The 1076293-nt window shown below is 47.4% G+C and overlaps 1 protein-coding gene across 1 annotated transcript; it reads right to left on the bottom strand.

Annotated features, from left to right (window-relative positions):
- Positions 1-246859: 246859 nt before the first annotated feature.
- On the bottom strand, positions 246860-993871 carry PKMYT1 (protein kinase, membrane associated tyrosine/threonine 1). Its single transcript, XM_069651669.1, has 8 exons — positions 993584-993871; positions 939105-939617; positions 769796-770286; positions 640138-640244; positions 626425-626597; positions 483545-483804; positions 337525-337623; positions 246860-249440 (listed from the first exon to the last, which is right to left on the bottom strand). The coding sequence occupies exons 2-8, from the start codon at positions 939459-939461 to the stop codon at positions 249245-249247; spliced, it is 1683 nt and encodes a 560-aa protein (XP_069507770.1). The 5' UTR covers positions 939462-939617; positions 993584-993871; the 3' UTR covers positions 246860-249244.
- Positions 993872-1076293: the final 82422 nt, after the last annotated feature.

Genomic DNA, 1076293 nt, shown 5'->3' with positions numbered 1-1076293 from the left:
GTGATACCCAGGTTATCACGGAGACGGTTGAGCAGGATGGCATGGTTGACAGTGTCAAAGGCAGAGGAGAGATCGAGCAGAATGAGAACACAGGGAGTGTTGGAATCGAGGTTCAGGAGCAGGTCCTCACGGATGTTCAGGAGAGCAGTTTCCGTGCTTCTGGCCGCTCTGAAGCCGGATTGATGGTCATGAAGATTACCAACAGATTCAGCATGGAGGTTAAGCTGGGAGATGGCCAGTTTCTCCAGGAGCTTGCCCAGGAAGGGAGTAATGGAGATTGGGCGATAGTTGGCCGGGCAGGAGGGGTCGGAAGAGGGTTTCTTGAGGAGGGGGTGCACAAGGGAGTGCTTGAGGGGGGATGGGAAGACTCCAGAGGCGAATGAGTGGTTGCAAAAGTCAGCCAGGGCAGGAGCCAGGGAGTCGATGTGGTCCTTGATGGTTTTGGAGGAACAGGGGTGAACCTGTTTAGACGAGGCTTTCATAGATCGGACTTGTCTGGAAACCTCATCAGCAGAAAAAGGTGGAAAAGCAGAGAAGGAGGGCGGAGGGGCGGCTGCAAGAGAGCAAGAGGAAGAGCCGGGAAGAGAGGGAGGGAGGAGAGAGGAGGAGAGTGAGGACAGGATGTCCTGAGTTTTTGAGATGAAGTGCGAGGCCAGTGCAGTGCAGAGGGCCTGGGAGGGGACAGGAGAGGTAGAGACTGCAGCAGGGTTGGCCAGCTCCTTGCAGATTTTAAAGAGTTATGCCGAGTTGTTAGATGCCTCAGAGATGCGGGCTTGGATAAGGGCTCTCTTCTTGGTGAGAACGGAGAGCCGGTATTGCCTTTGGAGCAGGCGGCAGGCCAGTTTGTCAGAGGATGAACATGAAGCACGCCATTTCCTCTCTGCCACCCTGCACTTGCGTTTTAGGGTGACGAGATCCGAGTCGTACCAGGAGTTACATTTGGCTTTGGGCTTCAGGCGGATTCTCATGACGGGGGCAAGGATATCGAGAGTATCAGATATAGAGGAATAGAGCATGGAGAGGGCTGTGTCAGGGTGGGAGTCAGCCGAGGGGGGAGGAGGGGGCGAGAAGGTAGCAGCGAAAGCCTCAACTGACACGCGCTTCATGGGTCGGATGACCGAGAAGGTGGGTGGCAGTGAAGAGGAACATAGCAGATCCAACCAATGCATAGCAGCGTTGGTTAAAGTTTGCTTGGGGATTGTTTGAATAGGGATACTGTGCAATGTTTTTATCCTTTTGAAATGAGCATATGGACCGCAATGAAGAATGAAGTCTGGGTGCTGGGAAGGTGGGCAGTTTAATTGTTTGTGTTATTCGAGGGGATTGGGTCCCCCAATGTATTCCATATCTATGACAGTAATCACCACAGCTGTGCTGCTTTGGAAAATCTTTTGGCGTCTGCGTCTTGCGTCAATGACGCTGTCCTCGAGGGCCTCCGTTGAGCTGACGTCACTGGATGTTATAAGTAGGACGCACGACGCCCGTAGCCTCAGTTCCGTTTTTTCCGCAAACGTGTTCGCTTCGGAGATCTTGGCGCGCCTCGACTCTTCGAGTTCTGTTCTTTCGGTTCCCCAAACCTGTTTGTTTGTGATATCCATGATGTCAGTCTTCTTCTACCCCACGGCCGGGTTTTAAGAAGTGTCGGGAATGCGGGTCCAAGATGTCCTTGACGGATTCGCACGTTGCTTGCCTCTGGTGCCTCGGTGGGGACCACGACACGGATGACTGTGTGGACTGCCAGTCGCTTACTTCGAAGGCCTTGCAGGAGCGTAAGAAGAAACTTTCTGTAGGTAAGGTGGCCAAGCCCCGGAAGTCGAAGTCCACCGGCCTTTCGACTGACGATTCGAGTGGTGACTCTCCGCATCGTCGTCGTCGGTTCGGGGGGGTCTCGGTCCTGGAGTAGGTGCTGCCATTCCTCTGCCTCTTCGAGGCACTCACAAAAGCGCCGTCACTGGTCGCCTTCCCCATCCTCGTCCGAGGACTCCGTCCGTCGACCGGTTGCTTGTCCCAATAAGCATTCCACTCCTGCCGAATGGGATTCCTTTCGGCAGGAGATGATGGTGATTTTTCAGTCGCAGGGCTCCGGTCCGTCCGCGCCGGCGAAAGACGCCGGCCGTGACCATGCTAGAGACACCACTCGCACGCCTTCGGGCTCGAGTGGTCGTCGCGATCACCGGGCGCCTTCGAGGTCCCGGTCGGACAAGGTTGGTCGCTCTAGACATGCCCGTTCCAGGTCCCGGTCCTCGACACCCTCGAGACCGTTGGAGCCTGTGAAGTCTTTGAAGAAGACATTGACGCCTGCGGTGCTGAGGTCGTCGAGGGACTCTCTCGAGGCTCTGCCTCCGAGGAAGCCGTCCACGCTATCAGCGCCCAGGCTGTCGAAGAACACGCTCGGGGCTCCGCCCTCGAGGACTGTGTCGAAGCTGTCGGCACCACACTCAACGGCGATGCCGATTCCATCGACTCCCTCAACGCCTTTCGAGGCTGTTTTGTCGGAGGTACTCCGTGGCACGGTGGAACCCCCTGGAAAGGCTCTGGCCAAGGCTAAAAATGTCTTTGTCCCTTTTTCTATGCCCTCATTCCAGCCTCTGGATTATATTTCTGAGGTGGATGAAGGGTCTGAGGAAGGTATGGTTCCTGAGGAGGTCCCTGATGAGATTTTGTCTGGGCATAGCCAGATTGAAGACCTGCGGCAGTCATTGCACGACGCCAGTGGTCTGGACACCTCTCCGGAGGTGGAGTTCTGTAGGCCTGAGCCTAGCACCCATGCCGAGTCCTCGTTCCGACACCTTATGTCGAGGGTAACGGAATACTTGGGGTGGTCTGCGCCACCAGTGGATTTTCTGCAGGATGACCTGATCGATATCCTCGACCAAGGTCCACCAACTGACCCGGTACTGCCATTCCATACGGCCTTGCAAAGAAGGGTGGCGGCGGCTTGGACTGCCCCGGAGAGTCTCCCGGCAGTGAGCAAGTCTTTGCTGTGAAAATACCGTCCAGCCAGTAGCGACCCCTGCTACTTGACCACTCACCCAACTCCGGAGAGTTTGGTGGTGCAGGCGGCCACGGCCCCAGCAAAGCAGGCGTCGTATCCTACCATCCCTCCTGATAGCAACGACAAGCATTTTGATGGTTGGGCGAAGAAGGTATTTTCTTCAGGGGGTATGGCTTTGCAGGCAGCCAACTCTGTGTGTGCCTTATCACGTTTCATGCACACTCTACTCTGTGGAACTGTATTTCGTTAGCGGCTGATCATATTCCCGAAGGGGAGGAATAGGATGGTTTTCTTGCCATGGTGCAGGATGGAAAGGATGCCATGCGTGAGTCCGTTCAGTCGGGTCTGAACATAGCAGATTGTGTCAGCTGGTCCATGGTGGCGAGCACCGTAATACGCAGATTTGCGTGGATGCGGAAGTCGGGGTTTGCTCCTGATGTGCAAGCCCGGCTCATCAACATGCCCTTTGATGGTGAACATCTTTTTGGCAGCAAGGCTGACGAGAGCCTTGAGAGGTTGCAGACCTCCAAAGCTGCAGCGAAGTCGTTGAGTGCTGCAGTTCGCCAACTTCCATCTTTTCGTCCTAGGGGACAGCAATGGAGGGGAGGTTCTGTTCGATGTTACTCTTCCTTTAGTAGATCGAGAGGAGCTGCAAGTCAAAGGGGCCACCGTAGGAGTGCCAGAGGTGGAAAACAGGGTACTCGAGGTGCCAAGGCCACTCGGGAAGTTGCCTCTTTACCCTCAGGCAATGCCACAGCCGCTTCAGCTCAGTCATGAGGCCATGTCCCATGGTTCGCCGGTTGGGGGAAGGCTGGGGCAGCATCTTGTAGAATGGCGTGCCATTACTTCAGATGTGTGGGTTCTGGAGATCATAGCCCACGGCTACTGTCTTCCTTTCCGGCAGAGGCCTCACGACAATCCACCTGGGAATCCCTCTTTGAAGAGTCCGGATCCGCTCCTTGCGCAGGAAATTCAGTCCCTGCTGGAGAAAGGCGCCATAGAACTGGTGCCTGTAGTAGAGAGGAACAAGGGATGGTATTCCCCTTATTTTTTGATTTCGAAGAAAGACTGGGGATTGAGACCCATCATGGACTTGCGCTATTTGAACAAGCTCCTCAGGAAGGACAAGTTCAAGATGGTTACCCTCAAGTCCTCCAGGCCCTCCCACTTCAGGACTGGTTGGTGTCTCTCGAGCTCAAGGACGCTTACTTTCATGTGCCGATTCATCCCAAGCACAAGAAGTACCTGAGGTTCGCGGTTGGCGACTCGCACTTTCAGTTTTGGGTCCTGCCGTTGGGATTGACCTCCGCCCCAAGGGTTTTCACCAAGCTCATGGTGGTGGTGGTGGTGGTGGTGGCAGCGTATCTCAGGAAAGGGGGGGATTCACGTCTAGCCCTACCTGGACGATTGGTTGATAAGGGTGCGCTCTCCCGAGCAAGTCCTGTATCATCTGTCCGTCACCTGCCACTCCCTTCACAAGCTGGGCTTCTCCCTCAATTTAAAGAAGTCCCACTTGACGCCAACTCAGTGGCCCCAGTACATCGGAGCAGTGCTCGACACATCCCTGGGGCAGTGTTTTCCTTCCCAGGTGAGGGCTCTTCACATTCAGCATATGGTACGCAAGTTTAAACGTGCCCAGAGTCTCCCGTCGTTCGAGTTCTTGAGGTTGCTCGGCCTCATGGCTTCCTGCATTCTTCTGGTGCCAGAGGCCCGGTTGTGGATGAGATCGCTGCAATGGGCTCTCAAGATGCAGTGGTCGCAGTCCTCCGGCAGGATGTCGGACCCCGTTCAGGTGCCACCCTCGGTCGCTCAGGACCTTCTGTGGTGGGCCGACGAAGGCACTCTGATGAGGGGGGCTCCATTTTGGCTACCCTGGCCGGAGGTGATTATCGTGACGGACGCATCCCTCCCGGGTTGGGGAGCTCTTGCCAACGAGTTGACAGTCAGCGGTCGTTGGTCTCCGTCGGAGTCCAGACTCCATATCAATCTGTTGGAGCTGTGGGCCGTCAGGCTAGCCCTGAAGGCTTTTCTGCCGACTGTGAGAGGAAAGAATGTCCTGATTCTGACGGACAACATGGTGGCCATGCACTACCTCAACAAAAAGGGGGGGGGGGCAGGGTCACTTCCTCTGTGCAGGGAGGCGATGCAGCTCTGGTCCTGGGCCATCCAGCAGGGAATTTCGATCTCGGCAGTTCATCTGGCCGGAGATGAAAACGAGACGGCGGACGCTCTGAACAGGCAGAGCGCAATCTCTCACAAGTGGGAGTTGGCTCAGGAGATTCTCCTGGAGATCATCGCCCTTTGGGGGACCCCTCAAGTGGATCTCTTCGCCTCCAGTGTCAACCGGAAGTGCAAAAGGTTCTGCTCGCGGGAATTTCCTCCAAGAGTAGCCTTAGGAAACGCGTTTGTGGTGGAGTGGTACTTCCCATTGCTGTACGCGTTTCCTCCAGTCCCCGTCATCCCGCAAGTGTTGCAGAGGTTACGGAGGTTCGGTTCCCGGATGATCCTCATTGCTCCGGTATGGGCCCGGAGGACGTGGTACCCAGACCTTCTCGACTTGTCCATCTGCCCTCCATGTCGTCTTCCCTACCGAGACGATCTGCTCTCACGGGAGGAGGGTCAGGTTCTCCATCCACATGTCAGATCCCTCAACCTTCACGCTTGGCTTCTGAAAGGTTGAGGTTGGGACCTCCTTGAAGACGTGATGGAGGTGTTGTTTTCGGCCAGAAGGCCGGCACCAAAGTCCCTGTACCGTTGCCGTTGGAGAAAGTTCTGCGACTGGTGCAGGGTTAAGAATGTGGATCCTTTTTCATGTGACATTCCTGTGGTTTTGTCTTTTTTGCTTTCTTTAGCCCACAAGGGCTTGCAAGTGGGTACCTTTAAAGGTTACCTGGCGGTGCTGTCCATATTTAAGAGCTCGTCTGAGGAGCGTTCTTAATTTAAAATCCCTTTAATTTCTCAGTTTTTGAAAGGGCTCACTAATGTGTACCCTCTGTCACCTTTCCAGGTGCCCGGTTGGGATTTGAACCTTGTTCTCAAGTTTCTAATGGGTGTTCCATTTGAGCCTTTACATTCTTGCCCTTTGAGACTGTTAACCCTGAAAACGGTATTTTTAGTTGCGGTCACTTCTGCTCGCAGAGTGAGTGAGTTACAGGCACTTTCAGTTAAGCCACCCTTCATTGTGTTTCATAAGGACAGGGTTCCTTCGAGTTCGTCCTTCCTTTCTTCCGAAAGTGGTGTCGGAATTTCATTTAAGCCAGAAGGTCATTCTTCCCGCATTTTATCCTCCTCCGCATCCTGGTAAGGACGAGGAGAGGCTCCATAGGTTAGTTCCTAGGAGAGCTTTAAGTTTCTACATTTCACGCATGTCCCGGGTCAGGGTGGATGATCAGCTCTTTATAGGTTATGCTGGAAGGCGTTTGGGACTAGCTGTTACTAAGCAGACTTTGTCTAGATGGATTATCTTTGCAATTTCTGAATGTTACCGCTTAGCGGGTAAGGACCCTCCGGTAGGCTTACGGGCCCATTCTACTAGGGGATATGGCTGCCTACAGAGGGGCGTTACTAGTTGTAATATCTGTATAGCAGCCACTTATTCTAAATTCGTTTTCCCTCCTCCATACGTTGGTACTGCTTTGGCAGTCTGTCGAATACGTCGAAGGACCCAGATATGGAATACGTCAAAGGACCCAATCCCCTCGAAGAACAAGTTACTCTTACCTAGTAACGTTCTTTTGATGGGATGGTCCGACGACGTATTCCATATCGCTCCCTCCCTGCCTACCCCGCTACAGAATTTCTTATGCGATTGCAGCTAACGTTTCCGCAAGGCTTTCTGTGGTCATACTGGCAGAAGATTGGTGCCACACGTTCTGGGGGAAAAAACTACAACGGAGGCTACGGGCTACGGGCGTCGTACGTCCTACTAATAACATCCGGTGACGTCGGCTCGACGGAGGCCCTTGAGGACAGCGTATTGACGTCATTGACGCAGACGCCGACATTTTCCGAAGCAGCGCAGCTATGGTGATTACTGTCACAGATATGGAATACGTCGTCGGACCATCCCATCGAAAGAACATTACCAGGTAAGAGAGTAACTTGTTCTGCTCAGTCTAGGGTGCTTTGCGGACATCAGACAGGTGTACCCAGTAACGTAGTTCCCTAACCGCAAGGGGAGTAGCGTATACCACTTGGAAGGGGGCTGTTATGTCTGTGTTCGGACTACCGGCAGACAAAGTTTTTAATGTATATCCATTTGCCTGGGAACAACTGCATAGGGGGTGACGTTGCAGGCATATCCGTTGCGGCACCGGTTGCTTCTTCTGTCCGGAGTGGCGCAATCCGTTGGGAGACGCATTTTATGGCCTTCGTTAGGGAGGACAAATAGCTGCTAAATTCCTCCCCCAAGATGGATGCTGCCCTGTGAGCATCTGGCGCTCACCTGACAGGAGAGAATGGTGTATGTATACAGTACCCAGTTACCACCTTGTGGTAAATGATGGTCCTTGCAGGGCTGTGTCTGCAAATTGAATAATGCAAGTGGCAAACAGTGAACACAGCTTTTCTTTAAGGTGGTGCATAACTTTGACAATTTGCTTTTTCACAGGCCCTTGGCCTGTGGGTGGTAAATGGTACACATATGATGCTTGATGCCCAGTAATGCCGAAACGTCTTGAAAAGTGCATCGAAGAAATGCGTGGCGTTATCTGACCTTAATATACTGCACACGCCCCATCGAGGAAAAACTTCTTGCACCAAACAATTAGTGGTACACTTAGCATCTGGATGTGCACAAGGTCCCACCACCACCCATCATGAGAAGGGACACAAGACCACAATGAGGTAACGAGATCCATTGCACCTTTACCCATATCCATATTATCAATATGCAATTCACCAACGGGCCCAGTAGGGTGAGGCAAGGTACCTCTGATAGTTATTAATATGAGCCCTGTATTGTAACTTTGACACGTGGTGCAAGATATGATAGTTTATTTATATAGCGCCTATACACAATGTGTTTCAAAGCGCTTCAAGGCAAGGGAGGGAACAAGGGAAAATACAATGGCATTCTTACAGGCCATGAACAGTAAGGATGTGAAATTAACTATCGTACTCGGCCTGACGACATTTCAGATAGCGCAAGAGCTAATACATAGAATGGCCATGTTAGTCACGTTCTCCTGTAGGTTGGAGACAAACCAGGCCTCCTGTGTGTCTGCTGCAATGTGCTGTTTAGAAATGTGTGATGGATGATGTAACTGTTTGAATGCGACCAGCAATAACTCATGTGGCATAACCGCTTTCCCAGATATTTCTTTCCTCCATAATAGATTGGTTGGGGACTGCTTACACCCTTTTTTCAACCCGAGTTCTTTTTCCTCTTGCTGCGCTCGTCCCTCAGCTCAAATATCTGTGCAACTGGTAATGCACTGTACAGTGTTGGCAACTGTTCAGTTTTGTGTCCCAATACAGGATACTCTAAGACCTGTGGCACTGAAAGGTATGCTACTGTTTTCGTTGCGGTTGTCCGCGGCAGCGTTGGGGAGTGAGACCTTATCTGTGTTGATAATGTGGGCAGTGCATTTTACGACTGCCACTACAGATGGTTGGGACAATGCGTGAATTAGTTTATCCAACAACGTACAATGGGCGATCCATCAGCTCTCCTGAACCCCCACCTCTTCAACCGTGCAAGGCCTGCATGCACTGTGGTGGTGATGTATGCTGAATTGGAATAAATGGTCACAAGACACCCCAGAGATGCCAGCAGCGCTTGAATGAGCTTTGCCGCCTGGGTTTTTTAAATGCATTGGTAATCTTTTCTGCACTAATATTTCATATTCTCCAGGCAGACAACTGCCGCACCAGTGTGCCGCAAGCTTGTGTCTTGGTCAATTGTTGCTCACCCATCAATGAAGAGGACTACCCACCCCCCCTACCCCCGAGCGGTCTGTCATGTGCTTTTTGAATGTCATCTCCCTCAAAAGTCACAAAGTCGTGGTTTGCCAAATCTTCGTCTGAGCCCATTTCTGTCAGAAATCTAGCAGGGTTTACAGTTTTGCTTTGCACAATGTCAATATCTGCACTTCATAAAATAATCTCATATGCAGATGCACGCTGGGTGATCAGTGTGGATTTCGATCGATCTAAGATTGCAAAAACTGCATGCTTGACGTACAACGCTACGGAGCATCCCAGAATGATAGTGGCACTCTTTTCAATGGCAAAATCTGCAGCAGAAAGTGCTTATTCGCAGGCAAATTGGCCCTGCATTACTGTGTCTAGCACACCACTGTAATAGGCCAATGGCTTGTGGCCCATTGTGCTGTTCTGTGTGAGCACCGCAGTCATCAGTTGCCCGTTGGAATGGGAAAATAAGTAGAGCTCTTGCGTGTAGTCCTGGGTTGCTAGCACTGTTGATATGACGACCTTGAGGTCAGTGACATTTGTGTGCATGTCCTCCGTCCACGCTATTTTGCTGTCCCCCCTTTTTGTGCTTCGTTGAGGGCCTGTTGTATGCTGCATAGTCAAGTATGCATGCCCTGCAATATTTGCAGTCGCAAAAATGTGTGCATTTGGGGTGCCGCACACAAAGGCGGCACAATCAAGGAGGATTAATTTACCATTAACTGACCCAAGTATAGTACCTCTTGGTGGCAGTATTGTAGTTTATCCTTATCAACCTTGTATCCCTTCCGGCCAAGAGCTGTAGGAGTGTGATGGAGTCCTTCCTGCACTGGTGCTCGCTGACACTGCACTCAAGTAAATCGTCCATATACTAAATGATTGTGCTAGGCACCCAATATTTTCTAAGTCAGTGTGTAATATCCTGTTGAAGATGCTGGGGTTCTCACAGTACCCTTGAGGCAGTCTCATGTGTTTGAGACAAATCACTCTATGCGTAACGCGGTAAGGTATTGAGTCGGGGTACATAGGGACAGAAAAGATGGCATTTTTGCCATCCAATACGGTGAATGGGGTTACTTCTTCAGGGATATTACAAAGTATTGTCGCAGGGTTCCGGACCACTGGAGCTTTTGCCTGTACAATGTCATCAAGAGGGCGCAAATCCTGAATCATTCTGCGACCCCCCCCCCTCTTTACTTTCTTTATCGAATATATATCTGTGTTACATGTGGAGGTGGATCGTACAATTATCCCCTGATTTAGTAGAGAAAATATAGTGTCTCATATCCCCTCCTCTGCCTCTTGATAAAGGGTACTGTCTTACTCAGGGCAGACCAGTGCCTGGCTTAAGTGTGATTTGTACTGGGGTCACTCCTTGTAGGAGCTCCACGTCGTGGGACATTTGTTGTCTAGAGCCTTTCAGGGACCTATTCTAAGTCTGTGTCCGTGAAGGGGTGTGGGGCTACGAGAGCCATCAAGGGGGCATAGCACTTTTCGATACTGCACCATAAAGGCACAAGGAATAGAAATCGCTAGCACAATCTCACCATCATCTGGGCGATACTCAAACAAGACTGTATTAGTAACTTCTCTGAGAGGCACTGTAGGGTCAATACACAATACTGTGCACCATTCGCAGCCTTCTGATATGGTCCCAATTTTAACAGTCCTTTTAGTCGACACCACCAGGTAAGTCCAGGGATAGTATTGTCCCTGCCACTAATTCAGGTGTTAACACAGGCTGAAAAATGAAGTCAGATGGCACTCGCCAACAAGCCTTGCTAATTTGGGGCACTGCTTCAAGAAGCACTGTTATGCCGTACACAAACAGATCTGGGTCGATGGGAATACCGCGGACCACTGCCTCTCCTCCCCTTGCGTGTATTATGATATTCGCTTTTATGGTACACATGCCCAGGGTGGCACATACTACTCTGTGCTCTGTGGAGGAGATGGTCATATTCAATTTGCTTAACAGGTCTCATCACAAAAAATGTATAGGGGAGCTCTCAGAATACAAGAGAGGTGCACGCACCATCTTTCCTCCTTTTTTGATATAAAGTTATTTTGTTTAGGGAGCCATGGAGACAGCCCCAGAGAAGCTCTGTGTGTCAAGAGTTTCACCTAATAATGGGATGTTTCGCTCACTGATGCATGATTGGCACCTATAAAGATGAATTGCTTGTTACCCATCTCGGTGCCCACCAAGGGTTCCTCATCCAGGTGGACGGTCATGAGCAGTACTGGACATGCAAGAGTTCTCTGTGGGCTGTCCTAATCGGAGTATTGTTTGGAGCCGGTGAATGTAAAAGGCTTCTTCCCCACCACACTTGCACCTTGGTACGGCATGACAGTGCCGTTAGGCACTTTGTCATTCGCTGGCATGCTACTTCCGCACATGGCATTCTGTTGGGGCATTAGTGGTTGTGTTGTCTGGGAGTTCTGCCCATGCGCACCTGGGGGCCGTGGTGGTAGTTGAGTGTAGGCCTGATGTATTTCATAGGGTATGGAAGTTGGCCTTGGTATCTGTGGTTGGGGCAGTGAGCAGTAGTTATATGGGCTATATCCCGCCCCCTGCCTGCTCCTACCCTCTCTTGCAAAATGTTCCCACGGCTCTAGCATTGTAAGGGACCCATACCTGCTCTCAGAGGTCCCATACCGCCAAATCCCCCTCTGAACCTGCCCTTCCCGCGCTGCTGCCCTCCTTGCTGCAACTCCTGATAGGGGTGCTGAGATTCACCTCCCTACAGTCCTTGTCCTCTTGGCCAAAAGGCTGCAATTCTCACATCTGGAGGTGCTGAAATCTGCTCTGCCACTACTGTTTGTTTATTTGACGATACCACACCTAGTTTCTTCTGTACTAGTTTCACTTCCTCAGCCTGCAGCCTTTGGCTTTCTTTCCTACTCTCACTCCTTTATCCTTTTACAATGGTGTATTATTATAGTTTGAATTTTGTCCCACCCCTCCACTTCAATTCCCACTATTTTGTCAAGCACCTTCTGCACTTCCTTGGCTTCCTTGGCTAAACCCCTTTTAATAATAAAGTAAAAAGAGAGGAACTGACTGGTCCCACTGATCGCCACATCGCCTGTACCTTAATAATGTATTGCGCTGGGTCTTCATCGTCCCCACGGTATACTCCATGATAGACTGCAGGTCTGGTGTTTCAGGGTACGTTCGCCACATCGCATCCCACACCTGCATCCTAATATTGTTGAAGGCCGCACCATCGTGTGCGTCATTGTCCAATTTTACTGCTGGATATCCTGCTTTAACCCACACATCTCCAGCCTGATCTCCCCCCCCCCCAATAGTGACAAGGATATCTTTCATGTCCCCTGCGGCCAGGGGATTCCCTGCTGTCTGTTTTTCAAATGCGTAGATCTATTTTCTGTTCCCAGAAGTAAGTGCTGGGAGCAGCTTAATCAAATTATTTTTATCCATTTGCTCCCAGGGCACATATTGCATAGAGGCTGAGGCAGGATGCACCAACCGCATCTGGGTACCTGCATTCCTGCCTTCTTTACGCCCAACACTTGCATTTTTCCTTGCTAGTGCCACCCGGCCAAACGTATTCCTTAACTGTGGTCCCCCACAAACCTTTCAACCGCGGCGTAACCTCCGGTGCCTGCTGCATATGCCTGGCATCATCCTCCATCTCATCCGATGTGTCCCCTATCCGACTTCACAGTCCCGTACCCAGTACTTCCCGCTCGCCCATCACCACCTCGCTCCTTCTCAATGTACACATCCCTTATAGCCGTGCTATCTAACCCAAACAAAATATCTTCTGCTCTCCATTCATCCATCCCACTCCCCTTGCCCCCCCCCCCCCCCCCTTAAGTCGCTTTCAGTCAAGCGAATTCTACCCATGTGGCCTCAAATGCTTCTTCAAACCCCTTCTGAACCTTACTATCCTGGGGCAGGATAACACTTTGTGTCGATATGTAGGGAGGTGGGGCAGTCGCTGGGGTGGGTGCGTATGTCGGGTTTGTATACCCCGTGGCTGAGCGAGTGGTGAGTGTGTAAAGCACTGTGCACAGGGGTGCAACCCCATTTCCCTGTGCTGTCACGGACATTGCATCTAGGGCAGCCCCTTCAGTATTCTGAGTAGCACCCCCATCACGGTCCTCCACATCCTTTATCATCTTCCACAAATCCAATATCTCTTGCCTCTTTTGTAGTTGTTTACCCTTATATTTAGCAGCTAATAACATGTTCATGTGATATAATATCCCTCTGTTGTGGGTGCTCTACTCTGGCCAGGGCATCCATCCTTGTGTCTCTACCACCCATTGTTTGTGGTACTTCACAATTCTGTCGCTGTACAATGGTAATGCACTACACATATACTCCAATGGTGTCCTCCGTCCCATCTTTGCCATTTTGCAAGTTCAAAATCCCCAAGCTTCCTAATTATGTGATGCACACACTTTTATCACCAAAGTCACTACCAGTCCACTGTCCCTGCCTCCCTGTTGCCCCCATCAACACTTCCTCCTCCCCCCTTTACACATGCTGTCGCACTACACGCTCTCAAAACAAAATATCACCACTGGCCCACTTCTGACCTTTGCCTCTTCCATAGAAAATCATAATACACTAAAACAACAAGCTAAAACAACAAACACTACTTCCACATAGCCCACACATTTTTCAGGCGCAGCACAGACATCTGCTCTTGGCACTGCCTCTTTGTCCAGTGGGCCAGGGGCAGCAAGGACAGGTCTAGAGGTAGAAGTTGCTACCCCTGGCTACCCCCCAAATGATCTCCCTGCCTTGTTCTTGGCTATCATTTAATTCCTCCCCACAGCACAAATCACGTGACCCAAAAGTGTAGGCAAAAAAGCCCTGCTTTCTGATTTTTCTTGATCGATCGGGGGGTCTAACAGTTTTATGATCAGTTGTCTGGTGCTGGCTGAGCATTTGTGTACTATAACGGGGTCGGAGGTCCGTGCCCTCCTCGTGGGATTGTACAGAGACTCGCAACCCTGCTCCCGTGCTTTGCAGGGCACATTTTTCCCATAGCACAAAGGTTGGCAACTTTCTTAGAACAGTGCCCGCAGGCTAGATAAGCCCTTTTCTCCAGCCCATCTTGGCAGTTGCAGGGTGTAAATTGCGAGGAAAAGAACAACGAAAACGTCCCAGTTTGTAGTATGCACACATAAAGCTCTTAGGATAAGTTGCACATATTTGCTGTTTGCAAACTCTTCAGACAAATCCCCAAAATAACTATGCATCACTGGTAGGATTGAAGTTATTTCCAGACATTTCATTTACTACAAAGCAGTAGCTATCTCCAGATCTATGTCTTAGCAATGTTTCACACATGCCTTAGTAGTATGCCCCCTCACATTGCTATGGAATTATCTACAAGTAATTGACTCATAGACTATACAACAGAAGTGGTGCCCACCCTCCTCTCCCCACAGTTCCAGGGTGTAGACCTTAAAAGGGTTATTAGTTCTGGTTTACGATTTGTAAAATGTAATTAGCCTGCTAAGAAAGTATGAGCTTGGACTGTAGTGATAAAATATTCAACACAAACATCAATCAATTTTTCGTTCTCTTTCACTCTGCCTACAGATTGCTTTTTGCCTGGTGGATCACAATGCATGACATTTGCGCCTATTCATTGTTATTAAACGGGCTCTATTATATGGCGACATCGATGACAATGGAGAGCCCAAGAATGAAGAGGAAGCAACTAAACTTTGCAAATATTTTAATTTAAGCACAGAGCAAGCCCTACAGCAAACGGCAGCTTATTGTGCCTGATTTTGAAAAATGTATTGAAAAGTGAGGGTGTGCATGTTGGTTTGTCATTCCTTGTTGGCCTTTTGTTTCCGATTTACCATTTTATGTAAATGATCTTTCCAAAACTACTGTATAATCATGTAGCACTATGGGTACCCACATTTTCGAAGTTTTAGCTACTTACCTACCTCTTCTAACATGGGCTTAGGGACCAACAGCTAGGTGGCCTGCAAAGGTCCATGACAAGGAGGCAACAAATAAGGCTGTGGCATAATTCACAAACTACACATGCAACCGACAATTTGAAAGTTGGCAATGTTTCCATCGCTGCCCTGGATCTAGTCCTCTGCATCTCCATAATTCCAGGGGGGAGGCAGAAACAGAGAACACACCACATTTCATGTGGTTCAAACAGATGGCTAAATCAGCTTAAAGTATAAGTGGATAATGGGCCTCATTACAAGGTTGGCTGTCTGCTAATAATGATACCGGTAAGGCATTACTGGCATAGTTTACTGGACCGGCCCATCACGACCTGCAATGTCGGCCCTACCAGCATCTACAGGGACCCGCTGTGGCTGTGTATCACCATACTGGCATGCGCACGGGCGGCGCAGCTGCTGTGCCAGGAACAGCGGCATGCCGCTAGGAAGAGGACATTACGAGTTGCACGGAAATACACATACCGGCATCCAGACGCCAGTAAGAAGGGCCACCATGATGCCGGCAATACCGGCATCGTGGATCACCCGTTCATAGTAAACTGCTGTGTTCCCAACTGCCACAGGTGCACACAATCAACACAGGTGGAGGCAATGGAGCCTGGCCCTGCACAAAAGGAGCACACCCAAACACCACACCCCTTCCAAGATCAAAATGATTCCACTTTCAGTTCCGATACTGGAGCTGGAGGACATGCCTGCACTGATGCTCCTTGAGCTGGCAGTACATCAGGGATTACAGAGGAGACTCAGGAGGAGAAGGAGGGTGAGACCGCCCCAGCAAATTCCACCAGTGCAGGCAGTGGTACCCCTCAGGCAACCACCAATCCCTCGCATAAGGGCCAGTCCATTCAACGTAACCCCAGCACAGATCCACACCCTGTACGGGCTGGACAGGGACACCATCACCACCATAGTGGATCTAATACATGAAGACCTGGTCAGCCTGATCAACATCCACACTGCCATTCACTCTCTGCTGAAGGTGGCGTCTGTGCTCCACTTCCTGGCCACAGGCACCTACCAGCACACAGTGGGGCAGCTGCATGGCATCTCGCAACCATGTTTCTCTGGTGTGCTAAACCAAGTGCTGGATGCACTCCTAAAGCATGCAATAGCCCACATAATCCCTACCACGGACAGAACAGGAGGTGAATGACACCGAAATAGCAATTCATGCACTGGCAGGCATGCCCAATGTCATTGGTGCCCTCGACTGCACCCATGTGTATTTGGTAGTCTTGCATGCCGTGGAGGTGGTGTACTGCAATCGGAAGCTATACCACTCCATCAATGTGCAGATGGTGTGTGATGACAGCAAGATGATAACATATTGCTGTGCCAGATTCCCAGGATCCACGCATGATGCAATGGTGCTTCGGAACTCCTTGCTACCCCGCTATATGGAACGAGATGCTTCTGGGGGGGTGTACATGCATATGCACGCATATGCAACTTGTCTGCCCTCTGGGCAATAGGAGTGTTCTTTTGGGGGGGGGGGACATGCATATGCAACCTGTCTGTCCTCTGGGCCATGGGAGTGTTCTTTTTTGGTGGGGGGTACATGCATATGCAAACTGTCTGCCCTCTGGGCCATGGAAGTGTCCCCAATGAGGTGTCTGGACACTGTCCATGCCGGCAAACACTGTGCCCATAATCATTCAAATAAGATGCATGACACAGAAAATGGAGGCCGACATCCTCTGGCCGCACACCAATGTGTAAATGTCAGACTCGCAATCAGCACACACCCCTGAACTTGTCCACTGGACATCACCTGACCGTACCCACAGCACCACAATGCACCATCATGCAGTCACAAAGCTGAATACACATGACCGCATCAAAGCACCTCGCAGGTCATGCATCCATGAGTGCGCAGCATCAATTCCTACTCTGGGAAATCCCCTGTCACTGCCCCTCCCCGATAATAACACTGCATAACACCATGGCAACATGTGCAGATGAATGCAAATGTGAAAACGCATCGGACAAGGATGCCTCAAATTGGGCCCATACAGTATTTAACAACACCTACATGGGTGCGATTGGTGTGGGGAATCACCCACAGCACATGAGTACCAGCATTCAAGTCGACACCCTGCATCATCCAAGGAACACATCCCTACACTGGGGGGCCCCTACCAACAATCACAATGTGCCATTGTGACTGGTGTGAACACGTCGAGGGGCACGTGCATGGTGTCAACAATTATCCAAAAGCATGATAGAGTAAAGCAGCTGTGTCATGTTAAGCATCAGCCTAATGCATCAAACATTGCCCAACATGCATTTAGTCTCATCCCATGTCACACTACCCTCACATGTGAGTACATCATGGACCTTTTAACACCATCTGGGTGGCTGGTGATTCCAATGTCAAGGCCCCTAAGTCGTGTACGTCACCCAAGACCAGCACCATGGATTGCCAAGTTGTGTACAGGGCAGATAGTTGGGCAGATGTGAAGTCAATAGCTGCCATTCACGATATACTGCATATGAGCATGAACGATGTACAGGCTGAGCACATATGGAACTGAAGAAATACCCTTACACACACCTTATTGTGCTCCCATGCAGGTGATGCTGGCTATCACCTGAAGCTGTGGCTCCTCACTCCTGTCAAGAATCTGCAGAACAGGCACGAAGAGGACTACAATCGTGCCCATGCACGCATTCGTGTGGTCATAGAGCAGACCTTTGGCCTGTTGAAGGCACGGTGTCGCTGGCTCAGCAGGCCGGGTGGCGCACTCATTTACGGTCCTGAGAAGGTGGGCAAGATCATAATGGTATGTGCCATGCTGCACAACATGTGCATCCCGCGGAGCGTTCTTCTGCCACCTGACATGGACCAGCCACCACCAGGTGAAGAAGAGGATGGGGAAGGAGAAGATGCTGCACATCGGCCAGGCCGCGATGCACATGAGGGACGTGCTGCATGCCAATCAGTGGTAGACCATAGTTTCTGACACACTGGGATGCAGAGGGTGCTACAGATGTGGGAGCCTGGGCACTGTGATTGGGGGAATATGGGCACTGGTTTTGGGGAAGAATTAGCACTGTACACTGTCATGCAATAAATTGACACACGCTGAAGTAGCAATGTCCAGTCATGTGAATTTTTTTCACAACGGGTGTATTGGACAGATGTTAATTTCAACATGAATGAACCCTCCACCCCCCAAAACCCCCACACCCCCTCTCCTCCACCCCCAACAAGAGCACAACATGTTTCCAGATGCACGGACAGTCAACACGTGCAGGGTACCCCTGCTACTGCCGCCCACTTCCCGATGGAGGGGGTTGCATGTCTGTGCGGCACATGCTGCGCAGGGACTGGCACACAGGGCTTGTCTGTGTAGAGCTGGCAGGCGTGGTGGTGGAGGAAGTGGGTGGATGTGGCTCGGTTGACACAAGATGCTGCTGCTCCATGATGTTGGCCATCCTCTCCAGTATCTTGGCTACAGTTGCAAAGCCCTCATGGACCCGCTCTGAATTTTCATTGACAGCCTTGATGATGGCCTCAGTGTTCTCTCTCATTGCTGACGTGTTGCCTCCCCATCGGCAACATATTGCTTTACAAGGGCATGCATGGACTCTTGACGGTCCTCCATCCTCGATAAACGCCCCTCGAGGTCCCATATTGCGGGGGAAGTGGATGTCTCGATGGCTGGTGTGGACGTGCGCAGGACCGGGCTGTCCTCTGGTGGAGACCACTCCTCCTGGCTGCCCTGGCCTTCAGGCTCATGCTGAGGGTTATCCTGTGGTGTGTCCTGCGGGCTGGGCATTTGTCCACCATCTCCCAACATGCTGCCTTCCTCATGGGTGACCTCCTCATGCCTCTCGTCCTCATCGGCACTATGTTGTGTGGATGCAGCAACCTCCCCAACTGAACTTGTGGCTGCCGACTGCGTGCCATCATGGTCGCTTGGCACAGATATGGGCTCATCCTGTATGATGTGTGTCTCCCGGAGAGCAGGGGCAGGTGTTTGTTTGACCGGTGTTGGGGGCTGTACAGTCGGTTGGGCACTGGTGTGTGCATTGTCAGCCCCTTGGCTCATCCTTGTGGCCTTGGATGTGGATGGCCTTGTATCATCGTCCTGACCCCTGGACCTCTTGGCAGGTGCCCTGGGCTGTGGCGCTGCATGATTTTCATTGGTGTCTGCATTGGTGCCTGTGGGATTGGGAGTGGGGGTAGTATTGGCATCCCTCAGGTGTAGTCATGTTTTCATTGGTGTGTGCTGTGAGGCCAACAGGTGTGTTGTGGGTGGCGTGCTGTGTGAAATGTGATTTTTGTTAATGTATTGGCTGTGTATTGGGTATAGGAGCCGCATGCATATCCATTTTTATGTGACAGTGGTGGGTCCAGCTTCCCGACAGGGATGCGTGTATGATGGGCCATGCATTTGCTCTCATCAGGTTCACATTTGTTGGCCTACGTTTTACTTCGGATGTCAGGTGGTTGTGGGGACTTGTGTGGTGCGCAACGGCCAACATCAGCCAATGAAGGGACTCCATATTCTGCTCCACCAACTCCTTCAAAGGCCTCCAGGTCGATGGTGAAGCTAAAGGTCTCTTCCCACCTCGACAGCTTTATGGGGGAGTTTGGACCGCCGCCTGTTGCTTGCCCCTGGGTGCGGTTGGCCAATAGGATGTTTCGTACTCACAGGCGCAGGTCGTCCCACTGCTTCCTGCAGTCCTTTACTGACCGTGCAGTGGTTCCAACCGCACTCACCTTTCTGGCAGTCTCCTCCCATATTCTTTTCTTCTGTAGCTGCGCTGGACAGCGCAGGTCTGCACTGAATACTACATCCGCCTGCTCCACTAGCGTATCAGCGAGCATATTCAGCTATTATCGCTGAAACGCGGTTTTCGCATACGTGCTGTGCCTTTCTTGGTGACTTTCAACATTGTCCACCAGTAGGGATTGGGAAGTTGGCTGCTCAGGTCCTGTCTGCAGAGGATTGCAAACGATTTTGTTTTTAAAGATGGCCTCTGGTGCATTTCCTGTTCCGGCGCAATGACTTTACTTCTGGTACCGGTAGTGACGGTACCGGTAGTCACGGTACCATTATTTAGGGTGTCAATGGCGCCGGGGGGGAGGTTTCAATGGATTGCTTGATGCCGCTATCGGGGGGGGGTGGAGGGACTTTATCGGCAAGCCAGTGCATCCATTACCGGCGTGCAGGGACGCGCGTGCATGCAGACTCGTTCGTTGTTTGCGGCGTGGATACAGCACAGACACTTTCATACCGGCATTCCAGTAATGAGTGTTTTTTACCGCCTACCTCGTAATGAGGCCCAATGAGTTGGAAGCAACCGATGTGTCTATTGTTGGCCTACTGGCCACTTTTCCTATTGTGTGGACAACCATCCACATCAGCTGGGTCTCGAAGAGACAACAACACAGAAATGCTCCTGTTTATTGATGGCAACATGGTATGAACAATATTTTTCACATGTCATGTGTTCCTATACATACCTACTTGGATATCCTAAGGCTTTTTATTCAGTTTCTCCAGAAACGTGTGTTGCAAAATGCACCCTTTTAAACCATTCACATAAAATGTCTCGAGGGGAAATCACAGGCCCCCAACCCCTGAGTGATTATAGGCTCCCCTACTTTTCTTGTTTGCACATAATTCGAGAAAAACGTTTATGCCTCATTTTAAAAAATCACAAGCCTCCATTGTGTATTACTATGTTTTTCATTTTCTTAGATCCAACTGTACGGGCCACGAGAGGTGCATTTGAATCCAAACCGGCCCATCCCGGCTTCAATTTGACACCCTTACATTAACCTTGTGGAATATATGGTAATGTTTGTCCCTTCTTTTCTAAGGCACCCTGACTGAAGGCCCTGTATCGCAAGAGTCCCTGTGTAAGGAGGAGTTATAGTGACTCTTTCCTTGACATAGTTTCTCACCACCGGGCCCGGCTACAAGGCTTCATGGGGAACCTTTGCAGGTCACCAGAGTTGTGCCCATAGTATTATTGTGGGTTGAGTTGAGCTTCGCTCATCATCCAGTAGTGGTTTGTCATTTTCTAGTGCCACCTATAAGCCAAAACTATTGCATTGGCATAGAGATAGGAGGGAGATGGCCTGTGAGGAGGGACACACAGCTTGTGGGTGTTTGGTTATTTACCCACCCAACAACTGCCCTTGGGCACGTTAATCCCTATGGCCATCCCCCACCCACTCCCTTCCTCTCCCCGACCTAAACACGTCCACCTGGTATCTCTTTGAGCTCGCTCTATCAAGCATTAAAGCCACTTTAGCCTGACCGTTTATTTCTAAGCAGTCTGCTGAGAGTTAATGGTGTAATTGCAGCTGTTAATAGCTACTGGTGTAATAAACATGTCTTAACCAAGTGTGCCTTCAGTCATTTAATTTAAATCTATGCCATGCACTGAAATCCTGTTAGAAACAAGCTGTGACAAAGCCAACAGTTTTGTCTTGAGGTACTAGATAAGCATTTGCCAGGTACTATACCCAGCTAATATCTCAATTTTCCAGCTGTTGCAATCTTAGAGCCATGTAGTGCCATTATATTAGTGCCTACCAAATGCTTATCCCACACTTACACAATAGTCTAAACTGTTGACTTTGGCAATGCCTGTTTTCTTTGGTGGGGCTTCAATATTTTCCTTGAATGTGTGCAAGTGACTGAGCCCCAACCAACCAAGAGGGTTTTGGGAAGAAATAGTGGGTTAGAAATGGTGATTTTTATGGCACGTTTTATGAAAAATTGGGTAAAATGCCATGCAATTTACATTTGGTTTTGTGGGTTAACAGATGGAATAATTCAAAGCCAGGTCAACAATAGTTTGCTCTTTGTCAACAATATATGCCAGTGTAAAAATATATTGTCATGCTTGCTTGTGCCAATATATGTCAGTATCCCTGGGTAAGACCACGCTCATGTTCCTTTAGCCATAATGCACTAATGCAAATGTAGGCAAATATGTCCATGCTGGCTCTGGCAAAATATTATGCCAGCATTGCCAGCTATAGACGCACTCAGTCAAGTTTTGCACATAATGCACTAATGCCACAGTGCTGCAAGAATACATGTACATGCTGAATCCCAAGTTGAACTGTCAATGTCTTGTGGTACCCTGCCCCCACCAAAGCATCAGCCAACCCCCATGAAGATAATACAGATCCACTTAAGTCATGTACACACACACACTCGTCTAAACTCGTTCCAACATAGAAACATTCATACATGTAGCGCCAACCCCTTGCATGTATGCACACGCAAATATATGCATATATATATACATATATATAGTGTGCTCTGCCTCCACTCCCCGATAACTGCATGTTGATCAGGAGGGCCCACCCCTCGCCAAGTCGCCTGTCAATCAGGGCTCACAAACTATTTCCGCACATATTTAGGGGCAGCAGGACCATTCATTTGATTCCCCCATCCCAGTTTCTCAGAAATGTGTACATCATCTTCGTGGAGCCCTTCACGTGCCTTTTTGACGGTGAAGAAAAAGACGTACGAGATACGCCCCTGTCGGTGCCATTTCCACACCACCATTATTCCCTGCCCAGCTGAGTGGGACATGGGACACCTATGCCACGGCCACAACCCTGAGTGCCTTTTACAGCAGCATTTTTCGAAATGTGAAAGGTGTAAGTTTAGAATTTTAATATAAACTTACATCTGTTTACCTTGTGTAAAAAGAACGGGGTGCCTTGATATTGATATTTTATTTATATGGCGCTCATTCACGTGTTTCAGAGCGCGAAACACTAACACACCAGCTGCCATTGCTGCTTCTAATGAACACGAGTTTTAGGCCAAGCAGAGGGCGTGTCGGGCACGTGGAAAGTCACGATGGCATCCTTCCTGCTGAGGCCCAGTGTGCCTTTTCCAGGGTGGCAAAGGCCGTTCTTACAGAGTGTCCACCCACAGTTCCTTTGGGGACAAGTTTGAGTAACACTGTTGTTGGGAAGGAAATGATCCTATCCCACCCCCCCCTAGTCATAGCCGAATTAAATCAACTGAATACGAAAGTGAGAGGGGAGCAGCCCCCCCCCCACCAGAGTGCATATAAAAGCCCTATAGCGCATAGAATTAGATTAATAGGGATCTATGTGATTATTGCGACCCAGTTTACTGCGCCGGCCGAACATGGTGACTTTTTTCGACCTCCCCCCTTTTCACAGACTATATATGCGGGGGGATACCCCTGCAACCCCCCCCATATTCCTCCCAACATGATTTACTTTATCCCACCCCCCACATAAATATTCTGAGAAATGGGGTTAAAAAAATAAATAAAGTCAGCATTTTCGGCCGGCGCAGTAAGCCCGGCGTAGTAATTGTATGATTCTGATGAATAGCACTAGCCATGCCCCTGCCCCGTGACTCCATCTTGCATTAGGCCCTGACACCATTTGCAAGGGCTGCAGTGCTCTTATCTCGACTTCACACAGAGGTGCCAAGTCATCAGCACACCAGGCCAGCTCCGCACGATCCTTGATCCCACAGAAGTTCATCTTTTCCCTGTCCTCTCAATGTTGCAAATGTCTAGTATCATTCCCAAGAATGCCCCCTGTGAAGAGTGTGCGACAGTCCCAGGCCCCAGCACCATGTCCATCCATCTCCACTCAACTGCCATTGCGCCCCTGATCCCTACCCTGCCAGGCCGGAGCCAGCCACACTCCCTCGCCCGACCCCCTACCTCTTACCCTCTGATCCTGACCATTTCAGATTACCCATCACAGATGTAAAGCCTGCGCTACAGTATATCTTTCCAATAGTAACACGCGTCACTTCATACCATGAGGCACCAGGGAAGGGAGACTGTAGATCAAACCCCCGGAGGAGAGAAGTGGGTGCGGGAACTGCAATATTAACAAAGCCCTGAATATGGGGGTCAACATACCTATATATTTTCTCTTTTTGTGGGAGCACCCCTTTCATATACTGTTCATGTGCCTGCTATAGCTAATAAATAATCGGTTCCTGTTTAGCTTAGATTAGATAGAATGTTTCTATCATGCGGCCCCACCTTCACCGCGAGGATGAGCCCAGCTGACCCACATGCACCAAGATCGACTGGGAAGAGGCAGCTAATTAACGCCTGGCATCCCCTATGGAGTAGGCCCTGCTATATGCTTGCACCAACCAGATATGTGAATTTCTACTGTATATGCCATGTCACTGATGATGCATTTGGCCTTTTTAATGTGCTGTCCATGTCATTTTTGGCAGAGCGCTCTTGGGCACCAGCGTTTTTTGCAGCATTTATATTATATAAAACGTTATATTCCTTTCAAAACTATCTCTCTGCATTATTCCCTAACGGGGTGTATTGGCTTTGGTGTGTACGTTCAGAAGTCTAAGCATTCACTGTCACTGGCCTATCGCCTGGGGGCCGCCAACATTGTCCTATCCGCAGCCTAGCCGAGATTCCAGTCAGCCTAACTTCTCTGGAGGCAAGACCATTGGCCTTCCCTCACCAGGTTTGGCACATGCTCCTCAGCTTGAGCCAACCCTTCGCAGATTTACAAAGTGCTACCTAGGGGGCACCTTCTTGCACCACACTCAGGCGCAAGCCACACCTATTCACGCCAGGGTGTGCAGCAAAACATCAGATCAGATCAAAAAAGGAGCAAAATCACTGCTGCAGAGGCAAAGGGCCATAGTTCTCACACCATAGATTCGGTCCCCCTAAGGGAGGAACCTTGAGCACCCTCATAAACTCTGGGTGCACATTCGGATCCTGACCAGGACCCAGGTAGCCAGATGCCCCAGTGTTTCCTGTTGGGAATTGATGGCACAGGAGCCAAAGGTCAGGTAACTGCTTTAATTCGGTTCCTTTAAGAGAGCCTCACCGGCCCGTTACTATCCAGCCCCCTCTCTGCCACTGCTCATCTCCCTGCTCCTTACCAACCGCTAGACATACCAAGAGGTGTTCCCGTTGGACAATACATACATTTAAGTCAAAAAGCTTTCAGCATCCATACATGCGTGAGACTTAATCACATTGATCATGATGTGCATGTTATATTCAGCAGTTATCGTGCAATAATGGGTAAAAAGATAAGTGACTATTTTTTTTTATTAATGAATTAGATCTTCTCAGTAGCTCAACACAAAACCACAGCTCAAAACGTATACAAGATATACATTCAAGAATGTGACAATAAAAACAAAATAGAGAAATGTGTGTACATAGTAACAAAGGAGGCAATGTAAACGTATTTAAATGAAAGCCAAACAAATGGCAACCAGATAAAATGCCAACAGGCTAATGCGAGTGGTTATTAATAATCCCACTCTGACACTAATGGATACATTTCACAATATTTTGTCTTTAACATACATTTATGTACACTTGATATCTTAGTGGACAAATACAAAGACATTTTTTGTGATTGTAAGAATTGGGATCGAAGTTTATAAACACATCTGTCTCAATGGACAATGAAAAAGATATGTGTAAAGAATTATAGAAATTAGGGTCTTCGCCATCCGCCAGTACAGTAACCTGGAATGACAAATGGTTCAGGCAAGACGTGAACAGAAGTAATGGCATTTCGGTGGAATTATGAGTTGATCACCGCCTTCTTCAGGACGGGGTATCACTACCAGACCCTAAAGAAATAAACAAGGCACTTACTTAGTGTTAGCGAAACAAAACTGACCTCCAAAACCCAGGAAGTGTTCCTAGTGGAATAACATGCACAGTACCTAGTTAGGGATGCATTCACTGCGTGACAAGGAGAAAATCAATACCCCGATACCCCGCCCTGAAGAAGTCGGTGAACAACTCATATTCACGTTGAAGCACCATTACTGCTGTTCACGCCTTGCCTGAACCATTAGTCATTCCAGGGTACTGCACTGGCGGATGGTGTAGACCCTAATTTCTATAATTCTTTACTAAATTATTTTTCATTGTCCATTGAGACAGTATGTGTTCATACATTTAGATCCTAATTCTTATAATCACCAAATATGTCTTTGTATTTGTCCACTTAGATATCAAGTGTACATACATTTATGTTAAATTCAAAATATTGTGAAATGTATCCATTACAGTTAGGGTCAGTCAGAATTAGAGTGTGATTATTTGTACCCACTCGCATTAGCCTGGCTTTCGTATCAATACATTTACATTGCATCTTTGTTACTATGTATTCACATTTTTCTATACTTTTTTTTATTGTCACATATTCTTCAATGTATGTCTTGTATACTTTTGAGCTGTGGTTTTGTGTTGAGCTACTGAGAAGATCTAATTCATTAATAAACAAGTTGTCATCTTTTTGGCCATTATTGCATAATTGTTGAATATAACATGTACGGTTTATAGTCATTTTTTCGAATACAAAAATGTTGAAAGTCATTTTTTCGAAAAAATATCGAAAAAAAGTCATTTTTTTTATTACGTTTTTTATTCGAAATGGGAGGGTTCCCCCAACCCCCCTTTTTTATTTTTTTTTTGTTTTACCCATTTTTTTTTTTATTCCCGGACCCCAAAATAAATATATAATTTTTAAAAAAAGAATTCGACTTTTTTTTTCCGATATTATTTTTTCAACATTTTTTTTTTCGAAATTATGACCGACCACCAACAGGTACATCTTGAACAATGTGATTAAGTCTCAATCATGTATTAATTCTGAATGCTTTATGACTTAAACATAAGTGTTGTCCAATGGGAACACTTCTTGGTATGTGTATGTTCTATTGCTCCTCTCAGTCCCCATTGAGTTTGGAGTTCCCTTCAGTTTTACACCTTACAAAACGCTGGCACAAAGATTTCATAGCACGCCCCGGTGCTCGGCACCCCAGATAGAGACACAAGGCATCCCTACTAGTGTATTGAATTCCCACTACACTTCCCCCCCCCCTTTTTCAAACCAACCCAACACAGTTTATCAATTTTGTTGGGGCTAGACACAGGCAATGCGATGCCCTGCGCATATCATCTTCACTTGTTTTGGATGGTTCTTTTGTTTCTCCTCTCCCACATATTAATGCCTATTCTTGAGCTCTGCCACTTGACTTTAGCCCATTAGGTTGAGCCACAAACCCCACTTCAATCTGCACACTTTCCAGCTCTTCCTGGAAAACTACTATGTCCTAACCTTCCCTGCTCGTTTCTTCCTGTTGTTAGCTGTTCGCATGTGAGTTCATACTATCTTCAGCATAGCCCTATGTGAACTCAGATGGCACTTCCACAAGTGGTCTATTCCCTGTCATGTTCTTTCCTTTGTTCCCTTTCCACTCTGCTTCCTGACATTTGACTAGTTGCCCCTGGCTCCATTTAGTTTCATAATCACTACTGTCCCCATAATTTATTTATGCATTTATAAAGCGCACCTAACCCAAAGGTATCTAGGTGCAGTTCTTGAAGATCACAGTGAAGTTACAGCAGGAGCAGAAATTACATTATGGTTAGAGCAGCAGAATAGATGGCTACCATTTCAATATGTACAGTTACATTTTAATTACAGAACAGGAGTGTAAGGTGGGCTTAAGATGGAAATTCAGAGCAGTTGGTATACAGGAAACGTTTGGTAAGCCTTGTGATTGTAGATGAGCCAGGTTTTCAAACATTTTCTAAAGGTCCAGAAGGACAGTTCAGCTCTTAATGGCAATGGCAGAGTGTTCCAGAGTTTGGCTGCTACCACAGAGTAACTGTTACCCCCTGCTTTTTGACGTCTGAATCTAGTGATAGTTAGAATGTTTGTTAGATAGTTAGTGCTTTGGTAGACCAAGTAGGTCTGTTGGTTAGGTTTTTTGTGAATTGGTGCATTAGATATTTAGGGGCCGAATTTGAAAGGCACTTGTGCGTTAGTGATCCTTCACTGGGAGCCAGTGAGCATTCCGTCTTGCAGAGGTAGTTTGCTTTTTCCTAGGGATTTTGAGGGCCGCTCTTAAGGCATTGTTTTGTTTCACCTGGAGTTTTTTCAGGTTGTTACTATTTGTTCTGGCATACAGGATGTTCCAATAGTCTAGTCTGGATAATATGAGGGCTCTGGCCAAGGTGATACAACTGTCTGTTGATAGGAAGGGTCTGCAGGCATTAATGAGTTTAGATGTATAAACCGCCTTGGAGGCCGTCGCATTGACTTGTCTGGTTAGCTTAAGGGCAGAGTCAAGGTAGACGCTTATGTTTTTCACTTCTTTGGATACTTTAATGGTGATGCTGTCAATGTTTAGGATTTAAATTGGTCATCTAGTTTATTCATTCAGTTTTGCGAGCCGATAAGGAGTAACTCTGTTTTATCGTCGTTTAAGCATAAGCTGTGGATAGCCATCCAGGCCTGGATGGTTTGGTAGATTTAATTTAGTAGGTTAGAGTCAGTGTGGTACCAGCCTGTGATAGGAATGTGGATTTGGGTGTAATCCGCATAGTTAGTATAGGTGACACCGAGGTCATCCACATGGTCAAAAAGTAGCTTAGTAAAGATGTTGTATAGTGTAGGTGAAACGCAAGATCATTGTGGAACTCCACAAGAGACTGAGGCAGGCTCAGCAGCAGCGGTCTGGGGGAATACCCTCATGGTTCTTTTAGAGAGGAAGGACTGTATCCATTGTGTGGCTTTGGTTGACAAATGGGCAGCTGAGGCAAGGTGTTTGCAGAGTACTTTGTGATTGAACAGGTCAAAGGCCACTGATGGATCTAGTAAGAGGAGGAGCGCTAAGTTGCTCTTGTCTTTGAACTCATCCATTTGTATATTTAGGTTTATGAGAGCCGACATTCTGTGTCGTGACAAGGTCTGAAGCTTGACTGGTGAAGGCCCAAGAGGTTATTGGATTCTAGGTGGTTTTGAATTGGCAAGTAGGCAACCCTGTCCAGAATTATGAGTAAGAATGGTACTGTTGTTATGGGCCAATAGTTAGTTGGGCTGTTAGGATCTAGCGTAGGTTTTTAAGTAGCAGGAGGACCCAGGCATCTTTAAGGTTGGTCGGGACAGTGTTTGTTTCGAAGGAGGCATTTATTAGTGAAGTGATGAAAAGAGAGAGCTCCACCACCGAGTCTTTGATGACTGAAGCTGGGCAGATGTCCCCTTGACATATGGACACTTTGAGGCTCAATATGATTTGTGTTACTGCCGTTAAGGAGACAGGGGCAAAATCAAATTGTATGTTAGTTTTCAGTAGGGTATCAATTGGCTTCATGAATTGCATGGCAGGTGATAGGCTGGACATTTTAGCTTCAATTCTGGTTTGTAGTAATGACGTCTTGTCCAGAAGGGCTTTTTGTAAGTTTGTGCACCAGGTTGAGTCTTTGATGCAAGATTCTAAGGTGGCACAAGGGATTCTAGTTCTCGAATTATAGCGAATAGCTCTTTGGTACCAGAGTTAGCTTTCGTAATTCTCTTGTTATACACGGAATTTTTAGTGTGGAGGATGGCTTGTTTGTATTTGTTAGAGGCGATAACAAAGCTCTTTTTTTCTATACGGTAGGGTATTTTTCCCAATTGCATTCTGCTGCTCTTTTTGGTACTGTGCATGGTTTTGAGATTGGTAGTGTACCATGTACAAGCGGTGGCCACGCGGTTCCCTTTGCGCATACTTAAAGGTGCTACTTTGTCTACAGCAGTTAATAAGGTTTGATTATATAGCTCAACCATCGAAGATGGGTCTGAACTAGAGATGTTTGTGTAGCTGGTGATAGGGTGCAATAATGGCATAAGTTTCTCAGCTGTAATGTTGCATTTATTTCTTATGAGGGCTGATGGCACTTGGATTGAAGAGGAGTCTGAGAAAGGGTTCTTGTAGAAGCACCAGATCAGCCAGAGAAATGACAAGTAGTTTATTAGCAACACACAAGTCATACAGGTAGAGACCCCCAACCCTCTCCACAACATAACATCAACTGTCTCTCCTCAAGCAATACCATTCCATATGATGCTAAAGAAGTGCATGCCATGGCATTCTTCTCCCAGCGTTCTACTGATCAGATCTACATTGTCAGCCTACACTGAGATATCACCATAACACACTCCCCTCCCATATCAAATAAAACTATGTACATACATTTTTCTTTAAACATCAAGAGAAAAGTGAAGTCGCCAAGTGTGAGCACACCTTATTTCCTCACCTTGGCAACCCGTGACAGATTCCACACTTGCCCACTCTCCAATTTTACAGCACCCTCCAACACCTGAGCCACCCTAACAGGATCCAAATACAGAGGATCCCCTTTCTTTGCAATGACAGCCTTTCTTATTCTGACCATGTCACCTACTTCAACAATTGTTCTCTTTCTGGGGAATTTCTCATTGACCTTTTCAACCCACTTACTCTTCCGTTCATCCATCCTTTTTTTAACTTCTTCCACTACCTTATCTGTCTCTCTCGCCCGGCCCAACCAAGCCCGCGACAATACTGTGTTGCCCTTCTGCCCTCTCATCAACTCAAATGGAATAACTCCCGTTTCAGTATTGGGAGCCATTCTCAAAGCATACATTCGTTCCTTTACAGCCACCTTCCTGTCCAAACCACATGCGCTGCCTCTTCTGATACCCTCCATAATGCAACGGTTGACCCTCTCAATCATGCCGTTGGCTTGGGGATAATACAATGCCGTCTTTTTGTGTTTAACACCACACTTGTACATGTACTCTTGAAAGAATCTTCCTGTGAACTGTCGACCATTATCCGTCAACACGCTCCTAGGTAATCCTTCCCTTTCAAACACTTCCTCCAGAAATGCCACTATGGACCGTCCTGTGACGTCCCTCATTATCTTAAACTCCGTCCACCTCGAGAACATGTCCACTAGTGCAAAAATAAAACTACCTCTATCCCTGCCCATGTCTACAGGTCCTAAGATATCCATGGCCAAGTCCTGCCAAACACCCTTGGGACTTTCTGTTCCCCTCACTGGCTGTGCCACCGCGGATACATTCTTCCCTGACTTTGTACAATCAACACAACCTCCAATTACCCTCTCAATCTCACGGTCCAGGCCCGGCCACCAATAATCGGCCTTAATCACCTCCTTGGTCTTATACACACCAATATGTCCTTGATGCGCAATATCAATAGGTTTTCTTCTTAGGCAACTCGGCACAACTAACTTGGCCCACCGATATACCAAACCGTCCTTCACAGATAATTCAAGCCTCATCTCCCAGAAAGCCCTTTCTTCACCTGATAACCTCTTTTCTGGCCAATCACCTCTAATTAATGACATTATGCGTTTCTACATGTCATTCAAAACAAATGCATTAATCCATTCTTCTTTGTGAATTACACCTCCTCCAGTAGTAAAGACCATAGACTCAATATCAGCATAACCCTCGTCACCATGCTCATCTTCAACCCTTATTCTTGATGCATGATCAGCTTGCACATTGTCTTTTCCTGCCACAACCTCTATACTAAACTTGTGACATTGTAGTCTGGTTACCCAACATGCAACCCTTCTTGACACCTTGTCCAGTCCTTTACTTTCAAATATGGCTTTCAAAGGCTTATGATCTGTTCTCAACACAAAGTCTTGGCCCCACACAAATTTTTTTAACTTTTCAATTCCCCAATGACATGCTAATGCCTCTTTTTCCAAGACAGAGTAGTTGAGTTCAGCTCCCCTCAACATGCGTGAAGCATGTAACACCACCATCTCTGATCCGTCCCTTCCAACTTGTGACATCACGACACCAATTCCAGTTTCACTCGCAACAACAGCTAGTATCGTCTTTTTCCTAGTGTCATACATGGCCAAAGGTTTGGCCATGTCAATTTTTGACTTAATCTCATGAAATTCTCTTTCGCACTCCAAGCTCCAATCAAACTCTACACCCTTCCTCAATAATGCCCTCAGTGCAGTAACATTATCAGCATAATTCTCTATGAAATGATGATAGAATTCTATTGTCCCCAAGAATTAGCGTAGTTCTGCCTTATTTTTAGGAGATTGTATTTTCTTTATACCATCAACTAGCTCTCTCTTTGGTTTCAATCCTTCTTCAGATATTTGATGGCCTAAATATTCCACTACCCGAGTGTAAAAGACACACTTCTCCCCTCTCAAAGTAATACCCCGGGCCCTGAATATTTCCAATACTGTTTCCACTTTTTTCTTTAGATCTTCTTGGGTATTTCCACAGATTAACACATCGTCCTGGAAACACCAAACATTAGTAATACCCTTGAATAACCCATCCATCACTTTTTGGAAAACTGAAGAGGCTGAAATTAAACCAAATGGCATACACCTAAACTGGTAGATACTGTTGTACGTAACAAAAGCTGTCAGTTTGCGTGACTCAACATCTAGGTTAATCTGATGATAGGCACTAGCCATATCTAATTTGGCAAAGAATTTGGCATTACCGATCCTACTCAACAACTCCCCCATGTTGGGAAGCGGGTGTCTATCTGCCACCACACAGCGGTTTAATTCTCTCAGGTCGATGCATACCCTCAACTCCCCACTTGGTTTTTTAACAACTACTACAGGGGAGATCCATTCAAACACCTTGGCTGGTTCAATAATACCAGCTTTCATCAATTTCTCCAATTCTACACTCACAGCATTGCACATTGATAGTGGCAATGGTCTGAGTTTCGCCGCCACAGGTTTGCTACCATCCTTTGAAACAATTTTATGAACCCTACCTTTGAGGCAACCAACACCGTTGTTGAAAACATCAGGCTATTCAGCAATCAGACTGTTGGGAATTACTTCCAAACCACTGCGCACAGATTCCTTCCCTACATTTAAAACCTGTTCTTCGCTATTGGGTTCTAACTTCATACATAGACCCCTTTGTTCCTTCCATCCTAACAACGTCTCACCATTCTTTCTGACATATAGCTTGCCATACGTAACTCTGTCTTTAAATTTGAACATTGCCGTACAACACCCTAACACCTCAATTCTGCTACCATTATAGCCACCAGGTGTCTTGTCTGATGGGCTCAACTCATCCATCCTTCCACCAACCACGTTCTCATATACAGCTTTTGACATCAAGGTAATTTTAGAGCAAGAATCCACAAACATCTTAACTTGGCACCCATTTACTTCAACCCAGGCTGAAGGCTGCTCGCACTCATCCACCTCGGTGCACTGAACCATGTTTACAGTGACGATTTCATTATCAGAGCCCTCACACTTCTCTGATGAAGGTCCATCAACTTCCTCAATCACTTCTACCCGTACCAATATTGTAATTAACACAGCAATTCTCAAAATGTCCCCATCTTTTACAAATATTGCATTTCGACTTCCTCGCAGGACATATGGGAGAAGAAGATAGGTGGCGGGCACTTCCACACCGAAAGCATAAACGTTCCTCTCTCTTTTTGCCCAGTTTCTGTATAAATTCTCTTTGGGGAACTTTATTGGTTGTCTGGGCTCCGTTACCACCTTTCCCTTGGTACATCTCTGATTTGGCCATTTTCCCTTTCTGTTTTCTCTGGGCTTTGGTAACATCTCTTTTCTTGTCACCTAATCTCAGAACTTCAACCTGCTGATCGACTTTGTTATCTTTCGTCCCCAACTTTGTGACACACTGTAGTATATGTTCAATCCTTTTTGCTATACCAATCACCTCATCCAGGCAGGGGTCATCTTTTAACTAAACCTCTTCTCTAATTTTGTCATTGGAACAGTGCAACATAAATTGGTCCCTAATGTGTTCATCCAAGCTTTCCCCAAATTTACAATTCAATGACAAATGTCTCAGGGCAGTGATGTATTCTTCAACCGATTCGCCCTCCTGTTGCAATCTCATACCAAAATGATAACGTTCCAAAACAGTGTTTATTTTTTACTTGAAATGTTTGTTCAGCTTTGCTAGTGCTGCATCAAAATCATTCATGCCCTCCTCAGCATCCAATTCATTCACAATGGGTAGTGTTTCAAAAATTTGCTGCCCCTCATATCCCAGTAGGTGCATAAGCATAGACACCTTCCTTTCCACCAACATGCCGTTCCCACACATGGCTTTTACATAATGGAGAAATCCCTTCTTCCAGGATCCCCACTTTATTCTTGGAGGACCAGGAGATGGTAAGAACATCTGTGGCCCTGGTATGCCTGACAAAGCCATGCATGCCCAAAATAGTGTCTCACTGTGCAGGAAAAACCACAAATGTAAATACTACACACCCAAATCTCCGTTGCAGGCAGTGCTCACCTCTGTTGAAAACCACTATGGTTCAAATAGCAGGCATAGGGCATTCACAAAGCTCCACAAGTTATGTCACGTGACGCAGGCTTTCCCACGAGCCTGCAGTTCAGACTCTCTGCCACCGGTACGTCCTCCTCGCCGTCTTCGGCAAGCCCGACAATGCCCGCCGAGCCCCTTCTGTACACGTGTCCTTTCCACCACACGTGATCCTCTCCACTCGCTACACAAGTGGGTGCACTGCTTCCGCACATGTGATGTGCGCCGGAGATCCTTTGCACTCGTTAGTGCGAGTTAGCGGGCCGCTTCCGCACACGAGATAATCACGTGCGCCGGAGATTCGAGGGTCCATTCCTCGCGACTCCACAGGGCTGCTCCCAACCTTGTGGACAGAGACGGGCACACGAGCACCTCCCCTCGTTCACCTCGGCTGGATCGCGTCTGCACTCTAGCTCCCAGTAGCGTAGCGTTCAGAGGAGCGGCGCGTTAGGGCCGCTCTCTTCACTCGGCAGGAGGGCTCTGCTCAGGCTCTCCGCACAGAGCTGCGCTCGGCTTGCGTCCAGGAGGCGGCGAGCAGGTGAGTCTGTGCAGGTACACTGCCGTGCGGGGTGGAGGGGCTAGCCTTTCCTCACTAGGCCTCACGGCTGGGGGTCTCAGATCCTCGGGACCGCTTTTGCAGCAACGCGGGTCCGTTAAGCGGTTGGCAGCAGCCCTCTACGGTGCGCCTGCATGCCGCATCCCACCTTCGTCGCCATATATAGAAGCACCAGATCTGCCAGAGAAATGACAAGTAGTTTATTAGCAACATACAAGTCATACAGGTAGACACCCCTAACCCTCTCCACAGCATAACATCAACTGTCTCTCCTCAAGCAATAACATTCCAAATGATGCTACAGAAGTGCACGTCATGGCATTCTTCTCCCAGCGTTCTACTAATCAGATCTCCATTGTCAGCCTACACTGAGATATCACCATAACAGTTCTGCTGGATGGTGAAGGTGATAACATGATGGTCAGACCAAGGGCAAGGTGTATTAGATAGAATCTTTGGTATTGCAGTTAAGGTATTCCAGCCAATCCAGTGTTCTGCCTCTAATGTGAGTAGGGTTAATGATGCGATGCGAGAAACCTAATGCAGTGATACTGTTGGCTAAGGCTAAAGCGTTGGTGTTGTTAATACCTGGATTGAGGTCTCCTAGCAATTTAATTTGTGAGCCTGGTTTGGTGTTCTAAGCGAGGAGTTGTGTGACATCTTCCTCAAATGTGGATGTTGGACCTGGGGGTCTTTATATAAGATGGAGGGACATGGTACGGGAGGCGCTGAGAGGTAGTTTGATGGTAAGGAGTTCACCTGAGGGGAATGGTTGATGGGGGAATTGTCTTATGCCAAGCTGATTTGTAATACAGTTAATTCACTTGTTGATGGGTGATAAATCGGGAACCCCCTTTTCCCCCACAGCTTTGCGTTTCTTATTCTGACCCAATCACCAACGCTGAATGGTTCCACAAACACCCACTTACGTCTTGACACTGCTCAGCTCTCTGGATAAACTCGTCTCTGTTCACATTCACAGGATCAGACGTTCTCTGGCACTCTGGTGACATTTCACACACTGGTCTCCTGCCTTTCAGAGCTATAAAAGGGGCAATCCCTGTGGTGGAATGTGGTGTTGTGTGAAACGCCCAAATCATGTCTCAACATTTAAATTGGACATGAGTGCTAGTTGAAGTGTTCATTTGATAATCCTATTAAATCCCTCTAACATACCATTTTGTCTAGAACCGTACAAGGCTGTTGTTTCATGCCACACTCCTCTGCTGCCCAGGAATTCAGTTACTACATTTGATGGAAACTCTACCCTATTGTCAGGCAACAGTACAGAAGGAAGACCCTAATATCGGAAAACTGTCCAAAAACACTATTACCTGTTTAACAGTGGCATCTTATGACCACTCCACTCATTGCCCTTTCATATAATAGTCCATCAGTGCAAACAAAACCTTTTTCCCTTAATATATCATGTTAATGGCCTTATTATGTCTAAAGGTAACTTTTCCCATGTTTGGGCAGATATATTCACCAGGCATAAAGGAGGTCCTATCGTAACGTGCATGTTAGACAATGTGCCACCATGCTTTCACCTTCGGCATCCGTGTTAGGCCACCATTGCCACTCTTACTCATTTTATTTCTACCTAAATGGCCTCTATGAGCAACATCTATTATAGATGGTCGTACTCCTTTAGGAAGAAAAATCGTTTCTCCTCTACATAAAATATCACCTTCTACTCACAGTTCTTTGCAGACTTATCCCTGGAATAGCTCTGGGCCAACCGTCCACCAACATGTGAAATACCTTAGTTAACTCCATGCCAGCTGTGTTCTCTTCTTGACCCTTAGGCAATTCTAGAACCCTCCATGTGTTTGAGCTATTGCTGACCCTGATTCCTCAGGCAGTGTCTCATTACTATCCCGTGATGAACAATCTGCAACTACATTCCTTGAGCCCTGAGTGTAAACTATGGTGAAATGAAACTCTTGCAACGCTAATGACCAGCGATTTATTCTTGGTGAGATACACCTGTTCCCCGCCCCCCCACCCTGCCACGACATGAACCAGTGGTTTATGGAATACCCCACACAACAAATATAAAGTGATCTACAGCCCAGCGACAACTAAAGCTTCTCTTTCTATCGTGGAGTCCTTCCCTTCTACACCTTGTAGTCTTCTAGATGCAAAAGCAATCACCAGTTCGTGTCTTTCTTTCACTTGTGTTAACATTGCACGTAATCCCACACTACTAATGTGGTGCATTTGGTTGCAAAAACTATCTATGAATTTGGAATAACATTCAGCAATCTCAGCGTGTTCTTAATATGTTCTTAATATGTGGTGGTGCTGGTGCCTTTAACACTGCACCCACTCAACTTGGTTTCTGCTGGATGCCATGGTCATTATAATGATAATAATAACTCGTCAGTTATGTAGCGCTTTTATATCCAAAGCACTTTTTACAAGGCATTTTTATATACAATGATTATTACCCAATCAAAATTGGCACTCATTTTATCCAAAAGGCTGAAAGGCTGAGTAGACCCTGCTGGGACATTCTATGTCACAAATATGTTACTTCCCTGACTTTAAATTTGCATTTCTCTTTCTTCATGGTTGATCATGCGTCTTTAAAACTTCCAAGTCAAGACTTCCAAACAACACGGCTAAATTTTTCAAAGTCTGTAAGGAACTGGCCAATCCTGCAGCAGCCTCCTCTTCTGTTACACACCCCCAGGACCTCTGCTCGGCCCTGGCCTCTCACTTCACCGCAAAAACCCACAACATCCTTTCTTCTCTCACTCAGACCACGTCATATACCAACACCTCCGGAGTCTCCCTTGTCCCATCCATCACTTCTCCTCTATTCAATCTCTCTCCCATCACACCTTATGAGGTCATCAGACAAGTCCGGTCTATAAAGACCTCATCCAAACAGGTGGACCCCTGCTCATCCAAAACTATTAAGGACAACATTGACTCGCTCGCTCCAGCCTTGGCTGATCTCTACAATGTCTCATTCGCCACTGGAATTTTCCCAACCTCTCTCAAGCACTCCCTTGTGCACCCTCTTCTTAAGAAACCCTCGGCCGCCCCCTCCATTCTGGCAAACTACCGCCCCATCTCCATCACCCCTTTCCTGGGCAAACTCCTGGAGAAGCTGGCTTTCTCTCAGCTCTCCCCCCCACACTGAATCTGTTGGTTGCCTCCACGACCATCAGTCTGGCTTTAGAGCATCCAGAGGCATGGAAACTGCACTCCTGAACACCCGTGAAGACCTGCTCTCAAATCCTGACACCAACACCCCCCTCTGTTCACATTCTTCTTGACCTCTCCTCTGCCTTTGACACAGTAAACCACAACATCCTGATTGCACGTCTCGGTGACACCTTGGGAATCACAGGTCAGGGGCTGGCGTGGTTAGCCTCCTTCCTCTCCGACTGCCCATCCCAGGTAGAACTTTCAACCTGCGGCGTCCCCCAGGGCTCTAACCTATTCCCCTGTTTCTTCAATGTCTACATGGCTGCCCTGGCAGGTGTGATTGCCAGCTTCACCTCTAACGTCCAGTGTTATGCGTATGACATGCAACTCTCCTTCAGGCTACACTCTGCCACCTCCTCTATCTCAATCGTATCTGACTACAAGTCCGCAATGCAGTCAGGGTGTGCTGCAAACGACATATGCCTCAACGCCAGCAAAACTGAGATTGTTCGCATTGGGATTCCTGCTTTCCCACTCCCACTCTGGCCGGCCTCCCTCAGCCCTGCGCCTGCACCCACCTGCGAGGCAAAAAACCTTGGGGTCATCTTCGACTCCACTCTTTCTCCATCTCAGACAGCTCTAAAAAGTCCAACTACCAGCTGCACTTCCTCAGAGGTATTCTTCATTTCCTCACTTTCCCCCACAGGCTCACTGTCTGCAGAGCCCTGTTTCTCTCAAGGCTGGACTACTGCAACAGCCACTTTCTCAACCTACCTGCCTCTGCTCTGTCCCCTCTGCAACTCATCCAGAACAGAGTCACGAGACTTATCCTTGGCCTCAAGCCCTGGGACCACATTTCTCTGGTGCTGAAATCCCTCCACTGGCTCCCGTGGCTGCAAGGATCCAGTTTAAGACCCTCTGAATTGTCCACAAGGCTTTCTGGGGCTTGGGACCGACCTATCTGCATCAATGCCTTCCCAAATACTGTCCCACCCGAGCCCTCCGCTTATCTACCTCCAACCTTCTGTGAGTGAGCTGGTTCTCTAAGCAGAGATTTGGAGGGAGATCTTTATCCTTAGCAGGGGCCTTCCTTGGGAACAGCCTCCATGCCGCCCTACGCCTTGAGCCTGATCTCCTTAAGTCCCGGAAACTCCTTAAGACATTCCTCTTCTCCTCTTCCTTCTCCCTCTCTCTACCCTGCTAACTGCTCTCCCCTTCCACACAGCATGCCGACTTGCCGCCGGGCATACCTCAGAGTCTCACAGATCTCTGGCTACCTCGCCAGTCATCCAGCACTTGCCTCAGGGCATGCACTTGCCCTGTTGCTACTGCACCTTGTCAATGACCCATGAGAATGACTTCTCTCAGCACTTAACAGTTTCTCTGACTAACCGGTCACACTTCTTCCCCCCTGCACTTATCCCCCTCCCCTCCCCTCTTCTGTACCTGCTGTGCACTCACACAATCTGATCGTACCATGCCTGAAGATCATCTCTCATTTTCCCCCTGTCTCCCCTCCTGCATGGTTGTGCCCTATGCTCTTGGAAAAACTGCAGAATCGTTGTCAGACCTATTTGCTTTTATCTACCCTCTTATATGTATTTATGCACTTACTCTGTCTGGTGGGCAGACTTGTATCATCCAGATATTCAAGGGCTCTGATTGACTGTTGTTTTTCTCCCCTTCCCCCCTTTCACCTCCTTGAGCACTTTGAAACACTTGTCTTGTGTATACCGGCACTATACAAATAAACATTACCATACCATACCAAGTACCTGTTTTAAATACCTATCATGATGGGTTATGTCCTCTGTAAAAATTTAAATATCATCCTGGAAACATTTAACATTAGGCATGTTGCGAAATAAATTGTCCATGACCCTCTGGAAAACAGTTGCAGCAGAGGAAAGACCTAAAGGCATCCTTTTAAATCTATATGTGCCAGTTGGTGTCACAAACGATGTTGGGTACCTGGATTTGTGGTGTAGTACTATTTAATGATATGTACTTAGACATCTAGGTTGTAAAATATTTGGCCCCTTGCAAAAGAGATATTCATTTTTGTATTTTAGGAAGGGGATGACGATCTACCCAAATGTTGTAATTTAAGGATATCCGGTCTACACACATACTTATCGCACCAGCCTACTTTTTTGCCATTACCTCCGGAGAGACCCACTCTGCTGCTTCTATTACCTCAATAACTCCATTGATGCACAACTTATCTAACACTTTTTAAAACGTTTCTCTTTGCATAAGTGATACTAGTCTCACTCTCTGCATAACTGGTCTTGCACACTTCGTAAGAATTATTCTGTGGCCGAATTGTTTAAACATCCTAACTCAGGATTGAAAACATCCTTGTATCTGCTTCAAATGTGTCTCTCTACAAGCACATGGGGTATAACCATCTTAAATCCGTTGGTCCTTTTAGCTCAGCAGAGAGGTAACCCTTTCACTGCCACATAGTTTGCCATGCACCGTCTTCCCTCCCTTTGCATTCAATCTCTACCATGCGTGATCCTAATATTTGAATGGGTATTCAACTGTAGATCTAGAACCTGAATCTGGCCTTTTTAATTCTAGTCCATCTAATTTGACTTCATACAAATGAGCATCCACATCATTCCCTTCCACTTTTGATATCTGCATTTCACTCATGTCTTCACAAACTAAATACATTTCCTCAGCTAGATACCTCACAGTACATGAATTGTTTCTACACACTTTAGTTAAATGTCCTGTCTTGTTGCAGGTTACTTCTTTGGCTGGACAGCACAGATTGTTGGGTATGTGATCACTGCCTCCACATGGAAAACATGCAGTCTTATTCCTGAACCACTGTGGTCTGCCATTGGCATTAGTTTGTGGACCACCCACTTGGCTTGTTGGCCTTTGAAATCTAAGCGTTCTGTTGTTTACACTATTGACTTCTCTTTTGGGGGGTATTTGCTAATGTCTGTGAGTAGGCAGGAGATTGTTCAGGCATTTTCCCCATTGCTACTGCTTGCTCTGAGGTGAGTTCTTTTATCATTAGTAATCTCTCCTTTAATATCTTGTCAATCGTGCAATGTATAATTTGATCTCTTATTAAACTGTCTGTAAACCGACCAAAATCAAACTTTTTTGCTAGATCTCGCAATGTTGCTACAAACGCACACATTTTTTTGTTAACTTCTTGGGTGCATGAAAGGAATAGATGACGTTCCAAAACATTTTATACAAGGTCCAAGAAAATGCAAATACTTTTTGTTGGGTTGGATTGCATAAGGGGGAGCAAGTATAGCGGGAAGTCAATACGCTAATGAGATGCCACATGTCTCCCAGTGCGGTGCAGATCACTGGTGCGTGTTATGAAACCTTTGTGTCAGTGGTTGTTTTACGGCGTGGGGATATAGTGACGATTGGAGGTGGGCAGCTGGCTGGATAGCAGCAGGCTGGATAGCAGTGGCCTGGTGCTAATCTCTTGAAAGAACAAAATTAAAGCGGTTATATCACTGACTCCTGTGTTATCAATTCCTAACAAGAACCACTGAGGGATCCAACTACATGGGTCCTGATTAGACTTCTTCCAATGAGTTTTTACATCCGTGAGGAAAGTCTGTCGGGCTTACTGCACAATTCTGGATTTTTCTCCTTTCAGCCTGTACTTATCAGTGGAGAGGTGCAAGATGGTCACCCCAGCCAAAATCTTGCCTCCTGGAAACATGTAGTGGTTTTATGGCCTTGGCTTGTAAAAAGCATGCATGCACATTCCTCTGTGCCCTCCTCACCACAAGTGCCTTCAGTTTGCCACTGCAAGCCAGTCATACCAGTTCATGCTCTTTACCTTTGGCTCGAGCTCTTCACTTGTTGTATGCACAAAGGTGCCAGTTATGGAGACCCTATGTTGGAGAGGTGTTCACATTTATCCCTCCTTGTACACTTGACTGGTGAGAGCAAATCTCTCCTCTCAATCCGGATCACTCCTACACTTGGTCTTTGCAAAGGGATTTTCAGCAAACTACAAGAAGTCCTCCCTGTCACAGTCTGATGCATCCATTTCATTACATTGATTTAGGATACCAGCAAGGATAAGGCATTTCCTCTCCTAGAATTGATGCAGGGCATTCAAGAGCGGCACAATATATCCCTTAATAGTCTGGTCCTGACAGCCTCTTGTATTCTGGTGGTTTCAACTCCAGGCAGTACATGAGAGCGAGACACGTAGCTGCACCTACTGGCCTGCTAGTGTCAGGAGATGCAGCCTCAATGTGTTAGGATCCCAATTCCTTTCATGTTCAGGGAAGGCCTTTATTAGTAGATGGGGGAGGCCAATCTCCTAGCAAGGGTTTTCGGTTTAGACTTTTCTCCCCTACGTAGATCATGGCTATGAATTATTCCCTGAAGGGATTTGGAACCACCATGGATCATCTCCAAACCCACACTCTACAGTATGGGAATAAGCTCCCGAAATATCAACAATCTGAAGCTCAAGGTCATTTTCCCTCTCAGGGGGCACACAGTTCTTATGTACACCAACAGTACCACCACTATGTTCTACATGAACAAGCAGGGTGGGACTTTTCTCTGCAGAATAGTGAAGGTATCATGCTGTCGAATTGTTCCCAACTATGAACACTTCTCCAGTGGCCTCTCATTTAGTTTGCAAGCTCAATATTGAGTTTTTGAACAAAGCTTCAAGCCATGTATATGATGGGAAGCTTCCCAGGTCATCCTGGTCCATCGTTGCAACCTATGGGTTTCTCTTCCGATGGATATCTTTGACTCCCATGGCAACAGGAAGTGCCTTCTCTATGCGTCAACCTCCTTGGGGACACCTTTCTTGCTCCCAATGTTCCAGCAATTGGTCTTGCTTTTGTGATTGGAGCTTGGAGTAGGGTTTATCCCCCTTCCGGCATCCCTAGACCAAATGCCCTCCTCCATGTCTTACTTGATGATCCGAGGCCTCTCTTTGAATTCTTGCTTTATCTCCCCTTCTGCCATAGTTGTCAATCTCATTGTGGGATGGTCCTTTTAGGTTTCATTCCCTTACAAAGACACGTCACCCACTCGAGATCTTAATGTAGTTATTTTGTTTATGGAATGTAAACCCATGAGATCTGCATACATTAATTTAGTTAAATGGAAAACAACTTTACTAGTTTCCACCACATACTCTTGGACAGTGAGTGAACTTCAGTCCCTATGTGCCTCTGAGCCTTATCTTGTGTTACATAGGGACAAGATGACCCTTCACACTCGCCCTTCTTTCATTCCTAAGGTTGTCATTGTTTAACCTTAACTAGGAGATTTCTTTGCCGGTTTTATGTCTGCATCCTTCATCGGATGCAGAATGCACCTTTCACACCTTGAAATCTGCTAGAGTGTTTAAGCTTTACTTGGAATGGTCAAAGGCATGTTGGGCTTCTTATAAATGTTACATTTGGGGTTCTCTCCACTGGGCTCAAGGCTACCATAGCTCATTGGCTGACGGCCTGTATTCCGCAATCCTAAAAACTGTGAAATCCGACTCTGCCTAAAGGCCCACATGGTACCAGCTAAGGTGCCCTCTGCGAGCTTCCTGCAACGCCCCTGGGCAACCCTCTACATGCCGTTTGCTATCACTATCCTATGGATACCAGCTCTAAGGCCAAACAGTCTTGCATACTATCTTTGGCCAGTAAATGGCTCCATCAACCATTTACAGAATTAGGTGCTATGCAATTTCTCATCAGTATGGTATGTAGGAAAGGGGACCAGGCTGAAAGCAGTGAATTGCATGTTAGATGCCCTAGCTCTGAATAATCTGATTCCATAAGCCATCTAAGTAGTCCAGAAGTGAGGAGAACCCTCTTTCTGGCTTTGCACACCAGCTCCTCCTCTGTTATTGGTCCTTCAGAAATGTTTGGTGCCCTCCATGTTATTCTACATTAATATATTGAAGGGCTTACCTGCAATGCGCTGTTAGCTGTCAAAACCTTCGACTGCATTGTCCATTTCAATGTTGGCACTCACTGTCAAACATTGACATTGAGACATTCAGTATCGAAGCACTTTACCTCTGTCTCGATTGTCTTCTTCATCAGAGATTTGGGCATGGAAGATCATAACGCCAAGGATAAGATCACTGTTTCAGCCTTCTTTGGCTAAGCCTGCTTCATCAGGCCATCTGCTGCCTGTGTATACTCCACAACTTCTATCACCATCAGGGACCCAGGCAATGCCTTAGGACCATCTGTGATCGAACTAACCAAGGTAAGAGGAAGGAAAAAGAAGGTGTTGGTTTGCTTAAGTGTTTTATGGGTGCCATATTTGTCTAGAGTCTGGTCTAAGATCTCATTACAGTCTCCTTCCACAACAGATCTCTGTTTGCAAAAGGTTAGTAGAGTCTGTTGGAGATTCTGATAAAAGACGAGATCTTCAGTACTAGGGCTTTAGGCCGACCATAACAGTGATTATCTTGTCTGGCCACAGCACCATGACTGCTGCCCACCTCCCTGTCTGCAGCCACCTCTTTATTTGCGAAGTAGACTTTGTTGCCATCGATCACTGCCGGTCCATTCTTCTTCTGCGCTCCTCGTTCTAGACTATCGTTTTAAACTTTTTTATTAGACATTTATGGTTTATAATAAACCGTTATACTCATCATTAACAATACAATAGAATAAAGAATCACATATAGTATCAAAAATAAACATGTAAATTTTCACCTAAAAGTTCATTTATAGTTCTGATAAAACTCGCTATAGCTAAAACCAGCAGTATAGAGTCGCCCTTCAAGATAAAATGCCATAAACAACATAGCGCATGTCATGAACACAATTTCCTAACAATTGCACTCAGATACCTCCTGTTTCCTGACAACCCATGATTAGATGTTTCCAGGTTTCAATGGTATCCTCTTGTTTGCACAGACAACCTCTTCTTAAAGCCTTGTTTATGCCTCGACAGGGTCCTACTACCTCTAATTATATAGTGCATTCAGTCTGAATAGCAGATAAACTGCTCTAAACCGTTTATCTGGGATGTGTTTACCATATTCAGTCACAATATTAAATCTCCTTGTTATATTGCAATGTTCTGCACATAATTTACACTAGACAATCATTCTGTTTCGGCCAATCATAAAGTAGCCATTTGATCTTTCCAGGCTTATTAATCAGGAGCTCTGTAGAAGCCCCAATTTCATCTAATACAGACATGCTTTCTGGATTTTCTTGTGTAAGGAAAGGGGGGCCAGTCTTTGTCAAGATGACATTCAGGACCTCAAAAAGAGATCCCCTCTTAGGGTTTAGAATTCTGTGCAAAATCATCAGTTTTTAAGCATCACCAATGATTGAATAGATTGGATGCCTAGCTCAATATGAAGAAGACCAATTGGAATAGCAATGGGTAAACTCAAGGTGTTCTTCCATATTTGACCTTCCAAAAAGCTCAAATATTTTTGTTCCATTCCCTCCAACATCTCCAAGCCATAGGCAATGGCCAGAATGATCTTTGCCTTTATAAAAAGTTCAACAGCGGGTGCTAGAGAGAGTGAACAGTATTTAGTTTTGATTTTCCTCATTTGCTCTACCGGGGGAGATATATCTATGTCAGAGAACTTTAAGCAGTAACTTTGACTCAAATTTACTGGAAATTGAAACCCCCAGGTATGTACAAAAACTCATCACCCTTAAGCTTTGTCACACCAAATACCAATTTGTTCCCAACAATTTTTGTGATCCATTATCAAGACTGCTGTTTTGGCAATGTTGATCTTTAAGTTATTCTCATTGACATAACTGGACAGTTGATACAATGATCTCTGTAATCCCCTTTTCATACACTCGAATAACACAACATCATCTGCAAAACTCAGTGTTGGTGTCCTAATTTAGGCAGGAAATTGACACTGCCCTAGCTCCTTTAACAGACCTGAGATGTACAGAGCAAAAAATGTGGGGGCTAAAATGCATTCCTGGCATAAACCTACACCGGTTTTAATTTTCCTCTAATGGATGCCTTGTGAATTTAGTCATACCGTAATTTCAGTATATGAATGCAACTGAACAATGATCTTTAAAAGTCTGGTTGCAATACCCCAAACATACAGCTTGTTCCATAATTTATTTTGTTGATTTGTTCCACACAATCGAATGCAGCAGTTAGATCTACGAGGGCCTCCTTTGCCTCTTGCCTTTGAACAAAAGAGTTAGGATGAGACCATTCAGCATCGGACCTAGGCCCCTTCTAATCTGAATGTTTTATTACTCCACTCCTCTAAATAGGTCAATAACAAAGAGGCAAAAAACTTTCTAGTGGATTCAAGGTAAATTGTCCCAATTAAACCAATTAAAGTTTGTTTGGCTTTTAGATGATTCACCAAAGGTTTTTAACAAATGGTTGAACCACTTTTCCTCTTCAATAGGATTGATCTGCATGGCTTCCGGCTTCATCCCGATTTTATTTATTCATTCCTAGAACATTTTTGGGTTCTTTTCTTTCTTTTTTGAGTCAGCGTTCTTATCATACTGGATAGAAAAGAGAACAGTCTTTAGCTGATCCAGGCGCTACTCCGTCTTTAAATTTTAAGGTGGAAGCAGCGAGTTGAAGATCTATTGCCCTAAGACTGTAAAGGGAAGGAACCTGTAAACATTGAAAGTATAGATCTTATTATAGCTCGCGCTGGCACTGTTATAATCTGGTTAACCTAGTAACAACATTCAATCTCAAAAGTGTCATTAACCTGATCTGACAGCAACTTCCCATGAAGGATGCAAATGCAGAAATGAAAGTTCCCCCGGATAGCTCTACTCTCCCCTCTCCGGAAATGATAATATGCCATAGTGGGAAGGAGCAAAACCCCCCAGGGAAACCCTGTGGGGAAGAAAACCCTGGACGATGTTGCTCACGGGTAATCGGGACGAGGTCTTGAGGTAAGTAGAGGTCTTCGGAATAACTGGCACTCGTATCGAAGATGAAGTCTGGGAGTTAGACACAAGACAGGTAAGAATTCAACAGTGAGGATAGAACTGGAATATTGCAGGAGGAGCAGTAGTCTGACACTCACTGGAGGAAGTTTGATGACTCTACTGAGGGTTATAAGGTGATCGGGAACACCAGTTTCCAGTATTTAGGTCCAGCAAAGTACCTGCCCAACCTTAGAGAAAAGAGAGATATTTTCTGCCAGAGTAAAATAGGGAAAGTGGTTCAGAGAGTGGGTATTAGGAAGGATGCTAACTTACTTTGGATGGGAATTTCTAGAGTGCGGCCAGTCAGAGTGGCTGTTGGGAGCGGGAGACTTGCCGAGGAAATACGGGACACTGTGCGAAACCGGGACGAGAGAGAAGAGGAGAGTCTGGATAGAAAGGAGAGTAAATAAGCAGAGGTTTACGGAAACAAGGATTCACATAAGTCAGTGAAGGGCAACCTGGTAGTGAAACGTACGGAGCGCCGAAATTGGCAGTTGCGATGCGGCGGGTAGCCGTACTTCCTTCCCTAAATGGGATCATGTGAACAGCCTTCTGCGTCTCCGCGGAGCGTGCATAGTCTATCCCGTTGTCTGCAGTTACAGTACGGACATCCGTGGCCATCTTGGACGGGTTGGAGCGTATTACTCCGCACAATCGGCGGCGCTGCCAAAGAGACCAGCGCCGTAACGGCGTGACAGTATGCCCCCTCCTCAAGGGGGGTGAGCCCGGTTTTCCAGGGTGGAGCCAAAAAAATTGCCGTATAAGTCTAGGGACAGGAATTCCTGCAGCAGGTTCCCATGTTCTCTCAGCAGGGGAGTAGCCTTTCCAGTCTACCAGAAATTGCAGGCGGCCCCTATAATAACGGGAATCACAGATACTGGCCACCTCATATTCTGGGCCGGTGTTTGTCGTAATCGGGGGAGAATGTGCCTTGTTAGAACGTAGAAAACGGTCATTTAATGACTTCTTGATCTGAGAGATATGAAATACTGGATGTATACGAAACCATGATAGGGGTAATGCTAGGCGAACAGCGGCAGTCCCTACTAATTCTCTCACCTTGAAAGGGCCAAAGAATTTTGGAGATAGTTTGGATGGAGTTAAATGTCTTGGGAGGAACCGTGAGGATAGCCAGACCGAATCTCCCACCTTTAATTCCGGCATCTCACGGCGATGACGATCAGCAAACCGTTTGGTTCGTTCTTGTGCTGCTTGGAGAGACAAACGGGCGATTTGATGTCCATTCTGTATGTTCGATATCAGATCCTCGACACCTGGGCAACTGGTGGAGGGTGAGGAAACCGTAGGCACAAAAGAAGGGTGATAACCATATGAACAGTGGAAGGGACTAGTCCTTAACGCAGTGCGGATGGAGTTGTTGTAGGTGAATTCTGCTAATGGAAGTAGATCGACCCAATTGTCCTAAGCCGCTGCGATAAAACACCGCAGGTAACATTCTAGAGTCTGGTTGAGGCGTTCGGCCTGACCGTTGGTCTGGGGGTTGTAACCTGAGCTAAGAGCTCTCTTGATTCCCAGTGTGTGACAGACTTCTTTCCAAAAGGGCCTCGATCAGATACTATGGTGTCTGGTAAGCCATGTCTGGAAAATATCTCTTTGATAAACAGCTTGGCCATGTGGAATGCTCCTGGGATCTTTATTAATGGGTGTAACGCTTACCTGGCTCCCACGGAGGCGCTGGTCTGGTCTGCTGTGGCCTCTTCAAGTGTGATGCGCAGAATTCGGACCACCGATTGAACAGGACCCCCAAATCTTGCTTGTCTGGCCCGTAGGAATATCCTTCTGCAGATGAGAAAGGGGATTAACTGTCTGCTGAATAGTGTGCTCGCTCCCCCTTTTCCCCCTTCGTTCTTCTCCGACTTCCTCCAAAACCCCCGGTTTAAGCTCACCTTATGGTTTGGAAGGATGAACTCTCCATCCTGCTTCTAGTGCAGGGGCGCGCGTTGGTCCAGTTACTTCACTGGTTTTCAGAATGGCGCTGGCAAATCCACTTGACTTTTCTGAGCGATACGCCGTAAGTATGAAAATGCAAAAGTTCAAGTGTGAGCCTCCTTTATGTTGTTTTTCCTAACCTGTGATCTGTCCTTTATTTCAGGTGCAGAACAAAGGCAATGCGTTGAGGGGTTAAATTGCCGGTGGTAAAATCAGGTGAGTTAGTGATGAGGGCGACCCCTCTAAATGTCTTTATAATTCCCCAGTAATGTCTTTTGTCCTTTCCCCATAGGGGCTGTGGTGCGGTACCTGCCAAAGATGCGGCGCCGACCCGAGGTGTGGAATGGTTCACCAAGAAAAGCCGGTAAGTAATATGGCTGAAAATTCGGCTTTCCTCTTGTGTTCCCTTGCTCACCTTTTGTCTCTTCTTCTCTCCCCTAGGTGCAGAGATGTGGCGACCGGTGCTGAGAGCCGCGATGGAGCCGGGCGGCGTCTCGGGAACAGGTGAGTGAAGCGCGGCACTGCAGCGAGCAAAGCGGTGCTTTTAAATGGAAGTCTTCCTTCAGGAATGCTGGCGTGAAGATTCCGGATGCATGTAAGAAGGTTGAATAAGTTCTTGGTTTTCACCTTTCTCTTCTCTTCTTTCCTTACAGGTGTTCCAGGTTCGAGGCGGGCGTGGCTGGAGTCCAGGTGCAGGAGCAGACACGGTGAGCGTTCAGCTGCTGGGATGCAGAACAACGCGAAGCACGTGTGGCTGTCCGGGCGTGGCTTAAATAGCCTTGGAAGAAGTTCCAGGTGAGTATTCTTCCACAGCCCCACCCAAGTAACAAAATAGTTCCTTCAGAAAAATAGTCCCTCCTAAGCCTCATTTGGCTTGGTTCTTCATGCAGCATGGTCTGCATCAGGTGAGTGTGCAGCATGGTCTGCTTCAGGTAAGTGCACCAAACACTTCCCCTTATGAGCCTGGCGCCTATGGCGCCAGGACTGATGTCCAACATGAGCCTGGCGCCAACGGTGCCAGGACAGAGTCCAAAGAGCCCCTATAAAGGGCCGCTGGGCTTTTACCCGGGGGCGTGATGCCTGCTCCCGGGGGTGCTGGGCCTGGCCTGGTGCTCCGGGGGTAGGCATCATGACAACACTCCCCCCCCCAAGGTCGTTCCCTCAGGAGGTTTCGGTTTGTTCGGGAAATTCCGATGGAACCTTTTTACTAGCCGAGGTGCATGTACGTGGTCGCTGGGTTCCCAAGATCTTTCCTGAGGCCCGTACCCCTTCCAATCAATTAGATAGAAAAGTTTTGATTTTGAGATCTTAGACTCCAAAATGTTCTTCACCTCGAATTCAGGCTCCCCATCTATCTGGATTGGTTCTGGTGGCTTTATTAATCTGGTTCCTGGTTGCACTGGTTTCAAAAGCGACACATGAAAAACGGGGTGAATCCGCATGTTAGCTGGTAGATCTAGCTTGACTGCCACTGGGTTAATTATAGCTTTGATCGAGTAAGGGCCTAAATACCTTCGATTAAAAGTCCGAGGTCCCTTGAGCGATAAGTGCTTGGTAGCCAACCATACTTGATCCCCTATTTGGTATGGAGGCGCCTCCTTACGATGCAGATCTGCATTCTTTTTGTATTTCCCTTTCGCATGTTGTAAGTGTGCAGTAGCATCCTTGAAGGCTTGAGTAATCGTAGAATGCAAATGGTCCACTGCGGGCATTTCGAGGCTCAAAGGTGAGTCCAAGTCTGAAGTACGAGGGTGATGTCCATATAGGGTATAAAAGGGGCTCTGACCAGTTCCAGAGTGTATCGAGTTATTGTATGCATATTCAGCCACCCATAAAATATCCTTCCAATTACCCTCCGATTGGTGCAACATACATCGTAGATATTGTTCAATGGTCTGGTTCGTTCTCTCCGTCTGACCATCGGTCTGTGGGTGGTGGCTGGTTGAGAGTCTTACGTCGATTTGTGCCAGTTGAAAGCACTTTTTCCAAAAATGAGAAATAAACTGGCTTCCCCGATCGGAGATTAGTATGGATGGGAATCCATGCAGACGGATGATATTTTCGAGGAATTCCTTGGCAAGAACAAAAGCTGAAGGTAATCCTTTCAACGGAATAAAATGGGCCATCTTGGAAAATAAATCCACCACAACCAGAATAGTATTGTATCCATTACAAGAGGGCAGGTCCGTGATAAAATCTAGTGACAAGGTGTGCCAAGGTGCTGGTGGAATGTCTAAGGGTTGAAGAAGACCGGCGGGTTTTGTTTTTTGACCTTTGTTTTGGGCGCAAACTCCACAGGACATCACGAAAGATTTAATATCCTTTTGCCAGGACGGCCACCAGAATTGTCGTTTAATTTTTTCCTCTGTTTTGGCAATGCCAGGATGTCCTTCCATCAGAGTATCGTGATGACGGGAAATAACCAGTTCTTGCAATTCCTTTTCTGGCAAAAATAAACGTCCTTGGAAGTAAGGTAAGCCATCGTTGATTGAAAAGTCAGACCCCCTTTTGATCCAATCCTGCAAGGCTGAAGAGTCCAGGAATAGTTTTACCCATGCTTGAATGTCTTCAAGGGTTTGTAAAGTGGTTATCCCCAAGATTCTTTGTTCGGGAATTATCGGCACAGGTTCTGAGTTTGTGTCCATTTCTCCCATTCCAATTCGAGATAGCGCGTCCGCTTTGCCATTCTTACAGCCGGGACGGTAAGTGATTACAAAATCGAACTCAGCAAAGAATAAAGCCCATCGGAGCTGTCATGAAGACTGAGCCTTGGCAGTTTTTAAATATTGTAAATTTCGGTGATCAGTGATCACGGTGATGGTATGCCTGGCGCCAAGAAGATAATGCCGCCAAGCCTTAAAGGCGGACTTAATGGCTAATAATTCCTTATCGGTGATTGCATAATTTATCTCCGGCGGCGAGAACTTTCTGGACCAAAATGCTACGGGGTGCAGTTGGTTGGTTTCGGGGTCTCTCTGAGACAGGACAGCTCCCATGGCTAAGCTGGATGCGTCGGTTTCGACTATATATGGGAGATCAGGATGCGGGTGTTTCAAAATAGGTGCGGATGTAAATTTAGCTTTTAATTCCTGAAAGGCCTGTTCAGCTTCCTCAGTCCATTCAAAACTTTTATTCTTCCGCAAGAGTGCAGTGATGGGTTGCACCACCCGTGAAAATTCCGGGATAAACCTGCAATAAAAATTGGCAAAACCAAGCATGCTTTGGACACCTTTCACCGAACTAAGTGATGGCCATTTGAGGATGGCATCCACTTTCCGTGAGTCCATTCGGACCCCTTTAGGTGTCAGGATGAATCCAAGAAACTCAACCTCGTGGTATGGAAAACGCATTTTTCCAGCTTTGCAAACAGTTTGTGCTGGCGCAATTTCTCAAGGACGGCCCTGACATGTTTTCTGTGATCTGATTCCGAAGAGGAGTACACCAGAATGTCATCGATATACACGACAACACAGACATCGATGAGTTCCCGAAGGACATCGTTCATGAAGAATCGGAAGGCAGCAGGCAAGTTGCACAACCCGAAAGGCATCACCTGGTATTCGAATAGTCCATATTTTGTACGGAAGGCCGTTTTCCATTCGTCGCCTTCTTTTACTCGTACCAGATCATAAGCCCCCCGGAGATCTAACTTGGTGTATATGCAAGCGTCCTTCACCTGGTCAAGGAGTTCAGGGATCAAAGGCAGAGGGTAATGATCTTTAACAGTTATCTGGTTCAATGCACGGTAATCGATACAAGTTCTAAGGTCGCCTTCTTTTTTTGGCACGAAGAACAAAGCCGAGGATGCCGGAGACTTTGACGGGCGAATGAAACCATTGGCTAGGTATTGATCTAAATATTGTCTCAAATGCAGATTCTCCGGCTCAGTAAGGGCATAAATCCTGCTAGAAGGGGGTTGTGCACCGGGCACCAGATCGATTTGGCAATCGTACAATCTGTGAGGAGGTAACGTGTTGGCCTGTTCCTTTTGGAAGACATCCTGAAAGTCTTGGTATTCCGGAGGTAGTTGCATGGAGACAGAGGTTACTGATGCTAGACTGATCTTCAGATTTTCTGGGTAGCAGGTTTGTGCACACTCCGGAAAGGTTATTCTCTTCGCTCGCCAATCAATTTGAGGATTATGTGTCTCTAACCAAGGGATTCCGAGAATAACCTGAAACTGTGGAGCCTTGATTACATCAAACACAACTGCCTCCCGATGGCCGTCCGGACCTACAAGTGTCACCTCAGCTGTGGAATGTCCCGAGGCAATTTCGGTTCCATCAACTGTGGTGATGACATCTTTGCTGGTTTTAGGACGCAGAGGGAGATTAATCCTGGAGACCAATTCACGATCCACGCAGTTTCCTATAGCCCCACTATCGATGTATGCCTTTATTGCATGCAACCGCTTAGGCTGTTCCGGATCTACGAGGACCAATGGCACAATGAAATGCGAGGTCTGAGAGTTTGTTTTCAAGCTCGGCAAGCAGACCCCTACGCTTGTCGGGCGGAGTCGTTTCCCGATACAGAGGTTTCATGGATTTTATCAGCGGCTCCTACCACCTTCCTGGGCGGCCTTGCCGGGCAATCTCGTAGAAAGTGTCCAGAGGATCCACAATAAAGACATAAGTGCATCTGCCGTCTTCTTTCATGTTCCTTTTGAGTTAAAGGTCCTTTAACTCCTCCGATTTGCATTGGCTCAGAGGCTTCAGCCCCCTTGAGGTTAGCGTGGGTCTTGACTAACACCCGGGTCTCAAACTTGGACCGATCTGCTTTTCTGTTTTGCAGTCTGTGATCCAATTGGACCACTAAGTCTATATATTCTGAGCATTCTTGGGGCGGATTTACAACTTGGGCCAGGACATCTTTAAGTTCTCCGCGTAGACCTCGATAAAATAACGTGATTCTTTTATCCTCTGGCCACCCAGTTTCCACAATTAGTCTATTAAAGGTTGCAATGTAGGAAAGGAGGTCTTGATTGCCCTGTCGCAGAGATAGAAGTTCGTCATCTAGAGCCTGCCCCTGGGAGTGACGAGCAAATAACCTTTCCATGCTTGCTTGAAATCCTTGAAAATCACGAAGAATCGGGTCATCTTGAGTTACCAGTGGAACTGACCAATCGGCAGCACTGCCGCTGAGATATGACGATACAAAGGCTACCTTGGTCTGGTCATTAGGGAAGACCCCAGGTCTGCACAGGAAATGCAAACGACACTGATTCATGAATACAGTGAATCGTTTGGGGTCCCCAGCAAAGTGTTCGGGTGGGGCCAGCGGCATGTTTCCAGGTAGATTAACCTGCACCGGGTTACTGGAAAGCACAGGAGCGGGGTTCCCTCCGGAACCGGGTAAAGGAGTTTGTCCAGCTTGACCTTGCAAAAGCTGTCTAGCCAGGTCATCAGCTCTTTCCTTTGTTACAATCACTTCCCTCCTGAGAGCATTAGTCTCTTGACCAGCGGCGTGTACTTCGGCCCGTAATTCCCCCAGTAGTTGGGCCAACTGGTCAGTCTCAGAAGTTTCCATAGCGCCTGGGTGGGAATTTGTAGGAAGGCTTCGCGTTCTGTAACGCTCACCTGGCTCCCACGGAGGCTCTGGTCTGGGTTGCTGTGGCCTCTTCAAGCGTGATGTGCAGAATTCGGACCACCGATTGAACAGGACCCCCAAATCTTGCTTGTCTGGCCCGTAGGAATATCCTTCTGCAGATGAGAAAGGGGATTAACTGTCTGCTGAATAGTGTGCTTGCTCCCCCCTTTCCCCCTTCGTTCTTCTCCAACTTCCTCCAAAACCCCCGGTTTAAGCTCACCTTATGGTTTGGAAGGATGAACTCTCCATCCTGCTTCTGGTGCAGGGGCGCGCGTTCGTCCAGTTACTTCACTGGCTTTCAGAATGGCGCTAAAAAATCCACTTGACTTTTCTGAGCCCTAAGTATGAAGATGCAAAAGTTCAAGTGTGAGACTCCTTTATGTTGTTTTTCCTAACCTGTGATCTGTCCTTTATTTCAGGTGCAGAACAAAGGCGATGCGTTGAGGGGTTAAATTGCCGGTGGTAAAATCAGGTGAGTTAGTGATGAGGGCGACCCCTCTAAATGTCTTTATAATTCCCCAGTAATGTCTTTTGTCCTTTCCCCATAGGGGCCGGGGTGCGGTACCTGCCAAAGATGCAGCGCCGACCCGAGATGTGGAATGGTTCACCAAGAAAAGCCGGTAAGTAATATGGCTGAAAATTCAGCTTTCCTCTTGTGTTCCCTTGCTCACCTTTTGTCTCTTCTTCTCTCCCCTAGGTGCAGAGATGTGGCGACCGGTGCTGAGAGCCGCGATGGAGCCGGGCGGCGTCTCGGGAACAGGTGAGTGAAGCGCGGCGCTGCAGCGAGCAACGCGGTGCTTTTAAATGGAAGTCTTCCTTCAGGAATGCTGGCGTGAAGATTCCGGATGCAGGTAGGAAGGTTTAATAAGTTCTTGGTTTTCACCTTTCTCTTCTCTTCTTTCCTTACGGGTGTTCCAGGTTTGAGGCGGGCGTGGCTGGAGTCCAGGTGCAGGAGCAGCCACGGTGAGCGTTCAGCTGCTGGGATGCAGAACAACGCAAAGCACGTGTGGCTGTCCGGGCGTGGCTTAAATAGCCTTGGAAGAAGTTCCAGGTGAGTATTCTTCCACAGCCCCACCCAAGTAACAAAATAGTTCCTTCAGAAAAATAGTCCCTCCTAAGCCTCATTTGGCTTGGTTCTTCATGCAGCATGGTCTGCATCAGGTGAGTGTGCAGCATGGTCTGCTTCAGGTAAGTGCACCAAACACTTCCCCTTATGAGCCTGGCGCCAGGACTGATGTCCAACATGAGCCTGGCGCCAACGGCGCCAGGACAGAGTCCAAAGAGCCCCTATAAAGGGCCGCTGGGCTTTTACCCGGGGGCGTGATGCCTGCTCCCGGGGGTGCTGGGCCTGGCCTGGTGCTCCAGGGGTAGGCATCATGACAATGGGGTGAAATGTGCCAGTTTGGAAAAATAGTCCATAGTGACCATAATGGTAGTGTTTTTGGAGGAAGAAGGAAGATCCACAATAAAATCTGTGGAAATCACTTGCCAGGGTTTATCCGGGATAGGCATGGGAGCCAGCAAACCGAATGGTGGAGATCGAGAAGATTTAGATTGTATACATACAGTGCATGCTGCTATGTAATCCCTTACGTCCGAGCATAAGGTGGGCCACCAGAAATGTCGCTTGATCAACTCAAGGGTAGTCTGATAGCCGCGATGTCCAGCTGCCCGAGAGTCATGGCACATTTGTAGGACTTCCTTTTGCAGGGAAGGTATAGGGACAAGGACTTGTTCCCCATAGAAGTAATACCCTTGGTCCTTTGTGAGATGGTGTGATGTTACTAGGCCCTCACAAAATTGCAAATGTTGAGTTGTGTCTTGCAGTAACCTTTGAAGATATTCGGTAAGCACTGCAATGAATTGAGCTTTTGGGATTAGTGTTATCTGTTATAATCTGGTTAATTTAGTAACAACATTCAATCTCAAAAGTGTCACTAACCTGATCTGACAGCAACTTCCCATGAAGGATGCAAATGCAGAAATTAAAGTTCCCCCGGATAGCTCTACTCTCCCCTCTCTGGAAATGATAATATGCCAGAGTGGGAAGGAGCAAAACCCCCCAGGGAAACCCTCTGGGGAAGAAAACCCTGGACGATGTTGCTCACGGGTAATCGGGACGAGGTCTTGAGGTAAGTAGAGGTCTTCGGAGTAACTGGCACTCGTATCGAAGATGAAGTCTGGGAGTTAGACACAAGACAGGTAAGAATTCAACAGTGAGGATAAGACTGGAATATTGCAGGAGGAGCAGTAGACTGACACTTACTGGAGGAAGTTTGATGACTCTACTGAGGGTTATAAGGTGATCGGGAACACCGGTTTCCAGTATTTAGGTCCAGAAAAGTACCAGCCCACCCTAAGAGAAAAGAGAGATATTTTCTGCCAGAGTAAAATAGGGAAAGTGGTGCAGAGAGTGGGTATTAGAAAGGATGCTAACTTACTTTGAATGGGAATTTCGAGAGTCTGGCCAGTCAGAGTGGATGTTGGGAGCGGGAGACTTGCCGAGGAAATACGGGACTCTGTGCGAAACCGGGACAAGAGAGAAGAGGCGAGTCTGGATAGAAAGGAGAGTAAATAAGCAGAGGTTTAGGGAAACAAGGATTCACATAAGTCAGTGAAGGGCAACCTGATAGCAAAACTTACGGAGCGCCGAAATCAGCAGTAGCGACGCGGCGGGTAGCCGTACTTCCTTCCCGAAATGGGATCACGTGAACAGCCATCTGCGTCTCTGGGGAGATTGCATAGTCTATCCCGTTGTCTGCAGTTACGTTACGGACATCAGCGGCCATCTTGGACGGGTTGGAGCCAAAGAGACCAGCGCCGTAACTGCGTGACAGGCACTTAGAAATGAAATCAAGAAATAAAGTTCACTTGGAGAAAAAATTTTGAAATTCTTCTTAGCCTGATTTTATTTCAATTGTTAAGATGGTATCTTCATTGAATTTTAGATATTCAATTCTTACATCGCTTGCTCACAATTGGTATATCTTAGTTTGTTAAATTGTTGTTGTCACGTCTTTACCCAGATAGTATCTTCATTGAATTTTGATCATTCAATTATTTCATCTGTTAAACTTGGTACATCTCACTTTTGTTTAAATGATCATGTCTAGTCTGTTCCTGACATGTGTTTCCCCGTTGTAAATACGATGCTTCATCAAGGGTATGGTGGCTAGCTTTCGAATTTTTTTTTTTTTTAGAAGTCATTCATGCTGAACGTATTTGTGATTTGGAAGCTTGTGTTAAATATAATCTGTCTGAATGCAAGATGTTGTGGTATTTGTTATGTTGCAAACACTCGTCGTGTCTGTACTCTGTTAAGATTCCTTTAACCTGCATTTCCTGTTCATAAGCGTGGTGCGATTGCCACCGGCGTTGTAAACAGCACTCAAAGAGACAGATTATATTTAACACAAGCTTCCAAATCCCGAATACGATAAGCATGAATGTCTTCTAAGAAAAAAATACATTTGAAAGCTAGCTTCTTATCATACTGGCACTATCATTTCTATCCAAAATGACTCTGTACTGTTAGTGCCTGCTCTATCAATTACATTTACAAATTATTTCTGTGACAGTTTTCTCCTCTGTTAGTGCAAAGTCTATTTAATTTTTGTAAGCATTCTTCTATGCTCTTCTTTTTTTTAGACCGACTTCCCTATCAAGTTTAGGAGTATGTAAAGAGGATCTCCTTATAGAATTGGGAATAATACTGTATAACCGCCTTAGAAGGGAGACCAGCATTGAGTTGTAATTATCAATTGAGAACTCCCATATGGTTTTAAAAAAGACCCCTTCTGCCATTCTGTCAGATTTGTAAAGAATATCTCCCTTCTCCAAGCTGTCCACTGAATTATAGTTCCTTGATTGTTGGTTTTAGTGTCTGCTAAAAATTTAGGGCAATAGGGATCCTTTGTTGGAAAATGTAATCGCTAAGGAAGTTGCATGTACAAACATGGAATACAAACCAAATTCATAATCTATAGTTGAGGTACTAAGTCCCCTTCTCTAAATAGGTCTGTCGGGGATATCCCCAAGTACATTCCCATTAACGTTCACAATGTGCTAACTTTCCATCAGTCTAGACCATTTTAACCCTCTACAATCACCCTGGTAAGGCACCCCTATTTTCTCCTCTCTGTTCATCCCATTTGGATGGACGTAGTACTCTCCCATGAATAAAAATATATTTTAATTGGTAGCATTATACCGTTTAGCAAGGAGCAGGTCAAAGGATTGGATCAATTCACCCTCTGTTGTAGAGAGGGGGTTCCAGTATATATTTATTAGTAGGAGGTGACAATCTTCCCATTTCAAACTCACAGCTAACAACGCATTACAACTGGTATGCCACTCCCTAACTTTACAACCCCATTCATTTTCTACACCTATTAAGAGCCCGCCAGAGTGTCTTCCTGCGGGTCCCTTTGAAGGCCGTTTTCATAAATGAGTATCCATCAATAATAGGTGCAGAAAGTAGCCATATCTCCTGGAATGAAGAACACTTGTTTTCCTGACCAGACAAACCTTCCTGGAAGTACATTTAAGAAACTATTGAAACCACGTGAATTGCGGGACACAATGTCCAGACTCTTTGAGGTAAGTGGTGCTATATATTCAACAGTTCTTCGACTTGGTTACAAGTGCCCTAGAAACCCAAGACCTATTTTTCAACAGGGCCATCAACTTCCTTGCTCTCTGAGACCAGACAATCCTTCCTATCGCCTTTATCATTTATAGAGCTGTTTTAGTACAGTATTTTGCTTCATATCAGTGCCTCCCCCTTGAAAACATTTAGACCTTCTCAATGGGTCTTTTGCTTGTCCCTCTTGGTTATTCCACTCATAAACGTCGAAAGAAAGAAAGAAAGAAAGAAAGAAAGAAAGAAAGAAAGAAAGAAAGAAAGAGAGAAAGAGAGAAAGAGAGAAAGAAAGAAAGAAATATAAGTATCCAATTAATTTAAGATGAGTTTGTGAATGATTTTTGACTGCAGAACTGTCACCTGATCCACTTTCTCATCATCCATGAATTACGCCAAGTTTAGATCTCTGGAAACTAGGGTTCTTAATGAAGGGATCAATGAAAGTAACTGAAGCAGAGTAGATCTGTTAAGCAGGACGTCGCCTTGGTCCAGGAAGATTTGTTAAAAACAGATGGCGAATTTTCCAAAGTCGCCTTTTAGGTCATCTTTTGTTAGATGCAGCAACTGATCAAACTTAGCACCTATATTACTTTTCTGTATATTTATTTCCCCATTTGTTGTGACTTTCATTTGCTTCAAGGGGGCATTTCCCACTGATTTCATCTGTAGCAGTCAATTCACTATCTGACTGGTAACCCTCTCCCTGTATGGGTTCCTCATTGCCTTCTGTATTTCTACGACTCTTTCCTTGATAGAAATGGTAGTATGGAGCCGATGTTTGCAGTTGGTTGTACTCCCATTTTTGCTTTCTTTCTTTTGTCTTTAGAATTGTTCTCGATTTACCCCCTCTCTGCCCCCCCCCCCCTGGTATAGCCTCCTGTGTTTTGCCTGGAATCGCCATGATTTCATTGGCTTATCTATTCAACTTGCAAAGGAATATCCTTGAGCCTTTCTTTTTTGCCTTGCCTGATTTGCTGGTCTTATTTCTTCTCATTCCACCTGCCCCAATTCCTTTTCCACTACGGTCTCTAGAGACGCTTGGGGTGAAACGGTCACCAGACACATACCCCTGATTTTTCCTTTGCAGGGCTCTGTGTGAAATTCCCTGGGAGTACTACTATGACTGAAGTGACTGCTTTATGATCATCATTGCTGTGTAGAGACCAGGCTCCCACTTCGATTTCATTTAGGGGATTACCTTCCCTTAAGAATCTCTGGTCCTGTACACAATCAGAATACCTCTTTCATCATAGCAGGGTGGGCTTCCATATCCTCTTGTATTATGTTGTATAGACGCACGGAAGGCTGAAGCATAGCGTGCAAGGCACACTGTTGAGCACAGACTGAAGGGGAGTATTCCATGGCTTTCCTCATATCTTTTCACAATGTTTAATTTAGACCCGAAGCTAACATGGACTGTGGAATAAATCACATCTCTTGGTCTTATTCTTAATGGCTTTTCCTGTAAACAAGGGGAGGAAACCTCAAATAGAGCTTGGTTGTTGGATAACAATCTCAAATCTTTGTTACTTCCCTCTTTTTCAACGCTGTTACAGAGCTGAAGAAATTAATTTTCAATATAATTTAATAGTCAATCTTGGTTTTCTGTTAATTGACCACTGATCACATTCTGTGTTAATCTGGTCTCGGGTCTATGTATTTGAACTTGGGCCAGTGTCGAAGCAGGCAGTGCTTGAAAAAATATATAATTTTACCACGTCTCTGATAGTGCCACAGTTTTTTTTTTCCTACGAGGTTCCTGAACTTTTTATTTTTCCGCACCTATATTACAGTCTGACTTCACTTGATGCACTGAAATTACTCTATCAGTGGGCTCTCTTCCAACAGCACCATCTAGAGTTGTTTTATGTTTGTAAAGGTTATGGATGCCCTTCTTTAATTATAACGTACCGACATCCCACAGACTTTGAGAGACTAAAGTAGAATTTCCCTTTGCATCTTTTTGCCAGATTTTCACACACTTCTTTCTTGCAGCTGTGATACATTTACTTTGTTTTGACTAAGGTACAAAATGATCTTCATTCTTCTTATCATATAATGTATTCTGTTCACATTCCGTAGCATTCGATATGTGTGAAGTAGCGAAATGCTGCTTCTAGGCTTCCTAGTCCACGGTGTAAATGCTTAATTGCTGTTCATTAGTTTGCTGTCGAGTTTGATGATCTATCTAGGTTTTGTAAACATCTCAGGGATTTTCTTTCATCCATCTTTGATAGTTTGCACCTCTCTTTCTTCAGAATGTGATTTGCTGTATTTCTTTTTACCAGCCTGGATAGCCGGCAGTTCAGCATGAGAGGTTTCTTCACAATTCCTATTGCCCCACCAAAATCCTAGGGAAACTGGGGCGAGCCCCGAAGTGTGTTTGATTTAATGTTCAGTAAGTTTCTTCTTTGCCTCAAAAAAACATGTGCATCAGCTACAGATCCTGATATGATTGAGCTCCGTTCTCTTGAAAGTTGTTTGACTTTCTCTCTGGCTGTCTCGGGACGTGAACCAAAATGGATCTCTGTGTTTTTCCTGGGTCCAAGAGAGGACTCTGTGATCCCTGGGCGCAATCAATTTCCATCTGCTCGTCGATGTTGTCTGCAAAGCTCCTGATGGCAAGATTCATAATTATTCATATTATTATGGTATTTATTGAGGTGTCCGGACATTTAGTCGAAAGAAATTTCGTCGAAAGACATTTGGTCGACGTAATTTGGTCGAAAACCAAATGGTCGATTTTTTTTAAAATTTATTTATATATATATATTAGGTTGTAGTTTAGGGAAAAAAAGGGGGATGGGTGTGACCCCCCCCCAACAAAAAAAAAAAGTGAAAATAAAAAAAAAAAAAAAATTCGTCCATTTGGTTTTCGACCAAATGGTTTCGACCAAATGTCCTGTCGACTAATTTTTTTCGACAAAATGTCTGGCAACCATTTATTGAGCGTGGACCTAGGAAGCAATGGAGCACTTTACAATCATAGGGGGACGAGCCAGGTTAGGGAGCATAGAACAGGGTGTTGGGCAGGATTGTATGCAGTACCCTGTGGGAGACTGCACCAGCCTTGTCCTCTTGGAAATAGTTAACCCAACCTTTGGTAAAAGCATGTACTACACAAGTTGGTAGAGTGACTGAGCAGCCAGGCTTATCTCAAAAGGGGTCAATGTGAGCTGTAGGGTTGTAACATAGACTTTCACAGTGACAAGTATCCAAATAACACTTATACTCGAGGTTTCTTGATTAACCAATATTTTATTAATTTAACAGTCAGTTTCAATAAGCTTCTTTAGAAGGGAGCAAATATGCAACATTTAAATATACTTCAAAATACACACTCTGTTTCAATAAATCAGATACCCATTTGGGATGGCACACAGACACATCCTACACCCTGAGGTGACTTTAATAACTAGGACACTGTGGACATTGATATATCACTGGTACATTTAGAGCAATATGAGTTTGGTGTCACAAAGGGAGGAAACAATGGTTAATAAGTTTCTCAAACAGGGTAAGCACTTTCAAACCCCCCAATGCAATGTAGCTTAACCCTTTCCCAGCTATACAAGTAAGGAATGTGTGACTTTTTAGAGGGACAGATTAAAACACAAAGTCAGAGGTTAGAAGAATCTTCAGGGAGCCAGGACAGCCAATGTCACTTGACCAAAGTCTAGGGGAGCTGAGGCACTTCTTGAAGGTAAGTCAAAAGTCTTGCACAATGTTATAGAGAGTTTTGTAGAAAATGAAATCACTATTGGGCTACAAGCTGGGAGGCATATGATGGGCAAAGCTGCAAGCAACTCTGCAGAAGGTAACAAATGCAAGTCTCAACTGAGAGCAAGCAAGTTACACAGCAAGAGGCAAGTACCCCATAGTTTACAGTACCTTAGGTCTGAAGAAATTGGTTCCAGCTGGCTTCTGTTGCTGTTTTAGTATGGCAGATCCTGTTGTTCCTGGGCCTCAGTCGTGGGGACAAGAGGGAGGATGTCTGGGGACTCCTGCACTATGATTCGAAGGTTGGCGGCAGCAATGGGCAAAGTTCAGATCAGCAGCACTTCGCGGTTTCAGCTTCTCGTGACTAGCACCACTGTGGTTCTTGGATACCTTGTGGGCTTTCCTTGCGTCTTGGGTCCAGCACTCTGTTGAGGTGGCTCAGGCTTGGTTAGTCCTGCTTCGAGGGAGTCTGCAGGATCTTCCTGGAGGTCAGGTCTGACTTAAAAATGATGCCCTCTATTCTGGTGTTCCTCTCCCTGCCACTCGGTTCCTGCAGCAGCAAATGTAAGTACAGCCAGCAACGGGAGGATTTCCAGATGAGTTCGTCTTGGGGTTGATTGGTCCCATCAACCCAAGGGAGGAAGTCGTCCTTTGCAGGGCTTCGCTAGTCGAGGCGTATTCGGAGCTTAGCCACTGCAGCAGGGCTTCAATGGGCAAACCAACGGTTCAGGAGTTGCAGCAAGCTTCTCTTCCAAGTTCTTCTTTGGATTCCTTCGTCCAGTGATCGACTCTGCCTTCTGTCCAAAAGACCTTGCCTTTTATGCAGGTTTCTCCCATTGATTCGGAGCGTAGCTGTCACTCACACAGCAGGGTGGCTGTCCTCCAAATATAATTTGTCAGAGTTGGTGACACTGAAAACTTGATTTGAAAAGCTTGCTATTGTGCAATGACTGCAAGGGCAAGAACAGGGTGTACAGGGCGTTCTTGTCAAGATTATCCAGATCAATCATAAATAAATTGCATTTGACCCTGATTTAGCATGACTTTTACAGCTTATTTGCAACTCTGTTTACCCCAATTAGTTATCCGTCTGTACGTGCTAATACAGAAAATGTTTCAATAATTCTGGGGGACTTTACTAGTCTCCCACATCTGAAAGTTTAGTCTTGCATCATGTCGTTTGTGCACGGACGCTCTGAAGTAAGCTTGACCTGCCATCCTTATTTAGTGAATATCCCTTCCTTCTAAGGTAGAGTAGCAGAAACAGATCAACCTCTCAGCCTTTTCCCTCCAAGCAGATACTATACACAACTACGAAGGAGGGTAAGAATAAAAACACATGGATTTATCTGTAGACACCCTAATCACTTTGTCAAGGAGTTTGCAACTATGACTGGTGTGTTCAGATTTTCACAGGCATTATGCGTTAGTGCGAGAATGTCCCTCTGGGTTTCTGATGAGAAGGCAACACCTGTCCAAAAACCTCAATTTCCCCGGTACAAGTAGTCTTAGTTATTTTAAGAGATCCTTCAAAGCAAACAAACAAAACTCCGACATAAAAAGGGGGGGCGGTGGGGGTTGGGGGGTCATGGCACAGAAAAAATTGAGCCTCAGGAGTGTCACCCCTTTATTTACAAAAATGTTTAAAAAAGTGAACAAACTGTTCAATATTAATCGAAAGAAAAGTCTGGCTGAAAAAGAATCCCAAGGGATGATCAAGTGATGTAAGCCAATCAGAGTTCATTGCTCTTCCTCAAGAGTCTCCTTCTCCAGGCCGAGGAGTTTTGAGCTATTGTCTCCTCATTGGGCCTTGTGAACCAATAGGTACCAAAGTCTGCATTGGAAGATGTGGTGGACTGGGGGGAGACTGCATCAGAAATTGTCTATGGGTACCAAGCCCTACAGATAAAGGGGTGTATTGACCGCTTTTAAGCCCTAAAAGTAGGCAAATACTCGCCTCAAACTAGAAAGAGGGAGTACAATTACTCCAACCAAAAAAATAGGAAACCGAGACATAGGAGCCTTTCCCCCTGCTTTTAACCACACAGCTCCATGTTCTAGTAGTGCACGCAGTACACAGGAGAAAACTACTATTATTACTGCCTGAACGTGTATTTTAATGTACATGAATAAGTGCAAAGAAATAATTATTCCAAAATATTTCTGTTTTCCAGCTAAAACCTATCTGGAGCACTGGGGGTATCTATGGTGAGCAAAGCTCCACATGCTCAGATAGTGAGGTTGGCACAGCTTATACATTAAGGCAAGAGCGCACCTGGGCAGTGTTGAACAAGGGCTAGTAACAGCATCTTTGGTGGCAAACAACTAGCCACATGTTTACATTCTTGTTGATGTGGCTCTCCAAAAACGGATGCATAGTGGGGTATTAAAGAATTCACAAGCCATGTACTCTGAGGTAGTAGATTCTGGTATTATGAGGACCGGTGAACTATGAGGTTAAGTTTCAGAAACTTGATGCTTTGTCCAGCATTGGTTCTTTCATGGATTCACATGCTCTTTGAATATTCCCCGTCGTCTGGCAGGGAATCAGTAACATTAAAGCAGTTTAACTTTACATGTTTAAACTGCTTGTCCCTTTAGTGCTCTATTGGTCATTTTGGGTCATACTGCCCACAGCCAATTAGACGGGTCCCCTTAGCTCCACCCCTGATGGCCCTCTTCAGAATTTGTACTGCACGTTAAGTGTTACGAGTCCTCCTCGAGAAGTCTCTCTTCTAGAAATTCGATGATTTGTTGTCTATTTTTGCTTGTTTTTCCATCTTATCTTCCGGTTTGGTGCTGCATTGCTTCTCGTCCATATCGGTGAAGTTTCAGCCCATTCTAATGCCTACGAAGTTCCAATCTTCTGTCTGAGGCCTTCACGGGTCCATGGTGATGAGACACAAGGAAGAAAGGTCTATTCAAGGCCTGCTTGACATGTAACCTTAAGAACGTTTACATCGAGACTCTTCATGAAAATTGTCTTTACTGTCTTTAGCCGGAGCATGCCAGTCGTTTTCATCCAAGACCTGTAAGAACCCCCACCGCAGGTTAGTGGCCTGGTTGGATGAAGGTGTTGGGCCCTCTGACTTGTGTGTAGTTATGCCTCAGCCAGGCACCGCAGATGCCTTGAGCGCTCTCCCTCTTCCAAGAGGTCGGGGTCCCACGAACAATCTTCCCTGGGGAAGAAGGCAAAAAAGGGACATATATTGCATGCTTGGGGCTGCCCCCTCATCAGTGATGTCGTTAACATCTCCATCTATGCCTATAGTTACCTCGTTCACCACTTCCGCACTGAGAACACCTTCGTCGGCTGCTTCATTGCCCAAGCACTGTTAAGAAAAGTGGCGCTCGTCTATGACTACAGTTCCTTTGTCTACAGCATTGTCGACCCCGTTGATGAGCCACAGTCTGCCTAAATCCTCGCCGACGACAAAGTCCTCTTCGACAATGATCATCATCCTGTCAATGACTCAAGTCGACCACCTCGTTGACAACCAAGACAGCTATGTTGACGATGAAAACCATTACTTCCGCTTTGTTGATGACCAAATCATCATCTACGCCAAAGTCTTCGAAAATAACTTTGTTGTCACCACCTCGACCTACGCCATCACCAAGTACGCCCGCAGTCGACTCCTGTTCAGAGGCCCTTAGTCTCCATGTTCCCTAAGGGAGTTGCTGTGGACAGAGATGTCCCCAGGGGTGCAGCTTGCCAACTTTGTCGCACAGTAGAAAAACCTCTCCACCGACAAATGGGTGCTGTCCATCATTCAACAGGGCCATCCATACCCTGGAGTTCATGGGAAAATATGCATCCATTCCTCCCGTTCCCAAAGGCAGAAAAACACAGTGCTTTCTTCTCCTAAAGAAAGGGGTGATTGAAGTTGCACCACTGAACCTCCAGGACACCAGACTGTATTCCAGACACTTTCTGGTAAGGAACAAATCAGGAGGACACCGGAGTGTATTCCAGATACTTTCTGGTGTAAAAAAAAATAAAAAAAAATCAGGAGGATGGTGACCCGTACTAGACCTCGGGACGCTAAACGGATTCCTCAAGTCGTTTTGCATGGTAATGCTGCAGCACATCCTAGAACAGCTGACAGAAGGGGATTCCTCCCCTCGCTAGACCTAGAGGATACTTTACTTTCATATCCCCATTCATCAGTGTCACAGGCATTGCCTATGATTTCAAGTCCAAGGAAGACCATACGAGTTCAATGCCCTGCTCTTTGGGGATGAAGTCAGTGCCAAGAGTGTTTACAAAATGCCAAGCTCCCATGGTGGCCCACCTCCGTTGTGCAGGCGTTCATGTTTATCAATATATGGACAACTGGTTGGTGCAGGCCCCATCTCTACCACTAGCGGCGCAACACACAAAAGATACCATTCTGTGTCGAACATCTCTGGGGTTCTAAGTGAACTTTCCACAGTCATGCATGCATTTTGCTCAAAACTCGCTATTCTTGGGCTCACGTCTCCACACTCTTGCGTGTGTTGCCACGCCTTCAGAGGCGAGGGTGAAGACAATGCTGAACAAGGTCCAACAGCTGTCCGGGCTACCGATCGCATCAGTCCACTCCCTCAAGGCCTTCCTGGGTCTGATGTCTTCATGCATCCCATTAATCCCTCACTGCAGACTCCAAATGAGACCACTTCAGGAGTTCCTGGACTCCCGCTGGGAACAAATATCAGGGTCCTGGGAAGACCAGCTTTGCTTCACGCCATCCTTCCGCCAAGCTCTCCAATGGTGGGGTCATTGGCTGAAACCACTCTGGGATCCCCTTTCATCTTCCTGCGAATCAAGTCACAGTGACCACGGATGTCTCCCTGGAAGAATGGGGAGCCCACACAGGAGAATTCTACACCAGGTCTTTGGGTACACAAAGAAAACGCCCTACACATCAATGTCCTAGAGTCAAGGGCACTGTTCTGGGCCCTGAAATCTTTCAGACTGCAGCTGCAGAAAACAGTGGTTTGCATCTTCACATCCAACACCACTATCACCATGTTCTATATCCGCCCGCAAGGGTGGGGGGCTGCTCTCCGGTCCTGTCTGCAAAGGCACAGGCGCTGTGGGAAAGGGTGCTGGAACAAAATTTGTTTCTGATTCCCTTCTATCTGCCGGGGATCCACGATGCTATTGCAGATTCACTGAGCAGGGAACTCAGGTCATGTCATGAATGGGAACTTCACCCAAGCCAAGTTCTACGTCTCTCCTCCAAGTGGAGGCTACCGGATATCGACCTGTTCCCTACACCGACCAACAGGAAATGCACCAAGTTTGCGAGTCGGTTTTATGAAGAAGGAAGCCTGGGGGACGTGTTCTCATTCCAATGTGAAGGAGTGTTCCTTTACACTTTACCGCTGATCCCTCTACTACCTCAAGTACTCAGTACACTCAAAGCTGCTGCATGATGATCCTGGAGGCCCCAATCTGGCTGCAGCAAATTTGGTACTCAAACCTCCTTCACCTGTCAGTGGCTCCATTCATCAGATCTCCCACGCTTCCAGGCCTACTCTTCATAGTCGGCGGGTTAGTGCTACACCACAACCCAGCATCCCACAGATTGACGACATGGCTCCTGAAGCCCTAGAATTTGGAAACATACCGTTGCCTCCAGAATACAAAAGAATCCTAGCCAGGGTAAGAGTAACATCTATGTTGTCCTGCTACAGAAGCAAGTGTAAACGCTTTACCATAGGGTGTGCAACTCAGCACCTGAATTCGTTGAACATTCAAGCTGCACAACTCTTTCCATATCTCCTGTCATTGGCAAAAGCTGGTTTGGCACACTCGTCTATTAAGGTGCATTTAGCAGCCTTTTCACTTTACACGCGTACCTCAGGTCAGCCTTTCTTGTGGTCGCATAGATTTGTGAACAAATTCTTCAAGGGACTGTTTTGTATGTTTCCCCCTGTTTTAGCCCCTGCTCCAGTTTAGGAACTCAATGTGGTCCGCGCAAAACTAGTGGGCCCTTCTTCACAGAGCCTCCCTGGAGTTTCTCTTCTAGAAGACAGCATTCCTAGTTGTCATGAGCTCTGTCAGACAAACCTGTGAGCGAACTGCAGACCCTCTCCTGTAAACCTCCCTACTTGAATTTTCACCAGTCCATGGTGGTTCTGCGTACAAATGCTTCCTTCATACCGAAGGCCCCCTCTGTATTCACCCTTAATGAACCATTAATTCTGCCAGCGTTCTTTGGCTCTCCTTAGTCTCCGGCAGAGCGATCCTTCCAGCGATCCTTCTACTCTCTAGATGTCTCCAGAGCCCTCAGGTTCTATGTGGCTCGCACAAAGGAATTCCAAAAGTCATCACAATTGTTTGTTGCCTTCGGACCGGTCAGCAAGGGCAATGCCCTTTTGAAGTCTTCCATTGCGAGATGGCTGTCAGCGTGCATTTCCCACTGCCATCGTCTGGCCAACAGGCCCTTTCCAGGAAGACCAAGTGTACACTTGACACAAGCTGTGGCTTCCACTATTGCGTTCCTTTCCGGTGCCGCCTGCTCGATATCTGCTGGGCAACCACGTGGAAGTCTGTCCATACTTTCACATGGTTCTACTGCATCGACAGGGATTCCAGGTAGGAATCCCGAGTCAGCCAGGCAGTGCTCCGCAACATGTTCGCGAGTGCTGAGTCTTCAAAAGGTGAGTTGGTTGCTTCTGTTGAGCTGTGCCTCTGCCCGTTTTGGTTGTGTATATGTACTGCTATATAATATTATTCAAAGAGCATGTGAATGCATGAAAGATCCAATGCTGGAGAAGGAATACTTTACTTACCTGTAACTCCTGCTCTCCAGCATTGATATCTTTCATGGATTCAGATGGAGTCAGGCTACCCCTCTCTGGCTCTTCTTGGCTCATACTGCCACATTACGTGCACTGCCAAATCTGAAGCTGCCCACCAGGGGTGGAGCTAAAGGTACCTGTATAATTAGCTATGGGCATTATGACCCAAAGTGACTCTAATGGAGCACTGTAGTGACACACAGTTTAAAAATGTAAAGGTAAACTGCTTTAATGTTACCAAGAATTCTCAGCCTAATGGGGAATATTCAAAGAGCATATGAATCCATTATTTATACCAATGCTGGAGAACAGGAGTTAAGGGTAATTAACGTATTCCATGCAACTAATTGCCACAAGGAGGGTACCAGGCCATTGAATCTGCCTGGCCATGAATGATCATCAGATGTATCCTACATCACCAGCCCAGTATTGCAGCAGGATCCACAGTGAGGCTAGTGGCTCGGGATATGGAGGACTGACCCTAGTTGACCAGATGGATGTGTGAACCAACTGACTGTCAGAGAGTTATGTGAGACTTCAGAGCTTCCCTGGTTCCCTTTTCACCCCAAACATAAGTGGCAAGGAGGGACCAAGGCCTTCCCTGTGCCTGAATTTAAATCTGCTGTATCTTTCTCACCTGATCATCATTGGGCTAGACACTCTGGCATTGGCCATCAGCTGCAGGCAGCTTATAGAACAGGCCATCTCGTCGCCAAGCTGGTGGCCAGACCATTTCTTTGTCCTGCATCTCAATTTTCATCAGCAGCACCCTACTTTGCCAGCCCAGTTTTGTCCCATAGGCCACTAGGCAGCTAGAGATCCATGATGGGGGGGATCCAGAGCATGTCGCCAGACTGCATGGGATTCTCACTGGAGGGTACAGGCCTGGCAGCTGGTGAAAAGTAGATGGCGAAGAGCCTCACCTGTCTGCTTGCTTACTGGTCTGCCCTCCTCGCCAGAATGACCTGCAAAATAGCTCCTGCCAGCCATCTCCAGAATCACGCTGGTAGGAATGAACAACTGTAGTTTGTTATTGCTGAATTTAAGTGGCTTCCACTCCTGCACCTAGCTATGGGTGCCTCTCTGACCGTGCTCACTGCAGTTTGAACGCCATGCGTCCCATGTAGTTTCCTTTTTCTGCACAACTAAAGTGCAACTATTGTCCAGTTTATAGCCTCTGAGTTTTGTTGGCACTCTTTTCTCATGTTCTTAATATCGCTGGGTAGCTTATGAGGTACCTGGGGCACCACTGCTCTCAGAAAGGGGTTCTGCCTCAAGACTTTGATTTCTCTCACTCTGAGAGTATTGGGAAGAACTGGTAATCGTTCTTTGTTCCATGGTCGGTTTCCTTGTTTCTAAATCTTGCTGTTCTTTTTCTGTTCCCCTTTCCATAGTCCACACACTACTGCCGTCAGTGGACACATGGTTCAGTCCCATTCTTAACACCACCATCTGGTTCTTCTTCACATGCCACAGTATATCACTGTATTCTTTGCTGATCTTTTTGTATGTTCTCTTATGACAGGTAACTGAAGCAAGATTAATCTCAAATAGGTCCTTCTCCACATCAACTGGAATGGGACACTTCTGTGGCTGTGTTGGGAGTGAATCTGTGCACAGCAACAGTTAGTTGCTAATTTAGGGTTTTTGTGGTGTTCCTGCTAAATTGCAACTTCCTTTGATGCATCTATTTGTCCTATCTACTTGCCCATTGGCCTGTCGGTGATAAAGAGTTGCCTTGACTTGTTGACATTGTACTCTCCTACAAAGGCTGCCATCTTTTGCAAAACCAACTGAACTCCATTGTTGGTAACTCACTCTTTGGAAAAGCTTTGACTACTGAAGGTGTGTCTCATGTCCATCAAAGTTCTAGTTGTTATGCCCAGATCAAATTTACGTTTTATCCACTCTGAGAGATAATTTATCAATACTATTCTGTACAAGCTGACAGGCTAAATCTGAAAAAGGGAACCTACACAATTCAGCCCAGCTCTGTTGAATGCCACCTCCTGAGTCTCTACCCTCTATATCAGAGCCTGCCTGGCTTGCAACCTTCTCGCTGGTTGGACATTCACTGCAATCACTCTCTTCTCTATTTCCACATCACAGGTCATTTGGGGCCACAAACACACCTATTTCTTTCTGTGTTTTGTATGACTCATAGATGCCATTTGTGGACTCGGGTCACAACAATGGACCTAATTCTGAAGGGAGGAATGGCTATGTCCGCTTTAAATAAAACAGGCCCTGTCATAGATAGTTCTGGGCTTTTTGCCTGTATGGTTGGGGTTCTGGCACGAGGCATAGTTCCATCAGGCCATTGTTATGAATCTAGTGATTTCATCCCTTCTCACTAGAGGGTGGTCTACCCCTAGTGAGGCTAGGGAGGTGAGCCTGTTCCGCAAGTCCCCTCCCTAGTGGTCGGAGCGATTGGGACCTCACTGGGAGTGACTCCCCTCTTGGGGACAAGGACTGTCAGTCTGGAATACATTGTCTGCCTACATGGGATTTGGAAAAAACTTTTTTTCTCCTATTTTGACTCCACCAGCCAGTGACATTCCTTCCACCTTTTGCTTCAGGAAATACTGGATTATGTCTGAGCACCACAGTCAAAGGACGACACACCCTTTTTGTTCATGTTGACGTACATCAGGGGTGCATAACAGATTTTGACAGAGGGCCGAAAGTACCTTAAATGAGGGCTATAGTGGGCTGAAAATTAAATGTGGGCGGGGTGGTAGGCGGGGCGTGGCAGGAGGCTTTTTCAACCCCCAATTTGTATTAAACACATGGAAAAATAATGTTTTTGAGGGGTAACTATTTTTATTTGCATTTCAAACTTACATTTTGTACTACACATTTTCCATTGTTATAATGTATTTCTATTTAGTTATTGTATATCGTCTGTTTAATTAAATTATATATATTTTATTGACCCTTGATTGGACATTCCGTTATTTTGCACTGCTATAGTTTGCTGTTTGGGTTGCCCAAGAGGAGTATGGCCTTCGTTGAGTCAGGTTTCCTCAAAAAAGCAAAGGATGTACATCTCCTAACTGTGCCTGTTTTAGCTTTATTATTGGGTTCACTCTTGGAGTGCAACACTATGCCCCATGGCCCCCACCCCCAACCAAACACTATGCCCCATGGCCCCCTCACCCCCAACCAAACACTATGCCCCATGGCCGCCTCACCCCCAACAAAACAATATGCCCCATGGCTCCCTCAACCCCCAACCAAACACTATGCCCAATGGCCCCCTCACCCCCAACCAAACACTATGCCCCATGGCCCCCTCACCCCCAACCAAACACTATGCCCCATGGCCCCCTCACCCCCAACCAAACAATATGCCCCATGGCTCCCTCAACCCCCAACCAAACACTATGCCCCATGGCCCCCTCACCCCCAACCAAACACTATGCCCCATGGCCCCCTCACCCCCAACCAAACACTATGCCCCATGGCCCCCTCACCCCCAACGAAACACTATGTCTCATGGCCCCCTCACCCCAACCAAACACTATGCACCATGGCCCCCTCACCCCCAACCAAACACTATGCCCCATGGCCCCCTCACCCCCAACCAAACACTATGCCCTATGGCCCTCTCACCCCCAACCAAACACTATGCCCCATGGCCCTCTCACCCCCAACCAAACACTATGCCCCATGGCCCCCTCATCCCCAACCAAACAATATGCCCCATGGCTCCCTCAACCCCCAACCAAACACTATGCCCCATGGCCCCCTCACCCCCAACCAAACACTATGCCCCATGGCCCCCTCACCCCCAACCAAACACTATGCCCCATGGCCCCCTCACCCCCAACCAAACAATATGCCCCATGGCTCCCTCAACCCCCAACCAAACACTATGCCCCATGGCCCCCTCACCCCCAACCAAACACTATGCCCCATGGCCCCCTCACCCCCAACCAAACACTATGCCCCATGGCCCCCTCACCCCAACCAAACACTATGTCTCATGGCCCCCTCACCCAACCAAACACTATGCACCATGGCCCCCTCACCCCCAACCAAACACTATGCCCCATGGCCCCCTCACCCCCAACCAAACACTATGCCCCATGGCCCTCTCACCCCCAACCAAACACTATGCCCCATGGCCCCCTCATCCCCAACCAAACACTATGACAGTTGGAAAAAGAACACCTTTTTGGAGGTGTACCATTTTATTTGTATTTAAAACTTACATTTTGTACTATACATTTCCCCAAATCATACAGGATGAAACAGTGAACCAGACATACTTGATCAGTGAGAAACATTGCAGCGTTTCTCAGCTGTCAGTTTCTGGATCTCGGGCTCCAGTGAGGTTGTTCCTACTCTCAGGATAGCATGGAAATGTTGGTCAGTTAGTCTTGTCCTTAGGCTGGATTTGTGTTTTTTCATTTGTTAAAAAACTTGCTCACAAATGTAAGTACTGCCAAACATAGATACCATCTTTAATGCTTCCTGTGACAGATTGGGGAATTGAGCAGTGTCCAGAGACTGATAGACTAATAAAGGCATCTATCTGTGCTTATTTTTGAGGGCACTACAGCACTGAAGTTCAATCAGTTCCAGTTGCAGTTCAGGTTGCACACTGTCAACATCAGCTGAGAAAGGGTCTGCAAAAAGTTTAAAAGAGGCTCGCTTGGATTTGAATTGTGAGAAACGATTCTCAAAAACATTTTGCAGTTCCTTCAGGACCTTCACATGCCGATACCATCCTACATACTTGTCATGGGAGAAAACCTCTGCACATGCGGGGTAGTGTACCAGCATCCCTTTCTCCAGTTGGGCTGTCAGAAGCCTTAACTTTATTTCAAAGGCAGAAACTGCCTCAAACAGATCCGATATGAGATTTTGGCTTCCTTGCAACTTTAAATTTAAGTGATTGAAATGGCCTGTCAGGTCAGTCAGAAAAGCAAAGTCAGCTACCCAGTCAATATCTTGCATGACAGAAGTGTCCATTCCCTTTTCCTCAAGGAATACTTTTATTTCGTGCCACAAAGCAAAGAATCGCTTCAGCACGTTGCCACGACTAAGCCATCGAACATCGGTGTGATATAGGACATCCCCACGACTAAGCCATCGAACATCGGTGTGATATAGGACATCACCATAATTCACCTTTACCTCTTCTAAAAACACCTGAAACAATCTGTGATTTAAAGAGCGTGCACGGACAAAATTAACCGTTTTCACAACAAAGTCCATCACTTCAGTGAATTTCAAATGTTTTGCACATAATGCTTCCTGGTGGATGATGCAGTGATCATTTTTTAAATGGACAGCCTTCTCGCCCAAGTTCCTTTTCAAGCAGCCAATAAACCCATTTTGCTCCCCACCCATGGCTGGCGCCCCATCAGTTGTCACGCCTACCAAAGCATCCCATGGCAAATTTAAATCATCGATGACTTTTTGAAAAGCATTAAAAATGTCAGCACCAGTAGTCCTGCCATGCAAAGATACCAGGGAAGCCAGTTCCTGAAATACTTCGCATTGATTAGCGACCCCCCGAATGAAAATTAAGAGTTGGGCTGTGTCATTTGCATCTGTGCTCTCATCAAGGGCAGCTGAAAAGAACTTGACATCCTTACACCGCATTTTCAGTTGGCTGTAACAATTGTCAGCCATGTCTACAATACGCAGCTGGATACTCATGCGTTTTTTTCTTTACACACTGCCTCGCAAATCTCCTTCAGGCAGTCTTCAACGAAATCCCCATCTGTGAAAGGACGTGCTGACCTTGCAATAAGCTGTGCAACCTTATAACTCGCAAAGGTGGCACATTCAGATTCTTTTTTTTTCTGGGCAAAAACACCCTGTTGCTTAGTCAGCTGTGTTTTTAGCTCCCCAGCTTTCTTAATTCTCGCTTCCCCCTGCAAATCCTTATATTGTTAATGTTTTGTTTCATAACGGCGGCGGATAGTATATTCCTTGGGGACTGCTATGCGTTCGAGACAAATGAGACACAAGTACACATTAGGTTTGGACTCGATTAAAAAAAAAAAACTTCTCAGTCCACTCATCCTTAAATTGACGGTGCTCCTGGTCAATCTTTCTTTTTTTTACTGCACTGAACATTGGCAGGGACATCCTTGGATAAAGATACAAACTCCACTGTTATGCTCCCACTACGACGGTCCAAGTCTAGAGTATATACAAATTATATACTTTTTTGAGAAGCCTATTAGCGACAAAAGAACAAGATCAGATAAAGAACATAGCCTTGCCAGCATACCTTTTCATGCACTTATTGATGGATACTTTCAGGAATAGCGGGCTGCATAGCATATCAAACTGCTATGTTTGATATTAAGGTGGAAATTGAGGACATTCTTTTAAAAAAAAACATTTCAAAGCACAAGCTGTTACCAAATTATGAGCTTTTGAAAGGAATTATCACAGGATGACCAATTACTTTAGTGAACATACAAAGAAACTGATCTCAGTTTCTTCCTAGCCAGGGCAAAACTGACAGGAGCTCCACCATATTGCGCCAGAGAAATAGGTTCTTCTGGGAGTACTACCAGTTTGAATATTGCAAGCCATTTCCTTCCACAAAATCTGGATCAAATAACTCAAACTGTCTACTTGAATGTATGATTCGTAGTGTGCAGCAAGTGTCCTTTTGCAGTTAAGCTTGCCCTCAAAGAGCAGGTACCTTCTCTAATCAATATCATTGTGATCTATCCCCCTGAACAATGCTTGAAGGGTTGTAGAAAGGTAACAATTACCCACACTCAATGGGTCTCAAACGCTTGATCGAGGTTTAGTTGCAAAATTACAGGAGCAGACATCATCCAGGACCATACTAGAAAAGGCTGCAGCCGGTTTTGAAAGCTTTAGGAATGTACAAATAAACCACACCCACTGTTGACCCTTGACACTCTGGCCCAACATCTCTAATGATATGATATGATAGTTTATTTATATAGCACCTATACACAATGTGTTTCAAAGCGATTCTCAACAAAGGAGGGAACAAGGGAAAATACAAAACATTCTTACAGGCCATGAACAACAAGAATGCGAAATTAACTATCGTACTCGGCCTATACATTTCAGATAGTGCAAGTGCTAAGACACAGATAGGAAGGAAATGGGAACAGACAGGCGACTACTGTCCCTGGCCTGACAACATTTCTGATAGAGCCGGAGAATTACACAAGGTGAGGGAGAGGGGAGGAGAAAGGAGGTAGAGGAACAACACAAGCTATTATCATACTAGGCCTGACAACATTTCAGATAGTGCTGGAGAGGGGATAGTAAGTGGGGTTGGGGGGGCAAACATTTGTTACTATCAAACTAGATCCAGGGACAATTCTGGACCTAGGAGTATGATCTTTAGGGGACTGCAGCTAATGCCAAAGAGCATCACTAAATGAGCCGTCGCTATCGGACATTCACAGGGTGTTTGAGTTAGACCTGTAGACAGACACCCACCAACCATACAGACTCGAACCCCCACCCCCCAAATCAGAACACACTCAAACATGCACCTATACAGACCTGAACCCCCCAGCCCCCAAATCAGCACACAAACACTCAAACATGCACCCATACAGACCCAAACCCCCACCCCCAACTCAGCACACAAACACTCAAGCATTCACCCATACAGACCCAACCCCTCCACCCCCATCTCAGCACACACACTCAAACATGCACCCATAGAGACCCAAGCCCCCCAACTCAGCACACAAACTCTCAAGCATGCACCCATACAGACCCAAACCCCCTACCCCCCAACTCAGCACACAAACTCAAGCATGCACCCATACAGACCAGAACCCCCTACTCCCCAAATCAGCATACAAACTAGCAGGCATGCACACATACAGACCCTGCATCTCAACATACACCGCACTTACACTCCAAAACAAACATTCATGCACACCCGACACCCCACCGCACCCGCATCTCAACAAACACTGCACAAACATTCAAAAACAAACATTCATGCACATCCGACACCCCCCCACCCCCGCATCTCAACATACACAACACAAACATTCAAAAACAAACATTCATGCACATCCGACACCCCCCGAACCCTGCATCTCAACATACACAGCACAAACATTCAAAAACAAACATTCATGCACATCCAACACCCCCCCACCCCCGCATCTCAACATACACAACACAAACATTGAAAAACAAACATTCATGCAGATCCAACGCCCCCCCATCTCAACATACACAACACAAACATTGAAAAACAAACATTCATGCACATCCAACACACCCGCACCCCCGCATCTCAACATACACAAAACAAACATACAAAAACAAACATTCATGCACACCCGACACCCCCATGTCCCCATCTCAACATACACAACACAAACATACAGCAAAACAGACCCGACACACAAACACAAACACACAGACCACTTACTGGAGACGTGCTGGAAGGCAGGTAAACTGGAACGCTGGCGAGGTAACTGGAGTCGTACTATGGCTGGCGTGGCAAGGCTGAAATGCCTTCCGGCATCAAGCCTTATGGACCACACCAGCCGTAGTGCTGGCACTCCATTGGTGCAGTACACACGCACTACGTGGCACGTAGGCGCGATGCGGTGCGTGTGCGCTGAGCCAATGAGGGCCAGTGTTTTGTCCAGCCCACAAGACAAAGACTTTCCTAATGGAGGGTCGGCCGATGCTGCTTGCGGGCCGCCCTCCATTAGGAAAGTTTTTGTGCTTCGTGGGCCGGACAAAATGGCATGGCGGGCTGCAACTGGCCCGCAGGCCGTATGTTGTGCACCCATGACGTACATAAACACAGCTGGAATGGTGAATGCAAGGGAAACTCCTACGCAGGGAGGAGAATGATTCCTACGCCGAAACAAGCCTCCGTAGAGAAGACGTACTGGTGGGGGGCAGAGCCACGAAAGACTGCAGAACCAGTGGTGGCGTGGAGGCCGAGTCGCCAGTAGCCGGACATTGAAAGGCTGGATTGGTGACTGACTGGGGTGCCCTTGTCGGCAATGAGCTGGAGACAGAAAAGTAACAGTCTCATCAGGTGGCGAAACCATAAGGGAGCTGTCGTGGGCCTGGAGCCAGAGTGCCGAGTGGAGCACAGATCCAGGAGCTCTGCACTAGAAGTGCATTTTCAGCTGAGACGCTCAACAACAGGGAAGTGAACGCTCCCGGTGAGAAGACACAATTACAAGGTACAAACTTTACCTATGACAGCTGGAGAAGCCAAGGTAATAGGAGCCTGATAAACCGAAGCATAGAGAAACAAGCCTGTCAAAAGACTAGTCAAAAGGCTATAGGGCTTCAGAGAGCCCTGAGAATTTTTAGACTGTCACTTCTGGGGAAAACACGAGCCTGATCAACCCGAGCATAAAGAAAGCAAGCCTTTCAATAGTCCATAGAGCTTCAGAGAGCCCTGAGAAATGAAGAGATTGTCAAGTCTGGAGAAGCCGACCAGGTTACGGGTGCCTGATAAACCGGATTAGATGGAAAGCAGGTCTGTCAAAGGACCATAGGGCTTTGGAGAGCCCAGAGGAACTACAAGACTGCCAACCATCTCTGCCTGAATGCCAATAAGACCTGGATCATATTCATTGGGATATCTGCTCCCGCTTTCCCACTTTCTCACTGGCCTGCCTCCCTTGGCCCTGCACCCTCACCTAACAATGAGGCAAAAAACCTTGGGGTCATCTTCGACTCCACTCTCTCCTTCTCTCCTTACATCTCAGACATTTCCAAAAAGTCCAACTACCTCAGAGGTATTTTACCTTTTCTCACTTTCCCCCAGAGGCTCATCACTTCTAGAGCCCTGGTTCTCTCTAGGCTGGACTATTGCAACAGCCTCTTTCTTAACCTTCCTACTTCTACTCTCTGTCCTCTGACTCATCCAGAACAGAACCGCAAGACTTATCCTTGGCCTCAAGCCCTGGGACCGCATATCTCTGGCGTTGAAATCCCTCCACTGCCTCCCCATGGCTGCAAGGATCAAGTTCAAGATCCTCTGCATAATCCACAAGGGTTTCTGGGGTCGGGCCCGCACTATTTACAACACTCTCTTCTTAAATACTCTCCATCTAGTGTCCTCCGCTCGTCCTCCAACTCTCTGCGGATGAGCCGCTTTCACAAACAGAGATTTGGGGGTAGATCTTTATCCTCTGGAGGTGCTTCCTTCTGGAACAGCCTCCCTGCCTCTCTCCGTCTTGAGCCGGAGCACCTTAAGTTCCGGAAACTCCTCAAGACCTTCCTTTTCTCTTCCTCCTTTACTCTCCCTTGCTAACCTCCTTTCATTTCTCTCCGCCCGCCTTCTCCTCTCTAACTCTGCTCAGTTTTTGCTGACCGGTTGCCTGGTTCACCTCCAGAGCCTACAGGTCCCAGGCTCCCCCACCAGTCTTTTGCACTTGCCTCTGGGCCGTTGCACTTTGTTCAACATTACTGCACTTTCACCTTATGCTCCTTGAGAGGGGCAACCTCTCTGCACTTAACCAAGACCCTCCTGGACTGGACCAGTTTTGTTCCCCCCCAACCAACCTCTGTCCCCACACCTCTGTCTGTATGTATGCATGACCTAAATGTATTAGGGCCAGTTAGTTCATCTGTCCTGTCCCCCCAGGCCTCCCCCCACTGTTTTTCGTCCCCCCCCCAAGCTTGGTCGCAACTGTACCACTTCATGCATTTGCACTAGTCATCAGGCCTAGTATGTTAGTTTTTCTGTTTAGATCATTCAGAATCTTCAAGACCTGAGAATGATTACTGTATTCCCTTCCTGCCTTGAAGCGCTTCACCTGTGTATAAGCGCTATAAATAAATACATAAGGCTGGGGATACCGGAAAGGTTACAGGATTCTGACAACCCAGAGGCGGCAAAGCCCTATGCAAGACAAGTGGCATCAAAGACAATAGAGAACCATGGGGCCATGAAGAGTCAGAAAACTATGAAACTTAACAATTATAGAGCAAGAGAACTAGGAGGGTTTCAAGAACCTAGTCGAGGCTGTGAAACTTGTATGAAGAAAACCCTGATTTTCCCGAGGAAGAGGAAACCGTACTAAAGACATTGGCCCTCATTACAAGTCAGGCGATGGACCATGGTGCTATTAGCACCATGGTCCATGCCGGATTCCGCCATGGTGGATGGCGGAATCCCCATTCACCATTTGCCCTTCCCCATTCCCATTTTTGCCCCATAGGGCATAATGGGGATGGGGAAGGCGCTAATTACGGCACCGTAAATTACGGTGCCGTAATTAGCACCAAGGTCGCTTAGCTCCTTGGACTTTAACGCCTGCAAAAAGCAGGCGTTAAAGTGTGAATCAGGCGTTAAGGGTTAACGGCGCCAACTCCGCCGTTAAACCCTTAACGTCTGACTTGTAATGAGGGCCATTGACTTTTGGCAACAGAACCTGCAGAGAGCGTATGAACTGTCCTTTGAAATACTGATTAACTTTTTACATAAGTAACAGGAAGTCCAGTGATTGGTCCAAGCAGAGGCCATTGCTCTGGCCTCCTCCTTTTTGTTGTATTCTTAAAGTGGTAGGTTAGTTGGCAGAATAGGATTTGGACTAAGGACTGTTTTCTTTTGATGAGCACCATTAGTTTTAGTTTCTAGCTAGAGAACCTCCCTCATAGAGATATGGCAAGATGGGAGTTTTTCTTTTACTTCAAATAAACACCCTTAAAATATGTCAGTCATTGGTCCGAGCCCTCGTTTTGGTTCACCACACCACCCTTGGAAAACATATCGACAGACACTGCAGTGCAACATTACAGTCCATTGAATCATTCCAGGCCATTCAGCCAGGTTGTCTGCCCCTTCATAAACACCATATTGCAGGTAAGCAATTACTCTTTCAACCTTTAAGAACTTTGGGGAGCTGTCTTGTCTGTAGAGTACCTGAGACAAACAGTCAAAATTACTATTCCTCCACAATGTAACCTGTTCAAACATGAACATACATGCTTGTTGTACTTTACTTGGTGACTCCCACCCTGATCATGCACACTGAGGTTTGTGGTTGGTAAAAAGGAAGAATCTGTGTCGCCTTATGTAAGTTCTGATGTCAGCCGTTGACCAAGTACTGTCCAGCTTTTATTCTTCAATCACTGAATAGCTTCTTTCTGATATATGGAATGTATTTGATGTAATTACAGCTCATTTTCAGACACTTCCTTTTCTGGGCTAGGGTCACCCCTATTCTGTTTGCACTTGCATCAACTATAATATATGTGACAAGTTTGGGGTAAAAAAGTTAAAGACATGGGGTATTCACGATGCAATTCTTTGATCCCATCTGCACTCGCAGCCCTTCTTCACAACAGGTGCATGGACTCTCATCTTAAATATATTTGGAGCAAACTGTGTTATACTGAAACTTCTAAAAAGGATTTCCGTTCCTCTTCTGAGTTGAGAGAGTGGGGCATCAGTAATTGGTTTGAGGTGGTCTAGTGTGGGGAAATGTTATGTCCATCCCAGCACACTGTTGCATTATAATATTAAGTAAGTACTGCAAACTGCCATGTTTAAACACTGTTTCTTACCCATGCGATGTGAGGCTTTAGGCTTTACTGTGCATGTCCTTGCAATGAAGGCTCTTTGCATAGTGTGTAGTTATGCTCGCCTCCATATCTCTCGCTTCTGACATGTTTCCCTTTTGGCGTATGAAAGCATGTTTTAGGCTCTCGCTTTCTGAGTAAAGCAGCTTTAGTAGATGGAAGTCATCTTACTCTAAGGATGCTCGCCTGCCTCAGACGTGTGTGAATTTTTGAGGGGTATATTCAGCACAACTAAATGTATCACTTTATGCATTCCTTCCTGATAAACACTGTCCCAATATATGAGAGCGCAGCTGGTATCAAAGACCTGTATGCTGGAGCGTTGTTCCCTGGTTGCAATTTTGTTTCAAAATGAGTCCCTGCCCTGTATGGACCTCCCCTTCTATTGAAATGCATGTTTTCCTTTGGGTATAAAAGAACAGTGTTTGGAGGGAGGGGGTCTCGCTTGAGTCGAAGTCTCATACTGTCGTCGGTTTGTTGCTTGCTTTTTACTAATAAGTTGTTCACCAATCCACCGGAAAATAGTCTGCGCTAATTGTTCCCACAACTCTAGCTTGGGCCCGATTGCTTTGATAGAGATGGTATAGGCCAGGTATGACATCATGCAGCAACTGGTCAATTGTTTTCTGGAGCAACAAAGTGGCTGAGGAGAAGCTGCACAACATACACATATATCTGAATGCACCAAATGGGGTGATGAGGTATCGAGCGACTTGGATTCTTTGTACAACTTGATTTGATGAAATGCGTTGCCCCAGTCAAGTTTGGTAAAGATACTGGCCTTGTTTACCATAAATACTAAAGCAGACACACTGGAAAGTGGATTGTTGTCAGTAACGATTTCCTCAACTAGGCCACTGAGATCCACACAAAGCCGCACTTTGTTTGAATTTTCCTTTTTTATCAGTACAAACTCAACCGTTGTGCGGCTTCAACTGGTTTAATTGTCAATTCTGTCACCAAATCATGCAACAATTCCTTGAACTGTTTGCTAATAATCCCAGGCATTTGCCTTAATTTGTGTTTAATGGGCACTGTTTCACTTCACAATTGTATTTTTTAGGAGGAACGTCTTCATGCAATTCACTCCTTTTAAAATACTTCCCTGTATTTATCCATTAGGTTTTCCCAGGTTCAGTTTCTTTGCAACAGGCTCTAACAGGCCATTCGTTGGCAAGTGTGCCCACTATGGGTTCTCTTACATGCACATGTGTCTTCCCTCCAGAGAATCAGTGCCAATGTTGCTAGATTCATCACAATCCCCATTTTGACTTGTGCCTGGTGGTGGAGGAGCGCCCTTCTTAATGATTCTCAGTGGATATTGGTCATTAAATACAGTGTCCATGCTGTTCTCCTATAGCAGAATTGAAAACGAGTACTAAAAAAAGGGGGAGCTTTTTGGACATGTCCTCCAGCAATTCAGATGGTGAAGCCGATGTCGAATCAGGACTAAACAATTCTTCATATGGTCAACCTCCTTTTTCTTTTAGGGAGAGGAGGCCCTCGAGGATGCAGGGCTTTTCAACAATGTCAGATACATCAGGAACCTAATCTCTGACTTTTCAGACCCACAGGCCGGCCTGCCGCAGGCAAAAGATAAACTGGCCATCTTAAATGTATCTTCCCGTACATAAAATGAATTATCTGAGTCAAGGGTTGTATGTACGCAAACTCTGAGCAACTTGCAATTAAGGAATGAGATCGAGCAGTTTCTTTCCTAATCAGGATGGTGAACATGAAGCTGATGTGACTGGCTTGAGACCAAAATCTACTTTTAGACCCAATAAGTCTGTGATGCCCCCAGAGGTTATTGTGTTTGTACATTTTATTTTGGCTGAATTAGAAAACGTTTCACATTTAAATTCATAGCTTTTAAACTCAATTTGTCAATGACTGAATTTCAGGTGAATTTCAGGTGGTTGGATCGCTAAAAAACAATCCCTCTGTCATTATGAAATCCAGCGATACAGGAGGAGGCATAGTGGTGATAGTCGTAGATCCATACGATCCAGAAGTGAATCGCTTATTACCCATTCCAGGCCATTATGAAAAGCTCAATAATCTGACTAATATGATCGACTGATTAATTCAAGATTTAGCAATGAAAGGTTTGGAAACTGGCATATTGTCCAAAAAGGAATCTTATTTTATACATTTTCAGAATGTAGAACTCCTTTGTTCTACTTTCTCCCTAAAATGTATAAGGATCCAGTAAACACCCCAGGACGACCAATAGTTTCTAATTGTGGGTCCATCCTGTAACCTTTGTCAATATATGCTGATTTGTTCATTAAACCATTAGCCATGCTCACGCCCACTTATTTGAAAGACACAAGGGACGTGATTCCCCAAATTGAGGGATGCACGTTTGACCCCCCCCATGTCGTTTTCTTGTTACTATGGACACAGAATCCCTTTATACTAATAACCCCCAAGTGAGAGCTATTGCTGTGATATGGGAAACACTTGATAGTCACCTCAGACCTCCTGTGGTTCCAAATACGTTCTTACTTGTAGTTTTGCCTTTGATAAAGTGGACAGAGCTAAGCTCTGGGCAGTGCTTGGGTCCTTGGGGTGTCCTGGGGAGATCCTGCAGGCTTTGGTCGACCTTCACACGGATAACGAGGCCTGTGTACGTAGTGGGCTGGGTGGGCACTGTACAGCTTGTTTCCGGGTGGGCAGGGGTGTGTGCTCGCTCCCATCTGTTTTTGCCTCTATATCAATGGTCTCTCGCTGGACCTCATTGATGTAAGGGCAGATTTTCTGGTTTTGGGGGGAAGGGGTTTTCCGGTCCTGGCTTATGCGGACGACACAGTCCTAATAGCCAGAACACCAAGGGCACTACAGGTCTTGATCAATGCCTATGCAACCTTTATGAACAATCTGGGCCTAAAAATCAACACTAAAAAGTCAGCGGTTATGGCATGTGTTGGAAGGAAACGTTCAGCACCAATGAAACCCATGCTATGCGTTGGGGAAACAATCCCTAGAGTTAAGGTGTTCGACTACCTCGGGATTAGTTTCTCAGAGGCCCTAAATGGAAGGGCACATGTGGCAAAGCAATCGGCAAAAATGAGCCAACAGATAGGTGGACTCTTTAGATTTGCGTCAAAAAGTAGAGCCCAGCCTCTTGACGTGATCCTGAAAATTTATGGTGCACAAACTTTGGCAACCACCATGTATGGTGCAGCCATTTGGGGTTTCCAAAACGCGGCTGAAATCCAAGGTAAAGAAAACAAATTTTTTAAAAACCTGCTGGGGTTACCGACCAGCGCCCCCGGAATAGCTATTCACAGAGAACTGGGGGCAGAGTTCTGGGAGGATCAGTGGGCGATGGCACCTTTACTTTTTTGGATTCGGCTGTGGGTTAATGAACACGCAACTCTGTGCCATTTTATCTTACGTACTGTGTTGGGCAGATCAGGATGGAAAAAAATCCCATGGTTAGCCTATGTCTCTGCTAAATTGGGGGAAGTTAACCTAAGTGTCCTGTTTCCGCCTGAATCTATAATCACTAAGCCTGAGGGGGCAGCCTACAAGGTTAAACTGGGAGAAATTGCAGTTAGGAAAAAAACTCTCCTGGGATACACTCAGAAATGTGATTCTTTTCACTCTAGCATCAGCAATCTCTCTGGAATCCAACCATACTTGATCAGGAGCACTTTTAAAACAGATAGGTGGCTGATTACGAGGGCCCGGTTTGATTGTCTTCGGCTACAGGGAAACACGTGCAACTGGAAAAGTTTTCCCAGTGATGCCGGCTGCCCAGTCTGTGGCCACAAGCGTGAGGACCTTTTGCATTTGCTGTTTTTTTGCATAGGCTATGCGGGTATCCGCAGAATGACCCTGGTTCCCGCCCTCAAGAAAACGGAGATTCGTTCACACAAGGTCGCACTTGAGTTTCTTCTGAGTGCCGAGTCAGTCTTTACATCCTGGGCCCTGTTGACCTTTTTAAAAAGAGCGATGTATTTTAGAAAGAACTTATTAAATCTGCAATGGGGGGGGTAGTTAGTGCTACTAATTTTTACAATGAACTGTGTACGGGGAAAAGTGGCTGAGTCTTGTTTTATGCTTGATTATAATGTTTAACTTTTAAATATCCCCTCCCGATTGGCAAGTAAGTGCCAGTTATTTTTTTATTATTGTAGATTGTGACTTGTAATTTTCGGTATCTACTTTTATCTGTCTTTTATATAATTGGTGTCTTTGTAATGTTGAAAACGTGTAATTTATCTCTTTTTGTCGTTTAATGGAATTTTTTATAATTCCGAATAAACTTGTTTGATTGATTGTAGTTTTTTCATGTTTAAAAAGGATTACTGTGAGGGATGGGGGCTCACTAGAGAGCCCGTCTAAGATGGCTGCAAGCCTGTGAGCTCCTAAACAGCCCTGTAAAATCTGGTCTAAATCCTGAGTGTCCCGCACTGCGTTGGTGGCTATTTCTGGTCCGCAGGGTGTGCGCAAACCTGGGGGACCACTTTGCGAAATCTGGGTGGTCTGCGTGCGGAGGTAGCGGCACCCGAGCTGTTGGTAAAAATATCGGCGGGAGCCCCATGGGAAATCCAGCACAGGCGTGAAGGCCACGGCTGAGGTTGTGAGCTGCGGACGAGTTCATGGGCTGCCTGTGAAGGACGAGGAAGTGTGTGGCGAACGGCAGCCTCGGTCTCAGCGTTAACAAAGGCTGAAGAGGAACACCTGTGCTCTAGTGAGCCCCTGTGGGGTTAAAAACTCGGACAGTTGGGGGAAACATTCCTGTAACGGCTCGTGACTTGCCGTCCTCTGCGAAATCCCTAGGCAGATGTGGCAGGCTCAGCAGTTCTCCGACTGAGGTGAGCGGTGAGGTGGTGGTGGACTGCTCTTCCCCGTGAGGCTGGGGGTGGGGGGGCCTACTTCGGGCCAAAGACACACTTCCTCCTGATCTGGTGATTGGCAGGGAGACCTCCATAGAAGTGGTGGAGGGCTCACAGTGAGTACATGGACAGACAGTGGGGGTTACAGCACAACAGAGAAGTGACAATGATTGGGAGCTGGCTAATTCTCCTCGAGCAGGGGACTGGGGAAAGCAAGGGCCTAGGTGTCAACTCCCCTGAAAAGGTGCACTAATGAGAGGCGTCGCGCCCCGGATAAACCCCACGCGGGCCAGCTTGATATATTGAGGAGTGGAAAGCAGCCTCTTGGCAGCACCGGATTGACACTACCAATGTTCAAATGTATGGTGGTGAGGTGTGGCTCGGGCCAGGAGGCTCTGGGACACCAATGTGTAAAGCTGTGTGGAGCTGCCACCACCAGGGGATAGTCAAGGAGAGCACTGGGGTGCTCCTCTGGATTGTGAGGGTAATCCTGGAGAGCTCTGCACAGTGTACTGCTCCAAACTAATGAACACTATCATGGCGAAATCACAAACGTCAGGGAAATAGCAGTCAAAGCTGCACAAAGCTAGCTCCTCACTTATTGGAGGTATACCATCAAAGTTTGAAAGACAGTGGCTGCTGGACTCCCTCAGGGAGGCGGTGGTGGTTGTGCTGTTGAAGCCAGACAAGGAAGCTAATGATTGCACCGGCCCATATCCCACATCAACTTGGATAATACAATTCTGGCCAAGTTATTAGTCTTTAGGTTGGCGCCGCTGATGCTCAGATCGGTAAAGGCAGACCAGTTGAGATTTATAACGGGACGCTCTTCCTGCTACGGGCTGCGTAGAATGTTCAGACTAATGTCCGCAGTGCAGCAGGACGATTCCATAGTGGCAGCATTACTGAACGCAACAAAAGCATTCGACTCAGTAGAGTGGTCCTTCATGTTTGTAATCTTGCTCAGGATGGGGATGGGGGAGCGCTTCATCTCACTGGTGCCGCTTTTGCACACACCACCTAATGCCAGGATCAGAGTGGATGCCCAACTCACTGTAGTCATACCATCAGAGAGGGGCACAAGACAGGGGTGTCCCTTTTCGGGATTACTATTTGCACTGGCAATTGAACCTCTTGCCGAGATAGTCAGAGAATGTCATATTCACAGGGGGGTGCAGCTATGTCGGCATAGGGTGATTGTTTCCCTCCACGCGGATGACATGGTGCTCCACATCAGAGATCCGCAGCATAATTTGGATCCAATAATGGCGGATGTAATGTTATTTGGGGACTTCTCTGGGGTAAGAGTTAATGCTACGAAATCAGTCCTACTCCCTCTAACGGATGGTACTGAACACTTTGTCGACAGGTGGGGCTTTCAATGGCATGGAACATCCACAAGGTACTTGGGAATCACTATAGCATGGACCCCAGGGAAGTAATACACCCATAGCTATCAGCATGTACTGGAACAAGCTAAAGCAGCGGTGGACAGATGAATGAACCTCTTGCTACGGGAGAATACCTCTGGTCAAAGTGACGTTGCTACCGTGTTTTCTATATGTGTTCCTTAATGTGCCCATGAAGCCACCCAAGGAATACTTCAGGGATCTAAGATCCATGATCCTACGCTTCATCCGGGCGGGTAAACAGGCCAGTGTGTCGTGGGAGAAACTAGTAGCGGCCCTAGAAGACGGTGGATTGGCGCTTCCAGACCTCAAAGTGTATTATGAGGGGGCACAGGCGTGGTTTCTCTTTTACTGGTTTGGGGACAGGATAGACAGAAGACATGTGGAGGTAGAAGGGGCCCTGGCAGCCCCCTTTCTTTTGAGGCCAACTATAATGACAGCACCCGACCCTGCCTCCAGGGTGACGGACATGGTGGAGCTTATCTGTAGGGCATAGACTCACATAGAACAGAAAGTCAAAAGGGAAATGTTATCTGCATTCTGGGGATGCCGTTGACTAGCGAAAGATGTTATGTGAGCTGCATCAAACGCGTACATATTACATGCTTTCGAGACCTCTTCCCTGATGGTCAGTTTTCTGATGCTGGATGCGTTGATGGCTAGAGGGGAACATACACCTCTGTATGTGTTCTCATACTTTAGGCTAAAGAGTTATTGAAACAAGTCATCCCTGCCTTCCGTAGGGAACCCGAAGCAACCCCCTATCCTAGACAAAATCCTTAAAGGAGCTCACAATGGTAAGGTGGTGTTTGCCCTATATCGTATGAGTCTGAACTCTAGGGAAAAGAGGGGAATATCCTCTCGGGGAAAATGGGAAAAGCTATTGGGATGCGAGATGCCATATGAAACTTGGAACTACTGTTTTAGGGAATTGAGGGGAGTAGCTGTCCACGCTAAATACAAGTTAATTCACTTTAAGTACTTGTATCAGTTTTACTATACACCAGTCTTATTGCACAAGTGGTTTCCGGACACCTCCGAGGGCTGTGAGAGGTGTGGCACTACACCAGCAGACTTTCTACACTTGGCATGGGGCTCCCTGGGGATTTTACTCTTCTGGGAGGAGGCGTTTGAGGCACTGAGTGACATTGTGGCTGAAAGAATGGACCCTGATCCAATTAATGCACTAGACAAGTACCGGGAAGAATGAGAAAATTAACCAGACGACTCCTGGCCAAAAGGTGGGTGGCAGTGGTGTGCGGGTGGAACCTGACTTCCGAGTGTGAGAATGTGGTGCAAAGATGTAGTATACTGCAACGAAATGGAGGTGAAAATGTCAGATTGTCACACCCCCGGGCGGGACCCAGAGATATCTGTGGACCATACGTTAAAAACCTAATTACACAAGCCCAAACATCACAGAGAGATTAATAATATCTGAAATACACTGGGGAAAGGGAGTAACGGGCCACTGTCTAGATAAAGAACTCTGTGTTGCTTGATGTCGATTGTAAACAGCCATCTGATGTACCGTGCGCACAACCAATGAATAATGTGAAGCAGGGAGTGTTGACCTATTATGACACCTGTGGGATCAAAGTTTTTCTAATGTAAGTTAACTAGTTATGTATGTTACTGCAAAATGCCAATAAACAGAGTTTTAATAAGGATTACAGCACACAATGCAAGAGAACCGCCATGGGTGGTACTTTTGCATCCAATCTAGCATTTTATTCACGGCAGCTTTTGAAGAGAACAATATTCTTTGCGCGAATAACCCCTTTCGCCAATCTATTCTCATTTATAAGAGATATATCAATCATATGGGATGGCACAGTAGATCTTTTGCAAGTATTTGTCATATCGATTGATGGAACTTGCACATCACATGTGCGTGCAATGAATAACAAGGCATTGCATTTTTCTATTTGTAGATTTTTCATTGGTGTGTTCACCTTGCAGTGGATTTATTCCATAAGAAGACAGAACGTAATACAACTCTGCATTTTTTGAGAGAACATCCCAAGCCTTTGCTACAAAACCTACCCTATGATATGTTAGGAGAAATTGTACCTGTGTGTAGAACTTTATTCAGGCAGACTTGTTATAACACAGTATGTTCCATTCAATGGGTTCCATTTGTTATCAATTTATTAAGCCCGGCGACTGGTTCCTGTGCTCCTATCGGTTATGTGTCACGTTTGTGAGATGACCGGAGAGGGTTGCCGAAACACGTGTCATCTATATGGGCTTTTTGAGTATTTCTGCTACTTCAGAATAAAACGAAACCAGTTTTTGTGTTGAAAATTAAGAGTGGGGCAGTTATTTGTGAGAAACTTAAGTCTTTGTTATAACATAGGTTTTCTCTGCGAGGGCATCCATCACAACTGATTTAACAATGTCGCAAATGAGCACGCTTTAGAGTGCACTAGACTTCTTCAAATTCCCAAAAAAGATACTAAAAGTTTGGTTTGTGTTACCACATTTTGTCTATTTAACAAAGCCATACAAGGGTCATTTTTTTTTAAAATGGCACATTCTACAGAACTATGATTCCACTTTTGTTAAACCTCTGTTTGCTTAAAAAAAAAAAATGCTTTCAAACAAAAAAAAACGGAAAGAGTCTAAAACAACAGTTGTTCAAAGCCTTGAGAAATACCACTCAATATACACCTCAGTCTTTCCTTAATCTGTGGAATGTTTCCCTGACAGGCCATGCTCCAAGAGGGTCTTGCATGGCATGCACATTTTCTAAACTTTTGATCTGTTTCACCCATGAAGGAAGGAAATGGCAACTTGGAATGTTTACTAAATGCAAAACTAAAAATGTTATGTATGCCATTACATGACCATGTCCGAAGGGGTTCCATGTGTTAAAATCGCGGCAAAAATGGCCGTGGACACAAAATATTGCGGCAAAAAGGCTGTGGTTTTGCCGCCGCAATCCATGTAAAGGATGCAGGGGACACCCCCACAACCTCTGGACCCATTGTACCATTTAAGTGGAGCGGGGGACACCCCTGAAACTCCTAGTCCCCTTAAATGGTATAATGGGGTACACCTTTATCAGGTCAAACCACAGGATTTTCTGCTGCGATTTGTTGCACAGGCGATATTTTAGCTGCTATTTTATCACTGCATACCGTCCGAAGGTATATGTAGGTAATACTACTCGTCCTGTGCATCTTTGCATTAACGAGCACGGCTCGAAAATTCGAACCCACACTGTCAATGCCCATTAGTTCTCATAATATATTGAATGTGGACACAGTGTGGAGGACGTATTCTGGCTTGTGCTTGAAAAAGTAAGTTGCAATCCCAACCATGAATTGGCTTATAAACTAGCCTAAGGAACAAATGTGGATATTTAATCTGCGTTCCATCGAACGTGGCTTGAACTCTTTGTAACAATGGGAATCATTCTCTGCTGGTTGGAGAGCAGTAGTTCATGGGCTATGAGTTAGGGGATTCAGCCCCTTCATCTGCTAATTGGTGTGTGTACCACTCTAATATGTCTGCCACCCTTTCTTATTATGAATGGTCCTTCCACTGCTCACAGAAGTGTGCGTTCAGACAGTTAAGGGGAAGACCCCCAGTCATAGGGGGACAGGTGCGCCAGTGTTCACTAGTTCTACGCGCCCCGAGTTTTGAAGGTGCGATTTGTTCTCACAAGCGTTGGTGTCAGTGCTGCAGTGTATAATGTTTATAAACGGTTCCATTCAGCATGCAAGTTTTGCACAGCATAGTGTGCATTGTAGACGAGTTTTGTAGGATCCACGTTGAGAGTCAAGCGTGGATCTATTCCTTTACTTGTGCAGTGTCCAGGTAAAGCATAGTTTGTTCTCAATTGCCTATATGATTCCTAGACTTATTGGAGATCGATATTTGGCTTCCAGGTGCCAAAGATGATGTGACTGAGGCACGCTACCATGCAGTCACCTGATGTAGTTTTAGTAATCACACATTGTCGCTTGTTTGGATGTCTGTGATCATGTGCGCTGTAATGATAAAAGGGCGAGCGGCTTCCCGCTCGCCAGTTGCTTGGACTCCAGTGCTGCGTGCGTGTGCATTTATTGTGTATGACTGAGTTGGGCCTGGCCTCCCCAGAGCCCTTAACACTGATGTTGAGAGTTTTAAAGTGACCAGTGAATGCGCTGGTCTCCCCGGTCAGCACAATCTGCTTGGCTCCCCGTGGTGGGTGTTATGTGTGGGTCTAGTTCTTTTTGTCAGAGAGCGTCATGACCTCGTCATGACGCCTCTGTAAGAAAAGGGGCTCTGCTGGCACGCACAGGGCAGTGCAGCAGAGCCCCAGGAAGCGGCAACTTGTGTCTGCGTGATCATTGTGTGAATGGACTGCCGCGTGACCGCGGCCTAGCCGGCGACTTTGCCTGGGGGCCCCCAGTGCAATTGTCACCGTTGCTCGGGTGCCCCCCATCCTTGGTGTACCTGCCCCGGTGATCCAGGTGCTGCTGGGTGTTCCCGGCATCTTGCACACTACGAGGACGCAGTGTTCCGTTGCGGTGTCGGGTGCTCCCAACCCAGTCCGTGGCCCGCCCTGGTGACTGGAGGCGGGCTACCAACATTGGCGAAGAGGGCGGACGGGCCGTGCGCACCGGTGTGTGTGTGGGCTGCCGCATGCCCATTGTGTGTGCCCCTCTGTGGTTTCGGCCGCTGTGGGAGGAGGAGGGGTGCTGCGCTGCAGGTGGCCCAGGGACCGTGGACTGCCAATTGCGCACGGGTCACCTGGTGCCTGCTGACGCAGGTGCGTGATTGAGAGCCGCCAATTTCCCAATGCGGCCTCGCTCGACGATGGCGGCGTCCACGTGGCTGGAGCCACGTAGGGAGTGAGAGCCGCGGCCCTACACAAAGGAAAGGGGCTGGGCCTAAGCGACTGGGCCCGCGGTGGCAATCGGCTGAGGGAGATACCGCCGGGAGCAGGAAGATCAGCGAACCCCCAGTTTGCCCGGGCCGCCCAAGGGTGAAAACCGTGTTAAGCTAGACGAGTGGAAAAAAAAGAATAATAATGACACCCCTCATGGACATTCCCTCTCGCCCGAAACACGGCCTGGAAGGGGGTGGGGCCTCATCACTGTATAGCCCCAAAACAAAGGAAAGAGGTATGGCCCAAGTGGGCCCAGCGGCGGGCCGACAAAGAAAGGGGGAGTAGCCTCAGCAGCCCGCAGAACAGGGAAAGGGGGCGGGGCCATCTCTCTGCCTCGCTCGCAGAGAAGTGGGAGGAGGATTCCGACACCCGGGTCGCAGCGGTGAACAGCCTGGGCAGGCCCAGGCCACCAGGAAGGAAGGCCCATCAAGACCCGGGCCTAGAAAAAAAAAGTGGATCTCGAGGCTGGCCAGGCGGCCCAGAAAAGGGGCATAGCCTACCACACACAACAGCAGCCAGATACAAGTCAAAGGAGAAAGCTGTCCGCTAGGGGGAGGGGCGAGGAAACGAAACATCAACCGCTCCCGCAGGCCACATCTGTGCCAAACCCGAGGGTAGCAGCTCCACCCGGAGTGCTCGTGCGCCCTTTGGGGGATTTCTATGCTGGGTGACACCGCTGAGCTCCATCACCACTGAGTGCCAGGGGGTGGTCTACAGGGGTGGGGACTCGTAGGACCAGTCCAGGGAGCACTACAACAGGGATGGACCCATCCTGACACCTCTGTTACCATCCACATCCCCAAAGGTTGCCGCTGCCCAGGGAGCATTGGTGCGCCTCCAAAAGACCTCCCACAAGGGGTCAAGCCACCTGAGGCCCAGTAACTGTGAGTACTCCCCAACACTCAACACCAGTGGCCACATCTGGCGTCCTGGGCAGCATTAATCATGTCGGAGGACGAAGGGACATGTCGAGTTCAGCTCACACCAATACCCCATTTTGATGTCCTGGGTGCGCCTGCAAGTCTGGGGGCCCAGTGGGCGGCCTGGGTGGAGAACATGGAGTTGTACTTCGAGGCGGTGGAGATCAAAGATGCAGCGAAACGCCCGACACACCTGTACTCCACCGGAATGGCTGTTCAGAGGCTATTCAAGACATTAAGGCCCAGAGATCAGTCATACGGGGCAGCCATCGCAGCCCTGAATGAGTACTTCCGACCCATGGTCAACAGGGACTATGAACGGTTCAGGATGAGGTGTGCGAGGCAGGAGGAGGGGGAGAGCCTTGATGCGTTCCATAGGAAGCTGCGAGGCATTGCACTGTCCTGCGACCTGGGAAACTTCGAGGGGGATGAGGTCAGAGTGCAGATCATCTACGGCTGCAGCTCCTCGAAGCTACGCAAACAAGTCCTGAGGGACCCGATGCTTACCCTCGATCGAATACTAGACCTCGGCTGGGCCCAGGAACTGGCGGAGGTGCAGGCCTCAGTCATGGACTCATCCAGACACCACCTCAAGTTGGAGGCCCCCATGCTGCCAGTAAAACTTGAGGAGGTGGCAGCTGTCGGCAAGTGGCAAGGAGGAAAGCCGATGAGGGGAGACTGGCCAAGGAAAGACCCCGGTGCCACTGTATGCCATCAGTGCGGGTGGGATCTCCCACACCCGCAGGACTGCCCTGCGAAAGGACACATCTGTGGAAGGTGCGGGAAAGTAGATCACTTCGCACGGGTGTGCCTCGCCCCAACTCCAGCCAGCATGGTGGGGATGTCGGGGGTGGGGAGTGAGTCGAAGGGGAGAAAGACCCCCGGAGTGGCGGCGGTCCAGGTTGCGGAGGTTCCCAGAGGAATACACTATGATGTGGGAGAGGAGGAAGTTGAAGAAAATGTATTATTCTTGTCCTGCAGCAGCACCAGTGGCCAGTTTGATCCCAGGATTTTTTTTAGCTCAAATGGCCCGCTGTCGGACTCCGTGGTGTGCAGACTGGAACACACCTGTTGGTTTGCAGTGCTAAACATTTAAATTTTCAGTAGCTATTAGGTGGTGCTCAGACTGGAATGCACCCAATGTTTGCTGTGATGATGTAGGAGCACAATGGGTACGCAGACTAGAATGGACCAAGTGTAACCCAGTGGAGGGTTCCCGTTTGCAGTGGGGTTGATTTTGTTTGTTTATAATATCGGAGGGACGTTATGTGTGGGTCTAGTTCTTTTTGTCTGAGAGCGTCATGACCTTGTCATGACGCCTCTGTAATAGAAGGGGCTCTGTTGGCATACACATGGCGGTGCAGCAGAGCCCCAGGAAGCGGCAACTTGTGTCTACGTGATCATTGTGTGAATGGACTGCCGCGTGACCGCGGCACAGCCAGCGACTTTGCCTCGGTGCCCCCAGTGCAATCGCCACCGTTGTTGGGGTGCCCCCCAGCCTGGGTGTACCTGCCCCGGTGATCCGGGTGCCGCTGGGTGTTCCCGGCATCTTGCACACTACGAGGACGCAGTGTTCCGTTGCGGTGTCGGGTGCTCCCGACTCGGTCCGTGGCCCGCCCCGGAGGCGGGCTACCAACAGTGGGGATCTCCCAGCCCAGCACTGTTGTAGTACTGTGACGCAGCCGGTCCCAACCAGCGCAGGGAGGCCATTCCTGGAGGAGGCGCCAATGTTTCGGCTTTGCGCGCCGGGTCAGCGGGCTTCCCTCCGGTGTTGCTGTCTCCCCCAGTATGTGGACGAAGGGGGTTGAGCACGATAAAGGAGAGAAAAAAGAGAGAAACAGGCGGCTGCGGATCACGCAGTCCGCTGACAACACGGGGCCACAGCTGTCTGCATTCCTGTGCGCTCCCACCCGGCGGTGGAGTGCAGGGCAGGAGAGAGGCCCTCTGCAGATGGTTTCCCTGCCGCCGCTCTCGATCAGAGAGTGCTCGTGCAGCAGAGTGACGAGGAGGATGAAATAGGGGGGAAAAAAGCACAAGCACACACATGTGTACACTGGGGCTACCTATTGGTCCAAAGGCCCCAATCCAGCACCATCTGAGGGGCCCAGAACCCATGCCCCCACCAGCCATCTAGCCTGACATCAGCAGAGGGTTTCAGCACCAGTGCCCACCAGGGTTTAGGTCTATTTGTTCGAAAAGAATGGACCTTTTCCGATTTGACCAAAGTTTGTTTGCTTTTTTGTTTGAAAAAATGTAGGGGAAGACCCCCCTATTTCCCCTACCTTAACCTATTCCCTTACCTCACCGCACATCTATATTTAATTAAAATTGATGGAAATTTCTAAAGCATTCTAACAAAGAAATGTGGTAAATTCGGAAAAGGTCAATTGGGCCACAATCAAGTATGCTAATACCCCCACCAGCCACCCAGCCTGGCACCAGCAGAAGGGCCCAGCCCAAGTGCTCGCAAGCCATCCAGCAGCCAGCAGCAAGGTGAGAGGGGACCGGCACCAGTATAAAGGCCCGGCACCAGTGTCCACCAACTATCTGAGTCGGCAAAAGAGGCCCAGCCCCGTTGTCCCTTGGTGTGGGGCGGCACTCAAGCACAGTGACCTTTTCTGCTGTGGCCCACACCAGGGTGCTTGTCCTCGTGCGGCAAAGGAAAGGGGTCCAAAGGATGCGCGGCTCCATTTTTGGCATCAGCGACAGGGGAGCAGATGCTCAAGGAGCAGGGCACACAACACCAGGACATCCCAAACTTCCTAACACCAAGCCCAAGGGGCACTGCCCTGTCCACAGCCACATCATTACACAGCCACCCAGTGCCAGAATATTCAACATGAAGGCAAACTCTGGGACCCTAGTACCAAGCTAGACACACTGCCTGGAGCGGATAGATATGTTTTTCGAAGTATCCAAAATAAATGAGGAAGACACTCCTGCTTTTCTATGCAGGGGGCGAGGTCCTCAAGTTGCATAGGGTGCTGCCGCCAGGTGATGGGTCGTACCGAGCAGCGGGGTGGGCACTGTCCAACTATTTTGCCCAGATGGTCAACATTGACTATGAACGGTTCCAGCTCAGGCAGGCTGCTCAGGGGCCTACTGAGTCCATTGATGTGTTTCACACCCTGTTGCGCCAGTTGGCAGCAGTGTGCACGTTTGGTGATGAAGATGGAGAGTTGTGGGGAAAGATAATCCAAAAATGCTGGTCCAACAAGCTGCGCACCCAGATACTGAAGGAGCCCGGAATCCCTCAGGCGCGAATCCTCAAGCTAGCTAGAGCCGAGGAGCTGGCTGAGGCGTGGTCGACCCAGATGGAGGCCATAATTAAAGGGGTCCAAGTGGAGGAGGTGCACGCTGTCAGGCAGAGTGTAAGTATGCACCGTCCGCCGTTTTGTTTCTCGCTCTCTGTTTTAATAGCAGTGCCTGGTTCTGTGCGGTAGAATGAGACATTCTGAAGGCAAGTCTGGGTTAACTGGGCTTGGTTTATTGTCTTGATTAACCATATTACTGATGGAGCTGACATTGTTCTTAGATGCTGTTCTGACTTTATGAGTGCTTGTTTGTTATAAGTTGTATGAAACCGTCTTCAGCTTGAGATAACGTTTTACACTCCTTGATGGTGAATGGTTATACGTTTATCTTTAACCGTTGGGTGTGGGTATATCCAGTGACACAGGACCGTGAGGAAGTATCAAATTGATATTGCTACCTATCTATTGAGTGTGATTAACGTTGTGTTCACCGAATCAGTCCACATCTTGCTAGACAAATACTTAGACTTGTCTAAACTTGACCCATTAATAGAGTTGAGTCACTTTATTATGAGTGAGGTATATTAAGTTTACTCATGCTCATTCTTTGTATGCTTCTGTTACTTGTATAGGTGAAAGTTCAGAGAGCTGACATCTAATGCATTGGTGATGATTACAGATTGCCTTCCTCTTGAAGACTCCACATTTTATAACCCCTGGAGAATTTCTGCTAATTCAATCAATAACGTATTGGGAAAGAAACATGTTGGGTCTTCATATTTTATTAAATTGATGCCGATTAATTATCGGCAATATGTAGTGACCAATTGATATAGTCACCCTTACTTCAGTATTTAACTGTATTTATACTCTTACAGTCGAGTTTGTTGAATTTCTGTTAATCATTTATAACATTTTTTGTATTATAGTGGTGGCACATTTTGTTTGTTGCACTGTATTTAATTAGTTGCCTGTAGTAATTGAGTGAGTTTTGTGATCTGGTATGTGTGAAGTGAGGATGGAGGTTTTGAGAGGTGTGGTTGCTGTTTTCTTTGATGCATTATTGAACTGTATATTTAAATTATCTGATTGTGTATTTTGTGACTAATGTGTTAGGTATTCGTTTTTTCTTCTTTTCCTTTTTTCACATCTACACGTATTAATTGTCAAATTGAATTTTATAATCCAGGTTTGGATTTTTATTTAAAAAAATGGATGGAGTTAATATATTCATTGTAACATAGTGTGGTCTGGATGTGAATTGAATTCTTTCACCTCCTTCTGTATTGCTAAATATGTCTTGTTCAAGTGTATTTACGTTTATGTAGATCACTATGTTGTGACTTTGTCTTTCACCTGACAGTTTCCGGTCTCTTTGTACCCTGATATATATTGGTTCTTTCCAGGTATAACCGGAGTCTAGACTTACCTGGCTTCCCTCCTTTCTTTTGTTTATGCACGCCGTCGGGGCACAAGGCAAGAAGACTGCTCTGGTGACAGGAGCCAGAAGTGGATCTGCGTCAAGGAAAAGCAAGGAAGAGGCACCCCAGAGACTGTGTGAGTTCTGTGGAGGGGGGTTGCTGCATGCAGGGCTGTGTCCAGCCGTGGGGAGGCAGTGTGGATGGTGTCACAGGGCAGGACACTATTCCAACTTCTGCAGGGCCTTGTGGTCACCAATTACTGGGGCCAGCGAGCCAGAGCCATAGAGAAACAGGTGGGCCAAGATAGCTGCCAACATGGCACTCATTGTGGAGGAAGCCAACAGGCAGCAGGAGGTCGTAAGAGAGCGTGGAAACGAGGATAAAGTAGTAGCATCACTTGAGTGGGACTATGACACTGAAGATGTGTTCTTTCTGCCAAAGCAGTAGCAGACACCACCAGCAAGCGACCTAGAACAGGAGCCGAGACCACTGGCAAGCGACTAGTGGGCGGCAGAGGGAAAAAGCCAGAAGAAGAGGGCCCAGAAGGCTTGGGCCCGCCAGTGCATGAGTGTGAGTGATCAGGGCTAGATGCGCAGATGGACTCTAGACATGATTGATGCTGTTATTAATAAAAGTTTATTTTGATGTTCATGTTCTTACCCTTGGCATGGGATGTTGTGACTGAGTCACGCTACTTTGCAGTCACCTGATGTGGTTTTAGTGATCACAGCACGTCGCTTATTTGCACGGCTGTGATCACGTGTGTTGTAATAATAAAAGGGGCGCGTGGCTTCCCGCTTGCCAGTTGCTTGTACTCCAGTGCTGGCTCCGTGTGCATTTATTGTGTGTGACCGAGTTGGGCCCGGCCTCCCCAGAGCCCTGAACACACACCTTCCCCAAATCATGGATTTCATTTATTTCAGATCCATATACCAACTTTCACTGTGTTGCTATGGTTATCCCCATTTTGATTTGTGCACTTGTGTGGAGGGGTGCATTTTTTAAGGATTCTCAGTGGAAATTGGCCATTAAATACAGTGTCCATACTCTTCTCATATGCAAGTCGAATTATCAATTGCCCTGGATAAGGTAACAAAAATTTTGGTATGTAAAATGAATGTCTCTTTAAATATTTTTGGGGGACAACAAAATTCCCTTAAAATAGCCAGTTATGTAACTCATTTCACAAAAGAATCATTATTTTTTTAGTTATTTTGACCCTGAGAACGACGTGCTCATTCAGGCTATGTACATCGAAACTGGTTGATGTTGGCGCCATAAATATTAACGATGGAGCAAAAACAATATTCATGTGTTCACAATTGATGATCTGTTGCTGTAGATATTATTGTTCTGCTGGTTGATGGTCCTTGCACATTTTGCACTTTTAGTCAGGTTTGAATGAATGTGAATGTATCTATATATGCAAATGGTTGTTTTTATGAGCATTGAATGAACTCTTTTGTATTTTTGTATGCATTTCTATGAAATGTGATATTCTGTATTTTAATTGATCTTTTCCCAGTTTTTGTTGAATTGAGTCATGTGATCTGCTTTAGAATCTTTCGTATTGACATTTCTTTCTGTACTACATCTTTTGTATTGTAATATCATTGTAGTTATTTTGTCCTCTGAACTTGTGAATATTTATTATTCCAATAATTAAACTATGAATCATTAATTTCCAATCAATTTATTCCACAGATATAATTCTTCTGTGTATGGTTGGTTTATCCAGTATATTCTGAGTATTAAGGGTAACCTTCTCTTCAGTTATTTCATTCACAACAGTGTCATTGATGCCTTCGCAGTTGCTCTCTCCTCCACTAGCTTCTTCAAGTGACATCACCCTCCATATCTGCTGCTAGTTGCTGTACCCTGATGAAGTGACTGCACACTCCATGTTTCTTGCCGGGCATCCTCAAGTATGCAAAGAACACTGTCATACCAAAGGCATACCCTATAATATCCACTCTTCAACCTCGCCTTCCAATTCCGCACACCATCAACACGTTCTTCCTGTTTACAGTCTCTGCTTTGCAAAACACCAAATTGATTTGTTGGCATGGGTTTCCCTTGATGTTTCTTTCTCACTTCCATTTCCTCAACTACTTGGGTAATGGCGAGTGCATCGTCTAACAATAAGTATTTGGCATATGTATAATTTTCTTAGATTTTGGCACTGTTGGTATGGAAAACCAATCGTTTTCGGAAAATTCCAACCTGTAAAATCACATGCAATAATGCCAGTTCACAATGTTTCACCACATAATCTTTCACATGTTTGTGTGCACCTTGACTTCTTGGTTAGAATTTTATCTTCGGTAGTATTAGATTTGTCTTATTTGCATATCACTTAGTCAATATCCCTTTGGATTCTTCAAATACAGTCGGGGTCATCACGAGTTTGGCGGTAACCCTTAAATGGGGAGGTAACGCTATTACTGCCGCATTTAAGGGTCCGCCAAATCACGGGTTTTGCAGGATTTATTCCCAGCTCTGTGCTGGGGGTGAATCCGCCACAAATTTGCTGATTTTCTGCACAATTACTGTGCGGTAGTCACGCTGAAAATTTCCCATTGGGCCCAATGGGGAATGGTGAATTGCCAAATGGGGAATTCCTGTTCTGCCAAAACCTGTGATCCGCCACTAATAGCGCCAGACCCATTTGCGGTAGCGCTATTAGCGCGAGCCCAGTGTCTAATCATTCACTATTAAGAGGAAGTACTTCTCCCAACCTATCGCATATCCTTCCAGTGACTGGGCCCTGGGTACCAGTGCCTCAGTTGCATTGTAATAGGCCTTGTCCAACCATCTGGTCATCCCACATATTCCATGAGGCTGGTTAGGGACAATAGCTTGCCTTTTGGATGGAAGTCTCTGTCTTCATCTTTATGGCCGGTGACTTTGGATTATACTTTATCCCCAACAAAGTTCCATGTGAATCCTTCGTATCTTGAATTATAAAGGTGAATCAATCATTGGGAGGGTCTCCTCCCACCTTATATAGTCACGTTTCTGCAGCAGATTGACCCTGATTAAGCCTGTTGCTAGGGGTCCAATCCAAGCTGTTGAAGCAAGTGCCCTTTGCTGGCAGACATCATACCCAGTGTGCCTCGTCTGTAGGAAGTGGGGAGTCCTAGCAAAATATCAAGATGGTGAGTGGCTTGAACCTCTTCTAAGGGGTACTCTAATTCAATCCCTTGCTTTGGCTGCATACATCGAAATGTCTCCACTAATCAGCACCCTGGTTTGAGATGGCCATTGTCATGACAAGTCTGTTTTTGTAGCACTGGTTCCAAGATGTTGATCCCTCCTCATGGGGATAAAAAGAGAAGCTTCCTGGACACAGTGCCACATAGTTGGTATGGGTACACCCAGGGCAGATTGCTAATACACACCCAGCTCTGCCATGGATGAGTCACTGCTCACAAAGCTGACAGTAATATGACATCCAGTGCTTGTAGCTGCATACTTGTGTAATCTCAGTGGCCACCAATGTCCAAACCAGCCATGGCTTAGATTTACATATTAATAACTGCCACCAATATGCCTGGGTTACACAATTATGATATGAAATTATGAAATTATGGTTACAAATCCACCTCTGTGTCCCAGGAGCTGCATTCAGGAACGCATGTGTGACCATTGAACCTGCCCTGCTGCCACTGCAAGGCAGCTGTTGGGGATGTCAGGAGACAGACACAGCAAGGAACACGATTGCATTCTTTTTTTCTGGTATGGAGCATTATGAAAGAGGGGTTGGATTAGAATACCCAGCTTTCAGAAACAGAATTACCAGCATCATGGGCATGGGGCATTATTAAAAAGGGGTCATATTAGCATACACAGCTTTCAGAAACAGAGTTACCAGCATCCTTTCAGTATTACAGTTCTAAAAAGCTCAGGTTGTTTAATCCTCAGAGATAGCATTCTGTCACATTTATACACTATGCTTTAGTCCTCGTGTGCATTCTCAGGTCGCCTCATAATTAACAGACTCTTAACTCCAAATTGTATTGTTTTCTAGATAAACATTGACTTCACCCCCTTTCGCTATGTCAATGTTCAAGCTTTTGTGGCATGGGTGAGGAGGGATGGGTGGAAGTTGAGGCCTCACCCGTAGGAATCTGCAGCTCAAGAAGAGATTCTGATGGGGGTGCTACAGAAACACTGTTCCTGCTTTTCCAACGACTTTGTTGGGCCTCTTTGAGAATGTCCACTTGCAACCTCATTCAGAAGTCCACATGGACATGCCGGGACGCATCATTGTAAAGACTCATGGTAGGCAGCAGAAACATGGAGCACTGTTGATTCCGGTCATCCGACCACTTCATGGTATATGAACGTTCATCTCCACTATCTTAATTAAATTACAAATGTGTAAATTAGAAATCAAGAACATTAGTCAAATTCAAAAATAAGCACCAAGATGATCTTGCAAGAACTCAGACACATTTTGCAGACCCGTAAGTCCCCTGTATCGGGGCTTTGTTTTGCTATTTTAGGCATTACACCACAGCTGTCAGACTTCTTTGCCTTCCCCTAGATTTGACTGTCTAAGCCTAGAGCTTTGCACAGTTCTCCAGCATGGGGGTCTGGCATGGATTCACATGCTTATGAATATTCCCCGTCGTCAGGCTGGGAATCCTTGGTATAGAAAAAATCAGTATCAGTTTCGTTTCTGATCTGTCTTTCTCAGTAGTAACCAATCACTGGTCTCTGGGTCATACTGCTCCAAGCCAATGACTGCCCTCTCCCTAAGCCCCACCCCTGGCAGCCATCCTCAGATTTTTACCGCACGTTCAAGTGTTGGGAGTCCTCGTGCTTAGCTCTCGAGCTTTTGCTGCGTTTTCGTGCTTTTTTCAGGAGATTTTCTCATTTTTTCGGTTAAAAGAGCCTCAAGCTCCACCGTTTCTACTTCCGATCAACGGGGATCCGTTTTGGAGTTTTCTACGCCCCTCAAGGGTGAAGATTTCATCGAGTTACGCTTTTGGAGGATTCCAGAAGTTCCGAGGCCTACCCCGGACATGGCCCAGGAGAAAGGGAGCTTGACGCCCGGGAAGCTATTCAGGACCTGCCCTGGATGCCAGCTTCAGAACGTTTTCAAGGAGGACGAGCATTCGTTATGCCTCTACTGTCTCCATGAGGACAAGACGCACAAGGAAAAGGACTGCGCGTTTTGTAGAAACATGTCGGAGCGGACCATGAAGGATCGCCTCCTCCGTCTCGCCAACTGGCTGGAAGGTAAGAGCCCGCCAGGGGAGAAGAAGAAGAAGAAGTCTGAGCGGTCTTCTAAGTCCTGTGAGGGTGCGCCGGCGACGGCGGCCCAACAAAAGGCTAAGCACTGCGAGTCCGCGGGCACCGGGAGCGCCGAACGGTCCGGCTCCTTGGCTGCCAGGCAGGGCGCACCCTCCCCGGCGCCATCGACCACGAGCCAACGCTCTGGCTCGGGTAAGAGGAAGTCCGAGAACCCGGCGAAGCTTCTGGAGAGGCCCCGGTCGATCTCGAAGACTCCGGCAGAGGAGGAGGATGCATCCTAGGCCTCCTCTCCCGCCTCTGCGGCCTTCTCTGCCTTCCCCCCGGTCCACTACCCACAGGGATGATACAGGCATGGACACGACTATGACGGGTACGGATGAGGACGGAGGCGACGACGGGACATGCCCCCCGTCGCCCCCTGCCCGGGCGTCCCCGCCCGACGAGATTGGATCCTTCCATGCAATGATCTCCAGGGCATCCGAGCTCTTCCAGCCCTGCCCCGAGGAAAAGAAGAAGGAGGAGTTCCTTTACCAGCGGTGCAAGGCTAAAAGGAAGACGGTCCTCGCCGTACCGCTTCTTGATGACATCTGGGATGAGGCGCTCGCCCTCCTCAAGAACCCTGCCACGGCTCCTGCGAAGAGGGACCGGTACGAAAAGAAGTACCGGGACCCCGACGCTGCCCCCTTGTGCCTTAGGGCGCAACCTACCCCGGACTCGGTCGTTTCGGTGGCGGTCAAGAAGAAAGCAGGGGGGGCATCGGCCTCGACTTCAACCTCCCCTCCAGACGGTGAGGGTAGGAAACTGGATGCGATGGGACGACGGGTCATCTCATCTGCAGCGACGACCATCAAGGCGGCCAACGCCCTGGCCATCGTAGCCCGCTACGACAGGGAGTTGTGGTTCAAGATCGCCCCTCTGTTGGACTTCCTTCCGGATGCCAAGAGGGCTGAGGCCCTGGAAATCTTGCAGGAAGGTGAGATTGCCTCAGACCACGCCATTACGGTGGCTACAGACATCGCCGACACCGGTTTCCGTCAGTTGGGCAACAGCGTTTGCCTGAGACGACGAGGATGGCTCAGGGCGACGGATTTCCGCCGGGACGTTCAGACCAAGGTTTTGGACATGCCCTTCGATGGGAACAACCTTTTTGGCAAGGCGGTTGATGAGTCCCTTCAGGCGATCAAGACGGACACGGAGACGGCCCGTGCACTGGGTGTGCTCCAACAACGACGGCCGTCCTTTCGGAGTTCCGGAGGCAGATAGGGTGCCTCCAAGGGAGCCGGCAGCAGCTCCTCTACTTACCGTCAAGCGGCAAGGTCTTCGTCGCAGGAGGCCTACAGGGGACGCGGCAAGTCAGGTGGATCCCGCCGTCGTCGCCAAGGTGGTCAAGGAGGCAAAGCGGCCTCCAAGCAAGATTGAACCATCCGTCGGGTCGGGCCCCCGCCGAAGCACCCCGGTGGGAGGCCGGCTGACGAAGTTCGTCGGCGTGTGGGAGTGCATCTCCACCGACCGTTGGGTGCTGGACGCCCCGGCCCTGGGGCACGCCCTCGAGTTCCAGAAGAGGTGCCCCCGCATTCCTCCCGAGGCCAGGAAGGAAAATCACGTCCCTCAACTGCTGTTGGAAGTACGGGCGATGCTCAGGAAAGGTGCCATCGAGCTTGTCCCGAAGAGGCTTCGGGGCTCCGGAGTTTACTCAAGATACTTCCTCATGAGGAAGAAGACCGGAGGATGGCGTCCCATCCTGGACCTGCGACGACTAAACAAATACATCAAGGCACAGAAGTTCCAGATGGTCACCCTCCAGCACATGCTGGGACAGCTGGAGGAGGGCGATTTCCTGTCGTCGTTGGACTTGGAGGATGCTTACTTCCACATCCCTATTCTAAAGAGGCACCGAAAGTTCCTCAGGTTCGTGGTCAAACCTGGGAGAGCACTACCAGTTCAAGGCCCTCGCGTTCGGATTAAAATCGGCGCCCAGGGTGTTCACCCAGTGCCTAGCACCGGTGGCTGCGCCTGCAGGGGATCCACGTCTACCCCTACCTGGACGACTGGCTCATACGGGCAAGGACAAGGGAGCTCGCCGTGGAACACACTGCTAAGTCCGTCCAGCTGCTCACGGACCTGGGGTTCTCCATCAACTTTCCAAAATCCCACCTGGTCCCGTTGAAAGTCGCCCTGTTTCTGGGAGCACAGCTCGACACAGTGGCACGGCGGGCCTCACCGTCGGAGGAAAGGATAAGGACCATCCTAGGAAAGGTGCAACGTCTACTGGCCACGGACGTGGCCAGAGTAAGGTCTATCAAGTCCCTCCTCGGAATGATGTCCTCCTGCATTTATTTGGGCCCCATTGCAGACTTCGGATGCGGCCCTTGCATGAATTCCTCGACGCCCACTGGATCCAGACGACGGGCAGCTTCGAGGACAGGATCTTGCTCGATGAAACGTTCCATCAGGCAATAAGATGGTGGGGTGTCCGCGCTCATCTGACAGCAGGAACAGGCTTCCTAGCCCCGGCCCACCAGGTGACGGTGACGACGGATGCCTCCCTGGAAGGTTGGGGAGTGCACACCGGGGGCCTCCACGCGAGAGGCCTTTGGTGCTCGGAGGAGAAGACTCTCCACATCAACATCTTGGAGCTCCGCGCAGTGTTCTGGGCCCTCAGGTCCTTCCCTCCGTCCCTCAAGGGCAAGGTGGTGAGGATCTTCACAGACAACACCACCACAATGTTTTACATTCGGAAGCAGGGCGGAACCAGATCCCCTGCCCTGTCCAAGGAAGCACAGGATCTGTGGCATTGGGCCATCGCACAAGGGATGTTTCTGGTACCCTTTCATCTGGCAGGGATAAAAAACACCATCGCCGACTCACTCAGCAGGGAGCTGCGCTCGTGCCACGAGTGGGAACTGCGCCAGGATCAAGTGGACCGACTCTTCCGACGATGGGGCGAACCCCAGATCGATCTCTTCACGACGGCGGTGAACTCCAAGTGCCGGAGGTTCGCCAGCAGGTTTCCCCAACCGAGGAGCATGGGCGATGCTTTCTCGTTCCCCTGGGACGGCCTGTTCCTTTATGCATTCCCGCCGTTGCTACTCCGGCTCGTCAACCAGCTCAAGAGGTCCCGGTGCAGGATGATCCTCGTCGCACCGGCGTGGCCGAGGCAGATCTGGTTCCCGGACCTTCTGGACTTGTCAGCGTCCACACCAGTCAAGCTACCGACGGACGCGGATCTTCTCTCCAGAGAAGGAGGCGCCATTCTTCATCACGAACCAGAGTCGCTGAACTTGCAGGCCTGGCTCCTGCAGCACTAGAGTTTGGAGGATACAACATCCCGGCCGACTGCAGAGAGGTTCTTGCAAAGGCCAGGGCATCCTCAACTCTGAAGTGCTACGGACACAAATGGAAGAGGTTCTCTGTCTGGTGCCGGGCACCGAAGATTAACCCTCTGCGGATTACGGCCCCTCAAGTATTGCCGTACCTACTGTCTTTGGCCAAGGCTGGCCTATCTCACGCTTCCATCAAGGTACATCTGGCTGCCGTCTCACGTTACACCAGAACTACAGGACGGGCATCCTTGTGGTCTCATCGCCTGGTGAATGAATTTATGAAAGGACTGTTCCGATCATTCCCGCCGGTGAAGGCCCCTGCCCCGGCGTGGGAGCTCAATGTGGTACTAACTAGGCTCATGGGGGCCCCATTCGAGCCTATGCATTCAGTGCCGTTGAAGTTTCTGTCGTGGAAGACAGCATTCCTCGTGGCCATCACCTCTGCACGATGAGTGGGAGAGATCCAGGCCCTGTCTTGCAAGCCTCCATACTTGACTTTTCACGACACGAGGGTGGTGCTGAGGACGCACCCCTCCTTCATGCCCAAGGTGCCGTCGGACTTCCACCTCAACGAGCCCTTGGTGTTGCCAGTTTTCTTCCCGTCGCCTTCGTCGCCGGCTGAGAGGACTCTGCACTCGCTAGATGTAGCTAGAGCGCTGAAGTTCTACGTGGACCGCACGAAGAGTTTCCGGAAGACATCACAGCTGTTTGTGAACTTTGGACCTGTGAATCAAGGGAAGGCTCTCTCGAAGACTTCCATTTCCAGATGGCTCTCCGGCTGCATCATGCACTGTCACCGGTTGGCAAACTGACCGCTGCCCGGCCGTCTGAGAGCCCATTCGACCAGAGCGATCGCTGCTACTACAGCGTTCCTGTCTGGTGTGCCCCTGCTCGACATCTGCAGGGCTGCTATGTGGAGGTCGACGCACAACTTCACGAGATTCTACTGCGTGGACCGGGATTCCAGGGAGGAGTCCAGAGTTGGCCAGGCAGTGCTGCGCAACCTGTTCTCCTAAGGTGAGCCTGGTGAGGAAGTAAGAGTTGCTTAATGTTGAGTTGTTGTATTGCTTGATATTGAGCCTTGTGCCACCTCCCGTGGTTGTGCATGTGTATACTGCTATGTATTCTTATATTCATGAGCATGTGAATCCATGCCAGACCCCATGCTGGAGAAGGAACAAGTTACTTACCTGTAACTGTTGTTCTCCAGCATGGGTCTGGCATGGATTCACATGCGAACCCTCCCGCCTACCCCTCTGCGGCTCTTCACTTGGTCATACTGCCACTTCACGTGCTACCAAATCTGAGGATGGCTGCCAGGGGTGGGGCTTAGGGAGAGGGCAGTCATTGGCTGGGGGCAGTATGACCCAGAGACCCGTGATTGGTTACTACTGAGAAAGACAGATCAGAAACAAAACTGATACTGATTTTTTCTATACCGAGGATTCCCGGCCTGACGACGGGGAATATTCATGAGCATGTGAATCCATGCCAGACCCCATGCTGGAGAACAACAGTTACAGGTAAGTAACTTGTTCCATTTCCTACAGAGATTTAGCTCACTACCAATACTTAAACCACACTATAAGAGAATATGAGAATAATAAAAAAAACACTGGAAATATTTAAGTTTGTACTAACTGAGAGGGATTGGTCATAAGGACAAACCAAGTACTGTGCTGGTTGAATCAATATATTGTCTTCCTTAAATTGTTTGCAATGTTAGAGAACGCAGCATGAACGCAACCAGTGTGAATATGTCCTGAGTCACACAAATAATTGTATCATCCAGAGTATTGGTTGATTAAACCTGTGCAATATCCCTTCTCATTACCTTCTTAAGTATTCGTGTGTTGAATACAATTGTTGACACTGTTGGTTTATTCTTGGTGTAAAAGGCATCTTTGTATCAACCAACATAGTTAGGTCTGAGCCAGCACACGTTTCGACCAGAATGGCCTTTCTCAACGCTCTAACAATACCAATAGATGTGAAAAGGATTAATGTTGTGTAAAATCATTGAAATCACATTGTTAATATTAGTACCCAAACTAGGAACGTTCAACAGTACTAATAAATTATGTGTTATATATAATTTGGTCAGAAAAATATATGAAGCAAATAATAACCAGACATAAAGAGATGGAATGTCGGAACATACCATCCACGAAAAGAACATTGAAGCAGAGATGGGAGATTGGGACGGGTGAGAAATAGAAAGTATTGATCAGTGAAGTTGTTCCTCAAAGAGTATGTTTACATTTGTCTTTGCTGTGCAAATGAATGCTTAATATATCTTAACTAAATTGAACGTGAGGTCATATTTGTTTAAACTCTAAGGTCTCAGATATGCGAGGTGGGAGATGCAGCATGATTGGAGAGAGCATAAGGAGAGAGTAGCAGGATGAGGAGGATGAAGAGACAATGGCCCTCATTCCGAGTTAGGACTACACCATGGAGTAAATAGCTCCATGGTTGGCAACCATGGAGCTATTTACTCCATGGAATACCGGCATGGTGAATGGAGTAATTACCGGTCCATTCCAAGGTTGGATGGACCGGTAATTCCCCATTCACCATAGCCCTTCCCCATCCCCATTTCTGCCCCCATAGGGCTCAATGGGAATGGGCAAGGAGGTAATTACGGCACCGTAAATTACGGTGCCGTAATTTACTCCAAGGTCACTTTGCGGGTCCCGTAATTTACTCCTGCTAAAAGCAGGAGGTAAAGAGGGACCCGCAAAGGGAACTCGGAATACGGAGGTAAGGGATTACTGCCATCGGTGCCCTTACAGGCGCCGGTAATCCCTTACCTCCAACCTCGGAATGACCCCCAATGCATTTAAGTTTAGTAGTATTCAGGCGTAACTGTCAATGTACTCGGTGGATTTTAGGTATTACCAGGTGGAGCAGGAGAGGAGGTGGTATAAAGGCTCATCTTAAAAGATCTAACATGTGAGGGAAACACCCAGGGAAATGGCAACAGAGGCTGAACGTTAGAGGCCGGAAAAGCATTTGACATGAAAATTATGACTTGATTTCTTTCAGGGAGTTTTCTTTTTCTGTTGTATTATTATAAATTATAAAAAGCCATTGTTTCGGCTGCATTATAATAAATTAAAATATGTATATATAAAGGCTCAGAGGCGAAGAAGCAAAGAGGATGGGAGTAAAGGCTGGGAGGCTGCCTTGGTTCGCCCGGGGCTACGTTGCCCCTGTAACGAGGAGTAAAGGAAGAGGGAGGCAGGAACAGCAGATTGGGAGCAGGGATGAGTTCGATGTTGCTCTCAACTAGTGGAAGCCCCTTCTGAGGATGGAAAGACCTTTCAAAGATGGCAGTTTTGGGGTCCGAGGTCACCTGATCAGACCGTAGATTGAGACAGGATGGTTCTTGTAGGTCTCCTGACCGCTGCAGGCAGCCTCAGGCAGCTAAAAGGAATGCCCCTGGCGGTGTTGAGATGCTGCTCTGAGCCCAGTTGAAGCCTCATAATATGTTGCTGTGTAGAGAAAGTGTTACACCACACACAGAACATCACTTTTCTGAATTTGCCCATTCTTCAGAATGAAGCCCGTGGTGCTGTTGTTTAGCACTGACGCTTTTCTTAGATTCAGATGTGGCGTTGAGCAAGAAGAATACACTTGCAGTGGGTTGTACTGTGATTTTACCGAATGAAAAAATAGTGAATGAACTTTTACTGAATCGGAAATACCAACAAAAAATACAGATTAATTTTTTTTGGGGTCCTGCGCCCCCAAACCTCCCGTTTCCCCATGTTAAAAACCCCACCCGCCTCCCACCCAGATTTAGCCCCTTACCCCACATATACTTTTTAAAAAAACAAATCTGTATTGGTCGGTATTTTCTATTCGCCAAAATGTACTTCTCTATTTTCTACTAGGTATGTTCACAGGATACCTTGCACTGCCAGCCATGCGGCTGGTGTCATCAGGAGGGCCACTGCCAAGCCAAAAAGAGAGAACATGGACTGGTGAGCAAAAGGGGCAGATTATATGCCAATCCACCACTTTTGGATCCAAACTGAATCTGGTGCAGGGAAAACGCACTTTTCTTTTTTTTGCTTTCACCTCAGAATTGAGCCCTCAGTAGTAAAGTCAAGATGCAAAGCACTGCTGCCCTCTAGCGGCGAAAAAGAAAACTCTGCACGAGTCCCAAAGGAGAAACGGAAATGCAGGATTGTGTTATCACATCTGTTGTCCCATTAACTAAGCACTTTCCGTTTGCAACACCAGTCACTTTACTGACTTCTAGTGAAGAAGGTAAAGTGTGGGAAAAATGAAGGGCTGGATCTGATATAGTAATGACACATCAAGTGATGCAATTACCGCATAAGATTGAACATATGGTAAATTTAGGACATTAGGGCCTGATTCACAGAGTGTTTTACTATGGCATTGCACCATTATAAATCGTATCTATGAACCAGGCCCTAGGAGTGTATATAAATGTATCTGTAGGTTTGTTTGTTTATTTATTTTATATGGCGCTCCGGACCCAGGGGTAAAAGGGCGCTTGAAGGACATGTTACAGAAGTACAATATATATATAAGTTTTACAGTTATACAATTGTAGAGGTAATATACAATATATACAAGCAGGGTAGTTAGATCGCGCGGTTAAACATTTCTACGGTATGTACAGTATATACAGTTAGTAATGTGCTTAGTCTATCTTGGGATTGGTTTCTGCAGAAGCCAGCTAATGACTCATTTTCTGAACAGTTGGAAGGATTTGGTTGATTTGATGTTCAGCGGCAGGGTGTTCCAAAGTTGAGGGGCAAGGACAGTGAAGCTCGAGCCCCCAGCTCTTTTGGTGGTGAATCTGGCCACAGTGAGGCAGAGAGTATTGGAGGATCTAGTGATCCTCGTGCTTGGTTTTAAAGTGAGTTTGTTGGTGAGGTACGGGGGGCTAGGTGGTTTAGGGCTTTGTAGGTGAGGCATAGGGTTTTTAAGTCAATTATTTGTTGAATGGATAGCCATTTGCAAGATATTCTTATGTGGGAGATGTGCTCTCTCCTGGGAATATTTAGTGCTGCTCGCAGCGCATTATTTTGGAGGATCTGAGGTTTATTGATTATAGCTTGGTTGGCACCTAGGTGGAGGCTGTTACAGTTGTCAAGCTTCGATTGTATGAGGGCCCTGGCCAGCGTGAGGCAGCTGTTCGTAGATAGAAAAGGTCTGCAGGCCCTGATTAGTTTCCCAGTGTAGGCGGTGGCTGAGGCAGTCATGTTGACTTGTTAGGAGATGTATTTATTATACGCAGGAATAACATTTAGCATATATTTATATTGTAAAAATGTGATGGCTATTTGTATTAAAGGCTGTGATAATGCACCGCAGATGAATACAAAATGTTAAAAAAAAGAAAACGCAAGATTGCTTTACGGATTTTTGCTGCCTTCGGGAAAGTGTCATTTTGGCACCCTTGTCACATTGTTCCAACATCCTGTCCCTTAGAAATTAGGATCCTAGACATTTAAATAGCTGGATAGCATTTTAAAATAATACATTAATGTGTAACAATTCTGTAGAAAGAAATCAGGATGGGACGAATCCTGATGTTTTCTAGCACACATGGCTGGAAAATAATCTTTTTTTTGTGCATGTTCTTCACTCACTAGTGAATAATTCTCAAATTCCAATGTTTTTAATGAAGCAATATGACCTGAACGGCTGGGGCATTACCGACTCAGGTAATGCCCCGGGGCCCATAGTTATAGGCCCAAGCGGTAATGCCCCCGCCGCTCGGGTCATATTGCTATTAGTACCCCGGCCCGCATTATGTGGCGTTTTGGGACAGAAAAAAATAAATAAATAAATAACCACCAAGAAAATGGCCGCCGGGAAACCATTGGCTATGCCGGCAAGGTCTGAGGGTAGTTGTAGTCTGATAATGAAAAGAATAAGTTGCTCTATCCCTTGGTGTACTTGGGCCAAGATCAATCCAGAGGCATTGGTCTATAGGATAAACAGGGTGGATGGCACAGGGAGTTTTTCTATCACCTGAAAGCCTCTCTTTCATTGCACTCCGTTCGATTGAAAATGGATCCCCTGAATTGGTCTTCTGTATGGCATCAATCTTGGCCTCCGGTGGTTGCACTGTCCCCCTGCCCACTTTAACGCCAAGGTAGTACGCAATGTTTAGGGCGCAATGGCATTTTTCAGGCTTACCTTTCAAATCCACCCTCCAGAGACTCTGGGTAACAAAGTAGCAATGTTGCTTTGTGTTTTTCCCAGAATGCATTGTAAATAATATTGTATCACCCCATAATTTCGCGGCAAAAAATGCCGAATTTCGAAATGCACATATCCACACAATCATACGTGTGGGAGGGGTGGGTTGGGGTTATAACACATATATGGGGAGTATAGGAGGGGATGTGGAGGGTATCCCCCAGCATATAATTGCAATGATATTTTTCGTAGTAATCACACAGAATATTATCAAGGTATGCCTCAGCATGTGCTTGATGGGCCTGTAAAACCTAGTCCATAACCCATTGAAACATGGCAGGAGCTCCAAGGAGGTAGTCACCTGCTGAACTCTGAGGGACCCAAAAGGGGGGCAGGTAGTGCATGATGGGCCCAGGGCTGGTATGTGGAGGACTCTGTGCCCACCCTCCCCTGATCGCAGCCTCAGGAGAAATCCTTTCCCCAGCTGAGAGATCCCACAAATCCGACACCAACTCTCCAAAAAAGAAAACCAAAATGCACCGATTCATGAACAGATCGCTTTGCAAGAGATAAAATACACGGTTTTCTGGACACTTTCAAAACTCCCTCTGTTCTGGTTGACATGCACCCCATGGCAGAAGAACCCACACTTTAAAGTCTCTGAGAAACTCCCCCCTTGTCCTGAGTTTACCAGGTGGAACAGAAACTTTCTGTGGGGAGGGGAACACAGTGTGATGGAAATTAGGGGCCGATTCATGGAACAAACGTGCACCGAAAATCCATGCGCAAGGAAGACGCTGCACCGAAAATCCATGCGCAAGGAAGACGCTGCGCGTGTTTCCCGCTGTCCGTGCACCCAATCCAGCCATGGCACACGCAGGCATACACGGCATGCGCTACGCGCACAGCAAAAGCGCACATAGCGCGGCACACACAACCGAAGTGGGCGGAACAGTGGGCGTAACACGCGGAATGGGGAAGTACTGCAGGGAACTACAAGGAACGCCCACACTCACGCGAACAACCCATATTCATGGATCCGAATACGGGAAACCCGCGCACGCCACACGAAGGCAGCCGGAAGCGTCCCCGCACACAGTATAAAAGTGCGCACAAACAACAACCGCGTATATACAGCTACGATGAATGCCCCATTTGTCGCAGCACTGATCGTGGGACACCGCAGGAGGAGGAGAATAGCCAGGGCACGCATTTTTCGCACCACGGACAAGCCTTTTTGGGATGCCTGACGACCAGGTCTATGGCAGGTATAGGTTTCCACCCCATATCATCCTAGACCTGGTCAGGGAGTGGGAAGATGACCTTACATCCTCCACCCTTTGCTCCCAAGCATTGAGCCCCTTGGAGAAGCTGCTCAATGTCCTGCATTTTTTGGCCACTGGGTCATTTCAGCGGACCACTGCCATAGTGGGGGGGGTCTCACAGGCCACGCAGTCACGCTGCCTACACCAGGTACTGGCAATCATGACAGCGCGCCCCTCAGTCCGCAGGCACATATACATGCCCAGAACACCCGCAGAAAGGCAGGCCGTTGTCCTGGATTTTTTCAGGGTGGCACACTTCCCCAAAGTGCTCGGTGCCATAGATTGCACCCATGTGGCCCTACGTCCACCTAGGGCCACTGAGCACATCTACCGAAAACGCAAGCACTGGCATTCCATCAATGTACAGGTGGTATGCGATGCAAATGGAATCATCACCTCTGTCTATGCAAACTACCCTGGCTCCACCCATGACAGTTTCATATACAGAATGTCCGCCCTGAGCCGGGCCCTGGAAGCTGGTCAGCATGGCGACACATGGCTCCTAGGTCAGTACAAATGCCCTTGCACATGCATGCAAGTCACACACAGACAAATATCCAAACCCTAATAATCTCAACTATGATCACCTCCCCAGGGGACAGTGCCTACCCTCTGAGCAACCACATGATGACGCCAATCCGGAACCCCACCACACCACCCCAGGTAAGATACAACGCCGCCCATATTGCAACCAGGGCCATAGTGGAGCGCACATTCGGAGTGCTCAAGTCACGTTTCCGCTCCCTTGACCGCTCTGGCGGGCAACTACTCTATGCACCACTAGTAGTGTGCAGGATCATTGTGGCAGAATGTGTCCTGCACAATGTTGCAACACGGCAGGGCGTCCCGGTGGACATGGTGGTGCCCCCACATCCCCAACCACAGGCACAGGCGCTGCCCATGGGAAGGGACAGGGTACGTGGCGAGGAAGCCCGGACCCAGCTTGTGGCCACATTTTTCACCTAAACTCCCACCCCTGCGGAGTGCACACAGGCCTGGCACATACCAGGTGACAATCGATGATGACAAAGAGACAGTCAACTGTCACAACCCTACCACCCTGAGATAGTTGCCATGGAAGTGCCACATCGTCTGCATCCCTAGCTACTTAAACACAAGCTATCCCGTGTGACCAAAAGGCACACATATGACATGATATGGCCTATACACAAGTATTTCAAGGTGCGATGAGGCAGGGAGGGGGGAACAAGGGAAGACAGACAACGGTACTACTAGGCCAGGTGTCATTTAGATTGTGCAAGTGCAGGGGTAGGGGGAAGGGAAAAGTGCAAGGGGAAGGGGGGGGAGTGCAGTACAGGGGAAGTAGACCAAAAAAAAAAAATACATAGGTCGGCTGGTGGCAACTGCAAAGGTAAGTGCAGACAAGTGCTGGGAAGGGTGGGCTGTAGGGATAGAGAGACAGTACCGCAGTGCAGGGGTTGCCAGGGAGGCAGTGCAAGTGGAGACTGGCTGGGCCAGGGACCGAGGTCGGTGAGAGTGGCCCAGTTGCAGCTGCAGTGCAGTTCCAGTGAAGAATTCCGCAAGGGAGAGGCAGAGAGAAAGCAGAAGCAAAGAGGAAGGTCTTGAGGTGCTTCCAGAACTGGAGATGGTTCCCCTCAAGTTCAAGTGAGGCAGGAAGGCTGTTCCAGAGGGAGGGCCCTGCCGCGGTAACAGATCTACCCCCAGCTAGTTGCTCTGAGAAGCGGATGACCCTGACATGCAAGGTGTGCATCACACACACCTGCAAAACAGGCCATGGCCATCACTGTCATGTCACTCAAACCCTCCCAAACCACATGACATGGCAAGCAATACCCATACACCAACACAGTAACGATAAGGTACACATTGCCATGTCCTAAATGTACAGTGGCATCAGACAATGATGCCTGACCCGGAATCAGATGAAATGACAGACCAACAAAATCTCCCACCCAAAATAAGTCATTTCCAAATGCATTACAAGAGTTGTAGACGTAACATAACAATGAATGCTTGTCTACATGCACATTGTGCATTGCAAAATCAACACTGCAGCTCATGTGTGCCGTGTCCTACTCCTGCAACACACTGCTCAGCGCACAGCACAGTGAACAGCCATTGTGTGTGATGCACACCCTGAGCATCACATCTAAGTGACAGACCACATCAAACAGCAAATTAGGCATGTACAGGATCCATAATCGGTCACAGAACATGTGCTGCAGGGACACAGTGGGCAGCAGAAGGCAAACAGTGTACAAGTGGATATGCAAGGGTGGGAGTACATGTAGTGCATCAGAGTGCAAGTGTGTGGTTCTGCAAGGACATGCACTCCACATATGCATGTGCACTCAAGTGACCATTAGTGTTCTCTACACATCACATGTGAACATTCACCATGTGTACACCCCAGCATCTCAAACCACAACTATCCCCTCGCACCTGAAAGGTAAACACAACACATGAACAGGCATTGATCAGCAGAACACAACATGTACATAGGATACCACCATTACAATGTCAGAGTTCCCATCACACTGCAGGGCAAGGCAACTATCAACAACAACCCCCCCTCCCTCACAAATGACCATGACCCACTGAACAACTGCACCTGGGTCATGGAGCCTTCAAACCTCAATTCCACCTGGCCACAGGATCACCTTTACCCTTCGTCACCATCTCCCACCTTGTGTGTAAAAAGGTGCCTGCCTCCTCATAATCCACACTCATGTCCAAAATCACAAAATCCAAGCCAGATAAACGAACCAGAACACCCCCCAGTAGATGACTTGACGTAGCAGTACCTCACAAAGGCCAAGTACTACCACAATGATGGAACAACCAAGGTAGCACAGTAAAACAATGTCACAACAGGATGTGAAACATGTGTGGTACATGACATAGGATGATGCACCATGAACGGATGTGTACTGTCACAGGTCCCCTGTACAGGCGCGGGAGTGTCACGAAACAACCACCCGCACCATGTCCCGGGTGCCTGCAAGGTCAAACTCACACAGGCCCCTGAGACCCTGGTGGGGAAGGAGGTTCAGGGATATGCAGTCGGGACAGGTGTTGACACACTGGATGACTGGAATGAGTGGCAGGAGAGGGGAGGAGGAATGACACATGAAACTAGGGAATGCACGAAAATGTACTACCTGCATGAACACATACACAATCCAAACAAACTTGGACATCATTGTCATGGCCTTCTGTAGTCCAGGCTCAGGAGTGGTACGAACCAACCACCCCCTCTAGGGTTTTGGCGCCTGCAAGTTCGGGACTTACACAGGCATCCGCAACCCCAGCGGGGAAAGAGGGTCAGGGAACGTTGCTTGGATAGGTACGGGAAGCAGGAACACCGGGTAGAGGGTACAGGGTTCAAAATTGCATAGGATTGCGGGTGATTATGGAGAAAAAACATACCAAATTGAACCACACATACATCCATGCATTAGTACACTCCCCAGCAAGCCTATGCAGAGCAGTTTGAAAGAAAAACAACAAGACACTTAGCTCTGGTTTTGAGTGCTGGCCTCCTGCCTGCGCACTCTCAGGTCCGGTTACAGGAGCACTGCAATGCTGCAAAGAGAGCCACAGTCAACAACATGTACGTGCCAATTACACAAAAACACAACACCAAACATGCCCCATAGCAACAAACTACTCTACAAACAGACAATCTGGTGTAGATGCTTCGTACCCATATATAACATCACCCCTGTGACGGGTCATACACAGTCAATGCAGTAAGTCAGCCGCCGGTGGGTGCGTGGCAAATGGAACACCAATGTGTCACAATTCACACAACATGCAATGTTCCCTGGGTAAGCAGACAGATCCATATAGCAAGCCATGACTTCTGAGCAAGTTGCGTACCACTATGACCGAAACAAAGTTGGCAGTGCATTTATCATAAAGTACATGGAAAAGACATGCACTGCACCCGAGTATATCCCTTGCTGTATGTCCCTGTGAGCTGCCCCTTTCCATGTCTCGGAAGGCTACATGGTTGATACAAGTGCCTCAATGGACCTTGGTGTACCGGAGGGTATGTGCCACTGCCCCTGCATGTGTCCCAGACAACCTTACTATCAACAGCCATCAGTCCACCAACACATCTGAGCTGCATTGTGTGCTTCAACACCAATATTCGTCTAAGCTCACCCTCAGTGCTGTGACTAAGCCTGCATGTGCAACTCGCCTGGTGCAAGCTTTGCTGTGTCGTGGACCCCCTGTGCTGCTCACCTTGCCTGGAGTTCCTTGGAACATGTCAGCAGTTCGAGGATGTGGGTCTGCAATCCCTGTGCCTCTGCTTGTGCACACATGTGCATGTGGGCACCAACAAACGTGTCCAGAATTCCGTCGTCCAATGGGCCATGTCTGCTGGCAAAGGTGCTCTGGAGGCTCATCCCCCTGCAGAAAGGGCATGAAACACATGATTAATGCTTCAAAGTCATCTGTGTGTGTCTCATCAGGCATCTCATTACTTGACCATGTCAGAGAGTCACATCACAAATCACACTATCAGTCCGTCTTTCACATCCAAAGTGTGGAACACTATCTACAGCATGAATTGCAGCAAGCACGTGTACAGTAAAGATATGAAACATACTACACAATGCATAGCAATTAATGTACACATTAATCATGACACATGCCATCTAGCAAAAGCTGAACAGTGGACAATAACACCAAAATCATCACCACTAGGGGTGTCAACACAAGTCACACAGCACCAGACATGCCACAGATATGACAGTCCAAAGCCCTTGTGTAAAATTCTGTAACACCGAACCATCCTTGCGAGCCCATGGATAAGGGAGGCAGGAGTGGCATATGTGAGTCAAGGACCCCAAGCAGCAAACACATACACAAGACAAGCCTGAAGGGCCCAGCTGGAACAGACAGTGGATGCCTTCAAAAGCCACAAAGCACCGCACCGTCACATGAAAGCACAATAGACTAGCAATTTTAAACTAAATCAACTATTAACTAATTACACTAACAATGGAAAACCTACATTACCTAATTAAACTAACTATCAAACAGAAACTTAACTAACTAAACTAAAAGAAAAATCAAAAATGGCCACATACGACCCGTGGGGGGGGAGGTACAGGGTGCTGCTCAACATCCACATGCGATGATGCTGAGCCAAAAAAAAAACCTCCAGGGGCTCAACGCCTGCACAGCCCGACCTATGTGGGAGATAGATGATCGTCCGAGTCTGGCTCATCCTGGAAAGGAGGATGTGGCACAGTAGCCTGGCCACGCCTAGCCGCAGCTTGCCCCTCGTCGGCAGCAAGTCTGCCGGGCGCGTGAGCCTGGTTCTGTGTGGCGATGTGACGTAGGTCTGCATGCAGAACCTCACGTGATACACATGCTTCCTCTTGCAAGGTAGCACGTGTAACACAGAGTTCCTCCTGCAAGGCCTGGCTGGACAACCGCTGCACCTCCCGCCAAGCCTGTAGCTCAGCCGAGATGGTACGCTCAAGCTGTGCAAACCTCTCCTCTGCCTGCTGCCTCTGGGACATCATAAGGACACCCAGAGTGGATCTGAGGGAAGCATACTCCTCCCTCAGGGCATCCATGTGCGCCTCTGCGTGAGCAGCAATTGCTTGACGCAGAGACGACATTTCAGCCTGGCGTGCCCTGTCTGAGGCCGCCATGCACAGCCTGAGTGAGCGAGCCGTGGACCGTGCCGCCTGCTGCTGGAGAAGCACCTGCCTAGCAGGGGGGAGCACAGATCGGGCCACACGCTCCATGCTCTCAGCGATGTTCTCAATTGCTGCCCCCTGCCGTTCGGAATTGGCAGTCATGTCTTGCTCCCACTCAGTATACTGCGGTTGTGCGCGGCGACCGCGTTGCCGGGCTTGACCCCTGCGGGACCCAAGGACCAGGGGTCCTTGCTGTGTTGGCACCGCCCACGGCTGCACGACTACATGCCCCCGTCGACGTGATGTCCCAGGCACATCAGTGACTGGTGTGGAGGGTGACCCTGCGTCCCGATCCACCACGGGCGGAGGAACCAAGACTGTCTGATCCCTCAGTGCAGGGGTCGCAGACAGAGGAGTGTCCACATCAGAATCACTCACCCCTGACACATGGACTTGATGCTCATCCAACTCAACATGGACGTCAGAGTCGTCATCAAGGCTGGACTCATAGGCAGCCAGAGACAATATGGACTGCAGCACTTGGGGGTTTTCGTGGCCTACCACCCCACGACCCCCACCAGTGCCGGGTTGATGTGGTGTTACCAACCCTGTGTCTGGCATGACAACACCATCCTCCGCCTCCATTGCGTCATCACCTGAAAAATAGAGAGAAGAAAGGTCACTACACATGTCAGAAGCACACAACACACACACACACCGACAGCAAATGCATCCGGCAGACATGTGACACACAACATATAACCTGGCATGCATGCTGGGTCAACTTTGAATAGCTTCTGTGATCAGACCTGTTGAAAGGTGGCAGTTTCCATGGAAGTGGGTCTATGCAGTGCAGAAAATGTGTACGCCACTCACTATCTACATATACAAGGACTCCATGGTGTGTGCCAGGAAATGTGAAGGCAGTGCAATGTCAAATTCAGACATCACGTGCATTGTGCATTCAATGTGTACCATATCTAGAAGCCAAGGACCAAAGCAGGGATGCCTAGCATGGTATCAAAAGGCTGACCATACACCTGTGTATTGACAGGCAGTGTTGACTGGCATCAACAGCTTAATGTGATTCAAGTGACAACACTGCAAATGATGCTGGGACAGTAGGCAGGACACATGATGAAAACTCTGGAGGCTGCCCACGTGTGAAGAAGACAACAAGAGTTGGACAGAGTCATTGGCCATTGAACAGGCTGAGGCTTGTGAGCCACACAGATTGTCAGAGCCTAAACATGTGTGCAACGCAGGACTGAGCCACGGTTGACATGGGAAGGCTGATGAGATGGCAGGCAATGTATGTAACCAAGGACTTGTATTACAGTGATCATCCAGTCAAGGACACATAGGGGCATGCGTGCAATGCACATGGAGCATGAATGGGCACTCATGTCCCTGCGGGACATCTGACCCATGCACAGTACAAGTGAGATACCCTGCATCGAGTACTAAGGCTGTACCACACGGCATATGTCTGGCAGATTCTACGCTGGAAGTTAGCATCTACACAGGACACATGAGCAAGAAAGTACACATTGGCAAGATTGAAGCAGACCAGTGCAAAGGTGGAACTGGGGTGCAGAGTGGCGGAGGAGGGGCAAGGGAGCATGCCTACATGGAGTCCCGCATGCAGGCAGAGGAGACATGCATGACGGAAGCATTGCATTACTTACACATCAGAACCATGTACACGTCACATGTAGCAGCAATCATGCACAACACATCCCACAAGTGAAACACACACGTCCTCAACAAACACGCATCAACACTCACTGGACTGCGCATCAAAGTCCAGCATCTCTCCCACTCCTTCGACCAATTCAGGTGGTATGAACTCCGCAACGAGAGCCTCATGCGGAGTGAGCTCTTCCTCCTCTGGTGCAGGCCCACCACCAGTCAACAGAGTCAAGTTGTAATTAGAGGCACGCTTAGCCTTAGTGCTGCGCTTGATGTCATTCCAATGCTTTTTGCACTCTTGCGCCATGCGCACCTCATGGCCGAATGAACTGACATGTTCCGAAACATGCTTCCAGTGGGTATCACGTTGGGCAGCCGTAATCTGACTATTGGCACCCACTAGCATGTCACGGCTGTGGCCCTGCACGTAGTCCACGAGGAAGTCCAGTTCCTGCTTACAGAAAGGCTTCTTCCTCGACATGCAGGAGGTCGTGGCTGTGTGTGGGGTTCCAGCCTGTGCTGCAGGTGCAACCTTCCTCCTCTTGGACTGTGGCGCAGACCCTGGCTGGCTAATGCCGCCCTGACCAGTATGGCCAGTGGGTTCGGTGGATTGAGCAAAGGGAGTGGCAGGTGGAGGGATGACCAAAGGCCTGACTTGTGTCAGTGGCAGCTGGGTGCCCACTAATGGACCCTGCGCAGCAACATCAGCTGTGGCAGGGTCATTGACCGCAACGGTCCTGGTTGGCAGACTCACAACCGGGGTGCTGTTGGGTGCATCTGCCCCTGCACTTGCCAACACCCGGCTGTTCGGGGCAGCAGATGACATGACTGCCCCAGGGACACGTGTCTTGGTCTGAGCAGCCCGGCCTGCCCCTATGGTTTCCCCCCTGGCCTGTTGGAGATCTACCAAGGGCTCTTCAAGTGCCAACGCAGCCTGCGCTGGCAGACCCTGAGCCTGGGTGGCGGTGTCCACAGCTGCACCTGCAGCTACCACTACTCTTGGGCCCGTGGCAGTCGATGGAACGGACTGCCGGGTCAAACGGGTGCCAGTGCCAGATGCAGGAGCTGCATCCCCCGGAACCACAGGGGGTGGTGGCATGGCTGCACTGACACATGGCACAACATTGTGCTCAAGTGGCGCACCCCTGCCTCTTCCCCCTCTGTGGCCGCCCTGGACACCCTGGAGTCCCCCTACTCCCTGGTCACCACAGCCACGTCCCCGACCACGCCCGCCACGAGGAGGACGCCCAGCTGAGGCGCCCCTCACCTTTGGTGGCCTCCCAACCATGGCACTGATGTAGTAGTGCTGGCACAGATGGAGTGGTGCCAATGGGAGGTGTACACCACAATTGACCTGGGCAATTGGGGTGAAGGGGGTGGGAAGCCAGATGTTAACAGCCCCCCTGCACCTGCAAGGCTGGATGTGACCCCGGTGATGTGGTGACGGGTCACGCAACGCTCAGGCACCCCAAAACTGCAGTAAAACCGTGCACGCAACCCTGCAGCCTACGTGCGTGGATTCAACCTCCCGCAGTACGCGGTGGCACCCAGTAACACGAATAACGCGTACGCGTGGGACACGCAGGCTACTATGACATCGAAAATGGGTGCGATACACAGGGGCACCTGCAGTGGGAAAAAGAGCGTGTGCGACTCACCGTCTGACTAGCGCGATGCAGAAAAACACGCGTAGCCAATACCACCGCCAAAAGAAGAGATACGTCCTTGATAGCTGTAAAGTTGTGATGGCGCGCAAAACAACAGGAAGCAGCAACACACGTCGGTCTCCACGAAAGGCACGTACAGCGAACTGCTGGGCCCGCTCACCTTTAACCCGTGCTGAGGGAAACGCACGCGCGCGTCACGTCACTTACACGCATGGGCCCTTTCCTCGTATTACACGCGGACGTGCAGTTTTTCACGCGCGCTGAAATGCCCATGCACGCCTGTACGCGTCACGTCACGGGGGCGCTTGCGCTTCAGGGGCCTTGTGTCCAATGAAATTGCGTATGCGTGCAGACGCGCTTACGCGCTAAGGGCCTTTCCTCGAATTACACGCTGACGTGCCGAATTTTCGCGTGCCAAATCACTCCGTATCAAGCTGGCCACGAGTAAGCACACGGAAGACCACGCTCCTGTCCAGAAGGCCGAACTACTGCGCCCCAGAGCCCCGAGCATGCTCCCACCTGCCATCTGCTGCTGCCTGACTGCCTGCTGCCCACGTGCCCTGCCATTTGCTGCCTGCAGATCAGCCAGGGGTGCTGTTGCTGTGACCACCCCTGCTGGAACCGAAGACTCCCGACTGGGATTCCATCGCTCCACAGCCCAGCCCCAGGACCCAGTTGCCCACCCACTCCTGCCTCTGGGGTTGTCATGTCGGGGCAAACACCATCTGAGACCACTGACAACCCCCGGCCAGAGAGGCAGAGGGGCACCAGCTTCAGTGCCACCGAAGTTGGTGTCCTGGTGAAGCAAGTCCTGGGGCAGTATGATGCCCTCTTCGGAAGTTCCCGTGCTGACAAGGAAGGACTGACATCGTGACTGCCATCAACGCGGAGGGGGTGGCAGTCCGCGACTTACAACATGTCAAGAAGTGCTGGGAGGACTTCAGGTCCAGGACCCTGAACAAGGCCCGGCGCCTCTTGAAGGCAGCGGATGCCAAGGGGCGCCGGGGCCACTTGTCGGAAGAACAGATGAGGGTCCTGGAACGCATATCCCCAGCGCTCCACGTCCAGGTCCTTGAGAGGCAGACCCGTCTGGAGTCGAGCGGTAAGTGTACATGCATCCTGATTGTGAGCTGTGCGTGTGGTGATTTTTCAGTAGTGTGCAGGTTGCACATCTGTTTGTATGGGGTCGAGTATGGGTGGGTGTGTACTGGGCCGTGGGGCTAACACATGCAAGGGCTGGAATGTGTGAGACATGGATGGTGCTTGTGTGTGTAGGCTTGCATGCCAAATGCAGTTGTGTGGGCACACATGTTTGGATGAATGTGTATGTAAGTAGACATGTCCGTGATGTCACGCATGTATGTTGTTTTCAGCTGCATGTATCAGCACTGTGTACATGTGCATCTGTGTGTATTTGACAAGGGTGCAACAGTGATGCAACATGGATGCATGTGACAGCGGTATGTGGAAGCCTGATTGGCAGATGTGACATGGATGCCCATCTGAACACTGCGACACTTGGCAGAGGTGTACACATGCATGCAAGTGTGGTGGTGTGTGTACATGTGTGGTGCACTTCCTGTGTTGCATGTGATGTCTGGCTCACCTTTGCCTGCTCATGCTGTTGTATGTGTATGGATGGTGCTGGCAGTTGCGATATGGCTGTGGTATGGCTCATGTGTGCGAGTTGAAATGACATGTGTGTTGGGGATTGTGATGGCATGTCTGAGGTTTGCCAATGCCACTCATGTACAACTGTCATGTGTGTATGTGTCCATTGTACAGTGCCCTGATGTCTGTGTTTTATTTCTAGCTGTCTGCAGCGTCAACTGATGAAGAGGGCGGAGAAGGTGCTGTGGAGCACAGCGGCGGGGATCCCACCGCCAGCCGGAGACGCAAGGCCCGGCTCCCCTCCCATGTTGTCATCTCGTCGGGGAGTGAGGAGTCCGGTGCTGCATCCCAGGCCGCAGCTGCCGGGGGGAGGTCCAAGAGGCTGAGGTTGGAGTTGGACTCCTCGGCAGCAGAAGGGGCAGCTGGGACCCCACAGGGCCCAACGGGGGAAGATGGCATGGAGTCATCCAGGTTGGTGGGGGGTTTGGTGGAGGAGGAGGCCGTGCAAGCAACAGAGACGGGGTCTGGAGGTGGGGATCCCACTGGTGCTAGTGGTGCAGTGCAGGACCAGGGACAGGAGGCAGCACAGGCCGCCGAGGAGGTGCATGTGTGCAATCCTGTCCCTGATCCTGTCCCTGCATCATCTTGCACCAGCAGGGATGCCTACGTCCAGACCCGTTTTCAGGCAGGGGATGAGCTCACGACAACTGGCCTTCCTCTGCCTGCGGACGTGGCTATCCGGGTCCGGGTTGAGCCTTTTCTGACTGGTGTGGCGTTGCGTCAATGGGCCATGCGAGGTGACCTGCAGTCTTTTCATGAGGAGACTGCACGTCATCTCGAATGGCTCGTTGACCACGTCAGCCTGCTGGGACAGGTCACCCAGGCCGGATTCCTCCGTATGATGGGGCTTGCTATGACCCCCTCCTCAACTGAACCCCCTACGCGCCAGTCGTCCTCCGTGCCATCTTCCCACCCATCAGTCACCTGGGTGCCCTGTGGAGCTGCCTCTGACGGTGCGGCCAGGCTGGTGGAGGAGGCATCCCTGCCACAGTCGGGAGTCGGACGTCCAGCAGAGGTGGCCACATCAACGACTGCACCCCAGCCGGCGGAGGATGTGCAGGCAGCAGGAGGCAGTGCACGGGCAGAGGCACAGCAGCAGCAGCAACGTGGTGGGAGCCATGAAGGCTCGCGGCCTTCAACATCGGAGGGGCAGGCATCGGCCGGAGGGCAGGAGGACTCAGGACAGAGAGTGTCTTCCGTGTGGCAGCGGTTGGGCCACGCCATAGATGCGGAGCGGCAGCGGGCGGAAGAGGCACGGCTCACAATGGTCAGGGCGGAGAACTCCATGCGGAGGGCCCTCAGGCGGGCCGAGTGCCTCGAGGCAATCTGCAGGGGTTTGGAGGTGGACACGTCGACGGCCCTGCGGACCCTCGGGGCCATGGAGGAGGACCGCCTCCGGGACATTGAGCAGGAGTTCGAAAATGCCCTGGCCCGGGACATCCAAAAGTGAGCCGTCAAACTAGCCCGCTGCCCTTGTACATAGTTATGTAGGTAGTGTTCGGTTTCCTTTTTTTTAATTTATTTTGGACCTTTTGGACATTGGCCACATTTTTGTATATAGTTTATTTTATTAGTTAGTGTAGTTAGATAGGTTTCATTGTTGGGATAATGGACCCTGGCTTGTTCGTATGTACATAGTTCACTGTTGGATTGTATTTTTCTTTCACATTTTAACCATGGAGCAATGGCTTTCAATTTTATTTCCCATTGGATTTTGTTTTGTGGACAGTGACTTTGGACACCATTACTTTGGATTATGATTTTTGGTTTTGCTTTTTTTCACGGACATGCTTCTTTTCATTTTTGTACATTCCCATTTCTGTTTCTTTATTTTTGATTCTATTTATGTTTCCTTTAATACATATTTTTTATTGAACTTCAATGTGTAGTATCTCATTGGTTTCATGCATATCATGATATGGGTTTTGAGATTCACTGACACCCATTGGGTGTAGGTGAGGGAAATGTGTTTGTTTTGGAACTTGTAATTGGTGTTCTGTCATGTAATTGCCAATTATGAGTGGGTGGATGCAATACTCGGGTGGGTGTTTTGCATTTGGAGGCTGACCATAGGGACCAGGGATCTAGATTGTGATGACATGTTGGCTGGGGAACATGAGTTGGACATGGGTGTGGGCCTGCTGGCAGGTGCCCCACAGTGCCGGGGGGTGGGGGGGGGGTGGGAGACATGGGTGGGGGCCTGGTGGAGGGTGACCCTACACTGCTGGGGGGTGGGGGCGGTGGGAGACATGGGTGGGGGCCTGCTGGAAGGTGCCCCACAGTGCTGGGGGGTGGAGGGGGTGGGAGACATGGGTGGGGGCCTGGTGGAGGGTGACCCTGCACTGCTGGGGGGTGGGGGTGGTGGGGAACATGGGCTGGGCATGGGTGGGGGCCTGCTGGCAGGTGCTCACAGTGCTGGGGGGTGGGGGTGGTGGGAGACATGGGTGGGGGCCTGCTGGCAGGTGCCCCACAGTGCTGGGGGGTGGGGGAGGTGGGGAACATGAGTTGGACATGGGTGGGGGCCTGCTGGCAGGTGCCCCACAGTGCTGGGGGGTTGGGGGGGTGGGAGACATGGGTGGGGGCCTGGTGGAGGATGACCCTGCACTGCTGGGGGGTGGGGGTGGTGGGAGACATGGGTGGGGGCCTGCTGGCAGGTGCCCCACAGTGCTGGGGGGTGGGGGGGTGGGAGACATGGGTGGGGGCCTGCTGGCAGGTGCCCCACAGTGCTGGGGGGTGGGGGGGTGGGAGACATGGGTGGGGGCCCGGTGGAGGGTGACCCTGCCCTGCTGGGGGGTGGGGGGGTGGGAGACATGGGTGGGGCCTGGTGGAGGGTGACCCTGCACTGCTGGGGGCTGGGGGTGGTGGGAGACATGGGTGGGGGCTTGCTGGCAGGTGCCCCACAGTGCTGGGGGGTAGGAGGGTGGGAGACATGGGTGGGGGCCTGGTGGAGGGTGACCCTGCACTGCTGGGGGGTGGAGGGGTGGAGAACATGAGTTGGACATGGGTGGGGGCCTGCTGGCAGGTGCCCCACAGTGCTGGGGGGTGGAGGTGGTGGGAGACATGGGTGGGGGCCTGCTGGCAGGTGCCCCACAGTGCTGGGGGTGGGGGTGGTGGGGAACATGAGTTGGACATGGGTGGGAGCCTGGTGGAGGGTGACCCTGCACTGCTGGGGGGTGGGGGGTGGGAGACATGGGTGGGGGCCTGGTGGAGGGTGATCCTGCACTGCTGGGGGGTGGGGCTGGTGGGAGACATGGGCGGGGGCCTGCTGGCAGGTGCCCCACAGTGCTGGGGGGTGGGGGTGGTGGGGAACATGAGTTGGACATGGGTGGGGGCCTGGTGGAGGGTGACCCTGCACTGCTGGGGGGTGGGGGGGTGTGAGACATGGGTGGGGGCCTGGTGGAGGGTGACCCTGCACTGCTGGGGGGTGGGGGTGGTGGGAGACATGGGTGGGGGCCTGCTGGCAGGTGCCCCACAGTGCTGGGGGGTTGGGGGGGTGGGGAACATGAGTTGGACATGGGTGGGGGCCTGGTGGAGGGTGACCCTGCACTGCTGGGGGGTGGGGGTGGTGGGAGACATGGGTGGGGGCCTGGTGGAGGGTGACCCTGCACTGCTGGGGGGTGGGGGGTGGGAGACATGGGTGGGGGCCTGGTGGAGGGTGACCCTGCACTGCTGGGGGTGGGGGTGGTGGGAGACATGGGTGGGGGCCTGCTGGCAGGTGCCCCACAGTGCTGGGGGGTGGGTGGGTGATAGACATGGGTGGGGGCCTGGTGGAGGGTGACCCTGCACTGCTGGGGGGTGGGGGTGGTGGGAGACATGGGTGGGGGCCTGCTGGCAGGTGCCCCACAGTGCTGGAGGGTGGGGGGGGCTGGGAGACATGGGGGGGGGGCCTGGTGGAGGGTGACCCTGCACTGCTGGGGGGTGGGGGTGGTGGGAGACATGGGTGGGGGCCTGCTGGCAGGTGCCCCACAGTGCTGGGGGGTGGGGGTGGTGGGAGACATGGGTGGTGGCCTGGTGGAGGGTGACCCTGCACTGCTGGGGGGTGGGGGTGGTGGGGAACATGAGTTGGACATGGGTGGGGGCCTGCTGGCAGGTGCCCCACAGTGCTGCTGGGGGGTGGGGGTGGTGGGGAACATGAGTTGGACATGGGTGGGGGCCTGGTGGAGGGTGACCCTGCACTGCTGGGGGGTGGGGGGGGTGGAAGACATGGGTGGGGGCCTGCTGACAGGTGCCCCACAGTGCTGGGGGGTGGGGGGGTGGGAGACATGGGTGGGGGCCTGCTGGCAGGTGCCCCACAGTGCTGGGGGGTGGGGGTGGTAGGAGACATGGGTGGGGGCCTGGTGGAGGGTGACCCTGCACTGCTGGGTGGTGGGGAACATGAGTTGGACATGGGTGGGGGCCTGCTGGCAGGTGCCCCACAATGCTGGGGGGTGGGGGGTGGGAGACATGGGTGGGGGCCTGATGGAGGGTGACCCTGCACTGCTGGGGGGTGGGGGTGGTGGGGAACATGAGTTGGACATGGGTGGGGGCCTGCTGGCAGGTGCCCCACAGTGCTGCTGGGGGGTGGGGGTGGTGGGGAACATGAGTCGGACATGGGTGGGGGCCTGGTGGAGGGTGACCCTGCACTGCTGGGGGGTGGGGTGGGGTGGAAGACATGGGTGGAGGCCTGCTGACAGGTGCCCCACAGTGCTGGGGGGTGGGGGGGTGGGAGACATGGGTGGGGGCCTGCTGGCAGGTGCCCCACAGTGCTGGGGGGTGGGGGTGGTAGGAGACATGGGTGGGGGCCTGGTGGAGGGTGACCCTGCACTGCTGGGGGTGGGGGTGGTGGGGAACATGAGTTGGACATGGGTGGGGGCCTGCTGGCAGGTGCCCCACAATGCTGGGGGGTGGGAGACATGGGTGGGGGCCTGGTGGAGGCTGACCCTGCACTGCTGGGGGGTGGGGGTGGTGGGAGACATGGGTGGGGGCCTGCTGGCAGGTGCCCCACAGTGCTGGGTGGTGGGGGGGTGGGAGACATGGGTGGGGGCCTGGTGGAGGGTGACCCTGCACTGCTGGGGGTGCAGGGGGACATGCGTTGGTGGGCAGTAGTGCAAGTTGACATGTGGGTTGGCTGGGGGGCATGGCCATGGTGGATGGGGTGCCTGCAGGACATGTGCAGGGTAGGCCCCTGTGGTGTGAGCCACCTGCAGGGGCCGTGGAGGGTGTAGAGGGAACACCTGGGAGGACCCACACGTGCAATTCAAGTGTGGTGCTCCCCGCGTACCCCTGTAATACACGTACCCTGATGGAATCGCGTGTGGAACTTCCCGCGCACCCCTGGAATACACGTACCCTGCTGATGTTGCGTGTGAAACTTCCCCCGCACTCCGAAATACACGTACCCTGATGAAATCGCGTGTGGAACTTCCCGTGCACCCCTGTAATACACGTACCCTGATGGAATCGCGTGTGGAACTTCCCACGCACCCCTGGAATACACGTACCCTGCTGATGTTGCGTGTGAAACTTCCCCCGCACCCCGAAATAAACGTACCCTGATGAAATCGCGTGTGGAACTTCCCGCGCACCCCTGAAATACACGTACCCTGCGGAAATCGCGTGTGAAACTTCCCCCGCACCCTGAAATACACGTACCCTGATGAAATTGCATGTGGAACTTCCCACGCACCCCTGAAATACACGTACCCTGCTGAAATCGCGTGTGGAACTTCCCGTGCACCCCTGAAATACACGTACCCTGCGGAAATCGCGTGTGGAACTTCCCGCGCACCCCTGGAATACACGTACCCTGCTGATGTCGTGTGTGAAACTTCCCCCGCACCCTGAAATACACGTACCCTGCTGAAATCGCGTGTGGAACTTCCCGCGCACCCCTGAAATACACGTACCCTGCTGAAATTGCGTGTGGAACTTCCCGCGCACCCCTGAAATACACGTACCCTGCGGAAATCGCGTGTGGAACTTCCCGCGCACCCCTGAAATACGCGTACCCTGCTCGCACGGGGCCAATCGCATGTGGAACTTCCCGCGCCCGCCTGAAATACACGTACCCTGCTGCAATCGCGTGTGGAACTTCCCGCGCACCCCTGAAATACACGTACCCTGCGGAAATCGCGTGTGGAACTTCCTGCGCACCCCTGAAATACGCGTACCCTGCTCGCACGGGGCCAATCGCGTGGGGTACTTCCCGCGCACCCCAGTGATACACGTAGCCCGCTTGCCGTGCTGGTACAGGGTTAGCGCAGCCCTTTGCGCTGGATTGGGGATTTTGATGGCTTTTCCCTGCGCGAGAGGCGTTCTTGGGGGCGTAACTGGCGCTGCTGCAGGGTCGCTGCGCCACTGTGCGCCACGGCTGGTTTTGGTGCCTGGAATCCATGAATACGCTGTGCGCAGAAATGGATTTTAGCGCACGCGGCTGGCGCAGGGATTTGCATGCGTACAATGTGCGCCAGCCGCGTGCGCCACTTGTGCGCTGAATTCTATGAATTACCCCCTCAATCTGTTGGCATGAGAGTCTGGAGAGGGAGGTTGGAGCGGGTGGATGGAGCAAGTTGGAAGAGCATTGCAAGGGTTAGAAGATGGCGGAGGGTTTTGTTAGGGAAACAGTGCCTTCAGAACCAGTGGTTCAAATGGATTGCCCTTCCTCGCTTTCCTCCCCTCACACCAAACCCAAGTCAGTATGAATGCCTCTTTCACTTGTCCTTATTCAAATACAAATATAATTTGGAATACTTCCTTTCGTTGCTTAGTTCGGAAATATATCCTCTCAAATGTAACTTCTCAATTATTTCTGCTCAATTCCATGCCATTTCTAGCCCACTGTTAAAGTGCACCAATTCTTAAACACCAAAGCAAACGAATAGAGTTGATTATTTGTAAAGTGAAAACACCCCGATTTGAAATTCATTTTCAATAAATAAAAATAAAATATTCTAACCATTGCAGCCTGTGTCTTGTCCCGGATTGTAACCATCTCCATCATTAAATTGGTCTTAGTCTTGTCCGCGAGAGGACGTTAATCAAATAGTTGGTTGAACTTGGTTTTGAGGCGGGTTGTTAAAATGCTCCCAATGGGTTCTCATCCAATTATATGTGGGACTCTCAAAAGAAGGAACATATACATACATATTCGAGTTGTGTTCACAGCTCTATAGTTAAAGGTACATCAAAATATAAAAAGAAAAATGCAAAAATTATTTCCTGTAACTTTGGTTCTCATCCATGAAATCACCAGATTGGGCAAGCATCTGATCGGGCCAAATCTGAACAAGTGTGCCCAATGGGACGAAGTTTCATCAATCTGTCCATTCGTCTCATTAAAGTAGAATACCATTTTTTTGCATGAGGGCAGCCACAGAGACAAATGAATGATTAAGGTCATGATCTCTCAAAACTGTCCACTTTGATTTTTGTCAAACACACCTAGGTCTTAGGCTAAAGTAGAGCATGCCGCAAAAATGTCAAAATCGGAAGAGGCAAAGAGATATTCACTTTTTCTGTCCAGCTAAATAATTTTTATTGAAAATGTTCATGAATACAATGGTAATTACAGCGATAAATATTCACTTTTTAAGTCCACGGCATTTGAGGAAGGCCAAACAAAATTAAGTTTGTGCTGCCCATTTACACAAACACCTGCAACCAGCACTCCTCCCAAAGAATGCACGCACAGGATAGTCAGAGGGCTGTACAAAATAAACCTTATACTGACCAACAAATGCAAACGTTCCCAACCAGCACACCAAACATGGAACATGTGCACTCTCGCGTGGGAAGAAAAAAATAAGCAAATTGGCTACACTTCGCAATGCATACAATAATCCACAGCATTCAACACACACCCATTTACCAACTTCTTGCCCCAGCGACCACCACAAAGGGTTAAACAGGCATAAGGAAACGGCTTAATAGAGATATGCTGATACAATGTTTTATTGTATGATGCACAGAACAAGCAATATTGCCACAGAACTCCCGATATGAGGGACATATCGCTAATCCGACGGAAAATAAATTATCCCGACTGTACATGCCGAAGGATCTGTGGAACAAAAAGGAGTTGTGGATTAAAAGTCAACTCCGAGAATAGAAATCAACACATACCTTTTATGGCCATACATGCTAAAAAAAAATCTCTGTGGTTCTAAATCATAAATCATCAATACACATTTTTCTAAATACAAAGTAATATATGACCTGGTAATCGTAAAGTTTGGACGGGGAACATGATCACAAAGCTTAATACATTAATATGGTTAATCAAAAATCTCTTGATTAATGGTTGATCCTACATGATTGGGACATTGAGTTCATGATGGCTAATCTTGCCAGAATCTTCAATACTCAGAAGTCTAATGTAACCGACATAATGGATAGGGAAAGTTTTCTTACCTTTGATCCTTTCAACCTGCACAGGAAAGAGCTGTATCGCAAATCCAGGGCCCTAGTCCGAAGAGACCCCTCCCTTTCGCCCATGGGTAAAAAAAAGCACATCTTACCGTCCTTGCTACACGGTATAAAAACTGGCTAGTCCAACATAAACATTCCCTAAACAATTCGAATTGGCAATTAATGTACAGAATACTAAAGACTCACAATGATCGTAAATTCTGGTCACGTTTTAGGGAATATTTGGCAGGAGTTTCTCCAATTGCGCTAAATGCCTTATCTGAAGACCACTGGGCTAAGTACATTACTCGCCTGTACTATTCAAATAATCAAGATACAACTGAGACAGACAGCTATGTCTCTTCGAACAAGTTATTTGGTGAAGGTTTCGAGGCTGAGGATATTGTTACTATTATAAAAGAGCTGAAACCTTCCCGCGTGCCTAGCCACAGATGGTATAGCCAATGTCATCATGAAAGCAAACCCAGAATTCTGGGCAAAAATATGACTAGAGCTATACAGACAAATAGAGAAAAGAGGGAATGTTCCAGATAGTTGGAGAACGTCCATACTTATTTCAGTACATAAAAAGGGCGGCAGAGGTGTCCCAACCAAATCCAGGCTATTGGCAATGCTCGACACAAGCCCGCAAATATGTTCTACTATATTGCTGGGCAAATTGAATAAATGGGCACAGGAAATAGATCTGCTAAAAGTTTTTCAGACGGGCTTCAGGAAAGGACGTTGCACTTTAAACAACCTTTGTACAAAACAGTACTTGATGCTAGCAGCTGGGCGAGGTTCTGGTGCTAATCTTTACTGCTGTCTTACTGATTACAGTAAGGCTTTCAATTTAGTATCTTCGTCGCTCCTATGGAGTAAACTGGTTTCTTGGCGGCTTTATTCACATGTGTTACACTTTGTTAAATCTTTATATACGCATACGACTGTTGCTGTAGGCCTGAACCAGGAAGGTGAATTAACATATTTCATACCAACCAATGTCAGACTTAAACAGGGGTGTGTTCTTTCACCCCTTCTCTTCAATCTGTACGTGTCCGACATGGCAAGTGTTACAGATGCTGGAACACATTTCCACCCTAGGATCAATAAAGTGGCAGTGTCGTGGCTTGGCTACGTGGACGACGTTGTGTTTTTTTGATCAGACTCCAATAGGGTTACAGCGCTCAATAGAGGCAGTTGCAAAATTTGCACAGAGAAATCTCATGAAGATTAACATCACTAAAACCCGAAATAATGTGCCTAGGTGGCAGCCTTCCAAAAAATCCCACATTTACTTGGAAACTGCACAATGCTAAACTGGAAGTGAATGATAGCTATATTTATTTAGGCTTTCCCATCAGGCTCAATCCTACAAACCAGTTTTATAGGGACGCCATAATCGCCAAACTGTGGAAAAAATGGCTGTTTATAAGCGTTTTATTGCTAGTAAAGGGGGTTATAATTTAGAAGGTTTACTGACAATGTATCGCACAATGTATCGCACAAGTGATATTCCTGCAATAACTTATGGGCTGCAGGCCCTGCTTTCAAGACATGTTAAATGGCTTGGAAAGTTTGAAGCCAAGATAACTTAGTTCTGTGATGAATCTGCCGTGTTCTGTTCCTATTGAGGCATTGAGGATGGAGTTTGATCCATACTCACTCACGACGACTTGGTTGGTCCATGGCAGCTTGTCTCAATGCACACTGTCTACGTGCACACATTAGGCTTCATCTCTCACAGTTCCCTCACTTGTGTTCCCTGCTGTTTCTTTTGCATTTTTCTCCCTCTTGGTGTGTTCCGTGCTGTTACTTTCACTCTGCTTCTGTTGTGTCCTCTAGGCCCTTTCCCTCTCTCGGTCCCCCCCTTCCCCTGCACAGTTATTGTTGGTTGTACCTGTGACTTACTGTTGGTTGTACCTTACACTCTGATTCTGTTTGTGCCCCCTGGCCCTTCTCTCCCTAGGGTCCACCTCTGTGTTTACTGTTAGTTATTGTTGGTGCTTACTAGGCCTCTGCCCCCCCCCTTTCTAGGTGCCGCCCTTTCCCCTGTGTGTTCATTCCCACTGTTCAGTCTACGTGCTTGTGCTTCTCTGTTGCATTCATTCCTTACTGTGACTCCCTCTGTATCACGCCCCCCGCTATGTCCCCACCCGATGCACTCTGTGTGGCGTAGATCTGTGCTGTGCTTCCTCTCCTGCCCCTCACTTTTCCCTCTCCTTTCTATCTACACTCCTCTATGGTGCTCTCAGTCTCACCCATCTTGTTTAACTGCTTGTCTATTACCTCTCCCATGCCTCTCATGAAGTCTGGACGGAAGAAGTTCAAGAAGGACATCCTGGTCTCCAATCCAGGCCTTCCTATCACTGATACCCACGTCAGTGCCTGCTCCAGACAGACTCTCACTGACATCCTCTTTGTCGTTCCCTCTCCCGACCTGTGGATCTTAAATATGGTTGCTGTTCTCTCTCCTTTCTCCTCATCTCCCATTAATGATGGCACAAGATGGGAGGTCCTCTTGGCCTCCTTCCTGTCCTCCAGAACCATCATTAATGTCTATCGAAATGGGACCGTCATGGTCCAGGGCATTCAGCCCAACCTCCTCCTCCTGGATAGGCGTCTCCCACGTCTTAATCAACTTCCTCCCTTCACCTGATACCCTATCTACCACCTCTCTGGCCCCTCAGTCACCTTCCTTCTCTACCTCTCAGGCTCATTTTCACCTCCTCCTCCACTGCCTCCTCTCCTGCACCCTCCTCTTCCTTCTCTCTGGGCCATCTGCCCCCTCCTTCTACCTCTGCCCTCCATTGAACCCCTCTGCCTCTTCCACTGGGTGTACCTCTCTCCTATACCCCACCCCAGAAGTCTTTTAAAAGTGGCAAGCTGGTCCACGTAGCTACTCTCAATGCTTGCTCTGCTGTCAAACACTTCTGTGACATCTGCCACCTCATCGAAGACCCTGATCTAGATGTTCTCGCTCTTACTGAGACTTGATCACAGCCACATCTGTCACACGTTTTGACACTCTCCTCCCCCAAGGGCTGCAAGATCTTCTTCGAACCCAGGACCAATTGGCCCGGAGGTGGAGTGGCCCTGATCTTTCCTGATTGGGTCCCTGCCTCCATCATTCCCACACAGCCTTACTCCTCCTTGGATTGCCTGGTCTGCAGGCTCTCTATCTCTCTTGGCCTCTCTCTGACTTTGGCCACCATCTGAAAGGGCTGATCTCTACTCCTCTCTCCTTGCCTCTATCTCTAAGCTTCGCTTCTCATCCTCTGGGATTTCAACATCCACTTGGACTCCTCTGACCCCCCTGGGCCTTTGCGCATGCTTTGTGACTCTCTCTCTCCCCCTCAGTTCTTCTGGTCTGACACACCCAGACAGACTCACCTTGGATGTTCTTATCTCCACAGACATCCCCCTCTCTAACCCTCTCACTTCTCCACTCTCTTGGACTTGCCACTTCCTGCTTTGCTCTCACCTGAAACTGTCTATCCCTCTGACAAAACCTACCACAGCACTGCCACCTTCCTTCACGGTCATGCGACCTATGAAGCGGTGTCAGTTGCCGCTTTTGCCTCTACTTTCTCTCCTGCTCCTACCCCTGCGGCTGACTCCTACTCCGACACAGCCCTCTCCAACCTTCATCTCTCTATCTCAAATGCTTTAGATATCCTTTCCCCCTGTCATGAGGATCCGTCTGCAACCTGCCTCCAAGTGAAATTCTTGGTATAAATCTGACTTGGCCACTCTGAAACCCAAGTGCATAGCAGCCGAGCGGAAGTGGAGGGCTTCGGGGACATCCTCTGACAAATATGCTTGCTGCCTGCTCCAAAGGCAAAACAGACTCTCTGTCTTCTCCAAGAAGAGGGTCCACATTCAAGCCTGCGTCTCTGCAGCCTCTAACAGCACAGCCAAGTGTTTTAAAATCTGCAAGGAGCTGGCCAATCTGACTGCAGTCTCTACCTCTCCTGTTCCTTCCCAGACCCTCTGTATGGCCCTGGCCTGTACTTTCACCACTAAAACTCAGGACATCCTGTCCACACTATCCTCCTCTCCTTATCTCTCTCCCTCTACCTCTCTCAGGCCCCCTGCAGCCACCCTTCCCTCTCCTTTCCTTCTCTCCTCTCTCTCTCTCTCTCTCTCTCTCTATCGCTCCTATAACACCTGATGATGTTTCTAGGCAAGTCTGGTCTATGAAAGTTTCATCCAAACAGATGCTTCCCTGCTCCTCCAGAACCATCAAGGACAACATTGTCTCCCTTGCTCCAGCCTTAGCCGATTTCTGCAATCATTCCTTTGCCACTGGATCTTTCCCCTCTCTTCGCAGGCACTTCCTTGTACACCCCTCCTGAAAAATCCCTCTGCTGATCCTTCCTGCCCGGCCAACTATCGCCCGATCTCCATCACTCCTTTCCTGGACAAACTACTTGAGAAACTGGCCATCTCTCAGCTGACCCTCCGCACTGAATCTGCCGGTGATCTCCATGACCATCAGTCTGGCTTCAGATTGGCCAGATGCATGGAAACTGCTCTCCTGAACTCCCGTAAAGATCTGCTCTCCAACCTTAACTCCAGCTCTCACTCTGTCCTCATTCTCCTTGGCCTCTCCTGTGCCTATGACACAGTCAATCACTCCACCCTTATCAAACCATCTCAGGGTGAACCTTGGCACCACTGGTCAAGCTCTGGCATGGCTGACCTCCTTGTCACGATGCCCGCTCCCGGGGAGCCGGCTCAGGCCCTGCGTCCCCGAAAGCGGACATCAAGTCCCCGGGGAAGGTCTCAGCAACCTCTTATAGGGGCCCTTTGGACAGCGTCCTGGCGCCTATGGCGCCAGGCTCATAGAAAACGTCAGTCCTGGCGCTATAGGCGCCAGGCTCATTATGAAAGTGTTTGGGTGCACTTACCTGATGCAGACCATGCTGCAGAACCCCGGCTTCCTTGAGGCCTGAAAGGAACTACTTTACCTGTGGGACTCATTTACCACCCGGGCGTGGTCGGGGAAGGATACATACCTGATTGGAGGAAGGACACATTCTAGGAACTTCTTCCAAGGCTATTTAAACCACACCCGATCAGCCACACGTGCTTCGCGTTGTTCTGCATCTAGCAGCTGGACGCTCACCGTGTCTGCTCCTGCATCTTGACTTCTGCCACACCTGCCAGCATCCTGAATCACCTGCAAAGGAAGGGAACAAGAGAACAGAAGAAGGAAAAGGCCTCACCTGCTAAATCTGCATCCCAGAGACATTTCGCCGACAATCCTGGAAAGGAAGACATTTATTTTTAAAAGCATATCGCATCGATCGCTGCAGCGCCGCATTCTACTCACCTTTACAGGGCGCCTCCATGTTCAGCAGCGACCATCCGGATTCGCAGTCGCGCCCCCGCGCCTAGGGAGAAAAAGACAAGAACAAAGGTGAGAGAAAGAAGGGAAAAGGGAAGCTAAAACTCCATGTCAAGACTTACCTGTTGGGTCATTCCCTTTTCATTTCGGGTCCGCGCCGCATCCAGGCATTTTCGGACCCCGGCCCCTAAGGGGAAAAAAAGACATCAGCGTTAATGAGTGAATGAAAAGACATTACCAAAACACTCATTAAAGACTTACCTGATTTCCACAAGGATTTCACCGCTCACCTCGGGTCGGTGCCTGTTCCCCGGAATTCCGTACCCCGGCCCCTATGGGGAAAAGACACTAGCATTAGAACATTAATGCATGGACATAAGGGGAACCACTTATAGAAAAACTTACCTGGAAGCCAAGCAAGTTTGGTTCTCACCCATCTGAAAATCCAGTGACGTAACTGGATACCAACGCGCCCCTGCATCAGAAGCAGGATGGAGAGCTCGTCCTTCCAGACCCTAAGGTGAGACGCTACGGGGAAGCACAGAAGGGTTTTGAGGAGGGTGAGAGGGGTAAGTGGGAGGCCGATTGCATTACCCCGCAGACAGTTAACCCCCTATTCTCACCTACAGAAGGATACTTCTGCGAGTCAGACAAGCCAGATCCGGGGCCCGGTCCAGTCCGTCTTCGAACCCTGCGCATCACCTTAGACGAGGTCACAGCAGCGTGAACCAGGCCAGCGCCCCCGTGGGAGTCAGGTGAGCGTTACACTCCTCTTGGACCGACCCTCCCAGGTCCAACTTGGGTTTTCTCTCTCCACCACCTCACTTTCCACATGTGGTGTACCCCATGATTCTATCCTATCACCCTGGCTCTTTAATGTCTATCTGTCCCCCTTGATCTTTACTTTCTCTTCTAACTTTCAGTGTTATGCACATGACACTCATCTCTCTTTTAGGCTACCATCAGCCTCCTCTCCCTCCTCACTCATCTGGAATGTCTATCGGCTATTCAGGGATGATGTGCCTTGAACAACCTCTGCCTTGATGACAGTGAGATAGAGATTCTTCTCATTGGGACCCGCTTTGCCTGCCTTGCCTCTCTCCCTTTGGCCGCCCTCCTTGGGCCCCCCCCGTCACACCTTCCTGTGAGGCAAAAAACCTTAGCGTCGTCTTGGACTGCACTCTCTCCTTCTCGCCACACATCACATGTACTTGCCAAGAAGGCCCACTTCCAGCTGCACCTCCTCTGAGGTATCCTACCTTTTCTCACCTTCCCCCAGAGCTCATTGTCTCCAGAGCTCTGGTTCTCGCCAGTCTGAACTACTGCAACAGCCTCTTTCTCAATCTTCCTAACTCGCCTCTTCAACCTATCCAGAACAGGACTGCAAGACGTATCCTTGGCCTCAAGCCCAGGGACCACATCTCTCCAGTTCTGAAATCTCTTCACTGGCTCCCTGTGGCCACAAGGTACAAGTTCAAGGCCCTCTGCATTGTCTGCAAGGCTTTCTGGGGCCGTGGTGCTCTCTATATACAACACTCTCTTCCTAAATACCTTCCTTCTAGTGCCCTGCGCTCAGCTACCTCTAACTTTTTTCGGGTCAGACGCTTTTCCAGACAGAAAGTGGGAGGTAGATCTCACTCCTCTGCAGGTGCTTCCCTCTGGAACGGCCTCCCTGCACCTCTCAGATTTCAGCTGGATCACCTGAAGTTCTGAAAGATGCTCAAGACCTTCCTCTTCTCTTCGTCCTTCTCTCTCCCTCTCCCCTGCTAATCTACCTGTGTGCTGGTCCTGACTGGTGGTGTGGTTGCCCTCAGAAGCACACCGGGTAGCTCCCCCCTCGACCATTCACCCTGCACTGTCTTCTTGCCTGCCCAGCACTCAAGTCCTGGACTGCACCGGTGTAGTCCTCTGCCATCCTCGCACTTACTCAGAGCCCTTCTGCCCTGACTGCACTTGCTCTCGTACCCCTTCCCTGCACTTCTCCCTTCACCCTCTCCCCTGCACTTGCACAATCTGAATGTCACAAGGCTTAGTAAGATTGTTTGTCTGTCATCCTTCGGTCTCCCCTCCTTGTCTTATGGTGCCTCGAAACACTTGTGTAAAGGCGCATTATAAATACCAAATCATATCCTAGTACCATCCTCTATTTCAAACTGATTTCTCCTCTTTGCACTTCAAATCGGGCTCCGCAGACTATTGGGTAAAAGTGCTCAATCCAAGAGAGTGAATAATTTTATTTTGGACCTGGAACTGTCGGCCAGCTCTCTTTTGACTGTGCTGGGAATAACATTGACTTCTACTTTTGACCTACCTAGCATTGAACAAATATTGAAGCAGAAGTGGATACTTTGGGACTGAATAAGCAATTTGGGAATATTAGCTGATAAGAAGAGATACAAGGCCTTCTCCTCACGAAGCTTTTTATTAAATGAACCTTGTACTTACTTGACGAAGACGAGTTTCACGGATTTAAAAAGCTTTATCCTGTATCTCCGTCTTAACCTGCTGCCTACACTGGAGTATGTAGGAGCATGTAAGAATATTCCACATGATGTAAGACTTTATCGATTGTGTAGACTGGAAATTGAGACAACTCCACATATATTAACAGTGCTCCAGGCTCAAGTCTGTTAATCCCAAAGGATATGGGAAATTTGTTGCACATCCTCATTGCTTTGAATGTGATCAATTCTGGAACAGACTTTTCAGAGCTGATACAATTGTCATCACAGCTGCTGCGTACTAGGTTTGAGGCACTGCATGTTTTTGATATCCCCTGAATTAATCTCTATGTGTAGATTTTATTGACTTTTATGTAAATCTATTTTACTATAAGTGACAGGAAGGTTTGAACTTTATTCAGTGGCTTTTAATTGATTTTAACTTGAAAATAGATTTGTGATGTATTCAAGGTTTCCTTCTTCGCTTTTGTTTTCTTTTTCATTTCAATGAAATTGGCACATTTTAATTATTCTTATCTTTATATGTGAATTAATTGCTTTTTAATCTACTTTAAATGTTCTTAAGCTTTGTTTAATAACTAAACAGACAAATTTAAAACAAGAAAAAATAAATAAATACAAAGTCAACTATTTATTTGATTTCATTTATTTATGGCATTTATGTAACGGCCAAACCCAGGCGTATCACAGCGTTTGTTACAAACAGTAAGAAAAGTATACATACATGGGACATGGAATCAACGACAGTAAGTTACAACTGGAGTCAATCGTATTCACCAAAGAGCCAGGTTTTGACTAGCTTTTTTAATTTGTTGTAGGATTCTTCATTTCTAATGGAAGAAGGTAGAGAGTTAGGATGGGGGCGGTAACTGCAAAGCTGGCACCTCTCACATTTTGCTCTTGTAACGGGGAGGCTGGCGTCGGATCTTAGGGTGCGTACGGGTATTTTCCGATTGAAACATTGTACCTCACTCTCACACAGACACACATCTGCGTAACCACACGTCAGCATATATGCGCCGGGTTAGATAGCGAAACCCACTCTGAAACTTGTATGAGTTGCACATTCTCACCTTGGACACAAATTGCACTGGTCCACTGGTAACCGTGGCAACACCTGTGCGCCTCTAATTTTAAAACATATATAGGCACACAAACATACACACTTTCACATCCAACACACAAAATAATCCCCAACAGTTAAACTTCTTGGTTTCTCTATATAGTTTATAGGATGTCTACCACAAGGAGCCTCCTTGTATTCAGATTGCAGCAGTGATGCATGTTAGTCAACTTCAGACATGTGGAATGTACTAAAACGTATACATGTCAATTGTAACAAACATACCAACATAAAACTAAATTGGCAGAACATCTCACACACACAATCGCACAAAAAAACAGAGTTAAAAACGAGTTGCAGAAAGGACTTGCCTCATCACACTCCAGCATAAACGCCATCCCACATATAAAGGTTTACAAGGTAACGGTCATATGAATAGGCACACATCTCCTCACAAACTACCGATTAAAAATTTTGCACAGTACACAAACCGCAAACAAACCATAGAAGCAAACACCTCACGCAAAACACGTACCGATGGACATATGACATAAGTTCATAGTGGATCAAACAGTAGTAAAAAGCAATCCCAAACAGAGCAAAAACAACTGAACAATAGCCCAGCTCGCCAGCAGAAAATTCTCATCTCACTTAAGACCCGCCACATTTACGCCCACAGTGCTCGTGTTCCGTTTCCTTTTTCTGTTTGATGCACACATAAGATTAACTAGCTTTTTAGCAGAATCATATAAATGGAATAGTGTAGCATCCAGGTGAACACATGCTTCAATTGAAATAATGATTATATTTGCTTTAAATATCCCCTTCCTTGCCATATCCGCTACAACTCTAGCATCGTGTCTTAATTTGTCATTTTACATTTTTACATTTTATTGCCACTTGTTTTAGAACACGTATTGTTAGAATGTGAAAGTATTTTTTAGTAGTCATTGAATTTTATGGCTATGAAGGAAGAAGCTGGTGGTTAGGAAGTCTCTCTCCTCTAGCGTATCTCACTGAGTAGACATTATCTAACTGACTAATTATCTTGAATTTGCACCACTGTTGTATATAATGTGAACATTTCTTACCTCCCAATCACTTTTCCTCAACTGCAATTTTCGACATTATCCAAGCTGTAAATTGTTTCTGGAATCTGTTTTCAACTGTACACTGTGTAACTGTATATAATTTGAACTCTTACAACCTATCCTTATCCTTCCTTTGACTGTAAATAACCTCTACTTGCATATGTACGTGGTCGCTCTATGACAGATCTATAACCTGTAAGCCTTGCACATTCTTGTCTGCTGTGGCCTGCTACCTCCGGGTTTGGAACGCATAAATAAATAAACAACAAACAAACTCTGTATTTGCCTGTCGGACGGATACAAAAGACAAAAGAAGCAATTTAGTCCTTGCTGAACCAACTTGATACATTCCAGCAAAGAGTAAAAGTCTATACTAGAACAGTGAAGCCCCCCCCCACTGTCTCCCCGACCCCACACACACCCCTCACTTTGAAGTGCTTTTATTACTTTGATAACACTAATAAACTCCATATTGGACTTTTAGGATCAAGTGCAATAGTAGTTGTGTGTACCCATTGACCAATTATGGAGTGGAGAGTTCTGTTTTCATATATTATATAGACAAAGTAGGGCTTAAAGAAAGATCTGTTTTAAATTTAAAATATATTTTATCAGGGGTGGAGAGAAAGATGGCCGTACTGTATCATGGCTCAGGTTTCACCAGGGCATTCACAGGTTCTGCACCATTCCTCAAGAGCAGAGGGCCCCGGATAGGTCCCTGTGGCATGGAATCGATACAGGGTAAGTTAGTCTGCCCGTGAACAAAAGGATTCTGCAGGAGCGGTGCTCTAGTGATGGAAATGTGGCACAACATTCCACTACAGCATCAAGATGGCAAGCAGTCCATAGAGCTCCTGCTTACCTGGTCCCAGCACTGGCTGTTAAAGGGTCTGGTTTGGGGCCTGTGGGAATGCAAGTGGGCGGCGTGAGGTCTATGTGCAGGGAGAAGCCGCAGCAAGGCTTTAAAGTAGGGAGTGGGGACTTAACTGGGGCCATCACAAGGAGGGAGGTTGCTGCTCCGAGGTGCAGGGCTGTGAGCCTCGTTCAGGCGAGGAGTAAACATTCAAGGCAACCTCAAACATGCTGTTTAGTCCTCATCACTCCAGGGATGCCCTCCCATATCTAAATACTTCCAAAAACCGAATATTGGGTAGCCTTGTTAGCCCCAAGGCTAACCATTCTCTAACCAACACAAAGTCCAAAGTTCCCGATAACAGACCGATTCACAACTTCTCACTATAATGTATAGCACAAATCTAACAAAATCCACTAACATGTGTGCCATTGGTCTCCCTTCAGGAGTACTCACAGTACCAAGGAGCATCTCCACCGAAAGGCTTCTTCTCCCCTTTCACCGGTCTTTCTATTTAGCAGTCACTGGATTCCATGGGTGTCTTTTTCACCAGGTTTCTTCTTTCACCAGTCTCTGATTTCTCCTGCATTGCCTCTCACCAATTTCACGTGTAAAGGCTTTTAAATTCCCATATCAATTTCACAATTCTTGAGACTCGCGTGGGATCCTTTTCACACAGTTTTTCCACTCCTTTCCAGTAGATTCACTCCAGCTCCAAAGTTCCAGTTCCGTCCTTAACAGTCCTCATGTGCAGAATACTGTACACGAGCTAAAGCAGTATATCCATCTTCTCGCAAGTTGGGGTCTTAACCTTGCCACAAGGGTGCAGAGGAAGGTCCCACCAGTTTCTCAGAGTCAGCAATCCCCCGAGGCTTACTTATACCAGCGAGCAGTCACTCTTCCAGACAACGAGCAATGGAATACAAGTCTACCTCCTGTGGGTCCAAGACACTGACTATTTGCAACCCCTTTCGTACAAATGAGGCTGTGAGCTTTCTTGTAAGCTTGCTCCAGATTGGCTCTTTCCATTTGTACTCCGTTTCCATTTTTCTTATTGGCTTGTGGATAGGGACCAATAACCCCTCTCTTTAAATCAGATGTAATGTGGGATGGGACAATTGGGAAAGCAAGGTCTACAGGCACTTGATTTTCCTGTTTATCTGTTTGTGCAATTTTAAACAGGGTCCTAGGCACCATCTTGGAAACCCTGTGGTGTCTGCCTGTGTGCAGTCTCCGGTTGCCTTCCATAATATGATGATGATGATTTCTCAGGTTCGCACAGTAAGCAAACAAGTGATTTCATCCCTCTCAGTAAAACCTGAACAGTGGTTGTCGCTGATGAGCTTCTCCCTACTTGACATTCCACCTCATGGTTTATTTTTTTTATAACCTTTATTTTTGGTTTTTATAGTGACATAGTACAACTTCACACCCACATTAGGGTGGACTTAACTTTCACTAACCCCCAAGCTCCCCCCGCCCCCGGCTCACCACCTAATAGTTCAGTATCTATGTTGATGCGCAATGAGTCATTTCAGTCCAGCATCTGAGGGAGGAGGAAGCACTCGACCAGACGTCCTGCCGGGATGTGGCCTCTTTTTAAATTCCAGACGCTGGGGAGACAGGGGCCTCCACCGCTTCATCCATCAGGAAAAGTATCAGGGGGTCCCAGATGTCTGGAGGATGGGCATGTAATGGCAGCGTTTTAACAAAGTCTGTTTCTACATCCTGGCAGTAGAGGATATCTTTGCGCCAAGCCGCAACCGTAGGAAGGGGGCCTCGGCTCCAGGCCATAGCAACTCTCCTGCGAGCAAGAGACATCAGCAGCCCAGCCAGTTTCCTTATAGACGCTGACAGCAGCCTTGTCATGCTAAGCAGGGCCGCCGTCTGGACGGGTTGGATCGCTTCTCCCACAATCACGGCTGTCACCGCAAGAAGCTGGGTCCAGAACAGGGATAGTTTGGGGCAGTCCCAAGCGAGATGGGCAAAGTCAGCCGAGGGAGCCCCACATCTTTCACATTTTGCGGATGCTTCAGGATGATGTTTATTCGCTTTTGCTGGCGTGTAGTAGGTCTGGTGAAGGAAATTAAAATGGATTAGCTTAAAGCGTGAGTTGAGGGCTATCTTCTGAGTTTGTCTCAATATATAAGTCCAGTCTTTCTCTGGAATGCTTATGCTTAGGGACTTTTCCCATCTGACTTTTGCACGGGTATTGTTGGTGGTTGTATCAATTATAATGGCTTTGTAGATCTGCGATACCAATCTGCCTTCCCCCTGTGCTTGTATTGCGTTCTGTAGTAATGGCCAGGTCCGAGGCTGACGTGGGAAGTCTGGCAGGAGTGTTTGCAAGGTGTATCAGGTTCTGAAGTAGATAAATATGTCAAGTGCAGAATTGCCACCTCTCTACTTGGCTTGTTGTGGTGTTATAAAGCTGTCTTCGATGAAGAAATCACCCAGGGTCTTTATATGCAGTTTTTCGATCCATTGATGGAAGACTTTCTCTGAAGTCAGCGGCAACCCCGGAATGAATTTGGCCGGAAGGAGAGGTGAATAACGCGTTTGTACTCCACACCTCTGGGCAAGTTTTTTCCAGATTTTGTACGTCGAGAGCATCACATTCATAGTATTATTGGGGACCGGAGTCTGGCTCAGGATGACAGCACTCAGCAAGTTAGGAGACGTCAGGGTCCGCACCACTTGTACGTGAGGTCTGACTGCGTGTGTGGCATACCAATGGCTGAGGAACTGTGCTTGCGCCGCCCAGAAGTATTTCTCCACATCTGGTAGGGCCAGACCCCCACTTGTCACCGGAAGACACAGTGTTGAGTGTGCCACTCTGGCTGCTTTACCTGCCCATAGTAGTTCAAGGAGCAAACTTTTCAGCCTATTCAGGAAGGATCGTGGAAGTAGTATGGGAATGTTGGTAAACAAGTAAAGCAACTTTGGTCAAATCACCATCTTCACCAGCGAGGCTCTCCCCCAGAGAGTCAGCGGCAGGGTCTTCCAACGCGCCACTTTTTCCTGTAGGGATTTGATGACCTCTTCATAGTTGTCTCTGAATACCTCTTGATGCGTTAGTGCCATCTGTATCCCCAAGTACCTGACTTTGGAAGCTTTCCACGTGAACTGAAAGTTGTCTGTAAACGGCGTGGTCGACGGTGTTAATGGTAATATGATGGATTTTGACTGGTTGATCTTTAACCCTGAGGCTGCTCCTAATTTAATGACTTCTCTCATAACAGGGTTCAGGTTGTCTGCGGGATCACGTATGAACAGTGCCACGTCATCCGCGTAGAGGGATATGATGAGCTTATGTGGTCCTATGATGAGTCCTCTATGTTGTCGTTGTTCCCTGAGGTTAGAGGCTAGAGGCTCCATTACCAAGGCAAAGATCAACGCTGATAGCGGGCAGCCCTGCCTGATTCCGTCTTGTAGTTGCACGGGAGCTGATTTCGCCGATCCCACAATGATATTGGCCTGCGGTTTAGTATAAAGCAGGGAAACCAGTTTGATGAATCGGGCTCCCAGTCCCATTCTGGTTAGTACAGCGAACAGAAAAGGCCATTCTACTGAATCAAATGCCTTCTCGGCATCAAATAGGACTGCAACTGCCTGCTGTGAGGGATCTAATGCTTCGATGACGCCAAATAATCTTCGTATTCCAAAGGTCGTATTTCGGCCGGGAATGAACCCTGCTTGGTCCGCGAGCACCAGGGCTGGCATCGGTGGCATCAACCTGTTTGCAAGTACCTTTGCTAGTATTTTGTTGTCCAAATTTAGAAGGGAGATAGGATGGTAGGATGCACACTCTTCAGGGGACTTGCCGGGTTTGTGTAAGAGGATAATGTTGGCTTCACGAACGGACTGGGGGAGGGCCTTCTTTTCAAGTGCCTCTTCGTAGACAGCTGCTAGGAGGGGGGCAAGGATACTAGCAAATGCTTTATAAAATTCTCCCGTTAAGCCATCTGATCCCGGAGCTTTGGAGTTCGGAAGGGTCTTGATGGCCTCGATGATCTCTTCTTGCGTGATCAATTCGTTGAGTGGTTCTCGCAGGTGACTCTCGACCCAATATAGCTCTGTTTCTTCGACATACTCCAGAAGAGAGTTTGAAACTTCTGCATGCTTAGTGCTGTATAGGTCTTGGTAGAAGAGCCTAAATTCCTCTGCCATTCCTTCGTCCGTATGGATTAGCTCACCCCGCTTGGAGCGGATACCCTCTATGGGCGGCAGCTTGTTATCTGCTCTTATTAGACTCGCCAAGAGCGCGCCCGGCTTTTGGCCCTCGCCATACTGTCTGACCCGATTGTTGCGATTGAGAAATTTTATTTCTCGCTCTGCTGTGCTGTTGAACTTCTGTAGTTCTCCTTTCAAGGCTGCTTTTATTTTGGGGTCGTCCGTGCCTGTGATTTGCCGTTCAAGGTCCTTCAGCCGTTCCTCGCAGGCTGCCAGTTCGCGCCTGATGAGTTTGAGGATGCCATTTTCCTTGGCGAGGCAGACTCCTCTTGTAAAACACTTCAGCGCTTCCCATAATATGCCGGGGGAAGAGACAGACCCAATGTTGGCTTCCAGGAACGTGCTGATTTCCTCTCTCAGTTCGGTCGCGAATACCTCGTCTTGCATGGAGCCAGATTTGAACCGCCAGCGCTGTAGTGAGGATTTGGGATTTATAGGTCTGAGGTTGAGGCTTATTGGAGAGTGATCAGACCGAGTTCTTCGGAGGATGTGACATGTTTCGCTTACTAGCAGACCTTGTGCCGTGAGGAATAGTTAGTCGATTCTGGAACACGTGTTGTGTACTGCCGAGTGGAAGGTGAAATCTTGCCGCTCTCCATTGTGTGCTCTCCACACATCTCTCAGGTCAAATGCCCTGCAGATTTCCTTTATTTGACAACTGGATTTGGACATGGGCTGTGGTGTAGTTCTTGAACTATCCCTCGCCGGGTCGAGCACTGTATTCATATCGCCCGCCCAAATTATGGATGATTGGTCCTGATTGGAGAGATGGGTCAGTACCCACCCAAAGTTGTCATGGCCGTCGTTGTTCGGGGCATAGGAGTTGACAAAGGTGATTTTTTGACCAGCAACAATGCCACTTACTAGAATACCTCTGCCTTCTGCATCTTTTGCGGAGTGGACTAGCCGAAAGTTGACTCTCCTGTGAATGAGGATTGCGACTCCTCTGGAGTAGGACGAATAGGAGGAGAAGTACCTATGACAGCCCCAGCTTCTGGCCCAAAGATGCTCCCTTCCAGGGAGTAAGTGTGTTTCTTGAAGCATGACAACGTCTATCTCATGTCTTCTGAGATACTGCAGGATTTTTCTGATTTTGGCAGGGATGTTGCCACCCCTTATGTTCCATGTCAAGACTTTGAATTAAGCGGGTAGAAACATCTGTCTGTTCCCATTTTGTATAGAGTAGTTGGTGGTGACGAGGCTAGTGATGGACCTGATGCTTGGTCCTTGCTTGATGGGTCATTTGCTGGATGGCGCAGCAGCTTTGCAACAGTGATGAAGGGTGGCGGGCAGGCGGGGTGTGCCGAATGAGCGGCACGGTTCCCTCTCAATTCCCATAATAACTCCTGCACACGGGCAACCCCCAACTGGCCCGTTGAGTAACTAAAGAGGGGAGTGGACAGCATGTTACGAGCCTGTCACCTGGATTCCCCTTTAAATCAACCCTTGAACTCGTGAACAAACTTTTGCTGTGCGTGGGGCTCTAGAGGCCAACCAAGATGTGAGTCCCCGGAGGTACTTAACTCAGTTTTTTCATTTCCATAGAGATGTAAACTGATGTAAGAGGATTTGGTTTCCCTCCACTGCCCGAGAAGATCTATCTCTGATTCCTCTGATTGCCGCCTCTTTGCATGGGGACACTGTTGGACTTCAGATCGGGGCACCCCACCTGGACGAGAAATACATTTGTCTCTTCAGGCGTTTGGAAAATGTGGACTTTCCCATCATGCTGAATTCTAAGCCTCGCTGGGAAGAGCATGGAGTAAACCATCTGATTTTCCCTGAGCTTCTGTCTGGTTGCTGTAAATGACCTTCTTTGTGTCTGTACTGCTTGGGAAAAATCAGGATAGAAGTAGATTTTATCTCCGTCATGGTGGAGATCTCCCTTTTCCCTCGCAAGCCGGAGAAGAGCATCACGGTCTTTATAATTGAGCAGCTTTGCAATTATCGGTCTGGGGGGCACCCAGAGCCGGCTTGGCCGACGGATTTCTGTGTGCCCTTTCCACCACGAATAGACGTGATAGGGCCTCCCGCCCAAATAGCGTGGTGCACAGTGACTCAACAAAGTCTTCCATTTTCGCCTGGTGTTGTTGTTCTCTCACTCCGACAATTCTAATGTTGTTGCGCCGCGATCGACTCTCCAAATCCTCACATCGGGCGTTTGTAGCCTTCATTTGGGATTCAAGTAGAGCCACTCTGGCCGTCAGAGAACTCGCGCCCTCGTCCAGATTGGACACACGCTGCTCTACATCGTTGAGGCGTTCTGACTGGGTGTCCAGACGATGTTGCAGAAGATCAACCTTAGATGAGAGGCCGTCCATTTTGTTGTTCAGATTCCCTATACCAGCCTTCAGATCTAGCAGGAGTTCCTTGATATCAATGGCGCCGAACTCCCCGATGGTAGGTTGCGGAGTGGCCCCTGACGTCTCTGGTTCTTCCTGCATTCTGGGCGTTTTGGCGGTTGAACCGGAGTCGTAATTCAGTCTTCTCTGAGACTTGTCCGCTTTCCCCATTTTCGGCCCACTGAACGGGGGTCTCGCCCCAAGCCTTATGGACCCTGCGTCACCCCTTGTGGCTTCGATTAGTGTATTCGCTGTAGGGGACGTGCGCGCTGCGGGCAGGAGGCTCTGGGGCCAGAGTGGCGCTATCTTTGTGTGGTCTATGGAGTCGCCCACCCGCCAAGCAGCCCGCACCCCCCGCAGACAGGATGAAGGGAGGGTAGGAGCACGGTCCATGGGCAGAAATCGTGCGGGAGGAGTTTATGGCTGGCGAGTTCTCCGGTTTTTAGGCTTGGAGGCTTAAATCTTAAATTTGCCTTCGGGAGGGCAGGGGAACGTAGCCCAGTGAGCAGGTGGCAGATTAATGGGCATCCTGCCAGGGGAGCACAATATTATTGCCAGTAGTGTTACAGTCTTAGCAGAAGCTCAACTGAGCCCTGTGCAGCGTGCGCCGTACCTTTCAGGGACTGCAGCCTTTGTTGATGGTGCCACGGGCTTCCCCCGATCCGCTCCGTTGATTTCTCGCTACGCGATGCTGGAGACCACCGCGCCCGCCCCCACTTTCCAGCAGCGCCGCGGGCAAGCACTATTCTCTGCGCCGGTCACGCCTGCCACAGCGGTCCGGGCAGACCCAGGTGAACGCTGCAGCCCCGTGGCTCCTCTTCCGTTCCCTCCTCAGCTCGCCTATACAGCGCCGGGCTCCTTACAGCTGCCAGCGCGCTCGGTGGCCACCTGATGGGCCCGGCGGCCGTGACCGCGGCCCGGCAAGGAGGGGGGGCCGACACTCCACCCGCAGCGCCACAGGACCTCGGCGCCAGGCGAACTCGTGAGAGATTCTTTTCGGGGCTGCCGGTTGACAGGGGAAGGGGGTCTCCTTCGACTCTCCAGCCCCCTCTGCTCCTGGTGCCGAGTCTGAGCCCGGGTGTCCTGATCACTGGGCCTCGCCGAGGGTCTCGGGCCTCACACTCATGGGCGGGATTCAGGGGTTCCAGGCCGGCGTTTTCCTCTCAAATTTCGCCGTTCTGCATGGAATTGCCACGGGCAGCAGGATCTGTGCTCGGTTCGGGCGGGAGGGAGTGGAAACATTCAGGATTTTGCAGGATTCATACCGGGTGGCGCCGAGCTCACTTGGAAGCGGCCATCTTGGATGGCCCTCTAGCGCCCTCCCACCTCATGGTTTATATTGCAGGAATGCTGAAATATGTAATCCCTTTTAGAGGTTATTTTATGTTGATTTATACCATGCACCACTACCACCCAAGGGCAGTCTCTAGGTTCTCGCGTGGCTCTGCAAGAGAAGGGGGCCGGGGAATATTAGTGGGGACAGGATAGGATAGAATCAGAACCAGGACAAACTGGCATTTGTGTGTGTTAGTTTGCATGTGGGACTTGGTTAGATTCGAGAGGCCTCGCCTGTTGTAACCGTATGGGTAGGACTCAGTGCCTCGGATGTGTGCTGGTGTTTGTGTCAGGTGTTTGTTTGTTTATTTTATTTATATAGCACTCCAGACCCGGGAGTAAAACGGTGCTTAGGACAGGTTACAAGGAACAATATATATAGCATTTGCAGTAATACGTTTGTAAGGTTATGTACAGTATATACAGACAGAGGTAGTTAAAAACTTACAGTTGAAGCATGTACAATATATACAATTTGTAGTAGGCTAAGTCTAGCTTAAGTTTGGTTTTTAATCAGTAACCAACCAATGACAAGTTTTCTGAATAATTGGAAGAATTTAGTCGATTTAATGTTCAAAGGCAGGGTGTTCCAGAGTTGAGAGGCGAGGACCGTGAAACTAAGCATGTACAATATATACAATTTGTAGTAGGCTAAGTCTAGCTTAAGGTTGGTTTTTAATCAGTAACCAACCAATGACAAGTTTCCTGAATAATTGGAAGAATTTAGTCGATTTAATGTTCAAAGGCAGGGTGTTCCAAAGTTGAGAGGCGAGGACTGTGAAACTTGAGCCGTGGCTCTTTTAGAGGTTTATCTGGGCACGGTGAGGCATAGAGTTGGAAGATCTAGTTATTCTAGTGGCTGGTTTCATGGTGAATTTGTTGGTGAGGTAGGGAGGGGCTAGGTGGTTAAGGGCTTTGTAGGTGACGCAAAGAGTTTTTAAGTCAATTTTTTGTTGAATGGAAAGCCATTTGCATGATATTCTGGTGGCGGATATATGCTCACGCCTAGGAATGTTTAGTGCTGCTCGTATCGCATTATTTTGGAGAACCTGACGTTTTTTGATTATAGATTGGTTGGCACCTAGGTAGAGGCTGTTGCAATAGTCTAGCTTAGATTGTATGAGAGCCCTAGCCAGCGTGAGGCAGCTATTAGTGGATAAGAAAGGTCTACAGGCTCTAATTAGTTTGCCTGTGTAGGCAGTAGCTGAGGCGGTCGTGTTAACTTGTTTGGTGAGGTTGGTATTGGCGTCGAGATAAAAGCCGAGGGTTTTCACATTTTTAGCGACGGGAATAGTGTTGCCGTCGATGATGATGTTGGAGTAGTCAGGGCTCAGTTTTTGTAAGTTATTAGGTCATCCGACAAGGAGAAGTTCAGTCTTCTCATCATTCAGGCAGAGGCCATGTGCGGCCATCCATGCCTGAATGATGGAGAAGATTTTGTTGATCCTGGTGACATCAACACTGTAGTTGCCAGAGATGGTGAGGAGTATCTGGGTGTCATCAGCGTAGTTGGTGTAGGTGACACCGAGATGGTCCAGTTTGTCATAGAGAGGCTTTGTAAAGATGTTGTGAGGGGGGGGTTTACAGGATCCTTGTAGGACACCGCAAGTGATGGGGATAGGGTCTGCTGCTGCCGTGGAAGAAAAGACCCTCATGGTTCTGTTGGCCAAGAAGGATTGTATCCACGTGACAGCAGAGGAGGAGGAATGGGCTGCAGAAGAGAGGTGGTTGCAGAGTATTGTATGGTCGACCAGGTTGAAAGCTGCTGAGAGGTCTAGAAGGAGTAGGATGGCAACCTTGCCTTTGTCTTTAATGTCATCAATCTGGCTTTTGAGGTCAACAAGGGTGGTTTCTGTTCCATGTTGAGGTCGAAAGCCAGATTGATGCAATCCTAACAGTTGGTTGGTCTCTAAGTAATCCTGAATTTGCAGGTATGCAACTCTATCAAGGATTTTTACCAGGAAAGGAACCGTGGTGATAGGCCTGTAATTAGTGGGAATGGCTGGGTCTAGAGATTGTTTTTTTAGAAGAGGGAGAACCCATGATTGTTTCAGGTTGTTGGGTACTGAATTAGTGGAGAATGATAGGTTTATTAACTTGGAGATGAAGGGGGATAGGTCTCTTGCTGCATCTTTGATGATCTGTGCGGGGCAGCTGCCCCCTTTGCAATTTGATGGTTTGAGGGATGTTATGATTTTTTGGACTTCTGGTATAGTTACTTTTTTGAATGTGAAGCCAGAGGTGGTATTAGTGGTAGCAGGTATGCTAGGGGTGGTGGAGTTACTATTGGAGAGTTGTAGTCTTTTGGCCTCAATTTTCATTTGCAGGCCAGTGATTTTATTAGCAAGGGCATCTTGGATGCTCATGCACCAAGATTGGTCTTTCACAGATGTGTCAGTCGGTGGGTTAGGGTTTTCTAGCTCCTTTAGGATGGTGAAGAGTTCTTTAGCACTGGATCCTGCATTGTTTATTCTGACGTTGTAGGCTTCCTTCTTGGTGCGGATTATATCCTTTTTATAGAGGGGGGAGATATTTGTGAGGTTGGTTTTATTTTCAGCTGATGGAGTCATTTTCCATAAGGTTTCCATCTTGGCCTTCTTTTTTCTAAGTATTTTGAGTTCCGGTGTGTACCAAGAGTTCAGGTGAGCTCTAGGTTTGCCTTTGCGTAGCTTTAGTGGGGCAACGGCATCAATGGCTTTGGGTCATGGCGTCATTGTAGGTATTTACTAGTAGATTGAGCTCAGCGGTTGCAGGGAGCGTGTTTAGGATAGGTAGAACCAGTGGTGTAACGGTTTCCGCGGTAATGTTGCGCTTGTTTCTGGTCAGACAGGCTGGTGCAGGTGAGCACTGTTTGTGGTTTTGGTTGTTAATGCTAATGTCAAATGATATGAGGAGATGGTCAGTCCATACGAGAGGTTGGGGGGCTTTGCAAGTGATATTGCAATTGTGGGCAGCGAGCCAATCGATGGTTCTGCCTTTCTGATGAGTGGGTAGAATGATGAATTGAGTGTAGTCGTGTTCAGAAAGGGCGTTAGCTAGGGAGGACACAGGAATGTCATTAGGGTCGTTATACCCCAGGTTAAAGTCACCTAGAATGATATTTTGTGAGAGAGGCTTAGAGTTCTCAGCTATAAGAGAGGTAATGTCTTCCTCGAAGGTACCTGTGGGACCTGGGGGTCTATATATAAGTTCCGGGGTGATTGTATTCTTAGGGGTGGTTTGTATTTTGATGGTGAGGTGCTTGCATGATTTCAGAAGATGGGAGGTAACAGATCTGATGTCAAGCGAGGATTTAAATATGATAGCTACACCTCCTCCGCGAGCATTAGGTCTGTCGGCCCAGAGGATGGAGTAATTGTCGGGGACCGCAAGGGTTAGGTGGGGACCTGCTGCATCATGTAACCAGGTTTCTGTGGTGGCAAGGAAGTCGAGATCTGTTGAACGGATGATGTCAGCAATTTTGGTGGGATGAGCAACAAGGGATCTGACATTAAGTAGAGCACCTTTTAGCGAAGCTGTGTTAGCGTTGCTGGTATTCTTATTGGTGGCCTTAGTCATAGATGTTGCAGGCCCTTTGCTAGGTAAGGTGTGGAGTCTGGACCCTAGTCTGTTGTTGCGGGTAGTAAGGTTAGGGATGGCTGTGGGCCGGTATTCTGGTAGCTTGGGGGGGTTCTGGTTGGTATCGGCAAAGTCATCTTTAGTGGGGTTTGGAATGTTGGGTGGAGGGTTGTCTGAGGTGGCGCTGATTTTAACGGTGTGGTGTGAATGGGCACTGTGGGGGAATGGTGGCATGGTGGGCAGGAAGGGTGTGGGACAGGGGATGGGGTAATGTCTTGGGCATCTGAGTGTGTGGGCCATATGAGGTTGAAGTGGAATTGTAGTCGCATCCACTGGTTAGTTGTATCCCTTTGGACTGTGTGCAAGGGTGTGTTCCTCTGAGTTTACTTCCAGGGTCTCAGAGGAGTTTGTTGAGTGCGAGGATTAGATTAGTTCTCAGTGTGTCGATGTGTAGTGTGGCTAGCTCCTAGTCCTGTATAGTGGCGTTGGCTATGTTGGAGGTGCACAAAGAGGGAAATTGGTTAGTGCGTCGGTTAGTTTGACAGTGCCTCTGAAGTGTGTCTTTGGTTGCCGCTCAATGGTACCTTCTCACGCTCTTGGTTGTGGTCCGTCGTTCTGCTTCGCCTCCTCTCCAAGCATGGGGCTGACTTCCCCTAAGGGTTTGAGGGCAGGGGTTGGTTAAATCCTGGGTGTTCCTAGTTCCTTGGCAGAGGTTATTCGGGAGGGGGTAGGGGGGGTTCATTTTGGCCTCTTGTGCAGTTGGCTGCCAGATTGGTGGACAGCTGGTGTTATAATAATTTTGTGGAAGTGGTGATCTACCGGGCAACCCTAACTATGTGGTGAGCAATTTATAGGGAGATGCTTCGATTAAGTGTGTTGCCTGTCTGGGCTTTCCTGAGTGTATGAATTGCACATGGGGCATATTTCCCTGGGTCTGTCTGATGACTGGGCGGGCTACTGTTCTCAGTTCTCTCTACTTGTGGGGCATGACTGGGGTGGGGAAGGTGGGCAGTGGAGAGTTCTGGTCCTCCTTCGTTTCACTGCTGTTATCTGTGACCGCATCCCTTGGTATGTTTCTTTTGGTCCGCGTTGTCCTTTAGCACTTGTCATTGTCTGTTGAATAACCAGGTTTTTAGTCATTTTTTGAAGGTGATGTGGTCTTCTACGGTTCTGATTTCTTTGGGCATGGTGTTCCATAGCTAAGCTTAGGTTCAGTTTGAGGTTGTTCGTTGTCATCCAGTTGTAGATGTCTGTGAGACAGTTGTTGATGCTGTTGTTTGGTTCCTGTGTCGTGATCATCTTCACAATCAGTTGTGCATCATCTGTGTAGTTGTAGGTGGTTAGTCCGTGCGTTAGAATGATTTCCATCAGGGGGGACATGTAGATGTTGAAAAGCAGAGATGATGGGCTGGATCCCTGTGGAACTCTGCAGGAGATGTTTTCGGGGTTTGATGTGAAAGGAGGTAGGTAGGATGCGATTTGTGAGGCACGGGTAAGCCACTAGTGCAGATTCCTGCTTGCCACATTGTAACAGTCTTTTTATTAGTGTTGTGTGACTTATTATTGTGTCGAATGCCGCAGATATGTCCAATAGTATGAGGGCAGATTGGGTGCCATTGTCTGCATTTACTTTCAGTCATCACATATTGATAGGAGTGCCGATTCTGTTCCTGTGATTGGTCTGAAGCCAACTTGCAAGTGGTAGAGTATTCCATTTGTTTCAACATATTTAAGTAGGATCTTGTATACATGGTTCTCCAAGATCTTAGCTGGGTGTGGAAAGTTGGATTTGGGTCTGCAGTTGCTTGGATCTTCTGCACTTTCTGATTCCTTTTTTATCAGTGGTTTGATGTATGCTGATTTGAAGGAGGTCGGTACGGTGCCCGTTTTAAGTGATAGGTCAATTAGGTTCAGGAAGTGCATCACTGGGGTTTTGTGGTTAAGGATTTCTTTGAAGATGTCCAGGGGGCATGAGTCACTTGGAGATCCTTCAAGGTTGGTGTCCTTGATAAGTGTGGAGAAGATTTCTTTGGTAATTGGTTTGAGGTGGGTGAGTCATGTTGTAGTCATTGTTTCGCCCGTTGTCTGTGGTTCAACAGTTATGGTTGTATTAGCGCGGTTTGTGTTGATGGTCTGTTGGATAGTTTCCATTTTTGATCTCAAGTGGTTGGTGATGTCACATTGTGCTTGTGTCGGGATGACTTTTTTGCAGGATGAAGGTTTTTTTTATCTCTGATGATTCTGAAGAGTTCTTTTTGTGGGTTGGTTGCTAATTTGATTCTTGTGGCATAGTAATTTTTCTTTGCTTTGAGTACTGTTGCTTACTATAGTCTGAGTTTTCTTTGGAATTTTATTTTGTCCTGTCGTTTGTACTGTTTTCTCCACATATTTTCCATTTTGCAGTTGTTTTTTTGAGTTCTTTTTGCTCTTTTGTATTTGCAGTGAGTGTTCTTAGTGTGGCTTTGAACAGTTTTGTTGATGCCAGGAGGTATTGGCCCTCAGGAATCCAGGTGCTGAGAGTATTTTCCGCTATGCCTGGGGTTGTTTGGTTGGTTCCGTGGTGTTAGGTTGGGTTAATTCTAGCAGATTTGTTAAGGAATCCAGATTTCGGCTCTTCCAGTTTCTTTTCCTGGAGGGGTGGAGTATCTCTTTCCTGCCCGGTAGGTGGGTTTTGAGCTTGATGTAGAATGTTATCAGGAAGTGGTCGCTCCATACCCTCGGTGTAGGAGATGTGGCCGAGCATAGTCCTTCTCTGCAGAAGATTGTGTCCAGGCTGTGTACGCCATTGTGGGTGGATCCATTTACTATTTGCTTGAAATGTAGTGTTTCCAGGAGTGTGAAGAATGAATTCACTGAAGTTTCTTTACTTATTCAAACCAGATGTTGAAATCTCCCAGTAGGACAAGGTTGTTGTGGTAGGTTGATAGAATGATGATGGAGTCTGCTATAGCTTTGTTGCAAAGTTCTGGCTGTAGGACAGTGGTCTGTAGATCAAGAAGAAAGCTATGTTGGCTTGGTCATTGGGTTCAATTTTGATGAGGAGTAATTCACAGTCTTCAATGTCGGTTGAGGGGAGTGGTGCGGCTTGTTTGCGCTCTTTGTGTATCGTAGCGATTCCGACTCCTCTTTGGTTTTCTCTGTTAGCGTGTAATAATTTGAAGGTGTCCGGTATGGCTTTGTGCGCAGTGGATTTGTAATTGTCAGATAGCCAGGTTTCTGTAAGAGAGCACGTCTGTGCCTTCCTCGCTTAGGAGGTCATGGATTTCGGTTGAGTGTTTTGTCATGGATTTAACGTTGAGCAGACTGCAGCGTAGTTTGTGTAGTTTCTCTTGTGGGTTGTCGTTTGTTCTTTTATCAGTCGGGGTTGGTATGGTGTCGGTTCTCACCTGGTTTATTGGGAGGAATTGTTCTTGGGTGGTCTATCTCTTTATCAAGTAGTCTTATTAAACTGATGGCCGGGTTGTTCGAATTCGGTCTGGTTGGTGGGTTGAGTTGGTGCCCGTCCTTTGTTCCAGTCTTTGGTGATGTAAAGCGGGTTGAAGATAATGTATTCAAGTTTGTCCCTGGTCCCTGTTGGTGTATTGTCAATGGTGTTTTTCCAGTTGGGGTGGTTTGTTTTTTGGTGTGCTGGGTTCAGCATCCCAATGGGGTCTGCATTTATTTTGCTTCTTGTATGTGGGCTTGTTGCTGATTGTCTGTTATCAGTGGCAAGGGAGTCGTATGTGGAGAGGTAGCGAGAGATGTAGTCTGTTTGCTCTGTTATTTATGTGTCCTTTGTCCATTTCGCATTTTTTCCACCTGTTTTTTTCAGAGTTGTGAAATCTTGCTGATCAGCACCTTTCTGTTTCCAATTCTGGCTTCTTTGTCTTTCTTATGGCGAGGCATGTTGTTTTTGAGTTGAGGGTTGACATTTCATGGAGCAGGAGTCCTCTATGGATAGGTTTGCATCCTGGTCCCTGGGATTGGTTCTTCAATGTTTGTGGTTTTAATTTGTGGTTAAATTGTTACTTGTATTTGATCAGGTTGTTGGTTGTGGAACCAGGGGCCGTGAGCCCTCCTGGTTCGGTCTTTTACCAGTTTTCGTTTATGGCTCTGTGTGGTTTTGGTGGTTACGGTGGTCCGGGCCTGTGGTCCTCTGGTTGGTGTTGTAGGGCACAGTTCTGTCTTTTTCCGGGGTTTTGCAGTTGGTGAATTGCGCAGTGCAGCTCTGGCAAACTTAAGGTGGTGGTTGTTGTAGGGCTTAGTTCTGTCTTGTTCTGGGGCTTTCCAGTTGGTAACTTGCGCGCTGCCGCTCTGGCTAACTTTGGGTGGTTGGGTCTTGTTTTGGTTGTGTTGAAACACTGTTCAGCCCCTTCTACCTGGGGCTACATTGGGTGGAAGGCCTTAGCGGGTGGTTATGGGGCATAGTTCTGTACAATGCTTGTTAATTGGGGATGCAGGTTGGCTGCGGGTAGGGTGGTTTGGGCTCTGTGTCTAACTATCTGTTGCTGTGATAGAGACACTCAGATTCGAATAGAGATGTGGAGGGTCAACACCTAGAATTGGAAAAAAGGAGTAGTGTGCAAACCCCTAATTGGAGACACAGCAGTGGTGGGCAAACACCCAGAATAGGAGCACAGTACTAATGAGAAAATACCTCGTTTTGAAAGACAGCCGCAGTGGTGGACCCACCTAGAAATTGGAACACAGCACTCGTGGAAAAACTCCTAGATTTGAAACCAGTAGTAATGGAGGACACACCCAGAAATGGAACCCAGCACCTTTGGAAAACCACCTAAATTTAAGGAACAGCAGAAATGGGTGACACTTAGAAATGGGACACAGCACCTGCGGGAAAACACAGAGATTTGTAAAATGCCTAGATTTGAAACCAGTAGTGATGGGAGACACACCCAGAAGTGAACACAGCACTCTTAGGAAAAACGCCTAGATTTGAGAAACAGCTGTAATGGTGTACACCCCTAGAGATGGGACACAGCACCTGTGGAAAAACACCTAGATTTAACAGTAATAGGTGATACACTTAAAAATGGAACACAGCACTTGTGGGAAAAACACCTAGATTTGAGAAACAGCAGTACTGGGGTACCCTAGAGATGGAACACAGCACTTGTGGCAGGGCAACATTTATCCTGTTAAGTGCAGGTAGGCTGATTAAGTGCGTATCTTGGGCCAATCGGGGCAGGGGGTGAGATGGGAGGCGGGTCCCGGAAGCCAGTGTAGGAAGAAGGGAAGAAACAGGGCGAGCGCACGGACCACTAAAATGCTGTTTTCAATCAAAATACAAATTACAGCCAACAAGTGTGGCATGGGGGTCATGGCAACAAAGACCCAAACGCTTACCTTGAGCACTCGAGCAAATGAGGTGCTGGCAGCAAGGTTGTAAGGGCCTACACTCTCGCTGTAGCGAGATGGAAGTTACAGCCAATCAGGGGTTCCATGTGTTAATTCCGCTGCAAAAATATCACGATGCAAAAATATCGCCATATTTTTGCGGCGAAATTCACACATGGACCCTGCGGGGGACATCCACGCAACCCCTGCATCATTTTTGAATATGCGGGGGACACCCCAGCAACCCCCGCTCCCACATAATATCCCCAACAAAAATATCGCCTATGGCGAACCAAATGGCCACATCTACGGCAATATTTTTGTTGGGGATATTATGTAGTGATACCCAATCAGGGCTGGGGGCTGGACGGGAGGTCTCTTGCAAGGCTGTCACTCGAGAGCATGGCTAGTCATGTGACCCTCCAGATGTTTTGATGCTCATCCTGGCGTGAAGTGGACAGGAAGGACGTACAATGCGGCTGCAAAAGGTGGCGAGCCTGATGGACGGTACCCCACTCGTGCCGCACTTCAACCTCACAACCTATACTGCCACTTCCAGCAGGGAAGCTACAGCCTTCTCGGTAAGAGGCAGGGACTCCCACTCCGGAGCCTGTTTCTACAAGCCACCTCCAGGGGTTCTCCCACCCCCTGGGGGTATTAGCGGGATACTGAACAGAAGGTAATTTTTCACAACTCCTTTGCCCTGCTCTCCCTCCTGCCTAACAGATTGAGACTGAATGTACAGATAGAAAAATGTTGGGAGTGGGAGACTGCATATACCCGGCCTGTGTTCAAACGAAGTTGCAGAGCATCTTTGCAGGAAGAAGCATCATGAGAAAAATGCTTGCCAAAAGCATAAGGTGTAGCGTGGCCAAATCAATATGTGGTTTATCCCAATGAGATAATGCTTGTTCCAGGAAAGACGATTCCATAGCAAAGGAGACTTGGACTGCTGAGAAGGAAGTTCCAATAAAAAAAACCTGCAGTTTCAGGTTTGTCTTTTGACATAATCTCCAAGGCCAACATGGCTTTCACCATGATGTCATGGACATTTTTTGCAGGAGAGACAGATGAATTGTTTTCATCTGAATAAGTGTCTCTCGACACCTTTTCTTTCTTGCTACGAGGGGCAACACCCTCTCCTTCAACTATAACTGGTACTGGTAATGGAGTTTGTTCCTTGGGAACAGCTGCTTGTGGAGGTTCAGGAGCCCGCATCTTACCCTTAATACATTGGGTAAGACTTACAGAAACTGCTCAGACAACATAGTCTCCAAGACTGTATTAGTAATATATTTAGCCATATTTGATGGTTCGCCTTGGATTTCTTCTAGACTCAAAGGAGTAGCAGAAGTGTCAATCCTAGATGACTGTTCAGCAGGATTGTAAATGTTGAACACAAACGGTCTGGGTACCTGTATATAGGTCAACCCTAATTGCAGAGTCGATTTAGTAGGTTCTGCCAAAATCTCTCCAATCTCAGGAGAAAATTGGCAATATATCTCTGGAGTCTTAGGTCTCACTGGAGTGGCAAACAATTCTTCAGGTGGCACTGTAAAGTATTTTGAGGAATCAAAATCCTCAGAGTACGAAATGAGGATACTATGCTCATTTAGACTTTCAGGTACTGATGCCGCTATGGCGCATCTGTCCTTGGAAGATTTCCTTCTTTTATGCCTCTTCGGAGAAGGTTGTATTGAGCTTGGTACTGACCACACATTTTTGTGCCTCTTGTGAGAACTTTTCTCGTATTTCTTTGGTACTGAAGCACCCGAAGATGTAACTGCGGTAGCCCAAATGGGTACCGATGCAGTCACAGGGGAACGAGTTGGTATCAATTCAAGCCTGGAGGATCTCACCTCATTATGGCTAATCTTGTGTGTAGAGTTGATTTCCGAGACAGAAGAGCTCTTTCCCGGTACTGTAGTGATTTTGTCTGGGGTGAACAAATATTCCGGTACTTGGTTGACCTTTTCAGATCCTTTCCCACCTTGAGGTACAAAGGTTTTCCCACCAAGAGTTGCTAATGTTTTCCCACCCAGAGGTACTCACAGGTGTAAGCCCCCGGGGTTTCCCCCTGAACGGTCCTGTGAAGACCCTGCAACTGGGGTTGCGGTCTTCACCTCGATACTGAGATCCTGGTACTTACAAAGTCTTTGGTCGCCTTTAATACCGGTTCAGGAGATAGAAGATTTTGAGTTTTCGGGCCTACAGTCTGGAACCAACTCCCACTGGAGATTAGAATGTGGGAGACACTGGACCACTTTAAGAAGAGGTTGAAAAATGTCTGTTCAAATAAATGGTAACTCTATTGGATTTGAAATGGTGTAGCCATGTCCGGTCATTACTGCGAGAGTTGGATCTCAGAGCTTTGGCAAAACCCCCACCAAATCGAATCCAGCTCTAAATGTACATTAGCCCACATATCTGAATCTGTATTAAGGTATAGGAAAAGCTTAGCATATCTTGACTCCAATTTAGCAATCGTCTACTGGAACATCAAAATAGACTTTGAATATGAAAACTATTTAGACTTCATGACACCAAGTGTTGGGAGTCTCTCTGTGACCCTGATGGCGATGCCCGTGAGCCCTCAACCCCACAGACTTAGCCGGAGACGTCTGTTACGTTCGGGCTCCCCGGTTGCACTTTTGCGGCCGGGAACTTCCCCTTTATTTATAATGCACACAGCGGCGTGCAACATCACGCCGCCGCGTGCGCTTCCCTCAAGGGGGCAGCACCACACTCCTCCTTTTTCATGAGGACAAACAAATGTGCATCAACAATTCCAACAATAACAACAACACATCAAAGAGTGCAAATAATTAAAACCTTTCGCGGCATCCCTTTAATCACAGCTGCCCTGGATCCCCGTAACAACTACAAGCGACACACAGGCCGTTCAGGATACTTGTCCCAGCACGTAGTCGGCGAGGCGAGCGGGTTTCCCTCGCCCTGTCCTCGGGGGTACCTCCCGCTGGCCTCCGGCACGTGCGATCCTTCCGGCGGTGATCCATCCACTGGAGATGAAGGGAGGGGGCCAGCACCTCCGCCCTTGTGGGGTACTTCCATACTGTCCTGTTCTTGTGGTGGGTCAGTTCTTGTGTCCCCTAGTTTCTTAAAGAAGCTCACGATCCTGGTGACTGACGATCTCCTGTCCGATGCTGTCACCATGGACCTCTTGTAGGCCACCACGTCCAATGGTTCCGGTTCATACGGGAGGGACAGCTTTCCATGGGGGTGCCTATTTCGTATCAGCACCTCGTCCCCAGGTTCGAGGCGTTGCTCCGTCCACAGCCTGCGATCCAGCTCCACCTGCTGGTCGTCGATCACCCTGGGCTCCTTCTCACCAACCTCAGGTAGCAGCCCTCGGGGGCAACGTTTGAAGAGGTACTCGGCCCGGGCCACCCCCGTCGATGCGTGGGGAGTGGTGAAGTAGACTCTCAAAAAACTGATACAGCGCTCTTTGCAGACATCATCCTTAGCCCTGCGCTAGTTCTCATCAGTCTTTCCGCCTCACCGTTGTCTCTTGGCCAGAGCGGGGTGATCTTCCGGTGTTGGACCTCATACCCGTCCATCAGTTCTGAGAAGCGCTCACTCTGGAAAGGCGCCCCGTTGTCTGAGCACAGGGTATGAGGAAAACCATGAGTGGTGAAGACCTTCTCGAGGGCCACAACTACATGTTCAAACTCCACCGAGTCCACAAACACCACCTCCGGGTAACGGGAGTACTCGTCCAGCACTACCAGGAAGTGTGTGCCTAGAGTGGTGGACCCGAAGTCTGCATGCACCACCTCCCAGGGCCACGTCCCTCTGGGCATGGTCTCAATGGCTGGCTCTCGTTGTGCGGGGGATGCCGCCTGGCACCAGACACATGCAGCAACATATTCATCAACCCTCCATTCCAACTCCGGGAACCACACCTTGAGGCGTAGTCGGGCCTTGGTCTTCGCTGCCCCTTGGTGTCCCTGGTGGGCCAGACTTATCACCTCCTGGATCTTGGCTTGGGGCACGACGATCTGGTCACCCCTCAACAGGAGGCCCGTGGCTGAGAATGATAGTTCCTCCCTCACCTTCCACAGTTGTTCAAGCACCACCTTAGCTTCTTGGGTGCGTCCGGCACGTGATTCAAGCATGGTTCTTCATGATCCCTGCTGCATCGCGGTCTTCAGGATGTGAAAACACTCATCCCGGGCTGCTGCTGCCTCCAGGTCCTCTAGGGGCATGTCATTCGGGGTGGCCGATTCCACCACCATCTGCACGTGGTCATCCGCCTCCTCAGCACATGCATCCAGTGCTTCTTCGCTGCCCTTCCCCGGGTGACGGGACAGGTAGTCTGCCGCATTATTGGCGCCGAGTCTGTACACTAGGGAGACACTGTACTCAAGGAGTGCGAGCATCCACCGTTCAATTCTCGCCAGTGGCTTGGACGAGGACCCCGCCAGGATGGGAAGCAGCGGCTTGTGGTCAGTCACAACAGTTACAGACCGGCCCAGGACATACAGCCTGAAATGCCTGCACCCCCACAAGACGGCTAGGGCCTCCCGCTCGATCTGGGAGTAGCGCTGCTTGGTGTCAGACAGCGCCTTGCTGGCATATTCTACTGGGCAAACGCGGTCATCCAGGCCGATTTGCGTCAATATAGCCCCCAGGCCAAATGGGCTCGCGTCCACAATTATCTCCGACTGGAGTGTCGGGTCTAAGAATGCCATGGTGTCTTTGGCCTTGAGGGCGCTTTTGATATCCTCAAACGCCGCCTTCTCAAGAGGGCCCCATTGCTACACTGTTTCTTTCTTCGTGAGGGCCCTCAAGGGTTCTGACCTGGATGCTACGTTCTTGATGAACCGACAACAGTACGTCACCATCCCAAGAAAACTCCTCACCTCCGATACATTCTCCGGTGGTCAGGCCTCTTTGATGTCTTTTACCTTTCTGGGATCGGGTAACACACCCCCTTCCTTGAACATAAATCCAAAGAATTCGATGGTTGGTCACAAAAACTCGCACTTTTCCCTGTGGAGCGTAAGGCCCAATGACTGCAGCCTCTCGAAAGTCCTGGCAAGCCTGCGTAAGTGGTCCACCTCAGTCTTGGTGAACATCAGGATGTCGTCACTGATGTTTAAGACTCCATCCAGGTCAGCTAGGGCACCTCTGATGATAATTTGAAATACCTCTGCTGCCGATGCTACCCCAAAACTGAGTCTCTTGTACCTGTACAGGCCTCTGTGCGTGGTGAAGGTCGTTATGTACGTTGACTCCGGATGCAGGACGACCTGGTGGTAACTGGCCCGGAGGTCTAGCTTTGAGAAGAAGTGAGCCCCCTGCAATTCCGCAATGATATCCTCGATGGTTGGCGTCAAATGTCTTTCTCTCTTGATGGCCTTGTTCGGGAGCCTCATGTCGACGCATATCCGTACTGAGTCAGGTTGTTTCGGTTTCCTCGCCACCACTATCGGTGACACCCATGATGTGGACCCTCGACCTTCTCAATAATGTCCAAGTTCACTAACTTGTCCAGCTCTTTGTCTACGTGTTCCCTCAGATGGAAGGGCACCCTCTGATGTTTCAAAGCTATGGGCTGCACAGACTCATCTATGTGCAGCCTCACTGGATCACCAGCCATTTGACCAATTCCTTGGAATAAGGTAGAGTATTTGTCCAATAGGTCATGTATGTCCTCCATGTATACTGAGTAAGCAAAGCTTACAATGCCCAGGGCCTCTGCCGCGGCACAGCACAGTAGTGTATTCGTGCTCACCGGTGTCACATAGAATCTCGCCGTGATTTTCGACCCAGCATGTTCCACTTTTGCCACGAATGAACCATCCAATGGGATCGGTTCCAACCCTCCGAAAGTGCAGATGCGGGCTTTCGGGCTGACCAGTTTCGGTGGTGTGTCCATCGCATCGTAGTGTCCACGGGCCATCACATTGACAGACACCCCCGTGTCCACTAGCACCAGGACAGGTGACTTGTTCACCGGCACCACGCACCTTGGGTGCCGTCTGTTCTTCGACTTCAGAGCCTCCACACTTGGCACAAAGAAGATATTCTCCTCCTCTTCTTCTTCTGCTTGGGCAACTTCCTCCCCTTGGTCGACCTGTGCCACGTTAGGTGGGCGGGATTGACGCAGGAACCCAGATCGGACTGGGCCCCTGCGCACCATTACTGGCAGGGATGCCTTGAACACACGTGCATAGTGGTCAGCAAGGCTGCACCGCCCACAGGTTCTTCCTGCCACTGGACACTCGGCGGGGTGGGGCAGGTCATAGCCACACTTTTGGCACGAGTCTCCAGCTCTCCCGCCCCTGTCACGGACACTGGTACCTGGCCTGCTGGCACCACTGCCACCACGCCCCACCGCACATACCTCTTCAGTCTTCACTGGGCGTGTTCCTGCTTCCATCTTGGATGCCCTTGCCTCTGAAACTTCATGACAGCGTCCCAGTTCAAGGATGCGAGCAAGGGTGGTGCCCGGTTCCCTCAGTACCTATCGCCATAGTGTTCCCGACGAGCAGGCCTGTATCAGGAGTGTCCTAATCATGTCATCTGGGTGTAACGCTCACCTGGTATCTACGGGGACGTCACTCAGCCTGTTCTGACCTCTTACGACCTCAAACCCTTCCCTGGAGGCTATTCGACTGGAGACTGGGCCTGAAACACAGGATTGGTAGAGTTTAACTCCCTATTGTCTCTGTGTGCTTGAACCCCTTCTTCCCCGGGGTCCAACCCTTGCCTTTGATCCACAGCTCACCTTGTTTTCTTGGATAGCGTGCTCTCTGTCCTGCATCAAGAGGCATCAGTGGGCTGAAGTGACTCAAAGATCTCCTGCACTGCAGGCCCTGCAGCATACAGCAGCGTCGCCAGTTTACTGTCATCATTCCATGGTGGCCCTGAAATACATGTCCACACGGTCCACCCACCATTTCCATCTGGGCCCCAAGCTGAATGGGGGGCCTGAGACATCAAACTCTGGGATTGGCTGGAGCGTGCAGGGGCTCGCATTTTTGCCATGACTTGGGGCACCGGCTGAACAACTGGTTGTGCCAGAGGTTGAGGCTGGACTTGAGGTTGCTGTTGGTCCGCAGGCTGCCCACCATCCTGGCCGCCAGGTTCACTCCATGGGTTAAAGCGCACAGGCACCCCCAATATGAACTGGTGGCCACAACTCACCCAGCCAGCACAGGCCCAAGGGGCCATGGAGTGCACCAGTCCAGACACACAAACAAAGCCAATTGTCCAGACATGATGATGAGGATGATGAGGCTGGGTAGCAGATGTTGCAGGCCACAGAGGTTGCCAGTCCAAAAAATGTGCTTTTAAACACAGCAACTGGGCCTGGTGATGAAGATGACAATGAAGTGAATATCCTCAGCTGCAGGACGGCGTGAAGGTTCCACAATCCAGCATAGATGTTCCAAAAATTGAGCAAGGGAGATGTAGGGGTTAAGCAGGCCTCAGCATCCTTCCCCCAGCTCCTCGCCTTCACTCGACGTAACTCGCCCAAAAATCAAAAATAATTCAAAATCTGGGCATGTGTGGGCAGATATAGCTGCCCGCTATCATGTTTTCCAAAAATTATGCCTGGATGCCCCACACGGGCACTACCGGAGCACCGTGAGTATCCCCTGCCAGGATTCCAAAATGGCCGCCTACCACGTGGCATCTACCCAGCCCGCAGCATGGAACGAACGAGTGCAGTCATCAGCTCCGTTCCAAAAATGATTGCATAATTCACCGCCGGGCACAGGCAACGTACCGACCTCGTTGCCACTGTTGGGGATCTCTCTGTGACCCTGATGGCGATGCCCATGAGCCCCCAAACCCACAGACTCAGCCGTAGACGTCTGTTCAGTTCGGGCTCCCCGGTCGCACTGTCGCGGCCGGGAAAGCCCCCTTTATTTATAATGCACGCGGCGGCGTGCAACATCACGCCGCCTCGTGCGCTTCCCTCAAGGGGCAGCACCACACCGAGGTATTTACGCTTTTTATACATACAATTTCATTTAGGAACTCTTCCATTGTATGATCGCCAATTGATTTGGGCTAGGAATAGCTCTGATTTATGCCCTGTGTGTCAGCAACATAGAGAGGATCCTGCACATGTTTTCTTTCTATGCCCTTTCTATAATGAACTTAGGGCACGCCACCTCAAACCACTTTTACAGTTATAGGCTGTTCAACATCTTAAGGATGCATTGGCCCTATGCAAATCTACATCTAGCATGTATGTATGTATATCATCTTTTATAGCGCAGGAAGCCTGCAGGCATCAGGGCGCTTTAACAAGACAAACATAAACTATCAAGAGGACCTCCTGAATCTTACTAAGTGAACTAAAACAGTAGCTGGGGTTTTAAAATTACCTGAAGAGGTGAGTCTTCAGGAGTTTTCTAAACTGTAAATGATTACCTTCCAATCTCATAGTCATAGGAAGGGTATTCCACAGCTGAGCTGCAAGCACTACAAAAGATCTGCCCATGCCTGACTTGAGTTTGTAGTTGGGTACTATCAATAAATTCTTGCCTTCCGAGCTTAACTGTCTCTGCGGCGTATAGAGTACCAGGCTTTTCTTGAGATAGCTAGGGGCATTTCCGAAGAGGCATTTGTGCACGAGAGTCAAAGATTTTAACTTTATTCTCTCCTCCACCCTGAGCCAGTGAAGTGATCTTCTGACCATGGTGGTATGATCCCTTCTCCTGAGATGCTTAACAAGCCTCACTGCATCATTCTGTATGACTTGGCATCTAGCTAAGTCTTTAGCAGAAGCCCCAATAAGAAGGGCATTGCCGTATTCAAGCCTGGATAACACAATGGCCCAGGCGATAGTTGACATATTGTTTTCATTTAGGAATGGACTAATCGCCCTCATAAGCCGCAGCTAATAAGCTGTTTTTTAGCCGATAGTTAGCCTGTGTTTCAGAGTTGACGGAAGAGTTCACCATCATGCCCAGGGTTTTGACCTGTTTGGGTACTTGGATTGTGGCATCCTTAATCTGGAAAGACTCGTACTCCATCCCAAGTTTAGCTAGCAGTCGACTGGGCCCAAACAGCATGAGTTCCGTTTTAGTGTCGTTAAGACACATCCAGTTTAGCTGCATCCAATCATTAATTTTGCTGTATACTTTCCCAATCTTTTCACTATCTGTACTATGAGAGCCCTCTAGGTCTAATATGAGCTGCGTATCATCCGCATAGTTAGTGAAGAAAACCCCTATTTCCACTAGGATGTTACACAGATTACGCATTTAAATGTTAAAAAGCATGGGTGAGAGGCTAGTGCCCTGAGGAACTCCGAATAAGATTGAGATAGCGTCAGAGAAGTTGTTTCCCCAATGTACTCTCGCTTGGCGATCTGTGAGAAAGGAGACCAGCCACTTCAGTGCCAATTCAGAGCATCCCACATTGTCTCGAAGTGCTTTGGCCAAGAGTTCATGATCAACCAGGTCAAATGCCGCACTAAGATCCAGCAACATCAATATCCCGATTTTAAATTTATCCATCAAACCCAGTATATGATTTTGAAGGTCCAGCATAGCCATCTCCGTGCTATGTGAAGCCCTAAAACCAGACTGTTGTTGATGTAGAGATGTGTATTTTCCCACATGATTCTGCAACTGCTGAGTAGCCATTCTATCTAAGATTTTGAGTATGAAATTGGAAATGGTAATTGGACTAAGGTTCCCCGGGTCCTTGGGGTCCAGTGAAACTTTCTTCACCAGTGGTGTAATGGTGACCTTCTTTATCTCTTTAGGGACTACTCCCTCCTTAAAAGAGGCGTTGACTATTCTCAACAAGATAGGAGCAAATTGCTCCTTATTTTGGAGAATAATGTTGGGAGGTAGCACATTTTCTGCACAGGACGTTGGCTTCATATTACCTAGCACTTCCAATAACTCTGATTCAATGATGGTAGTAAATTTGAAGGTCTCCTGTCCGGCCTTATTATTGATCTCCTTGATCAATGTTTCTTGTTTAAGCGTGTTTCTAGCTTTAATTATGTTTTGTCTGGCTTTGGCAATTTTGGCTGAGAAGGCGTTTTACACAATGTCACAGTCTGCCTTAGAAGGAGAAAATGGCGGGGTAAGATTTTTTGGTTTCTCTACACTCAAAGAGTTTACTTGTCTTGTTGTCTGCTGCTTCGATTTTCGTGTTAAAGAAATTAGCCTTAGCTATCCTTATTGTCTTTGTACTTCTTATTGGCTACCTTACATTTCTCTCTATTTTTAGTGGACTTGTCTTGTGGCCACTTTCTATCAAGAACCCTTTTTTCAATTTTGATTGTTTCTAACTCCGTGTTATACCACTTCTGGTTATTACTGTCTTTCCTGGCTAATTTAGTTTTAAGTGGTGCAGCTTCCTCAACAAGCTCTTGTATATGTGTGATGTATTTTTCAAGCAGCGTCTCACAGTTGTCTTGTTCCTGGAAGGATAATAAAATTTGATCTAAAAACGTTTGGAGTTGGTCAATTTTCAGACTCCTGAAATTTCTACTAACCACCTTGATGTGAGGGTTATGTTTTATAGGGGGTGCCTGCAATTCGATGATCAGAGAGTCTAGATGGCCGGTTACGTTTGCAGTGTCAACCTACCTTCAAAGGGCAGCGATCAAAAGGGCCAAGGCCTTTACAAACTTAGCCTTAGGTGCAGGTTGATGGGAGGGATTATCCCTGTAACCTCTATGCCTGTATTCAAAGTCTATACCCTCCTATGGGTCTTGTTAATCATAGTATGGCAGACACTCCCCCCTATTTCCACCCCTCATGTTCTTCCTTTAGTAGCCATGGATTTGTAATATCTCAACCGTTTTATTAAATGTACTCTTTTAAAAGGAAATGTTTTATGGGCATATGGTTGTTAGGCACACAGCACTTTAATTAGGTTCTAATAGCCTAATGTAGATATTTATTTTTAGTACATGTATTTATTTTTAAAATGAAAAATAACCACTCATGCTATATTGGGGTCTGGCACTGATGCACTTGTTGTGGGCCATAGGGCCCAAATAAAGCTGGACTTTTTGTTTTTATGTTTCAGTATCAGTTGAGAATTGTGTGATGTTTATTTTAGTAATAACTGATTTTATGTGTACATTGTGGATGTACTTTAGATTGCAAATGTACTTTTAATGTGTTTTATGTGGACGTTTATGGCTCATGACCAAAATAAAGTTATTGCTAACTGACTGTCAGAGAAATACCAGCCACAAGTTTCTCCTTCACTGCACAAGGTTAGGGCCTTTATTGTCAGGTAAAGGCCCTGTCTGAGGTTTTAGGGTTTCTTTCACCCATTGACTCTCTCCTTATCACCTCAGGCGTATTCTCTTTTCTGTGACTCATCTGTGCCATCTCCTGCTGACACATCAACCTCCACCTCTTCTTTGTACACCTGTAGTCATTGCATGGCCTTCTGCAGCAGGGGAAAAAAGAGGTGAAGATTATTTCACAACAGGAGCTGAATCTATCTGGGGTTGCATTCCCCAAAGCCGACTGGGATGGTGAAGCACGCCCTATCCTCTCCATGTCATAGGGTCCTGACTTCTCCCCTATGAATCAGCTCTCTACTCCCATTCTTCCAAAACCCACCACATGCTTGTCCCTGCTCCAACCGTGGGCTCAACCTTTTCAGAAGAGGTTCTCCCCCTTAGCCAGTGCCTTGCGAAAAGCGTGCCCTCTCGAACATTCCCACTCTTACTAACTATGATCATACTACTCTCTTGCAACTTTCTCTGAGTTTACCACTACGTTCTCCTGGCATTTACCTCCTGCCATTCTCCAAAACTTCTCCTTCTGATATTAACCTTCTACTACTTCCGGGCATTCTCCTTCCACCACCTCCTTATATTCTCCTTATACTACGTAGTAGTCTCTTTCTTCTATAACGTCCTTTCTTTGTCTGATGGGACTGCTAGTATCTCGAACAGCCGTGCAATGTCCTCTTCCCCCATTGTATTGGGGCCAGCATATTGAATGCTTATCTGTAAGCAGGTTTAGTCTCTTGTAGGTTTTAACATGTCTTCACCAGATCTTTCTTAGAATGGCAGTTAGTGGTGTCTTCCCTCACTTCTCTATGGTTCCCAGGATTGCACTCACTTCTCTGTGCTTCGGTCTTCCCACACTGATTCACTTCCCAGGAGCCTCTGGTGCTCTATTGGCCTGTGTAAAGTCTGGGATTTCTTCTAGGCTGCCGATGGATTGTGGTCAATCCTGCGAGCCGTATTGGTGTAATGCACTGGGATTCCATCACTGTGATACTCCTTCACTTGGAAACTTGTCACTTTTCTGTATGCATGTCATTGCCTCAGGCTCTAGGAGTTATGTTATGTTAAAGGTACTTATATAGCGCACTGTCACCAACGGAATTGGTCCCCAGGCGCTCTGGCAGATCTGTAAACAGGAAGGAGGTGCTTTAGGTGCTCTCTGCCCTCTATGTGTTGATGCAATGTGGTAAAGTGCATGCAGATTGCTGGGAGAGAAATGGTTGTGTGAGTTTTGTGTGGGTGGAGTATGCAGAAAATTGAGGGTTGGGCTAGTGGGATCTGTATCCTGGTTCAGGTACATCTGGTTCCGTTGGAGCTGTATCCCTGTGGGTGGGGTTGTTGCTGGTTCCTTATGGTCCGTCTCGCTGTGGTGGTGCTGCGCGTATCCAGCTGTGTCATAGTGAGTCTTGTATGGGGTGGTAGGTGTGTCTGAACCATTTCTTCAGGTGTGGAACTGGGTTGGTACTATCTATTCTCTTGTTATCTATTGTGACACTGGTCAGTGGAAGCTTTGAATCGTTCAGGGTCAGAATGCTATTGATGAGGCATCCTAGTGCGTCCGTCTTGGTCAGCCTCTGTATTCCGTTGTTAGTTTCCTCCTATCATGACTATCTTTCAGTTAGTTCCTTGGTTTTCGTGGAATGACTTTCTTAGGGCTATTGTTTAGTTGTAGTTTGTGTGTGATGGTGCATTGTGCTTCCCGCTGTATCTTGATGAGCATTGTGTAGAGGGGTGCTTATTCTGTTTCCCACCCTCTGGATTGGGGCTAATGGTACGGGGTTTCCTGTTCCTTAGATGTCTGCTGTGATTAGGTCTGTTGGGAATGGCTATAGTTTAGGGTAGGGGTCCTATTGACGAGTTGTCCTGATGTTTCTGTCTTCGTCTTGCTATGTATTCCGTCTTTGGTCCTAATACTGCTGTCTCTCGGTTAGTCGTTTGGTATGTCCTGGGATTTTCCCTAGAGTTTTTCTGTAGATTGCTTGGTGTGGATCAGGGTCTGTCTCTTCGTTCATCGATGTTTTAGGTGTGAGTGTGCCACTGTGGCTGGTCCTTCTAGTTATGACGTGAAGAGCCAAGTTTTGAGTAATTTCCTGAACAGTAAGTGGTTTCTTGTGTTACGTATGTGCTTTGGAATGTCATTCCAGGTTTTCGGCGCTTGGTGAGAGAAGGAAGATCCTCAGAGTTTTCTTTTGTTGTAGGGTTTCGGTTCCAGGCAGATGTCAGTGCTTGATCTGAGCTTTCTTGTTGGTTGATGTAGACGCAGTTTGTCTCTCAGGAACTCTGCGCCTTGGTTGTGTACTGCTCTATGCGTGATGCACATTGTTTTGAATTTTATTTGTCGTTTTATTGGTAGCCAATGTAGTGTTTTCAGTGCTGGCATGGTGTGTTCTCATCCGGGTAGTTTCAGAAGCAGTCTGGCTGCCGCATTGTGTATGCGTTGTAGTTTTATTAAAAGTCGTTCAGACATACCTAAGTATAGGCTGTTGGCGTAGCCTACTCTGGACATGACAAGGGCGATGTTGCTTTACTGGTGAATGATAGCAGCGGTAGGATCCTCTTTGCCACTCGCAGGAGGAAGAAGCATTTCTTGAGAAAAGCATTTACTTGTGGCTCTAGTGTCAGATTGTTGTCCATCAGGACCCCCAGGTTTTTTATAATTGGCGAATGTGCTGGGGTTGTCCCGAGTTCCCTTGGCCAAGGGATGAAGTGGTTTTCTCCTCCATTTTTTGACATGATAATTATTTCTGTTTTGCCTGGGTTGATTTTGAGGCAGTTGGAGTTCATCCAGATGAATACATTGCGGAGGCAATTTTCTAGCATTGAGTTTATTTCCAGGTTGTCTTGTATTTTGAAGATTATTAGTGTATCATCGGCGTAGTTGTAGCAGGTGAGGCTGTGACTTTTGATGATTCTGTTGAGTAGATATAGGTAGATGTTGAATAGTAGCGTGGAGAAGGATGATCCTTGTGGTACTCCACAGGTGGAAGTTCTCGGGCTGGATTTGAAGGGCTTCATCCATACGGTTTCCGTTCTGTTTGTTAGGAAAGATTTGATCCATAGTAGGGCGGTGTCTGTTATTGCAAGTCCTTCGATATACATGTCATTTTATTTTTTACAGGCAACCAGCGTGTTCAGACAGATTCTTGCACTGGGGGTTCATAACCATCAGCTCGTTACACTTTTGCACCAGTTTCATCTCCAGTAGGTTTTCCGGTGGTGCCACCTACTCCAAGTCCTTCTAATCTTGTTATGAGGGTGTTGTGATTAACTGTGTCGAATGCTGCTGATAGGTCTAGGAGTATCAAGGCAATGCTGTTGTCGGAGTCTGCTTTCATTTTTAGGTCGTCCCATATTGAGAGGAGGGCTGATTCGGTTCCTCTCATTGGTCTAAAGCCAACCTGTGCCGTGCTCTTCTATGAATTCCTGGGTCGTTTTGTATATGTACGTTTCGAGCAGCTTGGCTGTGTATGGGATGTTGGAGATGGCTCTGCAGTTGGAAAGGTCCTCTATGGTACCCGCTGTGTCTTTGAGTAGTGGCCTGATGTATTCAGATTTGAAGGCTTGTGGCACTTTCACCCTTGGCAATTGAAAGGTTGAGGACGTTCCTGTGATATTCCATGGGCGTTCCCTGTTTAAGAATAGATTTGTATATGTACGGTGGACACGGGTCTCCGGGAGACCCTGAGTTGTTGCTTTCATTCATCATTTTGATGAATGTCTCCACTGATATTTCTGGGAAGCTTCGTAGTTTGTTCGGGTGTTCCTCTTGAGGGTCGGTGCGGGTCGTAGTCAGATCAGATGGTCTGCTTTGTATGGTTTGTTGGATGGTGGTGATTTTGTTTTTGAAGTGGTCTGCAAGGTCATTACATAGTTTCGTAGACGGAGTTGGTGTGTTGTTGCATCCCGGGGGGTTTTTAATTTCATTTATGATTTTGAAGAGTTCTTTTTGGGTGTTTGGTGCTCCAAATATTCAGTTGTCGTAGTGTTTCCTCTTCGCTTTTTGTATTTCCTTTTTGTATGCGCAGTTGTGTTGTAAGAATTTCAGCTTGTTCACAGTGTTGTTTTGTTTTCTCCAATCAAGTTTCAGTCTTCAGTTTTTCCTTTTCATGGTGCTGAGTAGTGGGGTGAACCATTTTGCCATTGTCCGTTTATGAAGAGTGAAAGGTTTTTCTTTGGCGATGTTGTCTATAGTTGTTATAATCCAGGAGTGCAGCAGGGCTACTTTTTTGTCCAGGTCATCTTCTTCCATAAATGTTGGGTATGGTTTGCTGAGCTCCAGGTGTTCAATAAGGTTGGAGTTTTTGATGGTTCGCCAGTTTTTCTTCATGGTGATCGGTGGTTTGTTTGGATGATTGTTTACTGGAGTGGTCATTTTGATTACGAAGAGGATGATGAGGTGGTCGTTCCAGAGTTTATGAATTGGGGGTGCCGTGGTAAGTAGGAGTTTGTTCGCGAAGATTGCATCGAGTGTATGCCCTGCCAAGTGGGTTGCTACTTTCACTAGTTGTTATAGATTCATTGCTGCTAATTGGCTGGTTAGAGATTTTTGTATGGTCGTGGTTTCTTCTTCAAACCAGATGTTGAAATCTCCAAGGACGATCAGGTGATTGTGTTTGATGGCTAGGATGGTGATTGCTTCTGTGAATGCATCTACAAAAGGTTGCATCGTAGGTTGGTGGTCTGTATGTCAGTATAAATTTCAGGTTTGTTTTGGGGCTTGCTGATCTATGTATGATTAAGGATTCACATTTATCGATGTTTAGTGGGTCTTCCAATTTGATATCCAGGTGTTGCTTGTGAATGATTGCCAGTCCCCTCCCTCTTTTGTTTTTTCTGTTTGCTTGGACGCATTTGGAATCTTCAGGTAGGCAGTTGCGGGTGATCTTGAAGTTGTCGTCTAGCCATGTTTCTGTTACAAAAAGGAAGTCGATCCCTCCGTCACAGAGCAGATTGTATATTTCTGTGGCGTGTTTGAATATTGACCTAGCATTGATTAGGTTGCAGTGATCTTTTTGGTGTGGTTTTGCTCGTTAGTAGTTCCTTGTTTTGGTTTGCAGTTGTTTGGTTGTGGTGCATCTTTATTGGGGTTGATTGGGGGAAGGATCAGCGAAGGCTGCATCTTCATTGAAGTGGTCTGCTCGATTGAGAGCTTGGCTGTTCAATATCGGTGCTTCTCTATTCATGCCGGTTCGATGAAGATCCGCAAGGCTTCTTCTTTATTGAACTGGTCACTTAGGTTGATGTTTGGGTGGTTGGTTATTAGAGCTTTGTTGTTTTGTCCAGTGTGTCATGGGTGTTGGTGTACTTCTGTTCTTGTGATGTATGGGGTGATGGGGTCAGAGCCTACCCACACTCTACTTGGGTGCTCCTGTCTATTCAATCATGGTTGTCTCAGGCTGTTCTTCGTGTGTCTTGATGTCTCCGTGTCATTGGGGTATCCAGATTCAGGGGTTGTTGTGAGGTAAGGTGTGAGATATAAGGATTTTTCCTTTGGAAGTTCCTTCTGGTCGTTTTGGTTTTTGGCGGTGCGTTTCCTTCATTTGTGGTTGTTTTAGGGGTGATTTGTATTTGTGCATCTATGTCCAATGTGACCTTGTCTTGTACTCTTTCTCAGTACCCCTTCCTGGTCTGGGGCATTTTGGTGCTCGGTGTGGAGATGCCGGTTGAGTAGTTGACTGTGGTGCCTTGTGATGGCTGTACTGGTGTTTCTTCTTGTGTTAGTAAGCTTGGGTGCTTTTGTGTTGTCTATTCTTCAGGTGGGTTGGCTATGTTTCCTTGGGGTGTTGTCCGGTGGTGGTGGGGTGTTTGGCGTACAGTTGTCGGAGGTGTAGGACTACGTTCGGTTGTGGTCTATATTGGAATATGAGGTAATAGTGGGGGTTGATACTATACTATCACGGTGTGGTCCTTTCTACGAGTGTGTTAAGTTGGTTTGACTGAGTTTGGGTTTGAGACTTTGCCTAACTATGTTTGAGAGTCCTGTATAGTCAGAGGGGGCCCACCCCCAATGGTGCAAAAGAGCACAAGACCACACCCAGCTAGACTTCAGAGTCCTGTATAGTGGGAGAGAGGCCTACACCTAACAATGCAATTTGAGTACCACCCTAGACACAGTTAGGGCCTAACAATGCAATTTGAGTGTCAACCTGAACACAGCTAGATAGTCCTGTACAGTGGGAGAGAGGCCTACAGCTAGCAATGCAATTCTAGTATCAGTCTAAGCACAGCTAGATTTGAGAGTCAATCAGAACAGTTGGGTTCACTCCTAAACACAGCTAGATTTGAGAATTCTGTATAGTGGGAGAGAGGCCAGGTCTAACAGAATAGTTGAGAACACTCTTAAACACAGCTAGGTTTGACAGTCAATTGGTACAGTTGGGTATGCTCGTAAACACAGCTAGATCTGAGAATCCCGTATAGTGGGAGAGAGGCCCACATCCAGCAATGCAATTCTAGTATCTGTCCAAGCACAGCTAGAATTGAGATTCAATTGGAACAGTTGGGTACACTCCTAAACACAGCTAGGTTTGAGGATCCTGTATAGTGGGAGAGAGGCCTACACCTAACAGAACAATTGAGTACACTCCTAAACACAGCTAGATTTGAGATTCAATTGGAGCAGTTGGTTACACTCCTAAACACAGCTAGATTTGAGATTCAATTGGAGCAGTTGGGTACACTCCTAAACACAGCTAGATTTGAGATTCAATTGGAGCAGTTGGGTACACTCCTAAACACAGCTAGGTTTGAGGGTCCTGCATAGTGGGAGATAGGCCTACACCTAACAGAACAATTGAGTACACTCCTAAACACAGCTAGATTTGAGATTCAATTGGAGCAGTTGGGTACACTCCTGTACAGTGGGAGAGATGCCTACACCTCGCAGTGCAGTTATAGTATCAGTCTAAGCACATCTAGGTTTGAGGGTGTGGGAGAGAGGGCGGCAGTGGGGGATAATTACAGTGTTACCGGTAGGTTTGCTAAGCAGCTAAGGTTTAAGGGTGGAGTAATTGCTCTGCTCCCAACCCTGGCCACTCCTACCGTATTGGTCCTAGTAGTTGCTGGTTGATGGCTGGCAATCTGATTCCCCTGCGGACACCTGCTGACTGGAGCCGCCCTTTGCCTTGGGGCCCTTAGCTAGAGGGCTGCCCTGGGAGGCACAGTAATGACCAGGGGGGTCAGCAAATAAGAGGCTGGTGGGCGGGATGGGAGCCAGGAGGAGGAGGGAACCAGGAATTGGAAGCAGGAGGGAGAAGGGAAGGCCTCACAAGGGGCTTGGGCAGCCTAAACGGCTAAAATCGGATTAGATGGGCCAGGAGGGGCCAAGGCACTCACCTGCTGCAGACCTTGGAGAGATGGGCGAGCGGGAGCCTCTGCGGGCCGGTAGGCCCTGCAGCAACACGGTGGGGAAGCCAATCAGCTGACGAGGGCGGGCAGGAGGTGGGAACCAGGAAGTGGAAGCGGGAGGGAGGGAGAAGAGAAGGCCATGCAGGGGGCTCAGGCAGTCTAAACGGCTAAAATCGGATTAGATGGCCCAGGAGAGGCCAAGGCACTCACCTGCTGCAGCCCCATGAGAGAAAAGTCATGGTCGACTTTTACGGTGACCCTTGTGAGTTATTTGTGGTTGCTGGTCGTCTGCCCCCAGCTGATGGCCCAAGGCTCCCAGCAAACCATAATGCTTAAACCTTCCTGCAAGAGGGGTCTCTGTGCCATCTTTTATATTTAATACTTGACGGCTCTCCTAGTCATCATTCAAACTGGAGTATGTAGGCTGGAATAGCTATAGCCCTGGTGATTGTTCATTACAGCGCTGTTCTCTGATCGCAGGGCAGTGGCAATCTGCATACTCTGGTCTCAAAGTAATGGGTACTATCATTTCAGTGTTATGTTGTGTTGATTTATACTGTGCACCGTTACCCCTCCGCCCCCCCAAGGGCAGTCTCCAGGCGCTCACTTGGCTCTGCAAGTGAAGAGGGCACGGTGTGTTAGTGTGGATTGGGTAATAGGATAGGTTCGGAACCAGGAGGAACTGGCATCTGTGCCTTGCATGTGGGAATTGGTTCGAGAGTATCTCCATGTTGTAACCATATGGGTAGGACTCAGTGCGCTATAGTTTGTATTGGGTGTGTGTGTGTTGCATGATATTTAGGGTGGGTTTTGTGGTTGTGTGCACTAGTTGCATCAGTATGGGATCCAGGGGCGCAGATGACAGTTAGGTGTTGGTTGTGTTGGTGTGCATTTGTGTAGTGTTGAGTGATTTATGGACTATGTGCGAAGGTGTTGGGTGTGAACATTGGATTAGTTCTCGTTGTTTCTATGTGTAGTGTGGCTAGCCCTAGTCATGTATAGTGGCGTTGGTTATGTTGTAGGAGGAGGAAAAGTGGAGATTGGTTAGTAGATTGTTAGTCTGACAATGCCTCTGATGTGCGTCTCTGGTTGCTGCTCGATGGTACTTCCAACATTCTTGGTTGTGGTCTGTCGGTCAAGCCCGCCTCCTCTGCAAGCATGGAGGCCGACTTCCCCTACGGGTTTGAGGGCTGTTAGGCAGAATTAAATGCAGTACCCTTTGAGAATACCACACACAATTAAGACTACAAGTGACAGTACAATTTCACCTTTGGTACAAGCCTGTACTACACAGTTAAAGTGGTAGCAGTAGCGGAGCAGCCAGACTTATCTCAAGAGTAAGTGAGCAGTATCAAATAGTTACACAAAGGACAGCAATTACTATGATTCAGGCAAACACTGACTCAAGGTTTTCAAGTAAAAGAACATACATTTATTTCACTCTTCAGTTGTATAACATTACACTATTATAAGCAGTCTAAAAATCACACTCTTAATACACCACACCACTTCCCTTAAATTCCAGAAAAGTTAAGCTCACAATATGAAGTGGGAGCAAAATGGCACTCCAGCAATTTAAAAGGGAGGGAAAGACAAAAGTTAACAGAAATGGATCCACACCAACAGGTAAGTACTCAGGCCAAGCGAACAAGAGAGACTACAATGATAAAATCAGATAGAAAAGGTTTAGGGACAAAGTCAATGTTTTAAAAGTCTTTTGCTCAAGACAATACAGTTCAGGGTAGTTCGCGGTAAAGTTTGTGGCATGGTTTCCAGACGAGGTTGGTTGGTAGAAAAGTTAGTTCAAAGAGAAGAGAAGGACAAGCCCTCGGATTGGAGAAAGATGTCAAACACTTTCACCGCAGCTGAACGAAACGCACAACCGGATTTGCACAGTACCTTAAAACAGAGAGGGGGCTGTAGCTGAGGCAGAAGTTCGGGGTAGTTCCTGCAGGTTCACGGCTCCTGAAGCGACTGTCGGACTGATCAGAAGTAGGAAGACTGAAGGGTCCTGCACTACCCTGGGAAGAAACCAGCAGTAGCACCAACCAACGAATAAAAGGTGCGCTCCTTAAAACCCAAGCAGGGTCTGACCTTTCCTGGCTATCCCGGCGCACTGTAGCTCTGTACAGCGAATTCGACCAGACGAGGGGTCCTGGCTTGCAGCTTGTGAACTGGTTGGTCCCACCAGCTCAAGGGAAGAAGTTTCCTGGAGGATCTTCTCTGTCGTCGGATTCGGGAGATTCGGACCTGCAGCATGGCTTCACCGGGCGGTTCAGTCGTTCTAGGGGTCCTCTTCTTCCAGTTCCTCGTTGGTTCTTTCGTTCCAGTGGCGACTCTGCTCTTCCAGTCCCAGTGACCTGCTTTTTTATGCAGATTTCCCCATTCATACAGCCTGGCTGTCAATCACACAGCAGGGTGGCTGGCCTGGCAAGGCCAGTCCCCTTAGCCAATCAGACAGGAGTGTGACTTGGGTTACCAAGGGAACTCATGGCAGGGGTCCTAAAACCCCTCCCTCACATCCTGCCTACCCAGACTCTCAGGCGCCTAAAGGAGGACTTCTGTGTGGAAGCCCGCGAAAATGCGATGGACAAAGGGACCAAACCTGGCTTGTCGCGGAGAGTAAAACACGAGAAAGACTAACAAAAAGAAATGGCGAATAAACCCGGCCGGAGCCAAAATAAAATGTATTTGGTCAAGCGGGTTTATGTTCGAGGCTAATATAATAGCCTAAAACAATACCACGTTTATATAAGATAATCACGGAAGAAAAGATAGGGTAGATACCACTGCCACCAGCCAAGTCTTAATGTAAAGGGAGCGAAACAATGCCCCAAGAGGCACAGACAAAAAGGGATAAGAACTAACTCTTTCCAATACGCCATGGAAGGTGGTGTAAGTTAATGGCAACTTTACCCTTTTCTGGTAGTCAGCCCCAGAAAATGGAGTGGGTGGGAAGTCTAAAAGACAACCCTGTGTCACTGCACTGAAGGTGCTGTGTAACACACCTGAAAAATATGGTGCCCTGGAGTAGGTGAGGCTCCAGTGCCCAAGATCACACAAAAAGTAGAAACACACATAGCAAAACACATGTAAGGGTGGGAAAAAAGGCTCACACTCTTACCAGGCGAAATAAATGAATCCTAGAAATCCAGCAAACCTGCTGAGGGACTCAGTAGGTAAGGGAAATCAACCATTTATGAGAATTCTCCCTAACAAGGGCCGAGGGTTGGTATTACCTAGTGTGTTCCTGGTTACTTGGCACGATTTTAAAATCATAGCATTTGGGATTGGCCAGTTGTGCGGTTGGCTGTAACGGTGTACAGCTGGTATTATAATAAATTGAGGAAGTGTTGCTCGACTGGTCTTCCCTAGTGATGTGGGTGGGCAGATGTTGGGTGATGCTTTGATTTAATGCTTTATTTGGCTTTGTATCCTGGGTGCAGTAGAGTAAAAAAAGAAGATATTCTCCCTTCTGCGACAAGCCCCAGATGACATCAACTTGTGAAAACCCTTGGGGGGGAGGGGGAGAGGGGTGTGAGGTCTGCCCAAAAAGTAGCACCTTGGCCTAGTAATGGGCACTGCCCATAATACATCTTGAAAACTTGGTGCTTTGGAAAAGATCTGCACATGAAAATAAGCATCTTTAAGGTCTATTGACATCAACCATTTCTGATCCTGTGAAGCCTGTAGGGTTTGCCTCAAGGTCACCATTCTGATTGCCCTTCCGCATTTACTTGTTCAAAAGCCGGGGGTCAAGGATGAGCTATAACCTTCTCCTCTTTCTTTTGGAACAAGTAAATACTGCCCCTCCCTTCTTCCACAAGTCACCCCTGACTTCACTGCTCCTTTTGCCAGGAGGGGGACAAACTCTAAAAGCACTAGTTCCTCACTAACTTTAACGTCCAAGCGTCCTAAGTTGTGGCTTCACACTGTTAGGGAGAATACTTATTTCTGTGTTAATTCCCTTCAACCTTAGAGACCCCCAGCTCTTTTGCTGGACTTTTTAATTTTAACCCTGGAGTGAGTGAGACCTTTTTCTCACTCTCTCATGTATTTTGACCTGATTTGGATTATATGTTTCCTCTGTTTTTGGAGACCAACAAACTCCATAGGCATCTACTTTTTGTATGGTGACTCACAGCACCTTCAGTGCAGTGTCACTAACAAATCCTTTAGATTTCTCATAAGGTTTAAATACCTTTTCTTGTGTGAACTACTGTTCCCAAGAATAGTAAGGTGAAATTGATTTTACTTTTCTTTTCTCTTTGTGGGTCCAGCACCCACCATCTTATATGAAGTGCTAGGGGGTTACCTAGTAGCCCGTTATCCGGTAATGTACGAAAGGACCAACAAAAAAAAGGTCTGACTATACAAAAAGTCTGAAAAATGCATACCACCAAAGGTTGCAAAACCCTGCTCACCATACTATACAGTATAGTGAGCGGGGGTTGGGCGGAGACACCCCCTCTGCACACCCGACAAAGTGAAGAAAAAAAACGGTGGCTGCGGGGGGTGTCCCCCTCAACACCTCGCTCACTATACTGTGTAGTATAGTGAGCAGGGTGCTGCGGGGGACACCCCTGCAGCACACCCAAGAAAAGAAAAGCAAAACAAAAAACAGGGGCTGCGGGGGTGTCCCACATAGTGAGCAGAGGTAGCGGGGGAAACCCCTGCAGCTGCCGGTAAAAAAAAAGAAAAAAGAAAAGGACCCTGCGGCGCCGGTTCCAGATCACGGAAGTGAAGAAAAGGTAAGTAAGGTTTGGTTATGTTTGGGGTGTGGGTGGGGGTGTGTTGTGGGTGGGGGTGTGGGTATGTAGTGGTTTTCAGTGTATGTTCGCATGGGAACTGTACAAACCTTTTGAGGTGCGTACATTTCTCATGCAAACTTTTCCGTCACTGACTTTTCTGTAACGGAAAAGTCACGCAGATCCCATTATCCTACATTCTCATGTAACATTTTTTATGTTACCCTCACTACTTTACATGGCTGGTGGCAATGGTTTAATTTTCCTACCATTGTGCTTTTCTACCGCAGGCTGAATCCTCAGCTGCAGTATAGCACCCATGGGTGACCATTTTGTCAAGCCCTGAAGTCCGCCTCTGGCTCCAGTGTGTCTGGAAAGGCAGTATGTGAGGGAGGTTCCCCAAACTCCCCTGTCCTTTGTCTCTTGGAATGCCTGAATGCAACCAGTCCTGATTGGCTGGCTGACCTTACAGGACAGCCACGCTGCTGTGTGATTGACAGCATAGGCTGAGCATGAATGGGAGAAACCTGCTTAAAAGGCGAGGGTTTTGGGAATAGAAGCAGAGTCGACCACTGGGAGAAAGACCCGACGAAGAAACCGTGAACAAAGCTTGCAGTATCCTCCTGGACCTTTGAATTGTCTGGTGAAGCCCTGATGCTGTGCTGAAACTCCTTTTTCTGATTGACAAGAGAATCTTCGGAAGCAACAACTACTTCCCTTGGGTTAGTTGGACCAACTGGTTTACAGTGATCATTTCGAAAAAAAGGTTTTGACAAACAAAAGTGTTGAAAACAAAGTTTTTAAAAAGAAAGCTGTGACAGCCTATATTTAACATGCAAAGTGCATTTCTTTCAAAACCAATCCGTCGACAATAGTCATGGACTGGTTTCAATTGAAATGCGCTTTTACATGTTTTGTAACGTTAGATGAAGCTGTCCAGTGCTGAAATTACAGCACTGGACAGCGCCATGTAACATTTCAAAGTTACACCAAAACAAAATTTAAATGCCAATATACACAAAAACTTTGAAATGTTACATGGAGCTGTCCAGTTCTGCAATTTCAACGCTGGACAGCTACATGTAACATTTCAAGGTTTTAGTGTATATTGGGGTGGTTGCCCCTCACCCCCCGCCCCCAACCCTAACCCATGGCCCAACCTTAACCCTAACTCATGTCGACGGCACTTTCACATTTTTTTCAAAGAAATTGTCCTTCGAAAGAATGGCATTTGGACCAAAGAAATTCGAAAGTTTGTCATTCGAAACTTTTACGTTCGAAAAAATGACAGGACACCGGACCAGCTAACTCAGAGACGAACTCCACTGGACCATCTTCCCTGATTGGCTGTAATTCTTCGCTGCTGCAAGAACTGAGTGCCAGGGGTCGAGAAATCCATAGACGAGTGCAACGTCTGAAATCTATCCAGAAGCTCCAGGATTCTCCTAAGGACCCTCCAGAAGCAGGACGACCAGAGCTCGAGTCCCCTCACCAGAGTGCAGGACCCAAGGAGTGAAGGCAGTCCAACCAGTATCCGAGATCTGCAGTGGTGCTGTTTACTGAGCGCTGAAACTGCAAAGTGCAGCTGATCTGAAAAGAGCCTGTAGCTGCCAACGACTTCCAAACTGCTGCCGCAGGAGCCCTCAAGACATCCTCCCTCTTGTCCCCACGACTGAGGCTCAGGAACCCAGGGCCTGCATCGCTGCAATAGGACAGAATCCAGCTGGACCCCTTTTCAAACCAGAAGTACTGTTTAGACTTGGGGTACTTACCTCATTGTCTGTTAGCTGTGCTCTTCTCAGTTGGGAATTGAATTGGCTTACCTTGTGAGTTGATTCCAACTCTGTTTTTTTCACAGGCTTCACAGCTTGTGACCTTACAAGTGATTTTTCTACAAAACTCTCTAACTTTGTGCAAAACCTTTATATTTCTGTCCCTCGTAGGTGGTAACTTGTTTTAGACTGTTATTGCTGGGAAAGGCTTGTCTAGATTTCATTGAAAGATTTAGTTGTCCTCGCATATATTGAGAACATGTTTAACATTTGTTTCCTTCCTTTAACCTTTCCTTTCTGCAACCTCAGAATCTGCAAAGTATAACTAGTGGTATATAAATGCCATTACTGTCCTTGTGAATGAAGTCACCTCCAGTTGTAGGAAGTGTGTAAAAAGCATATTCAAAGAGTATCCACTAACTTGTGCTGATTCTGGAAAAGTATTTTAAAATATATTTGATTGTTACCTATCTTGCCCTTTTTAAAGAACGCTTATTTATAAAGGGATGTTAAATAAATAACTATTTATAACTGAAACGTTGAGTGTGTTACTTGTATTTGCTAATTTCATTGCTACAGCTCACATTTATCCCTCTTGAGATAGGCACGGCTGCTCAGTCACACTACCAACTTGAGTAGTACAGACCTATACCAAAAGTTGGGTTATCTAATACCAAGCAGATAAGTGTTGTGTAGTCTCACACAGTGTTACTACACCAATTATTACCTAACACACACTCTCAAAGAGGCATGCAGATGCGACTGTCAATGGGAAATATATGTGGGGCGGGGACCTCAAAGAGGCTTTGCCTAAAACGGAGCTGAGTGCCCCACCGAAGAGTGCACTTTCTGCATCTGCTCCTACCTGCTTGAGTAAATGTATATCCGCAGGCCAGTCTTTGCAGGAGAAAACTGTGTGTCCCTGTGTCCCCGATGAGCAAAGGATGTACAAGGTGTGAAGCCTTGACCACTGAAAAAAGAAGGCACAGAGGCGATCTAGGGAGTGGTTTGTGCAGCAGCATTCTAAAGGATTTTGCAGTGACATTATATGCAAACGTGAGATATTCAATCAATCACTTTGTACCAAAGAGGCTGGTACCATCGAATAGCCTATTTAGAAGCTTGGCTGCACATCTGGAGTGGAGTGAACCCAGAAATTCTCATCCAGAAGAGATGCACACTTGACATGCAGACCCATAGACCTGCCAACGCAGTCCGCCACATTCAAGATGTTTTGCAGCAACTAACATATCGCCTTCTTGCCATCAGCAATCCTCTTCAAAGGTTTTGGTTTTCAACCTTTGGTTGGTGGTTAGTGTCACAGGTGGCCTCAATAACACACCAACTCCCAAGGACAGTTCAAGGGTTTTGGTTAACAGGTTGAAAATGGGCTAGAAGGACCGTCCTTCTATAATACGTCTAGAGATAGGAGGTCCCTCCCTAAACCATGCATCACTTCTCCACATGTTTATTTCTAACCAATTATTGAGCCACAATATCTAAACTGGTCTGGTAGTGATGCCATAAGGATAAATACCCGATATATGTAACTCCCTCAGGGACTTCCTAAGTGTGAACTAGTCCGCTCTTCTGTTTAGTTCTAGAAATTCGAGTGCTGCCTTCCAGAAGTTAGAAACCCCCAATCGGCATTATTCTTCAACGCCCTGATGTTCCTCTCGCAATGTCTCTCTGTCACTCTCCCTTTTCTCCACCTACTCTCCTCCCTACTACTCCACCCATTGTCCCTCTTCTACCTTACACTTATTTTCTGCCCCTCCATTGTTTCTCTGTGTAATACCCATCTCCATCCTCCAATCTCACTCCCTACTACTCTCTCTGACGATGAAGAAGGTGGGGGAGGGGTTAGGTGGTTACCGGGGAAAAGACAAGGTGGTGTGCTCAACTGTTGCTGATGGTAGAGCCAGAAACAACTGGTGTCAGTGCAGGCGAGTTTTCTAGGTGGTCTGTGGTATTTCCCCAGAGGTCTAGATTGCTAGGAAATCTGTGCAGTGTGTGTAGGCTTTAGCAGTTGGCTGGTGTGGTGTAGAGTTTTCACTAAGTTCTGATGGGCTGAAGTATTTGTTTTGCCATATTTTTGTGTCAGGGAGTTCTTGAACGTATATTGAGTAAGGTGTTTGAAGAGTGAGGTTGTTAGTCGGTTGGATTCTGCTGGACATGGATGTGTTATATGATTTCTTCTCAGTATGTTTCTATTTGAATTTTTCTTCCTTGTACAAAACTTGCACTCTCTGGTGTGGGTACCTCAGAATGAAGTGTGCACTTGCTTTGGAAGGTTAGCTCTATTTGTCAGTGTTCCCTTGTTGTGTTGTTTCTTGAGAGGTGTTTTGGTCCTTGTACCAGTTTTGATGTGTCATATGCTGTAAAGGTGTTGATAGTAGTGGCCTTGTTGTGGCTCTCTGTTCTTTGTTTCCTATTTTAGGGTTGTGGGTAGACCTCCATCCTGCTGTACTGAATAGCCAGATATTTAAGAGCTTTTGGAATGCAAATAGTCTTCTGACGTCCCGATTTCTTTTGGGGCAGAGTTCCTTTTCTTTACTGCAAGAACGGAGAAAGAGGTCTCTCTGTACAGGTTTTTGTTCCCAGGGCCTTGATTCTTGAAGTATGTCACTTCTTGATCTCAATGTCCTCCTCGATTGGTAGCGGGTGATTATTGATTGAAGGAATTCCACTCGCTGGCTATGTAGTGCCCTGTGAGTGATGCAGAGTGCTTTGAAGTGGATTCTTTTCTTTACTGATAACCAGTGTAGGCTTCTCAAAGATGAGACGATGTGTTCGCTTCCGTTTATTTTTAGCAGAAGTCTTGCTGTGGTAGTTTGGATGTGATTTAATTTCTTGGTGAGGTAATTGGGCATTCCTAGGTATAGGTTGTTTGCGTTTTCTATTCTTGACGGCATCACTGCTGTTGATGCTGTCAGTCGTATTCCCATTACCGGTGGTAAAGGGGGTGGAATCTGCGGTTGAATGTCATTGCGTGGATTGATCAGTATTTCGGTATTTTTTGTGTTCAGTTTTAGATTGTTGTTGGTCATCCTGAGCTTTATCTCATTGAAGAATTTATTTGAGTTGTTTGAGTCAATGTCAGAAATCATCTTGAAAATGGGTTGCGTCGTGTGCATATGTGTAGCATATTCATTTTTTTTCTGTTTGTTTCATGAGCTCGGTCATGTATATGTCAGAGAGGACTGGTGAGAGGATTGATCCGTGTGTGACCCACAGCTGGTGGCTGTGGAGGTGAAAAGAGGTAAGTAGATTGTTTTGGTTCCGTCTGTGAGGAAGAAGTTTAACCATTGCAGTGCAGAGTTGTAAATATCTGCTTCCTGTAGTCTCTTGATTGAGGTTGTGTGCCTGACAGTGTTGTAAGCTGCTTATATGTCCAGTACAATATGAGCTGATGGTATGTTGTTACCCATATTCATCTTACAGTCATCCCATATGGAAAGGAGTGCCGATTATGTTCCTCTAATTGGTCTTACAGCTACCTTGGATTGGTCCAATGGATTCCACGTGCCCGAGTATTTCTTTGTATATGTGGCTCTCCAGGATTTTGTCCTGTTAGGGTATATTGGATATGTGCCTGTAGTTAGATGAATCGTCTGCTTTTCCTGCTTTGTTCTTTAGGAGCAGTTTAATGTGGGCAGTTTTGAAGGCTTTTAGTACAATCCCTGTTTCCAGCAATCGATTCATCAATGTTTGGAATTAGAGGGCTGCAGTTTCTCTGGAGAGTAGGTTTTTGTAGATGTCCGGTGTGCACAGGCAATCCAGCCTTGTTGGTCTCCTTTGCTAGCTTGTTGACGATTTGATCTGGGATTGGTCGGAAGGGGGATGGGGTCTGTTTTTTATATACCTAGTACGTTTGTTCGTTGTATTCGAGGTGGCTGTGTTGATGACCTGTTGGTTTATTTTGTTTCTGTCCACGATGTTAACGCATAGCTTTGGACGTATAACTGCATGAGATGTTTTATTTTATTTCATTGATGATTTTGTTAATTATTTTCTTTGGGGTTGTCTGCAATTGGATTCTTTCAGCATAGTTAGATTTCTTGGCTTTCAACATGGCTGCTTTATATAATTGGATCTGTAGTTGGTGTTCACCTTTATCAGATTGATTAGTGTTTTCTCCAAACTTTCTCTAACTTTCGTTTTGGCTTTCTTGAGTGCTCTCAGCACTCGTGTGCATCACCTTTCTGCTCTTTATTTTTTGGCAATGGGTTGAAAGGTTTTAGGGGTGTCAGTTTGTCTGGGGAGCTTTTTTTCATCCAGGTATGAAGTTTATTTTCTAAATATCTGACATCAATTGGTTCAGCTGTTGTGTGACTGTTTTGGTGTTTTTTCCATCAATTGTGTTAGATTGTCTATGTTGAGTTGTTCCAGTTTCTCTTAATTTTGGTTGCTAGAATTACGACTTCTACTGGTGGGGCATTAGTGGTAAGTCCATCCCTGTACAACATCTCTTCTAGTGTGCATCTGGCCAGGAAGGTGGTTCTGTTTACCATTTTGTTCAGATGAAGGCTTGCTAGGAGATCCCTGAGGGAGTTGAGAGACTAGCCATCACCTTTACCAAGAGATATGATGTGATTACCAGTGGTACTGCTTACACACACATAGGCACTTAGAGAGGGGACAGTAACAAGGGCCCTCCCAACAGCCACTACCCTCTCCCCTCTCCCCTGCAGAGTAGGAATATTTCTGGCTTCCACCCTGGTATGCCTCCTACCCCCAGGCTAAGAGTGGTCCCCATTCCCTCTTAACAGGGTCAGCCTACTGACCCGGTCACAAGTGCGGAGTACAACAGACTCAGTATCCCATATCAGGTACTCGCCTCATTGATTGTGAATAAAAGCATCACATTTTTCTAACCAATTCTTTTACAGCATTTTCTTGACTGTAAACAGGTATATGGGAGTTGGGATTAGGTATAAAGTACAATGAGGATAGATGGTGCAAGTGTGGGGGGAGTCTTCCCCCATATTTTGCAGTAACCATTTTTTATCATTTTTAACCACAATCAAAAACATGTATTGTTCTAACATAACACCCTATGGAAGCCAGCCATGATCTCTACTTTGAGGATGTTCTCCAAGAGGGTGTAGTGTCGCCCATGATCACCTGACTGGGGGACACGGCGGCACACATTATATGGTCAGCTGACCATTGTCTATGTGAATAAAGCAGTTCCTGTTAGAGCCACATGGTGTGTGGTTGTGTCTCCTGGCGGCAAGTGCGATCAGGCCCGTGTGTGTGCAGCCTCCACCGAAGATTGCGACCTCACACTGGCGACGAGGCGAGCCCACGGCACCATCACTTTGCAGCATGCCGCTGCTCGTTGTAGAAGCTCCTTTCCCCGCCGGCTCGTAAGAGCAGTGCAGTGCAGGAGCGGCGGAGCCTCAGCCAGCCCAGTGATTTTCCTGCAGCCCAGATTTAGGACTGCATAACGGAGAGGGAAGCGTGCCCAGGACTCGTGGGACCCATTTACTGCTGACTTCACACAGTGGGTGTGAATTTGAGGGACAGGACCAGCGGCCACAACACAGGCCAGAAGCACAAGTTGCAGGTGCAGCATTAAAGGCACAGGGGTACCGGGAGAGACTGGGAGTTTCCAGGGCATTGTATGAGTACACCCCAGCCCATCAAAACCCTGAACATAATACCCTGGAAGGGAAAGAACGTGCGCCCACACCTGGATAACGCAGTAAAGGTAAAGCACCCCAATACGCCCCAGCAACATGTCTGATCCAGTGCAAGGCCAGGACCAGGCTGTTTCAGCTCCAAGCCCAGCTCTGAAAGGGAGAGATGCATTCCCGCTACCGTCCGTGATGTCATTTGGCACTATAGATACGACCAGTCTAGACCCCAGGTGGACCAGGTGACTGAAGGAATTCAACGCTTACTTAGACGCGGTTTGCCTGCAGGAGGACAAGCGCATCATTGGACTACTCACCATCACGGCTGGCCCAGAGGTATGGGACATCATTTTTAAATTACCAGAGGATGCAGAATGCAATAACGAACACCTCAAGAAAATACTTAAGGAACATTTCACGACTCACAGAAACATCGACTATGAGAGACACGTGTTCCATGCCACGACAATTCCCTGGTGAAAGCATGGATACATTTGTGACACGCCTTAAATCCAGAGAAAAGCACTGTGAATTTCACCTATGCAACAATGAGGAGGCCATTAAATCCCAAGTGATTGCGGGATGCGAGTCTATAATATTAAAAAAGAAGCTAACAATCTCATGGAAAAACCAGAGGGGGCCATCTATACAATTATGGTTAAAGGATGCACACCAATAGGGGATGGCGATACTAAAAGGGCAGACCACTACTCAGGAAGAGGAGGACAGAGTGATGAATTGGGGGCAGATGTTGAACGAATTAATGAATACTCCAGATCTACGCCCACCTTGATTGGAAGGTAGTAAGGGGATGGGAAATAAAAAGAGGGAGAAAATAGGGGAGGCCGACAGGATGACTAAACCCCCATGTGAAGAAAAATGTTTGACACGCAACAATGAGAGCCCCAAGTTGTTCTCATTCGGCAATAGAACTAGGTGCAGCTTTGACAGATATAATACGATAACCCCCCTGAACACTCATACCTGATTTGTACCAACATGTAATAAATAGTAAAAAAAAAAAAAAAAAAGCCCATAGGCACCCCTCTGCAAGAACGAACACGGCCCATTGACTTATTCTTTTGGAAAAAACCCACTTGAGAGTCCGCAACCACACCTTAGCTCACTGTACCTTTCACAGATGGGAAATATTAATTTGCATATCAGTCTTTGTCCCGGCCACATGGGCTGTCCAGCACCGAAATGCTATGGCAATTCCCTTCTGAACAAGAGTACCAACAGCAACCCCATACACGTGTTTCAGCTTTGTTGGGCCTCATCAGTGAGGTGGAGCTGTGCTTCAATGAGCAAGGGGTCCACGTCTGGATGACCCTAGGAAACCTAGGGTGACTAAACCTAAGTCCCTTAAATAATCCAAAAATAGTCCATAGGCACATACTTTATCAAATCATGGCAAATAAATACATCTCACCTGCTGCCAAGATAGCAACAAGCTTTCCCCAGCTTTTCAAGGGGATTGGAAAACTAAAAGGGTGAAAGATCCGGTTGCATATCGACCAGGAAGTGAAACCTATATATAGCCCAACACTTCAGGGGTGTCCCTTTCAATATTCAACACCAGGTAGAAAAAGAGCAGTTCGCCCTCGTAGAGGCAGACATAATTGAACCAGTCTCTGGACCAACTCCTTGGGTCTCACCGGTGGTACTAGTGGCAAAAAAGTGCCCGGAAGGCCAAATAAGACTATGTGTGGACATGCGTGCACCCAATCAAGCTATCCTCAGAGAGCACCACCAGTCACTGTGCATCACTGACATGTTGCATTTACTAAATGGGGCCAAAGTCTTATCCCGTTCAGATCTAAACAAAGGATACAACCAAATTGAACTCTGAAGAGCCACAGTACATCACGACCTTCACCACCCACCTAGGACTATTACACTATATTCGCCCGAGTTTCAGAATTTCTTCAGCAGCGGCAATATTCCAAGAAGAGATACGCAAGATCATCTTTCACCTTCCTCACTGTATCAATTACAGTGACGATATCTTAATATTTGGACCATTCCCAAAAAGCTCATGATTCCACCCTAACAAAAGTCTGTGCAGGGCTCAACAATGCCAACCTAACGCTTAACAAAGACAAGTGTGCCTTCAACAAGAGTACACTAATGTTCTTCGGCCAAATTTTCTCTGAAAATTTAATCCAGCCTGACCTGGACAAGATCCGAGCTTTGACAGAAGTACAAGTAAGATCCTTCTTGGGTTTGGCGAGCTACTTTACCAGGTACCTGCCAGATTTTACCACCACAAGCGCCCCTCTTCACTCCGTCATGGAGCAGGACCGCCCTTTTGAATGGGGTCCATCACAACAGGAGGCTTTTGACAGGATCCGGAGAGACATCGCTGCCGCTGTGTGCATGTCCTATTTTGACCCCAACATGCACACTGAAGTAATGGTGGACGGATGTGGTTGGTCTCGGGGCAATCCTGGCTCAGCACTCGGGGAGTGAACACATGCAGAGGAAAGTGGTGTCATATGCCAGCAAAATCCTCACAGAGGCAGAGCAGAGATACTCACAAGCAGAAAAAGAGGCCCTGGCAGTCGCCTGGGCGTGCAAACACTTCCACTTCTTCCTCTACTGGAAACCCTTCATAATAATTACAGACCGTCAGGCCCTCATCACTATTTATGGGAAACTAACCGCCCAGATGCCACCCAGGATAGTGAGATGGGGATCACGCCTGCAGTAGTACAAATACGTCCTCGTCCACAAGCTCGGAAAAGACGGGAATCCCACAGATTTTCTCTCTCGCCACTCACTTGCTGGCCCCCAGGCATCTAGCAACTGAGCTGACGGGTACAATTACATCATTCACCACACAGTACCGCCAGTGATCTTGATGGCAGAACTGACGAAGTGCACGGCGGAAGATGCACCGCTTTCCCTCGCAACCTCGTGCATTAGAAACGGACAATGGAACTCAAGCTGAAACTGGCATACGAAAATAACCAAGCTCTTGATGGACCCCTACTCAAGACGCTCACAAAGTCCAAGGATGAGCTGTCCATGTCTCCATCTCGGATACTCAAAGGGGACCGAATCATGATGCCAGCATCCCTCCACCAATACACGGTTGACATTGCGCATGAAAACCATCAGGGTATTGTGTCAACCAAACCCATGCTCCGGAGGAGAGTGTGGTTCCCAGGCATGGACAAGATCATTGAGACAACACTGAAATCATGTCATATATGTCTTAGCATACAACCCCCAGCATTTCCAGAGCCCCTGCACATAACTCCGCTACCTAAGGGGTGTGGGAAGAATTAGCGTTCGATTTTTATGGCCCACTCAGATGGGGGAATATGTACTGGTGGTACTGGATGAGCATTTAAGATATCACGAAGCAGAAATAGTGACCTCCACAGCCATAATACCTGTGCTAGACCAGATATTCTCGGTGTTCGGAGTCCCTAAGGTGGTCAAGTCAGACAACAGTCCCCTGTTCACAGTACAGACTTCCAAGACTTTGCCACCTACATGGTTCCCACCACCCCAGAATGACGCCACGGTGGCCCCAAGCGAATGGGACTGTTGAGCGATTCATGGTAAACATCAAGAGGGCCATACGCATAGTCAACATCACCTACATGCCCTTTGAACTATCACTGTACCAGCTGCTGGGGGATTATTGGAACATGCCACATGACCTTATAGGAACATGCCCAGCTGAACTAATGTTTGGTCTCTGTGTGCGTTCGAGGTTGCCCCAAGAATGGCATACCTCCGAGGAGAACGCAGAAGAACGTGAAGTAAGGAGGAGAGATAGTCAAGCAAAGGACAGAATGAAAACATATGAAGACCGAAGGAACCGGGCACAGGAAGCAGATCTCAGTGTAGGAAATCACATCCTAGTATGACAGACCCAGTACCAGAAGGACATCCCGCCATTCGACCCACTGCCCTTGACCATCATTCACATAAAAGGGTTCATGGTAATGGCAGAAAGAGATGGACAGACAGTGACAAGGAACGGCTCACTTTTCAGAAAGGCATGTCATGACATACCACAGATTGCTCAGACATGGAGTGAGGAGGAGAACTACGCAAAGGAAACGTCAGGATACTCTGGAGATGAAGATGAATCAGAAGCAGGGGAGCAAAGCTCACCTGAGGGAGCACAAGAGGAAGAACGTGCATCACACCAAGTCAACAACAGACTGTGCCTTACCATTCAAAAACTGAGAAAATGGATCAGTGAAATGGGGTGCGACAGTGTTATTTTGGGGGGCGATGTAGCATCGCCCGTGATCACCTGACTGGGGGACATGGCGGAGTGTATTATATGGTCAGCTGACCATTGTCTATGTGAATAAAGCAGTTCCTGTTATACCCACCTGGTCATTGGTTGTGTCTCCTTGCAGCAGGCACGATCAGGCCCGCGCGCGAAGCCTCCACCGAAGGCTGCAACCTCACAGAGGGTATCAAAGCCTGGATTTCCCAACTGTTAGGTGGGGAAAAATAAATGGCTCTACAGTGTTCGGTAGTTTGGTGTCCAGGATGCAAACACCATTCAGAAAAACTGCAGACCTGCTGCTCCCTGTAGTTGCTCAGCTGTTGCTTTGTATCTTATTGCCATCTCACTGGCTTTGTTGTTTACAAGCCATTTATCTTCGGAATTGGAGGTACTGCTGAGTCTGTTACTAGGAAGGGGAGCAATATGTGGGAGCTGGGACTTGATGGGTGGGTCTTGCATTAAGAAATGCCTGGTTTTAAACCACTTCCCAGATCCCAAGAAAGCTTTGAGAAATGCCCCCAGGATAAATTATAGTTGGTATGTCAGCACCCTCACCTCCAAAACCTAACCTAGTCTGTTGCACAGCAGCTGAGTCAGTTTACGCTGCCCAATGTGATTGATCCAACTTGTCAGGAGAGGCACACAAATGCTATTTGTACTATACGCGGGACTAGCGCTTAAAAAAATAAATGAGACTGTGCTGTCCCTGTGGTTTTGCAATAAGCGCTGGAGAAATTAATGCTGCGGCACTACTGCCTGTGTCGGCTCGTCAAGCTTTCTATTATGTGTAATCGGATGCTGGTTTCCCATGCTTGGCAAAACGGACTCCTTTGCAGCATTGTTTTCTGCAGTACGTGGGGTCTGCTGCTTTAAAAGGACAGCGTCTGAAATCTGGTTTGTTCCTGGGTCTCAGTTACCCTTAAATTTAAGGACAGGGAATGCCTGGCATGTCTAGGGACCCCCTGCTCCAGTCCCAAGTGCAGAACATGTCTCCCTTAAAGAGACATTGGGCCTCATAACAGGTTTTAGTCATTTAAAGGAAATTCTGCAAATTACTGTCAAAATCGTTTACCATAATCACTAGATTAAAAATGTTGATAAAGCATTGTTGGAGTCCATAAAACTGCATGGGGATCTTTTTGATCTACAGCGGGCAGTAATTCCACCTATTTTGGCCTTAAAGTGGAATTCCCTCCAGCATCTTGGTGGCGGTACATTTTTCCATTTGAAGTCAAAAACTTAAATTCGAAGGTGCTGTAAAAGTCGCAGTAGTTTGGTTACTGCCTAAAAAAGTGGCAGTAATGCAACTACTGTCACTTTTCTAAAGCACCAGCGAACTTGTAATGAGGTCCAACTGCCCCTAAAGAGGCCATTCCGGTAACTCCTGTTCTCTAGCATGGGTATCTTTCATAGATTCAACAAATTACACAGTGCACACCTACGTATAATTATTCTAGGTAACAAACCACTGAATGAAGGATAGAGATATAATCTTCAATATTTGATAAGGAGCGGGGGAGAAAAACAGTCCTGGCACATGGGCTGACAATAATGAAGAACAAGATAAAGTTCCCCAAAACAGGGTGCACACTTTCACAAGGATCTAACAAAGTTTTAACCAAACACAATTTTAATGTTAGTTAGATGATTCAGTCTCAGTAACCACTAGGCTAAGTTTTGTAAATTAATTTAATTTCAATACATTTCAACAACATGTGCTCACAAAGGATAATGATTCATAAACATATATTTATTAGTGTGACCCAACACATTTCGAGTTTTCAGCTCTTCATCAGGGGTCTTGAATGGTTGTTTTCTCTACAAATAATAATGAAGATAATCTTATGTAGGTATATTTACCCACATTCCTCAAGACAATCAACTCAAAATCACATTTTCGGGTACAGATTTTCAAAAGCATGCTAACAAAATCAGCATTACAATTTAGAATCTTAACAACAATAATCAACATAGTTTACCTTATCAATTCCATGGTCCCAATACTATTGTTGTTCTACGAAGTAGAAATTCTGGGGATCGTGTATTCAAATATGGGGCGTTTGTCGCCAACGATAAAAGATTACACAATAACCCACTCGAATGCACTCAAAATGTAATTCCAGAAATTCACAAGAGCTAAAAAAGGAAAATCTAGGAATATATAGCAAGAGAGAAGTCTCCCCTCTCCTATCCTGAGACTTAGTTTCTTCCCAAATAAGGATATCTAGAATCAGAATCGTCAGAGTCGTGTTGTGTAATAACCAATGCCCTCCTCCTATTGATATCATGTATCAGAGATTGTGTCAACTCACGTGTCCATTTACACAATGTTAAAACCATGAACTTTCCAGGAATATCAAATCATGCAACTCACCAACTTTAAGATGTCAAATACTGAAGATTAGTGTAATACTCCAGACTCCAAATTGGTGGAGTCAGGGAGATTGACTAATCCGTGACCTGTGAAATGAAAGGTCACTGTAAATATTAGGTATGTTCAATTAAATATCCAATATTGGTTTCCAAATGCAATTACTTGTGTTCATAGGATAATAGAATGATAAATTCACCCGATCATGGTGTTTAAAATATACAGTCAATGGGTAACGTGGCTCACTGACGCTTTAAAATGGAGATCTCCCAAATCCACCCGTTATAAATGAACAGAGGTTTGTATCAGAATGTCTGCTGTACAGCGAGTCATGCTCTCCCCTCGGGGCTGCCAAGATTTCTAGAAAACAACATGGCTGCTATTAAAAGTGGCATGCTGTCAATGCGTGATGATGTCATCCTGTTATGGCAGCGATGTCATCACTGAAAACATAATTTTTTCGCAAGCATGGTTAAATATTAAAGCGCAAGTCCTACTTGCTAAAATATATTATCTTAAAGATTAACTGAGCCTAAAAAGGGACAAAGGGTGTGATGAGTCCCAAAGTGGTAAATGTTAAAAGATACCCATTGCAGAAGGTCATTAGCCAAATTAGGTCTGAACCCATAAGACTGTGTAAGGAATGATTTTTAGTTAGTAGTCAAAATGACTTGGTGAAAAGTGTATTTCACAACAAATTATCTACAAGAAATGTTCTAAGGGGCGAAGATCCTTATTGTGCATTGGGTTATGGAATACCTAACGCTAAAGTGGAACCAATCCAAAATAGTTACCTATAGTGTGGCTAATCGATAGCACAGGAGAATGTTTACATGCCAAAAGTCAATCATAGAAATAGTCTATCAAGAATAACTCTACTGGTCAAGACAGATGTACATGATACGACAACCATTAGTCTATATTGGACCGGATCCCTCACAGGGGCATACAATCTATGTCACTCAGTTGTGGTATTTCATATAACTAACTCCTTAGAATGAAACATAAATAATCCCATACTATTCATGAGCATACGTGGGGGTTGATGATGGAAGTACATATTGCAATAATTAGACATCCAGAATGCTGTCCAGAGCCATAAATGAGTTTCTCAGAAGAGTGTAAAATCTGTCATTATATTGGTAGTTATTGTACATATTATGTCCGTGTTAGTGGTCTGTGAGAAAATGTGCTAATTGTCTTCTTGATGTAGTGAAACACCAGAAATGCAACCATCTTATCGGACACGTTATCTACTTAGCACCTGATCCCAGGTATTGGATGCTATGACCCTTAATTTGTAAATATGGTCCTAAGTAGAACTCCTTGCCCATACCCAAGGGGGTTATTGCATCCAGAAGGTAAATCCAATATATTTCTCTCTGTACTAGCTTCTTAGGTACATCCCCCTCCTCTTGGGAAGGGGTGTACAATTTCCAGAATGGCCCATCTCATGATCTCATGTGTGCTATTGTATGCAGATTGTCTCTAAAGTGTATATTGGTAAACTGATGCTGGCTTTTCTAAGATTAGACTTACGTAGTGCCCATCTGTCTTTAGCTTTACGTGTGGTTTGGCCCAACGTAATATTTCCTGAAGCTGCTGAGCGGTGCACAGTGTTGCAGGGGGGCTGCATAGGATTTCTGACATTTGGCTTGGCAGCCGTCTCACTTTCGCAGACTGCAAGAATTGGATGACTGGAGTTGTTGGCTGAAAGACACTGGAGGGCTAATATCTTGCAGGTAGTCTGCCCAAATGTTGGCTGCATGTTACGATCTGAAAGGCCAAGAAAGAAAGTTGCCAGCATTTTCAGGAGGTATGGGGGAGATCTACAATGGTACTGTTGGACCCTCCCAACTGCCCCTTCCCCCTATGGGGTAGGGATGGCTCTGGCTTCCACCCTGGTAAGCCCCTGACCCCATGCGGAGAGGGGGTCCCTATCCCCTCTTGAAAAGGCCAGATTACTGGCCTTGTCACATTCGCTAGAACATAATTGCTCTATGGACATCAAGCGTATTGTGAAGAATCCCTTGATGTTGTCACTTCCTCCTTAGGTGGGGCCTTTCCCATGGGGCCAGGGAGGTGTGGCCGCTACCCAATAATCCCCCTGCGGGTGGTACTTAGGATTCCATGGGAGGAGACCCCCTCTGTGGAGGAAGAGAAGATTGTCAAGGGAGAATGCGGTACAACTACCACTCTAACCACGAAAATACATTCAACCACACTGTTGGGGCCAAAACACACCCATCCTCTTTACCTTATGCAGAGTAGACCTGTCTAAGTATGAGAAAAACCATACTGTGTCGAGGAAGAGTAAGGAAAACCTGGAAAGCTATGGCTCTATGAGTACTTGCACGAGGAAGAAGAAAAGAGGACTGAAGAGCCCATCGCGGAACCAAAGCAAACAAACTAGCTCTCAACCACATACACACGAGCAGGCCAAAGATACAAAGAGAGGAAGGGTTTCTCTCTCCTTGTCTGATCCTCCTTGGAGGACCCGTGAGCTGCCATGCGCAGAACAGGGAAAGAAGGAGACCGGGACACTGGCCAGACAGCAGATGCATCCCAGCGGAGTACGCCCCTGAGACACAATGACCACAGCGGGAGAAACAGGTATTTGGTGGCGAGGTGGAGAGCAGAAAGAGGAACCACTGTACCTGTGAGGGACCCTGCGCTGTGGAACTGCTGCATGACTTCCAGAGGCGAGAAAAGCCCAGAGAAGCTAGGAGCCAGAGAAAGAAGTAACCCGTGGAGCAGGTGTAAGGAGCAAGCCCTTGGGGTTGAGAACTGCGTTAATGAACTGTGAATTGTTCAACAAAGCAGGGGGCAGAGCAAAGATCTTTTTGAGACCCTGAGGGGCAGAGTTGAACCAAGTCGGGGGAAAAGAGAAATCCCAGGGGCAAAACCAGTTATTGAGAATGATCAGAGTACACAAATAGTCGTCTTCCTTGTTACAGAACTTGGAAGAACCCCAGAGGAGTTTAAATGAGAGAAAGTGCTTGACAGGATAGTGAACCAGGCTTGGTTTAGAGATATTGAAAACAAGAAAGAAGGGCCTGGGGACCTATATGTTGAAGGAACTGACGAATACCATATGCAAAATAGTGCCTGGCAGTTTAGTGAACCGGGCCTGATTGAGAGACATTATCAACTTGAGGAGGTCTGGGACCCGAAGATTGAAAGGATTGAAGAATTGTATATGCAAAACAATGCCTGGCAGGATAGTGAATGGGGCCTGAGTGAGAGACATTATCAACTTGAGAATGAGGTCTGATACCCACATAACTGGAAGAGAAGACCAGGGGACAAGAGAGATATCCTCTGGGAAAAGTCAAGAGGAGACCAGGGGAAGGAAGGTTATATCCTCTGGTAAAAACCACAGACATCATTGGGAATATTGAAAAAAAACCTAAGAAAGGCTGCAGGAAGGAAGACACTTTCAACCATCTTTGTGGAACTATAAAGAGTTGCCTAAAAAGGCCTGTTGTAAGGGAGACCTCCCCCACAATCTGTGTGGAACCACACTGAAAGGCATAGTGACGGCCAGAAGAAAAGAGGGATATTCACAAACTGCATAAAACCATCCAGCAGAAGGGAGCTACTTTTCTAGAGTCAGGGTGGAACCACTTATATATAGTTTTCTATTGAAGTGTAAGGGGTGGAAATAGGTTTGGTACATAAGACGTTGGACTATTTTTCTTTTGACCGACATTCTGACACCATCCTTCGTTTAGTTTGAGGCAGGGAAACCCCTCTTAGATATAGGGACAGATAGGTGTTTTCCTTACTTTATATTAAATAAAAGTGTGTACCAACAAACAGACCACCTTCGTGTCCCACATCTACTTCTGCACCTTTATAGTATGCAGTACTCTTTCTCTTGGTTTTGTGGATTTTGAAAGACAAATGGTAATTCTTTTATAATTGATTTACATGAAACTTAGAAATGAATTTAGGTGAGAAGCGTCTGTTTTCTAAACAACACTTTGTGTTTGGAATTGTGTTGTATGGCTATCTACTTAAAGCACCAGAAGTTTGCTTACTCTTCTGATAGAGGTTTTGGCAATGAGGAAGGCTATCGTGTACGTGAGTTCTTTAAGCTTTGTGCATGGGTTTAAAGAGGGCGAGTCACATAAGCCTATGTAGGACCATATTTAAATTACAGCCAGGTGGAGGGTATATTCACTTTGCTCTGTCCATAAAAGCCTTGACCACATGTATTTTTCACTATGACACTGTGTGCTGAGAGGCAGAGTGCCAAGATTGTGCTAGTGCCAAGTATACTTTAAAGGAGTTCATGTTTACCAAGTCTCACGCAAGGGTGAAAAGCAGGTAAGTTACAATGACTACAGGTGAGCAATCTATTGGGATTCATTTGCTTCTTCATTGGCGTGGTGGAGTAACGAGGCGGACAAAGGGATGACATTTCCACTGAGATCTTTATTTAAATAATAGTGAAAAAAAGGCTTCTCTTTCCCCATCCCTAAAGGGTTTTCCCTACCTAACTAAAGAATAACAGGGGCACTCGTCAAGGTGGTTGTCAACTCAAAGTGTCAGTCCTCTGTCCAAAATAGCCTATTCAAGCTTTACCACTAACAAAAGACATTAACATAATAGTTCCAGGTGTACTCCCTTCACCTGGTTCAATCAGATCAGCCCCATGGGTGTATTTCTGTTAGTCTTTGGTAACAGTTCAGTTTCTGCACTTGTAGAGAATGAATCCCTTCTCCTGATCCAACAGCTCAGCAACTGTGAAATTCTCCTAGTTTACTTGGTTAGTTTCTTGGCTGCTGTTTTGATCACCTTTTACCTTAGTTTCTAATTCAACAATTATGTGGAAAACCAGCAGAATGACTCCCTTCTACTGGTTCAGCCACTGGCTATCTTTGGGTAACTTCCTGCAACAGTTTGTATCAAACTTTGCAACTCTTCCTAGACTTTTCTTAGGGCTTGCTTAACTGCCATACACTCATTTAGTTGCCAATATACAGTTATTCCATGCCTTTCTTTACTTTCTTACTGTTGGTAAGAACAAGGGTAACTGTTCCCATTGTGTCGTTGGTTCCTTCTAACACTCTGACAAAGGAGGCTTCGCTCGTGGTACTCTCTGGCTTTAATGTCCCTCTCGAGGTTTGAGGATCGAGGCAAACTACTCCAGATACATTCTTCTCTTTTACTCTCTTTGAAATAACTGAGAGGCGGAAGATCACTTGTGAGGTAATATCCACGCTTGATACTTCTGTGACAACTCTGGAGATGAGGGAGATTACTCCTGAGACTTTCTTTCCATCCAATATTCTTGACGTCACTACTGAAATGAGGGAGATTACTGCTGGTGCCTTCTTTACATTGAGTACTTCTGCGACTAAGACTGAGATGAGGGATATCGCTCCCGTTGCTTTTGGAACTTCTGGAATAAAGAATGAGGGGACGGAGATCACTTGCAATGCCTTCGATACATTCAGCACCCTCCCCCCGATTCCCTACCAGGTCTCCAGTGTCTCCCGTTACCTCTTTTGTGGTGGGGACATGTCACTGGTTCTTACTGGGGTGTTGGGTCACTGCATTTCCGTTGCATGCTCTTCTTGCTTCTCCCGTTGCTCCCTGCTGCTGCCGTGTTTTGGCTCGGCAGGGTCTCTGGCCAGGTGGTGTGGGCTCAGTTGATCAACCGCTCAGTCCACCGCCTCAAGGTCACGCCACTGTCAGTCGGTTCCCAGATTCAAGTTAGGCCTGCTCTGCATCAGCCTGCAGAAGACACCTGCAACCTGCTGTTGGTGCCCTCCCGACTGGAGATTTCTTCTCTGACATAGCTTCTTGCTTCCAGGTTCGAACTACCCAGGTCTGCCAGGCTTCATGCCTACTTCGCTCTACATGGTGTCCTTTCTCACTTTTTATGTCAGATAGCTTCGTCCCCAGCAGGGGAGTGTCATAGTTCTTTTTTTTGTCCATTGTGTATTCACACCTCCTCAGGGCTACCTCTTTCCAGTACATTCTGTACTTGGCAAAGGAATCGATTGTATCACTCCACCAATCTTCTTCTGCACAGTATTCTTTAAAGATGACTTAAGATCATCTAACAGGAAGAAAGGAAGGAGTATTGCAATACCATAGAGTAGTGCTGTCAGATCGTTCACCAGCAGACCTTATGGGTTTCATGGTCTCAACAGCAAGACTGTTAGGGAGTTGCATCACGGAACGGGAATCCCTACCCCATGAGGGGAGTCTCCCCCTGTGCGGTCTTGCTTTCTGCCACCCCTAGGGGGAATGTTGCATAGTAGGCTCACCTCCATAGCCTCACAGGGAAGGGCTCCCCCCTGGGGAGAAGTGATGTGATCCCATGAATCGTCACACTTCCTGCACTAGATCACAAACCATTTCCACTTATTGAAGAAGCAGTGTCTTGTGTTTGGGTTACTATCCTCAAGTAGAAGTTCCATATATAACTGAGGCAGGTATAAGTGACCAAATTCTGGCTGCATGTGCCAGGCTTCCAAGTTCATAATATGCTGATTTGGGTGCGTTATTAGATAATTCAATGGGGTCAGTACGTTGTGTACTGGATGCAACTGAATTGGTGGGCGTAATGACACGCACAGAAGGTGAGGATACCCCACCTATCAGACCTACATTGGAGCAATGAGTATCAGGATTAAGCTCTCCTGTAGCAATTTGTGAATTATTTTGTGAAGGGGGGAGTTGGTTTGGGGGCAGAGGGCAGCATATGCAACTAATCATGACCAGTTCATCTGTAGTGCTTTGTTGAGGGATCCTGGTCTAGGGGACCTAGCCACAAAGACTGGGCATTTTGTGCTTATTTTTTGTAGTGAATAACCCCATGTCTTCAAGATCTGTTTGAGTATGTATAAAGTTCTAGCTCTTGAAGTAACACTCTGCTTAGGCTATCTGCAAGGTAATTGTACACACCCTGGCATGTGCAACGCTTGTATGTAGACTTGCCTTTTTATGCACCACTGCCATAAATGTTGTGTGAGAAGTGACACCAACAGTGCCTGCAGCCTTATTATATAAAACATGGCTACTGTGTTAGTGTTTATGAGGATGCTCTGGCAGTGGAGTAAAAATTGAAACGTGTGTAGTTCCAGTTTTACTGCTAGTAATTCTAACACATTTATGTGCAGAGATGTTTACTGGGCTGACCATTTGTCATGTGCCTTTAGCCCCTGGCAATCTGCTTCCCACCAGGTGATTTCTGATGCATCTGTTATCATTGTCATAAGCAGATTCACAAAATGCTTTCCCTTTAGCATGTTCGTCATGGTGTAGCACTTCAGTGCTTTTGCTACTTCTGGAGATACTATGATGTAATCGTTCCATTCGCCGGATGCTTGTGACCATTGGTTTATCAGCCACTATTGGACTGGATGCATAACAAATCATGCAAATGGAATCTACTCCATCAGAAACGCATGATGAAAAGATCCCTAGTTTCATTAGTTTGTGTACCTTTATAAACTCATCGACATGATAGCAAGGGGGAGTTGAGCCCGAAGACACAGCTCATTTTCTATCTAGGATGGCTCGTAAGAACTTTTTGGATGGGCTTGGGATTTCTGAACATAGATTGTGGAACCCAACTGGTGGAGAAGATTAATCGTGTGTGTGCTTCATAGGTTAATGTGGTAATTTCCCTTGTCATGAGCTAATTGTCCAGATAAGCGTACACTGGGATTTACTGATGGAGCAGTTGCAAAGCCACTAACGCCAGCACCTTCATTGCACACAAGGTGCAAATGCAATCCCAAATATAAGTACCTACAATTTAAAATGACAAGTGTCCAATTTTAATCTCTGGCACTTGCAATGGCCTTGCAACATTGAAATATGAAAATATGCATCTTTCGTTTTCAATGTTGCCATATAGTCCTCCCTTTTTTGAAAAGGGAAATTACCTCTTGGTCCACGATAATCCTTTATTTTTGTGGTTTTACAAATTCATGCGCAGGGAGCCGATCTAACACTGGTCTTAGTTTTTGTCTTTTTTTGCCACTAGGGAATACCTGTGTTTCCCTTTCCTTTTGGGACTAGTTCAAGTACCCTTGCCACAGAGTGTTTGAACTTCGTCTTGTAGAAGGCTATTATCTGTCCTTTTGGTATTCTCCTGTTGTGCAGTGTGTGGTTCTACCAGGATCTCTATAAAATAACTCTCCTTTAGCGGGATTAGCACCGACTTGTGTATGGTGATTCCCTACCATGCATGGGTGATTGATGTTAATCTGTCTCCTACTCGAGTAACATGGGAGCGGACACAGATTTGCCGGTCACTGGTTTGAGGAAGAGGCAGACACCTTGCAGGTGTACCTCTACTCCGTCCCTGCCATGCTGCTGTTGCCTTTGTGCGAGGAGTATGAAGGAGAAAGGCTGCTTGTGTCTGTACTCCATCCCCCAACTAAAGGCTGTGAGTGCTGCATAGTTGAGTGTTGAAAGCTGTGAACTCACAAACGACCATTATTTGAGGATGTCCATCAGTGCTGGCAAGGTTTAATGGGCATTTGTCTCAGTATCTTCCGGGCCTCGTGACAGGGACAGTAACCTGACCATGTCAAGAAGGGATGGGTACCCCTCTCAGCATGGGGTGAGAGGCTTAGAGGGTGGAAGCCAGAGCCAGTCTTACCCCACAGGGGGAAGGTGGGAGTTGGGAGGGCCACAGTGTTAGGGAGAATTTTCATTTCTATGCTAAATTCCTCCCACCTTAGAGACCCCCAGCTCTTTTGCTGGACTTAGGACTTAAAAAAGAAAGTCAAATATGCTTTATTGATGTACTTGCATTAATACAACATGCATGATCACTATCTCACATTTTGAGCGAACATACACCAATTGAGTTTTCACCCATTAACAACAATAACTTTTAACTCTCCCTCCCTTCCCGCCCCCCTCCCTGCACCCCTTCAACCTTTATGACCTATGTATTTCCGGGATTGCAACTTCAGGGATGCATTTGGGGCCTTCCGTTAGGCACCTGTGTTAGCCTGTGCCATCATTTGTGGAGAGTCCTTCAACCATGCCTTTTAGGTCTAGTTTGGGGCATGTCCGCGTTGTCTCTACCCTTTACCCCTAATACCTCTTGCATGCATCCACCACCTGTTTGCTCTGGACACGTCGTCTCGGTTGCCCCCCACTCTTTCATACCGGCCTCTCTTCCAATCCCCACCTGCGGCCTCTCAGGATATTTTTCGAGAAATGCCACCCATTCCATTGCCCTTGTTGGGCCATGTTGTGTATACGTCTCGTTAGTTCCTCCATTCTGTAGAGGTCCAGGGCCTCCGCAGCCCATTCTCTTTCCCCCGGAAACCTCTCCCATCCCCCTGCTAGACATGTCCTAGCCACCAACAGTAGGTAGTGCAGCATACCCAGTCCCCTTCTACTATTTCCATTCCAAACACCACCAGCAGGGAGTCCAGTCTCCTCTTCACTACCTCCAGACCCCTTACGCACCCCAGGATCTCCTTCAAGTACCCCTGGACTTTCTCACAGCCCCACCACATGTGCCAATAATCATTGTCTCACAGGGAAGGGCTCCCCCCTTGCTACTTGTCCGCATTTCCTCCAACAGTGGCAATCCGACCCTCGGTACATCTTGGATATCCTCACCGGGTCCCATTGCAAGCTGTATAGCAGCTTGAGGCCGTGTAGTTTGTATTGGCATGCCACCGAATTGCGGTGTGCAGATACACATACCTTTTCCCATTGTTCTTCCTCCTTTTCCATCCCCAGGACACACTCCGACTTTCTTTTAAACACATTGAGCACCCCACCCTGTGCCTCCAATAGTGCCTGATACATTCTGGAAATGAGTCCCCTTGTTCCCTTTTCTACGTCTAATATCCTCTCAGTGCGTGTCAATTCTCTCTGCAGGTCTATTTTCCATTCCCTGACATTAGTTCTCCCTTTACCTGTAAATATTGGAACACTGATAATTTTTCTATCCCCAGGGTCTCTTCCAGTTGCCCTATGACCATGAATGTGGCCTTCTTTAGTACCTGGCCTATTAACTGCAGTCCTGTCTCGAACCATTCTTGCAATGCCCCACTATGTGTTCTAGCACCAGAGGAGCCCATATGTGGCTCAGCGGTGAGGGGCCAGGTTGTGACTCCCACCATCTCTCTCTTGACCCTCCACAATCTCCAGAGTGGGCCTAGAATCCTGTGTGAGTGTACCTTATTAGGGGCCACTTTTGCCGGTGCCCAGAGCCATTCTCCTAACGTGATGGGTCTAAATAGGTGATTCTCTATGCTTACCCACTGCTTCTCTCTATCCATTCGAAGGTGAGGAATCAGGGCTCTAAATTGGACTGCTCTGTAGTAGGTGCGCATCTCGGGCAGCCCCACTCCGCCTTTTTCCTTCGGTTGCATCGATAGCCTACAGGCCATCCTGTGTTTCTTCCCTTGCCATAGGAACTTTATCATTCTCTTTTTTAATTCTGCAAAATGCGAGTCCGGCAGCTCTATTGGCAATGCTTGGTATAGGTATAACACTCTAGGAAGGAGCGTCATTTTTAGGGCGTTTAGCCTTCCCACCCAGGAGATTGTCAGTTTGGACCAGGTGTCCAAATCACTGTAAAGCCTATGCATCAACAGGGGGGGGGCAAAGTTAATATCATATAGGTTTTCAAGATCTATGGGTATCCTTAGCCCTAGGTATTTTATACTGTCCCTTTTCACCGATATCCCTAGCTCCACCCACTCCCGTTTTGCTCTTTCGTTTGTATTTTTAGGGGGAGGGGAATTGATTTGCTAACATTCACTTTAAAGCCAGATACCTTCCCGTAATCTTCTAGCATCTGCAGTACCCTCTGCACTGATCCCCCCCCACCTCCCTCCTCCGAGAGGTACAGTAGTATGTCATCTGCATACATGCTTACCTTGTGGTTGTCTACCCTCACCCCGATCCCCTTTATCTGGACAACTTTACGTATATTTTCTCCCAGTGGTTCCATGGTTAGTGCAATAATAGTGGTGATAGGGGACATTCCTGTCTGGTACCTCTGCTTAACCCAAATTCTCTTGATTTCATCCCATTCACAACTACACGTGCTGTGGGTCCCCAAGTAGATTGCCCTCATTGCACGACACATTCTTTCTCCTACCCCTATTTTTCATATTACCCCAAAGAGGAAGCCCCACTCAACCCTATCGAATGCCTTTTCCGCATCCAAACTTAGTAATACTTGGTCCTCCGAGTTTCCCATAATGTGTTCCATGAGATCTAATGTCTTCCGGATCGCATCGAGGCCCTCTCTTCCCGCTATAAATCCCATCTGATATGGGTGCACTATGCCAGGTAATTTATCTTCGAATCGTGTCACTAGGATTCTCGTTAATATCTTTTTGTCAACATTTAAGACAGAGATGGGCCGCTATGAAGAACATTGGGTCAGGTCCCTCCCTTCCTTCGGGATTACTGATATTAGGGCTTTACTGAATGATGGTGGTGCTTCCCACGTGTCTAAAATATGGTTATATAGCTTCACCATGTGCAGCGATAGGACGGCTGCGTACATTTTGTAAAACCCCTGTGGTGCATCTGTCCTCCCACGGGGCATTTCTGTCAGGGAGGCACGATATTGAATCCTGCACCTCTTCTGCTGTTATGGGACTTTCTAAGTGTTCCACCTCTGTGTGTGTGAGTTTGATCATATGCACTCCTCCCAAGTATTCCCCCACTTCATTCTCCCCCCTGGAGGCTTCAGACTTGTACAGTGTTTCCTAGTATTGGGCGAAGCCTTCGGCAATATCTCACAGTGAGGCCAGTTTGGACACCCATCTCTGCTTTCTGCGCTCAGAGCCTTGCCGCCAATAGTCTGCCTTGTCTCCAATCTCATAGTACTTCTGTTTAGGGTATCTTATTTCCATAGGGTCTCTCCCATTCTCAGTGCTTTCAGCTGTTCTCTCTTACACAGCAGTTCTTCCCTAATCTCATCTGTATTCCCATCCGTAACGTGCATCCTTTCCTCTCCCCCTCTGTAATCTCTCTCCTCAGCCCCCTCTCTGTCTCTTTCCTAGCCCCCTCCCTCATTAGGAGACCCCTCCAAGTCGCCCTCCCTACATACCAGACCATCCCTGTGCGCACTTCCCTGGTATCATTTAATTCAAAGTACTCCCCTATTGCTTTGGCTAGTTGGTCTGCAAAGAGTGGGTCTCCCCAGAGTGATTCATTACAGGGCCAGGTGCCATCTGGCCTATGCAACCCCTCCACATCTAAGGTCATAATCACCATTTGTGGTCCGTCCACCCCACTGGCTTGATCGTACTACTAATCACTCTCGCCCGTTCCTTTTTTCTGAGTAGGTAATCAATCCTTGTGTATGTTTTATGTGGTGGCGAGAAGAAGGTGGCGCCCTCCACTTGCGGGTGCTGAATTCTCCATATATCTATTAGGCCCTGTATCTCCATTGCTTTTCCCAGGTGTCCCCACTTATCTCCTCCTTGTTTTTCGGCCCTTCACCTTCCTGTCCCAGGTTTCGCTTGCCCATGAGTTAAGGTCCCCTCCTATGACGTACAGGTCCGTGTCCAATCTTTGTATTGCATTGAGCACCTTAAGTAGGAATTCCTCTTGTCCCTGGATGGGGGCGTAAATAGCCACCAGCAATACACTTGCTCCCTCCAATTGACCCTGCAATATCAGCATTCTGCCTCCCAGTAAGTTCGTGGTCACACATTCTCGTAGCCTGCACGGTTTATGTAGAGCTATACCTACACCTCCCTCCTTGGTGCTTCCAGATACCCAATGGACTTGTCCAATGCCCCCCCCCTCCCTCTCAGTGGACGCTCCTCTACCTGTATTAAACGTGTTTTATCAAGAAAAGGAACAAGTTACTTACCTGTAACTGTTGTTCTCCAGCATGGGTCTGGCATGGATTCACATGCTCATGAATATTCCCCGTCGTCAGGCTGGGAATCCTCGGTAAAGAAAAGAACATCAGTTTCGTTTCTGAACTGTCCTTCTACTAATAACCAATCACTGGTCTCTGGGTCATACTGCCCCCAGCCAATGACTGCCCTCTACCTAAGCCCCTGCTCTGGCAGCCATCTTCATATTAGCACGTAAAGTGGCAGTAGGACCAAGAAGGGCCGCAGAGGGGTTGGAGGGAGGGTTTGCATGTGAATCCATGCCAGACCTATGCTGGAGAAGAACAAGTTACTTTCTTACCTGGTAACGTTCTTTCGATGGGATGGTCCGACGACATATTCCATATCTATGACAGTAATCACCACAGTTGTGCTGCTTCGGAAAATCTTTCGGCGTCTCCGTCCTGCGTCGATACGCTGTCCTCGAGGACCTCCTCCGACGGCACCAGATGTTATAAGTAGGACGCACGACGCCCGTAGCCTCAGTTGTAGTTTTTTCCCAGAACGTGTGGCACCAATCTTCTGCCAGTATGACCACAGAAGGCCTTGCAGAAACGTAAGCTGCAATCGCATAAGAAATTCTGTAGCGGGGAAGGCAAGGAGGGAGCGATATGGAATACGTCGTAGGACCATCCCATTGAAAGAACGTTACCAGGTAAGAGAGTAACTTGTTCTTCGAGGTGATTGGGTCCTCCGACGTATTCCATATCTATGACAGACTCCCAAAGCAGTACCAATGTAAGGAGGTGGGAAAAGAATTTAGAATATACAAATTTAGAATGCCCAATCAAATTGCAGAGTAAAGGACCAGCTTGCCAAAGGCCAGATCCTGCCCCCGGATAGAATCGAGGGAATAGTGACGTACAAAAGTATGGACCGAAGCCCAGGTGGCTGCATCACAGATGTTACGAATAGGAACACCCCTCTGCAGGGCAGTAGAGGCAGCCATACCCCCGGTAGAATGGGCCCGTAAGCCTACCGGAGGGTCCTTACCCGCCAAGCGGTAAGTCTGCTTAGTAACAGCTTGTCCCAAACTCCTTCCAGCTTAATCAATAAAGAGTTGATCCTCCAATCTGACCCGGGACATGCGTGAAATATAAAAGCTTAAAGATCTCCTAGGATCCAGCCTATGGAGCCTCTCCAAGTCCTTACCAGGATGCGGAGGAGGATAAAATGCCGGAAGAATAACCTTCTGGCTTAAATGAAATTCCGACACCACCTTCGGAAGAAAGGAAGGACGAACTCCAAGGACAACCCTGTCCTTGTGAAACACAGTGAAGGGTGGCTTAACTGAAAGTGCCTGTAAGTCACTCACTCTGCGAGCGGAAGTGACCGCAACTAAAAATACAGTTTTAAGAGTTAACAGTCTCAAAGGGCAGGAATGCAAAGGCTCAAACGGAGCACCCATTAGTAACTTGAGAACAAGGTTCAGATCCCAACCGGGCACCTGGAAAGGTGACGGAGGGAACACATTAGTGAGCCCTTTCAGAAACTGAGAAATTAAAGGGATTTTAAAATAAGAACACTCCTCAGACGAGCGCTTAAATATAGACAGCGCCGCCAGGTAACCTTTAATGATACCCACTTGCAGGCCCTTGCGGGCCAAAGAAAGCAAGAAAGACAGAACGACAGGAATATCACATGAAAAAGGATACCCTTTCTGAACCCTGCACCAGTCGCAGAACTTTCTCCAACAGCAACGGTACAGGGACTTTGTTGCCAGCCATCTGGCCAAAAGCAACACCTCCATCACCTCTTCAGGGAGGTCCCAATCCTTATACCTCAACCTTTCAGAAGCAAAGCATGAAGGTTGAGGGAACCTACCTCTGTATGGAGAACCTGACCCCCCTCCCGTGAGAGCAGATCGTCTCGGTAGGGAAGACGACGTGGAGGGCAGATGGACAAGCCGAGAAGGTCCGGGTACCACGTCCTCCTGGCCCATGCCGGAGCAATGAGGATCATCCGGGAACCGAACCTCCGCAGCACTTGCGGGATGACGGGGACTGGAGGAAACGCGTACAGCAGTGGGAATGACCACTCCACCACAAACGCGTCTCCTAAGGCTCCTCTTGGAGGAAATTCCCGTGAGCAGAACCTTTCGCACTTCCGGTTGACACTGGAGGCGAAGGGATTCACTTGAGGGGTCCCCCAAAGGGCGAAGATCTCCAGGAGAATCTCCTGAGCAAGCTCCCACTCGTGAGAGATCGTGCTCTGCCTGCTCAGAGCGTCCGCCATCTCGTTTTCGTCTCCGGCCAGATGAACTCCCGAGATCGAAATTTCCTGCTGGATGGCCTAGAACCAGAGCTGCATCGCCTCCCTGCACAGAGGAAGTGACCCTGCCCCCCCCCCCCTTTGTTGAGGTAGTGCATGGCCACCGTGTTGTCCGTCAGAATCAGGACATTCTTTTCTCACACAGTTGGCAGAAAAGCCTTCAGGACAAGCCCGACAGCCCTCAACTCCAACAGATTGATATGGAGTCTGGACTCAATAATAGCAAGAAAAGCATCCCGTTCGTCCCCTTCAGGAATATGTTCAGCCGCTAAGGAAATACAGTTCCACAGAGTGTGCGTGAAACGTGACAAGGCACATAGTTGGCCGCCTGAAGAGCCATACCCCCTGAAGAAAACACTTTCTTTGCCCAGCCATTAAAACGCTTGTCGTCCCTATCAGGAGGGATGGTAGGATACAACGCCTGCTTTCCGGAGTGGGGTGTGTGGTCAAGTAGCAGGGGTCACTACTGGCTGGGCGATATTTTCATGGCAAAGACTTGCCCACTGCCGGGAGACTCTCCGGAGCAGTCCAAGCCGCTGCCACCCTTCTTTGCAGAGCCATATGGAATGGCAGTACCGGGTCAGTGGGTGGACCTTGGACGAGGATATCCGTCAGGTCATCCTGCACAAAATCAACTGGGGGTGCCAACCACTCCAAGTAGTCCGTGACCCTCGACATAAGGTGCCGGTACGATGACTCTGCATGGGTGCCAGGCTCAGGCCTACAGAACTCCACCTCCAGAGAGGTGTCCAGACCACTGGCGTCATGCAGTGACTGACACAAGTCCTCAATCTGGCTATGACCAGAAAGAATCTCATCTGGTACCGTGTCCGAAACCAACCCATCTTGAGAACCCTCTTCCACCTCAGAAATCTACTCCCTAGGCTGGAAAGTGGGCATTGAATAAGGGAGAAAGACATGTTTTTCCTTTGCCAGAGCCTTTCTAGGGGGTTAACCCGTGCCACGGGGAACCTCCTACACCACAGCCTCGAAAGGCGATGAGGGCGTCGAGTGAAACGGCGTCAACGTCGAGCGTGGTGCCGACAGCATCGATGGCTTCGACACAGGCCTCGAGGGTGGAGCTCCGAGCGTGTCCTTCGACAACCTGGGCGCCGATGGCATCGATGACTTCCTCGGAGGCGGATCCTCGAAAGAGAGACCGTGGACGACCTCAGCGCCACCGGCGTCGACATCTTCTTCGAAGACTTCACAGGTGCACACGGGCTCGAGCGGGTCGAGGACCGGGAGCTGGAACAGGCATGACTGGAACGATTGCCCTTGTCCGAGCGGGACCTCTCCTGCGAATCGTGCCGACCACCCAAGCCCGAAGACGTACGAGCGGTGTCTCCAGTATGGTTACGACCGACCCCTCTCGAAGGCGCTGACCGACCGGAGCCCTGCGATTCAAGAATCGCCAACATTTTCTTCCCGAAGAAGCCCATTCTTCCGGAGAGGAACGCTTGGTGGGATAAGAAACCCGCCGACGGGCAGAGTCCTTGGATAAGGACGGGGAAGGCGACCGATGACGGCGCTCCCGGGAGTGCCTCGAAGAGGCAGAGGAGTGGCGGCACCCACTCCGGGACCGAGACCCCCCCTAGACTTACGACTACGATGCGGATAGTCGCCCCTCGAATCGTCAGTCGAAAGCCCAGTGGACCTCGCCTTCTGGGGCTTGGACACCTTACCGACCGACAGCTTCTTCTTACGTTGCCGCAAGGCCTTGGACGTAAGCGACTGGCAGTCGACACAATCATCCGTGTTGTGGGCCTCCTCGAGGCACCAGAGGCAGGCGTCGTGCGAGTCTGTCACCGACATCTTGGACCCGCAGTCCCCACACTTCTTGAAGCCCGGACGTGTGGTGGAAGAAGAGGAAGACATCCCGATACACTTCACAAACGAACAAGTTCGAAGAACCGAAAGAACAGAAACTCCAAAGAGTCAAAGCGCGCAGAGATCTCCGAAGCGAACACGTTCGCGGAAAAAACGAAACTGAGGCTACGGGCGTCGTGTGTCCTACTTATAACATCTGGTGATGTCGGCCGTCGGAGGAGGTCCTCGAGGACAACGTATCGACGTCATTGACGCAGGACGCCGAAAGATTTTCAGAAGCAGCACAGCTGTGGTGATTACTGTCATAGATATGGAATACGATGGAGGACCCAATCCCCTCGAACAACAGTTAAAGGTAAGTAACTTGTTCCTTCTCCACCATGGGGTCTGGCTTGGATTCACATGCTCATGAATACAAGAATACATAGCAGTACACACATGCGCAACCACAGGAGGTGGCAAGGCTCAACATTAAGCAACTCTTAGCTCCTCACCAGGCTCATCTTCAAGCGAACAGGTTGCGCAGCACTGCTTGGCCGACTCTGGACTCCTCCCTGGAATCCCGGTCGACGCAGTAAAATCCTGTGAAGGTGTGCGTCGACCTCCATGTAGCTCCCTGCAGATGTACAGCAGGGGCACACCAGACAGGAACGCTGTGGTTGCAGTGATCGCTCTGGTTGAGTGGGCTCTCGGATGGCCAGGAACGGTCGGTTTGCCAACCGGTGACAGTGCATGATGCAGCCGGAGAGCCATCTGGAAATGGAAGCCTTCGAGAGGGCCTTCCCTTGGTTCACAGGTCCAAAGTTCACAAACAGCTGTGATGTCTTCTGATAACTCTTCGTGTGGTCCACGTAGAACTTCAACACCCTAGCCACATCCAGCGAGTGCAAAGTCCTCTTAGCCGGCGACGAAGGCGATGGGAAGAAAACAGGTAACACCAAAGGCTCGTTGAGATGGAAGTCCGACGGCACCTTGGGCATGAAGGAGGGGTGCGTCCTCAATACCACCCTCGTTTCGTGGAATGTCAGGTATGGAGGTTTACAGGAGAGGGCCTGGATCTCTCCCACTCGTCGTGAGGAGGTGATGGCCACAAGAAACGCTGTTTTCCAAGACAGGAACTTCAACGGTGCCGAATGCAGCGGCTGGAATGCCAGCCCCATGAGCCTAGTCAGCACCACGTTGAGTTCCCACGACGGGGCCGGGGTATTCACCGGTGGGAACGATCGGAACAGTCCTTTCATGAACTCCTTCACCAGGCAATGAGAGCATAGAGATGACCGCCCCGGAGTTCTGGTGTAGCGGGAGATAGCCGCCAGATGGATCTTGATGGAGGCATGTGCCAGCCCAGCCTTGGCCAGCGAGCAAGTGCGGCAGCACTTGAGGGGCCGTAATCCGCAGAGGGTTAATCATCTGTGCACGGCACCAGACAGAACCTCTTCCATTTGTGTCCATAGCATTTTAGAGTCAAGGACGCCCTGGCCTTTGCAAGCACCTCCTTGCAGTCCGCCAGGATATCATACCCTCCGAACTCTAGTGCTGCAGGAGCCAGGCCTGCAGGTTCAGCGACCCCGGGTTGTGGTGGAGGATGGCACCTCCTTCTCTGGCAGAAGATCCGCGACCGTTGGCAGTTTGACTGGGGGGGACGCTTACATGTCCAGAAGGTCCGGGAACCAAATCTGCCTAGGCCACGCCGGTGCAACGAGTATCATCCTGCACCAGGACCATCTGAGTTGACTGATGAGTCGCAGCAGCAACGGCAACAGTGGGAACGCATACAGGAACAGGCCGTCCCAGGAGAATGAGAAGGTATCACCCATGCTCCCCGGCTGGGGAAACCTGCTGGCGAACCTCCAGCACTTGGCGTTCGTAGCCGTCACAAATAGGTCGATCTGGGGTTTGCCCCATCGTCAGAATAGGAGATCCACTTGATCCTGCCGCAGCTCCCACTCGTGGCACGAGCGCAGCTCCCTGCTGAGTGAGTCGGCGATGGTGTTCTTTATTCCTGCCAGATGGAATGGTACCAGAAACATCCCTTGGGTGACGGCCCAGTGCCACAGATCCTGCGCTTCATTGATAGGGCTGGGGATCTGGTGCCCCCCTGCTTCCGGATGTACAACATTGTGGTGGTGTTGTCGGTGAAGAGCCTTACCACCTTGCCCTAGATCGACGGAAGGAACGACCTGAGGGCCCAGAACACGGCTTGGAGCTTCAGGACATTGATGTGTAGTGACCTCTCCTCCGGGAGCCAAAGGCCCCTTGCGTGGAGATCTCCGGTGGCGTCCGTCGTCACCGTTTCCTGATGTGCCGGGGTCTGGAAGTCCATACCCACCACTAGATGAGCGCGGGTGCCCCACCACCGGATCGCTTGCCGGAAAGTCTCGTTGATTGAGATCCTGTCTTCAAAACTGGCCGGCGCTTGCACCCAACGGGCATCGAGGAACTCCTGCAGTGGTCGCATCCGCAGCCTGCATAGGCGCACGAGGACATCATGTCGAGTAGGGACTTGATGGACCTCACCCTGGCCACGTCCATGGTCAACAGCCGTTGTACCTTGCCCAGGATGGCCGTCGTCCTTTCCTCCGACGGTGAAGCCAATCGCGTCACTGTGTTGAGTCTGGCTCCCAGGAACAGGGCGACTTGCAACGGTACCAAGTGCGAATCCCAGATCCGTGAGCAGTTGGACGGTCTTCGCTGTGTGATCGACGGCGAGATCTCTTGACTTTGTTCGGATGAGCCAGTCGTCTAGGTAGGGGTAGACGTGGATGCCCTGCAGGCGCAGCCGCGCCGCCACTGGTGCCAGGCACTTGGTGAAAACCGTGGGCGCCGACTTCAATCCGAAGGGCAGGGCCTTGAACGGATAGTGCCACCCCTGGACCACGAATCGTAGGAATTTGCGATGTCCCTTTATAATGGGGATGTGGAAGTAGGCATCCTCCAAGTCCAGCGACGACAGGAAGTCGCCTTGCTCCAGCTGTCCCAGCACATGCTGGAGGGTGGCCATCTGGAATTTCGGAGGCTTGATGTACTTGTTTAGATGAAGGTCCAGGATGGGTCGCCAACCGCCGGTCTTCTTCCGGACGAGGAATTACCGCGAGTACACTCCGGAGCCCCGGAGCCCTTTTGGGACGAGTTCTATGGCCCCTTTTCTTAGCATCGCTCGTACCTCCAGGAGTAGTTGTGGAACATGGTTTTCCTTCCTGGCCACGGGTGGTATACGAGTGTAGGGCATCTAGTACCCAAAGGTCGCCGACAAATTTCGCCAGCCGGCCTCCCACCGGTGTGCTCGGGTGGGGGCCCGACGCCACGGCCGGTTCAGTCTTGCTTCATCATGGCCTTGCCGCCTTGGCCTCCTTGGCAACGACGACGCAATCCTCCTGTCTTGCCGCATCCTCTGCAGGCTTCCTGCGACGAGGAGTGGGCCGCTTGGCGGTACGACAAGAAACCGCCGCCAAATCCTTTGGAGGCACCTTGCTTGCCTCTGGAGTTACGAAAGGACGGCCGTTGTTGAAGAACACCCAAGGCCCGAGCCGTCTGTGTCCGCCTTGATGGCCTGCAGTGACTCGTCCACTGTCTTGCCTAACAGGTTGTCACCGTCGAAAGGCATGTCCAGAACCCTGGTCTGCACGTCCTGGCGGAAGTCCGTGGTCTTGAGCCAACCGCGCCGGCTAAGGCAAACGCTGTTGCTCATCTGACAAAAGCCGGTGTCGGCGATGTCCGTGGCCACCGTAATGGCGTGGCACGACGCCACCTCGCCTTCCTGTAGGATTTCCAGGGCCTCAGCCCTCTTGTCGTCTGGGAGGAAGTCCAGCAGGAGAGCGATCTTGAACCACAGCTCCCTGTCATAGCGTGCCATGATCAGGAGGGCGTTGGCCGCTTTAATAGTCGTCGCCGCCGACGAGATGACCCGTCATCCCATGGCGTCCAGCTTCTTCCCCTCGCCGTCCGGGGGGGGGGGAGGTAGAAGTTGAGGCCGTCGCTCCCGCTGATTTCTTCTTGGCCGCCGCGGAGACCACCGAATCCGAGGATGGCTGTGCTCTGAGACACATATGGGCAGAGTTTCTCGTACCAGTCTCTCTTAGCGGGAGCCGTGGCCGGGTCCTTCAGGAGTGCCAGCCCCTCGTCCCAGATGTCGTGCAGTAATAGGACTGAGAGGACAGTCATCCTCTTGGCCTCCCGTCATTGGTAGAGGAAGCCCTCCTTCTGTTCTTCGGGGCAGAGCTGGAAGACCTCGGATGCCCTGGCGGTCATGGCATGGAAGGAGCCAATTTCGTCGGGGGAGGGGTTCGGGGAGGTGGTGATGGGAGGTCCATCCCGTCGTCACCACCGTCGTCGTCCGTCTCCGTTTCATTCCTCGGAGGAGGGGATGGGGGTGAAGGCTGGAAGGGGGGGGAGGAGGATGGACTCGTCTCTGCTTGTTAGGTGGGCTCCCCGACGGTTTAGGGTTCGCTGGGTAGTCGGTGGGGTGTAAGGGCATCCTTGTCCTTATCTCCGTACACAGGGCCTGTAGCCATCAAGATAGTTCCTGAATTGTCCCCTGGTACGGGTACCAGCTGCACCGGGGCCGAAGGCTGGGGCGTGGGGCCCCCCGTGGCCCTATCCTCATCGGCTCCCCCATTGCTCTCTTCGTCGCCTCGTCCGGATCCTTCCCGTGGGCCCTGGATTCTTCGGACTTCCTGTCCAGGATCCTTTGGACGCTAGCCAACTCATCTTCCGAGGTGGTATACGAGTCCGTTATGTCTACCCTGCCCCCCACTCTTTCTCCTGCTGGGGTAACACAGGGGTCTTCTCGATAGGCAGAAAAGAAGATTCCCTCTGGGGTGGCAGGGAAACTCTAGCTCCTGGAGCCGTCTCCAATGGGGAATCCGCTGTAGGTTTCGCCAGGGCCGCCACGACTACTTCAATCGAGGCTTTAGCCAGGTGAATCAGGGCTTTCACGACGTTGGGCGCGCCTGAGGCCTTCACCTTGGAAGGAGGGTCACTGCCTCGCTCCCCCTCTGCTGTCTCTGTCGGGATCGACTGGGGCTTCTACCGAAGCTTACCCGGGTTCTCCAACTTCCTCTTCACCGAGCCAGAGTGTTGATGGAGTCGATGATAATGCGCCCTGCCTGGCAGCCGAGGAGCCCGACCGATCGGTGCTCCTGGTGCCTGCGGACTAGGGGTGCTTAGCCTTCTGATGGGCCCCCGTCACCAGAGCGCCCTCAAAGGTCTTAGAAGACCTTTCAGACTTCTTCCTCTTCTTACCTGCTGCTAGGCTCTTCCCCTCAGCCAGTTGGTGAGCCGAGTATGACGATCCTTCATTGTCCATTCAAACATGTTCTTACAAAACGCACAGTCCTTTTCCACGTGCGATTTGTCATCGTGAAGGCAGTAGAGGCACCGAGTGTGCTCATCCTCCTTAAAGACGTTCTGTAGTCCGTGTTAGGCAGAATCCTGTGCAGTGCCCTTAGAGACCACTACACACAATTAAGACTACAGATGGCAATACAAGTTTTATCTTTGGTACAAGCTTGTACTACTAGGTTAAAGTGGTAGCAGTAGCGGAGCAGCCTGGCTTATCTCAAGAGTATATGAGCAGTAGCAGAGATTACACAAAGGGACCACAATTACTGCGACTCAAGCAAACACTGACTCAAGATTTCAGGTAAAAAATACATTTATTTTTAAACCGTTTGTTATAAACACAACACTTCCATTAATTCAGAATCACACGTCAAATACAATACACTTGCGATCATTTTTTGACAGTAATGACAGTTTGGTCTTACTAAAGAAACGCGTATCCACGGCAAGAAATGTTACCGGGGCAAAAACACACTTAGCTCCTGAGTTAACCAGAGAGTGTTGGGGGAAACAATCATAGGCAATACTTTTGTCAAGGCAGACAGAATCAGAGAACACTCGTTGACAAAAATTCAAGAGTCAATAGGCCGGAGCCAGTGTCTAGTGGAACCAGGTTCCTGTTGTCGAGGATCACACAGTCAGACAGTTCACGATTCAACGTAGCCAGGAGTACTTCGATATTGTCAACAGAGGAAGCAAAAGTTATAAGGAGGGAAGACAAGGGCAAGCCTTGGAGGCGAAGAAAAGGAATTCACCCTAATTCCTCAAGCAGAACACAGTAACTTATTCAATGAAGAAGCTGGTGCCACGGCAGTTGTTCCTGGTAGTTTCCTGAAGACCCACGGTTCCTGGAGCTTCAGTACAAAGGAGGAGGTCTGGAGGGGTCTGCACCACACAGGGATGAGGCTAGCAGCAGCTACGGTGAATAAAAGGTGCACTCCTTAAAACAGGAGAGGCTCTTCAGATGGCTACCCGGACCACTACAGCAGTGTGCAGCGATTTCGACCAAGAAGAGGATCCTCTGGCTGTTGAAGATGAGCTGGTTATCCACACCAGGCTCAAGGGAAGACGACTCCGGACTGGATCTTCTCTGGTTGTCGAATAGTAGATAGCTCAGGACTGCAGCAGGGCGTTACCGGGAAGGGGTAGTTGCAGCAGCCGACTTCTTCTCCACTTCTCTTCGGTTCCTTGTAGTTCCAGTGGTGACTGACTTCTAGCCCAAGAGACCTGCCTTTTATGTGAAAATCCCCCATTCACACAGCCTGGCTGTCAATCACGCAGCAGGGGGGTTGTCCAGCCCGGACAACCAACTGAGCCAATCATGGCAAAGTGCGACTTGGGTTTCCTAGGATACCCTGTGCAGGGGATCACTACACCCCTCCCTCACATTCAGCCCACCTAGACACCCAGGCTCCTGGAGGAGGGCTTCTTGGCAGAAGCCTGCCAAAAGACAGTGAACAAAGAAGGCAAACCTAGTTTGCCGCGCAAAGTAAAACACAAGAAGGACTTTAACAAAAAGAAATGGCGAAAAAACCCGACCAGAGCCAAAAGAAAAATTATTTGGTCAAGCGGGTTTAAGTTCGAGGCTAATATAATAGCCTAAAATAATACCACATTTATATAATATAATCGTGGTAGAAACGTTAGGGTAGATACCACTGCCACCAGCCAAGTCTAAATGTTAAAAGAGCGAAACAATGCTCTAGGAGGTACAGATAAAAAGGGCTAAGGATTAACGCTTTCCAGTACTCCATGTAAGATGGGGTGTACTGGATCTGTGGTTAAATGACTAAGTAAAGTTAATGGCAACTTTACCCTTTTCTGGGGGACAGTAGTTAGCCTCAGAAATGGAGTCGGTGGGAAGTCTAAAAGACAACCCTGTGTCACTGCACTGAAGGTGCTGTGTAACACACAAAAGAAGGGGGCTACTGAAGTGGTGTACTCCAGAGTCCACAATCACAAAAACAGATGTAATACACATGGCAAAACACAAGTAAGAGTGGGAAAAAGAGGCACACTCTTACCAAGTGAAAAAATAACTCCAGAAATCCAGCAAAGCTGCTGGGGGACTCACTAGGTGAGGGAAATTAGCCATAAAATGAGAATTCTCCCTAACACACCGCATCCAGGGAAGCTCCTGAACAGCTTGGATCCAACAGGCGTCCGTCATGATTCCTGCCCCTCATGTCCCCAGCCCTCCAAGATGTCAGGCTGGAGCCGGGCCACGATCACCTACATGGCCCTCTCCATCCCTCCAAAGACCCACTTGGAGTCAGACTTGACACTTGTGGCACCAGACTCACTCACTCCCATAGGATAACATAGGACTTGTAGTGCATTGATGGGGGACAAGATGGATGCCCCCACATATTTCGGTTTCCAGAACTGCATGTGCAGTCTAGTCTTTTGGATGTGGTTCAGCCCAGAGACACCTGGGATACCCAGAGACTATTTAAGCCATGCCCAGGCTGAGAAACATGCTTTGCTTTTTCTGCACCTGCAGCGTGACACTCACTGTGTTCGGATCGGTCTCCAGTAGGCCTGCATCTTTCTTCTGCGCTCAGCTCCCGCAAGAACAAGAACACTGTTAGGAACAGCCTTACCTTGCGTCGCTTCTGCCCATCATTCATCGCTCCTTCTGTTCTGTGGGCATCTTAGGCGGTGTCATTCCCATCCCGGCACGCCGCTTCCTAAGGAAAAGGGAAAAGAACAGAAAAAAGGCATTAGTAAGCATTCTGAAAATCTTCTCTTATTTTTCCAAGACTCTACGAGCTTCAAACGCTTACCTGAATCCCAGCCGCTCTGGGGGAACTCTGTCTCTGGAACTTCTCATCCATCTGCAAGAGGGAAAAGACACTCCAGGTTAGAGTGGAAACATCTAGAGGCACTGCATACAGCGCTTACTCACTGCATTTCTTCTTCATAACCGGCATCCACGCTGAAAACGTTGCGGCACCTAAAAGAGACAGAAAAAGAACTCAGTTCAATACAAATACGAAAGGGTCACATCGTGCATCGCGCTCTCACTCAACCTTCAGCGCTACTCATCTCAGCACACGTCGCCATCCCCGGACGCCGGCCATCATCCAAGGAAGGATAGGAACAAAGTTAGAGAACTGTTCAAAAGACTCATTATACTTACCTGTCGAAGTCTTGCCAGTGAAGTAACTAGGCAGCAACGAGACCGCATCAATCAACGCGCCCCTGCGATGAAAGCAGGACGGAGAGCACACTTTCCAAGAAAACAAGGTGAGCTGTGGATCAAAGGGAAAGCTTGGACCCTGGGGAAGAAAGGGTTCAAGCACACAGAGACAATAGGGAGTTAAACTCTCCCAATCCTGTGTTTCAGGCCCAATCTCCAGTCGAGTAGACTCCAGGGAAGGGTTCGAGGTCGTAAGAGGTCAGAACAGGCTGAGTGACGTCCCCGTGGATACTAGGTGAGCGTTACAGCATCATGCTTCCTTTGTCCTGGGCCATGTCCACAAGGGGAAGGCCTCAAAGATCTTCTGGAATCCTCCGAGAAGTGGAAACGCGACGAAAAGATGCCCTTGAGGGGCGTTGAAAATTCCGAAAACGGGTCCCTGTTGATCAGAAGTAGAATCGGTGGAGCTTGAGGCTCGATTGACCGAAAATAAGTAAACTCTTTGAAAAAATGCAAAATGCAGTAAAAGCTCGAGAGCTACAGCACGAGGACTCCCAACGCTTGAACGTGCGTTAAAAATATGAAGATGGCTGCCAGAGGAGGGGCTTAGGTAGAGAGCAGTCATTGGCTGGGGGCAGTATAACCCAGGGACCAGTGATTGGTTATTAGTAGAAAGACAGTTCAGAAACGAAACTGAAACAGATTTTTTTTCTTTACCGAGGATTCCCAGCCTGATGACGGGAATATTCATGAGCATATGAATCCATGCCAGACCCATGCTGGAGAAGTACATCGATTGAGGCTTTGTGGAACTCCCTCACGACTAGGGATCTTTTCGTCGGATAGTTGAGTCCTTTTACATTGAGCGTGCCCACCACTAGACCTTGCTTGGCTTCACCTCTACCAATTGCAGTCGTATCCCAGTGCCCCCTTTTTCCACTTACAATTTGCTAAGGACCCTCCCATATTTGTATCTTTTCACACAGGTTCTACTTTCATTGAGTCTAGTATTTGTTTCCCTGTGGCTAATCCCTGTTCCAAACCCCCAACACAACTTTACAAAAGTTAACAATCCCTACTTGTAATGTAACATAAAGGTCTGAGACACCCTCTCTCTCACAGAGGGCCACATTGGAGCGAGTTTTTAACCCCTTCTGGCAGTTCATATGTGCTTCTTTATTTGTCTATCCTGTATGTTATTTCGTCCTCAATCATCACTTCTTCCTCTCCCCGGAGTCTCGATCGGGGTGCTGTTCCGATGGTGTAGGCTCCTTGCGAGGCGAGCGTCCATTCAGCCACATGTATTTCCTCCCGGTTGGCCATCTGCGCCTCCTTTGTGGGCATGGTGCCGGTCTCGTACTGTCCTTACTCATGGATGGTTATTGGAGGCTTCTCAGTGTGGCTTTGATACCAGATGTGAGGTGAGCAAGGGCCTGTTCCGCTTCTTCTGCCGACGTTATTCGGTGGTCCGTGACACTGCCTACCCTGCCCTCTGGATCTTTTCTCTTTAGCTCCAGTCATCCCTCACTGTTTTCTCCGTGGGTTTTTAATCTGGCCAGTCTCCTTGCTTTACAGATGTTGAGTCTTGGTACCCCTTTCCCTCTGCCGCCGTCTCTTTGCTCTTTCTCTTGACAGGGCGTTCGTCCAGTGCCCCACGGGCTCTCTGCTTCCTCCCTTCTTCACCTTCCTGCTTGCCTGTGTCTCTTACACTTTTAGTTTATTCAGTGTACCTGCCCGCTGTCCTCTGTTCCAGGTTATGGTCACCACTGTCCAGGCTTCTGTCTCCTATGCGCATTATTCCATGGGTGTCGGGTATTTGACCTATCTGGATGCCAGGTGCTCTCCCCCACCGCTATGTTTGCGCTTAGTGTGGCCCGTGGGGTTTATGCCTTCCGGCTGCTCCTGAAGTGCTGTGGCTGCTGTCCGCCCCTTCTTCGGGCCTCCCGCCTCTCCTGTTTGGTGAATAATTCCCACCTTTGTACTTGCGTCCCTCTGGTTTGGCGCCTTCTTGGGTGCGAGGAGCCCAGTCGGGGAATTTCCTGCCGTCTTCTCCGCATCCGTCCACCCTTTCTTGTCCCCTTCTTGGGGCCGGCTTTGCTACTTGCGAGTTCCTCTTGCCTTTCCGCGTCAATAACTGCTGCTTTTCCCACAGGGCCCTTGGTCTTACTCTTGTGGGCTTCTTCCCACAACTGCAGCTGCAGTGCTCGTGTGCCTGTCTCCCTAGTGCTGCCGGGCCTCTGGGAAGCGATCACCCTCCAATTATAGGTTGTTCTCCCACAGAGGGTAATGGGGTGAAGCCCCTCCTTTTTGAGGCCTGAGGCCCCTCAACGGCCTGAGTGGTGCGCACCAGCTCTTGTCCTGGCACCTGGGTCGGGTTGGGGTATATGTGTCCCCCTGGTGCACATTATTTCTATGTGGGAGTTGTCTGCCCCAATCTGGTCTGTGGTCTCACAGGTCTGTCCGCTTCGCTCCCCGAGGGACTTGCTTTGGTGAGCCATCGCCTACTGCGTAGCTATGCAGGCTCTGGGAGGGGGGGTGATGGGAGAGCCTACCCGATTCGCCCACCAGCTCCTCTGCTCGCTCTCCGGGCTTCTTCTCATCCACCTGCTGCGGTCTCTGCACTGCAGGGGGATGCCGCTGATCCGGGGGTGGGTCACTCTTTATCTGACATCCGGGCTCTCCCTCTGTGCCCCTGCAGTCTTGACCGGCCGGCTCACCGCGCTCCCTCTCGTCCCTCACGGGGCCCTCCTCGCCGGTCGCACCTCGAGGTGTTTGTCCAAAGGCCTAATTACTGTGCCTGTCCGTATGGCACCCAATACTTTGGCTCACCCCATTGCACCAGGAGTCGTTATCTTGTCTTCTCTGCGTGGTCCATGGGTCTTCCGCACACTGAGGTCAGTGTTGGGTCCTGCTGGCAGGCTGTTGATATAAGGCCATCTCTCTGCTATCACATCAGGCGAGCTCCGACACTGCATTGCCTGCTTCTCCCTCAATGCCTGTGTTCTTCACCTCGTCTACTCCTCTCGCCTTCCCCTGCTCACGCTGTGTTTGGGTGCTCATATACTGGGTAGTTCAGCTCTCTCGTATCTCCTTTGCTGGAGGGAGCGGGAGCTTCGTGGCTATTCGGCCATCTTATCCTGTGCCCCCTAGTGGTCTCCAGACATTTTAATTTTAACTCCAGAGTGAGTGGGACCCTTTTTCTCACTCTATCATGTGTTTTTCCTTAATTTGGATTTTATGTTTTCAGTTTTTGGATTCTGACAAACTCCATAGACATCTGCTTTTTGTATAGTGGCACACAGCACCTTCAGTGCAGTGTCACTGAGAAATCCTTTGGATTTCTCTTAAGGTTTAAATACCTTTTCTTGGGTGAATTACAGTTCCCAAGAATGGTAGGAAGAAATTGGTCTTAGTTACCTTTTCTCTTTGTAGGTCCAGCACACATCATCTTATATGGAGTGCTGCAGGGGTTACTTAGTAGCCCCTTCTCCTACTTTCTCATGTAAGATTTTTTTGTTACCCTCACTACTTTAAATGGCTGGTGGCAGTGGTTTAATTTTTACTACCATTGTGCTTTTCTACTGCAGGCCGAACCCTTAGCTGCTTTATAGCACCCAGGGGTGACCATTTTATCAAAATGGACCCCGTCTTCTTTTTGTTTCGCTTATTCTGTTTGTAAGGACTTTCTTCAGCCCTGAAGCCCACCCCTGGCTCCAGTGAATCTGGAAGGGCAGGAAGTGAGGGAGGTTCCCGAAACTCCCCTGTCCTTTGTCTCTAGGAGTGGCTGAACGAAGCCAGTCCTGATTGGCCAGCTGGCTGTCCTGAAAGGACAGCCTCCCTACTTTGCGATTGTCAGCCTAGGCTGTGAATGAATGGGAAAACTTGCTTAAAAGGGGAGGGTTTTGGGACTAGAGGCAGAGTCGACCACTGGAAGAATCATCCAAAACAGAAATCGTGAGGAGAAGCATGCTGCAACCTCCTGGACCTTGAATTGCCCGGTGAAGCCCTGCTGCTCTGCTGACCTCCTTTTTCGAAACAACAGAGAAGCTTTGAAAGGGACGACTTCTTCTCTTGGGTTAGTGGAACCAACTAACCCCGAGACGAACTCCACCTTGGCGCAATCCCAGACTTGCTGTGCCTCTCCGTTGCTGCAGAAGCCCAATGCCAGGGGTCGAGTCTCCATAACCGAGTGCAACGTCTGCCGTGGAACAATTCTGGCTAAACGCTCCAGGAGCCTCCCAAGGACACGCCAGAAGCTGGAAATCCAGATTCAAAGTCCAGGACCGAGGGAGCAAGGAAAGTCCAACCAGAGATTTGTTCGGCATCAGTGCGGTTTACGAAGGAAGCATTGTTCAACCAATATTTTGCACGTAATGTCAAACATTTAAATGTGTAGTGTCTGATGAGTGGAACCCAGCATAAAAAAAACAGTACTGCTTTTGTAGAGAAATTCCCAAATGTTAGATTCAAAGGTGCACAGGTTTAGAAGGAAAGGATATGCTTTTGTCACGCCTTCCCTGCGCAGTAAAGTTTTTTTCACATGTTCCCTGGTATGTATTTTCCAATGTTAAAAGCAGACTCATTTTTTCCCCCAATTACAATGTGCGTAAGCATCTTCCGGGCAGTCACAGCCAAATGATTGCTTGCACTGATTGTAATGCCCCTTCTGACGAAGAAAAACACTGTGCACCAGTGTGTTGGGACTAAAACTTTGTCCGAGGTTGCTACAGGTTTCTGCAGCCTCCATGCTGTGCTAGGGCGGTACAATAGGTTAACCTGAGTTACTTATGCTGATTTGTATGCATATGGTGGAACCAATACAGAAATATTCCCTAGGCTTCCATGGTGCAATTTCCAAATGTATCCTAATTGTGGCTCACATTTGATAGTGCCTTAATGACCCACAAAGTGGCAAATACAAAAAATACTGTTCCAATGGTGAAGTTTCGAGTTCTCTGGGCATTCTGCTTCTTCATAAATGGCTACCAATCATTTCTGCTCATGCATCCAAAATGGCCATACATGATGCCTGTGCCTTACTCATTTGGGGGCATGGATATATACTCACACAGGAATATGCCCTGATCCAAGGAAAGGGAAGGAACCTGCAGGTATCCCTTCCCTGTGCCTTAAACGTACACTTTTCCCAAACAGGGACATCATTTTCATTTATAGACAAAGACACTAATACCCATGGGCATTTATCCCAGACACATCCTCAGAACCATAATAAAAACCCTGGACACCTTATTTCTATGCCACATGTTTGTGGTCTGCCACTTTTTATACTCCACTCAGTGTTGTCATATTCGCTGCTGTGGGAGGAAGGATAGCTCAGGGGCAACGTGTTTGTCTTGGAAGCAAGACAACGCAGCGCAACACAGGTTTGAATCCCGATCCCATGCTTAGAAACCACTCATTGGCATTAAGCACGTTATAAAAGAACAATTTTAATTATAACATGGCTTCACTATTCATGTTCATTCCTCACCATCACACATCCACAGCCGTTACAAAGCAGATTCTGCAAAACTCACCCTCATCACAGCAAACTGCCCTGCTGCCACATGCAGTGTGTCCCTACTTTTCACCATCATCTTATTCATTACAACTCTCCACTTCACAAAACTAGGGAAAGCCAACTGGATGTTCTCCTCAAATTACAACGTTGATTCTTTTCACCAACCCATGACTATGGATTCTAAATCTCTGTCCTGTAACTGTCAATTCATCTCTCAGCAAGACATGCTTTCAAATTAATCGATGTCCGCTGCATGACACGGTCAGTATCAATAACCCAGGGATAGCTTTTACAGAACACGTAAAATAGAAAGTCTATCACCACCCCCACCTCGTCACCTAAGGAACAAACTTTAGCTCAAACCATTTAGATATATAATCCACACAAAACTTGCATATTTATCCCCCAATTCAATTGGCCCCATCAAATGAAAAGCCTGCTCCTCCAAAAACAGACTTGAGATGCGAAGAGGTTAAAGAGGGGGAACTGACATTAAGTGGGTCTTCTCGCTCTTATCGCATGCAAACAATTCTGAACCATCATCTCCACCTTTGCATCCAGCCTAGGCGCCACCAGTATCTTTCCACTCAAACTTCTCTTAGTTAAGGTGTGGCCCAAGAGTCCCCATGAGAGAGAATTCCATTGCCGAGTTTCTCAAACTCGTGGGAGGTATCTGTAGAATACCTCTATTTAAGCCCCCCCCCCTCGTATGTCACCAGTTGACCCATGACCTTCTAGAACGCCTCATCCCACTCAGTTACTCAGGCAACCTTAATGAAAATATCCTGGCATTTGACTCAGATCCACATTCTTTGAAATGTCCTTCAACCAAACAAGTTAACACTGTTGCAAACCCTGTTAAAAACACAACAAGAAAAAAAGGAACCAGCTTCCGATACTTATAAAAAAAGTAGTTTTTATCTAGACCAAAACCATAAGGTAATATAGGATAATAAATGATATGTCAATGTTGTCCTCTGTGGACACTGTGTTTAATAGTTATTTGAAAATGTGCCATTAATGTAATAAAATCTTTTTTTAAAGGTTTTTTGCAGGGTAGCATGATGGGAGAGAATATTTAAAAGCTAATACATATGGGGAGAATTCCACACAGGGGAATATCATTTTAATTCATTCACAACTAGCAGCAATGAACCTACAACAACTAGTCAAAGGAGCAACCCACTCGGCAGGGCATACACTTATACGCAATCTTCGCTAACAAACTACTCCTCGCCACGGCACCCCCAATTCAAATGCCCTGGAGCGACCACCTCATCATCCACTTCGTAATCAAAATGACCAGGCCAACAAACAATCAACCGGACAAAACAACGAAAACCATGAGAAGAAATTGGAGAACCATCAAAAACTCCAACCTGCATGAATTCCTGGAGCTTAACAAACCATACCCAACATTCATGGAAAATGACCTGGACAAAAAGGTAAGCTGCATTCCTGGATTATAACTACTATAGACAACATCGCCAAAGAAAAACCCTTCGCTTCTTCTAATAAACGGTCTATGGCAAAATGGTTCACCCCACTACTTTGCACCATGAAAACAAAAAAACGAAGACTAGAACTTGATTGGAGAAAACAAAACGACGCTGCGAACAAACTGAAATTCCTAAAACACAACCGGGCTTACAAAAAGGAAATACAAAAAGCAAAGAGGAAACACTACGACAACCGAATCTTCGAAGCACCAAACACCCAAAAGAGCTCTTCAAAATCATCGAAATCAAAAACCCTCAAGGATGTAACAACAAACCGACTCCGTCTGCGAAACTCTGCAACGACCTTGCAGACCACTTCAAAAACAAAATCACCAACATCCAACAAACCATTCAAAACAGACTGTCTGATCTGACCACAACCCCAACCTACACCCGGGAGGAGCACCCAAACAAACTACGAAGCTTTCCAGAAATATCAGTGGAGACATTCGTATAACTGGTGAATGAAAGCAACAACTCAGGGTCCCCCGAAGACCCATGCCCACCAGACATATACAAATCATTTCTTAAACAAGGAACGCCCATGAAATATCACAGGAATGTCCTCAACAACTCCACCGCAACTGGGAAAGTGCCACAAGCCTTCAAAACGGCATACATCAGGCCACTACTCAAAGATACAGCGGGAAACGTAGAGGACCTCTCCAGCTACAGACCTATCTCCAACATCCCGTATACAGCCAAGCTGCTTGAAACGTACATATACAAAACGACCCAAGAATTTATAGAAGAGCACGGCCTACTATACCAGGCACAAGTTGGCTTCAGATCACTGAGAGGAACGGAATCGGCTCTACTCTCAATATGGGGCGATCTAAAAATCAACGCAGATTTGGACAACAGAACTGCCTTGATACTCCTAGACCTATCGGCAGCATTTGACACAGTCAACCACAACACCCTCATAACGAGATTAGAAACACTTGGCATAACAGACATCGCCCTACTATGGATCAAATATTTCCTAACAAACAGAACGGAAACTGTATGGATGAAACCCTTCAAATCCAGCCCGAGAAATTCCACCTGTATCGTACCACAAGGATCATCCTTCTCCCCGCTACTATTCAACATCTACCTGTATCTACTTATCAGAATCATCAAAAGCCACGGCCTCATCTGCTACATCTACGCTGACAATAATCAAATAATTTTCAAAAGACAACCCGGAAAGAAACTCAACGCTAGAAAACTGTCTCTGCGATGTATTCTTCTGGATGAACTCCAATTTCCTCAAAATCAACCCAGGCAAAATTGAAATAATGATTGTCACAAAAAATGGAGGAGAAAACCAATTCATCCCTTGGCCAAGGGAACCCGGGACTACCCCAGCACCCTCGGCGATTGTAAAAAACCTGGGTTTTCTGATGGACAATAATCTCACGCTAGAGCCACAAGTAACCGCTCTCCTCAGGAAATGCTTCTTCCTCCTGCGAGCGACAAAGAGAATCTTACCGTTCTTATTGTTCACTAACAAAACGACCATCATCGCCCTCGTCATGTCCAAAGTAGACTATGGCAATAGCCTATACCTAGGCATGCCTGAACGACTCCTAAAAAAACTACAACGCATTCAAAACGCGGCAACCAGACTACTTCTGAAACTACCCCGAAGAGAACACACCGCACCAGCGCTGAAAACACTACATTGGCTACCAATAAAACAACAAATAAAATTCAAAACAATGTTCATTACGCACAGAGCAGTACACAACAAAGGCGCTGAGTTCCTAAGAGACAAACCGCGCCTACATCAACCAACAAGAACGTTCAGATCAAGCATGGACATCCGCCTGGAACCGAAGCCCTACAACAAAAGAAAACTTGGAGGATCCTCCTTCTCTCACCAAGCCCCGAAAACCTGGAACGACCTTCCAAAGTACATACGTAACACAAGAAACCACCTATTATTCAGGAAATTACTAAAAACCTGGCTCTTCCCGTCATAACTAGAAAGACTGGCCACAGGGGAACCGACATAACTAAAAACATCAATGAACGTAGAGCGACTGCGATACGCACCGATCAATCAATGGGAAAGGCTGAGGTAAATATCCCACGGCATACTAAAGGACCAAACGGGAGACAGTCGCAATACGACCAAAGACAGTAAACCTAGCAAATTAAGACAGAAAGACTAGAACAAATCATCAAGAGGACCAGGATCTAACTATGACCTTCCCGAACAGCCCTTAGAACAAAACATAGAGAGGGAAAGGAAGCACTGCATCACCGGCCCAATGCAATGGATGAGAAACAGAATGTTTCATCAGTACACACGGTCCACCAATACAAAGCAGGAAGCACAATGCCCCAACACACAAAACTACAACTAAATATCAGTCCCAAGGATGTTCACCCCACGGAAATCAAAGAACCAGTCAGGACAGAAGGATACGGACTTCTGAATACACATGCTCATCAAGACGGATCCACTACGACAACACTTCAACACAACCCCGACCCTGAACCACTCAAAGCCTTAACCGACCAGGGTCACACTAGATCACCTGCAAATAGATATCACCCACCCAGTCCCACACCTGAAGATTAGGTTCAGACGCACCCACCGATCTAAACTATACTCAATAGGATACAGTTGGATCAGCGCAACACCACCAAATCGAGTCGGCCCACGAGGAACCAGCAACATCCGAACCCACAGGTATACAACTCTAACGGAATCATAAGTACCTGAACCAGGATACAGACCCCACTAACCCAACCCTCAATCCTCTGAATACTTAAACCCACACAAAACCACACAACCATCTCTCTCCCAGCAATCCGCACGCACTTTACCACACCGCATCAACAACACAAACTTCACCCACAGCACTCGAGGCTTACATCCGATCCGATACTAGCACCAAAGCCCAGCACTCGGTGCATACCGAGCTGAAGCTGCCAACAGCACACCACTTCTCCCATCCGCCAGAGCGCATGGCGACCGTTGGTGACGGTGCGCTATACAAGTACCGCTAACATAACATAACATTTAAACACAAATATGACATGCATTACTTATCGTAAATGCATTTCTGATGATTGTATCTGCTTAGATTCACATGCTGTGCATATAGTCCGACATCCAGTGGTAACCGAAGAGTATTGCATCTTGTCTTTCGAGAATCGAAAGGGTACGTCGACATGGGCGTGCCTGTACCACTATCCCTACGTGACGTGTAGTGTACCCAAAATCCCTCACTCGTCGAGGTCCCCCCGATTGTATTTTTTTTTTCTGCTGTGAGGGAGCCTATGACTATCGTGAGTACAGAAGAGAGAGAAAGTAGTAAGACCTCTATGTTCCTTCCATCCGAGCGGGGAGGAAGGATGGGCGCATGTGAATCCAAGCAGATACAATCATCAGAAATGCTTTTACGGTAACTATTGCATGTCTTCTGATGCTTGTTAATTTGCTTAGAATCGCATGCTGTGCATACACTAGCGATGAGTACACGGAGTTGGAGGTGGGTTGTGAGAAGGAACAGCATTGAAAAGATATTTTAGTACTGCTTGTCCCACCTGAGAGTCAGACCTAGAATGAGTGTCTAGGCAATAGTGTTTTGTAAAGGTGTGTACAGAACTCCAGGTTGCCGCTTTGCAAATGGACTTTAGGGAACATTTGTAATGAATGCTATGGAAGCCCGAGTGCCCCGAGTAGAGTGTGCTCTAGGCTTGAAGGGCAGTTCTCGCTTAGCAAGAGTGTACCATAGTGTGATGCACTGAAACGAAAAATTGGTTTGTCTTTCTCAGTGGTTTAGTTCTGTCCAGGTAAAACATGACTGCCCTACGCACATCTAATGTGTGTAGGCTTCTCTCGGCCATGTTAGTAGGGTTCTGAAAGAAAGTAGGTAGTTCTATTGATTGGTTCACATGGAACTGGGAGATAAATTTAGGCGCAAAACGAGAATGAGTGCACAGAACCACCTTATCTCTGAACTGTAAGAAAGGGTCTAGAACTGAAAGGGCCTGTAGTTCACTAACCCTTCTTATAGAAGTGATAGCCACTAGGAAGGCTGTCTTATAGGTAAGATCTTTGAGACTTGCCTTATGCATAGGCTCAAATGGAGACCCCATAAGTCTGGTTAAAGCCCCATTCAGGTACCATCCGGGAGCTGGGTTTGAAATGGGGGGGGTAGGGGCTGAATGCTCTTGACCCCTTCCATGAAAGCCTTAATAACTGGTATCTTCCACCATGACACTTTTTGTTGTGACGTAGTGTAGGCTGAGAGAGTAGCTAAGTGTACCTTAAGGGAATTAAAAACCAGGCCTGAGTCAAGCAAGTGAGTAAGGTACAGTACAATGTGAGTAGGAGAGCAGTCAATGCGATTGATGCCCTTGGTATTGCGCCAGATAAAGCGTTTCCATTTACTGGAATAGCAATATCGGGTGTTAGGTTTTCTCGCTTCCTTAAGTATGTCCATACATCTCTGAGGGAGTTGTACATGTCCGATCTCTATGACCTCAGGAGCCATGCCGCTAAGTTCAATGTTTGCGTGCATGGGTGAAGTGTCTCCCCTTTATCCCGAGACAACATGTTGTACGGCAAGGTAGTTTCACTGGAGGAGATAGAGACATCTCCATCAGATGAGCGAACCAGGGTTGGCGGACCCACATGTTGGCCACCAATATCATGGTGGCTGGTTCCTGGTGCATCTTGTGCACTATCTTGTTGAGTAGGGGAAGTCAGGGAAAAAGTGTCAACAAATTTACCTGACCATGTGATCCAGAGTCTGTTCCCCTAGGAGCGATTTCGTGGGTACCTGGAGGCGTAGTCTTGGCATTGAGTGTTCTCCAGAGTTGCAAACAAGTCGATCTCTGGGAAAACCCATTCTGCGAAAACGTAAGAGACGATGTTTTCGTGTAATCGCCATTCGTACTCCATGGGTAGTGGGAAATCTCTGCTGAGTGCGTCTGCCAGAAGATTGAGTTCCCCTGGAACATGTTGGGGTAACAGGAACATGTGTTTGACAGGCCACTTCCAAATGTTCTGGGACAGTTTGGACAGCCCTGGAGAGTGAGTGCCCCCCTGTTTGTTCTGATAGTACATGGCCGTGGTGCCGTCTGTGAGAATCAGGACCGTCTTCCCCTGCAGTTGTGTCTGAAAAACTTTCAGTGCTTTGAATACTGCTAACAGTTCCAACAGTTTTATGTGGTTGGATGCCATGTTTGACGACCAAACTCTGTGCGCTGTCTGTTGAAGCAGGCGAGCTCCCCACCCTGTGAGAGATGTGTCTGTAGTGAGAGGGGCCTCCACAGCGGGGGGTTGTGAAGGATTTCCCCTTCAAGAGGTTCTCCCTCGACCACCACTGTAGCGTGAGAACGAGGGCTAGCAAGACAACCACTAGATCGTCCCAAAGTCCACTGGCCTGACACCACTGGCTGTTGAGCCACTCCTGCATTGGACGCAAGCGCACGTGAGGAACCAAATAAATGCATGACGCCATCATTCCTAACCGTCGCATAGCCTTACGCACCATCACCTCTCGACTGGCTACATATTGAGGGATCTGAAGGTGCATGTTTTGGACCCTCTCTTTGGAGGGGAAGATGAGGCCGTCCTTTGTCCGAATTAGAGCCCCTAGAAACTGCTTGACTTGACTGGGGTCTAAGCTGGACTTCTTCTCGTCTTCTCGTTGATGGAGAATCCCAGGCTGAATAAGAGGTCTATTGGCTTTTGGGTACTTGACAGGCATATTTCCTAGCAATCCCCTGTTATGCCAGTCATTGAGGTAAGGTTAAACCAGGATGGATAACCTGTGCAGGCGTGCTGCTGCCACTGCCAGTACCTTTGTAAACACCCTTGGCTGAGGCTATGCCGAAGGGTAGTACCTTGAACTGATGGTGCTTGTTCTGGATCATGAATCTGAAGTATTTTCTGTGTGCCGGCAACATTGAAATATGAAGGTATGCATCTTTCATGTTCGATGTTGCCATGTAATCCCCCTGTGTAAGCAGGGGAATTACTTCCTGCAGAGTGACCATGCAAAACATTTGGGGCTTGACAAATTTGTTCACTGGGCGCAAATCTAGTACAGGGTGCATGGTGAGATCCTTTTTGGGTACAAGGAAGTACAATGAATAAATACCCTTATTTACCTGTAGAAGAGGCAAGACTTCTATGGCGCCCTTTTCCTGCAGGGTCTCGACTTCTTGTAACAGGATGCACAGATGTTCTGGCGTCAGGCATCTTACTCGTGGAGGTCTGAATTGGGGGACTGGCCGAATTCTATACATTACCCGTGGGCAACGGTCTTGAGTACCCACTGGTCTGTAGTTATCCCCTCGCATGCTTGAAGGAACAAGTTACTTACCTGTAACTGTTGTTCTCCAGCATGGGTCTGGCATGGATTCACATGCTCATGAATATTCCCCGTCGTCAGGCCGGGAATCCTCGGTATAGAAAAAAATCAGTATCAGTTTCGTTTCTGATCTGTCTTTCTCAGTAGTAACCAATCACGGGTCTCTGGGTCATACTGCCCCCAGCCAATGGCTGCCCTCTCCCTAAGCCCCGCCCCTGGCAGCCATCCTCAGATTTGGTAGCACGTGAAGTGGCAGTATGACCAAGTGAAGAGCCGCAGAGGGGTAGGCGGGAGGGTTCGCATTTGAGTCCATGCCAGACCCAAGCTGGAGAATAACAGGTAAATAACAGGTAAGTAACTTGTTCCTTCTCCAGCATGGGGTCTGGCATGGATTCACATGCTCATGAATATAAGAATACATAGCAGTATACACATGCACAACCACGGGAGGTGGCAAAAGGCTCAATATCAAGCAATACAACTTAACATTAAGCAACGCTTACCTCCTCATCAGGCTCACCTTAGGCAAACAGGTTGCGCAGCACTGCCTGGCCGACTTTGGACTCCTCCCTGGAATCCCGGTCGACGCAGTAGAATCTCGTGAAGGTGTGCGTCGACCTCCACGTAGCAGCCCTGCAGATGTCGAGCAGGGACACACCAGACAGGAACGCCGTAGTAGCAGCGATCGCTCTGGTCGAATGGGCCCTCGGACGGCCTGGCAACGGTCGGTTTGCCAACCGGTGACAGTGCATGATGCAGCCGAAGAGCCATCTGGAAATGGAAGTCTTCGAGAGAGGCTTCCCTTGATTCACAGGTCCAAAGTTCACAAACAGCTGTGATGTCTTCCGAAAACTCTTTGTGCGATTCACGTAGAACTTCAGCGCTCTAGCTACATCCAGCGAGTGCAGAGTCCTCTCAGCCGGCGACGAAGGCGACGGGAAGAAAACTGGCAACACCAAGGGCTCGTTGAGGTGGAAGTCCGACGGCACCTTGGGCATGAAGGAGGGGTGCGTCCTCAGCACCACCCTCGTGTCGTGAAAAGTCAAGTATGGAGGCTTGCAAGACAGGGCATGAATCTCTCCCACTCGTCGTGCAGAGGTGATGGCCACGAGGAATGCTGTCTTCCACGACAGAAACTTCAACGGCACTGAATGCATAGGCTCGAATGGGGCCCCCATGAGCCTAGTCAGCACCGCGTTCAGCTCCCACGCCGGGGCAGGGGCCTTCACTGGCGGGAATGATCGGAACAGTCCTTTCATAAATTCCTTCACCAGTCGATGAGACCACAAGGACCCCCGTCCTGTAGTTCTGGTGTAACGTGAGACGGCAGCCAGATGCACCTTGATGGAAGCGTGAGATAGGCCAGCCTTGGCCAAGGACAATGGGTACGGCAATACTTGAGGGGCCGTAACCCGCAGAGGGTTAATCTTCTGTGCACGGCACCAGACAGAGAACCTCTTCCATCTGTGTCCGTAGCACTTGAGAGTTGAGGATGCCCTGGCCTTCGCGAGAACCTCTCTGCAGTCGGCCGGGATGTCGTGTCCTCCAAACTCTAGTGCTGCAGGAGCCAGGCCTGCAAGTTCAGCGACTCTGGTTCGTGATGAAGAATGGCGCCTCCTTCTCTGGAGAGAAGATCCGCGTCTGTCGGCAGCTTGACTGGTGTGGACGCTGACAAGTCCAGAAGGTCCGGGAACCAGATCTGCCTTGGCCACGCCGGTGCGACGAGGATCACCCTGCACCGGGACCTCTTGAGCTGGTTGACGAGCCGGAGTAGCAACGGCGGGAATGCATAAAGGAACAGGCCGTCCCAGGGGAACGAGAAAGCATCGCCCATGCTCCTTGGTTGGGGAAACCTGCTGGTGAACCTCCGGCACATGGAGTTCGCCGCTGTCGCGAAGAGATCGATCTGGGGTTCGCCCCATCGTCGGAAGAGTCGGTCCACTTGATCCTGGCGCAGTTCCCACTCGTGGCACGAGCGCAGCTCTCTGCTGAGTGAGTCGGCGATGGTGTTTTTTATCCCTGCCAGATGAAAAGGTACCAGAAACATCCCTTGGGCGACGGCCCAATGCCACAAATCCTGGGCTTCCTTGGATAGGGCAGGGGATCTGGTTCCGCCCTGCTTCCGAATGTAACACATCGTGGTGGTGTTGTCGGTGAAGATCCTCACCACCTTGGGGAAGGACCTGAGGGCCCAGAACACTGCACGGAGCTCCAAGATGTTGATGTGGAGAGTCTTCTCCTCCAGGAGCCAAAGGCCTCTCGCGTGGAGACCCCCGGTGTGCGCTCCCCAACCTTCCAGGGAGGCATCCGTCGGCACCGTCACCTGGTGGGCCGGGGCTAGGAAACCTGTTCCCGCCGTCAGATGAGAGCGGACACCCCACCATCGTATCGCCCGACGGAACGCTTCGTCGAGCGGGATCCTGTCCTCGAAGCTGCCCGTCGTCTGGATCCAGTGGGCGTCGAGGAATTCTTGCAAGGGCCGCATCCGAAGTCTGCAGTGGCGCACCAGATAAATGCAGGAGGACATCATCCCGAGGAGGGACTTGATAGACCTCATTCTGGCCACGTCCGTGGCCAGCAGACGTTGCACCTTTCCTAGGATGGTCCTTATCCTTTCCTCCGACGATGAGGCACGCCGCGCCACTGTGTCGAGCTGTGCTCCCAGAAACAGGGCAACCTGCGACGGGACCAGGTGGGATTTTGGAAAGTTGATGGAGAACCCCAGGTCCGTGAGCAGCTGGACGGTCTTCGCAGTGTGTTCCACGGCGAGCTCCCTTGTCCTTGCCCGTATGAGCCAGTCGTCCAGGTAGGGGTAGACGTGGATCCCCTGCAGGCGCAGCCGCGCCGCCACCGGTGCTAGGCACTTGGTGAACACCCTGGGCGCCGATTTTAATCCGAACGGGAGGGCCTTGAACTGGTAGTGCCGCCCTTTGACCACGAACCTGAGGAACTTTCGGTGTCTCTTTAGAATAGGGATGTGGAAGTATGCATCCTCCAAGTCCAACGACGACAGGAAATCGCCCTCCTCCAGCTGTCCCAGCACGTGCTGGAGGGTGACCATCCGGAACCTCTGTGCCTTGATGTATTTGTTCAGTCGTCGCAGGTCCAGAATGGGACGCCATCCTCCTGTCTTCTTCTTTACGAGGAAGTATCTTGAGTAAACTCCGGAGCCCCGAAGCCTCTTTGGGACGAGCTCGATGGCACCTTTCCTGAGCATCGCCCTTACTTCCAACAGCAGTTGAGGGACGTGATTTTCCTTCCTGGCCACGGGAGGAATGCAGGGGCACCTCTTCTGGAACTTGAGGGCGTGCCCCAAGGCAAGGGCGTCCAGCACCCAACGGTCGGTGGAGATGGACTCCCACACGCCGACGAACTTCGTCAGCCGGCCTCCCACCGGGGTGCTTCGGCGGGGGCCTCACCCGACGGTCGGTTCAATCTTGCTTGGAGGCCGCTTTGCCTCCTTGACCACCTTGGCGACGACGGCGGGATCCACCTGACTTGCTGCGTCCCCTGTAGGCCTCCTGCGACGAAGATCTTGCCGCTTGACGGTACATAGAGGAGCTGCTGCCGGCTCCCTTGGAGGCACCCTGTCTGCCTCCGGAGCTCCGAAAGGATGGCCGTCGCTGTTGGAGCACACCCAGTGCACGGGCCGTCTCCATGATCGCCTGAAGGGATTCATCAACCGCCTTGCCAAAAAGGTTGTTCCCATCGAAGGGCATGTCCAAAACCTTGGTCTGTACGTCCTGGCGGAAATCCGTCGCCTTGAGCCATCTTCGTCATCTCAGGCAAACGCCGTTGCCCAACTGACGGAAACCGGTGTCGGCGATGTCCGTAGCCACCGTAATGGCGTGATCCGAGGCAATCTCACCTTCCTGTAAGATTTCCAGTGCCTCAGCCCTCTTGGCGTCCGGAAGGAAGTCCAACAGAGGGGCGATCTTGAACCACAACTCCCTGTCGTAGCGGGCTACGATGACCAGGGCGTTGGCCGCCTTGATTGGCGTCGCTGCAGATGAGATGACCCGTCGTCCCATCGCATCCAGCTTCCTACCCTCGCCATCCGACTGGGAGGTTGAAGTCGAGGCCGATGCCCCCCCGCTTTCTTCTTGGCCGCCGCCGAAACGACCGAATCCGGGGTAGGTTGCGCCCTAAGGCACAAGGGGGCAGCGTCGGGGACCCGGTACTTCTTCTCGTACCGGTCCCTCTTCGCAGGAGCCGTGGCAGGGTTCTTGAGGAGGGCGAGCCCCTCATCCCAGATGTCATCAAGAAGCGGTACGGCGAGGACCGTCTTCCTTTTAGGCTCGCGCCGTTGATAAAGGAACCCTTCCTTCTTCTTTTCTTCAGGGCAGAGCTGGAAGAGCTCGGAAGCCCTGGAAATCATAGCATGGAAGGATCCAATCTTGTCGGGCGGGGACGCCCAGGCGGGGGGCGACGGGGGACACGTTCCGTTGTCGCCTCCGTCGTCATCCGTACCCGTCGTAGTCGTGTCCATGCCTGCATCATCCCCGTGGGTAGTGGACCGGGGGGAAGGCAGAGAAGGCCGCAGAGACGGGAGAGGAGGCCTAGGATGCGTCCTCCTCCTCTTAAGTGGTGGGCTCTCCGAAGGTCCTGGCTCCGGTTCCCCCGTCGGGTCTTGCTCAGGTACCTCTGTTGGGGGAAGGGGCAACCTAGTCCTTATCTCCGAGCATAAGGACTTGATGGCTGACAAAATGGCCGCCGAGGTGTCCTGCGGCACCGGAAAAGACAGGAGCGAGGGCTCTTGAGGAGCCTCGTCTGCGACACCGTCACCCTCGTCGCCCTCGTCGGGGTCCCTCCCGATGGGCTGGGCCTCCTCCACAACTTGGATGAGCTCCTCTTCAGAGGTCGTGTACGTATCCACGAGGGCCACCAGCCCCTCCCCCATCCTTTCCAACGAGGACTTCGTGGGGGTCTTCTCGATGGGCCTGAAAGACGACTCCCTCCGCGGTGGCAGGGAGACTCTTGTACCTGAGGGCGTCTCCACTGGTGTAGCCTCCACAGGCTGAGCCAGGGCCGTGGCGACATCCACAATCGAGGTCTTAGCAGGGTGAATTAAGGCCAACGTCACCTTCTGTACGCCTGGGGCCTTCACCTTGGGGGGAGGGTCCGAGCCTCGCTCCCCCTCTGCCGGAATCTTCAAGATCGACCGGGGCCTCTCCAGAAGCTTCGCCGGGTTCTCGGACTTCCTCTTACCCGAGCCAGAGTGTTGGCTCGTGGTTGATGGCGCCGGGGAGGATGCGCCCTGCCTGGCAGCCAAGGAGCCCGACCGTTCAGCGCTCCCAGTGCCCCCGGACTCGCGGTGCTTAGCCTTTTGTTGGGCCCCCGTCGCCGGGGCACCCTCAAAGGACATAGAAGACCGCTCGGACTTCTTTTTCTTCTTCTCGCCTGGCGGACTCTTACCTTCCAGCCAGTTGGCGAGACGGAGGTGGCGATCCTTCATGGTCCGCTCCGACATGTTCCCACAAAACGCTCAGTCCTTTTCCTTGTGCGTCTTGTCCTCATGGAGACAGTAGAGGCATAACGAATGCTCGTTCTCCTTGAAAACGTTCTGAAGCTGGCATCCAGGGCAGGTCCTGAACAGCTTCCCGGGCGTCGAGCTCCCTTTCTCCTGGGCCATGTCCGGGTAGGCCTTGGAACCTCTGGAATCCCCCAAAAGCGTAACTCGACGAAATCTTCACCCTTGAGGGGCGTAGAAACTCCGAAACAGATCCCCGTTGATCAGATGTAGAAACAGTGGAGCTTGAGGCTCTATTTAACCGAAAAAATGAGAAAATCTCCTGAAAAAAGCGCAAAAACGCAGCAAAAGCTCGAGAGCTACAGCACAAGGACTCCCAACACTTGAACGTGCGGTAAAAATCTGAGGATGGCTGCCAGGGGCGGGGCTTAGGGAGAGGGCAGTCATTGGCTGGGGGCAGTATGACCCAGAGACCAGTGATTGGTTACTACTGAGAAAGACAGATCAGAAAAAAAACTGATACTGATTTTTTTCTATACCGAGGATTCCCGGCCTGACGACGGGGAATATTCATGAGCATGTGAATTCATGCCAGACCCCATGCTGGAGAAATGATGTTAGCCGGTCCCGACAGGGCAGGCATGGGAGGGGACCCGGATCTGTGGGTCATTTTTGGCTTGAGGCCGGGGAGTCTCGGGGGAAGAATTCCAACCCCTTCCTTTAACACGTCGTTGGCCTCTTGGGGGATACAGGGTGGTGTAGGTGTTGGCTCCTTGGGTAGAGGACCAATTATTTCCTGAGCTGTATTGGTTCTGAGCGAAACGTTGACCACGAAAGGAACATTTAGACCCGCTCCCTCTCTCGGAAAAGGCCTCTGGGTGATCTGATCCAGGGTCTTGAGGGTGTCATGCTCTTTCTTAGCGGTTTCGAGTGCTCCGTCAACCGCCTTTCCAAATAAATTAGTTTCCTCCACTGGCTTATTTATTAATGTGGCTTGAGTCTCTAGTTTAAAACCAGAGTTGCGTAACCATGCGTGCCTCTTCAGGAGGATACCTTGAGCCAAGGATCTTCCAGCTGCCTCTGCTGCATCCAAAGTATTTTTAAGGATACTCTGATTAACCTGCCTGCATTCTGCAACCGTGGACAGCAGGCGAGCTTGCAGCGGTTCTGGGACTTCTTGAAGGCCCTCCGGTAGCATGGCCCATTGTGCATCAGCATAGCTGGCCAACAAGGTTGTATTATTTGCGATGTGAGTGGAAAATGCTGCAGTCGCCGTGACCCTTTCCCCTAGAGCATATAGTTTACAATCCTTGTCAGGGGGTGCCTCCTCAGTTGATAGGGGAACTCCTCTCTTCCTGGTGGTTGTTACTACCAGTGAATCTGGAGTAGCACGACCACTGATGTAAAAGGGGTCAGAGGGGCAGGGTCGAAACAATTTGTCTACCCTAGGATTTACTGCTCTAGTTAGGGCAGGCGTCAATAAAGAAGGGGCCAACCGCTTCTTCATCGAAGTTAACGGAGGAATAGCCTGGCTGGCCAGTGGTTTTTCTTTTAGGATGTCTTCCACAAAATCAGCGTCTGGAACAGCCTCCTGGGTAGCAATATGGAAACGTTCTGCTGCTTTCCTCAATATGGCGTTGAACACCATTTGGTCATCGACCAGGGAGGCTTGTCGAGTGGGTGTGGTTGGGCTGGGGGGGGGAGGTGGTTTTGTCCAAGCACAAGGCATCAGGTTCCGGTGTTGGAGTAGGTGACTGCCAAGGGCGAGGATCAATTGGGTCAGGGTTGTCTCCCCAACCCTCTGAAGTCCAAATGAACATCCTCAGTGTCAGCGAAGGGATATTCATCTTGATTATATAGGTCCACTGGAGTCTCCTCCTCAGTGAGGTCATAAATATATTCTTCTTTGTCTTCCTCTTGAGAAGGGTCAAAGACTTTCTGAAGCTTAGCCACAGGGAGAGGGGGGTTCTCCTCTCTAGGTCTTTGGGGTGTGGATTTTTCAGAGAGTTCTACAAACCTCTCTAGTCTATCCATACATAACTCAAATTTCTCTCTGGTCCAAATAGATGACCCAGAGGGTTCCAGGGGTGGAAAGGGCTCCGGTAATGGATCGTCTGTCGCCAAACGTCAAGATTTCTACTTTAACGTCAAAGAAATCCCTCCAGTATCTTCCGAAAAGTCCTTTCGGGGGACCGACGGTTGACGTGTGTCCTTCTATTTGTCTTTGGGCTTCTCCTTGGGTCTCGATGAATCCTTGCACCGTTGCTTCGGACGATCCGCCGAAATAATCCTAGCGATGCTTTTGGAAATCACCTCAGAGTCGGGAAGTTGTACATTTTGGGCCTGCAGTTGCACGGTTACCGTCGGTGGAAATGGGGCCTTCTCGGCCGTGGGTGCTCCTGAATATTGGAGGCAGCATCCTTCGATTTAGAGGGCCCATTGGCGCTATCGGCCGCTTCGACTGTTTCATCGAAGACGTCCTTGGGGTTGTGTTCTTAGTGTGTGAAACGTGTGCGTCTTTGTCGCCGGGGTGTACAGTCCCCATAGCAGGACCTGAGTCTTGCCTAGTAGGGCCGGGGACAGACGACGCAGAGCGAGAATGCTTCGCTGAGAGGTCAATCGCCTCCGAATCGGAGGCCTGTTGGTCACTCAGCCCCTCGTCACAATCGGCAGTTGTGGCAGCGGGAGAACTAGACTCTGCCTGCAACATTCCGTAGGCCGACCACCGCTTAACACGGCGCTCCTTCAGTGTCTTCTGACGCAAGAGGGTGCAAGTCGAACAAACCGTCTTGTCGTGATTAAGGGGCAAACACTGATTACACTTACGGTGTTTATCCTTCCAGTGGAATTTGGCCTTACAAGAAGGACAAAACCAAAATTGAGTCCTCTCTATAGCTGAGGAAATAAATAGTGATGAAAAGACCCAGGGATCAAAGAGAGGAAAGGGAAAGGCATTCTTACAAAAGGAAATGTCCACCCAGACCCCGCTCTCCCTACTGTGCAGGTCGGCCAGAAGGCCCGGCCACGCCGACCGGAACAACTGTCCGTCGAAGATCGTGGCATCGTCTTCGGCGGGGATCTGGAAACAGCCGTCAATGGAAGGGACGGTAGGATAATATTCAATAACTCTAATAATATAACACCAAAGGTCAAGAATAACAAAAGCAATGTCTCTGGACGACCTCTGCATAAGGCGACCAGTATACTGGGTGGAAAAAAAACAATCTGAGGGACCTCGCTGTGTGAGGGATTTTGGGTACACTACACGTCACATGGAGATAGTGTTACAGGCACGCCCATGTGGACGTCCCCTTTCGATTCTCGAAAGACAAGATGCACTACTCTGCGGTTACCACTGGATGTCGGACTATATGCACTGAATGCGATTCTAAGCAGATTAACAAGCATCGAAACAGTTAATACAAAATCCCTCAAATGGAAGAAAAGTTTAACATCTGTCTTTTAAAAAACATTTTGACTTACCATTAGGATATATTTTAGCAGCTCTTTGTGAGGATTTTCTATACCAGCATTTTTCAAAATAAATTAACATACGTAAGTATCCTTTTTACTTTTCAGGCTCTCATTTTGTTTAAAGTGTATCAGTTATTGGCAGTGTATTTTCTTTTACTGCTGCAGGCTAAATGCTATAAAGCACATATGAATATTTATTTGAGGCTTTTTGGAAATAAATCCCCCTAAGGAGTTGCTGTTTACTAACAGACATAGCAGGACAAGAACATCTTTATTTTAATCAGCTTCACATTTCTGCTTTAAAAAAAAAGTTAACACTTTTGCATTTCAAAAATAAATAAGGCATTGTGACGATTAATCATTGAAAAAAAGAACACAAAAAACATAACAAGGGAGATATTTCCAGTCACACAATTTATGATTTTGTTTGAATCCTGCTAAGACTTGCTCTTCTGCACACCACACTTAACTTTGTAGAATTCAAGACAAATGCACAAATGGCCCGATGCAAATAAGATGCTAGTGTTACATAGGTGCAGCATGATCTGCGACACATGGGCTAAACATGGCCATCTTTTCCAACTTCCCCTTCAGCTGCGTATTCAGATGCTATGAATTCTATTTAGCGTTTAAGTGCGGTTTCTTTAGACAACCTCCCTTTGAGCCTAAACTTAGTTGGCCCATATGTTCTTCGCCATTCTGCTGCATTTTTAGATGGCCACAGGTTTCATAGCCACGCCACCTTGGAAATAGAGTTGCAGAATGGTTACATCAACGAGAATAAACAATAGCCCCACATATATGCTAGAATCAGTGATGTCAGATGGTCTAAATAGTGATGTGTTATTAGAAATGCCCACTGGTTATAAAACCCTCAAATAGTACAAGCCATTAATAAAGGGGTCAAAATGGTCTTACTAAACCAGTTATGGGTTGTTTATATACCCACAAATGACAATTGTATTTGAAAATGGAGGTGTTATTACAATACCTGCACATGTCCATCCTAGCGTAAGTAGAGATGAGGCTCTATTTTAGATTCCCTGCTTGCCAATGAACAGCATTCTCTCTGAATAAGGCACACATATCTGTGTGACTAATGTTTATTTCATATGACATTTAACTTATGATAAATATATTTTTAAAAACGTTTACACCCTTTTAAAAATTGGCCTTATAGCTTTTAAGACCTGTCCTTCTAATGTGACAAAGAAATAAAGACATCCCCCAACTGGAGAAGAAGGAAAGATGAGGCAGTGAAGTATGGGCGGTGGTGAGGCTTTTACTCTTAGGCTTCAGAGCTCAAGGTTATAAATTGGCATTCTCTACTGCTAAAGCGCCTGCTCGTTTACCATCCAAACAAGAAAATAAAAGGTTATTGCTCTGTAAATCCTTGCATCTAAACATCCTTCAATTGAGCAGCACGTACACCTTTACTGCTTGAGCACCGTTCTAGTATCAGACACGTAGAAGGTAAAGACAACCTTCAGATGGACAGTGATTTTGGACACAGTAATACCACAGGGTGTAATATAGCACTGAGCGTCATTTACATGGTAAAAAAGTTCTCCATCATGGAATGATTCTCAGATTCACAGTCTGGAGAAGTTGTCAATACATTGTTACTCTAAGAAGGATCCAAAGGCAATGCAATCCTGTAAACCTGCTGAAATGGGTGATCTATGCTACACAATATGTGAAGGGCAAATTAGAGAGCGTCAATGACTTTGATGCAGGCATTCACTGCTCTTTCATCACAGGAGTAATTCAACTTAAGCTCTCTCAGTTGTCACTGTATTTGAGAACTGCAATAAAGAGATTTCAAATTAGATAGAAGATACTGGCATAATTGGAGTTCTGGCTCTTGGGAATATGCTGTTTGTGGCTCATAAGGCTGGATCTCACATTACAGACCAGGCAAGGGCAGAGCATGTAAATATTCTTTTAATGGCTAGCAAAGAACAATTTTCAAGAAATGCTCACAGGAAATCACCTGCGCCAGGAAGTTAAGGATTGTAGGAAAGACTTCAAAGCTTTCATTAAAGGCACAAGTGAGAAAATCCCAGAAATTGGAGAACAGTTCCCCAGCCACGATCTTTTTAAAAGGCACCAAGTAATCTTTGCTCCAGTAGGGAAAAAGAAGCCGAGAGTCTACTGAGGCAAGGGAATTAAACTGTAGACTGTACTGTCATGGAATTCCTGAATGGCAGTTTAGAAAGTGTTTTGAGTCTCAGTAACTGTTGGCTAATCACTTTAGTGAAGGCGGCACTTATCACAAAGATGTCTCTCTTGCTTTTGTGAATGTATGGCTCAAGTAAGAAGACACACTGTTCTGTATCTTGCTTTAGGTTTGAAACACATCAAAGCAGGTTGTTTTATCATGCTTTCACATGGAAATTGTTGGCATTGCAGGGCAAGTCGCAATCAACGGATCTTTGGCTATGGAGCAGATGGGGCCAACGGCCAGACTCCTGCTGTTGATCTACAACAGCTTTGTTTCCAACTCGCCCCTCCATGGATCCAAACTCCTCTTAGGCAGCAGTCTGGCTGCTTCCAGTCCTTAACTGCACTATGGTTCCCCTTCTTGGGATACATTTTCTAAGACCAGCACTGCCATGAACTACAGTCGCTATCTTCTTAGTCCTTGTCCACAGCATGGTCCTCAAACATACTGAGAAGATTCCGAGGCTCGAAGGAGGAGTGCTGGCCATGCTCTTGTAAGTCAGCATTGAAAAGCCTTGACAAGCTGCGGGCGCTGGGGCTTGATGAGCTCTGGCTGCAGGGGGACTCCTGGCTGATGCGACTCATGTTGGGGCTAGAGCGAAGGGTTGACCTGTAACAATGACAAATGTAACATTTTTATCTTTATTATTAGTGAACATCTTGTTAACACCCAAAAAGGTACATTGACAACAAAATTAAAACAAAGGAACTTCTGACAAAATTTTGAAATTAAACCAATTAATGCCAGCAAGTTACCATATACATCTACTGCAAGGAAACCACTAAATGCAGAAACAGTGTTCCTATTCTAGCATACAGAGACATGGAATCCATGGCCTTTAGTAACCTCTGCCCTTTCCAAATAATTGGAATTCTGAGGTTTGAGAGATGCGAGTTTTAGGTGCTACCTGCAACGGACAAAATATCTGCCATTTCTGCTGTTCAATCCAGAGTTTCTGCCAATTTACCTTTTGGGGGAAGCCATTAAGCGACTGTGGGTAATACAATTCAAGTGCCTCTGTGGCATTTCAGTTGCCCTGGATAAGACTCCAACCCCTTTCACCTGTGCTTTTGATCTGTGTGGTAACAAAAATACAGACTAGACATTGTAACGACCAGTGGAGGGACGTCATTTCACCAAAATGCCAGGGGTAGCGGAAGTGACACACGACCCTTGACCCATGGTGACATCACAGGAAGTGATGTCATTTGACCCCACCCTGAAGTGATATCGTGGGATGCGATGGACCGCGACTGTTCACCCGTTGACAAAACAGAAAGTGCCACCACATAGCATTGTACACTACAAACAATATGGTTACGAAATCGCTATAATGTGATGTACATTTCATACAAGAATGGATCGCCATATGTATCGTTAAGATCATTGTGTATAGGCCCATATTACCAATTTACTGTGAATGCAAGCAGACGTCCATTACCAAATGATAATGATGTGTTGTTATATAGCACTTACGCTTAAGTGCTTTATATAGAAAAAATATACACCCAATATCACCCAACCTGTGTTGGTACTCATTTATCGACCTCAGAAGGATGAAAGGCTGAGTTGAGGTGTTTGAGAACAGACTAAATCAGTGACTCACCCCCTGAAGTGTGCCTGATATAAACCTTTAATGAGTCTAGCAATTATTGTATAGAATTCCAGAAAGACACATTATTGGTATTCCTAATCTTTCTTATTTAGGGTCAGTGCTGAAAGTGTTAGACTTGTGTCACTCCTTTTCTTCTTTTTTTTAAGGGGCTTTAACAAGAAAGCCAGCCACTCCAGAATTAAAGAGCCACATGGTGCTGGTCACAGCCATGAGCTTGCATTACGAAAAAAAAAAAACGTTTTTTTTTCTAGAGGTCGCAAGAGTGACCACAGAGGTCGGAAGGGAGACCTCAGATGTTGCAGTTGCGACCTCTGGCGATCCCTAAATGACGTCCCTGGACCAGTGGTGAGCAACACGAGAAACTGGAGGTTGGTGTGAAAGGTCACAAAGGAGACTGCAGTATTCCAGCACAGGTGCTGTCGGTTCATTGCAGTCAGTCACCATGGCTTTCAAATTTAGTGGGCATGCCACTAGTGAGGATCCAGGTGACAATGTCTGGGACAGGCTACATAGGGCATTGTACTGATGCACTGAGAATTGAAACCGGTAAGGAAGTGTGCACTGACCAGTTGGAGCTGAAGCGCTGGAAGAAAAGATGCACTATACAGTGTGCCCTCCTGTACATAAACTGGTTGAGCGTATGGGCCGTACAATTCGGCAAACCACATGTGATCTCCTGTAGTGCTTGAAATTGTTTGCCCAACTGCATCTTCTACTGTTCTGTATCCAGATTCCTGCTCCCTTTAGAGCATTGAAAGGGTGTTTGGAGCCCTGGTGCATGTGTGATTGTAGTTATCCTAGCAGTTTGGGATTTGGGGAAGCAGTCACTGGAGGCTATTAAGTCTGCACCACAGTCCAGGCCGATACTGCGTGAGACTTGGCCAGGCTGAATCATGGGTAAGGATAAACACAGTGCACATCAATTCAAAATGGATAAGTACACAAATTCATAGTCTAGAATGAAGAAGCAAGATGTGGTGGTTGAGGGGATGCAGAGGGTGGGAGATTACGCCTGAAGATCTGATGTTTAATCTCAACATTGCAATCAGTTTTGGAGGAAAAGATAGGCACGGTGGTGGTCCAAGTGACATTCATTACGGCCGATCTGAAAGGTTCTCAGAAAGAGTGGCAGAGATTGAGTAACGTGTTGTAACCTCGAAGGACACCGTCAAGACTTTACTGACAGTGCACACATTAACGCAACAGGCTTGCTGCCTGGAAAAGCCGATTGATATGCTGAAGAAAGATCTAGACCCTGCAACATCTGGTGATGGGCCTGCATGAGAATTGTGAGGGCCGTAATGTGGAATCCTTTTTTAAGAAATCGATGCAACAACTGTTTGACCCTGGATCACTTTGTTTTGTGAGAGAGAAAGCCCACCAATATCCGACTAAAGGCCACCGCCCAGAGCACCTACAGAGGCTGTTTCCTTAAGGTGTTAAATTACAGAGACATGATTATTTGGAGGGGCAAGTGAGTGAGGATTTCTGAACCATAAATTTGATTCTTATCCAGATTACACAAAAACAACACAGAAGGCACTTTGGTCCTTTGAAGAGGTGACAAATCTGTGAATGACATTGGTGAACTATATTTTGCTATTCCTTACCAAGTTGAAGGTCATAAAGGGTGGCCAGAGTCATTTTTATGTCATCCCTGAAGATTGGTTTTAAAGATATGCCTCCAGGTAAGGCATCAAACTTCATCAGAAGCAACGGGAGGAGGGGATTTGGCAGCTGGTACCTCGAACTGGCATGAGTCGCAGCGCTTACTACAGAGGGGACAGAAGAAGAACAGAGTTCAGGCTTGTACTGCGTGAACAAGCATGGAGCGGACTAACCCTCTTTGGAATGTATCAAGAATTATTCTGAGGAGTGAAGTACTTGAGTGAAGATTTTAAGGCAGCGTTGATGAATGATTGGTGGATGCTCGCAGGGATGGCAATACTGGACCGGATGCAAGTTATAGTTTATCCAGTAGACAGCTTACTTGATTGTCATATGATTCACCTTTATGAAGGTGTGAAAAAGGTTTTGTTTTTCTTCTCTAGGGGCATAACGACAGAAAACACACTTCGTCCAAGAATGGCGATGCATGGAATTTGAGAGTGGTTTAAACTGCTGGTGGTTGGGGGATGTTTGGAATATTAGTTGGGAGTTAGGGAAGGTGGGAAGAGTGGGGTTCATGTTGGAAAGGAATATGGTGGTGGGCATCTGAATATCTGAAAGTGTAGTGCTCTCACCAGAGTGAGATGGGGTAGGTTGGTGGATTAGGGTTGGAAGGGGGAGCAGAGTTATGGTCCGGAACCCTGCTGGGTCTACAGGAACAGAATGAAGCGATGCAGTCATGCCACTCTGCGGCAGAAAGGATCATATCTGAGGGGAAGTGGAGGGCTTTACAACTGATATTGGACTATCTTTGAAACATTTTAGATGAAGTATCATGTTGGGGTGGAGGACATTTGGAGAGCAGCAGGGGTGCTGTTCGAATTCAGGAACACATGCTCAGATGTGGGTGGTTGGATTGCATGGAACTCTGGGAAGTTAGATGTGAAGGCTTTATGCATCCTGAATATTTAATGCGGCATCCTCAGGAAGGAAATACACCTGGATTGATTCTGGCATGGCTGCTATAGGCAGACAAAGGGCATACCCTCATTACGGAATTTAAGGGAAGTGACAGAATCACTCAATTTACCCAGAAGGAGAAAAAATGAAGTTTAATATAATTTGTATAAATATCTGTATAGCTAAGAGGCCGTGGTAGATTTAGATCAAATTGAAGATTTAGCAGAGGCACTGTTACCCACTTTAGAACCAACAATGTCAATATCATTCGACAGCCAAGTTACTATGGTGGCAATAGGAACAGTCTTCAGTACTTCAAAACTTGGAAAACCTCAGATAGAGGCGGGCTTCCCTCAGTGATTTATAAAGTGTATGCAGAAATATAAGCATAAATGTTACTAACATTCTACCAGCCTGCCTATATTAGACTTATCATTGAAGCAGGCCACAATCACAGTTCTGTTGAAGTCTGGAAAGAATGCGGATATCTTATAGGCTTCTTTCGCTGCTGAATACAGACGCTAAACTTTTTAATGGGATCTTGGCACAGCGTATCCAACAGGTTATATCGGGCCTGGTTCACCCAGATCACAATTGCTTCATACCCTTTAGGAATACAATCATGGTAAACGAATGGCAGCGGGAAGGGAGTCAAATAATTTCATCTATTGAGATTGCCCCTCTCTCGATTGTAGGCAGTGAGGAGTGCTTTGTACCTCTTTCTATCGTGCTGGCTACGTACGTAGTTTACATTCTGATTTGTGATTGAACGGCAGTTCATGAATAATACAATGAATTAAAAATAAAATGTTTTGTGGTTTGAAGATTTATATATGGGGACACACACACCCCTCACGCACACACCTCCTCACTGCCCTGTGTAACATAGGTCTCATCCGCTGTCTAGCAACCTCTAACTTAAACTGCATAGTTCTCACGTCCACCATGCTGTGAAGCCCAGCCCTTCTCCAACTGCCAGAAATCACGAACCTAGGTACGGACTGATTACTGCCTGCCACCTAGTGAAGCTTAGGCCTACAGGCAATCCATCTGGGATCCCATAACTCTAAGGACATTATCCCTCTGTAAACCGCTATGTGAAACCTAGGTTTCCCCGCGAAACTCACCCAACTGCCCTACTAAGTGCCATAGACCAGACAGACACCATGCCACACACTGGTCAAAGCAGAGTGGCACACCAGTAGGCCCGATGAGACCTACCTGAGCTGAACCCTACCACCACCAACACACAACCCACTACCCTACCACTCCACACAATCAACCTGTAACCCTCAAACCTCACCTATCCCTCCTACTAGCCAGGTCAACCCACCTCACCCCAACCCGCTATCCCCCCACGTAGATCCTGCTTTGCACAGTTCAACACGGCAAGATGGAGAGAGGGAGCAGAGAACATTGCTCCCCGGAACATACTGGACCGCACAGCGAGCCACATAAAACACCCACCACCCCCACCACCAACCACTCACCCACACCGTCTATGAACAACATAGCACCTCTAACTCACACTCACATTTCCCCAGCCTTAATGCAGCAAGAGCAACTCTGGCCAAAACCTCAAGCTCCACAGCCCCTCTCACTCTCACCCACAACGCTTGGGCTCTCCAAAAGTCAAGGAAATGCCGAGACCAAAGGCACCTTAGGCCCCTACTAGCATCACCTTTCCTCCAACCCAGATCGCAAACACTGCCACCACACTATAGCACCCAAACCTCCTCGCCCGCCCCCAACACGGTCCTAGCCCTATTCACCTGTTCTCACACTCCCGCTGTTCCATTTTCTCCACACTTCACCACCACCCCCTCAACGCTCCCCTCCTTCCTCAGTGCCCGCCCTCACTCACTCCGGCCACCGCTACCCCATACCACTCCACCCATCCAGCACCTACAATGGCAACCCACCAACTATCCTGTGTCTTCATCAACGCCAGGTCAGTTTCCAAAAATAAATTCCACATCTCTGACCTCATCACATAAGAAAACCCAGACATCCTTTTCATTACTGAGATCTGGTTTTCCGACGACTACGAGCCCATTACGCATGAGACCTTCCTACCTGGCTACAACCTTACTGTTCGGAAAAGATCGCGAAGGGGTGGGGGGCTCACGATACTACACAAACACCAATTCCCACTAATATTTAAGGACACCTCCACCAACACCACAGACTACGAATCCTTCATGGTAAAACTGCAACTCTAACCCTCCACCTCCCACAGCTTCCTGCTCATCTACAGACCCCCTGGCTACAACAAAAACTTTGCAGACACACTTGGTGAAGCACTGACCACCAACCTCATCCTACTCCGAACACTTAGCTTCTTAGGGGATTTCAACATATGGTCCGACTAACTATCCAACCATATGACCCGATCAGAGACAATCTAGAATCACTCAACCTGACACAAAATCTCTCCACACCCACCCACACGGGAGGTCACACCCTCAGTGCGATTTGCAGCACCACAATCATATCTACCCAGTCCCCGTCCTTTTTCATGGACTAATCACTCAGCAATTTACTTCCCCATACAACTGAGCACAGCGGCTGGCGTTCAAGGCCACACACAACCACTATCAACCCCCCCCCCCACCTGTCCACTATGGAACAAAGTGGTAATCACCCCAGATCTAGCACACTGACTCATCAACTCTATCCATACACTTCGCCTCCAGGAAGGACACACAGCGATTAAATCCTTCCACCTCTGGCTTACAAACACCCTCACACCCCTCATTCCAACAAAACAGACCAACACCCAGGTGGTTCACCGGCAAACTCAAATCACTAAAAACTCAAGCACCATCTGGAACAGACCTGGAGAGCCGACCCTATAGCCCAGAACAAAACCGCCCTAGCACGAACAACCAGAACATACAGACTGGAAATCGTAAAAAGCAAGAAATCATTCTATGGGAATAGAATCCTAAATGCTCGAAACCCAAGCAAGGAACTACATAGAATCATATCCGAATTCAAATCTCCTGCATGTTGTAGCCAGCCTCCACCAATTTCCCAAGCCCTATGTGACACCTTATCACTGCACTCCCACAATGTCACCAATGACAAACACTCCGCCATCAACTCTAAAATAAAACAAATGACCCGCCACCCATCTGCCCACAGACCGACCTTCAAACCTCCCCTTTTGACACAAATCCTCAACTCTTTCTTTCCCATCACACAGCAAGAGTGCCCTCAATCACACTATCCTGCTAGACAGGATACAAACCCTAGGAATCAGAAAAACAACCCTCTCATGGATCTCCTCCTTTACCTCAAATCAATCACAAATTATGCACCTCCACCAGTTCAAATCCACATTCCTACCAGTAAGAAAAGGTGTCCCACAAGGAGCATCTCTATCTCCCCTAATCTTCAATTTCTACCTAAAACTCCTGTCCACAATCATCCGCTCGTACAATTGCTACAGCTACGCAGATGACACCCAGATCATCCTTAAAATCCCAAACTCTTAAGGCTCTGGCAGTCCAGACCTGTCGCCATGCCTCTCAGATATTGACCACTGGATGACGACCAACCACCTCATCCTCAACCCTGGGAAAACTTAAATCCTAATTTTTGGGAAAACAGCCCTCCTTCCCCCAACTGATTCCATGGCCTCAATCTCTAGGACAAGCGCCGGCAATTTCAAAAGTGGCAAAAAAAACAAACTTGGATGCACATTGGACTCAGACTTATCCCCACGCCCAACACACCACCGCCGTATCTAAAACCTGCTTCTTCCATCTTCATTGTGTCCCACCTAGATTACGCAAACTGTCTCTACCTAGGCACACCGGCATCTCAACTAAGGAAACTACAAAGAATCCAAAACGCGGCAGATAGCTCGGGAGCAACGTGCTCGCCTTGGAAGCAAGACAACACGGAGCCACACAGGTTCGAGCCTCGGGTCCGCGCTTAGAAACCTCTAGGTATTAAGCGCGTTATAAATAACTTATCATATATCTACGGATTCTCGGGTGTATTTTCCCTTACCTCACCTATCCCCACCGTTTTTCGGCCATCAATTCCATCATCCTGTCCGGCCTAGATTACACAAACTGCCTCTACCTAGGCGCTCCGGCATCTCTACTAAATAAACTAAGCAAACTCCAAAGAATCCAAAACGTGGCAGCACGCCTACTCATTAACCTACCCGCCAGAGAACACATCAGCCCTACACTAAAAATCCTCCATTGGCTCTTGATTGGTCGACGCATTACCTTTAAAGTGATGTACATCACCCACCGTACCGTCCACAACAGTGAACCGGAATTGCTTCGAGACAAAATCCTTCCCTACCAGCCATCAAGGAATCTCAGATCTCAAACAGCATATCGCCTATTAGTCCCACCTCACAACCCCTCCAGGCTGGGAGGATCCCTATTCTTGGTCCAAGCACCAATAATCTGGAACTCCCTACACATTCGCAACACTGAAAATCACCTGAAATACGGAAAGGCCCTAAAATCCTGGCTGTTCCCAATATCCCCCTGAATTCTACCCTCGCAAAACTGCACTGCTGAACCCAACATTCCTATAAACCAATTATAACACAGATGCCAGCAACATTCGCAGTGGCTCACCTTGATAAACTGTCGCCTCAATGCACAACAACACTCCAACACGTAAAATATGGCATGGAAACAAGCAGCATTCACTGAGTCACACCACAATAAACCTACTCTTCTCCCAACTACAACACAAACAAAGACAGCATTCGCATCGGCTAACCCTGAAAAATTATCGCCCTATGAACAACAACATTCCTGCCTGACAAATACATCAGGGAAGCTAGCAGCTTTTGCTGTGGCACACCGCAATAAACACACTCTGCCTCGCCACGCAGACTCTAGAACCAGAGAGACCACTAATACTGAGACCCTGCCATCCGCTCTGGACAAAAATCGTTGCAACCGAACAACATCGAAGCCTACAGTACGTATACCTACACCACGTCTGTGGACACAGGCACCGCCAAACATCCATGCACTGTAAAATGCAGCTATGGCTATGCTCTTCCGGCCTAGCAGCGCACATAGCCATCCACACTGAAACACCCGACATACTTCAACACCTCTGCCACTAACATACAGCGACTATCAAGGAAAATAAATTCGGTATAGTTGGCCACACATCCACTCTTGCAACAATAGCACTCTATCGCAAACGACCAACAGCGCCCACCCACGTGCCTGACCCTTTTGGGCTGCTTACATCTAAGTCCTAGACTGGCAAAAATGCACACATGCATCTTTGAATCTAAACAAAAAACTCTTAGAACCTCCAGCACACCGACTACGGTCACCAATGGCCAACCAAAAAGCACATTGAGGCCATAGAAATGGGGAAAGAGCGCTACATAAATAACCAAATGCAATACAATACAATAAATGCACATGTAATATCCCCAGTTCCAGTTGTTTTTATGCAATAAGCGTTTTGGATTCAAAGCATTTGCTATTAAGGAGGACCAGGCCAAGTGTCATAACAAGGGAGGGCGGGGACTTGGAGTAAGCAAATTGAAATTAAGTAAATTGCTCAGAGGGCGTGTGCAGCATTTCACTGTAGCGGATGTGAGGTCTGTGAGCTCCCACTTCAGGGACCCAGGTGACAAGCCATAGACAACTGTAGCTGGCACAATGGCATAAACGGCCAAGACATGGTTGTATCAACCTTGCAGCAGAGATGGTCAGACTGTCCAGCGGGAGCGACTGCTGGTAAGGATGCAACACGGCTGACATTAAATGGATGGTGAGAGAGTAACCTGCTTCAGGATAGCCTCCACGATTGAACTTTGCAAGGGAGGAACAGCCCTGCAGCGACAGGCATTGTGGTGATGGAGGCAGCCTTGTGGAGCCAGACCCGCAGCCCTCTCTGGTGTTCTCTGTGTGCCCACAGTGTTTGTAAAGCTCATATCAGACTCACGTGGGGCAAGGCCTCAAGAAGCTAGGTTTGGGGCTGCAAGGGTGCCAGTCTCTTTATCCAACAGGCTGCACTCTCAGAGCAGGGGTGGGCTTAGAAAGGGAGCTGCTGCCGCTGAAGGGTATAATGACTGTAGGCAGGTGAAGTACCCCGAGGTCTCTCACAATGAAGTGGAAAGTAAAGGCCCTACATGAAAACCACAATGGTGGGGGCTGAAAGGGAGGAATTGATAAGAAAGAAATACCGAGCGCTGGCGCACTACAAGTGAGCCTAATTGGGTCTAAACGGAAATAGGAAGAGAAGAGACAGGATCAATTAAATTCAGCTTTATTCAGTAAAAACAGAATATCATAAAAGCACAAGCAACGTAGTATGAACATTTAAAATCCTGGCAAATAAAACCTGTAAGCTTCACACTTGTACTACCAAACTGATCTGTGCAGGTAAAAGAAATAACATTCAAATGAACAAAGTACTTCATGCAAGCAGTACAATCAACTGATATTGAAAAACATACTATTTTGCATCCAGGAACAATTCCAAAAAGTCCATACAATGAAGATACAAAAGGTAGAATCGGGCTCAAATCTTGAAAACATCATGCATTCAAAGCAAAACCTATCTACATAATGCAAGGCAAGTCACATTGCAGTAATTAAAGTGTCTTGTGCATGTGATGCAGATGGTGATGAACAAACCAACCATTATGTAACAAGGGGCATTTATAATATATCTTTAAGGGGTGGCAACCTGCCTCGTTTGGCATTCCCAAATGTTAACCACCTTCATTCTCCAAGCTCTTGACAAATATTTGCATACCAAATGAATTGCCAGGCTATCGGAGGAGTCACAGCAGAACCTCATGGCCTCATCTACTGTTAGAATCTGCCTTAACAAGAAAAGAGGTTTCAGAAATGTTGCCCTTCGGTCATGGTATCCCAGGCAGGTTATCATAAAGTGTCTTACACCTTCCGGCGTCGTGCCGCAAAATGGACTGCTTTCCTCCCCACTCCATTTGCTGGTCCATTGTCTTACTGCCAAGATGTCTAAACACAGTTTAATATTTAATGATCTCCTGTACTTTGGCTGCACGGCATCCAGGTAGGTTTCATAGCCCAGGATTAGCTTGCAATCACAATACTCCCTAAATCTAGGGTTTTATACTATGTTGCTCCAAACTTCTGATTCTGCTTGAGCCTTCAGCCACTCCTTCAATAGCACCCCAGAGGAGGAATTTATCCTATCCCTGTCGACCCAAAAAGCATCCAGCCCCAAAGCAACAAATTCCTTCCTTATATGCTGGAACTAGGGAAGTGAATTCCCTCCTGGCTGGCTCATGAGGTCAATTACAGCCTCCCTCTATTTAAACAATCCGTCTGTTGACCAAAGCCTAAGCCAATAGTACAAGGGTTTGGCTCTACATATCGGGTCCACCCGCTGTATATCCATCTCCAGGAAGACTTGTGCGTATGGGGCACCTATTGGCAGGCCTAACAAGTGTTCAACAAAACAGTTCTCTATTTTCTGAGAGTGAGACACAATTCACTTAACCCCATAACTTCACCCTGTACAAAACAGCCTGCCTGGCCTGCTTTTTATATGCCTCGATCGATACCTTGACTGGCCCACACCCATACCTTTTCAAAGACAAGTTGATTTTTTTGGCTATGATGTCCACAAGTCATCCCTTGCCCTCAAACCCATATATCTTTTTCGCATTTACAAAAATGTACAAAAATTAAGAACGTTTTCACGGCAGCACGGAACGCAGCGTGAATAGACCGCGGAGAGAACGGAAGAGCACTCCAGTAGAGAGGAGCCAACAAATAAAAAGAACAGAATCGAGAAGAAGCACATGGAGGACGGGGTACCATTTTTTATTGTTTTTATTTACATGTTTGGGTTTATTACAAACCTTTCATGATTTCATTTCCACTCACAAAACATCCCTCCCCCAATAAAAACACTTCACAACACCAACATCCCATGTCAATTCATACTTTCCATATTAAGACATCATATTGCTGCCCTCTCTTAAAAGGGAAACAAGAGAAGTCATTAAAAACATCAAATTAAAGAAAGTGGGATTGAAAGCGAAGAGTACGAGAGGGAACATAAAAGGAAACAAGAGAAGTAAGATAAACGGCAGCAAGACCAAAGTTAGATTTCAATACTATCCAGAGAAAGTTTAACTAAAGTTGAGAGTGGAAGGGTAGCCGTTGAAGAGAGTCCAAAGAGGCAGAAATGAAGATTATTGCAAAACAGAGTCCTAAGAGCAGCTCTAGGTATAAAAAAAATCAGACCATATTTCCAAGATTAGAAAGGACGCTCATTGGCTCCCTATCAAAGCTAGAATCATCTTTAAAACATTATGTATCACACATAAATGCCTGACTAGAAAAGGACCTATCTTAACAACTCTTCACCCAAAAGATGACAGGAGATCATTAAGATCTAACGACAAACTCCTTCTGGCTCCTCCCCGCTTCAAATGCATGAGAGCGGGGGGTAGCAGCTTCACCGCTCTAGCCCCCAAACATTGGAACACCCTTCCTATTAATATCAAAAAAGAATCCTCCTTTACGGCCTACAAGAAACTGCTAAAAACCTGGTTATTCAACCAATATTAGAACCCAAAGACAGGTCTCTGTAATTAAATATTTTGTTAGTGATTATTTGTAAACTGTATACCCAAAAATGTTATGTAATCTATGCAACAATGTTTTACTATTCTCTAAGCTGTCTTGTAACCATGCCGTGACACCCGAGGGTCTGGGCGTGTAACAAATAAATAAAATAAATAAAGAAAGAATAGATAAGGAATACAAGAGATGAATAGAGGAATTAAAAACAGACTTAAGAGGAGCTAAGCGAGAGAGAGGGAGACCAAAGAGGAGTACAGAGAAGTAGAATAGTTGAGAAAAGATTAAAGAAGAGATTAGAAGCTTAGTGGCACTAACCTTCCGAATGTTGAAGAGGCGGAAGCGACAGGAACGGAAGTAATGGAAATGTGATATGAGCAAAAGAGAGATTAGTGTCAAGATGGAGGTCAAGATTGTGGGCAGTAAGAGAAAAAGGCAGATGGGAAAGGGAAAATAGGACAAAGGGAGGAGAAACAGCCAAAGGAATAGTGTTTTCTGGGAAAAAGAACTTCAGTTTTAGGAGGATTGAGGATAAGAAAGTGGTCAGACATCCAGGTTTTGATAGCAGAGGGACTGGCTGAGATTCATGTGTGTAGTAGCTGTGAAATAAGAAAAATATAAAAAAAAATAGTTGGGTGTCATCAGCATAAATATGGTGAGACAACCCAAAAGAAGAGATGATATTAGCCAAAGGGGAAGTATAAAGAGAAGGGAATAGTTTCTTACCTGTAACTCCATTTCTCCAGCATTGGTATCTTTCATGGATTCACATGCTTACAATATTCCCCGTCGTCAGATTGGGACCCCTCGGTACACATATATAGCCTTTTCCAGAGGAAAACTTTCGACGCTTTTGTGTCCTATCTACGTCCTTCTAGGACCCGCCTACGCATGCTCCGCAGACCGTGCTAGTATAAGAGGCCCGCCCCCGCGGCTCCCCTTCAGATTTCGGCCCCTCCAAAGTAGGAAGGGTTAAATTTATCACATACATTACATAAGGGGAGGTTGGCGGGCGCATGTGAATCCGTGAAAGGTACCAATGCTGGAGAAATGGAGTTACAGGTAAGAAACTATTCCCTTCTCCAGCATTGGATCTTTAATGGATTCACATGCTTAGAATAGATTGTATAGCAGTAACACTTGAGACGGCGGTGAGAATGTAATGTAACAATATATATCCTCACCCTACTACACAATGCATATCTACCATAGGGATAAGTTAAATCATATAACGTTGCCCACATAAAGTATATCGCCCTTAAGAGGGTAGACAACAGAATCTCCACAGGGAGGAGCTTACCTTACTGAAACAGATGGCGCAGGACAGCTCTTCCCATCTGCACCTCGTCTGCATGCTGCCTGGCAAGGCAGTAGTGGCGGGTAAACGTGTGGGGCACTGACCATGCCGCAGCTTGGCATATGTCCGTCAGCGGAATTCCAGCCCATAACGCTGTTGAGGAGGACATCGACCTTGTAGAATGAGCTCTAGGATGTCCTTGCAGCGGCCTTCCGGCCTTAGAGTGACAAAAAGCAATCGTCGACGAGACCCATCTAGCCAATCCCTGTTTAGAGATTGCTTTTCCTCTCGTCGACGGACCATATGCGACAAACAGTTGCCGAGTAGCCCTGATGTCTTGTGTACGATGTAGGTAGAATTTCAGAGCCCTCTTAACTTCCAGGGTATGAAGAGTTTTTTCTTCTGCCGATGATGGAGTGGCGAAAAGTAGGCAGAACCACGGATGAGTGTTTGTGATATACCGTCGGAACCTTCGGGATGAACATAGGGTTAGTTGCCAGGACTACCTTGTCCTTAAAGAATCTTAGGTAGGGCGGGTCCACGACCAGCGCTTGTAGTTCCGAGATACGTCTGGCTGATGTGATAGCTATCAAGAATGCCAACTTCCACAAAATGAATTTTATGTCGGACGTGGCCATAGGCTCGAAAGGTGGTTTCATCAAGCCTGCCAACACTGTGTTGAGGCTCCACGTCGGGGGAAAACGTTTCACCGGGGGAAAAGCTCGAAATAAACCCCGCATGATGTGTTTTACCAGCCTGTCACTGAATAGAGGAGACGACTGCCTCTTCCTTGTGAACCTCCAGATGGCTGCCAGGTGTACCTTTATCGATGAGGGGGACAATCCCTTTTCTGCCAAGAGGAGCAGGTAAGGTAGAACTTGTTCCGGCGTCACCAACAATGGTTGTAGGCCCTGTTGTCCTCTACACCATTCACAGAATCTCCGCCACTTATAGGAGTAAGATTTGTTAGTAGAAGGGGCTCTAGCCGCCTGTAGAATTTTTTGGCAATCCTCTGAAATGTCTAAAGCGCCGAACTCCGAGAAGTCAGGAGCCAGGACGTAAGGTTGAGACTGTCCGGGTCATGATGCCACACCGTGCCTCTGTTCCGGGATAGAAGGTACGGGACCTTCGGAAACGCTATGGGATGTTCCAGCGAAAGATGGAGGAGGTCTGAGAACCACGGTTGCCTCGGCCAGTATGGTGTCACTAGAATCACCCGGCAATTGTATCTGCGTATCCACTGTATTGTTTTCCGTATGAGGGGAAACGGGGGAAAAGCATAGAGGAACATGTCCGTCCATGGGAAGGAGAACGCCTCCCCCACCGAACCCTCTTGGGGCCATCTGGTTGCAAACTGCTCACATTTCTTGTTGTCTTTGGTCGCGAAGGCGTCCAGAGGGGGGTGACCCCATTTCTCGAACACTTTCCTCAAGTGACCCGTGTCCATTTCCCACTCGTGTATCTGGGCCATGCTTCTGCTGAGAGAGTCGGCTTGGCCGATCCTCACTCCTGGAAGGTGATGAGCCACGAGGGAAATTTCGTGCTTCGATGCCCAATGCCATGTTTTCTGGGCTTCTATGGAAAGAGTCCTTGATCGTGTCCCTCCTTGTTTCCTCAGATAAAACATGGCTGTTGTATTGTCGGTCAGTATTCGCACTCGCGAACTCTTGATGTGTGGTAGGAACGCCTTCAAAGCCCATCGTACCGCTCTGAGTTCCAGTACGTTTATGTGTAGGAGTGACTCCGTTGGAGACCAGCGACCTTGCGTTTGGAGAGCACCCATGTGCGCTCCCCATCCGGTTAGGGACGCATCCGTAACTATGGTGCTCTGAAACTCCGGCTCCTGTAGGGGCACACCGTTGTTCAGATTGTGGGAACTCTGCCACCACTGAAGGGTCCGACGTAGCTTGTCGTCGTTGATGGTTATCCTGTCCGACCACAATCCCTGAGCCTGTGTCCATCGGTCCGCGAGGAATTCTTGGACTGGCCTCATGAATAGTCGACAGTTTCTCACCAGATGGATGCAGGATGCCATGGCCCCTAGGACCGAAACATACTTTCTCACTGAGATCCTGGTGTTTCGCCGTAGCCGGGCCGCTTGTTGAATGAGTCTTGAGGTCCTGTCGAGAGAAGGTTTCACCAGCCCTAACTGAGTCTCGAACTGTGCCCCCAAGAATACCAGCATTCTCGATGGCCGCAGAGAGGATTTCTCGAAGTTTATGGCGAACCCTAGCCGTTGTAGAAGCTGCATGGTGGCTTGCAGACTTGTGTTGGTCGACGCTGGGGAGGATCCCCTTACCAGCCAGTCGTCGAGGTATGGGTATACATGGTGGCTTTGCTTCCTTAGCCAGGCAGCCACTGGAGCCAGGCATTTTGTGAACGTTCTGGGGGAGGTCTTGAGCCCGAAAGGAAGAACCGTGAATTGGTAGTGAGTTCGCCCTATTACAAAACATAGGAATATCCTGTGTTTCCGACACATTGGAATATGGAAATACGCGTCCTGTAAATCCGGGGACGCCAGGAAATCTCCCTTTTGAACTGCACGGATCACTTCCTGCAGAATGAGCATCTTGAATTTCTGGCTCTTTAAGGACTTGTTGAGATCGCGTAAGTCTAGAATGGGACGCCATTTGCCTTTCGGCTTTTTTACGACGAAGTATCTTGAGTAGACTCCTTGACCTCTCTGTGATGTTGGAACTAGTTCTATCACACCCTTCGCTAACATGAGTGTAACCTCTTGTTGCAGTACCTTCATATGGGACTGAGCGGTGAACGCAGGTGGGATTTGCGGAGGGTTGTGTTTGAATTGCAGAGAGTGTCCGTTTCTTATAGTGTCTAACACCCATTGGTCCGTCGTTATCCTTTCCCATTCGTCGACATATGCTGAAACTCTTCCCCCCAGAACGGTTTGTGGTATGTCACTGCTGATCTTTATTTTGCTTGTCTCTCGACGACGATGGGTATGATGGTCGTTTTCTGGAAGACTGGAAGTTTCGTCGACGGTTAGCCGATTGTGAGGCACGTCGGTATCCCTGGGGGGGGTAAGCCGATCTGGCAAAGGATCTGTCTCCAGAAGAGAATCTTGAATTACCTGAAGCCCCTCCAAAGGGACGAAAAGACTAGTAACTTCTGCCACTCTGGAGGGCACCCAATGAACGTGCCGTGTCCGAATCTTCTTTCATTCCTTTTAGGGCCTCGTCCACCTTCTCACCGAAAAGAAGGTCTCCCTCAAAGGGCATATCTAAGACCTTGTATTGCATTTCTGGCCTGAAGTAGGTACACTTAAGCCATGACTGTCGACGCAATACCACCCCATTGTTGACTTGCTTGAAGCCTGACTCAGCGAGATCCACCGCGATGTTTATTGCGTGATTTGAGGCTTCCTCACCCTCTCGGACCAGTAGCATCGCCGCTTTCCTCTGTTCTTCTGGAAGATGATCAAGCAGCGGAGCTAGTCTGTGCCACATCTCCCTATCGTATCTGGCCACAATTGCCAGAGAGTTTGCGGCCTTTACTCTGGTCGCTCCCACAGAGCACTTTCTTGCCAAAGGCATCTTGGCGTCTCGCTTCGTTCTCAGGAGTCGTCATGCATTTGTGCTGTGCCTTTGCCTTCCTCGCTGCTGCCGCCGACACCACCGAGTCCGGTGTTGGTTGGGAGGATAAACACTTGGGGGTAGACTCTGGATCCTTAAACTTTTTTTCTAGGCGTCCTTTCACTGCTGGTTCTGAGAATGGGTGTCTCATTGTCTGCAACCCCTCTTTCCATACATGGTCTAGTATTGGTATCGAGAACACCGACCTCCTTCTCTTGCCCATGTGGTCGAACAAAAAACAGTCCTTTTTCTGTTCTTCCTGGGACAGACCAAATTCTTTGCATGCCTTCTCCATCATAGAATGGAATGACGCAATGTCGTCCGGAGGGGACGGGTGAGCTGGGCTTCTGGAGTTTTCCAACTCCGCCTCTGACTCCCAGGTAGGATCCCTGGAGGGGGATAATGAGATATCCGACATGGCTCCCCTGTCAGACTCCAAATCTGGCAGCTCACCTTCCTCCTGTGCCAGTGTTGAGATTGGCGTGCGTGGGTGCGTCGGTTGACGGGACGGGCCCGGCTCGTCGACGGGTGACTGTGGCAGGCTTGCCTGGGGTAGTCGCTGGTCCAACGACCGCAACAAGGACTGAAGCGTGGACAGAATATCCAACGACAAAACCGATTGAGGATTGAGGAGAGGGGCAGATACCGGTGTAACGGATGCCCTCGTCGACGACTTGTCAGCCGCTCGTAGCCCTAGGTCTGTTGGGCCAGCAACTCTCTCGTTCTCGTCCTCCGAGGACAGCAACATAGCTTGTTCTTGTAGCAAAGCCTCCGGGGGGGTCGGCTCAAAGACTTCAGGCCTCCTGTAGGACCCCCGTCGACGAGGCCCTCGTCGACGGGATGGTGGATGCCCCCTGTGCAAGTGGCAGGGAGGCGGCCGATGACTGGACCGCCGTCGACGACGTAGACTTCGCAGGTGGTTTTGGCGGTCCCGCCTTCTCCACACTGTGCCCGCTTTTACTCGACTCTCGACTCGTGGTCGATCTGTGATGATCGCCAGAGGAGGATTTCCTTTCCTTCTCATGCTTTTTTGATGAGGATGATTTCTTTGCCGAGGAGTCTCTAGTGGAGTGACTTCCAGACGACTCTTTTTCCGACGGTCTAGATTTCTTCGCCGGTGGTTCCGACGAGGCCGCGCGGCGTGATGTTTTCGCCGACTGTGTGGAGCCCACCTCCGAGGGGGGGGTATGCCCCCGCTCCATCATTCAGCCATGCCACCAGGCGTCGGTTCCGGTCTTTGAGGGTTTGAGAAAACCCCTTGCATATGTTGCAGGTATCCGCCGAATGGTGAGGGTGGAGGCAATATATGCAGTCCATATGTCCGTCCCCCTTAAACCTTTTTTAAGCCGCATGTCGCGCATGGACGGAACAGCGCTTTTCCTGACACAGAGGACATTATACTACTCGAAATCCAATAACGCAACCTAGTACAAAACAGTAGGACAACACGAGGAGAGCCCACTACTTTGGAGACGGTTGAAATCTGAAGGGGAGCCGCGGGGCGGGCCTCTTATACTAGCACGGCCTGCGGAGCATGCGTAGGCGGGTCCTAGAAGGACGTAGATAGGACACAAAAGTGTTGAAAGTTTTCCTTTGAAAAAGCCTATATATGTGTACCGAGGGGTCCCAGTCTGACGACGGGGAATATTCTAAGCATGTGAATCCATGAAAGATCCAATGCTGGAGAAGAGAAATGGGCCAAGAACAGACCCTTCTGGAATGCCGTCGAAAGAGGAAGGGGATCAGAACAAGCACCGGCCCAAGATACCGAGTAGATGTGATAAAATAGATAAGATTGAAACCATGTTAGTACAGAACCAGAAAACCCAAAGGGATTGGAGAAGTACTGAGTGATCCACTGTGACGAAGGCAGAGGATACGTCCAAGAGTCTAAGACTAGAAGAGTGTTTAGCATAGCGAGCAGAAAGAAGAGAGTCGCAGACGGAAAGAAGAGCAGTTTCAGTGGAGTGAAGGGGTCAAAAACCAGATTGGAAATTAGGTAAAATAGAATCTAGGGTGACAAAGGAAGAAATCTGGGAGTAAACGAGACGTTCCAACCATTTGTAAAGCGATGGGATACAAATTAGAAAGAATAGCAGGATCCAAGGAATGTTTTTTCAAGACAGGAAGAATAATGGCATGCTTGAATAGGAGAGGGAAGTTAGAAGCAATGAGAGAGATATTAAGAAGACTGGTAATGTAAGAATTGAGAGAGGGTTAGATTTTAGAAATAAGTGTAGAAGGAGCAGGATCTTTGGGAGAGGCGGTATGATGAGCAAGTGAGAGAAGTAAAGAGGTATCAGAGTTAGAAATAGTTGAGAAGGAAGGAAGAGTCATAGTAGAGAAAGGAGGGGGAACATGGCGGCAAGGAAACGGAAAAATAAGAGAAATGGCAGAACAAAGAGTCCACTTTAGAAGTGAAGAAGTTAGCAAAATCAGATGCAGTAAGTGTCGACTGAAGAGAATGATCAGGCAAAGGGGGAGTCAGTAGACGAGAATGGGATTGAAGAGACGGCGGGGATGAGATGATTGAGAGTGCAAGAGATCAGAGTAAATGAGACGTTTAGAAGAAACAATTGCATTATCATATAAAGTATGATAAGAAGAGAATGACACATCATCGGACATAGACCAAGATTTATGCCAGCAAAGCTCCAAGCGACAGAGTGGCCTTCGCATAGAGCGAAGGTAAGGAGTAATCCAAGGCTGGGAAGTCAAGAAAGCGGAGGCAGCTTCATCCATTGAAAGAGCTAGAAAAGTAGCATGAGATGGAAGAGTGGTAAATACAGGAAGTTACAAAGAGAGGCGTATTGAAAGTATGAAGATTACGATGGAAACAAGAAGGGGTAGCAGCAGGAGGTTAGCAAGTGTCAAGAACAGAGGGGTAGCGAAAAAGAGCAAGTGATGATCAGAAGAATAAACAGGATATATAGAAACATCCGAGGTAGACAGAGGAAGTGAAAATAAGATCCATCAAGGAGGATCCAGAGATGTGGGAAATGGGAGTAGGGAGGGGAAAGAGAAAGTAAGAGTCAATAATAGCAAGAAATGGAGTGGAGGCATGCATAGAAGAGATGTAAATTAAAGTCACCCAGTAGTAAGAAAGAATTAGAGCAAGGCAGGATGATATGAAGTAGAGCATCAATGTCATTGTAGAAAGTGGACCAGGAAGATGATAAATCAAGAGAAAGGTCACAAGACTTGGAGAAGGTAGAAAGAGTATTCAAATTAATTAAAAGTAAGTAGAGAGTGGGAAATAGTATGAATCGTGGAAGATGGCCCATAAAGAATACCAGTACCTCCTCCATGACCCAGAGAATGAGGAGTAAGAGTGAAGACAGTATCAGATGTGAACAAAGAAGCGGGTATAGCAGAGTTAAAAGACAAAAAGAGTCTCAGTAATGCATAAAAAATGCAAGATGACATATGGTCATACATATCCACTTGCTCGATGGCCTCACCTTCAATCTCCAGCCTCAACCTGGCTTTGTGCTTGGCCGGGTTCCCCCTAAATACCAAAGTCTTTGTCTTAACTGACATTGATGGACACACCTTTTGCGGTACAGGAACCAATAGATTTGGTCAATTGCAGTCCAAGTCCACCTGGGGTTAGAGACATGAGTACCACATCATCATCAAACAGAAGAATCGGAATTCTATCACCCGCTAAGGATGGGGCATCCATGTGGGAGTCCAATAACCTCTTGCAGATCCTGTTGATAAATGGGCAGAACAGCTTGGAGGTGAGAACACAACCTTGCCGGACACCCATCTCAATACCAAAGGGTTTGATTGTGCTCCCGTCTGTGTTCCATCTAACCACTGCCTCGTTTGCATGTTATAGTCCCTGAATGGTCTTAAGAAGCGATGGGGGCATGTTCATGCGCTTCAGTATTTCCCAAAGCCTGGCCCTTGGGACGGTGTCAAAGGCAGTTTTTAGATCTATAAATACGGTGTACAAAAATATTTTGCGCAAAAGCACTTATTTGCTGCATACTAGCTGGAGCCTCAGACCTTAGTCAATTGTGCTAGCATTAGACTAAAAACCAGCCTGCAGATGGCATATGGCATATTGTTCAGCAATGCAGCAATACGGCCTTAGCAAATATCTTTCCACTCACATCTAGTAAGGATATTGGCCTATAGTTAAAGGGTTGATCCCCTTCTTTAATATAGGGGCAATGTCTAAATCAACAAGGTCGGTGCGGTATCGGATTCCAGAATCGCATTAAACAATCTAGTTAGATACAGTATCTAGATAGTGGGTACTGCCAAGTAAAAATCAATAAGAATCTTGCCAGGTTTCTGTGTTTCTTAGGGCCACTCTGACCTCCTTTCCACTAAGGATCAATGGTGTTGCCCTGCCCCATGCCAAATCCTGTTTATTAACTACAACCCCCTGTGCCGTCCTGTACGTTTTTATCCTCATTATATCATTTCTGGAAGTGACCATACCATGCTCGCCTCAGGAATGCACCCAGCGAATGTAATGTGTTCTACTGAGCTACTTGCTCCCACTAGTATCCATAACTGCTGATAATCTTTATCTTTGATAGCTAGCAAGAGGTGGGCCCAAGCTCCTCTGTCATATGCCTCCTTTTTGCGCTTTATAAAATTCCTATATGTTGCTCTTGCCTCTGGTAGTGGAGCCTGTCCTAGCATGGAAACCTCCTTTGCCCTACAAACTAATGTGTCCTTTGCCTCCCTACATTCACTGTCATACCACAGATTTGTTTTATGGCAAGCCTTCTCCACCCGCTCATCGCTTGTGGTAAACAACTTACATAAACGGGCTGTAGCTTCCACATGTGCTTCCACCAGGGTGTTAGCATGGCATGGTACTTCTGATAGCAAGATTTCTAGTATCGGGAGTATGGTATTGTAGGCTTCCAGGAGGATCTTGGCTAAATCAAGCTTGCCCCATTTCACTACTTGTCTTGCGTGCCCTTCAATAGTAATACTTCTGCCCTGTCTTGCATCACTCTGTTTCCCAAGGCGAAACATGGTAGTACACACGGGCAGCACCAACAGGAGGAGATCACCATCTGTTCTTGACAAAATCTCAAATCTCTTAAGGAAGACCCATGATTCGACGTTGACAAGTATGTAGTCGAATAGACTACTGGCCACTCCGCTGTCAAAGATGAGGTCAGCCGGGCTATCCCCCGGGGATCTACCATTACATGCATTCATGCTGCAGGCCAACAAAAGGCTAGATGTTTCTATTGCTCTGCGATATTTCCTCTTCGCCCGGTCCTCATCCTCACCAATATCCCCCCATAGCTTCCAGGGGTTCAAATTGTACACTGAAATTCCGTCACAATGATTTTCAGATTGTGAGGGCTATTTGCTCCCCAGGAGTCTAATCTGTTTTAAGGTGCACAGGAACCTCATCTCATCTGCCTTACTTTAGTGATTATATAGATTGATAAATAAAATATGCCCCCTGTTCAATTTGGATTGCAGCTCCATGATGTCTTTGCAACCATTACCAACACTCCTTATCGATGCAAATAGTGAGGCCTTGGTCCAGATGAAAACACCCCCACTTGGCCTACCTCCCCTACCCTGTCTTGCTAGATGTGCAAAGGTGGTATAGCCTGGATGTGTGGTGTTTCCAACACCCATGTTTCTTGTAGGCGGATATCATCGGAACAAATACAACTCAGCCATTCTTCATCCCTGAGGTGCTTCTCCAACCCACAAATCTACCAGATCATCATATGCACCTTAGATCCTAGCTGACCACCAGAGTTTAAGCCATCAGCACTCCTATCTGAGTCGACTCCTGGACTCCAGTGCAAGTTTCATCAGACCACATCCCCTGTATCATTTGCCACAGCTGGGGCCACAAAATCAGTGGTCCTTAGCAACACCTCTTGGTCTTTATAAAGAGGGAGCGTTGGCAGGCAAAGGCAGTCATGCTTGGGAAGTCAAGAGCCGAGAGTGGATAGGACGAAACTGAATGGCACAGAGCAGAAAAAGTAAACAGTGGAAAGGATGCAGAGAAGCACAGAGAAAAGGAAAACGGGAAGGAGGGAAGGGATACAAAGTGGGAAAGAGAGAGGGAAGAAAGAAGTTTAGGTGAAGGATAGAAGTTGCAGATGGCAGTGGGTGGGTGGAGGAGGGCAAAAGGAAATCATCCGCAATGCGAGAAGCAAGCTGGAATGATGAGTAAGAGTAGAGCATGAGGGTAGAGGACAACACAGGGTGTGCCGGGAAAGAGAAAGGGGGAGGACCTGAAAAGGACACGAGGTGAAAGGCTGGAATAGAAAAGAGAGGAAGATCTAGAGCGAGAGCAAAAAGGAATGGGGCAAAGTGTGAGCGTAGTAAAATAAGTAGGAGGAGGAGTTGAGGAAAAAACTGTGGCCTTGCGGTGAGGTAGAAGAGACAAAACAAAAGGAAAGGATTAGGGGCAGGTAGAGATGGTGTTGAAGTGGGCAAGTTCAGAAAGGACATGGAGGAAAGACAGGTTGTTTTGAAACGCGAAGAGAGCAAGACTGGAATTTTTTTGACAGGTAAAGGCTCACGCCAAAAGGATGAAAGGAAAACAGAGGGTGATAAAGAAAAGGGGGAATGAAAGATCACTACAGGAAACAGTGTGACAGAGCCAGGAGAACAAGAATACCAAAGGCGAAGGAAAAGAGTGGACTACAAGAAACAAGGAGACCCAAAGAGGGCAGGCCTTAGGGGAGAAGTACAAAGAGTAAGACCCCTCAAAGTCAAAACATGAGAAAGGCGAAGGGAGAGGTGTGGAGTGGAACCAGGACATAAAGAAAGGGAAAACCGAAGACTCACTCTCAAAAGGACGAGATTATGGTGAAATAATGGGAAAGAAGGAAGAGCCATTTCAAGGAGAAAGGGCTTGTTGGAACAGGACAGACGGGGAATAAAAGCCATGCGAACCAACAGGTGGCAAACACAGAAAATGGCCCAAACAGGGAGCAAATGAGTGGAAAGGTCACACAGAGAAAGGAGAGGCGCTGAAACTAGGAAAGGCCTAAAGTACACAATCAAGAGTAGTAGAGAAAACAGAACCTCTGGTCCAAAAGAGAGAAAATAAAAATGTCATGGCCCGAGGAAATGTGATGAAAAACAATGACTAACTAGGTCAGAGCCTTGGCAAATGAAATAGTAGAATCAGAGAATACAAAAGGTTTGACCCAGGGGAAAAAAAGATTTACGAGATTTTCAAAATAGGACTGAATGATTTCAGTGCTACATATGGAACACCCTGGTTCAGGATCTCCCTCAATAGCTCCCTTTCTCTCCCTTAGTTGATCTTTCTATCCGCTCTACTCTAGGCTCTCTCTCTCTCTACCGTCCTGTCTCACTTCCTGCAATCATATTCCCACCCTCTCTCTTCTGTCCCTCCGATGACCACCCTCTCAGCACTTCCTGCTTTCTACTGTCATCTTCTTTCTGCCCTCTTCTCTTTTCACCTTTCCCATTTCCACACTACTCTCCTCTGCCCACTCTACTCTCCATGTTACTCTCATGAATTTCTTTCACTGCCTCAATACTCTCCTTGAACATACTCATTCATACTACTGCAGTAACCTACCACCCTTCACACACTCCAGCAACCATACACTCATTCACAACCACAATCTTTCAATCTGGTACCACCCTTACAACCAACACCTCAGCTGATACATGTTCGACATCAGTCGGGAATCACTCCGCTCCACCATCTGGTCTCTTGGTCCTTTCTCCACTCCACATGACCGCACCCAAACTCCCCTCACCATGTTTGATTCTTAAGGGGTTTTTACACCTCCCCCTTTTCTCGTCTCCTTTGTCATCCTCTTCACATTGGTTCCCTTGATCATATGTTTCCTGGGTCCAATCTACCTCTCTGGCTTCCCCAGGTTTGGGCCACAACAGGTGGAAGGGTTAAAAACCCTTAGTAGCCCCGGCCGCCTTTTCACACATAGCGCTTGATGCAGTATCTTTGATGCGGGCTATTGGATCTCTGCTGCCAACGTGGAGGTGCGGCGAGTCAGCGATTAACAGTCTCCTCTCCTCTGCACATAAGAAAGAAACAACTCTGGCCAAAATGGGCTACATCAGGCATTGGGTGACAAGTTTGTGCTACCTGGTGGATGCCACATGGAACAAATGGGGGAAGATACTGTGGCCCTCAACTCCGACACCCCACATTTGGGACAGGACTGGCTATGATAAAGATCGCAATGGGCCTCCTTCCCCAGGCTGAGAAGGGTATCCCCCCCTAACTGCCATGCCTTTGACCTCATCACAGTGCTTGCATGTTAGGCCTGCGCAGCAAAAGGAAGGCGGTTTCGGCTGATGCCAGGCTATGTCCAATAGCCCACACCAAGATCTGGCCACTTGTCCTAATCTTTTACCTGACTGCGGACCCATCTCCGTTTCCCACCACCCAGCACTCCTACCTTTTGTTCCGAAGGCATTTACTAGCTACTTGCTTCTGCTCACAGTTCACTCCTCTACCACCTCCTCAGTGCTTCTCCACATGCTTGCTCCACCTCCCCACCTAAGTTCACCTCTCGGGCTTGGGACATGCTAGATTTTCCTCTCTCCTCCTTCTTTCACCTCCTTAGTTAACCCTCTTTTTCTCTCTTCTTCCAGTTCTTCCCGTGTTTGAATTGACCTTCTCCTTACTCTCCCCTCTTACTCTTGTCTACCTCCCACTCTCTGGTTTCCTCTTTCTGGCCTTGTCTTATTCTTCACATCTTTCATCATCTTATCTTTACAGCCTTTCCTTCTGCAGGTCTTTGTGAGCCGAGCCATTAAACAGGCTTGTGGCCATCTTTGAACTTTCTGTGCCATACATGTGTGGGTTGATCTGGTGCACTGGAGCTGTGCACTCCAGGTGTTTTTGTTCTTTGAATAACTGTGAAGCTTTTCTGATTCTTATCTTGTCTGTTCCTCTGTGCAGGGATATAAGGGGGTTGCATCATAGTGAAATCATGCCCGACTGGGTGTTTGGGGCCCACAGGGAGGATGGTATTGTACCCTGATGAATCTACTGCACCAACATCACGCAAAGGTACAGAAGGACCTGTAAGATCCATGTGCCTAGCCCTTGACACACGATTAAGGTGGGGTGGGCCAGTGGGATACTCCACGCACTGCCAGTGGGCTCGGCATCATTAGCGTGTGGCAGCATCGAGTCCCCATTCCTAGCCCACCAATAACCCGCACAGGCAGGCAGGGGACTACATCACAGAAGGACAAGGAGAACCAATTCTAGGGAGAAGACGAGAATGGTAGAAAGACCAAGGTCCTAACCCAGAAGGACATGATGTGTGACTTAATGCCATCTGAGGGTGACACAGCCAGAGTTTGTTTTTTAATTTTCTTTTTTTTTTAAACTTTATTTTCAGCTGACGAATAAAATACAGCAAAAACAGAATAATGAGTTCCATTCACGTACTTTTGAACAAATTACATTATAAAGACAACAGCATGTCGAAATACCCAGTATTAGCAGTCGGACTGACCATCCTCTTCCGATACCTCCTGCTCAATGTTAAAATATTTAAGTAACTCCTAAGGGGCCCCCATATATCCTTTGGACTGGAGGTAGCATTTACTCCCCCAACAGTTTTCTTCGCAATCATGAACGTACATTAGATCTCTCAGCCATGCTTGCAACGTGGAGTTGGGGGGCCTTCGCCTTCCAACTCTTCAGTATATTTCTTTTGGCCACCGCTCCCGCCATCGAGAAGAGTCTGCAGGTTTTAACTGACACCTTGCCTATGTCCCCCAGCAAGTACTTTAGCGGTGTTGCTGTTATGTGCATGTCTAGTATGTTGCTGATAGTAGCGGCTATTTCTTCACAACATTTTTGAATTGGGGGAAATTCCCAATATATGAGTATAGAGTTTGCTGCCGGAGCCTCACATTTCGGACACAAAGCTTGTTTGGAGGGATCAAATGTAGATATTCTGCTGGGGGTGATATGCAGGTGGTTCAGCATTTTAAACTGGATTAATCTGAAATTGGACCATAGGGAAATGGACTTGGTGAAGTAACAATATTTTGCCCATTGTTGGTCATCTATTGTGATGTCTAGATCCCTTTCCCACTTCACCTTCATCCTGTTACTAGATGGGGTATGCGATTGTACTGCCTTATATAGTGAGCATATGCTTCCTTTAAACCCCTCCTGCGTTAGGACGTCGGACAGAAACTGGCGAGTTGGCAGCATGTTGGGGAATGATGGCCATTTTTTCTTGCATGCTGCTCTCAGGCGATGGTATTGCAGTGTTGTAATTAGGCCTGCGCCCACTTTATCTCGGGCCTCCTCCAGGGTCACAAACCTTCCCTCTGGGTAAAGGTCCCCAAGACGCATTTCCTTCCCCGGGTCCCATCTCCTCTGCAGCATAGTGTCTAGTGTAGGTTCCATGCCCGGATAGTGCCATAAGGGGGAGTGGGGCCAATAAAGGTTATTGAATTTCACCCTGTCAAATATTTTGGACCAAGCGCGTACCGTAGAGGTCAGAGGGTCTCCAGCCTCCTCCTCCTCCTTCTCCTTCTCCTTCTCCTCCTCCCTGACCGTGGCAAATCTCAAGTTTTGTATGTTTAAGGAGCAGCTGCACATTTGTCCGCTTGTGTATGGGCGTATTGTTCTGTGGAGTTGGTCCAATATTTCGCAAAGTGCACATGCGCTGTGTAGTAGTAAAGCAGGAAGCCCGGAGCGGCCAACCCGCCTGTATCATAGTTTTCACACATTTTCGGCCAGCTAAATCTCACCGTGCCCCCACCCCATACGCAGCTAGTGGCTGATTTCTGCACCTTGTCAAAGAATTTTCGTCCCGGCCATATAGGAATATTACTAAACAAATATATTAGCTTAGGCAACACTACCATCTTTAGCAAAGCTATTCGGCCGGACATGGAGAGCGGGAGTTTGTTGCATGTATTCAATTTGCATTTCAAAAGGGTTAAGTATGGTTCATAATTATTAGCAAATAGGGTGCATTTATCTGATACCATAATTATACCTAAGTAACGCGCCGGCGTCGGAGACCAACGGAATTGGGAAGTGGCATTTGATTGAGCTGTGGCTGGGTCAAGGGTATTATTTCAGATTTAGTTTGATTTATTTTATACCCAAAGTATTTAGCAAATTCGGTTATCTCATGCATAACTGGAGGCAGGCTGGTCAATGGATCCCTAATAAACAGCATCGTATCATCTGCGTATTGCGAGATGAGCTGCAGGGTTCCCCTGATGCGGATTACCCTCCAGGAGTGCTTGTGCCGCAGTCTTGCTGCCATGCCTTCTATCTTGAGTGCAAAAATGAGTGGAGGCAGCGGGCAGCCCTGCCTTGTGCCTCTATGTAGTTTGAACCCGGGTGATGGTGTCCTATTAGTTCGGACCCTGGCCTTAGGGTCACTGTATAACAGCCGTATAAAGCTTATGAATCCCGGTCCGAAACCCATTTTTTGCACTATGGCATACATGAAGTTCCATGAAACAGAATCAAATGCCTTTTCAGCATCCAATGCGACCGCCACGGTTTTAGCTTTCGGGTCTAGTTGGGAGGTGATGGCAAAGAATCTACCTAGATTTAGGGGAGTGGAGCGAGAGGGGATGAAATCGGCTTGATCGGGGTGTACTCATTTGTTCATATATGGTAATAACCGATTGGCTATGGCTTTGGCAACATTTTTAATATCAACATTAATTAGGAACAGGCGACGGTAAGAGGAGGGTTTGTGAGGTGGCTTATGAGGCTTCAGCAGAACCGTTCTTACGGCCTCTCTCATTGACTCTGGTAAGGTCCCGCTACCCATGGACTCCTCCTATACCTCCAGAAGCTTAGGGGTAAGCTCTGTGTGAAATACTTTATAGAGGTATGCTGGGATACCGTCTGACCTGGGCGCCCTGCCCACCTATAGGTCCTTAATGGCTTGTTCAATCTCATCTATCCCCAGGGGAAGATCTAAAGCTTTTCTATCCACTGGTTCCAGTAGGGGAAGCGGGACTGAGTCCATGCATTTTTGGAGCTCGTCTGTCCGGACTGTGTCGGTATTTGTATATAATCTAGTGTAGAATTCCAAGAACACTTTGTTCACCTCACAGGTATCTGTGTTATACCATCACGATCGGTGATGCTAGTAATATGCTTAATCCCTTGCTCAGCTTTAATGAGGTTGGCTTATGTTTTGCCTGCCTTGTACCCCATACCATATCTTCTTGCTCTAACTGGTTGTGACATATATAAAACCTCACGCTCCGCTAATGATCTAAATTTGGAAAGTTGTGACTGCAGGGGGTCTAGTGTGTCAGTCCCCGGTGTTTGTATATGTGAAATTCCAACTCTTTCAGTAGACGTTCAGATTGGGATAGGTCTTTCCTAATGTCTCGGAGAGTGCCATGTACCCGTGATATTAGATGTCCCCTCAGCCAAATCTTAAAGGTTTCCCAGACCGCAGTAACCGAATCCACTGATCCAATATTGCGCTCAAAGAACTCTAACATGTCTGTTCACAGTGGTTCTATCTTCGCTTCATCCCTCAGCAGGTCTGGTGGTATGCGCCAGGTGCGTGGGGATTGGTCTGAGACTAACAGTTCTATGTCTAAGAGGATTGGGGAGTGGTCTGATAGGGTGCGTGGTAGATCTCTAATCCTCGAGATGTTTTTAGGAGAGCATAGCCAGCAATCTATACGGGAACTAGATGCATGCACATGTGAGTGGAATGTGTATTCCTGTTGGAGTGGGTGCAGTTCTCTCCATGTATCAGCGAGGGGTAGAGTGGCCATAGCCATCGCAGTGGAGGATAGTCATCGCTGATTTGGTGCAGTTTCTATGACCTTTGGACAATCCATCTCTCGAAGGGTCTAGGATTGTATTGAGGTCGCCACCCCATATTACTCTCGCATTCCCCACCTGTGAGATTAATGGCAGTATCTGCAGGTAGAATTCTGGAGAGTCCACATTCGGGCCATATGTATTGATTAAAATCAATTCCCTGGCCGTGTATTGTCCCCCATACAATTGCGTATCTTCCTTCTGTGTCCATTTTGGACGCAGACATCTAGAATTGGGTGCGTCGATGAACCACTGTTAACACCCCTCTAGCTTGCGAGGAGTAGTCCGTCGCTATTTTTAGCTGACACCAATTTCGGGGGAACGATTCAGTAACTGTTTTAGTGGCATGAGTTTCTTGTAAAAGAAGGATATCTATCCTGTGTCTGTTAGCATAAGCTAGAATTTTCTTGGCTTTTATGGGGTTTGCCAGGCCTGTTTGGGTCATCCTGGGTGCTGCCATCTACAGTGTATATCTTCGTAAATCATAGTACTGTAGTCTCATCTGGAACTTCTCTGGCGCTGTGCATTCATCCGTTTTTTAAGATTAACAATTATTCCCCCAAATCCCCCCCACAAACGTACGCATACCCTGTGGGCATCTAGTATTCTCTGATTATTTCCCCCAACATAGGCAACTGGCCTGCCCCAGCCCCCGCCCTCTCAATCCCACCAACTGGATAGTGTAGCCCCATTTATAACCTGCAACTTCTGCAACTATGGGTGGCTCTGTATAGACGCAAGCACCATGTACGTTTCAGTCCGCCCTAGGGAGCTGATGTGTTATCTTTTGGCGGATCGGGCAGTAAGAGAGTTGTGGCCTTCGTTCGGTGTCTGTATTTCTGTTCAGGTGTTAAGTTGTGACGACAGGTTTTTTCCGTTTGGAGGAACCGGAATGTTTCACTCTATGCAACCCATAGTTTCTTCTGGTGACTCAAAGAAATTAGCTCTTCCAGAGTGTTGCAGGCAAAGTTTCATATGTTAACGTACCCTTTTCTCGGGAGAGTCAGAGGATCTGGTCCCTGTCCTGATAGTTAAGTAGGCGTGCGATTACAGTTCGCGGTGGTCCTCCAGGTTTGGGTGGTGGAGCAAGGGATCTGTGTGCTCGCTCATTGATGAATTGTTGGAAGAACTGAGCCTCCGGGAGCATGGCACGTATCACTTCTTCCAGATAAAGCTCCATTGGATTATTCAGGTTTTTTTTCCGCAAGACCCACCACCCTAATATTATTTTGGCGTTATCTTGACTCCAAGTCATCGGACTTGGCTTGAACCGCCTTCAAGCTCCTCTTGATATCTTCTATATCTTTGCCTTGTGCAGTAGATGTGTCTTCTAGTACTCCAATTCTGGACTCCACTTCGGAGACCCTAGTATTCACTTGCTGTAGATGTGCCTTTATTGAGGAAATGTTACTGACAACGTCATCTCGCCTGCTGTTCACAGCCTGCAATGCGGTCACGTAGGGATCAGTGTCACTCCCCCCAGGTGTCACGTGCTGGCCGAGCCCGTCTGAGTGGACCCCGCTCCTTCTTCCGTCATATTAGGGCTAGTAAACGCATCCATGTGACCACTCCTGTTCCCTTTGTTGCCCCTTGGCATGACCTGAGTTGACAGTATACCAAGTATTGTTACATGAGCGTTGATTCTGACTAGATGTATGTTCACCACCGCCGCATGATCCTGGACTATATTAGGTATACTCCAGTTGCTACGTGGGTTGAATGGTAAATCGGCATTGGCATTATACTTCTTCAGGTCTCAGTGTTTCGTATAGGTGCTGTGCTACTCACCACGTGGCTTAATATTGGGAGTCCTCCTTCGTATAGTTTTATTTGGGCGGATAAAGGTCGCTGCTTGTCTCTGACCATGTGTCAGCTCATATTCTCACTTCTTATCTCCCCCATTTACACACTGTCTCACACTGAAATATCAGTTGTGCACCTCCAGCTCTGAATGAGTCTAGCTATGGAGCCACGGCCTCAATCACTTAAATGCTGTGTTTTGCCCTCCACGTTCTTACTGAATAGACAGTTTGTGACTCGCTGCCTACTTACTCAGGAAGCTGGGATATTGTAGGCTGTTGGCGAAGGGGGTGAGCCCTAGTGTTCCAATATATTGTTGGATTCTCACACCGGGACCTTCAGAGGGGGCCCGCTCCTCTGGTAGAGGGACCGACTTCCCTCCTCAGTTTGTTCCTTCTGGGCGTATTGATCGGGGGCCACCAAGAGCTGCAAAGGATTTCACTGAAGGGTGGCGGAGCGTGCGCCCGATTCAGAGGCCTCCTCCCCCAAGCAATCTTGCTGCCCCGGCTCATGCACACGTCCGCACCGCAGCCTGCTTCCAAATGGACACGCAGCCCCCCCACCCGTCGGGGCACACCGCTTGCACTCACCGCACACGGCTACCCGCTTCGGGGTTGGGGGGGATTGAGTCGGCCGCCTAACCTTGAGGATATCTGAACAACCTTAGGGCCACGGCTAAAGCAGAGCTCCGGCCTTGCCGAGGGCCCTACCCACTGTGATACCGGCGTATGGAGTGGCTTCCCACTCTGCCGCCAACTAAGCTGAGCTTCGAATGTACTCTGGATACAGGGCTCTCACGGTTTCGTGGCCACCAGCCGCAAGCATGCTCTGGGTGCCAGTGCCGGGCCATGTCGCAGCCGGGGGGCAGGGCGGGACGCCACCTATTCCCAGCTCTCTGCCGCAGCTCCGAGCCGCTGGCAGACCATCTCCAGACGGCGTCCGTCAGGCTGTGTTGTTTGGAACTGCACAACAGTGGTTCTACTGACGCCTCAATCTTTCCGCCACCTATAACTGGTTTCAGATTCTTTCAACACCACTCCGATCCACAGGATTTTGTTATTAGGATTTTTGAAGGCGCACAGCTCTACAACTAGGCAGCCATTTTAGATGGCTTCCAACAGCAAAATCCCCCCCAAACTCCCTGTTTTTAAGAATCAAATGGTACAGTTAAGTCAGTTCCTTAAAGATAGATCTGCTAATCAGATCCCAAGTTTACAGTGCTTCTTGCCAAAAAGCATAATGTGACCATTTCCTGACATCTCCAAATGCTGTCTTGCAGTGGCAGCAGGGCAGGTTCAAAGATCACAAATACATTCATTAACATAGCCTGTAATCCAAAGTTTGAAGAGACAGAGCTGGCTTTCATTTTTTTAAACTGTATGCGCCTCTGGTTCAAAACATTGTGTACCTCAGCAGTCTGTTGGTAGTTATCAAAACTAAATATAAGCCATGTCTAGTTTTGGCATGGTTGCTACTGAGATTACACAATTATTATTTTTTTTTAAACCTTTATTTTTGTTTTTTTCTATAACACAATACAACTTCTCACCCACATTAGGGTAGAATTAACTTGCGCCCTTCCCATTCCCCACTCCCCCCCACCATACCCCCCCGGCCCCCCACCATGGTGTTCGGTATCAATGTCGGCACACTCCGCACCGAGCCAGTTCCTCGTTACAGAGTGATGTGGAGTGCTGGGCTCAAGAGTTAACTACAGCACGGTCAATGTCTAATGAGTGCTGGCAGGGGAGGCTGGGGCATCCTCAGCTTCCTTCATCAGGAACAGTGTCAGTGGGCCCCATATGTCTGGAGGACGGGCGTGGAGAGGCAGCAGTTTGACAAAGTCCGTTTCAACATCTTGGCAGTAAAGGATGTCTTTACGCCAGGAGGAGACTGTGGGGGGCGGGCCTTGGCCCCAAGCCATGGCGACCCTCCTGCAGGCGAGCGTTAACAGTAGACCTGCCAGTTTTCTTGTTGGTGCTGATAGCATTTTTGTCCTTCCCAGTAGGGCTGCCATGTGGGCAGGTTGAATAGCTTCTCCGATGAATGCTCCAGTAGTTTCTAGAACCGGGTTCCAGAACGTGGTCAGTTTGGAGTTTGGGACAGTCCCAAGCGAGATGGACAAAGTCGGCTGGCGGTGTCCCACCTCGCTCGCATCTTGAGGGAGATTCGGGGTGGTGTTTATTCGCCTTTTCTGGTGTGTAATAGGTTTGATGAAGGAAGTTGAAGTGGATTCATTTGAGGCGTGTGTTGAGTGCAATTTTTTGTGTTTGTTTCAGGATGAACGACCAGTCCTCTTCTGAGATGGTTGTACCGAGGGACTTCTCCCGTCTGGCTTTTGCACAGGAGTTGTCAGAGGTTGTGTCGGCGATGATGGCCCTGTATAATTGTGAGACCAGCCTTCCTTCTCCTTGTGTTTGCATTACGTTGTGTAGAAGTTGCCAGTTTGGAGGTTGACGTGGGAAGTTGGGTAGGAGTGCTTGAAATGTGTAGCGAGTTCTGAAATAGATAAAGGTGTCGACCACTGTGGTCCCGCCTCTCATTTTCGCCTGCTCACGAGTTAGGAAGTTATCTTCGGTGAACAGGTCTCCCAAGGTATTTATATGAAGCTTTTCTAACCATTGATGGAAAACCCTTTCTGCCGATCCCCGGTATGAATTTGACAGGGAGGAGGGGCGAGTATCTAGTTTGTACCTCACATTTTTGAGCGAGTTTCTTCCAGATTTTATACGTCGAAAGTACTACATTCATGGTATTGTTGGAGACGGGGATCTTGTTGAAGATGACCGCCCTCAGTAAGATGGGCGTCACCAGGGCTCGTTCCACCTGCACGTGGGGTCTGACTGTCTGCGTTGAGGACCAGGGGCCGAGGAATTGTGCCTGCGCCACCCAGAAGTATTTCTCCAGGTCCGGAAGGGCCAGACCTCCGCTTGTCACTGGAAGAGTCAGTATTGAGTGCGCCACCCTGGCTGGTTTGCCCGCCCATAGTAGATCGAGGACCATGCTTTTCAATTTTTTCAGGAAGGGTTGTGGCAGTAATAAGGGAATGTTGGTGAATAAGTATAACAGCTTAGGTAAGATCACCATCTTAACTAGGGAGGCTCTTCCGCAGAGGGTTAGAGGTAGGGTTTTCCAACGAGCCACCTTCTCCTGCAATTATTTGGCGACTTCTTCATAGTTGTAATGGAACACTTCTTGGTGATTTCGTGACAGTTGTATTCCTAGGTACCGGACTTTGGATGTTTTCCACGTAAGCTGGAAGTCGTCTGCAAATGGTTTGGTCGCCAAGGTCAGTGGGAACACTATGGATTTTGACGGTTGGGTTTTCGGCCCGGAGGCTGCACCAAATTTGATCACCTCTCTCATGACCAGGTTCAGATTATCTGCGGGGTCTCGCACGAATAACAACGTCGTCCGTGTACAGGGAAATGATGAGTTTATGTGGACCAATGATGAGTCCCCTATGTTGTCGCTGTTCCCGAAGGTTAGAGGCAAGTGGTTCCATTACCAAGGCAAATAAAAGAGCTGATAACGGGCAGCCTTGCCTGGTACCGCGTTGCAGATTGATGGTAGCTGACTTTGCTGACCCCACTATGATGTTGGCTTGTGGTTTGGTATATAAGAGGCATACCAGTTTAATGAAGCGTGCTCCCAGTCCCATCCTGGTGAGCACTGCGAAAAGGGAACGACCAACTCCACCGAATCAAACGCTTTCTCAGCATCGAGTAGGACTGCGATCGATTGCTGGGATGGATCTAATGCCTCCTTGACGCCGAATAGCCTTCCGATTCCAAAGGTCGTGTTGCGGCCTGGTATGAACCCTGCCTGGTCTGCAAGTACTAGGGCGGGCATCAGTGGCATTAAACTGCTCGCGAATACTTTTACTAATATTTTATTGTCGAGGTTTAGTAAGGAAATGGGACGGTAGGATGTGCATTGTTCTGGAGGCTTGTCTTGTTTATGCAAGAGGACGACGTTGGCTTCGCAGGTAGACTGGGGGAGAGTGCCTTTTTCTAGGGCTTCCTCGTACACAGCTGCCAGGAGAGGTGCCAAAGTATTCGCAAAAGCTTTATAGAATTCTCCAGTGAGGCCGTCCGGGCCAGGGGCTTTGGAGTTTGGAAGAGACTTGATAGCCTCAATGATCTCCTCTTGCGTGACCAGTTAGTTGAGAGGCTCCCGTAGCTGACTTTCGACCCAAAACAACTCCGTGTCTTTTAAATACTTGAGTGGTAGATTTGAGTTTCCATTATGCTTGGCCTTATAGAGGTCTTGGTAATAGAGTCTAAATTCTTCCGCCATTCCCTCGTCTGTGTGTATTAGCACTCCCAGAGTGTTGCGGATGCCTTCGATTGGAGTCAGCTTGCGGTCGGCTTTTATTAATTTTGCTAGAAGGGCACCGGGTTTTTGACCCTCGCTGTACTGTCCGATTTGGCTGCCGCGGTTTAGGAATTTTATTTCTCGCTCTGCCGTGGCATTGAATTTCTGTAGTTCCTATCTCAGGGCGGCCTTTGCCTTCGGGTCATCTGAGCTCATGTTCTGGCTTTCGAGATTTTTAAGTAGGTCTTCAATGGTTGCCAGTTCTCGTCTGATGAGTTTGAGGATGTCGTTTTCCTTGGCATGACAGACTCCCCTTAAGAAGCACTTCACTGATTCCCAGATCATGCGGTCGGAGGGGACTGAGCCAATGTTGGCTTCTAAGAATGTGTCAATCTCTTCTCTTAATTCGGCAGCGAACACCTCGTCTTGCATGGAGCCGGTTTTGAAGCGCCAGCGTTGCAGCGTGAATTTAGGATGGCAGGAGTTGAGGTTTAGGATTATCGGGGAGTGGTCGGAGAGGGTTCTTAGAAGTATGTGGCAAGGGCCATTCTTTAGAGGACCATTTGCTGAGACGAACAGATAATCGATTCTCGAGCTCGAGTTGTGTACCGTCGAGTGGAATGTGTAGTCTCGCATTTCTCCGTTGGCCGCTCTCCATGCGTCTTTTAAATCGAATGCTCTGCAGATCTCAGCTATTTGCAGGCTGGCTTTAGATTTAGGTTGTGGTACGGTTCGTGATCTGTCTTTAATTGGGTCGAGGACCGTATTCATATCTCCTCCCCAAATTATTGTAGTCGGTTCTTGTGAGGAGAGGTGTGATAATACCCAGCCAAAATTATTCGGTCCGTCCACATTAGGTGCGTAGGAGTTAACAAAGGTTATCCTTTTGCCTGCTATAATGCCACTCACCAAGATGGCTCTACCTTCGGAGTCTTTTGTTGTGTTGATTAGGAGAAAGTTAGTCTTCTTGTGGATTAAGATAGCGACTCCCTGGAGTAGGACGAGTATGATGAGAAGTACTTGTGGCAACCCCAGGATTTTGCCCATGTGTGGTCTTTCCCAGGGATTAGATGCGTTTCTTGGACCATCGACCTCATGTCTTCTCAGGTACTGTAGGATTTTCCGTGTTTTGGACGGGATATTACCCCCCCTTATGTTCCAAGTTGCGACAATGAACGGAGCGCGTTAATATATATGTTAGCTTTTAAACCTTCATAATCCTTCATAGCTGACGAGGCTAGCCTTGATTCAACGGCTTGGTTGCTGTTTGTGAGGTACCTATTGGACGGCTCAGCAATGCCGGCGGTGAGTTGGGAGACGGTGGGATGGCGGGAGGTTTCGGGTGGGCGGAGCAGTTTTTCCCCTCCAACCCTAGTGAACTTTTTCCACGGGCAACTCCCAACTGGCCCGTAAGTGATCTGTTGCAGGAGACGGTTCCTGGGGTCACCAGGTTGTCGGTTGCAATCCCTTCCCACAACAATAACTGTGAAACAAACAGGTGCTGTGCAAGGGGTGCTCGGGGCTTCCCGTTGACCTTGCCAAGCAAGGGGCCCTAGCGACCTCCCGTGGTGCACGGCCTTCGGGTGTCCGTCTTCAACGATCTTTTCCGGAACTTGAGATGAGTTACCCCCTGCTTTGTGTCATTGCCTTTGACTACCATTTAGTTTACAGAGGGTTTCTGTTTCTATCTCTTTGTGTGCGTGCCTGATTGGAGTTAAGTCTGGAGCAACCTGCGCGGTCCAGGAACTCGTTAGCCTCTTCTGGAGATTGGAAGAAGTGGACCTTACCTCCGTGTTGGATCCTGAGGCGAGCTGGGAACAACATGGAGTATGTGATCTGGTTCTCTTTAAGCCTCTGCCGGGTGGATGTGAAGGATCTTCTCTGGGATTGCACTGTTGGCGAGAAGTCCGGGAAAAAGTGGATTCTGTTCCCTTCATGGTGCATATCCCCCTTCTCACGGGCCAGGCGAAAGATGGAGTCCCGGTCCTTGTAGTTTAGCAATTTAGCAATTATCGGCCTGGGGGCCCCCACCCGGAATTGGTTTAGTGGCAGGGATCCTGTGCGCTCTTTCTACAACAAAGAGAGGGGAGAGCGCATCGCGACCGAACAGAGTGGTACATAGTGTCTCTACAAAATCCTCCATCTTTGTGCCGAGGTGGCTCTCTCCCACCCCGACTATCCTGATGTTGTTCCTACGAGAGCGACCCTCCAAGTCTTCGCACCTGGCGATAGTTGTTTTCATTTGGGATTCTAAATGGGTGAGTCTAGTCTCCAGGTTTGATGTGCCGTCGTCAAGGCCAGACACACGCTGCTCTACCTCAGTGAGCCTCTCGGAGTGCGTGTCCAGTCGATGCTGGAGGAGATCAACCTTCGAAGCGAGACCATCCATTTTACCATTTAAGCACCCTATGCCAGCTTTCAGCTCTAGGAGAACGGCCTTAATATCGGTGGTCGCTGTTGTGTCTTCCATTTGGGGTTCATTGGCTGAGGGGGATTCCGCTTCCTCTTGTAGTCTTGGGGTTTTTGGGGCGGTGCCTGCCTCAAAATTGAGTTTTCTTTGTGATCTTTCCGTCTTCCCCAATTTGCCTGCTGTGTTGTGGAGATGATCTCAGTTTTGGGCTGCGGCTGCAACTTGGAGGTCGTTACCCTTCAAGGGAGCGTGGTTAGCGTCGCGGAGAGTGTGGTGGCACCCAGTTGTCAGATGTGTCTGTGGGGCTTGTGTGTGCGGCTTAACCCCGGCTTCAAGCGGCTTCTGCTGAAATGGATATAGACTCACTGCCGTGATGTTCGGTGTCCAGAGAGCTTTGCCACTCCAGGAGCAAGAGGCACGTCTGGTCTGTTCTTTCGGGTTTTATTGGGGTGGGGTGGAAGCCGCCACAGTACTATGACTGGGAGGAGAGACTCGCGTTAACTGTGCTGTATCTGAGTTGCCAGAGGGGAGGCTCACCCTTCAATGTTCTTCTGGAGCGGCAGCCGAGGCCAGCAGAGACACTGGGGGATTTCTAAGGGAATATCTTATGATTAACAGAGCACCTTGCCCCCAACGCTTATGTGCTGGTGAGCGGAGTCCGGGGGCCAGCCGAATGGGCACACCGACCGCCAGGTCAGCAAGGAGGTCACAAGGACTGGCTGCCTCAGGAGGGAGGATCGTCGTGAAGAATTGATTTGCGGCCGGGTCTGCCGCCAGGCTCCGGTCTGTGGGGGCTGGATTCACCTGGTATTCTGGCCAGGCTGGGTGAAGTCTATGTGTGTCTAGGACTGCACCGGATGGATTGATGGTAGGGGTCCCAGCGTAGTCCCAGCACACTCGGGTCGTGGCCCACCTAGGTCACGGGGGGAGGGAGTGGGGTCTAGGATGACAGAAACGCGGCTGGAGACGTCTGCCCCCCCCCTCGCACATCCTGTACCTGTTCATGAGGCGGACGATGCTTGCAGCCTGTTCACCCAGGTTCTCTGGCCCCGGGCGACGTTGTCAGTGTGCGCGGACCCGGGGCTGCAGCGCCGCGGCCCCGACGCCACGGCCCCTCGGTCTGGACCTTTCAATCCCGCGACTCAGTTCCGGTCACCGGGGGGAGGCCGCGGGGGCGGTGTTGGCTCCCAGCTCGCCCAGTGAGCCTCCGGTGCCTGCGAGGCAGCAGCGGCACCGGCCGCGTCCCACGGGGCCGCGGCTGCGGGTCTCTCCTCCCGGTCTGCTGCCAACGACGCGCCGGCGCTCCCAGCTCCATGGGATGACGAGGGAATGGAGCGGTTTCCCCCGGTCTGCTGTTGTCGGGGGGTCAGTCGCGGGGTCCGCCCCCGTGCCGGAAGTCCCTTCACCTCTGCCCAGCCCGCCCGCCGAGTTCGGCACCTCGCCTCGCGGCTTCTTCCAGGCCCACTCTTCCAACGTGGTCTCAAGACTGGAGGGCTGCGTTTCACAGCAGGGCTGCGCGATTTGGCTATGGTTTTGCGCAGTTCCGTAGAGGGACCTTCTGGCAGAGTAGAAATGTCTTTGTCAAGGCAAAGGAGATCCGGAGTAACAAGGATTAAACAGGATTTATTTCAGGCCGTGCGGGAGCTCGTTAGAATGCGGCCATCTTGTTTGGCCCTCTAGATTACACAATTATAAAGCCAGACACACTTAATGTCATTATTGTCAGCTTGGTGGAGTTTTACTCATTCATGACAGGGCCAGATGCGTTTTAAGCTGTCTGAACATACCCTCAACAACTATGTTAAATCCAGCCCAGGAAGCACTCTCTTTGAACCCCCTCATCCCCCTGAGAAGGGGTGCCACCTTCCTCTGGGGAACAGGCACACTCCATGGGAGGTCCCCTGGCAACTGGTGTTTCAAAGACAGTCCTGTCATTACAATGGTCACCTCACACCAGGGTGCCGATTACCGGAGTTTTCAGCTTTGTAACGCTCTTGAAGAAGGTTTCACCTGGAACACTGTTGGGGGGTACACTGCCATAAAGAGGAAGACAGGCAGCTCCAAAGAGAAAGGCACGCCCTACTCCCTGGGTCCTATTTGGGATGACCAGCTAATTGGAAAAGTCCTACTGCAGCTGAGACACTGGTAATCAGGACCTTGCTCACTGGAGCCGACAAACCCTGCAAGTGCTCACTACAGAACTTCCTAGTAGGAAAAGCAGAAGAAAGGACAACTTTCTCCAGAGACCATGGACTGAGTCTCCCAACAACCATACAACCAAGGATGCAACCCATGGCTCTCCCTGAACCTCGAAAACACCCCAACCCCAGTTTAGGCACCTTCTATTCGATAAAAGCTGCTGCAAAGGAACTGCCAGCGTCATCTCTGAACTCGACTCTTGACTGTCTCTGCATCATGAAGATTTGCTTGACGTCGAAGCTCTGCATCGAAGACCTGATGAGTCTTCTAGTTTCCCTAACTCGACAAAAGGAATTAGTATGTCTTGTAGACACAGATGGGCTGCCACTGGTGCGAAGCACTTCGTAAACACCCTGGCTGCCGACTTCAGTCCGAAGGGAAGGGCCTTGAATTGATAGTTCTTTCCCTAAACGACATAGCACAGGAACTTCCAATGCTTCTCGTGAATGGGGGCGAGGAAGTACGCGTACTCCAGATCCAGCGACAGGAAGTCTTCTTCCTCCAGTTGGTCGAGCACGCGCTGTAACGTGACCATCCTGAATTTTTGGGACTGGAGGTACTTGTTGAGATGCCGCAGGTCGAGAATGGGCCTCCAGCCCCCGGTCTTCTTTTTTTACCAAGAAGTATCTGGAGTAGACTCGGGTGCCCTGGAGTCGCTTTGGAACCAGTTCTATCGCCCCTTTTCTTAACATGGCCCGTACTTCCTGCAGGAGCTGAGGGATGTGGTGCTCCTGCTGGGCCGCCGGTGGTATCCGTGGACACTTCTGCTGGATTTCTACAGTATGTCCGTGGGGGAGAGCGTCCAGCACCCATCGGTCAGTTTAGATATTTTCCCACTCGCTGACTAAATCCACCAGCTGGCCTCCCACCGGGGTGCATGGGTAGGGGCCCGACATCCTGCCCGTTTCAACCCTGCTTTGGGGCCTGAGTGCCGCTTTAGGAAGCGACGACAGCGGCCACCTACGAATGCCTTGGAACAATCCTTGTAGGCCTTCCTGGGTCGTGGCTGGCGGTAAGAGGATGATCCCCTGCCGAAACCCTTTGACGAGCTGCCAGATTTCCCTCCTGAGGCATGAAAGGAAGGACGATAGGGCATGGGCCGTCTCCTTGACGGTCTTGATGGCTTGCAATGATTCGTCGACGGCCTTCCCTAAGAGATTGTCCCTGTCGAAAGGCATGTCTAAGACCCTCGTATGGACTTCCTGACGAAAGTTGGTGGCTTTCAACCAGCCACGACGACGGAGGCAGATACTGTTCCCCATCAGTCGGAAAACCATGTGTCCGCGATTTCCAGGGCCACGGTGATGGCATGGTCCGATGCCACCTCAGCCACCCCGTCCTCCAAAACTGTGTGAACAGACAACAGGTCCTCTTCGTCCGAAGAAATATCCATGCCCTGGGGTATAGTAGAGTCCTCCACTCCCCCTGCCCTTTTTTGTGTACTGAGGCGTCAGCCTCGGGCTCAGGGCCGGCATCCTCTTTTCTGGTGTTTTATCCACTGGTTTGGCAGACGCCTCCAGCCTGGGAGGGAGGCGCCATTGGGGGTCTCTTGGACTGGGTCAGCCCATTTTGCCTTTGAGAGGGCGGCAGCCACCAGCTCCTTCGTCGAGGATGACTTTGTATGGCCTTCAAGGGCAGGTCGAACACCTTACCCTACACCTTGGTCTTCTCCGGATTTTCCCACAGCTTCCCCGGGTTAACCGATTTCCTCTTCAAGACTGACTTGAGATGGAGGCACACTGAAGATTAGCGCGCCCTGCTCGTTGTGGGACCGGCTTGCACAGCGACCCTGACGGAAACAGACTTGCAGTGCTTGGCCGTGTCTTGGGCCCCCACGGATGGAGCACCCTCAAAGGACTTAGAAGCCCGCTCCTCGGACCGACCGGTCCTGGGTGAAGCATGCCCCCGTTCGCCACACAGGATAGAGGCCTTGACGTTGAGCCACACTGTTAATCTACTGTGCCGAATTTTGACAATCTGCTTCCTTGTGATCCAGTTGGAGAGAGTAGAGGCACTGGGAGTGTTTGTCCTCCACAAACACATTCCGCAATACGCTGCTGGAGCAGAGCTTGAAGAGGGAACCTCTGTCCTTTTTTTCCTCTGACATGCGGTCTAGGCCCGATGGACTTCTGGAATCTTTGATGAAACTCTCAACGATTCTTGTCCTTGAGGGGTGCTGAAAGACACAGACAATGGATCCCTGTTTGCCGGTCAAAGAAACGAAGAGCACACAGGCTCTATTTGACAAAAATAGGAACTTTTTAATGAAAAAAGCGTGAAAACGTAGAAAGACAGTTTGTAAGTGAAAGTGAAACAGTTTTCTCTTTTACCGAGGATTCCTGGGCTGACGACGGGGAATATTCATGAGCATTTGAATCCATGCCAGACCGCATGCTGGAGAACCTGCCTTGTTAGCAGGTTCTTCCAGCTACAAGCCATCAGTGCTGTAGTACCAAAACGCTGTCTTGAACCTGGCAGGCCCACTTGCAGCCGAAGGCAAGCTTCTGCTTCTCTGTCCAGAGGCCGCAGAGTCTTAGCACTACTGACCAGGCATTGCCTATCGTTCCCAGCATCTTCAGCCTGCATGCATTTACCACTGCCGAACCACACTGCGTTGCTTGATCCCGTCAATCCCGCTCCACGACTCGGAGTCAAGAAAGCCCAGATATCCTGTTCATGCCAACAAGCCTGTCTCAACATTGATGGGCCCCCGAAAGGCAAGAACTATAAGGTATTTGAAGTGGCTCTGTTGCCCAGATCTCCTAGTGGCTTTCAAGCACACTAATCTATCTTTTTGAAAGACACATCCAATAACATTTTGCTGCCAACATCTTTGCCTAAGCACCGCTGTCTACAAACGCAGAGTGCCTCTGTATTCTGAAAGTCTACTTCTCTGTTTTTACCTTACAGGGGTGGGTCTTTAATGTATTTATTAGTTTTGTGCAGATTTGTTAGTTTATTTAAAGCATCTACTTTTATAGAACCATAATTGGACTTTACATTATTTTGGTACCACAGTACAATTGTTGTTTGGATTGCTTCTCTACAAACGCACATTCTTCCTGAAGAGTATAGCCTACCCTCAGCCAATGGTCCCAAAAGAGGTGAAGGAGTTATACCTGTCAGGCTGTGCCTGCTTCATATTTTTGATTGGGATTGCTGTTGATTTAGTATTAGTGTGGGTCTGAGTAGGGGCTTTAGTCACTACACATCCCTGTATGGCAGAAGAGCAGTAGTAATTTCGTCAAAGAAGGAAACTAAAAAATTACCTGGACACCAAATCAAGGCAAATATGAAACAGGGAGAGTCGCCTAGAGACTAACCAAGGGAGAGGACAAGCCAGAAGAGTGGTCTGGGCAATAACCAAGAAGAACTTTGAAGAGATTCTTTTTTAGATTGTAGGGACATCTCAGGCCTTCTTCGAGACTGAGAAACATCCTTACAAAACCAATAAACCAAACTCAACACTGAACATCTTGTGCAGGTCATCTATAACACCGCTACAGTTGGGAACTCGTTGTGGGAATTAACAGATTGTTGCAACTGTGTATTGGGTTGCCTCTGAATGAAGCCAGTGGCTGCTGTAATGTGTTTGCATAACAACTCGCCACACAGACTGAATTCACATCAAAGAATGTGAACGAGGGCCTGATGAAAAGAAAAACATTATGGTTCTCTTGCTAGGGGTTTGGGTAAGTTTAAAAGGGGGAGATTTGTGGGGTGTGTGGAACAAACAGGAATGACCAGGCTTATTGTCGGAAAATAAACATAGGGGTTTATGGGAATGATAGTGTTTTGTCTGAGCAGGTTGGGAATCCAGGAAATGATAATCAGAGGGACAGGATCGGTAGGGTTTTGTCAAGGTAGATTGGGTGTTTGGGAAAGAATAATCATAGGGACGTGGAGAAGAATGGTTGGGAGTATTTGGGCGGAAAACAGGATAACAATGACTGGGAGTTGTGGATTTTGAGGGTAACTGGGTTCGTAGTTGGTCTACCAGAGTTGTCGGGTGGCAGGATTCTATTAAGGGAGCTTCTTTGGTTGGAAGCGAGGTGGATGCAGAATAACAAAACAAAAAAAATTCAAGGACGTTGTCCCTCGTAGAGTACCGTGTCTCTCCTGGGGTATTCCTCCAAACATAACCCCAGGCTCCCCTACCCAGGAGATCCTCACTCGCTCGTCCGCCCCCAGGGTTGGGATCCGAGGGCGCCGCCGCCCTTCCCCGGCCACCTGAATAAGGGATTCTTGAGGTCTACCTGGAAGAATACCCTCAGGTTTTCTTACAGCCAGCACCTCGAATGGAGCTGGGAGAAAGATATTGGTAAGCCCGTTCAACAATTTTATCACAATTGTAATAGAGAAGTATGAGCCTAGTTCAGGCGTGCGCTTGAAAATGGAGAGCAGGCTAGCTTTCCTTTAACTGTAGTCACATGTAGCCCCTGCTGGGTAAGGTGCAAAAGGAAAGACCAAACTGTAGGCATATTGCACAGGCAAGTATTTACATCCTTATCTCTGCACCTGCTATAAAATCTCCTGCAGCGGCAGCGATCTAGAACTTCTGGCCGAAAGCAACACCTCCATGCCATCTTCAGGGAAGTCGCATTCTATGCATCTTAGCCTTTCAGCAGTGAAATGTGAAGGTTTAGGGTGGAGAACCAGGCCTTTGCGTGCAAGAGTTAAGTCCATCCTCTTAAGAAGACATCCCAGAGGGGAGATGGCTACATCCAGAAAGTCTGGGTACCACGTCCTCCTGGCCCAATCCGGGGGAATGAGAGTCATGGTCTTCCCGAACCTCTTCAACTTTCTAATGGCATGAGGGAAGACTGGGATCAGCAGGAACATGTATAAAAGTGGAAAGTTCCAGTCCTCAACAAAGGCACCCAACAGTGCTCCTCTAGGGGGTAGGGGGAAATTCCCTGGAGCAGAATAGCTTGAACCGCCTGTTGGAACTAGATGCAAACAGATAGACTTCTGCGGTTCCTCAGAAGGCTAAGATCTTCAACAGAACTTCCTAGCATAACACTCATTCGTGGGAGTCTGAGCGCTGCCTGGTCAAGGCATCCTGCCATCATGTTCTCTGTCCTGGCTAGATGGACTGCCGACAAGGAGATCCCGTTCTGTAATGCCCAAAACCAGAGATGCATTTCCTCCATGCACAGGGGTAGTGACCCGAAGCTCCCTCTCTTGTTGAGGCAGTGCACGGCCACTGTGTTGTCCGTCATGATCAGGACAGTCTTCCACTGTATCAAAGGCAAAAAAAGGCCACCAGCGCCTGTTTGATTTCTCTCAGCACCAACAGGCTGATGTGGAGTATTGTCTCTGCAGGGGACCACACCAATCTCACTGCCAACTCGTTCAGGTGTGCACTACAGGCCTTCAAGAAGGCTTTGGTAACAACAGTTGCCTCAGATCATGGTTGTTAAAAAGGTTCCCCCGCCATCAAGTTCTCTCTGTAGGCCAACCACAGGAGGTCCTCTGCCACCCTGTTCGGGACCTGAAGTTGGTCTGTCATGCTGCCAGAGAACCGCCACCACCGACATCTGAGGGCCGACTGAAATTACGCCATTCTCAGTTGGGCCCTATGGCACCAGGAAAATGCATGATGCCATGAGACCCAGCAACCACAGGAAATCTAGGGCCAGCAGTTTGTGGGCAGTCTGGAATACTTTTTTGACCATCTGCTGGATGTGAAGACCCATGAGCTTGGGAGGGAAAGCCTTTCTGGTGGAGGAGTCCAAGACCACTCTAATAAACTGGAGTGTTCACAGGGGTATCACCTGGAACTTTTTGAGTTTTGGCAGGTGCGACATATACTCCTGAGCTTGTTTCGGGGAGCGGGCTCTGATTAGCCAATCATCCACATAAGGGAAGACGTGAATCCCATTCTCCTTAGACTGGCTGCCACTACCAGCAGAAACTTGTTGAAGACCCTCACGCCGATGGTTAACCCAAACGGTCGAACCCAAAACTGATAGTGGGAAATGCCGATCACGAAACCTCAGGTACTACGTGTGCTTGGGATGGATTAGCACATGAACGTTAGAGTAAGCGTCCACCAGGTTGAGAAACACCCATCAAACCAGGAGCTATAGGGCTTGGAGGATCTGTAAGAGTTACCTTCTTATCTTGAATTTGTCCTTTCTGAGGAACTTGTTTAAGCGCCTAAGGTCCAAGATGGGTAGCATTTCCCTGTCATTTTTGAGTATCAGGAAGTAAAGGAAATATCATCCCTGGTTCCTTTCTGCTAGAGGCACCATTTCCATGGAGACTTTCTCCAGCAGGGAAGCAATCTCCTGCTGGATTAGTAAATCTGGACTCTGAAAAGCGAGTACAGGTGGGGGGCAATTTGGAGAGCACTGCAGAAATTGGAGGTAGTAACCTTGGGTCGCCGCTGGCCGCACTGAAGTAATGTCCCACCATTCGACGGCATGCCAGGTCATACACCTTCCTACTGGTGTAGAGTGAAATAACTACTCTGGGTGTTTTTGGTGTTGTTGCTGACCCTGATGGGACAGTGGATGCCATTGTTTTGGAGGAATTGCCACCCCTACACCTCTTGCTGGTCTAAAACATTCTCTGTCCGGCCTACCAGGAGTTTAGGCTTTTCCTCTTTAGCTAAACGAGCTACAGTCGCAAAAGGGCCTCTCTCGCCAGTTCCCGGGTCGTGAGTTGACCGGGTTAATGATGCAATTCTGCCACCAACGATTTTGCTTACAGCATTTAAAGCCTATAGCTTCTCAAGGCTATTGTCAGCATTTGGTCCAAGTATATTTGTTCCATCAAAGAGCATATCAAGTAGTCTCGCTTGGACATCGTGTGTAAAGCCAGACTTTCTCAACCACAACCACTACTGAGCTAGTTCCCATGGCTCTAGCCACACAGTCAGTCCTAGTCAGTCTAGTCCTATGTGATTTGCCTAGTATATGGCCACTTTTCCATCCGAAACTATGTCCTTGAAGCCATCTCTCATTCCTCCTTGTGCTACTACGTCCCACAAGGTGCAAGTATATTTGGTTTATACACAAGCTGCATTTATGGCCTTTAAGGCCATGCTGACAGAGGCAAAAACCTTCTTGGAAAGAGCATCAGGTCTTTTGTCATCCCTTTCTGGGGGACGAGATGGGTAGGTGCTTGTCTTTGCGAACAAATTGTCACCTTATACCTCTAGACTCTCAGGGCTGGGGTGCTTTGATTACAAAATCTGGATCTGTGAGGGCAGGCTTATATTTCCTTAACAATTCCTTATGCACTGCAGATTTTCCACAGCTCTAAAATTGGATCTGTAAGGGGTGTATGGAAAGGAAGGACAGGTTCCTATGGAGGATCCTTGTTTAAGATGTCTGCTATGTCATATTCAGTTACATCTATTACTGGAGGATCCCACACCAGGGCCTCAGAATCCTTGCCCATGACCTTCCTATGAGAAGCATATGGATGGGCATAAGGGACAGGCAGAGCAAAGTCAACCTCTGCGGATGTGTAGAGTCTACTGGCGTCTTTTAGGCCAGACGCTAGCTCTACCATTCTTGCTTCCCCAAAAATAAACTCCTCTCAAGTGCCTGAGGGACTAAAAGGTTCAAAACCTAGTTATTTGGTCTCAGTCAAAAATAGTTTGAAACAACCTCAGAATATCAGTCCCCAATTGTATGCAATCGAGGTCAGATCTGCGATTGCGTCCAACGGGACCCTCAAGTAGAACACTGACACGCCATCGAGGGATGCTGAAGGAGTCCATCCTGGCAGTCGAGGATGTTGACACCTACTCGAAGACTCTTCAAGGTCAATTAATGCCTAGGCTCTTAGACACGGGGGGAAAGTGCTCGTCGTAGTCCCTGCAGGCTTTGTCGGGCACAGTGAGGTCCAGTTTTTTGTTCGGATTTTAGGTCTATTTTTCTTTTGTCGCATTTGAAGTAGAATCTGAAGGCCCTCCCCCCCCCTTGAAACACTTTCATAATTTTCAGTTGGAATTCTTCCATTTCTCTGCCAAGCCAGATTTTGATGGGCAACTGTCGGTCTGATGAGTCAGTGGAGGAAGAGGGTCCGTCTTCTCTTTCTTTTTTGACGAAATTGAATGATGCGAGTCACTTCTTGAATTCGACCTTCTCCAGTGTTTTCTTGTCTTTCTTTTTGGGACTCTGTGGGGATTTTTAGGTCACCTTGGAGCTTATTCCACCTGACGATTATCATTTCAAACGGGCAGTGCTGGGAAATTTGGATGTCAAACATCCAAGAGGCATTTTGGATAGTCTTTCTTTCAATGACTTGGAGTCATAGATTGAAACACGCCTCAATTGGCCACTTCTTGTCCAGTATAGAGGAACCAGAGGCGTATGTGAGGATCCATAAGAGACATCTTAGAATTGCAACCCTCACCTCTTTTAAAAACCGGAGAATGTCATAGTCTACATTCTCAAAGGAAAGTCGAGATTTTATAGATAGGTAAAAAAAAAGTCTGAGGTGTGAAGTGAATTTTCTGAGAAGAGCACGGAGCACACAGAAAAAAAGGAACTGAGGTCATGGTGCTTGGTGCGAGCTGATAACGACGCCAATGCCATGTCCGGCCTCGAGGATGAAGCGAACCGAGGAACCTCGATGCCAATGCTGTACAGTAAGCACAAAAGTGATGGGTGGAAGGTTCTGAATGAATTTGAACCACTGGCCTTGCTCTGGGCCGCCTTCCACACCACCGTTTTTTAGCCTGTCTGCGCCATTGCAAAAGGGCACCAGCCATATGCAAATCAGTCAGGTACTGCCACCAATGGTAGCAGCCCAGCCCGAACTGCTAAGCCAGGTCCCCTCTGCACGGAAACACAAGCAACCCCAGACATGTTTCGGCCTTGTTGGGCCTCCTCAGTGAGGTGCAGCTTGGTTCCCTATGGCGAAGCGAGCAAGGGACCCATGTCTGGGCATACCCTCTCTCACATAGTGAGACAAACAATAAGCACAAAAGTGATGGGTGGAAGGTTCTGAATCACTGGCATTGCTCTGGGCCACCTTCCACACCACCGTTTTTTAGCCCGTCTGCGCCATTGCAAAAGGGCACCAGCCATATGCAAATCAGTCAGGTACTGCCACCAATGGTAGCAGCCTAGCCCGAACTGCTAGGCCAGGTCCCCTCTGCACGGAACATGTTTGGGGATGCTTGTGGTCTTGTGCAGAAGGGATGTGACCTAGCAGTTAGGGCTGGACTGCCCCTATGGGGTGGGGCCAAGCCTGATTTGCATATGATCTTTCCCCTTCTGTAATGGCTTGGCAGGCGAAGAACAGTGGTCTGGAGGGTTGCCCAGAGCAACGCCAGTGGTTAAGATTCATTCTAAACCTTCCAGCCATCACCTCTTTGTTTTTGCTTTGTCACCCCAATGCTGTACAGTGCCTGGTTCTGTTAAAAAGTTTCCAAGATCTGCTAAAGCAGGAACAATATATCCAAGATGAAGAATCAATGGGAGGTGTAAGGGAGGCATGGTATCACAAGTATGACACTGACAAAAAAGGTATAATTTGTAAAACCTTTATTCAATTTTCAGGGTTTGGAAAAATTCCTACTTTGCCCTATAGCTAGGATGGGAGTAGTATCTACCATCAAATAATAAATGAAACAGTCCTAGTTGAGTCCATCAAATCAAAATGGCCTACACTAACAAAACCTAATGCCTGCCCTATGTCCTGTGCAGAAAAGTGTGTAAACGAGAATATGTATGCAAAGGAAAATCAGTGTTAGAATATAAAGAATAAATGTGGGAGACACAGCTCTCCTCCCACGTTAGACAGCACAGAGTAAGGCAGTCCCGTAGACAGGATGGCACACTCTGGCTCAGGTTCTCAAAATAAAAGCAGTTCAAAACGTGGCTCGAAGCCTGTCTGGCCTTCCACGTTAAAAGTCTCTTTTTTTCAGCTTTTAAAAACACAGTTCTACAAAAGGTTCACGCCAGTCTCCCTCAGTCGGGCTTGGACCTTTCAAACAAAACACTTGCAGGGATTCCCTTCCACAAGCTTAATTCACATTGGTGTTCCCTTCCCCTAACTTTTTACACTTCTAGGTCTCCCTCAGTAAGGCTCGGACCTTTTCCTGATGTCGAAGACTTTTGAATGTGTGTGGCTTTTACTATAGACCTCTGCAGGACCACTTCGACTTTCATTTCAGCTCACACTCTTGTGTTATTTGCCCCAGTGTCTCTTGGTCTGGGTAGTTCGATGTCATAAGCACAAAAGTTCAACGTTCATTTATTTACCGCCCCTGCCCCCCCCTCTTTACCAGAGTTAATTTTGATCAGTTTGGGTGACCACTCCACGACTCAGTATCGCTGGTTTCACAGCTATCGGCAATTCAAAGTTCATCACAGGTCGGCTTTCCTTCACGTCTCATCCACACGCGTGCAGCCTTCAATTGAGCGATATACTGTCACAACAACAATCTTTCCTTAACACACACCGGTCTTTCATGTCGCTTGCCAACTCAACGGCTGTGTGCATTTCCTTGTTCGTATCCTTGATTTGGGAGCCAAGGATAATACCAGCCGCTCACCCGGGAGGGTTGCTGGCATCCTTGAAACACAATGCAGTCTTCTTGTCTGCAATTTGGCCTTTACACGTATCTTTCGATGCCTTTTGGAAGCAACAACCTCCTGCAGGGAACTCCTGGAGTTCTCCACCGTTTCCTCTCGTCCCTTGGTCGGTCGCTCTATTCTAGAAGGTTCGCCTTCACCCCAGAAGTTCTGCTCTTGCTTGTGTTTCACTTTGCTCAGAGTGTGTCTCTATGTTCCGCCTTTTATGTGTGTGAAGAGAGCTAATTGGTATCCGATGTATGCACTTAAAGTCAAGTGCCTGACTTTGCCTGATCCGATTAGCGGGACATGTCCAATGAGGTATGTATGTTAGCCTCTACGCTCAGTCGCCCTCTTCCTCGGCCCAGTGTTTGTGTAGAAAGGGGGCGTGGGAGTTGGAACATTGGAGAATCCTATAAAATAGGATGCGTCATGTGTACCGGAAAGGGGGAATACCGCTGTTCACCATCAGTCGCTTCACCCCCGATCTCCAAAGACCCCTCAACCCAGGTGCTCCTCCCGCACTGGTCCACCCTCAGGAACTGGATATAAAAGTGATGGCCGTGTCCTGGCCACCTGGATGACAAAAGTCCCTGAGGACTATCGGGCGAGACACCCTTCGATTTCTCACAGAGGACACAATCCATTAGAAAGGGGTCTACTGCAGGAAAGAACATGTGCTGTAGCACCTGGAGCGTTCCAAGTGCCAGATGGAATTACCAATAAACGATCTCAGACCCAAGTATACAGACTCAAAGAATATGGCAAAATACTACTTTATTATCAGCTCAATAAAGTAGGGACACCTGGTGAACAAACAGATTGCACATCACTCACTCACAAATACATTTCCATTACACAAAAGCCTTATACCTCAATTTACGTCAGTTCTGACGTCATGCCACGTGGCAAATAGTAAAAACCTATTGGAAAGAGACTGGTTAGGGGATATATATATTCCTATACTTGGTTTAAGTGTCAATAACACAATTGGCTGCCCCTTATCTGGTAGGCACGCCTTAAACTACCTCCAACTAAGTATTATACAGATTAATAGCAGAATAACTTCTGCAACAATGTATGGTCCATGGCTACATAGGCCTTCGTGATTGGTTGGCATTCTGTCACAACCTTGGGCATTCGGCTCTTTAGCAGCATGTAAGCAAAACAAAACCCAGGAGCGGGTAACCTCAGACCACTGCCCACTTGGCCAATCAGCCTACGATTGCTCATCAGTTAGGCCTTAAGCCAAAGCTCCTTCTTTATAGTTGACCTTGCTGACTGTTATCTTGGGCATTTTAAGGGAGTGAAGGTACATCGCTATCGTCGTCTGGAGCCTAATGAATAGGCCTTGTTTTCCAGTCTTGCACCATGTGTGAGGAGACCACGATTCTGTACATTCTGACCTTTTATTTAGTGCCATTTGATTCAATTATACTGGGTGCTATTACTCCTCTTGGACTCTGGAGACTTGGTTGGTCCATCTTGCATATGCTTTCTGCATCGTTGTCCAATACTTGGCACAAATGTTCACTCCTTTACTTAATCTAAGAGAAATATGTTGTGCGAATGTAGCTTATCCTCTTCGATTCCTCCTGTGCCTTGCAATTACTTCTTGATGTGGCATCCTTGAGACCAAGCCACACAGATATTCTTTGTTCCATCCACAAAGCTGTTTTCCATCCCTTGTCAGCTTCTGCAGTCTCAGTCTCTCTCCTTCGGGCTTCTTGCTTATTATTTATACAGTCCATATTTTCATCATGGCCGCTTTACCCGTGTTTTATTTTCTACTGCAGCAAGCAGTAGTGTTATCTACCTTGTTTTTCTGCTTATGTACATCTACCTCATCACTTCTCACTTATCTTCTCAGTGTATATCATTTCTTTGTATTTGCATGTTCAATTACTTTGTTGCCTTTACATCTTTAAACATTGTTCCAGGAGTTACAGGCTCAAAAGGCACCAGCAGCAAGGCCATCATGCCTTACATTGGAGAGCCACAACCATGGCTTTCCCCCACCCCCTGTCAAGGGGAAGATTTGTGCTATGGAGGGAGTTGTTTCCAGTCACCTGCCAGCAAAATCAAGTGCGAAAAATACAAGTACCAGAATCCTCAGAGCTAATTAACTTGCCACTCCTGAAAAAGAAATGCAGACCTGCCTGAAATAACTAAGAAACTCAGCCTCCCTGAAGATTGATGAAGTCATGAAAACGTGCGTTAGGAGAAGCTAAAGACTGCTAACAGAGCGCCTGCCTTTACATCTTTATACTTTGTTACATCAGTCACATATTCTTTCTTTAAGTATTTTCATATTGTTTCAGAGTGTCCTCATGTCTCCTCTTTATGATGTCACTTTGCTCTTGTCAGATTTCACTTATAGCGCTTCTATGTTCAATGGTGTCTGCAGACTTCCTTCTACCACGTCAGTGCGAGAGTACATTCGATACGGTTGTCTGGGCGCATAACATCTTTCATATCTTCTATGCGGTATTGGGACTATACCAGGTGTCATACACAGTGCCTTTTTGATCTTATTCCAATATGACGAAGGTGAGCACTAGAGATGACGTGTACATCTGCCTCTCTACAACAGGATATTGATTAAATGGTTAAACTATTATAGCAAAATGCAAGGGGACTTAACTCTCAAACGAAGTTGAGGCTTGGCAATTCATGAAGTAAGAACACCTGGATGTTATGCATTGAAAAAAACCTCTTGCATGAGATCAGCCCAGGTTTACCACAGATGTTCTCCACAAATCTTCCAGGCGTATGCAAAAATCAAAATATCTGGGGTGATGCTCTTCATAGTAATAATCCTTTTGAGAGCATTGTGACTCGAAGGGACGTCAGCACAAAAGGAACTCTATCCCGTCCAGACATTTCTGCGACATGGTGACCCACCATCAATGAGGGTAAATTGCTTTACTAATTATTTCAGGCATTTATGATTTATAGCGATTCAGATATCTAGAGAATTACTGGGATGTATTCAACCTCTTGTAGCTTACCAGATAACATGGAGGCGAACAGAGCTGCCTGACACAGTTACCTTTACAGATCCTGTCATTCAACATCGACATACTAAACATGTGATTCTGCTTTTAATTAATTTTTAACTCCGGAGGGAGAAGGCAATAATATAAACAAGTATGTAAAATAGGTAGCACATCAAAACCTATAATTTGATTTTTTTCAGAGTGTTGAAATAAGGTCTACTTTTAAAAACTGGACACTCGACTATAATTACCTCCACCTGCCATTCTATGTAAATTATACACCGTAGATTGGCACTGAGATAATTGAAAATCTACAGCTATAGACTGAGCATTAACAGCTATTGTTGTCTTTTGTTTTTACCATCAGCCTGTAATGCGAGAGCAGCTTCAAGTACCATTCACTGTGGATATTGTTTGATCATTGTCTGACCGGACTCAGAACGCACCAGTCGTGTTATTACTAGTGACCACATTGTTAATTTCCTGAGGAATGTTCACCATTGTTAGGATTAGGAACAGAAACATGTCGAGAAGGCGCCTAGGAGTTTAGACTACATGTGTAAAACATCCTACTACATTGAGTCATTATAACTCTACTGGAGACTACAAATTATATATGTCCCAATAATCATCAAGATCTCTACTCAGAAGAGTTTCAGAACTTCAGATGGTCTTAAGTCACTATTTGAGCTATTAAATTACATATTGCTCACCCTTCTGCTATCTCTATACAATGTTCTTTAGCTTATTGATATTTTATTCATGTTTTAATAACTTTTTAAAGCCTAATATTTTGTTATACAATTGTAGATTGACTCACTGCTTCGCAATACAGGCTGTCTATACGCTACCTCTTCATTTAATATTATGTTTTTAATATTATGTTTTCCTCCCCAGGAAGAGATAGAGACTGCACGTTTAGATTCTTAACATGGTTCACCCTCCCACCCCCAATTTACTAACTGTGTTTCTTGCCCATACTTTTGCTTGGTGCCTCTGTTTGACCCATTTTGGGTTGTTCTTCGTTCATGCCTTTCCCCTTGCTACGGTTTCCTTCCTAGCTGCTGCCTGCCTGGCCTATGCCTCTTCCTCTACTGAGAATTGTTCTTCCTGCTTCTTTGTTGATGCGGATCCTGTTGCTTGTATTTCTCTGCCTCACTCACCAGATCCTGCTGACTGTTTGCCTGACTCCACCTGCTTTGCTACAGGGGTTTTCCCCTAGATTCGGGGGTCACCTATGCGGATCTACCAGACAGCATGGTTCCTCAGATGGATGACCCAGTTTTGTCAAATCCAAGCAACAGTACCCATCTGTAAGTCCAGCTATTGAAAATTTCTTCTCAAACTCACACTTGCTCTCTGGAATGCTCAATCGATCTGCAACAAAACATCTTTTACCTCAGACTAATTTCACTCACTTTGTACCTCTCTTGCCATTACCAAAAACCTGATCTCTCCTAGTGATAGTGCTAATACTGCTGCTCTCCACTCGAACTGCCTCCTTTACACACACTCCTCGCCTACCAGGTAATGGCATTGGCAATGTACTTCTGGTAAATGTGGCGGATGTGTAAGCACCCCATTCCCCCCAGAGAAAACTACCTTCAAGAGTCAAGTACATCAGCACTGAGATAGGCACACACTACCTACACTTTTACAACAATGAGAAAGATTTTAGTGCCTTGGGGAGTGGAAAAATTCTGATTTGGCTTTTACATACTTCAGGTTTTAAGGTAAGTTGGGTACCTATTGCCGAGAACTTCCCAAACCTTGACCCGCTAACACGCCATCATTGGGCCATTCTCGGTTTTGCAGGACTGAGCCAATGTCAAGCGAGCAGCATTTAGTAACTGTCATTAGAGCCCAATAGAGTACAGCCCATCTTCATCATTGTCCCGGAGAACTACCACCAGGGTATTCATGGAAAGCTGTATGTATAAACATATATTTTCTGTGAACGAATACCTCTTTCCAATAATCTGGGTAATGGGGCATTTCAATGATATCCAGAACACCAAATTGCCCACACTTCCTTCAGCAAGAGGAAAAGAAACAAGGATATGCTTTATGGAGTGTTTTGGGGTCATGTACTATACATAGCATATCGCAGATATACAGATTTCCAAAATCAGCCTGGTGGGAGGATTTTGGGACACCACACTATTATGGTGAACAGGGAAGACACAGATGTTAGCCAAACCCAATAAAGGGGAGGTAGCAGATCGGCAAGGCTTAGACTAAGGACGGGTGCGAGCGTGGCCTAGGGCTACAATGACGCACATGTAGCACTCCAATAATTTCAGTTTGACCGAGAAGTACAAACATATACAATGAAGATGGGCCTTGGAAATACCAAGATATGAAACCTTCAGGTAAGTGTCATCACACATCTACATTCATTTTTCAACAACCCTTTCCCAAAATCTCCAGTCAGTGGAGGTGGGGGCCCATGAAAAATCTTTTGTTTGCAAAAAATCATCTAAATCCGTCCTGCAATTCAAAAGTTATTAGCAATTACATTTACGGGTTTCCTATAAAACTAGGTACACACCTTAACCATAGTACGGTGACGGCACCTCTATAATAGATATGACATGCATTACTTACCGCAATAGCATTTCTGATGATTGTATCTGCTTAGATTCACATGCTGTGCATATGATGCGACATCCAGTGGTAACCGCATCTTGTCTTTCGGGGACCGAAAGGGGACGTCGGCATAAGCAGGTCTGTAACACTATCCCTATCGTGACATGTAGTGTACCCAAAATACCTCACGCGCCGAGGTCCCTCCGATTGTATATTTTCTGCCATGAGGGAGCCCAAAGCTATTGTGAGTACATGAAGAAGAGAGAAGAACAAGTTACTTTCTTACCTGGTAACGTTCTTTCGATGGGATGGTCCGACGACGTATTCCATATCTATGACAGGTAATGTCCACAGCTGTGCTGCTTCGGAAAATCTTCGGCGTCTGAGTCCTGCGTCGATGACGTCGATGCGCCGTCCCCGAGGACCTCCTCCGACGTCACCCGATGTGATAAGTCGGACGTACGACGCCCATAGCCTCAGTTAGTTTTTCCCCCAGAACGTGTGCCACCAGTTTTCTGCCAGTCAGACACACAAGGCCTTGCCGAACGCAAGCTTCAATCGCAAAAGAAATTCTGCAGCGGGGAGGGAGCGATATGGAATACGTCGTAGGATCATCCCATCGAAAGAACGTTACCAGGTAAGAAAGTAACTTGTTCTTCGAGGGGATTGGAGTCTCCGACGTATTCCATATCTATGACAGACTCCCAAAGCAGTACCAAGCAAGGAGGTGGGAAAAGAATTTAGAACAAAAATTTAGCATGCCCAATCAAATTGAGGAATACAGGACTGCCTTGCCAAAGGCCAGATACTGCCCTCTGATGGAATCGAGGGAGTAGTGACGTACAAAAGAATGTACTGAAGCCCAGGTGGCTGCATCACAGATGTTACGAATAGGAACACCCCTCTGCAGGGCAGTAGACGCAGCCACTCCCCTGGTAGAATGGGCCTGCAAGCCAACCGGAGGGTCCTTACCCGCCAAGCGGTAACACTCGGAGATAGCTAAAATAATCCAACGAGACAAAGTCTGTTTCGTCACAGCTTGTCCCAAACGCTTTCCAGCGTAACCAATGAAAAGTTGATCGTCCACTCTGACCCGGGACATGCGCGAAATATAAAAGCTCAACGCTCTCCTAGGATCAAGTCTAAGGAGCCTCTCCTCTTCCTTACCAGGATATGGAGGATAGAACGCCGGAAGAACAACCTTCTGGCTCAAATGAAATTCCGAAACCACCTTCGGAAGAAAAGAAGGACGAACTCTAAGGACAACCCTGTCCTTATGAAACACAGTGAACGGTGGCTTAACTGAAAGTGCCTGTAACTCACTCACTCTGCGAGCGGAAGTAACCGCAACCAAAAACACAGTTTTCAAAGTTATCAGCCTCAAAGGGCAAGAATGTAAAGGCTCAAACGGAGCACCCATAAGAAACTTAAGAACAAGGTTCAAATCCCAACCGGGCACAAGAAAAGGTGACGGAGGGAACACATTAGTGAGCCCTTTCAAAAACTGAGAAATTAAAGGAATCTTAAAATAGGAACATTCTTCAGACGAGCGCTTAAAGATGGACAGCGCAGCCAGGTAACCTTTAATGGTCCCCACTTGCAAGCCCCTGTGGGCCAAGGAAAGCAAAAAAGACAGAACCATGGGAATGTCACATTCAAAAGTATCCACATTCTTAACTCTGCACCAGTCGCAGAACTTTCCCCAACGGCAACGGTACAGAGACTTTGTTGCCGGCCGCCTGGCCGAGAGCAACACCTCCATCACATCTTCAGGGAGGTCCCAATCCTTATACCTCAACCTTTCAGAAGCCAAGCGTGAAGGTTGAGGGATCTGACCTCTGGATGGAGAACCTGACCCCCCTCCCGTGAGAGCAGATCGTCTCGGTAGGGAAGACGACGTGGAGGGCAGATGGACAAGTCGAGAATGTCCGTGTACCACGTCCTCCGGGCCCACGCCGGAGCAATGAGGATCATCCGGGAACCGAACCTCCGTAACCTGCGCAGTAATTGCGGGATGACAGGGACTGGAGGAAACGCGTACAGCAGTGGGAATGACCACTCCACCACAAACGCGTCTCCTAAGGCTCCTTTTGGAGGAAATTCCCGTGAGCAAAACCTTTCGCACTTCCGGTTGACACTGGAGGCGAAGAGATCCACTTGAGGGGTCCCCCAAAGGGCGAAGATCTCCAGGAGAATCTCCTCAGCCAACTCCCACTCGTGAGAGATCGCGCTCTGCCTGCTCAGAGTGTCCGCCGTCTCGTTGTCGTCTCCGGCCAGATGAACAGCCGAGATCAAAACTTCCTGCTGGATGGCCCAGAACTCGAGCTGCATCGCCTCCCTGCACAGAGGAAGTGACCCTGCCCCCCCCTTTTTGTTGAGGTAGTGCATGGCCACCGTGTTGTCCATTAGAATCAGAACACTCTTTCCTCGCACAGTCGGCAGAAAAACCTTCAGGGCAAGCCTGACGGCCCTCAGCTCCAACAGAATGATATGGAGTCTGGACTCCGACAGAGACCAACGACCGCTGACTGTCAACTCGTTGGCATGAGCTCCCCATCCCGTGAGGGATGCGTCCGTCACGATCGTCACCTCCGGCCAGGGAAGCCAAAATGGGGCCCCCTTCATCAGATTGCCTTCGACGGCCCACCACAGAAGGTCCTGGGCGACCGAGGGCGGCACCTGAACAGGGTTCGACAGCCTGCTGGAGGACTGAGACCACTGGAGCTTGAGTGCCCACTGCAAAGATCTCATCCGCAGACGAGCCTCTGGCACCAGAAGAATGCAGGATGCCATGAGGCCGAGCAGTCTCAAGAACTCGCTCGCTGGGAGATTCTGGGCAAGTTGAAACTTGTGCACCATCTGCTGAATGTGAAGAGCCCTCACCTGGGGTGGAAAACACTGCCCCAGGGATGTATCAAGCACTGCTCCGATGTACTGGAGCCGCTGCGTTGGTGTTAAATGGGACTTCTTTAAATTGAGGGAGAAGAACGGCAGAACCCGAAACTGAAAGTGCGTGTCGCCAACCGCGAACCTCAGGTACTTCTTGTGCTTGTGATGGATCGGCACATGGAAGTAAGCATCCTTGAGTTCGAGAGACACCAACCAGTCCTGAAGTTGAAGGGCCTGGAGGACTTGAGAGAGAGTAACCATCTTGAACTTGTCCTTCCTGAGGAGTTTGTTCAAACCGCGCAAGTCCATGATGGGTATCAATCCCCCGTCTTTCTACGAAATCAAAAAATAAAGGGAATACCATCCCTTCTTCCTCTCCGCTACAGGCACCAGTTCTATGGAGTCTTTCTCCAGCAGGCCTTGAATTTCCTGCACAAGCAGCGGATCCGGACTCTTCAAAGAGAGGTTCCCAGGTGGATTGTCGTGAGGCCTCTGCCGAAAAGAAAGACAGTAGCCGTGGGTTATGATCTCCAGAACCCACACATCTGAAGTAATGGCTTGCCACTCTACAAGATGCTGCGCCAGCCTTCCCCCCCAACCGGCGAACCATGGGACCTGGCCTCATGACCGAGTGCTAGCGGCTGCGGCGTTGCCTGAGGGCAAAGAGGCAACTGCCCGAGCGGCCTTGGCACCTCGAGTACCCTTGTTTCTACCTCTGGCACTCTTACGGTGGCCTCTTTGACTGCTAGCTCCTCTCGCTTTACTGAAGGACGAGTAATAGCGAAAGGAACCTGCCCTCCATTGCTGTCCCCTAGGACAAAAAGGCGGAGGTTGGCGAACTGCAGCGCCCAACGACTTCACCGCAGCTTTGGAGGTCTGCAACCTCTCAAGGCTCTCGTCAGCCTTGCTGCCAAAAAGATGTTCACCGTCAAAGGGCATGTTGAGGAGCCGGGACTGCACATCAGGAGCAAACCCAGACTTCCGCAACCACGCAAACGTGCGTATTACGGTGCTCGCTGCCATGGACCTGCTGACACAATCTGCCATGTCCAAACCCGACTGAACGGCCTCACACATGGCATCCTTGCCATCCTGAACGTGGCAAGGAAACCATCCCGTTCGTCCCCTTCGGCACTACGTTCAGCCGCTAATGCAACACAGTTCCACAGAGTGTGTGTGAAATGAGACAAGGCACATATGGAGTTGGCCGCCTGAAGAAAACACTTTCTTCGCCCAGCCGTCAAAACGTTTGTCGTCCCTATCCGGAGGGATGGTAGGATACGACGCCTGCTTTGCCGGGGCCGTAGCCGCCTGCACCACCAAACTCTCCGGAGTGGGGTGCCTGGACAAGTAGCAGGGGTCGCTACTGGCTGGATGGTATTTTCGCGACAAAGACTTGCCCACTGCCGGGAGACTCTCCGGAGCAGTCCAAGCCGCCGCCACCCTTCTCTGCAGAGCCATATGAAACGGCAATACCGGGTCAGTGGGGGGACCAAGATCAAGGATGTCCGTGAGATCTTCCTGAACGAACTCCCCTGGGGGAGCCGACCAACCCAAGTACTCAGTGACCCGAGACTTAAGGCGCAGATATGAAGAATCGGCATGAGTGCCAGGCTCCGGCCTACAAAACTCCACCTCTGGAGAGGTGTCCAGTCCACTGGCATCATGCAGTGACTGCCTCAGGTCATAAAACTGGCTATGGCCCGAGATAAGCGCATCTGGTACCGTAACCGGAACCAAGCGGTCATCAGAGCCTTCATCACCCTCTGAAATGTACTCCAGGCGGGGCGAGGAAGACATCTGGGGACCAAAGCAGTGCCTGACCTTAGCCAGAGCCTTTCTAGGGGCTAACCCCGTGCCACGGGACCCCTTCGACACCACCGCCTCGAAAGGCGTTGAGGGCGCCGAACGAGTCAGCGCCGGCGTCGACAGAAACGGCGTTGAGCGAATCAGCGTCGACGTCAGCTGCAGCGCCGCCAGCATCGACGGCGTCGACACAGGCCTCGAAGCCGGAGCTCCGAGCGTGTCTCTCGACAACCTCGGCGCCACAGGCGTTGACGTCTTCTTCGAAGACGGCACAGGAACGGGCATGGCGAGAACGGCTACCCTTGTCCGAGCGGGACCTCTCCCGCGAGCCGTGCCGACCACCCGAGCCCGAAGGCGTACGAGCGGTGTCTCTCGACCGGTGCCGACAGACCCCACTCGGAGGCGTGGACGGACCGGTGCCCTGCGATTCAAGAATCGCTAGCATCTGCTTCCCGAAGGAAGCCCATTCCTCCGGTGTCGCTTGCATGGAGGGATAAGCGACCCGCCGATGGGCGGAGTCCTCAGAAGAGGATGGGGAAGGCGACCGATGCCGGCGCTTCCGGGAATGCCTCGAAGAGGCAGAGGAGTGGCGAGACCGACTCCTGTAAGGAGACCCACTGGACTTCCGACGATGACGCGGAGAGTCGCCTCTCGAGTCATCCGTTGAAAGCCCCGCAGACCTCGACTTCCGGGGCTTAGACACCTGACCTACCGACAGCTTCTTCTTGCGTTCCCGCAAGGCCTTTGCCGTGAGCGACTGGCAGTCGACACAGTCCGTATCGTGGGCCTCCCCGAGGCACCAGAGGCAGGCGTCGTGCGAGTCCGTGACCGACATCTTGGACCCACAGTCCCCGCATTTCTTGAAGCCCGGACGCGGGGTTGAAGACGAAGTAGACATCGTCACAAACAGGTCTTCACAAAAAACCGAACAGGTTCAACGAACCGAGAAGAAAACAGCAAACTCCAAGGAGTCGAGGCGTACCGAGATTCACGAAGCAAACACGTTCGTGGAAAAAACAGAACTGAGGCTATAGGCGTCGTGCGTCCTACTTATCACATCGGGTAACGTCGGCCATGGGAGGAGGTCCTCGGGGACGGCGCATCGACGTCATCGACGCAGAAGATTTTCCGAAGCAGCACAGCTGTGGACATTACCTGTCAGATATGGAATACGTCAGAGGACCCAATCCCCTCGAAGTAGTAAGATGTCTATGTTCCTTCCACCCCGAGCAGGGAGGTAGGGAGGGCGCATGTGAATCTAAGCAGATACAATCATCAGAAATGCTATTACGATAAGTAATGCATTCTTCTGATGCTTGTTAATCTGCTTAGAATCACATGCTGTGCATAGACTAGCGAGCTGTACCCGGAGTTGGATGTGGGTTGTGAGAAGGAACAGTAGAGATGTCTTAGTACTGCTTGTCCCACCTGAGAATCAGTGTGTCTAGGCAATAGTGTTTTGTAAAGGGGTGTACAGAACTCCAGGTTGCCGCTTTGCAAATGGACTCTAGGGGAACATTTGCAATGAATGCTATGGAAGCCCCAGTGCCCAGAGTAGAGTGTGCTCTAGGCTTGAAGGGCAGTTCTCTCTTAGCAAGAGCGTAGAATAGTCTGATGCATTTGACAATCCAGCCTGAGATGGCTGATTTAGAGACGAGATCCCCATCTCTACCAGCTGCCACTGAAACGAAAAATTGGTTTGTTTTCCTCAGTGGTTTCGTTCTTTCCAGGTAGAACATGACTGCCCTGCGCACATCTAGTGTGTGTAGGCTTCTTTCGGCCATGCTAGTGGGATTCTGGAAAAAGATAGGAAGTTCAATTGATTGGTTCACATGGAACTTCGAGATGAATTTAGGCGCGAATCTGGGATGCGTGCGCAGAACTACCTTATCCCTGTGGACTGTAACAAAAGGGTCTAGAACAGAAAGTGCCTGTAGTTCACTAACCCTTATGATAGAAGTGATAGCCACTAGGAAGGCCGTCTTATAAGTACGGTCTTTTAGACTTGCTTTATGCATTGGCTCAAAGGGGGGCCCCATGAGCCTGGTTAAAACCACATTTAGATCCCATCCAGGAGCTGGGTGAGAAATGGGAGGATACATTCTTTTAACCCCTTCATTAAAAGCCTTAATCACTGGTATCTTCCACCACGACACCTTTTGTTGTGACGTGGTGTAGGCTGAAAGAGCAGCCAGATGAACCTTCAGGGAATTGAAGACCAACCCTGTGTCCAACAAATGGGTTAGGTAAAGTACAATGTGTGTGGGTGAGCAATCGATGGGATGGACGCCCTTGGTATTACACCAGATACCAAAACGTTTCCATTTGCTGGCATAGCAATAAAGGGTGTTAGGTTTCCTAGCTTCCCTGAGTATGTCCATGCACCTCTGAGGGAGCTGTATGTGTCCAGACTCTATGACCTCAGGAGCCAGGCTGCTAAATTCAGAGTTTGTGGGCATGGGTGTAGGATCGTCCCCCTGTCCTGAGACAACATGGTGTACGGGCAGGGTAGTTTTACTGGTGGGGAGAGGGACATTTCCATCAGATGAGCGAACCAGGGTTGGCGGGCCCACATGGGGGCCACCAGTATCATGGTAACTGGTTCCTGGTGCATCTTGTGCACCATCTTGTTGAGAAAGGGAGTCGGTGGGGGAAAAGCGTAGATAAATTTCCCTCACCATGTTATCCAGTGACCGTTCCCCTTGGAGCGGTTCTGGGGGTACCTGGAGGCGTAGTCTAGGCATTGGGCGTTCAGATCGATCTCTGGGAAGCCCCATTCTGCAAAAACGTTGGATACGATGTCTTCATGCAGACGCCATTCGTATTCTATGGGCAGAGGGAAATCTCTGCTGAGCACGTCTGCCAGAAGATGGAGTTCCCCTGGAACATGTTGGGACAACAGACACATCTTTTGTTTGAGAGCCCATATCCAAATGTTTTGGGACAGCTTGGATAGCCCTGGAGAGTGAGTACCCCACTGTTTGTTCAGGTAATACATGGTTGTAGTGCTGTCTGTTAGAATCAGCACTGTCTTCCCTTGTAGTTGCATCTGAAAAGCCTTTAATGCCTTGAAAACCGCTAATAGCTCCAGTAAGTTTATATGGTTGGACGCTACTTGTGGGGACCACACTCCATGCACTGTCTGCTGAAGCAGGTGAGGCCCCCACCCCGTGAGAGAGGAGTCTGTCGTGAGAGTGGCTTCCACTGCAGGGGTGGTGAAGGTTTTCCCCTTCAGAAGGTTTTCCCTTGACCACCACTGCAGAGAGAGAGAGAGAACGAGGGCTGCCGAGACAACTACCACATCTTCCCATTGTCCGCTGGCCTGACACCACTGGATGTTGAGCCACTCTTGCATGGGACGCATGTGCAGTTGCGCGTGGGGAACCAAGTGTTTGCATGACACCATCATCCCTAGCAAACGCATGGCTTTGCACACCGTCACTTCCCGACTGGCTACATATTGAGGGATCTGAAAAAGCATGTTCTGAACCCTCTCGTTGGAGGGGAAGACGAGGCCGTCTTTCGTCTGGATTAGAGCCCCCAGAAATTGTTTTACTTGGCTGGGGACTAGACTGGATTTTTTTCTCATTGATGGAGAATCCTACACTGAACAGAAGATCTACGGTCCTTTGGGCGTTCAAAAAACACGTGTCGTACGAGTCACCTGTTATGAGCCAGTCGTCGAGGTAAGGGTAAACTGGGGCGGATTGTCTGCGCAGGTGCGCTGCTGCTACTGCCAGTACCTTGGTAAACACCCTTGGCGCTGAGGCGATGCCAAAGGGGAGCACTTTGAATTGGTAATGCCTGTCCTCTACCATGAACCTTCGATATTTCCTGTGCGCTGGCAACATTGAAATATGAAAGTATGCATCTTTCATGTCCAATGTTGCCATGTAGTCCTCCTGTTTCAACAGTGGGATCACCACCTGTTGCGTTACCATGCAAAACTTTTGAGGTTTTATGAACTTGTTTGCTGGGCACAGATCTAGAACAGGGCGCATGGTGAGGTCCTTTTTGGGTACAAGGAAGTACACTGAATAAATACCCTTGTTTACCTGAAGAATAGGGACGGCTTCTATTGCGTCCTTTCCCAGCAGCGCTTCCACCTCTTGATTCAGGATCTCCAAATGGTCCAGTGAGAGGCGCCGTGAGCGCGGTGGTCTGAATTGTGGAGGTCGGGCGAATTCCATGCAGTACCCGTGGGCGACCGTCTTTATGACCCACTGGTCTGAAGTTATCCCCTCCCATGCCGTGAGGAAAGATGGTAAGCGCCCTACGACCGGGGTGACATGGGAGGGGACCTGGATCTGATGGTCAATTCTGACCAGAGGCTGGGGCTCCTCTAGCATTAGGGCCTCTACCTCTGGCTTTGCCGCGTCGCTGACCCCTTATTGGGTACCAGGCGGGGCTTCCTGATGTTTGTCCAGCATTAAAGTTTCCCGTGCCATTGTTGTTCTGACTTGCACAGGACTGCCCTTGAAAGGACCGATGAGCATTACCTCCTCTCTGGTGGGGGGAGGTCTTTGAGTAATTTGTTGCAGGGACTTAAGAGTCTCATGCTCTTTTTTGGCTGTTTCTAGGGCCTCATCGAACGCCTTTCCGAAGAGGTTAGTTTCTTCAATGGGTTTATTGATGAGAGCGGCCTGCGTTTCAGGCTTAAATCCTGAGATACGAAGCCAAGCGTACCTTTTAAGTAAGGTTCCCTGTGCGAGAGACCTGCCCACTGTTTCAGCCGTGTACAGAGTGTTTTTTATCACATTCTGGTTCACTTGCCTGCCTTCGGCCACAATAGTGAGAAGCTTGGACCTGATGGGCTCTGGGACCTCCTGGAGACCTTCCTGTACTAGGTTCCATTGAGCGTCAGTATAACTCGCCAGCAGCGTAGTGTTATTCGCTATGCGCATGGTATATGCAGCAGCCAAGGTAACCTGCTTACCTAAGGCATATAACCTCTTGGATTCTCTATCTGGAGGCGCCTCCCCGTAGCAAGGGGTACTCCTGCCCGTTTCCTGGTGGTAGTCACTACCAGGGATTCGGGGGTGGCATGCCCTTTAATGTATTGAGGGTCCGAAGGAGCTGGCCGAAATAACTTTTCTACTCTTGGGTTCACTGCCCAGGTTTGAGAGGGTGACACCAGGGAGTGGGCCAATCTTCTCTTAATAGAATTAAGGAGGGGAATGGCCTGGCTAGAGGGGGGTTTCTCCTTAAGAATATCTTCAACAAAGTCGTGCTCAGGCACCGCCTCTTGAGTAGTTATTTGAAAGTGATCTGCTGCCTTCCTTAACATGGCATTTAAGGCCATTTGGTCGTCTACAGGGAGGGCTAGCAAGCCGGGTGGACGGAGGAGAATTCAGCCACAGAACATCAGTGTCCTGATCTTGTTGCGGGAGCGTCCATGGGTCCGTCCCTACTTGGTGTGTTTCTTCCCAATTGTCCGTGGCATCCGCCTGGTCCTCATTGTAGCCCTGCAGGAAGTAAGGTTCTTCATCTTCACTGTAAATGTCCTGATAAGTATCCATTTGAATGATGTCTTCATGATGGACGGGACTGAGGGCTGATCCTCTTGTAACTGTGAAGCAGATTTATTTTTTCAAGACGATCCATGCACCCTTCAAATTTCTTTGTTGTCCACTTAGAGGAACTAGAAGGGCCTACGGGTTGGAAAAACATTGTCTTCCGCCTCTTAACGCCGAAATTTGTCACTCAGGGTGTTGGAAAGAGGCTCTTGACTGTCCTCGTAGTTATCGCGAGAATCGGGGCACCATGGCGTATCTGTAGATTTGTCTGCGGCCTTCCCCATGTTTTTTGACGGAATAGGTATAAGCCCAACCGCCAAAGTAATTCTAGTGCTACTGTGTTCGATTTCCGCTGACTCCACGTGATCTAGTGCTTCAGAAGGTCTATCGGTAGGCTTACCGCCTACCGCGGCATTAGAGGGCCTAGCAGTAGGTTTTTCGCCTTGAGGCCTAGTCGTAGTTTTTGGGCCTACTGGGCCTTTCGGGCCTGTTGGATCATCGAAATTCCACACTTTGACGTGTAAACCTGATTTAGGGGAAGCGCCCTTGTTTGGTTTGGGATGCCCAGTCAAATCTGCAGCGGATGCGGGGAAGGCTTTGGATCTGAATGATCCGAGGAATCCACCGAAATTTGACGGCCCTGCTGGCGCTTTCACCTTTTTCGACGCACCAGTCGAAATAGGTAGAAGGGTTGTGCGTTTAATGTAATGTCTTTGTACGCCCCTGTTCAGGGTGTTGTCCCTGAAGCGCGACCAGAGTCAGGCCTTGAAGGGTCCGGGACGGGCATGGCGGACCTAAAAGTGTCCGCCTCGAGGTCCATCACATCCGCAATGGATGTTTGGTCATCAGAGGTGCCCCCGTCACTTTCGACGGGTGTGGTGGTGGGGGGGCAGGGTTCCGCCGGCGACATTCCGTGCATGGCCCAACGCTTTACACGGCACTCCTTAAGGGTTTTAGGCCACAGGAGTTTACAAGCTGCACACCGCTTCTCGTCGTGATCTAAGGGGAAACAGGAGTTGAACGTCCTGTGCTCGTCCTTCCACGGGTATCTGACTCTACACTTAGGTGCCGAAATCCACCCCCGTAGTCTTCGTCCAAGTTGTTCTTGCCGTCGAAATGACTTAAGGGGAAATAACCGACAAGTCGGTTTAGGATAAACAATGTCTCTTATGTAAGAGCCCCGCTATAGGGCGACCAATTATCTGGGCGGAAAAAAACAATCTGAGGGACCTCGGCACGTGAGGGATTTTGGGTACACTACACGTCACGATAGGGATAGTGTTACAGACACGCCTATGCCAACGTCCCCTTTCAGTCCCCGAAAGACAAGATGCAATACTCTGTGGTTAACACTGGATATCGGACCATTTGCACAGCATGTGATTTTAAGCAGATTAACAAGCATCAGAAATGACAAATATTACATACTTTTAATCGTCTTTCTGATGCTTGCATAGGTCGACATCTAGTGGCTAGTGCAGAGTATTACATGACTTGTTTTCGAAATTCAAAAAGGGACGCCGATGGGGCATGTCTGTATTTTATTTATTTAAAAAGCGCCAAAGCTCTCAAGCATCTGGGCGCTACATATACACATGAGACTGGGAGAGACAAGACAGCCGTACAGATATGTCCACATCCAAAATCCTGTTGCTAAGCAGGAGTCGGTAGAAATCAGTCAAAGAGATGCATTTTTAGACGTTTCCTAAAGGCCGGGTAGCTAGTCGCAGGCCGTTCCAGTCTTCAGCTGTCAAAATGGGGTAGATCGCACCAAACCTCTGGTTCTTTTTTATTTAGGAACCAACAATAGACCGCCTGAGGTGGAGCGAAGTTGTCTGAAAGGCGCATATGGTTTTAGCTGCTCCTTTCGGTAGGTGGGGGCTTTTCCATGAATGCATCTATGGGCCGGGGAAAGAGTTTTGAATCATATTCTTGCAGTAAGGTTTAGCCAATGAAGTTTCTTCCTAGTGTGGAAGATATGTTCTCTCCAAGGGATATTGAAAATTATGTGCATAGCTTCATTCTGAAGCACCTGTAGTCTCCTAATGCAATTGCTACTCGCACCGATCAGTACCGCGTTGCAGTGGTCTAAGCGAGGCACGATAATTGCCCTGACCAAGGCTGTGCGATTTTTAAGGGCTAACAGCGGTTTCACTTGTCTTAGAACTTTCTGATGGTATTGGGAGGTGCCTAAATGAGAGTAATACAATCCTTAGTTTGACGTGTATTGTACCCATGGTGTTTCACGCGTCGAGGTCCTCCGATTGATCTTTTCGACCAACATAGTCGGTCGCTCTTTGCAGAGTTCCTAGCTTTTCATCTAGCGTGATATATACACATCAATATTTCACACCCAGTACAGTGAGGGAGGTTGGAGGAGAGGGCACAGCAGGCCCTAAGAAGACCGAGGTGGTTGATGTGCTAAATGCAAGCCCGAAGCCTGAAAATGGTGACCCTGGGAACGGTGGTGAATGAGAGAATAGTGGAGAGTCAAGGAGATGCAGGTAGAGCACCAGAATACTATGAATAAGGTATATCAGTGGAAGTTGGTTAGACCAATGCAGAAGAGGAGGGTGAAGGAAGCCAAGGAGAGAGGTGAGAAGGAACCCTAAAAATCAGGAGGAAAAGGAAAGTGAAGGAGATCAGTGTGAGGTGATGAGGAACCACAAAAAAGGCAAAAGGAAATTAGAGGAGGGCAAAAACCAACAAGAAGCAGAGAGGTAGGCGTCATATAGGAGGTTGGGTGGAGGTGCATGCATGTGGCAGAGCGGCAGTGAGGAGGATAGAGGAAGAGAGTCTAAGAGATGCAGTGGAGGACTGCATAGGCACAAGACAGTTGCGACTCATCGAGGAGTAGAGGAGAATGGGAAGATGGGGACTAAAGTCAGTAATTTAAGGCAGAGAGATGAAAGAGGCACCCTGACACAACCTGTAGAGACACTTAGATAGCCAACCTGTAGGTGGAAGTTCTGGGGGCTCATTTGCACCTCACCCAGACTTGGCTGCCACTCTGGCTCAGGCCGTACGTTTGGTCGCTTGCAGGGCCCAAAGACCCAGATAAATGGGTCTCCCAGGAGATCAGAATCAGAATTAGAGAAAAGTGTAGCTTGGGAACTAACCCAGAGAAGAAGAATCTTAAGAGACTTGGTTACAGTGTCAGGGATACTCTTGAAACCCTGGCTCTTGAAACAACAAAAATAAATCAATTTAAAAATTATATTTCTGTTTTATGTCAGATGTAGCCTGTGTTACAAGGTCTCTTGGAGGGAACATCAGGCTTGCTCACGGAAGGCACAGCCTGACTAAGGACTGGGGAGTATCCATGGCACGGCATACAATAAGCAGTGTTGCATAGCAATGTGCTATGCAATTCTGTAGGCTTGCTAATTTAATTGACACTTGCATAGCACAGCAGGCAAATTAAATTACCCTGTTCAATGAAAACACAGCTCAAGCTGCATTCCTCTCTTGACCTCGGGGCTCTCTCATTACCCTCATTTCTCTGTTCAATCCAGGTTCAAAAGGCCTAATGGAGAGAGAGAATGCAGCAGTAATCATCTCCTCCACTCTTAAGTGTCAGAGACTGCGTGGGAGTGCGAGCCAAGAAAGGTTTGTTATTTTTCAAATAAATCGCAAACCAGAAGTAAATCATGATGATACATTTATAAGCTAACTATATTCTGTTTGGCAAAGACCAGCATGTGTTAACTTGATTTTTTAAAAATTTTTCTAAGGACAGTCGTGCAATTCCATTCTTAAAATTGTTAGTACGGCATAATTACAGTATCTTTACTGTAAAACACTGCATTGTCTTCATGCTTTGATAGGAAGTTTGGATTAGTGTAGCTAATTATCAGCGTTACCTATACTTTATTTTGCATCAGAAGATGTATCATATTGACGAGTGAACACTTCTGAAAATGCATATGATCACACAGCAAAATTGTTTTGTTGGAAAAATAGTTCTGTGACCTGCAGGTTCCAAACATCTGGTGCTCAACTCATGAACTGATCCAAAACTCCTTGACATTCTATCTGATCATACTGTTGCTTTACACCAGCTGCATTTGCAAGTGACAGATGTCTGCAAACTACAATATTTCACTTAGTTTCCCCTGTTCTCTGGCTGCAAGGCCATTTCATCTGCATAATGTATTACTTTCTTTTCTCTTACATAATGAAAATACAAATCTAACTAGATGCTTACGTAAAGAAGTGAGTAATCGTTCAGTCTTGTCTGTACATCTACAGACCTACTGCAATATCATACAATGAAGTTACTCTCCAGAGCTCGCTTTGCTCTAGGATTATGATTGCATTATATATTAGCACCTGGGGGAGAGAGCTGGCCAATTACAAGGCTAGGAATACAAGTAGCTGCCCTCATTTTATACCGCCACGCTGGGCCTCTGCCCAGCCTTCACCTTGTCCTTGGAAGTGGTGCAGCAGGCAGTCTCTCCTCTCAAGTGTCTCACCAGAGCCCCCCAGCTAACCCCCTACCCACTCACCTGAGTACCTCCTGGTCAACATCAAGGTCCTGAAAATAGTTATTTACAATAGCAGTCATTTGTGGAATGTATTTTTAGAGGAAGCATGAATTGCGCAAAGCCTGGATCTCTTAAAAACAAAAAAATTATCAGCACCCCAGATGGCAGCCTGGAGTGCTAAAAGCGATAAATACTGCTTTCGAGGGTGCAGAGGGCTGACATGCTGCGCTTGGGTCTACCTGGCTCGTGCTTGAGGGCCATTACTGGCTCTGCCCTTCCAAAAGTGCTATTAAACACTATATTGAAAACAAATGATATCAATGATAGGCAAGGGCCATCTTGTCCACCTGAAGTTGACGATGACCCTGCATGCTGCAATGCTATACTACGTACTTATTCTCCAGGAACAGTGTGGACTTTCTGATTTAAGAAACGTCTGAGCTTCTCCTTACACATCACACATCAAACGAAGGGGCAAGCATACAGTATACAAGACAACCAGCTGCACAGAGCCTTGTACTGAAAACTATTTTCAAAGCCTTTCTTATCGTTTACTTACTTGTGTCCATTCATGCAGCTAACCTTTACATTTTACAGACGCTCACTTCACTAATGTCTTATTTCAGAGGTACATAAACATGCTATGTTGGTCCCATGGTATGTCCTGGTATTATAAATAGTAGTACAAAAATGCTAATCAAATCAGTGTGTTTGCTAATCAATAACATTTTAATTAGCAAACTCTGCTAATTAATTTTTTTAACTAATTTTTTAAACTAATTCTTGCCTTGCATGTGTAGGTACTGGAAAACCTGTCCCTAAAGCTTGTCAAAAAGCAAATCCAAAAATGTATCAGAAGTAACATCAACCATATACTGGTCTTCTATAGACTCACATCTTTCTATAATAGTAATTAAGGCATTTTCTAAAGCTTGAAATAGTTCTTCCGTGTTCATACTTCCAAAGCTTGTTTTATCTAAAGATTCAATTGTTATGACCTCAGGCTTTTCCACAATAGGTCTATGAGGGGTCTGATTATCAATTGCTAAACGGGCTTTTCTTATGACTATTAGTCCTGAATTTGCATCAATTTCAAACCTTTCTCCTGCATTTAACAATTCATATTTTTCACCCACCTGTTTTTCCACATACGGTTCTGCCCCCCCCACACTCGTGGGGCACGGACAAGTGTTATCATAATAGGATTGTACATTGTCTTCACATGAATCTAGTCCAGTTGGTTTCGCTATCTGTGATAGCAATTTACTACCAATGCATGGAAAGGCAACTGCTAGCTCATCCATCCATTTCCAGTGCTGAGCATTCAATCTCTTTTGGTGTCATAGTTTGCTCACTCTATAAAATCATTTTATTTTCAGAACTCTTGCAAAATTATAAAAAATACACAAGAAAGCTACAAGCTAGAAAAAAGAAAAATAAATATGGACAAGCAGCAATGTATAGTACTAAAAAGACAAAAATGATTAAGAACAGATATATAATCGAAATTGATGACACTACTGAACCTAGGAAATCAGATAAGTCAGCTAACAACATGAGAAAACCTGTAGAATCGAAAGTGAAATCTATATACAAAGAGCCGAATTTTGCAGGCGATCAGAATGTTGAAATACATGAGCACCGACCAAATGGTAGTAATAGGAAGATACTGAAGAAACAAAAGAATGTTAATGAGACCGATACTGACATCAGAGACTTTCATGAAACCCTCAGAGTGCCAATTAGATAAACCCAGTACTGACCGCCAGAGCCCTTTAAAGAAGATAACATGCCCAAAAAAGAAAAAGCGGACAAAACAGGAGTATGCTGATGATATATTGAGTGATGTACACAAACTCTATGAAAGCACAGTAGGAATTAAGGATGCTCAGGAAAGTGTAAGCAATATGGAAAACACCAAAGGGCTGAGGGGTAAGGAGCAGCCCAAGAATAGATTACCAAAAGTAGAAAAAATAATAAATTGGTGTACTCCATTGAATGAAGAGGCTCGTGATGAAATGAATAATATGATCCGGGCCCTCCAAATCGAAAAGATAGACCCTAGTGAAATGTTGGTGCTCAATAGACAACAAATACTCAGATTATGTGCTGCAATCATTCCATTGAGGATGATTGTCTCTGATGACCTAAAAATAATAGATCAAGTGGTAAGCCCAACCCGGATTATCACTAATATATGGTGCCATGAAAATACAATACACAAGTTTATATTGAGCCAAAAAGACCATTTTGAGAAAATTGGCTATACATGTAAGGAAAAACTAATTACCAGGGAAAAATACGAAGTGAAACGAATTAAACAAGTTGAAAATAAGGGAGAGAAAATGTGTAATGAACAATGGGTGACCAAATCAAATCAAAAGAATGTAGCGAAAGTGAATTCAAACCCACCGTCTGATACAAAGATTCCTGATGGCTATTGGCAATGGCTCCCTATTGCTTTCAAAGCCCACTTTGAAACTTGCTCCTGATGATCTAGAGGAAAAAGTGGCCTGGAATACTCGAGGGAATGCACACTATACTAGTGAAGATGGTCTGCTTGCAAATATTGCTCGATTCAGAGTAGTGGTTCCCCAAGAAACGTGGCTGGTAACTGATTGTGAAATTGATGGACGAAGCAATCATGTCAGTCCTGCAACACAAGGTATTAGAGGGCATCCGAAGGGAGGATTAATGGTCTCTATTAAATCACCGTGGAGCGGGATCAAACATGAAGTATCTACTAAGATGATTTTAGTGGTAACGGTGATATGAACTTTGTCAACAATAGATAGATTCATCCTGGTAAATGTATATAACCTGCCGGGGGGAAAATATAATAGGGAAAATATACTTACACTAACTAAAGTACTAGTAGAATTTGGAAACAAACTACCAGTTATTATAGTTGGAGACCTAAACACTAAGCTTAGGTTTGAGTCTGAAAATATCAATGCCGAACCTAAGTCTGAACCAGTCAAGATAGATCCTCTGAAAAGGGAAGTAAAAGAATGGATTTCCCTACTTAATAAACATCAGTTATATATCTTGAACGGTAATACCCTAGGAGACACTGAACTACACCCTACTTGTATATGTGGAAATAGTATGAGCACTATTGACTATATGATTATAAATAAAAAAGCAAGAATGTTAATAAGTGATATTGCAGTTGGGTGTAGAGAAGAAAGCGATCACTTGCCTCTGTATCTCTGTCTTATAGACAAACATGTAGATATCAATGAATACCAAATGAATGGATATATAGCGGTAAATGAGAAGGGAAATCGTATGAAATGGAACCCCCGAAATATAGAGAAAGGGACTGAGATTGCTGAACATCTATTGGAAAACTTTATGGGCAAATTTGAAAATAGCTCTCTTGACAATATGAATGAAATGCTTAGTGACTTTGACTCTATGACTGAAAACATAAAAACTTCGGTCATGGAAAAAAGAACTCACAGAACCATCAGAGAAAAATGGAATCTGGTACATCATAAGAGATTTGATAACGAGATACACAAGGAAAAGAAAAAGCTCAGAGATGGTATTCAATAATGTATAAAGGAGAGGGCTATAAATGCAACATATAGGATACAGATACTTAAAAGGCAGTATAAGTTTTGGCTGAAAAACTACCAGAAAAAGAAAAACGAAGAAACGTGGTTGGAATTGGCACATGCTTCGAAAAATAGAAATAGTAAAGAAATGTGGGATGCTATAAAGTGTAAAATAGAAATCTCTCTCCCTATTAACTGTGTGCCAGAAAGTGGATGAGTCATCTATGTTAAAAGTACCTTGAGAACGCTAATAAGAGAAGAAAATGGGAATGTGAACATTGCTATGATATGGAACTGTACAACGACTCTAACCTCATTGGTAAACATAATAAGAAAACTGCCCAAGTCAAGAGCAGCTGGACCAGACAGCACTTGTAATGCATTGTTAGAGAAGGCCCCAGAACTATGGGCTAGGGTTCTACTCACTATATTTCAGTGGATTGGGAGACAAGGTAAGCTGCCAGAGTCATGGAAGAAAAGTATAATATTGCCTATAGACAAGAAAGGCCCACGTAAAGATCCTGCTAACTACAGGATGTTGGCTATGTTAGACATCCCAGCTAATATTCTGCTAATTGATCTAAATCAATGGATTACCAAATGTGGAGTTCTGCCTGATAATCAATCTGGCTTTAGAGTAGGATCATCTACAACACATAACATTGTAAATCTAGTAACTGCCATAGAATACTCGCGCAAGGTACGTGGGCTGTCTGTATATGTTGGTTTTATAGACTTTTCAGCGGCATTTGATACCATAACTTGGAGTAAGCTATGAGCTAAGCTTAAAAACTGGGGAATACCGCCTGGGTTATTATATTTGATACAACTGCTTTATACCGATACCTCGGTTCGAGTTCGCCTTGACCTAGAAGGGAGATTATCTGAAGCCATACCCACCATACGTGGAGTCAAACAAGGCTGCACATTAGCGGCCATCCTATTCAACCTATACTTGGCAAACTTTCTAAATGAGGCTAGTAATAGTCAGACATTTGATATCAAGATTGGTACAGTTAAGCTTGGTTGGTTAGGCTACGCTGATGACCTTGTCTTAATTGACTATACACCAAAGGGCCTCCAAGTAAAACTGGACGAATTAGTAAAGTTTGCAATGGAGAATGACTTGGTCATTAACACTGAAAAAACAAAAGTAATGAAGTTTGACTCCAAACATCTGATTAGAAATCAAAAAACAAAACGGATGATTGAAACAAGACAGCTTGAGGTTGTGAATGAATATAAGTACCTGGGCGTGGTTATAGATAATAAGCTTAACTGGAAAAAACACTGGTGTGAAACAAAGCGAAAATGTATCATAGCAAACATGGCGCTAAGCAAATTTATCGGTAACCAAGGAAACTTCTCTGTGAATACTGTCGCCACACTATACTCTGCCAAAATTGTATCTTGCTTACTATATGGTGCCGAATTATGGGGAAGCTGTTTTAAGAAAGAGTTGAAGGCATTTGAAGCCGAAATGCTGAGGATATTGTTGAGGATGCCCAAAAACCTTTCAAACAAATATATTCTGCTGGAATGTGGACTGATAAGTGTGAATAGTCGTATTGAATTCATGGTGGCTATGCTATATGTGAAATTGAACTGAGTTACCAATGGTACATTTGTGATAAAGGTTGTGGAACAATATGGTAGCTCAACCACCAAAATGAATTTTGTTACCATAAATAGGTGGAGAAAGGTTTATGATAAGTGGACAACAAATTATAATGATGGCTGGTTGCTGTTCTCTATTGTGCAGATTAAGCAGAAATTAAAAAGATTAATCTTTGAACTAGACTATGAACAGATGACAGTAAACCTAGGAGAAAAAGTAAACAGTGGTCCATTCTTAAATCATCTGATGCCCAGAGAAGGAAAACCCATCTATCAGTATGCATTTCCAGAGTGCAACATGCTTCGTTGGTATTTAAAGTTTAAATTCAATATCTGTAACATACTAGTAATACTAGGCGCAAAAAATGGTATTCATAAGGACGTTAGATATTGTAGACTATGTGGGATAAATACATTGGAAACAGCCCATCACATAATATGTGAATGTGAAAGCCTTGATGAAATACGGAGGAAATATATAATGAAATATAATAATACATATAAGTGCAATATGTCCGAAATGTGGTTGAGTCTTATGGCCGGAAATTATATGAATTTAATTTTTTACTTGATGAAGTTTTATGTGAAGATTTTAGAGATTTTAACAGAACTATGAAATGGTGTACTGATGTTTTTATGGTGATATTTTAACCTGTGATTGACAAAGACATGTGATGTATAGTATCTTCTGGGAAAATGTTGTGATCTTATGTGTTTTATATGTAAAACTGTAATTGTTATATGCATATTAAATAAATAAAAGTGTTAACATTTAAGCACCACTCTTCATCAGAGGAACACTGGCTGAATATATGTGTACATGTTGAATCCACCAACTAAACACTTGGTGGACATGTTTTGAAGAAGGCACCACGTGGTGCAGGTACAGACACTGCAGACAGCTGTTGGATGTAAAACAAGCACTGATCATAGACACTGATGGGCAGCCTTTTCTGTGGAGAAGAGATCTCCAGGAATGGAGAGAAACGTGGTGTTAAAACAAAGTAAAAGTGACATCCACTAACTATTCTACCACCTCATAAGTGACAATACTGGGATCTGCAGGAATTTTCTGAGGAGAGAAAGTGGAGCCCAAATTCAGAATTTTCCTGCATCGAGCCCAGACTGAAAACAGACTCTGTTGACTGTAAAAGGGATCAAATCCTATGTTTATCATTTGAATGCTTTATCTTCTTTTGAAAAGGAATATGCTCTGGTATATATGGTTTAAAGAGGCAGCCTTCGTTCTAGGCTTGCTTTCCTACCTTTCACAGTCAAACCTGAACCATACGAAAGTGAATCAGCTCTTTACGGCAGTAAGAACGGAATTTTGAAGACTGCGCCAGGTTCATGGAAAAAGTGGTGTCATTTTTCCAAAAGATGTATGTACCTTCAGCACTACTCGTCTTCAATAGATTGAGTCAATACCTGATCAACCTTAGGACATGCTGGACACCTACGATGCTGGGCCTTGTACTGAACCCTGACCAGCAAAATAAGGAGGTCCTGTACCAAAAAGGACTGGTGGTTACATAATATGCATTGGCAGCCTTACAGGGTACCCGAGTGCATGAAGGTTATAACTCACAGTCCCTCAATGGACCACAGAAAAGCCAAGGGTCTAGGTAGCTACTTGGTACCAACAAACCATCCATCAACTTGCAACCAACACAGGAGGGATTCCCCATCTCCGTTATACGAGATGTGTTTTTTGAGGTTGAAGACCATAGTCAGGTCTGGGACAGGTTCTCATTCTTTTGGATGAATATGTTAGAGACAACTCCTAGGAGACCATGGCATCTAGCCAGCACAGCAAAAACAAGACCGTATCGGATGGGTATTGCATAGGCATGTGACAGAGCCATTGCATATTCAGACTGTTGAGAAGACAGGTTGTATGTTTGTGGAATGCAAAACTGTTGAACTTTCTTTTCTCTTTTAATCCATTTGGCTGTGCGGGGTAGGACCTCCCCCTACCCCCCCATAACTCCCACCGTCCTTAATTACTACCCTTACCCACCCCTCACATATATTTTTGGCCAAATTAGGTCAACAAAAATCCCATGGTTTTGCATTCGACCAAAACTCATGCAATAGATTCTTCCTATCCCAGAAGACACATATGCACCAGATGCATGTCTTAAACCAGAAACCTATAGCTCACAATTCATGATGCTTGAGGGAGGAAAGTAAACAAAGATAATTAAACCCTCAATCAAATTGTAAATCCTATACATTTGTTTTGTTTATAGGCGCGTTATAAAGCCATATCAAATCATATCATAACTAAAAGACAGTGAGCAACCCATAACCACACACACTACAAAAAGGAACATCTCCTTTCAAATAAAGCAGTTCCCTGACCACACTTAAGAGGAATAGTGGAAACTTCCATTTGGGCTTCTGGGTTCAAACATATACTTTGGCAGCAGGCAACCCATAGCGCAGATGGGCACGCAAACATAAAAGTGGGGTTCCAAAATCTGTAGCTACAGCTTTTCTTTAGGAAAGGCCAGTTTTCCACCATGTCCTGCTGCAGGCGCAGGATTCCCAAGAAGCTTGAAAGGAGAGTCTGTAGGATGAAAGAGTAAGCTAGGTATTCCAATGTCAGAGTTTTTTTCACCAGGTTCCTCAATATTACATGCATACAAGATAAATATATCGTGAAAATCAGCCTAATGAAGATGTAGGCCATTGTAAAATGTGCTTAACCCTTTCCCCGTCTGCATTTTTTTTTTTGGTTTTGTAAAATTTCACCCAGCATTCATGTTTTGGTTGGTGAAGACTCGGCACAGAAAATGTATACACATGGGGTAGATTGTTAAACAAACAGGGATGTAAAGAGTATACATTCTGATATTTAAACGGTTATATACTGCCGGGGAGATAGCACAGCGAGCTAAGCTCTCGCCCCCGATATCTGTGCGCAGCTTGCTGTGGAAGGTTCAAATCCATTAATGGTCAACGCAGCCTTGCATGCTTCCAAGGTTGATAAATTGGGATAATGTCTTCTGTTATTTCAGCGCTCCGAGACCCAAGGGTGTGTAGCGCTATATAAAAAATACATTATTATTATATATTGAACAATGAACCATGAACTTTGCCACCTTGTCCTGGGTCTATTCCAAAGGTAAGGTCCTTACGGAATAATAAGGGAAAAAGCAGCAAACTGCAAAGTGGAACCATACTCCGGGTTGGGATTAGTCACATTAGCTGACAGAGCAAACAATCACATTGAATTTGACAACCTATTTGATGATTAACTGCAGGTTATGAAGGCATCATGAAGCAAGACACAGTCAAGAGAATTAAAGTTCAAACAAAAGATATTTATTAACTTAAATGTCAGGATGGTTGAAGGCCTAACATGCACAAAAACCAGAACAGCTTATTACTAAGCAGTAAGCCCAGATGCACTCCTAAGGAACCGTAGTTCAATTCTTTAAAGCCTGCCTGTTGGGCTGAAACAATTCTGTGTAGTATTATAATGTTTTGTGTATTCCTAGAGAATATGTATACATCACGTTTACAGTTTCAAGTCTATAGTGAAGACAAGCCTCCAAATAAGACGTTTGCAATGATTCCTAGAGATATGGCACATTTTTATTTCCCTATCTCTATTAACTCAAGTATAATTTCAAAACAAAATTTCAAAACAAGGATCATACATTTCAAGCAAGTAAAATAGCAAAGTAATAAAGTGAAACACTACAAAATATGCGTTCACAACAATATACACTTAATTCAGTGTTCCATTGTAAATAGCAGATTGAATTTTTCTTAATTTCAAGAGACAATCTACAATCAGAAGCCCTTATTGCAAATATTAGCAATTAACCGATGTGTTTCGGATCAAATGATCCATCTTCAGGGTAGGGGCTTCACTTTTAAAGTAAATCTTGGGAAGTATAATATGGAAACTTTTTTCAAGGTGCTTGTCCTATAAGAAATTAGAGAGGGACATTATTATTAGTGGTATGGAAGAGGAGCTGAGTAATAATGGTTGCAAAACCGGGCGAGGTAAATGTTACTAACCTCATTCAGAGGGGAGCAGTGACACAAATCTGGCCTATCAGAAGAAAAAAATTGTGGAAAATGTCAATATCGAATGTACAGGAAAATGATCCAAAAATGGTAAATAAAATGGCATATTTATATGGATGCCAGATCCAATCGCTCACCCAGTCCAAAACTGAAAAGCACTTTAGACTGGGACGCGGCAATGTGCGGCTGGAGAGACCCTAGGGAGGGATAAGTGTGTAAATGCCACTCTAGTTTAAAGCATAACTGAAAACACATATTTATCCTAAAGATTCTTAGGAAGATACTTGACTGAGCTGTATTTGCAATTATGAAGCCTTACCCGGTAGACGGAGGTACACGGACAGCGCCAGACTCCAGCAACAAACACAACTCAACTGCGAGTGGCGTTCAGTGTTGTCAAGGGAGACCCACGCATGCGCATGAGGGCCGCAAAGTGATCGCCATCTTTGTGTGGGCACTACGTGCGTCGTTGCGTTTTCATGGTAACGACAGACGCATATCAATCGTAGATGGGTGAATAAAGAATATACGTGGCGAATTTCAAGGCGATTTTCGGAATAAATATATACGGGGGTCTCTAATTGACTACCACAATGCCCCGGACAGAGGCAGGTGAATTACAGGTATATGCGGTGCAAGTGGGGGCCCAGAGCGCAAGTACCCACATCAGGGGGGTGGGGGGGGTGCGCTGGGTGCCATCATCTTGCATCAAATTGAAGGAAATTTTAAGCAGTTTAAGGGGAGGGTCTCAAAAGGACCGCTCATCAGCCTCAAAATAGAGGTAGATAAAATGTAGGTTGATGGAATGCAAGTGAGGGCCCCATGCGCAAATCCCCAGTTCGGGGTGTACGCTGGGCGCCCCCAGCTTGCAATAAATTTCAAGGAAATATATGGGATGATATAAGGTGGGGGTCTCAAAAAGCGCTACTATGTCACGGATGGAGGTAGTGGCTGGTTTGGCAAAGGGGTAAAATGCCTTAATTGAAGCTAACAAGCCATTAAAATAAAAACAGTTTCAACATTAAAACTCTCCTTACAAGCACTATGTGCCTACAATTGACAATATCCGTATGTTACATCAGAGTATCAGCAGATGTCATACACCACCAGTTCTAAGGGGTCATATGTCACAACACAGAGTGTAAATTACATGGTTATTCAACAGTTTCAAGGGGTCATATGTCATAACATAGAGTATAGATTACAGGGATACTCCATAGTATACACGTCAATCCCACCATTGCATGCTAGCTACTAACCAAATAACAAAATACAAGCATGTAGAATTTTACAAGTCTTTGAACACTAAATGGTATCCTTTTGTCAGTCCATATGGGTGCCCCTCGCAAGTAACCTAGCTAACCTCAAAGAAAGCAATGTACATAAAATACAAATTCAAGATTCCATGATCACAGTATACAGTCTGTACACAGTTTCTGATACCTGAGGTTTCAAAAGAAGGGCCCTTTTAGGGAAAAGAGTCTCTATGCAGATTCAATTTAAGGAGATGATTATAGATAACACATTAGATCAAATTCAAAATTTATCTCACGAGGGTGTAGTGTCCAAAAGTGCTATCCACAAGATTTCTCGTTGTGCTCGTTTACGTTTCAAATCCCCCCCTCTCCTCCCTGATGTTACTTGTTCAAGAATGACACTTCAGTTGTGCCACTGTGTGTCTTGCCTCTGCAAAGTGGACTGCGACCGGCGATTTCAAGCTTTTGGTACGTATATTTGACTTGTGCTCGGTCCATCTCGTTTTGGCTTTTCTAGTGGTCATTCCTATATAATAGAGACCACAGGGGCATTTAAGTGCATAAATTACATTCTGTGCATCACAGGTACAGGAATGTCTTAGCTGTATGTGTTTGCCTGAGTGCGGATGTGTAATATAGTTGCCTTTTATGTTCCCACAATGCTGGCAGTTGTAACAGGGTATTGTACCTTTATATTGGGATATGGTATTTGGCAACGAGACTTCAGCTTTCACTAAACTCTTTCGTAAGGACTTGCTGTTTTTATAGGCAAACGTGGGGAGTTCAGGAAACAGATGTTGGAGCTGAGGGTCGAACTGCATCATTGGCCAGTTTCTTTTGATAATTTTCTTGATTTTAGTACTCTGCACTGAGTAGGTGGTAACATACACTAAGGGTTCTCCAGGCTTTGTTGGTTTAGGCACCAGTAGGGTATCACGATTGGTGTTCCTGACTTTGCTTGCTATGTCAGAGATAAGGACTGGATCATATCCTCTTGCTGTGAATTTTGATTCCAATGTACTCGCTTGTCGTTCATATTCAATGGTGTCCGAGATGTTCCTTCTATATCTTAGGAACTGACTCAAAGGAACACTGTCAATGGTACGTTTTGGGTGAAAGCTGGTGGCGAGTAGAAGGCTATTCCTGTCCGTTTGTTTAGTGTATATCCTGGTTTCTAATTTGGCTTCAGCCACATAGATTTCTACATCCAGAAAATTGATGATAGTAGTGCTTATTGACGTAGTTAATTTAATCCGAGGATTCATGCCATTCATCATTGTGAAAAAATCATCTAGTTCATCATCGGGTCCTGTCCATATACCGAAGACATTGTCTATGTACCTGACAAAAAGTGATAGGTGTCTTGCCCATCTTGGCGAGGAAAGGACATGTTCATGCTCTAGATAATGCATAAAGGCGTTGGCATAGCATGGTGCCATAGCTGCCCCCATGCTACTGCCTGATGTTTGGATAAAGAATCGGTCCTGGAACCTGAAGAAATTGTTGTTAAGCACTAGTTTCAAGAGTGTAAGGACAAACAGTCGATCTCCTTTGCATTTGTCGGATCTGAGAATAAGCCATTCAATTGCTTCCAGTCCGGCTTCATGAGCAATATTTGTGTACAAGCATGTCACGTCCATCGTGAACATTGTATCCCTTCCATTGACATACTGTACATTTTTTAATTGTTGTAAAAAATGCGTTGTGTCGTTCACGTACGTAGATGTTTCTTGGACTAGTGGTTCCAGTATTTTATCCAGATATTGTCCCAAGGGTTCAAGGATGCTATTTGTTGCCGCTATGATTGGGCATCCAGGCGGCTTCAGCAGTCTCTTATGTATCTTGGGTAAGATATAAATCACTGGCATAATCGGGTGTTCATTCTCAAGAAAACATCGTGTTTTGTCTGAAATGATGTCATTTCCTCTGCTTCATCCAGAACTCTTTTGATCAGGGCTCTCACTGTTTCTGTTGGGTTCATGGGTACCTCTAGATCTGTTTCTTCATCGCTGAGTTGGCGTTCAATTTCATTCAAGTAGTCCTGTTTATTCATCAGTACCAAGGCTCCACCGTTGTCTGCCTGTTTAAAGATAACGTCTTTGTTATTGAGAAGGTTTTTCAAAGTCTGATGTTCAATTCTGGAGAAGTTCCCTTGTGTATCCGACTGGAACCGTATTTTCTTGAACTCGTCCAAAACAGTTTTTTCAAAGGTAGACAGTATATGGTTTTGTATTGGTGGATTAAAACTGCTTTTGGGACTAAGTTCCAAGTACTTATGTTGTTCCTTTTCTGCATTTTCTGCATTTTCATCTTCTAGAGAATTAAAGAAAACTAAGTTTTCGCATTAGTTTGAAAAAGTCAATTTTTTCTCGTAGCAAGGTACTGTTGTTGATAAGCCCTTCCTCAGTACTTGTGTCTCAATTTTTGAAAGCTGATATGATGAAATATTCACAATCAGGGTTTCTTCGTCCCCTTCTTTCCCTGAGGTTTTTCTCTTTTTCCCTCTTCTAGTCGGCTTTTTTCTAAAAAAGCGTGGTCTCGTTGTTTGTGGGTTCACTGGTCGTTGGTCTTTCTGATGTTTCTGCCGTCTGTCCAGACGGTACCTCTAATTCGGTACTAGATGCATCAGAGGAAGTTTCTCCAGTTGGGACTTGACCCGTCTTCCTTGGGTTATTTGTATTTGGTTTACTCGGATAATGTCCGTAATAAGCTTGCCAACTATAGACTATGTCCAATTTATTGTCTTGCGTATCCCGTCTGAACTTTCTGATCTTTATAACTTCGAGTTCTTGTTTGTAGCTGGCCAATTTCTGATTGGTTTCCTCCAGGATTTGGTTAAGTTGTTCCGATGTGTATGTTTTACTCAATGAGGATTTAAGTACCTCAATATCTTTGTTTAATGTGGTTAAGGAACGTGCCAATTCCTCAATTGTGAGAATTATTAAGTCTAGTGAACATTTATTCAAAATTAGATGCCAGCGTTTAACGAAGGCTGGATTTTCTTTACATAACGTTGGCTCGAGATTTACACGTAGGCCTCTTGGAATCCTTTTTGTGGTATAGTACTGCGCCAAGGTGGATGCATGCAACTTCAGATTGATTTCCCTGCGGATTTTCCACTCTAGTTGACGAATCAATGCTTCTGGTTTGACAGTAGCTGTAAGTTCGGCTCCAGCTGTTCTAATTATCCCTAATATTCTTGTAGCCTCCGCTTCACTAAAGGCTAGGGTCTCTGCTCTATTATTTGTAGTTTGGTCTATTTTAGAAAATGACATATCTAATGACAAGGTAGAGAGCTAATGGTTATAGATATTACTATGGTGCGTGCAACTCTCCTGTTGTGGTCATAGAGAAAGACGAAGAGAATTGGGGACGAGAGTGCACAGCTTTTTAAAAAGAAGGTAGTTTCAATTGTAATAACAGAAACGTCAATAAATAACTGCCTCGAACCAGAGGTATTATAATTATTTCAGGTGCAAATGGGCTAGCGTCACAAGACCACTTGGGACACAAATGCACAAAAAACAGAACAGCTTATTACTAAGCAGTAAGCCCAGATGCACTCCTAAGGAACCGTAGTTCAATTCTTTAAAGCCTGCCTGTTGGGCAGAAAAGATTCTGTTTAGTATTATAATGTTTTGTGTATTCCTAGAGAATATGTAGACATCACGTTTACAGTTTCAAGTCTATAGTGAAGACAAGCCTCCAAATAAGACGTTTGTAATGATTCCTAGAGATATGGCCCATTTTAATTACCCTATCTCTATTAACTCAAGTATAATTTCAAAACAAAATTTCAAAATAACATAACCTAACATGCCCTACGCTAAGGTTGGATTTCCCTAACTGAACAAAACTAAGGAAAGTCTGAGTCAAAGTTCAACTTAATAGTCTGTTTGTGTCCAAAACCCATTCTTGCCCTCACAACTAGAACAAACCAATATATAGGGATGTCAAAGTCAAAATGAACAGTGTTCAAACTAGAGTTCTGAGTTTCTTCCAGCTCACAGCTTCCTCTCAGCTCCCTTTCCCCAAACATAACAAAGTTCCATGAACTAAAGTCTTGAAGTTGACCTTCCTCCCGTTCAAAAAGTAATATAAATTTAGAGTCAGTCCTGGGGGGTTCCCTTCCCCAAGTTTCCAACACAACAATCCAAACAACAGAGGGTCTTGCGATCCCATTCCCAAAACACTTGCCGAGTCTCAGTGTTCCTTTACCCAAGACTTCAAGATCTCACACAGGCTCCTTGGAAAGTTCACCTGTGCAGCAAGTTATTAGAGTGTTGTCTTTGTGCTCCTCTGGTTTCTCCTTGGCTGCCCCATGTCTTTGCCACCATGCGTGACACACCCCATTCTTAATGGCAGCCTTGTCAAACTTCATTCACTTCTTGTGGTTCACCGTTTAGACTTTATTGATGGTGCAACAATCATTCAAGGATGTTAAATTGTAGTTCATAGTTAAATACAGTATTATGTAGCTTAACTGTATTGAGCTTCAAGGTATGAGTTTGTTCGTTGTGCTACACACAGCTAGCATTCAGCATTTTACTGGTTTAGTTTTAAAGTCAAACTTCCCTTTGAGTTTGGTATTCAATGTGCACTTATTTTTTAATTTAGTATTCAATGTGCACTAATTCGATATTCAATATACGTTGTTTTCAGTACTTTCATTCTGTTGTTGAAGACTTTCAAAAACGTTCCTTTCAGGTATGCAACCACTTCAACAATCTTAATTAGTTCACAAAGGAAGGATTCGTAACGTTCTGAGGTTGTGCTTATTTGTTTAACAAAGCACGCTACCCCTCATCAGTCTAGGGCCTCATTAACAATAGTGGTTCACTTATCGAAGCTCGGGGTTACAATAACACTGGGTTTCTCGCACTGAAAAACTCACCGGCTAACTTGGAATTCTTCTTCTGCACTGTACACAAACAAACTTGACTACTTCCATCCAGGGGGGTTCACTCTGCTCCTCAGACACTCTCGCGTTCTTGCAGTGCCACAGGAGAACGAGCAGTTCTTGAATTTGAATGAAGGACGACCCTGCATTTGGTCTCCTTTCAGTTCCTCGCCTCTGCGCCACAGAGCTCCTGCTACAACTTCACACTCGCCTGGGTCCTCAGCTGCTCCAGTCCTCAGTGTGCTTCTACGTCTACAGCACGGCTCCCATCAGCGTCTCCCTTTCATCTCTTGCACACACCCCTTTTATACACCTGACCTGTGTAAAGAGTTTGCAGGTGAGAGTCCTTTCAATTAATTGCCCGACTATAGTAAGGCTGATCTTTACAAAGGTACTCCTCTGAGGCCTTCTTCCTCGTTACAGCCAAAGTGGTGCATGTTGGTGTGCATTACTCCTAGTCGCCTCTTCCTCGTCCCAGTACTGTCAAAAGTCATGTGTGGAAAAATGAGGGGGGAGAAGGGACTTCGAATGACCCATAAAGGTCGGAGAAGGGTTAGACTTATCAATGGAAAAAGCGGGGTACGCTGTCTTGCCCAACTCATATTTAATTCTTTTGGCCTTTTTCTGGTACATCTGGACTGATGGTATCTCATATCTTAATGGAACACAGATAACAATATCCCATTAATATCTTTGGAATTGAGGGTTCCTTTAGGAAGGGACGTGGGGAAATACTGTGCCTCACCTGAGTATGTCTCACTCTCAATCCCAAAGGACCCTCTACCCAGGTGATCCTCCCTCGCTTCTCCACCCCAAGGGTCGGGATTCAAGAGCGATGGCCCTTCCCTAGAAACCTGTGCAGAAGGTCCCAAGGGAGTGGAAGTGAGAATACCCTTAGGTTTCTCACAAGGTATATAATGGTAACAAAATGCGTACCATTTACACCAATTGAGAATTTGAGGTATCCCACCAGTGGTCGATCTGAAATATCCATGAACACTGCAGAAGAAATACTTTATGCACACACAAAATTCAGGCTTCTCGCAAGAGAAGTAGTCTTACTGATTAAACATCCACAATAATTCGGCATTTTCGCGCCTCATTCTCACGTCTCACGCTGCACTATGCAGCCTCATTTTTCTATGCTCATCTGAGATCAGGGAGTTAAGCAAACTTAAATGCTGCATATGTCCCCTTCCAGCCCTTTCTGTTTGACTATGGAATGCAAGAACTGTTCCTTGTCTTTGTTGGGGACTTTAATCGTTTTTTTAAAACTGCAATGTCCACTCACCTCCTCCTACTTCCAATGGCAAACTCTGGTGAGATGTTCCGAGGCGTTGACGTACTTCCAATTGAAGGTCGTGGGTCGATGTCCGGGGAGTGTAGATCACTAGGGGAAAAGAATGAAAACAGGAGTTAGCATAACAGCATGCATCGGGGATGGCATATCCTTAAAATGAACTGGGTGACAGCTGAACTTCAAATATAGCTACAACCTATTACATCTAAACTTATGCAACACGCTCACCCAAACTGAATTCACTGCACATTTTAAAACTTAAATATACAAAGTTCTGAAATAGACACAAATATGAAAACACATAATACGGTTGGGTGCGACAGATTACATTTACAAGCTGATTAATCAATGTCCGTCACAAATTGGCATTGCAGTTTTCAAGTAATTTTGATGTACAATCAGTTCTAGAAAACAGAGAGTGTACTAACCATATAGGAGCACTACAACCAACCATTTCTTCCACACAAAAACTTAAATCTTCACTTCAAAACAAATCCCAATGAGATATACAATGCGAAAATCACCCACCAGCGCTTCAAAAAGTAAAACCAATAGACTTGCAAAGAATTATGGGTATCCTTCAGCTTAGTGCGCTTCAAAGCCAAAACAGATAGCCATTCTACATGGGTTGAAGTTTCTTAACTAATGGGTACAAATAGAGGAGTTTCCATAAGTAATGCTTACATGTAGCTTTCTGTACCAATAACGTTCAGAGTTTCCAAAGTATATATAACCACATGGTAAGTGACCCATGTTACTACTCACATTTCTGACCTAACAAGGTGGAAACTCATTCTAGGGGCACTCTCGCAGATTTGGACACTATATGAGTCAATTCCTCTTGTACTAAGAACTTGTTGAGGTCGCTCTGGCTGACTGAATTAATTCGGTGGAGGTGGCTAAACACTAGATCCTCATGGACCAAACATCCGTTGTTGAGTAATTACAGGCAGTGAATGGCCTACCAGCTCATGCTGGTTTCACTGCAGTTCCTACTTCAGAGGGAATAAAGTCAATATACTGGGCGACAGAGCCAGCAGGACAACAAACCAGAACCTGTTTGGCCAAAACAGCCACATTAGGATTACACAGTATTAAGAAAACTGATCTTCCCTTGCCACGTACGGGAGGTGGGGTCGAGTATTAGAAGTGCACTGGAAGGAAGCTTCAATACTAACATGTGTGAAGGGCATATCCTATTGAACTTAGATCTGGGCATAAACTTGAGAATATTCAGAGCATTTGTAGTTCTGCTTGGAGGCAAGCAAATATATCCCTGAAGGGCTTGGCCACTACACAAATTATGGTCTATCAATTGAGCAGTGAATAAATTGGCTTGCTTAGATAACCCACCTGTGTGTTTAAACCTCCTTTGCATGTAGACTGTGAAAATGTTTATCAGGTATTCTAGAGGACTTTACTCTTATCACTGGTAAAACACACAGCTGCCCAAGTGGACCTCCATTCTTGTTGACATACAAGTTTGCAGTTGTGTTTTTATGAATAGGACTAATCCTTGATGGCAAACTGATAATCTGAAGGAATAGACACAACTAGGCCTACTTGGAATGAGATCTTTCTCAACACCAAGGAGAAACAAGATTTCCGTAGGGCAGAAGGATTCACTTTATGCAGGATGCATTAGTCCTCTGGAATGACTATATCTTTGCTGAAAACTCCTTGAAGAGCTGTTATTTTCAAACCATGCCTGGGGCAAGTACACCCGACCTTCCTTTGTATGCAGAATAAAACAAACAAAGGATTTTATCTTGGAGGGCATTGAATATACTGTATACAGATACACATTTTGTTGAACAAAGTCTTATGAAATAGTGCAATATCGATGAAGCAGGAGTCTGAGGAATAACGCTTAAAAACGTATGCCATGTAATCTGCATTGCAGCTCTGCAGATACATATAGTGCTATTTGCTGCCTTTGCTCGTACAGCATATGCACCAACGACTGCCAGAAGAGAGATTGTTTGAATCTGGTATGCTTACCAAATCATGGAGACATCCTGCAGTTCAATTTGGCCTGCTTTCGGGCAGAATAATATATAATAGGAATATCAAGTTTTTAATAATATAGTACCTCATACTGGATTCCTCCCATTTCCAAGTGCTTTGATAATGACTGCTAGTACCCAATTTAATGGTACTTAATGTATCAACCGCAAAAGCATAAAAAGCTGACTTTGTCCAGCTGGGATTCCAACCTGTAAATGCAGGTCTTGGAAATATCTGAAGGCTGCACTTAACTTACATAATTCTCTTACTAGCTCGAGCTGGGAAGGGCTGCCAAAAGTCTCATATGGTCATTTAGATGTTCTAAATTCTATAGTTCAGTCAAATTTCAGAGCTATGTTTATAAAAGGATGATTCAGACCATTCTATGCCAACGGACAGGTTCTGGAAGTAAGGTAGCAAAAAATGTCGGTTGATATGAAATTCAAACAATTATTGGCAGAAAAAGGATGAATCATAAGCAAGAAATAATCATTGAGACAAGGGTTGTATAGGTATCCTGAACCAAAAGGGCCTGGAGCTTGCTTATGGCGGTTGCTGATGTGATTGTAACTGAAAACACTTCTACGTAGGAACCTTGATATCACACATGGCAATTGCCTTCAAGGGCATGTGTATTAAACCCTAGCACAACACACGGGTCCTATACAGAGTGCCAACTTTGTGACATCTTTTCAACGGAGGAAAAAATGTCAGTGCTAGGAAAGATTTTTCTTTTTGCTGCTTTGCCTCCATACATATCAATGGAACACCCTACGTTTTGCTATTGTGTTGAACCTTGCTTGAATTTGGGAGGTAAGTGAACATGTTTTGCCTCTCTTTCCTTGCTATGTTCATCTGTTTTGAGGCACTAATCAGTCCCTTTTGCCATCAGTGCAGGAGAAATTTGTTCCCCATAGTAAAGTTCACCGTTTCTTTTCCCCTCCAAACAGAACCTTCTGTTAAGTGCAATAGAGACACTTTGTGTCTATCCAACTTTGTTTTTGGTAACTTTGTGATTACTTGCATGATGTGTCCAAAATGGGCAATCCTGTGCACTTTTACATTTTACAGCTTAAGGGCATTTAGAGTACTATATATACTATATTCAGTGAAAAAACTTTGTTAAAGGGACGTTATGGTTCCAAGTAAAACCGAAAAACCCTTGAAATTCGCCAGTTATGGTAAGCTAAGCAACCATAACTCGCGCCACCACCGTGCTCTGCTTAGACTAACACCCAGGACATCAAAGATGACATCACAAATGTCATTGATGACATCACTGATGACATCACATGTCTGGTTCCGCCTTTTTTCCTTTACTGACATATCTAGGCCACGTGGTTTTCTTCAGTAACAGTCAGGAATTAAAAGTGGAAATGGTAGTATATTTGTAGACTTATCCTTCAAGTATGTTCTTACAATAATTCCCTTAGGATCCAGTCATATCATATGAAACATATACATAGGGGAAGACACAAGCTGGAAAGACAGCAATCCTTTCTGTGCATTAAAATAATCAGTAGAGTTGTCAGCACTTTCTGATAGTTCTGTTGTTTTTTTATTACTGTACTTTCCCTGTATATGCTCATATTTTTATATCTTGTATTCACACTACTTTCCTTAGAGACCAGGCACATCATGCAATATATATATATATAGGGTAAGTAGCAGCTTTGAAACAGAGCAATCATTTCTCTGCATAAAGGTAATCAGTTAGGTTTTGAACACTTTTTGCTACTACTTCAATTTCCTTGTATATACTCATATTTGTATGTGGTGTTGTCTCTTTGTGTTTTATTATCTACTTATCACATGTTTCACAGTATGCAAAAGTCTAATAAGAAAACAGTTATCATTTCTCTATTCAACATGGCAAGCTTATGACTATTGCACCTCCATCATGTATGCTGCACACAATGCCTATGTTTCTACATGAGCACCTTAGTATACTGGATGGACTAAATAGCCCTTGATATTTATTCCAATGATCATTGACACTTTTTTTAAAATTAACATTACAATAAGAAACCCTTGTACAGACTTTTCATGAAAGGTAAATGCACATGTGATGTCATCAGTGATGTCATCAATGACATTTGTGATGTCATCTTTGATGTCCTGGGTGTTAGTCTTAGCAGAGCACGGTGGTGGCGCGAGTTATGGTTGCTTAGCTTACCATAACTGGCGAATTTCAAGGATTTTTCGGTTTTACTTGGAACCATAACGTCCCTTTAACAAAGTTTTTTCACTGAATTTCATAGGTTTTTGGTAGCACAACTTAACCATAACATCCCTTTAACAAAGTTTTTTTCACTGAATTTCATAGGTTTTTAGTAGCGCAACTTAACCATAACGTCCCTTTAACAAAGTTTTTTCACGGAATTTCATAGGTTTTTAGTAGCAAAACTTAACAATAATGACTTTCACTTTATATGCATGTCATATGGAACTGACTAGATCTCTTCTTATGAACTTGATGTCCGCGAAATTATTTAATGTTCGCAGACATGTTCAGAGAACAGTACCACTACCTAAAAACTTTGGGGGGGGGGGGTATGTTTGATTGTTATATCATAATATAAGAACATTTAACAAATTCAAAAAGCAGCACACAAACACATTATATATAGTAATACATAAGAAATGTAACCCATATATGTAACACACTAACCATTCATTTAAATACAATATGTTCTGAAATGGAATATACCATAAGAACATAAATTGGCTTCCAACATAATTACCTCACAGACACAACAGAACTGAGAACAAGACCAGACCCACTGAATACATAGGACTTATCTTACCAGAAATAGTAAGTGTACTTCATGTTACTCATATATTTATAAACTTTCTGTATTAGATTAAAAAATATATTATCTTTTCTTTTTTTTCTCACAGAAATGTCTAGTACTCTGGAATGGCTAGAGGACAATTTCCCACATGAAGAAATGTCACAAGATAGTGAAACTAATGGAAAACACTTTATAATATAAACCATTTAAATATTATTTTGTATACATTTAACATATATATATTTTTATTATACAGAGCATAGCAAAATAGAAACTACCTCTGAAGAAGCTGTTATGGAAAACACGCTTGACAACATAAAAGAAAAAATGGATTTACTGTTGACCAATTTTAATAATTTAACAACTTTTGTTGACGATCATTTTAAAACAAAAACGTCATACCATTGCCCCACATGTACTTGTCCCTCCTCACCATATCCCAGTCAATTATCCCCAAACCCTATCCATAATCCAAAACGTTTTGATGAGATTTCCATCCCTTCCTCACCTAATACCAATCATGTTGAAACCCCAAATTCTCCTGTTTTTGTTTCTGTTTCTGCCTCACCTTCTCTGTCATAAATTATTAATATATGTTAAATAAACTTTAATTTTTATATTGTATTGTGAACAGTTTCCGTTTTTTTTTTTAAAAACAATAGAAGTGTCCGTGGACAGTGTGAGTGTTCTGAAATGTTCGTACATAAACGAAAATGGAGGTGTCCTAAAGAACACCACACCTGTTCGTACTGTTCGCTAGCAAGTTGAAACTGTTCTAAGAACACACGTGGTGTCCTGAAATGTTCGTAAAGAAACAAAAATTAAAGTGTTCTAAAGAACACTATATCTGTCCTTAATGTTCGCTATCAACTTAAAACTGTCCTAAGAACACAATTGCTGTCCTGAAATGTTCCTAAATACACGAAAATGATGTGTCATGAACAACAGTACAACTGTTCGTAGTGTTCGCTACCCAATTGAAAGTGTTCTAAGAACACAATTGGTGTCCTGAAATGTTCCTTCATAAACTAAATTACACGTGTCCTGAAGAACACTATATCTGTCCTTACTGTTCGCTACCAAGTTTAAACTGTTCTAAGAACACACGCGGTGTCCTGAAATATTCGTTTCACGTGTGACGCACTTTTAATTACTTCAGAACCCGAACAGTGTCCGTAGGACATCAATGCGCATGCGCTAACCAATCTCTGTGCACTTGGTGTCCTGCGGACAGGCGCTTCCTTCGCAGACTAGTTCGCAAACAGATCATATGACCGCGCCCACGAATCCATAATATTTTTCAATAAAATCTCACCATGCCACAAGTCCCACATAGCAATCTTGACTTTCTATATACGTTTTGAAACTTTCCGATGCTTTTTTTGTGTTCGATCTGTCCGCGCACAGTGCGCATGTCCGCGGACCGCGCACAAGCACCCCTATAAAAGACCACGCCCAAGAGCTTATTCCCATTGTGTTTCTGGCTATTCTTCAGAACACAGTGATTTTTGCTGCCACCTGCAGACTACACCATCATCGACATGGCATCCTTGGCTGCTGAACTGCCACTTGGTGCTGCACCTGCTTCAGCACCACCACCACCCCCTCCACCACCACCACCTCCCCAAGGGCCTGAAGAGGGGAACAGGAGTGAGGATGCGGAGGAGGAAGAAGAGGATGATGAGAATGAGGTAGAGGAAATCCCTACTACCCGCACTAGGCGCGAGTCTTGGGTGTGGCGGTTATTTACCATTCATGGGAATGGTCCTAAGGCTTGTGCGAACCATGTTACCTGCAATGAGTGCAAAAAAATACTCAGTCGCGGGAAGCACGGTAACTACAGCTTTGGGACCACTACTATGAAGCGACAGCTGAGGTCATTTCACTCTGGGGCTATTCGCAGGGTTGTACCTTGCGAAGAACGTAGCAGGTTGATTTCCTCCACTTCATCCTCTGTTTCTGATCCTGTCACCACAAGGACCACCTCTGTGGGACAGCGTCTTTCTCAAGCTGCCTCATAGGCCATACAGAATGCTGATGACACTTACCTTTCGAGGGTCACAGTTGTATGTATGTACTGTGACACAGTACTGTGCAGGGGGAGCGACTTCGGAGTGCTTTTGAGACTATCGTCTCAGAGCACGAGAAGACCTGCTCACTACCCAAATAAAACCCACTCTACATCTTCCTCTCTCAGCTCGCCCTTTCTTATCCATGTGGTTGGTGTCCCCCCCTTTACCCTTCTTTACCCTCCTCTCCTACTGTGTTGTGTCTGAAAAACCAAAAAAAATACAAAATTACAAAAATCAAAAAAAATAAGGCTCTTTTCATAGCCGCCTTTCCCAGTTAAAAAATAGAAGTGAAAATAAATGAAGCAGAGCTCTTTGTATTTTTTAGAAGTCCGCGAACAGTTTGCGACCATTAAAAAAATTGGGTTACTACTCCATCACAAACATTGTAATTTTCTCTGGAAAGAAGTGGTGGCTCTGAAAAGAGCCTTTGGGTGGTGTTTGTAAGTCAAAAATTGTAAATGCTTAACATCTACTTCAAAATCGTTGTTGTAATTCCAAAAAAGGTCGCAATGCATTTTGTACATTTCTCCGAAAAATCTGATTGCCAGCATAAGTAAGATGGACTCCATCTCTGCGAAAAATGTATGTACTACAAAACATAATATTTTCATGGTGAAAAGAAGACATGCCAAAATCTCTTAGAAAGCCACAAACAGCCTTATCAACATTGCGCCTTGCTTTTTCCATTTGTGGACCAAATGAAGAAGAACAAAGCCACATTTGTCTCTGCGCAATCCGTGAAAATATCACTTGCGAATTAGGAAACATGTCCATAACATTCCTCAGTCCTTCTTTCATAGCAAATTGCAAAAAAAAATTCCAGTCACATGCGCTAAACTGTTCCCTCCACAATGAATTACAATTATGTCTGGATGTTGCTCTGTCTCCAAAGTAGCACAGAGAGGTAGCAAATCCAACCACTTCATTCCACGTACTCCATGCCAGTGTACTTCCACATGTGGGAATCCAAGATCTACAGCTACTCCACAGCTTTCTGCATGCACCTTCAACCAATGTATCCACGAATCTCCTAAAATCCAAACAATCTGTTTTCTGAAACACACAGCCATAGCTATCTTTTGTTCTCTCAGCAAAAAGAGTATCTCAAAAAATCTCTCCTGGCACAACACACCCACCACACTTTCCTGACCAATCCCTTTCAGTGCTTATTCTCATTTGCATGACTTCTGAACCCAAAAATCCCCGGATGTAACTCCCGATGTCCTGGAACTAGCGCCATGTCAGCGGACATATCGTAACATGAACAGCCCTTCTACCATTTCCACTACACTCTCTCTGCCATTCCCTCATTGGATGTACCTCAAAAATCACATGACCATGCACCAATCACATTCAAGACCTCTACATCTAACTGCATCATCATAGATCAGCACTGCAAATGTACTCTGAATCTCTCTGAATACAAGTGTCATATCATTGTCAAGCAGCATCTACCACAAATACTGTACAAGTCTTCAAGATTTCTACTTGCAGCTCCACGCATATCCATATGCATGAACACAAACTTCAGGTATGCATATTTTCTGTATAGTACATGACATAGCTCTCAACCATTTTTGTTTTACAGGCGGGTGAAATCACCGATTTTGTTTTTAGCGGGTGAGACGCCCATTGGAATGAATGGGCGTGCAGGAGGCTTGGCGGGTGAGTCTGCCCTTTACAAGGCGTGTGACACCCTCCAAAAGCGTGTGACTTGAGAGCTATGGTAGATGAACACATTTTCAAACAGACTTTTACCTTGTAAAATCTGTTAAATTAATTTACTGTACTTTTTTCAATTTCCTAAAATCAACTACCACTTATACACCTTTATATTTTTTACTTTCTTTAAACACACACACTCAAATCATGTTAAACTAACATTTTTTAAATGAAATATATAGACTACATATATTCAAACAAAATTGCATGCAAACACAATCTATGTTTAAACCTTTATAAAAATACTTATACAATTTCATATTTTTTGTTTTTATTTATTTATTGACTTAATTACTTTAAATTAGACATGACATTGAGGCGCTATTACCTAGAACAGTTTACTTACAGAAATAGTGGTATTCACTAATATATTATAAATTTCACAAGACATAGTAAAGATATTTTATTTTTGCTACAGTTAGTCATTCAATACAATTTGTTCATTAAGAACATATCATATACACTGAACTGATGCAATGTATGTTATGTAAATAAATTAGTTTAATGGTTTTACAGAAGGCACTGAGGATTTCAATTAAAAAAATCAATATCTAAATTAAAAACAGTGCTATATACAAACAAAGTTACTAATTTGAAGCTTTCACAGTTGCAGTGAAGACCAGTTTCCTGAAAAGAAGCAGCCGAATTCGAAGAAGAAAGAAAAACTAAGAAGTTACCTGTTAATTTTAAAAAAAAGTAAGTAAAATATCACCATACTATTTATATTATTAATCAAATATACTATAACATTAATACCAGCTAACCAGCTATTTTGGTTTCTTAAAATAGAGATTTTGTACCATTTTGTCCAAAAATTTCCATGTCGTAAACAGCGATTTACAACTAGAATGGCCCACAAATTTCTATTTTTGGACACACAAATTAGCCAACTGAACCACTACAATTTTCATATTATAGAACAAACAACTGTTTTAATTGTATACATTACATTTACTATTTGTACTTTTCCACACCACTAGCTTACTTTTTTTTTGTCATCTGAACCCCAGTTTAGTGACACACAAATTCAAGAATACCTACCCCTACTAGTTTTAGTTCCCAATGCACAATCACACACCATTACATACATCTTTATCATCTTACTCAAACACTCATGCACACAGCACACATAGATTCCAGAACACAGCAACCCATATCTTCTTTATTTTCTTTCAACAGACCCTAAAGAATGCCTACCAAAAGACAACTCCGTAGAAAGCAACGCAAAATTAGAGCAAATGAAAATAAAGGTGTCCAACATAAGCATCCATCTCTAGCAGAATTTGTAAAAAAAGTTGAAACAAAACAGCTAATACAATCATTTAGTGAAACACAAAAAGTTTCAAGTACAACAACTTTGCTTCCTCTATCAAAATGTAAAACAAACCAAAAAACAATTAACAGAAAATCACCTATCAGTACAGATAAAACTACTTCTTCAAATTTTAATATAGTGCAAAGTAAGCATACCAAGAAAAGTATTTTAGCCAAAATATACCGTCACAAAGTCCTTCAAAATCTTATTAAAACAGGAGAGAAATCAGGTTCAAAGCTTAAAACCTATCGTAGGAAATTAATCTTAGAAGCATTGATGGACAGTGCAATTCTTCTCAAAAGAAATTTATTTATTTTACTGTTAAACAAAATGAAACCACTAACAAAACTAATAACTAAATTACAAAAAAGACTTCTCAATAAGCGAAATGTCAACAGAAAGAACTTCTTAAGTATCTATGGAGGTGAATGGAATCACACTACGAGCACAGAACCATATTTTAATGAAGAAGCGTACAAACAAAAGCAAACAAATACAATTGCCATAAATAGCAGTGGTCGACGTTATGAAAAAGTGAATAATACCATAATGGAACAAGAAGTACTCCTTACAAAAATATGCCCTGAAAACTTAGAATTACCCCTCCATTCAACTGAATCAGAACGTCTAGTGTACAAATGGCCATGCACGTCAATGTGTAACATTCCCAAACAATGTTTCAAATCTTTACACCAATTCCTCAATAAATATGTAAAAAGCAAAGACAAAATCAAAATTAAATTACTGCAAAATATAGATACCTGTCCAGTGCGCAAGTACACAGGACTACAAGGACATTCATTGGCCTGCATTACAGGACCTACTTGTAAAACCACTTTCCATGATATCAAAAGGATATCAACACATCATTCAACTATAAGAAATCTAGTCTATAAACTGTACTATGCTAAAAGTCCTGCTTTAGCACTAGCAAAGTTAAATAACATCCTTCTACATGGTACAGCAAAAGACCTACTTGAAGAAATTTACTATATCCAGAAAAAATATTTTGGAAGTGAAAGCCATTTACAGAATGAAATAGCTTTAAACCAATTAAGCAACAATTCTACACATGGCAACCTTTTGCTAAACACATACAAAAAAGAAATAGTAACATTTAAAAGTACATCAGCTGAAGTACCAAACCATGTATGTGTATGTTGCCGTAGAATTTTTTATAAAAGTAACACAAAAACTGTGGACCTATCATACAAAATAGAAGACAATGAAGATTCTAAATGCTTTGAATTAGCTCTCTACCTTCTAGCAGAAAACAAATATGAAATAACTGAGCCCTTAATACTTTGCAGTTATTGCACCACAAAACTTGACAACAACCAAACTCCTTCACATTCTATCACAAATAATTTGGAATTATACCCAGTACCAAAACCTCTACAACAACTTAATTTATATGAGAGCATCATAATTCAAACAGTACACCCATTTCAAGCAATAATACGCCTTCAACCAAAAACAGCAAAATTACCTCCCTCTGAATTGGTAAAAGGCATTCGTGGAAAAGTAGTTTATTTACCATTAAATCTAAAAGAAAATGTGCATACTCTAGGAGTGCAACGTCCAATGCACCAATCTTTAATTATATTAGTAAATGGAGTACCTACAAAAGACAAAAAAATATGGCAACAGCTGGTAGATTTATATAAAGTTAGACACGCCTTCCAATATCTTAAAGAGAATAATGAATATTACAAAGAAATTAATATTGAAGAAAACTTGAAAGATACAACTGAAATAATTCAAGAAACACAAGAAGCTGGTCAATTTGAGCTACTAGATCCTGCTACAATATCAAATACTTTAGACCAGTATACAATTCATCATTTGCACTGTAATGACACCGTACAAGATGTACTGGAAACTTACCAAATGCGTCAAACAAAAGGATCGCCAATCAGTATATGGGAAAAAAGTATAGAAGCACGTGCTTTTCCTCTACTCTTTCCAACTGGCAAAGGAGGAAGATATGATGATAGACCTATTCAAATATCAGCTTCAGAATACCGCTCATTACGGATGTATTCTGAAGATCCACATTTTGTCTAAATCTGGGAATACATATTCCACCTACTCTTTGAAGGTGAACTAGCAACTTTATGTTACGGAGTTGCACACATTAAAATCAGGATCACACTTTCAAAATATGACAGCTACACAATTATTAGAGAAAGTGCAACAAAAGGATGAGATTTTACAATCAAATATTACAAATCTATTAGCAAATATGCGTGGTACTAAAGAGTACTGGTTTCGACGTCATGGAGATGTACGTTGTATGATCAGAAACCTTGGCCCACCCACTTGGTTTGTTACATTAAGTTGTGCAGAATATGCATGGGAAGATTTACATGATTTCCTACGCATATCAAATAAAAACAAAACAAACATAGATATTCTAACACCTGGAGAACTTTGTTCTTTGGATCCTGTTAATGTTTCAAGATATTTTCACCATCGCTTCATTGCTATGCTACATTTTATTTGTAATAAAACTGTTCCTCCCCTTGGAGAAGTGCAACACTTCTTTTGGAGAAAAGAATACCAAGCCAGAGAAGCACCACATATCCACATGCTTTTATGGATTAAAGATGCTCCTAAATTTGGTCAAGACAGTGATGCCACTGTTTTACAGATTATTGAAAAATATGTCACTTGTCAAATTCCATCAGAAGCCACAAATAGTGATCTTTGTGCACAAATTTTACAATTTCAAAGACACAAATGTGGAAATTATTGTCGTCGCAAATACAAAAACAAAGGCAAATACTACACCAAATGCCGATTTGGTTTCCCTAGACCAGTTACAAATACAGGTCAAGTAAACAACCTCATGTCTTCAGTTAGACATACTGTTAAAGGAAAGTCACCTAAAAATACATATTACATAAAAAGAAAAGAAGAAAAATATATCAATGATTATAATGCAATCATTGCCCACTTATGGAATGCAAACATAGATGTTCAGTATATTGCAGACAATTCTACTGCAGTTGCACGATATGTCACAGCATACTTAACTAAAGCAGAAAAGACAGAGCTCCAAGACCTCTGGAATGACGTGTCATCAGATAAAACAGTATCTCAGAAATTATATAGCTTGGGCATAAAAATGCTCACCCATAGAGAATGTGGATCTTATGAAGCAGCTGATCGTTTAACTGGTACTTCATTGTATGGTAAATCTGAAAATATAGTATGGCTAAGTCTTGGTCCAGCTAAATCTAGAAAAAGAGTTCTAAAATCATATGAAGATATAGAAACAATAGCCAAACATGATCCCAACAGCCAAGACATTTTAAAAAAAGATTTATTGGACACATACTACCCAAACAGAAGTAATACTTTGGAAAACATGTGTCTATACCAAATAGCCCAAAACTACACATACAAAAATAATATGAAACCCGATGAAAAAAAAGGTAAATATAGAGTGACAGACTGTGAAGGCAGCTTAGTTAAACTCACTAAACCAAATTTAATTAATCATATCAAATTGTCATTGAAGACTCCTCAGCATAAAGAAGTATATTACATGTCCCTGCTACAACTCTTCAAACCATGGAGAAAAGAAGAACAATTACTAGATAACTATGACTCATATGAGGATGCTTTCAAAGCAAATGAAAGCACTATAACTGATGTAAACTTTACACAGTACAAAACAATGTTGCACAATGAACAGTAACATGAAGAAGAACTCCAAGCTCAACTAGATAAGGATACTCCTGACAGTAGCCAACCTTCTGTAACAGGAAGCCAAGAACCACTGGGAGAAGCACTAATAACAAATGAGGCAGAATTAGCTATGATAGAAGTAGAAAACATCATGTGTCAGTATGAAGATAAGGAAGACTTAACTATACTACAATCAAAACTAAACAATGAGCAAAGTAGCATTTTTCAAGAAGTAACAAAACAAATTGCACATGGTGTACAACATGAAAATAAAGAATGTTCCTGCCATAATTATAAACCTATACTACTGTACGTCAGTGGTGAAGCTGGTTCTGGCAAAACATTCCTAATCAAAATCATTAGTAAGTTCCTTCAACAATTGACAAACAACAAACTGTCAGCTGTTGTCACTGCCCCCACAGGTTTAGCTGCCTACAACATAGGTGGTGTTACATTACACCGATTACTACTATTACCAGTAGAACACCAGAACAAATTAGACTATTACAAACTTTCTGCAGAAGCTGCAATGGAATTACGCAGAGTATTGAAACAAATGAAAATGCTACTAATAGATGAAGTGAGCATGGTCTCCAACCTGATGTTAGCTTTGATTCACCTCAGATTACAAGAAGTACTCAAAACAGACTATGAAGAGCTCTTTGCAGGAAAACACATTATTGTTTTTGGAGATCTGCTTCAATTAACACCAGTAAAAGGTGAACCTATTTTTAAAACATTAGGGCACAATCTCTGCCGTAAAACTGTTGGCAGCATTGGAAATGTCAACCTTTGGCAACATTTCCAATACAGAGAATTAACAGAAAACATGCACCAATCTGCAGATCTCACTTATGCCAACATTTTAAAAAGTTTGCGAGTTGGTATACTTTCTAAAGTAGCAGAAGCAACATTGAAAATCCGGCACATTAATGCACTTTATGGCGATAATGCATGTGCTACAGATGTTATGGAACAATTAGCCCACAAAAATGTCATTTGTATGGCCTTAATGCCAACTGTTGCAAGCTGTTTCAAATTCAATGAAATCATGCTAAGTAAAGAAATGCACCAATAATGGAAATTAGCGCCACAGACAAACTAGATGTACATGGTATGACACTACCCATGTGTGACCAAGCCATAACAAGACTAAATAATTTAGAAAAATCAATCTCAAACACAGCAGGCTTAGAAAAGATGTTAAAATTATCCTTAAATGGCAGAGTAATGCTTAAACGTAACCTTGACGTGGACCAAGGACTAGTTAATGGAGCACTGGGTACAGTTGTTGGCTTTCAAACATACCCACGTGACAACAAAATTCAGTTTGTCAATATACTCTTTGACAAACTTTCAGAAGTAAAACGGATAGGACGCTCAACAGCTAGATTCCTTCTCTTCAAAGATATGTATGTACGCAGAGAACAATTTTCTCTAACTCTTGCATACGCAGTCACAATTCATAAATCACAAGGACTTACCCTAGACAAAGCAATGATAGATATTGGTAACACAGTCTTTAAAGAAGGCATGAGCTACGTAGCACTATCACGCTTACGTACACTTGACGGTCTATTTCTAATCAACTTTGATGCAAGTAAAGTAAACGCTGATATTCCTTGCATTTTAGAATATAATACACTCCCCACCTAAACACATATTCTGTTCCACAAAAACTAAAACGTTGTAAAAGAAAATTAAATCAAACAGAAATGCAACAGGACGTCACTGGAAATCCTCCAAAGAGAGTAAAAGAAACGAATACTCCATCAAGTACCACAAACAAAAAAGAATCAATTAGAGAAAGTAAACCAGGTACTTCTTTAAAGAAGGAAGACAAACTCCAAAAAAAGCAGTTAGATACAGAACTACCTGGACCATTTAAATTCTCAAATATAGTTGGTCTAAGTTGCTATGCAAATGTAGCAATGAATATTCTATTTCAATTACCACCAATTGTTGACAACATTTACTCACACAGTACAAACCCATTGTGTTTGCAAATGTTAGTACTTCACAGAAATGCAGCAAACAATCCTGACAACACATATAGTGTTTTTGGAATAAGACGACAATTGGACTACTGTGCTGGAATGGTGAAATTCACTATAAACTCACAGGAAGAGCCACAAGAATTTCTAATGTACTTACTACAAGTACTGGACAACAAAAACATACCTATAAATGAAATCTTTTAGATTTCATACATGTGGAAACATACATGCACTCTCTGCAACAATGTGACACAAGAAGAAATCCCCAATGAACGCTTCATATGTATATCAATACCAAATTGTGAATCCATCCCATTTCAGCAACTTGTACAAAATGCAAACCATGGTAGATTATGCTCTACCTGCAATTCAGATAATCGCTCCACGTTAGTAATACAAACACATAGTAAGTACGTAATACTAATGCTTCTACGTTACAATGCAGATGGTACCAAAAACAACTGCAAGCTGACTGGATTCACACATGGTCAAATATCACTTGGTAAGAAAACCTTCACAACAATAGGTATAATCTACCACGCAGGAGCCACAACCAATTCAGGGCACTACACTGCATACATAAAAAAGAAATGTGGATGGTTTGAATGTAATGATAGTACCATTACTCTAAAGCAGAGATTACCAGCAAATCTTACAAACGCTTATTTGATGTTTTTAAAACCAAAATTTGATAAATAAACTGTATTTAAACCTTTAAGTAAATTTGTGTTACAAAAATATAAACTGTTAGAATACTCCAAAAGCTATCTAACTGCTCAAAGATTCTACAACAACTAATCAGATAAATGAATAACACTAAATTAGACCAAAAAATACAGTTAGAATACGCCAATTGGTATCCAACTGTCCCAAAATTATAAATGTGTGTTAAAATAATATAAACTGGCTGTCATGATGCCTACCCCCGGAGCACCAGGCCAGGCCCAGCACCCCCGGAAGCAGGCATCATGCCCTCGGGTAAAAGCCCAGCGGCCCCTTATAGGGACTCTCTGGACTCAGTCCTGGCGCCTTTGGCGCCAGGCTCATAAAGGGAGGTGTTTTGTGCACTTACCTGATGCAGACCATGCTGCACGCTTCAGGCCTCCCTGAGACCTGAAAGGGACTATTTTTTCATAGGGACTATTTTTTCACTCGGGCGTGGCCAGGGAAGAATACATACCTAGTTGGGGAAGGATACATACCTGGGACTTCTTTGGAGGCCATTTAAGCCACGCCCAGACAGCAGCTCATGCTTCGCGTTGTTCTGCTTCCTGCAGCTTAACGCTCAACGTGTCTGCTCCTGCTCCTGGACTACAGCCACGCCCGTCTTGAACCTGGAAGACCTGCAAGGAAGGAAGAGAAGAGAAAGGTGAAAACCAAGGATTATTTCAAGCTTCTTACCTGCATCCGGAATCTTCTCACCAGCATCCCTGAAGGAAGACTTCAATTTAAAAGCATCGTGTTGCTCGCTGCAGCGCCACGCTTCACTCACCTGTCCTGTCCTCGAGACATCTCCCGGCTCCATCGCGGCTGTCAGCATCGGACGCCACATCTCTGCACCTAGGGGAGAGAGGAAGAAACAAAAGGTGAGCAGAAGGACACACAGAAGGAAAGCCCGATTAACAGCCATAATACTTACCGGCTTTTCTTCCACATTTCGGGTCAGCGCCGCCCCGTTGGCAGGTACCGTACCCCGGCCCCTATGGGGAAAGGACTAGAGACATTTCAGAGGAATGATAAGGACATCTAGAGGGATCGCCCTCATTACTACTCACCTCGGCAGGTTAACCCCTCGACGCATCGCCTTCATTCTGCACCTGAAATAAAGGACAGATCACAGGTGAGAAAGACAGCATAAAGGGGGCCTCACTTGAACTTTGAACTTTCATACTTACGGCGCATCGCTCAGGAAAGTCAAGTGGATTTTGCCAGCGACATTCTGAAAACCAGTGAAGTAACTGGACGAACGCGCGCCCCTGCACCAGAAGCAGGATGGAGAGTTCAACCTCCCAAACCATAAGGTGAGCTTAAACCGGGTTTGGAGGAATAGAGAGGAACGGAGGGGGAAGGCGGGAGCTAGCACACCATTCTGCAGACTGTTAATCCCCTTTCTCATCTGCAGAAGGATATTCCTACGGGCCAAGGAAGCACGATTTGGAGGTCCTGTCCAATCGGTGTTCCGGGTCCTGCGCATCACGCTAGAAGAGGCCGCAGTAATCCAGACTAGATCAGCGCCCCCGTGGGAACCAGGTGAGCGTTACACTGTTAGAATACTCCAAAAGCTATCTAACAGCTCAAAGATTCTACAACAACTAATCAGATAAATGAATACCACTAAATTAGGCCAAAAAATACACAGTTCGAATACGCCAATTGGAATCTAACTGCTCCAAAATTTTATAATATCAAAACAAATGAAGAATCTGTTACTGTTCCAAAAGAAATACAACAAAGCAAAGTACAAAGCATTAGCCAGAAACAACAAGTGAACACTGAAAACAAACAAACAAATAAACTGTAGCATAACAGAAAAAGGTTTTTTTTTTAAATTCAACATGGATTTTTTTTTCTCCCACAGACCCAATGATTTTAGCAACAAATACAGAAACTGAGCAAATTGCACAGTACTCTGATTTGTACTCTACTAAATATGAGGGTCGAAAAAAAATAAAAGTATATTGCTTATACAATGTAATAAGTCATTACAAAATACTAATACTAACATGCTATTTTCTTTTATCACAGAAATGAAGAAAAAAAACATGGACTTCCATTACTAGACCAAACAGTAAGTATACAATAATAAGGACAACCATAGCAGCACATCCATAGTATCTAATACCTTTGTTCCTTATACATTTTTTTTTTCACCCAAAGTTATAAACAAATATGAATGTGATATGCTGCGGTGGTTGTTGCCAGGGCATAGAGTCTTGGGTGCATGGCCAAATGGCCATGCACCCAAGACTCTATGCCCTGGCAACAACCACCGCAGCATATCACATCCATAGTCAAACATTTCAACTATGTTCTATGGGAAACTTTTAATGTCCGCGAACAATGTGAGTGTTCTTAGAACACTTTCAACTTAACAACGAACAATACGGACACCGTCCTAAGGACACCCCCTACGAACATTCCAGGACACCGGGAGTGTTCTCAAAAGCGTCTTCAGAACACCCCCATCTTATTTATTTGCGAACATTTCAGGACACAGCGCGTGTTCTTAGAACACATTCAACTTGACAGAGAACAATACGGACAGCGTCCTCAGGACACCCCCTACGAACATTCCAGGACACCGGGAGTGTTCTCAAAAACGTCTTCAGAACACCCCCATCTTATTTATTTGCGAACATTTCAGGACACAGCGCGTGTTCTTAGAACACATTCAACTTGACAGAGAACAATACGGACAGCGTCCTCAGGACACCCCCTACGAACACTCCCCGGACACCGCAAGTGTTCTTAGAAGCGTCTTCAGAACACCCCCATTTTGTTTATTTGCGAACATTTCAGGACACCGCGAGTGTTCTTAGGACAGACTCAACTTGACAGAGAACAATACGGACAGCCTCTTCAGGACACCCCCTACGAACACTCCCCGGACACCGCGAGTGTTCTTAGAAGCGTCTTCATAACACCCCCATTTTGTTTATTTGCAAACATTTCAGGACACAGCGCGTGTTCTTAGAACACATTCAACTTGACAGAGAACAATACGGACAGCGTCCTCAGGACACCACCTACGAACACTCCCCGGACACCGCGAGTGTTCTTAGAACAGTTTCACTTTGCTTGCGAACAAAACGGACACATTTTGACTCCTTAGAACACCCCCTAGTCAGTTTATTTAGAAAATTTCAGAACACCCGTGATGTCCGCAAACAAATCGAACACAAAATGAACACCTAAAAAACACAACTTTCATCCTATCTCACACACTCCCACCCTCCCCAAACACTCCTACACACCAACACACTCTACAAAATACACATTTTGAACAAAGTTTCACCGCGCTGTCCGGGGACGTCCGCGAATCCAATATGGCGGGCGCTACCGAAAAATCTGATGCGCTTCACGCTCCACGCCGTCCAATCAGCGAACACTTTGCATGTCCGCGAACATCACGCAAGACGATTGGCCAATCAGGACACTTTCCGCGGAGCGAACAGGGAAGTGTATCTGCAAACCGAACACAGATATCACTAATTTTTTTTTACCTACTTTTTGGTCATTTTAAAAAAAAACTACTGGACGAATTTTCACCAAATTTGCAAAAGCACGCTTTCGGGACCAAGCCGCTGCTCCTGGTCCAAATTTGGTGGAAATCCGTCCAGCGGTTTGGGCTGTAGACGCGAGCAAAAAATTTTTCCGATTCACTCCATGGAGAGTGACTATAATGTATACAAATATGAGCATATAGAGGGAAGGTAGAGTAATAAAAATAAAACTATGACAAAGTGCTGATACCATAATGATTATCTTCATGCACAGAAAGGATTCCTCTCTTTCAAGCCTGTATCTTCCGCTACGTACATGTTTCATATATGATGTGACAGGAACCCAAGTCTACAAATATAGTACCTTTTCAATTTTTACTTCCTGACCGTTACTGTAGAAAACTATGTGGCTTCGATATGTCAGTAAAGGATAAAAAGGGAGAGCCAGCCATGTGATGTCATCAGTTATGTCATCAATGACATTTGTGATGTCATCTTTGATGTCCTGGGTGTTAGTGTTAGCAGTGCACGGTGGCGCGAGTTATGGTTGCTTATGTTACCATAACTGGCGAATTTCAAGGGTTTTTCGGTTTTACTTGGAACCATAACGTCCCTTTAACAAAGTTTTTTCACTGAATTTCATAGGTTTTTAGTAACACAACTTAACCATAATATCCCTGACATGTACCGTAGAACATACTAACCCCCTCGTAGTGATTTTCATGTCCGCGGACTACCGCCATGTCCGCGGACACATCGAAAATCTGAACGTGGTGAATGTAAATTTAAATAGTGTGCCCCATTTCCCCTTTGAAGTTGGCTCTAAAAAGAGCCGTTTTTTTTTTTTTTTTTACAGATGCTTGACAGACACCTGTTATTTTATATTTTTTTCTTGTTTTTGTTTCTTACTTTCCTCCTAAAATCTTCACAGAACCTTCTCCAAAGCAACCCTTACATTCCAAAATAAAAAGGCATTTCCGGTAAAAGATAAAGAAATGCCATCTTCTTTAAAATTAACAGCATTACTGGCATCAATATTCTCATTGTTACAGAAGAACATACCAGCTCTAAGCATGAAGGCACACATGCCTCGGTTGATGACACACCTAGCATTGTTTTGCTGAGGACAAAAAACTGAACTATTGTCCCATATTGCCCTAGGTAGTAATCCAGAAAAAATTACTTTTGCACTTGGAAGGATCTTCACTACGGCTTGAACCAAGCGTTCCAAATCAGCCAACAAAGTAGGGGCACTGACGTTGCCCAAATGGAAAGCACCATAGTGCAAAACTACCATATGCGGACTGTTCATCGTGGCCATATCCGCACAAACTTGTACAATTCCCTGTACATTGCAATCAGGCACAGTGCTCCACACCACCTCCACTCCTTTGACATCAAAGTTCTTTGCAACATGCCTGCATTCAGCGTACTGCTGTAAACCATGCACAAACATATCTCGGAGCACCAACACCCTGACTTTCTCCACTTCTGCCATCTTCACCACACACAGTCTCTTTCAACACAAATCCACAACCTCGACATCTGATTGGCTGATCCGTACAGTCTTCTTTCCATGTTGGATTTCCTGGAAAAACACGGATTTACCACGCCCTGTCCACGAACAGCCGCGGTGTCTGCGGACGGCGTCCACTTTACTCTCTGTACCATTCCCTCATTGCATACAGCTAAGCAATCACACAATACGAATAACGTCCTCAGAACACCCCCATTTTGTGAATTTTCCAACATTTCAGGACAATTATTTCATTATTCTACATATTAACATTACAAATATTATACTTTTATCTTGTACTCTGCACACAATGCTATCTTTCTCCATTAGCAGCTCAGTATACTACATAGAATCCCATAATACAATGTTATTTATTGATATAAATGCATCGTTCAAAGCACTAATAACGGTATGATATTTATTGCAATATCCTTGACACTTTTTTCGGAACATTATAATGAAAATCCCTAGTACACAAATTCCATGAAAAGTACATACACATGTGATGTCATCAGTGATTTCATCAATGACATTTGCGATGTCATCTTTGATGTCCTGGGTGTTAGTCTTAGCAGTGCATGGTGTTGGCGCGAGTTATTTTTCATAGCTTACCATAACTTGCTATTTTCAGGGGTCTTTCGGCTGTACTTAGAACCATAACGTCCTTTAAACAAACTTTTTTTAATATCACGCAAACAATATACAAACATGGCGTGCAAAAACCAACTTCTACAGATGGCTTTACACAGAATGTTGCAAAGTAAGAATTTATGCTCGTTCACAGTGAAGGTCAGCTGCTTCATTTTTTTCTCGGGCCCCGGAGAGGCTAACGAAGCAGACTATAAGGTTGTATTGTGTTTGGACCTTGACAGACAGAGATTGTGATGAAAGACTTCTCTTGAAGGAGTGTTGCTAAAACGTAAGATAAGATAAAGATGAAATTTCTGAAACGAAACCACTTTTACATATCATATCACTATGCGAAAGATCGTTGGCACACGCGGAGTCGTATTTTCGGACTGCACCACTCGTAGACAATGGAAATTGCAATTGTACTGTAAGTAACCCTTTACATTACTTTATACCAAATATAATTACAATAGCGTAGCATTAAAGACCGCTGAAGTTGAACTTGTTCGTTGAAAGTGGCATAATGTTTTCTACCGCGTACTATCACCGCCGAATTGATCCCCTGTCGTTTAGAGGGCTCTGAAAAAGGCAGACGACACAGAGTGGGTTAATAGAAATAATTTAACCGGTCTATAGGCGGTCAAGCGCTCTACTCGCTGTGCCACTTTACTGTAGCCTGTCAAGTGGCACAGCGAGTACAGCGCTCGCTTTGACATCCGTGCACAGCTTGCTAACGCAAGTTCGAATCCCGGCAAGCCCAAACTCAGCCTTTCATCCTTCCGTGGTCGATAAATGAGCACCACACACCGTGGTTAATAATAAGCACCGCTTAGATACCTCACAGTTCTTAGCGCTATATGAATGGGAAAATATTATTATTTTATTATTAACATACTCTGTTGCACTATCTTCGATAGCAAATAGTTTCACGCCCTAATAAATAAAATGATGATTTTTAATGAAGATCGGCTGGTGAGACTAATTTATGTTTTTTAAAACAGGTATGTGGCCCCGTTTTGTCTATGTCACGATTTACAGACTCCAGCGGATGGGGTCTTCAACTGCCAGGTGCAAGTCCAAATATGCAACTTCATGACCCTCACCATTTTATGGGACAATCGCCAAGGACCAATATGCCCTTACGCAGTACTAGCGGCTACAAACAACATACCAACCAATACGGTGGTCTAATGGCTCGTTGTTGGAGCAACCTTCCGATTATCAGAGAGACCATTTACTGCTTTTATCATAAACCAACAGCCTATCTACCGCAAAGGAACAACGCGCGGCTCCAAATAAACTTTTGCTGATCGACAGCAGAGACAATAGCAAATCGCTGAATATTCACTAAACATTTCATGTGAAATAAATGTACTTTACCAAATGTACAATCCTGCTGTTTACTTTTAAACCACAGTTTTATATTCCAAATTGTGGCGCACTGAGTTGTAACCTGATCTAACACTCTCTGTACCGCAAAGGAACATTGCGTGTCTCAACATGAACTTTTGCGGATCGACAACAAAGACAAATGCAAATTGCTGAATATTCTCTAAACATTTGATGTCAAATAAATGTACTTTACAACATTTACAATCTTGCTCTTTGCTTTTAAATCACAGTTTCATATTCTGAATTGTGGCGCGCTGTGTTGTGACATAATGTGTGTTGTCTTCCGGGTTCTGTGTAAAGTCGCGTAGTACTGGAGACGACTGGGCGCGTTTCATTACGCACCCTGTAACGTCACGGAGAGAGGCGGGGAATATGAATGCTTTGATAATATCAGGCTTAGTGGCGGGAGATATGATTTAGTGTCGCAAAAGCAAGTCAGCCAAGTCAATAGCGCCAGTCATAGGATTATCACATAATGTTGACGCACACCAGCCAGATTTATCGTTTCTTTAGTGGACAAAAAGTCGGTTGACGCCCCTAGGAAATTGTACTATTAGCGGACAAAAGGAGTGCTCTTAAAACACTTTCACCCTGACAACGAACAATACAAAACGTTCTCAGAACACCCCCATTTTGTGTAATTGCAATCATTTCGGGACACTGCGAATGTTCTTAGAACACATTCAACTAGACAGATTACAATACGGACAGCGTCCTGAGGACACCCCCAGTTTGTGTATTTACGAACATTTAAGTACACCGTGAGTGTTCATAGCTCATTTTTACCTTCCTTGCGAACAAAAATGACACATACTCCGTCCTCTAAACACCCCACCATTTAGTTTATTTACAAAATGTCAGAACAGCCGTGTTCTCCGGGGACAAATCGAACGCAACAAAAACATCTAGCACATAAAAAAAGAAAGCATTGAACCTATCTCATACTCCCCCACCCTCCCCAAACACTCTTACACACCAACACACGGCACTAAATACAATTTTTTATCCACGTTTCACTGCGCTGTATGCGGTCGACTGCGAATACAAGATGGCGGGCGCCACAGAAAATCTGATGCGCTCCACACCCCTCGCCGTCCAATCAGCAAACACGTTGCATGTCCGCGGACATTACACAAGCCCATGGGACAATCGGGGTGCTGTCCGCAGAGCGAACAGGGAAGTCCGTCCGCGAAGCGAATGCAGATATCACTAATTTTTTTGCCTTACATTTTAGTCATTTTTTAAAAAACTACTGGACAGATTTACAACAAATTTACAAAAGCACGCTTTTGGGACCAGGCCGCCACTCCTGCCGCAAATTTGGTGTAAATCCGTCCAGCGCTTCGGGCTGTTGCCGTGCGCAAAGTTTTTTCCCATTCAGTCTATGGGGGAAAAAAAAAGTTTTGGGACCCCCCCTATAACTTTGCCCCCCCTGGACGAATCCTCACCAAACTTTGCAAATTCAGAGTGACCCAACCACTTTTTTTGCAAAGTTTGGTGAGGATCCGTCCAGGGAGAGCGAAGTTATAAGCCGCCCAAAAAGTGCTCTTCCTATGGAAACAGCAACTTAACCATAACTACATGGCCACTACCGTGGCCATGTAATAGTTTGTCCTTGCCATAGGTGGGCAGAGGCAAATCCAGCCGGGATCCTGAAATAAATGGGGCACATGCAGCCATTCTGCAGATCATTGTTGGAACCAAGATCCCTATGAAGGAGAGAAACTCACTGAAGACCCAGAACTCCTCGCTGGAAGATCACCAGTAGTCCTTTCTTCACTTGCCCAGCAAAGTCCTACCACTCTGCAGATCTCCTGAAGACCTTCATCACTGCTTCAAGACTGAGACCAGTGGGAACATCCAGTCCCTACCGGTGCTCAATAATACAACCGTTGGAAGTGCTTGGGACAGTCCCGTAACCATCATTTGGGGATAGCCAGATATCCTTCTGGGCTACTTTGATGTAACAGTCACTGTGAGAGTGCCAGGGGACCACTCCAGTGGTGATAGATAATGTTAAAGGATATTTCTACTGCGCACTATCACACAGAGTTTATACACTCGCACTGCGCCAAACAAAGAAATTATTGAATTGCATAGTTATGCAGAGTTTAATAGTAGTTCGAGTCAGCCTGACACGTGTTTTGAGAATGTCTCTTCTTCTGAGGCTGGCATATGTGCAATTTATATAGACATGTATTGTGTGTTCACAGTATAAGAATTGGTTCGAGACATAGTGGACAACCCAATTTGGTTGGGCAAAACAACGAGTATCAAGGGGTGGTACAAATCCATTCATGTTACAATTGTACATACAACAAAATAAAATGAGTTAGCATGAATACGTAACATTATGGTAAAGCAATGATGGAGAAATAACAGAAAAATTAAATAAAAACACTTATTAGTCTTTTGCAGATCGCATTTGAGGCAATGCACAGTGTTACGGTGTGTCACATCATGACAAAAAATAGTCAAATTGCATAATTACCAGTTACACTAGTCCGATTTCTTTTATTAAATCCCCAATTAGGAAAAAAATATAAAAGATAAAGCCAATAGTATCAATTGGATATAGGCCAACCTTATAAGTATCATTTGGTAATTGTTATTAATTCACCACAAGATTAGTAGCATAGTAACTTACCATCACGTATGTTACTGAATGAAAGCTTTAGTGCTCCACATTATCTGTGAAGCAAAAACATCCCTGATGGGCGATGCGTGGGGCGGAGCTAAGATGGGTGGGGTTACAGCCGCGTGCCGTACCCCGCATAGAAAGAGAGGAAGGACCAACATTTTTGCAATTTTTTTGATGCTTTTACAAAGTGCTCCAGTCCCGTCCCACAGGATGGGAAATGTCCCATAAGTATGGAGGTTAGGGGACAGGACGTAGGAATATGACTATATACACTCTGAATGTAAATCGAAGAAATCCGTACTTCGGGGATATTGTAAAGGTTGATTTTCAACTCGCTATAATTATTACTTTAGATCACTGAGGAGTAAGAGCCATATGTTGTTGCAATCCAAAAGACCCTGGCGAATTGATCAAACGTAAGCAGATGAGTAACGGCAGCGTTTTAAGGGCAGTTATCGATGGAGGTTTCAGGATACTCATTTAAGATGGCGGACACGCTGAAGCGTGTTACAATGCAGTTGCGAACACTCTAGCTCTTGTATATACAAAGTGAAGGAGACACGAGCGCGTGTTCTCCCGCGTAGATGTCAGATGCCGAAAGGCTGGTGAGTAAGATGGTCGTGATTTTGTTTACGGTCCCTGGTAATTATGCAATTTGACTTTTTTTGTCATGATGGGACACGTCGTAACACTGTGCTTTGACTCAAATGAGATCTGCAATAGACTAATAAGTGTTTTTATTTAATTTTTCGGTTATTTCTCCATCATTGCTTTACCATAATTGTACGCATTCATGCTAACGCATTTTATTTTGTTGTATGTATAATTGTAATATGAATGGATTGGTACCACCCCTTGATACTCGTTTTGCGCAACCAAATTGGGTTGTCAACCATGTCTCGAACCAATTCTTATACTGTGAACACACAATGCATGTCTATATAAATTGCACATATGCCAGCCTCAGAAGAGATTCTCGAAACACTTGTCAGGCTGACTCAAACTACTATTAAACTTTGCATAACTATGCAATGAAATAATTTCTTTGTTTGGCGCAGTGGGATTGTATAAACTCTGTGTGATAGTACATTTGAACCGTGGTGTGTAGGGCAATACACCCACACCATACAAATCACCCATAGCTGCATAACAATTTACTGAGTCTGTGTGCTAGCGCTGGACGTCTCTGTCTTTACTTGCCCAATTATCTCTTCTAGTTTAACATTAATATTAACTGTTCCGAGTTAAGTGTTGGGGCTCTGCAGATCCTCAGCTTGTGGAACAAGAGGAATTTCCCTGAAGTTGCAGCTCATCACTGCGAAGAGGACCTTTGCAGGACCAGTTTCTTTGTTTCTGCCACAAGGGTAGTCTTCCACCATTTTCTTCAAGTCGCCATCGCTGTTAGCCGCCTGCATCACATTCTGGGAATCCTCTGAAGTAATCGTCAGAGTGGTGGTGTAGAAGTGAGTGTCTCCTTTGTGTCCAGCTGTCTAGAATACAGATCCGGTCCATCGGAATCCAGAGCGGAGAACCAGCTGGACCCAAAAGCCAGACGCCTAAAGTGAACTTGGCCCTGCAGCCCGAGGGCTTCCTCCAATGCAGCCAAGGCACGGATACCGAAGGCCCAGAGATTTCAGAAACTCCTACAACGATCCCTAGTGAATCGGAGTACAAGGGGTGAGTAAACATATGGGTTTTGCCCATGCACCCACCCCGTCTCTATAGTTTTATGGGCTTAAAGCCCTAGCCCTACCTCTTCCTTTCCAAGCCTTGTACTGTGGTTTTCTGGCCCGGTATCCTCAGCTGTGTCTCCCTGGGGGTGATTGGATTCAGAAAGAGTCTGTTTAAGACTTTCCCCTAATTTTTGTTGAACTTTTGAACACTTACAAACTGTCTACTGGCTCAAGCCAACACTTGTTCAATCTTCCTAAAGAAACCTAGCCTCTTGAAAAGACCTGGGCTCAGACCGCTTCTTTTCTTGCGAGGGAAGCATTTTTCAAGGATTCTATCTTACTGCTAAGGTTTTGTATGGTGTTTACTAATTTGTTTATTTCCAACCTATTAGTTCTCAAAGTGTTGATTCCTTACCTGCTTCTATTTCTTTGTTCGCTTGCTTTGCTATACTTAAAAGTATTCTGAAAAGTAATTTTGACTGTATATAAAAGTGAAGCGTTCATGCTCTTAGTATAGCATACAAAGATGAATGGGTATATATCAGTAGGGAATACTGTAGCATGCTACTTACCTGTGGTTTTTCATTAATAAGTGTTTGTCTAAGGCATTTTTATACATTCTGCCTAATTTGTATTACTAAGAGTGCCCTGTGTGTGTTCAAGTGAACCCTACACCACTCTGCTGTTCTCCTACGTCTAATGCTTGCTGTTCAGTCATACTGCCCAGATAAAGTTTGACCAGCCATTAGTGGTGTTCCCTGCTTATCAGAATAGAGGGGACTTGGATTTTCAGAATTTGCCCTTTGGACAGATTCTGAAAATCCATCTCAAAAGTCAGCAATCTTTTAAAATGTTGTTGTATCATGGACATTCTAAACACAAAACACACCTTTAAGAAATTCACTATGGCACCAATTGCTTCCAAGCAGGACCGACAATTCCACCTGCATGCCCTCATTTACCACATGGAAATTGAGTGAGACGACATGGTCCATGGCAGATAATAGTGCCCTACAGTAAAGTTGCCATGTACCAATGGCAAAATCTCAAGTCATTTGCTCTTATATTGGCGTTGAGTAGAAGGCTTTCTTGTGTGGTTATCTGGAAGCAACGGTATAGGTCACACTCAAATTGTGATTCGAACAGCGGAACAACAAAATGGTTAAGGTTACAAAAACACCTAAGAGATGCTAAGTGAAACTCAGCAACTAAAGAGGGATGTCTGAATAATACTGTCTCAGGATGGGATGAACTAATAGGGTTCCTTAGTGCTCACAGTTTTTCCCTTGTGATTACAAAGACAAATCCTATTCTAATAAGTCCTCACCCCTCTAGGGACGCCATAGTCCACAATGTAATCTCTATATGATATGTCCAATAGAAAAAGTCTCCATCTAATCTTATAGGTCCATAGACTCCTGGTTTCCATAAGCTAATGGATCTACAATGTTTTCCTGGCCAGATTTCAGACCTGCAGGGAAACATATTTCACTTTGCGGTGCCGTATTGTCTACACATCCCTAATGTGGGGGACACCCCTGCAGCCCATGTTCCCTTCCCGCCTCTTCTCCCCCATGCCCAGGCGTGTATCGGGCAGGGTACAAACCTGCCATACCGTCCCCCGACCTCCAAATCCCCTGACCAATCCCTATACCTGACAACATACCCACACCCCTACCCAAACACTCTCCTTACCTCACAGTCCGCCACCACTTCCTCATCACGCAGTCCAAAGTAAATGCATGCGCAGGTCCCGGACAAGTCGCTGTTCGATGACAGTGGCCTGTTGGGAGAAATGTTTTTGACCAACTCGGCCAGTTCAAAGCTAATAAAGTTTGAAGGCCTGGCTACAACAAAAGTCCATACACCCACCCTTCGGAGTGCATCCCTATTGAAATGCCACAAAAGGCTTGTTTCTCTAGGGAGGTTCAGGTAGCAGGTATTGCCAGTCTGATACCCCTTTCCAGCCTCTGGGTTTTCCAGCCCTCGCAGGACAAGGCCGCAGTGTTGTGCGACGCAGGTGCGCAGCAGACGCTGCCTGTCGATACGCAATACTGCATCCAAACCTTAAAGAACCGAGGATCGGACCCGCGGCGGCAAAGCCCTCGCAGGACTAGGCTGCAGTGTTGTGAGACGCTGGCCGTCTATACGTAATATGGTGTGCCTACTTCTATGAATACAAACCTTTAAGAACCGAGGATCGGACTCTCTGCGGCAAAGCCCTCGCAGGACATGGTCGCGGTGCTGTGCGGTGCAGGTGTTTGGTGGCGAAGGGGTAGCAGTGCAGAGTGCAATCGCACAACGGAGCTGTCGACCATCTGTGTCTGAAAGGTAAGAAAGGTGTGGGAAGGGGGAGCAGCCACTACTGCTCTCTACTAAACTTCTCGGCCTTTGCACGTACTTCCACCTAACCTGCTGACTTAACCTACTCTGTTCATGCACAATCCAAGGCTCTCCCCTTCGAGCGGTTAGCCGTACTTTATGTTCTCTGTCTTTTCTTTAGATTCCCTCCTTTGCGGTTATTCGTGTACTGTGAACTGTGCCCTTTAGGCTCTCTCTAGGTCCCCTGTATCTCAACTGTGTTTACTGTTTTACTATGATCTGTGCCCTTTAGGCTCTCTCTCATTCACTATGTTCCCCCGCTCCCTGCCGCAACTGAGGTTACTGCTGTACTGTGATCGGTGTCCTTTAGGCTCTCTCCCACTCTCTAGGACCTCACCCCACTGGGGGCACCCTTTGTACTGTTGAGTTGTACCCGTCTGCCCCTTCTGTGTGTTCCCCCTCCCCCTGCACATCCTGCATTCTCTCTTTTGCTCCCTACTCCTCCTACTTCCTCCTCGCACCCTCTATGGTACTTTGTCTCCCCTATCTTCTTAACTGCTGCTCAAACTCCTATCCTATCCTATCCCTCTCACTAAGTCAGGAAGAAAGAAGTTCCAAGAGGGAAATCCTGGTCACCAACCCAGGCCTCCCTATCGCCGATACCTACATCAGTGCTTCCTCCAGATGGACTCTAACCGACATCCTCTATGTCATTCCCTCTCCAGACCTATGGACCCCATATATTCTCTTTATTCTCTCTTTTTCCCTCCTCTCCCATTAATGGTGGCACGCAGTGGGAGGTCCTCTTGGCCTTCTTCTACTCCTCCAAGACCATCATTAATGTCTATCTGAATGGCACCGTCCTGGTCCAGGGCCCTCAGCCCAATCTCCTCCTTTTCAATAGACTTCTCCTGTGTCTTATCAACTTCCTTCCTTCTCCTGCTACCCCTACCAGATCCTCTCTGGCTCCTCTGCCACCTTCCTGGGACCTTCTGGCTACTTTGCAATCTCCTACCTCCACTTACCTCAAGCTTGTACCCCTCCACGGAAGTCATTCAAATGTGGTAACTTGCTCCACGTTGCTACTCTTAACTCTCGCTCTGCTATAAAACACTCTTCTGACATCTGTCACCTCCTTGAAGAACTTTTCGTGGATGTCCTTGCTCTCACAGACATGGTTCACGGCCAGCTCTGTCGGCAGTTTTGACACTCTCCTCCCTGAGGGCTACAAGATCCTCTGTGGAGGCAGAACCAACCGTCCTGGCGGTGGAGTAGCTCTGATCTTTCCAGAGTAGGTCCCTGCTTCGGTCATTCCTACGCAGGCCTACTCTTCCTTTGATTGCCTGGTCTGCAGGCTCTCCATCTCTCCTAGCCTCTTTCTGACTGTGGCCACCATCTACAGGCCACTTGGCCAGGTCACCCTATTGCTCTCAAGAGTGGGACAACCACTCCTCTTCTCTCCTTGCCTCTACCTCTCAATTTCTCCTCCTCAGAGACCTTAACGTCGATCTGGATGCATCTAATCCCTCCTCTGGGCTCTTCCGCAACCTCTGCAACACTCTCTCGCTTTCTATTCCACCCTCTGGTCCGACACACACTGCTGGACAAACCTTGGATGTTCTCATCTCCTCAGACATCCCCCTCTCCAACCCTCTCACCACCCCTCGCTTCGACAGACCACGTTCTGATCTCCTCTCACCTGAAGCTCTCTGTCCCATAGGTGAAGCCGATCCCAGCACTGCCTTCTCAGTCATTCGGACCATGAAGCTTGTGTCAGTGGAAGCCTTTGACGCTACTTACTCTGCTCCTCCCACGCCTGCAGCTGACTCACACTCTGACACAGCCCTCTCTAATCTGCATCTTTCTATCTTCAACACTCTTGACTTTCTTTGCTTTGGTCATGAGAATCGGCCTGAAGCTGACCTCCAAGTGCAACTCTTGGTATGACTCTGATCTCGCCACCCTGAAAACAAGTGTAGGGTGGCTAAGAGGAAGTGGAGGTAATCGGACGCATCCTCCGACAGACTGGCCTGCTGCCTGCTCCAAAGGCAATACAGACATTCCGTCCTGACCAAGAAGAGAGCCCACGGCCAAGCCTGCGTCTCTGCGGCCTCTAACATGGCCAAACTCTCTAAAATCTGCAAGGAGCTGACCAATCCTTCGGCAGGCTCCACCTCTCCTGTTCCTTGTATGGCTCTGGCTTCTCATTTCACCACTAAAACTCAGGACACCCTGTCCTCTCCTCTTCCTCTCCCTCTCTTGGGCCCCCTATGGCTGCCTCTTCCTCTCCTCCTTTCTCATATTTCTCCCAACCACTCCTGGCGAGGTTTCTAAACAAGTCTGATTTATGAACGGGTCGTCCAAGCAGGTGCTCCCCAGCTCCCCCAGAACCATCAAGGACCACATTGACACCCTCACTCCAGCCTTGGACGATTTCTGTGATCACTCTTGCCACTGTTGCTTTCCCATCACTTGAGTAATCTCCCCTTGTGCACTCCGTCCTGAAAAAGCCTTCTGCCGATCCTTCCTGTCTGGAAAACTACCTCCTGATCTTTATCACTCCTTTCTTGGGCAAAATCCTGGAAAAGCAGGCCATCTCCCAGCTTACTCTCCACACAGAATCAGTTGGTAGTCTCAATAATAATAATAATAATAATAATTTGGCACTTATATATATATATAGCACTACGAACCCTCAGGTATCTGAGCGCTGCTTATCATTACCCACGATGTGTGGTGCTCATTTATCGACCTCGGAAGGATGAAAGGCTGAGTTTGGCCCCGCCAGGATTCGAACCTGCGTTAGCAGGCTCTGCACAGATGTCAAAGCGAGCACTCTACTCGCTGTGCCACTTGACCGGCAAGTCTGGTTTCAGAGCAGCCAGAGGCACGGAAACTGCTCTCCTGAACACCTGTGAAGATCTGCTCACTAATCTCGATTCTAGCCTTCCTCCTGTCCTCATCCTCTTTGATCTTTCCTCTGCTTTAGACATGGTCAATCATGCCATCCTGATTCATTGTCTCTGTGAGAACCAAGGCAACCTGGGCAACACGGATCAGGCCCTGGCTTGGTTGACCTCCTTCCTCCTGGACTGTCCCTCTCAAGTCCAACTTGGGTCCTTTCTCTCCACCACCTCTCTCTCCACATGTGGTGTTCCCTGAGGCTCTAACCTCTCACCCTGGCTCTTAAATGTCTATTTGGCCCCTTTGGCCCACCGTATGTCTACCTTCTACTCTAACTTTTAGTGTTATGCGGATGACACTCTCCTTCAGGTTACCCTGAGCCTATCGTCTCTCGCTCATCCTGTCCATCAACGATTCAGGCGTGGTGAATCTCCAACAATCTCTGCTTTAATGGCAGTGACTGGAATCCTCCTCATTGGGACCCCTGCTTCCGCTTTCTCTCTCTTACTCTGGCCGCTCTCCTTGGGCCCTCTTCCTCCGCCTTCCTGTGAGGCTAACATCCGTGGTGTCATCTTCAACTCCACTCTCTCCTTCTCTCCTCACACCACAGACCTTGCCAAGAAGGCCCACTACCAGCTGCACCTCCTCAGAGGTCTTCATCATTTCCTCACTTTCCCCCAGAAGCTCACTGCCTCCAGAGCCCTGGTTCGCTAGGCTGGTCTACTGCAACTGCCTCTTTCTCAATCTGCCTTCCTCTACTCTCTGCAACTAATCCAGAACAGGACTGCAAGACTTGTTATTGGCCTCAAGCCCAGGGACCATATCTCTCGAGCCCTGAATTCTCTCAACTGGCTCCCGGTGGCTGCAAGGATCAAGTTCAAGACCCTCGGCATCGTCCACATGGCTTTCTGGGGCCAGGGCCTGCACTACATCCAACTCTCTTCCTAAACACTTTTCTTCCCGAGCCCTTTGCTCAGCCACCTCCAACTCTCTGAGGGTCAAACGCTTCTCCAAGCAAGAGAGTGGGGGGTAGATCTCTCTCCTTTGCAGGTGCCTCCTTCTGGAACGGCTTCCCTGCCCCTCTCAGACTTGAGCCAGACCACCTAAAGTTCCATAAGCAGCTCAGGACCTTCCTTTTTGCTTCTGCTTTCTCTCTCTCTCTCCCCTGCTGACTAACCTGTATGCTCTGCTGACTGGTTGCCTGGCTACCCTCAGTACCACAGGTACCAGGCTCCCCCTGACCAGTAGCCCCTGCACTGCCTCGAGGCCCACCGCACATTTAGGGGCTGTATCTGGAACCCTACAGTCCCCTGCTTCCTTGCACATAACCAGAGCCGCGCTGCCCTGGCTGCACTTCCCCCTTCCCTCCCCCTGGAACTTCCCCTCTCCTTCCTCTCCGCACGTTTGCATATCGCACTATTTGAATGACACAGCGCCTAGTAAAATCGTTTGTTTTGTTCTCCCTTGTCTTGTCACACCTAGAACCACTTGTGTACAGGTGCGTTATAAATGACTCAGATCATATCACCTTGGTTCTCCCGACCTTTCCTAGGATTCAAGTTTCTCATTACTATCGCCTTCAGGTTTCCTTAATTCTGCTCACAATAACCTGAGGGCCTTTTCTGGCACTATTTTTCTTTGGATTTTCTATAGATCTATCTCATTGGTTCTATTGAAGGTCTGATTTGGGCATCCAGTCCTTCCTTAGACAGGACCTACTCATGATTCCCATAAAGTCCCTTCTGGACCTTAATTTCAAGATATACAATGGGTTTCCCTCACAGACCTTGAGTTTTTAGCTTTGCCGCAGGTTTCCCCCTAGACTTAATGTTTCAGGGTCCTTGTCAGGTCTTTTCCCAGACCGTGTGTTCAAGCGTTTCAGGCTGTCTTTTCCTAGACCTTAAATGTCAGGCGTCCCAGCTTCCTGTTTTGTCTTCAGCAGGACAGCCTCTGTTTCTGGCTTCACAGCCCTTCCTCAAAACGCTCACATTTTGTATATGTGTCTGATATTAGGGATGGCTAATTTCTGCCTCTCCAGAGGTATTCACAGACATCAGCATCTCAACCCCTTCCCCAGTCTTATGCCTTTTGATGTTATTAGTTACTAGTATTGCATATAGGTTTCTCCACCTCCTTGTGTGCATCCTTGTCAGGCAGACCACATTATTGTAAACTGCCATGCTGCCACTGTCACATCACCAACCTTCAGGCTGCAGGTTGGGTTCTTCAGCTTCCTTCTACCAAGTTACCAGAAGGTTTTACTGTGGTTTGTCTTCAGTATTAGCCTCTTCATACCTTTGGATGTTCTTTATCTTTGTCAGCCAGAACCACTATCTTGCAGGCTAACACTAGTCCTCTAGTTTTCTTGGATGGTTCTCTTGCTCATTTGCCTTTCTTTCTCTGTCCTCCCCTGTGTCGAGGGAGATGCTTCTACTTCACCATCCTCCCGCTGTATCAAGGAAGTAGCCTGTGGTTCTTTGTCTTGTGATGAACCAGGAATGAGACGTGGACACAAAGAACTCAGTGATTGCAATAAACTTTTATCCAAAATAAAAGGGCTTGGAAAATGCCTCACCGTCTCTGCTCTAGGAGGTATTTCCCTACCTTAACCACAAAACAAAGGGTCTGTCCTGCGTCAAGATACACAAAGCAAAATGCACTGTGCCTGAAATACTATCAGAGCCCTCACATTCTAAAAGTAACTCTAAGATGCTAAGGGCATTGGTTTGAACTTGAAAGTGTACAAATGTTCCAAGTTCCAAAAGAAAAGGACAACTCCAACAAAAAGGTTCCAAATTGATAGTGTTCCCAGCTCCAGGTGATTGCTCCTTTCCCCAGGTTTCTCTCCATCACAAACAATAGTTCAACAAGAATAACCAATTTCTTTAAAGGCCAAGAAGACATCTCCCTCTCTTGGTATTTGAGATGTACTTCACAGACTTGGCTTTGCCTGCTATACTCTCCGGCCAGGACTTTATTCACATTCCCAGAGGCATGGGTCTTCCTTAAGATTCTCTTTAAACACTTGGCTTTGCCTGGAATTCTTTAAGGCAAGTCCCTCTATGCGCAAACTCCAGAGTAAAAACAACCTGCTAGGGAAATAGGCCTAGAGATAGTGTTGTGAGGATAACAAGGTTTAATTGTACAGAATACAGCAGGACTCTGAAGTTTGAGCGCTCTAACAAACATGGGCTTAAGAACCCAATACACGTCATCCATAAGGTACACAATGGGTGACACTGATTGGAGGCACCCTACACATGAGCCTTCGCCACAGGGGATGTCAGGCAGTAATTGGCTAGTTCCTTCCCGCCGATCAGGATCCACGTGGGTCAGCTGGGCTCATCCTTGCACTGAAGATTAGATCACACATTAGACACTGTTTCTATCTAAGCTAAACATGCTACGTCTGAACATTAACTAATTGGGGCAAACACCTGCGTGGCACGGGATGTGGCACGAAGGAAGAGGGAGGACAAAACACAGTCGGGCTGACCCACACATTCAGGGCTTCATTGTTCCTGCACTCAAGGTCCCAACCTGGGATTTGATCTTTAATTTATCCCCTCAGCACTTTGTTACTTCAGGGTCTGTGCGGTTGCTAGAAAGAAATAGATCAGCGTATGCTTAGATCTCCTGCGGCCATTTGATGTGGGTTAATACCGAGGGGTCACATACATGTCAAGGAATGTAAAGGTGTGGGGGTTGAGGCAGTGGGGCGAGGCTTGCTCTGGCCTGGCTGGGTGGGGTGAGAGGCCTCCTGGCAGGTTTGGGGAGATTAATAGATGCAGCACAGAGCCTAGTGTTGTCTCGCGCTCTTGCAAGGCACATTCCGGTGAAAAGATACTAAATATTCGCAACACTAAAGGGACGAGAGGGAAGTGGATTTCCGTGAGAACAGGGCTCTAGCGAAGACAGCATGTTGTACAGAAATTAGGCTTTGTGAACCAGGGATTTTGTAGCTTATCCCCGCTGGGCCTAATACAAAATGGAGTTGAGGGCTATGGGCTGTTCTGGTGCTATACATCTACTTCTACGGGCTGCAGGGCCGGGACATGTAGCTCGATAGTGCAGATTGCTCCCTCCCCACCCATCCTTATGTGTTATATCGCTTCATATGGTGTTCGCCTGATTTGGAAGCACCTAGGAGGGTGAGATAGGCTAATTTCCATCCCAACATTCCCCCACTTCTACAGTAACGGATTCTACCCCCCCATATTTCCGCTCATTCACGCATCTCTCTGCTTCATCCCACGCAGGTATTCCCTTTAATGGCATCCACTCTCTGGACGCGCCTCAAACTTTCTTTGTGCTGCGCATACAGGTCATTCATATATATCCCCTGCTAAATCCACCCAAACATCTTTGTAATCTTCAGGTTCTGACAAAGGTACAATGGATGTGTGGTATAAAGTCTCTACCTCGTCACCAAGTGTGAGGGCGACCATGCAGTATTTGGGGCCATCTTTTTGTTCCGCTTGGGTGCCTATTTCCTGTGTATAACGAGGCACTTTGTTATTACTATTCCCAATTGTCACCATCATCATTGTACTTTTCGGTACTGCTTTGGAACAACATCGGAGACCCAATTGGCACATGCAGAAAATCACCAAGATGACCAAGATGATAGGAACCAGCATCTTCACCAATGTTGTGAGCCAGGATGGGACCCAGCTGAAGGCCATGGTGAACCAATCTTCTTCCTGGACCCCATCTTCTTTTTTCATTCTCAGTCCTAGTTCGCATACTGCGGCAATGACATTTGATAGTGTCCCATTTTCAGCATCTTCAGAAGGTACAAATGTGCAACATGAACTCCCGATCTTTTTGCAAACACCACCCTCCATAGCTGTCAGGATATCCAAGACGTACCTATTTTGCATTGTCATTTGTCTAAGGGCCCTTAGTTCCACCTTGATGACGTTGAACCCCTCTTTGGTTTCATTTGCTAGCTGGATCAGTTACCACCCAACAATCTGGAGCCACTTGGCACTGGCCGTTGTCTGGATGCTGGGCACTAGTGATGCAAAAAAATCTCTCTGCCGAGTTATAAAGTTTATATTCGTCTGGTATTTGTGCAAGCAGGTCCGATGAATCTTTGGATATGTAATTTGATGATCTTGTTTGTGCAGCTGACCATGGCGTTTTGTTTCGAGGGGCATGTAGAAAGTTTTTGGTGGTTGTTCACTGTACTGAGGTCTTCCATTGGGGGATGCAGTGGGATCTTTGAGCAAGACACCCCCCCCCCCCCTTTAGATGCTCTTCGGGCATAACCAGCAGGACTCAGTGCAATGTTGCTAGCAAACAATAGCCTCTCCAAGTCAGTGGGAGGTGCAAGTATGCTCGCGGGCCACAGATCCAATAATAGTCCATTAGGGCAGCCGTGCCTTTCTTGAGGTCTGGGATCATGACAGTTCTATTGCATTGTGCGTTTGATCCAACGGCAGCTGTCCCTTCATTGGGAAAGCACAGTTCATAGGATTGTGGTCGGCGTCTTTTTATGGGCCTCTTGAGGGCTGTGACCCACGTCAGTTTTGTGATGTGCTCTGCCCACGTTTGTTTGCAGGTCTGCACTATGAGTGCTGGGATTTCTTCAAGTCCCCCTAAGAGTCCTTCTGTCCAAAACAAATACGTTGCTTCTTGCCATTCGTTGTTAACATATCTTTTTCCTTCAATATGGAGGTGTAGTTCCTTGAAGCACTTTGGGTTACTTGAGCTTGTTTAGCATTTTTGTGGGTCTGGATCGATAAATTGTAGGTGTACACTGCATGCCTGAAAAGTGCCCTTGATCCTAGACAGTGCAAGATGAAATAGACATTGCGTTTTCACATGGGTACTTCTTGAGGCACTAAGACCTTGGGTGCCCCACATGCATGCTGTATTAAGGAACTGACGTAGCAACTCCCATGAGTCGTTCACCTTCCCATCACACTTATATCGGAGTACCAACTGTTAGAGTGCTCGGGATGGCAGAGGTCTTCCACTGCATTGAATCCTAAGCCGTGAAATTCATCATATTTGTGTTGGCTTGCCTGTCTTTTCGTTCTAGCACTGCGCAAGGTGGGCTTTCTCCCCACCAACATTGTCTTTTGCGAGATACTAGTGTTGCACAGAGATCATCGCACATGTGGTTTTAATCATTGAAACATTATATTGTTACATATTGTGGACTGAGAGCTGCTACAGGTGACATTGGAGAGAGATATATATGTTCAGTAGCTCATGTTCTAGCAGCATTGCATGTTTTATTTTCATTTCTCATGCACAGATATGGTCAGCGTAGAGCTACCAGTCGTGGTATTTAGTCTGTGTTGCTTTCAGTCAGTGTGCCTTGCGTGATGTTCTGTGGTGTTTTGCGAACATCTGAGAGGTGTATCCAATATCTTAGCCCCTTTACCACAAGAGGGGTGGAAAACACAACTTCATAGAGTCCATGGGTGTGTTCCATTTTCGGACAAAGCTTTGGACATATATCCACTGCCCAGGCAGGTTGGGTTGGGGTGGTGTCAGTTGGGGAGGTAGTTGTAGTTCCTCTGTTTTCTGTGTAGGGTGGTGAGATCTGTTTTGAAATGCATCCGTTTCTGCGTTTGAGTTCTGTAAGGTACTTTTTGAATTCCTCTCCCAGGATTATGGCAGCTCTGTAAGCATCTGATGCTCTTCTTACTGGCGACAGCTGTGTTTGCATGCACTGGCCAGTCACTAGTTCATGGGGGGACAGGTGGTGATCCTTGCTGGGCTGTGTGCGCAACTGGAATAGTGCCGGGGCAAGCATTACACTCAATTCTTTATCAGGGTGTTGCATAGTTTAGAAAGTCTGCTTTAAAGTAGGATGTTTCTTTTCCCGCCCCATTCGCCTGTGGGTGGTAAATGGAGCATATTTTGTGTTTGATTCCCAAAAGGGTTGTTACCTCTTTGAATATCTCATTGAAAAAATGAGTCCCATTGTCTGAGCGTATGGCATCGGCAACTCCCCCATCGGGTGAAAACCTTTCTGACAAGAAATTTTGCAGCACACTTGGCGTTGGGGTGGGCACATGGGCCAGCCTCGACCCAACGAGAGAATGGACACCATCACAATCCGATATCGTGCCCCACTGCACCTTTCTCCCATGTCTGTGTAGTCAATGTGCAGCTCACGGAAAGGGCCCACTGGGCGTGGTAATGTACCCCTTAGAGTCCTCAGCGTCATTCCTGTGCTGAACACCCGACACATGCTACATTGGACCACCCTCTATGTTAGGTGTGCAGTAAATTTGGAATGAACCAATCCTCCTGAAGGTCTGCAGCAATGTGTTGCTTAGAACTATGGGATGGAAAATGTAACTTTTCAAACGCTGTGTACAGTAACTCAACAGGCATTACTACTTTTCCTGTCGCCTGCTGCCTCCATAGAAGATCGGTGGGGGATTGGATGCACCCAGGCTTGAGCCACAAGTCCTACTCTTCTGCAGGCGCTCTGTGCTGCAATTCGATAATTTGTGCTATAGGGAGGGCTGTGTATGCCTCGGCTGTTTGGGGCGCGGTAGATGATGCCAAGACATATTCTGCTACGATAGGTATTGGGAGATATGCTACTTTCTTTGCTACAGCATCAGTGTTTCCCAATTATATTTAGTCTGTGTGCTGGGTTTGTGCTACGCACCCGACGACCGCTACCACAGAAGGCTGTGCCAGCACCAAAATGAATGTGTTTAGTAGGTCTGCGTGTTGTACGGGGATCCATCCACTCTTTTGGACCCCGTTCATCTCCCCCGGGACAGACTTGCATGCACCCTTGTGGTGACGTAGGCAGAGTCGGAATAAATGGTAACACAACATCCTCTTGAAGCCTGCAGGGCCTCTATAAGGGTGACAAGTTCTGCTGCCTGTGCAGAATAATGTCTGGGTAATCTTTTCATTAGGAGTGTTTCATATTCTTCCTCCTCCAGTCGCACCACTGCTGCCCCAACATGTTTTTTACCTATGCCCGGGTCAATTGATGCTGACCGATCAACAAAAAATATTTCTTCTTCTGGTACGGTACTGTCTTTGGATTTGGGAATGTCATCACCTTCCCCTTCATATGTTGCACAGTCGTGCTGTTGTATGTCCTCAGTAGTGCATGGCTCTGTAAGGAACGTTGCAGGATTTACTATTCTGCATCGCACTACATAGATATGGGGGCCTGACAAGATTATTTCATATGCAGATGCCCTTTGTGTGGTTAGGGTGGATTTTGATTGTTCAATTATTGCAAATAGTGAGTGCTCGACATATGTTATTGAGCACACCATCACGATTGTGGAACTCTTTTCAAAGGCAAAGGCAGCGGCAGCGAGGGCTTGCTCGCAAATGAACTTGCCCTGCATGACAGAATCTAGTGTGCCACTGTAGTACGCTAAAAACTTGTGTCCCATGGAGCTCTTCTGTGTGAGCATCGCTGTCACGAGGGTGCTGTTCGAAGGCGAGAAAAGATAGAATTGCTGGGTGTAGTCTGGGGTGGCTAGGACTGGAGCTGTTAATATTACATCCTTTAAATTATTGAAGCCGGTTATCATTTCTGCTGTCCATTGAATTGTCGTTCCCTCTTTGTGCCTCCTTGAGGCCTTGCAAGAGTGGCGTTGTGTATGCTGCATAGTCTAAAATCCAGGCCCTGCAGTAGGTGCAGAGCCCTAGGAATTTTGCATATCTTTCACGGTCATTGGTTTAGGAGTGGCGCGCACCGCAGCTGCGCTATCTGGGATTATTCTCTTGCCGTCTTTGGAGATGAGTTGCCCAAAGTAGAGCACCTCGAGAAAACAGTACTGGAGCTTTTTCTTATCCACCTTGTACCCTTTAGGTGCTAGTAGCTGGAGTAATGCAATGGAGTCCCTTCAACAGCTCTGCTCGCTGTAGACCAGTAGGTCATCTAAGAACTGAATGATCGTACTGTGTACCTGAATGTTACCTAGTTCTTCATGCAGTATTCTATTGAAAATACTGGGGCTTTCACAGTACCCTTGGGGCAAACCACGGTGTTCGTAGCATTTTCCTCCCAGGGTGAATGCTGTAAGATACTGTGACGATTCTGGGGCAAGTGGCATGGAGAAGAATGCATTTTTCAAGTCCACCACAGTGAAATGGGTGGCTTGTTTAGGGATGCTGCACAAGATGGAGGCCGGGTGGGGGAGGAGAGAAGAACAAGTTACTTACCAAACTGGTAACGTTCTTTCGATGGGATGTTCCTCTGACGTATTCCACATCTATGACATGTAATGCCCACAGCTGTGCACTTCGGAAACTTTTTGTTAAGGTAAATATCACGGAAATGCTGCGTACCTGTTTGTCTAGTCGAGGATCTTGAATTGGCTGCCAGACTGTCTGCTGTACCCCGATGTAAGTATGACGCAGAGAACTGGCCCACCCTCAACCCAAGATAGATACTGGGCGGAAGGTGAACCAACTCCCAACTTCACAATGCGCTCTCCCCTGATTTTCGTGACGTCAGGACAGTGAAAGCACTGGGAGGGGGGAGCGTTGTGTATAGCAGTCCTCCAGTAGACGTGGATGAACCTGGTGAAGAAACGGCAGAGATGGTAGTTGCAGGAGGGTCTTGTCCACGGAATGATGAAAGCTGTATTCTGGCAATGCAGGTGATCCAATACAAGCAAAAGGGTAGATGACTGGTGAGGAGGCAGGCCAGACAGACACACAGGCAAGGAGCCAGGGAAGGATCAGGAAGGAACAGGGAGGAAGGCAACCCAGACAGGCAAGGAACAGGGAAGCACGACCCAAGAACCAGAAGGGGAACAAAAAGGGGCACTGGGCCGGAGCACTGAATGGGAACCTAACCTAGGACCAGGAGCAGAGAATCCCAGGGCAGGAATCAAGGAACAGAACAAGGCAGGAAAGGACTGGAGCAAGGAATAGCAGAGCGAAAAACACAATCAAACACTAACCGCGTTGAGACGCGATTAGAATACAGTCTCCGCCCCTCTTATAGAGCCACCAGGACCTGAGAGGCTTGCGACACAAGCCGCATCGTTCCCAGGCGCTGGTGAGCCCAGGGCGAAGCTTGAGGAGCAAGCTTTTAAAGCTCTGAGTGCCCAACCAACAGCGCATGCGCAGAAGCGAAAACACGGTCACCCGTGCATGCGCAGGGGAGTGTGTTCACTGACTCCGGGAGCCCCCTGAAGTGCGGAACCCCAAGCGCGAAAGCGCAGGTAGAACCGCCAGGAAGGTGCCAGTCGGGAGGGAATGGAAACCCTGGTCTCCAGGTAAGTGGCATGACACTTTTCAGCAGAAGGCGTCTTGCGTTGCTGGCATCGAGCAGATGTCCCTGGAGGCATCACCCAATCAAATGGCTGAATAGAGGACCGCCTGTTATGCTCACCTGGTCTCTGCAGAGGCGTTGGGGCACGGTTGCAGCCCTCCCTGAACTTGAATCACCCCTTCAGGCCTCTCCCTCAGTAGAAAAGCTGTGAGCAGTGGTACATGGTGATACTGCTCCTGCATGGAGATATGAGTGTGTGAGTGCTGTACCTCTCGAACCCTTCACCCCAAAGTACGGTTTCTGTGAGCACACGCCGGCTCATAAAGCTCACCTGTCAATTATGGAAGATAAGCTCTCCATCCTGCTACTTCTGGCAGGGGCGCGTCGAATGCGATCTAGTTCCTTCACTGATCCCCGATAAGGATGAGTCCAGTCCAGTCTATGCTTCTCCTTATGACTGGTAAGTCTTTCTTGAGCTCTCGTGATGCTGTTCGTTCTGTTTAATGTCTTTATATGTTTCTCCTATTTATGCCCGCAATAATGTCCCTCTTCTGTTTTCTTCCCTTAGATGGAAATGCGGCCTCAATGCAGCTGTGAGACGCGAGACGCGGCCGGATGGAAGATGGATGCTACGTAATGTTCGACAGCAGATAAGTGATGGTTTAAGGAAAGCGCGAAGTATGGCGAAGCAGAACCTTAAACTGACTTGTTTTTTTGATGTCTAACCTTGTCTTCTGTTTTTCCTTGCCGGCGCTGCTGTCGACGATGGAGCGTGTCGTGCTGCGGTCCCCCAGTTGGTAAGTATGCTGGCAGGAAGCAGGATGTCTAGGAAGCAGGATCTTCAAAGATAAGTCTGACCTCAGGCGACAGTGAGATGTACGCTGAATGCAAGTGCAGAATAACGCGAAGAGTCTGTCATGAGGATCAGGTCAGCTTATATAGCTCAGATCGTGGGCACGCCCATTAGGGCCGGTTTACCAGCCACACCCTGCCACTCCTAGAGAGTGAGCACGTGAAAAGGCAATCCATTAGCAGTCACACCCAAGAATACACTTGGGGCTGCTAAATGGATGGAATGTTCAAGGTTAATGCAGCCTGCTTAATGGATGGAATGTTCAAGGTTAATGCCTCTGAAGTGCTATGTCCATAATAAAATCTTTTGGTGTTAAATGAATGTTCTTGTTTACTTTTGTTCATGAGCCTGGCGCCAAAGGCGCCAGGACCGTGTCCATCCAGGTCTCCTGTGCATGCGACCCATGCATGCCTGTGCCCCTGACTTCAGGACCATGACACCGCCTTACCAAAGGCCAAATCCTGATGGAATCCAGTGAATAGTGCTTAACAAAAGCATGGACAGAAGCCCATGTGGCTGCTTCACAAATATTCCGAATAGGCACACGCCTTTGTAGAGCAGTGGAGGCAGCCACAACCCTAGTGGAGTGAGCCTGTAAGCCTACCGGAGGGTCCTTCCCCGCCAAACGGTAGCACTCAATGATAGTTAGGATAATCCATCTGGACAAGGTCTGTTTGGAAACAGCCTGACCCAAGCGGTGTCCATCATAACCTACAAAGAGCTGATCGTCCACTCGGACCCGGGACATCCGTGAAAGATAAAAGCTCAAAGCTCTCCTAGTATCCAACCTAGGGAGCCTCTCCTCTTCCTTACCAGGCTGCGGAGGAGGATAAAATGCTAGAAGAATCACCTGGCTCAAATGAAATTCAGACACAACCTCTGGAAGAAAAGAAGGTCGCACCCGCAAGAAAACCCTGTCCTTATAGAAAACAGTAAAGGGTGGCTTGGCAGAAAGTGCCTGCAATTCACTCACTGTGCGTGCAGAAGTAACCGCAACTAAAAACACAGTTTTAAAAGACAACAGTCTCAACGGACAAGAGCGTAAGGGCTCAAACGGGGCTCCCATCAGAAAGTTTAAAACCAAATTTAAATCCCAACCCGGCACCTGGAAAGGGGACGGTGGAAACACATTAGACAGTCCTTTCAGAAACTGTGAAATCAAAGGAATCTTAAAGTAAGAACACTCTTCAGACGAGCACCTAAATATGTACAGCGCTGCAAGGCAACCCTTAATGGTACCCACTTGAAGGCCCTTGTGGGCTAAAGAAAGCAAAAAAGACAACACCATAGGAATGGAACATTGGAAAGGATCCACATTCTGCCCCCTGCACCAGTCGCAGAACTTTCGCCAATGGAAATGGTACAGGGACTTTGTTGCGGGCCGCGTGGCCGAAAGCAACACCTCCCTCACGTCTTCTGGGAGGTCCCAAACCTTTCAGATACCAAGCACAAAGGTTGAGAGACAGGACCTCTGGATGGAGAACCTGTTAGGCAGAAACCTGTGCAATTCCCTCTGGGACCACTGCAAAAGATTTAAGACTACAGGTGTTTGGCAGTAAACCCACTTGGTAGCAGTCTGTACCACACAGATTCACTTGGTAGCTGTGGCTGAGCAGTCAGACTTCCCTCAAGAAGAGTTAGGCAGTATACAGAGTATTCACAATAGGTCAAAAGAACACAGTAGAACAAGTAAACACTGACCAGAGCTTGGTGTAAATGAGATATAATTATTTATTTAAAACCACATCCAGTAAAACACACAGGCACTAATGTTAAGCAGATCAAAAACACGGTCACTAAAAGATATACACTCCCTTAAAGAATATTAGACAATTCTTAAGTAAAGCCCCACTTATTTTCAGACAGCGGTGAGCGCTTAACACAGATGGCACTCTAATAGTTTGTTTTAAAAAGGGAGAGAAAAACAGAGTATAATTTGAAACAGATCCCAACACTTTCACAAGAACACAACAAGAGAAGAAGGCATAGTAAAACCGTGAAGTTAGAGTTCAGAAGGCCGGATCCACTTTAAGAGGATCAGAACGAAATGTGTCCAAGGTCACACGGTTGAACTGCACAAAAAGTCTTGAAAAGGTTCACAAAGAGTTGGACCAAAGAAAGGGACCAGTTAGATGGTCAAGGCGGCCAGCCCAGCCCAGAAGGTTAAGGGATTATTATTACCTTGTAGCAATCTTTAGAAAGGGAGGCCTGGCGGACACGGTACCTTAAAGTGGTGAGAATATTCCAGCGGGGGCAGTTGTTCCTGGCAGCCGATGCAAGTCGGTGCTTCGTCCAGGGGAAGAGAGGATCTCGACGGGAAGGAAGACAGGAGTCCGTTGCACTGCCAGGGAAGAAACCAGCCACAGAGTTCTCAGGTAAAAGGAGCGGTCCTTTTATTCACGGTCCAGTGTTAAGTGGCTATCCGGTTGCCGGGGTGCTTGGCATGGGCAATTCGACCACAAGACGTCCTGGGATGCGAGGAAAAGAAGGTAAACTGGTTGTGCCCACCTGTCAGGGGAAGATGCCTCTCCAGTCGGGAGATCTTCTCTGTCGTCGGGAATTGGTGAGTCGGTTCCGCAGGGCTCCACCGGTGGTGTCGTCGTGGTAGGTCGGCTCAGCTTCTCCCTTGTCGGATTCTCAGGTCCTGTGGCGACTTCTGAAGTTCCAGTCCCCAAAGCCCTGCTTTTATGCAGCACACCCCCATTCACTCAGCCTAGCTGTCAATCAAACATGCTAAGTGGTGAGCTGGCCGGCTCACCACTTGGGCCAATCACACAAGAGTGCGACTTGAGTTACCAAGGTAACTCAGTCCGGGGTGCCTAAACCCCCTCCCACACCCCCTGTGGTACCCAGAGTGGCACCACTTTTGGAGGCTTCTGTGGAGAAGCCCGCCAAAAAGTGGAACAAAGGGCTCGACTTGGGTTGGAGTCACAGAAGAGAACACAAACGCCATTTTAGAATCGAATCCTGACAAAAAATACCAACCGGCGAATTAGTATTAAATAAATAAACCGGCGGTATGTTCGAGGTTATGAGAATTAAATAATTAAAGTTGGTAGCCTCGAACAATGGGAAAATCCCATAGGGATTTAATTGCGGTCGAATATAAGGAACAAATTACTTACCTGTAACTGTTGTTCTCCAGCATGGATCTGGCATGGATTCACATGCTCATGAATATTCCCCATCGTCAGGCCGGGAATCCTCGGTATAGAAAAAAATCAGTATCAGTTTTGTTTCTGATCTGTCTTTCTTAGTAGTAACCAATCACTGGTCTCTGGGTCATACTTCCCCCAGCCAATGACTGCCCTCTCCCCAAGCCCCGCCTCTGGCAGCCATCCTCAGATTTGGTAGCACGTAAAGTGGCAGTATGACCAAGTGAAGAGCCGCAGAGGGGTAGGCGGGAGGGTTCGCATGTGAATCCATGCCAGACCCATGCTGGAGAACAACAGTTACAGGTAAGTAACTTGTTCCTTCTCCAGAATGGGGTCTGGCATGGATTCACATGCTCATGAATAAGAGAATACATAGCAGTACACACATGCACAACCACGGGAGGTGGCAACAGGCACAACATTAAGCAATACAACAACTCAACATTAAGCATCTCTTACCTCCTCACCAGGCTCATCTTAGGCGAACAGGTTGCGCACCACTGCTTGGCCGAACCTGGACTCCTCCCTGGAGTCCCGATCGGCACAGTAGAATCTTGTGAAGGTCTGCATCGACCTCCACGGCGCAGCCCTGCAGATGTCTAGCAGGGGCACACCAGACAGGAACGCCGTGGTAGCAGCGATCGCTCTGGTCAAATGGGCTCTCGGACGCCGGGCAGCGGTCGGTTCGCCAACCGGTGACAGTGCATGATGCAGCCAGAGAGCCATCTGGAAATTGAAGCCTTCGAGAGAGCCTTCCCTTGATTCACAGTCCCAAAGTTCACAAACAGCTGTGACGTCTTCCGAAAACTCTTCGTGCAGTCCACGTAGAACTTCAGCGCTCTAGCTACATCCAGCGAGTGCAAAGTCCTCTCGGCCGGCGACTAAGGCGACGGGAAGAAAACTGGCAACACCAAGGGCTCTTTGAGGTAGAAGTCTACGGCACCTTTAGCATAAAGGAGGGGTGCGTCCTCAGCGCCACCCTCGTGTCATGAAAAGTCAAGCATGGAGGCTTGCAAGATAGGGCCTGGATCTCTCCCACTCGTCGTGCGGAGGTGATGGCCACGAGGAAAGCTGTCTTCCATGACAAGAACTTCAGAGGCGCCAAATGCTTAGGCTCGAATGGGGCCCCCATGAGCCTGGTCAGCACCACATTAAGCTCCCACGCCGGGGCAGGAGCCTTCACCGGCGGAAATGATCGGAATAGTCCCTTCATGAATTCTTTCACCAGGCGATGAGACCACATGGACGCCTGTCCTGCAGTCCTGGTATATCGGGAGATTGCAGCCAGATGTATTTTGATGGAGGCATGAGCCAGTTCAGCTTTGGCCAGCGACAGTAGGTACGGCAGTACTTGAGGGGCCGTAATCCGCAGAGGGTTAAACTTCTATGCACGGCACCAGACAGAGAACCTCTTACATTTATGTCCGTAGCACTTGAGAGTTGAGGACGCCCTGGCCTTTGCAAGAACCTCTCTGCAGTCGGCCGGGATGTCGTACCCTCCAAACTCTAGTGCTGCAGGAGTCAGGCCTGCAAGTTCAGCGACTCCTGGTTGTGGTGAAGAATGGCGCCTCCTTCTCTGGAGAGAAGGTCTGCGTCCGTCGGCAGCTTGACTGGTGTGGACGTTGACAAGCCCAGAAGGTCCGGGAACCAGATCTGTCTCGGCCATGCCGGTGCGACGAGGATCATCCTGCACCGGGACCTCTTGAACTGGTTGATGAGCCGGAGCAGCAACGGCAGCGGAGGGAATGCATAAAGAAATAGGCCGTCCCAGGGGAACGAGAAAGCATCGCCCATGCTCCTCGGCTGGGGGAACATGCTGGCGAACCTCCGGCACTTGGAATTCGTCGCCGTCGCAAAGAGATCGATTTGGGGTTCGCCCCATCGTCGGAAGAGTCAATCCACTTGATCCTGGCGTAGTTCCCACTCGTGGCACGAGCGCAGCTCCCTGCTGTGTGAGTCGGCGAACGTGTTTTTTATTCCTGCCAGATGAAGAGGCACCAGAAACATCCGTTGGGCGACGGCCCAATGCCACAGATCCTGGGCTTCCTTAGGGCCGGGGACCTGGTTCCGTCCTGCTTCCGGATGTAGAACATCGTGGTGGGGTTGTCGGTGAAGATCCTCACCACCTTGCCCTTGAGGGACGGGAGAAAGGACCTGAGGGCCCAGAACACTGCGCGGAGCTCCAAAATGTTGATGGGGAGTGACTTCTCCTACGGGAGCCAAAGGCCTCTCGCGTGAAGATCTCCGGAGTGCGCTCCCCAACCTTCCAGGGAGGCGTCAGTCGTCACCTGGTGAGCTAGGATCTGAAAGTCCGTGCCCGCCGACAGATGGGAGCGGGAACCCCACCACCGGATCGCCCGACGGAACGTCTCGTTGAGAGGGAGCCTGTCCTCGAAGCTGCCCGTCGACTGGACCCAGCGGGCGTCGAGGAACTCTTGTAAGGGGCGCATCCGAAGCCTGCAAAGGCGCACCAGATAAATGCAGGAGGACATTATCCCGAGGAGGGACTTCAAAGATCTTACCCTGGCCATGTCCGTGGCCAGCAGACGCTGCACCTTGCCCAGAATGGTCCTGGTCCTTTCCTCCGACGGCGAGGCCAGCCACGCCACTGTGTCGAGCTTGGCTCCCAGAAACAGGGCGACTTGCGACGGAACCAGGTGGGATTTTGGAAAGTTGATGGAGAATCCCAGGTCCGTGAGCAGCTAGCCTGTCTTCGCAGGGTGCTCCACGGCGAGCTCCCTCGTCCTTGCCCGGATGAGACAGGCATCCAGGTAGGGGTAGACGTGGATCCCCTGTAGGCGCAGCCACGTTTCCACCGGTGCAAGGCACTGGGTGCCGACTTCAATCCGAAAGGGAGGGCCTTGAACTGGTAGTGCCGCCCTTGGACCACGAACCTGAGGAACTTTCGGTGTCTTTTTAGAATGGGGATGTGGAAGTACGCATCCTCCAAGTCAAACGACGACAGGAAATCGCCCTCCTCCAGCTGTCCCAGCACGTGCTGGAGGGTGACCATACGGAACTTCTGCGACTTGTTCAGTCGTCGTAGGTCCAGGATGGGGGCGCCATCCTCCTGTCTTCTTTTTTACGAGGAAGTACCTTGAGTAAACTCCGGAGCCCCGAAGCCTCTTTGGAACGAGCTTGATGGCACCCTTCTTGAGCATCGCCCTTACTTCCAACAGTAGTTGAGGGACGTGATTTTCCTTCCTGGCCACGGGTGGAACGCGAGGGCACTTCTTCTGAAACTCGAGGGCGTGCCCTTGGGCCAGGGCGTCCAGCACCCAACTGTCGGTGGAGATGGACTCCCACACGCCGACGAACCTCGCCAGCCGGCCTCCCACCGGGGTGCTTCGGCGGGGGCCCGACCCCACAGTCGGTTCAATCTTGTTTGGAGGCCGCCTTGCCTCCTTGACCTCTCAGCGACGACGACGGGCACCACCTGACTTGCCGCGTCCCCTGTAGGCTTCCTGGGACGAAGATCTTGCCGCTTGGCGGTACGTGGAAGAGCCACTGCCGGATCCCTTGGAGGCACCTTGTCTGCCTCCGGAGCTCCGAAAGGACGGCCGTCGTCGTTGGAGCACTCCCAGTGCCCGGGCAGTCTCCGTGTCTGTCTTGATGGCCTGATGGGACTCATCAACCGCCTTCCCAAACAGGTTGTTCCCGTCGAAGGGCATGTCCAAAACCTTGGTTTGTACGTCCTGGCGGAAATCCGTCGGCTTGAGTCATCCTCGTCGTCTCAGGCAAACGCTGTTGCCCAACTGACGGAAACCGGTGTCGGCGATGTCCGTTGCCACCGTGATGGCGTCGTCCGAAGCAATCTCACCTTCCTGTAAGATTTCAAGGGCCTCAGCCCTTTTGGCGTCCGGAAAGAAGTCAAACAGAGGGGCGATTTTGAACCACAACTCCCTGTTGTAGCAGGCTACGATAGCCAGGGCGTTGGCCGCCTTGATAGTCGTTGCTGCGGATGAGATGACCTGTCATCCCATCGTGTCCAGCTTCCTGCCCTCGCCGCCCGGCGGGGAAGTTGATGTCGAGGCCGATGCCCCCCCAGCTTTCTTCTTTGCTGCCGGGGAGACGACCGAATCCGGGGTAGGTTGCGCCCGAAGGCAAAAGGGGGCAGCGTCAGGGACCCGGTATTTCTTCTCGTACCGGTCCCTCTTTGCCGGCGCCGTGGCAGGGTTCTTGAGGAGGGCGAGCCCCTCATCCCAGATGTCATCAAGAAGTGGTACGGCGAGGACCGTCTTCCTTTTAGCCTCGTGCCGTTGGTAAAGGAACCCTTCCTCCTTCTTCTCTTCTGGGCAGAGCTGGAAGAGCTCGGATGCCCTGGAAATCATGGCATGGAAGGATCCAATCTCGTCGGGCGGGGACGCCAGAGAAGGGGGCGACGGGGGACACGTCCCATCGTCGCTTCCGTCGTCATCTGTACCTGTCGTAGCTGTGTCCGTGCCTGTATCATCCCCGTGGGTAGTAGACCAGGGGGGAAGGCAGAGCAGGCCGCAGAGGTTGGAGAGGTGGCGTAGAATGCGTCGTCCTCCTCTTATGCGGTGGACTTTCCGAAGGTCCCGGCTCTGGTTCCCCCGTCGGGTCTGGCTCAGGTAACTCAGTCGGGGGGAGGGGCAACCTTGTCCTTATCTCCGAGCATAAGGACGGAATCGCTGACAAAATGGACGCCGAAGTGTCCTGCGGCACCGGAAACGACAGGCGTGAGGGCTCTTGAGGAACCTCGTCGGTGACACTGTCACTCTCGTCGTCGCTCTCGTCGGGATCCCTCCCGATGAGCTGGGCCTCTTCCACGACTTCGATGAGCTCTTCTTCAGAGGTCGTGTCTGTATCCACGATGGCCACCTGCCCCTCCCCCACCTTTTCCAACGAGGACTTCGTGGGGGTCTTCTCAATGGGCCTGAAAGACGACTCCCTCCACGGTGGCAGGGAGACTCTGGGTCCTGAGGTCGCCTCCACTGGCATAACCTCCACAGGCTGAGCCAGGGCCGCTGCGACATCCTCAATCGAGGTCTTAGCAGGGTGAATTAAGGCCATCGTCACCTTCTGTACGCCTGGGGCCTTCACCTTGGGGGGAGGGTCCGAGGCTCGCTCCCCCTCTGCCGGAATCTTCGAGATCGACCGGGGCCTCTCCAGAAGCTTTGCCGGGTTCTCGGACTTCCTCTTACCCGAGCCAGAGCGTTGGCTCGTGGTTGATGGCGCCGGGAGGATGCGCCCTGCCTGGCAGCCAAGGAGCCCGACCGTTCGGCACTCCCGGTGCCCGCGGACTCGCGGTGCTTGGCCTTTTGTTGGACCCCCGTCGCCGGGGCGCCCTCACAGGACTTAGAAGACCGCTCGGACTTCTTTTTCTTCTTCTCGCCTGACGGGCTCTTTCCTTCCAGCCAGCTGGTGAGACGGAGGTGGCGATCCTTCATGGTCCGCTCAGACATGTTCCCACAAAAGGCACAGTCCTTCTCCGTGTGCGTCTTGTCCTCATGGAGACAGTAGAGGCATAACGAATGCTCGTCCTCCTTGAAAACATTCTGAAGCTGGCATCCAGGGCAGGTCCTGAACAGCTTCCCGGGCGTCGCGCTTCCTTTCTCCTGGGCCACGTCCGGGGTAGGCCTCGGAACTTCTGGAATCCTCCAAAAGCGTAACTCGACAAAATCTTCACCCTTGAGGGGCATAGAAAACTCTGAAACGGATCCCCGTTGATCGGATGTAAAAACGGTGGAGCTTGAGGCTCTATTTACCGACAAATGAGAAAAATCTCCTAAAAAAAGCGCGAAAACGCAGCAAAAGCTTGAGAGCTACAGCACGAGGACTCCCAACACTTGAACGTGCAGTGAAAATCTGGGGATGGCTGCCAGAGGCGGGGCTTAGGGAGAGGGCAGTCATTGCCTGGGGGCAGTATGACCCAGAGACCAGTGATTGGTTACTACTAAGAAAGACAGATCAGAAACAAAACTGATACTGATTTTTTCTATACCGAGGAGTCCCGGCCTGACGACGGAGAATATTCATGAGCATGTGAATCCATGCCAGACCCCATGCTGGAGAATCTCTCGCACTTTCGGTTGACTCTGGTGGCGAAGAGATCTACCTGAGGGGTTCCAAAGGGTGAAGATCTCCAAAAAGGAATTCCTGAGCCAACTCCCACTTGTGAGAGACTGTGCTCTGCCTGCTCAGAGCGTCCGCCACCGGGTTCTCGTCTCCGGCCAGATGAACTGCTGAGATCGAGATTTCCTGTTGGATGGCCCAGAACCAGAGCTGCATCGCCTCCCTGCACAATGGGAGTGACCCTGCAGCCCCCTTTTGCTGAGATATTGCATGGCCACTGTGTTGTCCGTCATAATCAGGATAGTCTTCTCCCGCACAGACAGCAGATGGCTCTCAGCTCTAACAGATTGATGTGGAGTCTGGACTCCGACGGAGACCATTGGCCGCTGGCTGTCAACTCGTTTGCATGAGCGCCCCATCCTGTGAGGGAGGCATCCGTCAAGATCGCCACCTACGGCCATGGTTGCCAAAATGGTGCCCCCTTCATCAGATTTCCTTTGTCAGCCCACCATAGAAGATCCTGGGTGAAACTGAACAGGATTCGACATCTTGCCGGAGAACTGTGACCACTGCATCTTGAGAGCCCACTGCAGGGATCTCATCCGCAGTCTGGCCTCTGGCACCAGAAAAATGCAGGACGCTATGAGGATCAGCAACCTTAAGAATTCGAAAGCCGGGAGACTCTGGGCATGTTGAAACTTGTCCACCATCTGCAGAATGTGATGAGCCCTCACCTGGGGAGGCGAACACTGCCCCAGGGACGTGTCGAGCACTGCTCCGATGTATTGCAGTCGCTGGGAAGGTGTCAATTGCGACTTTTTGAAATTTAGGGAGAGGCCCAGCTTGTGAAGGGAATGGCAGGTGACGGAGAGATGATCCAGGGCTTGCTCGGGAGAACGCACCCTGATCAGCCAATGGTGCAGGTAGGGGTAGACATGAATCCCCCCTCTCCTGAGGTACGCTGCCACAACCACCATCAGCTTGGTGAAGACCCTCAGGGCGGAGGTCAATCCGAATGGCAGGACCCGAAACTGAAAGTGCGAGTCTCCAGCCACGAACCTCAGGTACCTCCTGTGCTTGGGATGAATTGGCACATGAAAGTAAGCATCCTTGTGGTCCAGAGACACCAACCAATCCTGAAGTTGAAGGGCCTGGAGGACTTGAGAAAGAGTGACCATCCTGAACTTGTCCTTCCTGAGAAGCTTGTTCAACCAACGCAAGTCCATAATGGGTCTCAATCCCCAGTCTTTCTTAGCGATAAGAAAATAAGGGGAATACCATCCCTTGTTCCTCTCCACTACAGGCACCAGTTCTATGGTGCCTTTCTCCAGCAGGGATAGGATTTCCTGCGCAAGGTGCAGATCCGGACTCTGGACTCTTCAAAGAGAGCTTCCCCGGTGGATTGTCGTGAGGCCGCTGAAGGAAGGTAAGGCCGTAGCCATGGGCCATGATATCCAGAACCCACGCATCTGAAGTAATGGCATCCATTCACCAAGATGCTGCCCAAGTCTGCCTCCAACCAGCCAACTACAACCCCGACTTCCGCAACCACGCAAACCTGCGTAGGACGGTGTCGCAGCCATGGACCAGCTGACACAGTCTGCCGTGTCCAAACCCGACTGATGGGATTCACACATAGCATCCTTGCCATCACGCATGAGGCCAAGGAAGGAATCCCTTTCCCTCCTCCTCAGGAATATGCTTAGCCGCTAAGGAAGCACAGTTTCCCAGAGTGTGTGTAAATCTTGCCAAGGCACATGTGGAGTTGACAGCTTTCAGTGCCATGCTCCCTGAAGAAAAGACCTTCCGAGCCCATCCGTCGAAGCGCTTGTCTTCCCTATTCGGAGGGATGGTAGGGTACGCCTGCTGCCTCGAGGTGGCCGTAGCTGTCTGAACCACCAAACTCTCAGGAGTTGGATAAGTAGACAAATAGCTGGGGTCGCTAACAGATGGATGGTACTTTTTCGACAAATTCTTATTGACCGCTGGAAGCGATTCCGGGGCCTGCCAAGCCGATGACACCCTTTTTTGCAACTTAAGATAAAGGGGCAATACTGGGTCTGAGGGGGGACCTTGGTCCAAGATGTCAGTAAGGTCAGCCTGAATAAAATCCTCAGGAGGACTGGACCACCCCAGGTATTCAGAGACACTAGACATGTGCGCCCTGTAGGAAGAGTCTGCATGAGCCCCCGGCTCAGGCCTACCAAACTCAACTTCCGGAGAAGTGTCCAGGCCACTGGCATCATTGAGGGTCAACCTTCCCTCCTATCTTGACATCCAAGTCTTCTGTGTACGAACTGTAACTACAGCCCCAGAGAATCCCTGCATGTTGAGTTTTTTCTGATAGCGGGAAGTCACCTTCACTTATGCATGATTTTTCCACCCTCGAATCCACCATGAAGATGAACTATTTTTTCCTATCTCTGGCCCACCAGTGGTTCCTCTTCTGGATGCAAGGTCCTTGATAGTACTGGACAAGCAAGTGTTCTCTGTGGGCTGTCCCAGTCGGGATAGATATCTGTCCCTGGAAATGAGAAGGGGTTCCCTCCTACCACAGTTGCTCCCTGATAGGGGGCCGCTGCTCCGTTGGGTGCAGTGGCAAAAGGGAGTCTCTTACCCTCAACCTGTTGGTTGGGGCAGGGCTGCAGTGGCTGCATGGCCTGCTACTGTAGCAGTGGGTGTAAGGGCCGGGTATTTGGTATTAATGTATGCTTGGTGTATCTCGTATGGGATCATGGACGACCCCTGAATGGGCCCTTGTGGGCTTCTTTGTGGGGGCCCCCCATAGGTTTGTTGACTTTAACTGTAGATCCTTCCCCGTCGGCTGCGACATTCTCTGGAAAAGTGCCCCCACCTCCCGCATGACCAATAGTACCCTTTCCCACCACATCTCAGCCCCTGTCCACCAAATCTTCCTCCTCCTCCTCCTCCTCCTCCTCCTACTCTTTGCCCTCAGAACCCACCTCGTCCTCTTTGCAGTCCTCCTTGCCACTGGGGCCCAATACCGGCCTCGCAGACTTGCACGAAGCCTTCCTAGGCACAACCACCTCCTCAGGAAACTCCTCAGACACATTACGCCCAAAAATCACTGAGGGCCTTGACTCCGAGGGCATCGAGAATATCGACGTCGAGACAGCAGAGGGCTTCAACATCGGAATCCGCACCATGGGTGTCGACGCCGCTACAGGCGTGGGCTGATAAGACGGTACAGCATTGTCCAAGTCCGACTGTCTCGGGGCCAACGAGTCAATGCCGGTATCGATACCTCCACAGGCCGCAACGGTCTCGCTGGAGACGAGGACCGAGACCTGGACGCACATCTCTTGCGACTGCTCTTGCCACGGGACCTCAAGGGCTCCCTGTGTGAGTTGCGGCACAAGGCCGAGCCTGAAGGCGTGCGAGCCACGGTTCAAGAGCGTTCTCTGCCGGCTTTGTGAGAAGGCGCGACAGGAACCGTGCCTTGCGACTGGAAAATCACCATCATTTGCTCTTTAAAAGCTGCCCACTCCTCCGGAGTCGAGGACTTCGTGGAACAGGCTACCTTATGCATGGTGCCATCCTCCGATGAGGACGGGGAAGGCGACCGGTGCCGGCGCTTCCTAGAGTGCCGCAAGGATGAGGAATGGCGAGAACCACTCTGGGACCGAGAACCTCGAGCTTCCTCCTGACGCGGAGAGTTGCCCCTCGAGTCGTCGGTGGAAACCCTAGGCTTCGATAAGGACTTACGGGATTTCGAGGCCCCTCTACCTACCTTGAGCTTCTCCTTCTGTTCAGGCAAGGCCTTGGCGATTAGAGACCGGCATTTCCAGCAGTCGTCAGTGTTGTGCGATTCTCCCAGACACCATAAACAAATACGGTGCGGGTCGGTCAAAGACATCTTGGACTTGCAGTCCCGGCAAGTCTTGAACCCGGACCTTGGAGTCAGAGGGGTCAAAGAAACAGACATCATAAAGGTTGATGATGCACACGAGGCACGTTGAGTTTCACAAAGCTATACATGTTCACTGTTGGAAAAAACTGAACTGAGCCAACGGGCGCCGTGCGTCCTATATATAACATCCGGTGATGTTGATCCTCGACGCAGGCCCTCGAGGGACATCAGCTCGTCACCAGCGACACAAGACACCCTCTGCTGAAAAGTTTCTGAAGTGCACAGCTGTGGACATTACATGTCATAGATGTGGAATACATCAGAGGACAATCCCTTCAAAAACTCTTTCTGTACAATGTCATTAAGGGGGCGTAAATCCTGCATCATCCTCCAACTTCCCCAGTTGCTTTTTTGATCGGATAGTGTTGCATGGTGAGGTGGGGGGACCCATGATCCCTTGCTGTAATAGGGCCTGCAATGTTTCCTGAATTTCCTCCTCTGCTTCTCTGGACAGGCGTTACTGCTTGACCCTCAGGAGTACTGCACCAGGTTTAAGTACTCTCTTTACTGGTGTTACTTCCTTCAACATCCCTACATCATGGGGGTTTGCGGTCCACAAGTGTGGTGGAACGTGCTGCTGGGTGGCCCACTAACAATAGCAATGAGGGTACTTTGTACTTTGTGGTACTGTAATATGATGTCACAAGGGATACAAATTTCAAGCACTATCTCCCTATCATTATTGTCATCCTCAAAAAGGTCCCCATCTGTCAGTTCTCGTAGAGGTACATTAGGGTCAAGGCAAAGCACTGTGCGCCATTGGCACCCATGGGGGTCAGTCCTCAGTAATACAATTTTTTTGGGGGACACTTGCAACCCCTCCAAGTCTAATGACAAGATGGTACCAGCAACCAGTTCAAGGAGTGCTACAGGTCGGAAAATGAAATATGCAGGTACTCTCCACTCCTTCCTGGTAATTTGGGGTACAGCTCAGGCAATTACTCTGATGCCATGAACAAACATGTCTCGGTTTACAGGTATCACTACCATCCAACTACCCACAGCATGTATTACTAACATTGCCCGGAGGTAGCACATGCCAGGGGTGGCGCAGGCAATTCCTCTATCTGTGAACGATATTATCATGTTCAGTTTGCTGAGTAGGTCTCTTCCCAGTAGGTTAATAGGGGAGCTTTCAAAATAGAGGAGGGGCGCTCGTACAACCTTCCCTCCTATCTTGACATCCAAGTCTTCTGTGTACGGAACCGTAACTACAGCCCCAGAGAATCTCTGCATGTTGAGTTTTTCCTGATAGCGGGAAGTTACCTTCACTTATGCATGATTTTTCCACCCCGAGTCCACCATGAAAATGAATTGTTTTTTTCCCATCTCTGCCCCACCAGTGGTTCCGCTTCTGGATGCAAGGTCCTTGATAGTACTGGACACGCAAGTGTTCTCTGTGGGCTTTCCTAGTCAGGATAGGTATCTGTCCCTGGAAATGAGAAGGGGTTCCCTCCTACCACAGTTGCTCCCTGATAGGGGGACCGCTGCTCCGTTGGGTGCAGTGGCAAAAGGGAGTCTCTTCCCCTCAACCTGTTGGTTGGGGCGGGGCTGGTGTGGCTGCATGGCATGCTACTGTGGCAGTGGGTGAAAGGGCCAGGGATTTGGGGAGGTAACAATGTATGCTTGGTGTATCTTGTATGGGATCATGGACGACCCCTGAATGGGCCCTTGTGGGCCCGCATGACCAACAGTACCCTTGCCCACCACCTCTCAGCCCCTGTCCACCGAATTCTCCTCCTCTTTGCAGTCCTCCTTGCCACTGGGGTCCAGAAAAGTGTTTTGTTTCCTCCCCACTGTCCTTGTCCATTGTCTGCCCATAGTGCTGTGTTCTGGGAGCGGTGCCACTGACACCGCTGCTACTTTCATAAGTTTATTTTGAACTAGTTTTGCTTCTTCTGCTTGCCTTCTTTGAATAGTCTCCTTTTCACGCTCTTTGATCCTTCTACAATGGTGCCCTATGATGTTCTGAATCTCCAGCTACCCCTTTGCTTCCACCCCAGCTATCTTATCTAACACCTTGCTGTACTTCCTTAGGCAATCCTGCTTTACAATAAAGTAAAACAGAGACGTTGATTGATCCCTGGCACTGCCTGTTTCTGCTCTCCACATCTCCTGAACACTAAGAATGTACTGTGCAGCGTCTTCATCCCCCATTGTGCATTACATGATCAATTGTAAATCGGGGGCATCCGGGAAGGTCATACACAGCGCATCCCAGACGCACGCCCTAATGTTATTGAACAATGCCCCATCATGGGCGTCGTTACTCAGCGTTACTCCCGGGTACCCTGCTTTCACACACACAGTTTCCCGCCTGATCTCCCACCGCTGCCACTAACAAGCTTTTGATGTCCCCTATAGGGGCACCCGTGCAGTGTGTTTTTCAAAAGCATAAATCAATTTTCCCGCCCCTGCAGGGAGTTGGGGAGGGCCTTCAGATTGTTTTTATCCATTTGTGCCCACGGGATATAACAAGGTCGTCCTGAATCTTTATGAATTAACGGGATTCGTAATTTTGTTCACCCTTTTCCAGTTTTTACAACACTTCCCTTTTTCTTTGCCAATGCTAACCTCCCAAACCGTTCCCATAACCTCCCATCCCACAGGCTTTCTACTTGTGGCGTGGTTGTGGGTGCTTGCTCAGGCATTCCCACTGCCCCTTCTTCGGTATCCTCATAATCACTCCAGTACTCCTCGTCCCCTCTCCGGGACCCCACATTCTTATACCGCAGGCTATCCGTCTCCCCCTCCTATTCTACATGTACTGCTCTTATGGGCGCACTGTCAACCCTGAATAGGAAGTCACCGGACTTCCACTTGTCCCCAGGCGGCAAGGAGGGGATCCTGGGGGCAACATCGGAACCTCAGTAGATCTTGCTGTTTCACTAGCTGCCCTTAACCTAGCTGATTCTGGATGGGTAGTGGCCAATGCCACTTCAAGATCCCTTGCGCTCACCCCTGTATGAGTGGACACTGCCGGGGGTGCAATATACGGTAGGGGTGGGGCTGTGCTGAGATCAGCTAAAAGAGTCCCCCGGACACTTATATTGGATTAGTGTAACCCTTTGCTGGTCATGTAGCTAATGGGCAAATCCCCTTCTTTTTCTCCCCAGTCTTCTCACCGTCTCCTGTACGAGGGAGTTTCCCATTGTCTGACTTTATCCCGTCCTCCTGTGGGGCCTACGTTTCCTCGAACATTCTCCAGAGGTCCAATAGCTCCCGTCTATTTTGTAATGGTCTCCCTTTATACTTTCCAGTCAAACATGTGGACATATGGTCTTAAGCACACCTATCTAAGGATCCCCCTACCCCTCTGGTCAGGAGTGGGGCATGCCTTCTCCTTTAGTCTCGGTCACCCATTGGGTGTGGTACTTCTTGATCTTTTCACAGTACAGGGGTAGGGCTTTACATATGTGACCTAGGGGCGTGTCCGTCCCCATGGCTATACCCGGTCAGTGTTATGTTAAGGGTGGGTTTGTACAGTCATCTGTCAACTAACGCCAACAATACAATTCGCCCAATGTTACTCTGGACCACATATAGTCTAATCCCGTTTGCACTGTCAGTCAATACCTTAAAAAAACGTGGAATAACAAAAAACATCAGTTTTCCACTTTTTCCCCAAAGAGTGCATCTTCTTTCATTCTCTTCACTCTCCCCTGATGCACCCACACAGCCATACACACGCCATACACGCCCCTCCTGGGGCTCCTCCGTACATATAAAAAAAATACACTAGCAAAATAAACTAAAATAACAAGCTAAAACAATAACCACTACTTTTCCAGAGCTCTCTAATTATATGGAGCTCTTAGACTTCCTCTTGTATTTATCTGAGCCTCTCCCTAGGGCCGTACCCCGCTTAAACGAGCAGGCAGGAATTCTGCAAAGACAGCACCCGCAAGGGCCAATTACTGCTGCGTACGCCTTTAGGGGACTGGTCACCGTAGGTGGGCACAGCCCTTCGGTAGAGGCTGCCTGGATACTGTTGCAAGTACGGGAGCTGTGGAATCAGATCATAGGAGTCACCAAATGAAGGCAAGTCCCTCTAGGCGCACACTCCAGAGTAAAACCCTACTAGGGAAATAGGCTAAGAGGTAGCGTTGTGAGGATAACAAGGTTTAATTGTACAGAGTACAAATATCAGCAAAGACTCTGCTGTTCCAGAGCGCTCTGACCCCAACAGGAACAAACATGGTCTTAAGAACCCAATACACGTCATCCATAAGTTACACAATGGGTGTCACTGATTGGTGGCACCTACACATGAGCCTGCTCCTTAGGGGATACCAGGCAGTAATTGGCTAGTTCCTTCCTGCCTATCAGGATGCACGTAGGTCAGCTGGGCTCATCCTCGCAGTGAAGGTTGGGTCACACATTAGATATTGTTTCTATCTAAGTTAAACATGCTACGTCTAACATTAACTCATTGTGGAAGGCTTCTGGGCGGCACGGGATGTGGTGCCAAGGAAGAGGGAGGGTAAAATACAGTCAGACTGACCAACACATTCAGGGCTTGATTGATATAGCAGTTCCCGCACTCAAGGTCTCCACCCTGGGATTTGATCTTTAATGTATCCCCTCTAGTACCTTGTGTTACATGGGGTATGTGCGGTTGCTAGAAATAAATATATCAGCGTATGCTTAGATCTCCTGCAGCCAATTGATGAGGGTTAAGACCGGGGGGAGTGGAGGATCGCATATATTTCAAGGAATACAAAGGTGTGGGGGTCGAGGCAGTGGGGCGAGGGCGGCTCCAGCCTGGCTGGGTGGGGGTGAGAGGCCTCCTGGTAGGTTTGGGGAGATGAATGGACGCAGCACAGAGCCTAGTGTTGTCTCAAGCTCTTGCAGGGCACATTCTGGTGAAAGATACTTAATATTCGCATCACTAAAGTGATGAGAGGGAAGTGGCTTTACGTGGGAATAGGGATCTAGAGGAGCCAGCATGTTGTACAGAAATTAGGGTTTGTGAACAAGGGACGCGAGCAGCGCGAGCCTGCAGCATATCCCCGCTGGGCCTAATACAAAATGGAGTCAAGGGATATGGGCTGTCCTGGTGCTATACATCTACTTCTACAAGCTGCAGGGCCAGTACATGTTGCTCGATAGTGCATATTGCTCCCCATCTCTCTTCCTTAAGTGTTATACCGCTTCATATGGTGTTCGCCTGATTTGGATGCGCCTAGGGCGGTTGGATAGGCTAATGTCCATCCCAACATACTCGCCTGCCAGGGCTTTTCATATCACTCTGTTCACAATTCCAAGGGCATGGGTCTTCCTTAGTATTCTCTCCACACACTTGACTTTACCTGGTATACTTTCCTGCCAGGGCCTTTCTCATATAACAAATGTCTCTCAGTATCATGTAGGTCCCAAACTCAGTTTCTCAGGCTGCAACCTTTTCCCTGCATTCAACATCCAACAGGTTGGTGACGCTTCTTGCAACCGTCTCTCTTCCAGGGGTTCCTGCCCGTCCCAAGCGGCCTTTCAGCTCTTTCCCCGGTGTGCAGCAATCCCCTTGAAGCACCCTGGTAGCCAGCCTTTGCCAGCTTGGCTCAGAGGAGGTGTTTGGCCGCTTCATTCTTCCTTGCGCTGTATTATGAATTCTGCAGTTCTCTGGTTGATCGGGAGAAGGATCAGCTTCATCTCTGCTCTCTGACTGGTCACCAAGGTTGAAGGGCAGCCTCCCACTCTGCCACAGCAGAGCACTATCTCTTCCGTTCCTCCCCGCCAGGAATGCCGGCCATCCCTTAGCTCCTCCCCTTCACCAGACTTCGACCTGCTGCCAAGTTCTCCTCAAGATTCTTCTGACGCAAGACTCCTGCTCGGGTCAGGCGTCTCTCTTTTTCCTCCATCGGCTGTGGGGAATTAAAGGTCTCTGCATTGCGTGTCTTCTTCCAACAAATAGAGCGCAGTGTGGGCTTCCGTGCTCTAGTGATCTTCATAGCTCCATTCCTCCTCCTCATCCCAGTATTCCCAAAGGATTCTCAAACATGGGATTGACAGTTTTTATCGTTCCATTTTCAGGATATTGTAGAATGCTAGCAGCAAGTTGTATGCTGTTGAAGGGGGTTACCACAATATGCCACCAAAGCATGAGGAATGGCGGGGGTATTCCTAAAAGGAAAAGGGGGAAATCATGTCTCATGATGATGCCCGACTCCCCCCTGAGGGTCTCCTCCACCCATGTGGCCCTCCCTCATATAGCCTCCTCCTCCAGGGTTAGGAAATGGCTGCCCTCCAATGGCCACATGGGAAAAGGCTCCCTCTGGGAAAGGAGTGATGACATCAGATTCATCAAAGTCTCCTCGCTGTAGCAAGGGTGCTGCTTTTGATTCGCCTTTCTCCCCCTTGTGTTAAGGGAGGGGAGTTGATCTTGCCTTCCTCCCCTTGTAGCAAGGGAGCTTCTCTTCATGTGTCTGAATCCCTCTGGCTCCCTATCTGGCTTTCTCCAGGAATCTCCTCTTGCCCCTCCTGTAGGCTTCTTTTGTCCCTTTTGTTCTCCTCCTGTTAGGGCCAGGTCTGTCCCCCTGCCTCCAACTCCCTGTACCATTGGAACTTCGGAGGCTAATTGGTTCTTCGAGTAATGGCTCTGTTCTGTTTCAATTAAAGTTGATGCAGGATCAAACGGTGGTGCATCCACGAGCATCTGTATTCTCACCTACATGCGGAGAACATCCTCAGACAGCATTGCTACTTCCTTCCACCTTGTTTGCTGCCTTCTTGGAAATAAAGAACAATCTTGTAGATACAATTATGTCTCTGGTGTTCCTGGCAGATAAGCTATGCTTGAGAGCTGGCTGCTGCTTGTGACTTTGCAGTAATGCTGAGCTTGCATTTGTCCAGGCAAGCTAAGTCATTCTATGTATTTGTGGTTTTGCTGCTAGCTGCCTCTCGAGTAGCACGATATAAATCAGTTTGTGTTTGCCATTCTAGTCGGCCCTTCCGTGATGGTTCCCCCAGTGTTTTGAATACTGCTTTCCTTGTGAGGTAATGGGCCTAAATGATCCCACCTTGAACCCTCTCGGGAGACACATGAGATAGCAGCTGGACTGGGGGGAATTCAGAGAGTTCACCACACTAGCCACTTGTTCAATTGTTAGGTGGCAGCCACCAAATTCAGTCATAAACCAGCTTTTCATGCACCAGGTTGTTAGGATGAACAATTGAGCACAGAGCTGCAAGGCTAGATACCAAGGTTGAGTCAAGAGTTGTGGTCTCTGCAGTAGTAGTGGCTGTGCAACAGACAGATAAAGCACCTTGGAGTGATAGTTCCTATGTGGGGTGCAATGAACTATTATTAACAGTCTGTGCTTGTGTACATTATTGGGTGACATTGTGGTTAAGAAGAGTGGAGGTCACACACAAGGAACATCACTGATCAGTACAAAAGCTAAGCATTTCCCATAGTGTTTGAGCCCAATGCCATCCCCAAGGTGTTAAGTCTGCTTTGGAGTTACTGATGGGCCTATTGAAAGTACTCGACATCTCTTGAAGACTGACTCCACTACTTGGTGATGGTACACCACTAGTGCAGGGGTTCTGCTCAGGAAATCTGCTATGCAGTTGTCACCACTTGCATCTGTTATGTAGATGAACATTCCCTGATGTACGACATGCATTACTCACCGTAATAGCATTTGATGATTTTATCTGCTTAGATTCACATGCTGTGCATATAGTCTGACATCTAGTGGTAATCGCAGAGTATTGCATCTTACTTTCGAGGATCGAAAACGGGACGTCGACATTGGTATGCTTGTAACACTATCCCTAACCTGACGTGTAGTGTACCCAAAATCCCTCACGCGTCGAGGTCCCTCTGATTGTTTTATTCTGCAGTGAGGGAGCCTATGACTATCATGAGTACATAAAGAGAAAGGTGTAAGATGTCTATGTTCCTTCTACTCCAAGAGGGGGAGAAGGGTGAGCGCATGTGAATCTAAGCAGATACAATCAGTAGAAATACTATTACGGTGTGTAATGCATGTCTTCTGATGCTTGTTAGTCTGCTTAGAATCGCATGCTGTGCATAGACTAGTGAGCAGTACCCAGAGATGGTGGTGGGATATGTGAAGGAACAGTAGCAAAGAGATGTCTTCGCACCGCCTGTCCCACCTGAGAGTCCGATCTAGAATGTGTATCTAGACACTAGTGTTATGTAAAGGTGTGTACAGAACTCCAGGTTGCTGCTTTACAAATGGACTCAAGATGAACATTTGCAATGAATGCTACGGAAGCCCCAGTGCCGAGTAGAGTGTGCTCTAGGCTTGAATGGCAGATCTCTCTTGGCAAGAGTGTAGTACAGTGTGATGCAGTTTACGATCCACTTTGAGATGGCCCGTTTAGACACAGGGTCCCCTTCTCTACCAGCTGCCACTGAAACGAAAAACTGGTTAGTCTTGCTTAGTGGTTTAGTTTTTTCCACATAATATATCACTGCTCTCCTAAAATCAAGTATGCGGAGGCTTCTTTCGGCCATGTTAGTGGGGTTCTGGAAAAAGGCAGGGTGTTCTATTGATTGGTTCACATGGAACTTTGAAATTAATGTAGGCGCAAACCGTGGGTGAGCGTGCAGCACCACCTTAACTTTGTGAATAGTGACAAAAGGGTCTTGAACTGAAAGGGCCTGCAGTTCACTGACTCTCCTTATAGATGTGACTGCTACTAGGAAGGCGGTCTTGTAAGTGAGTGCTTTAAGGCTAGCCTTATGCATAGGTTCAAAGGGAGGCCCCATTAGTCTCATCAGTACCAAATTCAGATCCCATCCGGGAGCTGAGTTTGAAATAGGGGGATGAAGTCTTTTAACCCCTTCCATAAAAGCCTTGATTACTGGAATTTTCCACCACTGGGAACCTTTTTTTGGGACATGGTGTAAGATGAAAGTGCAGCTAAGTGGACCTTTAGGGAATTGAAGACCAGACCTGAGTCTAGTAAGTGAGCCAGGTACAAGACAATATGTGTTGGGGACCAGTCGATGGGATTGATGCTCTTTGAATTGCACCAGATGACGAAGCGTTTCCATTTGTTGGGAGTAGCAATATATGGTGTTAGGCTTTCGTGCTTCTCTGAGTATGTTCATGAATCTTTGAGGGAGTTGGAGGTGTCCGAACTCTATGATCTCAGGAGCTAGGCTGCAAAGTTGAGAGTTTGTGGGACTGGATGGAGGGTTTCCACCCTGTCCTGTGGCAGCATGTTGTACTGGCATGGCATCTTCCTCGCAGGTGAGACTGATATTGCCATGAGATGAGAGAACCAGGGTTCGTGGGCCCACATCGGCCCACCAGAATCATTGTGACTGGGTACTGGTGCATTTTGTGCACTATCTTGTTGAGTAGGGGAGACGGGGAGGGTGGGGGAGGAGCGTAGACAAATTTCCCTGACCATGTTATCCATCGACCGTTCCCCTTGGGGTGGTTCTGCGGGTACCTGTGTTACACTTCGGCAGAGAAAAACTTCCCTGCGGTGTACGTCCCATTCACAGACTCCTTTGTGGAGCAGATACAGGTTGCCATGGCGTCTGTGCAAGCTACGGCGGAACCCGTGTCAGCTGACACGCCTCGTACGTGAAGGACGTACAACAAGGCACACCCCCCTTACGGGTTTAAAACTAGCGTCTTCCAGCGGGCTTGTTGCTGCCAATTAGGGTTTCTTACTATTTGCGGTTACGTCTGTTTTCCTTCGTGAAATCTTGTCACGAAATCCCAACTTGATCTCCTGGTGCCGACCCTCGCCCGAACTTTTGGATTGTTACGTCTCCTATTCCATTGGCACTTCTTAGACCGCTACGGTATCGACCCGGACTGCCCCTGGACTGCCTTCTCTACGCCCTTATCATTGTTGTGATCTTGTGGTATTTGACACGGAACGTTACTTGGATTGTCCTTCCCTGCTCCTCCTGTCTTTGCAACCCATTCGTCAACAGTTACTCTGAACACTTCAGTTGCTCCAACCCTCATTTGGGAAGCTTGTGTTTCAGGTAACCAACTGTGTTTATTTTATTCTATTTCTGCCAGCGCCATCTTTGACTATTGTACCTTATTTACCTACTGCTCTGTTGGTATTCCCCTCTACTGGATTTGGGACATTCATTGAACTACAACACTCAACAAACGTATTTTCAAAGTGCATATTGATGCTCTCCTGATCCTGCACCAACCCTCTCTAGCGCGACCCTTGTGCCGCCCGGGTTTACTTCCCTGTACTAACTTCCCTGTTTATTATTTTTTCCTGTCGTTTTCTCCAATCCTGGAAATCATTAACCCTTGAAAGTCCCACAATTCAGGTCTGTAGTTTTGGCTAAAACTCTCTATCGGAAGAATCCATTAGATTAATTCACTCATTTGGGTTTACTTGTAGGTCCATTCCGGGGGAAAGTTCCACTCCAATCATTGCCTAGGTATTTCCTGTCCCATACTGTGCTTGATTGCTTACTTGTTTTCTCAGCACTGTCTAATATCTTTGTATTCCTTTGCAGCTTTGGTATTGGCGGTGTGTGTTCTCCCCGCTCTTATTCAACTGACATCTCTGCCTGTTCCAATAGAAACAGCAGAGAGGTACGTTGTAAAAAAAGAGCCCCTCTCTTGAGGAAGCCCGAGTCTTGTACTCAGGGGAGCTGGAATTGGAGGCTGAATATCGATTCCTGTGTACATATCGTCTCCAAGGTCATCTATCTATCTTCCTGACCTATTTACGGAGCGGTGAGTAACAACCTGGAGGCGTAATCTGGGCATTGTGTGGTCTTGAGAGTTGAAAACAAGTCTTCTGGAAAGCCCCAGTCGGCGAAGACGATGAGAACAATGTCTTTGTGCAATCGCCACTCGTTCTCTACGGGTAGTAGGAAGTCTCTGCTGAGCACGTCCGCCAGAAAATTGAGTTCCCCTGGAACGTGTTGTGACAGGAGGAACATCTTGTGTTAGAGATTGCATTTCCATATGTTCTGAGACAGTTTGGATAGTCCTGGAGAGTGTGTGTCCCCTTGCTTGTTCAGGTAATATATGGCTGTGATGCTGTTGGTGAGGACTAGGACTGTCTTTTCTTCTAAGTGTGCTTGAAAGGCCTTCAGGGCTTTGAACACTGCCAGCAATTCTAACAGGTTTATGTGGTTGGACGCTACCACTAGGGACCAAATGCTGTGCGCTGTCTGATGAAGGAGGTGAGCCCCCGACCCCATCAGAGATGCGTCCGTGGTGAGAGTGGCTTCTACTGCAGGGGTGGTGAAGGTTTTCCCCTGCAAGATGTTCTCCCTTGAACACCACTGCAGAGAGAGAACGAGGGCTGCCGAGACAACCACTAGACCGTCCCATTGTCCACTGGCCTGACACCATTGGCTCGAGAGCCACTCGAGCATGGGGCGCATGCGCAAACATCTGTGTGGGACTAGATAAATGCAGGAGGCCATCATCCCGAACAGTTGCATGGCTTTGCGTAGGATCATCTCGTGATTGGCTACATAGAGAGGGATCTGGAACAGCATGTTTTGAACCCTCTCGTTGGAGGGGAAGACCAGCCTGTCTTTGGTCGGAATTAGAACCCCCAGAAATTGTTTGACTTGGCTGGGCTCTAGGCTGGACATTTTTCTCGTTGATCGAGAATCCCAGACTGAATAGGAGATCTACTGTCTTCTGGGTACTTGATGGGCATGTTCCATACGAATCCCCTGTTATAAGCCAGTCGTCGAGGTAAGGATAGACTGGAATGGACTGCCCGAGCAGGTGAGCCGCTACTACCGCCAGTACCTTCATAAACACCCTTTGGGCTGAGGCAATGCCGAAGGGTAGGACCTTGAACTGATAGTACTTGTCATCTATCATGAATCTTAGGTACTTTTTGTGAGCCAGCAACATTGAAATATGAAAGTATATATCTTTCATATCCAGTGTGGCCATGTAATCCCCTTGTGTTAACAGGGGGGTTACTTCCTGCAATGTTGTAATTCTGAACTTTTGTAGTTTGACAAATTTGTTCGCATGGTGAAATCCTTTTGGGTACAAGGAATTACACTGAATAAATACCCTTGTTTACCTGATGAATTGGGACGACTTCGATGGGTCCCTTTTCTTGAAGGATCTGCACCTCTTCCAGCAGAATCTGCAGGTGTGCTGGCGATAGGCATCTGGATATTGGTGGACGGTATTGAGGTGGCCGGGGGAACTCGATACAGTAACCGTGAGCTAAAATCTTGAGCACCCACTGGTCTTGTAAATCGTGGCACCCCCTCCAATGCGCAAAGAAAAGATGTTAATCATCCCCCGAATGGGGAGGCATGGGAGGGGACCCGGACTGGCAAATAATTTCTGAGCGGAGGCCAGGAAACCTTTAGGGGAGGAGTTCCTACCCCTACCTTTGCCTCTTCGCTGACCTCTCTGTTGGAATGGACTGGTGGCAGTTGCGCCTTGTCCGGAGGACCATGGCGTACCCCCTGAGATTGCCCCCGAAAGGAGCAGCGAGAGTTACCTCCCCGCTGTTGGTAAGAGCGAGCAGTAATTTGGTTAAGGGACTTGAGAGTCTTGTGCTCTTTTTTCACTGTTTCCAGTGCCTCGTGCACAGCTGTCCCAAACAAATTAGATTCTTCCACTGGTTTATCAGTGAGGCCTGTGTTTCCTGTTTGAACCCCGAGTTTTTGAGCCAGGCGTGCCTTTTAAGAAGAGTGCCCTGGTCCAGGGTCCGATCTGCCATCTCAGCTGCATCCAACATATTCTTGAGGATGTTATGGGTGACCAGTTTCCCTTCTGAGACAACCGCCAGCAGGCGTGATCGTACCGGTTCTGGGACTTCCTGGAGACTCTCCTGAAGTAAATTCCACTGCACATCCCTATAACTTGCGAGAAGGTTAGTGTTAATAGAAATCCTGGTGGAAAATGCTGCTGAGGTTGTGATGCGTACAGCTTTTTTACAGTCTTTGTCGGGGGGCTGTTCCCAATTACACAATGGCACCCCGACTCTTTTCCTGGTAGTAGTAACTACTAGCGAGTCTGGAGTTGCATGCCCATGGATGTACAACGGGTCAGAAGGGGAGGGGTGAAACAGTTTTTCGACCCTTGGGTTAACAGCCCTTGCAAGTGAAGGAGACAGTAAAGAAGGTGCAATGTGCTTCTTGACAGAGTTCAGCAGGGGGATTGCCTGACTTGTGGGTGGTTTTTACTTTGGAATGTCTTCCACAAATCAGTATCTTGTACAGCCTCCTGAGTGGCAACATGAAAATGTTCTGCAGCCCTTCAGGAGTGCATTAAATGCAATCTGGTCATCAATGGGTGAAGCTGGTCTCGGTAGAGGCGAGGAGGGGATCAGGTTTCCTCAGCAGGCTGATCTCGGCCCCAATCTGGACATGGGTCAGATGAATCCTGCCAAAAAGGATGTGCTTGTTGGTCATAGGGATCTTCATAGACCTCTTCAGGTTCTGAGTATTCAAAAACCTCCTCTTGTGGGTCTGGCTAGAGAGTTTTTGTACCTTTGGAAAACTAAGGCAGTAATCCTCCTCCAAAGGTCTCTTAGGGTTAAAATATTTATCAGAGAAGTCTACAAATTTAGACAGCTTGTCCATGCAGATTTCAAACCTTACTCTGGAGAGGTCTTGGAGAGGGGCCGAGACCCATCCGAATACTCCCCTCGATGAGAGGATGTAGTCTTATTTTATTTACCACCGGAAAATTATGTTAGTGAGACTCTCTCATAGCTCCGGCGGGTTTGGGAGAGATTTTGATGCGCCTGTAGGCGTCGTCGAGGTCTTCGGCACTACCAAAATATCTCTGGTGGACGTGCTCTTAGACGGTGCTTTGGCGGCCTTGTGTTCTTTAGCAGAGACGCCCTTGTGTGTTGAATGCTCGGACGCATGCCGAGACGACTGTTGCAGGCAGGGCGGCCGATCCAAGGAGTCGGAAGGCGCTGCCGAAATGTTCAACGGCCCTTTTGGCCTGTTGGTTCCTCAACGTATTCGTCCAGGGAGCGTGTGGGGTTGTGTGCTTATGCTTTTGTGGTGCGGGTGTGCCCAAGTCGCCGGGATGTAGCTTCCCCATAGCAGTACCGCCGGCCTGCCTGACAAGGCTAGGGGCAGGCAACTGGGAACCGGACGGTCCCTTGGGAAAGTCTATGGCCTCCACATTGGAGCCATGGCTGACGCTTGAGTCCTCGTCACTCAAGGCGCCTGCGCTGAAGGGGGAACTACCCTCGGCCTGCTGTATGGCATGGGCCACCCACCACTTTGTCCGCCGATCTTTTTGCATCTTCAGATGAAAAAGTTTGCAGGACTTGCAGGATCGCTCGCTGTGATCACGAGGTAGACATTTGTTACACTTACGGGGAGTGCCCTTCCACGGGTACTTTCCGTTACAGGACAGAACTTCAAGGGAGTCTCCATAGTAGAGGTAAAGGGCGACAGCCAGACAAGAATGGAAAAGAGAGAGGAAAAGGAAATGCGTTCTTAAAGAATCAAACCCCCAGGGCACCACTCTCCCTACTGTATATGCCTGGCCGGAAGGCCGAGGCCAAGCGGTCGACAGCATAGAACGAAACACCAGTCGCTGAAAGTCGTCAGACGTCTACGGCATAGTGGTCCACAGCAGCTTTTGAAAAAGAAGGTCGAAGACAAAAACGACAAACAGTCGTGGGACAAAGAAGTTATACGTTTTGCAATTGTTCTCTTGTGAGCTCCGCATATGGCGACCAGCTAGTTGGGTGGAAAAAAAACAATCTGAGGGACCTCAACACGTGAGGGATTTTGGGTACACTACACGTCACGTTAGGGATAGTGTTTCAAGCACGCCCATGTCGACGTCCCTCTTTCGATCCTCAAAAGTAAGATGCAATACTCTGCGATTACCACTAGATGTCGGACTATATGCACAGCATGTGATTCTAAGCAGATTAACAGGCATCATAAAATCCAATGATACAATCCCATGGTTGGCATGCATAGCTGTGGAATTGACTGTGTGTGTGGGTCAGGGTAGATTTTGGAGGAGTCGGAGAGAAACTCACTTAAATAAGAGGCCCAGAAGAGATTGGTGTAAGGCAGACGGGAAAGTTACTTGTAATCCTAATTCTTAACAAGGCTCAATGTCAAGCCCAGCACTGGTAGCAAGCAGGTCACCAGTCAAGTACCACAAAGTCAGGAGTCGTCGCAATGATTCCAGTGAAGTACTCCGAGACCGCCTGGGATGTAAGAATCGGGTCTCTCTGAGATGGAAGATTCACAGGCCTTCAATATTTGCTTTTCTTCATGGGTTGGAGCCATCAGAAATAGCCACAGAGCTAGATTTTCTGCCCTCCAGCTACGCCCAAAGCCAGATCTATTCCTTGTTCTGGTGCCTGCAAATAAGTGCTGCATGTGTCCATTTGTATACTCCAATAGGCTAATCATAGTTCATGGAAAATAAATTAACGAAGGGGAAGGTAGGAGGGCTAATTTTCTTTGCATGTACCAGTGGCACTTACTTTAGCAATGCATCCTAGTGGAATGTTTCCTAGCGGCCTTGAGGATATCCCGGTTACCCTCCAATAGTCGGAAGGTATTGAAGGGTCCGCTCTTCAGGCACCTAGACGCTAAGGACATGGATTGAGGGGATGGGTGGCAAACCAGCCCTTATCCTGAGACAATGGCGGTCATTACGACCTTAGAGGTAACCATGTTGCTATTAGCGGCATGGCTACCCCCATTCCGGGTACCGGGTCCGGGTTCCTGGAATGGGGAAATACCGGCCCATTCTAACCTTGGAGGGCCCAGCATTTCCCCATTTCTGGAAATCATCCCCATTCGAGCCCCCATAGGGCTCAATGGGAATGGGGAGCATGCTAACAACGGGCCCGTTAATAACGGGCCCGTTGTTAGCATGCTGGACCGCTCGCGGGACCCTGTAAGGACGCCTGGTAAAACCAGGCGTCTTTACAGGGTCCCGCGTGCGGAACTCGTAATGAGGTGTAGGGGGTTAACGGGGCCGGCTGCTCTACCGGCCCCGTTAACCCCCTACCGCCAGGGTTTTAATGACCCCCAATGTCTTATCAAAAGCAAAGGTCACTGAGGCCGAGCAGCCGGGTGTAGTAGGTCCTCTCTGGCCAAATTGGCACTAGAATACCCATGCAGCAGCTCTCAGACCATGTAAACCTCTGCGGTACCTTCAATAGAAGAGGTAATCAAGGAAAGGCATCTAGGAAATGAGCCTCCCAGGAGAGCAGTAGAGCATCCCCAAGTGAGTCAGGGCTCGACCCATCAAAGATGGAAAGTGTGTGTTCTTCATGGTCTGTGGCGAAGAGGTCCACTAATGGTGTGTAATGTTAGAGAAGATTTCAATTTTTTGCAACGTTCCCTCCATAGTTTCCTATGGAACCACATTCTTTTTGCGGTTTTTAAACCTGTTCTAATATTTTGAAGGGAAGCCTTGCCCTTTGCTTGCTTATGGGGAAACTGATCAGTCGTTCAGACTCTCAGTACTGGGAAACTATGCTTCCCTAATGAATTCTTGTACCTTTTAACATTGTACACAGTGCCTTAAAGGCATGGTCTAGTAAAAAATGTTATTGTCCCTATGGGTCGGCCATGTTTTTTTAAGCCTAAGTGGCTCTATTTTAGAAAACTTTCCTATGGACCTTACCCGAGTTTTTCGTCCATTAAACGCACGCGAAAACAAGCACCAGGGAGCCGCCATTTTCTGATAATCCTATCTTTTCCCCGATCGCCCTGACAGACCTGCTTTTGCGGCACTAAATCAATTCCCCCGCCCCTGAGCCTGTCATCAGCAGACTCGTACCGCCCATTTCCCAACGCCAAAGCACGTCTCGTGTCAACATTCGCTGCGCTTCAGCTAATGATGTGTCGCCATGGAAATGGCAGGACGCCTCTCTCCTCAATAAGTATAAACAGACCGTTTCACAACACACAGCAGCCGATTTTCGATTCCATTCCTCTCTGTGTTACTTTGAGTATTCTGTGACTCGTTTCAGTGCTCTGGTCAGCTACCTTCGCCGCTTGTAGCCCGTGCGAACAGATACCAGTACCACCGCTATAAATTATTTTAGTTTGTTTAACACACAATGGCTACAATAATGCCCTACATGTACAAGCCCGAGTATACCGAGGAGGAACTACTGGAAAGGGAAGCACGCGAAAACGATGGGGATTCGGACAGCAGTTGGCAGGACGAATCAACAGATGAAGAGCCTGGGCCTATTCGAATGGACTGCGTCTCCACCTGGTGCACATGCAATCGGTGCGAGCTAATGCCAACTGAGTACGAGAACTGCTGCTGCCGAGAAAACTCGGGATGCCTGGCCTACATTTCGGAAGGCGAGCCACGACCGCAATGCATCACCGAGCTGCCAGACTTCAGTGCAGCCTGCCTCACACGGGCCGTGTTGAGAATAATGATGGTGCTTATGCACGAACTTCGAGCAACTGTTCGTCCTCGTAATCCGAGTAACGAGTAAGTATACTCTGCTTGTCATGCCACTCCTATTTCATGGTCTTCTACTATATCCAAAATTACATCTACATATCATTGTAACGCATGTAAGTCGTTGAATAGTGTGCATTGTCTAGATAGCATTTGTCTGTGTAAAATGCCATTAGTTACAAGAATTGTCATTGACAACAAACGTTTATTAAACTTATCTTGGTAATTTAAAAACAGTTTGTTTCATTCCTTTTCACAGGTGGTACAGGCTGGTGGCCTATCGTTCCTTTACATGGTGGCTTCACGGGAGGCTTGGACACCGCGTTCGAAGAGTGATACCCGCCTGTGCCGTTCGTGCCATTAGAGAAACGTTCCCGAGTGACAGCGGTCAGTACAGGGGATTTTTTCTCGCTGTGCTGCAACCTGACCTGTATAATCTTTAAAGTCTTGTATTTTTGTGTCATGAAAATAAGATACAAAATAAAACACCACATATATTTTAACAACGGTTGTCTCGATTTTTTAAATGAATCAAGTGTGTCTCCATTCAAGGATGGACGTCAGACATCTGTGCTCCGAATGGGTGAAGGTCTGGTTGCTGTGAAGCAGGGTGGCCACTATCTATCTAAGCTAACATAACATATTCTCGATAATGCATGCACTAAAACACACTTGTTCAAAGTCTTTCAATAGGTTATGTTTCTATAAAAGTCACACATATATCTATACTAACATTTACCATTGGATTATACAGTCTTGACCACTATAATACACCGGTTGAAGTGTGGGTCTGTGCTCACAAGAATCTCCGGTATGTGGCATTTGTTATTGATAAGCAACGATATACTATCATTGATATAAAGGCGATATACTGTATATTGTTATAAAGACGGTTTGCGCCGGTGGATGCGCGCTGGCATGGGGGGCTGTCAGGGGCGCGAAAGGCCAAGGTGCCAAACTACATGTACACTTCAAAAGGTGTCCCACGCCAAGGGGCCATCGGTCACATGGCCTCCTCAGACCCCGTGTCTCCAGCCAGGCCTCCCCTTGAAGCAGGCCGCCCCCCTGCTATCCACATAAGTGTGTCTCCATTCAGCAGTCTTCCTGTGCCTTATCTGCACGCCCCAGGGCCATCCATCCCACCCCCTGTATCAAAGGCGGTTCGCGCCGGTGGATGCGCGCTGGCATGGGGGGCTGTGACGGGCGCAAACGGCCAAGGTGCCAAACTACATGTACACTTCAAAAGGTGTCCCACGCCAAGGGGCCATTGTTCACATGGTCTCCTCAGACCCCGTGTCTCCAGGCAGGCCTCCGCTGAGGCAGGCCGCCCCCCTGCAATACACATAAGTGTGTCTCCATTCAGCAGTCTTCCTGTGCCTTATCTACACGCCCCAGGCCCATCCATCCCACCCCCCTGTATCAAAGGCGATTCGCACAGGGGGATGCGCGCTGGCATGGGGGGCTGTGACGGGAGCAAACGGCCAAGGTGCCAAACTACATGTACACTTCAAAAGGTGTCCCACGCCAAGGGGCCATTGTTCACATGGCCTCCTCAGACCCCGTGTCTCCAGGCAGGCCTCTGCTGAGGCAGGCCGCCCCCCTAATACCACGACATACATACGTCATTCATTCACAAACACACCCCAGTTTCTAATACTTTAAAAACCACTCGATATGTCTCATGAGAACATCTTTGTGCTTTGCAAGTCAACTCCTGAACGTGCTACCTGGGAACCACCGAGATCTATGCTAATCTGCTCATCGTCGTGCTATCCGTGAACTTCTGTGACCGCTTCGAGCATACCCATCAGTGCGCTACCTGTGGCCATCCACCTATTCTCCCGCAACATACTGCTCTGCTTGCTGAATCCAACTGTTTGTTGGTCAAGGTAAGGCCATGTATCCTGCTCATATTTGGCAGATTTTTAAATTTCTATCTATTTTCGAGTAGACTACACAATAGTGCTAGGTTCATTGGTCTCATTGGTATTGACTTGAGTTTCCATTGCTATGCTATCAATAGATCTATTTATTTTCATCTGTGTCTATTGTCATTGAATTGCATCCTTTGGGGGTGCAGTCAATAATGTAATCATGTTTCCTTCTCGTGCAAGACAGAACATCCAAGGGACGAGTCACATGTTCAGATTTCAGTCACATCAATTATACATTTCTGCAACTTATGCAAATACTAAGCAGCACATAATGAACTGGTATAGTTCCTGCGACCAAAACAAACCTTGCATTGATCATTGTATGATTCATTTACTTTTGTATCAAATCTTTACTCTTGAAGATTGTATAATAATGTTGATATTTACTTTTCAGATTTATCAACAATGCCTGCCTGTTCGATTAGCGGTTGCCCTTCGAAGACCCATGCGAAATCTGAAGGCACTACAATGCATGTATTTCCGAAAACTGTTGATCGAATAAGAGAATGGGTCAGACATTGCGGATATCCACTGGATGAGCTGGAAAGTAGAGTCCAACAAGTCTTAGAGGACAAGAGGGGTGATCGATACCGCATCTGCAGCCGGCACTTTTCCTTGGACATGTACACAACTTCTTGGGTAACAAAGAAGACTAAACGGCGAACGACACGGAAATTGTGCGAAAACGCTATTCCCACTCTATTCGTCCACATTCCGCCACCGGTGAGTCAAGTGTCCGGATTTAGCTTTCGGCCTTGCGGTAGTGTGTAGCCGAATGGATTCATTGATATTGTAGGTGTTCTATCCCTTGTAATAATTTCGATATTGATATGAGTGTATAGTTTTTTGAATAATGACATTTATCAATATATTTTTTTTCGATTTCATAACCCACAAACGCAATGTATATATATATATATATATATGGGGACAGGGAACTGTGCTGTATTGAGCATTTTTCAAGTATTCTGTCAGCTTACATGGCTATTTTTAATATTGGCATTTCATTATCAATCATTAATTGACCTTTACAACTTCTTGACTATCTCTTGAATCTGAAGCAAGAACATTCTACATCCTTGACGTGGTCGCAGTTATCAACCACTTCTAGCAGGTAATCTTACTAGGCTAATCCGCTACATACTTGTTTTATGCATGTCAAGTAATAGTTTTATTCTATTGTGTAATTATTTTACCGAATGTTTGGTTACTGCTTTCCAATTGATATACACCTTACTTATCGTCCACTGGTGTTTGTTTTCAGTTATAATTAGTGTTATCCATACTAATGCAAGTACGGTCTTTCAGGGAGATGCTGAAGCGTCCGCCACATCGACAACATTTCTAGATGTTTTTCAACATCAGGAGGTATGGATACTGACAGCTCCATCGAGCATCATCATCAGAGCCGGAATTCTTGTCGTTTGATTGTTCTACACAATGTTTCATCCGTGGTTAGCCGTTGATATGTACCTGTGCTGTCGACCCCAGGTGTGTGTTATGTTTTCACAATTGTAATCCTCACTAATGCAAGTACTATGTTTCAGGCAGTTGATGGAGCGTCAACCCCTGCACTTGATGCAGAGCCTGACATTCAGGTATACGAATCGGCGCAACAGCTTTCAGAAGTGCGCACTACATTTGCAACATCCATAGATATTCTTCAGCAGCACGAGGTATGGATAATGACAGCTCCATCATGCGTGATCATATAACGTGATTCCATTTGCTATACTTTCTTCCCTATTAACGCAAGTCCTGTGTTTCAGGGAGACGACGAAGCTTCCACCACAATCACAACATCTCATTTAGATGATGCAGATGTAAAGAAATCGTTGAAATAAGTAGATGAAATGTGATCATATTTGGATTTTCCTTGATTCTTTTGGACAATGCATCTTTCGCGGTTATCTCTTTATATGTACCTGTGCGTTCGACCCCAAGTGTGTGTTATGTTTCGAATATTGAAAACCATACTAATCCAAGTACTGTGTTTCAGGGAGACGATGGAGCTTCCAGCACAATCACAACATCTCATTTAGATGATGCAGATGTAAAGGAATCGTTGAAATAAGTCGATGAAATGTGATCATATTTGGATTTTCCTTGATTCTTTTGGACAATGCATCATTTGCGGTTATCTCTTTATATGTACCTGTGCTGTCGACCCCAAATGTGTGTTGTGTTCCCAATATTGAAAAGCATACTAAAGCAAGTACTGTGTTTCAGGGAGATGCGGATGCCTCCTCTCCAATACAACCATTCATGACAGTCCATGCAGAGCCAGAGGTATGGATACTGACAGTTCCATCGAAATAGATCATCACTGGTCGAATACTTATTGTTTGATTGTTGCACACAATGTTTAAATCGTATCTGGCTATTGAGATGTACCTGTGTGTTCGTCCTCACGTGTGTTTTATGCTAACAATATTTTGATACATAGTAATGAAAGTACTATGTTTCAGGGAGACGATGGAGCTTCATTCCGTGTTGTCTATGCGGATACAGAAAATATAGTCGTTGCAGCGCAAGAGGAAGGGAGGACATGCGGAAAACGAATCGGAGCTACAGCGTGCAGATGTTGAAGGTCGAGTCAAAAAAGTTGCAAAGAAAAAAAATCAAAAAAAGGTTAGTTACAAACAGTTCATAACTTTAAAAAAATGTTTGTGCTGGGGACTATTTTATGTTTTTTTCCAGTCAATTCTACTACACTCCATCTTGTGTTTAAACTGAACATCCCTTTTCCAATCTCTCCTCCAGTTACCCGTGGGTGTCAGAACTATACACACACTGACAGTGAAGCGAATGAGAGATGTGGCTTGCCAGACCGTGTACACTATGGAGGAACTATTAATTGAGGCAAGGCGTGTTCAGGCTCGAGATGCTCATGTCCAATGGCCAGAACATGAATTAATTGTGTTTGGAGACTTGTTACGCTCAGAACTTTCCATAGCGCCTGGGTGGGAATTTGTAGGAAGGCTTTGCGTTCTGTTACGCTCACCTGACTCCCACGGAGGCGCTGGCCTGGTTCGCGCTGCTGTGACCTCTTCTAAGGTGATGCGCAGGGTTCGGAAAACGGACTGGACCGGGCCCCCCAAATCTGGCTTGTCTGGCTCGCAGAAGTATCCTTCTGTAGGCGAAAATAGGGGATTAACTGTCTGCGGGGTAATGCAATTGGCCTCCCACTTTCCCCTCTCACCCTCCTTGAAACCCTTCTGTGATTTCTCGTAGCGTCTCACCTTAGGGTCTGGAAGGAAGAGCTCTCCATCCTGCTTCTGATGCAGGGGCGCGTTGGTATCCAGTTACTTTACTGGATTTTCGGATTGGTGAGAACCAAACTTGCTTGGCTTCCAGGTAAGTTTTTTGATAAGAGGTTCCCCTTGTGTCCATGCATTAATGTACTAATGCTAGTGTCTTTTTCCCCATAGGGACCGGGGTACGGAATGCCGGGGAACAGGCACCGACCCGAGATGAGCGGTGAAATCCTTGTAGAAATCAGGTAAGTCTTTAATGAGCGTTTTTTGGTAATGTCTTTTCATTCGCTCATTAACGCTGATGTCTCTTTTTCCCCTTAGGGGCCGGGGTCCGGAAATGCCAGGATGCGGCGCGGACCCGAAATGAAGAGGGAATAAATCAACAGGTAAGTCTTAACATGGAGATGTAGCTTTCCTTATTCCCTTCTCTCTCTCACCTTTTGTTATGGTATTTGTCTCCCTAGGCGCTGGGGCGTGACTGCGAATCCGGATGATCGCTGCTGAACATGGAGGCGCCCTGTAAAGGTGAGTGGAATGCGGCGCTGCAGCGATCGACGCGATGAGCTTTTAAATTAAAGTCTTCCTTTTCAGGATTGTCGGCGAGATGTCTCCGGGATGCGGATTTAGCAGGTAAGGACTTTTCCTTCTTCTGTTCTCTTCTTCTCTTCCTTTGCAGGTGATCCAGGATGCTGGCAGGCGTGGCAGATGTCAGGATGCAGGAGCAGACACGGTGAGCGTCCAGCTGCTAGATGCAGAACAACGCGAAGCACGTGTGGCTGTTCGGGTGGGGTTTAAATAGCCTTGGAAGAAGTTCCAGGTATGTATCCTTCCTCCAATCAGGTGTGTATCCTTCCCCGACCACGCCCGGATGGTAAATTAGTCCCACAGGTAAAGTAGTTCCTTTCAGGCCTCAAGGAGGCCGGGATCCTGCAGCATGGTCTGCATCAGGTAAGTGCACCCAAGCATTCCCATAATGAGCCTGGCACCTATGGCGCCAGGACTGATGTCTTTTATGAGCCTGGCGCCATAGGCGCCAGGACACTGTCCAAAGGGCCCCTATATGGGGTTGCTGGGTCCTTCCTTGGGGACTGGATGTCCGCTTTCGGGGACGCCGGGCTTGAACCGGCTCCCCGGGAGCCGGCATCATGACAGCACTCCCCCCTCAAGGCCCCTCCCAAGGTTGTTCCCTCCGGGGGTTTTGGTTTGTCTGGGAAGAGTCGGTGGAATTTCCTGACTAATCGAGGTGCATGCACATGGTCGCTGGGTTGCTACGACCTCTCCTGAGGTCTGTACCCCTTCCAATCAATTAAGTAGAACAGTTTTGACCTAAACATTTTTGAGTCTAAAATGTTCTTCACTTCGAATTCGGGCTCCCCATCTATTAGAATAGGTTCTGGAGGTTTGAGTAGTCGGGTTCCGGGTACCACTGGTTTCAGAAGTGACACATGAAAAACAGGGTGAATTTGCATACTAGCTGGTAAATCAAGTTTAACAGCCACTGGGTTAATTATTGCCATAATAGAATAAGGTCCCAGATATTTTGGGTTAAAAGTTCGAGGCCCTGTGAGTGGTAAATGTCTGGTAGCTAACCACACTTGATCCCCAATCTGATAACGAGGTGCTTCACTCCGATGTAGATCAGCATTCTCCTTGTATTTTCTCTTGGCTTGTTGTAAATGCGTAGTTGCCTCTTTGAAGGCTTGGGTAATTGTAGAATGCAGATGTTCTACTGCAGGCATTCCGAGGTTCTGAGGTGAGTCAAGGTTTGAGGTTCGAGGGTGATGCCCAAACAAAGTATAAAAAGGACTGTGGCCAGTTCCAGAATGTACCGAATTATTATATGCGTATTCGGCTATCCAAAGAATGTCTTTCCAGTTGCTTTCAGATTGCTGTAACATACACCGTAAGTACTGTTCAAGGGTCTGATTTGTCCGCTCGGTCTGACCATCGGTCTGAGGGTGGTGACTGGTAGATAATCTTACGTTGATCTGCGCTATTTGACAACATTTGCGCCAGAAGTGGGAAATGAATTGGCTTCCCCGGTCAGAGATTAGTATAGATGGGAATCCATGTAGCCGGACAATATTTTCGAGGAATTCTTTGGCTAGGACAGAAGCTGAAGGTAAACCTTTCAAAGGAATAAAGTGGGCCATTTTGGAAAACAAATCCACAATTACCAGAATAGTATTGTACCCCGAACAAGGAGGCAGATCCGTAATAAAATCCATTGATAGGGTGTGCCAGGGTGCTGGTGGTATGTCTAGAGGTTGAAGGAGACCGGCTGGTCTTTTCTTTTGACTTTTATTTTGGGCGCAAACACCACAGGACATCACAAAAGATTTAACATCTTTTCGCCAAGAGGGCCACCAAAATTGTCGTTTCACCTTTTCCTCTGTCTTGGCAATACCGGGGTGTCCCTCTATTAATGCATCATGATAACCGGAAATAACTAGTTCGTGTAATTCCTTATGTGGCAGGAATAAGCGTCCTTGGAAATAAGGTAAACCATTATCTATGGTAAAGTCTGATCCCTTTTTTATCAATTCCTGTAAGGTTGTAGGGTCCAGGAGTTGTTTCACTCTGGCTTGAATGTCTTCAAGCGTCTGTAACGAAGTCATGCCTAGAATCCTCTGTTCGGGAATTATTGGTACTGGTTCTGAGTTTGTATCAGATTCTCCCATTCCAATACGGGATAAGGCGTCTGCTTTGCCATTCTTGCAGCCAGGTCGATAGGTAATCACGAAATCAAATTCAGCGAAAAACAAAGCCCATCGGAGCTGCCGTGATGACTGAGCCTTGGCGGTTTTCAAATACTGTAAATTCCGGTGATCAGTGATCACTGTGATGGTATGTCGAGCGCCAAGCAGATAATGCCGCCAGGCTTTAAAAGCGGACTTAATGGCTAACAGTTCTTTGTCCGTGATTGCATAATTAATCTCGGGTGCCAAGAATTTTCTGGACCAAAATGCTACGGGATGCAGTTGGTTGGTTTCGGGATCTCTTTGGGACAGGACAGCTCCCATGGCTAGGCTGGATGCGTCAGTCTCGACGACATAAGGGAGATCTGGACGCGGGTGTTTCAATATAGGTGCAGAGGTAAACTTAGCTTTTAAATCCTGAAAGGCCTGCTCGGCTTCTTCAGACCATTCAAAACGTTTATTTTTCCTCAAGAGTACAGTAATGGGTTGTACCACGCGTGAAAATTCCGGGATAAACCTGCGATAGAAATTGGCAAAGTCGAGCATGCTTTGAACCCCTTTTACAGAGCTAGGTGATGGCCAATTGAGGATGGCATCCACTTTTCTTGAGTCCATTCAGATTCCTTTGGGTGTCAGGATGAAGCCTAGAAACTCGACTTCTGTGGTATGGAAAACACATTTCTCCAATTTAGCAAATAGTTTGTGTTGGCGCAGTTTTTCAAGTATTGCCCTGACGTGTTTTCTGTGATCAGATTCCGAAGAGGAGTACACCAGAATGTCATCGATATATACGACAACACAAACATCAATGAGCTCCCGAAGGACTTCATTCATGAAGTATTGGAAGGCTGCCGGCGCGTTACACATTCCGAAAGGCATCACCTGGTACTCGAATAATCCGTATTTAGTACGGAAGGCAGTTTTCCATTCGTCGCCTTCTTTAACTCGTACCAGATAAGCCCCCCGGAGATCTAACTTGGTGTATATGCAAGCGTCCTTCATCTCGTCAAGGAGTTCAGGGATCAGAGGCAGAGGATAACGGTTTTTAACCGTTATCTGGTTCAATGCGCGGTAATCGATACAAGTTCTAAGGTCGCCTTCTTTTTTGGGCACGAAGAACAAAGCCGAGGATGCCGGGGACTTTGACGGGCGAATAAAACCATTAGCTAGGTATTGATCCAAATATTGTCTCAAATACAGATTCTCAGGTTCGGTAAGGGCATAAATCCTGCTACAAGGGGGTTGTGCACCGGGCACCAGATCGTTTTGGCAATCGTACGATCTGTGAGGAGGTAACGTGTTGGCCTGTTCCTTTTGGAAGACGTCCTGAAAGTCTTGGTATTCCGGAGGGAGTTGCATGGAACCAGAGGTTACAGATGCTAGATTAATCTTCAGGTTTTCTGGGTAGCAGGTTTGTGTACAATCCGGGAAGGTTATTCTCTTAGCTCGCCAATCAATTCGAGGATTATGTCTCTCTAAATAAGGGATTCCAAGAATAACCTGAAACTGTGGAGCCTTGATTACATCAAACACAACACCCTCCCGATGGCCGTCGGGACCAATAAGAGTCACCTCAGTAGTGGAATGAGTTACCGGTCCAGAGGCAATTTCAGTTCCATCGACTGTGGTGAGGACATCTTTGCTGGTTTTAGGACGGACAGGGAGGTTAATCCTAGAGACCAATTCACGATCCACATAGTTTCCAATAGCCCCACTATCGATGTATGCCTTTATTGCATGCAACCGCTTAGGCTGTTCTGGATCTACGAGAACCATTGGCACAATGAAATGCGAGGTCTGAGAGTTAGTTTTCAAGCTCGGCAAGCGGACCCCTACACTTGTCGGGCGGAGTCGTTTCCCGAAACAGAGTCTTCATGGTTTTTATCAGCGGCTCCTACCGCCTTTCGGGGCGGTTTTGCCGGGCAATCTCGTAGAAAGTGTCCAGAATTCCCACAATAAAGACATAATTTTAACTGCCGCCTCCTTTCACGTTCCTTTTGAGTTAAGGGTCCTTTAACCCCTCCAATTTGCATAGGCTCAGAGACATCAACTCCCTTGGGATTAGCATGGGTCTTGACCAACACCCGGGTCTCAAACCTGGACCGATCTGCTTTTCTGTTTTGAAGTCTGTGATCCAATTGGACCACAGAGTCTATATACTCTGTGCATTCTTGGGGTAGATTTACAACTTGGGCCAAGACATCTTTAAGTTCACCGCGAAGGCCTTGATAAAACAACGTGACTCTTTTATCCTCTGGCCATCCCGTTTCCACAATTAGTCTATTAAAGGTTGTAATATAGTATAGGAGGTCCTGATTGCCCTGTCGCAGGGATAGAAGTTCGTCATCCAGAGCCTGCCCCTGAGAGTGTTGAGCAAATAACCTTTCCATGCTTGCTTGAAACCTTTGAAAATCACAGAGAATCGGGTCATCTTGAGTAACCAGTGGAACTGACCAATCGGCAGCGCAGCCGCTGAGATATGACAATACAAAGGCTACCTTGGTCTGATCATTAGGGAAGGCCCCAGGTCTGCATAGAAAGTGCAAACAACACTGATTCATGAATACGGCGAATCGTTTGGGGTCCCCAGCAAAGCGTTCGGGTGGGGCCAGCGGCATGTTTCCAGGTAGATTAATCTGCACAGGGTTACTGGAAACCACAGGAGCGGGGTTCCCTCCGGAACCGGGTAGAGGAGTTTGCCCAGCTTGAACTTGCAAAAGCTGTCTGGCCAGGTCATCAGTTCGTTCCTTTGATATTATTAATTCCCTCCTGAGGGCATTAGTCTCTTGACGAGCGGCATGTACTTCGGCCCGTAATTCCCCCAGTAATTGGGCCAACTGATCAGTCTCAGAACTTTCCATAGCGCCTGGGTGGGAATTTGTAGGAAGGCTTTGCGTTCTGTTACGCTCACCTGACTCCCACGGAGGCGCTGGCCTGGTTCGCGCTGCTGTGACCTCTTCTAAGGTGATGCGCAGGGTTCGGAAGACGGACTGGACCGGGCCCCCCAAATCTGGCTTGTCTGGCTCGCAGAAGTATCCTTCTGTAGGCGAAAATAGGGGATTAACTGTCTGCGGGGTAATGCAATTGGCCTCCCACTTTCCCCTCTCACCCTCCTTGAAACCCTTCTGTGATTTCTCATAGCGTCTCACCTTAGGGTCTGGAAGGACGAGCTCTCCATCCTGCTTCTGATGCAGGGGCGCGTTGGTATCCAGTTACTTCACTGGATTTTCGGATTGGTGAGAACCAAACTTGCTTGGCTTCCAGTTAAGTTTTTTGATAAGAGGTTCCCCTTGTGTCCATGCATTAATGTACTAATGCTAGTGTCTTTTTCCCCATAGGGGCCGGGGTACGGAATGCCGGGGAACAGGCACCGACCCGAGATGAGCGGTGAAATCCTTGTAATCAGGTAAGTCTTTAATGAGCGTTTTTTGGTAATGTCTTTTCATTCGCTCATTAACGCTGATGTCTCTTTTTCCCCTTAGGGGCCGGGGTCCGGAAATGCCAGGATGCGGCGCAGACCCGAAATGAAGAGGGAATGAATCAACAGGTAAGTCTTAACATGGAGATGTAGCTTTCCTTATTCCCTTCTCTCTCTCACCTTTTGTTCTGGTGTTTTTCTCCCTAGGCGCTGGGGCGTGACTGCGAATCAGGATGATCGCTGCTGAACATGGAGGCGCCCTGTAAAGGTGAGTGGAATGCGGCGCTGCAGCGATTGACGCTTTGAGCTTTTAAATTAAAGTCTTCCTTTTCAGGATTGTCGGCGAGATGTCTCCGGGATGCGGAATTTAGCAGGTAAGGACTTTTCCTTCTTCTGGTCTCTTCTTCTCTTCCTTTGCAGGTGATCCAGGATGCTGGCAGGCGTGGCAGAAGTCAGCATGCAGGAGCAGACACGGTGAGCGTCCAGCTGCTAGACGCAGAACAACGCGAAGCACGTGTGGCTGTTCGGGTGGGGTTTAAATAGCCTTGGAAGAAGTTCCAGGTATGTATCCTTCCTCCAATCAGGTATGTATCCTTCCCCGACCACGCCCGGATAGTAAATTAGTCCCACAGGTAAAGTAGTTCCTTTCAGGCCTCAAGGAGGCCGGGATCCTGCAGCATGGTCTGCATCAGGTAAGTGCACCCAAGCATTCCCATAATGAGCCTGGCACCTATGGCGCCAGGACACTGTCCAAAGGGCCCCTATATAGGGTTGCTGGGTCCTTCCTTGGGGACTGGATGTCCGCTTTCGGGGACGTCGGGCTTGAACCGGCTCCCCGGGAGCGGGCATCATGACAAGACTACAGCAAACTTGCATTGGACCATAGCTACAGTGCGACCGCACCACCACAAGAAGATGTTATTGAATGTATTGAAGATAGCTCTGAAGTAGTTGCAGATCAATTTAAACAATCTACACCCGCCAAAAATTTGCCACCAAAAAACCTGTCGACATTGTTGTGTTCTCCCATCGATGTTGAAGTAATAGAAGTTGAAATGAGAGAATGAACCAGCCGCAGCATCCATAGACGCATCAGAACTTGATATCAGCGATATTACTTTCCAATGTGTTGAAATCTCCACAACGTCAAAGGCCGAAACAACGTTGACGCAGGATGACAGTCTAATGAAAGAGAGCAAATACATTGTATTCGACAGTTGTTTGATGGAAATTATAAGTATGCTGAAATGTGTGCATTCCATTAGAGGGAAAGTATGTGGGAAGCCATTGATTAATGTGACTCGTCAAATAAAAGGCAGTAACGTCAAAATAAATGCCGCCTGTAGATTAAATCATAGGTTCTCATGATCTGCACAACCAATGCTGGGGAAACTGCCAGCAGGCAATCTACTGTGTGCAGCTGCATCACTTTTAAGTGGCTCCAGTTTTAGAAAGTTAGAGGCTTTCTTTCAGTTTGTGGGACTCCATTTCATTTCTAAAGCGCTGTACTACACATACCAATGTGATTATCCGTTTCCGGCCATTAGTGATGCTTGGAAAATTGAACAATTGTCTCTAGCAAGTACATTCGAAGGCAAACGATTCAGGCTAGCCGGCGATGGACAGTGCGACAGCCCTGGATTTTCTGCCAAGTACTGCACCTACCACTTTCAGGACATGGATAGTAAGAAAATTGTGAGTTCGGTGGTCGTGCAGGTAACACAATGTACATCGTCAGTGGCCATGGAGAAACTAGGTTTTATAAAATCAGTGGAATATCTACAATCGAGGGGAATGCACATCGACCTCATAGCCACGGATAGACACGTTTCAATTGCCAAGACAATGACACTGCAGTCTGAGTCACTGCCCTGCAGCTGCACAGTGGAGGATCGTTTCTCTCTGTGTATTACAAGATTGGTTTCCTTGTAAGCACGAGTGGATTTTCTCCATGCCTTTGTGCATAATGTCATTTACAACCCACTGCTGAGTGGGCATGAACGCAGGACGTTCTGTTTTTCACCACTGACCACACCAATGAGACTCGCCCTGATGAAGTAAATAATTTCCGAAATGCATTGGCTTTTTTAGTCTAATACATGTGGATTGTGGCAACTGCTTCCTCACTAAGGATTATTAGTGATAGCTTTTTGTTTGAACTATTATGGATAAATCATTTTTGATATGAATCAGAAAGACCCATTTTCCTTTCTCTAAGAAGTATGGTATATTATGGATACTTGAACATATTGTCGTGAATCAGATATAAATACGTGCCCATCTTGGGCCCCATATGAGAGCGGTTGTGTGACCCAGTATTATTACTTGGTCTCCAGCGTGTGTTGCAATTATAAGTCCGGGTGTCTCCAGACTTGTCACAGCCAGCTCCTTTTCAATTGGATGTATATTCTTTTTTGAAACATTTGATTTTTACTTGAATATTCTGAACATTTTTGAATACATGGTGGTGCCCACTCTCTTCTCTGTTTGTCCTTTTTTCCCTCAATGAGAGAGCAGTTCCCACATATTAAACATCAATTTGACGTATGGCATCTTGCTAAATCAATCAATAAGAAAATCTCGGCTGCAGGGAAAAAAAAAAAGGTTTTGAAAGTATTTTGCAGTGGTCACATTCTATCACCAACCATCTTTGGTGGAGCTCAAAAACTTTTGAGGGGTCAGTGAAAATACTACTTGAAAAATGGCGGTCACTGATGCACCACTGTACCAACGTTCACCGCTGGACAGCAAATGAACATTTCCACCAATGTGAACATGGCCCTTTGTCCCCAGAGGAGGCACGGAAGAAGAAGTGGTTGATTCCACCTTCACCGACACACAAAGCCATTGAGAAGATTGTTTTCGACAAAACTATATCAAGAGATTTGAGAGGACTGACAGAATTCTGTCACACAGGAGATTTGGAGGTGTTCCACAATATGTGCCTAAAGTACAGGCCAAAGCGCTTGCATTTTAGCTTTCAGGGCATGAAACATCGCACTCTACTAGCGGTCTTGGCCCATAACAGCAATGTCGGACGTGAACAATCTAGGACTAGGGGTAAAGTAAGGATGCCTCGCTACACTAAGGTGTTTTCAAAACGAAGTAAGCAATGGGTGATCAAACCAGTCTATGATGAAATGCAGTTCGACTTTGTGAAAGGCCTTATTGTTGCTGTGTTAGAGAAGCACAGATATGGAATTTTGGACGTTTCTGTGCAGAGCAGTGATCCATTGCCACCGAACATTGCGAATGTGCCATGCCCACCCGAAGCACAGCTGATTGTGAAGTACAAATCCCGGTTTAAATAATTGAAATACGATTGTCTTTTTGTAAATAAATGTTATTGTACAGTGTACCTGTAACCCTAACCCCTACCTTCACCATCATGGGTGGCGAACAAGCTGGGTGTCATCTTTAAATTCTCTCTATTCACCTCATATATGTGTATGTATATATTTTTCTCATATCTCATCTCATGTAAATGTAAATGCTGCGCACTGTTAACGGAGTGGAAGCTTGCGTATTGCAAATAATAAAACAAACAAACAATAAATCTCACTTTTAACTCCACTCCTGTGGTACTTTATACTTTCCCTGACCTTCCGCCAAAAATTAAATGTCTCAATTTGGGCTGCAAAGCTCGCAGACAACGGGGACAAATTGGGGCACTTAGAAAGCGCCAGCCAAGCGGGCCGTGGCATTTGGGAGAGAAGCCAGTTCGTATTTGCTCATTGAGGCGCACTACATAGACGGATTCTAAACTTCAAGTTCTCACAGATGCCTCTACTACGTGATGTTACAAATAAAGAATGCGAAGGACAGCGCCCAGATGAGGCCCACAAGTCGCACTGGAAGTATAAGGGTCTATTGTTTTTTGACCTTGAGACAGGGACCATGCCGAAAGAACTACATTTGAAGGGAGTGCGAAATAACGTAAGAGACGATAAGGCAGAAAATTCAGAAACTAGACCGAGTTTCAGTTTTAGGTCAGTATACGAAAAATCATTGTCAAGAGCACGGTCCGTTTTACAGACTGCATTACGAAGAGACACAATGGAAATTTCAAATATAATGTAAGTAAATCTTTACACGCTTTTATACCGGAATGAAGATTTAATGAATGGATGCATGAATAAATGAATGAATGAAGAGCTAGGAAAAGCAAGTAAAACTGTTCGTAGTGGGCACATGGGCATGCAGGTCCACTGGTCTCACCGATCTCGGTCCTTGGCCCAGCCACTTTTCCCTGCACTACGGGACTGTCTCTGTATCCTTCAGCCCCTTCTCCCAGCATTTACCTTGCACTTGCCACCAGCTGGCCCTATTATTTAATTTGTATTCAACTAACCATGCACAGCCCTTCCCCATGCGCGATCAGAAAGACACCTGGCCTAGTAGCATCGTTGTCTGTCTGCCCTTGTTCCCCACCTGCCTCATCACGCCTAGAAACACTTGAGTATAGGCGCGTTACAAATGCCATATCATATATCATATCATTCCTCACGCATGTAGACTGCCGTTTATCATTGTGTGTTGGCCTCGATTTATCTCTTTACTTTTCGCATTGATTTTAGAGACGAACATACTCCATTGAACTATCCTATCCTTGCAAGCAAATAGTTTCTGATCGGCCGTAATAAATAAAATGAGTAATATTAATGAAGTTCGGCTAACGAGACTAATTATCATTTTTTTGTTTTCATAACAGGTATTTGATCCCTTTCTGCCACTGCCATCTGTTTGAGACACCGGCGGATGGATTCTTCAGCAGACACCTGCAGCTTCGTGTCAACAACTGGAGCACGATCACCATATTATGGGACGATCGCCAAGGGCCCACATGCCCTTACACTGTACTAGTGGCTAGAAGCAACATATCAACCTTTAGGCTGGACTAGTGCCTAGTTGATGGAACAGCCTTGCGGTTTACCGTGCTTCCAAAGTGATTCTTTTTACGAAAATGAACACCCTGTGTACCATAAAGGAACAGCGCGTGACTCAAGATGAAACGGAACAGTTATTGCGGATACAGATAAAAGAAAATAAATGGCTTCCGGAGTTCATATGTCAATTGCTGAATATTCTCTAAACATTTAATGTCAAATAAATGTACTTTACCAAATGTACCGTGTTGCTGTTTCATTTTAAAGTACAGTTTCATATTCCGAATTGTGGCGTGCTGTGTTGTGAGTTGATCTGTGTTGGTTTCCGGGTTGTGTGTGGAGTCGCGCAGAAGACGACTGGGCGCGTTTGCCTACGCAGCACAGTAACGTCACGGGAGAGGCGGGGAATATGAATGTTTTGATAATGTCAGGCTCAGGGGCGGGGGAAATGATTTAGTGCCGCAAAAGCAGGTCAGCCAGGGCGATCGGGGAAAAGATAGGATTATCAGAAAATGGCAGCTCCCTGGTGCTTGTTTTCGCGTGCGTTTAATGGACGAAAACTCGGGTTAGGTCCATAGGAAAGTTTTCTAAAATCGAGCCACTTAGGCTTAAAAAAAACATGGCCGACCCGTAGGGACAATAAAAATCTTTACTAGACCATGCCTTTAAGAGTGCAGTGCAATGGGATACTATTTTAACACCATAGCTTTTAAATACTGGGATTTTTGGGTAGTTTTATATGTGCCGTAAGACAAGCTGACGGCAGCAGGTACATTTTTTAAATAATGTTTGTATTCATTTTAGTATGCACATTCGCGTTTACTGTGTGTGGCTACTAAAAGGCACTAGTGCCCTAAAATGGCCGTGCCACACAATTCTATGGCTGTATTGTTGTTTGGCCCTCTTCCTTCCTTTCCAGGTCTGCAAATCCCTTATAAGGTCATGCAATTACTTGGGAAAGGGGTGTGCGTGTGCGCGTGCGCGTGCGTGTGTGTCTCTCTCCCCAAGAAGGGGGTGGGGCTGTCTAGTCCCACTCCACTTCCATGGTACCAGAAGTCTAGTTGTGGGGCAAACATAAAACCAGTAGTTGTCCCTACTTGGGCAATTACTGGATGTTTGCATGGTGCAGATGCTTACCATTGGTGGGCTTGGACTTGCTTCAAGCTCAGATTTTGAATAGGAAGAGGACCTCTTCTCCATATCATCGTTGGAGCCAAGAATACTTTGAAGAAGCACAGCCTAGCCTGCTTAAGATTCAAAGACTACTCCTGGAGTGGCTGAGCATCCCTAGCTCTGACTGATCTGGTGAAGCCCTTTAGGACTATCTCATCTCAGAAAAACCTGAGCAGTACTTCGGGAACAACTAGTCTACACATTCTCCAGGATCCTAGTGGACTGACCTGCTCTCTCGTGGGCTACCTCACCAGAAGCTTCACCGTTGCCTATTCTAGTGAGGAACATCGGTGGTCGCAAGATATGTGCCACAAGTCACATTCTCCCTGATTTTCAGCATTCCTGCATCATGGGATCCTGTCCAGGAGCAACTTTTTGGACAGCAGCTGGAATGCCTGTGTGTGGAGACAGTCGCTAGAATTCGCCTTTCTCCAACCTGTGACGTGTCATGAGGAGGTCTGCATCAATGTTTCTTGCATTGCTTCATCGCCAGGTTGCATCTTGCTTCTGCACCCGACCAGAAGGATCCTCGAAACCGCAACTCCTCAGCATCATTCACCTCACCGGATTTGTGACCCTTCCGCCGGTCTGTCTAGGTTCCAGCTAGCAACCCTGTTGCTTCTTTGCTCCGGTCGGCGTCTGCACTTGCGGTTCCTTCAGGGAGGGCCTCTGCCACGGTTTGGTTTTCCCTCTTCTATTTTGTATTGGCTTTGGCCAATCAGAATTCCTGAAACACTAGACTGCTCCACAGTGCTTTGAGGATTGTTCTTCATTCTTCCGCACCTCCTCCTTATTTCTACGACAGCTCTCTCTAAGGTAGATCTGACTTCTTAGTCAACCTAGGAAAAATCTATGGTAAAGGTACTGAGACTATGCCTTTCATCATCCCAATACGGTTACTACTATGTACATGACTCATGTACATGGGATGGAAAGGTAAAGGAGGGTTAGATGACGGGGATTCCTGCACTCCTACAGCAGGAGGGCAGGAAGTATACCTCGTTCTTCCTGGATAGTTGTTCCTAGTCCCATAGGGGTGCTCCCTCCACATGAGTACCACCCCCAGGGGGACTATCGGATAGCAGTCTTACCTCCCTGGCCTCATGGGAAGGGGCTTCCTTTAGGCAGAAGCAACGACAAAGGATTTGTCACAACAGGTAATTTTTCGATACTTGTACATTACTTACATCCAATAATTACAATGTCCTTTAAACCTTTTTACACCATTTATGATATACCTACTGGCCTACTCCAGGCTTGTGTAATTCACCAATTTAGGCAGGATGTACCATCTTCTTCTATGCTAACTTCATCTTGTCAGAAGATGATGCTGCTATAAGCCAAATATATAAAACTGCTAGCTATAACAACAAAAAAAGATGGAATATATAGAATACGAGTCAATCATATGACTGGGATCAGTGATACTTGCTTCTAGAAACCCAACATGGATCGAATAGAATATTACTCAAAACAGATAATGCAGATTATTGATACTCACAGATTCCGAAATATATATTTTTAGGGCACAGAAATGTGGGTTTTCAGTACGATAGAAGTATCGAAATGGGCAAGAAGCAAGTGAGTAAATTTGCGAACTTTCAGTATGGTGAAATACTTATTGATCGGATGCATAATTGGTCTTTGGTGAAGAAAAAGGTTAAAAGGACATTGAAACTGTTGGATGTAGATTATGTACAAATGTCTATCCAGGGAAGGTTAGACAAAGTATTTGCGTTCCTCCAGGATCCCTTTCCCTTTCTTCATAGTGCTTCTGGGGGTTTTGCATTTTGCTATTAACTCGGGATTGGTTGGGCATTCATAGTTTTGTCACTGCGTAACCCCCATGTAAACATGTGGTCACTAAAAATCTCCATTGAGCCTGTGTGTAACACTACAGCAGAAGGGCAGCCTCTGCACATGCATATTGTTCTTTTGGTACCAAAGAATGCAATTTAAATGTATGTTAGAACTACGTGATGAAGGTACTGGGTAATGACAAAGTATGTGTAATAAAGCTTTGATCTAAACCATTCAGAGTATCTGTCAGAGCTACTGGTAAAATGCACTGTGCATCATGTTACAAATGTATGAAAAAAGAAAAGGCACATGGAAGTTTATCAGTATGGTCTATGTATTATTCTCCGGAAAGCATTACGGGATCAGAGTTCTGGGTTTAAATGCTGAATGCGTAAAAGGTTGGATAATTTAAAATGTGGCATTCTTCAATGCAGGATGGAAAGAGCTAAATCAAGGCTCCCACCCCCAACTTTGTTGCAAATGAAACATTTTGAGCTGCCTTTCAGCAAGAGTTTCTGAGGAGAAGAGGACCGTTGGGCGTGTGTAAGGCAGTGGCTGACTGTTCGACTATTGCCTAGATACCTTTCCTAGACTCCCAAACGGAGAACCCAGCAGTCCACCAGCCAGCCCTGTTCAGGTAGTCCCTCAGACTGCCCTTCTGCACCCATTACTAACACTGAAGATCCTTTGTCATTTTTCAGCACTAGCTCTCCTGCCAGGGATGTATCAGTGAAATGAACAGTCGTTTCCCCAGCGCTAAGGGGAAACGGATTCCCGACCAAAGTTATCACCTATAATGGCACTGATTCGGCGGAGTAGCACCATTGTGTCCCCCAAATGACCACTGAAGTTCAGCAACACTTGACTGTCTGCTCCTCTGAGTATCAAGGAGCGTCCCAGGTACCTGCCCATAGTGATTTGTAAAGATTTGTCACTTTGGGGCACCTAGGTTGAGAGGAGGACTTGTGGGCAGGGGTGTGCAGGTTCAACTATAAACCAGTGAATCCAAGTAAGACGATGCTTAAAATACAGTGAACAATTGTAAAGGGTGCACATCTGCCTTTTTGTCCAGGCAATCATTAACTAAGCAGGCTGCAGCTGCAAGCCCATATTGATTAGGGCATAGACTTCATTTTAATTTCCTTTTCTGTTATCTGACAATAGTTTCCCCCGTTATTAGGGTGTAAGGAACTCATGGGGGCCACAGTAAAGACAGACACAAGTGATCACAGTTCAAGGGTGTTAATTAAACTGTAAATGCAGGATGTAAAAAACGCCTAACCTAAACCTAAACCTAAGATGGGAGCAGGCTTCGACCATCAAATGAAAAATAAGGCAGTCCTTGTGGCGTCTTATCAAAGTAAAAGGCCTACACTAAAAAAACGAGTCAGTCACACTTTTGGCTTTTGGTAGGACCGGTCTGTATGGCACCACTTGTCCACTTCTGATTATTTTAATCCTTTGGCTTATAGTTATTTCAAAAGAGTGATTTGTTTTTTTCTGTTTTTTACTTTGCTGTTACGTCTTGTTGAGTGAGGTGGTCAGAAAAGCCAAAAAACCACTGAAAGTGTCAAACAAAACACACTCACATAGAACTGTACCAGTTATGTTTTTGCACATAAGTTTAATATAAAGAAAAAGTCATGTGATTGCCCTTTACGATGACACGTGTTTCGACACTGGCTGCCTTTTTCAAATCAGGGCATGCACTATATAGGGTATCAGGTAATATTTTCGCCAGCAAAAATATCGCCGTACATATGGTCGTCGGGAACGGCCATAGGCAATATTTTTGGTGGGAAACATATTAGGTGGGGGGTGGCCCCCGCACATAAATAAATTATGCAGGGGTTGCGGGGGTGTCCCCCGCAGGGTCCATGTGTTATTTCCGCCGCAAAAATATGCCGATATTTTTGCATCGAAAATATCACATGGAACCCTATATAGGCATACAACACAAGTTCAACGGTTCAGTTGTGTCAAGATCATTAATAATATTCCAAGAGCAATATTGTTTCATCACAGATTAGTATAGTAGTATCACAGAGAATCCAGGGTTGGTATAGGGGAGGATTGTTAGGGTGTTGGAGAGGAAAGATGAGAGGAAACCATTATAAACACAACTATCCTGGATCAGGAGTATATCTCAACGGCAACATGCTCGCCTTGGACGCAAGACAATGCAGAGCAACCAGGTTCGATCCCTGGGTCCCCGCTCAAAAACCTCTGGGTATTAAGCGCGTTATAAGTAACCAATTATTATATTATATTATACATTTCTCCCTCGTTACATCTTAGTTGTCCATTCACGTAACCATCTACAAATGGTACCATCACAGATTAGTATCTTCATATTATGCTCCCAATCCAATCCTATTGCACAGTGTTACTGTTTACTTGTTATTACTCAAACTAACCTGTGATAATCATTACATTACTTGGGAAAATTATATTGCATTTTGGCTTTAGTGCATTCTGTTAATATACATCTGTCTTGTTAGACCATATAGTGCTTCATGCCTCATTGTTACAATGGATACTTCTTCCTACTAAGAGTGCGTTAACCTTACCATTGTCTTCTCGTGTTAGTCTATGGTCCACATATATATAATTTTCAGGTTAGATAACTGCAAACAGTGTGTTGAGATGTATTCACTAACATTTAAAATCCTATTCTATTTCCATATATTCTGTTTCCATATATTCAGTGCATGTCTATTAAGTCTCTGTTCGTAAGCGCATTGCTTTCAATATTTTGCATATCCCCATAAGTCTCGGTTCGTAAGCGCGTTGCTTTTAATATTTTACATATCCCCATCAGTCTTTTTTTACCAAACTAAATATCTGTACATCGATTTTATGGAATCCGGAGAAGTGCGCGCGATAGCGATTCTGAGCGTTAAGACTCCTATTTCATAAATAAGTGTAGGCTTCATTTCCTGGTTCTTTTTAAACAGCTCTTCAAGGCTACGCCCCTTTTTTGTCGGCATCCCTCTGCCGGGTTCACTCTTGCCAACTTTCTTAACACACTTTTATGCCCTAATTTCACCAATCGGGTCATCTCCCTTTCTTTCACAATCATCTGTCGGTCAAAGCCTTTCGACAGTACAGATGATTTTACAAAACCCCTGTATGACCACTTTGACCTCATCTCGGCTTTTCCAAGGCTTTCTGGTTACGGTCCTTCGTGAGCACACATGTGGTGCCGGACTCCTTTGTTACTGGTTTTCACCCCCCTCTTTCATCAATAGTTTCTTTAAACCTTTCAAAGTTCAAATTAGTAGCTGGCTACTTTTCATTCTAAACACACTTGGGTTTCTTATCGACTCTCCCCTCGACTTACCGGCTGTGATGAACCGACTGGCTTTCTTTATCTTTGGAGTCAAGGTTGGTACCACAGAGACGAGCGTCTCTCCCCGGGTTGGTAATCAGCGGAGGAGGGTCTTGTGTACCAATGACATCTGCTGCAACACATGCTGGCTATTGTTTGCGGTCTTACGATTCATTCTGCAGAGGTTTCACAGGCCTTGGTCGGAAAGGGCCAGGTTGCTTCTCTACTCGTCACCCTCTCTGCAGCAGACCCTATCCCCATCACATGCAGTGTTCCCCAAGGATCTTGCGTTTCCCCCACCTTGTACAACATTTTCACCAAGCCCCTTTTTGATAATCTGAAATCTCTTGGTATCACCTACACTAACTATGCAGATGATACTCAGATTCTCCTCCCTCTTACTGGGGATTACGAAAAGGATTTGGCCTTGGTGAATAGGGTGTATCTCATCATCCAGGCATAGATGGCTATTCATGGTCTATGCCTGAATGATGAAAAAACGGAACTCATCATACTAGGTACACACGCTAATATAAAAAAACTAGGACCAAACTACACATCATTCATCATCGATGGCAATGTTATCAGGGTGGCCAAAGAGGTGAAAACACTCGGGTTCTACCTTGTTCTACCTTATCCTTTACTAAACAAGTTAACACCCTGGCCTCAGCCACTGCATACACATGCAAGCTGATCAGAACGGACAAACCCTTTCTATCAGATGATAATTGCATTACCCTAGCCAGAGCCTTGATCTTATCGAGGCTCGACTACTGTAATGCACTATATATTGGCACCAACAAAGCTATCACCCAAAAAAAATCAAAATTCTTCAAAACAACGCCCTTAGAGCGGCTATAGGTGTGTCTATGAGGTCTCACATCTCCGCCATAAGGTGTCAAAACAACTGGCTTTCCACTCTCAACAAAACCAACCTAAAAACAGCCTCCTTGACACACAAGGCATTGAACAACGCTGCCCCCAGTTACATTGTAAACAGAGTCCAAAGAAGAATCTCCACGAGACCCACAAGACTTACCAATGCCAACTGTATTAACATTCCCAGATTTAGACTAACCAAGATCGGGGGGGAACAGCTTCCAGGTCAAAGCGGCCCAACTTTGGAACTCCCTACCACACCATCTCAGGGCGGATCAATCCTACCCAAGGTTTAGACTTAGTTATATCAACTTGCTCAAGGAAAATGATCACTAAACAAGTACATACCTGTGTATATTTGTCATTATATATTTGTCATGTCCACCTACTTTTGTAGTGCATACCTATGTATTAGTTATGCCTTTTCTATGTACTACCTTGTAATTATATGTCCTGTGTATAACTATGTATGTAACTTGTAAATTAAGCTTCGCATTGTCTGTACTGCTTGCGCCCTGATAACCCGGGGTCCGGTGCGCATCATATAAATGAATAAACTAAACTCTCGGTATGCGCAGTCTTTCTCCTCCTTTTGAACTGCTGTGCTGAGTTAGCCCTCACGTCATGCGGTCTGCCTTGCTCGTCTTTTGCTCCACCTTTTATCCATGTGGGGAAGGGAAAGGGCTGTAAGGTGTGTGTGTGAGATTCTGGTTAATTGCCTGACTTTGCCTACCCTTGTATTGGGACATGTCAGGTAAACCGCTCTGGTGTTAGTCCGTAGTATTTTGTGTTGTGCGAAAGTGTTCGTGTCGGAAAAGGGGTGTGGGGGCAGTGTTTTGGAATATCCTACGTGGTAGGTTGGGGAAAAGGTGTTGAAAGAAGGGGGATACCGCATTTCATCCATCAGTGTCCCACTCCCCAAGGACCCCACCCGCCCCATCCAGATGATCCTCCATCACTGGTCCACCCCCAGGAACTGGATCCAATAGCGATGGCCGTGTCCTGGCCACCGGGATGACAGATCGCCAGGGAGACACCTTAAGGTTTCTCACAGTGAGCAAGACAGTCTTCCCTGCACTGAGGACACAGCCCCTCAAACACTTTGCTCAGTTTAAAGACTCTGAAAGGAGCTATGGGAGCTGCAGTCCTGGGATGGGATGTAGAGATTGAAGCTGTGGTGCTGCAGAGTGTTTGGTAATGTGGAGAAACTTGCTGTTGCTTGTCTTTTTTCCAATGGATTGGCAGGAGGCGTGTCACTACCTGCTTCACCTGTCCTTTAAAATCCACAGAGCGCGCAGAGTGCTGCAGTGTGTTTGGTAACGTGGAGGAACTTGCTGGTCTTTATTACATTGCATCACCAGGAGGCATGCCACTACCTGCTTCACCTGTCCTTTCAAATCTGCCGTGGAGTGTGGAGAGTTCTGTACAGTGTTTGGCAGTGCGGCAGTGGGTGAAGTGTTGTGGAATCGAACTGCTTACAGCATAAGTCTTTGTGAACCTCCGGCAGTTATAAGTGTTGCTTTGAGTAGTGAGGAGCTTTACATTGCCACCGCAAGGAGTCAGCCAAGACAGAAGTTACCTCTTGCTTTTGATCTATCGGGCTCCACGTCAGCTTTATACTGTTTAATGTACAATCTAAGGAGCAGAGCAGGGTAGGGCAGGGAAATAGAGTAATGGGGACTTATGAGCCGATGTCAGACCAGGATTTATTAATGGCAGCTAACATGCCCATTCTAGCTTTTCCAGTGGGCTTGCCCGATGAATGCGTTACTTGTAATTTTGAGAACGGAGACCTTGTTTCTTCTCGGCTAGCTCCCGCCGTGAGGAATAATCAAAGTAAACTAAAGCAGACGGAAATCACTGCTTTTTTTCTCCGCAACCGGGGTGCTCCGCAGCGGGCCCATCTGTTCTGTCTGAGGGCACATTAGATTTGGCAACGCAATGAACAGAGGCCCAGGCAGTTGGGTGCGGGAAGCAATTTCACCTCATTCCCATTCTTTTGGGCTGGACCAGATGAACAATTCCTCTATGATGTGATGTGTACACCCATGGACCCATCTGGCCTTTTCTTTTTTTTTCAGAGGCCAATTCTTCATCTACGTGTTCTTCTATGTCCTCAACTGCCCAAGTCCAACAAGGGCAGCAGTCGGGGCAAAAGCATGTGGGCTGAAACTTGGATATAGAGGACATTTTGTTGGTGAACATGTGCATATTGGTGACACTTTACCAGGGTATAAAGGCATAATTTAAAGCTCATTCGGGCCTGCTGGAGTCATTACTATTTAGGACTGAAAATGTAAGTACATAACAATACGAAAGGGTTTTTGTTGAAGAAGTGTCAACTCCCAGTATAAGCAGTGGGGGGCAATCCTTTGGGGATGCCCTCTCACAAGAAGCATGAGCAAGGCTGTGTGGATGAGGCTTTAATTGGTAATGATCGTACTTTAAAGGGTTGTTTATTAACGTTTGCTACAGTTTCATCAGAATGTGCTCCCACAGCCTTTAGAACAACAAGGGTAGATTGTTGCCTGATGAAGTGGTTCAATCAGTTCAGGCTGAGACACCTATAGATTGTACAGCGAGCCAGTTTGGCTCATTAACATAAAGAGTGTAAGTCTCTTCTGAAGTTAGCATCACCTTAACCTATGTTGTGGAAGATGGGTTGCCAATTGAGAGTGAGGGAACGGTCTTAGCTATCTTGACAACTCAGTCCGCACTTGTACCTGAGAACAATCACGTGTCGAGTGATCCGAAGAAGCGTGATCAATTGGAATTCGTCATAGGTATTTGGATGATGGCCCCTAAAGTCAAAAATAATAAGCCCCTGCAAAATCGGAGTAAACAGGCATCCAAGAACTTTGTTCATTCCCTACTGAAGCAACCTACTGTTAAAGCTATCTTAGAAATGGTTGAAGATGCAATAAGGAACAAGTTACTTACCTGTAACTGTTGTTCTCCAGCATGGGTCTGGCATGGATTCACATGCTCATGAATATTCCCCGTCGTCAGGCTGGGAATCCTCGGTAAAGAAAAAATCAGTATCAGTTTATTTTCTGATCTGTCTTCCTTAGTAGTAACCAATCACTGGTCTCTGGGTCATACTGCCCCCAGCCAATGACTGCCCTCTCCCTAAGATCCGCCTCTGGAAGCCATCTTCAGATTTGGTAGCACGTAAAGTGGCAGTATGACCAAGTGAAGAGCCGCAGAGGGGTAGGAGGGAAGGTTCGCAGGTGAATCCAAGCCAGACCCATGCTGGAGAACAACAGTTACAGGTAAGTAACTTGTTCCTTCTCCAGCATGGGGTCTGGCATGGATTCACATGCTCATGAATATAGGAATACATAGCAGTACACACATGCACAACCACGGGGGGGGGGTGGCAAAAGGCTCAACATTAAGCATTACATAAACTCAACATTAAGCAACTCTTACCTTCCCACCAGGTCTTCAGGCGAACAGGTTGCGCAGCACTGCTTGGCCGACTCTGGACTCCTCCCTGGAATCGACGCAGTAGAATCTCTTGAAGGTGTGCGTCGACCTCCACGAAGCAGCCCTGCAGACGTCCAGCAGGGGCACACCAGACAAGAACGCTGTGGTAGCAGCGATCGCTCTGGTCGAATGGGCTCTCGGACAGCCGGGCAACGGTCGGTTTGCCAACTGGTGATAGTGCATGATGCAGCCGGAGAGCCATCTGGAAATGGAAGCCTTCGAGAGAGCCTTCCCTTGGTTCACAGGCCCAAATTTCACAAACAGCTGTGACGTCTTCCGAAAACTCTTCGTGCAGTCCACATAGACCTTCAGCGCTCTAGCCACATCCAGCGAGTGCAAAGTCCTCTCGGCCGGCGACAAAAGCGACGGGAAGAAAACTGGTAACACCAAGGACTCGTTGAGGCGGAAGTCCGACGGCACCCTGGGCATAAAGGAGGGGTCCGTCCTCAGCACCACCCTCGTGTCGTGAAAAGTCAAGTATGGAGGCTTGCAGGATAGGGCCTGGATCTCTCCCACTCGTGCGGAGGTGATGGCCACAAGAAAAGCTGTCTTCAACGACAGGAACTTCAACGGCGCCGCATGCAGAGGCTCGAATGGGGCCCCCCATGAGCTTAGACAGCACCACGTTGAGCTCCCACGCCGGGGCAGGAGCCTTCACCGGCGGGAACGATCGAACAGTCCCTTCATAAATTCCTTCACCAGGCGATGAGACCACAAGGACGCCCGTCCCGTAGTTCTGGTGTATCGGGAGATCGCAGCCAGATGTATCTTGATGAAAGCGTGAGCTAGTCTAGCCTTGGCCAGCGACAGTAGGTACGGCAGTACTTGAGGGGCCGTAATCCGCAGAGGGCTAATCTTCTGTGCACGGCACCAGACAGAGAACCTCTTCCACTTATGTCCATAGCACTTGAGAGTTGAGGACGCCCTGGCCTTTGCAAGAACCCCTCTGCAGTCAGCCAGGATATCGTACCCTCCAAACTCTAGTGCTGCAGGAGCCAGGCCTGCAAGTTCAGCGACTCTGGGTCGTGATGAAGGATGGCGCCGCCTTCTCTGGAAAGAAGATCTGCGTCCGTCGGCAGGTTGACCGGTAGGGACGCTGACAAGTCCAGAAGGTCCGGGAACCAGATCTACCTCGGCCACACCGGTGCGATCATCCTGCACCGTGACCTCTTGAGCTGGTTGATGAGTTGGAGCAGCAACATCAACGGAGGGAACGCATAAAGGAACAGGCCATCCCAGGGGAACGAGAAAGCATCACCCATGCTCCTCGGTTGGGGAAACCTGCGGGCGAACCTCTGGCACTTGGAGTTCGTCGCCGTCGTGAACAGGTCGATCCGATGTTTGTCCCATCGCTGGAAGAGTCGGTCCACTTGATCCTGGCGTAGTTCCCACTCGTGGCAAGAGCGCAGCTCTCTGCTGAGTGAGTCGGCGATGGTGTTTTTTTATCCCTGCCAGATGAAACGGCACCAGAAACATCGCTTGGGCAATGGCCCAATGCCACAGATCCTGGGCTTCCTTGGATAGGGCTTGGGATCTGGTTCTGCCGTGCTTCCGGATGTAGAACATCGTCGGTGAAGATCCTCACCACCTTGCCCTTGAGGGACGGGAGAAAGGACCTGAGGGCCCAGAACACTTCCCGGAGCTCCAGGATGTTGATGTGGAGCGGCTTCTCCTCCGGGAGCCAAAGGCCTCTCGCATGAAGATCTCCGGTGTGCGCTCCCCACCCCTCCAGGGAGGCATCCGTCGTCACTGTCACCTGGTGGGTCGGGGTCTGAAATTCTGTCCCTGCTGCTAGATGAGCGCGGGAGCCTCATCACCGGATAGCTCGTTGGAATATCTCGTTGAGGGATCCTGTCCTCAAAGCTGCCCGTCGCTTGAATCCAGCGGGCGTCGAGGAACTCCTGAAAGGGGCGCATCCGCAGCCTGCACAGGCGCACAAGATAAATGCAAGAGGACATCGTCCGGAGGAGGGACTTGATGGACCTCACCCTGGCCACATCCGTGGCCAGAAGACGCTGCACCTTGCCTAGGATGGCCTTTGTCCTTTCCTCTGACGGCGAGGGCATACGCGCCACTGTGTCGAGCTTGGCTCCCAGAAACAGTGCGAATTCAGCGGGGACCAGGTGGGACTTGGGGAAGTTGATGGAGAACCCCAGGACTGTGAGCAGCTGGACGGTCTTCGCTGTGTGTTCTACGGCGAGTTCTCTTGTCCTTGCGCGGTTGAGCCAATCGTCCAGGTAGGGGTAGACGTGGATCCCCTGCAGGCGCAGCTGCGCCGCCACTGGAGCGAGGCACTTCGTGAAAACCCTGGGTGCCGACTTCAATCCGAACGGGAGGGCCTTGAACTGGTAGTGCCGCCCTTGTACCACGAACCTGAGGAACTTCCGGTGTCCTTTTAGAATGGGAATGTGAAAGTATGCATCCTCCAAATCCAACGACGACAGGAAATCGCCCTCCTCCAGCTGTCCCAGCACGTGCTGGAGGGGGACCATCCGGAACTTGTGCGCTCCTGATGTACTTGTTCAGTCGTCGCAGGTCCAGGATGGGTCACCACCCTCCTGTCTTCTTTTTCAGAGGAAGTACCTTGAGTATACTTCGGAGCCCCAGAGCCTCTTTGGGACAAGCTCGATGGCACCTTTCTTGAGCATCGCCCTTACCTCCAACAGTAGTTGAGGGACGTGGTTTTCCTTTCCGGCCACGGGAGGAATGCGGGGGCACTTTTTTAGAAATTCAAGGGCGTGCCCCTGGGCCAGGGCGTCCAGCACCCAATGGTTGGTGGAGATGGACTCCCACACGCTGACGAACTTCGCCAGCCGGCCTCCCACCGGGGTGCTTCAGTGGGGGCCCGACGCCACAGTCGGTTCAATCTTGCTTGGAGGGCGCCTTACCGCCTTGGCCTCCCTGGCGACGACGGCGGGGTCCACCCAACTTGCCTCGTCCTCTATAGGCTTCCTGCGACGAGGAGCGGGCCCCTTGGCGGTACGTATAGGAGCCACTGTCGAATCCCTTGGAGGCACCCTGCTTGCCTCCGGAGTTCCGAAAGGACGGCCTTTGTTGCTGGAGAACTCCTAGGGCCTTAGCTGTCTCCGTGTCCACCTTGATGGCTTGGAGGGACTCATCCACTGTTTTCCCAAACAGGTTGTTCCCGTCAAACGGCATGTCCAAAACCTTGGCTTGTACGTCCTGGCGGAAATCCGTCGCCTTGAGCCACCCTCGTCGTCTGAGGCAAATGCTGTTGCCTAGCTGGCGGAAACCGGTGTCGGCAATGTCCGTTGCCACCGTTATGGCCTGGTCCGACGCCACCTCCCCTTCCAGCAAGATCTCCAGGGCCTCAGCCCTCTTGTCGTCCGGTAGGAAGTCCAACAGGGGAGCGATCTTGTACCATAACTCCCTGTCGTAGCAGGCCACGATCGCGAGGGCGTTGGTCGCCTTAATCGTTGTAGCCGCCGACGAGACAACTCATCGTCCCATTGCATCCAGCTTCTTTCCTTCGACGTCCGGCGGGGAAGTTGATGTTGAGGCCGATGCCCCCCCTGCTTTCTTCTTGGCTGCCGCTGAGACGACTGAGTCAGGGGTCGGTTGCGCCCTAAGGCACAAAGGGGCCCCGCGTCAGGGACCCGGAACTACTTCTCGTACCGATCCCTCTAGGCAGGCGTCGTAGACGGGTTCTTGAGAAGGGTGAGACCCTCGTCCCAGATGTCATCCAACAGAAGCATGGCGACGATTGTCTTCCTCTTGACCTCGCACCGTTGGTAAAGGAAACCTTCCTTCTTTTTTTCTTCGGGGTAGAGCTGGAAAAGCTCAGATGCCCTGGCGATCATAGCGTGGAATTACCCAATCTCGTCGGGCGGGGAGGCCCGGGATGGAGGCGATGGGAGCTCCGTCCCGTCGTCACCGCCGTCGTCATCATCCGTACCCGTTGTGGCCGTGTCCGTTCCCGTGCCATCCCCAGGTACGGGGGACGTGGGCAAAGGTTGAGCAGGCCACGAGGGCTGAAAAGGTGGGGCTGGATGGGTCCGTCTTCTCTTGTTTGGGGGACTTTCCGTCGGGCCTGGTTCTGGCTCCTCCATCAGTGGAAGGGGCAATCTCGTCCTTATCTCCGAACATAAGGATTGTATTGCCAAAACAATGGCCGCCGAGTTGTCCTGCGGCTCCGGAAACGACGGGCGCGACGGTTGACTAGGAACCTCGCCGGTGTCGCTGTCGCTCTCGTCGTCCCCTATGTCGGGATCCCTCTCGTGGGACCGGGCCTCTACGACGCCCTCGTCGAGGCCCTCCAAGACTTCGACCAGTTCCTCCTCGGAGGCTGTGTCCGTGTCCACAATGGCCACCAGCTCCCCCCCCTCTTTTTCCACCGGGGTATTCACGGGGTCTTCTCGATGGGCCTGAAAGAGGCTTCCCTCCGCGGTGGCAGAGAAACTCTGGGCCCCGAGGTCGCTTCCACTGGTGTAGCCTCCCCAGGCTCCGCCAGGGCCGCTGCGACTTCCTCGATAGAGGCCTTAGCCGGATGAATCAAGGCCTTCACCGCTTTCGGGGGGCCTGTGGCCTTCACCTTGAGGGGAGGGTCACCGCCTCGGTCCCCCTCTGCTGGATCCTTCGAGATCGACCGGAGCCTCTCCAGAAGCTTCGCCGGGTTCTCGGCTTTCCTCTTCCCTGAGAAAGAGCGTTGGCTCGTGGCTGATGGTGCTGGAGAGGGTGTGCCCCCGTCGCCGCTCAGACGACGACTTCTTCTCACCTGACGGGCTCGTTCCTTCCAGCCAGCTGGAGAGACGATGTCGATCCTTGACGGTCCGTTCCGACATGTTCCTGCAAAACGCACAGTTCTTCTCCACGTGCGTTTTGTCTTCATGAAGGCAGTAGAGGTACTTCGAATGCTCGTCCTCTTTGAACACATTCTGCAGCTGGCATCCAGGGCAAACCCTCAACAGCTTTCCAGGCGTTGAGCTTCCTTTCTCCTGGGCCATGTCCGGGATAGGCCACAGAAACTTCTGGACTCCTCCAAGAAGCGTAACTCGACGAAAACTTCACCCTTGAGGGGCGTAGAAAAATCTGAAACGGGTCCCCGTTGATCGGATGTAGAAACGGTGGAGCTTGAGGATCTATTTGACCGAAAAATGAGAAAATCTCTTTGAAAAAGTGTGAAAACGCAGCAAAAAGCTCAAGAGCTAAACACGAGGACTCCCAACCTTGAGCGTGCAGTAAAAATATGAAGATGGCTGCCAGAGGCGGGGCTTAGAGAGAGGGCAGTCATTGGCTGGGGGCAGTATGACCCAGAGACCAGTGATTGGTTACTACTGAGGAAGACAGATCAGAAACGAAACTGATACTGATTTTTTTCTTTACCGAGGATTCCCAGCCTGACGACGGGGAATATTCATGAGCATGTGAATCCATGCCAGACCCCATGCTGGAGAACTACTGTGGGAAACAAAGTTCTTGGAACAAATGTGGAGACATAGGTTTGAGGAAAATATAGCAATGGAGGTTGTCCAAGAATTGGACATTTCCCAAATGTATCTACCGATGAAGGTTCTATTTAATGTTTAGGGAGCAAAAGGTGAATGTACAAGTCTGTCAGAGGATACGGCGACAGACTGTACAATTGTGGGAAAGGCCCTTAGTTGCACACTTATTGTTAGTCACCTCTAATGTTCCCTCTGCTAGCTTTTTAGGAGCCACTAGTGACCTTGCATTGTGAAATAGTGTGTGGTGGGTTTCCCAAGAACGATGCACTCAGTAAATCCCCCGTCATTGGGGTCCATCCTACCTAGGGCAACCGAGGGGAGCCTGATAAAGTCTCAGCCAGGATCTCTGATGCATTCAGGGGCAACGAACCAACAGCAGGCATACAGTATTTTGAGAGGATCGAAGGGCTGTGAATTCTTGCAGACCCCTACTGATGGGAATAAACAATGCAGCCCAGTATGCCATAAGGTCTTAAAAAAGAGTGAAGTTGTAGCACCTCCTCTTCAGAAGGAGAAGAGCATGGAATCTATTCAAAAAGATACTGACTGAAAGTGTACTTCCGGAGAATACAAATTTAATTTTAAATCATACTAATGTTCTCCAGCTCTCTGGGGAGGTTCCTTCCTTGCGTGTATTGTCCACGTCTATTCTTGATCGAGTCAACTTCATAGATATGCACAGAACGGACAGAGCTGTAATATATATCGCCTCCAACATGATTTGCGATAGAATTATGCGAGAAAAACAATTTGTCCAAGCACTCGGGTTTGATCTTTCTTTTTATCGAGAGAAGGCTGATGTAAGTGGGGAAGCCTTTAGACCTCCCTTACCTTCAGAAACTACAGTTTCATTGGGCAATGGCTCTGGTTCTTTCCGAGTGGTCTTGGCCTTTAAAAATAAATCTTCAGATGTAGAAAGGGTACAGGACTGGACCTGGTTAGCAGGCTCCCTCTCTGTAGGAGTGGTAACAACGATCCCGGACAGTCCTCCTAACAGATATCTGGGGGACAGACAATTAAAATGTTTGCATTGGAACGCTAGAGGGCACAATCATCTAGTTTCTAATGTAATAGTTGGCCAGTTGTTAAAATCTCATGAAATTGTTTCACTGCAGGAAACTTGGTTACTCTCTTCCCCTCTTTTGGGTGAGTATGTGGTGTGTGCACAGAACACCAAACGTGGAGTGTTTGGTCGTCCGGATGAAGGCTTGCTTACTTTAATCTAGTAAAGACTTCTTAGTGATCGCCTCTAGAGACATCTGTTGTGGTATATTAGCCACTCCCATTCAAATCCATCTAGTTTCACTGTGTGTTTATTAATTTTAGTTTAGTTTAATTAACTTATAATACGCAGCAATGAGCCCGTAGGCATGATGGCCCAGACGAGACAGACAACAGAAAAACACATCTGAAGCGTCAGTCCGGAGAGAGGCCAGGGTAGGTTTGGAAGGGATTTAATCAAACAGCCATGTTTTTAGCTTTTTCTTAAAAGGGCTCAAGTTTGGTTTCCAGCCTTAGGTCAAGCAGCAGCACTGCCGGGCTGCAATATCAAAAGCTCCTTTTTCAGCCTTTTGAGAATTACTTCTCGGGATCATGAGACTTTTAGTGTCATTGGATCTGAGAGACTGGGGAGTGTGATTAGGGATAGGAAGTTCATTCAAGTAAAGGGGCATGATGCCCAGGAGATTCTTGAAAGTAATAAAGAGGAGACGCTATTGAATTCTCGACTCTACATGCAGCCAGTGCAATGATCTAGCTGGTGCAACATGGTCCCGTCTAGCAAGACCTGCGACTACCCACACTGCTCCATTTTGGATGACCTGGAGTCTCTTTAATTCAGTTTTGCTGATCCCTGTCAGCAAGCTTCAACAATAATCCATTTTGGATCCCACTATGGCTCTGGCCAGTGTTTCTGCATTGGTCTGTGAGATCATGGGTCGAAGATGTGGAAATAGTTTTAAGTAATAAGCGGCTCTGGAAACCACACTCCCCACATGGGCTTTCATGCAGAGGTGCTGGTCCAGGATCACCCCTAGGGACTTGACCTTCTTCAGTGTGTCGATCTTAACTTCACCGAGCTGGAAGTTGCTGTACCTAGTGTCTAGTTTAGAAATCAGACTGGGGGATCCCACGATCAGGAGTTCAGTTTTTGATCTATTTAGTGCGAGACCATTCTGCACCATCCAATTTTCAATGCATGTATATGCTTTATTTATGCGCTCTTCGTCTCGTACATGATCACCAGTCAGTGGGATGATACATTGTGTATCATCGGCAAAATTGGTAAACCAAAAATCTTCCTGCTCAAGCATGGTAAAGAAGGGAACAGTGAAGATATTATAGAAACAGGGCGAAAGACTTGCTCCCTGTGGGACTCCATATTCAATCTGTGTCATTGCTGCCTCTGCGATTTCGGAGCAAACGCAGCTGACCCGATTCTGCAGAAAGGAGGCTACCCACTGAGAGGCTTAGGAAGAAAATGCTGCTACTTGTTCGAGCCTGGTGACCAACAAAGTGTGGTCGACCAGGTCGAATGCGGCTGAGCGGTCCAGCAGCATAAGCATGGTGACCTCTCCCTTGTCAATATTGGAAAGCAGCCTAGATTTAAGTTCCAGTAGGGCTGTTTCCGTGCTGTGCCCAGCTCTGAAATCCGATTGTCGGCAGTTTAGAATAGGATAGCTTTCAATATGCTTAGCTATCTGCTTGTAAGCGACCCTGTCCAGTATCTACGTCAAAAAAGATGAATTAGTTATGGGCCTGTAGTTTAATAGATCCTCTTTAGGGAGTCCTGGTTTTTTCAACAAGGGAGTCACCCAAGTACGTTTGAGAACATCAGGCACAAAGTTCTCTCTGAAGGAGGCATTCACAAACTGAAGTATTGCCTCCAATAAGGGGGAGGACATGTTTTGATGATGATGATGGCGAAGAAAGGGTCACCTTGCAGCTAGTTGTTTTAAGCTGATTCACCAACTCTGCCAAAGGTAGAATACTCGACTGGGTGGCCGATCACAACTGCGTAGCAAACATTACCAATATCTCACCTCTAATCTGGACCGACCACCACCTAGTCTCGTTCTGGTTAACCACAGACAGACCTACACCTCCGCCTATCACAACAGCCCCACCTATTCTCACCAGAAACAAGAAAAACATTACAGCAGAAAGACTCATCCCGAACCTACTCCCAAAACTTGACACACTCTCAGACAAGGCGGACCCAGAGATCCTAGTTGAGGAATATAATAAAGCCATGGCCTCAGCACTGGACCTCATCGCCCCTCTCAAACTCAAACCGAGCAAACAGAAATCACACCTTAACAAATGGTACACACCATTCCTTAAAAACCTGAGGCAACAAAAGAGAAACTGTGAAGTTACTTGGAAAAAATGTCCCTCAGCTGCTAACAAATTTAATCTATCTAAAATATCGGCACTCTACAAAAAAGAAATATATGTGGCCAAACGAACGTCCTATGACTCTCGTATATCATCAGCCAAATCTAACATGAAAGAACTCTTCTCCATTCTCAAAGAAGTTGAAACTCCCATACTACCCCCTGATACCTGCACCAAAGATAAAAACTGGTGCTCAAAAATTCAGAATGCCCTGACCAATAAGATCAAGACCCTTCAAACCAAAATCTCCAGCAAAAAAGAGACCGTAAAAGACATGCCCCCCTCTAAAAAACCGGACAAGTGTACAACCACAGACCCCACGCGCTTCAAGTTCACTAAAGTCAACACACTCGATGTGGAAAAAATCATCTTGTCTCTGAAACCGTCTAACTGCCAGGGAGACCTTTGCCCGGCACAGCTCATCAAAGACGCTGCTCGCGATCTTTCACCCTTCATCACGAAACTGATCAATGCCTCTTTCTCCACCGGCTCCATCCCTAGCAATCTAAAACAATCTTGGGTACTTCCCTTACTAAAAAAACCTACCCTCGACCCAGCCATACCCACCAATTACCGACCCATAACGACTGTTCCCTTCCTACTAAAAATCCTAGATAAGGTAGCTTACGTTCAAATACAGAAGCACCTGGAAGAACACCACCTCTTAGGATCTAGACAATCTGGGTTCCGCCCTCAACACGGGACTGAGACTGCTTTCATCGACCTGAAAGCTCAGATTGATACACTTAGGGACAAAGGACAAGTTGCCTTGCTCCTCCTTCTTGACCTCTCTGCAGCTTTCGACCTGGTCGACCACTCTGTCTTATGCTCACACCTCCACACAGCAGCACACTTCTCTCCCGAGGCCATCTCATGGATCACTTCATTCCTTAACGGAAGAACCATGAGGGTATTTTCGCCTACAGCTGCAGCAGACCCTATACCTATCACCTGTGGTGTTCCACAGGGCTCCTGCGTCTCCCCTACATTGTACAATATATTCACTAAGCCCCTTTTCGATGATTTGGATCATCTCGGTATCACCTACACTAATTATGCAGATGATACTCAGATCCTCCTTCCGCTTTCTGGAGATTATGGAAAGGATTTGGCCTTGCTGAATAGGGTGTACATCATCATCCAGGCATGGATGGCCACTCATGGACTATGCCTGAATGATGAAAAAACAGAGCTTATCATCTTGGGAACAACGCATAGTCTAGGGAAACTCAGCCCGGCCTACAACTCTTTCATGATAGATGGGAACAACATCAAAGTTGGACAGGAGGTCAAAACACTGGGCTTTTACCTGGATTCTAACCTCTCCTTCAAAAGACAACTGAGCTCACTGGCATCTTCATCTGCATATACATGCAAATTAATTCGCTCAGCTAAACCATTTCTGTCAGACACTAGCTGCCTTACACTCGCTAGAGCCCTCATTCTATCCCGCCTTGACTACTGTAACGCCCTCTACTTGGGAACCTCCAGGGCTACTACCAACAAGTTACAAACCCTCCAGAATAACGCCCTGAGAGCAGCCTTGGGCATCCCCAGAAGAGAGCATATATCAGGTTTCAGCCAACAGAATAACTGGCTCTCCACCAGAGACAAAATTATCCTAAAAACGGCCTCACTTACCTACAAATCTCTTAACAACGCTGCCCCAATTTACTTGACTAACAGATTCCACAGACAAGCCTCCGCAAGACCACTCAGAAATGCTTACAAAGATTGCCTCTCTGTCCCAAATTACAAACTTGCCACCATAGGAGGTAACAGTTTCCCGGTAAAGGCAGCCAAACTATGGAACTCTCTGCCCCCCAACCTCGGAGTAGACATGCCCTACCTGAATTTCCGTTCCAAGGTAATTTCATGGCTTAAACTGAAGGACAGCTAAATAGATAAGTGCTAAAGCCACCCTCTCGCGATCCGCATTCGTTTAACCTGTGTGCCACCTTTTCAATTTGTATATACTGTATATATTGTGTGCTCTCATCTACTGCTCTGTACATTCTCTATGCTATTTGAACCTTGTACACTTTGTAACTAAGCTTTGCATATTCTTGTAAATGCTGCGCCCTGATACCCTCGGGTATAATAGCGCATTATAAATAATAAAACAAACAAACAAACAAACAAAGTGATGGCAGTAAATGAGAATTTGGGAATTGTGGGACATCTGGTTGTTTCACAAACGTTTGTGACGCCACCCTTCATAGATGTATTAGCCTTTTTCAGGGTAATATTAGCTTTGATGCCCTGTAGTTTGGTACGCATAGCATCCTGAATAGCTTGACACCAGGCTTTGTCTTTCACCACTTCATTTACCTCAGATGCAGGTGTAGATTCTTGCTCGTTGAGAATTTTAAAGAGCTCTCTGGTTTCTGACTTGGTTGCAACTATCCTGTCATTAAAGGAGCTTTTCTTAGCCTCCATTATGGTGGCTTTGTAAGATCTGGCCGCTTCTTGATAAGCAAGAAGCCAGTCCGGGGATTGGTTCCTTTTCCAATTATAATATTGTTTGCGCATAAACACTTTAAGTTTGCGTAATACATGTGTGAACCAAGATTTATTCGATAGGACTAGTTTTGTCTTTTTAAGTTTCTCAGGGGCTAGGTGATTGGTAATATCTGTAAAGGACTACGCAAGAGCAATAGCAAGCTCCTGGGCTGAGTCTATGGACTGAGCACTGGATAAGTGGGTAACCAGGGGTGACATTTTTTCCAAAGTAAGTAATTTAGGGTTATGGATTTTGTGGGTGGTAAGACTTTACTTTTTTGTTTGACCGGAAAAGCAGAACAGATGCCAAAACTAACAAAATAATGGTCTGACCATGGACATGCAGTGGTGGTGACATCTGTAATGGCCACATTAGTTGCTGCTAGCCAGACAAGCGCGTGTCCGAGATGATGTGATGGGTGGCAATTATATTGGATGAGACCTAAAGAATTCATGGTGGACTCCAGACCTAGTCCTCTCTATGGTCATCCTGAAGACCAAGCCAATAGTTGAAATCACCCATAACTATAAAGCTTGAGAGGGGTTTCAAACATGCCACCAAGTGATTGGATAAGGGAGTGATAAAATCTGCGGAATGTGATGGAGGCCTATATATTAACAATACATTAAGAGTATCCTCAGCATTGACACTGATCTTAATCTGTAAAGATTCTATGCCTTCAATAATGTTAACTGTTTTCCCCCAAATGGTAATATGCAATTTATAAATTAGCGCCACTCCACCCCCTCTCCCGATGGGCCTATGTGCTCTCATCATAGAGTAGCCTACTGGGATTGCCAGATTGAGGGAGGGGCCGGCAGCATTATGTGCCCAGGTTTCTATGAGTGCGCAAATATCAATATTGTGCTCTTCAATATGAGCTGCTATTTCCACTAAGTGTTTATCATAGAACGGGTATTAAGCAAAACACAAGATAAGTGATGTAGCAGTACGACTCTACGCATGTCGGTAGCTGTTTTCCTTACGAGCTCCTGATCCCTAGAGTAGTTTTGGCCACATACTGAGCATATGCATAGGTAACCTGATCCAGTTTAGTAGAATAGAGACCTTCCCTTGCGCCATAGTAGGCAAAGAAGTATAGTGGTCAAAGTCTAAAGCCTGATAATGTTGTTCGCTTTCCCCTCAGTGTAAGCCTGTTGGGTCTAAGCTATTACCTTGGTCAGAACTGCCCATGTGAGGAGACAAAGTGGGTGAAACAATAGCATGGGAAGAATCCTCAAAGCGCTTACCGTAGATCCTCGGGGATATCAGTCCAGCGGAACGCTCACGAGCCGAGCCCTTGTCTCTTGCAGCCTCAATTGCCCTGAGAACTTCAAGCACACCCATACTGGGCTAATAGATGTACGGCAGTGCGATGTGAGGTAACTGCACTCCACCTAGTCCGTCGTCCGACACAGACTGACACAGACTGGTTAAGCACCCGTCTGCACCGGCACGTTTGTGCCGGGTTTCACAAGATGAGCACTTCCGGACTACAATCCTGCTGGGGATTGTAGTCTCGGGCTGGCTAATAGTATGAGCAGAGGAGGGGAGCCTCTGTTTTTACTCGTCCTATTCAAGTAGGTTTGAAAGAAGCACACATCTAGTTCTGGAGGATAACTGGCTAAATGCAGGCAAATTCAACTAAGTAAATGCACAAAATAAAACCAAATATCTAAAATGCAGTTTAAAAATGGATAACACGCAAATGCACAAGAATGAAATAAAAAAGCAAATCTATGAGGTGGAGCCTCTCAGTCAGTCTTCAAGTACTGACACAGACTGGCTAAGCCTGTCCGCGCTGGCGTGTTCACACCAGGTTTCACAAGATGAGCACTTCCGGACTACAATCCTGCTGGGGAAACATTTTGGCATGTGAAAATGGGAGATTTAAGGACTATTTTATAATCTGTCAGAATACATCATTGATGGTATAATGTTTACCCAGTAGGGTCAGTTATCGTTTCAGGTGATCTGAATGCTACATGTCTTTTGAACGAGAGGAATTACCAGCTCCCCAAAAATAAAGAAGACAAACAGTCCTTTGGTTATAAATGGCAGAGGATATTAAGTGGCTTGGACTTGCAAATGTTAAATGGTGCCATTGAAGGCGATATACTGAGTCAACCCACCTGGTCGAAGGAGAATGCAGAATCAGTGTTAGACTATATTTTCATTATTCAGGTTCAGTTTAGATGTAGTACTCTCTTCCGGACCCTAAAACTTGAATTTAGTGAGCATCGTCCATTGTCAGCTTCATTTAAAATTGGCAAGACAGCAGAGGAGCCATCGTCTGGAATGACGATGGGTCTCAGGGTGAATTTGGCAGGGAATAGAATTTGATGAAACCCGACTTCTGTTACTCGAGTAAACTCTATACTAGAGCAATGTTTGGAGGAGCTATCTCAGTTCTGTTTGTTTGAAACTTTGGCAGTCCTTAGGTTTGCTAACTTTGTGGAAGATCCATTAGCAGCAAGTGTGATTGTTAAGAAAGAATGTCCCCAAATAGATTGGAGGTAGCATTTACATGCATAAAACGCTGCGGTGACAGAGTAAAAGAGAGACGTGAGAAGACGATTGAAATCTTTGAGAAGAGCAAAAGTATGGACAGCTACTGAAAAATGCTCAAAAATTAAAGCTCTGAAGCAAAAACATCTTAATTGGCAAAAGGGTAAACAAAACCTGATATTACAGAGAGATGCATAGGCAATGCTTCAGTCTCTGACGAATAAAAACACTCAATCTTTTTGGAGATTGTTAAATGATTCAGAGACTTCTTGGGCCTCCATACAGGTTTAATGGTGTCTCAGAAGCTGACTGGGTTTCTCACTTTCAGAAGGTTTTTGCCTCCCCGGTTTCCCAGTCCCAGGGTGTGAAGGAGAGCAAGGAATGGAGGCTCCATGTTGAGAAAGAGGACATAGAGGAGGCGCTGGCAAAAATCAGTACATCTAGAGCATCTGGTCCGAACCAACTATCTAACCTGTTGGGGGAACCCCTCTGCTTGGTCATCAATCCTCACTGTTTTTTTTTAATCACGCAACAACATATATTTTCCCAGATTCATGGTCCACCACTTTCATTGTGTCTATATTTAAGAAGGTCTTGAATTCTAATCCAGCAAATTATCGCCCAATAGCAAGTCTTGATGCAGACAGTAAGGTATTTGTGGCCTTGCTATTGGGGCACCTAGAACATTGGCAAAAAGCTCAGGGACTAATCCAGAAAAGGCAGACGGGCTTCTGCAAATCATTGGGTTGCTCCCGAAATGGTTTTCTGCTGAAATCTATTTTGAGTGAGGTGTGCAATGGGAATGCTGGAACAGTGTAGGTTGCCAGTTCATCGTGGGTTATTATGGGCAAAACTGCAATCTTGGAGAATACCAGATGGCCTATTAAGTCTCATAATTGGGTTGTAATGAAGGCTTGAGCATCCAGATACAACATGACAATAGGGGGTCCCTTGCGCTGTCAGGCAGGGTTGCGTATTGGCTCCCTGCCTGTTTAACCTCTACCTGTGCAACAATGGTGATTGTTTGAATACGGCAGCATTTGTTCCTCACAAAATACAAGGGCTTAACCCCTTATGAAGCATATGCTGACGATTTCCTCCTTTTTAACTGAACACCAATCGGCCTCCAACGCTTAATTTCTATCTTCACAAAATATGCACATTCACGCTCAGTCACTGTTAATGCACTTAAAACAAGCGAGAAAAAGAAGAAGAGTTGAAATTTAGATGGAATATTGGGGCCGAGGGTCTGGAAAAGGTAGAGAGCATCCGCCTGTATTTAGGCTTTCCCATTGGTGCTAAAGAAAATAAGACCACTGTGAAAGATTGGTTTATAAACTGTAAAAGTAATGGTTACATTTGATTATAACAAATCAAAAAATAGTGAATGAAATAATAACAAAAAAAATATCAATTTTATTTAATTGGGGAGAGGAGCGCCCCCTCAAACCCTGTTTCCCCATGCGTTTAACCCCACCCTGAACCACCCAACACACTTTATAACCCCTACAGATATTTGTTTCATTTTTTTGTTGTATTATTTCGTTTTTTTGTGTGTTTTTTTTTTAATATACCCACTGCATGTCACAAGTAATCCATCATCAGATCCTTGATCCCGACCTTAACATTTTACGAGGGAAAGGTTCAACCCAAATTGATGTATGGAGTTGAGCTTTATTCCCCTTGGATTTTGGACTTCGAGGGCCTGTAAACCACTGCTTGGAATTCCTGGATCGTTTCCCATTGCGGCTATGAGAAATGAATTAGGAATGCATTCTCTGAAGCGCATTGCGCAATGGACATTTTAATCATTTGTTCGACAAATTGTAGATCCACTGGAAGATTCACTTCACTTTAAAAAAATTGGCAGTGCTGGGGGGGGAAATTATTTTAAGATTGGGGATAAAAGATCTTATCCAAAACCCTGGTCATGTACAAAATCTTTTATACTGTACTGATTGGGCCTCCACCCTTGACACCATGTACAGCTACCCGTCATTGCAGCATCTTTGATTTGATTATAAGACCATTGGTGTATTGGCTCCTTATTCAGCAATTTACCCCGATAAATGTATGAGGCGCGAGTTTCAAATGTAATCTTATCCCAACGAGAGAGGTCCTTGGGAAATATGTCTCACTGATGATGCACACAGTGAATTGTTGATTCTGCAACGAAAAAGGTCAGATTGAGTCTCTAAAACATTGTTTGATCTCGCGTGCAGACCGCCTAGGGCGTGCGTTTGTACTACTTTAAAAGATTTGCTGGATCATTTGTTGAAGATGCGAACGACATGGTATGGGAATTGTGGTTGGAAGGTTGTACAACCTCTTTAGTCCTAGCTGTGACCGGTTTTATAAAATTATTGCATGTAGAACCAGCATAATATACTTAAGTATTGCAAACATTCTGTTGTTTTAAGGATCTTTATGGAATTAAAGTAACCTGTAAAGTGTTTTATTGATTGGGAATGATATGCATTTAGATCGGTTTCAAAATGAACATGATGAGTTTTATTGCACTTTTGATGTGTATTTTGTTGGATCAATAATTTTTTTATTGATTTTTCTTAACTGTCTGTTCTTTTCTTTTCTGGATTTTTGTAAATGTTTTGAATTTTGATAAATTGTTGATATTTAAAAGTGATTTTTTATAATTGAATAACATTCACAATTTTTTAATTTTTTTTTTAGAAGAAGCTGTGGCAGAAGGGAAAGGGGGATGGTGCGATTTATGAAGGGCCACTGTCATCCCCAAATGAATCTGTAAATATTTCTATCATAGAAATGTGCTACGCTTTACTTGTTTCTGGTTGTGCTAAAAGGGTTTTGAAGCATCTTTCTGTACAAGTGTATTTGAAAGGCACACAGTCACCCCGTTTTACCCAAGGGTTACTTGGAAAGCTACGACATACACTGACCATGGGATTTCCAATACAGAAAAGAATTGGTAACAAAAGCGGATCTCCTGAACTGAGGCAGTGTCATAGGACATTCCACTCACAATCTAGGGATACACAGAGAGGAGTGGCAACAGAAAGGGGTTTTCCATCTGCATTTCTGACACAATTGTCACGTAAAGGGTCCGATAGAGTCAACTGCCATGCCAGGATGTCAGAAGGATGCAGGGCTCGGTTTCAGAGGTCAAGCAGCATTGGCGAGTCCTAAGATGAAAAGTCACAAACACCTCTTGAAAGATGGATCCAGTTGTCCTGACTGGGTTAAATGAAAGGAGCACCAGGCATGGTTCCTTCAGGTCGATAGCAAGAGCTTTGGTGCCAAATTTTCAGTCACAAAAAATTCTGGTGCAGAGCTGCCACTTTCGCCCTCGGTTCAACTCTATCTCTTGACAGCCAGAATTGTTCCCCCGCTGAATTGGACAAAGATTGGGCGGATTACTTGTTAGAAGATTTATTAAAACTTCCTTCAAAGGCTATTTTGTCCCTGCATTTTGTAGAACCCAATCAGCAGTATCCTGACAATACTCTTTATAATGTATCTTTTCAGGTGCACCTTCCTCGCCACATGTTGATCCTTTTCTACTTAAAAGCATAAAATGTATTTGTCAACAGAAGTTTTCTGAATATTTTGAATATTCATAGAATTGTGTGGTAACTTAACATTAACAAATCTCAAGACCTTGGGGTGGATGGGGGCAAGCAATTCAAGATTCAGTTACAACAGACCCTCTCCCGTTTTCATAAGGTCAGACCTGCCTGCAAGGAATCTTCTTTTTGTCACAAAAGGGCCTTGTACTATCAGTGCCTCGACCAAGCTGGGTTATGCGTGTCACTGTACGTCTGGATTCTTAGGGTTTCACAACCATTTGAGGAATCTGAAGAGAGGCATACAGAAAAAGTTGTGGCCAAGGCAATTCCCAGTGTGTTTGGCATGGGGGAACCCAGATGCCAAGCTTGGGTATGTTGCGTTGTGAGCCAAGCCAAGCCAAAAAAGATCTTAGATTGGATACCCCCATTCTGCAAAGATTCACAATAAAACATACTATTGAGTACTGAGACAGAGTAACTGTGGAGCGACTGGGGAATGTGAGCACCTGGAGACAATGGTTGCTAGGGACCACTGCCCATTACGAAATGCTGCCACAACAGGTGGCACAAGGACAATCTTTCGGGCCATGGAGCATAGCTGCAGAGCCGAAGAATAGTCCCCGATGCAGCACCTATGTAAATGGAGATAAGCATAGTCCACATTCCAGTGGAGGAAAACATGCACAACATGAAATGCATGTCTTCAAATCTCATGTACACAACCGTACCTGAAATGGGCAGGCATAACAGTGAAGTGGTATAAGAAGAGAATCTCAGGAACAAGGTGGAAGAGAAGATAAAGAAGAAAACCTAGAAAATAGTGAAGGCCTGGAGGAGGAATGTAGACCTATAGAGGCAAAAGACCAGTGGAAAAGAGGATGGCAGCTAAATAAAGGAAGAGAGGTGGTGAATATTGAGAAGATAGTGCTATGGGAAAGATTATCCATTCAGAGGTTTTGGACAGTACTACTGTCTTGGTGGCAAAACAGAACTAGTCCCATGAGCCAAGAGAACAACTCCCCAGACAAGAACTCAAAGGAAAGGTTACCCACCATAGTGATTACTGTACTCAGTCTACAGTCCCCTTGTCTTCAAACCTATGGGTGCCCGTCCAGGGAGACAGGACTGGAGCCTTTTGCACAACAAAAAAATAAAGCACAAATTCATTTTTTCATTTTATTTGCGTGACATGGAATGGCGGAGTGGCTGCCTTCGCCCACAGGCAACACCCGTCAATCCATGCATCCACCCGCCGGGTAATCTACACTAACCTTTTTAAAGGGTGTGGGCCAAACAGCGGAAAGGAGACTATGTACTAGGAGTACAATAATCTGTATGGTAACGTTTTCTTACTTCCACATCCAGTTCCCATTCATCCATATTTATGGGATATTGAGCGGCATAAAGATCTTATGGAACCTTTGCCCTCTCCATAAAAGTTGTGCAACACTGCCGGTCTTACTGGAGCTTGTGCCCATGCAGTAATACTTGCAGAAGGCTGAAGGGAAGCCTGCCTAGCTGCCTTGCTGTGGGCCTCCCATGGTACATTCCACTGAAAAGCAGCACCCGTGGCTTTCGCCCTTTCTGCAGGATTACGAAGTCTCTTCGGGGCAGGTCTGTTTTGAGACCTGTAAGCCTCCAGAATAAAGGTCACAGGGCATTCTAGACCGTACTTGAGTGCTCTTCTGACATCTTAGCAATGAAGAGATCTCTGCCCCTCCGGCAGGAGAGGAGACTAGAAAGTAGGCAAACACCATCTTAATTGATGTGGAAAGCCAAAACCACCTTGGGAAGAAAAGCGGGATGCGTGCTTAGTACAACCTTGTGAAAAGTAATATAAGGTTCAGATGAAGATAGAGCCTGAATCTCACTAATACTTATGGCTGATGTAACAACAACCAGAAAAACAGTGATCCATGTCACTGCCTTAATGTCAATAACAGTAACCGAGTCAAATGTTTTATGAGCCAGCAATTCCAAAACTACAATAAGAACACACAAGGGATGAGGCCTTGTGACTGGAAGTTACAATTGCAAAAGGCCATCAAAAAGTCTCTTGATGATGAGATTGGCATGGATAAAAAACATCTGTTGGGAGTGTCTACACGATTCAACTTTGATGCCTTAAGCTTCTAAACTGGAAAAAAGAGAGAATGTCATCTAGAGGGGCAGTACAAGGATCATAATCGCACACTAGCATCCAGTGACCAAAATGTTTCCATTTGCTTTAGTGCTGCTGCTAAAAAGACTGCTTCCTAGTGGCCTGAATAACAGCCTTGTGACCATATTCTAATAAGATTAGCCTAGGACGCCATAAACTAGCATTTTGAGAACCAGGTTTTTAAAGTCATCGACTGATGGGAGGGGCGTAAAACCTGTCCCCACCTGTTGGCTTAGAAGGTCAGTTGATTAGGGGAGAAGAAACGGCCCCTCTTTTTCCCCCCACACACAGCAGATCTGAGAACCAAATGCTAGTTGGTCAATTTGGAAGTACCAGAATCAGAGAGCAGCGAGTAATGCTCCGATATTTCAATAGAACACTTATCAGGGGAATGGGAGTAAAAGCATACAAACTCCTATGATCCCAAGGAATCTGTAAGCCGTCTCCCAAGATTGTAGACCTTGATCCTTTCAGAATGAGTAAAAGTGACATTAGTGTTTTTGTCTGGTGAGGAATAGATCCAGTTCTGCAGTCCGTAAATTGCAAAAGATCTCCTGTAGAATTGAATGTCTCAGTTCTAATTTGTGGTTGGAATGAGAATGGGGACTGAGTCGGTCTGATTCCTCAGAGTTCCCCAGCAAGATTAACAGCCTGGCTGATTAAGTGATTTGAGACTAGCCCATGCCCACAGATGAAATGGTAGGGGGCAGGCTGCATTGTACCACCCTGCTTGTTAACATAAAACATAGCCGACAAGTTCTGAATGACTGGCGGAAACAATTTCAGAGCCTTAAATATTGCCAGCAGCTCTACAACACTTATGTGTAGAACTACTCGACACCAAAACGAGTGCTTTTGAAGATGGTTCAGAGTTGCGGCCGAGAGAGAGGAGTCAGAGGTCATCCCATGTTGAAAGGGAGGTTCCTAAAATGGGGAACCAACCAGAAGGTTCCAGTCGGCCTTCCCTCATTCTAGAACAGACTTCCACTCGGGCACAATAAGAATCTTGCCTGAATCCTGGTTCCTGGAAGAAGAGAGATGCAGGTACAGTTACCTCGTTTTTAGCCTGTTGAATGAACTACCAGAAATGCTTGACACCATGAGTCTCAGAAGGCTTTCAAACCAAAAGGGGTGACGTCTGATGAAGTTCCAAAAAATGATCAACAGTCATCTTTATAACTCGAACTCTCCAATATTGAGAAAACATTCCCGATCCCTGAGCTCCACAGGAATCCAATGAACTTGATCACTTAAGTGGGTGTGATGCAGGACTTTTTCTGATTGACAGATGGGCACAAGTATGTCTAGAAGTTCCTCCTGAGCCAAGTGAAAAGACTTGGCTCGGATAAGCCAATTGCCTAGATGGCATACATTACTCACCGTAATCGTATTTCTGATGCTTGTATCTGCTTAGATTCACATGCTACACATAGGCCGACATATAGTAGTAGTCGCAGAGCATTGCATGACTTGTTTTCGAAACTCAAGGTCCCTCAGATTGTTTTGTTTCTGACATGAGGGTGCATGAAGTGTTTGGACAAGTACAAGAAAAATAAGGTAGAAAGGTAAGATAGAAAACATCTATGCACCTTTAACTCCAGGAGGGGAGGAACGGGGCACATGTGAATCTAAGCAGATCCAAGCATCAGAAAAAGGATTAGAGTGATTGATGGGTTCCATGTCATTTTATTGCGGGATGAAACAACAATGGGTTTTTCTCCTTGGATATTTCAACGAGAAAACTCATAGTTTTACATTTTTTAAATACATTTTAGGGGGCCCTTCCCCCGAAACCCACATCCCCTTTAATTATTTACTTATTCCCTAACACCCACACCCTATCTACATTTTTTTAACCCCCCCTACAAAATTCGATGAGTATTCTCATTGAAATAACAGAGAAAAACCCTGCGTCCTTTCATCCCACGATGAAAGGACGTTGTACCAATTAATGTATGCCTTCCGAGGCTTGTGGATCTTCTTAAATCACATGCTATGCATAGATTATCGAGCAGTACCTGTAAAGAAGGTGGTTTGTGTGAGCGTACATCCGCAAATGGATGTTTTTATACTGCTTGACCCACCTGTGAATCTGCTTTAGAGTGTGCGTCTAGGCAGTAATGCGGAGTAAAGGTATGAATGGGACTCCAAGTAGCAGCTTTGCAAATTGCTTCTACAGGAACATTTGCAATAATGTGCCTCGTGTAGAGTGGGATCTTGGTGTAAAAGGTAAAGTCTTTTTTTAAAGTGAGTAGCAAAGCTGGATGCATTTGACTACCCATCTGGAGAATGTGTATTTAGAAACATGATCTCCTCCTCTGCCAATTGCTATAGAAACAAAGAGCTGATCTATTTTCTTTAGCAGCTCAGTTTTGTTTATGTAGTACAAGAACACCCTCCTTAGACTTACGGCATGGAGGCTTTTTTCTGCTGAATTTGAAGGCTATTAGAAAAAAGTAGGAAATTCAATAGCTTGATTAACATGGAACTTGGATATGAATTTTGCTGTAAACCTAGGATGTGTTCTAAAAGGACAACTACCTTGTCCTTGTGGATGATAATGAAATGGTCTTGTACTGAACGTCCCTGCAGCTCACTGGCTCTTTTTATGAAAGTGACAGCTACTAGAAAAGCAATTTTGTAAGTTAAATGCTTTAGACTGGCTTTGTGCATAGGTTCAAAGGGTGGACCTATGAGTTATACAAGTACAACATTGAAGTTCCAAGCCGGTGGTGGATTAGAAATGGACGGGTATAGTCTTTTTACTCCCCCATGAATGCTTTGATAACTGGTACCACAATATCTTGCTTTTGGAATAAGTGTAAACAGACGTTACTGCTAAGTGTACTTTGATTGAATTAAAGTCTAAACCTGAATCTAGAAGATAAAGCATATAGCGAAGTAGGTGTAATAGAGAACAGTCAATTGGACTCAAGTTGTGTGACCTGCACCAAATTACAATTGTTTTCCACTTTTTAAAATAACAGTGTCTTGTCCCAGGTTTATGTGATTCTTTAACCCCTTAACTGCTGAGGGTTTTCCCTCGCAGTGCTGAGCCCTTTTTTGGACATTTTGATATGGCAGCATTCAATCCCTTGTAACTTTTTTGTTACAAGAGATATCCCGGCCAAATGTGGACGCTTTTCTTCCCACATGTGGGCAGTTATAACACCACCAAGGATTAGTGGTTTGATGTAGGGAGGTGTGAGACAGTAACAGAAAAGTGATCAAATATTGTATTTTTCAGAAAATGTCAATAAAATTATGTACAAAGCAGACCGTTTTATTTCTTGCAGGGGGCTAGGAACTAATGATTTGAGGTTCTTAATTCAATATTTTCCAAGCTTTTAAGAAAAGGCTGAACGGAAACAAAAAAAACATTTTCATGAGGTAGGCAATTTTTCCCCCTTTTTTTAGGACATGATTGGACGGAACGGAAGAGGAGGGTAGGAAAGCTCAATGGGAACACAGAAAGGTATACAGTTCAGCAAAGTAGAAAAAATTCCAAGTTCAGGAAGGGGTAATTTGCGCAGGTCAGGCAACATCTATGTAACTACAATTGCCATAGTTTGGGGAAAAATTGGAAAAGTGACAGAAGGTTTCTTACCTGTAACTCCATTTCTCCAGTGTTGGAATCTTTCATGGATTCACATGCTGTGAATATTTCCCCATCGTCAGGCTGGGAATCCTAGGTAACTTTAATTTAGCATTTTCCTATGGAAAACCTTGACACCTTAGTGTCCTATCAACGTCCTTTTTGGGTGCTTTAGGCCCCACCAATAGGACGTCTGTTATAAATAGCCCCGCCCCCGCGGCTTCCCTTCAGATTTTAACCTCCAAAGTAGAGGGAACCTGAAACCAGGTTTGCCTGCAGGGGTTGCCGGTGGGTGCATGTGAATCCATGAAAGATACCAACGCTGGAGAAATGGAGTTATAGGTAAGCAACTACTCCCTTCTTGGATCTTTCATGGATTCACATGCTGTGAATAGATTACATAGCAATACAACCAATGTGTGGCAGTGTGACACAGGCAAACCAACAAACAGTACCTAATCGCATACATGAGACAACAAATCCAGTAAGTAATATAGCACAAAGAAGAAAAAAAAACAAAGCAGCAGGGCCTACCTTATTGGAACAGGCGTTGGAGGACCAAACGCCCCACCTGCACAACTTCCACATGCTCCAGACAGTAATGCCTGGTGAAGGCATGCATCACCGCCCAGGAGGCTGCCTGAAAAATGTCCACCAGCGGTATCCCAGACAATGCCGCTGACGATGCTGCGGACAGCGTAGAATGAGCCTTTCGGAGCACCCCACAAAGGCTTGCCAGATTTTGTGTGACAAAATGAAATTCTAGAGGAAATCCAGCGGGAAAGTCCTTGCTTGGAGATGGCCTGCCCCTTGTTGGGCGGCCCATACGCCACAAACAGCTGCCGTGACTTCCTGAAGTCCTGTGTGCGATTCAGATAAAACTTTAGGGCCCTCTTGCCGTCCAGAGAATGCAGGGCCCTTTCCGCTGGCGTGGATGCATTAGCAAAAAACAAGGGTAAAGCAATAGAGGCAAGTTTGTGAAATGCTGATGGCACTTTCGGGATAAAGTGCAAGTTAGTGGCCAGGAGAACCTTGTCCTTCATAAATCGTAGGTAAGGCGGGTCAAAGACCAGTGCTTGCAATTCAGACACCTGCCTGGCCAAGGTAATCGCCACTAGAAAAGCCACCTTCCATGAGAGGAACTTCAAGGGAGCCGTCGACATGGGTTCAAAAGGAGGTTTCATCAAAGACGAAAGGACATCATTAAGGCTCCACACCGGTGCAAACATCTTCACCGGAGGAAATGTCTGAAAAAACCCCTTCAGAAAATGTTTCAAACGATCACTAGACAGAGGAGCAGCATGGCGCTTTCTCGTGAACCTAGAAATCGCCGCCAAATGCACCTTAATGGACGACAACGCCAGGCCCCTTCAGCCAAGTGTAACAAGTACGGGAGGAACCTGCGCTGGAGAAACATTCAAAGGTTCAACCCCCGGATGACCCTTACACGATTCACAGAATCTCGTCCATTTATGGCCATACGAGACATTCGTGGAAGGTGCCCTCGCTGCCTCCAAAATTCGTCGACAATTGGATATTCCTAAATGACCAAACTCGGAGTGGTCAGGAGCCACGCCGCCAGGCTGAGAGACGCCCGATCGTGAGGCCACACCCTTCCCTCGTCCTGAGACAGGAGACCCGGATCCGCTCCCAACCGAATCGGCTCATCCACCGCCAGATGAGGGAGATCTGAGAACCACGTCAGACTGGGCCAGAATGGGGCCACCAGAATCACTAGGCACTGGTACTTCCGAATCCACCGGATGGTCCTCCGAATGAGCAGGAACAGAGGAAACGCATACACGAAGAGACCCGTCCACGGGAACGAAAACGCCTCCATTGACTCGGGATGAGCCCCTCTGCTGGCGAACTCCAGACACTGCTCGTTTTCCCTCATAGCAAAAAGACCCAACTGAGGATGCCCCCATCGCCGGAAGATCCTTGAAACGTGCTGCTCCTTCAGCCTCCTCTCATGCAGCTGACTGGCATCCCTGCTGAGCGCGTCTGCTTGAACATTCAGAACTCCGGGCAGATGGAAAACGACAATGCTGATCCCTTGAGCTATAGCCCAATGACAAACGTCCTACGACTCCTTCTACAGGAATCTGGAATGTGTGCCCCCCTGTTTCCTTAAATAGAACATTGTGGTGGTATTTTCTGTTAACACCCTCACCACCGATCCGCGGATGTGCGGAAGAGACGACTTTAGGGCCCAGTGCACTGCCGTCAATTCGAGCACATTCATGTGTAACAATCTCCCCCGAGACCACAGGCCCTGCACCTGTGAGCCGTCGAGGTGTGCCCCCCCCACTCTACCTGGGAGGCGTCTGCCACAATCGTAAACTGGAACTCTGGCTCCAGCAAGGGCATCCCCCTTACAAGATTGGTTGTGCACGTCCACCAGCGAAGGGTGTCCACCAGGCTTTTGCCGACCACCAACTTGTCTGACCACAATCCTCGACTCTGCGACCATCTGTCCGCAAGGAACTCCTGCACTGCCTCATGAACAGACGGAAATTGGGCAGAAGAGGGATACACAATGCCATGGCCCCCAACAGCAAAATGTAACCACGGACCGAGACCACAGCGCCCTCTTTCCATTCGCTTGGCCCGCAACTTTTCCACACGCTCGCTGGAAGGCTTCACCAGATTCTGCCGGGTAAGAAACTGCGCCCCGAGAACCACCAACTCTCTGGACGGCGTCAAATATGATTTGTCGAAGTTGACAGCAAATCCCAGCCATTGCAAAAGCTGCATGGTCGCCACAAGACTCTTGTGCCCTTCCCTGCGTCGAACCACTCACCAACTAATCGTCCAGGTAGGGGTATACATGAAGACCTTCCCTCCGGGGGCAGGCCGCAACCGGCGCCAGACACTTCGTGAACGTCCTGGGGGGACAACTTCAGGCCAAACGGGAGGACCCGAAATTGATAGTGTTCCTCTCGGACCACAAAACGCAGGAACTTGTGGTGCTTCCACCGCATAGGGTTGTGAAAATAGGCATCCTGCAAATCGAACGACGCCAGGAACTCGTCCTCGGCTGCACTGAACGGATGACATCTTGAACTTGAGCCGTTGCAGATTCTTGTTCAACGCCCCAAGATCTAGAATAGGCCTCCACTTGCCGTTGAGCTTTTTCACGACTAAGTACCGATAAACCCCATGGCCCCGTTCCTCCACCAGAACTGGTTCTATTGTCCTTTTTCTAGCATGAGAACCGCCTCTTGCCGCAGGATTGGAAGATGCAGCTGCAGTACATGCACCGGTGGAATAGGGACCGAAGGACGCCGTAACTCCAACAAGTGGCCAAGGCGCGCCGTGTCTAGCACCCAGCGATCTGATGTTATCTTTCACCACTTGGCGACGTCGATGGCGACCCTGCCCCCCAGCCGATTGTCCCTATGGCAGTCATTGTTGAGTTTTAGTTTGCTGCCCCCTAGCCACCGAGGACAGCAAACTCTTCTTTTGCTGAGCCTGGTAAATCCCGGCCTTTCAGCGCCGACTGGACAGATCGCAATACCCTTGAGATGAGTAGCTGGAGCGCCGTAACCTCAATGTCTGGCGGATGCAAACCGGGCATTCTCCAAGGCTTCACGGAAAGCTCGAAAAGAGCAAAAAGAGCACCCACCTTGCAAGGAACCCAAGGATTTAGTGGTTTGCAAGGAACCCAAGGATTTAGTGGTTTCCGTATCCTCTTTCATCCCTTTCAGGGCCTCATCAATTTTCCCGCTGAACAAGTGTTCGCCATCACAGGGCATGTCGATGACCTTATATAGGATCTCTGGGCAAAAGTCAGTGCACTTCAACCAGACCTGCCGCCGGAGCACTACTTGTTATAACGAGGTTGGTGATAATGAACCCAACAGATACAGAAGGAATTTCTAAGGTTCACTTAAAGGATACAGACTGGTAGTTGCAAAGGATACACTCGATGTCTTCTCCCATCTACTGTTGTCAGAGGTAGAACGTAGTGTCTCAAGAGAAACCTAACTAATGTCACTCTCTGACTAGTAAAACCCACAGTCAAAGAGAGCTATTAGTGAGAAGGGCAGGAGTGGATAAGATTCACCAGGCTGTCGATAGAGAGTGGACTAATTAGAAGGCTATTGTTACAAAAGGACAGTAAGAACCTATGTTAAATACACTAACCTGGAGGTACAGCCACAGGCAAGTCCCAACAATGTCCGATGAATCCAAGGAGAAAACAACGACAAGGAAAGGGTAGTGAGGAATCTAACCCGGGCGGAACGAGGGCCACACTAGAGTCGGGTTGGTGCACACAGGTAAGCATCCAAAGTTCTGTGCACTTTGTAGTAGGAGGAAAAGAAAATCTTTATCCAGGAAGACAAACCCTTTACAATAGTTGAAGGTCCAGTTGAGCCCTGATCAGGAGTGAGTACAGAGACTGTCAGACTAAACTCTCCTGCAAATAGGATGGAGGAAGTATATCCAGAATGGAAATAAATGTCTACGGAAAATGACAGAGTACTGAGGTTAATAGTATTGCCAAATTGGATGTATATGGAGTGGAACTCTGCCGAGTGTTGATTGCAGTCAGTGGAAATTGCTATGTCACGTAGGAACGTGGTGGGGCTCCGTCTTGGAACGAAGCAACAGGTTGAAGAGCGTCGCGTAGGGGCTCAGTATAAGGCTGCGTAAGAACGTGGAAGAGAGGAGTAGCTCTGAGACGAGCTGGGAATTTGCCCGAAACTGCGTATGAACGCGGGGAAAGGCAACCGCTTCTTGGGATGAAAAGAAGAGTGTCTGCGAAGAACAGCAGAAGCAAGCTCCGGAACGCAGATACCAAAAACGATCAGAAGCGCAGCTGTAAGGCATCAGCCTCATTAAATAATGTCAGCTGACGTGCACCTGACCAACGCGATGACGCGTACGTTGGTCATGTGACGCAAGCTCTCTCAGTAGTGTCTCTCGGCCAATTTCCATTGAGTATAGAACGGCCTGGCCGTTCTGAAGACTGAGGATGCCGGGAAATAGGAGCGTTTGGGGCAAGTAACGGACCCTGGGGTGGCAGTCATGACACTACTCCATTATTTATCTGTTTAAAACCTGACTCCGCCAGGTCCACAGCAATATTTATGCTGTGGTTGGAGGCCTCCTCCCCCTCACGCACCAAAAGCATTGCTTCCTTTCGGTGTTGCTCCGGCAGATGTTCAAGAATCGATGCCACATTTCACGATCATATCTGGCCATGATCGCCAAGGAATTTGCAGCCTTCACAGTCGTAGCCCTTACCGTCAAAACCTTTCCAAAAGCGTCCTGCTTACTGGCCTCACTGTCTGGAGGCATAACACATTTATGTTGGCTCCTGGCCTTACGGCTGGCAGCCGCCGACACCACAGACTCAGGCGTGGGCTGTGACACCAGGCATTTAGGGGTAGATTCCGGAGCCTTGAATTTCTTTTCAAGGCGACCCTTCACAATCGGTTCTGAAAACGGGTGGCGCATCGTGCGCAGGCCCCCCTGCCACACGTGGTCGAGAATCGGCACAGAGAATACCGCCTTCCTCCGTTGCCCATATGGTCGAAGAGGAAGCAGTCCTTACATTCCTCTTCAGGTGCCAGTCCAAACTCCAGACATGCTTTCGACATCATGGCGTGGAACGCCCCACTATCATCCGGAGGCGATGGATGAGCTGGACTACAGGGCTGCTCCACTTCCGCATCCCACGCATCATCTCTCGTCGGCGACGATACTGTAGACAGGGTGTCCCGCAGAACACACTCAGGGTCTGAATCGGGTGGCTCGCCTTCTTCAGGATGAGACCGCGGATGGCCCAACCCCAACGGCAACGGCAATGGCAACCATGCCAGAGGAGAATTCATAGGCGCCTCACCAGGCAACACCTCAACCACCGGCACCGCCGGACTCAGAGGAGAAGGCAACCTCGCATCCAGTTGCCCCAACAAAGATTGAAGCATAGACAGCACTTGCAACGACAGCAGAGATTGCGGGTTAACCAACAGATAAAGGGGTCGGCCCAGCCCCATTCCACTCTACGTCGAAGACCTCACACTCTGCAGACCCAGAGCCGACGGGTCAAACTCTGGCTCCTGTTCCTCCTCCATTTCCGAAGAAACGGAAAACGTAGCTGGAACTTGCTGCAAAATGTTCTCAGGAAGGATAGACTCAAAGGCGGTGGACTGCCACGCCCCACCAGTCGTCACCATCCCTTCCGATTCCATCTGCGACGACAACAGCAGCGGACCACTATCCGTCAGCACCGTGGACGGCGCCAATGAAACCACCGTGGACGACAGGACCGTTGATTGCAGCACTACCGTGGACGACGGAACAACCGTCGATGAGCTCATTGTCAGAACCACGATCCCTGGCTTTGATTTCTTAGGAAGAACCCGACCGGTGCTTCGAAGACTCCTGGCTGGACGATGACGTGTGATGATCCCTGGAGGACAAGTGCTGCGACGAAGACTCCTTCGGCTTTGCCAGGACTTTCTCCGACACAGTAGACTTCTTGGGCCTATCACCTGACCCCTTGGATTTGTCCGACCGGCCATGCTTGGACAACGAAGAGCTACTCATCCTCTTCGACTGATGCAGCCTCAACCAAGACGTGCTTCCTTTCCCCACCTCCGACGCAGGCAATACGGCCTGATGCTTCTTTGCAGGGGGTTCTGCCAATGCAGCTCGGCGATGTTCCGCAGACTTCTCCGCTCTTCCTGAAGACAGGCTCCCCTGGGCCGAACCCACCTCAGAAGCTGGGTACGTGCCCTCATTAAGCCAACATATGAGCCGGCGATTACGGTCTTTCAAGGTTTTCTGCGAAAACCCCTGACACATCTCGCAGGTATCCGCCGAGTGATCAGGGTAGAGACAGTAAAGACAGTCCATATGACCATCCCCTTCGTACACCACCTTCAAGCCGCAGGTAGCACAAGGCCAAAAAAAGAGACTTCTTCTGGGCTACAGACGACATCCTAGCCCACGAACCAAACGCATGTGCAAAAACACGAAGGAACACGAGGTGATGCCAACCATTTGGAGACGGTTGAAATCTGAAGGGAAGACGCAGGGGCAGGGCTATTTCTACCAGACATCCTATTGGTGGGGCCTAAATCACCCAAAAAGGACGTTGATAGGACACTAAAGTGTCAAAGTTTTCCATAGGAAAATGCCAAGTTAAAGTTACAGAGGTTTCCCAGCCTGACGACGGGGAAATATTCACAGCATGTGAATCCATAAAAGATCCAATGGACATGTTTGCACTTGAACGGTAATGGCTTCTGTGAATATCGAGAAAAGCAATGCACCACTACATCCCCCCCCGATCCCCTCCCCGACTCTTCTAGTCAGGAAATCACACATTTTCATAATTTGTCACAAAATAAGCAAAACCACAAGCCAAAAACTGAGATACGGTACACAGGATTTTTATGCTGACGGCCTAAACAGACGTACTTAGCAAAATAAAGAAAATGAATGTGAACAATGGCAAGCATGCACTTTTTTGAAAGAGCACAGGCAGACCTTTTGAAGGATAGGTGACAAAAGCGAACAGTACATAAAGCAGCCACTAAATGTAGGTCGCATTTGGAAAATTAAAGGGTTGTGTGACAAAGTGCAGTAGGAAATGGATGAAAACGTTATCAAAACCAAGAGAAAACAAATGTCCTACCTTCCCACATTCCCACAAGTGTCCCGATAAAAATGATACCTCACATGTGTGGGTGCATTTACATGGGAGGAAAGGGAAAAGAGTAAACTACTGGTACACCAAACGCTATGGGAAGACCAAATTTGTACTGCATTTGGCATGGGGTATTGCAGACACCAAGGAAACAGGTAATGCCATGCATTTCTGAAAAGAAGACCCCTCCCCCCCCGTGGGAATCCAACGAGGTCTCACTTGTGTGAATCGCGTGACAATTTATTACCCACAAAGTCCGGCAAAGTCCAAAATGTAGGGGAAAAAACTAAATTTTGAGACATTTGCCACCAGAAAACCACCGAAACACGTGGGCAACACATGTCCTATCTTCACACAATCCCACAGGTGTCCCGACGAAAATGGTAGCTCACATGCTTGGGTGCGTTTACTTGGGCGGAAAAGGATAAGGATCGACTGTTCCAAAGTCCAGCGGCAGTACCAGGGAGCCCTGGCAGGCGAACCTCCACCCATCCCCCGGAGGGAAAAGCTGTAACGCGGCATGGGCAGAGTTCCAGGACGGCCGTGGGAGCTGCCCCCGGCCTGGATGCCTGTCTCCAATGTGGGTCCACCGTCCACAAGTACAGCAGCAGTCTGAGGGAGCACCCCCTGCAGCGTCACCATCCCTCCCGGAGGGAAAAGATGCATCACAGCACGGCCACAGATTGAGGATGGTCGGGGGGGGATGTTCCCGGCCATGAGCGCCTGTCTCGCATGTGGGTCGATCATCCCCAAGTCAAGCAGCGGACCCAGGTATGCCCAGAAGGGTACCCATCCCTCCCCGCAGGGAAAAGCTGTAACGCAGCCCAGCCAGAGCTCCATAAAGGCCAGGGGTGCTGCCCCTGGACTTGGGCGCCCGTCTCTCATGTGGGTTGACTGTCCCCAATCCCAGCATAGGACCCAAGGAGCCCTGGCAGGGTCCCCATCACTCCCCGAAGGGAACAACTGAAACTTGGCTCAACCAGATATCCAGGACGTCCAGGAGTTCTGGGACTGGCAACAGGCGAAACAGCCCGCAGACCCAAAATCTTTTCCCTGGTGCCTTTGTGCTTATTACTGCTTCCCAGGGTTGGCAAAATGGGACCAGACTCTCAAGTTTGCCCCACACAGAAGCAGAAAGGATCTGCCCCTCCATGGGGGGGGGATTCCTGAGGGTGCTGTCCCTATAGGCATACGGTCAGCCCCCTGATGCCCTCAAGTGGGCATCTGGCAAAATTGCCCTTTGTTATTTTGCATTCTTTCGGAGCAAATGGGTGCAAAACAGCACTAATTTGCCCCCAAGAAGGCAAAATTACATTATACCATCTTGTTGCTATTTGGGGGGGGGGGTGAAGGTGGTGGCGGGATAGCCTGGAGGGGCCCACCCAGGGACAGCCACCCCTAGAAGCATATCTCTGGTGGCCCAGTGGTCTTTGTTGCTTCCCAGGGGTGGCTAAATGGGGCCAGAGCCCCGATTTTGCCCCACCTGGGAAGCAGCAAGGGTCTGTCTGTCCTTGGAGGGGAATACTAATGGGGCTCGCCCACAAGCGCGAGGTCAGCCCCCCGATAACCCTGCAAGCGCCCCACTATATGTTGCGTCATATTTATTTACCTTCATTGGGGCCAAATTGGTGCAAAACAGCACCAATTTAGCCCCAAAAAAAGGCAAAACAACATTATGAAATCTGGTTGGCATTTTATGGGGTGGGAGCTGATTGACCTGGCACCCCCCCCCCTCCCCCAAGATCATATCCCTGGTGGCCTAATGGTTCTAGCTGCTTCCTTCCCTGGGGTGTCAAAATGGGGTCAGACCCTCAATTTTACCCCCACCCCGGGATGCAGCAAGAATGTGCCCCTCCATGGGTTCTTTTTCTGGGGAGGGCTGGCCCACAGGGACAGCCCCATAATGCCCACAAGTGTGCCTTTTTTGAAGAATTTTTTTTACCTTCCGTGTGGGCAAATGGGTGCAAAACAGCACCCATCTGCCCCCAAAGAAGGCAAAACATTGGGCACCATTTATTTTGGGTGGGGGCTGTTTGGCTGGGGGATGAATTCCCTGGTGGTCCAGTGGTGATTACTGGTCGAGGATTAAACGATCCTCAACTAGAAATCTCCTTGAGTAAGGGCTCCCCTTTTCAACGAGCCCTCACTCAAGGAAATCAGGCTAAGAATGCCTGAGCATCACGCAAAAGTTTGCCTTTCATCTTCAAAATGTAATTATCATTTCCTGATGCCTGGGGTCGAGATCATCGCTGCTGCTCCCGGAGGCGGCAATCAGTGTTAAGTAGTGCAGAGGGCGAGCTATCTTGTCCTCCGCACTAGGAATGTACTGCGGATGATGAGATATCTTGTCCTCCGCAGTTATGGGGTTAAGGATATCCATACACCTTTCTGGAAGATTTAAATACTCAAATTCTATGACCTCAGGAGCCAAGCTGCCAAGCTCAGAGTCTGAGGGTATGGATGGAATGTCATCCCCTTGTGTTGGCACAGCATGTTGAAAGGGCATGGAAGGTTGATTGGTTTGCACATAGCTAGTTTGAGTAGGTGTGGAAATCATGGTTGTCACACCCTCAGTAGAGCTATTGGGATTAGTGTGACTTGTTCATGGTGCATCTTGTGCACTTTCAGGAGTGGTGTTGGTGGAAAAGCGTAATCACATTTCTCTGATAAATTCATCCACAGGGCGTTCCCCTGAGATCCTGGTTGGAGAAACTTGGATGCAAAGTCTGGGCATTGTGCGTTTAGTTTTGTTGTGAACAAGTCTAGAGGTGGATGCCCCCATTGGGTGAAGATTTGGGTGAAGATCTTGCTTAAAATATCTTTGTGTATTTGCCACTCGTGTTATACGGGTAGCTGTAGACTTCTGCTCAGAGTGTCTGCTAGTGAACTGTGTTCCCTTGGAACGTGTTGTGACACTTGGAACATATTTTGTTTTAGTGACCACTTCCAAATCTTTTGGGACAACTTGGATAGACTTAGAGAGTGTGTCCTGCCCTTTATGTTTGGGTGAAACATGGCAGTGGTACTGTCTGTGAGGACTATAGCTGTTTTCCCCACTAGGTGTTGTTGAAAGGCTAGCAGGGCTTTAAGGACTGCTAGCGATTCCCGCGTTTATGTGGTTCTTTGCTGTTTGTGTCCACACGCTGTGCGCAGTTGTTGGGAAGGAGCTAGCTGTCTTTCTTCATTCCCAAGCGCTTTACAATTAGGCAAGACTTCTGTTAACTGTTTTCTAAGCACTTCAAGAGTCCAGGGGGAGGAGGGTCACTAAATGAAGATAGTTAGTCTTTAAATATAAGGTGCAAATAACAATTAGCTGGATACACTTATGAATGTTATTGTATGTAGTTTTAACATCTCAAAGCACAGTGAATGCAGCCTGTGCTAAAAATAGACTACAGGCACTGGCTTGTGTTGGCTAGCTCTGGCAGAGAGCACGAGGTAACTCAGCAGCAGTTCCCTGTCCATCAAAAGCCAATGGAGACTAAAAGATTCAATGCACAACATATAGAGTACTAGGGAAACAAAGGTTTTTTTAGGAGAATTACTGGACCAGATAAAATATAAGAATATTGAGTGAAGTGTTGAGAATATGGCAGGAAGGTGTGTTTATATATACATGTTTATAATATAGCAAAATGATGAAAAATGAAGCGACAATGTATTTTTGCATAGGCTAGCATTATGTTAACAGAACCCAGCCAGGCAAGAAGGAAGACTGCAGAATCCCTTGAAAAGGCAGGGAGGACAGTTTTGGATGAGCTGTGCGGGTATCCAGTGACCAAGTCAAACAGTATATAAGGCCCCTGCGTGGCATCAGTCTGCAGGAGCCAGCCATGGAAGACAGAATGCTGGTCGGGGGCCAGAGTCCTCTGCCCCCCACCCCCCAACCCCCATCTTTTTACAGATTAAAGTTTGTTATCCTTGCAAGATGAAGACTTGTGGCCTTAATTCCCTAGAGGGGTGCAATTACTCTGGTGTGAGCATGATAAGGGGTACATGTATTTTAGGGGTACCCCTGCAATTTGGGCTGCCTTTCACAGTATGAAGGTAATGAGCTCCCCATCCCGAGAGTGAGGCGTCTGTTGTGAGAGCGTTTTGTACTGGTAGGTTGCAAAAAGGTTTCCCTTTTAACATGTTGTCTTTTGTCCACCAGCGTAGAGACTGTACTAAGGTTAGCAAAACCACCAATAGATCATCCCACTCTTCACTTGTCTAATACCATTGTTTCGCTAGCCACTCTTGCATGAGGGCACATTTGCAGCCACACGTGCAGAACAAGATAAATGCATGAAGCCATCATCCCAAGTAGACACATTGACGGGTTACCTGACGACCGGCTATGTAGTGAGGTACTTGAAATAGCATGTTTTGTACTCTCTCGTTTGAGAGAGACTAATTCCTCTAGAGTCTATATAATGGCTCCCAGGAATTGTTTGACTTGACTGGGAACTAAACTTGATTTTTTCTCATTGATGGAGAACCCCAATTCGAACAACAGACTGAGTGTTCGTTGGGTGTTGCGCTTGCAACTTTGTGGCATCGCCCCTGTTATGAGCCTGTCGTCCAGGTAAGGGTACACTGGGATTGATTCTCTGCGTAGGTGCGCTGCTACTACTGCTAATACATTCGTGAACACCCTTGGCGCTGATTAAATGCCAAAGGGGAGGGCTTTGAATTGGTAATGATCGCTTGCGTTTTTGAAGCGTTGGTAAGTAGGTATTTTCTATGCGTTGGCAACATTGAAATATGAAAGTATGCATCTTTCTTAGCCTATATTGCCATGAAAGCCCCATTTTAACAAATGGATTACCTCATGCAGTGTTGTCATGCAAAACTTTTGAGGTGTGGCATATGTGTTTGCTGGACTCAAGTCTAGTACAGGGCGCATAGTTAAGTCTTTCTTTGGCACAAGGATGTTTGTTGAATAAATACCCTTGTTTAACTGGTCTGCTGGGACTAGTTTGATTGCGCCTTTCTGCAGCAGGGACTTTATTTTCTCTAGAAGAATCAGCTTCTCTTGTGGCAACATCTTCCGATGTTTTGGAGGATGGTTCTAGGGTGCGTCCAACATTATCTGCTGCATCCAAGTTCTTTTGTTAGGATGCAGCTGGCAACCTGTTTCCCCTAATGGTCTTAATGAGCAGAGATTTTAAGGACTCAGGGACAGTATCAATTTGTTGTTCGATTGTATCCCAGACGTGACGGCTATAACTGGCAAGTACGGTGGTGTTATGTGAAATCTGGGTTTGGTATGCAGCAGAGGATGCTTCCTTGCTGCCTAGAGTGTATAGATATTTTTACTCTCCTTGTCTGGAGGCACAAGGGTGGAAGCCAATGGTGTGCCTGCCCCCTTTCTGGCTGTAGTTGATACCAAGGAGTCAGCTTTTAGCTGAACTCTAATATAAAGAGTGTCAGGTGGAGCCAGCATAAATATTTTTCGATGCAGGGGTTTACCGCTCTTGTCGGGTGGGTGCAAGTAGAGATGGTTGAATGCACCTCTGCACCGATGGGAGAATTGGGTTATGGATTTTTGTGACTGTGTGCTTTTGCCACTGGGCGTCTTCTCCATGACAGGACCGCCGGCCTGTTTATCGGAATCGGGGGCTAGCACTTGGGGTTCTATAGAACCCCGATCGTCCTCGGTATCACAGTGAAAGCCGTAGCTGCCTTCGTCGGATTCCCCCGCCATGTCAATGGAGGCATAGGCCAATGTTTTGTGCGTCCATCTTTTAGGGTCTTGTGTTTGAAAAGCTTGTAAGATTTACAATGCCTTTCGGCATGATCCCATGGAAGACAATGGTTGCACACCCGGTGGGTGTCCTTCCAGGGATACTTTCGACCACAAGCAGGGCAACATTTAAAAGGAGTGTTTTCCATAGTGCAAGGGAAAGTCAGCACAACGATAAACGGGAAGTGATGTGAGGGAAATAGGCATTCACTAAAGATAAAGAGTATATGTCCACCCCCCACTCTCTCTACTGTTAAGGGCTGAAGCCCGGGGAGGGTCTGTGTAGGCCACAGTCCATCGATACAGGATTTCTCTTTGACGCAGGTAACTGGAGCCGTCCGTCGAGCATCACCAAAGATTACTTAAAAGAAGAAGGCGATGGACCGACATATATAAAATTAAAGTTTGTACTAATAAAGGCGTATAGCCAGGAATCTCCGCAACACGTGACCGACTTGGATAAGCCAATTGTCTAGATATGGATATAAGCGTACTGCCAACAGGTATAAGTGACCGGCGACTGGACTCATCAGCTTTGTGAAGCCTCTTGGGGATGCATAGTGGCCCGAAGGGTAGCATATGATGTTTAAAATAATATCCTGCTAGAGAGAATCTTAGGAATTTCATTTATGTTCAAAACATCCAAAGTCACTATACATGCTGCCTGTGTCCTTGCGCATTCAGGGTTCTGAACATTGTGCTCAATAGTTGTATGTGAGAGGTAGTAATGGCAGATCCTCTTCTGGAACTGTCAATGTGGCTGCTTGAAGATCCAGGTTCAAAGTAGGCCATAGAGCGTTATAATTTCTGTATCTATGTCCAGACCAGCATTGTTCGGATTGAAATTCATCAATTATTTGATCTCACATGCTCTTCTTTTTGTGGTATTCAAGAGACCACCTTTCGGTACCCATCACGGACAGGCCCTGCAGTGAATGGCCATGCTGTGTGAAGCGTTGACAAACTCGTGTTTCTTTTTTGTGGTTCAATATAGTGCTTCTATGCAGGTTCATTCGATGACATATCTCCTTTAGCCATCTCACCAACATACTTTCCTTGTTGGCATTTCTGACAGTGGATGAGGTATACCACATTGGAGGATTTGCAAGTCTCCCTCTCTTGTATCTGTAATGTTTGGGTCTGTGGGGTTGTTACAGCTTATTTAGTGCAGATGTGTCAGCAGGTTTTGCATCCCCAAACATTGCAAGGGGATGAACCCTGTGTTTTTTGTTCTTAAGATGGGAGAAATGTCCTTCCGGCGAGGGACTGTGCTAGATTATTCAGTTGCTTGTATGCAATTGGAGAGGTTTACTTTAAATGTCCCTTATCTCCAGCTTGATTGTAGGTCATTGACAATTCTATTCAGTCGTGTTAGTGCTGGATGATGCGTGAAAACCTAGGGTGTTCTTTCTGTGATTGCACTGCCTATGTATTAAAAGATTACATTTCTAGGTATTTTCAATGTCCAATCAAATTCTCTGTCAATTTGTCTGACTGAGTTGGCCTTTTGCAAGAAGGATGTACAGAAAGTGGCAAGTTGATAATCTCTTGTTTCCTGGTAGAGAATATACATTGGCATTGGACGGCCTGGCTATAGTTAATAGATTGTTTTGTGTGACTTGGATGGAAACTTGTCCTCTGAAAGGATTTGTACTTGTTTGTGGATTTCCTGTACACAGCTGTTTCTAGGCGACTGACCTTTCCAACAGAGATGGTGTTATGTTGATGCTCATCTTGGAGCATTCAATTATGAACTTAATGCAGTTGTGGAAGCGATTTATGGAGAATAGAATTGTTTCTGGGAATCTTCCCCTTCTGTCATAATCAAGAAAATATCATCAATGTTTGTGCCCATCAGCAGATGTTTTAGTATGGATTTAATATATACAGATATGGCTATGGTTGATGTATTGACCTCAGAGATGACCGGACGGTCTGGATTCTCGGGTTTGTAGATTATTGGGAGCATTCAAAATTTCCCAGTAGTCAGATTGTTTGGTATCAGATGTTGGAAGTGTTCCCCCCCCACACTGCTTGGCACATACTTAATGACTTGCCCCAGAGTTTTTTTGTACTCCATGGCAGGGTCATCACTCAGAATATGGTAAAACCCTTGGGTCAAGAAGTTGTCTGTATGCCTCTGGAGTGTTTGTCTGGAGTGGTCTTATTGCCTTTCTTTCTTGGGAGGTATTCACCTGTATAGTTTGTGGATTTTTTTTGAGTATGTCAGACCTAACATGTTTTCTGGGACGGTCTATGTATGCTTTAATTCACCTGCAAAAATATTTCTCTAGTTCTGGGCTGGGACAGAATGTCAGTTACTTTGTGTCAAGATGGATTTCAGAGGCCAACCTACTATGGTGAACAGAGGAGACACTAAAGTCTAGTCATGCCTAACCAAGGTAGGTAGCAGAGCAGTAAGGCTTAGACTTAGGTGGGCGTTTGAAAGGGGTTTAGAACTACAATGAGTCCACACAGAACACCACCAATAGTTCCAATTAGACCATCAAGTTCAAAAATATACAATCATTTATTAGGCCTTTAAAATACACACTAAACAAATAAAACCTCCAGGCTCATATTTTCAAATAAAAACAATAAAACAGATGTACACATTCACCATTAGGAGAAGATAGAAAGCATGTGTCGGCTGTTTCAATTAAATTGACTCATTGGACACAAGCATTATTTGTCAATTTTACTTGCTCATGATCTAATGTTTAGGTCTCAGCACAAGACAGCACTACATATGCTATCTTTGAGTGCTAGCCATGTGTGACAATTACAAAAGTACATAATAAAAAAGCACAAAACACATCAGAAATATCTGCTGCCACTAGCCCATCCTGGGTGCAATTTATTTATAACCCAAAAGTAAAAGACAGGATACAAAGTATCGTAAGCCCACTTCATGTTTTAGTGCAGTTGTAAAAATACAAGAAATCTATTGAAACAGTCTCTCAGCACGGATTGTCTTAAGGGCTGATCAGTCGCCCGATAAAAATGAGTACAAAGCAAGGGAATTAAAGCATATGCTTTAATTACCCCCAATACGTCAGGTCAGGATTGAAGAAAAAGCAAAAAGAATGGGTATACCATAGAGGCCTATGGGCAGAAAGAAAAGCTTTCCTAACACTTGGAAAGTACTGATTCATCAGCATCTGTACATTTGTCACCAAAAAGGTGGATAACTGATTAGTTGATTGGTGGTAGGGCCACTCAGTGGGTTCTCAGAGTTGGTTCCGTTTAGATCATCCTTTCAGGGAGTGTCTTGAACCTATCCCGCCCCTGAAAGGGACCTTGTATGATTACTTGTAGATTACGGTGTTCTTACTCTTCTAGTGGAAGCAAACGGTTGAGGAAAGGGGTCTAATACTGAGCTCAGGCCAGCCTGGCTTTTCTTCATCACAGCAAATAGAAGTAAAAAAATGATTCCTCTCTCCAAAGAAGGAAACTCCTTGACAGCTGTGATCTGAAGGAGGTTGTTCGCTTCTTGGAAGGGGGTGCTCAGATGAACCAAAGGAAACGGGGAGGAGGAAGGGATAACGGAGGAATAGCCAAATGGAAGGCGGAAGAAATCACAGAAATGTTTCAGGAATCATCAAATGGTACACCAACCGTTAACATAGTTGTAAACTCTGCCTACCATGGTGTCGTGGACATGGACAAATGCCTTATTGTTTTTTTTTGGGTCTGGAGCTGCAGTGATAACTGGCGTGAAAAAATCCTTGATGAAGGTTCTGGGTTGCTGGAGCCTTTCTTCACAAGGGGATGTATCAGGATCCTTGTTTTTCCAGTTTGCGTGATCCACCAAACGCTTTGGTCCTTGAATAGGTGTGCGATTGCCAAGAAGGAAAAAAATCTAGTGTAAGAGTTGTGTAAGTACAGGAAAATGTTGTTGTTAAGATGTAAGCCTTTTTTTCGGCAGTTCGTCATACGTTGAAGAATGGAAGAAATCAGTACCCTCAAATGGTAGAACAAGTATTTTTTACAGTACATCCTTATTAAAGTGAAAAGCTCTCACACATGCTGAATGATGCATATCAGAACCAAATGACTCTTGAAGTGGTATCTGTGTGATGCATGGCTCCATGATATCTCAAGATACTTATTTTGCTTCAGTGTTTCTATATGAAAGCCTCCACTTTTTCTGAAAGTAGGAAATGCTCAAAATCAGTAATCCGCTGGAGGGAAACACGGGTTTTCTCGCTTGTCTGGGACTTTGAAATGTTGTTCCCTTAGAGGGAGAGGCTTACATTCCTACGCCAGATGTTTGGGTGTGGCTAGGGAGCTTATATGGCTCTCTAAATTTGTTGGTGTTGTCTGTTGAACCCTATATACCACCTCCAGTTCAACATCCACTAGTTTGGGTGGCCCTAGGCCCCTTTTTACACCACACTGCCAGCCTCCAAGGTTACGTAGGGGACTTTGCCCCAGTTTACCGTTGAAACTTCCTTCTCTTACCCAGCTGCACAGACTTCAGCCATTATTGTGAATTATTATCTGGAGCGCCTCATCCGCTAAGGCCGTATAAATAATTGATCCTGTAAATGTGAAGCACTGCATCTTCTGCTGGGCATGTGGCATCAACAGCATCAAGCTTAGCCATGAATGATGCTTGAGTGAAAGGCCATTGCAATAGCCCTTGGAGGATAGGTTAGCTTGACCCGTAAAGCTGTTAAATCGCTTGACTAGACAAAATCTTCCCTTTTCGTATGACCTAGTTGGCGCATCTCAATTGCACAAAAAAAGATTTGAGAATCTGGTCTAATGTGTCCAGGATGGGCTGGTGGCAGAAGATATGTTTGGCTCTGGCAATTTTGCATTTTACTACACAATGCCAGTTACAGTGTCATATACTCGATAGACAATGGCAGATGATTTCTGACTGTCCTTTGGCCAGTTTGCACCTTGGCCTTACACATCTCCAGAATTGGTATAATTGGAAAGCCCTTTCCTGGAAAAAAAGCTGAGCTTTCCTGGGCAAAGCAGCGGTCTGTATGTGTGGCCCCCATGTGCACTGCTCAATTGGAACGGATGGATTAGGAAATCAAGTTACAAGGAAAATGAGAGGAAACAATGAAAGAGATGAGCCTAAAGAGACACCTTTTAACAGTGGAAAACGATATGGCTCAAGAGTACACAAAACTTCGTACCCTCCTGCCTGAACTGATAGCCATTGGCCACACAATCTGCTCAGCAACAGACACTCAGGGGTTGGATGTGGACTAGGACCAGGCATCCCTACATCCGACAGGCCACCTCTTTGCTCAGGAAATCAGCAGCTTTGCTCAGGAAAGGGCTTCGCATACATGGCAATTCCAGACCTGAGAGGGCAGGAAGAAGGCCAAAGAACCATGTCCAAAGGAGAGTCGACTATCATTTTAGAGTGCTAACAACTGTTAGTATCCATTAGTAATAAATGAAAAAGTACACATGTGAAATATTCATCACACAGTAGAAAAAGATCCTCTGCCACCAGCCCTTCCGGACACACTGCATTTGTAACAAATGTAGAAAAGAAAAAGTTGCTAGGATACCAAGTAGCCTAACTACCCTTCACTAAGGTGATGTGTGCAGGTTTAAAAATACAAGAAATTCACTGTGGGAGACAGTCTTCCAGTACTGATGTCTTAAGTGCTGATCAATGTCCTCCATAAAAATTAGCACAAAGCAAGGGAAATAAAGCAAAAGAGTTTACTAACCTCCAAAAAGTCAGGTCAGCAGTCAAAACAAAGTAAAAAGAAAGGGTGTCCCATAAAAGTCTATGGGAGGAGAGGAGAACAAATAAAATATTTCCAAACACACAGATAAGGGACTTTAAACCCACAAGGGCCTAAACACTCAATTTTCCATGCTTCCATTCCTTCCTGGGTCCCATCATCATGGCTCTCTTTCACAGTAGTGCCTCGTTCTTATTGTAAACATATGCGCTCCTTGATGGGGACAGCCTAGACATCGAACCTACTGAAACTGAGTTGGCCCAAATTGAAGCAGACAATGCAGTGGACCACCACACTAGTAAACAGCAGGTCACTGGCAAGCCTCTCACCACCCACTAAGAGTGAGGGACTTCTAGTGGAAATTATGGATTCCAGAGGAAATGAGGAACTCTGGGGGTGTCACTTGAGCTAACATACAGACCCAAGTTATTGGTGTACCTGCAACCAAGATCTTTTAACCAGCTGTCCCCTATGGTCGGACCTAGAGCAATCTGATCTCAAGGAGCAGGCTATAGGACTCTTTTAACCTGAAGCCTCCTACCTTCATTCTCTAAGTCTAAATCATGGCATTTACTGACAGGCAGGTATCAACGAGATGATCACTCAGCAGTACAGGCTCATCAAGGTTTTGCCACTTTTCCGTTAAATTTGGGACGCCTGTCAAACAGGACTCACTAATGAAGCCGAGAAATTAATAGAGAATCTATTTTTCATGCAAAAAACTCTGAATGAGGGCTACTGGGAACAAAACTTAGATTGCGCCTTAGGAAAAAGGGTTATACAAGAAAATATTAATGAATGCTTTCACATGAGCAGAAAAAATAAACCTATGCAAACTGCCACCATAGTGTGTGGTGAGGTTTCTCTGTAAATTGGCCCTTAAAAAGGACAGAATCCTCCTTTGTCCATTTCTTTTCTTTATTATCTTTTTTCAATTTATTGTGTCAAATTACATGTCTGAATCTGCTTTATTAAAAGGGATATTTCTTGTTATAAGAACTGGCTAGCATTCCACTTCTGCCTCATGTGGAGTGATAGAATTCTGAACCGTAGCTTGCACCGCATCTAGATAGAAATGTGACAGTTAGCATGTGCCACACTCGTATGGAATTCTGAACCCTAGCTTGCGTTGCACCTAGATAGAAATGTTACTCTTAACATGCACCACACTTAGAATTCTGAACTTCAGCTTGCACCGCATCTAGATCGAAATGTGATTGTTAGCATGTGCCACACTCAGAATTCTCAACGTTAGCTCCTGTTGCATCTGGATAGAAATGTGAATGTCAGCATGTACTGCACCTAGATGGAATCCCATAATTGCAAGGACAGCAATGCCAATTAACCAACCAACTAAATATTCCATCCCTCTGCATACACCTCTCAAACTTTAACCAAACACAACCACAAGCCTAAAACGCAGCAATCCGCACAAACTTCACAACAATGCAACAACAAAACAAACCACACAGACTAGCACAACAGCACACGACGACTACGGACCGTAAAACACCCCAAGCCCAGCCAACAGACCCACCGGGCTGAAGCTGCCAACAGCACATCACTGCTCTCTTGCACTGTTCCTGCTTATTCCCACTAACCCACCCCCTCTCCTCCCCTTTTCAGAGCCACCAGAGCGCCAGGGGACCACTTTGATGGTGATAGTGCGCGGTACAAATGTCCTTTAACATTAACATATAAATCTGCGGTATGCAGTGATTATAACGATTCACAAAATAACTAATTTCAAAATAACGAATTTGGAAAAAAAACAAAAAAGGGGTTGGGAGTGGGAATAGTGGTTTTGGGGGTGGGGGAAAGTATTAGGAAAAAAAGGGGGCACTTGGGTGGGGGGTCCCCATAAACAACGAAAAAGGAATTCGTTATTTTGGTATTAATTATAATTGGATTGGTTATTTCGGATTCAATGAAATCACATGTAACCAAATCTGCCATTGAGCACGTAAGCAGTGCAAGTTTTTCATGGGGGGGGGGGGGACTCATGCAGAAATCTCTGCTTTAATGGACATGCATTTTTCTTTATAAACCAGAGCTTAACGAGACATACACATGCATATGGAGGAAAAGGGACCTTTCTTATTAAGCCCGGCTGCATGTGACGTGAGGGAGGGAGATAAGGCTGGGCATAGATTGGGCTGCACATGCGACCAGGCCTCATTTCACGAGCGTCTGAATGTGGTCTGGTACGGCTGATCAAGTAAAAGACATTCCATGTGTTTGAACGTGAATGAAGATGGCTGCGTGAAAATGCACATCAGACATGCTATTGTCAGAGATAAGAAGATGGAGTAATGACATCAGGGATGGACACCAAAACAAGTAGTAAATACAATTACTTGTTATTGTTGGTAAAGTTGTGACAGTCCAAATCTCCAGGGCAGGTCAGGTTGTAGCGCAAGAGGTTTGTAGATTTTCCTGGGAACTCAAACACATCTTCCACCAAGCTGTCCTCTTCCAGGTCGCTAGAGATGCTGCAATCCCCTGGAGGTGTGGGGACTGGGGATGAAGGCTGGCTGGGTATCTTTCCACGGCCTAGCATCCAGCGTAATGGCTTCCTTATACACTGCCACACTATATAGAAAAAGGCCAACAGGAGCTGAAAGTAAAGGAGGAAAGAGGGCGTTACTGACCATAAGAACCCGGAAACAAACATTTAGGAACATGCGACTTCATAAGCCCTATTTTACGTTGCCTAGCAGAGTTCTCCAGCTCCCAATATTAGATTCACCACTCTCCCCGAGTGAAAGGTAGGGGAACCATGAAGCTGAACAGGAATTGTGGATGAACTTGGCAGCAATACATTTATATTTGTCATTTATATAGCGCCTTACGCCAAGGCGCTGTACAGAAACCAATTTACGGTACAATAGTGGAGTAATTATAATACAAGGGACAACAGTTGAGAAACTACAGTGTCAGCCTTAAAATATAATTATGATTTAAGGAAAAAGGTTTTCAGAGCAACACGAAAAGTGGGATAAGAATGAACAGACAGTAGAAAAAGAGGGACAGTATTGCAATGGGAAGCAGCAAGCAAAGAAAAAGAACGAAAACGTGAGGATGTGCATGGAGGACGAGGTACAGTTAGAGGAAAATAGGACTGGGAGTGAAATGATATTTTAGCAACTTACCCAAAGGAAAATGTACTTATCTGTACCAACCGTTGTCCAGCATCGGCTGCAATCCCAATTCATACACTTAGAATACTTACCGACTCTTGGTGCGGATGCAGATATATATTTTAAATGTTTTTTTCAGGTTAGGGTTATGGTGTGGGCCAAAGGTAATGGTAAAGTGAACAGAGGATGGGAGGGACATGGCACTGGCAGGTAAATAAATACCCATCCAGTGCTTTAAGTATACCCATGAGGCCTCACGTTGCCGCAATCCTTTCTCTTTCCTGTAAGTTATAAGCCATGCACCCGACTGGTTTTCATAGCCCGTCTTGGTTTATTTTAAAATTCTATAGTTTGTGGGAAACTTGCCCTTGAACATTTCGGAAGGTTTTGTTATCATGAAATAATCTGTTATTTTCATGTTTGCAGGGAGGGATTCACCAAGCAATATCATAAATGATCCATTTAGTTTATAAATTAGTGATACTTAATGTTTATCTTTTTTGTTTTATCAATACCTAAATGCTTCTAGTTAGAGAAAGAAATGCTTTTATTTTGTTGAAAAACAACGCAATAAAATCACTATACATCGATGAATAAATGCTGTGACTGCGGTTTCTTAGCATTCAGTACGTAGTGCTCGAGGTAGATGTGCAGCTATCTGATGGGCTCACGGTGTGCATATTTACAAACATTCCAGTTTATAGTGCCAAGCAAACCCTGGGAGCATAATCCTGGCACTGCCAAGCCTAGAAGTCAGAGTCGAGGATTTACAGGAGGAAAAGGTGAATTCAGTAGGCAGGAGAGGACTTAAGGGGTGTACTAAAGCCTCATGTCTCCAGTCTGGAGGATGGGAATGTGGACACCATGGGGGCTGGGGATGACCAACTGCTCCATGAAATGGTCCAGGAAGAAGTTCAAATCAAGGATGCCGCAGGCTCCCCAGTCCACCCCTAGCTTACTCGCTTTCACCGTTTCAGTAGCCCAGAAGAACGGCTTCTCAATTAATGACGCTCCTATAGTGATCATGGAGGGGATCATCTTACCATTTAAAGGGTCCCCAGAACTCATAAGAGTCAACATCAGGGAGAGAAAGAATGTGATATTAATCATGTGAAGCACAGTCCATGACACCACAACAGACTGGATGTTCTGGCCAGGGACCTGCTCCTACGAGCGTGCCAACGCAGGAAAATTAGTGTGAATGTATAGTATGAAGAGAGCCACAAGTCAACAATTGCAGCTCGCAAGTCCTCTCAGACAGAAATTGCAAAGCCCACCATGTCTCAGGAACAGAGGCGCTTACTGACTTGGGAAAGAATGAAGGACTGGACAATGCTGTGTGACAGTCAAGGACTCGACCTTGTCAAGGGAGAATGGCGACCACTCTCAACCTGAGGTTGGAGGCCTACAAGTGTATGTGCCAAAGCCAGCTCTGCCCCAGTGGCAGGGTGAGGGAGTTGGGAGAGCTCCAGTCTCTGTTCAGAGGTGTAGCCAGAAATGTGAAACAAGCGGTGGCTGGAGCTAATGTAGTAGGGCTCATCCTAAGGGGGGAGCCCGCAGATCGAAAGGGCCTTGTTCTGCCCCCACCCGAATGCACAGGAGTGCCCGAAGGAGCACCAATCAACCAGGAGCGGTTCAGGGAGAGGGGTGTTGTCCTCCCGAGAAAAGGTTTTCATTAATAGGTTTAAATGATTATAGTACACTGTGTTAAATCATTTAAGAAGCCACAAAGTTTGCAATCGGCTTTGTATGGTAAGACATGAAAAAAGTCCATTTGATTCCAAGTCACCAAGAATGCATTAGAGCATTTCCCAACACATTTTCATAATGCCTTTGCCCTTTACATACTAATAACCTGCAAGTGTAAAAAATGTTTGGATGGCGATTGTGCCCACAAATGTCAATTCTGGTGCACCTATATATGCCAGTATTCCCACATAAGAAAATACTCAGCTTTGCTTTGCCAATAATGCCAGTAATGATTCTATAACAAAACATGCATCTGCCAATATATTCCAGTATCCCCACATAAGTAAACATTGCCTTGCGGCCGGCACATACCCCTCTCCAACTTCCCCACCCCCACCCCCCCATCCTAATTACTCTTTCACATAACACTCAAGATGGCTGTGTCGAAAAAACAGTCAAAAAATGGCATGCCCCCGTCAAACAATGTTCATGCTCCATGCTCCAGTGCCTCTCCCTGGGCCCCTGCACAGAGACAAAGATTCAGACACACACAGATATACACACACTTGCACATATACATGAATAATATTACATACCTGTAATCGTCTTTCTGACGCTTAGATTCACATGCTGTTCATAGGCCGACATCTAGAGGTTTGGTGCAGAGTATTACAAGGTAGCTTTTTAGATTTCGGAAAGGGACGTCGACTGAGCGGGACTGTAATACTATCCCTACCGTGAAGTGTGCTGTACCCATGACCCCTTACGCATCGAGGTCCTCAGATTGTTATTTTTTCTCCCAACCGTAGATTTCGTGAAGTACATTGTGAAGTGTGAATACGAAGAATTATATACTTTGTCTATGCTACCTCTACCCCCAACGCGGGGAGGCAGATGGGCGCATGTGAATCCAAGCAGATACAAGTGGGATGACTTCCTTTAGAGTTGTCACCCTGAACTTTTGCGGCTTTACATGTTTGTTTGCTAGCCTTGGATCGAACACTGGGTGTTTTGTTTGGTCTTTCTTTGGCACAAGGAAGTACACAGAATACAGTTGTTTACATCTGTTGGTGGAACGGGTTCTATGGCTCCCTTTTGTAGTCGTTTTTGAATAATTTCTTCATGAAGAATATGCAGATGTTCTGCCAGTATTATCCTGTGGCATAGTGGGCGATTGCACGGTTGTTCTACAAATGAGATGCAATACCCGTCTCTTACTGTAGATCGCACCTAAGTGTCCGAGGTGATCGCCCGCCATTAGTGGGTGAATGATGTTAACAGACTGCCTACTGGCGTCAAATGGGAGGGCACCTGGAACATGCAGTCATTGCTTTGGGGAGGCAGCCGAACGTCTAGAGGTTTGGCCTTCATCACTGCCCCTTCTGAACTGCCTTGTAAATGTCGATTGCGCAGCCAAAGATTGCCCCTGGTTCTCGAACCAGGAAGAGGAGGAACCTACACAAGAGGCATAAGGAGCCTGACCCAGTGATTTTGAAAAACCTGGCCCACGAAAACTACGTCGGACTCGCTGCTTTGCCGAATAAAAATGAATTCTCTATTGGCATGTGTGGTAGGTCAGAAGAAGGAGACAGGCCCGTTTTTGGCATTTGTAAGGAAGGCTTGTATCAAAAGCACGACAGACACAAGTGAGTCAAATTTCAAGGGTGTTTATTCGAACAATCAGGGTTGGAAAATGGAAGCACGCTCAACCAACAAATAGTAAATAAAACAGTCCTAGTAGTGCCCGTCAAAACAGGATGGCCTAAACTAACAAAAAACTATTGCCTGCCCTTACACTAGTACAATAAATGTGTGCAGGAAAACATGTCTCTTGAAAGAAATAGTGTCCAAAAAGTAATGTGTCAGAATGACTGAGTTCTCAGGTTCCCTTCCCCAAGTTTTCAGCACGGGACAAGGGGGCACACTCGGGCTTTATAATACAGTCTGACTTCTGGGGTACGAGGATGCAGTTCAAGACACAAGCCAGGGCCTTCCACAACCAAGTCTCTTTCTCATGCCATAGTCTCTTGTTCAGAGGGTGTCATGGGTGTGGACGAAACAAGGTTAAACACAAACTAACGTTCCTTCTCTCCAGGATGAAAGTTTCACCACAGACCACCCTCAATCTGGCTCGGACCTTTCAAATGCAAGTTTGCACCACTTCACAGATCTCCCTCAGCCGGGCTCGGACCTGCTAGTTGCTCACTGTTCACCACGGGTCTCCCTGAGCTGGGTTCAGACCACTTATCACACGTTCACAAATCTCCCTCAATTGGGCTCGGAATTGCTGATAACAACTTTTCCTTCTTTTAACTCAGTTTCTTAATCTGTCCCAGGTCTTCCCTCAGCCAGACTCAGACCTTTCGATCACAAGTTCCATAATCCAAACCAATCTCCCTCAAGCCATTTAAGAGCTGCTGCCCTAACTAGCAGAGGACTAGACCCCCACACCACCCCCAGCAGTGGTCCAATCAAGACCACTGGCGGGAACATTCATGCATGCCACTCAGACACACTGAAACCAGTTTGTGGATTGGGACCAGACAGTCCCAGCCCACAAACACACACAGCCCTCCAGTAGCCCCCCAAAAGCTTATGCTTTCCCAGGCACTGGAACTCCTTATAAGGATTTTCCTGTCCTCACTGGCCAGGAGGAAGGATAAAGAACAAGATGGCAAAAGGACAAGCGAAAAATCTTGTGGCCCGGCCATGTTTCACCAGTAACCACAGTTAGTAGCCAAACACGGTAAAGCTAAAATGAAAAGTCACTGCTGCTACCAGCTTATCCTTTTAGCACACCTAGAATAACCAACAATCCTCAGTGTTGGTCTAGAGCAAAACAAAGTATACCCCATCGTACTGCAGTATAAGCTGATTTGCACAATGATAAAAGCTACCACAAGTGATGCAAAAGTAACAAAAAGTAGTAACACAGCTAAGGGAAACAATATTTCTCAGTACTGACAGCCTGAAGGAAATGTCAGTTTCCCCATAACATATGAGCAAAAGTCTTCACTGCACTGTAAAAAGTACAGGTCAGATTAAAAAATGAAAGCAAAAAGTTTGGGGGTTCCATAAAGATGGAAGGAAAGGTGTAGTAAAGAGTAATCTTCCCTAACGGTCATGTAAAGCCTGATTCGCTTATCACCATGACAAGGAAAAGACTGGGTGTGCCAGTGTCCAATGCTGAGGCACCACCAGATAAGGAGTGCAAACGTTTATATGCCCTAGGCAGGGGAGTGACCACACCGGGAGCCTGTTTAACTCGCATAGCTAACACCACTTTACTTGTGAGCTATAATAAGACGCAATAGGATCTAATAAAAAAAAAAAATCTTGATTCAATCCCTGAACCAATTTGGATCCCAATTACTCAAGGTTTCTAATGAAGGGAAACGGGTAGCCCATAATATTTTTTTAAAATACTCCTCAGCAGACACCTCTGGCAGAATCATAGCTGAAGGCACCTTGCTCAAACGCCATTAATGGCTTCGGAATTAAGGCTTCAAGCCAAAACACAGGCAACCTTAATGAACATGCCTATTGAAGACTCAGTCCTTTTTGGGAAGGCAGTGGATGATCAGTTGGAAACCACAAAGGAGGAACATGAAACCCTAAAGACACTACGGCAGATGTCCAATAAACAATGAATTCATTAGGGCATCTTCAATACTCTACGTTCATTTTCAGAGCCAGGGGTAAACAAGAGCCTCAGAGTCTGGCTTTGGAGCCACTTCATCTCCATGGTACAATATTCAAAACCATTCCTCTTTTCCAACCAGGCAACAGAGGTTTTAAGAGTTAAAGGTTGATGCAGAATTGCAGCCTTTAGAGGCTCTGCTGCCTCCTCCAGCAAATGAAGTTCCAGTCCAGATACCCTCCCATGCATCCCAGTACACTTCTCACCCACACATGGGAGGGGATAACTTCAGATCAGTGGGTGATAGCTGTGGCCAAGGGATATTCAATAGAATTCCTGGGAAGACCTTGCCTCCATTGTTAGGCAAGATTGTATGTAGTAAACCTGTGGGAGACTATACCAGCCTTGTCCTCTTGACGATACCCAACTATTGGTATATGTCTGTATTACACAAGTTGGTAGAGTGACTGAGCAGCCAGACTTATCTCAAGAGGGATAATTGTGAGCTGTAGAGATGCAACATAGAGGTTCTAGCTGTGTTTAGTATTGTACTCAACTGGCCTGTGAGACGTAGGCCTCTCTCCCACTATATAGAAATCTCAAATCTAGTTGTGTTTAGTATTGTACTCAACTGACCTCTTAGGCGTAGGCCTCTCTCCCACTATACAGGAATATCAAATCTAGCTGTGTTTAAATCTAGCTGTGTTTTATTATCATACACAACTGCCACAATTCAAGTGACACTCAAATCTAGCTGTGTTTAGTATTGTACTCAACTGACCTGTTAGGCGTAGGCCTCTCTCCCACTATACAAAAATCTCAAATCCAGCTGTGTTTACTATTGTACTCAATTGACCTGGTATGCATAGCCCTCTCTCCCACTCTACAGAAATCTCAAATCTAGCAGTGTTTGGTATTATACACAACTGCTTCTATTAACCACCGGGTATAGCTGTGATTGATATTGTACATAACTGCTTCAATTCTATCTGTGTTTAGTATTGTACTCAACTGACCTGTTAGGCGTAGGCGTAAAACCCAACAACCCCGACAGTGCACCCTTAGGAAACAATCTCGACCCATTGACAGAAAGGACAGGCTGAGCCGGACAGCATCCAAGCGCTCCAAGACTAAAGAGAAACATCAATACTGTGCTTGCACAAACATTAAAGAGGACCGTTTACCCTACTACCTTTGCACCGTGAACCAAAATTCCCAGACACAGAAAGGGACGCTGAGAAAGAAGATTGTGCATTAATGGCCACAAACATACAATACCAACAGCACCCAGCAGAAGCAGCCTCAAATGCAGGAAACAACCTGCCAAACACAGTCACCACCAGAACGAACCATATAAGAGTAAAATTCTAATATCTTACTCCCTACCTCTCGACAACTACAGAGCCTCGATACCCCAATAACACCGGAATCTTGACGCACACAAAGAATGCCCCGAAACACCCGGAAAAAAGACAGGACCCCCCCCCAAAGAGAGAGTGGAATGATACCAACCCTCTTACCCCATACATTACAAGAACAGAGGGGCACCATCGATACCCACAATATACCAGACAAGACGACAAAGCCTTGGTAACCAACAATCCTACCATTAACCTAACGGACCGATTCAATGAAGAAGACATCGATGATCTTCAACCAATCGCCATCACTGGAGAAGCGCCACGATTAAACAGTCACGCTATTAACCTAGTGGACCGCTTCGATGAAGCAGCCGTTGCTGTTCTTCATCCAACCAACATCACTACAGAAAAACCACGACCGGACAACTACAAACCGGAACAAGGAACAACCACCAAACATAATCACACCAAGAGAATCCACTGTGATTTAATAAATGCAAGGTCAATGTCCAAACACTCAACCAAAATATACAACCTCCTATCAGACGGAGGCATCAACATCCTATTTGTAACCAAAACATGGCTAGACGACAACTACAAGATCACCCTCAACAATTGCCTGCCTGAAAACTTCCAATGCATCCAAGCAAACAGGAAAACCAAAAGAGGGGGGCCGGCGGTGGGAGAACTGGCAATCTTACACAAGGAACAACTGGCTATCAAACTGGAAGATCCATTAAACATCGATAAATGTCAATCCTTAATACTGCATCTATTGGTAAACCCCAAAACAAACCTGAAATTCATACTGATATACAGACCACCAACCTACGATGCAACCTTCGTAGACATCTTCTCAGAAGCAATCACCATCCTAGCCATCACGCACAATCATCTGATCATCCTCAGAGATTTCAACATCTGGTTCGATGAAGAAACCACAACCACACAAAAATCCTTAACCGCCCAACTAGCAGCAATGAATCTACAACAACGAGTCAAAGGAGCAACACACTCAGCAGGCCATACACTTGATGCAATCTTCGCCAACAATAAACTCATTACCACGGCACCCCCAATTCAAATACTCTGGAGCGACCACCTCATCATCCCATTCATAATCACAATGGCCATTCCAATAATCAAGCAACAAGACAAACCACTGGCCACCATGAAAACAAATTGTAGAACCAGCAAAAGTTCCAACCTACCTGAACTCCTGGAATTTAGCAAACCACAAGCATCAATTATGGAAGAAGCAGACCTGGATAAAAAAGTAGCCTTACTCCACACATGGATCGTAACAACTCTAGACGACACTGCCAAAGAAAAACCTTTCACTCCCTCACAGAAAAAACCACGGCAAAATGGTCCACCCTGCTCCTCAACGCCATGAAAAGAAAAAAATGAAAACTAGAAGAATCAGAATGGAGGATCAACAACAACACTGCAAACAAAGTGAAATTTCTGCAACAGATCCGCTCGTACAAAAAGGAAATACAAAAAGCGAAGAGGAAACACTACGACAACCGAATATTCAAAGCATCAAACACCCAACAAGAACTCTTCAAAATCATAAATGAAATTAAAAAACCACCATGATGCAACAACACGCCAACCCCATCAATGAAACTATGCAATGACCTAGGAGAACACTTAAAAAATAAGATCACTACCATCCAACAAATCATACAAAGCAGACTACGCGATCACACCATAGACCCCAAGTATCCTCACAAGGAACACACACACAAACTACAAAGCTTTCCCGAAATATCAGTGGAGACTTTCGTCGAACTGGTAAATCGAAGCAACAAATCAGGCTCTCCGGAAGATCCTTGCCGCCCCCCTCCCCCCTGGGCATATACAAATCAATCCTCAAACAAGGAACTCCCATGGAATACCATAGAAACATCCTCAACCTTTCAATCTCAACAGGTAAAGTACCACAGGTTTTTAAATCGGCATACATGAGGCCGCTACTCAAAGACACAACAGGAAACGTAGAGGACTTATCCAACTACAGACCCATCTCCAATATCCCATACATAGCCAAACTGCCTGCTAGAAACTTGCGTTTACAAAAACAACCCAAGAATTCATAGAAGAGCACTGCCTACTATACCAGGCACAAGTTGGATTCAGACCAATGAGAGGAACAGAATCAGCTCTCCTCTCAATATGGGACGATCTAAAAACAAACGCAGACTCTGACAACAGCACCGCCCCGATACTTGTTGACCTATCCACAGCATTTGACACCGTCAACCACAACATCCTCATAACGAGATTAGAAGGATTGGGAACAACAGACACCGCCCTACTATGGATCAAATCCTTCCAAACAAACAGAACAGAACAGAAACCGTATGGATGAATCCTTTTAAATCCAACCCAAGAGACTGCACATGCGGAGTACCACAAGCCTCATATTTCTCCCTGCTCTTATTCAACATCTACCTATATCTATTAATCAAAACCATCAAAAGACATGGCATCACCTGCTAAAACTACGCCGACGACACACAAATAATCTTCAAAATACCCAAGAAGAAAACACAACACTAGAGATTTGCCTTCGGGATAACGTCAATTGGATGAACTTGAACCACCTCAAAATCAACCCAGGTAAAACTGAGATAATGATCATCACAAAAAAACAGAGGAGACATTAACTACATCCCCTGGCCAAAAGAACTCGGCACAACCCCAGCGCCTCTGTCGATTGTAAAAAAACTAGGGTTCCTGATGGACAACAACCTCACCTGCTTCTTTCTCCTACGAACGGCAAAAAGGATCCTACCGTTCCTGTCATTTGCCAACAAAACTCTTAAAATCATCGCTCTGGTCATGTCCAGAGTAGATTATGCCAACAGCCTATACCTGGGCATGCCTGAATTACTTCTAAAAAAAAACTACAACGCATACAAAATGCGGCGGCCAGACTCCTTCTCAAACTACCCAGACAAGAACACATCACACCTGCGCTAAAGATACTGCAATGGCTACCAATAAAACAGCAAATAACATTAAAATCCATGTGCATCACGCACAGAGCTATACACAACCAAGGCGAAGACTTCCTGAGAGATAAATGACGCCTACGCCAGCCGACAAGACCGCTCAGATCAAGCAACGACATACGCCTGGAACCGAAACCCTATAACAAAAGAAAACTAGGGAGGATCCTCGTTTTCTCACCAGGCACTGAAAAAACATGGAATGACCTACCAAAGACTATACGGAACACAAGAACCACCTAGCATTCAGGAAACTGCTCAAATCCTGGCTCTTCACTGCGTAACTAGAAGACCACCCACAAGAACACCCACACCGATTATCAACGATGAATAAAGAGACCGACCTCGGCCCCCACCACACAACCAAACCCGATCAGAATGCACCCCACGACAGTCTACAAGACATCTCGAGAGATAGCCACAAGAGGACACAAACGACCGAATACATAGTCAGACCAAGACAAAACCACTTAGTCGACTCATCCACAGCATCACGGCACGTCCCACACCGAAAGCTCAAGCAGAGATAGTCACTTAGATGATAGGTTAAGAGGAGACCCCTACTCTTGCTCCGACACCCCAGAGGGAGAATAGACACTCCAACCTCACTATACATAGTTCACTAGAATACAACAGTAGACATAGTTCATTAGAACACAACAGGGAATGCGTCACACCAAAACCAAATCTCTGTCAGGTGTGGGCCCCTATCTCCCCTTGTGGGACTCTCGATTCTAGCTGTGTTTTAGGACTACACTGACTTATTCAATTGTTTCCCAAATCCAGCGAAGTAAGTTACTATACTGAGCTGCTCAGTTGGGCGTAGACCTCTTCCCCCACTATGCGGGTCTTTCAAGTCTAGCCGTTTTCGCACCAGGCAGGATTCCAGGCACTCGGCCATACTGTGATTAGCTGCAAAACATTTAACCCACTAACCAAAAAAAAAATAGCTCAAAACTTTCTACATACTTATCTCACTCAAACTAACACAACCACATCTGGCACTCCAATCCACATGCACATCACCACATTGCTACAACACATAAACCAAACCAACAGCACATGAGGACTGACACTGCCCCAATACTCGCACCAAAAGCTCAACACCCGGTGTATACCGAGCTGAAGCTGCCAGCAGAACAACACTCCCCTCAATATCCTACTCCCTCTTCACCCTACTAACCCATCCCACCTTCTCGTTTGCAGATCCGCCAGAGCGCCTGGGGACCAACGCCGTTGGTGACGGTGCGCGGTACAAATATCTTTAACTTTTAACTCCACACTGCAGCCCCCCCCCCGCGTACTCACAGGTCCAGTGCCTTTGCAGTCCTTCTTCCTCCAGGCATGCAAGGGTCTCTCCAGCTCAAATTCCTCTCTGGCTTCTCTGCACCCTCTAGCATCCCCAGCTCCCTCATTGTGTGCCTGTGTGCCTGTGTGCCAGCCCTTTTATACTGACTTGGAAGGTTAATAGCTTTTAGGTGGGAATGATTATAACGGGAGGCCTGACCTTGCCTGGCCTCATCAGAGGGACAAAATGCAGACTGGCCATAGGAACTCATAGTACATTGGTTCCTATGAGTATTCTTCGTGGCTCTGGTTTACCTCTTCCTCGTCCTAGAGGTTTTAGGAAATAACAGTGTGGAGGGATTATGGGAGTTGTAGTTTTTCCAAATGATACTGGAAAGTCCATGTGGGTTTTTGTGAGGGTGAAGGGGGTATCTGTAGAGTTGTGTACAAATGGGTTGTTGTCAAAAGTATCCCATTATGACAGAGGAGACGTTGGGTAGGGATGTACTGGAACGGGGGGGTATATTGTGTCTCACCCGAGGGCGTACCTCCCACAGTCTCTCCCAGGGTCCCCTTCCCAGATGATACTTCCTCGTTTGTCCCCCCCTCAGGGTTGGCACCCAAGAGCTGTGGCCCTTCCCTGGTTACCTGCGTCAGGCAACCCCGGGAACAGCATGGGAGAAATGCCTCTGGTTTCTCACACACTCCTGAAAACCTTTTTTTAAATAATAAGTGGAAAAGGCCTCACCATCCCTAATCTATGGATTTCCCTGCCTAACTAAACTAAGGTGCTCATCGTCTGTTGTGAAGTCTAAAGTAAGCAGTCTGTCCTCCATCCAAAGCTAAACTGCTCTGTCCCTGCCACCAAGACAAAAAGTAACAAAAGACCAGGAGAAGGAACAAGTTACTTACCTGTAACTGTTGTTCTCCAGCATGGGTCTGGCATGGATTCACATGCTCATGAATATTCCCAGTCGTCAGGCTGGGAATCCTGGGTACAGAAAAAAAAATCAGTATCAGTTTTGTTTCTGATCTGTCTTTCCTAGTAGTAACCAATCACTGATCTCTGGGTCATACTGCTCACAGCCAATGACTGCCCTCTCCCTAAGCCCCGCCTCCGGCAGCCATCCTCAGATTTGTTAGCACATTAAGTGGCAGTATGACCAAGTGAAGAGCTGCAGAGGGGTAGGCGGGAGGGCTCGCATGTGAATCCATGCCAGACCCATGCTGGAGAACAACAGTTACAGGTAAGTAACTTGTTCCTTCTCCAGCATGGTGTCTGGCATGTATTCACATGCTCATGAATATAAGATTACATAGCAGTACACACATGCACAACCACGGGAGGTGGCAAAAGGGTCAACATTAAGCAATACATAAACTCAACATTAAGCAACTCTTACCTCACCAGGCCCTTCAGGCGAACAGGTTGCGCAGCACTACTTGGCCGACCCTGGACTCCTCCCTGGAATCCCGATCGACGCAGTAGAATTTTGTGAAGGTGTGCGTCGACCTCCACGTAGCAGCCCTGCAGATGTCCAGCAGGGGCACACCAGACAAGAACGCCGTGGTAGCAGCAATCGCTCTGGTCGAATGGGCTCTCGGACGGCCGGGCAGCGGTCGGTTTGCCAACTGGTGACAGTGCATGATACAGCCTGAGAGCCATCTGGAAATGGAAGCCTTCGAGAGAGCCTTCCCTTGATTCACAGGCCCAAAGTTCACAAAAAGCTGTGACGTCTTCTGAAAACACTTTGTGCGGTCCACGTAGAACTTCAGCGCTCTAGCTACATCCAGCAAGTGCAAAGTCCTCTCGGCCGGCGACGAAGGCGATGGGAAGAAAACTGGTAACACCAAGGGCTCGTTGAGGTGGAAGTCCGACGGCACCTTAGGCATGAAGGAGGGATGCGTCCTGAGCACCACCCTCGTGTCGTGAAAAGTCAAGTATGGAGGCTTGCAAGATAGGGCCTGAATCTCTCCCACGCGCCGTGCAGAAGTGATGGCCACAAGAAAAGCTGTTTTCCACGATAGGAACTTCAATGGTGCCGTATGCATAGGCTCGAAAGGAGCCCCCATGAGCCTAGTCAGCACCACGTTGAGCTCCCACGCCGGGGCTCGGGCCTTCACCAGCGGGAACGAGCGGAATAGTCCCTTCATAAATTCCTTCACCAGGCGATGAGACCACAAGGACACCCGTCCTGTTGTCCTGGTGTATCTGGAGATGGCAGCCAGATGCATCTTGATGGAGGCGTGAGCTAGTCCAGCCTTGGCCAACGACAGTAGGTACGGCAGTACTTGAGGGGCCGTAATCTGTAGAGGGTTCATCTTCTGTGCCCGGCACCAGACAGAGAACCTCTTCCATTTGTGTTCGTAACACTTGAGAGTTGAGGACGCCCTGGCCTTTGCAAGAACCTCTCTGCATTCGGCCGGTATATCGTATCCCCCAAACTCTAGTGCTGCAGGAGCCAGGCCTGCAAGTTCAGCGACTTCGGGTCGTGATGAAGAATGGCTCCTCCTCCTCTGGAGAGAAGATCCGCGTCCACGGGCAGTCTGACTGGTGGGGATGCCGATAAGTCCAGAAGGTCCGGGAACCAGATCTGTCTCAGCCATGCCGGTGCAACGAGAATCATCCTGCACCGGGACCTCTTGAGTTGGTTGATGAGCCAGAGTAGCAGTGGCAACGGCCAGAAAGCATAGAGGAACAGGTTGTCCCAGGGGAACAAGAAAGCATCGCCCATGCTCCTCGGTTGGGGGAACCTGCTGGCGAACCTCTGGCACTTAGAGTTCGTCGCCGTCGCGGAGAGATCGGCCTGGGGTCTCCCCCACAGCCTGAAGAGTCGATCCACCTGATCCTGGCGTAGCTCCCACTCGTGGCACGAGCGCAGCTCCCTGCTGAGTGAGTCGGCGATGGTGTTCTTTATCCCTGCCAGATGAAAGGGTACCAGAAACATCCCCTGGTCGATGGCCCAGTGCCACAGATCCTGGGCTTCCTTGGACAGGGCTGGGGATCTGGTTCCACCCTGCTTCCTGATGTAGAACATCGTGGTGGTGTTGTCGGTGAAGATCCTCACCACCTTGCCCTTGAGGGACGGAAGAAAAGACCCGAGGGCCCAAAACACTGGCCAGAGCTCCAGAATGTTGATATGAAGCTGTTTTTCCTCCGGGAGCCAAAGGCCTCTCGCGTGGAGATCTCCGGAATGTGCTCCCCCCCCTTCCAGGGAGGCATCCGTCGTCAGCGTTACCTGGTGAGCTGGGGTCTGAAAGTCTGCGCCCGCCGTCAGATGAGTGCGGGTGCCCCACCACCGGATCGCTCGTCGGAAGGTCTCGTTGAGCGGTATCCTGTCCTCGAAGCTGCCCTCGCCTGGATCCAGCGCGCGTCGAGGAACTCTTGCAGTGGTCGCATTCGAAGTCTGCACAGGCGTACCAGATAGATGCAGGAGGACATCATCCCGAGAATGGATTTGATGGATCTTACCCTGGCTACGTCCGTGGCTAGCAGGCATTGCACCTTGCCCAGGATGGCTTTCGTCGGACGGCGAGGCAAGCCGTGCCACTGTGTCGAGCTTGGCTCCCAGAAACAAGGCGACCTGCAAAGGGACCAGTTGGGATTTGGCGAAGTTGATGGAGAACCCCAGGTCCATGAGTAGCTGGACGGTCTTCGCTGTGTGTTCTACGGCGAGCTCCATTGTCCTTGCTCGGATGAGCCAGTCATCCAGGTAGGGATAGACGTGGATCCCTTGCAGGTGTAGCCACGCCACCACAGGTGCTAGGCCACTTGGTGAATACCCTGGGTGCCAACTTTAATCCGAACGGGAGGGCCTTGAACTGGTAGTGCCGTCCTTGGACCACGAACCTGAGGAACTTCCGGTGTCCTTTTAGAATGGGGATGTGGAAGTAGGCATCCTCCAAGTCCAACAGCGACAGGAAATCGTCCTCCTCCAGCTGTCCCAGCATGTGCTGGAGGGTGACCATCCAGAACTTCTGAGCCTTGATGTACTTGTTCAGTCGCAGCAGGTCCGGGATGGGACGCCAACCTCCTGTCTTCTTCTTTACGAGAAAGTATCTTGAGTAGACCCCAGAGCCCCAAAGTCTCTTTGGGACGAGCTCAATGGCACCTTTCTTGAGCATCGCCCTTACCTCCAGCAGCAGCTGGGGTACGTGGTTTTCCTTCCTGGCCACGGGTGGCACGCGAGGGCACTTCTTTAGAAACTCGAAGGCGTGCCCCTGGGCCAGGGTTTCCAGCACCCAACGGTCGGTGGAGATGGACTCCCACATGCTGACGAACTTCGCCAGCCGGCCTCCCACCGTGGTGCTTCAGTGGGGGCCCGACGCCACGGTAGGTTGAGTCCTGTTTCAAGGGCCGCCTTGACTTCCCTGGCGACGACGGCGGGAACCTCCAGACTTGCCCCATCCTCTATAGGCCTCCTGCAACGAGGAACGGGCTGTTTGACGGTAGGTAGAGGAACCGCTGCTGAAAACTTTGGAGGCCACTTGCTTGCCTCCGGTGTTCCGAAAGGACGGCCGTCGTTGCTGGAGAACTCCCAGGGCCTGGGCTGTCTCCGTGTCCGTTTTGATGGCTTGCAGGGACTCCTCGACTGTCTTCCCAAACAGGTTGTTCCCGTCAAAGGGCATGTCCAACACCTTGGCTTGTACGTCCTGGCGGAAATCCGTCGCCTTCAGCCATCCGCGCCGTCTGAGGCAAACACTGTTTCCCAACTGGCGGAAACCGGTGTCAGCGATGTCCGTCGCCACCGTTATGACGTGGTCCGACGCAACCTTGCCTTCTTGCAGGATTTCCAGGGCTTCTGCCCTCTTGTCGTCCGGCAGGAAGTCCAACAAGGGAGCGATTTTATACCAAAGTTCCCTGTCGTAACGGGCAACGATAGCCAGGGCGTTGGCCGCCTTAATCGTCGTCGCTGCCGACGTGATGACTCGTCCCATCGCGTCGAGCTCCTTTCCCTCGCCGTCCGGCGGTGAAGTCGATGCCGATGCCCCCAAACCTTCTTCCTGGCCGCCGCCGGGACGACTGAATCCGGGGTTGGCTGTGCTCTAAGGCATAGAGGGGCCGCGTCAGGGACCCAGTACTTCTTTTCGTATCGGTCCCTTTAGGCCGGCGTCGTGGACAGGTTCTTGAGGAGGGAGAGCCCCTCATCCCAGATGTCATCCAGGTATCGCGAGGACCGTCTTCCTCTTGGTCTCTCGACTTCACAGAGGAACCCCTCCTTTTCTTCGCGGCAGAGCTGGAAAAGCTTGGATGCCCTGGAGATCATCGCATGGAAGGATCCAATCTCATCGGGCGGGGAAGCCCGGGGAGGGGAGGGGGGCAACGGGAGGTCCACCCCGCCGTCGCCGCACTCGTCTGGCTCCTCCGTCGGGCCTGGTTCCGGCTCCCCCGTCGGGGGTAAAGGCAATCTAGTCCTTATTTCAGAGCATAAGGATTGAATTGCCATCAAAATGGCCGCCGAGTTGTCCTGCGGCACTGGCTGCGACGGGCGCGATTGTTGGTCTGGGATCCCGTCGCTTCCGTTGTCCCCCTCGTCGGGATGCCTCTCGATGGGCTGGTCCTCCTCCATGCCCGCGTCGTGGCTCTCAGGGGCTTCGACAAGTTCCTCCTCTGAGTTTGTGTCTGAATCCGAGACGGCAACTGCCCCCACCTTTCACCGCCGTGGCTTTCGTGGGGGTTCTTGCGATGGGTTTGAAAGATGCCTCCCGCCAAGGTGGCAGGGAGACTCTGGGCCCCGAGGCCGCTACCACCGGTGTAACCTCCGCAGGAAGGGTAGCCGCGACCTCCTCGATAGAGGCCTTGGCTGGGTGAATCAAGGCCTTAGTCACTGACTGCGTGCTTGTGGCCTTCACCTTGGGGGAGGGCTCCCTGCCTCGCTCCCCCTCAGCCGAAATCTTCGAGATCTACCGGGGCCTCTCCAGAAGATTGGCCGGGTTCGCGGATTTCCTCTTAGCCGAGCCAGTGCTTTGGCTCGTGGTCGATGGCGCCGGGGAGGATGCGCCCTGCCTGGCAGTCGAGTAGCCCGACCGTTCGGCGCTCCTGGTGCCCGCGGACTTGCGGTGCTTAGCCTTCTGTTGGGCCCCTGTCGCCGGGGCGCCCTCACAGGACTTAGAAGACCGCTCGGATTTCTTCTTTTTCTTCTCACCTGACGGGCTCTTTCCCTCCAGCCAGTTGGCGAAACCAAGATGGCGGTCCCTCATGATCCGCTCCGACATGTTCCCGCAAAACGCACAGTCCTCCTCCACCACGTGCGTTTTGTCCTCGTGAAGACAGTAGAGGCATAAGGAATGCTCGTCTTCCTTGAACAAGTTCTGCAGCTGCCATCCAGGGCAGGCCCTGAACAGCTTCCCGGGCGTCGAGCTGCCTTTCTCCTGGGCAATGTCCGGTTTAGGCCTCAGAAACTTCTGTAATCCTCCAAAAGCGTTGTTCGACGAAATCTTCACCCTTGAGGGGCGTAGAAACCTCCGAAACGGGTCCCTGTTAATCGGATGTAAAGACGGTGGAGCTTGAGGCTCAATTTAACCGAAAAATGAGAAATTCTCTTTGAAAAAGTGCAAAAACGCAGTAAAGCTCGAGAGCTACAGCACGAGGACTCCCAACACTTGAACGTGCGGTAAAAATCTGAGGATGGCTCGCGGAGGCGGGGCTTAGGGAGAGGGCATTCATTGGCTGTGGGCAGTATGACCCAGAGATCAGTGATTGGTTACTACTAGGAAAGACGATTAGAAACAAAACTGATACTGATTTTTTTTTTCTGTACCGAGGATTCCCAGCCTGACGACGGGGAATATTCATGAGCATGTGAATCCATGCCAGACCCCATGCTGGAGAATAACTCCCTTCTCCCGGATGGGCTTCTTCACCCGTAATAGACAATGTTGAGCTATCTTTTGGCTATCTCTTGGATTAATTTACTTAGATCTTCAGGGGACTGTTGCAAGTCCTTAGTTTCCCTATTCAATTTTCCAAGTCCTTAGTTTTCCTAATGAATCTCTTTGCAGGCTCCTCCTCAGCATTATGGGCTTTGGAAATTCTTGTACAATGCCTTAGTTAAGTTTTTCTGAAAGTTTCTCCTCTCAGATTACTAGGAATACTGAATCCCTCTGTATGTGGTTCTTCTTATCTGGGTTTTTGTAGTTCTCCAACTCCTTATGAATAAGACATTTGAAATCATGATCCTCCTCCTCCTCTGATAAACTGATTTTCTCCTTGACATAATTATAGCAGACCCAAATCGTTAATCGTATTCTCTTGTCCAGTTCTTATATTACGGAGACGAGTAAGGAACAAGTTACTTACCTGTAACTGTTGTTCTCCAGCATGGGTCTGGCACTGATTCAAATGTTCATGAATATCCCCGTCAGGCCGGGAATCCTCAGTAAAAGAAAAAACAGTTTAAATTTCGTTTATAAACTGTCTTTCTCCTATAAACCAATCACTGAGCTCTGGGTCATACTGCCCCAGCCAATGACTGCCCTCTCCCTAAGCCCCTCCTCTGGCAGCCATCTTCAGATTTGGCAGCACGTAAAGTGGCAGTATGACCAAGAAAGGCCGCAGAGGCGCAGGAGGGAGGATTTGCAAGTGAATCCACGCCAGACCCATGCAGGAGAACAACAGTTACAGGTAAGTAACTTGTTCCTTTTCCAGCATGGGGTGTGGCATGGATTCACATGCTCATAGCAGTACATACATACACAACCACAGGAGTTAGCAAGGCTAAAGAGAAGCAATTACTCGTACCTGCTCACCAGGCTCATCTTCAAGCTAACCGGTTGCATAGCACTGCTTGACCGACTCTGGACTCCTGCCTGAATCCCTGTTGACGCAGTAGAATTTCGTGAACGCATGTGTAGACCTCCACGTAGCAGCCCTGCAGATGTCCAGCAGGGGCACACCAGACAGGAACACTGTCGTAGCAGCGATCGCTCTAGTAGAATGGGCTCTCGAATCGCCAGGCATCGGTCGGTTTGACAACTGGTGACAATGAGTGATGCAGCCGGAAAGGCACCTGGAGATGGAAGCCTTAGACAAGGCCTTCCCATGGCACACAGGACCAAAGTTCACAAAAAGCTGAGAAGTATTCCGGAAACTCTTTGTGCAGGCCACATAAAACTTCAGCGCTTGGGCCACATCCAGCGAGTGCAAAGTCCTTTCAGGCAGTAACAAAGCCGTCGGAGAAAACACAGATAACAAGGGCTCGTTGAGATGAAATTCAGACGGAACCTTGGGCATGGAGGAGTGGTGCATATCTTTTTAGTACAGTGCCTCTTGCAATTATTCTTCCGGAAGTATCTGCTGTGTCTCGTGTATTTTTAAGTACCACATCAACAGTTTGTTCCCCTCTGACAAGGCTTTAAGCATTTCGGTTCTTAAGGGCTCCTGGACGTTAGCAGTCGGTTCCTCTACGTGGTCTCATTGAGCCCTGTTAAAGCTAGTCATTAAGGCTGTGTTTGCGATGTGCATTTGATATGCAGTGGATTCAGCCATTTCTTTACCTAAATCAAAGAGCTTTTGACTTTCTTTGTCAGGTGGGGCTTCAAATGTCGATAAATGGGTGCCTTTGCTTTTCTGTGTTGTGCTTACAACCAAGGAGCCTGGTCTTAAGTGGCCCCTGATAAAAAGAGTCTGTAGAGGCAGGCTTAAACCTTTTCTCCACTCTGGGGTTAACTGGATTGGTTGTTACTGGAGGGGCCCAGCCATCTTTTAATGGATTAGTAAAGGTGATGTATCGACTAATCTTTTATTTTCGTTAAGGAAGTCTCTCACAAAATCTGTGTCCTCTTCGGATTCGTGTGTCTCTATTTTATAATAGTCTGCTGCCTTTTTAAGCAAGTCATTGTGTAATAAATTGTCATCAATGGGAGACGATGAGACTGGGTTGTCAACATCTGATGAAGGAAGAGGGAGGTCATCTAGGTTAGCACCAGTTTCATCCTCCACTAAAACATTGTCATCTGTGAAAACCTCCTCTGGTTCCTCATAAGGACCCGTTAGTTCTGATCTAGACCTTGGTTACTCATAGAAACTAGTTGGTTCAATTCTAGGTATTGTGGCTGCCATTTCCTCTTCAACAGTTACTCTATGTTGGAGAGGGTGTTTTTCAAGAAACTCTACAAAGGAGGCCATCCTATTCATGATTACATCAAACCTTTGTTTAGTCCATTCCCCTGAGGTGTTTACGGCTTATTGTGGTGGAAAATGAGTTTCTGCAGCTGTTTTGTCCTGTTCTAATGGTTGTTTTTCTGTCACTGTGACAAAGGGTAAGTGGATTCTACTTGTGTGCTTTCTTTTAGGAACATTCGTCAAAATTGTTGTTTTTGACATGTGTTGTCTTTGTATAGCCCAAGACTCAATTTCTTTGACAAAATACCCCAGGGAAGCCCCATACTGTGCAGAATCGGCTCGGTAACTGAACCTTTTGCCAAATATGTAAATCAAGCAAAGGAGAAAGAGGTCTTAAAAATCCCTACATATCTGCATGACACAATGAACGCCTTACAGATACTTGAGACAAATGAACGGCAACCAAATTATGTATCGGTGACACAATGTTAAATCTTGTAGACATCCAGAACCATCTGGCTCTTGCAAGCATTGATTCCCGCTTTTAACAACACTCAGCCTTTTAATTCAGTCATGTAGAAATGAAAACATTGTTCACATTTTCCCTCACTAACACTGTGTTTATCTTCAATGCCCAATATTATCAACAAACAAGTGACATCGCCATGGGTGCGACATATGCCCCAGCTCTGGAAAATGTATTTATGCATCAATATGAGACCAGACAAGCATTTGCGAACACAGCCCTTATGACACACATCATTAAATGGTATAGGTATATTAATGATATCCTGATGGTGTGGCAAGGCAATTTTGAGCAGCTTAATGAATTCAGGAATTACCTCAACATCAGTGACTTTGTCATATCTCTTACTTGCACATCAAGCACAGCCCAAATTGACGTCTTGGACAGTAGAATTCCAGATACCCCAGACGGCTTGGAGTCCAAAACATACTGCAAGTCCATAGAAGTCAACACAGTGCTTCACGCTACAAGCTATAGGAAATTGGTAATTACTAACATACCATAGCTTGTGCGAGAGGTAAGATGGTGGCTTCTGGACTGCCCCATCAATTTGGAATAGTTATTTTTGCCATTTTCATCTTTTTGGCACTCCATGTGTCTTTGCCTGCTTCCCTGACCCCCGTTTCCTGCTTCGCGCACCCGTTCCACCTCCTGTCCCTTCTCCTGCACTCCAATTGGTCAAGGAGACCCACTTAAGACCATCTAACCAGGGCACCCCTGCCCTGGCAGCCCCATCAGAGAAGGGCCCAAGGAAAAGGGCAGCTCCGGGAGAAAGCAGCTCCAGACCGTGTTGGCCAGTGTTAGCCTGTGGAGCCTGCAGGCATCAACCAGCAGCTACTGACAAGGTTGGTGTGGTCAAGACAGGGAGGCCAGCAATTACTGTCTCCCATCTAGACTGCCCAACCCATCTAATAACCCTATCTATTACACCCTCTACAAACCCTTATTAAATATAGGCATTTACTACCGTCTCAAATCCAGCTCTTGTTGCATTTACCACTGTGCCCCTATTTTAGCCGTTTCTCCCTCTATTCAGGCGCCCAAAATCGAGGTGTTGTCACATTTACTACTGTGTCCCATTTTAGACGCTCCCCCCACCATCCAGGTGTTTCAAATCCAGGTGTTGCCTTTACTACTGTAGCCTCACATTCGGTGTCTCAAATCCAGGTGTTGCATTTACTACTGTGCCCCCATTTTTGCTGTTTCTCCCTCTATCCAGGTGTCTAAAATCTAGGTGTTTACTACTGCGCCCCATGTGAGAAACCTGATGGTGTCTCCCTAACTAGTCCCAGAGGATCTGTCATCCAGGTGGCCACGACAAGACCATCGCTATTGGATCCAGTTCCTAGGGGTCAACCATTGAGGGAGGATCACCTGGAAGGAGGATTCTCGTGGAGTGGAAGTGGGACACCGGCGGTTGAAATGCGGTATTCCCCTTCTTCCAACACCGTTTCCCCATCGTACCACGTAGGAGATTCAGAAACACTACCCTCCCCCCTTTTTCCACACAAACACTTTTGCACACCACGAAAGACAACGGACTAAGACCAGAGCCATTTACCTGACATATCCCAATACAAGGGTCAGAAAAAGTCAGGCAATTGACCAAAATCACACACACCCGACGGCCCTTTCACTTCCCCAGAGAGATAAAAGCTGAAGCACGAGAGCACAGTACGAGCAAGGCAGACTGCATGATGAGAGTGTTAACTCAGCACAGCAGTTCAAGAGGAGGAGAAAGACGGCGCAAACTGAGAGGGTGACCAGGAGAGGAGAACAAGTTACTTACCAACTTGTAACGTTCTTTCGACTGGATGTTCCTCCAACGCATTCCTCATCTATGACATGTAATGTCCACAGCTGTGCTGCTTCGGAAATTATTTCGGCAGAGGGTGCCCTGCGTCAATGGCGTTGGGTCGATGTCCCTCGAAGGCCTCCATCGAGGGTGACATCATCGGATGTTATAAGTAGCATGCACGGCGCCTGTAGCCTCAGTTCAAGTTTTTTCCCCCCTCACAACATGTGGCACACGTGTCCATAATACAGCATTGACTGCACGTAGCCTTGCTGGAACGAAAGCTGCAATAGCATGGGAAATTCTCGAGAGGGGTAGGCTGAGAGGGCGATGAGGAATACGTTGGAGGAACATCCAGTCGAAAGAACGTTACCAGTTGGTAAGTACCTTGTTCTTCGAAAGGATTGTGTCCTCCAACGTATTCCTCATCTATGATGGACTCCCTAAGCAGTATCCATGAGTCGAGGAGGGAGAATAATTTAGACATACCCAATTAAATGGTAAAGCACTGCCTTACCAAAGCGACATCCTGAGCATGGGAAGTATCCAGGGAATAATGCTTAACAAACGTGTGCATGAAAAACCATGTTGCAGCATCACAGATGTTCTTTACCAGTACACCTCTCTGCAGGGCTGTCGATGTAGCCATGCCCCTGGTGGAATGAGGGTCCATGCCAGCCAAACTGTAGCATTCTGAAATAGTGAGGATGATCCGCCTAGACAAGATCTGCTTGGAAACAGCCTGGCCCAATCGGTGTCCAGTACACCCCACAAAGAGCTGGTTGTCCACTCTGACCCTGGATATTCTAGAAAGATAAAAGCTCAAAGCCCTCCTAGGAACGAACCTATGGAGTCTCTCCTTGTCCTTACTAGGATGCAGAGGAGGATAGAAGGCGGGGAGTACCACCTTCTGACCTAAATGAAATTCTGACACTACCGTAGGTAGGAAGGACGGACGCACTCAATAACACCCTGCCCTTGTGGAACTAAGTAAAGGGTGGCTTAGAAGAAATTGCCTGCAACTCGCTCACTCTTCGAGCAGAGGTAACTGCAGCCAAGAAAACTGTCTTAAATGTCAACAATCTCAACAGACAAGAATGCAAAGGTTCAAACGGAGCACCCATCAGAGAAATTTCAAGACCAGATTAAGGTCCCAGACCGGCACCTGAAAAGTGAAAAGGTGACGGCAGGAACACATTTGTGAGCCCTTTCAGAAACTGAGTGATCAGTGGAATCTTAAAATAGGAGCATTCCTCAGACGAGCGCTTAAAGATAGAAAGGGCTACCAGGTAACCTTTAATGGTTCCCACCTGAAGACCCCTGTGGGCCAAAGCAAGTAAGGAGGAGAGAACCTTCGCAACTGAGCACTGAAAAGGATCAGCATTGTTTCCTCAGCACCAGTCACAAAACTTACGCCAACGGCAATGGGACTTTGGTGCTGGCCACCTGACCGAAAGCAACACCGCCATCACGTCATCCGGGAGGTCCCAATCGGTGGAGAGTCTTGACCTCTGGAAGGAGAACCTGAACTTCCTCTCGCGAGTGAAGATCCTCTCTTTGGGGAAGACGTATCAGAGGACAGATTGACATATCTAGAAGGTCTGGGTAACACGCTCTCCTGGACCAATCTGGAGCAATGACGATCATGCGGGATCCGATCCGTCGTAACCTCCTGAGAACTTGGGGAATGATGGGGATCGGAGGAAAGGTGTACAGAAGCGGGAACAACCAATCCACGACGAACGCGTCTCCTACAACTCCTCTCGGAGGAAATCCCCTCGAGCAGTACCTTTCGCACTTCCAGTTGGCACCGGTCGCAAACAGGTGCAACGGCAGGGTTCCCCAAAGGGCGAAGATCTCCTGAAAGACTTCCTGAGCTAGTTCTGCCTGCTCAGGGGGTCCGCCGCCATGTTTTCCTCTCTGGCCAGATGAACCGCCGCCAGGGCGATTCCTTCTTGAATTGCCCAGAACCAGGCTGCATTGCCTCCCTGCACAGAGGGAGTGACCCTACACATCCTCTCTTGTTGAGGCAATGCATGGCCACCGTGTTGTCTGTCATTATCAGGACCTTCTTTCCCCGTACAGATGGCAGGAAAGCCTTCAGTGCTAGCCTGATTGCTCTCAGCTCCAAAAGATTGATGTGTAGTTTGGACTCTGATGGAGACCAACGACCGCTGATGGTCAGATCGTTGGCATGAGCCTCCCACCCCGTGAGGGAAACGTCCATCACTACCGTTACCTCCGGCCACGGTTGCCAAAAATGCTCCCCCCTTCATGAGATTTTCCTTGCTGGCTCACCACAGAAGATCCTGGGAGACCTTGACGGAACATGAAGGAGATCCGACATCTTGCCTGAGAACTGGGACCAGCGAGTCTGGAGAGCCCAGTGAAGGGATTGCATTCTCAGCCGAGCCTCTGGCACCTGAAAAATGCAGGATGCCATGAGGCCGAACAACTTTAAGAATTCGAAAGCCAGAAGACTCTGGGCTTGTTGAAACTTGGAGACCATCTGAAGAATGTGTTGAGCCCTCACCTTGCGTGGTAAGCACATCCCAAAGGACGTGTCCAACACAGCCCCGGTGTACTGGAACTGCTGGGAAGGTGTCATATGCAACTTCTTGAAATTGAGGGACAAGCCCATTTGTGAACGGAGTGGCAGGTGACGGTGAGATGATCCAAAGCTTGTGCGGGAGAACGCACCCTGATCAGCCAATCGTCCAGATAGGGGTAGACGTGAATCCCCCCTCTCCTGTGATACGCTGCCACCACCACCATGAGCTTGGTGAAGATGCTCGGGCGGAGGTCAACCCAAATGGCAGGACCCGAAACTGATAGTGCGAGCCGCCAACTACAGACCTCAGGTATTTTCTGTGCTTGAGATGGATCGGCACATGAAAATAAGCATCCTGCAGGTCCAATGACACCAACCAATCCTGAAGTTGGGAGGGCCTGAAGGATCTGAGAAAGAGTGACCACCTTGAACTTGTCCTTCCTGAGGAACTTGTTCAAGTATCTTAAGTCCAAGATGGGTCTCAGTCCTACGTCCTTCTTGGGAATCAAAAAATATGGGGAATACCAACCTTTGTTCCTCTCCGCCACAGGCACTGGTCCTATAGGGCCTTTCTCTAGCAGGGTCAAAATCTCCGGCACAAGGAGCGGATCCAGAACCTTCAAAGAGTGCTTCCCCGGTGGGTTGTTGTGAAGCGGTCGTAGAAAAGGAAGGCAGTAACTCTGGGCTATTGTTTACAGAGCCTACGCATCCGAAGTAATGGCTTGCCACTCTTCTAGATGCAGAGACAGACTGCCCTCTACCGGTGAACAATGAGACCAGGCTTCAGAGCGGTTTTGAAGCGGCTGGGGCAGTGCCTGATGGTAAAGAGGCTGCTGCTCGAGTGGCCTCGACACCTCTACCTCGTCCACCATGAGGAAACCTACGTTGGACCCTCTGACTGGCCATAGCGCTCGCCCTTCCAAATGAGGAGCAGTAGCGAAAGGAAATCCTCCATTGCTTTCCCCTAGGACGAAAAGGCGGAGGTTGTCAACAGCTGCGTCCTAAGATTTGGCAGCTGCTTTGGAGGTCTACAACCTTTCAAGGATCTCGTCAGTCTTGTTGCAAAACAGATGCGACCCGTCAAAGGGCATGTTGAATAGACAAGCCTGCACATCTGGTGCAAACCCAGACTTCAGCATCCAGGCAAATCTGCGCATCACGGTGCTCGTGGCCATGGACCTGCTGACCCTATCCGCAGTGTCCAACCCAGACTGAAGGGATTCATACATGGCATCCTTGCCATCCTTCACAATAGCTAGAAGGCCATCTCTTTCCTCCCCTTCGGGAATATGTTCAGCCGCTAAAGAGACGCAATTCCACAGAGTATGCAATTTACCGGTGGAGTCGGCCGTCTTCAACACCGTTCTCCCCGCAGAAAATACCTTGCACGCCCATCCATCCATGCGTTTATCGTCCTTATCAGGAGGGATGTTAGGGTACGCTGCCTGCTTCGAGGTGGCCGTAGTCGCCTGAAGCACCAAGCTCTCCGGAGTGGGGTGTGTGGACAGGTAGCTGGGGTCGCTACAGGATGGGTGGTATTTCTTAGTTAACGACTTGTTCACCGCCGAAATACTCTCCGGGGTGTTCCAAGTAGCAGCCACCCTCTTTTGCAATGCTGAAAGAAATGGCAACACAGGGTCAGTGGACGAACCGCGATCCAGAATAGCTGTAAGACTATCTTGATCAAACTGCACCAGAGGCCTGGCCCAGCCATGGTACTTCTCAACTCGCAACATCAATCTCTGATGAGGAGTCCGCATGATCTCCCGGATCCGGCCTAACAAATTCCATCTCAGGGGAAATGTCAAGGCCACCGGCATCATGCAAAGACTTACACAGATCCTCCATCCGACTCTCCGAAACACCAGGAGTACCATATGAAAGACCAAAAGGCCCAACATCCTCCTCTGACCTTACCTCGTCCTCATAAATGTCCTGGAGAGTCCTTCCTTGGGAGAGGAGTACTCCTCTTCTCTGTAACAGCCTTCACAGACTTAGAAATAGCCTTCCTCAGAGGGACCACACTCACCTGGATCTCCACCAGTAAATTTGGCCCAGATGGCGTTGATATCGACAATGGTGCTGACGGCTTTGAGGGCCTGACCGGGGGCAAAGACCCGACAGGCGCACCCAACAGGGATGTCGCCAACACTTTCAAGGGCGTCGAGGATTTCACAGGTTTCGACGGTTTCGCCAGCGATGAAGACCGCAACCTGGACCTGGCACGTTTCTGGTGAACAACCGATGCCTTGTCCGAATGGGGCTTCGAAGGCTCTCAGTGTTTATCACGCCGACCACCCAGGCCCGAAGGCGCATGAGTATCGGCCGAGACCGTTCCCTGCCAGCTTCGTCAGAAGGCGCGGACGGAACTGTGCCTTGGGATTGAAAGACCTTCAACATCTGCACCTGGAAAGCATCCCATTCCTCAGGGGGCGAGGATTTGGTGGGGCAGGTCACTTTCCTCAAGGCGGCAGCGTCCGAAGAGGACGAGGAAGGCGAACAGTGATGTTGCTTCCTGGACCGCCGCAACGAAGAGGACGAGTGGAGGGAACCACTGCGGGACCTGGAGCGATTCGACTTCGTCTGACGAGGAGAGTCCACCCTCAACTCGTCGCTCCAAATACCAGCTGACATGGATTTACGGGGCTGGGACACCCTTCCTACCTTCAACTTCCCCTTAAATTCGCTCAAGGCCTTAGCAGTCAATGACTGGCAAGTCGAGCAGTCATCCGTCGCGTGGCCCTCACCCAGGCACCACAGACAAATTCTATGCGGATCCGTAATCGAAATCTTTGAGCCGCAGTCCCGACATTTCTTGAAGCCAGCCCGCGGGGTTGTCGGGGTGGAAGAAGAAGACATAATACGGTAGTACTGAAAAGTAACCATGACGCGCCAAGTTTTACAAAGCAAACACGTTTGCAGAAAAAATTGAACTGAAGCTACGGGCGCTGTGTGTGGTACTTATAACATCCGATGACGTCACCCTCGACAGAGGCCTTTGAGGGACATCGACCAGACGCCATCGACGCAGGGTGCCCTCTGCTGAAAATATTTCCAAAGCAGCACAGCTGTGGACATTACTTGTCATAAATGAGAAATACGTTGGAAGACACATTCCATTTGAAGCAACATTCCCTTTCCGAGCTAGGCCCGTGAAACCTCTGTGGAAGGAATTGTAACACTGCAAAAAATAGCCGACGTGTGTTGCAGCAGATGTCAACGGTACACAGTGCCCTCTGCTGATAACCAAGCCGGGGAGAGCCGATAAGAAACCAAACTGTTTTGGACAAAAGTAGCGAATGGCTAATTAAAGAAAAGTACAAAGAACCGTTAATACGAGAGGAGTCCGGCACCACGTGGGTGTTCACTCGAGAAACTCTGGGCGATTACTCCATTGTTCAAACTACCGTTACCAGAAGGCCTTGAGAACAGGGCGAGAAAGGGGTCAAAATGGTCAGACATGGGTCTAGCAAAATCCTCTGTACAGTTAAAAGACTTTGACCGGCAGAAGATTGTAAAGTTAAGGGAAGTAAATTCTGCATCCTAAGAAAGTAAAAGGAATTGTGAAATGGCAAAAGTGAACCCAACAGAGGGATGGCCACGGGGAACTGTTTAAAAATACATTAAGATTTGTGAGTGCCAAAAGAGAAATTGATTTGTGAAAAGCCATACTGAACACGACAGAAGGAGGCAAATAGTCGAGAAGGGTATGAGGCCAAAAGAGGGGAACCCAGGGGGTGAAGGGATCAGCAATCGTACATTTGAAAGGAACTTTTTGTTTGTTATTTTTGGAGGCTATCAGGTCCTCGGAGGCAAGAGACTTTTTGTGGAAGTGGTGTGGCACTGACGGCCCCGATATCTAAAGCAGAACTGTAGCCTTATGCTGGGAAAGCTCAAGCGTGTGCTGTGCTCAGGAGTCCCGCCTTGTCCCGTGCTCAAAATGTGGGGAAGGGAGACCCCGGGCTACAACATCCTGACTTCTCATTTGTGAACACTTCTTTGCTGTGAATCCTATCCCACACTCTTTTTGTATTTAGTTCTAAGGACTGCCAATAGTTTTTGTTTTTAGTATAGGCCTTTCTTATTTGACAAGACGCCACTAGGACTGCCTTAATTTTCATTTGATGGTCGAAGCTTGCTCCCATCTTAGATTTAGATCAGGTTTTTTTTTTACCCTACCTATACAGTTTAATAAACACCCTTTAACTGTGATCACTTGTGTCTGTCTATTCTTGATACCATGCCTTCCTTACAACCATTTTAGATGCTCTCTCCCCCTAGCCCGGTGTCTAATATCCAGGTGTTGTTGCATTTACTATTGTACTCCCACATTAGGGTCTCAAATCTAGGTGTTGTTGCATCTACTATTGTGCTGCCATCTTGGCCGTTTCCCCCCCTCTATCCAGGCGTCAAAAAATCTAGACGTTGTTGCATTTACCACTGTGCCTCCACATTAGGTGTCTCAAATCTAGGCGTTGTTGCATCTACTGCTGTGCCCCCATTTTAGCACTTTGCTCCCTCTATCCAAGTGTCCAAAAATCTAGGTGTAGTTGCTTTTACTACGGTGCCCCCACTCTAGGTGCCTCAAATCACGGTGTTGTTGCATTTACTACTGTACCCCCATTTTAGGTGTCTCAAACCTAGGTTCTGTTGCATTTACTACTGTGTCCCCATTTTAGACGCTCTCTCCCCCTATCCAGATATCTCAAATCTAGGTGTTGCATTTATCTCTGCTCCCCGCCCTCCACTTAGGTGTCTCAAATCGAGTTGCTGCCCCCACTTTAGGTGATTCCTCCCTCTATTAAGGTATTGCAAACTAGGTACCATTGCAAATACCACTGTCTCAAATCTAGCAATCTAGCTGTGACTGCATTGACCGGACATGGGTGACTCGCTCCACCAAAACTACCCAGATCAAAGCGCTCCCCATCTGCAGCAACCCACTCAGGCCCGATCACTCCCACCGGCCGCAATGCTCCCCCACACGACCGACATTACCAACCGGACAAAAACAGAGTGAGAACCAAGATCTCCTCTCCACCCTTGACTCGGACCCAGCAGCTACACAGTCATTCAGAACAACATTCCTGCGCCCAGCCACTCTCCTCATACTTCCCAACTATCAAACGAAAGAAACACACTGGCAAGCAAGTAATCACTGCGCCTGGCCCACCACCGCCAATCTAGTACCTTTATTCTCAAACTCCACCCACACACCACCACACCTCTCTATCCCCCGGCCCCAGAACCATCCTACACTCTTGACGCCCTACTTCCTTCACACACTGAGCTCACCGCCTTGTTTCCTCACACCAGAGGAGCCATCTGGCGCTCCAAACACAACCTCCAAGCCACCACAACATCATCTACACCTCCTACAGAAATGTGACCCCAATTCCTCAGCCCTCCCAGATCCGCTGTCCTCATCCATGCCCACACAGCACTACATCCAACTCCCAAGTCAGAGGAGCACGGTGGCACTCCATACACAACCCCACTGTCATCATCGCATCATCTGCTCCTCCATGTGAATTTCACCCCATAGATCATCTCCACCACCAACATCCCTCCACGCCCTAGCCAGAACACCTTGGGACCCCCCCCTTCGAACCGCACCAATCACTCATTCAGGGAGGGGTCCATGTCACTCCACTAACCCAGTCATCCCGCCGACACACCCACCATCCCATCCCTCCAACTCAGTCCTGCCTCACCATTTCCTCACTTCTCACTAATACCGGGTGTCCCCTCAGCAGGTCCAACTTGCTCACACCGCCTCCCCCCTCAATCAAACTCCTTTTCCTCTCCATCTGCTATGTTCACACACCCCCTTTCCTCCACTCACCCTCCATCTCGAGACCACCCACGCCACCCCCTTTCCTCCACTCAGCATGGCACGCCTTGCTCTCTCCAGAACTATCGCCTCATTCCCTTTCTCCTTTTACCCCCCCACCCTCTCTCACACACCTCTGGCACCCAAACGCACTAAACTCAGGAAAAATGACCAACCCTCACCCTTGACTCTTCATGCGTCACCTCACCTGCATCAGTCATCCTTCCCAACCACCCACACAGCCCTGCTGTCAAGAACCCCCGCCAGCCACTCCCAGATTGTCCCTCTTCATATACTACCTCTCGCCTACCACCTCTACACCACCACTTCCCTCCAGCCCTGAAACCCATCCATCAGCCAGCCGGTACCTACAAAACACATCAGCACCACTCACCGCCCACCCCGTCCCTCCTTCCACCTACCTCAATTGCATGCAAACCAGCCACTGCACGCTCTCTTCCTGCCTCCACCCAACAACACCCACCCGCCCCCAACCACCACTCAAACATTATCCAGGACTACCCTAACTGTTCCAGCCTCTCCAACCACACAGCCTCCTGCCACTACCAACCCTACCCCCCCACCAGCCACTGAGACCCAACATGTCCATCCAGCCACTAGCATCAGAGGAACCACCTCCCTCCACAAAGTCAGCTGCCTCTTATTGAATGCCCGTGCCATGGCCAGAAATAGACACAGCATCTTTGACCTACTATCCTCCAACAACCCTGATTTCATCTTCATCACTGAAACATGGTTCAGTGACTACTTTAAACCAGTCGCACACAAGGCTTTTCCTCCCGACTACATACTCATCCCCCACCACAGAGGCACCAGAGGTGGCAGAGTAGCCATCCTCCACAAAACCCACATCCATCTCACTCACTCACCGAAACCCAGCCAAGGACAGCTAACTGAGAATCCCAGCTAGTCAGATTTTCCCTGTTGCCCACTATCTCACACAGTTTCCTACTCATCTACAGGCCACCGGGATACGACAGACATTTTGCCAACAATCTCTGTGACTCACTAGCTTCCATTCTGGTCAACCGCCCTTCACTCACTCAACTGGGGGACTTCAATATCTGGTTTGATGTACTCAGCAACTCCATGACCCAACCCCTGGTTGATAGTCTAGAGGCACTTAACCTCTCCCGGCATACCATAGGTCCCGCCCACAATGGTGGCCACACCTTTGATGCAATCTTCAGCTCCTCTGACATCATCTCGGTGTCCAAACCCCTCATCTGGACAGACCACTTAGCCATTCCTTTCTCTGTCTGCACACCGACCCTACCACCCAAGGTCCATCCGGTGCCACCACACGTCCACAAATGCTTGAACATGGGAACTGCCTATCCTGGCTGAAGCTTTGCTACGCTCATTCCCAACCACAGAGACCTCTACCTTTGACTTCTGGCTCAACGACTCACTCCTCCCTCTCACTCCCTCCTGCCCGGCTCCCAACCGCAAAGGACCTAACCCCAAATGGTTCATGGCCCACCTCAAGACTGTCAAAACCCATAACTGCTCCCTCTAGCGCAAATGGCGAGCATAAAAAAAAGACCTTAGCAAATCCGTTTGCCCACCATCACTGTAACTACAAATCTGAGATCCGAAAGGCAAAAAAAAACCGACTTTAATAAAAGAATCCTTAGCTGCTGCAACAGTACTAAAGAGCTCCACAGTATCATCTCGGAATTCGTGAAGGGCCACACCCACGCAACTCTCTCTCCCATCACTTCAACAATACAGCACTGGACAGGACGGCCACTCCTAATGCCATACTCTGCAACCTTACCTCCTCCCAACACCCGCCCCTCAAGATCCCCCTGCCCCTCTTGCAGGGCCAACCTTCAACTCCTTCAAGCCCATCTTGAGTGAGGAATTCCTCAAACTGCTGTCCAGCAACAGACCCTTCGGGTCCCCCTTGACCCTTGCCCCGCCTCTCTCCTCAAATAAATCTTCTCCTCCACCTATGCAGGGGAACGGCCTAGGTCCATACTCAATGATTGCTTCACCTCTGGCACCTTCCCAGACCCCTTCAGTAGCACACATCAAATCCCTTCTGAAAAAACAAGATCTCGACTCCCTCAAGCCAACCAATTACAGGCCCATCTTCAACACCAGATTCCTGGCAAAACTCATCGACCGCTCTGCCTACTCTCAACTCAACCTTTTTGCTGAATTCAACAACCTAATAGACCCCGTTCAGTCTGGCTTCCGGCCTCGCCACGGAACTGAAACCACACTGATCTCGATCTGGGACGACCTCAAAGTCACAGCAGACTCTGAAGGATGCGCTGCTCTGGTTCTCCTTGATCTCTCAGCTGCCTTTGACATCATTAACCACTCAATCCTCCTCGACTGGCTCCACTCCCTTGGAATCCGAGACACTGCACTCAACTGGATTGCCTCGTTCCTTATCAATAGGAAACAAATCACTATCCTTCCCCCTTTTACCACCTCTGCTCACCCAGTGAACATCGGCGTACACCAGGGACCTTGCATCTCTATGCTCCTTTTCAACCTCTACATGACTCCCCTGCCAGGGATATCAGCTTGCACAACTTCACCATCTACAATTATGCTGACGACACCCAAATTATCCAGAGAATCACCAAAACGAGCTCTGATCAATGCCTTGACCTAACAGCTTGCCTCTATGATATATACCTATGGATGACTAGACACCACCTCCTTCTGAACCCAGGGAAAACAGACCATGGTGTGCAGAAACACAGCTCTACTTCCGCAACCACTCCCATGGCCCCTGTCCCTTAGCACTCCTCCCCCTACCTCCAACACAGTCAAACACCTTTGCTGCCCACTGGACACGGGCCAAACCCTGTCCCATCACAAGGCATATATTAGTTTACAAAATTTGATTAGCAGATTTTGCTAATTACTATTATTTTGATTAGCAAATGAACTAATTTGATTAGCAATGTTGTACTAATATTGAATGTCACCAGAATTAGTTGTACCCCTAGTAGAATTAGCAAGAATGTAGAAATGATTTCTATGTACCGCTGAAGTATAAGTGTGAGAGTAGTGAGTGTGCATGTTAAGATGGCTAAGTGTGAGAGCTAGGATCCAAGAGTGAGAACTATGGTGTGAGAACGAGAGCTTTGGTGCAAGAGTCAAGAACTATGGTGCGAGAGACGAGCTTGGGCAAGGCTTCAAAAGAGCCGGGGTTAAAGAGTGTGAGAGATGGTGTTGGAGAGCCAGGGTTCAAGAGAAGGGGTGTGTGGGAAGCTGGTAGAGAGAGTACATGTGTTTTGTGACAGCCACTAAACTCATACTTGCACTGGGACAAAGGGCCCACATCTCGCCTGCTGTCCGCACCCTCCACTGGCTACCTATTGGATGAAGTGCCACGTACAAAATCGTGTGCATCACCCACCGAGCAGTGACAAGGCCGGGCCGACATACCTCTAAGAGAAGACAATGCCCTACCGCCCCAACACGCACCCAAAGGTCAAGCATGGCTCGACTACTAGTGATCACAGCCTCCAAAATTCAGCCAGACTTGGAGGGGCAGCCTACTCTACATTACCGGTAAAAACATGGCCTTTCCCAAATCTGTTAAAGGACCGCCTAAGGCCATAAATCCATCCCCGAATGGCCAAAGTTCTGAAAGAACCACCATTAACTCGAAGAGCCACAGGAACCAGCTAACAAATTAATTACTTTACCCCGAAAAGAAGGAACAGTCAGGGCACGGAAGTCGGTCTACAGACCAAAGAGGTTGCAGCCTATGCAGCCGTCAGGCTGCAAGCACCCAGCGTGACCACCAAGGCATAGCTGGTGGTATATGATCAATAGAGGCTACCCCTGATTACCTAGGAATAGGAACCTAGAACCCTGCAACGGAGGCACAGAAGTAACTATGCTTTGCTGGACTCTCTGGAGAATCATGCGATAACCCAGACAGCACCCAGCCTCCCAGTTTAAACTTCCACCAGGGACCGGAAAATGGGCCTTCTGATTCCTACTACAAAGCATCTGGAAAAGGACTGCCTGACCATGATAACACAACATACCCTCACCGGCCAGTTTACCTCTCTCTGAAATCCACTACCACAAGCCACCAGAACAGACACGGCCGGCGTGCTGAACTCCGAAAGCATCCCAGGAAGGGGGCCCTCCCATTGATCACCAGACACTCATTCCTACCAATATGCTCACTCTCCACTTTACATCAATAAACAATAGAACATAGCTACCCCACTCTATCAGTTCGGCCTAGCTCCAAACATACCTGCATCGCTACAACAACAGCCTGGTAGAACACAGCTATACATCATGAAAAATCGGCCTAGCGGCACACAATTTCTTACTCAGGCCCCACGGCAGCCAGAATGCAGACTCAGACGACCCTCCTTGCTGTGCACATTACACTGATCTCTCACATCCACTGCACCACACCTAGCATTAGAATGCAGCCAACCCATGCAAACCACTCTGGCTGTACACCAAGAGCACCCAAGCACCATATGCCACACTACTCTGTCCACTGATACAGACCACGGTCCTCGAGGGCGTTCAAAGCCACAGTGCTTTGAGATCATACCAATGGTACATAAGGCGCTATAAAAATGCACCATAAAATAACATAAGGGTACGCTGTAATTGTTCTGACAAATCTTCTGCATTCAACAATGAATGCGGACTACTCCATAACAGGTTTGTGGGCCAGGGATACCCACTCACCTCACAGGTGGTAAAATGCACACTTCAGACCGCCAGGAGTTCATTACTTATAGACAAGATCTAGGCTTATAATAAAGTCTACCAAAAACTTAGATTTACCACCCAGTTCATTAACGATAGTTACAAGCTAGATCGTATTATCAAACATTGGCATTTGCTTTTTTTGGATCCTGACATTAGCAAGTGTATAGTATTTACCCAAACGTTTCTCATCGAAAAGCACTGTCACTCAAGAACTTGTTAAACCCATCTTTCATGCCAGATGTTCCTAAAGACAATTCTAACCGGCTGACGTCAAGCCAGGATGCAGGCTTTCGCAAATGTGGGTTCTGTTCCAAGTGCCGACATGCTTTCAACACCAACTCAATTATATTTGATAACTTGGGTACACACAGTATTCAACAAATTATCAATTGTCGTACCAACTTTGTCATATATTGTATCATATGTATTTGTCAATTGAAATATATCAATAGTACAATCAAAGAGCTTTGCACTCAGATCTGTGAAAACCTAAGTAGGCTCGGAAACAGGATCCCAAGTACCCACTATCTAAGCATTGGCAAGAGAAGCACCAAATGGACAAAAAGGATATTAGATTCTCAGGAATCATGTCTGTTTCGTGTGGAACCAGAGGAGGAGACCGTGAGCTTAAACTACGACAGGCAGAAGCATGCTTGATATGTAAACACAGAAAGGTACTTCATGGCCTCAACTCGGATAATAAATTCAGTTTCTTCTTAAGAGTACTTGTTACTCTCTTAATTTTCAGTGTGCCAGCTGTGCTTGCCAGTGTCAGATTTTTACTGAGAGACTTGAAAGCCACCATACTTGTAAAAATAAATCTTTCCACAATTTCATGGAAATCAGTACTTCTCGTACGTTAGTTCAATATGATCTTCTTGGTGCTCGTCTTCACGATATGCTTGTTTTTTTTATCATGTATTAGATCCTGCTCTTTGATACAACAAGAATGACCAAATGTTGTAGGACATGTTTTAGAAAGTTGCCACCAATTTAGTTGTTACACTAATATTTCGTCTCATTTTATAGTTCAGTGACCAGCCATCTGTGAATTTCTCTTATTTTCCTTTATACCCTTGTAACCAAGGGGACGATTGTACAGGACGCAACACTCTATTTGGCCCATTACACTTACTCTTCTTTCTGTTAATATAACAATTACTGCTCATCATGAAATTTATCTTGGCATACATGTCATGCATCACTCATTCAGTTGAAGGATTTGCCATTATATCTATATTAGGACTTTACAATCTTGCTGCCCATAACAGTCTTGAGCCCGTTTACTTTCGCAATGATCAAATCTTAACCTTTTTGGTACTCCAGCAGTTTGCACTATGCATTTTGTCATTAACATTGACTTTCACTATACACAAATGACTTCGGTCTGCTATTACATATGGCTGCTTCCTTATATTAACCCATCAACAGCCTCAGAGCACGTTACATGCTCACGTTCTAAAAGAGGCACATACATATCACTTGGCCATGTTACCCTGGCCCAGCCCAAACTATATCAGTTCAGGCATTTCCGATACATGTCGGAACGCTAAAACACACCATGCCAAAAGGCGCTGTTTGCATGTGCCAGACTTTGCCATGCTACGGTAAGCATTACACTCTCCACTTCGCTATATAAGCGTATTGCTTTAAAAACAAAAATTAAATCGAACCCACACATGCCGGGGGGACCTACTCACAATATTCTTTCTTCAGAACACCCATTGACTGAAACCTCTCTGTACCGAATGGTTTCATTGCCGGTCCCCAGATACTACATAGCTTCATATTGAAAATATTTCGGTAAGGTGCTCGCAACAAGGCCAAGTCTTTTGATATCTTAAATATTTTTGGGTACTCCATTGTCTGCATGCCAAACTTATAACGGCTGCCCAGAGCTTAATTTTGTTCAACACTGCTAAGATGCTCCATCTTTAGCATGCACAAACATACATACTGGCTGTTACTGTTAGTCATTTAATTGATTCTACTCTGGGCTGCACAGTTAGACGTCTTATCTATTCTTATTACAGCTTTCATTCTCATATGAATATAGTAACTTCCGTGTACGCTTATGTCTGCATTCCATTTTCTCACAGCTGTATACAGTTCCAGTTTCTTAACATTGGTAAAATGCACCATTTTTTAGCATGCATCATTACTCTTGCTTACAATACTCTTCAAACTATCACTTCAGCCTACAATAGGGGTAATTAATCTCTCTGGTCGATAGCTACCTGTTCCAGTAAGATCGTGTCTACATGCCTATAACTCTTCTCTTCCCCGTTTTTCAAAATCTTTTGTGTATAGTAGTTAACTGGTAAAGTCGAATTACCATGTCGCTTGACACCACCAGACTTCTGCATGTTTCTAACCGACTGCCCGCCATCCTATTACATTGCAATCCTGTCATGTCTACTTACCACGCATATTTTGTATTTTTCTTGTCGCACAGTAGCACCAAGGTTTTCACATATATTGCCTTTATTGCCTACCATTGCCTCCTCTACCTATAAAGAAGCCATACTAGCTGCTAAAAAAGAAGTGTACAACAAACGGATACTACAAGCTCAATCAAACACAAAGGAACTCTTTAAGATCCTTAAGGAATTAGAGTCTCCAGTAGCCCTCTTGATACGTGCACCCCCGACACTGCCTGGTGTACCAACATCCAAAAGGCACTCTTAGACAAAATTGCCTTGCTTCAAGCCAAAATCCATGCCAAAAGAAGCCACCTATCTGACTCGGCAGGCAACCTCCCATCGTACAACATCCCCACGCCTAAACATTCATTCATTCAAAGCATTTAGCTTTGCACCTCTCTCTATCGAGGAAGTTGAAAAATTATTATTAAGACGCTCAAGCCATCCAACTGCCAAGGGGATTCCTGCCCCGCCCCGGGCATAAAGGAGGCTGCGCATGATCTTGCGCCCTTCATCACCACCTTCATAAATGCCTCTTTCAAATTGGGCATTGTACCAAATAACCTCAAGGATGCATGGGTTATCCCATTAAATCAAAAAACCTACACTTGACCCGAGTAACCCTTCCAATTACAGGCCCATCAGCTGTCTTACCTGCTTAAAATCCTGGACCGGGCGGCTTATCTTCAAATCCAGGATTACCTCAAAACAAATAATCTATTCGGTCTCAGGCAATCAGGCTTCCGATCCAGACATGGGACAGAGACAGCCTTGATTGACTTAAAATCACAAATTGAGGATCTGAAAGATAAGGACAAGCAGGCACTCCTGCTTCTTCTTGATCTTTCAGAAGCTTTTGATTTGGTCGATCATCAAATCCTTTGCCACCACCTTAAAACAGCTGCCCACTTCTCAGATGCAGCTATATCCTGGATTAGCTCCTTCCTGGCTGATAGAACCATGAGGGTCTTTTCACCCTCGGCCGCAGCTGAACCAGCACACGTCCCATGTGGAGTCCCACAAGGATCCTGCGTATCTCCCACATTGTACAATGTGTTTACTAAACCGCTCTTTGATATACATCACTATCTGGGTGTTTCTTACACCAACTGTGCGGACGACACCCAGATACTCATCCCTATCACAGGCGACTATGTAACTGATTCCAAAGCACTCCATGCAGTCTACACAGTCATCCAGGCCAGGATGGCACATCATGGGCTTTGCCTTCATGATGAAAAAAAGAGAGTTACTCATTCTAGGCCCCCCACAAAACTTACCAAACTTGACCCAGAGTACAAATCCTTTACTATTGACAGGAACATTATCAAAGTGTCCAATGTCACTAAAACACTTGGCATCTACTTGGACTCTACACTGTCTCTCAACAGACAAACCAATGCAGCTGTTTCAGCTTCATCCTACACCTGCAAACTCATCACTGCCTGTAGATCCTTCCTGATAACCGACAATTGTACGATCATCGCCAGAACCCTCATCATGTCCAAAATTGATTACTGTAATGCCCTCTACTTAGGGACTAGCCAAAGAAACTTGGACAAGTTACAGGTCACCCAGAACAATGCCATCAGGGCTGCACTTAACGTACTGAGGAGATCACACATCTCTGACACAAGACACAATCTTCACTGGCTACCTGTTGCACTCCGCATATCTCTCAAAGCCCTCGTTCTAATACACAAGGCCCAGAACTACCTGGCACCTGCTTAACTGTCCAGTCGCTTCTTGCAACACACCGCAACAAGACCCCTGAGGTCTGCCCATGTACACACACTGTCTATTCCCAGCTACAAGCTTCAGACAGCCGGAGGTTCGAGTTTCTCAGTCCTCGCGGCTAAACTATGGAACTCCTTACCCAACATGCGCAGAACAGATCCTTCCGTCCATTCCTTTAAAAACAAAACTAAACTTTGGCTCCATTAAGTTGATGCTTCGGCCTCATCACGCTAAACCACTTGGGCCTCCCATGGGAAGGAGCGACTTGCACTTGCACCTCCTTATCCTGCCCTCCCTAGCTGTATCCAGATACTCTTATTGTTGGGCATATGCTGTAGTATACCCAATTCCCAGGATCTTCTTTTGTAACTATTTTTACATTGCTGTTGTAATTTTTATCTTGTTCCTTTTTTCTCAAGTTCTGCTTTCTGTATCATTAAGATGTACTCTCTCCGGATGGAAAGTTGTTTTTGAATGTCTAAAACCTTTTTGTAACCATACCCTTCAAATCATGCGTCCATACCCTTCAAATCATGCGCCCAGTTGCCCCAGGGCAAGGTGCGCATTACAAATAAAACAAATACAAATACAAATATACCCATTTAAAGAACAAGTTACTCTCTTACCTGGTAACGTTCTTTCGATGGAATGGTCCGACGACGTATTCCATATCTATGACAGTAATCACCACAGCTGTGCTGCTTCGGAAAATCTTCGGCGTCTGCGTCGATGACGTCGATACGCCACCCTCGAGGACCTCCTCCGACGGCCGATGTCACTGGATGTTATAAGTAGGACGCACGACACCCGTAGCCTCAGTTGTAGTTTTTTCCCAGAACGTGTGCCACCAGTCTTCTGCCAGTCTGACACACAAAGCCTTGCGTAAACGTAGGCTGCAATCGCATGAGAAATTCTGTAGCGGGGAAGGTAGGGCGGGAGCAATATGGAATATGTCGTCGGACCATCCCATCGAAAGAACGTTACCAGGTAAGAGAGTAATTTGTTCTTCGAGGGGATTGGGTCCTCCGACGTATTCCATATCTATGACAGGCTCCCAAAGCAGTACCAATGCAAGGAGGTGGGAAAAGAATTTAGAAAACAGAAATTTAGCATGCCCAATCAAATTGCGGAGTGAAGGACCGCCTTGCCAAAAGCCAGATCCTGCCCCCAGAAGGAATCGAGGGAATAGTGACGTACAAAAGTATGTACCGAAGCCCAGGTGGCTGCATCACAAATGTTGTGAATAGTAACAACCCTCTGCAGGGCAGTAGAGGCAGCCATACCCCTGGTAGAATGGGCCCGTAAGCCGACCAGTGGGTCCTTACCCGCCAAGCGGTAACACTCAGAGATAGCCAAAATAATCCAGCGAGACAAAGTCTGTTTCGTCACAGCCTGTCCCAAACGCTTTCCAGCGTAACCAATAAAGAGCTGATCGTCTACTCTGACCCGGGACATGCTTGAAATATAAAAGCTTAACGCTCTCCTAGGATCAAGCCTATGGAGCCTCTCCTCTTCCTTACCAGGATGTGGAGGAGGATAAAATGCCGGAAGAACAACCTTCTGGCCTAAATGAAATTCCGACACCACCTTCGGAAGAAAAGAAGGACGAACTCCAAGGACAACCCTGTCCTTATGAAACACAGTGAAGAGTGGCTTAACTGAAAGTGCCTGTAACTAACTCACTCTGCGAGCGGAAGTGACCGCAACTAAAAATACCGTTTTCAGAGTTAACAGTCTCAAAGGGCATGAATGCAAAGGCTCAAACAGAGCACCCATCAGAAACATGAGAACAAAGTTCAAATCCCAACCGGGCACCTGGAAAGGTGACGGAGGGAACACGTTAGTGAGCCCTTTCAGAAACTGAGAAATTAAAGGAATTTTAAAATAGGAACACTCTTCAGACGAGCGCTTAAATATGGACAGCGCCGCCAGGTAACCTTTAATGGTACCCACTTGAAGGCCCCTGTGGGCCAAAGAAAGCAAAAAAGACAGAACCATGGGAATTTCACATGCTAAAGGATCCACATTCTTAACCCTGCAACAGTCGCAGAACTTCGTCCAACGGCAATGGTACAGGGACTTTGTTGCTGGCCTTCTGGCCAAAAGCAACACCTCATCACATCTTCAGGGAGGTCCCAATCCTTATACCTCAACCTTTCAGAAACCAAGCGTGAAGGTTGAGGGACCTGACCTCTGGATGGAGAACCTAATGCCTCCTCTCGTGAGAGCAGATCGTCTCGGTAGGGAAGACGACGTGGAGGGCAGATGGACAAGTCGAGAAGGTCCGGGTACCACGTCCTCCGTGCCCACGTTGGAGCAATTAGGATCATCCGGGAACCGAACCTCCGTAACCTCTGCAGTACTTGCGGGATGACGGGGACTGTAGGAAACACGTACAGCAGTGGGAATGACCACTCCACCACGAACGCGTCTCCTAAGGCTCCGTTTGGCGGAAATTCCCACGAGCAGAACCTCTCGCACTTCCGGTTGACACTGGAGGTGAAGCGATCCACTTGAGGGGTCCCCCAAAGGGCGAAGATCTCCATGAGAATCTCCTGAGCCAACTCCCACTCGTGAGAGATCGTGCTCTGCCTGCTCAGAACGTCTGCCGTCTCGTTTTCGTCTCCTGCCAGATGAACTGCTGAGATCGAAACTTCCTGCTGGATTGCCCAGAACCAGAGCTGCATTGCCTCCCTGCACAGAGGAAGTGACCCTGCCACCCCCCACTTTTTGTTGAGGTAGTGTATGGCCACCGTGTTGTCCGTCAGGACATTCTTTCCTCGCAGTCGGCAGAAAAGTCTTCAGGGCTAACCTGACGGCCCTCAGCTCCAACAGATTGATATGGACTCTGGACTCCGACGGAGACCAACAACCACTGACTGTCAACTCGTTGGCATGAGCTCCCCATCCCGTGAGGGATGCGTCGACACGATCGTCACCTCCGGCCAGGGCAGCCAAAATGGAGCCCCCCTCATCAGATTGCCTTCACCGGCCCACCACAGAAGGTCCCGGGCGACCGAAGACGGCACCTGAACAGGGTCCGGCATCCTGCTGGAGGACTGAGACCACTGGAGCTTGAGTGCCCACTGCAAAGATCTCATCCGCAACCTGGCCTCTGGCACCAGAAGAATGCAGGATGCCATGAGGCCGAGCTGCCTCAAGAACTCGAATGCTGGGAGAGTCTGGGCAAGTTGAAACTTGTGCACCACCTGCTGAATGTGATGAGCCCTCACCAGGGGAGGAAAACACTGCCCCAGAGACGTGTCGAGCACTGCTCCGATGTACTGAAGCCTCTGAGTTGGTGTCAAATGGGACTTCTTTAAGTTGAGGGAGAAGCCCAGCTTGTGGAGGGAGTGGCAGGTGACTGACAGATGATCCAGGACTTGCTCGGGAGAGCGCGCCCTGTTCAACCAATCGTCCAGGTAGGGGTAGACGTGAATCCCTCCTTTCCTGAGGTGCGCTGACACCACTACCATGAGCTTGGTGAAGACCCTCGGGGCGGAGGTCAATCCGAACAGCAGGACCCGAAACTGAAAGTGCAAGTCGGCAACCGCAAACCTCAGGTACTTCTTGTGCTTCGGATGGCTCGGCACATGAAAATAAGCATCCTTGAGGTCGAGAGACACCAACCAGTCCTGAAGTTGAAGGGCCTGGAGGACTTGAGAGAGAGTAACCATCTTGAACTTGTCCTTCCTGAGGAGTTTGTTCAAACCGCGCAAGTCCATGATGGGTCTCAATCCCCTGTCTTTCTTGGAAATCAAAAAATAAGGGGAATACCAACCCTTTTTCCTCTCCGCTACAGGCACCAGTTCTATGGCGCATTTCTCCAGCAGGGATTGAATTTCCTGCGCAAGGAGTGGATCTGGATTCTTCAAAAAGAGATTCCCCGGTGGATTGTCTTGAGGCCTCTGCCGGAAAGGAAAACAGTAGCCGTGGGTTATGATCTCCAGAACCCACACATCTGAAGTAATGGCGCGCCACTCTGCAAGATGCTGCGCCAGCCTTCCCCCAACCGGCGAAACATGGGACATGGCCTCATGACTGAGCTGTAGCGGCTGCGGCGTTGCCGGAGGGCAAAGAGGCAACAGCCCGAGCGGCCTTGGCACCTCGAGTACCTTGTTTTCCACCTCTGGCACTCCTACGGTGGCTCCTTTGACTGGCAGCTCCTCTCGCTTTTCCAAAGGATGAGTAATAACGAAAGGAACCTCCCCTCCACTGCTGTCCCCTAGGACGAAAAGGCGGAGGTTGTCGAACTGCAGCGCCCAACGACTTTGCAGCAGCTTTGGAGGTCTGCAACCTCTCAAGGCTCCCGTCAGCCTTGCTGCCAAAAAGATGTTCCCCGTCAAAGGGCATGTTGAGGAGCCGGGCCTGCACATCAGGAGCAAACACCGACTTCCGCAACCACGCAAACCTGCGTATCACGGTGCTTGCCGCCATGGACCGGCTGACACAATCTGCCATGTCCAAACCGACTGAACGGCCTCACACATAGCATCCTTGCCATCCTGAACCATGGCAAGGAAACCATCCCGTTCATCCCCTTTGGGAATATGTTGAGCCGCCAAGGATACAAAGTTCCACAGAGTGTGCGTGAAATGAGACAAGGCACAAATTGAGTTGGCTGCCTGAAGCGCCATACCCCCTGCAGAAAACACTTTCTTCGCCCAGCCATCAAAATGCTCGTTGTCCCTATCAGGAGGGATGGTAGGGTACGACGCCTGCTTTGCCGGGGCCGTAGCCGCCTGCACCACCAAACTCTCCGGAGTAGGGTGCTTGGACAAGTAGCAGGGGTCACTACTGGCTGGGTGGTATTTTCGCAGCAAAGACTTGCTCACTGCCGGGAGACTCTCCGGAGCAGTCCAAGCCGCTGCCACCCTTCTTTGCAGAGCCATATGGAATGGCAGTACTAGGTCAGTTGGTGGACCAATGTCGAGGATATCCGTAAGGTCATCCTGAACAAAGTCCCCTGGGGGAGCAGACCATCCTAAGTACTCAGAGACCCGTGACATAAGTCGCCGGTACAAAGAATCGGCATGAGTGCCAGGCTCAGACCTACAAAACTAGACCTCCGGAGAGGTGTCCAGCCCACTAGCATCCTGCAGGGACTGCCTCAAGTCCTCAAACTCGCTATGGCCCGAGAGAAGCTCGTCAGGCACCGTGTCAGGCACCATGCCATCATCAGAGCCCTCATCCACCTCTGAAATGAATTCCAGATGGCGGTAAGAAGGCACAGAACTAGAACCAAAGCCATGCTTGACCTTGGCCAGAGCCTTCCTAGGTGGTTCCCCCGAGCCACGGGGTACCCCCGTCGAAACAGCCCCGAAAGGCGTCGAGGGGATTGAGTGAATCGGCGTCAACGACAGAGGAGGCGCAAACCGCATCAACGGCGTCGACACAGGCCGTGAGGGAGGAGCCCCGAGTGTGTCCCTCGACATCCTGGGCGCTGACGGCATCGACCACTGCTTCGGATGCATAGCCTCGAGAGAGTCCGTCGATGACCTCAGCGCCACAGGCGTCGATGTCTTCCTCGAAGACTTCACAGGTTCACGCGGTCTCGAGCGCGTCGAGGACCGGGACCTGGACCGGGTATGCCGAGAACGATTCCCCTTGTCCGAGCGGGACCTTTCCCGTGAATCGTGATGACCACCCGAGCCCGAAGGCGTGCGAGCGGCATCTCTCGGCTAATCACGACTGACCCCACTCGGAGGCGCGGACGGACCAGTGCCCTGCGATTCAAGAATCGACAACATTTTCTTCCCAAAGGAAGCCCATTCCTCCGGTGTCGCATGCTTGGTGGGGTAAGCGACCCGCCGATGGGCGGAGTCCTCGGATGAGGACGGCGAATGCGACCGATGACGGCGCTTCCCGGAGTGCCTCGAAGAGGCAGAGGAGTGGCGAGACCGACTCCGGGACCGAGACCCACTGGACTTCCGACGAAGACGCAGAGAGTCGCCCCTCGAGTCGTCCGTCGAAAGCCCTGCAAACCTCGACTTCCGGGGCTTGGACACCTTATCTACCGATAACTTCTTCTTGTGCTCCCGCAAGGCTTTCGACGTGAGCGACTGGCAGTCGACACAGTAATCCATGTCATGGTCCTCCCCGAGGCACTAGAGGCAGGCGTCGTGCGAGTTTGTGACCGACATCTTGGACCCACAGTCCCCGCACTTCTTAAAGCCCGGACGCGGTGTGGAAGACGAGGTAGAAATCTTCACGAAGAATAACTTCACAAACGAACAGGTTCGAAGAACCAAGATGAACAACAGAAACTCCAAAGAGTCAAGGCGTACCGAGATTCACGAAGTGAACACGTTCTCAGAAAAAACTGAACTGAGGCTACGGGCGTCATGCATCCTACTTATAACATTCAGTGACGTCGGCGGAGGTCCTCGAGGGCGGCGTATCGACATCATTGACGCAGGACGCAGACGCCGAAGATTTTCCAAAGCAGCACAGCTGTGGTGATTACTGTCATAGATATGGAATACGTCGGAGGACCCAATCCCCTCAAAATATATATTCTGGATCCAGTTGTACTGTTTCCTGCATTTTGACTCACAACTGCATTTTTAAGACACAAGAGTTTAATTACAGGTGGTTGCTGATTGTGGACACATTACATGAATATTTATGAAAATGTTTTAATTGTTCTTGCATTTGAAATGGATTGCATTCAGTAAGGAATTGTTGTCCTTCTGCTCTTCTCTCCCCCTTGTAACCGAAGCTCATTCATCTTTTAAGCATTAACTTAATACTTGAAACGTATTTAGCATTGATGTGACTGGCGGATTATGCTTCACTGCATTTTATTCTCTTGTCTTAATCACAAGTTCTTTCGGGACTCACTTTTAGGGCAATTGTTATTTTGTTAATTTTTTAACTGATGTACTTTTGTCACATCCATGAAAAACATCTATGGTAGATACATGTGTCGGCTGTTCTTGGTAAATGTGCCAATTCATTTTTGCAGACTCCTCCTTCCATGATCGTTTTTTTCTCAGTTTAATGACACAACCCCCACTTTTTGTTCATATCTTTTTCATGCGCGTTATTGACTAGGGTATATGGCTACTTTTTCTTGTCTTTGTATAGTCATAGAAGACTTCAGTGGGGAGGTAGTAGGCATTGACGTAGGTTTAGGGCCCTGCGTCAAGTGTGAAACATTAGGAACACGTGTCCCTTGTTCGACCGACCGCGAGGGTGCTGAGACAGTTTTCTCTGCCAAGGATTCGGGACCTTTTCGACAGAACCGGCTGTGTTGAAACCCTAAGGCAGAGGTCTCCAAACTGTGGTGCTGGCCAGTCTGTTGGTTGCTTGAAGGTTATCCTGGGGGAAGTGGGGTGCGAGGCTCTTCCAAAAGTGATTGCAGTGGGTGGCGGAGGGGTTCCGCAAAAGAAGTTTGAATATTACTGCCCTAAGGTGTGTTTATGTTTGCTCAGCAGCCCAGCAGAGAGCACGGAAATGGTTTTGTGGGAAGTTTAGCCTTGTCGTCAGGTGTAGTCTCCATAGCAGAGCCTAGCGCTTGCCGATCGGAGCGGTGGACTGGCTTGCAGGATTCTGGGGATTCCCGATCGGATATCTCTTTGGCTTCCGAAATGGAACTGGGGCCGTGCTGTTCCGGTTCGGACTTCTGCTTCCGCAGGGTATCCGAGGATGCCTCAGCCTGCATCACGTAAGCTGCCCAGAATTTCGACCACCGATCTATTAGTGGTTTAGGCTTAAAGAGTCCACACAACTTGCATTTGTCCTCCCGATGATCTCGAGGGAGGTAGTAATTGTACACTTTAGGGGTGTCACTCCACAGCAACATTTTGCTGCACATGAGGCAGAACTTAAAGGCGGTATTCTCAATGTCTGACGGTGGAGGACAGCGAGATGGATATTAATGGGGAAATGTAAAGAGGCATTCTTTCAAACTAAAAGTGTAAGTGTCTTTCCCCCACTTCCCCTACTGTGAAGGCCGAGGCCTGTAGCTGCAGCCGAGTGCCGATCTCTGAACGTGAATCTGCAGTCGTCACGTTTCGAATGAAGCTATCAGTAAGAATGATTGTTAACAAAAACTATGTTTCACATACATTACTCACGTAATCGTATTTTTGATGCTTGTATCTGCTTTAATTCACGTGCTTTGCATAGGCCGACATCTAGTGGTAGTCGCAGAGTATTATTACATGATTTGTTTTCAAAACTCAAAAAGGGACGTCGACTGGGCGTGGCAGTAATAGTAATAGTCCACTGTACCAATGGTCCTTCACGCGTTGAGGTCCCTCAGATTTTTTTGTTTCATACATGAGGTCGCATGAAGTGTATCATAAGTACAGATGTAATAAAGCAGAGACTAGAGAAACATCCATGCATTTTTCACTGCAGCAGGAGAGGAAGAGTGGGGGTATGTGGATCTAAGCAGATACAAGCATCAGAAATACATTTACGGTGAGTAATGTATGCCTTGTGAGGCTTGTGGATCTGCTTAGTTCACATGCTTTGCATAGATTAGCAAGCAGTATCTGGAGAAGGAGGCAGGTTGTGAGAAAGAACAGCAGCAAATAGATGTTTCAACGCTGCTTGTCCCGTCTGTGAGTCTGTTTTAGAGTGTATGAATGCAGTAATGCTGTGTAAATGTATAAACTGAGTTCTAAGTAGCTGCTTTTCAAATTGCAACTAGGGGTTCATTTGCAATAAATGCTAGAGAAGCCCTGGTACTTCTTGAAGAGTGAGCGCTATGGGTAAAAGGTAGTTGAGAGCTGTATGCATTTGATGATCCATCTGGAGATGGCGTTTTGTCTTGTTTATGTAGTATAAAACTGCCCTCCTTACATGTAAGTTATGGAGGCTTTTTTCGGCTGAGTTAGATGGAGCTTGGAAAAAAGTAGGAAGTTCAATGGACTGGTTGACAAGGAACTTGGATATGCATTTTGGTGCAAACTGATGCGTCTTGAGGACCACCTTGTCTTTGGGAATTACAATGAACAGGTCTTGTACAGACGAGGCTTGTAGTTCACTTACTCATCTTATGGAGGTGATAGCTACTAGAAAGGTAGTCTTGTAGGTAAAGTGTTTTAGGCTGGCCTTGTGCATGAGCTTTTAAAGTACAACATTAAGGTCCCAAGCCGGTGGAGGGTTGGAGATCGGAGGGTATAGTCTCTTTATTCCCGCCATGAAAGCCTTCATAACAGGGACTTTCCACCAATATACTTTGTTTTGTGAGGTGGTGTACGCGGACAGTGCTGCCAGGTGTACTTTAATAGAGTTAACTACTAGGTCAGAGTCATAGAATGTTTGAAGCGGAGCATTCGATTGGGTTTAAGGATTCTGTTCTGCACCAGTCTGACAAAACTTTTCCACTTGTTGAAGTAACAGTGACTGGTGTTAGGTTTACATGCCTCTTTAATGATGTCCATATACCTTTGAGGAAGGTTTAGGTGCCCAAATATGACTTCAGGAGCCAAGATGCCAAGTTCATAGATTGAGGATGTGGATGGAGTGTTGTCCCACGGTGCTGGGACAGCATATTGAATGGGCATGGAAGTTTGATTGTTTGCACGTCGCTAGTTTGAGTAGGTATGGAAACCATGTCTGACTTGTCCATATTGGAGCGATTGGGTTTAGCGTAACTTGTTCCTGGTGCATCCTGGTGCATCTTGTGCACTATCCTGCTGAGGAGAGGTGTCGGTGGAAAAGCGCAAGCACATTTCCCTGAACTACTCATCCACAGGGCATTCCCCTTGGATCCTGCTTGGGGAAACCTGGATGAGAGGTTTCGGCATTGTGCATTTAGGCTTGTGGCAAATAGGTCTATATGAGGATGACCCCAAAGGGAGAAGAGTTAGTGTAAAATATCTTTGTTGATTTGCCACTTGGTAGAGGATTTCTGCTTTGAGAGGCTGCTAAAGTATTGAGTTCCCCTGGAACATGTTGAGAGAGTAGGAGCATGTTCCTACATGCATTGTTTGACCTGCTAGTTGCTGCTGAAAAGCTTGCAGAGCTTTGAGAACTGCAAGAAATTTTAGGAGGTTGATGTGGTTTTGGGCTGTGTTGTGTGAACACCGGCTGTGAGCTGTGTGGTGAAGGTAGTGAGCTCCCCAACCGGAGGTTGAGGCGTCTGTAGTTAGTATTGCTTGTACTGGTGGATTGCAAAAGGGTTTTCCTTTTTAATATATTGTCCTTGAACCACCAGCGAAGAGCCTGTACCAGGGTTAGCGAAACAACCACTAGATCGTCCCACTGACAGCTTGCCTGAGACCACTGTTTTGCTAGCCATCCTTGCATTGGGCGCATGCGCAGCTGCGCGTGGGACCACGTAAATGCATGAGGCCATCATCCCAAGCAGGCACATTGCCTTGTGTACTGTTATCTGGTGTTCGGCTAGATAAGGAGGTTCTTGCAACAGCATGTTTTGTACCCTATCGTTTGAGGGGTAGACTAGCTCCTGTCTTGTTTTTATGAACACCCCAGGAATTGTTTTGTTTGACTTGGCTTGATTCTTTCTTGTTGATATAGAATCCCAATTTGAACAGAAGGTTGATTGTTCTTTGGATGTTGTGTCTGCAAATTTGAGCAGACTCCCCTTTTATCAGCCAGACATCTGTATAAGGATACACTGAGATTGACACTCTGCATAGGTGCGCCTCTACCAACACTAGTACCTTTTGGCACTGAGGCTTTGCCAAAAGGGAGAACCTTGAACGGGAAGTGTACTCCCGCTATTTTGAATCACAGATATTTTCAGTGCGCTGGGAACATTGAAACATGAAAGTAGGTATCTTTCATATCCAATGTTGCCACGTCATCCCCCTGTTCTAAGAGGGGAATCACTTCCTGAAGCATAGTCATGCAAAACCTTTGTGGCTTGACGTACGTGTTCCCTGGTTTACCTGGTTTGCCAGAATAATTTTTATATGGCACCCTTTTCCAGCAGTGTTTTGACTTCCTCTAGCAGAATGCGCTTGTCCTCTGCTATCATCTTTCTGTATTTTGGCGGGTGGGTGGATGGTCTCTGTAGAAGCTCTATACAATAACCGCCCATCACAGTGGATAACAATTGCCTGAGGTAATTCCCCTCCCATGCGTGGGTGAATTGTGAGATGCAACCTCCTAGTGAAGTAGCATGCAAGGGGACTTGGTGTGAGGCGTCACTGTTTGGGTGGGGTGGTACCCCTGGAGGAGGAGGCTCTTACTCTACTTCTGGACCTTTTGTAGCCTCTTTGAAAGCTGGAGGAGGACTGTCCCTGAGAGGTGCCCCATGAAGATGACTGGCTACCCTGGTTGTAACTGGAGGATGGCTGTGGGGCATGGCCACAGAATAACCTTCTCATATTAAAGGCCCCTCTCTTTGGACAAAGGGCTTGTTGGAAAGACTTAAGGGTATCATATTCTTCTTTGGCACTCTTAAGAGTCCTAAACTGCCTTACCGAAAAGGGCATTGGGCTCAATGGGCATATTTAATAGCATGGGCTGTGTTTCCAACTTAAATCCAGACTGCCTTAGCCAGGCATGATGTTAAAGATATGCTCCACAAAATCCTTGGTGATCTGTACCTCCTGGGTGTCAATTTAATGCTGGGCAATACTGAGAAGAAGCTAATTATATTGGCGCTGGTTATCAATTGGTGAATCAGCTTCTGGTTGATCCTGGTTATCTGGGGATTGGATGATGTAGATATCATCTTCATCATAACATTGATTCTGGCCATACTGGTCACCCTAGGAACTAAGGTCCTGACCATCTAAGGGGTCCACAATATAGATGTCTTGAGAGTGGGTCAAGAGCCAAAGGAGTGGAGCGGGCCTGGCTGGAGGTACTAGGCTGAGAGGTGTCCAGAACAGGCACCTTGGCAGGTGGTTCGTCCCTGGTTGCCCCTACTCCCTATGTTAAGGCCTGGGGATTTCTAAATTCATCAGGTTGTTTTGTCCATAAAATCTACAAAACAGGATATCTTCCTCATGATCCTATCAAAGCTTTCCGGGGTCCAATCAATTGATTTTGGGAAGACTGAGGGGGTAGGAGTGTCCTGCAAGGTTGTGGGTTCCTTGTGACATAGGGTATTAGAGAGGGGGTCCTGGAAAATAGTAGCCCTGGGAAAGTAGGGTGGGTGGGATGTGTTGTTTAATGAGCTCTCTCATTTTGGATGTGTTAGAAGGGGGGCACCGAAATTTCTTTCGATGCACATCCTTCAGCGTGGGAAAGGAGCACTTTTTAGACGCAGTGAACGCAACCGCGAAGGAAGGCTGCAGTCGTTAATCGTCGAGGCAGTTGTAGTAGTTGACGATATTGCCATACGTCGAAAGCCGCTGAAGCAGTTGGTAGTTCAGCAGGAGGCGATGGGCGGTTGAAAAAAGGATAGAAAGAAAGTCTAAAGTTAAACTTTGTCTAACAAAAGGCAGTAGCCTGAGGAACTCCGCAACTTATCGACCGTCCACGATAGTATTACTGACACGTACAATGGACGCCCATTTTTGAAAATAAATCATGTAATACTCTGCGGCTACCACTAGCTGTCAGCCTATGTCGGCCTAACGAAAGCATGTGATCCACAAGTCTCATGTAGAGCGCAAAACGTGTTGTACCAGGACTTGCCCCATGGTGTCCTGCCTCTGTTTGCTTTGTTATTGCTGACTTTATTTCCCAATTAAACTTGTGTACAAATTATTGTCCGGGTTGATTTTTTCATACTTGGATCTCACTTACATTGTGTTCCACGTAGTTTACCCTCCTCTGCATATATATATATATATATATATATATATATATATATATATATATATATATATATATATATATATATATATATATTTTTTTTTTTTTTTACAGAAAAGGGTTTGAGGGGCACACTCTAGGTCCCAGCTAGGTGTACCTTTCCACAGTCCAGTTGATGTTCTCCTCCTAGCGCGCTTTCTTGCTGCTTGCAATCAGCAGGGAGGCAGTCTGTTCAGGTGTTTGTTCAGATGTTGATGGTTACTACCAGTGATGGCCTCAGGGAATTTTGGTTGCTGTAGTCATTCAAGTATATGGGATACATTACTCACCGTAATCGTATTTCTGATGCTTGTATCTGCTTAGATTCACATGCTGTGCATAGGCCGACATCTAGTGGAAGCTGCGGAGTATTACAGTTTGTTTTTTCGAAACTCGAAAATGGGCGTCGACACAGGCGTGCCAGTAATACTATCCCTAGTGTGACGTCCACTGTACCCAAGATCCCTCACACGTCTAGGATCCTCAGATTGTATTTTTTCTGACATGAGGAAGCATGAGGAGTAGCGCGAGTACAGATAATCCAAGCAGATAGACAGAAAGGTAAGACTACAAGCAATCATGCGCCTTCTCTCGGAGGGGAGGAAGGGTGGGTCGCATGTGAATCTAAGCAGATACAAGCATCAGAAATACGATTACGGTGAGTAATGTATCCCTTCTGAGGCTTGTGGAATCTGCTTAGATCACATGCTGTGCATAGATTAGCGAGCAGTACCAGAAGAAGGAGGTGGGATGTGAGAAGGGTCATGAGCAAACAGGTGTCTTAGAACCGCTTGTCCCACTTGTGTATCTGTATTGGAATGAGTGTCAATGCAGTAATGCTGAGTAAAAGTGTGAATAGAGCTCCAAGTAGCTGCTTTGCAAATGGTGTCGAGGGGAACATTTGCAATGAAAGCCAGAGTGGCCCCAATGCCTCTAGTAGATCGGGCCCTTGGCGTAAAAGGCAGAGTTTTTTCAGAAAGAGAGTAACACAGCTGTATTCAGTTGATAATCCACTTCGAGATAGCGCCTTTAGAGACGTGATCTCCCTCTCTGCCTGTAGCTACAGAGACAAACAGTTGATCTGTTTTCCTTAGCGGTCTGGTTTTATTTACATAGTAGAGGACCGCCCTACAAACATCTAGGGTGTGTAGTTTCACCTCAGCCGAGCTTTGCGGGTTCTGGAAGAAAGCCGGAAGCTCGATGGACTGGTTTACATGGAACTTTGATATAAATTTAGGTGAGAACCTAGGGTGTGTGCGTAAAACCAGTTTGTCTTTGTGAATAGTAAAGAAAGGATCCTGCACTGACAGAGCCTGAATTTCACTGACCCTTCTTATAGAGGTAATGGCTACTAAGAAGGCCGTTTTATAAGTCAGGTGTTTGAGACTACTTTTATGCATGGGTTCGAAAGGGGGGCCCATGAGCTTAGCTAGCACCACATTAAGGTCCCATCCTGGCGGTGGGTTTGAAATAGGAGGGTGAAGTCTCTTTACTCCTTCCATGAAGGCTTTAACTACTGGTACTTTCCACCACAACACCTTGTTATGGGATGTGGTGTAAGCCGAGAGGGCTGCCAGGTGTACTTTCAGAGAGTTAAAAACCAATCCTGCATCGAGCAGGTGGAGCATGTATGTCACGACGTTGGAAGGAGTGCAATCAACAGGGTTGATTTGTTTATTCTGGCACCAAATAACGCATCTCTTCCACTTGTCAAAGTAAAAGTGCCTTGTGTTTGGTTTCCTGGATTCTTTTAGGATGTCCATACACCTCTGTGGTAAATTGAGATGTCCAAACTCTATGACCTCAGGAGCCATGCTGCCAGGTTCATTGAGTTGGGTTGCTGGTGCACTGTTTGACCTTGTTGCTGGGACAGTAGGTTGTACCAGGCTGGAAGTTTGATGGGCTTGCACACCGCCATCCTGCGTAGGTGTGGAAACCATGGTTGTCTCACCCACATGGGAGCAACTAGGATGAGCGTCATCGATTCCTTGTTCATCTTGTACACCACCTTCCTGATGAGAGGAGTTGGTGGAAAAGCGTACGCAAATATCCCTGACCAGTTCATCCACAGGGCGTTCCCTTGTGAGTCTGGCTGGGGGAACCTGGATGCAAATCCTGGGCATTGTTTGTTTTCGCTTGTGGCGAATAAGTCTATAGTGGGGAAACCCCACTGAGAGAAGAGATCTTCTACAATCTCTCTGTGAAGGACCCACTCGTGTTCCTCTGGGAGGGGATCTCTGCTCAGAGCATCCGCTAGGGAATTGAGATCCCCTGGAACATGTTGCGACGACAGGAAGATGTTCCGTCTGAGTGCCCATATCCAAATTTTCTGGGCAAGCTTGGACAGATTTGGCGACTGAGTCCCTCCTTGCTTGTTCAGGTAGAACATGTCTGTAGTGCTGTCCGTCCGGATTTGCACTGACAGATTTCACAGGTAGGGCTCGAACGCTTGAAGTGCTCTGAATACTGCCAGAAGCTCTAACAGGTTGATGTGATTCTTGGCCACTAAGTGCGACCAGAGACCCTGAGCTGTGTGGTGGAGATGGTAAGCTCCCCACCCCGTCAGGCATGCATCGGTTGTGACTACCGCCTGTATCTCGGGATCGTAAAAGGGTTTCCCCTTGGACAGATTTTCTCTTGTCCACCAGTGAAGGCTTTGTACAAGTGTTGGCTTAACGACCACTAGATCCTCCCACTGACCACTTGCCCGAGACCACTGTTTCGCCAACCATTCCTGCATGGGACGAATGCGCAGGCGCGCATGGGGGACCAGGTAAATACATGACGCCATCATGCCCAGCAAACACATTGCTTTGCGTACCGTTATCTGGCGACCGGAATGATATTGCGGAATTTGCAGCAGTATATTCCGAATTCTTTCCTCGGAAGGAAAGGTCAACCCCTCTTGAGTGTCTAGGATAGCTCCTAGGAATTGTTTGGATGTGCTTGGCACCAGACTTGACTTTTTCTCGTTTATTGAGAAGCCCAATTCGAAGATGAGGTCGATTGTCCTTTGAATGTTTGCTCTGCAAATTACTGGGGTCTCCCCCGTGATGAGCCAGTCGTCCAGGTAAGGGTACACCGGGATTGCCTCCCTGCGTAGGTGTGCTGCCGCCACCACCAGTACCTTGGTGAATGCCCTTAGAGCCGAAGCTATCCCGAAGGGCAGTACCTTGAACTGGTAGTGCCAACTGTCCACCTTGAAGCACAAGTACTTTCTGTGCGCTGGGAACATGGAAATATGAAAATAGGCATCTTTCATGTCCAATGTTGCCATGTAATCCCCCTTTTTTAGGAGGGGGATTACCTCCTGGAGAGTAGTCATGCGAAACCTTTGGGGCTTGACATACTTGTTTGCAGGCCGTAAATCCAATAATGGGCGCATTGTCAAATCTTTTTTTTGGCACAAGGAAGTAAGTTGAATAAATACCCTTGTTTACCTGGTGTCTATTGTGTAATCACCGTAATCATATTTCTGATGCTTGTATCTGCGTAGATTCACATGCTATGCATAGGCCGACATCTAGTGGAAGCTGCAGAGTATTACAGTTGTTTTCGAAACTCGAAAAGAGACGTCGACAGGGCGTGCCAGTAATACTATCCCTAGTGACACATCCACTGTACCCATGGTCCTTCACACGTCGAGGTCCCTCATATTGTTTTGTTTCTGACATGATGTAGCATGAAGTGTAGCGTGAGTACAGGTGTATCCAAGCAGATAAATATCAAAGAAGCTCATGTAACATCTATGCACCTTCTTTCTGGGGAGGAAGGGTGGGCGCATGTGAATCTAAGCAGATACAAGCATCAAAAATACTATTACGGTGAGTAATGTATCCCTTCTGAGGCTTGTGGAATCTGCTTAGATGGCATACTATGCATAGATTAGCAAGCAGTGTTAGGAGAAGGCAGTGGGTTGTGAGAAGGTTCAGCAGCAAATAGATGTTTCAGAACTGCTTGTCCCACCTGTGTATCTGCTTTGGAATGATTGTCAATGCAGTAGTGCTGAGTGAAAGTGTGTACTGAGCGCCATGTAGCTGCTTTGCAAATGCTGTCTAAGGGTACATTTGCAATAAATCCCAGAGTAGCTCCTGCGCTCCTTGTGGAGTGAACTCTTGGGGTGAAAAGCAGTGTCTTGTTTGATAATGAATAGCACAATTGTATGCATCTGACTATCCACCTGGAGATGGCCTTTTTGGAAATGCAGTCTCCTTCTCTGCCTAGTGCTACGGAGACAAACAGTTGGTCTGTTTTCCTAAGCGGTCTGGTCTGGTTTACGTAGCCCTCCTTACATCTAGTGTGTGAGTTTTACCTCCGGTGAGTTAGATGGATTCAGGAAGAAGGCCGGTAGCTCAATGGATTGGTTCACATGGAATTTGGAAATGAACTTGAGAGAACCTAGGATGTGTACGTAAAACCAGTTTGTCTTTGTGTATGACAAAGACAGGCTCCTGCACTGACAATGCTTGCAATTCACTAACTATTCTTATGGAAGCAATAGCCACTAAGAAGGCAGTTTTGTATGCCAGGTGTTTAAGACTTGACTTCTGCATAGGCTTGAATGGGGTACCATGAGCATTGGGGGTACTACATTGAGATCCCAGTCTGGTGGTGGTTTGAAATTGGAGGGTGGAGTCTATTTACTCCATCCATGAATGCCTTGATGACCTGCACTTTCCACCACGATACTTTATTCTGGGAGGTGGTGTAAGCCGATAAGGCAGCCAGGTGGACCTTTATAGTGTTGAATACTAACTCAGAGTCTAGCAAGTGGAGCATATAATTTAGAATGCGGGTAGGAGTACATTTTATGGGGTTTATTTGTTCAGACTGGCACCAAATTACAAATCTCCTCCACTTGTCGAAATAACAGTGTCTGGTGTTTAGTTTTCGTGCCTCCTTGAGGATAGCCATAGACTGTTGTGGTAGATTAAGATGTCCGAACTCTATGATCTCAGGAGCCATGCTACCAAGTTCACCGAGTGTGGTTGAGGGTGTACTGTTAGTCCCCAGTGTTGGGTTAATAGATTGGTTTGGTACATGAGTTTGATGAGATTGCACATCGCCAGTTTGCGCAGATGTGGATACCATGGCTGCCTTGCCCACATGGGAGCAACTAGGATGAGCGTCATCTGTTCTCTGTGAATCTTGTTCACTACCCTGCTCATTAAAGGAGTCAGGGGAGGAGGGGGGCAGAGGGGAGGGGGGTGGTTGGAGGTGGTGAGGGGGGTGAGCGTGAGCGAATGTCCCTGACCAGCTCATCCATAGGGTGTTCCCCTTGGAGCCTGGTTGGGGGAACCTGGAGTCTGGCCATTGCTTGTTGGTAACCCCACTGTTTGTTTGTTTATTTATAGCACGCGGCAGACCCGAAGGTATCCGGGCACGTATGCAAGAATAAGCTTACAAGTTACAGTTACATTCCAAGTAAATACAAGATACATTGACAGCAGGAAAAATGATTACCCTAAAAAGTTTGTACACGGGGTAATATACAGGGTTATATACACAAATATTTGTACATAGTGATGTATACACAGTATACTTTGAGAGACAAAAGCAGGGTGAGGATATGTGGTCTACGACACTTGAATTTAGTTGCCATTCGTGTTCCTCAGTTGGGGGATCTCTGCTCAGAGAGTCTGCTAGAGTGTTGAGTACCACTGGAACGTGTTGGGAGGATAGGAATATCCCCCGTCTGAGTGCCCATCTCCATATTTTCTGTGCCAACTTGGACAGATTTGGAGAGTGTGTGCCTCCCTTCTTGTTCACATTGAACATTGCAGTGGTGCCGTCTGTTAGGATTTGAACCGACTGGTTCGTCAGCTGCGCTTTGAATGCTTGAAGCGCTTTGAATACTGCTAGGAGTTCCAGAAAGTTGATGTGGTTCTGTGCAGTGATGTGAGTCCACAGACCATGTGCTGTGTGGTGAAGGTAGTGTGCCCCACACCTGGAGAGTGATGCATCTGTTGTAACGATCGCTAGCACTTCCGGGTTGTGGAAGGGTTTTTCTTTTAACAGGTTCTCCTTTTTCCACCAGCGTAGATTTTGTACTAGTGTTGGCGAAATGACCACTAGATCTTCCCACTGACCGCTTGCCTGAGACCATTGTTTCGCCAACCACTCCTGCATGGGACGCATGCACAGACATGCATGTGGGACCAGGTAAATGCACAATGCCATCGTGCCTAGTAATCGCATTGCCTTGCGTACGCTTATCTGGCGACCAGCTTGATACAGAGGTATTTGCCGTAGCATGTTTTGAACCCTTTCCATAGATGGAAAGACTAACCCTGCTTCTGTGTTTAAGACCGCTCCTAGGAACTGTTTTGTTGTGTGGCACAAGGCTTGACTTTTTCTCGTTTATTGAGAAGCCCAATTGGAAGAGAAGGTTTATAGTTCTTTGCCTGTTTTGCTTGCAACGCTGGGGTGACTCCCCTGTGATCTGCTAGTCATCCAGGTAGGTGTACACTGGGATTGCCTCTCTGCGCAGGTGTGCTGCCACCACCACCACCAGAACCTTGATGAATACCCTTGGAGCAGACGTCATTACGAACGGCAGCACCTTGAATTGGTAGTGCTGGTTTGCTATTTTGAAACGCAAGAGTTTTCTGTGCGCTGGGAACATTGAAATATGAAAACAGACATCTTTCATATCCAGTGTTGCCATGTAGTCTCCCTGCTTTAGCAGGGGGATTACTTCTTGAAGTGTTGTCATGCAGAATTTTTGTGGCATTACATAAGAGTTTGCAGGGTGTAAGTCTAACACTGGGCGCATAGATAGATCTTTTTTCGGCACAACGAAGTAGGTTGAATAGATGCCCTCATTTACCTCGTTCGCTGATACAAACTCTATGGTGTCCTTGAGTAACAGCGCGCTGACCTCTTTGAGAAGGATTCGTTTTTCCTCCCATGTTGATCTTCTTTGACGCAGGGATGGTTTTTGGATAAGCTCCACACAATAACCTCCCGCTACTGTCGATAGCACCCACTTGTCTGTGGTGATTCCCTCCCATGCGTGGGTAAAGTGTGAAATGCGCCCTCCTACTGGAGAGGCATTGGAGGGGACCTGTAGCGGGCTGTCATTGATTTAGGAGGTGTACCTCCAACTCTAGATGTGGAGGACCTCCCTCGGCCACGAGATCGGTGCTGGCCTCTTTGGTATCCCTGTGAGGCTTGGCCCTGGTTGTTATTCCAGAAAGAGCCTCGAACCTGTCCATAACCTGAGCCTTTCTGAGAGCTTTTTGCCACGAAACCGACAAAAACTACTTCCGTCTCTCTGGCATGGCGGGTTGTTTGTCAGCTGATCTAGAGATTTTAGGGCGTCATATTCCTCTTTGGCAGACTTTAATGTGTCTTGTACGGCTTTGCCAAATAAGACGGTAGGTTCCATCGGCATATTAAGTACTGTAGCTTGGGTCTCAAGTTTGAAGCCAGCTTGCATTGTCTGCGGCATCGAGGTTGTTCTTAAGAATGCAGCTGGATGTTGCCTTGGCGGCCGCTGCTACCAAGTCTAGTTGTGATTTCAGAGGCTCAGGAGCAGAAGCTATCAGGATAGTTATCTTGTCCCATTTGTGGCAATTAGAGCTTGCCAACAGCATCAAATTATTGGTGATCCTAGTTTGGAAAGCTGCCGAAGTCACAACCTTTCTCCCCATAGTGCAGCGTTTTTTGCTCTCCTTTTCTGGAGGTGCCTCTGAACAGGCTAACGGTGTCCCTGCCCTTTTGCAGATTGTACTAACCACAAGCAAATCTGGCTTGAGCTGACCCCTGATGTAGAGTGGGTCAGACAGCACTGGGCGGAAATGTTTTTCAACCCGCGGGTTTACTGCCCGCGTCTGGTTTGGTGTTTCCAGGGAAGGTTGAATCCTTCTTTGGATAGATTGTAGAATAGGGATGAATTGGGCGGCGGTCTTCTTGTCCCCCAATATATCTTCTACGAAGACTTTATCAAGCTGAGTCTCTTGGGTTTCGATACCAAAGTGTTCAGCTGCCTTGATTAACATCATTATGGAGAGGGTGATTGTCCACTGGTGAATCGGCCACTCGCGAGTCCTGCTGAATTGGTGAGGCCAGGTTATACACCTCCTCCTGCTAGTCATCATAATAATGAACAGTCTCATGATAGGTTTCATTGTCATCTGTATCTGTATGCACATCATACAAATCACCTTGGGCTGGTTGAACTGGACTCAGAATAGGGAGAGTATCAGGTGGAGCTTTCTTAGCTTTGGGCTGTGGGGTGGAAGCCTCAGCTGTAGGAGGTGTGCTTTGGAAGTTTTGGTATGCCTGTGTTTTTTTTCCCCCAAAGAAATAAAGGTCATCCTAGTCATGAGCTTGTCTATGTATTCAGCAGTCCATGTGGCTGAACTTGTAATGACATCAGGGTACTGAGGGCCAGTCCTGTCCTAGGGGTGTAGGATGGGCTTGGGGTGTAGACTGGGCCTGGGGCTGGCCTTTGTTCTTTAAGGCTTCTGCCAAGGAAACTTCCTCCTGGGGGACAGAGTGTTTCTCTCTATGAGTAGACTTGTCTTTATTAGGCTTATCATTATGATTGGGGCTCTTGGAGGAGTGTTTCTTGGAGAGATTGGACTTCAGCAGGCTCTCGGGGACATGTTCTTTCACTAGGTGGGATAAACTAGTGTTTTTCGAGCTTGCAGCTGTTTTCGACGTGTGATGTCGACTTTCGACAGTGGGGCAGACCGCAGCTGCGTCTCCAGACGTTCGGTCGATGTTTTGGGGACGGTGTCTTCTTTGTCTTTAGACTTATGAGCCTTTCATGAGGCAATCGGGACACGAGTGCTCAGAGGACAGGAATTCTGTAGACCTCCCTCTTGACGCCACGTGTGGGCGTTTGGTCAACGATGTCGACTCTTTGCCATGGGTTATGTGCTAAGTGCCGGAGGTCGTGGTAGAGCTTTCGCTGCCGGGTGTCGTCCCGTAACAGAGCCGCCGGCCTGTCTTTGGGGTCAGAGGCCTGCACTTGGGAACCTAACGGTTCCCTGTCACCTTCACTGTCTGTAAAGACCGCAATGCTACCATTACTGGAGGCTCCCTCCATGTCCATGCTGGCCTCGGCCTGCACAACGTGATGGGCCGAGCGTTTAGTTCTTCGGTCTCAGAGGTTTTGGTTTGAAGAGCTTGCAGGCTCGACAATGCCCCTCGTCGTGATCGCACGCTAGACACAAATTGCACCCCCGGTGCTCGTCCATCCATGGGATTGTTTTTTGGGCATGTGGGGCAAAATTTAAATGGAGTGTTCTCCATGTTTATGGGGAATGGCAGCCAGACGAGAAAGGGAAACAAGGGGATAATGCATAATACAATGACCACCCCAAACTCTCCCTACTGTTGGGGCCTAGACCCGGTGCAGCCTTCCAAGGGAATTTGTCCGACGGTCGTCTTTTCCACCGCGTCGATGAAGTAGTCGAGGTCGGTTTGGAAAAGGACAGAAAGAGTACCTAGTCTTAATTTTTCATAAGCAAATGGCGCTAGCCAAAATGAACTCTGCGATAAGTGTCGGTCACAATGGTGGAAAAAAACAATCTGAGGGTCCTCGACGCGTGAAGGACCATACAGTGGACGTCGCACAAGGGATAGTATTACTGGCACACCCTGTCAACGTCCCTTTTCGAGTTTCAAAAACAACAACTGTAATACTCTGCAGCTCCCACTAGATGTTGGCCTATGCATAGCATATGACCTAAGCAGATTCCACAAGCCTCAGAAATATATATATATATATAAATATACACACACACATACATGATCAAGCGCTTAGGGAAGCGCGAAACGCATTGTCTCTCAGGATTACCCCACAGCGTCCTGCCGATGTTTTTGTGCGGTTGCTATTTTTATGTTTAACTAAATAAACTTGTATCTATTTTTTGATTTGAGATTCATATTTTGTGGCCAGGGAACGGCAGCTGCTACCTGATCTTGACCCTGGGTGTGGTTCTATGAGGGAGGATTACATGGGAGGAGACGCCTGTTGGGGGAAGGTGGTGACCCCATCAGGAGAGACGCAGCATTCTCCCCTTTCCAGAGAGGAAGACCTCATCATTCTTAAGGTCTTAATAGCTTGTTAATAGCTTGTTGTCATTGCGTAATTCGCTTTCAGAGAAAAACCCAGAAACCCCTTCTTGCAAATCACTCTAATCATACCAAGTCGTCAGGTGAGCTGGAAGCGGTCTGCTGAGTAACGGAGGCTGTCCCAATGAGAAAGCTTCATCGAGATGATGTGCCACAGGTCGGGGATGCTACAAAACGCTGGTGAGTGCAACCAAAGCCATAGGCTACCCCGGGGCATACCAACAGGCATATAAGCAAGTTAAACATATAGTAATATTTGAATACCAAACCAATAAATTGCAAAAGCAGAACTTGAACAAGTCTCAATATATGGGGTGCCAATAAGGGGTAAGTTTGGAGCAAGTTTAATCCTGAGCAAGTAAACAGTAAAAAAAAAAAAATAAGCACAGGCAGAACTTGAATATGTCCCCATATATGGGATATCAATGTGGGGGAAATTGAAACAAGTCATACCTCAAGCAAATAAAATACAGTAAAGTGATACAACTGTGTAATGTTAAGAGACATTGAATCAGAGAAGAAGTTCTGCTGAAATGAATACACCAGGCAAGTGAACATTTGTGGGAGAGAACCTGGCAGGGGAGTATACTAGGGATCTACATAACACAAAAATAGGATTCCTGACAGAGTATTCCAGGTAATCCTGGTGATATTCAAACTGAAGAAGCATTCCTGGTGAAAGGAACACCAGGCCGTGAACATTTGGGGGTGGAGGTAGGGGATACCTGGCAGAAGAGTATACCAGGTAATCTACTCAAAGTCTAAAGAAAGATAACTGGCAGGAGAGTATATCGGGGGATCTGAAGAATATACTTGAGGCATCTTGGTAGGGGAGTATACAGGAGATCCATCAACTTTGTATAAAGAGACTTTATACACATATAAAGCACATGGTAAAGGAGTATACCAAACACAATTTTGCCATCCCGAAAGATTTTCTGTTTGAAAGGCACTTGTTGATATCTTCAAGCCATCCTAAAGGAATTATTTTATGAAAAATACACTCAGCATCCTAAAGGAATTGTTGTTTGAAAGACATTTGCTATCCTCAAGAAATGTCTTTTTTTTGTAATTCAGTTTTATTGATTTATTAACAGTGTAACTTTACAGACTGTCATATCCATTCACATAACAATATATAATCGGTTGTGTCTGTTCCCTTACATCTGTAACTTCCCCCGCCCACTTCCCTTCCTATTCCACCTACTTAGTCTCTTCACTCATGCAACTGACTGAACTCTATATCTCCATTCGTCTTTAGCCCACCAATTGCATCTGTGCCTGCCCTCCTCCAATGATATCACTGTGTGCGGAATCATTCAGTTCCTGCACCAAAAGTTTCCAAGAGTCCAAACCCATATTTTGTTCGCCTTGGCCCCGGCGGGCTGCCTCTTGCCACATTGAGGTTTCTGCCCTCGTCCATTTCTGGAGGTTCCCCCACCATAAGCGCACCTCCAGACTGGAGTCTTCTTTCTAAACCACTGCCATTCCACTTTTCTCCAGTATATATGCCAGGTCTTTCAACTTACTCACATGTCTTGCCCGCTTCGGTCTTGCAAAACTACAGAGCAAGCAGGCAGTGGGAGATTGAATGTCTAATGTTCCGCCTGGACCAAGGCCTGGGCTCTCTCTTCCCAGTGTTGTCTGATCTTCGTACAAGCCCAAAACATGTGTACTAGGTCAGCATTAATCAGCCAACACTTCGGGCAGGATTGTTCCATTGTCTTACTGAATTTAGCTATTTTTCTTCGGGGTTAGATATGCCCTATGAGTTACTTACAATTGTATCAACTGAAACCTTGCGTTTATAGACACTTTCTGATGATAAGCCATCATTCCGAGCCATACCTCATCTGTCGATTGCTCCTGAAAGACTGCTTCCCAGCTATGCCTGGTCTGCACTAGCATATCCCCTGGCCTTGACATCAACCCGTATATTCGACACTTCATGCCCTCCTTCCGAAATATCATAAAGTGTTTCTATCTCTTCGTCCCCCTGCAGTTCGTTGTCTGTTCGCGGCCATTTCTGTTTTAGACCAGTGAGGAGTATGGGATAAGGTATATGTTGGCAGAGTTGTACACCCGTTTCTAAGGCAAGTGTACTGAAATTTATCGGCCTCCCTTCCTGTAGCACAACTCCCAGTGACGCATCCCCTTGGGCTCACAATACTTCCTTATAATACTTACTTATATTTAGTCTAAGTTGTGCATCCTCCCCTCTAAGTGCCACCAATGGGAACTAGGGGGAATATGGTGCTATTTTCCCCAAAAGACCACAAGCACATGCCATATCGTCTTGCCGAGCCTCAGCAAAAGCGGAGGTTTGGAGTCACGCGGCGCAACGGTCCATATCGCCTCTTTCAAAAAAGAATGGGTCAAATGATGCCTGTAGCAACTGAGTATCTTGAGTCTGTTCGTCTGACAGCCAGTTTGTGACAAATTGCAGTTGAATCCCCATGAAATATGCCTCGAAATCGGGCGCTTTTATACCCACTTGATCGTACAGGCTCTGCAATTTCATTAGTGCCATCCTGCATCTCGAATTATGCCATAGGAAGACACAGCATATAGTATCACATTTCCTAAAAAAGGCTTTAGGTATGTCATACGGGACGTTAGCGAAGTAATGAAGGAGCCTAGGGAGCACCACCATCTTCAACAACTCAGTTCTCCCCATTAATGTGAGCGGCAACCTGGCCCAGAAAGTCATGGATTTCTCAATTTTGTCCATCACTTTTAATGTATTTTGAATGTGTTCTGTCTTAGGATCATGAAAAACGTCCACCACCAGGTATCAAAATGTGTTCACCTCCAATTTAACCAGTAGCGCTGGCAATGTGTTTACGGGTTTCCCTCTATACCCCGCTAGGGGGAACAAGCACGACTTCTGCGCATTGATCATGATACCAGATAGGGCAGAATAACTCTCAAACACATCTAGAATATACTGTAAATTGCTTTCTGGGTGTTGTAGGTATAGAAGCATATCATCAGCATATAGGGAAATCAGGTCTCTGCCACCCTCTGTGACTATGCCAGCATCTTGATAATTCTTCCTGAGATACACCGCTAATGGTTCCAAGGCCAGAATAAATAACATTGGGGACCATGTGGGCCGTGTGCCTTTACTTAACATCCGTAGTTCGGAGATGAGGGCGCCAGTCTTGACTCGCGCTACTGGATTACTATATAACAGCCGTACCCATTTGATACATGTGGGCCCCACGCCGAACCTTTTCAACACCGCCTTCAACCATCGGACCGAGTCAAATGCCTTAACTGCGTTGAGTGAGGCCACTGCTAAATGCTGTGTGCTTCTTTGGGTGTGATCTATGATATGATATAGCCTCCGAAGATTACACATCATGTTTCTGTTCGGGACATACCCTGACTGGTCTGAATATATAAGGTTGGATATTTTGCTGTCTTAAGCGTGTTGGCCATTAGAGGTGTGAGAATGTTCTCATCTTGATTAAACAATGAAAGGGGTCTGTACGATCCGCAGTCAGTGTCAGGCTTGTTGGGCTTCAATAGTGGGATAATTATTGACTCTCTCTGGGACCTAGGCAGCATCATTAAGCATCGCTAGCAATGGGGGCGTGACTTTTGCTATGAATTCTTTATAAAATTCACTGGGTAATCTATCCGCCCCGGGGGCTTTGCCAGTTGGCAACCCCCTTATAGTGTGTTCCAATTCCTCTATGTTATGAGGGCCTCTAACCTGTCCACTGTCTCTGCATCCAACTTCAGGAGCTCTATCTGTGAGAGAGCCTTATCTATCTCAGGCAAATGGATTACTGATGTCTCTGCATATAACTCCCTGTAGTACTCCTAAAAACATTTATTTATGCCTTTTTGCATCCCACACACCTCCCCACTATCGCTCGTATCATGTCCTGTTTTGATTCACTCTTAGATAGCCAGGCCAACAAATGTCCCAGCTTATTACCCTCGGCATGTTGTCTTTCAACGGATTTCTAATAACTCAGTATGCCCAACCTCCCCTAATGTTCCAGACATTCCTGCTGGAGGTGGGCAACTTCCTGAGCTTTTTCCTTAGACATGTCTCCTGAGTGTTTTATAGCTTCTAATTTGGTTTTGCCCTATGTAGGTCTCTTTCTATTGTGGTTTGCATTACTTTTGTTTTAGCTATTGCTGTCCCTCTGATCACTACTTTGAAGGCTTCCCATAGTGTACCTGCTGCCCCTACACTTAGTGTGTCGTGCTTAAAGTATTCCTTCACACCCTCCCTCGGGTACTCTCAGGGATTCGCCTCTAAGCCTCCATGTCGGGATGCGTCACCGGGGGGGGGCAGGGGGGGGGAGAGCTGCCATGTGACCACCAAGGGGGCGTGATCTGATAGTATGTTTGCTTTGTATTCTGCCCTTTTAAATTCTCTTAGGGTCTCTTCCCCTGTGAAGACATAATCCAGTCTAGTATATAGATCTTGTGAATCAGTGTAATGCGAGTATCCCCGGGCCTGTGGATGTAGGGGTCCTCCATATGTCAGACATATGTTAGACGGCATGAATGCCTGTAACAGTGCATTCAAGGCCTTAGCCCCAGGGGCTAGGTGTATACATTTGTCATCTGATCTATCCATTGCTGGGTTAAGTGTGCAGTTAAAATCCCCACCGCAAATTAATGTACCATCTCTTTATGGGCTGATTCAGGGGTATAATGAACAAAAATAGGCTGCTGTATCATGGTTTGGTGCTTATGTTCTGATGCCGCAGATTTCCCTCTGCTCCACCAGCCACTGTGCTACAATCATTCTGCCTTCTTTTTCTTTAAAGGTCTGGAGAACTCTGAATGGCACGGACGGCGCCACCCATATCAGAACCCCTCTAGCATATGCAGAGTATGACGAGCCCAGGGTTATGTCACTCCACTTTTTGGATAGGGTGATTAGTTTCTCCCCTGTGAGGTGTGTTTCCTGAAGGAGAGCTACATCAATTTTTTGGCGTCTCATATGTCATTATTCTATTTCGTTTGATATAACTATTCAATCCCCTGACATTCCAGGATGCTATTTTAAGCTCTCCCATCACGCATAAAGGTTCTGACATACTCGAACAGTCTGATGCACAAACAACACCTACCCTGTGTGGATCTATAGGCTAACTCCCCCAAATCTCCCCTCTACCCCCAACAATTGCCCAGCTCAATACCTTGTGCACAGGCATACCCGCTTCTCACTACCGCCCCAGATACTTGTCCTGGTGCCGGATTGCAGCAGACGGATATGTAACCGCTAGTATCCGAAAAAACAAATCCAGACTTAGATGAAGGACGTTTCTTTGCAGTGCGTTCCCGGATGGGCACTGCGCTGCTAGCTCCTGCATTCCACAAAGGTTTTAGTGCCTATATCTTATATGAGCCGAGGTCGCCCCCAGTTGTAATCAGATGGCTGTGCCCATTCTTATCCTCTGTTTCTCCAAAGTTTATTAGGACGTGTCGCCTTCGCCACTTATTCGATTATTCGCTCCGATTGGCAATTTTTCCATGTCCATCCACTTATGTCATATGCCATCTTCAGGGTTGTCAAAGAAGATGGCCCGACCTTTGTGTATGATTTTTCAGTGTGGCCGGGTATAGCAGCGTATACTTAAAGTTAACCGTCCGCAGCCTCTTCTTGACCGATGTGAAGTGCATCCACTGTTTTTGCACCTGTAAGCTGTAGTCCTGGTATGCAGTGATGTTGGCCGATTCTAGCTGGATCGATCCCCCCTTTACGAAAGCGTTAACATCCAGGCTATTATAGGCCGAGGCAGGGCTCTCAGCTGTGGTTTCCTCGTTAGGGACCTATGTGCCCTCTCCAGTGTGAACCCTTGAGGGAGGGTACCCGGGCCAATTTCTTGTAGCAGCATATTTTCTATGAAGTTGGTTCGGTTTGACACTTCCTCTCCTTCGGGGAGCCCAATGATTCTTACGTTATTGCACCTGGCCCGCCCTTCCGCATCTTCAACTCTGCCTTCGAGGTTCAGCACTTGTTGCCGCAGTACCATCTAGGCTGATAGTGTCCATTTTAAATACCAATGCATTCTTGAAGGCTGCTATGGCATCCGGGACCTGTTGGACCCCCTTTCATTTGGACCTACTTCCCTTGTGGCCTTGGGGTCACTGGCAAAGTACCCTCGGGTGCAATCATGGGTTTAACAAACATGTCTTATGTGGGCTGTGTCACCTTGTTTTTTTGAGGCTTGGATGCCATGGCTGGTTGAGACAAAGCCGGTCCGGTCGTCCCCTTACTCCTACATCCCATCCCCTTTCCTCCATACTTATGGGACATCTCTGTCCTGTGGGACGGGACCGGAGCACTTTATAAAATAAAAAGCATCCACATTTTTTTCCAAAAATGTGTCCTTCCTCTCTTTCTTACGCGGACGTAACCCCGCCCACCTACGCTCCGCCCAGCGCATCGCCCATCAGTCCGTTTCTCCGCTCGTTCGGGACTGGACGCAATTGCATTCTCGGAAGATTTTCTTCCCTTTTTTCCTCTCTGGCTCTCGCTAGCGATCATGTACTAGTCTGTCTATGTCGTTCAAACTAGACTTTCCAGATTGTTCATCGTGTCACTGACGCTTCGCGAGGGCGTATCCCCATCCTCTTTGTTTAGAGTGCTTGGGTCCGGATCACCGTTGGGACTCCTTTACTGCGACTCCCTTTCGGTCCGGACACTTCAGCGTCGATTGGAACGGTGGGAGCAGGTGTTCCGACGAACTCCTCCTTCACATTTTCAGGCGTTCATCGACGAAAAGAAGAAACGCCCGGTAAGTTCTTTACTTTTCAGAGCACCCCGGCCGGGGGATACCTTCCCAGGTTCCTTTCGGGCTGGGAGGAGCGTAGATCGCTCTGTCACCGGGGTCCGCCCTGAGGGGCCCGTTGGGCCTAATAATTGTACCAGAGTTTTCTCCGAGGGTCTCCGTAAGGGGCCTGTGGATACCAGAGCATGCTCCGAGGCCCCTCCTGTGGGGGCTGTTTGTAGACCCAGTTCTACTGAATCGTGGGATACCGGAGCTCGCTCTGAGGCCTCTCTGTCGGCTTCCCAAGACCGGGGTGCGCCCGAGGCCTTGGCGGGGCTTACCGTCACCGAATGATGTTCGAGGCCCGCGCGGATAAGGCTGTCACCGGACGTGGGTCCGAGGTCCCACTTTCAGAGGCTAAAGTTACCAACATTTCTGAGAGGCCGGATAAGGCCTTACCGGTGAAGGCTGTTTCTCACCGTTCCCGCTCTTGCGGCGACACCAGATCTGTTGAGGGGGCAAAGAAGGAAAGTTCTTCTTTTACTGGCAGTGCTGAGGTCCTTCCTGGGAAGGCTAATTTGGCAGTTGGTATGTCGCAGAAACATTCCAGGCCTCATAGTACCGGCTCTGCCGAGGTTCCTTATGTTAAGAGTAAAGTTAAGACCCCCTGATCCATCAACGGGGTCCCCTGCCTCACTTCCTCACGTGCCGAAGTTCCCCTCAGGCGATGACAAAATGGCGCCCGTTCCCACCTCGACCGTGGCGGCTATTTTGGGTGCTACCCCTACAACTACGCCATCGGCCTCAGGTGTAGTGCTTGGTTCCTTGGGTGAACATAGAGTTCCTTGTGCGCATCCTTATCGGCCAGTTTCCGATTGGAACGCCCGGATGCCCCTTCCACACAATGTTTCGTTGCCTGTGGGGTCGGCACCTTTGATTTTTGTGGATACATCAGGGGATGGCCCGGTGTGGCAACCTTCTCTGTTACGTCCCTGGAATTATCCTCCTCATGAGAGGCCTCCTCCGGATCCAAAACAGTCCCCGGAGGACGCCTTTTTCTGCAAATTTCAAACGCTTATGCGTACCAACCCCATGAGGGAGTATTTCAAAGGGCTTTTTAGGGAGATATGTCCGCCCGAGCCTCCGGCGCCACCCGTTCTTCCGACGGTGCCGCCGGCGCCTCCCTTGCCTTCGGTGCCTTCCTCGACTCTTCCGCCTTTGCCTCCATTGTCTCCTGTGGACAAGGCAGCGCCTGACACAGTTCAGCAGGATCCTGATCTGTCAGATGGCGCGCAAGGCGATCAGGACAACGAGGACCTGCCCCGCTCTGTTAGAGCTTTTCATGACTGGGTACTGGACATGATGTGCTTCTTAGATGTTCCGGTGCCCGAGGCACCTTCTCCACAGGAGGGCGCGCTTTCTAGGGCGTTCACCCTGTCTCCTTTGGAGCATACCAGCCTGTTCTTGCAGAAGGATGTTCTGGCCGAGGTCCGTAGGGTCTGGGAAAAGCCACACTCTGGACTTTTAGTCAATAAGAAAATTGACGCGAGATACAGGCTGCATTCTTCGGAAGAGGTGGCCCTGTCGTTTTGTCTGCCCCCTTCCTCCACAGTGGTGGCTGCGGCCACTTTACAATCCAGGCCTGCAGCATCCTCTTCCACGACTGCTACTCAGGTTCTGGGAAATGAGGACAAGCTCCTTGACTCCCTTGGGAGGAAAATCTTTGCCAACTCGGACTTGCAGCTCAGGCAGGCCAATGCCAAACTGGTGTTAGCGGGGGCTAATATGCGGATGTGGAAAGGTCTGTCGGAGTTTGAGGAGTTCATCCCGGTCGAGAAGCTGGAAGACTTTAAGGGGGCATTATCCGACGCCAGGGTCTTGGCCCAGGATCTCCTGGAGGCTGCGGCTCATCACGTAGACACCTCGGCTCGGGGCCTTATGCTAGGGGTTGATACCTCAAGGCAGGCGTGGCTGCATGCCACTAAATTTTCAAAAGAAGTGCAGGACAAGGTGTTGGACGTTCCGTTCGATGGTAAGGAGCTCTTTCATTCTACAACAGATGTAGAGCTCACCAAGATAGGATAGCACTCAGACAGCCAAGTCCTTGTCGGTCCTTGTTAAGACCCCTTTTAAAACCCAGAGACCGTTGTCCCAAAGCCGACCCTCCTCTGGCTTTAGGGGCTTCCTCGACCAGAAATCTCACAGAGTGGATACCCCTTTGGGGAATAACCGCCATAGGCAACAACAGACTCGGTTTTTCTCCCGCTCCTCAGCCTCCTCCTCAGGTTCAGGTGGTAACACCACCGAAAAACCTACTAAATGAGGGTTCTCCGCGCTCGCACGAGACCCCGGTGGGAGGACGCATTGCGTCTCATTGGGAGGCATGGCAGACCATCACCGATGATAGATGGGTCTTGTCAGTCGCTCGGGCGGCCTTCCGCTTACTCCTACCCCACGCCTCAACCCTCCTTTCCAGCTGTCGGGCTCTCCCTCCCTCAAAGCTGAGGTTCAGAAACTTCTGGACCTCAGAGCTATGGAACCCATTCCCCTCGGGGAGCGAGGGGAGGGCTTCTACTCCCGGCTGTTTACAGTGTCCAAACCCAACCAGGCTGGCCTGCGCATAGGAGTCAGACAAGGATGTGTTTTAGCTCCCAGTTTGTTCTGCCTATTTTTCAGTGGGATCAACAACAATTGTTGTGCAGGCCAACCAATGCACCCACTCTGGCAGCTGAGAAAAGTCCAATTCTTTTATTTGCTGACAATGCTGTCTTGGTCTCTCTGACACTCATGGGCCTACGTACCCATGACCTAGACCTTTCCCAGTTCAATCTTTTCCTACCCCAAGAGAAATTCAAGATGATCACGCCCAGCCAGATACAGTCCTCCTTGCAGATGGGCAATTGGCTCAGTGTGGTGGATCTTCAGGATGAGTACATGCAATCCTGTTTTGGAATCCACACAGGAGATATCTCAGTTTCTCTTTGGGAGAGGAGCACTTCAAATTTCGAGTGCTTCCTTTTGGCCTCAGCTGGGCGCCGCATCTCTTCGAATGCAGGGTATCCATGTGTATCTGTATTTGGACGACTGGGTCTTACGCAGCCCTTGTCCGTTGAAAGCAGCGGGCAATCTTCAGTCTCTCCTTCAGCTCCTGTTCCATCTTGGGCTGTCGGTTAACTGGCGGAAATCTTCCATGGCGGTTTTGCAGGACTTGATTTTCCTGGGTTTTCAGTGGAACACGATCGACTGCAGAGTGTACCTGACCGGGGACAGGATGGCAGATCTGTTAGCCATGTGTCAAATGTTTGCCCAGTCGGAGAGCATGTCGGCCTGGTGGTTCCAGAGGCTTCTGGGCCTCATGGCCTTGTGCGTGTTGGCTCTTCCTCTTGGTCGTCTCAAGATGAGGCGGACCCAAATGGCTCTTCGGAGTTCTTGGCGTCAGGCTGTGGACCCGGATTCCAAGCTGATAATGATTCCGGCTTCCATGAGAGTGGACCTGGAGTGGTGGTCATCTCTCAGCAACCTGTCGGTATGTGCGGGGTTTCAGAACCCCGCCCCTACGCAGACCATCACGACGGACTCCTCCCTCCTGGGGTGGGGTGCGACGTTAGATCTTCTTCAGGTCTCAGATTTCTGGTCACCTCAGGACAAGCTCCTCCACATAAATCTAGAGCTTCTGGCGATCTTCCTAGCGCTCTGGGCGTTCAGACCGATCTTTGCCAACAAGGTGGTCCGCATACGCACGGATAATGTGGTGTCGATGTATTACATCAACAAACAAGGGGGAACCAATTCTCTCCCCCCCTCGTGGACCTGTCCATCCAGATTTGGGAGTGGGCCGTGCTTCATGATGTTTGGCTGCTTGCAATGCACATCCCGGGCCAGCTGAATGTCACAGCAGATGCCCTCAGCCGGTGGACGGTGGTCAGCTATGAGTGGGAGTTGAAGGCGGAGGTCCTCTCATGGATTTTCTTGCGTTGGGGCACACCGGAGGTGGACCTCTTCGCTACGGCGGCAAACAAGCTTCCTCAGTATGCCTCCACAGGGGGGCTGGGAGCCTCCTCTCTGGGGGATGCTCTTGAGATTCCATGGGACAACATGAGAGCTTACGCCTTCCCGCCTCGGCCTCTAGTCCATCAGGCATTTGGAGGCTGAAGAACTCAGTGAACTGTTCCCTTCTACTCATAGTCCCGTGGTGGCCGGCTAGGTTTTGGTTGTCAGAACTTCAACACCCGTCGATGTGTCCGCCGATAAGGTTACCAGTGACCCCTGATCATCTTCAAGGGGAACAGCAGCGGTGGCACTATCGCTCAGCTTGGCGGCATGGTGCCTGAGTTCAAGTATTTAGAACATCTTAACTTGTCTGCGGATAACTTGCGTATTATCCAGGGAGCCAGGGAACCCTCGACTAGATCCCAATACAGAAGTAAATGGCTCAGGTTCTGTCATTGGTGTTTGGGAAAGCGGTTGGACCCAAGGGAGGCTACGGTTGACACAGTGCTGTCCTTCGTATCCTTCCTAGCACAGGAAGGTGTTCACGTTCTGTCATGCAGAACTTAGCTTTCAGCGGTCTCTGCTCATCTTTCTACGGACCAATGTTCTTACTCTCTGTGTAATCCAGTGGTTAAGAGGCATTGTGCAGGCTTGACACGCCTCTACCCTCCAGTTCGTACTCCGCACCCGCCGTGGGATCTAAATGTAGTCCTCACGGCGCTGTGCCATAAGCCTTTTGAACCCATGGCCACAGTGGACCTCAAGTACCTATCCTGGAAAGTGTCCTTTTTAGTTGCCGTTACGTCAGCAAGGCGGGTGAGTGAGCTCCAGGCCTTGTCGGTGGAGCATCCCTTCTTGGTTTTTCACAAGGATAAGGTAGTCCTATGGACGAATCCTGCTTTCCTGCCGAAGGTGGTAACTGAATTCCATCTGAACCAGTCGCTCTCCCTTCCGGTCTTTTTCCGAACCCTACCTCAGAGGCATAAAGGGTTCTGCATTGTCTCGATGTCAGAAGGGCTCTTAAGTTCTATCTGGACAGAACATCTGAGCTTAGGAGTTCTTCTCAACTATTTGTGACTTTTGGTAACCCTCAGGGTAAGCAGGCATCTAATGCGACTTTCCCAGTGGATCGCAGCCTGCATTACGGAGTCTTTCACTGTCCAAGGGCTGAAACCTCCTAAAGGTATTCATGCACACCTAGTGCGGGCAAAGCAGCCGCGGTTGGTTTTCAGAAATATGTCCTCTGGGAGTCCATTGCTAGGGCAGCTACTTGGGCCTCTCCATCTGCTTTTTGTAAGCATTGTCTTGACATGAGCTCAAGAGCTGATACTCGGTTTGGTCAGGCTGTGCTGGAGAACCTTTTTCAGTAAGGGGTATTTCCATCCACCCGTAGTTCCTGTTAGGAGTGCTTGGGAATCTCCCATAAGTACGGAGGAAAGGGGACGGGACGTAGGAGTATAACCAGGTTATTCATCGTAGTGACCACCTTACTCCTAGTCCATAGTCCCCTTTCCTCCATACGCCTGCCCGCTGTCCCCTCCAACAAGGTTCCTCTGTTATTGCTAATAGGTCTTTGACCTGGCGATAGAAAAGGATTAAATGGGCGATGCGGAGCCAAGGTGGGCAGGGTTACGGCTGCGTGCCGGGCCCCGCGCAAGAAAGAGCGGAAGGACACATTTTTGAAAAACATTTTTGGATGCTTTTTACAAAGTGCTCCGGTCCCGTCCCACAGGACGGAGAGATGTCCCATAAGTATGGAGGAAAGGGGACTATGGACTAGGAGTAAGGTGGTCACTACGGCGAGTAACCTGGTTATTCAGTTCTGCACTTGCCTCGTGTCTATGCCACTGGGATCTGGTTGTTGCTGGATGAGCCCGCCTTGCCCAATGTCTATCCCACTGATCCCCTGCCGGTGTCGGGCAGAGGCAGCTTACTGTTTGCCGAGGAGAAAGTGTTGGCACCTCGGTGTCCCCAATCTATGCAGCTTATGGGCGACTACCACAATTTCTGCTCTGATAGTTAATGTCAGTATGCCAGAATGGAAAGTGCCCCTTCGTTGCCACTTCTTGTTGCACGCTCTATGATGTCCAATGTGTTCAACTCTATGCAAACAGATGATTCCCAGTGTGCACCTCTGTGCCTATGAGACTGCTCGCTCGTGTTGCGCTCCACTCTCTCACTTGGAACTTCCTGGGCTTTGCGGAAGCTAGCAGTTGTCCCTTATGCCCCCTTTGTTATTGTAACCTTGGGCTTGTGTGAGTGAGGCACTTAACACTGTGTTGTGGCACCAAATTGTCGCTTAGGGTTGTTAGGAGAAAGACAGTGCAGAAGTGAAACTGAAACTGATTTTTTCTTTACAGAGGATTCCCAGCCTGACGACAGGGAATATTCATGAGCATGTGAATCCATGCCAGACCCCATGCTGGAGAAAAGCTGCTTGTCTAGATTGGCCTTTATAGGTGTCCAGGGTGAAACTCACTGCACCCTCCCCATGCTCCATGGCAAATCTAGACATTGCGCCACTATATCTGGCTAATGTAAGTGTAGCTCTGTCTATCTGGTCACCACAGGAACTATCATCTTTTACCCTGACCCTCAGTTAATCGTACAACATACTTGTTCAATGGGCCCGTCTCTCAGCTTCAATTCTAGTCTAGGTATTATCTTCTTAGATCTACACCTCCTGAAAATCAGGAATTTTGTTTTCTAAGCGCTAATAGGTATGCCATTTTCATCACAGAATTCTTCTAAAGTTTTCATGGGTACGTAGGCCCATGAGTGTCAGAGAGACCAAGACAGCATTGTCAGCAAATAAAAGAATTGGACTTTTCTCAGCTGCCAGAGTGGGTGCATTGGTTGGCCTGCACAACAATTGTTGATGATCCCACTGAAAAATAGGCAGAACAAACTGGGAGCTAAAACACATCCTTGTCTGACTCCTATGTCAACATTCACCTTGGCAGTTGTGAGGCACAGCTTCATTTTCCGTGTACAATATCTGGATGGCTCTCAAAATGGGCGATGGTATGCCTTGGTCACTCAATACCCTCCAAAGTTGTACTCTGGGAACACTATCAAAAGCTGTCCTTAAATCGACAAATGTTGCATAGACATTCATGTTCCTTAAAGTCACATATTTCTCTATCAAATATAATCTCAAGCATTGATCTATGGTGCTGATGTTTTGTTGGAACCCATCCTGCAAATGGTTAATTACCCCCACCTGCAGGATCCATGCCTCTAAATGGACCAAGACGACCCTTGTGAACAATTTTCCCGTCGAGTCAAGAAGGGAGATGGGTCTATAACTGGCAGGCAACGCTCTATACCCCTTCTTGAATATCGGGACCAGGGCGGCCTGGGTCCAAGAGGGTGGCACCTTGTTTTCCAAAAGCACAGCATTGAACAACTTTACAAAATATGACGCCCATATCCCTATCTCGCGTTTACAGGAACCATATCCGGCTCACGGTCCTTGCCAGATTTTGAGGAGTGTAGGGCTCCCTTAACCTCTTCCAATGTGAGCGACATGTGATCAACTTCCCATAAAGGCTCAATCCCCGGTTGTTCGTTCCACTCCCTTAAGAAGGGTGACCTTGTTTCCCTGTACAAAGCCTCAAAGTGTCCAATCCACATTGCTTCAGGGATGCAGCCTTGACCATGATTTTGCTCTTGATGGTTTCCTGCTCCTATGGTTTCCCAGAAGCGTTGAGTCCTACATTTTGGATGCTACAAGCAATGCCTCCCAGGGGCTCGCAGAATGTTCCGATGTCTTCTGTTTTATTAATGCTGCATCCGACAATGCAACAGACCCGCCCACACCACCTTCCTGGATTGCCTTGGCCTGTTTGATTAATGCACTTTTGGTCTTGCGACATTCCCAGTCATACCAAGGGGTTTTACGAATCGCCAGTGTTTTATCCAGGGGCCTAGGTTTACTTAAACAATCTCCTATTTTTTTTATTTAATTTCATACAAACTTTTGAAATATATAACTCCAATAAAAACCACCAAAAAAAAAAAAGAACAATTTTGTTAAAATACAGAACTCGGGCTACTCTCCATGAATAACATCATTGTTTTGTACACGTCCCTATCTCCATCATATTTTGTAACTGTTCTAAAAACCTCATTAGTGGTAATGTTAAGTTTTTACATTCACTGTTGTGCATTTGGTGCCACAATCATCGGCACTGTATGTTAAGCATTTGTTCATCTCTTTCCCCAAGTGAACTGTTCTTAGATTTCTTAAACCCGGTCAAGAGAGAACTAGATGTTTCTGATTTTCCTTGTTGTAGTTGCAGAATCTGCAGTTTACATTTTCTGGTTGAATCATTCGTCTTTGTCTCAAGATTTCTTTAGTTTCATATAAATTTAATATGAATTTTAAGTAAAACTTTCTCAGAAGTTTACATAGGCAAATTACCATGTATTTAGGGATGCTATTGATACCTTTAGCTTCAACAGGAGAATTTTTCAGACATTTATCTTTTGATCTTTTTTCTGAAGTTTCGATCCAATCAAGTTGAAGCAGTTTTTTTTTATCTTTTATGCATTTGGGTTGGTCCATAATGTTTTTTCATCCATGGCCAGTTGATTCAAGATGTCTTTACATTGTTGTCTCCACATTGTTATTGGGGTATTACTCTCTTGTTTTTTTAAAATCAATTAGTACTTCAAATGGTGGTAAGTCGGCTTCCTCCAAGGTCTTCCTGTATAAGGTTAATTTATTCCACGTTATTCTAGCATTTAATGTGGATAAGCCCACTTCGTACAGTACACATGCAGTAGGGCAACCTTGAGGCAACTGAAGGATTCGCTTCCAGAACATACCTTCGCACCTGGCCCAAATCTGTGACGAACATCCAAACATACTTTCTGCTCCAAAGACCAGAATTGGTATCACCTTACTCTTGTAAAACTTTATAATAGGTATATATGATAATTTCCCATATTTTTTGCAAGATCGTACCTTGTGTTGTTAACTGTTTGCAATTACTTGCAATCTTTTTCATCATTGGGTCGTCGTTTATACTCGAATTTATTAACGTGCCCAAGTATCGAGTATATGGGACTTTACTCAAAGTCTCAGCTCCCAATGTCCATCTCGTCTTATTTGTCTTAGGTCGACCTCCCCTTTTATTTTCAAGCACTAGTATTTCTGATTTGGCTACGTTGATCTCTAGCCCTAGGTCTTCGGTATAGGTCTTTAGTTCGATAAGCTTTCATTGGAGTCCAATGGGTGTCAGGTCCAGAAGGACCAGATCATCAGCATGGAGGATCCAGCTGATGTGTATCCCATTCAACTTTGGCAGAAACGACACTACGCCATCCAGTGCGGTTCCAACCTCTAAGATGTAGAAATTAAAGAGCGTCGCTCCTAGAGGGCACCCTTGCTTTACCCCCCTTTCTGTTTGTATGGGCTTAGTTAGATGACCCTCGCTATCTAAGCAAATCTGTGTCTGTGTCTCAGAGTACATTTATTTTATGGCTTGGATAAGGCTATGAGGGCAGCCTCTCTATTTTAACTTCGACCATAGTGTTTCCCGGTCGACTTCGTCAAAAGCATTGGCAAGATCTATAAATCCCAAATAGACTTTACGGCCTGATTTGATTGATAACATATTCAAGATGAGATGGTTTAGGCTGCATGACACACCTTTAATGAAGCCTGTCTGTCGTGCATCAAAAATCTTTTTTCTTCTTATCCATCTCGTTAGTTGTATTAAGAATAGACTTGCGAAAACTTTCCCTACCACATCCAAAAGGGCCATGGGCCGATAGTTTGCTTGCCCTTTTTGAAGATAGGAACAATAATTCCTAATTTCCAAGTTGTTGAGGCGCGGCCATCCTTTATTATAGTCTGGAAAAGGATATCGCAAAAGTCTGTCCATTCTTCAATGTTTTTGAGCATGGCATTCGAAAGCCCATCTGGGCCAGCTCCCTGTGAGGAACTACTCTTTTGTATGCAATTCCGAATATCATCTCGCTCGATGGATAAATCCCATGGTTGGCTTACATTCAGGCTTGGACATGATGTTTCTTTTTTTTCTTGAATAGGTGCCTCTAGTGACTTATCCATTGATTTTCATTCACCCTATTTGTTAGTGCAGCTTTTTGGGGATTCACAAGTTCATTGACTAGCGACCAGAAGCTTCTTGGGTTTCTTTGATTCATAGCATCCAGAATTACTTCAGCGTCTCTTTGTTCGAGCAGCGATCTATGCGCTTTAGTCCAGTTATATTTATTCTTCACTTTTCTTATTTCACACTTTTGATCAAGATTAACTGCACTGACAATTCTTCTTAAATCCTTCCTCAAATCTCTATTTTTTGGGCAATTTGTGGATCAAAGTGGTGACTCTGGTAAGTCGGTTTATTACGAAAAAAAAGTTTTTGTTCTATAGAGTTCCAACAAGAGTTGGTATTCAATAGGATCAACATTCTTCGGTCCAACTTTTGGTCTTATGTGTTCAGCTAAGGTGGTTATGTCGGAAATGTTTAGGCATAGACGGTTGTGGCCTGGTTCCAAGGATATTTGCTGTTTCCATTGCTCCAGTGGTTGAAGATTTCTTTGTTTCCATTCAATTGTTACCACATTGTGATCACTTTGCGGAGACTTTGTTACCTGTAAGGACAATCTCTTGCACCATTATTTCCGATATAAAGAAATGATCTAGAATTGATTTTTGGGAGCCTCTTTCCCAAGTCACCTTTGAGGGGTATCGCACATTGTGGCTCCATTCACCATAACCAGATTTCTGCTAGCCATTTCTTCAAGCCAGGTTTCCCTTTTTCGGTTCTCCTTATGTTTTGGTCCATTTTTGGGAGCAGATAGTTCTAACAACTTCATATTGAGATCAACACACTGAATAATTTGTGGGTTCGCATTTCCTGTCATTATACTATCGATGGTAACCAGAAGTTCCTCTTCAAACTTTAAATGGTCAGATGTATTCGGGTTCCAGTAAACACTTAACAGCTGTACCTTTTTTTTTCTAGTACATTATGTTGCTTCTAACCTTGCATATTGTACATGCGACAAAATAATCTGGGCTGTTTTTATGCTGAAACCACATTTACGTTTCACTAGAATTAATTGGCCAGACATTGGTCTACCCTTACGTTGAACAATTGCCAGATTTACAGCCACTTCGAATCCGTCAACACATGGACTTTTGTCCAACCACGTCTCCTGGAGACGTATTATGTCGGCCATCAGCAGAACTTTTGGTAGAGACTTTACTAAATGTGAGAATCCTCTCATGTTCCAGGTGGCCAACACAATATTATTTGATCGTTCATGGCATTAACTTTCTGATGTATCGTTTAATGCTTTGGCTACCCATGCCCAGCAATTTTGTTCTTCACCTAAGTAATCAATCTCATCAACTTCAGACTTCCCTGCGTTGTTACCCTTTGGGTTTTCCACTGTGATCTTAATTTTCTTCCTTCTCAATTCCTCTCGTAAGGCTACAGATCGTTGCGCCGAATCTTCTGTCTTCCCATCTATTACCTTATGTTATTCATTTATTGATGACTTTGAGGTTGTATTGATCTTTGTTAAAAACCTTACACTTTTGCTTTGAACGCTTGCTTCTACAGGCTCTGTTGATTCCTTGTTCGATAGAGCGTTGTCAACCTCATATACTTGAAAACCGGCATCTATCAGCTGTATCTCGCACATCATCATGGATTGTGCAAGTTTCCGGTCTCCAATATGTAGCAAGGCACACTTACGATTTCAGTCGTCCAAAATTTCAACACGTTCAATTCCTGCACTTTTTATAGACCTTAATACAGGAATTAAGTGAAAGGGCTATAGTATCATGTGTCTGTTTATCAGCACATCCCCCTTTTTGTACTCCATTCGTTCAATCAGGATTCTGTACGATTGGATCGGGCAAGTAGGCTCTTGAGTCCAAGGAATTGCTTATCGATCTGAGGCCCAGTCAGATTCATCTTATTTTGTTCACATGCTTTCCTCTCTCTCGCATGGTCGATCATCCACTCCTTGCAAATGCCATCATTTTTGCATTCGCTTGATGCCACATCTCTTGACAACTGAAGCTCAGAATTGTTCGCAGTGTGAGTCATGGTACAATTCTGAATGCTCTGCATGCGTTTCTCTTCAATGGTCAGGAAGATTTTTTTCTTTTCCTCCTTCGCCATTTCTCCTGTTTTTGCCTTGCACATTTTTTTCGGGTGTCGGAGACCATGTTATCACACGTTTCTTGGTTTGGGCCCACTCATTTGTACTTGCGAGGTTAACTGGGGGCGTCGCGCTCAGCCCGTCTTTACATTCTTCCAGCTTGAGACGAGCATGTCTTTCAACTTTCTTCTCTGTAGTCACACTCAGGAGCTCCTCTTCATCTTCCTTCTCAGATATACTATATGTCGACATTCATCAGCTCCTCGTTATCATTCACCTCGTCACTGCTCTCCACTATAACTTTGTTTCCGTTCACCTTTCCACCTCCTCCATTCCTACTCGCTGACAGGCCTTTCCTTTTAGATTCTACTGAATCCTTTCCAGCTTCTTCGTTTAGTATCTCAGAATTGTTAAAAGTGACATTCAGTGCTTTTATGTTTCTGAAGAAGTTAGCTGAGTTTCGAGCATTTGTTTTTTGCATTGGCATATTTTTTGTTTTTTTCTTGCATTTGCCCCGTTTCAATTCTGCTTCAGTTCCTTTGTTAATTTTTTGTGCTTTAGTTGACATTTGCGGTTTTTCAAATATGTCGAAACATTCTACTTCTTTCTGTTTAGAGGAGGCTACTGGAGGCTTGATCTTCAGTTGTCCCATTTTGGCGTCCTCCATTACCGGGCTGGTGGATGCGACTGCTTCGGGCCTTTGTGTCTCCACAGGCTCATTCGTCATATGCGGGACCTTCGTAGGTTCTGTGGTAACAGGCGCGCTCTTCCTCCGCCGATTGTTGGCAGAAACCTGTGCAGTTCGCTTAGGGACCACTGCAAAAGATTTAAGACTACAGGTGTTTGGCAGTAAACCCACTTGGTAGCAATCTGTACCACAGAGATTCACTTGGTATCTATGGCTGAGCAGTCAGACTTCTCTCAAGAAGAGTTAGGCGGTATGCAGAGTATACACAATAGGTACAGAGACACAGTAGTACAAACAAACACTGACCAGAGCTTTGGTGTAAAAGTATATAATTATTTATTTAAAAATACACTTGTAAATCACACTAGCAAAAAGAGGTAAGTGATTTCAGCACACAGTCACTATCATATATATACAACCCTATTCACTTATTAGACAAGTCTTAGTGAGAAACACCACTTATTTTCAGACAGAGGTGAGCGCTTAACATAAGATGACACTCTAATAAGTTGTAAAGAAAGGGAGGGGAAAAGGCAGAGTTACAGAAGCATACGAGTTTCAATACTTTCTCAAAGAACCAAGGTAAGGCAGGATAGGCAGAGTTCTACTGGAGAGCAAGGAAGTCAATTGCAAGGCCCACTCTTGGTGAGAGCAAGCAGAAGGGGTCCAGGTTCACCAGTGGGGTTATGCCCAAAGAGTCTTTGTAGATAGTTCGCACAAAAAGGATGAAATTAAAGTCAGGCAAAGTTAGCTAGGTTGCCCCAGGCTAGCCCAGGTTAGAAAGTCGAGGCTTTACTGTCACCCGAACGATCTGTCGCAAGGGAAGCCAGGCGGGACACAGTACCTTAAGTGTGAAGGAAGCTCCAGCGGGGGCAGTTGTTCCTGGCAGCAGGTGCAAGTCGATGTTTCGTCCAGAGGAAGAAGAGGTCTCGTCGTGGAGGAAAGATGAAGGTCGTTGCACTGCCAGGGAAGACACCAGCCGCAGAGTTCTCCGGTTAAAAGGCACTACCCTTCTCTTCGCGGTAGTGGTAAACCGTGGTATTCCGGTTGCCAGGGTGCTTGGCACGGGCAAGGCGGCCACGAGATGCTCCAGGAAGGTGAAAAGAAGTCTAAACTGGTTATCCCCACCAGTCAAAGGACGAAGCCTCTCCGGACGGGAGATCTCCTCTGTCGTCGGGAAAAGTGGTGAGACGGTTCAACAGGGCTCCACCGGTGGTGTAATCGTTGCAGGTCGGCTCAGCTTCTCCCTCCTCGGATTCTTAGGTCCTGTGGCGACTTCTGAAGTTCCAGTCCCCAAAGCCTTACTTGTATGCAGCACACCCCCATTCACTCAGCCTAGCTGTCAATCAAACCTGCTAAGTGGTGAGCCGGCCGGCTCACCACTTGGGCCAATCACAAGAGTGCGACTTGAGTTACCAAGGTAACTCAGTCCAGGGTGCCTAAACCCCCCCCACACCCCCTGTGGTACCCAGACAGAGTGGCACCACACTTTTGGAGGCTTCTGTGGAGAAGCCCGCCAAAAAGTGGAACAAAGGGCTCAACTCGGGTTGGAGTCACAGAAGAGAACACAAACGCCATTTTAGAATCGAGTTCTGGCAAAAAATACCAACCGGTGAATTAATATTAAATAAATAAACCGGTGGTATGTTCAAGGCTATAAGAATTAAATAATTAAAGTTGGTAGCCTCGAACAATGGGGAAATCCCATAGAGATATATTCGCAGTCGAATATTAAAAGTAGTATCCACTGCCACCAGCCAAAACTCGATCAGGGGGGACGGAGACGTGCCCCCTCGAACAACAGACCCCGGGGCAATCGAATTGCCCCGACCAGTACGTCCACAATATGATGGTTTGTACTGGTTTCTGTTCATAATTTGGGACTAGTAAAGCCAATGGTGACTTTACATGCCCTGGGAGACAGTAGTCAGTCCCAGGGTATGGAGTCTATGTTGGGGGGTCGCTACGACACCCCTGGGTTACAGCACGGTGGGTGCTGTGTGACCCACATAAAAAAAACACATGAGACCCTATGGAGTAAAAGACCCCATATCCCATAAAACACATGGAAAGTGAAAGGAACACCTCAAATCATGTCTAAGAGTGGGAGCAAAAGAATCTCACTCTTAGCAGGAGAGAAAAAAATAAACCCCAAAAATCCAGCAAAGCTGCTGGGGGACTCACTAGGTTTGGGAAATTAGCCTTACAGAGAATTCTCCCTAACACCGATGCCTCCTCCGTCTGGTCAGCATCTTCTTTCGAACTATCATCCATATCTTTCTCCTCTGGTACAAGGATTTCTGTCAACTCCTTCACTTTAGCTATACTTTGTGGGGTTTTCTGATTCTCATTGCCACCTCCTCTTTCTTGATGATTGTCAATTGTTGGGTGGCCTAGAACAAGTTCAGTATCTTCATATTGCATGTCAGGGCAAGGAAAGGACTGTCTCTCATTCAGTGTTTGCTTTGGGTCTATACAAGCCCTTCCATCTTGTTCTTTTTGTAATATGTTTAGCGCCTGTCTAGTGACTTCTGTCAAAAGTCTTTTGTCCTCCGAATTATTTTTCAGGCAGTCCTTCAATACTGCTAGCGAGATATCATTGCCTCGCCTTGTCACCGTGATTCGAGTCATCATATCGACCAAACCCGCTTCCAGTTTTATTATTTTTTTAATTTAGCAGGGCTATTAGTGTCGTCTGATCACAATAGTTCTCATTCAGGTTTTCAAATAACTTTGTTAGAGGAGCCACTGCTATTGTACTTGCTGACATCAGTATTGGTCGTAATTTGCTGATTACTTTCTCAACGATCACTACAAGTGAGTGTTGACCACTTTGAACTTTTGGCAATTGGAGCTTAGATTCATGGTGTATCCGATCTCTTTCATTTGATGCACTAAGATGAAGCGGAAGAAACCTCGTCTGATTCCTCTTGATTCTGCATCGATGCAGGCACAATCCTTGAGACACTGGGATTATTAAAAGTAGGCTTTCCCCCCGGGCCTTTAAAACGTTTTGCGAACAACACGCATCGCTTTCTGGTTCTTTTTTGTGATGCCACAATTTCATAATTTCTTGTGTCAAATGAAGAAGTATTCGACTCTAGACTGACTAGAAATCACATATCTTTGTCCTGCTGATGCGTGCTTGCTGCCGGTGTCGTTGGCGATACACTTGGCATTTTTTTTATTTGATCTCATTGCGACACCCAACTTGGTGTTCAGGGCTGCTAAGTCTCCAAGGACCTGGTCTGCAATTACTAATGAATTGCATCGGGAGGGATGCTGGCTATGATTTTATGGCTCTTCTTGAATCCTGTGATTGTCTAGAGGTTCCCATACTTCTTCCAGTCCTTCTTCCTCGAGTAGATTGGTTGGAGATACCGCGTGCAATGCCTGCAGCTGGGCATATGACCGGATCGATCTACTACTGGATGTAAACAGACTGGTTGTTTCATTAACGCCAGTATTTTTTGAGGGGACTAGCTTATTTATATTAGCAACTATTTTACACGCCATTAATTGTAATGGGGTAATAGTTGCTATGTTCTCACCTCTCATTGAAGATTGTCTTTGGGACATTGCATGGGTATTTTCTCTCCATGCGTCCTCCTTATACATTGTAGTGTAATCATCAGACTTTCTATTTCCCAACCGCCTCAACTCCTTTTTGTTGGCATCCACCATGTGTTCCATACAATTGTAGTTGACACTGGGCGTGGCGGGCACTAGAACATGACGTTGCGTTCCCTCTGTTCCAAATGTAGTAACTTCGAATGAATTCCATGAACTTCCTCACCCTCCACCACCCCTGCGGGATGAATGCACTCACTGCCGTGTGCGAATTGCTGCGCTCTTCTCACCAGCGGCATCACTTTCACCCGCATGGGACAACCATCACTATCACTGCAAATGGGGGAGGGGGGGAGGGGGGCAGAGTCAGGCACGGGAGCGGAGGTCGGGACGATGTAAAGGGCGTGCAACACATCTGAAGACGGATGTAAGGACTGTTCAGTAATATCTTGGGTAATATCAATAAATGTGACACCCGCTCCTTCACCTCCTCCCTCCCCTCTCATCTCAATGTCACTTACTTGCTGAACTGTGTTTACGGGCTCTGCCGCAATTGTAGTAGCAACTGTCTTTAGATGTATTTTTGCGGCGGCCAGTTCACCGCCTTGCATTTCACGCACCGATCCGGGTTTGGGGGAGGGAGTTGTCTTTAACGCACATTTAGCCAGGGTGCGTGTAGCGGGGGTTCCTGTTCTTAAACTCATTAACTTCTCGATAGCCTCACAGCCGCCATGGCCCCCAGGGAACACAGGCAACACACTCGTGCCACGCTCCGCAACACTCCGCGTAGAGCAGGGTGTTTTATGGTAATGGCTCCACCTTTTGGTAAAAATGAAAAACACACTGCAACTTGATCCACACAGCTCCGGGACTCCTCACAGGCAACACACCCCTGCCACACTCTGCGACGCTCCGCATAGAGCAGGGTGTTTTATGGTAATGGCTCCACCTTTTGGTAAAAATGAAAAAAAAACACTGCCACTCGATCCACAGAGCTCCAGGACTCCTCAAAGGCAACACACTCCTGCCACACTCCACAATCTCCTATCACCTTAGTAAGCCTCTCTTGGCGGTACACTAACTCTTTACCATGTTCTTGATTAGCCAAGAAAAATGGCAGGATCTTAGCAAAAATATCAGGTAACCTTGCCTCCAGGGCCAATGCTTTCCATTTTATTATACGTCTTGCTCCACCCCCAATAACAATTGCTACTGTGTCGCTAACATAGGTATCAGTGTTCAGAGCTAATAGGGTTGCCATGACAGTAACCATTCTTGGGCGGTGGTCGCTTTTCGGCCTTTCAATTACCATGAAACCACACACCTTCCTCCACGCTTCTATGTTCACTAGAATGTAGTCAATCAGGCTAGATTCTTCATGTGATCTTAGGTTTTCCTTTCAGGGCAGTCACTATTAAACCTACCATTACATGCTCTTAAGCCCATCGACATGATCACACTTGCTGCTATGTACTCATTTTGGTAGTTCCGTTTGGGGCAATCAGCAGCAAAGGTCCTCTATGTCCCAGAGTTTGTCTTCACACTCAGCCAGCCCAGTCATGATCTCCAGTGGTTCAAACTAAGATTGAAATCTCCCATGATTATGATTATCTTTTTTGTTCCTCCCTCCAGACCCTTGCTCTTTCCTCCAGGAGAAAGAACAATGTGAACCCACCATAGTACTCTTGTTGATTATACATATTAATTAGCAACACATTAGTGCCATCCGCACAGCTCGTATGTAGTTCTAAAACATCTTTGCAGTCAACATTTTACATCTGTATTGCGGAGTAGACATCTGTGCTAACCCACATGAGTAGACCCCCTCTAGGTCCCCCCTCCCCTCTGCCTTGTACAGCTACTATTGAAAAGGTGGCATGACCCTGGAGATTGACTGCCCACATCCCCTGGAGGCCAATGATGATAAGGTTCTGCATGAATTGGGTCCAGCCCTCATCCTCCGTTTGCTTCTGGACACCGGCTATATACCACAATATCAATTGTGCCTACAACCCAGCGGTGGCCCTACTCTCTATTGCTTGTGGGCCAGGGCTTAAAGGAAAAGCCATGTAGTTGCTCCCATCCTTCACATAGGTTGGGGCTGGCACCTCCTGTTAGTCCACACCCCCAAGGACTGATTGGTCCGTCTCCCCCCCAAGCCCCGTCTTGCTGCACTCTACCTGTTGGATAATGTGGTCACAGTGCCCCGTTGGTGGTACCCAAACAACCACCACTGTTGGTGGAGTACGTGTTGGCTTGTTATTACATGTAGCTGGGGTCATGTTATTAGCTATCCCGGGATCCATTCCAAGTTGATCTACAGCACAATTATTTGGATTTTTGACAGAGAACCTACCACCCATCGTCTCCCTTCTATGATTGTCTAGCCTAAGAGGCAGTGCCTGGGTTGCCACTGTTGCCGAGTGGGGGGTGCTCATGCTGATCACCACCTCCAGGAGACTTGGAGGTTAAGTTTCTCTGCTCCATGGATAGCAGCCTCTCTACTAACCAGTGGGATTTTAGTTGGACCTTGATATAATCTCTAAATATGGTGCTCGGTTTGTGTGAACAGCTAAGAATGTCACTCCTAATTATCGACAGACAACCTCTCTTAGATCTCAACCAATGGCACACTTTGTTGGACAAACTGTCGACTGATTGGGCAAATTTTTGAATCCCTGCACATTTCTTAGATAAAAGTGAGCGTTACGGGTCCGGCACTAGGGCTGGGCTGGATAGCTAAGCTATACACACCTTGACTAGTCCTATTTACCTGGGATGTATGGGATTTGAGTTCAAACGCATTAATGGTATTGTTGACCAGGCTAGTAAGATTGAACATGCTCTGAGAAGTTGTACCCTCTGGATTGCTGCTGAATAGGACAGCCTTCGTGGATTCTAGGTTCGTACCTTTGCATTGATTACCCGGCCTCATCTCTTTTAGGACAATCTTGAGAGCGCCAACTTCCATGACCCATTGTCTGCTTTCACCTTCTCTAGATTTACTGTGATGCGTGCACAGCCCCCCACACTGGTCACACGAAGCAGGCGGTGGAGCATGTGGTGGGGCAGGATCTTCTCGCCCCCTGCCCTCGGGTTTGTGGCCACCTACAGTGGCCACCTCCCTCTCTTCCAATGCCACTAATAGATTAAACCTATTCTGTGTGGGCACCATCATGACCTCCTCCTCCATGAGAGTTGGTGGGCCTGCTCCCCCCCCCTATAACATTAGGCTTCCTGGAGACGGGCACATTGTTGCATTCTACTGGGATGATATATATTTTTCCATCGCTTTGTGCAGGGGGTTTAGATGCCTCATATCCCGACAGCATTGAACCCACCTCTGCCAAGTCTAATAGGGATGCTTTTTCGGCACCGAGAATATTCTTTGCCTTCTTATGCATGTCCACCTGAGTGACTTTGCATTGCAGCAACCCTGTTCTCAATGGGTGATATGCTGATTTCATCCAGTGCTGTGTTTGCTACTGCCACACAATTGATCGCTGAGTGATCTGCGGCTTTCAATTTGGATCTCTTATTTTGGCCAGATGATTTTTTTTTGCCTGTGGAGGGAGTCAATATCACAGAGCAAAGACGTTATTTCATTCATCAAAGTGTTAGGTTGATCAATGGGGTGAAATCACTGGTGCCCTTTTGCCTTGTTGGGCATTGGGGCGGTTCAAGGGGGCTGTATTTAGTCGTTTTACATTTCAACATAGCTAAAAAAACAGTAAGCAATAATTTAAATGCTTAGTGCTTGTGAGAAAACTGAGGGCGTCCTCCCTTCCACTCCACTTGGGTCCTCTTCCCAGGTGGCCAGGGAAAGGCCATCACTTTTGGATCCTGACCTTGGGGGTGGAGATGCAAGGGAGGATCACAAGGTTAGAGGGTCCTTGGAGATTGGGGTGGAGACGCCCTTAGCTGAGATGCAGTACCCCATATTTCTATTTCCGGAGGAACCCTCAATCTCAGATGCAGTTATTGCAACCCCTGTCCCACTGACCAAGAAAACACCAGATCTTATAAGTATAAAAACACCAGGAAGACGGTAAAGAAGAGGAGGCTTAAGGGGGTGACAGGCGAGACATGGTATTGAAAACCAACTTAACCCTCCCCTGGCCTATATGGGCTATTGTAAAACCTCTCCCGTTATTTTCCCACAATTTGCCCTATGACAGTAGTGTGACGAAGAAGAGGCGACTAGGAGTGGTGAACACGATTTACTAATTTCACCAGTCTAGTACTGGGACGAGCAAGAGGTCTGCAGAGCAGCCAGGCAAGACCAATTGAGAACTCGCACCTGCAAGCCCGTCAAGTCGTTGCAGGTGACTAAGAAGAGCGCAAAAGAGCAGCAGGCAGAGAAGAAGGGAAGCCTGTGAGGGAGAGACCAGCAGGGAATTCTGTTCGAGAAGAGGCAGTGGTGGGTGGAACTGCAGGGGAGCCAGGAAACCAGCAGAAAATCCTGAAGACCTGTGGAGCCCAGAGCAAATTGGGCCATTAGAACTCCACATGTTTGGGAGCCTCTGTGGTTGAAAAGCTGCAGCTGGAGCTGCAGGCAAGAGGAGAAACAAAGTTGGCGCCAGAATACTGACATTTGAGTTCATAAATCATTTTGTTTTGAACTTGAATCTGTTGTCTGTGTCTTGCCTCATGATGCCTTCACATGCTAGATACTTAAATACTATGTACTATCAATAAGGCAAAGGTAAAAGCGCATGAGTATGCAAGTTTAAACCAGCCAGGGAGGACAGAACAATCATATACATAATACAAATTATTCCACAGCAAATCTAACTTTTTTCCAATGCTCAAATATGTCTCGAGATGCTAAAATATGTCCACCCATAAGGCTGGCAGGCCACAGGGTGAGACACGCTTGGGTGGCAGCCAGAGTCCGTCTCCCCCGTCCCATCTTACCCCAGAATGGTTATACGAGTGAATAGGGGTCCAAAAGAAGAGGAAAAAAAGAAAAACAAAACAACAAACACAGGGTTGGTTGCTGGTTGCAATCCCCCACACCGTCCGGCCCTTACATCAATCAAGAATGTTCAGATTGGCCCACTTCCAATTCCAATTACAGAGATCATTCACGGCTGGACAGAACAGTGTGATACAGAAAAGACAAGACTGCCACTACATCCGGCAGATCTTCAGCTGGCAAATTGTATTACTTAATGCATCAGTGCTTCCACAGAGAACAATATCAAATGAAATTACTGCGTGAGCAATACGCTGTGTGAGGTCAGCACCTTTCCTGCGGTTACGAATCACTGAGGCTTACGGATCGCTCAGGCTTTTCCATGCGGCAACACTATGGGCTATGTGAAAAAAATTAGGGTATTCTCACTCCCATTCACCATAGGTCTTCTGCGAAGGTGGCCAGGGAAAGGCCATCACGCTCAGATCCCAACGCTGGGGATGGACAAGCGAGGGAGGATCACCTGGGTGGAAGGTCGGTGGGGAATGGGAGTTGGAAGCCTTGGGAGTGACATTGTATCCCGCTTTTCCAATTAATGACCAATCCAACCCTTTCCCCCCGTCTTCATGGCGTATTATAAATCAACTCTCCTGACTTCATACTAGGTACCTCCTAAAAGTACTGAGGCGAGGAAGAGGCAACCGGGAGTTATGAAGACAAGGTGTTTTTACCACTTTGGTACCCTGACGAGGAAGACGCCTGCTGAGAGTAGTAGAGGTCGGGCATGTTCCCTTAATGAGGGTCAGGCAGGGCTAACTGTAAACCAGGGCTTGCAGCCTGTTAGAAGGCTGCAGGTGTATAAAAAGCCCCATCAAATGAAAGTGGAAGAGGAAGCAGTGAACGAAGCAGTGGCAGTGAAATTGCAGCAGCAGCAGAGGCCAAAGAAAACAGCGGGAGCTGTCCGTGTGGAGCATGTAAATCGTTCAGAGAAGAGCGGCCTGAGACCTGGGGCTCTGTGGAATCGAACGAGAATTGAAAGGGGAGCCGTGCTGGAAGACTGCCCTTTTTCCAACTGCTCGAAGTGCTCGTTCTCCTGTGGCCAGAAGCCGATTTAGGAGGGCCTAAGGGGCAGGAGGTCACCCTCTGAGGCAACGACTAGAAGGCCAAGAGATCTGCGCTGCAGGAATTCGCATTGAAGCAACCAGTAAGTTTCTAGACAAGCAGAAACCAGTATGCAAGTGTTTGATGTTATGCGCAAGGTTATTTTTTATCAGAGTTGTCACGGTTTATTACACCGCACACTCCAGCCAGGGAACTCCTTCACCTACAATGAATGAGGCGCACAGTAAAATGCTTTTTATTTTTAATATACTGCAGATTCTTTTGAGTAGGCCTTCAACTCGTTTTCGCACCCAACCTCCACAAACACCCAGTGTCACAATGGACTAGAAGCCAGGCCGGTGTGTACCAATAACATATTTATTAATTTATTATTTATGACAAATGAAAATCAAACAATTTCACAGCCACCAATGTTGTGGTAAGACAAAATGCAATAATCTCTAAAAAACAATCCTGTTAAGATATACTATCACAGTTACTTCCTTTTTTTAATAGCAGAACAGAAAAAGAATAATTTACCACAATGTGATAGCACCTACGGTTTAGCACTCACCCCTGCAACACACACCCCCAAACATCAATTTGGACTAGATTCCTTTGAATGGAAGGCAGTGGCAAGGAGTAGGAATATAGAGGGAAAATCTTTTTGTGGTAAAGCCCACCACCACAAGATGGGAACCCAGCAAAGAAAGGGAAAACCCGTTTTTGGAGCAAAATGGAAGAATGGAATTTTGATTATTTCTCCCAACTGCTAGGGGAGCGACTAGAAGAAAATACGTATTGCTTACACTTAGGAGATAGGCAACGTTTTAGAGAATACTAATCAGGACACAAGGGCAAAATAGAAATTAAGTAGGAAAATCAATTTTGAGGAAAAGCAAATGCAAAGGGAAAATACAGTGGCAAATGGAAATTCGTTTTCACTGGGGCTAACAATTACAGGCAGTTCAGGGAAGGGGTTTAGCTTACAATAGGAAAATCAGTTTTCAGTGACAAGGACAGAGGCACATAACAGGTAGACTTCTAGGCAAAAGGATTGTTCACACTAAGGAACCTAGTTGGGGTTTAAACTGACAGATACACATAGGAATTTGATTTGCAATGCACACAATACACAGACAAATGCAGTTTTTAGTTATAAGGAGAATAATTATTTTGAGGCAACACTTTAATGACTATAATAATTAAATAAAAACACCTGGAACAAGATGGTTGACTTCGAATTGCAACAATCTTGTACCGTGAATTTCAATGGGGGAATTAATTGATTTACTTACAAAAATAGTAAGGAGGGGGAGACCACCAGGGGGCGCAGGCAAGATGGCTGCCTGAACCTTAAGCTCCCTGCAGAGCCCCGGGAAACAAGACAAAAACCATGCCTTAAATGCCTCCTAACCCTACATGCCAGCAAAATCTACAGAAGAGAACCAACGTGGAACACTCGGCAGTTGGTCCGGACTTCGAGGACGCCTTTGTTCTCTCTCCGACGGCCCGTGAGCGGCGACCCTCCCCCAACCACCCTTGCAGAAGCTTCGCGCCGGGTGATCCCTGTTCCCGGACCGCGCTGAGGGAGGAGGGATCGGACCCCCTGCCTGTGCCTCCTCACGGAACACACAGCACAACGCACACCACCACGGAGGAGACGGGCGACATTCGGCCGCCGTCATCAAGAGCTCACGACTGAGGGGCCGTGTGAAAACACACTTCGGAACGCCCGACTGCCCTGCTTTCCCGCTGGCGGCCTGAGATCCGCGGCCTCCCCCTGGCACCTCGAGCCGCGTAGCCCCGCCGGAGCACCAAACGGAGCCTGACGCACTGTCGCGGCCCAAGGATGGCCCCACACCCCCGCATCTCACCACCTCGCCGAGATCACTGGAGGCCGTTCCCGTGGGGAACCCCTGGGGACCACCCAGTGACCGCAACCCACGGAGAAAGACACCGAAGCCAAGCTCAGGCCGACGCGGGAGCGCGCCTGGGCAGCCACATCTCTTTGCCGGCCCACCTCCCGTGGCCGCACAATCGGGGGGAGAGCCCCCTAACACCAAGTCTAAGCAGCGCCGTGGGCGCACCTCTACCCAACACCCTGTGACCGCAACCCACGGAGAAAGACACCGGAGCCAAGCTCAGGCCGACACGGGAGCGCGCCTGGGCCCCCACATCTCTTTGCCGGCCCACCTCCCGTGGCCGCACCCTTGGGGGGAGAGCCCCCTAGCACCAGGCCTAAGCAGCGCCGTGGGCACACCTCCACCCAGCACCCGGCGACTGCAACTCACTGAAAAGGACACCGGAGCCGGGCTCGGGCCGACACGGGAGCGCGCCTGGGGCCCCCCACATCTCTTGGCCGGCCCACCTGTCGCGGCTGCACCCCCTAGCACCAAGCTTAAGCACAGCAGTGTGTGGCCCACACCCTGGTTCTGGCTGCGGAGGAGCCTCTGATCAGGTGAGAAGGGGCTTCCATTGGGCTCCCGGTGTCCCCCTGTAACGACGGCTCAGACACTAAGGTCCTGCCGCACCAAAAGGACACCAGGCCCGACCCATCCCCGGTGGTATCGCCGCCCGGGCCTCCCCAGGACCACTCAGAGAGACCACCAGTGAGGGCCAGAGACCCTGGGCGGCCGGGGACTGGGTAGTGGGAGTCTGCGCTCCAGCCGACACCAAGGGGGTGCCCCGCAAATTGAGCTTGGTCACATCTATATAATCATCTGATAATCGCTCCAAGGACCTGGCACATACAACAGGCCCATCGACTCAAGACCCCAGGCCCCTTCCTGAAGATACTCCACGAGGTACCCACACCACATGAGCTGGAGAGAAACTCTCGCACAATACCAATTTACCCCAGGACACCGCAAAATGGAGACTGGCCCTCCCACAGCACAGCCCCCGGACATGAACGCCCTGCAGTCTAATATCCAAATGATTCTGGAGGAGATCAGAGGCATGAGGACGGACATGGGGGCCAAACTGGCTGACCTCACGTCCAAGGTCTCTACGTTGGGAGACAGAATGGAAGGGGTCGAATGCAATCAGGCGTTGACGGCTGTCCTGGAAGCGCAAATGGACACCAAATTCCAGGAACTACACCGCCACAAAGAAGATCTCCGCCTAAAAGTTGACGATATGGAAAATCGGGAGAGGAGGAACAATTTGCGAATCTTTGGCCTGGAAGAAACGGTGGGACTGGAAAGTAAAGTCCAAGAAATAATCAGAATTGTTCTGGGGTCGGATTCGGGCGAGGCCCTCCTGCTCGACAGGGTCCACCGGGCCGGTGGTGGGGGCAGGGGCCCGCACTCGGTCCTGGCGAGGTTTCATTATTATAAAGACAAAGCCAGGGTGTTGGAGAGAGCGAGAACCCTGCGTGACATTCAACACGGCAACTCCAGGGTGACGATATATCAGGACCTTTCAGCCCTCACACTCCAGATGAGGAAAAAGTGTGGCGCCATCACCAGATGGCTGCAGGAGAAGGGGGTACGGTACCGCTGGGGGCACCCATTCCATCTGGCGTTCGAGTGGCAGAGTCAGAGATACCAGCTGGTCACAGAGGCGGACATTCGTAGAGCCACGGAGGACCTCACGGGAGACATCGTGGGACCATCCGGAGACCGATTTGCGGCCGGCGGAGACCACAACCATGCCCCTCGGGGCCCGGACCTCTCCCAGGGGAAGTCAAAGGTCAAGGGCTCACGCAAATTCCGGAAAACCAGACACCCCGCCATGGACCAGGGTGACCCCACATGATTACACATAGGGCAATCAAGGCTTACTTTTCGAGGCAAGGGCCAACTTGAGCTCCCGTCCAAGCCCACAGCGCCCGGACGGACCGGGCAGAACGAAATGTGTTCAACTTAGGGGGAGTTCATTGTTCAACTGGCTTAAGCCAGGGTTGAGAAGTTGTTTGCAATAAGGTTGTTTCTTTGGTTCCACAGAGATGTTGCTCTGTAACTCCCCACCATGAAGTGATGGGGGCCTCTGGCCCCCCACGACGGCGCGCCCCACGGGGGGGCTAGGGAGGCCGACCCTGTACTAAGGCTTGGGGGTGCATTTAGGGGGGGAATACCACCACCAGCTTTCTGCCACCAATCACGAAGGGCCGCCAACAAATGGAGAAAGGCACGATTTAAGGCGTTATAATGAGAATTTCCCCCTTTTTTTTCCCCCCGGGGCCGGGGCAGCAACCTTGGCAGTTCAAAGCCAGTTACAACCCCACCAGGGGTGTCGGCGACGAACGCCCTACACAATGGGTAAGGAGAGGGGAGGGGGGACGGGGTTCTTTATAGGTTTAAAGGGGTGGGGGAAAACCAGTTCAAATCACAGACACTTGCTTGTCAACGGGCTCTGAAATCTAGATGCCATGAGGGGTTCAAGGTGCACAAACTAAAAGACGATAATGATTGAGGGGAGAATAGGCACGCTGAACGTCAAGGGCCTCAACTCCCAAAATAAGAGGTACCTTACCAGCAACATGTTCCGCAAACAACACCTAACAGTCCTTTTTCTACAGGAAACACAATACAGGTGGGGAAGGGAATCGAGAATTAAGGGAAAGGAGATCGGTTGCAACTACTGGGCCTCACACGCGAGCTCCAAGAAGGAGGGGCTGGGTATTCTCTTGGGCAGGGCATTTCACCTCACGGGGGTAGAAACCAAGAGGGGTTTTGGGGGTCGATTCTTGGGGGTCAAGGGATTCTGTGAGGGACAACGCGTTACCCTGGCCACCTTGTACGCACCCAATTCAGGTCAGGTACAGTTCCTTACTCAGAACTTTAATGTCATGGATGAATGGGCAGAGGGGGCCATGATACTGGGCGGGGACTTTAACCTCGTGGCGGACCCCCGCCTGGACCGGTGGTCTGCGATGGGGGGGCACCCAAGGCAATTTCCAAAGATAATCTGGCCCTGCAGACCCTCCTGAGGGACCATTACTGGGTGGACGTTTGGCGCAAAGCACATCCGGGCCAGGGCGGTTACACCTTCTTCTCTCCCCCACACTGTACCTACACCAGCATTGACCTCCTGCTAATTTCGGAGGAAGGGAACGGGGTGGTTCAACAGCCGAAGGTGGAGGCCATAACGTGGTCGGACCATGAACTACTAGTAGCTAACTGGTCACTGCCCGTTGCTCCAAGACCTTCCCGATGGCGGTGCAACGACACGCTTCTTAGGGATCACGTGTTTCGGGACTTTATGAAGCAAGAAATGTCAGCCTACTTTGAGACGAATGACAATGGTGAGACCGACATGTCTATGGTATGGGAAGCTGCAAAAGCTACTTTTAGGGGTCTGCTCATAGCAGAGGGCTCAAGGCGGGAGAGGGCCCTGGTCGAGGGCAAGCTACGCGCGGAATTGGGTGCTCTACGAGCCAGACTGGGCGTTCCTGGGGTAGACCGAGAAGCTCTTCTGGAGGAGATGCAGGGCAAACGACAAGAGCTCCACACGGTTCTCATAGAGGAGGTTATTAAGAAAATGCAGTATACCAAGCAAAGATACTACGAACGGGGAGACAGGGTGGGGACTCTTTTGGCACAAAGGGCCCGGGGCTGTAGGGTTGAAAGGGGGGTTGCCCAGCTCAATGACAGGGAGGGTAGGATTTACGGGGGCTGGGAGGAAATAGCGGAGTGTTTCGCTGACTACTACAGTAAACTCAATTCCAGGCAGGCGGGCGAATCAATGGAAGATATCTCTTCCTACCTGGCGGAATACCCCCTCCCTAAGCTATCTGATGAGGATCTGGGGGCCCTCGAGGAGGAGATATCGGAGGAGGAGGAGGGCGCTATTAAGAGACTGAAGGCGGGGTAGGCACCTGGGGGGGACGGCTATACGGCTGACTTTTACAAACAGACCCAATCGGTTCTACTAAAACCCCTGGCCAAATTGTTTAATCAGATCAGGAACCGAGACTCGATTCCGCCAACGTTTCTGCAAGCCCTTATCACCGTCATACCCAAGCCCGGTAAAGACCAGACGGAATGCGGGTCCTATAGACCTATCTCGCTCCTTAACCTGGATGCCAAGCCGGTCATGGGGAATTAGATCGGCTTTTTCAGCAGAGGACGTCCTGCGTCGATTGGGGTTGGGTCGATGTCCCTCAAAGGCCTCCATTTGAAAATCTTGCCATGGCACAAGTGGAGTTGGCTGACCTCAGCGCCATACTCCCTGCAGAAAACAACTTGCGTGCCCAACCATTGAAGCGCTTGTCGTCCCTATCAGGAAGGATGGTAGGGTACGCCGCCTGCCTCGAGGTGGCCGTAGCCGCCTGAACCTACAAACTCTCGGGAGTGGGGTGAGTGGATAGGTAGCTGGGGTCGCTACTGAAAAGGCGATATTTTTTTAGTTAACAACTTGTTAACCGCCGGAAGGGACTCCCGGGTCTGCCAAGCAGCTGCCACCCTTTTTTGGAAAGTCAAATGAAAAGCCAACACTGGGTCAGAGGACGGACCTTGATCCAAAATATCAGTCAAATCTTCCTGAACAAATGCCCCTGGAGGACAAGACCAACCAAGATACTCAGTAACCCTTGCCGCCATCAGTCTCCTATAAGAGGATTCAGCATGAGCCCCAGGCTCAGGCCTGCCAAACTCTACCTCAGGAGATGTGTATAAGCCACTAGCATCATGTAATGATTAACGTAACTCCTCCGACTGACTGTCCCCGGAAAAGACAGGAGCCACATCGGGCTCAACAGTGTCAAACTCCAAATCAGACCTCTCCTCGTGCTCATAGATATCATCCAGAGGAAGAAAGAACTCCTGCCTAGGGACAAAAGTGGGTCTGGAGTTCCCGACAGGCTTCACCGACTTGGATGTAGCCTTCCTTGGAGGATCTACAGCACCAGGGACCTCCATCGGCAGATTCCGGCCAAATGGCCCCAAAGGCGTTGATGAGGGATGGAGTGAAGGCAAAGCACCGACCTCGAGCCCTTACCAGTCTTACGCGGTTTTGCCGTGAACGAATACCGAGACCTGGACTTAGCACGTCTCTGGAGATCAACCTGAACCTTGTCCGAACGGGACATCGATGGTTCCGGATGTTTATCGTGCCGAGGACCTGGGCCCGAAGGCGCGTGAGCATCGGACCAAGACTGTTCTATGCTGGCTTCTTCCGAAGGCGTAGACAGAACTGTGACCTGGGATTGAAAAATTGCCAGCATGTGCTCCCTGAAGGCCCTCCCATTCCTCAGGAGTCGAGGATTTTGTGGGACAAGCCACTTTCCTCGCTGCGCCATCATCCGATGAGGACGGGGAAGGCGCCCGGTGATGCCGCTTCCGGGAGTGCCGAGATGAGGACGAGTGGCAGGACACATTCCAGGATCGAGATCCCTGGGAATCCTTCCGACGAGGAGAGTCACCCCTCGAATCATCGGTGGACATCCCTTTTGCAGCTTTTCGGGACTTAGTGGGTTTAGTACCAGACCCACTTGTACCTTCCCCTTACACTCCCGCAAGGCGTTAGTCAGCAACTGGCATTTAGGACAGTCGTGGGTGTCATGACTCTCGCCCACACACCACAAACAAATGCGGTGCGGGTCCGTAATCGACACCTTAGACTTACAGTCCCGGCAAGTCTTAAAGCCAGACCCCGGAGTCGGAGTGGTAGATGAAGAAGACATATTCATGAAGAATTCACGAGGCGTGACAAGTTCTCGAAGCAAACACGTTTGCGGAAAAAACAAAACTGAGGCTACGGGCGCCGTGCTTCCTATTTATGACAGCCGGTGAAATCGCCCTCGATGGAGGCCTTCGAGGGACATCGACCCAACGCCATCGACGCAGGACGCCCTCTGCCGAAAAATTTCCGAAGTAGCACAGCTGTGAACATTACATGTCAAAGATGTGGAATACGTTGGAGAACACACTCCATTCGAATGACAATGCATTACTTACCGTAAAAGCATTTCTGATGGTTGTATCTGCTTAGATTCACATGCTGTGCATAGGTCCTACATCCAGTGGTCACTGCGGAGTATTGCATTTTGTTTTTCGTAGTCGAAAAGGGGACGTCGACAAGGCGTGTCTGTAACACTATCCCTATAGTGACGTGCGTTGTACCCACAATCCCTCACGCGTCGAGGTCCCTCTGTTTGTATTTTTCTGCCCTGAGGGAGCCTTCTAGACGTGAGTGAGTACAGAAAAGAGAGAAATATAGAAAAGGATGTCTATGTTCCTTCCATCCGAGCGGGGAGGAAGGGTGGGCGCATGTGAATCTAAGCAGATACAACCATCAGAAATGCTTTTACGGTAAGTAATGCATTGTCTTCTGATGTTTGTTAATCTGCTTAGAATCACATGCTGTGCATAGACTAGCGAGCAGTACCCGGAGTTGGCGGTGGGTTATGAGAAGGAACAGTAGAGAAAAGATGTCTTAATACTGCCTGTCCCACTTGGGAGTCAGATCTAGAGTGTGCATCTAGACAGTAGTGTTTTGTAAAGGTGTGCACAGAACTCCAGGTAGCCGCTTTGCAGATGGACTCAAGGGGAACATTTGCAATGAACGCTATGAAAGCCCCAGTGCCTCGAGTGGAATGTGCTCTTGGCTTGAAGGGTAGTTCTCTCTTAGCAAGAGTGTAACAGAGAGTGATGCATTGAACAATCCATCTAGATATAGTGGACTTTGAAACTGCATCTCCTTCTCTTCCTGCCGCCACAGAGACAAAGAACTGATTAGTCTTTCTCAGTGGTCTGGTTCTTTCCATGTAGAACATGACAGCTCTGCGTACGTCTAGTGTATGCAGACTTTTTTCTCCCAAGCTGGAAGGGTTTTGAAAGAACGTTGGTAGTTCTATTGACTGGTTTACATGAAATTTCGAGATGAATTTTGGTGCAAACCTTGGGTGTGTGCGTAGAACCACCTTATCCTTGTGAACTGTTACGAAGGGGTCTAGTACAGAAAGAGCCTGTAGTTCACTTACTCTCCTAATGGAGGTGATAGCTATTAGGCAAGCAGTCTTAAGAGTGAGGTCTTTAAGAGTTGCCTTGTGCATGGGTTCGAAAGGAGGGCCCATGAGTCTAGAAAGTACCACATTTAAGTCCCATCCGGGAGCTGAGTTAGCTATCGGAGGGTGTATTCTCTTTACCCCCTCCATGAAGGCCTTGATAACTGGTATCTTCCACCACGACACTAAGTTGGGAAGTGGTGTATGCAGAAAGTGCCGCTAGGTGGACTTTAATGGAATTGAAGACTAGACCTGAATCCAGAAAATGGGTCAAGTACAGAACAATGTTAGTGGGAGAGCAGTCAACCGGGTTGATGCTCTTACCTCTACATCAGATGACAAATCTTTTCCACTTGCTAGAATAGCAGTGGCGAGTATTAGGTTTTCTGGCTTCCCTGAGGATGTCCATGCATCTCTGCGGGAGTTGTAAATGTCCAAATTCTATGATCTCAGGAGCCAGGCTGCTAAGTTCATGGTCTGAGGGCATGGATGCAGTGTCCGGCCCTTGTCCTGTGACAGCATGTTGTACGGGCAGGGAAGTTCCACTGGGGGAGATAGGGACATCTCCATCAAGTGAGCGAACCATGGCTGTCGGGCCCACATTGGGGCCATTAGTATCATGGTAACCTGCTCCTGGTGCATCTTGTGTACCACTTTGTTGAGAAGGGGAGTCGGGGGAAAGGCGTAAACAAATTTCCCTGACCATTGAATCGACAGACCGTTCCCCTTGGACTGGTTCTGGGGGTACCTGGAGGCGTAACTTTGGCATTGTGAGTTCTCCAGAGTTGCGAACAGGTCTATTTCCGGGAACCCCCATTGCGTGAAGACGTCTAAGACGATGTCTTCGTGCAATTGCCATTCGTACTCTTCGGGTAGGGGGAAGTCTCTGCTGAGTTTGTCTGCTAGCAGATTGAGTTCACCTGGTACATGTTGTGATAGTAGAAACATGTTGTGTTTGAGAGCCCACTTCCATATATTCTGGGACAGCTTGGACAGTCCTGGAGAGTGAGTGCCCCCTTGCTTGTTGAGGTAGTACATGGCTGTGGTGCTGTCTGTGAGGACCATCACTGTCTTTCCTTGTAGGTGTTCCTGAAAGGCTTTCAGTGCTTTGAACACCGCTAGTAGTTCTAGCAGGTTTATATGCTTGGATGCTAGGCTCGGAGTCCACGCTCCGTGAGCAGTCTGATGGGATAGGTGAGCCCCCCATCCTGTAAGGGATGCGTCTGTGGTTAGAGTGTCTTCCACTGCGGGTGTGGCAAAAGTTTTCCCTAATAACAGGTTTTCTTTTGTCCACCACCGTAGCGAGAGAACCAAGGCCTGCGAGACCACCACTAGATCGCCCCATTGTCCGCTGGCCTGACACCACTGGCTGTAGAGCCACTCTTGCATTGGGCGCATGCGCAGGCGCGCGTGAGGTACCAAATAAATACATGACGCCATCATCCCTAGCAAGCGCATTGCTTTGCGTACCGTCACCTCTCGACCTGCCACATAATGGGGGATCTGAAACAGCATGTTTTGGACCCTCTCGTTGGAGGGGAAGACGAGGCCGTCCTTTGTTCGAATTAGAGCCCCTAGGAATTGTTTGATTTGGCTGGGGTCTAAGCTGGACTTCTTTTCGTTGATGGAGAAGCCCAGTTGGGACAAAAGGTCTACGGTCTTTTGGGTATTGGAGAAACATGTTTCGTAAGAATCCCCTGTTATGAGCCAGTCCTCGAGGTAAGGGTATACCGGGATGGATAACCTGCGTAGGTGGGCCGCTGCCACTGCCAGTACTTTCGTTAATACCCTTGGTGCAGATGCTATCCCGAAGGGTAGTACTCTGAACTGGTAGTGCTTGTTCTCTATCTTGAACCTGAGGTATTTTCTGTGCGCTGGCAACATTAAAATAGGAAAGTATGCATCTTTCATGTCTAGTGTTGTCATGTAATCCCCTTGTGATAACAGTGGGATTACTTCCTGCAAGGTCACCATGCAAGACTTTTGGGGTTTGACAAACTTGTTCGCTGGGCGCAGATCTAATACAGGGCGCATGGTTAAGTCCTTTTTGGGTACAAGGAAGAACACTGAATAAATACCTTCTGTTACCTGAGATAGGGGGACAGCCTCTATAGCTTCTTTTTTCAGTAGCTCTTCTACTTCTTGAAGAAGAATGGCGAGGTGTTCCGGTGTCATGCGTCGGTTCCGTGGGGGTCTGTACTTCGGGGAACCGTGGAATTCGATGCAGTATCCGTGGGCTATGGTGGATAAAACCCAGCGGTCTGACGATATTTCCTCCCATGCTGATAGGAACGATGTTAGCCGGCCCCCGACCGGTGATGCATGGGAGGGGACCCGAATCTTCGGGTCATTTGTTGGTATTGGGCGTGGAACCTTTGGGGCTGGAGCCGCGACCTCTTCCTTTGCCACGGCGTTGGCCTCTTTGACTGAACTGGTTGTTACCCTGGTTAGAGGGCCAGTTGGTAGCAGAGTAAAATTGCTGTTGGTTTTGCTGGCGTTGGCCACGAAAGGAGCGTCTATTGCCATAGCCGCGTCTGTTAGGGGGCCTAGAAATTTGGTCAAGAGTCTTGATGGTCTCAAACTCCTTCTTCGCATGTTCTAGGGCCTCATCAACTGCTTTCCCAAACAGATGTGTTTGTTCTATGGGCTTATTTATCAGGGAAGCCTGGGTTTCCGGCTTAAATCCCGAATTGCGCAGCCAGACATGGCGTTTGAGAAGTATTCCCTGAACCAGGGAACGGCCAGCCGTCTCTGCGGCATCTAAGGAGTTCTTTACGATGCCCTGGTTTACAAGAGTTCCCTCTGAGATGATAGCTAACAGGCGTGAACGCAGGGGTTCTGGTGCGTCCTCTGCTTCGCTGCGAAGCTTGCTCCACTGTGCATCTGCGTAGCTAGCTAGTAGGGAATTGTTATTTGCAATCCTAGTTGAGAAGGCTGCTGAGGTTGTGATTCTCTTCCCAAGTGCATAGAGCTTCTTGCCCTCTTTGTCAGGTGGTGCCTCACTAGTGGATAGTGGTAACCCCGCTCTTTTTCTTGTATTAGTAACTACAAGGGAGTCCAGAATAGAATGTCCTCTGATGTACAAGGGGTCAGAGGACGAAGGGCTGAAAAGCTTTTCTATCCGAGGGTTGACCCATCTGACTAATGCCGGATTGGAAAGGGAAGGAGTTATTCTTCTCTTTATAGAAGCCAGGAGTGGAATAGACTGACTAACAGGGGCTTTTTCTTTAATAACTTTTTCTACAAAGTCTATGTCAGGAAGAGTTTCCCCTGTGTCTATATCAAAATGCGCTGCTGCCTTGCGCAATAGTGCATTAAGAGAAGGTTGGTCATCTATGGGAGAGGTGTTTCCAATAGGTGAATCCTTGGGAGGAGAAGGGTGAAAGGCATCAGGGTCTGAGTGCACAGATGGGGATTGCCAAGGCTGCACTGATGGGGATTGCCAGGGCTGCGAGGTAGCTGTATCTTCTTCAAAAACTCCTGCACTAGTGTAAGGATCTTCTTCAAACCCCTCTTCCTCATGTTCTTCCTCTCCACCCAAACCCTCCTCATCCACCTGGAGGTATTTCTCCTCTTCAGTGAGGTCATATACGTCTGTAGAAAGGGGAAACAGCCTAGGGATCTTGACCCTAGGGTCATCCTGGGGCCATTCTCTTGGTCTTTTGTGTGTGGGTGGGTTTTGACTTCCCAAAAACCTTTCCATTTTCTCCATACAAGAATGGAGTCTTTCAAGGGTCTCATGGGGGACCCCTGAATAGTCTAGAGGGGGGAAATCAGTGTTTTCACCCTCCAAACGCCTAGAACGCTCCCACAACGTCGAAGAAAGGTTTCCGTCGCCCTCAGAAAAGCCCTCCGGTAGTTCAGAAGTGCCCTTAGATGAAGGGGGCAGTTCTTGGCTACCCTTGTGCTTTTTCGGCGTTTCTATAGCTTTTGGTGCGGTATTCGACGTCTGTTTCGTCGTCCGCTTACGTTTGTCTTCGGAAACAATTCTCGCCAGGCTCTCGAAAACGAGTTTGTCAGAAGAGGGCTCTGGTGTCAACGTTGCCTGCGTTACGCGTTGTTTCTCGACGGCCGCTCTATGGAGCGTTACGTCGGATGTTTTTGAGGTAGCGCCCGTGTTTGATGAAAGCCCAATCGCTGGTCGCGGCTGAGTTTGCGGGTGGGGCTTGAGACCCTTACGGTCTGAGGTAGACGTCGGAGTGTCCTGCGTCCCCTTCGGCGCTGATGGATCCTTCGTCTTCGACGAAGAAGAGCCGTGGGTTGTGTGCTTAGGCCTATAGGGTCTATGTGCGTCCTTGTCGCCGGGGTGTTCATCCCCATATGCAGGGCGTGAGCCGAGCCCGTCGGGGCAGGGGACGGACGTCGAGGAGCGCAAGCGCTCCTTCTGGGGGTTTATTGACTTCCGAAACGGACGTCGAGTTATCACCCTCCTCGTCACTTTCTGTAACAGCGGCGGCGGGTGAGGAAACTGACTTCGACATAGCGTAGTCCGCCCACCTCTTAACTTTCCGTTCTTTAAGAGTTCTTGGTTTCAAGAGCTTACAGGCCGCGCAGCTGTCCTCCTTATGATCGAGGGGCAAGCAACGATTACAGAGCTTGTGTTTATCCTTCCAAGTGTATTTGCCCCTACAGTGTGGGCAAAACTTAAAAGGTGTCCTCTCCATAGCTGAGGCAATAATAACTGGTGATAACAACCCCAAGGGAAAGATAGGGGAGAAAGAAAGACATTCTCAAAGAGAAGATAAAAGTTCGAACCCCCACTCTCCCTACTGTATGTTGGCCGGCGAGGCCAGGCCACGTGTTCGGCAGCGCCTAAGGATCCCCTCCGTCTCTTCCCCTCCGTCGAAAACTTGTTCGGCGGAGAAACAGCTTCATAGCTAACGTCGAGTGGAGGGATCTTTAACTATCTAAAAGTATAATTAAGGACCGAGGTCCGTAGTAAGTATTTTGCAATGTCTCTCTAGGAGCTCCGCGTAAGGCGACCAGAAGCTGGGCGGAAAAAAACAATCTGAGGGACCTCGACGCGTGAGGGATTGCGGGTACAACGCACGTCACTATAGGAATAGTGTTACAGACACGCCTTGTCGACGTCCCCTTTTCGACTACGAAAAACAAAATGCAATACTCTGCAGTGACCACTGGATGTCGGACCTATGCACAGCATGTGATTCTAAGCAGATTAACAAACATCAGAAACTTAGTTACAGAGTGGCAGAATGGAAATGAAAGCACATTTTCAAAAGTCTCCGAATGCTGGGCGTAATTAAAGGCAAACTACAAAGACATATTACACCAAAGTGAATTAAAATTAACAAAAGGGTGCCTTACATGAAAACCTTTATTAATTTCTGAATGATAAATCAAAAACAAAGTCTAACAAATATACCTTCTAATTCTGAATACCGCACTGAGAAAATTATCACTTATCAAGATACTAAAGAAACTAAGCTTTACAATTTAAATACACTGTATACCAAGTCCAAAAGGGAAAGAAGTTTAAAATCGCAAGCAAGCTTATATACATTGAATCCACAAATCAATCAAGTGCTGAATCCAAGTAACCAATACATATGGAACTCTACAGTGAATAGAAATGTAATAAAGCTAGCAAAACCAATGTGTAATATACTCCAAAGTGAATGGAATTTTGGAGATTAACGTTAAAAAATGAACGAATACAAACTGCCATTTTCAACCAAGACATTGTTTTATGCAAAGACTAGCCCTCCGCAGAAGGTGCAAGTGTGGCACAGAACATTAAGAAAATTGGGAAGCACCATCATATGAACACCATATTGAGAATACATCTTGTGGAAGGGAACCCTGAGATTTTAACTAGGTTAATCTTATGTTATTTTGGAATTTAAGGCAATCCTAAAGCTTTTGTTAGAACTACGTTATACTTGGGGAACGGAGCTAAAAAAAAGCTGCGAGCAGAACAGAGCTCCTAACTTTATGCTGAACACTATTTTGTTTGTTTCTGACATCCCAACATGTTGCATAAGATTCGTTTTGAGGGCAAACATAGGTTTTGGACACAGATTGATTCCTAAATTGAAATGTTTTATTTTAACTTTCCTTAATTTTGGTTTGGTAGGGAAGTCTCACCAAAGTACAGGGCAAGATAAGAGTTTTTATTTCCATCCTGACATTTAAGTTAATGAAAGTGTTAACTTTAAACTTTGAATCTGTTGTCTGTGTCTTACTCCAAGATGCCTTCACAGCTGTAGGAGAGCCTGCAGGGCATCAGTTACACTGCCGGGCCCTTATCCGGCCGAACACAAGAAGACCAAGTTGGCTGTGTAAAAGCTACGAGACGTGTTTACTTGCCACTCGTCAAGCTCGTATGAGCTTGTGGGTTCTCGCAAGCACTCTGCTCAATTCAGAGTTCCTCGAGTCGTTGCTGGGATGTTACACAGTATTACTGGCTGGTAGGCAGGGTACAACACCAAAGCTTTAGGGGGACATGGGCTGCAGACCACACAGCAGCACAAAACAGCAGCACTACACAGAGCTACACAGAGCTATGGAAGACAGCAAACTGAGGTTGCTGTGGTCTCCAATGGGCTTCAGAGGGCTCATCAATATTTAGTAGTGTTAACTGCATTAACTGCTTTCACAGCAAAAACAACAGATTGTGAACGGTGGCAGCAGACCCACCCAAACAGCAAAAACAGCCCGCTCCCAGCCCCACGTTTGGGTGTGATTCTTTATAGCCCACAGGTGCAGCAGGTCAGCAGTGAGACTTCCCACCTCAAGAATAGACAGCAAGAATAGAAAGCAAAAATAGCCTGATCCACTCCACTTGGCATTCTTCAAAGCATGTTCCCCTCCTGATTTGAAAGTCCTTACCAGTGGCAAGCAATCATTTAGCAATCATTTAGCAATCACAAAAGATGACGTCCAAAAGGTAGTCACAGATTTGCATGGTGCTAAAGAAGGGTACAAGAAAATTGCAAATAGAAACAGGACTAAAACACCACATTACAAGATTAGATGAAAGGCCTGGTTATCTACAAAGTACTTATTTATTCATGGGTTCTTTTCTAAATGTGTATCAACATTCATGGGCCATTTGGGATCACTAAAAAAATGACCAGAGTGGCAATTAATTTAAAACATACACAAGATTGGAGGATGTGGCTAATATGTCATGTTTTACTAGTGAAACCAGCTAGTAGTAACACAAAAAAGCAGGATCAGCCACCACTCATTATTAGATGGTATATGGAATTTGAGGTACAAGCAATTTTAAACTCGAGTCAGCATGTGTTAGTTGCAGTTTCTTGTGGATTATTAAGGATTTGGACTAGAGGAAGGATCTTGGCAACCGGCAACCTTTGTCCATGTGCCAAGATTAGCTCAAACATTTTACAGAGTATTCTCTACAAAACCTGTAGAGGGAACAGGTGGTACCAAAAAGGAGGGTACACGTCAGTTAGGAGCACGAAACATGGGAATTGAGCAAAACACACTAAGATAAGTCAGCATGCGTTAGTTACAGTGGGCCTCATTACAAGGTTGCCGGTCCGGTAAAATTGATGCCGGTATTACCATACCAACATCCTTTACCGGACCGGAGTAGGCAGTCACGATGCTGGTGCCACCGGCAGGGACCCGCCATGGCCAGTGACACTGGCATGCCGCAATCAAGTCCATATTAAGAGGTGCACAGACATGCAAATACTGGCACCGGCATGCCAGTAATAAGGGACCAAATGATGCCTTAAACACAGGCATTGCTGAGCAACCGTTAATATGAATCAGGTGTGTGTATAAACCTGCCACAGGTGATCACAATCAGCACGGGTGGAGGCAATGGAGTCTGGCACAGCACAAAAGAAGCGCTCCCACACATCACACCCCACCCAAATCCACAAAGCTACCATTAGCACTAGCAGTACTGGAGCTGGAGGACATGCATGCACAGCTGCTCCTTGGGGAGGCGGGGAGGCAGGGAGACAGCAGAGGCGCAGGAGGAGAAGGAGGGCAAGAATGGGCCATCAGATACCCATTGTGCAGGCACCCACCAATTCCTCGCCTAAGGGCCAGCCCATTTAATCTAACCCCTGCTCAGATCCACACCCTGTACCGGCTGGACAGGGACACCATCACCACAATAGTGGACCTCATCCAGGATGACCTGGTGAGCCGAATCAACATCCGGACAGCCACCCTCCCTTTGCTGAAGGTAGTGTCTGTGCTACACTTCTTTGCCACAGGCACTTATCAGCACACAGTTGGGCAGCTGCATGGTATCTCCCAACCCTGTTTTTCCTGTGTGCTCACTCAGGTGCTAGCAGCACTCCTGTCCCACGTACACGACCGCATCAGCCTACCACGGACTGCAGAGGAGGTGAATGCTACCAAAATGAGATTGCATGCACTTGCAGACTGCACACGTGAGGAGCTTGTTGTCCGGCATGCTGTGGAGGTAGTGTACCTCAACAGGAAGCTGTGGTGTGCGATGCACGCAAAATAACCAGGCATTGCTGTGCAATATTCCCAGGCTCCACACTTGACGACATGGTGCTCCGCAACTCCACGCTGCCCCGCTACATGGCACGACACGCTGGCAATCGTACATGCGGTTGGGTGAGTCCAACCACAGGGGCACGATGGGTTGAAATGGGGGGGGGGGGCGGAAAGAATAGGCAACCTGCCTGCTGGGTGGGTCATGTGCGGAATTAATTGGGGTAGGGTGGGGGTGGGCAACAGCATAGGCAACCTGTCTACACCAAGTGTATTGAATGTAGATAAAATATGTGGAAATAAGAACTTTTTAACCAAACACATCTAGCCTGCTTAATTGACCCCCCACCCCTCCCCATATACCCACACACCCAATGCCCCAACACCCCCTCCCCCACTGCCCGCACACCCAATACCTCAACACCCCCTCCCCCACTAACCCCACTACCCCTTACAAACTACTCCATCCACACATGCAGGAGTCACTTGGTCTATTTACGGGCCCTTTTCTGAGGATGTGGGTGAGCCTCTGTTGGCCGGCTCAGTCGATGCGACCGTCGCAAGGGGCTACTGTGGACCGAACTAATCAGAGTTGTGCTGGAGGATTGGGGGAGTGGGGCGATTATGTGCTGTTGTTCAGCAATAGCAGTCATCAACCTGTTGATGGACTCCGACATGCTCGACATCAACCCATTCCCCTCCCACACACGCCTCGCCAGGTGGTAGACACCCTCTGTGGCCTGCCAACCATCCGGCCCATGTTTCGCATGGAGTCCTGCATTGTCTGCCGTTGGACTTGCGCCTCAGTGAGGTACTGTGTGATCAGGCTGTACATGGCCTCCTGCCGCCCTTCCATTCGCGTGAGGTGCCCCCAATGTCCCTAATATGTCTTAGTCCTTGTCGTTGCAAGGGAGGTGGGCTCCGAGGGCCTGGGGGAGTGAACACAGCTCCATTAGAGCCACCTGTTTGGTGTTGGATTTATGTTTGCCTGCCTGGGTGCCAGGGATTGTGCCTCCTCCAACTCGCTAGGCAGTGGCGATTGTGCCTCCCCCGGATCGCTGGGCAGTGGTGATTGTGCCTCCTCTTGCTGGCTGGGCAGTGGTGATTGTGCCTCCTCCGGCTCACTGGGCACTGGTGATTTATACTCTTCCACCTGATATGCCCGCTTAGCCGCAGGTGTTGTGGTCGACTGAGGGGGGTGGGGGGGTGTCGCTGGCAGCAGTTGTGGTCGACTGACGGGGGGCCTCGCTGGCAGGAGTTGTGGTCGACTGACGGGGGGCATCGCTGGCAGGAGTTGTGGTCGACTGACGGGGGGGGCATTGCTGGCAGGAGTTGTGGTCGACTGACGGGGGGGGGGGCTTGCTGGCTGGTTTAGTGGTTGCCTGCCTGGACTCTGTGCTGGCAGGTGCTGGTGGGTACTCTGGCTGCTGGGCAGCCTGTGTTTCCTGGTGGCGGGGGTGAGGGGGCTCTGCGGTAGACACTGTGGCACACTCGTGTCTTGCCGTGGAGGTGCCTGCCACCTGGCTGGAGTCTCTGGTTTCGCATCGGCACCGATGTGCAGTGGTGGAACGGCGTGTGGTGGCTAGTTCACCCTGGCTGTCAGATGCGGTGCCTGTGGGGTACAATGAGGCACAGCATTAGTAATGGGTGTGCATCAATCTGACCTTCATCAATGCTGGTATATTCTGTGTCAAGTACATTGTCATGGACATGTTGGTGGGCCTGGCATGGTGCACACAGGAATGTGTGGGGGATGCAATGTAGGGGCATCCTTGTGGTGCAGCCATGGAGTGTGCAGTGTCTGCTGGCTGGGGTACTGGTGTCTGGTGGCTTGGGTGTTGTGGACATGCCACAGGGGCTTTGTGCCATGTGGGGTTTGATTGTCAATGTGATGTGTTCCCATTGTGTGCGTTTATGCATTGATGTAGGCTCCGTGGGTATGGACATGGTGGCTTTGCAAGGTGTACGACTGGTGTCATTGATGTGTGCATCTTGCCATGAGGTGGATTGACCATGTGGTGAGACCGGCAGTAACGGCAGCTGTTGGACAGTGATGTGTGTCTGTGTATGCAGATGGCACTTGTGTGTGCATTACAGGGGACATGTGGGGTGTGTCAGTGGGGTTTGTTGCCTGTCTTCCTGGCAAGTACTTACTTGCGTGCAATGAGGATGTCGGGGGGGGGGGGTGGCAAGGCAGCAGGGTCTGGTGGCACTGACTTGTAATTTTGACTTGACCATTGGCATTGGGGATGCAATGTGTGTGATCTGACTTTGGAATTTAAGTTACGGCTACTCAACGGCATCATCAGATGACACTACTCCCGTCTCTGCATCTCCTACCCCCTTGGTGTTCTCCATGTGGAGGACTGTGCTGCAGGTCTCTTCACATGGTTGAAGTTTTATGGGGATGGCGCACTACCTCCTGTGGCCAGCCCCTGGCTTCGCTCTGCGGCAAGGTTACGGACCCGGAGACGTAAGCTGTCCCACCGCTTACGACAGTCTCTGAAGGTCCGTGGTGTTGTCCCCACCGCGGACACTTTGGTGGCTATTTCCTCCCATATTGCCTTCTTCCTTAATTGGGCTGGGCGCCACAGATCTGCTCCAAAAACCACATCGGTATGCTCCACTAGTGTGCCAGCTAGCATATTGAGCTCCTGCTTGCTGAAGCAGGGTTTGCAGCGACGGACTGTGCCTCACGTAGATGTCATTCTCCTCAGTGTCGGTGTACACTTGGCATGGCAGTTACATTCCTGTAGGTTGAGCATTGCAATGGATTGTGATTTTAAAAGGTGGGTACCGGTGCATTTCCTGTTCCAGCACGATGGGAACGGTGATTGCGGCATCGTCTGTGCCGGAGTCGGTGTCTGTGGCATCCACTATGCTGCTATTGGGGGTTTTGGAGCCATTACCGGCACGCCAGTGCTACCAGTGCACGCTGACTCGGAATCTACCGCAGATTCCGGCAGAAATGCTACACAGACACGGTAGCACCTGCATGCCAGTAATTTACAATTTGTTTACTGGCAAACTCGTAATGAGGCCCAGTGTCTTGTAGACTGGAAAGGATTTGGAACAGAGTACGAAACTTGAGAACCGGCAACCTTTGTTCATGCGCCAAGATTGGTAATCAAATTTAAAAAGAGCATTCTCGACTAAACCTGCAAAAGGGACAGCAGTACCAAAAAAAGAGGGCAACGTCAGAGTCAGGAGCACAGAATATGGGAAAAGAGCAAAACAAGCTAAAATAATCAAGTGGAAATAATGGAGGGTCTAATGCAAATGCAAGAGTAAAGACTGGGAATAAACACCAATTAGTAATGACTTGCAAGCTGACAAATTGTGAAGATAGATGCTTTGCAGGGCTTCTGGATCATGAGGAAGTAAATCAGTTATAACCCTACGTGGAAAGGCTGAGCAATGACAAGCAACACCAAATAACTGTGGTTCAATAGGATGGCTTTATTTAGTATTTAGTCCGGCAAGGAGTTGGCCCAAACAACTATTGGAACGAGAGCAGTAGCTACCAACTGTCAGGAATGTCAAAATGCAAATTGGGGTTTTCTCAAGTGTCTTAACACCTTCAAAGACAGGTGTTGAAATCAGTAAGTTCTAAACCTATTTTTAAAAGTCCTTGTACCTCTTGAGACACACTACACTACAAAACAAAGTCCAAAAAATGTAGCCAACAGAATGTTGCAACTCCTATTCTAAATGAGTCTTTAGCCTTTGCTGTGACGCAAATGTGACAAGGATTGGCCAACAACTAAGCTCACAAATCTCTAATCTCTAATCTCAAATGTTAAACCCTATTTTATCAAAAACAAAACAGATAGGTTCACCTAGGAAGGCTTTTCAGAACATACTTGCAGTCTAGACACATCTTCGGTCTTCCTGAATTTAACCACCTGCCTCCCAGGTTTTAGGCTTCCAATGTTACCCTAGTCAGGCTTCACCTTCTTGCAAGACAGTGTTCCTCAGCATTCACTTTAGGTCTCTACCAGACCACCAGTTTCTTCAGCATTCAGTTTAGGTCTCTCCCAGATGAACAAGTTACTTACCTCTCGGTAATGTTCCTTCTTAGGGACGTTCCACCCAGGGAGTCCTCATCTTTGATATGTATTTACCAGCGCAGCTGCTGTTTGGAAACCTTTCTGCCGCCAGATGGGGCAGCAGGGTTCCGCATCAGCTCTCCCCGACACCTCTAAGCACCCCGGGCAGAACTGGACATCGGGGCAATGTAGAGGCATCAAGAAGCAGACACAGATAACAGAATAAACCTTGGGTCATAAACTTTTATTCAAACAAGAGAAGGTTGGGAAAATGCCAGACTTGCCCTATGCTAAGGTGGGATTTCCCTACCTAACTGAAACTAAGGAGAGTCTTTGTCAGGAAGTCCAGAGCAAATATCTGTCTGTGTCCAAAACCTATACTTGCCCTCACAATTACTTGAATATAATGTGTAGGGAGGGATGTCAGCGTCAAATTGAGAAGTGTTCAAATAAAAGTTCAGAGCTTCTTCCAGCTTGTTGTTGGAAAAGGGTTTTTCCCTTCCCCAAGATTCAGGATGGTTCACTTTGTCAAACGGAGGGGTTCCCTTCCCCATGCTTTCAAGTCTCTCAATGTTCACAAAAACCAATACAATTCTTTAGGACATTTCTCTGCTTTTCCGGCAGCTTTGCCTTTCATCAATTTCACCAGTGTCATAACAGTTCAGTTCAATAATATCAAATCATCCATGTTTCTCCTTGATAGTCAAACACAAGCTAGTGGGTGAATTACGTGGCTTTTCCTTTAGATAGGGGTCTTTGGTCTAGGCACAGTTGTCAGACCACAGGGTCCACCCATTACAGGTCATACAACCAACACAATTGCTTCCTCTTCACAGTTACACTACCACTGTTTCAGCTTCACAGTGGTATTGGGTTTTTCTCTTGATACTTTCTCAAGACTGGTGTTGCCACCTTTCACTTGTTATACATTCAAGTAGTCAAAGCTTTTGCCACTGCTTATTCTTTCAGTTTTTCTTGTGGCACTTGCCAATGCTAGTTTTCTTCAGTTTGCACAAATCACAGTTCCTTTTTATCAGGGAACATCACCAATTGCTTGAAATTCAAATTGAGTTCAATCACAATTGCTTTCTTTTGGTTCAGTATTCAAAACATAAACCTTCATTTCATTCCATTCCAGCACATTGCATAACCTGCCATCAAATTCCCAGTTCACTCTCCTGCTGGAAATGTATACCCTGCTCACAGACGTTTCAACACTTTTCCAATACTTCAATTCCTTTGGCCCTTTCTTGGCCTTCTCAATTTCATCTGTTTCATAGTTTGATATTCACAAATCCTTCTATTCACTTTTCTTAGCCTTAAAGTTATAGCGTTCAACTTATAGTATCAGCAAAAGTTGGACCGGCATTCACAGTGTCTAAACGGTCCCTCGCGATCGATCCACCCTGCACAGAGCATGCGGTTTACTTCACAGCGCCCCAGAGTCAAACACCCTTGACTCACTGGGTACGTTGTCTCTGGGTACTGCTTTCCGCATCAGCACACTCTCTGTGGCTGTGCTCAGCTCTGTGTGCCTTGGTTACAGGATCTCCGCTGCCACGGTTCAGAGATGTCCCTCTGATGCCTGGAGGGTTGCAGACCAGTTCTGCCACCGGGGACCTTTCCCGCTTCCGCTGCAGCGACTCTGCAGCTCCCGGACACTTCAGGCATGCATCTGCCTGGTCTCTCTTCTGGCTTCTCCTGCAAGCCTTCCGCAGGCGATCTCATTAGCCTCACCTGAGTAGACCATTTATATCGCCCTCTATGCCACAGGTGCAGGCAATGTTTCATTGCTGAGTAACGATCAGGGTACTCAGCATCCCTCCTCTTCGTCCCAATACCAGAGTGGCGTTTGTGCACGTTGGTGTTAATAAAAAAGGATGTATAACTGGGTTGTCTCTTCCTCATCTCAGTACCTGACTGGGGTATTTTGGGAAAGTATTTTCTGGAAAAATATGATTTTGCTTGATAATACCCTATAAAGGCTTGGGAAATGTTTGACTCCTTGTGAAAGGGGAAATGGGGGATACCGCGTCTCACCACGGGGTGCTGTGAGAAACCTAAAGGTGTCTCACTTAATAGTCCCCGGGATCCATCATCGCTACAGGGTCCAGTTCCTGTGGGTGGACCAGTGCGCCAGGAGGGGTCCTCGGCTAGTGGAAGTGGGACGCCGATGGGGTAAGTTCTACCCCCCCCTTTCCGAGACGAAGATTTTTATACTTTGAAAGAGAACGGATTAACACCAGAGCCTTTTACCTGACATGTCCCAACACAAGGGTCAGGCAATTGACAAAAACTACGCACACCTGATGGCCCTTTCCCTTCCCCTTCCCCACAGGGATAAAAGGCAGAGCACGAGCGCACACTTTGAGCAAGGCCGAACGCATGAGGAAACAGCAATATTGGACCTGCAGTTCATACGGAGAAGAAAGGCGGCGAGACCTGGAGGGACAACAAGGAGGGAATTGCCTGTGCCCTTTTCAAATCATATCTGCAAAGGCTCCGAAAGGGAAATCATAAGACTGGGAAGTCCAGCTGGAGTGTGGTGTAACAGGTGTCAACGGCACACAGGGCCCTCCCGCACTGATAGCCAAAGCAGTGAAAAGCGTTTGCCGATGTGGTGCCGGCCTTGACTCCAGAGACAAGAAACTCCAACAGTTCAGCACAGCCGGTGAGTCGGAGAGGACTGATAGTAAACCGAACTGTGCTGGGCCCAAGGTTGCAGGCAGCAAAATTGTTGAACAAAGAGCTTGTCTAATTGAACTTTAAAGAAACTGTAGAAAAAGGTCCAGAAGCAGAATGTCCCAACGCCACAGGGGCGCTCAGTCTAAGAAATCTAACAGGAGCCTTTTTGTGATGTGTTCGGTTTGTTGAAACTACGAGAACCAAGAGGCCTTGGGAGAGGCCGGCGTGAGTATTTAAGTGGTCCTACGAGAGTCGAGCAAAACCCCTCGTACACTCGAAAGTCTTTGACACATTGAAGAAAACCGAGTGAAATGTGAAATTAGCAAATGTGAACCCGACTGAGGGATGCCTACAAATCAGGGTAACCAGTGACACAACCGGGAACAAGGTATTAATAGAACTGTATGAAGCCTGGCTGGGGGCTGAGACCCAAACTTAGACAAAGGCTGTAGTGAACCCGACTGAGGGAGGCTAACTTTGCAAGAAGGATCAGAGCCCGGCTGAGGGTGATCAAAGGGGCGAAGAGCAATCGGCCAACGGGAAAGATTGCCAAAGGAACTTTTGTTTGTTTATGGTCCAGCAGGCCATATAAGGCAAGAGACTTTACAGGAAAGAGACTTGGCCCCAGAAGGTCCTAGCATCGTTGAAAGGAACTCTAACCTCTTGCTGGCGAGGTCCAGGAGAGTGCTGTGCTTAAAGGTCCTGCCTTGTCCCATGCTAAAAATGTGTAGAATGGAGACCCCAGCCATACCATCCTGACTTATCATTTGGTGAACACGTCTTGCTTTTCTTGAGAACATTATCCCACACTATTGTTGCAACTTAGTTGTAAGGATGGGCAATAGTTTTTTTTAGTATAGGCCCTTTTTATCTGACAAGACGCCACAAGGACTGCCTTATTATTTGATGGTCGTAGCTTACTCCCATCTTAGGTTTAGGTTAGGAGTTTTTCTCACTCCTTATACAGTTTAATAAACACCCTTGAACTGTGATCACTTGTTTCTGTCTTTACTGTTTCCACCAGGAGTTCCTTGCAGTGCCTCGCCCCACTCCCCAAGTCTCCTCCACCCAAGTGATTCTCTCTCACATATCCACCCCCAGGGTCAGGATTCAAAAGCAATGGCCTCTCCCTGTCCTGGGAGGAGGATATATTGGGGAATTAAGTAGATTCCTCACAGCTAGTAAATATAGGTGTGTGTAAAGTAGTGAGGCAGAGACAAGGAGTAAGTTACTCAATAATATTTATTTCCTACAGTTTACCAGAGGTTAAATGATTATGCACCCGGACTTCTCTTTATCCAATTAATTTCAATTAGCGTTCATCGCAACAAAACCAAAATAAAGGGTCTTCCCGGTTGCTCAAAAGACAAAACTCAAGGATTGCAATATTGCTTGTTCACAAAGGAATGCAGTTCAAAATACGGAGAACACAGGAATGGCGGCCTTTCTTGATCAAAGCAGCAATATTCAGCCCCCAGCGTTTACTCAACACTTCCGAACGGTTCAGAGCATTTTCTGTTCAAGCTCTACGGGCGGTGCTCGGAGCCAGCTGTTCCACGCTGTCCTTGGCTGGACTTCAGTAAATAACCAAACTTCCCTTCTTCCGCCGTTGGGACACAGGCGTCTTCATCTGCTATGCAGTCGGATTTGACCACAGGTCCGGTACGGTACACTCCGGTGAGTTTTCCTTTTTCCTCTAATACGCCCACAGATATGGGGTACTGTCCTCATACCATTCCGAGTGCACTCTGTCAGCCTCCTTCCACTCCTGCAAAACGAGAGACAAGTTGAGCTGTTTTCTGATGCTTTTAACCCCGGTGAGTCTCCTCCCCAGTAATTAGAGTAAGGCGTTCCCATCCCTGGGCTCCTTACACCTGAGGCTAATTCATCTCTTCCCAGCTTCAACTTTCTCAGAGTTAGCTTTGCATTTAACCCCCGCCTGCCCGGAGCCCCCATTACATGGAAACGTGGTTTTTTCGTCTTCCTTGTCTGATTTCTATTCCCATTTTCTGGCTTTTGTTTTGATTATGTATCCGTTGGGGCATTCTGGGACATGTCATTTGTGTCTTTTCTCTTGTGTCTTTTATATTTGTACTGTCCGGTGTGATAGTTGATTGTTGGTGCATTCTGGGACATGTAGTCTGGGTTTTTACTTGTTCCGGTCCTTTGGTTCGGTCCAAAGGTCAAGAACAGGTCCCTCTGTTTGCTCATACTGTACCTTAGGGAGCGAAGGAGCAGACATCCCCAAGGTGTTGACCACCTTGGCCATCAAGCGCTGAAAATCAGCTTGGTGCTTTCTCAGGGTTGTAGCTGGGAGCATGTCAACCTCTGGAGAGGTGTTCAGTCCTCTTGCCCCCTGCAAGTCAGCTGCAAGATACACCAGGTCCTCCTAATCCCCATAAAACGGCGCCCATGGGAAGTCTCGGACCTCCCTGGGAAGGAGCGGTTTCAATCCGAAAGGGAAGGGGTTCCCCCTTTCTCTTCCTTGCAGATGTACTCCCAACGTGACCTGTACGTGCATCCGGGGAACAGGTCAATTCTCTCGCAACTACAGGATCATCAGTGCCGACCGGCGCCAGTGACGCTGTGTACATGCGTACCAAGGGCAGAGGATCGACATTCAAAGATGGAACGGTACAGTACGCCTTTGGACCGGATCTTGTTGCGTCTACTCATGGAGTCCTGCCGGCCAATCCAAGTGCAGCAGGATCCATTGGCATGCTGAGGTTCAGACCACCGGCGCAGAGGGCAAAGCAGCCGGCATCAGGGCCAGAGTCACCAGGGACTTGGCAAAGATGTCAAGCATCTTTTACCTGAAGGCCTACCATTCGTCTGGAGTAGAGAGTTGGGTTGGAAAAGGTACCTGCTGAGCCCAATTCTAGTGGGTATGCCTGGACTAAGAATAATGGTGCCTTGAACAACCGCCTGGAGATATGGAACTTTGCATTGTTTCTTATTCTGTTTGTACTTTCAAGAGATGGGGGAACCATTCGTGGGTGCCGCAGTCTGCAACCAGTGGCCTTAAACGGGTTTGTCACCCCTCTCGTGGTGAAAGGTTTACAGCTTTGCCTCACCTTCTGGGAGTGCTTTCGGGTGCATCAATTGACACGACGTGTAGTCCAGCGTTTTATGGCCTTCTCCAAGACAGTAAAGACAGATGCGGTGCGGATCTAAAATGGACATTTGGTGCCTGCAGTCAACGCAGGGCTTTAATCCAGAGGATTGGGCATGTCGAATAAGAACAAGAAGCGCAAGATTTTAGAAGAGAAGTCATCCTAAAGTGAGCTGAACCGAGGTCACAAGAGCAGCACTTTTATACTAGTCCAGACATCATGCCCGGCACTGTGTGTTGCAAGGAACTTGTGGTGGCAACAGTAAAGACAGACAAGTGATCACAGTTGAAGGGTGTTTATTAAACTGTGAATGCAGGGTGGAGAAATGCCTAACCTAAACCTGAATCTAAGATGGGCGCAAGCTTCGACCATCAAATGAAAATAAGGCCGTCCTTGTGGTGTTGTGTCAAAATAAACAGGCCTATACTAAGAAAACCTATTGCCAAGCTTAACTCTAAATACAAAAAAGTGTGGGGATAATATTCTCAAAAAAGAAAGAAGTGTTTACAAATAAAGTCAGGATATGATTGCCAGGGGTCTCCCTTCCCCACGTTTTGAGCACGGGACAAAGGGGATCTCCTGAGCACAGCACATGCTCAAGCTTTCCCAGCACAAGCCGACAGCTCCGTATCAGCTATCGGGTTCTTTGATAGTTAAGTCTTTTTTTTTTTATTGATTTAGTTGAAAAACTCAACCTTTCAATACAAAATAATACATAATAAAAATGTTATTTTCTTCAAATTTGTGATCTTGTGAATGATGACGTTTTTGACATTCTTCTCTGGTAATGATCCAGTCACGCTGCCATATTTTAACTTTTGTCCTATTTGGGTTGGATTTTAAAAGGTCATCAGATACATCCGCCAAAGCCGTAAAATCGTGTGTCTTTGCTTTCCACTTTATGTGTTGTAACATTTTTATATATATTTTTTTGTAAGCAGTTTTCACCTTTATTCACGTTTACAGTGCATGGGATTGTTTCAAGTTGTGACCCTTTTTGTTTTTTCCACTCTTTGGGAGGATAGGTAGTCGTTTCACCACCATAATGTTTACCTTCACTCAAAGTATGCAGTTAATATGATGCTAAAGAGCGTATTAACAAAATAAGCAACATCATCCTGCCAGATACAGTGTTATTGCTATTAGCTTTTAGTTTTAAATCTGGAAATCCGGGGTGCTAAGAGCAATGTATTTTGTCTCAGTGAACAGGATACCTCACGGCATCCTGTTTTCTTTTTTTAAAATTTATTTTATTGGTTTTTACAACAGTCAATCAACTTTAACAAAACCTCAAACAATTTTTGTGTGATACATAAACATCATATACACATCATCATGTTTTCTACCCTCCCTCACCCCCCAACACGAGCCTACTCCATTTCGTCTTCCATTAGTTTTTCATCTGAGGGAACTTCTCCTTCTGCGATCTCAGAAGATCCATGCTCACTTGTGTCCTCCTGGGCAGTTCCATACAATGTGGCTACCAAGTGCCTTCAGGCCATCAGAGTTTCTGTTTCCGCCTCTCCTCCTCTATGTACTGCCTCCTGCCATGTTGCCATTTCCGCTTCTGTCCATTTCTGGAGATCACTCCACCACACTTCTACACTTGGCCTGCGGCCTGCTTTCCACCCCATGTCTATCCTGCGCTTTGCTAGTATGTAGTCTTTAAGCTTACTAATGTGTTTCAGTTGGCGCGGTCTAGGAAACCCTCCTACCATACATGCCCACACCGAGTCAACCTTCAACCCAAACCCCTTTTCGTTTAGTCTGTGGGCAACTTCTCCCCAGAACTTCCCAATTTCCGGACACGCCCAAAACATGTGGGTCATTCCCGCGTTTTCCTCTCCACACTTGGGGCACGTTTGTCGTCCTGCCTCCTTAAACCGTGCTATCCTCTCTGGGGTCATGTATGCCCTATGGGTGACATATAGTTGTATTTGTTGTAGCCTGGCGTTCCTAGATACTTTTTTGTGGTACTGTTGAACCCGCTCCCATAATCCATCACTCAAGAGTTCCCCAGTTTCCTCCTCCCAATCTCGTCTTAGTTGAGCCACCTCCTTTCCCACCCTGGACATCAACATCTCGTAGAATCGAGAGACTTCATGACCCCCCCCCTCCGCTAGATCATATATTGTTTCTATATCCATATCCGATTGTTCTTCCAGTTTTGCTCCCTTCCTGATTTTCCGGACGAGTCTAGTAGAAGTAATGTGCTGCCCCACGTGCAAGCCTGTCTCCTCTAACAGCTCCCCAAATTCCCGAACCACTCCGTCTTGCCATATGTCCCCACTGTTGCCACCCCCACTGGTTCCCAGTGCTTGCGGATAGTCGTCCTCAGTTGATCGTCTCCTCCGGTCAATGCCACTGGCGGCACCTGCGGGGACGACGGGTCCGGGTTCTCCATAACCCAGCAGGCCTTCCGCCAACTCAAGCATCCCAGGGCGCCCTGCTATCTCAGAATGGGGAAACCAGATCATTTATTTTAGGAAAAACAGGGCACATTCTGCTCTCAATAGCCTGGACTCTGATGTCGAGTCTTTTGCTAACCATTTGGCAACGTATTGCAGCTGACTAGCCAAGTGATAAATCTCGAAGTTGGGTAATTTTATGCCCCCCATTTCATGCGTGTTTTGTAGTTTCCATAAGGCAATTCTAGTCCTAGTTCCGTGCCAGAGGAAGCCTCTACACATGCTCTGGAGTTTAAGAGGCGCTTTGGTATCATATATGGTGTATTCCCAAAGAAATGCAATAATCTGGGCAGTACCACCATCTTCAACAACGCCCCCCTGCCCATCATGGCCGGGGGAAGCTTAGCCCAAAACTTCATGCTGCTTTCTATATTCCAAACTGCTTTCTCAAAGTTATGCTTGTATTCCGCTTCTACAATGTGGTAAACATCAATCCCCAAGTATCTGAACGTGCTAGGTCAACCAAGGTATTTGCAGAACTGGAAGCTGCTCCTCCTGCATCCCTATGTACCTCCTCAGAGGGAATATGCACGATTTTTGGGGATTGACTGCAATGCCAGAAAGCTCTGCAAATCGCTCCACTGCCTCCAGAATATATTGGAGATTCTCCTCAGGATATCTCAAGTACAACATGTCACCTGCGTATAATGATATAAGGTGTGATCTCCCTTTCGTATGGATCCCGATTTCCTCATATTGTTGTCTCAGGTATATCACTAGGGATTCCAGCGCTAGGATATACAGCATCGTGGACCAAGGACACCCTTCTCTAGTGCCTCTACTAAGTTGCCATCTCTCTGAGATGACCGCTCTGGTCTGAACCCTGGCTAACGGCGAACTGTACAGCAGTGTCACCCACTTGAGGTACTGTTCTGACTTGAGTGTCGTGTAGACCGTTGAGACCTCCGTCCCCAAGTGACGCACAGGGAAACCAAAAGAAACCCACTGTGCGACCTTTGGGGCCACAGGTGGGAGATGTTACTTCCCGGATCCACGGAACCTCTGGAACACCGATGCTGCTGCAAAAAGAACGAGGTTAAGTACCAGGCAATTACAATATAAATCACAAGAATCAAAGGATCTGAATGGTCTTACCTATCCGGTGTTTGGAAAACCCAGGAAACCTAGGAGGGAGGTTCGAGACTCAGATGAAGCGGTCCCTAGAACAAGAGGGACGCAGGCAAGCGTGGATACAGGATAAGCCACCTGTAACTTGAATCCCAAGAGGGAAATAGCGTAAAAGTTCAACAAGGTACCAAGGAATGATCCGAAGACAAAGTGAGGGACGTGTCAAAATCCAGTAATAGGTAAGCAGTTCCAAGCAAAGGTACAGAAGGGTAATCCGAAGGAGTCCAGGTGAGAGTTCCAAGATCAACATAAACCAGTAGTTTTTGTCCAAACGTAGCGCCAAACAGGGTCTGAAGACAGCTGAGAAGCGATAAGTGCTCCTTGCATCAGGCTTTATATACTGTGCGTTTCGGGGTCATGTGACGTCCACCAAGGTCACGTGGGAAACGCAGCTCTGAATCACGTGAGCAAGTGAACGATCGGCGTGGAGGTGTTCCGCCGCCCCTTCTGCTGTATGTTCTCCATGGCAACTGCCAATGCAGGAAGGGCTGCAACCAAGCCTGTAAATTGTACCTGGTACGGAACTTTCGGTCCTTTGGGTAAACCGAATCACATGAGCCTCGAACCCTGGAGGGAGTCGTGTGGAAACCCAAGGAAGGTGTAGGGGAGATGTGAGCAGTGTTCTGGTGTGCAGAGGATCGTCTAACAGGTACCGAGGGCCCATCCCATACTCTCTCAGAGCTGCCATCAGCCAGGGCCACTTGACCGAGTCAAAGGCCTTCACTGCATCCAATGAAATGATTGCAATCTCGCTCGAGTCTCCGGCTGTATGTTCTATGCCTGACTGGTCTGGGTGTATTAATCTGCTTATTATCTGCTTCATTCTATTTGCCAACACCGCCGTGAGTATTTTGCTGTCTTGGTTTAACATAGACAATGGTCTATATGACCCACAGTCCACGGTCGGCTTATTAGGTTTGGGGAGGGGATGATGATCGCCTCTCTCAGATTCTGGCAGTGTTCCAGATTCATATGCCTCGTTGAACATTGCGAGCAGTGGGGGGAGCACTTCCATCTTATATCTTTTGTAGAACTCACTAGGGAGTCCATCTGTCCCTGGGGTCTTGCCAGTGGATAGCTGCTCCACCACCGTTTCTAGTTCTTCTAATGTGATTGGAGCGTGTAGCTCTTCTTGCTCTTCGGTACTTATTTTCACTAGTCCACTATCTTTTAGTGTTTCCCTTATTTCCCCATCGTCACACCCTCCTTCATCTCAGTATAGTTGCTTATAAAATTCGAGGAACTCTCGGTTTACTCCCTCTTGGGTATCCGCTATTTGCCCGCCCTCTCCCGTAACCGTTCTTATTGTTGACCTGGGGATCTCACTTTTGTATAGTCACGCTAGCAGTCTACCTGGCTTGTCTCCCTCCGCATGTTGTCTCTCCATTTACTTCTTATAGTTTAAGTTACACAATCTCCCCCAGAGTTCTATACATTTTTGTTGCAATTGGTTAATTGCTTCTGCGTCCTCTCTAGGGTCACTGCCCTCTTTCATCACTGATTCCAGTTCGGCTTCTGCCTTCTGCAATTCCCTTTGTATACCTCCTTGCAACCCTTTGGATTTGGCTATCGCTGCGCCTCTTATCACCACCTCGAACGCTTCCAATAAAGTACCAGCTGATCTCACACTCCCTGTGTTCTTTTCAAAGTATTCCATGATTTCCTCTCTCAGGTCTTCCCTAAATGCCATGTCTTTCAGTGCTTCTGCTCTTAGTCTCCACGTTGGGATCTTAGCACTTGGAGACAAGTATTGCCATGTTGTGACCAGGGGTGAATGGTCCAATAGGACCCTTGCTTTGTATTCTGATTGCTCTATTTCAGCTACTATCTCCTGTGAAGCGAACATATAATCTAGTCGTGTGTACAGGTTTTGTGGAGCTGAATAATGCGAGTATTGTCTATCTTGTGGGTGGTGCAGTCTCCACATGTCTTCTAGTCGGAATCCTCTTAGCAGGGTCTTTAGGGTCTTGGCAGCCGGGGTGGGCTTGGTTATTTTCTTGTCTGACCTGTCTATGCTCTGGTCTAATGTACAGTTGAAATTGCTCCCCCATATCACCGCTCCTCCCAGGTACGGGCTCATCTTCCTGTATAGGGTCTTGAAATAAGCTACAGTGTCTTGGATCGGGGCATATGTATTTATAATGCATATTTCTCTGTTTTCTACTATTCTCTTTATTGCCACCATTCTCCCTTCACCATCTACTGTGGTTTGTAGCAGTTGAAAGGGGACAGTAATCACCCCTCTAGCATAGGTTAAGTTGCGCCTATGGTGGTCCCTTTCCATTTTCTTTTCATCACTTCTAGTTTCTCTTTAGTGAGGTGTATTTCCTGTGTTAGGGCTATGTCTATTTTCTGCCTCCTTAAATACATCATAATTTTGTTCCTTTTCAGATAACTGTTAAGCCCCCTCACATTCCAGGTGATTATCCTAAGGTCTCCCATTTTTATCTTCTCTACCTTGTCCCCTCTGTTTCCTTTCTCGGACAGTTGCTTCAGGCTCAAACGCCCATGTATGTAAGCTCGTTCTCCTTACTAATAACTCTACCAAACCCACAACTCCCCTCTCTCCCCCCGTTAACACCCTTCCAACTACCCCAACTCCCCCCTCCCGCACCCTTCCTCCCTCCCTTCCCCAACTGGTGTCCAGCTCCATCTCAGGCTATCCCGCATCTAGTCCTACCAATAGAACCCAGCAGGGGGTCCACCCTAATGATGTCCCGACTCTACAACTACTAGGGGTTAAAACGCACTGGCTCTGTTGCTCCTGCATAAATGGATAATGTGTTATTCACCTCTTTGTGACACTTTCTTACCAATTACTATCACAATTCTAATATTTAGACAGCTCTCTTGTCACCCATTGTCAATAGCTTCCACCTTCTATACGACTGTGTTCTCATTTTGTCTACTAGTTTCGCCTCAGACACTTTCTGCCTCCCCCATGCGGTCGCTTCACTTATCTTGTCTGTTCTGGTCTCGCTCTCTTGCTTCCACTGGGCTGCCCTGTGCGTCTAGCCAGTTCACTGCCTCTTCGGGCGACTCGAAGAACGCTCTTGCTTTGTGCAAGGCTTTTAGTTTTGCCGGGTCCAGCAGCATGTATTTAAATCCAGATTCCCGCAGCCGCTTCTTGACTGCCACATAATGTAGCCGTTGTCTTTGTACCTGTATGGTATAATCCGGATACGCTGTGACGGTCGCTGACACCCTGCATATTGTTCTGCCTTTGCGGAAATATTCAAGAATCTTCTCTCTGTCTTTGTAATTCAGGATCTTGGCTATAAATGCTCGGGGAGGAGCTCCTGGTTGGGGCCTCCTGGTCAAAGCCCTGTGCACTCTCTCTACCATGAATCCTTGTGTGACCTCCCCTGCTCTAATCTCCTGTATCAGCATGTTCTCCATGTAGTTTGTGGGGTCCATACCTTCTTCTCCTGCTGGCAGGCCTACCACTCGTATGTTGTTTCGGCCTGCTCGCCCTTCTGCTTCCTCAGCTCGATTTTCCAGGTTTCGCACCTGTTGCTGCAATATGTGCACCTCCTTGGCGTTGGCTGTGCTGGTCTCCGCGTTGGTCTCTACTTTCTTTTCTAGGCTGCTTGTGCGTTCAGCTAGTACCCTTACATCAACAAGTTCACATCCACACTAACCGCGTCAATTTTGGTTTCGAGTGCAGCTTTCAACTCTGCCAAGGCCATGTCGATTTTGCTTCCCCATGTAGCCTTCAACTCCGCTGTGGCTTCTAGGATGTGATGGTCATCTCGTGGCGGGGCGATTCTATCTTGAGTAGCTCCTTTAGCTGGTGCTGATGCTTCCGGTGATTGTGCCTGTTTGGTAAAAATGTCTATTGTTGGTTGTTTCCCTTTGGCTTTGTTATTTTTGGCCGCCATGCCCCTGCTCTTCCGCTTGCCTTTTCTGCATTATGTGGTGGTGTCTCTCCTGTGGTTCTTCCCCCTCTCTGGTCGGGGCCTTCTTGTCAGGCAACTTGTCTGCTCAGCAGACTGAGTTGTGTAAAAAGTGATTTATGGGCTTCAGGTTCATTTGAATGAGCCGGCCTTGCAGGTGCAATGTGGAAAGGAAGTTGTGGACCACAGGTCTCCCTCAGTTCCCATGCTCTGCGGGCTCAATGTGGGCAAGTTATGTTCAGGCATCCAATTCCATTGACCTGAGCAGGCACTGCGGGCACCGTGTTGAAAAGGAGTTTGTGGGCACCAGTTCCTTTAAGTAAACTCACGCTGCGGGCGCGATGGAGAAGCACAAATTCATGTGCCCGTAGTTTGCTTATGGCTGTGCTCGCGATCTTCAGCTAGCCCACTGTGCTTCTGCCAGCAGGCCCCAGGACCATCCGTGCAGTCACCGCCTCTGTGTCCTGTGTAATCCAGAATTGCCTCCCCCTGTAATGCAGCGCTGTTTCTGAGAGTGGGCTCCTGCCGTCACGCTGGCATGCTTTAATGTCTGCCCCTATATGCGGGGTGATAGGCTGTGGCAAGGGGCACCAAAGTGTGCGGCAGTGTTCAATGGCAGGGAGGCTCCAGTGTTCTCTTGCACCCAGTTGGTGTTACTGGCCTCAGAACTATTGAGAGCCCCCTCACGCTGCGGGGGGCCCAACAATGTACAATCCGCTGGTGACTGTTTGTTTAGGGGCTGCTAGTATGAGCCACTCCTATAAACTGGGCTCTTCTGTGCCTCCGTATAATTCGTTGTGTGCTGTTGCTGCTCCTATCAATGTTGAGTTCGGCACAATGCAGACTAATTAGTCTCACCGGGCAGTTCCATCCGCCCTACCTTAACCAAGTGTCTCTTCGGTCTTTTAGGGCCCCTGCCGTGTCATATGGGAGCACTGCAGAGTGTGTCACAGGCTGCTACCTCGATCTGTGCGTGCATCTCATTCATGTCATGGCAAGAGCACTTGCATTCCCTATTGTTCACTGAGACCATCTGAGCACAGCAGCTCGTCCAGGAGAAAATGTTGCCAGATACAAATGTATCTCTTTTGTAGCAATTACTCCAGTAACGTCAGGGTCCTGGGGCTTTTTCTAATCCTCTCGCTCGCCCTTACACATCGTGCTGGTGCAACAAAGTATCTTCGTTCAGACCTGGTTAACTCTGCGCGTCCGTTGTTTCCTCACCAGTTCATTCTGGAGGCTCATCAAGTCCACACTGCCGCACTAGCCCTCAGTCCCCTAGGAGGTCTGCATTTTGCCGATCCATGATGCGGGTGCTTATTATCCTTCACTGCCTGCAGCACTCCCGGTCGGCACCTCGTTTCGTGCTGGGCACTCCAGTCGTGAGATTTTCGGGTGTTTCAGTGTTTGGGCTTGCAATCCGTCAGCGACGGTCCTTTGCCCCTTTGTTCTATGGCGCCCGCCATTTTCTCTCATTAGCCTTCGAATCCCGGCAGTTTTTGACAGCGTCCCCAGTGTCAGCCTCACCGTTCTGCAGAGCCACAATATATACCACAATATACATTCTTGTGCACGATAGCACCGCAAGCGCTTTCCTCTGTTCTCAGTACAAATGTGCCCATTCATACGCAGGTTTCATCAGGATAATGTCCGGATCTGCGGCAGCTCCATAGACAACACGTCCTCTTACATGGCTCCTTAGCCACGCCCCACATTTTTATATATATTGGTAAAATACCCAATACAGAGGCAGGTTGACCAGCAAATACAATTTACACATTTTCCACATGTACATGCTATATAAAGACAATAATCCTGACTCATATCTCAAGATACAAATGGACACAATTTTGGGAAGTTTCAGAACTTTTTTCCAAAAAAAGCCTTCGATTTGTAGCCAGAATTTTTCCCGGCACGAGGTGTGTGAATCTGTGCCATAGATTACAATGGGGACAACTTTCTGCTTGTAGAATGTAAGCAACGACAATAACGTACATTTTCCATATTTGGCATGGATAATGCTTGCTTGAGCAACTGCAGCCCTTATTTTCCTTTGTATCTCATGGAGATACTGTCGGTCAGAAGCCTGGTCATTGGTATTAAGCCCCAAGTATATTAATTTACAGTTTCTGATGAAGTAGCCATTTAAAGCCATTTCTTTTAATAACCTGTCCGCTTGCGCTTATCATTACTTTAGGCTTTGCAAGATTTATAGTTAGTACATTTTCTTGAGTATATTTTTCAATAAAAGTCTCTCGCCTTCGAGGCTGGATTTATCCAACAAACAAACACAAAGTTCTGCTTCACATATGCTTTGGTTGATGGCTTCACTCCTGGGTCCCGGGAGTAGACCCTTCACAAAATCGTATTGAATAAATTGACTAAATAGTTTCTTTTTCAATAAACTTTGGGTGATAACTTTCCACCCCGGATTTCCCTCTTTCGGGCTCGGACCCCTTTCAGACATTAGCCTCCCTCCTTCAGGTTCACTGTGGCTTTTCTTACTTTCACGAATCATGTCTTTTTAAACAGTTCTTCAGGCTTTGTCCCCGATTGTCGGCTTCCCTCTGGCGCGTTCACTCTCGCCAATTTTTAGAGACAGTTCACTGCGGGACTTATATTTCATCCCTTCTCGTTAGCATCCCTCCGCCGGGTTCACTCTTGCCAACACAATGACACACAGTTCATATACTTATTTCACCATGCAAGATTCATCTCCTGCAGCTTCACAATCATCTGTCGGTAAAGGACTTTTGATGGTACAGGCCATTTTGACCTATTCTCGCCTCTTCCCAAGGTTTTTTGGATACAGTAGTTTCTACCATCACCCAGAGTTTCCTGCCTGAGCACGCATGTGGTGCCGGACTCCCCTGTTGCTGGTTTTCTCCCTCTTTCATGAATAGTAATCTTTTAGCTTTTCAAAGTTCAATCTAGCCGTTGCCTATTTATCGCTCAACAGATTTTGGTTTCTTATTGGCTCTTCCCTCGACTCACCGGCTGTGATGAACCACTTGGCTTTCTTCTCCTTCGAGTCAAGGTTGGTACCACAGAGACCTGCCTCTCTCCCTGGCTTGGATATCAGCGGAGGAGGGTCTCATGTACCGTAGACATCTGCTACAAGACACGCTGGCTATTGTTTGTGGTCTTATCATTCCTTCTGCAGAGGTTTCATGGCCCTTGATCGGAAAGGGCAAGGTCGCTTTGCTGTTTGTCACTCCCTCGGTATGCACCGTCTTTCTCCTTCTCTTGAACTGCCTTGCGGTGTTAGCTCTCATGTTGTGTGGTCTACCTTGCTCTCTCTGTGCTCTCGTGCTCCACCTTTTATCCCTGTGAGGAAGGGAAAGGGCCGTTCGTTGTGTGCAATTCTGGCCAACGGCCGGAGTCGGCCTGGCCCTTAGGTTGGGACATGGTCAGGTAAACAGGTTCAGACTTAGTCTGTTGTCTTCCATGGTATGTGAAAGGGGGGGGGGGTATCTGAATATCCAACACAGTAAAATGGGGGAAAGGGTATTAAAAGACAAGGGTTGATTGGTTAACTCAAAAGGACGAGATGGGTAGGGTTTGTCAAAGTAACAGAGAATTGTGGGAATGGTAGTGTTTGGTCAATGTCTTTTAAGACTTTGGAAAGAATAATCATAGGGACGTGGAAAAGAACAATTGGGAGTATTCAGGCAGAAAGCAGGAAAACAATGATTTTGGGAGTTCTGGTTTTTGAGGGTTTGGGCTCCTAGTTGGTTTACCAGAAGTGTAGGGGTGGTTGGAATATATTAAGGGAGTTTCTTCGGGTGGAAGGGAGGTAGATGTGGAATGCCCAAAGAAGATCTCTGGGACTTCATCCTCCTCTCCTTCGTCCGCGATGTAGTATTGCATCTCACCTGGGGCATTTCTCTGAGCATACCCTGGGCTCCCCTACCCAGGTGGATCCTCGCTCGCTAGTTCACCCCCAGGGTTGGCATCTGGAGGCGCCAGCCCTCCCCAGGTCACCTGAATAAGGGATTTCGGAGGTTTAATCGGGAGAATGCCCTCTGGTTTCTCACAGCGCCTAGTGGCGTTGGACAGAGCCGACACTGAGTGCCCCCTGGTGACGGAAAGGACTCTGAAGAGCAGCTGCGCGGAGAGATAAATATCTAAGATGAGGAAGGAATGGATTAGAACTTCATTTTCTTCTGCATTTAGTATAGGCCTCTCCCAGGCCTTGGGTTCATCCGTATTCAGTTTAGGTCTGTCTCAGATATAGGGTTCCTGCCACATTCACATGAGCAACAATTGGTATTTCAGCCCTTCTCATTCATGGTGCTTTATAAGAGAAGACGTCACTGTGCTGTCAGGCGTCTCTTCTCTGGTAGAGTCTTAAGTCCTTCACGTCCAAGCTACATTATACTTCGCATAGGGACCCTTCTCTGGGAGTGGTCCTTCCACCAGCATACCCCTTCTTGTTGGTCAGTGCTCTGGTGCAGGCCTCTCCAGAGTAATTGCTGCAGGGTTGCTAAAATGTGTATTATCTGCCCATGTATTTAGAGATGGGCGAGAAGCTTGCCTGCTTACTTCCAACCTTCTGACACTTCTTCGTTTTTCCCTCAACTTTGCAGTGCCTCCATAGTTTTAATGATTGGCTTGGCCCTGTGGAATAACTGGGGCCGTAAAGAGTTTTTTTCAGGGCTGTTTAAGGGCTGTGGCTTTGCTTCCGTTTTTCCCCCAAAGTATTTTCAAATCTTTCTGCATTGACTAATTAGGTAATTTTGTTCACCTATTTGTTCCAAATCTTTAAATGTGGCTTGTAGTGCTGCTGATATCTTGGAATCCATCGTGTTGCCTCTCTGCAAAACCGTAGGGATCACGGTTAATCAAATCCTTTGCTCGTTGTGTTTGAGAACATCATTTTTCATACTGTGCATAGTTCACAGTTTGATTAAGCAATTTTGTGTTGGTCACATAGTGCCTGGCAAGATTTCAAAATGGGGAACTGCTGATACAGTCTGCTCCATAGTACACTACAGACATTAGAGAGCGGTCATACAGCTGTGCATGAGAGTTTTATATCAGAGTTTTAGAAATCCCTGATGGTATTTTTCCTGCATGTCTTTGAAGAAGGGATCTGCAACACTCATGAGGGTGTAGTGCCACACACTGCTAAGGGGTGCAATCCTGAAGGATCCCACTCCTCCTACAATCTCTGGGAGGCACATTGGGTAGCAGCCGGAACCAACCCAATCCCCAGTACCTTTGTCCCTTCACATAATACGATGGGGAGTTCCTTCTCTAGCCATGCCGATCATAGACCAAGGTAACTACTTGGCAATGTCTCTGGTGTCTCCAGGTCCCGGTTTTGTTCTTTGTTCCAATCACTCCTAATCAGCACTGTAATACAACTTTGCCCAAAACGTCTTCCCATCCTACTTTCTCTGGACTCACTGATCTGGGTAAGATTACTCCTCGTTCCAAGACACGGATTAAGATTTCTTCCTGTCCTGCTTTTTCTCGTAGCTCAGGTCCATCTTGCCTCTTCCCTTCCCACAGTGCCCACTGGTGGTCTCCTCTATAGTTGCTGGCTCATGGATTATTGCAATTCTTTATACCTGGGCTAGCCGGACTATCTGCTGCGGCGCCTGCAGATCCTCCAGAAATCTGCAGCATGGCTTGCCACGGGCACCTCTTGGTCCATCTCGGTTTCAAGTGTACTTAAATCGATGCATTGGCTCCCGGGGTGGCCAGCAAGATTAAGTTCAAGGCCTTGTGCATTGTGCACCATGCTTTTTATGGTATTAGGCCCAGAGTTCCTGCAGGAGAAATGTTACCGGTACGTGCCGGCTCGCTCCTTGAGGGTGGCAAATACAGCTTGTATTTTGGTTCAACGTGTTAGACACGACTGTGTGTGTGGGGGGGGGGGGGGGTGCTCCTTTTCTGTTGCGGCTGCACGGTTGTGGAACTCTGCCCACGCCTCCGTCTTTCTGAGGATCATCTCAGCTTTAGGCAGGCTGTGAAAACTTGGCTTTTCGCAGCCTAATTTCTGATTTTGGTCTTCGGCTTTCTTTGTATGTCTCAGTATAGTTTTTGCCTTAGCACCATGATGCCGATCGGGTGAGTTTGCGCTTTATAAATGGTTTAACATAACAGCACAGACACTTTTTTGATCCCGTGCTTTCTCCTTTCTCAAGCTTGCCTGCCTGGTAGTGTGTCAAACCTAGCCAAGACCCCAGACTGTTCCTCACGAGTATTCCTGTAGGCTGCCCAATCGACTCAGTCACTAAATTATTGGCTTTTTCCCTTTATTTTATGCCCTTCATGTTGCACAATTCACTGGATTTTGGTGCTTTTGCGATGCACTAGGACAAGGTACCATACAGTCTTAGTCCGAGCACAACCTTATTTGTGTTTTATTGTTGTTGCTTTGGTTGGTATATTGTTTCATCGCCAAGTGAAACTGCAGATGTGATATATATGAATGCTTTAGCCAGTGGAAATATCTCCTGTGTGTTCATGTTTTTTCTTTCCATTGATCAGTCACATATTCAAAGAAGCTTTTAGGTTTCTTGTCAGTGACCGGAACATGGAATGAAGGGACCCAGCATCTGAAATCTAGCAGAAGTTCTAAATACCCGACAGTATCATGCATAGAAGAACACTTGTCCCAAAGGGATGGGGGTCTTGCGCGGTGAGGTCCCACTTGCCTCGACCCCTAAGGAGGGTGTTGCAGAGCCTCTCAGGGAGCTCCCCCACTGGGAAGAATGGGTACATGTCCTTGATTTGTCACATTGTGCAGTAAAAACTCCCATTCTTGCCACAATCATTTTACATGCAGCACTATCCGCAAAATGTCATTAGTAAAGGTGGATAGGGGTGGTCTCACTTGATTCTAACTCACAGCAGATAATCTGAAGGTTCATGAATACGTTAACCCTCCAATACTGTGTAGAGAGGTGTACTGAACCTGGAGGGTTACTCCACCAAACAACACACTCCAGACCTTGCCCCTTACCAGTCCTCGGTCACTAAAATCATGTCTGTCTATGCACTGATGACTGACAGCTCGCAGGGGCCACACCTAGGCTAGTTTCAAGATAGTCACACTATTGAAATGGTTTACTGACTATCAATAAGACACACACAGATTGAGAATGGTCTGTGTTGGTATGTTTTGGCAGCTTCCTCTCCAGTAAGACGAGGCAGCCACGGGAGTGTTACAACAAAGAAACCTAGACCTGGGACATTACCTTTACTCTCCTTATCAGAACACTATGGACACCACAGGATACTGTTGCCAACTCTCACAACGATTCTTCCCTTACCCAACTTTCAAAAATCAACATTCAAAACCTACAATCCCTCATTGTTCGCTTTCGTAGCAGTCGCTCACATAACAGGTCTTTCTCCATTAAATCCCTGACACAGACAACCCTGCTGAGGAGTGGGAGACCACAGGCACAGCAGGTGGACAATTAAAGGACACTGAGAAAGAAGGAAAATAATCAAACCGCCTCCCTCCAGTAAAAGCTGCTGAGGAAAACACATAGAATAAAGGACAGACACATGCTACCTACTAACCCCAAAATGAAGCATGGAGTTTGAAATAGTTCCGTTTCGAAATTATAAAGTTACTCACCATAGTGACTAATCTACTCTTGGTCCATAGTCCCCTTTCCTGCATACTGTATGGGCGTCCCTTCCAAGGCACGGGAGACGGAACCTTTTCACCAGAAAAAACCTTCCCCATTAAATTTAGAGACGCGCAGGGGTGCGGCCCAGGGAGCATGCGCTGCCCTGACTTCGCCCTCCGGCGCCATACCTCAGTCCCCATTGACGCGTCGACAATAGATTTAACATTGCCTAATGACACCAGTATTATTAGGGGGGAGGTTGGTGGGACGTATGGAGGAAAGGGGACTATGGAGTAGGTTAGTCATTACGGTGAGTAACTTATAATTACTCTTATGCCCTGTCCCATTTCCTCCATACTGTACGGGCGATTACAACTGAATGTAGCCCCAGGGTGGAGAGGAGACCCTCCTTTAGCAAATAGGTTCCTGAGAACCGCCTGTCCGAAGGTCGCATCCGATCTAGATCTGGCAGTCAAACAATAATGCTTACAGAAAGCCGAGGGAGAGGCCCAAGTGGCCTCCCTGCTTATGACTTGCCAAGGGACATGGCGCTGGAATGCGATGGCCGTTGCCCTGGCCCTGACTGCGTGGGCATGCATGTTGGCCGAAGGTGGCTTGTGCTGGCCCTCGTACGCTTCTTTGATGGCAGAGACCATCCAGCAGATATGGAAGCCTTAGAGGCCCGATAGCCTGGTCTTGAGCCTTCGAAAGTGACAAACAGGGCGTCCGACTTGTGCAAGCCCTTGGTCCTGTCCAAGTAGAATTTCAGGGCACGCCTGACATCCAGGCAGTGCAGAACTCTCTGTGCTTCGTCCTTGGGATCAAGAAAAAACGTAGGAAGGACTATTTCCTCGTCAAGTGTAACGCCGACGGAACCTTGGGCAGAAATGCTGGGTGTGTCTGCATGACTACCATGCTATTGTGAAAGGTGGTATATGGTTACGAGGTGACCAGCGCCTGGATCTCGCCGACTCTGCGAGCCAAGGTAAGACCGACTAGTAAGGCCTTCTTGATGGTGACCAGCCTGATGTCCATGGATGCTATTGGCTCGAATGGGTTGTGCGCCAGGGCGGTCCATTTGCTCTTGTACTGGGCCGTGGTGGCTTTGCTCCTGGCGCCCTGTATGATCTCCACGTTGGCCTGTGAGAGGCTAAGGTGCCGAAGCGTTACCTGTTCAGGTACCACGCTGTGAAGGTGCATTTCCCTGGGGCAGGGTGGATGACTCTGCCCTCCTGCTCCGCCAAATGATGTGCTGGGCCCGTCGGAAGGTGTATCGGGGGCACCTCCTAGAGGCTGAGAAGCTCTGAGAACCATGGCCTGGCCGGCCACCATGGAGCTATCAGAATAATGAGGAGTCAGTGAGACTCCTTGATTTTGCAAAGTACCCTGTGGATCAGGGGATTGGGCAGAAAGGTGTAGGCTTTCATGCATGTCCACTGGAGGTTAAACGCGTCGCCCATCGAGCCGAGGCCCTGACCTTGGCAGGATGCAAACTGGGGACACTTCTTGTTGTGCCAGGTGGCAAAGAGATCCACGTGGGGGTAACCCCACCTGCTGAAGATCTAATGAAGAACAAGGTTGTTTAGCTGCCACTCGTAATGGTCCACTCCCAGCCTGCTGAACCTGTCCGCTTCCAGGTTGGATTCCCCCAGAAGGTGGACTGCCGTGAGGTAAATGTCGTTTTCTAGGGCCCACTCCCACATGCTGATCGGCAGTCTGCACAGAGGAGGGGATCTGGTACCTCCCTGCTTGTTGACGCAGTACATGCTGGTCGAGTTGTCTGTCTGGATGAGGACAACCTTGTCCCTGAGAAGTGGTAGGAATGCTCTGAGCGCTAGCCAGATGGTGTTCAGCTCCAAACAATTGATGTGGTGTTCCTGCTCCTGTCAAGTCCAGGTGCCGTGTACTGATAGGCCATCCAGGGTGGCTCCCCAGCCCTCGAGCGAAGAGTCTGTGGTGATGGTGGCCTGCGGTGAAGGCGGCCGAAAGGGCTTGCCCCGTCCGTAGGTTGCAGTCCCTGGACCACCTTGTTAGGTCCAGGTGGAGAGATGGAGGGACATTGATCATCTCGGATTGAGAGCCCCACTCCTGGTTCCATGACGCTGCGAAGTGCAGCTGAATCCTTCTCATCCTTAGTCTGGTGTGCGGAACAGCTAAAAGGACCGCTGCCAGTAGACCCAGGAGATGTTGGTACCACCATGCGGAGGTCACTTCTCTGCTGAGGAAGTGGCCAGTGGCCTTCTAGATGGTCGCGATTTTGTCCTCCGACGGGAAGACCTTCTCGGAGCACGTGTCCCAGATGAGGTCCAGGAAGGTCAGAGTCTGCGTGGGCTGCAGCTGTGATTTTTTAAGATTGAGCGAGAAACCCAGACTGTGTTGTGTGTTCATAAGGGCATGGGAAGAGTGATGAACCGCTTCCGGAGATGAAGCCCTGATGGAGCCAGTCGTTGACGTATGGGTAGATGTGGAGACCCTGCACTCTGAGGAGGGCTGCCACGGTATTCATGAGTCTGGTAAAGACCCTGGGGGCTGAGTTGAGGCCAAAAGGAAGGACCTTGTATTGATAATGGTAGTCCATGATCCTGAACCGGAGGAAAGAAAGATGGGCTGCCAAATTGCGACGTGTAGGTACGCGTCCTTCAAGTCCAGGGAGCACATCCAGTCTCCCGTCCAATGTCTCCGCTATAAAATCTGGCGTAACCATCTTGAATTTTTGCAGGGGTAGGGAGAGGTTGAGGGTGGAAAGTTCCAGCACAACTCTCAGGCCCGCTTCTGAATGGTGAAAATCCTGGCGTAAAAGCCAAAGCCTCGCTGGGAGGCTGGGATCTCCCTCCACTGCCTGGCTCTCTACGAGCGACCGGATCTCCGCCAAAAGAGTTGCTGTCCCGACCTGTGGGAGTGGAGGGGCGAAGAGAGGAGAGGCTGGAATAGGAAGGCGGTACCCCATGGATACTACTGAGAGGATCCAGGGGTCCGCGAAATTCTGGCCGCAGAAATGTGCCTGGAGAGCAAGCCTGCCCCCCACTGGAGACACTTGGACCCGAAGGGGCGTGTCATGCTTTCTTTCCCTCTGAGGCTGTCGCTGAGGGGGGGGACTGGAAAAAGCCCTTACTCCCCCGCCCCCCTTTTTGTTGTTTGCGTCAGCTCTGAGACGGCAAGCAGTCCGGCTGCCTGGATCTGCGTTGATGGAAGCCGCGGAACCCTCCATACGTACAACCCCTTTCCGAGCGCTGCTGAGATTGGGTGTACGATTTGGGCATGGTCTTTGTAAGGATGGATAAAGACTTTGCCGTTTGAGAGCTGTTTTATTTTTGTCCAGCTCCTCGTCCGTAGGAGTGGAAGAGGTCCTCCCCACCCTCGAACGGTAGATCTAAAATGCACTCCTGGACATTCGGGTTGAATTTTGTTGCCCGGAGCCAGGCTGTTCTTCTCATGTCCATGGCAATACAGATGGAACGGCCAGAGGTATCGATATGAGCCACTGTGTATTCCATGAGGTAATGCGACACCAGCTTGGCTTCAGCTAGCCCCGCCTTAAAGTGTGATTGGCTCTGGGTGGGGAGTTCTGGGAGGAAGTCCACAATTTCCCGCCATAATCTCTGGTTGGCTGCAGCCAGCATGGCATTGGCCTGACGTAGATGTAAAGAGGTGTTGGAATAGAGTTTCTTGCCATATGCCTCCAAGATCTTCTCCTCATTGCCTAGCCGTGCCTTAGAGGAGGCGACCGTGCATGTCTGAGGCTTAGAGTATAGTGATGCCGCAGAGATCACCGAAGAGTGTGGCTGAGGATGGGCCGAAAGCAAGAGTGTATCCCCCTCCACCTGCCTGTACTTGGCGGCCAGGCGTCGATTGACCGGCTGGGCAGTGTGGGGTTTTAGCCAGCCCTTCCTGGCCAGGGAGACTACATTGGTCTGCACAGGTATCCACGATTTCGCAGAGGGGTGTCACGTTAGGACTTCAGCCAGAACCCCATCTGCCGGCTCCTCGACCTCGGGTTGGGGTAGTCCAGGTACTCTGCCAGCCCAGCAAGATGTTCGTGTAAGGCCCTGGCTGAGGATGGCATGTCCAGATACTCCTCCTCGTCCGTATCCTCCAGATATGGAGGATCCTGTGGAGGAGGAATAGATGGTGCCGGAGGCTGGGGTACGGGGACCGCAGCCAGAGGCTGAGGAGGCGGCAGACGTTGCAGAGTTGGCTGTGGAGCCGGAGGAGGCGGCTGCACCGGGGGCCCAATGGAGGCATCTGTGGTGCCGCTAGCATGGCGGGAATGACTTCCCTGATGGTGTCTTTGATGATAACCCCCATCTGAGGTGACTTAATGAGGCAGAGGAACTTCTCGAAGAGCACATCCTCACTGGCCAAAGAGGTGGCAGGGGGTTCTGACAGGGAAGCGGGAAGCCGCTGCGTACCCTGTGCATATGGACGCCAAGGAAAGCCGCCCTGCGCAACTGAGGGGTAGACTGTAGGCCACGTACCTGGTTGAGGCCAGTCCCACCTTGACATTCGTTCTTCGCCAAATTCCTGGAATGGCGCCGGACGGGTGCCTCTTTCTGGCGCTGTGGCCATTTTGCCGAGCTGCCTGCCACGTGCCTGCGACTGTCACGATGCCTGCCCCCAGACACCTGAAGCGGACCATTCAACCCAAAATCCTGGCACCCATGGGGACCTATAAGGCCCCAAATGATTGCCTAAGGGCTTCCTGGACTTAGTCCTGGCGCCATTGTCGCCAGGCTCATATGGCCTTTTTCAGGCAAGTCAAATTACCAAGTGGTAAAGCCAGGTACAGCCCACCATGAGGCTGCTTGAAGGGACTACTTTATTCAAGGGACTATTTCATTGGGTGGTGGTATTGGGACTACTTTACCTGGGAACTACTTTTGGGGGGCTATTTAAACCACGCCTGGAGAACAGAACACGCTTCGCATTATTCTGCACTCTTGCAGCGTAACGCTCACCGTGCCTGCAGCTCCGGTCCAGTCTTCAGCCACGCCCGATCTATCTACTCAATCTGCATCTGCAAAGGAAGAGCAGAGAACAGGTTATAGCAAGAACCTTACCTGGATTCACCCCCGCAAGCATTCGGGAGTTTGTACCTGCAAGGGAAGGAACACCAGCGATCACGCTATTCAAGGAAACATTTCAAGCACAATTAGCATAGCGCAGCGAAATACTCACCGATGCTCCGTTCATCCAGGCGATTGAGCGAGGCACTCTAGAGTAATCGCCACCCGGAACAGCCGCATCTGTGAAAACATTATTCTTTCTTCGTAATACTGAAACTTACTTTGGCATTTACATCGCTCTCTTGGAGAAAAAGACAGCTGCCTGCAGCAATTCTGCAAAAAGGGAAAAAACGCACTATGAAGACAATAGTGCAAAAGTGAACTAAAGACAATTAGAATTTAAAAGCAAGTCATAAGACTTACCTCGGAGTCCTTATTGTCAAAAACTCAGCCACGGGATCAGTGAAACCGAGTACCCAAGTTTCAACGCACCCCTACATGCAGACGCAGGATGGAGAGCTCATCCTTCCTAACAATCAGGTGGGACGCAGTAAGGAGAACATAAGGAGGGTACAGAAGCAGAAGCAGTAGTTCGATCTTCTCCTATTGGTTACCTAACTTACCATTGTCCTATTCTAGGAAAATCCTCCTTCATGCCGGACAGACTAAACTCAGAGGGCAGATGTAGTCGCTCGTCACTTCACTACGAGTCACGCTGGCGGAGACCGTTGCAGTCCAGTTTCGTTCGGCGCCCCTGTGGAATCCAGGTGAGCGTAACAGATGGTGCTCAGCCCGCTGGGCCCAGCCTTGCGTGTGGATCACGAGGCCTACCCTGCTCCTCGGGCATAGGCCCGGTAGGTGTAACACCCTCGACCCAGGGGTCGGTAGAGCTGCGTTTAGGCGCCCCCTTGGACGCATTGCCGGTATTAGGGCATAGCCCCTCGGCCATGGTGCAGGTAAAAGGACAGAGCCCCTCGGGTTTAGACCCAGTGAAAGAACCTTCTGGTCCCTCAAAACTGTGCCCAGGAGGATCTGAGGGTCCCTCGACCCGAAGGCCGGTAGCTGTAACAGCCTCCGTGCACGTGCCAGTAGAAGGACCTGACCGGTCCCTCTCATGCGGGAGAGTCCCTGTGAAGGATCCCCCTTGCGGGGTGCGATGGAGAATATAGGCCCTACCTTGGGCCTGGTTTGATGCTTCAGGAAGTTCTTGAGATCCTCTGGAGGCGACATCTGGAATATCTCCCTCCACCTGGCTAGTCTGTTCTTCAGCGCATTCGAGGACAGCAAGACACACGCCGAACATGATTGCCAGCCGTGGTCTGGGCCAAGGCAAGATAGGCAGAGGGCGTGGGGGTCTGAAGTTGGGAACAGCCCGTTGCAGGATGGACACCTGCTGAACCCTGTAGAAGTCAACATGCGCCGGGGGGGGAGCGTGACGCCTGAGGACCGAGTACCTGAATGATAGAAAAGAAAAAAGACAAAGAAGTAGTATCCGCGCGTGGAATTACATGGCCGAAGCCAAACCCAGGAGCGTTGGTGAATTCAGCATGCTCCCGTTGACGTGGAAAAGGGACTGAGGTGTGGGCCGCACCCCCAAGCGCCTCTAAATTTAAAAGGGGAAGGTGTTTTTTTCTGGTGAAAAATGTTTGGTCTCCCGTCCCTTGGAAGGGACACCCATACAGTATGGAGGAAAGGTAACGGGACGTAAAAGTATGGTCTAGAGCAATGGCGAGGAAAAAAAACGTTTTGCAGGATCTAAACGGGTAGGGATAGCAGGACTTCTGAAAGTGATGGAGGTGGAGTAGCATGTCCGTCTTCAGTTGTTAAATAAGTTGAGTGATGCCAGGTTGAATGCAGGGATGAGAACCATGAGAAGGAATGAAGGAGCAAGCAGGATAGTCGTGTTCATAAGGAGAGGCTAGTGCACAGTTCAAATCTAACAAGGTCTACTCAACAAAGTTTGGGTAGGGTGGAGAAAGAGCTAGGAGAGTATACCAGGACTTCGGCAAGAAAGGAAGAAACAGTGTCTGTTTTAAATTGTTGCTTGGTGATGAGGGAGGTAGGATAGAGCGAGTACTATGACAGAGGTGTGTACAAGGGAGTGGTGAGGTGAAGCAGGATTAATTTATGGACATGAACGCTAAGGTAGGAAGACTAGGTCAAGCGTAACTTTGACTGAGTTGGCAGGTTGTGGAAAGCAATCAGGGTGAGGTCTGATAGGGCACAGTTAATCTAAAGAGTGGGTGTTGGTTAAGCTTAGCAGGTTGAGGCCACCTATGAGTATCATTAGGTTGTCGGGGGTATTCCAACAGAACGTCAAGATCATGAAGCGATAAGCCTATTCCATATTGATGAAAGTACTGAAGATTGGGTGGCGTAAATGCATAAGGGAGGTCCTGTATAGGAGGGATCACCACATTTGCATATGGGCTCCGCTGGGTTCTTCCACTTCATATGACAACATCCCAGAAAGGATATTATGGACTAGGAGTACAGCAGTTACCATGGAGAATGACTTACTATTTACTATGTGCATGATTAGACTGGCTAGTCCAAACGTTTTAAATAAAACAGCAAAAGGCCAATGTCACTGTTGAGTACTAAATAAAGACCCAGTCACCAGAACCTTAAATTGTCTTTATTGGCTCCCAGAATAAAAAGTTAACTCATGTGTCCGGAATATAAAGGCTTACCCGGAATAGGCCCCACCTTCCTCCACAAGAATACCACTTCATACAAGCATAAAAAAACGAATGTCAACCCGTCAACCACCGCACTCTGCTTGCCTCAAAATATGCTGGATGCAAGCATCTGTGTTTAAATATAAAGGCCACTGGAAACAGCTCCCATTCCAAATTGTTTCTCAATAGACCTTTAAAAACTTTCAGAAAGCCACTAGAGATGTCTCTTTGACAACCTAAGCTCAGACCCTTCTCTCTAACATCCTGTGCTCAGATGCCATCAGATGGTGGAGTTTGTAGTACGAGTGTTCTAAGACACATCGATAAATAAAACACCCCCAAAACCCCATCAAGGGCTATTTAACATTAACAAATGAAAATATAATGTGATGGATCCACCAACCTGGCAGACAGAAAAGACTTTACTGATGCCAGATTTTGCAGCCAGCATCACCCGTCGCCAGGCCTCCACCTTGCGCATGATGGGCGTTGCCAGCAAGCTGTTCACAGTCATCCGCTTCCTGTGGTCTGGCTCAAGCATGCCGGTCAGGATACTCAACAGTTCTGGAGAAAGATCTGGAAAAGGAAGGAGTCTTGTTGGAGTAAGCAAAAGAAATCACTCAAGAATAACTGTTATAGTATGGATGATGGGATCTCTGTTAAGAGCAATGTTTCATTAATTCTGTCTTCTCAATTAAGTATTTCTACTCTATCACTTTTCCTTTATGCTTTACCAACTGGCAAACCCATATAGGTCACCTTTTTTCCCCCTCGACAGCTTCAACTTGTGTCCAACTCTTTCCATCTCTCACTCTCTCCAGCTGATGACAGACTTCCGGGCCACCTTTTCCGTAAGGTGACCAACTCTTCTCTTTAACCTTCCAAGCACTTATTCTAAATGACCCTTCTGCATCTCCCTGTCCAGACAGTGTCCACCTTTTCCCTCACTCTCTGGCCAGATTCCTTGGGTCCCCTCCCCTCATCCACTTGTGAGGCAAAACAGCTTAGGATCATCTTTGACTCTGCTCTCTCCTTCTCTCAGCACATCACAGACATTGCCAAGAAGTCCAATTTTAACTTCATCTCCTCAGGAACATTCTACCTTTCCTCACCTTCCCCCCAGAAGCTCAATGTCTAAAGAGCCCTGGTTTTCTCTAGGCTTGACTACTGTAACAGACTCTTCCTAAATCTTCCTCTTTCCTCCCTTCGCCCCCTCCAACTAATCCAGAATAGGACTGCAAGACTTCTCCTTGGCCTCAAGCCACGGAACCGCATCTCTCCAGCCCAAAAATCTCTTCAAATGTCTCTGTGTGACTGCAAGGATCAAATTCAAAACCCTTTGCATCATCCACAAGGTTGTCTGGGGCCTGGTACCTTTCTACATCCAGCTTTCCCTCCCAAAATACTACCCAGCCAGACTACTTCGATCCTCGGGCTCCAACTCTCTGCAGGTCAAACGTTTCTCTAAGCAGAGAGTGGGGGGTAGATCCCACTCTTTGGCTGGCGCCTCCCTCTGGAACAGCCTCCCTTCCCCCCTCAGACTTGAGCCGGATTTATTAAGTTCCAGAAACATTTCAAGACCTTGCTTTTCTCCTCTTCCTTCCCTCTCCCCCTCCCGTGCTAAAATCTCCACTTGCCGCTGTGACTGGGGGCTGGTCCCTTCAGAGTCCTAACCGGACCAGACCACCCCCTCTTCCAGTTTACTATGTGTGATGAACTCATGGTGACAAGTAAGGCAGGCACAAGTGATCACAGTTTAAGGGTGTTTTTTTGAACAGTGAAATGTTGTATGCAGGTTGGAAAAACGCCTAATCTAAACCTAAATCTAAGATGGAAGCAAGCTTCAACCATCAAAAAAGAAATAAGGCAGTCCTAGTGGCATCCTGTCAAAATATAAAGGGCATATACTAAGAAACCTATTGCCAAACCTCACAACTGATACAAAAAAGGGTGTGGGATAGTTCTCAAGAAACGAAAGAAGTGTTCTCAAATAATATGTCAGGATGCAGTAGCCTGGGCCTCCCTTCCCCACGTTGAGTACACAGGGTAAGATGGGAGCTTGGAGCACAGCACAGACTCTGGCTTCTCCAGCACAAGACAACAGTTCCAATGGCTGTTCTCAGGACCGTCGATGGCCAAGTCTAATTTCCTGTGAAAGTCTCTTGCCTTCGGGGCCTGACGTGTTTAAATAACAAAACTAAAGTTCCTTTAACCAAATGAAAGTCTGTTTCTAATGTTCACTGGGTGACGGGTTCACCCTTGGGTCCCCCTCTTCTGGGTGCTGTCCCTTCTCAATTTTTTTATCACGTAGAGTGATTGTTTCACCCCTGGGTCCCCCACTTCTGGGCACTGACCCGCTTGACTAATTCTTGGGTGTGGCTTCAACCCTGGATCTACCTCGGTCGGGCTCGGACCCCTCTTGATTTCTGCGGGATTCAATTCCCTTGGTTTCTCAATGTTAACTCTCACTGTGGATTCACATCCCTTTCTCTCACACCCTTTGTAGATCAAGGTCTTTCGATTGTACAGGAATTTGACCCTCTGTATGACCACGCAGACCTATTGCGCCGGCCCAACTATGGCCTTCTGGTATTGGTAGTTTCTCTCATATGGGGCTTCCCAGAAGTTAGCACCCACATGGTGCCAGTTTCTCTCTTCTGCTGGTATCCCCTTCACATTTTTACAGTTCATTCTAAGTTAATCAGCTTTATTTCAAAACTTGCACTTTGCGATTCTCACTCAACAGAGTCCGGATCTTAACGGTTTTCCCCTCGACTCCCTGACTGATGAACCGCTAGACTTTTGGTTTCTCTGGAGTCAAGGTTGGTATCACAGGCGCTTCCCTCGCTCCTGCTTATCGGCATAGGCTTGCGTTGTGTATCGTCAGCATCTGCTGCAGGACACTTGTGCTATTGTTCGCAGTCTTGGGCTCTCTTCCACAAAGGTTCTGCAGGCCTGGGACAAAAAAAAGCAAGTTCACCTCTCTCCTCGCCACCCTCTCAATTCCCACTGCCTTTCTCCTTCTCTTGAACTGCCACGTGGTAGCTGTCTCGTTGTGCTCTCTGGCTCAAACTTTTATCCCCGTGGAGAAGGGAAAGGGCCATCCGGTGTGTGTGATTCTGATAAAATGCCGACTTTGCCTGACTCTTGTATTGGGACATGTCAGGTAACCAGTTATGGTGTTAGTCTGTTGTCCTTTATGTTGTTCGAAAGTGTTAGCGTTACAAAGCAGCAGGGGGTCGAGGGGCGGTGGAGACAGTGATTTTGAATGTCCTCCGTAAGAGAATGGGGAAAAGGTGTAAAAGGAAGGGGGACAACGCATCTCACCCGTTGGTGTCCTACTCCCCGAGGACTCCCCCCCCCATCCAGGTGATCCTCCCTCAATGGTCCACTCACAGGAACTGGATCCAATAGCGATGGCTGTGTCCTGGCCACCTGGATGATAGATCCCAATGACTAGCTAGGGAGACACCTTCAGGTTTCCCAAATATGCAAGCACTTGCCCTTGGGCGTCCTTTCTCAGACTATCCCAACCCAGTCCTCCTGTCCACTGCACTTTCCTCCACTTCCCTTCCCTTCCCCCTCTTTCCCCTTGCACATTCGACCCTGGCCGGAATAGGTATGGTATGGTGTTGCTTATTTATATAGCACCTACACACAGGCAAGTGTTTCAAAGTGCTCAAGGACGGTGGGAACGTGGGGAAAAAGAAAACGGTCACTCAGAGCCCTTGAAATTCTGAGACGAGAACAGTCTGCACAGGCAGAGTAAGTGCGTAAAAAAAAAAAACAGTTTGGGAGACAGCAAATAGGCCTGACAGTGATTCTGCAGCGTTTAACAGTGCAATTTAGGGGTGAAGACAAGGGAGAACAGAGAGACGATCTTCAGGGGCGGTGCGTACGGATCACGCAAGTGCACAGAGGGTCACAGGGAGGGGGAGGATCAACTGCACCAGGTCGGTTGAGACTGGAGTAAGTACAGAGAGAGGCACTCTCGGGTTAATTTCTCAAGTGCATTGAGTGTGGATGGTGTGTAGGGCCCTGGGCAATTGCGAGAGAGGACTGGCGGGGGTGCTGGGACCAGTGAGACTCTGAGGTACACGTGGCGGCCAGTCACCATGCTGTAAGGAAGAGGAGAGAGAGAGGGAAAAAACAGAAATGGATTAGAAGGGTAGAGAGAGGTAGAAGGAAGAGAAGATGAAAGTATTGAGGAGATTCCCAGCCCCAATAGCACTTACCCGCTCCCAACCGTGGGGCTCCCACTATTAGCTTCTCCCTCATCCCCCCACCTCCTTGCACTTATCACCTTGTTATGCTTCTCCCTCATCCCCCCACCTCCTTGCACTTATCACCTTGTTATGCATTTGCACAGTAGGATTGTCACCAGGCCACTATAACCGTTTATTTGTTGTTGTTGTTTTCCATTGATTTTCCCATGTGCACCGGCCCTCCATTTCTTGCTTTGTGGCGCCTGGAAACACTTGTGTAAAGGCGTCATACAAATGTCCAATAAATAAATAAATAAATAAATAAATAAATGTGAAAGGCCAAAGAAAGTGACCAATGTAAAGTTGTTTTCTGCGGAACCTCCTGGCATTGGGAGATATATTCTATTGCAAGAGACTCTATCCCTTTCTAGGGACTTTACTGAAAACATGGGCTTTTAATTACTCAGATTATAACGGACAAGCATTTTGTCTCCCTAATTTTACTGTTCATCCTTTTGCCCACTGGAAGGAGGAAACTTTGTTTACAATGGGTCTCCCATAGAAGCATAGAACACCAAAACGCTCTCCCATTTTCCCACATGAATGGCTGGGAATGGATACCATTTGTCCACAATAAATCTTTTGGCAAGCAAGTTATGAAAAAGGCGCAGTACTCAAAATCCTAAATTGTATGCCAATAGGTTCCCTTGCTCACTAAGCACCAGACGGGGGGGGGCTTACCTCATCCTGCTCGCTCTTACTCTAGAACCGAATGTACGTGATTATTTCGAATGAGAACATTTCGAAGACGAAAATATTGCATTCTAAATGCTCGTATTCGAAATAATCATCCCCCTTCTAAATGGCCTTTTTACATCCCGCTCCCCTCACCTCCTTACTTACCTTTTGGCGGCACACCTCGTTGTATGCTGCCGAGTCCGTGCAGCACCTGTTCCCTTCTCTTCCGTGGATGGGAAGAACAAGTTACTCTCTTACCTTGTATCGTTCTTTCGATGCGATGATCCGACGACATATTCCATATCTATGACAGTAATCACCACAGCTGTGCTGCTTCGGAAAATCTTCTGCGTCCTGCGTTGATGACGTCGATATGCCGCCCTCGAGGACCCCCTCCGACGGCCGACGTCACTGGATGTTATAAGTAGGACGCACGACGCCGTAGCCTCAGTTGTAGTTTTTTCCAGAACGTGTGCCACCAGTCTTCTGCCAGTCTGACAAACAAAGCCTTGCGGAAACGTAAGCTGCAATCGCATAAGAAATTCTGTAGCGGGGAAGGTAGGGAGGGAGCGATATGGAATACGTCGTCGGACCATCCCATCGAAAGAACGTTACCAGGTAAGATAGTAACTTGTTCTTCGAGGGGATTGGGTCCTCCGACATATTCCATATCTATGATAGACTCCCAAAGCAGTACCAATGCAAGGAGGTGGGAAAAGAATTTAGAAAACAGAAATTTAGCCAGATCCTGCCCCCGGATGGAATCGAGGGAATAGTGAGGTACAAAAGTATGTACCGAAGCCCAAGTGGCTGCATCACAGATATTATGAATAGGAACACCCCTCTGCAGGGCAGTAGAGGCAGCCATACCCCTGGTAGAATGGGCCCGTAAACCGACCGGTGGGTCCTTACCCGCCAAGCGGTAACACTCATAGATAGCCAAAATAATCCAGCGAGATTAAGTCTGTTTCGTCACAGCTTGTCCCAAACGCTTTCCAGCGTAACCAATGAAGAGCTGATCGTCCATGACCCGGGACATGCGTGAAATATAAAAGCTTAATGCTCTCCTAGGATCAAGCCTATGGAGCCTCTCCTCTTCCATACCAGGATGTGGAGGAGGATAAAATGCCGGAAGAACAACCTTCTGGCCTAAATTAAATTCTGACACCACCTTTGGAAGAAAAGAAGGACAAACTCTAAGGACAACCCTGTCCTTATGAAACACAGTGAAGGGTGGCTTAACTGAAAGTGCCTGTAACTCACTCACTCTGCGAGCGGATGTGACCGCAACTAGAAATACAGTTTTGAGAGTTAACAGTGTCAAAGCGCATGAATGCAAAGGCTCCAACGGAGCACCCATCAGAAACTTGAGAAAAAGGTTCAAATCCCAACCGGGCACCTGGAAAGGTGACGGAGGGAACACATTAGTGAGCCCTTTCAGAAACTGAGAAATTAAAGGAATTTTAAAATAGGAACACTCTTCAGATGAGCGCTTAAATATGGACAGCGCCGCCAGGTAACCTTTAATGGTACCCACTTGAAGACCCCTGTGGGCCAAGGAAAGCAAAAAAGACAGAACCATGGGAATTTCACATGCAAAAGGATCCACATTCTTAACCCTGCACCAGTCGCAGAACTTTCTCCAACGGCAACGGTACAGGGACTTTGTTGTGGGCCTTCTGGCCGAAAGCAACACCTCCATCACGTCTTCAGGGAGGTCCCAATCCTTATACCTCAACCTTTCAGAAACCAAGCTTGAAGGTTGAGGGACCCGACCTCTGGATGGAGAACCTGACCCCCTCCCGTGAGAGCAGATCGTCTCGGTAGGGAAGACGACGTGGAGGGCAGATGGACAAGTCGAGAAGGTCCGGGTACCACGTCCTCCGGGCCCACGCCGGAGCAATGAGGATTATCTGGGAACCGAACCTCTGTAACCTCCGCAGTACTTGCAGGATGACGGGGGCTGGAGGAAACGCGTACAGCAGTGGGAATGACCACTCCACCACGAACGCGTCTCCTAAGGCTCCATTTAGAGGAAATTCCCACGAGCAGAACCTCTCGCACTTCCGGCTGACACTGGAGGCAAACAGATCCACATGAGGGCGAAGATCTCCAGGAGAATCTCCTGAGCCAACTCCCACTCGTGAGAGATCGCGCTCTGCGTCAGCCGTCTCGTTTTTGTCTCCTGCCAGATGAACTGCCGAGATCGAAACTTCCTGCTGGATTGCCCAGAACCAGAGCTGCATCGCCTCCCTGCACAGAGGAAGTGACCCTGCCCCTCCCCCTTTTTGTTGAGGTAATGCATGGCCACCGTGTTGTCCGTCAGGATCAGGACATTCTTTCCTTGCACAGTCGGCAGAAAAGGCTCCAGGGCTAGCCTGACGGCCCTCAGCTCCAACAGATTGATATGGAGTCTGGACTCCGGAGACCAACGACAGCTGACTGTCAACTCGTTGGCATGAGCTCCCCATCCCGTGAGGGATGCGTCCGTCATGATCGTCACATGCCAGGGCAGCCAAAATGGAGCCCCCCTCATCAGATTGCTTTTGTCGGCCCACCACACAAGGTCCTGGGCGACCGAAGACGTCACCTGAACAGGGTCTGACATCCTGCTGGAGGACTGAGACCACTGGAGCTTGAGTGCCCATTGCAAAGATCTCATCAGCAACCTGGCCTCTGGCAGCAGAAGAATGCAGGATGCCATGAGGCTGAGCAGTCTCAAGAACTCGAACGCTGGGAGAGTCTGGGCAAGTTGAAACTTGTGCACCATCTGCTGAATGTGATGAGCCCTCACTAGTGGAGAAAAATACTGCCCCAGGGACGTGTTGAGCACTGCTCCGATGTACTGGAGCCTCTGAGTTGGTGTCAAATGGTAATTCTTTAAGTTGAGGGAGAAGCCCAGCTTGTGGAGGGAGTGGCAGGTGACTGACAGATGATCCAGGACTTGCTCGGGAGAGTGCCCTGATCAACCAATCGTCCAGGTAGAGGTAGACGTGAATCCCCCCTTTCCTGAGGTGCGCTGCCACCACTACCATGAGCTTGGTGAAGACCCTCGGGGCGGAGGTCAATCCGAACGGCAGGACCCGAAACTGAAAGTGCGAGTCGCCAACCGCAAACCTCAGGTACTTCTTGTGCTTTGGATGGATCGGCACATGAAAATAAGCGTCCTTGAGGTCGAGAGACACCAATCAGTCCTGACGTTGAAGGGCCTGGAGGAATTGAGAGAGAGTAACCATCTTGAACTTGTCCTTCCTGCGGAGTTTGTTCAAACCGCGCAAGTCCATGATGGGTCTGAATCCCCCTGTCTTTCTTGGAAATCAAAAAATAAGGGGAATACCATCCCTTGTTCCTCTCCGCTACAGGCACCAGTTCTATGGCGCCTTTCTCCAGCAAGGATTGAATTTCCTGCGCAAGGAGCGGATCCGGACTCTTCAAAGAGAGATTCCCCGGTGGATTGTCTTGAGGCCTCTGCCGGAAAGGAAGACAGTAGCCGTAGTTTATGATCTCCAGAACCCACACATCTGAAGTAATGGCGTGCCACTCTGCAAGATGCTGCGCCAGCCCTCCCCCAACCGGCGAACCATGGGACATGGCTTCATGACTGAGCTGAAGCGGCTGTGGCGTTGCCTGAGGGCAAAGAGGCAACAGCCCGAGCGGCCTTGGCACCTCGAGTACCTTGTTTTCCACCTCTGGCACTCCTACAGTGGCCCCTTTGACTGGCATCTCCTCTCGCTTTACCAAAGGATGAGTAATAACGAAAGGAACCTCCCCTCCATTGCTGTCCCCTAGGACGAAAAGGCGGAGGTAGTTGAACTGCAGCGCCCAACGACTTTGCTGCAGCTTTTGAGGTCTGCAACCTCCCAAGGCTCTCGTCAGCCTTACTGCCAAAAAGATGTTCCCCGTCAAAGAGCATGTTGAGGAGCCGGGCCTGCACATCAGGAGCAAACCCCGACTTCAGCAACCACGCAAACCTGCGTATCACGGTGCTCGCCGCCATGGACCGGCTGACACAGTCTGCCATGTCCAAATCCGACTGAACGGACTCGCACATGGCATCCTTGCCATCCTGAATAATAGCAAGAAAACCATCCCGTTCGTCCCCTTCGGGAATATATGTTCAGCCGCCAAGGAAACAGTTCCACAGAGTGTGCATGAAACGTGAAAAGGAACATATGGATTTGGCCGCCTGAAGCGCCATACCCCCTGCAGAAAACACTTTCTTCGCCCAGCCGTCAAAACGCTTGTCGTCCCTATCAGGAGGGATGGTAGGATACGACGCCTGCTTTGCCGGGGCCGTAGCCGCCTGCACCACCAAACTCTGCAGAGTGGGGTGCTTGGACAAGTAGCAGGGGTCGCTACTGGCTGGGTGGTATTTTCGCGGCAAAGATTTGCCCACTGCCGGGAGACTCTACGGAGCAGTCCAAGCCGCCGCCACCCACCCATGTAGAGCCATATGAAATGGCAGTACCGGGTCAGTTGGTGGACCAATGTCGAGGATATCCATAAGGTCACACTGAACAAACTCCTCCGAGGGAGCAGACCATCCTAAGTACTCGGTGGCCCTTGAAATAAGGCGCCGGTACGAAGACTCGGCATGAGTGCCAGGCTCAGGCCTACAAAACTCCACCTCCGGAGAGGTGACCAGCCCACTAGTATCATGCAGGGACTGCCTCAGGTCCTCAAACTGGCTATTGCCCGAGAGAATCTCGTCTGGCACCGTGTCAGGCACCATGCCATCATCAGAGCCCTCATCCACCTCTGAAATAAACTCCAGATGGCGGTAAGAAGGCACAGAACTTGAACCAAAGCCATGCTTGACCTTGACCAGAGCCTTTCTAGGGGGGATCCACCGAGCCTCGGGGTACCCCCGTCGACACAGCCTCGAAAGGCGTCGAGTGAATCGGCGTCGACGACAGGCGCCGACAGCATCGACGGCGTCGACACAGGCCTCGAAGGCGGAGCCCCGAGCGTGTCCTTCGACATCCTGGGCGCCGACGGTGTCGACGACTTCCTCAGAGGTAGAGCCTCGAAAGAGTCCGTCGACGACCTCGGCGCCACAGGCGTCGATGTCTTCTTCGAAGACATCACAGGTTCACGCGGTCTCGAGTGCGTCGAGGACTGGGACCTGGAACGGGCATGACAAGAACGATTCCCCTTGTCCGAGCGGGACCTCTCCCGCGAATCGTGCCGACCACCCGAGCGCAAAGGTGTACGAGCGGTGTCTCTCGACCGATCACGACTGACCCCACTCGGAGGCGCGGACGGACCAGTGCCCTGCGATTCGAGAAATGCTAACATTTTCTTCCCGAAGGAAGCCCATTCTTCCGGTGTCGCATGCTTGGTGGGATAAGCGACGCGCCGATGGGCGGAGTCCCTGGATTAGGACGGGGAAGGCGACCGATGCCGGCGCTTCCGGGAATGCCTCGAAGAGGCAGAGGTGTGGCGGGACCGACTTCCGGAGCAAGACCCACTGGACTTACGACGACGACGACGCGGAGAGTCGCCCATCGAAAGCCCCGCAGACCTCGACCTCTGGGGTTTGGACACCTTACCTACCGACAACTTCTTCTTGCGCTCCCGCAAGGCTTTGGACTTGAGCGACTGGCAGTCGACAGTCATCCGTGTCATGGGCCTCCCCGAGGCACCAGAGGCAGGCGTCGTGCAAGTCCGTCACCGACATCTTGGACCCGCAGTCTCCGCATTTCTTAAAGCCCGGACGCGGGGTGGAAGACGAGGTAGACATTTCTTCACGAAGGATAAACTTCACAAAACGAACAGGCTCAGAAGAACTGAGAAACAACAGAAACTCTAAAGAGTCGAGGTGCGCCGAGATTCCTGAAGTGAACACGTTTGCGGAAAAAATGGAACTGAGGCTACGGGCGTCGTGCTTCCTACTTATAACATCCAGTGACGTTGGCCGTCGGAGGAGGTCCTCGAGGGTGGCATATCGACATCATCGACGCAGGACGCAGACGATTTTCCGAAGCAGCACAGCTGTGGTGATTACTGTCCTAGATATGGAATGCGTCAGAGGACCCAAACCCCTCGAACTAGCACTGCAGGATTTCCTTTTTTTAAACTTGTTGTTTTGGATGCGAGGAACACCTCTGATTCTATTATAGCGAACAAGGGTGCGGGTGACACCCCTGCAACCCCTCTTCCCTTGTTCGCTATAATGAAACAGAATGGTTGAAATGTGGCATTTTTGGCTGTATGCAATTTTGGTACAGCCAAAATCCAAATATTTCAACCATTCGGTTTTTTATTTACAATATTTTCAGTCATTACTATAGAACCCTCATTAATGAAAATGTACTGCAAAATTGACACCCGAGGAATCCAAACTAGCATGGGTCACTAAGCCATTGGCCTATTTCAATAACATTCAGTGTTTCTAACCAATCCTGGAAATATTCTTTGGTGCTTAACCAACTCATTAATTAATCCTGGCATATAGCATGCTTTCAGGAATGGGGAGTTGTTTGAAATCCCCCATTTTTACATATGCTTGGTCAAGTGACAAACTATGCTGGGCTCCACTTTCCCTACCCCCTTAAAAAAAAAAAAAGCACTTGGCTGCACCTGGAGAGGAGTACTGCATAAAAATTACACCCAATCTGGTTGGCATGCACTGCCCTGCATGCCACTTACCTGCCTGGAGATTGTATCCCTGCTAGCGGTGGTTGGGCGGGTGGACGCAGGGAACCAGAATAGCGGGCCTCATAGCAGTGGCATCTGTGTGCCTTACAGCCGCGGAGGCGACTGGCATGAGCTTTGCAGCTGCGGCTGAGGCGGCCTCCATAGGCGTGGCCATCTTGTCTTCTGCATGCATATGTGCAAGGCCTGCTCCCCGCAGTGGAAAGTGTTTCCTCTTGCCTTGGAAACCAGCGCATTGTTGCATCAACCTAGTTTCTCTATCAGCGGGGTATATAAACCGCCGGCACAGATGCTCAGAGCATCTTAATGCTCCAAAGGAGACTATTACTGCACTGGTACGTTCTTGCTGGTTCGCCAATCATTTTGCTATTCCGTACCTGTTTTTTTCCCCGGCCTGTCTGTCATTCTCTGGTTCCTCATTATTTTATCTTCTTGCTTCCTGAATTTAGTTTCTCTATAGCCTGCAAGTTATTTCCTTGACCACCCTATACCTTGCCTCTTCTGGCCTTCCATCGCCAATCTATCACCAGTCTTCTGGACTACCTCCAGCCTGCCAATACTCGTGTATCTTGGGGTTCCTTCCGAACACTTACCTGCGTTTTTGAATACCAGCATTCTCATTCCGGATCCGTACCTGCAAAACACCTTGCTTCCCTGTCAGTGTTCGCACTGTCTCCACACTACATAAATCAGAGAAGTCACAGGTGTGGTGCAGGGAGACGATTACACCGTGGTGCACACGTTGCTTGTGAGGACACGTGGGGGTTGACTTCTTGCATTCACATATCTATGGGTGCCTTACAACGAGGAATTGCATTGTTAAACACCAACCTGGACAAGACTTATCAGGTACGAAGCAGAGGCAGAACGCCAGACTTGACACTGGTTTACTCAAACCACAGGGGCTTAAAAGAGGCGCAAACAGCTAAGATTTCCACAATCCACATGTTAAGTGTTCAGTTTTCACCTTAGCCCACGTACTGCCTGGGCCACACCTAATGCCTGTAATGGTTTAAGTAAGATTCCTAATAAGGGCCACCCAGTAATATGGCTGCTGTGGGTTGACAAAGGCATTCTTTTGATTCATCAAACACGGTTAAAATCTACGTGATAAATTTTCATTCCCTTAAGAAAAACGTCGATCTACAAGACCATTTTCAGGACTTATAATTGATTATAACATAAAGGTGGCTCAGCTCTGAGGATATCAATCTAACCCTGGAGTATGCTCCAACTGCTTATTAGGCTTGAAACAACAGCACAGCACTTAAATGATTGGCATGGTATAAAAACTCAGGGACCCTTCGCAAAGCACTAAATCCCACCAAGAGTTCCTAAGGGTGCCCGAATGGACTGCTTCACTCCAGCCAGAGATCAGAGAGGAAGTGCGGAAAGGGTGGTTGTGAGTGACCAATTAAGCCACCTTAACCCAAAGCATATCTTGGGTTCAGAACACAATCCTATGGACCCTCACTTGACTGTGTAAGCCTAAGCTAGTTTTGCACGATAGGTGATGGTTCTGTGATCATGGGGCATGGCTCCTTTTCCCACATGATTTTCTACTATTCAAATATACACTCTTATTGGTCCTCTTTCACCATCTCCTATTACTACTACAGCCACCACAGTCCTACGTGACACTGCTAAATATACCTTATCCATAAGCCTAAAAATTATTACTGCAAATTTGAAAAACCAAGATTCCCATTAATGAGAACCAGGGTGGAGCTCATTACCCAGATTACCATGTACATCCTGCAGACAGACCCACACCTGGGTAACTCCAACCTTCACACCTGCCCTTTATCTGAACGGAATCACCTGGGGGGGGGGGCGGGGGGGAAAGGGGGTTTAAGGTAAACGGAAAGGACATGCTTGAGCCTTCAAATACAACAAAATCACTCAAATGGAGAATGGAAAAGCGAAGGCTGACAGCAGAGGAGCAGTACAGAATCTCACTGTCAGGTTGAAAGTGGCTGAATTATGTGTTAATAAGAGGGGCTCTTCCTGTGTGAATTAGAGCATTCTGGTTTGACAAATGTCAAATGATCAATGAAAATAAACACACATTAACACATGGGGTGATCTTTCATTTCAGAAGGAATACTTTGCAAAGTAACATTTGCCCCTCTGGGTTTATTCCAGTAGTTAAGAAAACCTGCATCTTCCAAAATCATCTTATCAGTACTTAACTTCTTACAAGATTCCCATCATCATTTTCCCCTTGCTCTTCCCCAACTGTCTTTTTCACCCTCTTTGATTTTAATTTGGAATTGTACAGTGCTTATTGCCACTGGCTAGTATCGTACTATATAAATACTCTCAACAAATGATGGCAATTCCACTTAGGGAATAATTACTTTAGCATGATATAGTGTACATTTGCCAAGTACTCAACGAATTAAGGCATCTGCGATAGCGCCCAACTGCAGCAAAATCCCCCCAATTAAAATCCCGAACTTCATGGCTAGCAAAGGACTGTGCAATAAACACACTCTGCATGCAACCATCCTCACCAGCAGTGAACTCCGAGGGCAGGTACCCGTGACGAAGCTGCTGCCAACCTTCACCTCCTTTGGGCAGATCCATATTGCAGGCAATTTCAAGTATGGTCATCCCAAGGCTGTATGAAATAAGAAGAAGTTAGTAACAGCAGCAAACAAATACACAAAAACATAATATGCTTAACTACAACTGCCATTCTCCACCATCAGATACCATACATACTTTAGCCCCTCTTACCACTAAAATACCAAAATCGGCTAAACGCTCCAAATTTGATTTAATGAAGAGCTTGTAGTGCTATGGCGCAACTAAAGGGTGCTAGAACATGCATACAATAAATACCGATCTGAGGATGCTACAAACTCCATCACAGAAGCCAACAAAAAGTACAAACTGGCCATTATAACACACAAAGCTAATGCCCTCAACACCCGCATAAATAATGCAGCCTCCAACTCTAAAGAACTTTTTACAATACTTAGAGAACTGGAAAACCCTATCCCCACTAACTCTCCCACCAAATCAAGTAAAGAATGGTGCACCACTAGCCAGAATGCACTAGCCTCCAAAATAAACATGCTCCAAGAAAAAATCTCAGCCAATAAAAGCGCATCACTCCCATTGACCAATACCAACCCTTATAGCAAGCTCTTTCAATTCTAATTTGCAAAGGTTAGCCAGAAAGAGGTCCTGGATACCATACCATAGATACCATTCCATAGATAGATAGATAGATAGATACCATTCCATCCATCCTCGCCGAGGGTAGAGGGCAGGAGTCCCCCTCCCATCCCTGAAGCTGCTCCACGCACATGGAGTGCATTGCAGCACCATCGCCGACATCATAGAAGGGCCTGCCTGACCCTGTCCTCAAAGCTGCCTGACTCCCGCATGCCGGGCGCCGCGCGGCACGAAAGCGAGGCTGATCCTCGCTTGTAGCAGTGTAAAACTGCATTCATCCGCCGGTAGGCGGAACCGCCGGTGGCCAGCACGAAGGCCACACAAAGGCCTGTTCCTGCGCCTGTTTCGCGCATGGGAGCGCGGCATGGCCACTCCCCCTGCTCAATTTAAACTTCCCCGACCGCCTTCCGCAAAGTCCGAGGCAAGCTATCGGAACCAAGTATCTCAATTCATACAAGGAGAACTTACTGTAAGTACTTTGCCCCTGTCCTTGTAAGCTACTCGTATTTGCTTAAATTACTGACATTGCAATGATACGACTCCCCCTCAGTCGGCATATATCGGTACTCCATTTACTACGTGGACCGTCATATCAAGGAGTATAATCACGCATGCCAGTACCGGGGACACTACTGTAGGCATGTACTCTGAGCCACTACTATTTGAATGTGTTTCAGGCCACCCTTGAAACTCTCGAACCTAAGCATATCATAAGTATTTTGTGCCTTATGGTCACTAGTAGACCACATCTTGATTGCGCTGTACCCTATGGTCACCAACAGACCACTTTCATGACTGTGTGGTGCATTATGGCCACTAGTAGACCACCTTATAACTGTATTGTGCCTTATGGTCGCTTACAGACGACCATTTCAATTGTGTTGTGCCTTAAGGTCGCTTACAGACCATGCCAATTGTGTTGTGCCTTAAGGTCGCTTACAGACCATTCCAATTGTGTTGTGCCTTAAGGTCGCTTACAGACGACCATGTCAATTGTGTTGTGCCTTAAGGTCGCTTACAGACCATGCCAATTGTGTTGTGCCTTAAGGTCGCTTACAGACCATTTCAATTGTGTTGTGCCTTAAGGTAGCTTACAGACCATTTCAATTGTGTTGTGCCTTAAGGTCGCTTACAGACCATTTCAATTGTAATGTACCCTATGGTAGCCCACTGACCACTTCAACGGTGTTGTGCCTTAAGGGCGCTTCAAATTGTATTGTGCCGTGCCTGACTTGGGTCACGTCTAATCTAGGTGTACCACTGCCCTGGGCGACAGCCTGTGATTACGCTAATCTAGGGCTGCCCTGACCTGTGCATTCCAGCCATTGGGTTATCCCTATCTAGGTACCCTGGCTTCCAGCCATACCATAGCATCCTCACTCCCTTCCATTATCTCACCAGTCCCACTCAAGGAGACCCTATCTTGTCCCTGTCAACAAGCTCATAGGGAACCTATTCTGGCAGCCAGCACCACCATCATGCACATCAGCGTGCGCCTTCTACTGCACTACCTCCTAGCCACACACCTTGCCCTACTCTTACAACCACCCAAGTCAACCACTCCTACCTTTGAGGTTAATAACCTGGCCTGCCCTTACCTACGTGACCCAGCGTCACCCACCATGACTTTGGCACCCTCAACGAGTCCTTCAGCAACTACCGTTGCCGCTCACCACCCCTGCAACCAGATTAACCAATACCTTAATGACCCAGCTCTCTGGCTCAAACACTTTGCCACGAAACCTACTCCTAACCAACCTTGCCCCTTCACTCTCAGGAACAAGAGACTAGGCACCAGATTCCGCATTTGTCCTTCCCGCACCAACACCACTAAGCAAGCCCCATGCACACCACCCAGCCTGCCTTCGCCCACCGCCACTTGCAAAACTAAGCCCACAGGGGTTAAATTGCCTGTGTTCAAGGGTGCCCTCATCAATGCTAGATCTCTCACAGCACACGCTCTTGACATAGCCGACCTTATCACCACTGCCGACCTTGACTTCATTGCCATATCCGAAACATGGCTACATGCCGCCTCTGGCCCTTCTCTATCCTTGGCCTTACCGCCTGACTATGGCATCACACGCTGTGACCGCTCCTCTAGAGGTGGCGGTGTGGCATTCATCCATAAAAACTCCCTTGACCTAAGAGTGGTATCCGACTCCAAACTTGAATTAGCTGAACTGCTGACAATCAAATTACTACTAACACTTAACCAAACGGCCACCCTTCACCTTATCTACAGGCCCCCAGGGCCGGCACCCACCTTTGTCAGTGAAATTTCCACTCTTCTTCTTGACAAAACAAAAACAACTCCCAAACAATAATCTTAGGCGATTTCAATCTAGGTCGCGGCGACCCTAAGGATCCTGTAGCAACTGATCTGGAGTATGCTCTTACTGACCTTGGCCTCACCTTGTACATACAAGAACCGACCCATATCAAAGGCAGGACCATAGATTGGTTAGCCAGTTCTAATTGCAACATCCAGGTCCTCAATAACTCCCCATGCTTATGGTCTGACCATCACATCATAACATTTAACATTGAAGCTACCCTGCGAGCCCCAACACCCATAGCCCCAGCCCTCCCCACCCGCAATAAAAAAAATATAACAAGAGAACAACTCCTCCCACTGTTACTCCCCTCTCTTAATGCGGCGACCAACGCCTGCTCTGATCCCACCTCCCTAGCAGACATCTACAACCAAACAATGCTCACGGCTATTGACACTATAGCACCAATCAAACCTAGGAAGGCTAAACCACGAGCACATCTCAACTCATGGTTCACTCCACAGCTAAGAATCCTCCGCAAAGCCAAACGCTGCGCGGAAAACCGTTGGAAAAGCCACCCATCTGATGAGCATAAAGACGACTTCCTCCTCGCCTCCCTCACTTATAAAGACGCCATCATCATTGCTAAAAAAGAATCGCTTAATAATCGTATCATGCAAGCCGACTCTAATTCCAAGGAACTCTTTAGAGTCCTAAAAGAGCTCGAAACCCCAGTCTCCCCGCCAGACACTTGCAAGAAAGACAGCAAATGGTGTGCTAACATTCAAGCAGCCCTCCTAAACAAAATCTCTATGCTCCAATCTAAAATAAAAGAAAAGCAGGACTGCCTGAGGCGTGACAACCGCTCACTCTCCCCTACTAGGCCCACCCTCTTCAACTCTGCCAACATCAAACCTTTCACCTTCGCACCGCTCACTGTCACCGAAGTAGAAACATCATCCTCAGGATGAAACCATCCAACTGCCAAGGTGACCCGTGCCCAGCTCCCATCATTAAGGACTCCGCCCATGACTTAGCCCCATTCATTACAGCCTTCATTAACTCTTCCTTTGAAACAGGTATTGTCCCGGACAACCTTAAAGACGCCTGGGTGATCCTGCTACTAAAAAAACCTTCCCTTGACCCAAGCATACCCACAAACTTCCGACCTATTACTACAGTACCATTTCTGCTGAAGATACTGGACCGTGCAGCTTACCTGCAGATCCAAAACTACCTTGAATCAAACAATCTGTTAGGTCTACGACAATCCGGATTTTGGCCCAGACATGGGACCGAAACGGCTCTATTAGACCTAAAAACCCAGATCCAAGTCCTGAAGGACAAGGGCAAATTAGCAATGCTATTACTCCTCGACCTTTCCGCCGCATTTGATTTGGTTAACCACCAGATCCTTTGCAGGCACCTCCACTCTGCTGCCAACTTCTCTCCCTCCGCAGCGACCTGGATCAAATCCTTCCTGAGCAACAGATCTATGAGGGTCTTTGCACCTTCCGCTGCCGCAGATCCCTCCCCTATTCATTGCGGTGTTCCTCAGGGTTCTTGCGTGTCACCTACTCTGTACAATATCTTTACGAAACCACTCTTTGATGTGCTTGATTATCTGGGTGTCTCCTACACCAACTATGCGGACGACAAACAGATACTCATTCCCATCTCTGGTGATTATCTTGCTGACACCAAGGCCCTCAATGACGTCTACTTGGTCATCCAAGCCTGGATGGCCCAGCACCGGCTATGTCTGAACAACGATAAGACGGAGCTACTTATCCTGGGTACATCACAACGCCTGAGCAAACTTGAGCCATCCTATCAGTCATTCATCATAGACGGCAACTCCATACAAGTCTCGAAAGACACTAAAACACTAGGCTTTTACCTGGATTCCACCTTATCCTTGTCAAGACAAACTAATGCAGTCAGGTCCACCTCTGCCTACACGTGCAAACTCATTTCAGCCTGCAGACCATTCCTCACCACCCACAATAGCGTCACACTAGCGAGAACACTTATCATGGCAAAAATAGATTACTGCAGTGCTCTATACTTAGGCACCAGCCAAGAAAACCTGTCCAAACTCCAAACCCCCCAAAACAATGCAATTCGAGCGGCCCTGAACATCCCTCGTAACCACCACATCTCAGAAGCCAGAACTAGCCTAAAAAGGTTACCCATGAAGCAGAGAATTTCCCTAAAAACGCTTGCCCTCACGCACAAATGCCTAGCCAACAAGGCTCCGATCTATCTCTGCAGTCGGCTTTCGCGCCACTCCACTGCCCGTCCACGAAGAACTGCTCAGACTCACTGCCTTACTATCCCTAGGTTTAATCTCCAAAAAGCAGGAGGCACTAGCTTCCCTGTCCTAGCCTCCAAACTTTGGAACACCCTCCCCGCTGCCATCAGAGCTGAAGACTCCTTCAACACCTTCAAGAATAAAACCAAATCTTGGCTCTTTGACCAGCAATAGTTGTGTTAGACATCTGTCCTACTTACTCAGCCCGCCTGTTCCCCAGCACGATTTCCGGTCTGCTACCTTCCCAACTACCTCAGGGATACTTCCTCTGCGGAGCCTAGGGACACTGTACCATGTGTAATATATGTAATTATTAAGATTGTTATCATGTTGTATTGGTATACTTTTATTGTAATCTATCTGCCTGTATGTTCTTTTCCTGCAACCCTGTACAAATTGCGCCCAGATGCCCCCGGGCCTGATGGTCTGCGCGTTATAAATAAACAAATACAAATACAAATAGCCAAGCTAAAACCATCTAACTGCAAAGGAGATTACTTCCCAGCCAAACTAGTCAGTGCGCCAACACTCACTCCCATCATCACCAACTTTGTTAACACCTCATTCTACACTAATACTGTCCTCTGCCAGCATTAAAGATGCCTGGGTCACCCCTCTCCTCAAAAACACACACACTCGACCCCACAGTACCTACTAATTACTGCCCCATAACCACTGTTCCCTTCCTCTTGAAGATAATTGATAAAATTGCTTACTCTTAAATTCAGTCCCATTTGGAACAGAATAAACTCCTCAGTGCTACACAGTCAGGCTTTCGGTCCTAACCACAGCACCGAAATGGCCCTACTGGACCTTAAAATCCAAATGGACTCGGTAGGAAATGCTGGTCAAATGTGCATCCTGCTATTATTAGACTTGTCAGCAGTGTTTGGTGTGGTGGACCACGACAAACTCTGCAACACACTGGAAGAAAGATACCACACTCTGGATCAAATACTTATCAGAACGGACTTCGAGGGTTAATACAGGCAAGGAAGCCGCTGACCCCATCCCAGTCCCCATAGGGGTACCGCAAGGCTCATGCCTTTCACCTACCCTCTACAATTACTATTTGCAGCTCTCAACGCCATGGGTGTCATCTACACAAACTTCGCGGATGACACCCAGATCCTAATACCCATCATGGGCAATCTTGAACAAGATACTATCACAGTAAACAAAGTATACACCATCATCCAAAACTGGATGGCCACGTATAGCTTATGTCTCAACGATGAAAAGACAGATTCTCATTGTGGGCTCACCCGCAAAAATTAAATCTAGCCATCCGGATTATTCATCCATCACCATCAATGGCACTCCCATAAAGATCCTCAAACAGGTCAAAACGCTGGGCATCTATCTAGATACCAACCTCACAATGACCAAACAGATCAATGCACTCTCATCAGCCACCTCCTATACAGCGAAACTCATTGTCTTAAGTCGGCAATTCCTAACTCCACAAAACTGCATCACACTGGCCCGCGTGCTCATCTTGTCTAAATTAGACTATTGTAATGTACTATTGTTAGGAACCTCCAACACCAATCTAGCCAAGCTTCAATTACTGCAAAAAACAAAACACTGCGAGCCGCCCTCGGCATAAAAAGAAAATCTGACCACATCTCCACCACAAGGAGGAACGTACACTGGCTTCCTGTGAAAGCTAGAATCACCTTTAAAACTCTCAGTATTACTCACAAGTGCATGATCAAGATGGCACCCTCATACCTCAGTAATGCCATTACCTATACTAAGGCCACCAGAACACGGATATCCAACAATAGCTCCAAACTCTTCGTCCCACGCTTCAAATTCACCAGAGCAGGAGGAAGTAGCTTTCCAGTGATGGCGTCAAAAAAATTGGAACTCCCTTCCAGCCCTTACCAGAAATGAACCCTCCTACCAGCAATTTAAGAAGACCTTAAAAACCTGGCTTTTCAACAGATACTAATCAGCAAGAATTGTAATGCTTACCTGACCAATCATACAACCTAGTATTGCCTCTTGAACTAGGCACCTGCTACCTATTACATTGCCCCAGTTGCCATATGTAATCATGACTATGCATTTCCCTGTAAATTGTGACCCAAGATCTACTGTACCCTGTAAGTAACTTTTTTCTTTTGTAACCAGAAATTTAAGACTTCTTTAACCTACTATGCAATACATCAGGGTCTGGGCATATAACAAATGTCATAAATAAAATAAATAAAAGTCTTTCATAGAATCATGCGTTATTAAATATTTCACATCAGATTAGAAATTCTCAGTCATTTGTATCCGGCAGTTTCACTTTAGCAGCTAAGTCGGCCATTGTGGCTTTTTTTGTCACGAGTCAACAAAATGGTTGGCAACCAAACTATGTTCTGATAGGATTACACGCAAGAGGTAGGCCTAACAGCTATCCTATGAATCTATAAAAATACCTCCATAACAAAGATGGAAACGGCACTTGCTTGAAATAGTAGTCCTTCATTATGGGTATCTTCATGAAATTCATAAACACTTAATAACTCTGCATATGTGCAGTATCTTGGAAACATTTTCAACAACGTTAAATCTGCTCTGTTTTTCAAACCAATTAACAACCAATTACTTCTAAAAGCACATTTATGCTATTGTGAGAAAAAAATATTCTATCCAATATTCTATATAAAAAGACGGTCACTTTCCAGTATCCACGTAGCTTCACAATGCAGTGCAGTAACAAGAGTCAGTTTCATTTGGTGTGGATTAATGAGTTGGTATCCTCCTATACTTGTGTCTGGGGAGAAGAGGTGGTTGTTCATGAATTAACTAAAGAAACCAATGATGGAGAACTAGGATTATAAGAGTAATGTCTCCTTCTCCATATTGGAATCTTCATTAATATTGGTAAAAACTGAATAGAGTGGCGAGCTGATCTTGGAAGAATGGGAGTAGGATAAATCAACGGTAAAAGCTAAGGGGGTAAAAGAGGTGGCAGAGAACCACAATAAACCATTTTTGTTTTTTTTTAAAAAAGCATTGCTCAATACAGCTTGGCCCACTTGAGCATCTACTCTGGCATCAGTTGAGACCAATAGTCTTCAAACCTTTGCTGCCAATGTTCCTCCTGAGTAAATGACAATTGTGCCACCAACCCCCACCCCTCAGCAACTCAATAACATGGTAAACATAATGTCAAATATTGCAACATATATTGCGAGCAAGCTATTTTTCAGGGAAGAGCTGCTAACAAATCGCATTATGCAGTGCGCGTTCCCTCCCTCCACCCACCACACCATAAAAGAGGAAAAAGAGATGTTTGGTGCAGCACTGGAGCAGCAGTGCAAGTTTCCCCTTATAGACGTTACGCATAGGGCACTTGACTTGACTAGGTAACAGTGCAATCTATACTAACAGAGAAAGCATTGAACAGGCAGTAGCAATGAGAACTTCCTTACACAAAGAGAACAGTTAAAGCACAAGGACATCAATAAAGGCTTTACTCATACAACAACCTGTCTTCACAAGCCTATGGTCTCACATCCTCTCATTCCACCTCCTTTTTTCTCATTAAATGTTTGCCTTAAACTGTCTCTTATACTCCTGTCTCCCTAGCCCTTTTGTCTTCCCTCTACTATTTCTTTAAGTCCCTTCTCATTCGGTCTCTCCTTTGGTTTCTGAGTTATACCCTTATGTGGCTTCAGCCCTCCCTTTACTTCTATAGCTCTCTCCCTTCCATCTCCCAGCATTACCTATTCCAAAATCAGTCTCTTCTCTTTTTAATTGGACCATTTCAACCTTCCTCTTATGCTTTATCCTTATTATTTGCCCAGTATTTCTCTTTCCCTTTCTCTTCCCTGACGAAACTATCGTATTCTACCTATTCCTTCAGTTTCTCTTCGTTTCTGCTAGATGTCCTCCATTTAGCCTCAGTTTTTCTATATTTATATTCATCTTTCCTCTTCCTTCAGTTTATTTCTGCCAATTTTCCTCAATCTTTCCCTTTCCTCCTTCCCCGTCTCTCATTTTGTCATATACGCAGTCCTTCTCCAGATTCCCTCACCTCTTCAACACAACTATGCATCTCACTTTTGTCCTTTCACCCCCCCACCATTGTCATGTCCCCTATCCTGTTTGCTCGCTCTTTTGTCATAAAAGTGATTTTATGCCTAGTGATGTTCTCCTGTCTCCCATACAACCCTGAACATTGTCCCCTTTCCCTAAATGGAGGCAAACTTTTGTCATATCTAATTTTACATCTGGTTAGTTGGTTCTCCTCATCAGCACTTTGTACCTGCACATTTTCTCTACTTAGGAACTTGTGCCCTTTTGGATATGTCCCCAGAGCTCATATCTTGAACACTGATCTAGACAGTAATTCCAGGCAAAGATTAAGATGACCTTCCAAGTAGTTGCTTTGCCTTTGTAGTAATGAGCACTTGGGTTTTCAAATAAGAGGTATGATTCTGGTAATAAGCCCCAATACAGGGTGCCAACACACCTCAATGTGTACTTTTAATAACATGAAACACTGTTTGTGCATTTATATAGCGCTACGAACCCTCAGGTATCTGAGCGCTGCTCATTTCCCAAAGTGTGTGGTGCTCATTTATCGACCTCGGAAGGATGAAAGGCTGAGTTTGGCCCTGCTGGGATTCGAACCTGCGTCAGAAGGCTCTGCACGGAAGTCAAAGCGAGCGCTCCACTCGCTGTGCTATCTGACCGGCTACTGTACCCCACAATTAATAAAAAAGCGATTATAATTCGTGCTAAGATGGATTTCTAAAATCAACCCTTTTTAGGAGATTTTAGGAGGCCACCCCAGTTAGGGTGAACAGGGAGACAGAGTTCAGTTGAAAAATAATCAAGGTAGTGTGGTAAGCAGTCAAGGCTTAGCCTCAGGAGAGTGTGAGAGTGGTCTAGGGAATCAGTGAGTCCACACAGAATAACCCACAACAATTCATCTTAGCGAGTCAATGTACACAAATACAACTATTTAGCAGGACTTTAGGAACAAACTAAGAAATTAATTAAATTAGCAGTTCATGTTATCACTCAAAACAGGTCCAAGGAGAGCCTGGTTAGCTTGAAACCAGCTGCAACCAGAAGCTACTTTTGGCTCCCTGGTCCAACTGGTACCTTACAAACATGAACATGTCACATTAAATCTGAATTTGTGAGTGTTAATAAAGAAAAATTAGGACACATTTAAATGTAATGGATCATACCCAATGGGCAAAAGTTAAGGTTTTCCTCTCCTGTGAAAGTCAGATTTGCTGTGCCTTGTTAGTAGGTGATGCCCTACACGCAGGAGCTGGTTTGAGCTCCTGCTCATCAACCTTCATTTCAAACCCTGCAAAACCATGTATCACAAATATAAACATGGACCAGTAGGTTCACTTAGAATGCATCAATCAATAATTAACCCAGTGAGGTAAGTAATCAGATGCAGATAAAATAAATAGATGCAATAAAATTCCAATCCACTTTCACTTAAGTCCAGCACTAAGATGTATGGAGCCGAGTGCCCAAAAGTCATAGGTTCCAATACAGATTTCTTTAGGGAACGTGTTAGGATGCAATGGGCTTGTCATGGTGACTTCAAACAGTTCAACGCCATTTCAAAGTTAAATAATTGTTTGTCCAAATATAGGTAAGTACTCCTTTATATCCCAATTCCAAGGTTAGCCCAGGGGTAGGAGACATGACACAGGTTCGAGAATCAACAGCAAGTACATAGGGAGTTAGGGGATAAGGGTATTTGTACCCAATTGTACCCCATGGAGGGCAGGTTAGACAGGAACAGTTATGCTTACTTACCCACCTCTTGACTCTGATTTTCACGAGTCACACTGTGGATCGTCCGGGAATCGCTGGGGACATGATCTTCTGTCCTTTGTTCAGGTGAGAAGTGTACAGGTTCAAGTGTTTCTTCCGTTCAGGCACATCTTCAAGACGCACGGCCAACCTGATGAAGACTGCACATTGTTGAAGTGCAAACCCTTTCGAGACCCTTCACAGGATGGAAGAAGGAGAGTTCCAGCAGCAATCACCACTTGCAGGTGGTGACGGGTGCTCTTCCAGATGTGGTCACAGAAGCAGTTCCAGCAGAGCCTCTCGATCATAGGAAGCTGACATTTCGTGAAAATGTGACTTACGGCGCAAGACGGTGAGCACAAAGTTTATGGGGCGCAATGCGGAACAGTGACGGCTTCAGAGAGTTAGTCTAGGAAGGAGCTGGTCAGTCCAACAAGCAGTCCAGAGACACTTCCAAAGGCATGCAACCGCGAGCTGGCATTCAGATGAGTTGGTCCCACTGGTCCAAGTTTCGAAGTACTGACAGCCGTCTTCTGAGATCCAGCAGAGGAGCAGGGATTTACTGGGCCAATCACTGGAGAGGATGTTGGTCAGCTGCAGAACCCGGCCTCGGATCGTCAGCCGGCTAATCTTTTTCATAGGCATCTTGGCTCCAATGTAGATATTAAGTAAGAACGGTTGCAGGCGTCGTCCTCTTATCCTAAACCTAAGAGGGGAACTACTGGTTTTGGACAACTACTGGTTTCACATCTGCCAACCTGCAGCAGACACTCTGGCACCAAGGGATGTGTACTAGGTCCAGACAGTCCCAGACCCCCTACTCTTGGGCTCACACACATAGGCTCACTAGCCTGTGAAAGCAGCAGCTTTCCCAGGCAAATGCACGACCCTACAGGTGATTTCATGAAATTAGCAGTATGTAAGGGAGGCATGGTATCACAAGTATGACACTGACACAAGTGTTACAAGTTTCAAAACCTTTATTCAAATCTTGCAGTTTCGAGAAACTCCTGCTTTGCCCTATAGCTATGATGGGAGTAGTCTATACCATCAAATAATAAAGAAATCACAGTCCTAGTCAGTCTATATCAAATCAAAATGGCCTATACTAACAAAAACCTAATGCCTGCCCTATCTCTTATACAAAAAGTGTGTAAAGGGGAATCTGTATGCAAAGGAAAGTCAATATTATAACATAAAAGGTCAAAGTGGCTGAGTCAGCTCTCATCCCGACGTTGGACAGCATTGAGTAAGGTGGCCCTCGTAAACAGGATGACGCACTCTGGCTCAGGTCATTTAAAAAAAAGCAGTTCAAAACGTGGGTTGAGGCCCGCTTGGCCTTCCACGTTAAAGTCACTTGTTCCAGTTTTCCAAAAGTTTGTTCACAGTTCAACAAAAGTTCACGTAAGTCTCCCTCAGTCTGACTCGGACCTCGCAATCCCAGCGCTTGCAGGGGTTCCCTTCCCCAAGCTTTATTCACATTCGTTAGGGGTTCCCTTCCCCCATCTTATTTCATATTCCAGCTCTCCCTCGGTCAGGCTCGGACCTTTCAATGTTGTCGAAGACTTTGGAATGTGCAAGGCTTTTTCCATAAACCTCCGTAGGACCACTTCGACTTTCACTTTCTCTCTCTCTTATGGTATTTGCCCCAGTGTCTCTTGGTAGTTCCATAACACCATAAGGAAAAATTCAAAGAGATCTTTCTCTTAAAGCGATCACCTTTTAACCTCCCATTTCAACAGGATTAATCTTGACCATTGCATATTTCAGAGTTTGTTCACTTGCCGCTTTATAACAAGACATTAAACATTTCGATGAGACTTTCGAGTGGGCTACTTTCTTTCGCCAGATCACTTAACTACTCTGCATCACTGGCTTCATAGTTATCAGTAACTCAAGAGTTTCTTTTGCGTCTCATCAGCATGCACGCAACTTTCAATTGTGAGATACACTGTTGCGGCCTCGATCTTTCCTTGACACAAACTGGCCTTTTATTCATGTCTTTCGCTAACTTACCGGGTGTGTGCATTCCCTTCTTGTCTCTGCGGCTTTAATTCCGAGTCAAGGTTGATACCACAGGACTGGCCTTGACTCCCCAACTTTGTCGTTCATCCGGGAGGGTTGCAGGCGTTCTTGACAGACAATGCAGGCTTCTTCTTGTCTGGGGTTTGATTTTCTCTGCATGCCCATCACGTTTTCCCTGAGGCAACTACCTCCTGCAGGGACTATCAGGGATCCCTACACTCTGCTCTGGTCCCTCGATTTGTCTTACTGCAGAAGGTTTGCCTTCACCCCGGAAGACCTGCTCCTACTCGTGTCTCACCTTGCTCAGAGTGTGTCTCTATGTTCCACCTTTCATCCGTGTGGGGGGAGTTAATGGGTATCAGATGTATGTGATTAAGGTCAAGTGCCAGACTTCGCCTGACCTGATTAACGGGACATGTCCAATGAGATATGTAAGTGGTAGCCGCTTTAGTCTCAGTCACCCTCTTCCTCGCCCCAGTGTTTGTGTAAAAAAGAGGTGGGGGGGGGGGTTGGGACATTGGACAATACGATAAAATAGGATGGGGTACGGGCACGGGAAGGGAGTAGTTTACTACCTGTACCTCCATTTCTCCAACGTTGGTATCTTTCATGGATTCACATGCTGGGACTATTCCCCATGGTCAGGCCGGAAAATCCCTAGTAACTTTAAAATAGTAGTTTTCCTATGGAAAAAACGTTAACACCTTATGTGTCCCATCAACGTTGTTATGGTTGCTCTGGGCAGCTCCGTTGGGATGTCAAGTGTATAGCTCCGTCTCTGCAGTTTCCCCTCAGATTTAGACCTCTCCAAAAGGAGGAAGTCCCAAGAAGGATGTTTGCCTGAGGGGGGGCAGGGTGGGGGAGGGCGCATATGAATCCATGAAAAATACCAAAGCTGGAGAAATAGAGTTACAGATAAGAAACTACTCCCTTCCCGTGCCCTTCTCCAGCATTGGATCTTTCATGGATTCACATGCTGTGAATAGACTTTGTAGCAGTAGAAAAGCTTGGAGGTACATATCAAGAAAACAAGGACGTAAACCTTCAGTAATATGACAAGCGAGAAGCCTATAACCGTAAGGTAACAGGAGCAGAGCAATACCCCGGAAGCTGCAGGGCTTACCTTACTGGAACAGGCGTTGGAGCACCGCTCATCCCATCTGTACATCTTTAGCATGTTGTTGATGCAGACAGTAGTGCCTGGTGAACATGTGAGGCACTGCCCACGTTGCTGCCTAGCAAATGTCTCTGATTGGTACGCCCGCCCATAGAGCTGCTGAGGCCGTCGTGGACCTCGTGGAATGAGCTCTGGGAGCTGATTGTAGTGGTCTGTTGGCTTTTGCATGGCAGGAGGATATAGAAGCCAACCATTGCGAGATACCCTGCTTTGAAAATGGCCTACCTTTATTGGAAGGGCCAAAAGCCACAAAGAGCTGATTGGAGTATCGGAACAATCTTGTGCAGCCCAAGTAGTACTTTAAAGCTCTCTTAACGTGCAGAAAATGCAGAACCTTTTCAGCCGGAGTAGAAGCATTAGGAAAAAAGGTTGGAAGAGTGATTGCAGTGTTTTTATGAAAATCCGAAGGAATCTTTGGAATTAAATGTGGATTCGTAGAGAAAACCACCTTGTCCCTCATGAAGCGCAGATACGGTGGATCGATGACTAAAGCCTGCAGCTCGGATGCTCGTCTGGAGGACGTAATGGCCACCAGAAAGATTACTTTCCAAGTGAGAAATTTAATGTCAGCTGTTGACATAGGCTCGAAAGGCGGTTTCATGAGGGCTGTTAAAACTAAGTTTAGACTCCAAACAGGGGAAAACCTTTTCCTTGGGGGAAAGGTTCTGAAAAGGCCCTTTAGGAAATGCTTTAGCTGTCGCAGTAAAGCAGGGTATTTGTTATTTTTCGTGTGAATCTTGACATTGCTGATAGGTGAACCTTGATAGAAGATGCCGAAAGACCCTCTTTGGCTAACAACAAAAGCTAAGGAAGGAGTTGCTGAGGTGTCACGATCAATAGCTGTAGGTTAGGTTGCTGCGCACACCAAGCGTAAAAATCTTTTCCACTTACTTCTATATGATGTGTTGGTAAATGGAGCTCTTGCTGCTGCCAAAATGCGGCGACAATCTTGAGGTATATTTAGATATCCGAAATCAGATTGGTCCGAAGTCATGCAGCCTATTTAAGAGCCTGGGTTGTGATGCCAAACCATTCCCTTGTTCTGAGATGGGAGATCCGGCTGGGACCCTAGATTAAACGGATCGTCCACTGCCAAGTGATGCAGGTCGGAGAACCAGGTCTGCCTGGGCCAGAACAGGGCCACTAGGACGATTTTGATGGGAAATTTGCATATCATTTGTACGGTTTTCCTTATGAGAGGAAAAGGAGGGAAAACGCGTAGGCAAACATCCCGGTCCAATGAAAAGATAATGCGTCCCCCGCGAGTTCGGATGAGGGATACTGCTGGAAAACTGCTGGCATTGTTTGTTTTCGGGGCTGGCGAAAAGGTCTAGAGGGGGAAGGCCCCATTTTGCAAAGATATTTGCTACCTAGGAGCTGTTCAATTGCCACTCGTTTGTCTGGGAGGAGTCCCTGCTGAGGGTATCTGCTTGCTTGTTTGTTCTGAATCCTTGGTAGGTGGAAAGCCAGTATCTGAATTTTGCACTGAATGGCCCAGTGCCAGATGGTTTGAGCTTCCTGGTATAGGATTTCTGAGCGTGTCCCTCCCTGCTTGCGTAGGTAGAACATTGTGGTCATGTTGTCGGTGAGAACCCGCACCACCGAGCCCTTGATGAGGGGGAGAAAGGATTTGAGAGCCCAGTGTACTGCCCTCAACTCTAGGACGTTGATATGTAGTGAGGTTTCCGCGGGTTACCACAGGCGTTTGACTTGGAACTGGTCCAGATGAGCACCAAATCCTATTTGTGAGGCATTGGTCACGATAGTGTAAAGCAAGTCTGGCTCTACCAGGGGCATGCACCGTTTGATGTTGTAAGGGCGAGTCCACCACTTAAGGCATCTGCCAGGGACCGGGAGAAGACTACTCTGTCCGACCAGGAGCCCTGGGTCTGGGACCATTTGGATAAGAGGAATTTCTGTGCTGGGTGCATGTAAAGGTGACAGTTTGGAATAAGAGGGATACAACACGACATGGGGCTGAGCAGAGACATACAAGTGCGGATCGTGACATATTTGTTTGGTGTAAAGGAGCCCGCTAGGGCCAAGAGCTTTTCTATTCTTTCTTCCAAGGGTTTCACTTGATTGGGGGGTTGTCCGGAAATTGTGCTCCCAGGAAGACCAAACTCTTTGAGGGAGTCGAGCAGGATTTGCTGTAGTTGATGGTGAAGCCCAGACGTTGTAGTTGGAGCATTGTGCTGTTGAGAGACTCCAACGTTGGTTGGTAAGTTGTTCCCCGGACCTACCAGTCATCCAAGTACGGGTAAACGTGATGGCCCTTGCTCCGGAGGAAAGCTGCTACACGAGCCAGACACTTGGTGAATGTTCTGGGAGCTGATTTTAAACTGAAGGGGAGAACCCGAAACTGAAAATAGCTGTTGCCCACTGTGAACCTGAGGAATTTCCGGTGCTTTGCGTGAATTGGTATGTGAAAATAAGCGTCCTCGAGATCTAGAGACGCTAAGAACTTCTCGGGCTGCACTGCTCTTATTACGTCTTGCAACGTTAGAATCCTGAATTTTAGTTTTCTTAAGTTTTTGTTCAGCACCCGCAGGTCTAGAATCGGGCGCCGCTTTCCGTTTGGATTCTTAACCACAAAAAACTTGGAATAGGTGCCCTTTCCTCTTGCTGAGAGGGTAGCCCTCTCAATGCCCCCCCCCCTTTTTTTTTTAATTTTTTTTTTAACATGAGACGAACCTCTTCACGTAAGATGTGAAGGTGAGATTGAGACATTTTTACAGGAGGAATGGGAAATTGTGGACTTTAGAACTCCAACAAGTGGCTGTATTGGATAGCATCTAGTACCCATGTGTCTGTGGATATTAAACGCCACTCGCTGAGGTGGAACGCCACCTTCCCTCCTATCCGACTGTCCCTGTGGCAGTCATTGTTGTGCCTTGCTTTGACAGACTCTCTGTGAGTTGGAAGATCCCAGTTTTCTTTGACCCTGGCACCCTAGTTGCGTTGGGCAGTTTTGAAGGCACGCCTTGTAGCCTTGGGAATAGTATGTGGATCTGCTGTATCTCTTGTTGTCACGAGAACCTGAAAATCTTGCATTTCCCGAGACTTCACGAAATGAACGAACGGGGCGTAAGGATCTTCTGCTTTGCAGAGCCGTAAGACCTTCCTGTGTCCGAAACCGCTTTCATGGCCTTCAAAGCTTTGTCTATCTTTTCATCGAAAAGATTCTCGCCCTCACATGACATGTCCACAACCTTGTGCTGTACTTACTGGTGGAAATCCGTGCAGCGAAGCCAAGCTTGGCGCCTGACAAACACTCTGTTGTTTATTTGTTTTAAGCCAGTCTTGGCTAGGTCTACAGCCATGTTTATGGTATGTTTCGATGACTCCTCCCCTTCCCGCACCAAAAACCTAGCCTCTTTCCTCTGCTGCTCCGGAAGGTGGTCCAATAGTGGGGCTAGCCGATGCCACATCTCACCGTCAAAACCTGCAAATATGGCCAAAGAGTTTTCAGCTTTCATGGTCGTCACTCCTATGGTAAGAACTTTCTTCCCAAAGGCGTCTAACTTGTGGTTATCATTGTCCGGGGGAGTGGCACACTTGTGTTGGGTGTGTGCTTTTCGGCTAGCAGCCGCTGACACAACAGACTCTGGTGTTGGTTGTGCTGTTAAACACTTTGGAGTGGATTCGGGAGCTTCACATTTTTTTCTCCAAGCAACCTTTGACTGCTGGTTCCATAAATGGCTGTTTCATTGTACAGAGGCCCTCCTGCCATACAACATCTAGTATTGGAATTGAAAATACAGCCTTTCTCCTTTCCCCCCATGTGATAAAATAAGAAGCAATCCTCCTTTTCCTCCTCTGGAATAAGGCCGAATTCCTGGCAGGCCTTAGCCATCATAGAATGGAATGCTCCTATGTCATCCGGAGGGGATGGTTGAGCCTGACTACCCGGCGCATCCTGGTCTGGGTCTGTATCCCAAGTGTCTGCTCTTCTTGGAGAAGAGGAGACGGTGGAAATGGTGTCCTGTGGGGCAATGTCCAGGTCCGAGTCAACCAGTTCTCCTTTTTCCTGCTCCCTGCGTCGAGGACTAAATGCTCTAGGGGGCAGCGGAGGAGGTCTAGCCGGGGATTGCCTTCTTGGACGAGCACCCAGGTCTCGTAAGGAATCAGAAGTATCCTTCTGGCGAGGTGTAATCGGTGGGCTTTCCAACAGTGGAACTGATGAAGCCTGAGGTATGGTAAGTCTAGCATCCAGTTGTCCTAGGAGAGATTGCAGAGTGGAGAGTACTTGCATAGACAGCAATGAATGGGGATTTATGATAGGATATCGTGATGGGACAACACCCATGTCTATTGATGTGGACGGTAGGGAGGGTGTATGAGTTGTCCGCCGCACGCCCAAGATAGATGGATCCGGAAAAGGTGGTTGTGAACCTCCTTGCTCGGGATCTGACGCGAAAACCGCCTGATCGGCGTAAGGAGGTACCTCAAAATCAGATGTAATTTCATGTTGTAGGATCTCCTCAGGTAGTATCGTTGGGGACCTTTAGAAAAAGAGACAGAACTTCTGTTTCCAATTCAGGCTGGTCCGGACAAGTAGAGGATGTACGTGTCGCCGGGGATTTTTTCTTCGCCGTCGTCGACGAGGCAGTCGTCGATACGGTAGTCGACAGGGTGGTCGTCGACGCTATGGTCTTCGTTGATGGGAGGCGAGACCTTGATGGAGGCAATACTGCCGTCAATGTTGACTTCGTCACCGATAACGCTGCCGATGGAGAAGGAAACGGTATGGATGACTACTTGGATTTGATGTGATATTTTGTAGAGTCGTGGATGGACGAGGACCTATGGGACTCCAATGACGAGTGATGTTTATTGCCAGTGGAAGAAGACTTCTTCGCCGACGAGGATGAGGACATTGGCCTTGATTTAAAATTTTCTGTCGATGACTAAGATTTTCATGCCAAGTCCGTGGAATTTTGCGGATGTGAGCCCTTCTCCCTTGGTCCCTCTAAGCATGACATGGAAGCATCTTGAAACAGAAGAACCAGTGACCTCTCGCCACGCAACAGAGGCCTTTTCAGGGGTAATGAAAGCTTGGCCTTATCCTGACTGGAAGATGACCTAATCTCACCTGTCCTCCGTTTCTTTGTCAGCAATTCTTCAGATCTTGATCTTTGACGCAATGGTGACCTCTTGTATGAGGGAGTGGTAGCCCTGCCACCGCATGAAGAGGCGACCTCCGATGCCGGATAGGGTCCCTCATTTAGCCAACAAATTAGGAGTCTATTCCTGTCCTTGAGGGTGTTTTGTGAGAACCCTTGACAGATACCGCAATCTTCGGCCGAATGATTAGGGTACAAACAATAAAGGCACGCTGAGTGCCTGTCTCCCTCATACATTCTTGAGGCCGCAGGTCTCACACGGCCTAAACAACGATTTCTTCAGTCTCGAGGATTCCATAACGGGGCCGGAAACAAGCTTTTCCTACGTCGAAAGACTGGAAATAGCTAACGCTTAAGTGAGGAAATGTTTTCTCACAAAAAGAAGAATTCTCGCAGGAGAGAACCTGAGGTAATTCCAACAGTTTGGAGGCCGGTTGAAATCTGAGGGGAAGCTTCAGAGGCGGGGCTATACACTCAACGTCCCATTGGTGCTTCCCAAAGCACCCATAATGACGTTGATGGGATACTCAAGGGTCAATGTTTTTTCCATAGGGAAAACTAATATTTTAAAGTTACTGGGGTTTTCCAAGCCCGACGATGGGAAATATTCACATCTTGCGAATCCATGAATGATCCAATACTGGATAAAGGGGGGATACTGTGTCTCATCATCGGTTGTCTCAGCGCCACTCCCTGAAGATCCATCACCCAGGTGATCCTCCCGCACTGGTCCAACCCCAGGGTCTGGATCCAAAGGCGATGGCCGTGCCCTGGCCACCCGAGAGCAAGATCCCAAGGGACTAGTAAGTGAGACACCCTTTAGTTTCTCACAAGGAGGAAGGCCAAACTTTAACAAGGAAAACACCCCGTGGCACAGTCATCTTTGGGTGCTAGCCAACTTTAGTAGCTATTTGTGGTCAACACGAAAGTGCACAAGAAGAATAATACAAAAATGGTAAAAATATCACTGCTGCCAACAACATGTCCAAAACGCAAAAAGATCAAAGTTACGGGGATGCGGAGTATCTTAGGGACTAGTCAGTTTCCCCTTTACAAATGAGCAAAAGGCCAGGGGAGTGCCCTTAAAGAAACTCATAAAACCAGGGAAACCACATAACCCGCACCCTATTGTTCGCGGCTAGGTGTTGCGTGGCACAATTTTGGAAAAGGGACAAAACCCCCCCAGAGAGGGAATGGTTACAGAAAGTTAGAGGGATCTATGAAATGGAATATATGACACATTCTTAATGTGTCTAGGGTAAGGCTAGGGGAGATGTGGGTACCTTTTTTCACTAAGTATGGCACTTCTAGGGTTTCTGGAAGAGCCAGAAGGGAAGGGGAAGGGGCCTGTGGCTGCCTCTTAATTGTTCACTGTTATATGTTGTGTTAAATGCTGTGTGTTAGAGAGGGAAAGGGAAGGGGGTGGGGGAGAAGGCATATTGTGGTCAGGGCAACTGTCCTGTTGTGAAAGGTGTTTATTCTTGATGATGCTCTTCTCTGTGTTATATATAAAATGCTCATAACATTTGATTTTCAACAACAACAAAAGAAGTCAGGACAGGTTCAAATATCAGCAAAAAGAAGGGTGTCCCAATGAAGTAAATTGAGAGAAAGGGGAAAACAGAATCTTTCCTAACAATTGGCTAGCTTCCTTTGATTTTTAAAATAATAGCAAAGAGCTCTCTTCGGATGCTTGGTATGCAGAGATATGTCCGCGGGAGCAGATGGAATGGAATAAAAAGAACAGGGAAACCATTTGGTAAAATGAAAAACTGTACAAATATTTGGTAGAAGAGAAAAACATGCTCTCAGTGACAATGTATTGCTACTGAAAACCACAAAGGGAACGTGAGCACCCAGAGCATGTATTACACACTCATCTTGTACTGCTCACCCCCACCCTCCTCATCCCCATCTTCTCCCATTATCAAACTGATGTCCTACCTTGAAGGTTAGGTTGCACTACAATATCCTTTTAAATGCTGCACTCTGTGTGCCCTAGATGAATCTTGATTCTAGCTGTGTTTTTAAACTTGCACCTGACAGATTGTGCTGCATTTCTGTGCCTTGCCTGAATCTCGATTTTAGCTGTGTTTTTAACTTGCACCTGGCAGTTATTTCAGCATTCTGGGTGCCTTGCCGGAATCTTAAATGCAGACATTGCTCATGCATGCCTGCACCTCAAATCTGGGCATTAAATTTGCTGCCCCTGTGTGATTATTGCTTAATGTACCCACTTCATCTGTTCCTACTTTGCTGCCAGGCCGCCTGGTGAGTGAGTTTTGTGCACTGTGCAGCTTCCAGTCTCTCTCCCTCCCTTGGGCATCTTTCTGCCACCAGGCCTAGGCCCCGCCCCCCACCTCCCTATGATGCTCTCCATCTCCCCTACCGATTCTAACTGCTACTCTATTACCTATCCTACCTCTCTTTCGAAGCACGGAAGGAAAAAGGTTAAGAAGGGTCTCCTGGTCTCAAACCCCGGTCTGCCCATTGCTGACACCTATGTCAATGCTCTCTACAGGCAGACTATTAATGACATTCTCTTTGTTGTTCCCTCCCCAAACCTATGGACTCCCTCCCCCCCATATGGCTTCTGTCCTCTCACCTTTCTCTTCTTCCCTCATTAATGGTGGAACCAGATGGGAAGTGCTCTTGGCACACTTCCCATCTTTCGTGTACCTCATCAATGTCTACTTGAATGGCACTACAATGGCCAAGGACTCTCAGCCCAACCTCCTCCTACTTAACAGAAGTCTTCAGTCTCTTATTAACTTCCTCCCTTCTCCTGCCACTTCTCCGTCTTCCACCCCCCTTCCTTCTTGCCCCCTCCAGCAATGAGGCCATGTCCCTGTACCCGTCCTCGAAAAACCTTTAAAAGGAGGCAACCAGCTTCAATTAGATACCCTCAATTCTCGCTCTGCTGTCAGACACTGACATGTCACCTCCTTGAAGACTTTGACCTTGATGTCCTTGCGCTCACTGAGACATGGTTCAATGCCAGCTCAGTCACTGCTTTTGACACTCCTCTTCCTGAGGGCTACAAGATCTCTCCAAGTCAAGGCAATACCTGTCTGGAGGCAGTGTTGCCCCCATCTTCCCTGAATGGATCCCTGCCTCCATCATACCCATTTAAGCCTACTCCTCCTTTGAAGGTCTTGTCTGCAAGCTCATCTCTCCTACCCTGTCGATTATGCTCGCTATTATCTACAGGACCGCTGGGCTGGTCTCCCTCCTCCCATCAGAGTGAGCCAACCTCAACTCTTCTCTCCCTACTTCTACCTCTAAACTCTCCCTCCTCTGAGACTTTAACATTCACCTTGACTCTCCTGATGCGGCCTCACCCTTCCGCAACCTCTGATTTTTTCCCTCACCATTCTTTCCTCTAGTCCAACTCACTCAGCCGGGCATACTCTTTATGCGCTCATCTCATCTGACCTCTCTCTCTAACCCTCGGAGCACACCTCTCTCTTGATCTGATCACTCTCTCCTCTCCTCTCCTCTTGAGCTCCCCAGCTAAGCCTATGCCTGCACTGCCAACCCTTCTCTGTCATCAGACCGATGAAGCGAGTGTCAGTAGCCGCCTGTGCTGCCTAGTCTTTTCCCCCCGCCACCCCGGCTACTGATTCTCACTCTGACTCAGTCCTTGCTAACCTTCCTATCTCCAACACCCTTGACATCCTTGCTCCTGCCATAGGATCCACATGAAGCCTGCCTCCAAGTGCAACAGTTGGAATGATTCCGACCTAGCCTCGCTGAAAAGCAAGTGCAGAGTTGCTGAAGGGAAGTGACTGGCCTCTCGCACATCCTCTGTCAAACTGGCCTGTCGCCTGCTCAAAAGGCATTACATACTCTCCATTCCGGTGCAAGAAGCTGGCCAATATTCAAGCCCGTATCCCTGGGGCCACCAACAACACAGCTGGTCTTTTTTAAATCTGTAAGGAACTTGCCAATACTACTTCAGTCTCTACTTCTCTTCATTCCCAGGCCCTCGGCACAGCTTTGGCCGCTCACTTCACAAGCAAAACTCAGGACATGTCCTCCCTCTCCTCTCCACTTTCCCCTCCAACGGCACTTAAGCCTCCCTTGGCCCCTCTGTATCCATCCCTCCTACTCTCCTCTCTCTCACCCATAGCACCGGAAGAGGTAACCAAGACTGTTTGCTCTATGAACATCTCTTTCAAATAAGTGAGTCCCTGCTCCACTAGAACTATAAAGGACAATATTGCTGCTCTCGCACCCTCTTTGGCTCCGTTATGCAATCACTCTTTTGCCACTGGCTCCTTCCCATTACCTCTCAAGCACTCCCTTGTGCACCCCTCCTAGAAAAGCCTCTTGCAGATACCTCCTGTCCAGCTAACTACCACCCTATCTCTATTACGCCCTTCTTGGGCAAACTTCTGGAGAAGTTGGTCATCTCCCAACTAATCAATAAAATTGAATCTGTTGAATGTCTCCACAACCAACAGAGCAGCCAGAGGCACGGAAACTTCTCTCCTGAATACCTGTGAAGACTTTTCCCCAAACCTTGACTGCAACTCTCCTTCTGTTCTCATCCTCCTTGATCTGTCCTCTGCCTTCGACACTGTCTACCATAGCACACTCTTAAATCGACTCCACAATACTCTGGGCATCACGGACTGGGCACTGGCTTGACTGACACCTTTCCTTTCGAATCGGCCCTCTGAGGTTTAAATGGGCCCCTTTCTCTCCTCTACCTCGCTCTCTACTTGCAGCGTCCCTCAGGGCTCTATTCTCTCGTCATGGCATGGCTTTTCAACATTTAGCTTGCCCCTCTTGCCCACCTGATCTCCACCTTCTCTCCTCAATTCCAGTGTTATGCGGATGACACTCGGCTCTCCTTTAAACTTCCCCCTTGACCTTCTTTCCTTCCTCTCTCATTCCCAATTAGACTATTCAGGCATGGTGTGCGGCTAACTATCTCTGTCTTAACGCCAGTAAGACTGAGATCCTTCTCACTGGAACTCCCCCTCCAATCCTACTGTCTGGCCGCCCTCCTTGTGCCCCCTCCCATGACCTTCTTGTGAGGCAAAAAACCTGGGTGTCATCTTCGACTCATCTCTCTACTTGTCACCTTATATTGGTGACCTTGCCAAGAAGGCTCACTTTCAGCTCTACCTCTTCAGAGGCATTCTCCCTTTCCTCACTGTCCCCCAGAAACAAAATGTCTCTTGAGTTCTGGTTCTCTCCAGGCTGGACGACTGCAAACACCTCCTCCTCATTCTGCCTCTTTCCTCCCTCCCCATTTACAACTAATCATTGGCCTCAAGCCCAGGGACCGCATCTCTACAGCCCTAACATCTCGCCACTGGCTCCCGGTGGCTGCAAAGATCAAATTCAAGACCCTCTACATTATCCACAAGGCTTTCTGGGGACTGGGACTGCGCTACATCCAACTTTCTCTCTCTAAATACCTCCCTGCTAGAGTCATTCAGTCCTCTAGCTCCAACTCTCTGCAGGTCAGACATTTCTCCAAGCAGAGAGTGGGGGGTAGATCGCTTTCCTTGGCAGGAGCCTCCCTCTGGAATGGCCTTCCTGCCCCTCTAAGACGTGAGGCGGATCTCCTTAAGTTCTGGAAGCTTCTGAAGACCTTCCTCTTCTCCTCCTTCCCTATCCCCCTTCCCTTCTAAGACCCCCTGTTGCTGCAACTGGCAGTCTGGCCCTTCAGAATCATATAGGGGCCAGGCCCCGGCTCGACCAGTCTGCCTCAGCACCTCCTTATAACCCTTCCCTGACTAGACTACCGAGTCTGGTTTCCCGACCAGGTCTTGCCTTGTTTACTCTTTCCTGTCCCCCAGTGCACTTGCCCTCTGGGCTCCCCATAGCACTTACCCTGCCATTTATGCCCCCCCACAGCACTGACTCATCCCCTGGGGCCGGCCTCCTTCTTCATACCCCCCTCCCGCTCCCCTACGTTCCCTTCACCCTCACCCCCCCTGCAGTTCCAGTTTGCTGCACTTGTACGATCCAAATGTCACAAGGCTTAGTAGGGCCGTCTATTGTTGTTTATCCTCCCCTGTTCCCCCTCCCCCCATAGTCTTGTGGTGCCTGTCCCCCCATAGTCTTGTGGTGTCTGTAAACACTTTCTATTGTATAAGTGCCATACAAGTGTACAATAAATAAATACAATCTTTCTGGTTGATATACAGCCCATCACAAAACTACCTTCAAAGAAAGGTGTTGGAAATCACATTTGTGCTAAGGCTCAAATGGGAGAGCCATCACTTTAGAAATGAGAGTGGTCACTATTTCATGATTGTAAACCTTTAGTACTCAATACAAAGTTGGTACATACATTTCAGGAGGAGTATATCAAGTAGAACCGAGCATTGTTGTGAACCTGGTTTTGATGTTCGTTGGGCAAGAAGAACAAGTTACTTACCAACTGGTAACGTTCTTTTGACTGGAGGTTCCTCCAACATATTCCTCATCTTTGACATATAATGCCCATCTTTGGCTGCTTCAGTAAACTTTTTTGGAAGAGGGCGCCCTACGTCGATGGCGTCGAGTCGATGTACCTCGAAGGCCTCCGTCGAGGTTGTCGTCATCGGATGTCATAAGTAACACGAACGGCGCCTATTGGACTCAGCTCTGTTTTTCCCCTCCTCGTGTTAGCAAAGGTTCCCGTAGTGCAGGCAGTAGTTAGCCTTGTTGGAACGAAAGCTGTGATAGCATGGGAAGTTCTACAGAGGGGTAGGATGGGAGGGCGATGAGGAATACGTTGGAGGAACATCCAGTCGAAAGAAAATTAACAGTTGGTTAGTAACTTTTTCTTCGAATGGATTGTGTCCTCCAACGTATTCCTCATCTTTGACAGACTCCCAAAGCAGTATCCCAGATTGGAGGAGGGTGGAGTATTTAGATTTGCCAATTTTTACAGGGCAGAATAAAGTACTGCCTTACTAAAGGCAACATCCTGAGCGTGGGAAGTATCCAAGCAATAATGCTTAGTGAACGTGTGCAACGATGACCATGTTGCAGCATCACAGAGGTTTCCAATGGGTACTCCCCTTTGCAGGGCTGCGGAAGAGGCGATGCCACTGGTGGAATGTGCCCACAAACTCTCTGGTGGGTCCTTGCCCGCCAATCTATAACATTCTGAAATCCCAAGGATGATCCACCTCGACAAATTCTGTTTAGAAACAGCTTGTCCCAATTTTCGTTCACTATATCCTATAAAGAGCTGGTTGTCCACTCTCAACTTGGACATCCTAGAAATATAAAAGCTTAAAGCTCTTTTAGGGTCCAATCTATGGAGTCTTTTTTCCTCTTTACTGGGATGCTGTGTGTTAGGCAGAAACCTGTGCAGTTCGCTTAGGGACCACTGCAAAAGATTTAGGACTACAGGTGGTTGGCAGTAAACCCAATTGGTAGCAGTCTGTACCACCCAGATGAACCTGGTAGCTGTGGCTGAGCAGTCAGACTTCTCTCAAGATGAGTTAGGCAGTATATAGAGTATACGCAATAGGTACAGAGACACGGTAGCATAAGCAAACACTGACCAGAGCTTTGGTGTAAAGGTATATAATTATTTATTTAAAGACACACTTGTAAATTACACTAGCACACAAAGAGGTAAGTCATTTCAACACACAGTCACTATTATATATATATACAACCCTGATTACTTATTAGACAAGTCTTAATGAGAAACACCATTTACTTTCAGACAGACGTGAGCGCTTAACATAAGATGGCACTCTAATAAGTTATAGAAAAAGGGAGGGAAAAGGCAAGGTTATGAAAGCACACACATTCCAATACTTTTCAAAGAACCACAGTGAGGCAGGTTAGGCAAAGTCTACTGGAGAGCAAGGAAGTTCAAATGCCAGGCCCACTCTTTTTAGAGAGAGCAAGCGAAATGTGTCCAGGATCACACAGCGGGGTTATGCCCAAAAAGTCTTTGTAGATAGTTCATAAAAGATTGAGATCAAGTCAGGAAAAAGTTAACAGGCCCCAGGCTAACCCAGGATTTACTGTCACCCCGAACGATCTGTCGCAAGGGAAGCCAGGCGGGACACAGTACCTGAAAATGGGAAGAACGCTCCAGCGGGGGCAGTTGTTCCTGGCAGGGGGTGCAAGTCGGTGTTTCGTCCAGAGGAAGAGGAGGTCTCGACATGGAGGAAAGCTGAAGGTCGTTGCACTGCCAGGGAAGAAACAAGCTGCGGAGTTTCCCGGTTACAAGGTACTACCCTTTTCTTTGCGGTAGTGGTAAACCGTGGTATTCCGGTTGCCGGGGTGCTTGGCACGGGCAAGGCGGACACAGGATGGTCCAGGAAGGCGAAAAGACAGGCAAACTGGTTATATCCACTAGTCAAAGGAAGAAGACTCGCCGGGCTGGAGATCTCCTCTGTCGTCGGGAAAAGTGGTGAGACGGTTCAGGAGGGCTCCACCGGTGGTGTCGTCGTTGCAGGTCGGCTCGGCTTCTCCCTCCTCGGATTCTTTAGGTCCTGTGGCGACTTCTGAAGTTCCAGTCCACAAAGCCCTGCTTTTATGCAGAAAACCCCCATTCATTCAGCCTAGCTGTCACTCAAACATGCTAGGGCCAATCACACAACAGTGCGACTTGAGTTGCCGAGGCAACTCAGTCCAGGGTGCCTAAATCCCCTCCCACACCCCCTGTGGTACCCAGACAGAGTGGCACCACTTTTGGAGGCTTCTGTGGAGAAGCCAGCCAAAAAGTGGAACAAAGGGCTTGGGTTGGAGTCACAGAAGCAAACACAAACGCCATTTTGGAACCAAGTTTTGGCAAAAAATACCAACCGGTGATTTTATATTAATTTAATAAACCGGCGGTATGTTCGAGGCTATTTTAAAAAGTGGTAGCCTCGAACAATGGGAAAATCCCATAGGAATATATTTGCGGTCGAATGTAAAAAGTAGTATCCACTGCCACCAGCCAAAACTCGGTCGGGGGGGACTGGACAGTGCCCCCTCGAACAACAGACCCCGGGGCAATCGAATTGCCCCAACCAGTACGTCCACAATATGATGGTTTGTTCTGGTTCTGTTCACAATTTAAGACTAGTAAAGCCAATGGTGACTTTACATGCCCTGGGAGACAGTAGTCAGTCCCAGGGTATGGAGTATATGTTTGGGGGCCGCTACAACACCCCTGGGTTACGGCACGGAGGGTGCTGTGTAACCCACATATCAAAACACATGAAGCCCTATGGAGTAAAAGACCCCATAACCCATAAAACACCTACAAAGTCAAAGGAACACCTCAAATCATGTCTAAGAGTGGGAGGACAAGAGTCTCACTCTTAGCAGGAGAAAAAAATAAACCCCAAAAATCCAGCAAAGTTGCTGGGGGACTCACTAGGTTTGGGAAATTAGCCTTTACAGAGAATTCTCCCTAACACGGTGGAGGATAAAACGTTGGCAGAACAATTTTTTTGATCTAAATGGCAATCCGATACAACTTTAGGCAGGAAGGAGGGCTTAACTCAACACAACCCTGTCCTTGTGGAATACGGTAAAGGGTGGCTTGGAAGAGTGCCTGTAACTCGCTCACTCTACAAACAGATGTTAGAGCAACCAAAAATATGATTTTAAAGGTTAATAATCTCAATGGACATGTGTACAAAGGTTCAAATGTTGCACACATTAGGAATTTTAGAACCAGGTTAAGGTCCCAAACTGGAACCTGAAAAGTAGAAGGTGGGAACACGTTTGTGAGCCCTTTCAGAAATTGAATTATCAAAGATATTTTGAAGTAGGAACATTCTTCCAAAGAGCGCTTGAATATGGAGAGCGCTGCCAGATAACCCTTAATGGTCACAATGTGAAGACTTTTGTGTGCTAATGAAAGCAGAAAGGATAGCACATCCGGAGTCGAGCATAGAAAAGGATCAACATACATTTCCCTGCACCAGTCGCAAAACGTATTCCAACGGTAACGGTACTGAGATTTCGTTGCTGGTCTTCTTGCCGAAAGCAACACTTCCATCACGTCATCCAGGAGGTCCCAATCCTTGTATCTCAACCTTTCAGAAACCATGCTTGAAGGTTGAGAGTGTTGACCTCTGGATGGAGAACCTGACCACCCACTTGCGAGAGAAGAACCCCCTTTGTGGAAGACGTATCGGAGGACAGATGGACATGTCCAGAAGGTCCAGGTACCACGTCGTGCGGGCCCAATCTGAGGCAATTAGGATCATGTGGCTTCCGAACCGTCTCAATCGCCTGATTAATTGAGGAATGACTGGGATCGGCGAGAACGCGTATAGTAGTGGAAAGTCCCAATACACCACAAACGCGTCTCCTAGAGCTCCTCTCAGAGGAAATTCCCTAAAGCAATACCTTTCACACTTTGTTGATTCCGGTCGCAAACAGATCTACTTGAGGGGTCCCCCAAAGGGTGAAGATCTCTTGAAGGACTTCCTGAGCTAGTTACCACTCGTGGGAGACTGTGCTCTGCCTGCTCAGAGTGTCCGCCGTCGTGTTCGCCTCCCCGGATAGGTGAACTGCCAATAGGGAGATTCCTTCTTGAATTGCCCAGTACCAGAGCTACATTGCCTCTCTGCACAGTGGTAGTGACCCTACACCACCTCTCTTGTTGAGGTAATGCATGCCCACCATGTTGTCCGTTACTATCAGGACATTTTTTTCCCCGTACACAGGGAAGAAAAGCCTTCAGTGCTAGTCTGATTGCCCTCAACTCCAAAAGGTTGACGTGTAGTTTGGACTCCGATGCAGACCAATGACCGCTGACTGTCAGATCGTTGGTGTGGGCTCCCCACCACGTGAGTGAGGCATCCGTCACTACTGCAATCTCCGGCCATGGTTGCCAAAAAAATTATCCATTCAGAATATTTTCCTCACAGGCCCACCACAGAAGATCCGAGAGACCCTGGTTGGAATCTGAAGTTGGCCCGACATCTTTCCTGAGAATTGGGACCACTGTATTCTGAGAGCCCATTGAAGGGATATCATTCTCAGGCGGGCTTCTGGCACGAGAAAAATGCAGGATGCCATGATGCCGAGCAACCTCAAGAAATCGAAGGCCCAAAGATTCTGGGCACTCTGAAATTTGGAAACCATCTGAAGAATGTCTTGAGCCCTCACCTTGGGTGGCGAGCACTTTCCGAAGGATGTGTCTAATACAGCCCCGATGTACTGGAGCTGTTGGGAAGGTGTCATCTGTGACTTCTTGAAATTGAGGGAGAAGCCCAGTCTGTAAAGGGAGTGACAGGTGACTGAGATGATCGAAGGCTTGTTCGAGAAAAAGCGCCCTGATCAGCCAATCATCTCCAGGTAGGGGAAGACATGAATTCCCCCCTCCCCCGAGTTGCGCTGCCACCACCACCATCAGTTTGGTGAAGACCCTCGGGCGGAGGTCAACCCGAATGGCAGGACACGAAACAGATAGTGCGAGCCGCCAACGGAGAACCTCAGCTATTTCCTGTGCTTGAGATGGATTGGCACATGACACCGATCCTGTAATTGGAGGGCCTGGAGGATCTGAGAAAGTGTGACCATCTTGAATGTGTCCTTCCTGAGGAACTTGTTCAAGTATCTGAAGTCCAAGATGGGTCTCAGGCCTCCGTCTTTCTTGGGGATTAAAAAATATGGGAAATACCAACCATTGTTCCTCTCCACTACAGGTACTGGTTCTATAGCACCTTTCTCTAGCAGGGTTAATATTTCCTGCACAAGGAGCGGATCTGGAATCATCAAAGAGTTTCCATGGAGGATTGGTGTGAGGCTGCGTTATGAATGGGAGGCAGTAACTGTGAGCTATTGTCTCCAGAGACCAAGCAACTGAAGTAATGGCTCGCCATTCTTCGAGATGCTGAGACAGTCTGTCCCCCCCAGCCCCCCACCGGTGACACGTGATGCAAGCTCTCAAAGTGGTTTTGAAGAGGTTGCTGCAGCTGCTGATGGCAAGGTAGCTGCAGATGAAGCTGGCTTGGAACCTGTAACTTGTCGACCACGAGGGAACTTCCGCTGGCCTCTTTGACTGGCCATTCTCTCGCCTTTCCAAATGAGGAATAGTAGCGAAAAGATAGCCCACTCCATGGCTGTCCCGCCGAACGGAGAGGCTGAGGTTGTCCAACAGCAGCCCCCAAAGATTTGGCAGCTGCCTTTGAGGTCTGCAACCTCTCAAAGCTCTTGTCAGCCTTGCTGCCAAAAAGGTGAGACTGGTTAAATGGCATGTTGAGAAGGCGAGCCTGCACATCCGGTGCAAAACCTGACTTCTGCAACCACGCAAATCTGCGCATCACGGTGATCATGGCCATGGACCTGCTAATACTATCCGCAGTGACCAATCCAGACTGAAGGGACTCGCACATGGCTTCCTTGCCGTCCTTAATAATAGCCAGGAAGCTATTCCTTTCATCCCCTTCTGGAATATGCTCTGCCGCCATGGATATGCACTCCCACAGAGTCTACGAAAATTAAGCTCAGGCACATGTGGAGTTGGCCGACATCAGGGCCATACTCCCAGCTGAAAATACCTTCCGTGCCCATCCATCCACGCGCTTGTCGTCCCCATCAGGTGGGGTGGTAGGGTACGCTGCCTTGTTCGAGGTAGCGTGGCTGCCTGGTCCCCCAGACTCTCCGGAGTGGGGTGTTGGGACAAGTAGCCGGGGTCGCTACTGGAAGGGCAGTATTTTCTTGTAAGGGACTTGTCCACCGCCAGATTGGTGTCCGGGGGTCTCCCAATTTCTGGCCACCATTTTTTGTAGAGCCACATGTAAGGGTAATATGGGGTCAGTAGGCGGACCTTGGTCTAAAATATCAGTCAGATCATCCTGATCAAATTGTACTGGGGGTCTGGACCAACCCAGATACTCCACCACCCTGGACATGAGCTGCCGGGATGAGGAGTCGGCGTGCTCCCCTGGTTCTGGTCTGTCCAACTCCAATTCGAGAGAGGTATCAATGCCGCTGGCATTATGTAAGGTGTCGCAAAGGTCTTGCATCCTACTCTCTTCCGACATCAGGCATTCCGGCACATTGGGTGTTCCATACTGGAGCCCAAAAGGAGCATCCTCCGCATCAGACCTTTCTTCCTCAAAAATGGATGAGGGGGATTTAAAAAAAATCCTTCTTGGGTAGAGGGATAAAGGTCTTTTCTGGCTTAGAGCTCACTGGCTTTTAGAGCTGAAGGCGTTGACGTAGTCTTGTCCTTAGCTTTCTTATGAGGCTCTTCAGGCACAAGAGGCTGAACCAACATACCTGGCCCAGCTGGCGTCGATGGCTTCGGTTTCGGCGTCGACAATGGCATTGATGGTGCCGAATGCCTACCCGAGGTAGGTGACGCAACCGGCTCCTTCGACTTTTTGGAAGCCGTGGGCTTCGAAGGGCTTTGCGGGTGTGGACGAACTTGAGCGATCGCCGTGTCTCAAGTGATCCTTCTCCAATCGAGGCCTCGAAGGTTCTCGATGTGGATCACGCCGTCCATTTGAACTCGATGGCGCAGGAGTTTCCGGTCGAGACCGCTCCTTTCCGACTTCAATTGAATGTGCGGACGGAGCTTTGCCCTGCTTTTCGAAGATCTTTAGCATCTCTACCCGGAATGCTTCCCACTCCACGGGTGTCGACTTTTTAGAAGGGCATCTCACCCTCTCTGGGGTGCGACCTGACGAGGAAGGGGAGCGGTGGTGCCTCCTTCTCGAACGCTTCGCCGAGGACAAAGTGTGGCGGGAGCCACTGCGGGACCTTGAACGACTGTCCTTCTTACACTGGGGAGAGTCACCTCTCGTCTCAGCGGACGAAGTATCAGCGGGTCGGGACTTATGGGGCTTGAAAATTTTGCCTACCTGTGGCTTCCCCTTTCTTTCCTGCAAGGCCTTTCCCGTCATCGCTTGACACAAACAGGAATCAGTGTTGTGGCCTTCACCCAGGCACTACAGACATAGACGAGGTGGATCCGTGATAGACCTCTTGGAGCCGCACTCCTTGCATTTTTTGAAGCCCGACCGAGGGGTCGTCTGTGTAGAAGACGACATTTTCTCTTTTCGGGAGAAAAAAGTAACTAGGCAGTTAGAATTGAACGAGGCGTGCCGAGTTTAAAAGCAAACACGTTTGCAGAAATACGAAACTGAGGCCAACTGGCGACGTGCGTGCTACTTATAACATCCAATGACGTCACCTTTAATGGAGGCCTTCGAGGGACATCGACTCGACGCAAGGCGCCCTCTGCCGTAAAAGTTTTCCGAAGCAGCCGAAGCTGGACATTACATGTCACAGATGAGGAAAATGTTGGAGGACACATTCCATTCGAATCGCCAAGTTGGACACAGCTGGTCGAGCTAAGTGATGATGGAGCACCACCCTACACCCACCTACCGAGAATCTGAGAATCTAAAGGTAGGACAGCTCCCCCTGCACCATAAAAGGGTACCCCAGATTAACATGATGCAGAGGCAGTGGCAAGCACTAGACTGGTGTACCCAGATGATAGGATGCAGAACCTCAGGCAGCTGCAGGTCAAGACAAGCAAACAAGATCAAGGAACAGACGATAAAGGTCCAGAAAGTAAAGAAGCAAGGATCCACGAGCAGAAACACCCAGACAGGATGCACAGAGAAAAGAGAGGCACAGGAACAAAGTGAGACAGCAAAGAAGTTGAGAAGCACCAGGTAGCTGTCACTTCCTGCTTTTATGCCTGCAGAAACTAGGTTGTTTGTCCGTTTCTATTCAACACTGTGCCGAGTGTATGCACGCATGCACCAGGACCAGCAAGGACATGCTGACATTGGCGTCCAGCAAAGAACAGAGTGCCACTGCTCTACGGGGATCTTGGTGTCCGGTTGCGCCGACAAGGAGTTGGAGAGGACCACTGCTGTGAGGCCGGAGGCAGTGGGAGAGAGGGACTCAGGTAGTGTGCTGCCGTGGTAGGCGCCAACTGGGGAAGAGTCACCAAGCTCTCGGGCCTCGTCCCAGGACCCGGGAGTTAGGCGGAAGCATGACAAAGTACTGTGGCTACCCAACTGGAATAGTATGGGTAAACTGGAAATAAACACAATAGATTAAAGACAACAAGCCTTACATCCACATACTCACAGAAAAGATGTGATGATGCAACCTAAAGCACAGTGTAAACAAAATCTTCCAAGAGACAAAGTAACTGAAACATGATTCAAAGCCAAAATTATAATGGTAATAGTGAATCATAATATATAATCAAATAGAGGAGAAACAGAGCACATGGAGAATGCATTTTGGATAACAATCTATCCTTCTTCAGGGCATTCCGGTTTCTCAATGGGAAAATATTGCACAACGGTCCCAAGAACCACCGTTGTGGCTGCCAACACTGAGGAGGAATGGGGAGCCAATGACCAATCCGAAGCGCATTAATTGGAAAGTGAAGGTAAACCATCACTTTAACCAAAACAATATTTTATTTCAAAGGGGAAGGTTTTCTCACTGTGGTAGAAGGGGTAGTAGATTTCCCATGAACAATTCCGAAAAACATTCCTGAATCACTGAATTTCTGGCTACCAAAAAATACCCTTCATGGAGTAAAACTGTAAGCCAAATTGCTAACGATACAACCTAACATTGTATCATTTTTCATTATTGAGTCACTGGTTTTCAGACACTACAAACAGAACTCCATTTGAAGGTTTAAGATGACCTTGATGAGCATAGTATTGCCAATCTCAAGGCAAATTCAACCTTTTATATTGTAGATACATAGGACCTATGCGGATCCATTCAGAAATGGTAGGCTGCAATGTAATGATGGATAGGTGACATAGCCAACAAGGGCAATCTATTACCTACTTATCAGCTGCAGTGACAGATGCTATTGACACCACCACTGACAAAGCCACACTCTGGCTATCTAGAGTATTTACGTTTTGTAATGCTTCAGTATAAATGACAAAGTAATTCGTAAATGGCTTTCTTTTTGCATTGCTAGTTATTTATTGTTGCTGGCCATTGATACGACAATGTTTTCAGGGCATGCCCCCATGAAAAAACAATGGCAAACAGAAATAACTCTGCACAGCAATAAACATCTAGTACAAGTACAGAAAAAACAAATGGATGCCTGGCTCTTGGTCTTGAAGTTTTGTAGATAGAAAGTATAGACCAGAAGAAAATAATGCTAGCATTGCCACTCAGCATTTTCTCCTGCAAAGACAACCTCTGATGGCTTTGCCCAACATGTCAGTGTTTAAGGACATGCCTGTGGTGGCCTTGCCCCAACATGTAAGCATGTGTCCATCTAGGAATATTCAATGTCTTGCATTAAGCAACCCCTCACCCGCAGGTATATTGACTCATTACTGTAGGTGCAGATTTACTTATAACCTTTGAGCGGGTCACATTAATAAGTCTAATTGATTGAATGCCATTGTATTTTAACTGTTTTCTCTTGAACGAACAGTTCCTCTTCACAACCGACTCGTTTCAACTACATTTTCAGTGACTAGCTTTTTGCTCCTGGTAATGTTTGTTTTATGACCCTGTTATGCCTTACATAGTGTGCTGACCGAGATTCAAAACTGCTAACTTGCAGCCATTCGTGCCAAGGACTTTCATGAGCACGTGGTGCATACACCATTGTAGACCACAATATGCAAAGTGGACATTGTGGCGGGAAACAAGGAGGTGCTACGAGGCAGGGTTTAATAGACTATTTTCAGTGGGAGCTTTCCGAAAGAAACTGTCATGTGACTGGTAAGATTGTCATCATAGTCGATAACAGATAATGAGTAAAGGCTTGAATGGACTTGGTGGGGTTGGAGGCCTTTCCCACAAAATAGGCCCATGAGTTTCAGTTCTGGAAGGGTCTCGTAGATTTCCATAATTTTCTTCATAGAAACATGATCTATAAAAGGTGGCGTTCTGGAGGGTGGTCAGATTGTCGAGGTTTGTTCGAGTATATCGAAGATGAATTGTCTGGTCTTTGTCTTGAAAGACAAATAAAGCTGCCTCTGTCTCTGCTACTAACCTAACATAGTGGTGTGTGCCTCGATTCTCAGACTATTCAGGCACTGACACTCTACTGGGAGAACCGCTAGCTTAAAAAGCCCTTTCTACCAAACACCTCTGGTGGGCCTGAGAGGTAAGAGTCCTATTTCAAAACTCCAGAGAGGGTGGGGTAGGGGGGGTAGGGAGTCCGGCAGAGGATGACCCCAAGTGGTTTTTCCACATAGCTGCACATGGGGACCAATAGTTTTTGCTCATTAGCGAAAGATGATGCAGACTATCAGGAATGTTCTAGTAATGTCTGATAAATATCAGGTGAAGCCAAATAACGTTATATGGCAGAGCAGGGTGCAACATGTGCACTTACTACTAGCCATTAGCTAGTGATAACTGGCCCTTGTAAAGTAAGAAATGTAATGTGTGCTCTCTATGTATAGAATGGAGGTGGCGGGAGAATTTTAATGGCGAGTGAATTTTTATGGTTGGCTATAGCTTGCAACTTCACATTTCTTTCCCCCGAGGCAGCGCCTGATAAGTTTATTAAAAAAATGTATACAGCAAAATATGCACGCGCTGGTAAATGTTGGTCTGGTCAAACAATCTGTAAAACATTTTTAAAATCAAATCTGTATTAAATAGGGACAGAAAGTGTGACTGAAGGGTTTGTGTTTACCTCAATCAGGACCTTTAGAGATGTTTCAGGTACCCCAATGCCTTCCCTTTCAGGTACGCAGAAATAGTGGAGCATGGTTTAGAGGGGGATGCACAAAAGGCCTTAAACCTAGGGACAGAAGAACAAGTTACTTATCGACTGGTAACATTCTTTCGACTGGATTTTCCTCTAACGTATCCCTCATCTTTGACATATGTTGTTCAGCTTCGGCTGCTTTGGAAAACCTTTTCGGCAGAGGGCACCGTCCGTATCCCTCGAAGGCCTTCGTCGAGGGTGACATCATCCGATGTTATATATAACATGCACAGCGCCCATTGGCCTCAGTTCTGTTTCCCCTCCCCACTTTTGCTCGTGAAGCACAGATGCCCATAACGACTGCATGACAGTACTCAGCCTTGTTGGAACGAAAGCTATAATAACATGGGAATTCTACAGACGGGTAGGTGATGAGGAATACGTTGGAGGAACATCCCGTCAAAAGAACGTTACCAGTTGTTAAGTAACTTGTTCTTCGAATGGATTGTGTCCTCCAACGTATTACTCATCTTTGACAGACTCCCAAAGCAGTATCCGTGAGCGGCGAAGGGAGTAGAATTTACATATTCAGCAATTTGTATTTTTATCGGGCAGACTAAAGGACCGCCTTACCAAAAGCGGCATCCTGAGTTGAGAAGCATCCAGCGAATAATGCTTTGTAAACGTGTGTATAGATGACCACGTAGTAACATCACAAATGTTCTTTATAGGTATAGGTTTCACCCAAAGGGTGAAGATCTCTTGAAGGACTTCCTGAGCTAGTTCCAACTCATAGGAGACTGCTCTGCCTGCTCAGAGCATCAGCCGCTGTGTTCTCCTCACCAGCCAGGTGAACCGCCGAGAGGTAGATTCCTTCTTGAATAGCCCAGTACCAGAGCTGCATTGCCTCTCTGCACAGAGGTAGTGACCCGACACCACCTCTCTTGTTGAGGTAGTGCATTGCCACTGTGTTGTCTGTCATTATCAGGACATTCTTTCCTCTGACAGCTGGTAGAAAAGCTTTCTGCTCTAGTCTGATTGCTCTCAGCTCCAAAAGATTCATGTGTAGATTAGACTCCGGTGGAGACCAACCACCGCTGATGGTCAGATCGTTGACATGAGCTCCCCCACCCAGTGAGTGAGGCGTCCGTCACTACAGTCATCTCTCAACCGTAAGAAGTCAAAGGCCGGAAGACTCTGGGCATTCTGAAGTTTTGTTACCATCTCAAGAATATCTCGAGCCCTCACCTCGGGTGGCAAACTCTCCCCCAAGGATGTGTCTAGTACAGCTCCAATGTATTGGCGCTTCTGGGAAGGTGTCATATGGGACTTAATGTAATTGAGGGAGAAGCTCAGTCTGTGAAGAAAGTGGCAGGTAATCTTGAGATGATCCCGGACTTGTTTGGGAGAACGCACCCTGATCAGCCAATCGTCCAGATAGGGGTAGACGTGAACCCCACCCTCCCGAGACTCGCTGCCACCACCGCCATCAGTTTGGTGAAAACCCTCAGGGCGGAGGTCAACCCGAATGGCAGGACTCGAACCAAAGTGCGAGCCGCCAACCGCAAACCTCAGGTATTTCCTGTGCTTGAGATGAATTGGCACATGAAAATAAGCATCCTGGAGGTCCAATGACACCAACCAATCATGGAGTTGGAGGGCCCGAAGGATCTGAGAAAGACTGACCATTTTGAACTTGTCTTTCCTGAGGAACATGTTCAAGTATCAAGTCCAATATGGGTCTCAGTCCTTTGTTCTTTTTGGGAATAAAAAAATATGGGTAATACTAACACTTTATCCTCTCCGTTACAGGCACTGGTTCTATAGCGCTTTTCTCTAGCAGGGTCAAAATCTCCTGCACAAGGAGCGGATCTGGAACCTTCAAAGAGTGTTTCCCCGGTGGATTGTCCTGGGGCTTCTTTAGAAATGGAAGGCAGTAACCATGGGATATCGTTTCCAGAGCTCAAGCATCGGAAGTAATGTCTTGCCATTCTTCCAAATGCTGAGTAAACCTGCCCCCCACTGGCGACGAGTGGTTCAAGGCCTCAGAGTGGCTTTGAAGTGGCATTTGCAGCAGCCAATGGAACAGAGGCTGCCGCGTGAGCTAGCTTGGCACCTCGACCTCGTCCACCGCAAGGACCTCTCCTTTGGCCTCTTTGACTGGCCACTCCTCTCGCCTTCCAAATGAGTAGAAGTGAAAAGATCTACCCCTCCAAGGTTGTCGGCTAGCACGAAAAGGTTGAGTTTGCCTAGCAGCGGCGCCTAAAGATTGGGCAGCCGCCTTCGAGGTCTGCACCTTTTCAATGCTCTCGTCAGCCTTGTTGCCAAAAAGATGAGACCCGTCAATGGGCATGTTGAGAAGCCGAGCCTGCACATCAGGTGCAAAACCCGACTTCCAGGACCACGCAAACCTGCGCATCATGGTGCTTGTAGCCATGGACCTGCTGATGCTGTCCGCAGAGTCCAACCCAGACTGAAGGGACTCACACATGGCATCCTTAACCATCCTTAACAATAGCCAGGAAGCCGTCTCTTTCTTCCCCTTCGGGAATATGCTCTGCCGCCATAGCAATGCAGTGTGTACGAAAATTTTACAAGCGCACACGTGGAGTTGGCTGATTTCAAATCGATACTCCCTGCAGAGAATACTTTCTGAGCCCATCCATCCACACGCTTATCATCCCTATGAGGAGGGATGGTAGGGTACACTGCCTGTTTCGAGGTAGCCGTAGCTGCCTGGACCACCAAACTCTCAGGAGTGGGGTGCTTGGACAGGTAGCTGGGGTCGCTGCTGGATGGGCAGTATTTCTTTGCAAGACTTTTGTCAACAGCTGGATTAGACTCCACAGAATCCCAATTCCTTACCAACCTTTTCTGAAGTGCCACATGGAAGGGCAACACGAGATCAGTGGCTGGACCCTTGTTCAAAATTGTCCATAAAATCATCCTGATCGTAAGGTTATTCCACAACAGACATCAGTTGTCTGTATGAGGAATCTGCATGCTCCCCAGGTTCAGGCCTGCGAAATTCCAATTCAGGAGAGGTGTCAATACCACTGGCATTGTGCAAAGACATAGGTCCTGAATCTGACTCTCCTCTTAAATAAGGCACTGAGGCACATTTGGGGTACCATTCGGCAGCCCAAACGGGACATCCTCCTCACCTGTATGCTCATCCTCCTCAAAAATAGAAGTCATAGCCTTGAAGAAATCCTTCTTCAGAAGAGGGGTACATAATTTATCTGGTCCTGAACCCAGGGGCTTCAATGGCATCGCTGTGGACTTAGCCAGTGCATTTTTTGGAGGAACCCTGGTCTCCAGCGGCTGTGGCAGCAAAAGAGGCACAGCCGGCGTCGACAATGTTGGCGTCGAAGGCATTGATGGTCTAAGAGGAGTCGATGACACGATGGGCTTCATAGGCACCAACGGCATCGATTCCTTCAAGGGTTTCGATGGCACCGACGACCTCGACCTCTCACCCCGTCTCGAGTGATGCTTAGACCACCACCACCAACCCTTGTTCCTCTCCGCTACAGGTACCTGTTCTATTGCACCTTTCTCTAGCAGGGTTAAGATTTCCCGCAACAGGAGCAGATCTTGAATTTTGGCAGAGTTAGTTCCCGGTGGATGGTTCCGAGGCCTTTTTTAGAAGGGCCGGCAACCTTGAGCTACTGTTTCCAGTGCCCAAGCATCTCAATTAATGCCCAGCCATTCCTTCAGATGCTGAGAGATTCTGCCTCCCACCGGGGTTGTGTGTGACAAGGTCTCAAGATGCTGCTGCTGATGCCGATTTCGTACCTCTTCCTCGTCCACTACAAGGGACATTTCTTCTACCTTGTTGTGTGGCCTGTCCTCTTCCTCTACCAAATGAGTAGTAGTATCGAAAAGAACAACCTCTCCAGGAAGATGAGCCCGAATAAGGTTTTTGAGGCTGTCGCATAGAGGCGCTAAGCGACTTAGCTGCCGCCTTGGAGGTCTGCAGTTTTTCTAAGCTCTCATCAGCTTTACTGCCGAACAACCTAGAGCCGTCGAAAGGCATGTTGAGTAGCCTGGCCTGCACGTCCGGTGCAAACCCCGACATCCTCAACCACGCAAATCTGCGCAGTACTGTGCTTGCAGCCATCGATCTGCTGCTTGTGGGATGTTTTTACCCATGCATCCAAGACCTACCATAAAACTGTGCAGTACTGGCATGGAAAACATCATGATGGCCAGAACTCACCAGAGAGTGCACAGGAAAACATGAAGAATAGGCTGCCACCCATTTTTGCCTATGTTGTGAGCACAGGAGGGCACTGCCTAAAACCACCATTGGGCTACACACACAGTAGCCTGAAACCATTGGGAATGGCAATGCTGATTGCCAAAAAGCAACTCAGAACTGTGGGGAATTAATTTTCTTAATCCCAGAAATGGTTGCAATACCGGTACTCACCACTATCAGAAAGCCGGCGTTTTAAAACCACCAGACTTTTGTGTAAAACTGAACAAATTAAACAAAACCAAACCAAGGAAAGACTTACTAAGAGGTGGATACAATGTAAAACTATATTCTGAAATGACTTGAAGGAAGTAATTATTTAATGTATAGGTAAAAATTGTCAGTTTGATTTGAATGTAGAAAACTGGGAACAAAAAGTGACATTTAGCTGAAACCTGGCTTAATTAAACTGAATTCTGCCTGACAACTACCCCCGACAGGAGTTGAAACTGGATCAACAGCTGTGTTCCCAGGCCTGGCTGCATCCTGCTGCCCCACAAAAAGGAGGTCACATGGCCCTGTTGAATGAAAGGGGAGTGGCAGCTGGGGACTACAGGGAGTTGAACAAAAGCCTTGTCCTGGACTCAGGCAAATGTTATATTGGGGGGGCCGTAAAGTGGGTTCCTCTTGGGAGAACTGGGAGGTGCTGTGCCTCTGCTAGCAGCTGAGTTTGGGGGAAGTGGATAAACCAGTTATTCCACCCTGTGATGTGGGAAGCCACACCCCTTTTTGACCAGGGCATACTTTTAAAAAGATGGATAATTCATAGTACGGACCTGTCAAAATTATATAAATAATATCATTATTCTTGTGATTTTTCTGTGCACATTTTAAGAGGTGTTAGGACCCTGTGGTATGTTCCTGGGGATAGTAGCGGAAAAAAGGTTGTTACTCCAAATGTATGCATGTTAAAAATCTGACACTATCATCTGTAACCCATATCCCTGGTGCACATTTGTGTAAAATCTGGAAAGGTTTAGAGGTCGTTATCTGGATGAAAAGGGGAGAATTCTGTTATCAGTGGACACGACATCGTACAAAGACAGGGATCGGATGGTTTGGTGCTACAGAAAATATGTAAACTGGATCTATAATATGAGAAAAATGGTACATAGATAAATATGTATTTGGATCAGAAATAGATGTGTGCAATTTGACAAGGGGAGGTTCCTCTGACCATAAAACCTACAGCATCACTCTGACACTCCATTTCTTCCCCCCAATCAAGGGAGAGAGGAAAGCTTGGCCAATGACAAGTGAGAGGGGCAGGCTTAGCTAGGCCCAGGCACACACCCATTTTCAAAACACATAAAAAGGGCCACAGAAACCCAGGTAGAGGACATTCAATTCCATTTGCTGCGGAGCATGCTGACCGACGACTTCACATCCAGAGATCCAGACTTCAAATCCATCAATCTCCAGAACCTGTAGCAGAAATTAACTCCAGAATTTGTAGCAGAGAGGCCTGAATCCACCAGCTGAATCCTCTTCAGCAGGCCTCAAAACCAACCAAACTATTCAACAGCCGGGCGAGCTGTTTGAATTTTTGCCAAGAATTTTTGCAAGAACCTCTAGCAGTATCCAGAAAGCAGTGCTGTATCCGGAACCCGAGAGAACCACAAACCAGACCGTTGTGAGCAGATCCGGTGCTTGACAGACCCAGAGAGCAGAGCTGACCCAGATAGCCGGGACTTCAGAACCACCCGCCGGAAGTCCCGTCCAACCTGACCAGACCGTGTCGAGGCCTATTTCAAATTGATATTGTGAGTACCTAGCAGAACTGTGCAGAACCAATCTCTTAGTTAAAATAATCTAATCCAAACTATTTTAACCTAAGTAGAACAGCCTCCTAGAAATCGTGTCATCTGTCATTTTTAAAGCTGCACAACTGTCACCTGTCAATTCTGCAGCTGCAAGCTGTCACCTGTCATTTTGAGTTTTACTTTAAATCCGAAAATCTACCTTTATTAAATCGTCCGTATCTCTGGAACCGTTTGGGCTAGGAACGTGGTTTAACTTTCATTTTCTAGGCTTTCCAACGAACATAGAACCGACTTCCTACTCCTTATACTGTTTCCGCAATCACGATTTACGCACTCGCGAAATGTATCGCGATTTGCGATTTTGGCTCAATTTCTCCACTTGTCAACATAGCAGCTCCATTCTTTCTTTTGTTAAAATCTGTTTGCAACTTGGTAATAACTCATAGAGCATTGCTAAAGTGAGCCTGAACTAATACCAACACGCATCTCCCACTCACCCTGAATCTCTAGAGGGAATTAAAATCAGTTGGCACATTTTCCCATCCATTGCCATCACATTTAAAAAGCATTTTGGGCCTGTGTTTCAAACTCCTACCCGTTTCCTCTAAGCTTGCTGGGGGGGAACTGAATTTTGTATTGTATTTGATTGCATTCCTGAGAACTGTGGGCTCCTCTTTCCAACTCCTTCCATTTCTTACATTGCATAGGGGAGGGGGGTGAATTGCCAGAGAAAAAGTGATTATCTTATCTTTTGCTAAAATCATATCAAGTATTTCTGTACTGCATTTTATTCCTCATTGCATTTCCTTGAAACCATAAAGCATTTTCAGCTACCTCATCCTCTATACTACTCCTAAGTAATCAAGTGTACCACTGTAACATTACCCATTGTGGATCCACATCATATGTCTCAGTGTACTATCAGATATTATTATATTATAAAAGTGTGATAGATATATATTGTTGAATTGTCCAAATAAACCTTTTAATTTGCAAAACAAACCTACTTCTTGGCTCAGTGGGGTCAGGGGGATTCTAAGAGGGGGGTGTTATACAAGGGTTGTCATCCAGAGTACTGAACTGGACATAAAAATACATCAATAAGGGTTTTCCTCAGCATCCCAGAATAGGCATTGACTTAGCTGTAGTGTTGATTGAATATCGCTTACATGATGCTGACAACAGTCTCCAATCCAGATTGGAGACATTCCCCCATTGCCTCCTTATCTTTCACAATATTCAGAAAGCCTTCCATTTCTTCGCCTTCTGGAATATGTTCAGCCGCTGCCTTTACGCAATCCCACAAGGTATGGGTGAACCTGGACAGCGTACAGGTAACATTTGATGACTTAAGGGACATACTGCCCGAGGTAAATACCTTATAAGCCCAAGAGTCCACCTTTTTATCCTCTCTATTTGGGGGATAGATGGGTAAGCTGACTGCCTCGTGGAAGTAGCAGCTTGTACCACTTGACTTTCCAGCGTAGGGTATTTACTCAGATAATCAGGGTCACAGCTTGATGGCCTATATTTTTTGGCAAAGTCTTTATTGACTGCTGCAACAGACTCAGGAGTCTCGCAATTTGGAAGCATTGTTCTTTGAAGAGCCCTATGAAAGGGAAGAACTGGGTCCTTCTGGCGGCCTTGGTCCAGGATGTCAGTCATATCATCTTGTTCAAAGGTTGGTAAAGATCTACCCCAACCCATATAGTCAGCAACCCTGTTCATCAAGATCCTGTACCCGGAATCTGCATGTTTTGCAGGATCAGGTTTTTGAAAATCTAACTTTGGTGACGTATCAATGCCACTGGCAGAGTGAAGGGTGGCACACAGGTCTCTCATCCTTGACTCAGGGTCAATCAATTCCTCTGGCACATTTTTAGTACTAAATTTTACTCCAAATGGAGAAGTCTCTTCCTCTGAGGCACTTTCATCCTCAAAAATAGAGGAGATACACTTTTAAAAAGTCTGATTTGGGTGAAGGTGTAAACAGACTTTCCTGTTCTGGAATTTGCCTCGAGGGAATCTAAGGATTCTTTGAAATCGTCGACTTCGACAAAGGAGCTAATATCTGCTTCAGCATCGAGGTAGTCAGAGCCGATGGCGTCTATGAACTCGTTGAGTGCTTCGACAGTTTATGCTTTTTAGCGATACCGGGGAATGTCTCAAGGAGCCTTCGAAGTTTTAACGTCGGGTCGAGACTGTCGAGTTTCCGTCTTACTACTGGACTTAGCCCTAGTAGTTTCTGACTCTCCTGCGTCATCCAAGGGAGCGACCGGGGTCTGGCTCTTACAATGTTTCTTTGAGGGGTACGGGCCGCAGTCTCAAAGAGCTTCATCGTTTGTTTTCTAAACTCATCCCATTTCCTCGGGGAATCCGACTTAGTCGGACATCTTACCATCTCGGTAGATGTGTCTGACGAAGAGGAAGGAGACCTAGGTCTCCTCTTCTTCTTCGAAGAAGGTGGTCTCGATCTACTCCTAGATCGAGATCTCTTCGAGTGTTTATGCCAATCGGAGTCTCTCGACTCACCAGACTTTCTATGCTTCTTAGAAGCGGCCTTCGAAGAGGCCCTCAAAGCTTCCCGGCCCACCGCTAGTTTACCTTTTTGTTCGCAAAGAGCTTTCTCCATCATCGACTGACAGGAGCCTCAGTCGCCGGTCCGATGGTCCGACATTTTGGAACCACAGTCGACACACTTTTTAGACCCAGTCTTCGGAGTGAAAGTGGTCAAAGAAGATGACATTTTCTCTGAGGAAAATATGAAGCGAGCCATTAACTCTATTGCGAAGCTATCGGAAAAACGGAACTGAAGCCAACGGGCGCGGCACAAGCTACTTATACTACTGGTGATGTCAATACGTTACGGAGACCGTCGAGGGACATCGATGCCACGACCTTGTGCGAAGCGCCCTCTGTCAAAAAAACATATCATACATTAGGAATATGTGGGAGGACACAATCCATTCGAAAGTAGGGTTTCGGTGGATGAGGCTGAGGCGGCTCCGCTGCCATTTGATTTCGGGGTTCCTCAGGGGGCTTGTATTTCCCTTGTTTGTATAATATTTTTATGGCTCCCTTCTTTTCCACTCTGGAGAGGGAGGGGGGTCATGTTCTCCAACTATGCGGATGACACTCAGTGTGTCATCCCGCTGACCGGCGTTCATGCCTCAGACGAAGGTGAACTCAACAGAGTTTACTCTGATAGAGAAATGGATGGACTATAATTACCTCTCCCTAAATAGAGGCAAAACAGAGTCTATGATTATAGGCACCCCATCGATGCTGCAAAACTGGATCCTGACTACTGCCGATTCATGTTGGGTGATGGGAAACTATCCCACCAGGCGAAAGTAAAAATTCTAGGGGTTACGCTCGACCAACTATTGAATATGTGGTCTCAAGTGGTTTGCCTGGTTTCGGCAGTTGTCTATTATGTGAAGCTGCTGGCACACCTGAGACCAGGACAATGCTGCTACTAAAGCAAGATCTATTATCTGCTCCAAGATAGACTATTGTAGTAGCACCTTGGTAGGCCTCCGTAAAATGGATATAAACAGACTTCAAGTTGGCGAGAACAGTGTGGTCTGAGTCATTGTTGGTCTCGCCCGCCGTGACCATGTTTTGGCAGCGAGGCAGGCTCTGAATTGGCTCCTGGTTGAAGCATGTATTCGCTTCCACCTTTTAGTCATGACTTTCAAATGCAGATCTGGACTTTTACCCTTGTATTTGTAAAATCTCATTCAAGCAAAGGTCAATAGCAGATTCCTTCAGTCAAACCACCAAGATTTGCTGGTCTCGCCCAGATGCAGAACAAAGAAGGCCGAAAATGGAGCTTCCTTTGCTGCAGCTCCGAAGGCTTGGAACTCACTCCCTCCCGAGCTACGTGGCATGACCTCTCTGAACCTTTTCAGGAAAAAGCTGAAAAAGTGGTTGTTCTCGTAACCGGCTTGGACGCACCTCATGCTCTCTACCTCTCAGAATAGTTTTCATGCTTTGTCCTGCGACACGTTCTAGCCCCTTCTTTGTGTTTTTCGTTGTCCGTCTTGTTATGCGCGCTTACGCCTAAGGGTCCATGGTTGCGCTATACAAATAGATTAAGTAAAGTAAAGTAAAAAAAACAAGAAGCAAAACTCCATAGCTACCTGAAACGCACATAACCACTGCTCCATGCAGCTGACAAAATGTATGAAACATTCACCATACAGAGCCATATCTTAAGACCTGCTCACATTAATGTTGTAACAAAGCAATCTTGGCCTGATCCCTCTGCTACTGCATTAGCCCCCTACCCTATTTCTTGCAGATCCTGAAAGCTCCTAGAAAGTATGAAAATGGCAGATGGTGTTCAATGAAAGACTCAATATCATAACATAACAGGACATAGCAGAGTGCAGGGCAGTACTCTGAACAGGTCAAGCAACTTCAGGGGCTGGGATCAACACTGGAGAAAATGTAATGTTGATTCAACCACAGTTAGTCGGCAATCTCTGGTGCACTGACTGGGTGGTGAGACTGTGTCTACCTGTCAAATCAAGGGATACTAGACTGGGTTAGGGCCAGTACAGCAATAATGCAATTCTATGTGACAGTACTGGAGACACTAGCAGAGGAGCACCAGGGTATACCAATTTGTCCCTACACTTATTAAAACTGTCCGATTGTAAGGGTGTAAACTTAATCACTTATAAGCACTCCAATTTTTGCAGTTGAAGTCATGGTGAGATTACATTATTTGCCCATGATCACACACTTAAGCTAAACAGCGAAGCAGGGATTTTAACCTAATCTGCCATTTATGCACGGCAACCTTCTGTCACGCTTTACTTGGAACAAATATTTAAGTTTTGGGTGTCATGGCCTACAATACTGTCCTACAGAGTTTACCTGCAAAATACACAAATTGCATAGTAAAGCATCATGACAACATGTAAATTCTTATAGCAGCATGTTGAGCCAAAATAATATCAGTGTACCTTTATTTCCCACATCCTGAATGGAAAACTATAAGATGCAAAAGGCAAAATATTTATTTACCCACTTTCTTTTCAACCCTTTATGACACACAATAAAATAAGTTGTGTAAATAAACTCACGTAGGTTTGGAGATTCGTTACAAACCTCCATTGTGGTGTTGTGATAGGTTTTAAGAGCATTCAACTAAGGACATCAATGCACATTTTTACTTTTTAGCATATTAGACATTACGGATATGAACACATTTTCAAAGGGTGCTTTATTGTGTTGCTCGCTTTAACTGTCACAGATTTGCAAGGTGACTGGTGGTCTTTCAGTTGGAAATTCACCATCATGCATAAGAAAGGATATGCTGCTGATGACAAAAGAAACGTCTTGTCGAGTACATTACGGCACTAGCTGCATAGCCAGGAAGCAGCCTGTGTCTCTCAGGGGGGACTGTGACTCGGGGAAACAGACAGTGCTTGATCTGTCGAGCCGAGCAGATTTGTCTCGGAAGATATAAAATGTTCCTGATCCTTTGAACTGTGTAAGGCTCAGCTTGGAAGACGCGCCCCTCAGCTCACATGGTGGGTGGAGCTGGAGCCCGATTAGCTCAATGACGATGCGCCAATTTGCGCGCCTGCTGAGGGGCCGCATTAAAAACCTGCACTGTGTCTCATGAGCAAATCAGCAGAAGAAACGCTAACTCATTACCTACTGGTATGCCCTTGTACAAGTAACCTGAGACGTTGTTATTTGAAGCCAGTACTATAGCTTGAAGGTCTTTTCACACAGAATAAAAGTTTGATTGAAAACCGAAAGAATAAATGGCATTCAGGGGAAGAAATGGGGACGGCATCCACTGTGCTTTGCACTAAATTAAGAAAAGATTAGCAGGAGGGGACTGCAGGAGATTATAGATTATTTCAAGGGCGTATGAACAACCATTCACCAAGGTGTGCGTGCGGACGATGCAACTGCCCTATCATTTCCACGACTGCCTCACTCCCTCAGAAAGCAGGACAATTAGGAAGTGATTGTCCATAACCCATGTGTGCACAGCAAGCAACTGACCTATTGTTATCCAGAGGCTCTCTTAACATCCAGAGCAGGCAGGGCAGAGCCAACCTATGCCCAGGCATGACATCTAAAGCACTGGCCAGCCCCAGGTTCTCACAGATACTAATTGTGTCTCTGTTCACAACCTCTCTGATGAGAAGAGGCATTAACTCCTTTGAGAACAGTACCTGGGACTAGAGCGGGTACAGATGGAAAGGAGAACAACCTAGTGGGAGTGCACGTGCCATGGTTCCCTGGAGACTTAAGGAACCTAGTTAAGGAATTCCCAAACATTGGAGAAAAAACCCAAATATCCATCAAAGAACTCAAAAGGTAATCCAATGCAGCGACCCCGATTGGGCTGACATGAATCCACTCCCATGCAGGGTTTGGGGTGGGGGGTTATTCCAACAGAGGTCAGACAGAGAATTGTACAGTACAGCCAGTGGCCAACCGCAGATCTGGGAATGGGAAACAAACTATAACAAGTTGGAAACTACAATACCCGTTGTGTGCGCCCCAGGAAGAATGATTGGTGCAAGTTCAATAACTGCAAACAAAATAAAGGGGAGTCACTGGCTCCCTAGATGCCTAGATTATTTAAAGACAGAATTCACCCAGCATTCAAGCATAATCAAACCAGAGGAAACAGCTAAGGAAGCAGAACTCAATGTGTGTGTTAAACAGTTGCAACTCAAACGCTAGGCTCACTTAAAGATGATTTACATTGGTTGGCAAAATAAGTCCCTATATGAACTTTTGATTGTGGTGAACCACTCTGTTGTTCGCCAAGAACAAAAGAAAGAAAACTGAGAACAGGTGTATGGCTTTAACGCTGCACATTCTTCAAGGGCAGGCCCCTCAAGCGGAGAAGGGGACTTTCAGAGGGATTTTAAGGGGGAGAGGCCAGGGAAGGGGCAGGGTAGCCCCGCACGGTGGGCAGGAATTTTTTTCAGTTCCAGAGTATGCAATTATTGTAGGCAGCACAGCCACTGGAAGAATGAATGTCTGTATAGACTGCAGCAGAAGAATCAGCCTCCACCTCAGAGCAAGGCACTTTTCCTAAACCCAACAACCCGAAATTCAGACCAAATTGCCAGCACACACATCAGATGAGGGACAATATTGAAACAGAGAAAAACACATAGCTGTGAACCTCTTAATTCCAGTAAACTAAGATATGACCAATGATAACAGCTGGCCAGAATTCTGCCCAGAGGCTAAAGAAGGTACAGTATGCGCACTATATTTCCTATTGAAGCAGGGAATAACAGTGTGTGCAACACCCAAATATTGCCGGTCAAGAAACCTGGAAGACATATATACAGATTCGTCCATGATCTTGGGTCATTAACGCATTAGTGATACCAGCCTTCCCAGTAGTGCCTAACCCAGCCACCCTAATCTCTTGTAGTCCCCACCACACCAATTAGCCACTCATTTTGAAGCTTTGGATCTCTGCTCTGCATTTTTCGAAATATCCATACATCCACACAGCCAATATCTGCTCACATTTTTTTACAAGGGAATTTAGTATACATTAATTATGCTCCTACATGGGTACACCGAATCCCCAAAACCTTACAGCAGCTTAAGGAGGCCTTGGGTGACGTTAAAGTATCTGGAAAAGTCTGTTTTAGTTCCATATGTAGATATCTTATTTGCCTCACCCTCCCATGAAGCTAGAAAACAAGCCACCTAGGTACTATTCATTGCACTAGCTGACAACAGACACAGAGCTTCCAAACGCAAAATACAGTCATGTACAGATAGGGTACATTATTTAGGGCACAACATTATGGTAAGGGCGCAGGTTCATAGCAAGCTTCCATACAGAAGCTATTTTGAAAGTACCCAAACCACATCCAACTACACAGATGAGAGTATTTTTAAGGATGGTTGGGTACTATAGACAGTGGATATCGGGCTGTGCAGAAAAGGGGAAACCCTTTGAGCAATACACAAAGATCAATATACCAGAGCCCTTGCAGTGGACACGAGAAGCATTCTGCAGTGTTAAAATGGGCATCAATTACCTTTTTTTTCTTTAAGTGCTACTTTCTACAGCCTCTTACAAGTTAAATAAAACATGCTTCAAATACTTTTCCGATGAAGCATGAATTACGATTTTGTGTCTCCTGCCCCCAGTTTCATCATATGTGAAAATCACTATTTTATAACACTACATTTGCACTGATTTTCTGTTAAACATTGAATGCTCTGGGGGGCACAAATCAAACTAACCCCTCTCATGGTAAGGTGAATGGCCTCTGGAGCTCAAGACGGCCTCTAGGTGCTTACATAAACCTTCGCTGTCATGGAAAAGACAACGCCTCTGCAGCACCAGAGTCTTCTCATTTTAGCCCTTTGGACATGCTATGCATCGCCACTTAATAGCCAGTCTGCGGCCTTTTCATCTTCTCCCAGAGATTTGTCAACCTTATTCAAAGGAAGCGTTTGAAATGTAGAAGGATTTGCTATTTCTCTAGTGCCAATGGTGTTCATGCCATTAAAATAGCCCATCGGGTTGAGCGCTACCTGCTGAGATCGGAGTGCATCCGCAAATCAAGCATCATGCCAAGTGAGTTGGGCTATTTGCAAGGTCCATGCAACAACATCTTTCTACTTTTCCAATGGAAATATGCCCAAGAACAATTGTGGGTTGCGTATTGTGTTTTATTTTAGGAATTAGTTAAGTGCAGGTTTGGCCAATATTGCTTTATTTTGAAACTCTACACACTGTGTCCGCCTGATGATGTGATGTCTGGCAGTGAAAGGACATGATCAGATTGAAAGTGTGTACATCATTTGTAAAGTAATCACCTTACAAAATGTGTTGAGTTGCATGTGAAATGGCAGCAATGCCTTTTGGGGAGTAATTACTTTAAATTGATGTGATTGAGGGATGAAGGATGCATGTCCTATTGCACACAACGCCGAATCCTAATCACCACATGCATAATGAGCCCATCAGAGAAGCCGTGAGTGTACAAATGCATAGGCTATTGTTTGGATCGATTACATGGGCCCCGGTTCCTTATTTTCCAAAAGGAACAAGGCATCTGCCTTCCAGAAATGGCCTACAGGACGATTTGTTACCAGAAAAACAAATAGTGAAAGGAAAAGGTGCATTGGAATACCCGACTGGGCCATATAAAGTAGTATCTTATGCTTGGCACCCCTCCAGATGGAGTTCAAATTCCTGAAAGGAGGCTTTAATGGCTAACATTTCTCGTTCAGCTACCGTGTGCCTTCATTCAGCTGTTTTGCTGGAATAGTATGTGCCTTTGCGTAGACGGTGAGTTGGAGTACATCCCGAGGAGAGAACAGCTCCAAAAGCTATCGCATAAGCATCAGTAAATGTCAGTATACCATCAAGGTATACCATACCAAACCAGTCCTGGAGATCACAGGAAACTTCTTTGCTCAAGTGCTTAAGAGTCAGCAGGGTATTACAAAGCCAGAAAGGCATCACTTACTATTTAAACAGCCGGTATTTGGTACAAAGGGCTAGCTTCTTCTCACCTCCTATGCGCAACAGGTTTCAAGCCAATCATAGGTCTAATTTGTTAAAGATACCTACCACCCATAATCGCTCAGGGAGTACCGAGATAACAGGAAGACTGTACCTGCTCTTTATTGCAACCCCTCATTCAAGGCTCTGTAATGAATGTATGGCAGGAGGTCACCCACTCTTCAGCACAAAGAAGATAGGTGAGGCAGTCGCTCCAAGAGTGCTGGATAAACCTATTATTTATAAAGTAGCACGATACAATACTCAATATCATATCCTCCTTGGGTATCGAGCAGAATATTCTTCCTTGAGGTATATGTGCCCCATCAATGAGATTGATTGGGCAGTCACAACTTGTGGCAAGTGGGTAGATTGTTTCTTTTAAACGGTATCGGGTAATATTATCCCCACCAATAATATCGCCATATATATGGTAGTCGGGAAGGGTAATAGGTAATATAATTAGTGGGGATATTTTTTGGGGTAAATGGGAGCACGAGAATATTGGGGTTAGAGGGGTGTCCCCTCACCGGTTTAATGGGTTAATATCGCCACCAAAATATGGCGCCATTCTTGTATGGCGATATTGTTGTGGGGGTATTAACACATGGAATCTTTTGAACACATAAGATAAATTAAAGTTACTCACTGTAGTGACTAGCGTACTCGTAGTCCCCTTTCCTCCATTCTTGTGGGCGCCCCCAACATGGGGAAGGTACCAGAACCTTTTGGCAGTGAAAAAATGTGCTTCCCCTTTAAATTTTGTATATCGCGCAGGGGCACAGCAATACCCTGCCGAGGCCCCACCCTCCGGCGCCTCACCTCAGTCCCCTTTGAACACATTGGACGCTTAGATACCTGGCTATTCATATTACCTATAAGCCATTGGCATACTGGCGGGGGAAGGTGGGTGGGATGTATGGAGGAAAGGGGTCGATGAGTACTCTAGTCACTACAGTGAGTAACTTTAATTACTCATATGTCCCATCCCCTTTCCTCCATCCATGTGGGTGATTCCACCGAACAAGAACATAGGGTGGAGCTGTGATAACCTGCCTCATATCTAGGATGAAGCGAAAAAAGGTTCTTCAGAACCACCTGACCAAACTGCATCACGCCTGGAGCTGGTGTCCAGCGAATAGTGCTTACAGAAGGCTGACGGAGAGGCCCAAGAAGCATGTCTTTGAAACGCGACCGCCGTGGCCTCAGGTCTGACCTCATGGGCATTAATCCCCTCAGGAACAGGTTTGCCCATGTCTGTGTAGACCTTCGAAATGGCCTGGACCATCCAATGGGCCATGGAAGCCTTGGAGGCCTGAGCACTAGGGGAGGAGCTGCCAAAAGTCACAAGCAATGCTTCATGTAGGTTTTCGTCAAAGAAAGATAAAACTTGAGCACCCTCTTGAGGTCCAAAGAATGCAGGGCCCTTTCAGCCTGCGGGTTTGGGAAGCACACCGGTAGACAGATCTCTTGATTCAGATGAAATGGGGAGACCACCTTGGGCAAGAAATTTGGGTGAGTGCGCAAGATAACCTTGTCGTTGTGAAACGTAGTGAAGAGCTCGCATAAAGACAACGCCTGAAGCGCGCTAACTGTGCATGCAGCGATGATGAGCCACCACTAAGACAGTCTTCAGCATCACCAAGCGGATGTCCACAGAAGCCATTTGCTTCAAAGGTTTGAGTTGCAAGGCCACAAGAACCACATTGAGGTTCCAGACTGGATGCCGTCTATGCACCGGAGGAAAATGCCTAGATAGCCCCTTAAGGTGGGCCTTAACCACCGGGTTGGCTGCCGAAAAAACATGCTCTGGGGAATTCTTGTAAGCCCCATTGGCCGCCAAATATGTGCAGCAAGTGTCCACCTGAACTCCAGACCATGGGTGCCCCTCTGTGAGAAAGAACACAGCAAAAATGGCCAGTTCTATGGGATGGTACCCACCCTAGAGTCTGCAGCCACATTTTAGCTCATTGTACCTTTCACAGATGAGAAATATCCATTTGCACATCAGTCTTTGTTTCAGCCTTGTTGGGCATCATCAGTGAGTGTAACGCATAACACCTGCGGCCGTGCCAACAGATCTGGAAGGCGTCTCCCAGTGACTCCCGACCCAGACCTGCCCATGAAGCAAACTGGGGGCACGTGTTGTTGGGCAGGGGAGTGGGGAGGGGGAATGGACAAGTCCAGGTCCGCGAACACCCAACACTGGAACAGGGGCAATAAGGAGTTGTTGTGCAACTCCCACTCGTTGGTGTTGAACCCCAAGTGACTCAACTGATCCGCTTCTGCATTGCTGTCCTCTGGAAGGTGGAATAAGGAGTTGTTGTGCAACTCCCACTCATTGGTGTTGAACCCCAAGTGACTCAACTGATCCGCTTCTGCATTGCTGTCCTCTGCGGAAATCCAAATCCTCTCTGTGAGGGCCCATTCCCAGATCAAAACCGTATCCATGTAGAGGAAGGGGGGGGGCGGGTGCAACCCTGCTTGTTCTGGTAAAACATTGTAGTGAAATGGTCTGTCCTAACCAGGACCGACCCGTGCCCGATTAGGGGCAAACGCCCGTGCAGATTTATGTGCAGGAAGGCCTCTTTCCCGGACCATGCTGCATGAACCGTATAGCCCTTCAGAGTAGCCCCCCAACCTGAAAAAGAGGAGTCCGTTGTCACCACCAGGGTAGGCTCCGGACAGGTAAAGGGGGCTCCCACTGAAACAGTTTCGACCATCAACCACCAGTGAAGGTCGGGTAAAAGGAACAGTGGTATTGGGAGCCTGTCTGACACTCGTTGGCCATCAGGTGGAGCTGGAGGCGCATAATGTTCAGACAGGCGTGCTGCACGGTCAGCACGCAGGAAGCCATCAGGCTGAGAATGTGCTGGAACCATCATGTCGAGGTGATAGAGTTGGCCAGAAAGTGCCCCACCGCCTTGCAGAGTGAGATAAGTCTCTCGGGCGTAGGGAACACCTGCTGAACGGTAGTGTTCCAACGCACCCCTAGGAAGACGAGTTCCTGAGACGGGCATACCAAACTTCCACCGGTTCAGGGAAAACCCCAGCTGAAGAAGGGTATCCGGCAATTTCTAGCAGGAGTGCACCACCCCCTCGGGTGACCCCAGCCCTCACCAACCAGTCGTCCAGATAAGGGTATTGATGATGGCCCTCCAGGCGAAGAAGGCCCGCCACTGCATTCATCCACTTTGTGAAGACACAAGGGGTCGATTCAAGCCGAAAGGCAGCACCTTGTACTGGAAGTGGTACAACGTAATACTGAACCGCAGAAATGTCTGATGCGGTCGATATATGGGTACATGCAGGTACTCATCCTTGAGATCCAGAGAACACATCCAGCCCCCTGCACACAGAGATTCGGCTATGTGCGTGGGAGTAATCATCTTGTAGCGTTCCAGTGGCTCTCAGGCCAGCCCGGTTGTTCTTGGGTACTGCAAAAATCCTGGAATAGTAACCGAAACCCCTGTCTACAACAGGAACTGGTTCTATTGCCTGCATATCCAAGAGTGAAAGGACCTCCTGTAAAACAGCCGGGGACCCAATCTGACGAAGATGGAAGAGGGAGAGGAAGGCTGAAGCCTGTGGAGACTACGGTTAGGATCCACGGATTGCAGAAAAGATGCTTCCAGGTGGTCCTGGAACAGAGCCAAGCGGCCCCCAAAGAGGCGGGGGAGCGGAAAAATCTGTGCAACGTCCTCTGCTGCTTCTTTCTGTTGTCTCTGGGCAGGCCTCCGCATACCACGACCTCTGAAACCCTTGAAGCCGGAGAAGGTTCAGGGTCTGAACTCGGTCCTGCCCTGGGTTTGAAGGAAGGACTTCTGACCCGGCTTTGTCAGGATGGCCGAAGATTTAGCGGTTTGAGTGGAGGTTTTCTCTTTGTCGATTTGTCATCGGTGGAAGAATGAAAAAGGTCCACGTCCTGGAAGGGCAGGTTTAGGATCAGCTTCTATATGTCAGATGAAAACTTGGTGGCTTGAATCCAGGCCGTCGTCCTCATCTCGACCCCAAGAGACAGCCCTCTGCTGGCTGTGTCGATGTGGGAGCTCGAAGACTCCATGAGGTCCTCTGCAAGGGACCGGGCATCTGCCATCCCAGCCTTGAAGGAGGCTTACTTGTCCATAGGGAGGTTAGGCAGGAATTCCCAGAGCTCCCGCCACAGCTTCTGGATAGCCGCGGCCAAGATGGCATCCACGCTGGCCTGCCGCAGATGAAATCCTGAGACGGAGTAACATCGCTTCCCCAATGATTGAAGGATCTGGTCCTCCTTGGGGAGGCAACTGGAGGTGGCTCCCGTGGAGGAAGACGACAAAGATGATGGTTGAGAATACAGGGAGGCCGCAGCCACCAGTGAGGAATGGGGCTGCGGGTGGGAGGCAAGGAGGATTGGCTCCCTGTCCGTCAGCCTGCACCTGCTGTCCAGCTGCTTGGTCATCTGGGCATTGGCCTTGGGCGCCTCCCAGACCTTCTGTGCCACCTGCAGCACATCCTTCTGGAGGGGAATGCCGGACCAGACTGTGGTGCGCTTCCCCAAGACCTCTGCGAGCACCCCCGACTCCTGGGGGGCTTCCTCTGGAAGAGGAACCTCCCATGAACTTGGTTGGGCCTTGAAGGCAGTCATGAAAGGCCTTAACGGAAGCCGAGGGCTCGTCACCCTGGGTGTCATTGTCGCCATCGCCCCCTCCCCCCTTTTTCAAAGGCAGAGGGGAACATGTGCCACTGGAGTCCCCCCCCCCAGGTACGGAGCCGAGGACAAGTCCAGTGGCTGTTGAGGGGAAGGCGTTGGTGGTACGGTAGGAGGAGGGGATTCATTATGACTGGTAGGGCCTGAACCGGTGGAGGTACCGGCACCAGGACCAGTAGCGCAGGACGAATGGGAGGAGGAGGCGGCCAAGGTGGCGACACCTGTGGGATGACCTCCTTCACAATGTCCTTAAGAAGCCCCTACATCTTAGGGGAATGCATGAGGAAGAGGAAGCGTCCAAAGAATCGGTCCTCACAAACTAGGGGCCCTGCACTGCGAGGTGCTGGGCCCCCGCTCCTGGTCGAAGTGCCAAGGAGCATGGTGCGCATAACTGTAGGGCTGTGATGGGTAGATGTACCCCCGAGGAGACCAGAACCCTGCGTCATTGCCACTGGCGCCAAATGTGACAGTGGAGGGATCACCAGAAAACTAGCCCAATTTGAAGTTCTCTAGACACATATTTTCATCAACATGGGGATTAGGGTTGAGTGAACCAACAGTGATGGAGTTAGAAAATGAACAATATGACCTGTTCTGTAACTCTCTTTAGGACCATTGTCCCCAGTTCTTCCAACTCTCCCCTAGTTCAAGACTGCCTCCCTCAGGAAGTTAGACACTACAGTATCTGGATTTATAGTGTCTTTATTGGCTCTCTTTCTTCATTAGCTGGTGTTGGGATTGTCAGCTTCTTGTGTGGTCACATTGGTCCTTTTGGACTGTACTACCAGGTAACACCACACTACAGTGCTTTAGGTCTACTGTTACTGCGCCTTTAGGTGCACAAAACATCCTGACTCCCATTACTAAGCCGAAGCAGAGTGGGGGTGCCCCCCGCTCCTTTTGGGCGCAGTAACAGGAGACAGGGGTTGCAGGGGTGTTCGTAATGGTAAGCAGTGGATAAGAAGTTAAACAAAAAAATAATAAAAGGAACCTGCGGCGTCAGTATCGACACACGCAAGTGGGTGGAACGGACGCTGCATGGTCGGAAGAGAGAGACAGTGGCACACTTCACTGTGTGCCGCTGAAAAGGTTAAGTGGATAGGTGGGGGAGGTGAGTATGGGGATGCAGGGCACAGTGATCTATGTGATTGATCACTGCGCTGCACCAAATTGGGCGTCAGTAATTTTAAAGTTGTCCTTATGGGCAGTGCAGTGACCACATAGATTCCTTACGGTTGTCCGATGAGGCTCAGGCACACACTGTACACTGCATGAAGTGCACAGAAAAGTCATTTAATGCAGGAAAAGTCTGTATTATTTCATTTTTTGTCTACCAGCTACCTTGGATTCTAACACCTTGTATTCACTGTGAAAGAGGAGGAGGATCCTATAAAAACAAGGGTGCCATGCGAAGTGCACAGACAAGTGCAGTTGTGAGTAGTTGATTGAAGTAAAGTAATGGCCCAAGAGTGGAGAATTGCTACTGAAATGTTCCTGTCACTGCTCGTCACCTCGTCAGGCTGGAGAGAGGAACGGTTCCATTCCCAAAAAGTACTGTTCTTTCAATTTTATCCGAGTTCCCCCCTAAGACTTGAGAGCAGAGCAACATGTGTTGGGACCATGCTGCAGAGAGTCTGGTATCCAGTTACAACTTGTGCAGTAAACTGCAAACGCCCCGTCCTCCCGTCACGCATTGGACAGCGCAAGGATGGGCCCAAGTCATCACATGACTCCTTTAACCTCACTTCTACTGGTGTAGAGCCTTCGATGCACGGTGCAAACTCTGGACCAATTCCATAGAAGTGACGACTACTCAGTTTTTGTGTGCTTGCCGCATAAATCCTCCAGGCATACATAGGTACATTTGAATCATCAGACTAGAGCGATAACCAATTCTGAGAAATCCATGTATGTGATGCAAGGAAGGCATGGTATCAAACAGCAAGACAGACAAGTGATCGCAGTTCAAGGGGGTTTATTGAACTTTCAAATGGGTTGGTAAAACGCCCATCTAATCCTAAATCTAAAGATGGTAGCAAGCTACGACCATCAAATAATAATAACAGTCCTAGTGTAGTCTTGGCAAAATAAAAGGGCCTTTACTAATAAACCTATTGCCAATCCTTACTTCTAAATACAAATGGTATGGGAAACAAAGTGTTCAAGAAATGATATGTCAGGATATTTGAGCCGCTGGCTCCCCTTCCCCACGTTTTCAGCACAGGGCAAGGCGCCACACTCGAGTTTAACACACACTCTGGATTCTCTGGCCCGAGGATGCAGTTCAAAACCTCTGCATCAGGGCCTTCTGGGCCAAAGTCAATTTGCCATTCAAAGGGCCTCATTACAAGTCTGGCGGCAACCAGCCGGTTTTTCCATCTCAGTTACCGCCGGACTCGTATTACCATTCCGCCTATGTGACTCCCGGAATTACCAGGGCATTACGACCCTGGTGTCCCGGGAATTCCGGTAAATCCCCATTCCTATTGAGTCCCATAGGACTCAATGGGAATGGGGAAGTGGAAACACCGGCACCATCTTGTGATGGTGCTGGTGCTTCCACGTCCGCCTGCAGGCGGGCAGTGTTAAACCCACCAGGTCAGACCTGGCGGGAACGCCACCTCCCGCAGGACTCGACATTGGGCAGTCCGGAATTAACAGTGGCAGCAGGTTTACCGCCACTGTTATTTCCGGACCGCCCGACCCGTAATAAGGCCCAAAGTCTCTTATTTCAGAGGGCCTGATGTGACAAACCCCTAAGTTCCTTTCTTCTCAGAATTTCACATGCACAATTTTTTGGGTGATTCACTGTTCACCTCAGGTCCCCCTCTGCCGGGTTCAGACCCACTTTAACACAATGTTCTTAATTGATCTTCCTCGATTGGGTTTGGAACATTTTATCTCGTTTTCCAATCTTTCATTTTGAATATTATTTATTTAAAATGCTTTGGTTTGCATGCCAAACCTTTCATCTTATCCAAATGTCACTTTGTGTGCTTCACTGAATTTATTAGACATCATTTTTGCAGTTTGTCCCGTTAGTGTCTCTCGTGTTATTTCATTTCTTTCTGGTTTCTCAGCCGATTTGAGCATTCTCCATGATGTGGTTTCTCAGCCGATTTGAGCATTCTCCATGATGTTATTCCAAAACGACACCACCGCATATATCAGTTTTTTCTCATTTCCTGCTATGATTAGGGGCCATCGATCTACTGCGGAGAATGACGTTTGGTTCTGCATAAACCAATCTCTGGAGAGATTTCTTTTCTCGCTTAGGGCTGGGCATAACATAATGTGGTGCAGGCTTTCAGTTCACTATGTCGCCACAAAACCTGCAGAATTTTTCATTGTCTGCGATTTTTCTACTGGCGGCCATGATTTCACATGTGGGGAGAATGTTTAGCCTCATTTTCATAAAGATATCTCTGATCTTCGGAGAGGGGAATGTTTTTAGATACTCTGGTAATTTATTAATTGGTCTAACGTCCAATTTACAGGAAATATCCTGTAGATATTTGGCTTTGGTCTCATTCGTCCTTATCCAGTCATTCTCAATCAGTCTCTTTTTCGCCTTTTGAGGTCTATTGAGTAGCATGTCTCTGGAGATTCCTTCAGCTTCGCATTTCTATTCAATTACACTTTTCCAAATTTCCAGTGGTCGTTCATTCTTCCCGGTAGATTTGGAACGTAGTATTTCTAACGATGGTGCATATGTGTCGCTCATTATCTTCCTGTATAGGTGTATTTGCTTCCAGACGACGATGGATTTCAGCGATTGTAAGGCTAGTTTGGCTCGAATGCGTGGCATGGGAAATGAAGCTGGCAGGTTTCTAACTTTCCTCCAGAACTGGCCTTCTACTTGTTGCCAGATAACATTTTCCATGTTTATCATTGCCTCTGCGCCGCAAGTTAGAATTGCCATCACTTTTTGTCTGTAGAAAGTAACTACAGGCGTCAATGAGAATTTTCCATATTTCATATGTATCATTTTCGCTTGTCGGGCTAATGATGGTGCATTGGCTTTAAGGAGCTGTATCGAATCGGTCTCTGTTGGTGATTGGGTTAACCATACTCCAAGGTATTTGACCTTTTTTACTACTTCAATTTTTTCCTTTCCGATGTAAATTGCAGTCGCAGGCCCTGTCTGTTTTGCCTCATCAGTGTCATGATTTTTGTTTTCTGCACGTTTATTTCGAGCTGCTTTTTCATCATGTACAGCTCTTAATTCTTCAGAGCAATCTGCAGACCTCTCAGAGTTTTTGCTAGTACAACTATGTCGTCTGCGTACATGATGCATGTTATGGTTGTGCCGTTCAATTTCGGTGGATTAATCTGAGGTGTGTAGATGCTTGTTTCTAGATCCGCTGTGTATAAATGGAACAATGTAGCAGCCAAGGGACAGCCCTGTTTTAGGCCCTTGCATGTCTTTATCTGGTCTGAGAGTGAGCCTTCCTTGGACAATCTTATTCTTATAGTGGTGTTATGGTACAGTAACTTAATCGGTTCCAAGATGTTACTCGGGCACTCCCAGGCACTTAGTTTCTCCCAAAGTTGATTTCTGTTCACTGAATGAAAAGCTAGTTTTAAGTCTATGAACGCTGCATAGATTTGTGTTCCAGATTGTATGGCTTCATGTTTTAGAAAATTCAGGATAAAAAGGTTGATGTTAGTCCCTATAGTTTTTACGAATCCTGTCTGTCTTACGGCATATTTTTTTTCTTCCATTGCCCAGTTGTTCAAGCTTCCCAGTAGGATTTTTGCAAATATTTTCCTGAGTGGGTCCAGTAAGGCCAATGGGCGATAGTTTCTTGGCTCTTCAGATTGCCCGCTTTTGAATATTGGAATTATGGTAGCTTGCTGCCATGTTTCTGGTATATTTTGGTCTTCTGTATGAGCTTAAATATGCTGTCGCATATAGAGCTTCAGATATGAGGGTTCTGTTTAATTACCATGTTGGATAGACCGTTAGGTCATGGTGCTCTGGATGTGTTCAGTTTCTTTATGGCTTCTTTTATGTCATCTAGGTCCCACATGAAGTGCCATGCATAATTCTTTGGTTGCTTATCATTATCTTTTTCATGTTGATTTTGGCCGTATAGATCCGTGAAATATTTTATCCAGCTTGCCTCCGGGACATTGGTGGTCATGGCATCTTGTATCTGTGTCTGGCAATTTATCAGCGACCATAATTGCTTTGTATTCCGGTTTTACATAGCTTGTAGCATTCGCTCAGCATCTTCTTGTAATATCATTGCTTTGTTATTTTTCATCCAGTTCCTGAGTTTTTGCTTTACCCCTTTCAGTTTTTTGTAATCACCTGCCTAGTCTTTTTTTATCGATTTTATTATCTGTCTCAGTTCCTTCTTCTTTTGTACAACTTTGGGGTTTTACGCGTGCAGATGATTTAGTGCTTGCTGGTTTCTTTTTGTCTCTTTGCAAAAGTAGCCATTCATAGTTCATTTTTTGTGTGTCATCAAGATTTGAATTTGACATTATGGTTGGCAGTTTTCTTATCTTATTCTGGGTGATCCTTAGTCTATTAATTCCATTTTTTATCTCTATGCAAGGTAGGAGATTGGATTCCTTCTTCATGGTTTCAACGTTCCAGGTTATTTTTAAGATGTAATGAATGGTCACGGTTTGCATTTTTGAGATTGATACAATAGTTAAGCTCATCATATATTCCTTTAGACATGCAGATGTAGTCAATTATTGTAGTTGTCTTGCCGTTGGCCCAGGATTCAATCTGTCGGCCAGTCACTATGTCATGGCAGTCTGATCTAAATAAGTGTCTATTCGTATTTTTCTTGATCAATTTTTTTGCTCGGGCTTGCAATAGATGTTCTTCTATTTCATCACCCTCGTTGTTGCACAGGTGGATGTTTAGATCTCCGCAAATTATGACTTCAATTTTGTCGTGTTTGGCTTTGGCTTGATCAATTGCTGAGAAAACAATGTCAATGAAGCTTTCTTCTGTTATGGCGGTGAGATTCCAATATACGTTGACTATACACCATATTAAAGCTTTCATAGGACAATTATTAGTGTCAGTCTCAGAGTGAGTTTTCTTGATTTTAATTATCGTAGTTTGGACCCAGGAGAGCGCATTTTCCGACTCAATTATTTCAATATTTATTGAGCTTTTGATCATGGTCAGAAGACCTGCAGAGGGACAACTTTTTTTCCTTTATATTGCTGGGTTCATAAGCACCACATAACCGTCGCACATTGCTTGGACTGCTAGCCATAATTCAATGTCACAGTTGCAAAGGTCTTTTTCTGTGTCTCTGAATAAACGTCTGTGTCCGCGTGTGTTCCCTGAGCACAGTGAAAGTGTTGTCATCCTCTCTTTTTAATTGTTACCATTGTTGGTAAAGATTCTCTTGCTCAGTCAAACATGATTCGTCAAGTTGTCTCCATATTCCTTGTTTGATGTGGGCATCTTGCCACCTCAGCTGGTGTTTGTCTTTTCTTCTACTTTCAGTTGTTCTACTTATTTGGTTTATTTCCTTTGTTCTACTCTGTGGTTCCTTTCAACGATTAGTCTCTTGGTACTTTGGGTGTGCCATCTCTTGTTTGTCTGAGATATTTCTTTGTTTCCTTGCCTCTTTGTTTGCTTGATCATAAAGTAATAGATCGAATCCTAGTTGTTTGAGAGTTGGCTTATTTTCAATCATTATAGTTAGAGCTTTATTGGTGAATTGAATCCATACTTGATCCGATGTTACATTGCCATGAACTCAATAGTATGAATATCTTTTGTGGATATTTCTTTCATAATCGGTATCACGTGCATCAACCTTAGTAAGTTTGTGCGATTCAATATTAAATTGTCATTTTGCTTCGTTATTCTTTGTAATTTTATCTTGTGCTCTGGACTTTTCCATTTTTTCAATGGATCAATAAAGATCGGAAGTTGTATTTTCTTTTCTGTTTCCCTCTTGGATGTATTTCAGTTTTCGTTATTCGGAGTCTTGTGAATGATTCCCCTCATATTGGTCCAGGATAATCATGGAAGCTTGGCTCATTTGGATTTGTGCTTCTTCAGATAGATCATTGAATTATTCTGCGTATGTTGACATGTCCACCAATTCGTCATTTATTCTTTCTTCTGTGTTACCTTCTCGTCGGGGTGATTTTGTTTTTGGCGAACTGTCAACCTTTTTTGCTTGTTGTGGTGTTTTTGTCTTCAGTTCTCCTTTCTTCTGGTTTTTGTCTGCAATCTCATTAACTGGAATTTTGAGTCTTCTCAGAAATGCATGCAAGCCTGTTTGTCTTCTGCCTTTACCATTTGTGCCTTTTTTTTGTTTTTCTTTGATGCCATTTTACTTCCTTTGTTGAAGATATCGTATGTTTCAGATTTTTTCAAGTTAGATTTTACAGGATTTGTGAGGGAGTTTGGGTCTTCAGTCAGATCTATTAGGTTTTCCACAGGAATGTTCTGTGTTGTTCTTTGGGGGGCCGGATCTGTTTCATCACGGGCAGAATTCTATCTTCTTCTTGTGTTGCCCTTGTCGGTGTCTTGTTACTTGGTTTTTCTTTTACTCTATCATTCTCAGTTTGGTTTGTCTGGTTATTCCTTGCAGTCATCATCGTGATCAGTGCGTGCGTTAGGTCTGTTTTTTCCGCCCCTTTGCACTTTGCAATGCCGTATAGTCTGGATTGCCATAGGTGACTGGCGGTTGCTTCAATGTCCAAGCGATCCTGTAATTTCTTCATATGTGTTTCCTGGCAAATGTGTTTGGAGTGTATTAGTGCAAGTAGAGTGGCTTGATCTTTTATTGTCTCTGTTAACGTCTCTTGCAATTTCATGTATGGGATCAGTGATTGAGATGTTGTTATTAACATGTTTCGCAGATCTAGCATGGACATTGGAATTGATGCCATTTCAGGATTGTGTCCCTTTTCGCATCCACATAGATTTGGAGTCGATGATACTTCTGGATGGAACAATGTATTACCTTTATAGAGTTGTTCGTCCCTAAATAGGTCATCATTCACAGGAATTCTCCGTTTATAGTGGTCTTTCTGTTTAATGTAGGTTTGTTTTGTATTTAGCTGTCGTTCAGTGATTTCATTTGTATCTTTTGTCCCAAGAGGTTGTCTGTTTCCAAATACGTCCTTTCTTTTTTCGTGGCTTCTCAAAAGATTTTCGATTTCCACTAGGTCTAGAGAGAGTCGCGCTGCTTTTTGATTTGTTTGCTCAGATGTCTTATTCACTGTCATATGTGGCGGTCTTCGGCTCTCGTATAGAGATTTCCATTTTCTTCTAGCTTTTTTTGCTTTTTGTTGCTGGGTTAGTTCTTCTGTCTCGTTTGTTTGCATTTCCTGTTGTATCTCTACTTCCTTTCCATTGGCCTGTTCAGTGTTGGAAATTTTCATTACAAATTGCTTCTGCCTAATTGGTGTTATCATACTGTCATTCTTTTTTATTGAAGCAGTGGGTTTCGTCAGGTTAGGGTCTTTAGTTGCTTCATCAGGCTTCATTGGGTTTGTGCCATTCTTTATAGGCGTTTGTATCTGTCAAACAGACTACAATCAGGTATTCACCAACCTCAGAATATTCGTAAAGGATACAAGGGGCCAATAAGACCTTAGAAAAGGATACGTGATGAGTCTGCTGTATCCCGTGTTCCACCATACGAGTACGCCAGGGAGACAGCTAGAAGATCAATAAGAGACCTATTCTCGGAGTTGAATGTTTTTGTGCCACCGTCAAGGTTCATTCATTCTCGTCTTTATGTACATCCACTATGTCATTTTTCAAACGTTTGTCACTCATGTTTTGAGTTATATTTTGTTTTAGCGCTTTATGATTGCTTTCAGTATCTCCATTATCAATTAATGAGGTCTCACACATAGATGCTTCGTTTTTTTTCCTGCTCCTTTCGGCTTTTATTCTTTGTATTTGGGGTGTCAGTATTCTTTTTTCGCAGTCTGGTTTGCGGTGGAGTAATTTCTAGTTCTGGGATTATTTATCGTATCCTACTTTCTTTGTTGCTAGCTCTTAGTGTCAGCTGATGTAAAAGGTTGGTGAATGATCAGGGCAATCATTTCTTATACCTTCTGGATCTGCTTTAGGCGGTTACCGGGGTGCGGTTATCTGGGAGCTTTGTATATTTTTCCTTTTGTCTGATATGCCCTTCACACAGCTGGACTTAGTTGGAGAAAAGAGTATAGATGTTGAGTATCACAGTATTCTCCTGTTGATTGCAATTTTCATGCACGTCTTTCTACGTGGATGCTCCTTTCTTCATGCTATTTCCGTGGACGTTGGTAAATGTTAGCACAGTTTGTTCAATGAAGTCGTCGTCGGTGGATAAAAGGCCAGTTGTGCCCGCAGTCTCCACCGTTATTCTCCTAAGTGTGCTTTACTGTGCCCGTGCTGATTTGCATGCGTAAGGGGGCTGAGGAGGTGAGATGAGCAGCTGAACCCAAATGTAGATCTCGCAGGTTTTGCGGGGTGATTTGATAAGGGGAACAATAACTCAACTGCATTGAGCGGAAGTATGTTGTCTCCTTATCGCAGTTGACTGGTCTCAATATCCAGTTATACAACAATTTTATTGTGGGCAAGAGGGGTGAGATCAGGTTAACTGGCTCGCGCAATTTTCTTAGTTTGCGTGGGAGTGTGTAAAACAAAATCACCTCTAGCGCAGCGCAACAATGTTGCTTATTTCAGGTATCCTGTTCTGTATTTTGGGGAATCGGCAGTAGCTGCCTCCGCCTCCGGGCAAACAGTGAAAACAGCAGCGTGCCCTTGACTTGCAGTGGGCTTAACGCTGCAAGGGTGGACTCTGTTTCCTTTAGAATCCGAACTTCCTGGTTGGGCGGCGACCTTCCTCCTTCTCCCTTAAAGCGGCAGGCAGACAGCAGACAATCTTTCTGTGCAAAACACGGGTGATTCCCACACAGTGAAAACAGCAGCGTGCCCTTGACTTGCAGTGGGCTTGTATATCAAAAATCCAAGACTTTCGATTGTGCGCAGGATTTTGCTTAACCCACCGCAGGACCACTTCGATTCCCAAAATATTTCTCTTTACAATTCTTGACTTTCACTTCTGCCACTTCACGGCTGGATACCTTACAGAGATGTACGATTGAGCACGCACGTGGTGCCGGACCACTCTCAACGATATATCCTTTCGAAGTTCAAACATTCATCAGCAGTTCGTTCCAGCGCTCGGTATACAATGCTTACAACCTTGGCTTCAACACAGACCAGCCTTGTATCCGTTTCCCCAACCCACCTGCTGTGTTGATTTCTCTGTCGCTACTTTGTTCTTGAAGCCAAGGACGGTACCACGGCAGCTGCTGCTTCTCCCCGACTCGATTAGTCATGTAGGAGTAGCGCGGTTACCTCCATCACAAAATGCAAGATTCTTCAGACTTGTCTCTGGGTCTTTAGATGTCCAATCTCAGGCACTCTTGAACATAATGGTTTCTTTCCAGAAAGGTCAAGGGAAATTCCTTCCTTGCAAACCCCTTGTAGTTCGCCGTCTTCGTCCCTCATTCAGCTGCCATCTCAAAACTGCTGTTTCCTCGTGTGCTTTGCCTCGCTCAGAGTGTGCTTTCATGCTCCGCCTTTTATCCATGTGGGGAAGCTTAATGGAAGTCGGGTGTGAGTGTCGGTCAGTAATTGCCTGACCATTGTATTGGAACACGTCAGGTATACTGCTCGGGTGTTAGTTTTCTTCCAGAGCGGGCTGTCCTTGTAAATGTGTTTGTGTAGGAAAAAAGAGGGACGGGGGGTGGGGAGGGTAGAGTTCCTACGTATCCTTCCTGTTAGGATGGGGTAAAGGTGTTACAGGGAAGGGGCTACTGTGTCTCGCCATGCAGTGTCCAACTCCCTGAAGACCCCTCACCCAGGTGATCCGCCCACACTGGTCCACCCACAGGAACTGGATCCAAAAGCGATGGCCGTGTCCTGGCCACCTGGATGACAGATCCCTGGGGACTAGTGGGAGAGACCCCGTCTGGTTTCTCAGTGACTAACATGGACCAGGCAATGTCTATTCGCCTAGACGAAAATAATTCTTTTCTGAGACTTTGCACTGATCTTGAACAGGATGCCACATTGGCCACCACAACTCCATAGAGTACATGAGCGACTTTGTTGGTCTCTTCTAATATTTCCATAAAACAATCTCACCCCTCCCAAATTGTTGAATCTCATGAAGCATGAAACTATCTGGACATTATTTGGCTTTGCAAAATCTACTTGACCACTCGCATAGTTGAACAAGTTACTTCTTACCTTGTAACGTTCTTTCGACGGGATGTTCCTCCGACGTATACCTTATCTTAGATATCTCCTTCCAGCTCTGCTGGCCTCGGAAAATTTCTCTCTAGAGGGCGCCATCCTGCCTATAAAGGCCGCGCGCAGCGTCCGTTGCTCAGTTCCGTTTTGTAGCCCACAATAATTCTTTCTGGACTAGACTAATCACCCTGAAGGAGCGTAAGCTGCAACAACAAGGGAAGTAGAACTGCGGGGATGGATGGGAGGGTCGATAAGGACTACGTCGGAGGAACATCCCGTCGAAAGAACGTTACAAGGTAAGAAGTAACTTGTTCTTCGAAGGGATTGTGTCCTCCGACGTATTCCTTATCTTAGATAGGCTCCCATAGCAGTATTCTATCATTGGAGGAGGGAGTACTGACTTCACGCTGTCTCCTATTGATGAATAGAGTGCAGTACAGCCCTTCCAAACCTAGTCTCTTGACTGGAGGAGGAATCCAAGTTGTAAAATCGTGTAAAGGTATGGATAGACGACCATGTAGCGGCCGCACAGATGTCTTTAACCGGCACACCTCTTTTGAGGGCCGATGAAGCTGCAATACCTCTGGTCGAATGAGCCCTAAGGTTTTGAGGGGGCTCTTTCCCTGCCAGTTTATAACATTCCAGAATGGCTAGAATGATCCATCTGGAAATGGTCTGCTTAGTTATTGATAACCCCAGCTTGTGACCTGTGTAACCTACAAACAGCTGGTCTGCCTGTCTTATCCTGGCTAGTCTACTGATGTAAAAACTTAAAGCCCTTCTAGGGTCTAGCCTATGTAACCTCTCTTCCTCTTTCCCCGGATGAGGAGGAGGATAGAAAGATGGTAGGGTAATCTTCTGAGTGATATGGAATTCAGAAACCACCTTTGGGAGGAAATTAGGCTTCACTTGCAGGACAACTTTGTCTTTGTGAAAGATTGTGTGAGGGGTTTTACAAGAAAGAGCTTGTAATTCGCTCACCCTTCTAGCAGATGTAAGTGCTATTAATAAAACAGTTTTAAGGGTAAGGAATCTTAAACAAGAATGGAGTGGTTCGAAAGGTGTGCCCATCAGGAAAGTTAGGACTAAGTTTAAATCCCATAGGGGAACTTGGAATGGTCTTGGGGGATAAACATTGGTTAACCCCTTTAGAAACTGTATTACCAAGGGTAACTTCAAATAGGATGGTTCTTCCGCAGTGCGCTTAAAGATGGATAGCGCTGCGAGATAGCCCTTAATGGTGCCAACTTGAAGGCCTGAATTCGCCAAATATAGTAGGAAGGACAAAACCATTGGTGTACCACATGAAAAGGGGTCGATATTCTGTTCTCTACACCAGCTGCAAAATCTGTTCCAATGGCAGCGGTATAAAGACTTTGTTGCTGGCCTCCTTGCCGAAAGCAACACCTCCATAACATCATCAGGGAGGTCCCAATCCTTGTACCTCAGCCTTTCAGAAGCCAAGCGTGAAGGTTGAGGGTTTTGATGTCTGGATGGAGAACCTGACCTCCCTTCTGTGAGAGTAGGTTCTCTCGGAGTGGAAGTCGAATTGGAGGGCAGATGGACAAGTCTAGAAGGTCCGGGTACCACGTTCTCCTGGCCCAATCCGGGGCAGTTAGGATCATGGTTCTCCGGAATCTTCTCAACCTCCTGATCATTTGAGGAATGACAGGGACCGGTGGGAACGCGTACAGAAGCGGAAACTCCCAGTCCACTATGAACGCGTCTCCCAGAGCTCATCTCGGGGGAAATTCCCTTGAGCAGAACAGATCGCATTTTCTGTTGAGGCTGGTGGCGAACAGATCCACCTGAGGGGTTCCCCAAAGGGCGAAGATCTCTTGAAGGACTTCCTGAGCTAGCTCCCACTCGTGGGAGACTGTGCTCTGCCTGCTCAGAGCGTCCGCTGTCAAGTTCTTCTCTCCGGCTAGGTGAACTGCCGATAGAGAGATTCCTTCTTGGATTGCCCAAAACCAGAGCTGCATCGCCTCTCTGCACAGGGGTAGTGATCCTACGCCTCCTCTTTTGTTGAGGTAATGCATGGCCACCGTGTTGTCCGTCATTATCAGGACATTTTTCCCTTGTACAGCTGGCAGAAACGCCTTCAGCGCAAGTCTGATGGCTCTCAGCTCTAACAGGTTGATATGTAGTCTGGACTCCGATGGAGACCAACGACCGCTGATGGTCAAGTCATTGGCGTGGGCTCCCCACCCCGTGAGTGAGGCATCCGTGACTACTGTTATCTCCGGCCCGGGTTGCCAAAATTGTTCTCCTTTCAGAATGTTCTCCTGACAGGCCCACCACTGAAGGTCTCGAGCCATCCTGTCGGGAACCTGAAGAAGATCTGTCATTCTCCCTGAGAATTGTGACCACTGAGTCCTCAGTGCCCACTGGAGGGATCTCATTCTCAGGCGAGCTTCTGGCACTAGGAAAATGCAGGATGCCATGAGGCCTAGCAACCTCAAAAAGTCGAAGGCTGGGAGACGTTGGGCATCTTGGAACTTGGTAACCATCTGTAGAATATCTTGAGCCCTCACCTCTGGTGGCGAGGCTTTTCCCAGGGAAGTGTCCAGGATCGCTCCTATGAACTGGAGTCTCTGGATGGTATCATTTGTGACTTCTTTAAATTGAGGGAGAAGCCCAGTTTGTGAAGGGAGTGGCACACGTGATTTAACTGGATCTGAGCTTGTTCCGAAGATACAGCCCTGATCAACCAATCGTCCAGGTAGGGGTAGACGTGAATCCCTTCCCTCCTTAGACTTGCCGCCACTACCGACATTAACTTGGTGAAGACCCTCGGGGCGGAGGTCAGCCCAAATGGCAGCACTCGAAATTGATAATGAGAGTTGCCAATTGCGAACCTCAGGTATTTCCTGTGTTTGAGATGGATAGGCACATGGAAATAAGCGTCCTGAAGGTCCAGAGATACCAACCAGTCCTGGAACTGAAGGGCCTGGAGGATCTGAGAAAGAGTGACCATCTTGAATTTGTCTTTTCTGAGGAATTTGTTCAATTCTTGCAAGTCCAAGATGGGTCTCAGTCCTCTGTCTTTCTTTGGAATGAGAAAGTAAGGGGAGTACCAGCCCTTGTTCCTCTCCGCTACAGGTACCGGTTCTATGGCACCTTTCTCTAGCAGGTCCAAAATTTCCTGCAAGAGGAGCGGATCTGGAGCTTTCTGAGAGCTGATCCCCGGTGGATGACTCTGAGGTATGCGTAGGAAAGGCAGGCAGTAACCTTGGGCAACTGTTTCCAATGCCCAAGCATCTGACGTGATAGCCTGCCATTCCGCCAGATGTTGAGTCAACCTGCCTCCTACAGGTGTCCTGTGAGGGAAGTCCTCAGAGTGGTTTTGGGACGGCTGATGCAGATGCCGATGGTAAAGAGGCACCTGCTGTTGCTGCGGCTTTTGAATATCTACCCCGTCCACCTCGGGTAGTTCTTCTTTGTCCCCTTTGAGCCGGTCGTCCTCTACCTCTTCCGAATGCAGAGTAGAAGCGAAAGGACTTGCCCCTCGCAGAGGTTCCTGTGGGACGAAAAGGTGTCTGACGGATTGCAGCACCTAGGGATTTTGCTGCTGCTTTTGAAGCTTGCAGTTTCTCTAAACTGTCATCCGCCTTTTTCCCAAACAAAGAAGAGCCATCGAATGGCATGTTCAAGAGCCTGGCTTGCACATCAAGGGGCAAAACCAGACTTTCTCAACCAAGCGAATCTCCTGGTTGTTGTACTTGCCGCCATTGCTCTGCTGATACTGTCAGCCGAATCAATGCCCGCCTGGAGGGATTCGCACATAGCGTATTTACCGTCCTGTATGGTATTCAGGAACGCCTCCCTTTCTTCTCCCTCTGGGATGCAGTCAGCCGCTGTAGAAGCACACTCCCAAAGTGTATGGCTGAATATAGCAAGGGTGCAAGTAGCATTAACAGATTTTAACGCCATGCTACATGCTGAAAAAACTTTCTTTGCCATAGCATCATATTTTTTATCGTCCCTGTCCTGTGGGACGGTAGGATAAGCCGTCTTGACATCGGTAGAAGATGCTGCCTGTACCACCAGACTTTCTGGGGATGGGTGTTTTGACAAAAACTCCGGGTCTGTAGAAGATACCCTGTATTTTGTAGACAGTTTTTTTATTTACTGCCGGGACGACATCTGGGGTTTCCCAGTTCGTCATAATCTTCCTCTGAAGAGCTTTATGAAAAGGCACCACAGGATCCTCCTGTGGGCCTTTGTCAAGAATATCCGAGAGGTCATCTTGCTGGAAAGACTGTGAAGGTGCAGACCACCCCATAAACTCTGTGATCCTGGCCATTAAGGCTCTATAGGGGGTTTCAGCATGCTCCCCCGGGTCTGGCCTAGCAAACTCCACCTCAGGGGAAGTGTCTAACCCACTTGCCTCATGTAAGGAATCATGAAGATCCTTTAACCTGCGTTCTTCAGAGGAAAACTCCTCTCTAATTGGGGTTACAGGTCCCTGCAACTCAAATGTGTCTTCCTGTTCAGACAATTCACCCTCTTCAATAATTGAGGACATAGTTCTCAATTGTTCTGAACTCATAAAGGGTGTAAGCCCCATCTCCAAGGCAGAGGGTGCCAAACTTGTCATAATCGGCCTCGAAAACGTTGATGTCGTCGACGCCGATGTCGAAGGCTTCGAGCGTGGCGTTGAAAACAAAGGCGGAGGCCTCGATGACCATGACAGAATTGGGATTCTGCTCGACAATCTCGACGCCATCGTCATCGAGGACCTGGGGATAGTCACTGGGTGTGTCGTAACCGTGACTTTTCTTGGCGTCGACGCCAGTGTCGAAGCTGCCGTCGAGTCGACAGACCAGTGTGTCGAAGGTCCCTTCGACAACGGCGTCGAAGACACCGACCTCAGCGTCGACGGAACCTTCGTCGACGGCACCTTCGAAGAAGGTTTTGAGGTCATAGTCCTAGTCGAGGGTTTGAGACGCGCTCGAGAGGTTTCCTTCGCCGGGTACTGCGACTCGCGGCGTTTTTGACCTTCGGGTCTTTCGACTAGAGCATCGCTCTCGGCAGTCTTCGAGGGGGTCGAGGCCGCTTTCTCGAAGACGCTCATATTTTTGCGGAATTCCTCCCATTCAGCCCGGGAACTATGTTTCGTGGGGCATGGGATTCTCTTTGGAGAGGAAGAGGAAGACAGAGAAGGGGATCTTCGACGTCTCCTCTTCGAGTGCTTCGATCTCGAGGAGTGATGGGACCCACTCCGAGACCTGGAGCGCGAATGGTGACGAGGAGACGAATGTCTCGACTTCGTCGAGGAAGAAGAAGCTTTAAAAGTCTTACCTTTCTCCAGCTTCCCCCTACGCTCCTTCAGGGCCTTAGCTGTCATGGACATACAGTCCTCGCACTCCGAACAATGGTGTTCAGCTCCCAAACACCACAGACAAACTCTGTGAGGGTCAGTCAGCGACATCTTTTTCCCACAATCTCGGCATTTTTTGAAGCCGGACCGAGGAGTTGTCGGTTCCGACGAAGAAGCCATCGAGTACGGATCGAATAACTCGAGGTAAATATGATTAACCTGACAAAACTGAGCAACGGTATTCCGAGGCACTGAGTAAGCGCGGAAAAACGGAACTGAGCAACGGACACTGCGCGTGGCCTTTATAGGCAGGATGACGTTGACGTCGATACGGCGGCTGTCGAGGGACATCGACTCGGAGGACGTCGACGCGCAGCGCCCTCTAGAGAAAAATTTTCCGAGGCCAGTAGAGCTGGAAGGAGATATCTAAGATAAGGAATACGTCGGAGGACACAATCCCTTCGAAAAGTAGTTTTATGAAGGTCGAGTAACATTTGCTGGCAAGCACAATATCATTATGGGATGTTTGAAACCTTTTGATGCTTACTGCAAACAAACTGTTTGCACTAAACATCAAATCAAAGATTCACTGTGTGTAGCTGGCCTCTGGGTGTCAGCATTGCACCATGAAGTGGGCTTACAGTGAGACGCACCACTTTACAGAAAATGCTGGTAAAATGTGTTGTCACCTGCAACCATGGGTCAAGTGCATTTTTTTAGGGTGAGAAGGTGAACAAAGTCATCGAATTGCAAGTCTAGTGGGATTTTAAATAATTTGCTAGTCCAGAATGATCTATTTGCATAACTCGTCTCATAGGGCATTGCTTCAAACGCAACAGATCACTCTGGAGAGTTCTCCTGGCCCAATAACCTTGGGTTCCACATCTATTTTTGCACATAATCTGATTTTGGAATCCCTGTTTTTTTTCTGTTGTTGACAAGATCAGCTCTGACATCCCGCCTCTTTGCATTATTTTGAAATGTATAAAAGCAGACCTAGACTTATGTTGTACTGTGGAATCAAGTAAGCTCCCAAGTGATGTAATCTCAATAAAAGCAGATCATGTTACTCATAGATCAACAGAACCCTCTTTAGGGTAGACGTCCCGTTTTCAAGTACGCAATCTGTTCTTAATTTGGAACATTTGCTGATCAAGAAGCCATAGATGGTGATGCAGTTTCTGATTCGAATTATGGTGCTGTCATCCGGAACTGCCATATTAAACTACTGAATCAGTGCCTCACGCTTGTGTTAAAAGAGGAAACAGCAGCAAATTAAGAAAACAAAAGAAATCCACCAGATTGAAGGAATTCAAGGAAATGTAACTTTCTTTGAGTATTGAAGCCAGTTGCATCTTGGTACTGCTCGGGCACGATGACTGCGCGCCCTCCAATTTAGACCTAGCAGGTGATTCATCAAGTAAATCCAAACAAAAGGAGAAAGAAAAAAAGCATAGGTAAAAAACAACTTGACAAAGATTCATGCATCTACCCATGAAGAAGGCCAAAGCAGCTTGCAAGGACCTAATGTCCTAGAGTGTCTTATCGTTGATTTGCACAATCTAGTAGACAATGGCTTGTCTAAGTGATCAATGTCAAGAGTGTCAATAGAGGGCACGATACAGCTGTTTCCTTCCATGATCTCTCTCCTTGAAAGACAACTTTAGCTATTCGATCAAATGCAGGAGGGCATCCAGCATCCCTAGAGACCCCATGTGACAAGACAATCTTTCTTATCTAGGGATTTATGTATGGACTTTGAAGCTGTTTTAGGGATGTGGTGCCCACGTTTCTAAACTGTGCTACTGTCCTATAATTATTCTCAAATATACCTGGTCTTAGAACTATATACTCAAGTGATATTGTTCAAGTTGAATTGTGGTGCTACATAGTGCCTCGTTTATAATATGGTTTTGGAACATTTTATGTTAAATCCTCGATTATGATTTATTTCCTTATGCAGGTTCTATGATTATGAAAGAGTTTGTACAAGAGATACTCAAATGGCTTCCTCTGCGTCTCCAAAGGAATTATTTGCAAAGTTTGCACAAGCAGGACTTACAAATTAGTTTCAAGAGCAGGGACAAGGTGCAGAAATAAGCTAATAAACTGGTAGGGATAATTGAGAGGGTGGCTTTTCCTGGCTCCTCTTTACTCTGCATGCCGCTGTCGACTTTAGAAAATCTGGAATTAAATTGTTGTCTTAGAACTCTAGGGATCATGGCAATTGTTAAGACATCAAGTGCCATTTCCAACGAAGACTTACTATAGTATCATTTTATTACAAGAAGTATGGTTTCCTGAGGTTCAAATTTTGTAGGGCTATACTGTCAATTTTGCAGAAAGGCTGTAGGGGTCCTAAATTAGAGCAGGCCTCAAAATATGCACTTGCCACTGGTTAGTCATAATTGGCTCTTGGCGAGTTACAAATGGTGAGCTGTGGGTTTGTGGAGAATTGAGAGGGCGATTGACTCTTTGTGCTTGGCTAGTGGCTTACAACTAAATGTTTTGCCCTGTCCTAGAGGGCACCGTTATGGAGGACTGCTCATTGCAATAGATAATGATTTGGGCAAAAACGTAGATTGTTGTCAGGATTCCTGTATCGGGTAGTAGCAATAAGGCTCTCTTGTGATAAAACGTTATGACCAGAGGATCTTGTGCTCATAAATGTATAGAATTTATAATTAGTATAATTTCTAATTGGTTATTTATAACGCACTTAATACCCAGAGATTTCTAAGCGCCGACCCGGGGATCGAACCCGTGTTGCTCCGTGTCATCTTGCTTCTAAGGCAAGCGTGTTGCCACAGAACTATCCTCCCGAGACGAAGATTAGAATCCAGCTAACATAGATGAATATTTAGTTCGAGTGATCCTACCATGGTATCAGTGGTCTAAGCACGGGGGACCATTCTACCCTGGGTGCTTATACGTGCCTGGGAGCTGGAGGGCCTGGGATTCCTCTGACCGAGAAAGGCGTGCCTCTATGCGCAGTGCCATCTTGTCTGTCGGGCCGCCATTTTGTCCTGGACCGTCAAGCGTGGGAAATGCATGTCTGTCAAGGTACTGGCACGTGCCTCTACCAGTTTGTTTATAAGCAGAGATATGGGCCTCTGTTACACCTCAGGCGTGGACCTGGCAGGTTTACAGCCCTCACACAATGGTCCAGAAGAGATGTTGTGTGTAGTCGCCACCAGGGGCCTAGTCCCGGTAACAGGGTGAAGCCCCTCAAGAGATTTCCCAGTACGAGAGCCCTTGGTCCCCTCCTCCCTGGGTCAGGGAGGATCTGTGGATCCCACGGCCGGTAGCATTAGGAGCCTCGGTACCATGACTGGATGTAGGACACGACTGGTCCCCCCCGCTCAGGGTCTAACCGGGGCCTTGTAGGGTGCTTTGGAAAATAGTATACTTACCTTGGCCTTCGTTTTCCTGCGCATGTACTTCTTGATGTGTTCGGTCGGAGACCTGGAGAAGAGTTACCTCCACCTCGCGAGCCGGTTCTTAAGTGGACATGGAGTAAGCACGTTGCATGATGAACAGCCATCATATTCACAGGGACATTGAAGGCAAAGCGTGTGTGTGAGTCAGACATCGGAAACGATCTGTCGCAGGAAGGGTACCTACTGAAGCCAATTAGGGCTGACATGTGCCGGGGAGGGGCGAGGCACTGGAGGCCAGTGTATGTTTGTTATACCAAGGAAGGTTAAAGACATTTCAAAAAAGATAGTGGGGCTGAGGTCCCAGGGGAAGGTGAACCACCAGCGCAGGTGAAGCAGGTCCCCTCCCGACAACACAGAAAAGGACAGATGTGTGGCAGCAGAGTCAAGAGAGCTCCTGGGGCCACGCCTCCGCATGCAGCTAAATTTAAAGGGGAAAGGCTTTCTTGTGTGAAAGATTTTCCGTTCCGGACCATAGTGAGGGATGCCAATGCAGTATGGAGGAAAGGGGACAAAACATAAGGGTACAAATGTTATAGGCAGGCGAATTGAATTGTAACTGCACAGACTGGTTATATTTCGGTAATGGGTAATAGGATAATGCAGATATGTATACCCGCACTGTAAGGAACTCATGGTGGCAACAGTGAAGACAGACACAAGTGATCACAGTTAAAGGGTGTTTATTAAACTGTATAGGTAGGTTGGAACAACGCCGAATCTAAACCTAAATATAAGCTGGGAGCAAGCTACGACTATCAAATAATAATAAGGCAGTCCTAGTGGCGTCTTGTCAAATAAAAGGGCCTATACTAAGAAAAACCTATCGTCAATCCTTACAACTAATACCAAAAAGAGTGTGGGATAAAGTTCAAAAGAAAGAAAGAAGTGTTCACAAATGATAAGTCAGGATGTGGTAGCCGGAGATCTCCCTTACCCACCTTTTGAGCACGGGACAAGGCGGGAACTGGAGGACAGCATACACTCGAGCTTTCCCAGCATAAGACGACAGTACAGCTATCAGGACCTTCGGTGGTTAAGTCTCTTTTCTTCAAAAAGTTTCTTTCCTCTGAGGACCTGATCTGTGTAAAATAAACAAAAGTTCCTTTCCGTAGGCACATTGGGTGATGACTTTTCAACCCTGGATAACCTCTTCTGGGCTCAGACCCACAAAAGTTCTTTGCAATATCAGAACTTTCGGTAGTTAAGTTTCTTGCTTGTGAGGGCCTTATGGGTTAAAAATAATAAACAAAAGTTCCTTTCTGATTGTACTTGGGGTGATAATTCTTCACCCCTAGGGTCCCCCTCTTCTGGGCTCAGACCCCTCTCGAATATCAACCTCCTTCCGTCGGGTTCAACCTGGCTTGTATTCAAAAGATTTATCTGTTGCATTCATGTGTCAGTGGCGTGATGTCTTCTCACCCCTGGATCGCCCTCTTCTGGGCTCAGATCCTTCTCGAATGGCAGCCTCGAATGGCAGCCTCCCTCTGTCGGGTTCACTAGGGCTTTTCCTCAAAAGACTTTCTCCTGTGGCTTTTCACAAATCTTAATCTCTTTTTAAACAGTTCATTGTGGACATAACTCTGTTAGGTTCACTATTGTCAACACACTGTTCCTTGGAACTTCAAGCTTCGCCCTAAGGGAATCGACCAGAGTCTCTCGAGTGAACACACACGTGCTGCCGGACCCCTCTGCAGCTGGTCTACCCGTGGAACGTTAACAGTTCTTTAAACTTTCCCTATTTCTTTGTTTGCCACTTTTGTTCAACACAGTTCAGTTTCTTATCGGTTTCGCCCCTCAACTCACCAGCTGTGATGAACTGCTTGGTTTTTCTTGCTTCTGGAGTCAAGGACGGTACCACGGTAGCAAGCGTCTCTCCCTGTCCTGCTCATCAGTGTAGGGGGGGCTTTGAGTACCGTTGACATCTGCTGCAACACATGCTATTGTTTGCGGTCTTATGTTTCCTTCCATGGAGGCTTTGCAGGTTTGTATCGGAAAGGGCAAGGACGCTTCCCTCCTTGTCGCCCCTTCGGTTCTCGCCGCCTTTCTCCTCCTCTTGAACTGCTGTGCTTGGATAGTTCTCTCTTCATGCGGTCTGCCTTGCTTGTATTGTGCTCTCGTGCTCCACCTTTTATCCCTGTGGGGAATGGAAAGGGCCGTTAGGTGTGTGTGTGATTCTGGTCAATTGCCGGACTCTGCCTGACCCTTGTGTTGGGACATGTCATGTAAACTGCTTTATTGTTAGTCCGTTCATTTTCGTGTCATGAGAGGGGGGGGTGGGTAGAGTTTCCAAGTATCCTACAGGGTCGGAAGGGTAAAGGTGCATATGAAATTATAACCTTCGTACTAGGAGGTTGGTAAACTCATAAGGGTGAGATTGGCAGGGTTTGGGAACCAAATGGGAATGACTGGGAATATTATCGTGCAATGAACAGGGGGGATTATGGGAACAGAAGTATTTTGTCAACGCCGATTGAGAGGTTGGAAAATAATGACCAGAGGGACGGGAAAAAGAATGACCGGAGTATACGGGTAAAACACTTTAATACAGGGATTCTGGGACAGATAGTTTCTGGGCGTAACAGGATTCGGGATCCTAGGGAATTTGTTATATACGGAGGGGTCGTTGGATCGGGGCAAGAAAGATTCAATGGGAGGAAGGGAGGCAGATGTAATAGGATCTTGTCCTACTCTCCTCCTTCTCTGGTAGAATACTGCAGATCACCTGGGGTATTCCCCTGAGCATAACCCCCGGTTCCCCTACCCAGGTGATCCTCCCTCGTTCGTCTACCCATAGGTTCGGGATCTGAGAGGGTCAGTTCCTCCCTGCCCACCTCAATAAGGGATTCCCAGGGTCTACTTCGGAGAATACCCTCAGATTTCACCTCACCTACAAACATAAATCTAATAGTCAGAAGGGGCTCCATTGTGTAGAGTTTATGCAGTCATAGAATATGTCCAAGCTAAATGGCAATTTTGCAGAGGATATTCCTAGAAAGCTGACATGGCTTAGAGGGGTCCATGTTGTCAACTATTGATTGTATCTTTGTGACCAAGTCAGAATTGAAGAGTTGTCTACCTTTAGGATAATTAATACAGGTCAGAGTGATCATGACTGTTCAGTTGTGAAGTTTGACAGGTTTATTTCTGTATTTTCCTCTTGTGGGGAGGTCATCTTCTTTGGAAGTAAAAATCTGGAAATCAATTTCTTGGGCTCCTGTTTTTTTGATGGTTTCATGCTAAACAAAATGTCATTTAAATTCTTTATCAAAATAGCAGAAACTAATCGGTCTTCTCACCACCACCTTTTACAAATGGATTTTATTGTTGAAATCAAAATGCAAGATTTGCATGAGAATGTTAGAGCTTTATTGAGAGTTAGGTTGGTAGCATGTACATTTATACTGCAGGAATATGTTGTAAAGGTTTGATGGGTGATGCACGCCGCCTTGAATGAGGATTGCCACCTGAAAGGAAGTCAGTGGAGGACATGGAAGGTGGGGCAAATGTGTTCTCTGGGGGCTAGGGTTAAGAGGAGCCTTGCTGTTGTGTTTCGCACTCAGAGTTTATTTAGCGGTTATAAAGAGGCCCCTTGGTATAGGGAATTGCATAGTCTAGACGTGAAAGGATGATGACTGTGTGGGAAGGTCAGTTAAAGAAAAAGGTGGCGGAAGATGCGTATGTGTAAATAACAGTATTTTACCACAAAGTCGATTTGATAGGGTCAGGTCCACGTCTATAAGGCATCCAATATTATTTACTGTGTTGGAGGTCGAGGATGGTGGGTTTAGGGAGAGCAGTCAGGGGGGGTGGGTTGAGGGAACAGGTCTGTCTTCCCACATATCATGAGCTTGCTTTTACCTGGATTGAGTAGGATGTGATTGGCTGTCATCCAGCATTCGATCTCTGAGAGGTGGGTTGCAAGATCAGGTGAGGTAGACACAGAGTTATTAGGAATTTTGAAGATGATTTGGGTGATGTCTGCATAATTGTAGAGCAATAGACCATGGGTCGAATGAGTGTGGGAGGTGGGCTCAGGGAGAGGTTAAAAAGAAGCAGGAAAAGAGGCACACTGCGGTTGACTGGGTGAGGGTACGAGAAGAACTGAGGCATGTGTACTATTTCATATCTGTTGGAGAGGAAGGAGGACATCCAATTCAGAGCTGTATACCCGACGCCAAGGGAGTGTAGTCTCTTGGTGGGGATGGAGAGGTCAATGTTGTCTAACGCTGCCGAGATGTCCGCGTGTCTTAAAATAGTCTCAGATGAAGATTAGGCAGGATTCAGTTCCTCTTACAAGTCTGAAGCCAGATTGGGCAAAGTTAAGGATCTTGTTTGATTCTGAGAAGAGGTATAGTTGTGAGTATGCCGCCCGATCAGCTAATTAAGCTATATAGCGTTTGTTTGAGATGGGTCTGTAGTTGGTCAGGACAAGATGGTTGACGGAGGACTTTTTGAGGAAGGGTTTGATGTGGGATATCTTAAATTTGTCTGGGAAGGTACCAGAAGGGAGTGATAAGTTGATGATGGATCTTGCAAGGTCGCCGTACAGGTAGCTGTCGAGATTTATTTTAGTAAAGCTGGGTTCTCTGGGGGATCGTGGCGTGGCGTGGCTGCGTGATAGTAGCTTGAGGAATTCCGGGTGGGTGAGGGGGATTGGTGAGAAGGTAGAGCAAAGTGGGCAGACGGTTCTGGTGTCATGTGCAAGGTGGGGGGAAGCGATGAGATTTTAGAGAAGATGGATTTGTGTCTCTCTTTGGCAATGTTGTAGTCTGAGAGGGAGTCGCAGGGGGATTGGGTATGGATTTAAGTGTTGGCGGTGGTGGTGCTGGCAGGGGCATTGAATTCAGAGATGAGCTTGAAGAGTTCCCTCAATTGGTGTAGGGCTTTGGGGATTCTGATCCAATAGTAGGATTTTTTGGCTTTGCGTATTTCTGCGTGATCTAACTTGAGCTGGTAGGCATAGGCTATTCTGCTGGATGACGATGGGTCTGCATGCCATCACGCTCCCAGACATGGCTCAAAATCTCGTTTTTTTAAGGGCTGGGCTGCACCATCTGGGTGAACTGCCTTGTCTGTTTGAGAAAGATCTGATAGGGAAGAGGAAGCCTGAGTGCTTCTGAAAGCCAGTGATAAAAATTGGAGCTGTGGTCCGACCTGAAAGGAGGGGATTGGAGTGGAGGCCAGGGTGGCGTGTAGGGTCTCTGCCAGGTCAGGAATCACTTTGATTTCCTTCCACAGGTGGGATTTGGTTAGTGGCCCAGAGGTGACGGAGAAGCAGGTGGGTCAACAGAGGAGAGCTGAAGAGGATAGAGTGGTCAGACCGGACAAGTGGGCATGGTGGTGAGGAGGTCTGGTGAACCAAAGCTTGCATCTAGGATGTGACCAGCAGAGTGGTCTGGCCCGGAGACTAGCTGTCAGATGCAAGGTTTCCAGGTTGTCCAACAGTGGTCGGGTCATAGGGTTATAGGGCATGTTGAACCAGATGTTGAAATCCCCTGATACTGTGAGAGTGTGGTGAGAGACCATGATGGCTTCTATGAAGTCACTTAGGGGTGCCACAAAGATTCTATTGTATCCTGGGGGCCGAGAAATGAGCAGGAAGCTGTGAGTATAAGAGTGTATAAGAGGGTGACAGCAGGGATTTTACCAAAAGGCAAGAGTGTAGGTGTGAGTTAATTTATGTCTGGCCGGTAGGTAGGGTGAGTGAATTTTGCTCAACAGGAATGGCGCAGTGGGCATGTAAAGCTAGCGCGGGTGAAATTGGAGTGGTCAAAAGTGGGGTAGGCCTGGTGGGAGGGAGGGAGCTGGAAAGACAAGCTATGTGAGCGAAGGTGGATGATAAAAGGGGTGCAGATGGGATGGTTGTCTCGGCGTGAAAGGGGGGGTTGATTTGTTTCTTCTCATGATTGCTAGGTTGGGAGGGACGTGGCTACACTTAAGCATGGTGTCTGACCAGGTGAATAGGGTTATTTCTGGTGTGCCAAATTTGGAGGGGTTAGCCATAGTGAGAGGTTGTGAGTGTGGAGGTTCTAACTTCATGCGAGTTACTTATTCAGGGTATTACTGGGTGAAGAAATTAGGTTAAGGCAGCTTTACCTGGTTCTGGATGGTATCCAGTCATTTTATTGTAAACAAAACAGAGTGGTACATTTCAGAGCGGACAACACCGAAAAGAGTGGAAACATTAATTAAATAAATAAAGGGTAGAGGGGTAAGGAGTTCAAATGTGTCAGGATGGGGTTAGGGTGGTGTTAAAAGGTAAAGAAAACAGGGTGTTTTGTCCGCAATTAAATTTACCACTCTGTAATTGTTTGCAGTAAGATCACATATAACTGTTCTGGATGGGTGCTGCAAAATGGACATGTGGCAGAATGTCACAGTGGCGGGATTAAAAGTAGCAAACTCAAATTGGGAACACTTGGGAAGCAAAATGCAAGTGCAGCAAAATAGAACAGTGGCAAGATTACAAGTAGCAAACCTAAATTGGGAAGACTAGGGAGGCAAAATGCTGGTGTGGCAAGACAACAGTGGCAGGATTCACTTACTTGAAAGTAGCTGTTGATGCACAGCTTGGTGCATGGCAGGGCTAGGGCAGCAGGCAACGAGGGATGGAAGGTGCCCTAAGCAAGGCGCCCTTAGCCTGTGTCCTTTGCCGGCTGCCCTGGGGGAGAGCTTCAAATATGGTGTTCCGCGTCTCGATCGAAGCATCTGGGAAATGGGAGATCTCGCTCTTCGCCGCTGTGTCCTCTTAGTGTTACGGGTCTCGTGACCTGGAAAACACCAATAGGATGTGGCGAGGGCAGGAAGTGGGAGGTGGAGCTGGCTCACAGGGGCTGGGGTAGCGCAGTGAGGGTGCTTATAGCACAAACAAATAATAACTCAAAAAAATTGAAACATCCAACAAGGGCTACTAATTACCTAGATTGCCTCCTCTTGTTCGCAGCGCCGGGAAAAATCTGTAGCAAAATATGTGCTTAATTGGTTTTTCAACATCTCAAAATGTGGGTACTCGAGTCCGACAGATTGACAAAATTCCAAACAGGTCTTCAGAGACATCTGTGAACATCTTCGATTAGATTGGTTTTGATTCTTCTTCCGCGCCAAGCCTGTTTGAAGGGTGCCTTGCTGGTCTATTAGTTTTGCGCTGAACTGTTGGCAGCCTTTGACCACTTGAAAAGGTCCATACAGTGGAACAAACGAGCATTGGAGGATTCAGGTATGGTAGAGATTTGTTATCGGTCAAAACCTAGACCCATCGGGGCCTCAGCCAGTGATGCATGTTAGGGCCCTGTATATTTAATCTATTCTTATCTGCTCTAGGAGATGCGCTAAACACCAACATATTTTTCCCAGGGCTAGGAGACTTGAAGATAGCAAATGGCTACTATTTACGGATGACATTATTGCGTTTAATTCTACACCGATCAGGCTTCATCAAAGTTTAGATGAGATGCAGTACTAAGTACGTTTATTCTGAGAACAACCTCATAGGAGGAAGATGATTGATTTTTGGGATGCTATTATAGCTGGGAATTAGCATGGCATAGCAGGCAGGCACTTTGATACATCGCTGGTTGGCCCTGCATGGGAGCAATATTTTGCCAAGTGACCGTGTAATGGCTGGTGGTGCCACCCCTTTGGCTTTGCTTCGGGTGGAGGGGGGGGGATCTTAAGATTTTTGTAAGGGCCACATTCTCTGGCTGGCCTAATGGGTGTGGGCAGGCAGAACAGATGTGCCTACTTTTTGCAGGCTTCTGCAGGTTGCGTTATTATGGTGCAAACCTTTGCTCCAGAGTGTGGGTCAGATGTGGGGGCTGGATGGAGTTGCCTCCTTTAGCTTGAGTGGGTAGTTGGGGCTCTGGAGCAGTGCCAGGACGAGGAACTGGAGTACAGGTGCGATTGCGGGAAATGAGAGGAGGCAGGTCCATGGCATGAGGTTGAAGTGCTCTCGTAGCAGTGGTAAGATCATTAGGTTGGGTTGAGGCAGTGCAGGGCTGGATCGGGGAGAGATGCCCGAGACGGGTTTGACTCCATTGTTCTATAAGCAACAGGCTTGGCATAGCTGGGTCCTGGTGTCTGGGTACCTGCCCTCATCTGGCCCTCGTGGAATTCAGGAGGGAGAAGGGTGGACGGATTCTGACTGTGGTGGCTTTGCTCGCCCTTAATAGAGTGGAAAACTGATGCGGTCTGCACCTTCTTTTTTGCTTTCCTTTTCTTTAGGGTATATTCTATGATTATGTTGAGTGTGGGGTTTCTTCTAGAACACGACTGGCTCTCTGGGTGCAAGACTGACTCATTACACAGGCTATTTCTACACGGGGAAGCCTCCTGCTCCTTTATTAGTTTTGCCTATTCCTACCAACAATAGTCCCTAGGAGACAGATCCCTTAATCATCCAGCAAAAGAAGAGCTATTTACCGGGTTGATTTACCTTACTGGAACCATATTTTAGGAAACAACCGTGATGACTTTCCTCTGGGACCTGGTTTGGTGGCTTTTTCTCAATATGTGGTTCAAGATTTCTACAGGTGTGCTTCAACCTCTTTTCCCCTAGTGACCTGCATTAGGGTCGAGTCCTCCTTGGCTTCATCTCTTCCTTTGGCTGTTGGGTCTCGAATCTGGCCCTTGATCTCTTCAAGAGGGTCTCCTCTGGAGTCCCCTAGGGTAGGCTGCCATCAACTCTGCACCCTTTAGGTAAACCTGACTTAAATTGCTTTTCACAACAACCTCAGAATGGTCTACTGGCTTCGTCCTGAATTCCCTGGGAGGGTTTGGGGAGGGGGTTAGCGGGGGGCGGATAACTACCCTGAGACCTTTAATTAGCACTATTGTTTTTTTGTACTCTAAGAACATAATATTGTTGTGCAGGGCATGGATGTTTTAGAGTAAATGAGTAGTTGTCCCGACCGTGCCACTGGAACACCAGATAGTACCCATTGTGGGCTATTTGGGACTCAACATTCAACACCATAATCCTCCCCCGGACAATGCCTATTCATATTTTTGTCTTTACTCTCCGTTTGCAGACTTTGGTACTTCCAGATTTAATTTCACAAACTACATATCACATAACGCACATTCTGGCAGTTCTCATTACCTTACTTTCCTATGCAGCAGTCTTCGAACTATAATCCCCAGAAGCTTTAGAGATCAGTACCGCTTTCACTGTCCCAGGACCAGAGAGGGTGGAGGCAGGTTACCTTCGGCTGTGGTGCTCCAGGTGCTGCTAACAAGCCTACTTCAATACAGGGCGGGTCAGCATTTAAGCAGCTCCCGGCAGGAGCACAGTGGTCTTTCATTGAGATTGCTGCCAGCCCCTTGTGCTTTGATCCTTCGATTTATGCTGTGTCCTGTTGCTTTTTCCAGAACCTGCTCCTGTTCCAGTGGCCTGTGCTCCCTGCCCTTCAGCTCAGCTACTCTGCATGCATTCGCCAGCACCGCACCCCTGTGCTTCCTTCCCTGCAGCCCATCTGTTCTCTGGTTGCAGCCCCTTGCTCTCTACCACCAATGCTCTTGGTCCTTGTGCTGGAGTAAGGAGTCAGACAAAGGGGTGGCATGCTTATACAATATTTATTTTGTTTATTATTAAAATGTTATAGTTTACAGGTAAACTTTTTCATTTTTACTATTATAAGAAGCTTTCATTTTTATGATTCATTCTTTATGATTCGCAATACTGACAACTCGAAGAGAAATAAAAAAAACACACATAAAAAGAAAAAGGGAGTATATAGATTGGATTGGTGTGACTGTCTCAGATAATAGTTCCAGAATGGTACCAAAAAATTGTGTGATTGTATAAATTGATTTTTTTTCTCTTGTCCACGTTATCATTAGTGACCACTTTTTTTCAGCAGATGATTGTATCGACGAATTATTGAAGAATTTGCCAAAAAGGCTTCTTTTTTGGTCCATAGATGGGCAAACCATGACTAGATGATGTAGAGTTTCCGGAACTTTGAGGGCCTTACAGAAGCGACAGTTTCTGTCTGTCGCCAAGATCTGTCTTGTTTCTGCTAGCCTTTCTCTAGTTGGCAGCATATTGAAGAGTATTCTCAGGAAGATTTCTCGGACCAGCGGGTCAGGGAATAGTTGCAGATATTTTGGGAGTTCATTAAGGGCACCTATGTCGCCATCAGAGTGTATGTTCATAGAGTATTTTGCTTTATCATCAATGGTCTTTTGCCAGTCATTCCTCTGTAGTTTTACCTTGGCATGTTGGGGTTGTTGGATAAGCATTTCAAGGGAAATGTCCTCTTTACTTAGTTGATGTTTCAAGTTTTTGATCCATATTTCCAAGAGAGTGTTGTGCATGGTGTTATTGGTTCATCGGAGAATTTGGATTGCGATCTCATGACTTATTCTAGGCATTGGGTAGTTACAAGGTAGTCTCAATATTTTCCACCAAAACGAGGCTTCTATCTTTTGCCAGTTAACGGAACCTGTACTAATTATGGCTTCGCTCCCATAGATTGTGATAGGGATCACTAATTGTCTATAGAATACCATTATCGGCTTGAACAAAAAATTCCCGTATTTTTTATGCAGGAGACATCCTCGCCTTGCCAATGAGTGAATTTTTCCTTCAACGGCCGCTGCTATCCATTCCTTTTCATTCTTGGATTGATTAATAGGCCAAGGTACATAAATATGGCGACTTCTTCCAGCGGTTTATCATTCAGTGATAGTTTATGGGATCTTTTCGTCGCCAACCATTGTTTCGTTAGAGTTATGTATTTAATTTTTTTCTCATTGATTTGTAATTCATTAGGGTCCATGTATTCGCCCTTTTTTCTCAGACTGGTATTTAGGTCTGATAGCGTTTTGGCCAATAAAATGATGTCACCTGCATACATCATTGCAGGAATGGGTGTCGAGTTAATTTTTGGTGGATTTAATGCATTGTCCATGAGGTAGTCTTTAAAATCGGCCGTATATAGATTATAGCGGGTTGCCGCCAGCGGACACCCCTGTTTCAATCCCTTCCATGTTGAAATGGATTTACTAGCGGAACCATCTTTTGCGAGTGAGACGTTAATAAACATGTTGGAGTATAAAAGAATTATTGGTTCTATTATCTCCAACAGGATTTTCCAGGACCTTAATTTCTTCCATAATTTCTGTCTATTTATGGAGTCGAAAAGCCATGGTAAGTTCGACAAACGTAACATGCACTGTAGAATTTGTCCTTAAGGCTTCATGTTTAATTAGGTTCAGAATAAATAGGTTGATATCGGTACCTACATTTTCTGTGAATCCAGTTTGTCTTCTCACAAATCGGTTGTTTTGTGTTGCCCATTCATTGAGCTGCTTGAATAGGAAAGTAGCACATATTTTACCTAAGGGGTTGAGCAGCGCGATGGGCCTGTAATTGGATGGATCATCTCTGGGTCCCTGTTTATATAGAGGGATCATTGTGGCACTTCTTCGCAAACTCAGAATCTGATTTAGGTTGTTTATCAAAGTAAACAATTGGTCTAACAAGTTCGCCCATATGTCTGGAGTTTGCTTAATGGTGGGCGTTGTATATGCCATCAGGACCTGGCACTCGAGATTGATTAAGTTTTGATATAATCTCCATGAATACCTGGTTGTCCCATACCAGATTCCACTTCTTAATGTTAGTAAGTCTAAACACTTCTGCATCCGATTGTCACTTGCTGTAAAAGATGGTATAGTGGTTGATCCAGTTTTCTTCTGTTACATTACTCACCAGCAAACTTTGATATTGTGAGTTGTCATTTAGAAGGTTCCATAACTTTCTCAGGGTCCTGTTTTTGAAAGGTCTCTAGGATCGCTTCAGCATCCGCTTGGAGCAGCATCAACGCATTTTCTTTTTTCTCCAATTTCCGTATGTCTGTCTGGCCAATCTTATCTTTTCTTTATTTTCTTCTTTGTTGATTTTTTCCGAGGTTCATACAGCTGCGTGAAGGGCTTTCTTTTTCACCGGCAGTTCGTTGTTATATGTGTGTTTGTGAAACTTTGTGTTTCTGGCACGGCCCGACTGCATGAATGGCAGTAAAATCCATCCATAGTTCAGCTTTTCTGTGTCTGCCATCACACCATCGCGGAAAGTGCTCGGCAGTTTACTGAACCGATTTGTGGTAATCCTTAACCTTCTTGTTTTGCTGGTAAGTTCGAGATCTATTGGGATAGAATTCCTTCGTCTGTACAGCAAGTCTGATCCGTGAATTGACAGTATATTATGATCACTTTTAAATGTTAATAACTTTTATTTTCATAATTGAGTTGTTAAGCTCTATTGTCATATGTATATAGTCAATGGTTCCTGATGAGTTTCTGCGTGCCCATGTGGAGGTGGTTATCACTCGATTTTTATTGGATTTATTTACCAACATCAGATTACGTATGTTAGTTTCTTTCTTCCATTGACGTGTGCGTTGGGGTATTTGATCCTTCTTCAGCTCTTCGCCCATCGGATTGAGTATATGAATGTTTAGATCGCCACAGATAATAAATTCCATATTTTTGTTTTTGCAGACTAAGTCGTCAATATTCATAAAAACGGCATCCAAAAAATAATCATCATTGCAAGCTGCAGGGTTCCACTATAGATTGAAAATTGCAATCAATCTTTACTGAGCAGCCTCGGCTGCGTTAGTCAAATCAGCTGGGGCTTCCCGCAGGAGCTTTATGATGGTATATTGCACCCAAGGACTTACATTCCGTGTTTCCGATATGGACCAATCTGTATTAATGCAGATCATGGTAACGAAACCCGAGAAGGGCCTCCCTTGTTCTTTCTGTATAGCCGTGTTTAGTAGAGTTAGAAAACCGTCGGCACACAGAGCGTCTATTAGCCAAGTTTCTTGGAGGCATATTGTCAGGAACTGCAACCATGTGTGAAAACCTCCGTCCCGAAGCACCAGTCAGAGAGATACAAAAAACTTGCTGACCGGTTATTAGGGCCACAGGTAGGCGAGAGCAGGAACACAGGAACCCGGACCGCTGCAAAGAAAGGCAGAGGTTAAGTACCAATAGGATATAGCAATAACAGTACCACGACTAGAAAAGAACACCTACCTAAATAAGGGTGGTGATGTAATGTGAAAGAGATCCTGTCCCTACACCTGGGGAAATTGAGGGAGGACCAGTGGAGTAGGAACTGGGAGTGGATCCAGCAGCAGCAGAACTACGTTGGCACTAGCGTGACGATTCTGTTATCCAAAAGGACACAAGAGGGCTGCCAGAAAATGTACGTTGAACGGAGGCGTAGCCAGTCGCTGCAGGAAGGGACAGAGACTCCTTATACTGATGGGAGCAAAGAGGGCTACACTGAGGCAATCCAGAAAACAGTCTGAGTTCAATAATCTCGCAGACCGATAAAGCCAAACGTAATCCGAGTGCAGTCCAGGAAGCAAAGCAAAGTCGTTCGCAGCATGGGTGAACAGTTCCGAAAACATGAGGCAGAAGCAAATCCGGGGACAAAGCAGAAGTTAAAAAACCAGAAAACAAATCCAAGGTAGCAAGGTCCAAGAGCCACGTAGGAACTGTTGTGAACAGCTGATAAGCAAAGTTTGTAAGTGAGGAACTTCCTCATCTACGTCCTGTTCGGTCACGTGATCGGACCGTGCGTGGTCATGTGATTGGTTCCGCGTTACGCAGCAGTGGTTTGTGCCTCATCTCCATGGTAACCGCATTCTCCATTGCGGCCAGACACGCCATGGGCGCCGAACACGGCGTGAAAAAAAGCCGTCTGAAAAGGAAGAAACAGAACGCCTGACAACATTATGCCGCCGCTGGGTGCACGCAGGGTTCTCGAGGTAGAGGGGTTGCCTGGGGTAACTGGAAGTAGGGGAGGAGCTAAACTAGAGGGACGTGATATGGAAGGCATGACACATATAATCTGAGCTGTTTCTAATACAGAATCAACTTGGTCGAATAAATGGGGGGTAGGGGGCTCTGGTATTCCATGAGCATAAAGACCAACTATTTACTTTCCTATTTTTTGAAGATTATGAGTTAGCTCTTGAGTGCCGTGTCTTGTTGTTTTGTGTCTCTTTATATTCTTGATGAATCGGTTGTTTGTTCTCATTGTTCCTGGTTCCATATTCAGGACTCTCCATTACATTTGTATAAGTTCCTAAATCAGTAGACCTATCAAAATATTCCTTTTGCTGATTGAATATCCTCTGCGCATTCTCATGGTCAGTTATACTCAGCCGCTCAGAGGTATCATTCCCTTGTGTGCGTTTCTCAACTCCCTTGTTGTCTTTATTTGCGTGCATTGGAATCCCATCGTTCTTAATGTTTTCTTTGTCGAAAAGATCTTGTTCATGACTTTAGTGTCATATAATTCACTTGACACTTTCTCCAACGTTTCGTCATCATCAAATACAAGCACTTTAATATCCTTTGTGGAATTGTCCCTTAGTTGGGGTTATCGCGTGCATTAAGAGCAAGACATTTGTTCTATTAAATGTCATCGGGGCAATACTTTGGTCCGATTTAGCTATCCTGAGAATGTAATGACTATTTTGTGAAAGGGGATCGACGAACATTGTCAGCTTAATTTCTTTCACTTGTGACTGGTTAGTCTCTTCACTTTGTATGCGGTCTTGTTATTTATTTCTTTGGTTATTATGATTTCTGTGATCTGCATACTGTTCATCAGTCGGACGTTATTATATCGACGACCCTGACGTCGTCTCCTCTGTGATGTTCTCTGTACTATTCAGCGATTAATCCGATATATCCTCACACGTCAATTGTAATGTTTTGCTGATTAGCTCATCTGTGGGTGAGTATTCATTGGGTAGAATGAAGTTAGATACATTTGGAAGCATTTTCAAATCCATCTCGTTGATCCCCGATGTATGATTATAGGTTGATACATTTAATGGATCCTCCATTTGTATCTCTGGTTCGACTTGCTGCATTTTGCTTTCTTGTGTTTTGTTACTATACTGCCATGTTAATGGCTTGATTTTTTTTTAATTTGTTCTTCCTTTAGTTAGTTCTACCTCACTTCTGTGCTGTGAGAATATTCGGTATGTGTCAACACCCTTTATCTCCGTATCTGGTAGATCGCTTCCAGCATTTTCTGTTCATCGTTCCCGGTACAATGTGCAGGATTTCTAGTTGTCATCGCGTGCGCCAGTGCCATGGGCTGCTCTTTCATGTTTGACAACGCCACAGCTTTATGAATGAGTACATCGGTAGAAAGGACATGGTTATATGGGGTACTCTGGTTTACCTGCGGGTGGTCTTTTAGCCATGCCATCATATCGAACGTCAATTGTTGTTTCTCTGCTCTTTCGCCTCTCGCTATCTCGAATAATCTTGATTGCCATATTCTAGATTGTTCAGCTTCATTATCCAAGCGTTTTTCGATACTATTGATGACATTTTCTATAAGAATCGGTTTAGTATGCATCATGGTGAACAGTGTAGCTTGTCCTTTATGTTCTTGTTATTGGATTCATCTAGTTTAATAAACTGAATCATTGAATGAGATACTAATGTTAAAGGACATTTGTACCGCGCACTATCACCACCGGAGTGGTCCCCTGGCGCTCAGGCGGCTCTGAAAGAGGGGAAAGGGGGGTGAGTTAGTGGGAGGAAGCTGGATAAGTGCAAGAGAGCAGTGATGTGCTGTTGGCAGCCTCAGCCCGATGGGTCCATTGGCTGGGCCTGGGGTGTTTGTGGCTGGTGGTCATCGTGTACTGTTGTGTGAGTCTATGTGTTTTTTGTTTTGTTAATGCAATGTAGTGAAGTTTGTGCGGTTTGTTGTGCTGTAGGTTTGCGGTTGTGTTTGGTTCAGAGTTTGAGAGTTGTAAGCAGAGGGGGAAATTGTTAGTGGATCGGTTAGTTGGCATTTCTGTCTCGAAGTGAGGCGCTGGGCTTTCGTAATCGCCCTAGGCGGGGGGTGGGGCATTTCTGCGTCTCTGTCCTGATCTGGGCTTGTCTGGTATTCATCCTGTCCTGTACATATCTAACCTCCCATTCCATCAACTTCCTTCATAAAAATGAACCACACCTGGTATCCTTTTCTACTCATATGGCCGTTGTACCTGCTGAAGTCCACAACTCAGTTCAAATGTGGCGATTACTAACATATAGAAACTCTATAACAGTGTGGAGCTTGGTGGCAATTATGGGTGGGTGAGGACGTTGGCTCGAGTTGGTTGGGGTTGTTGATTGGTGATAAGATGGTGATGAGCATATTTTGTAGATCGTTCATGGTGGTGGGGATTCTTTCTTGGTATAGATGATAAGAATCTTCTTTCATTGTCTGTTTTCTAGTCATTGCATCCTCATGCTTTGGAGTCAGATGATTGTATTTCCATGTTATAGAAGCCTGTGCTGAAATTTCGCAGGGATCTTAAAGTTCAAAGGTAAATTGGTTTGGCGTCAGACTTTGAGATTTAAGAATTAGTGGTTCGGGTTTAGTTTTCTCATGTTTTTTTCCCCACATGGCTCGTCTGTTTAGTAACTGGGGTTGAGGTTACAAGCGTCTCTTTTGGCCTTTAGTTAAGTAGGTCACCAAATACTTCCCTTCTTTTATCAATGTTGCTCATCAAAGATTCAATCTCTAATGTTCAGTGATAATCGAGCTGCTTTGGGATTCATGGGAGGGTTTGGCTAGCTTTGCCCTTTCCTTTTTCGAGGTGTCTGTTGGGGCTGAACCTATATCCAAGGACTGTCCAGTAGTCTTTATTGGTTTCTGGCCGGAGTTCCTTAAAGATGCAAGTTTATCATCAATTGCCTTCTCTGTCGCTTTTCTCAGTTGAGCAAGATCTGCTGTAGTTTGCCCCGATCGCTGAACCAGCAGGCCTTGAGTGCATCTTGGGTCCTGCTGTGCTAACTTTTCTTGTTGTGGTTGTGCAATAATATTGCTATTGCTGTGCAGGTTTATGGGTGGGCTTGTTTACAATCCTCTGACGTCGTCTCATTTCGTGTTCACTTTAGAAATGGGGTCTGGTAAGCTATTATTGTCCCCTCTACAAGATTTAGCAACTTCTCGACTTTCTATGGATGGCTTCGCCACTGCATTTCCATTAGAGTTTGTATCAAATCTTAGTGATTTTTCATCGTCTTTGGTGGCAACATCTCGCTTCCACTTTTATTTATTTGAGTTGGTTTCAAGAAAAATGACCGTTCTTCATTATCACATGCTGGCCCGTAGTCGGGACAGGACGTAAGAGAATCTGGTGGTGTCTCTTTCACACTTTTATCATATTCAGGTCTCTCAAGTGACTATGAAATGGATTGGGTATTAGGTTGTGAGCTCAGACAACCTTCCTTATCGTTCAGCGCATCACGCGACAGCAGAGCAAGAGTCTGTAGTTTTGTGTCGCTATTGGAGTTTTCTGTCTGGATATAGGGCGTTAGTGGGAGCAATGCAGTGTCCAGAAGTTTCGCGATCTCTCCTTCTTTCAGGTTTATTGCAGGTTGTTCTGCAATCAGCTTGATTTCATCAGATTTAATTGCAGCGTCCTTGTTTTATGTTGGGCCAGAACTTTGCTGTAGCGCTGATACAGGAGTATGTCTTGTAGCCATCTTATTGTTTGTTACTTGATGTTGCTTAAGGTGGTGAGGGTTTGCTAGGCCGTAGTAACTCTCAAGCTTTCCCTTGGTTTGGCGGCACGACAGTCAAGGAGTTGCTGCGTTCAGGATCAAAGGGATCATGCCCGCAGTTTCCATCACGCTGGGGAGATTACTAGTTGTTCTTCCCTGACGTGTTAGTAAGCCTTGTCATCTTCGATGTCGTGTAGGAAATGTTTTTTTTTTTACAGGCACTTAACCCCCGGAGTTTCCCTTGCGTGCTTTGTTATCGACAAGTTATCAAGTTTGTACTTCGCCTTATTAAGCCTGAGGTTGGCCCTGTCGTGTTTGTGTCGACTGTATTCTGTGATACAAGTTGTTCAAATAGGGTTCAGTGGGGCGTTACTTCGCAATTTTCCATGGACACGACTCGGCTATGCGTAGCGAGAGTCTTCAGTTCATGAGCCCAACACTTAGCTGCAAGTGTTCTTTTTTATTTTAAGAAAGCTCAGTTTGCCGGAGTGACAGTTTGTAAATGGGAGCAGAGAGGTAGCAGCTGGCAATCTGTAAATTCTCATCAGGATTACTCCTGGCACGGAACATTCGCAAGCGCCCAGTTATTATATCATGCGATGAAATCAGGTCTGATGTTATTCCACGCAAAGTATGTCATCTATGGTAACTCGCGCTGCGAATGCCAGAGAGGAGATTTCATTCACATCCGACAGTTCGCATGCCTCTTTCCTTACCTTACCCGACCCGATGGCTCATCGTCTATCCGTCTCAGAGTGAGTGGACCGTAGCCCTCAATCCCTTAATCCCTTAGTCCAGCAGTTGGTGGAGCCCCCAGAGCCCAAAGACCAAAAGACTCGACTCTGCGGCCCGCTCCGCGGATAAGGTGGGTTTTTTAATGTTTCAACAATGGAAAAACAAAGAGGACAACAATCCACAAGGGTTGGAGCAGAGCAGCAGCGTCCCTCAGCAGACCAAAAGACTCGGCGACTCGACTCAATATTTTTTAAATAATAATAAAAAAGCACTTCTTCCACCATTTCTCTAAAGGGTTTACCCTACCTATCTAAAGAAGAACGTGGGTGCTCGTCGCCAGGGTGGTTGCCAAACTCAAAACGTCTGTTCACTGTCCAAACTAACCTTCTCTACACCTATCACTAACAAAAGACACTAACAATCGGCTCTATGAGAAGGACTCCTTCTGATGCAATGGGATCAGCCCTATGGTGTATTTCTTTTAGTCTCTAATAACAATTCAAGTTCTGCACTTGTAGAGAATACCAAGAGAATGACTCAATTCTCCTGGTCCCACACTTCAATAACTTATCTTCTCCTGGTCGAGTTGATCACCCTCCAAGCTGCTGTTTAGTAACCTTTTGCCTTAGTTTCTAGTTTAACAAATCAGGTGAAAGAACCAGGAGAGTGACTCCCTTATGGTCCAGTTGGTTCAACTGTTTGTTAACTTTGCATAGTTTCCGACAACAGGTTTTTATCAACCTTTGCACTTCTTGCCAGGCTTCTCTTGGGGCTCGTTTGAAAGTCAAACACTTCTGTTGTTTCCAATACACAGTTATCCCTCTTCTTTCTTTCGTTCTTTCTCCTCCTCCTCTTCTTCGTGAAAATAAGAGGAACTGGAACTATTTCCATAGTGGCATTGCTCTCTTCTAATGCTTTGACAAAGGAGATCATTCTCGTGGAGCCTCTCTAGCCTGAATATCTCTTTTGATGATAGAGTGTTGAGAGAGAGTACTTCCGATATGTTCTCTTTCAGTGTCTGACACAACTGAGAGGAAGATCACTATTGACTACTCTTCAAACTTGATACTTCTATCCCAACTCTGCAGATGATGGAGATTATTCCTGAGGCTTTCTTGATTTTCAACAATCTTGCCAAAATTACTGCGACACAGGGAGATTACTCCCGATGTCGTCTTTAACTTCAGCACCCCTTTCCAATGCCCTACTGGGTCTCCAGTGATTCCTGTCATCTCTTCTCCATTGACACCATGTCGCTGGTTCTTACTGGGGTCTTGGGTCAATGCGTTCGCAAGGAACATTTTCTCTGCATATCTTTCCACGCCCCGCTGCTGTGCTTTGGCTCAGAGGGGTCCCCCGCCAGACTGGGTCGACACAGTTAACGGACCGCTCGGTCCACCTCCTCGAGGTCATGCCATCGGCGGTCAGGTTCCAGCTTCAGATCGTGCCTGTTCTGGATCGGCCTGAAAAGACTTCTGTATCTGCCGTCAGCGTCTTCTTGACTGAAGGTTTGCTTCTCCGATGCAACCTCTTGCTCCCAGGTTAGAACTTCCCAGGTCTGCCAGTCTTCACGCCTGCTTTGCTCTCATTGGGTCTTTTCTCTCTTTTATTTCCTTCAGCTGGGTCCTCCCCTGCGGAGTGTCACAGGCCTTTGTTTGTGTCCAAAGTACACCATGTACCTTCTTCATGCCTCCTTGAGGCTACCTCTTCCCAGTAACTTTTGTACTTGCCAAAGTAGTAGTTTGCATAACTCCATCTATCTTCTTCTTCATCATGATCATCTTCACAGTAACCCTAGAAGATGACTTGAGAGCAGACTATGTCCATTTTAGTCCTCTTGATCTTGGTGGTATAAATGCTTACAGGAAGAAGGAGGAAGTATTACAATAGCAGACAGTATTCTTTCAGAGTGTTTCTCAGCAGAGTTTATAGATTTTAATGGCTCAAAGGCAAGGGGGTTCGGGAGTTCCATCACGGAACGGGAGTCCTTGTCCCCATGAGGGGAAACTCTCCTGTGTGAGGTCATGCTTTCTGATTCACCTAGAGTGAATGTTATGTAGCGGGCTCACCTCCCAAGCTTCACAGGGAAAGGCTGCCCCCAGGGAGAAGTGCAGTGATCCCATGTGGGGAACTCTTCCCCCATTCTGCGCACACCCCAAGTGGGAACCTAACATGTTTGTCTTGGTGTTTTCCCTGCCCCTTTTTGTTCACTACCTTTGTTGCCCGTCTACAGTTATGGTCTATCCTCGTCTGCAAGACTCTTACTCTCCCGTCTCTTGTGCTCTATTCTCACCTCAGCTTTGTGGGCACGTCTCTGCCCTCAAGCACCAGACAGTTGTGTTGAGCTTGCCTGTGGAATGCAGATTGTCTGATGACTATAAGCCTGCATTCCTTCTCTACCATCTGCCCCAGAGTGCAAGTGCTGCTCCGTCGGACGTTGAGTGCAGAAGAGAATGAAGTATAAGAGCAAGAAATCAACATCTGTGCCACTTGGCTAAACTCCTACTCAGTAACTGAGGAATTTTATGAAAAACTTGCATGGCTGGAATAAGGGCCATAGGGTGGACTCATTTGAAGGCATGACTAATTTATTCATGCTGGATCACATAATGGCGCTTGCAAAAATAGGAAAAACACAAGCAAGTTTGTTAAAGCAAATGACCAAAAAGTAATTTACCTTCGATAAAACATCATAGAACCTTTTATCTGCATGGTTAAAGCCAAGCCGTACGGTCCTGCCCTTGAAATGCCGGATTATCTTGTATCACTTGTTGCTGCATTTGTGTCACCGATTTATCTAGAAATGTAATGAGCCCTTGCGGCTTGTGCTGCAAGTCAGTCTAATCGTTTTTGGGTTTTGTGTTGTAAAGTTTAAAGCATTTTCTTTCCTCTCTAGGCAATATATTTTTCCTGTGTAGTGTGCATTTTGAGCAATCAGGTGTCTATGTGCCGAGGGTCAGGAGTACTGTATTCACTGTTCATGTGGCAACTTGGGAACTGATCATGACTGTTTAAATACAATGTTTCAGTTGTTTAGGTTCCTTTGTTGCCCTTATCTTTATACTATATGTGTAGTGCTAACTACCAGATATTAGTACCTGGCGAAGGGGCTGTGGCAGCCTCCCAGCCAATGAGGATGCTCAGAACGCGGAAAGACCCCGCTCCAAGTCTCCCCAGAGCAGGAGGCACTTACCTCTGTTCTCCAGCATTGGTATCTTTCATACATTCACATGCTGGGAATATTCCCAATCATCAGGCTGGGAATCCTCAGTAACATAGTAAAGTTTATATCTAAACTGAAAACTTCTGTCAGTTTAGTGCTCTAGTATAGTCATTTTGGGTCACACTATTCACAGCGATAGAAAGGGCTCCCATAACTGCATCCCTGGAGGCTATCTTCAGATTTTGGCATTGCGCATGAAAGCGGCAGTATGAGCCAAGAAGAGGTAGGTAGGAGGTTTGCATGTTTATCTATAAAAGATAACAATGCTGGAGAACAGGAGTTACTGGTAAGTAGAACAAGTTACTTACGAACTGGTAACGTTCTTTCGACTGGATGTTCCTCCAACGTATTCCACATCTCTGACATGTAATGTCCACAGCTGTGCACTTTGGAAACTTTTTCGGCAGAGGGCTTCCTGCGTCGGGTCACTTTTCCTCGAAGGCCTCCGTCGAGGGTGACGTCACAGGATGTTATAAATAGGATGCACAGCGCCCATAGCCTCAGTTTAAATATTTTCCCTCAGAACGTGTGGCACCAGTCTCATGCCTGCTTGACTGCACTTAGCCTACAGAAAAGGAAGGTGCAATCGCATAGGAAATTCTCCTGAGGGCAGGGTGGGAGCGTGATGTGGAATACATTGGAGGAACATCCAGTCGAAAGAACGTTACCAGTTGGTAAGTAACTTGTTCTTCGAATGAATTGCGTCTTCCAACGTATTCCACATCTTTGACAAGACTCCCAAAGCAACGCAAGTCCATGATGGGTCTCAATCCTCAGTCTTTCTTTGGGATAAAAAAATAAGGGGAATACCATCCCTTGTTCCCCTCCACTACAGGCACCAGTTCTATAGCGCCTTTCTCCAGCAGGCTCAAGCTTTCCTGCGCAAGGAGCGGATCTGGAAGCTTCAAAGAGAGTTTCCCCGGTGGATTGTCGTGAGGCCGCTGAAGGAAGGGAAGGCAGTAGCCATGGGCTATGGTATCCAGAATCCATGCATCTGAAGTAATGGCACGCCCTTCTTGTTGAGACAGTCTGCCCCCAACCGGCAAACCATGGGACATGGCCTATGACTGTTTGGAAGCGGCTGCGGCAGTGCCTGAAGGCAAAGAGGCAGCTACCTGACCGACTTTGGCACCATGATTTCCCCCGACTACCACGGGTACTTTTTCACTGGCCCTTTTGACTGGTGGCCCCTCTCGTTCTACCAAAGGAGGAGTAGTAACGAAAGGAACCTCCCCTCCACCACTGTCCCCTAGGACGAAAAAGCGGAGGTTGACGCACCACAGCGCTTAAAGATTTTGCCTCAGCTTTTGAGGTCTGCAACCTCTCAAGGCTCTCGTCAGCCTTGCTGCCAAACAAATGTGACCCTTCAAAGAGCATGTCCAGAAGACGGGTCTGCACATCCGGAGCAAACCCTGACTTCCCTAACCACACAAATCTGCATATAACGGTGCTCGCAGCCATGGACCGGCTAACACTGTCGGCCGTATCCCAACCCGACTGAAGGGATTCGCACATGGCATCCTTGCAATCTTGCACGAGAGCAAGGAACCCATCCCTTTCTTCCCCCTCGGGAATATGCTCAGCCGCTAAAGAAACAATTTCACAGAGTGTGTGAAAACCTTGCCAAGGCACACATGGAGTTGGCCAATTTCAAGGCCATGCTCCCAGCAGAAAATGTGCTTGTCATCCCTATCCGGAGGGATGGTAGGGTACGCCGCCTGCCTCGAGGTAGCCGTAGCCGCCTGAACCACCAAACTCTCGGGAGTGGGGTGAGTAGATAAATAGCTTTAGTCGCTAACGGAAGGGCAGTATTTCTTGGTCAAAGACTTATTAACAGCCGGAACAGATTTCGGGTACTGCCAATCAGCTGCCACCCTTTTTTGCAAGGTAAGTTGCTCAGGCCTGCCGAATTCCACTTCCGGAGAAGTGTCCAACCCACTGGCATCATGGAGGGTCTGCCGCAACTCCTCCAACTGACTGTCTCCAGAATCCAGAAAGAAGTGGAGCATCCTCAAGGTCACCAGGTTCCTCAACCTCAGACCTTTCCTCCTCTTCATAGATGTCATCCAGAGGGGGATGAAACCAAGGCCTGGGACAGAAGAGGGCTTGGCGGCCAAACCTGGCCGCACAGATTTCCCAGTAGCCTTCCTCAGATGATCCACAATATCTGGGTACTGATAGCATCGAAGGCTTCGACGCCGAGGGTGTCGACAACCTCGACGGCGTGAGCGTTGAAGGCTTCGGCATCGACACGGGTGCCAATGGCGCCGTGGGCTGGTACGATGGTAAAGCGTCAACGTCCGAGTCGGACGGACACAGTGCTGACCGAGTCGACACCGGCATCGAGCCCTCCATAGGTAGCTGCGGTCTCGTTGGGGACAAGGACCGAGATCTAGAGACACGTCTCTTGTGACTTTCCAAATCCTTGTCCCTACGGGACCTCGAAGGCTTCCAATGCGAGTCGCGTCGTGAACCAGAGCCCGAAGGCGTGGAAGCCGCGGCACGAGACCGATCCTGGCCGGCTTCATCAGAAGGCGCGGCCGGACCCGTGCCCTCGATTGAAAAATTGCTAACATGTATTGTTTAAACACCGCCCATTTCTCTGGAGTTGAGGACTTCGTAGGGCACATAACCTTCCTCAAGGCACCATCCTCCGAGGAGGATGGGGAAGGCGACCGGTGACTGCGCTTCCTAGAGTGCCGGGATGAGGAAGAAGAGTGGTGGGAACCACTCCGGGACCAATATGCCTGGGACTCCTTCCGACGCAGAGAGTCGCCCCTTGAGTCGCCGGTGGAAACCCCCTTGGACTTGGATGTCCGGGACTTAACAGGCTTAGAGCCCCTACATACCTGGAACTTCCCCTTCCGTTCCCGCTCCCGCAAGGCCTTGGCAGTCAGCGACTGGCATTTCGAGCAGTCGTCGGTGTCGTGCAACTCACCCAGGCACCACAAACAAATGCGGGGGGTGGGAGGGGTCGGTGAGTGCCATTTTCGATTTGAAGTCCCAGCAGGTCTTGAAGCCAGACTGCGGAGTCGGAGGGGTCGAAGAGAAAGACATCATAATGATGAACACACGAGGCGTGCGGAGTCTCACGAAGTGAACACGTTCGCGGAAAAAACGGAACTGAGGCTGTAGGCGCTGTGCGTCCTATTTATAACATCCTGTGACGTCGCCCTCAATGGAGGCCTTCGAGGGACAGTGACCCAACGCCATTGACGCAGGACGCCCTCTGCCGAAAAAGTTTCCCAAGTGCACAGCTGTGGACATTACATGTCAAAGATGTGGAATACGTTGGAGGACACAATCCATTCGAAACATATTCCTTCTCCAACATTGGATCTTACATAGATTCACATTCTGTGAATACATTACAAAGCAGTACCATATAACTATAATAGGTGGATGCAAGCTCCTTCCAATTTACCACAGCAGACACTGACCTTACGCAAAACGGTTACATAGAACCGTCTGCCTGACTCTGGACTCTGCGACAGAATTCCTGCCTATGCAGTAGAATCTAGGAAACATGTGGGGAACTCCAGAGAGGAACTTTGAAGTGGCAGCCACCGCTCTGGTCCAATGAGCCCTGGGTTTGGGAGAGGCTTACCAGCACGCATATGACAGAAAGAAATGCAGGGGGGCCAAATGTCGCAAAGAGCTGAGGAGTCTTTCACAATGAGTTGGTGCGAGCGAGCGACGTAGTACTTTAAAGCATGCACAATGTCTAAGGAATGCAAACTTTCTGTTGGAGAAACCAGGGATCCGAAGAAATCATGCAAAACCACTGGCTCATTGAGATGGAATGTTAAAGACAGCTTGGGCACAAAGGATGGGCTAGTGCGTAGAACCACCTTGTGGAAGGAGCAGTAGGGTGCCTTGCAGGAGAAAGCCTGGTTCTAGCCTACCCTGTGCGCCGATGTGATGGAGAGTAGGAAGGCAGTTTTCCAAGAGAGAAATTTCAGTGAAGCCTTGTGCATTGGATCAAATGGGGGTTTCATGAGTCTGGACAGGACCACATTACATGCAGAAAGGCATTAATTAACCAAACATTCTGGACTGAAATTATCAGGTCTCAGATGCCAGAAAAAAAACAGAAAGTCATCAGAGAACCTATGAAGATTTATCAAAATACTTAATTAAGCTAATTGTGAAGCCAAAATGAATGAAACCTCCTGATGACCCCCATCAAACATGTGGTGAAACAGGTGTAGAGGGCTACAACTATTAAACAATACAACATTTAAGGATTTAGAATTTGCATGGATCAACATGGGAGTACATGTTCTATGAGGAGATACTGCATTTTTGAATGACAAAATAGTGAAGTTTCATTTGTAATATAAAATTTGATATATTTGATTCATAAGGATTCATACTTTTATTTTTACTGGTTAAGAGATGTAACTTAAGTTAGACTTGGAACATTACATTCATGAAAATACTAGAAGAATAACATTCAGGAATTCACTGATTAAGGAAAGAAACACAAGTTCATTTATTTTAAGAGGAAATTACCAGGTTACTCACTGTAGTGACCACCTTACTCCTAGTCCATAGTCCCCTTTCCTCCATACTTATGGGACATCTCTCCGTCCTGTGGGATGGGACCGGAGCACTTTGTAAAAAGCATCCAAATGTTTTTTAAAAATGTGTCCCTCCTCTCTTTGCTGCGTGGGGCCCGGCACGCGGTCGTAACCCCGCCCACCTTGGCTCCGCCCCGTGCATCGCCCATCAGTCCTTTTCTATCGCAGGGTCCAAGACCCATTAGCAATAACAGAGGAACCTTATTAGAGGGGACGGCGGGCGGGCGTATGGAGGAAAGGGGACTATGGACTAGGAGTAAGGTGGTCACTACGGTAAGTAACCTGGTAATACTCCTACGTCCCGTCCCCTTTCCTCCATACTTATGGGAGATTCCCAAGCACTCCTTACAGGAACTATGGGTGGATGGAAATACCCCTTACCGAAACAGGTTCTTCAGCACAGCCTGGCCGAACTGAGCGTCGGCCCTAGAGCTCATATCGAGGCAGTAATGCTTACAGGGAGGCCCAGGTAGCCGCTCTAGCGATGGACTCCCAGGGAACATACTTCTGAAAAGCAACCGCAGCTGTCTTGCCTCGCACCTGATGCGCATGAATACCCTTGGGTGGTTTCAGCTTTTGGACGGTGAAAGATTCCGTGATACAGACAGCAATCTATCTGGAAATGGATGCCTTAGACACCGGCCTGCCCTGGGGTTTACCGAAGGTCACAAACAGTTGGGAAGAGCTCCGAAGCTTGGCAGTCCTGTCCAGGTAGAACTTAAGAGCTCTTCGGACTTCCAGGCAGTGTAGAACTCTTTCTGCCTCCGAGGCAGGGTTTGGAAAAAAGACCGGAAGGGAAATCGATTGATTCAAATAGAATTCAGTCACTACCTTTGGTAGGAAAGTTGGGTTCGTCCGAAGGACTACCTTGCCCTTGTGAAAAACCAAGAAAGGATGCTCCACCGACAATGCCTGGACCTCACTCACTCTCCTCGCTGACGTAACGGCGACCAGAAAGGCCACTTTCCAGGAGACGTACTTGAGGTCAACCGTAGCCATTGGCTCGAAAGGTTTATGGCACAGCGCCGTCAGGACCACGTTTAAGTCCCAGGGCGGGTGCAGAGTACGAACCGGAGGGTAGATGCGTGTCAAACCAGCAAAATGTCTCTTCACCACCGGGTTAGTTAACGAATAAGAACACCGGTCTGTAGAGAGGTAGGTGGAAATCGCCGAGAGATAAGTCCTGCAGGACAAGACATGAACCCCGGACTCTGCTAGGGAGCAGACAAAGGACAGCACCGTGTCAATTGTCGCCACCCTCAGGTCCAATTCTTTCTTCAAACACCAATGACAGAACCTGAGCCATTAACTCTTGTATTGGGATCTGGTCGAGGGTTTCCTGGCTGCCTGGAGAATGCGCATGTTATCCGCAGACAAACCCAAAGGCTCTAGCGCCGTGAACTCAGGCACCATGCCGCCAAGTTGAGCGATTGTGGGGAGGGGTGCCACATCTGCTGTTCCCCTTGGTGAAGAAGATCAGGAGTAACTGGTAACCTGATTGGCGGACACGCCGACAGGTGTTGAAGTTCTGAGAACCAATGAAAGGGCCCTTAGGGGTCCCTCGTGCTATGGAAACAAGGCAATGACCATACACGAAAAGATGCGCCAGACACGAGGTTTCAAATTCCCAATGCTAGGGTTTATTGCAAGCAAAAGATAATATCAATTGGCCAATTATGATCTCGCGTCCCGCAACATGAGTTTCCTAGACCTTGAGGGACGCAAGAGAGCGAATTACGTACATCAGTTACATATATACAAAATGCATATCATACAATCAGCAAAGTCATGTTCAACACCCCTCTGTATTAAGTTCCTTTGAACTCGTGATGACGATGGACATATCCGACGAGTATGACGATTATAATGCTTTCGATGTCTATTCTAGTAACAATGTGCAATTTAAAAAGTGCGGAGGCATCTTTTAGAACACGGTGGTTCTATTCTTGGAAGCATTCTGTACACGGGGGAAGAGCCACATTCCAAGCTTTGCTATCTATGAGGTACTATTCGTGTCCTGGGAGCCGACACGATCTAAAGTGTTTTGCGAAGGGGGGCCGTAAGAGAAGCATAATTCAAGCCTTTAACTGTATTATTCTAACATATTCTACCATCGTACGAGACTGGCTGGCAGCTGTGAAGTGATTAAATGCCCTGCAGCTTCCTCCCAAGGCTACAGAGAGGGAGCGTGGGCATTCCTTTCTGGGCTACTCATGAGGAGTTTCAGCAAACTCTTCAGTCCCGCGACCTTGTCCTTTCATATTCAGCCAACAATGTTAATCAGTTGAGCAGAGTAAGCAGAATTTGCAAGAATTGCAAGCTGCAAAGCAGTTTTTAGACAGAAAGCAATGAGCAATGGTTAACAAGCAAAATGGCGATTCTTGCTACATTTAAAATGGCCGCTCGTCGGTCAAGCATAGCATTTTATATTTCTATGATTTGGTGCATAGGACGGTTGGCCCACGGCCATCAAGTTACGTCTATCATTCAAATGAAGGGTATTCATTTTTCCAGATTGACACCAAAACCTGGCCGGCCACCACGGAGCTATCAGTAGAAGAGAACAGTTGACAGAACTTTTCAACTTCCAAATTGCACGATGAACCAGAGGAAGAGGCGGGAAGGCGTAAGCTCTCATGTTGTGCCATGGGATCTCGAGTGCGTCCCCCAGAGAGGAGGCTCCCAGCCCCCCTCTGGAGGCGTACTGAGGAAGCTTCTTGTTCATCGCCATGGCGAAGAGGTCCACCTCCGGTGTGCCCCAACGCGAGAAAATCCATTATAGGATCTCCGCCTTCAACTCCCACTCATAGCTGACCACTGTCCGCCGGCTGAGGGCATCCGCAGTGACATTCAGCCGGCCCGGGATGTGCACTGCAAGCAGCGAGACCCCATGAAGCACGGCCCACTCCCAAATCTGAATGGCCAGATCCACGAGAGGGGGAGACTTCGTTCCCCCCTGCTTGTTTATGTAGTACATTGACACCACATTGTCCATTCTTATGCGAACCACCTTGTTGACAATGAGAGGTCTGAACGCCTTGAGCGCCAGAAAAATCGCCAGAAGCTCCAATTGATTTATGTGCAGGAGCTTGTCCTGAGGTGACCAGAGGTCCGAGACCTGAAGAAGATCTAACGTCGCACCCCACCCGAAAAGGGAGGAGTCTGTCGTGATCGTCACCATGGGACTTGTGTCCTGGAACCCCACACCCACTGACAGGTTGCTGAGAGAAGACCACCAGTCCAGGTCCACTCTCATGGAATCCGGAATCATTATCCGTTTGGAATCCAGGTCCACAGCCTGACGCCAGGAACTCCGAAGAGCCATCTGGGTCCGCCTCATTTTGAGACGAGCAAGAGGAAGAGCCAGCACACACGAGGCCATGAGGCCCAGAAGCCTCTGGAACCACCAGGCCGACATGCTCTCCGACTGCGTAAACATCTGACACGTGGCCAACAGATCCGCCATTCTATCCCTGGTCAGATACACACGGCAGTCTATCGTGTTCCCACGAAAACCCAGGAAAGTCAGGTCCTGTGAGACCGTCATGGAGGATTTCCGCCAGTTCACCGACAGCCCAAGATGGAACAGGAGCTGAAGGAGAGACTGGAGGTTGCCTGCTGCTGCCAACGGGTAAGGGCTGCGTAGGAGCCAGTCGTCCAAATAGGGATACACATGGATACCCTGGAGACGAAGATGAGCCGCGATCACCGACATCATCTTCGTGAAGACACGCGGCGCCGAACTGAGGCCAAAAGGAAGCACCCGAAACTGGAAGTACTCCTCTCCCAGAGAGAAACAGAGATATCTCCTGTGTGGGTTCCAAATCAGGATATGCATGTACGCATCCTGAAGATCCACCACGCTGAGCCAATCGCCCGCCTGCAAAGAGGAGCGAATTTGGCCGGGCGTGATCATCTTGAATTTATCTTGGTATAGGGAAAGATTGAACTGGGAAAGGTCTAGGATGGTGCGCAGGCCAGCCTGGTTGGGTTTGGGCACCGTAAACAGCCGGGAGTAGAAGCCCTCCCCTCGCTCCCCAAGGGGAACGGGTTCCACAGCTCTGAGGAGCAGAAGTTTCTGAACCTCGGCCTTGAGGGAGGGTGAGCCCGACAGCTGAAAAGGAGGGTGGGGGGGGCCAGGGGGTAAAGGTAAGCGGAAGCCCGCTCGAGCGACTAACAAGACCCATCTGTCTTCTGCGATGGTCTGCCACGCCTCCCAAAGAGACGCAATGCGTCATCCCACCGGGGTCTCGTGCGAGCACGGAAAACCCTCATTTGGCAGGTTTATCAGTGGCGGTGCCACCTGAACATGATGAGGAGGCTGAGGAGCGGGAGAAATACCGCGTACGCTGTTGTCTACGGCGGTTATTCCCCGCAGGAGTATCCACTCTGCAATTTTTGTGGTCGAGGAAGCCCCTAAACCCAGAGGAAGGTCGACCTTGCGACAACGGCCTTTGAGTCTTGAAGGGAGGTTTAACCAGAACAGTCAAAGATTTAGCCGTCTGAGTGCTGTCTTTGGTTTTGGTGAGCTCCACATCAGTAGAAGAGTGAAAAAGCTCCTGACCATCAAATGGAAGGTCCAGGACCTTGTCTTGCACCTCCATTGAGAACTTAGTGGCATGCAGCCATGCTTGCCGCGAGGTATCAACCCCTAACATCAGACCCCGAGCCGAGGTGTCTACGTGATGAGCCGCAGCCTCCGGGAGATCCTGGGCCAAGACAATGGCATCGGAAAGGCCTCCTCTGAAATCCTCCAGCTCCTCAAACTCCGACGGACCTCTCCACATCCGCATGTTAGCTCCAGCTAAAATCAATTCTGCATTGGTTTGCCTGAGCTGCAAGGCCGAATTGGCAAAGATTTTCCTCACTAGGGAGTCCAGGAGCTTGTCCTCCTTCCCCAAGACCCGAGTCGCCGTCGCGGAGGAGGAAGCTGCAGGTCTGGATTGCAACGTGGCCGCAGCCACCACTGTGGAGGAGGGAGGCGGACAAGACGGCAAGGCCACTTCTTACGAGGAATGTAGCCTGTACCTCGCGTCAATCTTTTTATTGACAAAAAGTCCCGAGTGTGGCTTTTCCCAAACTCTTCGGACCTCGGCCAGAACGTCCTTCTGCAAGAACAGGCCGGCACGCTCCAAAGGAGACAAGGTGAACGCCCCAGAAAGCACGCCCTCCTGCCGAGCAGGTGCCTCGGGCACCGGAACATCCAAGAAGCTCATCATGTCCAGTACCCGGTCATGGAAAGCTCTGGTAGAGCGGGGCAGGTCCTCTTTGTCCTGATCGCCTTGAGGGTCATCTGACAGGTCCGGCTCCTGCTGAGCCGAGTCAGGCACTGCCTTGTCCACTGGGGACAATGGCGGCACAGGCGGAAGCGCAGGGGGAGGCACCACGGGCAAGGGAGGCGCCGGCAGAACCACCGACGGGACTGTTGGACCGGAGGCGCGGGTGGACATATTTCCTTGAAAAGCCCCTTGAAATTTTCCCTCATGGGGTCGGTGCGCATAAGCGCTTGAAACTTACTGAAAAAGTTGTCCTCAGGAGATTGTTTCAGAACCTGAGGAGGCCTCTCATGAGGTGGACAAAACCAGGGACGCAACGGGGACGGGTGCCACACCGGCCCCTCCGCCGACGTAGCCACATAAATCAAGGGAGCTGCCCCCGCGGACAACAAAACATTGTGCGGAAGAGGCATCTGGGCGTTTCAATCAAAAACTGGCCGGTAAGGATGCGCACAAGGGACCTTAGGTTCACCTGAAGGACCGAACCCTACATGAGGGGCCGAGGGCGTAGTTGTAGGGGTAGTACCTAAAATGGTGGTCGTGGCGGGAACGGGCGCCATTTTGTCCTCATCTGAGGGGAACTGCGGCATGTGAGGAAGTGAGCCAGGTGTCCCCGCCGATGGATCAGGGGTATTAATTTTAGCCTTAACGTAAGGAACCTCGGCAGAGCCGGTACTACGAGGCCTGGAATGTTTCTGCGACATACCAACCGCCAACTGAGCCTTCGAAGGAAGAGCCTCGGCACTGCCGGTAAAAGAAGAAACCTTCTTTGCCCCCTCAACAGATCTGGTGTCACCACAAGAGCGGGAACGGTGCGCTGTCACTGACAGGGCCTTGCCCGGCCCCTCAGAACTGTTGGTAGCCTTAGCCTCTGTACGAGGAACCTCGGACCTAGGCCCGGTAGAAGCCTTATCGGCACGGGCCTCGAACATGCGTTCGGTAACCTCAAGCCCAGCCAAGACCTCGGGCGTACCCCGGTTTTGTTTTTGAGGTAAGCCGAAAGAATGGCCTCAGAGCAAGCTCCGGTACCCCACGACTCAGTGGAACTGGGTCTACACACAGCCCCCACAGGAGGGGCTTCGGAGTGTACTCCGGTGAACACAGGCCCCTTACGGAGACCCTCGGAGAAAACTCCGGTGGAATTATGAGGCCCGACAGGCACCTCAGGGCGAACCCCGGTAACGGAGCGCCGATGCCCCTCCCGGCTCGAGAGGAACCCGGGAAGGTATCCCCCGGCCGGGGTGCTCTGAAAATCAAAGAACTTACCGGGCGTTTTTTCTTCTCGTCGATGAACGCCTGAAAATGCAAAGGAGGAGTCCGACCGAACACCTCCTCCCACCGCTCCAACCGACATTGAAGAGCCCGGACCGAAAGGGAGTCACAGTAAAAACAGGAGTCCCAACGGTGTTCCGGACCCAAACACTCTAAACAAAGAGGATGGGGATCCACCCTCGCGAAGCGACGGTGACGCGATGAACAGTCTGGAAAATCTAGTTTAAAAGACATAGACAGACTAGTAAACGAACACTAGAGAGAGCCAGAGAGGGAAAAACGGAAGTAAAACTTCTGAGGATGCAAGTGCGTCCGGCCCCGATCGTGCGGAGAAAAGGACTGATGGGCGATGCGCTGGGCGGAGCCAAGATGGGCGGGGTTACGGCCGCGTGCCGGGCCCCGCGCAGGAAAGAGAGGAGGGACAAATTTTTGAAAAAAATGCGGATGCTTTTTACAAAGTGCTCCGGTCCCGTCCCACAGGACGGAGAGATGTCCCATAAGTATGGAGGAAAGGGGACGGGACGTAGGAGTAAGGAGAATCTACATACTCTATTAGCAAGGTGCAGTAACTAACCCTACTTAACAATAAGGACCACATTAAGCTCCAAAGCTGGTGCCGGGTGTCTGATCGAGGGAAAAGAACGAGAGGCACCCACCAGGAACTCCTTGAGTAGCATGTCAGACCAAAGAGAAGGTGCGGAAGAAGAGCGGGTGTAACGTGATATTGCTGCAAGGTGCACTTTAATGGAGGTGTGTTCCAAGTCGGCTTGCGCTAGAAACAACAGTTAAGGTAGGATGTCCCTCCGCTGAATGGCAATGGGGTCCAGGCTCTGTGACCGATACCGTATAGTAAAGCGCATCCATTTGCTCCTGTAGCGGGCACGTGCCATAATGTTTCTGGAATCTTGAAGCAATGGAATATAGCCACATTCTAGGAGCACAGAGGCCGTCAGGTTGAGCGAGGCTGGGTCGTGATGGAGGATTGCCCCTTGGCACCTGGAAAGCAGATTGTGTTGAGGATTAAGTTTCATCGGGGCTGTGGCAGAGTGGGCGAGGAAGTCGGAGTACCAGAACTGTCTCGGCCACTAAGACCAGCCTGCAATAATGGTGTCTGAAGACACCCAACACTTGTGTCACCCCCCTCCCAAGAAAGCATACCCCAGGCTCTCTAAATGTGGGATATTGATGGCGAAGACCATGCACCTCCTGTTCTCATAGGTGGCACAAAGTTTGGACTCCAGAGTTCCCCTGGATCTTCCACCGTGACAGAAGCAGAGTTCCCTGCTGGGGGGGGGGGTGGGCCGGGGGAGAAAGAGAAAAAGAAAGAGAGAGAAGGAGAGAGCGAGAGTTCTGGTGCCCCCTGTTTGCGTACATAAAATATTGTAGTGGTGTCTGTAAAGATCGGCTCCACTCGGCCGCTGACCCACGGGAGGAATGACTCGAGTGGCCAAAATACAGTGCACGTCTTCAGACGACTGATAAGTAGAGCTTTCTCCTCCTCCGTCCAGAGACCCCGTAGCATGTAGGCTTCTCTGAATGTGCACCCCAGGCTCTCCACGGAAGCGTTCGTAGTGACAGTGCCCTGGTAAAGGGGCAGGGGAAAGGGGGTACCCTGGACATGGGCAGCATGAACTGACCCGCCAACGCAGAGGTCTCCTGAATAGCTGTGTTAGCGTGATCTTGTCCTCCCAAGAACCCGAGAGCCTCTTCCAGCGAGCATCGAGAAACTCCGGAAGGGGCTGCATGCGGAGACTGCAGTGTTACAGCACGGTAATGCAAAAGGACATCATACACTATTCCAAACCAGGACTTGTAGATGCGGACAGAAGTGGTCGGCAGCCTCTAGTGCAGCTGACCCTTGGCGAGGAGGGCTTGAACCCTCTCCTCCCACGGGGTTGCCCTTCACAAGAGTGTCGAGGTGTGGCCCCCACAAGTAGAGAGCTTACTGAGATAGAATCAAACAGTAATTAGGATAATTTACTGGGAACCATAGCGACTGCAGGCATTGAAAGGTTTGTGCGGTGTGATCCGCCACCCTGGTGTAAGATGTTGCTCGCACAAGCCAGTTGTCTATGTACGGGTAAACGTGAGGACCCATTCAGCAGAGACGCGTTACCACCGGGGCTAGGCAATTGGTAAAGACCCTCGGCGTGGACCATTGTGTAGTGCTTTGAACTAGTAGTGGTAGCCTGCCATGCCAAAACGCAGGTAGTGGCAGTACTTCTGGTGAATAGTAGGCATCCTCCAAGCCTAGGGACGCTAAGAAATCTTGTTCCTGTAGTTGGGACAAGACCTGTTTCAGTGTCACCATCCTGAAAGTTTGGGCTTTCAAAAATGTGTTTATAACCCGGATGTCTACTATGGGCCCCCAACCACTGCAGGCTTCTTTTTTACTAGGAAGTACCAGGTGTAGATGCCGTCTCCTTGTAGAGTAGCCGGTATTCTCTCTATGACTGCTTTGGGCATGAGGGACTGGACCTCCTGCAGCATCAAATTATGTTTCTTCATCTTCTGCAACGGAGGAAGGGTCGGTGGTTGCTTGATGAACTCCAGCATTTAGCCCTGCTGGATGAGGGATAGCCCCCATTCGTCGGTGATGATCTCCCACTTGTGGATGAAATGAGACAGTGTTCCTCCCACTGGGGTCCAAAAGCGGGAGAGTTGGTCCTGAGGTGGGTCAGGTTTGCCTGTTGGCCCCTGGCTTTCGAGGACCTGCGTCAGTGCTGTGTGCCCCTGTAAGAGTGGGACTTAATTTTGTATGAGTTAGGTGTTGCGTATGGTGCCTTGCACGAAGTCGACTGGTAGGAGGGCCAGTAGTCTCGGTTCGTTCTGGAGAAGCAAGACTCCCTGAACAAAAATGACTGGCACCTCCGTTGTAATGTGCTATGTGAACGGGCCACATCGTTCTTGATGGTCTGCAATGTAGCATGTCGACCAACATTACCTGAAACTCAGGCCAGAAGTTGGTTGACTTGACCCAGCCTTGCCTTTAAAGCACTGTTCCATTTCCCAGCTGATGATCCTCTTCCAAAAGCATATAGACGCTTTCCCTCCTTGTTCGGGGGGACTGAGCAGGAAGAAGGATTGGCAGAGCGCTTGCCTGCTGCTGCTGACAACACCAAGTCACAAGTACGATGTGTTTGTAAACATGTGGGGGTCTATGTCTGGGATCCTCTATTTTTCGGTCGAACTTCTTCTTTTAGGAGGCACAGAGGAAGCATTGGTCATAGTAAGCAACCGGTCTTCCCAGATGTCATCAAGCAGTGGTATGGCTGTCATGGACCTCCTGCGCTGTTATCGCTGCTAATAGAGCGGTCTTTCGTCCTCCTGCTCTTCAGGGGGCCATCCTGAACATCTTTGTCACTCTAGACATCAGCGCGTGGAAGGTTCAAATCTAGCCCAGTGGAGAATCACTTAAAGGAATGTCGTCTGGTTCCCTGTCTGCCGGGATGAGGTCATCAATCTGGTCTGTGTCTGTGATGTGTGTGGAGGCTTGATCGCCTGGTGTATCATCATTATCTGATTCTGTGTCTGTTAGCTGAGCTGGCACTCAAGGGTGATGTTCCCTCTTAAGGCTCTGGGAGTAGGCATGTCCAGTTTGGGGCTGGAGGGATACTCTTCCCAAACCACATCTTTGTCGTTGTGGGGAAGAAACAGCCAATGGGTCTGCCAGCCTGAAATCAGGTTGGGAGACATCTTCCTGTGGATCAGTCAACATACAAGCTCTCTCTGGGGTGATCCCAAGAGCTAGATGAAGAGCATGAGCAGGTCGTGGTAGGGCAGCCAGTGCAGTTGGTTGCGTCGGCAAAGGCGTCGATAGTGGAGCAGCTGATGGAGTTACCGGGATCACCTTGATCTGAGCAAACAGATTTGACAGGAGTCATCGATGGTGTGGTCAGCAATTCTGTCGATGGAGTTGGATGCTTGCTAACACTCGTCGACGGAATATGACTATATGAAAGATCTAATGCTGGAGAAATATCTATGCCTAATAAGTGGGAGTCAGCGAGAGCGCCAGAACCAAACCACAGTGGCTCGGGCGTCTCCCTCACCCCCCAGAGAACATTATTAAAATAAGGGGTTAAAATGTTGCATTTTATAGCACTTCCTGGGACAAATTGGGTAAAAAGCCAGACAGCTTGCAATCAGTTTTCTATGGTAGCATTTGAAAAAAAACCATGAACAGGTGCGAGTCCCCAAAAGTGCACAGGACCATTTCCACCACATTTTCATGATGCCTTTGCCACACCATATGCCAGTATTTCAAACATGTTCATGCTCGCTGTGCCCATGCACAACCATGCAGGGTGCATCAATATGCCAGTATCATCATATAGAGACTCCCAGCCGGTACAAAATGTCATGCCATAGAAAAAAAAGCATATCCAGACTGCCTATACAAACTGTAAGGGATCAAGAGTGAGACTCAGACTTTTATTTATCAAAATAATAAGAGGGTTTGGGGAAATCGTATCCATCCTAAACCTAAGAGGGGGTTCCATGACGCAACAAAACTAAGGATCGTCAGTGCCAGGATGTTAAACAAAAGAGTGTCCTCCGTCCTGTGTCCAAAAGTCCTAAATCTGACCCTTCACCTGTGAACTCAACATAATGTGTACAAGGAGATTTCTGTAAGCTATGCACTTATAGCTTTTCTTTTAGAGTTCCAAAATGCGTTTCAAGATGCAGAAAAGAATATAGTTCCACCAGCAAAGGGGTCTCACCTAGATTTCTTCTGGTAGTTTTAAAAAGTCACTTGATATCAGTTCAAGTTTGTCCAAGTGGGATGAGTCTTCCCTTGAGCAACCTTTAAATATACAATTCTCTTAAATGTTCAGTTTCTCATACGTTGTACTTCCATTAGCCTCTATCTCCCTGGTGTATTCTCCTTCCAGGGTAATTGCTACCTTTGTTGAATTATTTGAAGGAACTTGGGGTTGGTCACGCTAAGTTACCTGGGGGCAACCAGACGTGCATTCCCTGCTCACTGTGCTTAGAGAGGCTCAGCTTCACCTCACTGATGATGCCCAACAAGGCTGAAACACGTGTATGGGGTTGCTGTTGGTACTCTTGTTCAGAGAGGAATTGCCATAGCATTTCAGTGCTGGACTGCCCATGTGGGCGGGACAAAGACTGATATGCAAATGGATATTTCCCATTTGTGAAAGGTACAGTGAGCAGAAAGCAGATGGCTGTGAACTCTCAATGTGGTTAACAACCACTGAACAGGTTATCATGCCTTGTTCTTCTGAGAGAGGGGCACCTGCTACCTTTGTTGAATTAATTGTGACTTTCTCACTGATCCTTGCTTCACTTTTTTTTTTCAAATTTCAGTTTTATTAGTTTTCAAAAGGTAGCAGTTTGATAATCATATACAAGCACTTTCCACCAACAAGACAGCGAAGGATTATTGCAAAAAACAGCAACCATGTATAGAACATATAAAGTCTTTGCGGAACACATTTCCAATAATAATATAGAAACCAATTGCTTACACCCCGCCCCCCCAACCCCAATTCTCATGTCGCCAACTGACGGGCTAGAAGACACCAGATGTTACATTAGAACCATTTTCATATACACAACATGGGACACATGAGCACAAAATGTCCTGTGAAATCTAAATAGCAGACAACATGAACCATCGCATAGAGTATCTCTGGGAATAGTAACGCTCTGCACACATTCTATTTATGTGACATACTTAGCACGAAATTCAGACCATGCATTCTCAACTGTGGTGCGATCCCCCTGCAGGGCCACAGACAGATTGTCCATTCTGTATATGTTCAGTGCGACCCCCAACCACTCTGTTTTGCTAGGGAGCTTGTGTCTCTTCCAAGCCATGGTGAGACAGGCTCTTGCGGCCATTAGAAGACCTTGTATCATTTGGGGTGCTTTCAAGGTCGTGTCGTCCGTTTCAACCAGGCCGAACAGAATCAGGAGTGGTCGTTTCTCCCATACATCTTCATCTAATTCCTTAATCCAGCTGAGAACTTCTGACCAATAAGCTTGGACCACCTCACATCCCCACCACATATGCCAATAGTCTGTTCGCTTCCCACAGCCCCTCCAGCATTGTGGGCCTACCCCTTGGGAAATTTTGGCCAGCCGTGTCGGATCATACTGCCATCTATACATCAACTTGACGGCATGCAATTTGTATTGGCAGGATATAGATGACTTTGCCGTTCGTCTACAAAACCATAGGTTTTGTGAAATCTGCTTGCCCATATCTGATTCCCATCTGTTCTTGAGTGTGTGGGATGGTGTAATATCGACCTCAATCAGCGCCGAATACATTGCACTAATTAAACCTCTAGAGGTCGTACAGGTGTCGAGAATTCTCTCAAACGGGGTGAGGTCCCTTTGTAGCTGATCTTTCCATATCGCCCTTGTCATCACCCCCTTGAGTCTAAGGTAGAGGAAAACTAAAAGCAAGCCTATGCCAGGTGCCTCCTGAAGCTCCTGAATAGTAATGAAGGTGCCATTCCTCCAGAGTTGACCAGCCCTTTCTAGTCCCGCGTCATACCAGGTGTCACAGATCCCTGGCGACCAGAGGTGTCCCAATGGAGAAGGCCATGTTGTAACTCCCACCATTTTCTTGCCTGGCTTCCATATTGCCCATATCGTTCCAATAATGGGGTGATTGACGACACTATTGCGTAGCTGGGAACCCAGAACCCACAGCCATTCACCCAGAATGAAAGGGCAGAGATGGTAATTGTCCAAGGCTATCCATTGCGGCTCTGACTGTTGCCTGACATGCGGGACCAGCACACGCAGTTGGGCTGCCCTATGATATGTTTCTATGTCCGTGAGGCCCACCCCTGCATTGTCTTTTCGAAGCTGGAGCAAAGATCTGGGGACTCTTGGCTTTTGATTTTGCCACAGGAAGGTTAAGAGGGACTTTCTAGTATCCGTAAAGTATTCTTGGGGCATTCTGATGGGGAGCATTTGGAACAAAGTATTTTGGGAAGAAGCACCATTTTAATTTTAATCTCCATGGTAAGTCTGGACCACCTTTGGATGTCATTTTGAAGGGCAAGTGACAGAGGGGGGAAGTTAGCCTCATATAGGGAATCCAAGTCGCGTGTAACATTGATACCTAGATATTGGAGTGTGGAGAAGCTGACTTTTACACCTGGAGGGGCAAAGCTCTCCGACTCAGAGTCTCTACTTTTATCAATTGGGAGGAGGATTGACTTTCCAGTATTAATTTTCAGGCCGGCCAGTTGGCCATATTCCTCGATTAAATCGAACGCAGCTGGGACAGAATTCAGGGGGTCAGTTAGGTGTAGTAATATGTCAGCGTAGAGGCCTAGTTTATACTTGTGATCACCCACTATGATTCCCTTAACCTTACCATTGTTCCTTAACCTCTGCGCCAGCGGCTCAAGCGACAATGCAAATAGTATTGCTGACAGTGGGCAGCCTTGCCTTGTTCCCCTTTCCAAGGGAAACCAGCGTGAATAGCCCCCGTTCACTGCTACTGACGTTGCGGGGGATGTGTACAGTGCTTTGATGGCACGGTGAAGCTTCGGCCCGAGCCCGTTCCAGACAAAAACCCTTTGTAAGAAGTCCCATGACACCCTATCAAAGGCCTTCTCGGCGTCCAGTGAGAGAAGAGACGGATCCCCACCCATTCCCTGTGCTTCATGAATTAGGTGAAGTGTTTTCCTCATGGTATCCGCTCCCTGTCTCCCAATAATGAAGCCTACTTGATCTGAGTGTATTAGCCGAGGTAAGTGTGATTCAAGCCGGGCCGCAATGACTCTAGCATATACCTTAGCATCAATATTGAGAAGAGAGATGGAGCGATAGGAGCTACAATATTTGGGGTCCCTACCCTCCTTTGGAATGACAGCAAGCAGGGCCTGAGAGAAGGACCGGGGGCATGGCCTGTATCGAAGATGTGATTGAACAAGGATGCAAGAAAGGGGGCAATGAGTGCGGAGAATGTCTTATAAAACCCAGGTGTGAAACCATCATCCCCAGGGGCCTTTCCCGTTTTCAGGCGTTTTATGGCATCCGAGACTTCCTCCTCTGTGACTGGTGTGTCTAAGGATTCGGCCTCCACGGATGTGAGCGTGGGGATCTGCACTTCTTCGAGGTATGTGTCGATACTCTCGGGAGGAGGGGGAGGGTCACATGTATATAAGTCTTCATATAAGTCTTCATAAAAGAAGGCAAATGCTTCTTGTATGCCTTCGGGGGATGTTGCTGTCGTGGCTGTGAGGGTCCCATCCCTCTGCCTTCTGTGTACGGAGACGAGCCGCCAGGAGGGCGTCTGCCTTGTCGTCTTCTTCATAATATTTTTGTTTGAGGTATTGTAGAGTTTGAGCTGTCTTGCCCACGATAAGTATTTTCAGCTCTTCCCTGAGCTTCTTAGTTTCGGCAAGATGCTTAGGTCTCTCACATGGGGAGCACTGTGCTAACTTTTGGGCTGTGGAGAGCTTCTCCCTAATATTCTTTTCTATCAGTACACATTCTCTTTTTTTTCGGGCCCCTCCCTAATGAGCACCCCCCTCCAAGTGGCATTGGCTGCTTCCCATACGGACGTCTTCCCAACCTCTCCCGTGTCATTTGTGGCAAAGAATTGATCGATCTCAGTTTCAAGAGTTTCTTTGAAAACCGAGTCTGCCCATAAGGAGTCATTACATCTCCATTTAGTATTCCGAGGGGCCAGATGGTTCCAACATACGTCGACCGTAACATGTCGTGGTCCGACCATGCTGTGGGGTGTATATTTGCTGCGCGAAGTATTCGTAGGAGGCCATCAGAGAGGAAAATGTAATCAATGCGTGTGAGTGTGTCATGAGGGAGGGAGTGAAAGGTGAAGCACCTATCCGCTGGATGCAAATGGCGCCAGCTGTCAGTGAGGCCATATAGGTCCAGGGTTAATTTGATTTCAGCCTCATCTCAGGAGGTGGGTGGATCGTGTGCGTCGAACTTAGTCTGTCTATCCACAGAGCTGTCCATCCATGTATTAAAGTCTCCACCTAGCACTATGTGTCCCCTGGCCATGCTAAAAACCTTTTCGGCGATTTTGTGGAGGAACCTATTCTGCCCTTGGTTAGGTGCGTAGAGCATGGCCAGGGTGACAATTGTGCATCGAATGTTTCCCACAACCACGAGCGCCCTTCCTTCCTTGTCTGACCAAGTCTCAAGTGTCGACATCCTAAGGCCCCTGCAAATTAAAATCCCCACTCCCGCTTTTTTTGAAATACCAGAACTCCAGTAGGAAGGACCCACTTCATGCGATGGAATCACCCTCTCCTACCCCCTTTGGTATCGTGTCTTCTGCAGAAAAAGGACATCTACGTTTGACCTCCTGAATTCCCTGGACACCATGGATCGTTTCGTGGGGGAATTTAATCCCTTCACATTAAGTGTGCATATTCGTAGTGTGTCGTTAGAGAGTGTAGGCGCCATCTTGAGCGTCATGTGAGTGCTTAAGCGACCATGTCATCTGCATCATGGTCCGTGTCGTGCTCGGTAATACATTGCATGGCTCATTACTCGTGCGTCTGGTCTCCGCGAGTCCTGAAGAGGCCAAGGAGAGACCCCCTCCAATTCCCGCCCTGACCCATCATGGTCCGACTTTGTGCATTTCCGCCCCCCAGGTCCGTCTTCTCATGGATCGTGTGTCTTCTTCCCAGCCCACCCTTTCCTCCTCCCCCCCCCCCCCCCCCCAACATTCAGGGTCCGACCCATCCAGGTTGACATCACCCTGTCGGCCTCGGACCACCAATGGAAACCGCGAAACAAGCAGTCCTATCCTAACATATTTAACAGTGAGCCCCCAACCGTGCAATCTAAACACTGCAAAAGCAACATACAAGCGTCAATTCTGACCCCCTTCTTAGGCATCGTACCAGTGTCCATTTTACCCCACATTTCAACCCAGGCACCATAAACAACGCGTAACAGAAATTAAACAGTTAGATCTAAAGTCTGACCCTGGGGGCGGGTGCACCGCTGGCGCATGCTGCGTGTGAGCTCCCCGCACCGTCATAGCAAAAACCCTCCGCTTTCTCACGGGCAGTGCCCGAGCGCTCAGCTTCAACCATACGAATCACCCCATTGTACCTTTGCCACGTGCTGCTTAACGTGACAGCCTGGAATCCGGGTCAGTGTTCCATGTCTTGTGAATTGTTCATTCTCCGGAATTTTCTGGATCCCTGAATCCTCTTGCGCCGCAGACCCTTAATACGCCACTCACCCTCACCTCCTTTCGATTCAGCAGGGGAGGGCCCTTCTCCTGGGGATCCAACAGGTCCGCTATACAGTCCGCAATGTCCTTTTCCGAAACTAGTTTTGTTGTCGAGGCCTCCCGATCAAAGGTGAGTGAGAACGGATAACCCCACCTGTACCAGATACCTTTGTCCTACAGGATCCGTGTAATTGGGGAGCATTTCTTCCTCATTGCCAACGTGAGCGATGATAGATCTTGGTAGATTGAGATGTTCGCTTCGCCCAGTGAAAGCTGTGGTGCGTGTCTGGCCTTTTCTAGGATCCTAGCCCTGTCCGCGTAATTGTGAAAACGAGCCAGTATTGATCTCGGGCCTCCTGGCCTGCCTCCAGCCCTATGGATGCGGTCAATTTTCGGTTCATCCACTAATTCGTCAATAAATAGGAGCTTAAGAATGTTGTGTAGGGTCTGTTTTAGGTCAAGATCGGTTTCGCCTCTCTTTTCGGGCACGCCGAACACACAAATGTTGTTACGGCGCTCCCTATTTTCGAGATCATCAATCTTTAGGCGTATTTGTTCTTCCCTGTGTTCTATATCTGCGATGCAGTGATCCATTTGAGCCTCCAACGTGTTCAGAGAGGTTTGGTTGTGCTCGACTTGTTCCAGCCTGTCATCCATTTTGTCCATTCTTTGTGTGATTTTATTGATTTTGCTGCCTATATCTGCTCTCATGCTTCTCATCTCGGAAAGCAGGTCAGCAACATCTGCCTTAGTGGCAGCGGCGTCAGATCCTACAGTCGACATCTTAGACTCGGTGGGTGGCCTCAGGACATCGTAGGTTGGTGTAAACCTATATTTCGCCAATTTGCCCTTATGGTCCATGGGTGGCGGGACCCCAATGGCGAGGTGCGTGGGTCACAGCCATACACAGAGAGCCCCCCCAGAATGGTCTATTGAGAGGTATATGCTTGTGTATGCGGGCTTCGTCCTCCAGCGGCTAAGCGTGATGGGGGGATGATATCAAAAGCTCCGAAAACAGCTAGACCCTCTTATGCAACTAATTGCCCTTCAGATCTTCTGGGGAGCTCTCCGTGGTGTAGGACAGAACGAGGCTCCGGGGCAGTACCCAAGAAAGAGATTTCAGTTTAAGGCCTTCGCAGCGTGCCCCCCGGCGGGGTGCCGGCTACCGTCCCCGGATCTTGCAGGTTCAGGAGTATGTGTGGGTTCCGAGGAGGGCACACGCCCTGACTGTGAGGGGCCCAACCCTCTCTCGTGACCTGTTCAAAATCTTCTAGCGCCCTTGATAGGACCCGAGGCGCATCGGCTTGCTTATTCTCTCCGGGGTCCAGGTGCCCTGCGCAGCCCCCCAGCCAAGTTGCAACTCGGGGGAGGGCCCCCCACCTGCCCTGCTTGTAGTGCAGGAGGAGAGTCCACTCGTGAAGGGCCGAGACAGCTTCGAGCGGATGGAGCCGGTCATCTCCTTCTAGTGTGACCTGGGCGCATGCTCGAACATGAAGCGACAGCGGTGACGGCACAAACTGGGCCCGCTCCTCAGCAGTCCTCCCACAGGCGCGCCCAGTGCCCAGTCGGGGCTCCCTCTGGTTCCCCGGCACACAGGGGTGAGGGGGTACTTACCCGTGCGTCTGTACTTGTCGGTGGGCCCAGGGAGCGGTGTGCGTCGCTGAATTCTACCTGGTTCCGCGTGTATCACGGCTCTGCTGACGCTGGAGGGCGCGGCGGGATCTCGCAGGCCTGCCTTCCTTCGTGCGCCCAATCTTGCAAAGGGGGTTTCTCCACGAAAGAAACTCAGTTTTAGTCCGGGTTTTCTCCCAGTTTGTCCTGAACACTTCCAACGCCTATTTCCGTCGAAGTTGTGGCCGGGGGGGTCTCGTGGTGGGGGCTCAATCCACTTTTCAGGACCCTTGCGCGGAGCCTACACGGAAAGTATTCCCATCCGTGCGCCCCCTGGTGGCCGATCCTTCCTTTTCTTCCCTTTTATATTTGTTTGTCACTGTTAAACAATTTCAAATTCACTTCTCGTTCCACTCCTGCCAGGATGTCACACTACTGTTTTGATTTATCTTCCTGTATGTGTGTGAGTCTCAGATTCACTGTTTGCCAGGTTCACTAACCTGCCAGGGCTTTTCCGTTCTTCAATCACTCTTTTTCATCCACATAATAATGGTTTTCCAATAATGGGTCACCAACCTGTTCTCCGCAAAGTTCTCATTCACAATTACTACTCTTCCGATATTCTTCTTAATATTGCTCGCATCCATTTCAGTCTCTTTAATGGTATTACTTTGACTCTCTCGTGCTGTTACTGCGACACAGTATTCACCCTAAAGCGTTCCAGTACCACATTCGCTTTCCCTGGCCTTATCGAGTGGCTTTGGTGTTTCTAGTATCTTTCCTTCTTCCTTTTCGGTCCGCTGACTTGGCGTGCATCCCGTTAGCCCTTGCTTTGCCGCCTTCTGCTCCCTGCTGGTTCAGCTGTACAGGCCAGTAAGCAGTGAGCTTCCTTCGGCTCGGTCTCCTGGCATGCTGTTTGTGTCAACCTCTGTATTGCCTTTTAGAGTATGTTCACCTACAGCGTTAAAACCGGTGTCAGAACAAGTTAACAACAATTTTAGTCTATGCCTCTCTTCCCCCCTTCTGGTCAGCTGTGCCAGCTTTAAACTTCACGGCATTGCTTACATTTTTCAAAAACTAGAACACAGCATTGGCTTCCCGCTTCTAGTCATCTTCCTTGCCTCGGTACTAAAAAGGGGAGGTGGGAAGAGGCGTTTGGTTGAGAAAACCTGGGCATTCTTTAACTACATCACTATAAGCCATGTAGGTGTGTTACAGGGGCACATGAGTGTCATTAGGAATTGTGACTGCAAGAGTATTTTGATCCATTGGTTGTCTGCCTCTCTGGAGTTTATCTTCCTCTACATGGGCCTACAAGGGTCAGAGTCGGGTAGCTTCTGCCTTTCCCTGGCCACGTGAGAGAATCTTCCCTCCAGAGAATCAGTGGCGATATTGCTAGGTTCGTCACACAGCATAGGTCCGTGTACCACATAATCACACTTATGTTTGCTTTTACACTGGATGCAAAGCACAAACATGGCATGATACACAGAAAATATATAGCCAGACTGGAGCCACCATTGTTAGCCAGCCTAACTAAGTAATAACACTCACATGTACTTTACCCATGCTGCCAAGTAATAAGAAACAAACGCCATGCCACAATAAGAAAGTAAATGAACACAGACGCCATAGGCCAGGTTAGCTACGCAATAACACTTATGTTTGGATTTCCCCTGATGTCACATAAAAAATGCCTTATGTGACAAATCCTTAGATGTCGTCACTTCTCCCCGAGGGGACGCCCCATCCCATGAGGCCAAGGAGGTGAGGCCACTACCCGGTAGTCCCCCTGGGGGTTGTAAACAGCAGGAGGATCTCATGGGGGTGAGGGGGGAAGACTCCCGCTCTTGGGGCAAGGACACCCATCTAGGGAGAATGCAGTATAACAACCCCACCCAACACACCTCCCTATTCTGTAGACTCCAGTTCCTTTCCCAACACTTCCATGTGTATCTGTAAATCTAAAGACTTAGCAATTACTGAGACAAGGAAGAGTAGGGACCACCTAAAGGAGAACTATTATACAAGTACTGAGACGAGGGGGAGGTGCAGAAGCAATGAAGAGCACTAACAAGAACTTAAATGAGCAGTCTAGTCATCTGTGCTCATTCACAACAAAAAAGAACAAAGGACTTACAATATTGTCGAGCTGTCCCAGGAGTAAACAGAGGTTCAGCTGTCCCAAGAGGAGCCAAGAGCAGTACAGCAAGTTGGCGTGGGAACGGAAAGCAGTTGTAGACCAGAACGCTGTCAGAGAGGCAAAGCCGTCGTTAGAAGGTCCAAGGTAAAAGGACCTAACCGAAGATGGGCGAAGCAGCAGAACGACCAGTGGCAAAGTGGAGACTGTGTGTTGCAAGGTAGAGAAGGAAAGAGCGTCTCAAGCCAAGGAGTCGCCGAAGAGAGAACCATACGCAGAAGCGAACAAAGCGAACAGAAACCCAAGAGCAGACCGGAGCCCATCGACAAGATCCCAAAAAGGTACAGGGATATACGGGCCGGCTGGTGAGGATGCAAAAGGGTCTTGGGACTCAGGAGGCAGGAACCCAATACCCTATATGATTAACAAGGCAAGACAAAAACCCCTGCGTGGAGACACGAGGGAAGGGTTTCCCATGAGAAAATAACATATACCCCAATCTTAAAGAGGGAATACAAGAAAGAGTGTTACTTACCTTACTCGTGGCAGTTAACCAAGTCTGCCTTGCAAGCCAAATAGAGAAAGTTCTGGGGCCCACACCCACGGGAAAAGAGTAACAAGCCATCTTCTTCGTGGCAGTACCTGGCAGGAGATTGAACCAGGTCTGCCAGATCCCAATAGTAGAGGAATACAGATCTGGGGACCACACCAACATGAAAAGGGTCATACAAGCCATCTTCCTTGTGACAGAACTTGATAGGAGAGTGAATAAAATCTGCCCAAGTCTGGAGACAGGGAAGCCTGGGTCGGGGACCCTCAGAGTGAAATTATGAAAGTTTTAAATTGTGAACCTAAAGCCTGAGAAAGGCCAGAAGAAGAGACATTCCCACTGGTGTTGTGAACTGTGAAAGAAACCCTGTGAAAGGCCAGGGGAATTGAGTGATTCCCCCTGGTGTTGGAAACTGTGAGAGAAAAACCAAGAAAAGCTAGGCGAAGGGAGTCATTCTCCTGGTAGTTGAGTTTGAAAGAGGATCAAACAAGCAATTCAGGGGAAGGGAAGGGAGTCATTCCCCCAGGGGTAAAGAAATATTGAACTTTCTGACGCAACGTATTAGAGCAGGGTTCTCCAACTCCAGGCTTCTAGGGACAGAAACCCAACGGGTTTTCAGGATATCCCTCATTAATATTCATGAGAAAAAATGCATACATTTAGAAACATTGCATGCAAATGTATCATTAATATTAATTGGGAGTATCCTGAAACTCCAACATGAATCTGGCCCTTGGGACCTGGAGTTGGACCTGCATTAGAGGAAAAGGAATCCTTTTCTTGTTTGTGTATTACTAAAACTAGGGGAAGGGAGTCATTCCGCCTGGTGAGGAACTAGCAACCAGAACACTGCTACCCAGTGCAAGAGAAGGTGGTCATTCTTCTGGACCAAGAACATTGAGGCAACCTTCTAGTTTAGTTATAAGTGTAAGAGACGGAATTAGAGTTTTGACACATGACATGTACTTTATAGTTTAAGGATATCCTGATAGACCCATTAGAACTTTAGTTGAGGCAGGGAAACCCCTCTTAAAAAAGAAAACCTAACTTTTCCTATCTCTATTTTCTTTACTAATAAAAGGTGATAACATTCGTCATGCCACCTGGGTGTTAGTCTCCTCCTTCTGCACCCTTACACATTCCACAGTAAGAAAGTATTTGGAGACTGGCACCATTAATGTAGGCCAGTCTAGCCACGCAGTAACACCTATGTTTGTTTTAACCTTGATGCACAGTAGTGTGCATCAAGGGTAAAGCAAAAAAAAAAAAAAAAAAAATATGCCCACAGCAGCGCCCCCCCGACCCCGCACTCCCCACATTTCAGCTATTTTTAAGGATGGGGGCTGACACACACTTTCAAATGCGCATTCACACATTCAAAAAACGACTTGCATGCATGCATAAAAAAAACCAATATACACCTGCACATACAAATTACATTCAACAAAAAAGTACCATACCTGCATGCACACTCCACCCGCACCGTCATGGAGAACCGGATAGCCATCATCTCTGCAACGTGAACACAGCGACTGACAGATGACGACTTAGCACAATGAGAGTCACCAGGCGCCAGCGTTAGGACATTTCTCATTAATAAGTTCTACTCAGGCGGTGGTGCGCCACTCAGGTGAGGGGGCTGCATCCACACATCCATGGCAGCAGACCACCAGTGGACCATGGTAAAAGAAGAGCTATAGAATGATGGGCGCAGGGTGGTATGCAGAGGATCCCCTGCTCACCCTCCACTACAATGGGCAGCAGACATGTATTACCAATATGGCCCTTAGGGAGGTGCTCATTTTTTTGGGGAAGGGTCAGAATCACCCAATGCAGTCTATCCCTGTCCTGCAAAGCAACACATGTGGTGGAGTAAGGCAAGCTTCAGGACAGCACCTTTTCAGCAAATAGTGTCCTGTGATCACCCACTGCATGACGAAAAGCAGAGGTTGCTCAGCTCTCTGAGCCAATAACTCCTGTTCATGTGCAGAAACGTGCAACCTATCAAAACTAAAAGGCCCCTCCACCATACAGATTCATCAAATCCTATTCACTGTCTAGTCAGTCAAAGTAAACTCGGTCATCCTGTTTTGTTTGCAGAGACAACCCCTACTATGAGTTAATACCACCCCAACCGGTTGTCTCAAGAATTCCTTTGGCCAGTTTATCACACATCACCTGTCATTTGGCTGATGGCTGGGCTGACATTTCCCTGCCTTTCTTCCTATTGCCAGATTATTCTGAAAGCATTTGGAGGCCTATTACCTGGATGGGACTAGAGCCTGTGGTAGATCAGAATAAAGAGATGGGCCTGGTGGCACAGTGTTTGAACCTTTTTGCATTAGAGATCAAAGAAAGAAGCCTATGCTTTTCCAAAATCTACAGTTTGGTCTGACACTATGAAAAAAGTATAAAAGGTTGCTAGTCGGAAATTATCGGACAACAAAAAAAGTCCTCTGACCAAAAACCCTATGCTTTCCTACGTTTGGACCATACCACTATAAAACAGACAAACTCAGGAAAAACAACACTTGGGCCTTGGCCCCAACTAAATGAATGGTGGTTGGTGTCTTACCCTGTGCTCCCCACCCTTGTGTGAATTTTTCAATAGGGCTCACCACCCTGTTGCATAGTCTATACCCATAGGCTCAATGTCTCTCCAAGTTCATCTTGGTGTATTTTCAATAGTTCAAGTCAGTACAATCAATGTCTCTTACGTGGGGACGTCTGGCCTGTGCCTCCTCCACCCATCCTGTTACTCTCCTTGTATTCTTTCCTTCCCAAGAAAGTTCATGGAGATTCCCCTTCTGTGTCGTTCTTCGTCTTTATCCCACCTTGTGTTTCAATTCCTTACACTCAGCTTTGGGGTCTTGTTTCTCTCCCTCCGCCCCCCAACTCCCACCGTCTAAGGGTTGGGCACTCGCTCACTCTGCTCAGGGTTCTCCATCTTTCCACCCCACCTTAGGGTTTGGTTTCTCTTACCCCGTCTAGGGGTTCGCATTCTGTCATGCCACCTTGGGGATATCAGGATTCTTGTAACCCTCCTTCTGCTTTCAGGTTTCATACTCCACCCTAGGGTTTCATATTGCTCAGCCCACCTTGAGCTTTCAGGTTTTCTAGCCCGCTGTGGGATTTGGATTCTCTCAGCCCACCTGGTTCATTCAGGTTTTCTACCCCGCTGCAGGGTTTGACTTCTCTCAGCCTGCCTTGGGCTTTCAGCATTCTTACCAAACACAGGGGCATGATTTCTCTTCGCCTCTCCTCTTCTCGCTCTAGTTCCTGGAGCTACTGCGTACCTGTGGGCGGTGCTCCTCGGGAGACTTGGAAAGTTCAGCTACTGTCGTACCTCTTCTTCGGTTCCCTTCTGGTTTTGCATGTCGGGCGGGGCTTGCCCTGTCATCACTCAGGCTCCATCAGGATCTGTGTAACGGTGTCTCGGTATGCTGGTATTCCACGGCGGCTGGTCTGCGTTGTTAGTTGGGGCTGGCGTTTCCTGCTCTTGATCTGGCAGAACTGCCAGTACACTGCGGGCTCTGCAGCGGTTCCCTTCAGCTCACCGGACGTACACTTACACGCTTACTGTTACACCTCTCAGGCGGTTGTCCTTTCTCTTCTCTAGCACCGCTAGAAAAGGGGGTGGGTTAGGCCAGCGCTCCTTCTGTCCAGGTGAAGGCTGGACAGGAGCATTAAGTCCTTACATCAGTTAAGTTTCACATAGCCAACAAAGATATTGGGGTCTTGGAAATAGGGAGGATGGGGCCGGGAGGATTGCTCAGGGGCAACGCATTTGTCTTGGAAGCAAGACAACATAGAGCAACACAGGTTCGAATCCCAATCCTGTACTTCAAGAATAGTGTCCGGTATTAGGCACGTAATAAAAAATTGATTAGTGACACCCCTTTTGGGAGATCTCCTGTCCTCAAAGGGGTGGAGGTAACCTCCAGTGGGATCCTGCTTGCTCCGTGCCCTAGGTTAGGCAGGCTTAGCAGGCTCACCTCCCTAGTCCCAAAGGGGGTGGTTTGCCCTTAGGAGAGGCGACTCATTTCCTGGATTTGTCACATCCCCAAATATCCCATTTTATTTTGCAAAGTTCATTATGGTATGGCACTGCAGTTCGAGCACTTATCCAAGTTATGGTGATAGGTATGGTAGAACACTCACTTTAAACGTATGGCCTCTTTTCCCATCCGAGCACTACTTCTACATTTGGCCAAGGTACCTGCAGATCAATGAGAGAGGTGGAAAGAGCATGTGGAAAAAAACATACATATGCTCCCGCGCAGACAGCTCCAAAGTGGAGAAACAAAAGACATTTGCAGAAAAAGCCTTATTCCTGGAAAAAAAGATTTAGGAAGAAATATAAGGCCTTTTCAGAAGATTAAGGTTCTCCAAGGTCCTTTCTGAATTAGCAAAAAAATTTAACTTGGTGACTGCGCTATGGAAGGGCTTTGCAGAGGCAAGCTGGAAGCCTTAAAGGGAGGGTGCCCTTAAACACTTGTGCCCTCTGCATATTTAAATTGGAAAACCCATTTTACAAAACCAGACAGTATTAAATTTAATTTTCTTATGCCCATAGTAATATTTACTCAAAATTTCTGTTGGAATAGCAAAAGGTTTCTGAATAATGAAAATCCGATAATGGAGAGAATCACACAGTACGCATTAACGTCTACTCAGCTTGTGGCAGCATCACTTAGACCAACAAAGTCAATGCTCAAAGGGACTTTAAATTAATGAACAGTGTTAGGGGACATGCTTACATTTTAAGAGACAACAGTTAAAGTTTCTATTACCTTATACCTAGTGTGAGATGAGCTTTGGAACATCAGATACATCACACTCAGTGTCTGCGAACCTTCAGCAAGAACATAATATTACCATTCGGAATCACCCACAGTATACTGTAATCTGAGGCAGCTCTAACAAGAGACATCATTCACAATTTACCAACATATAACCAGACTAAGAGGACAGGTCTTACAAAGTTAGAGACATCACTCTCAATACCTAGTAACAGAGCAAAAACCTGCAAAGCCATCTTTAACCACAAGAGACTACTCCTGATGCCCATTACTTTACTACAAGTAAGACTTCTTAAACATTCATTGGCATATCTTGCAGAGCCCATATCATATAATAACCAATATAAGGTGAACATTCTTAGAGGTAGCACGCACAATGCTTGATGCATACCCAGCATAACATGGCACAGCAAAATAATATAGAAGACATTGCTAGCAATCCTTTTGGCTGCATCCTCACCTGAAGACATCAGCAGCCTTGGTGTACTCCCCGTTGAGCAGCTCTGGGGCCATGTACCGGGGGTCTCCCTCCTGTGCTTCGCTGAGGTTTCCTTTGTCCAGCTCCAGCATGAGACCAAAGTCACCTAGCTTGCATGTCTCCTGCATGCAGATGAATATATTTGCAGGCTTGATGTCCATGTGCACTAGGTTGCGGTCATGCAGGTGCTTCAAGCCTCGCAGCAGGTCACAGAAGAAAGCCATGACCTTTCGTTCGCGAAGAGGACCTCGCTCCTCACAGTAGTGCTGCAGGTTAGTGTTGCACAACTCTGTCTGGATATAGAGATGGCGTTTCTCCTCCCAGGCCCGCACAAACTGCACACAGTTGGGATGCTTACCCACCCGCTCATGTTTCTGTACCTCCTCCAACTTGCGCTGCCGGTCCAGCTCACCTCGGAAGTGTTGAAGAGACCGTTTCACTGCATACAGCTGTCCATCCTCCCGGCTCTTCACCTGTTACATGATACAAAATAGCATTGAGACTTGGAATGGTACTGGCCTTATGCTAATGCATTAATTGCATACATTTTTTTTTTTTTGCGAAAATGGGATGTATGTGCTAGAATTTAACACAATCTCACATGAGGCAGGTGAACAGACATCAAGGTTTTTCCTCAACTACCATTCTCTGGATCCCCATTTTCTCATCACCCTCTCAGAGCTGTATCTCTAGTTCTCCTGTAACATATACAAACAGAAAGCTGCCAGATAGGACCACAACTATTGTTCAATTATGAACACAGGGTTTCACAACTGCATTTTAACACCGCTGGCAATGCTGCTTGTGTGAGAAAACTGAGGGTATCCTCACTCCTGGTCTGCCTGGATCCTCTTCTCAGATGGCCATGGAAAGGCCCTTGCTTTTGGATCCTGGCCCTGTGGGTGGAGTAGCAAGGGAGTATCACCTCGGTGGAGGTTCCCTGGGGATTGCGAGTGGGGTACCCACAGGCGAGACATGGTATCCGCCTTTCCCTATTGAAGACCAACCTTACCCTCCCCGGCCTTTATGGGCGATTGTCAAACATCTCCCATCAATTGCCCAAATGTTTCATATGCCAGTACTGGGACGAGGAAGAGGCGACTACAAGTAGTGAACACTAGTAACTTATTTCACTACTCTAGTAATGGGACGAGGAAGATGCAGAGTCCTGTAAAAGTCAGACATGTCCCTTTAACTACAGTCAGGCACGTCCAATTGAGGGCACACACCTGCAACCTGGCAAGGGGTTGCAGGTGTATAAGAGGAGACCAAAAGAGCAGCAAGGGGACGACCAACAGGAAAGGCCTTTGTAGGAGAGACCTGCAGGGGACCCTGCTCGTGAGGAGGTAGCCTTGGTGGGTCCTGAAAGGAAGCCAGGGTGCCGGCAGACAACCCAGGAGACGAGTGGAGCCTAGGGTAAATTGGGCCGCTGGAGTCTCACAGGTGCGGGAGCCTCTGTGTTCGCGAAAGAGCAGCTGGAGCTGCAGACCAACGAGAAAGAAGGAAGGAAGGATGCCACCTGCATCTGCAAAAGTAAAGCAGAGCTGCCGGCGAGTGTGGAAAAGCACACCGAGCACAAGCGGGGCACGCAGTGACCGGCAAGCCAGCTGGTGAAGCAGAAGTGAAGCAGCAGAGCCGCTGAGGAGGAACGCTGAGGACCAGCAAGTGCAGGGGAATGTCACGTGAGACCTGGGAACTTCTAGGGGCTAAGTGTGAGTGCCATAAGCACCAAATTGAAAACCAAACTCAATGAAACTTTGAGAGCAAAGCTACGAGCTGATGGAAAAAGCATTAATACAAAACTGAATGAAAACATTGAAAGCAAAGCTACAAGACTTTGTGATGTTGAATACCGAACTGAATTAAAACGTTGAAAGCAACACTATGAATAAAAGTGCCCATTGGAAAGCAACATATGAAATATGACCGCAAGTGGGAAAGGGCATCACAGAAAGGTGGGGAATAAATAAGACCACAGCAAAGTGAACTTTGTGAACAAATACAGTGCGGCAAGGCCCAAGACTGGCAAAGGATGTGTGCCCATTGTGGAAAAGCCAAGAGGATAATCAGGAGAAGCCAGGTGAGTGTGAAACTGCACAAATAACGCCAAGAGGCTGATAAGGAGAAGTTAAGCGAATGTGAAGCTGTATATAGGGGAAAATGCATAAGAACCTGTGTGCACTGAAGCGCCTAAGGTTCTTAGTTTGCGCAACCTGTGATGGGTGGACCATGTGGTCTGACAACTGTGCCTAGAGCAGTGAACCCTCCATTGTGAAAACCAAAGACATTGTGAAACAAACCAAGAAGGAGCACTGTGAGTGAACTGTAAATGCAATGCAGACGGAGTGTCAAGTTGACCGGGAGATATATGTTAAACATTGAAAGACAAACAAGTATAAACTGCTACAATGAAGTCTAGGTGAAAGAAACCCCAGGGCTTGCTGAACTGAAAAACCGTCTTGAGAACAAGCCTCAAGACCCTTTGCTTTTGAACTGCGCTACCTTGAAATTGGGGAAGGCAACCCTGAGGATTGTGTGGAATTGTATTGTTTTGAACATGGGGAAGGGAACCTCAAGGATTTGTAGAACTTTTTTGAACTTGGGGAAGGGGAGCTAAGAGAAAGGTAGGAGCTGGAAGAAGCTCTGAACGTTGTGTTGATCACCATTTCTTTTATTAGTGAGATCCCTACACATATTTTTAGCTTTAGTTAGGGGGGAAAGGATAGGTTTTGGACACTTAAATTGAACTTTCTGACTCAAGACTTTCCTTAGTATCATTCAGGTAGGGAAATCCCACCTTAGCATACAGCAAGTTAGGCCTCCAACCATCCTGACATTTGATTTAATATGATCTAATAAACTGGGTTATTTTGAACTTTAAGTCTGTTGTCTGTGTCTTGCTTCATGATGCCTTCACAAATGGTGTCAGAGGTGGGATGCGGCTCAACCTATACAAGTTGAGGGACCCTAACATTTGAAAGGCTAAGTGCCAGAGCATCAAACCCCTCAGTAGCTACCAAGCGCTCCATCGAGTTTGACATCAGTAGAAGTAGGCATGAGACTACTCCGCCAGGCGATACCCACTGATTTTATACTAATTCCATCCCCTGATAGATACATCAGATTAGCACCCAAATCAGGGCTGGCATGGAGGTTTTGAATTGATGTAATAGACCCAGACTCAAGAGGTGATGTTAAGGTATTGTTACAAAATCACGGTAAGGACCCATTCCAAATTCATGAAGGGGATAAAATTGCTCAAGCGGTGCTTGAGAAATCTGTGTTCCCTAGGCTTAAGGAAGAATCAAGGAAGGTAAGCACAGATAGAGGAAGTCGAGGCTTTTGGGAGGCCAATGAAACATCGGTTGGCCCTCCCAACCCTGAACCCAGAAAAACTACAAAGGAAGAGCCAGAGACATGTCCAAGTTTAGCCTTAAGGTTTAGCCTTAAGTAATGACCCCTTGTTAGCTGAAGCATTTTTGCAAGTGATATCGGAGCCAGAGGGTTGGGAGAAAGGGGGGCCCTTTTACTTTTTGAAACATGGACTTCTTTACAGAGGAGACATAACTTCAGAGGGCCTGGTAAGAACACCGTTCCCTAAAAGTCACAAGCAGGTGGTCCTAGAGATAGCCCATTCACATTTGACGGGAGGCCATCTGGCACAGTCCAAAACTCTGACCCATATAGCAAACAAATTGTACTGGCCCGGAATCCATGCTGACATGAAAAATTGTACTCAACCATGCGTAGTTTGCCAGAAAACCAGTGCTCACATACCACCACCAGTTCCCTTAAATCCATTACCAATAATTGAGGTTCCATTTTTCCGGATTGGTATGGACATTGTGGGACCACTGGAAACTTCAAAATTGGCGGGATAAATACATTCTGGTTATCAAAGATTACACTACACAATATCCCGAGGCCTTCCCCTTGAGAGCCAACAAGAAACAACAAATCCTTGAACACCTGCTCTCTTCTCTCGATTAGGGTTTCCAAAGGATATATTGACTGACCAGGTCTCTACTTTCCCTGAGCAAGCTTATGGGGAAAGTTAAACAACTGTTGCATATCACCACCCTCAGAACATCTGTATATCATCCCCAGACAGATGGCCTGGTGGAAATATTTAATAAATCCCTCAAAAGCATACTCCAAAAGTTAGTTGAGCACGATGGTAAGAACTGGCATCAAATGATACCCTGGGTTTTGTTCACAGTTCGAAAAAAAACCTAAGGCACAATAGGATTTTCCTTGTTTGAACTCCTTTATGAACGAGAACCTCGGGATGTCCTGGATATGTTGAGAGAAACATGGGAAGTGAGAGAGGAGGCTCCAATGCTACTCTCCCAAACTGCAAATAGGTTGAAAGAACACATGACGGCCCATAGATCTTTAGTACAGACTCGCATAGTAAAGGCACAGGAACAACAAAAGACCTCCTATGATAAAAAGGTTTCTTTAAGGTTCTTTTCCATAGGTCAAAATATGGAAGTACTTTTCCCTATTTGGAAAATAAGCTGGTATCCAGATGGCATGGGTCATACAAAGTACTGGAACAAATTGGTTCCTGTAATTATAAGATCTCAAAACCAGACTGCTGTCTAAAAACCCAAGTTTACCATGTAAACCTATTGAAGGAATTGAGGGAAAGTCCTCCAGAGTCCCAGGCTATAACATTATACTGTCTTTTACCAGAAGACATAGTAAACAAAGCATTAATTTCAACTGACCTCAGTAACAAATGAAAAACAAGACCTGTATGACCTGATAAGACAGTTTACTGATGTGTTTCGAGAAGAGCTTGGAAGAGTGAAGGATAGTTATCATCACATCTGCACTCCCGTAGGCACAGTGGTACATTTGAAAAATGATCGGTCACCAGAGGCTAGAATAAAAACCATAATTCAGGAAAAACATGCTAGAGGCTTACATCATCGAACCTTCTAAGTGTGCTTGGTTCTCCCCCCATCGGGTTGGTGGCAAAACCCAATGGAAGTTGGAGGTTTTGTATAGAGTTTAGAAAGGTGAACGCCATCTCTGCCTTTGACGTTTACCCAATGCCCAGCATCAACAATCATCTTTTTGTTTGTGTCCTGCAGGAGCTCCTTTACACTGTGGGCTGCAGGAGCAGCTCACCAACCTCAACGGACGTCCCGATTCATCCAGGTAAGCCCGTGGGCTTATAATGCTGCATTTTTACTGAACTCTTTGTGCTACGAGCGACCCAACAGCTTTTTTCACAGCTGACTTGCACAATCATTATCTCTTGACCCCTGACCGCTTGTCAAGTGTACCTGTTGCCATTCAGTGCATTTTTAAAGACTGCTGAGTTGCAAACTGTGAGGTTTGCATGTTCCAAAATGGTTGCCGGCTACTAACTCACACCTCCTGTGTGCCGAAATCACTGTGTCCCCATTGGCCAGCATCTTGCACATAGCCTATCACGGGGCACCGGCAGGCGTAAGCCGGCGCCCAACCAAGGCTCACTAATAAGGCTCCTGACTGAGCCTGACAGAGCCGAAAGAGTGCTCCTTTCTATACCAGTTACATCCTACGCCCTCCTCACTTCTGACATCTTCCCACCACTTGAAAACCACTATACGTCGACTATCACAGAGACCCTTCTGTTCGCACCGCAAGTGCTACCTAGTAGTTGATGCATGTAAGCACCTGCCTGCTATCCTACACCGGGCTTTCTACCCCACTCTGCGACACTGAGTATGATGAAACAATGGCCTCAAAGTCTTATTGTTGCATGATCAGGCGAGACGCTGTGTGCATCACATCATGCTTCCGGTACAAGAGGGCGCTAGAGGGCCAACCAAGATGGCGGCTCCCCTGTGAGCTCTCGGCAGCCTCCCGTATGAATCTTGTCTTATCGCTGCAATCCTGATGTGAAACCCCCAGTTCTGCAGGCATTATATTATACCAGCTCGACTCATCACCTCTACTGAAAAAACGGAGAAAATCGGACTTGCCATCCTCGAGTTAACCGCAACGCGGTGTGGACCGCTTGATCCTGTGCTGCGTCGGCCCCCAGTGCGATGAGCCGCTCAGCTAAGACCTCCGTTGAGCGGGCGGGAGGAGCCACGGACAGAACAGCGAGGCCCGTCGGGACCAGCAGCCGTGCCGAAAGGACGCCTGTGGGCAGTATCGCTCACGTCGACCTCCTGTGAGCGGTCCCCCGAGTCCCGCTGCCCGCTCTGACATCGAGCGGAGCCGCTCCTCCCGCCCACGCCAAGCCGCACACACCCCGACATCCTGACTGCGGGGAGGAGTCGCGCAAGATGATGGAGGCACCTCCTCAACCCGGCAGAGCATCTGTGTGGACCTCACCCGTCGCCAGCACAAGACGGTGTCGGAGCGGCATACCCACCTAGGCAGTACAAGGGCTGTGCCACAAAGATGCATCTCGCACCCCAGCTCAGGCCCCTCCTGGAGCGACGTGCAACGGTGTAAATTCACTTGGAAGGCACCAAGATACAACCGAGCCCCTCTGGGGAGTAGAACTTCTAAAAAATATCCCCCCCAAAAAAATAGGGTCAAAAAGTCAGTTAAGCGCTCCCAGATCCCCAACTGAAACCCCCCCACCACCGGCCTAACTTTGCTGTGTCTTCTCAGTCGGGCACAAGCCCACAGCAGTCAGACGATACCACGCTGTGCACACACATTAACCAGGCACATCCTTAAGAGTTGGCACAAGCAATCTCATTTGGCCCACAAACGCAGCCCAAAACGCAAACCGGGAATCCCAACCCCGTTTCCGGCAGCACAGAACAAACACCTAAGCAGAGGTTACACCTTCGTCTGGGCCACTATGGGGAAAACAGATGAGTCCCAGAGAAAACTCAACTTCGACGCGGGCCCAGCATCCAAGGCGCCTAGATCAGAAAGTCGCCCAGAATCCCCAGCTAATCTCCCAGAGGAAGAACTCCTGCAACAACTAAACATCTGGGAGATCCTAATGGACCTAAAAGCAGGGATAGGCAGCCTGGACAGTAAGATTGACTCGTCATCCAACGTGGACCTTCTGCAACACCGCCTTGATAGCGACAGGCTGGACACTGTAGAACAAAGAGTCCCTGACCCTGACGATGGCGCATCAGCACTCACCGCGAGAGTCTCCACGCTAGAAGGCCAAATGAAAACAGTTCTGGCTAAAAATGAAGATTTAGAAGGCCGCTCCAAAACAGAACAACATAAGGATAGTTGGCGTTAGAGAAAAACAGCTACAAAATAAAATGGAGGAGCACGCTGAGAAAATATGCACAGAGCTTTTCGGCCCCACTGCACTATCAATTATTCGTTGTTAGAAAGAGCCCACAGGATCCCATCAACCACACCCATCCCGGGGACACCTCCCCGTCCGATCATAGCCAAGCTCTTAAGCTACAAGGACAGGGACACGATTCTGAGAGTGGCGAGAGAGAAGGGCAAACTCCACTATGATGGTGACGACATTCAGTTTTATCTGTATTTTTCTCCATCAATCAAGCTCAAAGGAGGTCCTTCACACACGTCAAACACAGACTGCGTGAGAACCAAATCACTTATTCAATGCTCTTCCCAGTGAAATTACGCATCCAATAAGAAGGGAATACACATTTCTTCAACTCCCCCGAAGAAGCCACGTTGTTCCTAGACAGACAAGGCTGCAAACCCGCAAACCAGAGAGCCGATCAAGAAGAGATAGAGCGGCAAGAATCCCGCCTTGAGTACACAAAGCACCTGCTTGAATCTACACATTAACACACCATTAGGGCAATTCTTACAACCGGGAGGTGGGGAGCCTAATTCTTGGAAGGTCACCTGCGCCACGTGCACAGCAGGCTCTTAGTTCTAGTTGGGGGGGTTCCAAACGGACAAGTTGGAGGTTGTCCGTGCAAGGAAATTTGTTGTATTATTGTTGCTATTCAAAGTACGTGCCATGCGTCGCCGCCTCACCGCCGCCCTCACCCTGGGGCCCCTGGGCGCTCCCCGCACTCCTACACAAACGAAGAAGGCCTCCTACGCTCCCGACAGTCAGCTCACCGGAGTACAGTTTAAGAGAAACCAACCACTACCCATCTCTGTGGGTACCACATCAAATACCACTGAGTCAATTCAAGGTAGCATCTTGGAATATTAGAGGGGGCAATCATCCAGCCAAGTCGAGGAAGATTCTGCAACTTCTCAGACGGCATAGGATCGAGATGGCAATGATCCAAGAGACCCACCTCCTCCCTCACAACGAACACCTTTGGGCCCGAAACTGGGGCTCCCATCGCTACTTCTCTTCTTACTCATCTTACGCCAGAGGAGTCTCAATCCTCATTCACTCAACACTATGTTTCCACCTGATCAAAATGGAAAGGGACAGTGAGGGGAGGGCACTCCTGGTACAGGGGATCGGGGGAGGTGAGGAAGTGGTATTCGTCAATTCTTACGCCCCAACACAGATGGCGCAAACAATTTCAACTGGGTGCTGTCCCGACTACCACAAGTACGCAATGCAACCATAATCTGGGGAGGCAACCTGAATACACACCTCGACCCACAGAAACACAAATCGCAGCCAACAATGGCGAACCCATCCGGGGCCAGTTTACAAGTGCAGGAGATTTGCAAAGCATTTGACCTAATAGACATCTGGAGACGTCAAAACTGGGAAAACAGACTATACCCATCACTCAAGCTCTCACAATTCAAGTTCACGCATTGATTACTTGATGGTCTCCTCAAACAGTAAATGGCAATGGGGCTGATGTCAAATACTTCCCAAAACCTTCTCGGACCATGCCACAGTAACACTCGAATGCAACCTACCAGATATCAGACCGAGGCCACCCCACGGGCGCTTTAAACCCAGAGCACTTGCTGATCAAGGGTTTGCTACAGAACTACGTGAGGAAATCAGCACTTTCCTCGAAATTAACCAGGACACTGTCAGCTCCGCAGGAGTGCTATGGGAGTCACTTAAATTTTATATAAGGGGGGTTTGTTTGGCCAAGGAAAACGGAATCTTGAAACTAATCCGCCGTGATCTAAGCACCTGTGAAACTCGCCTGAAAACCAGCAAGTCACCACAAACGCAAACCATATCCAGGCGGTGCTGAAAGAAGAACTTCTCAACTTCAGAACCCTAGTGGAACGAGAACTAAAATTTCTAGGTCACAATCACAGAATTAGACAATACGACGAAGGTCAGAAACCTGGAGCTCTCCTTGCACGACTCATTGCAGCAGACAGGAAACCAACAAGGGTGGAAAGTATCCGCTCACCAAAAGGAAATATGGTACATAAAGAAGAAGACATAATCAAGGTGTTCAGAGTATTTTATCAAGAGCTATATAGCGACAACCATCCACCAGACACCGAGGCGATCCGCAATTATCTTAATGACACTGAACTGTACTGGGTGGAGAGAGAACTCTGAACCCCTAAACGACCCCATCTCACTAGAAGAGATCCAAGAAGCAATAAAAAGTCCACCCACATACAAAGCCCCCGGGCCCGATGGGTTAATTGGCAAATTCTATAAATTCTTTGCCTCAATCATAGCCTCCCTTCTTTTAAAGGTCTTCGAAGAAGCGATTGAATCAGGCATCCTCCCTCAAACACTAAGGGAAGCCAATGTAATTCTCTTGCATAAAAAGGACAAACCCTAGGGAGATTGTAAATCCTACCGACCAATCTCACTAATTAACCTCGATAACAAAATTCTGGCAAAAATTCTAGCGAATAGACTACTCCCACTAATGCCCGCATTGGTACTCGCAGATCAGGCGGTGTTAGGGTTGGCTCTTATACTGCATGTGTGCTGAGTCAGGATTGATGTCACCATCAGAATGTAGGCTGTGAGTCTGGAGTGTGAGATTAGAATGTTTGGGGTTGAATGGGTTCTAACCCAGGCAGTTAGATTATGTGAGCCTGGGTGGTGGGAGCCAGTGGGCTCCTGTCCCTTTCCTCTTTATCTCCTAATAACTATGATGACATCTGATCCTTGTAACCTAAGAAGCTAATAAAGTAACCACTATGCGTACCTCGTCTGTGTATCCTGAGTGTCCCTTGGAGTGAACCCTATGACCAAGAGCCGGTCATAACAGGCGGGTTTTGTGCCCGGACGCAACACAACATTTGGGATACAAAGAATGTTCGGGGTATTGGCAGCACTAGTCCCCAATCAACAGGCAGTAGCGGTGTTGAAAAGGCATTCGACTCTGTCGAGTGGCCCTTTATGTTTGCAGTGCTGCAGCAACTCGGACTCGGAACCAGTACATTAAATAGGTCTCGCCCCTCTATAACCAATACCAATCAGCAATCACCCTAGGGTCGACACGATCTGCTTATGTAAAACTCCAACGCAGTACCAGACAGGGATGCCCACTATCTGCCATGATATTCACGCTGGTGATGGAGCCCATAGCAGCTGGCCTCCGGGAGCGTCAAATTCAAAGAGGGCTCAAAATTGGACCTCATAGATTAATAATTTCCCTCTACGCCGACGACATAGTCCTGTACATACAAAACCCCAGCGAAAACCTCAACCCTATCATGCGAGAAATAATAAAGTTCGGGTCAGTGTCGGGGTTAAAAATCAATCACGCCAAGTCAATCGTATTCCCCTTAAACACCAATACCAGAACATTCACAGAAGATTACGATTTTCATTGGGAAAAGGCCCACGTCCGCTACCTGGGGATCCTGATGTCCATGAGCCACCAGATATATTTACAGATAACTACGAAAACGCACTCAAAATACTAAGAGAAAAGGTGAACAGGTGGAACACACTCCCACTCACTCTTTGGGGAAGGGCCTCCTTAGTGAAGATGGTAATTCTCCCCAAACTCTTGTATCTATTCTCCAATATCCCAATCTTATTGTCACATCGCTTTCTAAGGAATGTGAGAAGCCTGGTTCTAGACAAAATCTGGGCGGGCAAACCAACGAGGGTGGCATACACATCCCTCATACTTCCTTGTAGCCAAAGGTGGCCTAGCACTCCCAGACTTCGAACGATACTACTGGGCAGCTCAAGCTCAATTTCTCAGCCACTGGTACTCGACCCAGTTCATAAGGCCGCACGTACAGGTCGAACGGGCACTGGCCCCGCCCAACCTGTTGAGAACCGTGATCATCAGTAAACTAGCGGTACCACGCACGACATTGAACATAGTGCAATCCACACAAACTATATGGCGGAAAATGGTCCAAAAGTTTAACATACAGTTCAGATACTCGCCTCTACTGCCCATCAAATCTATCCCGGGGGTGCCACTCACTGCTGAAAAGGTGTTCCTTAAATGGGCAGACAAATGCAAAATAAGCACGCTATGCAACCTTTTAGCTCAAGAAACCTTTATAACTCCCCAACAAGCAAAAGAGAAAGGTAGCACCACCTCCTTAGATATATTCATCTATTTCAGGGTGCGATATACTCTGCAAGATCTCATACCCTCGTTCCCACAACAACCACCGACGTGACAGCTACTGCACGGAGTAATCCAGGCACAAGGAGAGGGTAAATTGGTTTCATCTAATTACAGAACCCTTCTAACAGACACACTACCAACAAATCCCAAAACAAAAGAAAGATGGGAAAAGTCGCTGCAAATGGCCATCCCGGATGAAGAACGGGACTACATACTACAACAGTAACAAAAGTTTGCACTTAACTCACGACTCAAACAAATTAATTTCAATTTTTTGCACCAAACATACCACACCCAAAATAAAAAGGAACAGGCATCACCCAGGATCGAACTCGACATGTGACAGGTGTGGTACGCCTGACGCCGACTTCCTGCATCTCGCATGGAGCTGGCCAAGGGTGGCCAAATTCTGGTCCGATGTGCTCTGCGAAATTGAAGCAATAATTGGCGAGGAGATGAGACGCGCTCCAATAGTAGCACTACTAGGGATGATAAAATCCCTACCACCACCAACAAGAAAACTGGCAAACGTACTTCTGGTACTAGCACGAAGAAGAATAGCCATGGCATGGGGACGGGGCCCAACTCCCACATTGACAAATTGGAGGAAAGATATCCTTTACTGCCAAGAAACGGAGATGGAATTCATAAGAACCCTGCCTCTACATGTGAGGCCCCTGGACATATGGGGTCCCTACATATAATTCCTCCCCTCCAACGCAGTTTCCCCTTCTCCATCGTCTGTATCATCACAAAATAGAACTCCGGAGGACTAAAACTCAACACAAGTTCGCTGCATAAAGGGGCCGTTCAAGTGGAATGAACGTGATGGGGGGTGGGGACACCGGCGCTAGTTGTACAGCCCGCAGTTTGGGCTTGTTGTGTATTTATGTAAAACCGAAAATGCAAGTTTTTTTAAAAAAAAAAAATGCTTCCGGTACAATCTACACTCCGGTGGTCCCAATTCAATACACCACCATTGGACTACCTCTTTCTCAGCAATGCGTGTTTTTACCACTCCACTTGTTTTGTTCATAAGCTAAACCGCACACCTTGTGTCTAGGCCATCAATACCTTAATTGCTTTTGTATTCATACTATGCGTTAACTCCTAAACTCGTCTACCATTACACTGGCACCGATAAACTATCGGCCACAACTCGACTGTACAAAACAGAAAAGAGAATATTCACCTACACTGTCCTCACTAGCTTAATGTTTATTGTTTAAATGGTTATGAATGATTGAGCTATAAAATGCCAACAGTAGATTGCTTTATTTGATAGACTATGCAACGCTATACTTATTATACAGTTAACCCCAAATCCACGTTTTGTGTTTCATTCCTTTAGAGATTCCCACATACCATAGGGTGTAACCAAACAGGGATTTTAACCGCCAATCGCGTATACATTATATGTTAGATTGAGCACCATCATATTTTGCATTATTTTAATAGCTGCATAATCTTCTAGACTGTGTACCGCCATACCTTGCACCCTGTCACCGTCATATTTTGTACAATTATAACAGCCGCATTATCTGCTAGATTGTGTACCGCCTTACCTTGCATACTGTCACAGTCAGACATTGTACTATTATAACAGCCACTTACCCATCGTACTATCTGCCAGACTGTGCACCACCATACTTTGCACCTTGGCACCAACCAATCAACAGGCTGTGATTCTCACCACTGAAATCTTATCTACACCTTGTTGGTAGCCAAACTGTGACAAAACAGCATGTCAAGAAGTAACCCCTATAGAGCGTGTTTTAGGGCACAACTCCTGCTCACTCTAATCACCCATCTAATGTATTCAGGACCCTACCAGGCCCCCACACCAAAACATCTGGAGTACTCCAATACCACCAAACCACTTATCAGCTTCGTTCTTTCTCAACATGGATTTACCCCCCAGCTCTGAAGGAGCATTCATCCCGGTAGGCTCTGGCCTACTGAAAATAGCTTGTCCCCGCCATCACCCCATTCCCTGCTCTTTCCTTCCCAAAACTGCTCCATTCACGCGTCCTACACCATCACCGCCCAAGGTATATTCGAGTAACATCAAGTCTAGTAACCCAGCCAAAAACAAAAACCTCATGCCCACTGGTCCCTTAAACACCACTTTGGACACGCACCAATGTACCGCTACCCATGCAAAGGATACCCTAGGTGCTCCAGATTTGCGACACACACCTACAACCTTCCTAATAATGTAAGAAAAACTCAGCCGCTCAGACAGGAAACCACATTAAACCACTCTCTTACCTCTCACATAGCTACACTACAAACAATAGCTACCTCTACATCACACAGCAATGAGATTCACATCTCCACCATCCGGAACCAATCCTCCCACCCCCACACCTGCACCCCCAACCCCTCTCAAAGGAGCCCTCCTCAATGTGCGCTCTCGAGGCGCCCACGCCATTGAAATACACAATCTCATCATTGACCACCAACTCGACTTCCTAGTCATTACCGAATCTTGGCTACGCCCAACTTCGGGCTCAGCACTCATGTTGTCCAACCCCCCAGACTTTACCATCTATAGATCCGAACTGCACTAACTCAGTAGGAGGAGGGGTTGCCCTCATATCTAAAAACCATCTTCAATTTAGACCCTGCCTTTGTGATACCCTGGAAGGCTATGAACTGCTTTTTGTCAAACTCAATAACAATCCTAATACCACTATAAACATTCTCATCACATATAGAGCCCCCAACCACCTCAACCAACCCGAATCCGACATCCCACTACTTATAATGCCCCATATCAAACCAAACATCAAAATCATAATACTTGGCGACCTGAATTTAGGTTTCAATGGCGCCTCTGATTATAAAGTGAGCGCCCTCCACTCCTCTCTCACCGACATGAACTTTACAATTGGTGAATGCACCCACGCATTTTAAGGGTAGAATGCTAGGTTGGATACTTACCTTCAATGTAAGCTTGTCCATCGCCACTATCTCAGCCATCAACTGGTCCGATCACCACCTCATATGCTTCCAAATACATGCACAGGAAAAAGTAACCAGAGACCTGTCCCCTCTGAGCCCCATTGAAATAAGAAACACAAACAACCTCTCAGCGAAACCATCACTCCTGTTCCTACTAGAGGCTCTTGCCTCGCAAACCAGTCCAGCCCCGGACCCCAGTAGCCTCGCAGATGCCTTATCACACCTGCATCACCACTACCATCAATGCACTAGCACCCATCAAAACGAAAATACCATGACCAGCTTAACGGTCCAATTCATGGTTCAACGGAAAACTGGTAGCGTTAAGGCGCAACAAAAGGGCGCTGGAACATATCCATACCAAATCTAGAACCATAGACTCTGCAGAGGCATTCACCAAAGCTAACAAAATCTACAAAAACACGTTAATAGAAAAAAAAGCCAATGTTTTCAATAAACACATTAATAATGAAGCTTCTAATTCCAAAGAACTCTTTGCCATTCTGAAAGAATTGGAAAGCCCTATACCCATGGCCAGAACCATAAATACCAGCGAAGCAGGGTGTACCACAATACAAAATGCACTGGAATCAAAAATTGATACGCCCCTAAACAAAATCACAGCCAAAAAAAACTCTGCTGATCAACAAAAATACTATGGCCCTACACTCGGACCCACAACCTAGAAACCAAACAGCAATTTTTAAATGCTTGCTTGTCAACCAAAAACACGTTCTAGATACCATATCTAAGCTGAAAGCATCTAATTGTAAAGGAGACTGTTTCCCAGCCAAACTCATCAAACTATGCACCCCCCACACTAGCACCTAGCATTACTAAATGTATCAATGCTTTATTTACATCCATGGAAGTTCCTGCTAGCATGGGTTAAACCCTTGGTTAAAAGAAAACAACCCTTGACTCCGTGATACCCACAAATTATCGCCCAATAACTACTGTACTTTTTTCTCTCAAAAATTATCAATAAGATAGCATATTCCCAAATCCAAAACAATCTAGAGGAGAACCCCCAATTAGGTGCCAGACAATCCGTTTTTCAGCCTAATCACAGCACCGAAACGGCACTAGTAGATTTAAACATCCAAATGGATAATATAAGAGACACTGGAAACGTTAGCATCTTATTACTATTAGACCTATCTGCTGCATTAGATCTGGTGGACCATGATAAACTTTGCGACATTTTGCTTAATAACTTAAAATAAATTCTCCCAAGAAGCCACACTCTGTGTAAAGTCGTTCTTATCTGACCGTACTTCCAGAGTCAGCATCGGAAAGGAAGCAGCCGATCTCATCCTAGTCCCAATAAGAGTGCCACAAGGCTCCTGTCTTTCGCCAACATTCTACAAGCCTACACAAAGCTACTTTTCGCCGCCCTTGATTTCATGGGAGTTATGTATACGAATTTTGCAAACGATATGCAGATTCTCATACCGATCACAGGTAACCATGAGCAAGACACAATAACAGCCAATAAAATCTATGCCATCATCCAAAACTGGATGGCAAACAACAATCTCTGCTTAAATGATGAAAAGACGGAGATCCTCATAGTGGGATCTCCAGCAAAAATCAAAGCCCTAAACGAAGATTATAAATGTATCACTATTGATGGTACTCCCATCCCCATTCTCCACCAAGCCAAACATTAGGTGTTCATCTCGACACCAACCTAACACTGAGTAAACATGTTAATGCGCTATCCTCGGCCACCTCCTACACTTCTAAGCTCATCGCTCTGAAATGTTTGACACCCCCCCCCAAAACTGCATCACTCTAGCCAGGGCTCTCATTCTGTCTAAGTTAGACTACTGGAACATATTAATGCTAGGCACATCCAAAGCCAACGTTGCCAAACTACAACTTCTACAAAATAAAGCATGAGAGCTGCACTAGCCATAAAAAAATCAGAACATTTTCCCTCTGTAATCTACGCCGTGATACCTCATGGTCTTGCCGTATAACAAAAAAAAAAAAAAAAAAATATTATATATATATATATATATATATATATATATATATATATATATAAATAAATAAATAAATCTGGGTAATGCCGTCTACCTTTCGACGATAGATATAACAAAAGGGAATTAGCAAGTTCCTTTGCATGGACCGGATAAGGAGATACTGCCTTCGCCACTCCCATAGGGTGATTTCATTTTAAAGTCCTGCCTTTTGGTCTACATAGTGCTCCTGCAACATTCCAGAGATTAATGGATAAAATCTTACAACAACAGTCAGAATTTTGCAGAGCCTACATTGTGATACATAGCAGGACATGGGAAGACCATTTGTACCACTTTGACACCATAATTGGAGGGTTAAGAAAAGCAGGGATGACAGTTAAATCTCAGAAAATGTAAGCTAGCCCAATCTGCGGTTATGTATTTGGAGTTCTTTGTGGATAATGGCACTGTCCAACCAGAAGGAGAGAGGTGTTCTCGATACGACCACTCCAAATACTAAGAAAGATCTAAGGGCCTAAGGGCCTTTTTGGGATTAATCATGTACTACCTCAGGTTTATGTCATAACCGATACAGACCAGACCTTCGGAAACCATGCAGACAGGGCACCAAGGTTGGAAAAGGCAAAGGGGTTATGGTTATATAACCGAAATCCCCGTTACCACTCCCCCTCCTCGATACAGTTTAGGATGTTGTAGAAGTGCAGTAGTGTTTGGTCTTGGAGTTTGTGGCACTGGATAAAGGTGAAAGATTAGAGCATGATTGATACAATGCCCATCTTTCTTGCCTCCCTTTTGTTTTGATGTTTACCTATAAATTTGGGGTCAATCCGCTATTGCGGTGACCATCCAGGCCATAAGGCAATGTACTAGAATGGATTGAAATTGAATCCTTCAAACAGAATGGAACACTACTGCAGAACAAAAACCGGGATTTCTGTGCTTCACCAAGGATGAGGCAGTGTGGAAAGTAAATGGCTCAGGGGGTGGGGGCGACACGCTGAAGACAATGCCAAGTTCTTGTGGCCGATCACTCCTAGCTGAGCGTTGAAAGAAGGGAAGCTGAATACAGCAAGCACTAAATACCTAGATAACTGTTCGGGAACAGAGGCAGGAATCCTTCCGCATACGGAGTGTGGAGAACCATCATGAAGTGCGATGTTGTGGTCCTTCCTAAAAGGAAACGCAGCAGCCTTGCAGTAACATTGGAATACCGATGTAGCCGGAATAGAAGATGCATTGATGTGAACATCATTGCCTAAAGTAGTAGAATACTGACCCACTTCCTGCAAGTCCTGAAGTGGACCGGAAATAGAAAAACCTGCTATTAGTGAATGGTGAATCCAATGGGTAACCTATCTAGGTCTGTATCTCTGGGTCAACCATGGTTGCCACTATCGACCTGGCAGTAGGTGGGCAACAGGATGGTTGGGATTAGTGCGAGGTTGACAGAACCTTACAGTATGCCCCTTCTTTGGGAACATTCATCATTTGCAGGGGCCTGCCATTCTCCCCCCAGCTTGCTTGGATGATGTAAATTAAAACTTCTAACCAATCGGGGAGAGTAGACATCTTTGGCAGAGAGCCATGTCTGATTTTCTGGACCGTACCCTACCCAGTCAATCAGATACTGGATGGAGTTCCTCCAGACATGTGAATCCATTATATTCCTGACTTCGTAGACTTCATGAGAATCTACAGCTGGACATTTGGGTAGAAGGTGATTACCGTATTTGAGAGAGTGAATTTCAGGCTTGAGTAGTGACATGTGAAAAACGGTGTGTATTCAATAGTTCAAGGGTAGCTGTAGTTTCATGGCCACCGGACTGACAACTTGGGCGATCTTGAATGGATCCACATATCGAGGCTTGAACTTCTGTGGACATTCAGGTATGTTGAAGTGGTCTGTGGCTAACCATACACTGTCATTTACCTTGTACAAAAATGCATCTGTTCTTTTCCGATCTGTGTATTTTTTGATGGCATCTTGGGCATGTTTTCGTTATGACGAGGCTTTCTAAATTCCTTGTCGTAAGGACAGAATGTGATTGTGAGCTGCCGGAATAGGCGTGGCCCGAGTATCTTGGTAGGGAATGAAGAAGGATGATATCCATACATCAAGTGGAACGGTGTATCTGCCAATGAGACGTGATAAGCGGCATTATATGCGATTTCGGTCAAAGGTAGCAGGGCAACCCAATTATCGTTATAGAGAGGTACAACACCGTAGATATTGTCCTATGACCTGGTTTACTCTCTCCATTGGACCGTCGCTCTGAGGATGGTATGCGGTTGAAAAACGTAATTCGATTCCCAAAAGACTGTTTTTTTCTCTAGAAACGGGACACAAATTGGGTTCCTCTATCGGTAACAATGGTTTTAGGCAATCCATCTAATTGGAACACATGTTGCACAAAATGTTGAGCTAATTCTAGAACCAAGGGTAATTTTGGCAAGGCAATGAAGTGAGCCATCTTTGTGAATCGATCAATGGTCAATATCGTGGTTCGACCAAGCACTTTGGGAAGGTATGTGATGAAATCCATTGAACAATCTTTCCAGGGACCCTGGGTTATTGGTAAGGGTTGAAGTAGACCCATTGTTTTCTGATGGAGTTTTTTTGAACTAGAGCAAACACCACATTCCTGTATGTAGTCGCATACATCTGGAGACCAACCTTTACACCATACATACCTTTCTACCTTCTTTGGGGTATTTAGGATACCAAAATGCCCAGCACTAGGGTCATCATGGCACCACTGAAGAAAACAGGTCTGTATAGCAATGGTTGGTAACAATTGTCTTTTCCATGAAACAATAGTCCTGGTCTTTTCTGGTGTATGGGGTTTTCTTCAAGGCACTGTTTTTCCTCAGAATTTGTATATGCTTGAAAGAGGCATTCCTTGTATCATCCTAGTCTAGTTTGTACGGTAGAAAGGATCTGTGAAGTAGACACAAATGGAAGACCTGCAGTTTTTTCCAAAAGGACTGGATCTTTACGTGAATCGGCATCCGCTTTGGTGTTTTGGGTGCCTGGAGTATATGTGACTTGGAAATTGAATCGAGAGAAAAAATTGATCCACCTATTCGGTCAGTTTATAGATCGAGCAGGATGTAGGAATTCCAGATTCTGATGATCCGTGATCACGAGGATGGGATGGATGGCTCATTCAAGGTAATGTCTCCAGTTGATGAAGGCCTCCTTAATTGCCAAGAGTTCTTTGTAAAATTGTTACACTTCAGGCTTCCCCGCGGGCATCCTTGCCAAATACAACTTCTTTACAGGCTCCTCTATGGTCCAGGTACAAGCTACCATGGCGTCTGTACAAACGTCGACGCATTCCAGGTCACCTGACACGTCTTTTACGTGGAAGACGTACAGCAAGCCACGCCTCTTCCAAGGGGCTCGTTGCTGCTAATTAGCGTTACCAGCTACACGCGGTTTCATCCGTTTCCTCCATGTGTCTTCCTACACGAATCCTTATCTGAACTCCTGTTTTTTTGACCCTTTGCCTGACTTTTGGATTGCCTCGTCTCCTCCTTCATTCCTGTCGTGCTCGTCTGGTTGTTGGACTCGGAACGCTACTGGATACGCCTCTCTTCTGTGTCTTGCGGTTCTTTCCTGGTTGCTGCTCTGCACTTCAATTTTGCTGTCTACTATCCGGATCATCTCAACAACTATTGAACTATACTCGTGTACTCGGGTACATACCTATAGTCTTCCATGGATATTGTCTTCTGTTGGATTCTGGGACATTGAGTGACCTTTCTGTGAGATTGCTCTTAAGTGCATATGAACGCCCTCCTGAACTGCACCAACCCGGCACTAGTGCGTCCCTCGTGCCGTTCGGGGTTACTTACCTATACTAACTTCCCTGTTTGTTATTTTCTCCTGTCGTTGTCTTCAGAATCCTGGGCTCCTCTTATTCCATTTATCTTTATTCAGGTCAGTTGTTTATCAATTCTATAGCTATAGTGGGAACCGATACTGATTTAGTTCAATTCCACTCATTTGTGTCATTCTTTGTAGATCATCCCGGGGAAACTCAACTCCACTCCAAGATCTATCTAGGTAATTGTCCAATCATTTCAACTGTTCTAATCACCTGTATAATATCAACACTGTCTAATATCTTGGTATTCTTTTGCAGCATTGGTATTGGCGGTGTGTGTTCTCCCCACTCTTTTACTCAATTGACACCTCTGTCTGTTCTAACTGAAACTGCAGAGAGGTACATTGTGGAAAAGAGCCCCTCTTTGCGGAAGCCTGAGTCTTGTACTCAGGGAGCTGGGATGGAAGGCTGAATTTGGAATCTTATACCACCAACATCTCCAAGGTCATTTTCTCTGCATCTTTGGCCTATTCGGAGTGGTGAGTAACAAAAATGTTCTGTAGTTGTTTTCGGTGTCTGTAAGCTTTCGAGAATGATATGCTTTGGTATGTCTAAATTTGGTCTGAGGGTCCGTCTGAGACAAGCCGGTTACGACCGCCGAGCAGGAAGCGTCTGCTTCTACGATAAACGGATAGTCAGGATTCTAAATCTGCAATACTGGAGCAGTGGTGCATTTCAACTTTAAACACTCACATGGTTCTTGGGCCAGAGTACCCCATTCAAACACTTGTCCTTTATGCAGGAGCGTAGTGAAAGGTTGAAGGATCTCGGAGTACTTTGAGATGAACGTCTATAAAAATTAGCAAAACCCAGAAACCTCTGTAGGCTCTTGACTGACGTAGGGACTGGCCATTCCAGGACAGCATCAATTTTCTTTGGGTCCATCTCGATCCTTCCTGGGGATAGTGTATACCCCAAATATGCAACCTTCTGTCGATGAAAAACGCCTTTGGAGGTCTTAGCATACAATTGGTGTTTCCTGAGTCTGGACAATACCTCTCTTACATGGAGGATGTGTTCATCTAAGGAAGAGGAAAAGATCAAAATGTCATTAAGGTAGAAGACAATGTACACATTCAGGATATCCCAGAAGATGTCATTCAGTAAGTGTTGGAAGGCAGCCGGGGCAAAACATACCCCAAAGGGCATAACTAGATATTCATAGTGCCCATACCTGGTACGAACCGCGTTCTTCCACTCATCACCGGCTGCCATCTGTACCAAGTTATATGCTCCCCTAAAGTCCAGTTTAGTGTACAAACAGCTATGTCATGCTTGAGCCAGAAGAACCTGAATTAGGGTTAAAGGATATCTTTTCTTCACTGTGATGTTGTTTAACTCCCTGTAATCGATACAGGGTCTGAGTTCCAGGTCGTCCTTCTTGGGGATGAAGAATATGGGTGCACCTGCATGGGAGGTGGAGGTTCGGATGAAGCCTGTCTCATGCTGTTCTTTAATGTATTGTTTCAACACTATGTTCTCTTTTTCAGTGAGGGCATAAATCCTTCTAAAGGCTACCTGGTTTCCAGGGATCAGCTTGATTTGACAGTTGTATTGCTGATGGGGTTGCAGTTTGTTGGTTTCCATTTGGTCAAAAACATCAGCATAATCTTGATATATTCTGGGCAGCCCTGGAATGTGGATTAACGCTACACAAGGCGGTAAGAAAGATGGTTCTTTCATTCTTTGGTGTGGGACTCGGCAAAGAGGGGAACAACCCGTTCTTGTGTATGTTGATCCGGGGATTGAAACACTTGTCTATAGGTACGTTATAAATGTCATATCATATCATATCATATCATATGTGACTCCAGCCAGGGTATATCAAATATAAGTTGGACGTGAGGGGTGGCTATTGTGTTGAATCGGATGACCTCTTGATGGCTTTGGGAGCAAACCATGGTTAGTGGTATAGTTTGTTGTGTAATGGGTCCTGAAAAAAGATTGGATGTGTCAACCGAAATTATGGCTTTGCATAGTTCCTTTACTGTTAAGGGTATGTCCATCTTCTGTGCGAAGGTGACATCAATTAAATTGCCTGTGGCTCTGCTGTCAATCATCGCCATCACGTCTGTTAGTTCTCAAGTGGCTCCTTGTAGATTAACGAAGATGATGAAATGGTGTCTAGGGGTAACAGGGTCAGTTGAGGTTGGAGTCTGGAGAGGTAGGCTTCTTGCTCGCCCTTGTCCCTCAGTTTACGGACGAGCATTGCGGTTTTCCCCTTTTGGTATGGGTCTTTTTGGGCAGGTTCTAACTGGGTGCTCAAGACTACCACAATAAAAGCACAAGTTGCCTTACCTTCGCTTTTCTCTTTCTTCGGGGGGTGACTGGCCCTCGCATACTACCAAGTTGCATGGCCTCGCTCTCTGACCCTGAAGGCGGGTTCTCTCGATCTAGTGGAATACGGGTTCTTCTCCATTCCAAACCTCTGTGTTCTCCTTTACGATCCTGCCACCGTTGATCCAATCTGAATGCTAGGGTAATGCATTTGTTTAAGGTGCCTGGTGGTGTAACTATCTAGCCAAGTGCATCCTTGAAATCATCTCTCAACCCTTTTAGGAAAAGGGTTAGTTGCACATCATCTGGCCACGTGGTTCGAGAGGCATGATTTTGAAACTGTGTGATATATCAGAGCAAGTCTTTATTCTCTTAACGTATCTCAATGAACTTGTTTCTGACTTTCTGGGCAACGTACTGTCTGCCGAACATGGTCTGGAAAGCATCAAAGAAGTCATCGTACCTGTTTAGGATGGGGGTAATTGGGATCTATGAAGGGTGTAGCCCAAGATAAAGCGGTCTTTTCAAGATTAAGCTGGATAAAATACATCTTGGCAAAGCCAGAGGGCTAGAGAGCAGGACGATTTAGAAAGTAGATTTTACACTGGGTGATTAAGGTTCTGAACTCCTTAGGATCCCTCCCATATTTACGGGCCATGGGAGGAGCAGGGATGTTAGGGCGAAGGTGGTTTCCTGAAGCTGGAAGGGTAGCAGGGGCCATTATTGTCTTAAGAGTTACTGGGGGCCTTTTGGCCACTAAGCAGGGACATGGTTCCCCCAAGGATTGGTTATGGGACTTTTGCTCATCATGGAGTCCACCTTGTTCTGTAATACAGTTACTGTCTGGAATACGACTGCATTTTTTTTGTCGGGGAGTGCTCACTTCCGACTGTAGTTTAAACATAGACTCTTAATTCTTTCAATACGTTCTCCATGGTTCGGGAACCTGGTTAAGGGTCTTGTATTCTGTTGTGACGGATACAGGCACTGCCTTTGGAAACCATGCAGGCAGGGCACAAAGGATGGAAAAGGCCTAGGGGGTATGGTTATATAACCAAAATCCCCTTTACCACTCCCCTCCTCTGTACAGTTTAGGATGTTGTAGTAGTGCAGTAGTGTTTGGTCTTGGAGTTCGTGGAATTAAGAAGATTAGAGCCCGATGAATACAATGCCCTCTTGCTGGCTTCCCTTTTGGTTTGACGACTACCTGCAAATGGTGGGTGCGGGGGGGGAGTCAATCGCTATTGAGGTTACCATCGAGCCCATAAGGAAATGTATTGGACTGGATTAAAATTGAATCCTTTAAATAGAATGGAACACTACTGCAGAACAGAAACCGGGATTTCTGTGCTTGACCAAGGATGAGGCAGTTTGGAAAGCAAATGGCTTTGGGCGGGGGAGGTATGGGTGGGTGCAGGGGGCAACACGCTGAAAACAATACGAAGTTCTTGTGGGCGATCACACTAGTGTTGAAAGAAGGGAAGCTGAATACAGCAAATCGCTAAATACCTAGATAACTGTTTGGGAACAGTGGCAGGAATCCATCATGGAGTGCAATGCTATGGTCCTTCCTGAAATGAAACGTAGCAGCCTTGTAATAACAGCTGTAGCCAGAATATAAGACGCGTTCATGAGAAGCCGTAGAATACCGATCCACTTCCTGAGAGTTTGGAAGTGGACCGGAAATAGTAAATCTGCCATTACTGAGTGGTGAATCCAACGGGTAACCTATCTAGGTCTGTATCTCTGGATCTACCATGGTTGCCACAATCAATCTGGCAGTAGGCAGGACACAAGATGGTTGGGATTAGTGTCAGGTTCCACATTTCTCCAGTTAAACATCCAAACTGGCAGACAAATTGAATAATGCCGAGTCCCAAAAGATCAGATGGGAAGAGGAAGATGAGATCTGTTATACGATCTTAAAACATTGCCGGCGAGCGATGTGGTCGCTCCGCTGAAGCCGCCCGTGGATCGCCCGCTGCCGCAGCAGAATTCATGCGGTTCCCTTGGCTGAAATGACTCGCCGACATTAGCAATAAAGAGCGGAACCGCCAGAGCACAAGCGGTCCGAAGATGAAGAACTTGCAAGGAAGCTCTACGCCCAAATTCGTCGTCTGAAACATAACGCCCTGCTCCCCTCGGAAGAAGCAAGAGGGCGGCCGCACCTACGAGCTCAGAAGCAGCCAGGAAATGGAGGCAGATCTTACGCTGACCCAGGATTCGAAACAGAGGAGAGCCCGAGTACAGCCTGCAGCCCGAAGCCTTCTGCACAAGGCGACCCAGATCTAATAACGGTGAGGGGGCCAGCAGAGCTCTAGCCGGCGAGAGCAGCCCCGGCGCCCAAGCGTGATGCGCGGCGGCGGAGCCCACGGCGAGCCCGCACTCCATAAGCATCTTGGAGCCGGCGGGGCGAGTGCCGCCTACCCCAGCCCTGCAGGCACCGAAAAACAAAGACTCTGGACACAGACAACCCAGGCCTCCCCCCACCAGCCTGCTCCGCCGGAAGACACCAGGACCCCGTTCCAGCGGGCGGTAACCTCAGCTGCAGACCCACACCTGTGGACTGGGAGCACCCTAAGACCACGCGCCCCACATAAGATCCCCCTGGCTGTATAACGAAACCGCCGGTCTAAGCCAACGACCTCGCCGCAACCTGCCTCCCGTGGGTTTCCTGGGGCGCCCCGGCCCACATCCCTGCCCAACCTCATTGCCTGCAGAACCTCCGCCGCAGCCGCCATGACGAAACAAACAAAGGCCGGCAAAAACTCGGACATAGCTACTATGTTCTCGACAACAGAAAAGGGTAAGAAACAGGACCCTCCCAATCTTACCCCGCAAACACCCCGTGGAGGAGAAGAAGCCTTCGCTACCAAGGGAGACCTGGTGGCTTTTATGGCGGACATCAAGTCCGAATTCCGCTCATGCCCAGCAGAACTCTCCACCAAAGTGGAACAGACCGATCAGAGGGTGACTGAGGTGGAGCAGAGGCTGGGCGAGGTCGAAGATCGCTCACTGGAACATACGACCGCACTAGAGGAGGTGCAGCGCTCAATCAGAGCCCTACAAGATAAATACGAGCTCCTAGAGTATAAACAAGAGGACCTCGAAAACAGGGCCCGTCGGAACAACCTCCGGATCTGAGGAATTCCCTCCTCTGTACCTGACAAAAACCTGGCGGAATACGTCAGAGACTTCTTTCGGTCCTTGCTCCCAGATCTCGATGAAGCCCACCTCGTATTAGACCGCACCCATAGACTGCGTCCACGCCAGGGAATAGACTCAGATCTCCCCCCAGATGTCATCACCAGGGTCCATTTCTTCTCTACAAAGGAGGCCATCTCGGCGATCAGCCGTACCGGGGACAAACTCTCTTTCCAGGGCTCTCCGCTCCAAATTTATCAAGACCTCTCAATGCTCACCCTCCAGAAAAGAAGGGCGCTCCGACCCCTGGCACTCTTTCTCCAAGACCAAAAGGTGCATTACCGATGGCTATTTCCAACGACCTTGCCTTTCTCATTCAAAGGCGTGATGCGACGTATCAGTCACCTGGAAGATGCAAATAAAATCATGCACCCAACCTCACCTGGAGAATCCGCCTCACCGAACTCAGAGCCAACTGGAGACCCAGACCCAGTCCCCCGCCCCCCCCCCCCGAAGCCAAGGCGGCCATCATGGTCAAAGGTGCAGCGGAACAACCGGAAGAGATAACTGAAGATATAGGCGCTCACCACACCTTTCTCATCAACCGCTTGATCCTGCCCTGCAAGGAACCGTCATCTTCGGGGTAAGGAACATGCGCCATTAACTGCGGCGGCGGGCAATACCCACGGCTCATGCCCATTCCAAGAGACGTTCCAACTCCGAGTCCTTGGAAATTCACAGTACTGTATTGCTTGTTGGCCCCGTTGGCCAAGGGTGGGGCCACTCACACAATGTCGGTCCACCCGCTGGTTAAAGTTACGCCCCCCCGTTGGGGGCTCGTGTTAAAATCCCAAGTGCAGGTTGACCCCTTATCTCTCACAAGCGATGGCGGTTGACCCAGGCGCCGTCGACCCTTCCCCCCAATCCAGTAAACGGGGAGGAATCTGGCCCCAGACCACTAAAACCTAAGACTCCTCTCCCTCAATGTCAATGGGCTGAACTCTCCCGCCAAACGGAAGAATATCCTGCAAAAACTCCAAGATGAGGAGGCCGCGGTGGCCATGCTGCAGGAGACCCACCTGCTACGAGCGGACTTTGGGCGTCTCCGTTCCGGGATTTATCCACTCCAATTCTTCGCCTCGGGAGAGTCTAAAAAAGGAGGCACTGCAATCCTCTTCAGCAGAGACCTACAGCCTCAAATCCTGGACACTAAAACATGCCCAGCAGGTTCATAGCAGTCAAATGCCTCCTCCTTGGTGACTTATATACCTTTGTCACCGTATATGCGCCTAACTCTGGCCAATCGAACTTTTACGACTCCTTGAGCACGTCTCTTTCACGCTTCATAGAAGGCCAGGTGATAATAGGAGGGGACTTTAACGGAGTACCAGACCCGATAAGAGATAAGTCGCACCCTCCAACCCCGAACGACTTCACCCAGGCTCTGAGCCTCGTACACCTATTCAGATCCCTGGAAGTAGTAGACTCATGGCGGGTCCTACACCCCACTGAAATAGACTACTCTTTTCACTCCTACGTCCACCGAACCTTTTCACAGATCAACGTCCTCCTGGCGTCCCCACAAACTCGCCTTCGTCAAAGAAGTGTCTATTGGTTCAAGAATTCTATCTGACCACGCTCCAGTGATCATGGAGATCCGGGCCCAGAACCCCACCCCTAACGCTCTCCGTAAATGGTAATTATATGACCCGATCCTCAATGACATGTCGGTGAGAGACAGAATCGCGAACGCGATCAAGAATTTTCTTGAAGAAAACCCAGCTTCTGATACCTCCCCAGCGAATAACTGGGACGCCATGAAGGCAGTGATCAGAGGCGTCCTGATTGCACAGGGAGTAGCCCATCATCGGAACAGGCGGCAGACCAGGATAACCTTGGAGGAAGAACTGAAAGCGGCAGAGATCATCCACAAAGAAAAAGGCTGGTCCCCCAAAACGCAGCGAGCCCTACGCATGGCCAGAAAGAAGCTGGAGCCCACTATGCGGAACAGACCGCACAATTAATGGCCAAGGCCAAACAATCCTACTACGCAAAGAATAATAAGGCAAACAAATTCTTGGTAGCCAAACTGGCCAAAATAAAACGAGCTAACACCATCTCCGGCCTGCGCGACCCCCAGGGAGCTGTCCAATATTCAGAATCTAATAAACAGCAACTGGCGGTAGCCCACTTAACGCAGGTCATGACGGCTACTCCACGAGACCGGCTCAAACAGAAGGAATACCTGCAGAGCGCAGCACTCCCCCATTCTCTCCACCTCGGCAAGGGAATCTCTGGAGGCACTGATCACAGAAGATGATGTTGATGAAGCCATCAAATCGCTCAAGATGGATTCTCGACAAGGTACTACAAATTATTTAAGCACCAGCAAACCCCCCCCCCCCTTAGTAACTCTCTTCAACTCCTTCAGAGATTCTGGCTCAGTAACCCCCTCGATGCAGGAATCAACCACTGTTCTTCTACCCAAGCCAGGGAAAGACCCGAGAGACCTAGCCTCCTACAGACCAATAGCACTATTGAACATAGATGCAAACCTATATTCCAAAGTCCTTGCGAATCGTCTCGGTTGCATCCTACCAGAGATAATCCAGCCAGACCAAGCAGGCTTCATCCTAAATAGGTCGGCAGGGGACAATATCCAGAGAACTCTAAACTTGGTGGACATCGCCACCCGAAAATCCCAAAAACTAGTATTGATGGCACTAGATGCCACCAAGGCATTTAAACAAGGTGGACTGGCCATTCATGAAACGCACCCTGGGGGGGCCTTTGGCTTTGGAACAGCTTTTCAGACAACGATCCTGGCCAACTACAAAGGACCCAAAACATTTCTGAGGACCAACGGATCCATCTCGGCCCTGATCTCGCTGTCCTGTGGTACGAGGCAGGGCTGCCCATTATCACCTCTGCTTTTTGCACTTACCATGGAGCCCTTTGCCCAGAAAATAAGACAAAACACCCAGATCACAGGCCTGCAGGTCGGCCCCTCCCAACACAAAATCACCTTATATGCTGACGATGTCCTGTTAACAATCTCAGAACCCCGCTCTTCCCTGAAGCATGCTCTGGCAGAAATAAGCAGCTACGGTGAGGTATCCGGCTTTTCAGTTAACTTCGCTAAATCAACAGCCTTGAGCATTGGCCTCGCCCCGGAGGAGCGGGAGACATTGACCAAGATGAGCCCGATCAAGTGGGAAAACAGAGCCATCCCCTACTTGGGGGTCTACATCCCAGCGGACCCAAAAGAAATGTACCAGACCAACTTTCCCCGGCTACTTAAAGAACTGGAGGGAGACCCGAGACGTTGGACGACCCAGGAGATCTCCTTAATGGGGCGAATAACAGCCTGCAAAATGAACCTTCTCCCGAGGTTTCTCTATGCCTGCTCCTCCCTCCCAGTGTCAACTCCCCGCACCAGCTCTTCGAGACCTGCAGAAGAAAATGGTGCAGTTCATATGGAGGGATAAAAAACCTAGAATTCCTTACAAAACTCTACTGGGGGCCTCCAAAATGGGAGGGCTCGGAGTCCTGGACTTACAGGCCTACAGAGTGGCGGCCAAATTGGCACACGTTCACGCATGGCAAACACTCACAAACCGCCCCAGATGGGTAGAAATGGAACAGTCACGGCTGCCCCTACCCGTGCGATTCCTGCCACACATCCCGGCCCCCCTCAGGACACATTGGGGAGACCTCCTGCGGGCAACCAAACACACCCTGAGTGTCTGGGACTGGGCACTAAAACGGAAGGGCGTCCCAAGCGTGAAGCGTTTAAGTTCTTCTGCACTATTCACCTTTATAAGTGTAGAAGACATCAAAACAACATGGAGAATAGAAGAACAAGTTACTTACCAACTAGTAACATACTTTCGATTGGATGTTCCTCCAACATATTCCTCATCTTAGATGTATTCCATCCAGCTTTAGCTGCTTCGGCAAAACAATTTCGGCAGAGGGCGACATGCGTCGATGTCGTCGAGTCGATGGTCCCTCGAAGGCCACTGTCAAGGGTGTATAAGTAGTACGCACGGCGCCCGTTGGCCTCAGTTATGTTTTTCCCCATTCATTATTGATTTTTCACTGTGTAGACTGCCCCGGCAGACAGGTATTTGCCTTGCGAGAGTTGGAGTGGCAATAGCCCGGAAAAATCTACAGAGGGGTAGGATGGGAGGGCGATGAGGAATACGTTGGAGGAACATCCAATCGAAAGAACGGTACCAGTTGGTAAGTAACTTGTTCTTCGAGTGGATTGTGTCCTCCAACGTATTCCTCATCTTAGATAGACTCCCAAAGCAGTATGGACAATTCCTCTGGAGAAGGGGTTAGATTTTTCGATACCCTTAGATGGCTGAGTATAGTACTGCTTTACCCAAATTAAGCTCCTTAGGGAAGCATTCAGGCTATAGAATTTTGAGAAAGTATGCAGCGAAGATCAAGTTGCTGCTTCACAAATGGACCTTATAGGAACACCTCTTTGTAGGGCTGTTGAAGAGGCGATGCCTCTGGTGAAATGAACCCTTAGACCTTCTGGTGGGTCTTTTTGTGCTAATCTGTAGCATTCTGAAATACAAAGCACAATCCAGCGTGATATTGTTTGCTTTGTCACTGACTGACCCAATTTCTTTCCTGTGTAGCCAATAAACAGTTGATTGTCCACTCTAAGCTTAGAAAGCCTAGAGATGTAAAAGCTTGAAGCTCTTTTCGGATCCAACCTGTGTAATCTTTCCTCCTCCTTACTAGGATGAGGCAGAGGATAGAATGCGGGTAAGACAATTCTCTGACTTAAATGAAAATCAGATACCACTTTTGGTAAAAAGGAGGGTTTAACCCTCGATACAACTCTGTCCTTATGGAACACAGTATAGGGTGGCCCAGAAGACAGAGCCTGCAATTCGCTCACTCTTCTTGCAGATGTTAAAGCAACTAGGAAAGCAGTTTTCCATGCCAGTAATCTTAATGGACAAGTGTGCAAAGGCTCAAAGGGAGCACACATTAAGAATTTTAGGACCAAATTGAGATCCCAAATTGGCCCTTGAAAAGGGTAAGGAGGAAACACATTACTTAGTCCTTTTAAGAATTGTACTATCAAAGGAATTTTGAAGTAGGAGCATTCTTCCGTCGAGCGCTTGAAGATGGAAAGCGCTGCAAGATAACCTTTAATGGTTCCAACATTTAGACCTCTATGTGCTAGGGTCAGGAGGAAGGACAGTACTTCCGGAATAGAACATAGAAAAGGATAGACATTCTTTTCTCTGCACCAGTTGCAAAACTTTTTCTAACAGCAACGGTATAGAGACTTTGTTGCTGGCCTTCTTGCCGAAAGCAACACCTCCATGACGTAATTTGGAAGGTTCCAATCCTTGTATCTCAGCCTTTCAGATACTAAGCGTGAAGGTTGAGCGTTTCTACCTCTGGATGGAGAACCTGACCCTCCATTTGAGAGAGAAGGTTCTCTCTCTGAGGAAGACGTACTGGGGGACAGATGAACATGTCTAGAAGGTCCGGGTACCACGTTCCCCTGGCCCAATCCGGGGCAATTAGGATCATGCGGCTCCCGAACCGTCTCAGTCTCCTGATGACCTGAGGAATTACGGGAATCAGAGGGAACGCGTACAATAGTGGGAAATTCCACTCCACCACAAACGCGTCCCCCAGGGCTCCTCTCGGGAGAAATTCCCTTGAGCATTACCTTTCCACTTCTGGTTTATTCCGGTCGCAAAAAGGTCCACTTGAGGGGTTCCCCAAAGGGCAAAGATCTCTTGAATGACTTCCTGAGCCAGTTCCCATTTGTGGGACACCGTGCTCTGCCTGCTCAGGGCATCTGCCGTCATATTCTCTTCCCCGGCTAGGTGAACTGCCGTTAAAGAGATTCCTTCTTGAATTGCCCAATACCAGAGTTGCATTGCCTCTCTGCACAGAGGTAGTGACCCTACACCTCCCCTTTTGTTTAGATAATGCATGGCCACTGTGTTGTCCATCATTATCAGGACATTCTTTCCTCTGACAGATGGCAGGAAAGTTTTCAGCGCTAGTCTGATTGCTCTCAGTTCCAGAAGGTTGATGTGTAGTTTGGACTCCGATGGAGAACAACGACCGCGGATTGTCAGATTGTTGGCATGAGATCCCCACCCCTTGAGTGAGGCGTCCGTCACTACTTTGATCTCTGGCCATGGTTGCCAAAAAAGTTCTCCTTTCAGGATATTCTCTGAACAAGTCCACCATAGAAGATCTTGACGAACCTTGTTCGGAATCTGGAGAAGATCAGTCAATCGACCTGAGAACTGGGACCATTGAGTCTTTAGAGCCCATTGAAGGGATCTCATTCTCAGACGTGCCTCTGGCACCAGAAAGATGCAGGATGCCATTAGGCCGAGTAACCTTAAGAAGTCGTAGGCCTGAAGATTTTGGGCATTTTGGAATTTGGAAACCATCTGAAGAATGTCTTGAGCCCTCGACCTGGGAGGCAAGTTCTTTCCCAGGGATGTGTCTAATAAAGCTCCTATATATTGGAGCTGTTGAGGTGTCATTTGTGACTTCTTGAAATTGAGGGAGAAGCCCAGTCTGTGGAGGAAGTGGCAGGTGACTTTCAGGTGATCTAGCGCCTGTTCGGCAGAACATGCTCTGATCAGCCAATCGTCCAGTTAGGGGTAGACGTGAATCCCCCCTCTCCTGAGGTGCGCTGCCACCACTACCATCAGTTTGGTGAAGACCCTTGGAGCGGAGGTCAATCCGAATGGCAGGACTCGAAACTGATAGTGTGAGTCGCCAACCAAGAACCTCAGGTATTTTCTGTGCTTGAGATGAATCGGCACATGAAAATAAGCATCCTGGAGGTCCAATGACACCAACCAATCCTGAAGTTGAAGGGCCTGAAGGATCTGAGAAAGGGTAACCATCTTGAACTTGTCCTTCCTGGGGAACTTGTTCAGGTTTCTTAAGTCCAGGATGGGTCTCAGTCCTCCGTCCTTTTTGGGGATCAAAAAATACGGGGAGTACCATCCCTTGTTCCGCTCCGCTGCAGGTACCGGTTCTATAGCACCTTTCTCCAGCAGGGTTAAAACTTCCTGCTGTAGGAGAGGGTCTGAAAACTTCAATGGGTGTCTCCTTGGTGGATTGCTTTGAGGATGCATTAGAAAAGGAAGGCAGTAACCTTGGGCTATTATTTCTAGAGCCCAAACATCTGATGTAATGGCTCGCCATTCTTTAGATGCTGCGACAGCCTGCCTCCTACAGGCGTCTTGTGATGCAAGTCCTCAAAGTGGTTTTGAGGCGGTTGCTGCAGCCGCTAATGGCAGAGAGGCTGCAGCTGGAGCTGGCTTTGCACGTTTTCCTCGTCCACCGCGAGTGGCCTTTCTCTGGCCCCTTTGACTGGCCATTCCTCTCTTTCCATATGAGAAGTAGTAACAATAGGATCGTCCCTTCCAAGATAGACCTGGTTCACGAAAAGGCTGAGGTTGCCTGATGGCAGCTGCCTTTGAGGTCTGCAACCTCTCAAGGCTCTCGTCAGCCTTGCTGCCAAAAAGGTGAGACCCATCAAAGGACATGTTCAGGAGACGGTTCTGCACGTGTGGTGTGAAACCGGACTTCCGTAACCACGCAAATCTGAGCAACACCATGCTAGTGCCCATGGACCTGCTCACACTATCTACAGTGTCCAATCCAGATTCAAGGGATTACTGCATGGCCTCCTTCCCATCTCCAACGATGGCTAGGAATCCTTCCCTTTCGTCCCCTTCTGTTATGTGCTCAGCCGCCATTGCAATGCACTCCCACAGAGTGTACGAAAACTTTGCCAAAGCACATGTGGAGTTGGCTGATTTTAATGCCATACTCCCATCTGAAAATACCTTACGTGCCCAGCCATCCACACGCTTATCGTCCCTGTCCGGAGGGATAGAAGGGTACGCCAATTTGTTAGAAGCTGTGGCTGCCCGTATGACCAAACTCTCTGGAGTGGGCTGTTTAGACAGATAGCCGGGGTCGCTACTGGCAGGGCGTTATTTTGAAATAAGGGATTTATTCACTGGCGTAATAGAATCTGGAGTCTCCCAATTTTTGGCCACCCTATTTTGCAAAGCTACGTGAAAAAGTAGAATTGGGTCTTCAGTAGGACCATGATCCAATATGTCTGTTAGATCATCTTGGATGAACTGGGCTGGAGGTCTGGCCCATCCTAAATAATCGATTACCTTTGTCATTAGCTGACGGTATGATGGACTGGCATGTTCTCCTGGTTCTGGTCTACCAAAGTCATTTTCAGGAGATGTATCAATACCACTTGCATTGTGCAGTGATTCAACCAAATCCCTCATCCTGCTTTCTTCTGAAATCAGGCATTCCGGGACATTTGGGGTGCCATATTCTAGCCCAAAAGGTACATTCTCCTCATCAGATTTCTCCTGTTCCTCAAAAATTGAGGTCAGAGACTTGAAGAACTCTTTCCTACGAAGAGGTTTGAAAACTTTTTCTGGGAGAGGTGGAGAAGGATTATTGATGGGCCTTGAAGGAATTACAGGTTCTTTCCCTTTTTCTGGCTGATTTTGCCGAACTGGGGGTTTCGGCGTCGAGGGTCAACATCGACAAAGGCGTTGATAACGTCCGCGCAGTACCCGTCTTCGACAGCGCCGGCTTCGATGGCGTCAAAGCGCTCTTCAAAGACTTGCCCTTCGAGATGTGTTCGGTCTCGGACAGCGTTGGTGACCTCGAGCGGTCGACTCGACTGCCTTTTCTCGCTCGGCGTCCTAGAAGGTTCTCTATCCTTCCTCTTTCGATCACCCGGGCTCGAGGGCGCGCGAGTGTTGGAGCGATGACGCTCCCGGGCGGCTTCCGAGAAAGTCGCGGACGGCGGCTACGCTTTCTCAAACACCTCCATCATTTTGATCCTGAATGCTTCCCATTCTTCGGATGATGAATGTTTAGTGGGACATTTCATCCTTTTTGGGGATTCGTCAAAGGACGAGGTGGAGGAGGACCTGTGGCGTTGTTCCTTCGATTTTTTCATCGAAGACGAGCAATGGAAATCGCTTCGGGACCTGGATCGATGCCTTTCGCGTCGAGGAGATTTCTCCTCACGGGACTTCGACTCAATGCTAGAGGCTTCACGGTCAGATTTGCGACCTACCTGTAGTTTTCCCCTCCTTTCTCGCAAGGCCTTCCATGTCATCGCCTGACACTTCGTTCAGACCTCCATGTCGTGGCCTTCTCCGAGGCACCACAAACACTCTCGGTGCGGGTCTGTGATCGACATTTTTGAACCGCACGACTTGCACTTTTTGAAACCCGATCTCGGGGTCGTGGTCGGCATCGATGACGAGGACATATTCAATATTATTTGCTATTCTTCACAGAACTCGAGGCGCGCCGAATCTCCGAAGCAACATATACTGTGGAAAAACAGAACTGAGGCCAACGGGCGCCGCACGTGCTACTTATACACCCGATGACATCACCCTCGACGGAGGCCTTCGAGGGACCATCGACTGGGCAACATCAACGCACGGCGCCCAGCAGCTAAAGCTGGATGGAATACATCCAAGATGAGGAATACGTTGGAGGACACAATCCACTCGAACAACAAATTTCAAACCATCAAAATGATCTTGCCTTTGTATTGTTCATTAGCATTTTTACAGTATCAGAAGTGTTCAGTGTATAAGTTCCATTTAAACATATTAAACATAGCATTGCAGTGCCTTGCTTGTATTTATCATGTTGAATTACCTGTTTGATGAATTCCTATATATTCTTTTCCTGGCTGCATGTATAAATATAATCTGTCTCCAGTTCATAGACCATCAAAAGCAGTCAGGTGTTTGTGGCCTTAGAACCCTGGGGGTGGTAGATCATTCCGTAGCCAAAAGACCCCACTTGTTCACAGATATGCTAAGTCTATATTCAAGGTCATTCTATTCATCATCTGTTCTCAGCTCTTATAAAATCACATTGGAAGATAACATATGTATAACATGTGTTGCCGGATATTGAGGAGGTATTTGGGTGCCCTATACATGAAACTGAGATGCCAAGATGAATAATGAAATACAGTCGATAACTACTGGTGCTGACTGCAGTCTTAACATTCTGTCTTCAAAAGCAGACAGGGAACTACCAATTCAATTACCAGGCAAGGTTTCTTTCAACACGACATTTCCTTGTTTAACCGTACCTTTAGTTTGCTTCAAATTCCTTCGTTATACACCAAAGAGAAAGCTAAACTTTGCATTTACTTTTACATAATACCTAATGAATGTTCATGTTAAACCCGCTCCAGTGTTACCAAGTTTGCAATTAAATTGCTCCCCCTTGTACTCCCTTACCTCGGCAGCAGGTGAGGACCTGACCTGGGAGTGTTCCCACATCTGCTTAAAGTGGGCTTGTTGACTTTCTAAAAAAGCCCATTCTACCTCACGGCTTAACAGAGCTCCTTGACTGGTCTGCAGGCCGCCCTTTAACGACCTGTATTCATGCCCTTAATGACCTGCAATTACTCCTCCTTCTTATCAGTATATCCTTCTTGAATACGTGTTTAAGCATATGGTACTGATGGGTACTGTATTTCATCTGAAAGACTCCTCACAGCTGGCTTACCTAGTACGTGGATATCTGCTTACAAGAAAGCTTCCTTTTTCAAAGTTAGTAATCAAGTCTACTACTTTAGCGTAAGGTTGCTTTATACGGATTGCCAAACGTTCATAATATGCTTAACAACTACAAGCTGTCATAAATGCAATCTTTATCTTATTGACTTTATTACAAACACTTTTTAGTGATTCTTAAAGTCATAAAAGTACACTTGTGTAAAAGGAAGGCATTTGTCAGGCTCACATTATTTTACAGTGTGCAACTTCTATTTTTCCTTTCACAATGTGTAAATAAGACTACAGCAATATTCGTTCAGTCACATGTTTCAATAAGGATGTGCATATTGTAATGTCACTTTAATTTGAGATGTGTATTTTGCAAGTAAACTATCAGAAATCTGATTTGCGGTGGTGAGGCGTGAGAAGGCCGACCACGTCCTGTTTTTACCCCCTTTTGAATTCTGGGACTTGCATTTTTTTTCTTTCCCATTGGAAATGTATGGAAACCAAAAGTCTCAAAATTACAAGCATAAACAGGACTGGATTGCCTTCTCACGCATTGCCACAGGAAACTTGAACACCCTGCTCTATAAGGCATTATTATTATTGGCTTTGAAATCCAAAATGTACATATTTGTACTTTACATTTGTAAGTTGAGCTTGAAAGTTGTGTGTACAAATGCCTAAATTGTAGATTGGTTAAACAATGATGCTAGGATTTTAACCCAAAGTGTGTGATCATGGGCAAATTTAATATCTTCATGTATAGAGGGCTGACCTCAGCAGAGCCAATAATGTCCTCCTCTATTGCTGCCTGTCAGCAAAATGGCATGGTCCATTGTATGCCACACAGGAAAAAGAGTGAAACTTTTGCTATGCCCGTTTTTGCTAGGTTATTAAGTTTTGAATAGCACAATGACAACCATTTTCACGGTTTCTTGGGTTTTCAGGATCTTCAAGAGGTGATACAAGGCATTTATAATGTGCCTGTACACAAGTGTTTCTAGGCGCCATAAGGCAAGGGAGGGAAGACATAGGGAGGACAACACAGACAATCCTACTAGGCCTTTTGTCATTCGGATCGTGCAAGTATGACAATAGAAGGGGAAGGAGAGGGGGGGGGGGGGGAGTACAAGGGAGAGGAAAAAGGGAAGTGTGATCAGGGCAGCATGGCTGAGTGAGTGCAGCCAGGGTAGCACGGCTCTAGGTAGGTGCAGGAGGCAGAGGGGCTGTGGGGGTTACAGTTAGGCAGTCCTCCTAATTGGGGTTGGGTCTCTCTCTCTCCTCCTCCCCACCCCCCATGAGGCTAAGAACCTTGGTGTCATCTTCAACTCCACACTCTCCGTCCCTCATCACATCTCTGACGTCTCTAAGAAGTCAAACTATCAGCTGTGCCTCCTCAGAGGTATTCTTTTTTTTCTTCTCACTTTCCCCCAGAAGCTCACTGTCTCCAGAGCTCTGACCCTCTATAGGCTGGACTATTGCAACAGCCTCTTTCTAAATCTTCCTGCCTCTACTCTTCGACCTTTACAACTTATCCAGAACAGGGCTGCGAGACTTGTCCTTGACCTCAAGCCCAGGGGTCATATATTTCCAGCTCTGAAATCTCTTCACTGGCTCCCCGTGGCTGCAAGGATCAACTTCAAGACCCTCTGCATCATCCACAAGATTTTCTGGGGCCTGGGACCACTCTACCTCCAACTTTCACTTCCAAAACATGCTAGTAGGGAGGTGCTGAGGCAGACTGGTCTTGGGAGGGCCTGGCCCCTGTATGACTAAGAAGGGACTATGTGGTCAGTAGCAGCAGCAGGCTGGGCATTAGCAGTGAAGGGGGAGGAGAAGAGAAAGGTCTCGAGAAGCTTTCGGCACTTAAGGAGATCCGGCTCAAGTCTGAAAGAGACAGGAAGGCCGTTCCAGAGGGATGTTGCTGCCAAGGATCGAGATCTACCCCCCACTCTATGCTTGGAGAAATGACGGGTCTGCAGAGAGTTGGAACTAGAGGACCAGAGTGCTCTAGCTGGGAGATATTGGGTGACAGAGAATTGGATGTAGCAGGAACCCAGGCCCCAGAAGGCCTTGTGGGTTATGCAGAGGGTTTTGAACTTGATCCTTGCAGCCACCGGGAGCCAGTGGACAGGTATTAGGGCTGGAGAGACGCGGTGCCTGGACTTGAGGCCAAGGATAAGTCTTGCAGTCCTATTCTGGATTAGTTGGAGAGGGCGGAGAGAGGAAAGGGGCAGATTGAGGAAGAGGCTGTTGCAGTAATCCAGCCTAGAAAGAACCTGAGCTCCAGATACATTAAGCTTCTGGGGGGAAGGTGAGGAAAGGAAGAATGCCTCTAAGAAGGTGGAGTTCAGAGTTGTCCTTCTTGGCAAGGGCCGTGATATGATGGGAGAAGGAAATAGAGGTGTTAAAGATGACAACATTTTTTGCCTCACAAGAGGGTGAAGGGCGGGGGCCAAGGAGGGCGGCTGGCGAGTGGGAAAGAGGGAGCTGGCGCCCCAATGAGAAGGATCTCGGTCTTGCTGGCATTAAGGCAGACATCATTGGCAGCACACCATGCCTGGATAGCAGTCAGGTATGAGAAAGGAAGAGATGGAGGAAGAGGAGAGAAGCTTGTAGTCAGCACAGCACTGGAAGTGAGGGGAGAAGTTGGCGATCAAATAGGCCAAAGGGGGCAAGGTAGATGTTAAAAAAACCATAGCGATAGGATAGAGCCCCAAGGACGCCCAGGTAGAGTGAGAGGTGGAGGAGAGGAAAGGACCCAGTTGCACCTGGGAAGGACGGTTAGATAGGAAAGAGGTCAGCCATGACAGTGCCCGGTCCGTGATGCAGAGTGCGTCACTGAGACGATTTATGAGGGTGGCATGATTAACCGTGTCAAAGTGAGAGAAGAGATTGAGGAGGATGAAAACGGAGGGGGAGTTGGAATCAAGATTGAGAGCAGGTCAACACGGGTGTTCAGGAGAGCAGTTCCCGTGTCTCTGGATGCTCTGAAGCCACACTGGTGATCGTGGAGACAGCCAACAGATTCAGTGTGGTGGATCAGTTGGGGGATGACCAACTTCTCCAGGAGTTTTCCCAGGAAAGGGGTGATCGGGTACACAAGGGAGTGCTTGCGGGGTAGTGGAAAAGAGCCAGTGGCAAACAAGTGGTTACAGAAATCAGCCAAGACAGGGGCGAGGGAGGAGATGTTGTCCTTGATGGTTCTGGAAGAGCAAGGGAGAACCTGTTTGGAGGACACTGTCATAGAGCGGCCCACTTTAGATACCTCATCCAGTGCAATGGGAGAGAAAGAGGAAAGTAAAGGAGGAGGATAGAAGGTAGCCAAGGGAGGCAGGAGAGGTGTTGGGAGGGAAGAAGAGGAGAGAAAGAACAGGATTGTCATGTCTGCTGGACATATCTCTGGACCGGGAACAACCTCTCCATACAAAATGAGTTACGCCCATAGAACCGCTAGACCATTCTATTTGAAATGGAGGTTGTTCGATGCATTGCCCGGAAAACGATGTCTGCATTTTTCACGTCGTTAAATTCACGTGATTTAGTTCCGTCACGTGTATCACAGCAGTACGTACATAAGCAGCTTGGAAACGTCGATCGCTGCTTCTGATTAATTCATTTTTGGCGTTTTGTAGCTGAACTCCGGACCTGCGTCCTCGCATTCCCTTCAGCAACTTCTTTGGCCTTTTGCAGCATGTTTTCCTCCAGACGCTGATTCCTGGAGCCGTGTATCCTGTTCGCGTGTCAAGATCTCCACGCAGACGCTGTCTGCAAGCGCGGCTGTCCTGAGCTGCGTGTATCCTGTTCCCGTGCCAAATCTCCACGCGGACGCTGTCCTGTTCGCGTACCAAATCTCCACGCGGATGCTGTCTGCAAGCGCGGCTGTCCTGAGCTGCGTGTATCCTGTTCGCGTGCCAAATCTCCACGCTGACGCTGTCTGCAAGCGCGGCTGTCCTGAGCTAGTGTATCCTGTTCGTGTGCCAAATCTCCACGCGGACGCTGTCTGCAAGCGCGGCTGTCCTGAGCTAGTGTATCCTGTTCATGTGCCAAATCTCCACGCTGACGCTGTCTGCAAGCGCGGCTGTCCTGGGCTGCGTGTATCCTGTTCGCGTGCCAAATCTCCACACGCGGACGCTGTTTTCAAGCACGGCTGTTCTGGGCTGCGTGTATCCTGTTCGCGTGCCAAATCTCCACAAGCGGACGCTGTTTTCAAGCGCAGCTGTCCTGGGCTGCGTGTATCCCATTTGCGTGCTAAATCTCCACACGGAAACGCTGTCTCCAAGAGCGGCTGTCCTGGCTGCGTGTACGCTGTCGCGTGCAATCCTGCACGTGGTTTTCTGAACTACTTTGGTGGTGAAGTGGGAGGCCAGTGAGGAGCAGAGGGTCTGGGAGGGTGGAAGAGAGGTGGAAACTGCAGGAGGATTGGCAAATTCCTCACAGATTTTGAAAAGTTCTGCTGTGTTATTGGTGGCTCCAATGATGCAGACTTGGACATGGGCCCTCTTCTTAGAGCGAATGGAAAGTCAGTATTGCCTTTGCATGAGGTCTGCCACTTTCGCACCACCACTCTGCACTTGCGTTTCAGAGCAGCCAGGAATTGCACTTGGAGGCAGGCTTCACGCGGATCTTCATGACCGGGGCAAAGATGTCCAGGGTATTGGAGATGGAGATTAAGGTTAGCGAGAGCAGAGTCAGTATGAGAGTAAATAGAAGGGGTAGGAGGAGGAATGAAGGTGGCGGTAAATACAGTGACTGACACTCGCTTCATCAGTCGAATGTTGTAGAAGGAGACTGCAGTGGGGGCTGAGGTATAGCCGGAGAGCCTAAGAGCTCCAGATGGGAGGAGAGGAGAGCATGATCGGACCAGGATAGAGGAGTAATGAGAGGGTTAGAGATAGTGATGTCTGCAGAAATTAGTGCATCCAAGGTGTGTCCGGCTGAGTGTGTCGGACCGGAGGTGAGAATAGTGAGGGAAAGAGTCAGAGATCGTGGAAGAGTCCAGATGAATGTTGAAATCTCTGAAGCTTAGAGGAGGCTGATAGTAGAGAAGACGAGAGGAAGGGGAGACGGTTCCAGGGGGGTCTATAGATGATGGTGAGAGTGAGCGAGAGGGAAAGAGACCCCCAAGCCTACAGACAAGGCATTCAAAGGACGAGTAGGACTGAGTGGGTATGATGGTAGCAGGGACCCATTAGGGGAATAAAAAGCAACTCCACCCCCAGACTGGTTTGACCTGGGATTGGAGAGGATCTTGTAGCCATCAGGGAGAACAGTGTCATAAGCAGTGACCGAGCTGGCCTTGAACCATGCATCAGTGAGAGAGAGGACGTAGAGGTAAAGGTCTTCAAGGAGGTGACAGATGTCAGATGAGTGTTTGACAGCAGAACGAGAGCTACGGGTAGCTAAATGAAGCTGGTCGCCACCTGTAAAGGTCTTACGAGGTGGGGCACAGAGGCAGAGTACAACCCTTATAGGGGACAGGGAGGCAAGAGGACTTGCAGAGGGGGGGCAGAGGGGGAAGTTTATGAGAGATGTCAGACACCTGTCCAGAAGGAAGAGATTGGGCTGATAGCCCTGGGCCATGACAGTGCCATTTAGGCAGACATTAATGATGCACCTAGACGATGACAAGTGTGCCAAGAGCACTTCCCATCTTCCACCATTAATGGGTGAAGAAGAGAAAGGAAAAATGACAAGAGACCAAATGGGGAATCCATAGGTCAGGGGAAGGGACAGGAAAGAGGATGTCCGTGATAGTCTGCCTGGATTAACACAGGTATCTGCAATGGGCAGGCCTGGGTAAGAGGCCAGGATGCGTTTCCAAAACTTTTTCCTTCCAGGCTTCGAAAGAGAGGCACGATAGGAGATAGAGTAGCAGTTAAACTAGATAGAGTAGATGGAGAGCACCATGGTGGTGTGGGGGGAGAGAGGAACGGAACGCTGCACTGTACACGAAAGGACTTGCCAGGTGCCAAAATAGACACAGCTGAAGCAAGTACTTTTAACAAAATGCAAACAGGGGTAGTAGATTTTAAAGCTCCCAGATTTAGGATTCCTAAAAGACAGAAAATGCTGCAAATACACAAGGGCAACAATATTTAAGATGCCTAGATTTTAAGTTCAAACAATATGAGGAATAGCAGCAATTAAACAAGGGCATCAATATGTAAAAATGCCTAGATTTGAAATTCAATCAAATGTGGAAATAGCAGCAATTCAACAAGGGCAGTAGTGAGGAGAGCAGCCAGCAGTAATAATCAGGCTAATGAAAAAGGCAACACAATTGGAATGCAATATGTTACAGAAGGAACTTGATTAAATGATTACACTAGATAGATAAGCCAGAAATTAAACAGTCCGAGAAATTTGGGCATTAGAAAAAGCAGGATGCAACTTTTGTGTTCACTTAGCATAAAGAGAATTTGCTTCGGGTAACAGGAGAAGCTCTCAGAAAGCAGCAAAATTCAGTCACATTGCAGGTATTTAAACACATCTAGAAACAGATTTCCGGCAAAGTGCTGAAATGCAGTAATATACAGTCAGAATGAAGTTTGGAAAAAAAAACAGATTCAAATTCTTGCCGTACAGTAAATGCGGTAGATAGAAGTGCTTCAAAAAGCAACCCGACATTCAAAACAAAAAGGACAATGTTTGGCATTTAGATTTAGCATAAGAGAGGCCAGCAATTAAACGTGGGAGGTGTGGGAGTTGACGCACATGTGGGCGTACTACGGAGCAGGCAGGTCAGCAACCATGACGGAAGGCGCAGAGAAGGAGTAGCAGGTTCAGTAGCTGAAGTCGGTTATTGAGAGAAGAAAGCATAGTGTTGAAGCGCCAGTAGGATCGAGATCAGGGTCTTAAGATTGCGCAGGATGGAAGGAGGAGCCTGCCGACCTGCAGAGAAACGTGTGGGTTAGATTGCAGGCTGCAGGAGGTGGCAAGAGTGATGGCGTGGGCTGCAGCAGGTACTGGAAGGCAAGGGAGGCTTGGGGCCAAAAAGCCCAGGGATCAAACGATGGGGCACGGGTCAGGTGGGCGTGAAGAGTAGCGTAACCGGCAGTTCATTTTACCATTCGGTATCAGAGGAGTGGATACGGGCAGGAAAGCAGCAGGCAGGAAGGAGGGAGAGCAATAGATTGGGCCTGGTCAGGTGGCCGGCTATGCCTTGTCGCCTCCTGCGATTGGCCTTTTGGAATAACTTTTTATATTTATTGTTGTTTATAGTTCATACGAACTTCTACAACAGTACAAACATATATTTATAAAACTATCATTAGTAATACATTAAACATCAACAATAACAATTCATCAAATGTTAATTCATTAAAATACATCACATGCAATATTCCAAATTACCCATTCAAACATGAATCAATTTACTATTATCAATTCTCACAGAGAACAAAAGTGGTACAACAAAGCCCATATATGTTGATATCTAATAGATCGTCATGCATCATAGCTAAGGATAGACATTTCTCAACTTATGCAGTCAGTGAATACAGATTTAATGACACAATAAATACCAGTTCACGTAGCATAAGGTTGAAGAGCAAATCATTTGGTTACTCTTATATATCTATAGCAGTTCTAGTAATATGCATGGCCCTTGTCCATACATGATATAAAGCAATGATCAATACTTTGGATGACGTATTTAGGCATAAATGCCAGAAATGTATTGAAGCAATGGATGTATACTGGTGCACATATTGGCTGTACATATACCTAATAAGTGATAGAACTTTGGACACGCAGTTAAAATGTGTCTTATGCTTTCCAAATTACCTTCAATTTCACATATACGGCAATACCTTTGGTGAGACGCCGATTTCCATTGCGTTCCAAAGGTGACTCTCACCGGAAGTTGATTAAGCCACAGACAGCCGGAAGTTACGTACAGCTGGACACAGGCATTTTACCAAGTACATTTGAGGACGAAGAGATGGAACAAGTTACTTACCTGTAACTGTTGTTCTCCAGCATGGGTCTGGCATGGATTCACATGCTCATGAATATTCCCCGTCGTCAGGCTGGGAATCCTCGGTAAAGAAAAAACCAGTATCAGTTTCGTTTCTGATCTGTCTTTCGTAGCAATAACCAATCACTGGTCTCTGCGTCATACTGACCACAGCCAATGACTGCCCTCTACCTAAGCACCGCCTCTGGCAGCCATCTTCAGATTTGGAAGCACGTGAAGTGGCAGTATGACCAAGTGAAGAGCCGCAGAGGGGTAGGCGGGAGGGTTCGCATGTGAATCCATGCCAGACCCATGCTGGAGAACAACAGTTACAGGTAAGTAACTTGTTCCTTCTCCAGCATGGGGTCTGGCATGGATTCACATGCTCATGAATAAAGAATACATAGCAGTACACACATGCACAACCACGGGAGGTGGCAAAGGCTCAACATTAAGCATCACATCAACTCAACATTAAGCATCTTACCTCCTCACCAGGCTCACCTCAGGCGAACAGGTTGCGCAGCACTGCTTGGCCGACCCTGGACTCCCCCCTGGAATCCCGGTCGACGCAGTAGAATTTCGTGAAGGTGTGCGTCGACCTCCACGTAGCAGCCCTGCATATGTCCAGCAGGGGCACACCAGATAGGAACGCCGTGGTAGCTGCGATCGCTCTGGTGGAATGGGCTCTCGGACGGCCAGGCAGCGGTCGGTTTGCCAACCGGTGACAGTACATGATACAGCCGGAGAGCCATCTGGAGATGGAAGCCTTCGAGAGAGCCTTCCCCTGATTGACAGGTCCAAAGTTCACAAAGAGTTGTGACGTCTTCCGAAAACCCTTCGTGCGATCCACGTAGAACTTCAGCGCTCTAGCTACATCCAGCGAGTGCAAAGTCCTCTCAGCCGGCGACGAAGGCGACGGGAAGAACACAGGTAACACCAAGGGTTCGTTGAGATGGAAGTCCGACGGTACCTTGGGCATGAAGGAGGGGTGCGTCCTGAGCACTACCCTCGTGTCGTGGAAAGTCAAGTACGGGGCCTTGCAGGAAAGGGCCTGGATCTCTCCCACTCGTCGTGCGGAGGTGATGGCCACGAGAAAAGCTGTCTTCCACGATAGAAACTTCAACGGGGCCGAGTGCAGAGGCTCGAACGGAGGTCCCATGAGCTTGGTCAGCACCACGTTGAGCTCCCACGCCGGGGCCGGAGCCTTCACCGGCGGGAACGATCTGAATAGTCCCTTCATGAACTCTTTCACCAGACGATGAGACCACAAGGACGTCCGCCCCGTGGTTCTGGTGTATCGGGAGATCGCAGCAAGATGAATCTTGATGGACGCGTGTGCCAGTCCAGCTTTGGCCAGCGTCAGCAGGTACGGCAGTACTTGGGGAGCCGTAATCCGTAGAGGGTTAATCTTCTGTGCGTGGCACCAGACAGAGAACCTCTTCCATTTGTGTCCGTAGCATTTAAGAGTCGAGGACGCCCTGGCCTTTGCAAGAACCTCTCTGCAATCGGCCGGTATGTCGTATCCTCCAAACTCTAGCGCTGCAGGAGCCAGGCCTGCAAGTTCAGCGACTTCGGGTCGTGGTGGAGGATGGCGCCTCCTTCCCTGGAGAGTAGGTCTGCGTCCGCCGGCAGCTTGATCGGCGGGGACGCTGACAAGTCCAGAAGGTCCGGGAACCATATCTGCCTCGGCCACGCAGGTGCGACGAGGATCATCCTGCACCGTGACCTCTTGAGCTGGTTGACGAGCCGGATTAGCAGAGGCAAGGGAGGGAACGCGTAGAGGAACAGGCCCTCCCAGGGGAACGAGAAAGCATCGCCCATGCTCCTCGTCTGGGGAAACCTGCTGGCGAACCTCCGGCACTTGGTGTTCGTCGCCGTCGCGAACAGGTCGATCTGGGGTGTGCCCCACCGTCGGAAGAGGCGATCCACCAGATCCTGCCGTAGTTCCCACTCGTGGCACGAGCGCAGCTCCCTGCTGAGTGAGTCGGCGATGGTGTTTTTTATCCCTGCCAGATGAAACGGCACCAGAAAAATCCCTTGGGCGACGGCCCAATGCCACAGGTCCTGCGCCTCCTTGGACAGCGCTGGGGACCTGGTTCCGCCCTGTTTCCTGATGTAAAACATGGTGGTGGTGTTGTCGGTGAAGATCCTCACCACCTTGCCCTTCAGGGACGGAAGGAAGGACCTGAGGGCCCAAAACACTGCACGGAGCTCCAGGACGTTGATATGCAGGGACTTCTCCGTCGGGAGCCAGAGTCCCCTCGCGTGCAGATTTTCGGTGTGCGCTCCCCACCCTTCCAGGGAGGCATCCGTGGTCACAGTCTCCTGGTGGGCTGGGGTCTGGAAGTCCATGCCCGCCGTCAGATGCGCGCGGGTGCCCCACCACCGTATCGCTCGCCGGAAACTCTCGTCGAGCTTGATCCTTTCTTCGAAGCTGCCCGTCGTCTGGATCCAGCGCGCATCCAGGAATTCTTGCAACGGGCGCATCCGGAGCCTGCACATGGGAATGAGGTAGATGCAGGAAGACATCATCCCGAGGAGGGACTTGATGGATCTCACTTTGGCCGTGTCGGCCACCAGCATCCGTTGCACCTTGCCCAAGATGGTCCTGGTCCTCTCCTCCGACGGGGAGGCCAGAAGGGACACTGTGTCGAGCCTCGCTCCCAGAAACAGTGCGACTTGCGCGGGCACCAGGTGGGATTTGGTGTAGTTCACGGAGAATCCCAGGTCCGTGAGGAGTTGGACGGTCCTTGCCGTGTGGACCACGGCGAGCTCCTTCGTCTTGGCGCGGATGAGCCAGTCGTCCAGGTAGGGGTAGACGTGAATCCCCTCGCGGCGCAGCTGCGCCGCCACCGGTGCGAGGCACTTGGTGAATACCCTGGGTGCCGACCGCAGTCCGAAGGGAAGGGCTTTGAACTGGTAATGACGCCCTTGGACCACGAACCTGAGGAATTTTCGGTGCCCCTTTAGGATTGGAATGTGGAAGTAGGCATCCTCCAAATCCAACGACGACAGGAAGTCTCCTTCCTCCAGTTGACCCAGGACGTGCTGTAAGGTGACCATCCGGAACTTCTGCGCCTTGATGAACTTGTTCAGCCGTCGCAGGTCTAGGATGGGGCGCCATCCTCCCGTCTTCTTCTTCACGAGGAAGTATCGCGAGTAGACTCCGGAGTCCCGAAGCCTCTTTGGGACGAGTTCGATGGCGCCCTTTCTGAGCATCGCCTTTACCTCCAGGAGAAGTTGAGGGACGTGAAGTTCTCTCCTGGCCACGGGGGGGACGCGCGGGCACCTTCTTTGAAACTCGAGCGCGTGGCCCCGGGCCAGGGCGTCCAGCACCCAACGGTCGGTGGAGATGGACTCCCACACGCTGACGAAGCCCGCCAGCCGGCCTCCCACCGGGGTGCTTCGGTGGGGGCCCGACCCCACGGCCGGTTCAATCCTGCTTGGACGCGGCCTTGCCGCCTTGACCTCCTTGGCGACGACGGCGGGGTCCGCTAGACTTGCCTCGTCCTCTGTAGGCCTCTTGCGACGACGAGCGGGCCGCTTGACGGTAGGAAGCGAAACCGCCACCGGAACCTTTGGAGGCGCCCTTGCCACCGCCGCTCCGAAAGGGCGTCCGTCGTTGCTGCAGGACTCCCAGGGCCCGGGCCGTCTCAGTATCCGCCTTGATGGCCTGGAGGGAATCGTCCACCGTCTTCCCAAACAGGTTGTTCCCGTCGAAGGGCATGTCCAGGACTCTGGTCTGGACGTCCTGCCGAAAATCCGTAGCTTTGAGCCATCCACGACGTCGAAGGCAAACGCCGTTGCCTAGCTGGCGGAACCCAGCGTCGGCGATGTCCGTCGCCACGGTGATGGCGTGGTCCGAAGCCACTTCACCTTCCTGGAGGATCTCAAGGGCCTCAGCCCTCTTGTCGTCCGGCAGAAAATCCAGCAGGGGAGCCATCTTGTACCAGAGCTCCCTGTCGTAGCGGGCCACGATAGCCAAGGCGTTGGCCGCTTTAATCGTCGTCGCTGCCGACGAGATGACTCTACGTCCCATAGCATCCAATTTCTTTCCCTCGCCGTCCGGCGGGGAAGTCGATGTGGAGGCCGCACCCCCCCCCGCTTTCTTCCTGGCCGCCGCGGAGACGACGGAGTCCGGGGTAGGCTGCGCCCGGAGGCATAGGGGGGCCGTGTCCGGGACCCGGTACTTCTTCTCGTACCGGTCTCTTCTAGCTGGCGTCGTGGAAGGGTTCTTGAGGAGGGAAAGGCCCTCATCCCAAATGTCGTCCAACAGAGGCACTGCGAGGACCGTCTTCCTCTTGGCCTCGCGCCGCTGATAAAGGAAGCCTTCCTTTTTCTTCTCCTCGGGGCAGAGTTGAAAAAGCTCGGAAGCCCTGGAGATCATGGAATGGAAAGATCCGATCTCGTCGGGCGGAGAAGCCCTGGTGGGGGGCGACGACGGAAAATCCTCGTCGTATGCCTCGTCGTCCGTACCCGTCGCTGCCGTGTCAGTCCCCGTATCATCCCCTCGGGTGGACGGGGAGGAGGGCTGGACGGGGCGCGACGGTTGAAAAGGAGGTGGAGGATGGATCCTTCTTTTCTTGGCAGGGGGAACACCAGAAGGTCCCGGTTCTGGATCCCCCGACGGGAGAGGTTCCTCCGTCGGTAACGGTAGCCTCGTCCTTATCTCAGTGCATAAGGACTGTATGGCCAACAAAATGGCCGCCGAGTTGTCTCGCGGCGCTGGCAGAGGGGAATCCGACGGGCGAGCAGGGGCCCCGTCGGCATCCTCGACGATGTCGTCGTCGTCGCCTGCGTCGGGACCCATTCCGACGGGCTGGTCTTGTTCCACGCCTAGGCCGTGGCTTAAGACCTCGACCAGCTCTTCTTCTGAGGTTGAGGCCGAATCTACGACGACGCCCTGCCCCTCCTTCTTCTCCACGGAGGGTTTCACGGGGGTCCTATCGATGGGCATAAAAGAAGACTCCCTCCGAGGAGGCAGGGAGATTCTGGGCCCTGAGGTCGCCACCACTGGAGTAGCCTCCACAGGCTGGGCCAGGGCCGCCGCGACCGTTTCGATAGAGGGCTTGGTCGGATGGATCAAGGCCTTCACCACCCTAGGTGCGCTCACCGCCTTGTCCTTGAGGGAGGGGGCACTGCCACGCTCCTCCTCTGCCTTCGAGCTCGACCGGGGCCTCTCCAGGAGCTTCGCCGGGTGCTCGGCCTTCCTCTTACCCGACCCAGAGCGTTGGCTCGTGGTTGATGGTGCCGGGGAGGGTGCGCCCTGCCTGGCGCCCGTAGAGCCCGACCGTTCGGCGCTCCCGGTGCCAGCGGACTCGCGGTGCTTGGCCTTATGTTGGGCCCCCGTCGCCGGGGCGCCCTCAAAGGTCTTAGAAGACCGCTCGGATTTCTTCTTCTTCTCGCCAGACGGGCTCTTACCCTGCAGCCAGTTGGCGAGACGTTGATGACGGTCCTTCATGGTCCGTTCCGACATGTTGCCGCAAAACGCACAGTCCTTCTCCACGTGCGTTTTGTCCTCATGAAGGCAGTAAAGGCAGAAAGAGTGTTCGTCCTCCTTAAAGACGTTCTGCAGCTGGCATCCAGGGCAGACCCTGAACAGCTTTCCGGGCGTCGAGCTTCCCTTCTCCTGGGCCATCTCCGAGACCGGGCCTGAGAAGCTTCTGGAGTCCTCCGAAGCGTAGCTCGACGAAATCTTCACCCTTGAGGGGCACAGATGAATCCGACACGGGTCCCCGTAGATCGGATGTAGGATCGGTGGAGCTTGAGGCTCTTTGACCGAAGAATCGAAGTTTTTGTGAAAAAAGCGCGAAAAAATAGCACTAACGCTCGAGAGCAATAGCACGAGGATCCCAACACATGAACGTGCGGTAAAAATCTGAAGATGGCTGCCAGAGGCGGTGCTTAGGTAGAGGGCAGTCATTGGCTGTGGTCAGTATGACGCAGAGACCAGTGATTGGTTATTGCTACGAAAGACAGATCAGAAACGAAACTGATACTGGTTTTTTCTTTACCGAGGATTCCCAGCCTGACGACGGGGAATATTCATGAGCATGTGAATCCATGCCAGACCCCATGCTGGAGAAGTATAGTTAATTCCTTCCAAATGTACATAATTATGAAGGCTGCCTATATGTCCGAAATTGTCAGCCCAATCTTTCAGCTGCGATTTATATTTAAAGGCCTTTTTAATGGCCTTATATCTATCACATGCTGATCGATCTAACAACCAATTAGGAGCAGCATAAGATTCCATGCATAATACAACGTACTTTTCTTGGTCATTACTTCTTTTAAAATCAAAGACAATATTCCCCATGATACTAAGCATCTGGCTAAGAGGATGACACAAAGCTTTCAAGGGGAGTAGGGCTCTCTGGTATTGAACAATTGCCCTTATAGACGTAAGGCCAAATTCCACTCTTATATATTGTATCGGACACGAGAGAGGGAGGCTTAGTATAGTCCGCGAAAAAGTATCCCTCAACTTTATCAAGCCAAGACACATTTTCAAGAGGAAGGGCTTCAAGGCCGTAGATCAACACTGGAATGAACCATTGGGTGTATAACATGATGCCCTTCAAAGTTTACCCTGCATATTGGTCAACATAGTTACATACAAGCATCATAATATGTCTGGCATGTTGGACTTTTCTCTCAATTAATGGTAGATAGCCGGGTTTATTGTCCATCTCCACTACAAGATATTTATAAGAGCTCGTATAGTCAATTATTCCCCAGTTGATACTCATTACAGGTCTATTGACTTTCTTAGATGTGACTAGCATGGTTTTTGTCTTTTTTAGATTGATGGTCATACCATGTTCATTTGAAAAGCAGCTAATTTCTTCCAATATTGCTTTATTGCCCTTTATCATGTGATCAACTATCACAAGGTCATCAGTGCACAATAACGCTGTGACCTTGGTAGTTTTAAATCTAACAGAGCAATGAGCATGTTTTTAAGGCGCCGGATAAGTTCAGCAATATATAAATTAAAAAGCAGTGCCGCCAGAAGACAACCTTGTTTGACTCCCTTATTGATTTTTATCGGGCTGGATCGTCTTCCATCATTGTCAAGTCGAACTCTAGCAGTATTATTTGGATGTACTTAATATTTACAGCAGTCATGTTGGTCACCCACAAGTAGACAATCTCCCATAATTTATTACGGTTGACCCAGCAGAGCTAAAATCAACATATGTGATATAAACAGATGGATTGATTGGAGTGCTTTTTAGCCCTGGTCATAATAGCATCCAAGAGTCTGATATTATATATGGTACTGGATCCAGTTCGAAATCCAGGCTGGAAGGGATGGATCTTTTGGAGTAATGCTGGGTCAATTGTGGCTCTGAGGCAGGCTCCGGGGCTCCGAGAAGGCAGATCACTGCCAGAATCAGTTGGTTGTCTGCCTTAACACCCTTTTCCTTGAAGGCGAGTTCCTTTACACATAGTTCAGTGGGCTCAACACTTTTTGCAATCTGTATCATTGCAAACTGAGGTCATCTTTATCATCTGAACACCACAACATAAATTGATCACAAATTCTCATCAAAGATGTCAATAAATGTGCATGTCGGAGCTAGCTGCCTTACGTTAGTTACAAAATCTTCCACGCATTCACCTCCCAACTGAACTCTCATTCCAAAATAATAGCCCTCTAGTATGACACTTAATTCAGGATGATTGTACATCAAATTTCTTGAAAGCCACTTCAAACTAACTGTTTGAGTGTTAAATCAGACAGGCTTCTGTAAATCCTCGCCCTTTCACGACCTAGACAGGCCATAAGCAGGGATGTTTTCCTTTGGCTACTGTGATTAAATCCACATGATGCAGTTAAATAGTCCAAAAAAATCCAGCTTCCATGCACCCCCATTTAATATTGAGACTCCTAGGTCCGGGCAGGAAACTGGCTGGAGCAGGCATACCATTCATGGTGCACACGTGCAGTTTATTTGATTATGGTGTCTAACCTGGTTGTGTTTAAGGAGTGTGGGGAGCTGTATTGGTGTATCTGTTGCAGAAAAGTGTGCTATTTAGGGAATTTCTTCAGTGGTATGTGTTCCATTTTGTAAGCTGCATGTTCTATGTGAAGATGTGCTGTTTGTTGGGGGGGTGTAGAATGATTTTGATGTAGTTACTGTTATATATTGCTCAACAGATCACCTGATAAAAACTGGGACCAACCTTTTTCATTTTGTAAATATCACAGATGATCATATGCGGTTGCTTATATCAATGTAAAACATTATTATGGGGCTTGGGCTCTGGTGGTGGGGAGGTAGGATGCCTGGTATAAGGTTTGGGTTCTGGGTGTTAGGGGGAAGGATGCCAGGTTTACAGGCTTGCAGTCTGGCCCTTGGCTGCTGAGGAGGCAGTATGTCAGGTATGGGGCTTGGGTTCTGGTGGTGGGGAGCGTGAGAAACCTGGGGGTATCTTCACTCCTACCTCCCCTGGATCTTCTTCCCATGTGGCCAGGGAAAGGCCATCGCTTTTGGATCCTGACGCCCTGGCAGTGAAGAAGTGAGGGAGGATTACCTGGGTGGAGGGTCTTTGAGGATTGAGTGGGGTGCCCACAGGCGAGACATTGCATCCCTCTTTCAATATTAAGACTAGCCTAACCCTCCTCTGGCCTTTATGGGCTAGGATTCCAACCGGCATGCGAGCGGGTCTCGCAGAGGTGAGAAGCGAAAGGAAGCAGTAGGAGCCTTCGGAGCAAGATGCCGAAGACCAGCGAGTGTCAGGGAAAGCCACTCAGAAGCCAAGGCGCTCTGTGTAGGCTGCGCATGAATATCGAAGCGCTGTATGAATGAAAGCTTCAAACCAAGATGAGTTACGCATATTGAATACCGAACTGAATGAAAAGTTGAAATGTAACATGTTGAATACTAGGCTAAAATACAACTATATGAGCAAAGCAAATAGCAAAGGAAAGTAAAAAGGGGAAGTGCCCACATAAAAGCAACCGATGGGGAAAGGAGCAAGTGTGAAAGAGTGCCACAAAAGGTGGGTCATGAACAAGACCACCACAAAGTGAATCTTATGAATGGATGCAGTGTGGCAAGGCCAAAGACTGACAAGAGGTGTGTAATACGTTATGGCAGAGCCACATGGCTAACTAGGACAAAACAGGTAGAGTATAAAACTGCACATATATTCAAGAAGCTGACAAAGAGGAACTAAATGCATGGGAATCTGAACACAGGGGCAAATGCAGAACAACCTGTGTGGGCTGAAGAGCCTAGCAGTCCCGGTTGTGCGACCTGAGATGGGTGGACCGTGTGGTCTGACAACTGCACCTAGACCAGTGAGCCCTGCATTGTGAAAGTCAAAGACATTGTGAAACAAACCAAGAAGGAACACTAGAAGTGAGCTGGTGAAGAAAACCATAAGGATGGTCAGGTTCACCTAGAGCTAAATTGAACTTTGAAAGACAAACAAACATTGATTTCTATGTTCAAGTCTTGGAGAAGGGAACCCCGAGATTTGATGAACTGCAAATGCTGTCTTGAGGGCAGGGCCGCAAGACCCTTTTCATTTGAACTGTGTTATTTTGAACTTGTGGCAGGATCCCTGAGGATTGTGTGGAATTGTTTGAACTTGAGCAAGGTAATTGAGACTTTTGTGGAACTTTCTCAGGGCTTGCAAAATCTACTAGCCCACTAGCATTGGCGGGTAGTTTTTATGAAGGGCGAGTACCATTTCCATGATACTCGACCTTGCTGGCGAGTATGGGGATGTTAGAAACGTATTCTTAATTTACTGCAAACTCACTTTGTCTGCAGTAAATGGAAAATACAGGTTTCACTGTGCATGCTTGAGAACATTGCAGCAAATATGAAGTATGTTTATGGCGACATGCACCATTTTACAAAAAGCACTAGCAAATATTTTGTCACCAGTCACCTTGGGGCAAGCGCATTTCTCTTAGGTCGAGTATGAAAACTAAGGAACTCGCCCTGCAGGACTAGTGGGATTTTAAAGAATTTTAAAGGCCTGTTTCTTGAACTTGGTGAACGAGAGCTGAAGAGAGCTGGAAGAAGCTCAGAATTTTGTGTTGATCACCATTTCTTTTATGATCGACATCCCTACACATTGTTTAGCTTTAGTTCTGAGGGCAAGGAAAGGTTTTGGACACACACAGACTTTTAATCTCGATCTTAATCTCTTTGATTCAGACTTTCTTTAGTTTCGTTCAGGTAGGGGAATCCTACCTTAGTATAGGGCATGTTAGGCTGTCTACCATCCTGACATTTGAGTTAATAAACTATTTTGTTGTGAACTTTAAATCTGTTGTCTGTGTCTTGCTTCATGATGCCTTTACAGTAGGCACAATGGCAGGTAAGGGGCTGGGGCTATGGTGGTGGGGAGGCAGGATGCTGGATATAGAGCTTGCCTTCTGGTCTCTGGCTGTTGAGGAGGTACAATGCCAGATATAGGCCCCTGGTGGTTGGGAGGTATGCTGCCTGTTAAGGGGCTTGGGTGGAAGGATGCCAGGTATGGGGTGTGGGATCTAGTGGGGCGAGGCAGGATGCCAGGTATGGGGCTTGGCCTCTGGTGACAGGGAGGCAGGATGCAGGTATGGTGCCTGGGCTCTGGTTGTAGGGAGGCGGAATGGCAGATATAGGGCTTGTGCTGTGCCCTCTGGCTTTTGGGGGGGCAGGATACAGGTATAGAGCCTGGGCTATGGTGGTGGATAAGCCGAATGTCAGGTATGGAGCATGCACTCTGGCCTCTGACTGTTGAAGAGGCACAGTGCCAGATATGGGACTCTGGTGGCAGAGAGGTATGCTGCCCAGTATGGGGCTTGGGTTCTAGGTGCTGGGGTGGAAGGATACCAGGTATGGTGCCTGAGCTCTGGTGGTGGGGAGGCAGGTTTGGTGCCTGGGCTCTGGTGGCAGGGAGGTAGGATGCCAGGTATGGGACCTGGGCTATGGTGACGGGGAGGCAGGCATGGTGCCTGGGCTCTGGTGGCAGGGAGGTAGGCTGCCAGGTATGAGACCTGGGCGATGGGGAGGCAGGATGCCAGGTTTGGACTTGTGTTCTGGCCTCTGTCTGTTGAGAAGGTAGGATGCCAGGTATGGGGGTGGGGAGGCCTGGTATGGGGCTTGGGTTCTGGTATTGGGAGAAAGGATGCTAGGTATGGGGATTGGCCTCTGGATGGTGACGCAGGATGCTAGGTATGAGGCCTGGGCTCTGGTGGTGGGGATACCTTGGTTTGAGTGGCAGGGATGTCCCAATCCTGGACCACTAATAGTTTTACCTCAGAGACTATTTCTTACTGCCACTCACCCGATGTCCTAGGTATGTCCCAGAACCCTGCGTTATCTGCCATTCTGAAGCCTTGATATTCAAACCAGCATTCTTTATTGCTTGTCGCATATGGTTATGATGGGATTGATAGTCTCCTTTTAACTATGGGAGATCCCAGGGTTTTTTTGATATGGCAGCAGGGGGCCGGGGGGTTATCCCTGGGCTAACACACTTTTGTAGTAAACAAATCCTCTTGGATTGCTTGTATAGAACCAGCCTAAATAATATTTATCGCAAATATCGATAAACCCATTTCAAATATTTCAAAAAATATTTAATATTCATTCAGTAAAATCTTAAACACCCTTAGTAAGACAATATAGGAATCAGCAGGTATCTACTTAACAACCCACTCTGCGAGTATCCACTCTGCGGGATTTTCGGTCGAGGAAGCCCCTAAAACCAGAGGAGGGTCGACTTTGTGACAACGGTCTCTGGGATTTGAAAGGAGCTTTGACCAGAACAGACAATGATTTAGCCATCTGAGTGCTATCCTTGGTGAGCTCTACATCAGTAGAAGAATGAAAAAGCTCCTTACCATCAAATGTAAGATCCAACACCTTGTCTTGCACTTCCTTAGAAAATTTAGTGGCATGCAGCCACGCCTGCCGTGAGTTATCAACCCCCAGCATAAGGCCCCGAGCCGAGGTGTCTACGTGATGAGCCGCAGCCTCCAGGAGATCCTGGGCCAAGACCCTGGCATCGGAAAGGCCTCCTTTGAAGTCCTCCAACTTCTCGACCGGGATGTGCTCCTCAAACTCCGACAGACCTTTCCACATCCGCATGTTAGCTCCTGCTAATATCAACTCAGCGTTGGCCTGCCTGAGCTGCAAGGCCGAGTTGGCAAACATTCTTCTCCCTAGGGAGTCAAGGAGCTTGTCCTCTTTTCCCAAGACCTGAGTAGCCGTCGTGGAAGAGGATGCTGCAGGTCTGGATTGCAACGTGGCCGCAGCCACCACCGTGGAGGAGGGAGGCAGACAAGACGAAAGGGCCACCTCTTCCGAGGAATGTAGCCTGTACCTCGCGTCAATCTTCTTATTGACAAAAAGTCCTGAATGTGGCTTTTCCCAGACTCTTCGGACCTCGGCCAGAACTTCCTTCTGCAGGAACACGCCGGTACGCTCCAAGGGAGATAGGGTGAACGCCCCAGAAAGTGCGCCTTGCTGCGCAGCGGTGCCTCGGGCACCGGAACATCTAAGAAACGCATCATGTCCATTACCCGGTCATGAAAGGCTCTGATAGAGCGGGGAAGGTCCTCGTTGTCCTGATCGCCTTGAGGGTCATCTGACAGGTCAGGATCCTGCTGAGCTGTGTCAGGCACTGCCTTGTCCACTGGGGACAATGGAGGCACAGGCGGAAGAGCCGGGGGAGACACCACAGGCAAGGGAGGCACCGGAGGAACGGGTGGAGCCGGAGGCGCATGTGGACATATCTCCTTGAAAATCCCCTTGAAATATTCCCTCATGGGGTCGGTGCGCATAAGCGCTTGAACAGTACCGAAAAAAGCGTCCCAAGGAGATTGCTTCGGAACCTGAGGAGGCCTCTCATGAGGTGGACAAATCCAGGGACGTAACGGGGAAGGGTGCCACACCGGCCCCTCCACCGACGTATCCACATAAATCAAAGGAGCCGCCCCCGCGGGCAACGAAACATTGTGCGGAAGAGGCATCCGGGCGTTCCAATCATAAACTGGCTAGTAAGGATGCGCACAAGGGACCTTAGGTTCACCCAAGGGACTGCACCCTACACCGGAGGCCGATAGCGTAGTTGTAGGGGTAGTACCTAAAATGGCCGCCGTGGTCGTGGCGGGAACGGGTGCCATTTTGTCCTCATCTGAGGGGAACTGTGGCACGTGAGGAAGTGAGGCAGGGGTCCCCGTCGATGGATCAGGGGTCTTAAACTTAGCCTTAACATAAGGAACCGCGGCCGAGCCGGTACTATGAAGCCTGGAATGTTTCTGTGACATACCAACCGACAAATTAGCCTTCGAAGGAAGGACCTCGGCAAAGAAGAACTTTTCTTCTTTGCCCCCCTCAACAGATCTGGTATCACCACAAGAGTGGGAACGGTGTGCTTTCACCAACAAAGCCTTGTCTGGCCTCTCAGAACTGTTGGTAGCTTTAGCCTCTGAACGAGGGACCTCGGACCCAAGCCCGGTAACAGCCTTATCTGCATGGGCCTCAAACATCCGTTAGGTAACAACCAGCCCAGCCAAGGCCTAGGGGTGCACCCCGGTCTTGTTTTTGAGGGAAGCCAACAGAGGCCTCAGAGTGAGCTCCGGTACCCCACGATTCAGTAGAACTGGGTCTACAAACAGCCCCCACAGGAGGGGCCTCGGAGCGTACTCCGGTATTCACAGGCCCCTTACGGAGACCCTCGGAGAAAACTCAGGTAGAATTATTAGGCTCAACGGGCACCTCAGGGCGAACCCCGGTGACAGAGCGATCAACGCCCCTCCCGGACCGAGAGGAACCCGGAACCCGGAAAGGTATCCCCCGGCCAGGGTGCTCTGAAAAGTAAAGAACTTACCGGGCGTTTCGTCTTCTCGTCGATGAACGCCTAAAAATGCGAAGGAGGAGTTTGTCGGAACACCTCCTCCAACCGCTCCAACCAATGTTGAAGTGCCCGGACCGAAAGGGAGTCACAGTAAAAACAGGAGTCCCAACGGTGTTCCGGACCTAAACACTCTAAACAAAGAGGATGGGGATCCGCCCTCGTGAAGCGACAGTGACACGATGAACAATCTGGAAAGTCTAATTTGAAAGACATAGACAGACTAGTAAGCGAACGCTAGAGAGAGCCAGAGAGGAAAAAAGGGAAGAAAATCTTCTGAGGATGCAAATGTGTCTGGCCCCGATCGAGCGGAGAAAAGGACTGATGGGCGATGCACGGGGCGGAGCCAAGGTGGGCGGGGTTACGGCCGCGTGCCAGGCCCCGCGCAAGAAAGAGAGGAAGGATACATTTTTGGAAACATTTTGGATGCTTTTTACAAAGTGCTCCGGTCCCGTCCCACAGGACGGAGAGATGTCCCATAAGTATGGAGGAAAGGGGACGGGACGTAGGAGCAAGCTGATTAACAACATCAGTTCTCCGTTACCAAACAAATTTGGTTTACAAACTTACTTTATGGAAATGGGAATCTCTAGAAAATGCTGGCATGTCCCAGATTGCAATTATATCTCTGATTCAAACACAAAGAAATCGAAGATTCATCATCATTGCACAGTAAGCAGAATACACTTTATGGAAACAGAAACCTCTGAAAATGTGGACATGTCCCAGATTGCAATTAGATCTCTGATTCAAAACAAAGGAATAGAAGATTCATCATTTCTTATTTTTTTGTATTTTTTTTTATTCTTGATTTAACCTAAAAAGGTTTTTACAAGGTGGATCAGCAAACTTTTTCTATAGTCTCTGTCTGGGTTCTAGTTGTCATTTTCTTTAGTTGTGGTTTTTAAAATCAAGTCCATGATTTTTGCCATGGCCTTCACCCATACGTCTTCTCGCCTCCAGATCAGCCGAGGCCACCAAAACTCCTCCTTGTATATGTGGGTGGAGGCTAGGATGCTTTTCAGATAAGGTTTCCTAATGTGGTCGACCTCTGGGCATGAGAGTAGCAGGTGTCGGATGGTTTCCACCGTGTTCTGGTTGTTACAGAATCTGCATTTGTTGGATGTAGGCTGGCTTCTGATTTCCAGAATTTCATTGGTGTGGAGGAGGTTCAGCCATGCTCTCAGGAATGTGTTCTTGAGCTTTTTATTTGGATATTTGGCCAGGAGAGCTTGTGGCTCATGAAGCTTCCATGCCTGCGGTGGTAAGTGGGCGGCCAGTTTATATGTTGTATCTGTGTCCAGTGTTGTGATTCAGTCTCGTTCGTTCAGTCTCTTCTGCATTTTTGTTGGATTCTCGATCAGTTCATTTTTCGAGCTTTGGATCTCAGCGAGTTTTGCCTCCTGGGCTTTGGCCCATTGGGTTAGGAGAATGCAGCTGGGGCCTATTAGGTGTTCTTGTATGGCTTCCAAAGGTTTTGGGCGGTCTTCCAGGAGGAGTTTCCTAAATAGCATCAGGGCGTTCCGGTCTATCACTGCCTCCAATGACAGCTGGCTCAGTTCACGTCTTATGAGCACGATTGGAGTCAAGTTGGGGAAGTTGAGGACCTTTCTCCAAAAGTAGTTTTCCAGTTCTGTCCGGATCTTTTTGGGCAAAGACGGCATTGCTTCAGCTACATAACAGATCGATGGTACAACCTTTGCTTTATAGAAATGTATGACTGGCACTAGGGAAAAGCGGCCAAATTTCTTGTCAACATGACTCCCAGATATTTAAATTCGATTACTCGTTCCATTGGGGCGCCGTCAAGTTGTCATTTGAATTTTTCCAAGCTTCCTCCGCCTTTACCCAGAGACAGTATTTGTCTTACTCTTATTAATTTCCAGATGATTAGTGGCGATGTATTGCACGAGTTGGTCAATTGTCTCTGGAGACCAATGGCTGTTTGGAAGAGCAAAATAACATTGTCCGCATACAGCAGTCTTGAGATTTTTACTTGACCCAGCTGTGTGAGTAATGAGTGCACTCTTGTCTCCGTTTCTTTATAGTCTCCCATATAGAACTAGAAGAGCGCCGGGGCCAGCGGGCATCCACGTTTTACTCCACGCTTTGTAGGTATTGCTGCAGAGAGTAAGCCTGGGTTATTTAGGTGTTATTGTGTAGAGATATGATTGGTTGGAGAAGTTCTTCTGGTTATTTCTACGCTCATAGTTTTCCCCACAGGGTAGGTCTATCAACTTGGTCGAAGGCCTAGCTTAGGTCTATAAATGCCAGGAAGATTTGCACTCCTCCTGTCATCGTCTTACTTTTGAGGATGCTCAAGTTCAGGATGTTTATGGTGGTGCCCATATTCTTCTTGAACCCCGACTGAAATGGGTCGTTACATTCTGCATCTTGCGACCAGTTTTGGAAATGGCATAGCAAGAGAGATCCATACACTTTACCGATCACATCCAATAATGCGATAGGGCGAAAGTTGGTAGGATCTTCTCCGTTTCCTTTCTTGTATATCGGGACGACCACAGAGGAGGTCCAGGAGTCTGGTAGGTGCTTTGCTTTAGAACAACGTTCAAACACCAAGCTGATAAAGGACGCCCATTCCACCGGATGTTTTTTATAGTTCGATGTTTGTGAGTCCATCAGGACCGGGAGCTCTGCAATTTTTAAGTTTTTGGATTACTTCAAGAATGTCTGCCCTGTCATGGAGCTTCACCCATGATGGTGGACTACAACACTCTATGCCGCCATCTAGTCTCTGAGGCCAACTTCTCCCCCAAAGCCTGTGACTGGATAACCTCCTTTCTTCAAGAAAGGGCTATGAAAGTCTTCTCCGACTCAGCCAGTGCCACCCCGAGCCACATCAAATGTGGTGTTCCACAGGGCTCCTGTATCGCGCCTACGCTATACAACCTCTTCACGAGGCCCCTGTTCAGCATCCTTGACTCCTTGGGCATATCGTATATGAATTATGCTGATGACACTCAGGTGCTCATTCCACTCACTGGTGACTATGAAGCCGATTCTAACACGCTCACCTCTATCTACTCCACTATCCAATCTTGGATGGCAGACAACTGGCTCTGACTCAACAGTGAAAAAACGGAACTTCTGCTCATAGGGTCCCCCACCACTTTGTGCAACCTCGATAAACAATACATCTCCCTTACCATTGTTATCAATGGTAAGGGAGATGTATTGTTTATGTTGATGTTATCATCCCCATCAAGGTCTTCAATAACGTCAAGACACTTGGAGTTTACCTCGATTCAAATCTGACCATGGATAGGCAGGTCAATGCCATCGCCTCCTCATCAGCCTACTACTCCAAAGTTCTCAACGCAGCCAGACCCTTCCCATCATGCCAGAATTGCCTCACCATTCCCAGGGCAATAATTGGGTTGAGGTTAGACTATTGCAATGACCTCCTCGTTGGGACTTCTTGCAAAAATCTGGCCAAACTCCAGCTAGTTCAAAACAACGCCTTGAGGGCGGCCACAGGAACCTCAAAAAAAAGACCCCATTTCCCAAATAAGAAGGGAGGCACACTGGCTCCCGGTCAAAGAGAATTGTCTTTAAAACTCTTGCCCTCACCCACAAATGCCACCACAAATTGGCACCCCCGTACCTGGTTCAAGAAATCACCAAGCACACTGCCACAAGACCTCTCAGGAAGGGCTACTCCAACACGATTGTCACGCCTAAAACTCGCAAAGTCTGCGCTGGTGTCATGCCTCGCTCACCTGTAATGCTCCGTTCCCCTTCTTTTGGGATCAGGAATCCTTATGCTGTTAGATCGGCGGCTAAACCGTTCTACACGAAGTGGAAGTTCTTTAATAAACTCCCTGCAAAACGTTTTTGATTCCAGCATTAGGTCACGTGATACTTTTGGTTTAGATTATCACGTGTTTTCTTTGAAAGTATTTAGGTGCTTTCTTCTAATCGATCGGTGCTTCTGATCGTGGATTCTATTCACCCGATTCGCAGTGAGCCTGCATTCCATTTCAGTTCCTTGCAAAGCTTTGTGACTCTTCTGTGCAAGTCATATCTTTTTGGACTTTGTTCTACGTCCAGTTTCCATACGGCATTCATTGCGTGTCCGCCGCTGCATCCAGGCTGCTCTCTGCGGCATTTCCAGTAATGGCGGTTCTCCACGTGCAAGCCGTGTTATGCTGCTTACAAGCCCACCGCATCCAGGTTTCTCTCTGCGGCATTTCCAGCGATAGCGGCTCTCCACGTGTATTCCATGTCACGCCGCTTTCCAGTTATTACTCGCCAGCTGAACAAAGACATTAACAGAGGTATTCTTCCTCACTCTACAGTGTGGCATTGTTTCTGAACTTATATCCTTTTTCAAGGGTGTATTTAACGAAGAACACTTCCCTATAGTTCCAGAATCAATTAGTTGGGTGACAATTAACCTGTTCTGAATATTATTTGCCTTGAACATTCTGAAGAAGACAAAACCTTTGGTGTTGAATTTAGTACACAGAACTTGAGGATTCGACATTGAAGTTAGAAGACCTCATCAGGATACTGTATCCTTTTATGTTACACCTGTATCCTTTGTTCGTAATTTCATAGATTCTGAGGGCGGCATGTCAGCCGGGGTCTGCAGCTTTCCGACACTTGACACTTGCCACCACCCACTGGAACGCTTTAACCACCCACCTGCGAACGATCGAGTCCCACGAAGCCTTGAAAATCACCACATTAACATGTAAACGTCAGCCTGTATTACTCTTCTGTATGTAACTCTGTTGATAATCATTTGTATTAACTCTGTTAACTTCTGCACGTCATACATCATGTTTCTGTAACTAAGAGACCTTTGGTCGCCCTGTTCCTTGCAATCAAAATTTCCTACAAAATCCCTGTAACAGCACCTCGATGCCCCCGGGCTGCAAGTGCGCTATAGAAATGCAAATAAATAAATAAATGAGGTCTCTTCGTTGGGGATCCCGAAGTTTGTTCTTCGACTACAGGTGTTCGTTCGTCTGGTCACGCCTTGAAATAGGGTCGTGTAATGGGTCATCCATACATCCTTGGCTATGAGGTTGGTTAGCATATTATTTGTCTGGCGGTCAGTGGATCTTATCAGAGACCAGAATTTGCGTGCATTTTTCCCACAAAGCTGTTTCAGCATTTCCTCCAAGTCGTTTTGATAGAGGACTAGGCGGTAGTTTATCAGCCATGACTTGTAGTTCTTAGAAGCTAACAGAAAAGCTTTTATACTTGCGGTCGCGTTGTCTCGTGCTGCCGCTCTTTTTAGGCTTCTTAATGATTTTCTTTTTAAAACCAATGTTTTGTCGTACTTTTGGGAACATTTTTCTGGTCTTGCTCGATTATTTGCCATCAGATTCTTGTATGGAATAAGGAGTGAGCAGTAGTCCGGCTTAGTGTCTGCTGGGTTGGAGAGTCCCAACAGGGAATAGTTGGTGCTGAGCTTGAAGATGTTTCTAACGCTTAGCGTGAGGCAATTGCATTTACTGTTCACTTCCAGCTCTGATTTTAGTGTCTGGTTTACTACGTGGAGAGAAGTCCATGTGGTGCTCAGGAGATTATGGTTGCTTGCTGCGGTTATCAGGACGTCAAAAGAGGTGATCATCGGGAGTAATGTATGAGAGGCGAAGATCGTTGCTGAGGATTTTTCACCTTCCCAAGATGGCGTCTGACTTTTGTGTGCATAAATGCTGTCCAGGTTGACCAGCTCTCTTGTGCCCATCAAAGTCAGCCAGGCACGACCTCGTTTTTCGGCCAATCAAATGTGGGGAGACGGGTATTTCTTAGTACATACTGCATTTAGATCTCCGCAGATGAGGAGGTGGGGGGCCTGGTATTCGATGTAGAACCGGTCTATTTCATTTTCCAACAGGAAGCTGGCGTTAGAAATGGCATCCGGGTTCTAGTAGGTATTAATTATTATTACTGGTACTGCAGCGATCTTCCCAGTGTCCATGTTTTGGTGATTCCATGTGACTAGCACAGTTAGTAAGAAGAGGGACGTTGAGAGAATTTCTTTCAGTGCAATTCCTTTTCCCAGGCAAATTGCTGTTAGCAGGCCGGAGAAGGGGCAGACTCTTGTTCCTTTTTTTGCTGGTGCATGAGCGAGAGTGAAGCCATCTAGGGTTGGTTTCTCCATTAACTATGTTCATCATTTCAGATCAATCAGATGATGATGATGATTGATGCAGACAGGATATACCGAGCCAGTGCCTTCATAACAAAAGGAATTGGGATACAAATAAGAGTCACAAACAAAGGTGGATGCTAAGATGCAGTGCAGGACCAATTGATACGGTGTATCTAGCCTAGTTGCAAACAATGACAGGCTAAGTCTAAAAAAAAAAAGATTAATTTAAAAGCTTGCTGTAGGTGTATCCTACCAATGTACAGGTCAAGAGTCTAAATAATGCTCTATACTGAGATAGAAGGAGAACTTCTAGATTGTACTGCTCCTAGCAGCATAGAGAAATAACCTTGCCATACATGAATGGAAAAAAAAGAAGGTTATGAATCACCCGAGGTATCCTAGCTTGTTGGAAACGAGCAAAAAGCCTCTGAAGAAGTTCCTTAGATTTGGGCTGAACAAAACGAAGAGAAATGAAACATGTTGGGCAGTTCAAGGGATACTAGATCTGTAATAGGATCTGAAAACCAATTGCACTATTTGAACAAATAGAGGGTGTTAGTACTGGAAGCATTTTAGCACAGAGACACTTTCTCTAGCACAATGCACTTTAGATTGGTTTTAAATATGTGTTTTTAAATATACAGATGCATTTGTGGCTGTTCTATAAATACCTGCTGATACCTATATTGTCCAACTAAGGGTGTTTAAGATTTTACTGAATGAATATTAAATATTTTCGGAATGAATTGAAATGGGTTTATCGATATTTGCGATAACTAGTATTTAGACCAGTTCTATCAAAGCAGTCCAGCAGGGATGGATAGTCTGCGTAGGTGTGCCTGAAGACTACAACATCTAAATTGGCAATGCTGAATTCGGCTAACCCAGATCCCACCCTGTTTACCATCCTCCGAAAGGTGCCAGGGTCATTTTGTACCCCAAAAGGCCTAGGAGTAAACTGGTAGTGCGCCCATCTGGTGTGGAAAATGCTGACCTCTCCTTTGCCTATGAGGTCAAAGGTACTCTCTTGTACTTGGCAGCACCTAATTTGACAATGAGCTTATTTATCTGCGTAATATGTGGGGTGTGCATCTGGCTTGGTCAGAACTCAGCACTCTGTTTTCACACAAAAGTCAATTTCAGTTTTTCCATTGTTGGATCCTTCAGAAGTGCACTGGATTTGACAGTTGCCACTATCCATACAATCAAATCCTGGCAAGCCTTTACATTCTGTGCAGGCTGTAACATGTACTTCGCCCTACTGAATATTAACCTGAGGACATAATCAACTGTGTCATGGGAGGGACTTTGGGGGTAACACTCTCATCGTTCTCTCACAGACTTCAGGAACCCCTGACAGGAAGCGCAAACAGAAGCTTAAAGGGACACAACCCTACTCTGCTCTGTGGCACTTTTCTTTAGTCGAACAGCAGACATGGTAGAACATCCCACTTTCTCCTCGGGTGCTCTTCCAAACCACCCATCATGCCTTACAGGGTCTTGTTGAATCCCGCCACAAACCCACTGGTTTGAGGATGGAAAGATGCAGTAAACTTATAAGTAACTCCACATTCCTCTCACATTTCCTTCTACACGTAGGTATGAATTTGGAGCCCCTTCTGAAGAATAACTTCTCTGGGAAACTCCACACGAGAGACTAGAACGATCAGAGCCTTCACCACCACTGGGGCTTTGATACTCAACAGTACTACTTCAGGATACAATGTTGCATGATTGGCCATTACCAAAATGTGCCGGCCCCCTGAAGTGGTTTGGGAATCCAAATGACTCAGTGTCCATCGCTATTCTCTGTAACATCTGCCCTACTACTGGTAGTGGAATTAACAGAGGCTTTGCCACCGCACCTGACTTACTAGAAGCTTGGCAAGTCTGGAAGAAGTGGGTAAATTCCTTTATTGTCATGTCCATCTGAGGCCAGTAAAAATAAAAAATGTTGCCCATAGTTGGAGAATGTTTTGTTGTAGTCTAGGGTTACCAGGAGTCGAAGAGGGTTCACCAACAATAGGTTTGCACTTTAGTGTTTGCCATCATATTTGGACTTTTCGTACTAGACTAGGGTGATTGTCTCAAACCTTTAGCTGAATCCAGTTCACTTCTTTGTTCTCGTCACTCTAAGCGTTCTTCTCTCCTCGTTCTCCTTGATCTATCTGCCCCATTCGATATGGTCGATCACACAATTCTTCTTTCTTCTCTTACGGATTTGGGTTTCCGTGGTTCTGTCTTGAACTGGTTAAATTCTTACCTGTCAGGGTGCATTTTCCCCGTTTTCTGGCACTGCCACTCTTCTTCTACCCTTGCCCTCTTACACAGTGTTCCTCAAGCCTCGTTTCTGGACACTCTTCTCTCTTTACACTTCCCCTCTCAGTCGCATTACCTCGTCCTTTGGCTTTTGCCATCACCTCTATGCTGATGATTTGCAAATCTTTCTATCCTTCTGTTCTTTCACTAATTCCATTCACTCTTCCTTGTCTGCTTGTCTCCTTGCGATTCAATCCTGTATGTCTTCTCACTATCTCCACCTCAATCCCTCTACAAGGTTCTGTTTTTTCCCGGCTTCAACTATTCCCCTCCCTCACTCCCCCCTCCATGTCCCCCCCCTCTTCCCTTTGTATTTCTCTCTCTGCCAGTGATCTTGGCATCATTTTCGATTCTTCACTACCATTTTCTACTCACCTCTCCTCTATTTCCCGTTCTTGCTGATACCAACTTTTCAATATTGAAAAAGTTTGTTGGTTCCTCACTTTTTCCTCTACTAAACTCCTTATTTCTTTGTAAGTTTTCTCCCGACTGTTCTATTGCTCCTCTCTTCTCCTTGGCCTTCCTGCATCTCATCTTGCACCCTTCATTCTATCTACCAATCTGCAACTCAACGTTTTTTGCTCACTTTACCCCTGTTATTATCACTTCCGCTTTGCACTTTCTGCACTGGCTCTTTTGAAAACCACATACTCCCATTTCTTTTGTACTGTTTTCAAATGCCTGTATGATCTTGCTCCGTCTTATCTTTCTTCTTTAATTTCTTTCTATTCTCCAGCCAGTTCAGTCCATTCTGAATCTCTTACTTATAACGGTTCCTCAGGCCCCATGTTCCCCATCCCGTTTCATTTCATTTGCTCTTCTTGCCCCCAACAAATTGAAACTCTCCTCTTTTCAAGTCCCGTCTATAGACACATCTTCTCTATCATTGATCTGTTGGTGTTTTGTTCATCTGGTTATGTGATTGCACTGCTGGTTGCTCTGTACAGTGCTTAGGTGCCAATCGCCATCAAAATTCAATAAAAATACAAAAATACAAATCCTTCGTCTTTCGCTCTCTGTTGAATGACATGGTGCCCATCGAAGTGATAGGCAGTAGATCTCGGTGACAGTGGAGAACATACCTAAGGAACCAACGCAGTAGTGGATTGGAACTCAATATCTAAAAGGAGTCAGAGACTGGAAGTGAGATCAGAGAGTGTGCCTATTGACATCCCAATTCTAGGCCCCTTTCAGAGAGATCTGATCATGTTCAGGTTCAATGTGCAGCTTCCTGTTACTAGAAGTGGAGACAGTATTTGTGGTCGATGTTCCAAGCATGGTTTTTATTTCTTCTGCAACTTTCTATGGATTTCCTGCTGTTTTCACCATGAGCTGCCACATCATGAGGAGCCCACACAGGGAGAATCACCCTCTAGTGGAAGACTCTTGGTCCTGCTTGCATGCAGGATTTCATCAACAATAGAGACTGTCAAGTGTTTCTGGAAGTGGCTTCAAAGCTGGCCGTTGAATCTTGGACTCAATCCACAGCTAGAAGATACCAGGGAGCAACTTGCATATCGTTTCTGCACCTCTAGTTTAAATACTGAATTTCTTGGCTTTGCTCTCACAGGAAGGTAGAGCATTTAGGACAATTGGTGTCTAAAGTGCGCCACTTGGACAGGCCAAATTATGTCAAAGGAACACCATTAGATAAGCATCCAGCAGTGTCAAGGCACCTCAATGGGGCCGGAAGGTCCATCCTGCAAATTGGCTTTCCTGTGCGGACTAATATATTGCAGAAAGGTCTCAGATATTACAGTTCTGGGTGTGTTAGAGGTTTTTTTCACCAGAAGGTGTGACCTTTTTGATCATGAGAGGCATTAACAGCAATTCTAGGACAATCATACATCCCAACTTTATAACCAACCCATGGTTAATCTTAGTGAGATACTTCAAGAAATACAACAGAGTGACAGTGCAGGACAGGCCTGTAAGAGTGACGCAGTTACTGATTGTAAAAACTAGCCAAACAGGCTGGTATGTCCTACTCTAACTCAATGGGTTAGATGGGTCACATGGAAACAGGGATAGAGGTGTCCATCATTTGGGTCCATTCAGCCATAATGGAAATGGTCCCTTAAGTGTTCAATTTTAGGGCTAAGTTGGAAGATATTTTGAAATCAGCAGACTGGTCAAACAACTCTATATTCAAGAGTTTCTTTCTTGGATCTATTTCAGCTAGCTTTGTTGGCGCCGAGTACGTTTTAAACAACACAATGCTTGCCTCAGTGTCTGGCCATATAATACAGATTATCAAAACCAGAATAATGCACAGAGTCTTAGTTCTATTAAAGACATGGAGAACATTATTCTGCGTGAAACAAGTAAATCCGAACAACGTTCACACTGTTGCAGTTGTGCTCTGCTCGACTTTGTGGGTTTATGTGTCTCCATGATGGATTGTTTTCTTGTTGCAGGCAACAAGTAGAAATCTTCAGGAAACAGGGAGTCAGTGCGAAAGGGATTGATACCTATGAAGCAGATGATTGTTTTAAAGAGTTGCGAAAGAAGAGTTGAGGCAGCAGGATCCGGAGAGTCTTTAACTGTTGGAAGATTCAAGGACATTGTTTCATCACGACAAATAGGAGTATTTATGATCAGGTCAAGAGATGAAGGGATGTCTCAGAAGGAGGGGTACTGCCCAAGGATTGGACCAGTAAAAGAAAGGGAAAAGTGCAACTACTTTGAAGCACATATTTCATGGAGCTGATGTTAATGTTACCGATAAGTGAAAGGAAATTAAGTATAATGCTCGCCTCTTCTAAATATCGAAGACTATGAATAAATATTGAATAAAGAAATGAGTAAGCAGGCCCTTGTTTCACATTCATATATAAATGCCGGATACAGGAAGGGTTTCAGGGAGCAAGAGAGAACTGGGAAAAGGATATGGGTTGCCAATTCACAGACAGAAAATGGGCTATGAATTGTGGCGATTCAGAATGAGGACGCAGGCACTCTGAGGACAGTTCCAACGTGTGTTTATTTTTATTTATATACGTATTTCAGAATAAGGCCTAATTTTCCCTATCGCTTTAGGAAATTCCCTACCTATTTTACAAACTAAAGTGCTTGTCAGTCATCAGTAAATGTCCAAAGGAATAAGTCTGCTATCCAAAACGAATGCTAACTGACCCTAGCACTATACTAACAAACCAAGGTCAAAAGGAGGACTCCCGTCTCCTGATGGATGCTTCTCGCACTTCTCTTCTTTAATCTTTCAAGTTTCTTGCTAATTTTAAAATGTTCAAATATTCTCTTGGTACTTTCTCTACCAGTTCCAGTAGTTCTCTTTGCAAACGTTTGGGATTACTTTCTTTGGTCTTTGTCGAATCCTTTGACTCATACTAATATATTCTGGGTAACCGTGAAAAGTGACTTTTTCTATGTGTGGTTACAATTAGGCTTCAACCTTTCTTGGTGTAGTCGGTCTTGTATATCATGTATTTCTGAGGCTTATCTGCCCTCAACTTCATAATATTCTTTCTCCACTACGTTCCCCTCAATGTTCTTTGAGTAACTGGGCGTTTACCCCCTCTTCATTGAAATAGTGTGACCAACGTTCCGTTGATCCCTGCCTCAGGATTATTTATGATGATTCTTCTTATTTTATCACTGTTCAAGTTCATCAGATTTAGATTCAGGACGTTGTCAATTGTAGGGAGGCGAGTCTCTATGCTTCCATAATGAGCCCCGCTCGGCCTCCCGGTTCTCCATGATATCTTTAGTCTGTTGGGGGAACATCACCAGGGTCTGTACTGGGTGCAATCTTCTCCTTTGCTTGGTTTCTCCGTCTGCTCTCTTCCGCTGGTGTTTTCTCCTTGTGATTCTCTCGCTCTATCTTGGGGTCTCGGTATCACGACGGGAGACTGGAGTGACTGCCAATTCCGGATTAGTACGGTGTCAGCGTTGTTGGATGGACAGATTGCCCATCACAACATTTTTGTGGTCACCCCACTATCCCACTTTGGACTCCACTCACCGCTGCTTTTTGCTTTCTCCACATGCTGGGCTTCCAGCGTTTGTTTCCCATGTTCATAGAGCTTCTGAACGTCACAAGCTCTGCCGCTTTCTCCAGCTCTGCCTCCTACAACTCATACGCTCCCAGGGGGCCGTTCCTGCCTGCGCATGCATTCCTCTCCCTCAGCTTTGTTCGGCATGCACTCTTTCTTCGATCTCCTCGTCCCAGTTGATTTGAGTTTTATTTAAAAATAAATGTTCGTTTTCTTCCTGGTGATGGCACAAAAAAGCTTTCTCTTGAGCCAAGTCTCGGGACTTCACACTAATTTGGATATTAGATAATTAGATAGTCCCATATATGCCATCATGTGACATGGTTTAGGGAGTTCCTTGTCCCCTAAGGGGGAGTCTCTCCGGGTGAGGTCCCACTTGCCTCTACCCTTAGGGAGGGTATTGCAGAGCGGGCTCACCTCCCTAGCCTCACAGAGGGGGGTAGGAAGGAAGGGGGCTCCTCCTTGGGGAGAAGGGACAAATTCCCTAGATTAGTCACAGTCCTCAATCTTCTGCCAATAGAAGAAGTATGGGTCAAACTGCTACATATGTGGCAGTAGGACCCACTTAGGCTTTCTAGAATGTATCTGGCGATTAGCTCCAAATGTTGGAGGGGGAGTGGATAGACATGCAGATATTGGCATGTCTGGTGGGCTGCGAAAAAATAGAATTCTTCTGGAACAAGGCAAGGGAGGGGGACAGGTGAGAACAAAACAACGATCTTACTAGGCCCAGTGACATTGAGAACGCGCTATTGCATGGGAGAGAGGGAGGGGAAAAGTGGAAAGTGCGGAGCAAAGGAGAAACAGATAAATAATAATAAATAAATAAATAATAAAGGCAACAAACTGTGGTAGTGCAGCCAGAATGTGGCAGGTGCTGGGTTTAAGGCAGCAGTCAGGGTAGGTCTGATAAGTGCAGGAAGAAAAAGGGGGGACTGTATGGGTACAGATACAAACCCCAGTGCAAGGGCCGGCCCGGAGTCAGTGCGGGAGGGTGGCAGGGTGAGCAGGTACCTGGGCCCGGAGGACAGAGTGTGGCCAGGGGCACAATGCCAAGAGAGAACAGATCAGCAGGGGAAAGGGGGACCGAATGCACAAGCAAAGAGGAAGGTCGTGAGGTGCTTCCAGAACCAGAGATGGTTCTCCTCAAGTTTTAGAGTGGCAGGGAGGCTGTTCCAGAGGGAGGTCCCAACCAAAGACAGATCTACCCCTAGCTTGTTTCTTTGAAAAACGACTGACCCTGAGGGAGGTAGAGGAGCGAAGAGCTCGAGAGGGGAGGTATTTGCAGAGAGATAGCTGAAGGTATTTTGGACCCAGGCCCCAGAAAGCCTTGTGTACAATGCAGAGGGTTTTGAATTTAATCCTTGGATCCACTGGGAGCCAATGGAGATATTTCAGAGCTGGAGCGATATGATCCCAGGGCTTGAGGCCAAGGACAAGTCTCACAGTCCTGTTCTGGATTAGTTGGAGGGCAGAGAGTAGAGGCAGGCAGATTTAGAAAGAGGCTTTTACAATAGTCCAACCTAGAGAGAACCAGAGCTTGGGAGGCTGTGAGCTTCCGGGGGAAGGAGAGGAAAGGCAGAGTACCTCTGAGGAGGTGCAGTAGGAAGTTTGACTTTTTAGAGACATCAGAGATGTGGGCGGAGAAGGAAAGTGTGGAGTCAAAGATGACCCTGAGGTTCTTAGCCTGGCAGATGGGGGGAAAGGGGAGGCCCAGTGAAGGGAAAGGATGGTGAAGGTGTGCCGATGAGGAGGATCTCTGTCTTGCTGGCATTCAGACAAAGATCATTGGCGGCACACCTATCTTGAATGGCAGTTAGGCAATCAGAGATGAGAGAGGGAGAGGAGGAGGCTGAGGGCAGTCTGAAAATGAGTTGTGTCGTCAGCGTAGCACTGGAGATTTGAGCAGAAAATGGCAATGCAGTGAGCGAGAGTTGCCAGGTATTAGTTGAAAAGCCAGGGAGAGAGGTTAGGCCCCCTGGGGAACACCACAGGTAGAGAGGAAGATAGGTGATAGGAAGGACCAAAGTTGGACCTGGGAGGGTCGATAAGAGGGGAAAAAGGTCAGCCAGGCCAGAGCCTGATCAGGGATACCCCGGTTATCCCAGAGACGGTTGAGTGGGATGGTATGGTTGACCGTGTCCAAGGAAGAAGAGAGATCGAGTAGGATGAGGACAGAGGGAATGTTAGACTCAAGGTTGGGGAGAAGATCTTCACGGATGTTCAGCAGAGTAGTTTCCATGCTTCTGGCAGCTCTGAAGCCAGACTGGTGGTCATGGAGACAGCCAACAGTATCGGAATGAAGGTTAAGCTGAGAGATGGCCAGCTTTTCCAGGAGTTTGCCCAGAAAGGGAGTAATGGAAATTGGGCGATAGTTCGTGAAACAAGAAGGATCAGCTGTGGGTTTCTTGAGAAGAGGGTGCACAATGGAGTGCTTCTGAGGGAAGGGGAAGGGATCCTGAGGCAAAGGAGGGATTGCACAAAATTGGCAAGGGCCGGAGCAAGGGTGTCAATGTGGCCCTTGATGGTTTTAGAGGAACGGGGATGAACCTGTTTTGACGAGGCTTTCATAGATTGGACTTGTCTAGCGATTACATCAGGGGAGAAAAGAGGAAAGAACAAGAAGGAGGGTGGGGGTGGCTGAAGGAGGGTCAGCAAGCACAGGCGGAGAGGAGGGAGAGAGGAGGAGAGGGCGGACAGGATGTCCTTGGTTTTTTAGAGAAAGTGAGAGGCAAGGCATTGCAAAGAGCCTGGGAGGCAACAGGAGGGGTAGAGACTGCAGCAGGGTTGGCCAGCTCCTTGCAGATTTGAAAGAGTTCAGCCGAGTTGTTAGATGCCGCAGAGACACGTGCTTGAATGTGGACTCTCTTCTTGGTGAGGACAGAGTCGGTATTGCCTTTGGAGCAGGCGACAGGCCAGTTTGTCAGAGGATGAACAAAAATCCCTCAGTTCTGTCTCAGCCACCATACACTTACGTTTAAGTGTAGCTAGGTCCGAGTCATACCAGGAATTTCACTTGGCTTTGGGCTTCAAACGGATCCTCATGACAGGGGCAAGAGCATCAGGAGTATCAGAAATTGAAGAATAGAGCAGACACAGGGCTGTGGCAGGCTGTGAGACAGCCGGAGGTTTGGGGGGGGGGGGGGGGGAGAGAAGGTGGCGGCGAAAGCCTCAACTGACACACGCTTTATCTGCCAGATGTCTGAGAAGGTAGGTGGCAGTGTTGGGGTAGGCTTGGCTTGGGGGAAAGAGAGGGAGAGATGAGAGGAGGGGCGGGAATGATCGCTCCAGGAGAGAGCAGTGGTCAGAGGGAGGGGGAGGGGTAGGTCAGAGAAGATCAAGACATCGAGTGTATGCCGTGCAGAGTGAGTCGGGCCAGAGGGGAGGATGGACAGGGAGAGGGAGTCGCAGAAGTCACAGAGGAGGAACAAGGAGAGTCTAAATGGATATTGAGGTCACTGAGGAGGAGGAGTTGAGTGGTAGAGGCCAGAAGGGAGGAGGAGAGGTCCACCCACTCAGAGAGAAATTAGGTGATTTCACCAGGATGCAGTAGATGGTAGCCACAGGAAGGGAATGGGTAGGAGAGAGAAAGAGCCTACAGACAAGGCATTCAAAAGAGGAGTAGGTCGGAGTGGGAATGATAGAGGCAGGAATACACTCAGCAAAGATCAGGGCTACCCCCCATCGGACCGGGAGGATCTGGGTGCGGAGAGGATCTTGCAGCCATCAGGAAGGAGAGTGTCAAAGCTTGTGACAGAGCTGGCCGTGAACCATGTCTCAGTAAGACCAAGGACATCAAGGTCTAGTTATTCAAGGGGGTGGCAGATGTCAGGGGTGTTTGACAGCAGAGCGAGATTTGAGAGTGGCAATATGAAGAAGGTGGCCAGCCTTAAAAACCTTCCGGGGAGGTGTACAGATCAGAGGTACGCCCTGCAGAGGAGAAAGAGCCCTAGGAGGGGCAGTGGAAGACAGAAAGGGCAAGGTAGCCAAGGGTGAGTGAGGAGGGGACAGCAGGAGATGAGAGGAAATTGATGAGGCGAAGGAAGCGCCTATCAAAAAGGAGGAGATTGGCCGGAGGGCCTTGAACCATGACAGTGCCATTAAGGTAAACATAAATGACTTTAGAGTCGTCGAGGGAAGCCATGAGAACTTTGCAGCGAGTGCCACCATTAATGGGAGAGGAAGAGAGAGGACAGAGCACAGAGATCATATGAAGAGTCCATAGATCTGACTAAGGAACGACAGAGGGTGTTGGTGAGGGTCTGTCTGGAGGAAGCATTGGAGTAGGTGTTGGTGATAGGCAGACAAGTGTTAAATGCCAAGATATCCTTTTTGAACTTCTTCCTGCCAGGCTTAGTGAGAAGGGAAGGATAGTCAATGGAGAAGCAGTTGGAAAAGATAGCAGAAACAAAGCGCCATGGGGGTGTAGGTGTGGGACAAAAGAGGGTGGTGAGGTCACTGGACTGGCAAGTTACAGAGAAGCAACAGTATACAAGCAAAATACAATTGCAATGGGCAGCAAGATTTTACTTTTACGCAAAGAGCAAAAACAGCAAGCTTTGACTTTCTGGCAAAAGGCAAAAGCAGCCAGCTTTGACTTTCCAATCAGGGATTCAGATGTTAGCAAAGGGTTTTAAGAAGTACTGCGCATCAGGATGACAACATGGGAGAAACAAGCAGAAAGAACAGCGACGGTCTAAGGTGGTAGGAATGAGTCCAGAAGCAGGGAACTAACCCATAGTTCTAGATGTGACCATGTCAAGGCAGTCTGTATTTCTTAAGAGGAGTGAGGTGGCAGCATTGTGGTTAAGGAGCAGGGAGTAACCCAATTAGCTTTCCGGAAGCGGACAGGGAGCAGACAGTGGCCTTAGAGGTGGCCTTGCCCAGAGGGCCAGCTAAAGCCTGCCGGTCCCTGGTTGGATGGAAGAAAACACTCAGCAACCAATGGGAGTGCTGCACAGGGAAAGGCATCTCAGCCAGCCTGCCTTCACAACAAAGAAAACAATGGCGGCCATTTTGGAAGGGCCAGAAATCAGTCAAATGAGCAGGCAATAGTGGGAAAACTTGTGCTTTAAAAATGGCAAGGCAGCTTCAAGTATCAAAAAGCTCAAAAAAAGATTTTTCAGGTTCAATAATTCCCCTGGAGGTGCAGTAATACATAGAAAATTCACCTGCCTAATGGAGGGAGGTAGGAAGGAGGTCCTGGGTAGGATCTAGGAGGTGGAAGGCACCCAGAGGAGACTTGGCTTCGGCTAGTGTTGTTCACTCTGGAACAGGGAGAAGATGGATAGAAATAGATTGCCACACATCGCTCATTTACTGTTACTCTCCACAAGAGCATGCCTGACCAATTACTGGAAAAGAGAATGTCCACCTACAAAGAAAGTCACTCATGAAGGCGTGGGGCATCTACAAAATGGAAAGACTATCGAACATCTTAAACAAATCTCAAGTAAATGGACAAATACAATGGGAAGGCTTTGTCAGTGCCTACAGAACATCTTCTATCCGATTCAGGGAAGGTAATGAGTGAAGGAAGCAGTTCTATTAAATTGAGGTTGTAAAGAGCGAGGGAAAGGAATGGCTGTATCAACTTGACATTGGTATTGGGGCTGCACCTTACAAGGGTGGGGTGAGTAGGAAAGGGAGGGGGAACATAGGAGCAATGTGATATGTGGCTGCTCCCTGGCATGGAGCAGTCATACATCACAAACGGGCGATGCAAGGATCTGGGACGAAGTCCGAATGCGTGTGCAAAACGACCTTATACTCATGGAAAGCAAGCAAATGAGGCTCAGATCACAAAGTATGGATCTCAGTTATTGCATTTTTAGATATATAATATGATATTTATAACACGCTTAATACCCAGAGGTTTCTAAGCGCAGACCTGTGGATCGAACCCGTCGTGAACGTGTCCTTCGCTGGGTAGCGTTCAAACATCCAGGACTGAGAACCAGGAAGGAAACAGTGTCCGTGCTCGGAGGTACCGAAGCGTCTTAGGACCGAGCACAGAAAGGATCCAGGAATGAAGCGCGGAAGTTGGTAAGAAAAGGAAAGGGAACGAACGGGAAATCTAATTAGGAAGATGTGAACAGGGACTCAGAAGAGAGCACTGAGCGGACTCCGGCAACACACGACTAACTACTCCAAGCAGTAGCGTTGAGACGCGCAGAGCCGCGGGGGTGTGGCTGTTTAGTAGGAAGTTGAACGTAACGCGCAAAGGCTGGTAAGCAGCGTTTCGAAACTGACGACCATGTTGGAAGGATCACGGAGTTCAGACCATGATGCATCATGGACCACGAAGTCCAGAATGGACGTAATCGGTAGTTCATGACAGTATGCCTCCTCCTAAGCACCGCACCTCCGGGTTTGCCTGGGTGGATATGATGATATCTTTGTATCAATCAAGGGGCATTCATGTTTGAGACGGGTTCCCAGGTGCGCTCACTGGGAGGATATCCTTTCCATTTGACCTAATACTGGAGTTGACCTCGCCTGTACCTGGAGCCACATATCCTGGAGACCTCGAATTCAAGTTGGTTATTGACAATTACTGGAGTAGGTCTTGGAGCAGTTTGAGTGGATTGTACAAATGGTTTTAACAAAGAAGTGTGGAAGACCTTTTCCACGACTCTGGAAGTTGGAGTCGAAAGGCCAATGGATTAACAATTTCATTTAGGGAGAAAGGTCCATAATACCTGGGAGCCAGTTTATTTGGTCGTAGATGTCGAAGGAGTTTAGAAGACAGACAAACCCCATCTCCCTCTGCATAAGAAGGACTAGGCCTCCTTTTGGTGTCTGCATATTGTTTTACATCTTTTCTGGCCTTTTCCAGGCGTCCCTTGGCGTCCTTGTGTACGTTGATCAGTCTTCCAATCCAGGAATCGACCGCAGGAACTGGGGTAGGATGTGGAAGAATGCATGCTAGAACTGAAGGGTGAAATCCTTGACTGCAAAAGAACAGACTGGTCTTGATAGCTGAATGATCCGAATTGTTGTAAGCAAATTCAGCTACAGGAATCAAGAGCGACCAATCATCCTGGACTTTGGTGGAGAAGCAACAAAGGTACTGTTGTAGGGTCTGGTTGACTCGTTAAGTTGCTCCATTGGTCTGTGGATGATACCCTGAGGACAATGAGCACTGGATTCCCAATATTTGACATAGTAGTTTCCAAAACTGGGATAGGTACTGGGGCCCTCTGTCGGAAATGATTTTGGAAGGTAGTCCATGAAGCCTGAATATATGTTCCAGAAAAATCCTAGCCAATTCAGATGAGGATTGTAGCTTGAACAAAGGTGTAAAGTGAGCCATATGTGTAAACAAAATCGATGGTAACCATTATGGTCGCGAATCCTCTGGATGGGGGTAATTCCACGATAAAATCTGTGGCGATGATTTCCCAAGGTTGTGTCGGTATTACTGGTTGGTGTAAGAGACCCACTGGTCTTCTGTCATCATATTTATTCTGATTGCACACTGCACAGGATTGGACATAGGTTCTTATGTCATCTTTCATCCTTATTTATTTATTTATTTATTTATTAAATTTATATAGCACGCAGGCAGCCCAGGGGCATTGTGGCACTGTTACTTGCAAGGAAGACTTAGTTACAATGTGAGCAGGTTGTGCCTTGGGTTAAAGTAAGGCAGTGACCTGTGATCAGATATACCACATAATACATCATACAATACAATTATGAGGGCTATCCTTGGCCACCAAAACTGCCTCTGTATAAGACGGAGGGTGTTGGTGATTCCTCGGTGTCCTGAATGCAGGGTATCATGGCATAGATTTGTGATCTTAGGTCTCAGCTCTTGTGTGGGAACAGCCAGCCGCGTTTCCTTGAAAAGATACCCGTCCATCATGAGATTCCTTAGATTGCCTCCAAGTTCGGAAGAAGGTGTCTCGGCTTGAATATCCTCCAGGAGAGTAATGGCTTGAGCTACGAACACTGTGTTAGGAAACATCTTGGGGAAGGTCCGGGCTTCAAGGGGTACATAATCAGGATGTCTGGACAAGGCATCAGCTATGAGGTTATGTGTTCCAGGAAAGTGGTGGATTTGAAATTGATATTGGGCAAAAAAGAAGGCCCAAGGGGCCTGACAGCTATTTCTGCATTCCAAGGACTGTAGGATTTGTAGGTTTCAGTGAACTTGTACTCGGTGTTTGGCACCCAAAAGGAGATGACGCCAGTCGGTGAAGGCTTGTCAAATAGCTAATAGTTCCTTCTCCAGGACGGAATAATGAGTCTCACTAGGAGTCAGGGTACGGGATAGGTATGCAATAGGATGCTCCATCTTGTCCTCAAGTTCTTGTTTTAACACTGCTCCAATGGCATAGTCGGATGCATCTTTCTCTACCAAAAAGAGTCGATCTATATCAGGTTGAGCTAGGATTGGAGCACGAGTGAATTCCAGTTTCAGTTGTTGAAAGGCCTTCTCTTGAGTCGCAGACCAATGGAATGGAGTGTCTTTCTTTAAGAGAGTTACAATGGGATGTACTATGTCAGAAAACGTGGGTATGAATTTCCTGCAAAAATTAGCAAGTCCCAGGAAGGATTGGATCGGTTTTACTGAAGTGGGAGCGGGCCAAGACAAGATAGAATCAACCTTGGATGGATCCATTCCGATACCTTTGGAACTAAGCACAAAGCCAAGATAATGAACGGTTGATACATGGAAAAGGCATTTTTCAGGCTTGGCCAGGTGCTTCGTGTTCACATAGGCGTTGTAAAACTGCTTGTACATGTTCTTGATGGGCCTGAGGTTCTTTGGAGTAAATTGGAATATCATCCAGATAGACTATGACAAAAAGGAACAGCATGTCAGAAAAGACCCGATCCATGAAGCGTTGAAATACTGCAGGGGCACTGGCGAGACCAAAGGGCATCACCAGATACTCAAAGTGGCCAAAGGGAGTCCTGAAGGCAGTTTTCCACTCATCGTCTTCTCTTATGCGAATGAGGTGGTAAGCATCGAGTTTAGTGAAAATGACAGCACCTCTCACTGCCTCCAGAATGTCTGAAATAAGTGTTAATGGATAGCGGTCTTTGAGTGTGCATTGGTTAAGGCCACGGTAATCCAGACAAGGTCGAAGTTCCATAGTGTCTTTTTTAGGAACGAAGAAGAGAGAAGTACCAGCTGGAGACTTGGAAGGTCGGATACTGCCGTTTGTCAAAATTGGTGTCCAGATACTCTCGAAGGGCTTTCTTCTCAAGTTCAGACAAAATGAACATTCTCCGAAGGGAATTACCGCAGCTGGGTCTGTATCAATGGCACAATCCTCGGGTCTATGAGGTGGAAGAGCTTGAACAATGGTTGTAGAAAACACATCTGAGTAAGCTTGGTATGCCTGAGGAATCTGGATAATGTTGGATACAGTTACGACTGGTTGCTTGGGCTCCTGGAAGTCCCCTGAAGGACTTTGCAATGTGGCAAGAGATAAACAATGGGACATACAATGTTCTGAACCGAGAAACAAGGACCCTGCTGCCCAATTGATGTATGGATTGTGTTTCTGTAGCCAAGGCATGCCTAAAACCATGGGGTAGTGGGCAGATTTTATGATGTCAAATCTAATCATTTCTTGATGGTTGTTTATCGAAAGTAGTATCTCCTTAGTTTGATGAGTTATGGGTCCAGAAGACAAGGGCCTGCCATCAATTGCTTCAACAGGTTGCATTATCTCTTTGTTTTCCCGGGGAATGTGATGGCTGACGGCCCAATCATGATCTATGAAAATGCCCATGGCTCTGCAGTCCACTAAGGCGAGGATGGGGTAGGATTCTTTTTTGGAAGGTGACAAAAAGGTCTGTAGAATCACGAGATTGTTCTGACCTGGGGATTACAAGGAAGGAATAGATGAGGAGCAGACATCTTTCTCCCGAAACGGTGCTCCACTTAGGATTGGGAGCTGGCGTTTCCCGAACGCTGAGGCGGCGCTATAGGACACTCTCTTACAAGGTGTTTATCAGAGGCACAGTACATGCACAGTCCTGTATTAATCCGACTGATCCTTTCTTGGGGAGAAATTGGTCCTCGGAAGGCGTCTAGTTGCATGGGTTCTGGATCTGAGGCTTGTGATGCAGCGGTTTCTCTTTGGCAGGGGTAACCTGTGGCTGTCTTTGGGGATGTTGACTTAGACTTCCTTTTCTCTGCCTTTCTTTCCTGAATCTGGAAATCAATCTGTAGGGAGAGGTCCATGGGAGCTTGGAAGAAGCTTGGGCGAGCTACCCTAGCTAATTCATCCTTTATCTCATCATTCAGACCTCTTCGAAAGAGGGTGAAGCTGGCTTCTTGGGACCAATCTGCTTCTTTTACTAGCTGTTTAAAGCGAATCACATAAGTGAGCATATCCCAAGTTCCTTGTTGGAATTTAAGCCGTCTTTCTTGTGCACTGTAAACAAGTTCTGGGCGATCAAACATGGCCTTAAGGGCTTCCACAAAGCCATCGTAATCATCCAGGAGAGCATCATCCGCATTGACTAAGGGAGTTGCCCAGGTTAAGGCATTGCCCGTGAGATGAGATATCATAAATCCCACCTTTGCTCTTGGGGTGGAAAAATAGTACAGTTTGAAGGTAAAATGTACCAAATAAGAATCAAGAAAGGCACGGAGGGTCTTTTATGAGCCATCGTATTTGTCCACTACTCCTCCCAACAGGACACTTTCTTTGGCTGCAGAGTCACGAGATAAGACTAACTGCTTTAATGCCACATTCTCAGCTTTGAGGTTCTGGACTTCAGTGGTTAATTATTGCATACCTCGCATGAGGTCTTGAACTGTGGCTTCCATATCTGCCTTTGTATCAGGTTTGAGGCGCCTCAATCTGTCAAGTCTCTCCCCTTCTCACCTGTTTCTCTTTACTTGCGACCTTCTTGGAAGTGGCTTCCTTCTTTCGTGCTGTCTGGGATTTATACAGGCCCGTGCGCGGGTCTTCGGATTCCAGCGTGAGGTTTAGAGTGTCCTTTGCTGGGTAGCGTTCAAACATCCAGGACTGGGAACCAGGAAGGAAACAGTGTCCGGGCTCAGAGATACGGAAGCGTCGTAGGACCGAGCACAGAAAGGATCCAGAAATGAAGCGCGGAAGTAGGTAAGGAAAGGAAAGGGAACAAACTGGAAATATAATTAGGAAGATGTGAAAAGGGACTCGGAAGAGAGCACCGAGCGGACTCCGGCAAAACAAGTCTAGCTACTCCAAGCAGTAGCGTTGAGACGCGGAGAGCCGCGGAGGCGTGGCGGTTTAGTAGGAAGTTGAACGTAACGCGCAAGGGCTGGTAAGCAGCGCTTCGAAGGTGACAGCCATGTTGGAAGGATCACAGAGTTCAGACCACGATGCATCATGGACCACGAAGTCCAGAATGGACGTAATCGGCAATTCATAACAAATATGGCCTGCTGGAATTTAATTAGATGCCAGAACTAGTCAGCAGTGTTATGAAAATGAGAACCTCATTCATCCCCGCTTCCAGGGGGTTTCTTACCATCTAAAAGCACCAGTGGCTAAAACCTATTCCACTTACCAGTGTATTTGGGATGTGGTGGAAAATATCCTCGCCGCTTTGATCCTTTTTCAAACAAGGTCCATCTGCGGGCAGCAGAATTTGAGGGGCTAATCAATGGTAGTAGGGTCAGCCCAACAGATAAGGGGTGTATCGGCTACTTTTAATCCCAAGAAATTGGCAAATACTCCCAAAAAATAAAAATAGGGAGTAAAAATACTCCCAACAAAAAATAGGAAAAAGACAATAGAATCTTGCACCCCTGCTTTCACTCTTACAGCTCCATGGATGTGTTTGGAGCAGTAGTGCATGTATTACCACAGGAAGAAACTACTATTTTAACTGCCTGAAAGAAGTAAACATGTGTCTTTTAATGTGCATGAATGACTAGGTGCAAGAAAAATATTACAAAAACATTTCCGTTTTTTTAGTTAAAACATATTTTTACTCACTTATAAAATCTTACTGGGAATTGGACTTAAATTTGTACTCCCTAAAAAAAATAGAGTAAAATACTACCACTTCCAAATCTTATCTGGAGCACTAAGTAGGGTAGAGTACCAAACCCTTTCAGTCAATCAGGAAGCACCAGCATCATATGGCAAACAGTGTTTCAAACATGTATCCACTGGATCCAAGGAAAATCTGTCACTTTACACAGAACTAACAATCAAAGGCAGACCCGCCTCAAAAGGTGTGCAATAAGGACAGGCAGCTGTTGTCCCCTCTATAAAAGGGGTTAATCATCATCATCATCATCAGATAATTTTAATTCAGTGTAAAACCATCAAAAGCATATAAAGAACATTTCATCAACCACCAAGATCTAAAATTCATAAATTTACATAATATGGATGGAATATGTAGCTAATGACGTTCATTACAAACAATCTATACTTTGAGGATATACTTCTAAAATCACACAAATACATACACTTCTGGTAGAAAAACAACTCAACACAGTAGGGAAAGACTTGCAAACCGTACGATGAGCTCATAAAAATCAATATAAGAAAATAAATAAACAACAAAACACCAAACATTTTAAAACCAATCATCATGACTAGAAATATTGTCCCTACTGTACCATAGGCCTTAGCAGCCACACACAGTGAATACATTTAGCCACCATATGTACTTTATCCATGCTATCTGTTTGTTTACAGAACTTAACGCTACAAGGGCCGAGTGAATTTTTGCAGTAATCAGAATTGGCTTTAAGTAAGTACCTCTCAAAGCCTTGAGCCACTGGCAAAGGAAGGGGAAATTAATTTCAGTTTCCTCACAAGTACCACAGAGCGGGCGTTATTTTTGCCGTAAGATTTTGTAACTGAGGCCAACATAAGGCTGCCCATCCTAAAATGGATTTAAAAAGGGCTTGTGAAAATGGCGGGTTAATTTGGTCATAGTATACTTCAAAGCCGAAGTCCGATTTGTTTCTTAAATAACAGAAAGCCAGTTTCAATCTGTCACAGGCATTTACCACAATATTCCTGGTGTTATAGAGGTTACCCTTTTAAATCTGTTCATCACAGCATTAGTGGCGTGGCGTGGTCTGATGGAGCGAGGACATGCCAAGTCAGAGCTCCCGCCCTGATACTTTACAAGATCCTCTATCTCTAGGTAACGGACGAGATAAGCAAATAAACCCACAGCAGCACATTGCAGGAGCGGTTCTGACACCAACTGTAGTTAAAATGCAGAGAATCGGACCTGGTATATTGAACTTTGAGGCTTCAGAACTGGTGCCCCTGCGGCTGACAAGATGGCAGACGGGGCCACGGATCAACAGTAACAGAGGGGGGGAGGGGCAGGAGCCGACGTCAGGTCTGCTCCTGTGCGCCAGGCGAAAGAAGCGCCCACACCAACAGTAACCTGCGACCCGCTTGGTGCTAGCATATGTCAGCAGACCCTTTGCGGAACAGGAGGATGTTGGCGCAACGTGCGAACCTCTGTCAGAGGATGCTGAGACGTCCAGCCGCTGGAAGAACCTGGTGAAGGGGCTCTCCGCCGCAAGGAAGAAAAGGGTGCAGAAGGCTAATTTGTACTGAGGAGGTGGGGAGTCGGGCTGCACTGCTCCCAAGGAGTATGGCACACCCCCAGGCTGAGCACGCAAAGTCCCCCCGGTCCCATCGGAAGCCGCGCAAGCAGCGCGCGGCAGGAGAAGCCAAAGGGAAACTATGCAGCATCGCAATTAATCAACGAAACTGAGCACAACGCGGCTTCCGTGAGGGACGTGAACCCCAAAGCAACTCAGGCGAGAGGTAGCGGTTGATCAGCTCCGGAGTAGAGAATGACTAGCAACTATATCACAGCAGTGAAAAGTACAGGTAGCTGCATGAAACCTGCCCGATAGGGACACTCAGATCAGCCCTAACGACTGCAGAGGACAGGCAATAACCGGGGCACCGTGACGGACCTGCAGCACTGCTAGGGGGTAATCGGAGAGGTGCCTGGGCTCCCTGAAGTGGGAATAGGGCCAAAGAGTGGCAACAGAGAGAACCCTAGTCTGTTCACCCACACTCCTGGATACCATATGCAATAGCCTCCAAAGCGAGTCGAGAAGAACTGCGAGTATCCTGCATATGCTTAACTGTAGCAACGGAGGCTCTCAAGCACACTAACTCGAGGGCTGAGGAATTGGGGCTCAAGGCAAAGGCACGAAGGTGACAGGCACTGGGGAACCTATTGCAGCCGATACACACTGGATGAGAGCGGGCTGGGGACACCAGAGGGGCCGACTTACGAAGATTGCTACGCACACAGCTGAGAGTTACAGCACTTGCACACGCAATATAGCGCACTGGTGGCTGACCCCACCTAGGGGATCCAATGGTTTGCTGAGGGTGCGGATACACACGGAACCACCGAAAAGGGCAATGGGGGCCCAGAAGAACACAGGCAATTAGGAAGCCTTGACTACATATCCCTGTCTGCCCGCATATACGAGCACAAGACAGAGGCTCTGCTCACTGGTGCCACAGGCGGTTACTGAGTATTAGACTCCGATTAGGCAAGCTATCACTTGCCAGAGCAAAACCGACTGGTCACAACAGCACCCTGCGGGTTATTGAGGCCAGGAGCATCACAGGAGGACATGTCCCCACCCAAGAATAAGAATAAAACCTCAATCATGGAGTCTTTTGCCGCAGCCAGACCAAAGGAACAGAAGTTGAACACCAGCACAGCTGGGACTGACCAAACGGCCCCAAACAAAGCCAACAAGGACAACTAGGTGCTAGAAGCCATTGAGGGATTGCATGCCTACATAGACACTAAAACAGAAGAGGTCAAAACGGATATGCAGTTGATGCACCAAGATATGCGCAACCTCACAGAACGAGTAACGGTCACGGAGACTGAGCAACGAGAAACGACGGAAGTACTGAAAGACATACAGGGCAGAGTACAACAACTGGAGAGCAGAAATAAAGTCCTGGAAGAAAGGGCGGAGGACGCTGAAAGGAGGTCCAGATGCAACAATGTGTGCTGCTAGGAATACCGGAAGGGATGGAATGCCCCAACCCCACAGACTTTGTAGAAACTCTGTTACAACAAGAGATAGGAGTCGGCCGACTCTCAAGGGTTTGGGGTGGAAAGGGCCCATAGAACCTTGCAGAAGAAACCGCTGCCTGGATCGCATCCACCGACCCCCCAATGACGTTGATAGGGAGGATCCTGAACTTCCAAGAAATCATCCTGAGGTACTCGGGAGAAGGGGGTGAAATATAGAAGGACAATGCCAATATGGCGACATAACCGGACTACACCCCGGCAGTGCAGAGGGAGAGGAATTCCTTTGTTCCAATTAAAGCTAGGCTGCGGCAGTTAAACCTCAATTACATGCTGATGTACCCATCGAAATTTAAAGTACTGTACAAAGGGCGAGCTGTTTTCCTGGAAACCTCGGCTGTGACCACTATGTGGCTGGAACACAACATGGCAGCGGGATAAGAAACTGTTACATAACCTGGACAATGGGACGAGGGGCTAAGCATTTGGTGAGCACGGAACCTTGCAGATCTGACGGCTGCAACACATATTTATGGTCATTGGAACTCACCGTTGCCTAAACACAGCCTTCAAGATGGGCGGGGGAACTGGCGGACCGCCTGGCCTGAGCCGGTGAGCGCTTCCCTGCAAAAGGACCAGTGCCGGCCTGTTGCTGGAGCACCATAACCCACGCAAGATGTCCCGGATGGGCCAAGAGTTGCCTCTTCAGTGCAACTGCTGGGTGCAGTTGGTTAAGTTTGGTTTATTGTTTGAAATGTTTCACAGTCTTCACAAAAATGAACACACAGAGAAAGTGGGCACTTGGCAATGGGGAGGAGGACAAACAGATCTGGTGGAAACAGGGGGAGGCGAACTTGGGTTACACTAAATGGCAATGGCGGCTGACATAAAAGTGCTGACAAGGAATGTCAGAGGGATGGGCACCTACATGCGCAGGAATAGGATTAAATCATTCCTGAAGAGGAAGAAAGTCTCCATCGCATTGCTTCAGGAAACCCACCTCACTGCTGAAGGCAATAGCAAAGTGGTAGGACATTGGGTAGGGCAGGGCTTTGGAGCCACAAATTCTAAGTATGCACGAGGTGTATGTTTATGTTTTTTATTTGTAATGCACACCTAACCCATGGGTAGCAGGCGCAAAAGCGACAAGAGGATTGTATAGCTTAGGTTACAGAGCGCACAGGAGATGGAATCTAGCTGGGTTATCAAAACATTAGAACCGATACATCAAAATATAATTACAGGGAAATATACATGGTTAGATGAGATGGTATGTATACACATGGATAGACGGCACTGTGCCTTTCCGACTATTAACAAACGAGGTGGATCCAGAGGGGACATACCAAATACTCAGGGGAAGCATTGAACAACCATAGATCTGCATAGTTAACTCCTACCTCCCTAACTGGGGACCTGACCAAGCTGTGCAGGAAGTTGGTTCCCTATCGAGACTGCTTTTTCATTTGGGGATGGGGGGAGACTTTAATTGTGTTCGCAACCTCACCCTTGATAGGTCAAACCAGCCGATGGAAGGGATGAGGTTGACGCCGTCATCACTACTAGGCGAAGTGGAACCTGGACCTGGCGGCGGTATGGAGGAAGTTGAACCCAGAGAGCAGAGAAGGTTCTTATTTCTCGTCGCCCCATGGGATATATACTAGAAAAGATTACCTATTAATAGATAGAACACATCTGCCCCAAGTGGAATCAGCATCATATCTGGGCAGTTCAATATCAGATCCCTCACCATTACTCATGGAAAGTGCGAGGCCCTAGGACACCCATACCGCTGTGGCGCATGTCAACAGATGCCCTGACGGACTGTGCCTTCAGGGAGGGGCTACGGAGTAAGATAGAGTACATGGATAACAATGTGGGGAGTCTAAAGGGCTGGGACACAATCTGGGAGGCGCTGAAAGTAATAGTTCGAGGGGAGGTCATTGCCAGCGCTGGAGGCATTAGAAAGACTCTGAGGAACGATCTAGAGGCTAGCGAGGGGAGGATCAAGCAGATGGAGGCTTGTGCCCAGAGAAGCAGGGAGGCAGAACTGGAAATATCAGCAGCCAGAGATGACTGCCAAAGAGCCTGGGCCAGACTGGCAAAGTTCGATTATATAGCAAAAGTCACTAGGGCACACTGTGAGGGCGATAAACCAAGTGGGTTACTGTCGTGGCTGCGCAAGAGGGAAAACCCGAAACATCTGATTGCAGAAATTAAAGATGAAACGGGCTTGGTGCACACATCGCAGTCTGCAATTAATGACGCACATAGGTTTTACTCCCAATTGTACCGCCACGACACGACAATACCCCAGGGTGACATACTGGACATGTTAGAGGAAATAGGCCTGCCTTCACTAGACAGCGCCCAACAGGATATACTAGACGGGGAGTTAACAGTGGAGGACAGAAGCGAGGCGATTAAATCATTAACTACTAGTAAGACCCCTGGGAGTGATGGGTTGCCTCCCGAGTTCTAGAAGGAGTACAGCTCAGAATTCGCCCCGGTCCTATATTTAGTATTTAAGAAATCATATGACACAGGGGTATTGCTGAGGAGCATGAGGGAGACACTAGTGGTCCCAATATCTCAGCCGGGAAAACCTGCAGATGAGTGCTGCTCGTACAGGCCATTAGCAATCAACAGACTTGCAGGAACAATATGCGGTAATCTCCTTGGATGCCATAAAAGCGTTCAACTCTATTTATTGGGAATGGTTAATTACTGTTCTGAGACAATTTGGGTTGGACAAATGCTTCATTGGGTGGATTAAAATACTTTATGAGGCACTGGTGGCCAGGGTGAAAACTGGGAGAATAGTGTCGGCATTGTGGGACATCCAAAGGAGCACCAGACAAGGCTGCCCGCTGTCACCAATGCTCTATATCTTGGGTTTAGAGCCAATAGCTATATACATCAGGAAACCATTTTTTGACACAGGCATCAGAGTGGGGGCAGTGTACCATGTTGTGTCTTTATATGCAGATGACGTACTGCTGTATTTAAGGGAACCACTTCTTAATGTACCAGTGATCCAGGTACTGGAGAACTTCGCGCTAGTATCAGTGATCTCCTTCAGCACAGAGAAATCATGCATATTCCCATTAGCGGAGTTGGCAGGGGAAAAAGGAGGAGGATCTCCGAGGGTTGGGCTCGGGTGGAAGGTTCACTCGTTCAGATACTTAGGGGTAAAAGTCTGGCGCACACACCTGAACAGATGCACAGGGGCAACACAGTGTTTTGGCGGTGCAGGGGCTGAGGAAGTCCATGAAGTTTTGGTCTAAACTGCCGCTATTGGTGATGGGTAGGGTTGCCACCATCAAAATGATAGTCCTACCAAGGTTCCTATACTTCTTCCACAATGTCCACCACTATATACCGCCCTCTTTCTTTTGTCTACTGGAATAATTGCTGAGGGAGATACTGTGGGGTCCTGGCAGGCATAGGCTATCATTGAACACTCTCATGCTACCATATAAGGAGGGCAGGGTTCAATTACCAGATCTCGAGGCTCGCGGGTGAGGCCACCTCGGAAACGAGGCTGTTAAAACAACTAGTAGCGCCTGTGCGCCTGAAAGAAACGCTGTGGGTTCCATTGGGATGCATAAGTGAGGTCCCAATGATCGTACTGCTGGGCAAGAGGGTCTGGGGCAGGGCCCTGAAACTGGTGGGGCGCAAGCACCCCTACTCACCAGAGACCCCGATCACAGCTGATGTCTGTGTAATCAAAGCGGACCTGGCAAAGGTCAGGCAATGGGAAGGATATGGTATTTACACTTGGGGAGACACATATGAGGGGGGCGCCTTCAGGGAATTTTAATCCATGGAGGAGAAAGAGGGACTATCCAACGGGCGATTTCTGTGGTACCACAGGATTAGGAAGGTGGCAAAGAAGAAATGGAAAAAGTGGTCCGAGGAGCCAGAGGCAGAACCAGTGCTGGCACTACTTCCCAACCTGGGGGATCGGTCGAAACCAGTGTCCAGACTTTATAGCCAGCTCGCAGATAGACCCAACCCTAAAATGAAGCGGTGGTGGGAGACAGACCTGGGAATAATTATAACGGAGAAGGAATGGGAAGGGATCCTATTGTACCCCCGGGAAGTATCCAGAAATGGCAGATTTAGGCTGATCCAACTGAATGTTCTGTATAGGACCTTTTGGACACCGAGCAGCATAGCTAAATTTAGCAGCAAAACAAATCCACTGTGTCCCTGGTGTGGGTCAGAGGGAGCAGGAATGTTGCATATGTTCTGGGAGTGTCCGAAGATGCAGAGCTTCTGGGCCAAGATTGAACACGCTTGCAGAAAGGCGGGGGTAGCATGATATGAATGGACACCAAAATAATGCCTCCTTGGGGCCTACCAAAGAACAAGCAAATTTAGGCATGTAATAAAAATCATGGACATGGTATGTATGCTGGCCAAAAGGGCCATTGCAATGGCATGGCAATCAGCAGGGGGCCCACAATATGCCAGATGGAACAGTGAGTTGGAATACTGGACGGGGGCGGAAACCAGGGTTTGGGGGGATTGAGTATCCAAGGCAGGAGGCGATGCAAGTCCTGCATATGAGGCCTGGAAAACTCTGGTCTGGGACATGTTTCACCCATCGGAGGATAAACCCCCATGAATGAACTGAGCCCAACCACGGGATGGCTAGAACTTGTCATGAGCTGAGCCAATAGAGCGAGGTGCCCTGGACTGACACCCTCAGGCCCCCAAAGCCATCAGTGACACCCTAAGCACCAGGGCTTCCCTGGGGGACAAAGATGATTGCTCCGACGAATGTATTGGAAAGTAAAGACTGTTTGTTGTTGTTACACAGTTATTTGTTGTTAATTTGTTTTACGTACATGTGCGACGGTGATGGAAAATTGAGCAGCAATCTGTTAATGTACATTATAAATGCCAATAAAACATTTTAAAATAAATCACAGCATTAGTCATGCCCTTAGGACTTGCCCACAAATCTTGGTCGCCTAATTCAAACGCGTTTTCTTTTTTTAAGCGAGCTATCCACCGCAGACTCTTTCCCCTTTCCAAGCCCATCAAATGAGTCAACTCATTATGAAATTTTACAGGGGCTGAAGATTGCCATAACTGTAACCAATACAATATTGATTTCAGAGAAGCCATAAAGTTGATTGGGCAAAGGCCAGTTTCCAGGTGGATTAGCAGATTAGGTGATCCCTGGCGCAATAACAGCATGTTTTTAGAAGAATTTACTTTCGACTTTTGACAAACTTGTCATATTGGCACAGCAACAAACCTCTGCCCCATAAGTGGCAGAGGTAATTTGCTTCTTGTATAGTTCCAATTCTGATCTCATCTCACCCCGTGTGCCTAGGTAGTCGTAAGAATTGACTTATTCAAGCTAAGAATTGACTTATTCAAGCTTTTGGCCATCTACTCTAATGTCTGTGGCTTGATATATGGCACGCGTTGGTCTGAAGACTAAGGACTTGGCTTTTACCAATGTTCAGTTGCTGTTTCAATTCCGCACATTTGCTCATCAATACAGCCTTAGTGGTTCCAAGCCCTTGTGGGCATGTGGATAACAGCACAGTACCAGAACAGAGCGGTGAAAACGTCTAGGCTAATTTTCGGGGGGAGTCCAAGCAATCTTGCAACAAAGCATTTGTCATTTAGTCTATAAAGATACAAAAGAGCAGGGGTGCGAATATGCACGCCTGCCTTACACCCTTAGCGACGTCAAACTGAGTAGCAGTTTCCCCAGGTAATCTATACCGGACCACTGCCTTATTATTAGTGTAAAGCAAACGTACATAAGAGATCAGGTAATGTGGCATATATATATATATATATATATATATATATATATATATATATATATATATATATATATATATAGACTGAGGGACACTATCAAAGGCCGTCTTTGTGTCAACAAATACGGCATATAATGGGAATTCTATCAGGTGCAGATGCTTTGCCAGCCTGCTGGGAACTAATAGCAATAACAATTTCGTCTAGATTAAAGTTTAACCTATTAGCTTAACGCATCGAACTTATACTAACGCCACTTGGCGTGCTCAAATCTTGACCCCCACCCCAACATATAGGTCTGCAAAGTGGCTATGCCAAACATCAGGGGTTATATACTACACTGGATAGTCAAATCCCCGTTCACCTCCACACCTGAAACCAACTTCCAAAAAGTAAGAGAATCGCCATCATCATAAGCCTCTACTAGGAGCCCCGATTGCGTTTTCACGTATGCATCTTTTTCCCTTTTAATCAGATATTTAGGATACGCTTAGCTTGAGCGCAAGAGTGGCTTATCAACAGGAGGACCAGAAGACAGAATTGCCAACAGGACTGTTTAGCCTGTACACATATTTGGTCGAACCACCCTACCCTTACGAGTGCATGCTTTTCAATGTCCATTTTAGGGCAGGCTACTAAAGTGAAGATGCCTGATATGATCTTACCAAACTACCTTGTGGTCCAAGATTGCATTGTTGCAAATGGTCTCAATATGAGGGAGGACTACCCTGTTGAGGACTGGTTTAATATCCCGCTCCAAGAATTTTGCCCACATTACCCCTCTTCTTGCATGCCCTACTGTCTATAGCCTGGTTAAAATCCATTGCTGTGCATGCCGGGATCCGCTTGCGTGACACCACAATGGAGATCGATGGTTGCCTATGATCAATTTCCGTTTCATCATGAATCTGAAACTTCATTACCCTATTCCAACCTGCAAGAGATAAAAAAATGTAAACAATAATGGAAGAACCGTTAGGCCCAATGAACGTATGCCATGCTGGTTGATCATTGCTGAAGCGATCATTACATGCCCTTAGCGGAAGCACATATTTAATTAGAGTTGTTTTGGGAGCCAAGGGGTCAGTCTTCTTTGGTCGGGCAGCTGATAGGGGAGGAACATCCCATACTTCATCCTGGTCATCCCAAATCCCTTCTAGGTCGACTAGGGGTTCAATTTGGATATTGAAATCTCCCGCTACACTACATAAGTATTAGTCGGTCAAATCCATCCAAAGTTTGGACCAACTGAAACTCTATTAATTGTTTGATTGTTGTAATTCCTATTACTGCTCAATAAGTTCACATCTACCTCCCAGGACCACACAATTTGAACCTATACTTTCAGGGATACTACCTTTTGTTTTCCCACCAGCTTCCCTCTCTTTTCCCCTGCGGAATCTAAGCAATGAATATCCTTCATCAGATCATTTACTTCTGAAATTAAAACATTAACCTTATTTATCATCGGTTCAAAGAGGTTTTTTTTGGTGGTCCTTAGGTGAAATTGAAGCGGCAGCTTTCCTTTTGGCCATAATGTGAGCAGTAACCAGCAAAAAGCAACTAGCAAAGTACAAACGTGAAGTATAAAATCCAGGCATAGAGCAGCTTCGAGAATACTCAAAAATACTCCATTAGCCGTTGGCACAGAATCTAGACAATGCACAAAAATTAGAAAAAATAAATACATTAAATTTAAATCAACCAAACTTAGCACGACTCAAATGAAATGCAATGCGAACAATGAGAGTGACGACAGGAGCAGGGCATGCCCAACTGCTGGCCCAGGATTTCTTCAACCACTCTGGCATCATATCTCACCTGTCAACTGACACATTCCTGAGAATGCCGTTCGCAGACAACCTGTACACAAAGGCCATCCAAGTGCGGTTACATTTCAGTGAACTCAAGGTTGTGGCTGCCCTGAAAGCAAGCAGAAAACTGGAGCCCACAGGGCAGGTGTGCCACATACACTGGCAGAGTGAAGTTCTGCATGATTCTATGTCAATACCGGAGGCAAGCATTATGCTTTAACTTCCTTTAATCCTGCATCTCACAGCACTTAAAAACTTCAAACTTTATGTACCTATTCATTTATTATTTTTTAATAAACAAATGGATAAACGATCAAGGGACTACAAATCCCCACAAGTCTGTTGTCTCTTATAGTCCTGAAACCTTCCACCTCTAGCTATCAGCAGCCAGGACCCCCTTACGCCTTGCATCCTGTCTGGGCCCCTTCCTCTTTCTTTTTGCTGCTCTCACAGAGATAAGTAGGGAGGGAAACCTCCGTGATTAATTTCATATATTTGTATTGTTTCGCTTATACAAACGAGATTGTATGCACATATTTAAGATGTCAGCGTAGTTTCCATGTGATTGGTCGTTCAGGTCGTTCGCTATATATTGCCAGATAGGTTTGTGGAACGAGCACAGCGAGTCATTGCCCCAGAGTGATGGATAGGAGCAGAGTCGGGAACGGCACCATGACCGAAGGCGCCCACGCTTGGCAGCTGGTCCGGCTCATCGGTCTGCAGGGGGAACTAGGACCCGAGGGCTGCCACGGCATACAGAGCATCAGGCAAGGATGTAAGGCACGTCCATTTCCGATTCCACAGCGAATTTCTAAGCGGATAGGAGAGAACGTCTTGCGCTCTGCTTCATTATGCATGGAGTGCTGCAATTGATATAAGGATGCATGGAGGAGTCTAGCCTCCCAGCAACTGAGCCTTCAGTGGCTCCGGGAAGGAGAGGATTACAGCGGTGCGCTTACACGCATTAAGAAACTATATTGCAGTGTACAAAAAATAAAGGTAAGCTGATGGCCCTCTAGCAGCTTGTTTAGTTCAAGCAAAAGGTGGCACTACTCCTTAACAACAGACACAGTACACTGTACCTGGCCTCCCTGCTTTTGAGCCTTACCAGCAGTTGTGGATCGCCCTCATGGCATCTAGGAGCACCTCCCCTGAATGGAGTGAGGAGGAATGGGTTGAGGACATCCCATAAGAAGCCAAGAATCTCTCCCTAGGGGACTCCTTGGTAGTGGCAGTGTATCAAGGAGTTCAACCCCTTAGAGAACGCCTAGAGGTGCTGGGGTCAATGCTGACCACCAAGTGTGCAAGAGAAGGAGTGCACAGGAAAAGAAGGGCAGATAGCCCAGGAGAGGTTCCATCAGCCAGATAACCCTACACCAGGGTTGAACACATAGGGAGTAAAAAGGCTTGGAAGAGTTTCTGCAGGGACCAATCAACACTGAGGCCGATCGACCGGTCGGTTCAGTATGCAGGAGGCCTCGGGGTCTGCGGGCCCAATACTAGGAAGACAGACAGCAAGACGCCTTCTTCCCAACGAGGATCGGGCACACCAGAGGGCGCCGAGGGAGAGGCACCTACAGACAGCAAAGTGTCACATACGTTAAGTGCGAAGTGCGGAAGCATTCTGGTAATAGGTGGCAGGACAGCATTGTTTTTGAGCAGATGGCAGAAGCTGTCAAGCAATGCCTGGGTATTACAAGCAGTAGCAGCCTTACGCCTGGAGTTCACAGGCATGCCCATACAACGGACGGATCCCCAGCCGATACACATGGCTCAAGGGGAGATGGCTTTGTCACAAGTAGAAATGCACAGCCTAGCCAGCTAAGGAGCTATAAGAGCACGACACGCATGGAGGACCAAGTTTCTTCAGCAATATGTTCCTGATTCACAGGAAAACGAAAGTGAGACTTGTGACCAATCTGAAAGATCGGAACGATTGGCTGATTTACAGACATTTCAAAATGGAGGGGATTCATCTCACCCGAGATCAGCTCCAGAAAATAGACTGGATAGCAAGGCTGGATCTCAGATATAATCTTACCGTCCCAATAGCGATGGAGCACTGGAGGTTGCTCCACTTCCATTGGAACAGGGAGGCCTGGCAGTTCAAGTGCCTTCTGTTCAGATTAGTTTCAGTCCCCTGGGTGTTTAAGAAGATTATGAGGCCAGTAACGGCAGCCATCAGGGAGTGGGGTATCAGGATCATCATCTACCTACAAAAGAACACAGCGTATTACCTGAGATTAATGAAAGCTATCAAGCCGTTTCTTAATGAAGGTAATATGGCCACGATAGCGAGAGCCATTATTCTATCACGGCTTGATTATGGTAACGCTCTGTTGCTGGGGGCCTCTTCTAAGGACTTATCTAGCTGCCAAGTGATCCAGAATAATGCGGTCAGGCTTGTCAAGAACTTAAAGAAGAAAGATCACACCACAGCAGATAGACTATCATTACACTGGCTCAGGGTTGAAGAGCGTATCAAGTTCAAGGCCCTCTGCTTGGTGCACAAGTGCCTCTACGGCTCAGCGCCGGTATATTTGAAAAAGAGCCTAGTGCCCTACATACCGAGGAGAAGTCTACGCTCGGAGGGTAAATGTCTGCTGTCAGTCCCTAACTTCAAGTTGAAATCTGGCTTGGGCAGATCCTTCGTGGTGATGGCCCCCAAATTATGGAACAGCCTGCCAGAAGTGCTGAGATCAGAGGTAAACCATCTTACCTTCAGGAAGCACCTGAAGACATACCTCTTCAGATGAAGAGCCTGGGGAAAGCAATGTTTCGGGGTCCTTAATAGGCCGCAGTGTTTGTCACTTTATGTCTGTCTTGTTGTTGCTGTATTGTAAGTGCAAGCGCCCTGATGCCCACGGGCTACCGGCGCTATATAAAATAAAATACAATACAATACATTACAATCTACCTGGACGATAGCCTCATGCTGGCTCAAGACAGTGCCGCGCTCCAGGAACAAGTGTGCTGGGTTTGTGCTCTGATCACCTCCCTCATTTTCCCGATAAACAGAGAATTCGGAGTTAAAGCATGTGCAGAGGATGGAGTTATTGGCATTTGTAATACACACCAAGAAAGCCACCCTCGAACTGCACACGCAAAAGCTCAATGCCATCAACGGATGCCTTCCTCCACAGCTGGGCTGGAGCAGTCCATTATGCCTTCCCTCCATTCATCATTCTGGCTAGGTTATTGGCGAAGGTTTGGAGGGACGGCGCAGAAGTAGTTGTAGTAGTCCCATTGTGAAAGTCCCAGGTTTGGTTTCCAGTAGTGATGGAACTTTCCTCGGATTATTCTGTGTAAGCAGGACCTACTGCTGAACCAGACTGGTCAGACACACCTGCTGATCGACAAGGGGAGTTTACAGCTGATAACTTGCAGAGTTTAAGGAAAAAATGGGAGCTGCCAGGAATTTCGCAGCTCGCTGCTGACTTCATCAGGGACTCATGGGCACCTTCCACTATTTAGGGCTATGGCACTGCATGGGACAAATTAGAGAACTGGTGTAGACAACAGAGTGTTCATCCTGTTTCAGCACTTGTTGTGCAGGTACTCCATTGTTTTGGGGCCGATCATTAGCACAACAGGTGTGCATTTAGAACACTCATAGTTTATAGGTCAGCAATATCAGCCGGACACGACAGGGTGAACGATAAGCTTATGGGCGAGCACTCGAAAGAGATATGGCTTCTAAGAGGTGTGAGGTTACATAGGCCCCCTGTTCCTAAATACTCAGTATATGGGACGTCAGAGAAGTTTTTCATTGTTTCTTAGCTAGCCTGACAATCGTCTACTCTCTATGCCTCGGCTATCCTGGAAGCTGGCAATGTGGCTCTGCTTGGTAGCGTGGAGGAGGGTGTCTGATGTTAAAGCACTGGAAATAGACAGGAACATTTTCTACCCGGAGGGCATAGCATTCTGTATCGCCAAGCATACTAAGAGTGATTCTAGAGTGATCTCCTATGCTTATTTACCTGATAACCCTAAGTTATGCATAGCGCAATGTATCCAAGATTATGAGTTGGCTACAGCAGCGGTTAGGCCGTGCAGTGTGTCCTAGTTAATCCTAGCGTGCAGGAAACCCTATCATGTAGTGGCCGCTGCTACGAAAGCCTGGTGGGTCAGGGAGGTAATGCAATGGGCTGGCATAGATCTGAACATTTCTGGCACGCATTCAGCTAAAGCGCTAGGACATCCAAAGTGTTTGCAGCAGGGGTGGCCTTGCGAGACATTATGAAATCAGCTGAATTGGTCTTCAGAGTCCACCTTTAAGATGTTTTACTTTAAGCCAGTATCTGAAATTTCTGTAATGAAAAGCTCTGAACAAGCATACTGCTTGCCTCCGGTCTTGACATAGAATGAAGATTGCCCAGGCTTACAGCTCAGAGAAGTCTTGATTCTATTAAACACACAGAGGCAAGCATTACTTCCGCTCAGAATACACTGGATGGATGTGATGCTTGTAGTTATGACAGGTTTGTTTGTTACTGGATAAGCTAAGTGTATTCCCGCCCTCATGGTGTCATTCTCTTTTGCTTCATAGGGGATGAACAGAAGATGACGTGAGGCGGCGGACCAGGATGGGCCATAAGCTTGTCGTATCGTTCATAGGTTAACTGGAGGTGCCGTAGTGTTTGTTCTCAGGGCCGTTGCCCATGTTTAGGAAAAGACTTGGACATTGTTGTATTTGAATGTTCTGGTTTTACGTTAACACGAGCAAGCGGATGTTCGCTGCCGAAAGAAAGAAGGGACCCAGACAGGCGGGGAGGCGTAAGGTGGTCCTGGTTGCTGATACGTGGAAGCCCTCAGGACTACAAGGTACAAGGGACTTGTGGGGATTTGTAGTCTCTTGATATTTTATTCATTTGGTCTAAAAAAAAGAATTCAAAAAAAGAAAATGAAAAGGTACACAACGTTTGAAGTGCTGCGAGATGCAGGATTAAAGGAAGTTAAAGCATAATGCTTGCCTATGTATCTAATAGAATCAAGACTTCCCTGAGCTGTAAGCCTGGGCAGTCTTCATTACAAGGCTTTAGCAACTATACTTACATCAACACGTCCTATGCCATCCAGATTCCTACATACACCAACCCCTGTAGTGCCATCTGGTCTGTGCCAAACAAGCCCTTTGGGGGCGATCATGAAGAGGCTCATAGGGCAATAAAGCAATATCGGAAGGGACGACCAGACAGTCCAATGTGGCCCACTTTAATGACTGTGCATCAGGTAGTTTTATTAGCCTAATGTCCTTTAAAAAGGCATAATTTGCCTTACACTTGTACTAAAAGAACACAGCTTGTTATTTGCGGACATGATTTGCAATTTGTTAATATGAACCACTTTTATTTTGGTTTGAGTGACTATTTTCTGTCCGAAACTCACCCTGCTTGGGTGGCATGAAGAATTTCAGTACATGTTGCTGCCACTATGACTTTGCTGAATAGTCGGTCAATCTATGACAAAATTAATACTGTTCTGCAGGATGTGGCGGGTCAGAAAAAGGACTCCGATGTTCCATATCATTGTTGGTATTAATAAAATGAAAGATAGAAACTCCTATCTTTCCCTATACTAAGGGTGTTCCATACCTAACAAAACTAAGGTGCTCATAAATTGTCAGTTAGAATCCAAATCATTATCAGTCCACTGTCCAAACGAACCTGTCTTAACCCTACCGCTATTCAAACAAAAGTACCGCAGAATCACTCCCTTTTCCTGTGGCGTGGTTCTTCACCACTTTCAGTTCAATAAGTATCCTTAGGTATTCCTCATTAACTACTTATAAAATCACGCAGTTCAGATAGTGGATTCTTCAAGGTTTCAACCGTCCCTTTCACTCAATTGATCTTTCTTTCCTTCTTGTTCTCCTCTTTTATTCTAGTTCTGTTTGTCCCTTTTCTTTCATAGACTAGTTCTATTCCTTTCCTTCTAATCAGATTTAGGGTTTTTCCCTTATTCAATGTCCACTCTTGTTGGAGAGTTGAGGCTGCTCCGTTGAGCATGTCAATTTAAAGCCACTCCTAGCTTTTTTATTAAATTGATTGTTGCTAATGTCATTTTAACCTTGTCTGATTTATGCTGCTAGAACAATTTTAAATGGGCATTTGTTGACACAGCTGTGCTTATTATAACTCAGACTCTTCTGAAGTTCCTACTTGGGACCCTGCTCTAACGCGCACTCCTCTTTCTTTCACTGTTGAGGGGGCGGGCTTAGCCTCCCTCCCCTCCACGCTTTATGTGCCATGTATACCGCCGGCGGAGCGGGCACGCCGTCCGCGTGCCGAAGGCGCACTTAAGGCTGCCCATCTGTGCCCGTCCGTGCACGGAGAGAGCTGGAGGGGCAGCACTCTCTGGGAAAATCAGACACGGCTGGCTAGATCAAACGCAGTGTACTGCTATACCACGCTCCAGTTCATACAAAATGGCCATTAGGCTTTGGGTTAGCCCCTAATATTATTAAAGTAATACCTTTAGTCACACTGCAGTGCACTTTACTTAATACACAATCCCTAGTTGCTCACCAAATGGACTGCTATGATCTCTTGTCCTGTCGGGGGCTTGATTTTCTCTTCCTCAATGAAACATGGCTTAAAGAGACATATGGCCCAGTGTTGGTGAAAACTACTCGCTAGTGCATGAGGATTGTGTATCCCTTCCTCCGGTGGGCAGGGGAGGGTAGCTTTGATTTACAATACCAACTATAAAGACACCAGTATAGTCCCTAAGCACTCCCTCAAAATGGAATGCATTCTGACCTGCATTTCAATTTCTTTGACCTCTACTCTTACAGTCCTGCTGGTCTATCAACCTCCAGGGGCTGATACAGCATTTTACACCAAATTTCCGGCATTTGTGACAGAATTACAAGTGAAATATTACTATGGGAGATTTTAATTTGCCTATTAATTCCATTACTGCCACAATGGTTGCCAATTTCACCATGTTGATGGCTGATCTAGGCCTCCGACAAGGGGTTCTCACTCCGACTCAGAGATGACAGCATTTTAGCTCTTTACTCCCCTTTCTTATGCAGATATTGATATTCCTATCCCTCTTGTATGGTCAGACCACCTTTTGGTGCCCTTTTCCATTCCTTTCGAAGCCCCTTCGCCTGCTACGCTGAAACCTCCTATTCGTAGACGTAGCTGGAAAGGAGTTCCTAAACCCAAACTGATTGATCTGCTACAATCTCATTGTAACTGTGGAAAGTTGCTCCCTTACCACATTACAAGATGCCTTCATTATGATGGCTGATGCATTGGCACCATATAAATTGTGCAAACAACGTAGTCGCCCTCCGGAACCCTGGTTTTCACAAAAACTCAGGGACAGCAAACTCAGTTGTAGGCAGACAGAGAAAGTGGCGTCACAGTTACTCTTCCAACTCCAAAACTCTCTATCGGAGCACTGTTGCTGCCTACCACACAGAAGTGAAAAATGCACAAAAAAAGCCTATTTTTGGTCAGATTGTGGAGGGGGCTATCAATAAACCGAAGGCTTTATTTGATCTAGTCCAAACCCTCTCCACACCTAAAATAGGACAAGATGCAGTCCCGTCCTCCCAAGAGCTCTGTGACTCCATCTCTACTTTCTTTCTCTCTAAAATTACCAATATTCGGGACAACATTGCAACTGAGGCTGCAGCAATTAATGCCGCCCCGGCGCCAGTGAACCCCCGACCTCTCTAATGGAGGGTCCTGGTCATCTTTGCCCATTTTTCTAATGCGGAAGTCCTATCCACTATTCAAAATCTTAAATCTGCGTCACCTATAAATGCCATACCACTCGCACTTTTGCAGGACACGTCTGCCGATTTGATTAACCATATAACCTCGGCAGTTAACATTTCCTTCTCTACTGGAACAATCCCGGGCTCACTAAAGCATGCTTTAGTGATCCCTCTGCTTAAAAAGCCCTCTTTGGACCCTGAAGTGATGGGAAACTATCGCTCCATTTCACTTGTTCCATTTTTAATGAAGGTTCTAGAGGCACTGGTATCTCCCTTGCTGTCTACGTTCCTGCAATCTTCCCAGTTTCTTGACTCATTTCAATCTGGTTTTCGGCCTGGCAGAGGCACTGAATGCGTTTTTAATTCAGTGATGGATGACCTTCTGCGCATGGTAGACCAGGGCGGCGTCGGAGCAGTCCTGCTATTAGATCTGTTGGCTGCTTTTGACACCGTCGATCATTCTCTTCTTATTTCTCGGCTTGTGGAAGCCAGTATTTCTGGCCAGGTCCTTGAATGGTTTAGAGCAGGGGTGCACAACTGATTTTGACAGAGGGCCGAAAGTAACTTACATGAGGGCTATAGTGGGCCGAAAAGTAAATGTGGGCTGGGCCGTAGGCGGGACATGGCAGAAGGGCTTTTAAACCCCCAATTTGTACTAAACACATGGAAAAAGAAGTAACGATTTTTATTTGCATTTCAAACTTACATTTTGTAGTACACATTTTCCATTGTTATAATTTATTTCTAATTAGTTATTGTATCTCGCCTGTTTAATTAACTTATAAATATTTTATTGACCCTAGATTGGGCATGCCGTTATTTTGGACTGCTACAGTTTGCTATTTGGGTTGCCCAAGAGGAGTATGGCCTTCGTTGAGTCAGGTTTCCTCAAAAAGCCAAAAATGAACATCTCCTAACTGTGCCTGTTTTAGCTTTATTATTGGGTTCACTCTTGGAGTGCAACACTATGCCCCATGGCCCCCTAACCCCCAACCAAACACTATGCCCCATGGCCCCCTCACCCCCAACCAAACACTATGCCCCATGTTCCTCACCCCCAACCAAACACTATGTCCCAGGGGCCCCTCACCCCCAACCAAACACTATGCCCCATGGCCCCCTCACCCCAAACATGCCCCCATACAGACCCGAATCCCCCACCCCCCAAATCAGCACACACACAAGCACTCATACAGACCCGAACCCCCACCCTCCAACTCAGCACACACACAAGCACACACACAAACATGCACCCATACAGACCCGAACCCCCCACACCCCCAACTCCAAACCCCCCACACCCCAACTCAGCACACACACTCTCAAGCATGCACCCATACAGACCCGAACCCCCCACCACCCAACTCAGCACACACACAAACATGCACCCATACAGACCAGAACCCCCCACCCCCCAAATCAGCACACACACAAACCAGCACCCATACAGACCCGAACCCCCCACCCCCCCAACTCAGCACACACAAACATGCACCCATACAGACCCGAACCCCCACCCCCCCCACTCGGCACACACACTCTCAAGCATGCACCCATACATACCCGAACCCCCACCCCCCAAATCACCACACACACAGACCCGAACCAGCCACCCCCCAACTCTGCACACACACAAACATGCACCCATACAGACCCGAAACCCCCACCCCCCCACTCAGCACACAAAAAACATTCAAATCAAAACATTCATACACATCCGACAACCCCCCACCCCCGCATCTCAACATACACACAAAAAACATTAAAATACAAACATTCATATACATCCGACACTCCCTCCACCCCCGCATCTCAACATAAACACAAAAACATTCAAATCCAAACATTCATACACATCCGACACCCCCCCACCCCCGCATCTCAACATACACACAAAATACATTCAAATACAAACATTCATACACATTCGACAACCCCCCACCCCCGCATCTCAACATACACACAAAAAACATTCAAATACAAACATTCATATACATCCAACACTCCCTCCACTCCCGCATCTCAACATAAACACAAAAACATCCAAATCCAAACATTCATACACATCCGACCCCTCCCCCCTATCGCAACATACACACACAAACAAAGCAAAACAGACCCGACACACAAACACAAACAGACCACTTACCAGAGACGTGCTGGAAGGCAGGTAAGCTGGAACGCTGGAATCTTACTACGGCTGGCGTGGTCCAAGGCTGAAATGCCTTCCGGCATCAAGCCTTATGGACCACGCCAGCCGTAGTGCTGGCCCTCCATTGGTGCAGCACACACGCATTACGTGGCTCGTAGGAGCGACGTGGTGCGTGTGTGTACTGAGCCAATGAGGGCCAGAGTTTTGTCCGGCCCGGAAGACAACAAAGACTTTCCTAATGGAGGGCGGCCCCGGCCGCCCTCCATTAGGAAAGTGTTTGTGCCTCGCGGGCCGGACAAAAGAGCATGGCGGGCCGCAACTGGCCCGCGGGCCGTATGTTTTGCACCCATGGTTTAGAGCTTTCCATACTGATCGTTCAAAATCAGTTTCTCTTCCCCCTTTCTGCTCGGCGTCTGCCCCTCTTTGTTGTGAAGACCCTCAGGGCTCAGCACGGGCTCCTATCTTATTCAATATCTACATAAAATATCTTCTGCTCCTTATCGAATTGCATGGGTTTCGTTTTTACTCATATGCCGACGATACCCAGATTTTGGTCCGCTTGGACCCGACAAAATCTGAAACAGCCAGTAGGCTAAAAGAAATGCCTGGAGGAACTTGGAACATGGATGACATTAAACTTGCTCAAGCTAAATGGTAGTAAAACAGAGGTCCTGGTTGTAGGCACATCTACTCCTCAGCTGTACTGGACATCCGACTTTAGGCATTCGTCTTTGGGTCCTCTCCCCAGATCTGTCCGATCAGTTAGGAACCTTGGAGTGCGATTCTCGGCTACTCTGACTATGGATGAGCCGGTTAGCGCAGTCTAGTAGATCTGGCCATTTTAAACTCTGGGTTCTTCAGAAGGTCCTTCCGTTTATTCCTGTAGCCAGCCAGGCACCGGTGGTGGGAGCCCTAGTTCTCAGTGTACTGGATTATTGTAATTGATTATATTGGCGCAACCCGGCTATCTTACTGGACGTCCGCATCTGCTTCAGAATGCCGCTGCTAGATCCATATTTCTTTGGATAATTTCCCATATGACTCCCCTGTTGAGACAACTACACTGGCTCCCCGTCGGCCAGCAGATTTTGTTCAAATCCATGTGCATTGTGCACCGGGCCTTTTACGGTGTGGGAGCAGAATATCTGCAACCAAAGTCAACTCCCTACCAACTCACTCGTACTCTTTGCTCTCAAACCACCCGGCGGGTGGCTGTACCTCGCTTTAAGATGGCTCGTAAGGGAGGCCGCACCTTTTCGGTTGCCGCCACTAAAACTTGGAACAACTTACCCCTTCCTTTGCGTGATACTATTGATCACCTTGCTTTCCGCCGCAAGCTAAAAACCTTGCTCTTTTAACTACTTAGGGTAGCATTCCTTGCCTCCTCAGCGCCAAGATGCCCCTGGGCGAATGTGCGCTTACATAAATGTATTTAACATAACATAACATTGCTTGGCTGAGACGAGTTTGAGTGTTCCAGTATTCACTTGTCCTTCATTCACACTTAATACTAGATCTCGAATGGACCTTGTACGAGCGTGCCAGTAATGATTTTCAGTCTCCCTCCCGGATTGCTCACCTTCCCAGGTATCTGGATTGCTTGGGGGATTCCCAACAGGCTGTGACTCAACTTTTCTTTGTCAGGTTGGCTTCTCGTTTCCTCTATCTGGTTCGGACTGCATCAAATGAAGTGGTATCAGTGTTGTTTCCGGACACAATTGTCCACCAAAACTTGCCAGCGGTCACGCCACCACTTATCTCTCACTCTTGATCAGGATGCCTTGCATCCAGCTCGGCTTATCGCGTCTCCTCCCCTTCCCAACGTCACGTGTCTGAAGCAACACTGCGGTTGGCATCGGACACCTGGTGTCCAAGTTTCCTTCAGCGTATCTCTGTGAGATGACTTGAAACTCACGGTATGTCTCCGCCTCCAAGTTTTAATATGCTGTCGTGGGACTTCCCGAGCGCACTGTAAAAGTCCTTCCTCTATATCGTTCATACATATTCTTTCATTGGTTTTCCTCGTCAGAGTACTGTATAGGCGTTCCTTTACAGGAACCATTCATGTATTTGGATGACAAGAACATATTTGGGTTGGTTCTTCATACTTTTCTTCACAGATGTTTTTGAAGGTGGGTTAATGATGTTTAGGGACCTCCTCATAAGAATGGAATCCTTTTCCCCACAGGGGGAGTATCTCCGGTGAAGTCCCGCTTGCCTCTACCACTAGGGAGGGTATTGAGGAGCGGGCTCACCTCCCTAGGCTCACAGTGAAAAGCTCACCCCAAGGGAGAAGTGACAGAAACCCATGATTCGTCACACCTCTCCTTCAGATATAACCCGTCATCGGCCTGCGCTACCAGACAAGGCGAAGGGGGTGTACTTTTGGCGGTGCCCGCTTCATCTTTATGAAATGGGATCACTGCTGGGATAGTAGTAGTGTGGAGATAAAAAGAATATTTTGCCACTACTCAATCCTGTACTTCTGCAGAGCAGTAGTCACTTCGTCACAGGTAGGGTGAAACTATACCTGACCGGAGGAACGCAGTCATGCAAACTCTTATGCCTCCAAGCAGAGGAACTTTTTGTTGCTACTGTGCAGGATTCATGCTCGTGTTTCCAATCGCAAGGCTGGTTAGCCTGAGTGAAGCTCTTTCAGGGCCAGCAGTGGGTCTAGCAGGAGGAAGCAGATTCCATATTATGCCCCATGTTGTTTCCTGATAGTAAAGCAGCACTGGGCAAGATCGCATGAGAGTCTTGTGCTCGGCCATTTACAGAAAAACCTTAGGATTTTTAAAAGGAGGGATCTGTCCCCACTGGGCGGGTGTAACACTGCACATGGATAACGGTGGTGCAACTGCAGGATCCCACTCCTTCCACCCGCTAAGAGGTAGATTGGGGAATGACCTGACCAATCCAGTCCCTAGCGGATCACCCCGTGAAATAAGAAGGGGAGTTTTCGCAACTCGACACAATGAGTAAACCGTTAAATTGAAGAATTGAATTGCTATTATCAAACTACATACCCCATGATTCCTCTGGCAATTCAAAGGATCCCTTGGACAGAGAAATAATAAATGATGCAGAGATGCCCTTCACAAATTGCAGAGGGGCACCTTTTTTTGTCTCAACATCTAAAGGTAAGATACCATGGTATAAAAAGGCTTTGGGCACATGGAGATTGTATACAATCCAAATCATTCTCATAAGCAAAGCTTCATTTTACTGTCTCCTGATCTGGTCTCAAATCACTCTCCTTGCTAGAGTTTAATAAAACCTAAAGCAAGGCATACATTTGTTTTCCAAAATTGATTAGCAGAATTTGCTGATTAAAATAGTCTTTATTAGCAAACAAACCCATTTTATTAGCAATGTTGTGCTAATATTTTTAACGCAACCAGGGGTTACTTTTACCATAGAAATAGAAATAAAGCAGCTTTTTGTACCACTGAAGAAAGACATTAGTGAGATGTCAGACCATGCAAATTCTTTAAAATTCCACTAGATCTGCAGGTCGAGTAACTTAGTTTACCCACTCAACCGAATAGAAATACATAAGACCGATGGCAACAGATGATACATTTAAATTAGCTTTCTGTAAAATGGCACGTCAACACAATCCCACTTTAGTTTGGCACACTGCTGCCACCCAGAGGCCAACACTGCACAGTGAAACATTTATATGACATTTACTAAGGAACAAAGTAAAGTTTAAATAAAAGTTTCAAACATCCCCTGCAAATTGTACTGGCTCTTCTTAAAACATACTACTATATGTGAGTGGGCGAAAATACTTAGCGAGTCCTGTGTGAGTGTCTGTAAAAGGTCAACTGCATGAATGGAAATATGGATATGATAAAGCTCTGAAAACAGTTTGGCCAGCTCTCTCTACTGCAGGTGCTAATACATAATGAAATCCTAATCCTAATCCTAAAGCAAGCTCTCAAAGCGAACTACAGTGATGGTAGTGCAGTAGATCTACAGATGCACAGACTGGATGGAACTATTGATAACTGCTATGTGTAAACATTTAGTTAGCTGTGTCTATTTATTATGCAAGAGGAAAGAAAGTAAGACACTAAGCAGAGTGGATGGTGTGGCAAATCAAACCACTAATTTTCCAGAATACAGGAAATAATAGGACCCCTCTGCCTCCCAACTCTTGATGAAACAATTTGCCGAATCACTTTGTTTCACTGGAATATAAGAGCAGTTCCCATTTTTTGGCGGTCTGCTTGGATTCTATATGAGCTACTGCAATTAATTGCCAATCCCATTAGGATCTGTGGTAATGCCTCGTCTTTCGCCATTTCTACGATGACGGTTGTCTATTCTGAAAAATAACAAACCAGTGCCCGTCAGGACGTCTTACAAAAATGAACTTTGTCCTGAGTCAAAACCTATTCTATCCTAATGACTAACTCTACCGCCAACAATAAAGAAAACATCACTTAGCCCAATGAAGTGCTTTTAGTTGCCCCTCCAGGCTCCTCCCTTCTTGGCTTGTAATGGCTTGTGCATGCCCCCCACGCAAAAGTCTCTCTCTTTGTAGTGCAGGCCGCAGCCTGCTGGTATAGTTAAAAAAAAAAAATCTGTATAGTTATTGGTTTTCTAGAAAATGGTATTCCAGACCCCCTCTCAATTCAAACAGTTCAGTAATTATTGCAATACTTGTAGCTCCGTCAATCTTATATTACAACAAAGTTTAGTCCCTTTCTTTCCAGTCACTCAACTTCCTAGTTCACTTAGTCCGGCATGGACCGCCTGGTTCTTCAGCCAGTCTTGGGTTATCACAATTCTCAGCCTTCTGTGGTTACTCAGCCCTGGCTCAGCTTCCAGGTCCTTGGGACCTTCTGATTCTCTTATGCTTAGGCCCTCTTGTGCGGCACCAGTTTTAGGTTCACCTCTCCAGGGTGATTTAGTTTTACAAATGTTTTCGTTTTGACCAGCGTGGGCCTTTTCACTCTTCTGTCCATCTCGGACTCGCGCCATTCTCGTCCCTTCATGGGATATTGGGTCTCCGCCCGATGTGGGTTATTCAGCCTCACTGGCCATGTGTGTGGCATATTATCTTCACCACCCTCGTGGAGTGCTTCGGTGATATAATATGATATAATAGGTTATTTATAACGCGTTTAATAACCAGAGGTTTCTAAGCGCGGACTCAGGGATTGAACCTGTGTTGCTCCGTGTCGTCTTGCTTCCAAGGTGAGCACGTTGTCCCTGAGCTATCCTGCCGAGACGGTGCTTTGCCTTTCTCCTCAAGGACGGCCAAGGTTGCTCCGGTTGCTGCCAACTGCACTTCCATGATCATCAGTTCTCTCGCAGTGGGTTCTTGGGCGATTGTCGCTGCACCTGGATGCCGGTGTGCCGCGTTCGGTGTCCCGCTTCAGGGGACCTCAGTTCCTCTGGCTTGCTGCACTCCCGGCATCGGCAGCATTCGAGGGACTCTGGGATTCCTCCAGTCACCACAGTCGACATGGTCTTGCCTCCAGGACTGAGCCACTAAGGCGCTGCAGCGTTGGCATCTGCTGTGTGCTAGCTCTCTCAGGTTGACTCATCTCCAGGTATGGGTCTCTGTCCTTTTACGTTCCTCTCTGAAGTGAGAGAAGAAACCCCATTGGTTCTGCATTTTCAGAATTGAGGTCGACTAAGTGGGGCCAGCAAGCATGCCATTACCAGTTAAGTCCCCTGCACATTATTTTGTGGTCAGTCCTAATGTAACCCGCAAACTTTGTATGGTGTGAGAAAGGCATGGTAACAAGAGACAGACAGACTCAAAAGGCGTTCATTTTTAAAACCTTTATTTACTAAGGTTCCTGGGACGGTGTAATGGCCGAATGGCCCCAACTCTAAAGGGATGGTTCCCTTAACTGATGTTTCTAATGGCCGTCGCTGTCAAATAGTACAAAAAACAAGTGTCTGTGTCTAAACCTATGCTTGCCCTCACTCCTTAGAAAAATGTGACCGGACGTCTTTTTACAAAGGAAAATAGTGATTCAACAAAAAATGAAAAGCAGGAAACCAAAGTAGCTGTCCGGGGTCTTCTAACCAGGTACAGTTTGGTCAATGTCACAAAAATGAGTTCAATTAACAGGGCCGTTCGCAAGACCTTCTCCACAGGGCCCTTGCAGTGATTTCAAATACCTTCAGTGTCTTTAATTTCCTTGGGGTTCTCTTTCCGAAGCTTCAGCTTAAGACCACAAAAGAAATTAAACAGTTCCTTGTGATGCTTCTCGGGGTTCCCTTCCCCCACGCTTCAATGCTATAAAGAAAACCAATAAGTCTCCAACCTGGTTGGGCCTCTTGGGGTTCCCTTACCCAAGCTCCGCCCCCTTTCAGCTTTCAAACACAAATTTTATCATGACGCACTTTGATTTCCTTGGTAGGCCTCTCAGGGTCCCATTCTGCAAGCTCAGGCCACTTCCAGCTTTCAACACAAAACAAAATATATGACAGTTCCGTTTAGATCTCCCAGGGGGCCCTTCCCCACGCTTAAGTCCCTCTAGTTCGAAACACAAGTCCAGCTGATCATGATGTACCTTTTCCTTATATACAGTCTTTCTTAGATTCAATCCATTCATGGGGTAGAACCAGAGGCTTTAGAAAACGCCAGGCTCTTTGCTTTTCCTAAGCACGACCACTCTGATCCTTTGCACCTCTCTTTACTCTTGCTTTCCTTTGTACTTTTTAAAATCTTTCTGCACCACTTTATGTATTCCCTTCCTTATGTTGTGCGCCCTTGCACGTTCTTTTTCCAATTGTGTCTCTTGCACACTTCTTTCACTCTTCCGTGCACACCTGCACTTGCTTTCTTCTTTCCGGGTCGCTCGCACCCTTTCCTTTTTACTCTGGACTTCACTTTTACTTCTGCACCCTTAAGGTACCTTTTATTTCTTCTGTGCCACTAGCGTGCTTTTTCCTTCTTTCTTACTTTCTGTTTCTTAACACTGTCCTTCTTGCTTTCTGTTTCGTCCAGCTTTACAAATATTGCTTTTCCTTTCTTTCCCGCTCCAGCCACCCGCACGCTTCAGAGTTTCCCTCTCTCCCATACGAAACTCACCGGGTAGCGTAGCACTGGCAAGCTGTTTCTCCGAGATTCATTGAGTCGGGGTCAGGGTCTCACCACCTGCCCCTCGGATACCCTTGAGTCCGGCACACGGCCCAAGGGAACGAGCAATTGCACGGACATCACCAGCAAGGTCCCAGCTGCCCTTCTGAAACACTGCACCAGCGTTGCAGTACGCTACTCTCCTCCGGATCCTCCTTCCTGTAGCTCCTAGCTTTGTGGCTTCTCTGGTCCAGTATGCCTCCCCAGCTCGCTCATCCATCTGTGCAAGACCACACCTTTCATAGTGAAAATAAAAAACAGTCAAGTGTAGTCAGGTGTGAATGGTCACTATTAATAAATATGAACAGATCTAGTGTCCCAAGGTAATGGACACTACCTCCCCCCTGCATACCTTTTTTTTTTACTGGTAACATCAAATGTTTAGTAGATACTTTCTAGATTTCTGTTATCCCCAATGCCGGGGCTTTCTATCGCAGGGTAATTTCATAATGCATTTAAATTATCAAAATATTCTATATTCAATGTTAAATTTATATATTTATTTTTTCCACAACAAATAGACAAAAAACACAAAATATAGTTAAACAAATAAAATTAAGACATCAGTCAATCTTATCTGTAATAGATTTTTCAGCTGTTCACAATACAAGTAAAGCACACTCATTGTGGATGAATGCCCCCCCCCTTAATCACCGGATTAGATTGGATAAATCTATGTAATCCTTTCTGTTCATCAACCGGTGTAATTGTCCAAAATTTTGGAACAGAACCTAATAAGAATGATCAAAGGACTATATCTATAAGTAGACAGCTAGGGCCTCTCTATATACATTCCAATAGATGGCCAAATAATTACTTGGTCTCCTGTAGAGAGCCAAAGTGTCAGATGTAGTCATCTGTAAGGTTTGATGTTCACTCTAGAAGGATATCCACTAGGGAGAGTTAGGAGAATTAGTTCTCATCTCCGTTATTACACATCCCCAATTATGCTGTAGCCATTGTATGAGAAATAGAGATGTATCTACATCCTTTACCCAGTGATTTATGTACTGGTGACACAATGATGTCTTGACAACAAGATAAGATATCTTTAAGATGCACTAGACGTCGGTGTACTGATAGGACAGTGACGTAATGACGCTCGGACGTCAGATGCCTGTGACGTTTTACATTTAAGTGGCCACTTTTGGAGCGTTCGTGCTCTAGGAAATAACTTGATTGGGAACACGGCAGGTAAGATCACATGCCACAAGATACCAGCTTGGCTAAGTACCTAGACAGCTTCCCAATTTTACTATCTCCTATTGATTTATTTACTCTTGCAGAGATGCTCACACAGTCAGCTAGTCAACGTTCTCACTGCGACATTGATAGACAGCTACAATTGAGACTCAAAAAATCTGTTCTTATTCAGAGACCAGGTAATTATCAATTTGTTTGTTTTTGCACGTACACAGAGAGGTACAAACTGTTTATTTACAGAAACCTTTGAACATTCCTACTAGATTGCATCTCCCATTCGTGGATTACTCTACCTTCAAGAGCGAACATCAAACCGTACAGATAACTACATCTTACACTGCCAAAGAGAGTTGGCCTTCTACAAGAGACCAGGTAATTATCTGGCCCTCTATTGTTATGTCATAAATATAGAGAGGCACTAGCCGCCTGCTTATAGATATATTTCTTTGATTGTTACTATTCGGCTCCATTCCCGAAATTTTGACAATTACACCGGTTGATGAACAGAGGATTACATAGATTTATCCCATCTAATCAGGTGATTAAAGGGGGCATTCCTCCACAATTCGTGTGCTTTACTTTTATTGTGAACAGATGACAATGTATAACCAATAAGATTGACTGATGTATATTATTGCACTCATTCCTTAGATAACAAATAGAAAGTGAAGATACACTGACCACAAGAGTTACTTGCTCTTGAGGAAGGGCCTAGCCCGAAACATGTTGAGCTCTTAATTTTATTTAACTATATTTAGTTTTGTTTGTCTATTTGCTGTGGACAAAATAAATATATAAATTTAACATTGAGTATTGAAGGTTTTGAGAATTGAAATGCATTGTGAATTACCCTACGATAAGAAAGCCCCAGCATTGGGGATACCAGAGATTTAGAACCTATCTACTAAACATTTGACTGTTACCAGTACAAAAGGTGTGCAGGGGATGGGAGTATCCAGTACCTTAGGGCACAAGATCTGTTCATATTTCTGTTACGGCTTTCTGTGCAAGAGCCGTATTTTTCTCCCCCGCACCTTAAACTCATCAACTTATACCGAACTGACCGTCCAAGTACTTCCTGAATTTGGAGTGCAGATTATCACTCTACATAGATTCTGGTCACTATTAAATGCCTGACCCTGCCTGACTATTAGTCGGACAGCTTGAGTTCTTTCAAGGGTAGGTTTTTCTCTTATTTTCCCCATGTTATTCCTATAGGTAATCTTTACTGATCTTCGTTGCCTCCTCCTCATCTCAGTATTTGTTGGAAATGTGTTATGTTATGTTACTTGCCATTTATATACGCTCTATATACGATTGGCATGACCTCAAAGCGCTGGTAGGTTGAACGCCCTCGGGAACCGTAGTTCTGGTCAGTAGAGAGAGATAGTGTCGTAGGGTGCATGGGTGCACCAGATATTTGTGCAGTTGATGTAATTGCCGGATGGTAGCTGCATCCTAGTGTTAGGTGTGGTGCTGAAGATATCAGTTGACTGCGTGCAGTCTGGTGGGTAGACACCCAGACTGGGCTCTGGCTGCGTTAGGCCTGAAGGACGCATATGTGAGCAACTAGGCCGAGATGTGCTCAGCTAGCAGCGTTTTATTAGAGTGATGAGGTGTTCATGGGGTCGTATTCGTATGTGAACAGCTAGGCGGAATTAGTCAGTGGTATAGCTGTGTTCTAGTTGAACCATGGTAAAAACTAGAGTGTAAGCGTAGTGATGTGATGGGATGGTTATCTAAAGTGCCAGAGACCAGGCACATGAACAGGATGGCAGGGAACAGGGTGATACACGGACGCATAGAGACATGGGGCTGGGCTTACAGTGACAGGAGAGGGGGGATACGGATATATAGCAACAGCATGGGAAGCAGGAAAGCAGGGTACACAGTTATACACATGTGGGGCATGTTAACATTTACATTCCCATTTCTATCCCTATGCGATTGATTCATGCTAATGTCCATAGCTCCACCCAAGTGTGGGACATGCCAACATTTGCATTTCTATCAAGAAGCGACTCAGGCTAACGTTCACAATCCTGTCAGGGTCTGGCGCAGGCTAATGTTCACACTTCTAACAGAGTGCGGGATTGCCAACATTCACAGTCCTGTCCGTGTTCAGCAACGTCGCCTAATGTTCACAATTCCTGCCAAATGTTGCCAACCTTCACAATCTAGTATGGGTCTGGGGCAGGCTAATGTTCATGGTTCTAAATGAATGCGAAGTGTGGCATTGTACACATTCAGAATCATGTCTGGGTCTGGCGCAGGCCAATGTTCACAAGTCTACCAAGTGTGGCATTGCTAACATTCAGAATCTAGTAAGGGTCTAGGCAGGCTAATGTTCACGATTCTAACTAAGTGCGGTATTGCCAATATTCAGAATCTAATATGGTCTGGGGCAGGGTAATGTTCACAATTCTAACTAAGTGCGGAAGTGTGGCATTGTTAACATTCACAATCCTGTCCGGGTCTGGCGTAGGCAAACATTCACAATTCCAACTAAGTGCAGCATTGCTAACAATCACAATCCTATCTAGATGCAACGCAGGCTAATGTTCACAATTCTAACCAAGTGCAGCATTGCTAACAACCACCCAATATTCACAGTTCTAACTAAGTGTGGCATTGCTAACATTCACTATCCTGTCTGGGTCTGGCATAGGCTAATGTTCACAATTCTAACAAAGTGTGGTATTGTTAACATTCACAATCTTAATAAGTGACACAGGCTACTGTTTACAAATCTAACTAAGTGCAGCATTGCTAACAATCACAATCCGGTCTGGGGCAGGCTAATGTTGACAAGTCTAACTAAGTGTGGCATTGCCAACATTCACAATCCTGTATGGGTCTGGCGCAGGCTAATGTTCACAATTCTAACTGAGTGTGGCATTGCTAATATTCACAATCGTATCTAGATGCGACGCAGGCTAATGTTCACAATTCTAAGTGCAGCATTGCTAACAATCACAATCTAGTATGGGTCTGGCGTAGGCTAGTGTTCACAATTTCAACCAAGTGCCGCATTGCCAACAATCACAATCCGGTCTGGGGCAGGCTAATGTTCACAATTCTAACTGAGTGGCATTGCTAACATTTACAATCCTATCTGGAGGTGATGCAGGCCAATATTCACAGTTCTAACTAAGCGCGGCATTGTTAACATTCACAATCCTAACAAGGAAATGGGATGAGGGGAGATGGGATGAGATTGGAATTGACATTTACAGGCCACAGTGTTACAAGGTGATTGGTAAAGGATAAGACGAGACTCCCTGGCCCCAGTTAGGTAGACAAAAGGTGATTGATTCTCTTTGAATTAAATGACTCTCTTTGTTACCCACCCTGGCATCTGACCCTGGGCCTGTATAACCCTTCCTATGATCTGAACAAAGAAGTGTTGGAATTGAGATTATGTCTTTGTCTCACCTTGCTTTCCCCAGCGTTGCTCTGGGATAATCAGTGTGTCTCTCTCTTGGGTTAGGGATAATGGAAACTGCATAACTCAAAGTCTTCTGGGATCTCTGCACCTATTTTCCTGGTGGAATACTGTGTCTCTCCTAGGGTGTTCTCCTGAGGGCAACCCCCCGTCTCCGCTACCCATGTGATCGTCCCTCGCTTGTCCACCCCCAGGCTCGGGATCCAAAAGCGATGGCTGTCCCATGGCCACCTGAATAGAGGATTCTCAAGGTCTACATGGGAGAATACGCCTAGGTTTCTCGCAAGGAGCTTGACCTCAATTGGAGACAATTTTGTATAAAAGACTAATTTGGTTCTGGTCACGATTACCCATAGGGTTTTGGCATCATGCCATACAGAGAAGTTAACATACAATCAATAAGGTTTATGCAGTGCCTCTACTGAAGGTTGGTCTAGCAGGTATATCACTGCTATGTCAGACATTGCCCTGTATTACCTGTTCTATACCAAAGCTGTGCCTGGGCTAGTCCTTTGCTTTCCCTGCTGTAGAACAAAGAAAATAAATAGGAGTGGATTGTTCTTGCTCTCCTGGACCCTGCTCGCTAGGCTATTGCTTTCGTAGTTAAGCCAGACAAGAAGAGAGCAGGGATATCACGCACTCCTCTCCGCAGCAAGACAGAAGCAGGAGAGGAATGGAGCCTCCTTGTTGACATCAAGCTCTTGTTCCTATCAAATGGTATGAATACCTGGGCATTTAATAGTAATGCCTGGCTGAGGCGTTTTGGTTAAAAAAAATAAAAATAAAGAAAAGTGGTGTTCAAAAAGAAAGTTAAAACACTTACATTTTTACAATGATTGCCATGTGGTCCAAAACTAACTGCATTAGCCACAATTCTGGCTTTCTATAAATATTTTGACTTAACATTCTAGAATTCACTGGTTCATCATTAACAGTCTTATTGGATTGGTAAGTGAGGCCAGAACTATTTCCTGGATTCAATGTTTCTTACCTGGATGTATACTAATTGACCTTTTCACAATTGACCTCGGGAGAATTGACCTAATTTAAAAGGTCAATTAGGACATATGCAGGGGAAAACCTCTGCAACCCCTCACCCAAACCAAAAAAAAAACCTGCAACACCCCACCCAATCCCCTTATATTATTTATAATCCAAACCCAATCCAATACATATATAAAATAACTAAAATAATGTAAAGGTCCATTGTACAGAAGGTCAATAAGGACCACTATAATTAGGTCAATTAGAACAAAAGGTCAATTGTAAAAGGTCAATAAGGTAATACCTCTTTCCTTAGTGTCTATCAATTTGCTTCAGGAACTTGGCCTTGCACTTGTCACTAATGTCACTAGGAACCTTACTCCCAAGTTCCAGGATACAATGTGCCTCACAATAGATGCTTTTTCGACTTGTGCTAGGAACTTTCCCTCCAAATTCCATCAGTCTGCACTTCTTCAGTTAGTTACTTTCTCCAGTGGTTTAAGGCTCTTTGCCTCCAACGTCCAGAATTCAGTGTTTCTCACAAACTCGGGGATTCCCACAAAAATAGCTTTTTCCAATTCTAGAATTCAGTGCTTCTCCCAATGCTTAATTTCTCCTTTTCTGTCCGCTTGCTAAATTCGGTCCTCTGGAGTCAGTCTACAGCTTTACTGCCGTACAGAGCTTTGCTTTGGGAGCCTCCTTTCCGTCCCCAGCGGCTTCTCTGCTCTCCCTTCCTGCAGCAGCTGGCATCTATAAACGTCTCTCCCCAATTAGGTTTGCTTGCTGAGGCAGATCAACAGAACACATGAAACATTATATGGTTCAAAATACTTTATTCTTGCGAGTATGGGTAAATGAACAAATAGCTATAGCTCCAGGGGTTCATTTACAAAGGAAAAGAGCGTTCTCTCTGAGCAAGTTAAACAAAAGATATAGGAAAGGGCTAAACTATAATGTATCAGGGTTTCCTGTCCAGTAGGGATAGTGATCTCCCTCTGGTTACTTTCATAGTCTTAACAGAGTTGTCTGGCTCACTCCAAGGTATGTAGCCACAGCTCCAGGGATCATAGCACCTAGCACTGGCAATTCCTCTCCCTACTAAGGCAACGTCCAGAGTCTAATAGGTGACTGCAACTATTGTTCCTGTGATGCATTGGTAGTGCGTATGGCGGCCAAGATAGAAGTACTCCTAAAGTTCCTCCGTTTCTCCTTGCGATTCCTCACCTAGAGAGTTTATCTTCGTTATATTATAGCCAGGTGATAGTTTGTTCTGTATGTTTTACTAGGCTGCACCAAAGGGGGTGTGTGGGTGTGGGGGTGTGTGGGTGGGTGGGTGTGGGTGTGGGTGTGGGTGTGGGTGTGGGTGTGTTTTATCCCCCAGCAAAACGAAGGTCTGCTGCTCCACAACTAGAGTGACCTGACAGTGGATCTCTTCCCTCGATCCCACAGGGGCAGTGGGATCCTAAACAGTGGTTTTGTGCTCCACAGGAGCTCCAGAGTGTATCATCAAGAACTTGTAGCCGTAATGTTACATCTGGATCTCATTTTAACCCCTTATGGTCCTCTTATGCTAGTGAGTGTTCCTTTCTGCCCAGGCATCTGGCTTCCCCCTTCTTGCAACGCTGGAGGTTGCCTAGGAGATGCTTGCCTACTCCACTGTCCGTAGTATGGGAGCGTTAGGCATATCACGTGAGGAACCAGCTGATAACGGCACGGTTGCACAGACTCCACCCCTTGCTGCGTCCTTAAAAGGACGCGGGTCTTACACAACACTGCTTTTAATTGTAGTGTTACTTCCATTCTGAAATCCTGTTCCAAGACCTGGACTGCTATTCGACTTGTCTCCTTCTATTCCCTTGGTTTGACTTCACTGAACGTTAACGACCCGGAAAGCTTACAGACTCCTACTGCTTAACATTTGGTAATGTTGCTCCGATTCGATCGGTTCTGGAAATCCAGCGGGACTCGTGCGTGTACCTCTCACACATTCTATTTGCAGTACTCACCTGGAACCTGCTTACTAATAGACATCCTAGAAACCTCTGCTACTCATTTCGGTCTGGCTTCCTGGCATCCGTATATCCCGCTATACGCGTGCTCCGTGTGCACTGCCTGGCATCGTTTTGAACGCACAAGAACATCTTCAACAGGTAAGCCAGACTTTGCATAATCTTGAACAAGCCATACCAATTCTTCTATTGCTGAACCTTTCTTCCTGCATTATTTACTCCTCTTTAGTTGAGAATACGATTGACATTTTGAACTCGGCTAACCACCTGGGACACCATTGGAAACCACACATGTGCAACTCTGAACGCTCTGCTGCTCGGTGCACCACTCCGACCCTAGTAGCGACCCTCGTTCCGCCCGGGGAGATTCCCTTTACTAACCTACCCGTTTGTTATTTTTTCTTACCTTTGTTTATTCATTTTGGCTTTATGAACAGCCCATTATTCATTATAGGGTAAGTCATCCTTGTTAATCAAAACAGTTATCACTAGTTGGTGTTCCTAAGAATAGTGGATTGAATTGTTTCCTTATATTTCTATAGGTTGGGCCTTTCCTACCTATTCCTCATTTACCAAGTACACCCCGCATCATTAGGATTATTCTACTGAAACATTTCACCTGTCTTGTATAGTAACCCGTTGTCTTTTCATTGCAGCATTGGTGTGGTGGTGTGGATGTTCCCCGCTCTTTTGGGTAATCAACTCCTCTGTCTGTAGTTATCTAACAGCAAAGGGGTGTATTACAGAAGAGTATCCTCAAGTTGACAAGGCCTGGTTCTGAGTATTTCTCTCACAGGACTTATCCAACTTGGTCTGAATAATGGTATTTCAGAGTGGCTCCCTCTTGTCGGTCGACTCGAGGGATTTCTAAGCAACGCCCCGGCCTGTTCAGCTTGGTGGTAACACATAATCAGTACGGACTCTGGCGCAGACACTTTTGTCAGCTTCCTTGCACTGCAGCAGCCTTTGTCACATACTGGGGATACATCAGCTTCAAATCCATTGCTAGTCCTGTTCCTACTACTGCACCAAATGACTTCCATTTACTGGAATAACAGTGCCTAGTATTAGGTTTCCTTGCCTCTAAGAATGTACATACACTTTTGAGGTAGTTGGAGATGCCCGAACTGACTTCAGGAGCCTTGCTGCCAAGTTGAGCGTTTGAGGGAATGGGTGTAGTGTTGTCCCCTTGTCCTGGGACAGCATGTTGTATAGGCAAGGAGCCATCGTAATTAGTGTAACTTGCTCCTGGTACATCTTGTGAACTATCCTGTTGGGGAGAGGAACTGGGGGAAAAGCATAGGCAAATCGCCCAGACCATGTCATCCATAGACCGTTCCCCTTGCACTTTCTCTGGGTGTACCTAGAGGCGTAGTCTGGGCAATGCGCATTTACCAGTGTTGAAAAAAGGTTGATGTCTGGAGGACCCCATTTTGCAAAGACGTTGTCAAAATGAGCTTGTGAAAGCTCCACTTGTGTTCTACGGGTAGTTGCACGTCTCTCCTGAGTACATCTGTCAGAAGGTTGAGTTCCCCTGGAACATGTGACAGGAGGAACATGGCGTGTTTGAGCGCCCATTTTCAAATGCTCTGTGACAGTTTGGACAGCCCTGGAGAGTGAGTGCCCCCCTGTTTGTTCAGGTAATACATGGACGTGGTGCAGTCTGTAAGGACTAGAATGTCTTGCCTTGTAGTTGTGTCTGAAAGGCTTTCAGGGCTTTGAACACAGCAAGTAGCTCCAACTGGTTGATATGCTTGTTCGCTACGGATTGTGACCACATGCTGATTTCTGTCTGGTGTAGGAGGTGTGCTCCCCATCCTGACAGGGATGCGTCCATGGTGAGAGTGGCTCTACTGCGCAGGTGGTGTAGGACTTCCCCTTTAGAAGGTTCTCCTTTGTCCACCACTGCAGAGGCTGAACAAGGGCTGTCAAGACAACCACTAGATCACCCAACTGACCGCTTGTCTGACACCATTGGCCTGATAGCCAATCCGGCATAGGCGCATGCGCAGACAGGCGTGTGGAACCAGGAAGATGCAGGACGCCATCATCCCCCAACAGCCGCATGGCTTTCCGTACGGTTACCCGACGACTTGCTATATATTGAGGTATCTAGAAGAACATGCTTTGAACCCTCTCGTTGGAGGTGAAGACAAGCCTGTATTCTGTCCGAATTAGGGCCTCCAGAAACTGCTTGACTTGACTGGGGAGAAGACTTTACTTTTTCTCATTGATGGAGAACCCCAGGCTGAAAAGAAAATCTATGGTCGTTTGGGTGTTCTCCAGACATGCCTAGTGCGAGTCTCCAGTTATGAGCTAGTCGTTGAAATAAGGGTACACTGGAATTGACTGCCTGCACAGGTGAGCTGCTGCCAGTAACTTGGTAAACACCCTTGGGGCTGAGGCAATGCCAAAGGGGAGTACTTTGAACTGATGGTGAGTGTTCTATATCTTGAACCTGAGGTACTTTCTGTGTGCTGGCAACATTGAAATATGTAAGTATGCATCTTTCATATTCAAGGTGGTCACGTAATACCCTTGCTTTAGCAATGGGATAACTTCCAGCAGAGTTGTCATCCTGAACTTTTGAGGCTTGACATATTTGTTCGCACAGCGTGCATGGTTAGATCCTTTTTGGGAACAAGGAAGTATATTGAATAAATACCCTTATTTACCTGAAGATCTGGGACGAGATTCATCACTCCCTTTTGCAGCAGAGTCTGTACTTCTTCCAGCAGGATGTGGAGATGTTTCGTAGATAGTCTTCTGCTCTTTTGTGGGTAGTATCGGGGTGGATGGAGAAACTCGATAAAATAACCGCTGCTTAGTCTTGAGCACCCACTGGTCTGAGGTTATTCCCTCCCATGCAAGGTTAAGCATGTTAATCGTTCTCCTACTGGAGAAACATGGGAGGGGACCAGAATCATCTAGTCATTTGCTGGCGGGGGAGCCTCTTGCTGCTGCATTTCTTCCCTTACCTTTGTCATGCTGAAATCATCTTCGTTGAGGGGTCTCAAAGGTGCTGGATTTTCCCTGGCCAGAGTACCTAGAAGATCCCCAGTCCCATAGGCACTTTGAGCTGAGCAGGGAAAAAAATTGTCTGTGAAAGGACTGGTGGGTTTTGAAGACCATGTCTTATACATATGGCTTGGCAGAGATCTGATTAAGGGGTTTCAAATGTCTCGTACTCCTTTGGGGTCCCAAGGGCGTCGTCCACCACCTTGCCAAAGAGGGCCAAGTCTTGCATCAGTCCCCATTGGACATCACTATAGCTAACAAGGATAGTGGTATTGTTAGCGATACGGGTACTGTAGGCAGCAGAAGAAGTGATGCGTTTGCCCAGGGCGTAAAGTATTTGTGCAGTCTTTATCAGGGGGAGATTCATATGAAGACAGGGGAACCCCCACACGTTTTCTAGTCGTGGTAAGGACCAGGGAGCCTGCAACAGAATGCCCCCTGATATAAAAGGCGCAGGGGGAAATTTCTTCTTGACCCGTGGATTAACCGCACGAGGAATGAAGGGCGTAAGCAAGGAGGGGGCAATGTGCTTTCTAATAGAATGAAGAATCGGAATAGCCTGGCTGACAGGAACATTTTCCTTCAGGATATCCTCAACAAAGTCTGAAACAGGCACCGCCCCCTGAGGGACGATCTTAAAATGCACCACGTGCGCATTCATCATGTCTGCTGTTTGGAACAGTGAGGGCTAGAGCTAGCGTGTCACTGTGTTCGTTCAAGGTAGGCCTTATATGTAAAACGACATTAGGTGGGTTTAAGGTTTAGTAAATGCCTTCACTGTACTTTTTGGCATCTGTGATGTTCTGCAACATCGCATCTTCGCAATGGTATCTTAGCCGCCGATCTGTAATCCATGGATATCTTTCTTACTTGTTACCTATTTTTCTCCGTGGTACCCTATAGGCCTTAACTGTGCCACTGTGCACGATGCTTCTGTTCACGTCAGTCTATTTCCTGCTCTTGAATCCTTATTAGATATAACACTTCCCTGTGTGAGGTCAAACGACTGCTCTCAGATAACACCTAATGGTGTGAAGTCAAACAGGCTGCTAGCTGTCATTTGTGGTTGGCCGATCTGCCAGAACAGGAGAGCACCATTTCCTGGAGGTCGGCTGATCTTGCAGAGCCTACGAATATTTGTTCAGCAAGTGTTGCACACTTTGTGTGCATCATTATCTTTCTAAGTTAGGGTGCTGTATGTTTGAAGAACACCTTTCATGGCTACACTGGCTACAGGTCGTGTAAGATATGAAAAACGGTCTTAAACTTAAATTAGTCTTAGTTCATGTCAATGAAATTATCATAGTTTTGTGCAGAGGTGCAACCAGTTAAAATACTACTTTTGCCAGCACAGACTTTGGCAGTAACTGTAAGGGATGCACTAAGGACATATGAACCAGCTCTGTGTCACTGCAAAGCTGGTACTGTAAATGCCAGTAGACATCTGTGCGCACTACAATTGTATTATGGAGCATTTCGAAAGAGGGGTTGATTTGCAGTCCTCTTTCAGAAACAGGATTGGCTGAAATCATTTTTGTTAATGCACAGTCTGGGCTTTCACACCCTTGCAGATGGCAATCTGTCACAAGCAGATCTTCGGAATACATAGGTTATCCTGAAGGCCTTTACCCGTTAAGATTTTCACACACCAAGGTCAGTGTGGTTCTTAAACACTCACTGTAAAGAGAATAGTGCTGTAAGCCCTAAAGCGCTTCCGCTCCGGAGTTGACGTCATTTTGGTATTTATAGCGCGGTTGGCTTCAGTTCCATTTTATGTACGCCTTCCTCGTGCAGAATACCAGCGTTAGTGAATCCAAGACCATACTAGACTTCGAAAGAGCGTAAAGTGTAATGCCTGGAAATTCTACAGCGGAATAGACTGGGAGGGGCGATGAGGAATACGTGGGATGCACCTCCAGTCAAAAGAACGTTACCAGGGGTAAGTAACTTGTTCTTCGAACGGATTTTGTCCTCCCATGTATTCTTTATCTTATGATAGACTCCAGTTAGGTTTTGGAGAAGGGAGTAAGAATTTTCAATTTCAAGAATTGCCATTTGTTGAGCAGAAGACTGCTTTCCCAAATGCTCCTTCCTGGCTAGAGGATGAGTTTAGACAGTAATGCTTTGTGAAAGTGTGGATAGCAGACCAAGTGGCTGCAGAGAAAATGTCTCATCAACAACCCTCTTTCAAGGGCAGAAGATGTTGCCATGCCCCTTGTGGAATGGGCTCTTAGGACTTCTGGGGGATCTTTGCCAGCCACTCCGTACCACTCTGAAAGAGCCAAAATAATCCAACTGGACAAAGTTTGCTTTGTCACTGGAAGACTCAGTTTGTGTCCCGTGTACCCAATGAAAAGCTGATGGTGTTGACGTATTTTCGCCATTCGTGAAATGTAAAAGCTCCAAGCCCTTCCGGGATCAAGCCTATGTAGCCTTTCCTCTTCCTTGCCAGGATGAGGGGGTGGATAGAAAGTTTGAAGCACAATTTTCTGGTCTAAATGGAAATCCGACACAATGTTTGGCAAAGACGACGGTTTAACCCCAAGGACAACCTTTTGTTAGTAAAAGAAGCTTACTAGATAGGGCCTGCAGCTCGCTCACCCTGCGGGCTGATGCGAACGCAACTAACAGAATGGTTTTCAATGTTAGCAGTCTTAATGGACATGAATGGAGTGGCTCAAAGGGAGCACACATCGGAAATGTTAATACCAGATTAAGATGCCAAATTGGGATTTGAAAAAGTGTAGGAGGGTACACATTAGTGAGCCCTTTAAGAAATTGTATAATCAGTAGTATTTTGAAATACGATACCTCTTCCGAGGAGTGCTTAAAGATTGAATGCAATGCCAAGTATCCTATAATGGTCCCAATCTGGTGCCCCAGATTAGCCAGCTGTAACAAAAAAGACAACACCATAGGTGTACTGCATTGAAAAGGGTCCATATCTTTTTCCTCTACACCAGCTGCAGAATTTGTTCCAACGGCAGCGGTATGGCCCTATTATTTATTTTTTATTCTACTTACCCTGTACTGCACTTCCCCCCTCCTTCCCCTTCCCCTTGCACTTTTCCCTCCCACCCTACCCCTGCACTTGCGCGATCTAAATGACACCTAGCCTAGTAGGATCGTTGTCTGTCTTCCCCTTGTTCCCCCTCCCTGCCTCGTCACGCCTTGAAACACTTGTGTATAGGCGCGTTACAAATATCATATCATATCATAAGGATTTCACTGCTGGCCGAAAGCAAAATCTCCATTACATCGTCTGCGAGGTACCAATCCTTATATTTCAACCACTCAGAAACCATGTGTGAAGGTTGACTGTCTTCATCTCTGCATGAATAACCCAACCCTCCTTGTGCGAGAGAAAGTCCTATCTTTGTCGAAGACACATTGGAGGGCAGACGGACATGTGCAGAAGGTCCTGGTACCACGTTCTCCTGGTCCAATCCAGAGCAATTAGGATCATGGATTTCCCGAACTTTCTCAATCTCCTGATCACGTGAGGATTGACAGGAACTGGAGGAAACGCGTACAGGAGTGGGGGAAATTCCATGGAACAGAACTGTTTGCACTTCCGGATGGCAATGGTTAACAACAGATCAACTTGAGGGGTCCCCAAAGGGTGAAGATCTCTTGAAGGACTTCCTGAGCTAGTTCCCACTCGTGGGAGACTGTGCTCTGCCTGCTCAGAGCATCCACCGCCGTGTTCTACTCTCTGGCTTGGTGAACTGCCGTTAGGGATACTCCTTCTTGAATTGCCCAGAACCAGAGCTGAATTGCCTCTCTGCACAGTGGTAGTGACCCTACACCTCTTCTCTTGTTGAGGTAGTACATGGCCACTGTGTCACCCGTCATTATCAGGAAATTCTTTCCCCGTACAGAGGAGAGAAAGGCCTTCAGCGCTAGTCTGATCGCCCTCAGCTCCAAAAGGTTGACGTGTAGTTTGGACTCTGATCGAGACCAATGACTGCTGTTAGTCAGATCGTTGGCGTGGGCTCCCCACCCCGTGAGTGAAGCACCCATAACTACTGTTATCTCTGGCCATGGTTGCCAAAAAGGTTTGCCCTTCAGAATATTGTCCTCGCAGGCCCACCACTGAAGATCCTGTGCGACCATGTTTGGAACCTGAAGTAGGTCTGACATCTTACCCGAGAATTGAGATCACTGCGTCCTGAGGGCCCATAGAAGGGATCTCATTCTCAGGTGAGACTCTGGAATCAGAAAAATGCAGGATGCCATGAGGCCGAGCAACGTCAAAAAGTCAAAGGCCAGAAGACGCTGGGCATTCTGGAATTTGGTGACCATCTGCAGAATGTGTTGAGCCCTCACCTCGGGGGCCAAGGCTTTTCCCAAGCATACATCCAGGACGGCTCCTATGAATTGGGAGTCTTTGCAATGGTATCATGAGGGACTTCTTGTAATTGAGGGAGAAGCTCAGTTTGTGGAGAGAGTGGCAGGTTACGCCGAGATGTTCCAGGGCCTGTTCGGGAGATCGAGACCTGATCAGCCAATCGTCCAGGTCGGGGTAGACGGGAATGCCCCATCTTCTGGCACATGTTGCCACCACCGCCGTCAACTTGGTGAACACCCTCAGGGTGGGGGCTCGAAACTGATAATGATAATCGCAACTGCGAACCTCAGGTACTTTCTGTGCTTGTGATGGATTAGCACATGAAAGTAAGCATCCTGAAGGTCCAATGATACCATCCAATCCTGAAGCTGGAGCGCCTAAAGGATCTGAGAAAATATGACCATTTTGAACTTGTCCTTCCTGAGGAACTTGTTCAAGTCTCTTAAGTCCAAGATGGTTCTCAATCCTTCGTCCTTTTTTGGAATTAGAAAGAACGGGGAGTGCCAACCCTTGTTCCTCTCTGCTACAGTTACCGGTTCTATAGCACCTTTCTCTAGCAGGGTTAATATTGCCTGCATAAGGAGCAGATCTGGAACTTTGAAAGAGCTGTTGACTGGTGGATGACAGGCTTTTTTTTTAGAAAGGGAAGGCAGTAACCCTGGGCAACTGTTTCCAATGCCCATGCATCTGAAGTAATGCTCCGCCACTCTTTCAGATGCAGTGACAGTCTGCCTCCCACTGGGGCCTTGTGAACTGAGACCGCAGAGAGGTTTAGAGGCAGCTGGAGAAGTGGCTGATGGTAAAGCAGCTGCTGTCTGGGCGGTTCTAGTACCTCTTCCACATCCACCACAGGGAAATCTTTTCTGACCTTTTTGATTGGACAGTCCTCTGCCCCTTCCAACTGAGGAGTAAAAGCAAAAGGACCTACGCCTCCAAGTTGTGCCGGCGGGGAGGTTCTGTGGCTAATAGCAGTGCCATGCGACTTTGCTGCCCCTTCAGAGTTCTAATTTCTCTAGGCTCTCGTCAGCCTCGCTACCAAATAAATGTGTACCATCAAAGGGCATGTTAAGCAATCTGGACTACACATCTGGCGCAAAACCAGGCTTTCTTAACCAGGCAAACCTGTGCATAACTGCACTAGCCGCCATGGACCTGCTGATGCTGTCAGCAGTGTCGAGACCTGTCTGGAGGGATTCGCACATTGCATCTTTCCCATCCTTGACTAGATTTAAAAATCCGTCCTTTCCTCCCTTTTGGGGATTTGATCAAACGCCATTGCTACACATTCCCAAATAGTGCAAGTGAATCTGGCCAATGTGCACATAGCATTTGCTGACTTTAGGGCCATACTTCCTGCAGAGAATACTTTCTTGGCCAAAGCGTCATAACGTTTGCCATCTCTGTCTGGGGGAATAGTCGGGTATGTGTTCTGTTGTCATGATGCATACCCCCGGGCATCCAGACCACGTCAATCAGCCCCGGGAGCAGGCATCATGTTGCCTTGAAAAAACCCAGCAACCCCTGCTAGGGGCTGTCTGGGTTCAGTCCTGGCGCCAATGGCGCCAGGCTCATATGGGACATCAGTCCTGGTGCCATAGGCGCCAGGCTCCTAAGTGCACACTTACCTGATGAAGACCATGCGGCAAGAAGATCCAAGCCCATGTGAGGCATGGAAGGGACTACTTTACCTTAGGGGCTATTTTGTTACTCGGGCGTGGTCGGGGAGGAATACCTACCTGGGTCTACTTTGTAGGCTATTTAAACCACACCTGAAGAGCAGCACACGCTTTGCGTTATTCTGCATCCAGCAGCGTAACGTTCACCGTGCCAGCAGCAGCATCCAGCCTTCTGCCACGCCCGCCTCGAACCTGGAGCACCTCGAAAGAAGGAAAGAAGCAAAGGTTAGAACAAGAGTATTACCTGATTTCTTACCTGATCCTGGATTCATCGCATCTTCAAACCTGAGGAAAGACTTTGTTTTAAACGCGTCGCATCGCCAGCAGCAGCGCCGCGCCATACTCACCTTTCCACGCAGCATCTCTTCGATCCGGCGCCGTCTCCATCTTTACATCGCCGAATTCCGGCACCTAAGGGGGACAAGAAACAACAAGGTGAGCAGAGAGAACAGACAGAGACAATCTCTTTAGCCGCCATATGCTTACCCGATTTTACCGCCGGAGGTATTATTCATCACCACGCCACATCTTCTTATGCCGCACCTGTGAGACAAGGAGAAAGCAGCAAATTTAACCCTTGGCATTATTTACCGGACAGTGTTGGGTAACACAGACTTTTACCGGAGCGCTTTTCAGCTGTCAATCTTCTTATTGGGACAAAGCTGCAAGATAAGAGGAATTGGACAGGAGTGAATTCCAGACATTTTGAACTCTTACGAACTATATACTTACCGCTCTTCGCCAGGACCTTTTGGAGTCAGGATTCGTCTACAACTCTTCCAATATCTTCAGGCCAGTGAAGTAACTGGTCTTCAACGCGCCCCTGCGTACTTCGCAGGATGGAGGGCTCATCCTTCAAGAATATAAGGTGAGATTGTTGAGAGGGCACTTCAGAGCTGATTAGAGGGGAGAACAGTGGGGGTGCTATCACTTAAATCCACAAGTGGCTAAATCCATCTCTCCACTTGTAGGAGAATATTTCTACGGGTCAAGCAGACAAGAATTGGAGGGCAGATCCAGTCAGTCATCGCTGCACTACGCATCACGTGGGTGGAAGCCGCAGCAGTTCGGGTCCGACTGATGCCCCTCTGGGAGCCAGGTGAGCGTAACATCTGTTACGAGGTTGATGTGGCAGCTTGTACCACTAAACTTTCAGGAGTGGGATGCTTAGTCAAGTAACTAGGGACACTACTGGACGCCCTGTACTTAGATGCCAATTTATTCACTGACGGAATCTATTGGGCGTCTCCCAATTTGAACTCACGTTCCTTTGCAATGCCACATGAAAAGAAAGAATAGGGTCCTCCTGGGGTCCCTTATCTAGGATGTCAGTTAGATCATCCCGTTTGTATATTGGTGTTGGTCTTTTCCACCCCATATACTCACCACCCTGAACATTAACTGTCTAGAAGATCCTTCAGCATGGTCAGTAGGGTCTCATCTCCCAAACTCTAATTCTGGGGACGCATCTAGTCCACTTGTATTCTGCAGGGACTCATGTGTGTTTTTTAGCCTCAATTCCTCTTGTCAAATGAGAAATTATATCGTGCCTCCTATCGCAATAAATATATGTATTTGGCCTATGCCAAGCTGCTTATAAGTCGCTTGCGAAGAAATCCGTGTTGCAAGGTCCTGACCTTAAAATCAATGCAAGCCGCCATTTTAGGTCAATCCGCCATTTTAGGTTCACTTTGTAAAGTCACCCTGTGAGTTAAAATGGTGGACGATGTCATACCGAAATACAACATGGCTGTCTTGACCTCTGTATGTAGCTAATATGAAACTTGCCTCCAGGCCACTTGTTGAGGTCGTGAACTGAGACCTCGTCCTTCGTTGACCTGTGTGTAAAGGATTACTTGTGCAATGAAACTAATCCACGAGCATATGTTAAGAACAATGTGTTCAAATACTGAACGTAGAACACTTGTTTAACTACATTGTATTAATGTTTGAGAAGACCTGCCTGGGAAATCCCAGATAAGACAGTTACCGTATAGACTTGTTGATATACGTATTAAAAGCAAATCAGTTACATGTGGATGTGCGAAACTCGGCATGAACCCTAGATCGGTGATGTATTAGCGGAATATTAACCCGAAGTAGGGCTGGACATCGTGCTCACAGAGTATAAACGACCAATGCATTCTAATGTACAGCGTCTCTCACTGAACACACTGAACCACGCTTCAGTTCGTTGTGTTGCACTGAGGGCAGATAGCTATCTGATTTTGCTCTGTTCTTCGTAACTGGATTCCGTATAAAATAAAGTACTTTGTATGTTCCTTTGTAACCCATGTTCGGTGTAGTTCCTTTTGGGGTACTCAGCCTCGATATTTTGATTTTGTTTTCACACTTGTCGCCCGAATAGGGACCCTCAAGATTGATGCCGGATTGTTGAAGGTTGACGCAAGCTATCGGACCGGGATCGGACGGTGTGACAAAAAGGGGCCCCACTGAACGAGACGCGACACCTCAACAGCGCTGCATGACCCGATCCCTGGACGATTAGCTTGTGGTCCGAGACGGCATCTTGACGAGGGTCTACTTATCGAGGCGGGCAGATTTGCCGAAATCACCATACACGAGGTAAGATTAGTTAGGTAAGATTCTTTGAAATCCAATCGGACCTCCTTAGGTTTGTTCAGGCGAGTCGTGACCCAACTCTTAATTCAACCCTGATCATTTGAATTTGGCGCATTGTATCTGCAGACACAATTATTGACCAGGTAACACCAATAATTTGATAAGCCTGGGAAATTGTCTACCTGCTTCAGGGCGTTGTTCCGCAGCGATAGACAATCTTTGGAATTTAGCCGTCCCGCACCACAGGAGGGGTCGCCGGCATGGACTATGTACTGTAAGCATGGCATTGAAAGTATAGTATTGAATGACATTTGGCACAGACTGTTACTCACCACTCCGAATAGGCCGAAGATGCAGAGAAAATGACCTTGGAGATGTTGGTGGTATAAGATTCCAAATTCAGCCTTCCATCCCAGCTCCCCTGAGTACAAGACTCAGGCTTCCTCAAAGAGGGACTCTTTTCCACAATGTACCTCTCTGCTGTTTCAGTTAGAACAGACAGAGGTGTCAATTGAGTAAAAGAGCGGGAAGAACACACACCGCCAATACCAATGCTGCTAAAGAATACCAAGATATTAGACAGTGTTGATATTATACAGGTGATTAGAACAGTTGAAATGATTGGACAACTACCTAGATAGATATTGGAGTGGAGTTGAGTTTCCCCGGGATGATCTACAAAGAATGATACAAATGAGTGGAATTGAACTAAATCAGTATTGGTTCCCACTATAGCTATAGAATTGATAAACAACTGACCTGAATAAAGATAAATGGAGTAAGAGGAGTCCAGGATTCTGAAAAAAACGACAGGAGAAAATAACAAACAGGCAAGTTAGTATAGGTAAGTAACCCCGAACGGCACGAGGGACGCACTAGTGCCGGGTTGGTGAGGTTCAGGAGGGCGTTCATATGCACTTAAGAGCAATCTCACAGAAAAGTCACTCAATGTCCCAGAATCCAACAGAAGACAATATCCATGGAAGACAATAGGTATGTACCCGAGTACACGAGTATAGTTCAATAGCTGTTGAGATGATCCGGATAGTAGACAGCAAAATTGAAGTGCAGAGCGGCAACCAGGAAAGAACCGCAAGACACAGAAGAGAGGCGTATCCAGTAGCATTCCGAGTCCAACAACCAGACGAGCACGACAGGAATGAAGGAGGAGATGAGGCAATCCAAAAGTCAGGCAAAGGGTCAAAAAAACAGGAGTTCAGATAAGGATTTGTGTAGGAAGACACGAAGAGGAAACGGACGAAACCGCGTGTAGCTGGTAACGCTAATTAGCAGCAACGAGCCCCTTGGAAGACGGTGGTTTTATAGTCGTAAGAGGGGCGTGGCTTGCTGTACGTCTTCCACGTACAAGACGTGTCAGGTGACCTGAAATGCGTCGACGTTTGTACAGACGCCATGGTAGCTTGTACCTGGACCATAGAGGAGCCTGTAAAGAAGTTGTATTCGGCAAGGATGCCCGCGGGAAAGCCTGAAGTTTAACAGCGACAAACCAGACATGCCTCCAAACTTCAGTGGCCAAACAATGGTAGTTTTGAAATCCCTCGTATTGAGTATTTAGAGTCAATTCTATTAAAGAAAAAGGCTAGACCTGCAGCATTTGATGTTTTACAGAATTGGAAAAAAGAAGCGTTGCAGCAACTTAAAAGTAGAGAAAAACATGCGCGCCATCATTAGACGAACGCCGAAAAGGCATTAATTGTATGACCAAGATAAACATTCTGAATCGACCAGGAATATGGATAGGGCTTTCTCACTTGGAATTCAGAAAATCTATCCTTCCAAAGGCCTCCGTGCTTCCGATGAATTCATAGACAAATTGTTAAATGAACGAAGGCCTGGTGCCTCTGCGCCACCTTCGTATGTCGTATGTTCCTCTTCCTGCTGCTTTGCCTCTTCCTCCTGCTATTCCTGCTGTACCGGTTGTTCCCGTTGTTCCTGCTCCTCCTAATGTTCCCCTTCCTCCAGCTCCTCCACCTCTTCTTATCGCACCAGTTACATTACCTCCATTGAATTTTCCTGCTCCCTCTCTTCCAAGTTGTCCTGAGCCGCTTGTAGTCGATCGAGGTGCAGGGTCGAAGGTTGTCACTCGCAATAATGTACCACCAGAGAAGAAACGTGATTTGATTGCATGGGCTAAGCATTGTATGGAGAGGGATGATCCAGCTAATGTTTTTGCCACACTTTGTAATATGGATAATTTTCCTGAGAAAAATGTTTTTATTGAAGGTTTAGCGATTCGTTTATGTGTAATGTGGGGAAAATAATTAAATAATACAGATCTCCCGCAAGGGTTAAGGGATCTAAATACTTTAGCGTTTTCTAGAGACACTGTGGAGAAAGTAAATGAGCATGTCGAGAGGTTATTTGGGTATAGAAAGGAGTTAGAAAAGTTGCAGAATGAGGATGACGAGGGGGAAAGTATGTATGTGCAGAAACGGTTCCTTCCTTGTCGTAAATCGATATCTGAGGAAGCACGAATTTGTACGAAGGACGCACTTAGATGGATTTCAGCTATGTCGATAACGCCAGTTGAAGTATATGACACATATGGTCAGTATACGCCAGAAATGCAGAGGAAAGTGATACAGGTAATGATAGAGTACCTACAGGATGATTGTGTAAAAAGAAAGATTAGTTGTCCCACAGAGTTATTGAGTATTTATAAGAGAGCTTTTTCACTTGACACTTCTTCGACTGCTTTAGCGCTCGATTTAGCTCTGTTGCTTAGTAAGCGTTTAGAGTCACCTATTTCTCAGTTGCCTATGAGAGAGGTTCCTCTGACATTTGTCCCAAAGGTTGAGATTGCAGCTGATCCTGCAACAAATGTAGTCGCTGTGAACATTTCTGCACATTATGTATCGCAGTTCGTTCACGTCCCGTTCTCAAGACAGGAAGTGAATACTATTAGGCAATCCATTCCTGATATTAGGAAAAATCCGACAGGATTCTATAAAGAAATAGAGTCTGTCTTGCAATCCTCAGTGTTCACCTTAGGCGATATCGATTTGTTATTCCCTGTACTCCTGCCCGTAGATTTGTGGAAACAAGACGTGCCAGGGTTGGGAGATACATTGGTGAATATAACTAGACTCGATGGAGAAAGGCCAGCTGGTGAAAGACTGCCTCAGGTGATACTAACTTTGCCTGATAGAATCATTGCAAAATTGAAAAACTATAATTCCAGAGAAAATAATTATTTGGGACAAACTTACGGCTTGTTTCCAAGGGAAATCTGAGGGTGCTACCGAGTTCTTTAATCGTTTCGAACAGGTATTCTCGGATTTCAGCGAACAAGACCTAGGCACAGAATCTGGGAAAAGGTTATTTGTGGACTAATTTGTGCGTGGATTGCTGCCTGACATCCAGTCACAAATTATGTCTTCTGAGAGCGCTTGGCAGGCGAAGTCCCAATCAGAGGTACTGCACATGGCTCAGTACTACGAGAACCGTGTCAATAATGAAAAAGATAGAGTTGAAAAACGAAAAGGTGATTTGAAGACTAAAGTGCTATTACAGCAAATTGTTAGAGGCCCCAGAGAGGGTAGTTCTCAGATTAGAGGTCAGTATGTCCCGCAAGGGAATGTGCCCTTGGGTCCTGTGAACATTAACCAGTGCGCCTATTGTCATCAAGAGGGTCATTGGGGTGCACAATGCCCCGTCCTTCGACAAAGGTCGAATAACACATTTGGGAATATGGGTAGACGATCCAGAGGTCGCCCGGGTGTAGGGGGCCATGGTAGAGGTCAGTTTACACACGATCCTCAGCAACCTTTTTCACAGGATCATCAGACTTCGAGTGTGGACACCAGGAACATATTTGATCATCCTTCCGCTGCATATTTATCTGAAGAGCTTCCTTTTGATGACATTCTGTTTCATTAGGATTGCCCGAAGCAGGGTTTGGAGCCTACACCTATTCCCGTCAATCAGAAAGGTCCCTACGTTGAAATGGTGGTGGGAAATAGGAAACATCAGTTTTTGATAGACACTGGAGCACAGAAGTGTTCCATTGATCATTCACAGGTTCCAAACATTCCACTGTCAGGGCAAACCAATGCTTCTGTGGGGTTTTCTGGCACACCAGTTATTTGTCCGGTTTCTTCGCTGGTACCCATTTCTTTGGGTCCCTTTACGGACCAGTGTCCATTTCTGTTGACTTCGAATTGTTGAGAGAACTTGCTGGGGTTGAACCTGTTAAAATAATTGAATGCAGTGATTTATTGTTCTTCTGATGGTGTGCGCTTGACGATTTCACCACAACAATTTTCTGTCTTGCAATTCTTGACTAGACCTTTGCCGCCAGAATTCATTGATGTACCAGAGCTTATGGGCTGTTGACGACAATGATGTCAGTGTTTTACAGATTGAACCTGTTAAGATAGTTTTGAAACATGGAATTAAGCTGCCACGCATTCCCCAGTATAAGATTTCAGTTGAGGGCGAGCGAGCTTTGAAATGCATGGTTTCCGATTTTGTGCATCGTGGGGTGATTTAAGAAATTTCAGGAAGTTTGTGTAATGGTCCGATTTTACCCGTGTACAAGAAAGGCGATAATGCAATTCCATTCCATAATTGATTTACATGGCATTAATAAAGTCGTCGCTCCACAATTTCCAATTGTGCCTGATGTGACGACAATCTTAACCATGATTCCAGCTACAGCTACTTACTTTAGTGTTGTGGATCTAAAGAATGCTTTCTTTAGTATTCCTATACACAAGGATAGTAGATACTTGTTCGCGTTCACCTTAGGGGGACGCTCGTTCACATTTACTCGTGCACCTCAAGGGTACACAGAGTCCTAGCATCTATAGTAGGGCTTTGAAAGAACAGCTTGATACCGTTGAATTGCCCTCTACTTGTACATTGATTCAGTATGTTGATGACTTGCTTTTAGCTGCTGACTCAGAGCGCCTGTAAGGAGGGCACTGTGTTATTGCTTATCCATCTAGCTAAGCATGGTCACAAAGCTTCGCTTAAAAAGTTTCAATATTGTTGCCAGGAGCTCGCCTATTTAGGCTATCTCCTGTCAAAGGAGGGAAGAAGATTTGGCACCTGAAAGAATAAAACACATTTCTGGTATGTCTGTCCCAAATACACAGAAGGAAGTTAAAGTCTTGATAGGTATGGCTTCTTACTGTAGGTTGTGGATCCCAAATTTTTCACTAGTGATCAAACCGATGTTGGCTTTGACAAAGAAGGGCATTTCTTCGCCATTGCCGTGGAACGCGGAACACCAGCAATCGTTTGACTTGCTTAAGACTGCATTATGCTCTGCACCAGTTTTGGGCACACCAAACTATGAAAAGGCATTTGTGTTGTTTGTGCATGAATGTGATGGATGTGCTTTGGCTGTATTAACGCAGGAACATGGAGGGAAGAATAGGCCGTACGGTTACTTTTCTTCCGCCCTTGATCTTGTAGCATGCGCTTTGCCAAGATGTTTGCGAGCTGTCGCTGCTGCGTCTGTAAAACAGAGTGAGGGAATGGTCCTAGGCTATGATCTAACCCTGATGGTGCCTCACTCTGTAGATGTTCTACTCAACCGAACCCAAACGCAACACCTCACTTCTGCACAGTTGACAAGATATGAATTGATCTCGTTTGCTCCTCACATTCAAATTAAGAGGTGTTGTGTTATTAATCCGGCTGAACTCCTACCTTTCCCGCAAGATACTACTTGCGGCGATGAAGAGTCACATGACTGTCTGTATACTACCGAACAAGAAACAAAGGGTAGAATTGATTTGAAAGACACTCCTTTGGATAATCCGCAAGGAGAGCTGTTCTGTGATGGCTCCTGCTTCAAACTTCCAGATGGTACATCCACAGCTACTTATGCAATCGCCACATTAAGCACGGTCGTGGAAACCAAGAGAATCACGCATAACTCTGCGCAGGCCGCAGAGATTATAGCATTGACCCGAGGGGCTTGCAGTAAACATATATACTGATAGTCAGTATGCCTTTGGGGTGGTTCACAACTTTGGGAGACTTTGGTCAGAGAGAGGGTTCTTAACTTCACATGGCACTAAAATCCAACATGGCTCCCTAATAGTATGACTACTCTCAGCGCTTGCGCTCCCTACTCAGTTAGCAGTTATGAAATGTGCAGCACATCGAAAGATTACAGATGACATAGGGAAAGGGAATGCTTTCGCTGATCAGCTAGCTAGACAAACTGCTACCGATCCCCTTACGGAGATGTATGTTTCAAGGGAGACTGTAAATGCTTATGCAATGGATGAGGGTGTTGGGTCTGTACGGGACATCCAAGCTGATGCCACGTTAGAAGAATTCAAGAGGTGGGCTGAAGGCTTGGGGAAACTTGATGAAGACAGGTTTTAGGTGGACATAGCTGAAGGGAAATGGCTACTCCCTGACGTGTATATAATGATGATGGTCATCATGGCCCATGGTCCTACGCATGTAGGTGCCCAGAAGATGACAAAGATGTTAGAGAAAGTTTGGGCAAATGACAAAATTTCAAAAATTGCCCAGCGATACATCCAGGATTGTATGATTTGCCTACAACACAATGTGGGTAAGGGGACAGCAACTCCAAGGGGAAGTTTCGGGCCACCCTCTGTCCCCTTTGAACTTATCCACTTTGACTTTATTGAAATGGAACGATGTAACAATAAAAAATATGTGCTGGTGGTCATCTGTGCTTTTAGTAAATGGGTTGAGGCTTTCCCCGTTAAAGATGCTACAGCCATGACTACTGCGAAAACCATGTTAAAAGGAGTACTTCCCGCGGTTCGGGCTACCAAGAGTTATCTGGTCGGACAATGGTCCACATTTTGTCGCTGCTGTAATTCTGCAGATATGTGCGGCATTACAAATCGACAAACGGTTCGATTCGGCCAGACATGCTCAGAGCGCCGGACTAGTACAAAGACACAACGGTATCATCAAGAACAAGCTCGCTATGACGTGTGCCGGCACCAAGTTAAAATGGCTGGACGCCTTACAGATCATGTTATTATCCATGCGTACAACCCCTCAAACTAAGACTGGGCTCTCTCCATTTGAGGTGGTAATGGGGAGACCTGCCAATATCTGGAACCTTCCTAAATGTAATTCGTTAAGAAATCTTGAAAATGTATTACTTTCAGATTATTGCAGCCAGTTGACTAAAAACCTGTATTTGATTTATCACCAGGTACGAGAAGCTTTACCCGTGCGATATGAGGGCCCGGGCCACAGTATACGGCCTGGAAGTTGGGTGCTCATCAAAGCATTTGAGCGCTCTTCCTGCCTTGCACCTCGCTGGCGTGGCCCGTTCCATGTCCTGTTGGTCACCCAAACAGCGGTGCGGGTCTCTGGAAGAAAGAACTGGATCCACGCGTCCCATGTCAAAAAACTTCCTCACCCAGTGCCACACGTTACAGAAGAAACAGAACCCCTCGCTAATGCTGCAACCAACAATCCCAAAGCAGTAAATAGCGCCGAGAGCGTGTCGGAGAATCTTTCTGAGCCCATGAGGCTTGGGGAAACAGCCATTTTGTCTCCACACTCTCCAAATGTTTTGCATCCGGAAACTGCTGTCCCAAATTCGGCATCTTCACTTGTCTCTGATACGTTGCTTCCAACGGGAAGTGACGACACATTGTTTCCGGATCAATCAGTACCGGGAAAAGCAAGGTTCAATCTGCGTCAAATAGACTTACGGCACGGTTTTGCTGTGCATCTGATAGACTTGCGGCACAGTTCGGCTGTGCATTCGCAGAAGAAGAAAAGGATCGAGTGCTTGTTTTTGCCCAAATTTGAGAAAGGGGATACTGTTGGCTAGGGTTGTGGAAGGACTAAGAAGTCGCACGGCCGGGAAGTCGCCAGCAATGAACATTGGGGGTTTGCGTTTGAAGACTACAATGCCTGCCACCGCTACCGCTCGTATGGGACTTGTAAATGAGGGGGTGACCAACCGGGACAATGGACAATATGCCTGGGCCCCGAAAACGTATTGCTGTGTTTTTATAATGATATTTGGGTTTTTAATAGTCACTGTCTTAGGATTGTGGTACCTTGAGGAAATGCATTCTTTATAATCCTTGTTGCCCACTGAAAATGTACATGCTGTTCCTACTCCCTTTGTACATTTGCATACTCTGTCCCCCAAGGACTCTCAGCATAGACAAAGGTACCACAATAATACTCTACTACTTATCATGAATGCTACGCATGCCATTTTTAATACGTTTAACTGTTGGGTCTGCTCACATTTACCGCAACACAGAGATAAGTGGCTAGGTTGGTATATTCATCCTTTACCTTTGACAACTGCTTGCTATGCTTCTCTTAGAGGACTGTTCTTTGGCTGATGGAATGATAGCATCTCAGGCAACTTTGATGGCACCAATTTGAATAGTTTTGAGAAACGTGTTTTGACTCCCCTGGGATGCTTGCTTTTCGCAAACAGGAGTAAACCTAACGTTGCGTCTATTAGGCCTTCTGATACACTGTCTCGTCCTTTCCAATCTTTGATTTCCTTTAAGATGGCTCTGATAGGCAATAGGATGCCATGCCTCCTTATTACACTGTTAATCATAGCCCGATTCAATTTCTTTTTGCATACAGAGGAATGGAACTAAGTCAATGGGAGATTTTCTAGGTTGTGCTAATGTTGCAAATTTGACTGGGGAAAACAGAAATTTGTATGTAGGTGAACCGGTCTACTTCGTCTGCGGTAATGTAGCATTCCCATGGTTGCCCAGGGATTGGCAGGGAACCTGTTATTTAGGGATCCTGTTACCTGGGTATAGCTAGTACAAAATAAATTTCAAAGGCTCGTCCACGGCGGGACGAGAATGGCGTTACCCCAGCACAAATCTTGGGAGATATAGCAAAATCAGTTGTGCCATTTTGGGGGCAGATAGCGAATTCCGAAGATATCAGAAGACTAGCGAGAGTACTGGAGAGAACCATCAAGAGGACCACGGACATACTCAATAATATGACATTAGAACAGAAAGCGATAAGACTAGTAGCACTTCAAAACCGGATGGCATTAGATGTCATTCTGGCTGAGCGTGGTGGAGTGTGTAAATTAGTGGGGTCAGCTTGCTGCGTTTTCGTACCAGATTCCTCCCCAACCATCTTCAAGGCAAATCAGAATCTGCACGTCCTTAGTTCAGAAGTGCATGTTCCCGAGGGAAACTGGGATCTTAGCGCTTGGGTCTGGGACTTCTTGCGATCTTGGGATTGGAAGGTACTTGGGTCTTGCTGATTATTTTGGGAATCCTGTTGTTTCTTTGTTGCTGTATTCAGTGTCTACCTAGTATATGTTCGATGCTAGGGGGATGTTGCGCACACGCGATAGGTACGATAGGACAAAGTGTATGTCTCAGATAAAACTTCCAAAGAATATGTGTTGAAAGAAATTTTAGCGAATGGCAATAGATATTTCCGACACAGATTCAGGGTGCATGGACGATGATGCATGGAGTTATTTGCAAGGAGATCCAAAGTAGTTTTAGCACTTGGCATATGCCAAAAGGAGGGTTTGTCAAATGAGAAATTATATCGTGCCTCGTATCGCAATAAATATATGTATATTGGCCTAAGCCAAGCTGCTTATAAGTCGCTTGCGAAGAAATCCGTGTTGCAAGGTCCTGACCTTAAAATCAATGTATGCCGCCATTTTAGGTCAATTCGCCATTTTAGGTTCGCTTTGTAAAGTCACCCGGTGAGTTAAAATGGTGGACGATGTCATTCCGAAATACAACATGGCTGTCTTGACCTCTGTATGTAGCTAATATGTAACTTGCCTCCAGGCCACTTGTTGAGGTCGTGAACTGAGACCTTGTCCTTCGTTGACCTGTGTGTAAAGGATTACTCGTGCAATGAAACTAATCCGCGAGCATATGTTAAGAACAATGTATTCAAATACTGAACGTAGAACACTTGTTTAACTACATTGTATTAATGTTTGAGAAGACCTGCATGGGAAATCCCAGAATATACAGTTACCATATAGGCTTGTTGATATGCGTATTAAAAGCAAACCAGTTACATGTGGATGTGCGAAACTCGGCCTGAACCCTAGATCGGTGATGTATTAGCGGAATATTAACCCGAAGTAGGGCTGGACATAGTGCTCACAAAGAGTATAAAAGACCAATGCATTCCAATGTACAGCGTCTCTCACTGAACACACTGAACCACGCTGGAATTTGTTGTGTTGCACTGAGGGCCGATAGCTATCTGATTTTGCTCTGTTCTTCGTAACTGGATTCAGTATAAAATAAAGTACTTTGTATATTCCTTTGTAACCTGTGTTCGGTGCATATCCTTTTGGGGTACTCAGCCTCGATATTTTGATTTTGTTTTCACACTCTAAGATCAAAGGCTCAGGGACCTTTGGTCTTCCAAATTGGAGACTACAGGTCGTGAATCATCTGAAGAATGTTTAGCTTCGAAAGTGACTCAAAAAAGTCCTTTCTTGGTAAAAGGCGAATGACAATGCATTACTTACCGTAAAAGCATTTCTGATGGTTGTATCTGCTTAGATTCACATGCTGTGCATAGGTCCAACATCCAGTGGTCACTGCGGAGTATTGCATTTTGTTTTTCGTAGTCGAAAAGGGGACGTCGACAAGGCGTGTCTGTAACACTATCCCTATAGTGATGTGCGTTGTACCCACAATCCCTCACGTGTCGAGGTCCCTCTGTTTGTATTTTTTCTGCCCTGAGGGAGCCTTCTATACGTGAGTGAGTACAGAAAAGAGAGAGATGTAGAAAGATGTCTATTTTCCTTCCATCCGAGCGGGGAGGAAGGGTGGGCGTATGTGAATCTAAGCAGATACAACCATCAGAAATGCTTTTACGGTAAGTAATGCATTGTCTTCTGATGTTTGTTAATCTGCTTAGAATCACATGCTGTGCACAGACTAGCGAGCAGTACCCGGAGTTGGCGGTGGGTTATGAGAAGGAATAGTAGAGAAAAGATGTCTTAATACTGCCTGTCCCACCTGGGAGTCAGATCTAGAGTGTGCATCTAAACAGTAGTGTTTTGTAAAGGTGTGCACCGAACTCCAGGTTGCCGCCTTGCAGATGGACTCAAGGGGAACATTTGCAATGAAAGCTATGGATGCCCCCGTGCCTCGAGTAGAATCTGCTCTTGGCTTGAAGGGTAGTTCTCTCTTAGCAAGAGTGTAACAGCATTGAACAATCCATCTAGATATAGTGGACTTTGAAACTGCATCTCCTTCTCTTCCTGCTGCCACCGAGACAAAGAACTGATTAGTCTTTCTCAGTGGTCTGGTTCTTCCCATGTAAAACATGACAGCTCTGCGCACATCGAGTGTATGCAGACTTTTTTCTCCCAGATTGGAAGGGTTTTGAAAGAATGTTGGTAGTTCTATTGACTGGTTCACATGGAATTTCGAGATGAATTTCGGTGCAAACCATGGGTGTGTGCGTAGAACCACCTGGTCTTTGTGAACTGTTACGAAGGGGTCTAGAACTGAAAGAGCCTGTAGTTCACTTACTCTCCTAATGGAGGTGATAGCTATTAGGAAAGCAGTCTTAAGAGTGAGGTGCTTAAGAGTTGCCTTGTGCATGGGTTCAAAGGGCGAGCCCATGAGTCTGGTAAGTACCACATTTAGGTCCCTCTTTACCCCCTCCATGAAGGCTTTGATGACTGGGATTTTCCACCACGACACTTTAAGTTGGGAAGTGGTGTATGCAGAAAGTGCTGCTAGGTGGACTTTAATAGAATTGAACACCAGACCTGAGTCCAATAGGTGGGTCAGGTACAGAACAATTTGTGTGGGTGAGCAGTCAACCGGGTTGATGCTTTTCCCTCTACACCAGATGACAAATCTTTTAGGCTTTCTAGCTTCCCTGAGGATGTCCATACATCTCTGCGGGAGTTCTAGATGTCCAAACTCCATGATCTCAGGAGCCAGGCTGCTAAATTCATGTTCTGAGGGCATGGATGCAATGTCCTGCCCTTGTTCTGTGAGAGCATGTTGTACGGGCAGGCAAGTTTTACTGGGGGAGATAGAGACATCTCCATCAAGTGAACGAACCATGGCTGCCGGGCCCACATAGGGGCCACTAGTATCATGGTGACTTGTTCCTGGTGCATCTTGCGCACAATCTTGTTGAGAAGGGGAGTCGGGGGGGGGGAAAAGCGTAAACAAATCTCCCTGACCATGGAATCGACAGACCGTTCCCCTTGGACTGGTTCTGGGGGTATCTGGAGGCGTAACTTTGGCATTGTGAGTTCTCCAGAGTTGCGAACAGGTCTATTTCTGGGAATCCCCATTGTGTGAAGACGTCGAAAACGATGTCTTCTTGCAACCGCCATTCGTACTCTGAGGGCAGAGGGAAGTCTCTGCCGAGTTCGTCTGCTAGCAGATTGAGTTCCCCTGGTACATGTCGTGACAGTAGGAACATGTTGTGTCTGAGAGCCCACTTCCATATATTCTGGGACAGCTTGGACAGTCCTGGAGAGTGGGTGCCCCCCTGCTTGTTGATGTAGTACATGGCTGTGGTGCTGTCCGTAAGGACCATCACTGTCTTCCCTTGTAGGTGTTCTTGGAAGGCTTTTAGTGCTTTGAACACCGCCAGTAGCTCCAGAAGATTTACGTGCTTGGATGCTACGCTCGGAGTCCACACTCCGTGAGCAGTCTGATGGGATAGGTGAGCCCCCCATCCTGTGAGGGATGCGTCTGTGGTTAGAGTGGCTTCCACTGCGGGTGTGGCAAAAGGTTTCCCTATTCCCAGGTTTTCCTTTGTCCACCACTGTAGCGAGAGAACCAAGGCCTGCGAGACCACCACTAGATCGTCCCATTGTCTGCTGGCCTGACACCACTGGCTGTTGAGCCACTCTTGCATTGGGCGCATGCGCAGGCGCGCGTGAGGTACCAAATAAATACACGACGCCATCATTCCTAGCAAGCGCATCGCTTTGCGCACCGTCACCTCTCGACCTGCCACATATTGGGGGATCTGAAACAGCATGTTTTGGACCCTCTCGTTGGAGGGGAATACGAGGCAGTCCTTTGTTCGAATTAGAGCCCCTAGGAATTGTTTGACTTGGCTGGGGTCTAAGCTGGACTTCTTCTCGTTGATGGAGAAGCCCAGTTGGAACAAAAGGTCTACAGTCTTTTGGGTGTTTGAGAAGCATGTCTCGTAAGAATCCCCTGTTAGGAGCCAGTCGTCGAGGTAAGGGTATACTGGGATGGATAACCTGCGCAGGCGGGCCGCTGCCACTGCCAGTACTTTCGTGAATACCCTTGGTGCAGATGCTATGCCGAAGGGTAGCACTCTGAACTGGTAGTGTTTGCCCTCTATCATGAACCTGAGGTATTTTCTGTGCGCTGGCAACATTAAAATATGAAAGTATGCATCTTTCATGTCCAGTGTTGTCATGTAATCTCCCTGTTATAGCAGTGGGATCACTTCCTGTAAGGTCACCATACAAAACTTTTGGGGTTTGACAAACTTGTTCGCTGGGCGCAGATCTAATACAGGGCGCATGGTTAGATCCTTTTTGGGTACAAGGAAGTACACTGAATAAATACCTTCCGTTACCTGAGATAGAGGCACGACCTCTATAGCTCCTTTTTCCAGTAGCTGGTCCACTTCTTGGAGAAGGATGGCGAGGTGTTTTGGTGTCATGAGTCGTCCCCTCGGGGTCTGTATGTTGGGGAACTGTTGAACTCTATACAGTAACCGCGGGCTACGGTGGATAGTACCCAGCGGTCTGATGTTATTCCCTCCTATGCTGGAAGAAAGGATGTCAACCTGCCCCCGACCGGCGATGCATGGGAGGGGACCCGAATCTTCGCGTCACTCGGTGGTGTTGGTGGCTTGGGAGCCTCTAGGGGTAGAACCCCGGCCTCTCCCCTTGCCACGTCGTTGACCTCTCTGATTGTACTGGCCACTATTAACTTGGTAGTTGTTGGCAGAATACTGTTGCTGATTTTGTTGCTGGCGTTGGCCACGAAAAAAGCGCTTGTTACCAAATCCCCACCTGTTAGGGGGCTTTGAGATTTGGTCCAAGGTCTTTATGGTGTCAAATTCTTTTTTCGCATTCTCCAGAGCGTCGTCCACTGCCTTTCCAAAGAGGTTAGACTCTTCAACAAGCTTATTAATGAGGGACGCTTGCGTTTCTGCCTTAAACCCGGAATTACGAAGCCAGACGTGACGCTTCAGCAAAATTCCCTGTACCAAAGTACGGCCAGCCGTCTCTGCTGCATCAAGGGTATTCTTAACGATGCTTTGGTTGACCAGCGAGCCTTCATTAATTGTAGCCAATAATCGAGTTTTTAGGGGTTCAGGGGCCTCTTCGATGTCCTGCTTAAGCTTTCCCCATTGAGCATCAGCGTAGCTTGCCAATAATGTATTATTATTGGCAATTCTAGTTGAGAATGCTGCAGAGGTGGTGATTCTCTTGGCCAGGGCATAAAGCTTCTTCCCCACTTTATCTGGGGGTGCCTCGCTGGTAGACAGTGGGACCCCAGCCCTCTTCCTAGTGTTGGTCACCACTAAGGAGTCCGGGATTGAATGACCCCTAATATATAGTGGGGCTGACTGAGAGGGTGAGAACAATTTCTCAATTCTCAGATTGACCCCTCTCACCAGTGCCGGAGTGGACAGTGAGGGGGTAATACGTCTTTTAACTGAGGCGAGGATGGGAATTGTTTGGCTAGTGGGAGGTTTTTCCTTGATAATCCTTTCCACAAAGTCAGTATCTGGGGTGACCTCCCCAGTTTCGAGTTCGAAATGTGCTGCTGCCTTCTTCAGTAGCGCATTGAAGGTGGGCTGATCATCAACAGGCGAAGGGTTCCTGACTGGTGTAGTTTCAGTAGACCTGATGACTATACTGTCTGTGTCTGTAGACCTAGCTGGTGACTGCCAGGGATTTGGGTCACCCTCGCCTGTGTCCTCCTCGTACCCCTCCTCACCTATGTTAGTGTCCTCATGAAACCCTTCTTCTTCTTGTTGGTCTTCATCATTAATGAACTCATCTTCCTGCTGGAAGTGAGTGTCCTCCTCAGTGAGGCCGTAAGAGTCCATGTCTTCCTGTATGGGGTTATAGAACCTTGGGTATTTAACCCTTGGACTCTCCTGGGGTGCCTCCCTTGGTCTCTTGGGTGCCCTATTTTCTGGGATGGCCATGAACCTGTCTATTCTCCATACAGGACTGGAACTTCTCCAAGGTCCACTGAGGTAGGCCAGAGCGGTCTGGGAATGAAAAAGTATTTTCTTCTCCCTGTAGTTGACTGGTTCTGTCCCATAACGTCGAAGAAAGCGACCCTTTGCCTTCTGAGAAGCCTTCTCGCAGGCTTGGGCTTTCCGTCGACGGCGGGAGCTGTCCTGATCGGTTTTCCTGCGCCTTCGGCGTTTCTTTGGCCTTGTGTGTGGTTTTCGGCGTATCGCTCGCCGTCTGTCTCTGGCCGTCTTTAGTGGATATACGCGCGAGGCTTTCGGCGATGATTCTCTCTGCAGAGGGATCGGTCGCCGTCGCGCTAGGTAACGTCGAGTCTTTACTGGCAACGTGAGCACTCTTACGAGGCGCGTCGCCGGAGAATTTGGTGTTAGCGCCCTTATCTTTAGAATGCCCGGACGCCTGTCGCGGAAGCGGTGGTGGGGAGGGCTGACGACCCTTACGGTCGGCAGAAGACGCCGGTAGACCCGACGCCCCCGTTGGCGCTATGGCTGCCTTCGTCTTCGACAAATGCGTGCCGGCGGGTATGTGTTTTTGTGCTTTTTTGTGTGCGTCCTTGTCGCCGGGGTGTTCATCCCCATAAGCTGGGCATGAGCCGGGCTTGTCGGGGCCGGGGATGGATGACGAGGAGTGTGAACGCTCCTTTGAGAGGTCTACAGCCTCCGTTACGGGGGCCGTGTAATCACTGTCCTCATCACATTCGGCGGCGGCGGGCGAGGAGTCAGACCTAGACATGGCGTAGGCCGCCCACCTTTTGACCCTGCGGTCCTTTAACGTTTTGGGCTTCAGTAACTTACAGGCCGCACAGCCGTCCTTGTGATCGAGGGGGCAAGCAACGGTTGCACCGTTTTTGCTCGTCTTTCCAGGTATATTTACCCTTGCAAAGCGGGCAAAACCTAAAGGGCATCCTCTCCATAGCTCAGGGCCAGAAGTGTGATTACGACCTCGGAAGAGAGGGATGGGAAAGAGAAAGGCATTCTCAAAGAGAAAACAAAGACCACACAACCCCACTCTCCCTACCGTGTAAGGCCGGCGAGGCCAGGCCACGTGTTCGGCAGCGCCGAAGGATCTCCTCCGCTCGTCCTTCCGTCGAAGATCTTGCTCGGCGGAGAAACAGCTCTGCGTCGAGGGAGGGATCTATGTTATTAATATTAATAATAACCGACCAAAGGTCGAAGGAATGATTTGGCAATGTCTCTCGAGGAGCTCTGCATAAAGGCGACCAGTAACTGGGTGGAAAAAACAATCTGAGGGACCTCGACGCGTGAGGGATTGTGGGTACAACACACGTCACTATAGGGATAGTGTTATAGACACGCCTTGTCGACGTCCCTTTTTCGACTACGAAAAACAAAATGCAATACTCCGCAGTGACCACTGGATGTCGGACCTATGCACAGCATGTGATTCTAAGCAGATTAACAAACATCAGAAATATCGATTTGGTGATCCTCAATGGCGTCACTGAAATCTTCGACACAGTTGACGGCGGGGGCTTTGACGTCGAGGACCTGTCACGGTCCGATGAGGAGTCATCGGCGCCAATGGAGTCAATGACTTCTTACTAGAGGAAGATTTGTCTTGACTGGAGGGATCCTTCGATCGCTCTAGAGGAGATTTTTATTTGCCTTCCGGGCCTGAAGGCGCACGGTTTTTGCCTGTATCGTTTTTTTTTTGTCGAGTTTTTTGACCTGGGCATGGCTTTTATGAGTTTTCGAGGGGGTCAAGGCTGCATTCTCAAAAACATGCATCATTTTAACTCTGAATCGGAGAGGCCGATTTCGTCAGGCATATAACCCGCTCTGGGGAGGAACTAGACAGCGACCCATGGTGCCTTTTCCTCGATCGCCGTGAAGATGAGTGGTGATAACCACTGTGTGATCTCAACCTTTTTGTCTTTTTCCGAAGAGGAGAAACATTTCTCGACTCATGTGAAAACACTTATTTTGACGGGGTTGAAGGGTATTTTGACCTACGGGCAGCTAATTTTCCTCTTCGCTCGTTCAAGGCTTTCGCCGTCATCGACAGGCAGGCCTTACAGTCAAAGGTAGCGTGAGAGGAACCGAGGCACCACAGACACACCCGATGGGGGTCCATAAGGGACATCTTAGCCCCACAATGTTGGCACTTCTTAAACCCCAATCTCGAAGTCGAAGACACTAATGATGATTCCATTTTTCAACAATATATTCGAAGATTCTTGATATGGAACCGAAGAGTACCGTATCCGAAGCGCTAACTTTCACGGAAAAACGGAACTGAAGCAAATGGCCACTGTGCGCGCTTTATACCATCGATGAAGTCAACATCGAGACAGAGGCCTCCGAGGGACACTGAGCCGACAGACATCGAAGCGCTGCGCCCTCTGCTGGAAAACATTTCTGAAGCAGCTGAAGCTGGATATGGAAAAATCATAAGATGAGGAATACATGGGAAGACACAATGCATTCAAAAAGACCTTTCTTGCTCAAGCCTCGAAAAGCTTACCATCCCCATCTGATGCAATGGTAGGTTATGCAGTCTGTTTCAAGGTTGAGATCGCTGCCTGAACAACTAGGCTTTCAGGTGTTTTGACCGGTAGCTAGGGCCGCTACTAGGTGGCCTATATTTTTTGGTGAGATTTTTGTTCCCCGCATGGTTCACTTCTGGAACCTCCCAATTGGCCATGACCCTTTTTCTGGAGACCTACATGAAAAGGAAGTATGGCATCCTTTTGTGGACCTTTATCCAGAATGTCTGTTCGGTTGTCTTGCTCAAACAGTGGAGCAGGTCTGCCCCATCCCATACAGTCAATTACTCTAGTCATCAGATGCCTTTAAGAAGCATCAGCATGGCTTGCCAGATCCGGCTTGCCAAACTCCATCTCAGGTGAAGTGTTGACCCCACTAGCTGACTTCAAATTCTCAGATAATTCCTTTAGCCTGGATTTGTGTGACATAAGGGTTTCAGGGACGTTAGGTTTGTTTGTTTATTGAATTTCTAATGCGCACCGGACAATAGTATACATATATAGCAGGTTTCAAAGAGAGTTATTTACATCATAATATACAGTAGTTTACAATCTAGGGTAAAGTGTGCGGTTATGCAGTAGTTAGGGTTGGTGCTGGTTTTCAGTCAGATTAAGATAGGTGATGAGGTTCTTTCTGAAGAGGGAGTATGGTTGGTCATCTCTCAGCTCGTATGGCAAAGAATTACAAAGTTTAGCGGCCTTCACAGGGAAGCTGTTGCCGCCAATCTTGGAAGATTTGAATCTTGGTACCACCAAGCAATTTGTGTAGACATCTCTGGTAGGCCTACTGGACGTTGTCCTGGACCGTTTCTTGGTTAGGTAGCTGGGGGCAGCATTGTGTAATGCTTTACGTGGCAGGGAGGCGATTTTTAGTTGTATTTATTGTTGGTGGATAGCCAATTGTAATGGCGTCTGATAGCAGTCATGTGCGTTCTTTTGTTAGTGCCTAGTGCAGCTCTGAGGGTGTTATTTTGTAGCATTTGTAGTTTTTGGATGCTGGCTTTATTAGCGCTACTATAGGGAGCATTACAGTAGTCTAATCTGGAGAGGATTAGTGCTCTGGCCAGAATAATGCATCGTTGGAAAGGAAGGGTTTGCCAGCTCTGATAAGCTTGCACGTGTAGGCTGTGGTGGAGGCCAGGGATTTCAGTTGTTTGTTGAAAGACATGGTGGCGTTCAGGTAGAAACCTAAGGTGTTTAACCTCCTTTGAGACTGTGATATTATTGCCATCCATGATGAAAGAAGCGTATTCATGACTCAGTTTGGAGATGTTGGAAGGGGTGCCAAGAATTATCAGCTCTGTCTTGTCGTCATTCAGGCATAATCTGCGAGTGGCCATCCATGCCTGAATGATGAGGTAGAGCCTATTCACCAGCGCCAGGTCCTTACCATGATCCCCGGAAAGCGGGAGGAGAATCTGTGCATCATCTGCATAGTTAGTGTAGGTGATACCCAGAAGGTCCAAATCATCAAACAATGGCTTGGTGAATATGTTGTATAGAGTGGGAGACACGCATGAGCCCTGAGTGACCCCGCACATGATTGGGGTGGGATCAGCCGCTGCAGATGAGAATACTCTAATGGTTCTGTCGCTCAGGAATGAGTCTATCCAGTTGACAGCATCTGTGGAGAAGTGGGCTGCTGAGTCTAGGTGTCTACAGAGAACCTTGTGATCCACCAAGTCAAATGCGGCTGAGAGATCAAGTAACAACAGTAGTGCTGTCTTCCCTTGGTCTCTCAGCTCATCAATTTGTGTTTTCAAATCTATCAGTGCAGTTTCCGTTCCGTGTAACGGGCAGAATCCTGATTGTCTAACACCTAGAAGGTTATGTAGTTCGAGGTATTTTTGTATCTGCGAGCAGGCAACTTCGTCTAAGATTTTAAGTAAAAATGGTACCGTTGTGATCGGGCGATAGTTTGTGGCAATGAGTGGGTCTAGGGTTTGCTTCTTCAGAATTGGGAGTACCCAAGATTGTTTAAGGTTAACTGGGACAGTGCCAGAGGTAAATGAGGCGTTGATTAGCTTGGAGATGAATGGCGAGGGGTCTCTCGCAGCATCTTTTATGATGTGCGCTGGACAGACATCTTCTTTACAGTTTGAGGTTTAAGTGAAAGAATAGTTTTTTCGACTTCTATGATGGATGTTTTGGTGAAACAGAATCTATTGTTTTGATCACTAGTTTTTTTATTCAGAGGGAGAGGATTAGTTGGCTGTGGTAGGTTCAGAGCGTCTTTTTTATTCTTTATTTTAATTTGTAGGGTGTTTATTTTGTTGGTTAGGGATTGTTGGATCTCTGAGCACTTTGATACAGATATCAGGTGTGTAGATAGGGAACTCTAGTTCTCTTAGTATTGTAAATAGTTCTTTCATACTAGAGTTGGAATTGGCAATACGTTCATTGTACGAGTTAAGTTTTGCCAGACAGATTTCCTTTTCGTATTGTAGTGCCGTAGAGGTTAGCTTCGTTTTATTCTCACTGGAAGAGCAGAGCCGCCAGGCAGTTTCACATTTTCTTTTTAGCAGTCGCAGATCCTTTAGTTGTGGGGTGAACCACTTATTAAGGTGTACTTTGGCTTTGTTTGGTCTTAGTTTGAGAGGGGCAACTTTGTCCAATGTGGAGAGCATGACCTTATTATATTCCTGCACCAGGGTGCTAGGGTCGAGGTTATCCGGCAGAGAATTTAGGGTGGGTAGAATATTAGGAATCACACTGTCGACTGTGATGTTCTTTTTCATTCTGGTTAGACACAGTGGTGCTATTTGAGGGGCTGGGATGGTTGGTCTGGTGGTGGATAGGAACATGGAAACGAGGGAATGGTCGGTCCAAGATAAGGGGGAGATGGAGGTAATGGTAGATGTGCAGTTCTATTCAGCTTCCCAGTCCAGTGTTCTTCCCTTGATATGGGTGGGTTTGTTTATTTTTTGCGTTATTCCTAATGCGTTGAGGGAGTTGGCAATAAGTAGGGCCCGTTTGTCTGCGGGGTCATTAAAACCTAGGTTAAAGTCTCCAAGGAGCAGTACTTGGGAAGTAGGTTTGAGATTACTGGCAAGAATATTATGCAGGTCTTCCTCGAACTTTCCCATAGGTCCAGGAGGTCTGTATATTACATGCATGGTGAGTGATTGGGAGTTGTTTAACAGGAGTTTAATGGAAAAGGATTTGCAGGATTGCAGAGTTTGGGGAGAAGCTATTCTCATAGATAAACTCTTCCTGGAAATGATAGCTAATCCGCCGCCTCGGGATCCATCTCTTTCTTGTCTGGAGATGGTGTAACCCTCCGGGACGGCTAGCATAAGAGCGGGTCCTGCAGCATCGTTTAGCCAAGATTCCGTTATGGCTAGGAAATCCAGGTTGTCTTCTGAGATTAGGTGTGCTTAACTCCAATCCAAAGGGTGGAGTATCTTGATCTGAGGATTTGTATTCCTCATAAAGTGAGGATAAAGACTTAAAAGAAATCTTTCTTTGGATGTGGTTTGTAAGATTTCTGTATTTCTTTCGGTTTGGAAAGTAAAGGCGTTGATGGCTTCAACAAAGGTGTTCATGGCTTCGACACCAACGGTATCAACGACTTTGGCGTTGATGCTAAAGGGTTCGAAGTCTTCGACAACTTCTTCGTCGATTTTATCTTCGACTGGGCCCTCGAGGGGCTTGACTGTCGACTTGTTACATTGAGATCTCAAAGGATCTCGATGGGTCTCCAACTTGCATCCCGAGCTCGAGGGTGCCTGGGATGTAGACTTAGGCCTTTCCTTGTCTGCCTTATGTGGCTCGACAGAAGCATGGATTTTTACCTTCTCCTTTGAGGGGGTCCGAGCCTCTCGCTCGAAGATTTTCAGCATTTCCTGTCTGAGCTAGAGTAGAGGATTTTGCTGGACAGGTTATACTCCTCTCCGGTGAGAAATCAGATGAACTCGAAGTAGGCAATTTTGTAATGCATTTTCTGCTGAAGACGAGGCCATAGTAACTCAAACAAAGTTTTATCACAGAAAAAACAGAAGCATGTCACAATTCTTTGAAGCGTTAGCTACGTGGAAAAATGCAACTGTAGCCAACAGACGCACGTGCTATTGACTCTGGAATGAAAGCCCACGAGGGACATCGAGTCGACCGCATCAACGCAAATCGCCCTCTGTCAAAAAAAACAATCCAAAGCAGCTGACGCTGGATGATATATCATAAGATGAGGAATACATGGGAGGACACAATGAATTCGAAGATGTCCGTTTGAATGGATGCACTCCATACTTGACGTTTTTGCTGCCGAAACGCATCCACATAGAATGCCGATGAGCTTCCTTAAAGGGAATGTGAAAGTATGTGTCCATGAGATTTATGTTTGCAATCCAGTTGCCAATAGTAAATTGGGGAAACCTAGTGGTGTGCTATGTAATGATGTATTGTTGTCCTCTTGTTCTGTCCTGCTGGCCAAGTAGGCGGTGCGAGGAGGGCTGGTGGGTGTGCTGCCTACTCCTTCTCCTGTAATATAAGCTGAGAGTAACTGGAACCCTTACATGTAAATATGCATAATAAAGACTACCTGGCCCCATACAAGTGGCTCCACAGCTTGTCTGTGTCCAGTAAACATCTGCCACCACCCATCACAACATAATTGGAAACATGCCGAATCCAGCAAAAGGAACAGGACTTAGACAGTAGCCAAGAGACCAAGTAAGGTGCGCTGTATGGGGGATAAGGGGGGGAAGCAGCGCTAGACAGCCACCCACCGTTCCCCCATTGATGACATCCATCCTCACAAGCAAGGGAGAGTGCCCCGTGCCCCAGAGACGGCCAGGAGAGACAAATCACCTTGACTTACCATGGAGAGCCAAGCTAAGCGTGTGGCGGTGGAGAAACCCCTGGGTCAGGGAGGACATCAGAAGGTGGCTTCCCCTGGAAGGATTTCCCTTATGCAGCGAAGAGAATTAGCGCTGCCCTCAATAACATTGACCCATTATCAACAGTACCTTACAGTGCTGGTGAAGCGCTGCTTAGTGTTGCAAGTAACCCAGTGCCTGCCCAGATCATGATATGGAAGTGGGGAGAACATTAAGACATGACTTGGGTCAGATTGTACTTAACGTCTGCTGTTGTTGCTGGGACATTTGGTGAATGATGGTGTGACAGCAGTGCATCGCCAAAGTCTTGTGCCCCGCGGATCAGCTCTTGGAGCAGCACAGGAGCTCTTGTGGAAAGATTGCAGTCCTGTGCGGGAAGGAGGCGCCCCGCTCTACCCTACGTGTCCCCAGAGAGTCGATGAGCAGGGGCTCTGTATGGTTCTGCAGCTTTCATACAAATTACATGTGTCACCTAGGGGGTCTGGTGAAACAGGACCTCGGGAACGGAAACTTTGGGCCCGTAGTTCTGCTGCCGAAGTTCCACCCATGCTAATAGAGAACAAGAAGCGACTGACGTCGGCAGGCAGCTAGAAGAAAGGCACTTGGTACGTGCTGTATGTAATGACAGACACGGAAGGGGTTTTGGTGAAAAATGTAAATGATTTTATGCTACATGAGCCGCTGCCCTGTTGGAGTCAAGTGATTGTGGAAAACAGTGAAACTGTGTTAATAAAAACCATCAGTGAACTTGGTCAATTGCCAAGGCATACATTAGTTTTAAAAAATTAATAGAGTTTGCTAATTACATTTTTCTTGATTAGCTAACAAACCCATTTGATTAACAATTTTGTACTAATGTTTTTAATGCCACCAGAAGAGATTTGTACCCAAGATCTAAAATGGGCAACACTACAGCAGTTTTGTATACCGCTGAAGACATAAGTGCAACAAGTCAGGCCCTGCAAATTCTTTCTGTAAAATGGTGCATGTCACCACAAACCCACTTTAGTTTGGCACAATGCTACCACCCACAGACAAGCCATGCATAGTGAAACCTTTATTTGACATTTACTGAAAACAAAGTAAAGTTTAAATAAAGGTTTCCAACATCCCCGGCAAATGGTACTGGCCCTTCTTAAAATCTACTCGACTATGCGAGTGGGTGAAAATACTTGGCGAGCCCTGGGTGAGTGTCTGTGGTTAGCTGCATGAATGGACACAAATAAATAGATATGATAAAAAGGCTCTCAAACAGTTTGGCCAGCTCTCCCTACTTCAGGTGCAAATATCTAATATAATACAATCATAATCATAGAGCAAAGTGAACTCTGTAGGCCAACTACAGTGTACAGTTTTGCAGTAGGTCTGTAGATTTGCAGACTGGATGAAACCATTGATCGCTACTTTAAATAAATATCAAGTTAGCTTTTTGTATTCATTATGTAAACGACTAAGCAGAGTGGATGGCATAGCAGGCAGAGAACTGGGCAAACTAGGCAGAATATTATACTTTGCGGACATTTTACTTTCAGGGTAGCGGGTATAAACAAACATTGGTGGAGCACCAGTTGCTAGCTGTATGTAACCAGCAGGCCACAGGACTAGGTTTGCCATTAAAGCATTTGGCCGCATGGTCATGTACATTTTATAGGGTGTTCACTCGTCAATATGATGCATCTTCCCCAACAAAATTAAATCTAATTGACACTGAGATTTAGTTTTGTTTCATTGTAAAGCATGGAGACAATGCAGTGTTTTACAGTAGCAGTACTGTAAGTATGCATTATGTAACCTATTACATTTTTAGAAACAGAATTGAAAGCCTTTTTTAAAAGAAATGACTAACACATACTGGTCTTTGGCAGGTGGGATACAGTTAGCTGAATAACAGTATTAGCCCGATTATTTCTTGTTTGCAATGATTTCAAAAATAAAAATAAAATGTGCGTAATACTCCCACACAGGCCTTTTGGCACATGAGTGAAGGGGATGATTACTGCTGCACTCTCTCTCTCCATTAGCCCCTTTGAACTTGCAGTAAACAGAGAAAAGAGGGTGAAGAGCGCTCTGAAGGCAAGGCTGTGCTTTCATTAAACAGGGTCACTTAAATAGCTAACTTTGCTATAAAAGTGGCAATTTAATTAGCAAACCTACAGAATTGCATAGCAAATTTCTCTGCGACACTGCTTATTTTATGCCTTGCAATTGTGCTGCATATCATTTAGTTTGCAAAGGTAGCGGGCGCCCCTCTCTCGACAGAACAAGGCCTGATAACCTGTTCAGTGGTTACTAACCACTTGAGAGTTCGCAGCCACTGCTTTTACTCACTGTGCCTTTCACAGATGGGAAATATCCATTTGCATATCAGTCTTTGTCCTGCCCAGGGGCAGTCCAGCACCGAAATGCAATGGCAATTCCAACCTGAACGAGAGTACCACCAGCAACCCCATACACGTGTTTCACCCTTGTTGGGGATCATCAGTGAGGTGAAGCTGATGCCTCTCTAAGCACAGTGAGAGGGAGACCACGTCTGGTTGCCCCCAGGAGACCTAGGGTTACCAATCCCAGGTTCCTTGAAATTTAGTTTGCAAAGGTAGCGGGCGCCCCTCTCTCGACAGAACAAGGCCTGATAACCTGTTCAGTGGTTACTAACCACTTGAGAGTTCGCAGCCACTGCTTTTACTCACTGTGCCTTTCACAGATGGGAAATATCCATTTGCACATCAGTCTTTGTCAATTATTATGTTCATTACATTGCTACCAAGGTACAATTTGTTTTGATGCGTCGGATGGCACTGGATTCTTTTCAATAATGATTGTGCTGCAGAGCCGGAGTCTTAATAAATTTCAGAATTGCAAGAAAGCACCAGCGTGTTGGAACACTCCACAAACCTTTGTTCTGTAATTTAATAGAGAAGGCAAGATGGGTGGAGAGGAAACCATTAAGCTACCGGTTGCTAATGAATGCGCATTCGTTTTATGGGGTTTTACTGCAGTTTGCTGCTCACAGTAATGGTCAGCCAACATCAGAGTCATTTTGGGAAATGCTCAAATTTAGCAATTCTAAAGACATCATATGCGTGTTTAGCATGTTTTAGTTTATTAAGTGCTCTGGATATTTTGTGGGAATAATAATGCAACGTTAGGAGCAGAGTCAACATAAGCAAGTGTGAGGGGTCATAAATGTGAGACAGACACCTTTGCGATGATTTTCCAAAAGATGCAATTCCTATTAACTCTAAAGGTCGGGTGAACACCTCACTATCCCCATCATGACAAGGATTTGCCTGCCTAAAATAAACTATAGGAAAACACTAACAAAAAAGGTTTCTGTCACTCACACCTTTATACACAACAAATCAATAAGGAAATATATATGTAAGTTTAACAACAACACATTTAACAGTACAGATCACACCCCAATAGTTGCTTCATCTCATAACCTGGGCAAAATCCCCAGCCCTAGGTTCAAGCAGGTTTTTCTTTAAATGTTCAAAAGGGATAAGGAAATCCTGTGTCGTAACAAAAAGTTCCAATTCAGTTCTCTTTCTAACCCAATTTGACAACACAAAGTTCCAACTTGGTTTCTAAAGACAGCTCACAATTTTTTAACAAGGCTTTCCTCTTTCCACTCACTTGTAGTCCAGGTTGTGCGAGACAGCTTCTTTACATTAACAATAAATAGTTCAGATCTTCATCAGTTTCATAACACGTTTCTGTCATGTTTTTTGGCACCACTTCGTCATAAGCTTTACCCCACCACAGTACTGTATGAGTTTCCACCTTTTTTACTCTTATGCGAGGTTTACCACACTCTGCTCCAGTGTATTCCTGCCAGAACAGAACCAATGGTTGCAAATGTTCTTGGTCTGGTATACTCTCCTACCAGCCAGTATATATACTACTGCAGCTCTCCATTTGGGTATTCTGACCTGCCAAAACAGAACCAATTGGTACAAAGTTCTATGACCTGGTTTACTCCATTGCCAGGCTAAACTACCAGTGCTAAGTACTTCTGTGGTAAGGGTCAACTTCAAAATGTTTTAACAATGCCTTCTGCTTTACACAATTAGATTTGAGAATGTCTTCAAGGAGAACAATAATCACACTGGTACTCTTTATTGAGTGTTTGCCCCACACAAGACAGGCTATGCTTCCTGAACCTCTTATCAGAAGGACAGCCCTCTTGCCGATCTTATTCCACCTTTATATTATTAACCTAATGCTGATAATAACTCTCTCTTCTTCACTTCTTTGGCACTGTGGATTTGAAGCATGCTCTACACATGGGAAATATTCTTCACACACCCTATTAGGCTCAGTCATTTCCTTTTGGCATAGCCAACCCGGCATGTGAGCCCCTTTTGCTTTGGCAATGATGGTTCAAGTTCCCTTCTGGAGATATTGCCCTTTTGTGTGGTTGGCTTTAAGGATACCCCACTATGCAACAGTCACCTCCTTCAGATGGAATCTTGGCAGTGTCTTTATGCCAACTACTTTGGTTTCTATTAGCTGGATATGTGTCACAATCATCAACTTGTTTTACATCAGTTTAGTATTCAAAAGACAAACTGGATTCAAGCAATGGGCAACCACCGAGCGCTCCGGGGTCACAATAGCCTGTCACAGCCAAACGCTTCACAATGGGGAAAGTCACAAAACAGTGCGTTTTCTGCTGCGTGACCTCTGCAGCTGAAATCTTGACCCCCCTACGACCTTCTCAGGACCGGCATCAGTTTCCCTCGCTACTCTGGTCCCAGCGTCCTGGGTTCTTCCACGATTTTCTTTCCTCTGCTGCTTCGTGGAGACTCCAATATTTCTCCACACTACTGCTCCCCTGCTGCTGCTGCCTCGCCTTCCTCCACCTTGGTCTAATGGCCTGCACCTGAGGGGGCCTTTTATGCCTCTCAGCCATCCTAAGGTTTGGGTCATTAACCTCAATGTGCTGCACTCTGCAACCTTGTTTCTCTGCAGCCATGAAGTCCCCAGCACAAAAGTCACTCCTTTCAAACAACTTTTATTTTACAATATGACATTAGGATATTGGGGTCTCAGGGAAAGTTATCCAAGATGGTCGCCCATTTCTCCTGACCTGTCTCCCCTCCCATGTGATCCTCCTGGCTAACACTGCACCAAGGATCAGAAAGTATCTTCCTTTCCCTGGCCACATGAGAGGGGTTTCAGGCCAGGTTTCCTGGGTGAATCCCTGATTCATCACACAGGTTTCAGCATTGTAAGTGCTGTGAAGACTTTTAGGTAATAATAGGGCGTTTTTGTGATTAGAAGTTAGTGTCATTCCATGTTTATAATGGAAGGTATTTACATTGAAAAGTGACATTTGGGGGGTGAAATTTTCACAGACATGTCATTTTACTACTGGTTTGGAGAAAAATGTAGTGGCAAGGCATTTACATTTTTTCTAAACTAGTTCCACCATGAAGGTTGTGCGTGGAGTAGTTATATGTTATAGAAAATTGACGTTTGGGTGATGTCTTTGGGCCATTGTCATGTTCCAATGTGTTGTGCATGTTCTAGTTTGAGGCCTAACACCTGGTTCATGGTGGGTTATTTCATCCTTGATGCACAACATTGTCTTGTGAGTGTGCCTTAGTGACAGAAAGGGAAGAACAAACAGAGTTTGAATTGAGTCAATAGTTGTAGTTGTTTTATAAAGTAGTGTTCAAAAGTGAAAAAGAAAGAAATAGTTTCACTTGGGTTTAAGGAGACATTAGGTGGTTAAAAAAAAAAGAAAGTAAAGTAGGAACTTTATTACATGTGTCACTTGTAATTAAATTGTGAGAAGCGTGTGGAAGAGAAGCAAGGAAAATTAAAGTATATGTCTAGAACGTTGCAAAGACTGAATACTTTTGGCCAATGTACATGTATAGCTATAGTATTGCGGAACCGCTGATACTTATGTTTTTCATATTTTAATTTGATACAGTAATGGTGGTACTGCCAGGAGTACCTACAAGTTGAATCTGTTATGCTCTTTTTTCTGTATGTTTTGACTTGTGAGTATGGCGAGGACGGAGTGGGTTAGTTGAGATTTGGTGTTGGTAGTAGTGCAAGTGAGAAGCAGTTTATATATGAGGGGTTCTGCTGTTATATAAATGGCAGGGTATGTTAATGTTTATTTGTAAAGCGCCTATACACAAGGCAAGTGTTTCAAAGCGCTCAAGTAGGGAGGGAATAAGGGGACAAAAAACAGTCATTCAGAGCCCTTGAATTTCTGAACGATACAAGCCTGCACAGACAGGGTAAGTGCATATAGTACAGTGTGTAGATAACAGCAAATGGGTCCGACGACTCTGTAGTTTTTCTAAGTGCATTTAGGTGCCACCATGCAAGGAGGGGAGACAGGGAAGATAGACAGATGATTATCAAAGGCACAGTACGTTCAGATCGTGCAAGTGCACATACGGTACAGGAGAGGGAGGTGGAGGGAGAGTGCGAAAAAGTGCAGGGGGGTTCCAAGTGCACCCAGTCAGTAAAAAACTGGGGTAAGTGCTGAGAGATGCCACTATCATGGGTCATTCAATACGTGCAGTAGTGACGAGGCAAGTGAGGCCCGGATGCAAGTTCGAGAGGACTGGTGAGGGTGCCGGGGACCTGTGAGACAATGAGGTACACCCAGCGGCCAGTCAGCAACCTGTGTGGAAAAGGAGGGGAAAGAGGGATATAGCGGAGAGAGAGGATTAGCAGGGTAGAGAAAGAGAGCAGGAAGAGGAGAAAAGGAATGTCTTAAGGAGTTTCCAGAACTTAAGGAGATCAGGCTCAATACGGAGGGCGGCAGGGAGGCTGTTCCAGAGGGAGGCCCCTGCTGAGGATAAAGATCTCCCTCCATGGATCCCCTATGGACGCCTTATTGTTACATTTAACAAAGCCTCTTATGATGTTCGTAAGATTGTTGCGAAACATTGGCATATTCTCAGGCTGTTATCACAGAAATTGGATCAGTAGAACGGGATGGCACTGATTAAGTTTTAATACATATCACATTTTATTCAATTAATTCATCACAAAAAAATTCATACTCATATCATAAAATCACATAAAAATCAAATTCATACCCTCATTCATAACCGCATACAGCACTCATTCAGACCTTTGAATATAAAAAGCCCTAGTGTTTTCACAATAGGTATTCAAAATATCATTACATCACATATTCATTACAACAAATGTATTCCTTTGGCCTATTCAGCAATGACCCAGTCCATAGTATCAAGTGTCATTGTATAACTGGTATCGAATTCCACCAGATATCTTTTTCAGAAAAACGTCGACACATGTTTCGGTCAGAGACCTTCTTCAGGACGTTGGGCTTGGAGCGAATACTCCACCCTGTTCTTTACGTATATGGGCCAATAGTAAAATCTAAAAATCAATAATAAAAACTACAATGTCATCCCTATTTCTTAAACGAGGTGACAGAAAATGTCACATTGTGTTAGAAATTAATACACACAAACGCCCTACTCACCCCCAAGATACACTTCTCAGGATCGTGGGTGGGACAACAGGAATAAATCCTCCACTAGCATCAGTATGTATAATGAGCCTGTGGAACCAACAAAAGCAAACAAAGGAATACATTTGTTGTAATGATATTTTGAATACCTATTGTGAAAACACTAGGGATTTTTATATTCAAAGGTCTGAATGAGTGCTGTATGCGGTTATGAATGAGGGTATGAATTGATTGATTTTTATGTGATTTTATATTAGTATGAATTTTTTTGTGATGAATTAATTGAATAAAATGTGATATGTATTAAAACTTAATCAGTGTCATCCCATTCTACTGATCCAATTTCTGTGATAACTGTATAATACCTGAAGGATCAGGGATTCTAGTGCAGGTCTACCCCTTTACTTATATTCTCAGGCTGGACAAAGATCTTGGCCCATTACTCACCAAGTCTCCCACAGTAACCTACAAACTGGCACCTTCGTTGAAGGATAGACTGGTTTCCAGTTATTTGTCTCCTGTCCAGAAAAATTCCACTAGGACCAATTGGCTACCCGCCTTACCCAAGGGTTTTACCAAGTGTCAAAAGTGTAAAGCCTGCCCTCATGCCAGTAATTGTAAATCTTTTGTACATCCAATCACGGGTATGGAATTCAGGTTAAAATATTTTAGCAATTGTGAGACTCCGTTTGTAGTGTATGTTTTAACATGCCCCTGCCGGAAATGGTACGTGGGATTCACTACATGTGTACTTAAGCTCCGTATTTTACAGCATCTCAGAGCGATTAAGAACTTTGACCCCACGTATCCTATGGCCAAACATTTCAGGCAGGAACACCATAGTGATGTTCATTTGCTTACATTTTTTGCTGTGGCTCATGTACCGATTGATCCGAGGGGAGGTGATCGCACTCTGAAATTGAGACAACTGGAAACCAGGTTTATCCTGGACTTTGACACTAAGTATCCCAATGGGCATAATGTGGATGAGGAGTTACATACTTTTGTGAGAACGTAATTATTCTGTTTCTTTATGCGCCTACACACACCTCTCCTTTTCTCTTGCTCTGTGTTATTTGATCCTGGTCCCTTGCCACTATATACTGCTTCTCCTTTTGTTTATTTGGATGTTGGCCCTGGCCTGGAATTGGTTGATTTATTTAATTTGCATTTTTTTCAAGTTTTCCAACTTTTTAAATTGTTCAGTCGGTCTATGTTGGCTGTCTTGCCCTTTTCTGATGTTTAGGGGGTTTGAATTTTGGGAGTACACGATTGTATCTGTACTCTGTAATTCTGGGTGTTTTTGACATTGCTTTTTTCATTGTAAATTGCCTTTACTTTTCCCACAAGCTTCAATATTGCATTTTGCACTAGCACTTTATGATTACCAAACTTTTCTGCCTATCTAATGCTGCTAGAGTTATAAGTTTATAATCTAATGCACTTGCACTTTACATTGCAGCCTGCAACATGTCTTTATCTTAAAGGTCGCACATATTGACTGTCCTCAAACTGTCAACAGAGTGTTCATATTAGACAGCATTATCTTGTCCCAGCTGTGTTTTCTCTATGTATTATAATCATATTGCCTTGGTGAGCTAGACATGCACTCGCATTTTATATATATATATATTTTTTATATATATATATTTTTAGCTATTGCCTGCATATTTTTTCATAAGCTTACATAGGAACGCATTTGCACTCTATGTCACAGCTGTGGACTGTTATCTGTGCTAATTTTTGCTTTGAGTGAAATTTGTTGACATCTATCTCACTGCATGTCCTTTTATTATATTTCTTCATGTTTGGTGCTGAATTTTAATGTGCTACTGATTTTACTGCTATTTTTAACCTGTTCTTTTTATGGTTAATGCAGTCTTCTGCTACACTCTAAAATGGCCGCCATGTTATTGCGCCAAACTGTTAGCTTGTCCTGGTAGGCAACATGGAAGAAGGACCCATTGTTATTATCTACTCTCATTGTTTTCATGTCTCCCTAACGTGATGAAGCGCTCTGAGAAGCACGAAACGCGTCGTTAAGGACACTGCCCTGGCGTTCTGTTCTGTTTGCTGTGTGTTATTAAACTCGTTTTTCTGTTACTTGGATTCGAGTTTGCTACTTTTTTGTTTACTGGGACCTGCAGACCTCATGCTTGGAGTGCGTTTATTTTCCTTCCTCCATGTCTTAACGATAGATAGATAGATAGATAGATAGATAGATAGATAGATAGATAGATAGATAGATAGATATAGGCATGGGTGAGCAGTAGGAAGGTTGGTTGGATTGAGCTTTTGTGAGGGTGGAAGATGGTGGATTACGTGCCTCATTTCTTGTTATTGCACTTGCAGATGTGTGGCACCACCCGTGGTTGTAGTTTTGTTGGACGTGGTTATGTTGTTGGACAACCTGTGGTTCGCTGTCCTTTTTCCACACCTTCTGGTGTGTCGGTTTTGTTCCTGGAGTGTTTCCCCTGTGGGAATGTCTGTGCCAGGGTGTGGCAGGTCCTGGCTCCGTGAGTGGCATTCTTGGATGGGAGGCGTTTATGGTTTGGTGATTGGGTCAGCATTTGGTGGTGTGTCAGTGGTGCGTTTTGTGGCATGACCAGTAGTGTGTATGTTGCTTCTATTGGTGTGCGAGTTTGTGTAGGAAGGGGGATGTTATGGTGTGTTACTGTAGTCTTGTCCAGTCCTGCTGGCCAGCTATGTATGCTGTTCGAATGTTGGTGTCTTAAGTAATTGGCAACTGAGGAGAATTTTGGAGAGTGTTCCAAGAGTGTCAGTTGGGGCGAGGATGGCCAAATGGGTGTGATGCTAACTGGAACCCTAAAATGTAAATACATATAATAAAGACTACCTGGCTTAACACTCGTGGCTCCACAGCTCGTCTGTGTCTAGTGCCCATCTGCCACCACACATCACAACATGCAAGCATACAAACGTTTCCCTGTATAAACATTTGGTTGCGTCTTCATAGATTCCAAATTGGTATGATGCCACATTCTGGACTTTTTTCCTTAACTAAGCAGTATTGCAAATGTATGCAATTTCGGGTTTTAAAAGGAGAACGCCTTCCTCTCTACTGAATCAAATATGCTGGCTTTCTTTTTGTGTCGCCCAGCAGGATCTTGGTCGGAGGAGACATGAATTATATGGCATAGCTTTGTCTGATGAGCACCTATGCATCCTTGGTGATGTTGGTCCATTGGGAGATAAAACATTGTTTATATCAACTGGTGTGCACAATGGTAAAAGGGCTACAAAAACATGAATTCTCAGATATGGTTGGTGGCTTCCTCAACGCTGCAGACAGCGGTTGACTGCCGCTGTCTTTCTGATGCAGTCTGTGTCTAGGTTGGCATTGTTGCTTCTGTCTTTGAGCAGTGATCTACCTCGAACACCTTATGCAGGTGGCCGGACCATGCCCTTTAAAGCAAAGCCCTGACATATCAAGTCCAGTTATTTTAGATTTGGTGCCTCTGCCCTTCAAAAATATCTTATTGGCTCGCAAAAGTACCATCTTGCCAATCAGACAAAATTTCAGTGCCCTCCGAAAGTGAAAAACACCCTCCCCTCTTCAAATCTTTGGTAGATCATTGCATTGAAAACGCCACTGTGTGAGTAAAAACACACAGTTTTGTAAACTTCCTTGAGAACCCACTTCTGTATGAAGGCCTGTGACACATTTCTTATCTGAGCCCATGGAGTTAGTCTCATTTTTTGCACCTCAACATCTGCATGAGCACAAATATTGTGGTCCACAAGAAGGTAAGATCTTAAATGTTTTTGTTTTCTGTCAAATCTCAAAGGAGGTTAATAACTGCGACATTCTCCTGAGCGTTAGGTAGGGGCAACAACTCTTGGATGACAGATTTCCCACGTCCACAGCCGCACGTATTACTTGGATGGAACCGATCCTAAAACTCCCTTATCAACCTCAAATTATATTTTTTGTATTTTGGCACATATATGAAAGACGCCACTTACTTTGTGTGACATGTTGATGAAGAGGGGTAGGGATCCCTCTCAGCCTGGGGTGGGTGCCGATCTGGGTTTTCACCAGAGCCAGTCCTGCCACAGAGGCATGATACATGAGTTGGAAGGGCAACAGTCCCTGTCCCTTCTACCTGTGCCAATATGGATAAAATCAGTACCACTTCTTGCCCCATGCCTCTACTACTCTATGCTGGCCAGTTTTTCAGTGGTGTAACAACAGGCGAGCAGCCTGCCTGAGAGAAAGACCATGTAGAGCAGCCAGACCTCAGGGCAATTTGCACCACAAACCAGAAATACAGATACACTACGCAACATAGGTCAGCGTGAGGAAAACGGCCCCAGCATCTGCTCTCAATGGATCAACGATCTTGGCGCACTCAAGCAAACCCACAAGGACAATAATCTTACCTGAGGCTGGGCCACGAATGGTCCACCTGTCAAACCGGCATCTCACACATGCCGGAAAGCCCTCACAAAAACAGGGACATTGGAGTCGATTCTCACTGCGGCAGGCCCCCATTGACTACAGCCATCGGACCCACATACAAGAAAAGCGGGGGGCTTAATACCGCTGTTATGCTTTTGGCTCACCTAAAACACTTCCCCTGGGACAAAAGGAAATCCATTGGTTGGCCTGGGGAACCAGGTCAGAGCCAATGGAGAGAATCAGATGAGAAACAGGAAACAGAAGATAGAGGGTTATTAAGGTGAGGTCAAGTGGAAGAAGTATTGTAGAAGAGAGTGGAGAAGGATCACTGAAAGAGTGTGCAAGGTGAGATATTGGTTGGTGGGAGAAAGTGGTATGAGTGTGTGCATGGTGTGTGAGTGGGAATGATAGAGGGAAAGTAGGTCGACTGAGGAAGTGAAAGGAGTGAATGTGAGAGAAGGTGTGGGGGCGAGGGGAGAGCAATAGTTTAGCAGAGGGGAGAGTAGTAGAAGAGTACTAGTAGAGAGGTGAGGATTGAAGACGGGATAGTAGTAATATTTTTGAGTAGAAGTGTGGCGAGGAGAATGTGGTAGAAGCTTAGAAAGGGGAGAGTAGTATTGGTGTGGAAAAAGGAGGGGACGAGAGTAGTGGAGGGTAAGATTGGAGGGTGGAGGTAGGAAGTAGAGAGACATCGGAGGGTTAGAAAAGTGTGTGGAAGAGAAAGGTTGTTTGCCTGTAGGCCATCCAAACTCGTCAGACAGCTTCTTACATGGAATGGGTTACCAAGCTCTACTTTCAATCCTGGTGTTGAGGGATGCCTGGGATAGGGAGGGCCAGCCCACTCTAGACGAGAGGGAGAGCCTTAGCGCACCCCTTTAGTATTCTCAAAATAAAAACCCTTTAACTGCCTTTGAGAGTTGGTGTTCACAGGTGTTCTTGAGGCCCCCTGTGAAACTATAAAAAGCCAGCTGAATCAATTATCAGCGAGAGGTGTACGGGTGAGGTTAGGGGTGGACCAAAAGACCAGGGAGGAGTGTGCAGCAGGAGGAGGAAGAAGAATTGGTGGAGGCTTTTTTGGCATATTGGGAGAGAGTGAAGGTATGGTATTGAGACAGAACAGTACCAATTTTGGATGTTTGTATGTAGGGGTGACTGTGTGAGAGAGGGGCAAGGCTTAAGTTAGGTGGAGTAGCTGTGGTGAAGAGGAAGTGGGGCTGGAGAAGGAGTTTAGTAAACGGGGCACTATATCCCTAGGTGTGGTTTGGTGAGCAGAACATCATATCCCTAGTGGTGGTTGGAGGCAAGACGAGTCAGTAGTTAAAGGACAACAGGATTACGAGAGTAGAAACAGGAGAAGAAAGAAGCGATATGGTCAGAAGACAGAGTGAAAAGGCAAAGAGATAGCAAGCGAGAAAGATATGGTTAGGAGGGTGGAGACATGCATAGTGAGAAGGAAGTAAGGTTGAGGTTGAAAGACAGTCATCAGATGAAAGGCACACCAGGGTGATCAACCTATTCCAGTTAGGCCACCTAGCAAGTCCCTGAGGGAGTCAAATACTATAGGCCTTCCAAGATCAGAGGTAGATTAGACAGTAGGGGTACCCTGGCTATAGTGAGCCAATCTTGGAGCAAGCCATTTGGGAATAGGGAGCCTAGGCTAGGGAAGTGGGAGCCCCTTTACCGGTTGAGGGAAAGGGTACCAACTACACTGTCACATAACTCATTGAGAACACTGCCACACAAACTAAGATATACTCATACTGTACAAACTGGGAATATAGTGGGATTGTTGGAGGTTTGCATCAGGGATGGCAAAATAGTGCATGTGCTTGCCTCATATCTGTGTTTAGCCTGAAGGACAAGTTTGATAACCAGCAGTGGCCATTGAGACAAATTGACAGCATGTGTTCCTTCGCCCCAGGAGGCAGCCACCCTCTTTGTGGCTAGGGTGTAGAGCCCGCAACGCAAGACCCTCCCCATGGGTCTGGTCAAATGGGAACTCACTGGGAGTGACTCCCCTCCCTTACGGGACAAGGGCTCTCATTCCCACAAAAACTCACTTAGCAAGCCACCTTATCTGCATATATGTGACTGCCTTCAGTAATGGAAGACATACCCCCTTTTTTATTGCACTGGTTTTTTCAAACAAAACCCATTAAAAAAGAAACTTTTCACATACATATTATAACTTACAAAAGTAATACCTTCAAAAGATTCAGATCCTTTAAAAACGTACCATTTCATTACAGTTTTTCGATCAGTTTTAGCTTAATTAAGAAGGAAACCACTTTAATGAATAGTGCAACAGGCTGACCGGAAAGAAGGCGTCCCCAGAACATCGTTGTGTTTAGTAATGTCTCCTCATAGACATACTTAATGAAAAATTGTATTCTCAAATCCTAACAGTCTATGAAGATGTGTTTTAGGGACTCATTAGTCATTTCACAATATCTACATATTGGATTAGCAACTGGTCCTCTAATGTGCAGAATCTCACTTGTGTGGATTAAATTCAATCTTATCCTCATGAAAGACTTCATGAATCTTCAGTCAGAAGATAATAAGTATTTCAAAAGTACGTTTTTTTCTGATTTAGACTGAAGTCATCAGTAGTCTTTATGAGGTTCTCGTTTCACATGTTAGTATCCAGTCCGCCTTGAATAGTTGCTTTGCTAAACCCTCAATAAAATCAGTGGCATCCTCTTGCAGATCGATTTCTTCAAGAATTAGTTTGCAGTTTTCCAGGAGCGATCTGCCTTCCCTCAACTTCAGGAGGTGCCTATACCCTCCTTTGTTTAGCTCCAAGTAATGCTGGATCAACCACGACGCCCGTAGGAAAAGGGAATATCCCTTTAAGAACAAACTAGTATGTAACCAAGATGAGTGCAACACAAGAGAGGAAAGAGAGCCATACGCAGGGGAAGCCCTCTGACGTAATGACGTTTTGGAGGACAGAGTAGAGTGGAGCCGCAACAATCCGAGGGAGAACATAAGACCAAGATGCCAGAGACCTGGACAGCAAAAGAGCTGCTGTGAGAATACAGTGTGGAGGACTATCCGACGTGGTGGTGTGACCACTGAAGCACTGTGGTGGGCCTGGAGTCCGCCCAATGACACCAACACCCGTAGAGGCGGGAGAATTGGAACGTCTTGTCGGCGGACCTTCGCAGAGCGCAACAATTCACGGAAGCACTGAGAGTGGAGCGGTTGGTAAGTCTGGAACACAGAGACGATCAACCGAAGCAGGAGCCCCGAACGAGCACTAAAAGGAAATGCCACCCATGACGAATGAAGATAACGGGGTGCAACTAAGAAGGACGAGGCCATTGGGAAGCATATCCTAAATAAAGGAACTTGGGAAAGCTACAATATTGATGTTGAGACATTGGAAAAGCTTAACAACAACATATACACCCAGAAGCCAAGGAAAGTGAATGGTGATATTAAGTATGAGCCTTGGGGAAGGCCGGAAAGAGTATCCTATGGGGGATGGAAGAAGTACACAAAGTTAAATGTTGAAGAGTGGGGGAATCCCTTAATGAAAGGCTTTGAGAAGCAATGTGAGCCAAGGTTGTCTATTGCACCCAGGGCACGGAGAAAAAGCCCAGCAGAGAGATCCCAGGAGAGTTGGTGTCGCACCCATAATGCGGATACCCCAATGACCAGAAGGATCGAGCGGAATGAAAGTGAGATAGTCAAAGTCAGAGGAAGGACTATACAAGACTATCTTAAGAAAATTATTAAGAAAAATATTGAAAATACTGAGAAACAGTACATCATCAGGAAAACCAAACCACTGAGTAGTTGGCAGGAGCTCATAAATCCGACATTGGGAACAGGAATAGAACACTGTAATGAACTGGTTTCCAGAGGTTGGCTTTTTTTCCAATCTGTTGTTATATGAACTAGGTGAACCCTGAAGTAAAGCCTCAAGACCAAGAGCTGAAGGGAAGCAGTCAAGAGAAAGACATTATTTTGGCAACTGGAGTTATTAGGTTTAGTGATAGGGTCAGGTAGATTAGGTTTTGGACAGAGGACATTTTTTTATGGAGTTGGACTTCCTGACAACATCAAGCACCTTAGTAAGTTTGGATAGGTCGGGAACACCCCCGTAACAATAGGGAAAGCTGGGTATTTTCTGTTTCATTTTCAGTACACCTGATAGAAATGTCAAGTCTGTGTCAGACTCCTCCTTCCGACCCACCACACAGCCCTTCATCCTTCCAAGGTTGATCAATTGAAAATCATTAAATTATTACAGTGCTTTGATGCAAGAGGAATCTGGCATTAAGCACTATGTACAAATATTAGATTTTGCAGCAAACAAAAAAGATCCTTGTTATAGCACCAGTACGAAGAAAAGACTGGCTCTGGTTCTGGCACAATTATCATCCTACGCTACAACAAGCTGTGCAGATCTATTAACCCAATTTTCAGCATCTTCTTACAGATGCAAAAACAGGAATTAAATGGGTGTTAATGTGGGTACAATGGACCGATATGTGTACTGCTGTAGGCAACAGTGTGAACACCTACTGGTGCCTACACCCATCCAAATCTTGCCATTACCTTAGTGCAAACCCAAGCCAAATCTAGCAATATCACTGTAACCAGAGCTGATCCTGCTCAGTGCAAATTGGGTCTCTGTCCCGGGACTACGGCAAGTAACGTGTGAAACAAAAAGAAGTAACCAGAGGGACGTAGTGTCAATTCCTCCACTAAGACTGGCTTCTATTAGCGTGCAGATTGGTTGAGGTGGACTGAGCCTAGCAATCCCACCCACCACAAGCCAATACCAGACACCATTTTGGGCAGTCTTTCCTGTGGTATGCCTAAGGCTTTGCTGTTCATCCAGGCTATGAACCACACCATTGAGAGCAATGGCCTCCATACTTTTTAACAACGACTGTAGACGCTGAAATCTGCTGGAGAGAGTGACCAAGGTAAAGCAATAATGGGTTACATGAAAATAATGGAAACCGACCAAGATTAAACACAAACTGGCAAAGTGAGCATAATGAAAATGAGCAATATACGTGTCAAGTGAGTATAATGAAATGCGATAATGATATGCTGGCTCGGTTCAAACATACAACAAAAAACTTTCCATTCAATTGTTTGGCACCTTATAGCAGCATCACCACTAGATCCTTTAACATGCAGAGATAATCATGGGTGTACAAATAGCAATCACAATCCAATGAGGAGTACTCTCTGAATGAGCACCATCAAGTACCGCAAGTGCCCATTCTCTTCTAGAAGGAGAAGATGTAGAGTTGCACACTTTACAAGCAAAGCGAAGTGAGCCGCAACCCTATTACTGTGCACAGTCCACAAGTATCAGAAGAGGAATCTATAGTAATTCTTACCTTATAGACTTCTCCAAAGGAGCCGCGCCCCAGCTTGCAGATCCTCTGGAAGCACTGGTCAAAGAAGAGCTCCTGCTTGCCCTCATCGTACAGGCGGCTGCAAAGGGGCTTCTTGTCAGGACTTCGAAAGGACACGCTCTGAGGTCGTGGCTGGCTCCATGACTGGTGCTTGTTGGGGAAGAATCGACTGATGGGGAGAGGACTCTTGGCAGGTGGCCGCGGTGGCATTGTGAAGCACAGGGAGCGCCCTCGCTTTTTCAGTGAGAAGCCTTGTTCTGCTTCCTTGAAGAAAGCTGGTATGGGAATGGGAGTGCGGCTCAGCTGAGAGTCCACCAGAGAGTCTTTGGGCACAGGCATGGCTACTGCTTGATTTGCCCCTGGGGTATGTAGAGTCAATGGTTCTCCAAATCACATCCCTAATCAGTGAAATCCCACGCAAATGCAAGGATTGTGTCATAAGCTTAAGAATCACACCACTCGCAAGTAGCGTTCCAGTTGCAGCAAGATCTGGACCTAGGAAAACAAAAAGGAAAGATAAATACAATTAACTTGCTAGAAATTCAGAAAAAACTCATATCAGCACGAACCCCCATGCTTTGACTCGCCGCCCACATCTGAATAAAAGCCCCGACATTCCCTTCTGCTCGCTTAGGCCAAATAATGTCAAAAAGGTCAATCCGAAACATAAAAAGTTGACAAACTATGGGCTTGATTTATAAAGAATTCCATTCTTTATAAATAATAAGCTGGTCAAGTGGCACAGCGAGTAGAGCGCTCGCTTTGACACCCGTGCAGAGCCTGTTAACGCAGGTTCGAATCCCGGCGGGGCCAAACTCAGCCTTTCATCCTTCCGAGGTCGATAAATGAGCACCACACACCGTGGGTAATAATAAGCAGCGCTCGGATACCTGAGGGTTTGTAGCGCTATATAAAAGCCTAATTATTATTATTATTATTATTTGCAGGTGGAAAGTGCAGTAGGAGCAAATTGTGCATGCATGATGAATCGCAAAAGTAGTACACATGCGTCACACTCAATTTGTGCCTACCACACTTTTCACCTGCCAAAATGTTCCGATTCACACACAAAATGGGGAAAAGTCCTGCAAGTCAACAATAAATGGGAAGGTGTAAATTGCCCAAATCTATTGTTAACATTTGTATCCGAATGTGGTGTCCGGTTTTGGGGAAAGAAAACCACTCACAGAAAAAAAAAAAAATGAGCCTTCCTAGTCTGAAAACGTGCAATAGGATTTAAAATGGCTGATATACACTATTGATGGAACACTATTGTTGCGTTAAGTTGGCGAGTTATGAAATGTAACAAATGCAAATCTTTTTTAATATAAATAGTACTAGTTTAGTTGAAATAGTGCATACTTGATATCTGGTGGAGGAATTAGATATTTCCGAAACACAAAATACTAGTCAGTTTATTTGATGCAGCAGAGGATCATTTTTTTTAATTAAAAGGATACATCATTTCTGGACATGAGCCAATTAAAAATAAATATAATTTGGAAAACTATACGAAAATCTGGTGTGCTGCATTGTATACACACACGTATAAACAGCAGTACCATAAAGTGGTGGTGGAAGAATACATAAAACACTGACTAAATAATTTTGAATGTAAGCATATGCTCACTCACTATATACATCAAGGGACATATTAAAAGGAAATTGGTCCTCAATTACCTAGAAGGTCTGCAGAGTGATGTAGTCCTTTTCCAAGCGACTCCTATCAGGGGGTGAACAAATGAAAATATTCTGGATTGACAAACTAAACTATTTGGCTGCCACTTCACCAAACCCCCACCCCAAAGAACAATGAAGTTGCAATGTTCAGCTATAAAAATTCAGCCCTTGTTGTAGAAAGAACAGATTCATACCTATAAGGGAAGCGGCTGCATGCTGAATAAACAGCCAATCTCCATCGCACTCCCCTTCCATTAAAACCTTTGTATAGTGTAAGGAACTCATGGTGGCAACAGTAAAGACAGACACAAGTGATAAGAGTTCAAGGGCGTTTATTAAACTGTAAATGCAGGGTGGGAAACGCCTAATCTAAACCTAAATGTTATGTTGGCATTTATATAGCGCTCTGTATATCATTGGTATGCTCTCAAAGCGCTTGCGGGTTTAACACCTTTGGGGACCGTAGTCCAGGTCAATCGAGACAGTAGGGTAGAATACAGTGCTTGGGTGCTCTCAATAGGTGTGCAGCCAGTGTGATTTGCGTAATGGTGGCTACATTCTAATCAGGTGGTTGGTCTCTGAGACTGCATTCTGGCGGCATTACGACTGTGTAGGACGTTTATTTGTGCGGCTAGGCCAATTTCTTCATGGGGTGTAACTGCGTTCTAACAGGTTGTTGAGGTGTTCATGGAGAAATTGTTTGTATGTGTGCAGCTAGGCCGAAAATTGATCGATGGGTATAGCTGCGCTCTATTGTTTGTTAGTGTAAAGTGGAGAGTGCGCATAGAGGTAGGATAGGTGAGTGTCTGGAGTGAACTTTCTGGGTCTGGATGAACTGGCTGTGATCTTCATGTTTCGCGGTAGCAGTACTCTGAGGTAGATTCACAGGATGGACTAGAGTAAGTTATGATTTGCCCAGACAGAGGGTCATTGTTCTTAGGCTCGGCCTTATGTGTCAGGGAGCTCATTTTCAGGGTCCATGGTTATGGTTTATGGTGGGTTACAAGGTGGGTCTAGGCAAGATACTGGATATAGGTCAGGATATATCTCGCAGTGACGTAGCCGTACAGAGGCAGTGGTGTTTAAGGACAGGCTGGAAGGAGGCATTGTAGAGCCCGGTTGTTATGGTGCCTTGGGAGGGTTTGTATCTTAGGTGTGTAGTTGGGCAAGGTAGTTAGTGGATGGGTATGATCAACTTGATGGCCCGAGAGGCTGCTTCTTGGCTTGCTGTAATTACTTTCCAAATAAATGTCATTGGACTCATGATTCTATAGTTGAACAAGTTACTTCTTACCTTGTAACGTTCTTTCGAGGGGGATGTTCCTCTGACGTATTCCTTATCTTGATAGATTACTTCCAGCTTGCTGGCCTCGTAAATTTGTTTTAGTAGAGGGTGCTGCGCGTCGACGTCCCTTGAGTTGGTGTCCCTCGACAGCCTCCGTATCGGCGCTGACGTCATTGTGCGTATAAATAGACTTGCGCAGCGTCTGTTGCTCAGTTCTGTTTTGAAGCTTAAGAGTAGCTGTGCATTAATTGGTTATTGACCTTAAAGGAGCGTAAGTTGCAACCAAAAGGGAAGTTTTACTGAAGGGATGGATGGGAGAGGAGCAATCCAGATTGTAGAATTTTGTAAAGGTATGTGCGGACAAACATGTGGAGGGCCAAAGAGGCTGTGATACCCCCTGGTTGATTGAATGAGCGCTAAGGTGTTGAGGGGGCTCTTTCCCTGCCAATTTGTAGCATTCTGGAAAGGCTAAAAAAATCCATCTTGAAATGGTCCGTTTTGTGATTGGCAATCCTAATTTGTGTCCTGCATAACCTATAAACAGTTGGTCTGCTTGCCTTATCTTGGCAAGTCTGCTGATATAAAAACTCAAGGCTTGCCTTGGATCCAGCCTATGTAGCCTCTCTTACTCTTTCCCTGGATGGGGAGGAGGATAGAATGAAAGTAAGGTTATCTTCTGAGTGATGTGGAATTCAGAGACTACCTTTGGGAGGAAATTAGGCTTCACTTGTAGGACAACTTTGTCTTTGTGAAATATTGTATGAGGAGGTTTGCAAGAGAGCTTGTAATCCGCTCACTCTTCTGGCAGATGTCAAAGCCACTAGTAAGAATGTTTTAAGGATGAGAAATCTTAATGAACAAGAATGGAGTGGTTCAAAAGGAGTACCCATCAGGAAATTTAAGACTAGATTTAAATCCCACAAGGGAAGTTGAAACGGCTTTGGGGGATAGACATTAGTTAAACCCTTCAAAAATTGAATTACTAAGGGTAATTTGAAATATGATGTCTCCTCCGCAGTGCGCTTGAAGATCGACAACGCTGTGAGGTAGCCCTTGATCATACCAACTTGAAGACCTGAATTTGCCAAATGGACCAAAAAAGATAACACCATTGGTGTACCGCATGAAAAGAGTTCGATATTCTTTTCTCTACACTAGCTGAAAAACTTGTTCCAACGGCAGAGGTATAAAGTCTTTGTTGCTGGCCTACTAGCCGAAAGCAACACCTCCATGACGTCATCTGGGAGGTCCCAATCCTTGTAGCTCAACCTTTCAGAAACCAAGCGTGAAGGTTGAGGGTTCTGATGTCTGGATGGAGAACCTGACCTCCCTTCTGAGAGAGAAGATCCTCCCTGTGCGGAAGACGAATCGGAGGGCTGATGGACATGTCCAGAAGGTCCGGGTACCACATTCTCCTGGCCCAGTCTTGGGCAATTAGGATCATAGTCTTCTAGAAGCTTCTCAACCTCCTGATCATCTGAGGAATGACGGGGACCGGGGGAAACACGTACAGAAGTGGAAACTCCCAGTCCACTACAAACGCGTCCCCTAGAGCTCCTCTCGGGGGAAATTCCCTTGAACAAAACTGATCGCACTTCCTGTTGATACTGGTGGCGAACAGATCCACTTGAGGGGTTCCCCAAAGATCTCTTGAAGGACTTCCTGAGCTATCTCCCACTCGTGGGAAACTGTGCTCTGCCTGCTCAGGGCGTCCGCTGTCAAGTTCTTCTCTCCGGCTAAGTGAACTGCCGATAGAGAGATTCCTTCTAGAATTGCCCAAAATCAGAGCTGCATCGCCTATCTGCACAGTGGCAGTGATCCTACGCCTCCTCTTTTGTTGAGGTAGTGCATGGCCACTGTGTTGTCCGTCATTATTAGGACATTTTTCCCTTGAACAGATGGCAGTAAAGCCTTCAGCGCTAATCTGATAGCTCTCAGCTCCAACAGGTTGATATGTAGTCTGTACTCTGATGGAGACCAACGACCGCTGATGGTCAAGTCGTTGGCATGGGCTCCCGACCGGGTGAGTGAGGCATCCATGAATACGGTTATCTCCGGCCATGGTTGCCAAAACAGTTCTCCTTTCAAAATGTTCTCCCGACAGGCCCACCACTGAAGGTCTCGAGCCACTTTGTCCGGGACCTGAAGGAGATCTGTCATTCTTCCTGAGAATTGTGACCACTGGGTTCTTAGTGCCCACTGGAGGGATCTCATTCTCAGGCGAGCCTCTGGCACATGGAAGATGCAGGATGCCATGAGGCCTAGTAACCTCAAACAGTCGAAGGCTGGGAGACCTTGGGCATTTTGAAACTTGGTGACCATCTGCAGAATATCTTGAGCCCTCACCTCTGGTGGCGAGGCTTTCCCCAGGGAAGTGCCCAGGACCGCTCCGATGAACTGGAGTCTCTGTGATGGTATCATCTGTGACTTCTTTAAATTGAGGGAGAAGCCCAGTTTGTGAAGGAAGTGGTAGACATAATCTAGTTGGATCTGAGCTTGTTCCGAAGATACTGCTCTGATCAACCAATCGTCTAGGTAGGGGTATATGTGGATCCCTTCCCTCCTTAGACTTGCAGCCACTACCGACATTAGCTTGGTGAAGACCCTCGGGGCAGAGGTCAACCCAAATGGCAGAACTCGAAATTGATAGTGAGAGTTGCCAATTGCTAACCTCAGGTATTTCCTGTGTTTGAGATGGATTGGCACATGGACATAAGCATCCTGAAGGTCTAGAGATACCAGCCAGTCCTGAAGCTGGATGATCTGAGAGAGAGTTACCATCTTGAACTTGTCCTTCCTGAGGAATTTAATTTGTTCAAGTCTCGTAAATCCAAGATGGGTCTCAGTCCTCCGTCCTTCTTCGGTACTAGAAAGTTGGGGGAATACCAACCCTTGTTCCTCTCCGCTACAGGTACCGGTTCTATGGCACCTTTCTCTAGCAGGTCTAGAATCTCCTGCGAAAGGAGCAGGTCTGGAAACTTCAGAGAGTTGTTCCCCAGTCTCTGAGGGGTGCATACAAAAGGCAGGCAGTAACCTTGGGCAACTGTCTCCAATGCCCAAGCATCTGACGTAATAGCCTGCCATTCCGTCAGATGTGGAGTTAACCTGCCCCCTACTGGTGTCTTGTGAGGAGAGACCTCAGAGTGGTTTAGAGGCGGCTGACGCAGATGCTGAGGGCAAGGAGGCACCTGCTGCTGCTGCGGCTTTTGTACTTTTAACCCGTCCACCGCGGGTGAACTGTTTTTGGCCCCTTTGAGCCGGCTGTCCTCTGCCTTTTCCGAATGCGGAATAAAAGCGAAAGGACCTACCCCTCCAAGAGGTTCCTGAGAGGCGATACGGAGTTTGACGGATTGCAGCTCCAAGAGATTTCGCTGCTGCCATGGATGTTTGTAACTTCTCTAGGCTTTCATAAGCCTTCTTACCAAACAAAGAAGTGCCGTCAAAGGGCATATTCAAAAGTCTGGCCTGTACATCTGGAGCAAAACCAGACTTTCGCAACCATGCAAATCTGCGGATTGTAGTACTTGCCGCCATGGCCCTGCTGATACTGTCAGCAGAATCAATGCCAGTTTGAAGGGACTCACACATTGCGTCTTTACCATCTTTAATAATGTTCAGAAATGCTTCCCTTTCCTCTCCTTCCGGGAGACAGTCAGCCGCAGATGAAACACACTCACAAAGTGTATGGCTGAATCTTGCGAGCGTGCAAGTGGCATTAATGGATTTAAGCGCCATGCTACATGCCGAGAAGACCTTTTTTGACATAGCGTCAAACCTTTTATCATCCCTGTCTTGTGGAATAGTAGGGTATGCAGATCTACTGTTCGATGAAGTTGCTGCTTGTAAAACCAAACTCTCTGGAGTTGGATGTTTGCTCAAATATTCAGGGTCAGCAGCAGATACCCTATATTTGGCAGTTAGTTTTTTGTTAACTGCCGGGATAACCTCAGGAGTTTCCCAGTTGACAGATATTTTTCTCTGCAATGCAGCATGAAAGGGAACCACAGGATCTTCCTGTGGGCCTTTAAGTAAAATGTCCGTAAGATCATCCTGTTGAAAAGAAGGTGAAGGTGTAGACCACCCCATGAACTCTATTATTCTGGCCATTAAGACCCTGTAAGGGGTCTCAGCATGTTCCCCTGGGTCTGGTTTAGCGAATTCTATTTCTGGGGAAGTATCTAAACCGCTTGCCTCATGCAAAGATTCTTGAAGGTCTTTCAATCTGTTCTCTTCAAAGATAAATTCCACTGGTATAGGTGTAGTGGTCCTCTGTAACCCAAAGGGTCTTTCATGGTCAGAATCCTCCCCTTCCTCATATATAGAGGACAAAGCTATGAAATAATCTGACCTTGGGTATGGTTTAAAACCCATTTCTAGAGCAGAAGGGGCAAGCTTGTAGTCACCGGTTGAGAAAACGTCGAAATTGTCGACACGGAATTCAAAGGCTTTGATGAAACCGAAAAAGGTGTCGAAAAAGTATGAATAGGCCTCGAAGAACTCGAGAGGAATCCTACTCGGAGTCTTCGAGGTTATCTACGACATCCTCGAGGTCATGGTCGAAGCCCTCGGTACGTCTACTGACTGAGATGTAGAAACAGCAGTAGGTCTGTTCTTTATCGGTGTTGAGGACGGAGTCGATCCAACTGATTTGTGCGTCGACGGGCCCTTCCATAAAGGCGTCGATGACGCAGATCTATGAGTCGAAGGAACCTTCGACAGCGGCGTCCATGACGCGGTCTTACTGCCTTTGCTCGAGGGTTCATGACGCTCTCAGGCAGTTTCTTTCGCCAGGTGCAACGACTCGCGGCATTTCGATTTTTAGGGTCTTTCACTGAGGGTATCACCTTTAGCTGTCTCCGAGGGGGTCAAGGACGCTTTCTCTAAGATGCTAAGCATTTTTTTACGGAATTCCTCCCACTTAGCTGGAGAGCTGTGTTTTATGGGGCAGGTGACCCTTTCTGGGGAAGTGGAAGAAGACGAAGAAGAGGGAGATCTACAACGCCTCTTTTTCGAGTGTTTAGATCTCAAAGACTGATGGGAACCGCTTTGAGACCTTGAACGGAAATATTTCCTGCAACGGTGAGGAGACGAATGTCTCGACTCTGCCGAGGAAACTTTCGAAGAAGTTGAAGTTTTAAAAGTCTTACCTCTTTCTAGCTTCCCCTTCCGCTCCTTCAAGGCTTTCGCCGTCATGGACATACAGTGCTCGCATTCCGAACAGTGATGCTCCGAATCCAGGCACCACAAACAGATCCTGCGAGGATCCGTCAATGACATTTTCTTCCCACAATCTCGACACTTTTTGAAGCCGGACCGGGGGGGGGGGGGTCGACGGTTCGGAAGAGGAAGCCATCAAAAGAAGATATCTTCGAGGAATAATAAGAATATACTTGAATAAAGAACTGAGCAACACGATTCCGAGGCCCGCGAAACACGGAAAAACGGAACTGAGCAACGGACGCTGCGCGAGTATATACGCACGATGACGTCGGTGCCGATACGGAGGCTGTTGAGGGACACCAACTCGAGGGACGTCGATGCGCAGCGCCCGCTACTGAAAAATATTTCCGAAGCCAGCAAGCTGGAAGTAATATATCAAGATAAGGAATACGTCGGAGGACACAATCCCTTTGAATGGTGACTTTCGGTGGCCTTAAGACGGTCCTAATCATGGTTTACAGAAAAGGCCAGGTTTTTAGAGCTTTACGGAAGGCCATGTAGTCTTGGGTGTGTCGAATGTGAGTGGGGAGAGAGTTCCACAGAGTTGGAGCCACGGTTGAGTAGGCGGACCCTCCAATCCTGGAATCACTAGTAAGAGGCCAGTGCTTGACCTTAGGGAGCATGATGGGTGGTAGGATGTAATTTTCTCTTGTAGATATGCTGGGCCGGTCCTGTGTACTGCACGGTGGGTGATGCATAGGATTTTCAAAGTGGCCCTATGTCCAACAGGGAGCCAGTGACGGGTGCAGAGGGCGGGGAGATGTGATCCCTGTGTACCAGTGCAAGTAGGAGTCTGGCGGCAGCGTTTTGGGCTCTTTGGAGTTTGTTAAGTTAGTATGCTGGTGTACCCAGATATAAGGAGTTGGCATAGTTCAATCTCGACATAACAGTGGACATAATAGTGGCAAGCCTGTTGGGGAAGGTGAGGTAAGGGAAAATGCGTCTTAGGAGCTTGAGGTGGTAGTGACAGGATTTTGATCAATTATTGATCTGATGGGTGAGGGTTAAATCTGAGTCTATAGTGCAGCCAGGGTTTTTAACTATGTTGGAAGTAGGAGGGGGGTGCCAAGGGAGGGGGCCATGGGTGTGGATGAAGGAGAAGGGCAGTGTTGCCGATCACCATGATCTCAGTTTTATCTGGGCTCAGAAGGAAGTGGTTTCTTGTCATCCATCGGTCAATGTCTCGGAGGCAAGCTTCAAGGTCGGGTTGTGGGTTGACGCTTGTTTTTGGAATTCTCAGGATAATTTGGGTATCGTCAGCGTAGTTGTAGCAGGTGAAGATTTGCGCGTGGATGATCCCAGGTAGAGTGGTCAGACAACGGTTGAAAATCAGAGCATAGGCAGGTGCCTTGTGGTACACCAGTGTTCATGGTGCAGGCAGTTGAGAGAAAGGGGAGAGGGATTAGTTTCCTGTTGTTGAGGAATCAGGCAATCCATCTCAGTACCGAGCCTCGGATTCCTAGGGAGTGAAGTCGGTCAAGGAGGATAGAATGGTTAACTGTGTCAAAGGCGGCTGACGAATCAAGGCGAACCAGCGCTGCACAGCCGAGTCTGCTGAGACTTTGAGATTGTCACAGATCGACATCAGAGTGGTTTCGGGTCCATGGCATGGCCTGAAAGCTGATTGAGCGGGGTCGAGTAGGTTGTTGGATTCCACTAAACGGTTGAGCTGAGACTATGTAGCTCGGTCAATGCGCCAGGAATTGGGTGTTGGAAATTGGCATGTAATTCTTAGGGCTCAAGGGGATCAAGGGATGCCTTTTTCATTAGAGATTAAACGAGAGCAAGTCCCAGTCACACTGCGCCAAGAAGGTATGCAAAACCAAGATTGAAGTCCAGGATTTATTAGGAGAAGGAACAGCCCGACACATGTTTCGAGCTTAAAACAGCTCTTCATCTGAGGCTGAAGTATCACAAAATAATTATAATACAAAAAATTCCACATTTTAGTGATGTTAAAGAATGAACAATTTAGAGATAAAGTAAACAAAACCAAAACAAAAAAGAAAGGGGTAATACAAGGGATAGTATGCCAGGGCATTGTGATATACAACGGTTGATGCAAAAACAATGGAATTAGTGCAATAAATGTAAATAAACATTCGAAAAAATAAATATATATACCGCACATAATTGAAGTCCAATGGTTAATAGATGGTTGAAAACCAGGGAGAAAGAAAGAGATAAAGTAGAGAATTAATGACAGAGTGGCTGCAACAGCGCAATCTTAAACAACCTTCTCCAAAGCCATTGTGAAGGTTAAAAATCAATTAAATTAAGCATGAGAAAATTACCTTGGCTTGAAAATTGCAAAAAAACTCCAATTGCAGGATGAAGGCCAGTGCCAAAGGTAATTCTGCTAAAATCATACACCGTAGTATTATTATTAGAGTAAGGTGAAAAGGCTAGGATCAATTTAAAGGGCATAGGAAAATACCATGTGCATACCTCTGATGCTTTGCAATTGCGGTAAGGCTGAAATTTAAAAAGCAGAGAAGACAAAGAATCAAGGGGAGACAATTGCTTAGCTTCCTAGAAACTATAATAATTGTGAATTCAATGTGAATGGAAATACGTCAGCGGCAACCAAAGTGTACTGTCAGATTTGCCGATGATAACAGCATTAAAAAAATTGAGGAAAAAATATGGGCCATACATTAGAGTATGCATGGGGCATGATATGCATGTAAAAGGCTTAAAGACAAAGACACAGACTTGCGTCCTTCATCGTTAAATGATTATATACTAAGCAGAAATGAATTCAGAAATAATTATTTACTCAATTAGAAATGCCGCGTAACTACTAACAATCGTAAGTATTTGCCAGGCATCTATGGGTTACTAAATTGCTCCATACATCGTGCGAGATACGGTGAAAATATTCTAATTATTCAGGAGAAAGAACAGGGGATCATAAAAAAACATCTTACCTATCCAGAAGTCAATATTCACAACAAAGTTTCAGCGTGCAGCCCAACGTAGGAAGTGAGGGACATAAAAACATGGCCAACGCAGGGAAGGCAATGTTGTACGAACCGTTAATGTGAAAGGAACAATGTCTGAATTGCGTCTGCCATGTTGCATGTTGGGTGTGGAAAATTGGGGGGGGGGGGTCGAATAGCATGAGTCAGTAACAATTTGCATTGCAACAATCCTAATGGAAAAAGGGGGAATTGAGACCATATGTCTGTGTATAAGTAAATGTAATTAAATTGGGTAAGTGATTTTTGAAGCGTATTTGGTATAATGTGATTACTGGTGTGGCATGTAATTACAAGTACAGTTTCGCGGGCATGAATGAACCCTAACTAAAAACAGAGAAAGAAGGAAAGAAGAATTAGGCAAGCCAGGTACTAAAAACTTGGGTTAAATTGTGGCGAGCGGCCGTAATGAATTAATTCTAAGATGAAGGTTGGCCCACACAAACCTGGAAGCGGTGTTCATAAGCGCACTGCCGAATGCCACCAGAGCGGTAAAAGTGAAATTTGTGCTTAAGAAAGGAAGTTATATGGATAAATAAAACATTCAGAAAGGAAAGAAAAAAGGGGAATACATTTTGGGAAATCCAAATACAGAGACTACATTGGCACCAAAAGTAAAAAAAGGGATGCAGGCTGATAATTATGCCCGGAAAGTATGACTTGAAGAAAAATTGCAAATTCATGGTCCGAATTTAGTCCTTGATGCACCATTCGGTATTTACATATTAATTTGGCTTCCAATTGCCGTCATTTCAGAGTTTGGTTGCCACCTCTGGGTGGCAGTGAGACTTTGGATAGTCCGACAAAACGGATGTTGTCCTTACAATCCAATTGATGAGTTTTTTGCCAATGATTGGCAAGTGGATATTTCGCATCGTGGCTACCAATCGTAGCCAGATGTTCACAAATGCGTATTTTAAGGGGTCTAATAGTGCTGCCAATGTATTTAAAGCCACAAATGCAAATAATCCAATAAACCACAAATTTAGTGTTACAGTTCATGAATGATTCTACATCATGATCACCCCGTGGTCCAAAGGAGACCAATGACATCTCAAATACAAATTTACACGTTACAGCATCCACATTTGTGGAAGCCTTGAACTCTCGCAGAATGAAGCCATGTAGTTGTAGGAGTAGGCATACTCCTAAATGAGGAACAGAGTTTATTTTTAAGGGACTTCCCTTTGCTGTACGTGATACTAGGGTTAGGGTCCAACCAATTCGAGATGTCAGACAAGGTGTAGCAAGTGCCAATGTTTCCTCAAAATATTATGGATTTTGTGACCATCAGTAGTATTTCTAGTGATCAACCTGATTTTCTGGGCGGCTAAAGAATTAGCACGACTTTTAGGGACTAACAAATTCGCTGTCTTAAGCTGGCATACCGCTTCTGAGGTTTTATCAAGACAAGTATTATGATTACCTCTCGTAAGAAATCTTGATTTGATGCGAGTGCTTTCGCGGTCAAAATCCTGCAAGTGTGAACAATTTCTCCTTGCGTGTGAACAATTTCTCCTTGCAAGCATAAATACCCCTTTCGGGATGTTGCCAATTACTTGTTTTCTATGGCAGCTTTGGGCATGTAGGGTTGCATTAACAGAGGTTGATTTGCGAAAAGTTTTAGTTAACAAACCATTTGCAGTTAAATGAAGGGAAAGATCCAGAAAATCAATCTGAGTTTGACTGAAGGTTGAGGTAAAGTGGAGACCCAATCGTTACTGTTCAAAAAGGAAACAAATTGAAGGAGTAAATCTTGTCTGCCTGTCCAAATCAAAATGACGTCATCTATATATTGTTTCCATAGATGTATGAATGAATGAAAAACAGGATTGGAAAACACAAATGTCTGCTCAAAGTGGTGCATAAAGGCATTTGCAGGTGCTGGCGCAAAACCTGCACCCATTGCAATGCCAATCAATTGCTTAAAATAAACATTATTGAATAGGAAAACATTTTGCAAAGTAAATAGTAATAGTGGTAGTATACTGGCAGTATACCCACACCCCCCAGACACCTGCAGCCTTGAGCTGTTTCCTTATTTTGTAGAGTACAAACGCTGTGGACTACTGACTTTTTCTGCCAGCATTTGTTTCCAACCCCTTTTTCTTTAGAGGTTTGACAAGCGCTATTTTAAAGGCCTCGGGATAGATGCCAGAGGTGAGGCAGTGAATATTTCTTTCAGAAGGGAGGCCGGACAAGGGTTGGGGAGGGACGGAGGGGTATCCAGAGGGTCTGCTGCCGGATAGTAGATTGAGGCACTAGTCTCTCAAGATGGGGTTGAAAGAGTCGAAACATAGCGTTGCGCCGGTCGGAGCAGCAGAGGCGGGGGGCAGGTGTGGGGCAGAGGGTGAGAGAGGAGAGTTTGATATTAAGGGTTGCCATCCTCTCTAGCGATGTGTTGCAGAAATGCAAGGAGACAGTCGCAGAGCATTTGGGCGTTTGGCTGGGTGTGGTCAAGGCTGAGGTACAGGAGGGTTTCACAAATTCGGATGATGATCCTGTGGAGCTCGTTGCTGCTGGGTTCGTTTATTGCAATAGGCCTTTTTGATCTCGGATTTGTAATTACGGTGGTGACGGGCGAACATAGATCTGCTAAAAGGGGTTTTAGATGTTCACCATTGGCACTCAAGAGAGTTATTTTGGCTTTTGAAGGTCTTCAGGTGGGGCGAGAACCATTTGGGGGACGGTCCTTTGCGAGAGGGAGCAGGGGTGAGGGGAAGTAGCGATTCATTAAGCCAGGCGTCAAAGTATTCAATGGTTAATGGTCTATGTGAGGGTGCTAGGAGATTGTGCTGCAGGGCTTCAGCTAAGTGAGGGAGTACTTTGACTTTGTTCCAGCATTTGAGATCATGTGTGGGGGCATGGTGAGCCTTGGGTGGAGGGGGTGGAGTGTGGACAGAGAAAGGAATGGCAGAGTGGTCTGTCTAATGAGTGGCGCGGAGCAAGATACAGAGACGAGGTCAAAGGAGCTGAAGATTGCATCAAGGATGTGACCTCTTGAGTGGGATGGACCTGTGGTATGTCGGGAAAGGTTGACTGCCTCTAGACTGTCGACCAGGGGATAGGTCATGGAGTCGTTAGGCACATCAAAGCAGTAATTGAAGTCCCTCAGTAGTGCGAGTGTTGGGTGGTTTACCTGAATAGTAGCTAGCGAGCCACAGAGATTGTTGGCAAAATGTCAGTCGTACCTGGGGTGTCTGTATATGAGTAGGAAGCTGTGAGTGAGGGTTGGTAGCAGAGAGAGTTTTACTAGAAGGGATTCATAGTTAGAGTTGCATGCCTTGCATTCGGTGAGTGAGACAGTGAAATGAGGTTTATAGAGGAGCACTATTCCGCCACCTCTGGAAGGTTTGTTGTGGGAGATAAACAAGTATAGCCTGGGGGCGCCTTGTGCGTGACTGGTGCAAAATCGTCAAAGAACCAACTTTCTGTGATGAAAAGGAGTTCAGGATTGTCGGAGGATAAGAGGTCGAAGATGCTGTGTGCGTTTCTCGCCACAGAGCGGGCATTGAAAAGGAGGCAGGTGACTTCATGAGGCATGGTGGATTTCTTGATGCTCGTGGCTGAGAGGGCTCGGTTGGATTGCGAATGCAGTGGTAATGTGTCACTCGTTGCGATGCAAGGTGAGGTCGGAACAGTTAGGGTGGCTGAGGCTGACCGAGGAGTGCTCTTTGTGGGGGGTGGGTGTGTCAGGTTGCTGGGAAGCGGAAAGAGTAGACGGGCAGTGGTAAGTATTCGTGAGATGGGGTGGATCTGGTAGGGGAGGGTGGGGGGTGAGTGGTGCACATGTGGTGTGTGGGGTCAGGCGAGTTGTTGAGTGTGGTTCGTGTATGGGGGGGAGGTAGGGGTTTGAGTGTACTGGGTGAGAGGTCGTGTTCAAAGAGGTGGAGACGGGGGGGGATGGGAAGTTGGATTGATGAAGAGATGGCGAGATATGGAGACTGGAGGGAGAGGGCCGGTCACCCTTTCTGTTTCTTGTGTGTTTAGCTGCAAGAGGAGTGTGAGAGAGTGTCGGAGGGGGAAGGGGGATGAAACGACGATTTTAGGAAGGGCAAGGCGTGCTACTTTGAGAGAAGAGAAAGCGGTTTAAGGGGGAGGTCTGTGTCGGGGAATAGCTGAGGGTGGCTGGAGGGGAGTCAAGGGGGTAGGGCGAGAGGGTTTTGTGGGTGTAGCGGGGGAGTCACCGGGCTGTGGAGAGATCGGGGGTGAGGTGTGTGGAAGTCCTAGTGGGTCTGCGCCGTCAGAGATGCTGGGATTTTGAGGGAGTGGTGGTGGTGAAGAGGTGTGGGATTGAGGTTGGGGGGGATGGATGGAATGCGTATTGGCGAGGGGGTTGACGACGTGGAGGAGTAGCTGGATACTACTGAAGGGGTTAAAGGGGTTTTGGCAGGGGTGGAGGGGACTGAGGTCGGGTGGCAGGTCTGGGGGCAGGGTGGGGAGTTCCTGTGTGGCTGCACCAATGCCGCAATAGTATCAGGGAGGGGGTGTGTTGTTTGGAGCACCAGAGAGCTCCTCTGGCATGCAAGTTTGAAACTGCGCAGGGTGTAGGAATGGGTGTTGTTCTGAATGGATGTCCGGGGGGGGTGAGAGGGATGGGCTGAGGTGTGAGCAGAGGGTTTAGAGTGCGGTTGGTATTTGGCATGCCAGTGCACTCCTTCGATTCTAGAGGTGGAGGGGGTGTGGTGATTGGAGGAGGGTGAGGGGTGTCAGAATGTCCGGGTGTTCGAGGACAGATGCCTGCGATGGCGGGGTGAAGTGGCATGCAGGGGGTGTTTGTGAATGAGGGACCTAGTACCTTAGCTGGGTCGGGTGCATTATTAGTTGGTGCTAGGGTGTCGGTGGTGCAGAGGGGGTGGGATTGTGGGGGGGGTGGGGGAAGGGCGGTCTTGGCTGTCGTGGTATCTGTTAGGTTGGGCAAGCCAGGCATGGATGTGGCATGGGGCAGTGCAGCAGGTGAGTGATGTGGGAGTCAGCAAGGAGCTGCAGATACAGAGGGTTAGGACAGAAGTTATCATGGTTGGTGGACCCGACACTAAGCTAGCAGCAGATGTGAGAGTTAATGCAATAGCAGTGCTAGATTTAGGACACCTGGACAGAAGGAGAAAGGGGCAAACAAGTGGGGTCAACAGCTAATGCAGCAACAGTAGATGCGATAGAAGCACTTAGATTCGGGACAAACGGAGAAAGGCCCCAACAGGGGGCACAAATGCAAATGCAGTACCAGTGAATGCGAAATTGGTAAATGCAATAGCGGCACCTAAACAAGAATCCTGTATAGTGGGAGAGAGGCCAGGTTTGACAGAATGGCGGGCAGTAAATTAGAACACCAAGATTTGAGACACCTAGATAATGGGAGAAAGGCCTAGGTTTCACAGAGTGGCGGTCAGTAAAGTAGAACACCTAAATATGAGACTCCTAGATCACGGGAAAAAGGCCTAGGATTCACAGAGAAGCAGGCTGTAAATTAGAAGAGTAAATTGGAACACCTAGATTTGAAACACCTAGATAACGAGAAAGGGCTAGGTTTCACAGAGTGGCAAGCAGTAGTTAAATACACCTAGATTTGAGAATCGTGTTTACAGGCAGAGGGGCTTAGGTTTCACTATACAATTGTTTTTTAATTAGTTTGTCTTCACAGTGGATATCCTAGTGCCGGTGATGGATGAGAGTGGTGTACTTCGTTCCAGTGGTAGGGTTGTAAGGTGGAGTAAATGCTAAGGAGGTTATCGGTATCAGTGTGATAGTACGAGAATTGCACCTACCTTATCCGTTGGGGCTGGTTGACAGCAGTCTAATCATGGAGTGACGCATCTGGGTACTGCAGCCAGCTTTTTCGCAGGTGGAATTATGCCTTTGCAACCACCTCGTTGATTGTGGTTGGAGTAGGGAGGAGTTAGCTGTTGTTAGAGGGAACGGTATGAATTTGAAACTGCGCCCTAAGACTCAGGTGGGGCACTGCTGCTCCTTGACCTTAGTGTGGAGAAAGAGCTAGGTGATGGGGCACAGAGGGTCTGTTTGCTTATATTTGTTGCTGAGGAATTCAGGGTTAGTTGGTAGTTTTTAGGTTTGTTTGTCGTTAGCGGGTGGCTGCTTCCCCTGCTGACACCTGCAGACACAGTATGGAGCTGACCCTGTAGGAGCCGCACTGCCTCAGGCCCTTAGCCGCAGGGCTGCTACAGGCAAAGGGCTGCGCTAGGGTTAAACTATTAATGGAATCCTATGAGCCAATCGGAGGAAGGAGCGGAACAAGAGGCGGGGAGAGCACACGGAAGGGGAGGCAGGGGAATCAACGAGATGCTGGAGCACCTCCGAGCACAAAAATAATTAAAATGGACACAGATTACCAAGGGGATACAGGGGGCCTCACCATAGCATTGCGAGAGACCAAAATGGCACGCTCGGGTGGCTCTGTAAGGGACTATGGCCCTGTTTGACTTGTAACTGGGACTAGCCAATCAGGGGGAGGGGGCGGAACACGAGGTGGTGAGAGAACACGGAAGGGTTAAGAAACCCCTATTTTTGGAAACATCTTAGGAGCTGGATGCATCCCTTCCTTCAAAGCAATTACACTGCACTAGTGAAACATTTGGCTGCCACCCAATCAGGGATGGTCTCCACATTGAAGCCTGGTGCTTCTTTTTGGGCAAGCCCAGGATATGGGATCCCGGAAAATGCAGTCAAAACTGCAACCACACCCAGGCATGACTATTCAAGACACTACACAATCTGCTGTCTCAGGGAGGCCATGACCTTGCATTTGCTTCCATAGTTACAGGGGGGCAAACTGCTCAATCTTCAGACTTCAGGCAGTGTGACCATCTTGAACTTGTCCTTCCTGAGGAACTTGTTCAAGTATCTCAAGTCCAAAACGTGTCACAGTCCTCCGTCCTTCTTGGGGATTAGGCAATATGGAGAATACCATCCTTTGTACACCCCCCCCCCACTCCCTGCTACAGGTACCAGCTCTATAGCACCTTTCTCCAGCAGGGTCAACATTTCCTGCACAAGGAGCAGATCTGGAACCTTCAAGGAATGGCTCCCTGGTGGATGGTTCTGAGGTTTTTGAATTAAGGGAAGGCAGTAAGCTTGGGCTATGTTTTCTAATGCCCAAGCATCCGAAGGAATGTCTCCCCATTCTTTCAGATGCTGAGAAGTCTGCCTACCACTGGGGTGTCTTGTCTTAAGACCTCAGAGATTTGAGGTGGCTGTTGGTAAAGATGATCCTGCTTGAGCGGGCTTTGCACCTCTCACTCACTCATCCACCATGAGGGAATCTTCTTTGGCCTCTTTGACCAGCCATTCCTCTCGCACGTCCAACTGAGGAGTAGCTGTGAAAAGATGTCCCCTCCAAGAAGAGCCACTAGAGCGAAAAGGCTGAGGCTGCCTAATAGCGGCACCCAAAGATTTGGCTGCCGCCTTCAAGGTCTGCAGCTTCTCAAGGGTTTCGTCAGCCTTGCTGCCAAAAAGATGAGAGCCGTCAAAAGGCACATTAAGGAGTCTAGACTGCACATCCAGACTTCCTTAACCACGCAAGCCTGCGTATTACGGTGCTTGCGGTCAGCCGAATCCAAGCCCGACTGAAGAGCCTTGCAAATCTAAGATGACAGCAAGCTTCGACTATCAAATGAAAAATAAGGCAGTCCTGGTGGCGTCTTGTCACGAGCCTTCCCAGCACAAGTCGACAGTTCTGTATCAGCTATCAGGTTCATCGATGGATAAGTCTCTTTTCGATAAAAGTCTCTTGCCTTCGAGGGCCTGATGCATCCAATTAAACAAAGAGTTCCTCTTCAAATGAACGTTGGGGTGACACCTTTCCACCTCCTGGATCTCCGACTGCCGGGCTCAGATCCTAATGCCAATGGGGAAAACCCACTTCCTCTGGTCTTAAACTCCTTCTTGCACTCACGAACCTTAATGTCTTTTCAAGCAATGGACTGTGGACATCCATCAGTCGGATTCACTCCTGTCAACACACTGTTCATGGAACTTCAGACTTCGTCCCTTCTGGTTAGCGTTCCTCCGCTGGGTTCACTCCCGTCAACCTTTGCAACGCACTGTTCATGTAATAGTTTCACCATGCAGGATTCATTTCCTTTGACAATCATCTGTCGGTCGAAAGGCTTTCGACGGTACAGAGGATTTTACAAGACTCCTGTATGACCACTTTGACCTCTCTTCGTCTCTTCCCAAGGCCTTCTGGTTACGGTAGTCTCCACCATAGGGTAATCGCCCAGAGTTTGCTGCGTGAGCACCCACATGGTACAGGACGCCTCCGTTGCTGGTTTTCCCCCTCTCTTTCATCAATAGTTTCTTTAAACCTTTCAAAGTTCAAATTAGCCGTTGGCTACTTTTCGTTCAACACATTTCGGTTTTTTATCGACTCTCCCCTCGACTCACTGACTGATGAACTGCTTGACTTTCTTTCCCTTTGGAGTCAAAGTTTGTACCTTTGAGACCAGCGTCTCTACCCGGCTTGGTAATCAGCGGAGGAGGGTGTTGTGTACCACTGATAACTGCTGCAACACACGCTGGCTATAGTTTGCGGTCTTATGCTTCCATCTGCAGAGGTTTTACAGGCCTAGATTGCTGCCTCCTCTTGAACTGCTGTGCTGGGTTAGCTCTTACATTGTGCGGCCTGCCTTGCTCGTCCTGTGCTCTAGTGCTCCACCTTTTATCCCTGTGGCGCAGGGAAAGGGCTGACGGGTGTTTGCGATTCTTGTCAATTTCTTATCCTTGTATTGGGACATGTCAGGTAAACAGCTTGGTGTTAGTACGTAGTCTTTCGTGTTGTGCGAAAGTGTTTGTGTCGGAAAAAGGGGTGTGCAGTGTTTTGGAATATCCTACGTGGTAGAATGGGGAAAAGGTGTTGAAAGAAGAGGGATACCGCGTCTCATCCATCAGTGTCCCACCCTCACTCCCCAAGGACCCCCCATACAGGTGAACCTCCTTGACTGGTCCACCCCCAGGAACTGGATCCAATAGCAATGATCGTGTCCTGGCCACCTAGATGACAGATCCCAGAGGACTAGCTAGGGAGACACCTTCAGGTTTCTCACAATAGTGTAACGCTCCTTTAGATGGCGTCACTTCTCCCGAGGGGAGAATCCCTTCCCATGAGGAGAGGGAGGTGAGGCCGCTAACCAATAGTCCTCCTAAGCGTGGAAACATACAGGAGGATCTCATAGGGAGAGACTCCTGTCCTGGGCATAAGGACACGATTGGGAGACAACACCTGTGAAATTCTGCCATGTTTGCTGATGATATTGCCAAAATCTTAACATAAAATCACCTCCAAAACTAGGTGAATCCATCGGATGACAAAAGTACTGAGAAGAAAAAGACTCAAAAACGCTAGATTTGAGCGGGACAAAGGATGGAGCAGCTGATATCAATTGGAAAGACGGTATGCTGGGGCCATCTCTGCTATTCAAACTGAACAGCAAAGACTGACTGTGTTCTTCGTCATCCGCTGACCCGTCTGGCAATGGATTGTGCAGTTCCGGCAAGATACAACCAGAGGGAAAACCAGGCGACCGAGGAGGCCGCAAAGAAGCCTGGAAAACTGGTGAACGGTTTCGGGAGACTGCAGCAAGGCTCATCTCTAAAACTGAGCACAGAAATGACTTGCTGAGACTGAGAGGTGGTGGCACAACCTGTAGTGGGTGGACGTTTGGTCCAACAACGGTGCTGAGATGGACTAACGTAGCGTACTGCGGAGGTGACTATCAAGAAAGCGAAAGAGATTGTCGTGAAGACATAACCTGTCACGCAGGACTAAGGGGTCAGACAACTACACCAAAGTAGTCTACCCTATCTTGAGGCAGAGAGAGAGGTGATACATGCAGAACTACTAAAGGAAAAAGTTAAACTAAGAATTGTGGACCCCGAATCTTGGCGAGACCAATGAAGAGTTCCGCGGGAGAAGGTAACAGGACCACGTCCAAGTTGGGAGGGGCCGGGAAGTTACAAGACAGTAAAACTATAAAGAAATAGAGAAAACCACAAACCATTTTGTGAAAGAGTTCCCAGGCCAGTTCCACAAAAGGGTGGAGCTGGAGCACATAGAGGGACTCCAGGAACAGCTTCATTGTCCCAGTTAGGGCAGAGCACGAATTGCACAAAACCTAGGGGTTGTGAAAACTTCCCTAAGGGAGCTATAAAGCCTATTGAGAACTGAGAGAGACAATGGGGAACAAGCTAGGAGAAGGGAGTCATTCTCCAAGCCCCACGAGAACTGTATGCAACTGTTTGTTTTCTGTTGTGTTACGGAGAACCTTTTGTGGAACTTTTGCTTTAAACAAGCCGAGAGGCGTTTCAAACGCTTTACATCCAGGAGGCGGTAGTCATTCTGCCGGATTACGAACAGTATCTGGACTTAATGGTGTTTTGCTCTAGTGAGATGGATAGAGAAGGAGCCTTTGTGAACGGGACAGTTCCTTTTTGTTTTGAATCACAGACTTTCTGACAACACCTGAGTTTCTTTAGTTTTGTTAGGGAAATCCCCTTAAAGTTAGGGATAGATAGGTTTGGTTTATTTAATAAAAAGTCTATAGCAACCACTATGGCACCACCTGGTCAGTCTCTTCATTCCTTGTCGCCACAATAGGCAGCACCAATAGATATAAGATTCAGGGAAGACTTGGACTAATTCTTACTATACCTTTCATGTGACTCCCCAGTAATCATTGGAAATTAAATTAAATTATATTTCATTTTATTTATATTGCGCTCGTACACAAGTGTTTCAGAGCGCAACCAGGCAAAAAGGGAGGGGAACAAAGGAGAATAAAAAAGAAAACAGCGATCTTACTAGGCCCAGTGACATTTAAAAAAGCGCAAGTGCATGGAAAAGGGGGAAAGTGCATAGAAGGGGCAGGGGGGATTGGAAAGTGCGGAGCAGAGGAGAGCAGAAATAAATAATAAAATAAAATAAATAAATAAGGGAGATATGGTAGTGCAGCCAGCAAGTGGCAGGTGAAAGTCAGATTAGATATATCTGATAAGTGCAGAAGAAAAGTGTGAGGGGGAACTGTATGGGTACAGATACAGATCCCTAGTGCAGAGGGTGGCATGGAGGCAGTGCAGGAGGGTGGCAGGGTAAGCAGGTATCTGGGCCCGAATGACAGAGGGTGGCCAGGTGCACGATGCCAAGAGATGAAACAGATCAACAGGGGAGAATGGTGGCAAAGGCAGAGGCAAAGAGAAAGACCTTGAGATGCTTCCGGAACCCAAGATGGTTTTCCTCAAATTTCAAGGTGGCCGGGAGGCTGTTCCAAAAGGGAGGTGCCACCCGAAGACAGATCTGCCCCCAGCACGTTTTTTTTTTAAAATACTTTTATTAGTTTATTCAAACAAACAATACAAACCGAACTTGCAGTGCTTAGAATAACATTTCAAATGTGCATCGCTTCATCATATCCACCGCTTCCCCCTTTCCCACCCCCCCTTTCGAGCCTACTCCCTCTCATATTCTGTTTCTGCATCTTGTGATAGGGATTCCTCTTCCATGAGTTCCGTTGGGTCTCGCATTGGCCCAAATAACTCTGCTATTAGTAGTTTCCAGGCCACCAGGGTCTCAGTTTCCCCCCCACCCCAGCACTGCTCGTTTCTTGCCATACCGTAGTTTCAGCCTCAGCCCATTTCTGTAAATCTTTCCACCATACTTCTAGTCGTGGTCTGTGACATGTCTTCCACCCCATAGCAATCCTCCTCTTTGCAAGTGCATACGCCAGGTCTTTTAGTTTGCTCTCATGCTCGAGTTTACGTGGTCTAGGAAACCCTCCTATCAGGCAGGCCCACACTGTACCCACCACCATCTTACTACCTTTTTCCGCTAGTCTGTATGCCACTTCACCCCAAAAGCGCTCAATGACTGGGCATGACCAGAACATATGCACCATTCCGGCATTCTCCTCATCACATTTGGGACATGCTTGCTGTCTTGCATTTTTGAATTTAGCTATCCTCTGGGGTGTCATATACGCCCTATGTTTAATATATAGTTGCATCTGTTGTAGTCTTGCGTTCCTTGACACCTTTTTGTGATACCCTTGGGCTTGTTCCCACATCTCATCGCTCATCGGGGCTCCCACTTCCGCCTCCCAATCCTGTCTCAGTTGTGCCACCTCCTTTCCCACTTTGGACATCATCAACTCATATATTCTAGATATCTCATGTCCCCCCTCTGCTATGTCATATATTGCATCTATGGTGGCATCTGGTTCCTCTCGTAGTACCACTTCGGACCATGTCCTCCTGATTCCTCGCACCACTCTGTGATATGTGATATACTGGCCTGTGTGTAACCCAGTTTCCTCCCCCAACTCTTTGAAGTCTTTTATGATCCCCTCTTGCCATATATCCCCCATTGTTGCTATCCCCACTGGTTCCCAGTGTTTCGTAATCATCATCCTTAGCTGCTTTTCTTTGCCCACTAGAGCCACCAATGGTACCTGCGGGGAAAACGGGAATGGGTTCTCCATCACCTGACATGCCCTGCGCCATATCCTCCACCCGAGTATCATCATCTTTGGACGCCCTTCCACATCTGCCCTGGGCAGCCACATAATTTCCTTTAAATAGAACGGAGCACAATCCTGTCGGTACAGCCTGGACTCAGAGGTTGTCTCTTGAGAGAGCCATTTAGCTACATATTGCAGCTGGCTTGCTATATAATAAACTTCATAGTTGGGCAGTTTTATACCCCCTTTCTCATATGAGTTTTGTAGCTTCCAGAGGGCCACTCTATTTCTTGTTCCATGCCAAAGGAAATCCCTGCACATGCCGTCTAATTGAATGAAGAACTTTTTTGCTATCAGGTGTGGTATGTTCCCAAAATAGTGCAAGAGTCTTAGTAGGACCACCATTTTCAACATTGCCCCATGCCCCATCATTGCTAAAGGTAGCTTCACCCAGAACTTTCTGCTGTTTTCAATTTTCTTAAATCGCTACCTCTGTATTGTACTGAGGTTCCTCTTCCACAGTATGGTATATATCTATCCCTAGATATCGAAATGTGCTAACCTCCCATGGTATCTGTAACACCGGTAGCTGTTTTAATGGGATCCCTTTCTATCTACCCAATGGGAATATACTAGATTTTTGGGGGTTCACAGCTATGCCAGACAGCCCCACATATCTCTCCATCACCTCCATAATATACTGGAGGTTTTCTTCCGGGTGTCGTAAATACAGCAACATGTCATCCGCGTACAGGGAAATTAAATGATGTTCCCCTCCCACGGCGATGGCCATCGTATCATACTGTTGCCTCAGGTATATCGCTAGGGGCTCCAGGGCCAGAATATAAAGCATAGGGGACCATGGACATCCCCGTCTAGTACCCCTATGGAGTTGCCATCTTTCTGATATCACTGCTCCTGTTTTAACTCTAGCCAACGGTTCACTATATAAAATTTTTGCCCACTGAAGATATCCGGGCCCCATTCCATAGCCAGCCAAGGCCGCCATCAGCCACGGCCATTTGACCGAGTCAAAAGGCCATTATTGCGTCCAGTGATACAATTACCAATTCGCCTTCGTTCTCATTTCCATGCTCAATGACTCAATGGAGTCGCCTGAGATTATTAGATATGTTCCTGTTTGGGACAGAGCCCGTCTGGTCAGGATGTATTAATTTACTAATAACCCTCCTCAATCTGTTTGCCAAGACAGCCGTCAGTATTTTACTATCCTGATTTAACATTGATAGGGGCCTGTATGAACCACAGCTGTGACCAGGCTTATTAGGTTTGGGAAACGGTATTATAATCGCTTCTCTGAGGGACTCTGGTAGTCTAACCATTTCATATGCCTCATTCAACATCTCTAAGAGCGGGGGGAGCACCTCTTCCTTAAACGTTTTATAGAATTCGCTTGGGAGTCCATCAGCCCCCGGAGTCTTGCTGGTGGGCAACTGCCTCACCACCTCTTCTAAAGTAATCGGTGCGTCCAACTCCTCTCGTTCTTCAGCACTGATCTGCAGCAGTTCTATATCCTCCAGTGCTTCTGCTATTTCCATTCAATTACTCTCCTCATCATCTCCATGTAGTAGTCTAACACTCTACAAACTCCTGATTAACTCCTTCCTGGGTATCCACTATGGTCCCATCCTCCCTCGTTATTGTTCCGATAGCGGGCCTGGGAGTCTCACTCTTGTATAGCCATGCCAAGATCCTCCCTGGTTTATCCCCTCCTGCATGCTGTCTCTCTATGTATTTTTTATAGTTAAGATTACACAGTCTCTCCCAATGCCCGGCACATTTCTGTTGCAACCCGAGTATTAGTTCAGTGTCTTCCTTGGTATTATCTCCTCCCCTCAACGCCCTTTCTAACTCCTTCTCCGTTTCCTGTAGCTCAGCCAGGATCCCGTCTTGCAGCCCGTTGGACTTTGCTATGGCTACCCCTCTCATCACCACTTTAAAGGCCTCCCAAAGCGTACCCACTGAATTTACACTGCCAGTGTTTATATAATCTCCTCCCTCACATCCTCCCTAAATAAAGGGTCTTTCAGCGCCTCTGCTATGAGGCGCCATGTCGGAATCCTTGCTCTCGGGGGTCGATATTGCCATCCCAGGATTAATGGCGAGTGGTTTGAGAGGACCCTCGCTTTGTATTCAGTCTGCATAATCTCTGTCATTAACTCCTGTGTAGCAAACATAATCCAACCTAGTATGTAATTTTTGTGGGGCGGAATAGTGTGAATATTGTCTCTCAGGGTGTGACCTCCATACATCCCCGAACCCGAAATCATCCAACAGTGTCTGCAGTGCTTTAGCGGCTGGGGCGGGTCTATCCGTTTTTCCATCCAATCTGTTTACCTTAGGGTTTAGTTCGCAATTAAAGTCTCCTCCCCAAATCACCGCCCCCCCCCCCACACACACACGTGCTGAGTTTGCTACACAAGGTTCTAAAATATGCCTCTGTGTTTTGATTCGGGGCATACGTATTTATGATGCTTATCTCCCTGTTTTCCACCAATCTTCTCATTATGACCATCCTCCTGTCCGTCTCAACTGTCGTCTGTAACAGCTGAAACGGGACCTGAGGTGCCACTCATATGATCACTCCCCTAGCATAAACCGAATATGATGCGCACACTACAGTTCCCTTCCATTTTTTCCAGATCATCTCCATCTTATCCTGCGTCAGGTGAGTTTCCTGCAGCAGGCCTATATCTATTTTCTGTCTGCGTACGTATAGCATAACCTTATTCCTCTTTAAATAGCTATTGAGCCCTCTGACATTCCAAATAATTATGTTAAGATCCCCCATGGCTTGTTAGAGTACCGCTCCTCCCCCCACAAGTACAGTTGAAGGCCAAATGTATTTCCTTTCTATATAGGCTTGTTTCCCAACTTAAACTTCCCCTAACTAAAAACACAACAAACACTCAAACTTCCCTCCCTCCCACCACCCTTCCCTGCCCCAACAACACCCTCCCCAACCGTTGCCCAGCTCCATCCCTGGATCTCAGGCACCCCCGCATCTAGCCCTTTCTGGCAATAGCCTATACTCGCAGCTCAGCAGGGTGAAGTCGCCCTAGTGGCTGTCCTACTACTACTCCTGGGGGGTAGGTTGCCTTCATCCTGCTGCTCCTGTTTACTTTAAATTGGCCACACGTAGTGCTACAAAATGTACTTGTGCATTTTATACTCTATATTCCAGTCCAACGAGTCCAAGAGTACCACAATACGATTTCAATACTATCTGTCTTCGCCCCTCCCCTGTTATCTGTGCCACAGTCTTTTCCAGGACTCCCCCCCCACCTGTCCTTTCATTATGCATGATATATCCCCATCACTTATCGTGCTCCTTGTGATCCTGCTCCCCATCTCACTCCGGACAGCCCTGCATGTCCAGCCATGCCACCACTTCCTCTGGGGTATCAAAAAAAAAAAAAAAAAAAATACATCCTACTTTTATGCAGGACTTTAAGCTTCGCAGGATACAAAAGCATGTACTTAATTCCAGCTGTGCTCAGTCTCCTCTTGACTGCCACATAGCTATAACGCTGCCTCTGCACCAGCATGGTGTAATCAGGATACGCTGTGATGGTTGCAGATGCCCTTTCTATCGTTCCACCTTTACGAAAATACTCCAAGATATTCTCTCTATCTTTGTAGTTCAGGATCTTTGCAATTATTGCCCGAGGGGGGCCCCGGGTCATGGTTTCCTCATCAGGGCCCTGTGTGCTCGTTCAACCGTAAATCCTTGTGAGAGCTTGACGGCCCCTATCTCTTGCAGGATCATATTATCCACAGTCCGTGGGGTCCTGGCCTTCCTCCCCCTCCGGCAGGCCGACCACGCGTATGTTGTTCCGTCTCGCTCTTCCTTCAGTCTCCTCTGCTCGGCTCTCGAGTTTAGCCACCTGTTGCTTCAGTATATGGACCTCCTTTGCATTGCTTGTGCTGGTTTCTGTGTTGGTTTTCACCGCACTCTCTAGACCACTTGTTTTATCCGCCAGCGCTCTCACATCTTGTCGCAACAGGGTGACCTCTATTCCTACTACATCCATTTTGGTCTCCAAGGCAGTTCTTAGGTCAGCCATTGCTATCCCCCATGAGGCTTTCAACTCTGTGATAGCTGCTAGGATCAAGTGGTTCTCTTTTGCCGGGGTACCTTCTGCGGACGTAGCTGCCGCACTTTGTGCCGGAGCGGTAGGAGTCTGTTGTGTCTTGGCAAAGATGTCCATTGTGGGCTGCTTGCTCGGGGCCTCAACTCCTCTTACCAACATTACGCAACCCTGCCTGTATATCCAGGTCCAGCTCTTTTGTAGTGTGCGAGTTCTGCTTCCCCATTCTTCTGCGGCTCCACAGGGACAGTTGGTGCTTGGAAGCGTTGTCCCCAGAGGGCTACAGTAAATATTGTTATATACTGTGCTATATTCCGAGTGGGTTGTATCCCCCCACGTCCTCAACCGTTATTATTTCTTTCAGTAGGCCCTCTCTGACTCTTGGCAGAGCCTCTCGTAGTCTGCACGTTCTACAACTTGTGTGCCCGTGTTAGTGTTCATGCAGGACCTGCGGGTGCCTTCAATATTCTGGCTCGCCCCCTCATACAATGTTTCTACAGCCGTGGTAATCGATGGCTTGTTCGCTTGTTTCCTAGGGCCATTAGATGCACCTCCTTCTCCTCCGCTGCTGAGCCTCAGGCTCATGTGGTGCCCAGTGCTGTGTGATCCCCTTGATGAAGGCCCTTATCCAATGTCGGCGCTTAGCTTGCCTGCCGCCTTTATTTTTTTTAGGTTGTCATCCAGCAAGTGCCCAGGATAAACTAGATTATTGCCGATCCAATTACCTATCATGCCAGTGTTGTTCAGCGCTGTGTATTCTAGCATAACAGCGTGCTAACGTGGATCCGACCTCATTGCATGGGTCCTGTTTTCTCTCTGGGATGTCAATGCTAGATTAGTTCCCAGGGCATATGTCCTCCAGCAGAGTAGGAAAGTTCTCTTCCCTTCACTTGAGCAAATAGCTGGCGTCCGTATAGAGGACACCAGTATGGCACTTTGTTTATGTGGGGTGCTTCCTCCCTCGCATATGACAGCAGGGAAACATTATTTTCAGCCTCCCATTTTGGCTCCCGTGTGTAATTGCAAGTGGGAATGTATTGTATAAGCCGCACTGGCTCCTCTGCTCACACAGCGCGGCTCGTTCACCTTTGTATACTCAATGTAACAATGTTCCTTCTTCGCCGGCTCTGCACATATTGATACACATGCGGTTACTTGGCACGTTCCATTCGTTCTTTGAGTTCTGCCGCTGCGGTCCTTGATGTTCACTTAACGCGGCTACAGTATCAGCTGGGCAGATCGCTTCGCTGCTTCGGCTCCGTAGCTCGCCTCATTATCACGGGGCACTGTTTTCCGTGAGAAAATGATGCTCGTAATGTTACAAGTGAGCAGATGTAAGGTCAGAGCGCCGCTTAAACGCCCAATGCCGGTCTCCTTTCCAAGACTTCTCCACACGGATCTTTTCATTTACATCTGCAGCCGCAGCTTCGATTCTCTTTGTTGTCCGCCATCTTGTTTTTCTTTGTTTCTGTACAGCCGCATTTTTAGAAGTTCCGTTTACTTCATAATCCTCCACCCGATTCCCTTGCTTTTTTCCAAATATTGTGGGGCACCTCTTCCGACGCTTCTGCTTTCATTCCTGAAGATCGTGGGTAATTTTTTCAGCGCGATATCTCGGATCAATTTCGGATCCACAGGAGCTGCTCTGCAAGGCAAGTCCTACACCATGGCTGGATAGCCACGCCCTCCCCCTACCCCCACCACGTTTCTTTGCAAAACGACTAACCCGGTGGGAGTTAGAAGTAGAGAAGCGAAGGGCTTGAGAGGGGAGGTATTTACGGAGGGATAGTTGAAGGTATTTTGGACCCAGGCCCCAGAAAGCCTCGTAGACAACGCAGAGGGTTTTAAATTTAATCCTTGCATCCACTGGGAGCCAATGGTTTTAATTACTCCTGAACAATGTAACCGACCGTTGGGCAGTCCATAAATTCAGACCATCCAAAGCGCACAAAGCATTATGAAGCATTCCGCAGCATACGGATGGACCCCTGTGACTAGTCTCAAATCACTAACCCACAGAAAAGAAATTCACCTTTTACTCTCATCCACACAACTCATGTAGCAGAATTGTCACAATTCTGGCTTCGCATCTTCACGTCTACTCCAATCTACAATAATGAAGCCAACGGGTTCAATTTTAGATTATTTATATATCCACCAAGAAAGTGGTTGAAAAGTTTAAAACTAAATGTAGGCAAAGCAACAGGTCTCTACTTTTAAAGAAAATACAAACTATGCCCATGGTCCAATAATTCTTTGGGATGCTTTCGAAGCCTCTTTAAGTAGGTCCAAATTACATTCTGTAGCTAAGAAAAATTAAGAATGTGTATTCAAATAGAAGATATGGATCCATTCACAGCACCCAAAATGTTTGAACAGATTTTTTTTTAAACTGAAATGTACTGTGACCAATCCAAGGGTATTGTCACTGCTTCCATAGGGGTGGAACCCCCTCCCACGAGGCCAGTTGGTGGTCAGTGGGTGGATCTCATGGGAGTAGGAACCCCCTGTGGGACCAGTGATGTCCACATTGGGAGAATGTGGTATTCCTGCCAATCACCTGACCCTACACCTCCTTCCTACAACCTTAACAATAACCCCTTCCCTAATAGGGTCATAACTTATTGTTAACCTAATATTCCTCTAGTAAGTGCTGGGATGAGGTGTTAAGATGGATTTCTGAACTCTGACCTGGTGGGAAGAGGTTTAGAAGGCCAGCCTAGTTTCTTGGAACAGGGTAACCTCTGGACAAGCCAGACCAATCAAGGTAGCTATGGCAGGCGGTCAAGACCAAGTCTCAGGAGGGGTGAGGGTGACTGAAAGACCTCAATGAGCACACAAAGCAAGGACACTTACAAATTACTCCCAGACAGGTGTTATATCAAAAATATAAACACATTTATTACAAGGCCTTTGTAACTGAGATCATAGCAAAAGAATTACAGCAATACTCAGTAAACCAACACAACACAATCAATACAATATATATACAAAACCGTTGGGGTCTAAAGAGTTAAATGCACGAAAATATGTTGACAACCTAGATGGGAAGGAAACAGGCAGTGCAGGTAGACTTTAGGCCCCTTCGACATCAACAACGCACCTAACTAAGAGGCAGTCCAAGCCCTAATAAGAGAGGAGCCTTGTGCACAATAGTACATGCAATGCAATCGCACGCGGTTGTTCCAATAGACAAAACAGGGTCTCTTCAGGGGTCTCTAGCAGCTCAGGAAGGTGGATGAGGCAATGAAAAATAAGTTCCCACTAGGACCTCCACTTGAAGGCAGAGGCAGTTCCAGAGAGCAGGATGGAGTCGCTAGTTCGCACTAGCAGTGGAAAGGAAGTAACCCTCAGGGGCCACTCGTGCGTAGAAAGGGGCCCTGGCGATAGGGATCACCGGTTAGTGTTGGAAATACTCACGATCCCAGGTGCACTCGGACCCAAACTAAACAGCTAATTCAGGAAAATCATATTTCTGGTTCCTAATTCATGCTGGAAAATTCCTCCATTGCATTGCCATGACTTTCAGGCCTCCCACTATAGTCATCTTTCTTCTGATTTGGAGACTATTTTTGAAAATTCAGTTTTTAAATATTTTAACACTCACATTAATAATCTGGTGGATTATGGTTTGCCACCCGGTCCCTGTTTACATTTCTTGGTCAAAGGGCAATTTGGGTCACATACCTTTGCCCTCATGGTATTTTGTTTTGTTTAATGGTCGTCTCAACGACTTTCCCAACACATTGATAACCAGTTTTACTTTGGGAATCGAACCGTGCCGCAGGGTTTACATTAGGACGTCAGACGTGATGGACGCCTGATGTCATCACGTTACTGACGTCACTTCCGTGAAGCATTGGGTGCTAAATGCCACACAGAGCGGCGGTCCGTGCTCTCTGATGTATTCCGCCGGGATCCGGCACCTTTATTTTGTGGTTGCTCTGATTTACGGGTAAGCTGGATCATGGAATTACTTATTTGTGTACTTTGGATTGTGAATTCAGTAAGCCACATTAGCTAGTCTCTACATGGGGATCAGTACCGATCATGGTTATTTAACCGTAACTAGTCCTTCTCTCAGTTCAGTATAAATTATGTAAGAACGGACGCCAATGTGTTTATGGCATTATATGATTAGCAACATAACGCTGTATCATTAATGCCACAGCGCTGTTGCTTTATGATTTGCGCTAGTTTGGCCAATGGAAGTTAATAATGGACACACATTACATTGGTTTTGGCATATGCATTTAACTAAGTCACTGATTCCTGGATGATATAATATTTGGTCACACACAGCATTGCTGCTTTATGATTTGTGCTAGTCCGGCTCATGTAAGTTAATAATGAATACACATTACTTTATTTCAGGTATATATGTACTATCGAGCCACTGACTCCTGGCTGACATTATATATGTCCAGACAATATTTCTTGGCAGCTTATGATTGAAGTCCAATTTTCTTGACAACGGGACATTAATACACTTTCAGGTATGCTGACTGCATGCTTTTTTTGACCCATTCATTAGTAATATGACACACATCATGTGATGCTATATTGTCATCCTCCCTATTTATTCACAGTAAGCATTTGTGCCGGAACAAGTATTTTGGGCAAGATTGCATTTCTCCTCCACATGACCTAGGAAGTAACTCACATTCAAATGACATCAGCATGGCTCACTTTATTCATTCCTACTCTATAAATGACTGGAACAGGTGACTTCACCAATACTCTGGCATCGCCACTTCTTTACATTACGGATCTTTTAATGGATAATGAATCAGGGCACTTGTGGCGGCAAATCTTTTTGGGCACAGCTCACTAGTTATGTGGCTTAATTTAACATGACCTACTCCAAAGTGGAATGCCAAACTTCAAACTTAACCATGCACCCTGTTCATAATACACAAAACCACTGATTGGTTGAATTAGGGTCTGATAATTATGAATCAAAATTTCATTTTTACTTTGGCCCGTTTTAGATGTTGTTTTGTCAATTTTGATCATCATTCGCTTGAACCCTCCTGCCTGGAACCGGAATGTGGTTTTTTGATTAATATTGATGTTCACCTATTGAATTACAATTGGTAACCTATGCTATTTATTTCTTATCACTTGCATATAATTTTGGTTATTCATTTTGTTTATTCAAATTGATATTTTTGTTGTGAAATTTGTATTTAATTGTATTGTGCATCTCAAACATGGGCAATTATGATTTGTTAACATTAACAATATGGTACTCGTTCAGCCTTGAGAATGACCCGCAGGTCGAACACGTGTCGGCTGTCCAAACTCTGAATAAATTCCGTCACTTCAAGAACATTTGTGGAAATCTCCATATCAAGATAACACATATTGGTCACTGAATAACTAATTGTGCACACTTGAGCGCCTGTCTTCTACCCACCACACACAATTTTGAATGCCGAGAATAGTTGGTCCCACTATTCTAATGGGTCGAAGCGTCTTCGCAGACATTCTAGGATGACCAGATGCAGAGAGGTCCCACGGGACGACAGCGGGCTCAGGGTGCCAAACCTTCCAGCGGGGCACCAGCGAAATGGAAGAGTGAGCAGGACAAAACAAGACATTCTACAAATTAACAATCTGAATAGCTCACACGCTCCTGGTCCTGATGGATTGTCAAACAAAATCATAAAGAAGGCACCTGAGATATGGGCTTACATCATGATCCAAATCCTCAGGCTATATTAATCCCATCTACCTGGAAATCGGCGACATTGATTCCCATATATAAGCAGGGCGATCTAGAAAATCTGGTGTACTATAGGCCAATAGCCCTCGTAGGGGACATTTTTGGGACAATGTTGTTGAGGGATTTATCTGCCTGGGCGATAGCTGAAACCCGTTTTTTTAAGAGACGAACAGGATTTGTTCACAAAGTGGGGGCAAACATAAATCTCCTCCTCAATCTAATCAAACAGGAAGCTATCTCAAAAAAGCTAACAGTTTGGACTTTGTCGACCTTCATTTAGCTTTTGATACAGTAAATCGCCAAATACTTTGGAACAAATTAGAAAAATGGAAATGCCCATCACACATACTCGAACCAATCAAACTACTCTGTTCAAGCACTAAGATACGGGTAAGGCTAACTAAAGAAGGTGTGCAAACTGCCTTTATTGAGACATGGAACAGTCTCAAGCAAGGCTGACCACTTGCTGCAACGCTTTTTAATTTGTTCACTGCAGACTTAGAACGGGAAATTATATTGACCATAACAAATCCGCCAAGAATTCTACGCCACTGCCACTGATTATGTATGCGGATGACATCATCCTACTCGACAAAACACCACGAGGACTACAACATAGTCTGGATACGATGGGAGCCTTCATGGATAGAAATTAGCTAAATTGAATACAGGGTCAGCCACCAGGGGGCGCGCGGATGAGTCCTTCTTCCGTGTCAGCTCCTGTCCTGAGGTCCAAAAAAGTGGAATGACCCCCTGCTTTTGGACCCCCCGGGGAAGAAATTCGCACCACTGATGTGTGAAGGTCTCTGCTGCACACAGGAAAAAACCCAGATGAAATCGGCCCCGGCTTCCCATTAATATCGTCGTCGGACTCTTGAACTAAAACTAGTCCTGGCTGCCAGAATCGAATCATTCATGCCCCATCTTATCCACCCAGATCAAGGGGCTTTTAGATTAGGTCGGCAGGGAGCTGATACCATGCGCAAGACTTTGCACTTGGTACACGCTTCCCACAACCTGAACATAGACCCCTCATTCTCCATCGAGCAGAAAAAGCTTTCGATAGGGTAGACTGGGATTTTCTAATGAGTGTTCTCAGCAAGATTGGAATGGGCCCCAAATTTAGAAGAGGAATTCAGGCAGTCTATACGACAGCCTCTGTATTTGTAAATGGGGAATACTCCAGGTGGTTTCAACTAAAGCGAGGTACCAGGCAGGGATGCCCCCTATCGGACATTTTGTTTGCTCTTTCACTTGAACCACTGGCGCAAAATATAAGGGCAGACACCCAAATAGAGGGAATGCACTTAGGACAGACAGAGTACAAAATAGCATTGTATGCCGATAACATACTCCTGCATGTGGTCAACCCAGAAGGAACAAGTTACTTACCTGTAACTGTTGTTCTCCAGCATGGGTCTGGCATGGATTCACATGCTCATGAATATTCCCCGTCGTCAGGCTGGGAATCCTCGGTAAAGAAAAAACCAGTATCAGTTTCGTTTCTGATCTGTCTTTCGTAGTAATAACCAATCACTGGTCTCTGCGTCATACTGACCACAGCCAATGACTGCCCTCTACCTAAGCACCGCCTCTGGCAGCCATCTTCAGATTTGGAAGCACGTGAAGTGGCAGTATGACCAAGTGAAGAGCCGCAGAGGGGTAGGCGGGAGGGTTCGCATGTGAATCCATGCCAGACCCATGCTGGAGAACAACAGTTACAGGTAAGTAACTTGTTCCTTCTCCAGCATGGGGTCTGGCATGGATTCACATGCTCATGAATAAAGAATACATAGCAGTACACACATGCACAACCACGGGAGGTGGCAAAGGCTCAACATTAAGCATCACATCAACTCAACATTAAGCATCTTACCTCCTCACCAGGCTCACCTCAGGCGAACAGGTTGCGCAGCACTGCTTGGCCGACCCTGGACTCCTCCCTGGAATCCCGGTCGACGCAGTAGAATTTCGTGAAGGTGTGCGTCGACCTCCACGTAGCAGCCCTGCATATGTCCAGCAGGGGCACACCAGATAGGAACGCCGTGGTAGCTGCGATCGCTCTGGTGGAATGGGCTCTCGGACGGCCAGGCAGCGGTCGGTTTGCCAACCGGTGACAGTACATGATACAGCCGGAGAGCCATCTGGAGATGGAAGCCTTCGAGAGAGCCTTCCCCTGATTGACAGGTCCAAAGTTCACAAAGAGTTGTGACGTCTTCCGAAACCCCTTCGTGCGGTCCACGTAGAACTTCAGCGCTCTAGCTACATTCAGCGAGTGCAAAGTCCTCTCAGCCGGCGACGAAGGCGACGGGAAGAACACAGGTAACACCAAGGGTTCGTTGAGATGGAAGTCCGACGGTACCTTGGGCATGAAGGAGGGGTGCGTCCTGAGCACTACCCTCGTGTCGTGGAAAGTGAAGTACGGGGCCTTGCAGGAAAGGGCCTGGATCTCTCCCACTCGTCGTGCGGAGGTGATGGCCACAAGAAAAGCTGTTTTCCACGATAGAAACTTCAACGGGGCCGAGTGCAGAGGCTCGAACGGAGGTCCCATGAGCTTGGTCAGCACCACGTTGAGCTCCCACGCCGGGGCCGGAGCCTTCACCGGCGGGAACGATCTGAACAGTCCCTTCATGAACTCTTTCACCAGACGATGAGACCACAAGGACGTCCGCCCCGTGGTTCTGGTGTATCGGGAGATCGCAGCAAGATGAATCTTGATGGACGCGTGTGCCAAACCAGCTTTGGCCAGCGTCAGCAGGTACGGCAGTACTTGGGGAGCCGTAATCCATAGAGGGTTAATCTTCTGTGCGTGGCACCAGACAGAGAACCTCTTCCATTTGTGTCCGTAGCATTTAAGAGTCGAGGACGCCCTGGCCTTTGCAAGAACCTCTCTGCAATCGGCCGGTATGTCGTATCCTCCAAACTCTAGCGCTGCAGGAGCCAGGCCTGCAAGTTCAGCGACTTCGGGTCGTGGTGGAGGATGGCGCCTCCTTCCCTGGAGAGTAGATCCGCGTCCGCCGGCAGCTTGATCGACGGGGACGCTGACAAGTCCAGAAGGTCCGGGAACCATATCTGCCTCGGCCACGCAGGTGCGACGAGGATCATCCTGCACCGTGACCTCTTGAGCTGGTTGACGAGCCGGATTAGCAGAGGCAAGGGAGGGAACGCGTAGAGGAACAGGCCCTCCCAGGTGAACGAGAAAGCATCGCCCATGCTCCTCGTCTGGGGAAACCTGCTGGCGAACCTCCGGCACTTGGTGTTCGTCGCCGTCGCGAACAGGTCGATCTGGGGTGTGCCCCACCGTCGGAAGAGGCGATCCACCAGATCCTGCCGTAGTTCCCACTCGTGGCACGAGCGCAGCTCCCTGCTGAGTGAGTCGGCGATGGTGTTTTTTATCCCTGCCAGATGAAACGGCACCAGAAAAATCCCTTGGGCGACGGCCCAATGCCACAGGTCCTGCGCCTCCTTGGACAGCGCTGGGGACCTGGTTCCGCCCTGTTTCCTGATGTAAAACATGGTGGTGGTGTTGTCGGTGAAGATCCTCACCACCTTGCCCTTGAGGGACGGAAGGAAGGACCTGAGGGCCCAAAACACTGCACGGAGCTCCAGGACGTTGATATGCAGGGACTTCTCCGTCGGGAGCCAGAGTCCCCTCGCGTGCAGATTTTCGGTGTGCGCTCCCCACCCTTCCAGGGAGGCATCCGTGGTCACAGTCTCCTGGTGGGCTGGGGTCTGGAAGTCCATGCCCGCCGTCAGATGCGCGCGGGTGCCCCACCACCGTATGGCTCGTCGGAAACTCTCGTCGAGCTTGATCCTTTCCTCGAAGCTGCCCGTCGTCTGGATCCAGCGCGCATCCAGGAATTCTTGCAACGGGCGCATCCGGAGCCTGCACATGGGAATGAGGTAGATGCAGGAAGACATCATCCCGAGGAGGGACTTGATGGATCTCACTTTGGCCGCGTCGGCCACCAACATCCGTTGCACCTTGCCCAAGATGGTCCTGGTCCTCTCCTCCGACGGGGAGGCCAGAAGGGACACTGTGTCGAGCCTCGCTCCCAGAAACAGTGCGACTTGCGCGGGCACCAGGTGGGATTTGGCGTAGTTCACGGAGAATCCCAGGTCCGTGAGGAGTTGGACGGTCCTTGCCGTGTGGACCACGGCGAGCTCCTTCGTCTTGGCGCGGATGAGCCAGTCGTCCAGGTAGGGATAGACGTGAATCCCCTCGCGGCGCAGCTGCGCCGCCACCGGTGCGAGGCACTTGGTGAATACCCTGGGTGCCGACCGTAGTCCGAAGGGAAGGGCTTTGAACTGGTAATGACGCCCTTGGACCACGAACCTGAGGAATTTTCGGTGCCCCTTTAGGATGGGAATGTGGAAGTAGGCATCCTCCAAATCCAACGACGATAGGAAGTCTCCTTCCTCCAGTTGACCCAGGACGTGCTGGAGGGTGACCATCCGGAACTTCTGCGCCTTGATGAACTTGTTCAGCCGTCGCAGGTCCAGGATGGGGCGCCATCCTCCCGTCTTCTTCTTCACGAGGAAGTATCGTGAGTAGACTCCGGAGCCCCGAAGCCTCTTTGGGACGAGTTCGATGGCGCCCTTTCTGAGCATCGCCTTTACCTCCAGGAGAAGTTGAGGGACGTGAAGTTCTTTCCTGGCCACGGGGGGGACGCGCGGGCACCTTCTTTGAAACTCGAGCGCGTGGCCCCGGGCCAGGGCGTCCAGCACCCAACGGTCGGTGGAGATGGACTCCCACACGCTGACGAAGCCCGCCAGCCGGCCTCCCACCGGGGTGCTTCGGTGGGGGCCCGACCCCACGGCCGGTTCAATCCTGCTTGGACGCGGCCTTGCCGCCTTGACCTCCTTGGCGACGACGGCGGGGTCCGCTAGACTTGCCTCGTCCTCTGTAGGCCTCTTGCGACGACGAGCGGGCCGCTTGACGGTAGGAAGCGAAACCGCCGCCGGAACCTTTGGAGGCGCCCTTGCCTCCGCCGCTCCGAAAGGGCGTCCGTCGTTGCTGCAGGACTCCAAGGGCCCGGGCCGTCTCAGTATCCGCCTTGATGGCCTGAAGGGAATCGTCCACTGTCTTCCCAAACAGGTTGTTCCCGTCGAAGGGCATGTCCAGGACTCTGGTCTGGACATCCTGCCGAAAGTCCGTAGCTTTGAGCCATCCACGACGTCGAAGGCAAACGCCGTTGCCCAGCTGGCGGAACCCAGTGTCGGCGATGTCCGTCGCCACGGTGATGGCGTGGTCCGAAGCCACTTCACCTTCCTGGAGGATCTCAAGGGCCTCCGCCCTCTTGTCGTCCGGCAGAAAATCCAGCAGGGGAGCTATCTTGTACCAGAGCTCCCTGTCGTAGCGGGCCACGATAGCCAAGGCGTTGGCCGCTTTAATCGTCGTCGCTGCCGACGAGATGACTCTACGTCCCATAGCATCCAATTTCTTTCCCTCGCCGTCCGGCGGGGAAGTCGATGTGGAGGCCGCACCCCCCCCCGCTTTCTTCCTGGCTGCCGCGGAGACGACGGAGTCAGGGGTAGGCTGCGCCCGGAGGCATAGGGGGGCCGTGTCCGGGACCCGGTACTTTTTCTCGTACCGGTCTCTTCTAGCTGGCGTAGTGGAAGGGTTCTTGAGGAGGGAAAGGCCCTCATCCCAAATGTCGTCCAACAGAGGCACTGCGAGGACCGTCTTCCTCTTGGCCTCGCGCCGCTGATAAAGGAAGCCTTCCTTTTTCTTCTCCTCAGGGCAGAGTTGGAAAAGCTCGGAAGCCCTGGAGATCATGGAGTGGAAAGATCCGATCTCGTCGGGCGGAGAAGCCCTGGTGGGGGGCGACGACGGAAAATCCTCGTCGTATGCCTCGTCGTCCGTACCCGTCGCTGCCGTGTCAGTCCCCGTATCATCCCCTCGGGTGGACGGGGAGGAGGGCTGGACGGGGCGCGACGGTTGAAAAGGAGGTGGAGGATGGATCCTTCTTTTCTTGGTAGGGGGAACACCAGAAGGTCCCGGTTCTGGATCCCCCGACGGGAGAGGTTCCTCTGTCGGTAACGGTAGCCTCGTCCTTATCTCGGTGCATAAGGACTGTATGGCCAACAAAATGGCCGCCGAGTTGTCTCGCGGCGCTGGCAGAGGGGAATCCGACGGGCGAGCAGGGGCCCCGTCGGTATCCTCGACGATGTCGTCGTCGTCACCCGCGTCGGGGTCCATTCCGACGGGCTGGCCTTGTTCCACGCCTAGGCCGTGGCTTAAGACCTCGATCAGCTCCTCTTCTGAGGTTGAGGCCGAATCTACGACGACGCCCTGCCCCCCCTTCTTCTTCCCCACGGAGGGTTTCACGGGGGTCCTATCGATGGGCACAAAAGAAGACTCCCTCCGAGGAGGCAGGGAGATTCTGGGCCCTGATGTCGCCACCACTGGCGCAGCCTCCACAGGCTGAGCCAGGGCCGCCGCGACCGTTTCGATAGAGGGCTTGGTCGGATGGATCAAGGCCTTCACCACCTTAGGTGCGCTCACCGCCTTATCCTTGAGGGAGGGGGCACTGCCACGCTCCTCCTCTGCCTTAGAGCTCGACCGGGGCCTCTCCAGGAGCTTCGCCGGGTGCTCGGCCTTCCTCTTACCCGACCCAGAGCGTTGGCTCGTGGTTGATGGTGCCGGGGAGGGTGCGCCCTGCCTGGCGCCCGTAGAGCCCGACCGTTCGGCGCTCCCGGTGCCAGCGGACTCGCGGTGCTTGGCCTTATGTTGGGCCCCCGTCGCCGGGGCGCCCTCAAAGGTCTTAGAAGACCGCTCGGGTTTCTTCTTCTTCTCGCCAGACGGGCTCTTACCCTCCAGCCAGTTGGCGAGACGTTGATGACGGTCCTTCATGGTCCGTTCCGACATGTTGCCGCAAAACGCACAATCCTTCTCCACGTGCGTTTTGTCCTCATGAAGGCAGTAAAGGCAGAAAGAGTGTTCGTCTTCCTTAAAGACGTTCTGCAGCTGGCATCCAGGGCAGACCCTGAACAGCTTTCCGGGCGTCGAGCTTCCCTTCTCCTGGGCCATCTCCGAGACCGGGCCTGAGAAGCTTCTGGAGTCCTCCGAAGTGTAGCTCGACGAAATCTTCACCCTTGAGGGGCACAGACGAATCCGACACGGGTCCCCGTTGATCGGATGTAGGATCGGTGGAGCTTGAGGCTCTTTTGACCGAAAGAATTGAAGTTTTTTGTGAAAAAGCGCGAAAAAAAGCACTAACCCTCGAGAGCAATAGCACGAGGATCCCAACACATGAACGTGCGGTAAAAATCTGAAGATGGCTGCCAGAGGCGGTGCTTAGGTAGAGGGCAGTCATTGGCTGTGGTCAGTATGACGCAGAGACCAGTGATTGGTTATTACTACGAAAGACAGATCAGAAACGAAACTGATACTGGTTTTTTCTTTACCGAGGATTCCCAGCCTGACGACGGGGAATATTCATGAGCATGTGAATCCATGCCAGACCCCATGCTGGAGAAAGAACCATCCCTCGAGCCATATCCCTCCTGGAGGAATATGGTCAGTTATCTGGATTTAAAGTCAATCGAACCAAATCCATATTGTTTCCCCTACAAGGGTCCGCAGAAGTAAATTAAACCAAATACTCCTTTCTTGGACTAACAACACGACACCCTACGAACACGAACCAAATAAAGGGGACGAGAAAAGTTTTTTTTTGTGGATCTTTTTGTTATTCAAATATGTTTACAAGAATGGACTCAACAGAAGTACATCGATGTTATCAAATCATTTGAAGTGGCATTTTTTTTTCATTGTATAACCAATGCAGACATGTATGTTTTCTTTTCTCTCTTGTCCTCGAGAGAACGGTTATGTGTTAAAACATAATTAAAAAAAAAATGAATACCGCCAAAACAAAAATGACTCCAAAAGTCAAGATTCCAGTGCTATACATCAACGGACTTCAACTAACTGTAGTATGGACTTTCAAATACTTAGGTATTTTGATAAATCGAACGATTGACGAAAAAGAATGGATACAACTTATATATTTTTTAAAAAACACATTCCCTGGCATGCCAATGATATGTCTTGCTTGGAAAATGTTCCTTTAAACCTATTATAACATTCTATAGGAACAAAATGATCCGATGTATAGCGCATGCAGGTGAAACTTTGATAAATCTTCCGGCGACTATTTGGCCCAAATTAGAGGCCATTTTTTGGAGGAAAATGATGATGCTACCATCTTCATTTCCTGTTGCAAGGATTCTTTTTGGGATAGCTATCCAATCACTGGCTTCAGTTGTAACCTGGAAAAAAATGGATCTCTACTGTGAGATTATCTCCGAAGAGAAGATTCCAGCGATTGACATCTTGAGGTCAAAAACAAACCCCATATGCTCTAAAGCACTGACGGAATGGAAGCAACAGATGACCAAAATCCTCGAACAAGAGGAAACAGCAGAAATGCTAACTTATCGACCTCAAGACGCAAAGCAAAAAATCATGCTTAACGACTGGACAACCACAATGAAAGATAAAGCAAAATATCAAGACAATTTAACAAGTGAATTGGAGGTCAGATCAGTCAATCAATCAATTGCCTGCATATTTGAGGATCTTGCCAGACAAATCAATCAGAACCTTGTTCATGAAACTACGCCTCAACATTCTGCCCGCAAGAGCTAGATTGGTACGAATTAAACAAGATCTCACACTCCAATACTGCAGATTTTGCAAAAACGAGGAAAGCATTGAGACACTTCAACATGTAATCATGAAATGTCCTGAGCTACAACAAGAGAGAGCACTTTGCAGGAACTTTTTCAAGCATCCTAATCATCATCTTCTAAATTATTTTGGTTAGTAGGTGTTACAGGCCTACTACCCAAGGTTTGGTGATTTAACAACCTTACAATCAACCACATTGTATTCCTTTTAGAGTCAGACCCCTACCTTTACACATATCTTTAAGTTGTTCTATTGTCAGGCAAGTCAGGGCGGACTCATATTAAAGTTATCCATATTTGGCATGTTACAATTATTTATCGTTTTGGTGGAGCTTAGCCTTGTGGTTGGTTTAGTTGGGCACAAGTACAACAAATAGTCAATGTAATCACTCTACGACAATCACACCGCCTGCCACCAGTGTTAGGTAAGAATTGATGCAGCCACACTATGTGGGACTACACAACACTTATCTGCTTGGTATTAGAACACACCTTTTGGTATAGGTCTGTATTACACAAGTTGGTAGTGTGACTGAGCAGCCAGCCCAATGTCAGGATGGGTAAATGTGAGCTGTATAGCTGTACAGATTAAATTCGTAAATACAAGTAGCCAAGTAACACACTCAAGGTTTCAGTTATAAATAGTTATTTATTTAATTAACATCAATTTTTAAATAAACGTGCTTTAAAAGGGCAATGTGTTGTAACAATGTAAATATACTTTAAAATTACTTTCCAGAACCAAAACAAGTTAGTGGACAATCTTTGGATATGTTTCTTTCACAATGCCTACACCCTGAGGCGACTTCAATCACAAGTACAGTAATGGCATTTATATATCTCACTAGTTGCAGATTCTGAAGCTGTATAAAAGGAAAGGTTAGGGAAGGAAAAGGGTTAGACAGTTTCTCAGTATATGCAAGTACAACTAAATCTTCCAACGAAAACTAAATGAGCCTTTCGCAGCAGTAACATTATACAACAAGCTACCACCTATGAGGGACAAACAGTATCAAAGTCAATGGACTAGAAGAGTCTTCAGGGAGCCAGGACAGCCAAAGTCATTTGGGACACAGTCTATGAATCCGATGCACTTCTTAGATCAAAGTGTTGCACAAAGTTAGAGAGTTTTAGAAAAATCACTTGTAGGGTCACAAGCTGTTAAGCCTATGAGGAGAGAGTTGAAATCAACTCTAAAAAGGTAAACTAATGCAATTCCAAATTGAGAAGCGTGTGGCTAAAAGCAATAAGGTAAGTACCCCAAGCCTAAACAGTACCTCTGGTTTGAGGAAGAGTGGTCCAGCTGGATTCTGTCTAGCTACAGCAGTGCAGACCCTTGTTCCTGAGCCTCAGTCGTGGGGACAAGAGGGAGAACGTCTGGAGGGCTCTTGCAGTGTGGTACTTGGGAGGTCGTCGGCAGCTACGGGCTCTTTGCTGTTTGCTAAGAGCTGGAACCGCAGAATCGAACTGTTGCAGATCTTGGACACTGGTTGGACTCTCTTTGCTCCCTCGGTCCTACACTCTAATGAGGGGACTCTGGATCTGGAGGTCCTGCTTCTGGAGGGTTTTTAGGAGTCTCCTGGAGCTTCTAGCCGGATTCGTTCCCTGACAGACGTTGCACTCGACTACGAACACTCGACCCCCGGCATCGGGTTTCCGAAGCAATGGAGAGGCACGTCAAGTCGGGGATGGTGGTGCAGTGAATTTGTCTCAGGGTTAGTTGGTCCCACTAACCGAAGGGAGAAATCGTTCCGCCTGGAGCTTCTCTGTCGAGGTGAAAAAGGAGTTCAGCACAGAAGCAGGGCTTCACCAGACAATTCAAGGATCCAGGAGGTTGACGCAAGCTTTGTTCACGGTTTCTTCGTCAGGCGTCTCTTCCAGTGATCGACTCTGCCTGTAGTCCCAAAACCATTGCCTTTTAAGCAGGTTTCTCCCATGCATACACAGCCTAGGCTGTCAATCACACAGCATGGTGGCTGTTCTGAAAGGACAGCCAGCCAGCAAATCAGGACTAGTTGCATTCAGGCATTCCTAGAGACAAAGGACAGGGGAGTTTCGGGGCCCTCCCTCACATCCTGTCCTTCCAGACACACTGCAGCCAGGGGCGGGCTTCAGGGATGAAGCCCACCAAAGGCAAGACAAACCAAGGGTTCAAATGTGTATCAATGCACAGAGTAAAACACAACAAAGACCTTACAAACAGATAGAAGACTGGGGCCATTTTGACAAAATGGTCACCCATGGGTGCTATACTGCAGCTGAGGGTCCAGCCTGCGGTAGAAAAGCACAATGCCACCAGCCATTTAAAGTAGTGATGGTAACATGGTAACTGTTTATCTGTGCCCATTTCGAATCTAGATAGCTGTGCATACTTGAACCTAGTTCCTGTGCTTATGCTTACCATAGCCTCTGTGACCACTAATAGTTTTGCACCTAGGCATCTGTGCCTATCTTGAATATAGATATTTCTGCATCTGTGCTTACTTTGATCTTAGATACGTGTGCATTTGTGCTAATTTTAAATCTAGATATTTGCGCATCTGCGTCCATTTTGAACCTAGATATCTATGCGTTGGGGCTTATTTTGAATCTAGATATCTGCGCATCTGTACCCATTTCGACTCTAGATATTTGTGCATCTATTCCTACTCTGAATCTAGATATTTGTGTATTGGTGCCCATTTCAAATCTGGATAGCTGTGCATACTTTGAATCTAGCTCCTATGCCTATGCTGACCCTTGCCTCTGTGACCACTGCATCAGTTCTGCATCTAAATATCTATTAATCTAGATATTTGTGCATCTGAGCTTACCCTGATTTTAGACATTTGTGCATACCTTGAACCTAGCCTTTGTGCCCACACCACTGCGAAATCATGGTATCTAAACATCTGTGCCACTATTGATTAATTGCCATCACTCTACCCTAGATAGATCGCCATATCCATCTACACATTTGCCATAGCCTCTGCGATACTACCTCACCTAGCCATTGACCCCGCGTTTCGACACCCCCCCACTAAATTTAATGCCACACCTACCACTAGCCAGCCACGTCACACACAAACTATGTATATGCCACTGACCTACATTGTCCTACTGAGGACTATCCTATACCTATTAAGGATACCAGACCATACCATTCCACATACCTTGCCTTCATCAACACATGCATATGCAACGCTCCACAACAATCCCCTTTGTCTAAATCGCCCGATTACAAGACCTTGTTGTTGCCTCCAAAGAAACCTCAAACTCCGCGCCAGACTTCCCAAAATGTATGAACCTCTAGCCAAAATCTCATATCCTCTCCCTAATAACACTACTAGAAACCAAAGAGGCCAGCAGCCTCACTCCAAAGCCCCTCTCACAAAGTTACCAACACTCAGCACCCACTCCAACTCAATAGCCGAATCAATCGAGACCACAACACACACCCTATGCGCTACCTTAAAACCCAGGGTCTACCCTTGGAGCCCACACAGACCGGCATAAAAGGAGCTCTAATAAACGCCCGTTCTATGGTGGCCCACGCTACCAAAATAGTCGACCTTCTCCTAACAGAAAAAATGGATTTCCTAGCAATCACTGAATCCTGGCTGCACTCAGCAGCCGGCCCAGCGATCGTACTATCCATCCCCAAGGACTACACCCTTCTAAGAATAGATTGCACCACCTCTCGAGACAGAGGCCTTGCCATAATTGCTAAAACTAGCTTAGCACTGGGACTCACACCCCCACTAAATGTGGACTCCTGCGAATCCCTCACCGCCAAGCTGACTATATCTGATACCCAGACACTATCCATTCACCTCATATACAGACCCCCAGACCCACTAGGCTCCTTTGAAGAAAATCTTACTAATATCCTGTCTGACAACCTTAAAAACTCCTCACAATGCCTTCTCTTAGGAGACCTTAACCTTGGCTTCAAAGACCCATCAGATCATAACGCTACGGAGATCAATGATTCCCTTGAGGAATTAGGGTTCACCCAAAGGTAACAGGTGCAACCCATACTAAAGGTAGAACCCTCGATTGGATAGCAGAGTACAACTACCAGACCTCCATCACCTCCTCTACACCGTTGCCCTGGACCGACCACCACGTGATTTCCTTCTCCCTAGAGGCGACAGCCCCCCTACGAACAGATAGCATAGCTCCTGCCATTCCCACTAGAAACAAAACAAATATTACAACCGACAAACTCGTCCCCCTGATTCTACACACCTTGAACTCTCTTCCTGCCCTCACAGACCGATTCATTTTAGTAGAAGAGTACAACAAAGCAACGCTATCTGCCCTAGACACCATAGCACCACTGAAAGTCAGAAAGAGTAAACCGAAAAAACATGTGAATGCTTGGTTCTCTCCCCACCTGAAAGCAATCAGACTGGAGAAACGCAAATGCAAACAAATCTCTATACTGGAGCCATCGAACACCAACAAAAACAACCTTAGCAAACTAGCGTCCCTTTACAAAAAAAGAGATTATCCTTGCCAAACACGAATCTTACAACCTGCGCACTCAAGCCAACTCCAATACTAAGGAATTGTTCACTATCCAAGCCCCAGATACTTGCCTTAAAGACAAAAGTTGGTGCACCAGTATTCAGAACGCCCCATCTAACAAAATATCGACACTCCAAGCCAAGATCAATAATAAAAAAGAAACCCTTCTCCTCGCCCCTAATCCAAACAAAATCTCCGTGCCCCTGAATACCCCGCCTACCATTCCTCCTACCCTACTTACACCCCATTTCCACTTCAAGAAAGTATCCATCCTTGAAGTTGAAAAAGTCATCCTTACCCTCAAACCATCTTATTGCCACGGTGACCCATGCCCAGCACAAATCAAAAGATGCTGCACGTGACCTCTCCCCATTTATTACCAAACTTATAAATGCTTCCTTCTCCACTGGCACCATTCCCCACAACCAGAAACAGTCATGGGTCCTCCCACTCCTCACAAAACAAACACTTGACCCCTCCTTACCCACAAACTATCGCCCCATCTCCACAGTTCCGTTCCTGCTTAAAATCTTAAGACAAGGTGGTGTACCTCCAAATACCCAAATCCAACAATCTCTGGAATGCAACCATCTCCTAGGAGTGCTGACCCCATACCAGTCACCTGCGGTGTACCCCAGGGCACCTGTGTTTCTCCTACTCTGTACAACATCTTTACAAAGCCCCATTTTGACGATCTAGATGGCCTGGGTATCACCTATACTAACTATGCAGATGATACACAGATCCTCATCCTGTTGACGGGAGATAACAAGGATTTGGCCTTCGTGAATAGCATGTACTTCATCATCCAGGCATGGATGGCCTCTCATGGTCTATGCCTGAATGATGACAAAACAGAACTCCTCATTCTCGGCACCCCTGCTAACCTCCACAAACTTGGCCATCTCTACTCGAATTTTAAAATAGACAACAATGACATCACAGTAGCCAAGGAAGTCAAAACCCTTGGATTCTATCTAGACTACTTTAAACTTCAAAAAACAAGTCAACTCCATGGCCTCCGCTACAGCTTACACCTGCAAGCTAATCAGAGCAGCCAAGCCCTTCCTTTCACCTAATAACTGCATTACTTTAGCAAGAGCCCTGGTCTTATCCAAACTGGATTATTGTAATGCTTTATATGTGGGGAGTAATAAATACATTACCAACAAGATCCAGATTCTTCAAAATAATGCCCTGAGAGCAGCCCTAAGCATCCCCAAGAAAGCCCATATATCTGACTGCAGAAGATCCAACAACTGGCTCTCGACAAAAGATAAAAATTCTTCTCAAAACAGCATCCCCGACACATAAATGTTGCCCCACAATACCTCATTGCCAGATTCTCCAGACAATCCTCCAATTGCCATTCGAGAACAGCCAACGCCAACCTCCTACTAGTGCCTAGATTTAATCGCATAAAGACCAGTGTAAGCAGTTTTCCGGTCAAAGCTGTCCAATACTGGAACGCGCTCCCACCGACACTAAGAGAAGACTACTCTATCTTCGTTTTAGCTCCAACCTTATGCACTGGATCAAGGAAAATGACATTTGACACCTTACTACATTCAAACAACTACTTTCCCTATCTGTATACACTGTATATATTGTTTTCTTGATGTAACCTGCCTTAATTATGTATATAATGTATGCTACTCTACAGCAATGTAACCGAAGCTGAACAACCGTTAATGCCTTAATGTGGATATAATGTATGTTACTTTACAGCAGTGGTCTTCAAACTTTTTTGGCCTGGCCCCCCCCCGAGCAAAGTTTGGGCAGGCCGGGCCCCCCCAAAAGTGCCAGATGGACAGTATGTAGAAATCGCTATGAACTTTTGAGTGCCGTCACCGCACCCTATTCCCAGTACAGACCCTGGGCTCTCCCCACCCTACTCCCACCACTATCCCAGTGCTTCCGCCCATCCTGCTCCCACCACAGTCCCATAACACAAGCATACACACATCCTTACACATTTAAATAAAAAATAAAATCGTCATAAACGTACCTCGCGTGGTTGCTAAAATGCCCCACTCCAGGTTGCTCTGCCCGTATGTGCGAGGAGGCGCAGGAGCACCCCCTAGCACATCCATACATGCAGTGCCCCAGCCAGCATATCCAATGAGCTATGCAAAGCTGGCGAAGCAAAACACCCCCAACGTTGCATGGCTCAGTGATCATGCACGGCTGGGGAAATGAACTGTCAAAGGCAAACAGAGTTTCCCTTTGACAGTTCAGCCAGCCCAGGAGCACTCCCTCAGCTGGAAAAAGCAGCTGAGGGACTGGTCAGTGTTTCACTGGGCTGGCTCCTCGGCTCCTCCATCGGCTCCTCCATAATGGGTGAGGAGGCCAGTGCGTGGACGCCCCCTCACCCATTATGGATGAGCCGGCAGGCTTGGACTGGCCTATAGGGCAATAGGGCGATGACTATACCAAAAATGCAAAATGCTAGTGTAGGCCAGTAAAAATGGGCCACTTTGCCAGTTTGAGGAATTACTTCACTATGCAGCTAGTAGTTTTGACCATTGTTGCCGAGTAAATATTCTTTAAATATCACCATTTGTTTACATTTGAACAAAAAAACAACCCCTTGGGTACTATTCAAACAGTCTGCTGTGACTGAACACTGAATATCCATTTGCAACTGCTGCCCATTTTTTCATTGGTGCCTAAGATCGTTTTATGGCCCAGTCTGACCATGTGAGCTGGCCCTTCTCATTTCCTCCAATCTAAATTTAATTTTTTTTTTTTACATTTCATGCTGGGCTCTGACGCCCAAACCCCCCCCCCCCCCCCCACGGGATGCCCCACAGTTTGAAGACCTTTGCTTTACAGCAATGTAACTGAAGCAGAACAACCCTCTTTTTCCTTCTGCGCCCCGATACCCCCGGGTCTGGCACGCATTATAAATATTAAAACAAACCCAAACAAACACAAAAATGTTACACGAGAGAGTAGGATAAGGGGCTACTATGTAACCCCCCAGCAATCCACATAAGATGGTGTTGCTTGACCTACAAAGAGAAAAGCTAGGTTAAGTCAATTTCACTTTACTATTCTTGGGAACTGTAGTTCACACAAGTAAAGGTAGTGAAACCTTTTGAGAAATCTGAAGGTGCTGTGTGTCACAATTCAAAAAGAAGATGCCTATGGGCCTTTGTCAGACTCCAAAAACAGTGAAAACGCAATAATCAAAATCCGGTAAAAACACATGAGTGAGAAAAAGGTCTCACTCACTCCAGGGTTAAAATTAAAAAGTCCTAAATCCAGCAAAGTATCTGGGGGTCTCTAAGGTTGAAGGAAATAGCACAGAAATGAGAATTCTCCCCAACATCTGCGATGCCCTTATTGAAGTGGTATCAGCCTCTTTTATGAACTTCCAGATCCACTGTGGTACGGTCATGCCACCACTTGCTACTCGCTCTTTATCAGGACGCCTTGCATCCCCCTCGGTCTCTCAAGTCTCACCGCTTCCCCAGCTCCATGCATTAGAAGCTGTACCCTGGCTTTGGACGCTGTGCATCCCAGTTCCTCTCAGAGTCTCTCCCCCAGCTCCTTTGCCGCTCATGGGTTCTCCTCTAAGCAAGGTCTCCGCCTTCAAGATTCATGATGCTGCCAAGGTTCTTCGTAGGTACAATCTGAGTATTTGGTTGACAATAACAAATTTTAGTTTGATCTTCATGTTTTCTTTCAGTGTTCTTGAAGATGGGCTAGGGATATGTTGCTTAGGGAGTTCCTCATGCGAACAGGAGTCCTTGTCCCAAGAGGGAGTGTGGGAGTCTCTTCTGGTGAGGTCCCACTTGCCTCTACCCATATGCAGGGTATTGTGTAGCAGGCTTACCACCCTAGCTTCACAGGGAAAGGCTCGCTCATGGGGAGAAGCAGTCACAGGTCTCAGAAGGCTGCTGGTTCGGAATTCTACTTTGAAGGCAACAACCTCTTTGGCGACACCTTGAAGGATAAGGTTCACAAGGTCTTCAGGGCAGACAACCACGCTGATCGGTTACAGAGAAAGTCTGCCTTCTCAGCCAGCCTCAAGTCATCGGGCACTGGGTCCCAGGCACATACTACTGGGGGCTTCCGAAGGTCACAGGGCATCCATTCCCGTCCTGGCGCAGTAAAACCTTCCGCCCAACATCAGAAGTCCTGACAACCACTGAGTGCCTGTGGGTGGCAGGTTCCAGGACTTTTTTCTGGTTTAGGAACGGTGGGCCTCGGACGTTTGGGCTCTCCAGACAGTTTGGTACAGTTACCGGATCAAGTTCTTTTCTCCCCCAGTCCAGTCCTGTTTGACCATGAATACTGTAGCCAGAAAACCTTACAATAGGTTGGGGAAGTCCATGGCCCTTGTCGACCTTTTGCACAATAGAGCAATGGTGGGGGTTCACCCGGAAGCTCTGGGGTTGTACTCGCAGGTCTTTCTGGTGCTGAAACCCTCTGGAAAGTATCGGTTGATATTGGACTGAAGGTCCTCAATGTGTTTGTCAAGGGGATTCACTTCAGGTTGGAGCGGCAGGGGGACTAGTTGGTGGCCTTGGATCTTAAGGATGCCTATTACCACGTGGCTATCCTCCCATCCCATCAGAAACATCTCTGGTTTTCAGTAGAAAGGGGCACCCATTTTCAGTTCTGGATCATTCCCTTTGTGTTAATGTCAGCTCCGAGGGTCTTTACAAAGCTGGTATCCCCATTGGTGGCTCATCTGCATTTACTGGGTGTCCAACTCTTCCCCTATCTCGATGACTAGTTGATCAAGGCGAACCTCAGGAGTACTGTCCAGGTCCATGTCCTCCAGGTCTGTCGTGCTCTCCAGGCTTTATGGTCAACTGGGGGGTAACGGGGTGGGAAATCTGGTGTTTATAGGAACTCAGTTCTGCACCAAGCAGGGGATGGTCCTCCCTCCCTCGGGTGTGGGCCCTTTGTCTCCAGCGGTCCTCTCCCGTGTCTTATGGTGATTGGGTGTTGGCGCAGCATCAGCTGGTGGTGCAGGGGCACATGGCCTCTTGTGTTCTCCTGGTCCCTTGGGCTCGTCCCCACCTACACACCTTGGTGGTGCATCTCCTGTAGAACTGGTCGCCCTCATTGCAATCCCTCGAAACCCTGGTTCCGATTTCTCTGGGGTTGCAGGAGAATATGGCCTGGGGATTGCGCATGGGCTCCCTGCGGAAGGGGGTTGTGTTAGATCACCCCACAAATATCACGGTTACAACGGGTGCCAGCGGCCTCGTCTGGGAGCTTCTCTGGGGTCCATGATGCGGGCAAGAACAATGGGATTCAGAGGGGGATCTGCTGGTCCTCCATTTGGTGGGAATTGGCAGCGATTTACAGGGCTCTGCAGCAGTTCTCTCCTTATCGCCAGGGTCGGGTGGTGCTGGACCACACCGAAAATTCCTCTGCCCTGGCCTATGTCAACCATCGGGGGAGGGGGGGCCTCAATGGCTTGGCGGGATTCATAGGAGGATGGGCCGAATGTCACCTGTTGTCTTTGTGGCAGTTCACATTCGGGGAGTGAAGAATGTGGTGGTGGACAGTCTCAGCAGGGTTTTTCCCAGTTCTCAGGAGTTGGTTTTGTCAGACCGGACATTCTTGGGAGATCTGTCAGAGGTTCGGGACAGCAGTGTTGGACCTCTTTACCTCCCTCTCGTCTACCAAAGTCCATCGGTTCTGCTCCCAATTCCCTGTGGTGCGAGTTGGGGGGTGGGTGCTTTGACCTTAGGGTCTTTTGTATGCTTTTCCTCCCATTCCCCTCATCCCCAAAGTGGGGTGAAAGATCAGGCAGAGTGGGTCGTTTGTGATGCTTACTGTCCCCTTCTTGCCTTGCAAGGGGTGCTTTCCCTCTCTTCAGGATCTCAAACTCAGGAGGTCGAATTCTGGGTCAGTCTTGCCCACTGCAAGCGGGCAGAGGTCGGGCTGCATGCGATCCGCTGGTCAGCCTGGCTATTCAAAAGGAGCGGCTGTTAGCACTGGGTCTCTCGGGCCAAGTGGCAGAAACCATTTTACATTCTAAAAGGCCTAGCAGTTTTGTCGCCTATGATCAACACTGGAGGCATTTTGTGAGGGGTCTCATGCCCCCCCCTCCCGTGTGCTATCCCGGCCATTCTGAAGTTCATTCAGGATGGGTTCGACAAGGGTCTGGCGGTGGCTATTCTTCGTTCCCAGTGGGCAGCTCTGAAGGGGGGTTTGGGGTGCCCTGCAGGATGAGGGGTTGGTAGGTCGGTCCCTTAAGAGCTTGGCTTCCTCTCTGCCCCCTCAGTATAGGGGTGTTCCTCCTTGGCCGTTGCCCCTTGTTCTGCGATTCTTGCAGTTGGCTCCCTTTGAGCCGATTGATCTGAAGTACCTTCCTCTCAAGATCGCTTTCCTGGTCGATATTACCTTGGCTCATCGTTTGGGGGAAATTGGGGGCTCTGTTGTGTCGGCCCCCCTTCCTCAAGGTGCTTTTTGATGCTCTGGTGCTACGTTGACACACCCAGTTTCTCCCCAAGGTGGTTTTCAAAATTCCATTTTTCTAAGGAAGCCGCTACCACTGCATGTCCAGGGTTATTCCACGAGGGATATAGTGGCCTCCTGGGCTGAGTCGCAGGGTGTCCCTCTTCATGAGATCTGTAGAGCGACCACATGGGCGGATCCAAATACTTAACGCACTACCAGCTCAATGTCGGTAACCCAAGGAATGGTGCCTTTGGGGTGGGGGCGTTGCCGGTGGGTCAACTGTGGCTGTTGTTGGTTCCTTCTCACAATAAATTGGTGGGGACTGCTGCATTTCTACATTGTCTTGTCGTGTCTCATTGACCACTTGGGTATTCGTCATAGGTAAGTATGTAAGTACTGGGACAAGGAGGAGGGACGTGGAAGTAATGCTCTGATTACTTACAGATAATCTTCACTACTCCTACTCGTCACTGTACTGCCAACCCTCTGCGCCTGCCTGTGGAGTGAATGCTCCCATGATTCAACTTGTCTTTGAACAATGTGAGGATTGTGGGTAAGTGAGGGGGTAGCGTACCTCCTCGGAAAAGAAAAATAGTTCCTGTATGAGAGGGGGAGCCTTATATGTAAGTGCTGCCATGGGTGAAACTCCACAGTAATTTCCATACTTGCCAAGCTTACCGTTTTTGGCAGTTGGCTATTACTTTTAAAGTATTCATAGTGCCTACAGATTTTTGTGACAGATCCTACAACTTTCCCAAGGTATGTGTATATCTAAGAATAACTCATAAGCATTTACATTTGTACTCCAAAATCTTCTTTGACTGTTTCGTGTTTAAAAAAAAAGACAGAAGTTGATACAGAATTGCATTATCTGACACATTCTTTAAATAAATGTCTTCTCCCCCCCTGCCTACTCTTGATAGTAGCGATCTTGTTTGTTTATCAGGAGTATGTGTTTCTGCTTTTAATACAGAGTGAGTGTGTGTTACCTGTTTTAGCAAGAATTTTGTATATCTGAACGGCTATTTTCTAGTTGGTAGGTGATCAAAAAATGTCCTGCAGGAACTGCAAGAATCAGAAGCCTCTTCTCTGATCATTATGTCATGCCATCCAAGGGGTCAACAGTTACGTGATGTCATTTCCTGTGATGTCAACATTATGGTAATTTCTACTCGTTAAGTAAAGCTTGTAAAATCGTTTCCTCGATTTGGTCAAAGAAACTAGACATGAAGAGACCTCAATATGGCAACACTCATTCCGACAGTAGGCGTTTTGTAACACAGAAGTGTGAGATAGTATTAAGTGAGCCAAAAAGCAACGAGCCACCACGACTCGACCACTACCCGCAACTACCTGTAAACCGGCCGGCGTATCTCGGTCTGTCTCCTCCTTTGGTCAGGCAGGGAGGCACCCGCGCTTCGGGCACACAGGAGCCGGTTATTTCTTGCCGTCCTTCTGGCCTTCGACAGACTGCCAAAAGCGTCCCAAATGCATGGTCTGGGAAAGCGTTGGAGCCCTTGTTGCTGCGGTCGGACACTGCGTCTGTTACCCCGCGTTCTGACAAACTAGACGATCTTCCGCTCATCGCGCCAACAAACTACAACTCCCAGCATCCATGAATTTCCGTACGCATGCTCCAATCTCGAGGTCTGATCCCGGAAACTAATGTAGTATTGTTGTCTGAGCCTGTGGACATTCCGCGAGTTCTTGCCGCTCTGATGAACCAAGGAATCGATGCTTTATTTCTGCCTCCTGCTTGTTCGAGGATTTTCAGCACGAGTTGTTCTACCGTTGGCCCCGTTTCTGTTTGCTTGAGTACTCAGAATTATAGTGAGACAGCCTCGGACCGTGCTTTGGATATGGCGTGCGGCAAACTTGTAGAAAGCGGCGTTCTTTCACAAGGAGGTGTCAGAAGGGACGACCCGGCAAATAACTACACATTGGCTTGCTCTTTGGATATAGCGTCACCGATATGTTTATTTTCATTTTGGGCGTATGCGTGATGGCAGTGGTCGGGAGCGGTGCTCCTCTACTTTTTTTTAAGTTGTACTGTTCCTATTCTTTTATTTTAAAAAGAAACCATTCTGGAATGGTTTCGTTTTAAAATGAAAGTTTAGGAAGAAGTTGAAACTTGCACTGCACTGAACATTCCCTTAAACGGCAGGTGTGTTTGGGGATTTGGATTGGGTTTGTGGGCAGCGGAGGCAGGCCAGCAGGTAACAGTTCCACTTCTACCACTGCGTAACGGTTGTATTCTTTGGATGGGTAGGGGACCTCTATATTACGCCAACCTGTCTTCGTTCCAGGGTGCAGCAAGGAAACTCCTCTATAGCCCAAATGGAGTTAGGAGCCAGCCCAAAAGTAGCCTAACCACATACGTCTGCATGGGCCTACATTTTCTGTTCAAAATATGTTTTGTGTGAATATAACACTAATTGCAGTGAATATTAAAAATTGCAAATTAGGTACACAGACAATTGAAAAACATTTTTCATAGCAAGGGAACATCATTGATTGCATGCAGTGTCTTCTGTCAAGCCGCCCAGACATGAGGTGGTGGAAGTATAAAATATAATGATATACATGCCCCATTCCATTCAGGAGATACTAGTCCCGCCTTGATGGTATTTTTGCATTCTGGGATTTGTAGTCCTGGGTTTACAGTTGGAAAACCCAAAACTGACAAGTAGTCCCAGAGTGCAAAGTTAAATCCAGGACTGGACTAGTATCTCCTAAATGAAAGAATGTTGGCATGTATGTAAGAGATCACAGTAGGGGAAGCTCTTATGCGATTTCCTCACCTCTGTGACTGTCTGTAGGGCTCAACAGAATGCACTGCAATCAATGATGTTCTTTCGCCATGAAGTCTTTCGTTCACATAGAGAGAACATCTCTTCTGGTCTGCACACTCCAACTTTGTATCAAAGCAACCTTGCCCTGCTGCTAAATTAGTCCCCAACCCAACCTCTTGTAATTCCCAAAGCACCTAGAAACTGTGAAAATGGCTGAAGGGGTTCCATAACAAAACATAACGGCACAGATCCGGACGGCCCAAGCAACTTCAGTGTCTGGCATAATTAATGTTGGTTAGACCCTGCCATGATTTGCGACTCCTGTTTTAAAAGGTGCAGGGGGGTGGTCCTTGTTTCAGGACAGTAAAGGTGCATCTTGTTTGCGAATTCAGGATGCACATTTAAAATGTCCTCTTATAGGTGCAAAGGGGAAAAAAGGTCATCTAAATGAGCGCATCTAAGATGGACTTTGTGAATTTGGCTTCCTTTTGTGGGGTGCAAGTGAGGTGTGCTAGACCATCTCTCCACTTGCACCCCAAAAAAGTTTTGAGAATCTGTGACATCAAGTGATAGGCGGCAGGTAGGGTCAGTGCAACCATTTTTTCTTTTAATGTCTTTACTCGAAACAAAGTCATTAGGCATAAACAACATCGATATAAATATTAACAGAAAATTCATTATACACAAAGAATCTTTACTACAATACATTAAAACATTCCTGTCCTAAAATAATTTCCCATCATGAGATAAAACTAAATGCATCCTCACCAGTGGTTGTAAAATACGAAGCACAGGCAATTTAAACACTTGTTAGGCAGTTAAAATAATCCAGTATATTACTTAAGGGTGCTATAAGGGCACACCGCCTTGACCATAACAAGTACATATATTTGGGGACAAAGTATGCCACATGCATATTTCCAAATGTTTTAAAATTAATTATACACATAAAATCTTCACAACAATGCTTTAAAATGATCCCGAGATCATTTCCCGTCACAAGGATACAACCAAATACATCCACACCAACAAATGAAAAGTGCAACACATTTAAAACACAGGTTGTTAAAACAATTGTTAAACAGTTAAAACAATCCAATGTATTATTTCAATGATTCTATTAAACCACACCTCTTTTGCCATGCAAGATGAACATATTTGGAAACAAAGTATACCACATTCATATTTTAATTGTATTTACTGAGGCACAAGGCCCCCAGTGTCGTGCAGATGTTCTACAGAAGGAACAGGGGTTTAAGGTACCTTATTCTCAGGTGTTTCAATCCTTCAAAGATAAACATAAAGGGCCTGATTCAGAGAATCTGGCGCAGAAAAGGCGCAAGGGCCACGCAATGAGATGGAGTCTGCACCAGCCGTGGCGCAGAGAAATCTTTGCGCGGCATGCTCATGGATTTCCAGAGGCATCAGTAGCCGAGGCGCAAGTAGCAGCAAGCTGCGCGAGTAATGCCCTAACGCCCCCATGCACAGTAAAAAGCAAGTGAAATGCCAGCACAGCGCAATCCTCTGCGCCATCATACAGCCCCCCTAGCGAAATCTCGTGAGAACACCCCGCAATCCTCAACTGCACCCCAGCCAATCACAGGAAAACACCCCACTATCCCCAGTGTAATTGCGTGAAAACACCCTGTGATCCCTGGCTGCACCCCAGCGTTATCAGGCAAAACACCTCGCAATCCCTGGCTGCACCCCAGCGTAATCGTGTGAAAACCTCTCGCAATCCGCACCCCAGTGTAATCGCGTGAAAACACCCTGCAATCTCCAGCATAATCGCGCAAAAACACCTTGCAATCCCTGTGCGCACCACTAAAAAATGTGTGCCCACCCATGCAAGGCCTGGCCCACCACCAGCTAAATGGCGCCTCAACACTCTCGCAATCCGCAGCATGCAGCCCCCTCCAGACGGGACACCCCAGCCCCCATCAATGTGACCCCACCCTGCAGGCAGCCCCCTCCACATGACACCCCCACCCTGCAGGCAGCCCCCCCGACGGGATACCCCAGTCCCCATCAACCGTAACCTCACCCCCCCCATTACACGTGACCCCACCCTGCAGACAGCCCCCTCCAGATGGGATACCCCAGCCCCATCAACCGTGACCCCACACTGCAGGGAGCCCCTGCCATATGGGACACCCCAGCCCCATCAACCGTGACCCCACCCTGCAGGCAGCCCCCTACATATGGGAGGCGCCCATTACCCATGACCCCACCCTGCAGGCAGCCCCCTCCAGACCCGTGACCCCACCCTGCAGGCAGCCCACTCCACATGGGATAACCCAGCCCCCATCAACCGTGACGCCATCCTGCAGGCAGCCCCCTCCACATGGGATACACCAGCCCCCATCAGCCGTGGCCCCACACTGTAGGCAGCCTCCTCCAGATGGGATATCCCAGCCTCCATCAACCGTGACACCACCCTGCAGGCAGCCCCCTCCACATGGCACACACCCAGCCCTCATCACCTGTGACCCCACCCTGCAGGCAGCCCCCTCCAGACAGGATAACCCAGCCCCCATTACCTCTGACCCCACCCTGAAGGCAGCACCCTCCAGGCGGGATACCCCAGGTCCCATCACCTGTGACTCCACACCGCAGGCAGCCCCCTCCAGACAGGATATCCCAGCCCCCATCAACTGCGAGCCCACCCTGCAGGCAGGCCCCTCCACATGGCACACACCCACCCCAGCCCCCATCAACCGTGACACAACTCTGCAGACAGCCCCCATCACCCATGACCCCACCCTGCAGGCAGCACCCTCCAGGCGGGATACCCCAGCCCCCATCACCTGTGACTCCACACCGCAGGCAGCCCCCTCCAGACAGGATATCCCAGCCCCCATCAACTGTGAGCCCACCCTGCAGCCAGCTCCCTCCAGACGGGATACCCCATCACCCCTGACCCCACCCTCCAGGCAGCCCCCTCCACATGGGGTATCCCCACCCCATCCCCTGTGACCTCCCCTGCAGGCAGCCCCCTCCAGACAGGATACCCCAGCCCCCATCACCTGTGACCCCACCCTGCAGGCAGCCCCCTCCAGACATGATACCCCAGCCCCCATCACCTGTGACCTCACCCTGCAGGCAACCCCCTCCAGCTGGGATGCCCTCATCACCAATGACACCACCCTGCAGGCACCCCCTCCACATGGGACATCACCTGCATGATGAACCCTGACACATCATCACTCCATCAGTTGTTTGTCGTGGACCTTGACTGCTGTTTAGTGACATCAGCCTGAATATACACCGGAACATGTATCCTGCAAACAAAAATTAAATGCATTCACCCGGGCCACATCCATGAGTGTGGCAGCTGGGCAAACAGAATAGCTGTCCGCAACCATCTCCAAACATACACATGTAACACGTGAATGCAAAAGTGAGGGCCTGCTGGCCATGTGACAATGTCATGGCATCAATCCCCATGGACAAATTGTTCACCAATGACAGATTCCAAACCACCCTCAATGTTTGCCACATGAAGTGTCCCACAGCCTGAGCTTCAGATAATCATTAATGAACACATCACTGGTTTGCCCATGTGTGAAGGACATGCCAATCGGATAGTGCACCACACACTGAGACAGCTGCTATGATAGGTTATTTATAACGTACTTAATAACCAGAGGTTTCTAAGCGCAGACCAGAGACAGGGCAGCCAATGTGTACATACCTAGGTCTAACCTCTCTGCCTGGCTGTTCAACCAATACCTGAACTGCTTGCCTACCACATTGCCGCTCTCTGCCCCAACTTTCAGTGCTATGCGGGTGACAGCTGATTTTCAGGCAACCTTCGGCCACCTCTCCTTACCTCATCTCTGACTGTCTGCTATCCAGGAGTGGTATGCCGCCAATGGCCTCTGCCTTAATGCAGTAAGACAGATTCTCCTCATCGGCACACCCGCTCCCTCCTTTCCTGTAGCTCTCTGGCAGGCCTCTCTTGGCCCTCTTCCTGCTCCCACCTGCCAGGCTAAAAACCTCAGGCTCATCTTCGACTCCACACTCTACTTCTCTCCCACATCTCTGATGTCTCTAAGAAGTCAGACTACCAGCTGCACCTCCTCTCCTCAGAGACATTCTTCCTTTCCTCTCCTTCCCCCAGAAGCTCACTGTCTCCAGAGCTCTGGTTCTCTCTAGGCTGGATTACTTCAATAGCCTCTTTCTAAATCTGCCTGCCTCTACTCTCCGACGCTTTGCAACTCATCCAGAATAGGACTGCGAGACTTGTTCTTGGCCTCAAGCCAAGGGATCGTATCTCCCCAGGACTGAAATCTCTGCACTGGCTCCCAGTGGCTGCGAGGATCAAGTTCAAAACCTTATGCATTGTCCACAAGGCCTTCTGGGGCACAGGGCCTCAATATCTTCAACTCTCTCTTCCTAAATATCTTCCTTCTTGAGCTCTTCGCTCATCCGCCTCCAACTCCCTCAGGGTTAGTCGCTTCTCAAAGCAACAAGTTGGTGGTAGATCTCTTTCTTCAGCTGGGGCCTCCCTCTGGAACAGCCTCCCTGCCTCCCTTAAACTTGAGAACCATCTCCGGTTCCGGAAGCACCTCAAAACCTTTTTCTTTGCTTCTGCTTTTTCTCCTCCTCTCCCCTGTTGACCACCTGGCTGTAACCGGAACTGCACGGATTACCTGGACACTCTCTGATCTCAGACCCCGGGTCCCTCCCCAATCAGTCTCACACACCTGCACTGCCTGCCTGGCAACCCCCGCACTTGGGGACTGTTTCTGTATCCCAACAGTCCCCCTACCAGCACTTGACACCTGATGTCTGCACTTAACCTTGCATTTGCCACTTGCTGACCGTTACTTTTACTTATTGGTATTATCTATTCCCATGTACTGCACTGTCCCTTCCCCCATCCCATGCACTTGCGCAATCTAAATGACACCTGGCCTAGTAGGATCATTGTCCTCCCTTTGTTTCCCCTCGCTTCCCTCATCGCACCTTGAAACACTTGTGTATAGGCACGTTATAACTGCCATATCATATCAAGAAATGCCAATAGTGTATCCCAGTGCAAGAGGTTGATCAACACCAGAGATGATAACTGTAAAAACACATGCTGGTGAAGGGGAAAGCACCACTTGTGTGTTACACAGTATCAAGCAAATCATGTGCAAATGTCCTGAACATGTAACACTCCCACAGTCACGCCGCTCACAAACACAGTGAGGGCAAATACCCAGTGATGCTGCACATGTGAAAGGAAATGCCATTTGACAGTGCATACACAAAATCCCAATTCACACACCACCACAGGTCCGCCCCATGTGTATAGTCACCCCGCAAATAAACCCCGAACATAACACATGCAAGTAAGCAACCACACACATCACTAACAATGGGCAGGATCAGGGCTACTAAACAGACTACCAAACAGGCACACTGCAAAAATAACTGTGACCGACAATGACAGTGAGACTGAAAAATAAATATATTAAACAGTCGTATTTGAACCATACATACTGTAAAGAAAATCATAAATCATCTCAAAAGATGTGCATGTAAAAATAGAAAAATTAAAATGGCCATGTGTACAAAAAATATTTACACTAAAAAAATCTCTAAAATTACAAATAAAACACTTCAAACACACCAAAAAATGATGTACAAGAAAACATGGAGGTTAGTCCAGAGTCCACTCCAAAACAAAAAAAATAAAAGGAAACGTACACCTACAGAACTATATACAAAAAAATTGAGTAATGTCCGTGATCCAAGCTCCAAATAATGAAAAATGAAAGGAAACGTATATCTACAAAACTGTACACAGGCAGCGGGCTAGTCCTCCTTGTCACCAATGTCACTCAATGTCTCGGCCAGGGCATCATCGAAAACTGCGCCCACTTCCCCTAGGCGGGGCTCCTCTCTCTCTCTTCGTGGGCTTGCAGGGACTCCAGCATGGATCTCTCCATTCCCTCCCACTCCCTGCAAGTATCCTCGCGGATGTCAGCCCGCCTCTCTGCCCGACGCAGTGCAATCTCCGCCCATGCCATGGTGACTCTCGCCTCCAGAGCCTGCTGCCCCTCTGACCGGATTTGCTGCCCGTATCACACGAACATGGAAGACATCCTCATTCTGAGGTCCATATTTGCATCCTGGCTGATGCCGAATACCTGCCTCCTTGAGATGGGGTGTCCTGAGTATAATAGCCTCCTACTTCAAGCCTTCTGTTGCCAAATCGCTCGGTGCCTGCTTTGTGTGCACACCTTCTGGGCTGATGACATCACCCGGGGGTGTCGGGCCCGTGCCCTGCTCCCGAGTGCCTGCTCTCCCTCCATTGCCATTGCTCCTGTTGTACCCTTGATCGGCGTGGTGACCACCTCAGCGGATCCACTGTCGACTCCCAACTCATGCAGGAATGTTAGCTCCACCAGACAAGCCGACAAGGCTGGAATCTGGGCTGAAAGGCGCCCGGGAGGATGACTGACGCACAGAGGAGCAACACGAGGAGGGGGTTGCATAAGTGGCCAGCCCACGCATCCAATTCGAGACCAGGAATGCCACTATCCAGTTCAGGAGATGCCAGGCGTCATTCTGATGATGTGCAAGCACACAAGTGCAAGCCTGCACATCATCACAAATGCGTTGGTACGCTTCCCGATACCGACTAGTAGGGGTACCACTCTGTCCCGAATGGCAACATCCGCAGGCAGTGGGTTGTCGGTCTGGGTGGAAACAACTGACACCTGTGGATGGGCTAATACAGCCTCCTCCTCCAACCTGGATGCCTACCCAGCGTCTTCCGCAATGGATGGCCCCTGTGCGTTCTCACCTGTCCCCCCTCATGCAGAGGAGTCCACATCCACCTTCACCCTCTTGGACCTCCCCTCAGCAGCTGTGGCTGATGTTTGAGACACAGCACCAGTCTCCTCGCTCCCCAAAGATGTAGTGTCCAGGGGGCGTGACTGAGCCTTGCGTCTCTGCCCGGTGGAGGCATCCCTGCTGCCTTGCTCGACAGCACCTTCTCCGCCCTCTTCTTCCCACGCAACTGTGGATAAGGAGACATAGAATACAAACATCAGGGTATAGCACCGATGTGTTTGGCACCAAAAATATGCACACGAAGTACACTGCTAAAGGTTACAACCATCATCACCCTCCACATCACACAGGTACATGCAATTTACATACATACACATACATGTTTGTCCTTCACAACAATCACATCCGTGGACATGGCACTGTCAAAACCTATCAATTGCGCATGCTTTACACACATGCGTCATGGCCCATACACATGTCATACACAACACATCACCTGACAGTCCTTAAGCAGTCCACTGAGCTATCAAATCAGAGCCCCCTCAAGAGCAATCATGCAACAAGACTAGGTCACACATTGAAATGTACCTGTTACATCCATCCAGGAGTGATGGCCAGTCACATCTTAGACACATCCACATGAACACCATGCATTTTCATTATGTTGACAACACCACCCATCTGTCACACCTCTAACACGGGCACCTATCAGACAGATGTGACAAACCACGTGCATGTCGTGAAATGCTGCAGTACAACACAATGCAAAAGTAAGACCATTGAAATTAGACATGGTTCATATAACATATTTAGAGCACTGTCTGGGACATACACACAGACATCCGTACGAGAGGCATACTTGCTGTAAGGCCAAGGTGCACACTCCCACCATACATCAACATGCACTGTGGAGGCCAGCAACGCATGGACACTCACCTGATGACTCCAGACGGAGCTGCAAATCGCTGATCTGGGTGTGCAGCGCCGGGTAGAATTTCTCCAGGACCCGCATCTCAGTGGTGTTAATCCGGTCACTGCGCCCCCCCCCCTCTTTGGCACCAGCCTGGAGGAAGGACAGGGCCTTGCTGTGGGTCCTGGATTTGAGGCCCTCCCAGTGCTTGTGCACATGGTGGTAGTCACAGGGGGCCACCCCCTCCGCGTTGATGACACCCACGATCTGGTCTCGGATCAGCTTCGATCCTTCCTTGCCGACTTGCGTTGGTCTGTGGAAGAGGGCATCATAATGCCCCAGGACATGCTCCATCAGTATGTCAACTTCCCTGGCTGTGAAGTTGACAGCCCTCTGCTTCGCTGCCATGGGGTTGTCACTAACCTCGGAAGATGTTGGTTGAAACATGGCAACCCCTGAGGCAGGGGTGGGTGGGCAAGGTGGTCCTGGGGCTGGGCTGTGGAGCGGTGGTGATGGAATGGCACTTTGGGAGTCTTGGGGATCAGCTGAGGTGGTGACAGGGCCAAGGACAGGAGTACTGGCAAAGGCTTGACACCAGGCACTCAAATTGCAGGGCAGGTGGGCAGCAGGCACACACAGTGGGCAGGCAGCAGCAGATGGCTCGTAGAAGGCAGCTCAGGGCAGTAGGAGGCAGGTAAAAAGGCTTGCAGGCAGGAGCGTGGGTCTTCCGTGTTTCTCGTGTGGACAGCTGGAAACAAAGAGTGACGGTTACTCCGTGCGTGCAAAATTAGTGTGTACATGTGAAATCGGAGGAAAGGGCCTAATCGCGTAAATTACGTGACACGTGCTGGGCATTGGCGTTCAGATTCGAGATAAAGGAGTGCGTAGGAGAACATTACACCGCACGTGCGAGTTGGAGCGGACGGACGTGTGGATTTAGGAGATTTTTGGGGAGCCACGCATTTAGTTCACTACTGTGACAGTGCAAACATCTTATTTTGGTGGAGGATTTGTCTCCGCGCAAACAAGCGTGTACTTATTTTACTGAAGCTAACGGTGAGTCGCGTCTGCATTATTTATACTCTGGGTGCCCCCATTTATTGCGTACCCCCATTCTTAACATCACAGTGGCTTTTGTGAGCTTTGCGTATGCATTTATTGTGTTGCCTGGTGCCACAGCGTATCGCGTAACGCTTTTTCTTTTCACAGGAGCTACCGAGGTGTCGCGTATACGCATCTTTGATATTTGGGGTGCCTGTGCGTTATGCACCCGTTAATTCTTTCACCAGGGGTAATATTGAGCCTTGCAGGACCACACTAGTACATTTTACATCACGTACCCTGCCCCCTCACTCCTATTTCCCAGGACAATTGCTTGTTGGGCCTCCCATTGTACAAATCCATCTGTACCATGGTTGGGAAGGCACAAAGAGGGAAAGGTGGCAGAGGTGGCCAGGGACGTGTAGAGATCTGTGCACCACCCCCAACAGGGTCAGGGAGCTGCAGGTGATGCTGCTCTCCCCACCACCCATGGTCAGGGAGCTGCAGGGGCAGCTCCTGTCCCCAACAACCAGAGTCAGGTAGCTACAGCAGTATCTGTTGTCGTCCCCCCCCAGGGACACGTACACGCAGGGGCAGCAGTGTGTCCAAGGGGAAGGAACGTCCCCACAAAACACCTGACCCTAGCACCCTGGGTCAGGGATCTGCAGGGTCTTCTGCTCTCCCAAGCACCCAGGTTGAGGCACCTGCAGATGCAGCTGTTGCCCCCAACCGCCCGGGTCAGGCAACTGCAGGGGCAGCTCCTGTCCCAAACAACCAGGGTCAGGGAGCTACAGCAGTATCTGTTGTCGTCCCCCACCAAGGTCACGGACACGCAGGGGCAGCAGATGTCCGTGTGTGCAAGGGGAAGGGACGTAAAGTTAAAGGCCCTGGACCCAGCTCCCATGTTGAGGAACCTGCAGGGCCAGTAACTGACCCAACATCAGTGGGTGATGGCATGGCCCAGGCCACTAGTGGTGCAGCCCCTACTGCCCTGAGTGGTCCCAGCCACACAGGGTCTGCACCACCTTGCAAGAGGCAAAAGCGTGCAGAACAAGTAAAGGCTCAATCCCAAAGCACGGCAAAGGAGACCACCACGTTGCGGAACACCACCATGACATGTGCACACGGCCAGGGAGCACACATACGCCTGCTCAGCGTATGGTCCACTGGCAGCGGGTCACAGATCGCATCAACGCCTTGGGCAATGAGAGGCACACCGCTTGTGAGGTCATGAAGCGGTGAAATTACCTCCACCGTCGAACCAAACACAAGATGGGTGCCAACCTTGCCTTTGCTCTGGTGACTGGAGGTGGGTCACCACAGGAGCTCACTCCACATGAAGAGGCAATGAGCGAGTTGATTCCTGTGGATCAGCTTCAAGGCGTGGGAGGCCTGCCAGATTACGAGGAAACGTCCGGTGAGTGATGAAGCGTGTGCATCCATAATGTGTCTGATTGTGTAGCACTTCTGCCTGTATTTGTATGACTGCCATGGGTGAACCATGTCATGTGTACTGACCCATGCTATGTGTACTTGAGAGTGCATGCAACCCATGTGCTGCACATTGCTTGAACAAGGCTTTGGGACAGTAGTCATCAACAACCGTCGGATACCAAGACATTTCCGGCATGTCAACACATCTTGGTATTTACATCAGTGATGTTAGTGACTCAGCTATGCCAGTCAGGTGCTTGTGTCTGAAGTACACGCTACACATCATGCACTGCATGTAGTACAAAGTCCATGCACACATGTCCATAGGTGATGTCATGCTACCCATACCTTCCATGAACACTGTCAGCGGGCGGGACATTGTGCCATGAGTGACATAGAATTTTACTACACTGTGCTAATCCCAGCAGCAGCTATGGCACTGACCCACTTGTAAAATATTTGTCTGGAGTCAGCCATGTTGACCTGCCCCACTGAACACCCCAGCCCCATGGGAGCATGCCCTGTCCCTCTTTTGTGTCACTGTCCTCTTTTCCTATCTCCCAGCACATGTCATCACTCTCTCCACATCACACACCTGGGACACCACACTCGGGCCATTTCCGCATTGTGTGCACTCCCTGTGCCAGTGGTGCACTGGTGTTAGATTTGATGCTAGTGGACCTGGCTGTGATTATGTGTGGACATGTTCTCATGTAACCTAATGGCATGTTACTTATACACTTTTTTAGACAGAATTTGCATATTTTGGTCTACTGGTTGCTTTGCCATGGGACAGGATTTGTGTACACACCTACATGTGTGTTGGCAATGTGTGCAATGCTTGCATGGTCAGGGACATGGGATGTAGTGTCAAGTATGCATACAGCATGATCTGTGAGCTTTTTGTACATAGTGTGTGCATGTAACTAATGGCATGGTAACATACATGGCAATGTGTTGCAGGACAGCATTGTGATACCTATGTATGTAGGCGATGCAATTTACATGAATCTTCATGTCTTTATATGTCCATGTGCAGGTGATGATCCACTAGATGCAGGGGTGGAGGTTGAGGAGGAACGGGATCCTGACCCGGCACAGAGCACCAGTGGAGACGTGTTGTGGCAGCCCATGAAAATCCACTGGTGCTACAACTCGAATGAGACCAGTAGCTCTGGTGGTGAACCGGATGACAATTCCTTGCAACTGTCGGAGGTGAGTGCGTCAAGTGTTGGAGATATTGTAGCCTGTGCGTCTGCAGGGGGTCACGTCCATTCACAGGGCCAGTCAGTGTTGCCACGTCCGTCTGTGGTGGTTACGGCTGCAAGGCCATGCTCCACTCTATTGGATTCCGGTCCTGGAACGTATGACTAAGGGAGGGATGCAGTCCTGCAGCCACAGACAGCGGCTTCACATCAAGGACCATGCTCCCTTGGGTCCGGCAGTCGTGGGGCACGCGCACGTGGTGGACGTGTCGCGGCTGGGGAGACAGTGTGGGAGCACTGTAAAGACTGTATGGGGAGTGTCTGTTCTTCTGCTCTCTATATGGTAGAGGGGAGGCACAGAAGACCCCAGCCAAGATTCTCTATAAGGTAGCAATGGACGAGCAATTAAGGCCTAGCTTCTCAGGAGGTGATGCAGGCTGGTTCTTAAGTACAGTGTAGTCCCCGAACCTCCACAAAGGAATGTCCACACACTGTATTACTGAAAACACAGTCTTTATATAATTAATATTCAAAGGTATGTACACTATCACAATAACGCACTTTGTACTCGGAAGTCAATAATGATAAATATATACAATTCTAAAGTGGTACCATCAATGTTATGAAATCCCATTAAAGTGCATCAACTGTGCGGTTAAAATGTCACACAGATCAATAACGAGGAAACCAGCAATAGAGATAGGAAGGAACACAAGATGGTTGAAACAATAGGCAGAATGCTAACCCCTACCGCTAGGCACAGTTCTGTGTGGAGATCCCCCCACCTGGGCAACCTGGAAAATAAAGATATATAGCACAAGCCCAGTCCATATATTGTTCAATAGTCTTATTTCCTCCTTTTAAGGTTTTACCCCCCCAATGTACCTGGTGGAGTAGAGTTCTCCGAAGATGCGTCGACCGATCCTTCTTGAGTGACTCCCTTTAAAGCAGGAGCCACGGATCGTCGAGAGGCGTCGAGGAACTCGGCGTTCGGTGTCGGGGAATCGACGGCCCTTCTTGAGTGCCCTCCCTTTAAGGCAGGAGTCACGGGTCGTCGAACATCCGACGGCGAACAGGTTGAACTACGGCCGGGAAGTGGCAACATCGTTCCTAGCGGTGCTCGTGATGATGATGAAGAACTGTGACCCAGCAAGGGCGTCGAGTCATCGGCGTCTCTGTGGTCTTTAGGTGGCGGGAAACCCACCGGCGGATGCTCCTTGGCGCGTCGACAGTCGGGCCTTCTCCAGCGGGATAAAGCGGGCGACGATGCAGACGAGAGCGTCCGATGATCAAAACGAAGTTCTTAGGCAAACGGGAGCACGGCGGCTCCGGTCGGCGACGGAGGTCGTTGACAGTGGCGGACAACAGTCCGAGTGCTTCTCTTTGAGATTCTGCGGCAGTCCCCGTCTCGGGTTGGCAGCCTGACGAAGGTCTGTCTACCAGGGAGCTTTGGCAAAGATCAGCTGTGCACGATGGTCCCTCGTACCTCGGGAAGAGGGCGCCTTACCAGGTCCTCTCTGGGTCAGTCCTTGGAGACACAGCAGCTTTCAGATTGTGAAGGAGAGCAACAGCAAATCTTCTCGTCCAGCAGGGCTTCAAGGTCAAGCTTCAGTTACTCCAGTTACTCGTCGTAGTGGACTTCAGCTTCTGAACACGATTCCTAGCAGTGAGAGGTCCCCAGATATACTGTTGATCTCCCATTCATTCCGCTGGGTCACACTCAAGCTTCCAATCACGACTAAGGGCATTCATGCAGGCAGGCAGCCAATCAGGCACACGAGGTATTTAGGCCATTCACCTCTCTCCAGACACTCACAACAAGTTATGTGTATTGGGACAAGTACCGAGCCATTCAACACTCCAAACTGCATTCATACCGGTTTTGGGCAGGGCTATCTCAATCATTGTGTCAACCACCAGATACTAGGCATCCACAACAAATAATGCATATTCGTCACACACTCTATTCACCCAGGTCCCACCCACAGGAGGTACCCACAACATACATCACCGGGAAGGCTCCAGCTAGTCTGGCCGGGCCTTCACAACAACACCATTTATGGCATTTCCACCCAACAGCCAGTCAGGGGGAAGGGACAGAGTCAGGGCTTCCCAGGACTTTGGGAAAACATGGTAATAGGTAAATAGAAAGCAAGAGGCCACAGGGGCCATTTTGTTTTCCATCCGGAATCAACTGATCCCAATGGCAGGGCCGGGGTATCCCCAAAATGGAGGATACTCTGCGCACCTGTCAAAATTCAGCATGGAGCTGCCACCAGCCCATACCCTGCTCTGCGGGCCACCCACAGGTGCCCAAAAACATACACTAGGGGCACAGGGTTGTACCCCACCCATGGGTGCCATAAGGGTATCCCACGGGTCCGTTCACCAAACCAAAAGAGAGAGCTGCACCGCCAGGAGTCTCACATGGGCTCCTGCGCGGAAAACACAACAGAACACACGATAAAAAGCAGTAAAGGACAAGGATACGGAGGCCCTGTCCCTCTGATGCATTTCCAGCATCACAAGCACTCAAAAAGTTGTGTGTTGCATAGCAACAGGGTGCTTCTTATGAGATGTTGGCTCAGGGCATGGATAGGGTGGCCAATTCCATGTTCTCCCGACAAACACAGTTAGAGCACCAGCTGCAAGCATTGCGGTCCACATGCCGCTCACACAGGCTGCACATGGAGGCCAGCAACAGGAGCCGACAGGCCGAACTGAGGTATCTGCAGGCATCCCTGGTTGCAGAGGGTCTGGCCCACAGGGAAGCCCTGGGGCAAGAGTTTCTAGAGGCAGCCGCAGTACCAACAGCAGATTCAACTGTTGAGTCATACCATCTTGGAGGAACTCTGTGCATATCGTGAAGTATTGCATGCAGGCCTCAGAGTTTTCATGTTGCAAATGCATTCATCTGGGTCCCGCCTGTCCGCTGCCATGGAGGAGGACCAGGCTAGTGCTCTCTGTGGTCAACCTCCCTTACCACTCCCACCTTCCCATTCTACACAGGAAGGTGGCGACAGCAGCGACAGCCCTCCCAATCCATTATAGCCGTGCGATCCATGTACACATGGAGGGAATTGTTTTTTTCAACATCCACACATGTGGGTGTTGACGTGCACCCTGCCCCCCGCCAGTTCAAGGTGGATTTATTTTTATTTTTTCCACCCCCCCAGCCAGATGTTGGCATGTCATATTTTGTTGTGCCCTTTCCTGGTTGTGGTCTTTGTTATTTTTTGCATCAATTGCTCTTGAGGTGTGCCATTAGCTCCTCTGGGACTATACATGTGCAGTGGTGTACATGCAGGCATGCCTAGTGAAGACATCTGGCATGTTTGCATGGGGGTGCACAGGCTGGCATGTGCAGGTAATCGTAGCTTTGTTTTTCCATGGTACGTGTGTGCTGTGTCAATTATACTGCACAATGGGTGTTTTAATATGTTGCCCATGTTGTTCCAGTACCCCGTGATGTGGCGGTGACTGCTGTCCCGGGTGAGACATCCTGCACCATTCGAAGTCCACACTCCTCATGCCCTCCACCAGACAATGTAGTTCCTTTATCAAACTAGGAAACACACTTATTGGTGAAGGTCATGTGGTGAAGGCCATGTGGGATTTACAACATGCAGACACAGTTATTTGTTAAGCATTTGCACTGTCTTTCATTTTGGGCATGCTTCATTGTTGGTCATCTTTGCTGCATGTGTCGGTTCTCTTATATGTCCTTTGCACGCTCACATGGCGTTGTGGTAATTTGATTGGAGCTCATGTCACTGTGTAAGCTACCTATGTGGATACCTCAAAGGGCGCACTGACTGTGCTGTGCAGCATGTTATTGTACATCAGTAAACCAGGTCATGGACTCCTTGATCGGTCATTTCCTTGTTATTCACTCTCTGTGCCACTCTCTTTCTCCCTCTCTCTGGTGTAGTACACTGTACTCCTGTACACATCAATGTCAATGGCCATTCACCCTGTGTCACCCTGCGTTGCTCCTGCACTCTGTGTTGTATGCATATTTTCTTTCTGGTGTCAACTGTGCTCATGTATGTGCATATATTTTGTGCTGATACTCTGCATTGCATTCCATGTAGGTAGAGTGTCTCCCGATGGTGTGCATCATATGCAAGGCAGGTGAGTTCCACGGACAGGTGAGTGCATGGCATTTGCTGACCTTGCGGTGGTGTTTGCATGGTAACGGGGCACTGTGTGTGTTCACTCTGGCTTTACTAACCTTTACCTAGGTCATTATTGCTCGAGGGTTGTTTTACTCACACAGGGGTGATGCCAATGATGGTTGTGGTCTTGTTAATCTGATGGATTGCTGGGGACACTGTTTACTGATTGTGATAACTGTGCTTTCTGACTGTGTGTCCACCTTTCATGGTTGTTTGTGAGTGTGTAGCATGGTCAACAGTTTGTGGACTCTGGCAGGGGCAGATGTTTGAGCCGAGATGTGCCTCATTTAACTTTTATCAGGACCAATGAGTGGCACATCTGATCCCTATCAGGGTTTGTGGGATTAGGAATGTTTCTCAGATTTGCTGGGTCGAATTTATGGTTCAGCTATTAGTGTGTGCTTACTACCTATATGCTAATGTTCATTCCTCAATGCTGTCCCTCCAGAGCCATTTCATCATTTTACTCTGACCTTCTTCAGGTGAGCCAGTTGATGGAGATTTTTTTGCAGGGGACCTTTATCGTCAGCAGGGGCCAACCTCTGGGATACACATCCTGCCGCCCTCGGTTTGGGGACTCATTTCTTTGCTTTCATTGACCTACCCATGTGTTTCATCTTCTACTCTTCCTTCTCGCTCCCTCTTCCCTGCTAAGCAATCCCTCTGCTCTCTCACTCTCACCATTCCTTTTGTCCTGGCTGCTTGATGACTGTCTGCTTGATGTGCCTCAAGGTCTCACATGCACCTGTCAACCCTAGCAATTTGTGGGACAGTTGCCTCCGTGACGTGGACTAGTGTCATCATCAGTGCACTTGGGGAATGACCCGAGAGAGTTGCATCTCTCTGCACTTACCCAAGCATCCACTGACTGGTTGCACTTGAACCACCCCTGAACTTGTTACTACCCTCTGAATACCACACCCTCCTGTAAAGGCGAAAATGTTTGTTATTGGTGTGTATTTATGTGTGCGACATACATGCATGTGCACAGGCATTTATACTTACCAATGAGCCATGTGTTGCCATGCCTCCCAACTTCTAGGGCCCGGTGTAGGAGTGAGATTCTGAATATGAAACTATCATGGGTGGACCCTGGATAGTTTGCATAAGTAATGATACCCTTGGCATCACATACAACCTGCACATTGATGGAATGCCAGTGCTTGCGATTGCAATATATGTGCTCTGTGGTGAACGTAGAGCCACGTGGGTGCAATCGATGGCACCAAACACTCTAGGAAAGTGCGCCACCCCATAAAAATCCTGGACCATGGCCTGCCTTTCTGCAGGTGTTCTGGGCATGTAGATGTGCCTGTGGACTGAGGGACTTGCAGTCATTATTGCCAACACCTGGTGTAGGCAGTGTGACTGCGTGGGCTGTGAAATGCCCCCAACTATAGCAGTTGTCTGCCGAAATGACCCAGTGGGCAAAAATATGCAGAACATTGAGCATCTTTTCCAAAGAGCTCAGTGCTTACCAGCACAGGGTGGGTGATGGAAGGTCATCCTCCCACTCCGTGACCAGGTCTAATATGTTATGAGGTGGAAACCTATACCTACCATAGACCTGGTCATCAGGTATCCCAAAAAGGCTGGTCCTAGGTAGAAAAATCTGGGTACTGGCTATCCTCCTCCTCCTGCGGTGTCCCATGATCACTGCTGCGACAAATGGTACATTCTTCGTAGCTGTATACGCATGTTTGTTCATCGTGCAGGCTTTTTATGCATTTATTTTTGTGCGCATTGACGTATCTGCCAGCTATCGTGTGGCGTACGCGTTTCAGGATTTGCACGTATTTTACCGCGCGCCGGCGAGCTCTGTTCAATTCCATGAATACAGGTTTTTAGCGCGCGTATGGGCGTTGCGAGGATTTTACTTTGGTACATCCCTCGTTACGCCCATATTTTCGCTTCTTTTTCCCAATTCCACGTGTTCTGCCCCCTTTTTAGGTGACTGCTCAGAACCCAACGCCCCTTCGCTACGAATCTCGGGCAAGGCGTTTGTGGTGTCGCAGTGACGTGTAAGACCGGCGCGGATTCCCCGCAAGTCCCTGGTAAGTCCCGCCATTGTGTTCCATGAATATACAAACTGGCGCTTGTGCACGATTTTGCGCGCAAGCCCCATATTTTACATGCAAATCATTCCATGAATCGGGCCCAAAATGTGTACGGTTCTCTTCCTCGGCATCACAGAGCTGGCAAATTGTTCCTAACATTTTTCCCCAATGGCTAGTAAAACGCCTCACTTTCAAGTAACCAGTTCGAAATTCTATGTACAATACTTGTGCATATGTAGGGGCAACTATGTCTAGATAGTTTTCACAGCCACAAGTATTTTTAGAATTCAGGTATTCTGGTCCACAGACCAAAGAAGAGCAAGAGCTTACCAGCGTATTCCTTTTATATTCAGAATAAGCCGCTTTCACTCTAAATTTAGATTCTCTGGTATTCATAGTCGGTTCATCCCACTAGCAGCGCAAATGTATTTGTATTTCTTTTGTATTTTGTTTATTTGAATAGCGCACCAAGCCCCAAGGCATCTCGGCGCATTCCTTACATGTATTTTAAGTTACGTAGCTGCACAGTATTGCCACAAGACATCTCCTGACATGGGCAAGCCAGGGAATGTTACACACTCGCACCGCCAATGTCATTACGTAGGCCAGAGCTTCCCGATATTTGACCAGGCTTGGTTTGCCCCGTAAAAGCCTTGTTATGGTTATATTTTTAAGATCTTTGTTTTACCTTGATCCAATGTAAATTGTGTCATACATTTTAGAAAAAAGTCCTTGACGCGCGTTTCCCCACTTGACACATAGTTCTAGAGAGCTACGCAACAACCATGCACAAGGCAGGAAAATCGCATCCTAGATATTATCCATTTGGTCAAATATGAGAACACAGAAGGGAAACCACAATTCGAGCTTTGCCTCAAATTGAATTACAAAACAGGTGAAACTAGGAGGAAACTTAGCTCTCTAGAACCACAATATTAAAGTTCAATCGATTTAATCCTGTGATTTATCCTCCTGACGAACCACTATGTGTCAAATGGGGAAAACGTGTGGAAGAATTTTTTCTAAAATTTTTGACACTATTTACATTGGATCAAGGTAAAATAAAGATCTTACAAATATCATAACAAGACTTTTAAAAATTGTGTTGGCTCACATTTTTTGCAGACAATTTGACTACAATCAGCTTCATTATTTAAACAGGACTTGCCACCCACCGGTTGTTTTAAGACTGCAAACCAATTATGCATTTGGTTTGCCCTGCAGCCAGTAGAAAACTGGTCTAAACCCTGCCTCCTCCACAATGGGGTTCAGGTCGCTTTCCATGCGTACCATGGCATTTGGTGCACTTTGGAGTTGTAAGGGGATACTTTAAGAACCTTTCTTCAGTTGTTAACACCTGGGTGTTGGCATAGCACTAGATGTCAGCAGCTCCATACAGGGCCGAATCCCTAGCCTGCATTTTGTATACTTGCAGGGCTGGTGTAAGGCGATGTTGGATTTATGTAACTGAGGTGCCATGCCAGAATTACCTAAAAACTGTATGCCGAAGTCATTATACCATTGGACGTGCTCCAAATCGATACCCCCAACTCTTAGGTGGAAGGCTTGGTTAAATAGTTTCTACTAAAAGCTATGAATTTCGTTTTGCTAGCATTCATTTCCATCCCCAATTCTTCATATTTGTTTACAAAGCAAAGGAGCGATGCACGTAACCCTACAGGAGTTGAACGGCATCACCTGCAAAGAGCAGGGCCGGAATTCTGTCATTCCCCAAACGAGGGCGACAAACCTGGCAACCAGTAGATGTGGCTTTTGCCTAATGGTGCGGTAACACCCCCCCACCAAACTCCAGTGTGCTACTGCTGTATCGTCGGAATATAGGAGCTGTATTGGGTCTAACCACTTTTCTGAAATGTTCTTAGATCAGAGCGTCTCCCCGAGTATCTTCCTTGGTACACTGTCGAAAGCGGTCTTTAGTTAAAAGTACATGCGTTTGTACAATTGGATGCAGTCGAAACCCAAGGTCAAGCGTACTCGTGCCAGACTGAAAGCCTGCTTGCAAATGGCTGAGCAACCCTTCAGCATCCACCTAGTCCTGGAGGTGCCTTAGGAACACCTTTGCAAAAATGTTACCGGAGACGTCCAGCAAAGAAATTGGGTGGTAGTTAGATGGCTTTTCCATACCGCCTGTCTTATAAATAGGAAACATCTCTGCATTCTTCCAGGACGCAGTTATTTTATTCATAGCCAGCATGGCATTAAAAGCTTGCATTAAGACTTGGGCCCATGCTATGGGTTCACCCTTGAACAAGTAAACTGGGACTTTATTGGGTCCTGCTGCTTTGCCTCCGCCAGCTTACGATTTGATGTCATCCTCTACTTCCTTCAAGGTTAAGACAAGCCTCAACCCCCACAACCTATTTACTCCACAGTCGTACATATGCTGCCGTACTGTGGTTCTCCCTTTTATGGAAGTTCTTGTACAAGTGTTCATGCCACATGTTTAATGGGAATCGTATCAAAATGTCGACCTGACAATTGCGGCAGCCGAAAATGCCGACTTTTTTCTTTTACCCCCCTACACCACATATATATGTGGGGGGGGTATAGAATATAATATTAATATTGGTGGCTGCAGGGGGTCTCCCCCCGCATATATATAAAAAAGTCGGCATTTTCGGCCGTCACAATAAAGACATAGATCCGTTGGGGGTTATACATGCCTGGAGGGTAGCATCCTGCTCCAGATCTGTGTCAGTTACATACTTCCAAAACCCAGCAGTCACCTTTCTTAGCAGCCGCTAGCATATTATCACACTTACTGCTCCATAAGTCGTCCTTTTTCTCAACTACATTCCTGTAGTTGCCGCTCAGGGCTCGCATATTGCCCCTCTCTACTGAAAATTCAGATTTGATATATAGGCGCAGCGCCTCAGTTTTCCTGCAATCACCAGCGTACCAAGATTCTTTCTACCTGGCACACTCTTTAATTAGGGGTTTAGAATTAGTGACCAATTGCCTAGTGATTTCATCCTGTATTTTTGTTGTCCTCTTGTGTGTGTCACGCCCCGATGCCTGAGGTCTTCCGGCAGGTTAGAAATACATAAAATAGATCACCTATACCGCTCTACCTGAAATTGTATGTAACTGATCACTATAACAGCGCTGCAATGCCCTTGGGCTGTTGTGCGCTTTAAAAATTAAATGAATAAACAGTCCCGAGCACATAACAATTCAATATGCCCAATGATGTTACTATAAATTCTGTGAGTTAAATTCCTTTTTTCCATTATTGTCCATTTGATAGAAATGCGGGCATGGCCAGCCACTGTTATGTCGGTGGTGTTGGAACAATTTTGCATTGTAGACATCGTTTTGGCCTTCAAGCTAAGCATTATAGGCTTGTAGTCGCAGTCATGCTTATCAATTACTTGGAAGCTATCAACGCTCTGCCAATCGCGTGCAAGGACAAGAGCCTAATCAATCCTAGAGCTACCATTTGGCCCCTGATATGTGTCTTTGGCTGGCTGGTTGCTTTGGAAGCGTCCATTACAGTCACGCAGTTCAAGGCTATATAAAATCTGTGTGGTGTGTATCGCACTGCCATGGGATCTAACGGGAGGTTCTGCTTCGAGGTGGGAAATATCCCAAACCTCGTCCTGATCTTCCCATAATACCTCTAACTCTCTTCAGGGTTCCAACTGGATATTAAAATCCCCCATAACAATACATCTAAATCGCCCGTTATTGGTATGCTCACAATTAAGAACACACCCTTGAAGGATGGAAATGGTACTGGGTACTTTTTTGTTGTTGGGTCTATTATACACATTAAACAAAAGCAAAGGATAATCATCAGGTATCTTAATCGCTAGCTGCTGCAGGTCTAGTAAACCTGTCCTAACTTGGTCAATGGTCTGGTTTAGTCCTGCGTCTGTCCATGTCAAGAACCCCCCCACAAGGTCTCCCACTAGATCATTTCTGGGCTTTTATACTAAGTGATAGATATCCTTGAATATCAACCTCATCCATAGCCCACATAGCCATTTCCTGCAGGCAAATGACATTGAAGCTCCTCAGGAACTTACGCCACTCAATGTTTACAAGATGTTTATTAACCCCGGCAATGTTCCAAGACAGCCGTTTATGAATTGCTTTTGGCAGTAGAATAATGCCATTTTAGGTGACCGTTTTGGTGCTATTAACAAAGGAGCATGATGGTACACCATTTTGTCCCTAAAATCATTAAATCTGCACCATTATAAAGGAGTTCTTTTCATGTAGTGTGGATTTAATCACTTATTAAGGACTGCAATGTGTGTGGTTAAATCCGAATGAGACTGAATTATTTGCCCAGGATCACACACTTTGGATAAACAGTGAAGCAGGGATTTATGCAATGTAAGCACTACACCACACACATTCGAGACTTTACTTGGTACAAATGTGTACGGTTTGGATTTCAAATCCTACAATAAATCTGTCTTATATGGTTTAATTGCAAAATATACACAAGTTACAGCAACCTTGCAAACATGCAAATCCTTACAGGAACATGTTAAGCTACAAGCATGTCACTTGACCTTATTTTCACACCCTGCTAAATCGTTTGACATATGACAAAGCAAGCCTCTCCGTTCCCCCATCTTAAGCTAGTAGACATTGAGGGTATGAACACATCTTCAAAAGGGGACTTTATTCTCTTCACTTTAACTTATTATGAAATTGACACTTTTTCTAGTTAACTGTTGTCGTTTGTGGTCTTTTAGTTGGAAATGTCCTGCCCATCACGCATATGAAAGGGTTTGCTGATAACAAAGGAAATGCATCTGCAGGTCCTTAAGATGTGCTGGCTGCTGCAGACTATGCTGTGATGTGGATCAACCAGCCCTTGATTCGGAAATTAGGGGAAGTGCTGATTCTGAATTTAGCTACCTTTTATGCCCCTTTAAACTAAAGGTAAACACGTTTAAATTCAAATTGATGTGTTACGAATACCACTGCTTTGTTCTAACTTCCACTTCTTCAGGTAACATACAAACACTTATTTGATTTCATTTCAAAAGCATCACCATGCAAACTAGCCCAAAATCCTCAACCCTCACACTCCTGAAATTACCTGCACAATTGGATTTTAAGTAGCCCAATTGTGCGGGAAATAGCCCAATCTGGCAACCCTGGGCGCAGCTAGACCGAAAATGGAGGGTAGGGGACGGCTAGATATGATATGATAGGTTATTTATAATGCGCTTAATACCCAGAGGTTTCTAAGCACGGACCCGGGGATCGAAACTGTGGTGTTCTGTGTCGTCTTGCTTCCAAGGCGAGCACGTTACCCCTGAGCAATCCTCCAGAGACCGGGCTAGCTCTCCAAATCGTGAGGTGAGGAACTCCCATCCGAAGCTGGGTGGGGCAAACGTGTATGGGGATGAAGGGGGGGGGTGTTCTTTCACAAGGAGGTGTCAGAATGGAGGATCCGACAACTGACTAGAAATTGTAGGCTGTGAATAGTGCAACGTGACACAGCATAACATTGCATAGTATATGGCATAACAAGACAAAGCCTGGATAAAGAAAGTTTTGTATGGATATAAACAAATAAATGTGACCAACTGTGATTTTTCCAAAGTGAAAAACGTGTCTTCAGTTGTTGTTCGTAGGTCTAGTATAGTACTTAACACATCAAAATCATTCTACCTCACAGCATAACCAACAATACATTTCTACACAGAACTACACCACCAAACTATGGTTAACACTATAAAACATACAACACCAGAAGATTCATGGCTCATCACAAAATAGCCTTAAATCCACATCAACCCACCAGGGCTATGTATTCCTCATCTTTCATATAATATCCAGCTTCAGCTGGCTGCTTCAGAATTTTCTTTTTTCGGCAGAGTGCGCTGTTCATCAATGCAGTCGACTTGATGTCCCTCGAGGGCCTCCGTCTCGAGGATGATGTCATCGAAGGCATATATAGCACACGCAGCGCCTGTTGGCTTCAGTTCTGTATTTTTCATGTCATTCTCGAGTAGTGCTACCCGCATCAACACGGGTTTGATCGAACGAGCGAAAGCTGTAATAGCATGGGGAATTCTACTGAGGGTTAGGCAGGGAGGGCGATGAAGAATACGTGGGAGGACCATCCAGTCGAAAGAACGTTACCGGGATAAGTCACTTGTTTTTCGAAGGGATTATGTCCTCCTACGTATTCCTAATCTTTGATAGATTCACAAAGCAGTGTTAGTTTTGGTGGAGGGAGTACGAATTTTGTCATCAATGGTTTCCATGAACAGAATGGAGGACAGATTTTCCAAAGCTTCCATCCTGACTTAGGGTAGAATAAAGGAAGTAATGCTTAGTGAAAGTGTGTATTGTGGACCATGTAGCTGCCTCACAAATGTCTTTTTTTCAAGCAAGTTTTTATTGCCATTTCTTAAACACTTTGTACTCCCCAGGTCAGAGTCTGTCCTTTCTGTCTCCTCTTCCAAGCCTTGTACACCATCGCTCCCTTTTGTGTCGCCTAGTTACTTCTGGGTGAATATGGGCCGAATACGTTCAGATTCCTCCCCTCTCCAGTCCGTGCCGTTGTTCCTACCCTCTTTCTTTTCGTCTTCCCTTGCAGTCCTTGCAACCTTCCTTTAGCCGCAGTCACATCTATACTGGGCCCAAAAGCATCATTTTTCTTGGGCACCAGGTTCTCTTGGAGTCTTTCCGTAGAAAACGAAGGGCCAAGTCCTAATCCATAAGACATTTTTGGTGTTCTCCCCTTATTGCGTATGTCATTTTCTCCAGGGTTGCTAGGGTCCATATTTTCCCTATCCATTCATGCTCTCTGGGTGCTTCCTTAGCTTTCCATTTGTGTGCCACCAGCAAGGCCCCTGCCATTACCAGAATCACATATATTTTCCTTAGGCTTTCGTGGGCAGATTCTCCAGAGTTCCATCCAGACCAGGAATAAACAGACCTGTGTTTGCCTTTCGTTCCAGTCCCAATATGTCCTTCATTGCCTCCTGGACTATCCCCCAAAATGGTTCAATTATTGGGCATTGCCACCATACATGGCCCCAGGATCCGTCTGGTCCACATCCCCTCCACCAAGCGTTTGAGGACGGACGATATATTTTTGCCAGTTTACATTGGGTGAGGTGCCACTGGTACATCAGCTCTGACCAGATATCTTGAATTTGTAAAGAATTTGTTAATCTCGGTATGGTCACCCACAGGTTATAGAAATTGTGAGGTAGGGTGGGCACTGCTTTATTTTTATAATAATTCAATAGTGTCGTTCGTTGTTTTCTTTATTTATGTCTGGGAGCTCGTCCTTTACCCTAGGCACTGGGTAATCAGAACATCTACAAAAAAGAAGAAATGGACAGTTTCATCTCAGGATGAGCTCTCTCACACTCCCCTATTCGGGTTTCCAACTGTGTTCGAAGTAGTATAAAATTGTATTCAGTTGTTTCTTTTATGATTATACATGAAATCATTGAAAACATTGATCCACATTTCCAATTATGATTTTCAGTCTCCTTATTTATTCCTGACCACTCAGTGTTTCAAAATTATAGCCTATGGATTTCGGACTTCCGTCCATCATCAGGGCTTTAAACACTATTAATAATCATGAAATCAGTGACAATCCCATTGTTTTAACACATTCCCAATCGTCCACCATATAGTGAAATCCGTAACAAAATAGTATAATCACATACCCAATTGTAGTTGTTATCCAAAATGGAATGCCACGAAAGGATACAGAAAGAATGGAGAAATAAAACCAAATCTACATTATGGAACACTGTTATCATTATTCATGAAAATTTAAATTGCATAATTGTATGGGTCACTACCTGTGGGTCTTCTGCTTTTAAAAGATCTCTGCTCTGTAGATGTCTGAGCAGCACTCGTACGCAGTTCCTATTCAATAAATACATATAGAACCCTATGTTATAATCCTTCGAATCTGATCTCTCTCCCAATGTTTTAGTATAACGTCACTCTCGTTCGGTATTCTTACCTTTCTCAGGTGCCGCTGTATTGACAAGCCGGCTGCTCACAAAGAGCCGCCGCTGTCCGTTGTGGCGTACTTGTGTACTAATCTCTTGCGCGCATGCGCGCAATGTTCCACTCGGAATTTCGTTCTCCTCTCCATTCATTAATCTTTAACAAAACAACTTTCTCCCTGGCTTCACCGTGTCACCGTGACCATCGTTTAATTTAAAAAAACATTTTTTTCAGAAAGATATGAATTTTTATGTCTCAAACGTGTACTGCTCTGTCGCGCCTGCGCGTGTTGGCCACTATACCGGGGGGTCCCGCGCATGCGCCTGGACCCCGTGGGTAGTGTTCTCTCAGCGTCCGTGTGGTCGCAAATCCCTATAATCTAGTGTCATACTCTGATCTTTCTTGTCCTATGGACCTGAACGGAATCATATTTATTGGAAAAATAATGTGCCATTTCTCGAAACCCCCTCTTCCAATCTAAGAGTAGGTTATTTAAAAAATTGCCAGTTGTTGTTGGAGTGTATCCATATTGATACCATTTTCTAACTTGCTCATCATATTCAATTTCACGTCTACTGGAGTTTACATATATTTCCTTAACTTACATGTGCTCAGTCGTAAAACTATTTCTTATCAGTGAGAACCAATTCATACTCTGTGACACTGTATACATTTTTGTCCATTCACATTCATATTATGATGTCCACTGGTTATGCCATTGGTTTTTGCGAATCTCTTGATTGACATCCCTTTCCCAGTTGCCCATGAACATTCTTTCACCTACGTCCTCCCCTTCTTTGAGCAGCCTGTACATCTCTCCCACCAGGTGCCTGTCCCCTGTATTGGTCGACACGTATTTTTTGAATGGGGTAAAATCCCTTGTCGCTGCATCTTTTATTTGAGGGTGTTGCGCCCAGTGCCTCTATTGGGCACACCAGAAGCGTTCCCCCTGTCCTAACCCAAAGTCACTTTTGCATTGGAGAAAATATTTCATCTCCTCACCTTCAAAGATGTCCCTTAGCACCCTACATCCCCCTTCCTGCCATATGTCAAAACCTGTCCTGCCTCCCCCCCACCCAGGCATGAATTGTGGGTTCTTGAAGATCGGGGTGAGTGGCAACGGGAAAGTGGTGCTTTTGGAACCCTTTACTGCTTCATCCCATGTTTGCCCAACCAAAGCTTTGATGTAACTGCAATACATGTTGCGGGGCCTGTCCTCCAAGGGTTGCCACAATACTTTTTCCAGGTCCGTACCCACCACGGCCCTATCCATCTCCCTCCATTTCTTCCCCCGGTCATCCTTTGCCCAGTCTCTTAAACCATGATCTGTGCTGCACGGTAATATGTCATTGGGTCAGGTTCCCCCATTCCTCCTTTGTCCCTGGGCTGCTGCATCAGTTTCTGATCCCAGATAAAGACCAGTGTGTGTTTGCATAGTTTTCTGAAAAAGGGGTCCAGAACCTTTGCGAGGATCTCCATGAATACATACAGTAATTTTGGCAGGATTACCATTTTTAAAGGCATTAATCCTACCCATCCAGGATATAGTTATGGGGCCCCAACCATGAAGCAATGAGCTAATATTCTCCAGCGGGGGGTAGGGGGTAGTTGGTTGCATATATTTGGTCAATGGATTTTGTTAAATATATTCTGCCTGGGGCCCAAGCGTACCCCGAGCCAACCTTCAGCTCCTCTTCCTTTTCTGCCAATATTTTCAGACTCAGTACCTCAGACTTATTCTTGTTAATTTTCAGCCCTGCTACGTGGCCAAACTCTGTCGTGATTCTATCTATTTGTTAATGTCAACAGCATGTCACCTGCTAATGCCGCCACTTTATGGGTCTTCCCCCCAAATGGGACCCCTTTGATTTCTTGGGTATTTCTGATGTTGCTCACGAGCGGTTCTAAGTAGATGGCGTATAGTAACGGCGACAGGTGGCATCCCTGTTTCGTACCTCTAGACACTGCCACTGGGTCTGAGACTTCCCCATTGATTATAGGCGTAACCACTGGTTTCGGTAATTGGCTTCTACTTTGGACATGAACGCCTCATCGAATCCCATTTTGTGCATCGTAGAGAAGAGGAACTTCCAGTGTATCCTATCCTATCAAATGCTTTTTCTGCATCCAATGCAACCAATAGGGCTGTGGTGCTAGATTTATTGATTTTCCGTATTATATAAGCAAATCTCCTGGTGTTATCATACGCCTGCCTTCCCTGTATAAACCCAGATTGATCGGCGTCCACCAGGCTGTTAGTAGAGGGTCTAGTCTGTTTTCCAAGATTTTGGTATAAATGTTTGCGTCTAAGTTAATTAACGCAATCGGCCTGTATGCGCCGCATGTCGTAGGGTCCTTCACATGCTTGGGTAACAGTACAACTTTAGCCTCTTCCATGGACTGTGTTATCCCTCCCCTTCCCCCGAAGCCGTTAAACAGAGCTGCCATGTGCGGGGCTAGGATGTCCCGGAATGGGTTATAGAACTCCGCGATAAAACCATTAGGGCCCGGAGACCTATTAGCTGGGAGTGCAGCGATTGCCCTAAGCACCTCTTCTCTAGATAACTCCTTCTCCAGTTCCTCCCTCTCTATAGTCGTTATCTCGAGCAACTTAGATCTCTCTAGGTATGCTGCTTGGGCCTTTTCATCCAGGCTATCCGTTCGATACACTTCCCCATAATAGCTCACAAATTCCCTCTTAATTGACTGGAGGTCCGATCTTTCCTCCCCCCCTGTCATCTTGATCTTTAGAATGGTTCTTTCTTTTTCCCCTCTTTTCTTAGCAATCTAGCCAGGAGTCTTTCCGCTCTGTTTGCCTTAATATAATATCTCTGTTTGAGATGCATAAGAGCACAGTGGACTGAATCGTCTCCAGTTGGCCCTTTACCGCCCTATATTCCCTTCTGGTCTCCACTGAGGGTTTTATCACCATTTTGCTCATTATTGCCTTCAGCTTGATCTCTAGGTTGTCTTCCAGCTTCCTGACTTCCCTGTACCTTCTTGCCTTTATCGCTATTATCTTCCCTCTAATAGTGGCTTTAAAGGCGTCCCAGATTAAAGCCGATCGACCCCCTAGGAGTCGATCGACTGAAAATATTGACTGATCTCCTCCCTCAGTTCACTCCTCAGGATTTCGTCTTTGAATATGTGTGCTGGGTAACTCCATCTCCCCAACCCCACTGCCTGTGATGGTCGTACAAGCGTTACCGTGACTGGGGCATGGTTCGAGACGGTGATAGCTCCTACCCCCACTTACGTCACTTTGCCCATCAGGGTCCGTGAGATCCACACATAATCTATTCTCGACGCTGTCCTGTGTGCATGGGAAAAAAAGGAGTCCACCCTCTTTTCCCTCCACGTGTCCACCAGTGGGAGGGCACCCATTGACCCCAGTAGTTCTTTCGACGGTTTAGTTTGGGTATGAGAAATCCTAGCACTCCTGTCCCTTGCTGGGTCCCACGCGAGGTTCAAACCCCAGTGAATATTATATTAACCTGGCAAAACCTTCTAGTTTTTGAAACATCGTTTGTATAAAGTGATCTTGACCCGTGTGGGGTGCTTAAATTGTTGCAAGTTTTAGTATCTTCCCCCCACCCTGGAGAACCAACGCTATGAATCTGCCTATCGTATCTCTAGAGGTGCCCATCATTTTCAGATCAGATTGTATTTTAAGGCAATATGGACGCCTCCTTTCTTTCCGGGATTGTTTGTCTGTTGTATTCGGTTGTCTGGGTTCTCCCTTGCTAAAAACAACTCCAACCTTTTCCTCTTAATCGGCGTGTTGAGCCCCTTGATATTTAGGGACACGATTTTTAGGGACCTACCCGTTGCCCCTTGTTACGGGTGTTTCTCCTGACCCCACCTGATTGCGGCCCGTTGTTTCCTTCCTGACCTGGTTCCCCCAACTCCCCCCGCCCCACCCCCCCTCACTGGGTTGACTCCACTGGCCTCTAGTCCCCCCCCCCAAACCTCCTCCTCGGGTGTTGTAACCCATTCTGCCCCTAGTGACCTCTCTAGCGGATCTTCCATGACCCCTGTGGTGATCCAGTAGGTTCCCCACCCACCGCTTAGGTCTTGTTCCCCCCCCCGGGCCTTCTTACTGTGGTTTCGATACCGTGGTGCTCTTGTCAGTCAGAACTCCTGCTCGAGGGCTCTGAGTCTAATGGTGGGTCTTTTTATTGGGGTTTCGGGCCCAACAGGCTCCTCCTTTTCCTTGCCTTCTTCTTTGATTCCTGTGTTGACCACTCCCACGCCTTCCATTTTGAGTGCTCCTTTCCCCTCACAATTTTTTTTAATAGGAACACCTCTTTGCAAAGCAGAGGAAGTAACCGCACCCCTAGTAGTATGGGCCCTCAAGCCTTCTGGAGGATCCTTGCCTGCCAGCCTGTAGCATCCTGAAATTGCTAGAATACTCCATCTGGATAAGGTTTGCTTTGTCACAGCCTGCCCCAGTCTATGACCTGTGTAACCTATGAATGGTTGGTCATCCAGACAAAGTTTCAACAAGCATGACATGTAGAAGCTAAGAGCCCTACGTGGATCGAGCCTGTGCAACCTCTCCTTGCCTAGATGAGGTGGAGGATAGAAAGTGGGTAACACTATATTTTGTCCTAAATGAAAGCCTGAAAAGACATTAGGTAAAAAGGAAGGCTTAACTCCCAGGACAACCTTGTCCTTGTGAAACACAGTAAATGGTGGTTTAGAGGATAGTGCCTGCAACTCACTCACTCTACAGGCTGAAGTTGGTGCTACCAACAAGATGGTCTTGAAAGTTAGTAACCTTAAAGGACATGAATGGAGAGGTTCCAATGGTGCAAACAAGACATTTTAACACCAGATTGAGGTTCGAAACAGGAACCTGAAAGAGAGATGGGGAACACACTTGTGAGTCCCTTCAGAAATTGTATCACCAATGGTATATTAAGTATGAAGTTTCCCCAGACGAGCACTTGAAGATGGATAGCGCTGCAAAATAACCTTTAATGTTCCAAACCGGGAGCCCCAGATTGGCTAGGTACAGTAGAAAGGATAACACCTCTGGTGTTTTGCATAGCAAAGGGTCCACATTCTTGTCCCTGCCCCAGCTGCAGAATTTGTTCCAATGGCGGCGGTACAAAGATTTTGTTGCTGGCCTTCTAGCCAAAAGCAATTACGTCATCCAGGAGGTCCCAATCCTTGTATCTCAGCCTCTCAGAAACCATGCGTGAAGGCTGAGTGTCTTGACCTCTAGATGGAGAACCCAACCCTCCTGTCGCGAGAGAAGGTCCTCTCTTTGTGGAAGACGTATTGGAGGGCAGATGGACATACCCAGAAGGTCCGGGTACCACGTTCTCCTGGCCCAATCCGGGGCAATTAGGATCATGTGTTTCCCAAACCTCCTGATCAGGTGAGGAATGACAGGGACTGGAGGAAACACGTACAGGAGTGGAAACTCCCATTCCACCACGAACGAGTCTGCTAGAGCTCCTCTTGGGGGAAATTCCCTGGAGCAGTACAGTTCGCACTTCCTGTTGACACTGGCCGTGAACAGGTCCACTTTGAGGGGTTCCCCAATGGGTGAAGATCTCTTGAAGGACTTCCTCAGCTAGTTCCCGCTTGTGGGAGACTGTGCTTTGCCTGCTCAGAGTGTCCTCCGCCATGTTTTCCTCTCCGGCTAGGTGAACGGCTGACAGGGAGATTCCTTCTTGAATTGCCCACTACCAGAGCTGCATTGCCACTCTGCAAAGGGGTAGTGATCCTACACCACCTCTCTTGTTGAGGTAGTACATGGCCACTGTGTTATCTGTCATTATCAGGACATTCTTTCCCCGAACAGAGGGCAGAAAAGCCTTCAACGCAAATCTGACTGCTCTCAGCTCCAAAAGATTGATGTGTAGTTTGGACTCCGATGGAGACCAACAACCGCTGATTGTCAGATTGTTGCCGTGGACTCCCCAGCCCGTGAGTGAGGCATCCGTCACTACTGTTATCTCCAGCCATGGTTTCCAAAAAGGTTCTCCCTTCAGAATGTCGTCCTTGCAGGCCCACCATAGGAGATACTGTGCGACCCTGCTTGCAGCCTGAATTAGGTCTGACATGTTGCCTGAGAATTGAGACCATTGTGTCCTGAGAGCCCATTGAAGGGATCTCATTCTCGGGCGAGCCTCTGGCACCAGATAAATGCAGGATGCCATGAGGCCAAGCAACCACAAAAAGTTGAAGGCAGAGAGACGCTGGCAGAGAAACGCTGGGTTCTCTGAAACTTGGAGACCATCTTCAGAATATCTTGAGCCCTCACCTCGGGTGGCAAGCTCTTTCACCAGGATGTATCCAGTACATCCCTGAAGAACTGGAGCCTTTGAGATGGTGTCATATGGGACTTCTTGTAATTGAGGAAGAAGCCCAGTCTGTGAAGAGAGTGGCAGGTGACGTTGAGATGATCCAGGACTTGTTCAGGACAGCACGCCCTGATCAACCAATCGTCCAGGTAGAGGTAGACGTGAATCCTCCGCTCTCCTGAGACTCACTACCACCACTGCCATCAGATTGGTGAAAACCCTTGGTGCGGAGGCCAGCCCGAATGGCAGAACTCCAAATTGATCATAAGAACCGCCAACGGCGAACCTCGGGTACTTTCTGTGCTTGAGATGGATTGGCACATGAAAATAAGCATCCTGAAGATCCAATGACACCATCCAATTCTGGAGTTGGAGGGCCTGAAGGATCTGAGGAAAGTGTGACCATCTGGAACGTGTCCTTCCTGAGGAACTTGTTCAAGTATCTCAAGTCCAAGATGGGTCTCAGTCCTCCGTCCTTCTTGGGGATTAGGAAATATGGAGAATAGCATCCTTTGTTCCTCTCCGCTACAGGTACTGGTTCTATAGCACCTTTCTCTATCAGGGTCAAAATATCTTGCACAAGGAGCGGATCTGGATCTTTCAAAGAATGGCTCCCTGTGGTGGTTCTGAGGTCTCTGAATGGGAAGGCAGTAACCTTAGGCTATAGTTCCCAATGACCAAGCATCCAAAGTAATGTCTCACCATTTTTTCAGATGGTGAGAAAGTCTGCCTCCGACTAGGGTGTCGTTACTCAAGACCTCAGAGAGGTTTTGAGGTGGCTGTTGGTAAAATGCCCCTGCTTGAGAGGGCTTTGCACCTCTCCCTCGTCCACCATGAGGCAATCTTCTTTGGCCTCTTCGACCAGCCATTCCTCTCGCTCTTCCAACTGAGGAGTAGTAGCGAAAGGATCTACCCCTTCAAGACGGTCCACTGGGGTGAAAAGGCTGAGGCTGCCTAATAGCAACACCCACAGATTTGGCTGCCGCCTTCGAGGTCTGCAGCTTCTCAAGGCTTTCGTCAGCCTTGCTGCCAAAAAGGGAAGTACGTCAAACGTCATGGTAAGGAGTCTAGATTGCACATCCGGTGCAAATCCCGACTTCTTTAACCACGCAAATCTGCGTATTACGGCACTTGCCGCCATGGCTCTGCTGATGCTGTCAGCAGAATCCAAACCCGACTGAAGAGACACAAACATGGCTTCCTTGCCATCCTTAACAATGGCTAAGAAACTCTTTTTCCTCCACTTCAGGAATATGCTTAGCTGCCCTAGAAATGCAGTCCCATAGAGTGTATGAAAACTTTGCCAAGCCACATGTGGAGTTGGCTGATTTAAGAGCCATGCATCCAGTGGAAAATACCTTTCGTGACCAAGCATCTACCATTTTATCATCCCTATATGCTGGGATGGTCGGATAGGCTGCCTGTTTCGATGTAGCGGTTGCCGCCTGCACCACCAGACATTTTGGGGTAGGGTGTTTTGATAAGTAGCTGGGGTGACTACTTGATGGACGGTATTTTCTTGTCAAGTTCTTATATACTGCCGTACTTGACTCTGGTGCTTCCCAATTGGCACTTACTCTCTTCTGAAGAGCAATTTGAAAAGGTAAGATGGGATCTTTTTGAGGACCTTTATCAAGGATGTCTGTAAACTCATCTTGTTCGAAAGGGATGGCAGGTCTGCTCCATCCCAGGTAATCCACTACCCTGGTCATCAACTGTTAGGCAGAATCCTGTGCAGTTCCCTTGGGGAACACTGCAAGAAGATTACGACTACAGGAGTAAGCAGTAAACCCAATTGGTAGCAGTCTGCACCACCCAGATTTACCTGGTAGCTGTGGCTGAGAAGTCAGACTTCTCTCAAGATGAGTAGGGCAGTATACAAAGGATACACAATAGGGCTAAAAACACAGAGCAAGCAAACACTGACCAGAGCTTGGTATCAAAAGTATATAATTATTTATTTAAAACACACTTTAGGAAACACACTAAGCACTATAGATCAAAGCAAGTTCAAACACAATCAGAAAAGTATACACACCTCCCTTAATAATTATTAGACAAGTCTAGGTCAAAACATCACGATTTGCAAAAACAGATGTGAGCGCGTAACCTAGATGGCACTCCAATAATTGAGTTAAAGGGAGAGAAAAAGGCAGGTCATGGAAATAAAACAGTTCCCAACACTTTTCTAAGACCACAGCAAGTTAGTGAAGGCAGAGTCTACTGCAGAGCCAAAGTTCATAGGCCAGGCCCACTTTAAATGGAACAAGGAGAAATGTGCCCAAGATCACACAGTTTAAAAAAGCACTCAAGTCTTTGCAGAATGTTCAAAGGAGGTTGGTTTGATGCGAAAGATAAAGTTAGAAGGTCTGGGGGCCAACCCAGTTGGAAAGCCAAGGATTTAAGGGTCACCTTTAGCAATTCGCAGAAAGGGAGGCCAGGCAGAACACAGTACCTTAAAGAGTGAGGAAGCTCCAGCGGTGGCAGTTGTTCCTGGCAGCGGGTGCAGTTCGTGGTTCCGACCAGGGGAAGAGAAGATCTCGTCGAGGAGGAAACTTGGAGTCGTTGCACTGCCCAGGGAAGAAACCAGCCGCGGAGTTCGTTCGGTTAAAAAAGGTGCGTTCCTTTTATTCGCGGTTACAGTGGTGAAGCTTGGCTATCCGGCCGCCGGGGTGCTTGGCACTGGCGATTCGACCAAAGGACATCCTGGAAGGCGAATGGCGACTGGTTGTCCCCACCAGCTCAAAGGGAGAAGACTCTTACAGCAGAAGATCTTCTCTTGTCGTCGGGAAAGTGGTGAGGTCATTGCAGCAGGGCTCCACCGGTGGTGGTGTCGTTGCAGATGGTTCAGCTTCATCTCTCTTCAGATTTCTTAGGTCCAGTGGCGACTTCTGAAGTTCCAGTCCCCAAACCCCTGCTTTTATGCAGAAAGACCCCCATTCAACAGCCTAGCTGTCACTCATACATGCTAAGTGGTGAGCCGGGCGGCTCACCACTGGGCCAATCAGAACAGAGTGCGACTTGGGTTGCCAAGGCAACGCAGTCCAGGGTGCCAATTCCCCCACCCACACATCCTGTGGAACCCAGACAGAGTGGCACCAGTTGGAGGGCTTCTGTGGAGAAGCCCGCCAAAAAGTGTAACAAAGGGCCCGACCTTGGTTGGAGTTACAGAGACGGACACAAACGCCATTTTGGAAAAGAGTTCTGGTGAAAAGATCCAACCGGTGATTTTATATTAAATAAATAAACCAGCAGTATCTTTAACATTGCACCAAAAAAGTGGTGCGTTTAAAATCAATGGGAAAATCCCATAGGAAATATTCCGGTGGAATATTTTGCGTGGTAACCACTGCCACCAGCCAGAAACTCGACAAGGGGGGACTGGACAGTGCCCCCTTGGAAACAGACCCAGGGGCAATCTAATTAACCTCTTCCAGTACTTCCACAATATGATGGTTTGTACTGGTTCTGTTCACAATTTTGGACTAGTAAAGCCAATGGTGACTTTACATGCCCTGGGAGACAGTAGTCAGTCCCAGGGTATGGAGTCTATGTTTGGGGGTCACTATGACACCCCTGTGTTACTGCACTGAGGGTGCGGTGTAACACATACTCTAAAACAATTATACCCTATGGAGTAAAAGGCCCCATAGCCCATAAGCACACAATAAATCAAAGACATACCTCAAATCATGCCTAAGAGTGGGAGGAAAAGAGTCTCACTCTTAGCAGGAGAAAAAAACAAACCCCAAAAATCCAGCAAAGCTGCCGGGGGACTCACTAGGTTTGGGAAATTAGCCTTATAAGAGAATTCTCCCTAACATCAACTGCCTGTAAGAGGCATCAGCATGTTCATCTGACTCAGGCTTTCCAAATTCTAATTTCGGTGAATTGTCCACTCCACTGGCTGTCAGCAAATTTTCATATAAATCTGTCAGTCTGGACTCCTCTGAAATTAAGCTATCAGGGCCATTTGGTGTTCCATACTGTAAACCAAAGGCTCATCATTATCAGATGGCTCATTGTCCTCATAAATAGAGGTCAGAGATTTAACGAAATCCTTTCTTGGTAGAGTGAAGGTTTTTTCCGGTAAATTCATTGAAGGCTTTGAACATTTTGAGCCTGATGTCCGAGGAGTCGATGTCTTTGAGGAAGACGTTTGACTTAGATGGCACCGAAAGGTTTTGATGGCATCGATGGCGCCACCGTTGTCGATGGGCCCGCTGGCGTCGATGGCGTACTTGCCCTCACCTTGTCTTTGTACCTATGACTCAAAGGATCCCCCGATGATTTCTCATTGTGTCGACGCTTCAATGGCTCTCAATGTGGATCTGGTCTTCGGGCCCGGGCGCGCGCAGGATTTGGCTCAAGTCCTTTCCTTACCAGCTTTAGAAGCCGCAATAGGAGCATGGATTGTCGAGGGTTCCTGACTCTCAAATATTTTAAGCATTTGTAGCCTGAATGCTTCCCATTCCCATTCGGCAGGATGGGAGGCCCTAGTGGGACAGGATATAGCACTTGCAGAAGAGGAGTCAGACGAGGACGTCAAAGTAGGCGACTTATGGTGCCTCTTCGACTTCCTCGACAACAGCGAGGAGTGGTGGGAGCTACTCCTTGACCTAGACCTTTTTGCCTTCTTTCTTCAAGGAGAGTCAGCTCTCGCATTGTCAGAAGAATGTTTCTTCGACGGGGTATCGAAGGGGATTTCTTAAGGAATGTACCTATCGCCAATTTCCCCTTACGCTCCTTCAGAGCTTTTCCGGTCATCAATTGACACTTTGAACAGGCCGAGGTATTGTGCTCCACACTGAGACACCACAAGCATACTCAATGCGGATCGGTCAGCAACATCTTGGCATCGCAGTCTTGACACTTTTAAACCCTGTCTTCGATGCCAAAGACATTTTCGTATATATTTCGCGAAGGAAATACTAAAGCACGCCATAGTTCTCGAAGCATAAGCTTACTATTAATAATGAAACTAAAGCCAATGGGCACTGCACGTGCTATATATGCCTTCAATGGCATCATCCTCGAGACGGAGGCCCTCGAGGGACATCGAGTCGTCTGCATTGACGCACAGCACCCTCTGCTGAAATATTTTTTCTAAAGCAGCCAGCTGAAGCTGGGTATGAGGAATGTGTGGGAGAACAACAATCCATTCAAAAATGTGCATCTAAAAACATGCACAGAGAGTTGGACATTTTTGTATCTGCACACAACATTAAAACAAAACAACCTTGCCCTGCTCCCTCGGCTTCTATGTTAGTTCCAGAATACAACCCCTATCAACTCTGCTTCAAAAGTAGCTTTCGTTTGTGACTCACTTTATTCTGTGGACGTTCTTGACCCAATGTGGTTTAAGAGAATCTAACTTCTTTACAGACATTCTAGTGAGACTCCTCAGCTGAAGCTTTATGTTAAAAGCTGCCATAACCCTCCCCTTTCACGTCTGGAACCAGACACTTCAGGACGGCTGTGAAGATGAGTTGTCTCCCATCCCCTCTTATGCCACTACTTGATTAAGACCAGAATTTCTGTCATTAATTTATGATATTTGTTTGACTCTTAGTCTTTGCCTTTTGCCCACCAACCCATTTTACAGGTGGACACCCTACGCTGTATGTTACTTAATACGAGATCGCTTGTCAAACATGCGCATGAGGTGTCTGATTACATAGAACTTCACCACCTTGACATAAGCGCACTTACAGAAACTTGGGGTTCAAGTGCCGCAGGTCCATCCTTGCACCTTTCCACCCAGCAGGTTATAACATGTTAAGACAGGATAGAACTGTGGGGAGGGGAGGAGGTGTTGCGCTTATATTAAAAAACAAACACTCTATTGGCATGGGAAGTTAAAGGTCATTTGATGGATGGTGTGGAATTTCTGCATGTGAAAATTGCCATGAATGCTGTTTCAACTATAAACATCATACTTCTATACCGCCAACCCACTTTCACAGACAACATTATCCTAGCACTATCCAGCTACCTACTGCCCTTCATGAAGCCTAATGCACACCTTATAGTTTTGGGAGATTTTAACGACTGGTTAGGACACAAGGATGATCCTGTGGTTATAGACCTGGGTTTTAGTCATATTATTCATGTACCCACTCATGCATTAGGTCATACCCTTGATTGGATATCAGTTGTGAATACTCCCTGTCATGATGTTTGGGTATCCCCCTGTCCCTGGTCAGATCATGCCTTTGAGCACTTCTCAGTCTCAGCGCCTTTCCCTACCAAAATTAAGCCGAAACTTGCATTCTCGGTGTTGGAACGCAGTGTCAAGCTTTTGACTCATGAAACAATTGAACCTGTGCTCATGCTCTCTCCAGATGCATTAGACACAGAGACAACAGACACCATGGCCTTGAAACCTAAGACCACACTGGACATGGTTGCTAATACTCTTGCTCCACTTAAACGCATAAAGACATTTACTGAGAGCAAAAAAGTAAACCATGGTTCTCCCCTGAATTGCAAACACTCAAAGCCTTGTCGCTTAAGCTTCTTTATATTTGGAAGGCCAATCAGACGCCTGTAGCATTAACAAACTTCAAAAACGCATCTAAGAATTATAAGGAGGCCATAGTGGCAGCCAAGAATGTATATCATAATTTAAGAATTTCTCAGGCTACTTCTGATTCGAGGGAACTATTTAAGATTCTCAAAGAACAGGAGACGATACCCCAACCGAAAGCCACCAACATTAGAGACGACAAATGGTGTCTTGATATTTAGAATGCCATGTCGCGGAAATTGGAGGGGATCCGAGAAGGCATCTCCAATAAAAAATCCCTGATTGCTGACATTGGGGTTAGTGGAGCTCACACAGCATTTGTGAGGGATAAGGAAGGATATCCCTATATTTAATTTTAGCCCTATTGCCACTGAGGACCTAGCTTTGGTATTATCCAAACTTAAGGCTACGAAATGCATGGGTGATCCCTGCTCCTCTATCATCATTAAGACCTGCCCGCCTACGCTAGCCCAGCCCATTTGTAAATTTATTAACTCTTCCCTGACAACTGGGGTGGTCCCTCATGAGCTGAAACAAGCCTGGGTCACACCATTACTAAAAAAAACAGGCTTGGACCAAAGCATCCCAGTTAACTATAGGCCGATAACCAACACTCCCCTTCCTTCTTAAGATCTTGGATCGAGTGGCCTATTCGCAGATGGCCCAACATCTTAATCTGTATTCCATCTTAAAACCCTTGCAATCGGTTTTCAGACAAGGCTTTGGGACTGAAACCTCGCTATTAGATCTTAAATCTAAATTACTTAAGAGAATGGACAAAGGCCTTGCCTCCATGCTCATCTCATTGGATCAATCCACGGCTTTCGATCTCATTGATCATACCATCTTGGCCGAGCGGCTTAAGGAAGTAGCGAACTTTTCAGCAGCAGCTACTCAATGGATGTTATCCTTCTTATCTAACAGAACTAGTAGAGTTAGTGCAGAGGACGCAATGTCTCCGCCCATCCCTGTGGTGTTTGGAGTACCGCAGGGTGCTTGCACCTCGCCGTGTATTTATAACGTCTTTATGGTTCCTTTCTTGGCGCATCTTGAAATAGAAGGGGTTCTTTTCTCCAACTATGCGGATGACATTCAATGTGTCATCCCGCTTTCAGGATCTCATCGCCAGGACGAAATAGAACTAAATAGAATATTTGCCATTATTGAGTGCTGGATGATGCAGAACAATTTGGCGCACAATCGAGGCAAGACAGAACTTATGGTTGTCGGTACAGTAGGCACCCTGTCCAAATTGGACCCGGAGTATAAACACTTTCTGTTGGGGGATGTATAAATCATCACACTCGTCAAGGTTAAAATCCTGGGAGTTGTTCTCGACCAGGTTTTGGATATGAAACCGTATGGAAGTTGTACTGTTGCTTCAGCAACTTATTATGTTAAATTATTAGTCCACCTGAGACCTTATATCGCTCAAGATAATGCAGAAGCGATTGCGCGAGCAATAATAGGCGCAAAGATTGATTATTGTTGTAGTCTCCTGGCAGGAACTAGTAAAGCTTCTATCAATAGTCTTCAAGTTGGTCAAAATGGTGCTGTGAGTGGTTTCAGATCTTACTGCACGCTCCCACGTAACAGAGTCACGTTGCGCACTGCATTGGCTTCCTGTGGAGGCATGTATCGCATTCAGGTTACTGGTAATCACATTTAAGTGCCGAATGGGTACGATGCCGACTAATTTACAAAATCATATTAAGGAAAAACCCAACTACAGAAGCTTGAGATCAAGCAACCAAAACCTCTTATTTCTGCCTAAATGCAAGACTAAGAAAGTGCAGGGAGGAGCTTTTTTCGGCGTAGGCCCCTCCTTGTGGAACGCATTACCAGCTTCATTGAGAAACCACCAGTCTTTATACTTTTTTTAAAAAGAGCTTAAAACCTGGTTGTTTCGATAAGTAGCTAGTTTCTCTCTTCTCCTGCCCTTCTCTGCCTGGTGAGATATTGTGCTCCCCCTTATGCTCGGACCTATTTGTTACATGTCATGTTCCTGTCTTCTCCGCGCCCTCACACCTATGGGTTTATGGTTGCGCATTATAAATAAATTAAAGTAAAGTAAAGTTTAAAACTAAACTACAAGTGACAAGACTGTCTTGGAAGAAGGCGCACATTTTGTAGGCAATTCTATGTTGAGACCGGAGGCTTCATTTTATGCATGAAATATTTACTCCTCAATCAGCAGCAAAGGTCTAAACATCTATCATCAAACATTTTAAAACCCCAAACAAACCTTTTGAAACGTAGGCAGAAGGCCTCAGTCCAAGATGGCTGCTCTACATCCATCAGCCAATCGCGCTCTGACTCCCACTATCAAACTCTCTGCAGCTCCTCATCCTCTCGATCCAGCAGATAAGTTATTTTCTACTGTTCATGATTTATGCTAAAGTGTATTGGTTTTGGATGCTATATGCAGGGTTCGAAATTGAGGAGCTGGGAGCTTTTTAGCTCCTGCTTCTAGCACAGTAAAGCCTGGTTACCATGAAACCAACACTACCAGGAGATACTTTTGGCTCCTGGGGACGACTGGCACCGTCCAAACTGAGTATTTGAGAATGTTAATAAAGAATTAGAACACGTCCAACATACATTTAAACACAATAGATCATGCACATGGACAAGTTAAAGGGTTATCTATGGTTGCTCCTGGTTCCCCTACCACCTGCCTATAGCGTAATGCCCGAAACCCAGTAGCTGGTTTTAGCTCCTGGTCATTGAATCTCAATTTCGAACCCTGTATATGTGATTAAGAATTTACTGTGCATTACATTGTGCGTTGTGTTTTGTATCCACTGCTGGGATTTAAGTGTCTCTTTCTTTATAAGAGGTAGGTGCCGCTCCATGCCTGGTCATTTCTTTCCCCAGGCGACGCGCTTGTGGAAAGATAGCTGTGACAAGCGTGCATAAGCTCACAAACTCCATGCGCGATACGCGTTGAGTGTGTGCTGCGTGTGGACTCGCACCGCAGAGTCATTTTTCGCACCATTGTACCGGGTGCCTTTACATGCTGTGAAGAGGCGTGTGTGTATTTCCCAGACCTCACGCCCCATATTTATTCTCTGTGCCGGCGAGGCACTTAATTCTCTGTGTGTGCCAAACGGAAGCCTGCTCGGCTTCAAGGCTTCTCTAAGGAAGGCATGGTATCAGCATTAAGACAGACACAAGTGACCATAGTTCAAAGGTGTTTATTGAACTTCAAAAAGGGTATGATAAACACCTATCTAATCCTAAATCTACAGATGGGAGCAAGCTACGACCATAAAAAATAACGCAGTCCTAGTGGTGTCTTGTCAAAATAAAAGGGCCTATACTAAAAAAGCCTATTGCCAATCCTTACCTCTAAATACATATAGTGTAGGGAATAATGTTATGAAAAGAAAGAAGTGTTCAAAATGATATGTCAGGATGTTCAGGCCGTTGGCCTCCCTTATGCGCATTTTCAGCAAGGGGCAAGGTGGTTCACTCAAGCGTAGCACACTCTTTGGCTTCTTTGGCACGAGGACACAGTTCAATTACCAGCATCAGGGCCTTCTGTACCCAAGTCTCTTTACTTATCAAAGTCTCTTGATTCAGAGGGCCTGATGTACACAAACAGACTAAAAGTTATTTTCCTCTCACACAAGTACTCAATTCAGAAGATTCACTCCTCAGCCTGGATCCCCCTCAGCCGGGCTAGGATCACTTTTTACAATGATTGTTACTCTGGGTCCGATCCCCCTCTTCCAAGCTCAGATCCCCGTTTACTATGTTCAGCGAATATTCTTTCTCGGTTGACTCACGGTTCACCCCGGATACCCCTCAGCCAGGCTCAGATCCTTCCTCTTACACCAAAAGTCTCCCTCAGCCAGGTTCGGACCAATTTCAGTTCCTATTAACTATTAAAGACTTTTGAATGTGCACAGGGTTTAGTTTGACCCGTTGCAGGACCACTTCGAACATGCAATTCCTTTTTCACATTTGCCAACCAGTTGGATACCTAACAAGGAACTTCGAATGAGCACCCGCATGGCGCCGGATGACTCTGTGTATGGTATCTTTCTTGGCTTCAAAAGTTCAGTCACTCCTCTGTTATTCAATTATATTTATGTCGCTCGTCACATACGATTTGCACACTGTTCTCTTTTGATTTCACCATACAATGTTTCCGCTTGCAACCTTGGTTCTAACACAGGCCGTTCTGGTATCAGTCTCCCAGTCTTATTGGCTGTGCTGATTTTCCTGGCGCTGCTTTCTTGTAGGAGCCAAGGACAGTACCACAGAAGCAAATGCTCCTCGCCGTCTTGGTTTTCGACGCGGGAGAACCCTGTGTACCTCTGACACACAATGCAGGTTTCTTCAGGTTTAATTTCAGGTCTCAGGTTTCTTATTTTCCAAGGCTCACGAAAGTAACTGTCTGAAAAGGTCAAGGGCACTTCCCTCCTTGCAACCCTCTGTGGTCTCGCCGTCTTTCTCCTCATATTAAACTGCCATCTTGGAACTGCTGCTTCCTCGTATGCTTTGCCTTGCTCAGATTGTGCTTTCATGCTCTGCCTTTTATCCACATGGGGAAGTATGATGGAAGTCAGGTGTGTGTAATGATCACTAATTGCCCGACCCTGCCTGACTATTGTATTGGAACATGTCAGGTATACGGCTCTGGTGTTAGTCCATTTTCGCTCACGGTGAGCTGTCAGTGAGAAGTGTTTGTGTCGGTAAACAGGGGGTGGGGGGATAGGTTGAGGTCCTACATATCCTAGCTGGTAGGATTGGGGAAAAGGTTTTACAGGAAAGGGGATATTGCGTCTAACCATCCGGTGTCCCACTTCCTCTCCCTGAAGTCCCCTCAGCCAGGTGATACTCCCGAACTGGTCCACCCCCAGGAACTGGATCCAAAGTAATGGCCGTGTCCTGGCCACCTGGATGACAGACCACCGGGGACTAGCGGGTAAGACACCTTCAGGTTTTCACACTTCCCAGAGCCAGTTGTCTCCTTCACGGCCTACTCGGCCATACCCCTCACCTATGAAGAAGTGGCTCTGGCCTACTGGGGTGAGGGAAGCCTCTGCTCGAGGGAGTTCTAGTTTGGGCCAAAAAGTGGTGCTGGTGGGTGGAAGCCTCTGGTTGAGGGGATGCCAGTTTGAGGCCCCAGATTTTTGGTGTATTCTGTATACTATTTATGTTTTTTGCTGTTAAAATGTTTGCGCCTGGTGTCAGTGAGAGCCCAGTTAGTAAGAAAGGTATACTGGTTCATAATACTAGCTCCTCTGAGGAGGGTGGGGGATTGGGTCCCAGTTAGACAAATGCCATCAGGTAGAAGACCTGAGGCGGTTAGTCTATGGATGGGGCATTATGAATCCTTAATAATACGCTTGCCCCAGCCTCTGACAACCTCATAGTGAGTATTTCAGATTTTCAGGTAGGAGGGTCTGCAGGGCCAGTGCCTAAGTCTGTTGGACAGAGTAAGTGTTTGTCTAAGACCAAACACCTGGACGTGTAGCTAGACGGGACGATCCTGATAAAGACACTGCTTCCTGTAAGAGGTGCAGAAACAGACTGCTAACAGTTGTGGGAGTTGTGGGAAGTGGCTTTCAGCCCAGGTTAGCCGATAGATGACTAACTGAATGTTCACTTTTTAGCTTGTATGCTCATTTTAGCCCTTAAATCCTTTTAACACGTATTTTAAAAAATTTGGTGAACAGCGTTGAGAAAAGCTCTAATTTGGTGGGGGAGGCTGATAAAATTATAGAAATGCTATTGTGTTAATTTTGTAACACTGCACTTCCAGCGTCTGCATTTTTTGGACATCTATGTTCCTGAGTAGAGCGTAGTTACACTCGGGCTACACTACCCAGATACATGTGCGGGGGATGCACCTGAGGCACGTCACTCATCCCCGACACAGCCTATAACTGACTGAAGCCTGTTTAGGCCTGTTTGCGGCCTGGAGCGGCGTGCATCGCTGCAGGTGAAGGTCGCAGGGCCACAGTATTTACAGGAAGCGAGAGGATGGAAAATAGGGGAATTAAAGTAAGTTACACACCTACACAATTGAAATCTTGGGATCATGCGCATGGCCATTTGCATTTGAGATGTCTAAACAAAATTCGGCAGCATGGACTACAAAGGGACGCTTTGATGGTACAAGAGGAGGAGAATGTTAGTATAAAAATGGCCTCACTTGATGCACGCTCAGCAGTGGCTCATGCTGTGGAAATGGGAGACTTAATCCAAAAGTTTGATATGGAACTTCTATGCCTAACTGAAACGTGGTTTACGGAAGGGTCACAATCAATATTTCATAAGCTTGTACCTGAGAAGTACAGTATTTAGATCATCAATAGAGAGGAGGGGATAGGAGGGGGCATTGCAATCATCACATCACACATGGAGAAACTGGACTGGAACACTAATGCCCAGTTCGGGAATTCTCAATTTTTCTGTCCCATACTCAAGCTATAAAAGTGATGCTGGGCTATAGACCACCTGGCCCCCTACGTAACGTTTTGAAAATGCTAGATGCACACCTCACTTTAATGGGAAGTAAACATAAAAATGTACTATGTCTAGGAGACTGGAACAATTGGTTGGAGAGGGATAACACCCACCCCAACCATGGTGCCTTGTTGGAGCTCCTAGGCAATCATGACCTAGAGGTTATTACTAGAGACCCCTCCCATAATAAGGGTCACTGTTTAGACCTCCTGGCAGTAAGAGGAGGGGTTGCACAATTCTGTAAATCTATCCCCCTTCTGTGGTCAAACCACTACCTGCAATTATTCTCTATTAAAGGATTACATAAGGAGAAAGGGCGGGAGGCGACTCCAGTCTGGGGCCGGAAGGCAACGGATTTGGAAAAAATTCCTGAGGAGGAAGTGGAGAATCAATTGGCAAATCTAGACCCTGGCCTCCCTTGTGAAGATTTTGTTCAATAAAGGAACAGCCATCCTAAAAAAGATATGCGATAAATACTGACCGCTCAAACTTCAAATCTTGGTTTAGCCCAGCACTGGGGTGGATGCGTAAACAGGTACGCCAGGCCAATAGACTATGGAGGACTTCCAAAGCAGATAGCGACGCTGAGAAGGCGAGAGCCTGCTTAAAGGAATATAAAACAGCTATTTTTGCTGCAGAAAAAGATTTCCTTCAAATTGAAATCAAACAAGCACGTAACCAAGCCAGAGCCTTATTTCTGGTGGTGGCAAGGTTTAGGAACCCCAAATGTATGGCAGTACCCACAGGAACAAGCTAATAAGTTTAATCGCTTCTTTGAACAAAAAAATGTGGATATTCAGGAAAGTATTACTGAAGTGATGACTATAGAAAAGTGGGAAAACCCTGGAGAAGAGATAGAGGTGGAGGGAAATCAGGAAGAAGAGGAGAACTTCTGTTTTCAAGCCATTGAGAAGGAAACAGCACAAGCTCTAATATTAAAACTAAAACCCACAAAAGACCAGACCTTTCCCATGCCAGCTTGTACCACCATTCCTTTGGCGGCTAACCTTGCCCCAGTTATAACTTCATTTATAAATAAATCGTTGGAGGGCTGCGTTCCACGCTCCCTTAAAAGGAGCCTTGGTAAAACCGTTATTGAAGGAGCCGAATTTAGACCCGATGGTGCTGAAAAACGATCGCCCGGTGGCTAATTTATGTTGGCCAACCATTGGCCAACCAAAATCTTGGAAAAAGTGGACCGCAGCCAATTTCAGCAGTCTATTGATTGTAAAGACCCGTTAGACGAATGCCAATCAGGGTTCTGCCCTAACCATGGGACAGAGACCGCCCTCTTGGCGGTCCAGGACGATCTACTGGAAGCTGCAGACAGAGAAAATTCTACCATACTTTTGATGCTTGACCTGTCTGCGGCTTTTGATACGATCAACCACAAGACCATCCTTTAAGGAAAAATAGGGAGAGCTTCCAAAGTAGTGGTGGACTGGTTCGATTCCTTTTTGCAGGATAGAACCCAACAGGTGACCCTGGGAGCCTTTCTATCGGAACAAATACAGCTGAGCTGTGGAGTACCACAGGGGTCAGCGCTCTCACCTCTGATTTTTAACCTGTATATTCGACCACTGTTCGACATCTTGAGGAAAAATGGCTTACGTTTCCATTCTTATGCCGACGATACACAGATTTATGTGGAGACAGTGAATCTGCCCAAAGCATTTGAAGGGATCAATAGATGTATGCAAGACATAAAAAAAATGGATGGCATGCAACCAGTTGCAGCTTAATGCAGCAAACACAGAGGTGATACTGTTCAAATCAGAGAAAAAGAACAAAAACATAGAACTAAACATGACACCACAGATTCCGGGCGAAGAGATTCCACTCGCAAAGAAAGTGAAAAACCTTGGGTGTATATAGCAAGAGAACTTGGCTAGTGAGGCACAGGTAGAGGCCAAAGTAAAAGCTGCAAACCATTCCTTACGGATGCTCAGGAACATACTCCCCTTCATAGCATCCCAAGATCACTCTGTGGTTGTAGGAGCACTGGTAAACTCACATCTTCACTATTGTAATAGTCTGATGATAGGGATTCCAGCGAAACAGATGTTGAGACTGCAGAGGGCACAGAATGCAGCAGTTAGACTTATAGCCCACTTATAGAAAAGAGATCATGTTTCAACATCCCGGAGAGCACTCCATTGGCTTATGGTGGAAGGCCGAGTAAAATTTAAAGTGGCATGCCTCATGTATAAGTGCTACTATAAAACTGCACTTAGATACCTGACCACAAGAATTCACCCTCATCAACCTACTAGAGAACTCCGGTCAGGAGATAAACTTTTGGTGGATGTTCCACAGACCAAATGTACCTCAAAGGCGATAGGAGGTTTTCTGTATCTGGCCCAAGAGTATGGAACAAGTTACCCGTTGCCATACGATCATGTAAATCTCTAGAGGGTTTCAGGAAAGAGCTGAAAACCTACCTATTCAAATGAACCTAACTATAGGGCCCATATAGCCCCTAAAACGTCCCACAGCTAAATGTAATTTCTTAGTTAAAAACTGCACCCGAATGCAGTTTGGTCTGCTTGGTGCGCGTTTAGAAATAATCAAAATCAAATCAAATCAGAAGTAAAGGTGAGGGTTCCTCTCCTTCAACATCCTCCACATCTTCCTCAGATGATTCACATCATAGGAGGAAGAGATTTAAGAAAGAGGAGGCTCGAGATAGTAAAAGGGTTCTAAAGGATACGTTGGGTGAGCCTTTCTTTGACCCTAGCAATAGTCAGCATCCACGCTCGGTGGAGTGGCACCCGTCTGAGGCGGTGAGAGCCTTTATGAGGCTTTCGGTTAGGAAACCCTTGGAAAAGGAGGCCTGAAAAAAATTGAAACTGGAGTGTCTGCGTCCCTGTCTCCCTGATAAGGTTGCATTGACACCAGAGGTGGATCAGTCTATTATGGTCTTCCTTACAAGAAAATGGTAGCACCATCTCAAGGGAGTAGCTAAGGCTTTACGTGCTTGTCAGGACAGCAGATGTCCTGGGTCCCCACACACAAGTTTTTGACATGTTAGAGGAAAGTGCGGTGTATGAAACACCTCAATTTGGCTGTCCTACGAGGGTGGGTGCAAAGATACTTATGCCTTCTGGGCAATGTCCATACAGCCATATCCACAGAGAGCAGGAAGGCATTGCTAATGCACCTTGATCCCAAGATAGCGGATATGGCTCCTTCTGAGGCAGGTCCTAGGGCCCAGAGTCTGCTGTTCGAGGACCGGTTCATCAAGGAGTTGTCCTCCTTTGTCCATACCTTGATAAAGCACAAACTAACATCCGAAAGGCCTTGATCCCTAGTGTTTTTTCGGTATCAGTCAATTACAGAATATTTCAAAGACGAAAATACTGAATTTCGAAATACACATTTCCTCGCAATTATATATGCGGGGGGTGTAAGATAGTAAACAATGTATGGGGGCGCGGGGCCCACATATAATTGTAGGGAAATGGGAGGAGAAAAAAAGAAATCTGGTTTTCAGTTTTCACTTTTTTTTCTAAGTGATAACATAGATCTGTTTTTTACATGGCTGGAAGAGGAAGATCCCGCTCCTCTAGCCGTCCCTTTCAGGACTCCTCCCGTCCAGCACAGTTTGCCACTAGAGGAATACGTGCAGGGTCCTTTGCAGCCAGAACCGCTTCAGACGCTTTCTTCCCTCAGGGGGGATCCAGTGGAGAGGTTGCTCCACCAGGGGAGCAGGTCGGGCTCGATATGCAGCAGGTGAGAAGTTTATGTTGAAATGTTTCTTCCCGGGTAAAACCCAGGGGAAGGTTAGCTTGTTTTGCTGATAATTGGTCTATCCTGAGTACAGACGCATGGGTCCCACATATAGCGTTAGGTTTCAAGATAGAGTTTTATTGTCCACCCTTTCAGGTGGTTCTCCCTTGTCCTTTAGTGTTCAGTCAGAAGAAACAAGGCTGGTGGATACAGAGGTGCGAGATCTCATTTGAAAAGGGGCGGTGGTTCACACCTCTCACGTAGCTTCCCACTTTCTCAGCTCCTTTTTGTAGTGCCAAGACCGTCCGGGGTGTTCAGACCAGTGATCAATCTGAAGGCCCTCAATGCTTTTGTGGTTTATCGCTGCCTCAAAATGGAAGAGATTCCTCTGCAGCAGGATTCTCTCCTTTAGGGAAACTGGATGGGCAAGACAGATCTGAAGGACGTGTGCAGAGTAGTCCCAGTTTATCTTCCCCATCAGAAATACCTGCAATTTCAGTGGCAAGGTCATCGCTGGCACATCATCTTGCTCCTGTTCGGCCTGTCGTCGGCCCTGTGTTGCTTCAATAAGCTTCTACTCCCAGTCATGGCTTTCCTGCGAGCAAGGGGGGTGAGGATAATATACTACGATATGCTCATTTTGGCACAGGAACAGGACTTACTGCTGTACCATCTGTATTTGGCAGTTACTCTCCTTCAGGTTCTGGGGTTCAGGAGCAACCTCGACACGTTGGTGCTCGTCCCTACAAGATGCATCCAATTTCTGGGCTTCATTATAGATTCTCAGCGGTGTCAGCTGTTCTTGCCTCAGAAGCGAAAGCATGGCATTCAGCGCCAGATCAGGCCCATTTTAGGGAAGGGTTATCTCTACCTAAGTGTTATAGCGCAGGTCATAAGGATGTTGTCTGCTTCCATTCAGGCAATTCTTCTGGGCACGTTGCACTACAGGGCACTATAGAGATTGAAGGCCCGTCATCTCCAGGTAGGAGCCCCATATTCACAAGTGGTGAGGCTGTCTCCAGATGCCACAGATGAGCTACAATGGTGGCTTCAGCACATGGAAGCCTGGTACGGGAGAGCTACCTTTGGTTTCGACTCCCGATTTGGTGCTACAGTCGAATGCCAGTCTGTCAGGTTGGGGTGCAAGAAAGTGTTGGGAAGGAGATGGTCCTATCCCACCCCACTAATCACCACCAAAGTGAATAAACGTCATCTCAGCCACGCAGGGACCTACCCCTCCCCCATCAGTGTAAAGGTAAGATCCCTATAACATAGTAGGAAAATAATGGCACCAATGCCTCGGCATTAGGACTCAATTTTGTACAAGGCCTTAACGCCATCTTTTTAGTAGACCTAAAATCCACCACTCTGTGAGGCTGCAGCATTCGCACCCCCAGCATTTCTCACAAATGGACCAAGCCATCCACACACCAGACCAGCTCTGCACAAGCCTTGTTCCCATGGAAGTTCATCCGGCCATTGTACTTTCAATGTTGCAATTACTGAGCATTGTGTCTCAAAGAATGCGCTCTGCAGAGAACGTGGGACTGTGACAGGCCCCAGCACAAATGCCTATCCATCGCCACTAAACTGCCTGTGCCCTTCACCCACCACCCCGCCAGTCCAGAGCCCACCGGTCCGACCCCCCAGTTCCTTTCATGATGATAAACATCTAACCCCCTTGCCTTGGCCATTCCAGAACACCCACCATAGATCTAATCCTGAGCAGCAGTATATTCTCTTTTTTTATTCTTTATTTTATTTGTAACAATTAGTTTGTATTCAAACTTCAATTACAATCAAAATCAAAATGTTCACTTGTTCACTCTACTCAACTTCACATAAGGCTACAATCAATGTTTGATATCCAAGCATTGCTTAACATGTATCATAGACATCGGTAACATTCGGTGGCTAGGAGATTTGATCTTTCAGGTTATTTTCCAGGAAATCACATATTTCACATGTGAGAGACAGCATATTCTCTCAAAAGTAACACACGTCTATCATGAGGCACCAGGGAAGGTAGGAGGTAGGTCAAGCTCCCCAGGAGAGACACTTGGGTGCGGGGTCTGTGGTATCAATGGAGCCCTGAATGTGGAGGTCGGCATGTTAATATATTATCCCCTCTGTTCAAAAGACCCCCTTGCATGTGATGTTCAGGTATCTGCCATTATTCATGATTTGTCAGTTCCTGTTGTTTATCTTAGAATAGTTAGAAATGTAACACCCGCCGACCTGACCTTCACCACGTAGATGAGCCCAGCTGACCCACGTGCACCAAGATCCGCTAGGAAACACCAGCCAATTAGGGCCTGGCATCCCATTTAGAGCTGGCCATTCCATAGGTCCCCCACCAACGAGCAACTCAATATCTGTCTTAGTTGAAATCGCCATCAGTGATGCATTTATCCTTTTTAATGTGCTGCCCGGGTAATTTTTGGCAGAGAGTTCTTGGGCAGCAGAGTTGTTTGCTGACATTTTATATATTATATAAAACTTTGTTATCCTTGCAAAACTATCTCTTGGTCTCATTCCCTGACAGGGTGTGTTATATTATTATTATTATTATGACATGCGTTTTGGGAGGGTGCCTTCATTTGACGACCCCAACATGATTTCCTTACCCCCCCGTACCTGCGGCGAGATCCAGGCCTCTCCGGAAAGGCTGTGCACACCTACACCCGTCCAGTCCCCAAAAAACGCGTACGCAGAAGAAAACGATTCTTGTGGGTTCCGGCTTTGCAAATACCCTGCTGCTCGTTGGAGCCGGGTGCAGCCCCAGAGAGAGGCCGAGGTGTTGTGGATTAATTACGAACAGAGGCTCTTGGAAGAACACGGGCAGGTGAGTATAAATTGCAAGGATAGACAAATAGTGGGGTTTTGGGGAGTATAAAGCAGTGTGATTGAAGGTAACATACAGTGGTTGAATATGAGTGAATTGGGTGGTTGTTTGAAGTAAAGCGCTTTTTCCTTTTTATATGGCCATTTATTATTATTTTTATTGGGCAAGTGAAGAGACTATAAAGAGGAGATACGGGAACCTACCCCGAAAGGGGGTAGAGGATGGCGCCATGTTGCACTGTCTCGACCGGTTCAGAGAATAAATACAGAGATAAAAGTAGGAGCCCCAGATAATTAGAGGGCTCAGCAAAAAGTAGTGGTTATTATTTTAAATTGTTATTTTAGCTTATTATTTTCAGTGTTTTTACATGTGTGGAGGAGGGCCCAGGAGGGGCAAATGTGATGTGAATGATAAGTGAGTGGGTGAGAAAGTGGATATTGCTTTAAGCGGAAAAAAGGACGGGGGATTATTTGTATGTTTTCTGTTTTATGTGTCTTTGTTTTGTTGGTTTAAAACTGTTTCATGATCATGTATGTTTGACTATTCTACACACACACGCAAGATCGAGACATATGTGACAGTCACTTTGACTGCTGGAAACAAAGGCCCCATGTATAGAGGGAAGGGTGAGGGAAAAGGGCCCATACGATTATTGGGGGAACATTACATCGGAGCATAAAGTGACTAGCCATGGGGATAGACACTCGGCTATGCCACATTTGCAAACACCTCCCCCTGTATAGCGAACGAATTAAGAAATACCACAGTCAGTGGGGGAGTGAAACAAAAGGGGAGGGATTATCACATGCCTGGCCGGAGGATGGGTCTTTTGATAAATGAATATTAGAACACCTGTCCACATATCTGACAGCAAAATAAAAAGGGATGCAGTTACAAAATAGACGGGAGGTTTTAGATCTATGGCGGATGTTCGAAGAGACTCCCGCTACATATAAAAGAGAGAAGGGATTAGAAACATCAACAACGATGAGAGGGGACGCAGGGGGAAAAGGAAAAAAGGGACGAAGAGCCCAAGAAAATGTACCCATTGCTTACAAGGCCAGCCGAGGGGTATTAAAATCCAACTTTTGTGTCAGGGGGAAGCGAGCCAGCAACGCCGAGCACAGCCCCACCACCACCTTACGACCCATCAACTACCACCCACAGCCACACTGGAGTAAGTACCCGAAACCTTGAAGTAGCATTAACTCCACAAGCACAGAATTGACTCGATCTTGAGCGGTTTGTGAGGCAACAAGAGGGACGGATGGTGGGTTTCGACCCCCAAGTAAAACTCCACCCATACCAGAGGATGAATGGAAGTCAGGAGATTTTTTATTCAGGATTGATAGCGCACCCATACGGGCCATGCAAGTAGAAAGAGAAGGTGAAACAGGCAGCCTGGGATATGAGAACGTAGGATTGGTAAGGGACGAAGAGTACTGGAGTGACTTTGATGAGGTGGAGGACGGAGCTGTGGGAGGGACACTTCACATACAATGGGCCACCCCAAGAGTGGAAGAAACAGAATGGAGAGGATGGCCTAGCGAAAAAGAAGGTTACGGGAGTAAAGGGCAGAAAGGTAAAAATCGAAGCTACAGATGCCCCTCATCTACAAGGGAGCGGGAAGACCCCACTATGTCCTCTGGGTGCAAATGGCCAAAAACAACTTCAATTCACTTCCCCCACTCATGATAGGTGCAGGGAAATGGATCTATGCCTTTGAGAAGAATACAGCAGGGGTGTCCCTCGCCATAGATAATATTAAAAGCCTTTTGGTATCGGCAGTGGGTGATCAGGCAGAATCAGTGTGGGTCAAAGCAGATTATCCGGGTGTAACTATAAGTAACGATACACATGATGGGGCATCATTTAATAATGTTCGAGCACACGTTTGGGATGTACTGCAGAGGGCCTTCCCTGATACCCCTGACTTACACTCCATAATGCAGTGCACCATGAGGGACGAGGAAGATGCTGCACAGTTCATTCTTCGGGTCTTAGAGATGTGGCGTGCGGAAACGGCACTGCGTGGGATCAGTCCACCTCCCTATTTTATTGTATAATAAAGTGCAGATTGCCCAAAGAAGTACAGAAGGCCCTTGACAAGATAGCAGGGATAGAAGCAAAAGGTTGGCCTGAGATTCAAAGCCATAGTGCACCATTGTAGGAGGATCAAAGAAAGAGAAAAAGAAAGTATCCAGAGGAGGTTAGCTGAGGAAGCGAAACTTGTACAGACAAAATTAGTGAGGGTCACGGCAGTGCCAGCAGCACCGCCCCTGGAGCAGAGAGGGGAGGAGGAGGGTGTCTCTGTGACTATGCAGGCGAGAATGGCAGAAGTATGGGCAGACAAAGGGCAAGAACAGTGGGAAGGAGAGCAACAATACATGGGACCCCAGTGGCAAGGAAGACCTGCAAGAGGAGGAGGTGGGTTCCAGGGACCAAGGAGAGAGGGATTCGGAAGACCCCAGAGGGGGGAACCCTTTTTGCAGGAATGCTGCAGCAGAGAGGGTGGAAACTATCAATACAATCAACCTTATTACAACCAACAGCATTACAGGAATCCCCACCCAGGGAGCTCACAAGGGCCCACCCAGGGGTCATATGAGATACCCCAAATCTATCCCCAAATGCCACCACAGATGCCTTGCCTTGGTACTTATTGTCATCCCCCTCATGCGATGCAGGCACCTCAGAATCACCCCAACCAACAAGCAATACGCAATAATAACCCTTTCGCCACCACCCCAAATGTCCATACGACGTCCTTTCATTGCCAGATTTTTCAAAGCCTGCCACTTCAACGTGCACTAATGTTCCATCAAATTATTTAGGGGGTGGGGGTAGGAAAGGGCAGATAAGGGATTGGGGGTTGAATAAGTAAAATAGGTGGTGGAGAAGGGGGTTGGGGGGAACCTCCCCCCAACCACAAAAATGTTTTACAAAACTTCGATGAACATTTCCACATTGAAATGCCAGGCTTTGAAAATTCCAGCGATTAAATGACATGGAACCCAAATGGCGCGCCTGCACCTTATCAAGGAGCATGCATGCTTGGAGAACACACCTTTTCTCTTGCGTGTCCAGTACTATCCACACTACCTTGCATCCAGAAGAGGAACCACTGGTGGGGACAGAGATAGGAAACAAACAGTTAATCTTTATGGTGGACTCGGGAGCGGAGAAGTCATGCATCTGCAAAGGTGATTTTCCGTTATCTGGCCAAACACTCGATATGCAAGGATTCTCTGGGGCTGTGGTTACTGTTCCTTACACAGAAGATTTGGACGTTAATATAGATGGGAGGGTGGTGCGAGCACCCTTATTGTATTGCAAAAGTTCCCCAGTTAATTTGTTAGGAAGATATTTACTCCGCAAACTAAACATGACTATATCTTTCAAGGAAAGAGGAATGGTCTGCTCCACCCCTGACATGTGCTCCCTCAGAGCAATATTGATCATACATGCCATGGCCAATGAAGTAAAAGTGAGAGAGCTGCCGGTAAATCCCGATCTGTTCATTTATGGGATTCGAGTGCTGGCAAAAGCAGTACCCGAACTTACTAGAAAAGAATGGAGAGTGCCATCAGATTTTGTGTTCCGCCCCCTAGCTACCCCAGAGATGGTTGCTAGTACATTCTTGTCGATTTGGAAAAGGTGCAAGTATCTACCAAGAGGATTGTAGTAATTGGTACTGACATTCATGGGTCCGAGTGGCGCACAGTGCTATGCATTGACCCCAATGTATCGTTGCATGAGTTAACTGATGAAGAAATGTTCGCTGACGACGGCACTGAGGGAGCGCTTGTGTTAGAAATCAGCATTGCATGTGACAATACAGAAAAGTACCAAGCCCCCTCATGGCTATCGTCAGCGGACTACTGCCCTTTCGTGACACAGATATGCAGCAAGTTCAATCCCACTTGTGGACCACTAACCCCCATGATGTGGAATTATTGAGAGAAGTGACCCCAGTAAAAATAACACTTAGGCCAGGAGCTATATTACCCAGAGTAAAACAATACCCTGTGTCCAGAGATGCTGAGGAAGGGATTCAGGAGACACAGCACATGCTCCTACAGCAAGGGATAATTGTTCACTCGAACTCTCCATGCAATATGGCTGTGTACCCCATTAAGAAAGCTATAGGGGGAGTTGGCGTATGATCCAGGACCTCCACCCCTTAATGATATTGTCCAAAAGGAATTTCCTCTTGTCCCAAATCCTGCCTCCATTTTGTGCAGTATCCCGAAAGAGGCCACCCATTTCACTGTGGTGGACTTCAAGAATGCATTCTTCTCAGTGCCCCTTGACAAAGAATCACAGTATCTCACAGCGTTTACCCTAGGTGGGAGACGATATGAGCACTGTTGTTTGCCCCAGGGGTACTGCGAAAGCCAGAGTATATTCAATAGGATATTGCCCGAAGATTTTGGAAATATTCAAGTTCCAAGTACCATTATTCAATATGTAGACAATCTCCTAGTCTGCAGTGAGAGGGAAGAAAGTTGTCGGAGAGATTCCATTGTTCTCCTTCAACTACTCAGCGCAAAAACGGTACAAGGTAGACAAGAAGAAATTACAGTACTGTCTGGCAGAGATCTTGTATTTGGGCCAACTGATCTCAAAAGATGGCAAAAGAATAATCCCCGACAGGGCGGCAACAGTGCGTGCCTCTGCCAGACCGAAAACAGTAAAGGACATGCAGAAGTTCCTCGGAATCTGCAACTATTGCAGGGCGTGGATCCTAGATTACACAGCATATACCAGGCCCCTCTTGCAAGGTCTGAAAGAGGCACAAAAGGAAAAAAACACATATCATCTGGACAGCAGATATGCAAACAGCATTCAACAACCTAAAGGAAATGATCTCTACCGCCCCAGTCCTAGCCACACCTGATTAGGACCACGACTTGTACCTTTGTTCGCACTCCAATGGCACCCTAATTACAGCAGTACTGACACAAAAGAGCTCCACTGGTCACAAGCCTCTGGCCTATTACAGTGGCACACTTGATTTAGCAATGCAAGGTAATTTCACTTGCGAATAGGCTCTTGCAGCAGCCGCCGTTGCTATTGAAAAAAGCTTGACAATTGTCATGGAGTGCTCCGTCACCCTGTACGTGGAACACTCCCTGTTGGCAATACTAGAAAAATCTAAATCCACCCTCACCACCCAAAGGGCGTCAGCGTACGAGATCATCCTGTCAAGCCTCAATATACATGTGGTAAGATGCAGAACTGTGAACCCAGCCACTTTCCTTACGGAACCGTGCACTGTCCAAGATATGCAAGCACATGATTGTCCAACATACGAGGGCGAAGGGGATGACATTCCAAAAGCAAGGGAAAAAGGAAGGAGGTGTGTTCTTCGTTGATGGGTCAGTGTCCATTGACCAAGAAACGTGTGAAAAACATGTAGGGGCAGATGTAGTGAGAATGGAAGAAGGGAAATATGAGAAACTGATTAGAAAACGCCGACCCATGCACTACTCCGCCCAAGCAGCAGAACTCATAGCGTTAATTGAGGCTCTTCATGCAGCAAAGGGGTGCGCAGTCACCATTTATTCAGACTCAGCGTATGTAACCACTAAGGTACATGCTGGGCTATCGAGATGGAGAAGGAGAAGATTTAGAAGAGCTGATCGGTCCTCAGTACAACATGATATGATATGGCATTTATAACACACCTATCAGGCCTCCAGATAAGGTGTGTACTACGCCTTTTTACGCATGAAAATCTTGCAAATACGACATCTTTATTATTTTCCTGTGTAGATTTACACACAAGTTTAGAGCAGAAGGAAGTGCAAAGGTCAGGTTACTTGACAGAAACCAGAAGGCTTCTTTTGATTTTTATCTACATAGATGTAATTGCAAGCCATGGATAAACGCCTCTGAAACAGAATGTATTTCTCTGAAGCCTTTCAAAAAAGAAACTGCACACTGTGATAAAAGGAATGGTTTATTTCCATTCAGATTCTGCTTTGCTGCTGCTCATGGAGCAAACAGAAGCACTGTGCATATTTATTTTCCTCACATTTTAGGATTGTAAAATTAATAGGATGGAAAACTAAGTTACAATTGAGAATTAATATTTTGTAACAAATTATGCTTTTTTTCCCCAGTGAAAGCAACCCAGTATTCCATAATTGCATTTTTCAGAGTTCCTGTGCTGCGTGCATAATCATGCGCTGGCAGATCATTTTTACACTTTTAATTTAATTTACACTCTAATTATAAAAAACGTGTGTAAAATTATGCACGGGCTAGTTTACATCCATTCAACCTTGCAGTCAATGGGGTACATTGCTATAAATGGTCAGTGGCAGAAGAGTCTTTGTTCAAGGGTGAGTGATTGTCATTACACCAATCACAGGTGTTCTAGACTCTCAAATCTTAAAGACTACAATTAAAACATCCAAAAGATGACTCTCCAGGAAGTGCACGCGCTGTTCAAAAACCTGTCCCTGTAATAATCCAGATATGTATTTAGTTCTATGTAGCTCTTCATACATGGTTCGTCCAACATATAGGCACTGTGATTATTATACCTCAGCCGATACTCAGTTAATCGACCTCTGAAGGATGTTAGCCAATAAGATAGCTCAGCCGTTTGAGGACTTCGTTGTTGCGATCTGTGCACGATCTGTAGGTTGCAGGTTCGAATCCCAGCAAGGCCAATTCAGCCTTTGTTACGCTCACCTGGCTCCCACAGAGGCGTCGATCTGGACTGGACTGCTGCAATCTCCACCAATGTGACGCGTAGGGCCGAGATGACGGACTGGACTGGCCCACCTAGCTTCGTTTGCTTGGCCCGTAGGAATATTCTACTGCAAGTGGAGAAAGGGAATTAACCAACCGTGGAGTTGAGCTTAAATCCCCCCACCCCATTGTTCTCCCCACTGATCACCTTGGATGTCCCCTCTTATAGTCTCACCTGATGATTTGAAAAGATGAGCTCTCCATCCTGCATTGAGCGCAGGGGCGCGTAGATAACCAGTTGCTTCACTTGCTCGAAGGAATTGGTGAGTTCCAGGACAATATTGACTCCGATATTCTCGGCAAGACGCCGTAAGTATGTATTTCGTAAGAGTTCAAATGCCTGACTTTCACTCTTGTCCGATTTCTTTCAGGTTGCAGCTAGACCTTACTGAAGAGTTCCTCGTGGCAACCGGTAATGTTCTGGTAAGGATTTGTATTATCCAACACGATTCGATAAAATAATGTCCATATGTAACCTGTTGCTTTCTCCCTTATTCAGGCGCTGAGAGAAAGTATGAAGTCTCGGGGAATAATGCCTCTGGCGGTAAAATCAGGTAAGTCTTTTGTGGTGAGGAGGGTTCCCCTTGTTAGTCCCTTGTTTCACCTTGCTGTCCTTTTGTTTCCCCTTAGGGGCCGGGGTTCGGCTAGGATGGAGTGGAAGCTGCGCCGACCCGTGAAGAAGAATAGTACCCCTGGTGGTAAAATCAGGTAAGTCTATGGGGGGTATTCCTCTGTGTATTTCCTTGGCTCACCTTGCTGTTCTTGTCTTCTCCTTAGGTGCCGGAGTGCGGCGGGAACATGCAGGAGGATGCGGTGAAATGTGAAGATGCTGCGAAGGCCGGTGAGTTCAGCACGGCTCTACAGTAGGCGAGGCGACACGCATAAAATAACTTCTTTCTTCCAGCTCGAAGGCGCGATGGATCGGGAATTCAGGTAAGGATCAAAGGTATTGCTCTTATTCTAACCTTTTCTCCTTCTTTCTCCCTTTTTCTAGGAGCTCCAAACTCGAGGCGGGCGTGGCAGAAGACTGGATGCAGACTTGCAGGCACGGTGAGCGTTACGCTGCTAAGTAGTCCCAGGTAAGTATTCCTCCCCAGCCCCACCAGAGTAAAAAAATAGTCCCTTCCAAGCCTCTTTTGGCTTGGAGCTCTTGCAGCATGGTCTGCATCAGGTAAGTTTTAATCTATGAGCCTGGCGCCTATGGCGCCAGGACTGACTCTCCATATGAGCCTGGCGCCATAGGCACTAGGACTGCACCCAAATAGCCCCTAGCAGGGGTTGTTGGGCTTGCTTGGGATAACTTGATGCCTGCTTTCGGGGTTGCTGGACTTGGTCTGGGTCCCCGGGGGTAGGCATCATGACAGCCTTTCATCCTTTCAAGGTCGATAAAGGAGTACCGACATCAGTTTGATGATAATTGTGATCGATATGTTCTATGTACAGCGCTTTGCCAAAAGTGCTATATAAATAACCATTTGACCATATGAGATTAGATATAGGATTTAGCATGGAGTCCTTGCCTCTCTGCACTGTTGTACCATAACACTGGCATACCATTAGGTAGTAATAAACTTCAAAAGACAATTCTGCTATTGGACCTCAAAACACACAATACAAATCATGCTTGCTTTACTATGTAATTGGCTAGGTTTTTGTGTTTTCAACATTTAAATATATACAGGAGAGATCCAATGGCCAGACCTCAGAAATAATGAAAGGTGTATTCTATCACAATGCAGAAAGTTGCTGCGTAGTAATGATTTCCGTATAGTTTTTGCACACGTCGGCTGGATGTCACATACATTTCACTCTCTTACAAAGGAGAAAAGTCATTTTTACTCTTAAAGTTTAGAAATAGGGAGTAAAATACTCCCACCTCAAAATCTTATCTGGAGCACTGGCGCCTATACACGAGTGTTTACTTGTCTACTAAATACATTGATTGAAGCACTTACAGAACCCTCTGTAGTAGCCATAGTGAAATGCCAGGCAGACGCACACAATGTAGACAAAATATCTTTAGGAAACGTAGCCGCAGATGCGGCAGCCACGGAAGCAGTTTACCTTCTCATACCACTGAGTGCAGAATGCATCGTAACAAGCAAAGGAGAGGGGCCAAAAGAAGAGGGTTACAATGCTCTGCCCATTGCTCAAGTCATAGAATTGCAAAGTAGAGCGCCACCAACAGAACAAGAATCATGGACCAACAGGGGTGTACCCAATCGCCCACTGATCTGTTATGGAGATAGGAAATAACAGGAAAAACTGTCATGCCAGTAGAGTTGTTATACATAGCATTCGAACAACTACACTTTCCTGCCCATAGTTCAAAACACACATAGCAGCCAATCTCCAGGAAGATTGTTTTTTCCCAAACCTTCAAGAATATCTCAGCAAAAAAGTGGTGGAGTGTACAACGTGTCATGTGTTCAATTCAGGGATAACCCTAAGAACACTGCGGGGCATGTTGCTCCGCCCTGTAGGGCCCTTCCGTGAGCTGCATATAGACTACGCAGACATGGGAGAAAGATGTAATGGCGCCAGATATCTCATTGTGGTGGTGTGTCCCTTCTCTCGATGGGTGAAGTGCGCAGCAAAGTTCTTGGTCAGAGAAGTATTTCCCCGATGGGGAATATGTGAAGTAATAGGATCAGATAATGGGACTCATTTTGTCAACGACCTGTTCAAAGAAGTGACATCACTATTAGGAATAAAACACAAAATGTGTTTGATTTACCACCCGCTAGTAAATTGGGTGGTGGAGAAAATAAACAGCCTCCCTAAGAGTAGGTTATCAAAACCATGCCATTCCTTAAAGAAAAACCGGGTTTACTGTCTGCCCCTAGCACTCTTTCAGCTGTGCACACAGCCTAGCAAGAACCACTACCTGTCACCCCATGAAATTGTTACTGGTCGACGCATGCAAACTTCTGATGGGCCTCTGATGCACACAGAGCAGCCATGGTGTTGGGGGAAGAGTTCAAGGAGTATCTCACACAGCTCACACAAGCAGTAAAGTGTATAGCAAAACAAATTGCTCTCCCAGTCACCGCGGAAAGTGAAACAGACACAAGGACTGAAGCTCAAGATAGCCCAGCACAACCTCTGATGCCAAGAGAGTTAGTGTACATACAGAGTTTATTGCAGAAATAGAACTCTCCAAGGTTCCAAGGGCCATATAAGGTGATTTACTGCACCTCGCTCGCTGTAAAAGTGAAAGGGTTGCGGTACTGGATTCACCTCTCAGAAGTTCGGAAAGCACATGATAGTATAGTACCAGAGGGTAAAACTGACACACAAATTCCACGGTACCTTAGAAGGTGACCACGGTTGACTATGTTTTAAATATCTGTAAATTATTAAGAGAATAATGTACGCAAATCTGAAACAAATGAAGAGATGCATCTCTCTCTCTCTCTCTCTCTCTCATATCCTGTCTAAATCTCTATTTATGCCCACCCCATTTTATCCTTTCTATAGGTGCAACGATGCTTGAACTAACGCCACTTAATGAAAGTATTTAGATAGATAGCCGTAGGAATAGAATGAGTGCTACCCGCGCATACAGCTACCACTGCAGGTTGCACTTTAGTCCTATACTGTTCACCATTCTTATGTTCGGTTTGGGAATTTTTTGGGGAGCATCTTTTATCTGGGGCTCCCATATAAAAGAAGGGGGGGGGGAGCAGCTAAACCGGATATGGCACAGCAATATGTCATTAGATCTAACAACACTGCACAAGAATGCAACAAACATAACCACAAATGTTTTCTTATTTACAAATAGCGTGACTGACAGTATAGTTGATGCACCAAATGATACGTGGCCACCCCCCACTATGTTCACAGTTCAGCATCATTAGGAAACTTAAACCATCGAATTGCCAAGGCGTCGCTTGTCCTGCTCCGATTATCAAATCAGCAGCTCATGAACTGGCACCATTCATTACTAACATTATCAACGCCTCCTTCAAAACGGGAGTAGTGCCTGATAACTTAAAAGACGCCTGGGTCATCCCACTAATCAAAAAACCCACTCTTGACCCATCCAACCCATCTAACTATAGGCCGATAGCTGTACCCTTCTTACTAAAGATACTAGATAGAGCAGCCTACCTGCAAATACAGGCTCATCTAGAAACAAACAATCTTCTGGGACTAAGGCAATCCGGCTTCCGACCTAGACATAGCACGGAAACTGCCCTAATAGATCTCACTACTCAGATTCAAATTTGAAAAGACAATGGCAAACTAGCACTGCTCTTATTGCTTGATCTGTCAGCAGCTTTTGACTTGGTCAACCACCAAACGCTTTGCCACCACCTGAAATCTGCAGCTCACTTTTCTGACGCAGCCACTGCCTGGATCAGCTCCTTCTTGGCTAACAGAACCATGAGGGTCTTTTCTCCTACTGACTCGGCTGAACCTTCAGCAGTCCCGTGTGGTGTACCGCAAGGCTCTTACGTGTCCCCAATGCTCTATAATGTATTTACAAAGCCCCTTTTCGATATCCTTGACTATCTGGGTGTCACGTATACTAATTATGCGGATGACACCCAGATACTCATTCCTATCTCTGGTGACTATGAAACTGATAGCAAAACCCTCAGTGAACTATAGGCAGTAATACAAGCGTGGATGGCACACCATGGACTTTGTCTCAATGACGAAAAAACTGAGTTGATTTTCCTTGGTACTCACGCTAAACTAAAAAAACTAAATACTGCTTTCAAATCATTCACTATTGATGGTAACCCCATCCCTGTCTCTAATAATACTAAAACCCTTGGTATCCGCCTCGATGCCACATTATCCTTCACCAAACAAACCAATGCAGTAGCGTCTTCAACCGCCTACACATGTAAACCTATTACCACACGTAGGCCGTTTATTTCCATTCCCAACTGCATCACTCTTGCTAGAACGTTAGTCTTGTCCAAAGTAGATTATTGTAATGCCCTCTACTTAGGCACTAGCTGCAAAAATATTCACAAACTACAAGTAACTCAAAATAACGCCATTAGGCAGCCCTCAACATCCCTAAGAAGTCGCATATCTCTGAGACTAGACGTAATCTGCATTGGCTCCCAATAGAGCACAGAATATCTCTCAAAGTTCTTGCCCTTACCCAAAAAGCCAGGGCTAACCTCGCACCATCCTACATCGCTAACCAACTTACCCCACACACATCTACAAGACCACTTAGAACAGCTCAAGTTAACACTATGTCTATACCAAGATTCAAACTCCATAACTCCCCTGTACAAGCCTCAAAGCTATGGAATACACTACCTGTTCCAATCAGGTCTGTAACCTCCTTCAACCTATTTAAACGCAACACCAAACGTTGGCTTCATGACCTGGACACATTGACAGCTTAACATCCTAGAGCTTAGATTTACTGCCTACCCACTGTACATATTGTAAATAATATTACTATCTGTCTCACCTTCGGCCCACCGCCTTAATTGCAACATGTATGCTTGTACCTGTAATACCAATGTATGTATTTATTTGTAACTGCAACTATTGTAACTGTTGCCTACTGCTTGCTAATGTAACTGTACTCTTATGTAACATGATCAAAAAACTAACGTGCCCGTATGCCTCTGGGCCTGGTTGCGCTTTATAAATAAATAAACCAAACCAAACCTCACAATCTAACATGATGTCTACCTCAATTTTTGATGAAATGTTTGACATGTTACTTACCCCAATACCCAATGCAGAACCAGATCCCATTTACCCCACCATGGTGTTTCAACAAGTAAAAGGTAAATACTGATGTTTTTCCACTGCATAGTGAACAATCCATAATGCCTACCACCACAAGTACTGCTTGTAGCTACTCCCAATCCACACTGTGTAAAAGCCTAATGGTCCAGTTATTACCATCCAATGTACAACGGTCATTATGTAACAACGACAGATTATATAGAAGCCTGGCAGGGAAACAACACTCTCTTTTGCATAACAGTAGAAAGAGTAGGCAAACATGTCAGTATAAATATGATGCATACCATGGCCTAAGGTTAGATAAAGTGGAGGACCTTCGCCATCCCGGGCAATCGTTTTGTGACTTTTAGATATCATAAATTGTGATCTGCGAGTAGCATTAGGATTAAGATCACCTCCATAAAGTAGTCCATACTTTAGGGAAAAAAGGTCCCCTTTTTGACCGTCCCTCCTCTTCGACTACTACATGTATAAAAGCTTCTGCTAACAAGGGATCACTCCTTTGGCCAAAGGCTAGATCGGAAACGATTTCAGGTTCCTCGCCAAGGGTTGTTGGTTGTTTGGGCTTAATGTTGTGGTTGATACTTCATCTGCCTCCCCAAAGCCTTTTTCCTCTGTTCCCATTTGGTCAGCCTCCCGGATTTCTTCTATTTTGGAAAATAATGCCTAGGATTCATTGTGCCACTTATTCTCTTATCTTAATTGGACATGCCTCTTTCCCACTATTCAGAATCAAGATTTTTATATCGCCTCTATAGTCAGGGTCTACGATGCCTGCTAGTACATCCAGACAATATCACCAGGCTAGACCTGACTTAGAAGCTAGCCTGATATAAGTACCTGGAGGGGTATTAAAACCAGGTAAATCAGTACCAGTATTCTGTCTTTGGCTTGCACCATTTCTCCCCTACTACCGCACAAGTCAAACCCAATGGATCCTATTGTAGCATCAGAGACTTGGTTACTATGTTATTTTCAAATCTGAGGGTTCCCCAGTTTGTATCAACTAAGTCCAATCCCACCCCTGTCACCATATGCGAGGAGCCAGGAAGCCAGGAATGAGACGCAAACTCAGATAAGCCACTTTTGTGGTTGTAGACTTTTATTAGATAATACGGGTTTGGGAAATGCCTTACTGTCCATACTTCTAAAAGGTATTTACATACCTCAAAAAATAATAAACTAAGGGTATGTCCAATGTCAAGATATCCAAAGCTAAAATGTCCTGTGTCCAAAATCCTATCCATCCTAAAGTGACTCTAATGTGTAAAGGGCTAATGTCTTTATTCTTGAAAGGTGCACAATGTTCAAGTAAGGTCAAAGGAAATATAAAGGTACTCCAACACAAAGGTTCCCAGTGGGTAATGTTAACAGTTTCAGGGGATGGCTCCCTTCCCTGGGTTGCTGTTCAGAGTTTCTCACAACTCCAATAGGCACAAAATGTCCTTGGAGTTTCTTAGTAAATATCAAAAACACTGAGTTCTAACACAGTTCAGTTCCAACTATACATAAAACCTAGTGTATTCACCTGCCAGGTTTTTTTCCACTTCAATTTCTCTTTACTTTTTGGGTTGGGGTTTTACCTGGCGTACTCCTGTGCAGTCTTTTTAGCAGCATATCGAAATGGAAAGCTCTTCAGGTGTAAGGTAGCGGAAGCAGCAGTGAGCGGGGAACAAGCTATTGTTTGGGACAAGCTGGTCAATTAAATGTGTGCTCTCTTGTTGCTGTCCCCGTTGCCTACATGTTAATGCATACCAGTTGTTGCCTCCCTTCACCTGTGATGTGGCTTCCCTATCTCTTCCCATCCCACGGTCTCCTCATTCTAACCTTGCTCTGTATTTTACTCGCTCGCTTGCATCTATTGCCCCTTTCTCCGCCCTCCCTGCTAGCATTGACTCCTCTTCCCCTTTCTGCACTTGAGCAATCCGATTGTCTCCAGCTTAGTAGGATAATTTTGTCTTGTTTTGTTTCCTTCCTCACCCCTGCTCCAACGCTACCTACACTCCGCTCCTCCCATCCTTTTTCATATTACAGCGCTTGCACGTTCCGAATTGTCGCAATGCCTAGTAGGATCGTTTTGTCTTGTTTTGTTTGCTGCTTAGCCCTTGTTGCTCCTCACCGTCTCTCCCCTCCCCATCCCCTGCATTTCGTTCATGTTATAGCACTTGCATGTTCCAAATGCCTCAAGACCTAGTAGGATCGTTTTCCAACCGAAAAAAGAGCAAAAAGAATTCAGTCAAAAGTGAAAAGGTCAAATACTTCGACCAAGTACACCCAAACCGGTGGAGCCGGTTCTCATTCCATACCCCCTCTCGCTCCCTTCGTTCTGCTGATCTCTTCTTACTTACTGTTCCCCCACCACCATGTGCCTCTTCTCGTTTCCGCTCCTTTCAGTTTCTTGCCCCCTTTCACTGGAACTCCCTACCTCTCTCTATCCGCTCCTCCCCCACCTATTCCACTTTCCGCTCCTCACTGAAAGAACTTCTTCACTCCCCTCCCTGATACCTTCCCTCTCTCTATCCCCTCCCTCCATCTATTATCCTCTCTCTGTTCTCCTTATCTTTATCTTTCCCTGTCTCTCCTATGATCTCTTATCTTTTGTTGCTCACTTCACCCATTACTCTCTCCCTCGCGATCCTTCTCTACCCCCTCTTCTCCTCTCCCTTGTTAGAGCACACAGATCAAAAAACATATTAATAAACATTGGAATATTTTAACTAGCGATAATCGCACTAAAGATCTTTTTTCGACAAAACCAACATTCGCATTTCAACGAAGCAGCAATTTAAGGGATCTACTCGTGAACACAAGAGGGACAGATAACAAAAGTGTAACCAAGAGCAACACACAAGGAACCTTTACATGCCTCAATTGCAGTAGTTGCAATAACATAATCAAAGGCAACAGTTTCTCACCCACGTACAGGTGAAAAGATAAAATCGAGATGCTTCGCAACATGTAATTTTGGGAATTAAGATATACTGCATAAAATGCCCATGCGGGCTATGTTATTTAGGAGAGACTATGCGGAAAGTAAGGATTCGTATAAATGAACATAAATCGAGCATAAGAAATAACAACCCTACTTCATCAGTAGCAAGACACTTTAACACGGAACATGATAGTGTCGACCCAGGTAAAGTTTCAAGTTTTGGAACTGATAGAAAGAAAAGGACAACATCAAGATATGAAGAAACTGAGGCAACAAAGAGAGGCTTTTTGGATACATCGATTAGACACAATGATGCCTAATGGCATGAATGAGGACTGGGTGTTAAGATGAGAATCACGGGAATGCTGCGTACCTGTATTTCTGGATGGTCTCGACGGGGCAGCCAGGCTGACGGGAAGACTTGGTGACACAAGCAACCAGCCCTTCCTCCACCCTGAATGGGAACTGGGTGGAAGATGGACCGATTCCCAATGCCACAACCAGATTGCAGAGATGGCAGTTCTGCACAGCGTTGACAGAAGAAGTGGTTGGAGGGAATCCTTGAAGAGAAGTTAGGAGTCCCAAGGTGTGGAAGGCCACACCCACAGCTGGCAATGGGTGCTGAGAAGCTGAGTCCAAAGGTGTGGGAGGCCACACCCGTAGCAGGCAATGGGTGTTGAGAAGCAGAGTCCAAAGGTGTGGGAGGCCACACCCGTAGCAGGCGATGGGTGCTGAGAAGCAGAGTCCAAAGGTGTGGGAGGCCACACCCGTAGCTGGCAATGGGTGTTGAGAAGCAGAGTCCAAAGGTGTGGGAGGCCACACCCGTAGCAGGCGATGGGTGCTGAGAAGCAGAGTCCAAAGGTGTGGGAGGCCACACCCGTAGCAGGCGATGGGTGCTGAGAAGCAGAGTCCAAAGGTGTGGGAGGCCACACCCGTAGCTGGCAATGGGTGTTGAGAAACAGAGTCCAAAGGTGTGGGAGGCCACACCCGTAGCAGGCAATGGGTGTTGAGAAGCAGAGTCCCAAGGTGTGGGAGGCCACACCCGTAGCAAGCAATGGGTGCTGAGAAGCAGAATCCAAAGGTGTGGGAGGCCACACCTGTAGCAGGCAGTGAAAGCTGGGAGGAAAAGAATCCAAAATGGCACAGGAGAACCAGGAAAATAGCCAGGCCAAGGGAAGAGAGGAAGGAGGACAGGGAACCAGGGCTAACAAGAGAGGAAACCAGGAGGGGATGAAGCTGGACCAGAGAATGAAGCCAGGAAGAACCCCGGCCACAGGAGGGAAAAAACCGGCAGTAGGAGAAGGTAAGGACTGGAGGATCAGGGAAACAAGGTAAGCGTCAACTGACAGAGCGGGAGAAGGCGAGGACACGATCCGGAACAGAACGCGTTGAGACGCGATCTGCTCCCGACCGCGTCTCTCCCTTTATGGGCCGCCGGCGCCTGCGAGGCCTGGAGCGCAAGCCCGATGGTTGCCAGGCGCCGGCGGCCCCAGAATGAGGCTTGAGCAGCAAGCTGCTCCACGCCTCGGCGGCCGCCCCCACGGCACATGCGCGGGACCGTAATCGCGGTCCCCGATGCAAGCGCCGCGGAGCTGCCGCCCCTGTCCCTGGAGCTCTCCCCCCGGCGCCTCCCCAAACGCGGAAGCGCGGGTAGAGGCGCCAGGGAGGGGGAGCGCGAACAGTGAACCCCGGTCTCCTGGTAAGCGTGACACTATACCCCCTCCTAGGAAGATCCGGAGCCCCAGGCTTCCAGGGAAACCGCCGATAGAATTCGCGCACAAGGCGCGGAGCGTGCACATGCCGAGAGGGTTCCCAAGTGCGATCACAGGCCGGGTACCCCTTCCAATCCACTAGGAAATGGAGCACCCCCCTGCGATAGCGGGCATCACAGATCTCCTGAACCTCAAATTCGGGAACCCCCTGTACTAGAACTGGGGCTGGACAAACACTGGAGCGACCATAAGGATCTGCCACATAGGGTTTCAGGAGGGAAACATGAAAAACAGGATGAACGTGCCATGAACGAGGCAGCTGGAGACGAAAAGCTACAGAGGATAGACGTTTGACAATCCTAAATGGGCCAAAGTATCGGGGAGCTAACATAACAGGTAGATTGCGGAGAGGCAGATTCCTAGAGGACAGCCAAACCCTATCACCAACCTGGAAATCGGGTTCCATCCGCCTCCCACGGTCAGCCTGAACCTTCATGCGGTCACGAGCGGCCGTCAAAGAGGCACGCGCCAATTCATGCTGTTGTTGGATTGTGGAGACCAAGGCATCAGCGGAAGGAACCGTACTGGTTGGTACAGGGTGGAAAGGAATCAGCTTAGGATGTTGTCCCATAGAACAACGAAAGGGGCTGGTTCCGATGGACGAATGAAAAGAATTATTGTAGGAGACCTCAGCTAGGTCTAAATAGGTACTCCAATTGGTTTGTGTGGCATTAGCAAAACTACGGAGATAGGCTTCCAAGGTCTGATTAGTTCTCTCCGTGAGACCATTGGTCTGTGGATGATATCCCGAGCTTAAAGCCCTATGAATGCCGAGATGACCACAAACCTTACCCCAAAAGGAAGAGAGAAACTGAGACCCTCGATCTGAAATGATCTTCTCAGGAAGACCATGTAAACGGTAGATTTCGTGAAGAAAAGCAGTGGCCATCTGGACCGCAGTGGGAATCTTTTTAAAAGGAATGAAATGGGCATACTTTGTAAAACAGTCCACTACGACCATAATACAAGTATGTCCTGCAGAAGGGGGAAGATCGACAATAAAGTCGGTAGCAATCGAGTGCCAGGGGTATGGTGGTAATTCAGTAGGAGAGAGCAGCCCTAAAGGATGTTGTCTGGGAATCTTGGATTGGGCACAGATGGGACAGGCCTGTACATACTTCCGAACTTCCTCAGCCCAACCAGGCCACCAAAACTGTCGTGATAGTAACTCTTGTGTAGCACGAATTCCGCGATGACCTCCAATGGGGGAATCATGAACACCATGCAGAATGCCATCGCGAATATCCCCTTTAGGGATGTATAGTCTCTTCCGAAAGAACAAGAGGCCATGACTTTCAGACATAGAGGGCCGTTGGAGCAAGACTGACCTCCAAGGATCAGACCGGGTAGCATCAGATATCGACTTTAAGAGTGGCGATACCGTCGACAGAAAACGATGAGAAGGAATCAGAGGTTGAATCTGACTGGAGGTATCTTCGTTCTTCTCTCTCTCCAAGGACCGAGACAAGGCATCTGCTCTTACATTCGAGGATCCGGAGATGTAAGTAATATGGAACACAAACGGAGAAAAGAAGAAGGCCCACCGAGCCTGTCTGGGTGTCCGACATTGTAAAGAGCGTAAATACTGTAGGTTTCGATGATCTGTACGGACCTCAACCGAAAAACGGGCTCCCAACAGATGGTGTCTCCATTCCTCGAAAGCTATCTTGATGGCCAATAGCTCCTTCTCAATAACTGCGTAGTTCCTCTCACTAGGATTTAGCTTGCGAGAGAAGTAAGCCACGGGATGTTCGATTGACGTAGCAGGATCCTTTTGTAACAGTACAGCTCTAACAGCAAAGTCCGAAGCGTCTGCTTCAACGATGAAGGGCAATTCATCCTGTGGGTGGCGTAAGATCGGGGCAGCCATAAAGGCTGATTTCAGAGCGTTAAAGGCTTGCGAAGCAGAATCATCCCACAGAAAAGTTATCTTGCTGCTTGTCAATCTCGTAAGAGGTGCTGAGATTTCAGAGAAGCGTGGAATGAATTGCCTGTAAAAATTGGCAAATCCCAAAAAGCGTTGCAGAGATCTTACGTCATGTGGTAGCTGCCATTCTTGAATTGCCTTTACCTTCTTGGAATCCATCTCAATACCGGACTGACTTATCACAAACCCTAGGAATTCGATCCTGGATTGATGGAAAGAACACTTTTCCGCCTTGACAAACAGATGATTATGGAGCAGCCGATCGAGAACCTCTCGTACATGACTTATGTGTTCCTCCTTAGATCGGGAAAAGATCAAGATGTCATCCAGATAGATCCAGACAGAGATTCCGATTATGTCCCCAAAGATATGATCCATGAGCCGTTGGAAAATCGCCGGGGCATTGCACAGACCAAAAGGCATAACCCTATATTCGAAATGCCCAAAAGGAGTCTTAAATGCCGTCTTCCATTCGTCTCCACACTTGATTCGGACCAGATGATATGCCCCTCGAAGATCTAGCTTAGTAAAAATCTGAGCCTGATGTAGGGTCTCTAAGATACTTCGAATCCGTGGTAATGGGTACCGATCCTTGATGGTGATATCGTTTAAGAGCCGGTAATCCACACAGGGTCTTAAGGAACCTTCCTTCTTCTTTACGAAAAATAGAGGAAACCCAGCGGGAGACTTGGATGGTACGATGTACCCCTTACTCAAGCAGTCCGATAAATAATCCTGTAATACTCGTCTCTCTTCCCGAGACAACGCGTATAGCCTGCCATGCGGAATCTCAACTCCCGGAGACAATTCTATGGCGCAATCGAACGACCGATGAGGTGGCAGAGGTATATTACTTGGTTCGGCAAACACTTGTTCGAAGTCAGCATACTCAGGAGGGTTTAGCAATGCAGAACAAAGGTGAGTCCCCTTGTCTCGGAGTTCCAGATTAGTTGAAGAAGCCTGAGTCTGGACAGGCAAGCTGCATCTCGAGGTACAAGAGGTGGAGGAGAAGGTCAAGGTATGAGTCCTCCAATTAATAACAGGATTGTGATGCTGGAGCCAAGGTAGCCCCAAGACCAACTTGTAGGTAGGTGACCTGATGACGTCCAAAGCAAGCCTCTCCACATGATCGGCGATCCTAAGTCTTAGTCCGATAGTATGCAGACGAACTGGTCCAGAGGACAAAGGAGTACCATCAATAACCTCCACAGGAAGGACTGAGTGTCTGGGCAAAAGAGGGATTTTATGAGTGCTAGCAAAATCCTCATCAATGTAATTGCCCGATGCTCCACTATCCAACAATCCAAACACTTCAAGTGTCCGGCCGGGCAGTTGAATCTGAATCTTCAAGGTTAATAAAACAGCTGGTTGCATGGGAAGAAGAATCGAGCAAAAGGCGGAAAGGTCTGAAAAAGGGGTGAGACCTGTCGTTGCCTCTCCTCCACACGACAGGTCCTCTAGTTTCCCGACTTCTTCTTTTGAGGCCGTAAAGGACACATTCCCAAATAGTGTCCGGCGGCTCCACAATACAGACATAATCGTAATGTTCTTCTCCTCCTTCTTTCTTCCTCTGATAATGGCCCTCTCACAGCACCCAACTGCATAGGTTCTGGTCCAGAGTCTGTCGAACCAAAGGCGCCGGCGGGAAGACTGGCCGTTCTGGGAGTGACTCTCTCTAGTCGACGTCTCTCGGTCTTTCGTTCGGTTAGTCTCTGGTCTATGCGAAGCACCTGGTTAATTAAGAGTTGGAGACTTTCAGGTTCAGGGATGTGGAGTAGTTCGTCCTTATATTCCTCCCTAAGCCCCCGGCGAAACAGGGTCTTTTGCGTAACTTCGGGCCATTGCGAATCCGTAGCCAGCAGGCGGAAGCGACTGATATATGTTATTATGTCTGAGCTGCCCTGTTTGATGTCCATTAACTGATTCTGCGCAGCGGCAGCCAAGTTTGGTGTCTGAAAGACCTCCAGAAATGCCTTCTCGAAAGCAGCAAAATCGTTAAGAATGGGACTGTTGGTAGCCACAAACGGTGTCGCCCAGGCTAGGGCGTTTCCAGTTAAGTTTCCCAAGATATAACCGATCTTGGCCTTATCATTATTAAAATAGGTTGACCTGAAAAGGAAATGGATACGAAAGTGGTTGCAAAATTCCGCCACTCGACGCGGGTCTCCATCGAACCTGATTGGGGCAGTATGGGCCAATGAACTTTCGGCCTGTGGAGCACCTCCGGTCCCCTGAGTTACCATCTGTCGTAGGACTTGATTTTCTTGATGAAGAGCAGTCATCTCTGCCCTGAGGGCTTGCAACTCACTACGCAGGTCCTGCGTGTCCTCCATATCCAAATCGGAAGGAAGGCGTCTCAATCTGTTAAGATGAGAATCACGGGAATGCTGCGTACCTGTATTTCTGGATGGTCTCGACGGGGCAGCCAGGCTGACGGGAAGACTTGGTGACACAAGCAACCAGCCCTTCCTCCACCCTGAATGGGAACTGGGTGGAAGATGGACTGATTCCCAATGCCACAACCAGATTGCAGAGATGGCAGTTCTGCACAGCGTTGACAGAAGAAGTGGTTGGAGGGAATCCTTGAAGAGAAGTTAGGAGTCCCAAGGTGTGGAAGGCCACACCCACAGCTGGCAATGGGTGCTGAGAAGCTGAGTCCAAAGGTGTGGGAGGCCACACCCGTAGCAGGCAATGGGTGTTGAGAAGCAGAGTCCAAAGGTGTGGGAGGCCACACCCGTAGCAGGCGATGGGTGCTGAGAAGCAGAGTCCAAAGGTGTGGGAGGCCACACCCGTAGCTGGCAATGGGTGTTGAGAAGCAGAGTCCAAAGGTGTGGGAGGCCACACCCGTAGCAGGCGATGGGTGCTGAGAAGCAGAGTCCAAAGGTGTGGGAGGCCACACCAGTAGCAGGCGATGGGTGCTGAGAAGCAGAGTCCAAAGGTGTGGGAGGCCACACCCGTAGCTGGCAATGGGTGTTGAGAAACAGAGTCCAAAGGTGTGGGAGGCCACACCCGTAGCAGGCAATGGGTGTTGAGAAGCAGAGTCCCAAGGTGTGGGAGGCCACACCCGTAGCAAGCAATGGGTGCTGAGAAGCAGAATCCAAAGGTGTGGGAGGCCACACCTGTAGCAGGCAGTGAAAGCTGGGAGGAAAAGAATCCAAAATGGCACAGGAGAACCAGGAAAATAGCCAGGCCAAGGGAAGAGAGGAAGGAGGACAGGGAACCAGGGCTAACAAGAGAGGAAACCAGGAGGGGATGAAGCTGGACCAGAGAATGAAGCCAGGAAGAACCCCGGCCACAGGAGGGAAAAAACCGGCAGTAGGAGAAGGTAAGGACTGGAGGATCAGGGAAACAAGGTAAGCGTCAACTGACAGAGCGGGAGAAGGCGAGGACACGATCCGGAACAGAACGCGTTGAGACGCGATCTGCTCCCGACCGCGTCTCTCCCTTTATGGGCCGCCGGCGCCTGCGAGGCCTGGAGCGCAAGCCCGATGGTTGCCAGGCGCCGGCGGCCCCAGAATGAGGCTTGAGCAGCAAGCTGCTCCACGCCTCGGCGGCCGCCCCCACGGCGCATGCGCGGGACCGTAATCGCGGTCCCCGATGCAAGCGCCGCGGAGCTGCCGCCCCTGTCCCTGGAGCTCTCCCCCCGGCGCCTCCCCAAACGCGGAAGCGCGGGTAGAGGCGCCAGGGAGGGGGAGCGCGAACAGTGAACCCCGGTCTCCTGGTAAGCGTGACACTGGGATTTGAATAGTTTTTTATGATCAAGAATACATTACAATAAGACTTTGTAGAATCTCTTAGGTGAGCAGTGATTTCCCAAGGAGCAGCACACGATATAAACAATTGAGTTATTCAACTCACTAAAGTCTAACATGTCAAGAATGTTAATCTGAATTGAAAACAACTGCAAGTACGAGAGCACTGTAAGATGTAAGATGCAACATTGTAAGATATTCGGCGCTCAGGGATACACATGTGATAATTGAAAAGTAGACTAATTGATGGAGTAATTCAGTGTACTAATATGTTAAACATGAAGGAATTTAGTGTACAAGTATGTTAAACATAAAGAAGGGCTTTTACGAGCAAGAGACAGATAAACATCCAGTTATATGAAGAGTCATCACACTGTACAGTTTACCCAAAAATTGGGACGATAAAGGTTCCCAGAGATTACTATAATGCACCCGTACCAATTCTTTTATGAGAGCTTTCAAAAAAAAAAATATATTTACTAACTAACAAAGTAGTGCATGTACGATGTCACTAGTGTATATAGTGGAACCTAATAAAGATACGGGAATCTCAGTACCTACTTTGGCAGCCTAAAGTAGGTATCGCGTATGACAATGGTGATGAAATTACATGGATGTTCTCATTTTAATGTAATATTGATACAAACCCACGAACACTAGCATTTATTAGCAATGTATACATTATATTATATATAACCCTATTAGATGTACCACACAACGCGTGATAATAGGATAATGATATATCAATGCTACATGGTTTTGCCAGCTGGCAGAAGTGAGATAGTGTGATGAATATTACATAGAGTAGCAATAGATCAATACGAATATAGTTTTGATGACATTGCAGAAGACTAGTCCAACATGCAAGGCATACATTAGTTTTGAAAAATTGATTAGCAAAGTTTGCTAATTAAAAATGTTTTGATTAGCAAACAGACCCATTTGATTAGCGATTGTGTACTAATATTGTTAATGTCATCAGAAGTTATTAGTACCCAAGACATGAAATGAGCAACAATACAGCAGTTTTGCATATTGCTGAAATAAGACATTAGCTAGAGGAGTCAGGCCTTCAAAATTCTTTAAAATTCAGCTAGAACTGCAGGTTGGGTAACTTAGTTTCCCAATTTAACCTAAGAGAAATGCCCTCGACCCATAGCAATGGAGGACAGCAAATTTAAAATGTTATTAGTGTACAATGATGCATGGCACTAAAAAAACGCTTTGTTTGGCACACTGATGCCACCCAGAGGCCCGCCATGCACAACGAAACTTTTGTTTGACATTTAGAGCAAACCAAGTAAATGTTGCATAAAAGTTTCAAACATCTCTTGCAAATGCTTCTGGCCCATCATAAAATGTACTTGACTAAGCGAGTGGCGGCGAAAAGACTTTGTGAGCCACACCGGAGTGTCCATAAAATGTAAAAGGTTACCTGCATGAATGGGCACAAATAAACAGATATGATAAAAAGGCTATGAAAACAGTTTGGCCAGCTGTCTCTGCAGGTGGTAATATATAGTACAGTCATCCTAAAGCCAAGCGAGCTCTGGAGGCTAACTACGGTGTTTGGTATTGCAATAGATCTATATATGTACAGAATGGATGGAACTATTGATTATTAGTACCCGGCACGCGCTGCGCACCGGGAATACAACGTGTGGATTGGCTCTTTTCCGAACCATACCACACGGTATTCCCGTGTACGCCGTGCGTGCTGGGTACTCTGTTCCCTGGGAGGGGCGTGGCAGCCCCTTAGCCAATGAGGAGGCTCGAACCAGGCAATCCCCGCTCCGAGCCTCCCCATGGCTGGAGGCTGCCTTCGTCCCCCGCCGGGGACTCAGGTACGTTTTCTTTTCCGCCACCCCCCTCCCCCGCAAAGTATCCCCTCCCCACCCTCCCAACCCCACTTACCTTCTTTTTTCATCTTTTCTTGGAGCAAACGCACTGGAAACACCGCGTCCGCTCCCGATGGCCGCCATGGAAAGGGAAAACAGACTAAGTTTTCCCTTTCCAGGTGGCCATTTATTTTCTACTTTTTTTTTTCAACTACACTTGGGCCTGTAACTACGGCCCCGGGGGCATTACCTGGGGCGGTATTGACCCGCCGCCTTGGGTCTTATTGCCACATTACTTTGCGTAAGCATTTAGTTTGCTTTGTTAATTAATTATGTACGAGGAAAGAAAGACTTAGCAGAGTGAATTGTGCAGCAGGCCGAGAACTGGGCAAACTAGACGAAATATTGTAGTTTGTTGTCAACTCAATTTCAGGGTACCTGGTATAAAGCAACTGGGAGATAATATAGAATATCAAGGAGTATGTAAAGGAGTATGGGTTCGTGCATGGGTTGAGCACCAGTTGCAAGATGTATGCAACCTGCAGGTTACAGAACTAGGTTTGCCCTCAAAAGCATTTGATCATGTGATCACGTACATTTCAAAAGTATTCACTCGTCAATATGATGCATCTTCCCCAACAAAATGAAACATAGTTGACAATGAAATTTAGATACACTAACCTAAACTTTACTGTAAAGCATAGAGATGATGCAGTGTTTTACAGTATCAATACTCTAATCATGCATTATGTAACAACCTACATTTTAGGAATGGAATTGCAGTACTGTCTTTTAAAATAAATATAAAATTGACACATACTGGTCTTTGCCGGACAGCACATAGAAAGCTTAATAAAAGTAGCATCCCGATTATTTCTGGTTTGCAATTATTAGAAAAATCAATTCTTGCCCAGCACTCCCACGCATGCCTTTGGCTTTTAAGAGTGGAGATGACTACTGCTGCACTTTCTCTCTATTAGGACTTGAAGAGAAAAGAGGGGCAAGAGAGGAATGCAGGTTGAGCTGTGCTTTCATTGAAGAGGGAAACTTAAATAGCTATCTTTGCTACACAAGTATCCATTTGATTAGCAAACTGACAGAATTGCATAGCAAATTGCTATGTGACACCGCTTATTTTATGCCTTGAACATGGCCACCGTATTACGTACGGTACGGCCATCTTGATAGAGTCATCACCATGACAACGAATGTTGTCCAAAGCTTACAGATATGGCAGTCAGTCTGCCACGTAAGCTGAGAACTACCACGCGTGAGACATCCGAACATCAGGTACCACGTTCACGCTTGTTTCAGCATATTCGCTTGCAAAGTATTATAAAAGCTTGTGTATTCTAGTGATTAACGTATGCGTATATATACTGTTAACTATCCCGCAGTTCGTATAGCTACAATTTATACGCAGGGCAGGACAGCGCTACTCTAGCTGGCAACAGTAGTTTTAGCGTGAGACTTGATCACGGGTCTCTTGATAACAATAAAGGATAATGATCGGTAACTTCACCTCACTAAATCGATACAAATATAGAGTGTCCCTCACCAACAGCATGTGAATTGCCACCAACACAATATGATTAGAGAGGAGCACATCGCAATAAGAGGTGATGTATTAATGTGGTGACTGAATAAAAGTATAACAATATGCAACAGCCTACACAAATACTAACACACGTGTAACAGGTACCAATGTTTGGGCACGTTAATCAATATTATTGAGTTAGCTCTGTCAAAAGATAAAGATGTATTCAAGCATCATTCAATGAAGTGACATTGTATAATGTGTTTCTCCCTCTCCATGTAGCACTGTCTTTTGTGTTATATTTTGTGGACGCCATGTCATTTGTTTAAATTATGATTAACATACACTGGTAATTGCAACAACGCTCTAACTGGAATTACTGCACATTACTTTACATTGCTTGATTACATGTGGATAACTTGACTGATTGTTGAAAAGCATACAAGAACGATCTTTGTTAGTAAAAGCCAGGGCATGTGGCCCCAAAGGACAGGTGTCCAAAATGCATAGACCTAATGCTTGCCCTTTTCTCAAGAAATTACACACCAATGGTTTGGTGTGACACAATTGATACATTAAAACACAAATGTTAATCAGCATAAAAAATGTGTAAGAGCCTTTTGTTTACGATTAGACGACTGATAATTGACCAAACAAGATTGACCCTTCGAGGCCTTAAGGGTGTGCGGTCCACACCGAAGGCTCATAAGCCTTGGTCTATTTTTTGTAATATCTTGGGATCTCAGTCTTAGGCAGGTTCTTGTGTTGGTGGCTGCCACTCTTGTTCCCCATCTTTCCTCTCTTCAATTATTCTTTTCCCCCCAAATCAACTTCAGAAGGGCATGGTCGCTGGTTTGCCTTGATACAATCTCCACTAGGTGTATGTCTGCCAGTATATTTGGAGAAACAAAAATGTAATCTAGAACCGAGGATTGGTGCTGTCTGGTCTACCTTAATCAGCATAAAAAATTTGTAAGGGCCTTTTTTTACGATTAGACAACGATTGATAATTGATCAAACAAGATTGACCCTTTGAGGGCTTAAGGTTGTGCGGGCCACACCGAAGGCTCATAGGCCTTGGTCTATTTTTTGCACATAACTATAGGTACACAGCACAGGGGTACTTTACAGTGGACTGCACCCCTCATAAAGCAACTAACAACACGATTTTTCTGCACACTCAACTTTAACCAGCAGTGCCTACTCAACACCATAGACAATATAATCCAAAGATATTACAACATTGCAGAAGGGCTTTGTGAGACAATGGGAACAACGAGCTGACAAACTATGCACCGTTGTTGTTAGAATTCCCGAGGCCAGTCAAAGTGGGAGGAAGTTTGTACCCGCTTCAGAACCACGTGGGTGATAGAAAGATCAGACAGGAAACAAAACTGCTCCATAGAGACCTGAAACTGATAAGGAAGCTGGAAACAAAAGCTTGCTTCATACTATTAAACAAGAGACAAATCAGATATAGAAACTGGTTGAGTAGCTATAAAGCAGTGCTATTTCAAAAAGACGCAGAAGCTATGCTTAGGGCTTTAGCAAAGAAAGACATTAGACAGATCTGGCAATGGCTAAATAAGCTAACTATCTCCAATCAATTTGCCTTAATCAATGTGGTGACTGAGGAGGCTTGGTGTAATTTTTATAAAAAACTTTACAGGATGGAACCCTGTCTTCCAAAGGAAATCACGAATGAGGTGAAGCAACCATGGACTCTCCCTATGGATAGGCTTGATCTAGAGCTCCTAATAAAGAAAAAATGCATCGAACGCACCTGCTCCAGATGGACTAACAAATTCAATGATAAAGAACCATAGAGAGGCTTGGCTGTCATTTATTTTTGATCTCTTCACTCAGATAAAGAAATCGGGATTATCCCTGATTCATGGAGAAAGGCTATTATCGCCCCAATCTTTACGGGCGATAGGACCAATCCATCAAACTACCGACCTATCGCCCTGCTGGATGTGTTAGGGAAACTCTTTGCAGTCCTGCTACTAACAGCCCTGAGGAGGTGGATCGAAGAAACCAATGGCTTTGACCCCCGGCAATCTGAGTTCGTCCCAGGAGTCGGGACAGAGCTACATTTGTTTTTGATACATTTCCTGAAAGGGAGTGCATTAACAACGCAATCTAAAATATATCTTGCTTTTATAGACCTGAGAAAAACGTTTGACATGCCGGACAGGACCTTACTATGGTAAAATATGGAGGCCAGTAATTGCCCTAGTGAGATATTGGAACCTACAACAGCCCTTTATTCCTCTACTAAAGTCCAAATTAGATTGAATGACCATGGAACCGTAACAAAAGAAATTCCTGTTATCAATTCCTACATATAGAGGACTAAAACGGGGATGCCCTTTAGTGCCTACTTTATTTAACTTTTTTTTAGCAGTCCTAAGAACAAGCGAAAATCAGGCCAATACATTCCCCTCCACAGATCATCAATGGCCCGTAAAAATATTGTGCATTGTATACGCAGACGATGTGGTCCTTATGGACCTAACACCCATAGGCCTACAGAGAGCGTTAACAGACTTACAAAAATATATTAAAAGGAATGGGCTAGAAATAAATGTTGACAAAACCAACATTCTAGTGTTCTCTTCTAGCAAGGGTAGACAGAAAATAAGTTTTAAATGGCACGTAGGGGATGAGTTTCTATCCCAGGTCACCTCAGTAGTATACCTTGGCATACGGATAAACTACAGCTGGGCAGACATTCCATTCCAGTAAAACCTGAAAATTAAAATAAAAGCCTTAACAGCTCAGGGTCGATTGATCTACAGGAAATATTGCAGATTTTCCGTTCTATCGATGTGTCCTTTTACAAAAAAAAAAGGTTGTGGCTTGTTTAACCTATGGAGTTGAGGCGTGCATGTTTACCCCCCAATGGAAATTTGGGGCAAATTGGAAGATTTGCTTTGCAGGAAGATACTGAGATTGGCCCAAAACATCCCAACAGCAGTGATTATCAACTGAAATCGATATATGAAAGCTCAGTCTCAGTCTGGAAGTCGCTAGCCTAAATTAGAAAATGCATATCGGAGCCAACACCTATTCCCTACTGAATTCTAAGGCAGGAACACAAATCTGGGACATAACACGCTCCTAGACCAATGGGGGAAGACATGCTTTGCCCTGGAAGACTCTATGGGTATCTTGACACCCTTCGAACTAAACCGGGGAAAGTAAAAGAAAACTCTTGCCAGAAGATAACTGATTGGGACCTTGAGGGCAAGGGGATCAAACCTTAGACAAATCCATCTGAAGAACGAAACAAAGGCTTTTGACTCCCTGCCCAAATACTTTCCATTTGGATAGTACAAAACACAGTTCATGAGGTTTCGATTAACATTAGACCGACAAGAAAAGTCCTAAAACTATATGGTCAAGTCCCAGATTCCAGATGTAGAATCTGCAGTAAAATACAGAAACATTAAAACATATTGTTCTGTTTTGTCCAGGCCTAATGGAGGGGCGCACAAGATAAATTGGGAAAAGTA

This window comes from Ambystoma mexicanum, chromosome 3p (assembly GCF_040938575.1).
Source record: "Ambystoma mexicanum isolate Mex_15411 chromosome 3p, UKY_AmexF1_1, whole genome shotgun sequence".
Taxonomy (NCBI): domain Eukaryota; kingdom Metazoa; phylum Chordata; class Amphibia; order Caudata; family Ambystomatidae; genus Ambystoma; species Ambystoma mexicanum.
Note: the sequence above shows the minus strand (reverse complement) of the source record. Positions and strands in the feature narration are given on the sequence as shown.

Coding starts and splice junctions, on each gene's coding strand:
- PKMYT1 (XM_069651669.1), bottom strand. CDS start 939,461: ATGCCTGTGCCCAAAGACTCTCTGGTGGACTCTCAGCTGAGCCGCACT. Junction 640,245..769,795: donor AAGGCTGCTGATGTCTTCAG/GTGAGGATGCAG, acceptor TATTTCATACAG/CCTTGGGATGACCATACTTG. Junction 483,805..626,424: donor AAGTCTTTTCTGTCTGCCAG/GTTGGTGGATCC, acceptor CTTTACTTTCAG/CTCCTGTTGGCCTTTTTCTA.